The 1,153,433-nt window shown below is 38.8% G+C and overlaps 6 protein-coding genes and 1 long non-coding RNA gene across 18 annotated transcripts; 5 read left to right on the top strand and 2 right to left on the bottom strand.

Moving 5' to 3' along the window:
- Positions 1-75,094: 75,094 nt before the first annotated feature.
- GRID2 (glutamate ionotropic receptor delta type subunit 2) lies at positions 75,095-762,083 on the top strand. Of its 2 annotated transcripts, XM_053941218.1 has the most exons (16): positions 75,095-75,182; positions 218,251-218,406; positions 475,845-476,129; positions 491,178-491,383; positions 542,515-542,568; positions 550,413-550,586; positions 555,509-555,670; positions 564,871-564,990; positions 618,788-618,889; positions 630,839-631,036; positions 638,547-638,859; positions 659,025-659,163; positions 669,162-669,357; positions 695,474-695,640; positions 755,008-755,248; positions 759,346-762,083. In XM_053941218.1, exons 1-16 carry the CDS (start codon positions 75,095-75,097, stop codon positions 759,766-759,768), a joined length of 3,024 nt encoding a protein of 1,007 aa, XP_053797193.1. In that variant the 3' UTR covers positions 759,769-762,083. The 2 variants fall into 2 exon arrangements, with proteins under 2 accessions (XP_053797193.1, XP_053797194.1); XM_053941219.1 differs by lacking the exon at positions 475,845-476,129.
- Positions 762,084-774,977: 12,894 nt separating this feature from the next.
- Positions 774,978-776,735, top strand: ATOH1 (atonal bHLH transcription factor 1). The gene has a single exon (XM_053940590.1). It carries the CDS (start codon positions 774,978-774,980, stop codon positions 775,845-775,847), a length of 870 nt encoding a protein of 289 aa, XP_053796565.1. The 3' UTR covers positions 775,848-776,735.
- A 79,502-nt stretch (positions 776,736-856,237) lies between these two features.
- Positions 856,238-858,660, bottom strand: LOC128787130 (uncharacterized). The gene is made up of 3 exons (XR_008430578.1): positions 858,532-858,660; positions 857,739-857,831; positions 856,238-856,663 (listed from the first exon to the last, which is right to left on the bottom strand). It is a non-coding gene; the product is annotated as an uncharacterized LOC128787130 (long non-coding RNA).
- Positions 858,661-861,835: 3,175 nt separating this feature from the next.
- SMARCAD1 (SWI/SNF-related, matrix-associated actin-dependent regulator of chromatin, subfamily a, containing DEAD/H box 1) lies at positions 861,836-902,556 on the top strand. Of its 4 annotated transcripts, XM_053940562.1 has the most exons (24): positions 861,836-861,914; positions 862,157-862,368; positions 869,627-869,798; positions 872,968-873,145; positions 875,976-876,039; positions 880,341-880,429; positions 882,344-882,433; positions 883,054-883,138; positions 884,597-884,988; positions 889,921-890,123; positions 891,335-891,425; positions 892,602-892,701; positions 894,170-894,229; positions 894,443-894,518; positions 894,950-895,085; positions 896,104-896,241; positions 896,553-896,648; positions 897,076-897,193; positions 897,448-897,569; positions 898,702-898,890; positions 899,744-899,862; positions 900,747-900,929; positions 901,608-901,717; positions 902,022-902,556. In XM_053940562.1, the coding sequence occupies exons 2-24, from the start codon at positions 862,170-862,172 to the stop codon at positions 902,081-902,083; spliced, it is 3,072 nt and encodes a 1,023-aa protein (XP_053796537.1). In that variant the 5' UTR covers positions 861,836-861,914; positions 862,157-862,169; the 3' UTR covers positions 902,084-902,556. The 4 variants fall into 4 exon arrangements, with proteins under 4 accessions (XP_053796537.1, XP_053796538.1, XP_053796541.1 ...); XM_053940563.1 differs by lacking the exons at positions 861,836-861,914; positions 862,157-862,368 and having other exon boundaries at positions 869,706-869,787; XM_053940566.1 differs by lacking the exons at positions 861,836-861,914; positions 862,157-862,368; positions 869,627-869,798; ... (4 more) ...; positions 883,054-883,138; positions 884,597-884,988 and adding exons at positions 885,301-885,626; positions 885,709-885,754.
- A 1,902-nt stretch (positions 902,557-904,458) lies between these two features.
- On the bottom strand, positions 904,459-930,908 carry HPGDS (hematopoietic prostaglandin D synthase). 4 transcript variants are annotated; one of them, XM_053941488.1, is made up of 6 exons: positions 930,804-930,908; positions 921,006-921,149; positions 910,495-910,587; positions 908,494-908,603; positions 905,482-905,580; positions 904,459-904,814 (listed from the first exon to the last, which is right to left on the bottom strand). In XM_053941488.1, exons 2-6 carry the CDS (start codon positions 921,136-921,138, stop codon positions 904,650-904,652), a joined length of 600 nt encoding a protein of 199 aa, XP_053797463.1. In that variant the 5' UTR covers positions 921,139-921,149; positions 930,804-930,908; the 3' UTR covers positions 904,459-904,649. The 4 variants fall into 4 exon arrangements, with proteins under 4 accessions (XP_053797463.1, XP_053797464.1, XP_053797465.1 ...); XM_053941489.1 differs by having other exon boundaries at positions 921,006-921,146; positions 930,804-930,907; XM_053941490.1 differs by lacking the exon at positions 930,804-930,908 and adding an exon at positions 930,691-930,783 and having other exon boundaries at positions 921,006-921,146.
- Positions 930,909-959,358: 28,450 nt separating this feature from the next.
- Positions 959,359-994,713, top strand: LOC128787079 (melanopsin-like). Its single transcript, XM_053940960.1, has 10 exons — positions 959,359-959,451; positions 974,755-974,897; positions 976,643-976,776; positions 978,269-978,472; positions 978,910-979,081; positions 980,903-981,058; positions 982,131-982,238; positions 987,674-987,848; positions 990,045-990,194; positions 993,558-994,713. The coding sequence occupies exons 1-10, from the start codon at positions 959,359-959,361 to the stop codon at positions 993,942-993,944; spliced, it is 1,722 nt and encodes a 573-aa protein (XP_053796935.1). The 3' UTR covers positions 993,945-994,713.
- A 30,645-nt stretch (positions 994,714-1,025,358) lies between these two features.
- On the top strand, positions 1,025,359-1,151,289 carry PDLIM5 (PDZ and LIM domain 5). Of its 5 annotated transcripts, none has more exons than XM_053940846.1 (14): positions 1,025,359-1,025,417; positions 1,028,266-1,028,396; positions 1,067,362-1,067,513; positions 1,094,914-1,094,956; positions 1,096,205-1,096,599; positions 1,101,166-1,101,183; positions 1,101,475-1,101,647; positions 1,103,045-1,103,081; positions 1,122,648-1,122,811; positions 1,134,471-1,134,645; positions 1,141,705-1,141,885; positions 1,142,917-1,143,037; positions 1,147,182-1,147,297; positions 1,147,906-1,151,289. In XM_053940846.1, the coding sequence occupies exons 2-14, from the start codon at positions 1,028,301-1,028,303 to the stop codon at positions 1,147,993-1,147,995; spliced, it is 1,761 nt and encodes a 586-aa protein (XP_053796821.1). In that variant the 5' UTR covers positions 1,025,359-1,025,417; positions 1,028,266-1,028,300; the 3' UTR covers positions 1,147,996-1,151,289. The 5 variants fall into 5 exon arrangements, with proteins under 5 accessions (XP_053796821.1, XP_053796823.1, XP_053796822.1 ...); XM_053940848.1 differs by having other exon boundaries at positions 1,096,493-1,096,599; XM_053940847.1 differs by lacking the exon at positions 1,101,166-1,101,183.
- Positions 1,151,290-1,153,433: the final 2,144 nt, after the last annotated feature.

The raw sequence follows: 1,153,433 nt of genomic DNA on the forward strand, positions 1-1,153,433 counted from the left end.
TGTTCAGTTTTATTATAAATGTTTGGACTATAAGTAACTTGCTCCAGGTTATTTTGAAATGTTGCTCCCTGCCAACGGCACCTTCATTCTGTTGCCTCCAAGCAGGTTCATTAAAATCTCTGTGGAGCAGCATGCATTTTATTTGGCATTAACTATAATACAGCTCCTGAAACAGCAGTTTCTGATTGATCTTGAAAAGTACTTTGGTTTTGGCTTTCCTGCAAACCCCTCCGGTGCACCTTGTACCTTCTAACAGTGTTCACCACAGACTGCTTTTCAAACAGTTTAAACCCTTGGAATGCGATTGCTACTTCAATCTTTAGTGAGTTTGGGTTTATTTTTCCCTATTTCTTTTTTTTTTTTTCCTTTAAAATCTGAGGATAGAATGGTATAAAACCCTAGTGAGCAGTCATTTTTTCCTCTGCTAGTCACCTCCTTTCACCACAACATCTTTCCCATTCTTATAGCTGTAATACTTCTTTTTCCTTTTCTTCTTTTTTTCTACTATTTTCCTTTTTTTTTTTTAAGCTATACCAGTTTTCAGAACTTTTAAAAATTCTCTGTTACTGTCCAACATCTGATTAGTTATAAGTCAGGGAAAAAATATTAGTTTACTCATTTTAGATAAAGTACAATTGCAATTATGTTCTCACCCACTCCTCCCTGACATTGGAAATTTGTTAAAACAACTGCAAGTAAAATCTCTAAATCATTAGTATCTTCTTGTATTTGCAGGGAAATGAGTGTTCGTATTTCTGTTTGGCATAAGTAAGTCTTAAATTATAGCTATTTTCCAGCAATGAGATGCTTCATCTCTTTTATGGCCTTCTCTCAAGTATGTGAAGTACTGCCTGGTAGTGTATTCTTTCTATTGATGAAGTCAAAGTTATTCAGACAACCCAATTACTGCTTTGGTAATGTCTTCTCCAAGTGACATGACATTATTGGAGAACTGCTTCGTTATTCTGGCTACTCTCATTCCTATTATTAATTACAGCCATATCTAAAATATCTTTTTCTGTGCTAGGACTAAATTGTACTAGGTTTGTAGGAGTATTTACAAAACAAGGAATTCCTACCTGAATGGCTCCTGATCTAAAATTAAGCAGAGGGCAGAAAAGAAATATTTAGGGAGTCAGGCAAAGACAATATTGACAGGTTTGGAAGAAAAATGTCTCTTACAGAGTTTCAACCTTTTAAGGATCTTAAAGTTCATAAAAGCAGCCTTAAAGTATCTTTGAAGGAGTATAAGAGGGTGAAAAAGTTTTTAAGAGGAATCTGTGGTTTAGTCTGACCCTCTTTCTCCTCCAGTAGGGTTGTCCCAGATTGAAAAGCAAGATGTATTCTATTTACCACCTGTATGGCAGTTGTCTTGTGTTAAATGGGCAGTTTTTCCTTATCTCTTCCACAATCAATCCTCCCTCCGGGGAGACATCTGCTGATAATGGGCCATTGAGTGTCACTGATAAGAACTATAGAATCCCATTGTGAGATGCTCTGCCCAGAGGGAGGAGCCAAGCATTCCTACCTGCATATATAGTCTTGAGATTCTCGCCCACCAGCACAGCTTTTTCTGCGCTGGATTTTCCTAGAGGAACAACTGCCTCTTCCACTGCCTCTTCAGAGGAAGACTACACCCTTTTTTTCTACAGGATCTACTATTCCAATAGAACCTAACACTCCAGGAGGACTGCAGCCACAATTCCAATTGGACTGCCACCAACACCCTGTCCCACAGGGTGTCAGGTTGTATCCTGACTCTGTCAGTGTTGTTTTGGTTCACTGCATTGTTTATTTTATCTTTTTATTTTCTTCCCTAATAAAGAACTGTTATCCCTGCTCCCATATTTTTGCCTGAGAGCCCCCTAAATTTCAAATTTATAACAATTCGGAGGGAAGGGGTCTACGTTTTTCCATTTCAGGAGAGGCTCCTGCCTTCCTTAGCAGACACCTATCTTTCCACACCAAAACAAGGATAAGGCAGTGACTGAAACTTTCAGACAGATAAATGTGTTCCTGTAAACACACAGGTACGCTTTGCCAGATTGTCAGTCTGAAACGAGGAGGACTTTCCACCTGAATGTGTGTTTGTCTCTACATGGAAGGGCACTATAAGTTAGACTTCATTGCTTAATGCATATATTTCATATATTTTTTTTCTCTGTTAGGGAATCCACTCTGTCTGCCCATGTTTTCCACCTAGTACATGTCCACTTTAAAGAACTCAGATGCAAATATTTTGGTTTGGCTTTCTTTCATGATTTCCACAGACAAATAGAAGTTATTGGGAAATACTTTCTGCTGCTTAGGATTTTTTTATGTTCAGTTACACGGCAGGACTTTTAATGTAAGATAGCCTCAAGCCAACCTCTATAATAACATTACTCTCCATTTTTTCCTTTGATGTCACACTAAGACATTCACCATGTTTTTGAGTAGGAGTATGGTATAATATCAGTTTTAAAAAATGTTTGATGTTGTGTTTGCAGTGTCTCCTTTTCTGCCACTTTGGAATGGCACTCAGTTTTCAGCAGCAAGGGAATTAATTCCCATCTCTCAATTCCAATACCCATGTTTAAATTTTTCAGAGTGACATGTGTTAATGCTCTATTTTGCTTCAGAGTTCTGCATTCTGTAAGTTTTTAAGCTGTGAAACTCAATATTAATGTTCTCAAAGACCATCTTACTCCCAGTTTCTTTTCCCTTTTCTGTTTCCTTTGCATCTTTCCACTTGGCTATTTTTGAGCCTCTTTCTCTGAGTATGAATGTGGGATCATACAGAGAAGCATTAGGAGCCCCAAACACCCCCAATGAAGTCACTAAGGATCCTGCAGATTGCCAGAGTGTTCCAAGACTGGCTGAACTCAGCCCCTCTTCCTCATGGCTATAAAGTAATGTAATTCAATTTCACAAGAATTCTGGTAGCATTAAGGATTACTGATATCTCTGAAACTATGTCCTCACTTAAGACCCTTTTAGCCTCCTCTCCTTCTTCTTGCCTTAAAGCCCTTCCCTTTGGGATTTCCCTGCATGCTCCACTTCCCCACCAGCTGCACACTGGCCGCTGTTTTGTGGGACGGCAAAGCCCCACTTTGAAGCCATTCCTGTCCCCACAGAGCACATTTGTGAGCACATTGTCGCAACTTAGGTGTGCTCACACAAATGGAAGAAGGGTTGCTTTATTTCCCCTTTCTGATGATGCTTGTTTCAACATTGGATTGCTCTCTCTTACTGTTTCCACACTGCTTTACTTTTCTGTGATGTTGCTTTTGACTAATATAAAGCTTTTGTAAGTTCTGAAAGAGCAGAATTATTACAACGCAAAGGAAGCTTAGATAACATAATTAATCCTTTCAAAAGTCTTATTTGTGTGGTTAAACAATGAATGTTCAAAGGCTGTCCCTATCAGTCATATGTATGTTCCCTATCAGTCATATGTATGTTTGTTATTTTTTACCCTTTTATAACAGAAACATAGGGCTTTACCGACTGTATATCTACATGTAAATGCACATATCATGCATAATAATGTAAGCACATATTGTGATATTAAAAAAAAAATCATACATCTATCAAATGGTGAAAAATTCGACCAAGGTACACTTGCAACTCACAAAAAAGGAGCTCATATTGCTACTCTCTATACAGGCTCTTCAGAGTGTAATAGAATTATAAATGAAGGAACATCTTTTTTAATCAATAACTTGATGTAGACAAGCAATTACATCAGAAAAGACAGAATAAATTCTTATTCCTCCAATTGCTTGAATTACTTCTAATGGTAAAAAGACAAACAATGCACATTCATGGAATTACCTTATTTAAGGAGAAGAGTTTTACACATTCAGGCACAACATAAAGAATTAGGAAAGTGCAATAAAGCTAAAAGGAATTTAAGCAACTTTTTTTTTTTTGTTGTTGTTTTGTTTTGTGTTACAGCGTACCCTTCTTTCTGGAAAAGAGCCTTATTCAGCCTTATTCTTACTGTGGTACAGAAAAGAACTGCTCTCCATCCCACTGCAGAGGCTACAAGCGGTGACAATTCTTTTTCTAGATGAGCAGAGCAATGGAAGGAAACTGGAAGGTGAAACCCCTCCTGGTTTGGTCTTGGTATAGCATAGTCTCACCTGAGAAAATATCTGACAAATACAAAAGAAAGCAAAATAACACACAATGTTTTCAGATATGTTTCATTGGCTGTGATATGCACCTAGCTCTATAATATCCATTTGAGCAGATGTTCCAAAAAACCCATTGCTGCTTCTGAATGTGTCAGCATGTTTATCCATTCTGGCATATATGTGAAGTTTGAAAACAGAGATGAAAATAGTTATGCAGTTTTATAGCAGACTATGACTTTTTGGCAGGAGCAAGATCATTTACACATACTACTGAAATTAGAAAATCAAATTTTAACCTCTAATGTCTATTTAAATATAGTTAGCACATAAGTAAAGAGCTGTGCTTATTATGAGATCCAGAATTTAATAATAATAATAATAATAATAATAATAATAAAAAAATAATCTAATTTGAAGTTCACCCTTCCAAGTGTTCCTCTGAGATGAATTCTCATGGCTCCCAGCAAAGGAAGTGGAGCTTCTCGTCTTCCTGAATCAGGCCCTATGAGAACAATATGTTTATTCTTTATCATTTTTCAGGAATATTTAATACCCAGAAAATGCAGATTCGCAGCTGTTGCACATCATCTTACAGCAATAACACACTGTGATAGTTAAATCTTAGTTATTTTTGTATAAGTGATATTCAATATAGTTGAAAGTTGTCAGTAATTAGATATTTCAGTGTTTGGCTTAACTTATTTATTGGTATATCTACTTGGGAACTTCGTAATACTGATCAATATTGCAGAAAATTAAGCTAGCAAGAGTGATTGGGAAACAGTTTCCTATGTGTTTGTGCATGTAACTATGCATGGTCTATTCTGCTCTGATAGAGCTGTAATGGGAAATTAAGAGGCAGCTCCAACTTCGGAGCAAGCTGAGGGAGCTGCCTGAACCTGGTGATGGTACAATCCCCTATGGTCTTGCCTGAGCAGAGCAAGGTTGAACTGTGATGAATCCTTGCTTTGCCACTCCTGATTTTCTCCTTTTTTTTCCCTGTTTGTGTAATCTGCTCTAGGATCTATGCACGTGTGTGTTTAGAATTTAGTTTTGTTGGGTTTTTTTTCTTTCTAATTTCATCCTGAGTGGACATAAAGTGGCAAGACAGCCTATTCCAGCTGGCAGTGCATAGGTATGAACCAGCAGAGTTCCCATTTTTATTTATTTTCCCCTCCCCACCTGCCAAAGAGACAGAAATTCCAGAGCAGTTACAGATGCAGTTGTCTGTCCCCATAAATGCAACGAGCTCCTAATGGGACAACTGCTGAATGCAGAGGCTTGGGAAGTGCCTGACAGCCAGGCTTTCCTCAGGCAGCACTCATGGCTTCAGCCAGGCTGAAGCAAGCACTCTGCTCTGCAGACTCAGAGGATGCCCTTTGGAGAGTATGTTCTCAAATGATGTTATTGTACAGTATTTAAAGGGAAAGAGTAAGAATCCCATGAAGGTTGGCACTCCATCTGGGCCATGAGAAGTGGATTGCTTAGCAACTAGCACTTACTGTTCTTCTCAATTATTTTTCTGTTGCAAAATTATCTCCAGACAAGACTGTTTGGATTTTTCAACCCATTTAAAATGCAAACAAATGAGAATGACTCCAAAATTTGTAGATGCCTTGTAACAGAATGCATTTTAATTCCTATGGGCTGGTGCCCAAAATCAAGATTACAATCTTGCATTACCTTCATGCACTATCATGTAAAAAGACAGATTTTCTGTAAAGTCCTGCTATCCATGTATATCTGAATTCTGATTCTCCTTGTTCACTGGATGTGATTTTATGTCTCCTAAAATAAGAAATGTATTTAAGCTAGGCACTTCCTTCGCTTCCTATACAAAATAAGTATTTTCCTTCTATTTGGATTTCTAATGTTTGCAGTATTTGAACTTAGGAAACAGAAAGGATGAATGCACACAAATGTAAATAAATATATATCCATGTATATTTCTACAAAGCTGTTAATGTGTCCCCATTTATGTGAGAACAGCATATCACTTTGAAAATATTATTTGTTCCTTCTCTTGTTGGATGATCACGAATCAGCATACATAGGTGGTAAGGTGAACATTCAACAACTTTGTAAAATTATATAGTAGTACAGGAAAACCTACTTTATGACTCCTGCATTTGATACAGATCTTTTGCTCCTTGACAACAGTTATTTTGCACAACTGGCTTGTAGGAATCAGTTGGCTCTTATACTATGAATAGGGCTTATTTTTGCTAGGAAAGCTATTATGGGGAGATAAATTGGTGTTAAATCATAATAGTATAAAAATTTTTTTAGAAGCTGTAATTTTCTACATTTTCAAGGAGTTTATAAATCCTGTTTACTATATAGTAGAAATGTTCACAGATTATTGGAAGCATTTTTCACTTCCCTTGATAGAGTACAGGGTTAGGGTATGCTGTGCATGAAACACCCGCCTCACACAATGCATTCTTCTGGAAAAACCCCCATACTTGAGCCTTTATGAAAATATTCATCTTTAACACACATTTCAGAATGTCTGATTAATATTTGAACTACACTCAATGGAAGTGAACCTGGCTTTTCCATCAGAGTTTGCAGAGAACCAACAGGAATAAGGGTCTGACTTGTTGATCAGTTCTGGTATTCATTGTGAAGAAGATGAAACCATTACTATGTGATCCCCTCCCCTCTTAGCATTGTCATCTTGTTTTTTGAACATGCAAGACAGCTACTCCAGCACAGATATAAAATTAGTTTTGCTCAATGGATTTCTTGTCATGCATGTGCAAAAAGCTTCATTTGCCTCCAATTAAAATTTTTGTTTTCCTCTGGTGATTCATTTTGCTGCATCTGTGTTTATTCTATAACCTGTGGGTAAGGCATGTTTTCCTAGCTGGGAGCTGGCTGGGCTTTTGCTGATGTCTGCCATGTGTTGGTTTAGTCTTGCATGCAATTCTCTCTTGATTTCTCTAAAGCTCCCACAGTCAGCATTTTCCCAAGGTGCTCCACACAGGTCATCTGGGAAACGCTCCAGGTTAAGTTCATCTTCAGGCTTATGTGAGACATTAGAGATTCTTTGTCCCTTGTAACAAAGTTTATTTCCCTCCTATAAATATGCATACTTCACTAGTCTGTGATAGATGATTTATTATTGTAGTTCACCTCTTGCTTTATAGATTCTGTTTTGATGACAGTGATTTGATCTGTTTGGTTTTCTTGCATTTTACACTTATTTCTTGGTATCATTCAATTCTGTATGTTTTCAGTGAGCTGCAGCTTGTGTCACTGTGCTTTGTGGATGACAGGAAGAAACTTATACACCAGGATGGCTAATGACAAGAAAGAGGTCAAGTAACTGTTTTCCAAAATAATCTTCTAGTTAGTAGTATGAGTTTGGAAGTTGCATTTTATCTATGAGAGATTAAATTTCATTCAAGTACTCCTGTCAGTATGTTGGCCTTCTACTTGTATAAACCTTGTCTATATATTTTATCTTCTCTTGTTATTACTGTAGGAATGGTCACATAGGTGCTTGAATATATTTTACGCTTTCTGTGGTATCCTTTCAGCCCCTCCCTAAGTACTCCCTTCTCTAAGTGCCTGATCTTTCCTGACTGAGAAGGTGGAGCCCTTTTAGAAACTAATGAGAGCTTTACCCAAGCAAAGACTGTAAATTTGACCCATCGTCTTGCAATGACTTATTTCAAGTTGTAAATAACTATCTCAGGTTTCATCTTACTCATTTCTGGATCTGTGGTTTTTCACTGTTAGGTTGCTTTTGAGTGATGATTATCAGTGTTAACCTGTGTTATATTAGGAAGTGTTGTATCTGTGGTCTTTAAGATAAAACAGTTCTTGTATCAAGTACCAAATGACTTGTGGGATGTAAAATTCTTTAACTGTTAACATTTGCTTAGGAACAGTATTATGTTTCTGTCCTCTAGAAATACTGCAATGGCAGGATTATTCTGATAATTATTTTGATATATATAGTTCATAAAAATGAGTAGTATTAAAAAAAAAAAATTCTACCTTCCTTTTATGCGGCAGTTCATGTTAGTCAGAATTTTTTTTTACTCAGCAGGACATCACACAATGCTAGAAACTCAATGTCATGGTAGACTGCTTTACTTAACTCTTCTTAGCACTTGCTATTTTATTAGAGGCTGCTTGTGGCTTTGTCTCTTCCTTTGTTACTGAGGTGCTTCAGCACAAAGTGTTTGTGTGTGTAAATAACAACTCACTCCATGCTGTTATAACTCAATGGGATGATAAGGGTGATGGATTGCTTGCTGAAATGAAATACCAGCTTTATTTATAACCTCCTCTCCAAAGGTTCTGATTAAGATGCTTCTGTACAAATCCATTTCTTCAGAGCCTTTACGTTCCTCCATTTAAAACTGCTGTGATAATGCTGTGTGCAGTAAGAACTTGTCAGTGCTGATGCAAATCTTTGGTTTAAAGGACTGCATGTATGTGGACTCCTTAAGCAGGCATGGATCACATAAGTTTTTGGAACAAGAGGAATGCTCTCTGTCTTCTTCACTGCAGTGTGCATATGAAATATTATTTGGGGATCCAAAGCACCTCTGACTCTCCATGGCTGCAGTAGAGTAGCTGTGGCTGCAATGCAGCCAGAGAGTTCTCTTTGGGTTTATGAATGATCATCCCTCTCCCATGACAATGTGCACAGATCCCATTTCTGCTGTACATTTGCTACTTCTAACAACTGAATGAGTTCTTACATGATAGTAACTACTTTAAAATGCCTGCTGTTTAAAATGCCTCCCACCAAATTACTTGTCTGTCACTGTAAAAAAAAAAAAAGCAGTTAACGTCAGCTACTACCAAATCCTTTCCACATACAAAGACTTTGCTCCCAGTCTGCACATTCCTCTAGAATGCACGGACCCAGTCAGGCAGGCTAATTCAAAAAATGAGAGGAAAAAGGCAATTCTCGTTACTCTTTTCTTTCACATTTTCAATTCAGACTTTCTCATGGGCTTTGGGCTGGAAACAAATAAGATTAAGTGGATTCTACAGCATACAAGATCAAGTTTGAGTATTGCTGATAGGGATATATTCTAAAAAGGGAATCAGCTACCACTGGATAAAAGACTGAACATTGTGGCTGGAGTTTACTCTTCCCAACTGATGCTACTGAAGAGAAGCTTCTGTGTTGAAAGCAGGCACAGGATCTAAAGAGATTAAACTATTTTCATTTGATAATAAAATCTTGAGAGCACTGTTAAATTTTGCTATGTGGTAGGACATCATCTGTTGGGCAGAGTCTGCCCAACTGGTATCAAACCTAATTAAATTAGGTTAATTAAATTTTCTGAGTCTTGCTGTAGCTCTTTTTACTGTAGGTGCTGTCAATGATCAGTTTTTCTCAAAGACCTTGCCAAGTAACTGATCAGAAAAGATCACGTGCGAACACTGAGTCTGTTCCTGAAGGTGGTAGAGAGATGGAGTAAAATGCAAAGTATCAATATGCTTGGCATATAAATCCAGGTTGTGTTTCCTGGCAAAGGTATAGCTACAGCTGTTGGCTTAGCTTGGTAAGTGTATAGATAAGATAGGTCAAGAACAAAGGAATGTGTCAGTGCCAAGTAGTTCTCACAAAATAATTTGCTTTACAACGGTCTCAATATTTTAACATTTTTATGGCAAGGGTATGGGAGCTAGTATGATTAATTATATTTTATAATATATTCCTTTCACGGCACTTTCTGTTGCTTTGTTCTTTTTTCTCTCCGACTTCCTTGTTTTCGCCCGGCTACTCTTTCCCAGGGTGCTGGCCAGGCGCTTCTGGGAGCAGCCGGAGAGAGAGAGGCAACAAACACCTTTGTGGGTTCGTTTGATACGGACAGAGCTGTTTAGAGAGCGCGATCAAGACCGGGATAAAGAGACTCAAGAGATTGGACACTTGTTGTGCAGTCCAAAGTAGGTTCTATTTGCTCGATCGCCGCACGTACAAGTGACAATGATCAGGGGTCGAGACGCAGGTTTTATAGGGGAAAATAAGAGATAAGGTGAAACCAATAGAACAATGCCCAGTATGAATACATTATAGGTAAAATCCAGTGGGAATAGCTTCAGGGGGAAGGATGAATACATGTAAAAGTACAGAATAGAAACTCCAGCTTTAGGTTTAGGAAACAGAAACTCCCATTTCAAATTCACAAAGCCTTTTTGCTCCATTTGCGTAGCTGTACACTGCAACACTTTGCAGTAGATGGTAAAGGATTGGGTCAGATTTTGTTTATACACTGTATTCTCCCTATTGAAGTAGGGAGACTTTAGGAGTACAAAAAAAAACCCCAAACCTCTAAACTTGAGCCCTAGTGAATTCTCATATTTCTATCTACAGATCATATCCTGGGGTTGTCATAATCTGTAATACAAAGCCTTTCAGATTTGTACAGCTTGGCCACAGCAGGCAGTTCATAGCCTGAAAGGCAAGAATATTCCCAGTGAGAGCTGTGTAGCTGTGCAGTGAAACACTCAAGAGTTTATAGAGATGCGCTTACATGTTGCCACATTTAAACTCTTATATTTTGCTACTGTTCCTGGGATAAACAGAATGATTTTGCAGAGACTGTGCATTAGGAGATTATCCTTTACTTGAAGGGAAAGCAAATTAGGTTTCTATATAGCAGAGTCCCCAAAGAATGCCCCAAAAAATGCAATGACAAATGCTGCTGGCATGGAAACTGAGGACACACACCATTTGGGAAGGGTAAAACCTGCAGGGTATTTGTCCTCTCAGCCTTGCCTGAAGTATGAAGAAGATTTGATAAGTGACTCTTGCCTATATAGAAAATCTGACACCTGTGTTGCGAGACAGTACCTAGCAAAAGAAACTTTTAGACTTGAAGGCTGTGAACAGCAGTTATATGAAAAAGTGTCTTTTTTTTCCAAGATGAGAAATATTATGTGCAGTTTTAAAAACACCATGAGTTTGGAAAGCAGCTAATTATCAATACCTATTTTGGGCACAGGTTTGTTCAGCTTGGGGAAAACCTTCAGGTGCACTTTTCTACAGTTCTAAACATCCTGAGCAACCTGTATAACTTACAAGGCAATAGAGAAAAAATTCTAGTCTTTTAAGTTTCACAGACATCATGAACTATTGCAACAGGTGGCTCAAAGTAGCCTTGCCAGCAGCTAGAATTCATTAATACCTTGATTTTGGGATCAACATACACACCCCAACTCCACCCATGCCTCCCCTTAAATTTGAAGTTTTGTTCTATGGCTGCAGAAGCCCTGGTATTGATATAATGCAGGACATTGGTAAGGCAAAATCTCTATGATTTCTAGGCAGAGAAAATAGCAAGTTTTGATAAATAAGCATTGACTGAGGACCTTCCTGAGATTGTGACCTAAACTCTAGAGTTGTAAATTTGAATCTCCTGTGCAGATTAGTGCCTACACTCCTTTTCAGAATAAGGAAAACTCAGATGATGTGTTGCATATCTCTGAAGCCCTCAGCTAGTTACTTGGTAGGAGCTGCTCCAGAAGCTACAGGACTTTCATAGGGACTTGCTATAAAACAATCAGGGTGAGATTTGGGTAAAGTTAAGCTAAATGCTGATCAGACTGCTGATAACTGCTCAAAGGGACCATAAGCAGCAGTGGGAAGGGGATGGGGAATGAGAGGGAATATCTGGGCTCTTTTCACCTTTATTTTCTGCGCCTTTTGACTGTAAGTAGCCTTCATGTTATTGGATGAATTTCATTAATTTTAACTGTCTTCTTAGGAGGTCAAAACTTTTTTTCTATTCCCAATGAAAAGCCTTTCAAGAATGTCATAACTAGATGCTGACTAATCAGGTCATAGGCATTTGTATGACTACAAAACAAATCATGATGTTGAAGCAACTACTGGAAAGATTGTTATTTGGCAGGATTGGGGTAGTTTTGAGCTGTTTGTCTCTACCTGCTTAACTTCAAAAGGTTAGGCTGAGTTAATTTAGGCTTTTTGCAGTGCTGCTGAGGATACAACTGTGGTCTCCACTGAGGTATTATACTGCTGTGAAGATTAGACTTCATAGTCTGTCTGTACTTGTCAGCAACTGATACCTTTAAAGAATTTATTTGGAAGATGCTGTTTGTGTTGTTTTGACATAATGTCAATTTTACATAGATATTTATTTTTTACAATGCATCAACACATTCAAAATCAGCAACCCAGAAAACCTCAGGAAAGTAGGAGGAAAGCTTTTGATGTTCCTTTATAACTCTGAGATAAATTGGGGTATCAGGAGTGTATGATAGTTATAGATGAAACTTTCTTTGTTTTTGATGGCCCCCCTGCACCAAGTTGAGATAACTTACATAGAATTATCTCTGTGTACTATCAGTAACACTTGACATTTATACAAACGAGACAAAGTGTTAGACACAATGTAATTTTTTCTATCTCAACATTAGGGAAAACAACTAGAGTAAAAAGAAAATATTGTAAAACTTGCAGTTAATATTTATAGCAAGCAGGTGACAATGTAAAAATTTAAGTGCAACAGTATGGATTATGGGATAACTAGGAGCATGTGGTCCTGGCTGAAACCTACTGGACACATCTGTGTCATCAGGAATGACTGGTATAGCTTTTCTGTTTTAATTATGACTGTTTTATTAGTTACTAGTATAAAATACCCTTTAACAGGGCGTGCTCTCTGCTTTTAGACACTGTCACTTTTTTAATTTTGTTCATTTGATTTATGGGAAGTTTGCAGAAAGACATTAGAATACTGGTCCCAACCCAAGAATTTGGTACCAAATATCTGCTCAGTCACTTTTCAGTAAATCTGTAGTCATTTGGGAGCTAGAGACAGGATAAAGGTTTGCAAAGCAACTGAGGATCCATGAGAAGCTGCTGGCAGTAGCTTTACTTCCCGATAAGGTACATCTGTCTTCCTTCTCTAACTTTCTTCCTTGGCCTCTCTACATCTTAGGATTAAAATGAAGGCTAATGGTGCTCTGATAAAAGAAGCTGAAGGCTTACTAGAAGTAGCTGCATGCATTTAAGATAGTCTCCTTACTGTACAGTAGCTCTAAGAAACCTTTAGCTGTTGCAGCTTTTTCTAGAGGTGCAGATTTGTTTGTGGTGGCTCTGACCATTCTGGTTGTGCATGCTTTTACTTTAGAAAGAATGAATTAGCTGAAAATGTGTTATAATTTACTTTTGCTGGAGCAATATCCTGTTCTTCTCAAAATTTTCAAACAGCATGTCAGCAAGAAAAGGATGTTTATTAGCAATGGGATTAATGTGGTATTTGGATGCTGCAGAGTGAGTTGTTTTCTCACCCTTTAACCATTTTTCCATTTTAAAAAAGCAATTTTAAAAAGCTGGTAACTTTTATTTATTAACTTATTAATATAGAGTATGATGAGGAAGCTCAAAGAAAAGTGGCTTCCAGGTTGTGTCCTGTCATGCAGTAAAGACGGGTGTTGTGGATTAGCAAGACAAATACTCTATTTTTTAATTTGTCACCCTTTTTTTTTTGAATTGAAGTTACTAGGTGCTATAGCTAATAATATGAAATAATGCGTTCTCAGTATTTCCTGGTATGATGAACTGATCTATTTTAATTAGCCGTTGCTGATCCAGCTGGGATGAGACTTGAGCTCCAGCAAATATAAATCAAGCAGTGCCTGTGATGATGATGGCCCCTGGCCCATCTCAACTACTTTTCTCTCTGCTGCTGCATGTAGACATACTGTGACAATATCAAATTGAGGAAAGTGCTTGCAATAGATTGCTGAGGAGCTATGAATTCTTTTATATCTAGAGTTTTGTATCTTTTAAAATCGGGTGCTTAGTATGTGGTCAAAGAAATACTTGAGTGCATCTATTTTCCAGAATATCTATTATTATGAAGCAAAATTTAAAATCAAGGCAGTGTGAGGGACTAATACCTTCCAGAAGCCTGAAGGCATAAGACAAAATGAAAAAAAAAAAAGAGCTTTTCTACTCAGTTCATTATAACACTGTGGGAGATCAGTATCAGGGAATTTTAAATGCGGAGGATAATAGAAGCATTACACAAAGATTCAGAGAAGAAAATAATTTCCACTGCCCTCTGCTGACTGCAGGCTGTGCAGTGATGTGGCTCTGCTCAGCTGTGTGTAGCTGGAAGAGCTTTCCTCAGAGCCCTGCACTGAGCAGTAGGTGTGAGCCACGTTATGAATGGAGCTGTGAGTGAGTCATACTTCGAGGATAACTTTTGCTGCAGGTGCTGCTATAATATCTAAAAGCTTTTCTTTATGCTCACCTGCAATGAGCCATGATGTATTGGCAGATGTGAAAAGCTTTTTCAAGTCCATTTTGACTGCCAGGTTACACACGCTACTTAATTTCAATGTGTTGTCTTTGCCCCTCCACTCTTTGAAACTGGGGGAATTTTGGGCTCTTAGAGAGGTATGAAACACTGCTCTGGACTCCTTTGTGTTGCACAATGTCAATTATATCCCAGTCTTTGAAGAAAAGATGAAAACAAAACCACACAAATTCCCCTCCCCCCCCCCCAAAAAAAAGAAAAAAATACATAGAGGAAAGGTTTGCTCTATCTTTCCCAGAAGGGCAAGAATTTACAGGGCAAATTAGGCTTTAGTGTTTAAGCACCTTCAAGCACTCTCTTAACCCCTGATGGTTTTGAGGTCATAACAGTCTTTGGGGCTGCAAATTTGCTTTATGGTCAATGTTATCATTAAACAGGCTTAAGACATGAGAGCAACACAGCTGCAGCTAGCTTACTGTGCTGTGGATTACTTGGGAGCCTTTATTTACCCATCTAAAGGTTAAATCATTTTGCTATAACTGTTTATAGACTGGATCTAGTCTAGTACCAGATTAGGACACTGCTAGTGAAGCAGAAGGTTGGGGCTGGTTCAAGTACTACAAATCAGAGCAAAAAAATAGGGTCATTTTGATTATAAGAATTATGTCCCTATATAGTATTTCTAAGAGTTGATTATAGCCTTTCTAATGTTATTCTGGTATTTTTTTCCTTCAACTTTTGTAACATCTCTGTGCTTCAGTATTCCAATATTCTCCCTCAGCTTCTGTAGTGTCTTGATGCTCTGACTTAAACTGAAAATGTCAATGGACTAGTTTGCTGTGCTAGTTTCTCTGAAGCAATTTCTTTGGATGTTATGGGCAGGTATTGATGTGGTCAAGCATCAGACACCTTCTACATTTTCTAAACATAAAGGAAGGCAGCACTTCAACGCTAGGCTCCTATTACAGGGCAAGTAATTACTCTGGGTCAGTAGATATATTTCAGTAAATACCACTTGGTTAGATCAGGTCTCAGAAGGAGATTAAAAAGAGCAAGACACTTCCCAGGTAAGTCTTTTATCTCCTCCTGGGCTCTGTGCAATGTGGCTGGATGTTACTTTGTAGGCTTCGGGTAGCTCAAGTGAAACCACATGGGTGAATAATGTGTGGGCATGGTCAGTTCTAAAGATCTTGAGGGTGAGTTGGATAAGCTTATGTACCATGAGGAAAGGAAAATGTGAGGTAGAGTCTCAATTTTGTAAATAAGTGTTTTCATCAAGCTGTTGTAATTTGTGGTAGTGCTTCCATTCAGAGTTCTTCCATGCTGCAGTTTTCTCTTTCACGTTCAGTATCACAAGTGGTCTTCAGGATTTCTTGGATGCTGCTGCAGCTCAAACTGTCCTGTTGGCAGCCAGAGCTGCCTCTGAATCCTGTGTCTTCCTCTCCCGTAGATTTGAAATCCTCTTGGCACTTTAACATGATCACATGGGACCTGCTGCAAGAAAGCATGTGCCCCTGATCTGCTGATTTCAGATGCCTGTGCATCCAAGAAAGGGTTTGGAAGGTTATGTGCCTGCACAGTGTGAATGCACCTGAGGGTCAGGACATGGACGGATAGTGTGGGTACTTAGCTTATCACACCTGCAGTGTCCAGTATGTTCACTTCACTGGCTGAAGGCATAGTTCTGTATTAAATGGTTGTCTAGCCTCTGCATCCTTAAATCAGGTCAGTGATCACAGTTAAATGTAGCTTGGAGGAAGGCAGCATATGAAAGTCTGTCTTTTTCTTTAGCAAGAAACTTGATAGCAAGAGCTGTGCCAACATTAAAACCTGTACAGTTCTGAATGCTTCCATAGATGGAGCACTTGCAAAATTCTAATTATCACTAGTTATAGAAGATGGCCTTGTAAGGGAAGGTAAAGCCTAAGAATGCACTTGTAAAATAATGTTTGGTTGACCTATCCCAAGAGATGAATAAACCTCACTATGGTTGTCTTGTGTGTTGAAAACACTTTTCAATCGGTTCCAGTATGTTGTATAGTGAAATAAATCAACTTGCTTTTTCTTGAAAGAAAAGCCCTTTAGAGAAAGGTGCATGGGATTTTATCAAATTTAACTTTGGCTACTGCATGTCTCTTGCACTCATCCAATGTACAATTTTTTCAGAAATCTTATGATTGCAGAATGAACCCTAAACCATGAGCTATGACTGCCTATATATCACTGGCAGCTCCTTTATTTTACTCTGACACCTTTAATTCCTTGTATTTGGACTTGGCAGTACCTTTCAGGAACAATGTGTACAGAACTGCATTTTAAGGCTGTTGTTTCATTTGGCAATTAAATATTTACAGTGGTGGTAAGGGGAAAATTTTATTCTGCAAGCAGATTTGATTGCCATTGGCTTCTTTGATAAAAAGACACTCCAGATATATCAGTTATTGACTGAGTTAATTAGCTATAAACTGATTTAGAAATAGACAGTTGATAGTTATTTATTAAATGAGCACAGTTAATTTAGAAGTTATTCATCTTCCAAACAAACTGCCAGCTCTGTAAACAGCTATGGGTACCATTATGATTATATCTTTGTAGCATTCATTTGATCACTGGAAGTAGAGCTAATTTAAACCTTCTTCACATCACATTTGCAAGGTGTAATTGATTAGTTCTTGGTGATAGTTCTGTCAGACAGGTATAGAAATGGCATGCAGATGATTCAATCTATCCTAATCCTCTCAGACCAGGAGGAGTAATATATATCATCTTTTATTTGACCTGAAGTCAGATCATGTGAGACTCTCTGCTTGTGAAGAGAGTAGAAACATCACTTACACATTGTTGTTTTTCTGAAGAGAACTGCAAATTAACAGTTCAAAGGAGAATTCCTTTCCTGGTAGATTGCTGTAGAGTTTATCAAGTTGTATTCTTAATCCAATTTGAACTATTAATTTGGTTTTGGACTAAGTACATGCTCTTTAGTGAGAATTAACATCTACCTTCTGATATTTGTAGTAGAGCTATCAAGAGAAGAGGGTTCTCAGCCAGGTATGAGAAGTAGGACATAATGATAACATGGATGATTATGATTAGTTTTATTGCTAATTCAGTATTTAAATACTGCAATGCAGTATCTAAATAACAACACTGTCATTTATTTCAATTGATTATACTATAATTAGGTTATGGTGCCTTCTGTTGAAGAAGTGCTTCCTGTTGAACCATGAGCTTCAGTGAGACCTCCTTGCTGTCTAAATTTCTCAGAGAAGTCTAGCTGTGATTAGGATCACTTAGTCTCAGATTTGATCAACATTCCATGTCTAAAGAGTCAAATATAAGAAGGCTTGGCTAGAAATGTGCAAATTGAGTCTCTGACCTTGCTGAACGCACAATTACAAAGCAACAAAGCACCTAAGTAGCTTATTTAAGATTTTCTCTCCTTATTTGATAGGACCTGCCCTTCCAAAAGTGTTTTCCCCCACTTTCAACCAGGTATACCCTGCAGGCTCCTTTCTGGGGTGGCCATCCATCCAGAAGTTGCTTGCAACCTTTGAAGGCTGTTTTCTTTGTCTTAGTTTCATTTTTATTCTGGCTTGTAACTGCAGGGTGGTTGCATGCCCTGAGTCCCTAGATAGTGTTAGAGGCTCATGTGCTTATTCAGCACAAGGGAAGCTGCAGATGATAGAAGAAAGAGCCAGTTACTTGCTTTTATAATTTGACTGCTATTTTGGGAGCTTGCTGTCCTTTTCTATATTTACTTACGTTGCTACTTGCTGCCAAAGCTGTTTGTTTTCTAGTTTGTCTTTATTATTCATGTCTTTACTATACTTACAGACATTTGGTATGCAGAAAAGCAGGGCCATGTATTGAAACAAAAACCTATGGGCAAATTGTTGCTTAAGAGCCCTTTCTTGGCAGTCAGAAAAGATATTGAGGGATAGTAAATTTACAGATTTGGAAATAATGTCTTAACAGTTATTAAGAAGTGTATAGCAGCATCATGCTCTTTCTGGCTGTAGAACAGAAACTGAGTTTGCTCTCCAATTTCCTGAATTGAGGGTACTAGAAACTCATCTTTAACATAAGGAAACCACATTAGTAGAACCAGCAAGTGTTTGAGAAGAAAAAAACTGATCCAGGTCCTTATGAGCAGTTGTGTGCCTTGGCTCCTGGGAGGATTTGGGGCTGGCACAGGTCAAATTTAGGCACAGAGTTAGACCAACTCAGGATTTGGTGGCCAGGAGGAAGGGAAGCAGTACACAGATCTTGTTAGGATAGCATTTTACATGGACTAGTTTGAAGTCCTTGCCCCATTCTATAGAGACTTTTGATGTTCCCATACATAGTGTGGGAAACCCTGGGTTTTGATTCCACTTGAGAGGTCAAACTGCTGAAAGCTCAGATTAGATATAGATCTAATCTGTCCCAGTGTAAGGCTCTTTACATAACAGTTTGAATAAATCAGAGCAGCTACTCAGCAGGTGCTATTCATTTTGTACATCAATTAACAACCCTCAACACTGTGTCAGGAAAATTAAAGCCAGATCTGTTGCATCAAACCCTGTTCTGACCTATCAGATCATATCACCTGGCTTTTCCTCCCTTGTGGGTAAATAATGATAACCTAGGTGCTGTCCTTAGTGCAGGGCTATAATGAAGGTCTTCTGTAGGCAGGTTGCCTATTGTTTAGAGGCACACCAATACACTGGGGTGAATCTGGAGTCCCAATGAGAGGGGTGTGACATTTATCAGAACACTAATTAGTGAGTGCTGTTTGTGTGGGAAGAATGTAGGATTACGAAGTGCAAATATTCCTATTTTTATCCTGGCACCCTGTTAAAATTGTAAGTGCTAAATCTGAAATGTGGTGTCTAATACATGTGTACTTCTACACAAGGCTTTTGTTTTGATTGACTCCTCCTGTTATAAAATTCGTAAGTGTTTAAACAGAATGATTCCTCCATGGAAATCAGCTCTACTTTGTCATCACAGGAAGAGATGAAAGGTTTTATTTTTTCTCTTCAGTAGCAAAGCTATAGAGCTGCACAACTATTTCCCCAAGATCTTCAGAAAGTCAGGGATGTCCATGGAAAAAAAATAGTTGCTTCAAGTCAGGTCTCACAGTCCTTCTTTTGCTAGAATATTTGGAGAGAATTTTTAGGCAATGCTAGCATTGCCTTCACCATATACAGGAGCCTTGAGAATGCAAGACAAGGAGCTTTGTGTAGGATAGTGCCCTCCATAACTCCCTTAAACAAACAAACAAAAATTCTATGTTTTGGTTTGTTTGTTTTTAGTGGAGCCTGCAGGCAAATATGGGTTCCTGGCATTATCCACAGCTTAGTCATGTCAGACTGCTGTGTTCCAGCGCACCAGGTAGACTGTGTCACTTATTTTTGTGTACTGCAAAATGACACATCTGAATTATTTGTATGAATTCTATATGTATGCTATTATTTAGAATAAAAATGAACCCCTTTCACTGTATGTAGAAGAAACATGTTAGTATAAGCCGTTTTCCTTGTAAACTCACACTTGGAATTGATTCTGATGCATTAAAAAAGATCCGTAGATTAAGCACTGATTGTGTTCTCAGACTTCTGTATATTTTTGAGGGCTGTTTGCATTTTTACCTGCTGTAATGAAGACAGACTTCTCTAGCTATATTGCTGTCAGAAAGTATATGCTGTGGTTAGCTAAGCAACATTTTCAGGCATTGCCTTTAGGGGAAGAAAAAAACCAAAATTTCTTAAAGGTCACTTTGTAAACCTATAGTTTGTGTCAAATGCTTCTGCAGTTCTGGACACTCTCTAGTGGTCTCCTATAATTGAACATAGTATGAAAATGTCATATCTTTTTGTCACTTGTTCCTTATCTTTCTGAGGTGCTAACCTCACTCCTCTCCCCCCACTGGCTTTCACATTTCAGTAGTTCTGTTTCAGTGTATCTTGTTAAAAACTGTTGCAAATGACCCTATAGGTGTGCTTTTCTCCACAGCAGAGAAATTTATCAAAATTCATATTTCGCCCCAATTAGAAAATATTAGAATAGTGTTACATTTCTATCTTACAACTTTTTTTTTTTTTTCTTTAAGAAGAAATGAAATGTGAAACTTGAATTTGACAAATGTTCTTCTCTCTGCTGTTGATCCATGGCATAAGTGCAGTGCCAAATTACCTGTCCATTTTTCCTCATTTCCCTCATTTGTGATTATAAAGGAAGTGTTCAGTTGTCTTCGTTTGAAAAGACAGGAGTCTGTGAAGGAAGGCAAGGGCCTCCCATGAAATGGAAAAGGTAAACCCCCTCTCTCCAAATTACCACAATTTCAAAATAAAAAGGCTCTCAGGCAAAGATATGGGAATGGGAATAACAGTACTTTACTAGGAAAAAACCCTAAATTAAAAAAAAAATGTAATTAGTACAAACAAAACTGACTCTACTACATAGAGTCAGAAACCTGACACCCTGAGGAGTCAGGGTGTTAGTGATAGTCCAGTTAAATGGTGGCTGCTCCTCCTGCTCCTGGAGTGGCAGACGAAATGCTGTTGAAACGATGATCCAGTAGAAGGGTTTAGTTTTCTCTGAAGGTCTGGTGATAGAGTAGATGGGCCTGGTCTTCCTCTGGGAATCTAGTGAATAGGCTGCCTTGCTGTCTCAAGAAATGCTGATTTTATGCAGGTAGGGATGATGTAACTTTCTCAGTCATGCAGTGAGCCATTCAATGGCACATTAACAGAAGATATCTCCCTGGAGGGAGACATTGTTCTTGGAAAAGATAAGAAAACTGCTCAACAGATGGCAAATAGAATATATGCTTATCTGACAAGCCAGGACATTAGTTTATTTCAAGAAGAGTTTGGGATGTGTGATTTTGTCTTGGTCCCAGCAAAACACAGTTGAACTGCAGAGACATCTTTCCTTGTAGCTGCTTTTTAGCTGTGAAATTTTGAGTGTTCATCTTAAATGATGATTACTACAAAGCTGTAGTTTTACTGCTAGTGATCATCTAGGTCTGTCTGAACTTCCTTTTCCATGGTGCTTTAATATATTAAGTGCTTAGCTTTGCTTTTATTAACTGGCTGTCTTTAGCATATGTATGAGGAAATTCACAAGATGTGGTTGAGCCAAAAGCTTTTAGTAAAGTTTGGGGTTACCTGTAGAAATTAATTCTATGAGAATTCTGATTAAACGCTTGCTAAATAGCACATCTATTCTTGCCTGAAACCTATTAGGCTTTACAGGCATGTGCTTTGCAATTACTACACTTCAGAGCATCCCAGGAATTTAAAAATGTGTGGACTTATACTCTTGTATCATGCAGTTATAGTATATCCCATGGCAAAGCACAAGACAAGATGTACTCACAATATCTAATCCTGTTAATGGATATGTGCACATATGGTATCCAGCACTGACTACCTCTCTTACAGCTGGGCTGAAATTGCTGGTTGCATTGATTTCCACTGGGACACATCAGTAAAGAAAATCAGTGTGCAGGGTACATGCTTTACAAAAAGATTCACTTTTGGCTATGCTGACCATAGGTAGCCAGTGAGACTTATTTATAATGTTTTCAGCCTTTACCTCCAAGCTGGAAGCTAGTGCTATCTTGTCTTCAGCCTCTCCAGTGCTCATTCAATCACCCTCATCTGACTGCTTAGCATATAACTGTATTTTGTACTCGGCCTGACTCTGGTACAAGTGCAGCTTCATCATCTACAGCAGCAGCAAATAAGTGGGATCCTTGAAAGAATGATAGGCAAATGAATCTCTCTGACAGTACATCAATTAACTTAGTAATGTATTACAATTGCCATCGGTGAAGAATACAAGCCAGAGCAACCTTGAGCATATCAGAGCTCTGCAGGATCCTGGCCTTGCCAGTGCAGCACTGCTAAAGGGTGAAAACAGCCAAATAATGCTTGCAGAATTGAGAAGTAGCATTTTCAAGTTATACTGTTGGGTTCAGTGCAGCATTAGTGCTCCTTCTTCTCCTTTTGCATGCAGAGTTTGAGACTCCCCTCCATCCCAGCATGCTCTCCATAGTGGCAAATAATGGGAAAAGAGTTTAAAGAATACCACTGCAATTGTGTGGCACCAGCAAGCTGGCACTGGACTTGCTGGATCCATGCTGGTTAATTAGGGCTCTACAGACTTCCAAAGCAGCCTGGTAGAACACCACAGCTCCACTTTGCTGCTTCTATCCTTTGGTTCTCTACTGCTTGCTTTAGGCACAGAAAGCAGGGGCAAGTAGGTTGTGGACAGGAGGGGGTCAGACTTTTCTCCCAGGTAACAAGTGATAGGACAGGGAGGAGATGGATTCAAGTTGCACCAGAGGAGGCTTAGACTTGATATTTTGGAAATAATTCTTTACAGAACTGAGCATCAAACACTGGAACAGGCTCCCCAAGAAAGGGGTAGAACCACTGTCACTGGAAGCATTCTAAATATGTGTAGATGTGGTGTGTAGAGACACAGATTAGTGATGGACTTGGCAGTGCTGGGTTAACGGTTGGGCTTGATCTTAAAAGTCTTTTCCCACCTAAATGATTCCATTAAATGTGTTAAACAAGCCCTGGAGGCATTTCTCCAGAGCCATGACTGATCAGTCAAGGTCTGCAAAGAGATATTGCAAGCAGGAATATGTGTTTCTTTTTCTCTGTGTACCTCCAGAATATGAACAGAACAAGGTTGTACCAGAACAAGCCACAAGGTAGTAACAGAACATGCCACAGTACCTCAGATTTTTGCTACTATGCATGTAGTACCTGGCATTGGAGGACTTAGTTGCAACTTCATAGTGAGAAGAACACCCATGAGGACCTAGTTTAGTTTTCATCTAGCCCAGGATGGTCTGGTAGTCTTCTCTGAGAAAGGCCCTCATATGAGGGATATTTCTTTGGTTTGCTAGCTACAGGATTTCTGGAGGGAAGGTGATTCTTAAAGCTGATGCAATCAATTCTGAACTCTTAAAGAAAGTCCTTGATGGATTTCCTGGTTAAAATGCTTATTGTCCTGTGTCATCTTCAAAAAAAAAAAAAATCAAAAGGCAAGTATTTGAATATATGAAGATGCAAGAGTACTAATTCAATGTGTTAACCTTTTCTTCACATTCCCCTGTGTGTTCCAAAGGTAGGACAGCTTTTGCAAGAAGGAGAAAAAGAGGACATAACTGATTAATGACTGTCTGGATCATAACACAAACTTAAAGGAGGCAGGATTAGGATGGAATTTATTGCAGTGCTCAATTTTGTAATTTAATGTTCTTTTGTTACCGCTTCCATGGCTTCAATTTCTTTTGGAAAGATGATAGTAAAGATGATCACTTTCTTCGACTCCTAAAATAGAAATGCGTATATTTTGCATGGTGGCATTTTCAGTTTTTCCCTTTGCCTTCATTTTCTGAATGCAGTGAGAATATGGAATGTGAGAGACGTATTTCATGTTTTTCTTTTTACCTTTTTAAATAATTTTGAAAAAGTGCAGTTTTCCTAGATTTGTAAATGTTATTCATTGGTAAAGGAAAATCATACCTTTTTAGCTCAGTTTCTTCAGAGTGGTAAGGCACATCTGTTTTGTAAAAGAGTTTTCATTTATTGTTTAGTTACCTGCATAAAGCTGGAGGATTAAAAAAATTTCCAGCATAATTAGAATCTTAGGTTTGCTGATAGTTTCAAATATAAAGAATTTGACATATGGTGATCCTATTTTAAAACAGTCTAAAGGAACGAATATAACTTTGTAAATAATTATTAAACCTTGATTGTTTTCTGGTTTGGCATAGCTAACTGCTCTTTTTTTTTGATAGATGGTTTTGATGAAAATTACACCTTTATGTTCACAAATCTCACTTCCTATGAAAATTGTCTATAGTGTTCAGCAGGGTTTATGAATCACTGCAAGGCACTCAGACAATGATGGGATATTTCATTATGCCCTTATCAAAGAATGTTCTATGTAATGTGATTGTGAGTGATTTTTTTTCAATTAGGGTGTTCCTGTTTCCAGTTATAACTCCCTTCCTAGCTAATAATAATTCTTCAGTCTCATTAGGGTATGTTATGCAAGTATCAATTGAGAGCTATCATTTAGTTATTCTGCAAGTAATAAAAGTGAAGAACTGAGGAAGGAGACCAAGCTCGTTTGACATCTCAAGCTTTCATAAACACTTCTAACAGAGCTTGAAAAATTAAGGATAGAGTTTAAACCTCATTCAGCCTCCTACATTGACCCTTCTGCTGCTGTCCTTATTGCAGGGACAATCCTGTTTCACCTCTGGCGGTAACTTTACATCCAGGCTAACAGGACACAATTTTTATTTGCTTTTTAAGAACTCAGTCTTCTTGTAGGAAACAAACATCTGTAATTGCTCAGCAATAAAGGTTCAAAACATATTCTTAGAGCTCTGTGAAAATGCAACAATCTTGTGCATGTTGAATTGCTGCTATCTGTCTAACAGACCTATAAGAAGCACTAGTACCATTTTATTTTATTAATATTCCTAATAATAGTTGCACTATATAACGTGGTTCTCTCTTGCTTTTATTTTTTTTTTAATTTAGAGTTTATTAAAAATCATATTCTGATGTTCTTTCTGCTGTTGGGTAGTAATTTTTTCAGCAAATACCATCTCAGGCTACTGGCAAAGCAAAGTGTTGTTCAACATAATTAAAGATATTGCAATTATCCTAAATTGTTAACCTTGCACAAATACTATTGTATTTGAAGTTCTTGTTTTCTGAAAAGGAGGGGAAATTGATCTCTTAAGTTGAGTTAGAGATATAGTATTAATCAATTGAGATTTATTAATTAAGTATTTATCAATTGAGACACTGAACCCCCTCCAATGTAATTTGTTTTGTACAGATTATAAGGCATAAGGGACATTTTCTCTCTCTATTTCAACAGAAATTCAGTAGTCTAATAGATGTGAAAGGGATTTAAATTAATTTGAACTTACACTTCTGTGATTTAAAGTGTTCACACATAGCAATCAAGGTATAGCCGTTTTCCCTGAGTTACTGCACTGCAATACTTGCAATAATACCATAGCTTCATGACTTTATGGTTGAATTGTCAAGTAGAATATGTTTTTGTCTAGTCCTTATTGGAATGCTTAGTTGGAACATCCACAGTGGCAATGATGATTTGGGGTCCACCCCTCCACCCCCAATCCTTTATAGTTCAGGCTGTGCCTAATTGAATTCACATTTATATTTAGGTTGAGTAGAAATGAGAGGTTGTATCTGTATGCAAAATATGGGCTGACAGCAATTTCTGCCCTGGGTGCCTCTAGATGTCAGTGATTTGGTGGTGAAGGTGATTACCTGCTATTAGTCACAACAATGAGCTTCTGGGCATAACAGCATCAAAGTAGACAAAAAGCCTACAATACCATAGAATCAGCAGTGTCAGGACCCAGGTGGCTGAAGGAAAAGAAGAGATTTGCTGCTGAACTTAAAAGGCAGCTCTTATACAACTCCTCCTTTAAACTTCAGGGAAAGAAAAAGAAAGCAATGGTGGGTGGAACAGTGAACCACAGACAGTTTCAGACAGTCTGTTCAGACTATGAGGAAAAAATATCTTCAGGCAAAATATTAGGTTTTGTGACACAGGTTAGGCAAATATATGTGGAGGTGATTCAGCTGTGCAGAGCAGTGTGCTGCTTTCACCACCACAACTACAGCAGCTGATAAAGTTGTCTTCTTCAGAAGTGAAGGCACTTCTAAGGAAATGCAGAGTTATTCACTTCCCTGAAATGCCTGTTTAGTCAGGAAAAGTTGCCTGGTACTAAATGGACTTTTACTCTCTTCCACGTTCATTACACCATTGAATGTTGGTTGTGATTGCTGAGCAGGGGCATCCCCTATGTCACATAAACAAGCTGTAACTACTGAAATGTCAAAAGGATGATGTGACTGTAGCTAATATTAGGCACAGCATTGCAATCCTACATTAATAGAATGTCTAATGAAAATAATAATGATAATATGTCTCGCTCCATGTATTGCGTTTAGATTCGACTGGAGGCGGTGACATGTTGGAGCTAAGGAAAACACTGGAAAAAATAGATTATAATCTTAAAACTTGCAAATACTTTCTAAACAAAAGATTAAGGAGGCAAAACTCTAAAGAATGGCAATCCATAGAAGGTCATGCTCTGAAGGATGAGGCAAGTGAGGCTGTCCAGTCTACCTGGTTAAAGTCAAATGGCTGGCTGACCAAGAACATTCCTTTTGCTCTTATGCACATACTGAGTGCTGGTACCTAAAAGGAATAATTTCCATTTGCACACTTGTATGAAAAGGTCTCAGACAAAATTGGAGGTTTATGGTTGGTCTTATGGGTGATTTTACAGTATCTGAATCAATTTACTTCATAAGTGTCACAGAATCTCACAGTTGCACGCACACCTATAGGACACACAGTTATTTACAGAAAATCCAGATATACAGATAAAATCCATTTCAGCTCATATGGCGTGATAGAAGATGAATAAAGGCTTCCTGGCACTCAAATTAAGGGAACAAAATGGAAATTGAGCATGAAAAGTGCTTAACAGTGCAGCAAAATATAGGATTGCTAAAGAAAATAAATCTATTTTGTTACAAAATTGTAGCTTAGAATTGTAAGGTTTAAAAATGGTCACAGCTCTCTAATTATATCCTATTGTCCCTAATGCATGAATGAAAAAGGAAAGGATGAGCATAATGTTTTGATCTGAAACAGTTGGTTTAAAATAGTGTGCAGATGAATGAAAGCAACCATAATACATAGTTACTCTTTGTCATAATTTTAATTCATTATTTATATAGTCTTTATAAAGTTATATAATCTAAAGAGGATATTAGGGTGACTTCTTTATTAGTTTGCAATAAAAATCAGTGCATGAACAGTGTGCAGGTTTTTGGAGGAGGGATTTTTTGGATCTTGATTAGTTTTGCTGTGTTGAGGGCTATTGAACTTTGATTGTTTCAAGCCACAACAGTTGTTGCCCTGATTTTTAAAAGTGTTAAATTTTCTTTTATAGTTCTTTTGAAAGTTTTAAAGTTCTCATAAAACTTCTTTAGCCTTCTGATAATGTTTACATATTTGAGAGTCAGAGTTCCCACACAATTTCATGTAAAAATAGAATAGTTTACATATTTCTCTGTGGATAGAGAGAAATGACTGATTGATCTTTGGACCAGTCTAGTTGGAGAGGTGGTAATTCCATCCTCCAATCCATGGTCACCTTTGGAATTCTATAAATGCCAGATGTTTGAATAAAACTTAGTCTTTTTCTCTTTCGAACTTGCTAAGCTTCTGTGTACTCATTTCGTGTCCAATAGCAACACAACAGTGATTTTTAATTTTATTTTTTGTTCCTGAATTTTTGACTCCCAAATTTTAAAAAACCTCATTCATTAATACTTAACAGATACATAGTAGTAAATCTTAAAGTAAGAATTCTTCATATCCTTATTGAAAAAAAATTATAATGTTAAACAGATCAGAGTGAAATGAGATGAAAATTAGAGAAGACTGAGTATGTAGCACATGATCTGCAATGATTTGTGTTATCTGTACTTATTTTTCTCTTCTATTGTGATATTTTTCTGGACATACTCGCACTGATATAAAGCTCTGTGGCTATTTCTTCAAAATGAAAAACCCTTTCATGCACAGGTCAAAAAATTTATTTTCTTTTCATGTGTGTATAATTGTTGTTATCTGACAGAAGGCTTGAAAATGTTTTTCAAAAGCTATTTTGTTATTGAGGGCTGCACATTACAAGGATATAGAGAAATCTTTTCTTACGCTTCCAAAACAGAAGATGCAGACTGAACTCCAGGAGAAGAAAAGCTCAAAATCTCAAGAGATAAATGGAAAAATATCTTCTTACCCTCATGTGAACAGATAGGGAAAAAAAAAAAAAAAAAGAGAGAGAAAACAGGATCATAAAGGAAAAGCTCTCTAAGATCAAGGACTCCAACCATTAACCCAGCACTGCCAAATCCACCAGAAAGCTGTGTCTGTACATGCCACATCTACACGTCTTACTCATGCCTCCAGAGATGGTGACACCACCATTTCCTTGGGCAGCCTGCTGCACTGCTTGAAAACCCTTTTGGTAAAGAAATTCTTCCTAATGCCTAATCTGAACCTCATCTGGCATAACTTGAGGCCATTTCCTCTTGTCCTATCTTCTGATACCTGGGAGAAGTGACCAATCCAATTGATCCCACCTGGCTACAGCCTCCTTTCAGGCAGATTTAGAGAGTGATAAGGTCACCCCTGTACACCCTGTGCTCCAGACTAAGGAAGCCCAGTAGCCTCAGTCACTCCTGATATGACATGTGCTCAGCCCCTTCACCATTTCCATTGTCCTTTTCTAGGCATACAAAAACATGGCATCGACTAAAAGGAAGAGCCAATTCCCCTGAGACCTCCACTGTTAGAAAACAAATGGAGAGGAGTGCTTAGGTGAGTCCTTCAATGCAGGGAGTCTTAAGGATAAGGAGGAGGAGGATAATGATTACAATTAGAATTAAGATCCTAGAGCAGAATGCAAAGGTTCAGTGTCAGATACACTGTCTGCTAGTAAATTATTATTTTCTTTCTTTGTTGTGATGTAAAGGAAAGATCATAAAGACTGATTAAAGTCCAGGCCAGTTTTATCAGTTCTGGGAACACAAGTGAAGAGATTTCTTCTTGAACAGATACTGTTGACTTGCTTGACTTGGACCAATTATGTCAAGTAAAACTGTGTTATACCACATGTGTCTCATCCCAGTTTTTTCTGTGACCTAGAAATACTTTGCTCACAAGGAACTTTGACTTTGAAGAATAGAACTTATAATATGAGAAGAGGAAGTGCAATGTAGAGCGAGTCACAGATCCATTGAGACTAAAACCTTGATAACTGAGAGAAGAGAAAAAATACTTTGATACTCATATGAAACCTTGTAATTGAAACACTGGCTCACTTGAGTTACTGCTTCTATAAATTGAAGTGCACAATATGAAGTGACAGTTTCCTCATGGGAAATAAGCAAGACCTTGGCCCTTTAACAAGATGTATTCAAAATATTGAGGTGCTGTTCTATGCATTACCTTCAAAAATATTTTCAATTTAAGATGTACCAATTAATAAATCAAAAATATCTTAATTTGGTGTTCAAAGTATGAGAAACCAACTGATGTCAGTCTGATGACTTAATTAAAAATAATAAATTATGTATACCATGTTTATTTTTTATAATTGAGCAAAAGAGATAATTATCAAGGCTGTAAAAATAATAGCTTGAACAAATTAGTTATTTATTTTTTCAGAACAGTTGCACAAGCTTTTAAAAGCTTGATGTGCAAATGCTTTGGCAGGATTTTGCCTATCTCTGAAAATGAGCTTGACTCCTGCACTATAAATGCTCCTTAGCTGTCCTTGCAGACGCATAATCCTTCTCCTTGAGCAACCTTAATCATAACTTGTTATGATAGTATACAACATCTCATGCTACACTATAGGAAGCCTTCAGTGACTGGGACATGCTACTCTACTTTGTAGTGCTCTTTCTTCAGTAAATAGAGTCCTCTCTCCCCCTTCCCCCTGTTCACAAAGGACATTTGTAAATATTACAAAATAGAAAACAATTAGAAACTATAGGAAAAAGTATATGTCAATGGCTGTTCAAATAATTAAATAATTAGGAGAAATATACTCTGCTGTTTGATCTAACAGAGATTCTATCCTAGTGAATCTCATGCAATTGGAACCTTGCAGCCTAGACAAATTACAAGATAATTAAGCTCATGCGTGTGTTGTGAAACTAAGGCTGAGGTCTATGGTAACCTGGTCACTATCTGTGGTAACAGAAATAAGAGGGTCTTTCCAATGAAGCAGGAAATTATTTATGAGTGTGTCAGGGTACCCACTATCAGAAATGTCTGTTATTTCAATTACTAATTCAAAAAACTTAATTTCAGAACTGGCAGGTTTTTGTTCTTCACAAGTATTCAGGGATTTTTTTTTTTTTTTGGTCAATATAATCTCCAACTACTGAATGCAAGAGAATTTCTAGTCATTGTAACTTCAGGCAATGTAGGTCATAAGAACACTCCTTTTGGCTTTCAGTGCTGAACAGTGAGCCATATCCTGCAGAAAAACATTCAAATCTTATTATTTGTACTGCAGTAGCATGTCAACATCTCATTGATGAGCTTGAGACTGCCCCTCTAAGATAATAATTTATACAGTCCACAATGGAAGCAGCATTGTCCTGACTGCCCTCAGTTATTTAGGTGTTCTTAGACAAAGCTGCTGCTTGGACACTGTTGGGTGGAGACAGCCACACCAGCGTCCCTCCCAGCAGCTGGAGCCACAACAGTCAAGTTCATGGAAGCTTGTGAAGTCTAGCCAATGTAATTCAAAATCATAGGAATGAAATTAATTGTTAGTCTAGCTATCTAATTTCTGACTTTAGAGGCATGCCCTGGGATCCTAAAACTGATCTTCTCCACTTGACTGCTCTGAAGCATTTAATAATGCTGCAAAGGTAAATGGGATTTTCAATGGTCTGCTTTTTTATCTTCAGGCAACAGACAGAAAGTGATAGTTCAAGGATCAGTCGGGATGCCACTGTATCTTCACTGCTCAGTTGGTGAAACTCAGGTTTCTCTTCTTCTTTCTCCAAAATTAAATAATATTAAAAAGACTGGAACACGTACTTTTTTCATGATATCCTATGGCCTCATCTGCTTCTTTTACACTCTTCTTACTTTCTGTGTTTTTCTTCCTTAATGGTTATGCAAGAGTTGTATTAAAGACAATTTGCCTTGTTGATAAAACAATTTACATCAAAAAAGTTTTCCATCCCTTATGTAAATCAGCCTTGGTTTTTTTTAATCTAATCTTTAGATCTATCATGAGGTGCTTTCACAGTATGTACTTTTGTTCAAATCTCAAAACCATGGACTTCCAAATGACTGCATTAGCAATCTAGTCTAAATTGAATCCATGTGTGTTGTTAAAGCCCCATGATACAGAAGAACTGCCAAGAACCTGCAAATAGTTTCATTGTATTAATGTAATATTGAAAAAGTAGTCCAATGACTGCAATGGGAAAAATAATTTCAAAACAGAAAATATTAGATTCAAAAAACTTTTCTAGTTTTTCTGCAATGTTCACTTGAAACTTGCTCTCTCTGCCAAATGTGATTTTTGGTAATATGCTATGTTAAAATGTTACTTCTACCAGACCCCAAAATGTGAGAACGGTGTAATTATAAAAATTTCTTGCATTTAAAACACCAATTCCTCACATAGAAGGTTTGGCTGCCTGGCTGATGTTGCAAATAAAGCAAATCATGGCTGTCTAGCACCCGTGTTTTTATAAAAATGGAATGGAATTATTTCTTTAACGTTAATTTAGCTATTCTTTTCACAGACCACTTGACTACCATGCAAAGGGCTACATAAAACCTGGTCATCACTGATTTTACTTGTATTTGCTGCAATGTGACTTTGAGAGACAGCTGCTGTTGATAGTAGAAATTCTTGTTTCTAATGCTCTGCCCCCAAATCAGGAACACTTCCTTTTGTTTTGTAAGAAGTATTTGTCTGAATGGAAAAGTATTTATTCTGTACAAACTTTATTATAAAGCATCTTCATGGAAAAGCAGGAGGGAAATTGAATGACTTTTGTCTTCTGAGGTAGAAAATAGAATAGAAATATGTCAATTTACATAGTTTTTCTATCTGGTTATTTACTTTTTCTCCCAGAACAGATATTTCATTCTACTTCAAGTGCCTTTGTTGTACTTTTCCTTCATGATAGCAGGAATGTAAGTCATTAAACAGAGATTATTAAAGAGTTAGTATTCATTAGAGAGATTATAACATTGGAGCATATTTCTCTAAGCTGAAATCAAGTATGCCAGTAGTTTAAATGCATTTCTGCCAGGATAAACTGCTATCCAAGATCACACTTTCAAAGAAAATTATTGGTTCATAATTAGATAGTTGATATTTGGAACTTTTAGTTGTTCAGTGGTTAAACCTTTGTTTCTTGCATGTTAAAATGCCCATGTACATGTGGTGTTGTGTGCTAGGGTGCGTTTGTCAACAAGAGATAGATTGCTTAAAAGACTGTTTTGCTTTAAGTGGTGAATTTCCTAGCATTCAGAAGAAGTGCTTGTTTTTAAATATCTGGGCTTCTTCACCTTGGAATTTGCTGAAAGAATGAGCCCCCCAATAACCACTGACCTGCTAGCATCTGTATGTGAGGTCTTCACCTCAATGGTTGTGCCCTGAGCATATAAACGTGACCTTTCCAGAATGGAGTATATGGAACTTCTAAATGGATGATATTGTCTCTTTGCTTGCAGCATTTCTCAGCTCTTCAGTTTTATTTAGTATTCTGTGTTTAGCATCATGGGAACTGTAGATACTTACAAGGGCTTCTTAGGCTTATCAACAAGAGGTATCTGCAAGTTGGCAGAATTAGGTGACCCAAGAAGGCAATTAGACCTTTCTGCAGAAAATACCTGTAATTTATGGTGCAAAGTAAAGACAAATTACTTTCTTTCTTCACTGTATGTTTACAGAGTGTGTTTTTATTCATCTTCCTTCAAAGATATTTAAAGGCATGGGTCTGTGAACAAAAAAAAAAAAAAAAAAAAAAAGGGCTAGCTGCACCCTACAAGAATGGATTCAAAGAGAAAACAAGTCTGTATTAAAATACAAGTCCTCCAGGCTTCACCCGGGTGCCCAGCCTGTCCGGGGGGAAACCCTCAGAGGACTGGTCCGCGGGGAGGATGTGGCGGGACCCGGATAGCTCCACCGTAAGGACGAGAGGGCTCCGAAGTGGCTTTATTCCTAGAGGCTTTATTTCAGGAGCGTCGCAGGAACAGGAGGGTGAAACAAGGGGCACGAACTCTCCACAAGAGAGCGAACTCCGGAAGCCCCGAGGAAAGGCGGGGCTGGGTATTAAGGGCAAAGAAGTGGGTGTGGTTAGGGTACAAAACAGCCAATGGGCAACGGGTAAGGGGGGGGGACAGAGTGGGGTGAGGTACAGAGGAGGAGTGGTATTCTAACAGGAGCCAATGGGGGTAACAGAATAACTGAACTTTCTGGAACTGGGGAGTATGCTAAACATTGATGGACAGCTCTTCTGGGGTGGAGAGCAGCAGCTGGTTGGCAACCTTTTTCTACACTGTTGCTGCCTCCCAAGGGAGAGCAGGAACCCCTCCCACACAAGTCTTAATTGGACTTTGGAATTATTAATACAGGGCTGTGTCTTTTCCTGTTTGATGGGGGTGGTTTTTTGAATATGTAGATTTTTGTTTGTTTGTTGCTTTATTTTTTCCCCTTCAATTCCTAGGAAACAAGCCCAGAACTCAGGCAGACTTAAAAACTTAAAAGCAAAACATAAAGTGCCTGAAATGGTATAGAATGTGACATTTTAGTTAATGTAAATGAAACAAAACTATTTGCACTGGTCAGATGTGCCAATTGAATTTAAAGGAGAGCTCAAACCTAAAGACATCTTACACTTTTATTTTAATAGTATCTTAGTAACTGTTTGCACACTTTTACTCTCAATTCTAATCACGTAAGGACAGGACTAAGGTATTCATGTCAAGACCAATTATTAAGTTCCTGGTTTGTATGACTAGATATTCCTAGAAGGTGAAACTTGCTGTGTGCATTAATACTGAAGGCAAGGCAAAACTGTATTCTGGTACCATGCAACAGTATTCTTTTGCTGCTAGGCAGAACTGAAGGTGAAACTTGCATTTCTTGGGGCATTAATGTAAGTGGCATTTCTCTTTGAGGGCCTGATCCAGCTTCTGTAATGGACTGTAGCAGGATAAAGACTCTTGGTCAGGCACAAGAAGAGTGACACTGATTATGTAGATGATTATTAGATTTATTGCTAATACAGTGCCTAAACATTGTCAGTCCAGTATATAACATTATCAGATCTAAAGGGCTATAATATAAGGTAGGTTTGGCTAGAAATGTACAGATTTACAGCTTTTGGCCTTGCAGAATGCACAATAACAAAGGACCTATGGAGCCATGTTAGGATTTTATTTCTGTATGTGACCAGATCTTTGTGCATTTCCTCACTTACCTAGAAGGGAGTGTTCCCTATCTTCAGGGTGGACATAGCCTAAAGGCAGCCCTGCCAGAGGGAGGGATCCACAGGGAAGCTGCCTGTAACCTCAGGAGAACAATTTGCCCTATTGGCCCAGTCTGCAGCAGCATTTTACACCATTTTGCTGGCCAAAGTGCACCAAAGTAAATTGAAATCTCCCCAGCTCCCCATCTCTGGAATGCCTTAGTTATGTGAGCATCCAGACAGTTCCTCCTGCAAATCCCACCTATCTTTTGTCATAGATGCAGTCACGTTGACATGAACTCCACTGAGAACGGGAGTGAGCTGTGCCAGAGTGGTGTTCCTTGACAACTGTGGGAGTTGGATAGACGTACTCTGAGTAGCATACTGTGAAAACCTGTCAGACCATCACATTGGCAGATAAGTGGCTTCTAAGAAATTTCAGGAATGTAATTAAAATTTACTAAGCATTTGTAAAACTTGGTTCAAGAAAGTACATTTGATTTGGAGATCAAAGCTGAGACAAGATTTAGTGTGGAGTTGTTTTAACTCCAAGTGGGCAAATGAAAAGGTAGGCCAAAAGACTTAGGAACAAATTTCAGATTAAAACATTGGAAGTCAATGGTTTAGCTTAAGGACAATGGAAGGTAACGTAATGAGAACGTTGCACTGGGACAGGGAGGACATTTATCTCTCCTGCTGTCTTGTCTCTGATAATGTCCTGGGGGTGAAATGCAAATACTTGAGGGAGAGCATAAGGCTGTTGAGGCAAGTGCATAGTAATACTTCATTACTTTCCCAACCTCAAACCATTTATAATTTGGAAAATTGCTGGGCTAGAAGAGCTTTCTGTGCAGTTTTTTTTAACCCTCAAGGTATTTATTTCATGAAGGTACCCAGGCTGCTCTTGGACTTATACTAACTTTCAGCTTTCTGTGGCCAGGAGTTTTACAGCTTTGTTACAAGCTTTAAGATGAACCAACTACTTGCAGGTTTTTCAGATTTTTTCACATAGTAATTTTAATTTGGAGCAAATCAACTGTTGTTCTAGAAGAGGTAGTGATCACTCTAGACCTTTTCTCTCCATGCCATTCTTGTTTTTGTAGTTAGCTGCTTCCCACTGTATTGAATAGAATCCATCCTGTTTTGCCAGGGCCTATGTAGACAGGATCATACTGCACAGTCCTTGAGATGCAAATTTCCTATGAGTTTATAGCATATTATAATGAAATTTTCTTTTTCTTTTTCTTTTTTTTTTTTTTCCTAGACGTGTACCTCTCTGCATTTTTTTTAAAAATTAGCCTCTTTAAATTGCAGGACATGTAAAAAAAATATTTTATGTATGATAAAATTTGGTTTGTGAAAAGAAGTCGTGTGTGTAAACTTTTTTCAATTAAAGTACTGCTACTTGTTGAAAATCTGAATGTGGAAAATATGATATATTTCAGTTGAGAGCTCATTATATAAATGGAATTTCATTAGAAAAGTTTTGTCTTTCCACTATTAATATTCATAATAATGACATAAGATTAAGAGACAAGACCTTATTCTTACCATGATATTAAAGGTAAAAATTGATGGAGGAAACATATCACAGAAAAACTTTCTCAATTACTTTAAAAACTGGGTGAAAGTGTAAAACTGCAGCATTTTGTAGTGCACAGCATCTGTCTGAACTGTGGTATTCATTATTCACCCAAGATTCTTCTTGCATGTATTGTGAACAGCAAACCTTATAACCAGAGTTTATAAAATCTGAAGTTGCATCCTAGGAAGCTGTGACGTACATCTCTAATGCAGCCCTGCTATGGTGGAATATTGGTAACACTGCATTTCATTTGTGCATCTGATGATGCAGCTCATAAGCAGGCACAGAGAAGGACCCAAAGCTCAATGCTATCAAAGGGAATAAACTAAACAAAGACACATTCTTCAGCAAAGAATATGTAGAACTGAGGCAGTACATCACACAGACTGTCATATCAGAGTAAACATTCCCCTGGCTAAGAGCAAGCAAAGCTTTCATGTCAGGTGAGGTGTGACAACAGAGAGCATAAAGCCCATTGCACATTCATCCTTTCACACCACTTCTTCAAAGAGCAAAAAAATACCTTTTCAATCTGTAGAACTGTGTCTGAATAGTCTTCAGTCTTGGTCATTGCTGGGTATTGTTGAATGCTGTCTAACTTTGTGCACCACGTTTGGGCTTACCTTTAATGTACACATATCCCTCTGAATACTAACATGGTATCATTGGTGGCAGTGCTTAGATATGACTGCTCAGCTGCTGATCACCAGCAAAATAACAAAACCTGCTTACTGCATTAGCAGTGGTGGTGAAACCTTAGCTTAAGTATTGCTTCTAACTTTCCAGCTTACTTCATGGAATTTGTGGCCAATGCAATGAAGTCTAGAAAATTTCACTGACAAAATGTTAGGAAGTTTAGGATGTTATAAGTTTTGGAGAATTCCTGAAGACAATGGATTCTAGGATGCAAAGAAAGCAGAGGAGGTGAGGTGACAATTTTCCAGCAGATTTGAATTAGCTGCAGTGACAGAATGAATTAAGTATTTTCCATATTCTCCTATGCATCAAGCTGATTGGCATATAACAAAGATGGGCTGTCATATACTAGGTGAAGCCTTGAAACACCTGGAAGGAAGACTTGAGCAATCTATATCACTAGAGGTTTTAGAAGGAGATTGCAGAAACAGTTTAGAAATATTGTAGAAACAGTATAGCTGCTGCTGCCTTGCTTTCAGTCATGAGGAGACTGAATCTGCTGCTCTGCACAAGCTGATGTTGGTATTTCATGGAAAAACAACCTGAAGATAATGTGAAAATGAGCTATAGAAGAAGATTGACAGTCTTGAGAAAATGTACTAATGGGCTACTAATCTAACAGAAGCATCATAACAAGAACTAATGACTGGAAGCAGAAGATGCATAAACTCAAATTAAAAATAAGACAGATTTTTATGCTGAGAGTGATTAACCTTTGGAAAAAACTGCCAAGGGGAACTGTGAATTGTGTATTTCCTGAAGATTTGAAATTAATACCAAATGTTCTTTCTGACAGGCTCCAGTTAGGCTTAGAAACAGTCCACAAATAGCCTAATCTTTTTTTGTGTTTTGGAAGAGGAATTGATGAGTTTTTTTCCTTTGGGGTGTTGGTTTGTTTTGGTTTATTTTCAACATAGTAAATTTTTACTTCTTCCAACTTGCTACAACCAGTGTATCACCTGGTGACCTTTCTTTTGGATTTCAATCATCAGTGCCTGTTTTAAATAGACAGTGTAACCAATGCGTCATAGAAAACAGTAGTTCAGAGTTGGGATGTAGGAGGCTGAAAATGAGATAATAAATTCTTTGTTAGTCTGTTTACTGCAGTAAAATCTTGGTTATTTGTATGCTAGAGGAAAAATGGCCAAAATTTTTAATGGTGAAACACCGGAAATTGGGTTAGATGTGGCCTTAAAGACTATGAATATATTCATTTGTATACAGCTACTACTACTAGCAGATGGTAATGGTGGGCTTATTTCTGTTTAGGAATTTGTGCCTTGCCTGACTTGATGCTATTATTAATCAATTTCTTAAATAACGTACAATAATAAAATGTGTCTTTTTCTTCTTTTATGATATTTTGATTTTTGTATTTAAAACCCACCTGTAAATTGCACTATAAATTTTACGTGCAATGTCATTGTTCAGTGTTAAATCCAACATTCTGTGCAACATTAAATTCACTGCTCCAACCCCGACTATAGCATACAGAGCACTGCAGTCAGCCTGATGGGATCATACACTCACATTACTAGGCTCCTGTAAACCATTTGACTGTCATTAAGTCTGTAGTCAAAATAAGAAAAATCTTTTTTCAGTTGTCACATGTCCTTTTGTATGCATAAATATAGCAGTATTTTTCATGTATAAAAGTTTAGCAGAAGAAAGAAACCAAGAAGATTAGAGTGAGGAAAAAAAGATTAGAGTGAGGAAAAAAATCCATCTTCCCTTACTTGACATTTTGTTATTAGGGGAACTTGGCAAAAAATAATTAGCATAGGATTCTTTGCTTGCTTAGACTGCTTATTTACTCCCTACTTAATATTTCTGTATTCAGTAGTGCCTAACAGCACAACCAAAGCTTGTTCTGCATACAATAAAAGCTACTCCCTGGATCTGGAGTTACATAGTTTAAGTGTCAACTTGTAATACCCTTGCTCGTTTTGCAAAGATATATACTTTGCAAATAGTCATTTTGAATAAAGCAATGTACTACTCAGAAGGAAGAAAGCTTGCAAAATGTGGCCCTAAGGATAAGATTCATCTCCCTGAAATTAGCTATTCAAAGTGCAGTTAAACATTTCCTACTTGATCTCTTTTAATATTGATTCAGCTGTCTGGCCCAGGCAGACGCTTCCCTTGTATATATAATGTACTGTACTTGGAGCAGTCAGGAGCTTGACTTGGCACTGAACTTCCAGGCTCTTAGACTCCTGCTAGGATTCCTAGAGCTCACATCCTTTCCCTGCACTGACTTCTACAGTTGTTCACTTCTTGCTGTACCTGTCCCATCTTCCTTTTATAGAGTCATAGAATCATTGAAGTTGGAAAAGACATTTAAGTCCAAAGCTCAACCCAGCACTGTCAAGCCCACCACTAAACCACGTCCCTAAGTGTCACATCCACGTGTCTTTTAAATAGCTCCAGGGATGGTGACTGTACTACTCACCTGGGAAGCCTGTTCCTTTCTGTCTCTTTCAGACAGGCATTTGAAGTATTCTATTCCCAATAATATCATATGAAATGAGGGCCAGGGAGAAGGAGAGTTGCAGGGAAGACAGGCTGACTGAGCTGAACTCCGTGTGCTTCCATCTCCTGGTGCGGTGTTTCAGGATCATATGGATGCAACACCTGATTTCTGTTCTTCTCACCTCATCATTTCAGACTTGGTACCTGAAGTAGAGGTAACTTGCATCTTATTACAGAATAGAGGTCTGAGGGAGCAGGACAGGTATTTTGGAAAATTGTGGGCTTTGAAACTGGATGCCATCACTAAGAAATGGTGTGAACATAAGTAAAAGCTCTTTATTATGGAATGGTGTGTGGGGAAGGAGGAAAGGGAAGTGTGTCAGAGAAAACTGTTCCACAAAGGCTTGTGCTTCACTATCCTTTCTGAGAAAACATCAGAGGAAGAAGATGAGCTCCAGAAACCATGTCAGAAACCTCCAGCAACATTCAAAACAAAAAGTGTTTGGTTGTCTCCCTAAAAACTGGGCGAAATCCCAGATTTATGTAGTTGTACAAGCATCTAATACAAGAGATGCTTATATACCTCTTTGATCTGATGGGTGAAGTGTGAGCTTAACCATTGCTTCTGCTTCCTCCTCTGTAGGAGCCAATTGTTTAATCTTGAATAAGTGTCTTTCCTTCCTCTCACTTCTGGTTTCCCTGTGCATAACACAAAGACCAAATATTGAGCCAATTAGCTTCTGAATTTTGGTGCATGGACGTAACTAAATTGCAGGCTGTACTCAGGAACTAAAATAATTTAGAGGATGAGTTAATCAGCACTTCTTACTAACACCCATCTACTTGTGAAGTGCTCAGGCATTACGTCAACCACCGTATGTTTGGATTCATTATGCTGGAGTGGGCCCACATCTATCTCAAAGATAGATTATGCAATGCTTAGGCTATTCTCTGTCTCAGACCTTGGCTAGCAATCTGGGGCTGTTATAGATCTGGGATTGTTATAAATCTCTGCTGTAATTTCTATTATACCAGACTGGGAATTGAGTTTTTCTCCTGCATGCTTATAATGGATTGCAGGTTACCAAAATTACCACTTATTGTATCCACCAAATGCAGGCCACCAACTGACAGAATTACCAATTACTCTAATGCAAGTAATTGTTTTCCTTCAGGTTTTAAGTCTTTTTTTATGGGATTCTTAATTCTTCTAGATGTTGTTTGTATCCATCTAGCCAACAAAACAAATAGATCTGGTTAGTGCTTCCTAACTTTTAATGACTTTTTAAATAGGTGTTTCTTATTCATCTTGAGTTCTCATGTGTTTTCTGAGAAAGTTTAAATGGAGTTTTCTGCCTTGGAATAAATGTACCTGTAGAATAAGTGTCTGTTTTCTGAAAGGTTTTCTTTGAACAGAGTATTTATGCAGAAGACCTTATGAGAAAAAAACCACAATAGGATGGAGGGAAATGGAGAAAATGTGGTGTCTAGATATAACTTAAAATTAAATAATATGTGTAGATATAACTTGATGCTTTTTTTTCTGTTTTTGTAACTGCATTCCTGCAGAAATGCTATTCTCACAGATGACTCACAGATAATGTTTAGCAAGCTATTTATGTATTTTAAAAGGTTTGGTTTGTTGTGGGTTTTGCCTCTTTTTTCTTTTTTCTTTTCTTTTCTTATTGGTGGTTGAATATAGTAGTCAGAAATCTCTCCCTCACAGCTATGTGCTTGTGGATAATTAGTTGGAGAGCCTAATCCTCGATTTCTTTTCCATGGCATAAAATGTTGGGAAGATGCATGTGTGCCTTTCCAATGATACTGGTGCTTCTATTTGACCCATTTATTTAGAGAGGAGGACCAGCTCTGTTTATCAGTGAAGGAAGAGAGAAGGCACTCCTTCTGTTCTTTAATTTGTCCCACTTGGTTTCCATGTACTTGAGACATCCCCAAAGGGTAGAAGTCCAGGAAACTGGTAGAGAGACTAAGCTTTAGCTTTGCAAGCAGTGATAGGAAACTCTTTCACAGCAACTTAAAATTTATGAAAGGTTTCTTTCAGAGCATTTCATTTTGAACAACAATATTGTAGAATCACAAAGTTGTTTAGGCTGGAAAACACCGCTGAGGTCATCAGGTCCAACCATCAACCCAGCACTGCCAAGTGGACTACTAAGCCACATCTACACATCTTTTAAATTCCTCCAGGAATGGCAACTCAACCACTTCTCTGGGCAGCTTGTTCCAATGCCTAACCACCCTCTTGGTGAAGATTTTTTTCCTAATATTCAATCTAAACTTTATCTGGTGCAACCTGAAGCCATTTTCTGTTGACTTATCACATCCTCTTGTCCTATCCCACTTCTCTGTTTAAATTGGTATCTTAGCAGTACAGGCTTGACATCTGCCCTGTGTGTGACTTGCAAGATGAAGTTCTCCAAAGAAACCACCACCAATATTGCCATAAGGCTGCTGGGGAGAAGCAGTGCTTTCTGGAGATCCACAAGGCAAACTCTTAAATATGTTTGTAAGGACTGTAATGAAGGCCCAATATATTGTTTCTCGAGAGCTAAAAGCAAACCTTTTCTGTAGCAAACCAAACATTGTTTTCCCCCAGAGTGAAATAATCTGCCTTATCTGTATATGCCAGGTGACAGATTTTATCTGCTTGTTCTATCCTTAAGGAATGTATAGACAAGTTGGTTTTTCTTGCAAAATCTCATAAAAAGCTTGTCTCTTCATTTTCCATAGAATTTTAATTAAATATACTGTTCCCTGCTTGTGATAGGGTTTACCAGGGGATAGCTGCTTTTGTTCCCCTGTGCAATATGGACAAATAACCTGTTGGGATAAGAGACACTTGAAGGATTGTAGGACACTGAAATGGTCTGCAGGATCTCTTCCCTGTTCATTTACAGGTTTTATTAATTTCATGTGACCTTCTATTTAGGTGCATAGGTAAAAACTATTTTTAAATGTGAAATGCTACTCGTGTAGTACTCTAGGTATTTTTTCTTAAGTTTAAGTCCTAGTTAACAAAAAGTTCATTAACATTTAGAAATCATATCTTTGTTCTGAGCATAGCAAGTAGAGAGGTAAAACCAAATCTCTTCCAATTTCCAATACTTAATGGAAATAAATTCTCTTCATTTTAAGGTTCCATTCTGTTTGAAAGGAATGCTATTTTATATTATACCATGTGTTACCTTTTGTTCCTATCTTTTTCCAGCATATCCTAAATGCACAATTACATGAATCCATGATTGCTTGTTACATTTCAGGGTTGAAAATTTTGTCTAGATAGAGTTCTTTACTAAGACAAGGTAGCTGAATATTTAGTCAAATGTCAAGGGTTAAATTTGTGCTGTTGATTTGAATTTCTGTCACCTGCCTTCCTCCTCCACTTACTTCTACACTATTTTATATAGTTCCATAAAATGTTTAGCAGTTGCTAGAAAGGTTGTTTCAGAAAAAAAGAAAGGTCACTCAAATAAAGACACCAAATTACCAAATGCAGCTAGAAAAGGCTCAACTATTTAAAAGGTCAGATTAAATAAGACACACTGTGGGGTAATTTACCCCCCAGCTACTCAGCTTTTATGAAAGTTGATGAAAGCACAGAGGTGAAGAAGCTGTGTTTGTAGAAACAGTTTCTGAAGCAAAAGTTGATGAAGATTGATGTGTCTTCTGTAAAGTGCCCTTCAAAGATACCTATCCACATGGAAGGTATCTTTGTGCGATGATCATGAAGCATTTTTTTCCAGCTCTCACATCTCATAAAGCAAACACCCTCAAGGCAGAATTATAAAGGGACAAAGGTGGAAGGAACTTTAAGAACTGGCTCAGACTTTGGTGCATCTGCCCTTGAATTTTGTGTGATGCCTCTGAGTGTTGACAGATTGAATACTGTATTACGTGCTGCACATTGTAACTGATAATGTGTTTTTATTAAAAGCTGCAAGTTTTTTTTTCAGAATCTCCTTTGAGAAAAGTAAATACTGTCATTTGTAGTGTACGTGAGTGATTGCTTTTAGGTTATTTTGTCAAAGAGCTGCAATATGTGCCTGTGGCAAATTATCTGGTTTAAGTCCATCTTTTTTCTTTTGAGTGAAAAGAGTCAATGCTATGTGTCCACAGCAGTTCAGTTTTAGATATAATAGTTATCAGTTTTACAGCTACTCTTTGGGGTGCTTCAAAAACTTCTAGGTAATATTCTACATGCAATGAAAAGATTATATTTATGGGAATACATGTGTAAGGTACGATCTTAGATATATGTTGATCATAAAGAGTTAAAGGAAGGAAGAGGAGATAACAATGGCCATCAAAGGTGCTTGTGTCTCAGAATCTGGGAAAATTAGGAAAAAATATTTGTGAAAGTTGCTGGGTTTTTTTTAAAGGATTTTTTTGTTTTCCCCAGTTTTCTTAAATGTTTTTATAGAATGACTGGAAGTGTTCATGAGGAATTGCAGGTCAGTAGGATAGTCACATGTCCTATCTTAGTTACCATTTATTTACCACTAAGGAGTGTCTTCTGTTTCTGTTGAAGCTTTTGTGTCCAGAGCAAAAGCTTTTGTTATTCACACAAGAACATTCACACTGTTATTCATCCAACTTCTACCTGGAGAGTTCTGTTTCAGACCATGTATAAATCACACTGGTAATCCTGAAACTGCACTCGAGAAGGAATTGTTCTACAAGCAAAATTTTTTTGGCATTTACAGACCCTTAAATGGTATTGAATTTCCCTCTTTCAGAGGCTGTTTTTCTTGCAAAGCTGTTGGATCAATAGCAGTGTTAATAAGGAACTGAGACTGCTGCCCCCTCCATTTGAAGAGCAGGGAGCCCAGCCAGGTGCTCTGTGGTGGAGATCTCAAAGTTCTATCCTTGGTACAAGAAATTAACCTGCACGATACAAGAAAAAGCCTGTTTTCTCTGATTTTAAGAACTATTTGAACTGGATAAATAGAAAACATTTTTTCCACAGTATGAAGCTTGTGCCTCGCAAGCATCTAAATTTTGAGGGGTCATTTTATTTGTCATATTTTAGGTAGAGAGTGTCCAACTGCCTTTTATTCTGCACTAGTCTTATTGTATAAGTACAGCAAAAACACTTAAAGAGCTTAGCTCCACACTTTTTCATGTTTTATGTTAACATTAAATAAGAAGGGTAGTTACTTGCTTGAATAGTGCTTTTGTTTTGAGTACTTTTAGCAGTTTTATCATCTGGATTTTTAAAATAGGCAGTTAAGTTGAAATGATCTGGTAAAGGTGACTATTCCACTGTTCTGTCCCATATTCTTGGGGATTCAGTTTGCTTTGTCAGCTTTGATATTTAATCTTTTTCAAACTTGTTTTTTGGACAGAACAAATGGGTGTTATCTGTTTAGTTAGGTGCAACTTCCAACTCAGGGTTAAATCAGGAACTGATGGCTGGTTGTCATAGGAGGAAGGAATGTTCCAGCTGAATCACAATATTATTATGGCATATGCTTTCTCTGACATGGTCAAGCATCCCACTTCTGAAAAAAAGTGGTGCAGAACTCTATAGTGCCTATGAAATTCACCAGTGCTGGGGCCCTATTCTGGAAGGTTAAAATACCTGTTAATTAATAAGCCAGGAGTGTACATTTTAATGGGATTGGTACTTCTCATTTAGGTTCTTCCATCCATGCTACTCAGAGTGCTCCTTTTAAAACAGATAAGATGAGAGGGCTACCTACATGTTCATAAATATTCTGTATACAGCATACCTTTGAATGTGGGGGGAAAAACTCTGACATGTTTCAGGGGCACTCTCCTGGATTTTCATATTCATTTTTTTTTCTCTCATGAATTTGGGCTAAATTTCAAACATAAATACAATTCTCAGGCTTGATTGCTCTTGGATGAACATTTTTGCTTTAAAATTTACATTTTTAGCTATAGAGTGTACTTTGTTAAACTCTACTTGGTGGCAGTCTTGGAAAAGATTTTTCTATACTTTTCATCCTTCTTCATAAAGCACAATACCCAATGTATTGTTACTGACCATGTAGAAGATACGTAGATGTAGGAGACTTGAAGTACAATCAGTACAATGAGTAAGTATTTGAAGCGATAGCAAATAGTTTCTTTGGATACAGGATTTCTTTATAATTTTCCAAATACATGGTTTTGTTCCTGTAGTGCTACACTAACACTTCACTATAGTAGTATTCCAGTGGTACTTACTTTATTAAGTGTATTTCTTGTTTCAGTCTAGTTGGGCATAGAACAGTGAATTATTACAGCAGTTTTAGAAGGTAAGAGACTGCACTCTTGTACAAATCTAAGCTCCTATTCTTTCTTTGACAAAACAAAGCAAAACAGAGTAGTTCTTTGTAATGCTTGTATATAAAAAGTAAAAATCACTAAGAAAAATCTGCTGCTAAAGATATACTTTCCTGACCTTATGTTGGGGGATAAAAATTTCGAAATAAAATGCATCTTGCTTATAGTGACTGTCTACTGAGAGGTATTCTTGAGGTTTTCATCACTTCTAAAAATAGAAGGAAATAACCACTTTTCATTTATATTCTCTAGTCATGGGAGATTTTTTAGAGCTGCCTTTGGAGTCTAATTGCTTACAGTTTCTTTTTGCAGTTTTAGTTGGATTCGTTATTCCCTATCACTGATCTCAATGTAAATGAGCTGTGTGCAATTATACCTTCCCGGTGACAAAAGCCATTTCTGTACCTGGCAGATTGTAAAAATTCAGAATGAAAAATTATCTAAATGGTAAACAGCTTCTGACATTTCTACTGAGCCATGCTAAATGAACTTCTGTGTTTTACATTCAGTAATTAGTTGATTGTGCAGATAAGAGAAGGCAAAAGATGAAGTAAGTATGAATTTTGTTATTTTAGTCTTTGCTAAAATAATACTTTTATTTGGTTTACTATTTTTCTGTGTTGTCTTTTAAGGGTGTTTTTCTCAGTGAAACACATGCTACACAATAGTTAGAGCATCTTATGCTCTATTGTACTTGTCCAATCCAAATACAACTCAGTTTCCAGAAACTATGGCTTCTATTTTAAAGAAAAATCAGACACAAACATGCACAAATTAGCTATTAGATTCCCTTGACATGACCTACCACATTTTCAACAAACTCATGTTTATTGCTTTTAGCATGTTTACTCCCAACATGTTCACATACTGCTTTCTTTTCGCTATACTTTTTACTCTTCTTAAAACATAGTTGTGTGTCCTGCTTGTATGTTTCAATTAGCACATCTTTTGCCAGTCCTCCATTATTTCTCCTCTTGTCTTATTTTCTGAAGAACACTTTTATGCCAGTGTTACTTCTCTGGTTTACTTGTTTAAGGAGCAGCAGGCTCCCACCTGAAGACAAGAGCTCATCTTTCAGACTTGAGCTGTGCAGACTCCTAAACCAGCACAGAGTACAGGACTGTGATGTCCAGCTCTTAAGGGAAAGGGAGCACTTAAGATTTGTAGATGCTTGTGGTTGAAAGGAATGACAAAATTCAGAGGGTCCACAAATATTCACAAAGTTTTATCAGTAAGTTACACAGTTGGCTTGGAAGTTGGTATGTTGATCCCTAACCTTCTAAATGAACGCACTGCTGAAGGCTTTGGATAAAGGGATAAGATGAAATGAAAGAATGAAGGAAAGAAAGGTCACCAGTCCTGGTTCCAGTGTTGGTCCAGCTGATGGGATGTCCAGGGTTCCAGAGCATGCATTCGGCCTTGGTTGGGGGTGGCTTTTATAGACAATTTTCTCACTTATGCAAATTAGTTCTGTGCAGAATGTTCTTTCAGACCTTTCTGGAAGTGAGTTAGAGGTCTTTGGGGGTCTTAGGTGGTCTTGATCTTCCCCTACACTCTGTGCCCTCTTGTAAACCTCATTTCCTGCTCTTGTATAGTGCTTATATCCAGGAACTAGAACAAGGATGTTTCGCCCAGAAAAGTGGTGCCCTCCTCCCACATAGCCATGCTCCAGCCACACCTTGTTCTTTCCCATGGTGCAATACTACCAGTTCTTGTCCGTTTATTGCCAACAGTCTTTGATTGGCTGCACAACCATCTGGCTATCGTGTTTGAGACATGCACTGGCCCCTTATCCTCTGTGATCATACAGGGAGGCAGTGCTCCGAGCCCGAAAGTGGAACAGACTTACTGGAAGCCTGAGCAGGGTGGGGAAAAATGACCTGAAGACATTGGCAACACAATGGCAATGAAGTGCATTTTGAGTCAGAAGATGCTATCAGGCTTTAATTCTTATATTGCAAGCCAATTGCTCATTTTTGCCCACTTGCAATTGTTTAACACTAATTTATTTATTTATTTATTTGGTTTTTATTTTTAATTTGAAACATACCAACTTACAGAAAGGCATCCCTGTTTGTTTCTGAAAACTCAAACACTGCTTTTCCTTGGTGCTGTACAGGAGCTGTGAATTCCTTCCAAACTAAAACCCACTGTATCTGATCCACCATGCTCAAGTCTGAAAACCACCAGGCACAATAATTCTGGCTCAGTACATTAACTTACTAAGGTCCAACTCAACCTCTAGTAGAGCTGAAATAGTCAGTCTAATTTTAAATTTCAAACAGGTATTGAGCTATGAGCAGTGCTGGACTAAATTTTTAGCTAGAATGTGAGAAAGGGGAAAGGCAGAAAAATTATTTTTGGATGCTTGAATCACTTCCAAATATTTTGTTTTCTGTCCATGCATTATGACCCCTTACTCTTCGCTAATTTTAGTGAGGATAATGTTTTGCCTGTGAGACTGCTTCTAAAAGGTGAAAATTGCATCTGTGGGTAGAATACCACCAATGGTTAAGGACAGACTATCTCTGCTCCTGTTCCGAGGTAAAGAAGTGTAAGGAGCAGGCACTTAGGCTATGCCAGATGCCTCTTTGATTCCAGTCAAATTGTAGAAAGTGTCTTCTAATTTTCCAGCTTCCTGACTGAGAGTAAATAGGTTGAAAGGGGAATGGAAAGCAGAAGAAAATCTCACTGCAGTCCCTGCTCAGAGCAGGAGGCAGGCAGGTCTTTCCATGGATGAGAAGAAATTATTTCAGTTCTGTCCCTCTTGGGCACACATGGAGTTAGAGAAAATGAGTTCTAATTTTTCTCTGTTCATGGGACAGTTGGCATTAAAGCAGTAGTCCCAGCATCTTGTGTGAAGTTAGCTAATCCTCTCACAATACAGAACTAGTGTGTGATTGAAGTGACACATCTAATAGGTTAGGAAATATTGTTGGAGAGCAAAGGAAGAAGTGAATAAATTACTGGTTCTTGCTGATTAATTGGATAGAATTTCTGCAGAATTATTTTGTTTGTGCATTTCAAAATAAAAAAAAAATGACTGTATATTATGGTCTTTTTATAGCCCATTTAGATGCATAATATATATTAATTTCCCCAAATAGAAGAAAAAAAAAATCAAAGCAAGAATTAGCTCCAGTGCTTGCAAAAGCATATGTTAGTTTCTGAAACTTTAGGATACTTGTTCTCCTCAAAATACATTTTGAGAGAGAAAACACCAAGTATCAATTAGGGATATACTTTGTAGAAAAAGATCTGTAGAGATGAGTGAACATGATTAGATGTATATGAAAAAAGCATTGACCATTTGGAAACAATAATAGGAAAAAATGTGTTGGTAGATAAGAATAGCATGTGGTACTGTTCTAAGCGCAAAAGAATATTTTTGTGGCTTTCAGTGCAGTGTATAATAAATACATATAGTCATATAAATGCATGTTGTTCTCATGCATCAGAAAGTAAAAGAGAAGATATTTATATGTCAAGTCTTAATGTTAAAAAATTTTAGGATTCATCTCTGCTGACACGTGTGATTTTTATTTTTTGAGACTCTTCTCCTTTTATTATACCTGTCAAGCCAATACTCCTGTTTCTTGTTTATTCTCCCTGTTTCTTTGTACTAATCATTGAAACAAGAGCCTACTTGTGATAGTGGGCTTGTATGTGGATCGGTGGTGTCACCATGAAAGGGTGACATTGAAGTTAAAAGAAACTACTCACAAGGGTCTCAGGGGAAGTGGAGCTAATTAGTCAAGTTAAAAAGGGATAATTCATTGCAGCCTTTGTCTTAGAAATACATTTCAAAGTTTCATTTCCATTTCAAAGTTGCAGACTGTAACTTGCTGAGTTGTCATGATACATTTAGCTGGCGAAATAACAATCTGGTTCTTTCTGCCTGGCAGCTGACCAAGATTCCTAATGGCATGTGAATCCCAGGTCATCACTCTTTTAAAAGACCTGGAAGACCACATTTTAGGCTGATCCCTCCCAGTTATTTTGAACATGTTTTCCCTCCTTTAGTTTTTTTTTTTCTTTTTTAGTTGTCTTACAAACCATTAAAGTAATACACATATACATGTAAAACTAAACATTTCTACCTTTGAAAAATATGTCAGTTTAAGTTCAGCACAGGATTGTGCACAGTAGCTCGGTTTTGTCCATATTCTAAAGACTATAGCAGGAATGTGAGCAATCAAAAGCTCACATAGAAGCTCAAAAGCTTCTAGACATCTTTACTGAGATGGTGAGAGTTGTGCAACTAGTATAACTGAAGTTTTGTTTTATATCCCTCTATTCAGAACTGAAGTTTTTTAATAGTTTCACTTAGAGTAGTTAACTCTGTATCATCTCTTTTGAGAGAAGTAATTTTAGGATATAAGGAAAATAATGAAGTATTACTTCCCTATTTCTAAACAAAAGCAAGTATTTTAAACTTTTCCAGCAATTATATCTGTGAAACAATGTAACTTTTAATAAGCAGTAGTTTATAATCTGTCAAGTGAATGCTTCAGTGATCATACATTTAATTGGAATGTGCCAAAAATCTTGTTTCCAGAAGAAAATCATGCTAATCTAATGCTGTTGTCTTGTGCTAAAAATTATATGGTTAGGGAAAGTATCTAGCTGGCAGGAAATGATCAAGTTAACATTCCATACATCATGTTAACTTTGCCTCTTGCACATGTATGTCAGGGTAAAAATGTTTTCTCAAATCATGTCTATAGAACCATAGAGCTGTTTCTGATACAGACACTCATCTTCAAATTGATAAAATGCAATTCATGGCAACAGAGAGTCTGCATATTGTTTGTGGTATAAAAGCTCAGTGAGGCATTTCTATTCAACAAGCAGAAAGTTTACTATAACAATATAAAATAAGACAGAGAAACTTCTGACACATGATACCTGAATCTGCAGTTGAGCTGGCTTTGCAATTTGAAAGGCATTTGGGAATACATATATTTTGAAAGCTGAAGAGAACAGTTATCCTAATGATTACTGACTAAATTGGAATATATATTCTAGCCAGTAGTTTGCTTACCATATTTTACTGTCCATAAGGGTTTACTGGAGAATTACAAGGAAACACGTAAAGCAGAAAAGAATGAAAATAAAAGCTGAAATATTATGGAGGAAGCTTAGTCATGTACCTTAAATATTATTGCTACTGACAAAGAAGAAAAGTAAAAATAAGATTTCTCTACTTGCAAGTGTACAGAATTAAATAATTTCTCAAAAAAGGAAGAACTGAAAAATACAGTAAATAAAGTAATTTAATATGGAATATAGTTTAATACCTATAACCTGCACAAAACGAATTTACTGGTGTTTTGCATGAAATGATATGATAATATTAATGAAATGCAAATGATAATATAAATAAACAGTATAATTAAAATATTATTGTATGAGTAGACATGACCCTTGTGTTTAAAGACCTGATTCTAGAAATAGATGAGGAAATCTAGAAACCACAAACCTCACTGAACAGCACACATTGTAGCCTTGAAAAACAGTGATTTGAGTGTATCTGAAGCAATTCTAATTCTATGTAAGGTGATCTGGAAAAAATCCTCCAAGGGAAGCAAATCCTGTAGAAGGAAAGATGTAGTGTACTTTCTCTGACTGACAGGTACTCAGTAACTTGAAAAGGGTATAGATGGAAAAGCAGATTCTAATTTGGTGGGTAGAATTATTTCCCAAGTAAGGCTGCAACTTCAGTAACAATGCAGGGCTTTCATATACAGAATTTTCTAGAAAACATGAATAACTTTTCAGTTTGATTTTCAGAGCTTTGTAATCTCTTTCTAGTCACTCTGTGATGCATAGAAATAAACACAGAACTATTGTTTATTCAGATAGCAGGCCAGTATACTCAACAACTAACTATCTCCATTTCTTAATACTGCTTCTAAAAAAATACTGAGTGAAAGAAATAATTAGGAATAATTTTGTTTGTCAAGAACTTACATTGATAAAAGCTGACAACAACCAGGCCACAAAATTCAACATTAACAAATTTCCCTGTTTGACATGAGGGTTGCTGCCTTCCCCCTTTGCACTTTAGAGAAGCACTAACTCAATTTTCTTTGTGTAGAGAGGAATATTACGAGGACACAGTGTTGGCTTAGGCTTTCTTCAGTTTAAGCTTTTAAGCATTTACATTGATGGGAGACAGGGTGATTCTTGACCTTTTGAAGTCATTTTGCTTTGGCCATTACTCATTTGCAAACTCAATTGAAAAGCACCTCGGAATCATCCTTAAGGCAAGAACTTCAGTTATGTAATTATTTTACTATTCAAAGGGAAAAAAAGAAATCTCTAGTTGGTAGTAGATTCTGATGTGTATTTTCCCCTCATTCCAGTGGAATCTTAATTATGCAATTATGTCAGTCAGTCTTTTATGTCACCAGACAGTCTTTTTCTCAAAAGACTATTTATTCTATTATGTAAGTCTGTGAAGTAATCTTTGCTCCATTATGACCAGCAAAACCCTCTGGCATTGTGACTTCATTTTGTTTAATTCCCTTGTGAGAAAAATTCCCTCTACGGAGTCCTGCAGAGAGTTTTTCTCACTATCTATGTAGAATACTGGAGTCACCAGTGCAGGAACAAATTTGTGTGGTGTATTTTGTCCTCATTTCTCCTTTTTGGATGGATGTTTGTGTGCGTGGTGAGTATTTTTGAGTATTTTGTTTTTGTTTTTAAAACAGTGAAAGCAGCATGTAACATGGTGAAACATTAAGTGGGTAGCTAATAATCTCTTTAAATTATGTCAGTTCTCTGTCTGAAATGCTTTTCAAATAAGGTGTTTGAACAGAAGCTTTCTGTAAGGTTGTGGTTTAACTCCAGCTGGCAACCAAGTGAGTGTGCAACTGCTCACTCACTCCCACCCTCCTGGTGGGGAGGAAAATCAGGAGGCAAAAAAAAGAGTAAAGCTCAGGGGTTGAGATAAGAGCAATTAATTAATTCAAATGAAATAAAATATGCTAATAATACTAATGATAATTTTAGTGAGAAGGAATGAGAGTAATAAAACCGAAGAGAAACAAGCAATGCCCAATCCAATTCTTGCTTCCAGTTCACCCGTGCCCAGCCCATCCTCCAGCAGTGATCAGTGGTTCCAGACAACTCACCCTGGTTTATACACTGCGTATGGTGTTCTGTGGTATGGAATATCCCTTTGACCAGTTTGGATCAGCTGTCCTGGCCATGCTCCCTCACAGCTTCTTTGTGCACCTGCTCACTGCCAGAGCACCAGAAATGAAAAAATCCTTATTTTAGGGTAAACACTATTGAGCAATAACTAAAACATCAGTGGGTTATCAATTATTATTTTCATGCTAAATCCAAAACCCAGTACTGTATGAGGAACTAGGAAGAAAATTAATTATATTCCAGTCAAAACTGCCTGGGAGAGGTGCAGGCATGTATTTGTAACAAGGTGATCTTTAAGGTCCCTTTCAACCCAAGTCGTTCTATGAAAACCAGGACATATAGTTAAAAGGAAGATTCTCATGTCCTTGCTTGTGTAAGTCAGAAGGCTCAGATTTTCCCAAGGATATGCAGAATTCTATCTGCCAGAATCAACAGTAAAATTAGTCCAATTAACAGGGCAGAAGACAGTTGTTGGTAAACATAGTTTTCTAGAAAAATTATATTTAGAAAAATCTCTTAAATATGAAAGTATTACAATTATTTCCACTTAAAATACTAATAAGTTTCCCTCCATCACCTAAAAAAAATAATGAGCCACATAGAGACTTGCTAAGGAAATTTCTCAAACTGCATAGAAATGCCTACCTTTTCTTTTTTCTCCCCTTTAAGTTCTGGGTCATTCAGCTGAAGCAAAAACATTTAATTAACTAGACCATCATCACAGTTTGAGTGGACTTGAGTAGAGCTGTTTTAAGACAATGTCATATGTCAGACATAAGATCCCATTTTCCTACACAGCAAAGATAAATCCAGATATTCCACTGTTCCAAGAAGCATAGTAGATTTTGGTTTCTTCTTTTTATTAATGGTCTGCAAACTAAAAATGGAATTCCTGTTTCACATGGGGATGGTTACAAGTAGAGACCACGCTTCTTATATTTAGCGATCACCTTACTTTCACATTGACCTGTATCTGTTCTCATATGTAAAGCGGGACATAAGAATTGCTTTTAACTTCAATGCAGGTAAAGAGAAATGTGTATTTCTTTGAAACAGAAATGCTACGTCTATGGACTGTTGTTCCAGCTCGGTAGAATATTTAATCTATTAATACTGATAAAATGAGGGATGTGTTTCTTCAGAAAAGACAGTTTTGAGACTGCCTTCTCCTGTTCACTCAGCTAAAGCCTAAGTAGCACTAAAAATCTAGAGAAATAGTAAGCCATTAGCCTAGTTTAAAGAGCCAGACTGGCGCAAATTACCTCCAGAGGTCCTTTCCAACCTAAACTATTCTGATTAGTCACCAAACAGACAAAGCAAACAACAGTTTAAGTACAGTCTTTATACTGAAGTTGAACAGTGTATAATCAGAAGCAACTTTTTTTGGCTTTTTTTTTCCTATCTATACTAAATTGAACTCTAGTAAATCTTTATTGAATTCTGATCTTAAAGTTCATCAGGTTTAGACCTGTTTAGGCTTCTAGCCTAGACTACACTTTTGCCATTGAGCTATTGCTGGATGCTCCTTAGGATGGAGAAGAGACAGGAGGTAAAACTGAGCGAGAATGGGTGTTCAAAGGGGACACGACAGGTGTTGTGGACTTTTGTTCATTTGTTTATAATCACAAAGTTTGGGGGTTACACTTTTCTGCAAATTATGACTGCTTTCATAGAACCATAGAATACTTTGGGCTGGAAGGGACCTTCAAAGGTGATGCAGTCCAAGTCCCCTGTAATAAGCTGGGACATCAACTCTATCAGGTTCTCCAGAGTCCCCATGCCTTGCTGTTAATCAGTTTCCAAAGGAAAAATGTGGTGTGCAGACAGTCACACAACTTGGCAAATTCCTGTTCACAGAAGTACCCAACCTGAGCATGTTTCATAGATGCTTCAAAAATCCACCTTAGCAACTATGCAGCCTCTCTCATGCTTTGGGAATTCAGGGCTACAAAGGTCATTCCACACAATATTTTTGGTGGCACAGTGATAACCCAGGACACATCCTGTGAGAAAGAGAGCAGTGGAAAGATGAAAGCTCACTGCTGTATGGATTTCTTTCAGGATACTACGCATGCATGTCCATGTACTTTTCATGTGCCTCTGTCTGAATATGTGCATTTCTTTCTCTCCAGAGAAGAGGAAGAAAAGTGCTATTCAACCCCCTCCATTCAATGGTTTATATATGTGGCTGAAAAGTAAAATATTAAAATCTTTCATGAGTTACAAATTGATGAATATCAAGTAGGATCCTACTTCCTGGATGGCTATGCAGTCATTCACTGGATGAAACAGCTTTTGAATTTAATGGGTGCTTTTTGCATGGTGCTATCAAATGTTACCATGAAAATGACTAGAATTCTCTGGCAGATCCCTTCTTTGTATTTCACAACTCTATAAAAGGTAAACCACCCCAAAGATGCGCTTTTCAGCTGCAGGACAAATGGCATTGCTCTAATTGCAGGGGTCCTGTTTTGTATAAACACTAATACATTTATCGAGGCAGGGGTTTTTGTCTCTGGCCTTGACATGTCATTTGAATGCCTCAAATGCAAATAATCAGTAATAATATTGAAAGCGGTATCTGCTTAAATTTTTTCAGGGTCACAATGTTTTTCTGAGATACATGCACAAGTAAACAAAAGGTCTTGATTTGAGAGAAGTGCAACTTCTGAGAAAAGTGCAACTTTTAGCAAGATCTACCCTAAGTGTCAGACAATGTCTCTCTTGATGCAGCTCAGTCCATGGGGTTTTTGGTACAGCTGAAGAAAAATATCATAATGTCAAGAAGGGATTTGCTGTATAGGATTAGTAGCAGATCTTGTACGACTGACATAAAATCAGTCATGAGAGCCACCAAGAAATTGAAGTCACGTGCTTTCCTGACATTTTAGAATTCCATGTTGATGAATGGTGCATACCTTGTGGTAAGAGACTCCTTCAGCTTTGGAGTAAAGCACTGGTTTCACAGCCTGTTGCTAGACCACACTTTGAAGCGTGGAACGTATCTGCAAGGATAAAATATAGTTTACAGGGTTTTTTTTTTAACAGTCCAGTGATTTAGTAGCACAAATCCAGTGAAAATCCTTATATCTGTTACAAATACAAAATTATATATATGAAAATGCCAGTAGCTTGCATAAAGAGTAGAACCCATTTTTTTTTTTCTCATAGTTTCCCACTACACTGGTATTAAGCAGAATCTGTTACTGAAATGCACAGAGCAAAACAATCTTCAAATACCTCTTCAAAAATGGTGAAAATAAATAAAAGCCATTGAACCTGGTGACCTATCATTTCATTGTTGAAAGATATAACTGCTGGATGAACTTGTTATCTTCTGAATACTGCAAATAAAGTCCTACAGGCATTTTAATGTTAAGTTTATACAGTGAGGTCTTCTCAGGAGATAGGAAAGATATCAGAAGTCTGTCTTTTTAAATTGTCACTCCAGGTAATATGGGTTATTCGTAGACTTCTTTTGTAGGATTCTGTGTTCATTATATTCCATTTGATTTGTTTTATTTTTATTCTCCCTGTTTAATGTATACTTGTTTGTAACATAAAATCTGTCTTGCAGCCCTGCAAGCAGATCTAAGATTTAACAGTCAGACTGACTTCTTTCCTTTTCATGTATTGTCTGTAGTCAGAGAAAGCCTGCAGGCCTGTCACTTCCCCTAACTTTTCCTGAGCAACTCAGATCTTTTTGGATTATTCCCCTGAGCTGCGGATCCAAAGCCACTTAAGACTAATAGGTGTGTACATGTGTAACTGAGTGAATGACCTGAAGCCAGAGAGGGCTTTGCAGATGTACCTGTGGGTCTGCAGTCCCTCTTATAGCTCTGTTAGTAGGTTTCATAGAAGAAGCTGATAAAAAGGAACATCTGATCCCAGGAAGTTCACGGTGTCAACATTTTTATAGAAAATAAATATTTTATAGAGAAGTCAGTGGAAAAACCCTGCCCATGGAATTCCCAGTGTTGTTTCTACTAAGCTGTTTTTACAAGAAACACACATAATATCAGACTCTGTTGCTGTTCCTGGAAGATCTGTGACAAAGAAATTGGCAAGATCTGAAATTTTCTAATTTCCCTGTAAACAGAAATTCTCCATAAATTGAAATTTCACTGCCAGAGGAAGTGAAACCAAGAATAATTAAAGAATTATTTTTCTACACCTTTTGTGTCCTAGCATTTACAGCAAAGCTTTACTAGATAATCTGTTGATTGAAGCATTAACCAGATAGTTTAACACAGCATCAGTAGACCTAACTGTTTATGCCTCACATGAGTGGGAATCTTACTGTCTTCTGTTTGGATAGAGTTAAGTAGTAGGCTGCAATACTACTTTGTAACACAAAGTAAATATACCAGAAATCTGAGAATCAAGGCACTGAGATCCATCTGTTTGCAAATGCAAACCGTACCCCTTTAATGTGAATTGCAGAACTGATTGTGTCTGTACTGCCTAAAGCTGGTTTTGCAGTTAATCCACATGGCAGGGGGTGTCTTTCAATGGGCTCTTCCTATATACCCTGGTCTAAAGTGGAAAAATTGCAGCAAATTTTTGGAGCACTCATTTTTACCATTTTTATGAATCTGGTTGGGTCAGTTTATGTGCCTGTTTCTTTTCTTTTCCCTGGAAGTTTTATTGTTTCATAGGAATAGTGGTTTTGTTTGGGGATTTGCTGTCATTGTTGTTGTAACTGATGTGAAATAAACGCAGAGTGCTGAAGACACCTTGAAAATATTTGGTCATATTCTAACATAGTTTGAAGTTATACTACTAGGTGAATGTTGTGTTATTTCCAAAACCATCAAGTGTGGGTGACCATCCCTTAAAAAGTTTTATATACCTTGAACTGTTTGTAATGGTCACTGTCCACACTGAAAGTTCAACATTATATACATATATGCAGTGTGAGGAAGGAGAAAAACTATTCATATTTCAGAGAAAAAATAATTTGAGGGTGCTGATGGATAAGAGGCTGGACATGACCCAGCAGGGGAGGGAGGGAATTCTGCCCCTCTGCTCTGCTCTAGTGAGACCCCACCTCCAGGGCTGCATCAGCTCTGGGGTCCCAGCAGAGGAAGGACATGGACCTGGTGGATTGGGTCCAGAGGAGGGCTGCCAAGATGATGAGAGGGATGGAGCATCTTTCATTTGAAGAAAATACTGGGAGAATTCAGATTATTTGGCCTGGAGAAGAAAAGGCTTCAGGGTAACCTATCTGTGGCCTTCCAGTACCTGAAGGGAGCCTATGAGAAAGATGGAGAGAGACTTTTTACAAGACCATGTAGTGACAGGGCAAGGGGGAATGGCTTCAAACTGAAAGAGTGTTTTATAATGGGTAATAGAAAAAAAATCATTACAATGATCCTGGTGAGACACTGAAGCAGCTTGCCCAGAGGAGTCACAAATGCCCTATCCCTGGAAGTGTTCAAGGGCACGTTGGATGGGGTTTCAGCAGCCTGGTCTAGTGGAAGGTGTCCCTGCCCATGGCAGTGAGGTTGGAGCTAGGAGTCTTTAAGGACCCTTCCAACCCAAAATATTCTATGGTTCTATGATTCCATGATCAGTGAGAGTGAAATCCAGATTCCCTTGATGTGGGCTCACTGCTACAATAATAAAAGTACCACGTTATATATGCTTGTGTTCATTGAGTGGAACTTTGGTTAACTGAGCTCAGAATTAGGTTTAACAGATCTTTCCCAGAAGTCTCCAGTGAATTTTAGAATGTCAAAAACAAAACATATTTTTGTAATGCATCTTCAAATAGACTTTTTAAAGCCTTTGATGAAGCATAAGAATTTGGATACTGAAATTCAATTTTGCACATTTAGTCCATTAGTACATTTTAGCCTTGGTAATCTTCAAATATGCCAAAGATAGCATTGTCCTGCAATTCTCAAAAAAAAAAGAAGCAGTTTTTTCTATCTTGAAGAATACTGGGGAACAATTTAAAAATTAACATAGCTACACAGAAGAAGAGCCAATAGGGGACATCTGAGGATTAGAAAAAGGATACTTTACTGAAAGGAATGAAGTACTAAGTTGGTGAAGCTATCTGAGCTCTTGTGAATGCTGCTTAGCTTTCTGAACCACCTGTGGGACATTTGGGAGAGACTACAAAGAAAGATTTCAGACAAAAACCTAAGATGAGCTTGGGTCCTATATCTGAAGGAAAACTGCTTGGACAAGCTTGGGATATGTTAGAGAAGTACTGCCTTTCAAAAGCAAGAGTCTGCTCTGCTTCCCTAGCAAGACACCCACAACCCAGAGGACATCATGAACCTACAATAAATGACTCTATGATAACACTTTTGGTTATTCATCTCTGTCAAAAAAAATAGGTATTTTCTAAACACTGTATGGGGCAGTTAAAGAAAAAATTCTTTTGCTGGTGAATCTGTTTTAAATGTTGACTTACTGTGGCAACTTGAGATGCTTTAATAATATGTGGAAATAATATTTGGAAAGAGCACAAAGTTTAGGCATACACTTTTCTAAGACTAAGTGAAAGCCAGATGAGGAGGGGTAAGCTTTCAAGATATGTATTAGAAAATGGAAGGCAAAACCACTTGATTCAATTACTAAAGAAACTTTATGCACTTAAGGAATAGCACAAATTGACAGCTTTGAGTGAAATGAATACATCAGCTGAAAGAAATTCAGATTTCTGAAAGAGAACAAATGATGTGGAAACAGTCTGATGTATCTAGATGAGTTATTAAAATATCAGCAGAGTCTTATATTACCAAAGTATGAATCCTTATAATTGTCAGGATGTCAAACCTACTTATCAGTATTCTTGGTAATCAAAGTAGTGCTGCTAGTCTAAAAGACGAACATAAAGGATGTCTAAAAATTAATCTATTAGACCCTATTGAGCAGATTGAAATTTTGATAAGGGATAATCAATGCATACCTATAATAATTAAATTTGTAAGGAAATAATAAATTGATACATAATTATCTCTTTGATTGTTTTAATCAAGTAGTTTGTTATTTTTCCCAGCTGTCTCTTTAAAGTGATTTCAAAGATTTGCAGACCTATGATTCATCCATGCTCTTGATGTTAATTTGCTGTTGACCAGAATATATTTGTGTTTTAGCCAAAATTATAAGCACTGAGGTAAGTATAAGACTAACTCAGCAAATTTTAGTCTAATGAGAGGAGAAACCTTTAGGACCATGTCTGAGCTGAGAGACTAGGAGCAGAAGTCATACTTTTCCTAAATGTTGCTTGATTGATATTATACATTTATTTCAGCATAATTATTAAATTACATTATATGAAAGAGCAGCTGAGAGAATAGAATTCTTTTAGAGAAATTAAATATTCAGGGGGTATCCCATCACCTTTCAGTATAGGCAGTGCTTTCAAGGATAAGGAGATCAAGTTCTCTTTTTTATCTACCATCATTCTATTTTTGGTTAGTGAAAATCATTAATAGTTGTTCTAAGAAACAACAAAATTTAAGTCTAATTTTTCTAGGAATTAATGAAAGTTTAAAGTAAAATTTTTAGTCTTGTCTTGCATGGCAGACCACTTTAATACATTTCATAGAGTGAAAACAAAGCAGACTTCAAAGCAAATGTGATTGCTGAAATATGAGTGCATATATATATATTTATATACAGATGTATTATGTGTGTCTTTGTGCTGAAATTTAAGAAGTTTAAAGTGTTTAAAAGTTAAAATTAAAAATTTGCTTATTGACTCATGATGAATCAAAGCTCCCACTCTATCTGAGATTTTTCTACACTTTTTCTTTACTTTTCTTAACTTTCTATTTTGGAGGTAGGTAAGATATGCAATAAAACTAATATTTACATACCTTATTGAAAGTAAAGAGAAGTCATTGAAATGTTGAGAGGAAGGACTTCACTGTTGGTACAACAGGCTGTAGCTTTGCCCTCCTGTCTTTTTGGTAACTTCTTTAGGTCAAGCTGATATAAGCACATATTTGACTTTTAGCAGCTTTGTTTGAGAGGTCCTGATGAAGTCTCAAAATTATTGCATCTTTTGAGGAACTTGCATATTTTCCCCTATAAAGAAATTGGGCTTTGCTTGACTCCCTAGTCAGTGTAACATTTTGTCATATGAATACTAAAGGCATCAAACATAAAAAGAAAGTAAGTATTAATACAATTTTAGGAAGAACTGAAAGCTACATCAGTGTACACAGAACTGACCCAGGTAAATTCCAAATCAGTAGCAAATTATGTTTATATTTTATACTGTATATGAAAGCAATGCAGTTAAAGTTTTCTTAATGTCAGAAGTGTTGTAAGGTTCAGTGCTACTGAAGTAGTTTTGTACTTTGGGAATAGATTTTCTCTTTAGGGAAATCTCAAATCCACTCTCAAATATACAGTATCAGTAGACATATAAATTTAAAGTCCATATAAAAGATGACTTTGTGGTAAATATATGTAGGTATTTGCATATCAACTGTGGGCACTTTTCCCCCTCCTTTTTAACTCTGCTCCACAATTAAATTAACAAAGATGACATACTTGGAAATATACTTGACTATATTTGAAGTTTTATAATTATGCAGGGAACACCCAACCAAGTAACTTACCTTGTCTTTTACACCCCTATACTGTCTGTTGTGTACTGTTGTGATAAAAAGATGGCACTGTTATAAATTGCAAGGAAACTTATTTTGCAAAGTTGATTTTCACATATAGTATGTGAAACTCTGAGACAGTGTGGACTAGAGATGTCCATTAGAAATCCTCAAGCAGTGTGTTTACCAGAAAACTGGAGAGTTGGGGGTCTCCTGTCTGATTGTTGGCTATCAAAAATGTTGCTAACCAGATGAGATGTTTTGGAAGCATGCCTCCTTCCCTTATTTGAAGCCAAGTTGCATATTTGGAAATGCATGTGGAGGTTCAATTGCATGAGGATGCTTATGCAGAATATTATTTTGGTTAAAAATCAAGCTTCCAAAAATTTCCCAAGAGCTATTATGCATCACTGACACTTAGTTTTTATTAACAGTTTTCAACTTTTTTTCTTTTTTTCATAGCACATTATTAACTCTGCCAATGGCACCATTTTCAGGTTTTTCTCTCTAAAGATTTTTCAGACTGACTTCTACCAAGGAGTGGAAATTTTACAAACAGCCAAGAGCAGTGGGGAGTGTTACTTGTTGCTAAATACTGACCCTGTTTCTCCGTCTTCCTGGCAATTTCCCACACATAAAGCGTTCTCGTCCCTCCTCTAAATGTACTAAAAGGAGCTGAAACAAAGGTTAGTCACTTTGATATTAGGCTAGAGTTCAGGAAGAAGTCTCTGTGTTATAGACTGGCTTTCCTTTTAATGGTTACAACCTGCTGGGAATGCATCAAGTTGGGGATAGGCTCTTCTACTTGTACTGACTTTTACTGCAAACTCTTATAAAGACCAACTGAAAATACTGTTGATTCTTTCATCTATATTCTTTCATTTTTACTTTTTTCATGTCTTGTTTTGCTTGGGTTTTTTTAAACAAAGAATGGTGCACTTCTTTGTCTTTTACCTTATGTCTGTGAGCACTTTTAAAACTGAAGTTGAAAACAAAAAATAGTTTCAATGCCACTGGTGTACTCTGCTGTGACAACTTCTGTCGAACACCTTAAAAAAAATCAGGAGGATGTTTACAATATACATGGATCTAGTATGTAACACAAACAATCTATTTCACAGATATTTAAAAATTTTTATATTGTCCCTACCTGTAATTAATCTTAAACCTTATGAAGTATATTCTCAACCACAAAAAGAAAAAAAAAGGAACAAAAGAAAGAAATCTTACTATAACTGGTGCTTTTATGGACAGGACCATTCGCACCAAAAGTAGAAAATTCAAATTAAATCATAGGTGAGAATGGCCTAAGCACAGAGTCTGTCTCTTTCAGCTAGAGCATTATTTATAGAAAGTGGGACAGCTCTGTCAGGAGAGGCTCAGGTGCATTGTTTAGATTGCTGCTCCAAGGAGTACTGAGCTCCTAGTGCTGCATTTTCACCCTTGCTGAGTCGGGCTCTAGTCCTGAGAGTATATGAGAGTGTCTGTCCTGCCAATGATTGCATTATCTGGGGAAGGCAAATGTTTCTGTTATGGCCAGATCCTCACACAGAGAACCACAACCTGAGAGCTTTGAGCAGCATTCAGCCAGACCTTATTTATAGCATAATAATTTAGGGGCTCATCTGGTGCATGGAGATTCAGGTTCCAGCCACTGTGCTGTCTTACAGCTTATATGTGATGATATTGGGTTTTTTGATTTTTTTTTTTTTTAACAGCAGTGTACCATGGAATGTTTTGGTTTTAACTTGAGGTTTTGTTAGGCAAACCTACAACCAGCCATTCAAATTTGCACCAGTCTTGGATAAGCCCCTTTCTATTTCTTTGTACGCCACAGAAAGCTAACATGGGATTGAAAATTCCCATCCATCTGTTAATTTAGTGTTATTCCCCATAGGGTTTATGGAAGTTCCCTCCTGCTTTGGTCCTTTTACACAGCCTTGTGTTATTTTATACATGAATTTGGATAACAAACATCCCCCTTAATAAAAAAATTTTAGAAGGATATCATATTACTGCATAGGAAACTGGTTTTGCTTTCCCTGGATGCTTTTGTGATATGTCCTTAGAGACTTCTTTTTCTTTCTTTCTTTAAAGGTGACTTTCCAACAAATAGGAGAGATGATTCCCTTATTTCTGCTCCCCTGAGTAGACCCAAAATTTCAGTTCTTACTTCATTCTACTGAAGTCTGATTTTTTTATATAGAAATAGTTCTCATTTTATACCTAGCTTGATAGACAGAGCTAATTAGTCTGAAGTGCTTAATTCATTACTTGGTTTGTTTTAACTCAGTTTAGCCTGTCAAAGTTCACATTTTGTGACACTGGTAACACATTTAATGACTATATTTAAGCTCAAGTCCAAACTTGATATATTCTTGCAAAATGATTTTCATGTGCAAAGGAGGAACTGCTTGATTTCTCTTTGTAATGCGATTACTTCTGCTTCATATTGTACCTGGTAGTTTCACCCAAAGCTCGGGGTAGAAGAGTTTCTCTGACAAGGTGTTTATTGAAGTTGCTTAGGCTCTGTCATCTACTTAAGTACTCTCTTTTTTCTCCACTTAACTTGGACATTCTAAAAGGAGCCATGGCAGTTCCTATGGATTATTGATTTTTCTGTTTCATTTTTTTAAGAACAGAGGTAAAAAAATGCCATGGGGAACTGATAGACAAATCATATGCCCTCAAATTCCAGTCCTTTAAACTTGTATTTGTGTGTTCAGCTTTCTGTGTATGGGAAAAGTCTCTGATTTGATTGAAACTATCTGAAGCAGAGAGTGGAGCAGATGTGTTTAGCCTCAATTTAGTTGAGACTTTAACAGATTTGAAAGGGAGTTGGGTAAGTAAGTTGTGATGCTAACACAAGTTTCTGGATACATCCAGAGTTTTAAACCCCTGAGGTGATTTACTGCTTTCCACTTTTGCCAAGATTCACCTGTCAAAAATGTTTTCAATGAGATTTAATGCAATTATTGTTTCCCCCTCACTGGGTTCTTCCTCTCTCAGTGTGGAATTTGCTTTGCAAGAGTGACAGTTTAGAGTCAGGGACTGCAGCTCATCAATTAGCTTGGACAGATCAAGGGCCACAATCTTGTTTGCAGACCACTGTCACCTGTCCTTCACTCCTTAAACAATCCCACTGCACTTCCCTACAATTACTTGAGGACCAATGTATTAAGGGGCCAGAACTCCATGGATTTGCATAAATGTCTCACCATCTCCATATATACACGTAAGAAAATAAAAGTGGGGAAAAGCACAGAATTTACAGTAGATCTTTAGTGAAATTGAGCTTACTGAACCTGAATAACTTTTTGATAGCCAAGAGAAATATGCAATCAGGCCATATATTCAGGCTAAATGGTTTGCAGCATTTCAAGTAAGCAGCTCATGTGTCAGTAGAAGTCCATTCAGTCTTGTGCATGTAAGGAGAGTCATAAAACATTTGGTTGCTTATCTACAAGAATTATTTATATGCATTTGCACAATGACTCTACTTGGAGGATTTTCTAACAAGGTAATTAGAAGATGGGTGGTTTTTATAAGGTGCATAAAGTGCTCAGTTTTTTTCTTTCAGACCTTGCTTGACTATTTTGTTGCAGTGTAACATAAGTAAGCATTCTGTTTATTGAACACTTCCCCCTTTTCCATAGCCAAATGGCAAATGGAAGTACTGAATGTTATGGAACCATTCATTACTGGCAATATCTTATTTTCTGAAGAATAAAATGAGGTTTTGTAGAGAAACGTCTGAGGCATGAGTGTGGTTGTACTCTTAATTCCTGAAAGGAAGAAAGTATTAATTACAAATAACACTTAAAATACCTGAATTATTGTTCCTGCTTGACACTTCAAAAGAGACCACAGACTTGAAAGGTAAAGGACAATGGAATGGGGCACTTTATCATCCCCAATGGTCAATTTGTTCCCAGTGTTTCACCAAACTGGTAGGTGCTCAGAAACATCTTCCACTTCATTAGTCACCTAAATGTATATTGGTCATCTGCTTATTTTTTTGTGATTTAAGCTGATGAAAAAGAGGAAGAAGAGTAAACACTAAAGAGGAAAAAAGAAAAGACATTAGAGAACATGGACAATAGTAATAGTTGGCAAGCTTGTAATGTAAATAGATATTGTAGAATTTTTGTCTGCGTAATGGGGATGATGCACAAACATTCACTAGAATCATCCAAAACACATTTTGCAGTCATGCTAATAGAAATTGTTTCAATTTATCAGGATGACTTCACTAATGTGAACAAAATGTTTAACCTAGTCAAAACAGAATATGCTGGTTTTGCTTTTCAAAATTCACTTGTTAGTAATTCTAAGCAAATGAAGTAAGCACAGATGAAAAGTAGGTCATAATAGGAAGGTAATTTTACTTTATGTTTCCTTTTTTTCTCCATATATTGTAGGATTTTATTAGAATTGTATGTTTTCAAAAGCCTCTTTGAAATTAAGTCTTTCTGACTGGCTTTCATTGAAATAGTAGCACTTCAGAGCTCTGTAGCCTTTCCAGCCCTGTTGGGATGGTTATACAGGGTAAATATTATGTGAAAAGTACTTGCAGAAGCCAGTCCAACTGAGAAAAATAGGTTATTTATTTTAATTTTAGGTACTGTACAGAGAAAGTTGAATTACCTTAAAAATCACCACAAATAATTCATGTTATTTAGGTACTTTTTCCCTTGCTATGTCATCAGATCTAATGGTTCTTTCTTAATTTATGACAGAAATCCTGTGGAATAAGGTGAATGTCAACTATAATGATGCTGTTTGTTATGATAAAAACACAGAGAAAAGGAAATTATGTTTAATGCATCAAAGAAAGAAATTTCAAATAGGTTATTTCATAACCTATTTGATTTAATATGTCTTCTGGGGAGAAGAGAAGGAAGGAAAGGTGAGGGATTAATACCAAAAGTAACAGTGTGAAAACATGCATCCTAAAGAATGGTTAGACTCCTAGATATGGAAGCATATTTTTTTCATTTATGAAGGGAGAATTCTTTCAGAGACTGATAGACATAATAACATCCAATATGTGATGACCAATTGGTGCCTTCTGGCCTGGAGAGTCATCACATAAAAAGTAGTAACTTACACAGTTCTCAAATTTATCAGTCATCTTTTTGTACCTGAGTCTTCATTTTGTTCAGTTAATGATTTGTTTTTTGGAAAAACCCAGCATCAATAATTGTACTGGAGAGTAAATCTTAAGCAAGACATGATATTTATTTTGTACTGATAATTTTCTTTTTTTAAAACTTAGTAGATAGGAAGGACTACACATCATAGTTCAGATCTTGTGTTACAAGAACTTAGCAAATGTTTCTGGGATCCTGGTACTAAAAAACATGTGTAATTTTACAGGTAAAAGTAATTTTTTGTCATGTTACTGCTGCTTCTTGAAAGAGAAGAGAATGAGAGAAAGAGACCAGAGAATGTTCCAATGCACCAGGAGAGAATGGGTAGTTTTGGTGCGGACTTTCCTCTACTGCAACTTGGGAAATCCAAATTCTGCTTCAGATTTTATTACATAGGATCTTAGGAATGTTTGCCTTTTTTATTTCTCTTCTCAACTGTAGTTTTTCTCATGCAATCAGAATGTACTGTATTGAGGTGAGGACTATTTTGCTATGCTTTTCCTGCTGTATCTGCTACAATGAAATCTTAATCTTGCTACTGCTCTCAATATAACAGTAACATAACATTAATGATTATTACTACAAAAAGATGCAATAGAGAAGTACGTAGAGCTTTGCAGGTGTCAGCCTGACTACAGTGTTAAATAACCAGCAATGTCTTCACTATTTCTCTTTCACAAATAGTTATTCTTGTTAAACCACCAGATTTAACAGATTCCTGCTACCTTTTCCAAACAGGTAAAAGAATCTAGTGTGCCACGTTTTCCCCTGCTGCATCCATGGGCTCCCAGAGCAACAGTAATTCTGTTTTCCAATACTATGCTTTTCCGATTATCTCTTCCACCACTTGCAGCAGGAAAGACTGAGTTGATTCTGGTCTTGCATTATACAAAGCAAACAGCATGTGGCATTTCTGGTTCAGTGATGACTTCCAACTGGCCTTTCTTTTACTGTCACAGTTGAAACTGCCTCCTCTCTTCTCAGCAACAGTGAAGGCGTGGAAAGAGACCAGTTAAAGTGGTTTCCTCTCGGTTGGCTCTTTCACTCCATGTAGTACCCAGAATAGTCAGAATCCTCCAGCCGTGTGACACTAAAAGGCTAAATGAATAGTTGCCTGTATCTGAACTGTAACTTCAATGTGGTCTGCTGTCTGTCATCAAAGCTTTCCTACAGATTTCTATCTACAGTAACATGTCATGTTCTCAAAGACAGATTCCCAACCATCCTGACTTCTCGTTTGTCCACACCCTCTCTAGGGTCTGATGTATCTGGCTTCTCCACTGTGGTAGCTCCTAGCCTATGCCTAGAACGAGCCTAAAGTCATCAATGGGTGTTGGGAAAGGAGCTAGGAGTAAGATGCACAGACATGGAACAGAAAACACACCCATGTCCTTGACCAATTGCTAGGAGTGCTGTCTCTGTACTCTCACTGCTGATCATGCCCTGCCCAGGTGCTCAGACCTGTCCAAGCACTTGCTGAAAGTCACTCCACTCCTGCTGCCATTAGAGGATCCACAGGTACAAACTGTACCTGTGTCTGCAGCTGTCAGTGTATTCCCTGCTTCTCTTGTTTCCCTTACAGGCTTTCTCCTCCATTTGTGACTTGCTTTTCACCCAGCATAAATGTGAGGTGGCTTTGGCAGAGTGCCTTGCATGTCTTTCACTCTTCTATAGCTCTTGAAGGGAAAGAAAAGAAGGGGCAAATGTGACTCTGAAATGTGGAGCATAATAGGAGGAGGAATATTAGGACTGGAGTGCCAACAAGAAAGAAAAGTGAAACTGTGTATTTACCTTGTAGAAGTACAGTAAAGCATCTTCGAGGGGAACCAGGAAAGACCTGGAGGACAGCTGTGCAAAGTGCTGAATAACAAGGAATTTGAGTGAGAGACTGAGGAGGACATCTAGCTGGGCAATTACAGAGATAGGAAGGATTTTGCATTAGAAGAATTTGGCTTAATACTCATTGGGCAGAAGCAGCAAGAGAAGGGAGAATTTATTCTCTGTTTTCCTTTTAACATCGGTAAAACTGAAAAGATATTACATATCCATGTATCTGAGAGTATCACATTTGCTCTGGTACCAATGAAATTAATAATTTGACACTACTTCTGTTTTGTTTTCTCAAGGATTTTTTTTTTTCTGTTCAGACCATGCCCAATAAACCTTATGGCTCTTAAGCCCTGTGTCCTTCTCTCTCCAGTAGCCTAATAGCTTCTAAGCAAAGTACATCACAGGATGGCTCAGGCAACACAGGAGATCTATAACATGAGTTTAAATGGAGACAAAATAAATCTACCTCAGCAGCAGTCCCTTTTAAATCACTTGATAACACTGGTTGCTCTAAGGGTTGACTTTACTTCACTTTCTCAGTTTTGTGTAGTGAGGCTAAAGGATAAAACACAAGCTCTCAACTAAATTCAACCATATTGTAGTTTTTGAAAAAGCAGAGAGCTTTGAAATCCTTGCTATGTACTGCATCGATACTCTTTTTTTCTCAATTCTCCAGCCCAGCAGAATAACTCTTGATTCTGGTTTTGTGATGCATTCCTTTGTGATAAGATATTCAAGGCCACATCATGCACTGTCTGTTGAAATGCAGTAAATATTTAATGTTCTGTTTATTTCTATAGTGGCCAAATGAAATTACTTTCTATCTATTTACCTATCTACACGTACACACACTCTCTTGGAGATATACACACATTCACATATTTAAACTATGCAGAAACTGAGTGAAGGAAATTGGAAAAAGGGTATAATACTTTGCATTTTAAAAAACGAATGTATTTAGTCATCAAACTATTCCATTAAGTAAAGGCAAGAATATCCCCTTTATTCAAGAGAGATGACAGAAGCCCAAGAGTGCATGCTTCACTTCAAGTGTGACAGGACAGATGGAGTCAGTGTCTGGGCCACTACTTAGAATTGGAATGGTCTTATTAACCTGGACCTCTCTCATAATACAGAGAACAACCTAAAAGTTAGTGGTAGGAGAAAGATTTAATTTAAAGGTTATTTGGTGGTCACTGAAGCAAGTCTATTTCCTAATGGACAGATGTCCACTTAACTAAAGCCCTCCCAGATGATTTCTTGTTTGAAACTATGCCAGGTAAAGCAAAGACTGAGTGGATGTGTCAAGTCAAGTAACCTCTTGGAGTGAGCAGCACTCCCTGACAGTCTGGGCACCAGTTTGGTGGCACAGGAACATTTGCTTGTGGCACATGGTCTCTTGGTAGGTCTGTCAGTCAGCTGCTTTATATCAACACTTTTAGAATGCAAGTATTTTAAAAAAGAAATCACTGCAAGGTGAGGGATATTTGTCAGTTTGTGTTTTAAAAATGGGGGGAAACTGTTATTTCGATTGAAATGCTGTTGTCAAATGGAACATGTTGCCCTACATAAATTACAGGTTGGAGGCCCATGGTTGGTTGTTTTACAGTCATTAACTATTTATCTGTCCGGCCTTGAGTGTACCAAGTTTTAATTGGCGTAGCTTTTCTCAGAGCCTATATCATAATAATTGCAAAGAGAGAATTAATATTAGTAACGTATATTTTTGCCTCATGTAAATTAGCATATGATCTAGGAATGGTATCCTTATGGGGAGATCCTGTGCCCATTGAAATGGCTCTCTACAGGGAAGTGCCTGTGCTGCTCTGGTTGCTGAATCTGCTTGTTATCTTTCTAGAGTTGTGGTATTGAAGATGTTCTGCATTTCATCTATAATGTTACTATTTGGTGGCAAATCTGAACCTCCAATATCATCTAAAGAGAGATAAAAAGCCAACAAAGAAATGTGGAGATTACTGTTAATTTTCTCATCAGGAGTATTCATTTTAAAAATGACCCACAAAGACCTCAAGAAGAAGCAGCAAATACAGCGAAAATTACAATAAATTATGTTAAAATTTCTTAAATAGAAAACAATCTTAGCAATAGTAGGTGGAGGCCTTTCTCCCATGTTTAGATGGTATCATAAGAGTTTGGATGTGACTTTTGTGTATTTGTGATTAATGATAGTCTCCTGCCATAGATGATCTGTTCTTTTTAATCCCACCTCTTATTGCAATAATATTGGACTATTTTATGAAAGACAATGGAATCAATAAGAAGTAAGCAAAAGAGATGTAATTCCTCTTGGCCAGTTGACACTGCTGGAATTCACAGAAGGTCACCAAGTTTAATGCTTCTGGGTTGTTTTTTTTTTTTTTTTCCCTGTATTATTTATTTTATTTTTAGGTTAATTCTGTGTCCACTAAGATTCATATTATACAAGCTAAGGTGACAGTGTTAACTGACAGGGGCGATGGCTTAGTAGGGTCAGGAAGGAATTTCTCCTATTCCCTTTCCCACTCTGAACAGTGCAGAACAATCACATGTCTGTATACTTCTTGGATTGTTTTGGTTTTTTTTTCTGAATTAATGACTTCTGGGTCTTCATGGAAAAAGGTGTTGGAGCAAATGGGCTGGTGAATTAACCCAAGGTGTAACTTGATTTCATCTCATTAAACATTTTTTTAAGTTTAGGCAATACACTTGGACAGAAAATATCAAATTCTGATGTGTAAAAGATGTGTTCAATGTTCACGTGTGAGAAAAGTAATACTTTCTATGGAATTTAGGACCATTATTGTAAGGCTTAGCTGTTCTGTTTATCTCCCAAAACTGAAGGTTGTAAGTGTGCCTGTCTTATCAGGATCTGAATTTCTTCAAATACCTGAAGGATCTCCTGGGATTTAGAACTAAACAAATGAAAAGTTGACCTCTGCATGGTCAGAGCTGCTTGTATAGCCAGAGAGCTGGAAAAGGGGCATTATATTATCAAAATTAAGGCTTTAGATGATTGAAAAGCAGGTGAAACTTTTGGTTTTAGCTCTCTCCTCTGTAGACAGAAGCTCAGGTCCCAGGTTGGCTTCTTTGAGGTAGTAGTGTGTTATATGTGGGTGTGAAGGAACAAACTTTAGACACATTTGCCCCCCACTGCCTCTGTTTTACAAGAACATCCTCTCTTTGCTGCTCCTCCAGGGGCTGCATTAATGTGCAGCACTGTAACAGCTGATCAGTGGAAACAAGCTGGAAACACACTGGAATCAGGCTACTGGAAGAAGACAACCACTCCCTGCTGGTAGAAACCAGGGCTGGTTGCTGGTGACACTTCTCCCACGGAGGCCAGCGGTGGAGCTGGAGTGACGCTGATGGAACTAAGGGTGTTTGGGAGGGAAGCTGTAGTGAAGGAAGACTGCCATGGCTGAAACCTGTGGGACTTCAGCTTCCACAGTGCCCAAGGCAGCTGTCACTGAAACCCTGAACACAGTGCTTATGGCTTTTTAGCCATAAAAATGTGGCTGCATGTGCCCATTATTTTTTAGGATATTTTCACAGTATTAGGTAATGGAGAAATTTAACTCCTCAGTTTTGAAATTCTTTCTTTCCCCTAGCTTTAACTTTTGGCAAATTTTTTGTATCTGAATAGAAAAGACAACTTCAATATTTTTATACTTGGAACTAACCACATAGCACAAGGTGATTTTCACCCTGTTTAAATGGGTGACATCAGTTTTTGTTTTTAATGACTATTAAAAAGAATGGAAGTGAAAATTATTTTATCTCTGTGCTGGATGTATATTAAGTCAACAATGTGTTCATTATTTAAAGTAATTTTATTTGAATTTATTTTTAAATGTTACTTCCGTCTCTTTCAGATTTTCACATGATGTTCTTTACCACTGGAATTACTATTTTGAACTCCACTCGAAATTATTTTTTATTAGTTAGAGGGTATTTGTGAGCTACAAACTCTTGGCTGTCTCTTGTATTCCGTGAGTCTACAGACTTCTGCAAAAAATTCTGTGTAGTGTGGCCAGTTCAGGGTACTATATGCTTTAAAGAGTCAGTAAAGACATCTGGTTCCTAGATAAGGCCTCAAATTCTTAGTAATATCTAAACTGAGGATTAAAAAGTGATAATTTTCCAAAGGTTTCCATTACATTTCCTATTCTGCCTTCTGTGCATTGTACATTATTAAAGAATATTGCTCTGACATGCCCCCCAAGAAGTGAATTAACATTTCTTGTGAACTCTCTTCTTTTGTGAAGAAGTAATAATGACTCAAGCAACTCCAAAAGTTTCTCGGATGAATTGGAATTTATTACTTGTAAAATTAATGTCCATTACATCCACTGATACTGTGCATAAATTGTCATTTGTAGGGAAAAAAAAACACTCTTTTTTACTGTTTGCCCTTAATGATAACACATCTGTGACTTGTACAGACGATAGGGAAAAATGCAGCATGTGAGTGACATAATTTGTGAGACTTTAGCTTCACACTGCTCATCTATTGTTCTCTTTACATACCTTTTGTCTCTAAAGCAATTCTAGTTGTGATTTGTTTCAGCTCTTAGAAGAGAGAGAGTCCATTCTAACCTGTGAAAAGATGAGCCCTGACTTGTGCTTTGGATTGGGCTTAAAGCATTTTGAGTGCTACTATTTGTAGAGAAGTTCTCACCTGCCAAGGCGGACCTAACCAAACTCAAAATTGCTGCTGGTGCTTTTTCTTAGTGGTGTTGGATACATTGGTTTGGTTTGTTTTCATTTTTCTTTTGGTAGAGTTAATGATCTTGCCATTGGTTTAGTTTAGCTTTTCTTGAAAAGCTTATTTCTCCCTCTTGAACTAAATCCTTAAATTTTATAGGTATACAACTGCTTTTGCCAACCAACCCCACAGCTGAAAGAAGACATATCCAAGTCAGGAGAAAGAGGAGAAATATACAAGTTGGGTATGATGAACTTAGGAGTGTTATAACTAAGAAGATGTCTTCAAAAGAGGTTCCTTCTGAAGAAAATGGGTTGATCAACCTCTAATTTGTTGGCTACCAGGACTTATCAATGGTTCATATGAGTTTTAGGATATAACTACTATGTTATGAGCAATTCTTTGATTTCTGCTTCCTGTCTCTAGTGGGACTAGAAAAATCAAAGTCAGAAGAAAGTGTATTAAGACATAAAGTGAGGATTTAGCCTGTTTTATAGGAACATACTTAACCTCTCTGTACAATTCTCTGTCTGTGTAATGGGGATAACATATTTAAACTACAGCATGAGAAGTCTGAGGATTAATCGGTTAATGAATTCATAGAACCCTGAGCATGAAAAGTGTGCTCTAAATGTTTCCCATAGAAATTTCTCCATTACCTAAAGAGAGAGGGAGAAAAAAAGCTAATTCATTGCTTTAAAGAGCTGTGCAAAATTTCATCAAGAACATAGATAATTAAAGTAATATTAATAGATTTTTAGGTCTTCATTTTCCCCTAGAGGCCAGGTGTCCCTGATTTCTTTTTTTTTTCCTTTTCCCCTTCAAGTGATGTCCCTGACTCAGTTGTCAAAGACTGAGAAGCAGAGGTGCCCGTCTAGCTTTGAACTTTATCCCCATGGTGGAGTTACAAGGTTAAATAAATGGGGTGTTTTTTTTTTTTTTTTTTAATTTTAAACTGAACATAACACTTCAAAAAGATTCCCCCCCAACCAAATGTATTTTTAGGCTGTATGCACTCTTGCCTATGTCTATTCCTTAGTCCCAGCTGAAGATTTCAAGGTAGACGAGGGCTCTATATTGTTTCTCCCTTGTATTGCAGATAGGGGGAGGAGGTGGTTATTAGAGAGAAGCGCTCTCACTCGCTCGCTCTCTCTGTTTCTCCCTCTCTGGCTGATAGCACTTATCTCTTGCTCTCTCTCCTTCTCCTAGGTGATCCATTTCTAGGCAACGTGCTGGCTGGTGCTGGAGCCGCCAGCTCTCTCTGCATCCCACCAGCAAAGGAAGATCCAAAAGCAACCTGCAGACCATCATCTGCTTTCCTCTGCCTCGCTCCGGGTACTCCTCCTCTCGCTTCTGCCCTGTCCAACCACCACCTTGCGCGACAGAGACAGCACGCTGGGCTCCATTGGCAGATTTTTTTTTTTCCCCTCCAGTTGTGGGAAGCGATTTTTCTAAGCGAAGGGTGGGGGGAAATCTCTGCATTACTATCTGCATTACCTTGAAGTTCACTTTGTTTTTTTGGCCTCCGGGGGGGCTTTTCCTGCAGGAATCTGGCTGCCGGGAGCGGGATCGCCTGCTCTCTCGGTCGCCCGCTCCTCCCACCTCGCTGAAGGCGAGCTATTTGCTGCGGGCTCCTGGGGCTTCTCTGGCCAAGAGGGTTTGTGGGTGTCTGCTCGTGTGTGCGTGTCTGCTCGTGTGTATGCGTGTGTGCCTGTGTGTGTGAGCCTGTGCGTGGTGTGGGTTGGAAGTTGCTGTGCAGCAGCAGGACCGAGCGGATCCCTGGACCCGGCGGAAGGATGGGGATTGTCTGACCAGCAGAGGCGTCTGCTGCCCGCGGCGGCGCCCGGGCTGAATGGATTTGCTGCCGGCTCTCCCAGCAATTCTGGTGCTGCCCAGGAGCCCCGCGAAGTGACGCGGGGTTTCGCCGAGGAGAGAAGCGCTCGGAGCCCCGGGCTCGCTCCCTGAACAGCCGCGGCTCTGCGCCAGCCATCGGGATTTACGCGCTCCTCCGGCTGCGCCTCAAACTCTCGGGCTTCCTGCTCTGCACTGTCCTCCGCGGCAGCACCGTTTGGCGAAGAGATCTGTTGTTGTAAAGCCTGGACCTCTGGAGGAGATGGAAGTTTTCTCCCTCATCCTGGTCGTGTCCGTCTGTTGGACTCGATCCTGGAAAGCGGCGATTGCAGATTCAATCATTCATATCGGTAAGAGGGTGCTGCGCCTGCTGGTGCTGCTGGACACTTTTCCAGCTCTCCTTTGCAACCTTCCCTCTCTTGGAAGGCTTTCCCCCCTCCCCTTGCAGCCCCCACTCTCTTTTATCGTTTGCTGTCTTGCTTTTTTTGTTGTTTAGTCCTCTTTTATAATTGCTTTCCACCAGGACTTCAGGCGTCCTCTTTTTCCCCTACAGCGCTGTGTAAAGATTTCTTGGCAGTGGGGTATGTGCGTGCTTTAGACCTTGAGGTTTTGATGAGCCTGTTGATGGGGGCGCCCAGGGCTCGGCACTTCCCTGGTTCCTCCCCGCCGCCCCTCAGCTCCAGCCTGCCTTCCGCCTGCCCCAGCTCGCCCTCGGCCGGGGGACACCCCACGCCTCCCCGTGATCCTCACACCACGGTGACAGCCAGGCAAAGCCCCCACCCCCACACTTTTCCCTCCTTCACACCCCCCACCCCGCCTTCCTCTCCCGCGGCGGAACAGGTGGTTTGGCAACGTGAGCGCTTCCCCTGCCGCGGGCGGGCAGGGCGGCCGCGGGGGCGGGGGGCTCCGGCTGTCCGGCACCCCCCTTCCCGGCCGCCACCCCGCCGGCCCCGTCTGCGCCTCCCGGAGCCGCCGCTCCCGGGAAGGGCAGCGGCCTCCCCTCCGCCCCGGGGGCAGGGGGCAACTCGGGTTGGTGCCGGTGCACGGCGCTGCCCGCACTCCCCGCCGCCCGTGCCCCTCGCTCCCCGTTATCCCGAGCCATCTCCGGCACGGCAGCCCTCACTCTCGGCGGGCGCATCCATGGGAAGCGCCGAGCCCCGCTCGGTTCCCGCGACTGGCGAGAGCGGGTGGCCCCCCTGCTCCGGCCGGGGATACGCGGGGAGGGAGAGGAGCGGAGATGGGGAGAGGAGGGCACTTCCCCCGCGGCCGCTCGCCCATCTGCAGGCACCGCACGCAGGCGGAGCGGGGGCGGGCGGGCGGCCGGAGCCCCGCTGCCCCGGGGAAGGTGCATTTCGGGGCAGGGTCCCGCCGGGGCTTTGGGGAGGTTCCTGGGGCGGTGCCGGCCCCGGCTGCGGGGCAGCTGCCGCTCTCCCCGGGGTTGGCTTTATAAATATGTCTGCCGGTGCTTGTCGTGGGGATTCGTAGCGGGTTTCTGTGAAAGGGGAAGCGGGGAGAGCGTTTGGAAAGCGCGGCCGTCAGGAGCTTTCCTGCAGGACTGATTCTGGGGCAGCGGTGCGCCAGCCTTCAGTGTACCTGTCCCCGAGCCCAGAAGCCACCGTTCCCCTTAGGTACCGCAACTTTACAGGGGTCACTCCTTTTGGCTCCGTGAGACTGGAGCAGCAAATATTGCAAGGGGAGGTAGCGCTCTATGCCCTCCTTTTAAAGGGAGAAGGACTTTTTAAATTCTTCCCAGTTGCAGACTCTTAAAGCGACACTAGGAGACAGTTACGTATTAGGGTTCTTTCTTAAGAGCTTGTAACAAACGGTTACATCCTAGGATTTGGGGGGAAATTTTGACTGTGTAGCATGTGAGGAGTTTCTTTGCAATCCACTGTCGCCCGTCCTCCTGGGTAAAGCAGCGCTGCTGGGCAAGCCGTGTGCCTTTGTACTACCATCAGAGGAGACAGTAGCTTTTCTCCCCTTGTGTTAATGAAAATTTATTTGGTTTACTTGTTTTAGATGATAAATGCAACACATTTTAATTCTTCTTCTTTTTTTTTTTTTAATAATGATGTTAGTGATTAGATACATCAACACAGTAAATCCTCATTGAAAGCAGAAAACCCCCAGCAACCCAAACGAGCAGAACCAAAGCAGTTGCTTCTCACACAATTTGTCTTGAGAGACAATTAGTACAGTTGACAAGGGGATTAGCTCTTTTTATGGACTGGTTTATGCTGCCATGAAAATGGCAAACTATGTAACTGGTACACAGAGATTTACACCTACTAAAATGAATACTCTGAAAATAAATTACCTGAAATCAGAACTATTCTAACAGTAAATGAGTACACAGCTAAATATTCAGTTTTACAGCTCACAGATGAAAATTTGGCCCCCACTGTATTTTGTGACCTGATCTTCTGACCCCGTTTTGCTTTCTTCCACTTGTATAAAATAAATTAATGTATAAAATATTTAGACATAAGTAATAAAGTGTATTTATTTAAATGAGTGAGAAAAGGCAGTAGCAGAGTACTCTGTGAAGAAATTAACTACAGTAGAACTCACAAAGCTAAAGAAAAAAACAAAATGCTCAGTTCAGGGAAAAAGAAATACTACCAGAGGTAGTTCTGATGCCTTAGGCAACACACAGAATAAATGCATTATCTTTTTTTCATTCTGCAGTGCTAATATATTCAAGTGGAAAATATTTTCCCATGTTTGAGAGGGGCAGATGGTCATAAGAAATAACATGTTACCTGTGCATACACTTTTCCTAATAGTACATACTTTTTTCAGTATAATGCACAAACTCTCTCGCTTGTCTACGTTTTATTTTATGTGTTTCCTGTAAAAGGATGCTTTCTGTCTCAAAGTATTTTATCAGTCCTCTCTTAGACAATGCCAAAAAAATGTTACAATTTAGTAAGTAGACATTAACGACTTGATGATGTCAGTGGGAGGGATAGAGTGACTGGTATCTATGATAATGCCTTTTCATATTTCTATCTTCTATCTTCTGTGTACAGATTCTGCGTTTGATCTCTAGAGAAGGTCTGTGCATATGTACATGTGCACATTTAAAAAGAAAGGTTTTCCTGTATCATATTTTAAACATTGGTAGAGCTGCTTATAGTCTGTACGTTTCTGCTGCCCTGCTATTATAAATAGGAACTGGCAGTTCAGAAAGACTACATTAAGCACTCTTGTGAAAATGGTGAAATGAATCGACTCCACTATAATTTTTCTTACCCTTATATAAAAAAGAAAGGGGCAGGGTTACCATGTCGAAACGATGCAATCCTGTATTATGCTGCTTCTCTCAGCCCATGCATTGATTGAGTAATTTCATCAGTCCCACATTACTTGATTGCTTAGAAGTTTCCTAATGATCTGTATGCTGTAGGAAGAATCTGAAAGTCGTGAGTGGAATGGTAATGATTCTGTGTTTTATGAGGCTATTCAAAAAGTCGCTCTGATTTATGTAGCTCGAAAGCTCACAAGTCTTTGAGATTATCCATGCTACCCGATATTTCCTTCATACATCAGTCGTCCCACACTCCTCACTCCCTAAACAGGAGTTTAGAACAGTGTTTTAATTAAGCAGGGATTAGGTGGCATTCCTTGTCAACCGCACAATTTGCATATGCTTTGTATCTTTTAGTGCTGATAGTCTCATGCTTCTATATTTTGTACTTTGTGCTCATTATTTTCCCCTGATACTTGCACAGTAATACATCTGTACATGCTTATCTGTACATGCTTATGGATTTCCTATTGTGCCTATAGAAACACATAGGCAGATATATGTGTATTAGGTGCTGCAAAATCACCTAGGGCAGCAGGCACATAGTGTGGTACAAAGGTTTTGCTGAAAAAATACTCTACAGTATTTTTGAAGGCTAATCTAGTTCAGTCTCCCTGATTACCTCAAGTTGGTTTTTATATTTATCAGTTACTTTAGTCATACACAATCAACTGTGTACTGCCCTTGACTTTTTATTTTTAATGGAAATTTCATAAATAGATATAGTTATGTATTATATATGTTTCTACATATAATTATACATCTGGTTTTAATATATTTATAGATACCATTTTTTCTTCCTGAGAGAGAAAATTAGTCCTGCCCTTACCTTACTCCTCTCAGCTTTTAGATGTTGTAGGCCAGGACTGCTGCATTCCTTGTATTGGACAAGTTCCCAGCATTACCGGGTCCTGAGTTTTGGCTCATACCTTTAAGCTCTTCTGTACCATGGTTAAGAATATCAAGGCAATTCCAGCATGGGGTCTATTGCTTGTTTCTTCTCTTGATGTTGAAGGTGACTAAAACATAATTTTTTTCTGTAAAGGAAAGGGATTCTTGTTGTTTGGTAGGATGCCTGTCTCATTTCTTCTTGTAAGTTGATGTGCTACAGTGCAGCTGGGGTTGTGTTGTGAATTGGTAATAGGAATTTAATTTGCTGTGCTATTGGTGAAGCCTCATTAGGAGGTATGTAGTGTACGCCACTAACTGTTCATTACAGTACTCTCACATACATTTGTAAAGCACAAGAGAAGTGAGCAAAACAGATGTATTAAAACCAAATAAATCTCTATGTGCCTATAGTGTCTGCAGGGGTGCACTCAGGCCCCTGTTGTCCCTGCTCTAGGATGTGCGAAGGTTATTTGCTTATTTTAAACACACCTCCGAGTGAGGACCTGGAACCCAAGTGTGCTGGGGCTGAGCAGCCAGGAGGCTCTATTAGTAACTATGTTCTACTTAAATGCTTGGCCTGTGTGACAAACTCTCTCCTTCTGTGTGCCTTATTTCTGAAACACTTTCCCAGGTGCTTCGATTGATGGCAGCACTTCAGTCCCTGTGATGTGTGTTAGTCACTCTGTAGCTAAAGAGGGATGACTTTGCACGCCACAGATTAGGGCTTGCCATCATCATGGCAAAGGCATGTTTGCCATTAGGTGTCACTGCTTTCTGGAGTGTTTCTTAGTCATCATCAGGGCCTGATCCAGAGTCTGTCATAGTCCAGGTGAGTTGCTTGGTTAACTTCAGAAGATTTTAAACTGAGCCTGTGGATTGCTGACTGCAGCAGGCAGCTCCTTTTCTTATTCTTAAATAAGTCTTAGTGTTATTTGAGGTTCTTTGTCCTTGATAAAGGCAGAATTAAAAAAAAAAATCAACCATTCATTTTCAAGTGGTGCCCTAACAAATATCTGACGTGGCAATCACTGCTGCTGCTCTGTGCTTTCACATGACTACTTATGGATGCACTGAGCCTTTATTCTCACAATGTCATCTTTGAAAAAAACACACTGGAGAAAGTCTTTCAAGACTGTGACTACATAAACCTACCAACTAAGGTTCATTTAACTTAATGAACAAAGGCATTAAGTATGGTTCTCTTCCACTCCCTGGTCCTGGAAAGCAAGTGGTATTGGCAAGAGATGACTCCTGTAAGCCATTAGGTTACTCCCTAGATATAGACTTGAACTTACATAATTTTCTTCCATTTGATATATAGCTATCTATAATCTGCCATGACAGGCTGGTTTTAGCTGAAATTTATTGGAGACTTTTAAGTTGAGGTTTGGATTTTCAGTCTCTGTTACTGCTACTCGACCGCTTGATTTTTTTTCAGTACAGTAAAAAATGGTTTTAAAAACAGTTTATGTGAAAAAGTAGTTCTATTTGGCTATCAGTTTCTAATAAATTTTAATTACCTGGGTTATATATAAGAACATGGTAACACTCTTTCCATCCACACACACTCCAAACATATTTTTGTTTATATCTTCAGTGTTTAAAAACTTACTAAGCACAGATAATTACCATTGATGTTTGGACTTACAAGTGACCAATAAGAAAAGGAAATAATATTCTAATATTTTGAGCAATTGTAAGAAAATGATCAAACTTTGAGAACATGTTTTGCACATCTATTATGAAACATGATAGTCTGTGCCAAAGAATGATTTCAGATGATACATTAGTAATGAGGCAAATTCAGATACCTTTTTGCATCTGCAAATTCTGCTGTCACTCTTTTTTTTTTTCTTTTTAGACTTGAATTCCAGAAGAAGTTAGTTATTATCTAAGCTGGTGAAATTTTGAAGAAAATCTTGATTTCAGATTCAGGCTTGGCTTGTATGTCAAAGCAGCTCCACACCTGTGAATCCTATAGATCTTACAGTCCAGTTCATGGCTTTGCTCCTGCTCACACCCATCTATGAGAGCCCCAGATACAGTTTGTTCTACCTAGAAGTGCCAAGAGACAGCTGTGACTGTCACAGCCCAAGAGCAAAGCACAACAGGCAGGTTGCTGGCAGCCTGATGGAGTGGCTGGGAGCTGCTCATCACAGCTCATGTTTCTTTGAAGTGTTTTGTATCCCAGGCTTGCAGTGTAACCACTGCCTTCCTACAGGGCTTCCTGCACACAGATGCACTTCCTCTCCTTCTGTGGTGTTATATTGTCTTCCTGCACCATGTATTATGTCCATGAGGAAACATTTGCTGTCCTGTTGCTTGCAGTAGTTACCAAAATGAGCTACGTTGGCCTTTTTTGGAGTAGTGTTGACCGTGGCTTCCTCGCTTATCTAGGCTAGCATTGTATTGAAAATGGTGCACTACTGAGGGTGTGCAGTGTGACATGTGGCATGGGATGTGTACTAAGTGCATGCTGGATAAGTTTGCTGGAGTGCTAATTAATCCATCCTCAACATCAGGTAAGGAAGGCCTGGGCAAAACCTTCTGGGCACAGCTTTTAACTGGCTTGTGCATCTAGACTGAAATGGAAGCATTTAGAGGAGGAGTGAATGAGGAAAAGGTGTCTTCTTGCTGTATCTTTCTGGATTTCCGAGGAGCACCATCAGGGCAGTTTCCTCTGCTCTTCTATACAAGTGTCAGGCTTTGGTTTCTGGTTGTTGTTGGCCAAGCAGTTGTGAGAGCTGATGGAGTAAGGGAAAGATTCTCCTGTGTCTGCAACCACTGTAATTATTAAAGGCTTAGGTGACTGGGAGAGTCGTAAGTGATCTCTCTAACAGGGAGGACACAGGCTGAAATTGAAGGTTAGTAAATGAAATGTGCTGTTGTTTGTATGACAGTTCTGAAATCTGGCAAGGGAGCACATTTGATGTTGTGCACTGCTGTAATTTTGTAAGGTTCAGAATTTATGTCCTAGTTTCAGTTATAATATACTTAGTTCAGAGAAGGAGGTATTTTGTGTTCTGTACTGTACCGCAGAGTGCACTTCAGCTGGAGAGACTTCTTCCTGCTTTGGTCTGGGGCTCACCGCAAAAGCTCAAGGAAGGGATATTCTGAGAGCTGTAAGTGCTGCAGTAAATTAAAAAAAAAAAAAAAAAAAAAAAAAAAAAAAAAAAAAAGCACTCATAAAAAGTGACACTCAATGAGAAAGGATAATAGAGTAACTACAGCATTTATGTGTAGTATGAAAGTTATGGTAGAAGAGTTGGTACAGAGACTATTACTCTAATTTTAGTCAACTGTAAACGGATGGATTTGTAAGAGCAGGGTTAGATGTAAAGTAGATTTCTATTATACACATTAGTTGTGGAATGATGGAGGAGTAGGGTAGAAAAGATGAAAGGGAAAAAGTTTCTTGAAAGTTGTGCTGGGTTTATGTGACAAGCTCTGTACTCCAGAGGAAATTGAAAAAGAAAATGAGTGAAAATGCAAGGAGGGGAAGAAAATAATATGTCAAAGGCAAAAGCCACTCCTTCTGTCTGTTTCTATTTCTTTGGGAGCTGTATAATGTTCCTGTAAATGCTATGCTCAATGGAAAAGTCCTGAACCAGAAAGGGAAAAAAATGTCAAGATACAGAATTTAAATGAGGAGTTATATGTGTATTTTAATGTATTAGATAACACTCTGTGCTGAAATGCTAATTATTCCTAATTGTTATATTTGCTTTAACCATGAATAAAATATCACATATCTAATAAAGTATGCAGTGAAAATAACTGTAAAATTCCTCTTGGAGCCTTTCATGCAGATTTAAAGGATTTAATACCTTATTTTTTCATTGCTTTTTAAAACATTAACTTTCTGTAATCAGTTGGATTGCTAAGGCCAATATCCAGTGAACCTAACAATAATTGCTTGTTTTGCAGAACAATTTTTCGTTAGTCCAGCCATATCTTTCTCAGAGGCTTAAATCGAGTTGGTGATTTCATTATAATAATTCACTTGTGATAAATCAAAATCAAATAGCACTGCTCCAGTGCTGTGGAAAGGAGCTCCGGATGAGAGCTCTGGAGAGAGCAGAGGATGGCAGAACAGCAGACCTGAATGCCAGGCTTGGATTTGCTGTGCCAAATTTTAACCTACTCAGATATATCAATTTTGCAAACACATTTTTAAATGGAGAAATGTAACTTTGCACAGGGTGGACTTCCCTGCCTTGGGATGCCAACTCCAGACCTGAGTTTGGGACCCAAACACGATGACAGACTTGCTTTGGTTTTAAAGCATGCAGGAATTCATCTCAGTCAAGCTCAGGCTCCTGAGCCTTTGGGATGTTTTGGAGATGTCAGTTGTATTTCTCAGGTGCCAAGACACTGCTGCAGAATTATCTCACTGATTACAATCAGTATTAAAACTTGTCTGGCTGGGCTGAAAGCACACAGTCAGGGTATCTCCAGACCAAATATTATTAAGCAAGGATGTTTCTTTTCTTGTATCCTTTGCCTTCTTGCAATGTTTATAGTGTTCAACTTAAACATTTGAGAAACATTTAAAAACCGTTTCATATACTAGAGGGTTGTCAAAGGGAAGAAGACAGTAGAAAAGACAGAGTTCTTGCTCAGTGAAGCCACTGTAGAGTAGTGGCAGTGTGTGGCCAGTGCACAGTGTGGATTGTGTGTTAAATGGGGCTAAATGCAAGTGAAATGCAAGTAATAGCTGTTTTAGGTCATATTAAAATATGTTTATTCCACTGTTTCTATTAGTTTCTTTCTCTCTCATGTTCTAGGCTCATGGCAAGAAGTTGTGATGGTCATTGTGTTCTATGCTCTTAAATATCTGTTTTTAATGTCCAGTCAGGAAAAAATTAAACATGCCATAACACAGATATCTCTTATTTGGATAAAACTGTTTTTTTCTCTGTAAATTTCTCTGGAATTACACTTATTTGCCCTCTTTTGAGGTCAAATAGACCTCAAAAAGTTGGTTATAATTCTTAAAGGTAGTCTTCCTTCAGCTTTCCTCTTTGTGAATAAATATGCTAAAGCAGTATTGAAATATATCCATTAATGCATTTGCTATAAATACCTTTAAAATTTACTATTCTGGAGCTATTCTAGCTCCATGCTACAGGCTGATAGCAAGCACTGGGGTATGTATTAATGTATGCATATATACAATATACACACTTTTTCATTAATCAGAAGGACCATGCTTATTGAAAATACTTGACTGGATTTTTCTTTAATTTGGGATGTCATTAGTTTTCACCCTAAGTAACAACATGAAGATTTGGGAGGCTTTTTGCTTGCAGGCAGGGAGCCATAATGTGAATATAAGTCGTGAAGTGGCACCCCACCGTGCTGGAAGCTGTACAAATATGAAACAAAAAGTTGGCTGTCAGGGGATTTGAAGCTGAAGTGAAAGAGAGGACTTGGATCTCTCTGCAGCTCACTTTGTACACCTGGAGACTCATGTGTCTTTTGAGAGGCAGATTCACTTATTCATGTTTGTGAATGATCACTTTGGGTACAAAGGGATGAAAGCAGCTACAAAAGTCTACAGGGATGTCCTGTCAGGGCACATGCTGCATCGCTGATATCAAAAGTTCCTCATCTGGGGCTGTGAGGTGAAAGAACTGACAAGGAATGAAGGGCAGCAATGTGGCAATATGTTATTGCCAGTAACATTGATTAAGTTGGCCAAATAGAAGCAATCATTACCTCAATCAGCTTCCACCATGCTACTCTCTGGGTTTACCTATTACAGGAAGTAATGCCCATGCCCACTCTCACTCTCTGTCTCACTTAGACAAATATTTCATAGTACAGTCTTTTGGAAGACTTGGTAGGAAGAAAGCACCTTTTTTTTTGGAAAGTGGAACAATATACGTTGCAAAATTCCCTACTTTTCTCCTTTATAAAAAGAGATCTTTAAAAATTGTCAGTGATTCTGAAAGTATCTGCAGCCTCCTTTGGTAGTCTCGTGAAGTTTTTGTATTGCTTTGGAAATATTATTGAAACAATCTAGAGAAATTATTATCTAGCTCCTCAAAGTAGCTCTCCTGTTTTGGAATTGGATTGCATCCTAGAGATATATGAGAAATGCTCATTTACTTGAAAAAGTTTTCCCATTTTTGACAGTGTTGCAAAGAGCATAGGGCCTGTGTTTAAAAAAAATGGCGAAGACAGTGGGCAGGAAAAAAACATGTTCTTTGCCACAGAGCTGCTCTGGGAGCAGGACTGCTGTGGGGAATGTTCTGGTGATGCCTTCTATGAGGGAGCTTTGGAAAGCAATTGGAGGGATGTGTTCAGCAGTGGTAGGAGTTGGCTGGGTGGTGAAGGGGTGCACAAAACATTTGGAGGGATTAGCATGAGTGATGGGTAGTGCAGGATACCTTCAGGGAATAGCAGGAAGTGTTATGTGGTTTGGAGACTGGGGTTTATATTCAGGACAAGCCTTGTAGGGGAGGTGTATGTCTAAGCATATGAGAAAAGCTGGGAAATGCAGAGGACCAAGGGACTGGAATGGCACAAATATTACTGAAAAGCTGAATAATATAATGCAAATGTTGTTTTGAGAACAATATATCTGGAAGGTAACATTAAGTTTTAAAGAAATTAAATTACAGATTAGGAAATAGGATTGTTTCTCCCTGTCTAGCCTCTATATTTTTACCATAAAGCATTTGATTTGAGTGATAGATCTTGATTTTTTGGGTTTTTTTCAGCCAATAATTGTACCTGGTTACTTGGCAGAGAAGTGAGATCCATTTTACCTTTGTATTGTTCAATACCATTGTACACAGATGCAGACAATGAGTACTGAAGTGTCAGCTTCCACTCCTCTCCTCCCAGGGTAACTCTGGGTGTATTGTACATTCCTGTGCCTTGACACTATCTTAGCATTTTCTTTCACAGGCTGGTCTGTACCATGCCTCCTTTTAAAGTCAGCTTCTGTGGCTGGTGAGTAGGAGGAAGGGATGGACACAGCCATAGCTTCTGCTCCACTGACTTTTGACCTAATTTAGGGAGGGAAGAAAAGGGTAAATAATGCAGCCTGCTTCTGGATGCACAGCCTGCCGTGACTCTCATGGAATGAGGGGGCGAGTGCTAGCTTTCTTCCTCATCGCAAATAGATGCATAGCTTACTTTAAAAGTTACACCTTTCTTCAGTGAAGCTCCAGAGTGGTGAGTGGATCTCCTTTTACACTTTTCTCGTGGCATATGTCCTCATTTGGTCTGGTTTTCTGTCAACATCAACCTTGTCCAACCCCCATTCAAGGAGCAAAGGCACAGCCAGTGGCTTGTGTTTCCTATAAATGAGACACATTAAGAATTGGGACAATAGTTTTTTAGAATATTTTTCTGTTTGAGATCAGTGATCTCTAATAACAGGGAATGATATATGGAATGGCAAAGTAAATACTTCCTCAGGGAAAGGTAGATAATGATAGCATTTGGAAACTTCTATTGCTGAAAATCATCTTCTCAGGATTTAGTAATTAAAAAAAAAAAAAAAGAAAAAAAAAAGCCTGTTCATTAAAGTACTGTGGGGTTGGAGTTTTTTTAGCATTTTTTTAAAGGGATGCATTTCCACCCCCCATTTCTGTAAGACTGCCAAATGTCCCTGAGGCTAGAATTAATTGGCTCTTTGTGTTGTGTCAAGTAAGGAGTACAAGTGTTTTCAGAAAATACTAGGTTTACAGACTTCCATAGATAACATGAAAGGGAGAGGAGGGCTAACTTTCTATAAACAAGGTCCTTGCATCATTTTGTACCACTAACTTGAAGTAACAAATAGAATATTGAAAATACTGGTGTTGGAGCTTTGGAAGCTGTTGGAAACATCCCCGGTGCCCTCATCGCTTCATTCTGACTAATCCTCCCTTCAGAACAAACGTGTGCCGACTTCTTTTGCTGTCACCTCCAGGCATCTGCAATGAGTAAACAAATGTCTGCTCCTCAAAAATAACCAGCATTTGGGTTTTTTAAAAGAGGTTCAGGAGTAGGGGCCATGGAGATGTATTTTATTGTTGGCATTGCATTAGTAATACAACAGAGGTTTCTTGTTGCGGTTCATTTCACAAATTCCCCCTGACCATTTTGGATATGAAAGTATTTTATAATTTTTTAATACTACTATTTCAAAGGCCACTTCTTAAAATGGATGGAAGCCAGAGGATGGCAGCAGTTGTAGATGTAAGCTTTGAAATGGCCCTTTTATTGAAGGGTTTGAGAAGTAAGTCTTGGAGCTGTTGCATTAAAATTCCAAAGTGTTAACTTAAATGTAATAATGCTCTGACAAAGTGCTACTACCATCTGCTACTGAGAATTAGTAATATTTTAAAATCTCCATAATTCCCAGAAAGAGTAGAGGAGTCATGGTGTGAAGAAAAGTCTAACTCTAAATTAGTATTTTAGTTCAGGAAGTCACACATTCTTTGTGGGGACCACTAACTACTAGAGATTTTGTGTCACACTCTCAGCTCACATAAGGGAGTAAATATTTGTGGTGTATTACTAGAAAGGTGCCCATTTCTAACTGTTTCCAGCTTGGTCCCCAGTTTTGAAGCAGAATCCTTTTTATTTACAACCACTTCTCATTCACATCACAGCAAAACTTCAGTGGTAACTGCAAATACAGTTTTCATGGTAGAATAAAGCAGAGTGTGCTCCTCATGGATATGTAAAAAGCTTCATTCCTTATAAGTTCTGTGGACTGGGAGGCAGTTCTTTGTTCAGTGTTCCTATGGAGTTGTGAACACCACCTGAACACTCAGCCCGTTCTGCAATGTGAAAGTTGGTCTGCACTGAAGAGTATGATCTGTGGCTGGAAATGTTCTTGGTACCAGAACATCTTCATCCCTAGACTTCTCTCAGCTAAATATGCAGAAGTAATTCAGCTTCTACTAAGAGGAGGATCTGACCAGTTTTGAACCTATTCCAAAAGCCAGTTAAACTTACTGGTGTCTGTTAGGAAATGTTTTTTCTTTCAGTAATAAAGCTACTTTACTTATATTAGCAAACAGCCAAATCTTGCACAATATTTAAAGAAGGGAGTATGAAGTAATGACAGTAATCTAGTAATGACAGACTACACATAGCTGCTGGATTGTCTAGTTTAGAAAGGATTTTGGAGATTCATATTAAAATATGCATTTTATAAACATTCCATTTGAAAAGAAAAGGGAAAATGTGGCCAAGTAGAAGCTTTTTTCGTGTCTTTCTCTTCCCCCTCGTAAAAAGAATTCACTGAGTTTTGTTTATTCAGTCTTGCATAGACTATGACTAATATTCTTAGCTTGCTCTGCACATAAGTTGATCATATCTCATATGCTTTTAACTGAAATAATCTTCATCAGCATTTCTTGCTGAGGTATGGGTACTGTGTGTATGTCCATAGGCCTACTGGTACAATGGCCATGTGGTCTATGTAGCTAAGACAGGCTAAGTTAAATTCTCCTCAGTTATAAACCAGTTCTACCCTGCAGTATTATTTTGCATTATTTTCTTTCTCCATGCTAGATGTACAAATGATACTGATTTTGTGTTTGATGAGTCAAGTCTTGTTATTTTAGGTGTAAAGATCTTCACCTCTTCCAAAATGCTGCTCAGAAACCCACACTGCTTGCCTTGTTTTTCATGTAGACAGGCTGATTACCCATAAAGTTACTTCTTTGAGACAAGTAACTGTAAGTCCAGGATGAATAAAAGATTTCTTGGCTGTTACTGAATTCAAGCAACTATGTTGTCTTGTACTATCATGGAGTGGTATTTTGGATTATCTGATGTGAGAGAGGGAGTGCAGAGAAGGACCTTCTATTGTGTTAGCAAACATCTGTGTGAGGCAGAGGGAACAGAGACTGAGTTGTGAGAATGAGGTCTTACCATAACAGTATTCTTGTCATGCTCTTGCTTTTTGCTTAGACAGGTTTTTGTATCCTTTCATACCTCATGCATACAGAGGAATAAAACCAGATGGATTTTTCACACATTTACAGTGAATAATGGGCTGATCAAGTGGCCAGTCCATAGTTGTCAGTTGATAAAGCTGCCCATTGAAGGGACCTCTGTTTTTCATGGCTGGGTGCTGAGTAATCTCTGCCGGGTCTGTCGTGTGGTGACCTGCATGAAAACCAAGTCCGATGCATTTCCACATAATTTTCACTGCTTGTCTCCTTGTCTGTAAATGTTTATCTTGCCTCTTAAAACTGTGTCAGTACTGACAGATTCAAAGCACATATGAGCAGGAACTGAACTTTATTAGAAGCAACTTGTGATAGGGCTAAGGCGGCCAATCTCTACCTCATAAATCCATTATTTTTGAAAGGACTCAAAGCAATTTCTAGTAGCTATCTTTTTCCTGATCCCTCTTATTCCCAGTATCTTGACAAAGAATGAGATTGATTTCACCAGGAGTGAGGGAAGCATTTGTTCTAGCACCAAAGAGTAAGGGGCAAGGTAGGAGGTGGTTGGTGATTTGGTGCAGGTCTTCATTAATTCTTGCCTCCATGACTGAGTATAAAAATGGTAGAGTGCTGTACAAGGCACATGTTTGTTGTCTGCTTCTTCTCTTAGAATAATTGGAATTTTCTTAAAACTGTGCAGAGAGGTGTCTTGTGAGATTTAAAATAAAAATTTAGAAGTGCTCAGAAGCACTGTCATTGCTGCAAATTCTTCTTGGTAATCTACCTCTATTTATAAATAAACAAGTTTCTTTTAAAAAGTGTGATTGGCAAAAGGCAGAGTGGCCTGGCTAAAAGTATTTTGGGTCTAAATGGCACAAAACTGAGTGAGTTCACACAGGAATATCCTGATACAGTTTGCTGAGGAGTCAATCATGGCAGCTAAACCAGCTCATAGCTGGGCAGGTGTAAGGTTCTCCTCCTTTCCTTAACCTTCTCACCAAAACAGCTCGGATGTGCTCCTGGCCACCCCTGACGACCCTGTTTTGTGCGTGCAGCTGCCTGCCTATCTCATTCCCAATAAGATCATCTTTTGCCATCCCATGCTTCCACTTAGTTTGCTGCCACAGAAACTGCTTCCAAAGGACAGTGAAGGCTTTACCTGCATGCCAGCAATTTCTTATGCTCATGAATTGCCAAGCATTGAAGCCAAGAAAGGAAAGTTCTCTGCTACTTGACTGGTACTTTTGCCAAGCAATTGTTTTCTCTTCACCATGTCTTGGGCCTTTCCCTCCAGACTGAATTTGACACCAGCAATGACACTTATCTTCACAGTACCTATGTTGCAAAAACCTGTATTTATGGAGATCCATACCTTTGAGATGAAATGAAATGTTTGTGTACTGGCACGCAAGCATATTTATGTTGAGATCTGGCATAATGGTAGGGAGGAACTGGAGGAGTTCCTGAGGCATCAGCTTTAAGACAAGAGTTGTCTCTGAAGACTGTAGCTAAATGGCAAATTGTGTTCCCTGGTGCTGTTCATCCCGTAGCATCGCTAAGTACCCATGTTGTAGTAAGAGTACCTGAGATAATGGTCTAGTTTGATGTGCTGTCTGTAAAAAGTGCATAGTAAAAAGCAGTCCATGGTGAAATTTTTGTAATCTTACTGTCTTGTTTCCCATCAGCTTCATTTACTTGGTCTCAGGCCCCAGGACATTCGTCTTGTATCTTTGTTACTAGAAAGGCAAAGGAAAGCTTCAATGATAGCTTTAGCCTGAAACTATTTGGGAAATATTTCTGCTTCTGTTACTTCTTATTTTTCCCCATCTGTGCTGACAGATTATATTTATTAGCACAACACAATATTTGGAGCCAAATTACGTAATAAAATCCTAGTTAAAATGCTTATTTATCAGTCTGCTCCTTATAAAATAGGATTTCTAGGTTCTTGCTGGTTATGTGATATAAATGGCCCTGGTTTGGGGGTACTAGATCTAACTTGGCTGGGCACAGTACCTAACTTATACTTGGTCATGTTCAATGTATAGTCTGTATTGAGCTGAATTTACATGGAATCAAAAGTGAAGAACAGATAGAGAAGCTCAGGGGTTTTTTTTTAAGTGCTAACCATAAATTGTGCAGTCAAGAACTTTTTGCAGTGACACAACAAAGAAGTTTTGATGCATTTGTTTTTATGTCATGCAAAACAATATTTTTGCACACTGCTGGTGCTGCTGACTGACTACAGCCTTGAAATATTTTCAGACTTTAGGTTTTTCTTATTCTGCAAAAATCCAAAAGTGTCATTGTTCCATCTTACCGTCTGAACATAGTGTGAATTTGAACATGTTGCTGGTTCAAATGGAGCTTTAATCCTGCATTAATTATTTTCTTGGTAATAACTCCTACTGGAACGGTCATCAGGATAAAGACTGCTGACCATGTTCCTCTTCTCATTTCTAACTGGAACATGATGAAAGGCTAAGTAAATTTTCAAAGTAGTCACTTATGCCCCTTTTGTCAAGCTGGGTACATAATTCACAGATGATGTTATTTTCATAATCCCCAAGAGCTGTGATAGTGCAGCCACTAACACAGTTTGAGAGACCTGAGTGAGTGTGCATAGCAACTTTTTTAGGAGATGAGGTGGGGGAAATAAAGGAAAATATTTCCCATATCACATGTCAGGAAAAGTTGCCAGAGCCATTTAAAAGGAAACAAAATGGGCTATAACTATCTTGTTATAAATGATTCTTTTAGATAAAAAGATCATGCTTTCTCTTGTAGAACTTTTGGAAGAAAAACATGTCTACCATTGGGGCTGAAATCTGTTTTCTGCATTTGCAGACTCTGTCTCTCACGACTTCTGAAATCAGTATGAGTCATTCCATTGACTTGATTGGACTTTGGATCACATCTTCTATATTTATGTAATTCCTTCTCATCCTTATATCCTTTCCTTCTCTCTCCCATCAACTACTTCCTTGCCTTTCTTTTATGCAACTGCATTAGTAGCTGCCAATAGTCATAAGCAGCCTTTCCATAATGCATGTGGAGTGTTTGTGCATGTGTGAATTGAGGGAGGCTGAATAGGGAAATCTTCACATTCAGATTTAAACATAGGTGGGAATCCCACTGACACATTATTCCTACTTCTCTTATAACCTTTTGTATTGCTTCAAGTATTTTTGTCTGAAGAGGCAAAACCTTATTTAGAAGCAAGTTAATTTTCAGTGTTTCTGAAACATTGATCACTGTCACCTACTAAAGACAGAACAAGCTAGACTAAACTGATGTCTGTTCAGGGCAGCCCCTCTATATCCTCTCTTCCATGCTTTATTCTTATTGTGGCCAACAGGAAAGGAGACGAAAAGTAGTTTTATACTTAAGAAATAAGGTTAGCATTTGTGAAAGTTGGATTCAGTTTTGGACTCTTTCCTGATCTGGAGGAATGCTTACAGTGATTGACACACGTGAACTATCAAAGTGGGATCATCAGGGCTCCTTGTGAGCCAGTGCTGCACCTGTGCAGGTATTGCCTTGACTCACTGAACCTCTCTTTTCCACAGGGAGAATGAGATCCCCTTACTGAACACGTTTTGCCTTGTCTGCCGTGTTTCTTCGGGTTGAACTCTGCCTTGTGCTGTCTTATATCTGCATGGCCAATGCCAGTGATACCATTTCAGCTGAGAGCTTTGAAGTTTCCTGTACAACTGTTGGTTGTAAAAACGTATTTTTTGCATCAATGACTAGAACAAGCTATTCTATTTTAGGAAGGCAAAATTGGGATGCAAGCAATGAGCTTATTCTGTGATATGCTTCCAAGATGATTGTGAGTGATGGAGCTGGAGTGTTCGCTCAGTTTTACTGGAGGGTGGAAAGTGCTGATGTGGATTGCTACTGTTACAGCCAGAAGCTGGGACTTTGGTTGTAAGTTAAAAATATAAATGTGTATTTGTGAAAGCAGTCAAGCTCTAGCTTGTGTAAAGGTACTTATGACGGTGTTTCAAATGGCACTGTAAGTGCATCTCCCCATGAACAGGAAACTGTTTCTTTTTTCATATATTCTTATCTGCTATTGCAGGTAAACATGTTATCTGGAGGAATTGCTCTATTCTGCATTTGCTGCACTACTTTCAATTAGAATCTGAAATATCCAGAAAATATAAACCTAAACCTGAAATTGTAGATTATTTCCTGAATTACCAGAGGATTATGTGTGTGTTTGTTTGTTTTTCCTGTGACGTACAATACTGCGACATTGTAAATCCTCCGAAGAGCAGACCAACTAAGACAATGTCATTTATTCTACAAGGCCAAGCAAATGTTAGGGCAGAGAAGTACACATCTGTTTTTGGCTAATTCTCTACTTCAGGTGGGCTTTAAAAGTGTCTTTAATTTCACACCTTTTTTTCTTCTTACCAGGGTTTTGAAACACAAAAATATTTTTGAAAGCAACTTTCCCATTGGAAATATTAATCAAAGATGCTGCAGTGGTTGACAGAATAGCTTGCTACAAGCATTGTGCAGTTTTGAAAGGGGTACTTCCAAATTTAGTACCTTGTGAAAGGTACTAAATTGATGTGCAGCCTGCAGAATGTGTACAGCATGTGTAACAATCCTAGTGATCAGTTGGTTTTCTCACCCACTGCTCAAAGTTGACATAGGTATCAAAAAAAGAGGTGAGTCATGTTTGCTGAGCAGAGATGAAAATATTATGCATTGTTCCACTGAGCAGTCTGCATCTGAGTGTTTTCTCTGCACATCCTTACTTGTGTGCCACCACTTGGTCAGCTTCACCTTTTCTGTGTTTCAGAAAACATCCACTGCTATGTTCTGAAGGATGTCCTGCTGCCCTGCTTTTTGGTGTGGAGTTCCTATAATCTGGGATTCATCCTCCTCATCTGGTTGTCCTATGTGCTAGTAGTTCCAGTTGTGTCTCTCAAGGGCAGCAAACTTCCCTTAAATTTCTTTTCCTATTGGATCGGTATTTGCCTTTTACAGGTGGCTGAGGAGTACAAATATAAAGCACATCATATATGTACCCCTTTGTTTTTACACTGAAGTTGGCAGGTTTGCAACGTTGTATGCTTTAAATATTTAAAGGGATTAAATTTAAATAAGCTCTGAAAAGTGAATGCATTTCATAGCTTATTTTAAAGCCATTCAGAGTCTTCATCTGCAAGGCTTTTTAAAATAATTAATATTTTTATGGTATTTTATTTCAGGCCAAGCTGAGTAAAAGTGGGATTTTTTTAAAAGTTACCCAGCAATTGTAAATCTTAAGTGTTAACAATTCATATTTTAGGAAGATTTGTATTGTTTATTTTGCTGGCTGGATTAGTCAAGTCCTATTTAAAATATTAATAGGAAGAAATATTAACATTCACAGTAGAACTTCAGCTTTAGGAATATTATCTGAGCAAGCAAGGTCAGATTAGTCGTGCACTTCAGATGTAACTGTAAATAATGCTATGGTTAAAGCACTTGACTTGAACTTGGGAGACTCCTGCGGATTTTTTTGCCATTTCTGCCAATTCTAGCATGACATTGGGCAAGTCTTTAATCTTGTTTCATTGTGTGATCAACAGTGAGCATTTCTGGCTCTGTCACTATCTTCAGAATATTATTTTGCAATTATTAGGACTTATAAGGAAACATTGAAAAGCTGGGGTGTCCTGAGCAGATAAGCAGAATCCAGAGCTTCAAAACAAACAAACAAAAACCCATGCCTTGAGCTTTTCCATGTCACTCTGAGGCACACTCAGAATGTTCTGTTCCCTCTGAATGATAAGATCTGTAATATATAACTAAGGTGGTATTGCCAGATCTTGACAAGGCGATGACAGCATATATATAAAATGTTTTAGTGTGGCAGTGGGAATTCTTCCTAGGCTGTTCATACACATATTTACTTACACAGCCACATGCAATTACATACTTTCACTATTTTGTTCTCCCAACACTATTCAGAGAGAAAAGTTACTTCCACCATTACTGAAAATGGACTATGGCTTCTATTTCAACAAATGATTAAAAATAATTATTTAAAGAATTTCACGGTTATAGAACCATGACTGATCAACATACTAATGTAAAAAATGAGGGAAGTTAAATGTTAAATGTAAAAAAACAAAATCCCAAAACTTACTATTTTCTTTTTATTCAAGACAAATTAAATTGGTGGACATTGGTTATTTTTATAGCATAATAAAAACTTCTTTGTATGCTTTTTTAAAATTTCATTTTATGCTGTAGTGTTTACTAATGAAGCCTCAAACCCGCCTGACAGTTGAGTGCATTGATTATATAGATATCTGCTGTCTGAATTGGTAATGTTAAGGCTGCTGTTATTGTAGAAGATAAATTATTCCTTTTGGTTACTAACGTTTATTTTCCCTGCATACCAATTATTTTTCCTTCTGTTACAGTATGCATATATAGCTCTTCTATGAGTAATTCTGTCTATGTTTGTATAATCCTACAGTGTTTTCTGAATAGATTAAGGAATTAATTTGCCTTCTAATTTTCCTCTTCCTTATTCATCATTTGTAACTATGCAGAACACTAATTAAGACAAGAGGGAAGAAGTACAGTGCATTAATTGTTCTTTAAATCCATAACTGCCTATTAAAAGGGACATTCAGCTATAAACTATGTTTATCAGTTAAACAGTGTTTATTTTTAGAAGAGGTATGTGAACACACATACGTGAGATTAGCAGGTAGGTGGTAATGTCAGTATGTAATTTGGCTTTCTGTATGTGAATATTGTTGTGTACCCTACTGACTTTAGAATGTTTTGCTGATATTCTGGAACTAGACCTAAGCTATATCTGTAGGGAGCAAGTAATTTGGTTTCTGAACCACACCAGTTTTCAGAACTTTGAGAACACACTGTGTCAACTTTGCCCATTGACCCTGCTCTAATTGGGGAAAAGGTGGCGTTTTTGCAATGTAAAAGACAGGAGAAGTACATTCCCTGAATTATGAAGAGGACGCAAATTAGTTGTCCTAGACTATATATTTTAGCATTTCAAGCCACTCTGGGGTTACATTGTGAGTTGTTAGGTTAGCTGGTCAGAGTTGTGCTGGAGGAAGATAAATTTTAGCCATTAAGACATAAGCAATGTAAAATGAGAAAGAAACACAATTTATATTAACAGGGCTGATGGACCAGTCAAAATAGCTGGAAACTCATTAGGTGCTGTATTTCCATCAATGTGTACATCTGTAGCAATTGAAAAACACTTAAGGAGTTGGAGACTTCAGATTATGATGCAGACACTTCTCTTCAGTAGGACATTTGTTTTTGTGCTAGGTTTTGTGCTCAGAAGCATCTCTTAAAATGCTTCAGAGAACTACTCTGCAGTTTTCCTAATCCCCCAAACTACTGTGCAGCTATCTTGTGTCTGTGAAAGGCAAAAGAATTTAAGGATATGAAAAACAGAAAAGAGAAATGCAATTTGTAGAATTGGTTTCTTGATTTGTATGTTTTACCCTACATGAGATTGGTGTGGGAAGTGAATGATGATTACAAGTAATACATTTATTCATTGTGTATTGTCAAAATATGAATATAATTGCATTCTAGCACTTGTCTGCAGTAGTGTTTGCTGCTTGTGATAGCTTCTGGTCTGCTTGCAGTCAAATGTGAGCAAAATAGGCTTTCACAGCATCTAATTCAGACTCCATGCTCCCTTGACTTCCAACTGCTGGTTTTAAAAACTTCTGCCCTAAGTAATTTGTGACTTTTTGTTTTCTATCAGGAAAAAAAATTTACTGTCTGGCAAGTGATGGCCTTCAAAAGATTTTTCTGAAGCAGGAACAAAGAAAAGCAATAAGGGCTCTCCCTCCTATGTACAGCCCTCTGCAAAATACCACATTTTTTTTAATCACAGGTGCCAGGGCACTGCTGCCTTTTTCACTCTCTTGTGATGTTCTCCAAGGAGAATTCTTGCCGTTGCAGTAAATTGTAGCTACAGACAGAAGGAGCAAGTTATCTCAATGTGTTCTTCAGCTAAAGAAAGTCTGTGGTTTCTTCAGAATCATTTCTTGGCTCAGTTAGTTCCTTTGAGGACAACAGCTTTGAGGTAACTTGCTAGAAAATCAGTGAAATTTGAACTTTTTGAAAATGAAGTTAAACTCCTCATGCATATTTCATGAATGCTTCTGTAAAGAAATGGCTTCAGTGTACACAGCAGGTGCCAAATTACAAACTCTCTTTCTCTTTCTATGTACACATGCAGTGAGTCATTACCAGATTAGTCACCAAATGGTTACAGTGCTTTAGGATGAAGACACCTGTCTTGGCTGCTCGTCAGAGCTCACTGTCCCATTAGCCTTCAAGTATCTGACAAACTGGTGTTCCCTATCATCTTGTTTCCAGTTGAAACCCTTAACCACTGACCTTTATGCCAGAATTTGTGGTGGTATTACTGGCAGGTAGGGAAGGAATGTGTGTTCATTCAGCTTGGATGACCAGCTAGACGAGTCCCTCAGTCTAGCAGAGACAGAAGTAAAGACAGCTCTGGTGAATTTAAGTGACCAGAGGTCAGTTGAAATATAAATAATATCAACTTTGTTAAAAAAATAACAATAACTTTTGTGATCTATTTTCTAACCCAAGAAATTCAGGAGAACTACACGGGAAAAGTCTTAGCTGAATTTACTTGGTGGTGATGAACATTCTTGGTTAGGTTAGTCCTTTTCCACTGGTGTCTTATTGATTGAGCTAGTGTTGATCTAATGGCCTAGGAATTAAGTGAGAAGGTTGGGGCTGATTCTTTGTGATAAAAGAGAAAAATTTTCTTTCATTATGCACATAAAAATAATGTGACTTAATTAAAAGTGAATGAATGTGTATTTTTCAGTTATCAAAAGTTTCAGGGTTTTTGTTTCTGTGGAGTTGCAATTTTAACTGCAAATATATATTGTACATATATCAGTCTTTGAGTAAAAAGTAATACATCTCCATCCTGGGGAAGACAAAAAATTCTACATTCCTCTTCCTCAAGCCTCTCCTAACAGTATCTTTGCATCATTTCTGCTGTTCTTTAGAAAGCTCTCTTACTTACACAGATGGACAAACAAAAGTCACTACAGCAATATAGTCACTACAGGAAATAGACTGATTGTTCTGTATTTGTTTTTAGGCACAAAGTTTTATCAGAGGGTCTCAGAAAGGCTGTGGATTGTCTCTTCCTAAACAGTCCCTTTCTGTGTAATTTTTATCAGTTTAAGAAATATGATCTCTCTTGTCTGTCAACTTAATGTTCAGCTGTATTGATTTTGGAAGAGACTGGGGCATGCATACCTATGCAGAACACTTCTCAGAGAACTTAAAAGATTTTCAATTTGCTGACATGCAAATTGAGTTTAATGTGATTACAAATTTAAACACAAAGCCAAATTAAATACCTTTTCTATAATTATGTATAAGTTTAGATTTTAAAAAGTGCTTTACATGCATCATGTTACTTTTGTCTTCAAACTGCAGGCTCTAGTTTGAGGTGCATTACAAATGTCATGGATTAATGAACTGGTTGAGAAGAAAGCAAACAGATTCTGCTGAATTAAACAGGAAATTAAATTTACTATGTATAAAAAGCATAAAGTGTATGAAGGCCACTGATTTTTTCAATCAGCAAGGTTGTGATTTGCTTTGTTTCTGTACAGTGCTGTTTGTTTCCTGGTGGGAAATATACCCCATCTGAGAGGAGGAAAAGTAGAATGCAGCTGTTTATCATTTTGTGCCATGTTTGCTGATGTAAAGTGAAAACTAAATAATCCCAGCAAGCTAAAATTCTTGGCAAAGGAAAGTGTTAGATGTGGGGAAATGGTATGGAACAAGTCAGGCAATTTTAAATTGCTTTTTGAGAATTTGGCTCATCAAGGTTTGTGTAAGAACTTCTTGAATGTCTGAAGTGATAAACTGCAGTCTGTGAATTTTTGTAAGTGGCTGGTATAAATGAAGCTTCAGTGGTAACATTTGTTATTGTCACAGTGGTTTTTTAGCCCACAAACATGACCACTTCCAAAAGCGTGATCCCATGCTGTGGGTGGAACTGTCTTTCAGAGCCTTGAAAGTGCCTGAACCGTACCCTGCCACTTAAAAACCTTGCTGGACCTCACCAATGCTGCTTAATGTAAGAAGAACAAGGTTCCTAGTGCTCCCAGTTGCTGTCACACCACTTTTAAGGATTTTTGACTTGGGTTCATGAGTTCTTCTGTGAAAGGGCCACATCTTGCACACTTGGGATTAACAATAACCTGTAATCAGCAAGGAAGAACTGTATGATATTGAGCAGTAACAAGCACTGGACCCTCTGGTCTTAATTGCTGCCCTTTCAGAGCAGCAGAAAGAAGTAGGTGTTCCCAGCAACACGAGGTGACACTGCCTGTTTGGGCAATGGGAGCCCCTCTGGCACAGCCACTGGCAGCCTCTTCCCAGCCTGAAGGGTTGGCAAACAAGCTCATATTTATAGCTGGATTCTCAGCAGGCAGTGCAGGTCATATCATGAGCTGGTGTTCTTTGTCTCATGAGTGGCAGTTTCTTACAGGATTCTGCATTTCAGCTTCTCCTGTCAAGGAGAGGATCTTTCAGGGTTGCTGAGTTTGGGCAGCATTCAAGGCCAGAGGTGCATGCTCAAGCTTTCACAGGATTCAAAACCGGGGATGAATGCAAGGTTGCACAATTTTGCATTGCTTTTTATTGTATTGCATGTATTTCTCTGGGTGACAACTTGAAACAAGTGTGATTAAAGCTTAAATATTTTGCTGAGCGTCCTTTCTCTTTATAAAGGGCTTTTTTGTTACCACTGATACATGCATTTTGTTACCACTGATACATGATAGTAAACTGTTGCTTAGAATTCTCTGTGTTAACGAAGAGCTGGTGGAGGGCTAATTACATCTAATCAATTGGTAGCTAAGGAAATCAAACACTATTATAAAATTTATTTGCTGCTGCTTAAAACAAGGCTTTCTATAGATTAGGAAGTATAAAGCATATAACTTTCCTGCATGACATATTGATTTATATCAAACCAGACTAATGCATATTGATTCATATAAGCAACTCTGTTGGTGTGTGACAGTCCCTTCTCTAGCATCTTCTGGTTTGGTAGGATTTTCTTGTAATATTAAATCCACTTTAGCTGGTCTCCAAAGCCTAGCAGCTGTGCCCCAGGACTTTTTTATAGGGCAGTCTGCAAAACACAAGGTAATCATGTTTTACTGAGTCATGTTTTGTCCTCTGAGTTGGTGAGGGACTCCTGGAACAAGGACACATTTGCAGATATTTCTAGAATTAATACAAATAGCTTTAGGAATATTGAGAGACTGTCATGTAAATGTGTAGTTTTATTGTTTCTGTTGAATAGGAATAAAATAGTATATATTTGAACTTCAAAACTGGGAGCCATATGGGCTTGTGCAGAAATTGTATCAGTTAGATATTAGGAGAGTCAGCATCTTATGCTTTCTAGTGAGTACTCCTGTAGCACCTGCTTAAAAACATATGATCCAACTTTATTTTAGATCTCTAAATTTTGCTTTAATTAGAAGTGATTTGCATGTCAGTGGACAATAAAATGAATAAAATTGTCTTTAGTAAAAGTGTTTGTAAGAACTAGGCATGGTCTCTAGCTTCATCTTAAGAAGAAATTTTTCTTATAAACCTTATAGGTACACAATTTTTGTTATATTCCCTCTCGTTTGTGTGGCTGTTGTCTGTGTGACAAAATTCCCTCCTTTTGAATGCTGCACCTTTGATCTCTATGTTTGAGTTTAAAAGATGCACAAATTAACAGAAACCTTAACTTCCAATCCCCTTTTGTTTCTTGCTTGATGATTCAATTCTATAATGAAAACAAACTTCTTTCTACTTCTTCTACAATCACTGAATTAAGTGAACACTGCACAGATGAAATCAATTTGCCTGGTTTGGATTTGACCCCCTTCTGGACAAACTCTGCCTGCCTGGCTTTTCTAACACATATCAGAGAACTGGTATGTCTCTTTTGTTTCATTAATACTTTTACAGAGTAATTTCTTAATGACATCAGGGACTGGGTAATTCATAATCCTACTGCTGTGGAGGTTACAGTTTATTGCATTAATAAAGTAAATATTTGCTGCTAAACCACTAAAATCTGTTTAATCGATGCTCTCGTGAGGGAAGAAAGTTTTCTAATCCTATGGAAGAATATATTCATAACATAATGATTCAAATTATAGTGATTGTGGGCAAGAACCTTGGGATAGGATGCAATCTAAACACCCTTTTGTGAGCTTAAAGGAGGAGACCTAGTTGAGTTTATTGGTCTGAACTGAAACCAGAGAGGCTGCTACCTTGAGAATGGTGTTGTCTAATGGCTCCAAAGGTTTATAAACTTTATAATCTTTCTGAGCCTTATTTTTCCTTCTTTTGTAACTATGAATGGCACACATGCTAGCACTGAATCTGGTACCTCCAGCCATCAGCAGCTGGCAGGGGGGCTTACCCTGGCTGTTTGCACAGCTTCAGAGACTGGCATGCACAACTCAACCTGAGCAGAAATCGTGATAAATGGGGGTATGTTACAAGGCCTCTTTCTCAGGGCTCCAACAGCTCCAACTCTCTCAGCCTGTCTTCATAGGAGACGACATAAGGAAGTACTAGAGGAAATTAGAGGGCTCACCCTTGTTTTGGGTTTTGTGTAAGCAATGGATTTACAGTAGCATTTATGATGCTGTCAAATATGAAGTTTGGTTTGTTCTGGTTTGTAACCCAGACAGATGAGTTCTCCTCATGTGTTGTCAGGATGTTTCAAGGGTTTCATTTGGGTCTGACTAAAATTAGTCATTGAACTTTCCTGCAGTTAGGGTGTAGAATGGGAAGAGAGCTGGATGATACACATTTTCATATTTGATTCTAAATTCTGTTTAGATATTTCTGTTACCAGTAGCTTTACCATTCTTAGTTGCATATTGCAAATAAGAATAACATATTCACATTCTGTAAAATAGAACTCAGAAATATTTGTTTCTTTCTAGTCACCAGTTGTCTTTGTCAGAGTCTCTGTGAGTTGCTTCTATTGTTTAGTGAAAATGGGAGAATTTTTACACCTCTTTTTGAAAAATTAATTTCTGCTTGCTTTTTTGACGTAAATCTAGCTAGAAGTTAATCTATGAATGAAATGTTTTCCTGAATCACAGAGCCATTTTATAGCACATAGAGAATAACCCAGACAGCAGGTTTTAGGTATTGTTTTTATATAGCATATATCTGATAATTTACTTTTGTAGCATTACAAATCTGGACTAAGTCTACCTAATACTATTAAACCAGTGAGCAGTTGTAGGTACTGGAATTAGCAATACTGTAGCACTTGGACACCTCTTGTCTTTACCAGGGACACACTGTTGCTCCTAAACTGATAAGATAACTTGATAAAGAAGAAAGATAACTTGAAATTCTAGAGCCCCTATAGTCTGAGTACAGAACAAGACGACAGCTGGATGTAGGCAGTCGCATTTGGACAGATATTGAGATACTGTGGGACTGGATTAGTCAGCTTTGTAGGCAGTCAACAGAAACGTTACTCTAAGAAGGGAGAGAAGAGGCAGCTCCCTGCTTCTCTCTGCACAAAAAAATAAAAAAAAACCAAACTAAGATTAGTTGCTAGTATCACCTGAATTACTGGTGACAAAGAATGAGTAAGTAGGAAAGATGATACCAAAACACTGTCTTCTAATCTTACAGAGAAAATGGAAGCATGTGTTTACCTCCAAAACACCTTGTGACCCTTTATAATCACTTTTGTAAATATCAATTAAGCACCACTGATGTGGGCATTGCTTCTTCTCTCTGTTATCTGGATTGTCAAAGGTGAAAGAAAGGCAGGGCTGCAGTATGCTCTGAACAGCCCTTGGTGTGAACAGACACCTGCACTTTGAAATATGTTGTTTATCCAACAACTTATCCATTAAAACTCTCAAAAGTAATTTTAAACCTTGCATCAATGCTCCTCCTCAAATGAAACTGATGCACTTTTATAGTGGTGCTGTGCCCCTGACTGAATTGCTGTGGAATGTTGCTGTGCTCTTTGGATCTCCTCTAATATGCCCAACCTCCCAAATCCATCTCCCAAGCGTGTGTACTATGTGCGCGTGTGTGTTTTTTTTCTCAAGTTGTTTTGCGCATTGCTTTTTTTTCTCAAGTTAAATTTTCCTGAATGTCAGCATCAAATAATAAAGAAAGATTATTTTGACAGAAGCTCAGGGAGGCTGTGACTGGAAGGGGCACGTCCTTCACAGTCAAATCATGGAAACTGTTCCTTCAAACTGATGTTCTCCTACAGGCAGGTCAAAAAGAGTGCAGTGCTTTACAACCAAGTGTGACAAATGAATAAAATAGGGGGAAAGAAGAAATAGAGATTGTGTGACTGTGAATATCCAGATATGATTTTTTTTTTAATCTGATTTTACTATTTCAGTTTCTAAACCATTTGCCAGTAAAAAATCTGGGAAGGTTGGGGTTTTTTATTTTAATTTAATAAACCTGTGTTGGATGGAATATCTGATTTTAAGCAATTCTTCACACTTTGATGAGTCCGTTAGCTTAATGCATCTCTTTCTGAAAAAAAGAAAAAAAGTATGCTAATACTGTGCTCTGTGTCAATAACCTTTCTTTCAGTACAGATGCTTGAGTTAAAATGAAGCACTGGCAAGGCAAAAGAAGGCTGAATTTAACTTTCTATTCATTATAACTTTGTGTAGAAAGATTGAAGGGACAAGCATGGGAACTACAGATAGTGGAGTAGTATGTTTTTTTCATGCTTTTTGGTTTGACAGTCCCTGCAGAGACTGCCAATAAGTAGTACTGAATCATTCATTTGGATATTTTGTCCTACTTGACCAAATTCGACTGCAAGTCCAAGCAAATCAAAAAGCCAATACAGTAGGATCTTGGAGAACAATTGCTTCTGTCCAGCAAGCTGAAACACCTTTTCCTGATTTAATGCCAGTGACATTTCCACAGGCATCTGGTTCTCTGCAGCGCCAGAATTTCTGGTACTTGTCAAGGCCAAATCTCCCTAGCCTTGGTCAGTTCCCTGAGGCTGATGAGCCTTTCAGACCTTGTCACATGGAGATCCTGGAGTCTGTAAAGTTGACTCCTCAAACTGAATTCTCCTCCCAGTCGCATTAGGTAGCATATTGACTTTATTATCAGCTAATAACCTAACACCAATCTACAAGGGAGGATGAGAATGTTAGTGGCTTTGAAAGAGTTCAGAAGTTTAAAGATAAGCAAAACTGTACTCATACCTATTTTAAAAGTCTGGATTATGGTGCCTACTCAGCTCAGCAGATTTCTCAGGTCTGAATTCATGTTAGTTTAGGCATGTTCCTGCTGATCTATATTACACACATTCTGGTGCTGTAGAATGAACTTTTCCTTGCCACCAATGAATTTCTGCACTGTTTGGATTTGTGATACACAAGAAAAGTCTGAATTCCTTTTTAATTTTTTCTTTTTTTTCTTATTAATTAAAAATTCAGACCTTGATGTACTGTGGAGCTGATTGACTGTGTAACTTTGAAATACCAGTTTTGTTTTTGTACTTTAATTACATCCAGCTGTTATCTATAGTGTTATCTTTCATAAGCTTTTTTGAGTAAAGTTCATTGTTGCATATTTACACAAAGTAGTACAATTGGCTAACAAAGCATTGGCATAAAGATGTTATTCAAGTAACACTTGAATAACTAAGAAAAGAATAAAATTTTAATCTTTTGAAATTTTTGATATTGTTTAATTGAAGCACTAGGGTTGAAAAAAAACAAACAATGAAGAAGCTTTCTCTGTTATGAATTCACTGCTTTGTCTCCACTTGGGGGAATAAAGAAGCATTTTGGTCACATCTCTGAAATATCCAGAAAATTAAATAAAATCAAATCATAAAGATTTGTGTAATCAGTATCTAAATCTGAGTATCTAATTAAACAAAAACACTTTCTGTTTTAGAATAAATTAGTGTCTCAGACTGCCTTTGTGGGCAGTGAATCAAAACTATAAGTCATCAATCTGTTTCTTGCTATTAGCTATAATTTTCTTCCTTACCTTCTGGTTGTCTTCCTCCCAACAAGCTGCTGCTTGCAGGTGCAGTTGGACGATGATTTCTGTTGGAAATGTTACTTAGCACTGCTCTGCTTCTTCTCAGAAAAAACAAAGGGCTCCACTTGGTTTCAAATGTTTAAGTCTCTGATCCTGTCATAGCAGTGTCCTCAATTTCTGCAGCAAGTTTGACATCTAAAAGAAAATATTACCAACGTCAAAGCAATCTATACCAAAATACTTTCAGTCAGGGCTGATATAAAAGGTAGACTCTCACACCAGAGGGTTCTGGCTTGAACACTGACAGAACAGGAATTACACATAGCTCCTTAATTGAAAGAATTGTATGAGGAAGAGAGAAGGTTCTCTAAGCTTCTTGCTGATTTATTTTATCCAACTAAAACTTTCTAGCAGGTGTCTGAGCAAACTGGCTGGCTGAACAGGATGACTAGACCTGTGTTTGGGTTGTTTTCTTGCCTTTGTCTTCCCACTGACGCTAAAGGAAAATACTGATGGTTAGTTTTTGGGGTCTATGCCCATGAGACATGTTCTGTGGGATACTTGGAGGAGAGAGGAACTACCTTTAAAAGCATCTCTTCTAGGAGAAATGGCCTGCCTGGTAAGGGGGCTTAATTTAGGGCCATGGTCCTGAGCAGCCAGTTCTAAGTGGACCCGCTTGAGCAGAGGGGCTGTCTTCCAAACTCACAACTCCATGACCTTAATTAGCCTGTATATTCAAGTTGCTTCTTTTAAAAATGAGCAACTTTTTAAAAACATGACTAAGATGTTTAGTTCTTGTTGATCAATGGAAAACAACTGATAATTGTGGGGTATTTTAGGACTGACTGATGTGTATGCATACAAAATATTTCCATTCCACAGAAGATATCGAACAGTCTGAACACCAGGGCTGGAAACTGGTGTGACTGTTTTGTCTCTGGACTGCTACAGTCTTTCTAAACCATTTGGTTTGGTGAGTTCTGAGAGGTGTTGGGTTTTGGGGTTTTTTTTTGTGTGTGTGTATTGCTTTTATCTCTCTCTCTTTTTTTTTTTTTTTTTTCTCATTTGCATGTACTTCATAGTGTTTCAGTACTAGAAAGAAGCTGCAAAGAAATTAAGTAGACAACCTCAAGAAACTACTTTGGTTTCAGGAAAGAGCTGTCCATGTATATGATAACCAAACTTTCTCAGAAGGCATTTGAAGAAGTGTGGTAAACCTCTGTATTTTGATGAAGTAAAAATTTGAGCGAAATGCAAACATTACAAGATGGTGCAGACTGTTTTAGTGTGAGGAAAAAAGCACATAGGAGAACAGAATAGTGTAGGCAAGCAGGGAAGCATAATGAAGAATTTTAATTTCCACTGTACAATGGAGGGGTCAGATAAGAGCCACATCATCAGAATGAAGAAGGTGGTATCTGTCAGTGCAAGAGTTTGTGTGGAGGCAAATGATTGCACACAAAGTAAGTGCTTTCTTCTTTATAAACAAAGTTAACAGGAACTTTCTAAAGGCATAATGTAGGAAGCAGCTGGCTTTTAAAATTTCTTTTAAACTCTGTCTGCATAACATGTGTCATGAACCTCTGCTCCTCCAAGCAGTAGCTCTGCCTTTCCTGAAGGAGCAGCAAGATTTGAACCTCAATCTGTCAAATGCAGATAGACCCATTAGTCATTTATTTTGTGTGGTGACTCACTAGGTGACCGAGTCTTACCTTTTCATGCTCATCTTGCACAGCAAATTAAAACTGAGTCTGTTACCCAGAAGAAAAATGAGACTGAAAGCTACTGACAGGCTTTCTTTTCAATTAAGCCTTAAGGCCTGTCAGCTGACTTCAGTCCTGGCTTTCTGAAGGCAGATTTGAAGATGCAAATCTGGAATGTTTCTTCTTCAATAGCTGTACACCAGAGCTGTACTAAGATTTCAAGTTGAAAAAATTAGATTTTTTTGCGTACCTGTTGAAATGCTCCATAGCTCTGCCACAGAAATGTTTGAATTGCTGTTTACCAGACTTCACTCACTGATAACACTCTTAATTAGAATAGCCACAGTACTGGGATATCTCCCTAAGGCCAACTTAATGATATGGGGATGCAATGACTGCTGCTTGATCAGGGTAGAATTAGGCTATGTTCTGCTCAGTGGCACAGCAGCTCCCTGGTGCTCTGTTCCTGAATATTGTTTAACCAGGTGATAAATAAGTGTGAAATTCCAAATCCTGATCCCTTTTAATGCAGCTGATTAAAATGGAAAGCAAACACATTATGGTAAATCTTGTTGGTTTTGAAATTCTAATTTGTTTTAAGTTTTATCTTGCTTTTCCATCCAGGCCTCCTTCCTCTACCAGGAGTGAAAAAAGAAATATTTATTTATTTGTTTTCTGTTCAGTCATGTTTTTTATATGATTTGAGGGACGACATTAGAACTTTACTTTTCAAGCATTCCTTCATTGCTTGGTTAAACTTTGAATTTCTTGTGACCAGTTAAGAAAGTCTTTGGGGATGTGGCTAACCATAGCATAGGAGAATGTATTTTGTGTTTTTTCCAGCTTTCAACAGCTGGGTTAAAGCTGCAGGTCAGATGCAGATAGCTTGATATTGCTGTTTAAATCTACTAAATATCTTTAAAACAGTGGTCCTTTTCCCCACTCCTGTCCATTCTTATCACTAATCTAAACAAGTAGGAAATCCCAAACATCTCAGAGAATGGGACTTAAGTCTCAAAAATGAGAACATTCATGGTGCATGTGTGTCAGAGCTGGCAGGGAGCTGGTGTGCAGGGGTATTGCTCATGGCTTCCAGGGTTACTGATTTCTCTGCTTAGCTGTGTGTACGTTTAAGACATGCATTGCTAGATGATGCTTGTCATAGACACCAAGATTAGTGTATATTTTATAAAATGAAATTTGAAAGTTCTTAAGTAATACTGATGTTAATTTGGGTCCTACTCCTGATCAGAAGCCACTGGGCAGTGCTGCAATGTAAGAAGGAATATTGTTGGGGAGAACCAGGAAGCACTGAAAAGTGGAATTTTAAAAAGCTTTCAGCTGGAGTTTCTTTTGTATGTTATTTGAACTTTCTCACACATCTGGAGTGAAAATTACTGCACAGAACATTGCTGTGAGAGCCTTCAGCTTTGTTGTGCATTAAGGAAAAAACCCACATCACTAAGTGTGGATGTAATGACTGCTTTGCTAGGGAATAACACACTTTAAAGTGTTAAAACCTTTTATCTAGTAGGAGGAAATTTTGCTTCTTAGAAGTAGCAGGAAGACACGCTTGTAGGCCTGGTTTTGCTGCTAAGCAGATGCTGCACGAGCTTTAAGGGAAATTGCGTTTATTCAGATTATCACAAGAGTTCAAATTGTTTTCTAAGGTGACTTCAATGTGTAAGTAAAAAATTCCAGTGCTGTACAAACAGCACATGACTTACTGCTTTTAAAGGAATATTTGATGTAAGCAGTCCTGTCAAACAGATAAAAAATTATCCAATAATGTGAAAAATTAATAGGCCTTGGCTGTAACTTGAAAAAATGCTGATCCTGATAAGGATCTAAATCGTTCATGATTCAGTTGAATCAGCAGTGAATGATTTTGTGCATTTTTGTCTCTGTGCCAAATCAAAGGGTTGAATTTTTGAAAGTGAAGGAATTGGATTTACATCTGACTTGCATTCCAACTTATTTTGTATTTGAGCAGTTAGATGGAGATTTCTCCTAAGCTGATTCACGTTTGAATTGCTTAGCTCAGGACATTCTGCTTTTTGGGAACACTAAACCTCTGCCTATTTGATTTGGGCAGAATTAGTTCCTTCCATCTGACTTTAAGCTGACTTTAATATTCTACTTAGTTCTTAAGCCAGATAAGTTTTTATTTACTGACAAACTGTCATGAAATGTAATTGTACCAATATTTGAGAACTAATATGGTGAACTGACTGTAATACAAAAATAAAATAAATTTAGCAGTGAAGAAAGTCAAAATTTAATCTTCCCTAAGTCCATAAATTCCATTGAGTAGCCTCAGAAGGAGTGGATGTGATGCTGGCCTTGACAGTTAGCCAAACTGACAACAGTAGAAAGAGGAATCAGGTAGTATGAAGTAGAATAAATGCCGTCCAACACTATTAAAACTATCACTTCATTTTTTTACGGAGCCATAATCTTTGTTTAATTCATTCCTGTTAATGTGTATTAGGTTGTAACAGGCCAATGAATATTTTTCAGGATATTTGCAAATCTGAGGAAAGCATTTTGTATTGCTACTTTAAGTAGAACTAATAGTGTAACTGGGGCCATGTTGGTGGAAGTCCTCCCCAAATCTCCTATTGACTTTAAATGTGTGTGACACACACTAGTAAGTATGCAATATAGGAACTGCACTTTAGGTGTAGTTTGTATGTAGAGGTCATACCACTCACTCATTTGTGTGAGTGGAATATGTAGAATATGTACATCCACATGCTTAACACCAATCATGTTTCAAAAGTCAGGCATTCACTCTGCTAAACAAATTTTCTCCTAGTGTGCCTATATTAGGAGTCTTTTATTCTTTTGCTTTATACATCTTCTACCTCACAGTGAATTGGATAAACCACATGGATTCCCTCTGTGAGCAGCTTTGATACTTTGCTTTTACCTTGATGTTGCATGTGTGTCTCTATATCTTACTTACTGCACTCCATTTAAAACCTTTTGAAGTCATAGTGACTCACAAGCTTCACCATGGCACTCACTGCTGTAGTATCTGAGTGCATCCCAAGTAGTAATGAATTTATTCTCACAACAGTGACTTCTGTTGCCTTCCCTCAGTGCTGCAAGTGCTTAGCACTTCTGCAAGTCAGACCCCAGGGTCTTCAGGCAGGCGACCAGAAAATGAGAGCATGGAATTGTTGACTATCTGTGAAAACTCACTGTGTTTTTTTCTCAGATGGGATTCATAGGTGATTGCTGACAGCAGAGTGTTGGCAAGACTGGGGATTCTTTGGTTGCATTCCAGGCTCTGGTGTAGAAAATACTTAATTTACTCCAAATTATCCTGTGTTTGCTTCCACTGCTTTCTTTCCCTTGTTCCAGGCTCTTTCTCTTTACTAAGACCTTTGTTTTGCTTCTTGAGCTTCTTGCCAGCAAGCTTTTCCCTCCCTCCTGCTATTGTATGATTCAGTCTTTTTCTTCTTCCCCCCCCCTTCTTGCTGTTTTTTTTCTCACTGTTCTATGTATCCAAGTCTAGACATTGTCTCCCTCCTATTCCTTTGCCTCATTACACCACCATCCCAGCTTCTCAACAATCCTAGGTTCAGTTCAGAACTTCGTTGTTTTCCTTGATATAAATTTTATTTCTTCCTCCTAGCTCCCCCTTCTCAGGTTTCATGCAAAGCAAATACAGATTTCTGCTGTCCAGATTTTCTACATTGTCTTATATCCTAACATTCATATTCCTGTTTGTCCTAGTCCCCATACAAATTGTAATATCATTCCTGCTAACTCTGCTTCTATTGAAGGCCAAGTTTCCTTGCAGAGCCATTCTGGATGACTTTCCCAAGCATCTTTACCATTTCCCTTCAACTTCCTGCTGCCAGTATCCTACTTTAGACCCTTTTCATACCCACCTGTGAATGGCACTCATTTTGCTCTCCTCCATTTCCCCTTATTCTCTTCTGATGTCTTTCTTGCCTCCCTTTTGTCTTGTCGTGAAGGCTCCTTTGCTTTGCTCTTGTCCTCATCCAATAAATCCGGGAAAGATAACTGGAGAAACGAACTGTCTGCCCTCTGCTCCAAGTCCTGGACCTGATGCTGACTAGAGTTGCATCTTCAGGAATAGTCCTGGTCAGTCTGAGGCTCGAGCTCAACAGTACAATCTAGATAGTAAATTCAAATCAGAAGAGATTTTTTGAATCAGAGGTGAGGGTAGATAAGAACCTTCTTGTGTCAGAGATCTGTGAAGGTGACTGTGGCACATCATTGAAATGAACCCTGAGGGGACTGGGATACTGGAATGGCAACATGAGGAGCACTGTCTCTTCTTCAACACTAATTTCATTGCCTTTGTTTAAGAAAGATAAATTAGACCTAGACAGATACTCACTAGAGGAAAAAAAAAGTGTTCAGGTGGTTTTAACAGTGATAAGAATTTATAATTGCCATATTGGAATTCCTTTATATGAGTGCAAAATTGACACTGTTACCTACAGATTCCCCTCTGCCCCCTCCCCTCCCCCCCCTTTTTTTTTCTAACAGCTAAAGGCAAATGAGACATTTGAATCAGCTAATCAGCTTTTAGATGAATGCTCTTGTGTCATTGCACTTCAACTTGGCATAATATTGTTTTGTATATAGGCAACCACCCAGCTTCTGTGTGCACAGGCAGTTTTTAATTTGTGCTTACCCATAAAAGTGGATACTCAATATTTCAATTGATATAAACTAGTTAAAGGAAACATGAAATGTCCTTTATTCCTTTTCTGTTGAATAATCACAGCAATTTTATACTGGCTACTGGGAGAGGCAGAATTATTTTAAATATACATTCCATACAGAGAGAATTTTAGGGAAATAGTTTTAATTTTTTAATGATGTTAGAGAGTATAAAGAAAAGTGGAAAACTAGGACTGGAATGGGTCTCAAGAGGTAATATTCGAGCCCCAAGTAAATTTATGTGTATCGTTCCAAGCAGATATCTGTCTTGCCTGTTCTAATTACGGACTTTCCACATCCTCGCCAGGCAATTTGTCACAGTCTGTTACTCTTTTCCCTGTTTGGAAGTTTCCATTATGTTTAATATGCATTGTTCTTGCTGCGAGTGGAATCCATTAATGAACATGGAAAACAGACTATTCCCATCTTCTTTGTTTGCAACCTTTTATGTACCTGTGGATTACCATCCTGCATCTCCTCTAGCTTATCTTAGCCTGTCTTCAATGCTGCTACACATTATTTTGCTAATCACTGGGATCTCAAATGAGAGATTTTTATTCTTAAGTAGTCTTTGTTGGGGCGTATCTGAAATACTGAAAAGGCAGATACCCTATTCAGACAGACAGATGGGTAGATTTAAAGGGTTGAAAAAACTCCTCCTCCTTGTTTACCTGGAAGAAAATTTCCCTACTAGATTTCTTTGAGGTCCCTGTGAACTATTTTCACACCAAACTTATTGTCCCTAATAGACTTTTCCACTGTGTGGAAATGTCTCATGGACGTAGACATCTGCTCTTCTAGAGCATTCACACTCAGGATCACAGTGTGCTTGTCAACATTTATTCCATGAGCTTATTACATTAATCTGATTATATGATCAGGTGTCTTTAGATTTGTTCTTCTGTTGAAGTTTTGGTTTTTTGGGTTTTTTTTTTGTGGGTTGTTTGTTTGTTTGTTTTGTTTTGAAACGCTATACATGACCTCCTGTGCATAGATTTGCATAGATTGCATAGATTGTTCTTTTTTTTGATGCAAGGCACATGGAAAAAATGACAACTGAAGAGGAATTGAAGTAGACTAGAGACGTCCTCTGTAGAGAACCAATATTTGCTGAATATGCAGAGGGTCACAAAAATGTAATCCTTTCTGCTTGTTCTTTTCTGGCATCCACACTTGATATATGTGGTATCTTACTTGAGGAATGGTTGTAGCATTAATCGTATCACTGGAAATTTCATAGAGATTGAGAGTGGGTTCTAAGATACTGTTTTCTTATTAGACAGGTAAATTAATTGACTCCTGGACAGTTTTACTTTTTATTGCTTCCCCTCTGTTCTTTGTGTATAATTTGGAACCACCTTGTTTTACAGAAGAGTTATGAAGCTAGATTAATTATGCTTGTTTAAAAGAGGAGCACAGTAAGATAATAAGAATAAAAGAACTATTGAAGGCCCACGAGGAAAGTGATAATTCTGTATTCAGCACAGAGTTTGGATTGTGTCCAGTAAATAAGTGTGGGATTACAGTCTGGGTGGTGAATGTGGAGACAAGAGAGGAATAATGATCAATTGAGTACTCTCCATGCCCTGCTTTGAACAGAAGAGTTGTCTGGAGAAATACAACATTTGAATATAGATAGAGAACGTGCCATATGCATACAAGGATGCCAGGGAGAGTTTGTTTAGACAAGCTTATTTCTGGGATCTTCCAATATCTGAGGTATTGAATTTGCAAGTATGGTACTCTTTAAGAGTTTTAGGGAATGGCTGTAAACTTCATGATACCTGGATTTTATAGGAAGCCTAGCTTTAATTTAGTCTATTGCTACAAAAAGCATACTTGGAATTTTCTGTAAGGAGAAGCAGTACAGGGATAATAACAAGAATAATAATGAAAGGGTGGAGAAATAGTGCTCTGTAATGAATGAAATGCACATCTATAGGAGTTAAACAAATTAACTATGTCAGGCAATAATTAAGAATCCCTATTGGATTTCTAAGCCTAAATTTAGTATAAGCAATAAGACTATAAGTGCTTGATCAATGAATGTGGCATACCACGATAGGTCAAAAACACTTGTCGAGATACGCAAGAGAAATTACTTATTTCAGCTCACCATGATTGCACCTCCCATGTCAATTGGGTAATAGCTGTCAAGTCAAACCAAACTTTTGGACACCATAAATGACTTTCCACTGAGGAAACTGATTGGCGAATCAATGGAGGGGCAGTTTATTGACAGAGTGTTATTACGCAAGTACATTCTATAACCATGTGCTTAAATTCAGCATGCTGTCAGGAACGACAGAATTCAGAAGAACCACTACAGAAATGCTTAATTCCACATATGGGGTGTTTTAGAAAAATAAGGATGCTTGTTAAAAAGAAACTGATAGAGGCGGCTGAAAATCATCTTAACAGATGACATGGATATTGTTTCAAGCCATTATATTGGAAGCCAAAAAATAATATTGCATTAAAACATTGTGGGAAGATCAAGTTTGAAAACCATCATTGTTAAAAACTGAGATGAGAGAAATTATGAAATATACAAATGTTCTTCACAAAATTGAATCCCTATTTAAATCTCAAAAAAAAAAAAAAAAGGTAGAATCTGCTAGGTTAAATGAAAAAAAAAAACAACAACCTGTAAGACAGAGAAAACTTGATAGAGGAAGAACTTCTAAGACTTTTCTCAGACTCTTCAGTTGTGGGGTCTCTGTCAGGTAGTCCATAAGGCCTGTGGAAGATCACAGTATAAGAAGATGAAGCACAGTATTCATGTACAAATAAGATTTGTTGCAGTAACAATGCAAATGCAAAATAAACTGGACAGATTCCCACATAGTGATTTTTTTCCCCAGAAGTTGATTAGAGGAGGTAACTCAACAGAAGAGATAGCAGAGCAAATTGACAAAATAAACAGTAGATATCAGTTAAAAATATCTGAACCCAGTAGCATTTGCCCAAGAGGCCTAGAGGACCATCAAGGTTGAACTAGTTAAATTGATTTGCATTTATTGTGTTACCTAACACTTCCTTGGTACCAAAAAGTTGGTGAAAGATTAATGTGATGCCGAGCTAGAGAATGATTTCTTGAGAGTATCCAGGGAACTACTAACCACTGAGCCTGCATTCACCAAACTGATAGAAACTGTGGCAGGGAATAGTCACTGGACAGATAACTACATATGATATCTTGGGGAAGACTCAACATGGCTTATTTAGTTGTTCCTCACAGTTAGAATTCACTTGAGGAGGTAAAGTAGTCCTGTCAATAGAGTCTTCTTAGGTTTCCAGAAAATATTTGAAAAGAATTCTCACCAAGAAACTATAAGAAAAACTATCTAGCCATGAGATTTTGAGAGGTACTCAATATGGAGAAATATCTGTAAAATAAAATAAAAAAAATCCACACAAACAAAACACAAAACAATAGGGTCAAAGTTAGGGTTGAGTCATGGGATTTTGCACTGGGGTCTGAATTTTTTGGAAAAAAAGGGATTTATAGTGGCTAATAATGAAACTCTTGTGAGATTGCCAAGCAAGATAAAGAAGGAACAACTTCTAAGTGCAACAGAAAAGCAGATGATGAAATTCAGTCTACGTAAATGTGAAGAATGAAGGTAGAAGTGAAATGTGAAATGAAGGTAGAAAAAAAAATCCCAGCTGTAATCATACACAATGATGGCAAACCAATTAATTACTACTTTTTAAGAATGGTATGCAAGGGCTGCAATGAATATTTCTAGGCCATTAAAAATTATTGGGAAAAGAGTGGAAAAGCCCTAGAAACATTTTTTTATGGCTTTATATACATTCACACTATGTCCATGTATTAGTGGACAAGTCTGTCTTGGATGGATATATTAATATTTACAAAGTTAAGAAAATTAAGAAGGACAAAATTTATTAGAAAATTACTTTATCCTAACTAGCAATTGAATAGTCAAGGACTCTTCAGATTAGAAAAAGAAGATATGACTAAAGGTCATATGACAAAATTGAGAAATCATTGTTAGGTTTAGGGAGGATGAAGAGAGAATTATTATTTATAGTTTCTTTCTGTACAAGAACAATGGCACATCAGGGGAAGTTAGCAGAAAGCAGTCTCAAAATGGCCAAGAGAAGACATTCCTCAGAATATCTTCTCAGTTACAATAAGCAAAACTGTGCCATTGGGTATTAGGAATGCTGAGTGTTTTTTCTGGACCTAAAAAAACTAGTGCACAAAAGCAGAGAGAGAGATTTCAAAAAGGCTGTTAAACATAAATATATTACTGCTGATTGAGAAGGCTCCTCAGCAGCAAATCTCTAGTTGAAAGGAGCTTTAGAATGATGGCAAAAGTATGGAAAAGGAGAGACAAAGTCTAGCTTCAGGTGTTGAAGAACAGTAACGTGTAAACATATTGTATGAGAAAGGGTGAAGACAGAGAGGAAGAGGAGTGAGCACAGCTGGTAGAAACTGCAGGTGGCTGAAAGGTCAAAACGGGGAGTTTGACACCAATGCTGAATAGCACTCATGTCATTTAGGAAAGGAAAAAGCCCACAAGAGAATGACAAAGGAAGGCAGCTGAAATTTGAGATATTTTGTGTGCATAGCTGTATTTCTCTTTTGGATTGAATGTTAGCCTATTGGTTGGAAATATTAGATTGAATATTTTTAGCATATAGGAATTATATTAGCCATATGTTTGTATGCTTTTGTGCTCATAGAAATTAATATAAGAAAGTTTGAGAATCAGAGCTGTGTTGAGATGTAAATTCAAGTAAAATGGAAGTGTCTTTAGTCCATAAGTGTTTTTCTATATGTGTGATAATAAAATAAGAATTATCAAATAGGATAGTAGATTTACAGAGCCCATACTATATTTCATTTCTGGTCTTGTAACAGACCTCTCTAAAGTCAGCAGTGTATACAGTGTTTTGGTTTTATGTTGTTTTGTTCTCTTATTCATTAGTTCTTTCTGTTGTCAGACCACAGTCAGTTTAGCTTGTTAGCATAGTGAGGGTCAACTGAAACATCAAAATCTTCCAGGTGTCCAAACAAAAGGAAATAGAAATGTATGTCTATGTTCTTCACTGCTGCATGGTGTGTTTAAAAAAAAAAAAAAAAAAAGTCCTCAGTTTTTAATAAATGAGCATATCAATATATGATATTTTAATCTTTCCAAAGAGTTCATTACAGTGAGGGTCAGGAAGGACCACCAAGGTAAGTGACATTGTTCTGTCACCCTACTGTAGTAGGGTGAGATGTAAAATTAAGACAAATAAACACAGTGCTTTCAAAGGAGCGCTAACATTAAGCTCAAAGATGTGGCTAATAAAAGAAACAGGGAAAAGAACATTTTGCTTACTAAATAACTTTTCATCCAAATCACTGGTTAATCCTTAATACAGTTATTTCCAATGTTTAGCCAATTCACACATGCAAAAGACTTCACAATTATGTATTGCATAGTAATCAGCAATTATCCAGTAAAATATCAGTCCCATGAATGCTGCTAATTCACGTTGATTGCCTTCCAACATAAGCTAGTGAAAGACAAAGATCTTGTGGGGTAGTTTTGCTAGATTTATTTGTCTCTTTTAGATTTAAAAGAGAATTCCCTTCCCTTCAAAGCTGATTCCTTTGATTACTAGTATGCATCGTTTCATTTTCAACCTAATACTCTATGGAGAATGCACTACATATGACTCCTGAGTAGTTTTGTTATTTATTTATCCTGCTGCAGTGGGAGCTGGCTCAGAATGAAAATCCTGTATTATCTGTTGGACAGGTATTAAAGACAAGGTGTGAAACCATGAAGCCACAAGGTTTACATGATGATTAGTGCTTTTTTTTCCCTAATGCAATTAGCTTAGTCTCAATCTAACTAACTGGATTACGTGTACAAGTCACCCTGGGGTCTCAAGGTTTGATTGAGGAATAACCATTTTGAAATAGTTTTTCACACTAAAGGGAGTTCTGTCAGAGGCTTAGGTCTTACCTATCATTCAAATGGACTGTGATAGTGATTTTTGGTCAAGTTGGAAGTGTTGCCTAGTAGTTGGTAGTTATGTCTATGTAAGTGCCTGCAGCTTTTCCAAGACCTGGCAAAGCTCAGAATTTGTTTTCTTTGAGATATGCAAAACCATCTCTGTCTTCTTTTTTCACTGGTTGTCTGTTCCTTGTTTCACAGCTGGCATATGATAAGGAGGTAATCTGCTCCTTTTTTAGGAATATGATCAGGAGAATTCTCCTGTTGACTTTAAGGTGTCTTGGAAGTTGTCAATGAAAGCTGATACTGTGTCACCTGGTTTGCAGGTGAGTAATTTCTGTGTCATACAAAACCTTTCACAAGATCATTGGTGGACTGTTATTTCCTCAGATAGACTTTCATAATAGTCCTGGTTTTTAGGTCTGGTTTTGTGGCCAAACAGGGTGAGTTATTTGATTTGACTTGGGTGTACTTACAGAGAACTTAAGTCTTGCCTGACTGGGTTTTCTTACATTACATTTTTAAATGCATTCTGATTCAAAGCAGAATGATGTTTTTCTGCAGATGGAGCCTTTTCTGTCTGTGATATTTATTTGTAGTTTTCTGTGTAACTACCTCTGACTGTGTTCAGAAGTTTTTCACCAGGCTTGCAGTGTTCATATAATGCTTTTGCTATCATTCCTTTCTAGAAACCTTTTATTTGTAGTTCTATGAAATGCTCAGAGTATTTATCTGCATCAGTTTTATCTGTCTGGCATAGTCTGTCCGTCTAGGAGACTTATCAGTGGTGAAAGAATATTGCCTAAGAGCAGTTATCAGTGATAATGGGACTTCTGCGAAAAAGAAGGGGAAAGTATATTTTACAATACACTGTAGAGATATTCAGGACTATGTTTCTATTTGTGATTCTGTGGTCTGATGCAATTTTTATTGAAATACTGACTTCAGATGGATCGTATTTGGTTTCAGTCATAAAGCATTTGTCAGGAAATAGCAAACAGAGTTGCATTTTAGTAGGAATTGTAAGATTTCTCAGAGACTGATCTGCCATTTCTAGTACGTGCTGAAATGCCATTTAAATCACTCTGTGTCTTGGATGCATGAAGAATAATCTGGTACCTTCCTCCAAGTTAGACTTTATCTCTTTTATTTTAAGCAATTTGTTGTAGCCAACTGTCAGTGGGTAAAGGTAGAGGCACATTTTACATCCCCACACCTGTTTGAAGAATGAACACCATCTGCCCAGGATTGCTGAGAATTGACTAATCCGGTATTTTATTGCTCTGAATCATTGAGAGGAAATTCTACCAGACGTGCTCACAGGCTGCCATCTTCATTCCATGAATACTAACAAAACATTAAAAAGTGCTGATACAAGAAAAGGGAGTAATTTATAGACCTCTGGATTAATAGTTTCACTTAATGAGTAATGAGAAAAAATAGTGTTAACCATATTCCTTAATGCCTTCTGTACCTAACTATACAGGGTTCCTTCCCCTCACCCCAGACCCCACTGATCTGAAATGCATTTGGTTTGCCAGGAGAAAGCTCAATGAGCTCAACACATCACAAGTTTTGGGAGGGCAATATTATTTTACAGAATAGTTTGAAGTGATGTTACTGTTGAACAGATCTTACTGTTACCAGGTAAGATGAATATTTAATTTGAGCCCTTTAGTAGGTATGTGTTGAGGGACCTCATGGCAGTCTTTGTTACTGGTGCAACAAGAAAAATGCCCTTCAAGACCCATTAAGACGAGTGATGACCATATGAATGGTATTGTATGAAATAACAAAAGCACAGGAAGAATTCTTTTATACTGCCCCAAATTCTACTACTAGATAAGGAAATTTTAATCAGGAGGGATGAGAGCCTGGAGTGATATTTATGTAGATCTGTATTTTACAAAGGAATTTGTTGGTGGGCTTTTTCTTTCTTTTCAGGTCCTATGATTCTTTTTCTTTCAGCTATAAGTGACACAGAAATAGTTTGTTCTACATCAATTGATAGATCTTTCTTCAAGCAAATCTGATATGTAGAAGGTTCCGCTTTGATTTCAGTCAATTTGATTTTTTTCCATTTCATAAACACAAATATGCCTACAAACACATTAAAGTGGGGTTTGTGCATGCACGTTCCAGTGTCAAGTGACAGCTTCATGAAAACCTCTGTGAAAATGCTCTTAGACTAAGTTCCTAAATGTATCTGCCTTTAATACATGTCAAATGTTATACTAATAATAGATTTAGGTATCCTTATTTACATGAGGACAGAGTTTCAACAGTGAAAACAGGGTATTTTTGTATGAGAATGGTTAAGAATGACAAGTAACAAAAAGCACTTCACTGTTACTTTCAGTGGATATCTGAAGATGATAGACACCAGGCTAATAAAAGACTAACAAAACCTAATTGAAGTTGCTTCATAGTTAAGCATTCAGCTGTGCATTGAATAATAAAACAGTTTTTATTGTATTTTATTCATCACCCCTTCTTAAGGAAGACCCAAAATCGAGAAATTCATAGATGTTTTCCATAATGAGATGTGGTTTCAATAAAAATTTGTTTTTACTTGACATAATTACCATTTGCATGTAGTAATTGAAATAAATTTGGTCTTGTAGATCAGAATACTTCTTAGCATAAAAGCTACTTTTAATAGCCATGTAATTTTATTAAGTTCTTTATTCCTTTAAACCAGATCTTATTTTCCAATCTGCATATGCCTAACATGCAAATTACATGTGTTCTCCATATCTTACTAATGTTTTACTCAGTTTTAATTGCTAAACTTCTTTTCAAATATTTTCAATAGGAGAGTTACACTGCCTTTCACACTTCTGGAAAACATGATTTTATTTTATGAGCCTCTGCATGAGAAGGAGACTTCCATTGAGCCATGATTTGAAAAGCATATTAAATAGCAAACCCCAGACTACTCCTCTTCTTCACTTCTAATGGAGTCCATGCTGTAGTCCATGCATCTTCTCACTCTAGTGACCCTTCAAATTGCACAAAGGAAGATCTTTCAAATAAATAAGTTTCTTTGTTTTCAGTGTCTGCCATAGTCACGTGGCTGTGTGTTTGGCAGGGCACTAAAACTGATGTAGTCCTATCTTCTTGGTGCTTAGTTTTCTTTTTCCTTGTGGGTACCTAATGTTACCAATATAGGCACCTAGCACAGTTGTTTGTCAATGGAGTTGTTGCTTACTGGTAGTGTAGAAAGAGAAACTGGGAGAAAACCTTTGCTGAAGAGGAACTTTGAATATTTCATCATTACTAGTCCCTTGTTATTGCTATCTTTCTCAGTTCTGTTTTTTGTGGTCTTGTTTGACATTTTTGGCAGCTCTGTTAATTAAGCAGAAGTTATCCCTGATTAATGTACTGTAAGCCGCTTCTGAAGTGCTATAAATAATGTGGTGATTAATTGCTGTATCCCAATGCAGTCATCCCTTCACATACTTCACAGATGGATTGTTTTGGTGAAATGATGTCCCATTCTCATACAGATTGGAGACATTGATTGCAGAAAAACTTATCACTCAGTTTTTCTGTTTTCTTCCAAGTAATTTATGTCATTTGATCACTGTGACAATCAGTATGGAGAAGCTATTTTGAAATTACAAATGTAATATACTTGTGGATTCCGTACAAGATCATGCAATCCAATTGAATGAGAATAGCAGAATATCTGAGTTCTGGAGTATTCAACTGTTTCATCTCTAAAAAGAAAAGTTTGTAACAATACACAAAGAAAATACACTCCTTAGAGGATAAAGAAAAGATTTTGACCTCAGTTAGCAAAACGACTGTGGTTTTTTTCATGTTTTCTTCTTGCATGTAAGACAGAAAATATGTGGACAGAATGTGATTTTTGTTTAGAAGATGGTAATATCCAATTTGTTTCTGAGGCTGAGTGTAGTGAACCAAAAATATAATATTAACATTTCTGAATAAATAATCTTTATTTGAGATTCTGATTTTAAACTTACTAACTGAAAGGAAACTAGTAGTGCTGAAATCAGCCAAGCTTTTTAGAATATGTCCCTTTCAGAAAATTCCCCGTACTGTAGCAGCAGAACTGCTCTTCTTGCTTTTCAGATATGCTTAACTATCTGGCTTCTATTAACCTTGATGGAAAGCCAATTGCCTCTTCTCACATCTGTGAATAGAGTATTTTAAATTGTATGTGTATACATGCATGCATGCAGAAGAAATCTGTGGGAAAGGGGTGACACTTGGCATTATAAGCAAAGCCCTGGCTTGAAATCAAAGATCTAATGGGACAGTTGGATGTTTTCATTCAGAAACCAAAAGGGAGGAACAGTTTGATGGTGACAGCTGTGTATTGGACATGGAGGCCTGCTCGTCTGCTCCAAAGGCCACTGGATCACACCTTGGCTATGCTTCAAGGACTACAGCAGTGAAACAATGTGGTTCAGAAATTTTGGACTGTTAGTCTGTGTGAGAAAAGGAGTTTGACCAGATAGGATCTCACCAAAGGGCAAGTCTCTGGGTTACTATGGAGGAGGTGTAAGGATGTAAGGATGTTTACTTTTTATAGTAAAGTTTTTGTGTCAAATGCTTTGAATATCACCTTGCGATTGATCTTATTTCAAACTTCTCAGCTAGGACTGGGTCATGAGCAGCTTGTAGTAATATATTAAAATCAAACTTGCATTATGATCCTACTCAATAAATTTTTGTTTAGGAATAATTTAGGATTATTGTATTAGTTTATTGTATAAACATTAGGATTATCCCATCATTTTAGAGAAGACATTTTTGGACACACTTAATCTCCTACCCTCAATTTCCTTCTCAGTTTTTCTAGAAACCCAGATGATAAATCTAAGTGCCATAGCTGTTAAGAGTTTTGCTTATTAAGCAAGAACTAATATCATTCCTGGTCCAAACTGGGCTGCTTTGTTTCTGCATGGCCTTAATGATGACAGTGGGTTTCTTTGCAGATATGAAGAAATAGCTGGCAGTCTCGGCCCACTGCCTTTAAGCATCGTGTTTAAGAAGTATAGTTTGTTTTGGCCCATTAATAAAGATGTCTTGATCCTAACATAAAAACAGTATTGACCTTTTTCTCTTTGCTCTCAAAAATATCCAAACAAAAAACAAACCAAAAAACAACTTCAAAACACTCCCTTTTTATGAAATAGAAAGTCTAAAAGATTATTGTCTCTCAGTTGGGAGACTGTCTTCACAGTCCAAATTTCTATCATAATGTTCCCTTTCAGTAAGGGAAGAAACAAATATTTCTGTAATGTCTTAAGTAATTCAAAGAGTAGAGGAAAATGTACTGCTGGCATGTCCTTTTTTATAAGTGGTGATGTTTATTTCTTTGCCATATGAGTATTGGGTTGCATTGATGTGCAAAATGCACCGCTTGGAAATGGAGAAGTTACATCTTCCTGCATTTGCAAGCACAAAACACAGGGAAACTAGGGAATACTGAGTTTAATGACTTGAAGATAAATTTAGGTGATGTGACATTTGAGATACCCACAATTATTGATACTTCAAACTGATATATTCTTATCTTAGTCTAATTATGTTAACATGCTTTTTGTTAAACTGAAGGATAGATAAACTGATTTCCATTGTAGTCAGCATGATCTGGAAAAGACCCCAGTCCTGCAAAGACTCACATGTTATGCTTATGTTGAAATATGTAAGAAGGTCGGGTATTTAGAGAGAAATCTGCACATGTGTAGAAAATAATGCTCATACTCTTTACAGAGTGGGAAATTAGGACAAAGATGTTTTGGGTGGCGTTTGCGTGGTGAACTCAACTTTTCACTTTGTTTTGTAGATTTGAGAAAGTGTTAGTAGTACTTTCAAAATTTCTTCCTCCCATTTAAACAGACTTTAAAACAGATATAGTAAATGCATGATTATATTGAGAAAGAATGCAAAAATAAAATATTCCATTGGGTATTTCTTGAATTGATACCACCAATGCACAGCTCTTTGTGCATTTTAGAATTTGCCCTACATTTGAAAGTACTCTCATACAATATTTATTGTGCATGTTTATAGTGGACTAAAGTATTCCTGTTCATAACATGCAAACAGATAACCCTGACAGCGCTATGAAGAAAATAGTTAAAGAAAAAGCATGTATGGTATAGCATATTTATTTATATGCTTTTGTAAGCCTCAGGAATATCTTCCCATGCTTTTTACATACACCATTTAGATCAATAATTTATGAAAACATCTAATAGAGCATACACTCAAACTGCAGGCACAGCTGCTAATAAGAAGGGCAGTATATTTGCAAACAGGCATTGTGCTCAACCAACAAATCTTCCTGTCTTCAGAAATGCCCTGCTCTTTCTGATAGGAATTAAAAATCAGCTTAATAGGAGTTAAACTGACTGGTATTTCCCCCAGTCATCTGTTGCTATTGAATGTTTTTTCAATTATTGCTTTCCTTGTGACCACAGGACAAAATGCAGTGGCTTTAACAGCCTATATGTGAGAAAGCAGAAAAAAATTCTAAGTCTTAAGGAAAGTCCTTCTCTTCCTCTCCCCAAGAGAGATCTATTGTCAGATATACCCTAGAAGTGGGCCTTAGAAATTCTAGTCTAAAACGACTTCAGTCATTTTGCAAGCCCTCTGTCTCACAAATAATGTCATATGCTACCAATAGTTAGAGAGAACTGAAATGTGAAAAACTTACTAAGAAGATGTATTTTGGTTGAGGACAAAAGCCATGAGAGCCATTACTAAACTAAGGGTATATATAAAGTGTCACATTTAGCAGGTGGGGAGATAACTGATTAACTATGAACAATGTCTTAGTGATTTGTAAGACTGTTTCAAGGAGAACAGGGCATGTGAGGACTTGCAGCGCATTCTATACAATTTCTGTACTGAAATGTACAAGAAGAAGTTATGTGAATGCAGCTCATAGCTGCTGTGAAATAACATAGGCAAGGCTAAACGTCTGAGTAGAGAAAAATACCTCAGAGTGCAATTCAAGTAATCCTTGAAGAAAAGATGTTGGCCCATAATGTGAGTGCCACTATGAAATGCACAAAATTACACTACTGCAGGAGGCAGGCTGTGCATAGAAACAACTTGTCTTGTGGGGTGTTACACTTTAGCAAGAAGTATTGCTTCACTGCACCTATACTAGATGTTACAGGGTAATAAAAAATGTGATATTTTGAGAATGTCTTCTTGGAATTGCCAGTAGAACTCTGTCTCAAGAGATGTCTGTCTACAAGAAATAGAGGCTGATTTTATTGATTTTATTTTATTTCAGTTTCTTTATTTTGTTGTGGTGGTGTTTTTTTTTTTTTTTTTTTTTTTTTTTTTTGTGTGTGTGTGTGTGTGTGTGTGGTGGTTTTTTGTTGTTGTTGTTTGGTTTTGGTTTGGTTTTTTTTTGTGGTAATTCAGCTCATATTTGGTGATCTTAGCTTTGCTACTCTATGTTGATGTGTACCTTATACTTTTCCTTGGAAGATCAGGGTTAAAATACTCCTATTGAAGGGACTTAGATCCTTCTCCTTACTGGCATAATTATATGGAATAATTTGTCTTCTGCTGTCTTGGGAAGCCAGAATGCAAGTCTACTAAACTTTTTGATTAACTGTTAGAAAAATCTAGTTGTTTTAAGGGAATTGGGGTAGTATATTTCAAGCTATAACATACACTTTCCTAAAAGCTAGGGTGCATCACATCTTTCTTTCCCAAGTGTCCTAATTTGTGGTCTCAAATGCAGTGGATATGCTGTCAAATTTTCTTTTTTTTTTAATAGTCATGTAGGAAGAAGTGTAGTAAACTTACCTTTCTGAAACATAGCACTCAAGATCAAATTAATTTTAAAGTATAGCATGGAAGTAAAGTTTTATTGAAACAGCTTTTATAAATGTGACACCTTTTACAGTTTCCTTTTTAAACTAAAATAATGTAAATTACATATTTCTGAGGGAATAAAAGCTATGGCCAAACTGCATTTCCTGGAATAGGAACAAATGGATTGTGGAATTTATATTTTGCAGTACACTGTCAGAGAGTTTTGAAACTTGATATTCAGTTTCAAGTTATATTTAACACTTAGTTTCATACAGTATTTTTTACCTACTGGGCAGGTTGGTAGAGAAAAGAAAACGAAAAAATATAAGAAAACTAAAATCCAGTGACAATTGCTAAGACATAAAGAACCATTCTGTGGTGGTGCAAGAAATTTATTTTCCACTGTCAGCAAAGAAAATAGACATAGAACTGGAATTAAATGAGAGTTTATAAGTATCTGGTTACAAGAGTTAAATTCTGTATATTATTTTTACTTTTTTCTTCTACTCCCCAAACATTCCTCTGGTATTTCTAAGAAGTGAAGAATCAAATCATAGTCATCTAACTCTAAGTTTTGAATACCTAACTTGAATCATTGATCTGTTCTTTTGAAATAAGTGGGATCATGTGTTTAAAATTAGTGATGTGTTTACGTACTTTGTAATGGAGTGATCTTCATTTGCAAGAACACTAAAGTCTTCTGACTTTTAAAAGCCAAAGTTCATATCATGTGTGTCTGTTACATAATCAGAGCAAAATTTACCACTGCTGCAAATGTGGGGTAACATTTTCAAATTTACATAGGAAATCTGTCATTTGACATTCATTTTGTATGTGTATGGTCATCACATGGAGCAGCGCATGAGGAGAAAAAGGTGTCAGCAGTTCTCCTGACTTGAGAATTGCAGTCAATGAGAATTTGCCTTTCTGTACCTGCAGCACAGAGCCTTCATGTTTCTGTTCTCTCTGGGGTGGGATGGATGCTGCCAGATGCCCACCCAGGCACTGCCTCACTCCCTTTTCTCACAAGAGCACAGGAAGAGAACAAGATGAGAAAGCTGCTGGGTCAAGAAACAGGGAGATTGCTGACCTGTTGTGTCATGAGTAGAGCAGATATGACCTGGAGAAAATTTATTGTAGTGTTCTGCCAATTAAAAACAGAGCAAGACGATAAGATGCAAAACCAAACCCACCTTCTCCTTTCCCCTGCCTCTCCCTGCTTCTTCTTTGGCTCAACTTTACTCCTTCATCCCCAGCTTCTCTTGTCAATTGGACAGTGGCCAGCTCCTGCCAGGAATTTATCGTCCTTTGAGGGTTCACTTAGGGATTTCTTTGTGAAATGCTCCTTTCTTCTAAGGATTTATGTACCATGGAAAGCAAAATCAAATCTTTTAGAGCATGATTTGACAACAGTGAAAGTGCTTTCTTCATTTTTGGAAGGGAAAGAATAGAATTAAATTGTGTCTCTTGGGTGTCACTGGCTTTTCAGAATAATGGAAGCTACAGCACAGAGGAGGCAACACCAGTGAATTGACCAAGGCAGTGATAATCATGCATGAGCGTTTGAGCTAACTATTAAGATTTCTGTATTCAATAAATTAGAAAGTTGGTGAAGCTCTACTTTTATTCTAGGGTGATTAAAAGATGGTGAAGTTTTCCTCCAACCCTTCTTGCCTGTTCAGCCTAGGAAACACTCAGGTCAGATATTATGTTAATGTTTATTTTGGCAGAAGAACACCACACAGGGCCACCATGACAACAACTGCTTTATGGCCAGCAGATTAATAGCTGTAGGTAGATGTTGTCAATAGAACACAAATTCTGAAACTAAATGCCAGAGACTGTGCTGGTTCTGGGAAAAAACACAAACCAACCAACTTTATATTTTGCTAATTTTCCCTAGAATTATTAATGCAACAAAATTGTTATTACTTTAAGCAACCTAACCCCTAAGTAACCAGCAGCAAGTGAATTTTTAATTGTTATGTTTAGAAATTGACTTTTTCCCTTCCACTTAAAGCGCAGGTAGTGTTGACTAAAAACCATTAGAATTCAATATTTTGCCTTCAATATCTGAAAATATCCAACTAATATTATTTCTAGTGTTCCAGAGTTAGGGACTGCTATTTTCTCTTTGGGTGTTGCTTAAGATGGATTTATTATGCGAGATAGCAAGACTCTCTCCCCAGCTTTGTACATTTGGACCTAGAATGGACAGAAATTCCTGTAGGCAGAGTATGACAAAGTACAGGTCAGGATATTGCTTGAAATCCCAGGCGTAGGTGGGAGGGGCTGAAGGGTAACAGAAACCAAGATGATACTTTTGACCACATGCATGGGGGACAATGGAAAAGCATGTGCAAAAAAGTGTTGGCAATCCAAAATGCATGTAAAGTTGTTAACCCTCTAATGTCACCATGAGAGACCTCAAGCATGTTTACTCCAAGATATGAGACAAAATGCTTCTGTTTTAATCCTGAAATTAATAGTTCTTTAATTTTGTGTCTGATGGCAAAAAATAAGAACTGAGCCCCAACCATATTAATTTGTTTGTGATATTGTGCAGTAGATTAATGCCTTTATTTTGATAATGTGTTATTAGAAAAATAATCAATATGACTGTGAAAAATAGCTCTATAAATGGCATAAATATAAATGGCATAAATTTTATATACATACTTTTATGCACATATTCTGTATTAATCTTTATGCTGATCAGAACTCATCAGCATTGCATGTTTAAACTTAATATATACACTAAATGCACTTTAGTAATGTATTTCTGCCTGTATTTGCAAACATTAGTAGAGGAGGTGACACTTTTGAGAGAATAATATCTGGAGAAGTATGGTTGTTGTTATGGGGCTACTTAACTAGCATACAGCATTGGCATTTTTTTCCCTTCATTAACAGAAAAAATAGGTTAGTAGAAAAAAATTCAAACCAAAATAGTTTGTAAAAGTGAAAGGATAAATCACTAAAAGCATTTTCTGAAATATTTTTGGTTTGAGGCTGTTTTCATAGATAAGACTTTTTTCAAAATGTTGGAGGCTATGTTATAATATTTTGTTTCCTACTCTAGTGAACATATAGTTTGTGACCGAAAGTTTGATCAATTTTTGAAAGATCTTTTTGACTGTTGAGGCAGATGTTCAGCCAGGCTTTCTAGTACTTGTGACACTACTACCATATAGTGTAGGCTGGTAAGTACAGGGTTTACTTGAACAATTAAGGCTGTGGGATGTCTTTGGCTACAGTATCAGCAAAAGTATCAAAAAAGTGAGTATTTCCCAAGGACACTATTTCTTTATCAGAGTTTAGCTGTAGTTTATCATTTCCATCACTTAGACACATCCCCTCAATATATTTAATATCCATGATGCCATGTAGGGTTGCCGAACTTTAATGTAGTGTTGTGTGGTTTTAATAGAGAATTGCTTCTCTGTGCCTTCTTCTCATTCACTGGAGCTTTTTGTACATTTTTTGTTTATGAACTTTTTTACAAGGCATTGTTAGCATTAGGAGGTAAATTTCACGCATTGGTGCTAGAACATTTTTTGAAATTCATTTGTTTTCACCTAGTAGAGGTGAAAAAAAATGCTTTAGAGAAAGGTTTGGTTTTTTTGTCTAGACCAAGACAACAGTGCATTTTAAGTTTAATCATACTTTACAATGTCTAAACACCAATTTCAGAGGCAAAACTACCTCAGATATTATTACAATATAATTCAATTCAGGAAGCTGATCATCTGGTTAGAAAATGTTAGGACTTGAGAAGGACAGAATGTACTTAAGATGTTGAAATTCTCATAAGCTGTTTTCTTGCATGATGCTTTATACAGAAACTAACAGAATGAGATCTGTGATGATCATGTATTAATAATGAAGATTAAACAGATGTTCTGCAAAATGGATTTCATGTGAAATGTTAAATTTGTTTAAGGAAAGAAAACAGGGTTAGATCCTCATAAAAATCACAGCTCCGCAGAGAACAGCAATATAGATGCTGAAAAACAGTTCTGTATCCATGAAGATAGTTTGGGCATACAGCAGAATAGCAGTAACATTAGGTGATCGAAATATAACATTATTAAATACAACTTAATTTATTTTTACATTATGAAATTGTGAAGTATTTAGTTATATGCCTTTTTATTCTTTTATGTGCAGTTGTCTTTATTCTAATTAATTCTTTTAGGCATGGGTGGAAAGAAGAACTAGTCAAGGTACTTCTGAAGTCAAGGCTATTTGTAATTTCACAGTAATTGTTCAACATTTGATGCTGGCTTGTTTTCTCTTACTTATTCCCCTTTTAGAATTTGCCAGACTCTACAGTTCAGCTATCTCCAGTTCTCAAGGTGTGACCCTTACAGATTGTGCTGACAAATCCTTTTCTTTCTGGTACTAAAGACAGCTTGGAAGTTGTTGGTTTGGCCCTAGTTAATGAAAGGTTGAATTTGTTAATGGTACATTCAGACTGAAAATGTGTATTTCCACCTCTCTTAAGTGCCTTTTGTACTTAGATCTGGAAATGGTTTTAATCTGCATAGCTTAACATCATTGCCACTGTATTGTCCTGTAGCAATATTGACTCCCATTTATTAGTTGTTGGAAACAAATGCAATTCCTGTTGTAACTGAATAAAGAAAGCCCTACAGCTCCTTCCAGCCTATCTCAGTACAATAATTTTGGCTGAAATACAAGATAAATTAGTGCTGATTAAATTTAATTATGACTGTAGAAAACCCAGTCTGCAAGGGCAGAATGACTGTGCAGGGGAGCCACAGTATCACCGCTGTGCCTGGCTTTATGGGGTATTTTATGAATGGTGTATAAAGCTGCAAGTACAGGTACATTAATGGAGATGTGCACAACCTAAAATAGACTTTGATTAATTGTCTTCGGTGGGAAAGTGGAAATGTTGGGAAAAGTACCACACTGAGTCAAAGCACTGCTTAACTGTTTGCCTAGTGGAATTCTGCAGACTCAGAAAGTGATATTTTTGCTGTGTCTCCACTCAGCAACTGTATAGGATATGCATGAACTATATAACATTTACCTGCTTAGAGTATTAGAAAGATTGCTTCCACTGTATAATGAATGAAAAATACTGCTTTTCATGATAGACTGTGATAGGTTTTGTGCTCATGAAGAGAAGTGGAATATTTTTTATACAAATTATTTCAGTACAGTTTATAAACTTATAGACTTTAAACATAGTATTTAATCATGTTGGCATTACAGCAGAGGATTTTGAATGTAGTCTTCTTAAACTTGGGAGCTGAGGAGCATATAATGCATGCATTGGAGTGCATTCCTCTCTGCTCTTTCACACAGCCTTGAATTCAGAAGTGGGATGACATTATGGCAATATGCTCTGGTAAATTGTAAACATCCCAGCAGCAGAAGCAAAACAGCAGGTTGCTGTGGTTTTATTATGAAGTACAGTATAATTTAAAACATTATTTAAATAAAGATACTTCAGATTGTGTGTTGTCACTGAAGTCCAGATACCCAGAGAGGTTACCTTCAGTACAGGCACAGACTTGGAAGTGGAGGAGAGTTAAAGTTGCGGGTGGAGTGTGTCTGACAGAAGGAAAGGAGAAAGAAGTCAACAGATGTAACAATGAAGAAATGCAAACAAAAAACTCTCTTCAGATATATCAGTGGTTAACAGTTTTAAAACTAGGCTTTAACTAGATGCACTTGAGACCTTCTGTATGGCTTTGGGAAAAATTCTCAGGCTAAACCAGTGGAATCACACGCCCACATTGCCACCCACCAGGTTTATTTTTAGCTTGCTTCTCTGTCACCTTCTCTGTATCTTGGCTAGGATGCATTAAACTTTCCCCTATTATACTGTAGATTTCTTCAAACCTTGCAACTCTGTATCATGTTTTGGTGTTGTGTGTTTTTTTACTTCTGTTTTTGGTAAATAGAATTTAACAAATGTTTCAGTTCCTGTCTGTACAAAGCCCTCAGTTGTTATGAAACATGCATGGTAAGTAACTGTACTTCTCCTAGGTGTATTCCCTATAGACTGAGATCCATATATTCATGGTTGCTTTTGCCACTTCAAATAAGCAGTTGTTTATCATCCCATTAGTTCATGTATGTTGCCTTTTTCTTTTCTTTTGAAGAACAAAAGCAATTCTATATAAACAGAACATTAGAATCCTGGTGGAAGAGTGACTTGGATTCTGGTGGACTGAATCATTTGAAGTGCATAGATCAGCAACAGGGCAATGGTAGTTTATGCCAGGAAAGTCCCGTCAGTGGAACCTGTCTAGGCAAAGAGATTTTACTAATTTGTAAGTATCTGCAAACTTTTTTACAGAAGCTGTCTCTTCATAACTTTTATCTGCTAATAGTATTGTCTCCTTGAGGCAGCAGAATAATACTGATATTATGGGCTATATAACATGTTGAGGTAAAGAAGATGGTTTGTGTGGATGAAATTCTGTGGTGAATCAGACAAGATGATAATTTCAGTTTTCTTCCTATTGTGGTTCTTCTTCCCCAAAATAAACATACACATTGGCTCAAATGAAAGACATTGTTATTCATAACCATTCTTAAAGTGCACAGAGGAAATATATTCTAAGTGATGATCTATGTTTACAGGGCCAGGCTGCTCTCTAGCAGTGCTCCATTAAAAGGCAGTTGTGGCCAGTTGTGCTGTTTGTGACCCATTTATGTTACAAATCATGAGCTGCCTCAAGTGAACTGCACCCTCACTCACAGATCTGCAGTAAAATTCCCTCTTCCTGATGGCTGCCTGAGCCCTGGCTGCCCATCCATAGAGAAGCTGTTGTAAGCATTCTGTCCCACTCTATACAATTAACAGGCAGTATTAAACCCTTTGGCTCCTTAACAGAGAATGCCTATGTCTACACTCCCTTAGCAAAGGCACTGCTAAGTAAACCACACTGTCTTGATCTTCAAAATGTTATGAATTGCCCCAGATCACGAGTAACTGCACTGTGCATCTGAGCACGCCTTGAGTTCTTTGAGGGTACTGTAATTGGATTAGCAAAATTCAGGCTTGATTAATTAATCACTGTAATCAGGTTACTAAACAATTCATGATGATTTTGATAACTCGGCTCTGAGGGGATGACTAATAGCTTCTTAGGAAGGATTAAAGAACAGCTGACCCTGCTTTGGGCAGGAGATTGGAGCAGGTGACCTGCTGAGATCCCTTTAAACTTGTATTATTCTATGATTTCATGAAAAATTATTAGCAGGGCAGATCTTCACATGGCATGGTTGAGAAGACTTACATCAGAAACAATAAGCCCAGGTCATTTCACACTCACCCTGAATTTGTTATGCCACTAATGATTTTTTTTTTTTTTAAACTAGCAAATTTTAATTTTCATACTGCTAAAAATGCCTTTCACTTGGGGTCTTAAATTATGTTATAAATATTAGTTGTTTCTCAGGATTCCTTGTAATATTGTAAAGTACCATAGACTCCAGTTATAGAATAATTAGTTGCACAGCTCAGAAGATAATTCAGGAGTCCTAAACTTCACCTCCAGCTACAATCACTTAACTACACTCCACACCACGCATCATACTGATTTTCTCTGCATCATGATATGCATGCTGCTCACCAAATTTTGTGTAAATAACTCAGACAGCAACTGTTCTAAATGTGAAAATTACATAACTCTGTCACACACTGTGACATTCAGTATAGTACTTCATGACATGCAACATTGGCATACATGAAAACTCTGGGAAAAAAAAATATGCAGGACAAGAGCAATGACATACTCCTTTCATTCTGCTTGTGCTAGTTTTGTATTTTTTGTCTCAAAATATTGCAGGCCTAAAAAATATTTTGATGTTTAAAACACACAACGTCCCAAGAACAGCCTAAGGAAGAAGATTCAAAAGCAAAGGAAGAAGGATCATTCTTGGTTTGCCCTTTGTATTTATCAGCATCTTTGTCTTGTTCTGTCTGCCAGCAAGATATGGGTAAAATAGAGTTAAGCTGAATTGAAGTTTTTGTGAGGCCAGCTGTCATCCAAAGCAGCTGGCCATCCAAACCAGGATCATCTTCTGTAAATTACTATGAGATTTAGACAACCTATTGTTAGGAGCAGTGGAGTGATCCAAATGGCTTGTATGTTACTTTCTAACAGCTCACAGTTCAACCTTAACTTTTGACCCTTTGAGTCTGAAAAAAACTAAAGTTTACTGGCTGTGGGAAATGCAGTGGAGATTTCCTAGTCTGGTAGTAATTTGTTACCTTGATTCTTAATGAAATGCACTTTCGGCTGTTACTTTCATCTTTGGCTGAATCCACACTATGGCTGACTCCCAGAGCAGATGCAGAGCTGCCTTTTTCCTCATCTGATCTACAGCACAGTGAAAACAGCAGAGTTTTTCCCCATGTACAGTGCACATCCCTTTATCATAATGTTTATTCTCAGACATCTTTGAGTGGTTTTGTACAGATTAACTGACATGAAGCAAGTCTGTGTTGCAGTCCAATAAATTTTTGGTGTTGAAGCAAGAGAGCAGGGGCAGGTGTTATGTTCTGTTAAGGTCTGGTTATTACAATTATTAGAGAGATATCTCTGCCCAAGTAAAGTGCAAACATGACCATATACTGAAGTCAATAGTATGGATTTTTATTTAACAGCCAATGTGAGGGAGAGGTAGAAAGAAATAGGAAAAGAGAGGAGGAGAGAGAAGAGAGTGACAGAGAGATTAAGTAGAGAAAATATCACCACTCTTGTGGATACTGATGGCATTTTGTTGGTACTCTTCTGATCTCAGTGCTGAGGGCCTCATTCTTATCCAAGTGCCAGTTGCAGTCTGGACCCAGTGCAGGAAGCCAAGAAAACACAGAGCCCCGTGGATTTCATATTCACTCAGGTTTAGGTGGGAATGCCCAGGTACTTCCCTGGGGCAGGGAGTGTTACACTGGATCATGTAACGCTTCTCATCTGCTGCTGTGGAAGGGCCTCAGTCTCAGCAGCGGAAGTCTCGTGGTGGGAGTGTGGCTGCCAGACTGGCTCCTGGGTGGTCAGACAGGAAAGTTTCCTTCACACCAGGTGTGCATGGAGGAGGTCAGGTGAGGTGGAATCTTTCTCACTCTGCATGTGGGAAGTAGTGTCTGGAGCAAAACTGCCTGAGAGCAAAGGGGTTGACTTATTTGTAAAATAGTGTGTAATCAGACAACCACAACTCAGGAGAACTCAATTTTCAGTCATGATTTAGAATCTGATCTTTGTAATATACTGAAACCCCCATGAGATTCCTTAGCTCAGCTAAATGTGTCTTGAAAATTTAGATGGGTAAATACATAGGAGAGAAATAGATGGTCTTTTCTACCCAGTGTAAAAAAATATAAAACATCAGTCTCTTTTCTGAAGATTTTAGAGAAGAGAAAGTAATAGGACATTTTCTTATTTACATTTGCCAATACAGCACATAGAATAGGAGAAAATATCTGGAATAGGAAGAAAAAGTGACAGCACATTTTTCTTCCCATACAAAGCCTGCAGAATATTTTTCTGTCACACCTGATTATATAAAAAGTTAAACATGACCCCTTTTTCCCGATTTGTCCTTAAAAAACAACATAATGCTAACAATGAAATTAGCTTCTATTAACAAAAACTTAGATTTTAATAGCTTACTTAAAACACTGTATTACTCTTTAAATATCCTTTTGCTATTTAAAAGAAAATCCAGTATCACTAGAAGCATTGCCTTGTGTTTTTCTCACAGCATCTCTAAAAATCCTGCTGCTTTAATCAATCCTATTTCACTAACTTCTTTACAGTACATTGTTGGGTCTTGCTGCTTAGAAACATTTGAGGAGAAAAAAACATTTTAAAATAGTAAAAATAATGCTTTGGAATGTTTCCTCTCCTCTTGCTTATTTAAGCTAAAAGAAATGTGAGAATATGTGGCATACCTGAAAGATGTTTGATTTTTTTTTAATTTTCCTCTTCTCTTTTGTCTGGTTTTTAGTAGTTAGTAAAGACTATTTAATAGTAATAGAAAATGGTCTCACCTTAATGAAATATACTCTATTTCAACAATAGTTACGCATGTTTTCCTGTAATAACATTTTTCTTAGTTCTAAATATTTTTTCATATATCATATTTGTTGTCATTTAAGTCTTGGAAATTTAACTTATACATTTATTTCTGTGGTGAAAGTGCCAAGACATAGAGATAAATCTCCTAGATGGTTTCTGGTCTGTGAGGGGATGGGAAAGAAGGAGTAGAAACATGGAGAACGTAATTTATATTGTACATAGAAGTATGCATTTTTTAAAGTGTTTATATTCCCTTCCTAGGGAATTAATTATGTCTATTCCATTGAGAACACTCGTCAAGTTAAAGCTCTTTAAGTTTTACAGTCAAGTAATTAACAAGAGACTTGGATGCTGTCATCTACATTAATATTTTTCTGATGGATGCTACTTAGTGTAAAACTACCTTGTGCCACTCCTACCTGCTTCGCTGCTGCAGGAATTTGCTCACCTTGTACTGAAAGATAGGAGCACAGCTTGCTCCTTGAACAGCAGAACAGTATTTGTGACAATGTGGATGTATTTCATAGCTGGTAAAATCACAGCAGCTGAGCTTCATCTTCCCTGAGGGCTGGCAGGTGGGAGAAAGGGCTCTCTGAGAGTACCTCTGTGCTCTAACTTATTTCAGGCAGCAGGAACTCGTTGACAAAGTAGAAACAGTTGTGTGAAGGGGGAGGTGATGGAAACACCTCAGCTAACTGCTCACACCTGGTTTGCATTAAGGGGGACGAACCTTTGGGAAAAAGTTTGGGAGGGGTTTTATGGTGACTTCTCTGTGAGGACACAATTTCTGCTGGTGTAGAAGGGAGGAAGGAGTAATGTGGGTACTTCTCTAAGCTCACCTCTGTGAGCATTGTCACAACTTATTTATGGTAAGTGGGTTTTATTCCCAGATGCTGTTTATTTCACTGTCTGAGGGGTGAGTTCTTTGGTGAAGGCTGCAGATGGAGGCGAGTCTTAGGGACAAAAAGAAAACTCTTATCCCTAAGCCTTAGTTCAGCATGTAACCCTCTTTTTTCCCTAGTAAAAGACTTTATACTACCCACATTGTGTACAAATAAGTTAAAATGGAAGCTACCACTACCAAAAGTACTGGCTGTTATTTTAGCATGTATCAAGCAGATGCTTGACACTGTTGTTTGTGTTTAGGGGAATTATTTGTGTCAGAGTCCAAAGTGTTTCTTTAGATGAGTTTTTGATATGCAGCTTTCTGGCCTTTTTGCTGCAAGATGTGAACTTAGTTCTTAGAGAAATTTAACATAGTTTCATCCTTAGTTGTACTATTATTTATGAAGGAAAAATAAGTCCTAGTGGAACAGGAGCTGTTGATTTTTGCCAAAGCCATGTAAAGCATTCCAGCCATTGCTCCATAATCTGTGTGACTAAAATACTCTGTCAATGGAATCTGAACACTTTGTAAATGGCACAAGTGGTGTTTAAGGAGTATGGAGGTGCTTTCACAAAAGACATATTTGCCCTTGGCAATTTCAAATGGTATTTAAGCCAAATGTTTTTGGTTTTTCCTGCTATTACTTCCTTTGCCTTCTCTGCCTATGCCAGAAACATTGTTTAGATGCCAAATTTTCCATTTGTGCCCATCCTCTGACTGTATAATTTACCTCAGCAGTATAATTAACATCACTACCTAGATTACAGCTGAATTAAGTTCTTACCCAAGGCTCTTTGTGTCAATCTGGCTTTTTGTCTTTTTTTTTTTTTTTTTTTTTTTAAGTGACATCAAAAGGGATCTTGTGTGTTTTGGTCTAGGTATTCAAACTGAATCCACAAACTTTGACTGCTTTTTTGTTTTTTCCAAGAATTTTTGAAAGATGAGAATGAGTTCTTCATTACTCTTTATATAAACCACACTTACCTAAATGAGCCAGTTTGGTACTGTTTTCAATTCCAGGTTAGTTATCTTATCCAGACTTGGTCGTATAACTTGCACAGGCAAGTAGGGCAATGCTAGGAACGTGCTTTGGAGTTCAAACCAGTGCCCTTTTGGTCTAGCTTTTCCGATTTGTTATGTGGTGATGAACACCTAGTACACTGGGAGATACTTTTAAATCATGTGTGAAAATGCTGCCTTTTTTTCCTACAGGGTATTTGAAAAGCCAAGTATCAAATACCTGTTCCCAGAGCTGTTCAGTCGGAGTAATGTCTCAGCTTAGTGAGACATTTTGGTTACAGAAATTGTTGATGTAAAATTCAATTCTGTTTTCCTGCAACATGTCCTCAGAAAACTCTTTGCTCTTCATGCATCTACAGTTTTATATGCAAAATTTGCAAAATAAATTTGCCAGCAGAAATCCAGTTGGATTAAGAACAAATTTAAGCTAAATTAATGTGCAGTGAGGTTGATTTTACTTGATGGTACCTTGTATGTAACATCTAATGTCTTATGAGAGTGAAAAACTTGTTCTAACTGGGACTTTCAAATACCACTTTCAGAACTAAATTGTAGTTTTGCCTATATTTGCTTCAGTCTCTTGGGGTTTTTTTTCTTAACATAGCTTTATCTTTTTTTGTTTTCACTGCTTTGTACAGAACAAAGTCACAATTACATGTCTATCAGGTTTTTATTAGAATGATTTTTCTGTTTAATCAGTGCAATTTTGCTTTTGGTAACGATGCTGAGCTTTTGATTACCTTTTGATAAAGCTTACTGGAAATCAGTTTGCTTCATTGCTTCCTAGCAGAAATTGAGGAAATAAATACTGTGCTAAAAATCCAAAAAGGTGGCTCTCACAGTCACTGTAAGAGATCTTTGCTCTTTGGGGAAAATTTATTTTAAGTAGAGCCCCAGTTAGGAAAAAAAGTAACTAACATATAACCAAGCTCATTGGTCTAGAGTGAAAGTGAGACTTGGTCTCATTTTTACCTCTTTTTGCATCTAATTAAACAGTGTTTAAGCAACTAGCTAATTGTAAGTGCATGAACAGCCCAAACGATTTTTAATCAAAGCCTTAAACTGTAGGGCAATGAGCTTGGCCTTTTATTTCTTTTGAGGAAAGGAACATTGGTGTTTGGGACAGCAAAAGAATTATATTTCTCTTCTAAGGAATTTAGAGCATTTCTATTTATTCTAGGAAAGTATTGATGAGAATTACATTTGTTGCATTGAAGAGTTGTTACCGGAGAGTCATTTTTGGTGTTAGAAATGGTAACATATTGCGGAAGTGATTCAAGGAAGAATGATTGTTAATATAAGTTTACTTAATTCCTTTTCCCAAGCCAATTCAATACTATTGTGACATCTTTTAGCACTTCAGTGTCCTTTTAATGCAAGGTTTATGCCAGATAAATGCCATCTTTTGATTTTTGATGGGGATAGTGTTCAGCAAGTGTCTGAAAGGATGTGTTTGGGTTTTAGGTTCCTTTGGAGGTTGTTTTATTGTAGTTTTGTATGTTTGTTTTGGTGGGTTTCTTTGTTTCCCCTTTGGGATGTGGTGATCCCTTGGATGATTCCTTGAAAAATAAGACTTCCAGGAGAGTAGGAATAAGGAGTGTTTGAAGTCAGTAAGAATATCGCATCATGTAAAGCAGTACATTTGTGTATTGGTGGAGGGGTATGTTCTGTGCTTTGCTGCAGGCAAGGCAGTGTCAGGAAAAAGCATTCAGTTATACTTCTGTGAACTATACTGTTTTGGTGATGAATTATTGGCTGCATATAGGGTACTTTTTCTTTGTCTTTGTGGGAATTAATGTATAACTAACCTTAAAGCATGGGCAAAAAAGCCCATGCCAAATTATTTTTGCATATTTCGGGCATAACTCATGTCAGTGATAATTAAGGTTTGAGAGCAACCTTAGTATTTTTGCACTTAAATAATGAGGGTTATGTTGTCTTCCTGCAGAATATCCACATACGTGCTCTGGGCAATTCTTGAATATAACATTTACATCTGTAGTATAGCAAGCAGCTCTAGAAAAATAACTGCTGTAGTAGCTGGAGCTAAATGTTCAACTGAATGCTTTTAGATAAAATGAGCATTTCAAAATTTACTTCCTGTCTTGTCATTCCTGTGATCCTTCCTGCATCCCATAAGAAAGAAGTGGCACAGTTTGGGATGAAATTACTCTGTGTAAATGAATTGTTTTTCTTGGGCTTTGAAGTAGGAGATATATTGGTGTGTTAGACTGTTTATTTCCTGAGAGTGACCAAGCTGTGGAGCATGTGAGAGTTAGCAGGTTATTTAAACTACTACTTGTATTTGCTGATGATTCAGATGTTTCTGAATACATCATACAACATTAATGATGCTTTTTGAGAAATTGCCTCTCCAAACTAAATAATGCTAGAGAAATGAGCAACTTTCTTCTCCTAATTTGATGATACCATAGTCAAATACATTAGTCCTTAAATCAGTTGTTCAGACATTTGAAAAGGCAGCTTCATTAGCAGTACAAGGGTTATATAAATAATCACACAGAAAGGATTTTTTTTGCTGTTCTATCTAAGGAGTTTCTTTGGGTTTATGACTTAGAATTGCAGAATCACTCAGGTTGGAAGAGATCTCAGGAGGTATTTAGGCTGCTCAAAGCAGAACCAGCATTAAGACCATTGCTGTCTGGAGCTGTAAAATCTCTGAGGATGGAGATTCCAGAATCTTTCTGATTCTGAAGCTTTGTTACCTTCAGGGTGAAACCTACCCTGCCCACTCCCCTTAATCCAATTGTAACCACCTATTTATGGCAGGGTGGATGTCTCTCAACCTTCCACTATGTATCACCATGAATAACCTGGCTCTGTTCTCTCAACAGCCTCCCTGTAGTACTGGAGCTCTGCTGCTAAGCCTCCTGGAGCCTTCTTTTCTTCAAGGCTGAACAGATCATATATTCTCAAATCCTGTTTTCTCCACCCTCTGACCATCCTCTGGCTGCCTTCCAGTGGATTCACTTGAATTCCCTGCAGTTTTTCCTGTAAAAGCCCACTAGGCTTTCGGCCTTCCTTTATTCCGGGGTCCTGTGCTGGCTCATCTTTAGCCAAACATCCACACAGGCCCCTCTTTCATTGTCCACAGAGCACCTAACCAGGTTCCCTAGGCCTAGTGGTACTGGTGGAAAGGGTCAGTCCATGCAGGGCTTGAGTTGTCCTTGTTGAATTTTGTGAGATGGCAAAGGTCATAACAATATCCATTCAGGAACAGATCAGTTCATGCAGAACTTGATCCAAGCATTATCCTCCCCTCAACTCCATGATTGAGCTATTTAGCCTAGAGTTCTTCTGTGGTACTGGAGGAGGATGTTTTGAAAGGAAGAGCCATCTGCATGTTTGCTGCCATTCAAAAGGACCAGAGAGGGGAAAAAGAGGTGGGAGTAAGTGAGGAAAACTGAACTGAGCGGATGTTTTTTTTAGACAGTAGGGGCTGAGTTCCACCTAAGTGGCCATATTATCTTGCAGGCATCAATGCTTGCAGAACCACTCACTGCTAATATGTAGGACTCTCTGAAGGTGGGAGAGTAACTTACTCAGAAAATGAGTGCAACTCCTTTTGAAAGAGAAAATCATATCTATAATGGCTATAGTACTTGGTTTTTTTACTGTATCCTGATTTCTGATTATTTGTTCCTGTATGATCTAAAATTATCTGGGTTTTTTATAATTTTGTAGGGTTATATTTTTTAAGCCTGCTCTGGAGGGGAAGAGATGTTTTCAAAGGGACTTGTAAAAGATTATGGCTTGAAGCAATTTTGAGGTCAGGAGTTAATTCAGGATCCTTAGAAAAGGCTCTCAATTGTCATCACCTACTTGTAAGCCAGTATCTCTAAATTGACTTTGGTTTACTGGGTAGTCTTTTTCTGAGAGCTTTAAAGTGTTGAGTTAGTGAGGGGCTGTGTTGCTCACTCGCCCAACATTATATTGATTCAGCAGTATTTCCGTATTTACACAGTGGGCAATTTCAATTTGTTATCCATAACAAGCTTGTGTTTATGCTCTTCCTAGTTAGATATTTTTGTACATATTGGCATCTATAAATTAAATGCTCTATTTTTGGCAGATTGGAAAATGTGTGTAATTTCTCAGCACTTTTATCCCCTGTTCCTCTTCCTCTGACTCTGCAGAATTTTTTTTTTTTTAAAGCAAGTAGTCCTTTTTATGTTGAAAAGAGAAACAAGTAGCAATATGCATTGGAGCAATGCTGCCGTGTCCACCCAACGTCCACTTGGGTCAGCCCGGCTAGTGATGACACGGCTGGTGGCAGGGGACATTTTCCTATGTTCCCACGGAATTGGGAGAGTGGCTCAGGGCCAAGTGCCCATGCAGTTGACCCTGGTGGGAGGAGTGGCTGGCGACATCTGCGGAAGGAAACAGGCTGACTCTCTTCTGGGGCAAAGTCCAAGGTTTATTGCAAACCTTAGAGGAGCAACCAGGCGAAAGCCCCGAGGGGCTGGGTACAACAGCTTATAAACCGGGGAGGAGACAAGGGAGGGAATCACCCCACAACCAATGAGGGATTTTAGGGGAGTGGAAACTGGGAAGATAGATGGATGCAATCCCCAATGGGGAAGGCAGGGAGGAGGGATCCCTGGTGTATTAAAATACAAGTCCTCTGGGCTCCACCCGGGTGCCCAGCCTGTCCGGGGGGAAACCCTCAGAGGACTGGTCCGCGGGGAGGATGTGGCGGGACCCGGATAGCTCCACCGTAAGGACGAGAGGGCTCCGAAGTGGCTTTATTCCTAGAGGCTTTATTTCAGGAGCGTTGCAGGAACAGGAGGGTGAAACGGGGGACATGAATTCTCCAGAAGGGAGCCAGCTCCGGAAGCCCCGAGGGGCTGGGTATTAAGGGCAAAGGAGTAGGAGTGGTTAGGGTACAGAACAGCCAACGGGCAATGGGTAAAGGCGGGGGGACAGAGTGGGATGACATACAGAGAACTAATCAGGGTACAGAGGAGGAGTGGTATTCTAACAGGAGCCAATGGGGGTAACAGAATAACTGAACTTTCTGGAACTGGGGAGTATGCTAAACATTGATGGACAGCTCTTCTGGGGTGGAGAGCAGCAGCTGGTTGGCAACCTTTTTCTACACTGTTGCTGCCTCCCAAGGGAGAGCAGGAACCCCTCCCACAACTCCCCCTTTCTGATTTGTTAAAAAAACATTCCCCAAGTTCCTCGTTAACATTTTCTTAAAGATAGTTAAGGCTACAGAAATTAAGAAAATAATAATCAAAATCCAAATTAAACCTTTAACGATTGGCACGGCCCACCCAGGAACACCCCACTGGGAGAAGGTCTTGTTCACCGCATCCACAGCCCTGGTTTCAGTCTTTAAGTCTTTGACTAACGCCTGTATCCGCTGGATGTTGGCTTGGATGGATGTGCTCTTCGATGTCAGATTGAAGCAGCATATCCCTTCAAAGTCCTCGCAGCTATGGCCATGGGCGAGCAGCAGAAAATCGATGGCCGCTCTGTTCTGTAAGGTGGCGTGCCTGGTGGTCTCTTCTTCTGCCAAGAGGTCTGATAATGCGGCAGACGTAGCGTTAGCCTGCTTACTCATCCAACACCCCAGGTGAGAAATCTCACCGAGGGCTTTCGCTGCCGTGTACCATGGTAGAAAAATAGAAGCGGCAACCCTCTTTCCCTCACTCCAATCATAAATTTCGGAATCGCGATTTGGGTCAAATTCACCATACGATCGCTTTTTGCGTGCCAATTGACTTTTCTTCTTCCAATCCAGAATTTGGGTTTTATTGGGGGTTAGCGTCGTAAGCTTGCCAAGGCTACAGGGACCCCCTTTGGTATTGGAGGGGATCCCAGCCCACGCCCTGTCCCCACAGAAGAGAAACACACCCCGAGGGAGCTCCTTAGGGAATGGGTAGGATTTGGACAACAGAGGGCTTGTGTAATTGCACCACTCATTGATGTATTTTCTATTTGCTGGTGTTATGTCATTGATGTTTTGCCCTGGTTTTGTTTGTGGGGCCTTAGTATAAAACCGAATACAAAAGTGGACCCTTGTGGACCCCAGTAGGTCCAATTCCTGGGGTTCCTGTGGTGCCTGTGGTAGTGTCCTCATCCAACTCATCCAGGAGTCCGCCGGGTTGAGTTTCATCCCCGTGAACGGAAAATCATTTTTGGACAGGGGGACTCCCACCAGGCATGTAGACAACGGATTGTCTACACTGCCCATGGCCATGCAAAGCTGTTCTTGTCCTATAGACTTTGCCAGCGTGACCCAGATGTTTTCCTTGGGCTGTGGCACGAGCCAGCTTCCTGCCAGGTGGAGCCATAAGATGGTGACGAAGGCAGCTGCAGGAAGCCGGTCACTGCGGGGTGTTCTGGCTGATGTAATTGCCATCTGGGTGGTCGGTAATCTAGTAACTCAGACATACAAAAAGAAGACCAAGGGTCCCCTCAAATCCCCATCCTCCCCCGTTTAAATTAACATTGAAACAGAAAAATGTGGGGTCAGGTGTGAGGGTAAGGGGGGCAAGGAAAGTGGTAGGACGGGAAAGGGTAAGGAATGGTTGGGGATGGGGTCAGGGGGTAAACTGTCCAAGCCGGTGGGAAGTATCGATTAGTTATCAGAGTCCTTGTGGCGGTGTCGATGGGTCTGCTTCCCTTCCTTTTCCTGCGACTCCAGGCGACGGTGGTATCCGCTGGAGCTGTCGTCTCGGGGGAGTGGTCCGGGGGGTGGCTTTCTTTCATGATGTCTTCCCGGTATGGTTTTATAAACTTGCCTGGGATCCACCTGGGGCCCTGTTCTGTGGAGACACAGCCATACCCTCTCCCCCACGTTATCAGAGGGTACGGACCTTTGATGATCCTGGACTCAGGGTCTTTAACGAGCACTGGTGGTCTTTCTTTCAACTGCGACCTGGTGTTATTATGAATAGTGGCGTAGTACCGGGGGGTTTGGCTCGTGGTCCGAACAGTTAATGAAATTGAGAACATATAGGGCTTTGCACAACCTCTCTACAGGGCTTGTGGTAAGGGCCGAATCGTTTTGCTGCTCTAGTAGTTTTTTAATTTCTTGATGTTTTCTCTCCACAATTGATTGTCCTGTAGGGTTGTGTGGGATACCTGTAATATGGTCAATGCCCCATTGTTGCATGAATTCCATGAATTGTTTGGACACAAACCCTGGTCCATTATCTGTTTTGATAGTTTTAGTGACACCCAAGGTGGAGAAAGCCATGTATAAGTGTTTGATGATATCCTTTGTTTTTTCCCCCGTGTGGGTGGAGGCAAACGCTGCCCCCGAGAACGTGTCCACAGACACATGGATGTACTTCAGCCGCCCAAAGGATGGAAAGTGTGTTATGTCTGTTTGCCAGGTTTCCAATGCCCCCAATCCCTGAGGGTTAACCCCTGTCGCTAAGGATGGTAAGGTGTGGGATTGACAATTGGGGCAGGTGGCTAAGATGGCCCGCGCCTGCTCCTTGGAGATTTTAAACTGACGGCAAAGTGCCGGAGCATTCTGGTGGAAAAAGGCGTGGCTCATCTTAGCCTGCATGTGGACATCTGGCAAGGTGGGTCTTAGAACTGTAGGGTTTACAGAGGTGGAGGTGGCCAGCATCGCCAGGGCGTCTGCTCTCCGGTTTCCCTCAGTGATGTCACCTGGCAGGTCTGTGTGTGACCTAACATGCAGAATGTGATACGGTTGCTTCCGGTGTGAGATAAGCCAAATGAGTTTTGAGAGCAAGCTGTACAATGTTTTGTTGTGAATTTCTTTGAGCAGGGCATGTTCAGCCCTTTCTGTTATCCCGGCCACATAAGCCGAATCAGTGACGAGATTGAAAGGTTGTTTAAATTTTTTGAAGGCTCTCACGACCGCTGCAAGCTCAGCGATCTGGGGGGAACCCTGAACTATTTGGACGTCAGACTCCCACTTCTGACTGTCCGGGTCCTTCCAGGTGATCACCGACTTGTGGGATCTACCTGACCCATCGGTGAACACCGTGAGAGCACCTTTCAATGGAATCTTACTTTTGAAAGATTTTGGGGCCAAATACAAGGTGTCTTTAAAAAGTTTGTGTTTGGGATAATGTATTAAAATTTGACCAGGATAGCTGTCTACCGAAATCTGTAAATTTTCATTTGTTTGTAAGAGGAAATCCAATTGGTCCAAATTTAATGGTAAGTAGATGCATGCTGGGTCACACCCTGAGAGGGTCCGGAGGTGCTGGCGGGCCTTGATAATAAGTTTTGCCATTAATTCCGGAAAAGGTGTAACCGTTTTTGCAGGCTGATGTGGGAGGAACAACCACTCTATGATTAAGAGTGAGTCCCTCTGGCTGTCGTCCCACTGGAATAAGAGGGCATGTAAGTTCGGGGACTTACCTAAGATGGCACAGTTGATGGGGAGGGACCGCACGACCCGATGTGCCTGGTGGGACTTGATGGCAGCTGCGACTCTCTCCAGGGCCTCACGGGCATCCGGGGTGAGATGGCGTGGGGATGCCAGGTCGCTGTCGCCTTTCAGCAGTTGGAACAGCGGTGACAGCTCCTCTGTGGTGAGTCCTAGGAGAGGTCGGATCCACGTGTTGGTGCCGCAGAGCTACTGCAAGTCCCGCAGGGTTTGAGGGTTGTCCTTGATGGTGAGGGACTGGGGCGCAACGGTTCTTCCTGTGATTAGGAAATACTTCCAGGGGGATGACAGCTGGATCTTTTCCTCTGCAATTTGGAATCCTGAGTCCTTGATGGTCTTTATTGTCTTTTCCAAGGCCGCTTTCAAGTAGGTCGCGTCAGCGGCGCAAATTAAAATGTCGTCCATGTAGTGCAAAAAATTTGCCTCGGGAAAGAGGCGACGGACCGGGGAAAGGACCTGAGCCACAAAAGTTTGGCAGAGCACAGGGGAATTTTTCAATCCCTGGGGCAGAGTGGTCCACTGATAGCGTTTATATGGCTCTCCTCGGTTGATGGAGGGAACCGAGAAGGCGAATCTGGGAGCATCTCTGGGATACAAAGGGATGCTAAAGAAGCAATCCTTGATGTCAAGGATTGCAAACTGCCAATCCCGGGGCAGCATGGAGGGAGAGGGAAGGCCTGGTTGCAAGGGGCCCATATCTTCGAGGACATCATTAACCCTGCGTAGGTCTTGGAGCAGGCGCCACCTGTCTTTGCCGGGTTTCTTAATCACAAAGACAGGTGTGTTCCAGGGGCTGGTGGAAAGTATTAAATGCCCCAGGCGCACCTGCTCCTCCACAAATTCATTGAGCGCCTTTAATTTTTCAGATGGTAAGGGCCACTGGTCCACCCACACCAGTGTGTCTGTTTTCCAATTGAGCGGTGGGGAGGTGCGCTCCGCAGTGGCCCAGACTAAAAATCCCACGCAGGACTAGGGATGTCAAGTCGGGCACCCCATTGGGACAAAACATCCCTACCTAACAATTTGATGTTGGAAGCTACCACAAAAGGCCTAATCGTGGCAACTTGACCCTCCGGCCCCTCCACATGTTTGCTCTGGCGGGAATTGACAGCGCCTCCCACGCCGGAGATTGTGCCACAAGGGGACACCAGCTCCCAGTCGCGAGGCCACTCTGCCTGGGGAATGATGGTAACATCCGCGCCGGTGTCTGCCATCAGGTCTAGTGAGATGGACTTTCCCTGTAAAACAAAAGAAGTCTTAATAATAGGTCTCTGTCTGCTTACGTTTTGCACAAGAAAGGCAGAAGAGTCCAAATCCGAAAAAAGGTCTGTTGAAAGGTCCATGCCGGTGTCTTCTGTGTGGACATGCAAGATGTAGCAAAGGGCTAAAGGAGATCCCTTAGGCAAGGAGAATGGAGGCTGATAACATACCACGGAGACGGTGAGCTCTGTCTCTGGCTCGAAGTAGATGACCTCTGGGATGATGGTGAGGTCATCCGGCGTGTTGGCAGTGTATCCTGACAGCAAAACAGTGGTGGGGTAGTCACAGTAGGGCGGTGGCAGGAATCCCGCCGGGACACGAACCAAGTCCTCATCTGGAAACATGATGTAAAGGTTGGTCCGGAGGACTTGGCGACGGGCGCAGTTCAGTTGCCTGGTTCTTCTGAGGAGCCGGAGCCCGTCCTCCTGGCTGCGGATGTCCAGAGAAGTGTACCGCTGGGGCCGTGGTTCTCCGGGAGAGATGGCAGCCCTGGGTGCTGGGATGGGCCATTTGGTGTCATGGCGCGGCCCATCACCGCGCTCTGCCTTCCGTTTCCCGGCCGATGGAAGCGGGGATTCCTGTATGTTGGTCTCGGGGAGGGGTTGTAGGGGTGGTAAGACCTATCTGGCGGCCAGTGTGGGCAGTTCGCTTGGATGTGGCCCAAGTGGCCACAGCCAAAACAGCGAGTGTTCATCAGGTCTACCATTGCCTCCCCCACCCCTTTGCTCACCGCAAATGCCACTGTCTGCTCCATCGAAGTTGCCTTGGTGCACGCCTCTACCATCTTAGCGATGGTAGGCTCCGGATCCTGGGGAAGAGCTCTCAGGATCTTCTTGGTCTCTGGGTTGGCATTGGTCAGGGCCATCTTTCGCAGAAGTTCTTCTCGGGCCCCGACGTTCTCGATTTGCCTGTCGATGGCCTCATTCAACCTGTCCACAAACTTGATAAAAGGTTCATCAGGGCCTTGAAGAACTGATGAAAAGTTTTGGAGAGGGGTGGTACCATCGGGGATTTTCAGCAGTGCCTCCTTCCCAGCGTCCCTTATGTCACTTAACAAATTCTCGGGGAGGAGGATTTGGTCCTCAGGTCTGCTAAATTCCCCCTCCCCTGCCAAAGCTTCAAGTCCCTCTGCGCCGTCTCCTAACACCTCCCTGAAATCATACTTTATTAGGAGAGGCTTAGTCAATTTTTTCCAATGTATCTCCCACAGAAGGAATTCTGTGGGGGACAGCAGGGCCTTCGCTATATAGCGAAGGTCGTGTTGTATAAGGCAATGTCCCGAAAAGGTCAGATCTAAAACGTTTTTAAAGAAGGGAGAATTTCTCCCATAATCCTTTGCGGCTCTCCTCAACTCCTTCACTTCCACGTATGGTAACTGTTCCCATCTCGGCTCTTTTCCCCTCTTATGCACAACTGGTGCCACAAATGGACCTAGATCCCTTGCGAGATCTAGGTCCCCATCCTTAATGGCCTCGGCCCGGATCTGGGCCCAGCCCTCCCCCGGCTTGGTTGTGGGACGGGGGTTGTCACTGTCCTCATCCTCTTCCGAGGATGAGGCAGGACGGGCTAGGGCGCGGAGCCTCTCCCTTGCCGGTGGGTCCCGGTGCCGGGAGACCCTGCAGGCCAAGATGGCCTGCTTCTGGACGTGCCTACTTTCGGTTCCGGGGGCTGCAGGAGAGGGGGCGTGGCCTGACCCACCCACCGGGGCGTGGCCTTCCAGCAGGCCTGTCCCACCCACCAGGGGTCCACCCAGGGGCATGGTCAAGGAGGCAGGATGGGAGGGTCCCGATGTCACCGAAATCGACGCGTGATGGGGGGTGGGACCCGACGCGGGGGTGGCAACCGATGGAGGGGGCGGAGCTGTTACAGTGGCGGAACCCGAGGGGGTAAGGAGGAGGCGCCCTTTTGTGCTGTGTGGTGACCGGCCACGAGGCCGTCGCCATTTTGAGGTATTAAAACAGCATTGGAACAACCATGACAACTGGGGATACAACTGGGGTCAGGGACTCGTGGAACGAGGGAGTGGGTAGGGCTCGTGCTGGGGTGGCCAGTCCCAACACAAGGAGAGGACAGGGTGGCACGGGAGGCATCAGGGAGACGGCAGCAACCCTGTGCCTCATTCTGGCAGGATCTGTCTCCCGATCCATCCTTAGGGGAAGTGGGGTTAGGAGCGGGGGGGGCAGAATGAGGGGTAGGAGAACTGGGACCCAAACTTTCCCCTTTCGATTTAACTAAATTAAAAATGGAATCATAAATTGGAAAAAATCTCCCCACTTTAAAATTCCCCGTAACCTGAACATCATAAATGTAACATCCAACTTTCCCCCAAAACGAAATAGAAAAGACATCGTCCATGGAGATGTCAGGAAAATGTTCAAAAATAAATTTAACAAAAGATTTTAAAACCCCTTTTTTAAATGAAACATTCCCCAACACAAGGGCGGACTTAACTTGGATATAAAACTCCCGTCGTGCAGGGAAAAGGCGGTTGCCCATTTTTCCCGCTGCAAGAGAGATCCCCGGCCAAAGCAAAAGGAGAAAAGAAAAGAAAGAGCCTGCGTCGGCTGCTCGCCTGGAGCAGCGAAACTCACCAACACCGGGACGCGGCGAAAAGAAGAAAGCTGTGGCGGGGCGGTGGAGTGCTGCTGGTCTCGTGAAATCCGGCGCTTCCCCCGAAGCTGCAGGGTCGGATCTCCACGAGTTGTCAGCAGCGCCAGGAGGCAAAAGCCTTCTAACAATAGAAGTACAGCTGCCCCCGGAAGCGGCGGCGAATGGCGCTTGAAGTCCCGGAGCGCGGGGTCACGGATCCGGACGCTCACGGGAGACGCTCCTCGGTGACCAGGGCAGTGGTCGCCGTGTTCGGGACGCCACTTGTGTTAAAATACAAGTCCTCCGGGCTCCACCCGGGTGCCCAGCCTGTCTGGGGGGAAACCCTCAGAGGACTGGTCCGCGGGGAGGATGTGGTGGGACCTGGATAGCTCCACCGTAAGGACGAGAGGGCTCCGAAGTGGCTTTATTCCTAGAGGCTTTATTTCAGGAGTGTCGCAGGAACAGGAGGGTGAAACGGGGGACATGAATTCTCCAGAAGGGAGCCAGCTCTGGAAGCCCCGAGGAAAGGCGGGGCTGGGTATTAAGGGCAAAGGAGTAGGAGTGGTTAGGGTACAGAACAGCCAACGGGTAAAGGGGGGAGACAGAGTGGGGTGACATACAGAGAACTAATCAGGGTACAGAGGAGGAGTGGTATTCTAACAGGAGCCAATGGGGGTAACAGAATAACAGAACTTTCTGGAACTGTGGAGTATGCTAAACATTGATGGACAGCTCTTCTGGGGTGGAGAGCAGCAGCTGGTTGGCAACCTTTTTCTACACTGTTGCTGCCTCCCAAGGGAGAGCAGGAACCCCTCCCACACCCTGACCCTTGCCCATTCACTCGACGCCCTTGGTGGAAGGTTCTAGATAGGTGGGATGGGGAGTGATGGACAAGGCAGCAGGGAGGGGACAGGGGAATGATTGAGCAGTTTTCTGCTGATTGACTCTAGGTGAGGAGGAGGAGATTAACATATAAGGAAAGGGGCTGTTAAGGGTAAGACCACTGGGGAAACTAGGGGTACAGGAGCAAACCATTACAGAAGTGACATAGGGTACAAAAACACAATACAACACAGTAATAAACCAAGTATAGTCGATTTCATTATGTGGGGACTTGTGAAGGGAGAAATGCTGTATCTCTGTTCCATTCCAGGTGGGAATTCCAGTTCTGGGAGGATAAAGCTAAAAATACCAGTGCTTGATACGCTCTTTTCTATATTGCATGATTCCCCACCCCCTGCATTCCAGGGATTGTCCCTCTTATAGCTAATTTAAATTATTGTGTATACCCTTGTTTACGTGTTCTATTTAATTGACCTTATGCTTGGAGGCAGTTTCTGGCTTGTAGAAGAATCAGCTGTTTTCTGAGACAAAATGGCCGAACAGCATTACTGTTGACAGTAAAAAAGCCCAAGAGGAGCCAAATGACTCAAAGCCAAATTTGCCTTTTAAAGTCCAACAAAGTACTTTGTGTCCAAGGTAAAACCAGGTGATGCAGTCTTCTGTTAGCACTCACTGTTTCTCTTTAGATGGAAATAGGAGTGATTGATGAACATAATATATTTCCCTACTGAGGTGTGAAAGGGGTAGCATCTTAATTCTGCTAACATCAGGACCTTAAAATGGTATTTAGTACTTTTGTTACATGTGGGAATATAGGGGGGGATTTTACAAGGTATCCTAAGAAAATGAAGAGCGTACAAAAATTGACAAGCAAAAAGAATCAAGAAAGGTTTGTAGACTATTAATCTTGTAGACTTTGATTTTGTGAAATTACTTTTCTAAGGTCTAGTCCAGATACCTGGAAATACAGGGCTGTAAAGAAGAGCATCTCAAATCCCTAAGTTTTTTTTTCATTTATTTCAAAATATCACACCCAAAGTCATAGTTGGGTTTTGAAGGTACCTCCAACCTTCTGCTCAGAGCAGGACCAGCTGGAGCTGATTGCTCAGGTTCATGTCCTATTGTGTCATGAGCACCACCAAGGAGACTTCACTACTTCTCTGGGCAACCTGTCCCCAGAGATTTCAACCACCCTCACAGTGAATAAATGTTTTCTTGTGTTTAAATGAGGGGTTTCATATTTCAATTTATGCACTTTGCTTGTGGTCCTTTTTCTGAGCAGAGGGGAAAGCTCTTAACTCCCTTGACCTTTCAACAGTGTAGTGCATAATGCAGCTTAGAACCCTTTGCTTCAAGGGCACAGTACTGGCTCATGTTCAGCTTCTCGTCCACCAGGGCTCCCAAGTCTTTCTCCTTGAATTCTTACATGTTTCATGTGCTCTTCTTGTACATCAGCTTTGCACAGCCCTGTATTTGTGGATTGGTCAGAGAGCAGCACTGTGGTTAAGAGGCCCAGATCCAGGCAGGAACTGGGGGTACTCAGCTCTGCAGGATGTACTTGACAATTAGCATGATTGGGTCCTTAGGGAAGGTCTGGCTTACCAAACAAAAAAAGCCTCAATGGGCTACTGGTAGCAGTTTCTGCCTGGTTTTCTTTATTATGTTCTGTTCTGAATTATTATTTAAAATGTTATTTTATTGCATAATCCCCCTTTCAATACTGCATGTAACTTCCACAAATGTTTATAAATTCTGCTTACAAAATATCTATAAGTTTCATACTAAGAAGAGGCTGTGTATATAGTCTAAGCTGAGTATTTTACAGGAAGTGCAGTAGAATATTAAAGCTTTCAAGCATCAATAAGAGTTTAGGGCAGAATGCTTTGCAGAATGCAGTTATTCTCAGGATTAGATCTTGGAAAGAGTAATTAACCTAAGCAATTTCTTCTGCACTTTTCCTCTTAACCAAGATCTTCATAAATCATTTGAGAAAAGTTAACTCAACTAAATTCAATGTGAGGTTAGAGTATTTTTTATTCAATCACAGTAAGTTTCTTTTTAAGTGTAGCTGAATTTTGCTATGGTTTACTCAAGCACTTCATGTAACATGTAACAGTCAGGGAGTGACTGTTCCTGCTCTTACCCCTGCAGTGGCAGTGTTAGGACTCTGTGAGGAGTAAGAACACACCATTTGCTCAAAGGCTACTGCTTTTCTTTTTTAAACTATACTTTATTTAAAAGTTTGAACGTATTTTAGTTCTTGAATCTGAGGGATAGCACGTTCAGTGTCTATTTAAAAAAAAGGGTGAGGAATCTCCTTTCCTGCAATAAGCTTTCCTTCATCTTTGATGGGTTAGTGTTATTTCTGAGATCAATTTTGGCATTTAGCCAGAATTTGCTATGGAGTTGAGTCATCTGACCTTCATCCTTTCACAACAGCATCTTAATACATATGAAATTGTGACAGTGATTGTAACTGCTGCAGTTGAAAATTCAGGGGAATTGGGCAATCAGATTAAATATTCTAAATGGAAATTTTGATAGAGCTTCACATACTATGCTGCCTTCTATTCTTTAGTGTTCTCTCATTGTAGCTGGCAAAAGGGAAGAAAGGAAAACAAATATGTTCGTATTCACATGGCATTAATTGAAATTCAAGCATATGCTGACATCTTGCTGAAAGTTCAGGTTTACTTACTTCTGTAAATGAAAATTCTGATATGAAAGGTAAATGTAAAACTAGAACTCCATAAGTAGTTCTAGCCAAAAAAAGGACACAGGTAAAAGGTTGCTTCTGACATTATAGTTCACAAGATTGTATTCTATGGGTGGTATATTTAGTGTTTTCGTAACTTACATTTCCATTAGTGTAGTACAGAAAACACAGGAAGAACATAACACTATCTTGATCATAAATCAAGAGAAGAGTATGATTAAATGCAAGTGTTTAAAAATTGCCATGCAACTATTTACTTTTTGGCTACTTTATGGTTTTATATTTGACTTACTATTGGATTATATTACTGTAATTGTCAATATTAAGTGGTTGGAGGATATTGTCTGTTTGCATAAATCTGCAGCTTCATTACAGGACAAAAATTGGTGTGTTTCTAATACAGGGCTGCTGCTTTCCAGGATTAGCTTTTTTTTTTTTTTTTTTTTTTTTTCCTAAGACACCTGCTATTCTTTGTGTATTTCCATTTAATTTTTATTAGTTGTATGGATATATCTGGGCTTCTCATCCACTGAGATTGTGCAGCTTGATTAATTTTTCCATTTCCCATTTTACTGCATTTTTATGGTGCTGTTGTCAACCCCCATTATGCTAGTCTGACAAACCACTCTTCCTCCTGAAGAGTCAGACTATAGCTTTAACTTGGGCCATAAATATATACACAGCTGTGCAGATTTTAGTTTAAGCCTTCATAAAACACAATCACAGCAGAAGAGGTAAGAGCTGAAATATATGCAGGGGGGATGAAAAAGATATTGGTGAGATTGAATACCTTATTTTCATCCCATCAGTTCTTATTTTCAATGTTCTAGCTGTTTGTCTCTTTTATTCCTTTAATTGATGTCTTGGAGGCATGGTGACAATATAGTAAATCAATGCTTTTGTGTAGGAAACAGTTTTTCTTCTTACATGTAATTTTATGATTTTGTGGATCTAACAGACTGTTAAGTGGATTTAACAGACTGTTAAGTCTGAGGATAAGAAGATATGTAGGTAAATTAGACAAAAGTACAAAATGAAGGTTGTTAGAAATATGCTGATGATCATAATTGTGAAAATAAAGGGAAGTGACCATGACTTGGACAATTAAATGACAAACATAATGCAACACAGCATTTTCAATATCACCTGTTCATACATTTTGGTTTGCTGTATTAGGTACAGATTGTTCTTCAAAGATCTCCTTCTATAGGTCATGACAGAATGAAAGTGATGAATGAGACAGATGGAGAATGAAAGGTTGAGGTGAAAATAAACCAATGAATCTCATTTCAGATCTCGGCTCAGCATCTTGTTAATGCAGATGTTTATTTAGAAAGTAAATAAGACCTAAAATGATTGCAGGTGAATATTTCTTTTGTAATATATATTAGTTATCAAATAATAATCTTTAAATTATTTCAATAACTGTTGGGGGTGTTTTTTGAATAATTCATTAAATCATTAAGTGATGATTTTTAAACCTGATGGCCAAAATAAAAAAGAAACCTGTAATAATTTTAGGAGAATCTTTTCCATATTTGTTTGAATTTATCTCCTCTAATAATGTGAACAATACAACCTATGAAGCATCAGTCATGCCTCTATTATTATAGCACATGGAGATGTGAAGTTCTGCATGTTCAGTTTTAGCAGATTGTTGGAATGTATCATTAGACGGTAATAGTCAGCTTTCAAAGTGCTACTGGTATGTTCTTGCTGACTAGCAGGCTAACAGAGTGTGTAATGATTCATGTGGGAAAGGATAAACCTACATTTTAACATGCAAGAAATTCTAATTTAAAAGAGCTTGCACAAGTTGTCAAAACCTCCACAATGAAGAGTTAACAGTTCTTACTCATCTGAAATGAAGTCTATTCTAAAGATTTCCTTAAAGAAGGAAGCTACAGATGGCAAATTATGGTAACTGTGAAATAAGTTTCCTCAGGGGCACTTGGAAACCTTATAGTTTTCGGGTTTTTTTCTGTGAAAGGGATGGTCAGTGTCAACAAAATGCAGTTTGGTGGGTTTTTTCCTTTCTCTGATTTCCTAGACTTTTTTGTGAGTATGGGCTGTTGTTGTTTGGTGGGGTTTTTTTCCAACTGCTATGTCCAATAAAATTGGATCCTTTGCTTGATAAAATTATTATCATTGTACAGTTGTTAATGTTTCAAGGGGAAAAGGTTTTCCCAATGGTTTACTGAAGCTTCCCAGATCGAGAGCAGAGGAAAAATGGTTGTATATTAAAGCTCTGTATTTTTATTAGATAAGACAGCCTTGCCTTTTATTCTTTCTGGAATTGGAACACTTGTATTTCCCAACAGTTTCTTGTTTGAGTCTGAAACTTTACCTGTGCAGAAACTGTGGTATGCTAAATTAAAGTACTGCTTCCTAGCGTAGTAGCAAGTCAAGAGGATTGTGTATAGGAATAGGGTGTTCAGTTAAATCTGGGAGGACTTTATTGAGACCTCAATGTAGGAATCACCCTGTCTCTGTATCTAGTGCCAGAAGGTTTTTAAGATCCATTGCTACTGGTTTAACATGAAAGGGATCACTGACTTGCAGATCTGCTGCTCTGGAGCAGAATTGGCTGCTGTGGAGTGACTGTCAGGGTGTACAACAGCCAGCTGTAAGAACTTGGGGTTTGTGTAGGGCTCCTGTTTGGAGATGCCTCTGGGTGTTAGGTGCAGCACTCCATATTCATAGTTTAGAATATCTGATTGATCTGTTATTCATACTGCTTCTCTAATTTACTGGGTTCTTTCCCCTCTGGGCCCTTTTGAGGGCATTATGCTGCACACAGAAAGTATTTGAGAAGGGTGAAAAAGAGATCTGACTGGTCCTCCTGTGCTTGATGGAGCATGGTGCCTTTTCTATTGCAGGGCCTGAAAGCAGCAGGACCATCTTTTTGTGATCATGCTAAATATTTCTCTTGGAGGAAAAGTAATTTTCAAATGAGATATTATCTCAAGATATTTTAGTTCATACTGGTTTTTTTTTTTTTTTATCCTTGGGAGTTATATTTTGATGCCGAAGAATTTCCTAATGTTGATTAGAAAAAGGTAACTTGTGGATTCTGTTTGAAACTTGGATGTAGCAGGAGTCTGAACATAAGTGGGCAAGCAGAGATTGAGAATATTAATGCATAGAAATTCTTATATCTTGCAGGGCATGATGATTCATTGACAGATATTGATAGCCCAAGGTCAACAGGGTTTCATGAAAAACTTAAATGTACTTAAACGAAGCCTTATCACTCATAAAAGGCTAAACTCAACATTGCGTCAGCAATGAAGAGATGTTTTAAATCTCTTCATCTCATGTGTTGAAGTTGTGAGGTATTTACTTTGATATTAATACAGACAGGCAACTGGTAAGTATGTGGAGTATAATAATAACAACTTCAAAAAAAATTCGGATTATATTTGTATAGACAATTCTGTAATGTAGGAGAAATGAACAATCTGAAAGGAGTGAAATAATATAATGCAAATCCACATAAGTGAAACTGACAATTTAGAAATTGTCTTCAATGCATATTAGCCCTTAATTTAATACTTATTTGGAAGTTTGTTGCCATGAATTTCTTTGGTCACAGTTTCCAACTGAAACAAGAAAAATTTTGGTGAGCCTAGGAGCTGTTACACACTTTGAAATCTTATATTAAGTACTATAATATTAGTTGTAATGGAAAGAATAATCGAGACATTGTTGTAGGTTGCTTGGATCTGCAATCCATTATTGTCTTCTTAAGTCTTAAATTTTGGAAAATATATATTTTAGTTATAATTCATAATATAATTAGCAGGCATTTCATTTCAGTTTTTCTCTGTGAATACATTAACTTTCTATAGCTTTTTCTTGAATAATTTCAAATTTCTCACTGCCTGAAAACTCTGTGGATTTTAAAGTCAGCTGGCAAATTATTGAGAGAAGGATTCTTGTAGCTTTTTTAAATGGCCTGTCAGAAGAACGGGCCAAACATCATTTTACACTGGGTCTTTGTGCAATTCCTACAGCAGTCACAGAGTTAAAGTTTAACATCTGACAACCTTGCTTACGTGAGGTATTTTCCACCAGTGAGACTAAGATTTCAATTTAGTTCATTAATACTAGTTAGTGATTGCACAGTTGGGATTGTAGTATAACCTTACAAAAGAACAAGTCTGAATGAGACTGAAGTCAGACTTGTGCTTTCCTAAGAGCTGCTTTAGGTATGTCTTGTATGCGTCAGTATTTCGGAGAAGTTCTACAGACAATGCCAAGAGGAAAAAATTGCGTTTATTTGCATGTAGAGGGTAAAATTATATATTATTTTGATATCTTATAAGCTCCTTACTTTTCAAACAAAGCACACTACAACTTATTCATGGAGAAAGCTTTCCATGTTTTTTTTTAGATATCAGCACAATGTTCATATTTTGAAGAAGTGATGTTATAGATGTGTGTGTAAAATCCACAACTGCATGCAGTACATAGTGTATGTTAAAAGAAAATACCATTCAAGGGACTGTAGTAACAATGGTGTGTGGTACAAAGTGTCATTAGCAAAACTCATATTTATTCATTCTCATTGTCATTTTACAGATTTCTATTTAACAAGTAAGCCCTCTTGGTAATTCTGTCACGAAAGTAACATAGGATCATTTTGAGTTTAGTGACTCAGAGGAGTGACCTTGCTGCTCTCTGTTGTTGTGGTTTTAATGTAAACTTTATTGATACAATAGCATCAGTGATGGATATGTTTTCCTAAAAGGTATTCTTTGCTAAAGTAGAGAATCTCTTAGCAGTGAGTAACCCTGAAGTCATTCTTACAGTTTCTTCAACCATCTGTTCCTGGAGCTTAGGAAACAGATTGAGATACTGTTGTTAACCCCATGGAGGGAGTTTGTCAGTGTTCATTATCTGGTTTTTTTTTTTTTTTTTTTTTTTTTTTTTTTTTTTTTGAGTGGGGGAAGGCCTTTTTTTGCCTTTGTCTATTCCTCCTCATCAGGAATAGACAATATTCTCTGACTTGGTTGTTGATGGTGACTGCTTTCCCTGTTCTGCCTGTAGAAAATTCAAGAAGGGTTCACTGTTTAGTCTGTCAGTTCACAAGTTATTTCATAGGGCATACTTCAGTATTACTGATTCTTATATGAAACTACCCTTTTATTGGTTTGTTAAATGAGTCTAGGAGGAGTAGCTTGTAATAATTTTCAGTGTTTTTTGTTTGTTTTTTTTTTTAAGAAGAGGGGTGGAATACAGCAAATTAAAAATATTTGAAGTTTTTTGTGGGTGATTTCATAAAGGTGGGTTGACTTTCATGTTACAATGGAGTGAGTCTTAGTGTTTCCTCTTTTACATTGACTATTTCTGATAATTAATTAAATTTTAGAAAATCTTTTCAGTTATATCTAGCTATCCTAGTCAAAATCTTTTTTTTCTTCCCTTCCAGCTAAATGGCACTGAATAGAGACCTTGTGAATGTTTCGAATATATCAGCAAGTTTTGCTGCTGTTTAGCCAGCAACTCTAATCCAGCTTCTTGCTTTAGTGGATCACCTTTGGGATGGGACATTGGAAATTTTTCTGGGGATTACTGATCCTGAAATTCCCTTTGAAAGCCTCCAAGGAATCTCACATTCTTTTGCTCTTGGGCTGTTTGAACTCTTACAACTGTGAAAAAGAATAAAACAAACCTATAAACAAAGCTGATAAAGCAGAAGGGAGCCATAGAGGGCTCTTTCCACCTATTCTATGTGTAGGCTAAAACTGGGGTTTAACGTGTGGTCCAATTTACTTGTCTTTTCTGCTGCTTCTGTTTTGCGATCTTGTTTTTTTTGTGGTTGGGAGTTACAAATTAGTACATCCTGTATGGAGTCAAAGATGTTCTCTTCCAGTAGTGCAAGAAGAAAGTGTATTGTTGAGATATAAAGTTATGATCATAGCTTAAATACATGTCCTTTTCTCACTTGGAAATTCCAGCTTGCAAATCCATTAGAATATTTCCTTCCCTCTGTCAGAAAACAAAAGTTGTGTAGAGATGGGTACTTTGTATTAAAATGTTTTAAATGCTTACTTAATAAACATAAATGCATCATACTTTAAATAAACACAGTAAGCTTCTGCTGTTCCTATTGGAAGAATCAGCATTCAATCTTTTCTAAGTAATTTAAGGCAATTTTAGATACCTACAGATTAGGGTTTTCAGGAGTGTGTTTATTGTACTTTTTATTTTTTAATATTCTTCCTTTTTCCCTCCAGTTAGTTTTGATCTGAACCTGTGCTCTCTTTGCCTACTAGGCTGCTTTTGCTCTCCAGTGAAGGCCCTTCTTATGCTTGGAAGTCTACAGGGTGACACTGCTATTCCAGTCTTTGGCACTCTGTGTGTGTGGCAACAGCAGAGAGAAGGTTTCCATGTTATTTTCATATCAGGCCCCTGACACTAGAACAGAATCACACTTTTAAACAGATTAGTTCCTTTTCAGAGATTATTCAAATATAGAACTGTGAATTTAGTTTTGTCAGGTTTTGGTAGGAAAAAAAGAAATCCAATGAGTTTTGAAGCTGTATTTAGAGAAAAAGATGAAAAGATAATTTCCTTTGATAAAACGTTTCATATTGTAATGCCAGTATGTGTAGAATATCCAGCCTAAAATGAAAAAAAAAACTCTTCCAGTAAAAATTTTAGAATGAAATCAGTTGTAATTGATGAATGGACAGCAGTTTTACTTCGTGAAATATAGCATTCATATTTCAATTGACAAAAACCCTCAAATATTTGGAAAATAGATTTTAATAGGAAACCTTTTACTCAGAGTTAAAACAAAGTACTGAAATGTTGGGATATTCTATGAAAAGCAGTTTTCTATCAAAGCTGTTGCTAGATTCTTGCTTCAGCCTTTCCACCAATGGTTAAGAATAGGAATTCATCCTATAATAAATAGGAGGGATCAGAGAGTCACTATGATTATTGGCCTACCCTATTGCAGGTTATTTTATGGTAACACCAATGACTTTTCTGGATGCATACATGACAGTGAAAACAACACAGTCTTGCCTGATGTGTGGTCTGAATAGCTCATTTTTGGTTTTGATGTCCTTTTAAAACCCATCAGAGCTCTCAGTTCATGTTTCTATTAAATATACGTTGATGTGTGAATGAGAACCTTGGCTTCCTTTAATCTCCATATTAAAAAAAAATAAAAATCACATAGCACTCATCTCTGTAGCTTAAAGAAATGAAACACCATGGAAAAGAAGTAGAATTATCTGTTCCTGAAAAACTGAAAATATGGCAGCAGCATCCAACTTCTAGTAGGCAGAAACCTGTTCATTCACACATATACTATCACAATTCTTGAAGAATTCTGCTTCTCTTAGAAAATATATATATGCAGGGTGCTATTTTTTAATGGACTAAAATGTGTGTTTATATATGATTCAAGATACTTTGTGGTGAGTTTTTAATAGCATGACCTGTTTACTTGCTTGTACTTTGCATCAAGTGAAAATGGGATGATTCACTCCTTTTAAAAAATAAAAACCAAATGAAAAATGCATTTATTTCCATCCTGTAGGGAGCAACAGTGCTATAAAGCTATGTTAATTTAAGGTAAGGTGAAAGTATCAAGGAAATTCCTACTCTGGTATATGAAATATACTCTGCATTAACAGAGTACTTTTTGATCCAATGCCAAATCAGATTTTAAGTAACATCTCAAAGGGAAAGCTTCATTAAAATAGGAGGATTAAACCATCAAAAATTCTTCCAAATTACATAAGCCTCTATGACACCTTGGTTAACTGGAGCAAATTCATGGTAGAGGCTATCTTTCTGTCCATCATCCTGTAGGTATGTGAAAATTACAGAATCATAAGGGCTGTGTCTCATTCCTGTATCTCAGAAAGGGTGAACACAGCATGAAAATTACTCTTCTTCAGGCTTTAGCCTTCATTTATTCAAGACTTTGTAATTGTGTTTGGATAGTGTGTTGGAGCAGGGTGGCAGAAGGCAGTTAAGATTACTGTCAATGTACTTGTAGAAAGAGAGGAAAAATCCAGGCCTTCAAGTTTTGATGTTAGGGTTTGTTTGGTTTTCTAATTAAAACAAAAATTAGCAAGGTTTGATCTTTACTTACTTATTGCTCACTATTCTGGACTCTGTTGAGACATCAGCATTATGGTATGATAAATTTGTTCTGAGAAGTTAAACTAACTGGCATATCACTGCTGTAGTTATTTACAGAATCACGATGGAGGATCTCTTATTAGCAATGGGCTCGTCAGTCTCGCTAGGGGAAGTACAAGTTCATATTTTGTTTCTTGTGAAAATCACGTCAATGCTATGTGTGCATGAGAAAGTATTTATTGGGGTTTTGAAATAAAGTCCTGAATGTGAGACTACAAAGGTGTAGAAGTCTCTGCTTCTTCCTTTTTGAAAATTAACTCCTTTATTTGCGTTTTTACAAACATGTTTAATTTTCAGCTACTTAAATGCATCAAAATATTTTATCACTTTGTTTTTGTTTGTGAAAACTCAGGTTATGCAAATGTGGAGAAAAACTGATGACTCCCCAAGCTATTGTCTATACAAATACACTTGAAGTTACTGCTCAAAAACTCACCAAAAACCATGGAAAAAGCAGCAAGTGAAAGCCTGTGTGAAAATTTGGAGTACTAGAGTCCTTGCTTTGAACAGTGATGTTTGCTTCATCACAGAATAAAGTAACATTAAGGGTACAACTCATGTCCTTGTGGTCTGCCTGCTGATTTTGGCAAAAATGCTAGGAGAAGTGCAATACTGCATTTTCCTGCATGGAGGGGGATGCTTCTTGCTCTGCTTCACTGCTGATGTAGCCACTGGAAGCTGCAGATGAGACTTCTCCAAACTTACTTTCCTAGTACCTGAGTTAGCTAGGAATGCATGTGATGGTACACACGTTATTAGGGTATTTTAGCAGTTTTGTACGTGTGTTTTTTTCAGCTGTGTATCCACTGGCTTGTGTGTGCAGTCTTTCGTCTGTGGATACCTCAGTGATGTTTATACTTGCAGCACAAATACAAGACTGTTCAAGTGTTGCACATTATCTACATTTGAAACAGGACCAAAGTGCCTAAAAATGATATAATTGTGAGTGTTGAAGAAATATTCTAGGAGATAAATATATATATATAGAGTAAGGTTTAGTGACATTATCTAATATCTGTCAGACCATTTCAGGGTTTATGGCATCTCAATAGAACTGAAAGTATGTGGGCAAAGAGAGAAAGCATGCTTTTTTGGCTTGATTTCTATCTGTATATATAAAAGAACTGGTATTTATGAGCCATCTCTATTAATAAGTGGGCTATAATAAAATGCTGTTTTTAAAAGGCTAATCTTATAAAAAGCACTCTTTAAGCTGTTGACTGCTTCATTTATATGTGGGCAGAGAGAATTCCTCTTTCTTTAGCTGAAAATAACGCAGGACTCTTGTGGTGGTGGTGGGGTTTTTTGGTTGGGAGTTTTTTTTGGTTTGAAGCTTTTGCTTAAATACATTACTTGGAATGGCTTCTAAAATTATCTTGGTTTAACCTTGCAGGAAAGCAGTTTGCCTTTCTGTATTCTTTTTGTCCTGTCTGCAACTCTTCCCTTATTTCATGACCCAAAATGAATGCTAATGAAACTGTGATGACTGACAACCATTCCTCAGTGGAGGATGCAGTAGTGTTTTGGTTTCAAATAGGAATTTAAATATAAACTTTTAAAGACTTTCTGCTATTTCTCTGTATTGTTATTTATTTTAAAAAGTATCTCAAATGATAAATGCAACCAGTGAAATAATGAACTGTAATCTGTGTGAAATTAGGATTGAATAAACCCAGCAAAAGAAAAAAGTAGGGTTCTCTGAGAAAGTGGTGTGGCAAGGGATCTTTTCCTCCTGAAAAGATGAACAATGTAATAAAGAGCCAGGTAGAACATAAAAAGATAAGCTGCCAAGATCTGAAATAAAAAGGTGATAATTTTAATGGAGTTTGGACAGAACTTCAAGTTTAAAAAATGCGTTAATATTTGCAGATGCGCAGAGATTATGGGGATTTAAAAAGCAAGATGAGCTGGTATAAAATCAAAGGAAAGGATCCTTGCAAAACACAAAGTGAGCTACTATGTTTAAGGAATATAAAATTACCATTGTTGTCTTTGTAAATTAAAAGATGCAGCCCAATAGCAAGTGTCATTTGGGAAAGAAGTATCTGCATGTATTAGATTAGAGGTCGATTGGGGAAGCCATGACTTAACTGTGTTAAGGGAAAAGCAGGTGCATGGAGACATATTTTTGCTACTTCAAGTGACAAGGTCTTGGTCAATTGTAGTGCCTCTTTTCCTCAAGGTAATAGTACCGGGGCTGCTTAGAGAAAAATAAGTATGTGAAATATTTAAGAGAAAAAGACAAGCAAGATACCTTCAAAAACTCAAGATATTGAGAACTGTGTTTAGAGATAGATAATAAGAAATCTTGTCCTTGACTAAGGGTGCAACCAGGAGATAGGGAAATATTTTGGGGCAATAGTAGATATTTATATTTTCTTCTGGAATTTTGAATTTTGTTTAAATCTCATGAGATCTGACAGTAAGAGAGCTATGAAACGTTTGTCATTGCAAAAGTCAGTGTATACTTCCTCCCTGCTCTCAAATTTGCATGTATTCTTTCCTGTTCTTTTTTTTCTGGAAGATACTTAGAGCCAAAATTCACCCAGGAAGAATTCACACATGGATGATGCAAGTGTGCATTCACATGCATGTATTGTCTGGTGAGGTATTGATTGTAAATACATGGGGGTGTTGTGTGTGTAGGTGTTTCTTGGTTTTTTTGTGGTGTTTTGCCTTTTTTTTTTTTTTTTTGTTTTTGTTTTTGTTTTTTTTTTAACTCTATTTGAGGGAAACTTAACACCTTTATCTGAAATATGGAAGCCTCAATAAAAAATGCAACCATTTCTAAAATCCTTCTGTATCTCTGTGGGATCACTGAAAGTGATAGGGCCAAAAGGACTTTGAAATTCATGCAGTGTTGCTACACCACCAGAGTTCTCTTTGATCATCTCTGTCCAAAGCTTCTTTTTCCATTTTAGGGTCAGCTGTTGTCATCTTGCTTCTAACAATGCTTATAGTGTTGTTGGCTTTTCCACTAAAACTATCTTTCACTTTAAGGTGGCTGGGGGTCTTAAAAGGGATGCCTGGTCATGCATATGGGACTGTTGTGTCTTAAGTTTGCATCAGTCTTGATAGAAGTCCTCAGACTGCAGTTATAAAAGTGGACTTAGCAAACTAGCTCATGTGGTACCTTCTGCCAGCTGAGTTTCCTGAGGTACCAATGAGCTATTTCTTGAGTAAAAGCTATCCAGAAAAAGTAATTTCATGTTTCTGGTATATTTTTTTTATATTACACATTGAATCCTAAACCTCATTGTCATGCCATCTGTCAGAACTCTTTCAATATTGGGCTGAAAGAAGAAGCTTTTCAGTAGGTAATGGAAATTCAGTTCTTACACACAGGAAATGCAGTTGAATATAAGTTCGAAAACACATGGAAAAATTTTCTCCTGGTACCAAATGTCCTGGCTATACACATTGAAGCTTTCACTGTTTGACTCTGTTAAAGTTCTGAGAGAAGGCAACTTCTGGAGTGTCTGAAAAAGACTTAATAATATAATGATGCTCTTTTATTGCAAAGGATACCTTTAAGTATAGTATTTTTTATGTAGTTAAAAACATTTTATTCTGGAGCACATGATTTTTCCTATCTCATCAGATTACTTATTTCTAGTACTATAGCAAGAATGACTGGCCTTAGCATCAGTGCACCCTAACAAGGAGAGACTGTGTGATTGTTTTTGATGTACATTTAAAAGAAAAACCACACAATAAAAAGCTTGGTTACATTTTCTGAGAACTGTTTTGGTGAGGAGAAATTGTTGATGAAAGCAGATATCTCTGATAATATCCCAGTTAAGAATAACAGATGTATTAAGTCCAATTTCTCCATGCATTAGTGAAGTTGCCTCTGATCATTAATGAAATCTTTGGTTAAATCCTCTCCTATGAGGAAAGGCTGAGAGAATTGGGTGTGTTCAGAGTGAAGAAGAGAAGACTTAGGGAAGACCTCCCAGCAGTCTTCCAGTCCTTGAAGCAGGTCTGTAAGAAGGGGCCAATCTTTTTAGCAGGGCCTGCTGTGATGGAGCAAGCAGTAATGGTTTTAAGCAGAGAGTTGATTTAGGTTGGATGTAAGAAAAGTTTTTTGCAATGAGTGTGGTAAAACACTCGAGCAGGTTGTTCAGAGAGGAGATGGATGTCCCATGCCTGGAAGCATGGGACAAGCAGTCAAGGTCAAGTTGGACAGGACTCTGAGCAGCCTGTCAGTTTTTCTAATTGAAGATTTCTCTGCTCTTTGCAGGGTGATTGGACTAGTTGGCCTTTAAATGTCCCTTCCAACCCAAACTATTCTATGAAATCAAATCAAGGGGAGATTCTTTGCTAATATCAGCCACTGTTTTCCAGGCAGTCTTTATCTTTACATACACCAACAATCTCTTATAGAATTTTTCCTATATTTTTTCCTGTTGCTTCTTCATTTTATTTTCCTTTCCTTATCTTCAGAGATCCCTTTCTTTCTTGTGCCCTTTGACCAAAACTTCATACTTTATATATCAGGGCAGTTTTACATTTGTCTCAAGTTTTTAGTCCCAGTTGTCTGGCTCTGCAGAATTGTTAGATATGTTAGAGTCTGAGTAGTTTGAGCTCTACACAGTTCTCCCGCATTTCTTCCCATTGAGGGTATTACTTATATTTTAAGTCAGGTGAAAATTACACTTCTGTTGTAATACACATTATTAGGTTTTGGTTCTCTGATCTCTTTCAGTCCTTATTTTGTACTGGATATCTTTCTGGGTACACTACTTGGGTTATGCCACAGTGCCAGTGCAACTTTATAACTTCAGTTAAGGAATTAGAAATTTTTATAGTAATAGGGAGCAGCATCTCGCCTGCATGCTCTCTCTTTCATTCACTGGCTTGAATTCTATTCTAGTTGAAAAAGGTGCATGATGTTAACACACAAAGCTTGAATATCAATGGGTCGCTCCATCTGCGCAATGTGCACTTAAGTGTGACAAGAAATGAGTCACTCATACAAACATGTAATTGTCCCACACAGGTGCTGGTGCACAGTTATGCTTGCCTGCTTCCATCCCCTTAAATGGCGAATTTCCTGGGAAGAAAAAAGCATTTTGTTAATTTGATGGCTATACTTACAAACCAACTGTTGTCAGTTTTTATGGAGCTGTTTGCAGTGAAGGATTAGGGTATTGTGCTTATGGTTTGTCAGGTACTTAAAAGAATGATGGCCCCATGCAGTGAGGTGTGTAAAGGATTCATATTAGCAACAAAAGCAGCAAAACAGAGAATGAGGAGTTTCATGTTTGTTCTTTTTACGTAATATTAATTTTGGTTTGAACATCGACTCGGGATTCCCTGCAGCTGTAATGCTCTCTGAGGAATAAATTAAAGCAGATAAAGAAAAATTTTGTCTTCTTCCTCTCCACCTGGCTATTCCTATTCTGTGTGTTTGTCTTGCTGCAGAAACAATGATTTTTGTCAGAAGAGACTGAAGTGGATTGGGATTTCAAAGTTCTCGGCTCTGTTATATTCTTGTTTGGTTATCTTGCATTATGACACTAGTCTGTGGCAGGAACTGTTACAGTTTATGTTGGTAGAGTTCACCCTTGATACTGATTTGGTCTAAAGGGCACTGAAAAATAAATGTTGAGTCAGAATTTTCATTCCTCCACCTCTCTACTACCAGCCATTTCTCTGGCAAATGCTAAGTGACCTATGTGGTTTTGTGTGTGTGTGTGTGTGGTTTGTTTGTTTTTTTTAATCAATATTCTAGAGCATTGTTGGTTTATCCATTTAAGAATCTGGACTTAGTAGTGCTATTTTATAAGGAAAACCACAGGGCAGGGGATGCTGATTTACTGAAATTTCTCTATAAAATACACAATGGGATATGTACAGAGTAGAATCTGAGAATGTATGATATATGTTTTAAGAAATAACTGTAAAAATAGGAAGATACTTAGGATGCTGAAGCCTTTTGTTTATCTTCATTCAATAATAACTGGTCTATGCCATGGAGATAAAGAAAAGCAATGGCTTAAGAGTGAGTTGCAGCCTGTTGGGAGAACACCTCAAAATAGATGTATCTGTTATTAGAGGGGCTGCACCCTCGCATTCCTCTTGGGTTTTTTTGTTGTTCAGCTCTTTATGATGTGGACCCTATGCATTAAATTCTCTTCTTAGGTTACTCCCCCCAAAAATAAGAAAAAGTTATTCCAAGCACACTTCACATGATGCTGAATTAGTCAAGTGCTACAGTATGACAGTAAAGTTTATAAAAATGACAAATAATAAGAAAACAAATTTTGCATTTGGGAAAAAAGATAACCAAGGATAAATGAAAGTATTTTTGTTCATTTTTTTTTTTCAAATTCTAAATTGGTTAAAATTATTCCTTTGTGAGTTATAGACTATCATTTCTGAGGCCTGCAGACTATAATTTCTAGCATCTTGCTGCATGAGGTTTCTGATATTTTTAAAAATTACTTTGTATGTACTATAGAACACCTAAAATCACTTTGCTTATATAAAAAGAGATGAACTCCAATACTGTCTTTCTGCTCCTGACTGTGATCTTACTCTATTATTTTGTAAAACTTTCAGGAGGAGTTAGATTGTTTTGAAAGCTTTTTCCCATTGTGGCTAGATCTGGACGCATTTATTGCCAAAGCGAAGATACTGAAAAGACCTGTTTAATCTGTGGCTTTGTAACTACTGCTTCCTCTTGGATATTTTTCATCAAATCACAAGGATCTCAAAGCAATTTTCAAGCCAGTTCAATTCCTGCAAGACTCAACAGGCAGGGCCCAGACTGATTCAGGAGCTTGCTATAGAACCCCATCCCCTGGTATTAATAATAATGCAGACAGAAAGTCATGTTTACTAGACTTATGCTTCTGGACTCTAGCAATATTAGCCATGGAGAATAAATGGCACATGGAAGTTCTGGTAAGAAGCCTAGATTTTTCTTGGCTTTTTACTTCAGACAAAAGGTAAGGAAATAAAAGGGCACACCCTTACCATTTTATGTTATTATTTATTTCCTTTGATGCAAGTACTGCTGGTGGCATAATTTCTGTATCATTCATTGATATTGGTATGTTTAGCTGCTTCTGAATGCTGGACAGGACTAATGGAAGTGTGTTACAGTGAAAGTTGAGATCTAGGAAAAGGAAGTATAGAAGCTCTTTTTAGGAAAAAACCTAGAAGCAGTTTTGTCTTTGATACATGGCTAACAAAATGGTAGTGGTTCAGAAAGGGCTTTGGGGGCTGACTTTCTACTGTAGGACAGATCATTCCATGTGAGAACTGAGGATTTTTCAAGCAGTGAAAAGATAGATTCTGTATATTCAGAATTACATAGAATGTCAGAAAGGTATCTGTATACCTTTGGTGTAAAATTGACAGTGAAATGATTGCATCTTGTAGTGGTAATTTCAAGTAGGAAGCTTGGAATTTCCTTTGCATATTGCCCACGTGGGAGAGGAAGATGGAATAAAATTAACTCTACCCTGGCCCAAAACAGCACAGTTATAAATGTGGCTCAGCCAGGAGAGTTCTGACAGCCAGCTGAAAGAGCAAGTTGTGTGTTTAAGCCTAAGGGAAGTTAAATCTCAGTCTTTCTGTGGATGATCTGGAAGAGCAACAGCAGCAAAACAGCTTGCCATCTTGGCAATGAGAGAACTTGACACATGAGTTGAAAAGCTCCTACTGTAGGAAGAACAGTTAAAGGTTCCCAGACATCAATATTGTACTTGACTCAGTGTTTTACGTTTTTTTTAAGCAGTAATTGATTGTGTCATCTGCATGTACAGGATTCCTAGCGTGGGAGTCAGTAATTCTCTCATAACCAGAGGGAAGAGAGAGCTGGTTTTCCTCAAATTGTAAGATATTTACCACGAGGGTATTCAAATGTATGGTTTAGTCACATTGTTGAAGCCACTTCATAGAAGGTTATTTAAGCCAGCTGTAAATACTCTATTGTGTGAGACCTACTAAAAGTGAGTGAAAGCCACTCAGCTTTCAGTTCTCAGACCAGTCTTACAGTTGTGGTGGGATTTCAAATAATTGCCTAAGTCTGCAGTTATACTGCCATTGGCTCTCATGCCTTGATTGCTCCACTCAAGTTTCTGTGGTGGAATTGAAATATTTATTTCTGATAGTTGTCTTCCAAAGCTGGCATGTGTTTGATCAGAGTTGCCTCTCTGATATCAAAATGGCCAGAAGAAGCTAGAAGGAAGTGATTTGAAGACTATCTGCCCAGGTGCTTTTTAGCAAGAAGAATTTGTAGCTTTGTGCCACAGCTGAGCAAGCACCAATAATCAAGTGCTATCAAACATTTTAATGGTTTCCAGACCAAAAGCTGTGAAAGCAATCTTCTAAGGTAATGAAGAATGCTTTCTACTAGATACTCGGCATAATTTTCTTCTGATCAGCCTTCCACTGTGGGAAGTGTCAGCCTTTCTCAGTGTTGCATTTAGCCTTGTTAAGTCCACAGTTACAAAACTGTAAAAATTAGGGTGACCAATATTTTTATTAATCTTTTGCAGCTATAGAACCTCAAGATGGAGTGAAGTTAAGGTATCCAGCACAATAATGGCTCCCAAAATTTTCTCTAAAGCCTAATCTCAGCAGTGAAAAATCCAATCAGCCCTGTCATCCTTGGTAGTTTATTTTCAGTAATGAAAGTCCTGCCAGTTTGAGATAATCCGAAGTAGATAAACTAAAGGCACTTCTTGCCTATAGAAACTGGAAAGAAGTGACCAAGCAGTTGCTGCACAATAAATGAATATATGCTAATTCTACCCAGGGGATGTTGAGATGGCTCTGTCTCATTGCACATGTCTAGCTTTTCTTTAGTGGCTGGCTTTTAGTGTACTTGCTAACCTAATTCTCTAATTCTCAAGAAAAAAAGAAAATAGGATGAAAAAGAATCCTCACAAATTTTGAAGTAGATGTTTTGGTGCTTGTAGGTGTCACCAAAGCTTTTTCACAGTTAGACTCATTAGGCATTTTTGTTATTGCTATGAGTTTTTAATTTTTTCATTACATGAAGTGTAAGAGTTTCACATTGCTTAGATGTCATTAGTTTGCATTGGCAGTGTTAAACTACATTGCCAAGAACAGTTTATTTTCTCCTTATTTTGTAGAAAAGAAAAGTTACATGGTAAATTGGTGGCAAATATTTCCATGAATAAGCACTGGAGATCTGTCGACATATCAAATATAACAGAGTCTGCAGTTACAGATACAACATAGGTACACTTACTTCACAACCTGTTTGTAGTAGTGTGGAGGCAACTAAAAGGACAGGCAATACCCTGGAATGTATTTATTGCACTTGTTACAGTGCTGATCTGCAGTTCTTTGATGCATGCTGCAGACTCCTAATTTCAGTGACCTCAGGACTCATTCTAGACATCTGCCTGAATCTAATTCTGGGGGAAGGTGTTTGCTTTGCTTTTCTTGGTGATTCTGCACTTGGGGTGATTTTCTTTACTGTGTAAAAACCTTCTACATTCTGTGACAGGAACACAATAGGTTAATTGTCAACAGAATTGGTGTGACTTAGTTTTTAAAATTGAATCCTAGGAAGTTAAGAATAAAGCAAAGAGAGGACTTAATAAATTTGCATATTTAATTTCAGTTTTTGTTTTGGTTTCTAAGCACATTTTCTACTTTGTGACTGAAATAGAATGGGTGTTAATGAACATGTGCACCTTTGTGTATGTATCTATACAAATCAGATAAATGTAAATATAAATTTAAAACTTTTTATTGCTTGATATATGCCTTTAGGCAAATCCTGCTATCTAAAGGATAGGTAAAAATGCAATCTGAATAGGTGATATGTGCTACTCACAAGAGCTGAGAAGTGCTAAATATAGGTGCTGTGTAGGATACCAGTTTAGAAAATAATTAGGCCCTTTATCAGATAATAGATTTGATTCTTCTCTTAAGTGAGATAAAATCACACTTTATTTCTATTAATGTATACTGGTATCCAGGCTGTAAAGTACAGGGGAAAACGGTGAGGCCAGTAGTATCTATCTCAAATACAGCTGTAGATAATTAGCTAATTCAGTTGATTCAAAGAGGGTTAAAAGGTATTATTTCCCACTAATATTACAGAAAGTAGCAGGCAGTATAGCTAGCATCAAAGATTTAGGCACATTTGATATATGTATGTGGGAGGCTTTTCTGAACAGTCTCATAAAACACAATGTCATTGCTATTCCGCTTGCAATATTTGGATTCTCCTTTCAATGTGCAGTTCATTAGTAAACTGTGAAGCAATCAAGTAATCAGAGCCCAATTAAATGGCTCATTCCATTCCTGGGCTCAGAGAGGGTACTGTATGTGTGAAAGTCTGGCTGTTAAATGAAGCCTAAACAACATAGTGAGTGAAATCTTTATGAACAATAAAAGGCAGTGAAAAAGAGAGATGTGTCAGCTGACCATGAAAAAAACAAGTGCAAGCTCATTTAAGTTTGCTTTTTTTTTTCATGCAAATGTAATCACAAAACAGTCTGTAGTTTTAGTAGTAGATTTAGGATCTTCTATGGTGTATAAAGAGACCAAGAGAGTAATGAAATTTAGAAATATGGAGTCATCCATAGTTCATAAGGCTGACTTCTGCCTTGTATTTTCATTAGACCTGTGTCTTACATTTCCTCCTCTGACCTGTAAACCTTTCCAGTCTGAATATATATTTGAGTATTAACCCATGTGCCGATTAAAAATCAGATTGAGAATGCTATGCTAGAAAGGAGAAAGGGATCCTGAAAGAAGTAACCATTAACTCAGGTCTTTGGGTCAGGACTGATTTTTGTACTGTGATTAAGAAGCTGTTTTTCCAAGAATGACAGGCCTGAGATGGAGGTGGATTGGTTTAGTTTAGGAGACCAGAAGGGTAGTGCAGTTAGGGTTCCCAAGACCAAGAGATAATTCAAGCAAAAAAGATGGAAATATATTTACCTGATACCTCTGTAGGTAAAAATAGAACAGCTGAGCTAAAAATGAAGTAATCATCTCAAAGACTTAACTAAAAATATGAATTCTGGAGGTTAGACATTTCTCAAGTTGCAGAAAAACCTCTCTCTTTTCACTCCTGGGTACAGCCAGCCTCACCTGTGGGAAAGCTAATCTGCAGCTGGGCAGTGGATTCAGTCAGAGCTCAGAACCAGTTAAGAAAAGCTCAGTGGGTGGTTAAAATGGGATGTGTGGGTATTAGTGGAACACTGGAGGGGTGGATAAGGCACCCATTTCCTGAAAGGGGTGGCAGGATGACCTGAGCTTTTCTGTAGCTTTGAAGACAGAAGAAGAAATTAGAGAAGTGTGGTTTGTAAAAGAGGTTGTAGCAATTGTTGTGATTAAAAGAGAAGCTGGAAAATACTTTCATCACAGCTTTTTCATATAGTTAAATAGGATTTATATGATTCGTCAATGATGGTGTTACAATTAAACCACAAGGGTGTTTTCTGTAGTTCTTATCATTATTAATTAGAATGATATTTGCCTGTCAATATAAATCATCTCCTCACTAATTAGCATTCTGGTGTGATTTGCTAACTGAAGCTAAAGAAATAGAGCTGTGTGTGACTAATCCGAAAATGCAGCTCTGCTCAGAAAGCAGGCCTGCATCAGAGTTTAATCTGGTGGCAGAAGAAACAGGTTAGTTCAGAGAGAAAATGGTTTTAGGGCTAAGACTTCAAATGTTCAGTCTAATCTAATGGAAATCGGAGGCAAAGCTGTACTGATTTTGACATCTCTGAAATCAGTGGAGTGCGTAGAAATCTTAACATACTTATTAGCAATTTTTTTTCTTTTACCAACAATTGACTGTAGTAATGAGGTTCCAATAGGAGTATCTACTTTGTGTGCATTATGTTAATATGCACATTCATGGGATTCCAGAAGCATCAGAAGGAGCATTGGTCTTTTTTTCTTCTGGTTGGAACCTTCCCTGAGAGACAGAAGTTTCAGTGTCATATATTTTCAATTCAATTTATGACAAGCCTGTACTGCTTCCTCTGTTGAAAACTATTTGTAACCCAGTTTTTTCCCTGCTCAGAATAAACAGTCTTCTTCAGGGATGACTTCTCTGAGATTTCAGCTGCACATTATTTGTTATCTTGTTGCATACGCTGCTGTGTTATAAGTGCTCTGTTCTCTGGTGACAGGGCTGAGAGCACAGACTTGGTAATGAACCTTTGACAACAGCAGAGGGATAAACAGTGGAGATGCACAAATGTCAAAAATTGTGCCTAAACTATAAATTTTTCAACTTAATTGTTGAGATCTTAGTCTCTTACCCTTTGGGAACAAGTGCTTTCATTTGTTATCCAATTGTCACAAAATGTTCTGGCTACTGATGTGTCTGAGTGTGCAGCAAAGCCTGTGAGGCCCAGGTGCCAGACTAAGAGAGCAAGGGAGGGAGCCAACTCTTTTGGATTTTCTGGTTGCGGTATCTTGTTTTTCTATCTCACATCACAATCTGTGTCCATGATACTACATTCCTGCTTCTGCAGAAGACAAATGTGACTTAAAAATTTGTAAGGAATAGGTATTTCAAAACCAAAAAACTTAGTAGCAGCAATTACCCTTTGCTGCATAACTATAGAAGTTCCACCATGCCATGGTGTCATAAGGCTACTGACCAGAGAAGAATTAGTAATTGGTGTTATCTGTGTTGTTAAGCAGGGTTCTCAAAATGAGAGGTCTAATGGGTTGTTGACTTGAACATAGAGTGATGAATTTCACTTGTTCTGTAGAAGTGTCGAACCCTTGTTTCTGTTCTTTCACTTAAAGCAAGAGGGGAAGAATTTTTTTGCAATGCAATTTTGGGCAAAAAGGAGTAATTTCCTTGAACAGTGGCCAAATCGCTCCGAGTGTACTAATGGAACTGGGTAATAAATGAATACCAAATTAATTGTGCTGCAAAAACTGCCTTTTTTTAACAAAGCAGGAAATAAATTCCTATGAAATTAATTCAGTAAATTTTTTATCCCAAATGCTTTCTTCCATTTCCATATTGTTTATTTATGACATAGAGCTATGTGATTTCCAAATTCCGTTTTTTTTTTTTTAACAAATCTTTTTGCATTTTCTGGAAGCAAAACAAAACAGATGAACTTATATAAAACAGTTGATTTTGAATTGTCAAAATAGTCCTCTTTAGCTTAATGCTAAATAATTCTTATTTAGCTAACTTTTCAAAATGGCTAATGAATACTTAAGCGTGATTTTCTTAACAGACCAATAGGTTTTGAAACCTGGAATTTCAAGTTAAGGGAAGTAAAAGCCTTTTTAAGTTGTTTAGTGTCCAGGATTTTTATGGCATCTGAAGAAATTAAGTGTAATTTACTTGTTTTATGGATTATTTTGTTGAACTCTGCCTTCTCATCAAGGATAGTAGAAGACAGAAGGATAGTAAAGACTATAACACAGAAGTTAATATTAATGGAAAGATACCTAAAGGTAAATCAGCATTTTTATACATTGTGTGAGACACTATATCAGTTGCTAGTAGCAACTGTGGTAAAATAATTTTCCTTTTAACTCCCACTTTTCACACATCTGCAGTTTTCCTTGACATTCCATTTCTAATATAAAATTTTGTGAAGATTTCCTTTTCAGTCATTACCCAAGCAAAATGTGAGAAATACTTTCTATTTTTTTTCTTTTCTTGACCAAGGTTTGTTTTTTTTTTTAATATAAACATTAGGAAATTATCCATTTACTTGGATTATTACTAATTGAAGGCATTTGATTTTTCCAGTATAAATCTTATATATGCTAATTGGAAGCCTTGAATGGTCATATGAAGATTAAATTAGCTCTTTTCTTTGAAATAGCTTCATGGTACTGAGAACATTATTGTATTATTTTTGTGAGAGCTTTTTCATCTTTCATCAGATCAAATGATGAAATATTATTCTTAGATGTTTTAAGGGCTCTCTAAAGCTTTTGTAAATATGCTGTAAGTATTTGGATTATGTGAATAAATTTATTTCTATTTAATAAATAAATTTATTAAGTTTTTCTTCAGGGTTTTTCCCTGGGAATGACTTTGGGGTAAGGGAGGCAGGGTATAAATCACTCTGGTTCTGGAGTACATTGTGGTTATTGTCAGAATTTTGCTCCGGGGCCATTCTGTCAATGCCCAGCAAATGAATGTCTCAGGATCACTCTGTATCCTCGCCCCTAAAAAAAACTTTATATTGTAAAACCATAATTAGTAGGATTGGAAAGGATCTGAGGAGGTCAGGAACTCATCCCTCCTGAATTCTAACACAAAATGTGTTAACATTTGTGTGTTAGGTAGATCAAACGAGATGATAATAAATAAATACAAATAAAAAGATAGCATGAGGGGAATCCAATTTGAATATTCTTAAAAGCTTAAAATGAAAACCCCTTAATGTTTTCTTCAGAAATTAGAAATGCTTTCCTTCACACAATGGCTGTTTTTCCTTTTCCAAGATGAATCTTCTTTCTAAAGAATCTGTGTGCTTCAAGCGCTTACCCGTACAAGTACAAATTAGGGCAGGTCTTACAGAAGTAGACCTTTTATTCACTCTGGTCATGGTAAGAGAACAGTGGGGCAGCATCTCCCTCCCGTGTCCCTTGTTATCTTCCAAGTGGTTGCGGAGATTCAGCCTGCAAAAAAAGAGAGGGAGGTGGAGGGAAAACCCTCATTTCAATCTTCAGGCCAGGTGTCCATCCCTGGGAGGGATGGATTCGAGCAGTGTGCTAGCTGCCATGGTTCAAGGGAAGAATCAGACAGTAAATAATGTGACACTGTGGAGGCTGTAAGAGTGGCCCACCTTGTATTAGTCTGCCTCCTGAGTGGTGAGTTGGAGACCATCTCAGTCTGTTAGCTCTTAGTTAAAAAGGATGTTATTGTAGTAAAATACTCTCTTAGCCAGACCTCTCTATTATTAAATATAAATTGTACCACCACAATGTCTTTCCTTTCCATCTTTCTTCACAGATCAGGTTTTCTAGGTCTTATTGTCTTCACTGGTGTGCTGATTTGCTGTGTGGTTGGGTTTGTTTGCTTTTTTTCCTCATTTGTTTTTTCCTCCTTTGAACACACTCCTGCAGCTTCCTTGAGAGCATCACACAAATTAAAAGAATTAACTGATGTCTTTTATGAGCTAAACACCACTCTGCACATCCCAGTGTGATGTTTATCTTTCCCTGTTGAAACATAAGTGTTTACTTACGTTGAGTTTGTGACCATTATAATATGTAAATTGTGTTCTACGAGAAAATATTACCTAACTTGTCATTTTTCATCTTCATCTGTTATAGAAAATATGCTGCACAAATGGGACAGTAGTGTTTTAAGGATTCATAAGTTTATAATTATGGTAAAAAATTAAGAGCTCATATGGCACTTCTGCTTTCAAGAATAGAGGCTTGCTTTCCTGTGTGTTTTCCTCTGCCTTTATCATAGGAAATTACACTGTTTCTGTAGTGGCTCCCATTCCAGACCTCAGCATATTTTACAAACATTAATGAGGAAAGCTCAGCACTGAATTTTTACATAGAGATTCTAGGCCCTTAGGGGAATTGGTTTCTTTATTATGGGTACAAACAGGTCAAATAATTTCCTGTATGTTCTCTGGCATTAGTCAGTGATCTATAAAGTTTAGCATCATTTTTATTCCCAGTGAAGCTAATGAGATTAGTCATAGAAAACAGTCTTTCTTAGCTGAAATCATCATACCTCAGTGAGGGCTTGTCTAGCAAGTGAAATCCAGCTACAGAGGCTTGTGTGATTATCATCTCGCTACTGCTAATTACAGCAGTCATTAGTAATGTCTGGTTTTCACAAGCCAGCTTCTGATTTTCTTGGATTAGCAAAGAAAATAAGTTATTAACAAATAAAAAAAAATCATTTTTTTTCAAAAATGGTCCTGGAAGGTAATTATTTAGGGCTTTTTGAGAGCTGTGGAAGGAGCTGTGTTTCCATTATGCTTGTTTTGGGTTTCATTTGTTGAGGGTGTTTTGTTTGCTTTTTTTTGAGGTGCTTGGTGTGGTTTGGTTTTGTACTACTGTAGTTGTTTTAGTTTTGAAGCATGAAAGGCCACTGTGTCACAGCTAATGTACAAAATAACTTCCATAGGTTCGGCTTCATCTAGGAAAATCAAAAAGTTTTTCTATCAGATATAAAATTTCTTCTAATCTTTTTCCACTCTTATGTACTGTAATCTGTCTTAACCCCAAAAATGTTGTGGAATTGATAGCAGGTCTGTTGTGTCCTTATCTGTTATTTGTATCATTAGATTTCCACAGAACTGAAGTTTCTACTGTTTAAGTAGTGCAAAAAGCGGTAGATATTGAACCTGTGTTAATTTTTTAAAAAATTGCTTTGTGCATTAATTCTAGCCAAAAAAGATGCAAAAATCTTTATTTGTGTCAGAGGTGTAACTGTAGGCTCTTCTGTAGTCAGCTGATAATGGCCTATTTGACAGAGCGAAATCTTGTGGATGCCATCTTGGGGGTCACTACAGCATTTCTTGAAATGCATTTTTTTATCAACATAACAGCAATTCATGCAGTGAAAGGGAACAGTGAATTCAAACAATAGATTACATTTTAATAATGCTTCACCCTAAATGTGCCAGAGAGATATTTCTTGCTCAGTGAAGTATGACACTCTGCTCGCATTCTTTTCTTTGATTTGGAGAGCTGTGGCGCTGACATAGTAGGGTTGTCATTTGAGTACTTGGAATGAAAGTTCTGGAGATGTAAATCCAGCAAAATATAAGTGGTAGCAAAAGCCTGCCTATTTAGACTGCTTGCATTTACTTCTAATCAAGTTTTCCCACAAGGTGGATTTTAACTTTCTCAGTTTTCTTTATGTAATGTTTAATTTAGGCCTTAATGCTTGTTCATGCTGAAATGTTTTATTTTACTTTTGTTATTTAATGGCATAAATCCTGCATGTAGACTGTGTTTCTCGTACACTAGAGCCAGTTCAAGTAGCTGGGGAGGGTGATGCCTTGTGCTATTCACAGTCTGGGCAAGTTTAGAAAAAAAAACATTCAAGACGTGACTGGAAAGAAGATATTATTCCCTAGTCCACCTCAGTCCATGAGTGCAGTGTGTAATTCTCTAAGTTGCTCATTATTATCCAGTTGCAAGGAGTTGCTGAAACAGTTGAGCAGTGAAATGCAATGCTTAGAAATATTTGAAAAACTATTATACATTTGAATTTTGACAAGGCAATTTTACTTGCAGCTAATAACGCACAAATTAATTCTGAAAGGCACAACTCTGTCCACAGTGTAATAGAAAAAATTGTTTAGTTTAGTTTCTAGGTAATTGCCTTTTTCATATACTACATGCTGTGACAATATTACTCAAATGAGGACTTGTTGTTAAATCTAGAATATCAAATATCATAGATTTCCTAGTCTTTGGAATTCTTTGAAAATTTGCCAGAATTTTCTAAATTACAAAAGGTGCCTTATGTTATTGGGCCTTCAATGTAAGACACTGTTGAAATGAGATATGACAAGGTTGGGTTACTTTTGTGAATTTGCAGATGGGGCCCTAAAACATTTTTTTCAGCTAATATCAAAAAAACAGAAGAGAAGCAATACCGTTTTTGTATGTTAGCTGGAGAGTTCCCATTTCCTCTTTGGAGATTTTGGAAATTGTAATGATAGATTATCCTTCTTGCTTTGAACACTGTTTGTTTTCCACTCCTCTGAAGATTAGCTGTAGAAAAGTCTTTCTTAGCTGAAAAATTTCTGTCTGAAAAACTAGTCAAGATGATGTATTCATAGAAATTTCCACTATGTTGTGTGCTGGGAGGTTTCCCACATTTTATAGCAAGAAGTTATGCAGTTTGCCCCCAAAAAGTTTTTCCATTATTTCCTTACATTTGTGGAATTTAGGTTGTATGTTACTAAAAAATGTAAAAGCTGATTTAAGTCTAAAGCTGGCTCCATATCAGTCCCTTTTAAGGAATTGTTTTTAAAAAGAAAGGCATTTAAAGAACAAATAGAAACTTACCATAATAGGTTTCTACAAGGGACAATAGATGTGTACAGACAGTATCAAAATATCTGATTCACTGAAAGAATCACTGCTAAAACACCTTGAAACAAATTTCATTGTCTCTGCATTTCCAGCAAACAAAGGTGATCTGCTAAGATGGAGAAAATAACCAAGATAACAATAATTTTACACTGATTCTTGCATATAATGAGAATAGAGCTATATCTGAAAGGAGGAGGTCATTAGAATGAAACTGTTCTGAAAACACCTTAGAAACATAATATTGGAAAGGATCACTTGGTCCAGTGGCTATCATCTTTCTGGCTATAAGTAAGAGAAGGAATCATGGCAGAAGATTGAATGTGGATTGAAAAGTAGGTTTCTGTCAAATAATAAAATAAATAGATAGAAGTTATTTAATGGATAGAGATCTTGAAAAAAATTTTTAAAGAGACAGTATCTAAACCACAACACCATTATTTTGATGTAAAATACAGCTATGAAGTGCAGTAAGGAAAAATGTATTTTTGTCAGATTCCTAAAATCAGAAAATAACTGTACTGTAAGTAATTACGCAGTCTTGGCAATGGCACGTATAAAGGGTGACACATACAAAGAGACAAAATTAAAAAGATAGATTAAGTTACAGCGAATAAAAGGCACTAAAAGGCCATAACAATGTTCTGTTCATCATATTAGGTGTGAAAAGTAAACAAAGAAAAAGGATAATTTCGTTTATTGAGGAAAATAATTAGTAGTTATTAATTAATAGTTAAGCTAAGGGTCTATTTTCTTATGTGTTCCAGGCCTTTAAAAAGAAAGTTACTTAGAACAATCGAACATGATAAAGTCAAGAGTGGAATGAGTATATAGACCAGACCAGGAAAAGCATGAATTAGAGAATATTAACCCCATCTTGGTGTATTTAAGTCATTTGTGTCTAATGAGGTTTACCTTCAATCGCTCCGGATCTAACTGAATCAATGGCTCAGAAACTGGCAGTGTTTATCTTTCAGAGCTCATAGAGAATGGGCTGGCCCCAGAGGGCTGAAGAAGGGCAAATATAATAATTAATCTTTCAAAAGAGGAAAAGCAAGTATGATTAATAGTACAATTTCTCTCTCCTTACTCAAAGAGTTGAGAGGAGGGTAGGGAAAAGTTGCAAACAACCAGTTCTTAAGAATCTAAAGGACAAGAATAAGCCAATATGAGTTCCCAAAGAAAAAAAAAAGTGAAGCCAAGGTGACTTCCTTGTGTGTAGGGAAATTTTCTAGCACATGGGGTATGGCGAGTTCTTCAGCAGCCTTGCAAATGACTGTCGAAAAAGGAAATAGTAAATAATGCAAATGCCAGATCATTATATGATACTTCTGCCTTATTGGTAACTCTGTTTAGAGTATTCATGAATAGTTCTCTGTGATTCTGTTAAGAAACCGGAATCACAGTCCTAAAGATGGTAAAATTGTATTTTGAAAATGATTCTGAGAATATCCAAGATCAACTACTTATCGATTTTTAAAAAGTTAGTTCTGTGGTTTTTAAGGATATGACTCTAAAATGAGACAAGCTATTAGGGAGGCTTTTTGGAAAAGTTAAGAAGAACAAGGAGGTTTTGGTAGTATTTAAGTATGATGGAATTTCCACTAGAGAAATAACATATCTTTTGGTAAATTAATTTCTTTTAATTTGGCACCCGTGCTAGTAATCAGCTCCTGAAAGGGTTATGTGAAACATGATACATTTTGTTTTACAACAGCCTTCAATTCATATATTTGGTCATTCAATCAAGCCTTTTCTCCTGTTCTCTCTCAAGATTTTATATTCTGCCCTGCAGTTAACTACTTCACATTCTGGATACTTCAGTTCCCTGTAATAAGCTTTGGCTGTGTTTAGAGCTGTGGTAACCTTTTGCAGTAGTTAGTCATAGACCACTGCTGGCGATCATTCCTATTGTGGATGTCTCTTTCTTTGCTAAGTTATTTATATTCAAATTGTTGCTGTAAAGATAAAATATTTTTTATTTTTTTTGCTAATGTTAATCAGTGTTGCGAGAGAAATATTATCTACTTGGAAGAACATTTCTCAAGCACTCTTAGAGGTTTGAGAGTTCCAAAGAAGACTGGTACTGAGATTGGCAGTCACTGTGCAAGAACAACTGACCTCAGGAGGCTAAAACCTCTATAGCTATTTTCAAAGTTTTCAGAAGCTTCTTTTGCACTAAGAAAATTCTGCCTGGATGTTTGTTTAAATGGATTTTCCAGTAGGAATAAACCTTTAAAGTTTTCAAATGGCAGTGGGGGCTTTCCTCCTTTGGGAGGCAGAATTCAAGATAGGTTTTGTTGGAAAGCCCATTTTGAAGATTAGGAGCATTCATTTCATAAGTCAAAATAAGGCTCTTGCAATTCAAATGACTGTAGGGAATTTCTTCTTCCTGTGCTGGTTTTGCTCTCAGCCAGGAGAGCACCCAGAACTGTTGCGTAAATGAGTAGGGAATCTGGATTACTAGTCAGTATTTCACCTGTGTGACTAGCTGGGTTTTGAAATTTTATTTTCATTTTTAAGACCTATTGCTATTAACTCAGCCGAAATGGTTTTTTTAAAAAAAATTGAAATTTAAAAATTAGCTGTCTAATGGCTTCTCTCCCATAGGTGGTAACTGCAGCTCCAATAACTGGAAGATGAACAGCAAAGGTGTGGTTTCAGATCCTGATTCCATTGACATTAATGGAAGTCTTGCCATGGATGATTTGTCAAGAGAAGAAAAAAATCATTGTTTGCCCTCAGAAAATAGTAATGCTGGTCTTCTGAAAGTATGAACAATATTTTTTGTGTGAACTAGATCAGGGAAGATTAAAAGCACAGAAGAATCTTCTCTGGGCTCTTAATGACTCTTAGGTGTTGGCAGCATTTGAAATATTTTTGACCAGGTCTTGCATAATTTCTCTTGGTTCCGTATTTACATATAAAAGTCTCTCTCTTTTGCTCAGGGAAAGTTGTGATTATAATTGTTGCATGTGGTCTGTGTGTATTCCAGCAGTCAGCTGAGGCTTTGTTTGCTTCCATATGCAACTTGCATATACTCTTGGTATATTTACCACTTAAAGAAGCTTCACAGACTTCTGAATGGCTGAGGAGTCACACTTCTGGATGATCCTGTCTTGTATTGCCAACATGGAACTGGCAAGAATGTTTTGTTTGCCCTCTGTTTTCTTTCCTGCTTGTCTTATAATCCTAAACATTGTATGATTCCAGTACTGAAGAATCCCTATTGCTTCCTCAGGAACTACATTTCAACTTCTAGTGCCACATTTACTTTTCATTGTTCACTGTGTTTTTGGTTTGTATGCTCAGACTTAAAAGCCCAACAATTAATGACTCTTCATTCATCTTTCAATTTCAAAATAAAGACATAATCATATAGTCATGGAACTTCTGCTTCATTTTTGAGGGGTTGGGCAGTAATTGAATGACATCTGGGACTGATACTTTTGCATGGTTTTATATTTTTAATTGCAGGTGATGATCTAGGATAGCCTCTGATACTGTCCAGTCAACCAGTTTGAAGTAAATTAAATCTGTTTATAATTATGCCACGTTTCTAGAAAGTATCACAATATGCTGCATTTTTCAGTGACTAAGGTAAATTTTTACAGCTCTGCTTTAAGAGTTGTGATTCTCTCTTTCATGATATTAATTACAGTATATATTTTTTAATCTTTTAATCACCTCAATGTTTTAAAACAAAAGGAATGGTGAAAAAGTAGAGAACATAATAAAGGGGTGTATCATTTCTTTACCAAGCCTGAGACTCTTAAAGGAGTTACCTGAAAGGATTTAAAGGTGGACACTTATAAACTGACACAGACCAAGAAGGTATTGAGAGCAATAAATTATTTAAAGAATTAACACTGAAGTAAAGTAACTGATAGCCTGAATTAGAACTATTGTTTCCTTCTTCACAGCCTTTGGTTACCTGGCCCTTGAATTTGATGTGACACAAGTGATGGCTGCTTGAGTTCTGCCTTGCTCTGTGGAAGAGGTGTCTCCTCCTACTGTATTAATTTAGCATGCTTCACTAAGAGACAAGCTGCCAGGCTTTACTTAATTACTTTGGTTCTCCTTCAGAGGATTCATATTCTTTGCATTTTAAGTTCCCTTGATAATAAGATGTTTCCGGCTTAAAGTTGCATGGCACCTTTCCATGCTGTTTTGTGCCAGCACAGTTCTGCATTCTGAGTTGCTCAGTCAAGGTTGCAACATCCTGGTATTATTGCCACAAAAAAAGAAGATAGAAGTAGAAAACTTGTTTTGCAGATAATGGAAGTGCTTTAAGGGATTGACATTACCAACATTGATCATATTATTGATTGACATTACCCACACTGATCACTTATTGATCATAGAGAGAGGCTGGAACTAGATGATCTTTAAGTTTCCTTCCAACCTTAAACCATTCCATGATTCTATGATTGTCTGCCTTTGGAGATCACAGTTTTGGGCACTACAATATTAAAAAAAAAAAAAAAAAAAAAATTAAGGTATTAGAGTCCAAAGGAGGACCATAAGGACTGTGAAGCAATGTCCAGGCAAGTATAACATATTTCAACCTCAGGACAGGGTCATCTGTTTTTTTCCTGAAGTCAATATTGTAGCTCATCTATTTCTTTTTGCTTTCTGGTGATTCTTTAAGTTACAGCTGCATAGAATGTACATAAAATGAACTGATTTGTAATTTTAATGCATCATGTACAGTGTGCCCAACTCTATGCTGTTATGCTTAGGATTAAGTGCATTTTTGAAATAGAAAACTAAAATATCTGAGATAAGGCCAACATAAAGAAGGGAAAAAGATTCAAATAATGACTCCTGATCCATAGTCTGTCACCCGAACTGAATAGATATTTTCAGTCTCATGAATATATTCTTTGTAACTCTTAAATAGTACTAAATCAGTCACGAAGATTATAAATTGAGAAAGTGAAATTCACTAATGCAGTATTTTAAATTTTCATACCCTTTTGAGTACTTCTGTGACCTTTACAAGATAAAATAAGCTTATTAGTTTGAGTATCCACAATTCAACACTCAGATCAACCTCCAGGACTAATGAGAGAAATAGGAAGTGAAATTTGGATGCAATTAACTGTTAACTTGGCATTTGTGTGCTCCCTTTGGTATTCAGATGTTGCTGGCTGACTTCTGTAGAAGCACAGTCATGTCTACTGAGTTTCTAGTTGAGCACCTTCTAGCTTTTTTCTGCAGATGAAATGGTTATGGATTGGAGGAAACTTTATCATTAGAGGATAACCTGGTATTGCCCTGAACTTTCCTGTTCTCATTTAGTAAAAAGGAGGAAAAAAATTACTCTTGTGTTTTTAAATCAGGGGATCTGACCTATAGTTCACTTGTGAAGCTCTACTGATGGAAAAGAGGTTTTGATTTTAATGTGAATCAGCATCTAGGTTATGAACCAATATCTGTGAATCATGCAAGTCCTTAATGTCTACAGTTAAATTTATGATATTGCTGGGATTGTGGAAGCTTCTAGAAACAGCAAAGTGGCAGCTTAACAATCACTGTAACTTCTCAAAAGCAGTTGATCAATCTAATAACACAGTGTCTGCAAAATGAATCATACTACTTAGCCTTATACGTTGTGAGATCATTAGATTATCATTATGTCTTTAATGTTTACATACTCTCAATTTCACTTGCTTTCATGATATTCACTGTCTGATACTTCAAATTCTGTCAAGCCTTTTTGAAGGGTTTACTGAAGGGTCACGCATGCGGTTCATTAATTGTTTGTTTCTCTTCTTAGCCAAGATCATAACTAAAAAGTAAAATACATAGAGTGTGTATGTCCAGGTTTTCTAGATGTGTACAGGGGCAACAGCTATGACCTTCTCAGCTTATCTGGGTGCATTTATAGAACTATGTTAGCTGGTATTCTCTTCACACTTTATGTCCATTTAAATATTAGAACTTGTATGCAATTAAAAATCTAAATGGTGGACCTTCTTATGTTGTGACAAAATAAGTGTGGAGTTTGTCTGCATTTTGTACCATCCAAAGAAAATGTAGATATGGACCAGCACAAATAGCAGTGTATTGCTGGAAGTTACAAACTGGTGATGATGAATGTGACCTTCTATGTCGTATTCTGAATTTCTTGAGGGAACAAAATGCTACTTAAGTATCTCTGATTGCCAAGACTTCTGTTTGGTGAGAAGTGCAGTGTGCTCTGAGGAGTGGATAGCCTAATATTTGCCATCCTAGAGAATGTTTAATGGAGAGGGCTCTAGCAATGCTAAATAAGAACATCTGTATCACTGGTAGACCCCATACCAGTATGCTTACCCCATAAGCTGTGTTGAAAAATGTTCTCATTTTTCAGCTTCAAATTTTCAACACTAGAAGACTAGAAGATTTTCAAACTTCATTTAATTAGAATGGTGATCAGATGTAAATATCTTTATTATATTGTGTACAGAATAATATTCTTTTTGCAGTGCAGATCTTTCTACAAAGAGGAAACAAGTCAAAATTTTGGCCCAAAATCTGGTTTAGTTGAGTCATGCAAGGTGTTGTGAACAAACTGTGTCATTAAATTTACTTGCAAGTTCAGGGCAGCACAAGAAATACATCTAGAGATTATAAATAAACTACAAATAGTTTGCAGTTCACCATCATGGTTTCTCCATTCTTCTGCATACTACAATCCTTTCAGAGCAAAGATACTTTAGCATGTGGGTGATTTCAATTTAGTATTTATTGCTCAGAAGATGATTGGCTTGCTGATACTGTGCTTTGTCTTTTCTTCACGAACAATAATGAAAAGCTTCTGGTTGCTAGGTATTTGCTAGATAAATCCACATGTTTAATAATGCTGGGGTTTTCTGGTTGTTTGGTGGGTTTGGGGTAGGTCTTTATGGGTGAATGGATTTTAATAGCTAGTGATATATTTGGCCTGCAGAGCTCATAGGTTTCAAGTGAGACTTAGCGGTTTCAATTAACTTTTTTCTGGTGTATTGTATTCTGGCCCTGGAGTCAGCCAGTTGCAAAGGGAAGGGAGCCTTGTGTAGAGAAAGGAGACAGAGACTTTTTCAGACTCTTTCTTTGAATAGGCATCATAAAATTTTTAGGTGAGCCATTGAATAGAGAAATCCGTCAGAATTAAAATACAGCTTTATAGGAGAAGAATCTTGGCTTAAACTTGAGAGCTATTTTCAATCCCTAGGGAAATCAGTTTATTTTATTTTGTATTTCAATGGTACCCCCTTGGGTTGCATTTCTTAAAAGCACATTCTCTGAAGAAGTTGTTTCTTAATGCAAACGCAATGATGATAAAATAGGATGAGGCTCTTTAAAGCACTAATAATATATAAGATATATTAGGCATTCTCATTGGTTTTTCTCATTGTCTGTGTAAGTTTTCTTTAGATATTGTTTCTGATTGCTTTCCAGGTGTTCTGAAATGCCCAGAGGCCTGAAAAATACTGTTTTGTACTCAGGTTGAAAACTAATCCTAACTGTTACCAAATTATTAGCTCATTTCCTAAGAAATGTAAAAATGAGCAGAAACTGCAGTTAAAAGTATAAAGTAAAATAAATTACTAAATCTGAGGCTTTATAAGAGCATGTTGAGGGAGAAACAGGAAGTTAAAAAGGGCCCTTTGATGCAGTCATACACTAAATTTCAGGAGCTAGTTCTGTTTGAGTAAACCATGCTGAAGCAAATGCTCAGAATTTGGGCAATTTATATCTAGTACAGCTCGTAGTAAATTATTTAGGATGCTTTTGAAATATGGAATAAAATGTACCTATTTAAAATCTAAAGGAAATCATTATAGCTAAGCTAATGATCAATGTTTATTGCTATATTGTTTATTAATGTTAGATTTATTCAAATTAAATTTTTTGGTTTTCTCAGATAATTTTCATGAAGCTCCATACGAACATGTTCATAAAATTTTAATCCACATTTAAGGAAATAAGAGCATATAAATATTAGTGTAAATTTGAGCAACTGTTGAGAAACTTGTCTAAAGGAGAGATATGCTGGGTCACAGATATTTCTTATTTTTCTGACAGAGTTACATCTATTTCTTCCCTTAGAAAATTTGTTTCTCTTCTACCTATCAAAATCTCACATTTTCTCCTTTTGCTCCTGGTTGACCAAGCGTTAGGAATGGCTGGGTTCTCATTTTAGCATGGAAGATTTGTTAGTGTTTGAAATATTAGTGTTATCTTTTTTTTTTTTTTTTTTTTTTTTTTTTTTTTTTTTTTTTTTTTTTTCCTGCCTTCAGCCTCATTCTCTGGAGCTGCTTCAGTCCCTTCAGTGATGCAAGAGTTTTTCATAGGGTGACCACTAAGATGCTCCAGGCTCTCAGATTCTGTGCCATTACATAATTTGGTAGCTGATGATGACTTGGTTTAATGTGATTAGCTGATGATGACTTGGTTTAATGTGATTTTCATTCAGAGCTGCTTTAGACTGTTGAAGCAACAGGGATGTCTGAGCTAATTTAAGTGTAGGAGAAAATATCTTTCATGCTTCAGGGCCTTCAAGTATATCCTGGACAAGGCCTCAAAACTCAAAGCAAGTGCTATGTCTTTTTGATCCTGTCATTGTCTTTTGCATTGTGGGTAAAACCTCTCAGTCAATCCTGGTCCATAGGTGAAAGTCTGTTGGAATAATTGACTAATAAGTAGCTTGGCTCTGTATTTTCCTTCTCAAATATCCAGCCTCTGTCTCTGCACTCAGATGAAGATTTTGGTCATCATTATATCAACATGTATGTGTGTTATATGTTATGTTAATTACAGTTTACAGGAAGAAGATCTGTAAAATTTAAAATTGAAAAGAGGGGTCATATAAAACCTGGGACATTAGTAATTCAAACAAAACAAACCAGACAAATAAATAAGTAAAACAGTTCCTTTCTACCTCTACCCTCTGCCATTATACTTTCAGAACAGAAAAACATAAATTTAGGCATTGTGACATCTGGGATAGATTTCCAAAGCTCCTTATGAAATATGGACAGATCAGTTTCTGCTAGCTGCAAGTACTTACTGCTCTGAGACCTTTCCCTCTAATTCAAATAGAGGAAGGAAGGAAATATGGAAAACAAATACAGTGAGAAGCATGAGATGGGGGAAGAAAAACTTGAGAAAGTCCTTCCTGAAGATAATTTGTTCTATTTTCTTTCTCAAGTCTGAGGGGATTTGAGTTTCTCAGAGTTATCTTGGTTTCCCTCAAGCAACCAGATTGTAGCGCATTCTTTTAGTTTCATTATTGCCTATAGCCATCTTGTTTTAATGAGCAGTTTGAAATCTTTGGGATGAGTTGAACTGTTAGCTCCTAGCAGCTTATCAAGTCTAGAACTGAGCTAGCTGTCAGAGTGTTTTAAAGACAGCTCTGAAAAATGAAATACAACTGTGGGAGTGAGCAGTTAAAAGCAGTTCCCTGCTGCTTTCTTGCAGCTATTTGTTTTTTCTTTTCATTATTTTTTGTATTATTAATAGCAGTAACTAAGAATTAAATGGAACAAGAGGTAATCATGAGGTTTTGCTAAGTGTAATTCAACTAAGTTGCTGCAGTATCTTTTTTGTGGTCTGAAATACAGCTGAGTTGAAGAGTTCAGATTCACATTTACATACAGTGTGTTTGACTGTTGACTCTGAATTTAATTTCTGACAGCACTAAATGCCTTAATGGAATACAGACATAAGAGCAGAGACTACTTGCTTTTAACAGCTCATCCTAGGAGGCACACAACCCCAGAGTGATGCATGTAGTAAAACACTTAAAGGCTGAGCCACTTTTGTTTCCTGCCATTCTTTCGAAGGGAAAAGAAAAGTGTGTTACCATGCGCTACTGTGTCCTCAGGGCTGCTCCATCCTGTGATGGCATTAAGCCTGATCTCAATCCAGAGACCAATGATAAAAATGGTTTGGAAAAAAAAATCAGAAGGGTGAGACTGAAAGATCTAAAAAATAACTTGAAACAAAAGGAAGGGAATGTAGAATTACTATATCGTATTCTTTTTTGGTCTTGATTCTTATTGTGAGCCTAGCTGGTGTAGATTATTTTTAATTTTTTTTTTCTTACAATTTTTATCAGTTCTTTTGCTGGAGATCTTCCCAGTGCTCATATCTCCTTTGGCCCTTAATCACAAGGATTTCCTTCCAACTGCTCTGCCAGATGTCTGAGTAAAATGTGTTCATCAAAACAGAATATTTTAAAAAATAAGCTGAACAAAAGTAACTTTCTTGCTTATTAAATCATATGTTTCTACTTCATAGTTCTAAAGACATAATTCTCACAAGATTTTCAATGCTTACAATGATTTTCAATTTTCAATGGGCAAAAAATATTATAGCTTTCTTTGAGGCCTATATCTTTCCAGACACACTGATTATTGACTTGCTTTAAAATAAAGAAAGATATAAATTACTGTTTCCTACTTCTGTATATCACTCAGACAGCCATGTAAAAATAAAGTGGACAGATATTTTCCAAGGAATTTTTTCAGTTTGCAAGTACCATTGAGGTTAGACCTGCACTAAGCAGACTTGGCCCTCAAAATTCTTAAAGATAAGGTAGACAAGAATAATATTTTTGTTTTTATTAATTGAAAACGTTCTTATTTAATGTTTGTCAGTCCAAATTGGAAGGAAATAGTAAATGACAGGGAAAAGCATTTTGAGGTAACCAGTAGAAAATATTGTGCTCTCTTGAGATGTGAAGGATCCAGCTCCTTAATCAGGTCTTTATCTCTGTCTTAACCAGAATTTTCATCCTGGTTTTCAGAAGTTTTCTTGACTGATTGTTGTTCAAACAAAGGCATTAAATCTGAAGAACTGGCACAGTTTGGGTAAAACGTGTTCCATGAAATACTTTGAAACACAGCAGGAGAGTGCTATCGATAGAACAAAGCAAATGAGAACAGATGATAATATTTCTGTGTCACTGCTTCTCATGTCAAGATTTAAATCCAGGGTACAGTTTCTGTCAGGTGTTTTTAACAGATTAAATCTGGTTTCAATTTCAAAACATTTGTTGGATTTCCAGGCTGAAATACAGCCAGTGTCATTAAAAATCATTGAGCACTCATGTTTTGGCTTGCAAGGAAGCAGAGTGCTTCACTGTCAGACTCTGGATGCTATGTCAGCTCCCTGCTGGCCCCTTCTCATGAAAGAGCACCTGGGGAATTGAGGTGGGCACATGGCTACTGTAAAACCTTTTGGCAGAAGAAGCCAGGCTCCCCTCAGTAGTCTCTGTGGGACTGCTAGAGGAGGTATTAATGCTGTTCAGATCTGGCTCCAGACAAGCTGAAGTTTGTGTCCCAGGTGTGGGAGCTGCAGATGTCCTTGTCTGTCCCTCTTGTGTGGCACTCTCTGTGTTGAGGAATCTGTTCAGCATGGGTAGCTCAGAGTGCAGCTGCAGCTCTCGGGGGCAGGAGCCCCAGGCAAGAGGCCATGAAGTGCCAACCCTTTGCAGAACAGAGGGTGCTGGGACCTGTGGCTCAGCCAGGGGACTGGACACTCAGGGACGCAGCAGGAGCTGATAATTCCAGACTTTCCTGCCCTTACACTGTGAGGGTATAAAAGCCCAGGGGCTCCTTTGGTCTGAATCCCTGCTCAGAGGCACCAGCTTGAGCTGTAATTTTGTTGTTTAGTCATGGTGCAATAACCAAATTATTTTAAGAGTCTGGATGTCTGAGGCTGTGCTCTGAGAAGCCTGGATCAAGTCAGTAAGGAAACCTGGTGTGTGGGGTATGTATCTGTGAAGGGGCCTCAGTCTCATCTCAGGTGGTGAAAGAGTGGCTGCAAGAGTGGCTCCAGGAGGGGCAGACAGGAAAGTTTCTGTAATGCTGCCAGCTGCAGGAGCTTCACATCAGCCCTGGAATGGTTACAGGCTTTCTAGCTTTTTCAAACGTTTGTTGTGGTCTGCCAGAAAATGTTACGTTTTTCTGCCTGTTTTTGCAAGAGAATACCAGATTATCTACCAACTGTGTTGGCATAAGAAAGAAATGAGCTTCCAGACACAGCTCTATGAAGATGTTATTTTATCTCTTGTGTTAGTATTTTTTGAGAAGTATCAGAAACGTTCTCACAGTTTTTCTCAAACTAAAATTTAGCCTGTCAGTGTGACCATACTGAAAATGAATAGGAAAGAAAAAAATAGCCACTGCACAAAAAACTCAAGTCAGTACATAAGAGAAAAAAATCCAAACCCTGTACAATAGAAAAGCAAGGTGTATCAGTATAAGAAGCACAAGAGTCTTGTTTGTTTCACACTAACTCTTTGAACTGTTCCTTGAAGAAAGGTTTAACACCTGTCACTGTCATTTGAGTCAGTTTACTGACATTTTGCTGAAGGAGCCAAGGAAATAGATCTCAATAGTAACACTGACTTTTATTTACTTCTGTGATAGTACAAGGGGTATCATCACCTGGTGTTTAAGGTTTTTGGCCCTCACCAACAGCACCTTTTTTTTTGCTTGAAAGGTGTGAATTTTTTATTTGTTGTTGTTATTACCAGTGCCCAACCATGCTAATGATTCTTCAGAAATAAGCAAGTTGCCTCACCAGCAAAGTTCAGTGCACTATATAATAAGTTTATTTTTTTTTTTCTACAGTGGTCTTCCTTATATCCATGAAAATCATTGACATCAAGCAGCCAGCTAAATTCAGAAATGTACTTTGAGCTTTACAGTTCTAATTATGACAGAGGCATCATTATCATCTGGATTGGGAAGCAAGTGTAAGGGCCATGACTTATCTCTGGACTGTAGAAAAAAGCATTTCTCTATTCCTGGTCCCTATGGACAGCTCTGGTCTTTTAGCACTCCAATGGTACAAGGAGTTCCCTGTTGTTATTTTGCACAATCTCACAGAAGACAGCCAGAGGGTGACATTTTTATCATATTCATGCAGATGCAGAATTAATGAAGATCTGTAGAAGAAGTTTTATGCAAAGAAGAGCCAAGTTCTAAATTTTTATTTTTCATTTTGGATCATTCATTTCTAGTTAGGAGGTAATGGTTAGACATTACTTTTCAGAGAACAGATGCTTGTCTTGCTGCCTAAGACACTAAGCTCTGGTTTTGAGCTTTGCAGGTGAGAATTCATTGTAATAATGTTAACTGCTAGTTAGACATGCTAATTACAAAAACACATAAGTTTTGTAACAGGATACAGGCCTCTTTGCTTTATGATGCATAGTCTCACAGCTGAGGTTCTTTGGTTTGTGTTAAATACATGCAGGCTATTTGTTATGATCCCACTTAAAACACCAAATAGTGTTAGGGTCTGATTATTAAAAGATGCCTCTGCCCCAGTTAAGGTATGAACTGAGACCATGTGCTAAAGTCAATAGTATGGATTTTATTTAACACTAAATGTAAATGTCGGGGAGGAGGAGAGTGGGAGGGAAGAGAGAAAGAGTTGAGTTAGGTAGAAGGACGGTCACCACCACAAGGGTGCCTGCAGTATTCTGATGGCCCTTCTGATCTCAGTGGTGAGGGTCCCCAGTGGGTTCCCCTGGAAGTACCACTTGGATCCAGTCCAAGCCCCAGGTGTCCATGGGGTGTACGTCTCCTTCCCGTAATTTGGGACTGCAAGTGTGGAAGGACTTGCTTCCTTTCCCAGTTCCACAGTTTGACATAGTGAGAGTTGTTGTCCAGAGAGGTTGTCCAAATCTGCCTCACCAGGCCTGGCATCTTCCTCTTTTTGCTGTCTGCATTTTTCCTACAGTGTAATTTATTTCTGGTGCGCTAATTCCAAACCTTTTACCCCTATGTAGGCCTGTTTGTTTTTCTTTTTCAGTCTGATAAGACACCAATATTCTGCCACTGGCTTTTCAGAGAAGCATATATAGGAGTATTTCTAGGTGTATTTTCACCACAATCTGGATAACCCAGTCATAGCCATTCATAAATTGTTTTTATATATTAAGGTGAGGATTTGCACATTCATCTGGGCTGTAGAGTGAACAAAACCACATCCTCATTACATTTTGAACTAAATTCTCTAAACCCTTTACTTTAATGTTTTTCTATAAACTTCCTTTATTGATATAGAGATGCTCTTGGAATGCTAATTATATTTGAGCGAATCCTGCAGTTTTCCCCTCCTAGACTTTGCATGCATTCTGCAATGAAGAAAGGGACATTAGCTGAGTTTTGGGCTGGTATTTTGTGTTTGGTAGTAACAGGTGGTTGTTTTACTCTTGTCTGAATTATATTCTAATGGGGAAAACCCATGATGCAACAGCACAGTTAACTTCAAAATAAAGGCCTTTTTACTTTGCTAATAAAACCTATGAGAGAAAATAAAAGTGCTTGATTTTTCCATGCTGTAATCTGTAGGAAAACCTCTTACTCAGTGGGTGAGTTGCCCTGAAATGCTTGGTGAATGTTTGGATATGAAATGCAGGTTTTCTGGCTGCACTTGTTTATTTTTTGTGGGTTTTTTTTTTTTTTTTTTTTTTTTTTTGGTTATGTTTTGGTTTTGTTTATTTTATTCTTTCAAATGGAGGCTGAAATACTGTGTAGTTAGCGATCATAAATGAGGTGCTCAGTTTAAGTGGAGGACAGTAACTTGATATTTTAGAATTGTTTTGTAGGAAAAGATGGCCATAATAAGTTTTATGTGGTTGAAGAACAGCAGAATCTGATGGTATATTGTATGCAGTTTATTTTACAGAACCGGTTTAAGCAACTGAATTCTGAGGACAAATCTTTTGCACTTTAATGATTGACATCAATGTGTGGTTTTTGGTTTTATTTGGATTAAAGTAAACAATATACTCTAGCTGATTACACAAGTTATAGTTTAAGATCCTGGAGTATTTAGCATAGTAGACTAATTCTGACTATATTTTCATTTTTTTTCTACTGCTAAAATTGGAATGGAGGATTATATAGCCTGAGAAAATTACCTTCTATAAAGCTTGTGGAAAAAAACCCTACATTCTTCAATGTGGCAAAGCTAGTCCTGTCTTGGATGTAAATTATGCAGTCTGCTGGACTGGTGAAAGTAGCAATATCTAAGCATTCACTATTTTTCATTCTTGGGGTTGAATGACTGATTATTTGTGCTCAGTTGCTTTTTTTACTTTTTTTTTTTTCTTTTAAATCTGACTCGCATTTTAAGTTTACTATGACATTAATTTATGATACATAATTCTTTCTTTGTGCCTTTAAAAAAGGTGTTTATAAGCACTGGTGAAAAGTAGTACTTTAAAGGGGTGTTGACAAAATATTGTCATTTTCAAAAAGTTCAATTTCACTGTGGTTTCAGAGACTGCATCTGATTATGGGTCACCATGCCAATTTTGTTGTGTCTTACAAATGCAATTTCATGTGTTTTATTTCTTGCTCTGTTGTTTAAAATAGTAATATACCAAAGAAAATGAAAGCTGGCTTCCTAATTCAAAATAGAGGTGTAGCAATTTCTGCATAAGGATCTATAGCTACGATTCAGGAAGTTAATGGAAGGTATAAAAGCATAACTGTATCTAAAAATAATGATAGAGGAAAAAAATGAGGTAATATGGTGTGTTGAACATCATCCTCTTTAAACTGAAGAAAATATGCTCAACACACTGTGTTTGTAAGTTGGTGACTGTGACTAAATTTTAATAAAACTTCAAGCTGTAAAAATGTTCCTTGAACTGGACATGTGAAAAGAGACTCTGTCAGTGTTGTGCCCTTAGTCTGGAAATGTGAACCTTTATTTCTTGAGCTAGAAGAAAAGCCCAGTCATTTAGACTCTACAGTCTCACAATCCCCAGACATCTTTAGGATTTACTGAATAGACAATGGTGGTCCATGTCAGTTGAAGTTGTACCTGTGTGCCTTAATGCACCTTGCAAATCTCAGTCTTGTTCTTTTCCATACAAAGACAAATAGTTTTACAGCAAGAGCAGCAATATATTTTTAACCCAGAGCAATTCACCATCTGAGTCATTTGAGGCTTGGTAAACCACAGTCAGCATCGGATTGGATTTCATTTAAAGTAAAGAGAAAAACCCCAAAATATCAGAGTTAGTGTGTTCTACAGAATCCAGCCAACTGAAAGATGGTTCAGTTTGGTAAGAAACTGATGGTGATGAGAACCACATAGTAGCCAGGAAAGGTTCCAGCAGAAACCTTCCCCCACTTGAGAGGAAGTACCATCAGAAACTTGCCATTTAATTGCTATTATTGTTCTGTACACTTGACAAATGGTTTGAATGATTGCAGAGTGTATTATCTGTAAGCATCCAAATTAACCTCCTGGCCAATTTCTTTCACCTATCTATTTCTCTAATCTGTGAACCCTTTTCTGGAACTGTTGAGTGTCTGCATCTGAATACTTGACCTCTCATTCTTCTGTGAAGAGAGACCTTGCTCACAGTTCTTTTAAACCATTCTGTGAGTTACTGATGCAGGGAACAGAATGTGCAGTCGTGAAACTCTATGTTTCTCAGGCAAGAAACAAGTTCCCCAAAGATGCCAGCATGCTCTACTCTTGGTGTTCAGTAACATTTTTAACCCAGGATCCTCTCTCTGAACAGCTGCCAATTTGTTTCAGGTCTCCCATCTTTCCTCTTTCTATATGAAAAGTTTTTAAGTAAAAATCTAACACTGTGGAGGTATTCTCCAGAATCTGTCTTGGAAGACCTGACTAAGGGGAATGAATGCAGCAGTGAGCTTGCACTTCTGTGGAACAGAAATGCATCTCTTGGAGCTGCTCAGTGTTGTCTGGAAACACAGATAAGGTAAATCAATGCAAGAAGAGAGTAAAAAATGAGTCTACATCAAATGAAAGAGATGAAATTTTGTAATTTAGTCTTTACTGGAAGATGGTTGTGTAGAAAAACTAAGTTTCTGAAAAGTATACTCTGCAAGAAATCTTTCACACTAGAATTACTTAGGTTGATATCAGCTCTCTTGAGTGTGCCAGCTCAGAGGAGCCTTTGACAAAGACCCTGTTTAGCATGCAGTATTGATCTGATGGTTAGAGGTGCTGAGTACCCAGGATCTCACACAGGAAAGGTGAATGGAACACATCTCAAATGGCTTCTAAAAACTGCTAGTGTGCAAGTGTATGCCTCACTTGAGAAATCAGAGAGATACTGATTTTAGTAAGACCATGTGCCTGGTATCCTTTCCTATAGCAAGGGAAGAGTTTCAGCTTCCAAGTATGAGGGGTTTTGGAAAACAACTGTAAACATATTTACAGGTGAAGGTGTTTTGTAAGGAAAAATGCAAGAGGCTTCTAGATGCTGTGGTGCAATGCTTCAGCAGTTGTTTGGAATCAAATGAGATAATTCGAATGCTCCAAGCCTGATGCCTGATTTCATTTGAGTTAATCTGGTTTGGAAGATGTATATTCTGATTTGCTGCCCTGTACTGAGGCTATAGGCTGACTGACCTGCTATTTATTTACACCTATGTTAGCACACTTTCAGAAAACCATAAGACCTTAGGTTCTTCATTACAAATGTTAATACTACTCAGCTTTCAATAGAACTAGCAGCTGTTAAGTTAGAGAGGAATCTAAAAGCTTGTCTTCAAAAGCAAATTGACTTATGTAAGGTTAGTGATACATCTAGGGTTTTGCAACATAATCATTTGTTCACAAATGAGTGGAGGTGGAATTTATACAACCCAGGTTGTTGAAGGTGATGGCATAAATTCTATTGGAACAGCATGTTCCCAGGAGGATAGAAAGATGTCAATTTTTAATCTCTTATATATGCTGAGGAGTAAGGACATGGTAAAGATCTATCCTGTTGTGACTTTAAATCTGTAGAAAGCAGAGAATGAATCTTCATAAATTTGGGCTGAAAAAAATCCCACTTTGAATCAATATTTGTAAAGCAGTGCCAGAATGCTGCCTCTTGGTAGGCAGAAATAACTGTAAGCACTAACCTTCAATGGACTGAGGAAAGTCAACAAGTACATTTCTAATGACAGCAAGAGAATGTTGTCTGGAGCCTGAAAGCCTTTCAGAAGGTTATGAAATGGTGCCTGATGGGCAGGCTTCAGTGGTACATGAGCGCTTTGGGCAATTTGGTCATCAACCGTTTGCGGTGTGCTGTTCTTTGTTGTGTTACTGTCATTAATGTCTGACACATCGGGGGGGAATTACACTGCCTGTTCTGCAGTAACAGCCTGATTCAATGCCCAGTGAAGCTAAAGGGAGTCTTTACACAGGCATAACTTGATTTTTAGTTTCCAGATGCTCTTCACTGCATATTGTAATTGCATATTGTATTGTTCTAGAAAAATGCCATCTCTGACATGATGGTGTGTCTATGAAATGATAGAAAATCTTGCTGTTGCACTTGGGACTGTTTGATTTCTGTCTTACTGCAGTACTTCTATTTAAATTAAAGCAGACTGAGTTTAGTGATGCAAAATGCTTCATTTAAATCCTTCTAGAATAAGTAAAAACTTCTACTGCACATTATTCTCTATATAAAAAACTTCACAACTAATTTAATTATTAATACCTAATACTGAAATAACTGAGCTAACCTGTAACATCAGAATAGCAGTGCTGCTGGATGTCATAACAGTAATTATAACAGGTATCTTCTCCTGATAAAATGGCAAATTTGCAATCACTAGAGGTTCATACATGGAGCAAGTCTAGCCTAGTATATGTCTAAACAAAACTGGTAACTGTGCTGCTAAAGCTTTTCTGATTTTAGGTATTGAATTATAAGAGTAAGCAAATGGACCAGAAATTAATCCAAGGGGACGTTTCCTGACTCCCTGAATTTGCACTTTGATAGGTTCATTTGCATTCCCTTGGAATATGGACATCTACACGTTTACTGATTTTTTTCTTTTTGAGTGGCTAGGCAAGTCTAAGCTCAAAGCAAATTCTGCCTTAGTACTCCAGTGGTAATGGATGGCCCATGCTGCTGTAGTATCAAAAGATTGCACAGTTTTTCATGTACCTATCTTCATACAATTTATTTAAGACTTGAAACTGGCTGTTTTCAGAAGCCTTGGGATTTTTTTTTTCTTTCAAAAAATAGGGCCAAAATGTAAATGACCTATTCTGTTCTAATTTCCATCTTCAAGCAGCCAATCCTAATTTAATTATATTAACTAAAAATCTGATGTAGGTTTTTGAATTGAGTTGATTTGTAAAGTTTTCTCTTAACATTTGCAGTCCTCTGTCTTATGATACCCATTTACTACTTCACTTCTTAGGCTGCAAGAAATTGGATGTAGGAGGAGCCTAGCAATTAGGGTTTGGGATGGAAAATAAATAAGTAGGCAATTCTAATTATACGGGTGGAAACCAGGGAAACTGAAGTACCAATTTCTTTTTAAATGTCTCTGTTTTAAATAAGTAAATCTAAAGGTGTAACTGAGAGTGAATGTTTTTAGGATGGAAAGTAGAAAACATATAGAAATGATTAGAGTTATTTTGCTACTTTTTTCTGTTTTGGTTTTAAGCATTGTACTTAAATTCAAAAAGCCTTATAGGTATGATTGAAAAACATGTTTCTGAGAGAAATTGCAAGGGAATGCAAAATCTTAGCCAATTAAGTTAGGAATATATAAGAGATAGTGTGGTAAATGGAGCAGAGAAAAAAAAATGGAGCTAAGGCTGAAAGGGAAAGCTAAGAGGAGAGAAGAGAGAATGCAAAAAAGAATTCTGTTCACCAGGTATTGGTGAACAGAACACTGAAAAAAGGATTAAAAAAGAAACTAAGGAGACCTTTTAAGAGGATCCATACTTGATTGTGTTGTAGTCTGATGTTACATAATAAGTTTCTTTCAAAGATGTTTCCCGCAGGATAAAAATTGTGGTATTTTGTAGTCAGTCCTGTTACCCAGTTAGCAAATTAATGTTGAAGCATGTGGATGTGAAAACCTGCCAAGGGGAAATTGTTCTCTTGTTTCCTAAATCTCCAGATGGTGTAACCCAGGAATTTGAGGGTCTTTTGATCAATAAATGTTTAAAAGTGTCTGTGGCGGTTGTTATTTATTCTGTTTTGGTTTTTTTTAAGTAATTTTCCCTGGGCCAGGATCTGTACAGAACACACTGTCCAGTCTTTTAGTACTACCCAAGGTACTTGTTGAACTCAGCCTTGGCAAGCCATTTCATTCTTCCCCTGTTCATAAATTTCTGGAGTTGGAAGTAAAATGGGATTAAATAATCTAGTAAATCTATCATACACCAGTGGTGTCATCAGAAGAAGCATAAGATTGAGAAGCAGGAATAAAGTTTAAAAATCTCTTAATTCATAATATTCATGCTGATCAGGGATAGCCTGTTAAGTCCTGTAACCTTACATGACCATCACTTTCCCTCCCTCCTCCTTGGAGGAGCAATGTTTATTCAATTTCTGTCTGTCACTTTTAAGAGATCTTGCAACTTAGAAAATATTTTCTGTTCTTGCAGTTGCCCAAGGTTTCCCGAAACAGATTGATAGGCCTCTGTTCCTGTGTCATTTTTTTCTCTCTTGATGCCACTCTTCCTAACATTGTTCATTTACTGTTTGATTCCCTGTCATTGCAGTAACCCATCTTCTCTTTCCTGAAGCTTCAGGATTAAAAAGAGTGATGTGATGCAGCTTGTGTGATTGATAAAAAATAGCTATCACAGTCTTTCCTATTTTGTCTAGCAGGGTGACTGTCTGCCATCCTTTGCTTTGACAGCCTTTCCCTGTAGGTTGTACTTTCAGTCTTCCTTTGAATGCATGTAGGCCAAAACCCTGGCAACTTTTTGTCATCATTTGGTTTCATTCATAGTGCCTGTGTATAAACATCTCTTCAGGCAGGTTCTGTTCTTGGCCACAGGGAAGGCAAGAAATGACATTCCTGATCCTGACAAATGTGTTTCTTTCCCTAAGGGGAAACCTGAGAGGAGCCACTTTGCACTATGCCTACATTTTATTATTGTTCTTTAAACTCAAGGCTGGTAGCCAGGTTAATGTCCTTTGAAAATTAAACAAAACCAAGGCTTCCTTCTGGCTTGTCATTGGCTTTTAAGGTCTTGCAAGTCACTGTCCTTGCTCCCTGAATTCTATGATAGAACCTACATTAGGCTTCATGACTTTTTGAAGGTTGTTTCAAACATTGTTTTTTCCCTACTGATAAACCTTTTCCCTATCTGGAAAAGTTCCAGACCACAATGAAATCCTGGACAGTGGGGTTTTTTAAGAAATGTATCTGTTTGTGGCACTGCAGGTAAAATATGTTCCTAGAGGATAGAACCTTTTTAAAAATAATTCTTTCTCCACATAATTTGTAAATCTCCTTGCAAAGAAAGAAAAAACAGTTTTCATAAGCATTTACTAAATTTAATTTAAAATAATTTTATTTTGGATTAGAGATGTGTTTATTGGGGAAACAAAGTAGACAAACTGCAGTTTTTCATGAAGTAGAATAGAAATTGCCTCAAATATCTGCAGTGCATTGAGACTTTACCCATGTTTGAGTCCCAACCTGTGTTTCCCCTTTTGATGTTTCTAACACACCTGAGCTCTTTCAGCCCACACAGGGCTGACTCAGGATGAGTTATGGATCAAATGTTCTTGGTCAAGCTACCAGTATCTGAGAAATCCATTCCTACTTCCCAATGGGTTATTTTTGGTATAAAAAAAAAAAGTAAATGTGCATGTGTTTCTTTAAAAGACCGGCTCTGGCAGATGCAGCATGGTTTGCAGCATATTCTTCTTGAATCAAATAGGATGAGTATAACTTGCCAACAACAGCAACAAAAGATGGTGGTGGGGGGAGGCAGAGGGGGAAATAGAAAATGTGTTGACAGTGGATATGACCGACACAGCCCAAAACAATAGGATGCATGTTTAGCATGACTGGCTCTATTCATTCTCTTGTCAGTGCTTGACGTGCCACCCTCTCAAAGGCAGCCAAGCTGCAGGAAATGCTACTTCCTCACACAATATATAGAGAAGTTTCCTTTTTACTATCTTCTTCAGCTGCAAATGCATGGTTCTTTATGGGTTTTTGATTAGTGAGTAGCTCTAAAAACCTGGTAACTTAATAGTTGTGATGCTGAAGAATAATATGCATGCATGAGACAGGCCAGTTTTAGAAATCTTTGTGTCTGTTGACTGGGCAAGCTTTTCTCTTGTGCTACTCAGCACAGTATTTAAGCCTGCTGAAATGTATATGAAAAACATTGTCTGCATTCCATAAAAGCTGTTTTTCTGGTTCAGATAACCTCAAGTACATTGAGTCCTAAGGTGGCATGTGATCAGCTGACATTCAAGCTGCCATGCTTACCTTGCTGCTGACATGCAGCCTTGTGCCCCATTTTCCTTTGATTATGATATCAGGCCAGTATTTGATGAGCTTCCAAGCCCTTTATTATGGCAAGAGGGATGGCTTGAAAATTGCATATAAAAAGTGACCCCCAACTACTCTATATTTGCGGTACTTCATCACTTTACTTTCACTTTTGCAGCATTCTGTTGCAAATTGACTGGCCACTTCAGGTTGTCTGGATAATGCTTTCAACCCCACTGCAAATCCATGCCTGTTTTTCTAAAACCTCACCTGCATTTTCCAGAGGGGCTCTTTTCACACTGATTTCTTGTTTGTAAAATTTGCAAGAAAATATATTCACTATATATTCAAATAATAATATGTTCAGGTCATTTATAATGTAGCCAAAACTGAAGGACATCTGAGGATACTTGAAGGGTGATGGGTTAGGGCTATTGGTCTGCATCTTCTGATGAGTTGTTGCTCCCTGGAGTAACAGCTGCTCTCAGCACTGGTTCACCATGGCTGATTAAAACCTTTCTCTCTGTTTGATTTCCATGCCCTACCAGCACTGAGTTCACAGTGCTCAAAAACAGAATCTGTTTTTGAATGTTTTTTTTTTTTTTTTGAAAGATATGTGCTTGAGCTGTGCAGAAATATTGAGCAGTCCTGCGTGCATTGAAAATCTGTTGAAGAATGCCAGGGCGAGTGTCAAGCTCTTCCTGAAACCCACAGAGTTTTTCAGTTTTCTCAGGAAATGTGTCATAAATAATCTTTCTGAAAATTAGTTCTACTTTCTCAATGAAGCAGTTGATTATATCCCTACCCAGACTGTTTCAATACATAAACAGTGCAAGTAGGTGAAAGGCAGGTTAGCTCTCTGCAGTGATTATCATGATTGCTTTTCAGCTTGCTGCTTAAAAAAAGACCCAAAATGCTTTACAGGCTCTTATTTTATTGAAATGAAATCGTAATTAGAAAAAAAAAAAAAAAAAAAAAAACCCACAGGTACTATTTTCAGTATCTGAAGGTAATCTGGTACTTACATGCTTTGCAGTAGAGCCAACACCAAGGCATTCAGACATGGTCTTTCTCCACTTTTACTTTCAGAAGTTGATACCAAGATTTTGATATAGTTGCTAAAACCTTACCATAGTATTTGATAGTGAAAAGGCTTTGAAAGCGGCCAAGGGCATGCTTCAAAAGCATATTTATTTATTTATTACTTAAGTTAGACTACAGTTGCAAATTGCAATTGATTCTTCAAATATTTTGGAAACACAACTGAAAAATGCTGGTGCTCTTGATGAAAGACGCATGGATAGCAATTTATTGCTGCTTTCTTAGGGAAAAAATATCTCCTGATGGGAGTTCATTAGAAAATAGTTTCCTTTTTGCATTTAAACAGTGATTTATGTCTGCTTAATCATTATTTGATTATCTTACTGTATATAATTTTCCCCAATTCATAATGTTAGTTCAAGGATTTATTTTCTGGAACTCTCTCTAATTCTTCTGCATGTTTCTGAGAATAAAGTAACCTAATATAAAATGAACATGTGAAAAAAAAAAAAAGGTGAGTAATATGCAAATCTATATTTGTAATATGGTAAACTCTTCTGCAGTCATATGGAAGAGGAAGTTGGAAGATTTTATTTGTGGAAACTTAGGTGTCAATCTTAAGGTTTTATAATGACTCACTAACATAAGTGTTTACTTTAAAAAGTAGAACTGACTCCACAAGGCTTTTTGAGATGTGCTGCTTTTTTACTTTTGAGTTCTTGTCCTTTGGGTCTATAACCATCTCTGAAAAATGAAGCTTGAGATGTAGATTCATACATAATGGACTAGATATGTTACCACTGAAGAATTGTAATAGAATAGTTAGTCTTTGTGGCCTTGTCATCCTTATACATTCTAGGATAGAGCTTATAAAGCCCAAAAGACTTCTACCTGACCAATTTTTATTACACTTTTAGAAGACTCTGCCTTGGCTTAAAATATGTGACATGCCGTTTCTCTTTGGGAAACCATGTTCTTTTGCTTCTTCACTTTCTTTTAGAGAGTGTGTATGCATGAGATGATAATTCTATACAGTGTTCCCCTTCTGTGAGCTTGTTATATGCATTTTCATTTTTTAAACAAAGGTTCCATGAATTTCATATAATGCAGGATGGCTTATTGCAGACTGCAAATATAACAATGTGACCTTTTAGAGTGATGTTTTTACTTAGATTACCTGCATAGCGAGGAAAGGGGACTTCCCTTCCACTTTATATGAAATAGTATTTAAGGATTTTTTAAAAAGTAACTAGAGAAGTGAAATAAGTCATGCAGCTCCAAGCTTGAGTAACAGTCATCCTCCCCATTTTCTGTATATATTCAGAAAGAGACAGATAAGATAACCAGGAATAGAAGCTACAGTCTTTTGAGGACAGGTAATTATTCCCAAGCCAGTTTATATAAGGTGGAATAGCTTTATCTAGCAAACAGGTCAAGAAGTTACCCAGGCACCAGACTTGTACCTGCTACTGGGGCTTAGATCCCAAACACAGAAGTGACTGCATATGTGTGTTTTATTTGTTCATTCTGAGATAAACAAAGAGGAAAGCTGAAACTTCAGCCAGAATGTATCAGCCTTCTGTAAGCGTAGCTGATGAGAAAGATGTGCTTTCAAGCCTGGCTCTTTCCTGAGTTGAGGAAAGCAGAGAAGTACAGTGAGGGAGTCCTATGGGATATACAGCTCTTCTACAGGGGGTAGAGCTGCGAACTCCCTTACTTAGGAAACACAGTAGAATGTGGTTCATAATGGCATAAAGAATAATAATAGATCAATAAAGAATGCTCCTGATATTTTCTCTTGTATTCTAGGACATTGTCAAAGAATTTGTAAAAAGTGCTGAAGATGTCTGCTCAGTTTTATTCCTTCTCAGGCGTTTAAAGCATGTCCCAGAAAATGTTCCACCCATAACTGCAGCATCTTTGAACTTTGGGTGACAGCTTTACAAATGCTATAAATACATCTGCTGCAAAGTTTATTGATAAAAAATCCCATGAAAGTGAAGGAGGGATGAGAAGAGAAATGTGAGTAGGGTAATGTCTGATGTAAATTTTACCTTATGCTTCAAGAAATCTTTTTTTGGCATTCTATTTCTAAGACCAAAGAGGAAAATTATGTTATCTGTATGTGGGGAAAAAAAGAGAAAAAAAAAATTGAAAAGTGGAAATGCTTATGTATGAGCAGTAAGATGCTTTGCAAGGCTTATTTTTCTTCAACCTGTAAAAGGAACATGAGGAGATGTTTCACTAGGATAACTGGAGGCAAAAAGGGTAATACTGAAAGAAAATCCTCTAAGATCCCTGAATCAGGGAAATACCTCTTGGTTGCCCTGTTAAGCTGATGAATAATACTTTTTCTTTGTAAAATACTAAATGGTTTGGAGGTTTGAATTTTTTCCCTCAAGTGGAAGGAAGTTGAATTTTGTTCATGAAAATGTGGATTGCTACCTACAATTTGATCTTAGAGTTGCATAATTGAATACAGACTTGCATTGCATTTTGTCTGGAATAGAGGATAGGGAAGAGGAGATCTGGGTGTGAATGCTTGCTGTGGTCCCATTTCTTCAAATACTTTTACCCTTTATTAAGGGGCAGTTAAGTATACATGCTCTGTTGTTATGCAGCATGTACATAACTCTTAAATCCTGGGCACTACAGTTTTCCTCTTTCTCAGAAATTTTATCTTACAAAAGAGTAAATTATTGTACAGTGATGATCTAGCATGGAAAATCATGACCTCAGCCAAGCTGTACTTTCTTTTAAAGATGAAGGATTAGGAGTCATGCCTACAGCTGAGATCTAATTCCTAGAAATGCCTTTTCCATTACTATTAAATACAGAATATTTAGATACCCTCTTCTTGCTTGGAAAGAGGCCAACAAGAGAGAGAGATTAAAAAAAAAATCTTCTAAGAAACAAGTTGTGTTTGGCACAGTCTACTGAGGAATCCCTGTATCAGTGCTTAATTTTACATGTTTTTTACTAAAGTCTGCTTAGGAATTTGAATACCAGGAGTTATGGGTGCAAAAGCATTTATATTAGGTAGAATTCTGGTGTAATCTTTTGGAGTAATTTGACAAATTAATTACACATTTTCCCAGTTAAATGTGCCACAATAGACTCTAAGTATTCTGTAGTAATTGGTAATACTACAGTAGAAACTAATTAAAATGGTCCTGTGATAATTAAGTGATATGTTAATAATGAGATTCAAAACCTGTAGACAATTTTTTAAGCTTTGTCTAGTCATGTGACAGACCTGTAGGCAAAGTCAATGTGAGCTAAGTTTCTTCATTTTTTCCCAAACCATAAAAAGACTTGATTAAGGCAGAAGTGACTGGAAAATCAATCTAAATATATGTACTGAAGTATTAAAATGCCGAGGAGAACATAATTTAGATTCTAGGCTTGAATGTAACATGTCTTTCTGCTTTGTAAAATAAGTTCCTAATTTGCTTTAATGTTCATATTACAGTGACTACTGTGGTTGTTTTCTCAAAGTTGCAAAGTAGATTATAAAAAAAAAAACTTTTCTTAAACTAGTGAGCTGGGTGAATTGCTGATACTAAAAATGATTACAGGAATAGTAGGAAGGTTATTCTTGTTTCCTAGATTTCCCTATTTATTACTTAGGTGCTTATCACTGCTGACAGAAAATAAGATGCACATTTTTTACAGGTACTGTTCTGCTGACTAGAGAACAACAAAACCTAGATCTAGGTTCCCAGGAAGTAAATAGTCGAATTATTTCAGATTATATTAATATTTTAGTAAAGAGAGAACATTTTTTTTTGTTATGGTGGAAGTTTTCTTGTTCTCTTTCTACCCCTTTTGTAAATGCAACTGGCAGAATGAGAGGACACAGTCTTAAGCTGCACCAAGGGAAACACAGGTTGGATATTAGGAAAAAGTTGATCACTGAAAGAGTGATAAAGTACTGGAGCGGTCTGCCTGGGGAGGTGGTAGAGTCACCATCCCTGCATGTGCTTAAAAGAAGATTGGATGTGGCACTCGGTTTAGTTGAGGTGTTAGGGCATGAGTTGGACTTGATAATCTTTAAAATCTCTTCCAACCTTGTGATTCTGTGATAAATAAGAAAAATTTCTCAAAATTTTCTGTTACCTACAATTGGCTGCTGTCAAAACTGTGTCTTTGGCTGGCTCCTCACAAATTTAAATTCATCAGTAGAGATCATGCAGCAGCATGAACAAGTTTGATACCTCCACAAGTATCACTTCTGGAATTTTTTATTCATGTTCAAGTCTTTAAATTGCATGTTCAAATTTGAATATGGTTAATGACAATTTTTTCTTGTGTGTTTTTGGGGTTTTTTTATGTATAATCTTTATTTTCTTTTCCTACTTTCTGGTTTGTATTTTTTTTCCCTGATTTAAAAAAAGTCTTAAAATTTAAAAGAAAGCCTTTGCCTAAGTTACTCAACTTCAAGTCTGTTCAAGTTACAATGATTTTTGAATGCATTAAACACATTTTTGTCGCCTTAAGTTTAGAGCCACTTAAGTTAAAAAAACAATAAAAATCTAAACCAAGTACACAAACCAAAACCTACAACCTCTCTTCCTCAAACTCTCCAACCAAAAAAAAGCAAACTAAATCTCTTTTCCAATGAAATTTTCAGTTAAAGTGGGAGCTATAATAATAGCATACTTACTGTAATTTTAATATCAGTGTTCCAAGATTGTATGTGTTAAGTGACAGAAATAAAGATAGGTACTTGGAATAATCAGGTTTTTATTAGATTCTTCTAATTTTGACAGGCAACTAATTATGGAGTGTCTGAACAAGTCACTCCACATCTGCTTAATATTACTTAATCTTTAAAATGGGAAAGTAATTATTCACTTGCATATGGCTTTTTATAAGTTGTTCTTGACAAGTGATAACTTAAACCAAGCACATAGTTCTAGGTCTCATTAAAAAAAAAAAAAAATCTAATGCCAGGGCTAGTTTCTCAAAAGTATTTGTGATCTTGGGGAGATTAAAGTTTATTCCAGCTGTGGACCTGGAGGCTGACATTATAGAAGCCAATGGAAGAAATACCTGTTCTTCATTTTTCAGAGTCTCTGTCTTAAAATCAAAAATTTTGTTTTGTTTAAAAAAAAGTACACTCTTTTTTAGCATCCTGGAAACTACTCTTTAGCAGAACTTGAGCTTTTAATTGACTTGCAGTGAGGCTTTGGGAAATGCAAATTCACACGTGTTTCATAAGACAGTGAATTTTTAAAGATCTTTGTATTTCTGAAGAGTTGTGGGGTTATTAAAACAATGGGTAAATTCAATTGCAGCAGAGAGCTGAAGAAATTTGAAGCAGGACTTTTTGGTCATATTCTAATGTGTCTCATGTGGAATGACATTAACCTTTGCTTACTCTCCACTTATTTTGACTGTTTTAAAATTGAAACCTCATTACAATAATTTATTGGGTGAAATTCTTGAAATAACAATTTTGTCAGCTTGTCTGAGAGATATTTTCTGAGAATCTGTTTTTTATACACACATGCCAATGGTGAGTTGAGAAAATAGAAAATATTCTATCAGACTTGAACAAGAAGTAGAAAGATGATATGGCAGCATCTTCTATAGGAAGTAACAAAGAATTTAAGTATTGAGCATCCTCAATCATGAAGGCGCTTGGAGCCTATAGTCCTGAATATTTAAAGAGAGAATTTCAGAGCCACATGGGTTGTCCTTTTGGTGAAATTATAAAATTTAAAAAAATTATGATTAAGGGGAGTAACACTACTAGAGCAAAATCTGTACTGAGACGCAAGTAAGAACCATGTTTCTAGAAACAGGGTATTTGTACCCTCCTTTGGAAAGTGGCTATTTCTTGGGGCAATTTTGGACGTGGTTTTTGTGTTGAAATTGGAAACAGATTGCTTCCAGATTTGTTACTCTTTGTGAAACAAGAGTGAAAGAAGTTACATATGTTAATTTTCAACTGTAATGTAAATTGCCCTCTACAACACAGTCCTGGCCTGTCTTGCAAGAAAATGGACTAATTTGTTTGGTTGATCCCATTTCCATTCAAATACCATGTTTGTGTGTAAATTTGCTCAATGTCTCTCCTCCAGGAGACTAGAAAAGCTGTTTAAGAAAAGGATTATTTTCAGAGTCTGCCTTTGCATATTCAATAGGGCTCATAAAACAGTTTCTCATTACTACTTTCTTCCCTTTGTTATTTAATTCTTAATCATGGTATTTGTATCATTGCATATTGTATTGGATAGATTTTTATAAGCAATATATTTAAAGGTTATCTCTCTGTACTTCTCTGTGATACCCAGAGAAGTTGTGCATGCTCCATCATTGAACATCTTTAAGGTTGGCTTGGATGGGGATTTTAACAACATGACCAGGTTAAAAGTGTCCCTGCACATGGTCTTTAAAGGTCCTTTCCAACCCAAATAATTCCGTGAGTCTGTGGCATGACGACTCAGCACCTCTTGTCATATTTTTTTCGAGGAAATAGGAGGCCAAATTTAAACATTGTGTGGTACTCAAGAAATAGTCTCTTATTCCCTTAAATACCCTCCCAATGGCAATCTTTAGTGTCAACACCTGTATCTAAGTGTTGTAAGCCAGGTTTCTGTACTGCTTGAAATGATTAAACTGTGCAGCAAAAGGCTTGTGAAATAGGAAGGGAAAAAGAGAAAAATGCCCTCCAGAAAAACCTCACACGCCAATCTTTCTCTTTCACATCTGTGTGTGTGTGTACACAGGCATATGTTTTTGTTTTAGCAACATCTCCAACATTTTAGCAACATTTTAGCATTTTGGGAATCTCATTCTTCTCCACTAAGTTCAGCTGCTACAGGAGTGAGGTGCTGCAGCTGCCTCATAAAGAAATGGTTTGGCAGCAGTTTTCTCTCCATCCCTACCTAGCAGTCTGCATAATTTGATTAATTAAAGCCATAGCTTCTTTCAAAAATCACAAAGCAGAATTCTAGGCACATAGTTTGTGGTAATTGGGAGTGGGGCTGTGGCCAGCCTCATCCCCAATGGACTACAGCTGTGAAAAGCAGGTGAGCAGCATTGACAGCAATGAGCCATGGAGTGCCCAGGTGCACTGACCATCACCAAAGGGAACAAAGGGCACACAGGTGCCATGCATGGACATGAGGAGTATAAAAGGTTGGGCTAAAGAACAAAAAGGGCAGATGCTTGAAGCCTTCTGCAGTGGTGTGCTGTTACTTTGTATGGGTTGAAGCCGTCTGAAATTGTCTGGTGATACTCTGTGTGTTGTGGCCATCTCAACTGTGGCATGTGCTGCAACACAGACTTGCACACACAGGCAGAGCAGTAAGTATGAGAATGGAAGACAATGACAAATGCTTAACAACTGTTTAGGAGATTTTTTTTTTTTTAGGATGCAGTCATCCTTGTTGTCTCTTTGTGAGGTGTTCTTCTGCTAATAGGTAGGGGCTAAGAAAAATTATGAAATAAATCAGTAAATCAGTGTTTGCTCTGATTCTAAATGAGCAATTAAACAAACTCTGAAAATAAGTTCTAAGATTGTTTTCGAATATTCTTTTTTCAAGAATGTGGATACTATTCAGGAAATTTATGATCATCACATTAACTTTCTATATGGGGTATTAATAATATGGCAAGTCTATCTACCAAACCAGATGCTTTTCACAGCTAGACCCTAAATTGATAGTTATGGATATGATAGAAAACATGAAAAGTTTCTCATTATTATCAGCTCATTTATTGCATAATGAATGGAAAGATATTATCACTGTAGTTAATCACGACATCAAGTTTCAAGTGGAACAGTGCACAGAAGATATCTTAATTCTTAAGCTATGAAAGGTACATTGTGTATAAAATTTATTGTTTATATGATGATAATATTGTGCCCTGCTGCATTTACAAAAGTAGTTAGCAGTCTCCAATGCTCCAACAGGTGTTCGTGCAGCACTTTTCAGTCTGCAGGAACAAATTCTTTGTGGCTCTGCAATTTGTGCAATCAATTAGTTAGCTCTTAAAAAGAAAAACTAGGTGTATGTCACTTGTTACTTCTTTGATATAGCAGCTTTTACACTCCTTTTATACTTGAAGACCCCTTAAATTAATGAGAATGTCGAGCAATTGAGAAGGGACTTGATTACTTACCTGGAGATTTTCTAGAATTGCCTTTTAAGATGCCATTGATTGTATGTGGCATAGGAAAAAATACATCAAAATGGATGGTTCATGGTGTGATTTTTGAGGCTGGCCTGTGCTAGGCTGGAGTTGAACTTTGCTCCTTGTGTATCCCTTCAAATTCATTATATCCTATGAAGTGCATTTCTTGGTAGGACCACAATGTTTTGCCTTCCTCTCCCTCTGTATTCCTCTTTTTTTACTTGGTAGACAACAATAACACATCAGAAAAAGGGACTGGCAAATGACAGCTGTTTTTTAAATGAGATTAACAAAATTCAGCAGATGATTTTGACAAATTGTGCCATTTACTACATTAAATATAAGTGTAAAATGATGGTTTAGAACTTGAGAACAATTAGAAATATCTGTCAGGATGTGCTTAAAATAATTCAGTGGTGGTTGGAAGGAGTTTGTGCTTGTACATATGTGCCTGACAGACAGTGTAAATAAGGGGGATAAGATCTTAGAGTCTTCTCTTTCCAAATGTGAACATAATTCCCAATGACACTGATGTGTATTGACAATGTTGTTGTAGAATTAAACAGACAAAAATATCCAGTGTGCATTCTGGTATTGCAAACTGTCAGAGCAGTAATTTTCAATATTTCCTGAGCTCCACAGAGCTGTAGCACCTATTGTGTGTGGATGAACTGACCCCAGACCACCTTCAATCACGTTAAAATTAAATTAAGGAAGTGCAAAGACAGTTGATTCTGTACCTTCAGGCATGTGTCCCACCTTACCTAGAAATTCAGTATCACCTTATAAATTATAGGTTTGTCATACAATACTTGAATTATTGGGTCTCACTGCACGTGAATATGTTCAGAAGTGCTTAAAAAGTGGACTCTTAATTTAATTTGTCAACCTGTCAAGCCACCATTCTTCCAAAGCTTGGTTGGTGTACTCCAGATATAACAAAAAGGAGAAGGTGTAATTTAAAACAAATAACCATTTTCAAAGCCGGGCAGAACAGTCTCTGTTGTTTTACTTGAGATTGGGACATTAAAAAACAACCATGTTTTGCAGAAGAATGGAGAGATTTTTCAGTATTTAGATGATAGCTGCACTTTTCTGACTTTCTGTGTATTTCAAGCAGACTTTGCCTCTAGCAATTTGCCAGATTGAGACACCTGTAAAATTCCTCATTCAACTCTGTTACAAATATTTAAAGTTAGAAAATGAAAACAATAAAGGGAAGGAGTAGATCTATCACTTCTGCGATATCGCTGATCTGAAAATGGGTAAAGTGCTTATAAAAGGAGCAGAAATGGACTGTGTGGTTTTTTTCCCCTCACATATTCTGATTAGGTGTGGGCCTTGTATTTAATAATTTTGCTGCTGGCTTTTTTTTTTTTTTTTTCCCCATTACATTAGAAATGGATACAGTTGTTGTTATTTAAGGAATTGTTTCTGGAGGTAGCAGGGAACTGTATGCAGGGACACATAGTGTATACTCTCTCAGGGAAACAGGCATTGCTCATGGTCTGGGAAAATATCCACTCTTCTCTATCAGAAGCAGACATTTATAAAAGTCTATTTAAAAAAATGACAGTAGGCCTGATGCTCCTCTTAGTTGATCAGTCTTGTGTCAGTGGTCATCAAGAAACTGTTAGGGAAGTTTTTCTGGTCTCATCTGTGCTGCTAAAAGTAACAAATAGAACTTCCGTGTGTATGTGTAGATTTAATGTTGGCAAATGCATTCTCTTAGGCTGCATTCTCTTTTATATATCTGATGATAAATCGTGGAAGGTATGTGCTAATGCACAATGTCTTTATTGTGCTTTTTAAAATAAGAGATATAAAGTAAAAAAGACAAATCATGGTGGGCATGGAGACATGATGTTCTTTGCAGAAGGAGATGGTGCAGGTGTTCCTCAGCCTACCCTGCTGTCTCTTTTAACATCATCATGGGAGCTGTGAAAATCTTGAAAAATTAAAATGAACAAACAAGTAATGTTTTCAAAAATTTCAGCTTGACCTAGATGCACTGTGGTGCTAAGATCCCTGTGGTGCAGGGTAGGGAGGCTCTGGGGAGCAAACACATGAGGCTGCCGGTTCCAGATGCACAGGATTGGCTGTGCCCTGAGCTAAAGACCTGTGCTGGCCCCGGGTGAGGCAGCCGTGGTCCCCAAGGACTGCGGGGCTCAGCAGCCACAGCCTGACGTGTGAGGTGGCTCAGGACACATCTGCTGGGAGCTCCCTCCTGATACGGGAGTTGGAGGAGTTCAACTGCTTGTATGCTGCAAGGACAAAATGAAGTTTGCTGTGCTGTTTCTAAAACTTAATCAACTTAAAAGACAGAGGCAAAGCATGCTGTCTTCCCTTCATTGACAAATCAAGATGTGATTGCATGTACTCAGCTGCCTATTGGTCAATAGAGAAGCTTAACAGCAGCTCTAAATGTGTCACAATGAAATTTAGGGTCCAATTGTATGAATGCATGCTGAATACCATGATAATGGGAGCTGCACGCGCAAGGCAAGGTCTCTGTATGTGACTTCTGAAATTTTTACATTACTACTGGCCCTCTCTAGAACTCCTTCAGTCCCTCTTGTTGTTGTTGACAATAATACCTTTATAAATGTCCTTCTAAAGCTACATGCATGTATTCTGTAAATCAGACATGACAGTATGCAATATACCCAGGCATTTGCCACTATAGTTAAAAATGAATGGATTTGATGAAAATTTTGCCAACCAGACATTCATGTGGCCTAGAAATAACATGAGATTTGGTTCTACAATGATTCTAAGGATCTCAAATACCAGTTTTAGGCCTCTCGAAATTAAGGTTTCCTAACTGTATTTGATACTGGGGAGCTGGACCTGTGGAAATGAGCTCATAGATCTGAATAACGTTTCAGATGAGATCTGCCATGAAAAGTCAAAACTCTCAGCTTTCAGTTCTGAGCATTAACAGCATGGCCATCCTTCTCCCAGGAGCAGTGTTAAGTTTCTCATTCAGAATAATAATTCAATAGCAGCAGTTGAGAAAACACAGTGGAATTGGATTCAGGCCCTGGAATAAGGTGGCAATATCAGTGGCACAAGGAATTGTCATAGAGTCAGGAGCTGCTGAGAACATGAGATAGTCACTCAAAAAGTTTCTATGTAGACTTTCCCATTTTCTTCCTTTTCTCTCCAAACATTCTTGAAATGAACTAGTAAATTACTGGGCAAAGCATATATGGCTTTTATTGGTGAGAGGTGTGTGCAATGTTAGAAGGTGAAAATCAAATGTGCTGAAATTGAACTGTGACCACAATGGCATTTAATCCATGTGCTCTTTGAAATAAGGTACTTAATTTTCTGAGACTAATATGGGGCACTGAAACCAGAAATGTCATACTTTGTTATGTAATAAAATTTTAGCACTTGGGAACACTTCAAGCAGTGGACTTTGTCCTTTCTCAGTTAATAGAAAGAAGAACAATGGTTTAAATCTCTTCTCTCTTTGTCCTTGCAATCATGACGTGTTTCTGGACTGATTCCACAAGACTTCTCAAATCACTCTAGAAAAAGCTGATAATATCTAATTTGGATTATATTTTTTTTTGTGTGTATGGGTCAGTAGGATAAGGGATCTTTGAAAAATCCATTCTAATGATGTTATCAGTATCTGAACTTATTATTTGGCCTATATTAACTTAAATGACAGATTTCTGGTGGTATGGCTGACTGCAAATGAGACAGTTAAATGCAAAGAATTCCTTGCTAAACCACACAATATTTTTGATATGCTGAGGGTATTTAAACAGCCAGGAAAGAATGTTTGTACTGTCCTCATCCAGATTCTGAAATAAAGCTGGAAGTAATGACATGCTAATAAAACAGGAGGGGGAAACTGGTGCAGAGTGGTTGCTGTGTCAGCATGTCGGCTCCCAATGTAATCATGGGAATGCTCCTTGAGCACAGTTAGAAATTATATGTTTAGTGTGAGGCCACTTCCAGCTGCGACAAGCAGTGGGGCTGGAAGAGAAATGAACAGCATTACTTTTGTCTAGTTTTGAAGACTTTCTCCCTTTGTAAATAATGATGTTGCATCATTTTTCTAGAGAGTGAGTGCCTTACAATATCTATAGAAATAGTTTTATTTTCCTCCTAAGATCTTATTACTTTCTGTAACAATTTTTCTTATGGTCAAAAGGGTTCATTCTAGACATGTACTCCGAGTAAGTTTGTGGTCATCCCAGCTCACTCATTTCCAGCTCTACATGAAATAATGAGAGAGCATATAGGTCTCACTAGGGAAATAATTTTAAAGTCTGATACCCTTTTTTTTTTGTTAATTTGTGTTGCTTGACTTAGTTGAATGACAATATTTGGAAGAATACACAAAAAAACTTCAGACTTCAGGACTTGGCAAGAAAATATCATACCTCATACCTAAGGTTTAAGTTAACCTTAAAGTTAACCTTAAGTTAAAGGCTGCATGTTGGGCTAGAGGTAAAAATTTTGGCATACCTCTTTAAGCATCAGAAAGATCAATCCTGTAAACTAGAAGATATTTCCTGAAACGACAGTGAAAGGAAAATATTCCAGCAGTGTTAGCACTGTCCAAACAATCCCTTCCATCTTTTCATTAAAACGGGTTTTCTTTTAAAAAGCAAGGAAAAGTAATATCTCTTCCACCCCCTCTCTGTAATATAGACAGATATATACACATGCGAAACAGCTGAAACAAGGACATAAAATTATATGTATATGGGAATAGTAGCAATTTAAAAATTATTCAGGGATTTTGTGGCTGGACTTTGTTTTGTTTTTAGGTTTTCAATTTTATATAAGAACTGAAATTAAATTTTGAGAATCAATTAAGTAATGAAATTTCTCTTATCACTATTTGAAAGTGTAATGCATGTGCTGCTGTGCACTGCCATCTCCTGAAAGGAACACTGTAATCTTTATATCTTAAAAAGCTTTCTATGTAGAGAAGTTAGAGACTCTAATAATAAGGCCTGAGTTTCCAAAGGAAAATAATTCCTGCTTGGATGGTCAGACACAAACTATGTTTAGAACTTTGTTTTGCAATTCATATCTCTATCTATGTGTTTTACTTATGGATCTACTCCTCCACTAGAACATGTGATGTTGTTTCTGTGAGGTAACACAGAAAATGTCAGATACAGTATTGGTTATAGGAGAAATTTTGGAATTTGTGTCTGAAATATGGAGCCATAAAAACATAAGCAGTGGTCAGAGCAAAAGTGGAAGCATTGTACTGAAGTGAGAAAGAGCAGTATTTGTGAAAAAACATGGAGTTAGATCTAGCCCAGTCCATTATACATTCAGGTGCTGCCAGAGGTATGGTTTCTTTCAGGCTGAGAAACTGGAAAAAAGCATAGGAGTTTATTAGGAATACTTGTGTGTGAAAGAAAGACAAGATTGTGAAGAAGGTTCATCTCTTGAGAACCCAGATGGATTGGTTCCAGAACCCTGGACTGGTGAGTCCAGGATTATCTTGGCAGCAGCCCTCAGTTGCCCAGTGGAAGGGCAAAGGTGCTGAAGGGGCTTTTTATGATGGCACATACAAAAGAAACATAGGCTTTGCTGTATCCTCTCCTCAATAAATGACTTGGGTTGTTTTGGGGATCAAGCAGGCTTAAGACGGTATTTCCCATCTGTTGAATAAGAAGCTGTACTCCATAGTGTTGGCTGGAAGATCTTTGTTTTGCCATGCTGTTCTGCAACACAGTTGACAGCTGCCCTGTGTGTGTGCATGAAATCTGTGTATGTTCACTTTACAGTATAGCATTTGTGGCAGAGTTACTCTACAGGGATAGAATTTGACTAATTACTATAATTATTTTCCAATTCTTATTTTCCCCCTTAAATTTATCCTTGTTACTATGCAGCCATGTAGAATCACTCCTTCAAATATTTGTAGGGCTACGTCATTATTATCAGTATGGGTGTAAGCCCCACATGAAGCTTGTGTGGGTTTGGTTTGAGTTCCATGAGGCAAGAAACATGTTTTAAGATGTGTCTTGGACACAGTTTTTTGTCCCCTTAAATGCTGCATGTATCCACAAATAGCTCTTTTGTGGAGAAGACAGGGTTTGTAACATTTTGCATACTGAGCCTGTTCTCGGCCATGTGCAGCTTTGCTTCATGGAGCTAAATAAAACAAGGGAAAATTAAATAGAGGCAAGGGAATGTTTTCAACTGAGATTTGCATAGAGATGACAGGTGAATGAGGTAAAGAGGTAAAGAACAGCTGTTCCAGATGGTGGGAGGTTCAGGAGGGAAAATGCTGGAGTCAAAGCGGTCAGACCGTAGGAAGAGATGATGCTCATGAAGGATGAGTGGTGCTGGCAGGGAGATGAGTGTTGGAGGTCAGTGGGAAAAACACAGCAAACACTGTGTATGAAGTTCATCTTAAAGTAGCCATTTTCTCTAAATGAATTGTTTTCAGTTCTTTCCAGCTCTGATTGTGGGTACTTACCTGCAGTTATCAGTGATCAGCATCTTCTGATGTCTTTGTTGCCTTGCCAGTTCACTGCCTTAGCTGAGTTCTGTACTGACAGCAGACACTCAAGAATAAACACAGTTTTCAAAAGTCTGGTTTTAAAGCAACCCTTCTGTCTCTCTAATCTACTGGGATTGAAAGCTTTAAAGGTGCTTGAAAATCTAATAGCCTTGATTTTAAGGTTTCAAACAATTTAGCATTTGTCATAGGACTTTTTGAGCCATCTCTGGATAAATAGTTCATACAAAAAGCAAGTGTAAAATGATAGGAAATTAGTGGTGCTAAAAGTGATGTTATAGTTTAAAGGAAAAAAAAAAGCTTAAAACTTCTGGATTAGTCTTGGAATTCTTTTTCTATACACCTGAAGAATTGGCTAAATGAGAATTGGGCACTCTCACTGTGCCCGCTCCTCTTGAATTTATTGGTTCCCTGTTTACAACATTCTGCTTAAATGTTTTGAATGCATTCACATTGTGAGATTTATAAAGACAGAACTTATTTTAATTAACCATTTAAATTATTAACTTCAAGAGTCAGACAATTAGCTGGAATTGTTGTTTTGCAAATCCTAGAGGTATTACACTTGAAATAATTTATATTGGCTGCTGACCTGTCTATTGATAATGGGTGTCAATTCTGCCTCACATTCCCAGTGCTGCTACCTCTTTAGGCTTCTTCTCACATTGTTTGAACTTTATATTTTTTAATTGTCAGTAGACATGATGTAAAATGTAGATCCTAGCCCACTGTAGTCATTCAATATATTAAATGGCACCTTTGGAAGAAACTCAATTCTTATTTCATGGCCATGTTCTTATGCAGATCACTTGCTTTGTGCCTAACTAGTTTTCCCCAATATTTCTGGCTGGCGTCAATGCTTAGCTTCAATATATGTCTTAAATTATGTCAAAATGTAAGAATTCTGTGAATTCTGAATATTGTGAAGAAACTTCTGGGCTCTGTATAGAGAGAACTTCTTAAAAGAAGTGAGGAATGGAAGATTTTCTAATAAAAAAAGTCTTAAGTGCTAATGATTAATACTTTGCAGATGAAAGGTGCAATGTGATTTTTGTTCTTTTTCTTTTTTTTCCCTCACAGGGGCAATTTTTGATGAATCTGCCAAAAAAGATGAGGAAGTTTTTCGAATGGCAGTAGCTGATCTCAACCAGAATGATGAAATCTTACAAACAGAGAAAATCACATGTTCAGTGACATTTGTGGATGGCAACAATCCTTTCCAGGCAGTTCAAGAAGGTAGGACAACTTGAGATTTCCTGTTGTTTTTTTCTGCTGTGACATGCAAAATATTACTTTGATAGTTTCCTATCTTTATGGGAATCTGTCATTTTTGTTGGCTTCTTTTTATATGAAATTTAATTTTTGTTTTAGCCGCTTTGGTTTCTGTTGTTCCTAGTGACTTATAGCTATAAAGTCAGCTTTTATCCATTTTCTGTGTATAGGCTCTTGAAATGTGATAAGGAAATCAGACACACCTTGCCTACTTCAAAATAGCCTGGAAAAGAGGAAAGAAGTTAGTGTCAAAATGATGACTACTTCCTACTACTTTTTGGGTTAATTTTGTGCAATTAATGGCAATTAGTTGGGAAATAAAGGTTGTTGTGTGAATAACCTTTTCAACCCACCCCCCTGAAAAAGTTACCTGTTTTACAGAAGGGATTAGAGATAACCTGAAGATTCAGAAAGTTGCCTGTGCCCAGTACGTGACTTTGTTCTCAGCCTGCCCTTTGTGCTGTTCCACAATTACTGGACAAGGGATGATTACATTGCTTTGGGTTCCTATGATAGTGGCAGGATGATAAGAGAAAATAATATTTGAAATCCCTCTGAGCTGGATTAGTAAATCACTGGTGTGACTGAACAGTTCTCTGGAAAGACCGCTGAGAGTAGTCTTTAGAAATATGGATTCAAATTTGGGGCTTAGGCATTTGTTATTTCTTTGCTGTTCTGGAACAGTAACTTCTGCCTGACATGCCAAAGTTATTTATTTCAGTTATACTACTAAACTTTTCTTAACAACAAAACTAAATTTTGGTGATTTTCTAGCTCTGTATTGATACTTGAGATTTAAGAGAAATATGCAGTTAGTTGCTCCAATATTTGTAAAGTGAAAGTTTTGACTTCAATGGATTGAAGTCAAAGGACAAGGCAATGCTAATGAAAAAGTCTTTAATGCTTATTTTGGTTTTTTTTACTAATGACACTCTTAATTTTTGAGAATTTAGTGATTTAGTAATTTTTTTTGTTCTGTTAAATTTTACAAGTAGATAGATCTGTGTAATGAGAAGCATTGCAGTCTCTGCTTGATATGGCTGAAGCAGTAAAAACATGTTTTTGAAAGTATTCCAATTAGAATCAATTCCATCTCCTTCAATCTGAAAAGGCTAACTGGAACTACACGATGCTTTTAGAATTCAGAGGGGAAAATGAGTAAGTGAATTCCATCTTGTTAAGATGCCTTCTAAATTGCTGGTATTTAAGTTGGTGTTGTTTTTTTCTTTTTTTATTTTTTTTTTTTTGGTTTTTTTTTTGTTTTGTTTTTTTTTTTTTTAATCCAGGGTGGATAATGCTAGCATATGCTCTGTGCTTAGCATTGACTCTAAAACTTAGCTATTTATTTCCTGTATCATTGTGGTGAAGTACTTACAAACTGTTTCACAACATTATGTTTTAAATACCTTATTTGTGCTAGGAATGCCTAGTAAAGTAGAACAATCCAAAGGAGTTAATGATTCAGTATTTCAATATTCAATTATTATTTTATGCAAAAATTGTGTTTGTTGTTGTTGAAAGTATAGTCAACATTTGAAATGTGGAGGGGGCAGATTTGACATAAATTTCATTACCATCTGTTGGGGAAGTGAAAGGTCTGTTATAATAGTGATGAGTTCAATATTTTCCAGTAAAAACTGTTTCTTGTAAATGCATGGTCAAATACAGCTACATGCCTAGCAGATATCATATTCCCTATATTTTAAGGGCCCTGTATTTTGTTTGGAAGAATCCAAGTGAAGAACAAAGGTTTTAATCTTTTGCATGCATGTATTGGTTACATTTTGCTTGTTAAAATATTTTACCACAGTTAATGTGTTCTGTTTTAACTGAACACAGGCAGACGTTCCAGTGTAATAATCTGGTTACTTTGCACCAGATTCTTGCCTTTCTCCTTTACTCTGTATCTCTATATCAGTCATCCCCTGCTCTTAATTGTATTTCTTATAAATATTAGTAGCAGGGAAGGTGACCACTCTAACTTTTGCTATATTTTGGCAAAAGTGGCACATTGGAATGGTTTATAACTTGGACAAATGCTTAGCAAAAATGCACTGTATTAAACACTAGGGAAAAATGTTTATTTAAACATTCAGGCGGTTCGGATCTTTTATTTGTAAAAGAAATACCAGAACAGGACTAAATCTCATATTTTTCAGTGTGTGACATTCAGTACTCTCAAGCTTGCCTTTTTCATGCAAGCATGACCCTTTCCTTGGAATGATAACACCACTGATTCTGAGGTCTGTGGCCTCTCCTATCAAGCCTGAAGGTTCAAAATATACTATTAATTTAATTTACTATTTGCTTGTTTAAATTATTTTTATATAAGCTGTTTGAAGTTTGCTTTGTTTTAGGCCACATTATCTGGAGTTTTTTAAGGTTTTGACTTTTTTCTCATTGTATAAACTACAGAAGAGCCTTTAAAATCCCCAACTTTTAATACTTGGCAAAATGCTTGTTTAAAGCATTAGATTAATAATAATAGCTTAAAATTGGTCTAAATTTGTCTTTAAACTGCCCTTTTCAGTCAATAGAAAAGGATAAAGAATTTGCCTAGGACTATGAATTTCAAAAATCCAACAAGTCATGAGCAGAGATGTCATGAAACAAGATATCAGGTACAGAGTTATTTTTGTCATGATGTAGTAATGGAGAACCTGCATAATTTCTTTTATTTCACTTTATTAGTGAAATTGGCAAGTAACTCGCAAATAATGTGAACAGAAATACTCAGACACTTCATAATGATTTTGTGATGTAAAGATAAATAATTTGTGAGGATTTCCAGCTGTGCAGTACTGTATTCTTCCCTCTGAATCTGTTTTTATAAATGATTACAGTGTCCTTAAATGTCTTACCTTTGTACCTTAAGGTATCTCTTTAACAGCTCTGATTGGGGGGATGATACTATAGCAAAGCCGAGCGGTTTTATCCTAGAAGACCTGTGAATGACATGCCCCATAATATCACTGGAAGTGCCTTCAGGGACCATTTATAGGCATGTTCTAGTGCATAGAAACAGGAGCTGAAGTTCTTTAAGTTAGGAAAATTAGTCTTCCCTTCTGGTGGTCACAGAAAAGGCCAGCAGCAAGTATGGTTCATCCTGTGCCCTTGTGGAAGCTGCAGTGCAGTCGTTGAGATTTGTCACAGTGGAAATGTCCAACATGGCAGGTTGCTTCCTCTTCTCTTCCCCTGTCTTCTCTTCCTCTCTCTTTCTTCTTCACAATATTTATAGTACTCCTCTGTGCAGTGTCTCAAAATATTTGTGTCCTTGTGTGATTGAGAGAGGGAGAGAATATTGTGATTTGGCTTTTTTTATGCTGTGTCCACATCGGGTACCACAAAGAAAAAGCAGAAACTTAAGGTTTTTTTGTATATAGACATTGAAAGAAGTAGGGATAGTCAGGTATTGCATGGCAGCTAGGCAGTGATTTAGCACAATGAAACAAGGAATTATGAACCAGATCCATACAGGTGCTAATAATATGTATTGGTATAATCATTACTTCCTTTCCTGTGAGACTTCAATTTACAGCAGTATTTAAATAGAGGTGGGACAGGCCTTCAAAAGGGTTTGAGTTCTACATATACTTAAACTGTAGTTATTTTTTATTATAAAAGACATGCTTCTCTATTTCTTTTCAATGAACTCTTTTTTTCTTTACTGGGAAATTTGGTTGAAATAAATACAACACTTATTTTCTCTTTTGTCAGAAAATCACTCTATTCTCTTATCTTTCTCTTAATTTTATTGTGCTGGTGCTTACTTTAATACACTAATAATTAAAGCTTTAATTTTATGGTTCAGAGCCTGCTGTTTCTTCCAGTCCTTAATTTGTCATTAGTAGCACAATCATAGAGTAGCTGAATGACTGACGGAAAATGTGTGATGGCCTTTGCATTTTTGTGGCAAGTGAAGGGGGATAGCTTTGGTAGCTTGGACCAGACATAATACTTTGGCTCATGCTGATACACGTCCTTGAGCAGCACAGTTTCCTCAGCCCTCATGCTGCCATTTCCACTTGCACACCAAGAGTTACGGAGCATACTCTGCAGGACTTTGCAGCGCTTGAGGCATCTACAGCATCTGGAAAGTAGTCAGAGCTTGGCCAAAGATGTGTGTTGTCATTGGAGATCCATTGGCAGTGTTTTAACATCATGGCAGACATTTTCTTTTCATTTAGTGCTAGGTGGGTTTTTTTTAATCTTACTCCTTTCTCCTGACTGGTTTTTTTTTTTCCACATTTTACTTATCTTGAATGCTAATTCTATAATAATTCAATCTTCTATAGGTTACCTATAACACATGACAAATAGGTTTGACTGAAGCTGATTGAAATTAGCTTTGTTAGACACATTTTCCTATTGCAATCACACACATATGTAAGGCTTATTTTTCTTTCTTTTTCTAACCCAACCTTTTTGTCATTCAGGGTAGTCACCAGAGTATGCTTACAGACACCAACTCAAGCCTTCGTAATGGCTTTTGAAAGCTTATTGTGATCAGTGAAGTAAATAAGGCAGTGAGTCATAACTAAATGGGATTCAGCTGTAGAGCAACAGAGGTTTGTAGAGCAGCAATATGTATGAAGGTCACATGCAGGATTTTATTCAAGCAAAGTTTTATGGTCAGAAATTACAACCTGATGGATACATACTCTTTGGCCTTTGAGACTAGATGAGTGTAGTAAGATTGTCCTTAACCATTCTTCTGATGAGTGTAGAAATCTGTTTAAATCCTCAGATTTCATGGACTGCTAAACTTTCACTTTGTGTCACTTATTTCTTGATATTTCTCAGCCTCCTTTGTGCAGTTTATTAACCAGTACATGTTTGGTTTGAGATTAAATCTTTACAGGGTTGAACTTCTTCACTGCCCCTCCATTTCATTTCTGATTTGCTTTTTTAGTTCCTGATAAAATGGTTTTTGATGTGAAAAGATATACTGAGAAGGAAGAAAAAATCAAGTAGGGTCTGAGCTATAAAAACTCAAGGAAGAAGAGGAGAGAAGCATTTCAGTAATGATATAAAACTCTTTTGTAAAATCAGAAACTGTCGGAAGTGCTTGCAATTGCAAATTGCTTCTATCGTGAGCACTTCAGAAAATACAAAAGGAGATTTTTTGAATTACCTGTCCTCTGTGCTTTCTCATAACATACCAGCAGTTGCAGCACTTTGCTCTCTTCAAAAACTCCCTTACACAGGCTTTGTTCTCATTTAAGTCTTCATAACCCCACAAAATCAATCAGATCTCCAATCTGCATAACTGTACCATGGGAGTCCAAGTGTTGACAGCTTAAGAAAAAAGATCTTGCTACACTGGTGATAACATCCTGACAGTTGGGAAGGTAGTGGTTGCATGGGAGAAGATTGGGGAGGGAGAAGGGAGGAGTGAGCACTGATGGAAGTAGAAAAGGAACACGTAGTAGAGGCTTAGTTTAGGATGAGCAGGATGCACATTTAACACATTTTCAGCAACAATTTTAAAGCTCTCGTGACCTTTCTTTGCCCGGAAGTAATCTACTCAGAACATACTGGAGGCTGTAAAAGGTGATCAGATTTATTCTCAAAAAGGCCTCAGAGTGGTACAGCTGATTCAGTAATTGCAAGACTTCCATCACTCTCCAGCCTCTGGGTTTTGGACCCCAGTGTTTTCTAGTTCCAAATTCTTTCTGTAAAAATGTTTTCTTCTATTGTAAGACACCTTCCATTATCTTTGTTTCCAGTTTGAAAGCAAACTCTGGCAGCTGTAAACTGCACTAGACTTTCAGATACTTGAAGATTAAAATAGTTTCTGCTCAGCTCCAAAAAATTCCCCCAAATCCACATTAAAAAAAAAAATTTAAAAAACCCAGCCGATCAAGAATGGCTTTTTTCAGGCTAGTTTAAAGAAAATGAGAAATTAAGCTTGTAGGTATTATGGTGATTGAAGAGCCTTCTCTGCAGTAGGCTTTCCAAATTGTTGAGCCAAAGAGGGGAGGAAAGAGCATTACTCCAGCACAGGCTAGGGCAAGATTCTGGCATCCTTTTGGTGCTGTTGTCCACTGTGTCTCCCAGAGTGCCTAAGCCCAGCTCAATGTACACTTTATGAATGCTGCATGTGTTTTTTGTGGTTTAAGGAAAGAATGAGTGTTTCTATGGAAACAGCTTTTCTTCAGGTGGCCAAGAGACCCAGTAACATCCCCTGTTACACTTGGCTACATTGCATCACTCAAATGCAACGTTGTGACGTGAAGGTGTTTGTGTAGGGCCACACATCAAACAGAGGACTTTGGTGCTTCAGAGTTTGCATTACCTACCACTACCTCTCTGGGGTGTTTTCCCCCTTCTCCTGCTTTCTCATGACTTGAAACAGCAGGAGTGATTTTCCTAACTCTGATGCCATTTGCCATTTTCAGTTGCCAAAGTTGGGCTTGACTTTATTTGTATGGCAAATTTTGACATTTTTTATCAGAGCTTCCACTTTCAAGTGACAGGCAGGAGTTTTAATAGGCTTGAAAGAATTTATTTCCCAGACTGTTGCTTGAAAAGCATGTGACTGTGAGACTATTAACCTCTAACCCCTTTTAAAAAGGTGGATCAAATAAATTAATAAATACCCTCTTGACAAGTGTGATGCCTTTTGATGGCAAGGTGCAGAGCGAATTTTATCACATTACTATAGGAAAAGCTGGACAGGCTGCTGTTCTGCAGTACTTACACTTCAAACCTAGATTGGATCATTTCAGCTTTTGCAATAGACATGTTTCCACTTGCAGTTCACAAGTGCCCAATATGTGTTTTCATACACTAAGCACGGAGCTTCAGTGTGCTGTGTTAATGTACTGTGACACACTGCTAGGGGTTTACTTTTAAGAGAACTATGCAGATTGTGATGTGATTAAATAATATCTGTAGTATGTTTAAACGTTTAAAGCCACTGTGCCTGGAGGTTTTTGGGGTATTTTAACAAACAGAAGCATAGAGACAAAGTAAATGAGAGATGCTTCATCTTCCTAGATGCCAATTATTCAACTAGCACCCTGAGCTATCAGTCCCCTAAAGTAATCTCCTTAAATAAGTAATGGACACGCTATCTGGATTTCCTTCTCATCTTTTTTTTGTGAAGCAATGTCCACTAAAATCACTAGAGCAGTCAATCATCGCTGTCCAACCAGATATGTATATTCCCAGACAGGCCTCACAGCCTTCAAGCTTGCAGCAGGTTGTGGCTACTACAAAGCAAGGAACTGCTGCATTCAGCTGCTTTCTGCTGTTTGGAGTCCTCCTGGGTGCTCTCATAATGTTAATTGGAGATCTTGCTTTTGTTTCTCCTGGCTAAATTCTATGAATAAGTGAAAGTCACCAGGTCCTTGTTTCAACATACAATTTAGGTACAAGCATGGATCCCGTTCCTTACAGATCCATATTTTCTGCATCTATCTATTTCAGTGCTTGTCTAAAAGTCAATAGAGTTAATTAATTTCAATTAATTTCCTAATTTAATTATTCCCTTTGAGCCTTCCTTGCACTTCTTAATTCTCTTCTCAAAAATATTTTGTTTCATCTGCAAGCTGGTTTTGTTATTACCTGTTAGCTCTTTGGTCACTGCATTCTTAGTAAGTAGATCAGTCTATATTTGAGGCAATTGGGTATTTGTGTGCTTCAAATAGTTTTAAACATACTCCTTTCTCTGTCTCTCTCTGTATAACCAGAGACAAAGTGTACTTTATGGAGGACAGTGGTGTTTTAAAATCTAATTTTGGTAATGAGGAAATGAGCCATGACAACTCTGGAGGTGAAGCCTGAAGTGAATTATGAAGGTCATTCTCTTAGATGGGAAAATTAATTATGTTTTAGCTTGGTTCCCTGTTACTTAGACCCTTTGTAGTATGAAGTAATTTTGACTAAATATCAATTTATGAAAAATTATCGGGGCAAAAGAGTGCAGTTACAAGAACAGATTTTGAAACTAGGAAGTTTTATTAAAACACTAATCATATCAGAAAACCATAACCTAACCTTTTGTGTTATCTTTGTGAAAGGATGCTTGCTGTGGGATTTTAATGCTCATTCATTTTGACTATCGGTGGGCCTCTAGCTCCTGTGATTACAGGTTCTTCTGAAACGTATTTTTCTCCTTAAAATCCAATCTTGTGAAGTTCTTCATTGCGTATTCTGAAAGAATATTGAAGTGAGCCAAGCTACTCTGAAGGATGCAGCCAGTAAGTGCAGCACTTGCCGAGGGCAGATGAAACAGGTAGTGTTGATGGTAGTTAAAAAACATTTACTCTGAGCCTGGAATAGACACGGGAGTCTTGCAGAGTCTTTCATGTTCTGTTGACACACAAGTGGGAGTTTGGGCTTGGAGTCTTTATGTAAGGGTATAAAGAATTAACACATGGGGCTTAACTTGATGTGGAAATTAAGCACCTGCTCAAAGACTTTCCTGAGCAGGGATATACTTAAGCAATCCCAAATCAGTGACTTCATTTTCTTTGGCAGCTGGTATTCATTATTTTGTTTACTTTAAAGGCTTATTTTCTCCAGAAACCTGTAGATCTTTGCAACATTTTCATATCCTGCACCTCTGGTTGTCCAAATGTGCCAGGTGGCTGTAGCTCCTCTGGTATTGCTGAAAGCAGAAAATCTGGCTGCAGGTCATGGCTGTGCCTTGTGACATCTGTAAAAAAGTTTGAAATGACAATGAGTCTTCCAGAGTTCCAGGCTACAAAGCACAACTAAATAAGTAAAAGCCTGCAGAAATTTGTCTTCTGACACTGCATTTCACAACAAGAGCATTATGATGTAGAGGGCTTGGTCATCAGAGTACCAGAGAGCTGTACTCAGAAATTGCAGTTTCATGTTACAGGTAAACAATTTATGTTCCTCCCATCCCTTTGTGACCTGGTGCAGGAAAGGAAGCCAGCAAGAAGCTACTTTATTTTTCAGAAATATTATGTGTCTTTAGTAGCAAGCTGTGGCTCAGTGGCAAGCCCTGTGATAGCCAGCCCTTGCTAAGGGCACGGGAAGGGAGCGCAAACTCCCCGTTCCAGGTGCAGCCAGATGTTGCAGCAGCTTGCTCCAATGTTGGATGCCGGGAGCTGAAAGTAAATGATCATTAGTTGTCAAATACAGAAAAAAACAGCTGCCCTAAAATGAGTGACTTTTGCACTTCTGAAAATGCCATTTCAGTGAAAAAGGGTATGAAAACTCTGTTTCCTGAACAGTGAAGATGAATATTTTGAGAAAACAAAATCCATTCAGACTTATCAGGAGGTTTAAAAAAAAAAAAAAAAGTTGCCTATGTTGTAGCAGTTAACATTCTCTCTAATGGGTGCAGTCTGAAGTGTGAGGTGATGTAAAATAAGGAAGACTAGACATTGTCAAGACGTTTGTAAAAAGGCTCACTAGTTCTACTTAAAACATGAAACCTGAGTTTGTTCCTGAGGTCTTAGTTAATCCTAATTATTTGATAGAAAGGAAAAGGGGGTAACTTGGTATAAATGAAGGAATAATACAACTTTCTTTTGGCTAGCTTGCCTTTAAATGTATTTTTCATTCTTAATTTGGCACCGGTGGATCAAATGCTGAGCCAAAATCATATTCTGCTGTGTGCTTAAATGGTTGAGTTCCACACATCATGAAGTAGAAACTGGTTACTGTGGTGAGAGCAGGAAAGAGTCTAGAAATGCCTATACAACATAGGAGCAAGCAGCACGTAGTTCAGTTGAGTTAGCAAAACACAGTGTCCTTGATTTAGAATAGGAATAACTGAGTGTAAAACAAGCCTCTAGAAACACTAACTGAAGAAAATGTTTTTTTAACTTATGTTCTTTTCTTTGTTTACCTGGCATTAAAAGATGTATTGTCCTACCTCATCTTTATATTAAGAAAACCCCAAACAAACAACCACATATCAAGAAAAAACTATAGAGAAAAATATTTTCCTGTATTTGAGAAAGCAAGGCTTTGCTTTGTACTCTTTGTTAGTTACAACTACTTCTTTTTTAATACATAAAATATACCTTTCAATAGCAGATAACAGCATTATATTGAGAGTTACTAGGAATTCTGCAGTTGGGATATTTTTTTTATTGAATTTCATTATTTGGAGGATTAACATTTCAAAAGGTCAGCATCCAGGGAAGCTCCATGCACAGTTATTGAGTGGCTCTATGAGTCACACTCAAATCACAATTTTTTAAGCACAAAACTTACTTATTTTTCAACATTTCTCTATGTACCATGGAGAATTTCTCTAACCTTATTTTGTTTCTTTTTCTTTGCATAGTACTCATGCCTAAAACTCTATTATTAAAATTTATTGTAAAGATTTTTTTTTTATCAGAAGGAAGAATAAGTGGTCATAATTCATGCAACGTACTACGTAAACCAGAAGGTTCAGCTGAGCCTTTAGATCAGTAAGACTTGATTGAATTTGGCTCTGAATCTTCACAGACAATAAAAACCGGTTTGACAGGTTATGATGTGTTCCATAGCATCAAAATTCTCAAGAATTGGTTTCTGCATATGGAAATGAGCTGTGGACATGACAAATGGGGTTGGCTATGGCTTGTCTCAGTTACTCCTTTCAATAAACTTAGCAAGAAAGGCAATGTGTTTTAACATACTTGTTTGTAGCAAGTTCTTTTACCCTAAGTTTCCTTGGAATTTGAGCACAACTAGTTTCAAAACTCCAAAATGTACTTAGTAAATATGTTTGGTCATGCCAAGATCACATCTCAAGATTTTCTAAGTTCAACTTTTGTGTCAAGTCTTTAAACTAGGTTGATAGATGTAACATATTTGCCAGTTCACATATAGTTCTCCTCCTTGCATGATTTTTATTTTTTGTTGTTCAGACATTCATTTCATGTGCAGTCTAACTTGATGTGAAAGTTAGAGATTTCTGTGTATTAGCAGATGCTCTTTATGGAAGCTCCAGGGAGTGTGGATGGTGAATATACAGGATCACCTTCTATTCCTAGCCAGAGCAGACTCTGGAGTAGCACAGATGGTAACTGGAGCCTCCTTTGGCAACTGCTGGTGCTCAAGCTCTGACATGAACTATGCTTCAAAGAAGAGTTTTGGACTTTCTTCTTTGTGTAACACAATGTCTGTTGCTGTTACAATTGGGATGCCTTTGAAAGACATGATTCCTTGGTCAAACCTATCAACAAATTCATGTTCTGTGATGTTTGTAATGGGTGCACCTTGAAAAACAACCCTTTCACTTTCAAAGTGGAAATGGACAGCTGAAATCAGCAGCTTCCAACAACATGAGAAAGGTATAGTCCTTTCTGCACTCTTAATGTTAAGAGCATTCTTAAAACTAGTTACATGTCAGTGTATTAGTTTTTAAGCTTCAAGTTATTTTCTGGAACTTCTACTTAAATAATAAGAATAAAGTTTTGTTATTTTACAGTATTTATTACTTTAAAAATTGTCACCTTGTAAGAGTTGGTCCCATGTATCTGCTGTCAGGGAGTTTTAAATTCCAGATGTTTCTTTTATTTGTTTTTTCATGTTTTGGCATTTTGAAATCTGTTTTCCTATATCTTTATGCTCTGTGCCTTCAGCTTGTACACTTTGAGCCTTTATAGACCCTATTTTGGGACTACAAAAGGTGTTATTGAGGAAAAAACTTGTGGTGAACAAACTTGCACTCACCTCTTGGGTTAATGGGAAGGGAATTTAAGGAAAAAAGCTCAACTTCTCTTCCTATCACCAGCAGTAATAGTGAAGTTTGGAAGTTTGTCGCCTTTTATTTTTCATATCTATTAATGTTTAATGCAGGGACCAGCTCATGTAGAACCTTCCTCATTGTCTATTCATTGGCTTCAGGAGCTGGACTTGATAATCCTTGTGGATCCCTTCCAACTTGGAATATTCTGTGATTCTTTATCTGAAATGGAGAAGTAATTTATTTTGCATCCTGAAAAAAGTGATTTCAAAAGTATCTGTGGATGAGTGATTTCCTTTGATAATGAAAAGCAGAATTTTGAGTAGTTTTCCTTCATGGCAATTCTTTTGCTGAACTATAGTACCTTCCTCCACAAACAGCTTCTTGAGCTTTTCTTTAAGGGATGACCTCTTCCATTCTTCTCCTCTTGCTTAGTTTGTTCTTGTTGGTTATTTCTGGATGGTTATTGCTTATATCTGGAAGTGCTTGTTGTATCTGTCCATTTTTGATGACGTGTTTATATAAGAATTGAGAACAAAAGTACTTGTCTTTTTCCAGCTTTATGAATGCAAAAAATTCTTCACTCCAGATTACCTCTGAAAATCAGTATGGCTACTAATGCTTGGAAGGATCAGGCTCAGCAAATCTTTCTGATAACTTGAGTGTGATCAGTTGTGTACAATAGTAAGCTGGAAATATTACATGTGAAAAAATCCATGGGCTCAACAGTGTGTCTGTTACAGTGATTTTATTAAATGTCAAGGTTTTGAAGATAGAAACAAAATAGCAGTAATGACACTAGTTTACTAGAGTATTTTCTGTGTTGCAAAATTTCCTTGCTGCCAAGATCTTGGTAGGTATCACCTCTCATAAGAATTAATTTCAAACTTAACTCAGATTTTTCACATTGCAAAAGGGTGTGCAATATTAGTAAAGGTAGTTGAAATACGCAAAATGTAAGGCAGGTCTGTCAAAAATCAACAGAAACAGAGTAGGAAATGAGACAAACTGTTATTGTATTGTTTTCGGATAAGATTTCTCACAAATTGACAAGCTCTGAAGTATGCCACTGATGTGTAAGAAAATAGTGAGGGATGGTAAAAAGTGAAGAATATGGAGGCAATATTTAAAGATTTGTTCATGCCTTTCCAAACATAACTGTTATGCGTGTTAGAATGCAGTGGTGTTAAGACTAGAGATTTTGATAAACTGTCCAAAGGACAGATGCAAAAAGTTAATTATGACTTTTTAAATGCTTTTTAATGCAAGATGCAGAAGCCAAGTAAACAAAAATATAGGTATTTATTGTCTGTATCACAGTAAAAATGGCTTGAAGACCACCTTCTCTGCACCCTCCTCAGATTTTGAATGGTACTGGTGATATGGAGCCACTTGGGAAGCAGTACAGATTTCATTTCAAGACTCACATTACTTATATAAGAGGACCTGAACATTTTTGAGGAACAAACATCCCAGCTTGAAGCAAAATATGTTTTAATGCAATTTTTGGTGAGATGTCTGCATCAAGAGATCTCTACTTTTTACTCAGCTGCAGGATTACAGAGTGAGTGCAAGTTCTTTTATCTAGGAAATTATTACTTTCTTCAGCTTTTAAAATCACTGTTTCTTGAGTTGAATTAGGCTGGCTATTTTGGTTTCCAAAGGTAAGTGTAAGTCTTTACAATCATACTACTGTTCAGACTTCACAGACTGGGAGAACTTTTGATGTTTTTGGGATGACTGTGTGTGGTTACTGGAGAGGTTAACAGACTTTTTGATTAAGTCGAAAGAGTTTCATTCTAAATAGTTATCTCCTGGAGAGAGCTGTGTTCTATAAAGGATACAGAAAAGCTGGAGAAAGAAACAGAGCAGATTTTTTTTGTATGCAAGACTCTTTCTGTTTGGAGTCTGGAGAAGAAAGAATCGTAGCCTCTGAGGGCCTCACTTGTGACGCACAGAAGAACTTATGCAAAATTAACCACACTTAGTTTAACTGTAAATATTTATCAAGCAAAAGCAAATTATATCATCCCAAGGTCTAAAACTGTATTTGTTTATCTGGCTCTTTTGTAAAAGGAAATGAAAAAAAAACCTTTTAGAGAAACATGAAATACACCTGCTTGTCATGAGTTGAAAAATTTTTCATCTTATGTGCCTAATTCAGGATCTCTTTATTTTTTTCCTCTTCTCTCTCAATTTCTATTGAGTACTCTCAAATTCTATTGAAAGAGTTGAAAAATTAACTCCCATGGGGTTGAGTTGTACTCCTTTAATTGATGTATAGATCACAGAAAGAGATATGAAGGATTTAAGCTTAATTCTCTAGGTCCAGCTTTCAAAATAGAAATTGAGTAGAAAGCCATGCCTGTAACCTCTGTTGGACTTTGCAGAAAGTCTGAGCAATGATATTGCAACAAAGGGACAGGTTTGAATTTTTCAGCTAATCTGAAGATCTGTCTACAAATCAGCCATGCTTATAAATTCTTGATATTTATAACCATCAACACATTAATGGAAAAAAACGTATCATAGTTAGAAAAAAAAAATAGTTTTCCGTAGAGATGTGTGTGGTTACATCTGGAATATTAACTGGCGATAAAACTGTTGTTTCCAAGGCTACAAGAGTATACAAGATGTTGTCTTCAAATGCATCAGTAATTTTTTCTGTTAAACCTACCATTGTAGCAGCAACTTAAGCATTTGAAATGGATGTTTCCCAAAGCTTTACCTGGCATGAAAATCACTTGGCAGATGTTTCTGACATGCAGAGTCATTACGTCTGGCAGCTGGACTATATATCTGGATAGAATTGATTGCCGTTTTGGAAATATCAAACTTTTCCAAAAGTAAAATATGATTTGCTGGTTTTATGTTATACTTGGATGAAAATGAACTTTGAAATGCTTACCTGCTTTTGGAAGCTTGTCTGTAAACTCTTTTAGAGCCCACAGTCTGATTATTTCAGAAATTATTTCTTTATCTAAGGATTCATATAATTTAGTTTTAATAATATAATTTTGTATTTCAGCTCTCACTATAGAAGTATGTGGAGCATAGATATTTAAATGGCCTGCTTTCTGAGGTTTACCTTTGCTTTTCCAGGCCGCCTCTTGAAATAGTTGGATCAGTTTTTGTTTTTCTGATGACTGTGTTCTGGACATCACTAAATTTTGAAGGAGCGCATGATCCTTGGCTGGGTTCCCTGTGGCAGATCATCTCATTCCAGATCTGCAGGGCTGTGGTCATATGGACTAGTAACAAGATATTTACAATGGGCCAAAGGGGGCTGAAGGTTACTTTGTACCCAGAGACATTTGTGTTAAGATAGGATATGAGTTAAAATGAAATAATTATGTCTGATCTAATCTTAAGAATTGCTATTTTGGAACAAATTTCTAAGCAGGTAGAGCCTAGGCTGTTCAAATTTCAGGCTACCTGAGATGAAGTTTCACCATAATATTAGGAGAACATAGAAAAGAATCCTTCAATGTTTAGGACATCATTCATTTTCTTCTTGCTTAATATTTTCATGTGTGTAAACTCATTTAGTTTGGAGAAGGTGGGAGAAGAGGGTTAGGAGGGAACAGAAGAAAATTTCATAGTGCTCCTTAACATGTAATTTTCCTTTCTTTTGGTTTAGTGTTATATTTGGTTCTCTTCCTGTACAACATGAGCGTTTGATCAGCATTTAGTTTTCTGCAGAATAAGTAACTCAGATTTCATTCCAGACAAACTGTCTTGTGAGCTTACCTGGCAGTGCTCTATACATAGCTGTCATTTTGTGTAATCTTGCCTCTCCAGGTAAATAGCAGTTTATACAAAGACTTACTTTGGAATTTTCCAAAATATATCATAAAATATGTCTTTCCCCATAAGTGTACCTGCACTTTAGCTCAGACTTTTATAGTTTTCAGAATCACTGGTACCAATTATGACCTGTTCTCTGAGTCTATAATTTTTCATTATTCTCTTTGTGTGGTTGAAAGTGCTGTGAGACTCCTGTACTTATCAGGTCACCCTCCTTCAATATTGCAGAAGTAACACTTTTAGTGTTGCAGAAAAATCTCCACTATTTCAATCTTTATTATAACAATTAGTACCAGCATATTATCAATTATTTCTTTGGCTAACTTTTAGGATTCTTGAATTATGCTCACTTAGTTTTACCAATTGGGAAGCATTTGTCCTTGGTGAATGAGATTGTTTCCAGCAAATGGTAGAAACGTGTTCCGAAGATTCTTTTAGGAATGGTAGTGCTCTTTTTTCCCCCACTGTCTCTTTGTGCCAGCCAGAGCCCAGCCTTCTTCTCTGACTTTACAGCATCAGTGGTGGGACTGTTCTGAATCGCTGGCCCCATGGTGTGATGAGGATCCCTCAGAAAAAGCAAGGCTGTGATAACAAAACACAGATGTCCAAGTAGAAGAGAGAAATTTTCCCCAGACCAGGAGAATACCACCTGGTGTTGGCAAGTTTTGGAAGCTCCTGTGAGTGCCATCAGATTAATGTGTTTTTGGAGGATTGGAGAATCCAGGGATAGGACGGAGGACAGATTTCCGAGGATGATAATTGTTGTCACTAGAAGGGGATTGGGGATTCTATGTAAGCAGCAAGAATTAAACATCCCTGAGCATCATGAATCTGTTTCATTGCATTCACCCACTTCCTCTGGCATCATGTTCTGGTTGTTTTCAATAGCTGTATAAACAAATTAGATCTGTTTATTCCAGCTAAAACTCTGAATACAGGGTAGCCAAGCCTAAGTTTATTGCCTGATTCACCTTTTGCTCCTTGCTCTGGATTATTGTAAGAGGGCAAGAAAACTTCATGTTTTATTCAGTTAATATTATGTATATTTAATTTGCATTTTTAGTGTTTTCAAAGGTGAAAGATAACAACTTCAGCAGTGCTGAACGTGGAAATTTAATTGGCTGTAGGGTAATAATAGGATTCTTAGAAAAGGCTTCATTGGGAAATCCTGCAGGGCCTTAAACAAATGCACCAGTCAGAAGCTCACCTGTGCTGAACTGCCACACACCCATGAAGCAGCAGGGAGTTACAGCTGTGTTGCCTCTTCATTTAATTTCAAAGGTTTGCAGGAGGAGAAACAAAACCTAAAGGGATGAATAGAGGCTTCCAAGGCATACTTTCCTTAATTTCGCTGGGAATGGTAGGGGTTGTAATTTTCCTTGCGTACCTTTTAAATGGAGGAACAAAAAATGGCCTGTATTAAAAGGCAGCCTATGAAATTTGTGACAGTGAAATTTATCTGTCCTATTTCAATATATGCCTGCAGGATCTGGGCTTCTAAGACAGCAGTTTTTACATGTGTGGGTTGTGTGTTACGAAAGATACCACAAAAGATGAGACAGGAATACTCCAGGATTTTTGATGGCTAGTGTATGCCTTTTGCAACGCCATTCCCAACTTAGGGGACAATTCTATCAAGCAAAAGCATCTGCATCCTCCAAATTAGATAATAAGGTGATAACATTTTCAACTAGCTAATAAATATGCAAAATTTCCTGTCTGAGTGCAAACTCAGAAAGAAACATCTCTTTAATCAAATTAAAATTGGTCCAGAGCAGCTATTTATCTATAGTGTGTAATTGTACCTTTCATATTTTATTGAGCTATTATTACCAAACTAGAGTTCACTTAAAAAACAATGCTAGGTACTGTTTTTACAGTATTTCTTCAATATGTCTGAGTGTTGGCTGTTTTATGCTACTTGTTACATTGGTGGTGATGTAAGACTCTGTTTTCTTAAAAAGCTGTGTGTCAGCAAAGCTGGTGACCTTGTACTGAACTACACACACACAGAGGACCTGTATATGCTTTCCTCTTCAAGCCTGTTTGTACATCTTCATTCCAATTCATAGTTTGACTAGTACCTAATACACATCTTTTACGATTTTCTTCTTTTCTCTAGACTTTCTAACATTGTTTTTTTTAATTCTACTGAAGTGTTCCTGACTGGCAAGATTTTCTTGGTGTGAAGTTACAGCATGGATATGAAAATAGCCCGTGTCTAAACCATGATTTTTGACCTTAACCCTAAGTGGGTTAAGTTTCTTAAGATTCTTCTCCTGCCTGTTCTTACAGTGGTACATGTTCTTTATTATTTTTTCCTTCTGGTGTACTTTTTACCTTTTGGAAGACAGGATTGTGAATATACTTATTATTACTTACCTGGAGTTTATGAAGATGTTCTGTAAAATATGCAGGAGCTTGGCATTTTATTCATTAACCTTCTCCTTTTTAGACATGTTTTAGTGTCCTTAACTCTATCATTTTCTTGGCATAAGAATCACAAAGAAAGGTGGTTTTGTTGTGACTCATCACATCAAATATCCTTGCCTCTCCTACCTCCCTCTTGTAAGCCAAAATACCCACATAGAATTGGCCAGTGCATGCTTTCATTGAAAACACTGATTCAAAACTACATCATAATGGCTTCAACAGCATCAAGCTGTAGTGTTTGTGACCAGTTTAATCCTGTATGAATTATTATTTAGATAAAGGTTATTAATTACCAGCTGCTGTTGAGCTAATGCCAACATGCCAAGAAAGCACTCAGAGGCCTCCCTGTTCACCTATCTGTTGTAGGAAGTTGAATATTTGGCTTTAGAGAAAACTTCAAAGAAATTTTTCTGCCAGGCTTTAAAATTCTTTCAATTATTCTTTCTATTAAAAAGACGCAGATTTTCAGCATCATTTTTAAAGTCTAGATTAAGGTAGAGGGGGAGGAGATAAAAATGGGAATTATTTTAGGGCTGCTGTGTCATCCCACTTCCTAGCAATTGTTAACATTACTAATGTAGGTACATTAGTAATAAACTCTAGTAAAAGCTGTCTCTAGTTGTGGCTGTTTTCCTAAGTCACTGGTCTCTTTGGAAAGTTCCTTGATCTTTTATTGCCTGTTCAGTTATAATTTCTGCTCGTGCATTTTTTTTCTTTCTTCCAAGAATACTTGTCTTTATAAGGTGTTACCACACAGTGTAATATTTTTTCTACTAACAAACTACCAAGGCCTGCTGCAAATTGCATTATTACAGCCTATGCAGTGCAATTACCTATTTAAAAATAGGAAGAGAAAAATAAAGGGACAGCAAATCTTTTTTGTTACCATTATGCTATCTGACACTTTTAATTTTTTATGTGATGGACTAGTGCTTTCAGATGAAGAACAGTCAGTGTCTGATTCCATTGTGTAAATTGCAATGCAGGATTCTGAAGGAATAGCAGGATGCTTCACCAAGTAGCTTCAAAATACAAGTGATAACATCCTCCAGCAAATCCTGTACAGCAACAGGAGCCCTGGGAAGAGCATCCATGGGCTAAATTAGCAAAAGAAGCAATTGTAGCAATTTTACTCCAGGGTTGACAGGCATAGTGCTGCTTTAAATGTCCCTTTCTTTTATTTTTAATTTTACTGTACAAGAGGCCTGAAGGATACCATGCAGGCATAGTTAAACCCTTGAGCAAAGGGGTTTTTGTATTTATAATTAAAGAATAATTCCAGGTCTGAAGCTTTGGTTTATAAAATGGCATTAGTGGATGTCATAATCATGTTTAAAATAAGCAGCAGAATCCTACCTGGGGTTTTTTTTTTTGGCAAAGGCAGCCACTGTTAGGCTCTTTGCTCTGTGGTACAGGTTTTTTTCTTGTGGGATTACACTGCTCAGTTATAACCAAATAGCTCTATGATAAATTGTCGAGGTGAAAATAGAGCTTTACAGGAGATTTTATAATTTGGAAATGTTTTTATAAGTAAATGCTGTAAGGTCTCAAGAGCCCTTCAAGCAAGAAACTTTATTTTAAAAAAGACCTATAGCATCTAGAGAGACCATATCTTTGAAGTTGTCCAGATTATCTTGGCACAGAATATTTTCTTGTCTTTTTGTTGCATACTTTATTTATGGGTTTTTGTTCAAGATATGAGCATGTGTTTACACTCCATGATGTATATAAATAAAATGTGAGATAACAGCCAGCAGGAGGCTTAGCAAACACTCTGCAATCGTATGTATATAAGGACATTATATAGCTATATAGTGTACATCAGTAGTGCTTTAGACCATTTTTCCACCTATTTACTTTGCCTGATTTGATTTATAGACCAAATGGGAAAATGACAATGTCAGGGTAGAGAGGAGAGGAGCTGGCATTCAGCTTGTTGGCTTTGATGCACATTGAATGACAAATGTTAGCTCCAAGAGGAAGGAGTTCATGGTTTCTTCCTGTGGTAGTAGGCTTTGCCCCATTGATGTTTGCAGTTCATGGCAATGTAATTTTGTATCTAGAAAGTTACAGAAATGTCCAAAACTATTGTTCACCTAGGTACCTTCAAAACTAATTTAGGCTGGTTCAACGAAGAGTAGGAGGAATTTGTTTATTTCCATAGGGAATTGTCAGATATGAGATGAGATCTTCCAATCTGAGGAGTAGTTCTGCTGTGCTTTAGCTGTAGATCCATATAACAGGTAAGCCCCACAGCCCTGGGAAAGAACTGAACCCAGAGCTTGAGATGTATAACAACTTTGTGTGACTGACATTTGAGAAGGATATCATTAAATGTAACTGCAGGCAATTTTGTGTTACCTCACTCTCCCAGTCCAACAGTTTTAGGCTAGAGGGACATGTTTTATGACACCTTCTCGCCTCATGCTACTCCTACAAGCTGCTGTTTCCCTTCATCTCATCACTTCATTCATTGCTCTATATGGTTGTAGGATGACTTTACATTCAACTTGGTGCACACATACCTGGCAGCACAGGGAAAGCCTCTGAAGGTACAAAGACTTGCTGGAAACAGAAAAGGTCCCTAATATTGTCCCTACAAGGAGAGAGAAGGGGAGAAAAGAGCTATGATGTAGGTTTTTTTGCAGACAAGTGGAAGGAATGGAGGAAGAGACATTGGTATCCAATTGACTTGATTCCAGCAATGGAAGTAAAAGAGATATACAATTGCAACCCATAAGAAATTCTTAATACTTGTATCTCCACTTTCAAAATCTACAAATAATGTCTTTCTTTCCTCCACTAAGGTATGACCATCCAATGTCCTGACATATGTTCATGTCATGCTGCTGAAATTGGCATGACTCGGAAGGAGATAAACTTTTTACTCCATCAAACCAATGTGTTGCTACATCAAGAACTCCTTCCAAAGAAAGCATTGTAGATATAATGTCTTGGCTCTACAGACATTCAGGAGCAGATGTGGACACAGGACAATTGCCAGGGAACACCTGTATTTGCTGCACATGGGTTTCTTTACTTGCTTTCCAAGCTTCTCTTTGGGATTCTTGAGCAGAACTTTCAGTGCCAAGTCCCCATGAGCTGCTGTATGGCTCCATGGTTTTTTCCTCCAAACTCTGGTTTTTATTGCCTACTTTGGGCTTTTCTTATTTGTCAACTCAATGAATTCTATTTGACCACACTCTACATTCTCCATTTCTCTCTTCCTATCTCTCACTCTGGAATTAAAGAGTAAAAGCCAATTTAGTTGAAAGGATCACCTGAGATCACCTTGTCCAACACCATTTGTGGTTAGATACAACAAGAATTTTGCCTCCTGAAGTTTCCAAAGAATTATTGTATGTTATCAAATAGTATATTTGATTTCATCTACAGGTGGATGGATATGGACTTCAAAGAATGGGTCTCAGAACAGTTTAGAGGGGGCTTTTTGCTGGGTTTTTTTGTTGTTTGGTTTTTTTACTTATATGAGGTTTAGGTTGTGCTTGAGCTCCCATTTGATAAGACAAGCTATTCACAGAGAAGTATATAATGTGGGCTTTACTGATGTATAAAAACAGTTTTCTTCCTTTTTTGCTTGCAATATCATAATCCAAGGGGAATTCATTAATGGTTTCAGGAGAACGATACTTCTGGGTTAGTAATAGGGATGTGAAATCCAAAAACATTTTTGTGGACTTATGGTTAGTTCTCCTGTTTCGTCCGCTACTGTCCTGCTCCACTAATGGAGAAAGATTTGTTAATGGAGAAAAATTTGTTAAGACAATCATCCTTTTCTCTTATAATCATTATAAATGGAAACAATGAGCTTTTGCATCTGCACTGATAAGTTTTTGTGGTGATTTTATAAATCTGCAACCATCCACTTTGGACTGCAGGGATTTCTTAATTAAACACAGGCTTAGGCTTATGTTTTATATTTCTTGTCAGAGACAGCATCAAGAACTGTTACAGGCATGGAGAACAATTGAGGCTTAATTGTGGAATGAGATAAACATGTAAAAAGTCCAATTTCTATTGTTATTGATCTTCTGTATATTCCAGTGAGATAATTTATGTTTACATACAGATGAGTAGGTCAATTGGAGAGCAATTTAAACCTTCAGATACATCAGATCTTGCTGAAGGAGCTGATAGACTGCAGACATAAACCATTCCACAATTTAGGATGGTAATAAGAAAACCTTTGTTAATGGACCTACTGGATTTCTCCTTTATTGGCCATTGTCATCAGTCTGAAAGCATGAAAATAGATAATGCATGATACCAGACTTCATGTAACCAAGATTATAGCAGTACTTTGTGTAGAGTGGGAAAACTTATTCACTCCCAGTTTGGTGTGTGACTTGAAACTCTTTTGTGAAATGTCTATTTTGTATTTTTAAAAATTTTTGTTAGTTTGTCTATTGAAGAGTGTTTCTAAAATGTAATGAGCACTCACAGCACTGCTAAACGTTCTAGCAGTGTTATATTTGGAGTGAAATAACGTAGGGCACAGTGCTCTGATGGATATAGACTTCACAGTTACAGGGATTCTGAAGGCAAAAGCTTTTATTTTTATTCTGCTCTTATACTTGGCAGCTTTTAGTGTTATGCCTATTAACTTTTATAGATGTCATACCTTTTTATGTTAATGGTGCAGCTTTGACTATACCAAGAAACTCAACTTCTGCTCATCAAAGTAGTGTACAAGCAAAGTTATGACACTTCAAAATGGTTAAAAAACTGCTTTTGTTGTTTTATGTCAATTTATTGCTTGCATGTTTTTATGGTAAAAAGAGAATTTTTTCCTGTGTATCAGGACTCACAGAAATTCACACCTGTTTAGTACAAGGATTTAGATGTAATTTCATTTTTTTAGGTGTTGGTACTGGCAGTTTCAATATTGTTGAGGCTCGTGCCAGATTCAACAGTGAGGTAGCTGAAAAGCACCTGTTTCTATAGAGCTCATTTCCATCACTGGTTAATGGGTACTCCGGCAGTTGAGTGCCTTTCCAAAGTTGCACACCCCAGGGGTATAAGGCCTGGCTTTCTGTCATTCTCTACAGCTAGAGGCGAGTTTCTGATATCATACAAAACTTTTGTGATTCTTGGTAGGGAAACACCATTTGTAATATGGAGTGATGCATCCCAGAAATAACTGAGAGGCAAATCTGTATTAGAAATCTTCCAACACCATGGAGTAGTCAATGAAGCATGCAGAAAAATAATTGTTCTTGCATTGCTCTTCTGAGACAGAGAGGCTGGACACTATGCTTTGGTTTAGGCAAGTAGAGAGATTTTTGGATTTTACTTGATTTTCTCCCTGAGTGACAGATGATACGCACAAATTTTGTTCATGGTGTCTTGATTTATGTGAAAAGATGTTACCAGTGTTTGCTTCCTTTTCTTCTTTTATTTGATAAGTTCCATATCCAGCCTCATTGTTATGAGAACTTCCTTAGTAAGAAACATATTTTCCTCAGATTCAGAAAACTAGAGTGGCATGCAGTGCATTACAAAATTTGGCTGTGACTTTATTGTTGTAGTATTTTCTTTCAGTTTAATGGTTTGTGAGTACAAAATTACACACTCAGAAAGCCAGTGTTTGTTATGGACTATTTCCTGTTTTACTTTGCCCATTTAACTTCAGATGGAGGCAAAACAGGGAGGAAGTAGTCCACCTCACTTCCTTGTGTGACCTTGGCCCAGTCACTAAAGTATAATTTCCTTGAGATAGAGTAAGTAAAATAGTGTCAGCAGAAAGTTTCTTAGGTTTTGCAAAATATTGATAATTGCTGAATATAATGAGGTTAATACTCAGAAGGTTATTTTCCTCCTGAATTACACAGTGAATTAATCTGTCAGTAGACTGTAGACAAAGTACCATTCTTCTTAGCACATGTGTTTGAATCTGGACTAACTACAAGTTAAACTTAGGAGAAAATTCACTGTTGTTTTAAATGCTGGTTTCTCATTTGATCACATAGTGTTCCTTTCTTGGAAGAATGGTATAAGTTTGCGTTGTTGAGGTTTATTAAGTGTTTTCTTCCCACAAACCAGTGAAACAGTTGCTGTTGCCCCACGGTCCTTTTCATCAGTTTATCAAAATATTTTTGGATGCAAAAATAATAATTTACCATCATTTCATATGAACCTTTCATACCACTGTGAAAATATTTCATTTTGCAAATTCTAACCAAGTATACAATAAAGAGCAGCATTGTCTGTGTCCCAGCTAGAGATGGCTCTATTCCAAGATAAGAAATGGTGCTCATTTGAGCAGTGTGAAAGTTTGGAAATTCAGATTTGTATGGCTGTGCTGCATGACGCAAATTCAAGCCAAAAATCTTTTAGATGCCATGTATATGTCTGTGATCATGCACTGACCTGCATTACCTACTGTATCTCCACTGTATCTCCACACAATAAAACAAGGGAACATTAGAATTATATGTTTATATATATTTATATGAGATTACTGGAGCAGGTCAGAATAAAAATAAATCAATGACCCTCTGAAACCTTTCAAAGTTCAATTATTTGCAAAGCTGCATGGAGAACATTATTAGATTAAAGGAACAGTATTTTTTGATTCAATTGGCACAATTTGTGACAGACCGTACACAGGTGATAGTTGGGAGAAAATCATCCTCTGTTCAGCCAAGGTGGATGTATCAAAGATGAGAAGCAGATCCAGTGGAAAAATATCTGCTATATCTGCCAAGTAGGATTTAATTTTTATCTGAGGTAATTTCTGTCTGTGACTTCCAAAAGGAAAACAGTGATATTTTTATGAACGCTGATAGGACATGAGAGACAGGATGAGCTCTCTGAGCCCAAGGGCTAAGTCAAAATAATTCAGTAAATTCAGTTTACCTTTGGTAATACATTCAATAAATTTTTTTGAGTGCAGTTAGGCAAAAGCAAAATAGAATTGATGTATAAAAATGACAATAGGAATGAACACTGTTTGGCAGAGGTAGACAAAGCCCTGTACCATAGATATGAGAAGCCTGAGATAAAGAGTCTCTCTTTTCAGAGTATCTCTGTACTGTATGGGGTATATTAGTCAGTGAGTTTCTCTTAGTTTTGAACCAAGGCCATGTAATTTATTCCTGGAATTACTGCAGTAATACTAATCCAAATTAAAACTAATCTCTCCCCTTTGGGTGTAGTGCAAAACATGACCTTTTCAAGAAGGTGCTTTAAAATGTTAAGCATTTTTATATTATCTTTGCTTGCCATTATTATTTTTCCTTGCCTATTTTCTTTAAAAAATAATAATGATAAAGAAAAAAATATTTTATTATTTCAAACAGGAAAATCCTTAACAGTTTTCAGACACACTAGGAAAAGTAAAGCCTGCATCATGATTCAGATACCTCTGTTGTAATGTAGAATACATCTGTTGTACTATAACCAATAGGTATTTCCTGAGTTTAATGATAAAGTCTCCGTCCAGTAAGTCCTTTAGGTTCCTAATTTCTGTTAATATTCTATGAGCATATTGGAATGAGAGTTAGGCCTTTGAAAATCAATGGCATAGCTTCTTATGAGATAGGTTTGCATAAATTATACATACTCTATGTTGAAAAGAATATTTTTAATGTGATATACTGACAGATCAAGAAGCTACATTTTATGTACCATAGAAAAAAGTGAAGAATTTGTTTCTTTTTTTTTTTCCTGTGATGTCCCTATCTCTTTTGTTATAATTTCTATTAACTATGTTAAGGCTGTGAGAATAAGAAAGGTATGGTATTAAAAAAATAATTTAGGACAGCACAAATATTGTGTAGACTGTCAGATGTGTTGCTAACTAAGTTATCACAGTGAAGGAAATTACTGAATGGAAAAAGCAAAGGCTCATTAAATCCAGTTAAATGGTAATTTTGCTTCCTTCTTTCTCAAAAAACAAATCACTTTTTTTTTTGAAAGGAAAAAAACCCAATCTGGTGTGAAAGCCAGCAAGGTAAAAGCACTGTCTTTGTCTGCTCTGTATCTCATAGATTCTCATTACTTGTCCTGTTTGCCAGTCTACACATGGACTTCAGATTAGTTTGCTCTGCAACCAGCAAAGCAGCAAAGACCTTTTGCTATCCAATAAATTAGTAAAGTGACTTATTTATCTATCCCATGTAGTAGGATATTATTTGAATATGTTTGCCACTAAAAAGAGGTAAGAACCAGTTAGAGGCTGCTGTAGTAGCTGTGGGATGATGACCAAAGTGACAGACAAGATTTGACCACTATTTGTGGTCTACCCTGTGTGCCCTCTGCATTATCCTTGCAGATGGAGATCTGCACAGCTGATGTCAAGAAAAGGCGAGTTGGCTGAAGGATCAAGTCCTGTGGCAATGGGATATTCCTGCTTTGTCTTTGATGAGCAGCATAGAACAAAACCAAGTCATGTGACTGGAACTTTGAAGGCTACTATGGCCAAAAGAAACTTTTACCTGCTTCAGTGTCATTTATATTAGAAGAAGACCCTGTATGTGCCAATAAGCTTAATGAAGCACATGGTACCTTGTATATGACTGCATTATTTAACTCTCTGTTTAGATCTTGCTATATATTACATAGGAGGAGAAGGATAAGGTCAGGCTGTATATAAAAAGGGTAGAAATTTTAGCTCATGAGGAGGAAAGACGCTAAAGACCTCAGAGACAGTTGACAGGCTACTCTTCTCTTTTTCCTCCCAAAAAGGGACGCCTTCTTTGTAAGCTTCTTAGATTACTATTATTACCTGGGTTAACACAATATTATTGTTATTGTTAGACTTCTGTCACAGCTGGTGCATTTACCAATGGCAGATTCAACACTCTTTTTGTGTTGCTTCAATAAATTGCACTATTAGACAATCTGTGATCTTAAGGTTCTTACTAAACATGACTGGACCTATAAGATTGGATTTGTTAATCTTGCTATTTGTGGATCTCAAACCACACCAGTTCTTATTGAATGAAACCAGATCTATAGTATTGAAATGAAAATCTGCCCTCTTTATGAATCTGTGCCCATGGAAGTTGCTATTGAATATGACCAGACTTACAGAGCTGAAAAGCCCTCTGAACTCTGGAGATCACTTGAAATGCAAGGGGCTTATTTTCTGTGAAATTTCTTAGTCTTAACACATAACAGATATATATTCTGTACATATATATGTGAATGAAACACATTTATATCCCTATCAAGTATACAGTGGGTAGAAATCTTAGCTGCAGGTTTTCAGATCAGAAGACAATGCATGTGCTGACCGTTTCTTTTTTTTTAGTTCTCAACTCCTGCAGCTCTATGTAAAACTAATCTCTTACTAAAGAGCTGCTTTTCCCTTCCAGCACCATGGAGCAAATTACCTTTGTTTATAATGCATATGCTGTTTGTATAATGACCATTCTGGTTCAAACATGCAGGATACTCTGCACATGCATATAAGCATAAGGGATGAAAGGTACAACTTGAAGGTAGAGAGCAACTAAGAAATTTTGAATTTGGTTGCTGACAGAAATGATCAATGTTAGTTCAGGGTTCTTTAGGCATTTTCATGCTGACCACTTGAAGACCCTACGATACTTTTGATTTTCTTGCAAAAGGAAACTTGGCAATCTCAATCATCTGTGTGGAAAGCACTTCAAGCCTTCTTTTCCAGTTGGTGAGATTGGTAATGGGGTAGATGGTTGTATTTTTTTTTGTTTTGTTTTGTTTCCTTTTGATTCTGGAGTCTACTGATTGAAAACACTTTCTAAATAATTGAAAATGTTTTTGTTTTAATGCAGTGTTTAATATTCTGGTTTTGTCCACATAAACAGACTTTCTAGCTTCTTTAACACTACCTAGCCCAAGTGTTCCTCACAACATGAATTGAAGCCTTATTAGGTCTAGCACAAAAGCCTGTATGTTTGCAGGAGATTTGTAAATGATGTTTATATTTGCTGCTTCTGGCATGAGGAGAAGGCAGTCAACCTCAAGATGGTATTTTTGCATTTGTAGGTATTGAGAAGTTTACCCAGGTTTTTGGTCAGAACTTAGTGAGCTCTGGTCCCACTCGAGGCTTCTCTTAGTGCTTTGCCCAGACTGCATTTTTGTGCACTCCCGCATGCCCTTCCCAGAGTGTGGGGTTTTCTCCTGCTGCCCTGGCACCACAACATGCTTTATTGTCCTGTCCCTCTGTGTATTGAATCCTTCAGGTGACAGGAGTTGTTGCATTTGTTTTTCCCCTTCTTTCCACCAAGTGGAAATCTGTTACTATCAGTATGCAAAGAGCATGCTGATACTGAAAATTTTGAGGACGAAGATCAACAAAACTTCTGGGAACTGCCTGGTACTGGTTGATATTGCTCACTGAATTCTGTCCCATCACCGTTATTTGAATTTGGTATTTTAAAGCTAACTGTTCCATTGTAGGCAGACCTCAGAGGTTCAGCTTCTTAGTTCGTACATGCCAGCATTAAAGACCTTTGACCAATATCTGATTAAAGAGACTTAAAATAGCTTCTTTGATCAATGCATTCAGAAGGAAGGGAGGAAAATGTAACCTTTGGAAAAACCTACTGACCTGCACTTCAAGCAGGGGGTAGTGCTAGGATACTTGCAGATAAGCTCTGCAATTATGGTTCAAAATACAGTTAAGCAAGCTACAAGGAGGAGGAAATAATACTCCCAGGTGCCTTTCTGGAAGCTGTGCTAAAATGGAGGAGATGTCAGTCAGCAGATTCAGAAATTGACAGAAATATCCTATATCATGTCTGTTAAGCGGGATATTTCAGAAATAGTTTTCTGACGGAATCATATTTCCCCTCCTCTGTTGCAATTTGTACACTAAGCCAGCTCTGTATCAGGGAAGTAAACTGATGTAGGAGTAATATTTCTACAAAATAAAGTGGATTATGCCCCCATTCTTTCCAGTTTTGCACAACTTGTGTTTGGACTGTGGTATCCATGGTGTTGAAAAATGATCTGCTCTTTGGGCAAATGCTGATTGCATCTGTCAGCAATATGGAAATGGTGACATAAGGAGAAATGATACAAAGTGCTTGTCCAGATGCCCATCCCAGCATCCAGGCAAGTGGGTGTAAAGGGTCTCTCAGCATACTTTTGTGTGTCAGGCTAGCTTTTGCTCCCAGATAAATTAACCTCTTTGACTGTTTTTGCAGTTTTTCCTACACTTGCATCAACAGGTTGCTTAGCAAAGTTTTTTATCCCATATGAGACCCATGTTGAATTGAGAATAAGAACCATGGACAAAGCTGATTGGCCCATATTTATAAAATAATTTGACTACATCTGGGTTGCTGCTGTGTTATCAGTGGCAGGAAAGGGCTAGGCTGTTGTTCATCCAATTTTAAAGCAGCAATGAAAGCAGCTAATGCTGGATAATAAATCTGAGTGTCCTTTGATATTCCAGCTCCCTTAAATATGCCATTCCTGTGACTGTTGTCCCAACACAGCTAGTAGTATTATTTTCCAGTTGTGAGAAATCAAAATTGTCTTTCTGTTTAGAAAAGAAGATATATTTTTATTCACTTTTTAGGTGGCCTCATGGAGACGTCTCAGTCTAGTAGGTGAAATGAGGAAATGTAATACTAATGTGTTGCCATGAATTTTGTGAGTAATTCTGCTTTCAAAATTGGCTCTGTGGTGACAAGATTCTGTCAGGAAGACAGGCAAGTAACTTTTTGGAATATAGTCTGAAAATTATAAAAATTTCAGAGCAGCTGCATTCTAGATGTGATGTGCCTGAAAATGAGGATGGACTGTCTTTAGGAAAGCTTGAAACAAGCATCTCCCTTTTATTGCAGCGTCTTTTGTGTTTTCTTTGGTCAACTTGTGGCCAATACTTTGCAGTCTGAAAACAAGATTGTTATCTTAGAAAGTTTTATTTTACTGTACTTTGTAGTTCATGGCTTATTTCTATGAACCACAATTCTTGGAACATTTTGAGTAACAGAATGAACAGGAGAATTTAATTTAAGCATCAATAATTATTTCTGGTGACAGTTTTGAAGTAGTCCAAAAGAGCATGGAAGTAGGAATTGAGATTATGGTGAAATAGGGGAGTAAATCTGTGCTCAGTCCCCTTCCCAGATCAAGGCCAGTCGATTAACACAGCAGTGCTGAAACCTTTTTGGACAAATGTCAGCAAATCAGGCTATAGGGCTTGTTCTGCCTGTAGTCTAAATGGGTAATAACTCCCAAGTGCCTTGAAGCCAGACAGCTTTTCAATCCCCAATCTGAATTACTGCTGCAGTTTTAACCTGGTTACGTGAATAAATCATTCAAAAAAAATACAAGTAAGAGGATATTGAACAGCCTAAGTATTTATGGCCTGTGGTTACACTGGTCCCGGACACAGGGCAAAAAAACCAATTTCCGGGGGTGGCCTACTTCATACATCACTAGTCAAGTATGCGTAAGTGCTGATGGCTGGGAACACCTAACTATGCATGATTAGACGGAGGTGGCAGGACATATTATTTCCTTTTATGTTCCTTGGCTTGAAATTTAGAGGACATATCACTCTTCAGCTTAAAGGATCAGAGGTCAGGAAGTTTCAATCTCATCCTTCTCACATCACAACCTTAATTTCATTTCTCTGCCCCAAACACTATTTGATCTATGTTTATGATGCCATGGTGGGAGGCACTAAAATTTCTATCTCTTTGGCTTGTCATCTGTCTGTCTCAACAAACTAAATAGAAACTATGAACTAAAAGTCAGAAATAGCTAAAGAAGGCCAGGGCATTACACATATGTTCTCTTTTTCTCTGATGGATGTCAAGCAGATCAGGACAAAGGGGAATGATTCACTAGACTATCCAGGTATGTGCATTATCTTGCAGAGGTGTGATGGTGGGACAGACCAGGAAGATTTTAAAACATGAAAAATGTTAAAAAGCTGCAAAAATAAGATTACAGCCCTATGCCTTTGGCCAGCAGCTGTGAAATTGAATCTGTGTTGCAATTTGAAGCTCTAATGGCATCTTCCCAGGCCTGTTGCTGATGGAAGTTGCATCATTGACCTTAAGCAGATGAGTAAACTCCTCACAGAAAAAATTTTGCCAAGACTCTACATGGGTTCTTTAATCATGGTCATTGGTTATTGACTTGCAGTTAAGAATTTTAAACTGAGCACCATGCTTATATAAATTGTTGATTTTTTTTTTTCTCCTCTTGCAGGATCTAAAAAGGAATAAATGATAGCTTGATTATCAGCAAAGTCACTTAGGTCAGAATTTCTGAGTTCTGCATTTCTAATATTCAAGCTTTGCAGCTTTGTCATAAAATCTATCAGTTGATTTGTTAAAAAGTTAGATTTAATATTCTCTTCCAGAATGGACCAGAATAGTGTGATACATGCTTGTACAGTCATTAAAATTGTGAAGAAGGGATGTAAAATACCCCTAAACTTGGTGGCAGCTGCTTTGTGCAAGCCTAGATAAATTCAGAAACTGCCAGGCAACAAATAAGTAAGTCTTGCAGTCTTCATTCCTCAGGTCTATTTGAGGAGGTGGTTATTAGCTGAGGAAGTGATTTTCAGTTATCTCAGTCAGGCCTGGAGGTACTGGGACTGAAATGATGATGTTTAATGTGCAAGAAAGTTTTCAACTTCCTCCTCCCCTCTGTCCTAACCTGGCCTGCTGCATTTCCCCCGAATGATCTCCATTGATCACTTACTCACTTGGCAAGCCAGTTCTGTTCACCAATTTAGGAGAAAACGGACCCAGCCAAAAAAAAAAAGCAAGTATCCTGCTCTGTGGAAACACAACTGGGACTAGGAGGCCAGGAGACTGGGCTTTAGTAACTGTTTTCATAAACAGCAGCTTGTTGTGTCAGCTCTCTTGTGAAAAATTATGCTCAGAGCAGTTTCAGGAATCACAGCTTCAGCACTTCCTAGTAAGGGTGCTCAGCAGAGACCTTCCTGCTGCCAGGGAAATCTAAGCTTATAAAAAAGCCATTTTTATTAGCTTTTGCTTAGCTTAAAAAAAAATCATTTCAGAACATCTCCCTATTATGCTGAGAGTTACTAATCTCTCCATGTGACTGCAGTCCTATGAAATATTTCTGACACAGGGAATCATATATTTAGTCAGTATTGGTTTCCTGCTTCTAGGGATAGAAAGTTAAGAGGTTTTCCTTGCATGTGCATAGGGAATAGCTACAGCACAGATGATTCTTAAAACTCCCTTGTACTTTGTCTGTATACTTGAAAAAAATAATACCCTCAACATGTGTGAAGAGTTTTTCTATAACTGTATGATGTACAATAGGATGTTACAGAGCTTGTGCTTTATTTTCAATTATCTAATAAAGGTTTAGTGAAGACAGAAATTGTCGTCATCCATTTAGTAGAATCTTCCTTGTTCTCCTGTGCTTTGCAGTAATGGACATAGGCAAAACAGAACCAGCCTGTAATACAAGTACTTCTTTTTCATATACAGTAACACTTGCAGTTCCACCAAAAAAAAAAACAAAACCAAAAAAACAAAACAAAAAAAAACCACCCCAAACCTATCTTTCAGGGTGCATAATCAAGTCTAGAAGAAAACAATTGTCCAAAACCAGTGGGGAGATGCTTGCTAGCCTCAGTCACTGTCTTACTGGTTTAAGCCATTAGCCTTGTCCAGTCTGGCGAAAGACTCTTGTTTAAGACTTTAAAAATGTGGTTTCTGTATGATTTTTTAAGTCTCACTTAAGGAAAACTTAATTTGAATGCATTTTTGTGTAATTGAAACTTATTAATTTTAGCAAATTTGTAATCTTATTTTCTCTGCATGACATTCACCTTTCTTTTCCTTTTTTGCACACAGCTGAATTCTGCTTTTCTTCTCCCTCATCTCTCTTGAGTTATCGAGTTATTAATGAGAATGTAGGAAGCATAATGGTGCTTTGCCACTGTCCTCTGAGACCTAGAGCTGTATAATGGAAAACAAGGTTGTGCCACAAATGTATGAATGCCATTTCAATTTGTTAATATATGTACAAATAGTAGGAATTATTTGAAATTAGATCAAGTTCTGTGAAATTAGGTTAGAGCACTATTTTTCCCAAGCAGAAGATGAATCAAAATCCTAAAGTTCTTTTTGCACTTTATTCAGTAATGCCAGATTGAGTGATGGAGAAATACAGAGGGGTGGCCACTGGTACAACTGGATAAGCATTTTTGTTTTCAGTATTCCCACATATGAAGCTAAGCAAGCAATTCAGATAGTTGTGGTCATTAATGAACTTTGCTGAACTTCTTCAGACAAACTCTGTATCCTCTTTTCCTTATTCACCAGTTCTGGCATGTGACTTTGCTAGCATATTAGTAGGTTTCTAATGACAGTAATGGTGTGTGAAAAGTGCAACTTTAAATTGCTATGCTTAATTATAGCTATTTTTCCCTCTCTGCTCCCCTGCAAAATTGCTTTCTTTTTTATTTAATAGCCAGTGATCAAATGATTTAATGAAATGATCTGTGGAGAGTTTCTACTGAAAGCAGATTTGACATCTCTGATAATTCAAGAGGTTTTGGCTCATTTCTTAGGAGAAATGGCTTTTAAAAGTCTCTAGAGCTTTAATATTAAGTTCTGCCTATAATTTACCTGTTGGATGGTGTTTTTAAGAAGGCAGTATCTTCAAAATTGCATTTGTTGCTATTTAAAGCCTAGTATTCAAATGATCAAATTATCTCTAAAGGTCCACAGTGGTCTAAAGTAATGTCTCGTGATAGACTTGAGCTACCCTTAGATTGAGCTATAAAATGTGACATTGGTTACTAGGCTTCAGGAAATGCTGTCTTCATCCATGAGATCTTATTAAAATCGATGGTCCCTTTTAGTGTCTGGATTAGCTGCCACTGCTGTGGGTAAATATATTTCAAAGAAAAAGGAGGGAAATATCTGTTCTCTAAATACCTTTTGGCTGTCTTAGTAAATTGGATATAGAAATTTGAGGTAGGAATTTAGGTGCTTTTTCCCCTGCAAATGAATGTTTCATTTGCCTAAAGGGCACAATGTTAAGGCTACAGTCTCCTGCTCTGGGAATCTGTTGCACAATTTCAATAGAATGGGAGTATATTTGTATTCTTTTAAATTCTATCTTCATAATGTTTTAAAATATTAAATAAAGACAAGGGTGGGAAAAGGCTTGGGTTGGGAAGGAGAAGAACATGGGATAGCAGGGGAATAGGAATTGCCTTTTGTGGGTTAGAATAGAGCAGATGAAAAGCAAGAACAATTAATGATCTGCTGATTTGTTCATCCTATTGCCATGCTATGATAGAAATAAGTTATGCAGAAGATAGAATTTTATGCAGAAGTTATTGTAGCAGACAACAGCATCTTTCTAGCGCACATATGAGTTTCTGAACTAGCAGAGCCTCTCTGGGCAGAGGTACTGGCAAAAGATGCGTAAGATGCTCTCTTTATCCTTTCCACTCCATTAGTGCAACAATGTAATGAAGTTTAAGTGAGGTAGTTTGTTATGAAGGAAGCTCAGCCCTGCTGTTAACCCGCAGCACAGAGGAGGTCATGGTCTGCAGTGTCAAAGGAAATCAGTGCTAATGGAATAACTTAATTAAAATTAATTGGGTATGGTTCTGTCTCTTAAATGTAAGATTGATGTAAGTTATTTTCAGCTGCTTCTTTGCTTAAGGTCAAACTCAGCTTACTTAGGATATCCTATGTTGTTTTCTTCTCTTATTCACATAAAAGTTGGAGTACAGTGAAATGGTTCAAAAATTTGGAGAGCTCAGGGTTGGGAAAGACATAGCCGACCATCCTAGTCTGTTCTTCTGCTAGACCTCGTTAGACTCTATAAATTCCCTCACTCCTCAGCATCTATGTTAATTGATGTCACAAAAAGAATTGTGTCTAGGAGAGCAAGAAAGAATTGTATGTGACAGGACATGCTGCGTGTTGCGTATCATCTCAATGGAAAATCTGGCCTTTTCTCGTTCAGTGACATTTTCAGCACTGCCTCAACTTTGATGTGGTAGCTGCAGACCATGCCCTGTAAAACTGTAGTTTCTATCTCGTTCCATGCAACTGGCAGATGTATGTTCATGGAAGATAAGGACAGTTATCCTGCCATGTCTCCTGTACATCAGTAATATAGGTGCTTGCCTAAGTTTTGTACCATGCTTCAGTAAAGCCTACAGAATGTGCATTTTCTTGTCTGATACACTATTTACTATTTTTGCATGTACCAGAAGGTAACATTCGAAAGTGTAAATACTTGTAGATGGAGAAGAAAACAGGAAAGGTAAAAAATACAGTTTTCTGTATTCTTGTTGTTGAAAATTGGATATAATGTTGATTCATGATATTATCCCATTTTTGCTGTAATGCATTTCAGGGAAGATCAAATTACCTTTATTCATGTCACTGTCACCGCTACTCTGGAGCAGTACCTGAGCATAACACAACCTCTATAATCAACCACAAAATATCTAGTTTTGTTGCATAGCTGACACTTTCTGAAGCAGAAAAGTGAAAAACTATGACAAAATCATGGCATTCTGCAGGGCATCTCCTGCCTATTCTTTTGCAAAAAACTTGTGCCTTGAAGGACTGTAAGTTAGATGGCAGACAGTTGTGTGGGTTGCAACTCAGATTAAATGCCTCCAACTATTAAAAGCATGCCACTGTAATCAAATATGCATTTCCTCAGAAAAAAAGAATTTAATATCTCCACCCCATATGCAAAACACGTTCGGTGTTCCTTCCCTCCACTATTTAACTAAACACTGGGAAAACTGAACTTGAACATATCAGTTTTCCTACTGCCTTTCTTCCTGCTGATTTCTGGCATGCTTGTGGTTTTTGTGAGATTACTGGGGGTATTGAAGGAGCTCTTAACTTTTGAGAGAGGTCAGTGATTAAAATACCCGATTTTCTGTGTGCTTGTGGCCACTCTCATAGGTGCTATAAACATGCTTATTTTTCAGTATGGTATTTCCCTTGTAAGATGGAATACTTTTTGCCAGCATTTTGCAGAATGAGAAAGAGCTAATAAATTTTTTTCTTAGACAATTCCTGTAAGCTGCTAGAGATATCCCTTAGTTTTCTACTGAAAGACCAATGAATCATGAGCACCACAGGAGAGAATTGTAATGAGTTCTGATTAATCTGTAATACACCACCACTCTAACATCCTTTGTTAATGGAATTTTTGATTAGATTAATATTTGAATTATCAGAGATTTCATCAGTTCCTTCTGTAAAAGCTGTGCATGCAAGAGATATTACCCACTGGGGAGTATTTAGTTGGCAGAAACTGTAGGGAAGGAGTCCCATCTCAACATCTCAGTCCAGAGCCTTCAGGAATTTGTCCCTTCTTGTAATGGTTTCCCTCAGATTCTCTTACAAGTATATCAGTATAGTGACCGGTCTCTACTGCTGAGATGTCTTCCCTACTTAGTCTTTTCACAGACTGGTGCTTGGATTTTTATTCCTTTTCCAGCAGGTGTTTTCAATTGCTTAGCAGGTTGACTGAAAGGTGATTAGATGGGCAGTGGGTATCTGAACTGGGAACTCTGCAGCATCATTTGAGTTTCCCTTCTGGAAGGCAGGCAGAGGTAAAAGGCCAAAGCTTCCTTCAAAAACTGCCATGGATCTGACTGGAAGATGGATGGATGGATGTAGCCAGTATCTAAATGATGCACTCTTTCAGAGAAATTATAAAATAGATCACATCTAAAGTAGTTCTGTATTTGTTTATACATATCCTCTCCTTTTATTGAAAAGCCCTTCCATTATTTAGCAGAGAAAAATAAACTATACTTACCAAAGAACTATTTGATATATTTTGTGGACTGGTATATTCACCAAATTGTGAAGAATATTTACCAAATATTTCAGACTGAATTTATTGAAGAACAAATAAAGTTCTAGAGAACACCTCTCTATAAACACAAATTTCCTCCAAGTGCTTGATAAACTAGAACGATTTTTTAATTATGCAAAATTACCTGCTACTATGGCTGAAATTATGAGAGAGATCAAGCACTGCCTACAGGAAAGATCCAGGGAGTTCTACATAATAACAATAAGTCATCAAGGAGACTAGAACTGAGCAGAATAGGGGACGTGTCCTAGAAATTAAAACTTACTGTACACAAATGCCTTTTTAGAGAAGTAGCTCTCCAGTGAACATGAATAATAAATTTTACAAGCGTGACTGCACTTTTTACATGCAAGATTTGTGGCTTTAGGAGGCTTCCTGGCAGAGTTGTAGTATCCATGGAAGACAGGGTGCAAGCAGCAGTGCAAGTTTTTGTGTGGGAAATAAAGCTTCTCAGTCTTCAAATGAGAGCTCATAGGTTCATATTTTGTGATAGAAAAGTCTCACAAATATTTGTGATGAGACTGAGTCATCTCTATCTTCTGTGTGGATTTGCCTAAACTCTCCTCTGTAGCAAATTCTCCCAAAAGACAAAAATATCTTTAAATCCAAAAGCCAGACTAATTTTGAGTATAAATTATAGCAATTAATATTTTGAAGCAGAAAAAAACCCTCAAAATAGGGTTCATGTAAACAGAAACTGATATCAAAAGTTTGCAAATTTTATTCTGCCTGACTTCTCTCCACTTGTCTTTCTCTTCCTTCTCTCGTACAACCACAGCCTTTCCTTCAAACTTATTTTTCTCCCCAGTGATTCTGTTTCTCCCCAGAGAACAATGTTTGTGTTCCCCTCCAGAGAAAGGGTTTTTCCTATCACCTTCAAGGCCTGACTGCTTCTCACTTCTCTCAGTCATTTCTGCTATCCAGATTTGCATCTTCCCCCCTCCCCCCTTCCCCCTCCCCCCTTCCCCCTTCTTGCATCTCTGCCTCAAGGAAATCCTTGCTCTCCCCAGAAGCCTCACCAGGACCCAGGACAAAGCAATAAAAAATTTCTCCCTAGCGTGCTCTGTTACAATATAAACTTGCACAATACAGGTGCATTACACAGTAAAAAATAAGTTAAAAGTAAAGAAGATGGTGGTCATTACAGCAAGACCTTGCAGGTTTGCAGAAAACTGGAATTACATTAGGAAATCAGCAGAAATCTAGAAATGTTGGGCATGCTATGAAGCCTCAATAATATACAGAGGGTAAAAAGGTACACAGCTTTTATTCACTAACCACCACTTCATGATTATTTTAAGGCTGATGGCAAAGCTTGCCCTCATTTCATTAGAACTGGACCTGGCCTTAGTTGCTTTTACTTAAAACACTTCAAGGAATAAAAAGAATAATCAGAGTTGCAGTGGAAAGGATAGAGCACTGGATCCAAAAGAGAAAATATCAGTAAAGTGGAAATGTATTTACCATTATGATATATGGTCTTCTGAATCTCAGGCTTGGTACTGTGCATGGTTTTGACTATTTTTATAGCCACTTGTTATATTAGCAAGTAGAAAAGCAAGACTACACATTAGCAATGTTTGGGTCATTGCTTGTAAGAAAAATAGATTTTATGAAAACAAGGGCAAAAAAAAATTTAGTTGAGGGATAAATGCTAAGAGATAACTGATTTTTTTTTTTTTTTTACCTTTTTTCCCTCTACACATATAGACTATAAAGTAATATGAATTATGACTTGTTTTATTCTATTGGCAGGAAAGATCAGGAATTGTATTTCATGGTTGGTGCTGGAGGCAGTAGAGGCTTGAGCTGGGTATATGATGACTTTTCCTTCCTCATAGTTCTTAAACTGCGGAAGAGTTTGTTGTATAATGCTCAGGTACTCATTCACACATGACTAGCAAAGAATGACTTTTAAAGAAGATGTTTTTCCTCTGTTTTCTTGATGGAAAGTGGAAAGAAAAGTATTCTCACTTCCTTCTTCTGTGTTTTGCTTACTTTTATCTTCATATCAGAGGTATTCTTTTGTATGGCTCTAGTTTTTCTTGGCAGTTTTATGTGTACTGTGAGGTTTCAGAGCTGACATTTGAGTGTTCAAACATGTTCAAATGTAATTTAGTAATGCTAAAAGAAGCAAAAACAATTTAAAGAATTTATTAAACACAACAACATGACTGTCCCAGGGGATTATTTGCTGGCAGTTGTGGTAGTGGCAGGTCGTTAGGAAGAGAATAGAGGAGTGCTTTGGTTTGTCCTCTCATCTTCCTGCTACAGCTATTTCTGTATGATTTGGAGGCCTGGGTGGGCTTCCATGTAGTTGACTGATCTGTTTTTGCTCAAACTTATGCTTGCATATGTAATCTGGGAAAAAAAAAAAAAAAAAAAAGAGGCATTTTTTAATGCATACTTAATTTCTAATATTTTTTTTGTTGTCTCACTTTCTCTGCAAGGAATTTCCAAGACAGCAAAGGTCACTATTAGATGGAAGTACAAACAACTGCTCTCTACTTATGTCTTGTGCAAAAAAATATGTAAATGTACTTCATAGTTACACGAAGGAAGAAGAATCAGAAATTGAGCTGTAAGTTGGCATCAAGTTGAAAAATTAGGGATCAATTTGGAAATCCACATGGATGTACTTTGGAGTTAAAATTGAGGTCTTAGGACATACAGATGTACTAATTATAGGCTGAGCAGACTGATGTTATTCCAAAGATGTGGATATACAAAAAAGATCTTGGGTCTTGTATAGACAGTTCTATTTTAATTTTTTTTCTTAATTTGTCTCACATAAAACACAGTTGTGAAAGTGGAATGTTGGTGCTACTGTAGATAGCTGTGCTCAGTTAATTAGCGCTAGTCTTATATGGTGCCTGGCTTTAAAAAAATATAGTTTGTGTAAATAATTTTCTTTCATGTATCATGATGTTACTCTTCTATAAGTTTACATGCTTTTAACTTTCAACTTCAGGTTTATTTTGATCTTTTAATCATCTTCATTAGCATGGGAAGGGCAGTAAATCTTCACACCACTTTATTAAAACAACAGAGTAATGAAGCTCCTTACATGGCTAGCACTGGCAATCAGATCCAATAAGAAAATCATGGAGAAGAACTAATGGCCAGGCTAGAAACCGAATTGATTCATTCCTCTGGACTTTTAGTTAGAAATGTATCAATTTTAGATACATTTTCAGTTTACCTCACAGAAATTAATAATCTCTCCCAAGTTGACTTACATATGTTTTTTCTCCTGTAATGGGTCACACCGTAGTTATGTTCTGTAATGCAGTCTAGTTTTCCAAACATTTTTTTTCACACTGTACTATATATACAAGGCTGTTGTCCACATTTTATGTATTTTTGGTTTGTTTGTTCCCAAACTTGTATATAGAACTTTTTCAGGTAGAAATAGACTTCAAGCCTTTGGCTGTATGGACATAACTTTCCACTCACTGCACCAGTGGTGGTTACCACTGTTCACAAATGCTCAACCAACAGGATGAAATGTTTCCTATTTTTTGTCTGTTCAGGAGACTCCGGTTTCCAGGGCTTTGACTCCTCGCCAGTTTGCTCAGGAGAGAAATTTTGCTCTTTCTTCTTGTTTGTGATGCGGAGATATGCAACCATTTTACAAAAGCTGAAGAGCAAAACTGTTGCAATTATGCAAATAGTTTTGGATTTTGTCATTTAGCTGCGATGGGATGCTTAGTGCTTGTCCAAGTGTCACATCCAAACAATCACAGACCTATGGCTTTGTCTGGCATGCAGGGACTGTGCTTTCTTTGGTGTTTGCCTTTAAGTCGTGAATCGGGTGTAGGTGTCTTATAGGTTTGTTTTGTCTTTCTCTCTCACCATTCTAATCTAGATTTAATTAGCAATAAATTAAATTAATCTTCCCCAAGCCATGCCTTTTCTACCTGTGATGGTAGCTGGTAAATCACCTCCCTGTCTATCTCAACCCCCAAACTTTTCCATCCCACTTTGTCCTCCTGTCCTGTCGAGTAGGGGGTGTGAGAGTGCCTGGATGGGCACTGCCAGCCAGCCATGGTGAAATCCACCACAGGGTTGTAAAGTTACTTATTTTTCTAATTGGGAGGCTTACTTTGTGAGTGAGAAGTAAAAGGTGTGGGGAAAATATGCAGTGATCCTGAAGGAATCCTCTTTCCTTCCAACTGATCTCTCGGAGCAGATGTCTTGTAGACTTCCTTGACATGTGGTAGCAATCATCTTTGTGATAGAAGGGGAGTCAGTGAATCTTGATATTCTAATGAAGCAGTAAGGAAACTCCAAGTAGTTTCTCTGAATATCAGCTGTGAAAACTGTAATTACAGTCATAAACTAGCAAAAACTGCAGTAGAAAATCTGTAGGGTACTATTTTTAAACTCTAGTCTCTTAAGAAGCTCCTGTAGTTCGGGGGATTTTTAGAACATCTGGATACAGATGAATCTGTTTAATAATATAGGGAATTCTTCTATTTACCTGTTCCTGAATTCCTCCAAGATTTTATGTTCCAAACCAACGGGAACAGTGTAGTGCTAGAGAGAGATTAATATCAGTTGCTTTGTCAGTCATTCTCTTCATCTAAAGTAAAGAGGAAAGTGGGAGAAAGGAAAAACAGTTCTCTGACAAATAGATAGCTGCAGATTTGTGCTTATTCTTATTAGGTGTTTTAGGAGTAAACAATTAGTAAACACAGAAGCATTTGCTGTCCAGCACTACTGATATGTCTCACAGCAAGAAAAAAAGAGTGAATGCTCCAGGATTGTGATGTAAACATTGTGCCCTAAACACCAGTTTTGTCCTTTTATTTCCTTTCCCTCACACCAACCCCCAGGTGTAATGGTCTGGGTTAAATCTTATCTTCCAGACTGTGGAATTGCAGACACTGAAATGTCTGTAGTTCTATATGTTAGGTACCTTTGAATTTATTTCTGGCTTACTTGAGTGCTTGAACAAATTAGAATAATACCCCTCCTCCTTTTTCTGTGTTGTGTAAAGTTCTTTCTTTTAGAAGCTGAGTTGCTCATGAAGGTTTTTTCAAATACCTTTCTGCATTTTACTTTCTAATTACATGACAAAGATGAAGTTATTAATGCTGTAATAAACTATCTGACTGACTTTGCTGGAGGGTACTCCTTTTTTGCTTCCAACATTTATCAAATCCTAAACTGCTAAAAATTAAATTGGGCCCTTAGAGATAACTCTTCCTTACCAGTGTTGTGTTGCATCTAACACCAACATCCAGGGGTTGTATTGAGTATTACTTGATTGGCATAAGTAAAAATCCAACTAAAAATTACATCTCATTTCTTAAACATGAAATTTTATTTTTGCTTATAGGCATTGCTTTTGCTTCTCATTTCAGATTAGAATTACAGAGAGATGCATCAGTATTCTGTACAAATGGTGGCTAATATTGTCAACTGTCAGGTCTAACAGATATTAAAGACAATTTTTTGCCCGTGTTGCCTTGACAACACATGTTGCTTTAGGTCTTTTTTGTCAATTCAAATTTTTTACTTTGTAGAATTTAATTAAGCTACCTTTATCTTTCTTTTTTTTCTGAAAAGAAACCATTCAGGGGATGCCACTGAAACTTGAAATAAATTCAAATAAAACTATTAGGAAGTGGATGCTATAACAGGGAAATTTTTTATATTTCTTGCTGAAAATTGAATTTATCTTACCTTCTTGTCATTTGTTCTGCTTTGAGGTTTCAGCATGCTGGACTGTAAAGTCATCAAGACCAATTCACTCCTCTGTTTTTTTTCCCCCCGTACCCACCAATCATTTCTCTAGATTCAGTCCAGGAGTTTGTAAGAAGTCATTATTTCCATCTAACCAGGGACCTTTCTTCAATAAGCTATCTCTTAACTAAAGATCTGTGCTTTTTGGAAAGCAGCAAGCTTAATGTTAATGTTTCTAGTGCTGCAGAGCTGATGTCAACCCATGATAAGGTGCTTCAGTGGTTCATTGCCTCCAGTGTTAAAAATAACCTCCTTATTTTCAGACTGTATTAATCTTAATGCAGGTTTTGGCCATTCATTTGTGATTCTTCCATTATCAATTTTTTCTGCTTCATGTATTTCTTAAAGACTGTAATCAAGTCACTTCTTCATGTTCCTTTAGATCAGCAAAACGGATTGATGCTCCTTTTAATGTCATGCTTTTCTGGCTCCCATTTGATGTTGCCTTTTAAAACTTCTTCAGTCTTCAACAATTTTTCTGAAGCATGAAGATCCAGACAGGACCCACTGGTGCAAAGGCACTTTGATTCAGTGGCAGATGAAAGACACTTGGACCCTCCTAAGGCTACTCAGTATTTGCTTATCTTTAGACATACAAGTGGTTTTTTTAACCTACATAATTGCAGAGTGTTGGCCAGGTTGCTCTAAGCAGGTGCTATGACCTGTAGATCCCCATCTTCAGACACTGTTCCGTTGGAGAGAATCACCACTCAGTAAATCTAATCTTTGCTTCACTCCTATGAACATTAGTGTCATAGTCTACATGGAAATGTAAGAAAAAGGAGGGGGGGGAGGAAAAAGGCAGATGGTTGAGTTCAGAGCTGTCATTACAAAATTTAATTACATCCCAATTTTTCCAGTAGAAGAGGAGAAGAAAAATCAAACTGTGGTGTTTGTTTTGACTCCTATCTATACAGATTATTTTCCTCTAATTTATTTTAAATTCTGTGTTTACTGTCACTCAAAGTCCCTCTTTATTTATTGGTCTGCTGCTCAGTAAAAGGGTAGCAAAAGTGACAAATCATCAATCAAGCTGAAGTGTAAGTGATCTTTTAATAGGGTTTTATTTTCAAAATAGATAGCTATTGAATGACAAAGCAAATGACTTTTCTATTCAGCAACTTTGTTGGCTGTTTATTTCTAGCAATATCCATGCCAAGGGAAATTGGGACTTTCCCCTCTGATGTAACTTAGCCCACTTGCTACTATTGTAGCACAAAATCATATTTGTGACTGCATTTGTGCCTCTAAATAACTTATTTTGGTAGATACCTGATAGACCATGTCCCAGTTTCTGGACAACGTTTAAATAGTTAGTTTTGCCATGGATCTACATTTGAGGTGAAGATTTTTATCAAGAAGGCGTTTCTTCAGTTCTATTCAGAGAGCTAAGGAGAAAGTATCATTGTGGTGGCACAGTCAATTATTGCCACTTAGAATAGGAATATGTGCACATTTTTAGCTTCAAGAACCTGATATAAAATAGTGAAAAAAATTGTTGCTTTGCCAATGTTTGTCTTTGTTTTAAGAAATAAACCAGCTGCACTATTCACCTAACTTCAGCAGGTTGTAGGATTTCTGTAACCTTTTTGATCTGGAAGGAGGAAGGGTTTAGCTTTTTTTTGTTGTTGTTAATTTATTTTGTTTTGGTATTTTTTGCTTGGTTGTGTTGGGGAGAATTGTTGCTTCCCTTATTTTGGGGAAAGGGAGGAAGGGAGCTTTTTTTTTTTTTTTTTCTTTTATGTTGGTAGCCAATATATGCATTCATGATATTACCAAATGTCCCTAGTCAGGAAAAAGCTATCATGAAACTGCCTTTGCCTATGATTGGGCCATCTGCCTATTTTTTTAGTACTGTTCAAGGAAAAAATGTGGTAGTTGGGACTAAAAACAAGGAGGAGAAGAGAGAAATGACGAAGTTGAGCATAACAAAATAAGACAATCACTTAAAATCATTTGACAGTTTCAAAATATTAGTTATTGGTTTCAATAAATAAATTATATCAGTTTTCTGCAAGTGCCACTCCATTTGGCCATAATTTCTTAACTAATAGCTGTTATGAATCATAGACAAAACTTAATCCTGAAGAGAGATTTATTGGAGAAAGAGGCAGAGTGCATAGATGAGCAAGGAACACAAATAACAAACCAACCAAACAAGCCAGCAATAATTTGTGTATTACAAAACTCCCTCAGAAAGTTGGTTTAGATTTTTTCCCTCTCAGACTGCATCCTTTACTCACTCTGCCAGATTAATTTGGACAGCAAGGATGAGACATCTGCCACTGCAAACTCTTGTCTCAGCAGAGAAAGCACAGCAGACCACAGAGGTTCTGAAGGACAGGGGACAACTTGTTGCATTCATGTGCAAGGAAATATTTATATTCAGGCCTGCCTGATTTAGTCCTAAACTTCTCCCTTGAAATTTTAAAAAGCAAATAGCAATTAAAAAGTGCACATATCTTAGAAAAGCCTTATGCTTATACTTCACAAATGTAAGCTTGATAATTCATCTTCTTCCTGACATATGTATGAATTATATGCATAGCTTGGAAAGTATTGTGACAGTTTTGAAGCAGTGTTTAAGATACATTTGCAAAGCAAAGATCATGTCTGAACTCTGAAAGACTTTGAGCAATTTTTGGTTTGCAAGGAATATATTCATATAGAAGCTCTACCAGTAAAATTGGAAAGCAGTTCAGTTAGACCAGTGTAGATTTAAGAGTGAACTTGAGCTTTGAAACTCAGAGGTAGCACCTTCTTCTGAACTGGAATTCTGGGGAAGTCTTAAAATTATTACAGATTTTACTTGGTTTTGTGTCACAGAAACATCTGGGCCTCAAATTAGCTCAAAAGGCCTGGAATAGATCTGTGAAAAGATTCCTGTCAGATTCAGTCAGCCTGTTGTGAATATCATGCTATCTCAGGAGATTTTAGGCTAAAATAATTGGTAATAAAGTTTTTCTCACTTTCTGCTCTTGTCCCTTTCTCCAAAGGTACTGTTTGTCTTTGCAGCAGAGGACTCTTCAAGTCCTAGAGCTTGGCCTGTGTGTGACAAATTTTTGTTACTGGTGACAGAATGATGACACCCAGGTGGCAAAGGGCTACAAAAACCATTCCAGGGTTAGTTCTTTGTCCTGGTCCTCCTCTGCCTTCCAGCAGCTGTTGCACTTCTTTTGAAAGTGCATTAGCCAGTGATTTTAAAATAATAGGGAAAAGCAGGAACAGAAAAAGCAGTGGACCCTTAAATTTAGGCTGCTTTTCCCTTAAATTTAGGCTGAGCATATTGCACTGTTGGATTATTTATTGTGTTAATAGCTGTTTTTAAAGCTGTGAATGTTTTTCTTTGGTATTCAAATACCGTGAATGCATTCAGTATGTCAAGGGTAGCCTTCAGTTTGAATAAAAGGGTGAATATCTGCACCTTTCTGCATAATTGGGATTGTGCCAAAAGTACGCTGAATATCCTCATGGTAGACAGCAAAACACTGATAGCACCATCACGGAAAAATCCTAGAAGTAGTCAGAGCTACAGCCTTTTCATCAGCAGTGAGCATTTCTGAACATGGTTCTGCATATGCCTTTTCGCTGTGTGTAGCTTGAATAATAAATATTCACATTTATGCCACTTCTCAAAACATCATATGAGAACTTTCAGCCAAGAAAATTCAGAAGCAAAGAGGGAGTCTCGAACTGCCAGAATATAAAAAAGGAGCAGAATACATTTCAGTGTACATTTGTAAAGAAATGCAGTGAGTGCTATGTGAGAAAGCAAAACACCATGACACTGCACTCCATATTCACACATGCTAAAGGCAAACTGTGCCTGGCCACACAGTTCTTCATGTGAAGGTTCCTGGCTTTGCCATAAACATCCACAACTGTTCCAGAGTCACCTTATGGGCTTGTAACAGCTCAGGAAATCCTCAGGGCCTCAGTACAGGCTGATGAAAAAAAATACTGTACAGTGGCAGTGCTTCCCCTTCCTCTCCACAATGTATTTTTTTCTCTTTCTGTATAGGACACCACCTTCCTTTTAGGGTAGGCTTAGTGGAGAGACCCATATTTTTTGCCATTTTTTATAAGGTTATTAAGTAAATTATGAAAAAAAAATACTAAGTCAATGGAAACAAGTTACCTACAAGTTTGGTAAACTTAACAAGCATTGCTCTTTACAAGGCTTTAGTTTTGATATCTCCACTAAATCCTGGCAAAACCAAAAAAATTGCAAGTTGTTCTATTGTGCTGTTTTAATATGAGACCTACTTCAGTAATTATTTTGTGCTTATTTTTGTGCTGTAGAACATCTTGTAACAGCAAAAACTCCTTTCATTTTTTTCTGAGAACTCAATCTCTCTCCTAGTATTAAGAAGAAAACCTTGCTCAGCAACTTTTGGCATATCAGTAGCATGTACTTTGTCCTGGTTGGGAAATGCATCAGATTGTTAAACAGATTTTGCGTGGCAGTCTCCCCCCATACACAGATTGTGCAGGCTGTATGTCCTGAAGGTATTTGATTTTTTCTTTTTTTAGCAGGGGAGCAGTAACTTGCCAAAATCTTGAATTTATATGAAGCAGAATTTTGAATAATAAGTTATATAAACAGAGATATAATAGATTTTTTTTTATATTTTCATGGGTCCTCTAGGTGACAATAGTAACTGTCCTGTCAAGATACTTGATTATTTCTATAAATTGTTCTGTATATTCTATGCTTCCAGTGTGGTATAATTTAGAAAGTTGCCATTTAAATCCACATATCTTACTGTGATATTAAGTGTATTTAAACCCCATAAAATGCCTTCTAATTTATTTTTCATTTAGTCTATTTAATAAAATAGCAATAATGTTCTTTCAAGTGAAGGTTATGGAAGGAAAATTGCTCCTACTTTTAAAATATACTCCTCAATTTGCTGTACCATTTATTGCACTGCAGAAGTCATTTACCCTCTGGAACATTCACTTAGAATAAAATTATTGCCTAATTTCTTTAAAAAACACTGGAGATTGGTCATGTTCTTCATAACTTTAAATGCAATTTTGTACATTGTTAATGCTTCATGGTTATGTCTAGCAGTAAATCCAAAATTTAATTTATCCTTGGTATTGTTTTCAATTTGCTTTCTGAAAGCTTTGTCTTCTTCCAAAGTCTTTGGAGAGGTAATAAAGAATGACAAAAACTGTTATAATGATGATCCCTAAGTTATCTTACAGTGTTTTATGTTCCATCGCTGTTGCTCTCAGGTTTGTTCTTATTACAGGAGAAACCAGTTGCAATATAGCCTATGTTGTTTTTGAAGATGTATGGGGAAGGCAAACATGGTTCACCAGTGCTACTGGGAGGTCATTAATTTCTGATGTTCCCAAATAAGTTGAAGACATCTAGGAAGAAACCTTACAATAGCTTTAAAACTCTTGAATCTGGTCAAAGTCCAAATATAATTTCTGTGTTGGGGACCTTCTGTTCTCTTTTCTTCTTTCATCTCTGTGTGCAAGCCTTTCCTTCAGTCAGTATGTATTCAGAGAATGAACCTGGTGGTACTGCAACTTAGATGTTGCTGTGGTGAAATTATATTTTTCATTGTATATTTGTCTTCCACTTACACCGATGCAATCCTGCTGTTTTCAGTCAATACAAGTATCTGCAACTGTTTGGAACTACTGATTTGGCACACAAGAGCAGACCTAAAATCGGTTTGCCTTTGTTGTCCTGCAAATTATGGCCTTGGTTTATGCATCCTTTGGAGCAGTTTTGTTGCTGTCTAGTTGAGTGTTACACTTTACACAGTATTTTATATATAAAAGCCCCAAACAATACAGCCCTTCCCCACACACTGCAAAGAGATACCTCCAGAAGCAGTTCAGTTTAGGGATTCAAGGGGATATGAAAATTACCCTTTTTTGACTTTGAGCCTGGGTTTAAGGTTTTAGTTGTAGGTCTCTTGCTATTGTCTTTGGTCAGTTCTTTTCCTGAATTACTGCGATTTATGCCTTAGGCTCTTAGTTTTATCAGATAAATCTGCTTAGTCCCAAAGACTTTCATCTTGGTCCCAGAAGGTTCAGTGGTGTGGAGCTTGAGTGACTTCTGCACTCTCATCTGCTTTGGGACTCCTAAAGATTCTGTTGCAACCAAGAAGTGCCTACCTTCTTTTTCAAAATAGAGAATCAATCCATTTGTTACACTTTCCAACCTGAAGCAAGGTCTGTTCTTTCACAGACATTAAATGCCAGGGATAATAGTAATTTTTATTATTTATGTGAATTGAAAATACTAAGTGAGTTTCAGTTAGGAAAGTTATTGATCTTCCTTATAGTTGTCCTATTATTTATCTTGCATCTGAATTCTCTGCTATTCATTGTGTGGCTCCTAAATATATTTTTTCAACATAATATCCTGCCAGACATTACAGCAAATAAAACTTGAACAATACATATAACTGGTCTAATACTGGAAATACTGAAAAATTTGTTAGTGGCCCTAACAAATTAATTGGGTTGAAATAAGAATCTAAAATAAAAACTTAAAAAAAGTAATTTAATAAATAAAAAAGAAATATTCACACATGCTGCATGGCATTGAGATCATGTGAATTTTCTTCTGTACATTGCCAGGTGTGTTGGTGGAGGTTGTGTGGTTTGTATGTGAGGGAGGGTGGTCCTATAGTCAAATGTAACTGCAAAGATTTTTGGTCAGACTCAATAAGTAAAGAAATTGATTTTTTTTTTGTTATGAAAATTCTTTTTTTAGTTAAGAAGGCACAAATATCTCATAAGAAATGAAAAAATACTGGGCCATGCATGAAGGGGAAAGAAAGATAGCAAAAATATAAACATGGATGAAATAAAAGTCTAGACTCTTATGTGCTGCTTGTGGTTCACCATAAACCTCTCTGTATAAGGAATATTTGAAATGCAGGGCCTTTCTTCCTTTTCATATTCCGATGAAATATATTATTAAAGTTTTTTTCAGAACCCATTTGTGATTTTCATATTGCTTTCAAAGAATTGAGCACATTGTAAAAGTCACTGCTTCAGTCCCTCTCTGTGAAAGTTACCTTTGAAAATATCTTTCAGTAATGAAGAAAAAAGAAGGATCCTTTCTCTTTGTATGGGAACATAACAGAAGTGTTGTAGCAAATGTATGTCTAATTACCTCTGACGGTAAGACAAATGCCTATGTTCAAATCTTTAGAATGCCTTCTTGCACTTAGGTACAGACAGAAATACCTACAAATCTGTTTTCAGAACAACAGTGTGGCTTCTGCTGTAGTTAGCGAGAATGCACTGGTTGAAATATTTCTTCCAGTTCCAAGAATAACATTATTGCACTTTGGCAACACCGCTTATTCTTTTGTTCCCAAATTATTTATGAACTTCCCAAAATACCTTTCACTTTGTTTGTGGTGCCACTACAAGCTCCACAAATGGGCTCAGTTTTAATTTAATGAGAATTTCCTGTATGTACAGAACAGCGTGGGTGTGTGTTTAGAGATGCACAAAATTGTGTGGGTTTTAAAGCATGATTATTTGTTCTTTTTCTGTTTGAAAAATTTGTGTTTAATTCCCAAACTCCTAACCTCTTTTTTTGCTAGGCATTAGCAGCACTTTTGTTATATATTGCATGAACATTTGATTTCATATGTCTTGTGAAAAAATGTTTCTTTTAAACTCACATAAAGGGAAATGAGGCATTATCTGGAGTCAGAACTGTAGCTAGGTAAGAGTAGAATAGCACTTGCTCACTTCCCCTTGTGAATATATTAATCCCACCTATCTACAATTTTTCTATCTTATCCTTCTCCCTCTCCAGTCCATTGTTACATACAGTGTAATCTCCATATATTTCTTGAAGGGAGAGTTGGATTAAGCTAACCTTTGCTTTGCTGAGCCAAACAGCATCACAGGAAACCTATCTTCTTCTCCTTCTTTCTTTTCCCTTTTTTCTTTGTTTTGCTTAGTGTTTTGTATAGATGAAGCCCAAAGTGTAAGAAACTGTCTGTGGGGACAGCATTTGTATTATTGATTTATTCAGCTGTTAAGATCTGTTATTTAGCTCTCTCAGGTCTCCTGGATTTTAGGAGGTATTTATGACTGTTTGACAAATTTTGTTTATGGTGTTCTCCTCTCAAGTTTGCTTGGATTCACAGAATTAATGCCATCTTTTCCTGAGGATCAGAGTGGGGCAGTGCTTTTGAAGGCAGGGATAACAATCCCTGAGAGTAACTTCATATCATACAGAAGTAGTTGGTGCTCTTGAGTCGCTTATCAGGGAACCATGATAAGGATACTCTGATTTCTTCAGCTTGAGAAAGAGCTTGGGGATATTGTGGTGTTCACAAAACATGTGTATCTAAGTTAAAAGTGTATCTAAGTTAAAGTAGGTGTGGGTAGGAGCTGCTTTGCACACATCTGGTCCCAGTGAAGTGGACTGCAAGAGGAAGCTTGCCCTCTCTTGTCAATAACAGTCCAGCTTGTGGTTGAGGTATCAGGAGGCTCTATAACAGCTTCCTTCTTTGAAAGGTGAGAAACAATTAATGCCTTGATAGCAGTGTTGGTTGTTTCTTCGTATCCTTTTTAACAGTGGTGTTATTCTGTAGGAAATATTTAAATTTTCACCTGCCACTGGTTGTCATTTCAAAGGGGTTAAAGCAGAGCTCTTCATCTCCTCTCCATTACTGCCAGGTACAGCATTCCTAGTAGCTGTTAGGAGTATCATCTCTTTACTGTTTTTTGGCCCATAACCTTGATCTCATCTCAGTTTTAATTACCTTTTATATCCCAGCATCTGCTTCCTTCTTACATGATTTTGTTTTTACACGAGAACTCTAACATGCACCTTTTGTTAGCCCTGTGCAAATCTGAAAGTCACCACATTTCACATCCCGATATTCTATTTTCTATTCTTGGCAGGTGACATATTTTCTAATCTCCATCTACTCACATCTGCTGCCCAAATATTTTTCATAACCTGTGGCATGGAACATTTTGCCTGCTCTCAGCTAGCACACAGAATCAAGTTTCTCTATCACATCAGAATCAAGTGCTCATTTTCTCTGTCAGTGATGCTGGAGCCTTTCCCAGCCTGTGTGTTTGTGTGCAATCATGATGTTGTGTCCTGTTTGAGACAGGTAGTGACACAAGGATTTTGTCACTTATGTGTTGGCATGCTACTTTTTTATTTTATACTTCCTTGTATTACCTTGGGGAGCACTTGAATTGACACACAAACCCATTCATCACCTTGATTCTTGTATGGATTCTTAATTCCTTGTTTCTCTAGGAGAAGGCTGACAGCCATTGGGTGCCTGGTGTGCCTGTCATCCTGACTACCTGGCTTCTCGCCACTCCTTGCCTTGTGCCTTGCATTTGGGCTGAAAGGTCTCCAGGGCAGACACTGTCCTTTTCGTTCTGTGTTTGCAGTCTGATAGGGACTCAGGAAGGCTCTCAACTTCTACAAGAGGATTAAAAAAAAAAAAAGCTAAAATGCAGGAATTATGTATATTGGAAATGACCAGTTTACAATTCTGTAGTTTAATAACGGCTGCTTTAAGAGAAGAGTTGGTTACTTATGAGGGCAGGATAATTCTCCTCTTTGTCTTTCCCCTTCTCACACAATACCATTGCTTTGGAAGTTTTTTATCTATATCTGCTAAGTTAGTGTTTTAGTTACCTTATTGAAATATACATCTACAAGCTGAACCTTTTTGCAGAAAAAGAAAGAGAAGAATGAAGAAAAACAACCAACATGTTGTATACATTTTTGTAATTTGAAGTGAACCCAAGGAAGTAAATTTTGAAAGTGAAGGGGAAAAAGATTGCAAAGCTTAGAAATTGCTATGAAGGAATCTTCATGTAATTGTATTGAACTACACAAAATCATGAACAAACTTAGATTTCCATGAAATATAACTTAAGGAAGCCATGTGTCTGTTGAAAATTTGTCTATACAAAAGAAATATTTTGTGTAAAGCTCACTGTTCAGACTAATTTGATAAAATATTTTTCTTGTACTAATATCTACTCAGAATAGAAGAAAACAAGTTGTCATTCAGGCAAATTCTATTTGTCTTCCAAGTGTAAATATCAGTGAAATGGAGCTTCCACAGCTTTTTACTTTCCAACCTTCCTAAGTGAGGCCTCTCCTTGGCAGCCTGGAGCCTCAGGAGCCAGGCAGTGATGATATAGTTCTCTACCTTAGAGGGCTTAATCTGTGAGCTGCTTTTCTACCTCCCTGAATATTTCTCTTTTACGGTGCTAGTTTTTTCTTATCCTTCCAGTTTTTCAAGTTCCAATAATTTGCTACCGCATTGCTGCTTTCCTCTCTTTTTGCTGCAATGATATTTACAGCCTATGAAATAAAATGTCACTTTTCAGGCCTCTGCAGCTGGGTTGTGATTCATGTTTTGGAGTCAGTTTGGTTTCTTTGTTGTGGCTGTTTTGGTGGTTTTTTTTTTGGTTTTTTTTCTGTTTGTTTGTTTGTGTGTTTTTTTGTTTGTTTGGGTTTTTTTGGGTGTTTTTTTGTTTTGTTTGTGTTTTGGTTATTTAATTTTTGTTGTTTTTAAACAAAATCTCTTTTTTCTCTTCTCCACTGGAGATGTGATTTAAGCAACTGGCCTGTTGAAGATGTGATCCTGCTTGCAACAATGGCTAATACTTGATGTGTCAGAGGCAAACAGGGCAGGAAAACATACGACTTGTCTTGCTGACGGTCTGAAGCTATTTTTAGAGGAAGAATTCCTTTTTGACCTCTGTGATGAAATCCTAACATCCAAGAGTGTGACATTGCCTCTTCACTCCAGCTTTCTTCTTTAAATGGAAAAAAAGGGGTTTTATTTTTATACATGTTGCCAACTGTAAACTGATAATATAAAATTTTCTGCAGAAAATGAATTGAGAGGGAAGTAAATCTTACCTTGGTTTACTCATAAAGCAAATTATAGTGTTGTATCTTAGTGATTCATCTTTGTATTTCCTATACCAGTGACATAGCCATCTTCAGCTTATTAAAATGATTGTGCTACTGTACTTGCAGTATTATTTTTGGTAGTATGAAGTAGTTGCATTTCTGTTTCAGGCCTAGTAGCAGCAGTAGATAATAAGAAAATCTAGCTGTTGTTATTCTTGTAGTAAGCAGGTGTGGCTCTGTAATTAATGCCTTCTATAGGACTTAAGCTTCTCTTCCACACACAGAGAAAAGAGCATTCCAGTATATAATATTTCCATTTAAACTATGGTTGGAAAAACACATGGGAGAACTAGTTGATCCAATGTATTTTCTAAATGATTATCCATTTTCACCCTTATCCATTCCTTCCGTTACAGAGGTAGTGATATTAGTATAAAAAAAATAATTAAATAAGACTTGTTTTTGCTATTTGTTGGCATCTATTCTTTAAAGCAACCTGTCCATAGCCATGCTCCAGGTGAGGAAATGCTGTGTATTGAGAGCCAAACTTGGGTCACTCTGTGCAATGCAGGGGACCTGCTATTTTCTCTTTTTCCCCCTTAACACTGGGGCTGAGTAGCAGAACGGACTTCACTTGAGAGTTGTGTTTGTGAGACCTAGTGCTGCCACGTCCCGCACATCACCTGTTTGTATATTCCTTCCATCTTCCTGAAATACTTCTTTACGCTCACATTTTGCTATTGCAGCAGTAAAAAGTAAAACTTTAGTAGGGCAAAAGATATGGCTTGCTATTTCTGAAATATTCTGAGTCTCTTTATTAGTTAGTGAAGGATCGAGTGGATGTGCATGAAGCTCACTCTTTTTGAAATTTACTTTTCTGTATGTTACAATGGTTAGGAGTTAAGTATGAAGCAGACACTGTGGTTCAGACTGTTTTAGAGTCCCTTGGGATGCCTTTAAGAAATACGAGACAAGGAGTAACCAGGTTTTCCAGATGTTTTCAGATCGCAGAAATGAGGATTTGATCAAAAGCAGTACTGAGAATCAAATGTTCTGAACTGGAAGCAAAGATGCAGTTGTGTATTTACTGATTTGTTGCATCAGAAAAATTTTAATGCTTTTTGCCAGTCAAAATAACTATTCCAGGTGTTTCTGGAAAAGTCAATCATTTCGGCCAAAGAAGAGTGGGAGAGATCAGGGCATATTTCATTTAGGTGTGTGATGTTTGACAAGGCTATCCTTTTAAGAAAAAAAATGTGGGAATTGTGCTGTTGGTCTTTGCAATTAAATGCTTCAGTCACAAGCAGCTTCCCCTGTGAGGTGCAATTCTCAGATTCTCGCCTCTGGGGGTGCCCCTAGAATAATGCACCCTTCCCCTTCTCTTTAGTCACTGTTAGCCCTAGACACCACTTGCTGTACTTGTAGCACAAGAGCTTTCCTATCCATTTGGCTGGAACAGAATGGAGAATCAAGCATGGAAGGCTGGATTTTTGGAAGTGTGCAAGTAACCTGGAAGGAGTTTCTTGGAAAAATCAATGGGAATTGTGCTGCCAGGTCATGTAGGTATTTTTTTTGTAAATCCCAATAAACCATGGAAGGCTTTGTAAAAAGAAAAGGGTCTTAGAGTCACTTAATGAATCTTAAGGAGGAAAAAGAGACACTGTCTTGGAGTCTACAATCTGCTTTTTCTTGCATGCAAACAATTTCAGTGTGTGACAAAATTCACCCATTGCTGAGCTCATGCACTGTTTTATCCTGTTATGCAGGCTGCAGTAGTTAGTTTTATCAGAATAAAGGAATGATAAAAATAGAATATTCCAGAGTCCTTAGCACTTGTGACATGCTATTGTCTTCTGCTATGTTGATAGCAATCTATTTGTTATGAGAATCATTTTGCTTTATTAAATCTGGAAAGATAATTGGAAAAATCATAATTCTTCCCCACATAGAACTTTCTGGGGATGAAATAGCTGTAAGAAAAAACCCAAACAAACCACTAAGCCAGGAAAAAATTTTAAAACTTGCATAAAATGATGCTGTTAATGCTTTAATATTAATTTTATTTGTATCTGAAGAAAAGGATCATTGCCTCTGCAAAATAACATACAGTTTCATAATGCTTTTTCCTGTGCTTTTGGAGAGTTGGCAAGGGACGGAGAAAGCTGCATGATTTTTAAAAATTGCAATGCAATGCAAAGCTTGACCCAAATTTTCCAGACAGTGGAAGGTTTGAGCAAAATCATGTCGAAGGAGAGACAGTGTGGATTTGAATGAACAGTATTGATGGAAAGAGCAAGCAGTTCTTGCTTTTAGTAGAGTGAAGACTGTGGTCTTCATAGCTTAAAAGAGAAGCATTACACTGACAACTCCTCAATTTCTGCTACATCCCCTGCTATCACTGCTTTCCCTGCTCTATTCTCATCCTCACACAACCTAAAACTCAATTTGGAACAGAACCCTAAATAAGTTCTCGTCCATTTATTTCCCTTAGCCCCACTCCTGTTTTTTTTTTTTTCCTATGCCATTAGATTAAAAGCCAAACAAACAGAGAAACAAAACAAAGAAGAGAGGAATTAGAGAAATGAGTCATGAAGTTGAAAATTTATAAATTAAATGAAGCCCTGGTAATGAATAGTACAAGTGTGTTTGGGTAAAGGTAAGGAAAAAATTTTCCTTTTAAATAACAATCAAAATTGTAAGGGTTTAGTTTTTCTTTTCCTCCTGGATTTTACACTGATTAAGAGTTTCCTTGTAGGACCAGTTCTGCTCATATTCACCCTAGTTATTCTTCTTTTGAGAGGTTCTTACCATCAGTAAATGCTGTAGCTAGCACAAACCAAAATGAGGTAGCTTGTGTAGCAATTTTTCCACAGTGCACTAGCATCTAATTTGGAGGTTTTCTAAGTAAATATTTTAAAAATGAATAGGATATACTGGTCCTACTGTAGAAACCTTGATGCAAATTATGGGAAACCAAATACCATGGAGTTTACAGGTAAAGCGGAATTATATTCCTTATGGAAGGGATTCATTAATTTATTTTTCAACTCTAAGCAATGTCAGTTTCCATTTGATTGGAAATAATGCTTGCAGTTCAAAGATCACCTCTGAGCTCTGGTTATAATATGTTAATGACATAAAAATCATCCAGATCTAAATCATTTTAGAGATTGCATTTTCTGATCTGTGGTATGCTCTGCTACTGTCAAGTAATAAAAACATAAATCAGCTGCAGCTTTTCATCCTGCATGCATTTGTGCACAGCACATCCACTATTTTGACAGACAGCAGCTAATGGATCAGAGAAGACCTCAGAAGACTTTTAAATATCAACATAAATCTGATCTGGTTTGCTTTCATAGTTTGCCATTATTTTAAATGAAATAAAATTAGGTTGTGTCATGAGCATCATATTCACAGCAAAGATCAATACATACGCTTGGTTTGTGACATTTTGATTTGGGGGAAAAGGTTTCCTTTAGCTACAGTGTGTCAAATCCTAAGGACACGTACGTGGGTTTGGTGTATCACACCAAGCAGCTGCTTATGCTCTCTAGGAAGAGGTGTAAAAGAGAAGCACTGGAGGATTATGAAGAGTCCCTATTAATGGAGTCATACTCTGTGAATGTTTTATAGGCAGAAATCTGGATATAGCTGTCAGATGTGTGTTTGGCACCTTTTCCAAACACAAAGTGGGAAGATATTTGTTCTCTTTATCTGGGCACAATAGCTGCCCCTTCTATTTGTTATATATCCAGGCTGGTCTTACACACATCTCACCTTCATCAGTTGCAGCCTATTCTGAACAACCAGGTCAGATCCAACAGCTTCAGGAAGAATGTGATTATTCATTGCTTTTTAAAGTTAGGACCTGAGTGTATTTCAAGTCTGGAGCTGATGGCAGCCATCAGCCCCCTGTCTGTGTTCATATAAACGGCAGACATGCTAGGAGGATTATGAGATTAATGTTTCTACCATGTGCTCTCTAATTCTTTAGTATTTATTTAAAACGTACTAAGCGGTGTTTATTTTATGGTTGAACAGTTCTAACAGTGCACTGCAACTTGTGTCTGTTGTTGGGTAGTTAACCCCAACCATCATGGGAAGTAGAGAGTGTCATACCTGTCAGAAAAGCACAACAGCAAACATGGGGCTGAGCACCAAACCTTTTTTATTACTGTTATCACTGCAAAGTCACTGTTGGAGCCTTGATTAATGCAGGGCAAGAGATAAACTCTTGTGAACTGGTGCTGGGAAATTCAGAATAATGCCTTCTCTGGCTATTGCTTATTCCACTAGAGCACACTGCTTGCCTGTCATGTTTTTGCATTACCCATTTTCCACTGATTGATTTTTAAAGTGACGGAACATGTTCCTTTCATATCACAAAGAGCTTAAATGTGTGCACAGAGATTATGCAGTGAAAAGAAGGTTCTCCTACGAAAACAGTTGAATGCTGTTCATGGGGGGTTTTCCCTTTGACTAGAAATCAGTTCTTGAGGAGCCGGTTATATGCACTGTATAACTCCAAAATAGATTCTTTCTCTGCACAGGGATGCTAACATGTATCAGACAAGAGGACAAATAGTGTTTTCTAAGATAAGGTAAGCATTTATCAGCAAAAGCGATAGATGTGAATTCTTTTCCCTCTCAGTTATTGAAAGTCTTCGTGGTATAAATATTAATGAAGAATGGATTGCAAAATAGGGAGGAAATAAACAAGGTTGTACTTATTATATGGGAATGTGCAATTTCTGCATGATCTATTAAAAAAATAGTGAAAAACAACATGTTTAAAATCTAAAAAAATTACATGTCTCATGCCATTGGCACAAGTGCCATACCACTGGCCATCTTTGTACCTGACTTGATGTAGTTTTCAAAACATTAAATACAAAAACTCATGTTGTCACCATGTAAGTGAGGGTTTTTTTTGTCTTTATATTTTACTTTTCATGTTGTTGATACCAATGAGACCCTGTTGTCAACAAAGATGCTGCTCCTGCCAGTCAGGAGCACACTCTCTGCTTGCTTATATACTTCTCAAAACTTTTTAATTTTCCAGGAAGGATTTTCCAGGATTTCTCTGCTAGACCCATTTTATTGTTTTTGTGATTTGTGAATTGGGCTTGTTTAGTGTTCATTTGAGATGAGAGATTTGTTCCAGATCAATTAGTTTGCTGTTTAGGTTATTTGAGTTGATAGTTGTTTGTGTCAATCTGAAATGTGCATCTGCTTTTTGTCAGACAATCAGCACAAAAAGTATCCATTTCTTGCAGTTCAAATTCCCAATGATATTTGAAATAAGTTAGGAGAAAAATAAATGTTGCTTCTAAGGACAGGAAGGTTTGCCAAAACAAAGTTCTCTATAGTAATACTCCTGCAAGTTTTAGTAGTGTTAAGATTTTGCATCAGAAATAAAGGCCCAAAAGTATGGATACAGAAAGCCAGGATGTGTATTTCCACTATGCCTGATTCAAGCCCTAATTCCGAATATGCCACATTCCTGATTTGTCTTCTTTGAAATCCTCTCATTTGTATGTGTGCCACATTGTATTAGTAATTAACTACTCATTAGGTCTGGTGTTTGAGCCTTGCTGTCCTGTGCTGTAGGTGAATGGCATCATTTAACATTTCATTATTTGGGATAATGCCAGGCAGTGGGAAAAAAATCCATCCCTGCAGCAACACAGCACCTAGGCCACTGTCCTCTCCTGAAGATGTAACTTCAAGTGCAGCCTAAATTGGCTGCTCAGGACCTTGACTTGGGATTTCCCAGATGAGCATGGGATGATTGGCACTTCTGTTTAGTGGTATGGCTTCTCTCTTTTCACTTTATTCAAGAAAGAGTCTTTGTGCATGCATGAGAACTTCTACAGCCTTTCATGCTAAGCAGTGGAGATCCTCACAGAGCAGGAGTAGTGAGACTTGGCTCATTGTCCCAAACTGTGAGGCCTCATTCATCAGCAGAGAGGATTTACACTGAAAAACTGCTTGTGTCTCCATACAAACAGCAATAGTCACAAAGACCAAGGTCTGCCCATCAAATAATTTTAAGGAACAAAAAGGCTATATGATCTATGAGATCTATATAACAGAGGTCTAAAGAAACAATTCCTAATACTTCTGAAGTGGAATAGGGAATAAAACCCTTTGTACCTTTCTTGAACCTCTCACAATGCTTAGTAGAAGGGACATAATTTCCTTTCTGACTTTGTTGGAAAATTCAAGTGCATAGTAAAGTGAGGGATTATTTATAAAAATCTTTAATTATGTGAACAGTTCTTTGTAGCTGTCCTTTATCTCTCTAGTTCTATTATTAGTAGAAACTGCAAAATTAAATTTTCTATTTTTAAAGGAAATAATCTTGAAATGTTATGTATAATTCCTTGGAAGAAAGCTGGAAGCCCTTCTTTTGAAGAGATCAAATGTGCTCAAGGGTGGGTGCTCCATTTCAGCCCTGATCACATATACACACTTGCACTGTGCATATGCCTTGTTATTAGTAGTATCTAAAAAACCCCAGACAACAGCCATCAGTTGGATCTAGCTAAATATTACCAGTAACTCTGTGAGTACTGGTGGCCATAGACAGAGGTCCTGAATGGTACTTCCCTCGAGCCACACTGCTCCTAAAAATATGGGCACTAGTACTTAACAGTCATTGAAATAATCTCAGCAATTTTTAAAATTTATTTTTCGTTGTGTAGGCTGGGGCTCCCTCACATAAATTGCACAGGAGAACTTGTCACTCAGGAAAGGGTCAATGTAAAAAGGCAACTGCTGATTTTTATTCTATGGGATGCCAGAAAGCCGCCTGTCTCTCATTAAGCAATTTTATAACGTACCTTTGTATAAGAAACAAAAGATCTTTGAAAGTTTCTAAAATGAGAAATGCTTTTTCCTTCTTCTTCTCACTGAACTACAAATATTCAGTCAAAACTGATTAGGGGAACTGAAGATAATTAAGTAAATATGTCTCAGGACACATTTGCAGAGAAAACAAACCAAAGGGACTAAAAGGTAATGAAAAATAATTAGAAGTGAGTGTGACTTTTTTAATGTCATTGGAATATTCATACATGCCAAATTTTCTCCAATATTTCACTTTTCATAATTCAAATAGCTATATGGTTCTTTATTCTATGTTTATGTTCCACATTAAAAATGTTAAACATTCAGAAAAGAGTCATACTCTCTTCCCATACTGAGAATGGAAATTCTTGAAGTGACCCAGTATCAAATGCTCATGCTGCTGTCAAAATCTGAAAATCAAAATCTGTAGTGTGGCTTGATTTGGTTTTCCCAAGGTTACACCAGATCAGTGGAATCAAAGGACAAGTTTTTCATGTTTCAGTCTTGCAAGAAGTAAATAAGTCACAGCCTGCATCCTCCCATTCATAAAAAGCTAAGAGGATTCAAGCAAGTTTGAATATCAGTTAATGAAAATATAAAAAGGAAAGGAATTATGAAATGCAAATAGCCTAGTGAAAATTGGAGCATATGCCCTTGGAATTAATAAAACCGAAAATTTTGAGAATTATTCTTTATGTACCAAGTTAAGCCTTTAAATCATATGTATTTGAGTTTCTTAGCTTTGCTCAAAGATGTACTAATCACAGTAAAAATAATCTTCCTGTTACTATTATATTTTTATATACTTCTGCTTCATTAGAAACCCTTTTCACCCCAGAAGGAAAATCAACAGATTTAGTATTTGAATCATCAATTCTGTGAAGGAGGATAAGCAGAATTTCTCTGAGCAACTTGAATTGAAAGAATCCTCTACATCTACAGTATAACTTTAAATTTTTGTGGTGGAGGAATTTTTGTACTTAAAGTATTATTCAATTTTTTATAAAGTAATTATTTATAATAAAGAAAAGCCTTAATGTTGAATGGGAAAATTCCCATATTCATTGTACTTGCTGTTTTTTAAATGGAGGCCTGCAATAGCCACTCTCTCTGAACAGAGAATTTCCTCGGTCTCAGGCACTGCTGGGAGTGCACATGAGGCAAGCCTGAAAAATACTGATTTTCTGTGTGGCTGTGTCACATTGCTGGGTCACTGTTAATTTGCTCTCTTGTCCTTAGTTTTCTACTGAGTAATTGTGGGTTCAGTGGCACAGAGCCAGCCTACACATCATCAAAGTGTTTACAACTTGCATTAAGCGTGTGTGGGATGTATCTTTGTGTTTGAAGACCTTTGCAATTCCTAACTCTTGTAATCTGTTGGGGTTTTTAAACTTACTCAACTGTACTGTTGAAAAATTATCTTATTTCTTGAGAAATGTTTTGAAGTGTTGCTAGAAGGTAAATTTTCATAGTATCAGAACAATTTCACAGTATTGTGAGGTATTTTAGGTCTAGCCTGAAAAATATTGCTAAAAAATTCCAGTTCTAACTGAAGTCAGTGGATAAGCTAATTTCTTCTGCAATATGTGTCTGGTACTTCAGTTGTGCCTAATTTCAGGCATCTAACAAATTAACATTGAAACATACATTCTCTTGATTATGATCTGCTTGCAGATAAGCCCCATAGTCTTTTTTAACATGATTTTTTAAACCACCATAATAAACATTTTAATCTTTCAATCAGCCCTAAGAAATATTGTGTGCATGTTCATCTGCATCTTTCTGTTGGAAAGATTGCTTCAGTTTTCAAATGCCAAGTGAGCATATCATTGTGGTGATTTGCAGCTGAGTCATGATGTAAATGTTAAAGTTGGAACAGTATTAAACTCTTTGTATATGGCATTAAATAATTTGCCTAAGTGATCTACAATGGGTACACCAGCAATAAAATTTTGAAATAAAACAGCAACTAGGTGAAAAACTGTGTGTTAAGTGGTAATTATGTAATATCTTAGAAATCTATAATCATATACAAGAGATTGTGGGAGATGCATGTTTCAAGGAATTTTGCAGAGTGACAGTGGGGAAGTTTAAATACTCAATATTCATCCTGCTATGTAGTTATCCAGGTAGGGAATCCAACTGTTAGAGTGAGACAGTGAAGATTTACTGCCTGATAGCCGGATGATATTGTAAAGGAACCACTGGATTTGTGAAGTCCCAGATCACTTCTTGTGACTGCCTGCACTTTTCCTGTGGGTTTTATGAAGAGAAGACAAAGGGGTGTCATTTATTCCAAATATTCTATTTTATCTTTTCTTTCTGAGAGAAGGTTTAGAATAGGATTTAAAGAAAAAAAAAAGCCAAAAAAACACATGGTCTTCTGATTTCACAGTAGAGGCAAAAAACAATGGCCTGGTTTTCTAGTACTGGGGGCAAGGAGGGGCTGACAAGGTATCTGTAACAGGTGATAAATTCTTTTGAACATCTGTACATTTATTCAGATAATTGTTTTGAAATTAAGTGTTAGAACATTAACACTGAGATCAGAAATATGATCTCTGCCACTCTAGCATGAGATGTATCCCAAATGTTAATGAATGTGTCCGTGTAGCATGGTAGAAAAAAAAAATCTCCAGTTTGCAGACACAGAATAAATATTGAATATAACTACATTCCCAAATCTGCCCAAGACATTAGAGAAATTAGCTGTGATTCACCTAAAATTAAAGAAATAGAAAATATTTGACAAGCCTGGGAATTGTACCCACAGCATGTGGGTTTTGAGGAAGACCTTACCTCTGTCATCTTCAATTTCATCTTGATAATTATGAAAGCATCATGTCATCCCACAGAAGACTCAATGCTTTTTGTCTAGAGGTATCAGAGGGTATTTAACATTGCTAATGTGAATTCTAATTCATGTAAATTACTCCAGGATTGTGGCACATTTCTATCCAAACACTTTTTATTTCACTGAGTACTTGGCATTTAGTTAGTCTTTGGAGGATGATGCATACTAAAACATGACTGCCATAATATGAAAACAGCAGTATTTTGTGGAAGTGATACAGGAATAATCCATAGATAATAGTACCCTGCTGACAGTGGTACACAACAGTCACTTGCTTTTCTTCTGATGAAGTCAATACAGGCTAAACACCTTGATTTTATGCTCAAAAGTTTTATATATTTTATATTCAAAAGACCCCATGATTATTTTAGTCCCTTTTTTCTTGTTTTCCATATACTTCTAGCTGGTAAATAGTATGTTAACCTCATTCAGAGGATTCCCCAGTCCCTATCCAAAAGAGGAAGCAAGGATGTAATCAGCCCTGGCCTCATTAAAATCTTTCTAATGTAATCTGTTGTTCTCAAAAAGCTTAGCCTCAGATCTACCAAATGTGTTTTAATTATGTTTTAGATGGATTGTGTCTGGAGCTATGCAGTTGCTGAAGCAAATTAATCCATTACATCAGCCAGTTTGAATTCTTTGTATGAGAATATTTACAAAAGACTTACGGAGTAGCTAAAGAGACTCAATACAGCTTTTCCAACAGCGGTTTCTTGTATTTCATCTTTTGTCCCCAACCTATGCATGGATTCTATAGTAAAAAAGGCAAAAAGACAGTGCATGCTTTAGAGTGATGCATATTTTTTGCTCACAAGAAAGAGATTAGGAATGATGCTAGCACAGGTGCACTCAGCAGTGAAGATATAATAATTTATCTCATTCTATCTAAAATCTGCATCACCTGTACTGGAACTGCTACAATTAGAAATTTATTATTGAAAGCATGCAATGAACAGTAGATATAGTTGATAATCTTAAATAGAAAAATAAATTTTTAGTTAAAGTTTGCTATCCTGAAAAATTTAATTTTCCATGGCAAATGATTCCATTCTGTTTAATAAACACTAAGCAACCTGGGAAGTCAGTGTGTTGACCAATTCATTAATCATTTTTTAAATCTTTCTAAATACAGTTTTTTGTCTTTGAAGTACCACTAATTACTTCAATTAACTTTGAAGTGTATGTTTTCTTTCTCTGACTGTGCCTGTAATTTTGAACCCAAGAAGGTTTTCTAGTCTTTAGATGTGTTTATTTCATTTCAAGATAAAATTCAACCCCAAACCTCTTTAACTGCCTGTATCCTTAAAGGAAATGTGGGGCCTGGTCACAACTTTTCCTTCTCCCTCCATGTGGTCTCTTTGGCTGAACGGGAGCATGGAAACCTTGTGGACCTGTTGAAGTTTGGTCAATAAACAAGTATGGTTGGGGGTTTTATACTGGGGATATTTGTGAGGAATGACAGTAAGCACATAAAGATTTTAAAAGCAAAATCTTTTAAGTAAATAGGCTGGCATTGAAGAGAGTTGAACATTCTACACTATATACTTGAAAGTCAATCCTATTACTCTGTCAGTTATTCAGTTATGTATTCAGGAGCTCATCTACAGGGTATCTTTTTTTTTTTTTTTTTTTTTTTTTTTTTTTTTTTTTTTTTTTTTTTTTTTTTCCTGGAAGTGAGAATATAAGGTTCCCAAGAAGGCTGAAAAGGCTGAAATACTGATCTCCATCTCATTATTTCCTCTCAATCAATTATTACCCTCAAATGTTGCAATAAAGTATCATCTAGGAAAATGCAGGGAAAGTTGTCTTGGAAAAGGGAGAGGGAAGAGGAGGAGTAACACTTAAAGAAATGAGGAATGGAGGAAACATTTCCCAGTTTTATAATCTCTGTTAATATCTTAAGTCTCTGTCTTTTTGTTCTTGACAATGCATGGTGTGGGGATGTTTTCCAACAGCGGGGATGCTGTAGGAATCTCAGAATGAAGTGCCAGGACTGCTCAAGATGCTGTTAAGATGCATCTCAGATGAGCAGCCACCTCACTCTGTGTATGCTCGAAGATTGCCTTGTTAGGTACCTAGGGAGGTCTGAGAGACCTCCACTTTTCCCCAAGTAGAGCTCAGTTGGGAGCCCTCGTTTCCTGGGGCACTGCAAATGGGGTTGAAGGCTCAGTAGTTTGGCATTTAAATGGCTTTGGCCTGTGCTCAGTGCAGCTTAGCACAGTGGCACTGCACAGGCAGAAAGCTCAGCTGCAGAAGCAGCATCATGCTGCTTTGCCTTTGTTTTTTCCAGTGTCCAAGTGCCCCCCAGGAGGTCCTTTATGTGGGCTAAACATTTGTTTTCCATGGATTCCATATTCCTGGGGCTTGCATGGTTCAACCTTGGTGCATTAGCTCAGACTCTGCTCTTGGAGCCTGTGCTTGTGAGAGCTCCCAGTAATACCATGTGAGGTGAAAGGTTTCTTGAAAACTGGAATCCTCAGCTGGTGTTTTTTTTTTTATATTTAAACATAGGTCTCAAAACATTCTACATTGTTTGCTCCTTTCTTACTTGTTCATTCACTTCTTGTTGAAAAGCAACCCAAAAACCTCTTATTTACAGGATAGATAACTCCAGGTCATTTTCTTACTGCTACTTTTTTTTTTTTTTTTTTTTTTTTATCTATAAAAGGAATCAAGAAAGCTGATTATTTTCCTGGTAACATGTAGGTAAGGTTTTTTATGCAGGCTTAAGTTTACTAGAGAGACAGAAGTAGAAGAATCTCATAGCCCCATCCCCAAACATCTGCCAATGCCTGAAGCCATCTACAGTGTGGGCATTTGAGTTCTAGTTATGACAGTTTTTGTTGTGTTCAATGCTTTGCTGTGCTTTCATACTTAATGACAAAAAATGCAGCTATGGGTTGAAAAAGAAAGTTTATTAGCTACATCAGCTGCATTTCAAGGTAGCTTTTCTGCTGACAAATACTGTTATGGTCTTAGTGCTCTTAGCCTTACTATTGCTTTACTATGAAGTGAGAAAATGAGCAAATACATAAATTATAACAGTTAATAAAATTTTATTCAGTCTGACAAATGGTGCTCAAGTTTCATCCTTAAGGTTAATGTTTAAGTTGTATTCATTTACTGCGTTGATTCTTTCCAGCCTGCTCAGCTTTGCTTTGACATTCACATTTGAAAACTAAATCCCATGTTAAACTACCAAGTCTTACAAGGTTTGACATTAAAGACAAATGTTATTTTGTACCAGTTATGTTGTATACAACCTTTATATTGCTAAGTTAGGGAGAAGTTTAAAGTTTGTGATGAAAACATGAAATTGATGCTGTTTAAATTGCTGGTTCTTTCTCAGGTGCACTTTTTTAATATATAAATTTAGAAACTGTTTCTGTGTCATGTGTAACTTTGCTGGGCTTTGTAAGTAGTTGCTCTGATTTAAAGGGGATACATTTTTCTGATGAGCATTAGCATTGTCCTCAGTGCAATTCTATTGTATTGCAAGACAGCATTTTTTTGCAATAAATTCGAATTTATTGGAAGTTAGTGAAATTGTTTGAGCATAAATTTCCCTTAGCATTTCTAACATTCTTTCAGCCATTGCTTTCTCTGAAAAATGCTGGAGAAGGCTCACAGGGGATCATGTACTGTCCTTTTCTGTATATTATCAATTTTTATTTTTTTAAATTCAAAATGTTTTGCCTTCGGGTTGCTGAATATTTTTGTTGACCAGCTTTGTCAGCTGATGGTTGCACCCTCAGCATAGGAAGATTGATCTAATATCTTCTCTAAACTGAGAATAAAAAGCCCAGTAGTTAAGTATTTTAAAATGGAGGGGAAGAATAAAAAAAAAACCCGTTCAATATAGGCACCAAATAAAGGTTTGCTTATCTGCTATGGAAATATTTTCCATTGAGGTCTTCATACTGAGCTGACATCTGCAAATTCAATAGGTAATTTTAACTATAATCAAGTTTTGAAAAGCAGATTTTTTTTTTTTTCTAAATTGAAATATGTCCTATTTTCATTAATATGTTTGAGAAAGTGAACTCTTCTACTCCCACATCCAGGAAAAGAAACTTACTGGTCACACAGCTCCTTAGAATCAGGCCTGAATAGCAAGCACCTTTCTAATGCTGCCAGTATTGAAAATAGTCACTGATTTAATTGTTGGATTCTTATTACAATTTACTTGAACTTGTTTTCATCATGGAGGGAAAAGATTAAATATTTTGCCTTTAAGCCTAAACCAACATACCTTCCTAAACCTTCACCAAAGGTAAAGCCTAAACCTTCACCACCTTCTTCTTGAGTTCAGACACAAGTGCATTTTGTGTGCTGTCAGTGTCAATCCATACGACTTCTGGTGCCCTCTGGTTTAAGTCTCTAACTTAGAGGGAAATTTGTTCTGTCAGTGTATTCAGGAACTACAGAGAACTTTAATGATATTGAATGACAAACACTAACAACTCTTCTGGCACAGTGAAAGGGGGGAACTGTAGTATGATGCTTTTCTTTTTTGTTTTGTTTTAATAAGTGGATAGTATGTCCTCTGGAACTGATAGTTATCAAAACAAATTATATTGTATTTTTTTTTTCTCTTGCATTTTTACAAAGTTTCTACCTGCTTTTCTAAAGGAAAATTGAGAATGGTTTTTCAAAGTCTAGAATTCAAAAGGAAAAAGAAGAGGAGGATGATAATCTGATAGGCATTCAGGACCATAGGACTTGCTGAGAAAGGAGCACCGTACAGATTTGCTGTTTTAAAAGTAATGACACAGAAGAGTGATACATGTTAAAAAATAAATTAGACTTGTAGAGAAGCTAATATATAGTCTAAATTTGTTTCCAAGATGGTGAAATAATTCTACAACTAAATATTGTGACATAATTGCTGTGTATAATTTATGCAACTTTCCCTTAAAATAATGCATTCAGTCTTTTATTTCCACCATTTTGGAATAGCCACAGAAGCAGTTAATTTTTTTCTTAACTGAGATCATAAAGTTCACTATCTAAAGTAAAGCTATTCTCAGCAACTTTTCCAACTAAGCAGTTCCAACTTTCTCAACTATGAATGATCCTCACCCTAATAAATTTATGTTCATGGAAAGATTAGTTGGTGTGACCTTGTTCAGAGCACCAATAACTGAAGATAAACTGATTTCAAGTATGGAAAAGTATTCTATGGCATTCCTCTAGACTGAACAATGCTCTTGGATTCTTCAAAATCTCTTATAGAAACAAACAAAATTAATATAATGTATAAATTGCATCCCAGTTGCTCTGATGTGTGACCAGACACTCATCTGTGCAGATGTTTTCTTGTGTCAAAGTTTAATATAAGACAATTTTAATATAAGATAATTTATTCAAAATACTGTGAGTGACAATATCTTTTTTTGGTAACTGTTGGCATGAAAAACTGTATTGGTTGATATATGTATGCCTATGTGCTCTCCCTTTTGATCTTTCTTAATGTTAAAGAGCTAGCATTGGTGTTTGCAGTATTTCTGTTTAATTTTTTTTAATTAAGTTTACAAAGCTAGATGTAAGCATTGAAGAGTCTCAATGGAATTAAATATTAAAGCACCCTGAAGCTACTTTTAATGCTGCAAAATGGAAAAATGGAGGTAAGAAAGGAAAAACATGCTTAGCATGTAAATGTACATTTCTAAGTAATAGGACTTGGCCAGGAACCATTGCATTGTATATATATATACATTTTTTTTTTTTTTTTTTTGCCTCACCTGTAGTATTTAAAGCAGTAAGAATGTGCCAAGGACTATTAGATTTTTACAGTGGTGCTTTACCATAGGAAACAGGAAAATGTCTAAGTCAGCAGACTATCATTGATGATTGTGTGCTAAATTTCTGGTGGTTTCTTGAGCAGGGTACATGATGTTAGCAACAGTTGGTTAAACTGTATTTGTCATTTATTTGGAGCTGACTACATCTGCTGTGTTGTCACTACTATCCTCCAGTTACATGCAGGCAGCCAGATTCACTGGGAATTCTGGCATGCTTTTCCTATAGAATCTGGACTGGGCATGCATGGTCTTCCTGTCCCTGCTCTGCTACTGAGCCTGTGGTTTTGTTGTTGGACTTAAAAAGCATTTGATGACAAGCCCAGTTACCACCAATAACAAATCTGAACAACCGTGAGGAAGCATTTATTCTCCATATGTCATGCTCTTGTCTTCCCCCTTGCAAGATGAAATAATTATATTCCTTCTGATTCTGTGATAATATCAGAAAGTTTCATTACTCTCCTTTCTGCATCTCTGCTTTCTGTCAAAGTTTGAACATCCCGGAATCATGGGGAAACTCTGGAGTTTTGTCCAAACTTTTTATATTAAGAACTATTATAATCTACTTCCCCCTAGCTGTTTCTTCTGTTTGTGGTTCACATTCTTGCTGGCATTTGGAAAATAAATTTAAAAATAAAAACTGAGTTTTACTTTTAGACACTGTAACTCACCATGAAGAATGCTGTGATAACAAAAGCAGGCAGTGAGTGTAACACTGAGAATTTTATGTCAATATTCAGTACCAGAACTGCAGGCTGAATTTTCTGTTGGTTATACACAATTGTGAAATAGATTTTAAGGAGAAAATAAGTAACAGAAGGGACAGAAATTGAGTGTTGTGTCGAGCTGCTAATTCAGTTTACATCTGTGAATTAATTTTCAAAGCAACTGGATAAATTCTGGACTCACTTATTCTTTAGCCATTTCAGACTCTAATTTCTGAGAATCATATCTGAGGTAATTACTTTCAGTATAGAGTTTTGTCTGTACACTTCTAGATCTTACTTGTAGCTCTTTATTGCTTGTGTATTAGTCATTGCCATATTCTTAGACATTGAAATAAGTAAAATCAAAGACAAATATCCTGGATACAATAACAAAGAACACTGTTATAAATCTTAATTACTTTTCTTTTACATTTGTATTCAACAAATTATTCAGACAGAAATAGGACCAAACAGTATTGATGCTGGTTTCTGTTGAAACTGAGTTAATGTTAGCAGTAAAATGAATTTTTCTATTCTTTAGAAGACAGCTTTGTGTTTCTTCTTGATATGCATCATTTCCACTGAACAGAATCAGAGGCAAAATTCTCAATTTTCCTGTCTTGTTCCAGTGAGAGTAAGAATTGGATGCTTAATTTCTGAGGTGATGAATACGAGACTCATTCTAAAAGCAGAAGTGTCTGGAATTGTCTCATAAACTACTCAAACAAAACTCCTTCCCTTACATACTCCTTTTCTTCTTATATTTTTGTTTTAAAAGAAGTCTGCAAATTTTTGGTTGGAGTCTTATCTAGGGTGTAGTAAGGAGCAGAAAATCAAGAGGCAATTCTGATTTCAGGTGTATTCAGTGCACGTGAACTTCTTTCTGCAAGACTTTCAAACTTCACTGGCTGAGTGCTAATTCAATTCAGCATCTTGTAAAGGCTTTCAGGAAAGTAATTTTGTCTTTAACTTCTTGCAGTAACAAAAGGCATATTCTAATGCTTTTATGACAATACAGTGTAATGATACATTCATGAAAGAGTTGATTTGCATCTGTGCTTCGCATTGCAAAGTGCAATGTGTATTATGCATTCATTTTAACATTGATAAATGAAAAAGGAACTGAACAAAAACCTGACCTTCCTAATTAATCATCGCAGGTGATCATGAATCTGTTTTGATATTACTACCTTTTTATTAAGATGCCCTTAAAGAAGAGTACAGCAGTACAACTCTTACGCATTTCTGAATATAACTTGAAATGTTTAAATAGTGGCCTAACTTAAAATATGTATTGATCCTGTTTTATGCTTTCCTAGTTCTAATCGGTGGCAGTAGATGCTGAAGCACCATAAGGAAATCAATGTCTTTCTAAGCAGCCAAGAAATGGAGATTTTGCCTAGAAACTCTCAGAACAAAGTTCTCTTACATAGGTAAGGTGTAAACCTGACATCTCCTTACCTACAGAGCGATTAATGTTAAGCAGAAATTAACGTGGGCCAGTCCTTCAGTGCTAACCTTATGTTGTGATCTGATGCCTTGTGGCATCCAGAGTCACTTTAGAGTCTTGGTAACCTGGATACAGGGAGGCATTAAAAATGTACTCTCCTTTCCTCTCGTCATCACTTTCCTGGGTGTTTAACTGTAGGATCCTCAATATTTTGTTGCTGACTGCATTTTTCTTATCTCTGCTATTAAAACCTCTATAGCTGGTGGGTTGACCAGATGCCCACCCAGCCACTCTCTCACTCCCCTTTCTTGGTGGAACTGTAGGACAAAATAAGATGGAAGAATTTATAGGTTGAGATAAAAACAAGAAGTCTACTTACCCGTTACTGTGACAGAAAAACAGACTCACCTTGGGGAAAAAAAAAAAAAAAATCATAGGCCCAGAGAAAGGCTATCTAGGTTTTTTTTTCCATTTGCTCTTTCACTTTGAATACTTGAGATGTTCCACTAGCCTAAAACAATTTCTGACATAGCTTGGAATAGTGCTTTCTACTAAAAATCTCTGCTCTTTTCTTGCCCGTTTTTTTAAACTCATCTATTGCTAGTACTATATTGGATGAGTGTTTCAAGAAGTAATAACTTGAAAGTTAGAGATATCCAGAGCTCTGGATATAAATTCAGATTATCATGATAGTTCAATTTCAAAGAGATAATTAGGTAATCCTTATCTTATATATCTTTAGTCTAACATATTTTCTGCAAGTCAGTGTGTGAGGAAAGTAAATGGTCATTTTGACTTCAGTAGAAAGATATGAATTTATGCAATTTTTCATGATCATAGGATTAGATTGTCAGGATCTCATGGTAAGAAGATATCATATTCTTCCTCTGAATTCCTTCCACAAGCTTTGGTTCAGGATTTTCACCTTTACTCTCTCTGTGTTAAGTGGTCAAGCTTATCTTCTTCCTGTGCATCAAATTCATTTTACACTCTCAGCTACAGACACTGTGTCAATGGCTTTGGTTTCTTTCTACTCAGTTTACCCATTGATTTACTTTTCACATTGAAATGGACTTTATCATCTTGTGGGCTGTGTAAGCTTGCTTGACTTGAAATCCATCCTTCCAGCTTGTTATTTTTGACTGGTCTTGTAGCTTGGTGTTTCTACCCACCAGGTACCCTTCAGCTTCTCAAACCATTGAATTTTCAGCATTGATGTTTAATAGCTGTGACCTCAGGATTGATTAAGTCCAGTTGACATAACCTCTCTAAATATGGGAGTAGATTTTCAGCTTGTGTAAAAAAAAAAAAAAAAAAAAAATAGATTCTAACCAGGGCCTGATTTTGCTCTATTGCCACAAATGGGAGTGAGTTCTATTAAAAAGAAAACCGACATGAATTAAGAGACACATACTGATATTTTTCACTTAGTATGGCGTTATGTATAAAACTTCATTTGGAAAATGAAACATGGAGAGGAAACCCATTCTTTTTATTTTCGTGTAGTAGTAGTAGGTAGTCTGGAAGCTTGTATGAAATACTTTTGTTATCCTGCCTACACAGCCAGTGCAACTTCTCTTTCTCCCCAGGAAGAACAAGAAAACAAAAGAAAAACCCAAACCTGATCAAACAAATTACTACATGTGAAAAGTCAGTGTTGAACTATTCTGTATCCCAAGTAATTGCTTCCAGGTGTCATCTCAGTTCTGTGAGAGTTGTCAGTTGTTTGATACTTTTTTAAGAATTTGGCTCTGTGTGATTTTCTTTCAGCTGTACTACTTGAAAGATCAGAAGTCTTCTGCTAATATGATAAAAAATATTTTTATTCAATTATTTTTTTCTTTTTTAACTGTGTGCCCATGCAATATGACATGTGCGGCCTTAGGACTGTCACTATATAAAATAAAAAAAACTATACTGAGGTAACACATACTTACCATGTGTTGACATGATTTGAACCTGTAATATTTTCCAGTGCAAAAAATATGTGAAGTTTCTTTTATCTTTTGAACTCTGAGAAGGATATACGATTTCTAGAGATTTTAAGAAATAAATGGGCTTAACAGGGTTAGTAAATTATTTTATCATTGCTCAGGAGAGATCTCCAAAAGGAAAGACAAAGCCTTCTATTGAAATACTTTCACATAGCAGCATTCAAATGGTTTTAAAATAAATACTATAATTTTGTAAGCACTTATTGTCTGTGTTATATATGAAAACCCATTTCTGATACCATCTACACTTGTTTTTTTCCTAAAGAAAGAAAAAGGTAAACTTTTGATGTAACTCTCCATGTACTGTTAAAGCCCCACTTGGCTTAGACTGAGTGCTATAAATTAAATATAGTGGTAATCAGCCTCAGCATTTAGCATGTGGTATGGAAATCTGTGATTTCCATTGATTGCAGGGAAATTATACATATGCCATTTACTCAATATGCGAGTAGAGCAAAACTAATTTTACCACTGGCATTGGTATATTTTGCAGTTAGGGTATATCTTTAATCCCAGGTGGGCACAGGGCAGTTCACAACTCCTGAGTCTGGTACAGCAGCAGTAACTAAATGCATGCTTAATTCAAAGCACAGAAATAGTTTCAGTAATTATGACTGAAAGATTGCCCTGGATTTTGTTGTGTTGTAGCAGCTGTATGCAGCCAGTGCTGGGTATCTTGTGTGGAGCACTCATCTCATGGACACCCAGCTGTTGTCAGCACTTCTGTTTCTTTGTAAACTGATTGAAGTTAAACACTTTCCTTAAAAACTTCTGTCTCAGAATGAGGATGTTTCAGCAATAGTTGTCTTTGATTTTTCATCAGTTGTGTTTCCTCTTGTTAAGCTGAAGAATTGGCTTCATGGCTATCTTCACAAAGATCTTACTAACTCAGTTAATAACAGAAACACATTCACATTTGCAAAATATATATTTTCTTAAATTAATATAAAAGAGTGAGGGGAAAAAGTGTCTTTTGAGATCTTCTAAAATAATGTAGTATGTGGGCTTTGGGTTGCTACAGTATTGTTCATTCCTAGAGGAATTACATTCCTTTACAGCAAGTTAAGTAACTGTGCTGCATTGATGCTCTCAGAAATGTAATTTTTAAGAAAGTTTACTTGCAAATATATCATTTTAATTCAGGTGTTATTTAATAGCTGATATAAAAGCTTCTGCACTAACCCATGTTTTCCATTTTTTTCAAAATACATTTTCCTCTTACAGGTAATAATAACTGCTAACTCACAGGTAGACCACTCTAAGGTCTAAAACAAGTGTATCTTTAAATAAGGCTAACAAAATGTGAATCTTTAAATAAGGCAAGAAAGTGAATGGAGCTGAGCATTAGCTGTAGGAAAATGTAAAGGAATATCACAATAATCTCTGTCTGCAACCACTTGAAAAACCCTCTAGACAGCTGAAGGGTCAGTGAAGCCAGTACAAATTAGGGGAAAGTCAAAAAATAAGATACTAAAACCACAAAAGAGCTCTTGTCAAGAATAAACTTTACAAAATGTGATAGCTTAAATATGCATAGTGCCTTACAACCCCCTCCAATCCAAACTGCCTTGCAAACTAATGATAACTCTGCTAAAAAGACAGCAGTATCTGAAAAGTGGTAGCTGGAATACATTTAGGTAGAAGAAAGAAAATTTTTTCTGCAAACCTGAAAACTGAACAAGTATGGTATTTTGCCATTTCCCATACATGAACTCCACACAGTCCAAACAGTATGAGTTTGCAGTTAAATATAAAGCAGAAGGATTTTTCTACTCAAATATTAGTTCATCACAACAGCATAAAGTGATTAAATATATCCTGTCTGTTTTGTACTTTGGAGACATGTAAGCTTGCAATCAACTGTAAAAATGAAGTATTGAAATTTAATTGAAAATTTCTCTTCCTTGAATTAGTGTTAATTCATTTGACTTTGATAGAAACTTAATTTTCAGTTTTGAATGTTAATGACATGCAATGAAAAGTTAAATACAGGCATGTACCTTGTAGAAAGAAAAATCAGGAAGAAAAAAAAAAAGTCATTTAGCTAATTAAAATACTGTGGAAATTTGGAGCAGGTTTAATCTTCATTCTATGCATTTCTTATAATGCTCTTCTTAGTTACATTATGTTATCAAAGGACTCTTAGAAATCTGTTGAAAAGAGAAGGATGGAGTTGCTTTCTTGGCTTTTTACTCTTTGCACCTGATATATTAAAAAAATCATCAGGACAGAGATTACACTCTTCTGCAAAGGACTGCTGAGTTTTTTTAACACTTGTATGTGTGGATCATTAAGCTTAAAACTGTGATTAGAAACTGAATTTGGGAATTCAGATACTGGACAGATCTATTGAAGAGCATTGCAAGCTTACTAGGATTAAAATGGTGGTTAGCATCTGAAGGATGCTTTGGTTTTCATATTCACCTGCATCATTAGACTTTAATTTACACAAGGGTTAGCACTGGTTTGAGAGAACTGCTGCTGAGGTCCTCTGGCTTACAGAGCTAAAATTATTTTTGATCCCAGGTGAAACAGTACTGATGAAACAGTAGTTTGAGTGTGTGCTTTTGTAAAATTAAGATGCCTTTGCTATGATGAAAACTAAGATTGGGCTGCAGTTAGGAATAAGATTCCATAAATCAGGGTATAAGAACTCCATTTCTTTTTGTGCTGTACCAGTGCCCCAGTTTTTGTACAAGTGCTGGTGTAAGGAAGAGCAAGAGATGTCTTTTGCTTTGACTATGCAAAGCAGGAGGCATTGCCCTGTTTCAAGTTTCTAGTAATAAGACCTATAGGATTACTTGCTGCTACTTGTATTGACTGGTTAAAGCTAGAAGTCAGATGAGATTTTGGGGAAAAGAGGGCTGAAAAACTCACTTTATTACAGGTTTTTGAAGTGTCTCAGGGAATAACATGTCTTAGGGAATGCCAAAAAACAGCTATTAATTTTGTTGGGTTTTGGTTAACTGCCATTTTTTTAAGCTCAAATCAGGGCTTGACATTGCCTTTATGCATGTATATATAATTAGCAAAGGTGATGGAAACAAAGGCAAAAATCTAAGCTGAGAATGTTTTTCTTTTAGGCCAAATAGTTGGAGGAAAACTCCAATGTATGAATTCTTTCTTTGCAGAGCCTTAGTAGCAAATGTGACGGGACTTTTTTTTTCCCCTCTGAAACATGAAATATGTCAGTATAGTTGCCAAACCTTTGATCACTCTTCACTGTGATAATTTCTGGGCTCACGGAGCTCCTACACAGATGGTAAAATAGGCTGATGTAGTATGTATGAAATGACAACATTTCTCATGCTAGACAGAAGCACTGTGTGCCTCTGTGAGGGATATCTGCCTTGCTGTCACGAGCTTTGGCTGACAGGCATTGCTTTGGATTTATTTTTTTCTTCTTTGAGAGCTGGAGTGCACCTAGAAGGCAAAACATAGCCCAGCATTAGATGAAGGAGGGTGATTTAAACAGAGACCTTGTAAGTTACAAACATGGCATCTGCCTTTCTTGGCAAGAGAACTGAGAACCTGGAATGAGAATGTTTGGGAACGATGGGGATTCATTTCAGAACAAGGTCAGAAACATAAAAGCAAATTACATGGGTTGGTCTGAACATTATTTTTCATTAAAAATCAGCGCTTAGGCTTACTGTTAGATGCATTATTATGACCATATGTTCAGACTAAAGCAAAACAAAATGCATTTGGAAGATGCCATTGATCTTTAATGAGTATGCTGTCTGTGATTTAATGAAGCATACAGCTTGACCAGTTCATGAAGTGGAAGGGATTTTCATTAGGGACATGTTGGCATGGCAAGTGCTTGGTACGTTTTTACAGTATGGTTTGCTGCAGCATTGAAGAAGATTTGACCTTCATGATACAGCAAAAAGACAACTGGAAGTTGAAAAGAATTTCCAGTGAATTGACTCACTATGGCAGCATTATTGGCTTTGATAAAAATTTTAAACTTATTTTAATTAGGGTGGCTTGGTTTCTTTGTTTTGGTGTGGTTTTTTTTTTTTTTTTTTTTTTTTTTTTTTTTTTTTTTTTTGTGAGAATGAGGTGTCATTGCTCATCTTGTGTGTAGCAAAATAGTATAATGTCTCCTTGGTATAAGCTTTTTAAAAATAATTTCTTCTAGATTCAGGAGTGCCAAAATGCATATGCAGTTGGAAGTCAGTATTTCAGGTTTATCAACTTTCTGGAAGGTTATCAGTTTTTTTGGATAAAGTAATGCCATTGATTTCAGGAAATTCCATTTCCGGAGTTTCTGGGAGCATCACAAAACTCATTGAGATGAAGAAATAGTCATACATAAATGCTGCAGAATCTGACACTTTGTCTTTGTCTATCATGTGAAATTTTTTAAGTCTCCAAGTGTAGAAGACTACCTGTGCATGGTGTTTGCCCTTGATACCTCTAAATCTTTGACTTCCAAAAGTGCTGGGCTGTGCTGAAGGGAGGAATCACTTTTCTGAAATCTGAAGTCTTTTCACATCCCAGTCAGTGCACTGAGTAAATGGACCTTATGTATCTTTCTAAATTTTTGCTTTGTCTTATGCGTTTAATCTATAAACAGGGAACCCACACTAAAACTGACATAGAGAGCTAAGATTGCATTCAAGTGAAGAAGTGTTAAACCTTTTTTATTTCACAGGGCCCAGAAATGCCTGAGACATCCTAGATCTTTGCCAGTATGATGTTTTTAAGAGCTTAACTATATATCCACACATATACACATGCATTTCTACTTTTCCCTGCATAATTTAATTACTTCTAGAATATTACATTTTGGGACTTGTATGGTGTGCTTAATTTAATTGTCGTATTAATTGTGAACCTCAGTACACAGCCTTATTTGTCAGACAGCCGCCAAGTTTTTCTTAAGTGAATGCCCAAAGCTTGAAAATTATGAACAGAGATGACAAAAAAAAAGCAGAACTCATTTTAAACCTACAGCTGCCATTGATTTTTTGGTGTTATATATTGCAGCAGAATTCATTCCTTTACATTGGTAGATATGAAAAATGAATTGAAGGTACTGTACAATATATTTTCAGTTTGCATAAAATAGAAGCACTGAAATGACAACCAAGCCAAAGTTCTGTTTTCAAAATGATGAAATATTTTAATAAGTGTGTAAGACAAACTTGAAAATGGAATTTAAAACTCTAAACCATTGAAAGCTGTTCTTAGCCTTACAATACCTTCAAGCAAAGGGACTATTCACATGTGTCAAGTTAGGCATGCGCATAATTCTTTTGCAGAATCAAGACCTAAATTTGTCACTTTAAATAGCACTGGCCTATTTTACATGCACGGATTAAAATGACTCTCCATTTGAACCTTTTCACAGCAGGACCTCTTAGCAGCTCCTTGTGGTCCAGGTGCGTAAGTGGCCTCAAAGTAGTCTATGAAAAGTAGGAAAATTGAAGAAAATAGAATGGATGAGAGCAAAGAAAGAGAACTGGAAAAGGGAGTTAAAAAATTAAATATTATGACTATGGTAATAAACGCTTCTAGATTTGAAAACATTATTTTTTTTCAAAAAATGTCAGTAATTTCAAAATTAAAGATTTGACTTTGTTGCAGATGATCTCTATCTCCTGTTGACATTTGCATCTCTTCTCACTCTGTTACAAAGAAACCCACAGTCAAATCATAATGTACTCTTGTAAATTATACACACAGGTATTTATACAGTTGTAACATGACTCCTTTAAATGTTTTTATTTTTGAAGGAAAGGGAACATTTTTGTCTTATTTGTCTTGTTGCTTTAAACACTTGCACATGTTAATCTTCTGTTTGCTCAGCTGTCACCTAAATACCGAAGCTGTGTAGGTACACAGTTTGTGGTAATTAGGAGTGGGGTTGTGGCCAGCCTCATCCCCAATGGGCTACAGCTGTGAAAAGCAGGTGAGCAGCATTGACAGCAATAAGCCATGGAGTGCCGAGGTACACTGACCATCACCAAAGGGAACAGAGGGCACACAGGTGCCATGCATGGACATGAGGGTATGAAAGGTTGGGCTGAAGAACAAGGAGGGCAGATGCTTGCAGCCTTCTGAAGTGACATGATGTTACTGTGTATGGGCAGATGCTTGAAGCCTTCTGATGAGGTATGGTGTTGCTCCCTATGGGTGAATGCTTAAAGCTTTCTGAAATTGTGTGGGGATGCTCTGTGTATTGTGGCCATCTCAGCTGTGACATATGCTGTAACAAAATTGTGTTACCTGACTTAAGAATAACATCCTAGCCAACAACTTAGGGACCTAATGGCCAGTATGTGTGGATGTGCCTTATATTGCTTTAGCTAATAATCACTGAAAAAATAGTCAGAAAAATTACTTGTAGCCCTAGTAAACATTAGGAATATTCAAGTATAATGTGTCTGGAGGACATCAAGATTGTAACATCATTCTGTTGGGGAGGAAAACTGTGTTGGATTTTAGTGGTGGGCCTTGGCAAAACTCTAAGGAGGCCAAATGTTCTCCACTGCCCTCTTATATCAAAACTTGTGAGGATACGATGGTAAAGTGAGCTCAACTTTATGGCACAGTTTTAGAGCACTCAGCTTCAGAAGCTTTGAAGTAAATTGTGGTAGATAAGGACAGGCGAACGGAAGATTTCAGGATGTAATGGAAAGCAAGACTTTTTCTCCTTCATCTTGTGATGTGTAATTAATTACCCCTGAAACATGTAGTCCTTCCTAACACTAGTAGTTTTTTACTCTCTACTAACTCTAGCCGAACTCACTGTCCCTCTTTTGACGTAGTAGGGCCCCTTAACTATTTAACCACACGAAATAAAGTAATAAACACCCCTTTGACCATCCACCACACTAGTGTCTGTGCATGTCGGTGGCCCGAGTGACCCAGGCGAAGCCAAATTGCTGTGCTGTGTCTTAAAACCAAGTCGCCTGCCTTCTCAACAGAAGGCAACAGTAAATAGATATTTAGTCTGCCTTTTCAAATGCTTTTTAGTGGTTCCAACTTCAAAACAACTTGAGGCTACTGCAAAACTCTTAGAAATACCTGCACAGAGGATGCTTCCCTTTGCGTACTGCATGCAGTAAGGCCAGTTCATTCTATTACCTTTTGTCCAGAGTGATCCAGATGAGATCCAGGGAGACCTATCTTGTCTTCGTGTGGGATGGTCACTGTTTTCCTTTTCTGCAGAGTTTGAGGGGGGTCCAGGAAGACATTTCCTCCTGTAGCAGAGAGTCTCTGTGTACATTGCCTGCATAGCTACTTAATGAGTAACTCATAATCCAGCTCCATGATCTCCGAGATCTTTGCCAACCTAATTGATTCCGTGTTTCTGTGATTTGCATCAACTGCTAATGTGTTACACTGCCCTTATGTTACTGTGTGTTCTCTAAGCTGATAAAAGCTGGAGAGAGGAATGCCAGGGTCCCCATCCTGTACTTGTGTGTGTAGGTGCCTCTCTCTTGATGGATTTTTTCGTGGTGATGAGTTATTTTCAGCCATATTGCTATTTTCAGCCAGATATAGCTATTGTCTTTATATAAACCAATGCTGACTCTTAATTTCTGCCTGGATCTTGCCCTGCTACTGAAAGCTACTCAAAACAATAATGATGACATTTCAAAACTTACCTTTACTTTTCATACATTTTAAGCTTGAGAAAGGAAAAGAGCTTGAGAGCCACCTACCAATGTTAAGGCTGTAAGATTTTCATATCACTGAAATTATCTCACTGTTTAGAATAAAAAATATTCATATAGCAATTTGTAATCTATTGAAATAACTGTCAAGCATGTAGATGGATTTAAAATGCTCAGTGGTTCTGTGTAATTTGGGTTATGATCCTAGTTATCAGTAAACACTAAAAGCAACTTAAAGTTGCAGCTGCAATTCTGTACAACTGTTTATCAGCTGCTCTGGACAGCTTGACCTGTTCCACCTCCAAGCCTCAGACTAGTTCTCTGACCAGGAATTTGCACACTGTGCATTTTTTGTTGCATGATGAATAACTGAACCTTGTTTCATCTACTATCAAACAGCTACAGTTCTATTTCTTAATACATATTTAACTTTTGAAACACTTGAAATGTTGAAAATAAAACTCTGCACAAGACCATAGTTCTGACCAGCTCATCTGAACAGACCATTATGAATAGATAATATTGTGTTTTTCTCATTGTAGTGCTATTACTGTGCTTAGGTTTTACACAAATAATAAGGTAAGTCATGCTCCAAGGAGTTTGTGATCTTATTAATTAGCTGTACTAAATTTTAGTAATAGAGCGGCAGGTAGTGCATTTGGAAATTAAGAACTAGAGATACACAGCTGTAACTGCCTTAGCCAAACCTTATAGAGCCAGTCATGCAAAGAAACTGATCTTATAAATAATATAATTAATTATTCCACACAACATTTACCTTGAAGCTCTTTTTTCTTTTAACTGCTTTTTAAAATTCATCCCATAGCTTAAAGACCATGATGTGAACTAGTATACCTTTCTGCAGATTAATTTAAAAAAAATTAATTTGAATAATGACATTATGAGCTATGGGGTATTTAAAAACTTTCTCCCCTTGCATTGCATCTGAAACTGGATAATGCAATTTAAAAGGATGTCTTTATCGGTTTTGTTCCCACAGTGAAAACTATTTTCATTGTCTTGCAGCAGAGAGAGAAAGCTTGCTAGTATTCCATTCCTTAGAGAAAAACTCACACAAACTAAATACATTAAATTATTGGGCAAAGGTTGGCTGTCTTTGCATCATGCACAAAATTTTGCTATCTCCAGAAAAGAACAAACTGACAATTTTACAGTAAAAACAGGAGAAGCTTTGCCAATAAAGCTTATCACTACTCTGTAAATTGATGGAGATATTAGATTCCTGTCTTATTGCAACAATACCAAAAAATAACTGTTTTAGTCTGACATATCATCCTGAGAATGAATCGGCATGATTTTTTTTTAGATTGCATTGTGATTGTTTTGACAAGAGGTAAGACTAACACTTTGTTTGATTTTGGATACAAGATATTTGTTTCCTGTAAGTTCTGAGTTAATATCACAAATCAGCAGTCATCCTGAATGTTGCTTACACAATCAGAAGAATCCAAACCTTATATATTTCTTCTGAAGAGATGCCTGAAAATTTTCTCTTTTTGGCCTTTGTCCCTCCATGTTTAGGAAACAAAGCAGGAATGATGCACTTTTTGTGGTGCTGTTTATCTGTTGTTTTTTAGATTTTCTCCTTCTGTGGTTCCCCCCCACCCCACTCCAATATCTGCTATCTTATGCTTTTTTGTGTCAACACTATTCTTTGGCGGAGCCACTTTTCAATAGTCTTATGCTCGGGAAATGTGTAAACGTGCTTAAAGTTCTGTAAAAAATGTAATGATAGAAAATATAGAAATAACATTTTAAGCAAAAGTTAAATTTTGTAATAAAAACCTCTGCTGTTGGTTGGGTCAGTGGAGCATGTGTATGTCCAAGAAATCATGTACTCCATGCCCTCAGGGAAGCATCGGAAAAGGCAGCTGTTTTATACACACTCAAGATTATTGTCCCTTCTTTCCCTTGAACTGTTGCCAGCCAAATTGCTCTTTGAAGCTAAGAGATGGCAGCAACTGAAGCTCTGTTGCATGCTTCTCACCCATGAAATAACAGGAAATTTGGTATGTTTCACATTAGAATTGTATTAAAGCATATATTTGATAGCAGCTCACAGCAGTACAACAAAGCCTCCTAATCAACCAAAATGTCAATGTAAGATGCAGAAGTGTTTTTGTCCTTGGAACCAAAGGGCCATCCCCAGTAAATCTACTTAATCTCTGTGGCACTTGAAGCAGGTATTAAGAATTATTGGCATTGTGTGGGTGGGAAGAGAGTGAGGCAGGGAGGAACCTGAGTGATTTATTTACCTGGCATCTCACAGCAGGGAGCATCTTGGTCACACAAATTCTGGGAAGTGGCGCTTGCTGCTTTCTGGTGGAATAAACAGCACCTCTGACTTTAAAGGAAATGGGAGGAGCCTGGTATTGGCAAAAATTCTGACACTGAGGAGAATGAGAATGGGAAAATGGAAACAATGTGTACTACAGCAAATGGCTTACTGAAGTTTAAAAGAAATATGATAGAAATCAAATAAGAAATACTAGTCAAGCATATGCTCCTTCCCAACATACATTGTGAGTAAAATGGGTTTGCAAGGTCAGCACTAAAGTAACATCACAAAATCAACAGGAAGTGACCTCTGTCAGCTTATATTAAAAGTTCACCTTAAGAAACTTATGCACTTTGATGTCCTTAAGAGATTATAATATTGTCAGTAATAAATGGGCTCTTTTCTGGTTTTCATTAGCCAGAGGGCCACATGTGGTTGTTCAATCAGAATGTGACAAGTTCATCTGAGACCTAAGACAAACAAGCAAAACAAAGCTTGTTTTGTTGGCAGCATTCCATGAAAGGGGTAACTATGAAACTCTGGTTTTGGTTTTTCATATAGAAGTCATGCATTGTGTACAGTAGCTCTCTCTAAAGCCAGTGAAAGCATGGAGAGACATTGGTGGAAAAGAATAAATTATATGCTGTGAGGAATGGAACTCCTCAATAAGAAGCAAAATCTATAGTAGATAATGATAATCTACTTGCCTGTGTTAAAGAATGCATTTTAATCTTCAAAGCTTAGTTTATAACCTACAGTCTGGTTCTCAGTGACCCTTTCAGCCTAGTTTTCCTAGTTGTCCCCTGTGAGTTTTGACCTGCTTTTTCATTTCTGTCTTGGTATTGGTCTAAATTGGTAGAGAACACTGTTGTTTAGTATTTTCATTTTACACAGGGTATTTCCGAATGTCTACAAGGGCTGAAACATCTCATACCCTGGAAGTAAAAACACATTATTTTTGATCTGCTCAGCCTCACATTGTAGGTTCATGGCTATAGGCTGGCAGATCTTTAGTTCCAAATTCCAGAATTTCTGGATGGATTTTTCTTTTTTTTCCCCCAGTATTCTGTGGAGTAATTTCCTCTCCATAAAATAGGCCAGGAAAAGAGGTTTCCTATCATTTAGCCATGTAAGAAGAACTTGAGTGACCCAGTGAGGTTTTTTGCTTAGCAAAGTTGAAGCCTATGTACTGCAAACCAGATGTTGATACTTTCTTTGCTCAGACTCATCTTTACCTTATTATAACATCTTTGTCTTACTATGACAACAGCTGGGAGGAGACTATATCCCTTCACCAATTCAAATCAAGGTTTTTATGTTAAATTTAGCATGCAATATAGTTGTCTAGGCCCTTCAAACATTAATGGAAAGGTAGATACATTACAACAGTAATTCGTCCTGTTTTAAATAATGTGAACTCAAGACCATCACAGCTTCCTTTTTTCTTCCATTGACCCAAAAAAGGCATCTGTATGGGTGGCTTAGATTTAAACAACTAACTCTTAGGAATCTAACTGAATTGTTTAGATATCTTTAAAACATATTCACCCAAGTGTTCATTTGGTTCCCCTTCCTCCCCCTTAATGGATACCTCTGACATGATGCCCTTCTCTGGAATGCCAGGGGCTAGCTGGAGCAAAGACTTTGTATTGCACCTGCAACCACAGCTCTTTTTGAGGAGGCAAATGCTCTACAAGGGCAATTTTTCTGTGGTTTACTTCTTACCTAGCTTTCAACTCTATAGCCTTAAACTTCTTTCTTTATCCCTCTCCTCTAAAAAAGTAGGCAACTCATATATGTGCAAAACCAGCAGTGTTTTTGCTGCTTGGTAACATAGCAAAGGGATTTTTTTTAAATCTCAGATTTTATCCTTCTGAGACTTTTGAATCTTGAAAAAAAGGATCAGAAATCTCATGGGAAAAAAAAAACTTTTTAATGGAGCAGAAAAGTAATAAGTTCTTCAATCATGATTATAATTTTCTCTCTTCAAATTTTAATTCACTTGGAAAAAAAACAGCTTCTAAAGCTAAACTTGTTAAGTTTCAGAAAAGTGGTTGATTTGCAGTTTGTGTTGTGCCTCACTTTAACTGAGCCAGTCTCTCCATGTCACATATGTAGTCACACCAAATGTTGCATTTTCAAATTTTGCTACATTAAAACAATAGAATGAATACATTTTTTAGTCTAATTCTTTGTGTATTATAAGAGAGCTAGGAGCTAGTTGCTCTCTTTAATGCCATTGTGTCTGATTTATCAGCTTAATTTTTAGATGTTTACACTGTTTAATTTGAGGTCAGCTCGCCATTGTACTTAATGTTACAGACTACACAGTCTGCAGCAGATTTATTTTTAAAACCCTAGCAGATTATGACCTTGGTGGAATGAGTTACTGTGGATTTTGTCTCCTGGTTGTTTATTTTACCTCCACAGATATCAGAAAGTAAACAAGGATTCTATGTTTGTATTTGGACTGTATTACTGTACAGTAATGCATTACTACTCAGCCTGCAGAGTTTGGCTAAAAGAGAGGTTACCATTTATCCAAAGAAAGAACCCATTTCCATTCATACATCTATCTATAGTACTCATAAAATGTAGCTATAATGGATAGCAAAGTTACTTCACTTTCATACTTCTCTTCCTGATCCTCCAAGTTAATCTCTCATATCTGCATTGGTTTCAAAAGTATTTATAAATTGGTTTGGAATGTAATATGGGTATCAGATGATTTTTTTTCTTGAGCAAGTATGCTTATGGGAAATTTGCTTAAAAGAAAGATAAGTTGGCAGACATTTGTGCTGTATATTTCAGAGCATTTTACAAATTATTTTGCACAGATCTGAGTCCAACTGTGCATCCAACACTGATACTGCTAGGTTCACAAGCCCTCCATTCCTGCCCTGTTACTGTTGCACACAGGTTGCTTTTCAGAAAAGGCCTAAGGGTATAGCATAAGTATCACTTTGTGTGGGTGCCCCCCGGGGGACAACAAATCTGTGGTATATTGTATAAGAATGTAGAAGCAACCCAAGACACTATATAGGTGTTATCACCATCATGAGTGGACAACATTCTCCTGTTTCTGAATTAGGTGGTAATGGTAATGCTAGAACATGCTTTCAGTATTGACTAGTCCAGGTATTTTCAGTGTAACAATATTTCTGATAAGTCATAAGGAAGTGCCCGTTTTTCAGGCTGAGTGCTCACTGGTTATCAATTTGTGGCTTATGCTATTTTAGACAATTTATAAACAATAAGCTTACTAACATAAGAAGTTCAACAAAGTGTTATCAATGTATGTATTTTATGCTGCAAGTTTACCAGATGTTTTACTAGCAAAAGTGTGATAAGGCTAAGAAGGATGAGACTGCCATTCCTGCTTGACTCCATGTACTGCTATAAGCACATCAAGAATATGGTTGGTTTTTTTTTTTTTTTTGAGTTTTGCTCTTTTTAAGAGGAAAGATTTGACATATAGCAATGTTCAACAAAAAAGAGTATTTGGTTCACTAATTTAACTTATACTAATTAAGCCTCAGTTCTGCCCATCCAAAATAATATTCCACTGTTGGTTTTTTTACCTGGTATTATTTTATTGTAGTAAAATAATTCATTGTGCTGAGAGTGGTGCTGATAGCATCTCAGAGCTGATGCTTCTTACCCTCTTGTATGTTTATGATGTTACTTTTCATGACAACAGTACTCTAATGCTGGGTGGACTTCCCTGCGAGACAGAATTTATAGACATATAAATGAAGTTTGCACTAGAAAAACTGTATTTCATTTGGCAGGCAGATTTGTCTTTCTTCAGTCCTTCCTTGACAAAGAATTTGTTAGGGAAATTTATTTTTCTCTTAGAACAGATCAGATTTATGTTCACAAATACAGCCATACAGCCTAAAGACTAATGTGCACCTTTAGGTGTGGTGCAGAATGCTGATAGAGAAGTTTTGCCATCAGGTTATCTCACTTTCCCAGGTTCAGCATTTCTGTAAACATGTCCAGTGATAAAACACTCCCAGGCTGCAGTGAAGTTCACTGATGTGTCTAGTAAATAGTTCAAATCAGACTTATTCATAGAGTTTCTCCTAGAGTAATTCTTGGCCTTGTTACTTAAAGAGCTTTAGGGTCCAGAAAGAAATATGGTATCCTATTCAGAAGAGCATTCAGCCATCAGCAATCTAAATATAGTGGCATGGGGAAAAAGCTTAGGTAAAATACTACCAAGAAGTCTGAGACTGAAGGTTTTTTTTCACTAACTGATTGTCACAAGGTTTTATGCATTCACCTCACATTCATTTTAATAGTGTCATGAAGTTTTTACTGTTTCTACATCACTGCTTGAAGGTCAATAAAAAGTTCTGATAAAAGATGACTTTTACTTACCTTTATCTTTAGACAGGTTATGTAAATCTGACGTTAAGATGCCTTGTCATATAATATCCAAATATTCAACTCTATTATAATATTCTTTGTGTTGGAAGCTTTCTAGTTTCTTCATTTTGAAATTTCTTTTCTATGGTGGTCAGTCCAACAGCAGACTGAAAAGAATATTTTTGAGGCAAAATATTCTTTCTTTAGTAGCAGCTATGAAAAAGCTCTGTTGAAAAGACTGTGTTAGCAAATGATATTATAGAAAAATATTAAGCTGCAAACTATGTAGTATATATCAGATTTTAGAAAAATAAATGTTTCAGAAGACAAAAAGTAGTGTTGTAATTGAAAACCACTGAAATGAAAAGATATACATGTATATATTACAGGCTGCACAGTAAGGAAAGGAGAAATTCATAGCTCTTTCACTCTTTCAAACTTACTAGCGTGAAATAAATTGATCCTAATAGAGACAGAAAAGCATTAAATTAATGCCACTGGGACTACAATTTTCCTTGTGTGCTGTTTCCCTGGATCTGTACTTTCCTCTCTGCCCTTTCATCCTGCCAAGGTTTTGCTCTGTCTCCTGGTAGGTACATTAAGGGATGTGACACATGCAAGAGAAAACCAATATGTTCATAGGTTATCTCTGTTCTTTGCTGTTGTTTCTTAGCAGGCACTTACAGTGGTAAAGCACAGGAACCCCACTTTGGCTATTACTGACACGAGGTTAAAGTGTTGGGTGCTCTTCAATTGGCTAATATGCAATTAATGTATCTCAGGCAGATGCAATGTGACATGAATTGCACAGTTCTGACTTTTCTGCCTTTCTTTATAGCAAGTTGAAATTAAAATCCACTTAGATTTGTAAGTCAGTTTATTTTTAAAATCCGCTAATATAAGTCATAGTCATTGACTTCCACTTTTCCAGATGCCCCTGCTGCCCCTGGATGCAGTCTAAGGATGCCTGCCACTTATTTAGGCAGTTTGTACTGCATTAAAATGTTTTCTTTTGAAAGAGGGACTTCTAAACTAGACAACTAAAGAAAAAATCTTATCTTAGTAAAACCAGTGTAAATATTGAGAGAGATATTCTGTACAGGTATTTTTTTTGGCTTTCATAATTTATATTATAAAAAAGCTGTTAGCCAGTGCCTGTAGTGTTACTCAGTTGTTTTTCTAATTTAGAGCAGATTTAGCACCTAAAGCTATATTTTTAACTCCTTTTAAGAATCACATAGATTACCAGTTTTATTTTCTTAGACTTGTAAGATCCTCTATACCAAACTTGGTGTGCATCCTCTATACAGAGTTAGAGAATGAGATGCTGCAGGTTCTGCACAAATGTCCTGCAGCTGGAGGATACTTAGCCTGTCTGTTATCCACTGATACTATCAGTCTTTAATGATAAAGCTGCACATGTCAAACGTGTATGTTATTGTCTTAGAATGTCAATGCCAACTTGACAGAATGCACTGTAATTGTTATAAGTTAGTCGGTCTATGTTCATTCTTACTTTGGGATGCCTGAAGGAGACTAAATGTTGTATAGGACCATAATTCTGTGTGCTCCCTCTTGGTTACACTGATTGAAATTTTGTTGGAACACACGAGGAAGCAGACAGAAACATCTGCTCTGCAGTGTATTGCCTGTGTAACGTGCATGTACTTCATGCTTGGCACAAATGTAGCGTATCCTCTGATGACAATACAAAAATACACTCAGAAATCTTGGTGCAAACTGGCAAGGCTGTGGCATTAAATATTTCTAGTCTCTAGGTAAGCAAGCAGCTTGTATCAATGGAGAGGAGGTAGAGATCCAGAAAACACACAGGAACTTGGGTAGCTAATGGCAGTATAATGGCAGTATGTATCATTTTACTAAAAATGAGCTGTAATACAGTGAGATGTCAAAGCGAGACATGCTAGACACTACAATTGAACCCTACAGGTAAAGATGTTGGAATTATATTTAGCTGGAATGCTTTTGTCCCTTCATAACTCTAGGATTGTATAGTTATTCAACTTCTGAGAGCTGAAAAACATAATTATCACCATATTTTTCAGAGCTGCTAAAGTTTCCATCTGGAAAAAATTCCTTGCAACAGTCTTTTCCATTCAAACTGTACCTTGAATACTGGTAAGTGAACAAAAATTTAGGGAAAGAGCTATAATATCTGAAAATTCAATTGTTTTACTGATTTAATTTGAATAGCTCAAAAATCATAGTCAAAAAATTGATGCATTTAGAAGATACAACCTAAGGCAGCTAGTCAGGGACCTCCTGCATTCTCCATCATTATCAGAAATTCCATAAAAATATCTGCTTAATGTTCAGGAACCATAAAAACAGGAACCTGTTGTTTTCGCAACAGGATGTTCACTTTTTCTGTCCCATGTCTTACAAACCTATGTCATGTAGGGTAAGCCTGTAAGGGACACAGATGATAGGTGGTAGAAATCTGTCTTATTTTTCTCTTAGCAAACATCACAGCTTATTAAAAGACATTATTATGGCCTTTTCCCCTTGAGTGCAAACTTTGGGGGGCTGGATGCATTAATATTTAGCATCAAAATCCTAATTTTTAAGAAGCAAGCCTTGCAAGGAAATATAATTTGGATCCCAGAAAACATGGACCTTACTTAATTGACAGTCGGTAGTGAGCATGAGCTACATAAACTCTTACTTTAACTTGGTCTTTCACTCCAGGTACCATTTTACTTTCCAGTTAAACTGAACACTTAATATGTGAATTTAGACAGCTTCTTTTCTTTCCCTGTTTCCATAATTTTAGTAGTATTAATGCTAGTTCTTTATCTGTGCTCGTGTCTATTCTTCTGTTAAGGCATTTTAAACATCTCAATAAAGACTAAGCAACTTCAGATTGTGCATTGTTATAGTTAAATATATTAAGTAGTCTCGTCGGAGGCCATAGCAGTGACATTATTATTGGAGTAGAGAAGTACCGTTTTCTTCTTCCAGAGCAACAAATAACCATTTCAAAAGTTTCAGAACTTTAAACCTGCAGTATGTCAGCCATTGGTTTACACTTCAGGAAATGATAAACACTATGAAAATGCTATATCTTCTGTAAGTCTACCCTTGGGGCAAATTACTGTGACTTCCACACAGCTACCTTAGGAATTAATTGGATCCATAATATTCAGAGTATCAAAAAGATTTAACATCTTTTTGCTCTCTACTAGCTTTGGGAAATGTCCTGTGTTGTGAGATCCCACATTTCATTTAGTTTTACCAGTTCCTGAGGGAACTGGCTTTTTAATTACATTTCTGGAGAAGAGGACACGGACAGGATGGAACAAGATGAATGGTATTTCCTGGAAAATCAATGGGCTAATTAGACAGAAAAAGCAAAGCTCCATTTTCCTTTTGCTTGAAAGTCAAACCTAACTTTCCTTACAAGATATGACTCTTGCTTATAGACGTGACTCCTTCCTTCAGTTATGAATGACATTAATCAAGATGCTATGAGACATGGCAAGAGAACACAAAGATCAGTGAAAGAAGACATACCACTTCTGAATTTTGACATCACTCATAGGTTCAGTCATGGTTCTACTGTGAATTCTTTGTGTTTCCTGGATGAGTCCAAATTGTTTTCTAATTTTGCAGAAAAATAATAGAATATTCAAATAGGTAAATAATTGTGGGTTTTTTGCCAGAGTGTAGAAAGCTTTAGTTTTTTTTTTTTCCTCCTTTTAAATCCATTTTTAGAAAACTTAGATTCTTTCTTGTCAGCTAATGTCATTGTAGAAGAGATATCTAACTGATTGTACTCCTTCTTTGGATCAAGTTTCTCATTCCTTTGAGTTTCTTCTGAGCAAGTGTCAATATTGATTATCTATAAAGATCCCTTTTAATAAGATCTAGTTAATGTGATTTATGAGGCAAGCATCACTGAGTAGTAAATGTATTTTTATTGGAAGTTTCATGGTAAAGCTCATAATGATTTCCCTGACTCTTTACCAGGTTGCATAGATTTATTAGCTCTTCACTTTCCTGTTTGAAAATTTGCCACTTAGTTAATCCAAAGCTGCATGCTAAGTTGCTGAAACTGGAGTTTTTAAGGACTTTTCCTTTCTTTATCTAAATTAATAGAAAATAAACTAAAATAGAATAAGGAGAAAATCCCAGATCAAATGCTTGGGTCAAACGTGTTTGAAGCTGTTGGACATCTTACTTTCACTTCTAATTATGTCTGTAATGATGGGTTCTCAGCTTTTTAGACTGCTACATAGCAGCTGAGCTGTTGTTGAGGTCATTGTGACTATGCTGGTTGGACTAAGCATGAAATAGGGAGCAGAACTTTCCTTACTAAGTTCTTCCTCCTGTACCCCACCCCTGCAAGGCCCTCTTGCAACTGTCCTTCTTTAAGAGCAGTATCTTTAATATATCTTGTGCATCCTCCATAGTTTGTCCGTCTGTTACTGAATTGGGACCCTCTAACCCAGAATTAGTTGTGGCAGTGTGTTGGGTCTTGGGTTTGTAGTCTAGAATTCTATAGCCACCCTCTCCGTGCCTGTTATGTTGCAATGCATGACGAGAATTCTGGTGCTCGACAGAGTGTGTAGGTGGGAAGGACTCGGTGAATTTGCAGAAAATAAAAAAGGAAAGTCTGAGGCATCAGAACACCAAATCAACACATCAACTGTGGGGTTTTTTTCCATTTTGGGAGCCATGAACAGATTCTCTCTTGTCTAGGTTTCAGTTTTTCCGTATTTAAGCTTGTTACTGTAATCTTTTGCAGCAGGCAGAAGAATGTTGTTAAGTTTAATTGAGTTGAGAGAACAGCTTTGTAATCCTCCTATGACATTCACTAAAGGAACATCTTGTATCGCTGTTTATTTTCCAAGTGTTTTTATGTGGTTAATGTGGAAGAAGGTAAATAACATGTACAAAAGGGAAAAATGGTCAGAAAATGTGGAAAATTATTCAGAGAATGGTGAGAAAAATTAATGAAATTAATGAGATTGGGAGAATGGCTTGCAAAAATAAGTATAACGAGGGTAAAAATCTGCATCTGAGTGTTTTTATGTTTCTTTTATGCAGTATTTTGATAAATCTGTTTATATAGTCTTAGTATACCTACTCTGCTATGCTAAAAATACAGCTAAATTTTGAGCACAACTACAGTATATGTATATTATCTTTTATGTGCCGTATCTGAAGCTCTTTAATAGTAAATTAAAAACTTTATCTCTGTTTTTCTCAAGGCTTGATTTCCTAATTCTGTTACTTTTCATTATTTGGAAACATTTTCTTCATCATTCCTTTCAGAAACCCAGTAACATTTTTGTTATCAAGTGTATTTTGTGTTGACAACTTACACAATTAATTCCTGACTTTGAGTGAAGATCACTTCCATGTAGTTTTATTCCTCCTTTCTTTTTTTGTTTGGGTGAGTTTTGTATGGTATTGGTTGGTTTATAAATTGTCATTTTCAGCTTCTAAGGACACAGATGTTAGGAGAGATATTTGCACTGCTTTTTATATAATTCTGTCAGAAATCCCTCCTCAAAGAATTCTTCCATCTCTGTTGACTTGAGGCTATTATTTTTAACAGTAAGCAGTTTGAAAAGTCAGAAATTTGCCACATTCTTGTTTCTAATCCCATAGAAGGTTAGTCATAGTTCTGTATCTGAATGCTTTTTGAGACTGCATTAATGAGTGTGCAGAGGTGTGAAGATCCACAGCATGTGGTTATCTCAAATCTTAGTGCTTCTTGTTTTCAAGCTAGTGAAGGGAATAAGTTTTGAGGTTTTGCCTATGGGAATCAACTTGCTTGACTTTATACTTAAGAAGGAGAAAGTTCTGCTGGTTTTGTAGCTGTTTATTTTCTGGTGATCTCACATTTTCTATTCTTGACAGGTCTAAAGTAGTTTACTCCTAAATTCTAGTTTGGGCTTGTATACAGGAGAGTTTATCATAAATGGGATGAAAGTGTGTGGTTTTGAGTGAACATCTAGACTGAAGCTGTGCAATGCTTGGGATTTGTTGGTCATCCACGATGTACTAGTCCAGTCCTTGTGTGGCTGAGCATGGACTAGATCAGGTAAGGGTACTCCAGACCTCAGCACATGTTCAAAGAGTTCTTTCTAGTCATTAAACTGTTTTATGTATTGCTCAGCAGGACACATGCACATAGCAGACTGAAAAGGGCACTGGGGAGGGGTGACAGCTATAGAGAAAGCAAAAATTTAGCAGTGAAATGAAGGTGGAGTGTCAATACTAAAGAATTATTTTCCCAAAAGTGGGCTCTCAGAATGAATTAACTTGACAGGTTTAAGTTTTTGATTAAATTCTAATTGAAATACTGTGCTGTCAAAGGAAAGAAAAGATGACAAGAGAAAGCAGGGAGAGTCTTAGGAAGCAAAAATTATGTAAGTGACCTGTGAAGTTGCATTTGCAAAGAGGACAGGACACGCAGTAATAGCAGCTACTCTGAAGCCCTGACTCTGACCCTTTTAACAAACATCAGGGGATGTTTAAAGACTGTCGGTGGTTTGAAGGTCACACCATCATGACAGGCGTGTCAAAATAGTTGAGAAACAGTGTAAAATGTGGTAAACACTTTTCCATAGTGGCTTTTTTCACTGGTCATGGGGGAGAGAACAACTACAGCATGAAATACAGTTAGCAAGTTCCATACTAATGTGCTAGAGGATGTGTACATAAATTCATACCATACCAGTGATCGGCATGTTATCTATGCTTTTGGCACTCTTGTGAAGAAAGGCCCTACAATATTAGATGTGCAGTTGAGATGTATGGTTGCCATGGGAACTGCTGCTCTGCATGTTGTATGTGCTTATTATTAATGTTACACTTGTATTGAGATTTTAACACAGGATTCTCCTTCTAATTGGACTGGTTGTATGTACTCCACTGTTAAAAAACAGCTCAGAACAAATGAGTGTTTTCATTATTAGATGTTTATCAGACCCAGAAACATGAAGAAAATTGCTTTCTATCAAGGTGAGGTGAGAGAGGAGAGCCATGAACCTTTTCTCTCACATTAATTTTACAAGAAAGGAAGGGTAGTTTGCAATTAACACATCAAGATAGTGCTTATTTACTTTGGTAAACCTCACTGGATACTCAATAGGTTAAATTTAAATACAATGCATCCATAGGCTGTCATGAGAAAGCATGGAAGTATTAGAGAGCTTAGATAAGATTTATTTTTTGAGTTTATTTTCAGAAGCTTTTGGACAGACCTTAAACAGAAAAATCCATTTCAAGTAAATGGATTATGATGTTGAATATTCAGGGAAACCTTAGAGACTTAAGAGGAGAATGGTCAAGAGACTCGCAATTTTGTATTAGTGGGATGATAATGACAATTACGAATGAGTTATTCTAAAGGAACAGTGATCTTTTATAGAAACCATTCTGGTAAGGGTCCAAAATGTTATTTATTTGGCTTACTGGGACCAATCTGAAAATTCATCATGCTGTGGGAATGTATTCCTTAAATTGATACAGTCAAGTTTTTTGACTGAACTTTTATTGTTTATAAATAATTAAAAACTTCCCTCTGCTTTTTCTAAGGAGCATCTTCCTAACTATTCTATATGTTTGTGTATTTTAAACTAATTTAGCTGTATACAAGTGCTTCAACCTTTTTAGCTGGCATGGAAGTTTTAGAGGAGGAATATAATATTATAACTTTGGGTAGACAGCACACACTTTTGTCTAAATTTATAAGTAACTGAAAAAAATTTGGAATTCATTGTGGATTTTTATCGGTGCTTCTCAATAATTAAGGACAATTTCAGGACCTTCTGTAGTAGGTTTTCATGACACTTTGTTCATGTGGTACTTTCTTTTGGATTTCTTTTTTTATTGGAGGTTTACACTCAAAGAAATAAATTCCTGTTAGCAGAAATGGAGGCAGCTAATTACTCAGAACATAGTATTTTCCAGTAGGGAGTAGTTTAGCTATAGATCCAAACTTTCCAAAGTAACTTGTTTCAGTAGCACAGACTCACTTAACGAAGAGCAAAATGATAAAAGTAATGAGCTCTTAACAAATCTGTTAAAAGAGCTGAGATGAAGGAGAGTCATTCAAACTTCTTAGAAAACCAACTTTTGAAAGATTCTTTGACAGTACAGGGTAGTAACAAGTTCCCACTGTGCTTGGAAGTAGCCTGTTAGCCAGCTGTGGCCGAATGCCTCCTAATGATTTCAAAAATGAGAGGTAAGGTGTAATTTAATTCCTGATCACTGGAAAGCAAGAGAACTGGCTCTATTGAAGTTGATTAGGATACATTTTGGTCCTATTTAGCTTGAGTTTTCCTCTGCTCTGTGGCTTCCAAGCCAAGATTTCCTTTAAGAGCTCTGGTAGGCATTACTACGAGAAATACTACTTGCATGAGTCCTGAGTTTTAGTGCCTGAAGAGGGGAAAAGTAAAAGCTGTAAGAGGGTGTGGTGATTCACTTTTCAGAATAAAGCTGACATTTTTTATTCCATACCTGTTTAAGCTGCTAGCTCAGGCTTAAAATGCTTAGGAAACCTGTTGTCACTGGAACAGGGTTGGGCTGTGTTTAATATATAAAGGATATGTGGATCACTAACTGAAATTACACATATGAGATGTGAGACTTGCAAAACGCAATCATAATTATTTTCTGTGAGAGGTTATCTTATTTAGAAAAATAAGTCTCTCTAATCTGGACCTCAAACACATGACATGTCAATAGAATTGCACACCTGGCTGAGCTCAGTGCACTCTGCCATTCCAAGGCTTAGTAAATTTTCTTTAAGAAATATTGGTGTGATATTATGAAGTGATAAAAAAATCAATGAGGCAATGATTTCTCAGTCAGATGGAGTGCTTTGTTGTTAAATTATTTCTTTCACCTGGGGTTGCAAGGGCTAAAACAAGATGGAAGGGATTGCTAAGTGACTTGATGGAGATTTACTCACTGTGTTATTCCAGTGAAGGCTAAAATGAATCTGCAAAAGATGTTTTTGACTATAGGAGGATACCTGCAATTATTCACTCTGCCACTCATGGAAGACATCATTGACTAAATTCCAAAGTCTATTGACTGTATTGGTGGGGCTGAGTTTCCTCTCATCTTGATATTCTGCATTTTTACGGTGCACCTAACATGGTTTGGGTTCTTTGTTTTTTTTTTTTTTTGTTTGTTTTTTTTTTTTTTTTTTTTTTTGTTTTGTTTTGTTTTGTTTTGTAAAAAGGAAATGTTGACACCATTGCAGAAACAAGGGAAAAGCTGTTTAAGTCTGATTTAAAAAAACTGTTTAATTTTACAGTATGTAAAATTAAAAAGGAAAGTTATTTTGTTTTCAGTTATGTCATCAGTAGAAAATAAAAACACAGTCTTTAAAATCCAGCTCCCCAGTAAGTAACTGCTGTGAAAGTCTAGTATGTCAACAATTTAAACTCAGTAGAAAAATGTCTTTGAGAAGGAAGTGGTGATTTTGGGCTGCCATTGGCAGTAGCTGGTTGCATATTGGCTGTTGCTGCCCCTGTTTCAGAGTCCCTTAAGTCTTCCCTGGAGGCAAGCTGGAGATGAGCATAAGCGATACAGTCACAAATTTGAATTCTCTTTATTTCTCTCTCTCTCTTTGTTCTCATAGTTCGTTGATGTTTCCAGCTGTGCGAACCTCAGGAATCAGTGGAAGTGGAGTGATCAGTGTTGAGATAGGCCTATTAACAGGAAAAAAAATATCTCCTGTCTTCTGCTACTTTCTCCAAATGGAAAATGGTGATTTTAGGAAATGTTAGAGGTTAATGGTGGAAAAAGCCCAAGAGAACTTTAAGAAGATTGTGCTGAAAAACAGCTAACCCCCAAACTGTGCAGTAATAGCTTTTCCAGTCTTTGCCAATGCTTGTGAATTACTGTACTGGGTGAAAGACAGGAAAATATTTTCTTTGCAAATTGACCTGGGTTTTGTCCTGCAAAAGTGATGAGGTACAATATGCAAACTTATTGTTTTAACCCAGTGTGGGCTTAAATATGTAATGAGATATCAGAGTTTGCAGTAAAACAGGTGAATTATTTTCTTTCACTAGGATCATGTGCTAGTGACATGTTGGCTTAAGAATTATAACAGTTTGTCAAAAAAAATTAGTAGTTTTTACTTCTTTCTTATGGAGATTTTAGCTCCTTTGTGATAAGTGTGGTATCTATGCAGTATTATAGTCTCTAACTTGAAAGTAATCAACTCATATGAATCTGCAAAATCCGCGTAATTGTGAAGACTTGTCTTGCAGTTGTTTTCATCTGCTTGCAATTCATAAATCATTATTATCCTTTTCAGCAACAAAGCTCTTGCCTACTGAAGAGCTTTTTATGATTAAAGAACAGCTAAACAAGTATTACTTGTCAATAGTATTTTAGTGCTTCTCACCATCATGCAAATGAAATTACCTAAATAAGCCTGGTTTTAAATCACTTTATTTTCTTTCTTACTGTAAGATGCAAAGCCTGATTTTCTCTTCTCAAAATATATGGGATAGGGGGGATTGACTGTCTGGTTTTGCCACTTGGGAGGTTTTAGGTGATAAATTACCAATATTAATTTAAGCTTCAGTGTTTCTGAATTTCCAGAGCAACAAAAAATGAGACCATGTTTCCTCCTTTGTTTTCATAAACATATGGAAGGAAGATCCAGATGGCTCCTACTCTCTGAGAAGTTATGACCCTACAATCAATTGGAAGCATACTTCAGTGTGTGATTTGGAGGTTTTTGGTATAGAATGATGGCCAGCAAAGCTTCACATTTCCATTTTTCTGTAGCTCAAGTAATAAATTTGAGTTATGAAAAACCTCTCTAGAGGTTTTTCTATTTTAAAAATTGAAACACTAATTGTAGGTTTACAAGTAGAGCTGTGATATATAATTTTAATTCACTCATGCAGTGGTCACAGAGAGAATCAGAGCAAAATTGCAGGCATTTTGGGAAATAATTACATATATTTTTTAAAATGTTTGTTCTGAAAGGGCTGCTAATATGATAAAAAAATGTAATCTCTCATTATTGAACAAGTAATATGACAGAAGCTAAAATAAATAAATTGCTGCTGAGATTTAGGAAAACTCATGAGCATGTGTTGAACATAACAGCAATCTCATCAGTTATGTATTAAAGAGCAAGACAGGGTAGCTTTCCAAGAGGTATGTTGTTATTCTGAATCTCGTAAGTGTTTCTGTTGTTTTTGTCAATGTAACTTTTTCAGAGGCCAATTAGTCTTACAGAAGAAAAATATTTCTCCTTGCTTTTAAGCTCTGAGTTTCAAGTTGACAATAAAGGGAAGGTTAATTTTTGTCTGGAAAGCCAAATTTTTGAGTCTTGTTATATTTACATCCTTTCTTAACTGATTATTGATTCTGAAAGAATCCTGATGTTGTAGACGTTGTAATTTCTTAGAACTGCCAGAAGTAGCTTTGTACTTGGACTTCAGATTGGCTGCCACTGAAGTAATTACACATCTCAAGCTGTGTATCTTGCAGTGGGTAAACTCATTTAACTTTGCATCAGAGAACCTGTGTGTGCAGTTAAGAAACATGATGAAAAAGATTATTCCTGCTTTGTGAAAACATTCCGAGAAGCTGATGAAAACGTAGATAAGCTAGTTCAAGAATATGTTATTTATTTTTCCCAATGGTACGTATTTATTTTCTAGCTTTGGATTTGTTTTCTGCATGTCAGTTTTCAGATCATTCAGATTTTAATTGTAGAAAATAACGACTTATAATTTCTGGTGATACTACGTTAAATACTTCACAGAATCACAGGATATTCTGAGTTGGAAGGGACCCACAAGGATCCTTGGGTCCTGCTCTTAAGTGAATGGCCCATAAGGGATCAAACCCACCAGCATGGCATTGTCAATACTATGTTTTAAACAACTGAACAAAAACTGCCCAGATATAAGGAAATTAAAGCACAGAATTAGACTTGCTTTGTGTAAGTGGAACCAAAGTATACTGTCTACATGTTAAGAGTTGGGATTTATTGTAGAGCATGTGAGGTACCGAGAGATTTGGTATGCAATGGTAAGTAGATTTGCAGGGAAAAAGGGCAGTAGAATGCTAAAGATTAAATAAAAAGAGAAGAGAAATATTTAGATTTCTAACAAATCTAAACAGATGCTCCAAAGATTTAACCAATTTTCAACAAGGGATGGGGTCATAAGGAAGGGTAAAAAATGCTTGTCTAAAATCTTTATGTTTAACTCTCTTGCTAACATCTGGGTTTAGTAAGCACTAGAAAATGTCTGAGATGACTTTTTCAGTGATAAGCAGAGTGAGGTGACAAATAACATTGTAAGCTCTGACATTATACTGAAATTGCTGAAGGGAAAAAGTCTTCCAGGACTGGTGAGGAGAGTATCAGTCTTTTGTGGCACATTGTTTTCATAACTTAATAAATGCTGAAATCTGAAGCTCAAGTACATATGCAATACATATGAGCCTAGGCAGTGTTTAGATGTTTTAACTTCTGGGTGGGTTTTCAGTTTGTTTTGTAGTATGTCGCATTGGTTGATATGGTTTTGGTTGGTTCCTTTTTGGATTTTTTTTTCTCCAGAGCAACACTTGAGATAGTTTTATTTCTGGCTTGGGCTGGATGCAAACACTTGTGCCAAAATGACAAATTTACTCCTGTGGTATCGATTTCTCTACACACTGTAACCCCCTCTGCCTGTGTCTGCCCTGGAACTTCTTTCTGAACTGCTCCATTCAGCTGTGAGTCTTCCAGGGATCCAAGGTCTTGCTCAAACACAGCCCAGCTCCATAACTTGGGGTCAGATGTCTGGGAAAATTGTCAAGTTATAAGAAAAAGCTGTGAGAAAGCCGGTAGAAAAATAATAAGAAAAAAGGGCAAAATTACAAGCAGAGACAGAATTGTAGAGACAGGGATTGTTAATACCTTGCAGAACAGAGCGAAGAATCAATGTGGGAAAGTTTTAAGAAAATAAACTAAAGAAACAGGAGAGGCTGGTTGAAGGTCAGCAGATATAGCTGTGAGCCAACCTGATTTTTTTATCCTTCAATATGAAAGCTTAAATTCAGGGTTTCAGCAGATGCTCAGAAAAAGCATTGCTTTTCTGTTTGCTTTATTTCCTTTACTTCCATTTAATTTTGTTTTGCATTTAGATTTCACTTTCTTTTTTTGCTGAAAATTCACCTTAGCTAAAAAGATACTTAAAAAATATGTATCATTGGAAATCATATTTTCTGCTTTGAAATGTATAGCCTAGTCTATATGTTCAATCTTCCCTTATTATGTTTTAGGATAATAGATTCTTTCATGTCCTTCTTCACCCAGCCCTTTTTTTTTGTTCCTCCCTCTCTGTCTCTAGTGAAATGTCCTCATTGAAATTAAATCTTATGCAGTAATAAACATACTCAAGAAATCACTGCTGAAATGTGCATGACATTTTAAAAAATCAAATTTATTGAGAAGACTAATCCAGTCAAAAGAGGGAGATAATGACATATTTTTAAAGACCAACATCAATTTATATGGAAACCAATATTTTATTTACAGCATGGTATATTAAATTACTCTGTGAGCAACATAAAGTGAATGCTCTGGAGCTGATTGTTATTTTTAAAGGCTGAAATTAGTTTACACAATTAATTTTATTAGTATGAAGAATGATATTATTTAAAATGAGCAGATGGTTGGGCTTCTTCTAAAGCACTAACAGAAATACTTTGGTCTATAAATACAACATTTTCTTTCAAGTATCACTTATTGATGCAGCTCAGAAAGAGAAAAAAACAGGTAGAAACTAGGCAATTACACATGATCTTTATGGAACTGGAAACAAAAGCAGAGAAGAAGGAATCAAACAGGGAAATATCACTGAGAATTCAGGGAAAATACAAAGGTTCAAGAGCAGAAGTTTTATGTTTTGTTTTTGAAAAAAATTTAACAACATTTTTAAATTCGTCTAACAGCTTTGAAACTGAATCATGGTGAAACAGTAACATTGTTTGACAAAAAATAATATGAAAGCCTTCTCAGAGTAGGATTGAAAAGACCAAGGTGAGGAAAGAAAAATGTAGGATAAAGATGTGAAATAGATGTGCTTATAAAGCTAGTGGGTGGTTGTGAGAGCTGCAGATGGAGAGAAGGGTACTGAACAAATGCGATAAATGCTGTAGGGCAGTGGTGCTCCTGCGTTTGAGTCCTGTGTCAAAGCCTCTTGGACTTTTGTAATTTTAGCCTAGTGCTGTGTTCATCGCATGTGTAGGATATCTTTAAAACAGAATTTATGCTTCTGTTAGCAGAATTCACTCAGTGACTGAATGTACTCAGGACTTTAGAAATGCAGGTTGTTGAAGGGGTTGCATATTAATATAAAAAAAACTAGAAAGAACAATGAACCAGAGACTATGTCACATGCAAAAATGAAGGGCTTTTCCTTGATTTGAGTTAAAACTGGTGTTTGTGGTGGGAATCCAGTGAAGAGGACATGTATTTAGAATGAAGACAAGCAGTAAGCAAAATGATAGACCTAAGAATAAACAACAACAAAAAAAAACAGTAAAAAAATCCCGCTGGAATGTTGGACTTTGAAGTATCTCTGCCTTGTTTTACACTTATGACAGAACCAAGGCTTCATTTATGTGCAGTGCAGAAATTTTAAAGGTGAGATTTTCAGCAAAGGGCCTGAAGAATTAACGTTTAAGGCCTATTTTTCAGTAAGAAATCATTGATCTTGTTTCAGTTTTGTGGGTTATTTTTAATGAATCACTTCTGCCAGAAGCAATATATATGTCTCTAAGCTTTCTGCTTGTATTTTTTTCAGAACATGAGCATTTAGAAGTAGTTGGCCATCTATTTTCTTCTTGCTTGCTTGCGTCTTTCACATAACATTCATCTGGGAACCTTCAAAGAGTCCTGAGCACAGTGTGCCTATAGGAATAGGAAAATGCTTAGATAGAGTCCTCATGCTAGAACTAATAAGCAACTTAAAATGAAATTACTTTAATAATTTAATATAAAGATTTGTGGCTGCTTGTTTGCAGCTTCATCAGTCTGTGAAGTATAACAATGCACAGCTTAAAATGGTCTCAGATTGGATCTGATAGTTTGATAGACAAATTGGAGCAACAGAAATCTTTGTGCTGCTATGGTTTAGGAGGACTAACAAAAAAGGACTTGAAACAATTATATTTTTTATTATTCTGCTTCCAACTTCTATTGGTCTCTATATTTTTATTCAATTGAGTGTCAGCTAAGGGTTCTGTCAATGGGCTTACAGCAGTGATTCATACAGTCTCCTTTGCCAAAGGAAATGAATTCATTTTAAAAGATGAAGTGGTGATTTTTGCAGTAGTTGATGTATGTATTTGTGTTTGTGTTGTTGTGTTTAGGTGTATATACAGCTGGTTACAGACTTGGTAGAGTGATAGAGGACTTCCTAGGTAATTAACTTGCTGCAGAATTCCTTTAACTATGCAAGCAGGTCAAGGGTGATGCCCTCAAACACTTCTAAGATTTTTACAAGACAAAGTTAAATGCATGGAGAGGTTGAGATTCTGAATGCTAATTTAAGGAAAGCATAGAGATTTCCTAATTGAAATGACTGTGGATTAGCATAGACACACAGAGGGGGATGACACAGATGTTAAGGCTGTAGCTTTATTTTTTACAATGTGATTGACATAACTGTACTTGAGAATAGGTTGCATTTAGTACCTGGATATAAAGTGACCATCCACGATGATGAAGATACTAAAAAAATCCTTTGGGCCAGGGGGTTGTGGGTATGTGATGTAGGTGGGAAACATCATGGGGGAATGCGTGCAGCTGAGTTTGAAGTGGAGGTCATGATCTGCCAGTTCGGGTTCATGAATGTATTTTCTTAGTCATGGGTCAAGACCCACCAGGTTGTTTCTGGGTCTGCTAATTGCAGGAGCTAATAAGTAAAGCTCACATGCAAGGCCTTTTGATAGTTTGCTGAAGTTGTGATGTAACAGAGGAACACCTGCTCTGGGCAGCTTCTTTTTTTTCCTAGTGCTGTGGACGAGTATGTGCGTAGCTCTTGTCCATCAGGAAAGATTAGCCTTGCTGGTCTCAGCTGTATTACAGGACCACATGCTTGGGCATAGATGTCTCTGCTTCTGTTAAAGCTGAACAAAGGTGCTGCTGTTTACTTTTCGGTGACTTGCTAGCTCAGGTGAGTTCAGACTTCTGTATTCTTGTGCACTTAGCATGCAATCATCTTTCTGATTCAGGCTCTGGTGAGGATGGCATTAGTGAGTCATCTTCCTGCCTGGCCAAATCTTTCACTAATAGGAAATCTTTTAACAGCAAAAGTTTCCATGCAAGGATCTGGGCAAGGCCCTGCGACTGTAATTTTTATATGTTGCTATTTGAGACCAGACACATAATTGCTGAGAGCATCATGGAAAGTACCATGGCCTCTCAGTGATCATTAACAGCAGAGTTTGGACTGAATTCAGCACTTCCCAGCTGGCCATAGTCAAGATATGGAATTACTAGAGTAACTTAAGCAAAAATACTAATTTGTCTTTGCTTTTTGTGTATATGTAAAATATGTTTTGCATGAACACAGTTGGAGCCAGAAATGCAAGTTTTAACTACACTGTGGCTGAGCCTGTGCTTCATGTTAAAAGATTAAAAAAGCTTCAGTAAGAAGCCCTGTACTCATGATCAACAATAGATATTTACTGGAAGGTTTAACTGAATTGCCCATGCCAGTACTTGCATTATTTGAGTTTCTAATCTAGAGTAATGTAATTTGACAGTGGTAGGTCTGGAGACATTTTAAATACATAAATACATATGCATGAAAACCTGCTCAAGTGATTGTTCTATTCACTGCAATGTGCTTTGGATGATCAATCATTAATAATGCTAACAGTAACAAGAGAAGAGATTGTGCCCTTCTTGAATTTCTTGGATTGCAATAGCACCTACAGGATTTTACTAGGCACTGCTGGAATGGGTATCAAAATTGATGTTGACTTTGGAGCCTGTGCTGTTAATATTTACACCATGGTTGCTGCTTCTGGGGCTCACAGATAGTACTTGTGTTGGGCCTGGAAGGATCCTTTTTGACACTCTTTGGGTTTGGACAATGTCCCATCTTTGAAACTATTGGTTAATCTCAACGTCTGGAGGTCACAAAACCAGGAAAGCTTTACTCAGGCGCAAGTACAAGATGGGTTTGGCCTCTAGGTTCATGCCCCTGAAATTGCTTTTGAACAGAATCTGTGTGAGTGTGTGGTGAGCTTGACATCTGGGCGAGATGTGGAGGACTACCAGGCCTCCATCTCTATAGCTATCACTTATATTACGTGTGCCTTCTAGTAGGTCAGTAAATAGACACCATCTATACTTGTTTAAACACAGTTCAGATTTTGTTTTCTCTTGTATATGCTCCTTTACCCTTGATCTTTTGAAGACAAAGGCTTTGTGTGACCCAGAATACTGTGCTGCAGAGCCCAGACTGTATTTCAATATATGTTGTAAACCCTACTATAGAGATTGGTAAAAGTGTTGGATGAAAAATCAGGCAAAATAAAGTGGAAGGGAAAGAAATCAGTGATAATGAATATGGGAGGAAGAAAATTATTTAAACTATGTGTTGTTTAAAACTAATTGAGACTAAGTACTTGCATCTGTATTCATGCATGCACCTTTTTTCTTGTATGAGAAGATAGGCAATTTTCAATATTTGGATGTGGAAATTCATGGCAGGTACTTTTTTTGTACAGCAGAATAATATGATACATTGAGCTATTTACAAAAGATGGGATGAAATAATAGGTGATTGATTGTCAGATCAAATTCAGCCTCAGGTTTTCGTGTAATCTCTTGATTTGCATACATGGAAATTTTGAAACTTGTCCACTTTCCTGGGTAACAAACACAGCATTGCCACTGCGCCTTTTGTATTTCTTTTTCTTCTACTTTTTTGTAAGACAAAATTTGACCACTTTCACCTTTGTAAGCTGGAACAGCTTGTTGTGCAGCTCTTTTCCTTCCTATCAGGATTTGATCAAAGTCCTTGAAACGGATGCCCTCACTGAAGAGTCAGCTAAACTGTCTGGTTGCTGTTGTGCGTGCATGCAGCTCTTTTAATGTGGATGTGTGATACAGGTTCTTTAGCAGAAGTTAGGATGTCATGGAAATAACTGAAGCACTGATGTGATGGGAGGACCACAACAGATGGCTGTAAGCTGTATTGCAAAGAGAGGCAGGGAAGAAGAGGAGGAGTTTTTGTTGTGTTCTTTGTTAAAGGAGAATCTTGAATGTGTGGAAGTGAGCCATGATAATTCCAATCCTATTGAATTGCCTCTGGGTCTGACTCTGTCTCTGACTTCCAAACCAAGATAATAAAATCAACAAAGCAATATTTGGGTCACTTCGGCTAGTTTTGTGTCAACATAACCTGGTTCTTAGGGGTGACTTAACCCACCAAGACATTTGTTGGAAGAACAGTGCAGCAGCTCCCGCATCATCCATCAAGTTTCTGGAATGCATAGAGGACTGTTTTCTCACACAGTTGTTAGATGTGCCAACCGGAAATGAGGCACTGCTGGAGCAGTTACTCACAAACCCAGAAAAACTGCTTTGTAATATCTCAGCTAATGATAGTCTTGGCTGCAGTGATCACAATACCGTGGGGTTTGGGATCCTGCTGAGCATACTGAAGGCTAGTGCTACAGAAAAGGTTTTAGATTTTTAGAAGGTCATCTGGGAGGGATTCCATGGGAAGTTTCTGTAGAGGATAAAGGAGCTAGTGAGTGCTGGAAGTTTTTTCAATAATACTTCTCTGGAAGCACAAAAACATTGAATCGCCTTTAAAGGCAGGGAATTAGGTGGAGCAAGAGACCCCCTTGACTTCACTGTGACCTTCCAAGTGTGCTCAAAATCCAGGGAAGTGTACCAGAGATGGGAAAGCAGACAATACCCCTTGAGAACTACAAGGGCACTCCCAGGGCATGCAGAGATGCAGTTAGAAAACCAAAAGCTCAGTTAGAATTGAAGTTGGCCAGAGATGTCAAAAACCACAATAAAGGGTATTTCAAGTATATAAACACCAAGAAGAAAGAGGAGGGAAATACTGTCTTGGTGTTAAACAGCAGAGGGTAATTAGTCACCCATTAGACTGAAAAGGCAAAAGTTCTCAATGCTTTCTCCAGCTCTCTCTTTGCCAGCACTGTTGGGCCCCAGGCTGATGCATACACGGATGCACTGTCAGGGAAGGAAGGGTTTGTATGTGGTCTGTGACAGAAGCTTGGCCTCCAATGATCAATAAACCCTGACACTGTCCCCCTGAGGGTGTTAAGAGAGCTGCCTGACAGCATTGGGAAGCTGCTCTCCATAATCTCTGAGTGGTTGTGGATATTGGGAGATGTCCTAGAAGATGAAAAGAAGGCTAATATCACCCCCATCTGCAGGAAGGGATTGAAGAAGGATTCAGGAAATTTTAGGCACATCAGTCTTACTTCAGTCCCTGGGAAAATTATGGAGCCTCTTGGGGCCATCACAAGTCAGATGAAGCACATGACCAGCATGGATTCACTAAGGGCAAATCGTGCTTGACAGACATGATCACCCTTTATGACAAAGTAAATTGCTTGGTTGATGTGGGCTGAGTGATGGACATTGTCTACCTGGATTTCTCCAAGGCTTTTGATATGGCTTCCCAAAGCCCTGTCCTGGAGGAGCCAATGTGTCGAGGATCTGGACAAGTGGTCCCTGTGGTGAGAGGGGAATTGACTGACAGGCAGAACCCAGAGGGTAGTGGTGAATAGCTCTTCAAATGGGCATTCTGTCACAGGTGGGGTCCCATGGGGATTGATATTGGGCCCAACACTGATTGATATCTTCCTAAGTGAGCTGTAGGATGGGATCAAGTGTACCCTGGCAGAGTTTGCTGTTGGTGGAAAGCTGAGGGGGAAAGTGGACACTTCAGAAGGGAGAGTCAGCTTGCAGGAAGACCTGGACAGGCTGAAAGAGTGGGCTAACAAGAAGTTTGACAAGTACACGTGGTCTTGTTTTGGGAAAACATAATCTAGGAGAACAGGAATCTACACTGCTGAGGAGCAGCTCTGTGGAGAGGGACCTGGTGGTCCTGGTGGATGATGTGCTCAATAAGAGTGGACAGTGTGCTGCTGCAGCAAAGAAAGCCAACAGGGTGCTGGGTGCATCAACAAGGGTATCACCAGCTGATGAAGAAATCATTGTTGTTCCACTCCACTCAGCTTGTCATGCTGTACTGTATTCAGTTTTGGTCCTGCTATGCAAAAAAGTTGTCGACAGGTTGGAGAGGGTCCAGAGAAGGGACACAGAGATGATCAAAGGATTAGGAAGCTTGCCATATGAAGAAAGACTGAAAGAGCTTGATTACTTCAGCTTTGAGAAAAGAAGATTTAGGGGAGGTGCAAGGGAAACACTATGTTCCAGTATTTCAAGGATGGCTTCTAAGGAGATGGAGACTCCCTTCTTACAAGGAGTCAGATGGAAAAGATGAGGTGTAATGCACACAATTTGCTCCTAGGGAGATGACAATTGAGCACAAGGCAAAAATTTTTCACAATTAGAGCAATCAGCCATTGGAATAATCTCCCTAGGGAATTGGGAGATTCTCCAATGTTGGACATGTTTGATATTCAGCTGGACAGGGTGCTGGCCCCTTCTATGATTCTACGTAGCAGGTCTTTACTGCAGGTGTGAAGAGACATGTGAAATGTTTCCATTTTTTTTCTTTTTCTTATTTTTGTAAGTGCGTGGCTATCATTAAGTTGTTCTAACATGGCTTGAAGCCCCTATTAGGAAATACAGTTTCACTTCTGGATTTGCTTTATGAGGAACACTACAAGGAGTAATGGTTTGGAAACGTAAGCTTGAAAAGTGCCAGAGGCTGTGAATGGCTCCTACTGCAGTGCTCAAACTGCTGCTGCAAAGGGGGAATGTAACTGAGGCTGTATTAGCTTAATTTGAAAATGGGCTGAGGAGGAATCAAAATATTGAGTATGACTGAGAAAATCAGTGTACAAAACGAAAAAAATCCTACAATTAAAAACAACATCAGCAAAAAACCTCTCAAACCTAAATGCCTTAGACTGTCTATTGAGGAATAGTTTCAGTGTGTGATGCTAATGAAGATGGAATTCCATATCAGGACTGTTCAGATAGGTACGACTGAACTTGATAGGAAAGTAGCAAATCTATCACAGGAGGCCTCTCATTTTTACATCAATACATTTTAATGAAAACCAAACATCTGGACCTAGGATGCCCAAGTCTTAGGAGGTGATCTTAGCCTTTATCTCACCTCTGGGACAGCAGTTCTCTTTTCCCTGGGTGTTTGTCCTTAGTCTGAAAATTTTGCATGGCTCAGTCTTACTCCCTATCACTTCTTAGAAAAAGCTTCTCTCTGCTTTTTATGGTGTGTCTTGTCTTTCCTTGACATTGCTTAGATCTTGAAGTATTCTGAAGATCCAGTTTCTGTTCAACTGAGAACTTTTGAAGTAAGCACATGTATATTTAGAATTTAATGATGCTTCTTTGAAGAACTGTTCTTACACTCCTTGAAAAGCTCTAATGAGTTTCCTTAGTTTGATTTAGAAACATAAAACAGCTCAGTGTTATTGTAAAGACACCAGGTATGTTTCATAATGCGTCTTATGGAAATATCTGATGCTGCAAGGGGAAAAAAAAGGAAGTCTGGGTTTCTGACTTTGCTTCTGGGTTTTATTTGTTAGTGAACTAGCAGACAAAGAACAAACTAAGAACAAAAACTGGAGCTACATGCCACCATTTTCTTTGATAAAATTTAAAGATCTGCACTAATCAGATGCATGCAGATATTAGTCGTGGTATAGAAAATCATTCTTTATGTAACATGACTCAGCACTTTATTAAAAATGAGATCTATCACTCAATTAATGCAATGAATTAAATGAAACCACTTCTAGAAATTACCTTGGGGAAGGGGAATCTCATTTCTGAAGTTTTTTCTCAGACAAAAGTGAAAGGCTTGGAACTGATCACAAAAGTATGGACACAATGAAGAAGACCTAGCTGTCTTTGATCAAGAGTTCATAGGTATATGTGTTAGGAAGTATTTGCTGCATTGTCCTTTACCTTCCCATTCCACTGTGCATTAGGTCTCCAAAGAGTAAAAGCACTTCACACATGCCAGTGGCAGCATGGGCAACATGCCATAATTGGGTACTGTGGTGCAAATCAAAAAGCATTCTATTAATATCACAGGTTTTTTTCCTTGAAAGCTAACTGAAGTGATGCACTTTTCAGATAGTGCCTTTAGGAGCTTGGCATCATTTAGTGAAGTGCCTGGCTTGGTGTTTGCATATGACTGGATGTACTTCACAAGTGAACTAAGAGTCTGGATGAGAAAATAAAATTGATTGAGCTGCTCTTTAGTTCCTCTTTAGGCAATTTGGTTGCAAAATGTTGTACCCAACATATTTTTAGTAAGAATACTTGTGCTTTGGTATGGCTTTGGTTCTTCTGTTTTCAAGAACATCTCCTCCATTTTCATCTGATATTAGCAGAAAATATTGACCCTAATTACAGAAATACTTCTGACTGACAATAATCATAAAAAATATTGATCAGTTTATTTCAAAATCACACTCAATTCTTGTTAAATATCAACTGTTTTTTATAAGTATCTTATCTGAAATTCTCCATAGTCTGAGAATTTGTTGAAAACAATTTATTTTCCATATATTCACCCTGTCACATTTTTTTCTTTTGGAAATAGAAAGCTGTGGTAGCTTTTCCTGCTTTGTGGTGCATTTGGAGAAGTTAGAGTCCTTTTTTGTTCTTCTCTCTAGCTGGGGAAGGATAACTAGAGCCAGGCAAATTAGGGGCTAGTTAACCTGTGATTGTGTTCAGTGTAGATACTCTTGAGATTTTTACCTCACTGCAGAGATATTTTCTAATTTCAGTAAGAATCCTTAGAAGAAAAAAAAGAGTTATGAGGAGATAATGTGATACACACTAATGTCCCTATTTTATACACCTATTTATATACAAAATTGTCCTGTGTGGAAAAGCCCCAGAAGTATCACCTACATTATATATCCATGTGTTTTTTAACCTGAGGAGTAATACATGAGAACATTTGTGTTATCAGTGAATTGTCCAGTTCTGTTTTGGTGTTTTCTACATGAGTATTGTTTCTTTGTTATAAGAACAAACCAGTTAAACTAGTTTTGTTGCTCTGAAGAAACTATTCAGGGAAAGCATAAGGTATATTGATGCCATCTCTTCAAAACTGAACTTGTGCCTTTAGAGGTGATATATTGAGGAAATTAAAAGCTATTTCAGAATTTAAGAAAATACGTATTTCTAAATATCTCTTCCTCCAGTGGATTTGGAAGCATTTGCCTTCATTACTTCCAATACTAAGCTTACAGGAGATTTCCTCCCCTCACTTTTCTCCCAGGAGTGCTCAGCATCTCCAACTCAGAGGTGATTAGCACATTTATATATTGAAGGTGAGTTATCTGATTATACAAGGGTCTGAGCCTTTGCACTTTTTCTCCACTGATAAAAACATCCACCAGGATTCTGAGACCAGTCTCATAGTACCTAAATAAGATCTGTAACTCTGTGTGGTTACATTAGTGCTTGTATGCATTCTCAGAACTATTTGTGAGCAACAGTAATTGCTTTGGGGCAAGACATGAAGTGTGTGAGTGTGTTCCCAGTTAAGCATGCATTTGCCAGTTCTAGCTGGTAACTCAAGTGCATAACATCTGCAAAATTGCTGTTCACTCAAGATATCTGTCCAATAGTTAGCTATGTGCCTGCACAAATATCTCACTCCTAGCTTTGTGGAGTAAGTTTCCCATGATTGTTCCCAAACCACATACCAAAGAGGAGTTCCTCTTTCTCCTGAGGATAGGGTCTCAGAAGTTTTATATTGCTTTTTTTTAAAACTTTATCATATTTTTAAGGCAATTTTCTAGTAAAAAACCCCAAACATTGCCTGGTGCTTTTGAGCCAGTTGAGTGTTCATGACAGTTAAAGTATCTGTCTCTCATTTGGGAACAGGGACATTTAGGATTGTCAGTTTTGTTTTCTGTCTCAAAATTCCTAAGTTGAATAATGGTGGAGGAAAATATGCCAAAAAAAAAAAAAAATTAAAGGGCAAGCAAGACAGAGTTGCAATAAACAAATAAACCTGCTTAATTTAAATATTTAACCTAATGCCATAGGGAATAGCTGCAGTGAACTGTACATTTTATTCAGTTATAAATACTTTGAAGGGGTTTGTCTTGAGTGTTTTGTTCATCTAGTGAGATATGTCACAGGGAGAAAAAGAATTTCAAAATTCAGAAACCTGAATTGCTATCTGTGAACTCACATTTGCATGTAGCTAACTTGCAAGCAAGAACAAAAACACATGCGAATAAATTGTGTGTTTTATAATAGGGAAGTTACTGAGGGAAAAGATTTGAATAGTTCGGCACCAGCTAACACCTGAGAGAGGTTGCAAACCGAGATACGTCATAGATTTAAAAAATATTATTAATTTGCATATGTTTTATCAATGTAATTGTTACCAAGTGCTTTGATGAGGATGGCGCTGAGGCAGTTCTGAAGAAGAACAAGGAGTGACAGGACGTGGAGAAGATGAAGGATAAGAGAGATGGAAGCCCGAGGGGAGAGGATCATCCAGCCAATGTAGGAGCAAAAGCATGGGGCACTGATGGAAAGGGAAAACTGTCCCTGTAGGGTTCATTATGGAACAGAGGTTGTGGTGTGGAAAAACACAGGATGACCTTGACAGACAGTAGGGAAACTGGAAGCCACAGAGCTGCATTTGGGATGCTAGTCTTGTAATCATTTAGGTTGGAAAAGACCCTTTGCATCCGTGAACCCAAATATTAACCCAGCTCGGTGAAGCCCACCACTAAACTGTGTCCCCAAGTTCCACATCTACGTGTCTTCTAAATACCTCCAGGGATGGTAACTCCACCACTTCCCTGGACAGCCTATTCCAGTACTTGATAACCCTTTCCTAATACCCAATCTGAGCCTCCCCTGGGGAAACTTGAGGCCATTTCTTATCCTGTCACTTGTTACCTGGAAGAAGAGATCCAGATCTCACCTCACTCCAGCCTCTGTTCAGGTAGTTGCAGAAAGCAATAAGGCCTCCCCTCAAGCCTCCCTAGACATAGTATTTAGAATGTATTTCAACTGTATCCTGAAAGATATTTTGCTCTCTATTTTAGTGCTGTTATTATTATTGAAACTTCTGAAGCACGATGGAGGGAGGGGAGAGAGATGGCAGGAAAAATCAGGCCATTTAGATCCAGAACATGCTGGCATGCTGACCTCAGGGTACCACGCAGCAGGACACTGTGTAAAGCGGAAAACTCTTTTTGCTTCCACAAAGAGAGTGTTCAGGGGAAGGAGGAGGGAGGCATTATCTTCACAGTGAGGTCAAAACCTGCTCTGTTGGTAGGTGTCTGGATAAGGCTCTAAGCAGGCTTGATCACAGCAGGAGGAGGCACTTCAGCATTTTCTTCATATAATGGTCAGAGCCGATTGCCCTGAATTATTCCACCCTGATGATGTATGTCTCCAGGCTTGCAGCATTCCTGCTGTCCTCCCTTTTGTATGCAAACCTAGGCTAGCAGCTTTCCAATGCAGGTCTTGATCTGTCAAATGTGATCATGTCCAAGAGGCTCAGACTTTCTGTTGCATGCTAGCACCCAAAAAGGATGAATTCTCTATTTGTGGTGTCTGATGATCTGCTTGGAAAAATTCAGGTGTGTGGAACCACCTTGGAGTGATCCCAGAGTGTTAGGGTCACTGTAATTTCAAGTATATGGAGCTCCTTTCCTGACTGTTTCCAGTGAATTGCAATACAGGAGTTTGGATGCAATTCCTGGATTTTAGAGGCTGTGGCCAGCTTGACACCAAACCACAGGCCAGCTTTTTCTCCTGGCATTGACAGCACTGCAGTTTGTAGCATGGCCACAGATGCCCGGCTTTGTGAAACTGCACATTATCCTTCTCCGTATGGAGTCACCATGTTACAAACTTCCAGCAAGGTAGGGTGGCTCTTCAGATGCTTTGATTGATGCTGCTACTCTTGGACAAAGAAGTAATGAAATGTGGAAAAGGGAAAGGAACAATCATTAACCACAGAGTGATAGTTTGAGAAATGTGCTGCCTGTGACGACTGGCCATCACTTTTCAATCAAAAGCCTTTAAATTGTGAACCAGTTTGTAAGTTGGAATTTTGGATCCTGAAGCATTCACAGACATTTTGAGAGAGCTTCTCTGAAAAGGGTGAGACATCTCTACCCTGTCAGTCTTAGATGAGTGAACTTTTGTCACATTGAAGATGAAGCCCTGTCCATCCGAGGTGCTGTATTAGTTCAGTTGCTCTTGACCCTCTAAACAGAAGGTGCTGTGATCAGATCTCTTCAAGTACAAAAGTTAAAAAAATATTGTATAGGAAATCACTTATGACTGTTTTACTCAGTTAAACTGCCAGTGGTTTAATTTCCCTGCCTTGCCCTTCTGGAATAAATGAGAACAGTCCTAATCAAAGCTTTTGTCAGGTTAGCATCAATAAATTTGATTTCCTTCTTCCCCATCAAGAACAGCAGTATTGTTCTTCTTTCTGCAGAGTCATTGAACAAAAAGGAATTTTTATCCTTCTCTTGACTATGAAAAACAGAGGTAGGAGAAACCCAGATGCTCTGCAGTAGTAGCACAAGCTGGACACCAATTATATTTCTCTAAGTAATCAGCAGATAACTAATTTATCCTTCTTAAATGGAGGCCCATATGCTCATTGATTTTAACCATACTGTAAAATCTGTTTTTCCATGCTCTGTGTTGGGAAGTAAAAAAGACTGGAGTGAATGAATGTGTTTGGCAATATTAAACCTTTTATTGTATGAGCAGAAAAGCATTTGTGATTGCTGAAGCTGTCAGGGTTTACTGCAACAAACTGAAACATTGAGGCAGAATGATCTGTGACCTGACAATTGTATAGATCTCTTATCAGCTAATACAGATGCTCTTTGCAGGTTTAGGGTCAGCATATTTAGCTATTGCTGTATTAGGATGCTGCTGAGTAACATAGAGGCATTTTTTCCTTCCTTGTTGTTAAATCTTCTGCCAGTTATTGATGGCTTGAAGTTATATATGAAAGATGAAGATAAGTACATATCCTGGAAATAGCATACTGTCTTTAATTTTTTTTCACTGATGTGAGAAATTTCTTTAGTGCATGGATTGGTGTACTAGTAAGAAAATGTACCATATCCTCACTTTGTAAAAGGATGCATGTTATTCAGAGATATACACGGTGTAGTTTGACAAAGTAAGTATACTAGAAAAGCAAGGATGTCTGGATTTTGAAGAAAAGAGAGTTTCAGGAAATGCTTCAAGATGAAGGGAAAAGTGTGGTCGACTTGTAAGGTTTTTGCATTTCAGGACTACAGAGTGCTGAAGAATGGGAAAATTGAAATATATTTTTGCAAGACTAAAGATTTTTTGGAGGAAAACATGTCTTGATGTTTACTTTCTTATTATAGTATCTATCATAATAAATTTAATTGTTACTTGCCTGTATTTGTGGAAGCATGAAGAGAATTTTGCAGTATGCTTCAATCAATTATGTTTCTGTTCCGCATGTCAATAACATCTGCACATTCATAATTTATGCTAATTTAAGTGTCTGAGGACAAAACTGGCCTTTGTAGTTATAAACATCTTGGATTTTATTAACTGGCATGACTGTCATAAAGCAATATTTGACTGGAATTTATTAAACCATTAACAAATGTTTAATACCTCAGAGGGGACTGTCAAAGGTGAATGCTATTATCTAACCATGTCTAGACTACTTGTCAGGCGAACAGAGGAATTGGCAAGTCTGCTATTTTTAGTTAAGATGAAAATAAGTGACTTGAACTAGAAACTGAAATTTTTGTTATCTAAAAATACCAGGTAATAAGCATATGTTTTATCTTTGAGTATGATCTCTTTTTATCATACTTGGAATTTATTGGAGTTGTGAGCTTTTAATACTCACTCTACCTTTAATGAGAGATGCTATGAGAGTGACAGTGCATTACCACTGTCAAGTACTGAATGTTTCAACTATTAGGATATATTTATTGGTAGTTCATTGAGTGTGTTCTTGGTGTCCTTTACTAAATGACTGTGGTTAAGTCACTAAGTTTGCTGAACTCATAATTAGTGTGCCCTTTGATCCCAGTGACCTTTGGATCATGCTGTAAGCATTTCATATTTCCCTGTAATTTGATTCTTCTTTCTTGAAGTGCTCTGGGATCTTAAATGTGTCTTTGCTTTAAGATGTCCTTGAACTCTCATTCTTTGCTTTGAAAAAATGTTTATGCATCAGGGCATTATGTAAATCCAACAGATATTTACAAAGTTAGTTACTAAGGTAGTTGATTTCATTGAGGGTTTGGTGTAAACATCTGTTGCCTATATGAAAAATGATTTTTTATTATATTGACAAAACAAATATTAAAAGTGGCTGATGATTTCTTACACTGAAGTAAATCAGTCTTCAAAATTCAACTATGAAATGAGAAAGACTTTGAGCAGAATTATTCCTAATTAGTGTTCATGTCAGGTTTACTACTTTGAATATGAGGAAAAGTTACATCCCTGTCTATACCTAGCAAGACATCACATTCACTGAAATTCTGCACTAATTAGCACACAATCTACAATAGAGAGATTGTGAGATCACTGCATATTTTTCTACTAGAATGTTTGTGTCGCAGTTCAATCCAACTGAATTCCACTCTTGTATAGGACTTTGGGGAACTCAGGGTAAGGGTTGTTAGGTTTGTGTTAGGTTTAGACCTTTATTTTGTCTGTGGGTCAGTACATTTGATTTCCAGTGATTTTTTTGTGTCCACTAACAAGGGCAGAAGTCTGCAGTAAGAGCATCATACTGCAGCTTCAAGTGGATTAGGATGAGGCTACCTAAGAGGCATGGCTTTTGCACAGCCATTTTTCTACAGCTGCTAACAGCAAACTCGACCAAGATTGAATATGGGAAATAGGAGTCAGGAATGCATCAGCTCCGTAAGGCTTCTGCCTTCCCACTTGGTTTGCAATACCAGCATTTTCCAGCACCTGCCTGCTAAATATACTTTTATATTTAACTCATCTTTCTCGTGGTGTCCAGATTTGTGATAGGCATCTGGAGTGATTGATCTAATCTCTAATTAAAACAAGATCATCACAAACTGCTAAGACAGTCCTGCAGCCCATTTCTGCCTTCAGCTTTCAAGAATGCAGTGTGTTCTATATTGATATTTCTAAGAGTGTGTCTGTCACTATTCTGAACATCCAAGGAGCAAGGTCCAAAACTCTGTAGGAAAAGACAGTTATTAAAATGTCAATATATCTACCAAGCTTTGGTAGCACTAACCAAGTTCTGCTTAGCATTCTTTAATACTTTGAGGCACATGTAAATGCTGTATTATTCATAGTCATTGTGCACCTTCCCACTAGAGTAGCAATGAATTTGTTCCCATGCGTTTGCCTGCTCTGTTGAATTCTACTGAATTCAGACACTGTGTTCAGATAAGAGGTGTGCTTAGGAGCTGCAAAACAGACTTTGGCTGTTTGATGCCGCAAGCCTGGCATCTGTGTGATTGACTCTGTCGTCCTCTCTGACCCCTGGTCCAGGTCTGCTGCTCAGAGCTGTGGCAGCTGTGGGACTGTCCAAAGGGGCTAGCGAAGGGTTAAATGGCTGCTGGGTCATTATGCAGATGCAACTGTCAGGAGTTTAGCTCCCTGTTTGATGTCTGGGAACATACAGAAAAACAGCAGTCAGATTTTTTTTTCACAATCTCCTCTCAAACCACACTCTTGGAATGTTTTTAAAACACTGCCCATAGGAGTTTTCTTGCAACATAAAAATAAGCTCTCATACCCTCATGCCTGAGCCAGTATGTCCTGGTGGTGCTGTTACTTACACTTCATATCTGTGGGTCAGTGACATATGAGGCATTGTAGAACTACTGGGTGTTAGGTGAAGTCAGAGAAAAAGTGTTCTTTTTCCTCCAGATAAAAGCATTACTTTTATTTCCTTATTCTTGGGCAAATTAATCCAAGCCAGTAAGATGGTATTTCATCTTAATAGCAGAACTGGATCTGCACCAAACTTCAGAACATAGCAGTCTGTAGTCAGATGGGACTTTGTTGTCTCTTTCTTTGCCACTTTTATAGGAATGTTTGCAACCCCTAACCAGCTGTCACCAGGGTTTGCACATCAAGAGGGTTGATTCCTTTCTGCTCTAGTACCAGTGGGTGTCAAATGCTTGCTCTCTGCTGGGCCTTCCAGTACATGCTCTTCTTCCATTAAGATCTGGAGTCTTCTCTGGTGGGAAAAGAGGTTTTTGAGAGATAACATAGCAAAATAGCAGTGCAGTGCAGCTCAGGCTGAAGTCTCTCAGTGGTATAGTCGCTGCCATCTGGGACTTTAAATCCAGAAATATTAAGGGATGAATTGAGCTGTTCCCTAATGAAATATCTGAGAAGCCTCATGCAACACTACTGTCACATAACAGACCTGAGATCAGGATAGCTTTGATGGTGTGATATTTTGTGATGACTGCTCTGTCTTGTGCTGGCAGCCAACTCTAGTAGCTACCCCTCAAGCCTCAGTGCCAGTTTACTTTGGTGGCAGGTGATAGTAAATAATGAGTATCGCCTGATGTCAGGTGCTTCTTTGTGTTGAGTTTCTTACCAATAACTTAAACCAGCTATTGATACCACTTCATTGAGTCACACCTCACTTAGAGTTAGGCTGACTGCTGTGTATTTACACTTCAAATTACAGGGTGATGGATGAGCTATTCAATCTGACACAACACCAGTTAGCTTCCTTCCCAGTAGCAGTGTATCTGTATTGGTTCCAGAACCTGCTGCAGCCTGAAATGTTGCTGAGTATAGGAGTAGAGGGATCAAAAATCCTGCTGTGCATGGCAGAGCCACTGCAAGAGGGAGCCCTCAGAAGAAGTGGTTCTGTGTTTACTGAGCATTTGTACATGAATAAGTGTTGCTTCTCATCGAAAAATTTCTGTTTAAAAGTAAAACAATAAAATTTGGCATGCTGTCAGAACCTGATTTCATGATGGTAATATTATAATAATGTTGACTTTTAATTAAATGAAGTTGACATATTTTAAGTCTGCAGATTAACCATCTGTTGCAGCATTAATGAATATCCTTCATGGCATCAGATCAGGACCCATGTTTTGTTATGTTTTGCCTCTTCTTTTTTTTTTTTTTTAATTTCCCCAGATAGCGCTCTGCAACATATATTTGTTGATTAAAGCATGAAATATTGGCCAGAATCAATTTGGATTAGGCGTTTACCCACTGCTGGGAAGTGAACTTTGTGCCCGGGATTGGTATTTCTGCACTTTTTCTAGGCTGAAATGTTTCCGAGCAAGAATTTTTGTTAATTGTCTTTTGTTCTTGGTGCCCAATGCATTCCTTTGAACTGCACCTTCTAATTCATAGCTTGTGAGGAAGCCCTGTTAACATACTCATCTCTTGCCCAGATAATCAAACTTGGAGATTTTTCTGGGTTTCTTTATGAATGTTTAATTTTTCAAATGGCTATGTGAACTTAAGTAAAACATTTTCATGTGTATATTTTGTAAATTACATTTATCTTCAGCACCAGATGCATTATGCATAAAATAAATATTGCTTTGTAAAAATGACTTCTGCAAGCGGGAGCTTAACAATATGCTTAGTTCCATAATGAGAAGGTAGCTGTAAAGATTACATTGTGCCATAATTTGCAGCTGCATCTTCTTTTGCTTTAGGTGTTAATACTGCTTATTGCTGATAAGAATTTTCTGTTTACCAAATGAATAATTTTACTGCAACTTAATCTTGATGAGCATTATTTGTCTTCTATCGCCTTTGTGCAGGGAATTGTTTGGATATTGAATGTGCTTCCTGACTTATTTTCAGAATGTCATTTCTCCTGTAGATCTTTACTGTTTTCAGTATCACCAAGATCCTTTTGTGCACACCAATTAAGATGTCTGTCTGTCTTTGGATGCTGGAGATGTAACATTCAGATTTGTTTCTCATGAGAGGGAGCTTAAAATAGTGGCAGTGGCCAAACTGTGTTTTGTTGAGCATTTCAATCTTGTTTGTGACTGCAGAGATGGAGGGACAAGTCTTCTATGAGCAGCAGGTGAAGCACAAGTGACTTCTTATATCAGACTCCTAATGTTGGTCCTGTGAGGAGATCAGGCTAGGTCAAGCACATGTGAAACAAACAAGTCTGGTATTTGATTTTGTGGTGTGTTTTTTCCATCCCTGTGTTACAGACCTTGTGTTATCTTCAGAACAAATGGTTTGACCAATTAGAGTTGCATTGTTTGATTTTGGTTTTTAATTTCCTCCTAACTTGAGACAGTGTGGCAACTGACAAAAGCATGTGGATAGCCTGATACATATCATGAATTCTTTTGTTCACAAAAGGTCTGCAGGTTCTTTTAGGGTGTCAGTAAGTAAGACAATGAGACTTGAGGCTGTTTGAGTCTATTGCATAAAGAATGGAAATACAGAAGGCAACAGCAATTTTTTCTTTCTTCTGATATCAGAGATGCTGTGGGAAAAGTGAGAGTAAGTTGAAGTCCCTTCTAATGCTGGGAACTTTGACTGTCTCCATCAAAAGAATCCCTTTAAGTTGATCATACTATACAGATCCTGTCCATGATGAGGTTTGTCAGCGTTGTGGTCTTTGGACATTTTCTTGGAATTTCTGGAAAGTAAACAAACATGTTCATCTTTTCTGTTTTTAGGTAGAGGTGTGTTAGGTGTGCTGCATAATCTAGAGGAAAGACAGATGGGTAGATTGTGTCAGACACCACCTTAGATCACATGTGAACTAGATGGCAATTATGTACAGCTTCCTTCATTACAAATTCATCAGCTAAGTTTGCTCAGTAGCCGCTGAGATGTGCTGAGAGCTGCCCATTCCTGTGTATCTCCACAGGAACATGTTAGAGGCAAACAAGGACTATACTCAGGTTATGTAGCTGTTATTTCTCCTCCCATGTGGGTCTCTTACCAAGGCTTGTGGTTATACCCTCCCTAGGCTTTGCCTGAAATTGCTGTTCCCTCATTACAGCATTTTCTGCAGGAGCCCACCACAAATTCCTTGCTGGTTTCTGGAATGGTCAGATATAGCTATGAGATGCGCTGGTGCAGCCATTGGTGTTGGCACTATCTTTACCAGTGAAAACCTCATGGTGTAGTCCAGGCATTCCCTTACTGTGTGAAGAAGTTGAGGGGTGAGCAGTTTTGCCCTGTTTGAGCAAAGCCACCTCCTCTGCAAATGGGTCACAGTCTGACTCCTAGGATGAGGGGCAGAGAGAGGTAGAGTGCTGTGCTTGAAATCCCTTGGGACTGGCCCTGGTGTTCTGATCATTTAAAATCCTGAAAAGTCATATGCTGTCTGAGTCAAGATAGATATCTGGCAAAATAATGAGGAAGAAAAGACATCCATGTCTAGGGCTTTTAAAGTCAGCAGTGCCATTAATGTTAATTTTCCATTTTAAAAATCAGCCTTTGAAAATATCTTCTTTATATCTGCAGGGATATGGCATGGTATCTTCAATTAATTAAATTAATTAGAACATTTAATAATGTTCTACTGCAAACAGGACTCACTAGTTAGCTGCTGGTTTTACTCTAACATTTGAAGAAAAAAAAGCCGTCTTGAGTGTAGAAAAAACTATTAGAGAATTTTTTTTTTTAAAAAAAGGGAAAAAAGCTTTGCACTTTTGTTAGGATAAACATTGTTAGAGTTTGACATACACATTTTTCATGCCTAATAACTGATTGATATCATTCATCAGTACAATTTGAATCACTGTTATCCTGAAGGGAATTGCCTGATTAAAAATATTTATCTCTCAAGAAGATGAAAGAATGCCAACGTATAAAAGATTAGCAAGTCAAATTTTCTAAATTCAATGCAAAATCAGAAAGTAAAAGGTTTTCTTTTCCTCTTGCAGCAGCCAAGTGTAAGGAGTTAGCCTCTCCCTCACTGTATTTTCCCCATGATGGAAGGTAGGAGCTTAAGCTACTTGGTGAGCACTTCTAGTTCTAAAGATCTTCCCAGTAAACAATCTGTCAATAGTGATCAATCCAAATGCCAGTTCAGCTATGAAAGGGCCTTTGCCTCAGCTACAATTAACAACTTGAGATAGAAATTAAATTAATATTCCTCTTATAGGTTTTTCTTCTCATTGTTGCCACCTGCTCAGACACATTTTGGCAATTCCTCTGGAAGCAGAGACTTCACCCTGTGTCTGTCTGTCACTCTCTCAAATTCCCTCCCTTCAGCTCTTGAATATCAGCTCATTTGAATGGACTGCCAGCTGTATCAGAGAGCTGGTCTGTAGCTACTGTCTCTTTGGATGCAGTTTAACCCAGGCTGCTGCTGCATGGTTTGACAACCTGAAGCTGTGGGAAAGATCTGTGAAAATTAATTGGAATTCTACCAGGAAGGCAAGGTCAGGCTTCAGAGCCCTGGTCCCTTGGTGCTGGGCTGAGCAGACTGCTGAAGGTCAGGGTTGTGGCAGTAGCAGCACAAACGAGCACCGCTCTGTCCCAGTGATACTGGCTGTGCTGGACCGCAGGTGCCAAGGTAGACTGTAGCAACCTGTGGAGGCAAAAAAATGGAGGTTGCCAGGGAAACCTGGGTTTTTGATTCTGAGTGAACATGGAATATGAAATATCGACATAAATATTGTTATGCTTCATTTCCTAAGGATGCAAACTCAAAATAAATAAAAAAAGTTGTCAAGCTTTGTTTTTATCTGCTCTGGATATTCTGCTAATTCTAGCGTGATGCAATCTTGTCAACTGAGCTTATATTCAAGTGCTGTGTACTTTTTGTGTTGCAAACATGGGAGCCTAGAGAGGAGAGTATGAGGTTTATGGTTAAAATCATAGAAGCGTATAGGTTGTAAAAGACCTTTAAGATCACAGAGTCCAGCCCAGCACTCCCAATTACAGCAGTGTACCATGTCCATAAACACCAGGTTTATATGTCTTTTAAATATCTCCAGGATTAGTGGAGATATTTCAAATCTCTCTGGCACTTCCCTGGGTAGCCTGTTCCAATGCTTGATAACCCTTTTGGAGAAGGAAGTTTTTCTTAGCATCCAATCTAAACTCACCCTGAGGCAACTTGAAGCCATTTCCTTTTGTCTTACTCCTTGTTACATGGGAGAAGAGACTGACACTCACATCATTACAACCTCCTCTCAGGCAGTTGTAGAGTGATAAGGTTCCCCCTGAGCTTCCTTTTTTCCACACCAGGCTCCTTCAGCCACTCCTCTTCAGATTTCTGCTTCAGACCCTTCATCAGCTCTGCTGCCCTTCTCTGGACACGGTCCAGCACAACAATGTCAACTTCTCATAAGGAGCCCCAAAAATGAATACAGCGCTTGAGGTGAGGCCTCACCAATGGTGAGGTCAGAGGTCTGATCACTGCCCGGGTTCTGCTGACGAAACTATTCTTGATCCAGACCAGGGTGCCATTGTCATTCCTGGCCCTCTGGGTGCATGCTGCCTCATGTTCAGCCACTGTCAACCACCCAGGTCCTTTTCCACTGGGCCACTTTCTACTCACTCTGCCCCAGCCTGTGGGTGCTTCTGGGGTTCTTGTGACCCAGGTGCAGGACCTAGAGTTTTGTCTTATTGAAGCTCATATGATTGGCCTTGGTTTACCAATCCAGCCTGTCCAGATCCCTCTGCAGAACTTTGCTGCCATCCAGCAGATCAACACTACTGTTCAGAAGTGTGTCAGGACTCTAGAACATCAATGTTAAGACTCCACATACAGCACATTTTTGTTACCTTCTTTCTAGCTTGTGCTGATTAGTGCTGAGTTTGTAATTTATGATTTGGTAGAAAGAGAATATTGGAAGGTGATAATTTGTAGTGAAAATTCACTGGCTGGAAGAAATGTTATGGTGAATAAACATAATGAAAGTTGATCCAAAAAGGTTACATTAAAATATATCTAAGTAATATCTAGCACTATGAAGGTGTGCTGGTTTGGCATCATCTTGCATGTAAAATATACAACATTGCAGCATCCTTGTGAACCAAATGTAATTTGGTCCTGTGTGTCTCTTTTTTCTTTAAAGTGTCAGGTTTTGTTTTGCTTTAGCAAAAAACTTCAAAGTTGAACTGCAGACTTCTAATCTTCTGGTCAGAAAGCCAAACACATTAGGAGGAAATAATATGAAGTGCTGCAGAATCTGCTATGTGTAGCTGGGTGCAAACTCTGCTTGTACGCTTGTATTCTCTCCTTGTCTGGGCTGGTTTTGCCTAGAAGCTCCCTTTTTTAGTGACTGGAGGAAGAGAAAAAGAGTGGTAGGAGTGTGTTAGCATGGAGTGAAACCCTAGGAAACATCCCCTGTCCTGAGAAAGTTTCTGTTTCATCTGGGAAAGAACTGTGAATTAATTGACAAGAAAAGAGTCTTTGCATATACTGTACTGGACTACAGTACATGCAAAGACAATTACACTTTGATTGTGTGCATGCCTGGCCTCAATTTCTTGTATGTCCCATTTATCATTTAGGATGGAATCTCATCATAAAAGGAAAAAATATAATGGGAAGTTGTTGCTCTAAGATTTGACAGCCAGAAGGGATTTAGATAAATCCTTCATGTAGCCAAGCAGAAATACTTAAAGGTGATACAGAACTACATTTCTAAGTGTGCATACCTATGAGGAAAGTTCAGGGTCTTATTTTAAAATGTGGGATTGGAATAAAATTTTAAATGCTAGGTAAGTGAAGAATGAATACAGCTGTAGCACCACTCTGCTACAGCAAAGCTAATGTACGTGTGTGTACTGGGGTAGTTTTGCCCTGTTCTCATTGGTGAAATGTAGACATGCATGAAGTGGATCATCAAAGTCTGTTTCACAAATGTGAGCATTGAGCTAAAACGAAATATATTTATAGTTTAAAAAACCTCTCTGGTAATAAACCATGGTAATTAAAGGAGACCAAGCACTGTGTCATGGAAACATGTGGCACAGGCTACTAGGGTTGGTAGATGAGCACAGCACTTCCATTTCTCTCTCCGTAAGGAACACATATAATTTGAAATGCTGCAGATGGAACTGTGAAGCTAGGGGTCTGTTGCCACTTTCACTCTAAGAATATATAAATCTGGGGAAGTCTTGTTCCCAGTGCATCTATGATTCCCTTTTCCTCCAGAGATAACCATCTTAACACAACTGATACTGTAGTACAGTACTTGATTTTTATTGTTTTAAATTTTATTCACTTTGGATATGAAAGGAATCAAAGTTCAGATCTTGACCTTTAATTTTGAAAAGGCTCTAAAATACCTTTCTTTTACATGGATTTTGGTCTCTATATTTGTAGCAAATTAGACAGATATCAAATGTGAACTCATGATCCCATGTAGCATATATTGTTTGCCTCTTACTGAAATTCTTCAGAATTAAATACATCTGTCTACTTGATGGGGTTTTATCAGCATTGCCTCTGACAAATATGGACCTCCATGGTCAGAAAGGCAGTCTATCATATTCCCTCTCAGTATGTGACTTCAGCTGAGCACAAGCTTTTCAAAAGGTAGAAGGGCATAATGAGAAATACTTCAAGCCACAGAAATGGACGTGATTTGAATTTAAATTTAAATATGCATAAACTGTATTTTAATAGCATTACAGTGTTTCTTAGCCACATGGGCTTCCCTTCCACAGTGTATCCAAGCCAAAGGATTTCCTTTTCCACATGACATAGCATATGCCAAAACTTCCTTTGAATTCTTACTCAGAACTCCAAAAGCAATTGCTATTCCTAACAATGGCAGGTCTTTGATTAGTAGCTGAGCTTAATTGGAGTTGAGTTTGACTGATTTTCTTGTGTTAAGTATGTCAGAATCTTGCTTTGGTTAGTATAACTAAGATTTATGAAATTTTGTTTTAGTTTGCTACAATTCACAGTTCATCATTCCAAATGCATCCTTCTAATGCAAAGTATAAATGAAACCTGACAGTTCTTCACACAGAACATCTTCTGAAACTGTCACTTGCTGAAAACCATTATCAGTGGAAATTTAAGTTGTTGAGTTTTTCCTATACGTTTCTTGATACCATTTAAAATAGCCTGCAAATGTAATAGTTTCAACATAAACAGCATAAAAATAACCGTGGTTCTCTTTCTGGAGTAAGATTTTTACAGAAGCGTTCCAAAAATACCTTAGGTGAGGGAAGTGTTTATGGTATTTCTTGCAGCTGATGGCTCATTGACATATGCTTAACCAACTCTTACAAATCTGGTTCATTATTCCTTGGTATTTTCCCACTGTTTTGTGGACTCTAAGCCCCTTAACTTTAGCCTATTGCAGGAAAAGGCAAGGGAACACAAAACTCTATTTTCCTCAACCTGAGAACTGTGGTTTTAAAAAAGCATTAATCTGAAAGACCTGAACATCAATCACAGAATGGGAATCAGTGCTTTCTTCAAAAAGTTATCATGGCCCAGATCTTCTGCCTTCTTCCACACTGCTTTGCACTGTTCCTGCAGACTGCAGCAGCAGGGCAGCTGGCACTGCTTTCTGCCCAAGGAGTGTGCTGAAGGGAAGAAAATCCCTTGGTGGCATCATGCCAGGAGAGCTGTCTTATTTCACTCCTCTTTGCAGCCTGCAATATGAAATATGTGTCAGATGACACCTTGGGGAGCAGGGAGAGGGGAAAAAAAAATGTCTAGAGTAAATCCTTGAGTCCAGCAGGGCTTTGTTTACTTTGCTGCATTTGAGCACCATTTAGAGCAGCCTTGAGGTGGCTGGTAGTTGTGATTTGATTATGAAAGGAAAAGGGGAAGGTCAGGGTGTAGCCACTAGTGCATCAACAGGATAAGGACAAGCCCTACTGTGAAACATTCATCTCGAATTTATTGATTGTTACTGTAGAAAGACAGCATGCACAAACTGTAAAGACAAAAAAAAAAAAAAAACCCTTAGAGTTCAGACACAAAGTTTAAAAAAAAATCCATACCTGTTTGTCAGCCCAGACTGGGGTTGTGGCTAATTTCAGAAATAATTCTTAAAGAGGATCATGTGAGAACAGGAAACCAGTGTCACTTTTAGTATCAAAAAGCCTGATTTATGAAGTGTAGAATAACAATGGACAGAAATTGTCCATAATCTCATAGGAACCTTGTTGCTGAGCTGTTTTAGTATATTTTCATTTTCAGAGCAGAAGAATATTGAGGAGTATTGAAAAGCTAGATTTCAAAACAACTTCAGAAAGAAAGGTCAAGAGAGGAGCCAGCAGATCTGTTTAAATTTAGTTGCCAAGGCAAGTGTTACAAAATTATGAAATTTGACAGAAATCTTTCTATAATGTATATGGATTCATGTAAGCACAAATCATGTCAGAAAATATGAATATTAGGATTTCAAAAACCAAAATATTACAAAAATAGCTGACAGCAAAATTAAATTTGTCTTCTATCTCTAATCCATCACATTTTTCTACATAGTTGTATGGTAAATTAGTTTTTCCTGTGAAGTCACACATGATTTTCTCAGAGGTCTTACAGAGAGAGGAAATTGTTTGTTGTTCAGTGCATGTATTTGTACTTTTAATCGTCCCCAGTGTATAGCTGAATGTAGTATTTAGTGTACTTCATTGCAGCTTCTCAGTAAATACTCTGTATCATCATCAAGTGTTGTAGTGGGAATTTTGTATTTGAGTGCTATGGTCTTGAAGTGCTGCATAAACTTTAATGAATTTATCATAACCATACCCAAAGGAAAGTTGCTGCTTTATCTGTTTTTCACAAATACACAATTGACTCTTCAGGAGATTATGACCAAAACTGTCAAGCAAACATTTGTTTGAAGAGGCCTGATCTGAATTTTCAGAGGCATCAAGTTTCTAGTAGCCTAGAAAGCCTCTTTAGTCAAATACTGATTGACTGCTTAGTACTTGTGTGAATCTGGCCTCAGGTGTTGCCCACTGAGCATGCAGGAAATGAGAAAGACACAATTAGTAACCATCTGTGAAATGTTTGCCCGGCATCACTGTGGAGCCTGATGGCAGAGATGGTGTTGGAATCCAATTCTCTAGAGTAGCATTCAATTGTCTTGCCGTTCAAAATCTCATTTCTCTTCTGTGTCTAGCTCTGTTTATTAACTCCTTGCAGCATTGGCACAAATGAGGCATGGACAGCAACCTTCACTGGTCTGCCCTGATTCATATGGCCCCACACTACACACTGAATGAAGCACTCATCCCACAGGAGGGGAATAAAAAATGCCTTTATGAAATTAAAAATTGATAGTGCAGAGAGAACTGGATATGGGCTTTTTGCCTAGCCTTTGAGTGATTTTGGCATTACATTCTTAAAATTCTTTCAGTGCAGGTCTTTTGATTGTGAAATACTTTGTTTTATATATGGCAGGTTGTTAATAGTTATGGTGACTTCAAGCACAATATCAGATTTGTTGCCTGGGCTGGGGTTTGTCTAGATGAGTTGTTTTATTAGATAGCAGATGGTTTGGAAATTGTTTGCTGTGACGGGCGTGAATAGAATGGGAATTCTCTGTTCTCAGACTGAAAGCAGCAAGCTAGGGAAAGAGGAGAGCAAAACTCCCATGTTTCCCATTTGAACTGAAAAATGCATATATAAGTCTATTGTTGAGGGGAATGAAGTTCACTACAGTGATCATGGATCCTTAGGCAACTCTGATCAATCACAGGATGAATTTCCTTAGTACACCTTTAGGCCAATATTGGCAGTGACCTTCTTTGAAATTTTTTAAACTTTTCTGACCTTCTTAACTCTTCTGTTATTTTCTCTGCTCTTTTACTTCTGCCCATCTCTTCTTCTGTTTCTTTTCTGCCTTTTCTTTTCTGCCTTTTCTTTTTCACCCTTCTTTGCCTATTTTTTCCCTTTGCTCTTCTCTGCCGCTCTCTCTCCTGGTCTGCTATTTTTTTTTTCTTTTTCCCTTTCTCTGACCTTTCCTGCCCTCCATTGTCCCCTTGCCGCTCCTCTTGGTCCCTTGATGCTGCCTGCCTATCTCCACAGACAGATCTCAGGCTTTTTCTGCCCTTCTGTCATTCTTCACCTTTTTGAACCCCTCTATCCTGCTCTCCCCTGTGTGACAAAACCATAACTATAGGCCAGACACCCAACTCCCTTTCCCTTCTCTTCTGTTCTTCTCTGTTTTCTCTACTCCTCCCCACACCTTTCTTCCCTTCTTCACCTGCCTGTGGCATCAGAATATCTGGACTTATCACTGTTTAATTTTAGTGCTATTCTCTAGAATGAATAAATGCATTTTTTTCTTTATATGCTTGAAGGTAACTTTTGATGATATCTGTACATCACATTAAGCAAAATCTTCCTAACACACCTGATAAGATCTTTCTGCATTTAAAACAGGGGTTAAAGGTTAAAATTATACCATTAGCTTCCATCTACAACAGAGATCAAAGGAAGGAGCAGAAAATTCTGCTTAAAGACATAATTGTGATCAATAATATTAAACAACTTACAGTGAAGTCCTCCATACTGTAAACTTTATACTTGGATTGTAAATATTTGATCCAAAAATCACAGTTTTATCTCACATTTTTCATAGTCTATATCCTGTGTTTAACTGGAAGAATGGGGGAGGAAAACCCTAGAGGTAAGAGATTTCATGTGCACTGAAGTACAAATTGCTCTTCCATGTAATACGAATTGTCTATTGAACTGAAGTGATTTACCTTTTTGTCTCATAATTCCTGAGGGCAATTGCCATCTCAAGTGGTAGACAAGTAGAGTAATAGCATAAAGCTCTCTTGGGAAAAAAGTAGTATTGATTCACTCTTGTTTGCAATTAATATAATGATGGGGGTTTTATCTTATGTTAAAAAGGTCTGTAGTTAATTAATTAATTAAATCCTGTGTATAAACGTGGACATTGAGTTGCTGGTGACCTAGAGAGACCCAGGAGCTGGTCCAGGAGAGTAAAAACAGCAGAAGAACTGCAGCTTTTTTGCTAAATCTTCAATACTGCTTTAAACCTTCGAAACCATATCACACCAGCAAAATGACCTGAAGTTTTGATGTTATCAAACCTGAATTAATCTAAGTCAATCAAAACACTTCTGGGTAGTGTGGTAGACAGAATAAGTGTATTTACTGCTACTAATCTATGTAATGCTTCTATGGGATTTCATGAACTCAACAAGGTTTAGCTGTGACTTTTTGTATTGACATAGGCACTGCTGGAAATAATGTGAGGTGTTCTCTTCCTATTTATGCTATACTGTAATAAGACTTTAAAGTACTGTCCTATTTGTGCTGTTGTATTTATGGGGAAAGGTTAAGCTAAAGTACCGAGCAGACCATTTTAAACCCTGTGGCACTTTTCCAAGAAAGGGTAAATTAAGTTTAATATCTTTGACAAATTCCAGTATGGAAATTTCCTGAAATTTTGATATGACTTGTGCAGCACACCTGTGTTCAGATGTTCCTTTTAAACTTAATTTAGAATGAAGCTAAGAATCTTTATGAGGTCATAAAGCTATTTTGACAAATCTCAAGAAAAACTGACCTGAATAAATGTTTTACTGTGGAAAATAAAAGTAATTTCTTATGTTTTGAGACCTGATGATATTTTTGAGCTTAGATTAATTAAAACAAATAAATCAGTCTCAATAATTGCATGCAGGGCTTGAGTAGATCAGTTTCTTCTGTACTTCATTTTGTATGAATGCTACTATTTTGTTACAAAGAGTGTTTTCATCATTTATCACAGAAGTGACTAATTCAGCGTGTTAGACTGCAAGTCACTAGAAAATAGTTTGCTTATGATACAGAAAAAGTAGGGGTTATACATTTGCCAGCTGTATTGTATTGTAAGTTTTCTGTATTTTCTATGAAAGATCTATAGGATAACTGAAATTTTTAGGGGCACATAGGAGCATGAAAAATGCCCATTTTCCATCTTTACTACATTGTCATCTTAGAACATTTATTGACTAAGTCATTGGATACTGAGGAACCATTTAAAAAAATGTGTGTCTGATGAACTCTGTCATTATTGGACATTAGAGCTCATAATCACCCTCTTGGGAAAATGCCCAAGGAGAATCCCTTTGACTCTTCCTGCTGTGCAATGACTGTATTATAAAATGCTACAAAAGCAGCTATGGAGTCATATCAGTCATTACCATCCACCAGCCTCGAAAGCTTGTCTGCTATAACTTCAGGTGTCCTTGGGCATGGCTGTACTGCACTGATGGGCTTACCTAGGGATTCCATCTCCCTGATTAGTGCCTAGCTGTGCCAGTGGGATGCCCGCAATGCCCCATCTGGCACGTGTGGGTGAAACTCCAGGAGCACCCACCCTCCAAGCTTGTGCAGGCAGTTTGGATGGCTCGCACCTCTCAGGGACACACTTAGAATGACCCGAGTCTGCCAACACATCTCTCAAAACGACATATGGCATGGCCTATCCATCTCCAACTGCCAGGATGATTCCATGCATGGCATGCTGCTTTGGAGGGGTACTCTACTCAAAGCTTAGAGGGATCTATGCCTTCCTTTCAATACATACAACAATGCAAAGCAGTTTTAACAGAGCTATCCACAAAGCCACGTGGAAGGTCAAGGAGGTCTATTTTGTAGTATTAACAACCGTTCATGGAAGTAATCCTCTTGCAGAGAAGATCCGGGAGGGTTTTGACGAAGAGGCTGCAGTCTGAAATGTGGAATAAGCACATATTTGGGAGGAGAAGGGAGGAGGAGAGGAAGCACACCAGACTTAAGGAGTGGAGATATGTGTTGTAACAGAGTGGTCAAACACCTTGCATATCTGCAGAATTCCAAACTTCCCTTAACAAGGTCCTTAGACAGCCTTAGAAAAGTCATGTGGATGGTGGACACCCTTTTTCTCAGGAGAGTGTGCCTCAGTCTATCTGTGGACCAGTAGCTGCCAAACTACCTTTACCAGTTCTTCCAGAGAATTGTAAGGGAGCTGGAAGAAAAATTCCCAGTGAGCTACAAGGGTTCAACTTTTTTTCTACCTTGAATGTCAAGAGAAGGTCTGTGTCAATAGTCTCTGTTAGGGAACTTGCTCCTTTAAGGAGTTGGAGCAGTATGTAAGGGAATCAGTTTCTGGATGACCTTACGTTATGAATGAGTTGAATCTAGGTGAGGCATCCTGAAAGAGGACTGCAGGATGGAGTTGAGGCAGTGACTCAAATCTCACATAAGTGATTGTGTCTTTCAGACTGGCATATGCTTTAAAAAAGATTTAAAAAAAAACATATTGGTGACTTGCTTAAGGAGTGACAGCCTTTTAAAATCTTTTTTTCTTTAAGAAAAACACTACATATTAAGAACAAGGGTTTATGCTGACCTTGCTATCTTTTTTCACTGTAGTCCAGGATGAGACTACAGAAAAAATATTGTCTCCTTATTAAGGGCTCCTTGCCTGTTGTGACTCAGTGGGCTTTAATTTGGAAGTAGGAGGTGGAGAGTTACATTCCAGACTGGAAATGCTTCAGAGAATCTCTCAGACTGTCTAGGTTACAAAAGGAGACAATAACATAGGTATAACAAGATTGTCATGCTCTTCTGGAGCAGTAGCTGGAGGTTGAGATCTTTCAGCATCTGGAACACAACACTATGAGTATCTAGCTACTAGTAGTCAGAACTGGGAGATCAGCCATCATCTCCCCTTCCACCACAACTTACTGCTCCCAGACTGTCCTGCACACTTTGAATTGCCGAATCTGAGTTCAGCTGTGTGTTCATGGCTTGTCATGATGCCATACATATCTAAGCAGAGATGAATAATCAGATAAAAAACATGGTCCAAATGCATGGCTCATATTTTGGAATGCAATGTGTAGTGACTCATAATTTGATGTCAGGAGCAAAAGAGACAAGAAGGGGAGCTAAGTAACTTAATTTTTCTTTGGCATCATTAGAGGATCTTTCAGACTATTAGTGTTACTGAGGAATGCTTTCTTTTTTTCTTCCTTTAAGGGTCAAGACAGACATAGTTTATACTTATGTTCCTTTTCTGAGTTATCTGTCTTTCCCTGGAAAAAGCCTCTAGTATAGAGGTACACCTTGATGATCTTGAGGAGTCTCTTTCTGTGACAAAGTCCTCTCTTCTAGAATAGTACCAATTTGTACTCACCACAATAAGAAAAAAAAATGTTTGTGTAATTTGACAGTGCTCTGAGTAAAATATCCCAGTGTCACTGCAAAGGGACTAACCTTTTAATAAGTGTTCTTTTTAGTGTTTTTCATTTCTTCTCTCAGTGGATGGGTATATCCATGAAGTGCTGCTGACTGTAGAACTTCTTTGAAGGTCAAGTAGTGCCTTTGCAAGACCAGTGCTACTTACTTGCACTTAAAAAGACCTTTTTTTTTTGTCCTTGACCAGGAAGTGTTTCCATGGTTTATAACATGTTTTCTGGCTTTACTGCCCTGTGTGAAACTCTGGTGGCCCCCAATGGGACTTTGCAACAGCAGGAGCTTCAAGCATAAACTTGGCGTGGCAGTCAGGATAATAAAAGCCCTGAGTTAGGGAACTGCCAGCAGGATTTGTCTTGCAGCATGCTAAAGCAGAAGCTGCAAAATGCCACAGGCTTCAAATACCCCCAACTTTCCAAGCTCTTTTGGCCCATCAGCTGGACAGCTGGTATTTTATGTTTGCATGTTTTTCCCCAGAACTCTGCACATCTCTGCCTTGGGCAGCACAGAGATAACACTGTACACAGGCCCTGTGGCAAGTGAGTACTTGGGCAGGGCTCCAGCTGTGCTCCTGCTCTCCCATTCATCCTCCAGCACCTTTGTTGTGGCTCTGGGCTAACAGTGTGATGAGTGGGAGAAGTCTGGGGAAGATGTTTGCACCTCCTAGGAAGTCCAACAAAGGCAATATCGTGTTTTTAGAAGAGTATTCGCTCTCACACAGGCACACCTGGGCCAAGGCACTGCAAGGTGTGATCTGCTTTTAGGAGAGATTATTTTTAGGTTGGTTAAAAAATAACTCAGAAGAGAAGTGCTCTTCATGTATTATAAGTGCTCTTCATATATTTGTAATGTATCCAAAGGAAGGGCCTTTTAATAGCTCAGGCAGGGAAGTCCAGCAAGGGCTGAAGGGGTTTCTCAGAAGCTGATGTACCCCTTAAGCAGCTGGTAGTAAAGAGGCTGCTGGGTGATGTTTCCCTGGTTATTCTGGCCATCAGGAGAGGCCTGACAATAATATCTTTATGTATATGCATATCTTATGTATGTATATGCATGTCTTTATGTATATCCTGGCCTGTCTGGGGAGGAACACATGAAGTTCTGAGGCATGACCATGCTGTGTAAATAACTTGCATGCCTAATAGTGTGGTACACGAATCCTCCTGTTAGCTGGGGAGGGTCTGGAGATCAAAATGGAGTAAAAGTGTCTTCTCTTAATGGCACTAGTCCGTAGACCATATTATCTTTTCATATATTATAGGAATCTGTTCCCAGCTATTCTTTATCACACACCAAAAAGGTCTTTTGGTGAAGCAACCGTGTTTTTGTAGTCTTATGTTCCATACTTACATGGGCTACTTTTCAAATCTACATCTTTACCAGAAAAGAAAAACGCAAGCAAATATAACATGTTTAATATTTACCTAGATTAGAGATGCTAAGTTCCAAAAGTTTGCAAGTGTGAATCATGAAAACTTGCACAGGTGAGGTACAGAATATTTCTAGGATGTTCTAGTTGGGAGAATCTGTACAATCTAACCCACTGTCAGTATAATAACTCATTGTCAGCCAAAGTTGATGAAGTAAGTTTGTTAAGATTTGGTTAGCTTCTTATGTCAATAAACTTCTTTAAAATGGAATTCTAAATGGGGAAATAATACAGATTTGTTTGGAGAGGATACCTTTACACAGCATTTGCCAGCCTTGATTTTTAGGTTGAAGAATCATTAGGCATATCGTGATCTCTATTTCCACTGCTTGCATTTTAGCCTGGATAAGGAGCAAAAAATAAAATGAAACCAAACACTGACATGTGTTGCAGATTGCCTCTGTCTTATGTAGGGTGCTTGGGATTGCAGAAGGGTTAGGAAAAGATTTCTGAACAGTTGACTGCTTCTGTTGCAGACAGAAAGTCATCATGAATTCAGAGAACTTCTACTAGCTTTACAGTTTATTTATTGATCCTAAAAGAAGTGATGTTTTATATACGTGTATGAATGGACATGTTAAATGTCAGTGTCTTAGTGGCCCTGCTTTGTGGCAGTGTTCTGAAAGATGTAAGGCCTCTCAGAATTAAGTGATAGAAAGAAAGGTAAAAGCTATTCAGTAAACATTGATGTGTTGGACACAAAATTTTATAAATTCTCTTTTCTATGTCAGATCTATGCATGATAGCCAAATGTGGCAATCTCCTTGTGGTACCTCTTCTGTGATATGGTAGTTATGTTACTTTTCAAAGTCTAATCAAGAAAAAGTCTTTCTTCATCCTGAGTAACTTATAGTTATATTTAATTAACAATTCATTAGATTATTTATAACATAAATTAATGTGCTTATATTTTGTGTATTTTATTTTTTAAATGTGCTGCACTTTGCACTAGCTGTGTTAGCCAAGGATGTACAAAATGAAACAAAGGTCTCTAGGATGTGTTAAGAGATGGAAGTATTTGTTTATCAGACCTGTAAAAATATATAACTGCACTTTTTATTATATTATTATACGAGCAGTGTGACCTATAGCATATGAAGAAAGGCATGTGGAAGCTCTCAGGAAAATTTATTCGAGCATTATTAGTGAACCAGTCAGTGATCTGGAGTTTTGTCATCTTAAGGGTTTTCCCTATTACTGTAAAACTGGTTTATGTGAGGTGTCAGAAAAGAGTGGACTACCAAGTGCTAGTGCTTTTTTTATAGCTTGGGATGTACAAGGGGAAATTGATAGATTGATAATTTGTACCCCCAGACTGGTAATGATGTGATAATGTTTTATTTACAATTTTTTAATCTTAGCCAATTTCTCCCATGAAGTAGGTGGTTAGGATTACATTTTTCTGACATTTAGTAGCATATAATGTTATCTTACAATTGGCTAATAGAACTTAAGCTGTCAAATGTTATGTTTATTACCTCTATATTATCAATTTTGAAGTCTTTATCTATTTATTTTTCTTAGGGGAAATATAATGTAGACTCTATGAGTAGTGTTGTTTTCCATATAAAGAATTGTAGGACAAAGATGTGTATTGGAATACAGGTTTGTGTTTCCAGCCCGAGCAGAGACCTGAGTCAGCAAGTCTGTACCTGAAAAATGAGGGCTAAAGTGAATACTCCAGCACAGATCAAGAAGAATTAAAGTCACAGTAAGCAAGCAAATTGGCAGCTAAGAAATATTAGTTGTGCCCCATCACAACAAGAATGTACCTCAACAACTTCTCAGTCTATGTGGGCTCAAAGACTTGCCATGCAATTGTGCTCCTTCATGCTGCTGGTATGTACAACCCTGGCTTTTAAAGCTTGATGTTTGTTTTCCACTCTTGTCTATGAGAGTGCTTTTGTCAGTTCTTTAAATTCAAAGCAAAGGTGTCTTCATAGTAGCTGTGTCAGACAGTCTGAAAGTTTCCTACATATCCCCTAGCATGCTTTTTCTTTCTCTGTCTTATATGTATGAGGTTGATGTTCCTTACATTATTATCTTATACTTGCTGTGACTTCTTTTTACCTGTGATATCTCTTTCTACTTGCATCTGATTTTGTGCCTCAGATTTCTGGTTTGTACATCAGCCTCACACTATTATATTACAGTTTAGTGTTTGTAATCTAGGTTCTAGGTTCTGATCTGCTTCTTTCTCATGGTTAGTGTTAGTAGAAAACTCAATGATATTACAACATAGCAAAGTTGGCAGCCATAGCTGATTTCTTCTTTGTCCCTCAGACTCTTGAGAAGATCAGTGTTTTGATCCTATGCTTAGTTAAAAGCTGTCCCTGCAAGCTGAATCCCTTACCTGCATGGTGGTGTGTAAACCTGGCACTGGGATCTGGCTCACTTACAGCTGGGACCAGATTCTGTGTCTGACTCTCCAGCATCCCCAGCACCAGCTGGCAGCAGCAACATTGCTCTGGGGGCAGCAGGGTGGCAGGGGGGTTCTGGCCTCCCTACTGGGATGGGATGTGGGCACACACTGCTGCAGTGGGGAGGGACAAGGAGGTCCCGAGTGTGGAGCCCATAGGAGTCACGAGATGAGCCCAGAGCTAGGTGTCCTGGGCAGAGTGCATCTTGTTTCCTTCTTCTTGGAGCTGAACACCATTAATTTGAGCAAAACAGAATAATTGAAAATCTGAAAACAGAAATGTGAAATTCATGATAAATTATCTACTGGCACTTTTTTTTTTAGACTGGGATGGATATTCAGAAAATAATGGTTTTTTGACAGATAATTGTGCTGTCCAGAATGTGAATTTTAGCATATCCTTGTTTTTTTCTATTGTGCTCAGCTCAATAGAACTGTGTCAATCAAAACTGTGTCTTGATGTACTACAGCAGCTTCCTGTACCCAAGGTGGTGTAAGCCCTTAGCAAGCTCACGACTTGCTATGCTAAAATGAAAGAATAAATAGAAATCATAACTATTGGGCTAGTTCCTTTCTTGTACAGAACTTCAAAACCTTCAATCTCTTTCTAATACAAGCTGTGGTCTGTTCTATATTCACTGTTGGTTCTCTCTCTCTCTAGTAATTCACCATTTCTTCTCTGATAGACTGCATGTAATAATTGGACAAAAAATGTAGAAGGGAAAAGTTTTAAATAATGAAGAGATGTTCTCTTTATTATTCCACAGTGAGTTCTAGTAGTAATCATTATTTCTGGTATTTGTTTTTAAAGGAATTTAGAAGAATTGATAGAAACTTCTTGCTGTTTATTCAATGTAGTGGGTTGGATGCTTTGGTCTATCTAATAGGCCAAAAATCCCATCAAACAAAAGTGTCAGCATTGTTTGAGTAATACAGTAATGGAAGTCACAGTTCCTGAGCTGGTTTGGGTTTTTTGTCTGTTTTCTATGTGGCCATTGTTATGATATCAAAATAAAATATTAGTTAGTACACGTATTTTAGTAAAGGGAGAAAATTACTTTTTAATTTTATTAAAATGTTACAGCAGTGTGCTTTAAATTTTATAGTTTGACAGATTAACACTATTAGATTAATACCTGGTTGCAGTAATTGGATATTGGTAACAGTGTTGGTAGCAGAGAGATCCTATTAACTTGTTTACGGAGCTGCCTTACATGGCTGATCCAATTTGGAGCTTAGCATTAATTGTAGCAACGCAGAGATGAATGGATATTGGGTGCAGCACCTTCCTGCAGGAAAGGCAGTTCTGGTGGCATAATACTGGCCAAGTTGCGTGGAGAGCTGAGAAACAACTGAGTTTGGTAAGAATATCCCCAGAGAAAGCTGGTCTTGGGTGATCATTGTTCCTGGAGAGTCGGATTATTTGTACTTCTGGAAAGGTGCAGGCTCCACGAGGGTGCCTGTTTTCCTTGCCACATGGTGAAAGAAAGGGTGGTTATAACTTACATCTGTGAGAATGCAATGTAGTAGTTTGTCTGCACAATTTCACTCTGTGTTTTCATATAGTGTGCTCTGGGTGTTTAGTTATGTATATGGGCAGAAATGTGTGCTGGCGCACAACAATGGCTTGCCATTGGCATGTGTGAATCAGTTCAGCTGAATTTGAGGGCAGGAGGAAGGAAATAAGCACCTCAGTCTGTCATACATGATACTTGCATAGAGAATTTGATTGATCCTTTGAGATTGCTAAGCTGGTTGACATAAATGAAATCACTATTTGTATTATTTTTTGGGTGATAAAAATATGGCTCTTCTTCTTGCTTAGTCATTTTTTGAGAGCCATTTTTAAGTGAAAATTTGCCACGAATTGATTATGTATTGAAATGTTTTGCTCACATTTTATGTGAGGTAAAATTTCAAAATATTGCAATATTGCTTTTCTTGTAATTTTAGATTATCAGAAATGTGGTAGCAATTAAAACTGGTTTTCTGTGTTCTCTCTGGTTTTCAGCAAGGAAAAGAATCTTAGCTAGATGCTAAATTTAGGGATTTCTGTAGCAGAATTTACTAGCTCATGGAATGGTAGAGCTCTTCACACGCAGTGCACTTATATCATACACATGAAGTTGATAGTCAAGTGAAGTGCTGGTGTTACCTTTCTATTTTCTCCCTTTTTTTTTCTTTTTTTTTTTTGGTCTACTCCCCAGATTTGGCCTTTCATTCGAGTCTTCCACAAGGATATGTTTCTGTTGGAACAAAATGCTCTGTTTCTTTTCCTGCAGCATTCCCTTATATTCAGTATTTCAGAGCTGACAGAATTGGGTATTCATGGAAAATATACACAGGATTCACCAGGCAAGGAATTTAAATTTCACAAGGTGAAATTATAACGCTTTTGAAGTCAGTGACAAAACTCACTTTAACTATAGCAGGACCTAGATTTTATCCTCAATTTTTTAGACCAAAATAAGCATTTCAGTCATGAGATTGCCCACTTTGGATCTCACAGTGAAGAAAAACCTGACAAACAGAGAAATAATGTCTGTTCCAGAAAAAAAGCACACAGATAACATCGAATTAAAAACTGTGTTGTATATTCCTACCTGCTTGTCAAGGTAATAGTATGTTTTCAGCTTCTAGACTGGTACTGATATATTACAGACCAATGCAGAACTATGCCATCTACTTTGCATTATAAAATGTAAAGGTAGGGTAAAAAATGGTGCCATCATGTCCTCTATATGTAGTGCTAATGTGGAATGACCAGAGTATTGGAATTAAAATCAGTTTCTGTCCTTCTATAATCAGAAAAGGAAGCTTAATGATTTTATGTAAATGTTGAGTAAAGCAGAAATGCAGGTTTTAGTCAAAGTGACTCAGAGGATTTGCTTTCCTTCTCCTTTTTTTCTTCCCTTCTTCCTCCAATACTGTTTAGTAAATGGAACAGACTATCAAGTATGCATGCACATTTCAACCCACCCATGCCAAGCTCTCAAAGCATGGAAGCACAGGAACAGTTTAATTAAATTTATTCAAGAAATCCCCAGACTAAAAAAATAAATAGATAAATATACAATACTAATTAGACTGTTCTTCTCTCCATTAATATCAGTGGAAAGGTGTGTTTATAGATGTGGGTAGACACCCACTGCCACTGTAATAATGATTCATTTGTATTCAGGACTCACAATGATGTTTCAGCTGATTAATCTCTTCAAGTGTCCTTTTTGGAGGGCTGAAATGTTTGTCAGAAGTCTTCAAAGTCTGAATGACTCTGATTTGCAATCCTCATAAAACTTTAGTTTATTAAATTGAACTGGTCAATATTGTTTAGTTCATGCTCTCCTGTTTTCTGTTTTAGACTTTTCTGTGAACTGGAGAAATAATGTGATTTAAAATGAGATTGTGATGTATGATTTAGTGGTGTGGGCAAGTAGATCTCTACCCAGGACAGTGGCAATATTTCCCTGCAGGCTCCCTCTCAGGTAACTGGGGAAGCTTGTTTGATGCCACACTTCCTGTGAAGTCCTAACCACAACTGAGAGATTCTCAAGTCTTTTACTGGTATGCATCATACCCTTCTAGGTTTAAAGGTCAGTGTTTCTCCTACCTTCCCATTATATCCTGATTGCAAATATTGTGAAAGTTCTGGAATCAATCCTTCATTTTAAATGTCACGAAGAATGCATCCATCTAAGCAGAACAGTCATTGGAATACTTCATTCTAAGGGGTGTTGATGAAGATATATCATCATCCTTTCAGAGGCAATGTCTAGTCCTATGACCAATAACAATAAACCAGATTTTCAGAGGAGAACATAACAAAACTGAGTAGTCAGTTCAAATATGTTGGCATGCCCCTTGTTATGCCCAAGAAAAGATGCTTGTCCTGTGTGTAGGTGAAATAAAGCATGGGGAAGAAGTAATTTTTCAGGTAGTCAGTGTTGCAGAAATTTTCTAATAATGATGGTAATTTGTACTAGTACTTGGATACTGGAGTTTCCTTATTATTCAGTTGAATTCCAGTTGGACTTAACAACTACGTTGTAGCTGCATTCCTATGCTGGACCTGCTATGAGGCAAATTAGGGTTTTGACCATAAACTTGTCAATTTGGGCTGTTCAGTGCTGTGAATAGACTTAGTGGTTTTCCAAAGGAAGGCTTACAGCCTTCTAAAACACAAAATATGATCTCATTGTCCTTTAGCTTGGAAATGCAGAAGAACAAATCTTTTTTAAGGCTCCAAAAGATCTTTATAAAAGCCATGCACCCCAACCCCCCAACATGCACTCAAAATAAATCAAGACTTTTTCATAAGAGGAAGAGCCATGTAAAAATACATCTCCACTGTTTTAATGGGCCAATTATTTAAAACAGGACTTGTTGCAGAAATCCTGGATGCTTTCGAGAAATTCATTATCCCTGATTTTAGGGAGGCAAATAGCTTTCCATTTGGCTAATCTAGAGGATGGCAGACGTTTTGCCTCTCTCCTCTTTAGTCTGGGTCTAATGCTGGAGCTTCTGTCGTGCCGATGGGCTTCTCTATGGTAGTGGTCAGTCTCAAATTATGTTAAAGGAGTTGCGTGGTCTTTGGCTACAGTTTCTCTTGAGTTTTGGTGATCATCACAGAGATAAAATGCAAGAGCAAACTTTGCTATTGCATTGGATTAAACTTTATACCTAATGGACATAATGTGCTAAGGCTACAAGACGTATTGCAAATGTGTTCAGTAATTATGGTCAGCAGAAGAACTACAGCAAAAGGGCTGTTTAGTTTTTGATTTGAAAAATTTAGCTAAGGTTTATTTAATTAATATTAAGAAATACTGAGGAAGGTGTCTGGCATTGGGGTGTCTGCTTTAGGTTTATACCTTGGTTTCAGCTCCTAGGAGAGGGAATGGGTACCTGCCCTTGTTGGTCAGTCACATTGATTCGTTCAGGATTCAAGTGTTTCTCTAGGGGTTTTGCCCCACAGATGTGGTTAATAGGTTATTTCTGTGTGGTAGATGTTATAGTAAAATCTGTGCTGTTTCAGAAGGCTTCCTATTAAGATCCTCCTCAACTAGAAATGCTTTTCTGTATGCTCAGAATGGACATGAAAATATGGAAACAATTATTTAAAGGGAACCAATAAAAGAGAGCAGCTGCGGTGTTAGCTTTCGCTCTCCCCCACTGCACGCAGCTCTTGGCAGCCCGGCTGTGGCGTAGCTTTCACGTGCTGCCGGGGTTTTCTGCTGCGGGTTCCCGGACACGGCTCCGTCTCTTGGGCGTGTGGGCTGGCTAGACGCTGTTACTGTGTGCTAGGGATCCGGTAAAGAGATAAGGAATTTGTCCATTTACTCCGTGCTTGGCAGGGACGGTTTATTGGTCACGTGGCGCGGTTTGATGGAAAGACGCGACCGCTCCCGGCACTCGCATGAGAGAAAATGGCGCCTGGCTGCCGGCGGGGTAGGATTTTATGGAGGGGCGGGGCGAGAGGATCCACGGCCTGCCGTCCAATAGGGGCGGCTGCCGTGGTGGTGACGCCAGCAACAGCGACCAACCAGAGAACCCTGCAGAGGCGGGTATTGAGCCTCTGGCTGAGCGGGATCGTGTGGCTCGGGGTGGCAGGCACGGGGTTTCTGGGACCGGATGGGGGAGTGGTTACAGGAGCGGCAGAGGGGGAAAATCCAACAGCAGGCAACTTGGGGCCAGAAACTGTGGAGGGGGGAAACAACACAGGGGATTACAGAACTTGACTTATTTTAACATAAATTAAAAACCCTAATCTAAACCTGAACTCCAGGATGCAACAAGCAGCCATACCATTCTTCTTTGTGTTTTGCCATTGTTTTTAAAACTGGGGATTTTTTATATTTTCTGTTCTTTTGTTCCAATATCTATAGTTTTTTGGGAAAGAGAGAGCCCTTTTATTTTGCCAACACATGCTGGTTTAGCATTGCTGTGGTCTTGCTCCAGAACTGTGGATTCTGGGATAATAGTGGCAACAAATAATAATAATGCTGAGAGTTGGTCCAGATGTTTATCCTGAGGTTAAAATCATATCAGCAATGCAACCAGAAATGATTTGTTTTGTCTTCTTCCTCCTAAAGCTATGTCATATTATGACAAGTCAGCTTGGTGAGCATAGGATGTTCCTAGCTATTCTCTTAACCCCTTCAGCAGCCTTCTCATCCCTACAGCTTCATCTTACAAACTGGGATCATGCTTTGTTTCATAAAGCATCTCATGAATCTGAAATGAAAGCCTTTTCCAGGGAGTCCTCATATCTAAATTCATGAGATGTAGCAGATTTGGGTTTTGTTTTGTTTTTTTTTTTTTTTCCCTTGAGGTATTGGAAGCATTCATTAGAAAGTTTGTTGCAGAGTTCTGTAGCTCATTTCATGTACAAACTTTGGGAGCTTAAACAAAGAAAAAAAAATCCCCCCAAACTATCATTGCCCATTTGCAAAACACAGCTGATTTGAAATGCTTGTCCAGAGACAAACATGGCTGGCAGCTAGATGAGGCTTAATTACTCTTGCCACAGTTCACTGGCTGTTTGTATTTTGCAAGGAAAATGCCATTCTTCCTTGCATAAGCCATCAGGAAAGCAGAATGCAGTTGCAGTGTTGCTCTGCTTCTCTGCCACTGCCCTGGGAAGTGGGTGCTACACAGCAAATCATCTTCCTACTTGCATGAAGATCGCACTCCTTAGAGGCGCTGATGCCCTCCTGGATGGTGGTGAGTGGTAACAACATCCACGTGACAGCAGCTTGCTGAGGATTGCTGGCACAATGCAGTCCTTGAGGCACTTGATGTCGTCTCCTGCAGGAGAGGTCTAAGATGCATGAGGGATGAAATCTTTTCTCACTAATTTTAGCAGTGGCATATTTTTTCCCATGTTTCTGTTTTGTAGGCCGTAGGTTATGAGAGTGAAAACAAGTGAAGAGTTTAAAGGAGCACCTAGCTGTCAGAACAGTATCTTCCTTACCAAAATATCCTTGGTTTACTCACATTTGTAAATGACAGGTTTAGCAGGCCTCCCACCTGCTAAAAAAAAATCAGTTTTAAAACTGAAGCAAATAAAAATGGTACTCTATTGAAATATTTATACAGCTTTTTCTGCTTTCGCCCATTATATCTAGTTGTTAAATACTCAGAATGATCTAAAATGTATTTAAGCAGACAAAACACAACCACCCCTGCAGTGTTCTGAGAAATAGAGGTACTGTAATTTGGTACACAGGAAGTGTATTACACACTATGAATGTTGAAATATGGACCATTTAAAAACTAAAACCCCCATGTATCATGTTTTTGTGTTTTCTTGAGGTACACTCTGTCTTGCATTAGTAAAGTAGGTCCTGTAGCAGGAAACACTTAAATTCATGTTTTTTCTTTTCAGTAGAGGGATTAAAGAAAGGAAAAATATTGGTAAAGCAGTAATATTGCACAATAATGCCCACAGAACTTCCCTGAATTATTTCTGTGTAGAGTGAAATAATTTAGGTTTTAAAAAAAATCATAGTTTCCAATCCAGGTTTAAAAAAAAGCACAAATCCCTAACCAATAGGAAGTTATCACTATTATTATATAGTTCCAGTGAAACTGTAGGGCTTTAGCACTGCTATAGACTGGTCACTAAATATTTTTTTCAGTTGCTTTGGACATCAAAGGAAATCTGGTTTACAAATGACAAATAAGAGGAAGGCATGTTAGATGGGTCATAGCTGAATTCACCTGTTGTTAAGACAATAATCAAAGTCAACAATTCTTTCAAGTCTTGTGAAACAGTAGTACACAAGCTATTTCATTGTCACTTGTTGAATTTTCTTTCCTGTTTGGTATTCTCTGTGTTAGCTTGAAGATGAACATCTTTTAGACCTGAACTAAAGTATCTGCCACTGTGAAAAAAAAGCAGTTTCTCAAAGAACTAAGTCTAGCTCCCACATTTTCTTATTTCAACTACTATCAACCATTGCTTGAAGTGTTGTGTCCAGCAGCTGGTTGATGATCATCAGTTTGGGGTTTAAGGTCCTGTACCTTCGCCTTTCAGACGAATTCATGGGCAATTGACTTTCCTTAAGAAATCTTGCCCTGAATTCTCTTTTTGGGTTAACACATCTCATGTATGAAGACAGGGAAAAGATACCAGAATAGAGAACAGACAAGACAAGGGGCTTCAGGTAGTGTTCCACACCTTGCTTGTATAGGTTGTTTGTGGAGCCTTTGCACTGCTGTGTAAAGAGCTCAGGTTGGCTGTGCTCCCCAGGGGAATGTGGGATTGCTGCAGCAGGAATGGGTCTTGGCTGGAGGCTGACCTGTGTCCCTCAAACAGCCATGTGCCTCTCTCCCTTACAATGCCCTGAATCCCATTGAGACCATGAAGCTTGTGTAGTGCAGGATTCTTTCATCAGGTCTGTATCCCATGCAGGAATGCTTTCCCCAAGACTAAGTTCTATGGGCTTTTTATTCCTAGGCAGGAGCAGATACAGGGATAATGGTGGATGCAGTGCAGTACACTGTATCAGAAAGTGCAGCTCCAGATGAGTGGAAAACTAACTCTAGTGCTGGAACTGAGCTTTTTGTGTGTTTCATCTGCCTAGACTCAGAGTAAAAAAGGATCATTATGGTCTGAGTAAATAAATATCCAGCACAATTCTCATTTCGTGATAAACACTGATGTTATTTTGAATCCATGGAAATCCTTTTCTTAAATAGATTCTCTCTAAGGTTGTGGTGTTTTAAAATTTTTTTATCAGTTGTAAACATCTCATTTGATTCAGTCTTGAAAATCTAGACTTCTTGCAATTTCTCCCAAAGGAAAATTGATAAAGAGGTGATCCCTTTGACTTGTTTTTTCAGTTCCTTTTGGCTATCCATGTATTTGCTATTGTCAGAAGAAAGGGGAATTATCCAGCAGTATATGTGTGTCTGTGTGACTTCCAGATTAGCTTTTTCCCTCACCATAACATCTGTAACCCTGGAGCTGCAGGCTGTATGTCACCAATTTCCCTCTTTTCACAGCTGGCCATATGCAGCAGGCATGTTTTTTTGTAAGCAGGCTTTTGCCTCAGCTGGCTGGGTTCCCTGATGCAGAAAGCAGGACAGGAAAACATCAAGAAGTCACCAGAGCACAAAACAGGGTCCCTTGAGTGGGACACCCATGGCCAGCCCCAAGAAGGGAATTGTGGGATAAGCTCAGGTAGGTTTGGATCTGTGATAAGAAGCTCTTTAATCAGTGGCCCTCTTACATCCTTGGTCAGCATAAATGGGGTGTGAAGCTGGATCCTTTGGGTTAGTTCAGACAGACTGCAAACTGCAATGAAGGTGGCAGAAATGTTTTAATATACAGTGTTTATTTACAAAGCTATTTTTAATTTAAAAAAAATAAGATGAAATCTCCTATTAATCTTTTCTTTTGTTGGAAAAAGTCACATTTATTAGCAGTGCTAGTAGCTGAAATGTGGTATTCAGTTTCAAGCAAGGAGGAATATTTATTTTTTCCTTTTCTTGCCTTTTTCTTCACTAAAGCAATAGATGAAAAAAAGAACTCCAGACTGACCTAGAATCACACACATAAAATGGTTTAAAGTATTTTTCACTTATGCCATCAAAACAAATAAATATATTTGTTCAACTCTAGCTAGTTCCATATTTCACAATGAGTCCTTGGGTACTGTTGTATAAGCTTTGACTTTTGTGCTTCAGTGTTCCCACTGAGAAGAAATAGAACGGTTTGTTGTTTATCACATGGAATGGTTTGGAGTCAGTTATGCTGGAAGAATATTTTAAAGACAAATAAACTGTTCAGCTTGAAAAAGACTGCTAAAAGGAAGACCTTGAGAACACACTGACTTATCTTCTCCCTTTTACTCCTTGTGCACTTCTCTTTATGCCATAGAGTTGTTTCTTTCAATGTTAAGAATAATTATAAATTTTAATTTCTTTTCTTTTAATATAGCTGTATTTCATTATTGCTCTGCAAAGTACAGTGTAGAATGTTGAAGAGCAGGGAGAAGAGGAGCTGAGAGACTTGGGACTTTTGTATCTACTCGTTAGTCTTTCTTTGTAATCTGTGGTAAATAGCTTAATCTCAACACTTGGAGCTTCTGAATGTTAAAATGGGGATAACCTTCTCATACTACATGGGAAGTAACAAATGGAATTTATTTATATGTCCAGAGTGTTTTGAAATTCCTATAAATTAAGTGTTATAAGAATGCAACATTTTCTTCCTTGACAGAAATTTAAATATCAAAGTAGCATTAAAATGGAGGTCTCTAAATTTTTCCTTTATAAAGAGGATCATTTCCTGCAGATATCTTATTAATCCTTCCTATTCATGCTTTGCACTGGAGCACCTCTGGTTCTGCAGAACATTTCTCTTGAGAATGATATTGGTGAAGCTGTCACCTGGCTTGAGTTGGTTGGCATATGATTAGGAGTTTGGGTGCTGCTTCACTTAGAGACAGCAAAATGCAGTGAGACCTCCTGTAATATTTACTGTATTTTCCTCTTTCTATTTTGCATCTCAAAGGTCAGCACACCAATTTGGCAGTGTTCAATTGATGCACAAACAAGGCTTCTTCTGTTTAATTTTACTTTTCTTATTTCAGCTTAAAGAAGTCATTTGTAGGGAAATAGATGACCTTTTAAAATTTTGTTGAGAAATTCATGGTTATATATTCACTCAAAAAGTGATCTTGGGATATGAAGGGGTTCTTCTGGTGTAATGCAGCGTTTGAAATCAAGTTTCACTCATTTGTCTGTGATCCGAAGAAATGATACAGCCTTGCTTCAGGGTAGTGGTTTTAATTCATTTTATCACTTTTTTTGAAGAGACACAAACAGCATACCTTCCAGTTAGGGCAGTCATGCTGTAAAAGTGCATGACTGTAGCCCAGTAGATAAGGCCCTGTCTCCAGAAAGAGGCCAGCTGGTCTCTCATTGCTTCTGCTCTCACAGAGACAAGGTGAATGGCATGGACCCTGGGTTCTTCCTTTTCTTCATGTATCAAGTCCCCTTTTTTCTTCTTTCTGTCCCCTTGAAATTTTCAATGTTTCCAAGGCACTCGTTCCATGTCAAGAGAAAACGCACTTTGGGACCAGTTTAGGCTTTTTATTGACCAACAGTGAAATAAACAGATGGTTTGAACTACTTCTTTTAGGGAGAAGTTTTAGCCTGCAATCCTTCACCTGCTACCAGTAGGTTGTTATTGCAAAGTTGCATCCTTGTTTTTGTCCTGCTGTGTTTGTACTGCTCGACTTTGCACTTAATTAACTTTTGGGAGCTTGTGTCAGGTGTGTGCTGAGCTACTCATGGGAAGTGCAGTTACATATAATTTATGACTCCTAATTGGTCTAAGGCAGTAACAGCACCATCTAGTTCAGGGTAGCCAGTGTGGAAGTGCCTACAGTCCTGTGCAATAACAATATGTCTTGTAATGTGCTATGATTTTCATAATAACTTAGGGTACTTTTAGATGCTTCTGGGCAGAAGTTTTCTTATAATCCTGTGTGTAAGACTTAACAAAACAACTAAAATCTGAGTGGATCTTCTGTACATAGATCTTTAGGTGAATCTTCTGTACATAGATTCTGTATGAGGAGTTATTATGTGTATGCTCATACCAGCTGTGGGTGCACTCTGAGAAAGCAGCATCACAGGCACCCATCCAAGCACTAGGCTTGTGGCTCCTAAAATCAGCTGCTGAATCTCAAACATAGTTAGCATGAAGAACTTGGCCCTCTTAGGGTCTACCACCCTTACACAGATTGGCACATGCAAAAAAGTTGAAGCAACCAATGAATTTTGATTTAAAGGTGTGGACTGATGGAGGCTCATTTACAGCTCATCAAGAGTTTTGTGTGTCTGTACCAGTCTTTGATTATGAGTTAAGCACTGAATATGATACAGATAAAAATGCCTTTATCCTAATTTAGCCAGGTGTGCCTCATGCAAAAATGCTGCATTTTAAACCATATGGTAATTAACATTAGTCTTAAAACACATAATTATAAAAATGCTGGAAATTAAACATTTAAAAAAATAATTGGAAAATATCACAGTAAAACAGGTTTTAAAACTAAAGATGAGTTTCCTATCACTTATTGGCTATGATGGAAAGGAAATATTGTGTATTGTTTGATATCAACTGTTCTATTAAAAATGCTAAAGCCTACTTCATACCATGTGATAAAACATCTCAAACTGCAAACTTGTTAGTAGTATATCTGCTTCAAGTAAAAACAGTTTTATCTGCTGAAAAAATTTGGCAGATATTGTGAGGCAGGGATAGATTTCTCTGCCTTCTTACTTTGGGTAACTTGTCAGTCTGGGAGCTCTCTTCTCCAAGTAATAAAATCTTTTCCTAACCAGTATTTTTGATAGTATTTTAGGACCTTAGGGCCTTTAAATCTTGCTATCTCACCTTGATTGAAGCAAGCATGAAGGTTTCACAGCTGAAACCTTCAGCTGGGTGTGTAAGCATCTGGTCCATCCTCAAGTACTTGGAAAAACAAAGTTGTGGGACGTTGCTTTTTGAGGAGAACACCTGCCTTCACTTGAGTTTGTGCATTTGAAGATTCAGCAATGGCAAGCTTTCTTTTTTCAGAGTCTCTTTATCAAAGGAAATAAAAGAGTTTCACTGTGGGAAGGAGATGTCCTGCTGCTTTCCCCTAAAAATGCACTTTTTAATTTCTGTAGCTTCAATGAGAAACAGCTACAAGAATGCTGGCAACTGAGGGAGTGGTAAACATACTTGCTCCTGAACATCATCTATGGTCTGAAGAAAGTTTCAGTAATATCTTAAATATGCTGTAGCTCACTCTTCTCCACTGTTTACCCTTCTTATATTTTTTAATAGGTATTCTCAAAATCCTATTTTCGTTAAATGTTTTTATCACACTATTGGTAATTTTGGCCCTAAATCACTTGCCAGTAGGAAACCTTTTTCTCCAAAATTATCAGCAAAGTCTGTATGGTAAAAGTAGAGAACTCAACATGCAGGTTTCCCTTTTATTTTGTAAAAGCATGTATGTTGTTGTGGGCATATGACATCAAGTGAGAGTTTTAACTTGATTCCATGCAAATTTTCTTATCAGTCCTTTCTGATGTGCTAGCTTAATTTTGGTACAGTTCAAATTGTTTGTATAGCTTTCATTGCCAGTACACAGTATTCTTGTCTACATGGGCAGGCAGTATAGGCTGTAATGGAATTAATTTGGACCTACCATTGTAAAATAATTCTTAATTTTCTGTATGGGTGCACAAAGCAGAAGGAAACTCAGCTGGGTTAAGCCAACATGCTCATGTATCAAACCCTGTGGTCTTTACCTGCCTGACTCTTTCTAGTGTTCATTTACACAATTAAGTCAGAGCAAAATCTGACTTTCACTCACAATCAATTTGATCATTAATTGTTCATGAATGCAATCTCCTAATTATTTCTTTTGTGACTGGAGAGATTAGCTTGTAAGGCATAAATGAAGAGTGATTAGAAAATTAAACAAAATGGGGCATATGCTGTTGGAGGGAAATTGTAAAATAGGTATTTCTCTTGCCAAGCTGTGCTCTTCTTTGGTTCATGAGGTTAATGACTGTATGCTAGAGATTTGCTTTGGGTTACCAAATTACAGACAAAAGTCTTGAGTGAAAAAAGGGTCAGAAAAGGAATCCTCTTCAAGCAGAAATGCTCTTTTATTTCAATCAATGCCAGAGGAGACATCTTTGTTCAGTGGTTGGAATATATTATCCTTTTCAAAAGGCCAGTTGAAAAAGATTCAGTAGGTAAGCTAATTTTAAATCAAAAGCTATGTGATAATACATTAATCTCTCCTTGTCTGACACTATCCACCCAAGAGACAGGCTTGGGCTGACCCAATATGAGGAATGTGATCTAACTGCAGGGGTTGAAAGGAGGGCGAACACCAGTATGTGTCTGAGGGCAAGATCATCAGGGAGAGCTGTGAAGAAATCGAAGTTTTGAGCCTGTATTAAAAGTCCCATAAAGCATTAACAGATGTATTTCAAACAAAGATGCAGTTAAAAGGAGCACCATGAGTATGCATGACTTCATATTTCTAAAATCAGCCTTCCTCAGACAGTGCTTTCCTTATTGATTTATATCAATTCCTTTGTGTCTACTTTTTTCCCTCTGGCCCTTGGTAAAAGGAAAGGGTGTGTACCATGTGAGATGTTCATGGCCATCCCCATTGTACCATTGGGAATAGGTCTTGAAGGCAAATTGCTTGTGGTTTCTCACTTAAAGCAGATCTTACTGACTCACAGAGTTTCAATGTTCGTGGACCACGATATGCCCTGTTTGCCTTCCCTGGACACAGACTGCACTGTGTGTGTCTCAAACACAAGCAGGGTCTGCCAGTTAAATAAAACACTCTGTGTTTAAAAGCATCTTGTTTCTCAAAACTGGATTGATCAATCCAGTTATCTTAAAAGTAAAGAAGCCAAAAAACCCATGCAGGTCTGCTGAAGTTTGACCTCTGATACAGTGATGGTTCTCACTGGCTTCACTTGAATCCACAACTGACAAAAGGATCTCAGAGTAAAAAGGGATGTAGGAGGTAAAAGGAATGTGAAATATGTGTTATTTTAAAACATATAATATTCGCTTCTTGTTTCCTGAAAATAAACTAGATTTTTCTCCTAAATTTTAGCTGAATTTTAGATTACCCATATGTGGAAAGCACTTGTATTTTTTTGATCTTGCCTTTCTAGCATGCAGATGGAGAGGTGGGAAGGGCAGCTGTGAAGAGGAGGTTAATGCACTGCTGTTGCTCTGAAGGGAGGATCAAGGACATGTTTGGGAGGTGGAAGGAAGATGAATTATGGAATTCTACATCTGCTTCATTTTGTTAAGCTACAATTTGTATCTGGCATTGGACACATTGTTTCTCATTCCTTGTCAGTTATTCCTAAAGTGGGAAAGAATATGCAGGGACCTCTTCCCTGGAGGTGTGTTAGGTAAATAGGCAATATCTTTTTAGACATTTCTTTCTCTATTATTTTAAAAATGGTAGCTCTCTTGTTTTCTACCTGGTTTTGATGATTATCTTTGCAGATCAAGCTCAGCCACATTTGAAAAGCAGAATAGTAATTCCAAATTTAATGCTGGCATTGCAAAATACACGGTGTGTTTGTGACTTAGTAGTGTTATGTCTCAAATCTCCAACACAGCTTTTCTTCTAAGAACCTGACTTACCTTTCTATGAAAGATGAAACAATGAAGCTATTACAGAAATTGATCACCTATGAAACAGTTTCCAGAAAACAACCTTAAGAAAAATTGCTAGCACAAGCAGTGCTAATGCAATCAACTGGATTGTTTTAACTTTTGAAAACATATTATCTCTTATTAGTGCCTTTAGCACACTGGATGTTGTTTCTGCATCTATTCACCTAGTATAAAAACAAGAAACACTTTATTCCATAAAGCAGTCGTTAGTCTTGTTGTCTTAGTTTGAGCAATAATTAGTAGTCATAATCAAATGTTTAATTAAGGCATGTACCCCTGCTTCTTAATGTCGTCTGGCAAGAACTACAATGAAATCCTGTCCAAGGTGCTAGACTTTTCTAAAGATATATAGCATGTAAAATGCAGTGCTATTATATAGCATTAATCAAAATGTCACTAGTTCCTGAAATGGGCTTCTGTCAGGGAGCATATATTGGTGTTCTGGCTGATAATGGCCTCGCTAATTTACAACTGACTACCTTGTCTGTAATAATAAAAAATATTCTCCTTCTGCTCTTTTGATAATTTCCCATTGATGCATGTCATTTTTTTGAACAGAATAAAACAGCTCTGTCATAACATATAATAGACATACAGAACAGAGGTTCTGTAAATGCAGAGTACGTAATTATAGAGAAGGAAAATGTTATACTGTACTATGTAGGCAAGATAATATAAATGACTTAGTATGGTGTTTATTCTTGGGTAACAGAATAATTTATCCAGTCAACTCTTCCTCTCCTTTGTTTTGAAAGAGGCTCTTTGGAGAAACATATATAAGGTGTAGTTCATTTAAAACTGAGTTTCTGACTTCAGAATGCACAAGGTTTAGTTTCAGGTCAATAAATTGATCTATTGCTAAAATCACCATTTTGCAAATCCCAAACAACAGATTAGAGTAATGGCTTCTTGGCAGTGAATCTCTCTTGAAGGAATTATTCATTTGAATCCTTAAGCTACCTTGTTTTCAGTTTAGAATTATCTACTTTGTGAGTGGACCCTTTTTTATCGGTGAAACAATTGCAAGGAACCCTTTGAATTGTCTGTTTCTGAAACTGCAATTCATTAGGTGTAAGCACAAGGTATTTAATAGATTTTTTTCCCAGTAGGCTCTACTGTTTGTAATAAAGGATTTCTTTGTAGATTTTAAGAAACAGAGTGTACTAATTTTGCAAAGTCAATAACTAGGCAGTGCACAAGATATGGAAATACACATTTATATACTCACACTGCGTGTATTTGCAGCATGCAAGTAGAAAAATTTCTATCCCTGTTGAACACTGCAAGATGGTTAGAAGAGGTTAAGATATAAACTATTAATATATTTCATGCATTTTAAAGAGAAGGCAAAGGCTAATCCCTGAGAATTCTTGCCCAAAAACCTTGTGTTGCTTTTGAAGGCAGTTTCAGCAGTGGAATACACTCCTGTTGCTTCCTGTGAAAATGTAGACCAGCTCAGAAATTTCAATCTGCTCAAACACTTTGCTCTCTGCTCTTGGATTGAAAAAGTCCCTGAAGTACACCAGCCAGTTCTTGCCAACTTCTGGTCTCATTTTAGGAGGTCAAAAATACTCCTCTCAGTTCTGAAAACTTATAGCAAAAAGTATTTTGATGTTGAATATGCTTGAAGGCAGATGTGTTGTGCTTCACTACTACATTATGTTACAACTTGTGAAGGTAAGGCACAGTTCACCTACTGTGAACTGAAAAGTTTCACAGTAGGTGAAAAATTCAAGGACCCATAACTATTTTGAATAAACTCTGAAATACAGGGCAACTTTTCTGTCTGCCTACCTCTCTGTTATGATTCCTACCAGTGTGGCATTACAAAGCTGTTTGAAAGTCATCAGAAATTTTAGGATCCCATCTAATAAACTAAAGAGGTCAGGTTTTCTGCAAGTTTTCCTTCTGCTCAGAGCTCTTTAAAGTAATCCTAAATGCTTTGGGAACTTATCCCTTTGAAACAGCAAATACCAACATTTCTTGTATACTGTGTTGGACATTAGACCCATATCTTGAATCATTACATTGACCCTGTGGCAAGCATCTTTTCTTAATCCCATGGTGCTTTAATTTCTAGCTCCAAAATTAGAAAGGGCCTTGTCATAGTAGTCCAGTAAATCTCATGCCTTGCAGGAAGCTTGGCTATCTGTGGCAGGTGGAAGTCAGTAGAGTATCATGGTCACCTAGCCTATAATGTCCATTAGTTTATTGGTATTAATAAAGCATATTTGAATTCAAGAGTAATTTGTAAACTCTTCAAATTCTAGTTGTACTGCATTGCTTGCTCTTGTGTGATGGAAGTTCTCCTCTGAGCCTGAAAAAAAGTCTTTTGTGAAAAAAGGTCCAACAAAACTGATATATTCCTGATGGGGAAGGGGGTGGAAAGGTTGTTTTATTTAGCCTTTTCTGCTGTAAAATGACATAGATAAATATTAAACTTCTCTTGTTGCAATTAGAGGTTCTGGTAGATTACCTCTGCTAGAGTAAAGGTGTTATTCCTAATGTTTCTTGCACCTTTTTTCTTTCTTATTCCAAAAGTAGCATTTTTTCTAGTCTTTGGAGTTTTAGTGATTGCTTTGGGGGGGTGTGTGTGTACATATATATATATATACATACAAAAAAAAAATCATCATTTTTTTCATCTTTATATATATCATCTTCTTTTTCATCTCGGTACCTAGTGGACAGGCATCCACAAGTATGCATTGTCTTTATGGTATGTTGCCTATGGTCAACAAGAGATAGTATTTTCATGAGTCCTTGAAGGTATCAGCATGAGGAAAAAATATTTTCTACAGCTGCTGCAGAAAGGGGTTCATGCTACCATTTCTAGTAATATACAGAGACACCCATATATTTATATATAGCCATAACTTGAGTGAAATTCCACCATAAGGGTGCAGGAAATGTTATGCTGGAAACATTTTTCACATCCAGCAGACAAAGACTCTCCCAAAGCTGGGTAGTTTAAGAGACTACTGAGCATTCTCACTGTTCAAACCAAAACTCCCTGATCTCCTGTTATCATTTTAAGGACTATCCTCACCAGCATTTTTGGTACCTACAAATTTCAATATGAAAACTTAATTATCTTCTGTAGGAGTACTATGGCCAAAAAGTAGTGGGCATTTGTGGAATATTCTTCTTCTTTAACACAAAAATTCTCATGTAATAATGCTATATAAATGGAAGACTGTTACTGCTCATTAAAGAAAATAGTTTAGAAGACTTGAGGATAAAGAACAGCAGATTAAATTTGTTTTAATTACCAAGTAGAAGGCATAATGAAAGGAATTTGTTGTAAATGCTGTAGATTTCAAAGACAGCATTCTTTTCCAGTTAGCTGATTCTAAATTTTGTTTAATAATTCCATCAAATTTTACTGGCAAAAGAAATGGGCATTAATTAATGTCAGTATTAAGAAGCTTCTGGAAAGTAAGCATGGAACTGACTTCACTCAGAGCAGCAGAGGAGAGGCTTGGAGGGCTTTAGAGAGACTGGGGGATGGAATATTACTGCTGGGAAAGGAGCCCTGACACACTGACCAGTGCTTGATTTTTAGTGCCTAGGGGGCTTGACTGCTATTTTGGCTTTACTTTAGACTTGCCAGGTAATCAGTTGTTGGATGATGGTACATTTGGGCAGTCCAGGGAAGAGGGATCAGGATGATTTTTCATGTGAGTATTCAATCATGAAATTGCATTTTTTCCTCTACCTTGTAAATCTTGGTTTATTTTCACCATGCTGCACCTCCTAGCTCTTTATTCAGTGTGCTGCATGGATCACTTTTTTCCTTGGTAGGTGCACAGTTATCCTTACTTGTAGCAAAACAGCAAGCGTAAACCAAGAGCTTTCCTTTCCTAACATTCTTAGTATTTAGAACTCTAACACCTTTCCTCACTGATTTCCCAACAGTTTGCTGTTCATGCAAGAGGAGTAAGGAGAGCATCACTGCTGTCTCTCCCAGACTTTGTATTTCATTATGAAACCATAAGCATGAGCATTGCATAGTCTTGGGCAAACAGGGAATAGGTGGGTGTATTTCCAGGAGGCTGATGTGCCTGGTAGACTGTGTCATTTGAGAGTGCCTCACATGGTGGAACCTGCAGCAGGACAAAGGTTGACACCACTTTTGGTGTCTTTCTGTTGATGATATTTTGGCAGTTATATGATCAACCTGAAGACTTCAGACCATTTGTTGCTTAGCTTGTAGTGCCAAACATGAAATCTGCCCATCTCCAGGATAGGGTACCCTGAATACTGTTTGTGATGCAGTTTTTGGAAATTCAAATAAAAGATGTGCACATCTTATTGGCTTTGTTCCTTCATTCCCAAAGGAAGCAATGCATAACCCTGCAGTTTGTTTTGCTTTCTCTTTGCTGTATCCTGCAGCTACTGATGAAATTTCAGCTCACTGCTGGTTGAAAGAATGTGGAACAATTTGCCTTAACTCAAAATGCACTGATTCACAGTGCAAGAATAAAATGCACAATAAGAAAACATTGAAACTTTGTTTTTCACTTCAAGTAAGGATTATGAAGGAAGGACTCAGATGAGTGAGTAGAAAAATGAATTAATGATAAACGCAAACAAGTTATATGAAAGTTCTTCAGAAAGGAATATGCAGAGGTTTCATACCAAGAGTGGGTTGTGGTGTTTCATCTCTGGGTGAACAGGTGCACAAACACAAATGAAGAGATCAAATCCACGGTCACTTTAAAAGGAATGGAAGATGAAGGGCTGACTTGCAATGCTTTTACTTTAAAATATTCAAACTCATTGTTTTAAAGAACAATGACAGTAGGAGAAACCAGGAGTACCTTAGCCAAGCCTCTGAAATAGTCAGATGGTTACAGTGGGAGCTACAGCTTCAACTCTGTCCAATCAAAAGGGAAGAACCTCACTTTCTTATTCTGTGCAAGGCCCTAAACTATTGGCAGTGAGAAATAGCAGTGACCAATTTAATCTGTGACAGATTTGATACTAAACTTCAAACATTGAAATGTGAATATGCCTTCAGTTGTCAGCTAATTTAAGAAGTGAAGGGTTTTTTTTGACAAATAACCTAAGTGATAAAAAAATCACTCATTTTCACTAAATTCCACAGTCTTCATTGAAGGAGAGTAGACATTCTTAGCTAATGCAGTGTTCCCTCTTGTCCAGGGTATGAATCTAGGTGTTAATCAAACTAATTTCTGTGGTGTTATCCCTCGGTAAGGAAGTCTGTGACAGATCTGCATACTTCACCATTTTTTAAATTTGATTTTGAGGACTTCACTGGGACTTACAGAAAGATGCAGTTCAGCTGTCTTTTTTTTTAAGAACCAGATCTCCTCTGTCCACCCAGTTTGAACTGCTTTGATATGACTTCTGTGCAGTGGATAAGTTACTCCAATCTTGAGACCTCAGAAGCTTATGTGATGCAACAAAGTTTTGAAAGAGTCTCTTTTTTAAACTGGCATTTTGAGAGTAATATTTTTTCCTCTTCCTAGCTCTTAGCTAACCAGTAATGATGCAATTCTAGTTATTCTCTAAAGGTATTATTTATGTAAGCAAAAAGAAGTATTGTTAAACCTTGGAAGAATAGAAGATTAGTCAGTTCCTCAGCTGTGTGTGCCTTGTGCTAGATTGTTTAGAACCTTGTTTTGTTCTTAGTAGATCATTCTAAGACAATGGAGTACCTTCATGCCAATAAAGATCAGCTGGTGCTGTCTTTTCTGCTTAAGATGTGCAGCTTGACAGGACCTCTGTATGTCGATCAATAGCAGACTATTAAGAAGATTAAAATATGGTCTAGAAGTGACAGCAACAGGTTGAGAATTGAAAAATCTCTTTTCTTCTCCTGCCTCTGCCTGTGACTGGACAATTTACTTACTGTCTCATTGCCTTATTTCCATTACATGTAAAATGACTTTATTAGTGCTGTTGCAACAAGTCTCACTATTAAGGTTATTCCAATGTCTGTGCAGTGTATAGAGAAACACTTTGCTGTTTAATACCCAGCATTAGAGCAGCTTTTTGCCTGCCGTTAAACAAGGTACCACATCCAAAACCAGGGGTGGTATTCTCTGAGTAGAAATTGCTGGCCTGCTCAGGGTAGGGTACTTCCCTATGGCACTGCAATGAAATGAAAAGGTTAGATGGGATGTATAGGAGGTTAATAAGCATATAAACATCTTCCTCTCTCTTTCAGATCAGTGTGTATGGCATTTCATTTCCAGAGAAAGGCACTTGTACTTTCAGTGGGTGCCAGTAGGTGTAAAGCTTAGCAGAGCTCAGGGGATTTACAAAGACTGAATATTTATTTGGCCAAATAAATTTTCTTCTGCCTAATCCTAATCAAGTGTAAAGAAGTGGTTTGTTTCTTTTACCTCACTGAATGCTTACTGATGCTGTAGAACCTGCCTCTGGTTTTATTGCTGCTGGCCTTTTCTGCCAGCAACTCTTTTCCAGATAAATGCAGAGTTTTTATTGACAGCTTATCTTAACAGATCATATGATGAAGGATGTTTCTGTGGCAGAGGTAGAGGGCAGCTGTGAGATGGGTTTTATTGGCTATGATCCAATTTATCTAAGTTGTCTCTCTTGCTGTGATTCATCAAGTACTATAAAAAGTAGTTGTGAAATGGGCAGGGGAAAAGCCCCAACAAACCTATTTCTGAGGAAAAAGGCACTTTATGTCATGGTGTCCTGTATTAAGGCAAGCCAAAAAGAGCAGATTCACCCTGGTTCTCTTCTAGGTCAAGCTGTATGTGGTGACGTTCCTCTTAAAATCAGCAGATGGATTTCTGCATTGAGCTCAGGTGTGGATTTTGGAAAAGGCTTGTAGTCTTAAAACCAAAGAAGTCTTTCAGAGCACTTCTCATATCAAGGTAGTGGTGGGTTCACATGTGTGCTGTATCTTCCTGTCCAGAAAATGTTCCAGCACAATTTTGGGCCAGGTGCCCCATTTTACACAGAGCTCTGAGCATTGCCAGAGGGACTCAGACTCACCAGGTGTGTCTGACAGTAGGAACTGGGCTCTGCTTTCCTGCCTTTTACCTTCCCTTCAGCTGCGTGGCAGGAAAGGGAGATGTTATTTAAAGCCACGTAGAGAAGAATCATGCATTTCCATGACTCCCCATAGAGAGAGGGGCAGAAAGAGACTGTTTTGGAAGCTCCGGCCTTTGTGAATATCTGTGTTGTGGTGTTACAAGCAAGAATAAATAGAAGAAGAAAAGTGGGGAAGTAACAGCAGTTTGACATACAGGCACATATGTAAAATTTTACATAAATTTTATCTAAAGGTGTGATTGTTATATCATGCCTATTTAATTTCTCAGGGATGGTTGAATTCCATATGGGTGGATGATGCCAGTGTTTATGAACTGTGCATATTGCTTAATGACTCATTTCTCAGTGAGTTGAAAACGTGTAATTTAATATTTCCAAGGGATGCAACCCAAGGCCTGTTGGCATCATGAAAGAATATGAACTTAAGTGGGCTTCACTGCAATATCTAACGAGCTAAATCTGGTATTTGCTTTCTGGCTGGGGAATTTTGCTCTACTGAGGGGAAAATCCCAGATTCATGCTTAAATTAAAGATATTTGCAATAAAAGTAGGATAGACTACTTAAAATAACTTATTTCTAATATCTGCAGATTTTTTAATACTTTAAAAGTTAGAGCTCTTCTTGTTATTTCACTTAGTATTGTTTTGTTCATCTCCAAGTTTGAGTCCTTTCTTAAATTTTTTCAGTAATGCATCTTTCATTATTTTAGTTATTTTGGGTGTTTTCTTGTTATCCATAATTAGCTATGATTTTGCTTATTTTTAAAATTAATAGAGACTGTTTGCGCAAAGATGGTACTCTGTTTAAAGGTGCTTTTCTACATTTGTTCCTTTCAGTTTGTTGTGGGCAAGCTAAAGCAGATAACAGTGAATGTACTCAAATGATGTATTCATAAGGGATTCTGATTAGTAACACGTAGGAAATAATCTAGTGAGGACAAAGAGTGCCAGTATGAGCCACTTTTATTTGTTGCTTCTAAATTATGAAGCTGTTTCCTCTTTGGAGGCAGAAATTCTTCATAAATTGGTAGGTGGAACCTGACTTAATGACCATGAAAGATTTGTAAGCTGGGGAAAGAAGTAATTGTCCTTTTTAAATATTTGGAGAGACGACCCTGGAATTTGCAAGGTTTGTGAAGAAGTTGCTTAAGCATTGCTGTATGACTGATTAATCCTCCAATTAATAACATTCATACTGAAATGGCTTCTTATATGTTAGTAGTGGCACCAAATGACCTTGAGATATTTATGCATAAAACAACTTACTATATATAGCAGTGATATTAAACAGTTTTTGCAATTTGCAATTAAATAGCTTAAAGAAACTTTAACCCTTACTGACTGTTTAAGCATCAAAGATATTCTAAAGAATATTTTTCCACTTTCAGTAGTTATCCCTTAATTTACATGTAAAGACAGCTTGTAACAGAGTAGGCTTTAATTAAAATATTCCCAGAATTCTCTGAGCTGGACTTGAATAAAGGTTTACCATGGGGGGGAAAGACATTTCTAGTTTGTGCTGGGTTTTGAAAAACCTTGTATGCTATATTGATTTCTGTAATTGTCACTGAGAAAAAAAGTGTCATCTGAAAGTTTTCCATATGTACAGAAAATGCATAGAAAGGTCTTTTTTAGTGTATGGAAACATTTTTTTATGCACCCATACTTCATGGGAGAAAACTGCAATAAAATAGATATCCTTTAAAGTGTATTTTGAAATTTGGTATGAGTATAGACAAGTTTTAAAAGCTAATACTGAAAAGCATTCATTATAAGAACAGTTTTGTTGGCCTGTTTCAGTTGGTACTGGTCTGTACCCTATATGACAAAATGCGTAATGTAGGTATTAACAGCAGAATCTGGAACTAAGCAAGTGGAAAACATTGAGTAAGAAAAAGTCTTACAAGGTAGCACTTACTGGAGGGATAAATTGACAGTACTTTTATTCTTTTCTATTTGAATTTTGTTAGAAAGAAAAGTGCAGCTAGAGTATACCTAAGTATATCATAAATGGTTACATGTCAATGTGAAAGCTTTTCTTTTTCCTCTGAAGTGGGGATTTAAGTCACTCACAATATTCCTTCCACTCGCTTGACTATGAAATACTGTAATTCCTCAGAATCCGATGTACAGTTCAGCCCGACTCCTGGAAAGAGAACTATATTGCTTATTAAATTAGGCTTCCTTTCAGGGAGGTTATCCATATGGTTACAGGTTCTGTTTAGGTGCCCTCAGAGGATTCAATTCATGAGATCAGCTTGCTTGGTTGGGATGACAGAGCTCTGCCATTCTGACCAATAAAACCATAGCATTTTTTAACGCTCTCAAGTGTTGGTTTACTTTTGTTTTGAATGAATCTTTAATAGAGATGAAGCAGGGATAAACAATGATTTCCTCCTGATACTGACCATCTTTTTGGAGAACTTGGAGATTCTGATCAATGTGAAACTTCCTATTTCAGTATCCATCCCTGAAGTATCTGAAATGACCTGCTTAGTAATCTTCCATTCAGGATATACATTAGACTAATATATAGACTAATATATTATATACATTAGTTTGTGTTCCATCAAACATGTTCAGACTTATTCTCATAAGTCCAAGATTTTTTTCTCAAATACTACAAAGTACACAGTCGTCTGTTAAGTGAACTCTCAGGGCATGAACAGATTTTTTTTCAGGTTAGGGGATTAGGAATTTACCAGTAGTAGATTTTGTTTGTCTGCTTGTTTAGTTATAGGAGCTTAAGACTTTTCAGATAAGCTGCAGTTCCAGCTTTTACATGTAAACTTTTTAATTATTCTTCTCTTAAGTAAATTTTTCTTTATCTCCTTTCTCTTTTCCATATTCTTCATGTATCCTTTCATGGTAGTAGAAACCTAATGATTTTTTTTTTTTTCTGTATAGTCTGTTTTTTACCTTAAAATTTCATTGTATCTTAATGCATAGTTTGGACTGGTTTCATAAAAGTGAAAAATTATGCCTGGATCATTAATAGAGTCTTACCCTCTCTCACAATTTTTGGAATGGGTTTTGGGTTTTTTGGGTTTCTTTTTAATTAAATGATATGCCCATTCATTCATGGTAAGCTCAGAAGGGTACCTGGACAGAAAGGAAGAATTGAATAACACTGCTGATAAGACATGCAGAAATAAATGCAAATGACAGATAATCTGTGGTGTTGCGTTCTTCCCCTCAGTCCCAAGCTGCTTGGGGAGCCCAGCTAGGCTCTGTGTATCATCCGGGAGTCCGGGACTGCCACCGGTTCGGAGGCTCTAGTGCCGAGCCTCCACGTGGGCTGCCGTGTTGTGTAACTGGTGCTGGGAGGAGATGAAGGGGCGAAGGAATAGCACACCCTGCCCTGCATGGCTGGAGGAGGTTTATTGCTTCATGGTGGCTGTGGTGGAGGGCGGTGTCCATCCCCCAGCGCCCACGTGGACAAGATGGTGACAAAACAAAGGGCGCATGGGGTTTTATAGGGGGCAGGCAGACACGGGCGGAAGCCCCCTCGCCCGATGGGGACAGGCAACGAGGGGGTGATGTGGACCACGGCAACCAATGGGAACACGACAGGGGTGGATACAGGGTTCTGGTACGAGTAGGGATACGGGATGGGGTAACAGACACAGAACTCTCAGGAATGAACCAGGGGGGTGGCCACAAGACTGGCATGGGAAGGCTCCAATGGTAAGTGACCCGGAGGGAACCATCGTGGGGGATATGGGGGTACATAGAACCAGCTAACTAACAGTTATTGGAACCCCTAACTGAACCAACCTGGGATGCAACAATAATCCTTTAAAAAACACTGACTGGTAAAACCAAACGCATCCTTCCTTCTCTCTGATGTCCCAAAATGCAAGATAGTAGAATAACTGTATGGTATTGGTAAATACACACCTAACTGGGAGATGTAAAAAGACATGAGTTGGGGTCTTGGGTGTCTTTCAAAAGCATGATTCTCTTCCTCCATTTCCAATGAAAAATTGTAGAGGAAAATATGTGATTGCTTGTCAAAATGCTCATAGAATTAAGTAGAATTTGTGTATTTTCACTGTACAAAAACCTATTTTAGGCTCAAATATTATTGCTTCTTTATATTACCTTGTTATTCTTACTGTTTCCCATACTTTGGTATCTCTGAGAATACGAGAATACAAAAATTTAACTCCTGTCACATGCAGGAATTTCAGTCTGTGTGTCTGCTCACAGCATTGCAAGAGGTGAGAATACATTATTTTTTAGCACAGGGTGGCATTGTCACAGGAAGAAGCATCATTAATATTCACTCAGATAAAGAGATGTGATCTTAAGTTATTTTGCTAGGATTCAAATGCCTGTTTGTTGTATCACTGTAATGTTTGACCATGGCAAATGCATTGCTGTGCCGAGAAGTTTCCTGTATTGCCAGAGGAGGAGGCATAAACATCACACACCACCTCTGTGGCTGCCAGTCTCATGAGGGTTTGCAGTCACAAATTTACACAGAGTTTGTACAACCCATGCAGAGGCAGAGAATGAAGGCAGAGGGACTACAACAAAAAAATGTGGTTATTGTTTTGGTAGCTTTCCAATTCTTCTTTTCTGAGTTCTTCAGAAAGTCAAACATCTTCTGAGACTAAGCCCTAGGTTTGGTTTAAAACTTAAGCATGTGGTGAGAAGATGGGAACAATTCAAATAATTGATGCACTGGGTGAATAGCCAAATATGCATGGGCGGGCCAGTTCCCCATCTTCTGTGATTGTTTTTGAAGTGCATTCAGGCTTCTTTCACCCAGGTTATCAGGAGCTGTGGGCCAGTGTAACAAGAACTGTATGAGTTTGCAGGGCCCCACGCTGGGCAACTCCCTGAGGGCTCCCCTGACAGGGGGAGAACCTCCTGAAGCAGTTCTTTGTCAGGAAAAGCAGACTCATGGGACTTTTTTGGTCTTCAGGTTCTTGTTTTATTGTTATCTTATCAAAACTTCAGCACACTGTCTGCACCAGACTCTGCGTGCATGAAAAACAGCACAAAAACGGCTAACAATCTCTTGTTACAAGGCCTTTTAAGTCTAATAAAAAACTAAGCTACCCAATTAAGAAGTGACACCTGCATTATTTTCCTTTCTAACCCTATAACTGACCCCTAAAGACCCGCAACGCGGATTTTTCTGTCCAGTTACAAGATACCACCTAAACCCAAGAAGAAAGGAACTCGAGGCAACACCCTGTACCCTCCGTCTTGTATCCATCTTTAACATACTAAAAATCCTAAAACCTAAATTTCTCACCCATGTGACATACTACACTACTCTCTACAATATCTACAATCTATTTAACACTTTTGTGGTTTTTAGTTTACCTTGAGGCTTTGGAAGTTTTCTCCATGAATGAGGGTCAAAGTCAGTGCTCCCCTGGGGGTCAGAACACCCAGGAGCAGAGAGAGAAATATTCCCAGTGCCCTGGGTTTCCACAAAACTGTTATTTCTTCTCCCCAGGAAACTGTTTTGTCAAACCAGGAAAACAAGTTGCCTGTTTTGTCTTAGAATTGCAACTGCTTGCCCACATAACTTTTGTTTTCACTTCTCTTTGGTCACTGACATGATCTTTGCTCACAGATCAAGGAATACAAAGTGTCTAATCTGTAAATAAGCAGTTCACATCCTCCCTTCTCACGCTTGGAGGAAAATTTTGGTACCTGATAATGGATAGATTTCCTCTTAAATAACCACCCTTGTCCCTTGCCAGTTCATGGTGAAGGGCATGACTGTGTGCTGAGTTTTTGTCCCCTTCATTTCCCTAGGAACTAGTACGTAAAAGACTCTGAAGACCAGCAGAGTGAGTCTGGATTTGGGGAGCTGACTTTCTAGAACATGATTGTGGTGATTATGTTCAATCAGAGGAAAGATCAATGTTGTGATTTTTCTCCCAATTTGATTTTCTCCTCGTGAGCTAATGTAGATGTTGGTTTGTTTTGTTTCTTTTTACCCTCAAAAATGAGATTTTCAATACATAATCGTGTGTCATCTCCCTCTAAAACCTTGGAGGACATTTAGGTCCCTGTAGCCCCTGTGATTTTAGCAGTTACTGAGCGCATATTGGTTAATAGGAAATTATTAGAGTGGATTTCCCTCAGTGTGAAAAGCTGCTTTGCCATGCATTTGTAGGAAAGGCAAAGTTTGGTAGGAAGTGGAACAAAATAGAGATAAAAAGGTGCAAACAGGTTAAAGGTAACATCATGTTTACCAAGTATTGCCCACTGTTTGTACGGACACTTGTTTTGCCATTGAGATGCATTAGAATGTAGTTCATATGCAGATGGGTGGGTGGGGAAATTGGGACTTTGGAGAACAAAGCTCTCCTTCTGTAAAATATCTTGTTTATTATTATGCAGATATTCAAATCTGAGGGCATCTAGATGTTGCTTTAGCCGTGATGAAATGAGGAAAAAGAAATGTGTTGAGAGTTTGATTCTTCTGCTGCCTTTGGCCCTTGTTCTGAAAAATACAAAATGCTTGGCATATTTTTATTTGCCATTAAAACAGCATGTACCTAAGGTAAAGTATGCAATTAAGTCTCCTCTAATAAATGTCCCCTTTGTCAACACATCTTTTTACTCCCCGGAATCTAATATAAGCATGTATTTTCCAAAACAATGTAATAAATGGCCTTTAACAGTTCAATAGATGAAATGCTGCTGCCTCCTCTGCTGTATTCAAAGCCATTAAACACGGTGTATTCAGAGAATTGCCAGCTTTGTGGCTGTTTAGACCCTCAAAAGCACAACCTGTTACTAGAGATTCTGTGTAGTTCATGCTTTCTTTCTTTGAGACAAATGTACAAAGGAGATAATAGGCTGGATGGCCTGCTTTCAGGAAGGCCAGGAATCAGATTCCCTGCTGGGATAAAAGATTGAGAAGTATATACTTATTTGCACAAGTAGCAGTGCCAGCTCAGGCTGTCTCTTGTACAGTTTCTCTCCATCTATAACTTGTTTGTAATGCAGCTTTTGCTGTAGTTTCTGGGTCTTGCAATGAAAATCCACCTTAATTTTACATTGTTCCATCTCAAATATTGTTGAACTGTTGTCTGTGATTTTGACCTCCTGGATATTTCCTGTCTAACTTACTCCTAGGGTTGTGTTTTATGACTCAGGATCTGCTGTTTTGCTCCAATTTGCAGCTGAATGAGACACTATATAATGACACCAGAATTTGCATTGAGTATATGCTCTGTGAGGTCCCTGACACCTGATACATTTTGTGGGCAAGACTTTGTGTTCCTGTGGTTTGCTGATGCTAAAGACCAAGTACCACTTTTTTACCTCTGGTTTAATATTTTATTTAATGCCTGTATGCTTTAACAACAGCATTTACAGCTTGTTATTTATTAGGAGTGTTGTATGTGCCATTTGATAGTGACATGCTCCGAGGAACTGTAAGTCAAATTGCCTCTTTGATTATATATTCTAAAGTTAATTTTCCTGTATCTCAGCTGTTTCCTTGGAACAGCTCTGGAAGAGTCTTACTAAAAATTGGTCAGAATTTCTTTTTGAAGTTTGGGCTTTTATTTTGTTTTAGTTGGGTACCAGAGAAAGCAAAATGTAAATGGGTATTTCTGGGATCACTGGCAGTGATGTGAATTGGTCTTAAACAGAAGATCCACATACATATAAGTTCAACTGCTTTTAATGCTGATATTAAGGGTCAATATCTAGGTTAGGCACTAGGTTTCACTGCCATGAAATAAATTGCACAAGAGACAAGGGCATCTTAGTTGTTTAATGGAAAGAAGAAAGTCTTTGAGCAAAAGCATGTAAGGTTAGTGTTGATGATACCATTCCTGAACACTAATTATAGATAATTAGTCCCTTGAATATTTAACTTTGAGGTAGTTAACAAAAAGGTGTTGTTGTTTTGCAAGGCAGATAAAGAGTCTGAAGCAAATTGGGCATGTCCTCATAGACTCAGAGACAGTCTCTGAGAGCAGTAGAAAGGTCATGTTCTGATTACTAATCCAAACAGCAGTCCTTGCAGGCAAAGGGTCTAGACTCTGACTTGGTTCTTTTGAAAAAATTCATCTTCTGAGCTGATGCCACATGACTGGAGATAGCAAAGCACTAGATCTTAAAGATAGATAAGGCCATGCTGTGCTCTTGCATGAGGTTATGATTCCCTAGCTGCACTCAATTCATTATAGCCCGGAGAAGGGAAAGCAGTATGACAGAGCATGGCATCTTTCTAAACAACTACATCAGTAGAAACCCCCTGCAGAATTTTAAGTCATTCATCATCTTCCCACCCTCATCCCTCCTTGTTGTGCTGATAAAATACTTTGCATCCATTATTAAAACACATCTTTCTGTATTAGAATGGCCCTGCAGCCAAACCTGTTCTCTGCTTTGTTATGTGAGGCCAGAAACTATACAAACTTCTAATTTAATGTGTTTTCTGACAGTCCGATGTTGTTAGACTGCTCTTGGCAACTAACTTTCTTGTTTCCATTGTTTTCATGAATCAAAAATGTGCAAGTTAAAATGAGGTGACATATTTGTGTTTGGTTTGCATAAAATTGAATGGAAAGCCTTAGCACAAACTTTATTGAAAGGAAACACAAGCCTGTAGTAATGGGTGCCCAAACCAAACCACCCAGTTCTAACCTAATGTGAGTTCCAGACTTGGTAAAATGCCCTGCCATGTTGATTCTGATATAGAACAGCACCCTAAAGATGTCTTACCTTAGCTCAGTTTCTCTTAAGACTGGGTGCTATTTAAAGTGAGCACAAATGCACAAGGTTTTTTTAGGTTTTGTGTGAATCAAAACAAGGTAGGCTGTAATGTGTGACCATCTGTCTAAAGGAGAAATAAAATTACATTAGAGATGCCGTATGATATTTAAGTCCTAATGGAGTCTTCTGATGTGAAACAATGTAGCAGATTAGTATCTAAAGGAAGAAATTGAAAGGGAAGGAGTATGAATAAGGTCCTCAAGAACTAAGTCAGAATTTTCTCATGTGAAAGACTTGTTTACATCAAGGGTTTTCTTGTTTCTGAAACAGTAAAGACAATATTGCTGAATTCTTCCCTGGACTATGATATTTGCCTTGGACAACAGGTGTTGTTATACCCCATTGAAGTGGTATCCTTACAGGATTCACAGGCTTTGCAGGAATGACTTTGGGGTCTCTGCTTTGGCATGTCTTTTAGCTCTCAATAGCTTCCTTCTGTGGGACCAGTTAAAGGCCTGCCAGTACAAGCTGTACTTTCTATAAACCTGATGTTGGCAGAGCTTCTTGCCCTGGTATGATGGATGTGCTTTGTTGGTGTAGGGTCACTCCAGCATGCCTGTTTTTTTTTAAGTGTCAGGAAATGCTCTCACTGCTGGAAGACCTGAGCATTAACACAGTACAATTAAGTTTGTATGCACCCATTTAGAAATGTTTCCATTTATACTCAGAATGAAGGAGCATGAGAGGTTTAGGAATATGGATGCTTTTCAAAGGATGTTTTGGAGGGCAGGGAGAGGGAAATTACTTGGTTGAAATGTTGCAAAATAAATACCAGTGCCTTTTAGATGTGAGCATGAAAGGATTTAAAACAGCTTGCTCTCTCAGTCAAGAAAAAGAACCTATGAAAGACAACAAGCCTACCTACCAGTAAATGCTCAATGCTTGTTCAATAACAAATTCCCAGTTCTTTTGTTGCCACACTGGCACAAGGGTCTATCCTGCTGCCATAAGTGTGTGGGGGATTCATAGAGCTAATTCCCATAACGCCAAGAGGGATTTTGCATGTAAATCTCTTACAAGAAGATTTTATGTTTTTTTTAATGAACTGTTCCATTTTATCTTAGCACCAATCTACAGATTGAAATTTTCCTTAGTATTGTCTGACAGACCATGACAAAACACTTAATGGTGACACAATGGCTCCTTCACAGCTGTTATAGTCTATTGTAGTATGTGGCGTAATGGGGGAATGTTTTAATCTGTTGATGCTCCACTCAGAGTAACGTGGATTATTGACAGGCTGCACTTGCTGCAAGCTAAACGTTGAGCATCTCCAAGTGTTCTGCAAGCTGCAACTCTATATTGCACATGTGGTATAGAAAATTTAGTATAGCAGCTGCTGATAGACAGCAGACAAAAATCTTGATGAGACTTGTCCAGTGGATGGTCTTACACACCAATAATCTCAAAGTGTGATCCTGTAAAGCTGTGTCTTGTCATGGAGGTCTGTCAAAGAAAAGCACTCTCCCAAATCTGAGCACTTGGCTAAAACAAATGTCAGTTTTACTTAGATGCTAAAAATCCTTGAATGTGCTATCATGTGGAAATATGTTTCCCCTTGGTGATAATTTTATCCATTTCCAAACTAATGCCAGGCATCTGTGCTTTTGTGTACTGGAAGTCCTCTTCAATGAATTATAGTTATCTTTACATGTGAAGATAAGTAAAGATTAATTTAGCCTAAAATGAACTGGGAGTCATCCTTGAGATCTGCCATTCATTGAGGGAAATAGCAAGTTCCACCATCTATGCAATTTGTTCTGGACACAGAACAATTTAACTAGCGGAAACCACTGATACTTCTAGTTATCATTAGCTTCAACTAGCATATTCAACTAGCTTTCAACTTTGCATATTTAAATATAAATTTAAAGTACATATCTTCATATAGAAAGAAAAGCATTAAGAATGTTATGATAAAAGAATGATTTTGCATGTCCCAGAGCCCCAAGTAACAATATTAAAGGGAATCTGATACTTCAGGAAGTCTGAGAATATGACAGAAGTAGTCCTGGGGCACTCTTTTTCTCCTGATCTATGTTTCACAAATCTGTTGATAAGTTATTGGAGAAATCTTAAAGAATGACTAGGACCTCTTACCCCATGTTTGCCATTTTAGTGTGTCATAGCACTGGGAGAGGGTTTCAAAGGTTTCCGGGAAGGATACAGGCAGTCGTACTCTTAGAGTATTCTGAGATGATGAAATTAAGACATAAAAGCACAAGTTGTGCGGCCATCTAGTTGTGGTGTAATTAACTTTCAGTATCAAATGTCTTTGGTAAATGATTTAACAGCAGAGTGAAGAGGCAAGTGTGTCATTCTGGTGTGTATTTTCAGATTTGAATAATTCAATAATGTTGACATGAAAAATAAAGAACCACAGTTTGTATGTCTCACACAGATTTGGAAACTCTGATTTCTAAATGGATGCAGCAGCTTTCCAAAGAACCATGTTAGAAATTGAGAAGCTTATTTCAAAGCTTAGGCTGCCAGCTGAATCTGCAGTAGGCAGAAATTTCACAGGGACAGCTTGTCTTGCAAAGTATCCTGCTGCTGTTTCTTTTTTCCAGTAATGGAAATAACCAAGATTAGACTTCCCTCTGTGCTGCACCTCACCGCAGTCCATATTTGAGCTTCAGATGGAAACAGAATATGCAAAGGAGAACCAGAATTATGTATTCTCTTAGGGTGATAAGACTTATATGCCTAGTAAGAAAGAAGATGCACATGGTACATGTAAACAAATGCTGTTATATGTGAGCCTGCAGCATCAGGGTTTTTTCCTAGCACTCAGAAAAGATTGTCACAAGCAGTCAAAAGTGGCTTGTGTTCAGGGCAATTGCATATAGTGAGATATACGTACTTTATGCTGAACAGTATGTATAGAATTACAAAATCATTTAGGTAGCAAAAGACCTTTAATATCTAGTCCAAATGTAGATATATGCTCAATACATAAAACAGAGAAGTATAGACAGTGTCCAGCGCCGTGGAGTTCAGTCTGGGCCTTTTCCACCTCAGAGATCCTTGCTGTGTCACACTTATCCCACTCTCAGCATGGCCAGAGCTGTGCCCTTTTGAAAACACAATCTCTCCCTGTTCACTAAGCACACATGAGCCTGGAGGTTGGTAATATTCATCAGCCTTTCCTCCCCTCCAGGATCGCCGCTAGCCTGAGTCAGCACAAATATTTGCTAAGTTAATTAGACTTTTTCTTTAATCTCAGAGTAATTTGAAGTAAGGTTTGGGTTTATTCTTGTAATATTTAAGTGTATGCCTGGGTTCTTGCTTCTTTCTTCCAGTTCCTAGTTTAGCCATTGTGAAGTCAACTGTTAAAAACATGATCCTTCATTCAATTATTTGCTTATTTTATTTGATCCTTTTACAGATTTATGTATGGACTGTGCTATATTTTTGGAATGACTAAGTAGCTTTGTCTACCTGAGCCAGTGTAGGTTGAATCCCGTGGAGCTACTCTGTAGCAGACAAATAGTTATTGGAAATTGTGCACAACTCTTTCACAGTTCCTGTTTCATTTTGGTGGCATCTTCACCGAGCTGATCAATAACAGTCTGCAATTTCTCTAGTGCTTCTTTATGATGATGCAATGTTGTCAAAATCACAAAAGAACATCATTTGTCAACTTATGTCACTCCCAGCATAGCAGATTAGAAAATTGAGATCTCTGTCAAAATGATTTCCAGATCATCTCCCAAAGATTACCTCCTCAATTTTTTTTTTAAGTTTATGTTTTCCAACAATTTTGTGTGATTGAAAGATGAACATATTTTTTCCTTGTCTCCTTGGAGACCTTGAAATTAAGATGTTCTATATTTTAACCCACAACATAAACAAAATTAAATTAAAAATAGAGTATGTCCCTACTCTGGTCATGGCTCATAATTCTACTCAGTTCTGTAATAGTCTGACAAATTCAAGATTTAGGGGATTTTTCCACCTTTTAAGATGTTGTTGTTATTATTATTATTATTATTATTATTATATAATTATTATCAAGTTTATTTACTGGCGGTAGGTTGATTCAAATATAAGCAGAAATTTAGGAATAACTAAGTATGTGAGAGAATGAAAATGTTACCAGAAAAAGTCATCTTTGTCTCTCCTAGATTTCCATTTCCATCACACATTTCACCTCACCCCATTTTTTTGTGGGGGGAAATAATCTTCTGGATTTGAAGTTCTATCTTGCTCCGAGCTGCTTTAATTCACAGCCCAGTTAAAGTCTTAGCTGAATGGCTGGTTTATGTTTTCTCAAGGCTTAACATTGAACAATTTTTCCTCTGTTTAATCAATATCCTAAATTGGTCCAAAGTAAAAGTCAAAGGTAATCAAAAAGTCTTCTGAGCAGGTCAGATTAAAAAAACCCAAAACTTTATTATGTGATCAAAGTTTTGGATCAACACTTTTGTCAAGGCATAGTTTTGTTTCAAATCAAGTATTTCATGCCCCTGCCATCATGTGTACTCTCTTCCCTGCTCCCACCCCTTCATTCTGTCCTTTGAGGTGAACTTCTTCCCTGAAGGGTTAATTAATTTGCTGACACTGTGCAAGAGAGGAGACCCTCCATCAGACAAACAGCAGTCTTTCTGGAGTTACGATAGTACTACAATTTGTTATCATATTCATGCAAAATTACAGGATTGCTTCCATGTAGCTGTAAAAAAAACTCCACTAATTTTGCTTGAATAGCTATTTACAAGGGAGTTTATTAAATGGATGATAAGTAGTTACTTTTTTTTTCCTAGTTGGGATTTATCTTTAAAGTATCCTGTCTACTTAGCATCCCTGTATTATCATTACTGGTAAGATTTCATTGCTTCCTTTCTCTGTGCCAGTATTTTTGTAATGAAACTGGATACAAAAGCTGACTCATAGCAAACAGAAGTTGTTCACTCCTAAACAATGCTCAGACCTCGGCAACTCTACCCATTTCTTTCCTCTGCCACTTTGAACTTTAATGAGGAAAAAAGATACAGATTCTTGAGCAAGAGTCTCTCTTGTGAAGTCTGATTTCTAAAACATTGCCAAGATTGAAAAGCGCTGTTAAGAGGTAATCTGAGTCAATATTAGCATAATAACCATCTGTAAGATTGTCAAGGAAGGCTTGGAATTTATGACTTTGTACTGAATATGTTAGAATATTTCTTAACAGGAACAGAACTAATATGAACAATAAGCTGCATAGTCCAACACTGATATATATATATATATATTTATATATTTTTTAAATAAAATATTTAGTATATATAAATTTTTTTTCTTGGCAAATGGTAGGTACTCCATGTTTCCCTTTAGCTGTATATTCAGACCAATGAACATTTGTTTTCTCACTTACAAAAATGCATCAAGAAATTTTTAGACATATGTAGTCATAACCAAAGGAGAAAGATTGATGTCCATACTGGAAACACTAATTTTAACTTCTCATTTTAGAAGTAGAAACACTTGATGTGAGCAATTTTCAAAGTGCTGAGAGGAATGTCATGTCTGAATATTTAGAGGAATTTGTTGATGATCTGTAACTCGCAGTTCTCTTTTGAAAATCCATTTCCTCATGCTGTCCAAGTAGAAATACTCACATAAGCATGTATAAGTAAAAAAGTGATTGATTCCAGTCTGTACTTACAGTACATTACCTTTATGAAGATAACCAGAATACACTCTTTTGAAATATTCTCACCTTGCAACATAAATTAATGTTTTATTTGAATAATCAGAGAGTTGGGAATCAACTTCCATTGCAATCTTTGGCAGATCAGCTCACCTGGAGCTCTGGCAATGTATGTGTGACATTGCATGAAGCTATTTGAGGAACTTGCTTTTTAAAAATCTATTATGTTTGCAAGATTCTTGTAAAATGGTTATGGGAAACAAAAGCTTCCCTTCTGGATTAAAAATAACTATTCTTGATTTTTTTTTTTATATTACTGCATTAAGTAGGATAACTTCATGTTAGAAATAGAGTAAAAGTAATTTTGTTTCATAAAAATTAATAATTAGTTTTGCTTTTTATTCTTTCAGAACAGATTGAAAAAATAGGTTTGAATCAATGGCTAGATGTGTCTGCTGAAAAATATGTGCAAATCTGCTGAAATTAGTAGATTTACACCAATTAAGTATAATTATATAAATATTCATGCTGCTTTTAACAGTCATTTGCTACTTATAAAGGAAATTATTATTGTCATGGAAAATGTTTGCATCTAGTGTTTATCATTGTTGTACACTTTTGCTTTTAATAGGATTTCTAATGTAGCAGTATGGAAGCTTGAGTTCTTAATTTTGCTTTCCTCTAAATTCTCTTATGTTCTTAGTTGAAAGAGGGTCTTGATTTGGAAAGGAAAATTATTAAAAATAATCTGCAGACTTTGGTAATGTATTACTGCCTTCAGAGCCAAGTCAATCTTCAGTCTGAAGCTTGTGATTTAAAGGTATATTTTAATATGAGTATGGAAATCATCTAGGATAAAGCAGCATTAAAATATCAGTGTTTTTCTACAAAATACAATGTCGCTGTTTACCTAAGCATGTCTAGCATCTGCTTGAAATAACTGAGACTGTGATGAGAAACTGGGGAGTTTCTCATGAGAAACTGGCTGGAGTCAAGTTGAACAAGGTAAAAACATGAGAGTGGGGGAAGGTGACGTAGCTTTGTTGTGTTTTTTTTGTCTCATCATTCTAATCTATTTTAACTGGAAATGCATTAAACTGTTTTTCTTTATCTTCCTTGTGGTTTGGCTGTGATCATAAGTGGTAGGTGATCTTCATGGCCTTTTATCAGCCCATGATCTTGTTTCTGTCTGTTTTTCTTGCCCTGCTTTTTTGAGACGGGGGAGTGAGACAGTGGCTGGGTGGGCAGCTGGCAGCTGTCTCAAATAAAAGCATCACATGCAAATAAAATGAAAACCTAACACCAAATTAAACATAGTTATAACAACAAACAAACAGATCTTTCTATGACATTTGATCTTCATCAAGCACAGCAGTCAGTGTTAAGACTACCCAAGTTTGTCTTAGTTCTTCATGTTCTGTCATTAAATCGATAAGAATAAATTGTCTTTCAAACTGCAAAGTCTATTTAAAACACAGGCTATGCTAAGATAATATTTTTGCTAGTTAATTCAGCAGTTTAGCTTTAGCTGTTGCATTTTTCTACCCATTTTATCATTTTGGGCTGAAATGGAAGATACTGGAAATACTGAATTTTATCTCTAAGCAGTTACAAGTTTTGACATATTATTTACCTGTAAATGCATATGGCATGGCAATTCTGAGCCTAATTCTCTATGTGTATATTCCTTTTCTAGTTTTGTATGATTGAACAAATGAAAGTCACCATCTTCAATTCATGGTCAAGCAATTAGAATTTAGCAGTAAGAAATACTACTTCAGTATTGTGGTTAAATTGAAATTTTATGTATCAATTGATACAGTTTAAGGACTTAAGCTGTTCTTGAAAAGGCTTGCTTGATATTAGCTTTCAGGTTTATGAAATGCTGAGACACAAATGTGCTTCATTTTTTACATATTAAAGAGAACAAATGCCTTACTGGCAATTTTCCTTTTAATTGCCAAATTCTGTAGAATGTCTCTTGTTTGGTTATGGGTTGTTTATTTTTGTTTGTTTTGTTTTGTTTGGTTGGATGCTTTTATTTGTCTTGTTAATTACCTTGTTTAATCCTAGATGTGCCTGAAACATATTTTTCTAAGTCTATATGGGTTTACAGGATTGACTTTCCCCTCAAATCCTTGTGGCCCTGGCCTGCCAGTGGACCAGATTCCTAAAGTGGAAATGAATTCAATTTTTCATGCTTTATAAAAGCAGCTGAGTTGTCACAGTCCACTTAGTAGTTTCATGTATTTTGTTAGCCAAAGGAAATTTCTTGCAACAAACAGCGTAGCTATCCGCATTTGTCTTCCCCTGAATTTGATGTCACTTATTATGGTTTAGGCTCCAGCTGGAGTGTTTTAGACAGGGTAAAGATACTATTGGTTATTATCCATCTGCATGGATAGGTCTCTGTAAGCAAACAGAAACAATGCTAACAGTGTGGGATGCCTAAAGAAGTTCATGATCTTTCTGGATCAGCTAGCAAATAATGCTAGCTTAAAACTATCATGAGCAGGCAGTAAGTACATACAAAAGCAAACTATATCTTGGGTGCGTGAGACCTCTTTCTCCTTTCTGAAGCTGATTAAATAATGTAAATGTCTGCATACATACATAATAAGCATCTGCGTGGTCAGACTGCCAGAAACAAACACATTTATCATCATTGCTGGGGACTTGTTGTGTTGTGCAAATGTGTCATCTATGTCTGATACAGCAGTAGCCCTGTGACAGATTTAACAAGATTAGATGACCTCCAAAAAAAGCTTTGCAAAACATTACAGATAATGCTATGCAAATTGACAAGTAGCATAGACAAAAAGCTTAATAATTACTCCTTCTCCTTTTAAAACATTTTTCTCTTTTGGAGGTCAAGCCAGGTTAATTTAGAGTCTGAAAGTGTCGGTTATGCACGCTGTAGTCATTTTTCCAAAATGTAGGGTGGAAAAAAAGCCCAAACAGGCTAAATTAGGAAAAGTGATCAGTGATAGGTTATGTTATCAGGTCTTCACTGAGCTTCAAAGGTCAGGGAATTTCAGTTTACAGTTGGACAAGCTCCAGCAGAACCGACACTCAGAGTTAATGTGACCCTGCTGGGTTAGAAAATGATTTAAAAGAACAAAAAATCCCCAACAAACAGTTGAAAAGTAATTGATCCAGCAGTGATACACTCCTACGCTGAATGATTTCTGCTGGATAATGTCAGTGACATCTAATTTATGGGTCAGAGTTCCCATAGCACTGTCTCCTGACTGCTTTCCTACAGCACAACTTTTCTCACCAGAGGTCTTCATCCTGTTGAGATGTTTGTGGATTCATGGCCATTAGGTTGAACTTGGATCAAATATTAAAACTTTTCAATGAAGTTTAACCCTTTCCCTTGGTCCTGCAGACAAGTAGTCATGCCAGCTTTAAATAATTAGTTGTATGTGAGTTTCAATATTTTAATATGTACTACTTTCAATGCTCCATCCTGATTTTAAGAGGGTCCTTACTACATCCACTACCGCTTGTGTAGATGGGCTGACTTGTTGGGTACCTGGTTGTCTTTCAAGATCAGAGTGAAATGTAAATCTACTGCAGAATATGGAAAACAGAAGTTTGGAGGATTTTTTACAAAAAAGGGCACTGGCATGATTGCATTGAATAGCGGAGGAGAGTGGGAGCTGGACACTCTAGAGTTTTCCATTTGGGTAAGGATTTAGCTTTTGAATCGCATCTTTTGATCAACACCATACACACCTTCTAGAGAAGTAAATTTGAAGCAACTTTACTAGATTTCTATCAAGTGAGTTTCAACTACAGATCCAACCTGTATGTACAGGACACGAAGTCCACAGGGCCAGCACAGCTCCAAGATAAACCCTACCTAAAACATGGGAATTTTGGAGACTGTCAGCTGTGCCATTCCTCAAGTAGGCACTTTCTGGGCTTTGTTGCTTGCTAAAGTGGGCTGCTCTCTGAGATATCTCAGGAGCTGGAAACTGCTGTGTGGAAAAGGTGTGGCTAAGCTGCTCTTCTGAGCAAGGGCTTAATAGTGTTATTGAACTGTAAGGGTTTCAGGGTCAGCCACGTGCAGTACTGAATGCTTGGTAAGCACATCAGGTCACGGCTTTCTAGTGCATGACTAAGCACGTAGGGCAGAGGGACATGCACATTTCTAAACGTCCAAGACAAAGGACTTCACACCAGCCTGAGGGATGGCCAATAGCTAGCTCAGATGGAAATTTAATAATGGTTTGGGACAAAATTCTTCTCTGATGTTTTGAGAACTTCTTTTGAAATCTCCTTGGGAAATGAGAAACTGATGGCTCAGTCATTTGGGCAATTTTGGGAAGTGCTTGCATGAAACTAGAACGAGTAGTAGAGATATTGATAAGTAAAAAGACATTTATCAGTGCATAGTATGCAGGACTCTGTGCAGATTTGTGAAAGGCAAATGTGATATCATATAGATAAATGACTGGTTTAAATTACTAAACCCTGTTAACCTGAAATTTCAGTGCTCTCAGAAAATATTCTGTTCATGAAGCCTAGCAAGATTTGCAACTGCTTGCTTCTTCCCATCCCCTTTTATTGCCTTGATTAGTTATCAATTTATAGGAATTTCAATGAAAAGACTAGCTGAGGGAAATCAGTCTGTGAAGTCCATTTTAGCATTTTAGAGTTCACATACATTCTCTACTGAGCAAACAACAAGAGGGGTAATGAATATTGAAGTCTGTCCTCATTACATCATGGCACCTGAGAGTGTGTAGTTGTAATTCACAAGACATTTGCTTTGTAGATCTGTGGCTTTTTCTAACATACAAGTGTCAGGTCTCCCAGCATATCAATTATCACTACCAGATACTGTTTCTTCTGGATTTATTTTGATGTAGAATAAATATTACGATTTTTCTTTCACATACATTAGCCATAATTTCAAACACAGGATCCTCCTAAGTCTAAGTTTTGAAAAGACAATTTACTGTTACAACACAATTCATGTCTAGGTGTTAACTACAGTCTTTCAGTAGTTTGTCATCGATAGTTTAGAGTAATATTTTCTCCAGAATAAAATTAACCCGAATTATCTCAACTGTCTGTTTTTTGGCCCAGTTACATGTTCAGAATGGTGTGACTAAGAGCCAAGAACTTAGTTCATGTTCACACAAGTACATTTTGCACATGAAATATTTACATTCTGAATTTTCTTGTCAAATTATGTAGATACTTAAAGTTTATATACGTTTAAAAAGAAATCCTAAGCCATTAGATAAATTTCAGGACAAAAAAATTCCTGAAGGACCATTAACTAGGGGATGTGAATTATGGTTTTAGTGAACAGTAGTTGAAGGCTGGACAAATATACTAGCAGCCTGTTTATATTCTAATTATCCAGTGTCCTGGGCTTTGTCTGGATCTCATTCGTGGGTGGTATTTTAGAGTATGTTTGAAGTCAGGCAAGGACCATTCCATTTTGTACCAAAAAAATAAATTTCAGTGAGCTGTTTCAGAATGATATAATGCATTAGCTAAAATAGCAGACATTTGGATATGGTTCATGGTTGTCTTTGTATGCTCATGAAATAATAAGGTTCCATTTGTGCTTTGAAGGAAAAAAACATATTTCACTTTCAGCTGATAACTTTAATGTAAATATTGATAAGTACCTCCTGTGATCCAGTTACTGTTTTTAAAAAATAAAACCCCCAAAGCTTCTGTTGTAATTCATTCTCTGACTTCACAGGTAACACTGGGATTTCAAATTTTTAAGTGTGCTGCGTGTATTTTATCAAACATGAAACTGTTGCTTCTTACTGTTTTTAGGAATATAGTGTTCTGTAGTAAAAGGTGAATAAAGCTCTTGAGCTTAGTGCCAGCATTTCTAAAGAATAATGCTGATAAATTAATTAAGAGCAGCATGGAGACATGAAGCATCAACATAAATATTTGATAGCACACCACAAATCTTCATAGTTACATTTTGTTCATTGTAACCAGGAAGCAGATAGTTACAGGATGTAGCTTTCTTGGCATTGGTTGTTTGTGAGATTTGGGGTGTTTCTCCCTGTGAATCATGAGTAGTGTCACATAAAATTACACGAAGAACACTTCCTGCATTTTTATGGACTTAAGGCTCACTGTGATTGATAAAAATTTAAGTGCTGGCAATTATTGTCAAAGTTGCTTTGAAAAGCGAGCCCTGCCCAGCAGTATTCTCCACGTGCTGAAGACCATGCAAGGAAAGAATTATCTCAGCCCCAAAGTTTGTTTTATTTTGTAAGCCAGTGATGTAGAAATGCAGTGGGAAAAATAAAACCAGGAAAAAAAAAAAAAAAAAAAAAAGCCAAACTTCCCCAGGCTTCTGTAGATTGATGCACAACCAACACTGATCTATAGTCAAGTTTGAGGCCAGGTGTACAGTTCAGTTGTTAGCATATGGCCAGCTAGACCCTTTGACTTTATTGTGCACATTAAATAATCATGCTCATGACTTAATTTCAAACAGATGTGTTTGTAGCATAAAGTGTACAGGACTTTGTAGGTACACAGTTTGTGGTAATTGGGGTGGGGCTGTGGCCAGCCTCATCCCCAGAGGGCTACAGCTGTGAAAAGCAGGTGAGCAGCATTGACAGCAATGAGCCATGGAGTGCCCAGGTGCACTGACCATCACCAAAGGGAACAGAGGGCACACAGGTGCCATGCATGGACATGAGGGGTATAAAAAGTTGGGCTGAAGAACAAGGAGGGCAGATGTTTGCAGCCTTCTGCAGTGGTATGGTGTTATTCTGTATGGATTGAAGCCTTCTGGAATGGTACGGTGATATTCTGTGTATTGTGGCCATCTCAACTGCGACATGTGCTGCGACAGGACTTGGAAAGTATGGCCATAAAAATCTGAACTGCTTGTTTCCAGCACTGCAGTGAAAGGGATTGTATTAGTAAGTGTTGAAAGCAGGCTGTTTTTCACATAAATTCATTGAAATGTCTTGCAATGTTTGAAGTCAGAAAACAATTTTGCATTTAATAGGTTCATTAAACATTGTCTCCGACAAAGGAATCATAAATATTTTCCTACTCTCTTTGCAACACAGACTCTCTGGTGTTAAGTCCTTACAATTTTGAACAAGGAACTTGCCTTTATGATGATAAATATTTTTTAGGAATTATTTCTAATTTGCAATCTGATTAGACTGGTTAATGGAGTAATTAGAATTTTGACAAATTAAACTATGGTAGTTACCTGGAACATGATGTTTAGATTTTGATCTGGTTTGCTTTTTCTGTGATTGCTTAAGTGCTCATCTTTCTGTTTCCTTGCACGTTCAGCAGTTGTTTGCCCATGCAAAACACGGTCCCTCTGATGTTTGCACTTATCTGCTCCATGTCTCTATGAACAGAGGGGGAAAAAGTGGCAAGGGTCACATGTTTCTAGTCTGTTAGTTTTAAAGCTATGTGTAGATTTTAAACATACAAGTCATACTGCAGTCTTACCTGTTTAAAATATTTCCTTTGCAGTGAACTTTGTCCCTCTTTTTATGTTGTTTATTTTGGTTTTTTTTTTTTTTTTTTTTTTTTTTTTTCACAGTCTTGCTTAGTTTTCTCTTTCCTTTCTTGCTCCCATGTCATTCTCACATAGCTGCATTTTCTAGCTGGAGTTGTACAGATGAGTCAGTATTTGGCATCTGTGTTTCATCCTTTGACAAGTCCATCGCTTACCAGTGACTGGAAGTTCCATTATGTGTAAAATGCTTCTCTTTGCCCAAACTGTGTATTCTGCCAGGGAATCAAAGCAAATAGGTTGGCAGCTGATGATTGCATCAGGTGCTGCATCTTGTCCTCAATTTCCTCACAGCAGAGAATGCCTTTTACTGCACCAGAACTTCAGCTGGCAGTACCCCAACAAAATCCCCAGCAAGGCTTTTCACTATGTGGTAATCGTCCACCAGCTGGGACTGGAGAGCCTGAGGAATTGGGTTATTCACAGGATGATATTTCTAAGAATACGCTTTATACTGACTTATGATACAATTTCTAGCAGTGGTACATTTTAAAATACCTATGTAATAGCTCTGGGTTCTGGCTGTGTGTCTCAGTGTGTGAGTAAAACTTCAATATTCCTTCTCAGGGTTAGGTGATGAATCTTCTGTTTGCTGAGAAAAAAATCACATCTCTTTTTTAGTGAGAAACTAAGCACATGGAGTCTAATTCATGGCTTTCTCCCTGAGTATTCCATGAGCTTATTTTAAATAAAACACCCATAATTGTTAATAATAAGAGCTGGAAAAAAAAATAATATGTCACATAAGCTGGAAATTTTGATTTATTCAAGCAGTCACATGCTGAATTCATGTAAGTAATGCAGAAAAGATGGGGCAATAGCACTACTCCCTCATCTGGTCTGCTCACCTGACATTGACACTCCATATATCCTTCTGTAGGTGAGAACAGACTATTATGGTAGTAATAGAGCATATAAATGTAATATAAAAATGTAATATAAATTCAAAAAGCCCAGAAATTTATTTTGTGTGGCCAATGGAGCTGTGCCCCTGGTTGAATATGGGCATTGTATTAAAATCTGTTCACAACTTAGATTAGCAGAAATGACATGCAGCATGGTTGTTCTCTAAGGAGATGGAGGTGAAATGCTTTATCTTATTTTCATTGTTCTTCTGAAATGAAATCTTAGGTACCCTTAACATCTATGTCTAAAAAAAGCATTTTTGTTTTATTGTTGACATTGAAAACAGTAGATACTCTATAGGCAATGACATGTTGTGGCAAAATCTGAAAGTTGAAATGGGTTTTGAGAGAAAATTTAGCTTTTTTTTTTTTCCTTGCCACCACTGAAAGTGAAATGGCAACTGAAAATATTTTTGTCTTCCTTTTGATGTCTTAATAACATGAGGTCTTTAATGCCTCAATAACTCAATATAGCCATACTGTATCAATTTTCTATCCTGTTTAGCCTGTGCTTATCTAGTGGGAGTGAAGAAAATAGTGCTGCAGCAGATTATAGGGCAAATGCTGTTCTTCCTGTAACTGCAGTAAATCTACTCCACATAATGTCTAATTTATTTACCCATGGAGGATCTCGTAATTCAGCACAAAAACTGATGCTTCCTTTAGGAGAGTTAATGGTTTCCTTTACTGATTCGATTGCTTAAATACCTATTGAAATAAGTGAATTTGATACTTCTAAACCCAACATTAGTACTGTTGCATTGCAATTTTTATTGGAAGAAGAATGAAAGAAAGGGTTTTTCTGTTAGTAAAAACTAATTTTAGTTTGTTTTTTTTTTTTTTTTTTTTCCCTTTCAACTGCTGACAACCTCCTCTACATGACAGCTGACACAGTCTGTGCATGCAATGCTGTATTTCTCAGGAATTTTCTATATTGTAAGCAGCGTTGTTGGGAGAGATATGTGTATCTCAGTGGAGATTTTGACTGATCATGACTAGTCCAATAGCCTCATTTCTAGGATTGGGTTATTTTTAAGTTCGTTGCAGGTAATTAATTCAATGTTGGTACAAACACATGTAAAATGAATGCATCTGAGTGGCTTGCAAAAGAAACCCCCAGAACCCTCAAGCTTCACCTTTCCTAGTATAAAAAGCTAAAGTTGCATGACTGCCTACATTAATTAATTTCTTCATTCTCAGAAATCTTTTTCTATATATTGATAATTTTACAAGATGGAATAATGACTGGATAACTATAGCTCACTCAATGAAGTTTTGGTGTTCTAACTATCTCATTTACTTCATTTAATTATTTACCTTCTGGATGAAAATCCCTTCATATCATACAGGTTATGATAACAGTGGCAATAGATTGATCAAATATTTAGTGTAATCCTAATCTGAAAATTCTGAAGGCTGGGCATACCCAATATTAGCCAACAGGGTTCAGACTTACAAGGATCTTCCAAGACAGGTTTTTGTGCAACCTGTAGCACTACTGAGCATCAGATGCTTCTATATAAAATTTAGGTTTCACCTAAATTAACAGCTTTGGCTTGATACACCTTTACCTGTCTGTTCAGACTCGTTTTGGAGGGGCAGAGGTTTGGAGAGATTACTCTGATATGTTTCCATTTCTGTAGCTTTCTCTCGTTTCTTCTGCATCTTTCTGTTGTGCTTTTATTCATCTCAAGGAAAAGTCCAAGCTCAAAACCTGACTCAACCAGCAGCTTCAACAAATCTTACCCATCCCAAGACAATTTTTTTGTATTTCTGTGCGTAGTCTTAATATCCAAAATGGCTCTGTGGAGGGGGAAGAATAATTCTGTTGCCAAGAGCTCTTGCCAGGAATTGATGTTTTTCTCAGTAGATTAGTACACTTTATGTCTAGTGGGGACAAAAAAATCATGGTAGCATAATTAAGCTGCAGAAATTAACGTCAGCAAGATTTAAAATTTGGGCCCAAAGTGGTCTGAAAGTTAAAGAAGAAATTAGCCAGGCCATACTTTCAGGTTCAAAAAGGATAAAGTTTGTAGTCCTTTACAAGCAAGACTGCATTGTGGTTCTGCATCTGAATGGAGCTTCTATTATAAAGAGAATTCATAATGATTAGACGGTTGTGGGCTGGATTCATTAAAGGGATTAGCTTGTATTTGGGCATATGTGTTTATCTAGCTCTGAGTGTGATATGTGTATATAAATCTATTCCCACACAGAAGACTTTGTTAGCTTTAACTTGAGATTGCTTGACAACATAGCCCACCAACACAACCCGTAAGGAGGGGGGAAAAGCAAAGATGTTCTTTCCTGTATTCCTCACTGTATGCTGTATTCATTAATTATGTCTAATTACTCTTTTTGTGCCTTATGCAGAAACTCTGCATCTCTTCATTCCAGATGATAGGAAAGCAGTTCAGACATTGACCCAGTTTCCTGAATATATGGTCATGATTTTTTTCTGGTGATGGCTGGAGGTGACATGATATGCTCTCCCATGCCTTATTTTTCATAGTTTGCAAACTTACAGGCTTTGCAACTTCGCCTACTTTTATGTGAGACAGGACTGCAGATCGAATTTGTCAAAGGAAATCATCCTAAGTTGCAGTGTTTTGAAAATGTCAGTGTATCATGTTGGTCTTGTCTCATTCTTAATTTGCCTGTATTTACATCCAATTCCACTCTGCTTTTAATATGTTCTGAGAGTACATAATAATTATTTGTGATAATGATGACATATGGATGGCAGGACAGCTGAGCTTGGTGGGTAGTGCCAATGCTTTACCAGGATAAGTGCTGTGGGCAGTTTTGAATATGACAACTAAGGAATCATTTGGTCCAAACATAACTCCCCTTGAAGGGTTTTTCTTTCCTATTATTTCCTTTCTACTTGCTTTGCAGAATGTATGTTAACCTGTGATTGGCATTCTCTGAAGCTTTTCTTTGCCAGAAGAACATGGCTGTAGCCATCAATTGAAAGATTGTTCCCTAGTGGCTTATCTAATAAATAGCCTTTTTTTCTGGAAATGTCATATATATATAAGGGCCAAAGATCATTTGGCATCTCTGCCAGACCCCCTCCATCATGCTACGTTTACTGTCACAAGACATTTAGTTTCATAACAGAGCAGCTGTGCCAAATATTCCTAACAAAAATTGAGTACCAGTCAAAACTGCTTTGACTGAAAAACATGCTACAGGATCGTAAAAAGCTTGGAAGTATGCTTCAGAAATCAGCAAATATTTCTCTTCCCATTCTGTCTGGAGAATGGGTAGGCTTTTCCTCAGGTTACCAGTGCTCTACTTCATGTTACTCTTGTGGATTTGCTAGGAGTTGTGTATAGTGGTTTCCTCTGCTATTAGAAATCAGCAAAAGGACTTTGCTATGGCCAGAGACTCCTTTTGAAAAACACAGGAAGGCTGTGAGGCTGCTACATCTATAACACATGGTTTTGACTAATAATGGAACAATTTCATTTGAGGATATTGGATTTTTATGGAATTACAGAATATGGCAATGTTGACATCTTGATTTATCTTTGTATTTAAACCATGCTGTGGGAATTCATTATATCAATATGATCTAGTCAGTATGTTTATATACCCTGTGACACACTGAAGCACAAGTTACCTGGGCTGGTAAGGACCCCCAAGTAGGTGGGTCCTTTTTCTTACCTTCCTGCTTCTATGCATTCTTCATGTCAGTATGGAAGATGAATAATGTGCTCCTTAATCTGTCCATACATTAGCTCTACCTAATTTCTCTTGCTCTTTCCAGGTCTCAAATTCCTTTCACCCTTTGATTAGTAACCATGGTGCTTGTAACATACTGCAATTATAGATTGGAATGTACCAGCACAGAGTAATTTATGCAAAAGTAATTACTTAAATGACTCTTCATTATATTGCAATCAAATCCTAGATGCTCTGGTATAGATGCTATATATCTGATCTCAGCATGCTACTTAAAGTCTTTTGAGTCGAATTCTGAAACTATGTAAATCAGTGCAGTTCATCTGTACAGCTCTAGTGCTTTGAAAAGGGCTACACAGACCAGTACAGCTATAAAAGAAAATAATTTCAACTTATAAACCAACAAAGAAAGGTAGATGTGAGTTAGCCTAAAGCACTCGGAGAACAAGTGTCTTGACAGTCTAACAATGACAGCGATCAAATTCTTTCTTCTCTCAAATTCCTTTGAGATAATTTCCTGTATTTTTACTTTTGCCACTGAATTAGCCACAAAATGGTGAGTGAAGCCTATTTCAATTTAAATTGTACTGCAATTTTTGTTTGTGGGGAGAAGGGGGGTTGCTGGCTGAGTGAAGGCCTTAGCAGTGGGGTACTCCAGTTTATCTTGTGATCCCGTTTAAGCTTTATAATAGCTAAGTTGACTTTGACTGTTCTCTTGGCAATTTTAGGCAAATCTGGCAGCAGCTCATTAGGAGAACTGCATTGCAAGATGTCTAACTGAGGCCTTAGAATGTACTAATGAAATTAGCGTGTCTGAATCATGTTGCAGGGTATCGAGGAGCCTTTCTAGAAGTATAGTCTTTCATTCAGAGTATTATAATTGATTGAACTCTGATTAATGTGGAAACTCGCCCTCATCTCCTCTGTAATTCAGGGTGAAATCTAAAACTACCCAAAACTTTTGGCAAGGCACTGGTAGGTTATTATCCACCATGAAGGCTCCGTGCAAGCACTGTTTCTGTGTTTTAGGCAATGCAGTAATGTTTGTTGTGGTTTGAGTGAGTGCAAGGAAAATCTCCTTTTCCAATTCCAGTTTTCATTCTATATAGACATTTGCATAGAGCACATTAGTTCAATCAAATCTTATGTAAAATAATTTCAGGAAAGTCTAAAAAATCTCTCAGCTGTGGTACTTAATGTGGTCAGCAGGAACTGCCAGTGAGAATCCATCCATCTTTCTGGTTCAGCTACTTTGTCATTAGGTAAACAGCATGGGATCTGTGTTTTGCAAAAGTATTTCTTCCAGCAAGACACTGTTTCCCGCTTTGTTTGAAACAATTCAGTGCTAAATGTCTTTATTTCTTTAAAATTCCACTTCCTGCCCTCCCTTCTATCTATTAGGAGACAATGGAAATCTGATTTCAATTTCTGCATGAGGTTGATATGAAATATTTTTACATAGACCCTTGTCTGTTTGTTTATATTAAAACTTGAACAAAACTTGGGCAGCAAGTTTAATGCTGACCAGAGAGACAGTACAGCTGCACTATTGCTACAGCTGGGATACTCATCCCAGACTTTGATATATCCTTGCAAAAGTAAAGGTCTATTTGAAGAACAGATATTTGCTCTTATTCTGCTATTTTAAGTAGCTTTAGACTATCTAGTCTGCAGAGATAATTATTAAGGCAGAGATCTGCATCTTTGGATGCAGAGATCTGAAATGTAGGTTATCCAAAGCAGGTGAATGTACTGATAATCATGAATTGTCAAAATCACAGATTTTAAGTCCTCAAGAAGAAAGGAAAGGATCTCCATTATGTACATGACTTCAGAAAATTGTTTCCCCTTCCCTTTTACAATACAGTGTTACAATTTGAGGTTCTACAGGGTTTTTTAGATCATGTCCTCCCATTTTTCTCTAGTTCTGGGCATACATAGATCATTTTACATTTGGAAGGATAGTGCATATTTGAGATGACCATGTCCGTTTCTGCTGCAGATGTTTTTCTGAATTTGGAGAATGTGTCTAGCTGGTAAGTGAATGTGTGATTACCCTGTGTGGGACTACATGGTTGTTTTTAGCCTGCCAAGGGAGCAGGACCAGTGAACGAGCCCAGATATTGGTAGTCTCTAGCCAGGAGTACCTGGCAGGTTGGTGGATGCAGTTCAGGCCACACCTCTGCCTTTGCTGCTGTCTTTGTGCCAGGTAAATGAAAGCTAATATGGGGTTGTCCTCCTGGTGAAATCCTATCTGCCTGTAGTACCTTGAGCACTTAGGTTAGGACACACTGAAAGGCATTAAAACCCCCACCCTACAACAGATGTGTGTCCTCACAAAATTGTATTTAGTGAGAAGTGGTGACTCAAGAAAGGAGAGCACAGTGCTCTCAGCCTTTTCTTCCCTAAATCAGGGCCAGTGTCCCTTGGATTTTACCTTTTTTCTTTTAATTTATTGCCTATTTTGCTAGAAGAAACAAATTCATTTTGAAAGAAACAAAAAACAATGTGGAAAGATGGTGTATTATTTATTTTCAAACCTGAAACTGAATTAGAAAAATGTAAAACATGAAAATTAGCACTTTGAAATGTGTACATGGGGTCAAACTTGTGGGTATTCATAAAGATATGTTCAACTTTGCATCCCAGTTGAGCCCAGTGGTTGAGGGGAAGCATGGAGACAGACAGCAGTGTGATTCTGTTAAACCTGATAAAAAAATATAGCAATTGCAAAATCTTTAGTCTTGATGTGGGACCTCTGTTTTTTTTTTTTTTGATGGTCTAACACTTCATTTTTCTGTGATGCTTCAGCCTAATCAATAGGTCAGGTTTTTGTAAATTATTGCTTAAATCGGGGAAGGGATTTAACGTAGTCTTATTTCTATTCCTTTATGTTTCTTTCCAAATACTCAAGGTGTCTATGGATGGTTTTTTTCTGAAATTGTCACCAGTATCCTGTTTACTTTATGGGCATGATGAATGTATACAAGTCTGCAATAATAATAATCATAGTGATATATTTAGAACAAGTAAATTTGTGTTGTTGGTAAAATTCACAAGTAATAAGACCTGTCTTATGAAGAAAATCTGAGCTGAAGATTTGTGAAGTTTGACATTTTGGGGTTTTGTCTTTGGTTTAGAATTGTTCTATTTCTTGGATTTTAGTTTTAACAAGGAACAAACCATTTCTTCCAGGATAAGTATACAGTAGTAACTTGTACTGAAGCCTTCAGGAGGTTGTTTTTTGGTTTGTTTTTTTTTTTTTTTTTTTTTTGGTTTGGTTTTTTTTTTTTTTTTTTTGTGTTTTTTTTTTTTTTTTTTTTTTTTATTTACTTATGGAAAGTGTTTGCCATTAATTTATATGAGATCCCTCTTGACTAACAAAGAGACAGTGGACATTTCATGTAGTAAAGCCTGCGAATCTGTGTGGAGGATGGATTGATTTGAGCTAAAACAGCATGAGCTCCTCTGTATTGTGTCAGTGTTTGCTGTCAGAGGTCACCATATTGAATTTGAAACAGCAATGAATATAAATTCTTTTTGAGATGTGAAAACGAGAGGGAAAGAAAATCCTTCACGTTATTATGAGCTGTCATGAGTTAGAAAATTTTGTGCTAAGAAACGCATATGTGAGTAATATGATTTGGGTATTTTCAACATTGGTGAGAAAGATTATCTATTATTAAAACTACATCATTTAATGATTGGATTAAATTATGGAAAATGTTATCCTGTCCTGACAACCTGAAAAACTAAGTTCTCCCAAACTGCCATTTTTGTTTTTCTGTATTTCCGGTCACTAATTGGCAAATGGACTACTGGAAATGTTTGCATTGATGTAAGGAACCAATTAAATACTACCAGAAATTCCACATTAAATAAAATACCTTTGATAAACTTTCAGATTGTAACACCTAGGCAAAAATTTACGTGGATCCATTGATTTTGACAGAGAAAACACCTAAATTACTTTTTAAGATCTGTTCCCAAAGTTCTTTGCTTTGAAAACTCTTCAGAATTAGCATTTATTTTTATTTCTTACTAATTAAATACCCTGTGTGGAAGTGCCGAGGTCTTGAAAAGGTCTCCTGAGGTCAATTTTTTTTGTATTCTGTAAGTACTAAATTAATCTTGACGTGTTTGGATTTCAGGTATTATCACAGTAATACATATTTGTCCCAGAGGACTCTCAGTTGTTATGTTCTAATGATCAACTTTAGGTGTCTTTAGTAATCTTTGTTTTCTACAGATACAGTATCTGCTTGGCCTTCTACTATAGCAACGTGAAATCTTCAGAGACAGCAAAAATGGGAAAATATTTTAATGTATTTATCAACACTGACACTAATAATGAGAATCACCAAGTTGTTCTCCATAGTCCTCAGCTTCACCAGACTTACTAAGATCCACCTTTTTTCCTGCTTTGGAATGCATGAGAAATGCGCAAAGCTCCTGGGGATTTGGAGTTACTCCAGGGATAACAATTATTTCTTGGAATTCTGGTTCTGCTTATTTCACTTTTTAATGCTTTATTTCATGACTGCAGAAGGCACTATTCTAATTTGCCCCACGGAGCTGTGCATCCTATCTTCCAAAATATCAGGAGATAATCTGGTATTTCAGAGCTGCTCTGTTCTTAAATAATACCAGGCTGTAAAAAAACTCATTTTCTGGCAGAAATCTCAGTGCATAATATTTTCTCTTTTGCTGATAGTCACAGTTTCTGGGGCTAGGATCAAGACAGGCAGAATGTGGCAAGGCTGTTAGTAGCTCCAGAAGAGCCAAGGAGCAGTTGTCTTGACATAAGAGAGAAGCTATTGAAGCAAGGGTGAAAAGGCTGGGGGGCTCTTTGGTTTGGAGAAGAAAACACTGTGCTGAGGATGTGACTGAGATGAACAAAATCATAAAGGACAGGGCTGCATGTGCCATAACTATGGGAAACACATTTATAATGTGGAGGAGAAGATATTTTTTCTTTTTTTCTTCAGCAGTGATATTGAACTACTTGAATTTGTTGCCGCAGTGGAGAAGGCAGAGAGACAAAAGCAGGAGTTTTGTGGGGTATTAGAGAGACACATGGGCAACACGTATATAGTAGATATTGTGGGGAAGGGGTAGGGAAGCCTTTTCTGTCCCATATTTCTGGGAAAGCAACTGGAGTTGCCTGGGAAGGGGAAGTGGGAATCAATGGACTGCAGATATCAGCTGTTACATAACTTTCCCTAGTGCCATAGTCAGAGAGACGGAATGGATTGGCGCACACAATTACCTATGGAATAGAGTGATCACTCATCAAAAGCACAGGGCCAGTAAGGTATTTCTAACACTCTTCAGTAAAGCTGAATTTTAAAAATGTCCACAAAGAGTAATAGGAGTTGCTGAATTTAAAGTGCACTTCGTTGGAGCTGCTTGCCTGTCTCATGGCTTTCTTTTGCCTTTACTACTTTAAGCATGTGCTTGTTTCTTGTACTTAAAGTAAGAGCAGAATCTCCAGAGGCCTTTATTCCTTCTCTCACTTCATCCCTGTGGTTCCCTTGTGTATGTTTACCCAATTTTAGTCCTGTGACATATACACTCTAAATATATATCTATACACACATGCATACACATATATATGCTTTTGAATCCTGGACAGTTCTGAATCACTTCATGATTTTGTAGTAAAAATCTGTGTACTGTTATTCCAGACAAACTGTACACTCAGGAAGAGCTGGCTGCTGCTGACCCAGCTGCAGAGCAGCATGCCAGGCTGTATCTTGTCCATCTTGCTATGAAATGTGTCTAGCTTTTGAGAAAACCCAAACCACATCCATTTAATGATGCTTTTCCTTGTTGTTGCTGTTACTGGCTTCCAATATGAAACATAAGCTGCAGTTATAAATTCAAATGAATGTTGGTTATTGTCCTCTGGAGGTGTGATTTTGGAAATAAAACTAACAGAAGCTACTCGACTCCTACGCTCCAGTTCAGTAATTGTGTCCTGGGAGCAGAGAGTAATTAGTGGGCTCTAGGTAGCTATAAGTTTCTGTGCAGTTTCTCTTCAAATCTACAGAAAAGTTCAGATGAACCAGCCTTTGTAGATAAGTAATAAGATAAAGAATTTGGATTCTTTGTAGGCGCTTTGAGATTTGGGGAACTGTGACTCAAGAAGCATTGTGCAGTTTAGTTTGCGTTGACCAGTGCTTGTAGTGTATTGATTATCTGTCATATATATATATCCAAATTCATTGCTGGTAAAGGGAGAAGAACTTTAGGATGAAAGGATTAAAAAATATCCTGCTGCAAAATGAATTGTGACACGCTCATAAAGAAGATAAAATCAATATCAACACTTGTAAGTCTGAAATCTAGAGACAGATTCCACATATAGCAGAATGATGAAGAATAAGCAAATTGCTAAAAAGCTAAATTAAAAGCAGATTCCTTGAACTTTTAAGAAACACATTGTAGGTAGTAAAATCCATTATAAGAATAAATTATTTAGTACATATGTCACCAGGTTGCAGCTTTGCATTGGATAATCAGGAGTGCTTTTGTTGATGTAAATTGGTGCTGCCCTTACTCCTGTCCCTGTGCATTTGTCAGGAGAGCATAGAGAGAATTGTTTTGCTGTTGAGCACTTGCTCACTGAAGTTTCCTATTTCAGAACTGATGTGAGAAGCAGGTTTTTGAAGGCTATTCTTTGTGGCTGTGGGTGAATACTTGTGTGTTCCTGTTCCCAGGATGACATGATAGGCAGCTGTTGTCAAAGGATGCTAAATATCTGCCTTCAAAGAGTATTCAGGGATAGGACTGTGCTATGCCTACTGCAGACACACAAAGATTTTACCAGGAACCTGAAAACACCTCCAAGCTCACAAATGAGTACAGTATTAGTATTTCTCTGTCCGCTCTAACTAGGATACTTCATGCATATTGATAATCTGTGTGGAAAACAGTTATGCTTGCGGTAAAGAGAAAGCCAAAGATCAATGAGAAAAAGATACAATTTCCACACTGGATATTGCTTAATAAGCATGTCTCCACTTTTCTATCTGTGAGTTCTAGTGCCATCATCCCTGAAATTAAATAGTCTCCCCATTGTTTCTATATTCTTGTCTCTTTGTTGCCAAAATATCTCTTTATTGAATATAAATATTGTGTGCTGTTAGTGTAACATAGTGATGTAACTACAACTTAGAGAGCTTCTCTGGGGATAAGCAGCGTTGACCTGGTGTAGGAATTCTGTGAAGCACTCTAATCCAGTTCATCCCCAAGCCTCTCTTGAGAGATTACAATGTCCCATTACCTTTACATGCTCCCTTTCATTAGGATTAGAATTGTGTTCCTCAAATGGAAAAGAATGGTGTCATGTCATTCATGTGGATATGAGCAACAATGTGATATCCAAATAAACAAAGCGCCAAATACTCGGTCATCTGTTAATCAGCTCCATATAGAAGTTTGATTCTAAGCAAGTGAAATCCTACTTAAAATGCATTTAGAGGAAATTAAAATAAGATCTAATCCAGAGCCCACTAAAATTACTGAAGAATTAGTGTTTGCTGCAGTTATCTGTGATAATGAATGCATTCAGAAGACTGTACTCTGTTTAGACATATTTTTATGAGAGATGAATATCATTTCCTCTGAATTATTCACTCTCACCCCAGACTGGGAGGTTCCTATGAAACTGTGCATAAAACATAGTGGTAGAACCTAGAAGCAGATTTTAGTGCTATCTTTATGGAGAGGGTTTTTTGATTCATAAACCTTCCTGTAGAGATCAGTTCTTGCACCTTGTGGCACTTGCATCTTCTTCACTGACAAGCTAGAAAACTTTGACAATAGTCAGAACTCATTAAGGGTATAATTGCTGATAAATGGCAAGACATTTCAGTTACAAGTCAAAGTATGCTTCATACATCAGCTGAATATTTTAACTGTTATGTAGAATTTAATACAGAATTAAATGCCTCCTGCCAGATTCTAGAGAATCATAAAAAGAATCTGTAGAAAGTTTGACAATTCAACTATTCTGTTCTGGTATGTGCAAAACCTCTTTTGCGTCTCCACAGGGCCCTGCTGTTATAATACAGGACTATTTCATATGGTATTTATGTTAATCATCAGGTAAATTTCACATTTGTTAATATGATATGAAATGGACTGCTATCAGTGAAACCAAGCTATACTAATAGGAACATTTCAGGTGCTTTAAAATGTGGGGTTTCAGTTGTTGTTTCTTTTAATAAGTAAATTTCAGTAAATTTTGGCTGAATTTCTAGGGAACATCACTCATTTTTAAAAATTATTGTGTTTGCCTCACATGTAATTGACTTTGGAGAAGGATATTGCAAAAAGATTGTGCCACTGGCAAAACCAAGCTTTTGCTGATGACAACTCAGAATTTGTGTGGTATCCTTAAGTACAGCGTGTCTCTAATCCATTAAAATAATCCAGTACTCCTTTCTACTGGTGTACAAAGCAGTATTAGATTGTTTTAATGCATTAGAGACATAAAAGTTTACAGGTCAGGGAACCTGAGACTCAAAAGTACTCCGTGATAGCAAAAGGAAGGGAAATGTAGACTTTAATTCAAGATTATTGTTTGTAGATAATCCAGTCTGAACTGAATGCTACATGGAAGCAGAAAAAAAAGAGACAAATCTTGATACAGAGTCCTAAACAGATAGAATGTGCTTACTTTTAATTGTAAATTATTTTGGCAAATACTGAAGAAAGAATAAAATTGCATTTGGAGTAATTTGTGTCCTTCCATTACCAATGAGCACATTGCTGGGATTAGGTTGCAACAGAGACCTCTAATTTTCAGTCTGCAAAATATGAAAGATCAGCCAGATTTGATCTGTGAAGTTCAAGGGTGTCTAGAATGAGGAGGTTATCATCAAGGTGTATAAAACCCTGGGAGAGAGGGAACAAGATTGTTGGTAATGTACTATTATTAGAGCTAAGTAATTAAATCACCAAGCTATCTAAGAATTTAGGGAGGAAGAATAAATTATTTCCTAAGAAAGGGAATTGTTTTCCCTATGCAGAGAGTAGGTGAAAAACAGACGCAGTATTCTGAGTAAGCATTGACCAAATTGGTCAAGAAGGGAGCTGAACTTCATTTTGAAAATATTAGTTTGTAAACAAATTTGGGCTCATATAGCTGTGTTTGTTACTTAAAACTAGACAGGAACATCAGCTTGTCTTTAGTCTTATTTGGGGACGAAGGGCCTATACCCACTTAGTTTTATAAATACCTTCTCTTTCCCAGCTGAGACAACACTGATTTTTGCCCTTTCAGAACTGGTGATGTGTGGAATGGAGTGGGAGTGCCTGCATGCTTGAGTGGGTTGCAGCAGTCATTAGTCCATTTGCAGTACCCAGCTATGTCTGTGGAAGATGTATTCCTCTCAGTGGATGAAGAGTAGATCAAAACACAAAAAATTTTCTTTTATCAGCAAATATGTGAAGGAGGAACTGACTCTACCATGTCTTTGTGAAGATCTCAGTGCCACAAACAGCACCAACTCACAGAGTATTCAACATTGCCTTGTGCCATTCCCAGCTGATGAAAACCATAAATGTATAAAGGCTATGAATTCCCTAGGTGCTGTTAGCAGGTAATAAAACTGGCAGTAATGATGTTACTGGAGGTGTTGTGTTGTCAGGAAGAGCTGTTCTCTCAAAAGAAGCTGCACTAGACTGTTCTGCAGATCCTGTGGGTAATTCATCTCTAATTTGGTTGGCAAAGTAGTGATTGATGTAGTAGAGAATGCATCAAGGGCTCACCTGCTCCCCTAGACAGCTACCAAGAGATAATAATGAAATGTCATTGGCTTAGGCATTATTATGCTTATCTGTGCGATCCCTTTCAGCTTTTATCAATTTTATGGCAGCTTCAGGCTTTTTTCTGCTTTTTGTCAGGCCTCATTCATTTGTATTTTTTTTTTCCATTGGAGAGCTGTGCAATTTTTCCCAGAGCAAAGCTATGTGTCTTCTAGCACTAATAAAATCCTTGTCTCTTTTCATTGCAACTTGCCTCCAGAGCAGGGCCTTCTGGCATACTCTGCAGCAGAGGAGATAAAATAATCAATAGGCCTGGATCTGAAAATGAAATGCAACATTTGTTTTGTTACTGAGCTCTACAGGGCCTAAAACAGATGGCTTTCTGATGCAGTTTTTAGTGTGCTCATAAGGATTTTTGAGATGTGTGTGATTTTTATTTTGAAAATATAAATTGAATGAATAGCTACTAGCACAATGACCTGGCACCTATTATCCCCTTTCACAGATCAAGAACTGTAAGTAATGTAAAATTAGAGCAATGCTTAATAGAACTCTTGAAATTAAATGGAACTGTAGTATACCGAGTGCATAAAGTGGTCTTGTTGTTTTCTGTTGAAAAATATTTTAGTCTTTGTCATTGTTTGATTGGCTGCTTGCATATGTTGGTCTGTGCTTCTCAGCTCATGTGGTGGCAGATAGTAAATGTATATGCATCAATATGGTTAGTAAACATTATTTATCTGGGGGTGGCAAGTGTGTGGCAAAATGTGAGTTTTATGTATATGTATTCTTTCTATAGTCCTGTAATTAATATTTTCTTGCCAGAATATATTGGAATTCAGTTTCTGTCAGATACGGTGTGGTAGTTTCAAAATAAGAAGAAAGAGCAGCTTCATACTGCTGCATAACCAAAGAGGTGGCGTTTGACTACATGAAAAGATTTCCCTTATCTCTGATGAGATTTGCTCTATTATTCCTCTGCATTTATGGAGAGCAGCACTGTCGAGGTAGTCTTCCAGATAATGTTTGTTTTAATGTGGACAAGAGGCATAGCAGAACACTTTAGCATGTGCTGTTTGTTATTCTCAACTAGCAAGAAATGGTACCCAGGAAGAGCATCCCTTTCCTAGATCCATGTACAGCTGCAGTCAAGTCCTGATGCCTCTTGGTCAGTTGTAGGGCAGTGCTTTGCATTGCTTTGATGCTGTTACACCAACAAGTGGCCACTCCCCCTTATTAGGACACTGACAGACACAGTGACAGAAATGTAGTAACCAACAGACATGGCCAAGCAGGTCTGAAGTTCTTTAGCCTGAGAATTATCTCCAAAAGTCTTTCAATATCTCCAGTACATCTCAGGAAACAGTAATACCTTCAATGTAAGTGAAGAATACTGGCCTTTGAAATCAACGTACTGTTCTCACAGACAGTTATTACAGCCACAAGAAAAAAAAATAGTTTCAGCAATCTTTAAAATTTTTTGTATACAGAGGATGCAAAGTATTTCAGCTCGTGAAAATGTTGCATGAATTAATTTAAAAAACTACTACTGTTCAAGATTTTGGTAAACTGTCAGAAGCAGAGAAACTTTTCAGTTTGACATCTACTTTTGGTTACTTCAATAGCTTCATTTTGGTTGAATATAAGGGAAAGAGTTGGTGAAGAAAACTTCATAAAATGTACAGTCTTCCAAAGAGTAAAGATACTCCCTAAAGCCATGGGTTAACTGGTCAGCCAGTTACCTTCAGAAAGCCATGGACCTGCTCCAGTTGCATCCATTGCCAAGACTTAAGAGGAAAGCTCTAACTGCAAGCTATATGAGATAATGAGTATGCTAGTATTCAGCCAGAAACCAGAAGTGTTACTGATTTGGGATGGACATTCCTTTCAGAGGCATCCAAAAGAGGCAAAACCCCACACTGAAATGGTTGAATACTCACTTTCTACAAATGAAGTACCCTGAAGACAGTCAGTCAGATCACGTCAGGACTTGGAATAAGAGGAGAGGAATTTGCATCTGGCTAATCACATTTCAATATTTAGAATATCTTTTTGATTTATTTTTCAACTTCACCTCAACCCAAACATCAAATTTTGAGTGTAGGCTGGCAGTACAGATGCTGTGCCTTAAAGGCTTAAATGAAATAAAACACAAATAAGACTGAGAGAATTTGTAGTCAAAGATGCAAGTATGTTATTCCCAATTTGTAAACATGGTCACTTTTCTTGTGTGAAAAAAAAGAGAGAGACAGTTCTTAATATTGCCTAGTATGTCACACAACTGAGGAAACTCGGAGATTTACAGTGAAATTGATTAATTTATGTCAAGGATTTATGTAGAGTATGTAAAGTGTATGTAAAGTAAACACCAAGAATACAAAGGCATCTCCTCAAAGCATTTTGTATTTGCTTTAAAATGTCATAAAAACATTGAGCAGCTTTTATTGCAGCTTTTTCATTGTGAAATTTAATTTACATTCTCAGTGCACTAAAATTTCTTTGCTAGTGAGGGATTTTGTTTTACTTCCAAAACATTTCCTAAATATTTATTTTTTGTCATGTTGCTTCTTCCTCTCACTTACATAGAGATGTTTTCTATTGATAACAATTCAACTTTTATTCACTCCATAGGTTAACACTAATAATTTTTTACTAATACAAAATTGCACATAGTCCTGGAAGTAGCTATCTATCATGTGTATCCACAGGAGAAGCATTGCCTGTTCAGAACTATGATTCCTGACTTTACAAATCAACGGACTGTAATCAGTTCTCAAACAATATTCCAACCACCATAAACCATTATCAGAGTTGCTCTTGCAAGCACTCAAATGGTTCTGTTATTTCTGTAACCTCACAAGACCATAGTTTGGGTTTCATAGAAAAACTGGGAGTTAGGCTGATTGATAGACTCAAGGCAATAAAACAGATTGTAGGTTCCACTGATATCCACTGGAGCAATGTTGGAAATGCATATCCTTTCTGGAGTCAGTTGAGCTTTGGGAATTCACCTGGGCAAGATTATTATTTTATTCTTAGCTGTGTCCACTTTAAAAGTTTTATCAGAAAAAAAAAAAAGAAAAAAAGAAAGTAGAATTTATGAACAACAGAGATTTCAGCAGTGCTCCAAATGGGCAAACCTCACCACAGACATTTCTCTGTCCAGCAGAGGCTCTGGAGACTTGCACTGGCTGTATGAATACAAGATAGAAAGCTTTACTTTCTTTGCAGTAAAAACTTAGAAAAGCATAGCCCTAAATATAGAATAAGTTAATAATATTTTAGTTTAAGATTTAGAAGAATAACAAATTTGTTCCTGTTGCTGAAAGAACAGCTCTTTGACTGTTTAGTGGAAGTCTACTTATGAACGCAAGATCTCTGCTGATAAAAATTGCAGTCTTAATTTAAAAGTGTAACTTCCACTGGGTACCTTTAAAGGGTCTTCCAATCTTTAGAATAGGAGAACTGTCTTCTTGCATTATCACCTTTGAGATAAACCCCAGAAGAAACCTCCTTGGAACTGGGAGCTGAAAATTATTCGTAAGTCAAATAGCTCTGCTACTGATTGCTAACCAAGTCATCAAGGTTTTCAGGCTGTCAATCCTCTTTTATTACCACCACAGCTCCAAGTGCTCACCTGACTTGCTGCTTGTGAAGCAGAATTCCTTGGCCAGCATGTTTCCTGCCTGTTTTTTTCTTTAGATATACTAAGCCAGTTCAAGTATCAATGGAAGTGATTTATAGTTTTGACTGTGCATGTAATTTTTGATCTGTTGTTACAAAAGAGGATCAAGCCTTCACAGTACTATCCAATCTCTCTGCTGGTCTTTAAGCATCTTAGCTAGCCTTTATAAGGTCAGATAAAATAATTTAACTAGGTTCACCACTTCAAGGAATATTTGGTGTGTCTCCAGAAAGGCAAATTGCAATCCTTAGTTATGGTAATGGCCATTCTCTGGCATCTCTGCCTCATAGAAATCTTGAGGAGTTACTGGCAAAGATTAAAAAAATTGTTTAAAAGAGTCTACAGCTTCTTTGTGTGCTTTGACTGTCAGATTACTAAAAGACATTTCTGAGAGAATGCCTTTGGTGTTGGTATTCTCTAATGCCACTAAACGAAAAGAAGTGTTTTCAATTATGTAACAATGGGCAGACGCAGTCTCATCAAAGTGGATCTGTATTGTGTACTTGTTGTTAATTCCAGCCCTGGGAATTACCCTGTGAATGTCACATTATTATGGAGTTCTTTTATCAATAACACACCTTCCAAGGGCTAGTAAGTCATTATGTTAGATCTGAAAAAGTTCCTGAAAAGACAAAAAGAAAATCAATGTCTGACAGAAGTCAATTTAGCTTAGGTTTTTTTTGGTTTTCCCATTTAATTACCTAAAATCTTGATTATTGACTTTGCTGCATTATCTGTCCTTTGCATCTCTCCTCTTCTCCCCTCCTTCTCCCTTAAATACATTACTGGTTTCATACTTTAACATATGAGATATTTTTTCTAGGATCAGTAACTGTAGGTTTAACTTCTAGTCTAATCATCTAATCAGAGAGGATAATAACCCCCTTCTGGATATTATTTATGACAGAATTGTGGTAGATGATCTGAGAATCTCTCTGCAGCCACAGGAGATCACATTCCTTCCTGTCTTTAGCTCATCAAGGCTGATGTTATAAAAAATGTCTGCCATGAGTCTAGCTTATGGAATGTCAAAAAGATCTCTAGATAAATGAAGATGAACCTACCATATGTTATCTAACTCTTACTTCAGGCAGAACAAAGGCAGTGAAGAATGTACAACTGCACCGATCCAAGTTATCTTTTTTATTTATGCTGCTGATGCGGCAAAATGGGGCTAATGCCTTGATACTTCATCTTTTATGTAGAGGCTATACAGTTAAAAGGGAAAAAACAAATCCAAAACCCAACCACTAAAAAAACTAGCTAGGGAATAATTCTTTGCAACAGTTTAGTTCAAATTGCCATCATGATTCTAGTATCAGAATCTGAATTTTCCCATATAATGGCAGACAATTTTTCTGAACCAAACATGCTCAGAGTTTTATTCTCAACAGTTATATTGTGAGAGATGCTAATTCATATCTAATTACAAAGTCTTGTAATTAATTAGCCCTGAAAAGTTAGAAATCATTGTTTCAAAACCACTTAAATTATGGGCAAAAGAGACTGTATTATAACTGTAAAGAAACAGTATAGGTTGGTGTAGAATATTATAAATTAATATGATTCTGCAGAGCCTTTATCAAAAGAAATGGAGAGTTCTGCATTGAAGACACAGCCTTAATACCACTGTTTTCAGTCGATCAACACAGGTGATGATTTTCTCTGGTTCTGTATCAGGAGTTGGGCTTATGTTGGGTTATATTATGCAGAAGGAACAACTTCTTTTGTGTTTTTCCTAACTTTCTTAATATTTAGCTTTGGATGAAATTCTGATACAATACCATTTTGATTATTCGTTCTACTTGCCATAAGCTAATCAGCAGCCCTAAACATTAAAACATAAAATTAAACATTAAACATTAAAACCATAAAATAAAATTGTCTGAAAAGCAACAAAAAGCATTTCTTTTTTTCTAAGATAACCTATAAACATAAGAAAATGGTGGGTGGTTGTGTGTAAGATTAGACTTATGGCAATGTATTGCTGATTTCATAAATGCTTCCAAATTTTATCCAGAATACTGGTTTTGGGGAACAGTGAGGAATTGATGAAAACAAAAAGAAACTCTGAATTTGTGGGGGTTCCTTGCAGTATGTGGCTGCTTCTTGGCGGAGGAGCTGAAACTGTGTTAATAGCGTATATCAACAATATAAGTTTGGAAATAAAGAATAATCCCATGCCTAATGAAAACTGCCAATGCAATTTGTGCAGGTAAAATGCAATTACCCAAAGTGGAATATAGCCAGACATGAAAGCATCGCACTTTGTGTTTCAGACAATGCAGTGGCTACTTAGGATATAAAAAGAAGGAACTTTTTCAAGGCACTTACATGTCTGAACTCTAGTACTTTTCAGGCCAATTTAAGAGATTTTTATGTTGTTGTCTCAAATGTTGGTGTATTTTTGTGCCTTTAATGTGCTTAAGCAGAAGGCATAAGCAGCTATTCCCCATAATCTTTACCAAAACAGAAAAAAAAACCACCCCCAATTCTTGTGACTTAATGATCTAGATGTTTTGTTGCTTAAAGTCTTAGATAGTTTAATGTAGCTTGGATGTATTTGGAATGCATGTCTTAACAGGTCTGCTTCAAAAAGAACCCATGTTGCTGTGGGAGTGTGTTCAGATTAAAAAAAGACTGTTTGCTTCATACCTCAGTCTTGTTCCAATTTTTTTTCTGAAAATCTCAAACAGTATATAAACAGTGAGTAAATTATTAAAGGATGGCATTTCTCCAAAAGTTGCTGTGTTTTACATAGAAGATTCTGACAATACAGTAGTCACTTGAGTCTGTATTTAGATCTCAGATAGAAAGTGATACTTTTCAAGCCTTGGACTAAATATCTCAGTGAGTTCTACTTATTCAAAATATCATTTATATGCCCTTGGGTCTTAAAAAAAGAAAATTATGATAAAAGGCAATCCTCAACTCATATTTGCTCTATGTGCTTTAGCAATTTCTGCTGACTGGATTTACTTTGAGTTGGTTTTGACTGTAATTGAGAGGTTGATGGTGAAATGGCACTTCAGAGCAATACCATCTAAGAATAAATCATTATGAAATAAGCTTAAATTTTCTCCTTAACTGTGGCTCTTTAATCCTATTACAGAAGACTAATTGGTGCTAATGTGTATTTTGGAACTTTTCAAACAGTGGTTTTCCCCTACTCATCATATGCTAAAAGGTTCCCATTCAACTGGCATCATTTTTATGTAACTGAAAGACAATATATACATTTTGATTATTCTCATACACCATTCATTATATCATTGGGATGTTGACTCTTTCTTTATGAGACTAATTAAAGGGATGTCATTAGAAGTACCCATTTCTGGAAGGAAGAAAAAAGTTTTTGAAGTTGACATTTGAGCCTTCCTGAATTCCTCAGATTTTTGTTGGCATTGTTGTTGTTATTTCTGAAGGGCTGGTTCCAAAGAGCTGACAAAATAGCCAGTAGCACTGAAAACAGCAGCAGACTGTGTTGCTGAAGTCAAAGTAGCCAAGTTTTGGATGTTTCAATTGACCAAACCTGTGTCCTGTCTTAGCTAACTCTTTGCGCTTGCTGATGTGTTGTGCAGCAACCAATAGCATATTTTCCAAGGAAATCTTAATCATCTCTTTGCCAATGTCAGCAGGAACCTCATCTCCTTTACTTTTCAGTCCTCCTCTTTCCCCTTTTTTCCTAATTCATCTGTGCTGTCTGTTTTAGAACAGCCTGTGAGCAGACCTTCACCCTTTCCTTTCTCATTCAAGAAAGACATGGCTGTGTAAAAGCTGATTTAACTGGAGAAATAAGAAACAGGACAGGCAGAAACAGTGTCAGTGTAGATAAAGATGTAAAGGATTCTGACACTGTGTCCTTAGGCCCTGAGTCGACTGACATGACTAGCCATCATATAACCCGGTGAGTTTATTTTGTCTGCAAAAATCAGGGCACTGAATAAAAACACCCATTGGGAATTCCCCCTAGGAACTTCTTAATCCCTTCACAATGCCTGGGAATTGCTGCTAGTTGATGTGCTGAGTTTTACATCATACTGTGGACATGCTGGGGGAGGAGGAGTAACACAAAGGTGATTGGGGAGAAAGGGGAAAGGAGAAGATATCTCATGTAAAGGCACATGAGAAGAAGATTTTGGCAGTGTGAGAACTGAAATACCTGTTGGTAACCAAGACAACGAAAATCCACAGCTGAAATATCAAGGGTAGACTTACTCCATCCCCACTCTGGCAAAACACTGCTAAGCTTATTCCATCTTAGCCGGGGCAAAAAGCCCAGGTGCCATTCCCACCTGCCATCAAAGGCCTGCCACAGGCGCAACCCTTCACAAGGCTGTGTTCTACAATCTCCAGAGTTTTTATCTCTCCTCTCTCCCACCAGCAGGCCTAGGCCTGGTAAGAATATTTTTAGGTCATTTACAACATTGTGTTATCTTCTAGAGGAATCCTACTTCCCAAAACAGTCAGGAAACAATGTGAAATTTCCCCCACTGAACATTCTTAGCATCTTCAGCTTGCAGGTCATCTTGAGAGAAAATAACTATTTTTTGCCTTCTTGACAAACCTTCCAGCTTTAACTGTCTTGTTCCAACAGGCAGGTAAGGAAGTAGTGCCCTTTTTTCATTATCTAAACCTTCCCTGAACCAGTCTCTGAGACATTTTAACCCCTGGTGTTGATGACCAATTGAATGATACGCTGAATTCAGTAAAGCAAGTGTCTTGACCAGCTGAAAGTTTCCTCCTGCATAGTTGTGGTGACAGTTTGCTTGAGTGTAGTTATATAAGGTCTATTTCAAACTTTTAAGTATTTCCCAGGAAAAGATGTAATTTTTTTCTTCATACTCAAGCCTGTTTTATTGCATAACTGCCTAGTTTCCAACTAAATCAAATGGAATTAGGTATCTAAATGTCTTAGAAGATCTGAAGTTGGATCTAGAAAGATGGTTTAAAATGTAGGGGTCTGTGGTACCTCAGTATAGGATATGACAGAAATCAGATGCTTCTGAAATGAAAAAAAAAGGGATGCTGTGCTTATGTAGCTGTAAATAGGGTGATGAGGTTTTGCTGCATGCTCCAAAATGTATTTTTGCTTTGTTGTAAATGTATTTTGCAAATATTTAAAATTCATAAGCTGGGTAATTTGTATTAGATGAGCATTTTCAGTAATTGGTGTTTGGCCAACAAATGTCTACTTTCAAATATATATTTAAAACCTTTTCTTTTGCTGAACATGCAACTGAATTTTCTTAGATTAGATAATTATCTTTCATTGTCCTTACATTAAACTCAGCTCAGCTTCATTCAGCTTTTTGACTTCTAAAATTTGTAATTAACTTTTTTATCAAATATTAATAGAAGGCAGAAAACCTGGGAGTTTCTTAGCTCCAGAACTTGGAGAGTGACAAATTAACAGAAAGAGTTGAAGAGGTTGAAAACTGTACCCACATGCTTAGTTTTATTGCTGGAAGTATCATGGGGGAATTGAGGTCATGACACAGCTAGAGCTCCACATGTATAGCAAGACTGACAAGTTTAAAAACTTTCATCCTCTCTCTCTGATATCCTTAGGTTCTTCCAAATAAAATAAGAGTATAATACAATGACATCGCCCTCAAAAATTTGTATCTCAAAAATTACAATAAATTTCAAATTACTTTACTCTTTTGCCTTTTTGATGATAAGTTGTTTACCATGTTCTCAAAAAGATTATGTAAGGGATGGAAGGAATTTGTTGGGGAAAATATTTTTTACAAAAATAAGGTTAATAATAACTCTTAAAGGAAAGTTTATGGAAGAATAGCAGTGAATAGCTATAGGGATTGCACAAAACCCTTGTGAAAAAATATTTTAGTTCTCTGGAGAAAACAATCTAAATAAAAAGAGTTGGATAGAAATAAAAAGCACAGAAATAATTTGCCCAGGGGTTTGGGCAAAGCTGTTATTGTCAAACTTCTTTTTCTTCTAGACAGTTTTATTATTCATGGACCTTTTTATGTATTCTGATTATTTTACTTCTAAAAGGATTCATGACTAGTGTGTAGAAAACCCAGTGTCTTTCATTTATGAATTTAAACTTGTGGGTAGGCAATTATATAGCAGACCTCTAGGAGCCTGGGTCAGTACACTGAACTAGAGGAATCTACTTTGCTTCTCATTGTCTAGAAATTTCTGACCCTTTTTGTTCTCTTGCTTTTACATTTGAAAACCATAACTATGAAATTATCTTCAAGCCTTTCTAGTGACAGATATCCCCTCCAACAAATAGTGCTGTACTACTGGGTAATGTTCAATCTTTAGTTTTCAGAAACCTAAAAAAGAGGGACACACCACTATAAGAGATTTTAATCCAGTTTATACACTTGGCGACCTGTTGAGACAAATCATATTCTTTAGGGAAACAGTAATACAGTTTATGAATTGTGGTCTGGGTTCACAGTGTGGCATGGTACAAGACTTTATCCTAAAAAAATAGCAGATCATCTCTTTTATTCTCTAATCCTTCAGTGCAAAGAATTCTTCTGCCAGGGATTGCTCATCCATTAAGGTAAATCTTTGTAACTGCTTCAAAATATGGTCAATGGGCACTTAGGATGCCACTGTATTTTATCTTAATTCTTGGGCTATAGGTGTATCAAGTGCGTTTATCAAACATTAATTTTTAAATATTTTAATAGTCCTCTGGAGTGGAAACAAAACAGGATTCACAAGAGTTTCTTAATCCTGGATTTTCTTCCTCTTATTTTCTTTCATAAAGCAGTAATCAGACATGGAAAGAACTGAAAGGTGCTCCTTGCAAGGCTGATAGACTCACAGTTTGTATTGGGACTGATGAGAATTCCTGCTCCCAGGTCTAAACAGCTTCTCTAAGAAATCATTAAAAGTAAATATTTGCTAGTCTTGGTAAAGTATAGAAGGTCCTACTGTCTCACGTAGTTTCTAAGGAGTAATTTCTGAACTGATTCACAAAATCGTTTGCATACATTCTTCAAATTACTGATGCACACCAAAGTGCTAAGCATGTGCATAATGGCAAGATTTCCAGGTGTATTCCTCACTCTCATGGTTTTCCCTCTAACTTACGCATGATGTGTGTCAGACTACCAGTGGTGGTGGCAAAGCTGGCAAGTCCTGGTACTTTTGTGGTGTGTGAATGTGGGGCTGAAATGGATGCTCACTTTTTGTGCAGCCAATGTTGTACAGCAGAAACTGCATTTCCAATAGGCCTGTACCTCAGGCACTATGCCATAGACATTTTAGTCTGAGGATGTTTGGGCAAGCCTGCCGACAACCAAAAATACTGATCTTGAGAAAATTCTCCTAGACACAGTTGATTCCAGAAGTCAGTGTCAGCACCAGAGTATACAGAGAAAAATGTGCAAAGAAAGAAAACAGGAAATGTGTATGAAATACAGCCAAGGCTTGGCTATAGTAGGAGGAGATGAGAGCACAATTAAGACTAGTAACATCCTGACATGAACATTTTGTTTCTTCTTCTCTTCTTCATGGTATTTTCCATATTGGAACAGAGCTCTTGTCTCACATGTAATAAATCCTTTTCATGTAGCTGATGGTTCCCACTTGATAAAGCAGCAGGGACTGTTTTTTAATTTTTATACTTCTTTTTGCATGGTAACTGTCTTTAATGTTAACTTTTTCTTTTCTCTTGTCCTTCAGACACCTCTTGCTAGGAGCAGTAATCCTGTACATAACCTTCACATTCTCCTTCATTTCCTACACAGATGTTGAGGATTATCTGGCTCGGCTGATCTCTCACATCTCATCACTGATCTCTTTTGTCAGCTTGTCCATTCTTTAGATACTATCTATTCTTTTGAAGTTCCTAACTTCTGTCCCTTACATTCACTGAAGGAGCAATGATAAAAGATCCAGTGAAAATAGCAGCATAATTTACATATTTCATCTTTACCTTTAGATTGATGCTAAACATGTGTGGTTATGGCCTTTCTTGTCCCTTTTGCTCGTTCTTTCATACCTAGGATATGTTAAGGCTGTATTGATCAATAAGAGATAAAAAATACAGCTTGTTGGAATTGTCTGTAGTTGAAAATATTAATATTTGACTCTCAATCATGATGGAGGGCTCGTTTCCTTTAATATCATTTTCCTTGTTATTAACTCTCCCACACCAACTGTCTTCAATACAAAGGCAGGCAGCTGTCTGACAGCTGTATTTAGAAATTAGAGTGCTTTCCAGATTTAAATTCAAGATCTAAAATTTTAAAATCAATGCACAGACACTGTGGAGGTGAGAACTGTTGTTTTCATCTGAGTTTCATCTTCTACATTGATCTATTGTTCCAATCAGTGTTTCATCATCTTTCTATCCTAGGAAAATAGCGGCAGGCAAAATTGAACTGGTTCACAGAAGCTCAACGACCTGATATTTATTTTTGAGAAGATGCCCTATTTCAACAAATACAATACAAATATATCAGACCAATGATGTAGTAATCCTTAGCTCTGAGGAAATCACCCAAGAGAAGTGTTAAAATGCCTTCATGTGTTTTCAGCATTAATTAGCATTCCAGACGTATTACAGGGAGTCTGAGCCCTAAGGTTGCACGAACACAGTATCATAATTCAGAGCTGTGTAAACCCAGTAAAAATTCTAATTACAAGTTTTAATCCTCTACCTCTGGGTCTTGTCGTCAAATATCTGTCAAATGCATCAGTCAGAAAAGTTAAACATAATTATAAAGACCCAAAGTTTTTTTTTTCCTAAGTGGAATCATGCATCTTGAGGTGTATAATTTTGGTGGGGAAGAGCTTTTCTGTTATCATTGTCAACCTGTTGCAATATTTGTGATGCAGCAGCTGGGTGTAACAGAGGCTGTGGCCTCTTTCCCAGTGTGGTTTTGGGGAGGGAGAAGTTGTTCCTGATTGGAATTTCAAACTGTATTGTGAGAAAAAGCCCCTTGTTCCTCAGGTGGGTTTGAACCAGCTGGCTGCCTATTTGCTCCCTTCTCCCACTGGACAGGGAGTAAATGGAAGGAAGACTGAAGGATGGAGAGAAAGATGGTTTAGTAAGTGAAACAAAAGTTGTGTGTGAAAGTAAAACAAAATAAGGAATGTATTATTCTCTTCCCATTTGCAGACAGTTGTCCAGCCACTTGCTAGAAAGCAGATCATGGGAATGAGTTGCTTGGGATGTCATACATGTAAACATCTGGAATTCCTCCACCTATTGAGATTTTATTGCTGACTGCATTATCCAGCATGAAACATCCCTTTACTCAGTTTTTGTCACCAAAACTCCCTCCCAGTTTTTTGCCTATATCCAGCCTGGAACCAGGATGACAAAGTGTGAAAAAGAGGAAGTCTCAAAGCACTGCTCAGCAATAATTAAAACACTGGGTTTTTATCCGTGCTGTTTTAGCCAGAAATCCAGAGCACCATTCAGACTGCTACAAAAAATGTTGATTTTGTCCCAGCTGGATGCAGTCCACTTCCTTATCCCATCAGGAAGAGCTGTTATCTCTTTTTTTGGAGACCAGCAGCAGTAGACAGTGTTTTTCACCTAAACCATCCTGAAAGTGTGCATCATCCTGGCAGCAAAAGGTCAAATTTAATGAGCATCACTTCAGTTTGGCCACTGCCAGTCACCAGTGTCTGACCTCCAAACAGTGCACCCATGTCCACTCAGAGCTCTCCTGGATGTGGTGATAATGCTCTTAGCTGCCCTCAAATCTGGCCTTTGCCTTAAAATTCACTGCTCTACCCTGAGTGTGTTATTATTGCACCTTTGTCACAGCTCATTGAGCCACATAATAATTTTGCATGCATCACCACTTCCACCCCTCGTAAAAATGTTTGGCTGCCAGATATGGCATCGTGGTAAAGGTGCAGTGAGTGCTTCAGGAGCAAAGTTCTCTAATGCTCACAAAACAGATTAGGAAAAGCTACAGGAGCAACTGACACTTGATATTTCTTATACAATTCTTCTGTGAGATATTTGATGTTCTTATGGGAAAATTAAACTTTAAATTCATCATATGTCCATTTAAAAAGCAGTTTTAGTTTTGATAGCGAATACATTTCAAATTTCATTTATACAGTTTATGAGATGCCTGTAAGATAAAACAGCTTTATTCGTTGGAGAGTTTTCTTCCCTCAAACCTATTAAAATTTCAAGTATTAAGCATTTCAGGTCCCTGAGCCAAAATTTGTAACACTTTTGATTCATTATTTTATAGAACCAAACAGCCATTGTACCTGATGAATTTGTGTTGAATGTGTTACATTAAATTCTTAGATTCCCTAGTTGTTCTGTAGGATTCTTCACTTTGCAGAATTGTCTGATTTTACTTTTTATGTAATGCAGCAAATGATTAATATACTAATTGTTACTAGAATACTGAATTGCAGGTTCCTCAGATTAAAAACTGTTACTGCTCTGAAGAGCTGCTCCTCCATTTCTCCTCCATTTACTGAAAGTAATAAACCTGTGCTTTTCCTTTTCAAAAGTAATTGAACCAATTTAAATGTGAAAGTCTAGATTGTCTCTACACTGTCTCTTCATTTCTCCCACGGTACTTCTTCCCCTCTCCTTGTAGTTGCCAGTAGCTTCATTGTCTTTCGTTTTCAGTATGACAACCTCTATTTTTTCTTACTTTTATCTTGTCTGAATACCAACTCTTTTTCTTATTCTTTCTTATTGATGTTGGTTTTTTGGCTAGGTTTTCCAATGCCATGGTTTCATGAGATCAATTTGTCTTCAACCTATTCCCTGTGTATTATTTCCTTCATTGTTTTGTAATATAAACATATTTGTTCTTCAAAGAATGTGGGTCTCTCGATGTCCCAGTTCTTTCCTAAATTCACCTTATGATCTTTTTCACCCCCACTTTCATGTATGTTTTTCCCTATTTTCCCACTGCTCATCCTCTACACCATGTCTTTTTTTTTCCCCCTCACATTACTTCTTCCCTTGTGGCTTCAGCACATTTTGGTTGGACCTAAAAGAGGATGCTTGCCGAAAGGCAGGTTTGCTACTCCAGCTTCCAATCCCAATGAAATATTTCCAATTAAATAGCTTGATTTTTTAATTTCTGGCCTTGTTCCATATGAGAGTCTGGTTATCAACCAAAGAGTTATCAACCAAAATACATTTCTCAATTTTGCAGAGGCTAATGTGCATACCCCTCCTCTTTTTTTTTTTCTTGGTGCTAATTTATCACTTGCAAATTGTGTGGGGATTGCTTAAAAGCAAAATAAAAACCTATCAGATAAGAATTTTCTTGAATCTGATCACAGCAAGCAAAGAATTTTCCTCCAGAGATAGTAATGACATCAATAACATGAATATGTAATTGCTGCTACAATGATACTCCAATGCAGTCACAGGCTCCATATGTAGTGGGTGTGGTATTACAGTGTTTGTTCTGAAGACCACATAGATGATGTGACATGCTTGTCATGCTCTGAAATTCTGCCTAAAAATGGCACTGAAATTCCAGCCACAGCCTGTGACATTTCTACATGAGCAAAACTCTGCCTGCATGAAAAAAGCACACAAGTGTAAGAAACTCATAATTCAGATTAATTCCACAAATAATCTTTATACTAAACAACAAATCATCTTTATATCTCTCAATAAATAATGACAGCTACTTATTCCAGTGGTTGAACTTTGTTGTTACTATGATTCTTTAGAAGTCTGTATGAAAACCAATTTTATCATCATTTCCCAAAGAGTTACAGGTTTTCCTTGTGGCTGTAAAAACCCTTTCACTCTAAGGACAGAAAGATTTAGTCAAATTGTGTGCATTGCTCTTGTGCAGATTTCAGTTTCCTCTTGGCTTGCTTGAAGAAAACAGAAGGCATCATTTACCTTCTCTATCTGCCATCACTCAGTCAAGTAGCTGTTTAAGCAGCTGGACACAACCAGAAGATGCTGCCTTGGCTGGAACAGGGGAAGCAGTAGACCAAATAATAAAGGAGTCCAGGGACATAGAAATGAGGCAGCATTATTAGGCAAGATTAAGCAATTTCTGATGTTAGGAATTAATATCTGTAGCGGGTTTTGCAAGTGATGGCCAGATGGATTAAAGGAAAGTAGATGAAGATAGTTGCTAAAATTTGGACTTGCTGAAATTCACTGTTAAATTTCATTTGAATGGGCATAGCAATGCTGATGACAGAGAGGAGAGGAGTACAGAAGGCGTTACAATAACCTAATTTTATACTGATGAAGGTGTAAACAGACATCGTAGCTGTATGGAAAGTAGGGAAAAAGGTGGGTTCTTGGAGGATACTCCGTAGAAGCCTGCAATACTGTCTGTTTTTTCTACTAAATACCCTCCCTTTGCTCCTGCTTTCTACATAGCTAAAATAACAATCAAATCAATCCCCAGTGAAAAGGCATCTAAAACAAGAAGGGATTTTGGGAATAAAAAAGATCTTTTACAAAAAAGACAGCAAATCTTTTGCTGTGTAGTTCATTCTGATGACGACTCTTGTAGAAAGAAGCACCAGAGAGATGGACTCAGTGTTGTCAATCCTGTACATTAAAACATAGTTGTAGGATCGGCATAAGGAGCGTTTTGTATTTTATCCTGCTCTGTTGACAATTAGACTTTTGGTTTACTCCCAGGAGATGTTCTCAAGATCCTATCTGCAGTTATTATTTTGAATACTCTCATCTTTCACTGTAAAAAATATTATGCTGAGATCTGTGTGTGATCCCAGCCTTAAAGAACTAGACAGTGTTTGAAAAGTCTGTGGTAAACATATCTGGGTGCAAATTTCCTTACACCTTTGACAGCAATAGTAAAGTTGAAGTTTAAGTGTAATTATGTATCTAACTGAGGGCATATTTAGAACACCCACATATCTGTTGAATTGTCCAAACAGCTTGGAGATGTGTTTAAATAAATCCTGAACTGTGTTATGTTTTTTAATAGAACTGAATAGCTTTAAATGTAGACTAGTCTACTGAGGCTGATGGTTAATGTGCCTCTGTCATGTTCAACATTTCAAGGATCATATTTCAAAGAGAGTTTATTTTTAAATTGCATTTCAGTCTGCAGTTTAGAAAAAAAAAAATCAGTAGATGAGGCTAAGTAAATGTGATCACTTTTATCCTGTCATGATTAATTTTCCAAACAATATTTGGTATAATTTCATCTTCTCTTTAAATTAAATATTTTCAGTTTTCTCAGTAAGAAAGGTAGCACAGCTTTTGAATATACACATTGCCTCCTTTTCTTCGCTGTACTGCTGGTGCCTGCTTGCTTCACCAAGTCATGTCTGATCACAATACTGACTGTGCCTGTGAGCAGATTTTTGCTTTTAGTTCCTCCACTGTGAGGGCTGGGGAGGCAATAATAGCTGTAACTACTGCAACTCGTTTCTCATACAGGAACTTTAATTTTGAAAACGGAAATGGAAGTCACGGATGCCTCTTTGTTATATGCAAGACTGATGAATATAGGAGCTTGTTCAATAGAATAATTAAATCACTTACATAAATTTCAGTGCCTTTAATTCTTTTGAAAAATAAAAGTGATTACATTATGCATGTTGTAATTTCCATAGGTAAAGCTGACATAATTGCTGTCTCAATTCAGGAAACCATCTTCCTTTTATGAATTTTACACCGTTTAGTTAGTCTGTGCCATGGCGGTGACTGTCATTCTTGGAGATTGTTTTATGTTCTTCTGTTGAAAGAAGAAACCAATGGAGCTTTTTTAGGTTTTCTGCTCCTTTTTTTGTGCCACATAAAGTGAGGCTGTTGAAAGAGAAGTAAAACCAGACAAATTTTGTTTCTGTGTCTAATCAGTCAATAAATCTAAGGAAGCTGTTTTAACAGAAAATCACACTTGTAGGGCTGTGCTTCTTGTGTAGTTAGCACTTTATTGAGTAATGCTATGGCACAACTCCCAAAGGGGCATTCATGGGGAAACTTCTCGAGTGTCTCTTCGATCTAGCAGCAAGGGCAGCTCTTTCACCCAGTATCTCAGGCTTGTCCAAATCCCATTTAGCATTAAATGGAGTTCATGTCTAACAGGGAAGGAGATCTTGTTTCAGAGTATGATATATATCTCTAAGACTTTTTTGCCATATCTGTAGAAAAGAAACAATTCAAACATGGTGTTAGGGCACTATAAAATGAATGGCATGCCTTCCTCTGCAGGCTGGCCACAGGGAAGGATGCTGTTTATGTGGTAATATTTTTGTGTTGTGTTTACTTTTGCTGCTGGTAGCATTTTTCTGACGATAAATACGTTCTCTTTCTCCTTTTGCTTTTCTATAACTTAGATAGTTTAAGAGTTGAGTTTCTGTTTTTCCACACACACTATGACCTGTACAATATTGAGAAGTAGACAGGGTGGTTTATCTGAATTTTACTAGCATGAACATAAACTGCAACATCTGCTTTGTACTTAAATGAACCAAAATTTATCTATAACTAAGATGCACTGAATTAGTATGTATGGATTTAGGTTTGTTTAAAAGCTCAGAGTATTAAAAAATGAGTCAATCGGTAAATAAAATAGCATTTAAGGTATAGCTATATCCCAAAATATTCTGAGTTGTATCATCATTGTGTCCCAGACAAATCTTGTGTCTCTCCTAGTAAATGTTAGATTGAAATTTCCTCATGACAGGTTGATGGTGATCTACCTGGAATTATGCAAATATTTGTTGGTTGGTTTGTTGGTTGTTTTTGAGGTTTTTTTTGTATATTGGGAAAAACCTGTGAAGGTATCACTAAGAATTAATGCTGATCATACCAATATTTGGATATTCACTGCAACTTTTTAAACCTTATTATCAACCAATAAAACATTTACTCAGAGCACACCCAGGACTTGTGTGGTTGCAGAGAGCATTTCCAAACTCTGTAATAAATTATTCCATGAGTTTGAAATTTTTTATATCCAGATCATGGCTGAGTTAGGCATGGCTCTGAATGAAATTGGAGCACAAACCGGACTGCTTGTTGTGTGAAATATTTTGATTGCTTTTGCAAGCAGAATTTAGCCAAGTAAGACACTATCTTGCTTAAGGAAATTGTTAAGATATTCCTGGGCTCTTTTGAAAAAATTGTTTATATGTTAGCTATAGAAGAAACTTGTTTAGAGTATAAGCCTACAACTTGTAGTCTGAGGTCTGGCCTGTATTTCATGTATTATGGCCTCATGTAATTTTTATGACATTTCTAGATAAAAAAAATATCACCATGTAGATAGTAAAAAGTGTCTTTGTTCGTATATCAAAACTTACCTGGGATGCTGGTGTAATTTATACAAACAAGATACATGATCTTACTTTACAGGTTCATTAAATGTATTTCTTGATAAAGAGAGATTTTTTGCAATAGGCGTCAAGAGTTAATGAGTCAAAAAGCATTCTTCTCCTCTCTAGGTATATAAATATATAATACTTGCAGAATTAATGAGATATCTTCTATTTCTTCTCTTCCATGTCATTCAGAAAAAGTAACAGAAAGCTCTAGCAAGAGCCGTAAAATTATAGAAGTTTTAGACTCTGTTGAATAAACCCTCCTTTCTTATCAGGTTTCACAGAGAAATATTTACCCAACTTTAATTATATTACCTCAAGCATTACTGCCACAGCAATAAAGAGAGGGCAAGCACATCAATTATAAACCAGAAGAAAGGAGAAACTGTACTGACACAGAATTTCTACATGGAAAGCTGCCTGTATCAGCTTTTGCTCTGTGGGAGCCACTTCCCTAAGGCAAAGGATGGCCCTCATGTTCATCTAACTGCATGATCATATGCTTAATTACTCCAAAATCTGGACACATCAACAACAGCTTTGTACACTGTTTTCTTCCAACAATACTTGCCAAATCTATGTAAAGTAGTGTTTAGTGGGAACTTAAGATGCTTTGTTATTGTAGAAATGCTGTTGTTGAATAGCTCTTAACTACAATTTTTACAGGATTTTTTTTTTTAATGGGAAATGTGTATAGAATACTGCATTCGGTGCAGTAGAATATACACAGTCAGAAGTTATTGTCTGCTATGTGCAGTGGACTTCCTGCATTCACAGGAATGAAATTTTTCATAATTGACCTCTTCAAAAACCAAACAGATAAACCAAACCCAACAAAACTAGTGTGATATTGCTGTGATACTTATTCAGAATGTATAGTCCTCAGGAAGATATTATATAACCTTTTCTTGGCTTTGAAAAGCAACAGGACTAGTTAAACAGGTTAGCAGGTAACAGGTTCAAGTAGGTTAGTTAAACATGGGAATTTTCTTACTTTATATTTTGTGTTGAGCTGAAGGTTTTGATGACTGAAATGGTGCCCAAGCTAGTTTGCTTAAGCCTGATACCTCTCTGTTCTTTTTGACTATTTAGTTGTTTTCTCTCTGAACTAGAGAAGGGATTGAAGGAACAGGATCTCTGGCAAAAGACTTTGTTATACCCAGTCCTTGAGACTGTATACAGAGACAATCTCTTTACTAGTCCTTTAAGGCTTTTTTTAAAAGGAACACTGTGCTTAGCTGCATCATTATAAGCTAAAAGAGTTCTGTGTTCCAAAATAGATTGAAAAATGTTTATTTTCTGGTGCTGCAGCTTCAAATATTAAGATATCAGCATAATGTGCTTTAAAGTTTGCTGTGGTCCTGTGAGAGAGAAAGTAGTGGGTTTTTGAGAGATGTTGATGTGCAGCTCTATTTAGGGAGCAAGTCCGCATTTAGATGTTTATTGTTAAGCAATACTGAGGTGCACATTTTTACAATAAATCATAGTTATACCTTTATTTATTCTTTTAAATAGCTAATTCATTCCTGGTTTTAAATGATGCTGTGTAGGGAAATTTTACTTGCACTTTGGTTAAGGTTGTTCAATATGTGAAAGGATACCCAACGTGCATTTCTGTAAGGAGGGACAGAATACATGTAAGTGATAGTATATGTCTGCTAAATATATGTCAGCTTGCTGGAAGAATTTAAAAGAAAAACAAATGAAGCTTATGCCTGACTTGTTGGTGTTTGAGAGCTGTGCATTTCCACACTAACCAATTGGAAATACTGGTTGTGCAACTCAGGGTAGCAGTTGTAGCACTGTAGATGAAGGATACTCAGAAGCTGGAGTCTTCCACTGTGTGATATTCCCCAACCTGCAATTCTGACATCTCCCAGCCTAGGCAAGAGGAACAGACAAGGCAGCATGCTAATGACCTCCTTGAGTTATAATTAGGCTGTCTTAATATTTCATTGATGCAGCCAACATGCTGTTTCTTTCTGATGGAGCTCTGCTGTGCTTGCATTTGAGATATCCAAGCAGGTAACAATTACATGCCAAAACCCAAGAGTGAATGTGGGAATAATTTAAGTAATGCAAGACTTGCACCACTGGAACCATAGAGTAGCTTTTCATGTTTCTCATTACTAAACCCCACTATTTGCGTATTTTGAGGCCCTTCTGCAATGTTTGGTTTTTTCCCCCCAATATAAATCAAAAAGGATGAATTCTCCTATCCCATTCCCACCAGTACAAAGTTTCATAACTGCTTGCCCTGTTTTACTCTTCCCTCAGCACCTGATAATGACCAATTGGAGACAAGGTATTGGGCTGTGAGGTCTTGCTGGTCTGAACCAATGTAACTGTTATGATCCTGACAGCTGTTACTTTTCCACACTGATAAAATTTGTCTTTATTATGAAAGTTTTTCTCAGAAAAGTTGCAGGAGTATCTGGGGGCTTGACTGTGTTGACCCTGTTCGTCCATGTATTTGGTATAGTCCTTGCTTCCTCAGAGAAAGGTCGGATTGGTAGACTTTTGTATGGAGTAATTTCCATGTTCCCATTTTTCATGTGTCTAGATAGTTTGTGTTCGTGTATCAGGATTCCAGAGGCAGACTGAATTGAGAGGCACTTCCCTGGGCTGGGATAGAGCTCTACATGGGAATACCATTTTAGTCCAGATGATGACAAATGGGATACATCCATCACAGGTATGAATAACTTTAGAGTTCATTTCTGGGGAGACCATTTATTGTGCATCATTTCCTGAACAGTCAGTATAATTGTCCAAGGTAAAAGTGTTCCCTGTGTGTTCAGTTCAGTGGTGGTGGTTTTTTGTTTACTCTGTGTTAATGAGAAGAGAGCCATCTTAGATTTATTTTGGCTGAGGAGTTAGTGAAAAAGATTTTCCTTGCACTCTTGTCAGGCTTTTCCTCTGAGCAGGAAAAAAAAAAAAGCTCAGTGGAAAGAATCTATAGGTCAGATAGATCAGGAATTGTCTTCGTGTAGTGATAGCACAGAAATGTTTTAGTGGATAATATTGACGATTGACCTCCTAAAAGGTGATGATGTTTTTTTCTCAGTGTATGTCTTGATGGTGAAGCAGTCAGTGATTTTATTCTTTGTCATATTAATATCTATCACTAGCAAATTCCAAACAGCTCCACAAATAAGTTGAATATGTTTCTAATTTTGTTCCTCTAATTTGCTGAAATAGTTTATTGTCTGGGAAAAAAAATGAGTGGTTCAGGGGAAAGAGGTGTTTTGCTGGAGCTCTCCTGCATATTCAGAATTGTTTAGATGGTCAGACAGAAGAGTAATCATTTCATGATGAGTGGTTTTTCTTTAGGAAGTAGATGGCACTGCTTGGTCCAAGTTCCCTCTTGAACTTATGTTAATCACATCATATAGAGGACTATTGTTTTCAGCATGTACTTAAAATCAGATTTATTGCTAGTATTTCTTAGGCTTGAATTAGGAGTTTTTAGCTTTTTTGTGTCTACTCAAAAATGAAGCTTCACCTTATTTGTAAGCCTTGCCTCAATGAATAATTTTCTGCTGTTAGGGAGCAAGCAGACTCTGATTTTTATTATTCTCTATAGTTCAAGTAAATTAGGGCATGAATCTTCTTTCATTATCTTACTGAGAAACATCTTTGCAAGTTTTCTTATTGTTTCTTATCAGTTTACATTTTGATTCTTTCCAGATTATCAACATCTATAAAATGTGGGCAGTGTAAGAGAGACAATATTGCAACAATGGCTTTGTTAATATTGTATGCAATACAAACTCATTTTCCCTGTCCTCAAGAGAGTATTCTTTAATGTTTTCTGGCTTTGCTGTTGTTTTCTGATTGTTTCAGTGCTTTACACAGGGTTTTTGTTTTAAAGTAAAAATGAAGCAAAAAAAAAAATCTCACTCTAATTGATGGAGAAGCTCTGTTCTGATTGCATGTGAACACTTTATTATACCCACATAGCCAACACTTCTAATAATGATTATTTAGGGTGATGCAAGCTAACCTGGTTTTCTTTCATTTAAATAGAGTAAGAACATTCCCGTTGCCTGTAAGCTAGGAAAGCAAATAAGTAAGAACAAGAAAATAGTGCTTAACTTTTATGGGACAGCTGCTTTTTAATTCAAGGATAAAAATATTAACTTGGGAAGTGTTGGCTAGACAAAGCTTGTAATCACACATTACACAATAAGAATAAAATATTAAATTTTAAGATAACTATATGTGTTACCATTGCTTGTTCTGTCCATTAAGTGACACTTGCATCTTTTGTGAAAAGATAGCATGCAATCCTGCAGGTTCATTGCCTGTTACACTACACGTGCACAAGGAAAGGATGAGTAGCATATTTACTCATGGATAGTCTGTATGCTTTAGGTGGCGATATTTTTAAAAGTATTTTTTACGAAGGAGACGTGTATCACATTTCTTGCACATAAATGGACGCTGCTACTTCTGTTTAGCTGACACAGACTTTTGTTAAAGGAAGACTTAAATCACAAATATTGCTCAAGTACTTTAAAGGTATTATTAAGGAGATAGACAATTTTTTGGGTCAAAATATTTACTCAAGTTTCAAATAATTAAAAAAAAACCCAACACACAAAACCACAAAGCTTTGAGATGAACTTTCTTCAATGCTATTCAAAGATACAAGTATTAGATCAAAAATTGTTCCACAGATTGAGTTGCTAAAATCTGGGAAGTAAACTATAGCAATGCATAGAAAATTTTCACTTCAGAGGTATTCTGAGAGGGATTTGTGTTTTCATAAGCTCTCTGGAAAAAATGGATGCCTACTGGGATGAGCCACAGTGTGGCCAAGAAGGCCAACGGCATCCTGGCTTGTGTCAGTAACAGCATGGCCAGCAGGATCAGGGATGTTATTATGCCCCTCTATTTGGCACTGGTGAGGCTGCACCTTCAGTGCTGTGTCCAGTTCTGGGCTCCTCACTACAGGAAAAACATTGAGGTGCTGGAGCCTGTCCAGAGAAGGGCAACAGGGCTGCAGAAGGGTCTAGAACACAAATCCTATGAGGAACAGCTGAGGGAGCTGCAGGTGTTTAGCCTGGAGAAAAGGAAAATGGGTAAATTAATCTCCTTTTACTTTTTTGACAAAAAAAAAAAAAAAAAAACAAAAAAAAAAAAAAAAAAAAAAAAAAAAAAACTTGTTTTGGGGTCTGCAGTACAGAGTAAAGAAATAGTTATAATCTGTTAGAGTAATCAAAAGCAGCCCATGGAGTTCATTGCAAATAATATTTTAAAATAGATTGGAAGTGTTAATGTATTATGATTTCTGCAATTACTGAAGAGAAAACTTTATTCTTTTGGGAAAAGAAAGGGATAATGAAATAGCTTAGATGAGAAGTGACAGGAGATGCATTAGATAAAAACTGTTTAGGTTTTTTGTTTCTGAAATGAGAAAATAGTTCTCAGTAAATGTTGAGAAAATTAATAAATTATGGTCCATATCTCACCATGACCAGATTTTCCCAATTCATTTGGGCTGTATAAAGCCGTTGTGTATTCTGGAAATAAGTACTGTTTTAGTGAGCAAAATACAGTGTTGGAGTAGCAAACAAGGGGGTAGTCTAGGCAGTTATCAGTTTTATGATGTGTGGAGTCAGACATTTGGTATTTTCTATGTTTTCTGAAGTCTTCTAAAATGCAATCTAAAAGCTGCAGATCCATATACCTGGATAAGAGCAGAGTGGGTTTGTCAGGGAAGGGCCCTCAGTGGCTATTGCTATCTCCAGATCAGGAAACTGAGGAATTTGGCAGCAAGACTGCAGGTACCAAAGTACTGGTACTATATATTGAAATATTTAAATGACTGAATGAATGTGTGATTATATAATGTGCAATTGTATTGTATTCATATTGTACATTTATGTTTCAATGATACCAATGCCTGTGCAGCAGCAGCTCCTGTCTCTGCAAGATGAGGAACACAAAAGGGTTTTTTTTGCTCTTTTTTTGTTGTTTGGTGTTGGTTTCTAAAAGTACTTTTAAAAGTACTTTCTGCACTGTCTCAGCTGAATTTCTCTCTGTCAGCTGCTGAACTGGTGCACTGAGTCTCATATAGGTACGACAATGATTCCCTACTGCTAACCAAGTGGTGGGGGGCTGGGCACTAATTAATGTTGTTTTAAGTAATAGGAAGGCAAAAAAGATCAGAAAGGGGACAACAAAGTAAAAAAAAAAAAACAACAAACTGCTTATCAGTAATTGTGTTCATTGCCTTTTATAAGCTCTGCTATTTTAAAACTAAGTGTAATTATAAGAATAACTCAGAGGGGAAAGAGGAAATGTTTTTACTCGCATTTGCTGATGAAGGTTTACTGTGTTCAATATTTCTTAAAGTCAGGATCCTATTTTGAGGAGGAAGACTCCTTTCATTTACTCTGGTTTTATAATGAACTACCTGTGGCAGTCTCAGATAACAAGCCCATGCTTTAGTGCCATCTTGGAATGATGAAGAGGTGAAAGTTAACTAGAGTTTTTCATTGCTTCACTCACAGGAAGGACTGCCAGCAACTCCAGAGACTTGTGCTTTCAGAAATGGAGCGCAAGGTACTTTCTGAAAACAAAACTTCCTTATGAAATCCCACCTTGGGCAAATAAAACAATAGGTCAATTAGATAAAAATATTCTAAAGTCAACAATAGGCAAAGAGCAGTTTCACTTCACTGTTGAGGAAAAAAATATGATAGCTGATTAAAATAGCTCCATTTTTTGGTTAACAAGCATAAATGCAACTTCAAGAGTGTGAGTAATTTTTCTATTAGTTTGAGGACCAGAAAAATTCACACATATAGTCTGACAGTATTTTGAGACTTTTCTTTACTAAATGAGGATTTGACCCTTCAGTCTACAGGTTTGACTTATACAAATAACTTTGAATGCATTTTTTATTTTAAGGAAGACTGATTCTTTTCAAATGTTCATAATAGTCTAGTTTAGGTACTTGTGTGTTACCAACACAATTGGTAAAAAAACTCATTGAATCAAAACCTTTAGAATGTCTGGAGAAAAAATCCTATTAGATCATCACATCTGGTTTTCTGCTGTTTCTCAGAGAGAGTATATTGATATTAAACTGTTGCTCAGCTTGATCTTATCCAAAGGGTTGGGGTGATCTAAACGTAATAACTTAAATTTTGAAGGTTTCACTGGGCTATGAACACATCATTCTGACCATCTGTAATAGTTTAATTAAAGGAAGCTTTCTGAATCACAGGTAAATGTCTTCCAAGAAAATTATGAGTGAATATTTTTGTATTGGATGTGAAAAATGAAAAGGCCATTTGAGAAGATTATTTTTTCAGGCTTGATTTTGTTAGCTACATTTACAAACCATAAAAGTAACATTTATTCAAATTAATATTGTGACAAAAGCACAATGACATTGCAGTATTAGATAAAAAAGGGGAAAGTGTGTTTTATAGAATGATATGAAATAAGATCTTACATTTGCTAACAGTGGAAATGCACGAATTCTAGTCAGTTCCAAATGCTACCTCTTATTCCACTTTGTTAAATTATGCAGTAGACATATTAATTCATTAACTGCAGTATCAAGGCCCACTGGTTGATACCATTTGATTGTCTTTCTATTCTTTGTGGGGAAGGAGGCTGTGCTATAGCTAAGAAAGTCATCCATGCTCCAGTAAGTTGTAAAATGTAGTGGTGCGTATGTAACCTTATATTCCATGGTGAAAAACATGCGCTTGTCTTGCCCTCCTGTTGCTATGTACTGCACTTTTTGGGACATAATTTCAAGTTGGCTGAGATCCAGGCTTACTACAGACTCAGTCACAACTGTGAAGCTGATGTTAAACCATTGGGATCAGCCACGGGAGGGACTCTGAGGGTTTCTTTACTCTTGGAGAAAGAAAAGGAAGGTGGTACCCGGGTGTATTGTCAGTGTTGTAATACAGGCATTTAGATAAGATGTAGCATCTGGCTGATTACCAAGTAGTTCATTGTGCAGGTGCACAGTTATTTTAGCACTGCAATTATGCCAGGTTTTATTATTATTTTTATACTCCATTTAATTATAAAACAAGAACGTTTGTGAGAACCTTACTAAATTAACTTTGCGGGGGAACGTGCATTTATGGGATAGTTTGCAGATTCTGCTCGCTTTTCCAGTGTTGTGTAAAGCATTGCAGCATTACTAACACATAGTGTTTTTAATTAAAAAAAAATCAAGAAAAAACACTCTATTTGTCTGTATGGTTGTAAGAAATCCTTTAAAATAATGTAAATGGGGGCGTTGGGCCTCTGTATCTGTGTGTACAGTAATATAGATCTCACTGACCTTACTTAAAAGCAGACTGCAGCCACAAGCTGTGCCTGAGCTTATGTATGGCCTCATAGTGTTCTTTGGTAAAGGACACAATTATTTCTGATGCAGAGTGGCAGAATCTTGCCACTAGAAATGAAACCAGCATCATCTTTGCTTGCTGAGATATTCTCTTTGGCATTGATCTTTACACTTTAGCTGCAGCAGAAAAATGGCAAAGGTTGCAGCAGGAGGAAATGTCCCTCAATGGCTTTGGAGCAAACCTGGATCTACGACAAGGGTTTAAGAGTTGAGTTCAGGGGTGAAGGGCTCTGTTTCACAAATACATATGCACTCCCTCAAGGCTGTGGTGACTGGGTGCTTTGCTGAGCTACAAATGTTTTCCTAAAACCTGTAGGGGAGGGAGAAGCAGCAGCAGCTCTATCGGTACTAAGTCAAATCAAGTGGCCTGGTTTTCTGTGCTTGGTGTCATGTAGAAGATAGGGCCAATTCTGTCTCTGGTTAAAATTATTTGCGGGAGTCTCTTGATGTCTTCCAATACCTATTGATAATTAGATTATCTTTTTTTTTTTTTTTGTCTATAATTATGGTTAGGATGACAATAAGTAATTCTGCAGGACTTGTACTTTCCTTCTGTCAAAACCAGCTGCTTTACCACCAGTCTCACAGTCACAATGGCCAGATATCTTACCAAACCAAGCTGGCAGAATAGCTTTTTTTGTTTTAAATTTCAATGAAGTGTATAAGGTGGAAGAACTTTGGATTATTTTTGAATGTAGAAGGCAGCAAATATTTGCTTTAGCACTATGTAGTCCATGTACTTCTCTTACCTTTGCACTGCCCCTTCCATATTGTGCATCATGCTCTTGGTCACTTACAAGGTCTGGGGAAAATGATGGATGGGATGTCTGTGGCACAGAAGCTGTTCAAGTATTAAAGATGCAGAGGTTTCAAGGGGAGGCCCATTTTGAGGTCTGACAGGGTTAGGGGAAAAACTTCTTAACTCCAATGCTTTCAGGTGAGGCTGGATTGCTTCAGAACATTTTGGAACATGGCTGACACTGAGGGTAGGAGATTGTTTGGCTTGTTCTCTTTTTGTTTTGCTTGTGTGTGTGTTTGTTCTGTTTGGGGGATTTTTAAAGATAATTTAAATATATTTTAAATTAAATATGTTATTAAATGGGCAACTCTGCCCTTCAAATTTTAAGACGTCACATTGCAGTTTAACAAGAAGCTCGCTTCAAAACATAACTGGCTGCTAAATAATAATAGAAGATAGAAAAAAAAACCTGAGAGCAGATGAGAAATCAATGGCTATATTTCAACTTATTTGAAAATTGTTGTCAATGGTCTAATCTACTGGAGGACACAAAAAGCTCTTGAGCCTTCATGGTGGCTTTCAGCTGAAATGTCAGTCAGTGAACTGGTTTCACAAGATTTCTGTTACTTGGAATTGTACCTGATTTCAAATTTTGTTTTTCATGTCTCATAAATCTCCATAACATCCAAAACAGAAGATGTATTTGGAGCCAGGAATTAAGATTGATACATTTTCTTTGAAAAATATAGTAGAAATGAGATTGGGAACTCTTTTAACCTGGCTCTTGAGGATGTTGTGTTTCCTGACCACTTGATAAAAGGGAGGCTTAAAACTAATTTTCAGGTTTTTTAGCAGCTATGTCTTTAATAATAGTAAGAAATTACTCAGATAACTGTGGAAAATGAAAACTGGAGCTTTGGTCATTGAGACTGCTTGAGTGAGCTATAGATCTCTTTCTACAGCTCATGCTGCTTGAATGCTGCAGGTAGAGAAATATGGCAACAAGGATCAGCAGTGAGAGTGAGGGAGGAGTTGGGTAAAAACATTTGACTTATCTTTATCCAGAGTAACATAAACCTTGGTTTACTTGTATTAGTCTTTCTGTCTGCCTTCCAGTGTTTTTACTCAGTATGTAAAGTTCATATTTTACCTCCTGTTACTTATTGACCATTTCCGATTGCCTTAGTTCATGTCTATCCTATTTGACTCTTTGACTAAGGTTACCAAAATGTTTTGTTCCCATCACTCTTAGCAGTTTTAATTGGCTATTCTATCAATTTCAACATTGCACCTGGTATGTTTATTTTAGAGTGTATTTCTCCTATGAAGCATTGTAGGGACAGGGAGCTGAATATACCAACTTTTTGCTAGTAGCCTAAGGTTCACTGTGATTAAATGGGAAAAGCCTTTTTAGAGATATTTCAATGGAATGTAAAATCCATAGTGGCAGTCTGCATTTGGGTTCATATGAGGCTTTGTGATTTTTCAAACAGCACTATTAAAAAGATGGTCAGCTGAAATTTAGATTGGCTGAACTCAGCATTTATTAGACACAGAGTTTAAATAGAATGGGATTCTAGAGATGAACATAAATTATTTAATTCAAAACAAGATGAAGAACTATTCAACTCTTAATTCACTATTTCTCACAGTGCTTCAGTGGAGGTTATATAGGGAAAAGTCCATTAAATCACCTCAGGGAGTGTCTAAAGAAACAAAAGAATTACCAGTAGGCAGGGGCACTCTTTGCTTCAGGAACTTTTTCAGGCAACAAGTTAAAATGAGTTCAAAACATGGAGCTTTTTTATACGTCTCTTGGTATACTCCCTGCTGTCTGTGAGGGGAAAAGCACATGGAAATGGAAGATAAATCTGCTCATTACACCTAATGTAAAGTGGAGATTTGTACTCCATAATGAGATCCAAACCATCCTTGTCTTTTTTCACAGTACTGTGCTAATGTCTCTTTAAAATCCATTTGAGAATCTTGTTGGAAAGAAATGAGACTCAAGTGAAGATGGAAGGTTCTGCACCCAGCCACAATGCTGAATAGGTATTTCATTCTTTGTATGCAAGTGAAGTATATACAAGAATGGGAATTGAATGATTGGAGGATCCACGTGTGTGCCGTGGTACATAGAATTATAGAACTGTTTGGGTTGGAAAAGACCTCTGGGATCATGGAGTGGGTTAACAATGCAGCACTGCCAAGTCTCCCGCTAAACCGTGTCCCCAAGTGCCACATGAACAAAATTTTTTAAATAACTCCAGGAATGGTGACTCAACCACTTCCCTGGGCAGTCTGATCCAGTGCTTGACAACACACTCAGTGAAAAAAATTTTCCTAATGTCAAAGCTAAACCTCCTCTGGTGCAACTTGAGGCTGTCTCCTCTTATCCTATCGCTTGTAATTTGGGAGGAGAGACAGACACCCACAATAGAGATACATGATATATGATTAAAAATATGCTGTATATATACAAATTATATATGAAGACATAGGCATGGCAGTGTTTGTTTTATGGCTGGGCTCAGTGATCTTAGAGGTCTTTTCCAATCTAAATTATTCTATTTTATGTGGAGTCAGGTCCTTAACCCTTTTTCAATGTAGATGGTGTCTTGCTTTGTGAATAGCCTAGTTATGTCCCTCAGGGAAGAGAAATGGTGTTTGTCAGTGTGGCAAAATCTAGTTCCTGGAATCCAAACCAGTGACATATCTTGTTTACTTTATCACTGCTTCCTTTTGTAATTGATCTGAAAGTTCAGCTGTTGCAGAAAAATGACAAATTGTTGGTGCCCTGTATCTGTGGAAACTGTCTGGGAGCTATTGTAAAGACTGGTAAGGCTTTAGCTGGTAAAGATGTAATCTCATGAATGGCAGAGCAATTGCAATCTGAGAGGTAGAATGAAGGTCTTAAAAAAACTAAAAGAAACATTACAGAATGCCTGATGAAATCAGATAAAGCTGTGATTTATTTCATACGGAAAAGAATAAGATGCTGATGTTTGTGTTTGGCTGCAGGTTTGCTGAAATATTTTCAAACAAACACTGATTTTTTTTTCCTTGGAGTCTGATGTTTCTTGAGAGCTGTGTCTGAAACTAAACATATTGGAAGGTTCCTCCCTGCTGCCCTCTTAAAACATTTATAGGAAAGGTAAATGAGGGTGCTGTAAAGGTCACATTTTAATTTTGCCCTCAAGTGTCAGGCTCTCCTGAGAAATGCCATTCATACAAGTAGGAAGTGTTCTATATGTTTAAAATTGTTTCATGAAAAATTTTGTCTTGAATTTAAAAAATTTTAATGAACTCAGATGATCTGCATTCGGCTACTCTTGTTACACAGCAGCTGCGAGCGGAAGCATGATCCTAAGTTATATTTAAGCAAACTCATTTAAGCACTAAAAGGATGCAAAAACAACTCCAAACAAAAGTTAAAAAAGAAAAACAACAACAAAAAATCCTGCAACATCTCAGCACAAAAAAAAGCTATATGTTGTTGACAAAAAACATTTCCTTGAATGAGGAGGGAGTTATGAAGTAGTGTATTTAAATGGTTTTACCAAACCAATAAAAAGACAGACTAAAGAAAGAAACCTAAGAAAGAAATTAGGGCACCAGTAGGAAAGGTGCTCTCTACAAAACAGAGTTTTTCTTAGAATCATTCTGACAGAGCACAGGAAATGGCCCACAGCCTTTTGGAACTGCTGTTTGGAGTGTTTCTCAGGTTCCCAACTGGAACTTGGTTTCCAGCTGAGTTTGATGGGAGAGACTGAAAATCTAGGGAAGTTACAGCATTGATCAGTGGCCTTGTAAACAAGGTCCTCTCTCTGAGCAGACATCAGTGATTGTGGAATGTCAGGATTAGTCCCACGGGAATGTGATAGGCATAAATTCCATTTAAGTGTGCTTTAAACACTTGAGAGCCTGTCTTACAGGTCTCCTATGGATTCCTTATTTCAGCTGAAATTGGATGCTGATTTGCATCTTAGACATTGGGATAAGGGATCATCATTAATACCTCCCTAGACATTTAGAATTAGCCACTAAAAGTTTGAAAATTTCCAAAGCATTATACGGTAACCATTGCTGTTGGTAACTCCATATAATTCTGAAAGTTACTGAGCATTTGATCATTGTGGTGAATGGCATGTCAGTGGGCTTTTCAAACAAAGTATTGACTGACCACATTTTGAAATCTGTTTGTAAAGCTCTCTGTTCAGAGCAAAAAGAGATGCCACCCATTCCATAAAGGCTACACGGGCGTTTTAGAATCTTAAAAGACATAATTGAAAATAACTTTTCATTTAAAAATAATAATCTCCTTTAAAAATAAAGCTCTTTGATGTAAAACAAAATTAAATAGATAAATCTTTCTACCAGAACAGGGCAAAGAGACAGCATGTTTTATTCATGTAGCAAGCTGCTGTTTTACACTGATGCAAATAAAACTACATGTGAACGAACAGCTGCTCTCCAACAGATTGCTGCATCTCACAATCTGCGAAGGGAGCACAGCTGGAGAAATCTGCAGAGCATTTTTATCTGTAAATCAAACATAAAGTAGGAAAGCATTAAGTACTGTACTTACAATAACATCAATGTTTGCAAAGGGTTTCCACATGCTGTATGTAGGGAAAATTGATTTTGTTTTTAGGCTGTCTTCTGCAAAATATCCGGCCAACCACTCATTTCCAAGGTATTTATTCTTACCTCAAGCACTTCACTGTCTGTCAGCCTTGAAGGTGTTTTACTGGAATTAAGCAGGTTTATGTTTTCTCTGACAGAATATGAGCATGAATACCATTTTTACCTGAAGGTGTGTTGTGTCCTTCCTTTGAGTAAGATATTGATCTAGGGTGGCCCACAGGTACCCAAAGAATCCTTATGTCATCTCTAAGAGAAGACATTTCTGACCCAGTCAAGTCTGTCAAGTTTGCTGCTTCTTTTGGTATTTCAGAAGACAAACTTCTTTCTTCTAGTCGTAGTTCAGACATTTGAGGAAATCCATAGAGACTGGATTTTCTAAAGGAGTGAGGAAGAATCACAGCCTCATCATTTTCTTAATTTTAAAGTTAGAAGTAACATGTTTTGCATTAATTGATTAAATTAAACCTGAAAATCATTTAGTAATAAAGTGGGAAATACAAGCCTGTTTTTTCATCCCCCCCAATAATCACTTGTCGTGAGAGGGGTAAAACTGTCACTCTTCAGCCCTGACTGTGGTGCTCTGTGTCAGTGTGACCATTTTCATTAGCAGCTGCTACATCATAATCTGAGCCAGGAGCCAGCATGGGAAGTGATGAGAAGGGAGCTATCTTAAGTGGTTGAATGTCAGAGGCCATTAGACTTGTAGGTAAAAGGGAAATCAGTGTATTAAGCATTAGTACACTGGATAAATATTTGTGGAGTTGTTAAAGGCAGAATAGACTGAAGTGTAAAAGCATTTCAATTCTTTATGGAGAAAAAAACCCAGCAAACCCAAACCATTCACCTGTTTTTCTGAGCTGGACTCTTCATCATGTAATTTTCTAACAGAAAACACAGGTAAATTTGCATATAAGATACAGTATTAAAGAAATGTAAAGTGTTCTCTTTGAAGGGTTGTAAATTATTGCATTGTTTACAGCAAATAACTCTCTGGCTGGATGTTGATTATGCTTAAATATTTACATAACTCCCAGCAGCAGTTAACACCTTTGACGGAAAGAAAGATCATCCTTCTAGTGATTTGAAGGATTTACCTTTCTTTTTTCTTTCATTGTTTTCTTTTTTTTTTTTTTTTTTTTTTTTCAGTTTTATGGGGTTTGGAGTTGGGTTTTGTTTCATTGGGGTTTTGTTGGTTGTTTGGTCCTTGTTGTTGTTGTGTGGGGTTAGTTGGTTGGGGTTTTTTCTTGTTTTGGTTTTCTTAATATACCAGGTAACATGTGGGTCTTTGTAGCTTTAAATGCTTGTTTTCATTTTATAGATCAGTGCTCTAAGTGCTGGTAAGTGCTGAAGGGGCCTGATTCAGCAAAGTATCCTAACAGGTACATGTAAGCTTTGCTGCCTCAGGAATACTGCATAGAAGACTACAAACTAAATAAGTTTGAACAGTTCAAAAGTGTTATTGAAGTCACTGCCTGATGATCAGGTCCAGTTCTTTCCCTTGAAACAGAAATTATTTCTTTCTACATCATGGTGTGAAACAATTATTTTGTCCTTTGCAGTTTAGTTAGTGGCTCTGGCACTGTGGCAGTTCATATCACTTCTATGTCCTTTGATTGTTTTGGTGTGCCTTAATTTCTTATAAATAATATTTATTTTATGTAAATGCCTGGTAACTTCTATGCTTCCATGTTAAGTGGAGGGATGTAAAATTCCTGCCTTCTATGGAAATAGCCATTAACATGATTGTGAAGTCACATATTCTGGAATGTGGCTTTTTGGGAAATGGAGATACATCAAGACATCTTTCAAGCAAAATAAACTTAACCTATGGGATGAAAATAAATATGTGTTTTCACTGGATGTGTTTCATTTGTCATTAGGGGTTTGTTCTTTTCTAACTTTAACTTGTAATGAAACTTTTATTGCTAAAATACTGCTTTAATTTCCGGTTAAAACAAAGCAAGCACAGCTGTAATGAAGCTTTATCTGCAAAGAGTGGTTTTGAGTAATAAATTTCTTTCATTGGAGGTACTACAATTTATTTTTTATTTTACTGTGCCACGCTTTTATCTACATTAAAAATAATCTGATCTGTAATATTTCATGTTCAGGCATTGCTTCCTGAATAACAGACTAACTTTGTTATTAAAGACAACAGCTGAAGCATATAAAAAAGAAACCTAGAAAAGCAACCACTATGGAAAAATATTAGCAGTTTTTATAGGCACATTAAACTCGATACAGATAAATTGTTTTAGTTTTCCCCCACATAGATTTGAGCTTTCAATTCTAAGGGTATCAAAACCCAAGATGAAACATGCTAGCAATTATGCTGGAGTATATAAAAGCCATTTAAATGCTCAAGACGTATCTTATGATACTGATGTGTTCCCTGGCTCTACTTTTGTATCAAATAATTCCAACTCTGACTTTAAAAAGTGACTAGAAAAATTTCAATTTAAATGTACTAGACTTGTTAAGCTGGAATTACTTAGGCAGATTACATTGCAATTGGCTGTACTTATTGTAGCTCTGAACCCCCAGAAATGGCATTGAAGCCCTATACTGCTTTACTAGGCATTCTAACATTGTTATGGCTTTTGTTTATTATGAGCTCTTTTAGTCACAGAGAGTGCAATATATTTTCATCCCATTTAATTCCGGGGAAGGAGAAAAGGGAAATGATGTCTGATACTGAAGCAGCTTTCAGCCATAAGAGAGAAATAAAAGGTGCAATTTTTTGTGAATCAGTCAGTTAAGTAGTTGCCAAATGCAGATTTGAAATTGAGTGTTTGGAGTGTGAGTTTTTGTTTCTGGTTTGTATGTTTGTTCGGGCTTTTTCAATTTGACTTTGCAATCAGGTTTTTGGTGCCTGAAGCAATATCCCAAGTATTTATTAAGTAAAATATTGCAGTACCTCACAACACTACTCTTTTACAGTCAAAATTGAGTGCTGTACCATCCTTCTTTTCACAGTCAGAACAATACATACATTATTTTTAAAACAATTCATTCAATGCAGATTGCTCCTGGAGGATGAAGATAATTTCATGTTGACATTGAACAGACATGCTTGTTCAGGAATGAAAAATAGAACAACATAATTTTTTACCAAACTGGTCTTTTCTTTTAAGGTGATATCATTTTATTTCAAGAGAAAAATTGAGGGCTATTAGAATAAAAGAGTAACTGGCTTATTTTGGTACTGGCAGGGAAAGCAAAATTGTTTCAGAAGTTAAAATTGAAAAGGTATAACAAGGGTGAGGTAACTTGATATGGTACTCAGGCAAATGTGTCATTGTTACATTCTGACTTCATTTTGAACAGTTTATTCTTCACAGCCTGCCTCACATTCTGATGCAAGATGGAGGATTTTTCTGCTCAGATTTTATGGAGTAAAGCAGAGGGTTCTCTTAAAAACAAAATGGCGATAAACATTTGTGAGATTTCACTGAACTGAAGCTACCTTCAAAGGGCACAGTGCAGTTACCCTAAAATAAATTTTAAAAAAAGAAAAGCATAGAATATTTTTTCTTGATGCACCTCATAGCCCTCCCAATGCACAGAAAGCAAACCATTAATTTTTTACTTGTAACTTACTTTGAGACACATTCAATGGTTTTGAGATATTACTAGGACTAATGTGCATAGCCTTAGTAAAAATTAAAAACAGAGATTTAGTCTGAAAGCAGCCCCACACATTTATTTTAAGTTTTCAGAATACACCAAAATACTAAAGGGAACTGAATGACACCTCTTTCACATCTGTCATGTGCAAGTAGACAATAGAAAGAGAGTTATTATTCTACACATGGAACTTTACTTAAAGTTGAGCTCCATCCAGTAGCTAACAGACTTGTGAGTTAGTCTTCTGGAGGAAGACCAAATCAGTGCTTCAAACAAAAAAATCCAGTGTTTCTACCTCCTTTTCTCCAACCAACAACCCAAGAGCTTGTCTGTGGATTAAATCCACTGCAAAGGGTTTATTTAGGTACGGTGTACAAAGAGTATGAGTAAATCGCTGGCTTTTGTCATGCAAATGGAGCTGCAGGTGCTTCCCAGAAGGCATTATGTGCTTCTCATGAGTTTCCTTGTAATGTAGGAAACTTCAGGGTGCTCCCACAAGGCTGGTTTTAGGGAATGTTGAGCATCAAGATGGTAAAAGACATGGCAAGAGTTGGATGTTCGCTACACGTCGTGCTCACAAGAGCATGGAATGTACAGTGCTAACAGAGGCTTGCAACTGACTGCAAGCAAACCTGATTTAAAATTTGATAACCTAGGAGACAGACAAGAGCATCTGGGTTTGGGTTTGAAATAATGTATTAAGTAGGAGTGAGAGTTTAAAAAACAATAGCGACAATAACAACCTTCAGTTAAAATACATTAGTGTAATTAAAGGACAAGAATTATAAATACACAGCATAGTAAATAGTAAGAGGAAAAAAAAAGACCTTATAGGCCCTACAGAGGCAGTGTTGACATAATTGTAGGTACAGACATCATGTTTTATCATGGTCAGTGTTCTAGATATAAAACAATCATAGGCTGTAAGAGAAGGGCATAGTGACCTCATTTATTTTGTGATTACCAGTTGTCCTGAGATAGGTGGATTTATTGTTTTTTTTTTTGAAAATATTAATAGAGTTTGGACTTTACAGCTTCACCCTATCTGAACAAAACAGATATGTATAGAGAGGTTGATGCATTACTGTCTTTAAATAAAAACTGGAAGATGAAATGTGTTTTCAGGCTATTTCACCTTTTTTCCCTTCACCACTACTCTGCCACAAAACAGGAAACCTGACCAGATCAAGGTGTCCTTTATGTCTAATGATATTCTGTGCTTCCTTCACTGGAGGATCATACCTAATCAGAGAATATAAGAATGAAGTTATACACTGTACATAATTCCCATTAACTCCTTTTTTTTTTTTCCGTAAGTTGTCTTTTACTATCATTCCCCTTAACTGACTTTCTTTGATTTTTTATTACTATGTATTTTGCTTAATCAAGACAATGGCTGCTCACAAGAGATTGCAATGTTAGATGAATCTGCTAGATTATATTGGAGTGTGTTGCTCATATTTACATGAAGTCTTATACCAATGCATAATATTTTTATTTGGAGTAAGCATCTGGCATAAAGCCAGGAAGAAACTGTTCCAAAATGAGTGTCATTCTAATAGGGTGTCAGAGCAATTTCTTCACAGATTGAATTTCTTTTTTCTAGCTTTTTATCTTTCATTTATCTCCTGTTTTGATTAGGTTCTTCTAGTTACCATTTTCCTATTGTCTTCTTTGCAGAATATAGGATGAACATTCAAAATAAACTTCTGAAGCCTTTTTGCTGTGGTGGATGTTTCAAAAGACAAAGTGAATTTACAATGGCCAGAAAAAAACTGCCTATAGCCACAACACTGGCCTTATGTAGCTAATGTTTAACAAACACTTTTGTGTGTGTCAAGGTTTGCTTATGCAGAAGGGCCTTTCTAATGCAGCACAGTTAATTATAGGAAGTGATAAAAAGCATGTTCAAGGACTTGCCTTTTTGTCTTCCTTGCAAAAGTTTACTCTCTTTTGTACTCAGATATTATAGGAAAGGACTCATGTACAATTAATTGTCAGACCTCACTTTAAGAAGAAGGAGCAAGTTGGTTCTCTTTGTGGTTCTCTCTGTTCCCAAGGATACAATTGGGAATGTCTCAGAATGAAATTCACTCAGCAAGGGAATGTGGGGTATTTCAGATTTGCCTTCTCCTAAAGGTATGCAGAGGCATCCTGTGTGATTTACTTTTGTTTCATTAGAACAGACTGGCTGAAGTTGGGACATCTCTGATGAGACTGATTCAGCATAATGAGAGTGAATGGAGGTGGCTGTGGCCTAATTGGGATATTTTATTTTTGCATTTAATGAAAGCACATTGTTCCTTGGCACAAGTGCCAAAGGGTAAAAGTGCAATTAACGAAGTCTTGAGAAAGGAGGAAATTTTAGACTTTGGCCATTTGATGTAGTTTCTAGATAAAGGTTAACAAAATGAAATTACTATTTTTCTATTTATTATTTTGTTTTCATTTGCTTTCTTGAATATATTTATATATATCTATATATGTGTGTCTGAGTTGAAATATCGATGTGCTATAAATACCCAGTTGTAACAACAGCTATCCCCTGAGGATTCTCTCTGAGTTCATAAGATTAAAGGTTTTCCCATTTTTTTTATTGAAAAGTTTAATTAGTACTGGATATCTCAAGCATATTTGCAATTTGTTGAGTTCCAGTGCACTTGCCAAAAAACAATAGAAGAGTCAGACATTTATCAAATACTGGGCAAAAGCTCCAGCTCTGATGAAAAATGTAGAAATAAGACAAAACTGGCCATCATTATCAGATCCTTCCACTTCGGATATTTGCACTTTATCTAAAGTGGATCTTAACCAACCCTGTCTGGAGATTTTCAGTAACAATCCAGTGACATTTTCATCCCTCTGTTGGAAACACTGGGCTGAGCTATTTACATTGACAAAGTGTCAAAGTATGGCAAGAACCTCAGCAAAGCAGTGAGCAGCAGGAAGTGCAGGATGTTTGAAGAGTTGTTCTCAAGATCATATAAATAGTAAATAGAGTACATGGGGGGCTGGATATATTACTTTTCTTGTAGTGATCCAGCACCACTGAGAGCTCTTTAGTAAGGAATAGTCACTATGTAGAAGGTCTAGGTGCTGAGGTGTCTTGTAGCTGGAAGCACCCATCTCAAATTGAAAACTTTTGCCTTATAATGTTGCAGGATTGTCAGTCTAGTTTCGTATCTTGTTAATACCTGGCTAAAATCAATTGCTCTGTTACTTTGGCAGCATCACTAGTTGCTTCCTGCAAATAAAATGTGATGGGAGCTGTTGATGTAATTGTTGATGTACTTTGGCAAATCAAAGGAGTCATGAGCCCTAGGATGATGCTCAGTGTGGGGGACCAGTGCTCAAACCAGTGCTGCTGGTTGGTTTTGCATGTAAAAGAACTTTGTGTTGGTGATCATTTGTCGTTAGATCAAAGGAGAATATTTGTTGACAGATATTGCATGTTCCAGGGAAGTGTGGTTGGAAACCAAAAGGGGTGAGGGATGGCACAAGGAATGAGGCAGAAAGGTGGGTGTGATTCCTCCGCTGGTCAAGGACTGACTTGACTGTTCCCATGGCAACAGAGCTCTGTGCTCTCCTTAGGCAGCTGCTGATTACACATTGAATTTTATTTGCATTCATGATTAAGTAGGAGTATAAAAGGACTGAGGTAAAGAATTAAAAAAGCAATAAGAGGATAAAAGGCCTTTCAATAACTGTTCCTTAGAAAGTTTAATTTAAAAAGTAGGAGGAAGACAGAAGGAAATAGAGATGGAAAATGACGGCAAAATTTGAGAAATTTTTATTAAATAGGTGAATTATTTCAAGAAGTATTGGGAGGATTGCTAACATCCGTGTGAACTTCTTATATTTCATAGCTTTATACCATGTAAAAATAGATTTTTCATAACAGGGAAGGATACTGTTCTTCAGTATAAAGAATTCAATTTAAAACTGTATTTAAGTTAAAGATTTGCATTATGTTAAGACATCAGGAATCACCATTCCTGGCAGTGTTCAAGAAACAACTGGGCATGGCACTCACCACCTAGGCTTTGATGGTCTTGGAGGTCTTTCCCAGCCTAATTGATTCTTTAATTCTGTGATCTTGGGCTTTTCAGACCTGACTTGACATTTCATAATACTGCTCTGATCACAGCTGTCATCCTGTGTTTTATTGTGTATCTTGTTTTTATCAATAAACATAAACTTCCATATAACACAGGTCAAGGGTATACTGCTTTTATTGCAACCATGGGAAGAGGAAAATGCCACCACTGAGTTTCAAAAGCAATGGTAGTTTATGAAAGTCTCCTCTTTCACCCTTAATAATTGGTGAAAAGCTTAGTCAATTTCTGATGCCACTGAAACAGAATAAAGAATTTGGCATTTCAGATATACTTTTGAATAAGTAACCATGATTATTTTTTACATTCCTTCTACTAAAATAAGACTTTACAAATAGAGTCTGACAGTAATCAAACAAAAAAAGAGAGAGCTTGTTGATAGGAATAGGATTTAGAAAAGGAGGAGAGAGCCATTGCCTTCAGTAGAATAAGTTTTCTCTATGGATTGTGATCTTTTTCTAAGGGCTGCATTTTTCATGACAATTGATATGTTTATGTGTCTTTAATAACACCAAGTTAAACAATTGTAAAACCTTGCAACATACAATAAAACAGCTAGATAATGGATTTGTTATTGATGAAGTGTTACAAGATGTGTCATGCCCAAAACTAGAAATGTGACTCTGAACAGTTGCTTTGTCCAAATTCTATCTGCTTTTGTCTGTTGAGTCTCTCTAGCCAAATACTTTCCAGATTGTAGCCACTTTGATAGCCACGTGTGCCATGGATCAAACTGAAGTGACACCAGGAAAGTGGGACAGTTCTCCTTCTGAATCAAATACCTGTGAAGAAATAGTCGGTTATGCAGAGAGGCAACCTGTGAATATCCACACAGGAGAAGGGAAATTTGTGACTTTGTACCCATACTTTGCCCCAAGTTGAGAGACACTTGACTGTGGATACTGCTTACAGTCTTTTGTGTATTTCTAGCCTGCTCTGTATTTGGTAAGCACTGTCTGTTCACAGGGAGATCTGATTATGGGTAAGTTCATGGGGGTGAAGAGAGTTGTGGCTGTTTGATGGTGTGATCATGGTTAACAGGTATCTGTAAGTTCTGGTACATGAAGCCCCTGGAGTGGGTCCAGCAGAGGGCAAAAGATGATGAGAGGACTGGAGCATTTCTCTTACAAGGAAAGCTGAGGTGTCAAGAGGATGGTTCTGTTCCAAAAGCACTACCTTTTAAAAATTGTTTATGGATTGAATCAGCCTCTCTCTTTATCACTAACTGCCCAAACCTTTAAGCTAAGATAACTTGATTTGTTGTAGACGTACCACCTATTTAACGTTTCTTTCCCTTCTCTAGTAGTATTTGTGATTTTGATCCCGAAAGATTTTTATTTTTATTTTTGAAATTGAATCACTTGGCTGTCTATTATGTCAAAAGATGATTTAAACTTTAAAAGGGTAATCAGCAGGAAATAGTAAAGAAAATAGATACTAAGATGAGTGAGGAAAAAACTGTAGAGAATATCATTTTTCACTGCTGAAACTTATTACTGCTGTGGAAGAGATCTGTGGTGAGCTGAAAATTTCTAGAATAAAATGTCAGAATTCTGTTTAAGTGAGATTTGTTACAATACACATGATGAACATGAATGTTTACTGCCACTGGGCTGTGGTAAATAGTGACTGATCAGTGGAACAGATTGCCCAGAGAAGTTATGGATTCTCCCTCCCTGGACATATTCAAGAACAGTCTGGATGCAATCCTGTGCCATGTGCTCTGTGCAGGGTGACTCTGATTGAGCAGAGAGTTTGGACCAGATGACACACTGTGATGCCTTCCAACCTGACCTATTCTGTGATTCTGTTTCTGCCAGTTAAGCTAAAGAAAAAATACAGATTGCCTTAAAAATAAGGCATTTCAATAAATGTTTCCCATTTCTGGATAAGGAATCTCTTAGTGTAACTATTTCTGGAGTGAACAAAGAGGTTTTCTGTGCTTTAAATGAATGGAAATTGATGTGGTCTGAATTATTTGAGATGTACACTTGCATGCATGAATGTGATAAAAATAACCAAATAGAGCACATAAATGCTTGAGTAATGCATGTTGTAATTGTAATGCCTGGCTCTAGCACTTACAAAATGATTGCAATATACATGAACGGAAGGACATATTTTTAAGTTTGTGGCCAAAATGGACTGCAGTCAAATTTGAGCTAGCTAAAGCATTTGGAAAAAGTTCAGGTAGTTGGCAAGCCATAAGCTGGCTGTTAATGAACGCAGGATATACTGCCATCTTCTTCTGGGCATGGGGATGATTCCTTCTTCACCTTGATTTTCGTGAAATTTTTCAATAATATATGTGTTTACTTGGTTTTATTCCTCTCAAGTCTCCTCCCCCACCCCCAAAATTTGTGTTTAAAAGAAAAATATTTGTCATTTTGGCAAAGAATCTATTATGTTTTGTCGCATCTTGATGGGTGTGGTGTGCTGTTTGAGAATTGCAATTTCATAAGAGTTAGTGTGTCTTGCCTTGGCAGCATTTTTTTAAATTTTGTTTCTTATAGCCTACATGTTATGAGAATATATAATCTAGATACCCCTACTCCTAGGAAATCGCTTGTTCTGAGAAGTGAACATTTCTCATGTGCTGTAGAAGTGGGACATTTTGACAAATTATTGCATATGATGAACAAGGTTCTTTCTGATATTGGCAAACCCCAGTCCTGGAGGTCTCTGGTTCCAATAGTCCCCCCTGCCCCAAGCTGGCAAATTTGATGTAGTAGGAAACTAATGCCTCTACCAGAGCAGCTTGCACTTAAATTATAATGGATTGATTGGCCTGCACTCAGGCCAACTACCATTCTCATGAGTTGCTGTTTTGTGGGTTTTGCCCAGATGATCTAATAGAGCATTTGTAACTAATAAGCATTTACATGAATTTTGTTCTCAGTTTGTTTTTCCCCCTCTTTTAAGTTAAAAATCGATGCAGACTTCTGGTTTTTTTTAAGGGATGCAATATTTCTGCTCTTAGTTTTCTCTGTGATAAAGCTACTATGGTGCTTGTGGTCAAACATCAGTCACTGTTTCCTACAGAGAAGATTTTGCTCCTGAAGTCAGATTTGGCACATCATGGCCAGCCACCTCATACCCAGTGAATGAGCAAGAGCATTCACTGCCTCTGTTTGCTCTGCAGGGGAATGTTATCTAGAAAGATCGCCTTAGCACGTCACTCCTCTGTGGTACCAAAAATAATTTATAACTAGAAGACCTATTTCTCGATTCACTCCTGGGTAAAAAAACATAGTTTCTTGTGTATGTGTTTTAGGTTTGGGGTTGTTTTTTGACAGCTTCTTAGCACTTTCCAGCTGATGATTCGCACAGATCCTGTATTCCGGGCTATTTAGTCAAGTGATGGCTCTTGGGTAGCTGCTGATGCGGGCTGTCATCATGATCTGACATTTCCTTAGTGGAGCTAACAGGAAGTCTGCTTCTGTAAAGGCCATGAAATTTGGGGCCCCCTGCTTGCTTTCCTTATAAATCTGAAAATATTGATTCCTCTAAAGGCTCTCAACAAATGCCAAAGGGAGTGGGGAAAAAAATAAATTAACAATAATTCCCTGCTCCACTTTTTTCTTATCTCTGTTTCTCTCAGCCTGCTGAAGTTGTTTAGATGTGTGGGTTTTTAGTAAACATTCCCTTTATAAGTTCTTGATAGAGATGTTATGAAGCAGTAAGTGTGCCAATACCTTGCAATCATTTAAGTAATCATTATAAAAAGAAAAATAAAAATCAGGATGGATTTCTGATTCTTTTTGTAAGGCTTTTTTAGTAAATGCATTTAGACTTGGGACATGCCCAAACCACTTAGAAGTAACAATCTTTCTTATGCCAGGGTTTGTTTTGGAAGCAGGAAAAAAAAGGTGCTGTTCTGAGGTTCTATGTCTAGGCTTGCTTTTGGTGAAAGAAGGATGACAAAGAAAGGAGGTGACAAGACAGTTGTAATTAAATGTGACAGTTTAAGGATGATCTGAAGGGTTAGATCTTATTCAATGACTCAGCAACCTGAAATGGCCTGAGTTTAGTAAGTATGGAGGAAAGCAACCTTGATGTTATTATCCTCTGCTTCCTGAGGGATAACCAGGAGTGATGAAGCCTCTCTGTTAGGATTAGAAACAGTTTTACTTCCAGCAATCTAATGTGATTCTCCTGATGTTACACAGTGCTTTACTTAACCTCAAAGTACTGAGCAGTATATGCCAGTTGATACAGAACAGTACTATCAGGTAGGTTTACTAGTTCTCTTATCATCCTAGTTAGTGAAATTGAATAAGGCAGCTTTCCCCCAGGAAAAATGGTACAGAGGAAAAAGAGGGTAAATGAAAGTGTAGTGGATTTTTTTTAACAATTCCATAGCAGTGTGCAGTTCCATTTGCTTATGCTAGCTTTGAAATTGCACCCATTTATCCACTTAGAAGAAATTAATTATTGCCAGTGGAAATCACACTGGTTTTACATTATATGTAAAATTTGACCTATTTTTGGATGCTCCAGCAGAGCTTATTTAAAAATAATTATGCAGGCCCACAATGGATTCTTTTTGCCCCAAAGTAGCCTGGCAGGCTAACATGTTGAAATGATGTAAAATATTTGTTTTTCTGTTTATATTTTCAGGGATTATTTTTTCTTTCCCCTCATCTTTAATGAGTGCCATGAATATTTTTTAGCTTATTGCAGCATGACCCTGGTTCAGTCTTTCATTATTGCAGCATTTTCAGTCTAGAAAAATACATATTTACAGATCCTTTTAGCTTTTTTCTTACTCTCTCGCACTCTTCCAGTAAATATAGAGAAGATTTGAAGTTTTTGTGGTTTTAATGTTTTTGACAGCAAATCTTTTAGCTGTATTGGTGTTGTTTAGATGCAAAGCAATAGAAATCACTGAAATCTCAAAAATGTAGGTGAGGTAAATTGTCTCCCATGCAACTCTAAGTTCAATATCTGTTATCACTGTCTCATTAATAAAGCTGTGTATGCTCATTTGTGCTCCTTGCTTAAAAGGATGTCCATCTCATCAAATGCAGAAGCCAAGAAAGTTCAGCAAAGGATAAAAGCATAGCAGATTTAGCGGAAGTATGGAATAGATTCCTGTAACTACCTAAAGTGAGGCTTTTCATATATATACTTTTGTTTTCTAATTAGTGTGACATGAAGTGTGCCTAGTTTCTGTAAAAGGTTTCTTGGTGTGGGAAGAAAAGCTTTGAAGTGTTTTATTTTGAGATATAATCCTTAAAATATTGGTGGGATGGGTGGTGTTTGTTTTGGTTTTTATGGTGGTTTTTTGGGGGCTGGGGCATTTTTTGTTTGGGTTGTATTTTATTATCTTGTTTGTATTTCCTGTTTGCCTGGCAGAGTTTTATTTGGGTTGAATTTTAAGGATTTTGTTTGGGTTGATTTTAATTTGTATAACACAAAGTGAGATCTCTTAGACAACTCCTCATCAGTGTACTCTCTCTGGCAATCTAGATAATGGCCAAATACTGTTTAAACATCAAATCCTGTTGTGTGCTTGCTTTGATTTTATATTGTTCCCTACCCTAAACTAAATAAATTAAATATGCACCTGTCTTTCAAAGATACTTTCCTATGATGATACTTAACATGAAAGTAATCTCTATACCGCTGGATTTGAAGATTGTCTATCTGTTGGGTTTTGAGCATGGATTTCAGAGAGACACAATTGTGCTTCCTTTCCTTTAAGATGCTTGCTGGTTATGTGTTCCAAAGACTGCCTGGATAATGTGGGATTTCATGCCTGTGCGCAATTAGACTTCGTGGTTTGCTGAAAAGAAGATATTAAAAGAATGAAATAAGAAAAAAAAATTGCAATAGACCAGAGGTATCTGCTGTATCCAAAGCATTATGGTTTATCTGAAGTTTTTGTCAGTGGCAAGAAAGATGAGAGTCTAGATATGCAGAATTTCTAAAGGAGGGTACTTTCTTCTTTCACATGGTAGCTGAGTGATTTGTGCTTACAGTCAGGACATAGGAGGTACAAATTCTTTTCTGCCTTAGAGGATTTCAAGTTATATCTCTCCTAATCAGAAGGACAAAGTGTCTGATGGGAGAAGAACAGGCTGCTGGACCGCTGGGTTACAGCCCGTGTTCCATTACGTGTTTGAACAGCCTATGCAGAGTGAAGTGGTCAGAGAGGCAGACTGGGGCTTCGCTACCCAGAATAACCCTCCTGAGTAGTAACAGAGTCCCTGGGCCAGGATCAGATGAGGTGGTGTTGCTAAGTGAAGAAGAAAACCAGGTTCAAATCCTCCACATCCTGAACAATGGCTTTAATTGTTATGTGTTGATTATGTGTGTAAGGCTTTCAAGTGGTCTCTCCAAGTAAAGAGTGCCAAAACTGTTTTAATAATGAAGGAAAATTTTTCCCAGTACTGCAGGCCCTCATCAAGTATCTGCTTTTATTGCAAGGGCTTATCACATAAAGGCACAGCACTTTACCCATTTGCTCTACCACTGTGCTAAAGAGAAACATTTATATGTCCAGATAGAGGTGAAGCAATTTAATTCAGGAATTAGAAGGTATCAGCAGCCCTCTGGATGAAAAGCTGGTGACCTTTGCTTGCAGAGACAACTACTGGTAAGCGTTACGTAGAGGTCCTGCCTTAAGTCCTTTAAAATACTGTCTAACATGATAGTTAAAATCCTAAAGCAGCCTGTCTATTCTTAGGGTTTTACTCATCCTGCCTGGAACAACTCTAGTGATAATGATGGACTTCCCAGAAAAAAAGTAATCAAGGCTTTCCTTTCAATTCCATATTCTGTTATATAGCCTTAAACATATCTGTATTGATTGACCAGAACTGGTAAAATTAATAATACAGTAGTTATGAGCTCTAAGTCCTTCTTTTAATATTATAGTACAGAGAAAATTGGGGAATACTAAGTAAGCATCTAACCACATTGTGCCTGCATTGGACTGGTTGGATTTTTGTTATTGTTGCAGTGTGCAGCTACACAAACAGAGCAAAAGGGCTTTGTGAATTTGAGATGGGAGTTTCTGTTTCCTAAACCTAAAGCTGGAGTTTCTATTCTGTATTCTTACATGTATTCAGCCTTCCCCCTGGAGTTATTCCCATTGGATTTAACCTATAATGTATTCACACTGGGCATTGTTCTATTGGTTTCACCTTATCTCTTATTTTCCCCTATATAACCTGTAACTCAACCCCTGATCCTTGTCACTTGTACGTGCGGCGATCGGGCAAATACAACCTACTTTGGACAGCACAACAAGTGTCCAATCTCTTGAGTCTCTTTATCCCGGTCTTGCTCGCGCTCTCTAAACAGCTCTGTCCGTATCAAACGAACCCACAAAGGTGTTTGTTGCCTCCCTCTCTCCGGCTGCTCCCGGAAGCGCCTGGCCAGCGCCCCGGGAAAGCGGAACGGGCGAAAACAAGGAAGTAGGAGAGAGAAAAGAATGAAAAGCAACAGTTATCTGTAATTTTGACTGCTATGGGTATGCACTAGTTTAGTTCAATTTGTAAGAGCTATTCTTTAGTTTGTTTAATTGCCATCATTTATAGTATATCTCCCAGGGACCCATTACTGTCATACCACCTTGGAAAACCAAATGGAACTGGATTTGAAGTTGAATGGTGAAAATAATAAAATCCAGAAAGCTAGAGTGACCCTTGGCTAAGGTTTAAAATCAATGTGTACAGAAAAATGGCTTTTTGATACTAATGGCAAAGACAAACAAAAAGTGATCTTTGCCAGCCAGCAATTCCTCCTGCTCCTCCACAGCTGTCTGCTTCCTCAGGGCCACACTGTCTGTCTTTATGTGAAATTTTCCCAGGTCTAGTTTGTCCAGGCTTACCAAATATCAGAGGGACATGCTGTTTGAAAAACCCCTCATTTGAAGTAGTCAGGTTTCTGATTTGCAGAATTGCTAATCCTCCTTACTTCAGCTGAGGGAAAGTGGTCGCAGCCTGTGTTTTAAAACAGTTGCCATTCTCATTTTATCCTTCTACATGTGACCAGTGTTCTATAAAATGTATGGTTTTGTCTAATCTATTTTTCATAACAGGATTCCTGGTAACTATTCCCTTTGCAGGGGTATCTATTAAAAATGAAACAATGATATCAGTCCACCAAAATAGCATTATGTGCTGTAGTCTTCTTTTGTGAAAGGAGAGTAGTTCCTAACTCTGCAGCAGGGTATGTAAGTGTGACTCTACGAGCCTGTGACAGCTCCTATTAACAGCAAAAAGACAGTAACCCAAGGCAGTGGGCAGTTTTACATATTCTGCAGCTAGAGGAGTTTCTATTTCTGTTATACTCCCAGGTATAGAGAAAAAATTAGGTTGTGGAGAAAGCTGTCCTTTAGCTGATAGAAACATGTGAAACAGCAACATCTCAGTGTGTGATTACAAAGCAGTGCCATGTGTTAGGTTGGGAATTGTACCTCAGTGGTACAACTGTGGTCTGCAAAGCACACTTGTTTGTTGTCATTGATGAATGACTGGATTGGGTTCTAGAACAGGTGACAGAAGAGGATGGCTTGAGGACTGCAGCCCCTTGAAACTTCCTGCCACCTCAAAGAGCTTTTATGGTACATTTCATTGTTGTTCTCCAATGAAATCTTAAAATCTGTCTTCTGGTGGTAGACTTAGGCACCTTCCTAGGAATGTGTACATGGAAATAAAAAGGAACTGACCTGCCAGGCTCTTCCACGGAAGTTGATGTAGAGGACTTTACTCCAAATCACAGTGTAGGCAGGGGAATATGGACATAGGTAATTGTCTTTCTGGGAAATATCAAGACTGAGGTAAACATGAGTTCCATGGTGAAACTGTGCCTGAAAATCTCCACTGGGGAGGGTGGATGCCCACGGGTAGGAGGTAAGCATGTCATACAGATCTGTTCAAGGCTCTATACCTGCCTCTCCTTTCAAGAAAATGCTTTCTTGGAGGAGCGAGACCTTTCAAGAAGGAGTTGGGATAAGGCATATTGATCATGCCAGTCCTGGAAGGCATACCCAAGACATTTAAAAGGAATTGTAATCACAATTTTAGCCTGCCACCAAAATTTCAGATCCTTGGACACTTTAAGTGTCAACTGGCAAAAAGCAGTAGAAGAAAAAATTGAGCCGATAGGAAAAAGCGATACTCACTGCAAGAAGCTTTTGAGAAAATCACTTTAAACAGGACTTTTACTGCATTTCCAAGACTGTCCTTATTGTTCAAATAGATAAAGTTTGAGAATAGGGCTGGATTGTGTCTTTGTTTTAATTTTGTTTGTTAGTTGTGGGTTTATGGATTTTTTCAATGTTTTAAATACTCTGCTAGTTCTTGATGCTTGCAAACCTAAGAGATGCATGAAGATGCAAGGCTTACTCCTTGCCTTTCTTTATTTGACATCCCTGGATTTTACCAATGATTAGTTTTGTCTTTAGAAATGACTGAGAATAAGAGTATTTCCTTTTTCCCCTTCCTGCTCTGTCTCACCTTTTGTTGCTTACTTTGGGAATTGTGGTATTTTGATAGTCCTCATATGTGTGCAAATCACCTTATTCCATAGTATTGGACATTGCTCATCTGTCTTCATACAAAATAACAAGGAATGAAAGCTGCATTAATTCATATGTCAACTTAAGGCTAAAAAAGGCTTTAATTTTCTATTGTTGGGGTAAAGTCACTGGATTTGTGGTCATCCCTTGCACTAATGCTAAATATTTGCCTGTGTTTCTTAAAGCTTTACAAAGCGCTGACATTAGACTTTTTCTGTGGTTGGATGTCTTAAAGACTTAGAGGTGCAGGCAACTTTCATAAATGATCGATACTATGTCATTCAAGTTGAAGGATGTGTTTTTCTCTTGGTTTTGCATTTGGTTCATGCATCTTGTCACAGAATATTTTTGTGCATGCAAAGTTGGAGCCAGTCATGTATTATTTTCTGTGTGTGCATGCTTATTTGTGTGCATGGGTGCTGCTGACAGACCAAAGAAGAAAATGCATGCATCCGACTGCTAGGGAAAAAAAAAAATCTCCAGTATATTCACTACATTGCAATTAAGAAATAAGCAGTCATCAAAAGCAGCAAGGGGGAGAGAATGACAGGAAAATACTGGCTAACTAACAGTACTTTATATATAACAGTCTGAAATTCCCCTGCCCACAAAGGAAGATAATTGACTGTATAAAACTTGAGAAATGGAAGAATGTGTTTGGCCCTCTCCTCACTAATTCCTAAGTGAAAATCAGGCATAACTCTTGCAACTCAGAAAACTTCTCACCTTTTAAAACTGGTGAATTGAGATCAGGGCTATTTGCTAAGCTTAAGCCTCCCATTTTATCCAAGTTCTGCAGAAATAGACTTACAAAGGAATAATGTATTAGAATTATGCAAAGTCATGTGTTGAAAAGAATTTTGAATTTATTTAATCTTGACAGCTAGTCATCTGTAATGAAATTTCTGAAAACTGACCATCTTAATTTTTCCTGTGGAATGGCTCTTGCAACACACTAATGGGAGGCAGTGAGAAATGTAGGCAGTGTCTGTGCTTTGGCCAGGCCAGGCCAATGGCACAAAGACCATGTAGGAATTGCTACAACATCCTTGGCAGTGCTTATGTGACTTATGAAAATCCTGCTCTACTCAGTCCTAAGGAAGCCGTTCTGAAACTTCTGCGTTTTTTCTGTTGCACGCACAGGATTCAAACATCAAAGAGTCATTTGTAATGCCACTTCCCTTATGTAGGTGCCAGAGTTTTACTAGACAGAATAAGAGATTTTTGTAACTCTAGTTCTTCATATGTGCTTTTTAGTCTGTTATGTTCTTCAGATCTTGTGGTAAAATGTAAATAACCATACTTCCTTGTTTTTATGAAGAATTGGACATGCTTGAAAAGAATATTTTTTATGTCAATTCTTTGGTTTTGCCTCTATGCTTTCCCACAAATGATACCTGTAGTACTGCAGATCAGAAGGTGTCATGTGGCACTCTGATTTATTTCCAGTTTCTGGCATCCCTGCAAGCTATGCAAGCTAAATGCGTGGAAAAAGTCAGTCAAAGGGAATGACATTATGTGCAATCCACAACTAGGAGCTCTTAATATACACAGTAAGCCTGGCTCCCCTCTCTTTCATGCCTAGTAGCGACAGACCAACCCTGTTGCTACTTGAGAGGTAATACCAATGCAAAACAAGTAAAGAAGGCAGAATCCTGTAGTGGAGTCAATAGTCTTGTTTTGAGGAATTATTGTGGCAGCATGAAAGAACTGGAGGAAAAAAAATCATGTCAGTAAATACATGAAGTGCTGCACCACAGGAACAAAGTCTTCAGTGAAGGAATAGACTTACTGGTATCTGAAGCAACACAGTAAGCACTGGTGCTTAGATACAATAGCAATTAAAAGATTTTAAGAGATCAAGGAAGAAAATTGTAATTTCCATTTCAGGGAAAAGCAAATGAGCAGACTCAGCAGTCCTACTGCTTCACTCCACATCACGTCACACTGTACGTCTTGTGCTGTACAGCCGAGCAAAATGAACTTCTGCTCCAGCTTTGGAAGCTGAGACCAGGGTTTTTTTCACTTTCTACATGGTTTTGTGTTTGTCAGGGAGAGTTACAATTTTAAAATGCTTCTTTAAAGGCAAAGGAAAGATTTCCCTCTGATTCCAAATAGGATTTGTGTCAATTGATTTCTAATAGTTCATTAGGCATGTCTTTGTTGGACATGTCTCTCCAGTGTCAGAGGTGGGTTTTAAGTTTCATTTCAATCCTCTTTTACCATGGTGTGAATGGTTTAGAACAACTGCTGGTTTCAATTAGGGTTAAGTGTTTGGTGTTATTCAAACGGTCCTTATTGAAAATGTATATTTTCCATTTTGGAGATATGCAAATTTCTTTTTCTTTGACATTGGAAAAAGTCAAGGGAAAAGAAAAGCTGCATTACCTTCTTTTCCTGGCATCTCTTGCAGCCATTACAATCAAAGCAATCTCAGTAAAAGGTTGCAACTGGCACTAAAGGAACACTGCACCATTATTATTCCTGGAGTAAGAGCAAAAATAGACTCTCAGACTTAGGCACATTCTGTCTTCTCTCCCCTTCTCTTCACATGCTGAAGCTGCTGCCAAGCCCAGCTGCTGCTTTGTCTGTAACATGCACCAAGTTGATTTTTCCCCAGTGCCCTTTTTGCTGACACGTCTGTCAATGCATTAGCTATTTGCACTTCAGTAGATACAGTACAATATCACTGTCACTGTCTTCCTTGCTGTATCTTCTGCTCTGTTCCATTACTCCCACACAGCAGCAACCTGCATCCTCCTCCTCCCTGATATCAAAATGGATTTATTACTCCCGAACCGCACATCTTACTGTCTCATCACTTACTAACATTTAACATCCTTCTCTATTACCTCAAAGCTGATGTCATCCCTCATTATATTCCTTTATTGTTGTTACTTGCAAAGTCCTGAGTTCTCTTTTTTGCTCTCCCCATGCCTTTCACTAGGCGTGTTTTAACATTTCTGAATTTTTATCTTCACAATGTCAGCATTGCACCCTCAGCTCTTTGTCAATGTGTTGTTCTGGATTTCAAAGTCTTACGTAGTTGTTAGTGAATCTTTGGCTTACCTGGCGTTGTTAGAACCAATCACACTGCACATCAGGTATGAAAGAAACCATATTAAGAATGTTTTTAAGTAATATGAGCAGAGATGCTGGAGTCCTCTGGTATGAGTATTTATATCTTTTTCCAAAACTCATGATCATAAGCTCAGGAGTTGAATTTTCCATGCATAGTTCCACCCTCTCCCCCCTTACCTCAATATGTAACAATTTCCCTTCTCTTGAACACTCATCTGTAATTTTCCTTGCAAAATGTTTACTCCTTTATTAAATACTTCTGCTTAAAATGCATTCTCCATGTCTGCTAGCATTTTGTTTTATCTATCAATAGTTAGATCTCACCTACAGCTGTTTTCCTTTTCTGCATTTCACTGTCCATTAAATGTAATGCTCATGTCTCAATCTTTTCTTGTAATCAACAGTGGTCTTGCTTTGAGGTCACTCTGGATCTGAAAGTCTTTGTCACTTAATCCTGTTTTGTTGGCTGCCTTGCCCTCCTTCAAAATCCTTTGTTTTCATAAAGCATTGTTACATTTGGCTCAGAACATAAACCACTTTCAGTGGCACACTAATGCACAAAACAAACATGAAAAGCTGCAACAAAGAACTTTATTTGCAGCCTTTTTGCTTGTTTGAGCTTGGCATGGAAAGCAATTTTCTTGCCTTGCTTTTTGACCTTGGCAAGAAACTCCTCTTGGCACATCTGAGGTTTTTTATTATGTGAAATAGAGATGAAGATGCTGAGCATCTTTGCAAAGCACTTTCGGAGCTGCAAATAAAAAGAAAAGTTAAAGGTATTTTTTTTTTTATTCTTATCATGCTTGTTATTCTGTGTGTCAGTGAAACAAGCAGAATGTCTATTCTTAACAAATAATAATGGTGATAGTTGTTTTGACTCATCTGAGGTTTCCTTGAGTGGCTAAGTTGCTAATGGAACTGATGCTCTGGACTCCTACAGGCTTCTTGGTTTTTTCACAGCCATGTATTTTTCTGCAAGTGATGTACCGCCTCCCTTGCTTTCTGCTTGTTCTCATATGAAGTTCTTTATCTTGATGTAGAGTCTTTTCCTTTTTTATGTCAAATGCAAGATCTGGCATTCGTATTGTTTGCTGTTAAATTGCTCTGTTTGATTTGCTCATCTGGTAGAATTGGCTCCTTTTCTTTTGTTGTTGTTTGTTTGTTTCATTTTATTTTTTATTTTTAGGAGGGTTTCTTTTAAGAAATAAAAGTATACCTTTTTAGGCTTGGGAAATACACTGTCTAAAATGCCACATTAAAAGACTGAAAAAGTTGCTTAGCTGTCTCTATAGAAGAACATTCCCTGAATATTTGCTGTTTGCACTGCAGGAAAGAAAACTCTCCCAGATTACTTTTCGCAGATTTCGTTTGGGGGATGGTCTTATTTTGAACAGTGTTGTTCAGTAATATCTTTGGAAGGATGCCAAGCTCATCCAGGGCAGCACAGGCCGCTCTTCCCATTGTAGGGCTTCCAATTAAACTAATGCTACCAGCTGTGTGTTCTTTTGTCTGCCCTGGACTAGGCTGTGGTATTGTGCTTCCCACTGTATCTCTCCAGCAGAGCCTGTTGTCTCCATATTAATAGTCTGGGCAAGAGAAGGGGGGCTATGAAACATTTTAGAAAAGAGAGGAGATGTAAAGGAACTCTGGTGATGCGAGTTATTCTCAGAAATGGGCCTTCTAACCTTGAAAAAAAATGGGTGTGGGGAACACAAGTGTAACCTCTTTCATTTAGATCATGCAAAAGTGTCAAAGTATCATAATCACCAAAGCATAAGACTACTAATCCCAAATTAGTCATGCAACAATCTTCAGATTCTCAGTCCAGTGTCTCGGGTTCTCTATATTTTGTTTCTGGGCATTGAAGGTAATGAGGTGAAGTAGATGGGGGAAAAATAAAAATGAAAGAATAAGAGATCGATGAGGTGACATGAAGAGGAAAAAAAATTGCTTTGCCTGGCTGGAGCAGATTCTGAGGAGAGGAGAACTGGCAAGGGGAGGATGAAAGCCAATGCTCTCCGATGCTCAGGGCAGGAAAAATCAGATAGGAAAGAAAGTTAGACCCGAGATAGAAAGGATGGAGGGCAAAAGTCCAAGACAATCTGATTTATAGGGGGCAAGCAAAGTGTAATTTTAGTAAAATGTCATCAAGTTCAGTGTTTTATCCTCTTAACAAGAAAATTACCCTGGTTTATTTTGAGCAGGTTCAAAAAAAACGATAAACGCTGATGCTCAAGGTTTTGACATGTTTTGTTGGTGATCTATCAATAATATCTCTTTTGACATCTCGACCATAGGCACCCTGAAAACATCCTGTGCATTTTGGGGAGTATATTCAGGTTTACATCCTAACAGACATGGCATATAAAGCCACTCTTCAGCTGAAGTTTTGTGGCCATGTAACTTATTTAAAATGGTGGGGTGGTTCGAAATATTTTTTAAAAAGTTCAGGCTTTTTGAAAAGCTGGGAACCATCATTTGTCTGAGAGAAAGCCTGTGCGCAATTGTTGAGTGCCAGGTAAAAAGCCAAATTTAAAAAAATCAATTGAAAAATAAATTGAAACCAGATTTTAAAAATATAGGAAGTTGTACTGCTGTTTCTCTGCCTGATGTGCTAACCTGGCAAGACACATATCCTTTTTGTGCCTCTGTAGAATAAAATGGAAAAGCTAAAGGTTGGCATGCAGGAAAAAGTAAATAAATCAAGACACTTGTCCAAAAAGAGAACTTGTGGAGACTTCTTTCTGCTTGGTGCCCTTTGTAAGCTGTGGTTCTTTCAAGCCCTTTAAGTGAATCCTGCAAGACATGGCATCAAAATACCTTTCATGTATAAATCTTGCTTCCCTCCAAACTTGGGAGAATCTTAGTTCATTTTTTCAAGGCTCAGATTAATTATTGCATTTTAGTGTGATGGATTCAAGGCTACCATAATTGGCAAAGCTTGTATACAGGAAGATATCTGACCCAGAAAAGGCTCTCAAATGCTTTTCAATATTAAAAATTCCAAAAGCAGTTGTGGTGTTTTTTGCAACAGAGATGCAAATGTGCTTTCTGGTAATACTTTTTAGATATCAAAAGTTTGGATTATTTTTCCCAAAGAAAGAAATCCGAAGGCTTAGAAAGCACAGCTGCTAAAGCTCAAACAAGTTTGTTCTACAGTCAGGACAAACTAAAATCCCTTAAAGGTTAATTACAAGTGAATTTAAAATACTGTTAGTCTGAGTTGTGTATAACGTAGTGGTGGGAGGGAAATTTTTACTAACGTTTACAGAGAAGATGTAAATGAAGTGGAATTCTATAACCTTATCTAAAAAAGGAACAGGATAGACTCTGTTATCTGCATTGCAGAGGAGAATATTCTTTAAAATCCAGTCAATACTTTCCCCTCCCCCCACTTTATCCTTATTTCCTTCTAAAGAGTTTTCAATATATATTAAAAATATGCTGTCGCTCTTCTAGAAATAATTCAGCTCTAAGTCTGGGAAGAACCATTGTGTTATGAAGGAAAAATAATTTGCAAGAGCAGAATTGTCATCCAAAAGTGACTAAAAAGATTTATTGGAAATTTCAGGCCAATCTCACTTGGTCGTTGATCTAATGATCACATTTCATTCTACTGCTTGCATCTGAGATTATGAACACTAAACAGAAAGACCTGTAGTTTATCTGTTTAAACTTCTCATCACTTTTCATGGCTGTTTTCTTGTGAATACATTATCTTTCTGCAATGTACTCATGAGTGGTTTGGGGAGCATTTAAAGGTGACAAAGACAAAAAAAAATTGCATTTTGGGAGGGAACAGAACATCGCATTGAAAGAAATGCAGATTTTAACCTTATTCCTTACCCTTTGCAACAGGGAATTTACATGCTCTGGTCCCTCAGTTTTCATCAGCAACCTGAAGCTCAGAAAAGATTTGAGGAGCAGCCAACAGCATATTCTCAAAAGGAAAAGAAATAATAGCTTATATTTCCAAAGCTATGTAGAAGCTGCCTAATATACATTTATAGGGGCTCAGGTATTTTGACCCTTGAATCAGCTGTGTATCCTGGTTTGGATATGGATTAGTACAAATCCATATCCGATGACTTTCTGGAATGCATTAATAAATCCATTAGTACTCTCTCCATTACTACTGTAAGGGGAAAACCTGAGGCTCCTATGGATTAGATTTTTTTTCCCTGCCCTCTGACCATACTCAATGTTCCTGGCCATTTGGATGGAATAGAGAATAAATCTGAGTATTCTTCCTGGGAACCTGTGATTCACCTGGTGGTGAATTGTACAGGCTCCAAAAGACAGTAAGAAGATAAAAAATATTTCTGTGGAAAGATTGTATTCACCTTCAAAAGAAATCAAAGGAAAGCAAATTTGGCCCAACTGTATGGAGCCCTCCTGGTGACAAAGTCCTCAGAGCATTATCAAAACATAGAGCAGATGCACAGGGCAACAAACTGTTTATAGTCTCCATCCCACACTGGAGATATCAGTCAAGAAAGGTTTTCTTCCCCAGACTCACATTCAGATAAATAGCGTGGAGGCATTGCAATACGTGGATAATATGTGGAAAACATCAAGGAGCACTGAGATTGAAATTATGTCAGCTTTGAAGAGGACGTCCAGTGGAATGACGCTGAGGTGTGTGACTGGCCCACGGGACCGTGATTCTGGGAACAGGGTTCAGATCTAATTTTTGTTCACTCAACACCATCTCAGTCAAATGCCACTACTTTTCTGGAAGGAGCCTGGTAGTTTCTAAATGACAGAAGATTAAAAGGACTGCACAATACATGTCTGATTATTTAAAGGGATCCTACTATTTATGCACAGTATTTAGCATTTTCAAAAAACTAGTGTTAAGAGTTAGTCTGACTTTTTTTAACCACCAATTTAAGTGGGAGTAAAATTGGATTGCTATCCAAGTCTCTAGAGATCCTACACTACTTTTTTTTCAGTTTGGCTTATCTGTTCACAGAAGATGAGGGTGATGTGTTGTGATTTACTATTAGAAGAAGATGGGAGAAATAAGAAAGAAAATTCTCAGTTTCATAACAGTAGTTAAATCTCAGTAGTCCCTTTTTTGGGGGTGCTTCTTATTTATTCCTACATCTGTTTTTCACTTGCTCTTATTTATAGATTTCTTTATTTTTTGTTTGTTTCCTTTCATCATTACAGCAACTAGTAGTTATTTAAGGACCTCCTATTGTTTCCATTTTAGAGAGAACTCATTTTATGGACACATTTGTTACCATGGCCATTTAAATTCTGCTTTGCTGGAAATTCTTGTACAAGCTGATAGCCTAGATGTAAATTATTTATTTCCAATTGAATTGGTTGTGCTCTTTATTTAAAAAAAAATAGCATACTAACCGCAAAATTACGTTTTTTATTTTCTTTATGTGCTTGCCAAACTAGCAAGAGATTTTACTTTAAAAGATTGTTTTTTTTGTTACTGGTGATTGACCCACCAGCATTGAAAATTCAGAAACTTTGCATTTCCAAAAAAAGACCAAGATAAGCTGGAGAGTTAAACATAATGCTGAGTGCATGCCAGCATGAGCTAAACATGCAGTGTATATATATATATATATATATATATATATATATATATAAATATGTGTTTACATATATATATAAAACGGTGAAGCGCTTTAAGTTATCTTGATATTCTTCATATTCTCTCTATGCAATGCTTAAAATAATGTGATCAGTTTTATTCCTTTAGCTGGTGAAGATGCAGTTGTTAATAACATCTGCTACATGGTGATTATAAGGGTGAACTAATATTTGGACAACTTCTGTTTAAATGTAGCTTATAGTTTGAATCAATATTTTAGAAACACTATTACTGAACTTCTGCTCTTCCATTGTTAAATTTGCAATGGAGCTGTGTACAGGTCCATCTGAGTTTGGCATTTCTACAGGGCATGACTGCGGATTTTATAGGCACAGCAATATTTTTATTTCTCTACTTGATGGCTGGCTAATATTCCTTGATCATATTGGCAGTAGACTAAATACCAGCTTGGAAATACAACTGAGCAAGGAGGTTGTAGTAAATTAAATTGCAACACAGTTTTGAATGCCAAGATAGCATTCAAGTGTGTGTGTGTATATATATATATGTGTGTGTGTGTGTGGGTGTATATATAGATGAATATGTGGGTTTTTTAACATAAATGGGGCAAAACAAAACTTGGATATTTCAGGCTCAGGAAAGGAACACAACTAGGATCTCAAATATGTGTGAACTATAGCTTTTAATCAGTTGGTAAGATACAGTTGAAAAATTTGGAACACTAGGAAAAGGATTTAATAGAGCTGTTATTGAAAGGGGAAAAAAGCTTAAGAAAATGCATAGACCCCAGTCTTGTACTTTTGACCAATGAACTCTTCTGCTGGAGACAACAAAAGGGCTTATTGGCTGAGAAATATTTGAATATCATAGATGATATTTTACATATTGCATAGGCTTTACTTTTTATGTGTATATACTGCAGAAATTATATTTTTGTTCAAAGACTAATCCAGTCAGTCTGATTCAGCGGTGAACTCTCTCAACTCAGGCAGTGATTTTCTAGAAAAAGCTGCTTCTGAGATATTGTCCCTTTTCCAGCAGCTAACTCTCTGTGTATTAACTAGTCTTTAAGTGTGCAGGAGTAAGGTCTATTTGAGCATAATTAAGTGCATATTGTCCCAGTCAAGCATACACAATTCTCATAAGCATATCATGGAAGAAAGAGACACCCAGGCAACTCCAGTCCTGAGGCTGTTGTAACAAATGTGGTGCAGTGTTAAGGGAGAAGATTTTCATCCTTTATTCAGTTTGTTTGCCACTATTAACATTTGGTCCTGTGGAGCTGAATGTTCCATGCTGTTTTCTTCCTCTTCATATTTCAATAACAATTTTCATAAAGAGCATGTCTCCCACTTCATGGCATTACAAGGAGAGGTTATTGAGAGTCTGAAAGTGTGCCTGGAAATTTAGACATTTTCATTCAATTTCTATAATTCATTTTGACTTGGCTGTATTTTTAAAAATCAGATTTCAGAGACTGGAGGGTCACACCATATATTTTATTTGAACAAGTGACATCAGAGGCAAAAAACTTAATATTTTGTTGAATTAGGATTTTGCAAAATCTAACATTTATTTTATTCTTATCAATTCTATTAATATCTAGCAATATATCATATCAACAAAAAATAGGTTTTTTTCTCAAGCAGTAGCATTCTTACTGGAATATGCAACATAGGTATTGCAGTCCTTGGTACAGGAAAACCATATCAAGAAAGAGATTCATCATCTCCCTAAAAATTTAACTAGACAAGCCTTTTATCTTTGTTGAAAGTGATGATAAAGGACTGTAACAAGCAGCATAAAAAATGAATACTTATTAGGATTGTTTTGAAATGTTCAAAATTTTAGAAACTTACAAGATACCAATATTTTTTTGTCCCATTACCAATCATATTTTATACTTTTCTGAAGAAGGATATTTGCAATTATCAAAAACGTAGTACCTTTAACCTAAAGTCCAGAAGCTGAGCTGTGTTCAGAGCATGTAACAGAGGGAACACTTTATCCTAAGCCAGAACACTTTGAAAGCTTTGTGTGGGAACATTCTCTCTCCCATATGTATGTGCATGAAGGAATTCAGAAGGGCTCACAAGCAACAAAGCCTCAGCAGCAACAGCATGAGTAGGCCCTGGGAAAAAACCCTTGTATGTTCCAGATCTGTCTCTTAATGAAAATAATGCTCTGGCTTTAGGAGAAGGTGGTTCTCAGCACTCATGACCTCTGGTGCTGTCCTTTGGCTTCAAAGTCAATCTCTATGTGGGCCTGAATGTAGAGAAATGGGAACTCCATGCCTCACACTGTAAATATTCCCATTGAGATCATTAGGTGTGTTGCAAAGTAAAATATTACTCACTGTGAGTAGGACCCATATGATGTGAGACAGCAGGTCTGGCACTAAAATATGTTTTTATATTTTTAGGTGAATATATTCTCACATGTGGGTTTCTTGTTTTGGCCTCCACCGGTTGTGTGTGCAGAATACTCCTGCGGAAGAAATAATTGTACAGTTCAGTATTAGATATTCATATGTAAACACATATTGGTTTTTACCATCCCATTACTCATTTACATGTGTAAATGCAGGTTAACTCTTTGTGTAACTTTGCCAGTGAAAAATTGACTATTTAAAAATTTAGCCTTGGGTATGTTCTGGGGAATAATGCTACAAGTTCATGTTATTTCTTCAGTCGAATTCTCCAGCCTGTTAGAAACACAGGATAACCACTTGACTGATTCACAGGGTAACCCTTCAACATTACAGACCTAATGATTATTGATTTCTTTTATATGTGTTGATTGCTTCAACATTATTCATGATAAACACCATTATATTAATGCGGATGTCACTGGCATTGTACTTAAGGCTATCTACTTTAACTAATAGGACCATTAGTTAGTTTTAAGGTGTTACATTTTGCACAGTCAACTTCGCGTCTTTCTTAAGGGGGTGAGGGAAGTAAATGTGTAGAAACTATTCAACGAATTTTGAAAGCATTTTGGTATTTATAAGACCAGCTTCCCTTGAGGGGAAGGTTGTTTGTCTTCTAAAGAAAAAGTAAAGTTTATGTGAGACCCAGAAGAAACTTCTTTTTTCCCTGGACAAGTTAATGCACATAATGCTATTCAGTTGTCTTCAAAAGTTGACAGCAAGCCTGAGCTGTTACTTCAAGCTTTCCCTGTATAAAGCAAAGATACTATTATTCATGGAGCTGTTGTGCTAGACTTTGAAGAGTGCTTTTCTCCTTGGGTGGTCATGTTAATTCTGTAGCCAAAATGAGTTTTTTTGTTTTTCTGAGAAGATCCAGTGATGGGTCTCATTTCAAAGGGAAAATTCATTTCTGGATAGAGTGGACAGAATAGTCTTCCAGTTTAGACCACGAGACCCCCTCAAAGTATATAGAATAACTTTGTGATTTTGATGAATTTTAGATCTGGATTACTCAATATGAAAAATGTACCCATATTTTCCTTGTTTGGACCTGCTGTGTTTCAGCTTCCAGTGTATTTCGACAGCAAAACAGGCCATGTGCACTGAACTGCTCTCACTCCCAATATCGCTGTGTTTTCTTACAGCCTGTGACCTGATGAACCAAGGCATCCTGGCCCTTGTCAGCTCCATTGGCTGCACATCAGCAGGATCCTTGCAGTCTCTGGCTGATGCCATGCACATCCCTCACCTCTTCATCCAGCGCTCCACGGCAGGAACGCCAAGAAGTGGCTGTGGGCTCACCAGGAGCAACCGCAACGATGACTACACACTCTCTGTGCGGCCCCCTGTCTACTTAAATGATGTCATCTTCAGAGTGGTCACAGAATATGCCTGGCAGAAATTCATTATTTTTTATGATAATGACTATGGTAAGTATTTATTTATCAGGGTAATTTTTGTCAAATCCATAATCCTGTTGAAAATTGTCATGTTACGATTTTGTAGTCTTCTTGATAGATTATGTTTTTTGCTTTTGAACATTTATGGTTCTGGCACCATTTCACAGCACCTCCGAGAAATCTATTTCTAAAATCCATCAACATTTACAGGTTTATTTGATAATGTCTTTGTTAGAGTTAGCTGATAAATGAAGAACTTATGCGTTTTTCTATTCTACCTGTGTTTATGAAACACAAAAGTTTTTAGCAAGCTCTCTTGTTTTTTTGGACAGTAGAAACATAAAATGATAATTCAAGATGTAACATGTAAGATTTGCATTCTGTAGATTTGTTTATTGTGTGGTGAATCTCTTCTGTTTGTTAGCATATACTTTCTGGCCAGAATCCAAAGCAATGGCGAATGTAGGTCAGAGGTTTGGCAAGAACAAGGTGTTAGTCATAAATATAAAAGATGTAGAAAGAAGTTCTCGAGAGTGAAGAAGTTGAGGAGGAGGAGGGCTTGGACAAGACAACATTCCCTCTGTTTTGAGTTCATTCAGTGTTCCTGAAAGGTGCTGATTTGGTGGTTTTTGTGCGATAGAGTAAGTGTGACACAGATGGCGGTGTCACAAGACTGCACCATCCAGCTCAGTAAATCAGCCAATTTTGGTCCACATATTTTCTACAGCTGACAGGAGAACTGGAAAGATTTCTCCAATAGGCTGCATTATCTTACAAATTTAACAACCTTTATTTCTGTGAAAAATTGCTTTGTCACCAGACCTGTTTTCTTCAGATGGATCCAATATTCATAAGTAATCATTACTGGCCTGGATGAGCATTTTAAAACTTATGATCAAACTTTAATCTTTAAGTTGTAGAAAAATGCTCACTTCAGCGATTTACTGTGCATAATATCTGGTTCATTCAGGTCAGGTGTTATTGATTTTTGTTCCCTGCCTACATAATAAATTCTTAAATTAGAAGATTAGAAAGTGATGAATAGGAGAATTTTTCTCTATAATAAAGCAGCACCTAAAAGCACCAGCCATGGGATAGGGAACACACAAAGACCCTAAAAAAATAAATAAACAAAAAAATCTAAAAATCTTACAGCAGAGTATTTTTGTTCAAAAATGATGCATTTGTGTATTTAACTGCCAGGTACTTATGAAGACAACTATAAACTTTTAATTTAAGGGGTATCTTTTTTTTGCATGCATTTTTGAGTTTAAAAGCCTCAAGCAAATTTTATAATTAATATCTTTGAATAATTATATTTGAAAATACTAGGTTTAAGTTATTCAAGATTCATTATGTAATTTAAAAATACAGTACAGACACCATGATATTTTGTCCTTGATCTCTGGGTAAGAACTTCATCATGGTGTGACTTACATAACACAGATGCCTGCCTGCCTGCTAGGAATTGGTTTCAGAGCAATAGCTCATTCAGTGACACATCATCCTCAGATGTGACCTGTGGCAAATATTTAGTCTCTGTACCAGCCTCTCTGGCATTCTGAATTCAGTGGTCAACAAGTAATGCCATACTAACTAAGAAAGCCTGGTATCTGACTCTGATTAGTGATCACCATCACAAACATCAGGAAAAGGCACCAAAAACCCCCAACATTCTGCATTTAGTATGTACTGAACAGTCTGTCCCCTTTCTAACCATTTGTGTGGCTTGGGCATTTTGTGAGCAGTAGGTTGTTTTTTGGGGGGCAAGGGGTGTGCATAGTTTGGGATTAATACCACAGAGAAAATTATTTTAAATGTAACCTGATTTTTAAATTAGCCTGTGTCTTAGAGTAGAGCTATTAGCTGTGCAGTGGTATGTTTATTTAGACTATATCAAGCTAAATACTTGATTTCAACAGCCATCCTAGGGCAGCAAGCAATTTCTGTACTCTTCTTTTGTTTCCTACAATTTCTTTTTGAAATTTTATACTGCTGATTTTATTGATGATTTTCCCCTCCATTTTTAATAACAAATAGAGCAGAACTTTCAGATCACTATCTCTAACCTGAGGCCTCTCATTCTTTCTTTTGATCACTGGCTCTCCATTTCTTCTTCTTGCTCTTGTTGGAATACTCCTCTAATTCTTTGCTACCCTGTTTCAGCTGAAACTCTTACATTTGACATTATGTTTTGCCTGTTCACAATCCTTCTCAGTTTTTGATCTATGACAGCAGTTTTTCATAGACACATGGTGACATTTTTTGATTAGTAGCCCCTAGAGAGTAATCTTGCCAGGTTGTTATAAATATTAACAAATTATATCACTTTCTTCCCTTTTCCTGCTATTTTATTGATAAACTGAAAGCATTTGTCATATGTTTTCTTCCTGGATTCTCTATTGATGAAAGAAGAACTAGCACAGAGAGAGGGATAAAGAAATTAATGGCATGAAAAGAGGAACTGGAATCACTTTTTAATGGATTACAGAGTGGACAAGTCTGAATTCAGTATTAACCATGCTTTGAGCAGCAGGTTGGACAGTGTGATGTCCTGAAATCCCATCCAACTGAAATTATTCCTTGATTCTGTGGTCCAGATGTGAAATATTTTTTACAAAAGAAAATTATTCAAGCATCAGTTTGAATTTTTAAAAAGAGCATTGGCCCAAGAACTCCAGAAGACCCCAAGGAAAGGAACATCGCCATTAGCTTCTGTGCCTATTTTAGAAAGAAGTCAATACTGGGCATGCAGATATGGGGTGGAGGTCCAGGAATAATCCATCCCTTTGGTCAGCGTCAGTGCAGCTAAGGGTGGTTGCAATTTCCTCTGGAAGATCCCAGTCCAGTCCTGTACCTCAGCTTCCCTGAGAGGTTCTGCTGCAATGAGACTTACTTGTTTTCTCAGCTCATACAGACCTAAAAATAAAATTCTTGCTAAAAGCTTTGCTCAGTGTAACTGCTTGCAGCAATTACTATTAGACATTTTAATAGAACATTTAGTATTAAAGGTTAAAGTAGGTGGGAGTTTGATACCTGTGTTAGAATTGATTTCATATTAGGAAGCGATTATTGATATGCTGTGCATAGCTGTCTGCAAAACTGACACCTGTGCAAGCAGCAATTTCTTGCCCTGGTGATATTTTTTCATGTGCAGCGATCATTCCTTCTTGAGATGTCTATCATAACATGAAGTAGTGTCTCCATATCAGTAAATGACGCTTCACAAATAATGGGAATATAGATTCTGGTGTGTGTTCATCTTTTTTTTCTCATTGTTGCCATATTTTTCGAAGTTAGAAAATGTGGAAGCACTAATAGACTGATTCTAGCAACCAGCAAAATTTCACTACTTTCCTTTCCAATAAATTATTTTGTATAGTCATTTAATTTAATTATTTGAAACAAAATACTTTAGTTGTATTACTGAAATTATTTCTAGCAATAATTCTGCTCTGTGGAAGAAAATGGGCCTTTCATATTTAAAATAAATTTTCCTACAGTAAAATTGGGTTCTTATTCAAAGTACATACTGCACTAAACCAATTGCCTTGCACCTTTAATATAAGCTGCAAACCTTTATGTGTCAATTTATCAAAATCAAAGGTTTTAAATCCTATCAATATAATTACTTTTGAATTTTATCTCATAGTCTATCATACGCTGCTTTTCATTATCAGAGAATTTTTTATAATGTAATTGTTTTCTGCAGATCTGAGAATAATTTCCCCTATGTTATCCTACTGAAAAATCTCAAATTCTGATTTTGAATATAAGTAGATGAGTATATTCAGTTTTACTGTTTTAACACTACTGTACTAACATCTAAATCTTAGAAACTTCAAGTCTATTTAAAGGTTCTTTACTGACAAGGAAAGTCTTCGAAAGAAGCCATTCTTTCATTAAGTCATAACTAATTGGGTATTGAAAAAGTGAGGTAGAAATACATTTCTGACATAATTGACATCTATGTTTTCAAATTATGTTTATTTTCCAAGAATTCTAAAGATAGGCTGACTATTTTAAGTCAAAACAAAGGACACCTTCATAATTGTAAAAAACACCTTATTTTCCTACTGTTGACTTCGTTATGCTAAGTAAAGACTCCGGAAAAGCCATAGTCTTTTCTAAGTGGTAGAACCTCCCCAGTAACAAATGTAAGGCCAACATACAGTAGGAATTAATGAGTGGAGATGTAAGAAAAAAGAATGTTTTAAAGTGAGCAGGCTTAGGTGATATTTGGTGCATTTCATTTACTGGAATTGTACCTTTAGTGTATAAATTCAGATGAAGTTTTGAAAATCAGAACAAGATGTCTTTTCCCCAATCCTTGCACTCTGCGAGCATGATCTAGAGCAAACTCCCAGTGCTGTCAGTCCCCTTGTATTCAGTGTGTTTTGCTCCTTCTGGTAAAACAAGTTAGGGCCTGCCTGTTGAGGGCGTGAAACCTGATTTTGTTTAGGAAAATTTAATATGTGGATATTAAAAGCATTCAAGAACAATTCTGCACTTCTTCAAAGGCTGTTAAAGATAGTCTTCTTGCGGAGATAAAGAGTAGGCGGCATGAAATGCAGCAGAATTATGCAGTAGACTGATGCCTTTCTCAAACTGCTATTAAAATCACTATCCACACAGTGTGGAGAAACCAAATCATTTAAGCAGCCAAATCAGCTCCTACTCGCTTCATTCTTGACTGCGCAGCTCAACATGTAAGATCACTGTGCAGAGGGTGTTTGTGCATCTCCTCACAAGCAGATGTAGAGACTGGGAAGCTCCTCCTCTTGTCTGCATTCTTCCTTAGGAGCATCAGCACCCTTTCAGTGAAGGCACTTTTAGATTGGACACTGTAGATGTTTAACTTATCCCTTTGAAAATTGCCAAGATTGGATTTATTAAAAGAACCACTGCCATGTGTAAACATTTTGAGCAAGTTTGCCAAGTTATTAATCTTCATGGTTTCAAGTCCAAAGCGAGCAAAATGCAGTTTGAAACAGCAAATCTTACCTGATCCACAGACTGGCACTTGACAGTGGCCAGTCCCCAACATGAAAAAGACAGACACATTTCATGGAATGAAATAGTAATTTGAGGCCACAATGTGTGAGCCCAGGCCATATAAGCAGAGTGATTGAGCTGCAATCCCAGCATACTGTTGGGTTTTATCTCTGTGGTGTATCAACAAGGGACAAGCTTTTACAATTCATGTTTTACTCTTGGGCAGTTTACAACTCACTGTATCTTCCAGGAAAAACTTTAGATACTTTTCTGTAGTACTAAATTCTTTATGAAAAAAACAGTCAATCACTGCAAGAACATAGTTGTGAATTTCGTGCAGTTTACAGTGTAGGTATCTCTGCATTTCTAAGATGAAAGACAGAAAGTCGAGCTGTTTGGAGACATTTATTTTTAATGTTTTGTTGCTGCTAAAGTAGATAGAAAGACTCTGCAATCTTCCTCTTGAAAGGCTGAGGGAATAAGATTTTTTTCTGGAGAATTAATTTTATCTCCACCGCAATTCTTTTATTGTGATGATATTAACATTTTAAAACCCTTCTGTAATTTATATTAAAAGGAAAAAAAATTCTTAACTCCACTTCTCTTTTGGCCTAACCTTGTGTATTTCATCCCAGCATGCTTTTGATATGCAGCCATCACTGGAGATCTACTAAATATTTACTGATTCCAGAGCTATGATATATTTCCTTACAGTTTTTTGACCTTCCAACTAATACTGCAAATATTTGGCAATGGATATTTGCCATTCTCTTAGGTGTTAATTTAATTTTAACTTTTGTAAAGAAGAGAAAAAAGCAAGCATTAAGGCTGTGAAGGGGATTTGCTCTGTGAGGCTGAAGGAGGCATTCCTATAGGAAGCAGAGGTTGAAGAAGTAATTGTCAAGACTTGGCTGGAGCAGAAGGGAGGAGGTTAGTAGTAAGAAAGACTTGAGTGGGCATCTGCCTTGAAAAACTTCCTCATGGATCTCCCTTCTTGCTCCTTTATCATATACAAAGGTTCCACATTATTTCTGCACAAGGAAAGGATGAAGGCAGCAGTGTGAGGTACCTGGCCAGTAGAAGGTGTCTCAAACTCAGTTTGAGAGAGGATTTTGGAGAAAGAGACACAATAAAATAGAATCTTAAGGAGAGAGCAGTGACATTTGCATTACTGAGGAGTACAGCCTAAGTAAACAAGTCTGTGAAACTATGAAGATAAAAGAGCATTATCCCCATCCCTACCCCAGAAAGGCAGTGGTTTTCAAATAAATTGAGGGTAATTCTATAGAATTGGAGTGCTGTTCTTGAAAGATCCCAGCAAAACAGGGACTATACCTGAAATCTGAAAGGCTGAGCTGCTTGCAGAAAGGCTACCTCCTGCATTTTAAGAGAGGTGATAGTCTGAGATGATGCCCATGTGTATGTATGGGCCCCAAATTCCTAGCGTTTCCTTTAAAACCAGTATAAAATAAGTAATCCCATGGATCACTTTACTGCACACACATTTTCCAGAAATAAGTATGATGACCACTGACATAGATGTGCTTGAAACCATAACATTTTCTAATAGTTTTAAGTTTTAATGCAAGTTTAATAAAGACTCATAAAAGAATCATGCTCTCTTTAATCGATTGCAAATGCTTATAATTACCCTGAGGCTGTTTTCAGCTGCTTGATGACTATAATATTCTCAAGTCTGTCTCCAGACAGTCTTAAAACTGTTTATTACTCATCTGGCTCTTTGCCAGCTTCCCATACTCATTTGCTTCACTGTGCCTCAATAAACATGTAATTAATTCAAGCTCATTACTGAACTTTTTTTTTTCCATTAGTATTTATTACGTCATTCAGATAAGGAAAGGAGCATTAATTTTCATCTGAGTAACTTTAGTGTGTCAGTTGAGAACTTCTGTCACTACTTTCATTTGCTGATTGACTTTACCACTGCAAATTGAGTATATAATGTGGACGAGCCTAAAATAATTCAAGTTCTGAATTATTCTATAAAGTTTCTCTAGTGGAAAAGTGGACATGCTTCTACTTTTCAGCCACAAAACTCTTGGAGGAATGTATTGCAGGAACTATAAGGGAATATATAAGAAGATAAGAGAGTGTTTGTCACTCCCTCATGTTGCAGTCCTTAGAGAGGGGATGGGTAAAGCGTTCAAAGGTTTTGCCTGACAGTCCTGTCTTGTGTTGGCAAGCTGGGGCCAAAATAAAACTGTAGGTGTTCTCCCAGTATCTGTGCAGTGGGAAAACTCTGTAAATGAGGTGTTACTTTGAGGTTTTGCAGAGATAAGTGATTTCATTTGAATATGCAGCCTGCGTCAGAAGAACAGTGATTGATTTAAAGAAAAATTGAATACCTGAAGCTTGTACTGATATCTGCTACTGTTTGCTAAGTATTTTTCAACTCTCAAGATATTGTTCTATCTTCTCAGAAGTATTAAAATTAAGTTTGTAACTTTATATTTTGGCAGCTAAATAAATGAACAGTAATCAAATGAGGAAACTTTTGAGAGAAGTAATTTTTGCACATTGAATTGAAGAAATTATATCACCAATGGGAAAAAAAGCATGAATTTGGCATAATAACATCCTAAATGTCAATTAATCATAAATTGAAAAGAAAAATTATCTATGAGAGTTTAACCAGTCAAGAAAAAGGAGGCAGAGAGACAGGAAAGAGCTAGAAAGTATTTATAGCAGTATTCCTAAATCTTAGTTTATCAGCTTCACTTTCATAGGTTATGTTCTTCATAGCACCAGTTCACTCATAAAATTTTCCTCTTTCTATACTGTAATTTTTTAATCAACTGGCAATGTTCTTTAGGAAGACATTGATGCAGAGGCAGAGAACAGTTTGTCTTAAGGAAGTTTGTAACACACATGCAATCATGGAATGGCTTGGGTTGGCAGGGGCCTTAAGAGCCATTTAGTTCCAATGGCCTGCCATGGGCAGGGATACCTCCACTAAACCAGGTTTCTCAGAGCCTCATCCAACCTGACCTTGAACACCTCCAGGGATGGGACGTCCACAGCTGTGGGAACCTGTGACAGTGCTTTACCACCTTCATAGTCAAGAATTTCTTCCTAATATCTAATCCAAATCATCCCTCTTTCCTTTTGAACTCATTCCTCCTCCTATCGCTATAGTTCCTAGGGCAGAGTCCCTCTCTGGCTCCCCTGTAGCCCCACCTTCAGGTACTAGAACATTGTTATGAAATCTTCACACAAGCTTCTCTTCTGCAGGTTGAACCCTAACTTTCTCAGCCTGTCAAATATTCACAAATTATTCACTGCAAGGACATTCTCTTAGTCATTCTTTACTCCATCTCCCTAGAAGGGGATGCACAATTCCTCATGCTTATGAGAACCAGCAGGGAGTAGCAGTGACTTACAGGTAGAGCTGGTGAATTGCACAGACAGGCTTATTAAAAAAAAATAAATATATATATATGTAGTTGCTCTTTAATAAAGAATTTTATCTACACAGAAATACAAAGTTCTGTCATACAGGATTTGCACATAATTTTTAAACTTTGGCATGATTTGAAGGCACTATGCAGGGAAAATTCATTTCTTTGCAAGAGGTTGTTTCACTCAAAGGCAAGCCATAGAAGCCTTTTGGAAATCTCTAAAGAAAACTGTAGTCAAAAGGGAATTGAATGAAGATATAGAAAACAGGTTATACAGTCAAAAGTACATGGATAGAATATATTGCCATGTCAGCCTTCACGAGTGATCACAATCTGACTTCCTTTCTATTTTTTAAGAAGCTACAGTAGCAGCAGATACTCTGAAGGATTAGTTCTAGCTTCATTCTTATTTATCTTTTGTATTCTTTGCTTTTTTCCTCCTTCTTTCCAGTCAAAAAAAAAAAAAAAAGAAAAAAGGAAAAAAGAAACTCAAAGGAAGCATCTTGTGTCAACACTCAGTAAGGTTCTAAACCAAAGTCTTGTAGGATTTAAAAACTGCAAATGTTGTTATCTTTCTTCCAACACAGATTCAGCTTCTCAAGACTATCTGTATTGATTTTGTTTATTTAAAGGAGAACTTCTAATAACTCAAAATGTGACACAAAAGTAGCTAATGTGAATGACATTTGAACAAACCTTTAAAATAGGGATTACATAGACACTACTAGTGACAAAATATTTCATATCAAACAACAAAAATTGAAATCACCTACTTATATTTTAATTTGAAATGGAAATATCTTCAGAAAAGAAAAAAGTATACAAGTGTATTTTTGTCATTTTTCTCAGTTCAGTGATTTTAAAAAAATTGAGACAATTTGTTGTCTTCTTTTTTATGTGTACAATTTCAGAAAATTGTAAGTAAGGGGGGAAAAGACCCCAGTAGTTTGTGCCATTTACAAATGTTCCATTTCTCCTAAGATATATGTCCACTTCCTTAGGTTGCAGAAATTCTGATAATATAAATGAGATTTTGTATGTAATTAAACATTTGGGCTTGAATTTACTTCTCATTAGTTTGAACTACTGCTATATTCTCTCAAGTTAGATCATCCAGCTGAAATTGCTCTGGTAACTGATCCTTCTTAGTTCCCAAATGATAATATGAAAGAGCTGGGATGATTTTTTTTTTTTATTAATTTTAATTTGGAGGTACAACAAATCACATACAAGATGATTAATGAGAGGAAATCCCACTGTTGTGAAAGTAAAATGAAGGACTGTTACTCAATTATCCTGCTAAATTGTTGTTTTCCTCTATCTGGATCTTAACCATGTTAATAGAGATCAACATGTGCACAGGAATGCAAACACTTTGCACAAGTCTTTGTGTTACATAGGGCCGGGGCACCATAAGAGTCCAGCTGAAGCTGTACACCTCCCTAGTGTACAGTGCATTACCACAGTTAATAGTTGCTGTCATGTTATCCAGTGATGTGGAAGAAAGAATCACTGTGGTAAATTGTAAAGCTATTCTTGATAAGAATTTGAACAGTGTTATTTGTTATACAATGAGTTTTCTCATCATCTGCACAAATAAAGTGGTCTTTTGTGCAAATCAGCCAGTGAATATTTATGACAGACACATTCACCTTTGCCATCACAGCTGAATCAGTTGGTATTTATCAGCCAGATACTCTGAGGAGAATGTTCTCAGATCTGAAATGCCATCAGAGGGAGGATGAGCTAATGACTGTAAGCTAGGCTTGAGATAACCGAAGTGCACAGCAAGTGCCTTGTGATTTAGGTGGAACACAATGATACAGGTGGATTGATTAATTTATTACCATTAGTGAATAGTGCCATCTTTCTCATCTCCTGATAACAGTGTGATAAGAAAAAAAAATTATGAACTTTGTATCTACTTGTAGATGTTTCTTTTTAATAAGGTTGTAAGAGGTACTTAGCTTATGAGTTATTTAATATTTGCCATTCATTTTATTCAAGTTATAAAATTTTCACTGCATATGCATCCTGGTATTCCTGTATGAGATGCCTGAAAAGCAGTATATTTTGTTCTCAGATGACCTGATTATTAGGCTTTCTAATATGGATTTCTAAAATGGATTAGGGGACTTGCTCCCTCTGTATAAAACAGAGATGGCAAAGGAAAGTTATGGGAGGCCAGAGAGAACAAAAAAGTGATATGAGATGTGGTCCCATGATTAAACAAAACCTTGTGAAAGAATCATAGAATGCTCTGAGTTAGAAGGGACTCACAGGCTCATTCAAGTCCCCCCCCTGGGCCCTGCTATGAACAACCCCACAAGTCACACCATGTGCCTGTGCTTTTCCAGTAAATAGTTCTTATGGTTTATGTTAGGTAAGGTCTGAGTCTTCCTGCCAGGCTGCTCATTTAAGATTTAGACCTATAGTCTGTGAAGGGCACTTTTCCTGAGCATGCTCTGTGTTTAAGATACTCAGATGTTTCTTGTGCTTTCTTCAGTATCATAAAGATTGTTCAGTGAGAAGAAGGTGTGTGAGTTCATGCTTCATTTCCTAAATTCTTTCTTAGGTCACCGTAGCTGACACAGTAATGACAAGTTTGGTGAAGCTGTCACCTGAATTCAGATCTGAGCTGGAGCAGTGTTACACTGAGTACCTGCAATTGAATATATCAGCCAGGTCTGCAGAGCTTCAGCGGCACTGGGCCTTGAGCTCTCCTCTGCAGGCTGCTCTGCATGTGCGCCTCAGCTGTGACCGCAGCCAAGCTGGTGTGCCCAGTGCCAGACCAGCTGTGCACCACCAGTGCAGGCCATAAGACCTCCCTGTAGACCTCTGCCTTGTGGCATGTTATGTATGCCCAGGAAGGACATTTCCAACAGAGACCTTGATAAATTTTGCTTGCTTTGTTTATTGGCATTTCCAAGCCAACTTCATGGTCTCTTAAATTGAGAACAGTTTTGGTTATAAGAGAATGTTTGGGAATGTTTCTTATAAATTTCCAACCTGGTGTAACCCAGTAGGTGATGGTGACTACAGAAGGGTACTCTGTTCTTGTGCACATGTGTGTAGTCTGGAAGTGATGGCTGTCCAGTAAAAAATAGGAAATGCAATACTAAATAATAGTGGCATTGAGTTGGTAGAGGAGATAGCAACTTTGGCCTTAACATTGATCTGTCTTTACGTGCTAACTTTGGCTTTGATCACTAAGGAGAATGATTAATACTGGTGATAATGGGGAAACTCTTCTGAATTTCTGGCAATGACTATGACTCATCTGATTTAAATAGAAAGTAGAAATGTGAATTCTGGCTGGGCAACAGGTTGGTTGGCTAGCAAATTCAGGGCAAGAAACACCTGTGTTCCAGACATGACCAGTCTTGTGTCTCCTTAGCAAAGCCATCTGTGCCACAGGTTGATTGCCAGATTTTTCTGCAGAAGGAGTTTATCTATTAGAAAGATGATTCTGCAGTTCGGTGTGGATATGGGCCACTTGCAGACAATCCACGCAGGAAAGATAATGCTGCCCATTCAGTGGCAGCATCTGTTCTTTGGCATACGCTATGAATATGATCACTGCTAGTGACTCACTGCTGAAATATTGGAAGTACATCATGCTTTAAATAGCATTTAAATTGCAGGGTGTTTTAAAGTGCTTTCTGCTGTTTCACAACAGCAGGTGAGCACCACCAATACCACCATAATGCTACGGGTAAGCTGAGGTATGACCAAAGTCTGTGTTTATTTCCTGCCCATGTCTCTGTGTTGTACCAGTGCCAAAGACAGAAGTAATAAAGAAGAAGTGGGAATCCTGGTTTGGAACATTTTCCATTAGAATGGTGGTGTTTTCCTAATAGCATGTCACACAGATGCAATATGGTTGGCAGAGTCACCTAATAAATGTAGAGAAAAATACCGGATCTCCTTTGTCACATCATTTAGTGAAGAATCAATCTAATTGTTTCATTGTTTAAATGCAGGTCGTCATTGCAAAGAAAACCATTTGATCCTATAAATCTGGCTTCTGGGTTAATACAGATTATGCAGAATATCAGTCAATAACTCCAGTGTGTTTATAAATTCAGGTCAAGTGAAATTATGTTCTTGTTTTGACAAAGGACCAATGAAACTTTGTTTAGAGGTTCCTGCTTACTCTGTTCTGGTGTCAGAAAATATATTCATTTATGAGAGAGAATTTAAGTCTTTAAAAAGGCTTTCATAGCCTAAGTAAATTTTCTTCCTGATATTTTGACAGCATATTTAGATCCCATCTCCATGTGTTCCTTGTGCTTCAGTGATTTTGACTTCAACTTATTATTTGATTAAGTTAGTCTGGATCCTGAGTAATCCTCAGAGTCTGTGAGCCTCAAGAACTTTAGAATGAAGGGGTTAAAGTAGAAAGAAGTTATTTTATCATTTGCATAAAACTAGACATATTTGTAGCACTTCAAATAATCTTGTTGGTATTTAAAGTGCCAAAAATTTCTAACATCTCTGATTAGATTGAATCTAATTTTCCTGATTTAGATATCAAATATAAGCTGTAATTAGTATCTGATTCTCTTATGGAACTTTATTTTTAGGGCATGCATGTATTTTATTCACAGTTAAACTATCCTACAAGTGTTTAGTAATACTGATATTTTAGCAGTGTCTAGAGAGTGAGGTTTTGGTGATGAATCTCTAAAATAGCCTAAATACCTAAAATACCATTTCTTTCCAGTTCATGGTATTTTGGAGCTCTAGACAGAAGATCTAGCTTGCCGATTGTGACAGACTTCCAGGACTAACCCTGTTGGAATACTCTTGTGTACTGTTTGATTATAAGCTATTACATGGCTATTTCTTCATAATTTGAAGCATCTCAGTAAACTGGTGCTGGAGGAAGACAGCTATCTGTAATATTCTCTGGTTAGTTGATCTCTGCTGTTGATGCAGGCAGAGCATTTTTTCTCCTGTGCAGACTGAACCTTGTTTTCCTAATACTGCTGTCATCCCCCATAAGAAGAGCAGGGGAAGTCAGTAGGTCAGGACAAAAGATCTGAGTAGCCAAGCTGTTGTGAAAATCTAATTGGAAGCTTTCTCAACTATAAGATGTCTCATGCAAACACATGATAAGCCTGTAGCTTCAGGTCTGACCATTCCCCTGGAAAATGAGTGATTGAGGCAAGCAAAGAAGGAACTTTGAGGAATTCTGAGGAATTCCCTGAGAGACTGGATCTAAGACTATGCATCTAGGAGAGACCAGATTGAGTATTCTAATGGGAGAAATATTTTCTGGTGATTTTAACCACAAATGTCCTCCTAAACCTGAGGAACCTTTATTTTTTGAAGAACTGTTTCTTTAGAAACAATCTATTTATGTGGGGTTGCTGATTTCCTTTCTTTTTCTCTTTTCCCTTTCCCATAGTGTGTGTTGTGTTGACTTTAGGGCTGTTTCTTTCTCCCCTAACCAAGAGCAGTTGGGTGTGTGGGAGGCTTGCGTGCCGGTAGGGAAGGAAGGATGTTCTGCTGAGTGTCCTCTGGAGCAGCAGGTCAGAGCAACTGCTGGAGGGAAGAGTCACCTTAGGCAACTGTTGGCTTAGCTCCTGAAAACAGATTGAGAATCTGCAGTGGTGACTAGAGGTCAAATACTGAGGACTCAGTGAGGCTGAAGGGATTTTCCTGAGATCCAGAAGGTCCTGATCTGACTTGTGTAGTCATGGAATGATTTTAATTTTTAACCATGAACTTTGGAGTTTTAGTTAAAACCATTCAACAGCGCAGAGGAAAGGAAAAGTCAAGCATGCTTGTGGAATTCAGTACTGGAAAAAGCCCTTCCAAAAGCTTGGGCCAGCTAGAGGCAGCATAGCAATGAAGATTACCCAGACTTTTCAGTTTGGTAGACTATAAATATATTACAAGCCAGGTAGTAAACTCAGTCAACATTTTGCTGATCAAGTCTTCCTAATTCATTCTTAAAGAAGGGTTTACCCAGAGTAAGCCAGAAAGCTCTACAGGAGAAGTGTGCTGGGGAAAATTTACTAAACTCAGCCAGTGGTATCAGATGAGACCAGGAAGTATCACTGCAAACAACTGTATATCTGGCTTTTGTTTTGTTTTTGAAGAAAATAAATAGTTGTGAAGTTTAGAGCAACATCAAGACTTTTTTTATGAGTGAACTGCCCAAGCTTCGCTTAGATACATCAAGCTACATAGCATGGATAACACAGTTTTGAGTTTCACAAAAGAAAACAATCGGCTTCCTGCCTTTCTCATCCTCAGTTGTCCTCCAACAACCCTTGCCTGAAGGAAGAATTGTGTATGATGGTCACCATGGTCTCATTGCCCTGTATGGATTTTAGTTGTGGAAGTCCTTTAGGAAAAATTAGGACCAAGTGTTATGGTTGAATGGCCAAATTAGGAAAAATTCTAAAAGTGTTTGTAGGTTTGTTTTTTAATGGCTGTTTTGGAGAGTAGCTGTTTTGTGGCCATTCTTTCTCCTGTTTTAGTACTTAACAAAATGCAGTGAGCACAGCTCAGGAAGAGGTTTAATGAATTTTAGGGGAAAGCCTGTAGGGATCTACCTGACATAAAGTTTCTGTGAGATACATGGAACCGTTACTTGTGTCTTTTTTTCCACTTACCAATTAACATCTTGTTTGCCTTCTGTTTTTTCTAGATATCCGTGGAATACAAGAATTTTTAGACAAAGTATCTCAACAGGGAATGGATGTAGCATTACAGAAAGTAGAAAACAACATCAATAAAATGATCACGGGGCTCTTTGCCACTATGAGAATAGAAGAACTGAACCGCTACCGGGATACCCTGAGACGGGCCATTCTCATAATGAACCCTTCCACTGCCAAATCATTCCTGACAGAGGTATATATTTTAATGACAGGTTATCTTCTTGTTTTGCTGACCAAGACCACAGTGGTGTGTCAAAAAATTTAGTTTATTTGACTTCATAATGTTAATTAAAAAATCCCAGGTAAGCCCCCCAAGTAAAAGTTTAAATATTCTCCATTCAAAGATTAGCATGCAAGGGTGTTTATTCGTGCTCCTAAATGTGCATGTACATTTAAAGAGAGAACAAGTAAAACCGCGTCCCGCATGAGCAAAAGCACTTAGGAAATATGCAGAAGAATTACCCCTCAGGCTTCTGTTTGAAGCTCAAAGGTATTGTATTTCCATTGTGACACCCACTACTGAAACATTTACAGCTAAAACTTTTATTATTTAGAGAAATATATATAATATGTATTTGTGTATAAAATGTGTTTATCAAATCAAAATTCTATTTCAGCATAAAATGATGTTGATGTTTTGTGCCACTGAGTAGTAGTAAGAAGTAGTGGAATATATGGAAGATTTGATTTGCATGAAGAATTTGAGATGATAGTCGAAAGTCATGGTTTCAAGTAATATGGACCAGATTTTCAAAAGATTCTTAGGGATTTAGAGACAGAAGACCTACATATTGCATTTGACTTTGAGCTGTACAATCTTTTTTCATGAGTGGTATGGTTCTTTTTACATGGCACTGTGCTGTTTCACATGTGGTTTTGCATGCATGTGTATTCTTCATCATCAACCAAAGCTTTAAAATCTCTGTTTTGTTCCATAGAAATACACTTTCTCTCTTCAATAATTTATCTTTGGATCTGTTTCTGACTTGCATTACTTTTCTTCTATACTTTGCTATTACCTTGGTCTTGAGAAATTCAACCTTAAAACCTACTTCTGCATAAAAAGTATTGTGTATCCAGTCTCAAGTGAATGCCTTTTACGAACATTAGCTAGAAGTTGGCTTTCTTGGTTTCTTTTTCAAAATTTTGTTTGCCCTTGGTTTGTTTTGGCTGGGTGTTTCACGGTCCTCGTTACACACTTGAAGCTTGCTAATTCTGAGTAATGAGGGTCTGCTCCTCTATCTAAATGTGTGTAGTGGTTCATAAGGTTTAAACAGTTTGTGGGCATATTTACATTGTTCTGCAGTGTTTTCATCACCCATGTCACAAGTATTTTATTTTTTGGTAAGAGGCATTATGAGATATTTCACATTGCAACTTGAAAGAAGCATGGTTGAGGGCTCAAACTACTGTAACGCAGCAAAACAAAACTCCTGCATTGTTCTTACAGAGAAAGATTCTTTTAAAAAACAAGATACATTTTATCATTTATTTTTACACACTTGGGCATAGTAACAAAGTCATTGTCATCTTTTGAAGGTGTTGCCAAGAAAGTAAACAATTTACTTTAGAGTTCTTACTTTGGCACTGGGCATTCAAGACTCCAAAAATCAAAAGACCAGTAAAAAGCCAACTAAACCAAATCCTCAATCCCCCTCCCTCCAAAGAAAATCCTATACTAAGCACCAAAAAAATCCTGAAAAACAAGAGACTCACAATGTTTCTCCTTTTCTGGAGTCTGTAAGTCTACTAGGGAAGGTCACTATCTTCCTATCTTCTGCAACTGTGGTTCAAAGAGAGACTCTCACATCAGATCCATATTGCAGTTTTTTTCCAGGATACCAGCATTTATTTGGAGTATAATATGTGACTGGTAAATTCACAGCAGGAGCCTCTTAATAGGAAGAGTTACTCAAATAGAAGTGTGATTATTGCCATAGCTTATTTGTGTTAGTGACAGGAAATGAACTAAACAAGTGAGCTCCAACACAAAGTCTTTGCACAAGAAGTTTGCAGGGGTTACTTTTCCAATGGATATTAAAAACTGTTATTCTGAGTCTAACCAGCAGCTGTACTATAGGGGCAAAGAAATGATAAAGCTCTATGGACTGCCAATGGGCAAAGATATTCCTAAACAATTTAATGATTATGCTGATTCCAAAACCTGTGCCTTGTGCCTGATCAGTTTAGCTGCGAAACTCAGCATAACCTGGTGGATTTAGCATGTAAACCTTATGATTATAATAAGAAAAAAAAAAAAAAAAACTGCATATGCAAAAAAAGCCCTTGGGCTTTTTCTGCTCATTAGAAGCTTTTGGCTGCCTTGCTTGATTCAGCTGTCTGCTTCTCTCCCCAGACCTCACATAATCTCTGCTGCTTGGTCCCTTCTTAGATGACTGCTCTAGCTGAACCATGTCATTGTCTAGCTGAGAAGAGGGTTCATTCACTCTGCAACAGCTGTAGTAAGCGTGGTCTTGATTACTATGCAAGTAACAACTATTCCAGAGTAAATAGTCAGACATTGGCCTGTGTAAATAAGTAGTCTGTAAACTGGAGTTTGCTTGTAGAATTTATCTTTGTTCAGACTCTTTGAAATTCTGTGTTTGAAATCTTTTTCTTTTTCTTTTTTTTTTTTTTTAATAGTGGTATTGCTTTTTTATGTTAGGCACTTCTTTCTCTCCACTTTTACTATCTCTAGAGCTTGCAGAGATGAGATCTGTGCTTATACACTTAATAAAATGGAGATTAAGAAGTAAATACGCTTCTCTGGCTGTGGAAATAAAAGTCTACCTTCTCTTTAAACAATATGTAATAATTTGCCCTCCATACAGCATGGAAAGACAGGAAGCTCTGGGAGCAAGTATCAATCACAGCATTTCTCTTTTCTGGCTAAAGGATTAATGTGAAGTGAGAGGGAGGGCCCAGCTGGATTCCCATATATCCTTTGTTGCTTTGAGCTGGAGGAGCAGAGGGAAAAAAAATTCTTCTGAAAGAGTGAAATTCACTGGGGCTAAGGAGTGCAGAGGTATGGAGCTAGCAGAGACTGGCACCTGTCCACAGATGAGTTTCTGGCAGCAGGAAAATACTTTGCCAAGGATGTACTGATGACTTGTTCAGTGGTTTTTTGTTTTTTTTGGTTTTTTTTTTTTTTTTTTTTTTTTTTTTTTTTTTTTTTTTTTTTTTTTTTTTTTGATGCAATTCTTCTCTACTCTCCAATAGCTGCCCAGGTCCTACAGGTGAAGCAAAATTTTCCCACTGAAACTTTTCTGATTACTAAATATCCTACTGTCTTGCACAAAATTTGCTATGCTATCTGATAGCACTGGTGATGGATGTGAACTGCGTGTCAGATTTTTACTTTGTTTAGGGGTGGGGACTTTTTTTGCTCATGTTCTTCTGATTTGGGATGAATATGTCAGATAGGAAAAGCCATATAAGGGAAAAATAAGATGCTCTAAAATTAGATGTCTTTGCTAGCTCGGCATCACAACAAAAATCAAGGGCTTCAAAAGTCAAGTGCGAGGAGTCTGGGTAGGAGCAGGATCAGGCCAGGAAAGTCAGATGCCAACAGAGGTTCTGAGGATAACAAAGCAAGTTTGGGAAGCAATACTTTAGGACACAAGCCAGATGTCCTCCACTGGGCCAAAATGCTGGACATCTCTGTTTTCAGTTTTTTTTTCTGTTTAGTTGAGGAAGCTACCTTATCACTTGAGTGCAGAAATGTGAATGTGTTCTGTGTCCTGACTCCAGGAGCTAATAACAGGAATACAAAGAAGGGACAATGAAGAAGCTAATTCATTCATTTACTTATAGAGAAAAACTTCACACATTGAAAATCCAGTAAGCCATGTGTGAAAGAGCCCTAGCATTAGCCTGGGGTTTTGATGGAGTTTTGACAGGCCAAAGTTCTGGAAGGCCTTGGTGTAGGTGCTGAAGAAACTGCTGCCTCCAGCCTCCCCTCAAAGGAGGGATTACCAGCCCAGCAACCTCAGCAGATGTGACTGTGTGTCTTCGTGCCCCTTGCAAGGTCCTTTCTTTACTTCTGTTGCAGAGGTTAGTGACCTCTTACAAAGAGAGTTGAGAACATTTTTTGGCTGGGCCAGCAAGATTCAGCAGTTTATCTAGCAAAATTTTCAGAGCACTGGCAATGTGTATAAGCCAGCAAAGCTCTTTGAGGCTTGACAACCTCAAGCCATCAATGCAGTGAGCATTGACAGTTCCCAGGTTGGAGTCTTCAACTCACTCTACACTGCATGGTTTGTGTAAATGAAAATGTTTGCTATTTATTATTGCAAAGGTTCCACTCTGCAACACACTTGAAGTCACTGAACCCCATCATAGCCAGACTTCAAGCATGCTGGAGATATTGGAAATGTTTACTATTAAACATCTATTGAAAGTTAAACTCATCTGCATGATAGAACTGGGTTATAATTATTGAAAAAGTGTATTCAACAAAACTAGCTGCTGCCAAATCTGGGAGTTGCAGCAAATAAGTCCTGTATGTTGACCTGTGTGTACACTAACTTCTATAGGTACTGTTTTATTTTTTATATTTATTTTCAAAGAAAATTAAAATAATCGTGTAACTTTCAGCTAGTAGATTAGTATAATCTACTACTCATGTTTTTGAAAATAAATTTCCTTTTTTCTATCCCAGCCTAATGTGGGACAGTATTAAAATAAGATTACTTTGAATGAAAAGAAGCTATACTGCTACTTTCATGAATAAAAGAACTCTATAAATGAAATGGTAAAATATACATGGAAAATAGAATTAAGCCTATAAATTAAGTACTGAGGAGTTCTTGCCATGTTGTGGGCAAGTGGAAAAAAAAAAGGAAAGAGTATTTAAGGAGCAAATGTCATTTAAATTGCCTCATGTAATTGAACTTTTGGCATGCTTTTACTCATCATTAGTGTGAATAGAATGAGAACTAATATTTATTCTGTGAAATGAGATTATTCCTGATAGCAAATGCCCTGATTTTTATTATATTTGATTTTTGTGTCTCTGATGAAAATAACAGTTAATTTTAAATGTAATTATTTGAAAAAAATACAGAGTTTTTCATGTAGTGATATAGTTGTTGTTTTACCAGATATTATATCTGATCATGAAGGAAATTGTGAATCTTTTAGATCTGAAGACAGGAATTTGTTTTAGTGTTACACAGTGCTTTAACCAGGCGCATTTCTTTAATCAACTTATCTACTGCGAATTAGGGAAATTTATTCAACTTTTCCAAAAGGTTGATTCAGCCTTTATGTGTCCAAAGTTCATGGCAACTTAATATTTTCTTTTTTTTCTCCCTTTTAAAAAAAATCTTATTTTGTGAATATTTCTCTTTTTATTTTACATATATTCTAAGGACGACTAGGACAAAAATTAGCTGTTTTCTTTTTCTATTCCTTTTTTTATTAATAAGGAAAATTATTTTGTCTTTTGTCAAAAGCATGATATACACATATGAGGTGAAGTGAATGAAGGTGAAAATAGGAGTTAAGAATCTGAGGCACTCGTGTGCCACTTCCACTGAAATCTGCAGTAAAAATTCAAATGTTTCCAGTGGGAGCAGATGGCAATTGATTTTTTTTCAGGTGTGGACAGAAGAGACACATAGAAGGGAGAAGTAGAAGACTCCAGACAAATATCAAGTCCATGTAATTCACATAATTTGCTGACTTTGAAGGGACTCACAGGGATCATCAAGTCCAACTTCTGGTCCTGCATGGGACACACCAAGTCAGAACATGTGCCCGAGCAAGTTGTCTAAATGCTTCTTCTTCTCTGTCAGGCTGGTGCTGTGATCACTTCCCTGGGGATCCGGTTTCAGTGCCCAAACATCTTCTGGGTGAAGAACCTTTTCCTGATATCCAAAATAAACCTCCCCTGATGCAACTTCAGGCCATTCCCTTGGGTTCTGTCACAGGTGACCACAGAGAAGAGATCAGTGCCTACCCCTCCTCTTCCCCTCATTAGGAAGCTGTAACTTCAGTGAGGTCTCGCCTCACTCTCCTCCAGACTGAACGGGCCAAGTCACCTCAGTCTCTTCCCATATGGCCTCTTCTCAAGGCCATTCATGATTTCATAGCCCTCCTTTGGATGCTCTCTAATAGCTTAACACGTTCTTCTATTTCTCCTTTGCCTGGCTGCTGATGCTGTGCCTGATGTCCTCCAGGACAAGGTTGGCCCTCCTGGCTGCTAGGACACTGCTGACCCATGTTCAACTTGCCATGGACCAGGACCCCCAGGTCCTTTTCCATGGCACTGCCTTCCAGCCTCTCATTCCCCAGTCTGTCAGTAGATCCAGGGTTGCCACATCCCAGGTGCAGAATCCGGCACTTTGCCTTATTGAAGTTCACATGGCTGGTGATTGCCCAGTGCTCTGACTCATCAAAGTCTCACTGCAGGGCCTCCCTGCCTTCGAGGGAGCCAACAGCTCCTGCCAGGTTTGCATTGTCTGCAAACTTGCTTAGTATCCCTTCCAGTACTGCATCCAAGTCATTCATGATAATGTTGAAGAGTCCATGGCCTGAGATGGAGCCCTGCGTAACCCCCCTGGTGACAGGTCACCAGTCTGATGTCACTCCATTCACTGTGACCCTTTGTGCCTGACCTGTGGGCCAGTTGCTCACCCAATACGTTATGTGTTTATCCAGCTGAGTGCTGGACGTTTTGTGCAGAAGGATCCTATGAGAGGCAATATTGAAAGCTTTACTGAAATTCAAAAATGTTGGTTTGCCTTGTTGTGTGTGTGCCATAGGCTGCCAGTCCCAACTATGTTTAGGAACAGGCATCAGATTTGGATTTAGGAAATCTAGAGCAGGATTTTCTTCTTCTGCTGTATGTGTGTCTGCATAACTGTGTACAGTGTATATGAGCTAAAATGTAACATTCCTTTGTGTACATGCAAACATTTTCTGCGACAATAAAAGCACATTCATCTTCCACCTAAAATCCACACAGTGTTTTATGTTTTCAAATTAACTCTACTACCCAAACAAGTTTCTTCTTGTCAAAGTAAAACAGAGTTTGGATGAGCAAGAATTTGCTCAGTTGAATTTGGTAATTGAACTGATCCAATGATGGAATGGGAAAATACCCAGGTTGCATGGAAGCCTGTTGGATTTCCAGTTAGGTTGAGGAGTAACTTGATGGTTTGTCACATGTATAAGTACATCAAAATTTTCAGTGCCCTGCTGAATGTGGTAATTGGTTGGTATTTTCCTGTAAAGTAATGAAAAGAGTAATTCTTTATCACATTTATTGATACATGATGCTTATGATGCATTAGATATGCAGCATAATTTACTTCAGAGATTTTCAGTATTGTCTTTGTTAAAGTTTGTTCATGATCGCTGGAAATTTTTTAACAATCCTAGTTACACAAAACACAAGTCTGAATTCTCTAAAGGCAAGAGTTGTTCAGGCAGTTCTCTTTTAGAGGGCAGTGATGAAAGTGAAGAATCGGCGGCAGCAGACATATGAACCTACTGCTGTTTTTATCTCCTTTTCCTATAATTTTATCATGAGTGTGTATGTTGATTGGATTTTATCTAGGACAGATGGTCTTCAGAGGCCAAAAATCAGATTTTTCAGTCAGTCACTGTTTGCTCCTTTTTTTTTTTTTTCTTGTAAGTAAGCTGAATGCTCTCATCTTTGAAGTTATCTTTCTCACCTTAGTGTTTGAGCTTTTAGACCTGCACTCTCCCGGAGAGCATATTTGCCTTTTTTTTAGTCCATTCTCTACACCATAACTTGAGGTCAAATAAATCCTATTCAGTGTACTCTGCTGTAATTTGTTGTTGTTGTTAATTACAAAGTTGAAAAATATATATTTTTTTCCTTCTTTCTCCAGCATTAAGTGCAGTTCATAGCTGCAAATTGAAATACAGGCTTAAAAGATTTTTTTATTTCATAGGATCTTAGAAATCTCTAGTAAAGGGATGTTCAGAACATATGTTCAGAATGTGGAACCACTTAAACCACCCTTTAAGTTGCCTCCCTGACTTTTTTTTTTTTAACATGAAAGAAGGGGTCTTGGAGGATTTTAGATTTTACATTTCAGTGAAAGATCTGAGAAAATTCTTGGTTTATGGTGTAGTCCAATTCCTTGCCTTTTTATTCTCTTGCATCCTTGAATATAGGCCATCCAACTGATGGCTGAATGACTGGATGAGAAAATGACTGGCTTTTTTACTATGAATAGAGTAACGTTGACTTAGATTTTATATGCACTTGCTTACCATAAGGTGAAAGTTCAAGGATAAAACATTTTAGTTGCAAAACAATGAAAAAGAAAAGTCTCAGTGGTAAAATAAGTCAGCTTCAAAGGGATTTGTATCATTTGCATCATTACTGAAACTGAAACCTGAAGCAATCCTTTCTGTTTGTATGTTTTCAGGCATAGTAAAATTGAGTTTTGCAATGTAGCGTTGGGGTCTTGGGACAGAATGCAGTGCTTCCTGTAGCCAAGGTCATTTATTTTGGTATCTAAAATGAAGCAAAACCAGTTTGGGAAATATATCCCAACGCATAGGGTCTACACTTAGAAGAACAGGAGCTGGGGGCAGTCTGCAGGTCCTTTGCACTGATATGAAGTCTAGAACTAAGGCTGTGCCTCTGTGTTACTGAAAGTTAAGGCTCAGTATCAGTAGCCTGGAGCTCAGCTTGCACATTTGTGTTGGCTGTGAAGGTTGTTTTTTTTTTATTAAGGTTGCTGATAACAGCAGCTGAGGAGAAGCAGCAGCAGATATATTTATCCTCCAATCAGCCATGCCTCACATGTGAGAAGTCAGGCCTGACTTATTGTTACAAGTCTGGTGATACCAATATACCTTGTGAATTGTACCATGGTTCTCTAGGCTTTTACACCCTCAATGTGGTGCTGGTGGCATAAGGAGACACTCACTGAAGTGTGTGGGCAAGTCCAATATGTACCAGAGCACTTGTGTGATTTACAGCATAAGAAAGTCACACCTTGTGTCTTAATTTTAATTCTTTCAGTATTTCTTCATTCTGGCTGTATGGTGCTTTGTGTTGTGGCCTGTATTACGGGTAGATATTCACATGGTGCTGGTTTCCACCCTGTGTCACACTGTAGCAGAATTGCGAGATACATACCAGATCTACCTCTCTAGTGACAACAACAAAAGTTGTAGTGTATTATTTTTTCTATAAAAACAAAACTTATTTTATTGATAAAGCATACATTCGTTAGAGAGGTGTATGCAGGACAGTATGACTGTGATCTGTGTCTTGTTGTCAGTACAATTATTTATGATATCAGAATTTAGGTAGTTATATAATAATTTTTTTTTTTTTGTCTTGGAATACAATAAGAAAGAAACCCCACACTGTAGGTAAGCTCAGACCAGTATTTTGTATTGAAAACAATAGTTCAACTGTTAGTGTGTTTGAGAGAAGGGGAGCTTTAGTGTTTAAGTACTGAGTAGAAGATGTATTATGTACTATAGGAGAATCTCATAATATTTGCTGTTGTGCAAACAACTGTTTGGTTATGCTTTCCTATAATTGCTTTCTGTTTCTCTACATGGCTTTCAAACACTCAATAACTGACATCCTCTTCTTTGGGATCTTGCTGGGTATGCTCTTTCTGGACTAAAACAAATAATTGAGGGGATGGCCTCCCATGATCTTCAAAGATGTAATAATTATTTTCTTCTTCAATTTGTGTTGGCTATTCTTTGTTCTGCTTTTTTAAATTGCTATCATACTTAATTATATTCTCCTGTCTTCATACCAGCGATTTTAATTGGATGTGATAGTCTTGGTTACTGCTTATCCTTCCTCCCTGCTTTTATGGCCTCACTATAAACATCTCTGTTGTGTTCCTCTTGAGAGAAAAATGTCTTCCCAAGGAGAGTAAATTGCTTCAACCAGCCAAACAGAGTAAATAAATTAAAAAAAAAAGAAAGCAAGCAAGCACATTAATGCAATAAAGCTGTTACAAGCACATTGGTAGAGACAGACAGTGTATTAAAGTGTGTATTTTCTACATAACTGAGGGTGGCTGATTCTTGTGTTATAAAAAGCTCACTCTGAACATCTGCAAAACTAATATGCAGTTGATTGCCATGGGATAAGTATATCTTTGAAATAAAATGACAGCTAGAGAGGATTAGCTTATAGTGGAGATAAGATCTGACAAAACTATTTCTAATCCAATCCTTTCTCCAAAGTGATGTTGCCTGATTGGCAGAACTGTTCTGCCTCCTTCCTTCTCACCAGAAGATAGAGGTATAGTCATTGCATTAGCTTACCTTGTTTTCCAGAAAATATGACTGATTTCCTAGCTACCATGTAAATTCAGTGTTGAACATTTCTAACCCCAAAACGCAGTTAAATTACTCACAATCAATTAATATATGATTCATTTTGTCCTTCAGTTAAACTGAAATGAAAACTAATAGTCATTATTTCTTCTAATAATGCTCCTTGTGACACTGAAGACACTCTCATTAGTTAGTCTGAAGTAAAGGTTGAAGTTTATATGCTATCACTCCTTTCACAGAGTTTGCTGGGACTTCAGTGAAATTTTGCTGAGCAAGATCTCCCATGTTTTTCTCCTTTTTTCAGATTGTGTGTCGTAGTTTTATTATGGCTGTAATGCTTTTGCCACATATGCTTGTAATCCTTGTGTCAAAATAAGTTCTTTCCTTTAACATTTGGTCAAACAGATTGCATAATTATCTGTAAATAGATTAACAGCACATTAATAAAAATGCTTAGTCCGCCATTAGAAACAATGACTACAAAGATGGGTACCTGATTCAGGTTGCTTTTGTAGACACTTCATAGTCAGCAGTAATATTTTTGAAGACTGTTTTAAGATAATTTATTCTATTTTGGAAGCACTTAGCCAACTGTAGCTAATTTTATGGTTTTTACAGTTTCAACAGGAGTTGGGGACTGTTGTCAAGAGCTAATTTTAGATTTACACACTATAAGTTTCTCACCTCCCAGCATAATTTTCCCTAGTTAGTACTTCTGCTATTTAGCTTATTTATAAATAGTTTTTAAAGATGCAGGAGTTTTTTTGTACCAGATGTTCTTATTTTAAATGGAATATTAAATAGTGCTGCGATTCATCTCAGAATTTCCATAAATGAAAGCAACAGCTGCTTCTGCTAATTGTGAGAATAGGTGTAAAAAAATATCCTTTGAGTTTGAAAAATATGCTTTCTACTGGTTTCCTGGGTTATGCACAGCAAGGGCCCTCTCTTTAAATAAGAGCTTCCTTGGGGGCTTTGCTTATTTTTTCTCTTACGAGTGACTCTTACGAGTCACTCTTACGAGTGACTAAGCAGTCATGCTGAGGACTTGGGGATACTGAAGAATGAGAGGTTGGACATGATCCAGCCATGTGCATTCACAGGCCAGGATAGGCCACACATCCAACTGTGGATGCCCCATCCTTGGAAGTGTTCAAAGCCAGGCTGGGTGGGGCAGCTTGAGTCTAGTGAAAGGTATCTGTGCCTGTAATATAGGGTAGTTGGAACTAGATGTTCTTTAAGGATCCTTCCAACCCAAACCTTTCTGTGAATTGCTGAGGAAGGGAATCAACATTTGTTTTTAGATAGATAAATATTTTGATCTTAGAGAAGTTCCTGTATTTTAGAGCAAATAAAGAATCACAGAATGGATCAGGTTGGAAGGAACCACTAGCGGTTATCTAGCCTAACCTCCCTGGTCAATCAGAGTCCATTAGACACGTTATTCAGGATTATGTCCAGATGGCTTTTGACTATCTGCAGAGAGGGAGACTCCACAACCTCTCCAGGCAACGTATTCCAGGGTTCAGCCACCCTCACAGTAAAAAAATTCTTCATCACGTTCAACAAGGAGCAGTAGGAGTTTATGCTCTCAGCACAAATTAATTTAAGAAATAGTTGCTAGACATGAACACTAGAGGAGGAAAAGGAAATTAGCAAGATCATAGTATTGACCCGCTGTGTTAAAAGATGAAAGTAATCTGTTTTGTTTGGTCTCTTGTTCTTTATCTGGCTTCTGAGTCAGTATTTCTTAGAAGTAAGATGGACACTAATTCAAAAGAGATTAAATGAGGAGATAGATTTTTGTCAACCTGCTTTAGGAATTCAGTAAACGAACTTGCCTCAGAGTACTTTGCAGAAAACATTCATTTAGTCTTAAAGGCACCAAGAGCAAAGGCTGCTTTTAACCCATCCTCAGGTAGCTGGAGACAGGCCAAAAGAAAGCCTTGAAGCAAGGCCTTAGCTTCGGGAAGTAGCCTGATTCTCGCCATGGGATTGGACATTTTTTAATGGGACTGATAGTGGAAAAATTTCCATAGTTTATTGCATATGTTATTCACTGCTTTTGTGTTGGACAAGAAGTGAGGTGTGCTAGGGGGAAAAAAGAGGAAAGAAAAAGGGAAGTGGATGTTTCAAGTTTTCTCCAGATTCAATTAAGCAATGATGAAAGCACCTTCCCACAAACAGAGACTAGAAAAAATAACATGCTTATCATTTTTAGATGTTCTGAGAAATGAAAGCTTTTTGTGTGCAATATCCTTAAAATATTTTAATTTCCTGGAGATATATGTTGTCTTGAAATTTTCCTCTCTCAGGAGAGAGGAGCTGTTGGGTCTACAGAATACCTGTTTGATATCCCCTGTTAATTCTTTGGTTCGCCCTCACAGTAGTGATGTAAATGTGGATCTGATTTATGATCTTTGGGATTTTTTAAACATTTTGCCTTAATTGTAGGGGGGAAATTAATAGTTATATAATAAAACCATGTTTTATTTATATACTATGTCACATATATTTATCTAACACGTCTCTAAGCCAAAATCAGACTTGTAGAACAGAAATCAGGCTAGTAGTATACAGCTGTAGAATCTGTATTTAAAGAATAAAGCCTGTGGTTTCTATTCTGTAAATTACTTAAATGTTAGTAAAACTTCATTGACTTTAAGCTATCAGATCCTGACCGAAGCCAACTAAAAGGTTTTCTCCATCAAAAATTTTCAATTTTCTTATGGTCTGTGCTTCTGAGATAGCCAGGCAGATTACCTGAGGGCCTTGACTCTGAAACATATTTCACAGAATTTCAAAGCTCTTGCACTTCATTCCAAGTTGGAATAAAACCAGATTTTCAAACATCTACATCCTCTGCAGAGTTATGTGACCTTTCTTTTCATTCTGCTTTTCTCCTGACTGGCTTTCAAATTTACTTCCAAGCCAAGCTCTTTGCATTTCAGCCTGTTGTACTGCAGTCATGGGTCTTCCAGCACAGAGAGAACATCTCTGTCTTTGCTGTGAAGGCATTTAGGTATCCATACTGCCAACTGCTAAGGTTGAACTGAAAGTACTTTTTCATTGTCCATTTAATCAATCTTCATTTTACTCTTGTTTAGAAAGTGGCTTCCAGCCTGCCATTACTGAGGATCCTAATGAGGCTTGCAATAGTGAATGCAAGCAGACTGTCAAACCAGTGTTCAAAGAGGACACAGAGAGTCGAGTGTTGGCCTCAAGCTGGCTGACAGACTCATGCAGGCTGAAGTGCACATTGAACAAGGGAGGAGGCAGAACAGGGTGAGAGAGCTCACAATGTACTGCCACTTCCCCATCACAGCTGTCTGATCACACCTGAAGTATGTGAAAAGACAAAACCCCTCAGACTCTATTCCCTAGCTTTGCCATTGCTTAAGGAGATTTGAGGTTTGGTATTTATTTTCGGGAAATATTATTGAGAAAATATGAAATTAAGTGATTACATTTGCTTTAAAATTAGAATTTAATCCCATATTGTCATGTCTGTTCACTATCCTGGTTACATCAAGAAGCTAAATCAGAGGCTTTACAGTATATTGTCTTGTCAGTGCAGTGAGTATCCCTGAGGTGTAACTGTTACTGTTCGCTCAAGGAATGTTTTGTTGTGTTTGTACAATACTAAAAAAGGTGCACATTCTCCAGGTGTTTGATACTTCTAATATATGTTATAAAAAGTAGGGAAAAGGTTTTTGTCTCAAGGGCATAATACATTCGCTTGGGATAAGAGGAATAGAGACCTAGAATTCCCCCTCGGAGAAAGCACTGGAGCTGCTTTCAGTTCTGACAAATACTTTGTTTGGATTGTGAAATAAATTCGACAGGATTAAATTTGTTGGGTTGTAAAATACCAATATGTAGTGTAGGGTGAGAAATACAATTTTTAGCCTAGTACAAATGTGCATCCCCTCACAGGAATTACAAGTAATATAACTCGATGAGAAATGCTGCTTTTCTGATTGAGCTACCCTGATGCAGAAAGAATTGAGAAAGTGGAAAGAGTCAATGAATACCAAGGAAAATTAATGATTGTTGAGGAACAAATAAAGTGAAAAGATTCAAAATAAATGTATTTCCATGGCTTGCTTGCATTCACAACACTTGATATAGTTTATACTTCAATACAACTCATAGAGTTTCCACTTAAAAACATTTTTTTCTTTTGTCTGCTCTTCTGTATATATTTTCTTCCCCCCTCCCCCCTCAAGGTAAGTGTGGTATACTGATTTTTCCTTTTACCACGATATTTTATGAAATTCCTTTCATATTTACCCTGGTAAATCTTGCATTAAGTAAGGTTCTTGAGATGCCCTGTATATAAATTTTTACTTAAAATTAGGTGTATCATTTCATCCTTCTTGCCTTGCAGTCTTTGTAAGATTGCCATGAGAACATACATATGGTATAGTTATGGTCTTGTTCCTTTTAAAGAAATTTTTTGTTAATCTCTTAGGACTACAGGGTTTGTAAAGCTCCAGGCAGTTTATTTGTCTTCATCTCTTAACAGTGGCATCATTTGCAGACTATCAATCTTAAGTGATTACTTCAGGATTCCCTGATGTTTTGGTTAGATCCCTTTCTGCACATTGCTGCCTTCTCTCCACAGGTTGCTAATGCTCCTATGGACCCCAGCCAGAAGCTCTCTCTCTCTGTGGGGGCCATCACCTACTGTCAGAGGGAAAATCTGCATGCAACTCCCACTTACTTGGTATCTGACAAAAACGTTTTTCATGAGGACGTAGTGGTTTTCGTGGGGTGGCTGAGTCAGTTTCTCATCATTTATATGATGATCTGATCACAAAAAGTCCCATTTGTAGTTTGGGGGTTTTTAACCTTGCCAGGAGTTAATGCTTTGATGACTTAAGATATCCTTCCTCCTTTAACTTAGCTTAGTTTATCTTATTATTATTTTATATCCAGTTCAGTCAATCTGACTGCAAGTCAAAGTGCTTAGGATTTGAAGATGATGAGCTCTTTGGCTTCTGTGCACATTTCTTGGTTGCTTGAGGCAGTCACACCTACGGCACTCAGTAATACTGAACCGGAACTTTTAGTTTCTGGTTGCTTGAAAATTTTTGGGTTTCTTTGTTCCACCTCTAAAATTTTATGTTTGTTTTCATATACCCCAAATCAAGACATAGAACCCCATAACCTTCTCACAGCTCATAGTTTATTTCCATTGCAATCTGCTTCTCTTTTTCCATGCTGACTTAAACTCATTCTGCAGTTTGCTTAGTCCAGCACCTCTTCTTGCTCAAGACTTTCACTTCTTGTTCTGATGGGTTTTGCAATTTTGATTTAACATTATGTGATATGCAAAAATACCAGATTTTCAGGAAATGCAGCACTTAGTGGTGATAGTTTACTCTGATGCAGAAGACACATCGTAAATTTAAGACAACAACAGCATGAGCTGTTTTCCATAAGAGCATTTTTCACACCAAAGAATATTTGTGCAAATCAACAGCATTTTTCTACTTTTAGCCAACTAGTGTTTTTTTTTTTTCCCCACAAAAATGCTTCACTGTTTCTTTTTTGTATGACTTTTAATTGGTTTTCCTAGTGGTGTTTCTTTTTTCAAGGAGCTTTTATCCATGGTAGCTGTAGAGTAGATTTGTTTGACACAACCCATTGCTGTTAATATCTTTTGTTCAATGTGTAGCATTTGATTCTTCTTTCATATTTGTGCATATTCTGCACAAAGATGTTTCATTTTTTCTATATTGGTGATATATATTATGTTTTGCCATACTGGTAATTCCCATGGATTGAAGTTCTCTGTTTATTAATGGTAACAAAGGTGTAAATATACAGTCACATCATCTCTTCCCCACAGGATAATTTAGGATGAAAAAGGAGGTTATTTTCTTACTAATATTTTGATGGCAATAGTTACCAGTCAACAAAATTTATCAACACCAGTAAATTCTTGTCTCTGAGAGGTTGCTACGGTAAATTTATTAATTGAATAGTCCTTACCCAAGCTTTCATCCTATGGATGACTCTCACAGTAGGGATGCTGGTGATTTGCGGTTGGGCATAATTATTTCCCGCTGTCTTCTCTAAGTCTGTAATGTCTGGAAAATTATGTTTGGGAACATAAATTCAGAATCTGCTCTGTACTAATGACTGCTGATTGTTCTGTCTGGATTTTCGTGCAACATAAACATGCTCCCTGTCTTTCAGACATATGTTTGATGTCTAATCACCTAAACTTAAGCAAGTTTTAACCTTTGTTTAATTATTCTGGCCAAGCTGATATAGTCTCATCCATCCCTTATTGCTCAATTTCCCCTTTTCTCAGGATCTTCATATCTGCCCAGCGTTTCAAAATAGCCGATTCTCTTTAGGAAGTAACTTTCAGGCGCAGACTTTCTCAATAAAAGGTGCACAGTTACAATGTGTTGCAATTGCAAAATCTCTTTCTCTGCTCTTGATAAATACAATCTCACCCAGTTTGAAGCTATTCAAAATACTGATGAAGATTGTTTTCTAGCTTGTTGCTCTCCCTGTTCTTGAGTCTGCCTTCTTAGTGGTGTAGAATGCAAAGCTTTTGTTTTTTCCCAGAGCCCTTTTTGAATTATTGAATGTTGCTTTTTTTGAATTTTAAATGGTGTTCAGATGTCAGCTCTTGTTTGCTTTGCCCATCTATTATTGTTCACTGCTTTCTTCTGAGCGATCTCGCTTCTTCGATGATTTTCCTTGCACGTGGAAAGAGCACATTACTAATTCACATTAAACCAATTCATTATCCTGTTTCTGACCTTTCCTCCAAACTTTTTTGTCACCTCTCCTATGATTAACTTGACAATGTACAGGCAGCTGTTATGCTGAGACAACTGCCTACTGTGGTGACTAATATTCCCTTTCATCTTTGTTCCTCTTTCTCTTGCCTACCTATCACTCTGTCTACCTACTTAACTGATCTGTCTTGTTTTTGTACTTCAGATACCAACTTTCAGAAGACAGGATCTCTCTCATCTTTTATTCATGTGCCCAGTGGGTTTTGACCCACAGGACTTCCTTGTGGAATAAGCAATGCTGTTAAGGATCTATTTGTGCTGAGGTCCCACACTCATAATTTCCTGTCCGCTGTGGTGTCCCCCTTCCCCCTTGCATGTTGTAGCACCTCTATGCCAACTCTTTCACTTGCTCAACGATTTGCTTAGTTGTGAAACGTTTACTTTACCAATATGATTCTAACCCCACTTTTCATGTAATATAGCTACAATGCTTCTTTCCATTGACAGTCTTCCAATAAATGTAATACCTTTTTTACTGCATCTGTATAGCCATTAAAACTTGAAATATGAGGTGTGTTTCTTGAAGTCATAAAGCCATGATATAATATTATTTGGCTTTAGGATTAATTGGTCAGTACAACAAGTTGTTAAAATGGATATAAAAGTCACAAACTAAATTATTACTGAAACTCTTATAAATAAAGTTGATAATCAAAAAAGCATACTTGTGACATAAAATATGACAAATACCATGGCAGTTAAAATGCAAGGGAATTCCAGTGTAACTATCAGATGAAATTATTTTACCATTGTGGAGGAGGAATGAGATTCAGTTCACATAGTTAATTCATTCCGAGATTTTGTAACATAAATTCCAATGTCTGGAGGAGCTGAGTAGCTCTGAATGCATAAGTAACTGCAGTTGTACTGACTGCATCCACGACTTGCATTCTTTGTAATGTACTAAGGTTTTATTTCATTGACTCTTATTTTACTGATACCTGACCTGCTCATATCTTCTTGTCTTCCATGAGCATACACTGTCAACTTTGTTCCCTCTGGAATTTCAAATGTAGTGTTTGTGGACTAGTCCTTCTGAGTGTCCACTTGCATTTGATACTGTAAAAGCACAGGAGGGATAAAACATCTCTGCTCTAAAACTTAGTTCAATATTCAGTCTAAATCAGGGTTTGCCTTATTTGTACTCATCAGAACACCATATCTGGATTTAAACTGTTATTCAACGTGTACGTGTCCTAATTTAATTTTTTGTGCTGTTTTACAGCCATAGTCACTCAGGTGAAAAATTGTTGTTTAGATCATCTTTCTATACATTGTGATTATGGAAATGAAAAAAAAAAATGTCCATAAACACTTGTTGGGATTAAATCCTAGGTGTTCTTCATAAACAGCGCTATCGTAGAGAGTTTCTTTAGTCATTGGTAAAGGTAAAAACATCCAATTTTCTGCAGTTTGAGCACATTAGATTTTTTCTATTGTTAGTTTCCTGTAGATAATTGCATATATTTTGATTTATCTAGTGCAACATTACCTCCACACTTGGCCTTCTGTGTAATACATTCTCTGGAAAGAGAAATTAGCCTTTTGTGCTCTGCCTTTTAACATTCTCCAGAAATTAGTGTGTCCTTCAATATTTGTATATTCCTCTAAAGAAAAAGCAGTGTTTCTCTGTCTCTAAGATTGCAATTTCTTTCCTCTTTGATCCCAGATGAATTATATTTGACATTTCCAGTTTTGGTAATGATGGAGCCACAAATCTTTCATTTTTAAAGATCAAATTATCCATAGCAATTAGTTCCTTGTAGAATGTCAGGAACACTGTTTTGTGTGACAAATGGATAAATATTTTCCCTTGGTTAACCAAGAACAAATGTTTCTGGTACTGTGGAATGCTAGGGCATCATTTAATTACAGTCTTTAAATAAAACACATCTGAAACATATATTTATTTCATCTTTGTTAAACCTGCTTCATAGCAAGAAGGCAGGAAAAAAATTCAGAACTAGTAAGAGGCTAAGGGACCTTAGGTGTCACTTGAAATGTGACAGGCATTTCTCCTTGTAAACTTCAGCAATGTTGAAGTCAACTGAGCATCTCAAATACCAAAATCACTCTGAGGGAGATAAGAGGTGGGTGTCAGTATCACAAACCACTGGACATGATGTGCCAAAGCAGAGGACCATTTTCTCTCACACTACAGTTTCCACTAGTGCAGCAAAATATTTTCCATTTTCATAAGCAAATTATTTTCTTATATGCACACATAATCCCCAAACAGCTTAACAGTAATTATGGAATTATTTTCAAGGAATGTGCCTTTGTTTTCAGTAGCAATTAAGTGCTTTCAAGTAATATCATTGTTGATAATGTTAAAGCAGTTTCTTTTTTTAAGTAGGACAGTACATTCTGAAATTAATATATCAATTAAAAATTTTAGGGATACCAAGCCATACATAACAAAAAAGAGAGAGAATAATGTAAGCCTGTGAAGTTCAGGTAGCTTGTGCGGCTTCAAAATAGGCTGGCTCTTTACAAAAAAAATATTTCTCTCAAGGACACAGCAGTGAACTGACTTTGCTAAAGGTGCTCCCATACTGTTCATTGACAAGAGATCACACAGTTCTTTTGCAGCTGCAAACTTGAAGCTGTATTAACATATGCCCATTCACACTGAAGTGGTGACTGCTATTTCTGGCACTAGTTTGTGCCTGTTAGTGTCTGACACAGGCAGCCCTTAATCTGAGGAGGTCATTCAGACAGTGGCCTTCTCTTGGAGAGAGAGTTTGGGTTATTGTGTCCTGTGACACTTGAACTGCTTTTGTTACATGTGCAGGTCTAAGCACACAAGCTTGGCAAAGGTTTTCATTTTACACAGCGATTTCACAATGTCTGTCTCTTTTGAAACAACTGGATGTGCAATAACAAAGTATCTTTTTTACCTAGTGGCAATATTCCTTGTCCTTTCATTACTTGTAGTAAAATCACTTTCTATATCCTTGACTTTTTACATTTTCAAAGCACTTCACGAACATTGGTATTTTAACTAAGAAATCCAGTGTTTGCATTGCTGTCCTAGCAGCTTTCTTGCTGTATAATGGAAACTGATTTTAGAGACAATGGGGAAAAGAGTAAAAAGAGTGCAAGAACAAGTAACACAGCTACTTAGAAAATGAGAAGTTCATTTTAAAAGCAGCAAACATGACATTCCCATTGTTTCAAATATGTTAGCTCAGAATTGTATCAAATTACCTTGTCTTATTAATTGAGCCCTAAAAAAGACCTCACAATTACAACAGTAAATTGTACCCATTATCTTGTATTAGACACATATAATCTCTAGGCTGGAGCTGAGACTTTCCAATTTTGTTTGTTAGCTGCTGCAGAGTGGATTGAGCGGATTCAGGAAACAATTAAATGAAAATGTCTTTTCAATTTTTCAGAGGTTTGGTTTTGTTTTGTTTTTTTTTTTTTTTTTTTTTTTTTTTTTTTGTTTTGTGTGGTTTTTTTTTTGTTTTTTTTTTTTTTGTTTTTTTTTTTTTTAATGAGTCTGGCACAATATCAAAGAGAGCTTTCCACATAAGTCTGTTTGAAATACTTATGGAGGAGGTTACTCTGGCAGGCCTCAGGCTGTATGTGGTATTTCATAAAAACATTTCTGCAGTTTTCTTTGCTGAAGCTCATTGCTTGTTACTAAGTTCCTGCATCTCTTGTTTCTTTTTTATGCTCAGATACCACATACAAACATACGCAATCTAAATAGTAAGCAAATGTAAAATGGTGTCTGTTTTGATTAATATAGATTAGAACTAGCTCATAAATTCGTTTATTTGAATTCTAATAATTGTACTTTGCCCTTCATATAACTGTACTGCAACATAATTAAAATTTGCTAAGTGTCAAAGATGGCACTTAAAGAAATACTGAAGTGCCCCCTGAGATCAGGTCTACTGCTCTGAGATGTGTCATGAGGGAGAAAGTCAGAAATATTATGATTGGTTCAAGTTGTACAGCAGAAGTATGGAGACTCAAGCTCAAATTTGATGAAGCTCAAAATTAATGAACCTATGGGAATGAGGCATCAGATTACCACTGAAATTGGGAATTTGCTGGTAAGTGCTTGGGGTTCTTAGAAGAATCTGTTCTTCACAGTTGGAAATTATGAAGACCTCTGTCACACATCTCATTCATATGATTTTATGTACATTATTTATAATTAGTTTAGAAAAGATTTAGAGCTGTAAGAAAAGACTCATTATAAAATGTCAGACACAATCAATTCAACAAGCTTTTACTTGGCAATAGGAAAATCAAGACAGGTCATGCTTTTAATTTCAGAATCAAAAAAAGGACAAACTATATTCCTTCATATATTTCACTCAGAGAGCAATGGGGTTTCCAGTATCAGTGTTATCAGTCCTTAAGGTAATTGCTAAGTCTACAATGCAGACAAGGAATTAAGCTTTGAATCTAAATTTACATACCCCTGGTTGGCTCCTGACGTTATGAAATGGAAATACTCCATTAAGCTACTCATATAGATTGAACTAAATCATCAACTTTCAGAATCTGATAGCAAAATTACTTGAGATGCATGCCAACATTCACTTTAAATTCTTAAGCATATTGAACATTAAAAGTGTTATTAAATCTATATTGATGCCTGAAAATCTATAATTGACATGTAGGGAAGTTAAACATATAAAATTCCCTTTGATCTTTAATCCACATTTTTTCCTCAGGAGAAATTTATATGATGTAGACCTTTTGGAATCCCAGCAGGTGAGTTAGTGTTCAAGTGTGTGCTTAGGTATTGCTGTCATTACACTTTTAAAAATGTTGGCTTTATGGTACAATATTCTGATAGCCATAAAATATCACACATGCCTTTGGTACTTCTTAAATATATTCATGTGTTTTATTTGGTGTATCTAATTCTTCTAAATATATCATACATATATGTTATATTAATGACATAATCACGATTGAAAAATCATGTAGGTATGAAATCCAAGGGTTAACAACTCTCAAGTCAGAAGGACTTCAAATGTTCATACTTCCACTGTTTGAACAGTGGAAGAAATGGCAGAGATTGGAGAGACAGAAAATGCTCCTCAAATAATAATAGGCGAGTTCAGCTATCTGCATTATAAATTACTAATTCAGAATATCTGAAAGTTCCATTGCATGTTTAAGTGTATATAAAGAAGCTAAAATTTTAAACTTTTGTAGTAAAAGTATTTGATCAGAAGAGATAATTCTGAGACCTCTGAATTTTAATGAGCTGTAGTGAAAAGCCAGCATTTAAAAGTTTATTTTGAAATGTAAAGTTCAGAAAAAAAATGCTTCTGAAGCATTGTCTCTCAAGAGGCTTAAACATGACTATAAATAAAATATAATAATAACTATAATAATAATAATGAGAAAAATAACAGTGATAATATGCAGGCATAAAATCATAAATCCATAACAATAGCAATATCAAGAAGTTAGGATGTGGCTGAAATGAGAAAGTAAAATTAAATTGTCCCAGTATTTCATTGAGAGAATATTACAACTAGCACATTCCCATAAACCTGTGAGCTCACACACATGGAGCAATTTTTGTAGTGCAGGTGAAAGGTTTGACTTTGTCTTTGGGGTGGGAATTTGGTATGAATTGGTATTTGGTATGAACAGATTTCAATGGGTTATGCCCATGGAATACATTTTAGGCTGATGCAAGCTTTCTTTGTCCACAGTTAGAGTGGGTAGGAAACCAGCCAAGTTCAGATGTTTTAATGCTGAACATCACTTCATTATCTTTGCCGACAGGAAGCTTTATATTAATATGGAGTTGTGCTTCTGCCTTTCACTCAGGTCCGTAATCCAGCTCATATTTGTTCATAATAAGTTGTGCAGATGCAAAACCAGAAAGTAGCATTTGGAATTACTGCTGGAGTGCATGTGGCTTTGGGTTACTGGTGTTATGATCAGATTAAATGGATGGTTGAGTAGTTATGTTGTTTATCAAGAGAGGTAAAATTTGATCACAGTTCCTCCAGGATTTTAAATCTCTCTTCTGGGTACAAGAAGTATATTTATAATGGAAATTTAAGAGGCATTTTTCAGGAGTAGAACATTTTATAGGTCTTGATTTTTGTAATACATATTCATCCATATTTGCAGAAAAGTTTGTAGTCTTGGGAGGTAATTTGTTATAAGAGAAAGTACATTTCCTTATCTGGTTCCTTTTTTTTAAATTATTTTTGAATATGGTCTAAACATGTTCTCAGGAAATTTTTTTATCATCTTATGAGCCATGGTCTACTATCCTCATCTCTTTGTTGGACATAGATGCTTTGCCTTTTTTATTTCTTGACTTCTAAATATTAATATTTTAAAAAGAGACATTTGGAGGAGAGGAGGAAGGTCACAAACTATTCAGCAAAGCTTAGGAAAACACCAAATCAGCTTCAAGGCTTCAGAGAACACAAACCATGCACTATAGTTTAAGCCTTTAAAATTATAAAGCAGATAAATTGGATTTTCATGGAAATTTCACAGAAAGGCTCATATTTCCAAACACCAATATAATGTCTGAACTGAGATGAAATCCCATGAGATTTGCAGACTTTAAAATTCAGCACTTTCATTTTATGTCATTGAGTAAAAACCCTGATTTTTTTTGTTCATATTTCATAAATAGCAGAATGGAATTTTACCTTCTGTTGACTGGCAATACCTTGCTTTTGCCAGGATGAAGTCATTAGAGATGCATTATAACTGTGCTGCATTTGAGGGTCTGATGATATTTTCATTTACAAGACCTGTCTTGCTGACTTACATAAAACCAGAAGTTAAACTTTATTTCCAAGGAAAATTGAAAACTTCTGTTATCATGAAAACAGGGGATTTTAATAGTGAAATTAAAAAAAAAAGAAACTTTGAAGGTATTTGATAACTTCTTGCTTTTATTGTAGTGGACAGTAATCTAAACTCCTATGCCTGCTAATTACGTGGTCTCTAAAGGTGGCCAAGTCTCTTCACTCCTTGCCACAGCTTCACCTTTTGAAAATTCAATTATTTGGGAAAGGATCCTTTTACTATGGATTTTAGCCTCTTAGCTTAGTTCAGCTCTGTAAGATGACCTAATAACAAAGTTATTAAGTGTCGTGAAATGCGGGAGCATGCTTCTGTTTTCAAGGGTAATTGAAGGTGTGGAAGGTAGATTGATCTTAAATGACATTTGCTTGAGTCATTTCAAATTGGGCTGTATCCAAACACATCAAAGACAAGACCCTCAGCTGCCTCTCCTGCTGAATAAGCTGTGTTGACATAGGTGACTTACCCAATTTTTTTGTCATGCAGAAGAAACCAGACCAAGATTAATGCTGAACCTGTTTTACATTCCAGCAAAGTGTCCTTGTCTTACATTTCACTTTCAGGTGTTTGAATAATACAAACAGGAAATATAATTGGTCTCATGATAACTTATCTGGCACCTTTTTCTCATGCAGTTTTGAAGATTTGTGCTTCAAATGAGACAATTTACTGATATATAATCTTTATCATTTCAGATACCTAAACAGTATTTGGAACAGCCAGGGAAAAAAATCTGTTTAAGCTCTATAGACAGAACTTTGTGGTCCAAATGCACCAGAAATTGTTTCTTCTAGCCAGAAGACAGTACAATCATTTGTTGTTTTGAAAGTTACTGAATAGCTGCTTTAACAGGTTTAAGTCAACACTGTAATTTAAGAACTTTTCTAGGATCTTAGCAAACTCCCAGAGGAAAGTCTCATTAGCCTAGTGTCTGAAATTGATTTTCTAAAGTGTACAGCGTTTGAAATATTTACTTGGTGATTCAGGCTGGAATGCTGCAGAAATGAAGGTGTTATGCTCTAATGTGTTCTAGAGGCTACAGAGTAGGAAAGAAGTCCAGCACTTCTGTGGAAAGGTCCCTTCCAATTCTTTCTCTTCCTTTCCTCTTGATTAGCATGGCTCCTACGCTGTAGAGCAAGTAGAAAATCAGGAGATATTGGTCCTTAAGCTCTGTTCTGGCAATTCTTTTGTGTTTCAATTTCTGGTTTTGTACAGGTAGAACACAGGGCTCATGCTCCTATAAGTAATTGAAAAGTCCTCTCAGAAACAGCGGTGACTAGGAGATGGAGAGCTGCCTTTTTGGTAGAGGTCCAGTGTTTTAGAGGAAATGCAGGAGTTCATACCTGAGTGCAGTGACAGTGTCAGCAGCTTAACTGTTTTTCTATATAATGCTCTTTCCATCTTAAGAAAGTGCTGATGTGCAGCCCTGGAAAGTCCAGGTGAAGGAAAGCCCTGCTGTGCCTTTATCTGATAGATGACTGCTTACAGTGATGATTGTAGCAAGCACAGTCAGCTACAAGAAATGGTCATGGCATACTCAGACACTGGAGATGAGACACAAGCATGAGCCTTGCATGAGTAGAGGAGTCCCTGCTGTCCTTGCCTAAACAATAGGTGAAGACACTCCCAGTAAGTTATCATCACTTTTGAAGCGTTCTCTTTTTTGTTTGTTTTGTTGTGTGTTGTTTAGGAGAGGGGGATAAGTTAGACTGGGAATTAAAACAGTCTTTGTTTCTTACTGATGTCAAGTACTCTGGATAACCTTTTAGAATTTCTTCCTATCTTTTATACTATCAAAGGAAAGGTCGTGCTTTTGCCACTGTGTACATTAAAGGGGGAGAAGAAGGAAGTGCAGAGGTCCTTCTTTCTTCTTTTACCCAGGCTGTGTTCAAGGAACAGAGGTCTCTGAGCTGAAACAGTCCCTTTAGGTTGAGTCCTATGCTTGTATTCTTCCTTCTGTATGCCTTCTGTTTTCCGTTCTCTGCATTAGTAGATTGTCTAATCTGGCTGTTTGTGGTGGGTAATATAAATTAACTATTGTTTTTCTGCTGCTTCTAGCAAGTCTAGTTAAGCAAAAGTAAAAAGCTGAGTGGTTATGCACTTTGTGAGTACGATCAAAATTTCTACCATTATTGATATTGTTTGCATACTAAATACCCTGAACAAATCCTGTAAACTGGTAGTGAATGTCATGCAAAGTTTTCATTCATGGTACCTTGGAAAAAAAAGAATGGAAATCCAGAGCAAGAAATTAATCCCCTTGCCAATAGTCATATAAGAAACTTTTGCAAGCTGAAAGCTACTAAGATACTATCAATACACATTTTTGAAAGTAAGATTCCTATATTCCTATAGTACATGTTATATTTTACCCCAGACATCATCCTCTAATAAGTATTCGAAAGAAAGTGATTATACTATATAGAATCTGTACTGTTGAAATGTCAATATACTGCCAGCTGAAGCAATAGCTTTGCATGGAGTACTGATGTATATATTGCCATTTTTTTCTCACAAACTTAGCAGTTTAGCAGAAATCAGACATATAGTTGCCTTCCTCTCTGAAGAATACAAGTCAACCATATACTGCAATTACAGAAAACAATACATTTATCCTGAAAAAAAAAATCTGAAAAAAAATACAGAAGCAACATATTCTGCCACAGGAAAGGTCTCATTATGATTGGTTTTATTATGATTTACACTTAAGCTCAGTTTTGGCAAGCTGAGCAGTGGAGTGGGAAGAACAGAACCAGCAACCAGACACCCTGAAGAGACTGACACTACCTCTTACTTTTTCATATTTCATTCATATAATTTTGGGGACTAAGACATAAAGAGAAAAATGTAGATGCAAATGGTCATTCAAAAAGTTGGGATTTCTATTTTCTTTGAATTAAACCTGTCCTTAGACATTTAAAAAAAGATTTATCAGCAGAATTGTTTCACATGTCAAGGGGGAAAATAATCTTTTGCACAGATCTGGACATTTTTTTTTTAATATTTTTACTGGTATAAGAACAGCAGGTTTATATAATTGTCTTTTTTAACTGCTGGTAAGCTGGGAATGATTGTATTACTGTAGAAATTATTTAACAGGTTCTCACAAGGTTTCCTTATTTCAGAAAGGGGCAATTCAGGTGGTACAAACAGCTTTCTGCATTCACTAAACAGATAAAATTGCTCTTCCTTTCTAGTAAGCTGAGTGTTTCTAAATATCATTTGAAAAATACTTGGTTGTCATATTCTTGAGAGAGAAATGCCAAAATTAATGTATCTTCCTCCAAGGTCTCTCAAGGCTACACTTCATACACCCAAGCTAAGCAATGGCTTAAATTATTACCAGATTTTGGAACTGGTTGGCATGAAAATATCAGCAGAAATTAAAATTTATATAATGAACACCTCATGAGTATATGTGAATGAATCACTTTGAAATACTTGACCAGAGGAATTTGAAAATTTCTTTGCGGTGAAAAGAACCAAGACTGGAGAATGACTTGCTGCATGAAACCATTTGAAATAGCTTGTGCAAAACATTCAGAGCTTAATTAAAAAATGTAGCCATCCCCTTAAATGGTGATGCAAAGGAATATAACCTTTAGGAAATGAGCACTCTTGATTTTACCATCATTCTCAGGCTACCATCCTAAGAAGTCAACATGGTTGATTTCTTACTGTCCCTTTGTAAATTCTATATTGTGATTAGAGTAGGGAGAACAGAGCAGGGTTTGGTGGTTTTAGGTTTTTTGGTGGGGATTTTTGTTTGTTTTGGCGGTTTTGGTTGTTTTTCTGTTTTGGTTTGGGTTTTGGTTTGTTTTCTTTTCTTGGAAAAATATGGCTATGGCTTTAGGAAAAAAAATATAAAAGTGCACAAGCAGGAGATCTACTCCAGATCTAAATAGGCAGATGTCTGTGAGCTGTAAGATGTTCTATTGTGCCTGATGGAACTGGGATATTTTGTTCAACCCCCGTGCTCCCTACATCTCACTCTCTCTCCCTGGATATCAGCTCAGTCAAGTAAATGCAAGAGCACCTGAAGTACCCTTTTCACCATTCTGAGTTTGTGTCTGATTGACAAAGGAACACTCTGGGATTTGTCAAAACCCTACAGAAGTTACAACTCCTTCTTTTCTTTTTTTTCCCTTGTCTTTCTTATCTATTTCTATAGGTATAGTTAAAGCTAAGAAATACTTCTGACAGGCACATTCTGTATTTTTACCTCCTGTCATTGATGTCTGGTGCCACTCTGCTTAGTTTTACTTTCATATTTCATATTTTTACTCAGTTGAGAGTGAAAATGGGAGAAGGGAAGGTAGTGTAATAGTTTATATGAAAGAAAAATGAGGATTTTTTTATCTATACCGTTGTTCCAGAAAAGCTATCCCAGAATGATTGCTCTACAACCTACTTTTTCACTTGCAGCAGAATGTATTCTTCTGTTAAAAATTAATTGTCTTGGAAAGCAAAGGTTTCTGATGAACCAAAGATGAAGACATATCACAGGCTTAACTCTTAGAGCTATGCTGAGATATAGTATCTGTTCTGATTTTTATGAAAATATAGAACTCATTATTAGTAGAATTTGAGATATAATGGAACTAATTTTTATTTTCCTGAAACTCACTTTTGTTCGTGGTGGGCTATTTGACTGAGTCAACTTATCTTAAACTGGAAGGAACTTTAATTTTAGGTCACTTTAGGACTTTGGCTGTGGAAACAAATTTGAGTCTTAGAACATATAAGAAACTAATGCCTGTACATAAACCAACTTTATCAGTGTAAGTGCACATGAAATTATCTCATCCTATATGAAAGTTTAATGTCGTTTCCAAACTTTTCTTAGCATTCTTTTAATACTGCTTTTTAAATTACTGTCTTCCTCTTCTTATCATTTGTGGCTGGTACTTATGCTCCCAAACTGTTTCTTTCCTTCTGACACTGGTGTCCTTTCTGAAATCCTGGAGTTTTTTCCACTTAGCTTTCTAAGTATTTTATAAAAAAGTTCTTCCCAGCTTGCTTTCACTGCAAAAGCTAGAACTTAGTGAAATGAACTTTTTAGGAATATGGGAACGGACTTTGACAATTATTTTAAATTGGCCAGGAAACAGAGAAGGGCCCTGTCCTTCAGACAGAGTTTAAACAAGCATCATACAATTAAACAGAATAAACCCTTTGCAAGTTTTTGTTTGCTATTATTTTTTTCAAAATTCTAATAGCTTATGGCTTTTGATAATAGAAGGCCACAGAAATCACTCTAAATCACTCTAAATTCCAACAGCAGACTCTGTGGGAATTGGTCACATATAGGCTTCGAGGCACCTCATTAACTGGTGTTGCAGCAGCTCTGCCATTGTTTATTTTAAAGTCTCTCCTTTTAGTCAGTCTTCTGGACAGAGTCAATAGATATTCAGAAAAAAAAATGTTAATGAGTCAAAGAAATCACTGTTGATATGGAAGATTCCTCCTTGTTTCTTGGAATAATAATTTTTCTTCTTGCTGGCATTTATGATTCAAACAGCATACTATGAAAGAGGTAGGAGAGAATGGGAATTAAGGTGAATTTTCACAAACATACATTAGAAGCAGAAATTTTGCTAGTCCCTTGAAGTGGCACGACCTGTTTTTATCCCCAATTGCAGTTCTGTTTGTTTTCCTGGTGTCTTAAGACAATTGAGCTTTAATATGGATTGTATCAGCAGCCTCATTAGGAATGTGTCAGCTGAGAGAAGGAGGCTACAAGAGGTATATGATCTCTAAAGATCGTAACAGAAAATGAAAATAAGTGTTTTAAAATGAATGTTGATGGTGTGGGGTTAGTTTGGTTTTTGTTGGTTTGTGTGTTTGGTCTTTCTTAACAGAAGAGGTTATTGTTATGCTGAAGCTTTTGACAACAGGTAGTTTTCAACATATTCCCCCGTCCTTGTACTTAATTTACTGCCAATTTCAGGTTTTTTTAAGATGTAATGGATGGCATCGTCTCTGCACTGTGGCAGCCTTTTAACCTTAAAAATACAAGTAATGTCTAAAGCAAGAGACCAAAATCAGTCACCAAGCAGGCTGTGCTCTGCAGTGGCTCGTGTGTCTCATGCTATTAACTCAGTGAAGGGAAGGGAGATGCTCAGCTGTCATTTTGTGTCATAGATTTGATGCAACATTTGATTCTTGGAAAATACAAACATTCCTGAGAGCACGCAGTCGAGTCAGCAGGTCTTGGCCATTTCATTCCCCCTTGCCTTCTCAGGGAAGGGCCACGTTTCACAACCCACAGAGGCATAGAGCCATGCACCATGGATTTTGCATTGGAGGACCAGGAATGGTTCCTTTCTTGCAGGTGAGGAAAAAGAAACCATGGGTTTTAAAGGAGAGATGGATTACCATGGAATTTTGTTCTTTTTCCACATTTTGGTGCTGCTGGATAGACCTTCAAGAGCAGCATTTTTGACACTGGTATTTGGAGTCAGGGGTGGTGATACCAACTCAGATTGCTTAAAAGAACTTGCAGGTAGGTAGCCTGGCACAGAACAGTGTTTCAGTCTCAACAAGGCAAGCTTGTCTTAAAAGAAAAATTTTAATTCTTCAGACTTAATCCTGATTTATTTACTTAATTTTTTGTTTTTTAATAAGGAATGACAAATTTGGCACTCTGGCTCTTTTCCCTACTCTGAGAGGTAGCACTTATTCTGTCATTTTTCAAATGTGAAGGGACTTGCCTACTTGTCTACAACATGTAAAGCAAGCCAGAAAAACAGGATTGCTGCTCCTCATAAGCAGTTTGTCCCTGGGTTGGGGATTTTTTCTTTGTTCACCAGGCAGCAGAGATGCTTCACTAACAAAGGTGTGTCTGGGTATTTCAAAGCAGAATAGTAAACAAGTTCCTTGTACTTAGTAGGACAACCTGTTTTGAAGGGAATTTAGGGACATATTGATTAATTGGAAAAAAAAAATGAAAGGGAGAAAAGAATCCGTATCTGAAAAGGTTTCCATTCCTTTGTGACTAATGATCACAAAAATTGGTTGTATTCTCTTTCTTGTTTCAGCTCTAAAAGCTGAAACAAGAAACAGAGCAATATATGGAGAAACTCTCCATGTATAGAGAAATACATGAAGAAACTCTCACTTATTCCAGATGGACAGACTTTTCTCAGTGCTATGTGTTCATGGAACAGTAAAAGTTGATATGACTTTGTAGATAGTGTAGATCTGTACAGAGAAATCTGTGTGTACTGGGCTTGTCTGCTCTTCTTTTTACTCCTGACCTCTGCAGTCTCTGCAAGCACCTCTTTTGTAGGGAAATGGTGTAAAAATTCACTGCAACAACAAGGAAAGATTGCTTAGAAATTGCACATGAAGAGTTCTGTAATAATTTCAAACCTGAATCAGTTTTTGTGCCTGCTCACCAGAGCAGGATGGGGGAGGCAGTGTAGGAGGGTCTTTCTCAGAGGTCAGCAGAGTCGGTTCATGGGCAAGTGGTGTTACTGTGGCAGAAGAGCCAAGTGAGATCCTCCACATTCCATAATTGTCAGTTAGCAACAGGGTATGTGTGGATGTGAGGAATGATCAAGAACTTTCCACTGACCACCAGAAATGTCCGTTCTTGGGAGAGAAAAAAAACCCAAAAAACTTGTTACACGCCAGTTGCATTGAGTGCCTAAAGCAAAGCACAAGGAATAATTTTTCATATTTTCTTAAGCAAACAAACTTACATTTTAACATTTGAATTGCACCTGCTATTATTTAGGTAAGGTTTAGGTTTTTTAAGTAACTTCCTAGTAGCCATTCTATTCTTTCCATGTTTCTCCACTGAATACCAGCTATGTTTGTTATAGAGCTGGTAATGGGAGATTGTACATTAATACGGACTGTCAGCTGAATGAATATGGACATAATTGATTCCTACCCTGAACTGGAGCTATTAATTACCTAAAACAATAAAGCCATAATAACATTTTCTGTGTGTATATATTTTGGAGGGAAAAAAATGAAGAGAGATAAAGATACGGTTATTGCCTTGACATTTTGGTAATGAGATTTTATGCTGAGCTGGAGTTCAGGAAAAGCACAGCAAGGGAAACTAATAGAAAATAATGAGGAAAAGAGCAGAGGTTGGACGGTACTAAGGGCATCTTTGAGGTGCCACGCAGTTATGCTCATCTCCTCTGTTGAGCTTCCCCTGCTTGCCTGTCTGTTCCTAACATCAGCTCTGAGGTGGACGGAGAGCATTGCTGCAGTGACTAAAAGCATCTAGTAGTTAGAAGTCATCTCCATAAACAGAAAAGCATGTGTCACTGTGGACTACCTAACAATATTGTTGTTTATTAACAAACATTGCATGGGAGTAGATAATAAAAGTGAAAGCTGATCCTCCTTTTTAGTTGGTCAGTGTCACAGATGACTCATATCTTGCTTTCTTATCAGTTGTTGCTTTGTTTCCACTTTTCTGTGTCTAGCTGAGGGGGCAAGGGCTGCTTTATTTCCCCGTAGCTGAAGAGTTTTCTTCACAATCATACCACTATAAAATTAAGATTAAATAGGTATGATTTATCCTGGGAAAAGGTCAGCTTCTTTGTATTACCTAGAAACACAATTCTTTGGTTTGTAAAACAAAACACTTTTTCAAACATAGTTTTGTAGGACTGTTGTACATATTTTCTATGAAGAGGTTCTGAAGAAATATTCATGTGCTTGTGGCAGTAAATATAATTACTGTTAATATGTTCAGTAATATTTAGTTGGGCTATCATAGGTACTTATCTGTAGCCAGATATTTTTGCTCTAATTATTTTATTTTTTCCATGATAATGAACATTACGGATTTTAAAGGGAATTAATTGTTGAAAAGAATCTTAAAGAAACATTTTATTAGAAGAACTATAGATTATCTGTTTATTGGATTCATTAGTGTTGTAAGAAAGTAGTAACTGAGAAAGAAGTAAATGAAAAACCCCTAGTATCCAAAAAGTTAATGATTTCCTCACCAGGACTATTTGCAGTAGCTTAGGCTTGGTTAAATTTATGTCTATTACTCATTTTGTGCTTGAAATATAAAATAACTTCCTCAGTAAGTTATTCATACCTGAGTTTTAGATCTGGTTATAAAATTTCATGCTTTGTATAAATTAAAAGGAAAAAGTGTCTTAATAATGGGAGAGAAATGAGGCTAGCCACTGTGGTTGATCTGCTAATATGCTGGGGAAACAAAAAAAAGAAGGGGAATTAATTTGTCACTGTGATAAATTCTTAATTTGAAAGCAAGACAGATTATACTAGCTCCATAATTAACTGTAAATGTTTCACCCCAAGGACTTTGTTTAGCACAGGATCTGATTGAACAGGAGAGATGGAATAACTTCAAGTAAATCAGTTCTTAAAGCACCTTCTGCCCAAACCTCTCCTCTCCTTGTGTCTCCCAAGCCAGGTTCCATCAGTAATTAACATCCTCAGAAGAAGAAGGTGTAATCTTGATTTATTTTGTAAGATTTGAATTGGTGTGTCAGTACTACTCCAGGCTCTGATGTGGGACTTCCCACAATCCATGAGTCAGAGAGTTTGTTTATTGAATACCAAGTTCATATCCAGCTTCAGCCCTTATTGAGAAATGGTTCACAGGGAATATCATATTTGATCTGGGGTCTAACTTCAGGCTAATTTTGGTCACTTCAGGCTAATTTGTGAGAAAGCTGCCTTTTTCACTCTAGCTCTTACAGGTGATCTGATTTACATATATACATATTTTTATATATTTACCTAAGTTTGCATGATTTTCACAAATTTTTTTATGGGAAGGGGAGGGGTGAAGGAATTTGGTACATTCTACATGAAACTGGATAAACTGTGAAAAAGCAGAAAACCTAATAAATTGAGACAGGGTCACGTGGGGATGTGTATGCCTGTTTTTTTTTTAATCTATTTATTTATTTAAAAAAAACTTAGTAGAGTCTCATTTCTCTTTGTCAGTATTTGTTACATGCTTTACCTGCCTTAATTACAGAGCTAGAGACACTTCAAGAAATTAATTCCTTGTAGTTCCCTCTGTCCTTAGTCATCTGCATTAATATTCATCTAGGAAAAAAAGACACAAGGAAGGTGTGTTTCTCAGAATGGGAAAATGTCACTGTCACCAAAGCAAGGATAGAAAAGAGGAGTTCACATTGAAACTATGTTTTATAAGATTACTCAGAAAAGTCTTTTTAAGTATCTCTACATCATTATTTCAGAGACACTGTTGCTTCATTCCCATGAAAGTTGGGCTTCTATCCTGATAGATCCCTAAAATCATCCTATTGTTCTGGAAATTAAGTGAGAGCACTGGCAAATAACAGCAAGGGGCTGAAAACAGCTTTCCCTGCAGGAAGTGGGGCCAGAGGTCCTGAGGTTGTAGATAAAAGCTTGTTTCTACCTTTAGGATTGAGGAAGCAAATGGAGCTTTAAGGAAAGTATTTTCTTGCATGTGCTTTTGAAAATCTTACGTAAAAAAATGAAAACTCATTTTAACAACATGTATAAAAACCTAGGTGTCAAAGACCAAGAAGTATAAATTGGCAAAGGGCTGCTAACTCAGCTCTTTTTTAGGGGATGAGAAGCTCAGATAGGAAAACATTAGTTTATTGGACCTGTTTTACAGCATAGTACTGTGGTAATGCTTAAATGATCATTACACAGCAGTTTACCAAATTATTTAAGGACAAAAGCTAAACCAGTTTATATTGACTTCATTATCTCACTAGCCAACATAGATCCTTCTAATTTTTGGACACTGTCATAACTAATGCACATAAACTCCTTTCACTTAGGTTTTTTTGTGCTGTCATGGAAACAACTTTTTGGGGTAAATAAAAGCTTTTTAAAATCATATTTATAAGGGATGTAATTTGAGACCAGATTTACTATGGTCATATACCCTTTTTCTATTTTATTTGTATCATCATTTTGAGCAAAGAGGAAGGCAGAGGTTTGAAAAATAAGGTGCAGATTTAAAAGATTTGTGTTGCCTTAGTGAGATTGAAGCGCAAAATAAGCCAAGTAGGTGTAAACTGCAAATTCTTCTTCTCTGAGGGTTTTTGTTGTCCGAGTCTCAGTGCTCTGCAATTCAATATCCACAGAATTTTCCTGTCATTTCCTTCCCTTTAGGAGGATGCCCTTTTTGCTTCATTTTATAGATCACAATTCTAAAAGTGGGTAAATTTTTTGATATATTATTTCATATCTCTAGTTAGTGGCACTTCCTACAGATACTGAATAATGGTATTTCAATAGCGCTTATACAGAACAGCTCTTGGCTTTGTTAGTGTGTCCTTTTAATCCAGAGGCAGCTTGGTGACTCTGTGGTCATTTTCCTCCTTGTCCTTTTTCTTATGGCTTTCTTCAGGTTTCCTGCATGCTTATACAGCAGAGATGGCAAAATTAGAGCTAATAAATGTGCTTGAGATTGTAAAGGAAGCTTTTCAGATTAAAGTGGAGAAAATGTGTTACAGTTGCATCAAATTGGTCACTTTATTATCTGATTAAGTGCTTTTGTAGGTGCATTCTAAGAACAAAATTTGCTCTGATGTAAGCAGGCCTCAGACAGTGTTTAGTCACCATTAACAAGGATTGAATGCTGCCTAAGTGCTCACATGCACCCAACCAGCTCAGCTGCACAGGTGTTGGACTGAACCTAGTACCAGAAGCCCATTGAGGAAAAAAAACTTCATTGAAAATTATTTTTAAAATATCATGTTGCATTATATTCCAAGGAACTGTTGTAGCACATTTCATAATGGTCCCTTTCAATATTACCTGCTCCTGGCAAGGAGCCATACAACCTCCTTCCTCTTACTCATTTATGGTGTTGACATCTTCCTGTGTTTGCCACTTCTCCCTAGGACCAGAAGAACAGCATTAAAAAATATGATCATAATATTTTGTAGATACTTCAGTTCACAGGTCTGATTTGCCTTTTCAGTGCCTTCATCTGCCTGACTACATATGCAGTTGCCAAAAAACAAGAAGCACACACCCACAGGTTGAACAGATTGCCAAAGGAGGCTTTTTTTTCAGCTAGGTGGTGCCAAAAGTATTCACACTTTAAATGCCCTTTGAACAAGTGAAACACAGCTGTGGGGAGCCTTGGTGTGTGTCTGAGGGAATACTACAAATGAAGCGTAATGAAAAGCCTGCTTCCTCCAAAAAGAGGTTTTGTGCTTAGAACATGAAATATTCCAAGATAGCAATACTTATTTTAATATCATTTGGTGAGGGACTGTGAGTTTTCTTTCTTTTCCATGTGTCCCTTCTCACACTGAACTAAAGCAATAGTTCTTCTAATCCTAGCTGCTCTCAGATCAAGCTTGGTTTTGGAGTTGGGAGATACTGTACCATGTATTTAATTCCAAGGTTTTTGTTGCATTTGTTCTCAAAATGAAGGCAAATTTACAGTAATTTCTTTAAATGTCAAAGTATAATCATAAAAACAGTGATAACTTCTTGCTGGAGAAGGTACCCCATTTGGTTCAGTTATTGCTCAGTCATGTGCCAGGGTGCTGTTGTTAGATGTCATACAAGTGCAGAACTATAGTGATAAAAATGTCTTTTATTGCCATAAATGCTAAAAAAAAAAAGTGCCATCTATTAGATATTGTAACATACATCCAGGAAGATTCATAATTCTGACAGCAATTGCTCTGCTTTTATCTTCTTTTGCCAAGGGGAGAGTGAAATAGATACACATTAAGCAATTTCGATGGCATCACTTCCATTTTGGAGACAGGATATCGTGTGCAGAGGGTCATAGATCAAAGTTAGAATCTTCTTCAGTAGAATGATTTTTCTATGATGTTTACCAAGGAAATTTTCACTTCTGCAGGATCCTGTAAAATGCCTGGTTTGGAATTACAACTCACACAGAGGACATTTTCACATGTACAGAGATAGATTCCTGATCTCTTAGGAAAAGCTGACAGTGTATAGGATAAGATATGGTAGATGAAACAAACAGGAATAAATTTGTGGTGCATGCATATATGTATACACAAACTGTGTGTTGTGGAGAAAAATAAGAGGAAAATAAGCTCATTTTGTTTAATTTTCAGATAGCTGTATTTGTAGCCTGTGTTGCAAGCATCAGACACTGCAGTAATGAAGGTTTTTAATGTTTGCAGGATGCAAGTGCAGCAAATGAATGTGACTTTCTCATGATTCCTTAGAGCACTTGTCTCTCACACTGAGCTTTAATTCCTATCTGTCTCTCATGAATATTAACACAAAACTATAGAAGTCCCTTCCTTTCCATTCTCTGAATTTCTGTTTTATTACAGATGAGATTTTACTTTGGATTTTTTACATTTTTAAAATAATTCACTTGACTCTCTAGACAAAATTCTTAGTGTGCACATGAGAGGAAGTGCCATGAAAAGATTTGATACTAAGGCACTGCTACCTAAGTGGCAAGAAGTGGGATAAAATGGATTGCAACATCCCTAACTATTCTTGCTGTGATAGCCAGATGGTCTCTTACTCAGGAAGGGGCCAGCAACCAGCAAGAATGAAAAAAATATAGGAGAGGAATACTCAGGAAAAGCACTTAAATATCTACCAAGGGCTCTGCTGGTTTATTTCTGCTCTGCCTCTGAGATGTTTTTTCCTCATCATGATGGTGCTTTGAGCATGGAAATCAAACGAGGCATTGGCAGATGAGAAAATGTGGTGACTCCAGGCAGAGATCTGGAGCTGACAAGGACATAAGCACCCAATCCCAGAGGAGATAGTGCCATATATGAAGCAGAGAGGGAGGGCAAAGGGACCCTAAAAGCAGCTGTGGAAATGCAGTCAGGTGCAGTGTCTAAGCAGTTGTGTTTAATTGCATGGCACTGTGCAGCAATCAGGTTCCCTTCTTGTTCACAGGTTTGAGGTTCCTGGCTGGGGTATGTGGGAAAAGCTTTACTCATTCCTGTCCCTGACTTAGCTTTGGAAATGGCTCAGGAAGTGAACTGACATTTGACACAGCTCTACTGAGCTGTGCCAGCCTGTCTGTCTCAGGTAAACTGGGACTTTGGATGGGCCGTAATTATGTTCACACATTCAGAATTTTGGTTAGGTTTTCATGACAGATGTGTATCTCTCCTAATTGCTGTATAATAAAGAAAAAAATTACCTATATTGCTATAACCCTTTTTCTATTTGCCTTTCTTCCTTTATATTTTTATTCTTTTGTCTGGATAAGCTTTGTACTTTGTATACATGGGGGCCCACAGAGGACTCCTGATGTACTTGATTCCAGGTGAAAATACAGCCTTATAGCCAACTTGTTTTTCCTATCAATCAGTCTGGCGAGAATAGTGCTCTATCTTGTTGATCATCCTTGTGTAAAGCTCATGTATCACTTCAAGGATTGTCTGGATATTGGTTCTGTCAGTTTGCTTCTATCACCGTTGAAAAGCAAAGACCATGTGCCCATAATATTAATAGTTGGAATAAGAGAGATATATCACTGCTCTGGTTCAGGTTAGTCAAAAAGATGATTGAAAGAATGATACAAAAAATGCAGTGCTTAAAGGTAAAAAGCTGTTTGACAGTATCTGTGGGAAAAAGGAATGTGTTGCTAGAAGATTTATTACACTCTGTAATGTGTCTTTCATAATTTACATTGAGGTACCTGTGCCAGTAATCTCTTATACATATGACTTACTTTCCTCACATAAGTAATTTCATCAGCTGAGTAATCACATAGACTTTAGAGGAATTGTTACCATGAGTCAAGTTACAGTTGTTTATTTATCTAAACTAAAAAAACAAAACAAGGCAATTACAATTATGGGTTTGGCTTGTTTTCCATTTAAAAAAAAAAACAAACTTCTAATATGGGCTTAAATAGAATGGTCTTCAGTACTTTTTATAAAAGTTCAAAAGGCCTTTGTTTTTCTATATAGCTCATTTTGCTAAGGCTATAGTATCACAAACTTAAAATGCAGAACTAATTGTATTTTTAACAAAGTGCATTCTATTTTTCCTTCTCCAGAATGTGCAAATCCTCTTAAAGTTCTTCCACTCTTTTTTACTTTTCTCCATCAAAGCTTTCCAATTTATTTTTAAAAGATGGTAGCAAGGATCTAATTTAAGCCTCTTAGTTCAGAAAGCCAAAAGAAATGGGCAACTGTTTCACAATGAAAATTTGAGAAACAAATCTTAGCAACTTAATCCCTATAAATTATTAAACTGTACAGAATGGTTCAAATTACACTGTGCATGTTAAATGCTTCTAGTTTTCTGGGTTTTTATGATTGTAACATTTGCCTGTCCTGCAATTCGTCTGTGTTTTCTTTCTGATAACATACGATAAGTGTTTTAGAACACCCATACCTGATGGCTAGAAAGTTTTATCTTTTTTTGTAATAGAACACATATTGGCTTCTTGTGCTATTGTTTCACTGATAAAGTTGTTTTCAATCTGTTAGGATCTGTCCCATTTTAGAGATGATCTGATGTCCCAGCTGCAGTTGTGTTTCAGGTGTGCTTGAGCCTGTAATTTTGGTATGTTTGTATCTCCAGTGTCTGTGGGGTAGGTATTGCTTGTACTCTTTGGATCTAGATGCAATTACTCTGTGAAGCTTTTAAACCAGCATCAAGCAATGATGAAAAACATATAGATTTTCTCTCTTTATGGGGCTGGAATATATTTTAGCCTGTATCAATTTCTGCTGAGTTGTTATATTTCTGTTAGCTTAACCATCAGCTGCTAGAGAATTGTGTAATACAGAGTACTTTGTATTCACTTTGAACATCAGTTTTTAATAACCTTCAGTGATATATAGGAAGGATTTCAGATTGAAGGTCTGCAAACAGATATACGGCCAAGAGGATTTTTCAGAAAGATGAATCTGAACTGTGTTGCATGGTTGATGTTAGTACACACATGTCTTATCTTTAAATATGGTCTTTAAACATATCTTTAAATTATGGTCTGGGTTCATGTAATTGACTGGCTGAATTACTCTCAGAAGCAATAGCTGAACTTCACAAAATTTAGAAGTACTTTATTAGGAAAAATTAGAGCCATTATGAGAAAAAGAAAAGGCAGCTGTTTTGATCCATATCCTTTATACGACTCAGTGAGTCCTTGTGCAGACCTTCTGGGCCTGCAATGCCTTTGGAACTTTAGTAAGAGTGATCTGTTTTGTTCATCTCTTGTGAAGCACAGAAGCAAAAATGGCCACTGGGCTTTGCAATTTGGTGACCGGAATGTTTTCAATATCTTTAGAACTGATTTTGTCTTTGCACATGTGTTTTTGAGAGGATGTTTTTCATAGGAAGCTTCAAGCCTGCAGCCAGTTAGAACTCCCATTAAACTGCTCCTGATTCTTGAACTACTATTACAAGAAAAAAAATGCTTTCAGCCTGTGTGCTTGGAGAGGAGCTGAATGCTAAGTTTATGTGCAAGTCAAAAATGAGGGCTATCTCACTTGAACTTCTGTCACTGTTGTTCTCTACAGATATGTGAAATGACAGGAGAGGCACCATCATGAAGCTGAAGAGCAAAAAGAGCTGATGGCTTTAGCAATATTTTGTCACTTGAATGGTGACCTTTGTTAATAATGCCTGTGATAGGAAAATGAAATACTTTCTGTTTCGGTAATGCCAGTCTGATGCTTGGCAAAAATTGTTTTTAAGGCAGTTAGCAAAGAAGAAAAAAGAGCAGCACTGTTACATTCTGTAGTGTATAAAGTTAAACATTTTCCCTGATAGGCAGTCAGACTAAATCTTGGGTTTGCTAACAGATGCAAAAGGAGTTGAAACCACATTTCTGTATCACTAATAAAATAAACAAGGTGCTGCCGGCATAATCAGGGCTGGATTTTCAAGGCACTCTAATTATATTTAAAATACTGAATGAAATGAGCAAGTTTTCAAAGGCACTCAGCATCATGGAGCCCCTCTTGAGGAAAATCTGAGTAACTTACAGATGCCAATCAGTTCAGAGGTTCTGGCCCTAAACTATTCCTTTGCTATTCTTGGGGAAAAAAAAAAAAAAAAAAAAAAAGAGGTAAAGGTGAACTAAGCCTTCAGTTTTCAATTTGAAGACATAAATTCAATCAATTTGTTTAATAGTTTCTAAACTTTTAAAACAATGGCACCCACACTTAATATCAAAAAAACATTCAACAAGAATGGGCCAAATTGAGTAGTTTAATCCATATTTTATTAATTTGGATTGCTGATACCTTGGTTGGGCAAGAAGCTTTTTTGTGGAAAATAACTGCTATTAAGAAAACTGTTGCTATGTCTCTAGTTTTTCTGTTTCTTTGATTTTAAGCAATAGCAGTCTAAAAGTATTTGTTCACGCTACCAAATAACCCTCTGAATCAGGCATCCTGTTCTGCTACTGCTGTTCTCTACGTCAAAACTTCAAGTTCCTCCTCAAAGCCCATATTCTTCAGCCTCTTTCTGACAGCGTTTTCCATCCTAATTGGATATTCTTTTAATATATACTGGTGTAAAGGAATAGTAACTGTACTACAATCTATAGAAGCGCTGAGGTATAAAATCGAGTATGGAAAAGAAGGGAAAGGTTATTTAAATTCCGACCTTTATATGATTCCTTTACAAGTTTTATTTAATCAAGTTTCCTTTCACTGAGTGCAGACAACCCATAGTAATGCACTCTGGGAAGGAATCTCGTGCCTCACAAGTGTATTTTTCTTCAGTCTTAACTGTTCATTGCCTTACTAAAGTGGTAACTTTGGTTAATCATGATTCTCAATAGGTATATGTTTAAAGAGGAAGCAAGTATGAATTTGCATATTTTCATCTGAACTGACAAAGGAGCATACATTGAAATTATGACAGATACCATTTTATCATCTGTATTTCTTTTTGTAACCTCCAAAGCTCTCTTTACTAGCAGACATGATACTAAGTCAGACTTAAGAAAAGTCCATTGTCAAACTGGCATTCTTTTTTCCTCTACAAATTAAATCATTGAATTAATGACTGTTTGTCTGAATTTCTCATGTCACATTAACAGTTTGAAAGCTTTCGTCATGTTAATAAGGCTTGGAATAAATCAGATGCTGTCTATAAAGTCTACAAGAGGTTAAAGTTAAGAACTGAACTTCTTATTCTGCTTAGAAAAATAATTTATATGTGCAGACGGAGTAACTAAATCTGTGACAAAGCTTCATTAATCCATGACTTTCACTGTTATGGAAAGATTCTGGCCTTGGAGAAGGCAGTTGCAGAGGCATAGAAATCAGCAAGGCAATTATTTTCCATCTTTTAGAGGACTTGTCAACAGCCTTCAATCTTGAGTGAGTTCACTGAAAGGGTAGCTCCTGAGTGTCTGCCTGTAGGAGATGGTGAGGTGTTTAAAACAACCACCACAGCTGGGAGAAGTTTGTGACTCCAGCTCTTAATCCATAATGACAAGGAAATTTTGATACTGTAGTATAGATTCAGGCTTCTTATGTTTGGTTCTTCAACTTCAAAGGTGATGGCAACCGCTTGGATTCATAGCCCCTGTCCAAGCCAAATACTCAAGTTTTCTTCTTCAATTTTCAAATAGAATTCAGCTTTAAAAAAAAAAAAAAAAAAAAAAAAAAAAAAAAAAAAAAAAAAAAAAAAAAAAAAAAAAAAAAAAAAAAAAAAAAAAGGTAAAGAACAAGAGATCTTCAGGGGTAAATTTAGTACTATCACTATAAACAAAATCTAGTTCATAAAAAGACAGACAGGTACAAGCAACCACTCAACAGTAATGAATCTGAATTTCTGTATTTCCATGATAATTTGAGTCACTTTTTTACTTTGAAATAAATAGTTTCCAGGTGGAATGTACATTATTGTTCAATAAGAACACCATTATTCTGCTTTCTTGCAATTGTCTTGCAGTGCAGGTAGGAGAATGTGCTCATAGGTCTGAGTTAAAGTCAAGTAGTTTCAGAACTTGTGAAAAAAATACGTGGTGGTTTGTTTTGGTTTTGGGTTAGTTTTTTTTTTTCCCAGAGTAGTTAGTATAAACACTTTTCAGAAGGATAATAGGAATATAAATCAAAGCATAAATTTGGAAGTAAGAAAACCAACTAAGAATAAAATAATCCTTAAAATGAAAGATATGTAAATTGCTTATAGTTATTTTATTTTAAACCTACAGTCTACAGGCTGACTTCAGAAAGATGCGTGGGTTTAGACACCTATAAAATATACATTATTAGCTTTTCTCAATGATTAAAGAAATGACTAATTTTTAAAAGGCCATTTCTACTAGACAGAATGTGTTTTTATTTTGTGCTCTCAGTACAAGCCTGTGGTCAAACTCACTGAAGTATTAATGCTATCTTTATTTACTTTTATTTAATCTTTAACTGTTTTCTTTAGCATGGGGCTGGTTTCTGTGCTTTAACAGGCTCCATCTCTTAAAATCTTAGGACAGAAGATACAAAGTGTTCCTTGAAGCTTGACTCATTTCAGATGTAGTTCTGATGGCAAGCCAAGTCAATATAAAACTAATTATATAGAGGAATAACCCAATATTTTTAGTTTAAAAGTATCATCTTTTGAAGTAAATCTGAAAAAGTGGAAAACTGATCAAGTGCTTCAACTATATATTTTTAAAAGAAATGCATTTTCATGAGACAAGCAAATGAAGCCATGTCAGCTGTATCACCCATCCTTAGGAGGAGACTCAAAGACAATTTCCACCTGCCTCCTCCAATGCTGTAGAAGCTTGCTTTCTAATTATTGGTAAATGTCCCTGTCAGGTTTCACACAATGGTTGATGGTTTTCTTTGGTGGGGTTTTTTGGGTTTTTTTTTTTTTTTTTTTTTTGTTGTTGTTGTTGTTTTTTTTTTTTTTTTTTTTTATTTGTTTGCTTGTTTGCTTGCTTTTTCTTGGAAAGAATGTCAAAGGAAGGAATCTCAGAAAGAGGTGATTGTTCAGAAGAACAAAAATAAATACATCCATGTGTGGTTTGGGTTTTTTCCCTCTCTCAAGACCAGAAATGGGTAGAGATTAAAATTAGATTACAAAAATATTGCCTTTGGTGAAGAGGGATTTTTATAAGCTTTAGTTTCTGGTGTGTAAGAATGAGCTTTATAAATCAACAACTGATCTCCCTACTGAAAAGCTCAAACGCTAAGAGTGGAAGCACAGAAAGAACTTGCTGTGGAAGATATGGAGCAAACAGTCTGATAAAATGGTGGTAGTTTGATGAACTAGGAGCTATAAGGAAGAAAAGTGAAAATAAGCACAAAACTACCTGAGGATCTCCATGAAGTAGTCCTGTGGTGTTTAACCTAGTACAACATACTAAATAGTACAACTCCATGCTTTTCCCTTTCTAAACTTCAGATCAGTTAAGGTAGTCTTCAGTTTATCACTTAACTTTCTTTGCTATTTAATAGTCTTTTACTTCCATATTTTGCTTTACATACCAGTCCTTGGGAAGACATCTATGCTATTGGAGACTGCTCTGAATGCTCACACTAGTCCAATGCTAATATCTTTAGTTAAATGTCATGTTAAAAAAATGGCCTCTGACTTCTTCCGTTGGGTTGTTGGTTTTTCTTTGGTTGTCCTTTTCTTGGAGAGGGGGAGGGAGCAGGGTTGAATTGGAGTGGCTTCCTGTCTCACATGTGTGTATTGGAAATCTGTTTTTTTGTCATCTCTTAGTGATCTGCAAATTGCTCTGCCCCTGGGGGAGAAAATTAAGTTAAGACCTGTTCACCTGTAAAATAGCAGTTATGACTACAAGAGGCTGGTCCATGAAAAGACATGGACAGTAAATCTAGAGGTATTGGATGAAAGCATTTTATCAGTCTTCCAGTTGGAAGAATGCAGTCCAATTTGTAAAGCCTTATATTGGTTTGGACATATTGTAAGCAGACAGTGTTTGGGAAAGGTTAACAGGAAGTTGGTATCCCAGCTCAACTCTTGGGAAACTTTCTAAATCACTTTCTGAATTATTCCAGTATCAGCCATTCCCAGAGCTGTGGGCCATGCAATGCCATCTTGTTGGCTTTTGTGGAAAAACAAAACAAAACAAAACAAAACAAAACAAAACAAAACAAAAAAAAAAAAAAAAAAAACAAAAACTGAAAGTGTGGTTTTGCTGATGGTCCAGCAGAAAGATTCACGGTCAGTACTGCAGCTCCTGGTGGAGCAGAAAGTTAACAGAAAGGCAAGCTCTAGTTCAAGACAGTTCCCTTCAACGTTTTGACAAAGGAGCCATGGCCTCTGGGTGCCTTGTCACAGAACAGTCCCAGCTGTAGCACAGGTAAACCAGGAGCCAGGGAGCTCTCCTCTGTGTTTCAAACAGGAGATACTTGAGATGGCCTGGTCCTGTAAGGATCTTTGCTTACATGCAACATTGCTGCTTGCTTGGGTGCTTGAAAGCTTGTCTGACGAGTTGCATATGTGTGAGGCTAAATTTTGAAAATCCAGAATGGTTTTCCTGTATTTCCCTTGTGAAGGAAAGCAATTATTTTCCTTTATGATCTGTATGTTGCAGTTTTTGCCCACACTTGTGGGCCCATCTATATAAGAAAGAAGTGATGTAGATAATTTTTTTATTTAATTTTTCATTAAATGACATGGGTTTTTTTGACAAAAAGCCTTTTTTCTTTCTTGCTTACTACTGCACATGGAAAAAGCTTGCATGCTGGCACTACAGCTGCTTTACTTGCTTTAGATTGTCTTGCATTAAGGCCATTTAAAGGTTTGAGTGTGAACAATAGAAATAGTTATGACAAATTGTCAAGCTCTTCCAAAGATTCAGAAGTTCTGGAGTTGCTGCCAATGACAGATGATTTGTCCTTGCTCATCACTTGTCATCTTGGCAGCATTTTTGTGCTCTCTGCTAAATCTCCCTCAGTGTGCAGTTGAATTCTTTAGGAAAAGAAAATTAATTTCTGTTTCATCTACGTTTGTTTCATTAGTTCAATAGGATCCCTGTTTCACTAAGTGGAACACCTTCCTCATGAAGCATGAGCTTGATTTATTTTAATAGGGTGTTAGGAGAACTGCTGGAGCTTGACATGAACATATTTCTAAAGTTACAAAGATGTTAAGAATGGTCTTTTGTGTCTGTTGCTGTGGATTTCTGTGACTGTGCATACAAGCACTTCATACTTGACAGACTGTATCCTTTGCTGCAGTTAATAAATCCTTTGCAAGGATTTATGCAACTAATGGTTGTTTTCATATACTCAAGTGTGAGCTCTCTGTGTCTGAGAAGGGGCTGAGTGAGTAGAGAGTTATTTTCTTTTTCAGCTTTTCCACAATTTCATAAGGTCTGTTTCAGAACAGGACTGCTAAGTTGCTGCTTTGAGTCTTAATAATGGAGAATTATGTGATATGGCATTATAAATAATTGAATGCCAACAGTCTATAGATAAAAAAATGATGAATTCAGAAAGTAGTTCTCTGAAGGAGTTGGCTAATAGGCTGTCCTCTGCTTCTTCTCTGTCACTGATTTAATTGTCTGAGACAGGAAGGGTTCAGTGGCAGTGGGCATTAAACTTAAACACAGCTCCCCAGTTCACCTGGAGTTCAGCTTACAAATGGAGGTACTCAATGGAATTGTAGAGATGGCACCTCCAAAGCACAAAATGCTTTTTTGGGGTGGGTGATTCTTGAAAATATTTTCCCTTTTAGTAAATAAATACAGTCTGAACTGCGGAACAGTCAATACAGAATTAATAAATTCTGCTTTCTTTAGCTACTGGTAGTCCCATTCATCACAGTCAAGAAAGCAACTTCTACTTAGAAGCTCAAAGGCAGCTATCTTGGGTTAGACCAAAGTGTCTAACTCCAGAGGTGGCTTGAATGCCTAGAGGAGCAGAAAGAACAGGGTAGGGATATATGATACATTCTCCTAATGCTCTCCTGGCTAGCAGCTCTGCTTAGCTTCAGAGAGCTTTTTGCATTGACCTATAGCTTTGTATGTTTATTAACACACAGCTTGTACGATTTCCCCTAGAGGACGCGTGAAATGAGAATTTCTCAAATTGGTACATGGTTTTCTTGGTTTTAGAAAGTGTCGACTTTCCTCCATTTCATATCTGTGTAGAATTTAGGTATTCATCCCTCATTATGAATGAATGTTCCAGTTTTTCTCAGCTTTCACTTAAGAGGTGAGCTGCATAAACAATAGGTTCACCTGCCTTCTGTTTTGTATGGAAATTTCCAATCTGTCCCTTACCTTTTGGGAGGGAACAGTGCTGCTTCCTGTCACCGAGCCAGCAGAACCAGTGATGAATCTGACACTTGCATTGTATTCAAATGCTTGACGTCTTGAAGCCCCAACCTCCTACACGCCCCAATCAAGTTGTTTTATTACTTCTAAAATACAAGATTTCAGATTTCTTTTTCATTACTGCCCTTATACACTTGCAAGCATTATTCTCTACATTCATTTTTCCCTGGCACAGAGCACAAGTTCATGCCAGCTCACTTGGTATTCATGCAGATATGAATTTCAACCAGAAAAAGATCATCACTCAGATAAAAAACACTTGGTTTACAATTCTGAGCATATTAGGCATAGAAACCTGCCTTTAATACTTCTGCTGTTTGTGGTTTTTAGGTTATGGTCAATTTTAAGCAGACCTAGCCGTGCTCTTTTTGGTTTTTTTTTTTTTATCTTCACTCTTATTTATCATCCCTTGTATGTGAAAATGCAATGGCTTTTTAAAGTAAAGAGAATAGCAAATGAAGTAGATAGACAAGGGCATTCTGGAACATTGTGTCATGGCTGTAAAGGCCTGCTATGTGCAAGTAATGACTGCTATACTGATGAATAATTGAATCTAGGTTGTGTTACTGCTGACTTTAGACAGTTTGGAGGTTTTTAAAACTGATTTATTATAGTCTTCTACTTGCAGACTAGTGCTTAATAGCTGCTGATGGAGATAATCTTCTGATGCTAAGGTTATGCATATGATTACTCTTAGAATTTGAAGAAAATTTTAGGATTGAGCAACTTTTTCCCTCAAACATCAAAACTGAAGGTATGCATGGCATTGCATTTATTTATTTTTTGTAAAACAGTGGATGTGCCAGTGCATTTATCTACACTGAAAAACATAAGGAGCACAACAAGTAGAGAATATGGGAAGGTTATTAATGATGATGATAACATTATAGTGTCCTGCAGTTCCTACAGACACAGTCAGAGTGTTCACTGCTAACTTTAAGGTAAATTAAATTGACAATAAATGTTATGCTGGCAGAAGAGATGTTAAGAAGGGAAAGACTGAGATGCAGAATTTTGGTGCTGCTGAAATGAACAGCTCTTCTGTGAGAGATAAGGCTGAATGACCCAGGGATGAAGATACGGCCTTGAAATCCCAGCTTAATGCTGAGTCCCAGTTCAGGTGTAAATCTATCTTAAAAATCTAGGAACTTTCTCAGGGCATTATCAGTCATCTTTTTAAGCAACTGTCAATACCAATACAAGCTTTGGGTAGATGGGCTAAGGAAAATGCCAAAAAGCAGCTTCTAGCAGACTGAAAGGTAACCTGAGTTTTAAAATCAGGGGCTATTTGCAGCCCATCTAAACTTGGAGTATGTTAGTTTGAGTGTCTCTCAAACTACAGTTTCCAATTTGACATATGCTTTTTGAAAATGTTTTTAGCATTAAGTAGATTCATGAATACATAAAGTTTAATGGATAAAACATGATCTTTCTGCTGAGGAGTTTCAACTGTAACTAAAAAATAGGTTCACTTCATCTTGTTATTTGCAAATTGTGAATAAATCTGTCACAGTACCCTGAGCTGTTTGAAATAATGCAAGTGACTTGTGAGACCAGTCAGCCTCTTCCAGTGACTGGCTTAAGTGGTCTGTGAGCTTTACGTAATAAAACCAGTGACACTTAGGACCATATTCAATTGAAAATATGTTCTCTGATTGAAATCTGAGAATCTGGGCAAAGTAGGTACTCCAAAGAAAATATTTATTAAGAAACTAGATGAACTGAAGCAAAACTGGGAGATACAATACATGAAAATGTGATCAGCTGAAGCTTCAGGCACAAAGAAATTATCTGGCCCACTTGTAACACATTAATAAAAAGTGAACATAAAATGTGAATTTTCATTTTGTGGATTCCTTAAATCTGAATTTTTGGTTGACTGCCATTTGGAAGTAGAGAAAGAGCTTAGGAGCCCTTTGTGAAACATAGTTATTGTAATTTTCCTACCACCACTGGAAGACTTGTCTCGAGGGTGTCACTGGCAGATTGCCTTGGAGCCACAGGAACCTTAGGAGACCTCATCTTGAACAGAGCAGTTACAGCAGGGCAGACGTTCCCAAAAAGACATCCCAGAGCCAAAAGTTAGGAAGGACAAGGTTGCTAGGAACCTGACAAGAAATCAGAAAACATGCTGACTGTGCTGCCTTTTTTTCCTTTTTTTTTTTTTTTTTTTTTTTTTTTGTGTTTAATTCTTCTTGCTTTTAGCAGAACTGTATGTAGATTGACTAGCAGAATTGTTCCTGCTTTAGTAAGGCTTTGTTTTGTTCTGTTTTATGGAAAAAATAAATGACAGCTTATGTTGTAAATGGGATAAACTTTCTATGCTTTGGAAGTTTATATGAGAAGCAAATGATCCATTGAGAATTTTGTTACTACTCTGTCCTCTTTTGACTTTTTTTGGTTCCTGGGTGTGTTTGTATTCCAACTGGTTTGTTAGGAGCAATCTGATCAGGGCAGCCATGTTCCAGTTCAGGCATCCTGGCTCAGTCTGTTGTGCTGCCTCCTATCACAGTTACTCAGTTTCTATCCTATTCTTTTATACCTGTTGTGGGAATGCCTACAGTGGAGAATACAAGAAAATGTCAAAGCAACACAACAAAATATCAGGTTGATTTTAACTATTGAATTCCACATAAATTAAGGACCCTGATTGCTGCTAATGCTACTGAAGTTTTCTACAACCACATTAGCAGCTATGGCTCTCAATCCCCCTCATTTCTGATTGGTGCTGTGAGAGTTTCAAATAAGGAATCAGTTAGATACTGCTGCTCTTGCTTTCCCCTCACCTGAGTCTCTCCGGATCAGAATTTCCAATCTTTCCTTATCATTCTGCTAAACAAACAGTGACCTCAGTTCTAATAGCCTTTGAATTAATAATGAGAGTTATCAGTGTGAGGTTTTTTGATGCTCTTAAGATTTGTGGCCAGTTAAATTGTTCTCCTTTGGACACGGCACAGTATAAATTGCCACCATCCTTGGCAAGTGCTATTTCTATTGGTTGTCATTAAAAGCCAATGGTCCAAATAATAAGAGCCCAGCACTAGGCATCGAACTGAACATTTAAGCACTGTCAGTTCCAAGATTTGCTTCTGTTTTTCTTTGGTTTTTTTGGGTTTTTTTTTGGTTTTTTTTTTGGTTTTTTTTTTGGTGTGTGTGTTTTTTAAGGGAATATTCAATACAGTTTTAAGTATCCAGTAATTTTGAGTTATGAATCCAGATGAGCATGATAACTATACAAATAAAATGGAATTAATTTGTGTTTAAAACTATTTGCATGTTAATCCTAATTCAATTTAATGTAGGAAAAAAATTTAAAGGTGTCCAGCTTTTTCCAGAGTTTGTTTCTGGCCTCCCTTTTGTCAGTGATTTCTTTCCTACCTAATGAAAGAAGAGCAAGTGTATTTTTATCCTCTTCATTTGCACTGTGAAGTGGATTCAAAAGTGATTTGCCACAAACGTGTAATGGATTCAAGGAGGGAAAGGACTGAGTGAAAGAGGAGTTAGGAAGCACATGTTCAGTCCAGCATGAAGGCAGGTCATGGAAAAATTTTCAGCAAAGGAAAGGAGAAGATGTATGAGAGGAGGATGAGAGGCCTTCTGCGCATGGAACCTGAGACAGGCTATAATTCATCATCCCTGTGACAACCCTCTTTCTCAGGAGAACCCTTTCCTTCCTGCTCTTTGTAGTTCTGTGAACTCTAGCATTTGTGATGTGGGGTTTTTTGGTTTGGGTTTGTTTTGTTTTTCTCTTTAATTCAGAGGCTTTCAGGGTAGGTATGCACTAGAAAGGCTTTAGAAGCAAGAAATAGAGAAATCTTACAAAAGTCACTTGATATTAATTTTCTGCCTTCTTCTCTGTTGCTTCCTCTCAACACACAGTGCTAAGGCAAAAATGTTTTCATTTTTCTCCTCAGTCAACTGAAACATATTCTTTCCTGTGATGCTGGCAATGAAATGTACTTCCAAGTTTAATTGGCAAGTCAAACAATAACACAAATGTTTCTGCAGAATGGTGCTAAAGGTTCTCTATCCTCAGTACAATAGCAAAAGTTCTAGAGAGCATGTGCTTTGGTTTTTGTCATTTACAGAGAGCATCAATTTTTTTTTTCTGGCTTTCACAAGCAAGCTGACTGATAGCTGGTTTGTTCTCTGTTTCAGGTCGTGGAGACTAATTTGGTTGCTTTTGACTGTCACTGGATCATTATAAATGAGGTAACTGTCAAGTGAACATTGTTGTGAACCATGAATCCTGTTTTCAGCCTTACTGACAATATTCATGCTGATTCTCACTTTGCCAACAGGAAGCAGTAGCTATGACAATGTTCAAGGACACTGAGGGAGTAGATGTTGCTTAATAAAAGTAGAATGACAGGTTCTTGGACTTTGCTGTTTTTTCTTGCCTGTTTGAAATGGAAGTCCCTCCATGAATAAATGGAAAATAAACTGAAAAAAACCCTTTATTTCTAAATATCTCAAGAAATCACAATTGAGCTGACTGTTTTCACAGGATTTTTAAGGCCTTTTTTTAATATGTAATCTTTTGTGATGGGGTCCTTGTGTTTTGTTTATATTTCAATGGCTTTTTTCTTAATAATCAAAATAATAATAATAATAATAATAATAATAATAATAATAATAATAATAATAATAATAATAATAAAAAATCGCATGTTTCCCTTTCCTTTATGAATTCTCCAAATGTTCCATTATGGTTGATATCCAAACCTGTTGAGATTAGTGGGAGGTTCTTTGGTAGACTTCCGGATTAGGTCATATATAAATGTTCATAAAGGGAAAAAGAAAGCTAAATTGAGATTCTGCTTTTACACTGTGAAATAAGTTCTCCCATGAAAACTTGTCAGGTAAAATATGACAAGTCAATATGTGAAGTAGTTTCGTATACGAAGTATTGAACACTGCAGTTCAGGTTTGACAGCATTCAGGTTTTTGAAAAATAATTTAGGTCTAAAATAGCTGGATTCCCAGAGTAGATGGCTATCTCCTAACATGCTAATCATGCAGCTCCTGTATATTCTCAGGATAAAAGACTGCATGTAAACTCCATGTCATACTATCTGACTTACTGCCCACTTCTGTTTTCATACTTAATGATTGGATTTTTATTAGTATGCTGTGCTAAACCAGTGGATTTTTAGCCAGTTTTCTTTGAAGAAAAATATGTCTCTGGAAATACTGTGTAAACAAACCAGGTCCAGCATAAACATTAGTTTGGGCCCTGCCTTGCTCCTGACTAATACTGTGTGTATTTTCCAGCACTGAACAGGGCTTTGCTGGGAGAGAACCCAGCTTTAATCTGCAGGTGGTCATGTGAACAACATAGATATTTTCTTTTTCATGTCTGATTAAACTAGAATTCACTTCAGAGTTAACACTGAGTATTTTAAGAAGAGCATCAACTGAATCTAAAGCTGTCCTCTATAACCAGTAGATCAGACAGCAGTTTCTTAGGCAAAGCTGATATTTTAGCCTGCTGTTCAAGGTAAAGACACTGCCATTGATTTTTTTAATTTAAATGTTACATACTTTCCAAAAGATCTAAAGAAGGTGCTTGCTTTTAGCTGTTTCAGCTCCTTCACCCTCAAGAAAACAAAACAAGACTGAGGATCCATTTCTAGCATATATGCTTTCGCTTTGCTTTTTATTCAGAAATTAGTCTCTCTATGGGGAAAAAAAAATCTGCTTTTTAAGCATTGTTATTTGCACATTGCAGCAGATGAAATAGCAGAGCAATCAAAGTGGTTACCACTCAGCTGCCTTCTCCGCTCCAAAACTCTGGGCTGCAGTCACAGCAGCAGGAAAAGCTGAATGATCTGCACAGAGAAATGTACATCATCCCTTCTTAATTACAAAGTCTTGTATATGAAAAGGACGAAAGCTGTGATTAAATTCATTCCAACAAACTGCTCTAAACCATTGTCATTAAAGTCTCTGCATCTCATTCAGTAATTCCTCTTTTCCCTTTCAGAGAAGGTGAATATGTTTAGTGCTATCTCAGCTTAATCTGCTTCTGGACCTAAATCCATATTCCCACTTAGGTAGCTTTCTAGTTCTGTTTGTTTAAAAATGCAAATAATTTCAATATTATGTGGATGCAGAAATCATATTAGCAATAAATAAGATCGGTAGATAATACTACAGCAAGGGTTCTCCTTTGCCCAATTTTTCATTGCCACTATGTTCAAATTACAGCAGAAATCTACATGTTTCCTGAGTGTTTGATGTTGGGTAATTGCTTATTGCAATATTTTGCCAGTTCAGTAATGAGATTGCAATGCCTCTATTTGGCAGTGCAGGATTTAGAAATGCAGAGATTTGTGGCCCCCTTTCTGTGTGATACATAAACCAGCTATCTTTACGTGCCAGTCTATTTGAGGTGGTCATCCATTACCTATTGATGGCCACAGTACCTTCATATGACTGGGAGATTATCTCAGAGCTCTGCCCATTTTGTTGCATCTGTGAATCTTTTGTGACGGCTTAGACATCTGTGCTTGAGTACCTATACTGGCTAAATGACACTGTCAAATAAGTAACTATAACACTGCTTCTCTTGCCTCCTAATTTGAAATTCTAAAATTATCTATGACAATTAAAATGCGTTGTTCTGCAAACTGTGCATCTGATTCAAATAATTCCTTGCCTTGAGATACCATAAGAAGTTGGAATTGTCTTTCCTTTTCCATCACTGTGCCAAGGGAATACAACCTTCTCACCGACTGTAGTAATACAGAAGCAAATAACACCCTCCATTTTGTGATCAGAAATCTGCTTAGGCTTTGTGAGGTAACATCTGCTATTTTAATTGCTGCCTCTAAATGCTATAATGCCTGCAAAGAGTTCCTTAATTTTTATTGTCCCATTACTTGCTACTTTATGCAATACAGCAAATTTACTTGAAGAGTGTGTACCATAATGTAAGTGTGGGAGGAGGGGGTTTGTTCCCATAAAATGAAAGAATTCATAATTTCCTAAAACATTATGCATCGTATTAGACCATAGCAAATAATGCAAATCTCTTCTGATCAATATAGTCTGCTGAGGAAATGCTCTCCAAATAAATGTTCCTGTTTCTTCAGGGCCTTAAAGCAGATGTTACAGTTCTTTATTTAAAATTTGCAGGAGTCAAAGATTTGAATGTAGTCATGATCAAATATGCCTTAACAAAATGTGAGAATGGATTTCTCACACTCTCTCTCCCTCTGTCTATCTGTCTTTACTTACTTAATTTCCTCTGCACAATAGTAAATATAGCTTCAAAGTTCCAGGATAAAAAATGATATTTCTTTCATTACTCTTAATTCACAACTGTACAGTAAACTTAGATTTTTAGATTTTTTTTAGTGGAACCAAAGAAGGGGCATTTGGACGGTTTTCGTCACTTTACTTTGCTCTTTTTAAATGTAAAAAATGTCCTTTTTTTCCATTTTAAATCATGTATCTCTCAAGCATTTTCCTTTGTTAAAAAATTCAGGGTTGCCTTACTATTATCTTGCTATACCCAAGGCTGGCACCAGTTCTTTATTGCTATTGTTTACTCAAGGACAGCCCCAAACACTTTCCACTGCCTAGAGCTGGAATACGGGAGGTGAAAATATTAACGCTACTTTACAAAGGACTGTTTGGATTTCATCTGCTATAATGTGGTCAATTGTGACTAGGTCTATTAGAATTAGAATTGAATGAGTGCACAGAAAAGCTGATCTCTGTAAGAAGAGAGTAGAAAGGTTGGCTTAGTTGGCCTATGAAACAAAGACTAAAAGAGGATGTGCTCTCTGTTCATAAACACTTACAGAATGTGAATAAATGCATCATTGTCAAGAGCCAAAGGACAAGGTTGACACAAGAACAAATGAGTTCAATTTGTGCATGAGTAAACTGAGGTCAAAAGCTGTTAAAAGGTTTTTAATTACCAGAGGCACCAGAGTCTGGAAAAACTCCTTCTTGATGAAAGAATAAAAAAAATCTCCAGACTCTTTTAAAGACCAATTTATAGGAAAAGGTCCAACAGGTTTGCCTACATAGCACAAGAGAGGATTGGGGACCTACAAGGTTGTATTCTTTTTGATGAAGACTTTTTCCTAGGAGAGGGCTTGTCCGTTGCCCATGTATACATCTTGTTCATCGTGTTTTAAGCCCAATGCACTCCACCGTGAGTAGGAGTGTAGAGCATAATCGTGTTTCAAGCTTGAGCAGTTAGATCAGGTCCTATAATCACAGCTCAGTTCCAGGAGCTCATTTATATTCAATATTTTCATAGGGATAATGATTGATAATAGCATTAGAGCTTCACTTGAACCCTTACATTTTCCACTGGGTTGGTGGGTCTGTGTGAAATGACACCCTCTTTGGAACAGGTGGGCAACCAACTTGCCAGCTCCTGGCATCAGTGAGAGCTAATGCAGAGATGGAGAGAACCCTGCTTTATCCAAAATCTTGGATTTTTTTTTTTCCTCTGTGAAAGCTGAAAATTAGTTTCTCCTTGTCCTGTCAGGTTTTATTCATCCTTTTCTGCAAAACTTAAAAAAACATAAGGGAGATACATAGGAGCAAGTGATGACGCAGTTCAAAATCTGCTTTTCCTTTTCTTGGGGCTTCATCCAGCCATGCCTTTACCTCAGCTTCTCTTTAGAAAGTGCTGAGAAGTTTGGGAAGGGCACAAATGTTCTCTGGTGTGGGCAGTGGCAGCCTAGAGGCCTTAAGCCACCTTTTCCTCCTCTGCTGACTTTTGGAGAAGGAAGAAACACTCCCCTCTGTGTCAGGATTTTCTGTGATGAAGTCCTGGCATGCACTGGAAAATAGTGTGTGTCCACTTTATTACTGGAACTATCTTCTTGGGCCAAAGTTAAGATGTTTTCAAAAGAAAAGGTATTTTTCCTTTGTTTGGTGCTTAATACAGGAGCATGTAAATAAATTCTTCCCCTCCATGTGTCTCACTGCTGGTACAATTGCTCTGTGGTAAATAGTAAGTCTCTGCCTGGGCTGCTTATCTTAAAATAATGGGACAAATATTAGATGTCCAGTATGTGGCCTTGATTCCCACTGAAGCCTTGCCTTATATGTCAAGATGATCCTCTGCAATTCTTGTTTCCTAATTAATCTGTAAAGAGTTGTTAATTTAGATCCCCATTTTTTTCCTTATTTATTTGCCTATTTATATGAAATGTACATCTAATTTTATCCTTGTTCCACTTGTGGCAGGATAGTCTCCCCTTAATTCCAAGTTCAGACCAGCAAAAGAAAGGCTTGGAACTATAAATTGAATTTTTGATGTAAAAAAGAAGAAAAAGAAAATAAACAAAAAAACACACCAAAAAAAGAAAAAAAAAAAAAAAAAAACCCTCACATAACCTAGCCTAAATTTATTCAGGTGCCAGCTCAGTTCAACTTGGCCAACTTTCTAATTTTTTTGACATTCACCGCTTGTATAACATTTCATCTGCCGCCCTTATACCATTACACTGTATCCTCCTTTGACGTGCAAATGAAAATTGTTTCCTCTCATACAATAGTTACTTTATATAGTTTTCTTAAGTCAGATCCAAAATTCAAGAATGAGAGATGATATTGGAGAGTCATTATATAAAAGGCTTGTCACTCAGTCAATGCCAAGTATTTAAAAAATGACAAAAAAATACATAGCAAATTACTAACATTGAATTTGGGGTTGCGTGACATTGCTGTGCTGTCAATCTAAAATCTGGATTTATGGTATAATCAGCATTTAAAATAATAGCTGACACTAATCTATAGGTGTATGTACCTCCTTGGCCACCACACAAAAATGGCTTTGGTGATTCAATTCTGTTATTATTTCCCAGGTGATGTATAAAGACATGACGTAGTAACCTAGAGGTTCAAATGAGAACATTCTATTTAAAATGCATAAAAAAGTGCTGAATACAGAAAACATAAATACACTTTTGTGGCAGGAAAGATAAATGCTTGAGGATTTGAAAGTCAAAATCTCTTTTAAAGTAGTATTTGGCAATATAATGTGGCCATGCAGGAGTCTGTTTTTACATTAGAGTGAGTCCAATAATCTTGGTGTTACAATTTGGGCAGGCTGTGTAATGAAACCAGGCAAACTTTTTAAAATCCTCTGAGAAAGTATATAATTTAAAATCAAGATAAAAAATTTCTTGAGCTCTCCTTTATGGCTATATTGAAAGTATTATAAAAAAATCTGTATTTTGCTAAAACAGCATTATATATATTTTTTTTACCTCACAGCTAGTGAAATGATACAGGCTAAATGAAAAGACAGCATCTTAAGCTAAGCCATTATCTGTGGTACATTAAGAAATAATCAACCAGAAATGCAAGATAGTACACTGAACACAGCTGATGCTACGTTATTTCTCCTTGCAGGAAAAAAAAAAAAAACCTGTATTTCATAAAGAACATTAATAACAGATGAATTCACAAACTATGATAATCTATGAAGGCCAATAAAATACTTCTGCTGTAGTCAAGAGAGTAGAAGTTATAATTTACATCTCACATATATGTCTTTCAAAATTTAAGAGAAATAAACAGATACCAGTACGTCCAAAGTAGTTTCTTCAAAATAATGAAAGGATATTATACTGGAACAGCAAAAAAAAGCCAAAATAACTGGGGTGGTTATTGTAACATTTAAAGTGCTGCTTTTTCAAAAAGCTTGACTTCATTTCCACAAGAAAGATTCCATAATTTTAGATCAAGTCTCTCTTGGTGTCTCTTAAATTCTTCAATATGGCTATAGATCAGGAAGCTAAGGCAAAAAAAAAAAAGATGATGGCATTACATTACAACAATGCAGATGTGCTGTATCCTTTGAAAAATGACAAAGCTATAAATACACAAATGAGAATCAAAAATATTCAATAAACTGTGGCTGTATGCAAGGGAATATTAAGTGCAGGCTGCCAGTAGGAGCCTCTTGATCCACCTCCCTTCCTGGGGGCATATCCACAGTTTTACATGTCTGGAAAGTTTGGGGCATCAGCCTCCATAATTAAGACAGATTGTGGACAGACAGTTCAGCATGATGAGAAAGAGATCCTGCTTAAAAAATTTAGATTTTTTCTACTATTTTACAAGAAAATACAGACACGGAATTATTTTGAAAGCTACCAGCTATTTGAATCACCAGGAAAAAAAAAATATGTTTAACTAAAGTTCAAGTTCTTATGTGAAGGTTGGAGTCAGTTGCTGTTTCTTGGGAGCCCATGTTCCTCTTATTCAACTTCCCTCAGGGAACCATAATTCAACAGCGTAAAACACCATGTTCCCAACCTGCAGGAATTTATGCTATGTTAAAAAATGCTTTTCTAGTTTCCCTAACCTTTCTTAAAGTTAATACTTCCAGCTTAATATTGGTGGTTTTACTTAGTTATTTTTTCTTTTAAGTATTTGTCTGTAGAGCTAAGTTTTCAGCTGTAAGCCTTAATAGGTACCCTATGGAATAAAAATTTGTTTTTAAATTAGGTCTTGCTATAAACAATCACATTTACACCTAGCATGCTCTTATGCATTTTCTTTGCCCTTTTGGTAAATAATTTCTAACTAGCACATTGTTTATAGGTTCTTGATATTCTGAATCTAGGAAATGAGCACTTAAAGCCTGAAATGTTGTCTCTACCTTCACTGCTCCTAAGCAGTGCTGCATTCAGAAATACATCATGGTATGCCTTCCTACTGATTTATACATTATCTGCCAAGGATGCTGTGAAACAGTTTTAAATAAAGATCAGAAGAGGTAAAAGGAGAGGCAGAGAAAACCCCAAATGAAACAGCTATTAAATACAAATATTTGGTGAGGTTTGAGCACAGTACACTTTGAACTTTTGCAGTTAAGGGTAGTATTTTAATACCACCTGTTATTTTAATGAGCATGCACATATTGGTTTTGAGTCTGCATTGGAGTTGGACAATAGCTGTGTGTCAATCAGAGACCTCTTGGTCCACTCAATTTATTTTTTGTTTATAATTTGGTGGTCACCTTTCTGAATTTTGACTCTCATACCTATCCTCTCCCTTGCCTTATCTTTCAGGAAATAAATGACGTGGATGTGCAGGAGCTGGTGAGAAGGTCAATTGGAAGGTTAACAATTATCCGACAGACATTTCCAGTCCCCCAAAACATAAGCCAGCGCTGTTTCCGTGGCAACCACAGAATATCTTCATCACTGTGTGATCCGAAGGACCCTTTCTCCCAAAGCATGGAGGTAGCTCTACATACCAGTCTATCCCCACCTGGGAATTGTCTTTCTAAATAACTTCTAAGTTTTCCCCCAGGGGCTTACTGTAACTTAGAGTTATTTTTCATGTCCTCTCCGACACATGGTTTAATGGCCCATGGCATGACAAGGAAATACCTGGAGCTGGGGAGGAGTGAATGTGTCTGATGAAGAACAACAACTTGCCTGCTCCACAGCAATAGAGATAAAAAAGCAACCTGGTCTCCAGGTAGTAGGGTAGTCATTTTGTTGCTCTGATAAATTTTTTGTCATCTCACCCAAAATAATTTCCTCCCTGTAGTCAATGCCTCCTGAGCTGCTGTGCTTCCCTGAGCCTCAAATATGTTGTCAATAACAAAGTCTTCCTGGGAGTACCCACATCATCTCTTTCAAGTGCCTTGGTGTATACATCTAAATCTATATGAAAGTTCCAAGGAGGCCTTATTTTCAGTGTTGTTAATCACAAACTACAATTAAACTATAATAGGTTCCTACCACAGAAATTCAGCAGCAGGATCCCTGTCCTCCTGACTTCACATAGGTTTTCCAAGGACAAGTCCTCTGTGTCTCTCATTAAGTTTTATCATGACAAAACTTAGGCAAATCAGGAGTGTGAAATTGGCTTAATATGTTGATTTTACTTTTGTTTTTTTTTTTTCTGTGAACATTTCTGCAGTTGTAGAAAGATGGCTACATATTATTATTTTTAGCAGTGTAGGGAGGAGCTTATCTGACCCAGCAGCTAAAAGCAGCCACGTCATGATTCTGAAAGAATGAGAGAAAACAATGGGAGGAAAATAGGAAGGTCTTCAAGATTGTCTGTTTAAAATGAAAATATGTAAGGGACAAAGTGTGGATAGTCTTGTCCTGTTTCAGATTAGTTGTAAGAGCCTTTTTGTCACTAATTTTAGTTCACAAAACAGCCAGCCAGCAATTACTGATGGCATGAAAAACTGGCTGTAGCAGAAAACACAGTGATCCTATCAGAGTTCTCAAAGCAAGCAGGGCTGTGTGACACCCATTGATGCATAGGATATATCTACAGACTCTTTAAGAAGTGCAAAAATCCCATTCTGTCATGGCAGCATGGTCCTGGGCGAACTTTGGCAGTCTAGGGACTGTGTGTTCAAGCTGAGAGCATGATCACATGCAGGAGTCAGAGAGTGCAAAGAGCAGTTCTCATGAACAAAGTTCCTGACTACAGCAAGACAGAAAACAAGAGTCACCTGTCAATGGGATGCTTTACATTTTGATTTGTCTTTCTCTTCAACTTCACTTTTATTTTCACTTCAGCAGTTGCGTGGATCCAGGAAAGTTCTAGAATTCAAAGTTTAGTCTCGACAAATTGGCAAATTCCATTTAATTTGTTAGACTGGATCTTATACCTTAACCCGTGTGTTATGATCTACCTATAGCTTGGAGAGCTACAGTGTTCCTACTGGAAGTTTTCCTGGTATTTTGGTTCAAAGGAATGATGGAAGCTGGACTGGTAATTGTTCTGTGCAGCTGAGTTGCTTTTTTCATGCTTTCCCTGAAATGGCTGTACTTCATTATTTTAGCAGGGTTAGACAGCATTATAAACTGAAAGGAAGGAAAACTCTGACACGATTTCCCCTGTGCCTTCATATGATGCACAGTCCTTTGAGTAGCTGTGGGGTTTGTTTGCTGCTTCTTTGTTCTACCCAACAATATTATAAATTAGTTTCTAATCCAGTGGGGAGCTGGAACAGTTTATAAATTGAAATTACTAAAGCTTTTTTTTTTAATGACATCAAAGTGTGACTAATCAGAAACATTCTCTGGAAATTATAAGGATGAATTTCTTGATTTATTTTTTTCTGAGTTACTCCCCCTAAAGTCTGTGTGAATAATTAATTTTTTTCAGCATCTTTATTAAAACACTGAAAAATATTCTGGTGCAGATGTGTCTCCCTGTGTCTTTGGAACTGTCCTAATTGAAACAAATTCTATAAATTTGTATCATTTTGAAGGCAGAAAGTTAAGAACTGAATTCACAGAGGAATTTAGTACTGTAACTCATTTGTCTAAAAACTATGTGCAATATTATATAAACGTTGATAATCCAGATCATTCATCTTTAATCTGATGCTAAGTACCTTTCTTCCACACTCTGGATAAAATAATCACATCTGAATTTTAAATTGCATTAATAGAAGGTTATGCAGTTAAATACTTCTTGGTAATGCAAGTGTCCAGCCCTTAGCCTAACAGACTTAGAATAAATAAAGGATTAATAATGGACACCAGGCAGTGCATTAAATGCCCCAGTAAATTTATGTGGGAAATTAATAAAGGTGTAAAGTGACTTTAAATTACAACCCCCTTCTGTTCATCAGGACAGATATTAATGAAGCATACTTCTGGTAGTGACAGGGAAGGGTGATTTTTGAGAAACAGGAATTAATTGTAGGGTCTTTATCATTGCATTATCAGTGATTGATTGCAGTAAATGTTAAACTCAACAATTAGTGAAGGACTAACAATGCTTAATAACTGCTGAACTCTGTCCTCCTGAGCCCTGTTAATACTTGATGAAGGCCCAGCTATATTACTCTTAAATTAGTGAGTGCATCCTTTCTCATGAACTGTGACAATTGTCTTCTATTCCCATGGTAGTAGGTTTCAGAAGTTACCTTGAAAGCAATGTCATTTTGTTGGGAAATGATGACTTGGCATCCACAGCCCTTCATGTACCAATGTAGTCTCATTAGTGACCTTATTCCCTCTGCTCTCCAGAGGTGGTGTGGTTTTTTTTTTTTTTGTTTTTTTGGGGTTTTTGTTTTGTTTTGTTTTGTTTTGTTTTTTTGTTGTTGTTTTGTTGTTTTGTTTTTTGTTTGTTTGTTTTCCCCTTTGGCAAAGACTTGTGTAGAAAAAAGCTTGCCTCACAGTCCAGTGATAATTCCTCCCCTCCGTGTTCCAACAAATGTCCCTCTAGTGCTGGCTTCATTGGGGAAACACAAGTTTAGCTGAAATGCTTTGAATTCTTTGTAGGTTTACAATATGAAGGCAAATCATCCCAGTTGTTTTTAAAATGCTTGATTAACCTGGGCCCAGATCCTCAATCCATGCTTTTAATCCTGTCATGCACAGTGATGCCTGGCCTGTGCATCTGAAGAAAGTAGATTTTGTTCCTGGGTGAATACCAAAATAGAAATGTTCACAGCCATTAGAGGAACTCAAGTAAGAATAAGGAAGCACCTTTTTTAGAAGTAGGACACAGTGAAGGATCATTTAAAGAAAAAGGGCACTAAGGATCAGAGGCTCTTTACATCTGTGCTACTAACAGAGCAGTTTGTGGATGACACAAGCAAAGCCAGCATAAAGATGGGATTTAAAAAAGGAAATAAAAACATAAAAAGATGTTATGTGGAAAGGACTAATTAGGCAGAAAGAGAGGTTTTGGGTTTTTTCTAAAACTTTTTTCCCCCCTTTTTAAGGTGATGTGTGAATTTGCCAGTCAGTATCTCAGATCTTCACCATTATTGTGCTTCCTTCCCATATACCCTTTCCCAATAGCTGCAGGGCTTTCCCAGTCTTTGCATATATTTAAAAAGCACAATAGGGCCACTATTTCCCATACTTTCCTTTTGTAAGCGTCTTTCTTCTTTTCAAACTTTAAGCACACCAACTATAACTGTGTAAAAGACCATTACAGAGAGCAGCCAACATATTCCAGAAATCTGAGGAAATGTCTTTTGGCTTGTCAGTGATTGATGGAGAAAAAATCCCAGCAACCTTGCCTCAAATTGCCGCCGGCTAATTTGTTGTCAGGCTCTAGGAATGTTCTACAGAGCCCTGATCATGCACCTGAGGAAACTGTGTTTCCCTCAATAACTTTAGATGACCAATAGGTTATCTAAAAATAATATTCCCAGAAGTCCTTTTCATTTCTGAACATAATTTTTCTTCATGAGAACCTCTGTTCAGGACAGCTGAGGTTTCTTTTTATGATACTGTCAGTAACTTAAATGTTCCTGTCATCTGAGGACAGAAAAGACTGATGTAAAACTATATTGTAAATTACTTGTTTCAGAAGTGTTCATGAGTCCTGAGCTTCTGTTCTTTTACTTTTAATTGTATCTGTCACATCTGACTTTGCACTGTGTGCATTTATGGCACATACATAGAACTAAAACATGGTTAAGTGGAAGGGGCACACAAGTGATTGCTCTTCTTGAATTCCAGTGTTCTGCTTTTGATCCCAAACTAGAACTTCCTCACACTCTATGCAGCTGTGCTCACAGTGAAACATACACACATCCACTCTGTAAGAGTTTGTCCTGCAAGGAATTAGCAGCCAATGTCAAACACTCTGACAGAAAACACTATACATCGCAGAATCAACATGCAATTGCACACTGACAAGAATTTCATTGAGTCTTATTTCATGCCACAAAGTGTCAACTAGAATTGACTGCACGAATCAGGAGCAAAATAACGCAACAAAATCTGTTCTAAATTTTCTGAGTTTCTGCTTTTCAAAAAGAACAAAACAGCCTTAAAGATAATTTGATGGTGTCCAAATATCTGGTGACTGAAAAATTGAGTCTCACAAGGAGCTGTTTAAAAATAAAAGGAAGTCTGTTTATGCTCATAAGTAGAGCTGTAAATCTGGCAAGTGGAGCTGTGCCAGTGGTTGGGCTGCCTGTACTTCTCATATGTGTGTAGTTTGTTTAGTGTTTATCACTTTTAGTGATACAGCCCCCAGCTGCAGATTTTACCAAAGCCCAAATGTGTGACATTTTGCCTTTCACAGATTCTTCTTAAAACCAAATAAAGTACTTAATTACCAGAGGATTATGGGTGAGGCAAAACAAATGATAAATTCTGTCTGCTAGGAGGAGACTACAAATAGTTATGTTAATGCTTCCCTTTTGATCTCTTTACAGATTTCAAACCTGTATATATACGACACTGTCCTCCTGCTGGCAAATGCCTTTCATAAGAAGCTGGAGGACAGGAAATGGCACAGCATGGCCAGCCTCACCTGCATCAGGAAGAACTCTAAACCCTGGCAAGGAGGGCGATCAATGTTGGAAACCATCAAGAAGGTACTTTTTCCATGTATTTCCTCATCTTTGATTTCTAAAATACTGACATTAGGCAGTATATCCTCCTGAGGTGCATATTACTCTTATCAGTAGAGTTTTTATGTATTCACAGTTCCTGAATGGAAGTAGTCATTATTTGGCTTGGTTGTTGGTTGGTTGGGTTTTTTCCATGTCATAATAATCACATTGAAATAAAACAAATAAGTTTGTTTACCAAAACTACTGAAACAGTTGGATGTTCAAGGAAGAAAAAGTGTCAAAGGTGAACAAGTGTCACTGTTAAAGAAGTTTCACAGGTTAGAAAGCAAAGCAAATAAATTTACTATTTTGTTTGTAAAAGAAAAAATTGCAGTATTGCACTTGGGTAATGTTCTGCAGAATTTGCCATTGCACTGCCTTTGATGTTAATAAAGTGAAATCATAGAAATGAGAGTAAGGAAACCCCTAAATTATCTAGGCTATATTCTGCCACCCAAAACCATCCCTGTAACTGTAGGTACACAGTTTGTGGTAATTGGGGTGGGGCTGTGGCCAGCCTCATCCCCAATGGGCTACAGCTGTGAAAAGCAGGTGAGCAGCATTGACAGCAATGAGCCATGGAGTGCCCAGGTACACTGACCATCACCAAAGGGAACAGAGGGCACACAGGTGCCATGCATGGACATGAGGGGTATAAAAGGTTGGGCTGAAGAACAATAAAGGGCAGCCACTTGAAGCCTTCTGAAGTGGTGTGGTGTTACTCTGTATGGGTTAAGCTTGAAGCTTTCTGAAATTGTGTGGTGTTACTCTGTGTATTGTGGCCATCTCAACTGCAACATAATGGTGACCTGGATGTGATTTGGGATTGGGCTGTGGGGCGAGGTACAGCCAGAGACAGGAACCCAGCGTAGCATTGAGAGCAGCAAGAAGACACCACCTAGTCCAGACCAGACTGATTTTGACACCTGGGATACAAGTAAGCTGCTAGGAACATAATGGGAAATAAGTGTTCTGTCTACATAGAAAGCTTTGTTGAAAAGAAAAGTCATTAAGTCTACTAACTACACCCTTCATAGTGTTTTACTATGGGCAAAGTCACAAGATTTTGAGACAGATGCAAGTACTGCTTTTACTGTTAGAACATAGAAAGTAGTTGGAGAAAGACTATAGGACACAGTATCAAAAGGAGACAAGGCAGCTGCAGATTTGGCTACCACCTAGAGATTGCTCTATGAGACATTAAAAGAATAGAAAACAGAGCAGGAAAAGAGAGGCTTACAGTGACCAACTAACACAACAAAAACTATAAAAAGAACAAGACAAGTTATTAAAGCAACAGTGGGAGCTGGGGAGAGAGTAGCTCTATTTTTCAGTATAGTGTGTTTGTTTGGTAGTGAAACGTGTATATTGTGTTTGTAAATTACAACTATTAATCTCTGATTAGACATAAGTGTAAAAGTTTATATTTCATAAGCATAAGTGCACTCAACAGATACTAGAGTTCAGTGGGTACCTACTCTTTGCATTCAGCCTATGTTAGATAATGCCCCTCAGAGCAACAATGGAATTATACAGCTGTTATTCTTGTGTGTTACCTTATAAAGTTGTACAACTACATGTAATATAAGTTTAGGGAATGAATTAAGGTCAATACACATGCCAGTATACATTCCAGAGTTAGTAGAGCCTACATAAGAGATAGCACGTTTGCTATTTCTTCACAAGGGCCCTATAGAGAAATGGTAAATATAGCATTTACTTAAAAGGAAAAAAAGGGGAATTGTGGCCATGCAGTTTGTGGTAATTGGGAATGGGGCTGCTATTGAACCTCATCCCCAATGAGGTTCACTGTGAAAAGCAGGTGAACAGCATTGAAGGTAATGAGACCTGGAGTGCCCAGGTGTGCTGACAAGTCACAAGAGAGTACAGAGGGCACACAGGTGCAATGCATATCAGATGAAGAGTCTAAAAGGCTGTACTGAAGAGCAATAAAGGGCAGATGCTTGAAGCCTTCTGAAGTGGTATGGTGTTACTTTCTATGGGCTAATGCTTGAAGCCTTCTGAAATTGCGTGGTCTTACTCTGTGTATTGTGGCTGTCTCGACTGTAAAGTGTAACAGTCTTGATACAGATTTATCCAAGGTCCCTGCTTCCTTATGATTTCTATTTCCTACCTTGTCCAAGTTGCTTTTCCTGTTCTTCAGTCTTTAAAGATAATTTCTCTTAGTTATTTCCTTTCTTCATGATGTGTACAGCCTCCATATACTTACAGACATATATTGCAGCCTTCCAGGTCAATATGAACAGGTTGAGAGTTTGCCCTTCCCTGTAAGTTTTTTGCCTCATTTTCTTTATGTTGTTGATGTCTTTCATAAAAATGCCTCCTCATTTGTCTGCATACACTTCCTGGTAATACATACTTATATTTAAAGTGCTGATGTTGTAAACACAGAAGAAAAAAGGACAGTAAAAAAAGAAATTAAAATGGTGTTTTGTTTATTACTTTCACTACAGGACATAAAAATAATTTAAAATATAATGTTGTCTTGAGAAGTTGCTATTCTGCATTAGGTATTTAGCTTTACCAGAAATTATGATGATGCAGGCAAAATGTAAGACTCCTTTGAACACTGCTTATATTTTACCCAGCCCCAGGTTAATCTGCGTTACCTCAGAAATGATAGTTCAAGGATTTCTTTGGTATCTGTTTCCGCTTCCCATTCTAACAGTTTGAATTCATGAGACTGCAAGAATAATCCAGGACACATTTCTTATTCAGGGGCAGGATAGGTCTCTAAGGGACTCCAAACTGAATTGCTCTTAACCTATCAGAGCAACTTCCAATTCGCATTTGGCAGTCCTATGTCTTTTGACCTATGATTCAGGCAAGCCTGGTTCTTTTCTTGCCTTGGATTTTGTGAATACTGTTGCACGCTTTTCCATTTAAATGGCCAGGAGAATTATGAAAGCATTCAAGAAGGCAGGAGCAAGTGGAAATTCCAAAGTTGTTGTTAGCTTGCTAAAACTGAATCAAATGCCAAAGAAATTCCTGATCTGTGCAGCTAACCATGCTTCCATCCTGTCACTTTTGAGTTTCTCTGCTATTTCAGTTAGATGGCTTTGATAAGAAACTATTTTATTGGTGGAAATTGAATAATCCAAATACTTCTTACACTGCATTGTGCTGACAGAGATGAATTTCTAGAAGTAACATGCTAAAATTGAAAGTCAAAATTTAATCCAAATGAAATACAGAAATTTTACTCTGTGTGGATGTCAGTAGCATTTCCATCCATAGGTAGAAGAAAGCTAAAGATTGCAGCTGAGAGGTGGAATTGCAAAAATCCCAGGAATTCTGCTTTAGTTTTGTGGCCTACTTTATCTTTTCTTTCACTAGAGCATTTATGTAGAAGAACCTTGGGATCACAGCTGTGTACTTTTGAAGTTACAAATTTGGCACTGATGAATGCCTGATGAGGTATCAGAACAACAATAAAATTCAAAAGTAATGAAGGGAAAAAAGCCCCCACTTAATCTCTCTTCCTGAGAATTCTTCACTTTCCCATCTGGCCTTATTCTTTAAACATCTTTTATCTCCTATTGCCCAGGAGAATCCTTAATTCTCTAAAATCAACTTAAATACTTTTTTTTTTTTTTTAAGTGTACCAGTTTCCCTTAATTTTGAAAGAAAAAATGAAAGTTACCACGTGTTATTTAAATAGTTTCCAAATTAAAAGTTACTCATTTTCATTTTAAAATCACCACTGTTGCCAGTAGTGATATATAATGGACTATCATAGTAAGATATTGATGTAATTCAGGGTGAAACTACATTTGCAGATTTCTTAAATGCTCCTGGAAAAAGAAGTTCTATCCTCTGCAACACCTTAATTCACCCTTCATGGTGATCTATATTGCAGAGCTGAAATCATCGTCTGATCTCTGGTTGTCCTTCCTTTCAGTGTAGCTTCACTAGGAGTCAAATTATACTCAAGTACTCAAGGTTTTGAAGGGAAAAAGAGCTGAGAATTTTTCTGAAAATATCCAGAAACAGGAGTATCTGGCAGTGTTTTAGCTGCAGAGGGAGACCTTTCTTTGATTTCTGGAGGGGGAAATAAGAAAAGAGGTGGGAAATCTTTATTAAGCTACTCATTGAAGAAGGTAAGAGAAAGGGATGCTGGTATTGAACCTACAACAGCGATTGTTAAATTTGTTACCCCAAATTTGTTACCCCATTTACAATGGTAAATAAACTGGTTTCTTTTTAGTTACTGAGCTAGTAAAGGACAGTAGGCAATGAGAGGAAATTAGAGTTTCCAACATTTCTTAACATTGTAAAAAAGCTGTCTAAATCATTCCTTATTGTCATTTGTTACTTTTCACTGCTGAGCATTTGACTCATGCATTGCTATTTCTACAAACAGCTACAAAAGCAGTTTTTTCTTTGTGAATTCAGCTGATTGGACAAAGCCTAAAGAAAACATTTTAAGCCCATCACAATTATTTAAATCTAATATCTGTTCCTGCTCATTCTGGAACTGAATAAACAGTTAAATTCATCAGGAAATACAATCCTTCTAATGAATTTGGCCAGGTCCAGCAATTAGTTTAAATTCACTTTTGTAATAGGAGCTATCCCTAAACACATGCTCACTTGTTTATTTCTCAGTAAAGCTATTTCACAGTTGGAGGAATAAGTATCACTACAAAATAATTCTTCTTTGGGAAAAATTAATCTCCCTGAGTAGCCTGGGAATACATGTAAGTAGGATTATAGGGAGGATCAACTCAGCAAGATGGCATCAAATTTCTGCATATGCCTTCTCTCACATATCTCAGGGCTCTTCCCAGTCACGTTTGTTTAGCTCACTAACAGCAAAGTTTTAGAACACAGAGGCTGATCCTTTCTGGAAAATGAGCTGTACCTCTTACTGTTTCATGAATCATAGGTGGAATTGTCAACTAGTTCTGGTCTCAGAAATGTCAGTGACACTCAGTAGTGACATGCAAAAAAGATGCCAGGTTGTTTTTCAGGTAGTAGATTGGATTGTGCTAGTTGAAAACTCAACAGTGTTCTCAGGATCAGACTTTTTCAAGAATAAAATATGAAATATGTATTTACTGATTATAGCATTTTTCCTGCCTATAGCAGGATATAGCCTATTTTTTATCCTTAATTGCAAAATAGCTAGTACCTGAAGAAAAAAAGAGGAAGTTTGAACAGAAGCTGAGAGCAAGTACAATATTTTCTAGCTGATGATTGGCAAGCTGACATTGCCAAGTGAGGTCCTGACTGCTAGGTAAATAGTGCTTTCTTCAGGGACTTACAGTATAGTAGTGCCTGAGCATGTATAAACTGTAGTTTATCTTGCCAATCTAGATGGGACTCAAGTAGGCTTTAATTATATAGCCAAGCTTTATAACAGCTCTGCAAAGCCCAGAGCAATGATCAGAATCATAAGTAAAACATTTTTGGCCTAGCAACTGGCAGTTCACTCTTCAGTTTTATATGTGTCAGGAAATTGCATGGTTGCAGCTGAACCTCAGAAGAATTTGAGAAGGTAGATAACAAATATGTCTTCATTCTTCCCCAAATAGCATTGTTTCTGTGAGTTAAATTGAATGAAACATTTCTTTTATTCTTGCCCGTTATCATGATTAACACTAAAATAATTTGAGAAAATCTCATCAGGAAGTTACTGCATCAGTAGCTGTCATACAGATGGTCATTTCCTCTGTGATCCCCTTCCACTATGCACTAGCAGAGGGATAAAACACATGCCGTAAATCAAGTGTTTCAGACAGATCCACACTGGGAAAACCTAGTCACAAAAATTGGAGCAGCATCTTGAAAGTCTTCCAAGGTGATATCCTGCTCCCCTCTGTCAGCCCTAAGAAACACCTAGAGTTGTGTAAGCCTTGTGGAAAGGCTGTGTGGGACAATGAGGATTGCATGGCCTGCAGGTCCAACAGGATCAGCCCCAGACAGGGAGGAGAAACCAAGACCTCCAAGAAATTTCCTATAAATTTAGTATTGTTGGTATTATATGGGCAGTTCTTTGCTGTTTTGTCTTTCTGCCTCTTTCCTTCCCCAGCTGGCAGCATTCCCTTTCTAATGGGAGCTCTTATTACACTATTTTCATATCTACACGGTCTAGGAGAGGAAACTCTGATTAAGACACTCTTTAACGAAAAATTTTCAAAGAATTATAGATTGCCACAGTAGATAAATTAGAAATAACATTGTTTTGGTTAAGATTGGAATCCTGACAAATAAAGCTGACGGACTTAGAGTTTGTATCTTGCCCTGACAATTGCAGCCATTTAAAAATCAAGTTAAACAAACTCATGCAAAGTTTTTGGATAGAGATCAAATTCCAAAACATCTTTGGTAATTCTGTTAACATGTACTGTATGTAAGGGGACATATATTTCCAAAGAATCCTGTGTTTTCTAAAGAGATTGATTGATTGCTTAAAGTATAATTGAGGTTAAATGATTATTTGAATTATTTTTTAATTGTATTTACTCAAATAAGGACAAAGGTTATAAAAATATTTTTTAAAGCTTGTTAACATTTTAAATTGCTATCTCATGTCTCAAAAAAATCATTTACATTTTATCTCCATGTTCCTTAAAGTATTGGGACTGCTCTCAGTCTGGAAAAGAAAGTCACTTAAATTTTCTAGATTGAAAATCCTGTCTTCTTAATTTCTATTTTCTGCTGTACAAAGCATCTGAGTGAAGAGATGGTAATTTACTTTGTTGAATATGTCCTTTCTTTTATCACTTTATTCTGGAGTTTTCCCTTCCTTTTTCCATGTCCTGCTTGTGGCTCACTTGAAATCATGGTGCTGTTCAGGTCATCTATAACAGTTTAATTAATTTTTTCGACTTTACCTACCCCAGACCCTCAGGTTTAATACCCAGTGTGAGGGAAAGTTTTAGGAAGCAGTATAGGAAATAACAAGTATAATATAACCAAATCACTATCTGGTAAGATGTCCAGATGGAGGCTTTGGGCAATCAGCTGGGCATCCCAACTCTTACAGGTCTGTGCCACTTCACAGGCATTTTCCATCTTGTGTTCTGTGAAACTGTGCCTTAGGTATTCAAAAAAATAGATAAGAACCAATGAAAGAACAGGTATATGGAGTAGGTTTCTGCTTCTGGTCCATGAGTAGGATGAAATAAAATTTAAGTTAAAGGTTTATATTTGTGTAACTCGGTTATTTACCAAGTTAAAGGATATCTTCAAGTGATTTTGTGGGTAAACACAAGTTCCCTATCTTTACTCTGAACTAGCCAGAGGTGTGCTAACCCCAGTCTAAGATCCACAAAGGTCTGGTTATTGCAGGATGGTAATCAAGATAAAAAGTGATCAGAATGTCTTGCTAAGCACATTTGTTGAAAGGGTCTGGTTTGCAATTACCAGAGTCTTCCTACAAATGTCTGTTTAGATGTATCCTTAATCAGACTATTGGCTTTTTCCCCTTTCTTTTTTTAAGTTTAGTTTTGTTCTTGTACAGAATAAGAAAGTAAATACCATAGAAAGAAAATATTATGGAAAATATTTTTTTAAAATCATTAAATATGTATATATACAAAGAATTTTATTGATTTTAACTGTAAATGGCATTCATAAAATAATTGTATTATTATAATATTTATATTATTATTTTAATATATAGTTATTTATGTATTATTCCTTGATAGTACTAGTTTCTAGTAGTCTAGTAAATTCTAAAAGTATAATCTCAATTATTAATTTCATTACTTTTGTTAGAATCACAGTAGTGTTTTATAACAGTAGAAGAACATTGTGTTATTTTACAGCAATCTGCAATGGAGATGCAAATTTTGTATTCCTTCCTGGATTTTGTCCAGACTGAAAATGTAAGAATAGAGCTTTTAATATCATGATTCAGCAAGGCTCATGTGCTTAGCTAGGTAGTTTATATTGCAAGTTTTTCCAGTTTAAATAGAAAAGTTCCTGAGTGAAACAGCAATCACAACTGTAAAGTTCTCGGCTTATGTTTTGGGGGAAAACTGTGCATTTCATAGGGTTTTACACCAGAGCCAGATTTTTTTTTTTTTTTGGTACATTCTTAAAATATTTTTTCCAGGTCTGTTTTGGGTTTTTTGTCTTGTTTTGTTTTTGTGGTTTTTTGGGGGTTTTTTTTGTTTGTTTTTTTTTTTTGTTTGTTTGTTTTGGGGTTTTTTTTGAGGGGGGGTTTGTTTTTTGTTTGTTTTTTTTTTTTTTTGAGGGAGAGGCCTAGACATCAACTTTTCCTTCAATCTGTAAACTGAAGAAATTTTTGAAGGGTAAAGGTTTTCATTATCGGCATTTCACATGGCTCTGTTGATTTTATAGTTCAGGTCATTGTAATTCTCATACAAAGATTAAATGTGTGTCATGTTGAATTATCTCTGGAATAGATTTTGAGTATGGCTGTGGCATGTATAGCCACAACTCTAGAGTTGAAACGACTCTAATTCTTTGTGGGGATCATTCACTCCAGTGTTTCATCTCTAGTATTTTAACCCCTTCCATCAAAACTGTAAAAACATTAAAACAAGCTTAGAGAGATGCTTCATTGTTGCTCATGTCATGTACTCTTAGTAAAGGATAATTGGGAGGAAAAATAAAAATCACTGCATTCAGCTAGACCTTGAATGATTCCCTCCTTCATTTGTGCAGATCATATATGCTGAGCTCAAAAAGCAAGTAACTTCATCTAAACCTCAGCCAGCCCTCACGTGGAAATCTTTAATGGGGGAGAAACATTTGAGGGGAAAAAGATCAACAAACATAGCTAATTTTTGTGCAATTTCTTCTATGTGTTTGTGTTGGCTTTCACTGAACTTCTTTGCAAAAAACCTACTTTTTTCTAAATTTGTTGGAGTTAAAGTGTCAATACATACATGCTGATGGGTCTAAGAACAAAAATTGGAGTGAAAATACACTAAGAGTAAGATTATTGCTTGTATTGCATCTGCTCAGCATTGCTGAGTTTAATTATTCTGTGAAGAACTTCATTATGATGCAGGAATAATTTAAGCTTCAGAATTTTTAGGGAACCATGGTCATTGGAAAACCATCCTACTTCTGGAAGTTACCTGTCCTGCATAGTTAGTGCATGAAGACCTTCGAGAAACAAAAGGCTGTTACAATTACTCACTTAGAAGTTTTCAGTCCATTTACCTTTTTTTTTCCAATAGGGTGGAGTGAATGGCTTGACTGGAGAACTGGAATTTGCAGAAAATGGGGGGAATCCCAATGTGCATTTTGAAATTTTGGGGACAAACTATGGAGAAGATCTTGGCAGAGGCATCCGCAAGGTGAGGCTACATATATTCAAACAAGAGATTACTGATTTTTTTTCAAAACATTTCTTGTGTTCCATGTTAATAGAAAAACATTCCATGGCAGATAACATTGTGTTCTGTATCATTAAAGGAGTAAGACACAGGAGAAAAGCTTTGAATTTTGAAGTACTCATCTATTTCATTATTTCAAATAGGTCTTGGAGCAGGTTGTGTTAATCAAGATACCATTTGTAATGCCGAATGTGTTAAGCTGCTGATGGACTCTCCCAAAAGACCAGTGAAAGCTGTTGTTTTTTAACCCTTACAACCCCTGTACAAAATAGCAAATCTTACATTGAATTGTCTAGAGCATCCATATTGGTCCCTGATACTTGGTCAAAGTGGGATGCTTCACCTGCTATATGATTAAAATTTATAGCTATGAGAAGATAAATTCTCTTGTAGAATAGATAAAATTTCTATAGTCCCTTCATGAAATAAATACATGGTGTTTTAATAGGAGTTAACTTTTACAGAATAAATTAATGTTATGTATTCAGCTGCCAGACACAGTCCAAAGACTTGGACTTGGATTGCTAGAGGGAATGGCATATATGTCCAGCAGAATGACTCTTTTTTGGTGTTTGAGTTTTGCCAGTTTAAAACTAAATTTAAGTCCTGTGTATCAAATGGTGGAAACATGTCTCTATTTGCAATGAATATCCTCAACTTTGAACAGCTGCTCATCTGGTATGGCAAAAATCATATGGCACTTCACCGGTAAAAAAAATACTCATAGGCTTTTCCAGGAGCAACTCTCCTTCAAGGACAGACTTCCTGAAAAATACCACGACCTCTTCATGTAGTGTATCACATAATACTGGGTTTTGAATAGGAGGAACATGAAGTGATTGAAAGGAAATGAGAAAGTTTTCTTAATAAATGTAAACTGGGTCCATGTGTCAGTGTCACTTCATGATGAAATGCATCATTTGTCTGCATACCTTCTGGAGCAACAGATAAGTACTCTAAAGGAAGGAAGAGATAAATAAGAAGTCTAAAGTGTCTAAAAACTGAACTTTCTCCTCCATTCTTCATTGGAATTTTTATTCTCTTTGTGCTCTTTCATCTCTTATCAATACCCTCATGTACACCTGGGTCTGTAGTTAAGTCACCTTGAGCAGAGGTCCTGACGGATGCTTCAGAAACTAGACAGAGCTGGATCTGGTTGATATCTGGAGGTACCTTACAGAGAGTCTTTGGAGACCAGCATGTTGGATAAGTCCTTATTCCCTTACATTTAAATTCTGTCTGTTTCACCATATTTTGATTTATTTTCCATGCTATGCACTAAGGAGCTATTTATTCTTTAGAGCTGCCTTCCTAAAACAAATCTGTCTCTTCATTTAATTTATTTGGTTGACTTTGACTGGGTTTTTTTTTAACTTCAGTCCTGTCTGAGTGAATGCCACCACTTACTGAAGCACTAAGTGGTGTTCTTTCATTCCCAAAAAGATAGAAAAGAAAGAGAGACTCACAGAAAGATCTTGGAAATATAGAAGTAAAAAAAAAAAACAAAAACTTCCTGGCTATTCTAACTCTTTTTTGATGGTGTATTTTAGAATTGTACTATTAATTTAAGCTATGGTAGAGTTTGATTTTAAAACAGATATTAATGACTGTGGGCACACCTAACTTGTGTAAAATAGTGGGGTAATGCAAACAGGCTTTTTGAACCTTCCTTGTTTACTCTTTATGATAGTTCAAGAGCAAAGAGAAATTCACTGTCTTTGGAGGGAAATGGATTTGAAGTTGGTCAAAGAGAATAAAGCTTTGCTCAGAATATAATTAGATGATTAAACTTAGCATCATACAATCCTGTTGAGGAGAAAAGCAAAGTTTAAAATTAAGATACTAAAAATATATGAGGTTTTTACATTTGCCAAGATGAGTTTTTAAAATTAAATATAGATATTACAAGAAAATTTTCCTGTTGAAAAAGATAGTAAATGCTTCCCCATAGAGTTTTGTGATACACTGCAGCTGGTTAAAAAGAAGAAAGGGTCTAGAGCAGAGCAGATCAAAACTGTTTCAATTTTTTTTTCCTAAACAGCACTCAATAATCCAGAGAAACCTTTAAAAAGAGGTGTACAGAAAAAAAAATTCTTAGAAAGAAATTTCTGTATATATTGTGAGAATGTGATAGTTGCTCTCAGAAGTTTCTTGTAAGAAAATTACAATAATTATTTCATTTTTTGCAAAAAAAATTGAATAGGAAAAAAATTAACATTGATACGTTATTTCTAGTCAATGTCACAGTTAAAAAAAAAGGTAGGTTTCTTAAAACAATTGCTTCAGAGACAGAGAAGAAAATTTTTAGGGGGTTTTACTATTTGACAAAAATTTAGATCTTTTATCTTGGATTAGGATTTACTTTACAGTGTATGAACTACTAGTGTTGGAAGCAAATCACAATAATTACAGGAGTCAGATATATTTTTATTAACTGCACTAATTAAAGTACACTTCAGATTTTCATGTATTTAGTGACCTGACTGCAGAACTACCTAAGCAATTTTATTTCTCAACTCTAGTAGAAGCAGCTGCAATTAGCAGACTGACTGAAATTTCTAAGCTAATGCATCTTCCCTAATCAACATATTTTCAAGTACTTTTATAGGAGATAATGAAGGGCAAAATCATTACAAAAGGCCCATTGAAGTCATTGGGACCAGAGATTCCCATCAAGTGAATTGTGTAAAGAATTGCTCTTTTGTTTTCCTGAGGAACAATCAATTGATTTTAATAAAGCAAGTAAGATTTTAAAACACACTTGAATTTCTCAAGGGTCCAAATTCTGCTTGAAATCTGTTCTCCTTGGATTCTGGAATAATTTATACTTCTGCAAAGTTCACTTATATTCATCAGTGATTATTCTCAGGACTCAAAAAAAGCAAATAATTTAGGATGCACCAAGAATTCATGATTATGTTTAGTTTATTTGGTCAAATTAGGTCATGTATCTAGGAAAAACTATGTTCACGTCCCCTCCTTCAGCTTTCATGGGCTACTGTCATACCTGAAAAGCAGTGGAAGAATCCATGTGAAAGGTCATTGTGCTGGGCTCCGTCACCTAGCGACAAGTTAGCAAATCCTGGAGTGGGATTTGCCTGAAACAGCAATTTTGTACCCTCATGACTGTAAATGTTATCCATCACCTTGCAGACCACAGATCAGTTAGCCTGCACTTTTTGCCAGAGCCAGGTACTTGGAGTAATGCACTCAGATTGCTGCCAGGTAGTGGTTTTATTGACACCAGTGGTATTACAACCCCAAAGGAACTGAAGAAAACTCTCATTTTTACACATCATGCTGTGGCTTGCATTTGTGCAGATGTAGTTATATTCAGTGGGACACATGGGTGTATTTCTGACATTTCTCTGTTGGCATTTGTCTGTTGGTATTTGACATTTGTGTATGTATTCTTTGACATTTAAATTTCAGTGCAATACTTTTATCTATACTACTGAAATAAAAGCTGCCATTCCCGTGAATAACCATCCAATAAGCAAACTAACAAAAGGAAGTTGATAGCTCCGAGTACTGTCTTACATCTTAGTGGTGTAGAAAACAACACTGCAGAAATAAAGTGGTTTTCATGTTTCTTACTGTGCTCCTTGTAATTCAGAATGGGCTCATCTTCAAAGGCTCTGTTCAACATTTGAAGTTTAGAGGACTTTCTTTCTTTTCCCACACTGGTTTTCTTACCAGGTGGGCATTTGAAGATCATGATGTGTTTTGCTCTACCTCCCTATCCATATTAGCATACGCCCACCTCCTGTATGTTTCTCTTCTCTTCTGAAGATGTTTTAGGTTATTTCCTCCCAGTGAGGGAGCAAGTTGATGTACCAGGCTCTTCCATCAATTCGTCTGCATGTCCACGTCAGTGGTTTCCTTTGCATTCAGCACACCTAGAGGTGCCTTGGAGGAAGGATAGAGCTGTGAGCATGCAGGAAAACAGGTAGCCTTGGTGGGGTACCAGGGTAACCCAGGACGCTTTGACCTGTCTGCATTTGTCCATTAGGATTGTAGGGTTCAGTCCTAAATAATTTTGATTTGATTGTCTTAAGGAGGAAATGCCATCCAAGGGAGATCTGCGGTGCCAAGCATTTCGAGTGAAAGGGATCGAAACCTGTCTAACAAGTTCTACATTGTTCCTCTATGCTTCTGCCAGTGCAAGTGGCACTGGCCTTCCCTGTGGAGTCAATGCATGCAGGTGTTCATTTCACAGACTATTACGGGTTAACACTTCGTAGTTGTGCTATTTGTTCAGAGATGGGAAAGCTGGTTTGCATTTTTTCATTCTATTAAAATAATTGCTATTTCCACTTCATCTGAAAACACTTGTTGGTCACAGTAGTGGTATTTCTTTCTAATACGCTATATTTTTTTTTTCTTACACTTGCATCACAGAGCAATGTTCCAAGCATATATTTCGATCTTCGGGATGTTGATTTCTATTCTTATAAAGTTAAAACTTATTTTCTGCATCCATTATTTCATATTCTGTTTTGTGCCCTTAGGCAGGAAGAGCAGTTATACAGCTCTGCCAACACTTATTAACTAACCCTATAACCAAGAGCTTCATACCAATACTTCATAACCAATATGAAGTATTTCCTTCTCAGTTAGCTTCTTGGTAAGCTACTTGAGGTAAATAATGGGCTCACCTGGTCTCTTTGTGAGCAAGATCAAGGTAAAGCTGTGTAATGACTTTAAAAATATATTTGTACCAGCACCTGGTGCTTTAAGCTGTGACTTGTGCAGATGTTTCTAAACGTTGACATGCAATTTATGATGTGACTGAAAGATATCCTTGTGATTTAGAGGCACTACTGATGGTGTATTTTCTAGTGAGTTGAAATAAAAGTTTCTGTGTCTGAATGCTTTGGCTCTAGTATTGATGGAGAAGGTGGACCTGGCACAGTACCACCATGATAGTCTTTCTAAAGCAACTTTAAATACTTAATCACCCTTCTAGAAATGAACTCAGCTACTTAATACTAAAGATAAATAAGTAATTAAATATGTTGGTGAACCAAGATTGGCTGTTCTGGTTCAGCACAGAACTTAAATTTTGCTGTAAGCCTGCTGAAGAGTAGCATTTCCTCCCTTCATTTAGTGCTATGCAGTAAATTGATTAAGACACAGTGACTGATTCTTTACTTTCTGGTAGCTTCTGCAAATCTTTTGTCAAATCTCAGTGAAATTTAATTTGGCTGCAAAGAGTTGGGGATTTGATTGCCATTGCAGTGAAACTAGATTTAATAGAGAACTGTGTTTTACTTGGAAGTGTAATTCTGCTTAGATTAAAAACTGAACCAAATGCATATTTGAGTGTAACAGAAAAAGAAATTAAAGTATCTATCCATAATTGTATTTTTTAATTCAAAAAAATTTAAAGGTCTTAAAAAATATTTCCTTTCTGCTTTTGAATGGAGCATTTTTTTAAAAATCTGGGGACGCAGGAGAGGCAGACTAACTCAGTGTAATCAGTAGTGTACCATTTGGAGAATTTATCAGCTTTTGGACTCTCTGATTCAGATGGGGGGAATGAAATCTAATTTTTGGTACTGGTTTGTTCAGCTGCCTGCCCTGACCCTGGGATATTTGGATGAGTATTTCATTATTTGTAATAAGTGCAAAGTAAAGAAGCCAGAGATGGATTTGGTGGATGCTGCCCCAGGAACAGAGAAGACAAAGGTTCAAGTCATCCTTCTGATAAATGCAGGGCAGAGTTGCTACAACTCAACCCATTCCACATGAATTATTCACCTGTGAAGCAAAACATTCACCAAGAATCTGTAAGAAGCAGGATCGTAATGACCCAGAAGTCAAACTCCAAACAAATACCCACAAACCCAAGGCAAGCACAGTGCACTGTACAGGTGTTGTCCCACCTATTTCTTCTTACCAGAACAGTCAGCCATGTCTGCTGAGCTCCAGTATGTTTAGTGTGTTGTAAAAAAGAGAAACTATTTTAGGCTGTAATACTAATGGATATTCAGATTCCCCGGTCTAGAACAATAAGGATAAGTGCTCTGTCAAAATTCAACTCAAATAATTAAGATCTGGGTTTATCCAGTTTCCAGGTCACAGGTTGGATGGCCCTTAACAGTGACTTACAGAGCTATAGATGATTTTGAAAAAAAAAAAGAGCCTTTCAAGCCTCTGAATAACTGCAGCACTTTGGAGTGAAGAGGGGCATGCTCCTGCATTGGGAACAGTGTGGGGAGAAAGGGAAAATGCAGGATGGAAGAAGGGGAGAATGCGATGGAACCCTGTGGAGAAGCTTTAATGTCAAGCAGAAATTCCCCTTGAGACCTTGGTGCTCTGTAGTATTTCTCTTCACAGTTTTGGCAGGGATGGGCTCGTCTCTCTTTTGCTCAGAATATCCAGTCCTGTCAAAACTGATAAGAATGTTCTTACTGAAAAATATTTTCAGTGCATTGGGAACTGCCTATTTTGACTGATTGCTTTCATCAGAGAGAGACAAATCTTTTTTATGCTCCTTAAATTATATAGTTTCATGCATTTTATTCATTTCTGTTCATCTGGAAAGGAGGTTATATTTTACCCATCTCCTGCAGAAAATATAGTTGTCTTGACAGCAAAGAACAGGAGAAATATTTTCCACTTTCAAACTGTGCTTTTTATTTCCTTTCATATCTTGTTATGACAATGGAAACTTGAGAAAGATCAGTCAAAAATTAATAATAATTTAAAAAAAGCTGGGAACAGAAACTCCTGTTGTCTGTTGATGCTGCTAGGCAAGTGCCTAACCAGAGGCTCCTGTGTGATTATTCTGTGCTTCAAAATGGGCATAAGAGCAAAGAATGACACAGAACTTGAGTCATTTTTGCAGCAGAGATTCTTTTTTTGTCCTGGAAAATTTTGAATAGTAGAAATTTTGTGGTAGGATGTTAATATCAAGATTGGAAAAAAAAATGGATTTTCACATTGGTCAGATTTATGTAGCATGTAAAACTTGATTTGGATCCATTAAATATTTTTCCTTCATTTTGGATTCCTCTTTTCCTCTTGAACTGCTCACAGTCAACCAGGCCAAGGGGTTAGATCACTTTTGTTTTTCTGAACTTGATATTGGCAGAACCTTTTACAGTTTTCAGTATGACTGGTTGGGCCACTTTTGAAATACCTTTACTATGGTTATATGGCTTTTTCTTCTGCTTGAGTAGCTGTGAAAGCCTCCCAGTAAACATGGATCTGCAGAACTGGCTGGCAAGTTGTGAATTTTTATCCTCAAACGCTTCTGCTGAGCAAATTAGCTTTGTAACTCTCTTCAGAGATCTGAAGTGCTTGGAAACTTTCAAGTGCCTCAAAAATGACATTTTGAATAATGTTGGAAGGAACTGTGTATTATTTAAGAATGGACTTAATGCTTCATTGACCTCTAAGGCAGTAATGCTTCTATGTGATTTTGGAAATCCCGTTAGGGACTTCTCGTCACCTTTAAGAGAATACTCAGTCGGTGCTGCTTCAAAAATGTGGCTCATCATCCTTGAAATTAATAGAATAAAACACTTAGCTCGACTTGGAATTACTTGTTTTAAGGTGAACACTCTCAATGAATTATAGGTTATTTTCAGAATTAAAGTTTTTAATGCTTGTCTTTTGCTCTTTAGAGCTGCTTTATTTTCAATCAAGGCTATCATCTGATGAAAATGACTTCATTTCTCAAATGCTTCTAACTGGAACAAACATATATTTTCCAGGAGTAGGAAAAAGTAATGTGTATTTAACCCTCCATTAATCCAAAAGAATGAGGGTGTTGTAGCTAATTTGTCATGTGAAGAGGGAGATAATAACTATATCTCTAGTAAATTACATATTTCCACCCAAATTTGTATGCAATTTGGATATCCTAGTCAAAAATTCCTAATAATTGGGAAACCATGCAGACAGGAGAGGGGAATGTTAAAAAACTGAACAGTTTCTTTTAACAGGAGGCATGAAGTAATGATAGTATGAAATGGGTCATTAAATTTTGGCTTTTGAGGGTGGTGAAGAGCTCAGTTCTAAGAATTAAGGGCTCAGTACACACCATTTGGAGGGCTGATATGTATCAGTGGGTTATAAGCCAGATCTTAATCCATAATGTGTGAAAGTAGATCTGCACAGATTTAGAATCATAAAATTTTCGAGGCTGGGGAAGACCTTTAAGACCATTGAGTCCAACGCCAAGCCTACCACCAATCCCTGTCTCCAAGCAGTGCCATATATACACACTTTTTGAACACTTCCAGAAATGGTGGCTCCACCCCTTTCCTGGGCAGCCTGTTCCAGTGCTTTACCATCCTTTCAGTGAAGAACCCTCCATCTTACTGTGGCCTCCTCTCAGGCAGTTGTAGAGAGGGATGAAGTCTCCCTTCAGCCTCCTTTTCTCCAGGCTGAACATCCCCAGCTCCCTAAGTCATAACAGTTGTGCTCCAGACCCATCACCAGATTTGTTGCCCTTCTCTGGACCTGCTCCAGCACCTCAATGTCTTTCTTGTAAGGAGAGGCCAAAACTGAACCCGGTACATGAGGTGTGGCCTCAGTAGCTCTGCGTAGAGAGGGGAGGATCACTGCTCTGGTCCTGCTGGCCACAGTTGCTGAGAAATGCCAGGATGCCATTGGCCTTACTGGCCACCTGGGCCATTTTACAGGATTTGAATTTGATAAATTGTCTTTTTCTTAAAGAACCACAAGCCAAGGCTGACACAATTATATGGCCTGCTGCATTTTGCCAACCATATCCCACGATAATATATCATAGAATTGTACAACAGTCTAGGCTGGACTTCAAAGATTATCTCGTTCAACCTTTCAATAAATTGTTTCTAACTTGCATGTTTTTTGGAGGGCTTCTGCTTGAAGGCTGTGTGGTCTTGTAGACTGATAAGTAGGATGAGCCCCTGTAATACATCTGAAAGGCCTGGAATGCTCATAATAATCACAACTTTGCTGGTACAAGTTTAAAGTATATTTTTTGCAGCCAGATCTCTTTGTTCCAAGTTAGTCTATTACCAGGAAAACATCAAAATGTGTATTTTTAGGCACTGACTATTTATGCGTATCAGAGACAAAAGTTGATTTGGTTTTTGTTTGCTTGTTTTCGGGTTTCTGTGGTGGAGATATCTTTGTGTGTGTGTGTGTTTGGTTTTGGGGGATGTTTTTTTGATGGAATTGTTTGTTTGTTTGGGAGTTTTGTTTTGTTTTCTGTGTTTGTTTCTTTTGTTGAAAGACTGTATTTCATTAAGCATGATGCTGAATGAGAATTTGTTGACAGCAGTAGGCACTATTTCCTGCAGTGGGGTAAGCAACCCTGGTAAGCCCAACGACCTTTGCCTCTGTGGCCATAAAATATTCAGTGATCTTTTCTGTTGAAGGAGGGAGAATCCAAACACAGACATTTAATCCCGTTAGTCCTCCCCATGCAGATTGTGGGATATAGAGGAGCTGGACAGGTCATAAGCTGATTGGGAAATGACAATTGTAGATTTCCACTGAAAACACCCACTTTATTTTTTATGTATGTGTGGGTGTAATATCTACCACCCTCAGCCTTCAGAGCTGTGGGAGTGGTTTTACAGCTGGCACAAAGGTGAAAACTTCCATGAAGCTGCTAAAGGCTCCCAAATTCATCCCAAGGATGTAGACATCTATAGGCAAGAGTCAGAAATTGTTATGTTAGCAAAGAGTCAAGGGTCAGCTGTCTCCTAATGACAGCAGGTACTGCCCACCAGGAAGGACAGCTTGAGTCGGTGGGGAGTATCATCTTTGGGCTGGACCAGAAAATACATGTGGGTACAATGGTTGCTAAAGAACAGGAGGAGGAAGGACACATCAGAGAGTGGAAATTGCATTCCAGTGTGGATAGCAAAACACAGTTGGAAGTACAGTAGATCTTTGTTCGTTGTGGTGTTTTTAAGACCAGTAAGAAATAAATGGTGACATTTGAGAAGACAAAGAGAACCACCCCTGTGGCTTCCATTGGGATTCTGTATCATGTTTATAATGTACTATAGTTTCCCACTACATAGCTCATATATTTCAAAATGTGGCAGTTTACTACGCATAAATTCATTTGTAAAGTCGTCCTAGTTTAGGGCAAAATTTGGGAGAAGACCTCAGGAAGGAGCCCCCAGAAAGCAAACCCCCCACGGCCCCTCCCCCGCCTGGTTCGGGAAGGATTTCCTCAGAGAGAAATGGAAAAAAAACCTGTTTATTTAACAAGCAAAAACACTCCCCAATAAAAAAAAAAAAGTCAACACCAGATGACAAAACCCTTTTACTGTTCTGAAGAGATGACAAATTCAGAAAGTCTCTCCTGGGAGTGGTCGCCCAGCTATCAGTCTCCGGCACTGGGGATGGCTGCTGCAGGTCACAAAATGCAGACTCTCGGTGTTTCTTGATGTTTCCCAGGTCCAGGTCCAGAGCAGGTTCAGATGATATTCAGGGAAAGGGAAGGGAAAAAGAAACAGTCCAGGGTAAAAATTGGACTGCCTAGCTAAACTAACTAATAAGCAAAAGCAAGCAAGCAAGCCAAGCCAGCCAAGCCTCTCCTAGACACAGACCATGGGGGGAGGTAAGCCGGCTGATAACAAGACAAAACAATCCTTCACTTTCAGAGTCAGTCCTGAAGGCACAGAACATAATATCAGGCATAAACAGAATGCACAATTTGGGATACAAACACCATACCGTCACCCTAGGACAAAAGTACAAGTTTGCAGTGAAGTCTTCTTATCTGCTAAAAGAACTTCAGAAGCAGAAGTGACATGTCATTTTGTCTCAATATTGCATTTATGGCAATGATGAGATGTGTTTCCCGCCAAAGTGGTTATAGCTGTATCCTGCAATTAAAAGAATCATAAAAGTGATTTCCAGAGATAAAAAGTTACCTGTGTGTAATTGTTTAGGGACACCTCTTTGTACCTTTTGAGATCTTTGCAACTAATAAAAAAATTAGGATGGTGAAGCTTTCAATGACTTCATAATATTTATAGTTCCTTCATAGTGTTGGAAGGTTTTTATGATTCAGCCTTAAAATTACAGTGCTCAGATTTTTTCCTGTTCTAAAGTTATGATATAATGCCTTAATCAAAGGGTAAGTTACTGTAGAATTTAATAATAAATGTTCTTGTCATGGTGTACTCCTGCTTTAAAATGCGCAGCAGGAGTAATAGAAAAAGTGAAATGGATGAAGTCTCAAATACTTTACATTTTAGTTTTGATAAACAGAATTAATTTCATTTGATAGAACCACTTAAAAAAATTAAAGTTTTTGAGGAAATTGTATGCACTAGCAAGGCTTTGAAACTCTTTAGGCTGGAAGCAAATGGGGATAAACATGTTTTAAGGAATTAAGAAAACTATGTTTGGCTCTTGTGGCAGATATCAGTTAGAAAATAGTCTCATCATTATTCCAACAATACTTCTCTCCAGTTCTCAAAACCTATGAAAAATATTACAAACATTTCTTCCTGATGTGTAGCAGTGGAAACAATATCTTTCTTGTGTAAACATAAAAGGACAGAATAGGATAAATTGCAAGTGTTCTGTTGAAATTTGAGATCAAATTAATTTAGTTCATATATATAAACCTTTTTACTTGGTTTAGAAAAATGCAACATAATATATCAAAATTTATACATAGGATTAAAAAAAAAAAGACCCAAACATTTCAGTTGATATCATTTCAGTTTAAGCTAGAAGCTTTAACATATTTTCCTGATCAGTGCTCAGCCAGTCTGCTCCTGAACCTCATCATAATGTTCTTATTCTGAAATGCTAATTTTGATTTTAGTGTTTTATTTGTTTGTTTTAAACACACTTTTATAATAAATAATGTACTTGGAGCTCATAAAAATCTGATTTAAAGTCTGCATTCTAATGGAGTGCCTTAATAATGAGCCATAAGTGTTTTATATGAATATTTTAATGCAACATTCAGTTTCTCTGCACTTCTACTGATTTTGCATTATAATTTGATTGTATTTGAAAATAATAAATTTTATTTTAAAGCCTTCATGCTACTTTTGCATCAGTTTGGCTCTAGAAGGTTTCAGTGTTCTAAATGTTAGTATTGTGAATTATATCTCAGGTAGTCTTAGCTCTCCAAATTTATTAACTACTCGTAAAATGTGTGATTTCTCCATTGAATGTGCACATCTGAGATCCCATTAATCAGTTTATTTTAGGCTGTATATTATATTACTTGAGACAAATATTTGTCCTAAATATAAAGTAAGAAAATAAGTATTTTAATTATGATCTAGTTAAATAGCATAAATCCATTATTAAGCCACTCCTACCACTCACTGGAACAGTGCCAATTAATGCATTTTTTTCAAAATATCTGTTAACTACCAAAAGGGAATATCAGTTCCACTCCTGCCACAGTGGTTCAACAACATTATAAACTGTTTTCCTATCTTGCCTTGCAATCCCTGGACCAGCCATCCAGGCCTGCTGCTGTGGGTGTGTTTCTTGCTGCTTCATTCCATTTATTTTCCACAAATTACAAGTTCTGCTTCTGACTCTGGAGCCTGCTTTTCTTGCAAAGTGCATCACAAGTGATGTTTCCTTAGCAAAGAATAAAGTCTGAGAATTGTATGCTTTGCTGCGGGGATGTAGGCAATGCCTTAAAAAGGATGAAAGTTCATTTGCACTCCAGAAAACCTGCTCAGAGAAAGTTACAGGAGAGGTTGTCTAAGCTTTGAATTAGAGAGAGGTTCCAGCCTAATATCAGAGCAGTTCTGTTCACAGAGATAGTAGCTAGTGCTGGGGGTCAGCGGGTATAGTTCCACAAAATTTATTCCAGAATGAGGCTACAATTTGGAAAACCAAGGCAAATGGATTTTTATGTTATCTGTGACTGTCTTTTATCAAGGGACAGATAAGGTGAACTATTTTTTCTATGATGGTAATGATATATAGAAATATTTTGCCCAAATCTCAGTCCACAGAACTTGGATTGCCAGCATGTTCAGTTGCTAGCAGAAAGATTTTGAAGGACAGATTTTAGGTCAGTATAGACTAAGGTAAATTGCATTTCCACAGTATCTATATGGTCATAAATTGCCTCTCCAAATATGTTTGAAAGACTAGAATAATTCACAGCTTGTTTGGTCTCCAGTTAAGTCTCGGTGAGTCTCTTGATGCACTTGATTCTGGATAGTTGAATTGATTTCTCTGTTTGGCCTTGGGGCTTGCTGTACACAGAACAGTATGTGAAAGTTATTGTCCTCTCTACTAACCTTACTGCTGAAGACCTTACACCCTGCTTGCTTTTAGCTTTGCTACTTATTGTGTCTGCAGGAAAGCAAGAATGACAAGATCAACTAAGTGATGGATATCTTCCCACATGAGAATATAATCTTTATGTGCTCTGTGACTGTAGGCCCCCAGCAGATTGCCTTAAGCAAGGACTGGTGCACTGAATACAAATGCTTTTGGCATCTGTACATACTGAAGCCTTTCTGTTCAGTCTGAAAGGGAGTGAATTTAACACCAAGCTGATTTTATGGTGGATATTTTTGTGCTGCTTTTACAATAAGAGTATCAGGGTGTGGGTGTATCTATGTGGTGTGATGGCAGACATGATAGGAAGTGTAAATACCAAATTCTGATGAACTTTTTCTGATAGTGGACCTCATCCCACTTTCTCTAATGTGCTTGGTATGTAACGTGATACTCCATATTTATTACAGATAAATTCCTCCACATTTTTTGTTTGGTTCCCATTATATAGATTCCTTCTCAGCTCTTTTCTAGCAGGTTTGTAACATCTAAATTGTCAGTCATTCCATTAGTCATTAGAAGCTGCTTTCTAGTTTGTTGTGACACTCTAGCATATTGAGACAAATCATTTCTGCAAGAGGAAATTAAAACATCAATGAAGAAAATATCAATAAGAGAATGCTATAATAGCTTGTTAAAGAAATGTTTATCCTCATCATTATTTTATTTCACGTCTTCTTATTCATTCCATTTGCCTTAGAAATTGAGAAAAAGCCTGTATAAAAGCATCTGGTCTAGTTAAATTCACTTTCAGAAAGAGGTTCCAACTGTTTTAAACCTCCAATGACTACAGATAAAAGGAATTGTATGTCTCTCTCCCTCTTTTTCCCTCTCTTCTCCATACCTTTTGAATGATGACTTGAAAATTGCAAAGAAAATAATACTTAGCCATGTGTCAGATCGGACTGGTTTTGTGTGTGATCGCTCTTAAATTCTGTTGAATGTAAACCCCAAAGTCTTTCTTTAGAAGACAAAAAATTTTCCTCTGGACTACATCTATCCACTGAAAGGCTGTGAAGAAGAGAAAGGTGCTGGCTTTTTGCCAGCTGTATTTTTTGAACTTTGTGGATAGCAGTAGCTGTGCAAGAGGCCATGAACTTGAAGATATTGCAGTCATTTGGAGACCAAAAATAATAGACTTAAGGCATATTTTAATTGCAGGGTTTGGAATAGGACAATTTAGGTTTCACAAGCCAAGAGTCTTGAGATAACCTTGAGCAAAAAAATGGGTATACTCACTTCCTTAAAAAAAAAAAAAAATCTCTCATCCTGAACAGCACAGTACAGCTGCTTATCTCTAACAACATCTTTAAGACTTAGTAACAAAAAAAGCCTCTAACTTGCCATTTTGGGGTTTGAGAAATAGAAAGTATGGGATAGAGCTAAGTGGTAAAGTACTCACATTCTTGAGATGTCAGTTAAAACTGAAAATAAAGCTTACACACTGCTATGAAAGTGTTTCATAGTAGAAGGCATAGTAGTATTCTGCTTCATAGTATTCTGCTTTGAAAAATCTGCTTGAAAAAGAGAAAAAAATAAAACTTCATAAAGACTCACAGTTTTATCCACAATCTTTCTATTTTTTTCCAAACACTACAGTACACTTACTCAAGGGTGGGAGGGTGTTAATTAAAAATAATAAAGCATCAGCTGAATGCTCCACAGAATTTAAAATTAAATGTCTGCAGAGATTATTTGTTATTATGCTTGCTATAAAGGTATATGGCTCTTGAATTGGATCTTCTAATAATTTGAGATATGTCACTGCCCTCTCTTGGTGAGAGTTAAAACTGGCCTTTTTCACAAACTAACTAAAGAGCAAAAAGGATTTTTCCTTTGTTCTAAGTGTTTTTTTGCCAGGAAATCATAGCAAGTTGGATATGATGGATTAATAATTGTCCATGAAGTTGTGATGGCTGTGCTATTTATTTCAGTCTGTTTCTGTGAATGATCTTATTGGTTTGGTCTATGATGTGTGGTCATATGTGTTTAGAAACATTTATTTAAGTCTTCAACCTTGTAAAAACATTGTGACAATATATTCTTTTCCATAATTGCATACAAATATTTAAAAATATTTGTTAAAAAATATTTAAACAAAGTCTCTGTCTTGTGAACAGTGACAAAGCTAATGACATTTTAACTTCTTGGTGGAAAAATTGCCTAGTCACTATTTTATTAAAACCTGTCAGTTTTAGGCAGCTAATTCAGGGTCATGTGTTAACAAGTAATCTTCATCTAACACATGCAGACAGGATGTACTGCCCTTAAAGGCGGTACCAAACATCAGAAGATACCTGGAAATATTCATTAGCTAATTTCAGCTATTTTCTTTCAAAGCTTATAAAAATTTTCCTCCTCCAAAACTCTGTGAAAAGAGGATATAGATTTGCAAGCTCCCCAAGTTACTGCTGAGTTGATCCCTGATATTTGGGAGAACTGAGAAGTCATACATGGAGCCATAAACCATGACTAATTTTTTTAATCATGTGCTATTTTAAACAGTTTTGTGAAACACCTCACAAAAACATGAGGTTTGATTTCCATGCCGTGATTAAATCTGATTAAGTTAAATCAGAGAGTGTAGTTAAACTTCAGTCAATCCTGTGTTTTACTTCAAAGTAATCAAACAAATTCTTCAATGATAGCATTATTGGTTCAGGAAGGCTGAGAGTTTATACTGCAGGAGGGACTATAATTTAGAAATGACACATATTTTGTATGTATAATTTGAAACTCCCAAAGGGATCTTTTTGATGAGTTATGTTTTGTTGTATATTTCAGGATGTCTATATTATAGCAATATTTACAAAGGAGTGAATGGCAAAAAATATACCTATAAGTCTTGTCTTTTGACAATGTGTTTCTTCAAGCCAAAGAAATGAAAACAGAAATGTGGTACACGTCCAGAGCCACAGAAGCAGTTCAGCATCTGTTGTGTTTTCAAAGCACAGAGATGATTCTTTGTACTGACAAATACTTAAAACACAAAAGGCTGTTATTGATAGAATTACAAAGTTAATAATCCATGTTAGGTGTTTTTATACAGAGCAATGACTTTTTCTGTACCAAATGCAAATTTGGCAAGTGCCCCTAGGTTGAAAGGATGGAGGAGTAGATGTGTCAGTGGTTAAAAGTTTGAGCTATGCCAAAAGCACTGCAACTTTCAACAAAAAGTTTGAAAGGGAGGTAAATTGTGATGGATAGGGAAGGAGAGCCTCATGATGCTCACAACAGGAAGGGATCTGCACGTTTACTGCCTGAAGTCACTATCACCCTCCAAGTAGCTTTTTGTTATTATGCAGGTTGTCTTCCAAGAAAAAATTGCTTTTTTCCTTTCCTGTCTAGCACTCAGTAGGCAGCACCATGACCTGAGTTTTTGCTCAGGGGTTTTCAGGAGCTCTGCAGATCATCCAGCCTCTTGTTTGCTGTCCTGCTTGTAATCTGCATCCATCAGTGTCCCTCTCTGAGAAACATGTGGGGAATGGTTGGACTTTTCTGGCATGCGGCAACATCAGCAGGTTGACTCTATAATAAATGAAGGTCATTCTCTATATGAATCCTCTCGGCTTCCCAGCAGTTTAGCCAATCCATCTGTAAGGAGCCTCTGCAAATGTCACCTTGCAAACTGACTACGTACTTCAGCAGGAAATTAGAAGGAGCAAAAACAGTTCAAGAATCAGGTTGAGACAGAGTTATTAATTTTTTTTGCCTGTGTCTTTACTGAAAGGGGAAACAATCATATCTCTTTCAACATAGCAAAAAAGAAGAATCATGACACATTTTAAAAATGCAATGTATTTGATGCAGAAATCTTGGTACACAGTTGTTGTGAAGTGCCTCGGGGCTGCCACACAGTTCCCTGCCTTCTTTCTGGTGTAGCTGTTATTTCAAGTCAGTCTTGTGGGATACATCCCATCCCTACTGCATTTTTGAATGAGACAGGCTCACAGCTAGCTGCAGTTCTCTACTGACAATTTCTGTATCAGTAGAAAGGTTTTAACTTAAAAGTACAAACCTGGCTGGCATTTCTCCGTTTCTCTTTGTCTGGGATTTGACTAATTTGAGCACTCACCTCTTGGAGGTGAGTTTTAGGCTGACAGCTGCTGCAAACTAGAGACATGAGTGTGGGGCCAAGCAGGAGCTCAAGGTGAGTGGTAAGAAGTCCTTCAATAATATTATGGAATAACAATACATATTTTCATTTTTAGTTTCTATCTCTGGTGATAGAACAGTAAGGATATAATTTTCATGTATCGTTGACAATGTGGGAACAAAAGAGTTTAGAGTAAAAAAGCAGTGTTTTGGGAGAAGTGTGGGCAGGGAAGGAATATGTCTACTTCCTATGCTGGCTTTCTGTGTCGTCTGTCCTTTGTTTTTGCTGTCCGAGTGTTCCACGTTCACGTGGTTAGTGTGAAATGCCAAAAGCTGGATACAGATATCTGCTCTGCTCCTCTTTACAGTTAGAAGCTCACTGTCCAGTTTTATCCATTGACTTCCTAAGAAGTTGAAAAACTAATTCTAAAGAAAAATTTATTTGTAGGTTTTTGCCACTGTCCTCAGATTTCTCACTGCAATTCAAGAAATGAAAAGAATTCCCAGCATAGTGCCTGCTTGTAATTTTTAACTATGATTATATCTTGTTAGTATAGAAGCAGCTGTAGTGCCTTTAAATTGCACACTTCTTTAAAAGCACAGAGCACTAGGAAGACCTGGGGTAGCTGAGAAAGCTTTTTGGTTGAGCTCAGTTTTGAGTTCAGAGAGAAGCTCATTAATATATATGTGCCTATGCATAGATACCTATAGGTGCATGCACATGCAGCTGCTGGCCTACAGTTTTCCTATAAAGCCCTAGACCACAGAGCTCTCTGTGGGAGAATAGATTGACTGGCCTCAAGTACAGGATGTTCTGATATCCTGAATTCCCCAAAGGTGAGATGGACTTCTGACTCCAGTTCTTTCTATCTATTTCTTAAGCCCTAGTGCTTTTGCCTCCTGAAAATCATATATCTTTTGGAAATCTCTATTTCATAGGGTGCCTAAGATCTTAGAAGGGATTCTTTGCTTCAGGCCTGCAAAAGACTCATGGGTTGCTTGTGGACAGCAGCACATATTATTGGCCTTTCTTTGTTTTTATTCCTATCCTTGTCATTGAGCCTTCTTTGAACGGAAAGTCACCCCAGCTCCTCTCTTCCCAAGTGCCCAAGGTAAATGCAGAGCATTGCCATCAACAGTATTTATAGCAATAATGAATACATTATGCTGAGACACTCATAGGAAATTGTGCCTGTGGTTTAACTTCTGAGATTAATGGCTTCACAGGGAGCCATTTTACCTCTAGGTTCTTCTTTTCTTCTTAACCTCCAGCAGATTTGTCCTTACATTCTTAACTCTTAATATTCTTGTCATCAGTTCTTTTCTTCTTTTTGTCCCTCCCTAACATGATGATCGATAGACTCAGGGAAGCTATGAAATTGTATTTTCTTCTTCATCTGATAAATGAATGAATCACTCACCAGACTTTTATCACTCTAATGTAAGTGTTTAATGAGCCAAGTGACTTAGATGGGAAATGAGAAGAGGGTCACTTGCCTTTTATTTTTTGTTTAAGGCTTTGATGGAGCAGTTAATTAGAAATACCATGAGTCCTTACAACAGATTTATGAGGATGAGACGATTCTGTTTTATGCTCTTAAGTCATGGTCTGGTCCCTGGTCATGATTGGGTATCACTCAATATGCTCATTTCAATCTTGCTTTGTATTTATTCTTTTTCAGCCATGTAGTACTTCTTAATCTTTACACCTCAAACTTTATTCCTGATGTTTAAGCACTAGTAGATTTGTTAGACTGCATGCTTTATCTGTAGCATATTGGATTGTTTTTTCTATTGGTTTGAGTTATTCTGTGTATAGATTCTCTTCACTGTAAACTCTCTTCATGTAAGCTAGGAAGAATTCTTCACACACACAGATACATACATACATATATATATTTTAAATATATACTTTTTGCTGAAATGCCTGATTTCATTTTTTAAATTACAACAAGACTAAATTATTTGCAGAAAATTCAGAAAAGCTGCTTGAAGCCCTTATATACGTTAGAATATAGATATAGATATAGATATAGATTATATAGATATAGATATATATGCACCCTTTCAGGCATAAGTTTTCATGGATGGCTCTTTAGGGTACTTTTGAAATGGTCTGGTGAATTTGACAGTAAATAATAAAGTTTGCACAGACAAAGTTCCCATTGTTTGTTGTTGTAGGATATTTATCTAGCCTTGCTAATTAAAAAAAAATCATTAAAATTTAAGATTGTAAGATAAAGCAGTGGATAAAAAAAGCAATTTTTAAGTGTGTAATGTGAATAAATACATATATGTTAATTTTATTTATATTATTGTTCCTCAGAGAGGAAAATATAATTCCAAACTAAATTATACTTGATTAAAACACTAGAAGCATGGAAAGTTGTTTTTCCTTAGTAGGAGTTAGATATCTAAATTCACAAAGTTATTGGGAGCTAAGAGTCTGAAGCATATCAGAAGATCAAAGTGCATAGATTTATATGGACAGTTAAAGACTTAGGTTTCTAAATTTAGGTGCAGAAGTAATAACATCTAAGACATTTTTACAACTTTACAGATATTTATTCCATTTAACAAAATCTTCTGAAATGTATGCTCAGTTAAGCTCCAAGGATGATTTATCCATGTGCATTTTAAGCACTATATATTAATTTGTGATTTTTTTTGCTATTTATCTGGTTTTGTTTGGATTTGAAAAAAAGTACCTACTTTAAAAGAAATATAGTTTTTGGTAGCAACACAATTTCCTGTGAAACTGAGAGTCTAACTTACTGTCATCAGACATCCTTAGATGTCTCACCAGATGAAAGCTGGTGTAGTATGTTGGAAAAACCAATGGGAAACTGTAGCCCTGAGTCTCAAAAGTCACACAGAGTGGGTTTTAGTCCTTGAGGTATAATTAACTTTGCTCTCTCCCTGCCTGTTTCCTTCAGTGAAGACCCATGGTGTGCAGAGAGCAGGGTCAGTGCTGTCCTAGAAATCTTTCAGCTCATTCCCCCTGCTTCGGGCATCGTGCCATTCTTTGCACAACTCTTCACAATACAAGGTCCTGGGCTTAAAAATTGATTTGAACCATTCACACTGCATCTGTTTGAAGTGGTCTCAGAGTTGCCCCTCCTGACTCCTGTCCCTCTCCAGACTTAATCAAGCAAGGGGGCAAAAGGACAGGGTCAGTTAATGGCTGTGAGTCCCTCTCAAGGGCCCATGCGAGCCCTCTTGTCTCCTCCCCATCTGTTCCTTAGTCTGCAGGCATAGAGCTTCCTACCGGCTGTGTGCCAAGATTTGGATTTTCAGTGAAACAGCTTTAAGAAATCCTTGTTTTCAGACAGAAGTGTGGTTGTTAGGGGTGCAGTATGCTTCCTTTTCTCCTTTCTATTACAATTCAAATAACTCTAGACACCATGTTGAAATAAATGGGTGAACATTGTAAAAACTACTACCCACCTACTGTTCCTTGGTGAACGGGGCCTACGTGATTACAGATGAGCATCTAAGATTGGGGGATGACAGGTAAACATGCACCTTCCTTTTGAAAGTTCTCTCTCTAAAAAAGCCACTGCAAAACTTCATGGCTCTAAAAGTAGATTTTTGAAGGTCCCAAGACAATCTGGGGGAAACTTTACAACTTCAGTTCAAATTATGCATCATCTGCAGCTCATGAGGCTGATGTTTGCTAGCAGCTCACCACAGTGGTGCCACTGTGCTCTGTCAATGAGTAATTGTGCCATTATAAAGCAGAGCCCAGAATACCTTCCTGAATTTCACAGCCTACTTAACAGCAAAAATCATTTGAACTGCTCTAATTATCAGATGAATTCCTCGCTCCCGTAGACGCTGTGAAGAGAGAACCCATGAGCTCACTGCTGGACCAGCTCCGTCTTTTGGAGCAGCAGCTTGATTGCACTTCCTTTCTCAAGGGCCATCGTCAGACTGCCATTATTGATTTGCATTAAAGATGCACTGTGCTTACCAGAGATTCCCAGCATGATCTGTGAACATATCATAGCTTCTAATCAATCCTATTCTTGTCCTTCTGCTGCACTTCAATTTCTATGCAGCTTAACACCTCAATAGAAATGGTCTTTTTTTTTCTTATTCTCTTTAAGGAACTGAGCTGATTGCCTGAAATTATCTTGCCTGATAATTAGCTGTTACCTGTTAAGTCTGTTGTACATACAGTAAAACCTAGGATGTCTGGCAGTGGCCATCTATACAACTAAGGCATTCATGGGTTGTAAACACAGGCCAAGATAACTGCTGCATATGGAGAGAAAACTGGAAAAATTGTAAGTCCTGCAGTAGTAAGTGTTTCTGTATTTGCACAGCAGTACTAGAGGTGAGGAGGCATCAGATGGTGTAAGCAACATCCTCAGCATCAAGTTCAGATAGTACAGCAGCCTGGAAAGGAGACATTTCCTTTTTGTACTTTGATTCAATATTTGGAGCTTGGAAATTCCTTAGGTAGTGTAGATTTCATGTTTCCCATCTGTGCATATATCATCTTCATTTATATCTGCAACCAATTTTATATATGTACACAGAAATAGATAATCCTAGCTCTTCATATTTCTTAGCCTTAGTGCTTATAGCTGTTGATGTTTATTTACCATAAGAATATACTTTTATGTATTTTTATTCTGAGTGGAGAAAGAAATTGTCTTTATTTTAATGTAATGTGTCATTCCTACATCCTAACATTGCACCTCTGTTTTTAACATTCCTTATTCTAACTTCATTTCTCCGACTGCTAGTCTGTCACTAAACACAGAACTGCTTTAAATGCATAATTTGCATCTCATTACCATTGGGGCTCTGATGAGTAATTAGCAAGAGAGCAGGAAATGGGCTCCCAAATAGTTAACTCTAAACAGATGGGCATAATGAGGTAGAGGGAGGAGCTTGACCTGGACCATGACACTAAATGTTCCTCATGAGGTATGTAGCTTCCTCAGGAAAGTGGCCTCCTCAAGATCCTTTTGATTTCATCTCTACAGAATGTGAGTAGTTTTATTAGACTAAGGTGCTTTACTGTCTGTCCCTTCTTGAAATACAGCCCCTCCACCCCCAACAGCAGCAATTGGAAATACCATGGATTACAGGAACCTCTGGTTTGAAGGTTGCACAATCTCAGGTCAAAAAATCTGCATGTTTTATACAGCCAAGCATGCTTTATAAGGCATTTTCAGTTTAATTTTCAACACACTTGGTACTTGGATATATTCCAATACTAAAATTTAAAGTTTCTGCCTGCAAATTTACTACCTTGGACATCTGCATTAGAAGACAGGTATAATCTAGAAATTACTAAGTATATTTAATGCAATTCGAGTATTATAGAGTGTGGTCCTGCTTTTGAGTGGAAAAGTTTCATTTATATTTTGTAAAATAAGACAAATTATATTTCATTTATGTTTTGTAAAATAAGACAAATTATATGGATCTAAACCATTTTCTTAGGTTCTGAGGTTCTGAATTTTCTATTAGTCTTATTCACACTAACATAATAGCTTTTTTTTTTTGTTGGTTTTTTTTTTTTTTTTTTTTTTTTTTTTTTTTTTTTTTTTTTTTTTTTTTTTTCCAAGAGGAACCACTATTTAAGTTAGTTTCTTGCTTTCTGGGATGGAGATGTTATCATCATGTCTACTGTGTGGTCTTGTAGACAAATATAAACTCCTTCTGAACTAAAAAACATCTGTGCAGTGCAGTGAAACCCAAACTACATAAACTCCATTCTTAGGGAATGTCCTGCAGAAGGCATGAGCTAAGCAGGTGTTGTACTTTACATATTTAGGGAATTGATAAAACCAAATAAAACTACTGACAATTAAGTGCTCTGTATCCCCATTCAATGACACTTAATTAAATGTTAGAACATCCTTTAATTTCATTGAGTGTAATACATATAATAAAAATGCTCCAGTAGGTTTCTAGCAGAGGCAAATAACTGGACACACTGTTTATAAAATTCATGTAACAATAAATGGTAAGCCTGCACCATACAAGTGAACCAGGAACATAATTTTAATATGCTTCCTTGCATAATTTGGGTCACCCAGTAGAGTCACAATCTTGACTGGAGCTCACAGATTAGGTTTAGGTTTCGTATCTAGCTGTTCATTTTTATGTTGCTGCTTGCAATTCAAAACCTCATTGCCAGAAGATAGCAGTAAGTCCTGTTGAGGGAAAAAAATTATGCAAATTCATGAAAGTTTTGCTGCATTCCACTTATCTTGTAGAAATTGTCTGCTGTGCAGTCTTTCTTCTCCAGTTGAAAGCCCAATCTCAAATCTTCTCCTTCCTTTGATTCTGAAAAGCCTTTTAGTAAAATTTTAACTATCTGTTTGAATCCACAAGTGAAATTTTGACCACAATGAAGTTATTCCTGCAGGATGCCATTTTTCCAGGTGGTATTTTGCCAAAAGTAATTTCTGACTTTTTGACTTTTTCTTTATATATAGAGCTGGACTAATCTAGTAGAACCAATTTTTTCCAAAGAAAAGAAATCTTTCCAATTTGTGACGCTTCTGTCTGGGCATGCAAGAGTTGTAGGTGTGGGAAGGGAAGCAGTATTTAGGAGAAATAAATTGAGTTGTTTTGATGGGAGGAGAGGAAAGCATGAACATTGCACATACTGTTTTAGTGTTTTGCAGTTTAATTTTATTATCACAGAAAGGTAATTACAGTATTTAATAACAAATAAGAAAAGTCTGATATTGACAGCAACAAATCTATTTCAGATAGTATAAGAAGGTGTTGAGGGGGTCCTCTAGTCCAATATACTTTGGTGAAGATTGATAGGGAATGCCAAAGTAAGAACAGAAAAACGTTTTAGTCCCTCTATAAACCATCACACCTTCCAGCAATGCAGGTTTTAAAGGCTTCTTAGAATCAGACAATGCCTTTGTGTTTAACAAACCTGGATTAATAGATTTTTCTTTATGCTTTTTGAAGCCTTTTAAGGTTTTGATGTTAATGCAAATCTGGGATACCACCCTGCCCTCCTTTTTTATGTCCTGTTACAGTTAGTTTTTTTCCAATGTACATTATTTCACATTTATCAACATTGAACATCACCTGCTATTGTACAGTTGCTCAGTACTGTGAGATCTGTCTGGATTCTTTGGTGTCCATTTTCATGTTTACTCAATTGAATTATTTAGCACAATACACAAACTTTGCCACTCTGCTCTTCATCAACTTTCCTTGACACTGTATGAATATGTCAAAAAGCAGAGCCCAGGAGATTAGTGCAGATAGCACGATATTATTCATATCCTGCTAATATGAAACTGTTTCTTTTTTCTTATAATTTTTGTCCTTTAACACTGGTTATTTACAAAAGAATTTTCCTGTACATACCATGACACCTTCTGCTGTTTGTGACTTTAACCTAGAAGAGGCATGTTGTTTCCTCCTGTAATTATGTATTTAGCAACACAGCTGATAATTATGTTTAACCTCACCCAGTTTCCTGAAGGTTGTGGATTTTCAGTCCGTGAACAGTGCATGTTTTTTACCCCAACTCTTGGAAAGAAGAAAGGAAACCTTAACCATAAATCATGAGTGTTCAATAATCAGTCACTTGCAGAGCTGGAGTTGTCATATCAAATGCAGATTTTTGGAAATGCTGCTTGAGATTCCTATAGAATTTCAATTTTCCATTTTTTAAATTGAGAAGTTTGCCTGAAACATGAGTTCTGCAATATAGCACTTTCTATGTGCGCTTAAATATCTTCAGATTCCTAATTTTTTTTGTTAAATGGAGTGCCTTACAATAAAAATATTTGAAATAAGAAGTAACGTGCATTCCAATTGTGCGAAGGCTCTGAATTCAGAAAATATTAATGGAGGTTTTGATTAATATTTCCACATAAAACTCAAGGAGACAAAGAAAAGCCTTTTTTAGTAGCTCCCCCATCCATGTTTCTGCATTTTAATGAAAGTTTTTTAATATTTAAAATACATTTAAAGCCTCAAGTGTATTGGAAAGCTATGTAGCTAAAAAAAAATAGGGAATTTTATTAGGTAGAGCTATTTGTAAAAAAGGATATCAACTTATTAAAGCCAATGACAAACTCTGCAGCTTGCAACAATTGAAGATTTAAAAATGTATTTTGCAACTGTATCTTTTACCAAAAGGAGCAAAGTCAGCAGCCAAATTATTCTCTCATACTCAGACATTGCAGACAAATCACTGCTGATTTATTCACAAATACTCTATTTAATAGTACATCTTTTGTTAAATATTGTAACATGACATTTGTAGGCTAGTGATGTGCCATGGGACTATAATAAATCGAGTAATCTGTTCCTGTTAACTGAATGAAGTGTTTCAATACAGAAGCCTGATTCATGTAGATGTTTGAGTTCATCTGATTTGAATATTGTGCTGTATAAAAAGGAACTATGACTAATACAGTTTAGATTGGGAATTTTTTAATGGATTAAATCCTAGGAGGAAAAGTGCACAGCCAGTACAGATTTCACACTTAGTGAGAAAAGTCCCTGGAAACAAGCAGCCAAGTAGAAAAAAACCCAAAGAATTCTTTTTCTTCCTGCTCAGTTCATCCAGGCACAGAATGCTCCAAACTCCCTTGACTTCTATTTAAAGTAGATGTATCTACCTTTAACAGCCAGAAGCCAACCCCTTCATTCAGTAAGGTCACAGTTTTCAAATAAAACACATTATATTGTAAACTGGTGGTGAACTGTAGTTTGCTTAGCAGGGGAATATGATGATTTGACACATTCATATGAGCCAAAAGTCTGTCTTTAAAGTTGGAATAGCTACAATTACCTTTACCTTACAAAACTGGTCAACTCAGGTGGCCTTCGAGTTCCTTCTTCAGTTGTTTCTTCTTTACCCCCTTCAATACTTAGGCAGGGAATAATCGTTCTGTCTCTTTCTTTTTCTCCTTGTTGCTGACAACTTGGCCTCTTCCTTTACCCTTTACTTTATTCCTGGATGTGAGTTCCGCCTAATTGACATGGGTAGAAGAAAGGTAGGAGAAATTTGTCTCTGTGGATACAATATTCCCAAGTTCACTTGACCTCTGCACTGTGTCTTGCTTGTTCCATGCTTATTCTGGATAAAATTAGAACTACAAATCTGTGGACACAGTGTTTTTCAGGGTTTTTTTAACAGGTCAAAAAAGTTCTGTGTTTTGTCCTCTGGATGTAAAGTGATTGACTTGTAAGAACTGATCTAATGAGGCATTGATTTCAGTTGATTTTGTCTCTTCATTGAACTTCTACAAAAATCAGACCTTGATTGTGGACATTTGAGTAAGTGGAAATGCATGTACTCGAAATCTGTGGCCTTGTTTGTAAGCACAGGTCTTTGACTTGCTCATGTTCATCAAATGTGTATTAATATATCTGTATGTGCATGGACATCTGCATTCATGTAAGATTCCATTAAAATTCTTTGAGCTATTGAGGGGAGATTTGCCCCTAGTTCTTCATTTTAATACTCTGTTGTAGTGGACCACATTAGAAATGCTCAAGTATGGTGAGAAGTGAGTGTGTGAGTGTAATTCCTTTTACATATCCTCATGCATTTGTTTATCTTCATTTATTCCAGTGGCTGAAATCAGTGAAACTACTCATATAAATAATAAGTGTAATATTTGACTGCAGGATTTAGCAACATATTTATGAGTGACTGAGGTCAAATGCTTTGACCCACAGCCTTCAAAACTTGACATTGCTGCAAGATGGAATATAGTTATAAACTATCACTTTTCTTTCTCAAAGATCTTTGTGCTTCTGTAATTGTATCTGATAAGCTGCAAAATTTGACATTCCGTAAGCCTAATTTCTTTCTATATGGTCTTATCTTCACTTGCTTTCCCTCACTGCTGCACCCACATTAGTGGTCAGCAATGATTTTCCTACCAACAATAATAACAGAATTCAGTTCTAAGCACTAATAATCACTGGTGAACTGCGTGAAAAGAACAATTACTGTGCAACACTGTAATAGCTAGTAAGTTATTCAGAAGATAATCTCTCTACTTTGCTGATTTCTCCAGTTTGTGTACAGCACAGCTGTAGTAAAGGCAGGGTGAAAGAGAGCACCAGCTAGCTGGTAAATACTCTTAAGCTCTACCATATGCATACTTCGTTGCTACCACCCCCAGGAAAGGATTGCTGGCAGCAGTGTAGCAGTGAGTAGGTAAGAGTCTGAGGAATGCTCTAGGTGCAGCTATAGCTCTGTTCATAAGCCTTGGACTGACATCTAAACCCAGATAATATAAACTGAAAAAACCCAGGTGCCTGGTAGCTGTGCTGGAATAGGATTAAGCAAGATCCTCCTTGGCAAGAGAGGGATGTTACACCTCAGCACCTGAGCAGTGTGGCAATCCAAGCTTTGCAATGCTGCAGCCAAGGCTGCTTGCTAGCTCTTCAGGTTATTGGGGGGTGAAAAGCAGTGGGGTTGTCCCTTTCTTTTACAGCGTTTTTGATGGTTCCCATCAGTTTCTGGCACGGTGGAGTGGAGCAGCCTTCCCTGCCTCTTAAAGCTTTTGCTGTGATTGTGATTTCTTCCTTGTCTTAAGGCATCCTGGTGTTTTGCAGGCTAATTCATTGTTTTGTCTTGAGATCAAACTGCTATCTACATTTCCTTTTCTTTTTTTCTTCTAACTGCATATCTGATTCTTTGCTTTTACAGTGTCTTTTCTTGTCTTCACTGTGGTCTGAATTATTTTAAGTTTCATTTTGACTCATCTATTTTTTTTTTCTTGGTAAAGAAACCTCTCAGTGCTGCATGGCATTTATGGCAAATAATGAAATGGCAGTGTTTCTGTCTCCATTAAAGTTAAAAGTGTTGGCTTTATAGCCTCTTTTTGGAGCATTGTTAAATATCTTATGTTGCCTGTTTACTGTAAATGCACTTTTATTTTTCTGACTGTAGATGAAGAATTGTGTATATTTTCCTTAAATAGTTTTGAATGAAAATGCTTCACTGTGAGACAGAATTGCAATTGTGTAAACTTGTCTTAGTTTTATTGGTACTATAAATTTAAAATCTGTCCTTTCAGCTTAGAGAATTTTCTCCTACAGACTTCACAAACTTTTACACTGATGAAATAGGAGACAGCCTGAGTCCCAGAAATACATTTGAACATTTTCCTTGTGCATAGGGTTTAATTTTATTAGAGACAGAATATCAACAATGAGCTTTTCTTCCAGCCTATGGTTAAATCCCAGCTCAGGCCTACTGCAGAAATTACAGCCATTTGATGGGTGTCTAGGAGCTTGTGCAAAAGAGGTTGATGCTCTCCACCCACCTAAAACAGGAAAAATAAGCCTTTTTTCTTTGAATATTACTGCCTTATCTTTTTGTGGACAACTGCTTCCAGGAAGGGTGTTAGACACAGAAGCTGTCTCCTCGTTTGAGTGAGCCCAATGCACAGATGTACTGTGAGACAAGCTTGTACCCACTCTAGCAAAGATCTGGAGATGAGATTTTTCACTCCTACCTATAACCCCCTTGCTGTGTTTAGGTCATTCTTCTACATATTGTTCACAAAATTGTCTACTCCTACTTGCAAAAGAAGAGAAAAAAAGTCTTGCTCATATGCTGGAGCAATCTGTGTTCAAAAGTGCAAAAATCAGTCAAATAGTAGCTCAACAAAGTAAAAGCCAGTGTAATGCACAGTTAGTGGGCAGTGCTGTGTAAAGCATGGTAACACAAATGTAGTCCTGGAAGTTATACTTTTTTAACTCTCTCCAGACAGTAGCATTTGAGGCCTGACCCTCTCATTTTCTGATGCAGTTTGTGGTTTGTTTGTGTATCCTCCACACAAGCTCAGAACTGCCTGGCATTATTCAGATCAGGAAAGCTCCTGGCTTCTTAAGTTGATTTGAAATGCCTGCCAGAAGAAAAATAAGCAAACAGCCAAACTAATGACCAACTTACCTGTCATCACATTTTTAGTGTTATAAGCCTGTTTGATTAGGTCATTCATTGGGAAATGCCAGGTTGTCTGCTTCTGGCTGAAATTACAGATCTACTTTTCTAAAGACAGAGCTGTGTCACCTCAAGAGAAATGTTGGGAGTAGAAAGGTCAGTGTTTACTTAAGAAAAAAGATAAATCAATGGGATGAACTGAAAAATTGTACACCTAAAGAAATTTAGGCAAACTAACTTTGAGAAGAGGAAGAAAAGGAGATTGCATTGCTGAAGTTGAGTCTTTAATATATATATGTATATATGTATATATGTATATATGTATATATGTATATATGTATATATGTATGGTATCAGATATCTACTTCAGTCTCTTCTCAGAAATCAAATTAAATATGTAAGAATCTACATTTCACTATCTGCAGTAAAACTGGATAATATTTGACTTCATGCTATTTTTTTGGATAAGGAAAGAGACAACCATATAAAAGTAATAATGCCTAGAATCTCTATTAGTCAATTCCATACCCATCTACAAACACAGACAGTTGCTTCCTTGTAAAGGCAACAAAAGTATGAACCTCATCACTGTCAATTAAAATGTATCTACATTTCTTTTTTTGGTTTTTTGTCATGATTTTTGGCTCCACTTCCTTACATGATGCTCAAATAGCATTATGTTGGTGAAATGTATTATATAACCAAGGAATTTTTTTTTTCCCTTTATTATTTTTCTTCCTTCTGAGTTATACTTATCAGAGAATGCAATAACTGAATTGCCTGATAACCTGCCAGAGCAGGCAAGGTATATAATTTTTTTTTCATTCACTGGAAAATTTAGTAAGATAAGAGGTTTTCTAAAGTGTATCTTAGATCAACAAATATTTTTAAGTCTTTTTAGAAGTATTGTTTTTTTTATTTCCAAGTTAGTTGATGCTGAAACAGTACTGCCAAGGGAACTTGCATTTTGGAAACATCAAGGGCACCTTTTTCTGTGTTCTGCAAAACTTTTGTAATGGAAAATGTGAATGTTGCTTTTGGTATATTTTCTGGCTCTATTCCTTGTCATAAAAAAAAAAACAACAAAACTGTGTCTTTGCTCATAAAAATTTTCTGACACGATAACAGGAATAATAAATAGTACAGAGATCTGAAAGCTTGCAAATTGTGACTATAAAATATGTTGTGTGTTCCCATGGTCTACATTTACACAGAAGAACACAAATTTTGTATGTGCTGCTTGCTAAGATTGCATTATAATACGTCCTTTAAGAAATAAAAATTAATTTAATGAACAATAAATATAGAAGGAAAAAATAGCTTTTGTCAAAGATCAACAAAGTTCAGGTTTTACATCCCTTATGTTTTTGCATAGCCATGGCTTGTGGAAGTTCTAGGTACATCCTCCTTCATAAAGATACCCATGTTCCTGTATGTTTTAAAAAGCTTTTAGTGTTTTCCCTGTCAAAGAGAGTGTGACTCATAAATCCCTATTCTGAGTTCTGCAATCCCATGGATGCCGATGTAAAAGCAGTCTACTGGAGAGATGTGCAGCAAACTGGAGGAAAGAAGTGCTGCTTATTTATTTCCCTAGTGAAGGGAAGGAGTTTTTCACCTCAGCTTTTTCAGGGAAAGGAACATGAGGCAACTCAACTTTATCAGTGAAATGAAATAATACTTTGGTTTGGGTTTTTTTTTTATTTATTTAAAACTGTATTTGAGCTTCTGAGCTTGATTTAGCAGTCAGTGAGGTACACAACTAATGTTGGAATATATGTTTCATGTTTGATAGTTATTGAGGGCAGAGGGCTCTTTATGGGAGATTTAAGTTTCAAGTGTGGATGTTGGAAGTAATTGTGTACAGGACCCCATTCAGACAAAGAGTTAAAGTCAAGTTTAAATTCATCCTTATTAAAAAAAATAGTAGAACAATGGAAAATGTTTAGTGGTTTAAAATGTGTTGAAGTTGAAATAGATTAATTAGGTTTGTGTGATCTCTGCTGTCCTGCATAAAGATAGTTTCCTAAATAAGATTGGTAGAGGAGGCTTGAACATCAGTGATGTTCTGTGATGAGGCATGTGGGTCTTTTGGTTTTGTAGGATAAGAACTGCTGTATGAAGTCAGACTAAAAACCATCCCAGCTCTATAGCCTGTGTCTGACCAAGTGGTTACTGACCTCTGCAGTATTCGGTGGCAAGGAAAAAGTAGAGAAGTCTGCCTGTGCTTCAGCCTTGTGCTCTGCAGATATTTCGAGCAACAGTATGGGCTTGGCATTTACTTATTTATTCTACCTGTCCTACTGTTGGTAAATGACCTTGTAAATACTAAAGTGACATTAAGAATATGAAAAAAAAATTCTGGGAGGTACTGGTTGTCCATTTTTAATATTGTTGGTATGGTACAAGTTGACCCTTTTCCATCCAAAGCCAACTAATGTATGCTTTTGTTTATAATTATGGCAATTGACTTTTGAGTTAAATGTTGTTACTGCTGTGATTCCTAGGTTACCATCTTCTAATTATCCCAGTCTGAAAAGCACTTGAGTCTTTTGACACTCCCTTATTTTGAAGTGGAGGCTAAAACTCCAGTGACATCCATGGCAGTTTGGTAGATAGTAGCCAAGCCCAGTTGTGTCCTTTTATTATGTTCCTGAATAATATCCATTGCTTTCTGCAGGGGTGGAGAGATTATGTCTAGCAGACAGCAGGAAATAAATCAGGCAAGACTAAAGGATATAAAAAATTAATAGAGTTATAGCCCCAAAGAGGACATCAATAATATTGGCAGGGCAGAAAAGAATTTGGGGTAAACAAAACAAAACTAAGCCAAACAAGACTGTGTTAAGTAAAAACAGTCAATGCAACAGTCAAATTCACCAATGAAATTCATGCCTCAAATGCAGAGGTTTAGAATAATTGTTAGTACAGATGCTTCTAAGCTTTATATTGAGATCAGTTCTAGGTAACTTAAACTTATATCACAGGATGTATATATAACATAAAAGATGCATTGTTTTTATCAAAGACTTTATTACAAATTTATTTTAAAAATATTAGAAAAAGTTATCAAGAGTCTCACAGCAGATATGTTATACTCAAGATGAATCTGTTTGTTAGTCAACTGAAAAACTGTAAATCAGTGTTAATGAGGTCAGAAGAAAATGAAAATAAAATAAATTTAAAAGTTTCAAGGAGAAGGTGAAGTGAAAATGAATTATGCTCTTATTCATTTTCTGCACCTTATTCTCTTGCTAGTTCTTAGGAGAAGTGATTTAATTCAGTGTTGTGTCTGAGAAAACACTTTAAATGTGTCCTTTTTGAAAAATATGTCTATAAGCCTGCATTATGGTCTTATGACACTTTGAAATAGATTGAGCACTCCAGCTTTTAAAGATGCTTCAAGGCTCTTTTCAAATCCTTAAAAGTCAATTCTCTAGATTGAGGCCAGTGCTATCAAGAGTGGGAATAAATCAGAGAATCTGGATTTATGTCTCAAACTCTCAGGAGGGGAAATTCTCCCAAGAAACTCTTCATGTGACAGGTTTAAGCTCCCTAATGTTTTCTGCATCCTGGCATAAATCCCTTTGCAATGAAAAGAAGAAAAGGCAGCCATAGTTTTAATATCAGATTTTCACTATAAAGGACTATTTTTAATCTACACCCATATCCAATTGCAAAAAATACTACTCCATGACAATCCATGGAAAAGCTGGTTTTTAATAGATGTCCTAGAATTTCATTTAGCTCTTAGCACCACTCATTATTCTGAAAGAGAGCAGGAAACATATCAAAGAAATTATAGGAAGAAAAGCATTGTACGTGTCCAGCTGTTCCTCTAGTCCCACCGCCATAATGAGACTACTGCTGCAAGTTAGAGTTGGTGGGATGAAGTCCTATTATTGTTCTAGAATAGAGATTGCTCAGTCTTTGTGAAATTAACATCCATATTGAGAAATTATACAGAGCTGGCAAGCTGCATCTCATTTACATATAAACTGTCTTTACTTTTTCAAGCAAAATAAATACTTCTAGGGTCAGACACTAGTGCTAGAAATTGTCATGGTTCCAATTCCATTTTATATCACTGAGGACTTGCTCCCCTGCCAACAACAGAGTTAAGTAAATGAATGAATTTAACTCTTATCTGAGTTCGTTTAATAATAGCATGTCTACAGTTCAGAAACTAATCCTTCACCTCCAGGATAGCCATGGGCACTGTTGCAGACAGTATTTTCAGCCTCTTCACTGGAAGACTTGCTTTAAAATTTTGTGGTTGAAAATACTTTCACTTTTCTTGACAACCTGCCTATTCATTTTATTATTGTCATTGCTTTCCCGCAGGCTCTGCCAAGAAGCTTGCACTTGCAGTTTGATCAAATTACATGCTTTTCCTTGATGTGAACATGTAAAACATCACTGCGCTTTGCTCAGGAAATGATAACACATTACAGAATGTACCATGTTTACGTCACTGATTTGAATCCAGTCCAACCACTAGAGTGACTGGCTGTCATCTTTAAATAACCCTTAGGAAACTGGAGAGAGTTTTAATCATTTTAATTTTATAAATGAAATATTTCCTGAATGTGAATGAGGAAAATCTAAAAATTCACATTGTTGAATACAGTGCAGTTGAGCTGCAGCTGAGCTTGAGTGGAAAGGAAAATATTTCCAGCAGATGAACTGTAAGGCAGCACTTGATTGACAGTGACATTTCAAAATGATTGAGGAACAGACATTTCTCCTTCATGTATTTTAATTCACCAAATGAAAGCCTTAGTTCTTCTCCCAGTCACCATTATGATGATAATATTAGCAATCATTATGTATCTAAACACAACATCAATAATCATAATAATACTACCACGTAATAAATAGCAGAGGTAGTAATTTACATAAAAAGTGCTAATATCATTTGCCTCGAATAATGAAAGTGTTTCAATAAACATGCCAATAATACTCTTTTCCACCCCCTTTTGGAAGCTCCAAAGAGAAATAAACTCAGTATATCCTAGTTGCTTTTATATCAAGTTTTGAAGAAAGACCATCACACACAAAGTACACAAAGTAGTCATGTGTCAAAAATGCAGACAAGAAATCATTTGAGGTCTTGTTTGAATGATTTACCATATCTATATTAAAAAAAAAAATCAACCTTTTTTAAACTTGTGTTTCATTCCTATGATTCTACATTTCTTTGGTATCTGGTCTCAACATTTTTGCACGACTACTCATTTGATGTTGAGTCATGATTTTCTTCAATTTCATGAATATTGATTCCTGTTTTTTTTCTCCATCAATATTATTATTTTTAGGATGCGGAGGACAGATTTTAGTCAATATCACTGTGTTAAAATAGAAACACTGCTGAAAATTCTTCAGCTTTATTTGATTTCACGTTCAAATTAATCAACTTGAGATGATTAATAATCTTTGATAATCACATAGAATTCTCCCAGGTAATTTGGTATGTAAATGATATTTTTCATATTGGATCGTTATTTCTGAGAGAAATTATTATTTGGGATTTCATATATGATGATGGATCATGATTCTCCTAAGGAAGGTATCTGACTTCTTGCCAAAATTGCTGCTGTCCTTGGAAACTTTCAGAAATTTTCATGGTCTCCAGAGAAATTGATGACATTTATTTTGAAGTGTCAGGAATTTATAAGTTAAGCATATCTACATCACATTTTGGGTTGAGTCACTGAACTGAAATTTCTATCAGAACTTTGATTTACTCTTTTAGAATATTTTTGTGTTGTTCAGTATAGCACTTAGACTAGTCTCTTATTACAGATATCATAGAATCATGGATTATCCTGACATGGAGGATGCCCACAAGGATCATCGAGTCCAACTTCTGGCCCAGCACAGGGCATCCAAGAGTCACACCAGGTGCCTGAGAGCATTGTCCAAACACTTCTAGAGCTCTGTCAGGCTGGTGCTGTGACCAGTGCCCTGAGGAGCCTGTTCTAGTGCCCAACCACCCTCTGGGTGAAGAACCTTTTCCTGATATCCAACCTAAACCTCCCCTGACACAACTTCAGGCCATTCCCTTGGGTTCTGTCACTGTCACCACAGAGAAGAGATCAGTGCCTGTCCCTCCCCTTCCCCTCGTGAGGAAGCTGTAGACTGTGATAAGGTCTCCTCTCAGTCTCTTGTAATAAAACATGTAATTTAAACAACCAAAAGGTTGAAAATAACCTAAGAAAGGATGTTGGATGTTGTCAGGAGTGCTGTATACAGCTGATGTGAACAGTGTTTTTCTGAATGTTTGCTTGAGTCAGGTTAAGAGGAGATAGTTCTTAGTGGCAGATAGTGAGGTTAATATTACATTTGTCAATGTAAATGGGAAGAAAAGGAGTGCTCAGACTCCCTAAGAATCATCTCAGGGCAGATTTTGTGGCATAGGGAGTGCTGGAATGTCACAAACTTCTAAAGAGGTGGGAAATTTTTGTACAGAGGGGAGTTCTTGAGGGTCACTTTTAACTTGGACCTGTAGTTATGTCTCAAATACTTGTGTCTTTTTGTTATTTGTAAAAATTTTTCTTTCAAATGGTGAGTAGGTATTTATGAAACTGTACTCCTAGCATCCTAATGAGGTAAGGTAAGCTAATGTATCCCAGTTCAGAGAATGAGAACTAAGACATTAAGTTCAGTGCTCACTCAAAATGTGGAATCCCTTGATAAGAGAGACCAAGATGATGTAATAGTTGGGAGTGGTGATGTGCAGTAGAGACCACTCAGTTCATCTTTGGAAATGAGATCTTTGTGTGTTGGACAGCATTAAGAGAAAAAAAAAAAAAAAAAAAAAAAGAATTCTTTTCTTATAATTTGTCTTTCCTTTTGAACTTATCACTTCTGATGTGTTCCTACTGAATTGTGTTTGAAGATCACTTGAAGTGGTAAGAAGCCCTATGGAAGAATTGAAACTTTGTCTATATTGTACTACAGTTCTCACCAGCATCGACCATGTCTATTTGAAATGATGTTTTTATGTGAACCCTGCATCAAGGAAGAAAGTCTTAGAGATATATATAGCTTGAAAAGCACAAGTTTTAGATAAAGGGAAATTTGTTCTTCTCATCACAGCTGTCAACATTTTACCTTTGACTATATACATAAGGGATAAGGGGTTCGTTACGTTCCTATGGTTTCAAAAGTAAGAGAGTGAGGTAGAGAGGGAACAGTGATTCTTTAATGTGATGCTGGTGATAACCTACCCTTTATGGTTTACAATGGGTCATAAAAAGGCAGGTGGTGATCAAAGGAGATAATGAAGACTTTTGCCAGGATGTGGAATTTTCAAAGAGTTAGTTGTATCCAGAACTGGTTGGCCAGGACCTTCATCTATTTTTATTATTTTTTCTTAGGGGCTTTTTTGTATATTTTCAGTTTTTGCAAGAATAAGTCCTTATGTCTGATTCTGATCATTTGGGCAAGATGTTGAAGTTCTGCATCACCTTAAGCTTCTCCCACGTATCCCACTGGAGACTATGGGCATTGCAAGTGCAGAATCTTCTGCTCTGTGGAAGAGGTTTGATGTTAATCTTATCTGTTTTGGAGAAAGATGACAGTAGCATCAATACAGGAAAATTCTCAACTCCACTGCTAACTTATGCTTTATGAGCCTAGTTCCCTTATGCTTATAAGTTTTGCAGTATTCATGTAATCGAAACAAGCCAAGAAAAAATTGTAAATGGCATTAACTTCATCCCTTATCTATAAATATGAAGTAGGTAACTGATATGGCAGCAGTAAGCTTTATGAGTGGTCTGTGAAAGCTACCAAATTTACATGCTGTGTATCCTGGCTCTGAGCCAGAAGAATTGGCTTGGGGATTTTTTTTTTTTTCTCAGCAAATTCCCTACACTTGCAGAACTCAGATTATACTGATTTCTGCAGCTGCAATGAATTTTATTATTTTATGGCACACAGTACCTTTTCTGTAATTTCCTGGGTTTGTTGGGATTTGGGTTTTTGTGGTGTTGTTGTCATTGTGCTGTTTCACTGTTGCAAGGAAAGTGATAGCAAATCCATACCAAATGGGTCTGCTTGGCATAAGAGCAAAAGCAAATCCAAGAAGGCTGATATTTATTGAACTCTACATTTTAGAATTGCAGGTCTTGAGCTGTAATAATTAGAGGGTTTACAGAATTTTTAACACAAAAATTCTGTTCCCACTGTACACCTATTGTTTCTTATGGGATTCCTCTCTCATTGCCGTTAACTCATTTTCTGAATTCTAACGTGTTGAATGTCTTTCTTATCTATTTTGTCTAGGAATGCTAGGGCTAAGAGGTGCATGGATTAAAGCAAAAAAATTACTACAAAGATAATATTTTCAGATATTTGTTTAATTTTAAATAGTGCTGTAGCGTACACAGGCTGCTAGAAATGCTGTAAATGTTGTTGCCAAGCTCATGGCATAGCCCAGGGCTGGGGGTGGCTTGAAATCATCTGTCATAGCTCACCTTTGCTCTTTGGCCAGGAATTCTCTGGTAAATGCTTGTGCCAAGGATATGCCACAGAGTGTTTTCTTATCAGAGCATCCAATAAAGAGTTTCTGACATTCAGTCAAAGCAGAGAAATGCTGAAGTGATGGTCTGAGCCTCTGCCATATTCTGTGTTTTATTAATTCTGTCAATACCTAATAGCTATGAACAAATCACAAGGAACTGGGGCAGCTCATTCCATGAGGTAATTCATTTACAGAGAATTTTTCAGCCACATTCCTTTAGAATTTGAGAAGAGTAAAATAAAAATGGAGCTGAGCATCTAAGCCAGAGAATTCTGATTCAAAGATGCCTGAAGGCAGTAGACTTTGATCAGTTACTTGGCTTTGATTTGGGACCTGAGTACAAGACAGCTGTTTGCAAAATTATTTTCTAAATTTATTTCTGTACTAGTTAAAGAATAGAAAATATATTTCTAAAGTGTCAAATTTTGCTAGATCTTTTGTCCCTCTACATTTAAGGAAGAGGATGTTGTTGTTTTTTGAGATATTAATTCAAATTATGATGTGTAGCCATGATTGATTTCAAAGAGGAAGAGTTTGAGTTAGAATAAAATAGCCTGCCTGAAGCCTCAAGAAATTACAAATTACTGAGCCAAGCCTACCTCTGGAAAGACAATTTTATCCTATTCAAAGAGACATTTTTCCTTAGGTATTTTACATGAGAACCCTGTGCTCTACTGAAAAAAAAAAAAAAAAAATCTTTGCTTTAAAGAGCAAACAGCCATGCCTGAAGTTCAAAGATTTGCTTCATCAAAGAAGAAGTAGCAAAAACCAAATCCATAAAACAGTGTTGTGAGTTGGTGGGTTTTTTGGTGACTGATTAGTAGCAATAAATTGTTGGAGCTGTCAGGAACAGCTTTGTGTAGTCCACAGGAAATTACAGGTTTTTATTGCTAGTGCTAATTCTCTTTAAAGTGCCTTTTGTGGTACAATTGAAAACAATCTCTAAAAAGCCAGCTAAATTTTAAAGCTCTAATTCTAGTATGCTGAGCTGTGAATTAGGACATCTGTCCTCTTCTGTCAAGAAAAGGCACATTAGTAAGATTTTTTAAAATGTCAAAAGCACATACTACCAAGATCATCTTCCACCAGAGTTGTAGGACAATAAAAAGTGAAAATGGTGAGTGGAGCTGTTTGCCTAGCTCAGAAGTAGTTAAGCTACCACATGCAAACTTCTGACTGTTTATTTGTTTCTTTGCTGAATTGAGCTTCCTGTCATAAACAGCATTAAAAGTGGGTTGTGACTCCTTTAGATCTTTTTTTTTAATTTTGAGAGAAATTTTTTTCCTGCAGTCTTTCTTTTGCAGAGTTGGAAAAACTTTGCCCTAGTTTAAAAAAAAATAAATGACAGTCAAAGACAAAAGCTGGAACTTTTCCAGCTAGAAAGTGTGAAACAAGGAAAGAAATAGTAGGAGGGGAACTTGGTAGAAGTTATGCTAAAACACTTCCTACTGTACTATCACTTAAAAAAAAAATTAAAACCATTTTGAAAGTTGAATATGACCCAGAAATTAGAAAATTACCAATTTATTTAAACACCATCTTTTGTAATTCATTTTATATATTTGTATGATTTATGATAGTTTATTTTATTCTAAACTGACATCTGTTATGGAAAACTTCAGCCTATGTAGCTCAAATTGCCAAATCTAGCAAACAAAAAAATGATACTTCACAGTAAGGGTGACCTTAATAATGACTCATTAAGGCTCCATCTATTATGTCTGTCTAAGAATAAGAATCTGTCTAAGAATCAATTTATGCTATGATTGTGTATTACAGCTGCTGCTAATTCTGAGGTGCATTTATGTTCAAGGAAATTGGCTTGTTTTTCTTTTAAATATTTATATCAATCTTCAAGAAACTAGACAAACCATTGTTGATAAAACTTGCAGATAACTACAGGAGAAGTTGTCTGCTATAAAAAGCAGTCTGGATTAATTGATTAAATGGGACTTTTAGGAAAAGAGGATGGATAATGGATAATACAGATAGAAATTGATGAAGGAGAGGCTTTAAACTTTCCACCACTTTTCCTCACTCTGGTTATAGAAGTTTGCTATCTCCTTTCAAAGGCATCAACTGCCTGTGCAGCACAGGGACAGGATGTCCTGCCTTGACCCCCAGAGAGCATCACCTTCAGATGGAAAGGACTTCATCATCCCTCAAAGAACTGAGGTTGCAATGACCAGTCTGCTTCACTGGATCCTCTTGCTTGTGCTTTTTTAAGATGGGTGTGATGTCTGTCTGCCCCTTTCCAGCCACTAAGACTTTTCAAACATGAGAGATTGTAGCTCCCCCAGCCATGTCATCGACTCATTTTCTTATTTAAGCACATCCTCACTGATTTGCTCGTGTCACATTGTAGTACTTCACTCCCCTAGGCTCTGTCATGAGGTGCAGGAGCTGGAAAGCCTCAGAACATATCCTGACAGTAAAGATCCAGTCCAAGAAAGCACGTTCCTCATCTGTTCCTGTGCTTGTTGTCTCTGGGTCCTCCACCCATTAAGCAGCAAGCCTGCACTTTGCATAGCTAGATATGCCTGGAGAGCCCTTCTTTCAGTGCCTTCATGCCCTTACTCCTCCTAGATGCATAGAACATTACTTGTGCAAGATTCAGTTTCCTGCCTGCTTCCTGCAGACAGCTGACAGCGTGCCCATTAACAAGTCCCCTGTGCACCCTTTCCTGTGTTTTGGTAGGGAGGTCAGTAGTCTTGGTGAGAAATCCTATCACGGTGTTAAGGTTGAGGAGACCATCCTCAGCACTGTCAGGCAGACTGTTTTATGTAAAGAGCTGCAATTTGTCTGTGCCATGGTTTTTCCTTCTCTGCATTTTTTTTCTTTCTGTGCTGTTGTTCTACGACTCCTTTTTGACCTATCTCCGTCCTAAGTAATCTATTATAACCAAGGACAGTCAGGCCTACAGGGAAAGGGTTATATCTTTTATAAGACCAAAAAACACAGCTTGAAGAAAAACAAGGAAGATTTTTGTCTCCGAGGATTTTCATTAGATTTCTGAGCTCAAAGCTCGTTCTCTCCCCTGACTATATTTCTTGGTCAAATAAAAGATATTACTTCTCTTTTCAAGCCTAGCAGGTTCATAGAATTACACCAGCAGAGCTACAATGACACTTCTGTATGAGCAAGGAGACAGAAGCCTATACAATTCAAAATAATACATGTTATATATGTTAGGTTATCTATTCAATGTAATCATTCTGAGCATAGTGATAATTAGCACAGACATAGGGCTGATTAGAAAATATTTTTCAAAAGAGAGATGAGCCTAATACAGGTTTCTGGAGATGGGAATAGAAAATGCTAGTGTACTGAAGATAGGGATAGACCTGTTGAAGTGACTTATACTTTGTTTTCAACAGTGAAATAGCATGTAAAAAGTAACAAAAAGAAATATTGAGGAAATTCTCTTAGCTATCAAAGTGAGGTAATTATGAATCCCACTAGCAGGTGGAAAAGAAAATTAGTGAATATTTTCCAGTTTAGTACATTTTTAATAATATTCTGAGTTTTCAAATCTATCTTGAAATCACCAAACCACGAGACAGACAGGTTTGGGCATCAGGGATTTAGACTTAGATCAGCTTGTTTGTGCAAGGACTTAGTTCTGCTTGTTCAAGGAATTTAAATTTGCTAAACAATGATGGTTCCTGAGAGCAGGACTGTCACATGCTGTGTAATGCTTGCACCAAGTTACTGTCAATGCCTTCTTAGAAAGCATGTGGTCTGTACTTTCATGGATTGTAAAGCTAATAAGGATTGAACTGATAAATGCAGATGTTCATGCCAGAAACCAGACAGTCCAATCATGAGAAAAAGGTGTCCTGTAAGGACAATGTGCCCAGGCAAACAAACCGACATAGCTTTCTGATTATTGAATTCTTTGGGGAAACTGCCTGTAATCTCCATAAAGAAGCTATTACATGATATTATTCCATGAATAAATTTGTATATGAAAAATAGATGAATTATTCACTTAGCTTTAGTGCATAGTGGCAATTTGTTTCCTGTAGCAGTACAAATTCTCATTTTAATTAGTGTTTTAATGCACTGAAAAGTGAGCTGAGCTTAGCTCCCAGGTGTTGCACTAAAAATGGAGACCCACTCAGGATCTATTCTTAGAAGAAATATAGTTGCATTTGCAGGTGTAGGGATAGGATTGGATTCTTATATAGGCTACTGAGGCTTATTTTCATTAAAATCCTCTGGCTTACACCAACCCCAGACACCAGCCGCAACTGCCTTATATTCAGGTTCATGTTTGCAGAACCTGATTGCATATTAGAAGTGCAATGAAGTGCAGGTTAAGTGAGTAATATATAGCTATGCCAACACAGTTAATGAAAGCAGCTAGGGGAAGCTGTTTAAATCAGAACAAATGGTGACAGACTAATAGCATTCATCTCTGCTTTAGACAAGAGATAGATGCCACACCAGGTAATAGGCTCTTTTGGCTTTTTTTTTTTTTTTTTTTTAATTTATTTTGTCTCTTGAGCTTGAAGTGAGGGACTTAGAGCATATTGCATACTTACCCAGGATTGCATAAATGGAGGTTAGTTTTGCAGGGAATTTTTAAAGACCATAATATTAAAAATGAAAAGATAAGTTTAAAAAATTATTATGAGAAGTTTGTGTTAAAAGTCTGAAACTATACTAATGATATCTTCTTTCTAAGTTTATGAAAACCATTAACAGTCTCCATCAAAACCATAATGGAGATGAATTCTTGGACAAGAATAGTCTTACCAAGGGTCAGCTTTCAAGCAAGCACTCTTTAGTCCTGCAGACATTTACATCTTCTCCAGCAGCTGTTAACCTTAAGGCCTACTTCTTGAAAGATGATCAGTGTCCCCAGGCAGAAGCTTTGAGTGTACATTGAGAGATAATGCAGTTGTACACACAGGTGTGTGGAGAAAAAGACTTGAGGATTCTGGTTTTGGGCTCTATGTAGCATTTGGAAAGATTATATTTTTTTAAGCCACCCTTCTCAGTTGAAAGAAATTTCTTATATGGTAAGGTAATTGGAGCCTAACTATTAATTTCATAATGTACTCTTAAGACAGACATTTATTTCTTCTTAAAAGTAGTAGATCTTTTCAAATGAAAAGATGATTTTAAAATAGGTATCATCCCTTAAAATTAAATCCCAGAAAGACTGTAGTGAAGAGCACAGTATTACTACTTAGCTGATGAAATTATCACTTCCATATATGCCAATATGTTCTCAGAAGGATCTTTGCAATATCAAACTAAGGAAAATTCTCAGTGGTTTAAAGTTCTTGGTTTCTTTACTCAATTTCAGCAGTGTGTATGAATTTATTGTAGGAATATAGTGTTCTAGCAAATTTAATTCTCATCGTTTGCAAGACAGATTTATCGCGTATTTTGGTAGTTTTAATTGCTAGGATGTATTTCTAATTTTTTGTGGCAAATTCCAGTGTCATTAGAGCAGTGATTTTCATTTGTAACAAAAATTTATTTCAATGATTCAGCTATTCTAGACAGGGCTTACTAGATGTGTCATTTAATCTTTTAAACTAATGAGTTACTATTTTCCACAAGGACCTTTTATTTAAGCCTTCAGGTACTCTACAGCATATCATTTGCTATTTAATGTTTAAGACAGCATAAGACATTTACTCACACTAATGCCTCTGTTTCTTTAATGCAGAAGTACCCACTCCTGCATGTGACTCCACTGAAGTAGTTATTTACAGATCCTGATAGGATTTAGATATTCTTCAGTGGAGCATTGGCTAGTAGTAAACCTAGTGGACTCCAAATTTGCTCTCAACCATGTATGTTGTGTAGTATGCACAAGTGTAACATAGATTTTAAACAGGTTCTGTACAGCTGTGGTATCTCCACAGCACTGCCCCCAGGAAAAGCTGCCAATCAGAATTACACTTTTCCTGCTGGTATGGTGATGATGCCTCTCAAGTGTCATTGGAGGCATCATCAAAAGGCCATAGAAGTAGAGGTCTAGTTTAGGGACAGCCTTTCTGCTACTTAATGATGAAGCAAGTGCCCTCTGGCATATAGAAAGGAATGAAGTTGAATGCATTGACTGGATTGAAAATGAGTTTATAATGTTGGTAGTTAGCAAATTGCTTTTCACCATTATCATTTGGTTGTCAGCATAGCAATTCATGGCCTTTAGATCAAAGATGATTTCAGTAACAGTCTATTGATGCTAAAGAGGCCTCTGCTTTGCAATTAAGGCTAGATCATCTGCAGGCAAAAATTTTAGAAAATATTATCTGGACCCTATAGATGGAGGGACCCCAGGTATTAACCAGACTACATCACTCAAAGATTTCCCAGTGCTCAGTGCTCCTGGTACTTGTGCTGATCTTTAGGACTCTAGGTGAGCACACTTGCTCTCATTGCAGTTGAATTTAGTGGGAAAAAGTTACTTCCTGTAATCCAGGCTGTTGGCCACAACCATCTTCTCAAATTCACTCTTGACCTTTCTGTTCTCCCCTGCCCCAAGTGTCAGGGTCAAAAGAGAGCCTTCAGAAGAAGGTGCTGTTTCTTTTTAGCTGGGGCCTGGTACTGATAACTAACTCTGCTTGGTCACTGCTGTGGTAATTTTTTTTATTTCTTTACTAATAGTTCTGATTCCTAAGAAAGCTTCTCTGTGCTGAAGGAGTGGAAAAAAACACCCCACAATCTTATTTTCTTCACTACCAAACTCTCAAAAACATATGATCCAGTAAATCACTTGTAATATCTGGTCCATAATGCACTAAAAACTGATGACTCTGTAGCCTTATACTCTGTGAGCATGGGTTATACTGGAGTAATATTTTCTAACATAGCAGTGGCAAAATGCAGCTTTGATTTACTAGCCAGTACCAAGCTGGTAAGTCAGTGACATATCCAACTTAGCAGACCTCTTTCTTTCTGCCAACACTAAGAATAAAACCTCAATTTTAGAAACAGAGTATTGATATATGTGTAAGCAAAGACTGTTTCCATTTCTCTGTTTCTCATTTAAGCAGCCCAGGAATCTGAAGAATCAATGGAAAGCAGCTTGTCATCTAGTGCTACTCTTGCTGCATTGCCAGGTTAGCTCCTCTGTAGTGAAGAACTTGAAGGCTTTTATTTGAGTAAAAGCTTGTTTTGGTTTGTCACTTTTTACCTAAGCTCTCAGTTCTTTATGTGCTCTCCAGAGTGCCTTCACATATGCACATTTTAAATGGAAATAAACTAAATTCCCCTTTCATACAAATTTCTCATGGTCCATCAGCTTTTCAGCTTTTTTCTTTCTTTCTTTTTTTTTTTTTTTTTTTTTTTTTTTTTTTGATATTTACTTTTTGGTGTTGATGCTTTGTGAGCAGCATTTCCTAGCCCCTGTGCTTGGGAAGCACGTTGCACTAGCATGTATGAAAAGGAGATGCTCTTGTCAGGTCTTTCTTTGTCCTACATTTAAGAAAGAGCTGGCAAACTCTGCTGTACTGAGCAGCAGAAAGTGTAAGATACTTTGATGTTGTGTAAGTTTAACAGCTTCTGGACAGGTACAGATATGCTTAAAGATATAGAAATTGTCTGTGCTGAACGCTGGTGTGTGTTCTCACAATACCTACATGCTAATTCCTTTGCTTTTCATGTTGGCGATGAGAGGCTGAATGTGTCTGAGGAGACAGGAACCCACAGTCTTTGAGATAAAAATAGTAATCTTATCACAGCTGCCTCTCTTTGACTTTGTATGTGGTATTTGGAGGAAGTGTTTTCATGTCAGTACATCTGTGCCTTGACTAAGAAAGGAGGTGTTTTTCTGTGTCCTTTTCTTATTTGGTGTTTCATGGTGAAGCTGAGAATTGTGTAGCAATGACAAAGATGCTAAGTATAATATGAAATGAGGTTGTTCTATTTCCAAGATTTTCAGGACATGTATTTCCATGGTATGTGCATCCTAGGAGCATCCTCCACCCTTCACCCAAGTCCAGTGAAGTCATTTTTAATGCATGAGGAAAACAACCACAGCAGTACTGCCCAGTGAGCATTCAGTAGCTGAATAAATAACTAAATATACTTTTGAGTAAATAGTGCTGACTTATTGCTTCATTTAAAATCCTTTAGCCTGCCAAATAAAAATGGAGATTCCCATATGCTATGCCTGAAAAAAGTATACTTCATAGCATTGTATTCATACGAAAAGATAACCAGATGTAGAGTTCCTTGATGCATTACTGTGAAAGCAGTGTGTGATAATTCTGCTTAGACTTAAAAAAAAAAAAAAGCTGAAGAGGTGCCACTCCAATTAGTCCACATGTTCTGTAGCCTTATTGGGCACCATGTATATTTAAACATGAATTCCTTGTCAATTGCCTTTAAAATGAGCACTGATTTCTTTAGTGCAAGCACAGGTCTGTACTACAGTTCTGCTACTGCAGTTCCTGGGCTGGAACTATACAGGGGACTTCCTTTTCCTCCCCAGCTTGGAGAGTGATGAATCTAGTACATAATTCTCCATGTGGATTTACTTCCAGAATTGACTCCCAGACTACTAATTCAGTGATTATATTGAAGGGCAGATTTTTATTGCAGAAAAAAACAAAGCCAAGGTGCTTCTCGGCATCTGTGCTCACCAAGCTGACTGCAATGCAGTGTGGAGGTGCCCAAGCAGCTCAGCACTGGCAGCACTCTGCTGCAGAAGCAGGGCGTTCACCATAGGCCACTTTACTCTGAAGGATTCACTTATGTGGTTTGCTGGGCTGGGTTTATTCAGAATGCTGCTCTGTAAACCCACTTCCCTCCAAATGGAACAGTGGTGGGTTTGCTCTGCACTATTATTATTTGGATTTTTTACTGGAATGCTGCTGCTGCCCCCAGAATTCTTGAGGCCTGCAATAGCAAACAGGTTTTGTTGACACTGCAGTTTGACAAGCCATTTCTGAAAATTCAGATCTCAAAAAAGTGCCTTACTGAGGGGAATGGGAGTGTGCTGAAGAATGTTTGAATACTGTCAGGGAACTGATGAGAACCTGAAATGTGCTCTGTGTGTTTTCTTGCTACCTGTGGAGAGGGAGCTTCATGCAACCAAGTGGAAAACAGTGCTTTTCATTGTTTTTCACTGCATAGGTTTGATCAAAGGTTTTATGGTGGTATCAAAAGCTTATATATTGTGATTTAATACAAGCTGGAGTAGTAACCTTGAATATTTTCCCCTGATTGGATAAAGATGCAGTGGTGGACAAAAGTTCAGTGGTGGACCAAGTTCAGTTACAAAACCTGATTTTAAGGTTTTGGTTTTCTTCCAGCCTTACATGACTAAGATAAAAGACATCCTATGTAACTCTTAATATGCTCAATGAGAAAGGAGGCAAGCATTTGTCTCCTTCTTAATTAAAAATCAAATTTAAACTGTACAGAAACCTGAACTTCCTTGGTATTATCAGTTACCATGGAATAATTCAGGCATCAGTGAGAAATCTTCCAATGTAAAAAGAAAGTGATATTCATGGTTTTTACTCTGGCAGTATGAAGAAATTTGTTAGCAAAGAGATGAATTCAGTATTGGGTCAAAGAACAGGTTTTTATGAGTATTTGACTTTAATTGAAATATGGAGGCAATGGGAAAAGAGATCAACATCTGACTCATTATTATCCTTGCCTAAGTCTTTTCTTCAGAGTTCTGTAAGGTTGTCAGAGGATGGGAGTGAAAAAAAAAAAAAAAAAAAAAAAAACAGCAAGAAAGATGAAAGCAAAGGAAACAGGGCTCTACAGTAATTTATTTTGTTAAGTCCCATCTCCCTCATAACACAAAAGGAGAAGGATGAGCTGGGGAGAAGTTTCCTGAGAGGACTGCCTGAGAGAAAAGATGATCCAAAGGCAAAGAGAAAGGGTAAAGGACCCAAAAATGAGTCAAAGCTGGATGTAGTGATAAGTGATGTCCCTTGACCAACCCAAACCCTGGAAAAACAAACAAAGAAAAAATAAAAACAAAACAAAACAAAAAAGACAGGAAAAAGCCACAAGAAATAGAAAGGAAGATCAAGGGAAAGAAAAACAGAAAGGACAGAAAGCACATTGAAAGTACCCAGAGAAATGGATGGCAAGAGGTATTGCAGTGTAGGAAAGAGGAAGATAAGCACAGGTTAGGGAGCTGCTGGAAGTACTGAATTCACAGTAAAAAAAGGATTAAAGAAGGGAAAAAAGGGTATTTTCCAAAGTTAAGAGATGACAGAAGGGGAAAATGATAGATTAAGACCGCCAAATTTCAAATGAAAGGGAAAGAAAAATAGAGAAAGTAAGCCAGGGATAAAGAGATGATGGGGAGGAGAAGTCAGGGATCATTAGAATGACACCACTAGTTTGGAGAGATGGTTCATTTTCTTTGAGATGTGGTGATTTACTGTACCATTAGATTCTAGAAGCTTGGCCTAAGCACTAAGCATCTGCTTTGTGAGTAGAGCATGCAGTGGGAGAATACCTATGAAGTCTGTGTTGTTTCCCCCATAAATTCAGCATTTGTCAGTGGTCTAAAATACCCAATTATAACTTCTGGCAGCAATCTGGGTCCTTAAGAAAACATTGAGCCAGGTGCTAGTAGGCAAATGAACAACATGTTGTAACTTTCCATTAGCTTCTTTTTTTTTTTTTCAGTTCACTAAGAAAAGGAAATTTGAGTAGTCCCCAAAGCAAAATATTTTATTAACTCTGTTCACTGTTATTCTGCCTTGTGCATTGGCTTTGAGGAAAGAAATTCCTACTGAGGTCACTTGCACTTGTGTCTATGATCAGTTAACAAAACAAATAGCCCACCTCAAGTTCTGCAATTACAATCCTTAGCACACTGGATATAAAACTAAACTTGAGTATTCACATCCCACTAACAGCTTGAAAATAACAGAGCAAGTCTAGGGGCAGGCCATTCCTTCTAGGCCAGAGACAAATTAAAGCAATAAAACACAATGTACAATATAATTAACTGAATGCACAGAACTATATAGAATGCACCACACAGAATGCAGGAGAAACAAATGCTTCTATACATTATCCAATTGTTGAGCACAGTATTTTCTATTGATTTTAACATCTTACTATTTGCTGACTATTACCTAAGCTTTGGTGAAGGCAGCAGTTAAACACAGAAAGCTTTCCTGTTAACCAGTCCTATTAGGAAATAGCTGCAAAAGCAAAATGGATCCTTACTTCTTTAATCAAGCCCAGGGGTACAAAAGGCCTCAGTTAACCACTGGCCGCCACATTTTTTTGCAGATTTGGTTGATCAACTGTTGGTTGCTGGCTAAAGAGCTGAATGGAAAGGACTCTTTAACCAGGTAACAGAGCATCTGACAACATTTTATGTAACTGACAGTATAATATTGACAACCAAAAGATATATTTTATGGTGTTTCTTCTGTGAGATATAGTCTTTAAGCAATAGGATTTAGTGTCTGATTTCCCAGTTGCTGTTGGACATATTAAACAACAGCTGACAAGAGGTATGAGGAATACTCCGTGCAAAACAATTTCTGTGTTGTCCTGCTTGAATTTTGCCTAAACTGGTGTCCTAGAAAATTTTGTAAATGCTGAATTCACCTTTTTCTTCATTATTTTTTGTTGTGTGCCCTATTTGAAGTCTTCCCGGCACTCCTGGGAGCTTGAATCTTCCAGCTGAGTGTCATTTTGTGACAGCTTCATGGATGGAGTCTTCTCCATTTCTGTGAATTTAGTGTGCTTTGGAATGGAAAAAGGGATTATTAATGCACATTTCTTCCGTTGAAGTTGGATCTTGTAAGAATTCAGTTCCTAAAGTAGGTTGGACCTGGGTGAAAATTGAGGAGGGAGTTTCTGAAGAATATATGGGTACTCCAGGCAGGGAAGCTGCTCTTGCTGTGGATCACCAGCTCTCTATGAACTGCTCTCTCCTGGGCATTTCCACTGGAAATATTTTGTCAGCCTGTCCATACTAAAACAAAGATATTGTTGGGATTTTTTTCTTTAAATGACAGAGAAATAAATGAAAGAGGAGTCAGTGGTCCCAATCCTTATAGATTTGGGCTGCAGATGTAGTGCAGGTTAATCTTTCAGATTTCCATTGTACCTCCTCTAGAGTGTTTTCTGCTTTTGACCCTTAATAGTGTTGTGGTCTGAGTTCCAAGGTGGTTGCATTGGATAAACCAGTTCCTGTATATTTTCTATGTTAATTGAAGCAACAGAACACTTTGATGTAGTGACAAGCGCTTAAGTAATTCATCTGTATCAGTATTCTGGTTTTATTCATTTTCTCTGATCATCCTCAATTGTGACCACACAAGGCCAATGTATTTTTCTTGATTAATTGACACAATTTGCACTTTACTCTGCCAGAAAAAGAAGTGAAAGCTCTCAGATATTCAGCAGAGTTCACTGGTTGCATAGGAAGTAGGGGAGGTAAACTGGCTGTAAGCTCTGTTGTAAAGGCATTATAGACTTTAGTGTTCCAAGTTCCTTATAAATAATGAAATTGTAAGTACGCATGAACTAGATTTAAAGAACAAATTAAAGACCTTCCATAATGCACTGTTCATAGAGTCAAAAATTTCTAATGAAGAAGGGAAGTAAATTTTAAGCTTTGCCAGCAAAACAGGAGAACAAAGCCCATTTCAACAATGATGATAGCGAGGATAACAAGCTGGGATGTGGGATGAACAGAAAGAGATTGCAAATTGGATATCAAAGGAAGTAGAAGACTGACAACTTTTCCATCTTCATCATATTACATCAAACCTAGCAATGTGAAAGCTGTCATTAGAATAAATAAAAGAAACTGAACCAGAAGTTCAAAGCACTATAAATAATAAATATTGTGTGGTATGAAGATGACAAGCACTGTGCTCAGGAAGAGAGTTCCCATCACCCATCTGCCCAAATCCACCCAAATTAATGTAAGATTCTGTTGTCTCATCTAGTCTCTCATTTCAACCATCAGAGAGAGAACAAAAGTAAAAGGAAGTAACTGCAGAAGCAGCAAATGTTTTGCAGAAGCAGTTAAATGAGACAGAGGTGAAGAGGGAGCTTCATGCCACCCATCTCGATGTTTCAGCAGTAGTTAAATTTGCTCCTTGCTGCAATGACAAGCTCAAATTGTCATCAATAAATGTTGATTTGTTTTCTCCTCATAACAGTAAGCAGCTCCCACTCAAAATCAATTTCAACTTTGTTGGCAAGACACTGCACATTTGTCTTCACCATGACTGAGCTGCATAAAGGAACAATTGAATTGAAAATTAAATGAACAATAATTGAAAATAAAAAGTACCTTTTTAAAGGAAAATTAGTGCTATGCTGTGTTGTAATGCTGAATTTTCAGAAATGTTATATTGGTGGGGGGGTTGCCTTAAAAAGGTAGGCTTGGGCTAAAAACTTAATTGTATGAATATGTGCACATTAATGTACATAATTAAAAATGGACTTGAACTTCAAAAGGATAAAAAGGCTCTTCAGCAACTTCCTAGGGTTCTGGCAAAAGCAACAGAGTTTCTGCAGTATACATCCAACATATTTGGATATGCTAATTGGATCTAAGTTCTAATTAGTTTCTTTGCGTGACTAAGAATGACAATCACTGAATTAATTTAATGCAGCTTTGTTCTAAACTTAGTACTGTTTTTACTGTTTTTCATACAAAAATGTAGCCCATGAAATTCTTTCCTTTTAGGATGTCAGTGGTTTGTCACATACAAAGTGCAGTGCACATACATTTGCTGCATTTCACTGTACTATTATAGGCCATACACTTCAGCATTTAGGTTATTCAACTCAAAGTGTTGCAGGGCTTTGCCAGGGGGGTGGTGAGGACCTGGAATGTGTCAGTAGTCCATCCATGACTAGAGAGCAGCTGGATACACTGTGGAGGACCAGAAAGAAGCAGAGGGGGCCGCTATGATCTCTTGCTGGTCTTCAAGATCGGATGGGAACATGAGGTGGGTAAACCACATGGGGATAATTTGTGCTTTTATTTAGAAACAGCCATAGGAAAGATGAGCAATTTCAAGAGATTAATAGGACATCTGCTTTTGTTTCTCCTTGTATCCTGTCGCTGCTTTCAGTTTCTCTGGGGTTTGGATCTGGTAGATCCTTAGTTCAGTCACTACTTGTGATTAGAAGTATGCTCAGCATTACCTTCGCTCGTTCCCTGACTGTAAGATAACCTTCACTTCAGAAGGGCAAGAATTAGCTGTGAGTACTCCTGAAAGCAGAAAAGAGAAGTGATGACATTGTTGTAAGGCCATCTTCCTCTGAGAAACATAGAATCGTGGGATCATTTAGATCAGAAAAGACCTGTGTGACCATTGAGACAAACTTAACTTCTCTATTATTGCAGAATGTTTTAATTTTTTTACAATTTGAGACATTCATTTCTTAAGGAAGCATATTCAAAGAAATTATAAGAATATATTGAAATTAAAAAATTTACAAGTTGCTCTCTTCTAATAGGTGTAATGAAGAAAGCATTTGAGATTACCCACTGCTAAAATTGTTAAATAAGTTTATTTAAAGCTTGTTATTTGTTTTCTGTTTCACTGTGAAAGATCTATGAAACACATATACAAAGCCTTTTCACATGAAGGACAGAATTTCTGTAAATTCTGTAAATTCCTGTGCAGCCAAGCCCCTTTCTTTACAAGCCCTTTCAGATGGTTTGAGGCAACCTGCCATTTCTGTGACTCTATTTTCCATGTTTTACAGTTTGTTTCTCTCAGATTATGGTGTTGAATTCTCCAAGAGAATAGTCTTAGTAAAGGCCACTGGAGCCAATAATACCCCACTGATGTTCATCTTGGTTTATCAGAGGGAGCAAGATCTTTTGTTCCTTTAAATAAGAGTCAGAAGATGAGCATCCCTGGAAAGGTTTCATTCACAGGCCATGCAGAAGGTGATTCAGGGCAAGAACTGGTGCCTGTCTCTTTGGCTGTGTAATGACTTCACATAGGCAATTGGTTTACCTGCCGTAATTGAGACTCTGCTCCAAAGTCCTCTGAAGTCAGTCATTGTCCTTCTGTTTGGATTTAACACTGGTAATTGTGCACGACAACTGAGTGTGGTAATTTCAAAAATGAAACTTGGCTATCTTGGTGTGTGGTGCTAAGGGATGTGCGGTTGACTGATTTGTTTCTCTATGCTTAAAAAAAAAGCATCTACTATCATACAAAAACCCAGACAAGTAACATTTTCAGAAAAGCTGAACTACAGGTCAGTATCTACTAAACCCAGATTAAAAAGCAGCTAATCCTAAAGACATTCATGAGCAAAAGCTTCATCCACAGAAGCTCATGAAATACAATAGCACCAATGCAGAGAATGGCATAGATGAACTTCTTTTTCTGCATTGTCCGTTGCGGTACTCTCTCAACAGTGTGATGTGCCTATCCAATGGTCTTTTCCTCAATCGTCTTTAAATGTGATTTTTAAACTGGCTTAAAATCACTGCTGTTTCATTGCCAATTAGTAGTATAAGCTTTAATTAAAGCTAGTGTAATTCCTTTTGTCAGAGTTCCACTAGGAATGATAGGCTGGAGCAAAGAGCATGCAAAAATGATGGTAGCTATTATTTCTCCAATTAATGTATTAATGAAAGTAAGGTAGAAATATTGCTACAGCTACAGTACTTTTTATATGTTTTTCAGTAATATTGGTATCCTCTCTGACCTCTTTTAAAGCAGTGCATATAACTCCAAATCTTGGATGCTGTCATCCATTTCACACTGGTATTTAAAATCAAAACCTGATATCCTTAATTGCTTCATTTTCAATTTCAAGATGAATCTGCGCACAAGCCATTCCCTGAGTTTTCATCCCATTGAGTCCAGAAGGCATTCTGTCTATTTCATACATTCCTGCTTAAAGACACCTATCAGGAATGACTAGCAAAGTTTTATGGGCAATGAGAAAATGATTTTTGTTTTCTCTTTTAGCTTGGCTGCTGGAATCCTGTAACTGGTCTGAATGGGTCACTAACAGACAGAAAGCTGGAGAACAACATGCGAGGAGTGGTTCTGCGTGTAGTGACTGTGCTGGTAAGCAGATGCTCATCTTTCTGCACTAGAAGGAATGCAGTACCTTCCCTTTGCCACATCTATTTATTAAGTGCAGCATTTTTCCAAGAAGGTAGTTGGTGTTAGAGGGTCTGATTTATGCTGGTCAAAAAAACCCATAAAGATGGATAATTTTCCACAAAATAAAATTATCAGTACAGCACTTTTCAGACTGAATAAAACACATTAGAACCTGTTTCTTGCTCAGGCACATTCTAAATCACACAAGTATGTGAGCTGATAAAGGACAACTTCAAGTGCCCTGTTAGCTAAAGCTACCTAGCTGAAGCTCTAAATGATTCCAATCACCTGGGCAAATTGTGTGCAGGATAACACAAATTGTCGCACTCAGAAAATATTCAAGGTCAGCTTAGGTCAAGTAATGTTAGTTTGGTAAAATATCCACTGCCCCATCCTGGCTTTTTCTCAGCCAGGTTCTTCCCCTGTGTGCACATCTTATGTTAAGAAAAATGCTTGGTTTAAAGCTGAATAGACAATGTCTTCCAGAATAGGAATTTGTGTTATGAATTCCTGGCATATACTTAGCTTGAGGAGAAGTTTTTAAGAGTGGGGAAAAAAAAAAGAAATAAAGAAAAAGAAAATAATATGAGACATACAGCCCTCTTTGGACCAATGCCAAAATACAAAGTTGATCCAGGGCTGCAGAACTGTCAAGGTTAGATTGAGCTATTTCTCTCTTGCTGCTCTCTACTTGTGTTTGAGTTCAGTGTCCAAAGGCCCGGCACTTTTTTGTAAAGAGCAAGATGAGGAGTTTTCAGGGTTTGCATTGCTGACAGTGCACAATGAAGGAAGAGGCTCCATCACAGGTGGAAAGTGAAATCACCAGAGCATGTCAGTGCCACAGACAGAGCAGTTTCATACCCTTCCAATTATTTTATGGGTATTTAAACACCTTTACCTGTCAGGGTGAGCATTCTGTTCCAGCTCTTAGTGCATTAGAGAACTTCCTGTGGTTGTGTCTACAAGGCAAAACAAACCAAATAACAAAACAAACAACCCCAAATAACATCCAAAAAAAAACCCGTAAACCTAGAAAGGAACCCAAAGCCAAACTAAACAACAGCAAAAGCCAGACAAGGAAGAATGAATGCACAGAAAAAAAACAAAAACAAACAAACAAAATCCCAACAAGCACAAAACAAAGGAAAGGAGTAACACAGAGGGAGACAATTGTACTTTATTTGCATGTTGTTGAAAAGAGCATCATGGTGGCAGTGGCTGGTCTCTGTTTTGCCTGATACTCCTATTAATTGGTTCAGTATAATTATCGTTGACAAAAATGACCTGTGGATTTTGCCTAGAAAAATAAATTTGAATTAGAATATTAGCATTGTTTTTAGTAGTAGTTCTTCCTTCTCTCCCCACTGTTCCTGCTTTATCCCTAGTTATCTTTATTATCTTGACAGAGAGCTTCTTCTTTCACGTTATTATAGCATGGATATTTATCAACTTGCAAAGATACACAAAAATAATTGCCTATGCTGGTTGGATTCTACAGTAATTTTAAAACAAAGACAGAAATTTAAAGTTCAACACAGCACAGGGCATTTCAGTCTCCTCACTAATTAAATATCTTCTGGATAGGACAAAACTGGAGATTTGTATTTAACCTGTGTGATGAAAATGTGTGATTCTTAGCTTGGATGTGAGAGCAGGAGGGATTTCAGCAATTAACTTTATTTTAGTGATGATCTTTCTCTTCCACCTTTCTCCTCGTTCTTCAATTAATTCAGTACATTTCTGTTAAAAGTAAAGAATCTATACAGACTGTGAATGATTAGTTATTGTTATTAATTCTGCCATTTTCTAACAGAATGATCTTGGTCCAGGGAAACAAGTGTTAAAATTAAATAGTAATACCTTTGAATGTTAATAGGTTTCTTTTTCATTGAGAGTTGAGAAGTTTACATTCATTTGTAAATTGGCTTTGTTAACAGTTCAAATCTCTCATGCCTTTTTAGATAGCACCCCTTCTCCTCTTCCAATTTCATTTTGTTATGCCTTCAGGTTGAAAAGGACTTTTTTTTTTTAATTGTAGTAGAATTTGAGAGGATAGCAAATTGCAACACCTGGATTTATATTGCATTATGCTAATGAAATAAAACCTTCTGGAGTCTGAAAATCATAAATGATTGTGACTTATTTCCTCAGTCTTTCAAAAAGCAAATGCTGAACAATTGCCATCATCCACATCCATCTACTAATTCTTTCCCTAAGTAAATTTAATAATTATGAGCTATGTATCTGCAGACCTTAACCAAAATCTCTTTGTGAGTATAGCCCCAAACTGAAAATCATCTGGTTTCACTTGGCAGAGAATCCTGGCTCTTCTGCAGTAAATGTGAATGCTCTCCTTTGCATAAATAGCAATAAGAAATATTTCTTTGTGGTTTATTCTGAGGAGAGCCATGGTCTTGTTTGTTTACACATAATTCAGTGTTTTAATCTGAGTTGGATTAGTACCACACTTTCTATACTTTTAGAAAAGGCTTGTTTTGTCTAACCTAAATATCAGATATCTCTGTCTTGGACTGCTTCCACACATGAAGCTGAAGTCTGAACTTTGTGTTTGACAAGTTGCTCTTAAGTTCAAGTCACTTTCTGGTGAATTTATGAAATGTATTCTGAGTTTCTGAAATGTAGCTCAATCAAAGGTCAGCATAGCTTTTCCAAACAAATTCAGAGTGTCTTGAATGAACAATGGCCCAAGAACAAATTTAGCTATATATCCATTTTGGCTGTCTCAATTTATTCTCTTTTTCAGTTGTTCAGTTTTATTGAAAAAGACTTAAAATACTCCAGATATTCTCATAATATCATTTTATTAGCCACAGCAATTACTGAATTATTCATATGAATATTAAGACATTGAAAATGGAATGAGATTTGGTCCATTTGACAATGAATAAGCCAGCAGATATTTGTAAAACTGTATTTTCTTAAAAAGCCCCTGTTGTTCAAAAAAGGAAAAAAGTTTGAATGTCCCTGTTTTAAAGCATTAAAACCTTGACTGAAAAGTACAGAGCCTTTCCTGAAAGTGCATAAGGTATAATACCCTAATGGTGCAAAAGATATTTGTGGCTCTACATGAAAATTCAAAACAGCTCCCAAACAGGAATATATTTTCATATCTGGAGGGTCCTGAGAAGGCAGGCAGGATAAAGGAAAGACAGATAACAGCAAGCCATGCTGAATTATGCTTTGCCATACATCCCTGTACACAGTATCTCAAGAGTTATTACCCAGGTTGCCTGCACAGAGCTGCAGGTTGGTCACCCTTGGCTGCAGGTGGGCACTGTGGGACATGATGTAGTGAAAAGACTGGCAAAAGGGTAGATAAGCATAGAAAGAAAAAATAATTAAGAAACATAATTTGCACCATGGAAAATGTTATCATATGTGGACTAGTTTAATTCTCAATGGTTGGTATTTAATTCATGAGCATTTGTTGCCCAGATTAGAAAATAAGAAATTTGAAAGCAGACAATGTCTTTAGGGACAGTGAGCTGGCAGGAGGTCTGCATCTTCAGTCCCTTTTTCTATTGAATTTACCACTCGGAGATGAAAAGTAAGATATGAAGCTAAGGCCTGGTGTTAAAAGCTGAAAATGTCTCTGGGATTTGAATTCCAATACTGGCTTAAAGAAAGTAAAAAAAAAAAAAAAAGTTCTTTCTGAAGCTAGAGTAACTTTCAGAGTGACCAGGGAAAGGACAGGCGTAAGGAAGATGACATAAGACAGTGTTTAAGCATATGCAGAGGAACAAACAGAAGTGGTAAAGCATTAAAAATGTTAGGGCAAAAACATCAGTGAATGACTGTACAATAAAGATCAACCTCAGGAAAGATTATGTGCAGTATACCTCATTAAATATTGAATAAATATTTTATAATGGTGTAAAATAGTCTCATAGATAATGCTTCTTATACTTTCTCCCAGTTTTTTGGTGATCACTTTTCTCATGCAGTCCTGATCCCATTCCCCCATTTTCATAACTGAATGCTGTGGACTTCTGTGAAGTCTCTTGATTTCATCAGGCAGCTCTATCTCTGCCCTAGTGCCCACATTATTAAACTTATTTTAAGAAAAATAAGTTTAATTGAGGCATGTATTAGACTATGTGTGTATGTATATATATATGTATTGGTATATCGGACTACAGTAGTACCCAAAATAGTCACAATTCAAATCATTATTACAAAAGCAGAAACTAATATTTCTTGATAGAGGCAGAACCTGTCTTTGTATTCCTCTTCCAACCACCACACCTGTAAATTGCTACTGACTGGACACAGGCCTTTTTTAATAGCTGGTTTATGTCCCTTTGAGCTACCTAGCTTGTATTAAAACAGGTCATAAACCTTACAGTTATTCACTTCTGGGATCATTCATTTGACAACCTTTAATCTCTCAGCCTGCTGGGAAACCCAGCACCTTTTTTTTTTTCCATTATTGTTATTTTTAACCCATTTTTTTAAAGTAGCAGGTACTATATACTAGATAATGTGGTTATCAAGCAATTCAAATGTTTTGGGATCTGGCTGGGGCCAAAGCTTGACAGCAAGGTAGGTGCAGTGCCAAACCTGGTAGGACCAACCTAACTCATCTCTGTCCCAGGGGCTACCTCTCAGGGCTCTCTGGCTTTTATCTTTTCGCTGACCCTTACCCAGCTGCTCTGTGGGCATATTTGCATTCCAGAGCAATTCACACAGTTCACAGAAATTTGACTTTGAAACAGAAAGAGGCTCTTACTCTGGCTGTAATTATTCCTCCGTACTACGTAAGGTAGAAAAGGAGGTGAACTGTGTGACACAGCTCCTTATGAACAGGAGCCCTTGCAAGGCTGCTGGAAGAAGTCCAGTGTAGTTGCCAGCAGGTTAATTTACCCATACCACACTTTTGCCAATTCAAGTATCTGAACTGTCTGCATTAAAGCCACCATTGTACTCTTTAGACATACTCTAAAGCACTCCAATCCATTCCAATCTCAATCCATATTCCTGTCATATGGTTCAGAAAGAGCTGTTACCTTCATTAAGTTATTGTGAATTAAAATCAATACACAAAGCTTGGCAGCATTCTAATAGACCATTGCCATAGATCACTTTGAAAGAAAATTTAGTCCTGTTGCTGAGAAATGGGAGGAAGAGGGGCTGGGAAGGGGGGCTAACATTCTTTGTTCATTTCTTGTAAATAGGACTAAAGTAAAAATCATAATAAATCTGGAAGTTACCATTTCACTCAGAAGGGAAAAATACCCTTTAAAGTACTGTAACTAAAAAAAAAAACAAGTTTCATGTCTAATTGAAGATGACAATAAACAGATAAAAAAATGACAGACTACACGCATGGATAAGAATAGGCCAAATGTACAATCCCCTTAATATTGTACTCTGTTTCTGGGATGTAAATGAGTTTTTTGCTGTAGAAAATGTGACTTTTCTGTTAGTACCACTGACTTTCTAATCAATCTGTTTGAAAAGCACAGGATCAGAGAATGGTGGGTTTCAGTGCCAATACAATTACACAGCCCACTGGCAAAATATTTAGTTATCCAAGATCTTGTAGATTTTGATCCTTCATCTGTTTTAGTTTTATTAAGGGGTGGGGACTGTGTTATGTTTTGCAGCAATTTTATTACTGTTGATAGTGGAAGAATTTCTGTAATAAAAGAATGAAATGTTTCAATTAAATTTTGGTCACTGTTTCTAACATGAATTAATGTACATTGTTGTTCGATTAAAAATAACAATCTGCTTTCCTCTTCCTAACCAAATAAAATCCCCAAAACAACAATCAATAAAGCAGTTGAGGAAATTAATTATTTGGGACTGCAGATTTCACCAAAATCTTTTGGGGAAGGAAATGCAAAATACCTAACACATAAGAGGGGGCCATTCATTATTTTTTCAGTCAAGGAAAAAGCGTTTTTGCCTAGCAACAAGACAAGACAATAGCATCTTGTGCTTGAAAATATTTTGGTTATAACTTATCAGACTTAGTGTTCCTTGTTGGTTATAATGGCCATGCTTGGTCATCCAGCAGCCATTGGAAGGAAGTTGAGAAATCTAGTAATAAGTGTGAATTTCAGTTTGGGGAGCAGTTTCTTAACATTTGCAGGGAATGGGAGTTTTTAAAGTGAATATTTGCTTCATGAGATTGCCCAGGCTCAGCCTGGGCTATGGAAATCATTTAATGTGCCTGTCCACTGTTTCTAGAGTCAGTGTCAAGCACAGATTGACAGTCTTGCCCGCAACTAAGCTTCATTTCTCACTTTCTTTTTTTCTTTTCTTTCTTTTTCTCTCACTACTTTCTCTCACTACTTTCAGTGGAGAAAAGGGGGAAAATGTAATGAATGTAAAGTCCTATTGAATGGAGTGTCACTATGAAAGGATTGTATTCCAGTGCATTCAGAAATTTTTGATGAGTAGACACAGAGGTCATTTTCATATGCTTTATGAATTCTAACCACCCATATAATTACCTAATTTCAAAACTCTCTTCACAGAATCATTTAGATTGGAAAAGACCTTTAAGATCATCAAGTCTAACCATTAACCCAGCTCTGCCAAGCCCACCACTAAACCATGTCCCAAAGTGGCACATCTACATGTCTCTAACATCTACAAATGTCTCCAGGGATGGTGACTTCACCACTCCCCTGGGCAGCCTGCTCCAAAGCTTGACAACCCTTTCAGTGAAGAGATATTTTTTCCTAATATTCAAAGTAATTCGCCCCTGGCACAACCTGAGGCCATTTCCTCTTTTCCTATAGTTTGTTTCTTGGGAGAAGAGGCCAATTACCACCTCTCCATAACCTCCCTTCATGTACTTGTAGAAAGCAATTATGACCCCTGAGCCTCCTTTTCTCCAGGCTAAACCCCTCCAGCTCCCATAGAGCTCCAATTTGTGTTGTAAATCCCAGTAGTGATTAGTTTCTCTAACCTCAAAAGCCATTTTTGTACCCAGTATTTGCTGTATAGTGCCCTGGCTAAGAAGTTTCTCTCCATGCTAAGGGGTAAAGAGGATTTAGCTGACCAGGAAAATAATCCAAAGCTTTCTGGTTTGCTTTTGATTTTCCATTTGTAAAGTACATCCTGGCTTTTTTAGCATTTTTATATTTAGAACAAGCAAAAGAACTTCACAAATAAGTTCAGCAGAGCAGTGTATCATAGCTCTATATAATTTCTATCCTGAAATAAGTCTCAAAGCCACAGAATCCACACTTTTAATTGGAGAGAAAATCTATCTTATTGCCCAGTGATCCTCCTAATGAGGTGGTGCGAACAGGTGAAATTATGAACAGCTGAGCTAAGACCACTACTTCCTTGTAAACAGCCCACTGTACAAAACTTTTTTCTTCCTGTCATGTATTTAATTAGAGTGCTGTGTTTAAGATCTGGATAAAACTTTTCTGTTCTTTCAAAAGTATTTTCTGTAATTTGTCCAAAAAAGAGAGCTTCTTTGCTAAAATACTGGATCTTTAAAACTCAATTTTCATTGAGGAACTAAAAGATTACTATCAAAGCTTGGAATTTAAAGTCACTATTCTACTGGCTAAAAATCATCCCAATTAGAGACTCTGGGTTTAGGGAACTGAACTTTTGAAAAGCAATCATTCTCTTGTTCTCCCTCCCTGCCTCCTCTAAGGCTGGAATTTATTACTTGACTTTATCATCCACATCTACACAGCACAGCTACAAACAGATGTTTCTCTTTGATTGTCTAATTAATTAACACAACTAAGTTAAACTCAGCCTAATTGTTCTTTTCTGCTATTTAGCTTGAGCATTGCTCCTTCTGTTTCCAAGTGTGAAGGTCTTCTGTGCCCAACAGCTTTTCTTTCCTTTCCTACTCTTAACTTTATTAGGAGGTATAGCAAAGAATATAAAAAGATTGCTTCAAAACAGATATTTTATTGATATGTCTGAGAATTTAATCTGAGTAAATAAGATCTGCATTTTGTACTTTTAAGTCTTAGACTCTTGAAGCATTTAGCAAATTGTCCTGATTCTGGCCAGGACAGGGTTAATTTTTGCAGTAGCCAGGAGGAGACATTGCTAGGCCCCACAGGTTATGCTATGCCATCTCACACCAGTTTCCAGGGTTGCTGGAAATGTTAAATTACATCAGTCTTAATATATAGCATATTGTTAACCTCTATCAGTCTTAGTTTGTGGCTTCTTCTTCAAAATGTGTGATAATAGGGAAATGAATGGGGACAAATATTTTCTTGAGCTACTTCCCCAAAGTATGTGCACTATCATGTTATCTTCCAAATGCTTTCCCTTTTTTATATCATGTTGCCTTAATCTTGGGTTCACCTTTATCCTTCCTAAGCTGCGCCAGTCTAGCATTTTGCAGTTTGTCTTGCCTGGGAGACATAATCACCTCTGAAGCCAGACTTTGTCTTCCTACAGCCATAAAAAGCAATATGCACAGCTTCACCCAGTATAACCTTCACCTGTTTTCTGCTGATTTTCACTTTGCTGCAGGTGCTTTTGGCTGTGTAGTGCTTAGCTGTCCATCACGGTTAACCCATGGTCCTGTGTAAAATCCACCAAGTCTTAAACACATCCTCCTTTGGGTCAGGGCAGCACAGCTTTGATCCCAAGAAGAAACAAGGCAGTGGTAACTGTGAAGCTATTTTGAGAAGGACCCCTTATCACAGACTTAGTAGGGACAAGAAGGGAGCCTGTTGAAGGCAAAGGTCAATGAAAATAGCCCCTCTCTGAAAGGATCTCCACTGAGGTTGGGTGAAGAGCCATCCCCTAAATATACTGGATGTCCACGTGGTTCAGAAAGGCAGATCATCAACCTTGCAAAAACAAGAAGTTAAGGGTGTGCAATCCATTAATTTTCTTTTATTTTTCTCCTCTGTCATGAATGACTTGTTTGCTTTTCCAGACCTCCCTGGCTTTACAGGCTGTGAAGTCTGCTCTTGCCCTATAGAGGCTTCTAAGTCCTCTAGAGAAGTGCCTCCAAGAGGAAGGAAAGGAGAAGCAGGAGCAGTGTCCTTCCTTGGATCACTTCACTTTATTATGGAACAGTTTAGGTTTGAAGGGACTCTTGGGTGGCAGCTGTGTGGAGCAGGGTTAATGTTAGGGCAGGTTGTTGGAATGCTGTCCAGGGGAGTTTTGAGCATCTCCAAGACTGACAGTTGTATGGATTCTCTGGAAAAGAACTTCTTATATACTCTGAATTAACACTTGCTTTGGACAGAAAATGTGTCAGAATTTTCCTGAATTTATTGGGGTAGAATGGAACCTTCATCATCCAGGTGAATTTTTCCACCTCTAAAATCATCAGTTAGCTCATCAGATTTTCATGCCTACTTTGTACAAGCTCATTGTTGTCCTCGTTGTTTTGCCATGTTTCTTTTCTTTCTGCAAGTTTAACTTTCTCAAGGATGTAGACAATCATTTTAACATCCATGTCGTAGGGATGTATGCACCTTTCCATAGCTCCCATAACACCCTCCCAGTGCAAAAAAAAAAAAAAGAAAAAAGAAAATAATAACTGGCATAGTTCAAGCTGCAGCATTTATGAGGGGAAAAATATCAAGACAAATATTTTTTTTTTGTTCTCTTTTGAAGCATTCTCAGAAATTTAAAAAATTGCACAAAAAATCATCATGGCAGTAGATTGGTTTTGTTTTGTTTGGAATGTGATTAAAGGGTTTGCTTGTCCAGACTTCAACAAAAATTGGAAAATGTTGATTGCTTTGCATAAAGCTGGTTGACTATTAATATTTCATTACATATATATAGGACACTGGGCATTGGGATTTTTTGTAAGTCTCTCAACAGCAAACAATATTACATTGCTTAATAAAGGACTATTAAGTCCTAATAAGGATATTAGCTGTGACAAACTGCATTTTAAACAGCATATAAAATAACTACAAAGAGCAACTTCATCAACAAAATCATCAACTTCTAAAAAGTCCTTTGTACACATAAATATTTAGAATTTTGTGCATAGTGTGTTTAGATTGATGAACTACCATTTTTATTTGTTGCAGAAATATTTCTTCCCTGTAATTTTGAGTCTATATTATGGAATCTATCATTCAGGTGATCAACAACACTGGATTCACTTTTGTGCTCTCATTTAAGAGAGGCTTTCATCAACTTAGTCTCAATTTCTTGGTACCTGGGCACTGGAAAACTACTTTAAAAATTCATTTTACTTTCTCTCCTCCATTTTTAGTCAATTTCACTGATATTGGATAATATGGAAGAAAGAAATTCTGTCTGACAACTAGAATTAACAACTTGAGATAGTCCACCCTTAACTTTTTTTTTTTTTTCTCAGGGCTGGAGTTGTTTGGTTCATATTCTCTTTCGTTTGGGGTTGGGGTTTTTCCTGGAGCCAGAAAAGAACATCCTGCCAGTGAAGTCTGGTTGCATCCTTTCTTCTTTGGCAGCATCCTCAGCATATGGCTGTCCTTGAGAATATTTGCTCAAGCATTTACAAAAGATGCTTTCTTATTTCAAGAACATCCTGCCTGCAATTCAGTGGCACCTGTTCATACAGAAGGACATTCCAGCGAACTAAAAATATTAGTGAGGTATAGGATTAGTGAAAAAAAATGGTAAAAATCCTCTGGCTTCAAAGTAATTTACAGATATAAGTAGTAGAATAATAAAGAAATACTTTAAACGCCAACAGAAATGCCACTGTAGATATAATTAAAGTTTGAGCCACAAACACTGCAAAAATTCAATTCTGTTTTCTTCTATCTGCTTGTCAGTTTTGCAGACAGAGCAAAGTGGTCAAGGAGCGGTTTCATGGGCTTGTCCTGGCCAAGCCATGACAAGTTAGAACTAGCTTTTTTGCACCCCAGAATAGATGTTTCTCTTAACCTTACACAAAATCACAGCACTATGTAATGAATTAAAAGAAAGACATGTATCATATTTAAAAAACTACCTTTTGCATTACAGTACCTTAATGTTTTTGGGGGTGATTTAATATTTTTCTCTACTTAGATCAGACAGATGTTTTCAGAGAAAATAAAGAACAAGTCTAAATGAAATCCATCTGTGGCAAATATATATTTTTTGTCTTTAGAAATATGATCTGGTTTTTGTATCCATTTTGGAAAAAAAATGTGCAGGGGAATGTCTAGAAATTAATCATGCAACAGCAATAATAACAGAGCAGGGGCAATATAATAACAAGAGAAAACTATTACAAGTCTTCGGAAAAATAAGAAAAGCATGTTGTTGGAAATCCAACCTTTCAGTATCAGCTTTTGGTATCTATTTCTATCCTTTATGGTGGTCATCTTTCAGATTACTCTTCATCAGTCATTCTCATAGACAGCCTTAAGTCCTATAATTGATTGTCCCTAAACTAATCAAATGGAGTTTCTTTGGATAGAACTATTTAAATTTAACTGGCCTATATTCAGGTTACAGTAGAAGGACAAGAGCAACACATGTTTCAGTTTTGCCATGTTTTTCTTTCCTTACAACATGGATTAGTGGCTGCATTAGGTACAGTGTTTGCCCATCTAGTGGAAAATGGCATTGCTGTAGAATCCTCCATATTTATGGCCAGAGATTGAGTGTATGTCAGTCCTGCTGACCATAAGTGTGGTCAGCAGGCACTATTAAAAAGCATTTGGTTGAAACGTTACAGCAGAAAATCTACTACTGCAATATATATTAGAAAAATAAAATATCTCTGTTGAAGGAAATCCAAAACAAAATAACATTTCGTAGAATGTAAGGGGCACTGCTAACAAGGTATTTTAGTGAAGTTTTGTATAAATAATATTTTAACAGTTCCTTCTTTAGTTTAAATAAACCCCAGCACCCAAACATGGCATATAATTGCTATATTAACAGATTCCTCCTTTGTTTTTTGTTGGGTTTTTTTTTTTTTTTTGTATGTTTGTTTAGGAAGAGCCCTTTGTCATGGTGTCTGAAAATGTTCTGGGAAAACCAAAGAAGTATCAGGGCTTCTCAATAGATGTGTTGGAAGCCTTGGCCACTTACCTCGGCTTTAAATACGAAATTTATGTAGCACCGGATCACAAGTATGGGAGTCCTCAGGATGATGGGTCATGGAACGGCCTGATAGGAGAACTGGTGTTTAAGGTAAGGTCATTAATCATTTACTAAATAATAATGTGTGATAAAGTTAAGAAATATGTATTATATTCTGTTTGCCTTTTTTATGGGTAATTGACAACACTTTGTTTATTGCACTTTGCCAGCACTTGAATAGTGTGCATTGGACAGCACTGAAATAGCTGGAAATTATACTATTTAGTAGCTGTTTAAGAAGCAGGACAATCTCTTTTTCAAAAAAAGTAAAATCTAAATGTAGTCAAATAATGGAATGCACAGCATCCTAATTAGTTTGGCAAGACCTGACAAATGAGTTGAAGAGGCTGTTCAAAAGAGGAAAAATTGGTGTTGCAGTAATTAGTGATGCATTACATAAATAATGCACTTAGAAAAATGTTGATGTGATGAATACATGAGGTATATAATCAACAGAAAATGTTTTATTGATATATAATAACACATTATGTATATGTATGAATCAAGAGTGATATATTATCTATTCTGTAATTAATAAACCATTTAGTCTACTTAATTTGACATTAATTGTTCAACATTATATCATAAATAAATTGAACCTACTGCATATGCAATGTTTTCCTTTTTTCTTTTTGCCACTCCTTGCGTCTTATCTCTTTGGAGTTTCTCCCATTGAGAGAGAAAAGACTAGGCAGACTTTATTTTGTTGATACCTCATTTGTACTGTGAATAATGTATTTTATTTTCTCTTAATTAACATGTGAGTGTAGCTTTTACAGCTGTAGAGTCCTACATTTGTTGTGCTTCCTTAAAAAACTGCAGTAAATATTCATGTGAATAACTTAGACATTGGCTATAGAAGTGTTTTTCCAAACATGCAGATGGAATTTAATTCATAAGCACAGCTAACAGTAAGGAGCACCATGGTCTGGTACAGTACCTAAGTATTTCAAAAAAGAAAGAGAATTTTTTTTTTTTTAAGAAAATGTTATCCTCTGTGATTTAAAAATTACTGTTAGGTTTTACCTAATCTGCCTTCCTGATCAGCAAGAAGCCTGTTGGAATGGAAAAACCCAGCTACTCATTCTTTACACATATCACCTTTCATATACCTACACTGTAATAATAAAGTTCATTTGCCATCTCCCCATGTCCTTATGAAACTGGAAGGTGGAATTGTGTATTCACAATTGGTAATCTGGACACAGCTAGAAAAGTAGATGTTCCATCACCTTCTAAACCTTGACAACTAAAAATCTGTCATCTAATTTTGAGACGTGATACCACAATGGCCCATTGATTTATTTTTAACCATTCTTTCTGCCTCTGAATCTGATGTTATGCTACACCCTGCTCTCTGCTGTACTCATCAGACCACTGCATAACACAGACTGGAGGGGTCTTAATTCTAGATGGTCTGGAAATGGAACTGGGCCTAGAATGTTTTTTTTGTATTTGCAACAGATGATTGTTAAGGCAAAACTCATAACAACTCAAATAGCTCCAAGGAAAAACATGTATGGGATTCTTGTTCCCTTGGCAGGCAGGGACTCAAAGGAATAGCCCATTGAAGGTGGTGACCACCCAGATCTGTAAATCCATGTCTCAAGTGCAAGAGATTTACCAGCCTGCAATGATTTTGTTGTAAATGAGTCTTCATAGGTATGAAATCTATCTGCACATCTACAGTCTGTGAAGGGTTAATGGAACTGCATTTGGAATTCAAAACCCATGTTTTCCCTATACTGTGGCAGTCTATAATTTTTCATCTTCCTTACCCTTACATAATTAATTAGCAGTAAATGTTCACTGTGGCCTTCTCTCCCTTTCTCTGTCCCTCTTAAGGCAAACGAACCTCTGGGCGAGCAGCCAGTGTCTATCTACCCCTTACCAAGTGCAAGCTGTTCTTGAAAGGCTGCTTTCTTATTTACTGTGAACTGTGTTCTGCCCCCAGAGCTCACATTTCCATCCGCTTGGCAACTTTATAAGGGGAAGTAAAAGAGCAGAGAATAGTTTTAAATTAAAGGCCTAACCTGTTTGAGACACAGCATTTCCTTATTTTCCCAACCAAGTTGTACATGATAGTCTGGCCAACAAGTGGAGGAATTCCAGAAACAGTGGGAATACTCTTTGCCTGTTAGTGTGTCAGCCAGGAACGAGTTCTGCAAGAGACAAGTCTTACTCAAGGGTAATGGAAAATAGCTGCCTTCTTTTTTTTTAGTTCACAGAATCATACAACCATTTAGCTTGGAAAAGACCTTTCAGATCGCCAAGTCCAACTGCTATCCAGCACTGCCAAGTCAATCACTAAATCAGGTCCCGAAGTGCCACATCTACTTGTCTTTCAGTACCTCCAGGGAGGGTGACTCAACCGCTTCTCTAGGCTTGCCTGTTCCAATGCTTGGCCACCTTTTCAGTGGATGAAGTTTTTCTAACATCTCCTGGCACAACTTGAGGCAATTTCCTCTTGTCCTATTTCTTGTTACTGGCGAGATCAATCCCCACCTCATTCCAGCCTCCTTCCAGGCAGTTGTAGAGATCATCTCATTGAGAAAAAGGTGTCTTTGGCCGCTCCAGAAGATGTGCCATATGAAATAGCAGTTGCTGTAGCAACCACATAATTTCTGTGCTCAAGATCAATATTCACTGCTTGCATTAACCATCTTCAGTATGCAGCAGTCTCTGGTGCAGGTCCTGGTATCAGGGAGAGCAGTCCCAGGCTGATCTTGTTTGCAGCAGCCCTGCTAGAGTTGGATGGCAGGGCAGGAGCCCAGCTGTGCCAAGTACATGCCCTGGGCCAACAGCTGGCTTCACAAGCACGACATTGTGCCTAGTTCACTCTGTTCCAGCTTTGAAGACCAGGTTTCTGTTGGCTGCTAAAATAGGAGCTGCAATCAGCAGAACATAGAAAGTGGTCTTTAATTTGAACTTGGAAACTGATTTAAACCTCCCCTCCTTTGATTGTCAAGACTTCTATTAGATACACACTTCATTCATGCACCTTTTCTAGTCAAAATAACCTGAATGTAACCCTGCTATACAAAGGTTTCTGTTTGCTAAACACCGGAACCAAGTGGTTTTCAGAGAATAATAAATGCTCTTTGAGAGAAGCATGTGGTGCTCTTGTCCCTCTCCTGTCAAGTGACCAGGGCTCTCACTGCATCTTGTAGAGCTTCATCTCACAAACAGGATTAGTTCAGAGAGCAGCAGCCCTCTGTGGAGAGGCTAAAACCATCTCAAGGGAGTAGTGCTTTACCACAAATCTTTCTGTTACTGTTAATTATATATCTTCTCACTGTGATTCCTTTACTTGCCCTCTATTCAGATGGCCTGAGGGATAAGCCTGTGTGACAGGCAAGAGAAGTGGCTAATGCCACTTCTGGGAGAGTACACTAGGCTTTCCAGCATGACTCTGGGCTTTCTGGTGATATTCCCATCTATCAACCATTGCTATTCACATCTTGCCATGCTATGTTGTGAGGATTTTTTTTCCAGTGAGGAGCCATGCAGAAGCAAATAGCATAAGGAAAGAAGCCTGATTCCACTTAGGTCCATCAGAAAAGGAAAAATACATGCTTAATGATTTCCAAGAGAAATTGCAAATCAAGCAAAAGCCTCTTATGAGCCTCTTTTTCTATTGCACCTTCTTAAAGGGGGGTACTATAGGAAGGGAGAAACCATACAGGAAGGACAAAGTGAGACAAGAAAAAAATAATAGCTGGGTAAAAGGAGAATTATTTGGATCTCTGTGTGTTAGCTTGAGTAAAAATGTCTTTCTGGTTTTTGCATGTCCATATTAATAACCACATAACATGGGACTACGTTTTATCACTTCTAGCATTTGTTGAAACTTGATTTAATATTGAAAATGGATAAAAGGCAGGCCCTCACAGGACCGGTTTAGAATAGATGAATTTATTTTTCCAGTTCTTGATGATGAACCACAGGAAGATTGCTTTCCATGTGTATGAGATGTGCTTGCTACAGCAGTAGCTTAGGGACATTTCAGGGATTTCTAGGCTTTGCTGATAAGCTGGTTCTGTGACACCAGTAGGAGTGCTATCAGACCCTTTAGGTCATTTCTTTTGGATTTTCTCATTCTGGTTATGTTGCTCTACAATGGCCTCAGGAGAACTGCTGCTAAGGAAGATAAATATAAATTTCTGTGTAGGTCACACAGAGCAAAATAATGCCCTCTGCTGTTTTTTTCAGTCTGTTTCAGGAGTCACAGTTTCATTCATGAGAAGCGTGTAAGACATATGATGGCTTTTTGATTTTGGCACTGCAAAAACTTAGTGAGTGGAGAGCTATACATGTTTATAATTCAGATTGGCAGCTTTATATCTAAATATTGACATAATTGCATGCATTTGCCTTTCTATCTCAAAAGCACTAAGTGAACCTTTACTTCAAACTGATGTCTTCTGTGATCCAATCTGACATGTTAATGACAAGCTTTTAATTTTTTTCATCTTCCAATTTTGAAACAAGATGACAGAATCTATATGGAATTAAGGATGCTCACTATCAGTAAATCAAGTATCAAGAGAAGCTTAAGCTTGGTTTTGTGCTAAAAGTGTAGTTTTCTAGGAAGCTGGTGTTTATGATCCAATTTAGTAAGTAAAGTATATGAGTTTCCATATTTCTGTGTAGCTTTTTTCCTTTTTTTTTTTTTTTTTTTTTTAACAGCTAAACACTTGAGTGCTAAAGAAGTCAGGATTTACCTCTCTCCTTTCTGTTTTTCACTTTACTACCTCTCAAGAAATAAAGACATATAGAAGCACAGAATGGCTTAAAGATCATCTCCTTCCAACCCCACTGCCATGGGCAGGACATCTTTCACTAGATCAGGTTGCTCAGAGCCCTTCCTTGAACACTTCCAGGGATGGGGTATCCACAGCTTCTCTGGGCAACCTGTTTCAGTGTCTCACCACCTTCACAGTAAAGAATTTCTTTCTCATATCTAATCTAAACCTACTCCCTTTCAGTTTGAAGACATTCCCCCTCATCCTGTGACTCAAGGCCATTGTAATACGTTTCTCTCCATCTTTCTTGTAGGCTCCCTTCATGTACTGGAAGGGAGTCACCTTTGGTCACAATTTGGTCACCTTGAAGCCTTAATTATATATGTAGCATAAAAAGTAGCAAGACATAATTATATCACAATTGTTGCTGCAGTAGAACAAAGGAAATACACCATTTCCATTAGCACAATATTGTTCTGCTGTCATAGTTGGTTGATAACTGGAGTTGAACCATAATTCTGGGGAATGTGGAGGGACTGCTTCCCAGAGATGCAGATTAGAAGTAGTATTTCCATAGATACCATGATGTCTCATTTTTTTTCTTTAATTCTCTTCAATGTATTTAATGGGGGGGGGGAAAGTGTTTTGCTGTAAAAAGGGGGAGAAAAGCAGAAAAGAATTCTATTAGTCATACCGTCAGCTATTATTTGGTAAAAGTATCTTTACTGGTTGTTTTTCAGTAGAGCATCCTTAAGCATCCTACAGATTGCAATTTGAATGAGAATCTCAATGATCTAGTATGGTAGGGAAGTATTTTAGTAATATACTGAAAATTAGCAATCCAGCTAACCTAATAAGCAGAGGCTGTGTCTAGGATTTTTTTTTTCCATGTCCTCCTTTACCCCTAAATTCCTCTTTTGCTTTTTGATACACATTCAGGGGAAAAGGCCCAATCTATGCTATTCATTAAATGTAATCATAATTTCCTGTTTGACAACTATTGGACTTGTGTATTTGTAAATTGTTTTAAAAACATATTTATGTTCACAGTTGTGGAGACAATTCAAATGCTGGCTGGTTTGCACCTTGCTCATTGGAACTAGGGCTTGACTGTCAGCAGGTTGCTGTGAATCACTTGAGTCACTCGTTGAGCAGAAGGTTTGTAATGACAGGATAGGGAGACGCGGATAACCTGAACATTTCCATGGATAATTCTAATTACTGACTGAGTTTGCTGCTGCCTATGGGCAAAGGGCAGTTGAATCATCACTCATAAAAATGCTGGGAAGGGACCTGAGTGAATTCATGAAGCCATGCTTTCAGCTGTGCTCATCAACACAACTTCACTTATGACACCAGAGAATTTAACACATAAATTAAAGCTGAAGCTCTAATTCATAGCTTTTAAGAAAATCAATATTTTCAAACCCTTTTTTTGTCCAAATCATCAGGTTTCCAGCTAGGTTCTGCCACTTTCTCAAGCCAGTGAACAATCAATATAAAGTAACATCATTTAAACTGAAGTTTTAAGAGCACTGTGATTAGGAGTGTGCTTGTGCCATGGGCTGCAGAGTGCTTTGCACATAATGTTAAAAGAGCCCAGCTGATTTACAAAATCTTCTAGTCAGTTTCAGCTGCCATACCTTCCCACTCAGTATTTCAAATCACATGTCTAAGGAATTAGGAATCTCTGCCTTCTTTGGGCAAGAAGAAAGAAATTCAAGAGAATTAATAAAATTTGATTCAGTACTTTTCATTTTTTGTGCTCTCCTCACCCCCTTCCAAAGGATCACACACTTCTTTAGGCAGAACAAAAATGGATTAAATCAAGGTAGTAGAAGTTTAAATATTTTAAGTAGTCTTTTGTCATATTTAAACATTTAGAATTCACAATCTTATTGCTCAGTATTTGGGCTTTTTAAAATGGTATTCATGTGTCTGCTTTAAATAACCTTTCTTGTTTTCACTGAAGCTCTAATTGTACCTGCAAAAAGTAAAGTAGCACCTGCTGTACTTGTGCCTGGTGTCCCTGGAGACCTAATACATACTGTGAAATACAATGATTAGATCAAGAAATGTTACTCATCCTCTTTTCATGTGAAATGTGTTCTTTAAATTATAAAAAAGAAAAAAAAAAAAAAAAAAAAAAAAAAAAAAAAAAAAAAAAAAAGGAAATGGCACAAAGCAAGTCCAGGCTAGCTGCAGGACAGATTGGCGTTGCTGGAGGAATTGCTTGACAGTAGGATACAGAGGAATTAATCGTAAAGGAACTGTGCGCAGAATCTGCCCTTCTGCACTTTAGACTTTGTAGATAAAATTGATATTTTATGGAATTTCAGGTGCTTCTAGGGTAGTAGACCTTTGTCATGATCATCAAATCATGAAAATATTTTATACATTTGGCTCTATCAGGCAACTAATTTCCTATGATTACATCTGCTATGCACAAAATCTAACTTTTGCCACAAGAGCAGGGATGGCTTTAATAAGCCAGGTTGACAAAAATGACAAAATAAAAAATAGATATCCTCCAGGTATTATCTGTGTTTGTAGTATGTTGATTTCTTGGACAATAACAACAAGGAGAGCTGATGTACGAGAATCCACCAAGTGAGGTTTGCTTGCAGAAACTAAGACATATGGTTGATCTACCCTGCTCAAGCCTTGCTCACCTCTCTGTGCTCACATATATGATGCTGAAAACCTCGGTCTTGGCATCTGATTTTCCCTAAGCTTAGCTGCTATAAATCACAGAGGAACAAAGATCTTTTTTGCAGCTCCTACTTATGCATGCTGTTTTCTCTTCCTCCCCTCAGAGAGCTGACATTGGGATCTCTGCCCTAACCATCACCCCCGACAGGGAGAACGTGGTGGACTTCACAACACGCTACATGGACTACTCGGTGGGCGTGCTGCTGCGCAAGGCAGAGAAGACAGTGGACATGTTTGCCTGCCTGGCCCCCTTTGACCTCTCCCTGTGGGCCTGCATTGCTGGCACGGTGCTCTTAGTGGGGCTCCTGGTCTACCTCTTGAACTGGCTCAACCCCCCACGCCTTCAGATGGGATCCATGACGTCCACAACTCTCTACAACTCCATGTGGTTTGTCTATGGATCCTTTGTGCAACAAGGTAAGAGACAGAGGGAGGCTCTGCCTCCAACGAAAAACCTACTTATCCTCCCCATTGCTGTAGAGACCTTTCTCTCCCCTGCCTCCTTCCCACAGCCCACAAGGAACTGGGAGCACTGGAAAGACTTGAGCTAGAAGATTTCCTAGATATTTAGCTGCCCTGTGTGGAAACCCTGAGAATTTCAGAGCACTACGTGCTAGCTTGTGATTTGTTGTTTTGTTATTACAGAAAGGTGATTTTTCTCTGAGTAAAAAAAAAAAAAAAGTATTGTTCATCAGTTGCTGGAGAATTATTCAACATGAACAAGTGCTATGTTCTTACCCAATCAGACAGAGAATGCTGGGATTTGGATTTTGAACTAAGTTTAGACCAGTCAGCAGTGCTAAACAATCTTACTGTGTCTGATAGTCTTTCCTCTCTCTTCTGATTTATTTCACTTTTCCTATCTAATGTTTAGATTCAAGCTTCTCTGGCCTTCCTGATTGCTTTCTCAATCCCATCTAGCATCTGGTGTAGCCCAGGCTGGTCCCCAGTTCTGCTTATATTCCCAAGTCCTTCACAATGTTACTCTTCTGGCAGAATTTTAGCCAATCATCCTGAAGACATCAGGGACTGCAGATCTTGGTTGGGTATATACTGCTTAGAATTCTGGTCTACAAGTTGAGGTTGTAATGCAAAGTGGAATAGGAAAACACAGCTTAATATAAGAGCAAAGGGGGTTTAAATAATAACTCTTGACAACAAAACAGAATGAACACCTTCTTGCTTATCCATGTAATTGTTCCTCAGTCACTGCTGGTACTGCAGGTTCACCTGTTTTAATTTCACAGAGCATCTGCTCTACAAAGAGCCATGGCCCAAACAGCCCCAAACTCCCAGACAGTTCCTTGTATTTTTAACCTGTATTTGGATGGAACACTATAGGTAAAGGTGTAATATTTATGTAAAACTGGCAACATGTGATTTAGCATTACATTACTCTTTTTTCAAAACAATCGGATGCCATCCATAAAAGCTAAAGGTATCCATGGAAATCAATTTGAAACTCCTAGAATGAAAAAAAAAAAAAAAAAAAAAAAGCTAAAATAATGTCACTATCCAAAATAAAGAAGAAAAGCTTAAGCTGAGACTTTACACGAGAGGGGTAATTTTAAACACATAAGCACAGAGACATTACTTTTAAAATTATCATTTGCATTGAGCAGTGATGGTCAGCTGAGGAGAGCTGAAGAGATAGTTCCAGGGTTTTTGTGATTTTTTTTTTTTATAAATAAAACCAAAAACTTTAGAGTAGCTGAGACCTATCAAAGTTTTTTGAATGTATATGGGTGGGTTTATAAAGCTCTCTTTCTGTCCAAAATTTCCCCAAGTGTGTTTAGCAAATCCAGCTGTGAGAGAGCAGTTGGTCTGTTACAGAATGAGACTCATTACATCTGACTTCTTGTAAGGTTAGAACTTGTGAATGAGTTTCTTTACTGCATGAATGTGAGCCATTCCACACAGGTTTATTAGCCTGAGCATCCCTCCTATTCTCCCAACAGGAGTCCCTAAAAGCTTTCTAGGAGACTGCCCAGCTAAGGTTCAGAGGAGGCACAACTGGTTTAATACACCTCAGTCTGAGCAATTGTTACCTGAATCGTTTGCCTCATGCTTATCCAAGGAAGCCTGTGTTGCCTGGTTCCCTGAAATTTCCTAACTCATAGGTCCAGCATACAAGCCCACAAGGCAGCCCTTGGATAGATGCCCAGTTAGCTTAAAAAGAAAAGGATTTTTTGACCAATCAATGAAAAAGAGTGCATAAAGAGGGCTTAGAAAGAAATCTTGAATTCAACATGGAATTGATGAAGAAGTTAGATCTGAAGAAGGGGGATCAGGTGGCAACAGTAGCAGAATTCAATAGGGAGAAAGAAAAAAAAAATTATTTGAGCAGATCTGCATCTACTCCCTGTGGTAAGAGGTGTCGCACATGAGATGCAAATCCGTAAAACCTGCTGGTGGTACAAAGTATCTGGGGGCACCAAAACTGTTGTGCAACTTCAGAAAAAGAAATTCGCAGAACTGGAAGGTGGGAGCAATTATTTACAGAGAGAGAGAGACACCTAACCACTCTACCATGTGGATTTTCAACACAACTCTATAGAATTCACTAGAATAATGTAAAATATTCACTTGGTTCCTACTGAGTGAGGGAAAGCTATAGACATGTATCTATAGTTTTTCTCTCCTTCAAACAACAAGCAGAACTGTCCTGAATTAGCTAAAAGGAAAAATGAAACACATTGAAAATAATTTATACCAAAATACATTTACTTATACTTATCTATACCAAAATACACTTACTGAATGATATAAACATAAAGACTCATAAGAATTCAGAAATTCAGTGCAAAAAAGAGATCCATTTATAATGCCAGCTTGTATTTCACATTCAATTTGAATATAACAAAACCTATGTTAGCTGAAGCGTTATTGTTTAGTAATCCTTGTGAATACAGACATATGAAAATAATTTTCATTGACAGGGTAACTGGCTATTGTGGTGATTTTGCCTGTCTTTTCATTCATCAGCTCTGCATTCAGCAGAAAAACTGCAGCTTTTAGTTGTTTTGAAATAGTAAATCTGTTGCCATTAATTCTGATTGGCAAATCTTAAGTGTAGCAGCATGAGGCATTTCAAATACTGTCATGTTCACTTAAGAAACCTTTGAGCAGAGATTTAAAGCATGACAAGGTATTCATTTCTGTTATCAAAACATAGAGCCAAAGATGATTTTATGCCCTGTGCTGACAGAAACAAAGCAGCTTGAACCAAAGATTGTTTGTGCTCTGATAGTTCTGGATTCTTTTTTTGGGGCTAACAAATGATTTGTGGCATCATCTTCTCTTTCTTTCCTCTAGACAGAGGGAAAATCTACAAGCACGCAGACTGATTTCAGACCTGCCATGGTTCTCAAGAGAGTCCTCTGCTGCAAAAATACAATTCATTCTTTAAGGAAACTCATTACCTATTATGATTGAAACAAAGAGCTCATTCCATCTGAAATAGTTAAAAATTTGGCAGATTTTAGCAAGTAGCTGTAGTTCACTGTGTCCCTTTTTATTTTTGTTCACTCTTGACTCTGATGTCTTGTTCAAATGCTATTAACAAGTTTTGACCTTTTTCAATTTTTGAAACACCAAAGAAAAATACTGTGTCGTTGTCTATAGGCAAAAGTCAAGACAGAGCAATCCAATGGTTTTTAAGGCAGGTCTATAATTGCTGTCATACTCGGTTACAAAATTTAAATATTTTTAGTTGCTTCCTTAAAGGTAGACTAAAACTTAATGTGACTGCTACTTGTATCACTTTAAGTTAGGTCTTAAACTTGGCTTTCACTTTCTTACCTTGATATTTCAGTGACCACTTTCAGCACCATTTTGAGACTGGTAATATGGAGATATATTTTAAGTTTCCCTTTTTATTTGACGTTCATTCATTATTGAGATCAGCTAAAATAGTTTACATTATTTTTTTAAGATATATCAGGATAAAGCTGCAATATAACTTAATTAATATAAAAGTGTATAAAATGCAAAGGGAGTTTTTATTCTGTGCTCAAGCCCTTCATTATAAAAAAAAAAAAAAAAAGGCAGTGCATTGAAATGCTTTGGCTTCCTACCCAATATACCCACTGAATTTGCAGTGTACTGTGACTATTAAGAGACTTTTAGGTGATCTCAGCCATGCTGCTGTGGGTTATATTAAAAGCAAATGCTTCTGACTCTGAAATCAAAATTCAGGCATGAGTAGTTAAGATAATATCTGTTTTCTCTGAGTTGTCTGTTCATCTAAAGATGAAGCAAATTCATAGATTCAGACTGTGGAAGATTGCAGTTGTGTTGAAGTTTAGTGTCACGGCTTCTGAATTTGTGTTTTTCATTTTGTTCATCCTAGAAAACTAAGTGGCTAAAGCTCGTCATTTTGCTTATTTTGAATATTACTTTTGACAACTGGACAGAAATCTGTCTTTAGGAAGCCCTGCTTTGGGACAAGGGACAAGAAAGGGACAAGGTCCCTTTCTACTTCAGAGTGTCTGAGTGATATATGAATAATGATATATTTTGTAGACTTTGCTCAGCTTTTGTGCTACTCTATACAACCTTCTCTTTAGCAATGGTATTGTTGCTACTCGCTCAAATTTTGCACTTAGAATTTGCCAGTATAGGGAACCTGCCATATGAACTCTCAGAGAAATTTGGGGGTTCTAAAAACTTTACTAAAATCTTCATCTAGATCAGCTGAATCAAGTTGCTACTGTCTGATTACTTTTATACTTGCTGAGAACCTAGTTTAATCTCCTGAAGGTTTTCTATTAGCTTCCTATTAGGGGCTCTTGTTATAAAATGCTCTAGGGAGTACTCTGCTCTCACCAGTACTGGATAAAATCAATGATTTAAGAAACAGAAGCTCAAGATCTAGAGTTACTGCCAACACTTTTTGTATAATGGAACAATTTTTGAGACAGGTAAAATGCTGCATAATTTTATACCAAGGACTTGCCGAAGAATGTTTTTGGGGATTTTGTTTTGAAGGCAGCCTCTCAAATTTTGCTTCAGAATTCAGTGATGAGCTAACTTAGTATAATAGATTTCAACTGAATGTTGACAAAATAATGAAGTTAGAGAAAACTACAATGTTTTGTATTTGATATGAAAGACACCATAAAAGACTTAGTCTCTATCTTATCACACTCTGCTCATTTTGCTTTGAATTTTTGTGTAAGAGAAGGTTATTTCTAGATTGGCCTGGCAGGATTTTAGATTATGCAGGTAAAGATGCAAGGCTCTGTTTTGTCTGGGTTTGGGGTTTTTTTTGTATAATAGAAAATATCTTTTAAATGGCTGAATCATTCAAGATTTAATCACTCCTTAGTGATTGCAAAAAACAAACATTCATTACAGTTTTATAAATAGAAATTGACCATAGAATAATGAGCACTTGAAGTATTAGCTGCAAAACTATAATTTTCTTCAGAGATCTTAATACACTTGCTTAACCTAGAAAAGTTATGAAATGGATGATGTTAAAAAAATGGTGGGCTATTTTTTTATCCCCTTATTTTTGTTTGAAATGCTGGTCACAACTGGAGGTTTTGATTGGTCATCAGTGGTGTCAGTAATGGCCAATTATGCTGATATACCTGGTAAATGAGCAAATCTTACTGTTTGCCTTGAGTAAATTACATTTCATAAGAGCAATAAAACGGCCTCCAAGCTTTGGCACTTTGAAGTCATTATAATACTTCTCAGATGGTTACAGCTGCTCAGAATTCTCAGTCTTCTTCCTTGTATTACCACCCAAGGTGTGATATAATCCTCCTGAAATGCACTGCCTGGAGTCTGCTGTTGCTTAATAAATTATTCCATCTTGCTTATCTCACTCTTGGCATATCCCTATCAGCAGGAAACCATTATGCTGTAGCAACATCCTTTCTTAGTGACATTTTATCTTAATTAACTGTACAACAATCAAATATTTAATATTCAGAGGAAGACTCTAGAATCATTCTGGAAAAATTCTGTTAGAAATTAATTATATCTTCACATATGATATTTACTGATGAAACACGATTTATTGTGGGCGGGAGGAGGGTATGTTTAGAAATACAAAAAAGATCCAGTATAAAGTAAAGGCTTTAGGACTGGGACCTAGTTCCTAATTTGATTTCTGTACCTGATCTGCTGGCTGACCACAGAAACATTATTTAATATCTTAGCTATCAGCCCTTAGTTTTAAAATGGAGATGTTACCCATCTTCCTTCATAAAAACATGTTTTATACCTTCTGATAGAAAGCAAAACTTAAATGCCAGTCTCATTAATTAACAATTTTAATTGCTCTTCAAACTAACGTCAGTCTTGACATATTCATGTAGCAAGGGGAACAGACTTGCTGAGCCTAAAATGCACAGCACTGAGCTGGGAAAATGAAAAGTCAGATACAAAACATGTACCAAACAGACTACATACACCAGCAGATTTATTTGTGGCATGATAGTTCCACCTTAAAGTATGACCCCCCCACCAAATACTCATGTCATTTTGATTAAATCTGGGCTACTGCATTAGTAAGTGTATTTACGTTCATAAAGTCACCTCTCTGAAATGGGGGCTGCAGCCCTGTGGTACCCAAGCTCCTTTTGCATGTCTCAGTGGTTTGGCCAGCCCTCTTGATGGCATCCAAAAATGAGTACATTTTGGCAATTGTGTCCTGTGTCTCAAATGTATTTGGAAATCACAAACGGTCACTGGAACTGACAGTGTGTACTGAGAGCTGTTGTTGTGTATGCAGTTCACTTTTGTAAGCCTTGGATGTAGCTTTATGTCCTTCCAGAGGTTTATTTGTCTTTTTTTGAAACTGTAGCGCCATGGAGTAACCATGCTCCTAGTAAAATGTTCAGTGTGGGCATTTGTTTGCAGCAATGTGATATACTAGTGTGAAACTACCAGGGGATATGCTTGGATATTCCCCTAATTTGAAGTTAAGATTCAGGCAGTTCTCAGAGGCATCTTAAATAATGCATTTCTACATCTTCTCTGCATGTGGTTCTTTGAGTAATATCACTGGGTATATGAGGTAGTCTGTTTAGAGATTTTGTGTCTGATGTACTGTGTGTGAGGAGATGGAGAATGAATGGCAGTGTGAAAGCCCAAAAACTACCTTAAAACTGACTAAGACTAGCTCTGATTGACTGTGAGAAGGTAATGTCTGTCTGGCTGTAGTGTAAACCCTGATCAAGACCAAGTGAGGCAAAAGGAAAGAAGAACTGGATGTCATGACATCTCTCCATCATTCTTTTTTCTTTCAAAAACATCCCAAGGTGAATATTTTACTCAGAACAGTGTCTTTAGTTGTTGTAATTTCTAATATGACTATATGCTGTAACTGGGTAAAGAATGAATAAATTAGATTCAGATTAGGTGACCAATTTTGACTTTTCAGTGTTCACCTGTGTATAATATACATTTAATTGTGGAAACAAGGAAGAACTATTTAGGAACAGAGTGTTTCTTGTGTGAAGGAACAACATAACCCCCATTTTTATCTTCAAAGATGTTTAGAGGCTGAAGAGGCAAGTCTTACTTGTCCTGCTATTTGATATTCCTGCTCAGGAGTTTACAGTGAAATTGACAACTTCAGCTGTTTAAGGTAGGGAGGAAGTAAGAAATTAGTTTTAGCTTTATTAAAAATACTCCCCCTCTGTTTGGGATGCCGGCAGTTTCATCTGCAAACTGATCAGCCTTTTTCAGCTGAGGACATCCAAGGCACCAGACAAACATGGGTTTTATAGGGAACCCACGGTAGTTTTGTGTTGCTTTTCTGCCCTGTGAGGAGTCCCTCCTCTGCAACAGCTGTGCCATAGCTGCATCCACCCATGCAGAGCCACTTCACAACATCAACTGGTGGGCAGGTGCCAGGAAAATTGCCTGAAAGCTATAAAGACAGGAGTACCAGAGGTTTTCAAGCTGCTGGCAGAAAGTCTCCCTTCTTCAGCAGATGAGGGTTTTTTCCTCAGACCTCTTGTAATATTGAAGTGTTTATAAAAGGAGTAGACTAAAATCAAAATAGAAAGGAAACAAAAAATGCTATCAAATTATTTTTTTTAACTAACCTGTTCCTTTCCCTGATTGTTGAGATGAAGGAGTCTCAGCATACATAGTAGAATGAGGGCTGTCGGGGGGCTTTGTTTGTATTTTTTTTAATCTAGTCAGCTTCCCAGCATGCAAATTAAGGGGATTGCCTTCATTATAACAGCATTCTGTTGTAGGAATCTCCTGCTGCTTAATTTTTATCCTTCCACTGCCAGTAGTGGAGGGAGAGATCTTAAAGTGGGACTTCACCTCTTCAGTGTTTTTGAAGTTAGTGAGATGGGGCTGGGTTAAAAATGTGCAATACCTCACCTACCAGGCAAAAGGGAGATGAAGGAACATGGGTGATTTTGACTGAAGTCTTGTCTTGCCCCACACTAGGACAGAGTAAAGGTAGAGATGAAGGGGAAAGAAAGTCATCTGCAAACAGGCTGTGAAGGAACAGTGATAATAAATCTGTTGAGTGGGGTGTTCGTTGTTCGTGCCCAGATGCACTTGCTAATAGAACATTTCTAGCCATAAGCATGTACCTCATTCTTACAATAGCTTCTTTTATTTCTATATCCCCAAAGAGGAAAATCCTCACTATCCTGTAAAGTCACCTTTGAAGTCGCTTTTCACTTCTGAAAAACCTGAGTTGTAATCTTAAGCAGGGTGATAGCTGATTTGCTGTGAAAACAAGGTTATTCCACTTTCAAACATAAGCATTCATATTAGTGAGTTTCATCAATAAATGGCATTATAGCATTTTATTCTGTGAAACTTAAAAGAATGAGGATTTCATTCTGTCCTCTGTTCACTGTCATAATACCACATTAGGTCATCTGAGTTTTAGAGATCACTTTGATAACAACATTGCAGGATGTATCTGAAGTGGAATTTTAGTCTAAATTTTAAAACTTGTTATTTAGGAATATAATTAGAACTGCACTGGTGATGATTGATTTCTGTAAGGTTAGGAGTTCATTGCAGAGAGGAATTCTGAAAATTAAAGGATAACTAGAATTAGTGACAGGAAAACTGAACTAAGGTGTCTGAGATGCCTGTGATTCAGTTGCCTCTGAAGTAGTCAGGGGTCACTCTGTACTGATGGATGCTTGGAAAACTTGGAAGAACAGATTTATACAACAGATCATAATTCTTTAAAAATTCAAGCAAAACCATATTTTGTCATGTGTAATCCTTTTTTCACATTCCCTTAACCCCCTAAAATCTTGAGTCACAGAATCATGTAGAGGTAAAAAGAGTATGGGGAAAACTACTTGTCAAAAGATGTGAGGGCTGTACTGGAATGTTTGTCCTTATGGTCACACTACATTGTTTTGTGCTTTGCTTGGTTCACAGTTGCTCAGTTTCAGCCAAAGGGGACTCTCTCCCTCATATTCATAATGCCCTCTCTGACAGGCTCTTTGCTAAAGCCACACTTTAATACCTCATTAATGGCATTGTTTAGCTTAATGTCAATTTTACGTACAGATGGTCTGTTTTCAGTCCATTGTGCACAGTTCTTTCTGCTGTCCCTGAAGGTGCTACATACAACCCTGTCAGTAGTTTGCAGAAAGACCACACCATACAGCAAACTATATGACGGTAACACACACATCATCTTCTCAGCCACTTATGAATATGTACCAGAGATGATAATTGTGGCTGATTGCTTGAGGCTTCACAGTGTTTGAATTCAGACATCAGTAATTGAGAGATTTGGTCTCAGCATCTCTTGAAATCTGATCTAAACATTGCCAGTGTGCAAGGTTATTTGTTAAGATCCAGTGCCAATATCCTCTAAAATAATAGCAAGCATATATCACTTTGATGCCTTCCCAGTGGCTGCAAATAGCGCCTTCACACAGGCATGCAATCAAGTGCCATCTTCAAAGCTCAAATCTCATCACAGGGCTCCTGAAGAGCATCCCCAGAGGCTCCTTGTGTTTCTTAAAAATGCCCATTGAGCTCTTATCTGTGTTCTTCTCTGTGTGTGTATATTAATAATTATATTCTGTAGAATTATTGTCCTATGTTATGAAAGTGGCAACAAAGAATTATCTGATCAGTTTTTTGTTTTGTTTTGTTTGTTTGTTTTGTTTGTTTGTGTGGGTTTTTTTGTTTTTTTTTTTTTTTTGTTTTGTTTTTTTTTTTTTGCAAAAAGCTGTTGGTAAAATTGCTAGGCTTATTGCACAGTTATTTATGATTATGTAATTGAATGGTCCTATATTTGGTAACCCCAAAATTAAATTTGAAACCCTGCTAAGTCTTCTAATAAACCAATGCATTTCGACAGCATTAATACAATATATTTTGGCCAACTGATTCATGAGAGGTGGACAGCAAGCCTCAGTTTCAATGTGGTCACTGTTACAGGTATCAAAAGGTGCACTTTCAAATATCAAGACTTGTAGTATAAGACTCGTACTAATTAATCTAAGGGCTCCCAGTAACTTCAGCAAATATTAGTGGATGCCTCCATTTTCATTTTAGCTGCAGTCATTGCTCCTCTTTTGTAATGGCAGCAGAAGAGAAAAACAAAATATACTTTTTGATATATTTACCAGAACTTTTAGAAGCGCTGTAAAGGCTACTCATGTCCTCTCTCTCTGATAATGTTGCACAAGTCAATGCAATGTATTGGCACTATATTAATGCAAACTAATGTTTGAATTTTCTTTTATCTCTTGTGAACTTTGATTTGCAGTTGAAAATATATTTTGCAAATTCCACAGGAAGACAGAAAGTGACAGTGCAAAATTGTTAATATCTGAAATAAGTCATTAAGCTTGTGGGTCTAGGCCTAAAACCCAGGAATTGATTCCTATAGGTCTTGAAGATTGATCCTGTAAATACTACATAATAGGAATGAAAATCTGATCAATGTGTGCAATTAAAGCATCACAGACACCAGGAGAAGCTAGAGCACAGCCATTTGCTAAATGGTGATACAACATGTTTCCCTTCCCAACTTTTGCATTATTGCCACTATTTCAGCCAGAGGGGTGGAAAGAAAAGATTTATTGTTGTGAAGAGAATTATAAATATACTGTAACTAATATGATATGCTAACATCACTTTAATCAGGTAATTATTAAAGGACTGTTTGGCCTTTAAGGACATTGATTTAATGGGAATTAATTTAATGATTGAACACTGTTTGTGTAACATTATCATTGCTAGTGATGCAGAAAATTGGAATCTCAGCTCAGCTGAAAAGAGTTTAGACTTCTTATCACATTAGATACTATTCTACTCGAATGTAGTTATTACACCCTTTTTATGCTTTCAGTATATATTTAAATGTTTGGGGTTTATCTAAAAATTCTGAATAGAAAAAGTAAGTTAAAATTTTTATCATTGTACTGCTCTCCTTTTTGATAGAGGCTTGAATTTCTGTTTAAAATAGCCTTTTAGAAAGTCCATTCAATTTTGGGTTTGACTTGCTATTGCTTCTCTCATAAAACAAATTTTCTCTGTTTTCATTCTCTGCTTTCTTCCCTGCAAACCTGATGATTTTTTTTCAGAGGAATAGAGTTTGGTTTATGGAAAAGTTTTGCAACTTTAAAGACACAGCAGCTTTTAAAAGAAGCAGCAGAGCGCAGTTCTATCTAGGTTATTCTGAGGCTGAATCCTGCACTGTCTAGTCACAGCTTAGTGGGAATGGTGAGCATTATAAAAGGAGTGTGATCAGTACCTGAGGTTTAAGACAGAGTTAAAGCTGACCTTTATAGTTACAGCTCCCACTTAGCTAAAGGTAGGCTGTCTCTGGATGCCCTCCTTGGTTTGCCCTTAGGGGCACTATTGTCACAAATTATTTTTCATCTTCCTAGTGCCTCTAACTCCTGTTGTGTATAAATTAGACCCAGGGAGGGAAGGGAACATGTAGTGAAGTGGTGCATCTGACAGGCTGCTGCAGATAGATTAATTTTCAAACAAAGTTTTACTCAAGGATGTCTGACAGTTCCTGCAGTATCTTGGCAGAATTTTCCAAGGGAGCCTGGTAGCCAAATGATTAGCCCTCTGTTACTAGAATGAAGCTTTTACAGTAGACACAGCAAGTTAGGCAGGCTGGTATTTGAAGACTGACAGAAAAATAATTTGGTAATAGACATAGCAGAGACTTAAACTTACGAACATGGTAGGTTGCTAATCCAGTGTTGAGCAATGCTGTAGTAGCCTGAAATGCTTTGCACTGGGTAGCACTGACCTTTTCCTTGATGCTAGAGGAATTTCTAGTTTCAGAGAGGATATTTTCACGGAACATGACTGAAGAACCTGTATTTTAAGCAAAATAGTTTGTGAGCAGGCATTTCACAACCTTTTGGATATTTCTATTGGTCCATCAGGTCGTATGTCAAGGCCCTCTGACCAGATTTAGAGATGGGTTCTCCGGGTGTAACTTGATGAGGGTTTTTGTGGCACTGCCACTAGTCCTTGATTAGTCCCAGCATTTGAAATCTCAGCATGGGTAATCTTTTCCTATTAATGAGAAAACAGAGCTGAGCAATGAGCCTTAGTACGTGAGTCAAGTGCCAAAGGCACAACCAAACAGCTACACAGCAGTAGCAAATGGAGGATTTTCAGAAGGAGTTTTCAAGATATGAGATGTAGCTTGGAGGTGATTGCTGGCCAGCAGTAACAGTGGGTGACAAGGTAGCATGGTAATCTCTCTTTCAGATTGGAACTGGCTTGTGCCTGGCCTCATTGGCAGGAGTTTGGGGAAAGCCTACATCTGCCTCCACAAGGTTGTGCATACACTCTCAGGTTAGCTGGCTTCCAGAGCTGCTGATAAGGATCTTTACATGTATAAGATGCAGTTTCTGAAACTCCTTCACAGATTTCAGATAACTAGGAGTGATTTGAAATAAGCCTGAAGGAAAGGAATGATAGTTTAGGATTTCTTCCTGTCACATAAAGGGGAGAAATAAATGAGGGGAACTTTCTTTTGTGCATCATTGCTTCCCTTCTGGGAGTGCAGTGAGGACAGTGCTTCCCACCCAGCTGAAAGAAAACAATCTTCCAGGCAGAAAATGTAATGGGATTAGTCAGGGGATCATTACACTAACAACAACAAATGGCAAGAGTCAGTGATTGTTTAGTTCAGAAATAAGACATTAAGGGGCAAAAAAATTAATTAGAGCACCAAAGGACAAAGTGAATGCATTCTTTAATTGCCTACAGACCAGCAGGATAAATCTGAATAATAAACAAGAACAGTTAGACTCAGAAATACAGAGCTGATCTTCATGGTGTTTCTGAAATCTAGTAGGAACACTTGGAAATACTGAAAGCCAGATGGACAAGGCAGGTAAAAGGGGAAGAAGGTGTCACTATGTCAGAATGGATTAGGTATTTCAGAGGTTGAGAATTTGGAAAGAACTGATCTTGATCTTTTTCTGTGTCTGTCTGCTAATGGCTGGAGCACAAAATGAGACAATGTCTGCTGCAGGCCACCAAATCACACTGGAGTGGAGCTCCTGTAGAGCATCTCTGTGATGCATAAGGGAAAATGTGATGTGTAAGAGGGGCAGTCAGGCTGAGAGGTGTGTGTTTCAAGCCTCCAGCTGGCCATGCTGAAGTATCTGGAATACACAGGTAGAGCATATTGAAAGGAAAAGGAACACAAAGTGTTAAATGCTACAAACTGCAGAGAAAAAATGACCTGGGGAGAAAGTGTACCCAGAGGTGAGGCAGAACTGTGAACAACAGGAAGGAGGGAGCTGAAAACTTTATTAGGAGATAGAGAAACCTTAATGATATTGGTGCATTAGGTGAAGGTAATACTATTCAAAATTGTTATGTCAGAAAGGCAATAAATATTCCTCTTCTGTGCTTGTGAAAAAAAAAGCAAATTAAATACTGTGTGGTGGAGTTTAAATGTAGCTACTACCATAACACAGTTTCAAATCAGCAAATTCAAACAAATTTCACCCCAGCATTTATCAGAGTTTGCTGTGTAGCTTCCAAGATTTCTGTTTGCTGACTCGAGTCTTAGAACATTGGGCAGGTTTTAGAAAGACGACCAAAAGAACTTATTGTAAACCTAAAGACCAAACTGAACCTTCAAGATCTTTTCCCATCTTAATATCTGTATGTAACAAGATGAAAGACTTAACAAATATAAACAGACTTTTAACAATTTCAAAAGATACAACCATTAAAAAAGTCTACTATTATTTACTATTTTATTATTAAAAAAATAAAGCTTTATCTTTGGGATCTGATGGAAAATTTTATAATTGCTTTGGTAAAGAAAAAGAAAGTTGGATCCCTTCCAATCCTACTACTTCCAATGAACTCAAAGAATAGTTCCTAATATATTTGGAGTATTTTCACAGTATAGTAATAATACATAGATGCAGTGCTCTCTCATTAGGGACTAAAGACCTGAAGAAATGTTTCATGTGTGAAGCAAAATATCTGAATGTCTCTTTTTATATATAATTTTTTGTTTTTTAAATCACTACATTTTAATAGAAACCAAATGCTACAGGAAGAACAGGTGTTGTGGTGAGTAAAAACTATAGCTGTCTCTCAAACTTCTCCACACCTTGTAAGCTCTGGCTGCCAGCCCTGCCTCATGATCAGTTCCTTCTCCACTCTCAAACCCCTGCAATCTGCCAATATGTGCAAGGACAGAAAGTTCAGCCACTGATTTACAAGCTTATTTAGAAGGCATAACCAATTCAAGGAGTTGAATTCTCCTGTGGAATAATTCGTCGTGCCTGCTGTGGTCAGTGGGTGTTAACTTCAGCACAAAATGGAATATTACAAGCTCAGGTTATGGCATGACAGCTTAAATGTTATGGATGAATACAAGTAAAGTTCAAGGAAGAATGGAAAAGGATAGATGAAATAAATGAAAATAAGGGAAGAAAAATTTATGATGAGAAATTTCCTGAAAACTTCCAAGCTGCATTTACTTCACAGCTGGTAGAAATAGGTATAGGCTTCATTGACTGTAAAATATTTTTTGTCCTATACTGAATTGAACATTTCCAATTGAAAGTCGGTGAGATTTTATATTATCAGGAAAGTTTTTAAGAGAACAATAGCAATACCTAATGCTCTGAAAGGTTCTGCCTTTGAAGAGTTCTGCTTTGCAGTTTTGCAAAAATCACAGAGCTCAGTCAAACTTTAGGTTTTGTTTCTTGTAGCAATAAAAAAGCGGAAATATAGAATACCTTTTCCTCTTTGTTAATACAAACTACTTCCATTACATGCACTCTCTGTTTAATGTCCCTTTCACAAAGAAAAGAGAAGACATTGATCTAAACTGTTTGCAACAAGCACTTCTGTTTCTTTAATCTGCACCTCTTTATTTATGGAAATTGCAGATGCACAGCATAATTGATGTGACTGTTCTAACAGGTTACAGGCTAAATTGCAGCCAACTCCCAAGTCCTTTGTGCTTTTTTTACCAAAGGCCAACAATTCACTGAATGTGGACAGAATTTTTGTAGGAAAAAGCAGAATCAAAATCTGTCCCCAGATAACCCACCCTATTATTTCTTCACCTTTTTTTAACAAGCACAGTTGACATTCTTGGTTTTAATTTTGATAACATTACAATTCCTCAACAAAGCAGTCACAATTAACATATTTTTCATGGTTCTTTAAATTATCTAGAAAACTCCTTACACAGAAGCTCAGCTCACTGCAGTTTTTCTTCAGGCAAACAATTGACAAATCCTGAGAACAAGATATCTGGAAAAAGTGCCTATGCATTTTGAATTCTTCAAATTTAACCCAGAATTATAAAATATCAAGATCTTACCAGGCTGTGATCCTGAATTTCCCTATTTTGCCCATTTGTCCTGTGTTTTCATTCCTCCTTCTTGCCTGTACTCCTCTCTTGTGATTTTTGACATGAAGAAACCTTTAAACTGAATGTTAATGAGGGAAGATAATTTTTTTAACGTAAAAATGTGTACGGTAATTGTATAGCTTAACATTTTGTCTTCTAAGTTGGGTTTTACCCTGGTATTTAAGTCTGTCATAATTATGCATTATATTATTTGCATTATCAAGACAATGCATTATTTTTCCTGCCTTTTGTTTAGCTTGAAGCACTTGGAAAGAAACGGGAATAAGCAGAAATTTATAAGATAAGTTGCTGTCTAAGCCTGTCATCCGAAGTAGGCCAGCATTAAAATGGTCTAGGATTGATGGAGGAGAGCTGCATTAGATGAGATTGGGAGGACTAAAAGTAATTTTTTTCACTGTGACTTCTACAGTAATTCAACTTTTTAAGAAAACTCCCAATAAGATTGATTTTTTTAGTTCAGTTTACTCTGGAAAATATCTTTCCCTTCCTGCACATGCAGTCTGAAAATTTTAAAGGCAGATTTGATTTTTCTAAGTGATTTTAGCACCCATCACACATCAGATTAATTATACTGGGAGCTGTAGCCACAACGTAGGTGAGGTACACGTAGTGGAATTTTGTGCTGCCTTATACCCTACTGTAGATGTATTGCAAAGGCCACAATAAATGATAATATAGCCTCTGTAGTCCTTTGAGATCTGTCTCTTAATGTGTCAAAGCAACTCCTGGACTGCTGTCTTCTATGATTTCCATTTGTTTCGTGAGTGGGGCTCACTACTTTTAGGATCTGCTCATCATGCCCCAAAAGCAGTGTTTTTTCTGTAAGCATAACCAGTGTGCTGACCTCCACTGACAAATTCTGCTATAGGAATGAGGTGTCATAGAACTCTGGTCATCAACATGTATTCCTCCTTGCACTGAGCAATTTATTAGCTGATGTTCAAGGTGTGAGAGAGGTAGCATGAGAATGCTTACTCAACCAACACCCCAATTGGTCCAGTTGCTTCAAGGCCGCTCCTGCAGCTGCCTATGGCAGAAGCAGAGCTGTTATAAATCTTTGACCTTTTTCCCATGCACTAAATCTGTTGTCACAATTGGAGTCATATCAACTGACAGATCTTTTCCCTCTACATCTTTGTTCTCTTACCATTGTCATGTTGGGTCTCAGCAAAGAAAGTTTCCCAATGCTGTATGGACCACCTTTGACATTAGATGGGATGGTGGGCCAAATTCTGTCCCCACAAAAATGTGAAATAGATTGTAGAAATTGTAGATAGTAGCATAGTATGTCACATGGGTGAGAAATTTAGGTTTTAGGATTTTTAGTATGTTATAGATGGGTTCAAGATGGAGGATATAGGGTGTTGTCTTGAGTTCCTTTCTTCTCTCTCCCTCTTTCTTCTTGGGTTTAGGTGGTGTCTTGTAATTGGGTAGAAAAATCTGCATTGTGGGTCTTTAGGGGTCAGTTTTAGAAAGGAAAATAATTTAGGTGTCACTTCTTAATTGGGTAGCTTAATTTTTTATTAGACTTAAAAGAGATTGTTAGCCATTTTTGTGTTGTTTTTCCTGTACACAGAGTCTGGTGCAGACAGTGTGCTGAAGTTTTGATAAGATAACAATAAACAGAAGTTGAAGACCAAAAAAGTGCAATGCATCTCTCGTTCCTGACACAGAACTGCTCGAGGAGGGTCTCCCCTGCCAGGGGAGCCCCCAGGGAGTTGCCCAACTTGGGGCCAGCAAACTCACAACTGCATTGCACAGCTGGCCCCCTTTGCCATTAGGGGTTACTTAGCTTTGCTAGTATGATATGAGAGACAGCAGCAGGCAAAGATTTGTTCCATGTTTTTGGCTCCCTCCTGCTTTGTGCTGTGTGTCCTCTGTGTAATCTCTTGTATCTAGAACATGGTGTGGTCCATAAAGATGTCAAGGCACCTGAAACTCATCCTAGATCTTGGAAAGCAGAGCTCAGGGAGGTTTGCATGCCTGTCCCTCCTGCACACTGAGTTAAAGTCGAGTTTAGTATCTTTTAGGTCTGTCACTCTCTGTCGTGGTAATGTTAATGGAAAAGCAGTGATTGTTGCTCTCCTGAGTCACCTGGCAGTCTTCTGCATTGAGAAGATGTGTATTGGGACCAAAAGAAAACTTCACAAAGTTTTATCCCCAGAAACAAAACTTGGGAGAATGAAGAGGTTTCTTAAGGTGCCATGGTGCAGGAAGTGTTTTAGCAGAGAGTACAATAGAACGAGACTGTATCACATTAAGTCAGATGCCAAAGAAACGATACCATAGCAGTAAAATATCTCCTTTGATTTTTGTTTCTTTTCTTCTTTTTCTGGGAAAGGTGGAGTACCCTGCCTGTTTTGCTTCAAAAAAGTCATGCACTTAGGCAGTTTGGTGTCAGCCCTGCTTTAGAAATGGCGGTTTAAGAAGCTTCAGTGCAAGAATTGTTAGAGGAGTGAGGAATTATTTTGATATGTGTTTATTGTACATCAATACAATGATGTACAATACATCATTTGTCCTCAAGCTTCATTTATTGACTTCTGGTAAACAAGGAACAACTGTGAATTAGGAACAAGGCTTCACAAACACCTGGATGAAATAAAAGCACTTGGACTAACCAGCATTCATGTGTTTTAAAGTCTATTTTTAACATTGGAGGGAAAAGGAAAAAGTAACAGTGAATAGTGGGGACAACCTTACTGAAGTATGGGAAAGCTGTATGGACAGTAGGGAATGCTGTGGCTGAGGGATCTATAGTGGCTTTCATATTCACTTGATGCACAGCATCCTTGCTTGAACCAGAAGGCAAGTGTGTGAGTTTCAATGGTCCTCTCTCTTCTGACATTTAATTTAAATTCAAAAATGTGAGAATTTCAGAGTTTTACTCATTAAGCTGAAAAATGAATATGCAAGGATATCCAAAATATCACTGGCTTCTTCTCAATCACACAAGCAATTTCAATTAAGTGTGAGGATTATCTGCAGAGATTGTCACCTGAAAGTTAAAAGGACAAACAACCTTTTCTGATAAATTAATATAATCGCTCTTTTCATTTTATTAAAAAATCATTTTTAAACTAAGTATTTAAAAAACATTGCAAAAGACATTGTAAAGTATAAATACTCTATTAAAGGGAATTTAAAATTCATGCAGCAGACAAACCCAAATCTTCAGATGTTGAAGTTAGTGTTCATCCTTGATAATCCTTACACTGAAATAATATTTCCCAATCTGATCAGTAGATTCTTATTTCAGATGATTACATGGCATCTTGGAAATAAAAGAAAACTTGTTTCCAGCTGTTTGTGTCTAAGACATTTTGTCTGCCAGCTCTGGAATTCTCAAAAGGCAAAGGATTTGAGTGTTTATATACCAAAAGTATAAATGAATGGAGTAAATTATTATTTCACATATGGTACAATTCCACATCACTGATGCAGGAAAAAAGTTTCAAATTTGTATGGCAAAGCACAGTTCCCAGTGTTTTGTATAGGTAAGAAAAATTCTGAATAAAGCAGTAAGAGCATCCTTAATAGACAGCACTGAATAAACATCCAGTTTCTGTACATAAGTGAAAATTGTTTGTTCTTGGAATGGAAATAATTGTAATTTGTGTTCCCTTAAACCTACTTGCTCTGGAAATATTAAGGAGTTTTTACATAAGTACAAAACAAGCTATCTACAGATGATTGAATTGGTAACAAATTGCTTTTGCAAATCCCAGGCATTGTACCATCATAAGATTTTGCCTAGGAGAAACCTACCTCAAAAACAATATCAGCTTCTCCAATTGCTCAGTGTAGAGGGAGAGGAAAAGGGTGAACATCTTGAGCAGTTGACTGTGGGTCTTTGCTACATTCACCTATCCCCCCCTTAGTTACTTGTAGCTGTGACAAAACATACTGCAGACAAAAGGGGGATTTAAAAAAAAATCCTTCATCTAAAAATCTGAGATTTGTATATTTTTAAAACAGAAAGAGCTCTTGCAAATACTCCAAACTAGTGTGTTTTGGGGCAGCTATTTGAATAAAAACTGCTGCATTTCAAGGCGAGCATTACTTGGCTCTTGTCACACAATCGATAGTTTGCAGCTCATCCTGGGAGGCTTAATTGCTGCTCATGTTCTGTTTACATGGCAGTTGGATTTTAAAGGAAAGCAACTAGAGGAATAGAAAACAATGTTTCCTTTCTTCTTCAATATGTGTGATGTTTTTTTCCTGCATGTCCAAGTTCACTTGCAGCAAGTTGTACAAATACATATGGTTATCACGAGCATCTGCCTGCCTACAGAACTGTGAAAAGTAATTGTGGTTTGATGGGATTTTTTGACTTTACATTCCCAAAATGAAAGAAAAACTTAATTAAGGTTTGTAGATAAGATCTCTAAGGAAAGAACATTGTAAGAATTTCCTTTGCCTGCTTTTGTTCTGAGATGTAGAAGTCTATTTCCATTACTGGACAGGACTGGCAGATGAACTGTAATTAAAGGCACAATAGCAAAAGAGATTAAACACAGGAATGATAGCTGACAGTGTGGGCTTCCTTCAGTGTTTTTTGTTGCATAGAAAGTGCCGCTCCAAATCCTGCTCAGTTCACTGAAGCACCAGGTTTTAATGAACTGCTTTAAGCTGTTAACCTTGGAGTCTAGTTATCCTGAGCGATGCACAAGCATTCCTCTGCCAAATGAAAATTCTTGCTTTTCCTTTTTCCCCACAGGAGGAGAGGTTCCATACACAACCCTGGCAACCCGACTGATGATGGGAGCCTGGTGGCTTTTTGCTTTGATTGTCATCTCCTCCTACACGGCCAACCTAGCAGCTTTCCTCACCATCACACGCATTGAGAACTCCATCCAGTAAGTTGATAAAGAATGATTCAAGGGAAAGGAGGGTGAACATAAATATGCATGTAGAGGGGTAAAAATGTTCTACTTAAATGTGAGAACAGGAATAAATGTTTATCCTCCTGAGAAGTAGTTGGATAGTTAGAAAGATAACAATACACTATGGACTGTCAGTCTCCCTGGAGACACTTTGTTTTTAGGATTGGAACTGTTGGCCTCTAGCAGATACTTCTCCCTGTGGCAGACATACATATGTATGTTTGCACACATACATATTTTGAAAGAAGCAATTGAGTTTGAGATGACCACACAGTATCAGTGTTTGAAATAGGAAAGTATAGATTGCTGCTGCTGCTTTCCATTCAGATGTATTCCACAATGCTGCCTTCTGACACTGCTCAGGAAGACCCCAATGCTTCTTCAGTATATGAGGAACTCAGAGCTGACTTCACCTATTCTTGCCAAAGCAAAGATGTGTTAACAGCAACAAACAGTAATAAACTCACTGGTTTAGGATCTCCTCTTTGCTCCTTCTGCTCCTGGGAGCTCTCTTACTACATAAGCAGGTCATGTTGTTCTCCTTTCCCTGTCTATTCATTCCTCTGCTTCATGCCTCCCAAAATTGAATGTCCTGGTCCTCTCCTGTCCCTTTTATGGTGAACTCTTTCTGTCACACCTTCCAGTCTTTTTCAGAAGATCATGTCATCTTTCCATTCCACAGGAACCTTTCTAGGTCTCCTACCCTCTCTCTCTGCCCTTTTGTACTCCAGTATCCTCTCCTTCACCTAGCTGCATACTGAGCTATCCTCACTCCCATTGCTCCAGTGATAACCTTCACCTTCAAATGCTCACTCCTGGATCAAAGCAGAGACTAGAAAACACAGGGAAGCATTAGGTAGCCAAGCACTGTGAGGGACAGCTGGCCATTTTTTCATAGCAGGTTAATCTTGAGCCTGCAAGTCTGTGAAAGTATGTGAGAGTGACCAAATTACCCTTTCCTATATATCCTCTTTGCAAAAAATATCAGACTGACTTTAAAGAAGAGAGGCATGTTTCACTGTATTTCTTCCTTCAGAAAGGTAAGAACTTGACCTTCAAGTCAAGCTCAATGCTGACCTTAGGGAAAGTTCTGTTTTCTCAGCCCAGTCATTGATCCAAGTCCCTGATTTGTGTGTATCATCACCTAAGGTCTTTCTGCCTTTAGTTCGGCTGCTTTCAAAATCTCTCTGAAATTCCCCTTGATACAGTGAGCCATTGTCACAGACTGAGCAGGGGGAGCCTTGGCCTCCTGTGAATTCACAGGTCAGGATCAAGCATCATTGCACGCCAGCAGTGACTGTCCTCACACAAAGGTGCTTCTCTTCTAGCTGAGGATTTTCTGTGTGCTAAAACCAGTCCAGATTTTCACATAGGCTGGTGTACATCTGCAATAGCAGATAAGTTTCATTTGCAATTGAAGCCCAAGCTGGACCCAAGAGCAGAAGCAGTACTTAACTTTGAGTGCATGGTTATGTCCTGCCTCTTGGGAGATGGAAGTGGAAGGAGAAGTTGGTGCTCCATGGACCAAATTGCCTAGGCTTTGCAAGTCCTTACACTCCAAATTGGAAATTTCCTATGGTTGTTATCCTTCCTTTCTGAGGTAACAACTTCACCACTTTCATCTATTAGAGGGCTTCATACTCTGAGAGATATATAAAATAGACTAAAGTCATGAGAAAATGAGAAAATTACTCCCCTGACACAGTTGCATTACAAGTTAAATCAAGTTACCTTTTTTTTGTGTTCTGAATAACAAATTTTGAGATGATGCAATGCTGCCAGGGTATTTTGGCACAACCCAACCATTTGACTCTGTAGCGTCAATTATAATCCCTTCAAAATTTGGATGGGAGTAAAATGATATTCTGTGTCAATGTTTTTCAACATTGATCTTGATATTTTGAGGGAAGTTGGTGTATTTATTTTTTTAAGTTTTAAACAATTTAAATTTGACTAAGGACTGTGAAGAAAAAACATGGGAATTTATATATGCAAAATAAATTATAATGATATATTCACTCATTCCGTTTGTCCTTACAAGAATGAAATATGCTTCTGCATTCTGCTTTGAAATAATTTCCCTTCTAGTTTTGAAGTAGAAAAATGTTCAAATTACTGTGACAAATGTCTGTTTTCTTATGATGTGTAAAAAAGAATAAAATATATCCAAACTATAATTTAATACATCTTCAGCTTTTTCTTGCAGTTTATTCTGATGTCACTAGAAAAACCTCAGTGGAATTTTGAGGTTATTATGTACAGTTGGGACTACCTTGGTCTTTGTGCTGTATTATTTATGGGCAGAGTCACTGAAAATGTTTTATTCAGTAGAAAATGTTGCAGCTGGAAAGCTACTTGAATGAAAGAACAGACATCTTTCAACAGCACTTCCAGCTCAAAAATAGAGTAATTAGATGTGTTTAGTATCCATTAGGGAATGAAGTTATCCTAACTATGGTGTGAGTATAAAACTTCAGTTTAAAAAACTGCCAAAACTAGAACTTAAACCAGCACATAAGAGAGAAGAGGTTTGTTTATCATGTTGAATTACTGCAAAGTGGAAAACATGAATAAGCAATAAAGAAAAAAGCTGATGCTCCTTTTTTCTTTTTTTTTTTTTTTAACAGTACAAATTGTACCTTGGGGAGCCTTCAAGGCCAGAATGGAAATTAGTATAAGCATTAAAAAAAATAATCCAGATTCTGCTAGTAGTGCTTGTTAGCTTTAGACTAGCCAGAAAAAAAAGGAAAGAAATTGAAGTCAGTGGGTTTGCACAGATATAAAAAGTAGTTAATAATTTTTCATTTCAGATTTCCAACTAGCATCAGATATTACAGTGTGTTGTCATAGGTATGATCCTCGTGATATCTTTTACAAAAGATAGGAGGATTCAAGCAGCCCACAGTACATTTCATTTCCATGAAACATTTGGTAGTTACTGCATTTTAGCTTTTGGATATGAAGCTAGTTTGTGTTCAGAGCTCTTGCAGCTTCCCCTGTTCAGCTGGAGTGAAGGCTGGGCCATTCTTCCTAGTCAGTGTCTCATGGTATCCAGAGCTCTATTTTGAATAGCAAGGCATGCAAATTTTTATCAGCCCATCGACTAAGGAGGACCCTTAGAGAAATAAGTGTTCCCTTTCCCTATAGAGTTTCAAAGTAGATCTTTGCTGCATAACCTCACTTGATGGCATTTGTGCTCTGCTTCAACATTCAGTTTGAATCAAATTTTTGCAGTTTTTAAATTAATTCAGAGAAACTAGAAGAAAAAGAATGAGTGTTAAATCTGCTTTTCCAGAGAAATGGTTACTCTTAATACCTTTGGGAGCTCAGCTTGTCACCTTCTGCCAATATGCAATATCAAGAGCAGAGGCACTCAAGTTCTAAAGTAGTTCCTGGATGCATCTTTTGTTCACACTTGACCCACACTGCAGATGACATTTAAATCAACACAGTCAGCATTTCAAATGCCAAAGCACTGTGGAAGCAAAGCATAATTTCTATGCGTTTTAAATCTTTAGATCGCTTTTGTAAATGCAACATAAATTAATAGTAATTAGGAGTGGCTTTTCTTGGTAAATGCCAAATAAATTTAGAGGTCCTGAGCTATTTCTAGGACATGCTCATGTTCTGAATTTCATCACTGAGCCAGTGTTGACATTATTATGTTTTATGATTCCTTTAGGACCAAATTAGTGTCCATTGGCAGAGATTGATTTTATTCAAATTACTGCACTGTTTTTCTGGATTAGGAGAGAGTGTCACCACCTCATGAGCACTGACATTTTGCAGGAAGGTTGTGGGAGTGGGGTGAACAGAGAAGTCAAAGGATTTGCCACATGAAAGCCTGGTGTTAGGTGATTTCAAGCTTAATCCACTTCTAAAATGTGGAAGCATGAGAGTTTAGATGGTACATGTTGTGGGGGAAAATGTGCATCTTTTGTCTTCTGTAAAATCAGAAGTTCACATTATGTTCTTCATTTGATAACAAGTGTGTCTTGTTTGATAGGTGAGACCTCTGCCTCCAAAAATGGAGGCATAGTGGGAAAGCACGTCTTTCTTTCTCAGCCATTCTTTTCACAACATTTTGCTAAACCATGATTCACTTGAAGCTAAGAATTCCTTAAGGCTTTATACAACTCAGTGCAACTGACTTCAGGATTTCTGCAAGGGGGTTGCACAGAATGCAGTTATTAGATATTGCCTGATGCATGTCCATTAATCTTTTCTTTAACATGGTTCAGCCTGCAAGCAATATTACAGGTTTCTGCCACAGCTCACCCTGACAACAGTCAAACCCCTTGGCTTAATGTGCCCTGTTCCCTAACCCTAAATCTGCTTGTGAATTATTCCTTCCTGTCCTAGGAAAAAAAAATCCAACCAACCAGACAAATGAACAAAACACCCCACAAAAGCTTGATCTGAATCAGTCATAAATAAAGACTTCAGTGTAGGCCATGACTTTGGTTGTTTTTTGCTGAAAATTTAGTGGCTAGTTCTTAGAGACAGCTCTATGCAGCACTCAAGTCTAGCACAGCTAGCCCAAATTGATCTATAACCCAGGTTTACAAAGATGTGTTGATGCCCAAGTCTCTGACCTCAGTGGTATTTTATCACCTAAAAAGAATTTCAATTCCTTCTTTATGAAGCTGACTTTTTGCTTTGCAACATTTTTCTGTGTAGTTTTTTTAATACTTTTGGCTGACATATGTGAACATGTTACCAATTCTGAGTCTAGGATGTGAGTTTATAGAAAAGGGTATGCTCTGGAGAAAGAAACCTATCCAAATCCTACTATATTTTTCTTCTAGCTGGAGGCAGAGAAAATTTCTTAAATTGCAAAGTAACTGATTTGTACTAAGCCATAAAATTAAAGTGACCTGACAACTGCTGCCTGATTAAGGTGTAGAATACTAAGCAAAATCAACAAATGCTGAAAAATACATCTATCTGTTAATAACTCTTCCTCAAATGATTCAGTTCCTCCTCAGAATAGCCCTATAGCTATTCACCTAGTTAATTTAGGATCATATTGGTGTTATGCCAGTAATTGCAATGAGAAAAAAAAATTACCATAAAGGCCACATATAATATTTTTCCTCAAAATGCTGCGTGAGTGATAGACAAAATTAATGTGAATGATCTGACTGCATGGTCATTTCCCTAGAAGTAGAATTTGTCTGCATACAAACTCAGTATTTGTATACTCAAACTCAGTTAAAGGTATCTAATTTTTTAACAATTTTTTCAGATACATCTGCTTTTTTATATTTTTTAACAATTTTTATAATTCATTACCTTATTGCTTCAAAACTAGAAATTCAAAGAGAAAAAAGTTTTAAAATGTGAAATTATAATTTGCTTACTCATGCTAATGAGTGCTTTGCTTTGCAGATAGTTCATCAGAGAACTATCAAAAAATTACATTTCAGTGTGGTTAATGGAATCAGGAGTTGGGCATCAAAGTATCCCTTGTACGAATTAATTATCTTGACAAATGCTTTTTCCTCATTTTGAGATCTGGTGTGGTGAAACTGGGGGACAGTAAGGCTGAGGATTTACATGTCCACAAAAGGCAATTGTCTGAAAAGAGAATGAGCTGTTTAATCCAGGAGCAGAGGTACACCAACCAATGTGTAACCTATAAACCAGGCTGGAGGCAAAGCAGTTTTAAGAGTTCTTTCTTCTGTAAAGGAACCTCAATGGTTTAATAATTCTAGTAGTTCTTTCAAAGTTTGTAATTTCTCTTTGTTTTGCTGTACTTAGTTTTGTTGTACCTTCTAGGTTGAGTGTCTCGGCAACAGTCGGCAGAGTTGTGGGTTATTAAACAAACAGCTTCTGAAGGAGGTCATATATATTATGATCCCATTTTACATGTTTGTGAGAGAGGAGGGAGTCACTGATGTGTGATAGATCTTTGCTGTATTTGCAACTTGCCTATGCAGCAGTGTATGCACATGTACACCTCCAAGGCTCCCAAATTTCTTTCTTGCTCCTCAGCATATGGTCAGGTGAACCAGAACTTTGGGTTTACTGCCAACAACAGCATTTAGCCCATCCATAGAATTTACACTTACATTTGTCTTTCTTTTGTCCTCTTGTCATCATTTTCTCAGCATGGAGCCCCACCTGCAACTGTGAAAAGATGCAAGTAGGGCAGCTGAGAAGCATCCTGCGCTTCAGGATAGCACATCTAATAGTGAGGCACTGCAGACTCCAGTTAATGCCAGACGTGGTAGCTACAACATGCCTTCCTGAAGGCATTGACATAATTCTTCCCCTTGTTATTTCCCTGCTGGTGGTGCCTTTGTGTGTGATAGCACACTTGCTTCTTAGCCTGTTTGCTTCCCATACCTGGCTGTAGTACACTCCAAGACTAATAGCTCATGTCTTGTGCTGGTTTGCCCTTCTGAAAATTACAAAGTTGCTTTTATAGCCACAAGATATACACAGGAGCTCTTTTTCTTTTGTGCTGTTTTTAACTGATTTGTGGCAGCAGCTACACCTGTCAATTATATCTTGCTTAACAATAATATGTCCAAAAAATGCTTTGTTGCTTGTTCTATTAGAAATGATATGGCTATACAGAGTCCTGTAAAGTAATGATTGCAATTTTACTAAGTGTTGTCACTAGAAATTGGAGACTGGATAAATACTTTTGGTACACTTTTCTAGTATGACAAATAACAATTACAGGACATTGCAGTATGCATCCTGTGACAGCTCATTGCACTGCTGCCAGTTGATTACAGGAATGTACTGGCGGCAGCAGCAGGAGCAGAATGGATGAGTACAGTGCACTGTATTTATCTAGTGCCTTTCATCAGTGATGCTTTTGACAGATAGACAGACTGTCAGCACTTTGCACAACACTTTGCCTAATGGTAAAATAAAGAGAAGCTCTCAGCAAGGTCCACTGCTGCCTACCAGGGTGCCTTTCTGCAGAGCTGTGCTCAGCCTGGTTGTTGCAGGGTTTTATTCATCCCCAGGTACAGAGCTTTGTATTTGCCCTTGCTGAATTTCACACCCCATTGCTCCAGCCTTTCTAGGCCCATCTGAACTTCAGCCAGTCCTTGAGCAGGTCCCTCCATGTCATGTCATCTGCAAACTTGACAGGAAGATACTTGCTTACCTCCTCCAAGTCACTGGTGAAGACACGTCTCAGGTTAGACCTCTGGGGTACCTGTTAGCAGCCTGCAGGTGAGATATGCCATGAGCATGACAATCCAATTGGGAATTTATCAAATCTGCTTTCCCTCACAGCTGTATGTAAAGACCTCCTTTGGATACAAAAATATTGTGGCAGGCAGATAGGCAGGCTGCCTTGCAAAAGGTAAATTATGTCAATATCTCTATTCTTGTCCACAAATGAAGTTATTTTAGTGTAGAAGGCAACCAAATTTGTCAGGCATGACTTACTTTTGGTGAGCCAATGTTGAGTGCTCTCAGTAGTGTGCTTTTCCTTCATGTGCTCAGAAATGTGCTGAGGACTCACTCCATGAGGTTGGACAACCAGCAGTAATTCCTTGAATCATCTTTTTTCACTTTCTTAATATAGTCTGGATATTTTCTTTCTCCTATAGCAAGGGATCTCCCCTAGCCTCCTTCACCTTGCAAAAATTAAAGCAGGTGGCCTTGCAAGGACATGGACCAGCTTTCTCAGCACACTCTGACTTCTGTGGATCTAGTGATCCCAATCAATCCCTGCCTCATCTGGTTGGGATTTACCTGACAACTTACTGCTCATTGTTCATTGCCTTCTTGAAGCCTGCCTGTATGCATGAAGGCCTGGGAGACCTTGGTGAGGAAGAGTGAGGCAATGCAGGCACTGAGTACCTCAGCTCTAGCTGTGACTGCTGTCCCCATGCAGAGGGTCACACTCTCCTTGTTCAGCCTTTTAGTTCCGCAAAAGCTGCTCTTGTTACCCTTGAAATCCCTTGAGAGCAACCACTCTGACTGCTACTCAGAGCTGCTAGGAAATGTTTCTAAACTCCTCCTGTGAAGATTGTCCGTCTGCTTCCACCATCTGTGAGAGGAAGTTATTTTTGAAATTCTGAGGGGTTTCTGAGTAATTTCAAAGTGTGATTTCAATAGATGATTCACTTGCTTTCCCTGGTGAAACCTACCTGGCATCTATGTCTAGACTTCAGGACTGACCTTTAAAATTGTATTAATCCTTATTTCAGTATGCTTATTAAACTTACTGAAAGGAAGTTTATTGCTTTCTTTCACTCACTGGCTGTAAAGAGGTTTCACATTTTTGCTTACAGATCAACCACTTTATATTTAGTCTTTCAGAACTCATAGGTGTTTGTCTGGACTTGACAATTTATATTTCTTTTTTACTATTCAGTTGCAATAAGTAACACAGTACTTATTGTCTTGATGCCTTAGTCTGCCCGAGTCTCATATTTTTCCTCATAGAACAGGGCATGTCTTGGTCCTCTGGTAGAATACCAATACACTTGGTTTCAGGAAGTAGCATCTCACCATGGATGATGCCATATATGTACAGATTCTTTGCAGGATCCCTGTGTAAAAGGAATGTAATTTTGTTGGAGAAAGCGAGATGATTTGAGGGTTTTTAATACCATTAGTTATTTACTCCTCGCAATTACATTTATCCCTTCCTTATAATTACTGTATGTTATCTGACTAGAATTTAGCTCTAGGTCAATGTTTTTCTGAGCCCATATGTCTAAACTTCAAAGGATTTCTTTTTTACTTTGCTAACATCTAAACTCCTGACATTGATCTCTATTGATTTCTTCTTTTCCTGCTTTCTGTTCTGTTCATGGCATACAAATCCTGTGAAATGTCATTACTGTTTTCTTCAGTGCCATCCTCACAACACCTAAGAATTTCATTTTTTCCAACCCCCGCTCCACAGGGCCATTTTCACTAGCCTTCATATTTACATTTTTAGAAATGCAGCTTGGAATTTGACGAATTTCCTACATTGCTGTTTGCATTTTCTGTATCTGCAATAAGCTTTTATAATTTGCTATTGCTTTCTTTAAGACAGCATTGAGCTCCTTGATTGTCCTTATGTGTCATCCACTAGATTTGTGCAGTTTATACACAGTTAATTTGTGCTGGGAAAGCTGTAATGGGTTTTAAGCAGTAGACGTATTGCAGTAGTTACTTTGAAATTTTAATGAGTGCCATTAAAGAATCAAAGGTACAGGAGAGCAATTCTAGAGGAAAGGAAAATAAAAGACAAGTGGTAAGGAAATTTTAAATGGTTCTGATATACAATTTTTAAGTTCAAAGCAAGTTTGGTTGACCAAACCCCATTTGGGCTGCTCTGGAAACTTCTAAAATGGTTTACTTCTTTTGGTTTATACAGAAGGGTAAGACTAGACATGTAAAGCAGAACAAATTTATTAGACTAAATAACATGAACTGTGATAACATGAAAATACAATGAAAAAGCAGTTAATGACAGTACAACATAAATGTTCTTATTGCTGAAAATAATGCAGGATGTGACCTATGAGATGGATGCACAGTTCAGTGCAGGAACACCTCCACCAAACTGCCCTGCACAATGTAACCCAGGAGCACACAGACCTGCTCAGCCCAGGTGCTCTGGGCTGGACTTCCTGAGTTCTGGTGCTGCCACCAGCTCCCCACAGTAGGGTGTGTGTTTGCACTGTAGGCAGGTATCCAACTTCTGATTCCAACACTCCCTGCCTCTCCCTTGCCCCTGCTCAAAGGAGCTTGGCATTTCCCAGCATCCTCTTGCCCCTTCTGTTCTTTTTTAATCCATTTTCACTTTTTCCACCACTTCCTTTCTCTTCATATTGCTCTTTGTGTCTTAAATCATAAAAAAATAGGAAGACAAGCTCAACAGAAGAAAATGTTGTGCCACCTTGTGTTGTGTCTTCCTCTGTGTTGCCCTTTGGAGCTCCTTCTTCTTGAAAAAATGGCTTAAAGCCTCCCATGTGTCTTTTTCTTCCCCAACAATTAAGGTCTCTCCAGGATCTCTCGAGGCAGACAGACATTCCTTACGGCACTGTCCTGGACTCGGCAGTGTACGAGCACGTGCGGGTGAAAGGGATGAACCCCTTCGAGAGGGACAGCATGTATTCCCAGATGTGGCGCATGATCAACAGGAGCAACGGCTCCGAGAACAATGTCCTGGAGTCCACTGCAGGCATTCAGAAGGTACTGGCACCCTTCCTTTATGCTTCCCATTGGAGATACTCTGTGTTGCACCACATTTGCTTAGCTGTTGCAATCATGCCTTTAATCAATTCCTGAAAGCCCATTGCACTGGCACGGAGGATTGGGACTTCTCTGGTTTGTGGCGTTGAATATCCTTTTAATATGTAAGTACCCAGACTGTTTGCTCCAAAAAGTATTTACAGGTGTTTTTATAGGAGATGGATGCATTTGTAAGGGTGCAAAATGGGAATAGGAACACTGGACTCAGAACCCTAGAATACAAGACATTGATTATCTTTTTTTGTAGTCTCCTGACACTGAAAATCCTGGCTTTCTGTTGTAGCTCTGGGTCACATTTGTTTTGAGAGACAAAGGCAGGAATGGATGATTTGACTTTAAAAAATCTCACAAACACATCCTGTAGTTGGTTTGGCAGTGGAAAAACACTTTGAGAGCTTTTTGTAGGCACATTTGTGAATGCAGTAGTCCCGTCCCAAATTCTGTCTGACACCTGCAGCTTTTAAAGAAACACCAGCCCATGAAAGAAGTCTGTTTAAGAGTCAATGTAAGTTGATGAGTGACTGTATACAAGCTTTTCCCCTAGCATTGTATCTTTGTATTCAGACTTCTAAATCAAATCAAAGAAATATAATATTTTGCTGACTTTATTCTAAACTTCAATATGTGATGATTTCTTACAGAAAATATCCATTAATTGTGTGTTCGCATTGTTACAATCTCGATTTAGAGACTTCTGACAATCCAGATGAACTCTGTTTTTTTGTCTCCACCAAAATCCATTGGCCAGGAAAACCTGACATTTCTGATATTCTCACTCTAGGTAGTAACAAGAGAAAGGAGTATGTTAAGAAGAATGATGAAATCACTGGTGAGCTCTTGATAACAGAAGAACTAAAAAATAACAAAGATTATTTGGAGTTTTTAAAATCCCCAATCCAGGATCTGGATAACCAAGATCATATTTTCTCCTCTGAAGGACTAAAGAGCATAAAAAACAGAGGCAGGAGAGGTCCTGGAGAACTGCACTTTTGAAACCCTTTCAGATAAAGTCATAAGCTGAAAGAGCAAGAAAAAAAGGTCTGAAGACTTATTGGCTAGAGGAAATTGCTTTTTTTTTGGAGAACATATTTTAGCTCAGTGTGTAAGAGGCTGATAAAGCTGGGATTTGCCTTTTGTATTTTATGTATACATATAAAAAACCCAAAACCAAGAACCTTCCCTTCTTCTGGTTTCCCTTTCCAAGTTTTAAAATGAGTTTCAGAAGGATCAAAAAAACAGAGTACATCAAACACAGCTGTGCTCGCTAACAGCTTTTAGCTTGAAAAACCAAACAAATGGTATATCCTGCTGGCAGGTAATTCCAGATTACAGTCATTGAGTTTTCATTCTTAGAAACATGGGAGTTGCTGTCCTAAAGCCTACAAAACCAGAAACATCCAAGTTCTTAATTTCCCATACTTTTTCTTCCCAGGAACAGGCAAATGATGATGTCAAAAAACTAAGTTGTGTCAAGTGAGCAAACCAACCAGCCTCCAGTTTTAAAAAGCCAGAGGTCTTAGGTCTGATTCTAATAAACATACACATCTACCTGTGGGTGCACAATTTCTCTCCTTCCTTCAATTTACAGGAAGAAATTACACCAAAAAAGATTATTTCACCAGAAGCTTTTGGGAAGTTGTAGTTGGCCTGCATGGGAAGAAAGCTGTATGAAGAAAGTGCTGTTAAAAGATAATCTTAGGCAAGGAAAACTAATATTTTTAAAAGTATCTGATAAAAGGCAGAGTTATAATCTCTGTAACACATTGCAAAAAATGAAAACATTTCAGAAAGAATTAATGGGTCCCCTTGGCCTATTTATATGCTTCATAATGCTCTTCAGGGTCTTTAATGAATTTAACTGGCCATATCAGAGATATTAACCTGATTATAACACTGGACAATATAGACCAACAGGTCTTCCTCTGTGCCTCGTTTTGGTTCTCCCATTCATCAGCACTAAAGTGTGACTGAGCAGCAGTTTGTCCAGGCTCTGTGAGAGCATCACCTCAGCAAACCTTCCTGGAGTGCCAAGTGAGACAGCAGAGACTTAATGAGTGCTCCAAACAGGTACAGGGAAAGGGACTCTCCCTCAGCTGATTAATGACCGTGAAGGGATTGGGATAGGAGGGGCCACCACGGGGGACAGGTGTGCAGAGATGCAGTGGACACTCCCATCTTTAACAGCATGCCTTGCTGCACCACCTCAGAGGTTAAATGAGGTTAAAAGAGCCTTCACAGAAGACGCTTCCCAAAATATTTTTGTAAAATCCTAAAAGTTCTTTAGTTTTGTCTTGCTTTTATCTTGACAGCTCCGGTGGAGCTGGCACTATTCTATTGTGAGGAAAGTAGCAGTCTAATGCTAATGTATATATAAACAGGAGGAAGAGGAGAGACTCACTCAGCACCTCACCCCTCTCACTCAGCAGGACTGCCTGCTTGCTGTACCAGTGTCTTTGTGGGGAGTGGCACCTGTGTGAGTGCAAATACAATACAGCCCAATGACAGTGATTGCACAGTCCCACTTTAAATCAGGCATTCTGCTGCTTTGACCTGATTTTCCTGGCAGGAGTGCAGGGCAGACAAGAGAAACAAGATGGGAAGATCATGCCATTGTAAGTTTTCGGGTTTTGATATTTATTGGTCCTGTTCCTCTGATAAATCAGGTGCATACATATCACCATGTGTGCTCCTGTTCCATCCATAGGGAACAGCTATTAAATACCACAGGTCCAGCTAGAGAGCATCTGGATAGATTTACCCTGAAGAGAGAGCAGTTTTAAATACCTCAAACAGGAGACAGCCTGAAAAGCACAGGCACTTTAGATATTTTCTTCCACTTATTGTCTCTTCTTTTCTCAAAAGATAGCAAAAAGCTTTTGAAGGTCTGAATATAAGATAGGGAAGCACTCAGTTGTTTGTCTTCCTGCACTGTCAAATCAAAATGGATGGGGAGGTAGCTATATTTTTATATAAGCCTGGATTATCCTGGAGAATATTCACTTTTATCTTCGCTTTTTCTTTATTATTCCTAACTGTTTCTTGTGTCTCAAATTGATTTTCCTTTTTTTGCATAGGTTATGAAATATGCATCTCATTCTGTCCTAGGAATCTCTATTTTTGCATAAGTTATTTATTCAGAGAGGATTTACAGAGGCCCAAGTCATGCCTGCTTAAACATTCATTGAGGACTCCAAGAAAAATCATTTAGGCTTAAAGATATCACATTACATACCTCTTTATGTCTTCTTAAAAAGCACATTACCCTGCTTAATCCTTTACAAGCACCACAGGCTTTCCTATCCTTGGAACTATTCCCATTTAAAATATAATGAAGCACTTCTATTGTGCCCCTGTCTGCTCTTTCTTCCCTGGAGTATAATAGTGCCTAATGCCCTATCCTACCCACCTTGTTCCTCTGAACATGATACCATAGCCTACAGCATCTTCATTTTTCTCAGTAGAACAGAATGGAAAATTCCTTTCCCATGCAGAATCTGAATGTGTTTGAAACCTCTTCTGTCTATTTAACTCTATCTGCGAAATATTTAGCTGCTAGGAAACTTGTGAATTATTGTCAGGTGAAAAAATGCTTCTGGATGGTGCATTAAGAGAAACTCCTTGTAGGCTCAAAGTACTTCCTTTTTGATTTGCTCACAGTATCAAAAGGAATTTGTTCACGAGATCTGGATTTTCTTGTGATCCTAATTGCAAGTGAAAGCATGCGAGTCCGTTTGTTTTCCCTGGACACTGTGGATGGCACTTTGACCCTCCTGAAAATACTGTAATAGTAAAAATATTTATGAATAGACCATAACAAAGCTCTGCTAATGTTATTTGTATGGGAAAGAAAGAGGTAATAACAATTTGCAATTCTGTGCTAGAACAAATTGTTAATAACTGACCATGGATATGTTTAATTTGTTTACAGCAGTAGCAACATCATGAAGACTTATCTTGATGGGCCAAAACCTCTCCTGAATTAATTAATTATCCTGATATACTCACAAATTTGCCACTGGAATTGCCATTCTTTTGGCAGATTCACTGACTGCACCACAAAAAATCTAGTTCATGTATGGTAGTCCATACATCTTTGTTGTCAACATTTCTGGCCATGGAGTAACCCAATTAAAAAAAAAAAAAATCTCAAAAAAAAACCCCCAAAAAAACCCCAAAAAAACCAAACACTGAAAAGAGAACCACGACACACTTTTGGGATACTGGATGTGCACCAGTTTGGCAATGGCTAAGAAAGGGATAGGAAGCAGAAGAGGTGAGAGCATATAAAAATGCTAGGACAGTTCTCCAGTATATCTCAATTCACAAGCAGGCAATCAGCTGCACTACGCAGCTGTTGGTTAGAAAGTTAATTATCAACCCAGACACCAGTCCCTGATTCTGCTTCTGGAACTGATGCTTCTTGATCAGATGAGATGTTCTGTGTCTGCTCTATGAGTAATAAGATTGACAAGTACCCCTAAGACCTTGATGTGTTCAGTCCCACAGCTGAAGGTGCAGTTGGTCTATTTTGCAATTACTATCTCCTACACAGTTCATTATTTAGAGTTGATGGATGCCTTGCAGTATGAAAGGCACTGACTGCCCTTACTCTGTATTATCATGGATGGTCTGTCTTTATTTTTTTTTCCTATAATTCTGTGTATCTTTACTGCCATATCTGGGGCTTTAAAAAACTTACAGCAGTGATAAAAATTAGAATCCTGACCAGAAAGCTCTACAAACACAGTGTGGCATTACTTTCAGGCATTATCAAAAGGCCAATAGTTATCTGGGTGAGCTCAGTGTGTTTGAGAAGTACAGTAACTGGTCTGTGGCAGTTAACAGAGCATGGAGCAGATTCTGTGCATAGCTTTAAAAACTAAAAGCAAAACTTTTCCTACCACCACATTTTCTCAGAATTCAGGGTATGTTTAACAAAAGGCTTGCTCTCCCTCACCAACACTTCTGAGCATATAATAAAGTCTGATCTAACTTTGACTTTCTAGAAAGTTTTAACAGGTTTTATCTAGAGTAGAACACCTGTAAAAGTTATTTTATGCAGAGCTGGACTTTATTCAAAAGAATGGGTAAGTCAAAATTTGAGTTAGCCTACATATCAAGAAATGGATCTACATGGACATGTGTTCATTCAGCCACAAAGCAAGCCAATTCTTGCTGTATTTCTTTGTCTCCAAAGTTTTCTGGAAGGTTTAGCTGAGTTCATGTTCTTCTGTTTCATCTTACATGCTACTGAATGTACTTCATCCTTTTGCTCTCCCTGAAATGCTGCCCAAGTTACTCCTGACTTCTGTTCAAAGGTCAGTCTGTGTACGCCCAAGTCACTTCAACAACCTCCAATGTCACTGACTGCTGTCCTGCTGTGGTGCTGTGCCATGTAGAATTCTACCTTCCATGTAGAACGAAGGTAGACTGTCTTTGCTTGCTCTATCATCTCTCAGTTTTTTGGAGAATTTTCGAGAGCTGTTCAGAAATTTTTGTGGGCTATCCTGCATCCAGGACCATAGTCTTTTCTATCTGTAGCTTATCCCTGTCCCTTAAGTCCAAACAAATTGGCTCCACGGAGACAACTTGAAGTTTCATTTCTCTTGAACTGAGCTGAGCTTCTTCCATCTGAATAAAATTTGTGTGTTTTCCTCTGTTGTCTGTTCATGTCTGACCACTAACTTGGTTCAACCTAAAGTCTACAGAAGCTGACTTGATCATCTTAATTTTTTTTTCTATTGCTGATGTCTCTAATTAAGTCTTGCCAATTTACTTTCCACACCAGGTCTATGATTTACCCATATGACCTCCAGCCTGTCACTTCAGTAGTTTCCATTGTTATTTTCTGAGGTCTCCATAAAGAATTCTTTTTGCATTTAGTTCCACTGAAAATGCTCCTGGGTTTAAAAAAGAAAAAAAAAGAAAAAAAAAAAAAGTTGCCTTGACTTTCAAGGCCTTTCATGGTGAATTCTGACTCTCCCTGCAGCCTTCTCATTTCTGAATTGGAAATCATTTGTGTGGGCTTCCAGTGCAACTCCTTTTTCAAGCAAAGTATCTTTATGCTTTCTCTAAGGACCCTTCTGTAAGGTATGTTTTCCCTCAAGACAGTAGTCATGTCTTTCCTTCAAACTCCTTAATGCTCCCCTTTGTTATTACAGTAACAAAAACCTTGACAACCAGGTCTCTGGTGTGCTATGATCACTACCCATCAGCTGAGCAGCTCTGTTTTGTTGCTTCTTTATACTCTTTCCCTCCCTTTGGTTTATTTTATAGCTGCCAAAACTGAGGGGAGAGAGGAACACACACAATAACCATCTAAATACTGGCATAGATGGGATGTGGGGGAAACCAAAGAACTGCTGTACCCCAGAATGAACTAAATTAATGAACACCACCATTATCAGATGAACAGTATTTCTCAAAAAACAACCTCTCTGTGCCGGACGTTTCAGCCCTCATCCTCAAAGGAAAGTTACAGCCTAACTTGAAAAGATGAGCCTGAGAACTAAAGTTCTTAACAGTCTGATACAATATTTAAAAAAAAAAAAAAAAAAAAAAAAAACAGGATGAAAATAAGATTTTATAGATTTTATTGGGCAATTGCTTCTTGTTATTTCTCAATTTCTCCAGATTCAATGGTGCCAGCTACATTTTTGTTTTGAATGTTCTCACTGATTAACAACAACATCATTGCATTAATTTCAGAGGCAGTTTTCTAACCTCGAGGTTTTCTGCTTGTTTTCAGATACTTGTTTGCCTAAAAACTTGGTTATTTAGGGCTTTCCCCACAGATACATCCCATCTTCTGTTCAAAGATAATTCTCTCTTGAAACCTTGCTTCACGTTGATCTGTCAATGGCTATAAATATACCCTCATCACATATAACTTGAGTGAGGTATCTAATTTAGGTGTCCAAGTTTCTTTTCTTTGCTGTTGTAGACATGCAATTTTCTTCTCTAGAGAGTGGTCAGGAATGCCTAAGATGGCAACATATTTTTCTTGGTGGCTTATTTTGTAGAGTATCTACCAAACTAAGATCATATTCCATGACTAGAAATGCCAATAAAAATAAGAAACAGCAAAATATACTCTGAGGAGCTAATTTTGCTTCAGTCTTGTAGAATTGCATTTTGCAGAGAGCTGAGTCCAGACTTTTCAGCTGGAGAAAGGATAGATGACAGCCCTTTGAGCATGGGATGGGGGAGTGGGTCCCATCCTTCATCCTGATGGCCAAATGCACAGCTCAGTACTTCACACCTTAGCCTGTGTCTAACCCTGTAGTCATTTTTTTATAGGGCAAAACAGTACAGAGAGGAAAACTTATTCCTTTGTGAGTGGAGATTTCACTTGATGTTTTTCTTATGTAGAAGTGGACTAATTAAGATGGACTCAAGCAAAATGTCCAGAGTGCATCCTGATGGCAGGAGCACAGCTCTGTAGGAGTGTAGGGGCAGCTGCTACTATCAGGCCAGGGTACACTGTCAGCCATTTGGTCTAAAATAACCCTCAGGCACGTGCAAAAAGTAGAACTTTTTGTGTGTCAGTAGAACTAATTGTGTGTGAAATAGCCCCCAGTCTCCAGCTGTTGAGATAAGGAATAGGAGTTTGGGTTTTTTTGATTTTGTTGTTGGTTGGTTGGGTTTTTTGCTGTTTCTGGAGAACTTTGGGTGTGTCTGATAGGGAAGGTGGGAACACTACACTCTAATGGTGAATGTACCTTGACCACCACATGTGGAGTAACTGCTTGTGGCTTCCTGTGTGAGGACTTTGTATCTTTTGGTGCCTTTTCCTGGTGCTGAGCACTTTGGGAATTGCTGCCAGGCTGGTATGTCCGGCATTTGTTTCTATGGCCCTATGACATCTGAATACCATAATCCCAAGCATTATATATAGCATACTTTAAATTTCTGAATAACTAAGCAGCATGAACGCTACTTTCATTTGCACTGGCAGGTGATTAATTGTAGAAATTCTGAGTTCTGTCCTGAAGCTGGGATTTTTACGGGATCAAAAATTTTGGAAGGTATCGGGGAGTAAGAAAACTGACAATTAGGAAATAATTTAAGAAAAAGGGTGCATTTTCAGTCAGTGGTTGTAAAAGCTGAGCAAGAGCGTGTCAGGATTATGCTCACAGGAATTTTTTTTGCTAGTATTATTTATTGCCTAATTTTTCTGAGCTGGTCACACTCTGTTAGGGAGGCATCTGTTAGAAAGGATGGTATAAACAGAAAAGGATGCTGAAGCCACCGCTACAAATCAGTAGCTTAGTTTGTGCATATTTACATGCAACAGAGCAATGCTGTTGTCATATTCTGTAAAAGAAAAGGTTTGTGAGTATTTAGTAGGTGATCAGTGCATTTATTATGCATTAGCACAGGAGAGGTTTGAAAGAGAAACAGCTCTCCTGGGTGCTGTTACAAACCCTCTCCTGAGTAACACACAGGATTTATTAAAGAGTATGAGAATGGAAATGTCGGCACAGATATATTTGTAGCAAAATGGAAGTTCTGCTGCATGTTGCTCTCTCAATAAAAACCAAAGTTTATCTGCTGCAGGAGCCAGGGAGGGTTTGGAAGATACAGATTCTTTGGGGCAGAAAGATACTGAGGGGTCAGTTCAGGAAGGTTTCAGTGGTTATTTGGGCCCTGCTGCTGGAGTGATATTGGTTCTGGTGTGGCATCTTACAGTGAAAACATGCTGGATATATATAATGAAAAAGCAGTGCAAGGAAACTTTTGCTAGATAATAAATATTTGTAACTTTTTCCAACCCATAAATCTACCTCTAATGCTGTTGCTAGAATTTTATATGCTACCTTCCCAGGCTCTTCAATCTGTGGCATTGCCTCGGCAAAAAACGTTGTGACCAAAAACTATATGATGAGGGATAAGCAAGCTGTGCTGAGGTGCCTCAGTGCAGTGAACCTCCTCCTGTGTCAGCAGCTTGTGGAGGGATATTCCCTTCTTTGGGTTTTTGAGCAGCATGTGCATTGCTTTTTATTAAACCAGAGGGACTCCTGAAGGAAGTTACAAACTCCCAGACATGTTTTCCTAGTCTGATCACATCAGATATGGGTCGTGTCTGTGCAATCTGTAGGGAAGCACAGCTTGGGATGAGCAAAAAATAACTTGAAGTTATTCTTTTACTTCTTCAGGTCACCTCTTGCAGACATTTTCCTATGGGAGGGCGACAAAAGATTTGAATTTGTGCAGTTTACAACCACGCATTTTCTTTTGTGACTAAATCTAGTTCCAGATCCTTTTTTAAAAAGCATCAGTGGAAAATTTCTGTCAAAAATTGCTACATCATTTTGCATTCTTGTTATCCTGACAAAGAAGATGCCTGACAAAGAAGAGTAGTTTGATATTTGGAGCACTCTTGTTTGGCTACAGGGGACATGCAAGTTATCAGGCATCTGTTATTCTCGTCCTGTGAGCTCTTATTTCTCCATTTTATCTCCATTAACCTAGTGCTTGTCCTGCAGAGGTTCTGTAACATTTCTGGGTTGATGAAGATTAATAACACCACCCTCCCGAGAGCGTCTGGGGACTACACAGACTCCTACACAGCTCCATCAACCTCTGCTTGTTCTTTTCCTTCTGAATTCTCACTTCACTTGGTTTCCTCCCTCTTACTTTTTCATTTGTCTGCTTTTTGACCCTCTGTCCCTTCTGTTTGGATAACAGCAGCTCCAACTTTTCCCCAGCTCTCTAATTCCTTTCTTCTTTCCACCTTTCACCTCTCCACAGTGTTACACATCCCCTTTGTTATCTCCATCAGCTTACAATTTTTCACTGTTGATCTGTGCAACAATTTCCATTTGCAATCAGATGAAGCATTCCCAAACTCCAGCTGTCACGTTGAAGCCCAGTTGCAGGCTCCTAGCATGGTGGGCTGCTCTGGGGATGTATCACACACAGACAGGGGAAAATGCAGACTCTGTCTCATAATCAATAGATGGGAGGCAGGAGAGCACACTCTTGCTCCAGGCACAGAACTTGGTTGTGTGTTTGCTTTCTTGCTTAAATGTTTCCAGCTATCATTTTTGTGTATTTACATCTTTTAATAATGCCCAAATACTCTGTGATGCATTAACAAATGCAAATGCTGGGATTGAATGTCAGGTTGTTTAAAGGATATATTCAACAGAAAAGAGACACAAATGGAAATAATGAGAGAGCGCATTTTATACATCCCCTATGTTCCAGCTTTAAAGCATGACTTTGTGAGGCTGCAAGTCTAAAATCATGAGAGAAGCATAAGAGGTAACAGAGGGATCTTGTCTCATGTTTTTGTAGCTGTCATTCATAAAACAGTTTTGATAACTTTAGGTAATTTCTGTTCAACAACTTGTTACTAAACAAACAAAAAGTTTGTTCCAGAGACCAGCAAAAGCAATTGCATTGAGTAGATTTGTAGGAAGTCTCCACTGTAAGACAATAGCTCCTCATGAAATGATTCAGAATTTTTGCCTTCGAAAACTCTTACAGCTGGAAGTCATAGAAAAGAAAAAAGTGGATAGATGAGGACAGCCTGCATCTGCTCCAACAACAAATTTTTTCAATATCATCCATGAATAGTCAGTACAATAATAAACATATTGGTAAGCAATGACATGCTAGTGAAGTAATAAGAATGGCGCAGGAAAATTAAATTGCAAACTAAAACGCAGTAGCAGAATACTTGGGGAAATCAACCTTTCTGGTCTCTAAAGTGTTTAAGTATCAAGCCTCTAAGATATCAGAAGGTATAATTAAAACAGATGATTGCTCTTAAAGTCATCCTAGTCTCAAAACAGGAGAGTTTAAGATACCATGGAGAGAAATAAAACCAAAAAAGTGTAATTTTTCAAATACAAAAGAGGAATCCTATGCATCCCCAAAATGGTGGTAGTTTTACAAACTCCAGGTCTGTGCTTCTAAATACCTGTATGCACTTCTATTGCACATAGAAGTTTTACAGCCAGAGAGATCTCTAATATCTAATCTGAAAACAGGTCTGGTCTGGGAGACAAGAGACCGAGCAGACTTTTGGTGCTGGCTGCTTTTTGACAGTCATTTCAATATATATAGTGGGAAATATTCTGGTAAGACTGCATTTTGTTGGAATAAATCATTTTATTGATTTATTTCAATCAATTCAACTTACTCATTTATTCACAGTGTTAGAAGAAAAAAAAATTATGTTGTGTTTAAGGAGAGAGAGAGGAGAAAGAGGATCAGTTTGAAGCAGATCAGGTGGTCAAACTGGATAGTTATACAAACGTAATTCCTCAGAGGCGTGCCAGAATCTATGAACTTTTGTGGGATTAAACCATACTCATGTCAACAAAACCCTGAGGCTGGGATGTTACTTCTTAAGGGTTAATTCTTTAAAGGATAATTACAGTAAGCAGAAAGTCTCCTCTGCATAAGTTGTCAGGCTGCACCACGGTCTGGTGTCATGATGTGAGCAGAGGCTCTTGGGGGCGCTTTGCTTTTCCATCCTTATTGCCAGGTAGGCAAGTGGGCTTTCCTGAATTGTGTCAACTAAAAATATAAAGCTAAACTTCTGTTAAATAAGCAGAATGTTTCCTTAGGCTGAGGAGTAGTTATTATTGGGTTTTTTCCACCTTTTATTCTCTTTAGTTAAATTGCCATCAAGCAGTTTGTGTCTCCTTGCATTTGAATTAGGTGGCAGAGTTGTCCAGTTTGAAAATGTGACTACAATAAATGAGTTTCTTTTTGAGAGCTAAGCTATGGGAGGAGAGAATTAAAGTGCTATGTGGAGTATTTTAAGAAGCATTTTAACCAGGCTGTAATGACATATCATTCTTCTATTCTTTTGCATGAAATAACTGCTCTAGATAGGCTGCACAACTCCCTTCCTGAATTGCAATGGCAGGAGAGAATTGTTTACTATTCCCAGTTCTAAAGCTTTCCTGCTGCATGGGAGCTGATTGGTGTTTATGGCTGTTTGCAGAAGGGCTATCTAATCAAATAAAACAGACCCCATTCCCCGCTGAATGTAAGAGAGGGAGAGATATCAATCCCAGGGGCTGTATCAAGATGGGTGAAAAACACAATGCATCTGTAATGAAAAACCTAGTAGATAAGCAGCTGTGTTAGAAAAGTCTGTAAGGGTTCTAGTCATAGCATCAATCAAAGGGTGGAAGATTGTGTTGCTTTATCTCTCTGACCTCAGAGCAGGACTTCCTTGTAATGCAGCCACGGTTTAACACCAAGCCGGCATCACAGCCCCACACAGCCACTCTGTCACTTCCCCCTCATTTCAGGATGAGGGAGAGAATCAGTAGAGTAAAAGTGAGAAAACTCATGTCTTGAGATAAAGGCAGTTTAATAAGTAAAGAGAAAGCCACAAAAGCCATCAAAGCAAAACATGGAGTCTGTTCACCACTTCCCACAGGCAGGCAGGAGTCCAGCCATCCCCAGGAAAGCAGGGCTCACGTGTAATAGGTACATGGGAAGGCAACGCCATCACTCGGAATGTTCCCCCCTTCTTCCCCTGGCTCTATATGCCCAACATGATGTCACATGGTGTGGGATGTCCTTGGGTCAGCTGTACCAGCTGTGCCCCCTCCCATCTCCTCGTGCACCCCCAGCCCCCTCGCTGGTGGGGTGGTGGGAGGAGCAGGAAAGGCCTTGACACTGTGCAAGCGCTTTTCAGCAGTAATGAAAATATCCCTGTGCTACTGGTACTGTTTACAGCACAAATCCAAAACACAGCCCATACTAGCTACTGTGAAGAAAATTAACCATCCCAGTCAAAAAAAAAAAAAAAAAAACAAAAGACAAATACTTTTCTAGCAAGAATTCTCACCCTGTAAGTAAACACATCTAGGACATGGCACCTTCCCTTTAGTGAGTCTTGTCCCTGACACTCTCTAATATAAATTCCCAAGGAACCTCTAAATTTCTCTTCAATCTTCCATTCAGTCCTGGATGCAGTTCTTTAATACTCTGTTTTACAAGATATTGATGGCCAAGACATGTCTTGTGATTGATCCAAGATACTGCAACATAACTTGGTCCAAAATGGTCTGAATTTGTAACCTCCGGAAGACACTGAAAACAATATTTTGTGTCCTGCAGCATGGAGAAATGGCATGGCCTTGCTTTCTACACTGCATGTGGTCAGAAAAACGTGAGAAACCCAAGTCTGAAAACCTTTACAATCTGTTTTTCACACCTGGCAGGAGCTCTGAGCACGGTCATGTTTTATGTGACATTAAAGTATGCACTCGAGAGTGCTGGTGAGGGAACAGTACCCTGTCACCTCATTCATGGGTTTTCACTGAGAATTGGTACAATAGAGGACACCAGTCTGCTCAACCCTCATAGAGGGGAGGCCCACAGCTACTGCATGATCAAAAGCAGAATTTGACATTAAAAATATTAGGTGGTTATCTGCAGCAGTATCTTCAGGATCAAAAATTTGGCCTCAAGTGCTAACATTTTTCCAAGTCATGTCTTTACACTCAAGTTGTTGTATGAATCTCTTCGAGTCCAAATGTTGTGTTTCACAGCGTAGTCAGGTGGCAACACATAACAGTGGAGGTGCACATCTGGCAGGTGTAGACAGCAAAAGCAGGAATGTTTTCTCACAAAAGGAAAATGTGAGCATTGGTTAATGAATGTTTGCAAAGTGCTTCCAGTCCTTCAGATTATGCTATTATTAAACTGAACATCTTTGATTATGTTATGGCTGTGCTGAAAGCTAAATGAAGGAGCTGGTTTTCTTTAAACCGTATCTTATTCTTGATTAGAGTGATCATTAAATCCTTTCAGATCTAACAAAGTGAGCAGCAAATGGAACACAGCAAAGACAGCAGAAAAATATAAGATTTCAGAAAATAATCAAACTAGGCAAACCCAGAAGTAATTCAAAAGAGCTCATACCAAAATTCTGGCTAATATAATGACATATAGCACATGTTTGTGAATTACAACAGTTGTGGAAAATACTTAAAGTATTATTTTGTCTTTTGATAGATGCCAATAGCAATCTTGAGTTAGAGAATTGTACTTCTGAATACATCCTCTCATGTGTGCTGTTGTGTCTCCACTCCTTTTTAGACACTATAGTGATTTTGAAAAATTTAAATAAAGTTTAGTGGAGTGGAAATGTAGCTAAAGATCACATAAATTTTTTTGTATCTGATGGATTTTGTTACGCTTCTTGCTGTACCTCTCTCTTCCCAAACTAGTGTCCTGCTTTTCAAGATCATGAATTGCCTGATTCAGCCTCTAATCAGCTGGCTTCTCTGTCTTCCTACCACACCCTTTCTCATATCTGCAAAGTTAATTTCTCTCTATATCCAACACAAAAAATCTTTAGCTCAAATTTGGCATCCATTGGAAACAGTAAGTGGTAGACTTCAGCCCAATTTGTATTTCCATCCACCAATTGCAACTGACTTGGCTGCTGCAAACCTTGTGAACAGAGTTGCAAAGGGCAAATCTCATGACAGCAAGAATTATTTAACATAATGTTATATCACATCCAGATCCATTCCTGGCTGAAGAAAGACAAATCATAACCAAACAGCAGAGAAGCATACAGAAGGTTTGTTTTGAATTTCTTTCTAGTACTATTCCAAGGCCTGGTGGAGTTCCTTCAGTCCCCATAGAGTTTCACATGGTGCATTTTACAACTGATACTGCATCAAATTGTATCCTTTCAGGACTTCTATTGCACACCTTCAGTTAATTTTAGTTATTAGTACTCAATAAAATTTTTAAGCTATGAGGAATTTCTAACACCCATGACAAGTCTTGTGTAAATTTTTTAACTGCAGTTTTGATCTCAGCTTTATCATGTTATTCTCAATTGGTAGATTTCTTTATTTTTTTATTATGCTGTTGTCATATTTTTACAGTCTGTGATTTATCTCATTCATTCAGCTCATACATTGCTAGACCTAAATTCTAGCGTGTGCCCCATGCAAGTACAGAGTAAGCCCACTGATGTGACTATTAGTTATTCACCAGCCGTAGATGCCTGTATTTGGCCTCAGATTCCCACTGTACTTGCATTATTCAGCTCTAAATAATTTGAAATATGACAAAAAGGAATAAATGCAACTCAAAAGAAATTTTAAAAGAGAAAATATTATTGTGCTTTTACCTTCTTCGGCTACAATATAATATGCTCTTCATAGATATGTCATCTGTAAGATAAAGGGAATATATTTTTCTGGCATTGTATTTACTCTGCTTTCTTATATGCATCTTGCAAATTAAAGTTTTTCCCAAAATTTAACATGAACAATGATACTGTATTGGACTTGACATAGATATAGGAATTGTATTTTCCCTTTGTGTCTGAAGGGATGATATTTTCAGAAGAGCCCACATGTGTGCAGTACAAGGTTTTAATAGAGCGGCACACAAAAAGGAGCTGTATCTGCCCCACGAGCTGCAAGGGTGTTTGTTCAGATGCAGGCATGCAGCTGCTTTTCCTGAAAACTTGGTCAGGCACTTATCACCAGTGTGTCAGAAGCTGTGTAGCATCCTTTAGTATCCCTTAGCAAGTGAAGAAAATATTTGTGTTCATCGTTTTCCACTTAAAAATACATGCTGAAGGAACAAGGAGCATGCCAATAATATAGAACTGGGTAAATAAATTATTATTTTTCTGATTTGGAGGTCAGTTAAGGACTTTCTCCACCCTTCCCACTGTGCTGGCAGCTCACATGTTCCTGTGCAATGCAGTACCTAATTTTTTGAAAGCCAGAGAAAAACTGCAGTTCTTCCCTGCATTTAGTATACATGTGTCCAACACACTGTCCTTCCCATGGGAGAGTCCTGTGAGAGAAGTTATTTTTAACTTAGGTTGTGATATAAATGTAACTAGCAAGCAACAGCAGTTTAGACATTTGTTCTTTACATTGACATAGTCCAGCTTGTTTGTCAGTGAAATAAATAAGACAACAGTGATGAGAAAGATTTCCTAACAAGGTGGTGGCCTTTTTCAAGCCATCCCTGCACAGACGCTGGTGACACCAGCTACACACTGGATGAAGTGCTAAATACTGAGTTAATGATTTTAATGATGCTTTTGCATGTGTTTTTCAGTTTTCTTTCCCATAGTTTGGTGCTAACTAATGAAATTATTTCATTCACTCAAGTAAGATGTTTACTGGTGTACATGATTAACTGGGCACTTAGCTGTCCACACTGCATGCACAAATACCTGATTTCCAAGTGCATTTTTCAACTAAGAAAATCTCAGTTGATGTTCCTAATTCTGGCTGAAATGCTACTTCATTTTAAAATGGCAAATAAGTTCTGATTACCTTCTATCTTCATGATGAATTCTTTTTCTCCTTCATAAGTACTTTAACTAATTTTATCACCGCTCATCTCAAAAATACCTTGGCTGGCATTTTTATTAATGTTGTAGGACTAGAACAAGTAGTTGATTTTAACCTGATTGTATTCTATTTGTATACCCAGTGATGTGGGGTATACAGATCAAATTCAAATTAAAAAAAAATAAGTAAGACTGGGTGACTAATTGTACTGTATGTTTACCAAAGAACTATCCTGGTTTTTGATATAGTGAGATTTTTCAGCATATTTTGTCCAAGTTTGAATCTGACAGGCTTAGGCAACACATAAAGAGACATAAGTTTCCATGATTTATTATACTTGCAGGAAATCAAGAATGAAGCAGGAAACACAAATGCTTATTGCTTCTATTGATACATATTTAGATTTTTATAAGATGTCTAAAAGCATGGCTCAAGTAAACCAGAGTGAATTATCATTAGGGATTTATTCACTGGAATATAATCATAATTGAAACTGTAAGGAACAAAGTATTTTATAAAATACTGAGTAGCTTCAAAAGCACTAAAATTGTCAACATGTCATCATAGGGTATTTTCATATTCAACTATAACCCCTTTTTTATCAAAATGGTTTTTTTTTTTTTTCATTCTGAAATGTTAATCCAGTGCAGAGAAAGTAATTCAGATTGAAGTCCACTTTTTGGAATAAAATATTCTCCAGTTTGGATTCTTTTTACTGCTTTTGGTCTCAAAATTTATCATGCTTTTCCTTAATTCAAAATCTTGAAATTCCTTGTGCAGGAAGATAACTAATTTCTGTCTATCTCAATCTGTCACTTCCACCAATTAAAAGTTCTGTGTTTAACATTACATCTCTGAATTTCAAGTGTCCCACACAGGAATTTCTGTTGATTCCTGTTTCAAGAGAAAGAAAGGATTAAAAATCTTTTATGAAAAATACTGGTTCTGAATTACTCCTCAAGCACAAGTGATTGTTTTTCAGTAATTTATTTATTTTCAGTTGATATTTGGCAGCTGTTTCTCAGTGCTGTCATCTGTAACTGATTTCTGGCACCTGAGCTATGCTGTGGGCAGGTCAGGAAGAATTGGAAGCAAATATAAGAGAAGTATGTGACTTGGACTTCATTTGTTATTTACAAAGGTTGCCAAATGAATGTTACAGCCCTGGATAAGTGGAAATTCTTGTGGCCAGAGATGAACTGCTCTGTGTACATTTGAAGGCAAAGGCTGTAAGTATTTCCCTCTGTAAAGGCGCAAAAACCCAGCTATCACCTGAAATTAGAGTAGCAGTAAACATTAAATCCCTGGATGGCTATGGAGAGGGCTCAGGAGCGGTTGCACTGTTTTGGGTGCTGTCTGAACTTGAAACTCCTTCTGGATACTGTTTACATCTTTATTTACCTTTGCACATACAGAACTTGGGTGCCTGCTCCTCTGCTTGGCCTTGCTCTGCCTGGCAGCCCTGGCTGTGCATTGTGAGTGACTCCAGCAGTATTATTTGTATTCACTGTTTTGTCTGAGAGGTTTGACTTCTAGTTTGTGACTTCAGGCATGGACTGTAGACTGGCTGCAGGCAGCGCAGCAGAGACAGGAGCTAGCTTCAAGACTTACAGTGACTTTATCTGACAAGTTGTGTCACATATTGCTCTGTTGTGTCATCGTCTCAGTTGTCTGCATGGTGACAGCTAGAAGGCAGCCTGAACTGAGTAAAAAATGTGACTGTGCTGGTCTTCTCCCCCCTGCCACAGCTCCTGATGCCTTCCATGGGTTCTAAACTGCAAAAGAAAGTGAAAACCCTCATAGCTCAAATCTGCAATGCTCCCCTTTCCTGTGGGTTCAATACATCTTCTTGCAAGAATCAAAATGCATTCCGCAGTGGGGTCTCCAAGGACCTGACAAACCAGTCACAAGGGATGGTGTGGTGGCATTAAGAACCAGTCTGTGCTGCAACATGAACTTACAGCCTTCTGAGCTCTCAGAGAAGAGGGATGCCAAGTATTGCTGAAAGGTAGAAGCCTGAAGGGGTGGGGAAAAAAATCTCAATTTCCTTCTTTCCATGGCCACATGGCTTGCTGCACTTAGGGGGAAGATTCACTGCCAGAGAAGAGAATTAGTTTCATGCAGTTTTTCCAGAGGAAGAGGAGGTTTTTGAAGCAGCCAAAGTCTATATGCAAGCAAAGTGATATGGAAGCACTGGGCTTCATGATGCAAACCAGTTCCTGCATGCTCCAGCCCAAGCTTGTGCAGGCTGCTAGCAGTCCGTGCTCCCTGTCTCCTGTAGGTTAGCAGAATGCAGGGAAACATGCAAAATTGCTGTGCAGTGTATTTTCAGAGAGGGGAAAAAGAGGGGCTGGGAAGCTTTTCTTTTGAAGCTTCAAGATACTGTGTCTCAACCCAGCTGGCTCCTTCCATATCTGGGCAGGAGATGCTTATCAAAAAGGGGAGAATACAATGGTTCTAAAGAAGATAGTTAAATTCTTTTGTGTGAGTAGTGGAACATCTTGAATCCTATTACCACCAGGAAAGTGGTCAGGGCTCATGTACAAGGAATATAAAAAACTGAAAGATAAGTCAGTTTCTTTAAAATAAGTTTCAAAAATGAAAGTATTATTTCAAATGAGCTTTTACTGAAGAATATTTCAGTATCACTGGTAGTTTGCAAAGATTCTTCTTGTGGCTAAAGTTCTTTTTCAACTGATGAATGGTTTTGATGAGTAGTTTTTTGACTTTTAATGATTTTTCTCTCCTTGCAGTTGGTATTCAGTTAGCATGTCTTTGGAAAATGAATCTGCCCAAGAATTGCAGTTAGGCTTCTATTCTAAAGAAGGGGGACAAGAACCCTTCAGTGAGCATCATACTGGATTGATTTAACATAAAGAGGAATGCTGCTTTTCTATATTCACCTATTCTTCTGTTTAACTTCATCATGGTACTTGAATCAACAAATTATTTTTTTACCCAAATGAAGAGTATTGAGTATGTTTCCTCATTTAAATGTTCTTTTATTAGGAATTAACTGCCACAAAAATATTAATTTATCAGAAGAGGGGAATCACTTTAGCAACATTTGGTTTAAATTTGCCCCATTATTAAGACTGCCACTTGGTTACCACAGATCTAATTTTCTGAAGTGTTTTCATATAATTTCTGTGTATGATCTTCACTAGTAATACTCTAAAATAGTATGCATTGCTATTTGCAGCACTTAGTTATCAAAAAACAGGTGAAAAGCTGGCATAATAAAAAAAAAGATTGCTTCTTTACCTTTCAAAGGCCTGCTTTGCTGAGATTTATTTTTTTTCTCCTGTGTCTCTTCCATCTGAAAAAAATATTTGCTGTAGCAAACCTGTGATTCAGCTGCACGTAAGTGATCAGCATGATCTTCTGGTTTTTTAGTGCTTTGCTGTGGTTACCTGAAAAAGCAGCTGGCTCTGTTCTCCCACCACCCTCAGAAATGTACCTTCAATTGGCCTCCACTGTTTTGCTCCATGTGTTATTTTCTTTCTTGTTAACTTACAAGATACCTTTAATTACAATGGCAAAATGTGAAGGCAGTGAGCACTGGGAAAGTTCTGACACTGTGGTGTTCCCTCATTACAGAGCTCTCATACCTGACTAATTCCTATTCTGGATGAATTATAAGGTCTGCCCAGGGGAACAAGTGAACATGTTATCATGAGGTTTTTCTCAAGAAATTGATGGCAGGTTGCATATGAGGAATTAATGCTTTTCCTAAGTTTTATGTGTAACAAATAGACATGCCATTCAAGCTGATATGGCACTGTAGTGAATGATAAATTTCATACTGAAAAGGAGGTGAGCCTAGGATTTCTAACCCTTGTTTCTTCCCCTAAGTTTCCAGGTGTTTCATTTTCCTGCTGTTGTTTGCACCTGGGCTCAATGATGCTTTGAGAAACTATTCCACACTTTTCTGTTTGAATAAGTACAAAGAATACATTTCAATGTTTTACAAATACTGGCCATTGAATTTAAATAACTTTCTATAGACTCTGCAAAATTATATATTAAAAGTGGTGGGTAGTACTAGTAGTAGTAGTAGCTGGTTGCCTTGCTGACTGAATAGAGTTTTATACATACATATATATATATATATATATATATATATATATATATATATATATATGAATTTTTATTCTGTTCTCTAATACTACCATGGGAATCCAGCTCCTGTCTTGCACTGCAGAGAGCTGTCAGTCAGATTCAGATTCCGTGATTGCATGACTGCATTTCACTCTTAAGTTATGCAGATCAGCCACCCATGCTGTCCTGCAAGAGTGTGGGGCAAGAAGTGCCAAATAGTACTTTGGATGTACAGAAAGATTTATTTTTGTAAATCAGTGGGTTCTATTCAACAAAGCTGAAAGGTAAGGTTTTATTTCACTGGGATGCAAATAGAAGTCAGCTAGATTTGTACCCTTTGTGAACAAAACCAAGACTTGAAACCTTGGTCTCCTGAGGAGAACAAAGTAGCAAATAAGAATTTCTCTGAAGGCAGGTCTGACTTGTGCTGCAGTCTTATAAACAGCAACTTCATTGGCCTCTTGCATGAGGATTATGGAAAGTGCTTCCATTCCCTTCTGCTGAAAAAAAACCCTCTCTTGTAAACACCATCAAGATGTTTGCCAACATCTGACAATCTGAAAATCTAGATTTAGGTTTCCACCTCAGATTTCATCTTTTCCTTTCCCCACTTTGAAGTACAATATCCCCATTACCTATACAAGCTCTTGCTCATCTATTTTGTTCATTTAATCTTCTCCCCTCTCCTTCATCCCTTGTGTAATAGCAGCCTTGGCAAGGCTGTTTTATAGAGAGGGGCCCAGCCCTCTGCAGGCTGTACCTGCTGCACACTTGCTGAACATGGCAAGTGTATCAAAAATTTGATTTATGTCAAAAAAAATTGATATATGCCAAAGTCTCAGCTCCACACTGATGGGGATAGGTCTAGCTAGCAGCACTGGATGGTGTTTTTTCCTCTCTGTAGTCACTGCAGTGGAGAACTGCGAGTTCTGTAGTCCTGTAGGGAGCAGGTAATTAATCAGTGTCCTTGAATGGGTTTAGGTCAGAGCTGGAGCTGCTGCTGCTGTGCTGCAGAGGAGTCTGCTCCTGGTTTTGCCTAAAATACAACAAATACTGCAACTAAAAACTTCATAGGCAGGGAAAGGTGTTCAGCAGTTGGCACCTGACTGCTAATGGAAAGTAGTAGAAAAAGCACCACCACTGTGTCTCAGGAGAGTGGGCACAGGGTGTTCAGAAAATGGGCTTCATCAGCATTATCTAATTATCTTCAGATTTTCTTATAGAAAATTAATATAATTTTAATCAGATTAAACTTAAGATTCCCTGGCCTTATGAGTTCCATTGTTGTTATAACAGTTAACACATTTTATGTACAGTGAAATATTTAAAAGAGGTCTGCAGGAAAAATAACGGCCAGTTTTTTAACCTGCAATCTATTGTGGGTTTTTTTTCATTCATGAGGATTCTTTGTATTTCTTTTATAAAGGAATTCAAAATACAGAAAAGATATTATTCAAGAATACCAGTATGAAAAATTGCAACAATTGGTTTTTGTTTACTTACAATTTTTTTTTTAAATTTAACATTTGCTACACCTAGAAATGTGCTTTTAGAATGCCAGAATTGTACACAACTACATTATTCAACTTACTGTGCATGAGCAGGTGAGCTGTAACAAGAAATGCTATCCATATCCCTCTTGGCATAAAATATGTGCATATGCAACGGTGTAATGGCTTTAAATGCTTTCATCTTATAACTCATGGATTTTTGGTGGAATCATCCAGGATAAATTTTAGCTAATATCTACAGACAGGGCTTCAGCAAAGAAAAAATTTTTAAGTGTTCAGTGATAGAAATATAATATCCTTATAGAAATAGTTTTAACATCTATGTGCTGATGACTTCTGTTCTGTGTAACAACCCTTTTTACAGTAACTCCTTCTGAATTGCTCATAGGACCACAAAGTCAAGTCAAGCATTTCTATGTGGTACTACACCTCCCCGTTTCACTTAATGACCACTGCAGTGCATGAGCTCAAAATACCCTGATGAACAACTAACAGTTTCAGTTTTGCCTGGTTTTGTTGTTGTTTTTTTTTTTTTTTTCCCTATGACAATAGATATCAGATACTCAAAGTCTTTTTAGCCCCTGCCATAGTGACAGGCAGGAAGCCACAGGGAAGGAGAGTGAAGTGTCAGCTCTCCATGCCCTGGTGGACTGAAGAGCTGGGGTTGCTGCAGAATGATAATGTGCTGCCCTCCTACAAACTCCTCCCTGCCCATCCAGGGCTGCGTGGCCATGTGTGAACAGCATCCAGATCTACCACCATCCTGAAATGTTGTTCTCTCTACACAAAAGGCCAGTATAATGGTGAGGAAATGTAGAATCAGGGATGCAGTTCTTCTGCGAGTAGTGAGTTACATGTGTCGCAGGGATCCTTTTTTTTTCTTTTTTCCCCAAGGAGATTCTGCTTTCATTTAGCTCTCTTACATTGGCTGAATGTAAGTTCCTTAAACTTTTCTTATAGTACAGAGCTGGAATTTTTGCTGTTGTTTTTGGGGCCCAAAGTAGAAGTCTTCTGCATCGTTATTGAAGAGCTGCAAAATATGTGCTTCCCATGGTAAGAGGGAAAGAGAGAGGATAAAAGTTTTTAATTGACGTTTTGCTCTGAAATTCTCTTGTCCTTTTACAGAGAGCATCATCTCTCCTCTTTCCATAGTGTAGGTGCAAATATGTGAAATATCAGCAATGTTCCAGGTATGCTATACTCTAGCAAAATTTTATTCTTAGTCCTTTAAGCTAAAACCAGTCTTGAGCTGTGTGAAAGATCCCTGGAAAAAGAGCTTAGACAGATTCTCAGAAGAAGAGTATGCTAAAAAGGATAGCTCCAGAGCTGGCAGATAACAGATTCTCTCTTAGTGAAACAGGTGTTTCTTCCATGCATAAAAATTAAGAATTGGAGAGATTTCAGAAGTAGTGTCACTGCTACTGGGAGGGCCGAACAGATAGATTTGCAAGGAAAGATTAAAGAAAGCTATATCCAGCTCAGCTAAGTAACAGAGTGATCCATCAATAATTGAAAGGTGTCAGCTCCAAAGTCTGAGTGAGTATTTAGAACTGCAAAGCAAAAATACCTAAGGATGACATGCGAAAGTTTTATATATATAAAAAATTAGGTAGTAAAAATCAATACACAGAATAGCAATGAAAAATGTTAGACCAAGTAGTAGTTCTCTAAAGAAAGGGATTATAAGCATGACAATTACAACTTAGGTTTGCTCCATGGTTTTGAATTCCTGAGATTTGTAAGTGAATAGGGAAAAAATGCTAAAAAGGATGTATTTTAATGCATGGAGCAATCATGTGTTGAACATAGGTGATGGGAATGATCCCTTCTGGCTTTTCAATCTCTTTTGTGCCCCATGCACTTTAACTGAGGCTCACTGTGATGGTATCTATGAAAAGTAATATCTTTGTGGGAACCTGAACTGTGATATTATGAGCTCTGTTCTGAGGATCTTACATATACCACTGCATCACAAATATTATTGACAGTAAGTGCTTTTACCACTTTTATGTATTCTCTTTGTGAGTTGTTTTATAGCAAGGCGGCTAAATCAAGAGAATTTTTCCTGACCAGCTGAGCAGCTGACAGGTCTCCTTACAAGCACTTAGGTGAATTCAATGCACTACGATGATAAAAAAGGCGGGCTGGGACAAAAGCGGATGTCAAAACATGACCCTCTGCTCTTTCCATCACCTCAAAGGTTATGTCCCACATGTAAAATTACTTGGGTTTTGAACCCCACTTTTCCTTAATTCTTTTGTTTGGAAAGTCCATCTGATCCTTTTCAGGATTCATTTGCCCACTTCTGATTCTCTGCTTTTGTCTCATATTTCCCTCCCTTGTTCTCTGCACATCATGATCCTTTTTCAGGCTGAGTCATTATCCTGTTAAATTCTCCCAGGAAGGGCTTTCTTCTCAGTCATGCTATTTCTTACTCAAGTGGTGCCTGTAGGAAGATCAGAACAACCCATGCTAGGAAGAGCTCTGTGAGTGGCAGTACGTATAGGACAAGCATACAAGTTGTAGTGTTTGTTAATTGCAAATTCACTTATATCCCTTATTCCCTGTCTGTTTAGATAAACCTAAACCTCCACTGGGAGGAGAGAAAAAATATTCTTGACAATTTCCAGAGCCCGAAGATTAAAACTGGCCCAGTCCTGCAAGTGTGTGTGTGTGTTCACTTTGAAAAGAATTTTCTTTATCTTGCAAGTCCTGTGGAGTCCACAGATAATATGGCTCCCTTTCTGCTCCAAAATCTGCACAAATCCTCCCCCTGCCATGCCAACAGATGGAAACAGAAAATATTCCCTTGCCAGGCCTGCAGTAAAAAGGAATGTGTCCCAAATGCAATCATTCCTTGTGCACTACATCTTGTGAGCAAGCAGACGGTGTGACTTGCTTCAGTAACTTTTATATGTAAACAGTCTTTAAAAACATAATCTACATTGTCAAGGCCTAATCTAAATGATGTACTGACATTGCTTACTTTGATATGCTGACTTGGTTTTGAATTCTCTCTGGATTGCCTGGCCCCACATGGCCTTTTTGTGTTTTGTTTACTTTTCACTTAGCTGTCATGTATTTATTCCCATTAGATGTACAAAGTCAATGGATTCAGCCTAGCTTTACAGCTTAGTTACCTAATACAGCACAGGGACAAAGCTAAATGAAACCAAGCAGAGGGGCCGGAAAAAAGCAGAGGAATTCTTCCGGTCTGACATAGAGACCAAGGAAACAGAAAACCAGAAAAATATCTGGGTCTGGTAGAGCACCTAGAGATTACTGGTTTTTGAGAAAAAAACATTATATGTCTGGAAAGCAGAAATTAATTGATTTGTATAGACTGAGTTTCTGTTTTTAAAGGTGTCTTCTGAATAAATGCTTAAATTTTGTATACATCACATATATTTAAATTTTTTTTAAATCTGGATTTGTTTCAAATGTGAATGGATGGGGAAATGTTACTTTAAAAGTTTTCTCAGTGTAATGAGCTGGTTGGATTTATCTTAGTCAATTAAAATGGCATACATGATCTTGTTCTGTGAAAGTCTTTGAAGATATGTGAAAATGCCTCATGCTGAGAAAAGTAATCCCAAAAAATCTGCTTAGTATGATCTTACCCACAGAACCCATAAGACAAATGGGTGTTTGTGAAGTCTTTCACAACTTGGAGCATGACTGAAATGTGGACCATCCTGAATGGTGGTCTTCCCTCTGGGTAGCCATGCCTACCCTGCCATGCTTCTCCCAATGGGAATACCTACCCTCCCTCCAAATGTTTCTTTTTTTACAGCTCGAAGGAAAAACAGTGGGGGATTTCATGTGGAATTTAGTATTGGTGGAAGGACTGTGGTGTTTCCTTTGCTCCTGGAAAAGGGACAGTCCATATTTCCTCCATGGCGCTGTGTCACTGATGGCACATTGTTTTCAGGTCACGTTTCTTCAGTTTCAGCCGAGGCACTCAGCCCAAGCCCTTCATGGCACCAGTGTCTGGCAGCAGTTGGGCACCCAAACTTCACTTCCCTTAAAGAGCAGACTCTGCTGAAACTGCCCAATTTCCAGGTGCCCTGACCTCCTTCCGGACTTGGCAAACTGTAGCCTGAGCTTTTCCTCCATTTGCCACAGGTGAAGTACGGGAATTATGCCTTTGTGTGGGATGCGGCGGTGCTGGAGTACGTGGCCATCAACGACGCAGAGTGCTCCTTCTATACGGTCGGGAACACTGTCGCGGACAGAGGATACGGGATTGCCCTGCAGCATGGCAGCCCCTACAGAGATGTCTTCTCACAAAGGTAAGCCTTTGGAGCAGAAGGAGCGGGTACTAAGGAAAGGTTTCTCTTGGCTCTGGACCCTTCTTCCAATTTAATTTTCAGCAAATGAAAAACATCTTGTACTTGCAATCCACTTCATTTCTTGCATACGCATTCATTTTTTCTGAGACATTTAATTATTTGCTTTTCAAGAAACTGCATTAAAAACACTTTGTGTTGCTCTTATTTGAATTGTTCTTGTTTCTTTTGAAAAACATTAATGAGATAAACTCAACCTCATTAGCAGGAAAATGAAGAAAGAGTTGTTTCATTTGTTATAGTCTCAGCATAACTCAACCCTTCCTATTACAGAAGCTGTTTCTTAAAGAAAAAAAAAGGGAATTTGAACACAAAAAAAGGGAAAACTAAAGGGGATGAACAAGAACATTTGATATTCTGGTAGAAGGACCCTATTAGTACCCAAAAGCATAGGTGCTTATCCCCGTGCTAATCAATATCTTGGGCTACAAAAGTGCCATCTCTAGAGATGCTACTGGTACTGTTTCTACTGGGATCGGAAATACTAAATTAATTGTATGTATTGTGCCTTTGCATACGTATTTCTGCTTCACTCCAGTATTGATTCCTAAATCAGGATGTGTATGAAATGTAAAAAAACTACTAAACTTCTATCTGCAGTTTGGCACTTAGGAGAAGATGTGAGCTAGTCTCCTGATCCTTTTTTTCATTCTGAATCTGGTCTCTCAGCCAGATTCAGGTTTTTGTTGGTTTGTGTTGTGTGTATGAAGCAAAATTTTACAGTCGCTGCAATGGGATTTCTGTTGTGTGGCTGCCAAGTAAATATACAAAATATGCTTAATTTGGACTGTTGCCTTTGCCTTTGTTCAAAGACTGTGATGGGGGAGAAAGTAGCCAGTAAGTAACACTGTGCAGATCCAGAGGAATCACTCTCTGCTCACACCTACTGCATGAACAGGGAAGACTTGGATTCTTTGAATCTGTTCCACTTTGGGAGTGACATTGCTGAATTTTGTGCTAACATAGCATCAACATAATGAAACATTTCACTGGATCAACAAAAAATTTAATTTTAATGAAACATGTATATGCTTTGTAAAGAGTATTAGAGGCAAATATTTACCAAATACTGTGATATTCTCATATTCCAGCTGTCCAGGCTGGCTCTACTTAAAATCTCTGGCAGCCTCTATGGGGTTTCTAGTTCGGGGTTCTATAGTTTGGGGTCTCTATGCAAAACATAGGAGTAGGATTCCTTCCTGTAATCTTTCAAAGAAATTCTTCCACCTGTTCTCAGGTGTTTGTCAAGCTGTTAAGTCATCCTCTTCACAGCCTTATCCCTGTAAGCCTGAGTACAAAAATTGTAAGTCGTTAGGGAATTTCAGTCTGTGTCTTTATTACTAAACATAGTGAAACCGCCAAGCAACATGGCACGGCTCACGCCTGCATTCTTCCTGCCCACCACTGCTGCTCTGCAAGCCAAGGTGGATGCATCCAAAGTGCCCTCAGAGACTGCTTGTGATAGGATTTATGCACTGGGTTAGCTCTTGGCATAGGGGGGAAGTGGTTATGGCTGATTCTAGTAAGAGTTTCTCTTTGGTCATGGTATTCAGCACATGGAGAAGCTGGGTTACAGCTTCTTCTGATAAACTGCCTTCAGCAACTCTGGATCATTGGTCTGTGCAGGCCTGACATTTCCAAGTACAATTTTATTTCATAAGAAAATTTTGGCTTTTCAGTGTGTTATTATATCTTGGAGCTATAGGAAAGCAGAAGGAAGCATAAAAATTTGCACATATATAGGTATTTTTATCTGAGGATCTTCGAAGCAATACTTAAATATTAGCACCTCCCAGGAAAGCAAATGCTATTTCTACTTAATGCTTAGGGAAACCATTGTATCAGGAGACTTAAATGAAATCCCAAGGTCATATGTTGTCCCCTGGTGGAATCAGGGATCATAGACACTCATTTTTGATTTCTTGCTCAAGTTGTCAGAGTTCAGGTAGATGAAGAAAGGGATTATTTGTCAGATATTGGGCCACAGGAGGATCTGGATGGATATGCAGAACTTAGCACTGGTGAGAAAATAACTCATTACATTAGGAGGAATAATGGCCGAACAGAGAAATGGGAATTTGCTTGGAGTGATACTACCTTCTGCAGAATGTACAGAGCCCGAGATATATATTCTGAAAATGTGTGTGCTGCTGTGCTTATATTCTTATTTCTGTATTATGACAGCATTTAGCATTTCTAATTATGCTCATAAATATAAATTTACATTTTACAGCACTGAAAGAATATATAAGAACAAACATGTGAAAGAGAAATCATGCTTACAAGGTAGCTTACGAGGTTTTGTTCTTAACACCCTTCTGTACTGTTCTTTAAGTTTACATCCATGTGGTTTTCATACATCATCCTTGCATTTCTTCCTAATGAAAACGCTCAACAACCTTCAGCAACTGCAACCTGCATGCTAAACAGAGAGAGAGGAATAGATACATTGTATAGGATTAGCAAATGTTCACATGAATATTTCACAGTTTTAATGCAGCAGAGAACTGGTTTAAAATACATTAGCACTTCTTGATCTTTCCCAAAATAAATATATTTATGTGAAAATACAGGCCTTCTCTTTTAAGAAATTTCATAGAAAGCCATAAGCTGCACGGTGTTAAATCCCTAGGGTGCAGCTGTGAAAGGTCTGACAAGCTTACAGGAGATTTTGTTCTCTGTGCAGGAAGCACAGGCATGCATTCAAAACTTTTCAGCACCTTTTCCAAACATCCAGGTGATTCCCAGAGAAACAGGAAAAGAGACAGAGAGGTGTAAACAGTCACCCCTTCTCTAAAGCTACGCAGCATGAGCTGCAGTCAAGGAAACGCTGTGGTGAAGTTTACCAACAGGAAGCAGTGCAAAAAAAGGGCCTTTGAGATCCTTCTTTTTCACAGGCAAAAAAAATCCCTTCTATGCCAAAACAAAGACACGAGCAGCAGTGAATGGCCTGACTGCAGTATGAGATTGGCTTTCTGCTGCACGGGGGTGTCAAAGCAGCCAGCTAGGGTCCCACACAGCATCTGTGACCAGGCCCTGCCTAATGCTTTCTCTGAAAACAGATGTTTTGCGTCCATCCTCACAACAGATATGTGGCTGTAACTCAAATAATATAGAAAATAAGCTGGGTAATATTTGAAAGATGGAGCTGTCGTAGCCATCCCGATGACTTCATTCATGTTACAGATGTTAACAAACACAACTGGCCATGTCACTAGGCAGCCAGGTGATGTGCTCAGGTAGATTGCTGTCTTCTTTCCTTTGCCACTAAGACTTAACAGCACCAGCAGCTTCCAGGCAGCATGTCAGTTTTCCCTCTCTATATATTTTTCTTTCAAGGTAATGACAGGGGCTGTAATAATAGGAACTGCCAAATTTCCTAGGAGAGCTTGAAAAGGATGTGTTTTTTGGTTCATGAGGAGCAGTGTGGTGACACTAAATTTGACACCTGTTAAGAATTCTTTTCAGTGTTAAACTTTAAAACTTCCATTGCACCCCTAGGAGGTATAAATATAATTGCAGACGCTTTTCAGAGTATTTGACAGGAGGTCTGTGCTTCCTGCAGTGCTACAGCAATAGCTCAGGTGCTGCGCTGGTGGCTGGCTTTTGGTGGGGGTCAAGGAGAGGTGGCAGCAAAGTGTTGGAATCCTGTTCATGTCCCCACTTTCTCTACTGTTTCACTCTCTTTCCTGCACTACAGTCCCAGCTGCACAGCACACTAGAGGCAAAGGGACAGGAAGCACTAATTCCGTGCCCAGCAGAGGCCAGCAGACAGCTTTTCACTCAAGTAACTGGAACCTGTTAGCACCCAAAACCACTGAAAAATCAAGCCATAGTTGCTCTGCACCCCTTATATTCCAAAGAGGATCCGTGTGTGTTCTGCCCTTCTAGGTCAAAGGAAACAGTGGCAATTGGAAGAATAAGAAAGAAAAGGCAAGCTTGCCTTTAGAGCCCACAGTGTGGGACTTGTTCATCAGCTGTGTTCCCACAATTGCCCCAGCCAAGCACAGGCTCATGGACACCTAAAGTTTTCTGTGTGCCAAGAGGAGCAGCAAAACTTCCATAATTCCTGGTGGTTGTCTATGGGAAGGGGGTATGCCAGGGCAAAATGTATGGAAGGTACAACTACCATATAGCTTCTGAAGAAACCCCAGTCTGAATTTGACATTACTCATAGAAAGTCAGTGAATTTGCTGTTGCTAGAGAAGTCAATCACATCTTTTTGTCCTGGGGTGGGGGGGGGGGGGGGGGGGAAGAAATGGACACTTATAATGATTTCCTCATTGCAAGCCCAAAGACCACTCCCTAGCAGCAAGTGGTGTGCTTTCTGATATCCAAAACTTTGGAGGGAAAGAAGAGAGCCATCACATGGCATTTCAGACTGCCCCTTAGCAAATCATTAGCCAACTGCTTTAAATAAATGGTGTGGATATTCTCCTGTCCTTTTTACATCTGATCAGCAAAATCCTGAGTCTTATAAAGTTCCTGCCCTGAGCCATAAATATGTGTTCTTCCTGTCTCCTCACCATTAATTCTCTCTCCTTAAATTTTCATTCTGTGTCTTGGAGGTGACTTATGTCCAAAGACTCCAGTGCAAGGAAAATTACTTTATTCCTAACTACCTTGATTTTACTCTGCCCTTGGGACTATGTACCCCTTTCTTTGAGAAGATCCCCCTTTTTTTTTTTTTTTTTAATATTCTTTTAATGAAAGCCCAAGAAAGTGTCACTGATTCTCTGACTTATCTTTTACCAGCTATATGGAAAATAAGAGTTTTGGATTAGACCCTAACCCTGCAGAGGACTAACGATGATGTAATTGATTCTTTCATTATTAAATATGGGGATCATCTGCAGAATAGTGGATGCCGTAGTAAGAGATCAACTTTGCTTTGTCTCAGTAGTTTGCTAAGAATTGAAATCCTATTCTGAGCTGTATGTATAACATTCTGAAACATATATTGGACAAACTAGTAAAATCTACCTAAATCCACCCAAAGCATGTTTTTTTTTTTTTTTCTGATCATTCCACAAAATTAAGTAAAACTGCAAGTTGGGAGAATTACTTGACTTCAAGCAAACTCCTGAGTTTAAATAGAAGTGTTTAATTTTGAGAGTCTGCTCTTAGACCATGTCACAAATTCATATGACTGAAATTATATTAGTGAGAGGAAAAAAAAATCAAAATTGATTCCAGTTTTCTGAGCAATCTGGCATGAGCATCCAGTCTTAATTTATTCAGATATAGTCATTGTTAATGAAAGCCTTTACTTCAGAGTAACACATAGTAACAAGGTAGTTTCTCAGATAACCAGGATATTAAATAAAAAATTTAACCATACCCAAGGTAATATTTCTTGACCATCCAAAATAACCAGTCTATCCTATTTTTTACTGTCTATATGAGACTTATAGGGGTAAAATTGAGAATTGCACCAGGCCCTAGGTCTCAAAACACGTCCATCTTCCTTTTTGCTGACCCAGGTCCTCCAAGACAAACTGCAGTTCCCCTTCATGCCAGGTAATTCACCTTGAGGAAGCGCTGCTCAGCCAGCTGCCTGCCCCACTGGGGCTGCAGAATGCTCACACTCTGCTCACCTTTCTCTGGGCCGCTGGATCCGGGCTGAAGACCTGTAACCTCAAATGGATTATAAGAAAAGATGTAGCTTCATTCTGATTTTTCAAAATGGCATCCATTACTTCATGAGAAAGCCCTAACAGAAAGCTTTTGTCCCTTTGCTATTCTCTCTTCTTTTTTCTACCAAGCCCACAAGCATCTGACCCAGGCTTACAGTGCTCTGCAATCCTGTCTGAGCACATAGCTGATAGCTCTGCCCAAGGGCCAGACGATCCAACGTTGTCCCTTAGCATCCTCTTCCACTAACTGCCTAATGCAGAGCTCCAACTTCTGAAGATTCCTGCACTGTCATCAGAAGGGTTTCCTGGCTTTATTACCCCTCCCCATCTCGCTTGCTCATGGGGGGCTGTTGGCTGTAGGACTGCAGAGAGGCTGTGGCTCCCACACATCATGTTGTGAGAACAGGAGAAATGGCTTTATTTATTTTATTTTTTATTTATTGACTCCTGATGGTGCTTGCAGGTCTCACTTGTAAATTCATGACTAGGAGCTGAACAGGGTGGAGATGCCTACAGAAACACAGACTTTCACAACTTCTTAATCTCCCGTGATATTAACTGATGATAGAGGTTAAAGGATTCTGCAGCAGATCTGGAGTTTATTGCATACACATAGTGAAAAATTACTCAAAAACATATACAGGCAGTGAGCAGATTAGGGCTTTTTAAATACACCATAGCATTATTCAATGGGGTAAGTTAAAGAATCATGAGGTAGCAGGTCTGAGAAGAAGCATGAGAAAGAAAATCAGAGGGAAAGGCATTAGATATTCTTGCATTCTCACACAGCATAGAGCTATAAGGAACATAGAGCTGCCTGCTTGTTTCACCATGGAAAGGCACCTCTGCATCCAAGCAGTGCTGTGGTGAAGGAAAACTTTCCAACATTGCTGCATGTTGGGGAAAAAAGGTACCATGAAAAAGGCAGCTTCATTCTTTCTCTTTTTCCTAATCAATGCTTACTTTCAGAAAGGATCCTACATTCAAAGTTTCCCAAAGGCAAGCCAGGTAAGGGTATGCTTTTGCATATTAATTCCCCATCATTATGCATGAACCACCCCAAAGAAAACAATCTTATTGTGATGTGTTAAATTACCAGTAGAGAGCACTTTGCAAGCTCTTTCTTACTACTTGCTATCCAATTCTCTACCCTTAGGCTTGCCAGACTTGGCATGTAAATGGCCAGATATTACCCAGTGAGGTGTGCAGTACAGTCCGTGGAAACAGTGCTGCTCATCCAACTATATGGAAGCGACATTTATTGTAAGCTGAGTTGTTCATGTGTTTTAAAGTTTTATGGAGTGAGTAAGTGCATGGCTGCAGAATTTGAAACTGTTTGGTTATAAATCTGATGACAGTAAAGCTAAAAGAAGTCTCAGTGAGTGGCTTCCCACCAAGAACTTGCCTTTTATGAATTCCTGAAGCAAAGATTAGGCTTACCATCAGTGCACACTGTCCTGTAGTACAGATTTTTTTCTTTTCTGGCTGCCTTCTCTAATGTGTGCATCAGTCTTGAGAGGAACAGGTGTAACTACTCACTCTAGGTCAGCTGAGCATCAGCATTGCCTTTAAAGTGGGGTGGAAAACAAGTGCAGAGCTTTCCCTGGAAATAGGAAGGGACCAGTCATGCAGCTGCCTTGCTGATAGAACCATAATAACCCAAGTAAGGGTTTAGCCCACCTCCCAGCACTACCTGCCAAAGGCTCCCAGCTCTTGGCCTCAGTTCTCAAAACACTGGTCAACCTATTTCAGTTGTTCAGTTAGTTCAGATCAAGAGTAGCAAAAGAGCAAAGAGTAATAGATCTTTGCTAACCCATTTTGTTGCCTTAAATAGTAATTAACCTTTAGCTGGACCATAAAGCTCATTTTCAGCTAGTCCTGTTTCCCAGACAAAACTAAAAGGCCTGAAAATAAAGTTTGTTTTCAAAGCTGAAATGAACTTGATGGAATGACAGCTGGAAGGATTTATCCATATCTGAGCTAAGAGATTTGCTTCTACCAGTGGAACTGCTGCAACAGAGGCTACCTGAGCCTGCAGAGATTTGCCCTGCTGTAAAACACCAATCTGCTATTTGTCACCTGTTCTTGAATCATCAGTAAGTGAAGAAGGTGCTAGCCTTGGTTTATGACTTCAGCCAAGTTCAGGGGTAGGCAAAGGGAAAAAGAATATGTGGAAAGTCTCCAGAATGTAAAGCCAAGGAAAAGTGGTAGCAGGTTCCCTAGCAGAGCTGTCTTCCCTTGCTGATATAGGATATGAGGAAGAGGAAAGCTTGTTGCAGGAACAGAGGGAGTGACAGGAGGCAGTGAGGACGGGGAGGAGCTGAATGCTTTTCAGTGATTCTTGCAGGGCAAAAAAAAATGAAGCCTTCCTTATTGCTCAGCTCCATGTAGGAGGAGATTAGCAAAGTGAGAAATCTTAAAAAAAACTATCCAGAGAAGTCTTCTGCTGTGTCTTAGAGCAATCCCATGAGAAAGGTTGCTCTAGGCTGCTCCCCAAGGAAATAATAAAGAAACTGAGAGGAGAAGCCAGTTTGCCCAGCAAGGTCACCACTATATCAGAGTGCAGTGGATAGAGAGGTTTGGATTAGGTTGAAGATGAAGATGGGGTGGGGAAGCCTTTACTCTCTGGCTCCTGTATAGTCTTGAGGAAAAAATGTTCTGGTGATGAGCTATCACAAAATTGGAAAGACGTCTGCCCAAACCCCAAAGAAGACTTGGTTATGGCAGAGAGGCTTTGCAGGGTTAAAGAAGGGAAAAAAGCATTTGCTGATATGAACCAGCTGGATAATGTTGGAGACTCTTGTTTGCACAATGTGCAACAATGTGGTTTATTTTCTGCTTTAGTGCCAGTGGTGTTAGGTTAGCCCAAAATAAAAGCAGAGCCCTGATCCCAGCCATCATAGTTTTGATGACTGTCCTAAAAACCAAATGCCTTTCCAGACCCAGGTTTTCCACTTAAACATGGTGTGCAAGCAGACAGAAATGATGATATGGCCAAGGAAAATCTGTTTGCCATTTTATTCATAAAACACTTTTGCAAAGTGCATTTAGTAATTTGCCATTGTAACCACCTGCATGGAGAGCTCTCAGGGCAGAGCTCTGACACTGTATTTTGTTCATACTTTGACTGCTCAGCTAAAACTTCCATTTCTATGCATTTATTCTGCTTCACACTTTATGTTATCAGTCACTTTCAATATTTCAAAGTCACAGCAGTCCTTTTCTGACATGCATTTGCCAGAATTAACTGCCTTGACTGCTGTTATTACAGACTGCAGTTCCTGACTAAGGGAAAAGACTTACATAAAACCAGAATATTAGAATTTCTCAGAAAAAAAACAATATATGAAACAGAATAAAATTAGAGTCAGTGAACAGAAATAGATGCTTTACATGACCAACCATATTTAAAAAAAAAAAAAAAAAAAAAGGAGGAGAGTATGGGAAGGCAGAATTTATAACCCAATATAAAATAATTAATCAGGAAAAGCTTGCTCTTTCACGTTCCTGTGCAAGGTACTGATAATGGCACTCTTCAGCTATTTGGTAGTAAATTAGAAAAGTACGTCATGCTTGGACTTCATCTCAATCAAATATTTTATCATATTCCTCTAGTGATCACCTTCAACAGAGGGATTTTAATAATGAGGCAGTTAGAGTCACAGAAAACCATCACAAGGGGTTTGGCCTATCTGGAACATGTGCTTACACTCCTGATTAAGTCCTAGTGGCAATAATTTGTCATGGCACGTGAGCACATGTCCCTTTTGCATGTGTTTAACAGCATGCACAGGCTTTGCCAGTTCACTCTGAAAGCCCTCACAGTCAAGGGCTGAGCCAAGAGAAGTACACTTGTTTGGAAAGGTCATGATCCTTTCATTCCTATTGCAGTTGAATTTTTTTTTCCTTCTATTTGCTACTTTTGTCTTCAGCTGAAATAGCCTAACAGCTGAATTTCTGAAGAAGTGAAGAAAAGCTGCCACCTAATTACCTGGCTTTGTAGATAAGTACATGCTCCAGCTGCTCCCACCAAAGCAGAAAGTTTTCAGCTGGTGACAAGCATTAAAAGGAAAAATAACTGTATTGGCTGCAGTTTCATAGGTGGGATGTCTCTACAGAACCAAAGAGATCATGAGTATCTCAAAGACATCAGATTCCTACAGAAAGCTGGTAAGACAGACAATCTATATTTGGATTTGTTTGTTTATTTAATTAAAAATTCAATTATTTTTGAATTAAAAAAGAACAAACAAACTCCATTACAGTAATATTTGGAGAGAAAAGTGGCAAAGTCATTAGCACTGTTTTGTAGCCTTGAGAGCAGGGATTAGAAGTTCCTGACCCAGGATTGATTTTTTTTTTTGGGGGGGCTTTGTCTGGGATATTTCTACAACAACACATGAGAGACACCATGAAGAAGTGAGCCTTGAGGTAACTGAGAAATAGATACTTTATTTTTAATATTGTTTGGTTGCATTAATTTTCTTGGGTTTGGAGGGATTTAGTTAATTAGCAATGGATCTTCAGATCATGGAATTACTCCAGATTTATACTGGTTTAGCTGATGGGAGAATTTAATTGGCATAATTTAGATGTAAGGCTCAAGATTAAGGTCCCCATGAAACAGGGAATTTATGTTCATTTCTTCTTCTTACGCTGTGAAGTGCTATGCAAAGCTACAGAAATGTGTTGGCTCTGACAGTCACACTTGAGCAGCAATCAGGGCTTTCAAAAAGCCATTGGGCTTCACCTACAGCATCAAATTCCCCTGTGTTCTTCCATTTTATATCAGTCTGGAGGAAACTGTAAAATCCATAGAAGAAAAGCAATTGAAAAAGAAGCATGGTTAAAGCCCTGAGGAAGTGAAAGTTTCCTGGTCTTCTTCATGTCCCTCTTAAGTTAAAAACACCTACAATGCTCATTTTTAATTTTTTTAAGAGTAGCAATCTTATAGATATTCGCAGTTCAGTCAGAGAAAAAGAGAGACATTTCTACCAGGCTAAGCTGGTAAAAAGTCCAAGAGGAATGTAAACTAATTATTATCTCTCTTTCTGTTCATATTGCTTATAGATATGTTCTACCACCGTGTGCTATTCATAGTGCACCAATGGTGTGAAAAGTTTTCACTTTGAGACCAATTGTATTTCACCTTAGCGATCCTGGTTATAAAAGAGCAACGTTACTTGTTAATAAAGTTCGGATCATTCTTTGCCTTCTGAACTTGGAGTCATTTTCTTTCCCATCCCTGCCTCAACAGCAACATCATCTTGCACCAGATTAAACATATGAGGCCTCTTGAAAATCCAAGGTTTCAGAAAGAACCCCTGATAGGTGTTTAACACAAGAAGAAATATACCTATGGTTGTATATGTAAGTAAGTATATGTAAGCTGTGCTGGCAGCAGTGACTATGTTTTATTCTCAGCCCCAAAATGAAATATTTGTGTGTGTGGCTGGGCTGGTAGCACAGAGCAGAGCAGCGAGTAGAGATACCCTCTCCTTCTACTTGGCTTTGCAAGTGAAGGGTCTGTCACTCCAGCTTGCTATAGGACATTCAGCTCAGGGGGGATGAACAACACGTCCAAGCTGACCCCACAAATCACTTGGATGCTGATCAAAGCCTTTGCTTCTCCCACTAGCTGTTTTCTTCCCATTTTCTCAGCTTTTACCAATGGTTTACTGCTTACTTGCTCTGAAGCCTTCTTTGATAGAAGAAATCCAGGCTGGCTTTGGTGCTGGAGTATTTTTAAGGGCTGGGTTTAGGAGAAGTAGACTCTCTGCTTTCACGGAGAGCTGCAGTAGCCAAGATGAGGGGAGGCAGCAGGGCTGCAGAGCTGGCCCAGCTGTGAGCTGTGCATAGACACAGCTTCCTTCCTTTTGCTCCTGCCAGCTTTATTTCAAATTACCTGATGCCTTGGCACCACTGCCTGTTCCCTTTTTTCTGCCCAAAATGCTTTCCTACTGCTGCTTCACTTAACACAGACCCTTTTGGCTGTTTCAGTGTTGTGTAGCAGCCTGTTGTTCCTTGCCCTGCCAAACAGGAGCCGTGGGCTGTGGGGGCACCCTGTGGGGGGAAGCCCTGGGTGGGTGCAGGAGAGTGACCCACAGGGTGGCTGGACACACTCTTGGGCTAGCCCCAAGGGCTCTAAGGGCCTGTCCTCCTGGAGTAGTGTTCTCCAAACCTCCTCAGAAACAAAACTGGTGTTTGGGGTCAGTAGTGTTGCTCATTGTGAAAAAGTGAGGATTTTTTTATTTCCTTTTTTTCCCCCATTTCCCAGAGGTGCAAGTGCACTCATGGGGCTGAACTGTCTTTTTGCTCATGATGAAAATAAAGCCTGGGTAAAGACTCTCAGCAGGAGACTTCTGTCCTAGGCTGGCAGGACTGGGAGCAGACCATGCTGTGCACCTTTCAGCCTATTGCAATTTAAGATGATTCCCACAGTGCTACATTTCAGGTTCAGTTCTGAATATTTGCTCACTCACTGAGAAGCTTTCTCATCCTCCCCAGGCATTGCATACCCACTAATATCTTTTTCTGAGTTGAGGAAAAAGTGGAGATGCCAGTCCTTCCTCTTGCCTAGGCAATGATAAAAGCTCCTTGCTGAAATTTTCAAATGTTACATCCCTTTAGATCACTAATATAGCCTATCCCATGCAGCTGGAATTATCACAGGGCTGAATCTTAATAGTGATGATGCAGGTTATCTCTGTGTAAATAGCGCCAGATCTTTATTCAACAGGAGAAATGCTGCAGGCCTGCACTGATATATTGATCTGGATAAACAAGATAGTTTGTTCCTATCTGGAGGTACCTTCTTAAAGTTGAGTTTGTGATGCTTGCAGGTAAATCTGATGATTTAATGTTCCTGGATATGGCGAAATACCTGGTGTGCTGCCTAGAAACCAAAGGATTTTTCTCTGTAGGCCTGATGCTGGACTTCTGAGCCTCTTGCTGTACTGCCAGCACTAACACAAACATTGCATTTGGGCAAAAAGGGTCCTTATTTCTGTTTGCTGTTCTCTCTGGCAGTCTGCATCACTTCCCTTTGGGCTTAGTTAGTGGGGCTTGCCTTGAGTCACTGTGCTCTCACAGCAGGGCTGCAGGAAGCTTTCTTGGCAACGTTTGTTTTTCTGGAGAATTGTTTCCTAGCTGGGGGTTTATTGCCTGCTCTGAACTTGAGTTTTCTCAAACAAATTTTAGCTCTGTTTCCAGGCTTGGTTTTAACCAAATGGAGTCATTTATGGTTAAAGGGGGAATTGTATGATATTCAGGGATTATTTTTTTGACTCAAAATAAATTAAAAAATATAGGAGGAGGAGATAGCTTAAAGGCCATGTCAATCAGAACTGCTCCTCTTAGCACACCACTTCTCCTGAACAAGCCTGTCTGCTTCAGGCTAACTGTGGTTAGCTAAATTAGCTAGAGTCAGCTGGATACTTGAATGTCATTAGAAACTGAAATCTTTGTTAGAGTTGAAAGTGAAAACTTATTATTTGATAGAAAGAAATAAGAAAGAATGCTTATGATAACTCCAGAATCAGTCATCATAAAATGATGAAAGTCTGAATTAAAGTTCCACATCAAAGAAACCTGAAGGTAAAGGATGCAGTTAGTTCAGTCATGCAACTCCAAATCAGCCTTATAATGATGCCATGCAGTTAACCTGTGCTTATAATTAAGGCATTTCATTAGTTATTAGAACTTGAGTAGATAAAAACAAGTGTGTTTTTTTTCTTTTTAATTTTGTTAGAACTTGTTAGATTTTTTGTCTTCAGATGATAGGAAGGCCAGTAAGCTGAAAACTTAGGAAGTTGCATAGGAGGAAGGTGCCTAATCCTGATTTGTGTTCTGAAAATTTTCCTCTGCCTTTTCCTACATCAGTGTGACATTCTTGGTAGGCCAGGCCTACCTGTTGTAATGGCCTTTCCAGCCCCACTGTCAGCAAATCTCCTCACTTCATTCTAAACCACCCTTCTCTGACATCACCCTGCTGCCTTTCTCCTCCAAACTTATAATTTGGTCCTTTGCAGCATCTCTCTATCCCACCCAGGGTGTCATTGTTGAGGCAGGACGGGAACAGAAGAACTCCAAGATCAAAAGGCAAAAGAGAACTCTATTTTATTTCAAATGCACCACTCTATTTATAGAGAACATCGTGCAGACTAATTTCATTGGTCTTAAAGTAAAAACATCTCACACCATTGGTGCACTCTGAATGACGCACGGTGGCAGAACATATCTGTAAACAATGTGAACAACAAGAGAGATAGAGAATTATTTACATTTCTTTGAAACACTTTCCCAGGCCAAAGCCCAGCTAGAAGACTCTCTCTTTCTCTCTGACTGAACTGAGAATACCCATATGCAGGGCACTAAGGTCACCCTGAGCAGCATATGTGAATACTTCAGCCTGGGAAATGGATAGCCCTGGGACACTCAGGGGATCCTCCAGATTGCTTACTCTCCATACCATGAAACCGCAACCAACTTCCCGGGATATGTTTGACTTCATTACATTGCTTATTGAATTTTGCTGGCAGTATTGTCTTTTGTCCTCTTGGGACCAGCATCAGTTGTCACAGCAATGACTGTCAGATGGTTGCAGCTTGTGTACTTGGAGGAGCGTAGGAAAGCTGATGGCCAAAAGAAGTCGCAGTTCAAAGAAGCATAAAATGTTGGTTACTAATACTGCTTAGTGAGCAAATTTTGGGGGGCTGCAGCAGTTGATAGATAGTTGGGTCTCAGTCAACATCCTGTGTGTCTTTCAGTTTAGCTCCTACATGAATGTTACTGGTTTGGTTTTTAGTAATCACAATGTCATTTGAAATGACTGACGAAAGAAATGGGTCATTATCTACGAAGTCATTCTTCGGGTTGCTGTAGTATTCATACATCTGCCCATCTTGCATGGAGTTAAGCCATTTTATACAAGGAAATAATTTACAAAGGAGCCCCAAGATATGTTTGGAAAAACAGGGAGTCTTTTTAATGTTCCTTAACCTGTTTTCCTAAGCCTGTGCTTAGCCCCAACATCTCTGGTGCTCTGGGAAACAAATTTGGCAGAAGTGGAGGCCAACTGGACATCTCCTGTCATCTGTGTTACACTCTGGGCAGTGCCCACAGGCAGGAATTTCTGTCTCAGTGCTTTTGGACTTTGGGCCTGCGTATTGACACTTCTAACATGGATTAGTTGAGTTCATTTAAGTTAGTCTGAAAACTGCTTTGCATAAGCTTGAAGATCCATGTGTGATAAGCATGGAAATTTTGTCTGCATTGACTGAGGAAGTTGAAGGCCCTGTAAACAAACATAAATTGATAGGCAAAATACAAGATAAAAGAAATTATGCAAACATGGCAGATGCTCATAAGAGTAATCTATCAATGCTCTTTTCTGTAAAACAATAACAGAGAAAATTAGTAGAGTGGGGCCTTGGAGCAGTATTACATTATATACCAATCCAAATATACTCTCCTGGGACCTTTTCTTAAAATTACTAAAATCCCCTTTCTTGCAAAACAAATCTGGAAAGAAGCAGTGTGTATTAAATTTGCTCTGTTTATAGCTTCATGGATGGGATCAAATTAATTTATTGCGAAATTTGGAGAAAATGTTTTGCAGCACTTTCAAGATAGATATTTCCTAATGGGAAAAACTATGTCTTTGGCACATCGTGCTATGAACTTATCATCTTGCTGAGCAACTGGACACAAGTAGAGATATTTTGAAATATCCCAGACTGTTTGATGGTTTAGATAAAGAGGAGTAGAAGGATCTTTAGGTGGTTGATTGGCAAAAGTCTGAACAAACATTGTCTACTTCTCTATTGGGAGGGAAAAGCAGAGAATTTGCCCACACGGTTATCACATATGGATCAGTTTTGCAGCAAGGAGGCTCTGTCCCATGCTGCTGAAGTCACACAGCCACTTTTCCAGCCCTTTTCTCAACCACAGACTTAGGAAAGCCACAAAGGTTTTTGCCATATGTTGCATTTTAAGACCTCTCAACAGGGCATGTATCAATGTTGATCTTGTGCTAGTGACTGCATTTCTTGATGATTCACCCTTTTGTACCAGACCCCTTTAGAGGAGAAAATGGGCTAATAATACTCATTTCACCAGGGTGTCAGGGGACTGAAAGCAGGTTTTTTGTCACACTTGAGCTGACAGTTTTCTGATTGATGGCATTTATGGGAAGTTGAAAGAGGATTAAAGTCTCATGATGCTGGTTTATTTCAAGAACATGACATGTTCAATATGATAATAAAGTGGGATTTTTTCTTCTGTGGCTTGTATAGGCTCGGGGTTGTTTAGGATGAAATTATGGATAAAGCCGTAGCTGAAGTCAGCAGTATGTGTTTCTGAGGCCATTGGGTGCAAGGTGACAGGAGCCATTATAAAATCCTCAGCAGTTTTTTGCTACAGAGAACTTGACAGCAAAGCCAAAGAAAACTTAATACTGTAATGATTCATTCCACGTGGGTGGCCAAAACTTTGAACAGCGTTGGAAGGCATTTTGCTGTAAGGTGCTTTAATTTCATAGTTGTGCTGACATGGTATATCAAGGATTATTATCACCAAAAGGCACTAGAGACTGGTTTGAAATTACAAGCGTTTAGAGGGCTGGTGAAGTGAGAGTTAATCTTCTATTCCTTCATGGACATGTAATGAGTGAAAGGAAAGAAATTGCTTTCCAGTATCACAAATTAGCACAGTAAAGAGTGTAAAATCTTTACAGAAAGGAGGGGTGAACCATTCATCCATAAAACACTGAATTTTACCTTCAAGCTCATTAGTATATGTGTTTTACCCACTAATTATATAGCCAGAGTAATAGTGTTATGAGTCCTCTGTACTAAATGTAGGTTGCTGTAAATAAATGTCTGTTGGATCAATGTATTTGTACTAAGGAAACCTTAAGATTTGAGTAGTCTTCAGGGTCTCGCCAGAGTGAAGTTATCATTATTAATATCCCCCGTGGAGGTCTGAAATATCTTTGCATTTATTTAGCTATTTATATGCTCATTTATGATAATATTTAAGCAAGCTTGGTTGGCATTAATAAATGGTTCATTAATATTACATGGACAGTTTATTTAGAAAGACCACTTACTCTAGGCCATTGAAAGTTACACCGCTTTCAAAAGCCAGCAGCTTTCAAAAGGCAGCTGTTCACTGCACAAGGATCTCCAGAGGTTACTTTGCCTTAGGGGCTCCAGATTGCGTTGGATGTGGTCTTTGGGCAGAGATCTCTTTGGCATCTTGGCTGTACAGGGAGTGAGGCTTGGGGTTTGCAGCTGGAAAAGCCAGATGTTCCACACCAGGTTTCCCAAGCAGGCTCAGGGAGGGGGAGCTCCAAGGGGCACTGGCAGGAAGAGGACATGCAGAGAGGAGAGGGGCAAGGGGATAAGAGATATGGTGTCCTTCATCCACCACACATTTCCCACAGCACTGGGGAACACCAATGGGGAGTGCTAAAACCTACGGCTGTTGCACTGGGGTGCGTGTTTCAGATCTGCAGTCCAAGATCCTCATTTGTTTGATAGATGACCCAAGTGACAAAGCTACAGGCAATTTGCTTTATTGCTGTTATATGACCATAAGAATCAGAGGGGTCTGCTGGGTCACTGAATCCATTATCCTGCTATGATGGGCAAGCACACCACATGCGTCCTTTCATAACTTCATCAAGAACCATCTCAATACCAAGCTGAGGGATTTTTGTTCACTTGAGTGTTTTCCCCTGGGAGGTCTGTTGTTTTTCTGATGCTGCTCCTGCTGAGAAGCATTTCCTTCTCCCTGTTTCTCCCAGTGACATTCTTTATAGTCCAGATTTCTTTCTAGCCAGTGTGTAACTGTTAGCTTTTGTTAGTATTGGCATTTCCCTCACACTGCTCTTCTCTGTTTCTGCCTTCTCTCACTCTCAGTTTTCCTTTTCCATGCGTCTCGGCAAGGCTTTTTTCCTCCTGAGATAGGAGCTCTATTCTCCTGTTCATCCCTGTATCTCTTATCTGCATTGGTTCTGGTGTCATGAAGGTGGGTAAGGCCAGTTGTGCAAAGTGTGTTGGATGAGACTGCACATGTACTTGACAGAATCTGAATCAGAAATGCCTTGGCTGGTGCACTCAGGCACACCATTTGCCCATTTTGCAACTTTATTGTGCTGGTGGCTGTTGGCCACTATCACACCTCATCCTTTGCTGCCCTCACTAACATCCAAGCAATGGATGCCTGGCTGGCATGTTGTGCTGTCTTCATTAGCTGTGCTGTCCAGCCCTCAAAATGGAGTAAATATTTTTTAATTGAACCTCAGTAAAAATGATAAACATAGAATGCATAAATATGGGGGTATTATAATTTTTTGTCACTTTATTTTTCTCTAAGACTGACAATGGTCTTACATAAAAAAATAACCGTCATTTAATAAAGTAGCAATGTAGTAATTCCAGTTTGTTCATTTATGTAAGAAAAGATCTGATGTAAATGTAGTAATGCAGTTCAGGGAAAAAAACCTTCATTTGATTATTTGGGGGAGGGGCACTTTTGAGAGAGTTCTATTCCACTGACTCTTCTCACACCCACACACCTTCAGCATAAAGGGAATGGTGGCACAAAAGAAAACTCCATTGTTGTAAACTAAAGCTTGCAATTCTTCCAAACCACTCTCTATTCTTTGCAAACCTGGAGAATAATAAATGCAGATTGCATCAGAGACTTAACTGATAATAATAACACAATGTTTTGTCTCTGATTATGCCTTGTAGTAGGACAATTACAAGAATCTTGAATTTTTCTATGGTGCCACTGAGATTTACTCCACTTCATTGCAAAAAAAAAAACAAAATGCAGAGCAGCCTTGGTAAAATTTGAAAGAAGTCTATTTTTCTCTCTTTTTTATAGTTAGAGGTAGTATTTTTGATTGCCGAGAGACTAGTTTCATATAAGAGCTGTGAGATGAAAACCAAATTGTCTCAGTGCTCTTCACCCGGGTCCTGAAGCTTATAACAAAACCAGGCATGCTTTTGAGTCTCCGACAAAAGCTGAACTCCAGTGCGTTTCCCATGGATTGAAATTTTATTGCAAGTATTTTGCACTAGTGCTACTGTTATTTCTGCATGAGAGATAAATTTATTGTGCTTTCTGATGGATTTTTACATCTTAAGTAAGATAAAATACAGTTGTTATTTGACAGGGATAAGCTATTGGAAAGTAATAAATGGAATCAAACAGGGACATTTTCTTCCTTAAACACTTTCTTTGGATCAACAAGTGTGTGTTTTCATTCCAATAATTGAAAGTTTCCAATGCCAGTATACTGCTACATCTGTAGGAGCGATTTGATCTGTGCACATTGAGACATAGGTCATTTTTGGCTAGTACTAGTAAAAAATAATTGCAATGTCAGTTCTGTACCTGAATTACTTGTGATAGATAGACTTCTGGATTAGGTAGTCTGCACTCAGAAATAATGAGAAATGTCAAGTTTTGGTTAAAAAATGAGCAGTGAAATATCTCTGCAGGTTATTATCACTTTGAGGGATTGTGGTTCCTCTCCATTATTCCCTCCACTATTGTTGAATTGTCCAATTTAAGTGAATAACAGCACATTCTTTCTAGAAACTGTTGGTGGGAGCCAAGGAAATAAAATATGTTAGAGGGATCTATTACATAAAGGATACCTGCATATAATAGCCTTTGGCAAAGTTGAGAGACAATAGCCAGGCATCAAATTCACCAAGTGAAGAAGGTTTTCTGCTTTGTTTTCAGAAGTCTGAACCACATATATTGAGCAACCCAGTCCTACTGGAAAATTCCTGCTTTTGTACCATCCCTGCCAATATTCTTAACAAAGGATTCTCACAGGCTGGACACCTTCTGCTTTCATTAAAACTCATAAAGCTGCTATTTGAATCTTTTGTAATCATGCATGAGCAGCTACAGAAATCATTTAACATCATACAGTGTCACATTTGCAAAAAGGAGAGTTGTGTTGGAACTTTCCAGAATTCACAATTATCCCTATGTCCTGCAAAATCAGCTTTAATTTCTACCCCTTTTCTAAAATAGTGTTTTAAAGCATGTCCTTCCAAACTGACTGGATAAATCAGAATTTTGCAACTCTTTTCTCATCTGTTCTCATTGACTGGTTCCTTGAGAGAGATAAGGATGCACTTTTTTTTTTTTCCTTTTTTTTTTCTTTTTTTGGTGCACTTTGTTACTGAAGAAACTAAGTACTTGCTGAAATTGATACTTGTCTTTGACAACCACTTCTTTAGTGAGTATAAATATGCTCAAATTTAATTTTTAGTTAGCAGTATGCAGGCTCTGACCATATTAAAACAAGAGCTTTTGTATTGGTCAGCCTGCACAAGGAATGCTTGAAAAAAATCTTTGTTCTGGGTAGTCTATTTGTTCAAGATTTCTTGCCTTTTGGCATAGATCTGTTCCAGCCTGCCAAGCATCTTTTCAGTGGGAAGAAAAAGTGATCAATCTCAGAGATTCCTCCCCTCACCCCTGTGCAAGGTCTGTTTGAGTTGAATTACCCACATGACCCAGTGGAAATACAAAACTCATAGCTTTACAGGCTTTAACAACTTTAGGCCAGTTCTGATTACATATTTGGATGAAGGGTAATAGGGAAATTTAAGACAGCAAACTCTCTTTTTAATTATGTCTATTCTGTATGCTGTGGAACTCATTTAAATACCTGGAGCAATTAATCACTTGCCAGGTTTCGTTGCTCAGGTTCCAGCTGCCATTGTGACACATGAAGGCAGTATATTTCTAAATGAGGAACAACCTCCTTTTCTCTCTTTTATGTGTAAGACAGGCCAGACTGCCATGCTTAATTCATCTTTAATGAAAATATATTTATTTGTTCTTAATGAAAATATATTTATTTGTTTGCATTTTGTAAATTAATTTAGGTCTTGGTCTGTATGGGGAGAAGAAAGGAAAACAGCGACTATTTTTTGGGCTAAGACCTTCTTGTGCTGTCTGCTAAGTCATGTGATGGAGCTTTTTTTTTCTTATGGCCACATTTCAAAGCCTTGCATAGCAGAGACTGTAATAAAAAACATTCCATACATGCATTAACAGTGCTAGGTGTCACTATTGTATGGAATTTAATTTTCTCTCATCCAGTTGCATATTGCTACAATTTGTTCTGTATGTCTTCCTGATTCACATGAACAGATTTCAGAATGGCTGAACTATGCAGCCATGCTGAGATGAACAGGAAATATCATCCAGCACCTCACAGGGCACATACTCTGCCCTGTCTTTTTGTTATTATGTCTTACAGGTATAGCCACTGCTCTGTTAAATAGACTTTCAGTCATTCCCAGTGCTTTTTCATTCTACTTTACTTAATGATCCATGTCAGTGAGTAGAACAAAGCAAAATAAAATTGATTTTCCCAGTTGTATTAAATTTCTTTTACAACATTAAAGTTACCAATCTGGTCCTTAGCTGGAGCAGGAAAGGCTGTGCTGGTACTTGGGTAGAAATGTTGCAGCTGAGACCCTCCAAGATGATGCAAGGGTGAAGATTAGCAGATTCCTGTGCCTTTATCCCTGCAAGAAAGAGGCCAGGAAATTTCCTCTAGTGTGCCTTCTCCCATGTTGCCCTGACTGGGGCAGAGGCAGTTCTTCAAACTGAAGAAAATTCTGCCCTTAACACAGAAACAGGATTTGGATATGGGAAAGGCTTGTTAGATCACTCCGTTTATTTCCCTGACAAAGCAGATCTATCCTCTGTCTTTCCCAGTGCTTCATCCATCCTCTGAATTTCCTTGTGCTTCTGCAGTCTTCTGCAGTTTTTTTTTTGGTGGTTTTTTTTTCCCCAAAGTGAAATGAATCAAGTATTTTATCTAGTCATTAATAAGAGAAACTTCACTCTCCTGTGGCACTCCTGTCTTTCTTGCTGCGGAAAATATTATATTATTGGTTTACCCAAGTTTCAGTGCATTGTACTCCCTAATGGTAGTCTTTTAGGCAACAACTACCTAATTTATATTAGATGAGCACTATCCATTTGTATGGTGCTCATCACTGTGCTGTCAAGCACCAAAGTGACAGCTTTCTTTTCCCTTTCTGTATGCACAGTGAGCTGGCATGATTTATGACTGTCAGCTGTATTCTTAATACTTACATTCACATGTAGGGATGTGTTCAGTTAAACAAGTTGCACCATTTTACAGAACTTCCTGATTTTAGCTTGAACCAGCACTTTTGGGTGTGAGAGAAGACAGGCTTTTCTATAACTTCCTAGATTCCCAGGATTAAAAAAAAAAAAAAAAAAAAAAAAAAAAAAAAAACACAAAAGCAAAGGAGGAACAACTAAACAACCCATGTAAATGCAGCTGGGCACTGTGGTTACAGAGAAACCCAGCCTTTGCCTGGTGCCGGCAGTTTTGCACCCACAATTGCTCCTCAGTCTGCCCTCTGCATGAGATGCCAGCAAGAGCAAAGCACCTGTGAGCTGGAAAGTTCCTGTCCTGAAAGCCCCACAATCTAGGGTTTGTGGGCTGGTGTGGCTTTGCCTGCCTTCCTGCTTTCCTCATCCCAGATGGAGGCTCCTGAGCCAGGGCAGAGCTGATTGCTGCTGCATTTGTTCCTCTCTCCATTCTGCTTGTGGTTAATAGGAGCACTTCAGATTGTTAATGCTGTGCTTACTGCAGTCTAAATGTGTTTTCTTACTTCAGCTTTAATATCCTTACTGCTGAAAACAATCCCAAATTAGCACAGGAGGGTCTTCCAACCTACAAAGGTTTGTTGGCATAACGTTTACTGTCAATATGCAGACTCCTTTGGCTCACTAAGTATATCACATGTAAAAATGTTATCTCTGATTCCCTGCAAAATACCTGTTTTCTGTGAGAAGTTAATTACTTAATTCAAACCAGCTGGAATGAGGCCTAATGATGGCCTTCTCCTAATTTTTGACAAGTGATGGTTTGACTGGGACTAAGTTTACATAGCTTCAAATGTGAAATCTGGTTGCAATACCTTTTCATTTCTTCAATTCCTCCAAAGACAGTACCAGAGACCAGTTTGTTTTCTGGACCTTTATCCACACAGAAATCACAAGGCCAGAGAAATGCAAAAAGGGATATTTTGAAAACTCAGTCTGCATCTGAAGCAGCAGGACTAAGTAGCAATACTCCTCACACCTACCATCCAGGCAAAAGCAGGGCAAGACAGGGGGCAGGGCTGAAGCAGGCAGCAGGCAGGAGTGACAGTGATGGGAAGCTGAGATTGCATATGTTAGCTAAGCCAAGCTTTCGAGGTGTCTTTTCTGTTGTGGTTACTGTTAAGATGAATGAGAAAGGGGAAAACGTGCCCCAGGTACCTGGATAATAGATGCATGGCTGGCTGCATGACTTGGGGATTGTTTCGCCCCCGTGGGCACACTTACACCTCCCCACACTCCCCAGCTCAGCAAAGACAGAGAAGGGATTTATTCTGCCTCGTTCAGCACATTCCTGCTATGCAGGAGCTGCTGATGGGCTGCAGGCTTCATCCTTCCCTAAGTGCAGGGATGTGGAGCTGAGCCTGCATTCCTCCTCCCCTCTCTGCTTTTAGGGACACTAGTGCTGCAGCCTTGTTCATGCACTAGCACCACGGCTCAGTTCAGCACCACTGCTGTACAGTGAAGCATTTTAGAGACTTGTCCCTTTTGTGTGTTTTTAATCACAGGTTTTGATTAAACAAAAACAGGAGCTGTTTTCTGGCTTAAAGGGTGATTTCAGATGTTTCAGTTATTTTCCGGGCATAGCAGAGACTTCTAGCCATTCACCCATGAAGCCATCAGTTAGACTATTATTTCTTTGTCTTGCCTTCAGCCTCTTGAGGGAAGGGTTGCATTTTATTTCATCTTTATTTTCCTTATTTTTCATTTTGCACATGACCTTAATACATGACTAAATTAAACATCCTTTGTCTTACCAAGTGTTTTCAAACTCGACAAGATTAGGCCTTTAGTGAGTTATTACAGAAGCAAAACCTTTACCTCAGAATAAGTGATTTCCTGCCGTTCTATGTTTTCCTGCCAGAAGCAATGAAAAAAGCCACAAGAGACAGAAATAATGCAGTCATATTTAGTGAGCGTCAAACGTAGAGCCTGTGTTATTTACACTCTATCTTATTAAACTGAACTGAATGTTTGCTTGACATCTACCTTTGTGTACCAGGCTTTATTCTGATGGCAGAAAGCAAATAGGAAAGCCCTGGAAATTCAGAGAGCAGAGACTTACAAATTGGTTGGACCTAGGCACTAGTGCTAGCCCAGATCCTGCTTTTCGTCTCTAAAACTTTGGTGGTGGCTTTGCATTGAGCTCTCCACAACATATATTTTGCTTTGAGCAAGAAAGACTTAAATTAGTGCAAACTTCTGCTCTTCACCATCCCAAAAGTGTCATTCCCCTTGGATTCAAAACATGTGCCCTTTTTCCTCACCTGATCTCCATAGCTGGGTTTTCCATCATCTACTCAATGTCTGCCAGTGGCCCAAAGAATAATTTCTTCCTGAAGTTTCCCAGCAGGTCATTTTTCTCTTCTGCCTTCAGGAATGTCCCTGCCTCCACTGCTTCCCCCAGCAAGATTGTTTACTTGTATATTAGAGGTGATGAAGAACATCTCGCCAAGCTAAGGCTGGTCCTTCCTCCTCTGCTTTACTATCCCAGCCTGCCACCCAGCTGCCATTCCTCAAGCAGATTTCTGATGGCCACTGCTGCAACTGCACTCCCAGGCTGCAGGAGAAGCAGCCAGAGCCCAAAGGATCAGGGAAGCAGAGCACATTTCACTCCTCATAGCATTATAGGGGCACATTTACAGTCATTTCAAGTAATTTGAAAAGGAACCAGGGAAGAGGAGCAGCAAAGAAGGCCCAGAGATGTCAAAGAAAGCTGTATCTTTACCCTTCTAGCTCAAAACATAAGGTGGGGTGTTTGATCATATTAGGTTATATTTAAATCGGAAAGATATTGCAAAATCTTTTAGTGACCAATGCCACTAGAGAAGCATGTACTTAATATGGAATTCAGATTAACAGATTTCTCCAATTTCACTGATTTTCCTTTCATTTCAAAGGCTTGCTGTCTATCATTTCACTGAGTGTTTACATAATGTTTGAAATTCTGACATATGCATTTGATCTATGAAGACATATTCTCTTCCCCATCCACAAACACAGCTATTGGCTGCCAACTAGGAAGGCTCTGTCATAGAGAAATTGGTAGATTTCCCTCCCATTTTGTCCTGTATGAAGGTCTCCACTGAGCAAATCACCTCTAAATCAAAACTGACCACTCCCCGTTGACTGCAGATGGAGACTACATCAGCTTTGCATCTCCCTGGTCGCTCTCAGAGGGAGATTTCCCAACATCTCTGCATGTCCCTGCACTCTGCATCTGCTTTGCAGTCCCTTCATTCCTGGGTCACTGCAGATCCCTGAAGCCCCTACTGGATGGGCAGCAGTGGGTCAGCATCCCACAGGATGGGACCAGCAGCTCCAAGCAGGCTTTCCCACCTGTGAAGGAGCCACCAGAGGGAGCTTTTTGGACCAGATCCTTTTTGGTGTTTTTTCTGCACTGGCAAGGTGCGCCCTGATGGTGAATTATCATGAGTTCCCTCCTGGTCACCTGCTATTTAACTCCTCTTTCCTTCTTCCCTTTTCTGCAATTGGTAGATTTGCCAGGTCCTTGTCACCCTTGGGACAAATTTATGATTTTGGAGAGGTGGGACAGGAAGAAAAAAGAAGCAGCAATTGAACTCCAGACAGATGGTGCATTTTTTAGGCTGTTTTTCCTGGTTTCGTCAGCCCCATGGTTGCTTCACGTGTCTCTACCCTGCTGCCTCCCCACTCACAGTGGTTTGATATTTCCTCCTCTGGCCCAAGGGTTTTCTCTTTGTAATTTGCTCTTCACTTCAAACCTCGTGAAGGATAGACAGCATGCCTCTGAGCTGGGTCTGAATGGTGCAGAAGCCTTTGAATCTCTAACTAGCAGCTGGCTACAGCTCTGAATATGATCTAATAGGGAACAACATGCCCAGCAAACTCCTGCCACATTCACTTGGAGCAGGAGAGATTTGTACGTACATGCTTTTGCTGAAAGACTGTATTATGCAGAGCATGCAAAGTATCGACTGCTCTCCATTTTTAGAGCCATTGTTAAACAGAACATTAGCATTGCCGAAGAGACAGTGGGAGATTTTTCCTTCTCCCCTCCCTCCCATGGTACAGTGTCTTTATTCTGTTTTCTCTAGTTCGCTTTGTCTTACTGGCATACTGGTCTGCTAACCACCCTTTGTTTCATTAATATTGAAATCAGCTGGCAGAAGACAAAGTTCACAGCGAATATTTAGAGCCTGTGTTTTTGAGACCCTTAATTATTATTTTCTTCCATCTTTCCTGAGAAGCCGCTAGTGATTTGTTTTCAGGTTCATTTCATGAGTGTTTACTGTCATTTACTCTGAACTCTGGTCTTTTCCTTTCTCTGCCTGTCCCTCAAAATGTTGACCACATGCTGGCTCTGCTTTGCATTTCTGTATCTGAGTTTGTATTTTAATATTCATTAGGTATTTGTACTGACAGCCCATCAATACATTAAATTAGTATATATGCAGCTAACAAGTATGGTACATGCTTAACTGACTTATAACAACATTAAAACAGACAGACACAACAGATTGCCTCAGCGGGGTTTAATAAACTGTACTTATCCACAGTCTCTCTAAAGAACAGGCACACTACTGCAATATACAATGCTCCCTGGAATAATGAGATAAACAGCAAACACGCTAAGCTAAACATGTTTTGTTCCTCTGATGAGAAAATTAAACTTTCTTCCCTCATGGAAAGCTACTTCTGTGGCTTCTATTCTTTTAAACAACTGGGCTTTCAGCTATCAAGTGCCATGCATTTTAATTCCAGAAAATACTTAATGAGCATCAAATAATACTGGAGCTGATAAAAGGCATGCACAGTTATGCATTACTCTATTCATTCTCATGCAATGCTTTGAAGGTATTGAGAGCTCTGCAAGCAATTAGTATCATCATTAGAATATCAAATTTTTCTGCTAATTAATGCTAATGTGATTAAAATAGAAGCTTTTTTGGATAAGAGTTATTTTCTCTATACAAGTAAGAAAACTGTTCTTATAAAACAGAAGAAAGCAGACAGAAAATTATGTCAGGTGATAGAAGAAGAGTTTGTCAGTTTGTTCCTTTGCAAGTGTGATTGTCTTCCATCCAGAAATTTCTAGAATAAAATCTCCTGCCTTGCCTCTTGGAAAGAGAACAGACCCCATACTTCATTATGAACATCAGAGTTGTATTTTTAATCTTTTTAATATAAAATTGAATCGATGTGTAATCTGATTTTAGTTATACATCCTGTCTCTACTCAAAAACTGTGATTAAAAACACACAAAAGCACTACGACAGACAACAGCCACTTTAAAAAAACATGAGTGGAAGGGGTTTTCAAATGCAGTGTTTATCCAATATTTTTCAGCTTTGTCCTGTAGCATGTGCTTGTGAAATTAACTTTTCTGATGTGAATAATCCTTTAACACCAGCAGAGTTACTAAGGAAGCCTCTTCTCCTGCATTAGGGCATTAGAAGTGCTCACACTCCCATCAGTTATACCACGATGGTTCCTCTCCAAGCACTTCATTTCCATCAGGCTCAGGACCTGAGCATGGGCACAAACCCTGCCCTGACGAGATGCACTTGGGAAGGGTTTTGCAAAAAGCAGGGAGCATGAGATAGTCCCTAAGCAGCACTGCCCTTCACATTGCCTTTGATGGCCCATCAGTCAGCTGCAGCCCCCGAGGAGCCCCAGAGCAAACAGGCAGGACAGTGCAGTGCCAGGAGGGAAGCCAGGTTCGTGTAGGTACACAGGCGAGAGTAAACACTGAGAGCTTTCAAGTGTGGTCCAAGTAACAACAATCTCTAGGCAGCGAGGCACCCAGGCACTAGAGCTGCCAGCATCCTCCATGAGGGCTTGATGAGTTTTCCTCTGGAGTTGGGAAAATCTCTAGAAACAGATGTAAGCATGCTTTTTAAAATACTAATTTATTTTAATTGTTGTTGTCGCTGTTTTCACTTGATCTCGCTGTATTTATTTATGGTAGGAAGTTGTTGGCTTGTTTTTTAAAATACTCAAACTATTTAAACTCTTTTCTCTCTGTCAATAAATAATGTAATGCATGGGGGAAACTAGCACTGGACGCAGCAGCAGTACCTCAGCAATGTTAGGTGACTCTTTAACATCAGATTCTGCTCATTTTCATAAGGAGGGAAAAATCAGCAGCGCTTGAGCTGTTCTTGCATAGGTAATGCTATTGTGATCCATTTGAGGCATCTTCTCTGAAAGAGAGAGTGAAAAGCTGCCTCTTGGAAATCACAGGTAATTTCTCATGGCATGACCAGACTTTCTATTCCTTGCATTTACATTTATTTACAGTTTTTTGCAGAGATGAGAAGAGACCTTGACTGTTAACTTTATTCACAGATTTGTTTCTTTGGGGCCTTCTCCCAGCCCTGCACCATCTCTCCTTTCCAAGCCACATCCAGTCTTGCTGTCCCCCAAATCCAGAACTATGGAGGTGAGACACTTCCAATGGGATAGGAGTTCCCAAGAGAAAATTACTATCTTATTAGAGATACCTCTGCTTTTTTACTGATAACTGTATTCCCACCTAAGAACATAAAGGTAGCTTGGGTGGTCTACAATTACCCTTACTTTTATGAACCTTTAAGAGTGTTCCAGTTTTTTCTCCCTGTGGTTTTTATTTCCTGTGGATAGTCTGCAAATTTATAAGCAGGTAGCACCTAAGAGTCCAAGCTCTGGGCCAAGCAGTAATTTTCTTTCATATAAACTGTCTCTTACAGACCAACCTCCATAAAAGATGTATTGGTCTGGGAGCGCTGGATTTTAGTTCATTAGAAGATTGGTTTCATCATTTCTGATGTGGCATTAACAATTACTCCAGAAGATAAAAGTGATTAAGAGATGGCTGTTTATTTATCTTATAACCATAACTAGGATGTAAAGCTCAATGTGAAAACTTGGAACTAGAATATGTAAGTGAGGAAACTGCCCCAGATCTGGAGAAGTCTGAGAGCTGAGCAAAGCCAAGGTATATTGCAGATATCTCTGGTTCATGCTTTCTCCACAAGTTTGCACCAAAATGCAAGCAAAGTGGCATCAAACTTTTATCATTAAGAGGTGATAGCTACAGGAATAGTGTTATATCACAGAGCTGCCAAAACATGCCTTGTTCCCTTTTATTAAGTACTTTGTCAGTAACCAGGCAGGTAGTTTGGTATCTGCCCCATCTCAGCTATTGTGAGAGCAAATTCATAGAAAAATGCCTTCAGGACCACCCATTTGTTGCACCACATTGCCAAGGGTCCCTGTAAGCCAGCAGGGGGAACACAGTGTGGCTTTTCACACTTCCCCTTCATTTTCCCCATTTTCCTCTGCAGTTCAGAGGCAGCAAATGAGCTGAGCAGGGCTCCTTTGGGCTGCACCTGGCTCCACTGCAATTTTTCTGTTCTGGGAAAGTCTAAAACCTTCTCTAAAGGTGGGAAATGCCCATTCCTCATTTCCCAGCCAGAAGATGATGACAAACAGTAATGAAGTTTGTGTGTTGGAGGAGGCAGTCATTTCCAGGTGTGTGGAAGCTTTCCCCATGGGTGTTGTGTCCAGGTTAGCCCACTGCTATAGAGATGTCCTGTCCCAGAGGGAAAGTTTTCACTCACAGTTTTTTAGCCAGTCCGTAGAATTGATTTTTGTTTTTTTTTAATTGCTAACCCCAAACCTATGTTCTTGCTCTCTTTCAATCTGCAGAATCAGAGCTGGTTTTTTTTTTCTATTACCTTTAAGCAAAACCTGGCATTGCTTCTAGTATTGGTTTTAAAAACTAATAGTATCAGAAACCTGCATTTACCATGCTCATTAGTTTTCTTTCAATAGCTTTGGTGCTGCTCAGTGTATTTCACTCATGCTGTTTTTCTGCAGAACTTTAATACATGATTTGGGAGGAAGAACCATATCATGCTCTTTAAGCAAATGTGGCTTTAGGGCTGTCGTGTGTTCCTCCAGTGAGCTATAATCACCCTGACTGTATCACAAAGCATGTCTGATTGGGACTGGGGGCTCAGTAATGAATCTTGAATTTTCTTTATCTTTGAATGAGTCCAGATGCTTTGTTAGATACCAGTTCTGTTCCCCCTTCTTTCCCTGTTTTTTTTTTAATCTTTTTTCTAATGTCAGAATGAATTGATCCCAGGCTGTTCCTCTGTGCTCTGACACTCCCGAATATGGAAGTGTCACTGTAAAATGAACCATAGCAAATTGTTAATAAGCTACCTTCAGAGAGAGTTATCGTTTTTGACATTTAGTTATAGATTTATCCCTTGTGCAGGAAGCTTCATTCATTTCATGCATGCTAACCAATGCTGGGAAAAAGGCATTATTAAGTATTTTTCATACTTTGGTCTATTGAACAGCCACATCACATGCAGTGCCAGGCTCTAGCAGGCACCAAGAGCAGGAAATGGAAGGAAAGCCAGAAGAAATGTCAACACTGTGTGAAACCTATGGGCCAAAATCCTTTCAAAGAATAGTTTTAGAGTGCCTGTCCCACCACACTGGTTTGGTATCCGTGCTGCATATTCAGAAAGAGTCTGTCAGTTATCAGGGCTTATTGATTCAGGTCAGAACATGGCTCTGCACTGAATTCCATGAACCCTGCCCTGATAGCAGCTATTTCTGCTGAAAACAAATGATAACTTTTATGTAAATTTTCAAAAAAAATTTTCATGTTATGTATTTTAATATAATGCTGAGGTACTAAAATTCTGCTTATAAACCCCCCCATATTCTGGTAACTGAGATAAAAGCCTGGGAACAATACCAATGTATTCACTCATTCTGCTTTTAAAGTGATACTGGGCACAGCAATTTTAAATTGATCCTTTGAACCTGACAAAAAAAAAAAAAACAAAAAGGAAACCTACTCATCATTTTGTTCCCTTTGATACCTCTAATACTAAATATGTCACTGTAAATAAAACCCATCTGGAAGGAGAAAGAAGAAAGTGCTGCTCCTTGTCCAAGGAGCATGACTGGGAAAACATGTGACTATTTTCTCCCAGTAAGAAGCTTGCAAATATGTTCAGAAGGTGCACTGCCCAGTTTATTGTTAGCTGTGCTCACTTTTTGTTCTTAGCAGTGAGTAAATCTTGCTTAGAAAATTGTGAAATCTCTCTTCAAACTTATGATTAAAGGAATGGCAGTACCTTCAGATAATGATATTTTTTGATATCAACTCTCTCTCTTCTCCAAAGATATTATACTTTACTCTGGAATTTCAAAATCAGGTGTAGCAGGATATTTGAAGAAGTGACACCAAGGCTTATATAAAGCAGTGCACGGGTAAGGTAAAATAATAACCCTGCAAAATGAGGGAGAGATCCAAAACACACCAAAGTCAATTATTCCTTCCCAGGAAGTTAGCAGACACTGGCTTAGTTCTCCATCACCTATAGCTTCTTTGCTGGTATTTTTTTCCCCTTTAAGAGAAAAACAAAGGTGCTCTTGAAAATAGAGAGAAGCACTCTTGGCTGCTGGGGCCTGACCTCCTCTTTTCAGCTCTGGTTTCCCAAAGGAAAACTACCACCAGTGCAGTTCTAGGTCTTGACCCCCATGTAGGCACAGTGGACAGCATCAAGACATGCAGAGAGACTGATTTTGGGGTGCAGTCAGATGCCTGTGTGTCCATCCAATACCTCCTGTGTTTACATGAAGGTACCTGCCCTACAGGAGCAAGCCTGGTACCAAACACCTGCCAGGAATGGCCTCAGCAGCATCAGACTTTGAAAATCTAACCATAAAAGTTAAGTAGAGCTGTCACTCATCTCCCCAGATAAAGAAAATGTGCTGAAATACAAGGCTGAGTTGAATTTTAAAAAAGGCAAAAACCTCCTAATTGCATAATTAGACTTGCAGGAGATGAAAGGGCAATGCCAAACCAAGCATAATCAAGTTAAAAAAAAAAAAAAAAAAAAAAAAAAAAAGGTGCTTATCTACCTGAGAAATAAGATCAGTGTTGCAGGGAAATGCAAGTTTATTAGTATTAATAAAGACATAAACTTTAATGTCATTGGGTTAGGGAAAAATAAGTATTGTCACCATCAGACCATATTTTTTAATGGTGCTTTCTAGGTTTCTGTTGGTACCCTGGCATTAATTCCTCATTTTATCCTGTGAGTTACTTTTAGAAATTCTGTGTGACAATTTGGAGTGGTTATAGTAATTTTCAGGTAGATACTAATTTTACTGACCATTTGGGAAGCTCAATCCCATTTCAGCTAAAATCTGTTGCTCGGTATTTATCAACTTCAGCCACAGCAGCTTCTTAACAGCAGTATCCTGATTGCTGCTTGTGTGTATTTATTGTACCCTAAATGAGGTTATTAAATAAACAGAGATGCACTTAAGATAGTGCTTGTCCTACATCTCAAAGGAGTGTAGGTTAGAGCAAAACTGATTAGTTTAAGGGAAAGAGTTCTGCCAAGCTCCAGTGTACATTGCAGATGGATACTGAAGTTGTCTGGGGCCAGGAAAAGCCTCAGCAAAGACAGATTTCAGGCTGGATTCTTTGAAGAGGTTAAAAAATCCATTGAAAAATCAATTAATCTGAGTCTCTCAACTTTAATGCTACAAAACAAGTGTTACAATTGGGTTACACGTCACCTGGGGATGAGGATATGTAAGTATGCATATGCATTTTGGCCCAAGAAAAACACTTATATTTTGCACAAAATAGGTGGTTTTTTTCTCATTTAAGGATTTTAGTTAAAGCTGCTTCCTTTTTGTAACTAGAATTCTTAAGGTTGTGTTTGGTCCAGATACAAGGGTGTGTTTGTCAAACTGTGCAGATCTTCCACCCCTCTTTTACAAGGTCAGCTTTTTATCCAACCTTGCCTGTGTTATACGAGCTGCCGGTAACTAAATCTTCTGAGTGTCCCCAGTGGTGTCCTGAGCAGCCTGAATGACTTCTGGAAAGGTGCTAAGGTGCTGCTTCTCCACAGGTTTCTCCCAGGATGATGGGTGGCAGTGCAGGGTGTGTGTCTGTGCGTTCAGGCCACTTGCTATGTATTAGAAAAGTGAGAGTACTTGGCTCCAGGGCACTCAGTCAAAATACAAAGTGATGATTTTGGGCTCTGAAGGGGAGGAGGGGAGGGAGGAAGAGAGGTTTGGGCAGCCCTTCCTTCTGGGGATTTCCATTCTTGCTGTCCCGTTCTTATCCACCTCTTATTTAAAAAAAAAACATTCAGGTGTTAAAGTCATCTTTTACATATTCAGGGCCAGAGAACCCCAAGTCTGGGGACTCCAGTAATGCAAAGAAAACACAAGCTTTTCAAACTGAGAAAACCCAGCTTTTCAACTGATGGGTAACAGTTGTGTTTTATTTAAAAATTATAACAAAAAACCTAAATGCTTTATCTGAGGCATTCATTAAAGAAGCTGTGTGTTTCCAGATATGGAAATTGGGTGCTCACTGAAGTTTCTTTCCTACCAGCCTGTGCAGACTGATGTCTTTCTCTGCCTCCTTAAAATGCCTGATTATGCCAGAAGCAGCCACCTTGTTGTGTTCAGTCTCGTATTCTGCCACATTACCATTAGAAGCAGAAAGAACTAATTAAATAAGTATACTAAATGACTATTTTCTCATTCATTTATTCTCTGTCCAACCTCATTGTGTATTCTCTTTTAGTCAGGGGATAGATAGAGGGAGGCAGGTCCTTTTTTAACATTGGTTCTCAGGGGTTTAGGCTGGCATTAGGACTACTGAAGTTATATATAGGTTATTTTTCAATTCCTTCTACATTCTCAGATTGAAATTCACTCCCTTGGTATATACTGTCTTCTGCATAAAAGCATCAGAGGAAGCCTAAATGTAATCCTGCTTAACTCCTACTTTGTTTCAACACATCAAAATTTCAGGTGTAAAAGAGCACTGAGATACTTTAATGAAGACATATTGGGTCAACCCAGCCTCAGCAGCCTGTCCCTGGTGCCGCTCGTGCTTGCAGTTTACCAAGCATATTAAAACCCAGTGGCTGATGCTTTGTGGATTTGTACTGCTTTTCTGTGGGAAGAAAAGGAGCTGTAGACAGCAGCAGCAGACATCCCTTTTCCTCCTGCCTCCTGTTTCTCTCCTTAGCCCAGGGAGGGAGAATGAACGTCAGCCTGTGAAAGGAAAGACCCTTTGGCAAGGAGAAGGCTTCCATGAGCTCTCCCATGGGCATTCCCATTCTGCCTCATGTCCAAGCAAAGGGCAGCTCATATTATTTTAAGCCTCCCTTGGGATGTCAGGAGCAGAAGGTAGATGATACCCATCAAGATATTAGGACCCAGGGCTCCATGCTCTGTGTAAAACACCATTCTGAAAACTATATAATTTATCAGGCAGATGTAATTCCATCAAGGGGTTCTGGAGATGGTGCAAACCACATCATCCAATTATAGCCTGGAAATTGAGTTACTGTGCCTGCAGGAGCAAATACTGCCCTTATATCCTATAGTGTGATTCTGCAAATCTTATTTTGGGGGAAAGTACTGCTGCCCTCCTCCCCCTTAGTGCTGTTCCAGAAGTATTTGTGGGATGCATTTTGGTGGAATACAGGCCGTATTAAAAATGCTACTGGTTTATGCCACAAAAGGCTAAGGTGAATGGAGTGCAATTTTTCCCTCATGAGCTCTTCACTAAAATTTCATTGTCATGGGTTTAGTGCTCAGTTCAGAGCAATCCAAGCAACACAGCCAGAAAAGCAGAAGGGTTAATTAGGTACGGTGTGCTGGCTTTAGTACAAAATACACAGAGCTTGACTAGTTTAAGTAAGCATTTGTGTTTGATTAGTCTGCATGTCCTAATAGAAAGAGAATGTGTTGTAATAGAAAAGATGATAAAGATTGAATTTATGTCTTTCTTAATAAGAATGAGAAGTGGGGAATTATCCTAATACTATCCTACCCGCTCTGTGGGTGAGAGTAGAGTTTGTTTTAGATTTGTTTTATAGTGTAATGTGAAGGGTTTTTCTGGATTTGCTGTTAATGTGCTATTCCAAAGGAAATAATAATGCTCTAAGGAACAACTTCTAAACCTCTAATATGCAAAAACAACTCCCAGAGTACTCATTTGGCATTACACAAGAGCCATACTTAGTCTCTAGAGCATATGGTATTTTTTTAAGATTGCACATATTGACAAATTCTATCAAACCTGTAAAATATGAATTTATTTTGTAAGCAGTATCTTATTTTTATATCATTGAAATAATCAAAATCTGTCTGTATAGTCTGAGAAAATGCTGTGTCTGTCCTTTTAATAGTAAAATTCCTTTGCTTTGTCCATAAACCTGTCAGTCCTGATAGCTGAACTGAAGGCAGTTTATCTGAGTTTTATAATATCTGCATCTTCCTGTGAGCTGTCTCCACTCTGCTCAGGGCATTGAAGGTCCTTTAGTATTTGCCTTAAGTCCAGGAAATAGTCTAGAGGTCAAAACCAAATTTTCCCCTTATCTTGGAAGATGGATGCTCTTCAGAAACCCCTACCATTTCTGATTTTTATGGATACCCCAGAGTGCTTCCAGATGTATGCCTTTGCAGGAAAAGAACATCCTGGTTGCCATCTGTGGTATTAAACCACAGCACAACACTTGGCCCATCAGGCCCCACACAACTTTCTTACCCAGCCACTACTTTTAGCTGCATGAGATAAATAAAATGGATGGGGTTTAGTTATAATTGGCTTGTGTGTACCTTTTTAGATGTCAGACTTTGCACTCCCCTACTGAGCTTTTACAGTTGTGTGTTGAGTTTTTAGAAGAAAATAGTAACATTTTTTTCCTGAACTTCTGCATGTCTCAATTGAAAATATTTGAGTGAGGCAATGAAGGTTTGGTCTCAGCTGAGAATGTAGAAAATGTAGAAACATTCTTGGCTGAAGTAATTTTAGAACTTTACAGGACTCCAAATCCAGTTTAAGGGCAGAGAGACTGATGCTTTTGTAAAGTTCTCCTGGGTGCTAAATGCTGTTTTCAAATACAAAGCTCCTCCCAAACAAAAGATTTAATAAAAGATTATTTTTCTTTAACAGCATTTTTTACAACCACTGCAGTGTATGGCACCCTCAGTGGTTTTACAGCCCCCTTGTCATTGCCTTGAGTTTACTGGCCATGGTGATATTTATGGACAGTGCAGACGTTGTGCTCTGAACAGAGTCTGCTTGCCAGCATCAAGGATGATTCACGGGAACGATTTTTTTATGTGATGAGATTTTATAGTAAAACTGAACTCATATTGTTTATTAGTCACAATTTTTTCACACTCTGAACCATTCCCATCAACCTTCTTTATTTCACTAAAACTTTATTCAGAATGATTTTTGCTTGTTGGTGTTTCAGCTGTCCTGGTATTTTGAAATAGAGATTTGGGTTCATTTTTGCCTTTTACAAGGATATTTATCTCTTTGTAGCAAATGTAGTTCTCCCACCCCATCCTCCCATGGAGAAGTCTGCTCTGAAGATCTAAGATGAGGATGTGGGGAGAGGGAAGAAAACAAATTAATTTTATACGACAAGGCAAATAATTTAATAAACACCAACATGGAGCATAGCTACCCTTCCTGTGCCATGTCAGACAGTCTGCCCACTTAGCTGGAGTTGGCAGGATGGATAGAAGGAAGAGTGCAGGAAGAGAGGAGAGCTGTCGTACCAGGGGCTACCTCTCAAAGGACAGAAAGGAAAAGGGTTCCTCAGCAGTCTAGAACTGCTGCAGTCCCATGCTCAGCATTTTACTCCTTGAAATTCTGCCCTGATTAGCTTGGCCATCTCCCTCTTCCCTGGCTTCTCTCTGCTTTTCCCCTCCTTAGCAACCTTCGTTACTGACAAGGTGCAATTTCAGGAACAAAAGTAGAAGCAGCTTGCAAGAAAAGATTAAATCTTTTTTTTCCTTTAGTGCTTCTGGTGCAGAGACACAAAATCTCACTTAGGCCTTTGCTACATCCAGGCCTTTGCTCACCTATTAGGCTTATTTTTAGTCTCATTGCCCTGTGGAGAGTGTAATGACTTCTTTCTTGCATGAGATTGCAAGAAACTCCATAGGTCAGGACCAGCTCCACTTCTGCTTGTTTTATTTCTGTGTATGGTTATTGCTTCTGGCCTGTATGGAAACCCACTGTGAGTCAGAAACCAGGTTTGGGCTTTCTCCAAACATACTTCAGATGTTGTTTAACTTCACTTTCACACTGATAAAATGGCGGAAACTCTTTCCATCCTTCCCTCCCACATCCACCATCCCTTTGTCAAAACCTAATCACAAGTGAAGATGTCCCCCACAGAGGACCTTTTTATAATGATAGCAACTCCATCAGCAGCTCATGGTCACATTGCAGAGCTGCTTGTTGGGAATGATGGGGTTTTTTTACTCAGAGGGGGCACCTGCGAGTGTATTTTCTTTCTCTGTAATGAAACCAGGACAAAAGTACACTCAAGGTTCATGATTGCTGTTTCTTGGACATGTGATGACTAAAAAACAGACAGACTGGAAGAATAGTCAGAATAATGTGAATGAGTAGGGAAATGCAATTTCCAAACACAGCAGTTACATTGCAAAAGCAGCTGATGATTCATGAGCATTAGCTAAGAGTTTTGACCATCTTTTCAGATTATATTAATATTGTTATTGCTCTTGCAGTGGCTGAGAACCTTTTATTGCATTCATTACCCTTTTAAAAAGTAATACTAGGACTGTTTTGTGGGATAGTAACCATGTGTATCACAGCTGTGGTTCTGACAATAAATAGTTCAGTGAGATGTGTTGGCTTATTCCAGCGCTGACTGCTGTGTATTAGCTCTCTGAAAATTAACTATAAAATGACACCCCTGGGTCCAGAGTTCATAGTTTTTAAAATTTGGGAATCGGTGGTGCTCACGTTCCAAACAGGTCCATTTCTTTGCTTCCCTAGCTGCCAGCTGCTGCAGCTCAGTGCTAACTTAGCATCACAATTAATAAACTTTCTCCAAACTGCACCTTGCCTTGAGTGACCCAGTGCACCCTCCTTTTCTTTTGGCATTATTGGGGCCCTGCTTTCAGGTTGCTACAATCCACCTTCATCTAAAAAATTCTGTGTGTAAAGATTATTCCACGAAATGTTTTGTGTTCTTACTCGACTTGGTTCACTCTGAAGCAGATTGTTGTGGCTTGGTATTGCAGTTTGCCTTAACCCAAATTTGCCCTCATAGAAATTGTTGACATGATTTCAGGAAGGAAAAGAAGACAAAAAAAAAAAAAAAAAAGCTGGGACGGTGGCATAAACTTTTTTTTCACTCAGAAACTGGGCCAAGAAAGGAATGATAAATATTTACATAAAAATTTGAATAACATTTTTTTTCTATTCAAAATTAATTTGAAGCATAGTTGTTTTTTTATTTCACCTTCAAACCAAAAGTCCTTTGGTGCTTAAATCTGTAAAAAAGCATTTTACTCTAGGCCAGATTTAATATTTTGTTAGAAATTAAGTTATCTCTTCCTATTACAAACAGGCCCTAAAATTAATTATTTGTAGAGTCCTGAGGAGAAATAATGGAAATTGAATACATACGTTAGATGCTACTGTGCAGGGGAAAAAAGGACTTTTTGTTTCTGTAATACCAACACTGGTGGTATTTTTATTGGTCATTAATACTTAAGTTCATTTCTGCTACAGATACATCATAAAAATTCAGAGCTACATAAGCAGTCTGGAATCTGAGAAACATGATCACCATGAATGATGCTAGAAGCTCAAGCTATTCTGCTTCTTAAAATGAGACAGAAATGAGTGGGTTTAGGTTATTCTAGATCAGAAAGAAAGCAAGTAATTGATATCAACTTTATACAGACCTAATTTTAGTTTCTGTGTCTTGAAACCAGATTTCTACAATTGAGTGTCAGGTTTTGCAGTATCCCTTAGAAAAAGGTTTCTTGCAGAAACACTTTCCTTAATGATATTTATGGATCAAGACGGGAGGATATAGCCCATGTGGTTGTTCACTGTACCTGAATGAGGACATAGAAACTCTGAAAGGAATTTGGTTTTTGTAGTGGAAATGCATTTTTCCCTGGCAGCACAGAATAAAAAATTGATTTCTGCTTTGCATTATTTTGTCTCCAACAAGGTAGCAAATCAGGCTCTCTATATGAGGGTGGCTGTTTCCTGGCAAAAGAACTGAATCTGTATTGGTTGGTTATTACCTCTGAATCTTTAAGAAGGAGACAGCTCTTCTACAGATGGTAATGCTCAAAAAATATTACAACCATCCCTAGGAAAAAACGTTGCAAGAAAGTTCATTAGAAGTCCATAAGAAAAATGAGAATTGCAAGTATGAACAACTCCATTTGAATTAAGAAAGGAATTGCAAGTCTGAGCATTCTCATTTAAATGAGGTCCTACAAGCCACCCCGATGAATAAGGTATTGCGTTAAAATTATCAAAAATTCAGCCAAACTCCCTTCTTGGAAATGGGCAATTATATAAGCTGGGTGCTGAAAATGCTTTTTTTGTTTGTTTGTTTGTTTGATTTACCATTTCAAGACTGAACTTTCAAGTATTTTTTAACAGTTCAGCTTGCATAGCTCAAATTTGGACTCACATTTGAGTGTGATTTTTCTACATAAAGTAGATCAGCTACTGGCAGCACTTGAATTAATGGTGGTTTGTGTATTTGGACCATGAGCAGTAAATCCTGCCTGCATTGTCACAGTTGACACTCTGCATGATGTAGGATCACAATATTTAGAGTGACTTAATATTTGTATGGAATATTTAGATTTCCTATTCATTTTGCACTACATATGACTTTCATCAAAAAGAATCTTGAACAGATGTTGAGCAGGTTATTAAATAGGGTTTTTTTACATAGATAAATTAAGAGAATTGCAACTAGTTTCCCAAGTGGTGCTTAAGATCAATAATAAATCCTATTATGCTTTGTCCATATCAATAATGGGTCCGTAGTGGGTGATGCATTCTTGACAGAAAAGGAAATGTCTTTGTCATAAGTTTTTTTGTGAACTTGAGGTAGAACACTGAGAGAAAAACCTAATTAATAAAAATTGACTGGAAAAGTGCCTTTGGTCCTAACTTTTCTTGCTGGGTTCAGAAGGTGCACTTTTTCAACACTTCTTCAAATTGTGTCTACGCCTGGTGAAGGTGGAAATCCCATTTCTGTTATCTCTGATGGTCTGCCATAGATGAGTCACCTGAGATTCTGGTATGGAATCTCTGCCTGTGACAGTGCCATGCTTGTGCCTTTCATGTGTTCCTGTTAAGAAGTGCTTTTCCGAGCCAGGTGACCCTGCCTCACATCTTCCACAAGTCTGAAAGCTTTCAGGATGTTCCCAAGAGACACCATGTTCTTTCTTGACAATAGCTTCTGGCACCAATGTTGGGATGATCCATCCAGCATCCTCCCACCAGCATAGCCCCAGAACATCAAATCTGTGCTTCTGTGCTTCATTTTGACAGACAGTTTTTGGGAGCTCTTGGGGCAAATAAAGAAATACTTCCCAGATGCAAGGAGGAGTGACGTCCTCCAATTTCCTGGGATAATCCTGGGAAGTTGTGGGTCGGTACTTTGGTACTGGTGCTCCTTTCTGTCCCATCTACATCCAAGTAGATGGAATGTGTTCTGTGCTAGCTAAAGTCTGCTGAAAGCTGAGAGCTTTTTGGTGATGTTGATTACCAGACTAAACTGGTGGCAACAGGATAGCTTTTCAAATCTGTGAAGAAGCTATCTTGAAGTGAATCTGTAAGTAGCTTCCTATTTTTAAGTAATTTCTGTTTTCTTCAGGAATTTTCATAGCTGTCACATCTCATTCTAATCACAAATGTGAGTTTTCTCACCTTGACTGATAAGGGTTTCTCAAAGCTGTGGTTGTGCACTCCAGTCTTTATAAAAGAAACTGGCCCTTGTGCCTTTCAAGAGTAACTGCTGATCAGGAGCACCTCCTGTGTAAAGACTTCAGGTTAAGGCTTGCATGAATCTTCCATCCTGTATCTCCTCTGCAAGCTTTATAAGATGGCCTGAAGTCTCAAAATGAATCTGATGCTCTTCAAGTCTTGACTCACACCCAGGAAAAGCCAATTTCATGCAAAATCTGAAAAGGGCAGGTTCTTCTTCTAAAAGGATAACCCTGATAGTGAATTTGAGTGTTTGCAACACTACAGGGAAAAACAAATGTAGCAGGCTGTTTTAATGCTGTTTCTGTTAAGATATGTGCTGTGTAAAATAAGACTAAATCTTCAGAATCAGGTACAGATCTTCTTGGCCAGAGACACTTCAGCATCCAGTATGTTAAGATGCCCTTAATGGATTTCTGATCATGCAAAGCAGGGACTTTGTTCTAAGTTCTGTGAATGCAGCTGATGTGATTTTTCAGAATTAACATCCTGATCAGTTGCCAACAGGAGAGTGAAATGCAATACGTGATATTAGCAAAGGGAAGGTAAGGTTACTTACAACAAGGGGGATTTTTTTCCTGTTTTGCTGGAGGCAAGAAGGCAAAAGAGCCATCACAGAAGAAAAAAAAAAGGTTATTTGCCAATAACTCCTTTCTAGCAGTCTCTTGTGGAGCAGGCATTCACAGTAATTCAGTGCATTCAGCTTTACCTTGAATATGGACAGAATAATAGGGGGTGGGAGAAAGTAATGAGAGAGCAAAAATCCAAACAACTAACCAAACTACAACCCCACAAACCCACTGAATAAAATATCACTTCTATTGATTTATTTTATGGAATATTGTGGGATATTAGGATGTTTAGTTCCATAATAGGGAAGAATGGCAAAATGGATCTGCAGTTCCAGAGGGGAAAAAAAATGGGGGGTGGGGGAAGGTGGTTTTTATCCACTAGTACAATTCTGAAATACAGTAAATACAAGTTGTATGGGGTTAGAAGTTCACTGCAGTATGCAAACCATAGTCCTATTTAAAGTGCATCCTCCATTACAGCAATGCTGTCTTGTGGAAAAACTACCTTCCCTTTGGAGGACAAAGCTGCAGTATAATTAAGATAATTATTTTTTCAATGGATGTCTTTTATCTTATTTTTCTAACTGGCTGTGGGCTTTTTAACTTGCGAAATCTTTTAGAAGTTGCTAATAAGAAAAAACTGAGCAACTGTTGGCTGCTGAAATGAGTGAGCTGAGGGGTGTTTTTTGCTTAACTTGGCCCAGTGGGAACAGATAATAATCTACTGCATAAGAAAGACTCCATTTCTTAAAGGCCGTGGTCTCCATTCTTAACAAAGTGTCTGCACTGGAGACCTTTTCTGAACCAGGCTTTTATCAGATGCAAACCATAAAGGCACCAGCTAGGCAAGGTAGCTATGGCTGCACTACTTTTTATCTCTGCACAGCGAGTCCCGTGTGTTGGAGGAAAATCTGATGCTGTCAGTACAGCTTTGCATGGCTGCTCTTCCCACCTGCCCCTTGGAACCAGGAGGGAGCTGGGGAATCATTCTGTATTTTCTGTCAGGATCTGTAATGTCCTGGAGCTTATGTTGTATGAGCACCACGAGACAGGGACCTCTATCAGAGCCTCTCAAAAGCTTCACATGTGTTAAATTCTTCCTCTAAACCACGGCAGCCCAATTAAGAGCTTTTTGTGCATTATCATATTTGATGGCTCCTGAGGTGAGGGCTTCACACCTTGTAGCATTTCAGGAGGGCAGTGCTGTGCAGGTTAAGAAATCTGGTGTCAGTAATTACAAGGAGGAAAATAGCTCAGCTGCTTGGCTGCCACATGTGTCATTGCATGCTCCATAAAGATGATGGGGTTTGCCTGCTACTGTGTTCTGACAGGGCTCTGTGCCTGTGTCTGCTGCTCTCAGTGCTGAGATCTTGTATTGTACCAGAGCAAAAAGCTCTCGTGCAGGAAATGTTCACGTCTCTTTAAACAACACCTCCATATGAGGAAATGTTGTAACATGTGCTCCTTGTGATCGAATTTGCACTCCTTTTGTGATGCTCATAATCCCCAAACCTGCTGCCACTCCACTGGGATATTGCTAAAAAAAAAAAAAAAAAAAAAAAAAGTACAAAATAATCAGGGATTCAGCGACAGGCAGCACTTGTTCTGTGGTGGTTAGGGCTGGATTAGGTGCACCTTATAATGTGTCAAGGTAAAATTGCCCAGACCTATGGTGTATTTTTGCAAAATCCCCAGATGCTCATGTTATTTAGCTGCTTTGGAAAACATTGCCTGAAATTCTCATCTTGGGAGATAATGTACTGTTGTTACATACTGTGTATCAGTATGAAAAGAAATTAAACTAATTGCCTTTTAAGGCCCAGTGACTAGCAAGTTTTGTGCCATTTTTACATGTCTTCACGGAGCACGTGAGCACCTGTCTCTCCAGTGCCATTTCCCAGGTAACTCTGATTTTTATCAGGCTGTCAGAAAAGCCCTCATCTGGGATTTACTCAATAGAAGGCAGAGAGACTAAAATTAGTCCATTTACTTCCCTCAGCCACTTACCCACATTGCCACTGCTCCCTCTCTAGTCAAATGAGGTCAGTCAGCTTGACAGCCCCATCCTCTTCCCTAAGCCTTTAGCTGAGGAGAGCAGCTCCAAGCAAGGCATAGAAGGTCAAAATCTTGACAGAGAATAAGGCACTAAATGTCCATGGGGCTGTGTGCCCTAGTTAGGGAAAGATTTGCTAGTGATTCTGCCAGCACCATGTCTTAGTGCACCCACCAACCCAGGGACATTTCCCTCAGCTAAGGGAGAATTTTCCTCCCGTGTTCTGAGTTAAACATCCTATCTGAGCTCAGCCATCCTGTTATCTCTACCAGCCTGATCACATCACTGCTTCCTGTCAGGTATTTCCCATCCCCACTCATGTCCCATCTCTGCCTGTCTTTTCTCAGTGTACGATTGCTCATCTTGGCCTCAGCTCATAATCCTTTATCTCCTAATCTTTCTTGCCTTTGTGTGTGATCTATTTTGCCTCCTCTTAAACTTGTCATCTATAAAGCAAAAGTCAACTGGGTATTATGAGGTAAACAGGAGTGTATTACATCCCCATGTTTGCAGGCTGAAAAGAAACAGTGATGGTCTAAAGCACCACACAACCCAAAGCTGAGAGTCAGAGCCCCAAAAACAAGATATTAGCTTTTTAAAAGGGATACATTCAAAGAAAAGGAAATGCATCTATCTTTCTCTTCTCTGGTTTTCAAGCATCTCAGAGTAACACTCTGGGGTTCTATCCCACAGCAATGTTCATTGAAAGCAATGAAGAGAACATCAGACCTCAAGCAACTGTGTGACCTTAATCTCTGTCTTGAAAGCAGACCCCTCCTCCTGGCTTAAAAATCTAAGCAGGTAAACAAAGTTTAGGTATTCCAGAAGCCACTGTAATATGGCAACTTTTCCAATAAGGTCTTTTCCTAGCCCCAGGAGCATGCACAGGACTGGGAAGACAGGTAACAGAGGTAAATATAAAATGGGTTCATGTCCTCTGAAGGAAAATTACAAAAGAGGAATCTTAAAAGTGTCCTAAAAATTATTTTTAAATTAAATGTGAATTTCCATTTCTACTGAACCCCCTCAGCTCGTGAGTCTTCACATGGCATTTATTTTTTTTCTTTATTTAAGAAATAGATTTAAAAAGAAAGCAGTAATTTTGAACTTCACTCTTAACTCTAAAGGGTTTCTCTTAAAACCTGGTTAGATTCAATGCTTGCACTAAAAATAAGCTTGGAAAAATCAAGTTTGCAATGTTAAATAATAATTCAATTTGCAAATATGTGCACAGTCTTAAGGAGCTTATCTTGGACAAGACATAAAACCTGACTTCTCTTGTAGTTGTGAAAAAAAACAACAGTTTTCTCAGCATTACTGCCCTAAAGTAAAACAAGTACAGGAAGAAAATCAGCCAGTATAAGTTACTTTTTGGCCTGCAGAACTTTCTGTGCTGGGCTGCCTGGCCTGGCTTCCCTCTCTGCCAGCAGTGGCAATAAAACAAAACAAGCCTCCCATCCCTGTTACAGGAGTGGCTGCCTTGAGTTTCCAGCAAGGGGGAAAACTCTGCTGCCCCATTCTGCAGCTGGTGCCACTTCCTGCGGTTCCATTCACCTGGAACTGGAAGCACACCATCAGAAGTCCCAGGCCCTGGTTAGAGGCTCCTTGGGCAGCAGGAGTGGGGTCACCACAAGCATGGTCTTGTGCTCCACACGTAGCTGATTGGGATGTCTCTGCTCATCTGGAGGCATGGCAGTGGAGAGAAGGTGAGTGTCAGAGGGTGTGCTCTGACTTCTTCAAAGCAGGCAGTGTTGCTGCTGGCCCTCCAGAATCTTTTAACTGGTACAAAGAGCTTTTTTTGAGCAGGCAGTGTGGGTGAGCTTTTACTTTTTGCATCCACCTTTGCCAGAGATGGTGATGAGTGGATGGTGCAGGCTCTGGTCCAACAGAGCTATGGCTGAAGGTGCCCCCCTCCAACAGAAAAATGCTGTGCTGGGGATTTAGTTCCAGTTTTTCAAAGAGCTGGCTGGAAAACAAACATTCTGTTTCAAAGGGGGGAAAATAAGAAGAAGACTAAGCTTCAGTATCTGATTTTTTTCCAGAGGTTTACAGCTTTCCTTAATGCAGGCAGATTCCTGTATCTGATTTTCCTGCCCCCTGCAGTACCTTCCTAAAGTAAGGATTTACTTGCAGGGGCAAGAGACTCTTATCTCTGTCTCTGGCATGACTTCTCTACCTGATAACCTCTGTTTTAAAGGAGATCTCACTTTCAGTCCTTACTTTGAACCAGGCAAGAAGGATAGGAGCCTAATCTGCCTATATCCTGTATGTGCATCTTGCTCTCTGAAAAATTTGGTCAGAATATCCAGTTTGATTTGAAACCCAACCAAAAAGAGAAGATTGGAAGGGGAAAAAGCACTAATCTTCTCAGTTTATCATTAAATCAGAATTATAAACTAGTCTTAAAAAAAAAAAAAAAAAAAAAAAAAAACTTGCTGGAATCTGCTCAACTTTAAATATCCACAGGACAATCTCCATGTAAAGCTCCTTCTACAATCACAATCCCCACAATCAATCACAGCCATTGTTGCATCCCGGAGTTTGGGTTTAGATTAGGGTTTTTAATTTATGTTAAAATAAGTCAAGTTCTGTAATCCCGCGTTTCCCCTGCGTTGTTCCCCCCCGCGGTTTCTGGCCCCATGCTGCCTGCTGCCGGATCCTTACCCCTGTGCCGCTCCTGTAACCACCCTGCCATCCGGCCCCGGGAAACCCTGTGCTGGCCACCCCAAGCCACACGATCCGCTCAGCCCGCGGCTCGGTGCCCGCCCCTGCGGGGTTCTCTGGTTGGTCGCTGTTGCTGGCGTCACCGCCACGGCAGCCGCCCCTATTGGGCGGCAGGCCGTGGATCCTCTCGCCCCGCCCCTCCATAAAACCCTATCCCGCTGGCAGTCAGATGCCATTTTCTCCCATGCGAGTGCCGGGAGCGGTCGCGTCTTTCCATCGAACCGCGCCATGTGTGACCAATAAACCGTTCCTGCCAAGCACGGAGTAAATGGACAAATTCCTTACCTCTTTGCCGAGTCCCTAGCGCACGGTAACAGAGGCTGGCCAGCCCACGCGCCCGAGACACGGAGCCGTGTCCGGGAACCCGCGGCAGCAAACCCCGGCAGCACGTGGAAGCTACGCCACAGCCGGGCTCCCAAGAGCCGCATGCAGCCGGGGAGAGCGAAAACCCATGCCGCAGCCATATCTTTATATCTGAATGTTCCTAATATCTTCTTTGTTTTTTTTTTTTTCTTTTAACCAATTGTCATAGTTTGAATGCATCTTTATGAAAAAAAAAAAGGTATTTACAGAACTGGAAAAAAACCCTGCTCCTCCTTTTTTACCAGGAGAGGAATGAATCTGACATTACCTCAGGATTCTGTCTAATTTTTTTTATCTATTTAGACCCATCTGCAGGCTGTGTCCATGATGTGCCATACATATCCTTGATGTCTCTCTTCAGTCAAGCATTCCCAGGGAGAGAGGTATCTACGGAGCTTGTCTGACCCAAATTGGGTGGAGAAATTGAAGTTAAGGACAGCTGCATGATCCAAGGTGTGAGTGGTGCAGAGCTCAAGGTGCCAAGTGGTGCTGTAAAGGGCTGGGAAATGCTGCAGCTTTGCTGGTAATGTAGAGAAGTACCTCAGTTCTTTCTTCCACCACTCCCTTGTGTTCATGGCTGCTGGTGCTGCTCTAATCCCTTCAGAGCTGGAGAGGGGCTGTGGTACTGCCCATGAGGGCCATGTCCCTTCCAGTCCCCTACAATCACTGCTTTGGAGTTCCCCTCCAGGCCAGTCCTGCCCAGAGCTTGGTGTTTCTGGTAACCCCAAGGTTGTGCCTGTGTTTGGGAAATGCCTATGGCCAGCAAGAGAGGCTATGCTGCAGCACAGGGCTTCAAAGCTCTCAGTGATGTAGAGACTGAGCAATAGAGTCAGCCAGCTGCTTGCTCGGGAAGTCATGGCTAATACACTTCCACATCTTCAGCCTTTTCCACCTGTCACGTAATCTGCCAAACTGCTCTTTTCCCTTGCCTTCTCTTTCCTCCACACTTCTCTTAGGAAATCAGACAAATATACCAACTGCAAAAAGGAGCAGAGAGACCAGGAACTGGGTTCAGCCACTGCTTTCACCACTTACCTGAGGTTTGATCTTTCCATTCCTGTTTCATGGCCTCTGACTCAGCTTTCTGCTCTGTACCAGCAGAATGGTAATTCTTGCTGTTAATGAAAATGGTTTTAAGACTAGATACTTTTAGAGCATTAATATAGGGTATTCCTGAGATTTGTCAAAAGTTATGACAACTTCATATAGAAATTCTCCTGTGGAAGAAAAAGACAAATATTTTGAGAGGCTTACAAGTCAATATGATGATAAATCACAGGATCTTATTTTTCCAGACTGTTCTGGTTTACCTTCTCTCTGTTCCCTACCTAGGGGCTGCATTACAGCTTTGCTCCCAGCAGTTGCAGGCAGCTGCTGTTTGCAGGGGGGAACTCCTGTGGCATTATTTATGGCAGCTCTCAGTGAGAGGACAGTGATTTACTGTGTGCCATCTTCTGCAGCTGTGAATTTGCACCACAGTGACAGGGACATCCAGTGGAATCCTGATCAGTCTGACACGGAGGTAGAGAAAGGTGAACTGGCTGGGTAAAAATGAAAGTCTGTTAATATCCTCCTTTGCCCTCCCACAAATAAACTTTTACTTTCTGGAATTTGGAAATTAGAGTTGCAAATAGCCTGGTATTCATGCCTCCATCTCTCCTGCCAGACAACTTTTTCAAGGGAAGTCAGAATAGTTTTGATTCTTCCTCTAAAATTGGATGACCTTTTTTTATATAAGTCCTCTGCTTTTGCCTCTCCTCCAAGCCCCACATCTGACTGCATCTACTCTATGTCTGATATCCCTTACTAGGGAGACTCTCTGATGAATTTGTCACCAAACCTGCCCTGTGCTCTGACCTGCACAACATGCAGGGTGGCAGCAAAAGGAGCCCTTGCCCAGGAGCTCTCAGGTCTGCCTCTGCCTGCAAAAAGGACCTCACTTCTCTATGCTACCAAAAAAAGAGCTGTAGAATTTGACTTCATGCCCTTGATCTTGAAAAAAGACACACAGATCAACTGAGCAGGCTCATGGGCTTATCCAAATTGAATCTCAGTGCCAAGTCTCTTGGTTTTGACCTATGCTATAAAAGTGTTAAATTTCCTCCAAAACCATTGGCATTCTGCACAGAGAAAATGATAGAATAACACCTAGCAATGCCTTGCATTTTATTTCTGGGGTTATTTCCTTTGACCACAGTTTATCTGGCACAATGCACAGGAAAATGATGGGATGTGTTTTGTAACATTACACAGGAAATCCTGGCATTGCCTTCTCTCAGTAGCAGTGAACCATGCCAATCAGCTGTGGCATGGTGTCATGGGACAATGAGCAAGCCCAGCTTAGTGGCCCCTGTGGGAAGCTGCATGGGAAGCTGCTTCATGAGCTGTGTCAACTGGAGAGGAAGTAAAGGGAGAAGGAGGGAAAGGTTCATTTATTTGCTCCCAAGATTCCTCCTCTGAGGTTTGCATGGTGGAAATTGCAAAACTGCAAGTGGGATTAAATAATTCCATAAAAGACATGACTGTAGGTACAATAATGGAGGGCAAGCAAGCCCATTATCTGGTCTGGCTGACTATGAAAGATTTTTGCTCCAAGGCATCTGCTGTAATTGAAGATTTGGTTGGTCAAGCTGTAGAATACTTTTAGGATACAAGTGATGTGTGCTGTCATTGCTATGCAAGCTTATGTTTCCTTCTCCTATTCTCCTGAGCTGAATAGAACATAACCTTCAGGTCAGTAATCAGTGTGTGAATAATATGGACCTACATTTCAGGTATGAGGTGAAATGCAAAACTTCAGATCTTCCTGCTAGTTCCTTTCTGCTCTGCTTCCTCTAGCAACAAAAGTAATGGTAGGTCTTGATTGTTCTGCATTGTTCCAAAGCACTAAAATCGAGAGGCAAAAAAAAACCATTAACATTACACACATGAACAGGTATAGTTCTTGCTTATTGAAATGCAGAGGGGACCAGGGGACCTGATTAGGCAAATTTTATGAGACAAGAACACAGCCAAGCTCCTGAAAAACGGCAACATTACCAGGGAGATGCCTTTATTAACAACAGAATAAACACTCAGTCCTCCTGCAGATTGTTATCCAGATTGAATGGCACTTGGTTCTTATCAAGACACTTCTTCAAAACATGGGAATCTCAGTGTGATCCTTCAAGCAAACACCATGCTGCTTAAAGCCTGGTTCCCATCATGCAAAGTAGCCTGCAGCACCTCTGGACACACACAACAGTGGAAGGTGGCCATGAGTTTTTAACTTTCCTAAACACCAGCAACTAGCAGGGTTTCTCTGCCAGGCTTTTTCACCTCTCCACATTGCAGGTAGCCCTGGGAGAGCACAGGAAAGAATTTTGATCACTAGGGAGTTCTCCCGTTGGCAGAAAACCTACGGACACAGAGGTGGCAGGCCGCCATGCTGCTGCCTTCCTGAAAGTAATCACTCAGTCTGGTGAACAAGTGCAACTTCCTACCTTATCTGCCCATCCATAAGAGCAGCAGGGTTGCAAAAGGCCCATGGGTTTGTGCTGCGCACAGATTGAGCAGAGCACTGCACTCAGGCAGCTTCTTGCTTGCAAAATTGTACAACTTTATCTTTCATAATCTTCTTTTAGGAGAGGTTAAAACCCTCCTTTGGGGGATCAAAAAGAGATCTGAATGCTCATGGAGGTAGAGACGCTTATGATCTCATATCTTTGAGGAAGTCTTACCTGATGCAGGTTGGAAGGTTTAGTTAATATATTATTACTTTAGTCACTTATTAAATTTGAAAATCAAATAACAAACTGATTGTAGTGTCTGCCACCCAACAGGTCAAGTAGGGCAAGTAGGCAGAGCAAGCCCCAGACCAGCCAAGGTGCCCTAAGCAATATTTCCAGGGTGTCCATCTCAGGCAGATCTGTTTATAACCTGGGCCAGGCTTGTGTCAAAACTGTGGTTTGATACACGTTTAGCTTTAACAGCAGAAGTACAATCCCTCAAACCTCAAGGTGTTTTAGAATATAATGATAATATTAGAATAAGGAATACCATTTTTTTTAAGTATAGTCCAATCCACTCTTCAGTGCCTCTGGTAAATTCAGCAGGGATTCTTACAATTTCTAGGCAGAATTGTGGCTTTTCATTAGGCTTCCCTGGATAGCCTCTATACTGCTGTGTGTATTTGAAAAGTATTCATTGGTATGACCTGAAGAAAGGCTTTAAAGGGGGAATGTATTTTAGGGTATCTCTAGAAATGGTTCCTCTATGAAATGCTTTTGCTTGGGAGAACAAATCAAAGTAATGAATTAAGTTTTGGAGTAATAATATATCCTATACAATAATCTTAAATATTTTTACTTTCATTGTCCAAAGGACTGTCTGGAAAATCTTCTCAGTATATCTCCAAATGTATAAGGTTGGTTATTGCAGTGTTCATGTATACAAGTAGTGGTTTCAAGCCTCAGTGTTTTTAAAACCCTGTATGGGAATGAATCTGGGAAGCTTTCACCACTGTAACCAAGTATCAAGAAGATAAAAGCATTTGAGGTATTTTTAAATGTCAGATTTCAGACACAAAGGGTATTACTGTGATTTGATCTTCAGACTCTGTATTTATCTGTCTAGCCTCCCCTATTCTATCAACAACTCTGTTCACCTTGAAGATAGCTATAACTATTGATTCAGGGTCTCTAAAATCCAAACTATTATATTTAAGCCAAGATATTTAAATCATTCATTTAAAGACTATCAAAAAAGGAAATTTTGACTATTTTGTTTTTAATTTTTAAGGGCACTGTACAAGCAGGTTAAAACATGAGAGAGTCATCAGCCAAATATTTGTGTTATATTTGCTTAGGTAAATAACAGATAAATGTCAAATATGCAAGGGCCACCTAGATCTCTTAGTTTTAAAAAGAGCTGTTCTAGACTGTCACTTCAAGGGACTTAGTGTAGCTGATGTGTCTTCTGTTTCTCAAAATATAGATGCAGGTAGTTTGGATAAGAATGAGTCTTTGCACTGCCCAAAGCATGACTCCAAGCAAACATGATCATGTCCAGGTTCTTAAACTGAAATGAAAGACCTTTTCCTGCACCCAATAACGCAAATACCACAGTGTGCTTAAGAATGCTGCTGACAAAGACCACCCAAGGTGTTACCTTTCTGATTGCAGATATGCTCTGGGTCTCCATGGGACTCCCTGTCTTTTTCTTTCCAGCTCTCTTGAGTCTCTTCCACTTGCTTTCATTCTGCCTCTTGTCAAGTCATTGGAGTCCAGTTTTGATATTAGTAAATACCATATTGTCATAGTTGGAATAAGCGCTTGACTTCTAAAGGTAGCCTAAACATATACAATATATAAAAAATGAAGTTCACTAGTCACCACAATTCTTAAGATCTTAGCATGTTAATAATTTGGATTTGAATGTAATTGCCTCTTAGCTGAAGACAAGGCTTGTGTCTTCATCCAGTGCTAGGTCAGGTTCAGTGAACTAGTTTATTTATACTTCTCACAGCACATCAGCAGAGGGTCTAAACAGTTTCATTAAAGCTATTCCTTATGATCTCATTAAAAAATAATTCCTTAAAAGAAAAATCTTTTAGTATTTAATTTTGACGTTTTCTTAATGCAAATTTTTGGTGTTTGTCTTATTGCTTTGTGTCCAAGAAGTCTGAGAATGGACTTGGAAATAGTAATTGAGTCTAATAACTGTTGGCATCACAGTCTTGGGGAAAAAAAAAAAAAACAATAAAAAAGTCAAACTAAAGTGTTTGTTTCAATTGTTTTCTTTCTCCTGCTAAGCAGGAGAATAGTTATTCTTGTAACTTATTATGAGAGGCTTGTTATCCACAGGGCTTCTCAGGCAGGGGTCAGCTGACAAGAGACACTGGAGAAAATGTTCAGTGAGGTGAGAGTTGAGGGAGAAGACATCTAAGAAGTATGCAGTGGCTGAAAGGGCATGTTCCAAGCCTTCCCTTTTTCATTAATTGAGATTTGATTCAGAAAAATACCGTTTTTGTCACAGCCCATCCAGAAGGGTTGGAGCTCCCAGGTGTGCTCTGTGTTGGGCTCTGCTGTCTGAAAGTTAATGATGAAACTCCTGCTGACTTTGGACATTGGGGTTTCCTGATTTTGTGTGAAATTATTGGTTAATTTCAGGTACGAGAGGAGCTTCTGATTTACTTAGATACTGCTTGAGACCTGCAACTCAAGTCCTTGAGTGGTATATATGTAATCATAAATTCTGCTCGTAAAGCCACAATGTCACTTCTGAGCACCTCCAGTGTTGCAGGGGACAGTGTGAAGAAAGTGTAAATTTAGGGAGGAGTACTGTCTCTCTGTCCTATGTCAGTCCCGTGCATCACAGCTGGTCTGTGGATCTTGGAGGCAACTTTGGAAACACGGGCAGTTAGAAAGACACATTTCCCAGGGCAAACCAGGGGAATGCAGAGCTGTCCTAGTGGAGGGGAGCACACCAAAGCCTGCTCACTTCTTCTGCAGACTCCACGAGCTGTCCCTGTTCTTGCTTTTGGCTTATGGTAACGAAAGCAAGAGGAAAATTAAGTTCAGGGTGTTCATGTGGCCATGAAGTACTGAATTTTTTATAAAGCTTTGTAACTGTCATTTTTCAAGTAATTTTCTAAAAGAGGGCTGGAATGTGGGTAGTGCACGGGAACCAATGTACCTTGAAAGTACATTTCTTTGTTTTAATAAGGCTGGCGGTGTACCATGACTCGCCATAATGAATTAATTTGCTGTTTACCATAACAGCACTGAGCTTAATGAACTCATCATATTTATGCAACTGTCTGTAGATGTTCTCTTGTCATTTGGGATTTATAAATAAGTACTAATACTTTTATCGCCACTTTCTTCTGAGCAGGGAAGTTCTTCACAGTGAAAGGCCATTAAAGCTCCCTTATATTTTTCTGTATAAAAAGTAAGCAGATCTTTAATAACTTGATTTTTATCTTCATGTAGGTTTCTGAATTGTTAGTATGTACTCAGCAAAGCTGTTCAGCTTGAACAAAACTATTGTAGAGCCATCCTTATCAAATTCCACCAGTCCTATAATAAATAGAGTTAATATCTCATTTTACTGCAGGTGCCATTTCATTTAAGGTTAGCCTTCTGCATTTGAAAGAGAGTATCCATGTAAGTTCAACAGATTTAAGTAAAAAGAAGTTCTCTAAATTGAACAAAGTGATACTAATTTATGGCATCCAAGCGATGAATGCTATATCTTTGGAAGGCAATGGTTTGTTGCTGAACAAAACAGAAGGTCAGCTGCTTTCTCTCTTTTAATGTTGTTTGATATGCAAATCCTTAATGCTGAACAGCAGCTCTGGTTTACTACTGCTTCTTCTGTCATCTCTAGAAGGCAAGAGCTTATCCTTGTTTCTGTGCACTGCCTTCCTACTGACAGCAGTGTGGTGCCGAGCACTGCTGAAGGGCACATCAGAAGGCAGCCACCTGCCTGCCTTCGTGGGCCTCCAGTTAGCTGGGCTGAAATCTGCTTGGAGTCCCTGCCATAAAACAGGCTTTGCAGCTGGACCCACGGGCACTCTTTTGCTGGGTTAAGTGGTGGGAATGGGTGCAAAGGGAGCGCTGCTTCGTCTAATCTGGCAGCATTTGGCTGGCACACAAAATTTCCTCTCATGAAGCCCATGATTGGCAGCTCATTAAAAAGCTGGCTTAAAAAAATATTCACAGATTAAAACAGAAAACGGTCTCTTCGGAACCAAAAATTCTCACAGATATCAAGATCTCTAGTCGAAGGAAGGGCTGCTATATATATAGATATAATGATCTCTGCTTCCAGGTGCTTTGCTCATTTTGCAAGCTTTCCCAACATTACTTCATCCACTCAGGAGCAGGCACTGGCAGTGCTCCCCTCTTTCTTTCAGCTCAGGACAATGACTTCTGCCCTACACCTTCCCACATCCTTTTTATGGCTGAAATGTGATGCTATAAATCTTATAAATATGATTTATGGCATCAAAGTCAAGGCTTTGAGCATCAATGTGTGTCTCCTGACAGGCCTCAAGGATGAGGGCAAAATATGAAAACTCACCAAGTCTCAACAGTGAGGTACCACTGAGATGGGAAAGGAGATGAAAAGGACCCCAAGAGTCTCCTACTTGCCTCTCTCCATTCTGATTTCCCACCTCCTTCCCCATGAGGAAGCAAGCCAGGCTAGGCACCACAGCGCTGAGCCAGCCTTCCAGGTGGCACCAGTGAGAGCTGCTCTGCTGCCGAAAGAGGAGCCTGGTTTGCCAAAATCTAAAGCTTGCTCAGGGAGATGCAACAGGAGCTGGCATCACTCCAGTTATTGCAGTGAATAGGAAAGATTTAGGCAGTTGCTTCACTGAAATAAAAAACCCACAAACTCTCCTTGTGGGTCCCTACCTGTCTACTTTGATAATTGAAGGATGCTTACAAACCAGCTTAGTTTTATATCTTGCTTGAAGAGGAGAACCAAATTCTGCAGACTTTGTATCAGATTTTTGAAAGAAAAGCTCCAGTGAGAAGGTTTTGCCAGAGGAATGATTTTTGCCTAGCCACTGCAGAAGTTACCAGGGGTCTTGTCACTGCCTGATCCCATCTACAAGCACCAAGTGCTCCCCATGTGAGCCCCCTAGGAGCCAGCACAAGGGCTGGCACCTTGGCTCAGGCTCCCGAGGCAGAGCCCACCAAGGTACTCAACTAAAGCATTTTTATTTTTATTATTTACATTTCCCCCCACTCCCCCTGTTCAAAAGTGGGCATTCATTACATTGGCTCTGCAAATTTGCTTTCTGTAGCAGTCTGATCTGCTGACTAGAGCCAAGCACCTCACCACATCCTCTTCCTTATCAGTGCCAATGGTGAAGTTATCCCTTTGGACAATATGTTCCTGGTGCAGGAAGCTGATATTCAGTCACCTTTGACATCCCAGAACATGCACTGGCATTTCCAATATCACTGTAAATGGCCTCTCATATCTCATGCTCACTACTGATAGCTGAGAATGAAATTAGATCAAAAAAGGTGTTGTCACAGAGGTCTCAATTTCAGAGCATTTGTGACACCTTGCTATCATATTAAGTTAGGGTTTTTTATCTGTGGGTATTTTGGAGGAGTCATTCCATTTCACTGCCAGCAGCAAAGTATGTAGTTACCAAGTGGAATCCAGCCCTATTCCCATTGATTCATTAGGATTTGTTCACATCCCTGTTAGATTTGGAAACCACAGGAAGCTTAGTTTTCTGTGTTTATATCCACGAGACATCATTCAGCACTGTGAATTCAGAGCCAAATCAGTTAAAGTGCACACAGACCCTTTTGTTTGTGTAGTTCAATAAATTTACGTCATAGCCTTGAAAAATGTAACTATAACACTTTACTTGCTAAAGAAAAATATATTTAAGACCTGCACTCTATCCATAAGCAAGTGTTAAAGGTCATGTTTTTTGGACAAATTGGATTATTTCAATATATAGGCTTCTTTTGTAAGCTTTTTAAGAGTATGGTATTTCAAAACATCATGCACCCTGCTTATTAATTTCCACTGGCTTATGTCTCACAGTACTACTCTGTACTAATAAGCAGGTTCAAAAGAGCCAAGGCCATTGAGGAAAAAGTTCAGTTTTAAAAATCTGGGACTAGGAAGGAGAGGTACTTGCTGGAATTATGGCGTTGGAAGATCATTATCATTCAGAGCATTTAGTTAATGCGTTATTACTTTAGTCACTTATTAAATTTGAAAATCAAATAACAAACTGATTGTAGTGTCTGCCACCCAACAGGTACGTCTGATTAGCGTATCGGGGAACCCACGAGGAGCTGCGGCAAATCCACCTATTTTTATGGAAAGAGTGCCATCTTGTGGGAGCCTCCTTGCAGCACGCAGGGATAGCAGCCCCGTGTGCCGGCGTGCCTGCTTGCGAGGAACCTCCCTTCCTCCTTTGTTTTTCCTGGAATTTCCATAAAAACGTAATTTTCGTTTCTGAAAATGAGCGACGAAGATAGGAGCTTTCTTAACTAGGAACAAGTTAGGAGTGTTAAATCTCCTTAATATGTTACCTATTCTTTTGATTCCACAAACAGGTAGATTCTGAAACTGAGCGTTTCTGAAGCCTAACAGAAGCAGGATCTCCCTCTTTCTCTGCATGCCATTAATATTGTTAGATAATAGTGGTCTTATAATTTCTCTCAATATATATTTTATCCCTCAACATCTGTTTGCAGCTGCACTTTTACAAGGCTTCATTATAAGCTTTCCACTTCTTGAGCTCTCCCATGTAATGATACCATTACTATCCCAAATTTCTACTTCCATTTTTTTATGTTTGCCTTTAAAAATTGAACTTATAAGTTACATCCATAAAGAAAATTGCCAATAATTACCAGGGGTACAATTAGGAATAAATCTCCATTAAGGAACAAGCCAAAGCTCAGTATCTTTATGCAAATGCCTTTTGTTAAAAAGATGTCTTGTGTAATCAGGAATTATACTGACAAGTGAAGAATCATTTAATTAATGAGAATAGAGAAATCATTTGGATGTTTTTTTTCTATTCCTGATTGAATAAAAGAGAGAAAATGGCCCTGCTCAGGGATTAGAGCCGCTGCTGGAAGAAATAAACCCCATGGATGTTGTTCTGTTACTGCCTTGGGAAGATAGTACACGTATGTTTGGATTAGGCATTGAAAATTAATTTCCTATTACTCCACAAGAACTTACACAAAAGGGTTCTGTTTATGCTGGTTGGCTGTTACTGCTTACCTCTCAGAATGGAATATCTGGGCTAAAATACTTGCCTAAATCCTAGTACAGGATTCCAGGGCACTGAGAACCAGAATTATGGTGAGTTCTTTCCATAAGTACTGTATGCCATGATCCAGGGTAGTGTATGGACCCTGTTTGCAGTTGCAGAGGAGTAATCTGGTCTCCAGTCTTTGTTTAGAGCAGGTCAATTTGCTCTGGGTCTTTCCCACTGGGTCTTTGAATTTCACCAGGGATGGTGATGCCATAAATTTTCTGTTCCACTGTTTAACATCTCCGATTCTCCTCTTATCTGGGTCGGAATTTCTTATCTTCCAGTTTATCCCATTTGCATCTCCTCCTGTCATTGGGTCTCTACACACTCCCAACAGGCAGCTGCAGGCAGCAATGGCAGCAGTCCTGCCTGCGGTGCCATCCCTCCAAAGCTCATCTGAACATGGGTGGCTCATAACAGCTATTCAGTCTCTTGCAACAAACCAGATTATCCTCCCATCCTTGAGATATCCCTGTTCCATCAGAAAGCTTCAGGATGAGGCTTCTCTAAGTTGTCTCTGGGTTTGGGAGAAGTCAAAATGTAGTCCAGGCAACTCTGACCTTGAATACCTTTTCTCAGGGTGGGACCTTTAGCAATGTACTGTCAGCAGGCAATGCACAGAATTTATCCCACTTCTTGTAAACTCAAAGCTACATGAACAAGGTGGTTCTGGCATCCCTAAGGACACGTATATCACCTGTGATCTGTTCCTTCAGGGCACTGTTCCCTCTGGGACAGCACAGAGGTGAACAAGCTGTCCCCCTCTGAACAGGTCATGATCCCAGCCACCAGACATACTACAAGGTGGGAAGTGGGAGCTCCCTCCAGACCTGTGCTGGGATTTCAGCCACTGGTGGCTCTGTCAAGCTTCCCATTCCTGGCAAGACCACAGCACAAATATGTGGCCATTTGGATGTGCCATATTAAATTAAGTGGCCTCATGGACAAAACTACCTGTTGAAGCAGCATCAGAGACTGAGTCACCTCTGCACAGAGCAGCTGCCCTGTGGGCCCCAGGTACATTCAAGCTCCCTTTTGAGGCTGAGCTGCTGTGGTAGCCCTGAGACAGTGGGAAAGCTTTCCTTCCTCCTGCAGTGCACTACAGTCTCTCTGTAGCAAGATCCCAGACCTCTGCTGGTTTGTGTGCACTTGGACTTTTTTGCATGTTGTGTCAAATGATTGCAATAGTAACTGTTTGCCTTCCAACACTGAAATAAAAAACAAATTTATTACATGAAAAAAAACCTTTCCATTGTTTTATTCTTTTTAGGTGTAATCATTTAATTTTTTTATCTTGGATAACCAGAGGCACCCAGCTGTTACTCTAGTCATTTCTGGATGCTTTAAAAAAAAACCTCTCTCCTCAGAAATAAATTGAGTAAATATGAAAATATTCTTCCAAACAAAATTCTCATTTCTCAAACATTTCGTCCCACAGGAAGTGTAGTTAAATATGTTGTCCTTGCAAGCTGCCCAGGAAATATTTGGCAGCAGGTTGGGTATGTAGGTCCAAGGACAAGTGAATTCCACAGCAAGGAACCTTCCCATGGAACCACTTATCATCAGGTTGCATTCTGACATTAAGCAGGACTGCTTTAGGTCATCACTGACTGCAGTAAGATGGTTTTGCTGTCTCTCCAAAGCAGAAAATGTAGGTAACTCAATAAAGATCAGTTTGCAACAATGTCATATGTAACATGGTAAATCTGAAGTGTATATTCCTTCTGATTTTTTTAATTGAAATGTCTCTCCTGCAATGATTAGGATGCAAAATATTGTCAGATATCTAATGCACTATGAAAGTCTGTTGACCTAGATTAGTAAAATCCAATTGAGAAAATATAGTATATGAAGTAAAGTGTCTTCATTGAGTTTGTTAAAAGAATGAAAGAGAGATTTGTGTGTGCTTTGCTGTATCTGGAGTGGAACATGTATCTAGGAATGTTCAGCTGTATCTAGGAATGTTCAGCCTAACAGGCAAGCCCACACCCAAGCTTTCTTTTCTGACTAAATCAGTCTGTGCAGGTTCATCTGATGCTTGGTTTTCCAAGACACGTGGGAAGGTTGCAGGCAGTCGGATTTACACCCTCACACTCTCAGGTGCTGCTGCCCCACTGTAACCCCTGACTCTGTGCTTTCTCCCCAAGGATTTTGGAGCTGCAGCAGAATGGCGACATGGATGTACTGAAGCATAAGTGGTGGCCGAAGAACGGTCAGTGTGATCTTTACTCATCTGTGGATACCAAACAGAAAGGAGGTGCCCTGGACATAAAAAGTTTTGCAGGTGTTTTCTGCATCCTCGCTGCAGGGATTGTCCTATCCTGTTTCATTGCAATGTTGGAAACGTGGTGGAATAAAAGGAAAGGCTCCCGGGTTCCATCAAAAGAGGTATTAGACCCTCCATTTCTCCTGGGGAATTTTCATGCACCCTAAAAATTGCTGCCTTGACTTTATAGCACTAGAGAGGGTGGGGAATCAAATTCAGAGATACTTCATTAGCATCCTGATTTTTTAACATAAATGATGTTCCTCAAAAATCTTTCTAGCTGTTCTTTCTAGAAAAGCTTGAATAAAAATAAATGTATACTGATGATGTATAACTATGCAACTATTCTGAGTAAAACACAATTGTTACTTGTAGAATAGTACATTATTAATACATCAGTATTCAGTTCATTGTTCCCATTGGTGACAGCTAATTCTCACTAGGTGTCTTGGCTTCTTCTTGAAAAATACGTCCCCTAAGCTCAGTGGCTGAGTATTTTAAAATACATTTGCAAAATTTAACCCTTTAATCAGCTGGTAGCTTCTTGAATAAGCTAGTCCCCAGTTTCAGAAACATTAAGCTCTTGAGACTTCCATGAACTTCAGTTCTTGTTATTTCATCTGAAGTCCAGGGAAGCGAGACTACATTCGATTTTTCAGGTTCAGGCCAGACATATTTTTGAAACCTGGTACAGGCTTGTTTCAGAAAATCTTGTACAGATGCCACAGAGAAATATGTTATTTTACACCTGAGATGAGTTTGCTTCTACACCTGCATGTGTAATGCTTTCCTTCCTGTGGTAATCTACCTGTCCCTCTACCAGCCATCTGAGCCTTGTGCAACTTTTCACTAAATTTCTTATATTCATAATTAAGTTTTTACCTCTACAGAATTCTAAAAAGAAATTAGGGACAAAATGATTTATTAAAGTATCCTTGGAAGCAACACCCAAACCTGAACCTAAATAAGAGCTTAAATGTAGCACTATCAAATATAGCTTTTCTGTCTGTGTAGCTTAAGCACATCTGTGTAGCTTGTGGGGTATTGATGTTAATTTGTGTGCGGTGGTCTTACCTTCTCTGCAGTTTCTCCATTATGTTTACTCCTGCTAATCTAATGCTGTCTAATCAGGCAGGATTAATTACACCACCTCATTAGACAACATTGGCACTGATGTTAAAATACATTTAATCTTTTCTTGCCTGTTTTAATTCCCAAGTTTTTTTTCTTTTTTTTTTTTCTTGTTTTTTTTTTTTTTTTTTTCTTTTTTGTTCAAGATCTGGACCGGACCATTATTAAAAGGAAAAAAAAAAAGGAATCTCTAGTCTTTAAATTGGGTTTCTCAGGAATGGAAACCATGTAGTTTCACCTGGTAAATTATTTTAAAACCCTAAAATTTACTTGATTGTTGTTTACCCAAAGATTCAGAACTTCATACTTATATTTATCTGGTACAAAACATGAAAATCCATAACAAAGAAAAAGAAAAAAACGCCAACACAGATATTTTACACAAGTATAAAATTTTCTATTTAAATTTTCAAATGCTGAGAAATTCAAGTGTGTACTTTCCACAAATGGTATAATTTGGCCTCCTTGATCTTTGTTATATGGTCATTAGCTTAGCATTGAAACGCTCATCTCAACATTAAATTGAAAAGCTTGGCTCAAAACTGAGCTTAACGTGGACGTATATGCTGAATGTCCCCATTATCCTGGATGTCGGGGTCATTCAGCAAAGAAATACATTTTAACTAACTTTCTTAAAATTCATTTTAGCTTCCATGAAATCCATTGGCTCTTCCAGGCCACTAGTCCAGAATCGGGGGTCAGATTGGGCCAGTTTGTGGTCAGCAAGCCAACCCTTTTTCCTGGTGGCTGCCAACTTGTGCTCCAGAATGCAAGCATTTATACTGAAAAAAAAATTGTCTAATGGTTGCGAAGATAACATTTTGGTCGCGTGCCAGAAGTAACCCATTCACTGATGTCTGCCTGAGTCTGCAGACAGCCTTAAACAGTAGCTCTGAGAGAAGTATGAACCGCCCCAGTAATCTCAATGGGATGTTGACTCTGAAGCCTGATGATAATTTAAATGTGAAAACTGCTGAATATTTCACTACTGATCACACAAGAGAGAAGAGGAAAGATCATATTATGGAGATATGCACAATCTTACTGTGAGTGGGTCTCATTTTGATGTATCGATTGGGTGGAGATTGGGTTGTGGGCTAAGCATGGGAGATTATCACCTCTTATATATTTTCACTGGTCTGACCCTAGCCCCAAATGCATCTCTGTAAAAGAAAGAAGACTATTTTGAGTTACTCTTAGAGGCTCAGAAACGATGAAATTCCAATCTTTTCCCGATTGGCATTTTAAATTACAAAGTATTTGTATGTTTGTTTTTTTTTCAAAATTAAAAGCAAACAAACAAAAACCAGAGAAAAAAAAAAGGAAAATATTTAGGACTGTCCCTCAGAGACATAGTCATGACTTGCACACACTAATCGAGCCTCTTTATATTTCTTTAGCTTCTGATGTGGCCCCAGTTCTCCTGCATTCATATGCAGCTCCAAATTTTTTGAGGAGATAGCGTTTGGTGAATGCGTTTGGATTTGATGTCACCTGTGTGGTTGTTATGTGCATCCATGTCTACATCCACCTGTGAATAAACGATAGACAGAAAGCTAAGTCCGAGAAATGAGCACTGCATTTTTTCCTTCCTGTGATGAGCTCCAACCAAAGCCCTTGTGGTCAGTGATCATCCAGTCCCTGGGAGATCCCTGATGCCCTGTTCCCTTCCCCTTTTTCCCTGGTTTATCTCCCTGTCCCTGCCCTCGGAGGATGCAGTCCTGGAGGGGAGCTGGCCTCTCAGTTTCCTCCCAGTCGGGCTCTGCGTTCGGCGTGGTGCCAGCGCAAATGTTCAATGATCCATTCTGCTAAGTAGATGAACTCCTGCAGTTTGTTCTAGGTGTGGACTCAGTGCTTGACTTCATTCCTAGAGAAAGGGGGGATCTCAAGCCCATTCAGTATACTAGGAGTTTTGCCATTGATTCAGGGAGCTCTGGATCAAGCTAGTCAATGAATTTCAGTAATCAAGGCTGGAAGTCATCAATGCACATCTATCAGCTGCCTAATTATCCTCTGTGAGGTCCTAGAGTGTGAGATATTTCTAGTGGCCTGGAAGAGCCAGTAAATTTCACAGAGATTAAGGTAAATTTTAAGGTTAGTTTAAATTGATTTTTGTTCTGAATGAGCTGTACTACTTAGACTGAGGGAATATCCCTGTATGTGTGTACTTAATGCTGCTTTGAATTAAGCTTTGCAGTTCAGTAGAAATTTGTATGTACAACACAGGTGATTTATTGTCTCACCTAGAGCTTTCTCCTCTTTTTTAACTTCTATGCATTTAAATTCTCAATTATAACAAACAAACCTGTTTAACTGTGTTCTCTGGGAAGAGAGATTTAAGAAGGAAAAGGGACAGAGGTAAGAGAAGAGATTATATAAATACATCAGGCTGCCTTCTCTTCTCACCCACAAAAGTATAATTCCATCAGAATAGATGGAATTGCTTCTTTGTAGGTGAGGAGATAATTAATCCCTCTGTTGGCATTGTAATTTAAAATTGCCTGGTGTACTCCTTTCTGTTCAATGTCAATGAGTCACCAGTGCTTGGGGTTTTTCTCTGTATGTTCAGCTTTTCTATACCACAATTTACAATATAAAGGCAAAAAGAAACCTGAGAAGGTTCTAACCCTTCCTTAAATCCTAAGAGGATGACAAAGATGGCAATCTGATCCCTTAGAGCCTCCCATGTTGACATCCAAATTTAGTTCTCATTGCAACTTGAAGAACTGGCTTCATTCCAGGCATTTGAGATTATGCAGTTTACTTTTATTCAGCTGTTGCTAGTCTAACCCACCTAGCTCCGAGCTTGCCTTTTCCTGAAAAGCTACCAGTGGCATGTTGAGTTTTGTTGTTTGGATCCAGGGTTTGAAGGTAGCTGTGGTGTAAGGGTCTGCCTCAGCTTGGCTTTGCCCACCTGGCGTCTAGTGGTGGGGGAGTTCACTGGTGACATTCAGGACACCGTCAGCCAAGAGCCAGCTCTAGTCAGTTGTGCCTTGTGCTCCCCGAGCAGTGCTGATCACCCTGTGAAACTTCAGCCCAGCACAAATGGCGATGGTGAGTGGTGCCTCTTGTTTTTCTCATTCCCCAGGACGACAAGGAGATTGACCTGGAGCACCTCCACAGGCGCGTGAACAGCCTCTGCACAGATGACGACAGTCCCCATAAACAGTTCTCCACCTCATCAATTGACTTGACCCCGCTGGACATTGACACTTTACCCACACGTCAGGCACTGGAGCAAATCAGTGACTTCAGGAACACTCACATCACCACAACCACCTTCATACCAGAGCAGATCCAGACTCTGAGCCGCACGCTGTCTGCGAAAGCCGCCTCGGGATTCTCCTTCGGCAGCGTGCCTGAGCACCGAACTGGCCCTTTCAGGCACAGGGCACCCAACGGGGGCTTTTTCAGAAGCCCCATCAAAACAATGTCATCTATCCCTTACCAACCAACTCCTACCCTGGGCCTGAATATCGGTAGCGACCCAGACCGAGGCACCTCCATCTAAGCATCAGAACAAGTTGCTTCACTGTTTCTTATTTAGGACTCCCTTTGCAAGGAGCAGCTGTAATATTGTGGGACTAACATGGATGTAACCTTTCTTCTTTTCCTTAATTTTTGGTTTTGAGGGTTGTGGTTTAGATTTGCGGTTTTGGGTTTTTTTTTTTTTAATTTGTTTGAAGGTTATTTTCAGGGGTTGTTTTGGGTTTTTTTTTTTCTTTATTTTATTTAAGAATCATAATTATTAGTAGCAACTCTTCCTCCTCCTCTTCTCTGCTTTCACAGTCTGGTCTCTTCTGCCTCCCCTTATTCTCTGTAGTACTTGAATCACTTATTCTTTGGTTTATCACCATGTTAGATTTTGGTTACTTCAGGCTTTTCATATAGTTTAAATATAGGAAACAAACAGCGATACATGCATAGGAAAACCCTGAGGATTACTTTACAGAAGGGCATTCGCTCCTCCTCCCCCACCGCCTTTTTTTACTATAATTGCAATAACTGAAATATTTTTCATGTACTCTGCTGTATCCAGTCAGCGCTCCACTGCTCTGCGTCCTTTTAACTGTGGACCAAAGGCAAACCCTGCAGTTTAAAAAACAGAAAATTAAAAAAAAAAAAAAAAGGGCAAAAAGATTTAAAAAAAACAGAAAAAAAATAAAGGAAAACAAATTGAAGTTCAAAGATCATTCAGGCCCCATAATATAAGAATGCAATTTTGTAGGATTACAAAAAGCCATTACTATGCCAGTAAAGACTACAGTTAAATCTACTTTTGCACTGCAACAGTGCATATGACCTTTATGTGATTGTACAGTGTTAAAAGTTTTTCTTATGTACAATAAGCTGTATCATATGGCAGAAGCCTCTGTTGTGTTAAATAAATTAGTATCTCATACATATATATATATACACATATATACACACATGTATGTGTGTGTGTGTATATATATACACATGTATATATAGCTATAAAATGGCAGCCGTTGCTATTGCAATTAATTTAATAAAGCTTTAGTAAAAATGTGTTGTATACAAGAGAGATGTACAGTGCAGGGTGTCTTTTCATTTAGAAAAGACAGGTTGCTTTAACATTATTCTGACTTGCATTGTTTGCCAACAGAGCATATTTTATACTTTTCTATTAGAGCATCCAGGGCAATTTAACATTTGTACCTAGATGTAACTCCTTTGGTTAGGTTTTGCATTGGCTTTTAGCATTCTATAAGGCTAATCCTGATAATTTTCCTTTTAATTAATTAAACAAATGGAACTCTCTCTTAGATATACCATGTTCATGAACAACTGATATAGCTCTAGAGCAGTTAAACATGGATCAAAGGTCAATAAATCCTTTTCCAAGTCAGCACAGTTAATCAATACAATAATGGCGTGAGTCGAGGAAAAAAAAAAAAGCCCTCAAGATACACAGATGTGGCCTTAATTATAATCACATATTGTTCTAATGGAAAAAAATATGAACAGGCACCCAGTTTAACCCTTTCTCTGTTAAGTTAGATTTAGAGGAGCTATGTATTTTTTACATTAGTGCCAACTGTATAAAGCAAGAAAAAGAACAGCAGTGAGAGCAAAACCAGTGCCCACTTTGGCACCAGCTTTTTCAAGTAACACTGTTACCTGTTAGAAACGTAGAAAGAGCTTTCAATTTGTAATCCTTAAACTAAAAATGCGGTTAAGTAGAAAGCAAGCAGTTTATCCTGTGAGTTTTTTTGGTTTGGTTTTCTTTTTAATGCAACCATACACTTATTTTAATCTAACTCATTCTTTGGCTAAGATTAATAGGAATCAGCCTATGTGATTTGCTTTAGGATAAATTAAAAGGTATATTCTTCAGATCTATTCTATTTTGATGCTAATTCTGTTCTGGGGGAGCATCTTGTACTGTCACTGTTTTTTGTACTAAATCTTCAAATATTGTCTACTGTGTAAGGCAGAACGAATTCTTATCGTGCAAAAGGCCATTTTGTTTCCAGGGTAGCAAGTGTCTAAAAGCATGCACAACTTGCTTCCCCCTTGTAACACTCATGAACTCATCCACACTTCTGAGTAAAAGAAAAAAGAGAAAAGAAAAAAAAAAAAAAAAGAAAATTTCTTTCCAACAAGATACGTAGGGACATACCAGATGTTGCAGTGATTTTAGCTATTAAAAAACCTGTTAACCATGTACAATATTTAAAATAGGCCTATTTTGATGTGTTGCCTATTATACAGATACACAAAACACTTTTTGGAGGCCTCAGTTACAAGTGGCAGAGCTTTCTGTGTATAATTTGTCTAAATAATTTGTCTAATAAAATTGTTTTCTAAACTTGTGCTTCCTCCTGTTCAGTTGCTGAGTGCTGTGGGATTTTCAGCCTATGGCAAGGTTTTGTTGCACTGCTACGGAAGGGTTTTATTCCATGGAGATGGGATGAGCTCCTCAGGCTGCTGCAAGTCAGCTCAGTGAAGAGCACCTGTGGAAAACACCGAGGTTTACCATGTTTATCAATGTCAAGCTTAGATTTCAGAGAGCATTTACAGCATTTTGGAGAATAAGTGTAGCGTTCCTTAGCACTGACATGTACAAGACATCATTTTTAGAAATACTGCATCCCAGCTTCATCTGTTTTAGTATAATGTAGGAATTTTCTCGGAGCAAGGCTTTTATTTTTATAGAATCACTTTTTGCCATCTTTATTTGCACAGAGGTTAATTTTCTCTGATACTGGATATATATTGCCTAAAACAAAAGTTTTAGGGTGAGAGAAGGTAGGCCATATTTCATTCATGATGGCTTTCCCAGTCTTTAAGTTTCATTAACATTTTAAACTAATGACCTAGTCATTAGCAAGCTGTGCTGCAATAACATCAGCCATGACATTTTAACTTGCAGCATCCAAAGTTTATCTACTGGCTTTTTACATTCAGTGTATTTTATTCACTTAAATAATATTCCTGACCTGTTACAATTTTCTATTAAGCTTAGCATGCATGCAGGGGATCATTCACCTAAATAGAGGCAACATTATATTCCCAAACATTATATTCCCAAACAGGGAAGACATTTTAAGATCTGGGTTTACTTCTCATTACCCTACTTTGATCTGACTGGACATAAATTATATTTATCTTCCCCTGAGTCAGGGACTGTGTCCCTGTCATATTCACAGACACACCTCTCTAGAGCCAGGTAGTTTTACAGATATGACAGATGTATTTTCTATAATGGACTACATCATGGTGAACCCTACATGACACTTCCCTTTCTTTACAACAAATTCCAGGGAAATGATAGTGTCAGGGGTTTCTGCTGCAATAGCTCTACTGGAGATACAAGCCAGCTGTTTATAAAGATGAGTTGTTTGCATGGTATCTGCAGTTTTATGACCTTTTTGAGATACCAGCTACAAACAAAAAGTTAATAGTGGAAGAAAACATGTTTATCTGATTTCAAAGAATCACCTAGAAAGATGTTTCTATTGACCAGCAGTGAATACCTGGAGATAAATAGTTCTGCTGAGCCAACCAAGTGAATAATTTAGCCCTGAGGGACACAGCTGCAGCACGACCAGTGCCAAAGTGCCCTGTGTCTCTCTCTTGATTTCACCAAAAAAAGTGCTAGGATTGTTTCCCTGAACAAATCAGATTTTTCAGAGTATCTTTTTCTCTTTCTTTCCTACTTACATAGGATGCTATGAATTTATGAGAACATCCTTTCTGTGAACACTTGCTGGGTCATTGCAACTTACTGGAGGTTAATGCCCCCCAAAAGTTTAATTTCTTAACTCTGCTCAAAACTGATGACATGAAAAGTAATCCAGCTTCCTTTGTGCATGCTCGTGGCTGTAGCTAACAAAAAAAAAAAAAAAAAAAAAAAGCCTCCAAAACAAAAAAGGCATCACACCAACACAGCCCTGCTTTAACCATTTTTCTCTTAGTACTAATTAATGTTTCCTCTTCACTCTGCAGAGCTGTTTTGAAATAAATGTCAAAACCAAGTCTCTCCCCCTTAATCTGAGTCACAAAAAAAATTTTTGATAAACACTGGGACATGAACACATGCATCCATGTGTCACATCAACAGCAGTGGGCAACTGTGAAGACATCATCACAATCTATCAGCTTGTTATATCTCACCCAAGACCTCATCATTCATGAGGTCGGAAATAGAAGCCTCCAAAAGAAGGTCAGAGCAAGGGAAGTGATTCATAGCTTAACAAATTCCTAAACATAAAAATTTTACCAATGCCTCAAAATTTCAGAAACCAAGAGCTTAATTCAGAAAGAATATGCTTTTCAAGAGGTGTAGTTATAAAAATAAATATACTACTTGTCAAGACTTACAAAATCTGTGCCCCCCCCCACACACAGTCCCATTCATTACAGTGGTGTAATACTTTGTGCATACTACAGAATTGATTTCTGCAACATTTGTCCAAAAAAAAATCACAGCTGTAAAACTAAACTGTTGAGTCATTAACTACTGTACTCTGGGTCACACCAGTTCACTGCTGTAAGGGGAAAAACAAGCTTTTCTGGGACCAATAACTGCCATACCAGTGGGAAAAGACAGCTACCTGCAGCTCAGCAAGCACAGAACACTCCTCCACCATAACATCACAGTTCAGTGCTTCTGTAGCTGATTATTCCTACCAGCACTAGTAAGGCAAACATTTCTTTCAGTGCATGATAATTTTTCCGCTTTCTCAAAAAAAAGTAAACATTTGTGTCCCATTCTTTGTTCTAAGGGGTTGATGCACCAACACAAGATGGGATAATGGAGTGCTGCCCAGTGCCAAAACAAAAGTTAACAACGGCTTTATTTGCAAATCCAGCTATCACCCATTAAAAGGCTGACCCTCCAAATCAAAATAAAGAGTTAAAAGGCAAGCCCATTATTTAATGAAATGTTTTGGGGCTGCATGAGACAAGCATCAAGCTCCTGAAGTAATCACCCAGCTGCAGGTACTTCCCTAGGTTGCTCTCCTGGCCCCTGCAGCATCTGAGGTGGCAATAAAGTAAATGAGAGCTTTTGAGGTTTGTGTGGCCAGATTTTGGCAATGCTGGGGGTGTCGCTGCAAGGATGGCTTCTGTGAGAAGCTGCGAGGCTTCTTCCATGTCCAAGAGACCCCATGACAGCCAGCTCCATGAGGGACCTGCCACTGCACAAGACAATTAATGGTGTTAGTTATTAAGGGACAACAGAGTTAATAAGGGGAAAATGTTACTGCCCAGGAGCAGTTGCCACTGGGAGAGAGAGTGGGTGAGAGAAACAGCCCTGCAGACCTGCAGTCAGGTGGAAAAAGGGGGAGGAGATTGCTCCAGCTGCTGGAGCAGAGATTCCCCTGCAGCCAGGGGTGAAGCCCATGGTGAGGCAGCTGTGCCCTTACAGCCCATGGAGGTCCAGGGTGGACAGAGATCCACCTGCAGTCTGTGGTGAACAGCACAGCAGAGCAGAAGAATGCCCAAAGGAATGCTGTGGGAAGCACATGCTGGAGCAGACTCCTGGCAGATTCTGTCAGGAGAAAGGAGGCATGAAGAGAGGAGCCCACACTGGAGTAGGTTTGCTGGCAGGACTTGTGACATTGTGAGGGACCCACACTGGAGCAGTCTGTTCCTGGGGGACTGTACGCCATGGAAGGGACACATGCTGGAGGAGTTCATGAAGATGGGAGGGACCCTACACTGGAGTAGGGGAAGAGTGTGAGGAGTCCTGCCCTGAGGAGGAAGGAGCAGCAGAGACAATGTGTCATGAACAGACGCCAGCTACTGAGGGGCAGGAAGGTAGAGAAAATCAGGAGTAAAGTTAAGCGCAGGAATAAAGGAGGGGTGGAGGGAAGACATTTTAAGACATTTTACTTCTCATTACCCTACTTTGATCTGATTGGACATAAATTATATTTATCTTCCCCTGAGTCAAGTCTGTTTTGCCAACAATGGTAATGGATGAGTGATTTTCCCTGTCCTTAACCCAACCCCTGAGTTTTTCATTATATTTTCTCTCCCCTGTCCAGCTGAGGAAGGGGAGGGATGGAGCAGCTTTGGTGGGCACCCGGCATCCAGCCAGGTACAGTCTCTGCGAGGTGCAGCAGGCGGGTTTGCTTTCACAGCCCCACAAGTGCCTCGTGTTACAGCCCCCCAGGTGAGTTCCCAGTGTCCAGCTCTCAGCCACTGCTCTCTCTGCTTCAGTTGTTTGTGTGCAACCCCTCCACTTCCATTGGGACCCCAGCACCAGAGCTCTGGTGGGCTATGGAGAACAGGAGGAGAAAGGAAACAAGGATTTCTTTTATGGCAAAAATCTCTCAAGACACACACACACCTAATTTGAGGGTTCACATCTGGTTACCCGATAGGTCAGCTGAGCTTTGCCTGACTTTTCCCTCCTTGTGGGGCTGCAGCAGCAGCAGCTTTGATGCACAGTGTCCAGTATCCCAGTCCACCACAATGGTACTCCTGAACTGGAAATATCATACCCTCCTTCTACATATAGAAAAATGCTGCACGTGAATCTAATTGTTGTTGCCACTCAAAGAAGGACTCAGAGGTGTCACTTACTCCCCTAGATTGCAGAGGGACCCTCTTTTCCCACTCGGCACAGCCAGAAGATCCTAACACAAGCATTTTTACTAGGAGTGAAAAGATGGTAAATATTATACAACTGCTAGAAACTGAAATTCATGGCTGGGAAAAAAAGAAAAAAAAAAGAAAAAACAACAACAACACTTTTTTTGTGGGTTGTGTGTAACATTTGCTCCACTCTGCCAGTCTTGCTCATGTCCCTGTCAAGTGCCAGAAAAAAAAAAAAAAAAAAAAAAAAAAAAAAAGGAGGAGCAGGCAGCTCTGTGAGTGCATTGTAGCTCTGCCACTGCTGGTAAGCTTGCCTTTCTCCCCCACTGGCCAGGGACATGCTTCTTCACACACACAGTGGGGAGGTCTTGTTTGGTTTTGAATATTCCCTGGATATGAATATTCACTGTGGACCACAGTAAGAGTAATCACAGCTGACCCATGTTGTTACTAATTAATTCTTTTGCTTACACATGGGGAACGGGAGAAAGAGAGCAAATACTGTGAACAAAGCTAATAATGAGGTTACTTGCTAGTCCTTCTATCTGACACATTTTTAAGGAATTGTCTCTGCAGCATGACAGCAAACACAGCAAGAAATTGATGTAGTGTAACAGGAAAGCAAGTTACTTTATGAAATAGTGCTCAGGCAACACTGGAATGGTTTGACTTGCTCTAACTTTTACAGACCTTTCTGAATCATATTTGCTGTTGCTTGGATTGGTTTTATGTCTCCCCAGGTTTAGGAGACTGCAGATGAAGTTTTCTTACCTCCTCCCTGCCAACAAACTGAATTCCACAAACCCCATTATATGATTTAAAAATTATCCTGTCAACCTATCTATACAATACAGAAAGTAGAGCTGATATGGGACACAGGGAGATTTGTTTTTCTTGCAAGAATATAAAAGATAGGTAGAAATACAGGAGATACATCTGGAAATCTGACTTTTGAAAGGCAAATTTATTGTCTTCAATAAGTATCACTGCAGTCTTCACTTTTTAAAACTTTCTACATAGTGTGATAAATATAGGTCTATCCATATGTGTATTAAGTCTGCTGTGTCTTACATGAATTGTTCGAAAAGAGAAAACATCCATAAATATTCCTAAACATTTATTCCATAAGTATTGACACATAAAAGCAACTTTTCCTTCCAAAACTTACAGCGATTGAATTATTACTCAAGGCGTTACAGACAGAGGGTTTATTATCCACAGCACACAGTAATTCACTGGAGTGTATAAACAGAAGTTAACCCGGAGCAGTCCCACGAATTTCTATTTCACGGAGCGAAGCCACGTGAGGAAGTAGCAGGTGTGGGGCATTTGCGTGCAGATCTCCATCCATTGCCACACATTTCATCTTCCTGAGTAAATGGTGGGCACTTACAAAAAACAGAAAGAAAAAAAAAAAAAAAAAACCTAGAAAATAAGAAAAGTACAGGGGGAAAACACTGCTGTCGCTGTTTAGAAGAGCAGAGGAGCTGCCTGAAGGAGCGGCGGTGCTGGGCGGGTTTAGCGGCGGGCCCGGCCCGGCCCTGCCCGGCGCCGCCCGGGCGGTGGCGCTGCGGTACCGCCTCCGGCTCCCTCACGGAGGCAGCGGCCGGGCCGGCGCTTGGTGCCGCTGGTGCCTCGACGGGACCGGCGGCTCTTGTCCCCGAAAAGTGCCCCGGGGGCGCCGGCAGTGGCCTTGCGACTCCCCCTCGCCAGGCGCTCGCCATCCCCCCGCACGGGGCCGCCGTTCCGGGGCAGGGGAGGGGGCAGCGCGGAGCCGGGCGCGGCCGCGATGGTCCCGCGGCGGCCGGGCAGCGCCATTTCCCGGGAAACGGGGCGAGCCGCGCCGCTATGTCGCCGGAATAATGGCGGGGGCCAGCGCCCTGTCACCTCTTGTGTGCGCTTTCCAAAGAGGAACCCGGGCGTGGCGAATGGGACACAGACCGCCATTGTGCCGGCGACACTTTAATCGCCCACACCTACAATATTCAACCTGCTGCCGGCAGCGGGGCAGCGCCGGGGCGCACGTCCCACCCGAGGGGACCGGGTGGTGGCCTCGCCGCCGTCTCACCAGGGCGAGGCTTTTGGGGGAACGTTCAGTGCCGCGGTGTGGGCTCGGCCAGCCCGGCTGGCCAGCCGTGCCCACCGAGCACCACCAGAGGAGGAGCCCCGAGCCTGGGGGACACATCTGCCTGGGAGAGGTGGGAGAGAAATGCCCGCGTGTCCATCCCAGGCGGCTGTGGCAGGGCACTCAAGGACCTATGGAGGCATCAGGGTTTTATTCAGCAAAGCAGCTTTGGCTGAACATTGCTTGTGTGCTGCTTTTCTAGGGACGTCATCTCGTGCTCTCACTGGGGTGTGAATGCACAGCGGTCTACGGCACAGATAATTCCTCCTAGCATGGATGCCGCACCTGTGCTGGAGCAAGAGCTGGGGATTTCTGCTTCATGAACCAGGCAAGGTGGGATGCTGGTTACTCCTGCCATCCCTCCCTCCAAAACTGAGCCTCTTGGGTCCTCACTGAGCTCATCTGTGCCCCCTGTGACATGAGAGCCATACACCCAGGCTACTGTATGCAGCGGGTTCCTGATGAAAGCTGTCAAGCGCCTGGCCTCAGCAGGCCATCAGCTGTGTCTAGCTTCACCTTCTGCCTCAACAGAGCTCTTGCTCACTGCAGATGAACACTAGGCTTCGCCCTTTGGGAATTTCTAAAACTGTTATGGAGGTCAGATCATTCTGCATGCCTGAGAAATAGAAATGCTTGTAAGTCTCCCTCCCTCTCCAGACTAATCAGCTCTGCAGCTCAGGGCTACACCAGAGGTACAGGTTACAGGTCTTGCTGCAGTCAGGGTTTTGCAAGCCTACTGCCACAGGACAACTGCTTCCCAAGAGCTCCGGAACTGCAGCTGAGCATTGCTGCTTGAACAAAACCCATGAGGACACTGTCACAAGCACTGCAAGCAACACTCTGCTGAAGCTGTCTGATGTCTAATAGACTGGGAAGAGTCTTCTGCATGGCTTGGAATTTTGAGGTGCCCTGACAACTTAATTCTCTTTAATGCTTAATTTTTGTGTATGTCTTTCTCTCTTAACCCCATGAAAGGGGAAAAATGAATGGTTCTGCTTTTTTAACAAGTAGAAATTCTTAAGACATCCTAATTTACAAGGTAGCGGACCAGCTGAAGATGTCTTCAGAAAGGTTTCTTTTCACAGCCTTTCACAGGGGTAGTTCCTGAAAGCTCTGTTGGTGCTGTGTTGTGTTGGAAATGGATTCTTCCTAGAAGCCCTTTGATCTCGGGGATTAAATGAGAGGATTTCCCATGAATGGCAAGGTAGTACTTTTTCTTTGCTGACAAGGTTTTCTTGGGGAAATACTCAGCTCTCAGGGATTGATGTGAGATGTTGATCAGCACCAGACTGTGTCCATTCACTTGATTTACTCCCCTTAGAAGGACCACTGTTCTCCACATTGTTTTGGCTTCTGTGACTGTAAATATTTATTCTTCCCATTTTAGGAACCTTCCTTCCTCAGGAGACCCGCAAAGGTTCAGATTCCAGGCTGGAATTTCCACAGCTAAGAAACCTCTTTCAGGGACTGGGCTGCCTGATTGCCAAGAGGTTTGTGGGTGATGGATGTGAGAACAGCTGATCCGAGGCCCAGTACAACTGAAGCAGCCCCCTGCAGTCTGAGGATACTGCTTAAGTAATGCTGCTTTTGAGAGGCAAGGCAGACTGTTTCAAATGTTCATTTTTTTCCTCTTGCTTACATATCAACTATTACTTTTTTCTCTCTTGTTCACTTATATGTTACTACTATGCCACAGAGAGCCTGCAAGCTAGATTTTTCATTTATACCTCAAGCTATGACTAGATTCTTTTCCCAGAGAAAACCTAACTGCCCTTTGTGTAATGCCTAAAGTGACAGTGAAAAAAGAGAATGCTGAGGTGATCAGTTAAAAAAAATAAATCTAGTGCTAGCAGATCTGGAGTATTTACACTCTCTGGGCTCTTGTGCAAGAGACCTTGAGAGCAAGAGGAACTGACCAGATGTGATTTGAAGGAAGTACATTGTTTCTATGGATGGATTGATGTTAATTCTCTGATCTTAAACTAAATGAAGTATTGATCATATACTGTAAAACTGTTGACCATGGGGTAATTTTATTGCTTAAGTGCTTTATACTAGTAAAACACATCAGCTAGCAGTCTAATGAAAGCATGTTAGAAAGCACTTGTTCATAAAGCAGGGTCATAGTGTTCTCTTATTGCTCATTTCAAGAGTAACTAAAAGGAGGTACCTGTGGGTGGTGCCTGTGAGCATGCACAGGCCCTGCAGAATTGTTCCTGCTGCAAAGGATGAACAAGCTACACCTGGAATAACTTCGTTGTTCAGTGTCCCACAGCTGAGAAGTGAGTTTGGTGAGACTGAAGGCATTTAGCAATTTTAGTGGAACCTCCTTGCCAAGCTGAATACAAAACAAAAAAAGGGTTTAAAACAAAATGATCAAAGGAAAATTATTATGAGTGATGCTTCCTTGTATATGAAGGGTTTTATTTTTAAAATATGAGCATAAATTAACATTTCAGTAACAGCTGTATACATTTAAATAAACAGGCAAAATGTAGGTACAAATTCCATAGATAAGATTTCCAACTGTATCACCAGGCTGAATTCATTATGCCTGACAATGGCCCCAGGAGGTAGGCAAGTATTGTTATACCAATGTTTTGCATTTCTCTCGGAGACAGTGGAGGTACTTGCACTCGAATTAACTGTACACAACTGCAAGTGTCCACAGGGTTAGCCCCAGAGCATAGATATTTACAGAGGTAAATGTCACCAAGAAATGAGAATTAGTTTTACAAACCCTCCAAGAGCTGAAGCAAATGGCATTGGGTAAGTGTAATGATCTGCCCAGGGAAATTGCTCTGCAGAAATGAGGGCACATCTGCTTCGGCAGCAGCATGGTCCTGATTGTCCTGAGTGGAAAGGGGCAAGGTTCAGAAATGTGATTTCCCCAATACCTGGGCTCTTGCATTCCTTGCAGTCATCACTTCTAATGTGTATTTAAAACGCGTTTGACAGTAAAGCATAAGACACTGGTCATAGGAGGAGCCTAAGAAACATTTGCTGCTGGACCCTTTTCTGCTTTAAGCAATCTTGCTCTGAATAAAGTATGTATGAACACTTTATTTGGGTGAATAGTCTGATGGTGCAGTCCATGAGACTGAAAATAATTCAGCTGTACATTGTCTTCTTGTGTTTGTAGTAGCTCCTAGGTGGGTTTGCCATCCCAGGGAACAGGCCAGCCACTGGGAGGGCAGAAATCCCCTTTCCCTCCTCCAGCAGGAGGTGTAGGCAGGTTGCAGTTGAGATTCAGCGAAGATTACCTGATCTCAGTGAGCAAGACTCACACCTTGGTCTCTATCCACTTGTGGGTTTTACTGACTGAAGACCAGGGGAGGTACAAAGAGGGCTGTGTGCCCCCACCATGTACTTTTCAAAGTGAAAGGAGAGAACAGGAGAACACGTGGGGAAAGTGGGGAAAGGGAAGAGAAGGAATAAAATACTTTCTGACCAGCGGTGATGCCTGCAGAGAAGCTGGCTGATCTTGAAATGGCATTGTATGAGCAATTAGACTGTTGAGCACAAACTGAGGACTGACTCATGTGCTTTGTGTGCTTTCAAAATGTCTCTGGCTGTAATGATAGAGGAGGCTTTTGCAAGTCTGCTGTCCCCCCTTTTGTAACCCATTTTTCTGTAACACTAGTCCGTTCCTGACCCTGAATTGCTGCCTGGGCTCTTAAGCAGGCTGGGGAGGTGGGGAGAGGAAAGGAGGACTGGGGGGAAAATATGCATAAAGATACGGGGATAAGTTCAGTTTGTTTTCCTCTGAAAGCTTTGACACTTGCTTAGAGCAGATTCATTTTCAAGGCTTCCTACATTCCTGCTATTGTACAGTAAGTGTTTCAGACCGGTGTGCCTGTGTTTCCGACTCCCGTGAAGTCCCCTTTGCAGCAGGGCGTGCCTCGAACCGCTTCAAAAGAACCAACTTCTACAAAAGAAAAAAAGAAACTCAAGTAGGCTTGAACATACAAAGAGAGGGAGAAAGGAAAGTGAAAAGGGCCAGGCAGTGTTGAATACAAAATTAGTTCAGCCAGCCCCAGGAGTTCTTCATCACTTACATTTATCTTATTCTGGGAGAGCAGAGCTAAACCCAGTGCTGACATAAACCACCCTTTGCCTTTGACTTTGACTCTGAGTGTGTGCGCATGCAGCACATACAGGCATACAGAGACCACTGGATTTCAATGAAACATTTTTCCCCCTCTGAGCAGTGGTGTTGGTGGGGAAAATGGCTTTTTGTGTGTGTCCTTTCAAAGGCAAACTGTGGAGTCTTAGATGCCTCCAGTTTCAAAGACTGCATGCGCTCACAAAACAAGCACTTAAAAAATAAGCAGCTGTTAGTATTCACCAGCCAGGAGGTTTTCCCATCCCAGGAGCTGAGGTGTTTGTCTAATCTCCCCAGTGCTCCATACAGTCACTGAGGTACTGCGAAGGGAAGTCCCCAGCACCTGACAGCAGCCCTGGGGTATCCAGAAGTGAGGGTCTTTCCAGGGCATCAGCCACCTTGCATCCACATGAGAGGCTAATGGGATGTTGCTTCCCTCTGTGCCCAGACGCCAGTGGATGGTTTGTGGGATGGAGGATTGGGCTTGCTGTCAAGCAGACCAGACAGCCAAGCATCCCACCAGCCTGGAGGGAGATGTTTAAGACTTCAACATGGCACCAGCCTGGCTCTCCCCATGCTGAGCACTTGCTAGGCTTCTGGAAACGGGTGTCAGTGGCTACTGCTTAGCAAAGCTTCCACTCATTTCCATTTGGCCCGTGATCCTTGCATGGAACAGCTACAGCCACGGCACCCAGTGCCCAAACGGGGAACACGCAGGATTAACCCTGGGGAGGAGAGCACAGCAGGACTGCTGGCAAAGCACACCTGTGCCACGGGCATCCAGGAAGGGAGCACGTGGCGCCTGCGGACTGAAAGAGAAGCGGGGGGGGGGCTGGGAATTTAGCCAGCAAACAGCACCATGCAGCACAGTGCTGAGGGCTTTTTCTCCTGTTAACGACAGAAGCATTTATTGAAGGGGAGGGGCGGGAGGGGTCTATACAATAGGAGAATATAAAAGTTTTTACTAGATACAGGTAAATGGTCTGGCATCTTTATGGATACTATACAGAAACAAGGTATTGACTTCTGCTCCTTACCATCTTTCTTACCGAGTAAACACCTCCATTTTGGTCAGAAACGGACAACTCGTTTTGGGGGGATCCAGCTACTTTTGCCTGCCATGCGCCAAGCGTGCCCAGCCAGCTTCCTAAGCTATCGAGGCTGCTCATTCCATGTCACTGCCGCTCGGCTTTGAGCTGCTGGGCTCCCTCGCTCCCTCCTTGGCTTGTGAGTTATTCACTTTTGAAAAAACATATCTACCTCATACTGTGCCCATCACTTTGTTCTCCACACGCCTATTCACACGGGCAAACCTCCACTTCTCCTCTCCAGGCAGGCGGCGGTGGCGGGAGGGGAGGCAGCGCGGAAGGGAAGTTAAGATGCGTGCACGGAGCTATTTCCCTCTCCACCACCTTTGGCCAGCTATTGTTGGCCCAACAAAACGACTCGCTCGCGGGGGATCGGGACCCTGCCGAAAACGTGGCAGCTCGGGGGGCAGTGCGCTGTCCCGGCTGCAAATGCCACCGCTTCTCACCTACCGGGTCCCGCGTGGGCTTCCCGCGTGTCCCCGGGATTACCGCTCTAAAACCGAGGACATTCCCTCGGCGGCTTCGCGGCCGAACCTCCGCAAGGCAGCGCCGCGCTCCCTGCACCGCCGCCAGCACCGTCCCGGGCGGGCAGCGCTCCGCACCGACACCTCGGGCAGGGTCGATGCGGCCGCAGCGACAGCCGGGCGGAGAGACGGCTACTCCCGCCAGGCGTGGGCAGGCCAAGGCGGGCATTTACCGGAGCCTCCGAGGTTTGGCCAGCGGCGGCTATAAGGAAAAGGATGTTTCCCCAGGCGGGCGCGACGGAGCGTCCTCAGAGAATGCAGCGGCGGGGAGGGCCCGGTGCCACCGAGTGTCGGTTCCCTGTGTCGGCGGAGCCCGGCCGGCGCGGGGCGGACGCGCCGTCGGGGCGCGCCCCGGCACCCCCACCCCGTTCCGCCCCGCCGCCCGCGGGGAGGCCGCCCGGCGCGCGCCTGCCCGGGGCGGGGCGGGGCGGGACCGCGCGTGCCGCCGGCCCGGGCTCACCCTCCCAGCCCCCCCCCCCCGCCCCTTCCCGTCCGCCGCCGCCGCCGCCGCCGCCGCCGGCCGCGGCCTCCGCTCCCCCCGCGCGCCATTGGCTCCCCGCACGCGCCGGCCCCGCGCGCGCGCGCGCCATTGGCCGCGCCGACACGCGACCAGCGCGAGTGGAGGGCGTGCGGCGGGAGGGGTGGGGCGCGAGGGAGAGGAGGGGAGGGGGAGCGGGGGCGGGGGGGGACCCCGGCGCGTGCCGCTCCTTAAAGGGGGGCGCGAGCCCGGCCGACACCGGAGCCGTCGGGGCGCCACGCGCGAGGCGGGGACTGCGCGCGGCCCGATGGGCGCGCGGCGATAGAGCCATGAGCCTCCCCTGGGCAGAGCGCGCCCGGGATCCGCCGGGGCCGCCGGAGCCGCCGCCGGGCCCGGAGCAGAGCGGCTGCGGCGGCTTCGCGCCGGGCTCGTGGCTCGGCGTGTGCTGCGCCGCCCGCCTGCCCGCCACCGCCTCGCCGCGCTACCTGCTGCCCGGCGAGGACGACGAGGCGGCGGCGGACGGCGGCGCGGCGCGGGGCGGCGGGAGCAGCCCCGGCGGGGCGCGGGGAGGCGGGCGGCCGCGGGGCGGCGGCGGCGGCGGCCCCGGGCTGCGGGCGCAGGTGAGCGGCGTGCAGAAGCAGCGGCGGCTGGCGGCCAACGCGCGGGAGCGGCGGCGGATGCACGGGCTGAACCACGCCTTCGACCAGCTGCGCAATGTCATCCCCTCCTTCAACAACGACAAGAAGCTCTCCAAGTACGAGACGCTGCAAATGGCGCAGATCTACATCAGCGCCCTGGCCGAGCTGCTGCACGGCCCCGCCGCCCCTTCCGACGGCTCCGGCAAGGCCGAGCACCGCGGGGCCCCCTTCGAGCCGCCCTGCGCCGCTGTCGGGGCCGGAGCTCCGCCGGGGCCGCCGGCGCCGCCGCCGGGGCCGCCCAGAGCGTCCCCCCCCGGGCACGGCCGGACTCGCTTCCCCCCGCCGCCGGCCGCGGGGGGCTACTCGGTGCAGCTCGACCCGCTGCACTTCTCCTTTGCGGAGGGCGCCCTGATGGGACAGAGAGCCCCTTCCCCCGCCCTCCTCCTGCCGCAGCCCGGGCAGCCGCCGCAGGAGAGGAGCAAGACGTCGCCCCGGTCCCACAGGAGCGACGGGGAGTTTTCGCCCCGCTCCCACTACAGCGATTCGGATGAGGCCAGCTAAGGCAGGGGCGTCGTCCGCGGCACCCTCGCAAGGCCGCCCCTCGAAGCACAGACTCCGCCGTGGGGTGAGCAGCCGGACGCGGTGCCGCCACGGACGGCATCGACTCCCCTCGGTCGCTTTGAAATCCGCCCCTTCGTCTCCCACACCCGGCAGCCTCTGGTTTGTCCAGGGGGGATGGCTGTTAGCGAGTGACTGTACCCGTCCTTTCTGTCAGGGTCGGTTGGTTTGTTTTAATTTTTAGTTTACACTTCGAAAGTTTCTTTCGCCTAGAAGTCGTTGCCGTTCCCTCCTGCCAACACGCCACCTCGCAGCGCGGAGCCTGGCTCGCCCCGTCGGCGAGCAGGTGATGCGCATGGAGAAAGCCTGGCCCCGCTGCCGGGGGTGCCGCCGGCGCCATCCATCCCCACCCAGCCGTGAACCCGCCCTGACACCCCCGTCTTTCAGGACACCGATCCTGCCGTGGGTCGCATTGCTGTGGAAACACACACACACACACACACACACACACACACACACAAAGTCAATAGCACACCGTTTTAACCTGTAAATAGCGGAGAAAATGTGGATTTTCCTTAGAGCACCATGTCGGCGTCTTTTGGGGTGAAACTTGGCGCAAGCACTTTATCAGCGGCTGGAGATGCAGTTTCAAGAGAAAAGCTACTAACTGCCAATTGGAGACCAATGTTTAATTAAGCCACTTAATCCTAACGCTCTCTTAAAAACGAAAATGGTTTTGTCGTGTCAAACTTTTATGTCAGTTTTATTTTCCTTTTGTGGTAATAGGAAACGTATTTATTATGCAGTGTTTGCAATTATTTCTGCTTCTCTCTTTAAAAAAAAAAATCTTTTCTACGACAAAAATCGTTTATTTTGATTTTAGCAACGCCAGCTGCCATTGTTTTATGTATTTTAATTTTAAAAATTTTTTGAGATTAAATAAACGTGGAAAAAAAAAAAAAAACCACCGAAACAAAATAAGCCTCAAATCGTGGTCGGGTTCAACTTCTCCCTTCGCCCTCCCCGAGCCGGAGTGGTGTCAAACTCCGCGGCGGGGGTGAGAGGTACAGAGCCGGGGGCGACGCTCCGGGAAACCGATGGGGCGCTCCGGCAGCCTGCAGAGGGATGGACGGACCCCGGGGCGGGGGTCCGGGGCAGGCTCTGCCCTGCGTGGAGCAGCGCTAGCTCCGCTCCCTGCGCCGCCGGGACTCTGTCCCGTTTCCGTTCCCGCAGTTCCCAGCGGAACCGGGTTATTGCAACAAGTGCATGGTAAGGAGCTTATCGCTGTTCTGTAGCGCCGCTGTCTCCGCACCGCCGCGCAAGTCACATCATTTCCTTGTTCCCCATTCCTCCTCTTCTCGGGGACACGAGCGGATCTTCCCACGGAGGATATAAGCCGAGCGGAAAGGGCTGGGAGCGGGCGGGGAAGCCGGCAGGGTTTAGGGGACACACGAGCAGCGGGGCGGGTCGCCGGGGATCAGGATGAGGCCCCTGGGCTCGGGTTAAACCCGGACGAGAGTGGAGGATTGGCTGATGCTTAGCCCAGCCTGCCCGCGACACCAGACCCGGGGCTAAACCGGAGCCGTGTCGGTGCCGGGGTCCCGCTGGGTTCAGCAGGTGACACTGGGAGGGGGGTGTCGGAGAGGCGATCAGTTAACCAGGCGCGGCCGGGGGAGCGGCCCCCGCGGGAGCGAAGCCCGTGAGGGTGTCGCTTTCCCCTGCAGAAACAGGGCACCTGCCCCCCCGGTAACCCCGCGCTGTCGCTCTGCCCTGCTCGCCGCCAGCACACGCGGCCGCCGCCCGTAGCTGCCGAAGCGGGATGCGGTCCCGCAGGGTGGAAAGTTTATCGGGAGGGTAATCTGCCTTCCTAATAAAATGCCTGCTTTGTCGGGGTAGGTCAGTGCCGGTAGGTTTGGTTACCGGCACTGATTTCTGCGCTGTGGAAGCCGGTCTCGCATTTTGGGGAGCACACGAGGGGTCCCATCACGGGAGTGATGCAGCGGAGCAAACCAACACCAACTTTGGGGACGTTGTTTTGTTTATTTGGTTTAATTTGGTGATGTACTCGGCGCAGGGGAAGCGGCGGCCGCCGTCGTGACTGAGGGGCAGCACCCGCGGAGGGGTCCCGGCGGTGCCGGCCGTGTGTTGTAGGGGTGCGTGCAGTCTCTTTCCGCCCCGCCGTCCCGGGCTCTGCCTCTGCGGCTACGAACACACGAGGTGGTGGAAAAGAGCGCATCAAAATCCTCCCCTTCATCGGTCAGGTCCCTTCCCCGACAGATGATCTCACCGCATGGCGTGGCTGGTGCTCGCAGCCGCAGCGCAGCAGCACTCGCCGTCTGAGGGGCTTTTTTTTTTTTTTTTTTTTTTTTTTTTTTAGCGCTTCTTTGAAAGAGATACCCAGCCGCATTCCCATTTTAAGGTTCAGCTATAGAGTTTGCATAACAACCGCTTGGCAGCCCCCCTCTCTTGCACTCCGTTAACAAGCTGTAACGTATAGCTGCAGGTTGCTATAATCTCATTAATATTTTGGAAACTTGAATATTGAGTATTTCAGAGCGCTCATTCCCCATATGCCAGGCCACTCCCGCTATGCTGGCTGGTTCCTTTCTCTCCATTATTAGCAATTAGCTCCTACCTTCCAAAGTCAGATCCAAGTATCCAAGATACTAGCAAAGGAATCAACTATGTGTTGCAAGCTAAGCATGCTTAATATCTCCCAAACAAACAAAGAGACAACATTTCTTTAAGTAATGAAGATGGATAAATCGCTTTATTGAGCCTGCGACAGTGTTTGTTTTGTATAGACTACCGCAAAGTTTTTTAACAAGAGCGGGGACGCGCACCAGCCCCTGGAAGCAGTCTCGCCCGGTTTGCTTCGTGGGGTTTTATCATCCTAAACGGGCTTTTATATGAAAAGGGCGAGTCAGAAGCGCACTATCCGAGCGTTAAATTTTGGCTGAACGCTGACTCTCCTCCGGGGTGTACGAAATGAGCGTAGGGGCTGGGGGGGCTTGGGGAGGCAGTCGCCTTTGTGCGAGGCGCACGGCGGCTCCGTTGGCTTTTGAGCCCGGGTCAAAGCCGGATGAAGCGCGGCCGCGAACTCCGGTGCGGGGCTCTGCCCGGCCGTCCCGGCGGGGATTTCGGGGGGACGGTGCGGGGCAAGGCGCGGCGGCCGAGGCGCATCTCTGCCCTGCAGCTCTCCGGCTGCTGTTTGCTCAACCTCTGGCCTCGGAGAGGGAGGAGGAAAGGAAAGGAAGGGGGGGGAAAGGGTTAAACCCAGCGAGGGGAGACCAGAAAAGCGCGGGGACCACGGCGGGGGGGTTGGGGGTTAGAAGAGGAGTTGGCCGTGGGGCCAGTGTTTCTTAATTAGAGCAGGACGGACAATGCTTTGGGGCGGACAATGGGGGGGACAGGGGGGCTGGAGGGCGGAGGGGGGGTCTGGCCTCGCTCCCGGCCGCGGTGCGCCGTGTCTGGAGCGGAGCACGCGTTGTCAGCTGGTGAGCGCAGCGGCCTTTCAGGCGGCTCCCCAGGGAGCTGCGCGCCCGCGGTGAGCTCCATCGTCACCCCCTCCCCTCCACCATCATCATCATCGGCCTCCTCCTCCTTGGCGGCCCCCCACCCCAGCCGAGCACAACAGCCAGCATTCAAGCCCCCTTCCCTCCCTCCCTTCGCACAACAGCAGCGCAGTGGCAGCCACGCCACCTCCCAGCAACCAGCAGCACGCGAGGGCACCGCCGGGGCACCTGAAAGAGTCAAAGCCAAAGAAAGGGAGACAAAGGAGGAGAAAAGGATACGCAGGAACGGCCCAGCGTGTCTGCTCCGACAGTGCGGAGGGGCAGGCGCCCACAGAGGGATGGGCGAGCCCACGCGGAGGCCGGCACGCACGGGCGTGCACACGCGTGGCCGCATGTACACACGTGCACTCGCTCGCAGGGGTCCGAGCCGCTGCAGCACCGATTGAGACACGCAGAAATCCCCCGCTCCGTGCAGGAGCACAGGGAAGAGCCCCGTCCCCGCGAGGGGCACCTCCCGGCTTGTGTTTCTCTGAGTGCCCGACTCCCGTGGCCCAGCCTCTGACACTGCCACCCACGGCACCGATGCCGGTACGCGGCAGGTACCGACCTTGTGTCTGGTTACCCGCCGTCGCATGTGCCCGTGACGTACCTGTCCGGGAGAGAAAAATGCGGGGAAAGTCGCCACTTTCGGGATCGGCTTGTGCGTGGGTGAGGCGGGGACGCTGTCGGCCCCGCATGGAGAGCATCCTCTCCGCGGGCAAGCCAGGCTGGAGCGAAGGGCTGCCGGCGCACCCTGGGGGACAAGGGGTCAAGTTTTCGGCCCTTGGCCAAGTCACTGCAACGCGGAAGGGGCTTTGCTCGGGGCTGTGTGTCCGCCGGAGTCGGGATTCTGTGTCCGGGGGAATTGGGGCTGGGGCGCAGGGCCGGCTGCCCTCCCGGAGCTCTGCTGGGGCCTCGGAAAGACATGCTGCCCTGCCGCCACCCCATGTTAACTTCAGTCGGACTCTCTCTGAGAAGTCCCCGGGAGTGGATGGGAGCGCGGCTCCGCGGGCTGCGCTGCACCTGTGCGATGGGTGCGCTGCCACTGCCGCCGCTGGCCATTTCCAGGCTGCCAGAGCGGGGCAAACAGAAAGGCCTCTTCTGAAGCGCTATCGAATGGCTCAGGATGCCTTCGGGAGCCCAGCCAAGGCGTGTCAAAGACGGTTTGAGCGGTGAAGCATTTAAACGCTTCAATGGGTGACTTTATGGCGTGTGCTTTTCTCCCTCCCTGCTTAGGCCCGGGAGGAGGGAACAGACCTTTTTACTGAGCTCCTCCGGGGGTGGATGCGACACCCTCAGCCCCCCAGCCCGGTGCCGCAGCCGGGCTCTCTCCCCCGCCGGGCGCCAGCGGCGGAGCGGCCTCTGCCCCGTCCGGCAGCGGGAAGAGCTCAGGTTTTCTGCCGCTCCTCGCAACTTTTTCGCTCCCGGCTCGGTTTAACCGAGGCTGCTTGGGGTGGGGAGGTGGCGGCCCGACGCACCCGCTGCAGCACGGAGTGCAGCTGGGACTTGAGATGGGAGCTTGTGCAGCGCGGGGATGGGCTCTCAGTAGTGCTGAGAGGGAAGGCGGGATTTGGGGGTGGGAAAGCAAATCCCCTCCGTTTCTGAAGAGATTTTTTTTTATTTAATCCCGGGTTTTCCTCCGTTTTTTTTTTTTTTTTTTTTTTTTTTTTTTTTTTTTTTTTTTTGCGGGGGGGGGGAGGTTTTGGTATTTTTTGTGGGTTTTTTTCTTCTTGTTGTTTTTTGTTTTGTTTTTTTTTTTCCTTCATCCTCTTCTCCTGCTTTCCCCACTCTGATGTCATCTTTCTTTCCCGGTGTCTTGCGGCGGCCATCCCTTTTCCCCCACTCAACACCGAGGCGCGCTGCCGCCGCCGGGGTGCCCCGGAGAGAGGCGGGCGGTGGCGCGCACCCGCCGTGGGCGAGCTGGGCTGCAGCACTTTTGTGGGGCGGCTAATCAATGGCACATCAGCGAGACAGCGCATCAGCCCATCTGCTTGATATATATTCAGAAGGGCTACAGCCCTTTTGAAGTCTAATTTCTTCCCCGGGAGAACGCGCCGGATAATTTACCATCATTTCCCAGGCAGGGCGGCCAGCGGGTTAACCCTTTCCCCAAGTGCTTCCTCCGCGGTTTTTCCTCCCGAGCGAGCAGTTTTGAATGCCTCAGCGCCTCGCCACAAACTTGTAAAAGTGCCTCTTTAATGGTACGTGACTCGCTGAAACAGGACACCCGGCCCACCGGCGCGGTAAACCTCTCTCCGGCTTGTCAGATTGGTCTTTAAAAGACCTGTTCGGAACAATCAAATCCCTCTACCCTACCAGGTCAGCTCGTGTCATTTCAGCTCCAACCACCCACTGATATTTTATTTCGACATCTTTAGTCTTGGGTTTCGGTGGGGTTTTTTTTTTGTTTGTTTGTTTTTGGGTTTCTTTGGTTGGTTGGTTGGTTTTTTTTTTTTGTTGTTTGTTTGTTTGTTTGTTTGGTTGGTTTTTTTTGCTCCCATCCGATGCTCAGAAACGCAGTTTTCTCCAGAGGCAGGAGCCAGGATGGGGAGCGGGCAGCGCATCGCGTACGGGCTGTGGTGCGACGCTGCGCTGCAAAATCCTCTGGCTCAGAGGGTGGCAGAGCCCGGCAGGTGCGGGGGAACGGGACGGGCCCCACGTCGCCCCCCCGGCCTGCGGGACCCCGGCACGAGTGGGGGACGCGCGGGCAGCGCGGGACTCGTCACCGCTGGTGGGACACACTGGGAGGTTGTCCGTCCCTCTACCCCGTCCGGGGCCGGTGAGACCGGGGAGGTTGCCGAGCCCGCACCCAGCACCCCGGCACATCTGGGATGCGCCCTGCAACGAGCCGTCCCCGGGTAGGGGAAAGCCTTTGACTGCAAGTTTCTGAGCTTTTATTTGTTTTCTCTGCTCCCTTCCTCCCGCAAGGGCTGTGCCAGGACGGGAGATGCCCGGACCGCCGACGTGCGCTGACTGAACTGTGGTTCAGGGGACAGGTTGAATAAATCCGAGACCGTTGAGCGGCATCACCTGCTTCCCATAAACCCCAAAAGCAAACCCTGGGGACCGGCCGGAGCCGCCGCAGTGCCCTCAGTCCCCACCTGCACCTCGCTTATCTACAGTCAACATTTTTATCCTTCTATAGAAAGGTTCCCGCTCGCTCCCGGCTCCGGGGCGGCATCCACGACAAGCAGCTACACCCCGGCGCCCCGCCGCTCCCCCGGCAGCCGGCGGACACCGACCCCCCTCTCCCCCCAACTGAGGCCGCCCCCACTTCTCCTGGGAGCAGTGCGAGGAGATCAGATTATTTATTTATTTAATAATCTAATAAATCCACCAGCCCAGCTTCTGAAAGAGCCATGCATACAATGTCTCCTGCAACATCTCTTCTCTGAAGTCTACTTCAAAAAAGGAGGAGGGTGGTGCATTTATTTATCGGAGTTTTTTAACACAGGAAAGACAGTTTTTCTGCCTAAACACTTTGTGACTGGGGAGGCTGGGAGAAGCCTTGCTGTTGGTTTCCACTGGAGCGGGAATGGGCTGTGCACAGGGTCAGAGCAAAGAAGGGAGACAGGGGTCCCTGTCAGAGTGGGCAGTGGGCTCCTCTGTACTTCATTTTGGAAAGCAATGGAAAGGGGTCTAAGTACTTGCATACAGCTTGTCTGCTTTGGATTTCAGTTGCTGTGGGCAGAAGTACCACTTTAGTATTTGCTTTGTATTAGTCACAGGTGATATTATTTTATTTTTCTCATTCCAGTATTAATGCTGAACTTAGGGCCAATGTTACGTGTAGGTCCCCAAAATGCTTACTGTCAACAAGCTGTCACGATTTGTGGTGGGACTGTTCAACCATCCTACAGAAATGGTATAGCTGAGAGCTTGCTCAAGGCTCATTTAGGGACTACTCATAGTTCTCAGTCCCTGATCTCCTCTGGCCTAGAGGGAATTATCCTGTCTACACAGAAGGACGCAAGGCCCAGAAACGTTAAATGACTTGCTATGGACAGCAGGAGCCCAGGGCCAAGGGTAGGGCATGAGTGCAGGATGTATGCCACTGCTTTCTCACACAACACACTTTATTCCAGTTGCTTCAAAAGTATTTCCAGTTGCAAGGCTTTGCTCAAAGCAAAGAACATTCAGTCAGGGCTTTGCTTTACACCTGCAGACATGTTTCACCACGGTTTTTGAGAGGGTCATCCTTTCCCAATGCCCCAGGAAGCAGGATGCAAAGCAGTTTGTTTTGACCTAGCTGTAATTTGTTATCTAGGGTGGGTTAAGAGGGAGGGAGAGATGAAATTTTCTGATATAGGATAAAGCTGAGCAATATTTTGGGAGGGATGATGATTGGATGCAGGTTTCTGCAAGCAAAATGGTTCTCCTGATTGTTCCCTGATTAAGTTTGAATCTGCGTAATTTGTTCCTGCTGGAGCTTCCCCACTGGCATGGGTGAGAACGTGGCTCTGAGGTAGTGTCCCAGGGTATGTGAGACTCTAAGACACAGTCTGCTGTGCAGAGCATGCAGTACCTACCAGCCTCAGTCACCTCTCAGGTAGGAAGAATATCTCTTATTTTTTCTGATATTAGCAATGCTGCAATGTTTGTAGTGAAGGTATGATGAATACAGCCTGAATTGCATTGTTATGTTTTATTGCTTACCAGAATGTTTTGTGAAAGTACTCTCACAGCAAATTTTTGTGGGGTCTGTCTCTGATTGTGAAAAGATCACTGGATTAAATCAATTATGCAGCTATTACTTGGCTATTAAGACATTCAATTAACCCTCTTCCCTTCTCTACATTTTGGTGGCTTCCTCTTTGCATTGTAGAATATCCTGAAACTTTTTCTTTAAAAAGGCTTGAAAAGCAGAAGGCTGGTTCTGTGAGGTTGGCAGCTGGGAAAGAAAAGCTCTGAATTGCTGTTGGATTCCTAGGGTTTTCCTGTTGGGAGAGTGAAAACTTGGGAGCACTGCTGGCTGTAATTTTGGGGTTAGAAAGTAATGGGGTTACTTCACTTGGATGCTGCTGTTGCCTGTGATTGCTGACCCCATCCTTGACATCCTCAGGGGAACTGCAGTGAGCAGTACTCAAAGCTGAGGGTGAAGGAGTGAAACATCTTTTGAGGAATGGCAGTTTTATTTGGTATCAAGACTCTGTGCTGTGGTTTTACTGGAAGTTTCTCAACTTTGGGCTGCCCCACCTGGGTCTGGGGCATGGTCCAACATAGCTGAAGCAGCTGTGAAGTTCTGGCAGTGTACTGGAAGTTCCTTGTACTGCCACAACACCTGCCTGTGGCTGCTATGGTGCTTGATGATACTTCCATCCCAGGTATCCTCTATGATTCCAGCTCCTCTGGAGCCTGAACTTGTGGTGATAGCCCCAGAGCACAACCTGCCTCAGGCATTCCAGTGCTGAAGGGTCCCTGTCTGTGCCTGTGTGTGGCTATTCCACTATAGAGGTGTGTGTAAGGGACATAAACCTTTCTATATCTCAGGCGAAACAAGAATTTACAAAGTAATTCATAGCTTTTCCACTGGTGTTCCCACCCCCTGAGGAAGTGACATCTGGAAAGGATATTTCTCTATTTGGTTTCCCTTTTGTTTTTCTAGAGAAGTGTAAATAGAAGAGCATCTTCCAACAGAAAACAGTGGGTCTAACCTTAGAGATGCTGTGGTCATAATTTCAAGTATTCTTAAACCAGGAACAAAAAAAAAAAAAATCATTCCCCAAAATAGAAATAAGAGAATTGAAAGATGAGCTTTCAAAACTAGGGTTTTGGTCCTCAAAAGACGCTGAGTATTCAGAGGTTTTCATATGTTTCTGTGGCAGCTGGGTGCTTAACAGAGAAGGAAAACTCAGAGTCTTATTGGAATACTAAAGTGATATCTGTGGTGCATTTGGCAATTGTACTTATTATCCTTGCATACTTTGGCAATATTTGTGGAGCTGAGGTAGGGAACTGACCTGCAGGTTCCTGAAATAGATGGTGGTGCAGGATCAGGGCCTCCACAGAGGGTCAGCAGACCAAACTGAACTAGGCTTTCCAAAGTCTGCAGGAAAAGTTGGGAACAAATAGCTTGGTGTTCTCTTTTGGCCTCTTAATTTGTTCTCTTAATTTGTTCTCTTAATTTGTTTATTCAAATAAAACCCCAACAGATTATAAAAGAAAAGAGTGCGCTTTTTTTTTTTTTTCCCAATTCATGAATTGATCTTTTTTGATGGATCTTTTTGATTTTCAATATCTCAAATCTGAGAAATGTAAAAATATGACATTTCAAGGTATTAACTCTACCTTTGCAACTTTTTGAAAAATTATTGAAACTGCAGTGTCAGAAGATTTCAGCTTTTCTATTGCCTGAAAAAAATAAGGATATATTCTAATTTATTTTTTTCCTTTCATTTCGATCAAACAAAATCAAACCACTGCTTGCCAGCCCCTCCTGTTTGTCCTGATATCCAGTCTGTAGATTTTACACCTGCTGTGTTTACTGCCATCACATAAAATTCATAGTCTGTGAATGGCTCTCAAGGCATTTTCATTAGGAGACTTCAACTATTGGAGGACTGGGCCATCAGCCTTTGGATTTCATGAGGGAGAAAGTTCCGTACTGGTTTTATTTTTTTTTTTTTGTGTAAAGTTCATATTTTATAATTATGCCTAGAGAAAAAAAGGAAGCCAGCAAAATCAGTGCAGTCAGTTTCTGTGATTCTACTACATTACCAACATCAATATGTTTAATCGGCTAAAAATCAATTAACATGACAGAAAATATAGCATTAGAAGTTCTCCTAATTTCAGCTATTTTCATCTAATTGTTCCCTTTGACAATTCTTGCATTACACTTTTTGTTTTCCCCTTCATGCATTTTGAGGTTTGAAAAAAATGGCTGAATTATTCTATGAGTTCCAATACCCTCACTGGAATCTCATCAAATGTTACTGGAAATTACTGCAGGCCTCTGATTTTTTAAAAGGGGTATTTAATTTTTTTTTTTTTTTTTTTTTTTTTTTTTTTTTTTTAATACAATGGGCAAGGGTCTTTGAGTGGCAATTTAATGTTATTGTTTTAGAACATAGTACTGGATAGGAAAGGAGTGTGACAGATTTCCATTAGCATAAACCTTCTCTGCATTCAGGAAGGTCTCACCTCTTTGGAGAAAAGAATTCCCACCTTCAGCACTGTGGTATGAAGTGAAATGTGATCTAAGTTGGATGATGGAAACAGTTTAACCGAAAGAATAGACCATAGGAAAGCTCAGCAGAGGTTTCCCAAATGGAAAAGATGGGAGAAACAACAAAGCCAGGAGATAGTTAATTACCACATTGTGTATTTATTGTTCATGAACAGAACTGGACAGGTTGCTTGGGAGAAACAGCTTCTCTCTTTGTCTTTGGCAACACCAGGAAATCTGATGAGACATGAAAAGAAACGTGATAGCATTGCGTAAATCTGCCTGTGCTGGGCATTACACCCATTTCATGGGTATGGAGTAAATGGTGAAGAGGAGATGTGCTAACAGCAAATGTCATGACCTGCTTTCAGGGGCTGCCCCTCTGAATACATACAGACCCTCTTGTGCAGGAGTTTTTCCTGTCTGCTCTGGTAATAGCTGGCAAACCATGGAATCACAGGGTGGCTTGGGTGGGAAGGCACCTTAAAGATCATCTAGCTCCAGCTCTCCTCACACAGGCAGGGACACCAGTGCATTGTCCCTCTGTGCTTAGCACTGGTGAGGCCACACCTGGAGTACTGTGTTCAGTTGTGGGCTTCTCACTACAAGAAGAACATTGAGGTGCTGGAGTGTGTCCAGAGAATGGTCTGGAGAATAAATCTGTGGTTATTGCCAGAAGATGCTGTTCTAACTTGCATAATGGTATTTTAGGGTTTTTGAAACTGAGAATACAGCTCTTGTAGGATACTTTTGTGATGCCACAGATTTTACTGGTAAACCCTGTCTTTTAATACATGTGCAATGGAGTTCTGTCAGCTTGCACTTGTGGACAAGTATTTGTGCATGTGCAAACAAATTATTAAAAAGGTTTATCCAAAGTTGAAATTTACCTTCCTCCCCCCCCACCCCCCATTTTTCATTACTTTAGGTAGCTTTTCAGCAGCTATGACCATGAATAGTTTCCTGGTTATTACCCCAGAAGCCATGACACATCTGTCATCCAGCCCAATATGTATTTTTGTACAACCAAACCACCATGTATAATTTTGCCTTAAGAAATAGTGAGTCTTGAATAATATGTTACATTCCAGAGCATGGATATGCTTTTTCAAAGAGCCCAGCTATTTTTAAGCCCTCTCAGTACTCAGTCAGACCTGAGCACAACTTGGAGGACCACAAAGTTGGTGGATATTCAATTCAATTCTGTCACCAAGATCACCTGATTTAGAAGACTATTTTTAATTTTCCATACAAAATTTAGTGTTTCTACAAAACTCTCATTTAGCCACAACATAATATTCAACCAGTTGTAATTTCAGGGCATTTTAAAAGCATTACGAACTCCTCACTATGCTGGAGAAAGGGAGTAGCATTATCAGAAGTTCTGACACCATCAGCAATGTATTCTTGATATTCAAACACTATTCATTCAACCAGATGAATTCACATGATTAATTAGGGAGATTCCCAGAAAAATATTAACAAAGTCTATTGAAGCTCTACCTAAGATGAACAGACATGATAATATCTCATTATCTAGTGAAATACTTTCAGAATTTTTTACTCTATGAAGGCTATAAATACTGTAATGAAATAACATCCTCAGCAATGCACTTGGTGTCAAGTGTGTACACTAAGCACAGGTTTATGACAACCGAATATAATGTGTTTTCTTTCAAAATTTAATTCAGTTTTTTACTGAAGTGGGGCTTTTAGATCAAAATAGGGAATTAGGATATTTTCTATTAGCTCTCTAAACTTGTTTCTAAGTTTCTTCTCTCCTCTTAAGCACTTAACTCCTCTCAAACACATAACATGGAGTCACATCCTTCTCTGTCTACGTACTGCAGTGTGTCCAAATTCAAATTTCCCTACATGACATTATCTAAGAAAAAATAGGTGTTACTGATAACTGTGCTTCAGGATTAATGGGCTGCAAAATCCGTAACCGACAATTCCTGTGCCAATTATTCTGTATACCAGGTAGGAAGATCCATCAGGGTTCATATTTCCCCTTCTGCAGGAAGAGAAATTTGTCTAAAACAAAATGTATTTGACCACAATACTTTTGTGTTGCACATAGAAGGACACTGTTATGTTTTAAAAAAAATAGCCTTTGAAGTTGCCTATGAGCTGCTGTCTTGATTAATTTAAAATTTTAGCTTTATGCACCCTGCCATAAACCCTTTTATTAACTTTTTATTGCAACTGAACTGCGCGGCCCGGCGCTGGGAGGCAGGTGTTCCGAAGGATGCCCTGGATCAACACCGAGCAGCCCAACCTAAGCCAGACAGCGCCATAAAACGTGCGGCGGAGCCCATAAAGCCGCGTGCGAGCCGCTCCCGGCTCCGGGGGCCGGGCTGGAGCTCCAGCACGGAGCAGAGGAGAAGCTGCCCCGCGGGGCCGGTAGCGCCGGGGCGGCTCCTCCGCTGCGGGCGGGGCCGGGCGAGCGGAGGGCTCTGTCCATGGTAGCTGCGGCCTCCCGGGCGGCTCCCAGCTCTGCCAGAGACCCTCTTTTCCTCCTTTTTCTTCACTTTTCTCTTTGTCTCCCTCTTTCTTTTTTTTTTTTTTTTTTTTTTTTTTTTTTTGTTTTGGTTTTTTTTTTTTTTGGTCCTTTTTTTATTTTTGGTGGTTTTTTTGGTCTTTTTTTTTTTGGTCTTTTTTTCTGGTAATTTTTATTTTTTTAGGGGATTGGGTTTTTTGAAATTTCTTTTTGTTGTTTTTTGGTTTAGTTTTTTTGGCTTTTGTTTATTTTTGGGGTGGGTTTTGGGGTTTTTTTGTGTTTTTTTTTTTCTTTTTTCTACTCTCCTCCTCTTCCCTTCTCCTTAGTTTAGTCCCTTCCTGCCGATACAGGCTTTCCAAAACAAACAAACAAAAAACCCCCAGCCCCATCAAACACCTCAGTGTAAAGTTTCTCACTCCTGTTTTATTCAGCATGTGTTTTCAATATATCATCCATAGCTAAAAGTCATATATGAAGCATGGAAGCTTGGCTTGTTACCTAGGTGGCACAGTGGTAATTTCTCCTGGGGTCTACAGCTTTTTATTATGATGTAAGTGAAACAGACAATATTGTTCTGGTCTGTATTTCAATTTATGAAGTTTAATATGAAAAAGATTTTTTTTTTAATGTTCAGAATGAAATATAAGTTGTTCTTGCAAAAGCTGTGCTGAGAATTGATCTAAATTCATACAGCCATAGAATCATTAACTTTGAGAAAGACCTCTAAGGTCACCAAGTCCAGATGTCAACCCAACACCACCACCAATTTCACCACTAAGTTGTGCTCTCAAGTGTTATATCTACATATTTTTTTCAACACTTCCAGGGGTGGTGACTCTGCCATTTTTCTTGTGCAGTCTCTTGACAGCTCTTTCTGTATTTTTTTTTTCTTAATATCTAATCTAAATCTCCCCTGATGTAACTTGAGGTAATTTCCCCTCATCACTTGTTCCTAACCCCAGTCTCACTGCAACCTCCTTTCTGCAGAAAGCAATAAGGTCTTCCCTCTCCCTCCTTTTCTTCAGGCTAACCGCCCCCAGCTCCCTCATACCTTATCTCAGACCCTGCCCCAGCTCTGCTGCCCTTCTCTGGACACCCTCCAGCACTTCCAAGTCTTTAATGTGGTGAAAGGCCCAGAACTGTCTGACATGAACCAGCAGCTCTCTGCTGTAAGCTGACATCAGTTAGGGAACATTGGCAGGTGGCACGTGTTGGGACACAGATGTCCCCAGTGTCTTCTTCTCTGGCTCTGTCATTATAGTGTAGCCTGTTGCACTGGCAGGGGTAAGTTGTGGCATTATAGGCAAGGCCTTTGCTCTCTTCTTTCATCAAAATGATTTTATTCCTGTCAGTGTAAATAAAGGATGCATTTGGCTGATGCAAAGTAACCTTAGTTTTTCCAGAATATCACCATACATTTTGCATAATCTGATCCTTATTTAAAGCTCTCAACATTAGACATCTTGGTCTTTTAAAAACTTATTTATTAGTTTAGTTTATCACAAGGAAGCAATCTCTCTCTGGAGCTTACAGTCTCTGGTCCTTCTCTGTGTTTACACAGCCCAATTGGATTTATACTGGCAGGAGCCCCTCCCGGAATTGCCTCTGTGTAGGGAGAATCCCAGTGGTAAGTGACTGGCAGGGGCAGATCCATTTCCTTCTGAGCTTGCTCTACTCCCAGGACGTCCTCTGCTGCAGCAGGGCCTCCATCCCAGAGAGACAAGAAGCAAAAAGAGTGAAAATCTTCACAGGCCAGGTGTACTTTCTGTAAGGGGGGGGGGCAAAAAAAAGTGGGACAGAAACATGGAGGCTTATCACTGATGGAAATAGACAAACCCAGTTCCTGCATCCCTATAATCCAATTGAATTTGCAATTATATTCCAAAGCAGCGTGTTGATAAAGTTAGGTTGTTTTGCATAAGAGTTTAATTTTGATATAATGATAGAAATAAATACTCATAGCATGAAAAAAATCCCGACCAACAACAGCCAAAATAAACAAAAAACCCACCAAAACCCCAGCAAAAAGCCCCAAACAAAACCCAGAAATATGGCATTTGAAAGCAGGTGTTTAATTTCTATGAAAGAAAAAAAGGCAGAAGTATGAGCCTTGAATCCACTGTGAAACAAGAATGTTTCATCCTTCTGAGAACTTTAGTTCAAATTTTCTTCTCTCGCCCCAAACCACTACAGGAATTGGAAGCTGTGGGAGGTTCCTTGTTTATCCTTCTCTGCTTTGCTCAGGCATGGCTCAAAATGGAATCTGAGTATATTTTTTTTCATTGTTTGTATTATGATAAGATCCTCTGTGAACAGGTGAGTGCTGGAACGACAAGGGTGTAACTCTTTATTACTTTAAGTCATCCTATATGCTCATAAATAAGCCTTTAGAATTGGATGAGATTGCTCAACTGTGCAAGAGTGCACAGGATGTGCCCATAAACCAAACTAAAACAGGCCATGTAATGCAATTTAAACAAAGATCCCATGCACGAAGCAAAAGCCCTTGTTGTTGATATAAAACAGTATTAAAAGACTCTTGGTGTGTTCTGTGTTGGCGCTTGATGTTTTGCTGTATGATTGCAGTTTTGGTGGTTTCAAATGGACATCTTTAGGGCCTGGAGAAGCCTTCTCACACAAACACAGGTGGAAGCCTATGGGTGTCTCATTCAGGAGTCTGTGATCACTCAGATGAGGGTGGTAAGCCCGGGCTTTGAATGTCTGGTAATCATTTGTGCACTCCATGTATTAATGTATCCCCAGGCAGTTAGAGCAGGTGAAACCCGTGGGATCGGTGCCTCAAGGTTCTCTTTCACACTGCACAAAAGCCAACTCGTGGTGTGTTTTGAGAGAACCTTGTAAAATTAAACTTTTCCATTTAGGTTTTGAAAACTGGGTGATCTTCTAAGCCATAAAACACATGATGAAGTAAATCCCTTGCCAGATACTTATGTATCAGAGTACTTATTTCTAGGAGCATTTCTGTTGTTCGGGTCATGTGGAACAGATCCCTCTTGTAAAAAAAACACGTAAGAAAACCAAATAGGAAAAATCACCTCCTTCCCTTAAAAAACATATTTAATTTCCATTTCTGTAGCAGACCCAACTGCTAAATGGTCAGCACAGCAATTTCTTCTGTCACAGAAGCTGCCCACTGAGAGGGCTGCTACTCTAATGCTGTGTGAAACTCCTACCAGAGGGCCCCAAAACAATGGTGTTTGTGGTAGGTGTCTGCCCTCTCCTACACTGCCAGAAGGGCTGTTTCAAAAGCCTCCTACACAAATGAATACCTATTCACTTGGCAGATAGGGATGCAGGAGGGCAGGCAGAGCTTGGCATGTGGTACTGAGCCCAGACCATTCCTGGACCTGTTTTGAAAATTCAGGTAGCTCTGTGTTTGTCTGTGCTGTTTTCCAGTCTGAAAAGTTGCAGTAAGTATTTCCTAAGAAAAGGCTTTAAATTTGATAACTGGAGAGCAGCTTCATGTAGTATTGAGAGGTTTGAAAGGTGTAGTCCTGCTTGTAACAGGAGAATAGAGTGTGGAAATGCAAAAGTCAATGAAACAGCTAAATATTTTTCCACCATGGCAGGATGGCATTCAGTCGTTAGTATGTTCAGCTATGAGCAGGAGATGTTGGCTTGTTCCTGAAAGTATCACAGAGCTTAGAAAAGCAGCTCTGAATCAGATCTTCCACATCTAAAGCAGAGATGATAATTCCAAATATAGCTCAGCAGGATACTTAGGCATTCTCCATCCAAGCATATCACAGGACTTGTAGTTTTAGTGTGACAAGTGCTATGAAATACAAGTGAAGTTTAAAGCAATTTGGTGGGACTGTTGAAAGGGAAAGAGAAGGAAGAAGGTAGAAAGCTTCCTGCAGCCAAAGGCAAATAAAAGGGGTCAATAAAAGATGGCATAGGTATACAGTAGATGAAGAGAGTCTGAATGTTTTTGTATGGAAAGTATCAAGAGACACATGAAAACTTAGGATGAGATGTGAGGATGTAACAGATAGTTGGAACGAGGTAACTATGAAACTGCTACATGAAATGAAGGGCAGGGAAGGAAGCTTTTAGAAGGATTTCAGAGTAAGCAAAACTATTCTAGTCTAGTCCAGATGCTCAAGAAAAGTGTGGAGAATCAGGAGAGAGATAAACACTAGGGAAAAATAAAGGAGTTACGGTATCATCATGGCTATATCTTAAAGATTAATAAATTTCTTAACCTATCAAAGAACAAAAGTATTTTGGTAGGAAGATCTTGTACTAATAAAATACATGGCTCCTAACCTCCAGTTAATTCCAAGAGCTAAACATTTATATTTTTAACATTAAAAAACTAAATACTTACAAAACACGTTCTAAGAAATCTAATACTCTAATCCTCAAGAGAGGCCTTTATAAAAGGATGCCTAGACTCAGCAGTTAAATAATTTCCACTAACAAGAACAGAAACATACAAAGACATTTTGAAAAATTATATCCACCTGTGAGTTGCACGCAGCGTATGGGGCTTTTTTTTTTTTGTAGTCACACTATTGCCAAAGTACCTGAGAAATGAAAGGAACCTATCAAGGAATTAAATAATTTTTATCTTCTCTTTCTGTGACAAAAATTATGCACGAAGGTTCAAAAGGAAATCCTTCCTGTGTATTTTATTCCAGCCATAAAATACACTTTATAGTAGCACTGAAATGCAACAAGACACATTTATGCTGTACTCACATGGCTTTATGCCACCTGGCCAAGAGACATTGGTAAGGCAGTCGAGCACACACCCTGTCATGCGTACTCAGCTTTTATTGCCAAGTCAGAAAGCCTTGTTTTCATCATTTTGAAAGGGAACAGAACTCACTCCAAGAAAACCCCAACCTGGATAAAATTAGAGCCAAAACACAAAAGAATCTGAATTGCCAATTGTTCATGTCCCTCTGACTACTCTGATCTTCTACCATCCTGCCCTAATAACCACTTCAAGTGTCCTTCTAATATCTAATTTTAAGCAAGTAAACTTTTCAGAATTTTCTAATTAAATAACTTGGTGGGGAAAAAAAATATTGCTTTGTAGTGTGTTTTGCAGACTGTTCTGCAGAAAACCTCTCAGGTTCAAGTACCATTTCTTCAGATGTAGGTAGGTTGTCTCTCTGTCAAAGATTCTGAGGCTTGAAGGTCTTCTGCCCTTCAGAATTCAGCTGTGAGAAACAGAGACTCGGACCTTCCAGTGTTAATGGCTCTGGTAAATGCCACTAATGCCAGGATCATCATTAACCTGGGGGAGTGAAAGTCCCTGAAATTCCCTAGGGATGGTCTGGGGTTCTTGGATTATCTTGAGGGACTCTGAAAAAAAAGTGGTTTGAAGCAGTGGTAGTGTCTGGATCCAGCATGATGTGCTCAGAGCCTGGGACTTTGCAGGCAGCTGCTGTCAGAAACTCGTTTCTCTCATTGCACAGGTATCCTGCAAAATAGATTTCATTTCAGAAATCTGAAGGTGGCAGGTTGAAAACCATGTCCCTCTCTGAATTTCCAGTGAATGGATGCTGGAACAAAATCAAGTCTCAAAGCCACGATCTTCCAGCCAGCTTGACTAATTTCCGTCTCTCAAAAGGCAGAGGATTTACCACCAACTCATTGTGTTGATAAAAGTGCTGCTAATGCCCAGAAATCTGATTCTGCCCTCTGCAAAGGCCATCACAGATGATCAGGTCCCAAATTAATTGGAATCAGGAGAGTCTTCCTTTTTTATTTGTTAGCAGGCATTAATTTGGCTTTCCCCCGAAAAATTGTAAACTCTAAATTACCAGATTTACAATTGATGTGCATTTTATTAATTCTTAGCTTTGCATTTTGCATTTAATTCATTTCATCCTCATGTTGTTTTTGTCAGTAAGTTTACAGTATGTGATGCATTTTATTATATATATGTTAGCAATTTTAACAGGCTTTGTAGTTGTTCGCAGGAAATGTATCATTGGGAGAACTGTAAAGATATGTTGTCTTAACTTTTTGACCCACCAACAAAACCAGTGACACTAGCTTTTCTCTCCTGGTTCATAAACTCCTAACTGAATGGGTATTGTTTGTGAAAAATATGAAGCTGATCAGCACTGCTCTGTAACAAAAGCCCCCTTCAGTAGGTTTAAGCTAGACTGGTGTGTGCTCACTGCTAGCACAGGTATCTGATTGCTCCTGGTTACAAGGTCTGGCTGCCTCTGATGGCAAAAGAAATACATGCAACTTCAGCTTGAAAAGGAAAAACAGATGCCAAATATTTGAGTTTCATGGCATACCTAGTCTGGATCAAGTGAACTTCTTTTTTTTTATTATTATTTATTTTAGTTTATTGTTCACCTGCAATTTGGACAGCTTCAGCTTCCTTGTGCAGGTGTTGAGAGACACATCTGGGCCAGCCTAGTGCGTGCACCATGATGCCCATGTGTGACTCTAGCAAAATGCTGTTAGAGCTAAAGTAATGAAAGCAAGAAGACAGTCAGGTCTCAGTTTAGCTGCTGAGCTGGAAAATCAAATTAAAAATGAGCCTTCAGAAGTCAGGGCTATCCCAGGAAAGTCAAATGGAGCATCCCCTGACCCAGCTTTTGTTGCTGTGCAGGGAAGCGGAAGCTCATCCCTGCATAGAGGGCTGCGTGTGCCCATGAGATGGCTTTGCTTCATAGACTTTGGGAGCTGTCCCTCGCTGCTTGGGGCAAAGATCACATTTTGATGCTTGTGCACTGACTGACAAAATATGATAATATGAGTGATAAGAGGATGTGAGTGTTTCACTGAGCCACGAGAGCTGGAGAATTCAAGTGGCATTTGTGGGTGCTGGGAAGATGCACTGAGGGACAGGGGTGGCGTAGGCTGGTGCAGGAAAATGGGAGAAGTGCTTCAGAAAGTGAGCAAGGCATTTGCAGTGATTTCCTTGCTGCTCTAGAAGGGCTGTGAATTTTTAATTTACTTCACAAAAATAAGTCTAGACCTATTTCATTTTGCTGTATAACAAATGCTACAAAAATGTAAAAAGGTAAGTGTTGCAGCTCAGGTTAACATGAACTTTCACCTTGTTACACTTTTATTTGATCCCATTTCTCTTCTTCAAACATGTAAGTGATATCAAGTTCTGTAAACCAAGCTGCTGGAATAAACTAGAAAATGGCATAGACCAAGCAGGAGAAATAGGGTGGGAGGGATTTGGCTGCAGGTTATCAGCCATTAATTATTCATTTTGTAAACAATGAGGGTGTGTAAAAGCAGCCAGGGCAGGTAGGGAGACGATTATGTTGTAAGATAACAGAGATAGGAGAAAAATAAGGAAAAAATCCTGAGCAAACAAAACTGAATGTTATTCATAACTGTCACAAACCTTCCTATACCATAAAAGAAAACACCAGTGAATTATTAATCGCTTCTATTAACGTAATTGTGCCAGTGTTTGATGACAAAGTAGGATCTGACTTCAAAAGACAGAGTTTTACAAAATATCTGTAGAAAAGATGTAACTTAGCAAAATAGTTGAAAGCATTTTTTTGACCTCAAGTCTGAGTAAAAACATGCGACAAATCTCAGAATGTTAAGACAAAAAATGCTCAGTTTTTCTTTTCTTGTTTTAAGTGTCTGAGATTGGTAAAAGGAGGAAGTAGTGAGTTGAAAGACAAATGTGGTCATATGCTTTCCCTCCAGTGTATCTGAGACTACTTACATGTTGTCAGTAGCTTGTGTACACAGCAGTCTTTTGTGGCATCCTATCAGTGAGTACTCATGCAGAAATTATTATGTGGAAGTTTTTCTAAAAAGAAAGAATTGGAAGAGCAAGAAACACTAGGAATAACATTCAATACAATAACATTCATAACAATCTACTCTTAGCCTAAAACCTCTTATCTAAACTCTCCAAGCAAGCATGCAATTATACCTTAATCCAAGTGTTCTTTAATAAAAGCAAAGGTCTGTTTTTGCAGGAGAAATTAATTGTTATAAATGCCATGGAGCAACACTTGTTACCTGCACGTACTACAAGTGAGGCTCTTTCCAGGAATCTGCTTTCTCGTGCAAAATTTAACCGTTAGGGAGATTACATTTGGGGTGCCTTTTAGGGCTGCTCTAGCACGTGGTGTTCAGGCTTGGCTGAGGCTGTTCCAAGGGCTGTCCAGCCTGGCAGTGCTGCTGCCTGCCTGGAAAGCAGGAAGGCTTTCAGGCTCCGGCCCCAGCTGGGAACCCACCTTTGCTTCCCAGGAAAAAGGTTTAGGGCAAAGGAGGCAATACTGCTTATCCTGCTGTGAAGCTGGGGTATGCTGCACGCAGCATGCTCAGGCCCTGTGTTTTATATAGTTACTGAAATCCACCGATTGCTGTGTACCCAGTCCTCTTTCCTCTGAATTCTGCTTCCCCCAGGCATCAGGCAGCTGCAAATGCTTTTTCCTGGGTCCTTCCTGTCTGCTGTCAACCTCTGCAAGGAACTAGTGTGGAAAGGATGGTGGAAGTGTCCCTTCCACCCTGGCTCCCACCATCCCACAGAGAAGGCTCTGCTCAGCATCTGTACTGTGAGGTTTTGTCACAACAGGAGTCAGCACATGAAATGCCTTGAAGACTTACCTTGTTCTCCCAGGAGGGCTTGGCTTTCTGGGCTGCAAGCACACACTAATGGGTCACATCCAGCCTCTCACCCAGCAGAACCCCCAAGTCCCTCTGGGCAAGGCTGCTCTTGAGCTGTTGATCCCTCAGCCTGTGCTCATATTTGGGGTTGCCCTGACCCAGGTGCAGCACCTTGATCTTGGTCTTGTTTAACCTCATGATATTCCCAGGGACCCACTTCTCGAGCTAGACCAGGTCACTCTGGATGGTATTCCATCCTTCAGGTGTGGCAACTGCACCACCCGGCTTGGAGCAACCTGGAAATTAGCTGAGAGTGCACTGGACCCTTCTATCTATGTCATTAATCAAGATATTAAATAACACTGGTTCCGATATGGACCCCTAAGAGACACCACTTGTCCCTAATGTCCATCAGGATTCTGAGCCATTGACCACCACCCTCTGGATGAAACTGTTCAACCAATTTCTTATCCTTCTAACAATCCACTCATTAACCCCATCACTCTCCAATTTAGAGAAGGGTGTTGTGGGGATCCTGCTTTACAGAAGTCCAGATAAATGACATCTGTAGCCCTTCTCTTGTCCATTATGTAGTCACTACACTGAGGAAGGCCATGGGGTTGGTCAGGCAAGACTTGCCCTTGGTGAAGCTGTGCTAGCTGTCCCAAATCACCTCCCTGTTCTCCATGTGCCTCAGTGTACTCCTAGGAGGATCTCTTCCATGGTATCCCCAGGCACGAGGTGAGGCTGACAGGGTGGTAGTTCCCTGGCTCTCTCTTTCTATCCTGCTTTACGATGGGTACAATTTTTCCCTTTTCCCAGCTACTAGTGACTTCATCTGACTGTCAGGACTTTCCAAATCTCATGAGGAGAGTGGCTTAGCAAGTGCATCAGCCAAATCCCTCTGGGCTGCATCCCATCGAGTCCCACAGATGTATGTGCATTCAGGTTCCTCAAGTGGCCATGAACCTGGTCTTTACACACACAGGGAGAGACTTTGCTTCCCACATCCCCATCCTGCTGTCCATCCACTCAAGAGGTGTGGGAAGAGAAGTTGTCATTGAAGACAGGCAAAAAAGGTTGTTGAGTATCTCGGCCTTCCCCTCATCCATTGTCACCAGTTTTCCAGCATTGCATATTGGGGAGTTGCACCTCATTTGACCTTCCTTTTCTGGTTAAATCTGGTTATATCCCTGCACAGCCTCTCTCTGGTTGATCCACATCACTCTTATTTATTATTTATTTATTTTTCACACAATTCTTCAAGTATGGAGGCAAGAAGCAAAGGTCTTGGGGAGGAGGTCGGCTGAAAGGGGAAGGTTGTTCCCACCTCCTTGAGCCCACAGTCTCTTACTGAACTGAGCCACATGCTGTTTTCATTGCTTCCTTGGCCCATCTCCAGGGTTTTAGGTGTTGGAAAGCAGGGACAAGCTTGCACGGTGACCCTCAGTAACTGCTGGGAGTGTGTTCCCTCACACCTGTGGGGCAATAGCATATAGAGGAAGGCTGGGCCAAACGACAAAGCTGATTTCTACCAGGTCATTCTGCTTTCCACTGTTTTGCTTGATGTCTTAAAGCAAATAACACCTTTAATAGGCACGGAATGTACCTCTGAAATAGTTTTGCAAATTAAATGGCATGCTACCTCTCATAAATGACATGTAATATGAGGCAACAGGGATTTAACTACTGGGAAAGGCACAAATTACTTCCACAACCCAATCTTTTTAGCAGCTTAGCAGCTTTCAGTGTTCACTTCTCCCATGTATGCCTATAAATAAATTTTCTGTGTTCTTTTATTGCTCCTTAATTTTCACACCATATTAATTTTACTGCTAAAATTAAAGGTGGAAAGAAGACTAAGTTTGATGTCCATTTTTGCATCTGTATCCCTGTGTGAGTTTGTTACAGGCACGTTTTCCACCTCTCAGCGGTGGTAGCTCAGGGCTAGCAAAAAGGGAGGGTGGATAATGTGACACGCATTTTACTTTCAGCAAGCTTGTTATACCAGCTCTGAATTTTTCATGAAGGCTTCAGTAACCTGTAGCTGAAGCTCGGGGGGTTTCCACCACAAAGAGGTGGATCGGCTTAGCTCTCACTTCCCATCTGGCACAGGGTGACAGGGACAGTCGGGGGCTGAAGGAAACCTGAAGAAGAAAAAAGTTCATTTGGGACATCCATTGTGATGCATGAAAAGCTAAACATGTGCCTCTTGTAGGGATGCAGCTTTGAAACACTTACTTATCTCTGGCTTCAGATTATATTTAGTCAGGGTGTTTTACTTCAGTCACCAGCACAGCTGTCCTGTCTGTAAATAATACTACAGATAGATTCCCTCAAACCTTTATTTTGCCAAGGCTGCACTTTCAGCATCTCTTGACAGCTTGTGCCACAAATTCTGTGCCTGCCACCTCACTAAAGTGGGGTTTGAGTCAGTGACACTGAAGAATTGTTTGTCCATTTATTGTCTTGGGCTTTTTTTTTTTTTTTAATAATAAAAAGTAAAACCTATCCCAATGGAAGAGATTTTTTTTTAATTTTTGTTTTTTAGTTAAAAGCAACCTCAAAGGGTGTCTTTAGGTATAAACTGCTGTCTATAATAAAGACTCAGGAAAAAAAGAACTCTGCAGTTCTGCAGTCTTCTAGCAGTTGGTTCCCAGAAGCAATATAACTCCTGTGCATATGGGAGTTGTGCTGGTGCATCCCTCTGAAAGGCATTCTGCACTCAGTTATGTACAAAAAGCTAACCATCTATGAAGTATTTCATAAACAATGTAAAAGGTGAAAAGACAGATTTCAGAAGTTACAGGGTGTCAGATTAACTTTTGTCATGAAAACACACTTCCTAAGATTTTATTGTTTTTAAATGCTTGAGGTATTTTTCTTTTTTAATTACATGATCACAGAGTGCAATTCTTCAGCACAAGGTGCTATTACTGGTTAATTAGTTCAATTTCTGGATAACTGCTGTTGTACTAACCTACTGAATGCACGGTTCAGTTGGCCCCTTAATGCATACAGTTTATATTTTATTCTGTACACAAAGCAACTATTTCATTTGTGGTTTTTTTTTTCCCTACACTGCTTTTTATTATTTCCCTCATTATCTCAAGTACTTCCCAGATACCAGTTTAGCTCCAAAACTACTCTTTGGGATAAGCAGTGGGCTGTGTGTGGAATTGGGTTTTTTTGAGACGTGGAGGCAGGAAGAGAAATAATGAGGTATTCCTAAAGTCTGGGCCAATTTGGGGTGTTCAGTCAAAGATGTTTATGCTCCTGTAGCAGGCACACACAGGCATCTACCACTACTTCAGCTCCAGCTGTTGCCACTGAGCTTTTCAGAAGCAGGATTTTCCAGGAGGGAGAGAAATGACATCTCAGCTTGTGAAGAATTTGGCCATGTTTCTTGCCTGTGAATGTTAGGCCTAGATTTAACAGGGGATGCATTGTTTACAGTCTAGGAACAAAATTATGTGATGCATAATACTAAAACAGACACTAGGTAAAATCCTTGTAATTTTTAAATTTATGACACAAGGAGAAAGATCTCCCCAAAGACATTAAATAGGTTGGTTTTTATTAGTTTCAGACATGCAGTTTATTTAACTGTTGCCTGTCATTGCAGATACTTTGCTTTCTTAGTGAAATTAAGTTGGCTTAATTTTGGGTTTAATTTCTGTTTGTGTTTTTGAGAGAGGAATAGCAAGTATATTGACCAGCCCTTCTGTCTGTTAGCTTCATGTGGTAATGGGCAGAAACCCCCAGCAGAGATGTGGGTAGGATCTTCTTCGGTCTGACACAACAGCCTCTGCTGTGGGAGATAGTGGGCAGCCAGGCCCTTCCCAGGAAGCATCTATCCTTCCCTTCCCATGTTTGGGTTTGGCTAACCAGAGAGCTGCTCTCCTGCAGTTGTGTTTCTCACTGCATGGTGGGAGAGCAGATTCCTGGAGAGCCTCTCTGAGCTGGGAGAGCAGGGGCAGTTCCAGGCACACATGGGGAGCCAATGGCACGGCAGGAGTGTGAGCACAGGGCTGATATTCCTGCAAGGGGAAAGCTCCTGCTGCCAGAAGACAGCCGTGCTTCCAACCCACTTTTGGTGTCAGTGTGTATGTACACACCAACAAGGTGTTACTGAATATCAGGGACAAACAGCTCCCTGCCAGATAACAGACCTTAGTAAAATTATCAGTCAATCTTCAGGTGTCAAGGCACGGCCTTCCCAAGAAGCCTTACCTGGCAGATAAATGTGTTTGTACTCAGATTGCAAGCTGCTTGTGGATGTTTAGGTGGCAGGCTTAAGATAGGTGCTTAACATGGAAACCCAAAGCTGCTAGAGGGAAAGGGTCTTTTACCCCCAAACAGCTTTTCTACCTGCCTCACACTGCCTCCTCTTTTCCGTTTGCCAAACTGTACTGTCAAAGCCACCACAAGCATTACACTCATTTCATGTGACTGGAAGCTTTTTTGAACCACCTTACATTTGTGATAAGGAAAATGCCTTTTTATTTTTTTTTCCTTCTCTAGTAAGATGCTTCTGTGTGTATTTGATCATGGGAAATAACAGAACAGGCATCACAAAAACACCCAAAACAATCACAATTTTAAAGTCCAACTCAAACCTGAAAGCCCAGACTTAAAAATGCCCAGAGTTAAATAATTTTTTTTTTTTTTTGTCCTGAGCTGCATTTGTCAGTAAGATATTAAATAATCAGTGTCAGGTTCAGCTTTTGTCTCCAGGGGTCAGTGGATGTAACCTGCTCCCCGTAAATTCACCGTTTATGAGGCAGCGGCGATCTCTGCACAAGTGGGAGATGACTTTTGAACTCATGCAGCCTCAGACAGGAGGAACATTACACTTTATGAGCATGTTTAGGGGCTGTTAAGGCTGTTTAGGGGCTGAAAAGTCTTCCCTCATAAATAATGGAGCTGACTTAAGGGAGACGACTCTGTTTATCTTTAGACAAACAAACCCGCCTTGCAAACACACCCCCTGTATCTCTTCCTTCTGGGGAAAAAATAACACGGGCCGTCATAAATGTTATTTAGCATTGGTGAGGAGAATGATAACAATCTATACTAATGTTTTTCTTTTCTATGTTGCTCTGTAGTCCTAAATGAGAAATAACCCATCAAGGGGAAAGGGACCATGAAGTGCTTGAGATCAGAGAGTTTGCAGCTCACCAGTGCTGGCTGTATGCATTTCCTCCTGTAGGACTTGGGAGATTTCCTTTCCCCAAGGGCTGTGAGGAGTTGGTATGCATAGAGGATGCCCTGTGCTCAACTGCTTCTCTTGACTCTTTTCCAATCCTGCACAGGCCCAGGCAGCCCAAGACATCCCTTGCAAAAAAAGCAAGGATGGGGTTCCTGTTGTCTGGAGGAGAAGACAGCTTGAGTCAGTAAAATCAGTGCTGCTTTCCCCTTGCCATTCTACCAAAGCAACTCACCTGTCTTGTCTCCTCTGTTTTTTTACCTGCATTTCATCTCCTCTTCAAGACTCTTGGAGCACGGGGAAGGTTATATCAGGGTAGAGAAAAGAAGGAAAAGCAGACTCACAGCTCCTTCATCTCCTTCCAAATGCAGAGAGAAGCAGAAGAGTGAAGATTCTGCGTCTATTTTGCATTGAGGGGGTGAGGGGAGAGGTTGCAATATGTCCATGGGCATTTTCTGTGTAAGCGTGACTGCTGCAGGAAAAGAGTCAAAAATCTGAGTCCAATTCTGACTGACTACAGCATCTTCCCTTTCCAGTTTCTTGAGCCTGTGCCTGAGCCTGGTTCTCAGGAGTGGGCTCTGAGTAAGTGCAACATCATTTAAACCCACATGTGTGCTGTGTGTTAGCTCTCTGAACAGCTGTTTTCTCCACTTTGAACTTTCTTCCCTAATTATTTACAGACAGTCATGTTCATACTTAGGGGTATTTTGGATTCTTTCTGTTAAAGCAAGCCAAGCTTTGAATCCTGTTGTGTGCATTTGCTAGTTGGAAAATGAAATGACACAAAAATTAACAGTTCTCCCCTCAGCTCAAAACCAGCAGCTAAGTACAGGGTGAAAGAGTTCAAATGGAATTGCTACAACTACCACCACCACCAAAGCCAGCTGAACAGGCAGCCTTACGTAACCATAGTTAAGTTATTCCTCCTCTACACTGTTGTTAGCAGTCATATACATATTTAATGGGTTTTCATTATATCCTATAAATGCTGGCACTAGAATACTTTCCCCAGGGCATTCTCTGAATAAAAGAAAGGAGAAAATGATGAATGCATTTAGCACATGCACCCACAACTTCATGATAAAAGCCAGCATTTCCCCATACAACACCTGTTGTTGTAACTGGGTTAATTACTTTTCATTGTAATCAACTGCCTGAAATATTTATCACGGGGCCTGTAATTTCCCAAATCTGAAAGCGACACCCAGAAAAACAACGCAACTACTTTGACTCTAATATTTCAGGTATGACATTCAGTGGGTTCAGCTTTTTTTTTTTTTTTTTTTCCCTTTGGATTCCTTGCAGGGTATAGTTCTTAATTATCATCTTCCATTAAATCAAAACTTTCTGTTTAGTGAAAGTGCATCTTCTCTGATGTTATATCAAAATACTGCTCCTTACAGTAGTGTGTCTACAGCATTATGGTTGCTGAATTAGGTAAGCATAACACTCCCTTCTTTCTCAACTCCATCTTCAGTCCTCTCCCTGTTCACTGCCTTCTCCTAAAATAGAGGTTCCACAAACCATATGGACTGGTGGTGTGGTCCTGATGAATAATGTAGAGTCTCTTTTGTCTGAGATATGAGACTTTGTTTTTTTAAGAGATTTGTAAAAAGGGAAGAGGTGTGACTGGAGGAGCCTGGTGGCTAAGCTCTTGGGGGAAGGTATGTGAAAACCATTCCTGCAAGCCACCTGGCTGTATCTGATTCTGCTCCTGTTGTAGCTGATGAAACATGGTTTTTGTTGCCTTGCATAGAAGTGGGAATGGGTCTGGTAATGTCAAAGAGCAGCCAGTATTATTCAACTTTTAGTACTTTATACAGCAAAAGCTAAACTAACATAACAATTATTGTCCCCAGGTCCAGTTTCTTAGCAGCTTCAGAAAGTCCTCTCAAAGTGTGTATTGAGTCAAAACTTGAGAGGATACCCAGTCATTGTACTCCAGATTTTGATCATGGGCAGTGATGTCCTTGTGCTCAGCAAGTTCTGCAGTGCAAAGAGGTGAATGGTTTAACTTTAGCCTTCCCCTAAAACCAAATCCTTCATTCTTCGGAGAGCCCAAGGACATTCATTCTTTCTACATAAAGCTGGGGATTGCTGTCTTTGCCCTATACCTAGAGAATTCACATTAACACAGAAATAACTATTTACCTTTGCAAAGCTGGCAGAAGTGGGAAGAAAGCAAATCAGCAAGCCATGTTCTGCTATCCAAAGCTTTCCCTTTCCCTGGCTTTGGAGCATGGGCTGCAGTTAGAGCTAAGGGAGTACATGTGAGAGAGACAATGCAAGAACAGAAGGGAAAGCTACACTGTGGCCTCTCGGGAGATAATCCACTTCCTAATCCCAGAGCACCTGCAGGAAATCCTCAGCACTTCAAAGGAAGCTGTGAGGTTAAATGGTCTTGGCACACGTAAATGATATTGATGTGAGTGCCTGATAGGGTGCTTTAATAAGTGCTGCTGCATCATTCAGCATCTGACATGGGTCTTTTCCTCCATAGAGTGCCTTTTGAGGGTTATTCTCCTTGGAATCCTGTTGGCCAGGGCACGAGTGCATTCTGCTCACCTCTGATGTTTAGTGCTCTTCTCCAAAGCCCTTTCAGTGCACTAAATGGCAGCAATAACCTTCTCTCTTCTGCATTTGCCTGTATCTGGTGCATGGGAGAGGGCAGGATCTTTTGGCTGGGCAGGAGCTGCCAGGAGGTGGGCGAGTTTTGGGGAACTGTGGTATGAACAGGTTCTGCTGTACAGACCCCTGTCGTTCAGCACTTCTGCAAGGCTTTGCTTTTCTGGAGCTCCTAAAGGAAGACGATAAGCCTGAATGATTGCTGGCTAGTTATTTCAAGCTTTTCCTGTTGGAATGAGCACATGAATGGTATAGACAGAAACAGATAAGTTTTTTGGTGCCCTTCTGGCAGCAGAATGAACAAAATGGCACAAAATGTATTCTGTTCGGAAGCTAGGATTATTGGCCCGCATGAGCATATCCTCTCTAATTTATCCTGATGAACAAATCTTTTTTTCCTCCTCTCTATCACAGTAATCTTTGGTGCTCCTATTTGATAAAAGGTAGCAGTGGCAGAGTTCTTTGGAAGTCATACTCCATGGAAGTACTCTATTACTTGGGATAATTTTCAATCAAAATGATTAGATTTTCAATACCTGATTGGATAAATAACCTGGTCTGATCTCTTAGCTGACCCTGATCTGCGTAGGCAGTTGGATTAGACACTTTTTGCTCTCCCTTTCAACCCAAATTACCCCATGACCTGAAGTCAAGGCATTTGTCTGTAACCACACACTTAGCTGTTGGGGGTAAAAATGCAATGTGAAACAATGGTGTTACCTCCTTACTATCATTTTTGTGACAAAGAACGTGTGAGATCTCCTACAGAGTTACTGTACCAAGCTGGTGGGAGTTGCAGTTGCTCCCAGATGACTCTGATTTTTGTCACTGACTCAACTGGTTTAGAAATCAGCTACTTTTAAATGTATGTTTTACTATTTGTTTCACTTACCTTCCCCCCTGCAGCTGTTAGCTACTAAAAGTCATGTGCTGAAAATCTCCCCAGTTTAAATATCAGCCCCCTTAGGGAGGGGGGAAAAAAAACTCTACCAAATCATCTGCTGCTTTCTTGCATATTTTCTGTTTCCTCTGCTTTTCAGGTGTAGCCTCAAATGCTTACAACTCTCCAACTGCTTGTTTGCTTTGAGAAAATTAGAGTCTGTGTGGCTATTAATTGTATTTTTTTAAGCATAGCTCTCAGGTTAGAGGCAAGTGTGGCTGGTTGGCTGTTCAAGGCTTTAAACTCTGGGCAATTTAAAGAGAGAGTTGTGGCAGACAAGCTGTCCATCAGCGAGATTGTTATTCTCAGGTCTAATGTCATATCCATGTATAACCAGATAGTGATTGACAGGAAAGTTTGTCTTGGAAGGAGCAAAGGTCAAGGTTTTGCTGACAGCTTAACAATGGAAATATTGCATCACCAGGATATTTTATGGAGTGATACATACATCTACATAAATGTAACATATGATGGTGGAGCACTGGTGCAAGATGAAGCTCTGAGGTAGGATGAAGTTTTAGAGCACTTATAAAAATAAGTTGCCTGTGCTTTATCCATCTTTTTGAGGAAAAAAAAGTATCTGCAGCCATGGCTCATGCAATGAATTTGGTGCACATCACAGGGAAGAGCCTTCGCTGCAGAGCAATGTGGTTGAGTGGGCAAGATATTAATTGACTTTGTCAGTGACTTCCTTGGGGGACCTTGAACAAATGATTGCACCTGTGCATTACTTTCTCCACCATTTAAAAGGGAGAAAGCATTCTGTCTGTCTTGAGTTTTAGATATGAAAACTCCCTAAGCCATCTTGGCTATAAAAGAATTAGTTTAGAAAACCTGAAAGATACATAAAAGAGAATAACTGAAAAAACAGATGTTCAGAATATTGCATTTCTGGAAGACCTTTCCCAATTTGTCTCTTCTGGTTTTTTTTTTCCCTTTCATTTCTTTTTTGAATTTCTCTGCTACACTTTGTTGGGTGAGCTCACTTCCTCTTGTCCCAGCCTGATTCTGAAATAATCATCCTTTCTTGACTTTATCTATGAAAATGATTTTTGCATTTAATGTACATTAAACTAGAGACTAAAGACTAAGAGGTTTTTTTTATTGCTGTCATGGTTGAGATTTAAGCATTTTTTTTTCTGTTTTCTCCTTTTCCATAGTATCCAAGACTCCTTTTCCCCAGTCTCTGCTCCAAAATAGGAATTTTTAAACTTTCTCTTTCTGCACTGCAACCTGTCAGTAGTGATCTTCAGTAGTGCTTGTGCTATAAACCCAAAGAGGGGAAACCAAATAAAGCAGCAAAATAAAAATTCAAAGCAGCTCCCCGAATACCTTCCTCAAACGCACAGCCTAAGTGTTTTGTTAATTTGAATTAGGCACTGAAGGTCAACAAATTCAGGCCCTGCTGGAACACATGGGTCACTGGGAGCTGTGGCTGAGAGCTCTCCCCGCTGCCCCGTCCCTTTGTTCACACATGAGGATCTCACAAAAGGCGTCGTCTCCTCCGCATCAGGTTTCTTTTCCTGGCTTCTCCACCACGGTTACCCATGCTCTTCAACCACTCATATCCACACTCTTCCCCAGTGATAAGGGTCCTTTTCCATCATGGATGGTAATTCTCATCTTCTCCCATACCTGAAAAACTCCAGACCCTGGGCTAACCAAAGGTGCCTAATTTCCCTATGCCATAAAACAGCAGGAAAAGGCATGATTATAACAGAGAAACAATGATAATAAAATGAAGTAGCTTCCAGGCAGTATTATTCATCAAAGTAATTAATTACTTGACTAATGGATGAATTTTAATTTTTAAAACCTTAACTCAGTACCAATATTTTTTTTAACCTGAAAAAATCACCTAATTTAGTTAAAAATTAAAATATTATTACGTTGCTAGACGGAATGACAAGTTTTGAACTGAGTAATTCAGCATTGCAAGATATTAATCTCTTACTAGCAGCTCTTTATTTCTCACTGTACTTGCAAGTACTAGCATTTCTGTTGTGTGTAAGCAGAAAAAGAAGAAAAAAAAGCAGACAAGCTGTACCATTTGTGCCTGATAGATAGTGATGCAGGTAAAGCTGGGCACAACTGCTATTCCCCTCCTCTAGGCAAGAAGTGCTAATGATTTAGGTTTTTTAAGGTATCATGCCTTCATTATACTTCCCAGCATATTTTTTATGGCATTCTGTGAAATTAAAATGTAAACCCACAATGTCTGCCTCCAAACCAGAGCATCCTGCTCTGCCATAGAGGCTGGGGTACTTCAGTACTTTGGGTTCCTGATGGAGATTTCCCTAGTGGTGGAGCTGCCCCATCCCAAGCATGCTGACCTGCAAATGCTGCCCAGTGAGGGCAGAATGCTGCTCTGGACTCTTGTAAGAGCAGCTCTCTCTCTGCAGAAATGCACTTGAGGAAGGAGAAGCAGCACAAAACCTTACCTCCATGTCAGGAATGAGGATTCATATTGGAATTCTTAGCAAGTTCATCTCCCAGGAGGCTCTGCTTGACTCAGGAAGGCTTCCTTTAGTACCTTGAGCTACCAACAGCATCTACCACGTAGAATTCTTCCATCCCTAAACAGCAAGGTTTTTTGCTTGGATTCTGTAAACCATATAAATAAGTAGTGGTTGGAATCTTATCTAATTTAAGCTTTTTATGGACAAGGGGCAAACAATGCCAATAAGGTTCCTTTCCACTTGATTCACCCAAAGTGGCCTTTGAGATTACTGCATTTACCCACTATAATTCCATGTTCCCCTCTGCCTGGCTTCATAAAGCAGCAGCACTACCTGTCTGAGGGGAAATATGATCTTTGTATGCTGCTGTTCAGGGCACACTCGAGGACACACAGAGACTCTAGTGACCAGCTCGTTCCCAAACCCTCTCTGGTGCAGAGCTGCCACAGGTGCACTGTGTGCCCGTTGAGACACTGGGCAGTGATGTCACATTCCAGCAGACTGCCAGCCTCCTGCACACCCCCAGTATGGCACACAGGATTTGCCTGTTGAGTTGGCAGGCCAGCAACAAGTTACCTTTCCAGCAGTATCTACATTTTAGGCAGTATTTGTTGATTAATATGTCCGGCTCCTGCCCATAATCCAAGAGGGTACATGCTGGGGAAGTCTATTTTGAAAGCAGAGATCCAGCAACTCTCAGGTGTGACAGTGGTCAGCAGAGGGATTGTCTTGCAGCTTTCTTCAGGTGTCTCAGAGCATGCTGGAGCACAAATGCTTCCATTTACTCGCCTTGCCCAAGTCCTGGCTCTCCCAAGTCCTGGCTCATTCAGCTGAAGCCTGAGCTGCTGAGGTGGGCTGGGGAGCAGGCAAGTGTGTGATGTTGGGTGCTGGCATTGTTAGCCAGGTTTTGAGCAACATAACTCTGTTGCTTTTAAAGATGTTTTTCTTAAACCCCATAGAATTTGGTTTGGATTGTTCTGTTGTTTGGGTTTGTTTTTTTTTTTTTTACATTGTTCTACTCCAGTGCAGTTTTGCTGTACAGTCCTTTCTGTAGGTGCTGATACATTCCCACAAATATTCTTTATTCCCCTCCCACTGTAAGAGCAGAAGAAGCTGGGCGAGCAGAGGGCCAGTGTCGTTGTTAGGCTGCCCAGCTGCACCCGGGCGAGGGCAGCCCTACATCTGTCGTGTGCCGGGGGATGCGCTGCCAGAAACCCGAGCTCAGCTCTCTGCCAAGAGGAGCAGGGCCAGCGCACCATGAGCCCGGGCTATTCTGTGAGCTCACACAGGCAGAGAAAACTGACAGGCAGGTCTAATCCACTCTGCTGGTACCCGTTAGATGACAGAGCATCAGTGCAGGAAGGAAAAAAACCCTAAGAATTGAAGTCACACACCATGCAGCGGAGTTGGTTCCTGAGAAAACGACAAGGAAGGGCTCAGTCAGGATCACCTGAGCGTGTGCCTGTTAGCTCAGTGGTAGCAAATGTTGCCTGTATTTATATCTGTGTTCTCTCCCCTCTGCAGAGGGAGGTGATATGCCCTGAAATGGTTTATGTTACAGACACACTGTAGGAAGACACAGAATCCACACCAGGGGTGTAATATAATGTTTGGTGTGGGTTCTCTTTAATTTTGTCATATAGGAGCAGGCATGAACCTCAGATCTACGTTTGAGTGTTTATATGGGATTGACTTTGAGGAACTTTCTTAGATGAAATTTTTAAGGCAATACTACATCAGCATTACGCTGGTGTCACTGAAGACATTTTTTGGTAACAAGCGAGGGGACACAGTGGAAGAAATACAAGGTCAAATGTAAGCACTCTGCCTAAATGACTGCCACTAACTATGTGTCTGCATTATCCCAGGCACTGTGGGCCCTGACCCAGCTGGCTTCAGCTATTAAACCATAATATTTAATAAAAATCACTGTAATCTGAGGTTTGCTATTGCAGTGCCCAGTGTCTGCTGGCACAAGCTTTGAAGGAGCACAGGGAAAGGCTTTCTATCAAACACACTCGCACCCAAGTTCAAATTTACCATTTTTATCTTCAAAGCCCAACCCAAAGTAGGGAAGGGACTGCCTCACGCCTGGGAGATCATGACCTCCCATGACAACTACATGCTTCCAAAACAATGGATCTGTCAGCCACAACAGAGAGACTTGGAAGTGTGGGAGACAAAGATCTCTAGGCAACTTGGCCCACGATTATGGAATGCCTGGAGGAGATCAAAACCACCACAAAACTTGCCACCTTCAAATCAAATTTAAAGACCATGGCTTTTTATTTGTGCTTCCCCCCAGTACACCATCCCCTCAGAGAAAAGAAGAAAGTCGGTGTAAAAACACGTGCTTGTAGGGGTGGGGAGGCAGGAGGTAGGATGGAAATGTGGATCTTTAGCTGTTTACTTGCATAGGAGGTGCTTGGCGTCAGTGAGGAAGAGTCTGATATAAATATTCAGACACCTGAGCATTGTTGGAAACATTGTTGGGACTTATTACAGTGATACTTATAGAGATGTCTGCACTACAATGTTCTTTACAGAGCTTGTATCCAGATCCTGATGAAACTACCTTAGGGGACAGACACTCAGTGTAAGTTGAGACTGAAAATGGAGCCAGTTCTGAAATACAGCCTGGAAAAAGCTGACAATCAAAAGAATACCCCTAACTCAATTTCAAGTCTCTGCTTCTAAGGGTGGTATGTGGTTAAATAGGAACAGGCATGGGCCTTGCATCTACATTTCTGAATGCTTCCCAGGAGGCCCACTCTCATGGACACTTGACATTTCTCCTACATAAATTAAATTGAAGTGATGTCTATGCAATTTAGGATTAGAGGCACCTCCCAGGGCCTCTCAGTAAAAATGCTGGCATTTTGTTGATATTAGTATTTCTAATATGACATAGTGGGAAGAGCAACATTGTGTATACAATAAATAACGTTATATGTATACATGTTCCAGGAAATTGATTCTTTTTCCTTTTTCTAGTAGAAGAGTAAGTACAGAACTGTGTGATATATTTCAGCAAATTAATATCTTACTGGTCCATCCAGTCCTCAATTTCTTATACAATATTTTCATATTTAAAATGTGTATGCTTCTTCAATATGTTTTGAATTACTTACTTTGTTTTATAGGCCTTATTTATTTGTTTTCCTTTGACATTACCCAGAAACTTTATTTTGCTTGCATATTTAATGTATTCTGAAAATAGGTCCTGAGAGCCATCAGAATTAATTCACCTTATTTTTGTTTGCATTTTTTGATTCAATATTGCATTCACAGAATCACAGAAAGGAATCATAGGGTTACATAGTCTGGAAAAGACCCTTGAGATCATAGAGTTCAAATGTAAACACATTAAACAGTAAACAGGCATTCAGAGACAGCTTATTGTTTCATTATGAACTTCCTATTTCCACTCATAGCAAGAATGAGTCATGCATATAGTATCTGAGAGCAACACAAGTAGTTCACATTTTATCCCAAACATCAACAGCTACTGTGTCCATTTTCCAATAGCTGCAGCAGTAGAAAGTTCTTTGGTCCCAATCCTTTGCTTGACAATATATCTGATATTTTGCCCTTTAGGAGACCTTTTCCCAAAAATTTGGCAAGTGTGTGCAAGTGGCTGGGGGATGTGCTGAAGCCTGAGAATGAAGAGAGCATTTTGTAGTGGTGTAAGTGAAAATGCAGGCACCTCTCTGAATAAAAGACATCAACTAAAGATTAGTGTTCTGTATGTGAGATTAGGAGGTGGGTGTTGCAGGAACAGTGCAGATTAGTAGTGGGAAAGGGGGAAGAGAAAGGAAAAGAAATCACCTTGTCTAGAGAGCCCTGTATCCCTCCCTGGACCATCAATATCTACCTCCTGACTGCTCCAGGAGACTTGCTCTGGCCCGTTTTCCAGAAATGCTGAGATGTCTTGAGTAATCCAGCTTGACCTGTACCATCAGCTGCTCACTTCTCCAAGTAAAAGCATTCTCTCATGTCAGCACAGCTGCTAGTTCAACTCATAGGAAATAAAGGCTGCTTAGGACTGAGTACTAAAGTACTGAACTAGTACAGATCCAAATGCATCAAGGGAACCGCTTCATTCACCTACAGATTTGCACATTCTTGGAGTTCCTATAACACACAACCAGCTAGCAGTAATTTCATACAATTAAACTCTTCTTCAGGACTGTGCCCCTTGGTGGCATTCAAAACAATCTCTTCTACTGCAAACTCTAGTAACACCATTGTATACAATTCAGTTTCAGAGGACTTGGTAGAAAATGCAGGAGATGCACTGCAGAATGGGAGTAGAATTTCCCACAACTGTGGGGCTTGAATTTCTAGCAAGATCATTATGCTTGAATACACGGGAGGTAGAGGTGACTTGCTACATATCACTTCTACACAGATGCATGGAGATATCCCTTTCTATCTTTCTGGTATTTCTTTTCTTTGTCTTAGACTGCAGCTAAATTAGTATTTTACTCAGAAAGAATTCTTAGGTATTGATAAAACGTATTTTTTTATTAGCTGTGAATAGAAAACAGTAGTGAATGTCTTTCATGCATGTTTCACCAGCCACCACACTGTTTACCCCTCTTTCACCAGCAGTCTGCAGGGTACTTTGCTGAACTACAGACAAATCTCAGGATTTTCAAACATGTAGAAAGAGCTAAACCACAAAAATATGGTTTTAGTCAGTGCTTTACCTAACAGACCTCTTTAATTAAAGCTTTAACTGTGTGCAGGCATCAAGTTTGTGAAACATTTGCCTATAGAAAGACACCAGATTTTTCCATCCTCTTCTTGATCTTTGTATTCCCGTGGGTGATTCTTGATTGAGTTCATCAGCTGGGCTTTAATCGTTCCGGATCTGAATGATGGCACTTCTCTGTATGGGGGTGGCAGAAGCAGGTCTCCCTCTGCATACAAACAGCAATCTTTCCCTGTTAATCCTCTCCATGTGGCTAATCCCACCCCAGGTGTAGGTGGTGTCCAGGCACCAGAGTTGGTGGCCCACTGGTAGATTCTTTTTGCTTGTTTGCCTGTTTTTGCTCATGGTATTTTCTTCCAGAGGAAAATAAATTCCTGCCAGATCTGGAATGCCTACTTTGTATGATGACAGCCTTCTTTCCTTTTTTATCTCTGAAGAGTCCCAGAGCAAGGGAATTGTTTGGATGTACAAAGCATTTCTTTTACAGAAGAGAAATGCTTTTGCTTGTAGGCTGTGATGCAATTCAGCTTTCTGCAGTATTAGTTTCCACTCCTTTTCTTTTTCACTGTCAGCAAGTGTTACTGGCTATACTACACCACATTTTCCTGTCTGTGACTAAGGATTTCTGTATTGGCCAAGGATGGAAATAATAGTAAAAAAGGTCTTGGTGGCCGTGGGTCTTGTTCTTTTCAAAAAGCCCACTCCCATGGCAACAAGGCCTATTAGAAGGTAGCAGTCTTGTCACCACAACTTTAAGTCCTAATAATTCAACCAAAAAGATAAAACGAAATGTGGCAACTTTATCTTGCTCAATCTCTTACATAAAGTCATTTCTCAGAAACTTGATCAGTGGTAGAGACAACAAGCATTTAAAGGGGAGAGGCTTTGAGAAGGGAAAAATCCATTCACATCCGAGTTTTGAAAGGTGAGTGAAAGATGGAAGAAAACATGATATTACAGCAATCTTTCTGCTTCTCTTGCACAGTGAACAATTGACCCAAAGTTTAGGATTTTGATATTTTTATGATTAATACGCCAGCTGGAGTTTTGAAATTTACCTCCTATGTGAAATAACATTTGCTTTATGAAATAATTATTGATTGCAAACACTTTGGCCAACAAAGAAAGAAAATAGAAAAAAAAGAGTAAAAATACTTTTGATTAAAGCAGTTATAGCTTGTTCACAGATCATTTTTAAAAGTGGCCTACACTTAAAATGTACATTGGTTCCTATGGCCCACCAACAGGATTTCCCATGTCTTTTACCTGTCCTGGCTTCAGAATAATTGTGTGAATGTAATCGATGGTGTGCGTTGGCTTTAGGAGTTGAGGAAAGATTTATCTAATAATTAAAAGTGACTCTTGCCTAAATATTTGTATGTAGTAAAGAAATACCTGTTTCTGCCCCTGTCACAATGACAAGTCCAGGTGTTACCATGGCTCAGGGTGGTTTGAGCCAAATGAAAGTCGGGATGGGGCACTGCTTCCATACAAGATATACTGCAATATAATTTTTGACGTGAAACCCATCACAGGCTGCCTATAAAGTTGTTGGGAGCCAAGTGTGTGGGGTTGAACTCAGAGTGTTTTGGGAATGAGGGTGGGACTTGCTTGTCCCAGAGAAGGTGGGGAAGAAACTCCCCACACTGCCGGCAAGGACTCATCTGTGAGAAGCTGGCAGAGCGAAGGCTCCACTAGAGCTGCCTGGTATCCAATTTAAATTGCTATAAATGGGAAGGCCACAGGTCTTGTAGGCTGTTCGGCATATTGCTGAGCACAAAACAGGCATGTGAAGCAGGAGTTGGGAAACCAGGCAGAAAAAGCCACACTGAGGAGTGAAATGGCAAGCACAGAGGCAGAGGTGTTTCGCAAGGCTCTGCATTTTCCTCCCCAAAGCAGGTTGTAGTGAAGCACTGCTCTCGGTGCAGTCTGTAGCCCACATGCTCTCTCTTTTGGGGTTTGGTTGATAAACCAAGGGATGTACCTGAGTGGTAATCCCACAGGAGGGCTGTGGCTTGTCTTTCAAAATGGCTGAGAGGTGCACACAAAATGAGCTGAGGCATATTTTTCACTGTTTTAAAAAGGCAAAGGAATTGTGACCACTTAGGTCAATGAATTCTAACATGCGTGCCTGAGATGGAAAAGAATGTAGCAAATAAATAGAAATAATCACAAAGGCCAACAGTTTTCCTTTTTACTCTGAAAGTCTCCTTTTTGGTACATCCTTGCATGAGGCCAAGTTATTCTGGGACTGGATCTCCTTTCAGAGATAAGGGCAGAGTAATTTGTTTCCCTTTGACGGGAACATGGGTTAAAACATTCTTTGCCAGTACTCAGATCTTCTTTTGTTCTTTTGTTGGTATAATCAGAAAAAGGACTAAAAGACCTTTTAGTCAATAATAAGAAACTGCCAGCTTCTGAAGTTCAGTTTCTTTTCCCCTGTGAGGGTAATATCATGACAGTATTTTGTGTTTTAGTGGGCACAAATATCAGTGCCCTCATGCAGTGTGAGCCTAGGTTAAGTCCTCTCCTAAATGAGCAGGTAGCTTCCACCTTGGCTGTTCTAGTGATATGGATAAACTTCTATTTTCACCAGTTATTTCTGATCATTTATTCTGGATATTAATTACTGTATACCAAAATTTTACAAACCTGTTAATACCTGATTTTCAGTAAATTTATGTCAAGTACTAGATTTGATACCCACAACCATTTATTCTGTTGACTCAAGTGAAAACCTCATAGCAGCCTTTGTGAGAAAAATAAGACTAAGTTTTGCACTGGGGAATGGATTGATTTAACCCTAAGCAATGTTGATGCTAGCATGACTTTAGAGCTTGTGTTCCTGAGTCAAGCTGACCTATGTGCCTGCAGAGAAACTTCTAACACTTCTTGATGTGTGGTGTAGGGTTGTTTTTTCATTTTTCATACTTTGCTTTGCTGCTGTCAGTGGGTAGTGAACTGCTTCTTTAGATTGAATGTCCTGTATGGAATAGTTAAAAATGTGTTTGTTAGTGCAAAAAAAAAAAAACCCAGGAAGATAAAGGGCACACTGTTTCCAGTGGGTTCTCTTTGAGCTGGATTGGGAAAAATGTTGAAGTAGCATATTTGGGCATGAGCTCAAAAGAACAACTAGTTTGAGTAGCTGTATATATTTCAGTGAATGAAGAAACTAAACAAGTTTAGGAAAAAGAATTGTAGCAGTTTAGAAAATCATTTGAAATAATGAAATTGAATTTGTAAAGATGTAGAGTTGTTTTAAGAGACAGCTAAGGGAATGATGGAAAGAAAGAATCCTTGTTTTCTAACATCAAAAATTCTTTGCTAACATCAAAAATTCTTCACGCCTGGACTACATCTTTCCAGTCATGGGCTTTTCCCTAGAGAGTTTACAATGTTTTGTAATGTCATTTATTGGAGCAGAGCAGTGGAAGAGTTAGTGTGGGAAAACGAAAGCAAATTTAGTAAATGCAAGTCTTTTGTTGTTTTCTTGCCTTGTGTAGGGAAGTAGAAAATAAAAGGACAATTACTGAGAACTGCAGTGCTTATTACAGTAGGATAGGGCTGGTACCTGGTGAAATAATGCAGGTGGGGAAGAACATTTTGGCCACCTCCTGACCTTCTGTATGCCCCCAACCCCAGGGATAGTGCTGCTGTGTGTACTGACCTTGTGCGTACAGCATCCCACAATCCATGTGGCACCCTATGCATATCACACCAGATATACGCTCACACGTCTGCTTGGGAAATCTCAGAAATTGATAGCTCTCAGGACAGGAAAGAAAACCAAGTTGTTACGTGGAGTAATGAGAGCTGCTCCTGGCTGGGGAACTTTTGTAAAATGGCATAGAAATCTGCATGTGAACTTTTGTGTAGTGTTTACTAGTGGTGGGGAACATGCTGACTTGCTGAAGGCTGTGCTATTTATAAACAGATAAGGAATCAGGGATTTAGAAGGTTACTACTAAACTACTAAAACTACTAAAAGTAGTTTTCTGCCATATGAAGCTGTAGAAATTGAAGATTTTAGCGCAGCTCATTAAGTCAGTTGAGCAGCAGACATGAACAAGACTCCTTCATCACAGCACTGCATGTCACCTTCCCCCAGGCTCTGGCATTTCCTTATACATTATCCTTTTGTAGGCTTTGTTGTTGTTTTTCTAAACTCAACAGGAGATCACACAAATACAAACGCCCATGCACAAGGTATGACTTGAGTTACCGTCGCACCCTGGAGAGTAATACTCCTTGCTGGTTTTACATGTCCCTTCTCTGTGAGGGTGTCCACGTGATGCTGCTCAAGCAGAGCAACCAGGAGGCAGGAACAATGTCCCTCTTTACGCTGCTGGGCCCGCATTGTTCCACGCAGAGCCTGCTGATGAACGTGAGATGGCAAAGTCATCGTCATTAGGCGGAATTTAATAGCGAATCAAAGTTCGACGGGAGAATAGACTGATCTCAGCTTTAGCCTCCCTTGGGTCCTGCTGAAAGATTAGAGAGAAAGAGTAGGGCCTTGCTAAGTTGAATGTATCAGATTGTTTTTCAGCAATAGTTATGCCTGTTGTAAACCCCTGAGAAACACCCAGTTTAACTCTTTGGAAAAAGCATTGCAAAGTCTGGGGAAGAGCAGGAGAGGGCATGTGACAGAGGGAAAGGTGATGTTTGATTTTATTTCTCTGCTACTCATTGTAGAAAGAATAATTTCATGGTTCAGAAATTCTAGTTTGTATAAATTAAGCTACGATCTTCCTTAAGAGATGACATCTCTAAACTTTAGTGAGCATATGTGACCCGAAGGAGCCGGGCTCCAGGAAGACTGAGAGTACAATTTTCCTTGTTTTCAGTGTGCTTTTTCCATTCCAAATGCTTTATCTCTGGAAGATTTTCTTTAAATTTTTTGTCAGTTTTCCACAGAACTTCTCGAAGTGCTGTATGCAGGGTGTCTGAGAGCTGTCACCACAGGGCAGCGAAGGAGTTAATGTGGAGTGTGAAGAGGGCAGTGACCCCAGGAAAACTCCCCTACCAGCACCTGTACCTAAGGATCAGACAAAGCTAACAATGAGAAAGCAAAATGCGTTAGGTGATCTTCCTCCTGTGGTATCTGAAATGTCACTGGGCACTGGCTCCTCGCCTCCTATTTCCAGCCTCCTTTCAGCCAGGGTTCTCAGTTAAAAGACAGATGATGGCACCTCTTCATATCAGAGCCTGCTGATCAGCTGGGTTGTCCCAGAAGTTTTATTATTTTGTTAATGCCTTGGGATGTGTTATGTAGCAGCGATAAAATCGTTACAAAGAAAGCTAAATATCAGCCAGAGAGATCTCCACATAGATACAGATGTAAAAAAACCAAAACAACAAAATAGGCAAAACTGGACTTAGGGCCCTTTTTCTCCTGGTCTGCCCAGAAGCCTGACTTCCATGGGCTGTGCTGGGGTTGTCTCCAATAGCTCCTTGCAGTTTTACCCTATTCCTTGGAGTAATTTGGGCAGCTTCTCATAATCCAATAAGCATCTCCCTGAAGTCTCTCCAAAGCTGTTTCTGTGGTTTCTTTAACCAGGTCAGCAGGGACACCGGAACATGCCCTTTCTTCCTTTCTTCCTTTGCCTTCTTAGGTGAAGCAGAAGCTCTTGAGGGTGCAAGGACATTTTGGTTTGGTTTTTTTTTTTTTTTTTTTTGGTGAGCAGGTTGCTTTTAGTTCAGGAAATAGACAGTTCACATTATTGCAGAACCTAGAATTTTTGAGAATAGCCTTGAAACTTCTACTTTCAAACCTCTTCTCCAACTGTCTAGCAATTTCTCTCTCTCTCTTAATCCTCCCTCCCAAGACACCTTCAGTTTTGTGACCAAAGGAAAGTCACCAAATGAGAAACTATATCCTCAAGATACTTTTGGTTTTAAATCCCTTGTTCTTACTGGAATAGAATCCCAGTATTTGAAATGGAGAACTTACTGGTCCGAGTGAGGACAATATTCCCTTCTGTAACATCAGTGTCCCACAGTGCCAAACCTGAGACCCTCACTGCATTCAGCTTGGGACTTCCCTCCTCACTGGCTTCCCCATTTCCTGATGCCTGTCATTCTCCACTCTCCTACAAGTGTTCCCAACAAGTCCAAAATCTCATTTATTCATCTCAGCATGCTTAAAAAAAAAAAAAAAAAAAAAAAAAAAAAACAGAAAAAAAACAAACAGAAACAACCAACAACTTTTTATTGTGTTCTAAATGTTTTGATGGTCTCAATGAAATTCATCTTAGTTCACCCCAAGGTCTTTGGTACACTGCAGGTACATCTGTCAGCCCAGCCCAGCCAGCCCTGCCTGTGCTGCATGGGATGTCTGCCTGAATGTTGGAGTGGATTTTAGCCCAAAATATCTTATAAAATAGTTGGAGATTGTGTTCTCTGAGTTAAAGCCACATCTCACAAAGGACCTTTAACTTAGAGAAAGTCAAAGCGCACTCACCTGGGAAAAGGGTTTGAGCCAAACATTTTAGAATAAGAGACCCAGGATACAAAGGGCACCACAAATAATTGCAACATTAGTAGGCAGAAAAACTGTAGCTAACCATCCTGTCCAGAGAGGCATGACTTTGAATGCTGATCAAGGCTATTTTGTCTTGCTGACCGCTTAGAGTTTGGAGAGGTAGACTCATGGGAGTCTTACTAAACCACTAACTCACCATGACTAACCCCAGTGTATCGGCCTTTCACACTATATGACTCTGAGCCAGCAAGCTTGAGTTTACTGATGTGTTTCAGACTAATTAAGGTTGGTTTTCTTTAGCATTTCTAATGAAATCCTACCTCCCCAGAAGTATGTGCACACACAAAAAAAGAGACCCCCAAATGAAACAAGATGAGCTACACAATAGTGACAAATTATTTTCTTTCTTTGCTTTATTAACCAGCATAAATGCTGAGTCTCTCTCTTAAATAGCCCTAGGCAGTACAGGTAGTTTTGCTAATACAATGATGAGAAAAAGAATGCTCACTTTTTTCCTCAGAGGAAACAATGTCTCTTCAGTCTGAGTGGCTTTTCAAATTAAACTTGAACACTAAAAAGCAGTCAAAATGTTTAGGGAAACATAAGGGTTTGGGGACAGCTGATGTTTGAATAAATTCTTCTGTAAGCTGAGAATTGACTTTATTTTTCTGTCTAGAAGGCTACTTGACAGAATGCAAAATGAAAACATTCTCATGCAGTAATATACTGATTCTCTAACAAAATTTTAAATCTCCATCCTACACGCAATGTCATTACCAAATATTCAAAAATTAGGTGAGAGGAAATTTGAAGTTGATTGCCTCATCTAAGAAATGTGATCTGCCTCCAAAGTTTTCCTTGGTTTTATTTAAACCTCTATGAGAAAATTGGGCACTAGGGGAGCCTTCGTCTCCCAAGGCATGTGATGAACAAGAGCAAGCATAGGGATGGTGCCCTTGAAGTGGGGCTGTCACACACACCTGCTGTAATGCAATTGCAAAGACTGCTACAAAAGTGGTCTAGGGGCTGCTTGCCCCAGACAGTTTTTGGCAATCTGAGACAGGAGCTGGGGAGTTGTTCTTGCTGACTGCATGCCTGCAACCTGGGAATATACTCAAGACCTGTGCCAGAGACTTGTGCTCTCAAAGATATTTTGTGCCCACAGTATCAAACAGGAAAGGCTTCCTGACCTGTATTGTGTGACCCTAACATCAAGCTTGTAAAAATTGACTCGCCCATTTAGGAAGAGTTCTCATAAAAAACATTTGGGCAGACATAAAAGTAAGTAAATTTTTCACTCTGTGTGAGTTTGTGTATGCATTTGCACGTATAGATGCAGTATAGAAAAACATAGCTATATATTGCACAGGGTACTGATGGGTGATTACCTGACCACTGATTGCTGATCATTAGTGTACTGATTACCAGGCTTTTGTGGTGTGTAGCTGGCTCCCATACCTATACTACCATTATAAGGAATTGGGCTGGTGATATTATATGAAAATGTGTATGCTATGTATTTATAAAGTAAGAGATGCCATAATACACTTGATATCAAAACTGGAAGCTTTTTTTTGTTTTCTACACTATTGGAAATACTACTATAGGATTCCAGGACTCACATGTGGTCTCTCTTGCCTTCTCTGTCCCTAAGTATATTGTAAATTGAGATGGGGGAATGACCACAATCCCACCATGACATTTGAGTTCTCAGTTGATGAAAAGTGCACTAGACATTGCCTGTAAATATTGTCCCTTAGAGTTTCAGAACAGAGAATAGAAATTTAAAAGAGTAAAAATGAAAATTTGTCCTGCTTGTTGCAGTGGAACCAGAGAGTTATAAAGGACCTCTGAACAATATTGAGTTTGGGGTAGCACAATCACATCACAAAAGATTTACCTTCACTCTGCAAACTCAATACAGGGCAATAACAATCTATTACAAGCAGAGCACTACAACGTCAAAGGAATATTTAAAAGAACTAGACAGAACCTTTAAATCACAAAAATTGAGTTAGGTTGTCCCAGAGGAAACACCCTGGGGACAATTCCTAGCAGGATTTTCAAGAGGTGTTGTTCAATTGCCAGAAGTTGTATCCAATGTGTATCTTAAACATAACCAGTAATCTGTCTGCTTCTAAAAACCTTAGGGACAGCAAGCAAAAGGCACCAGTCCTAAAGGAATTATTGGAGTGGCAAAATGATAGCAATTACCATGTACATGCATGCCCACGTGTCCCCTAGGTCAAAATAAGGGATTCTGTTGTAAAGCCTCTATCTGCACCAGTTGTGGAAGTAAGACATGAGATATCTATCACAGACACCATTCCCTAAGTGGGTAAGTCAGCCTGCACAAAAAAGAGGTGGCGTACATGCCATTGGAAGTGCAATTACAGCAGTGACAAAACCAGCAGGTACAGTGAAGCACGGAGTCAAGGAACATACCAGGTTCCCAGGCACAATTCCAGTTGATGCTCCTTTTTCAGTTGCTATTTACTCTCACCATAACTAAGGATTTATGAAGCAGTTATGACTTGGTAAACTGTTGAAAGCAACTGTCCCAGAGTGGGATGATGAGCCTGGCTTACAGTGTCCCTGGAGCAGTAATCCTTTCAGAAAAATCCCTCAGATTCTCTCTTCCAGAGTTCAAATCCCAGCTAATAACTTAGCCCCTGACTATCCCATATAGTATAATTTGCTGTTAAGGTGGTGCTCCTCTATTACCTGCTAAGTTGCTTTGGGACATCAATGCAAGAACATGATGCAGCCCTTGACTGAGGGCATATATTAGATTTTATTTAGCCTGCAAGGCAGTCGTGCCACCACTCCTGACACTAGTTGCATACCACTTTTTCCATTAGTAATGATGAGAAATGAGGCAAAGCTAGTGCCTATTACCTTCCTTTTCCAGACACTGCAAGATGAGCAAAAATAAGTGTGATCATACTATTGGTAAAACAGAAACCAGTAATGAATAAACGGTTTGTCTGCTGATGAGAAGCACTATTACCAAGGGGGCACTAACCTCCATAACCTCTATATAGACAACTGCCAGATTAACCAGATGCTGATATTCTGCAAACATTCAGCAAAAATCAGATTCAAGAAGGTGAGCACAACAAAACAACCTTCTCCACCTGTGTCTCACCAATACCTCTGCTCTAAGGTGTAACAGAGTATGTATAGAGCCATTAAGGAGGTAAAATAGGAATTATTGTGCACCCACATTTCAGGAGAATTTGATTCCAATTAATGGAAGAGGCAGTTGGGTACTTAACGAAACTGCCTTCAAATCAAAGGTAATTCAGAGCAGGTCATGGGATTGGGTTAACTGCAAAAAGCCTCTTGCTTAAATCCCCAGGTGATACCTGACACACCCAAGCATTAACTTTTTAGATGGGAGTACAGAAGATAAGCTCAGAGTCACACAGTAGTCTCTTTGCATTTGGCCCAAGAACCAAACTTAAGAATACAAACAGGCTGTCCTGCACAGAGCGTGAAATACTTAAATGTCAGAATAGTATTGTTAGGGCTCTATCTGTATGCATAGCAACTATCGTGTGTACAGCAGAGAATAGAGCTGCCTTCGTGAAGGCAGGCAGGAATAAAAGCCCTGTATCCTGTTTTAACCATTCCCAGGTGGCTTTGAAAAAAAAAAAAAATCTTTAGAATTAAAATGTTGTTGACCTCAGTGACACCTGTATTATGTCTCTCAAGTCCAACAGTAAATATACAAAATATTTATGTAAATATATATCTGTTTAGTGGAAGTACGAGTCAACAGAAGCAGCATTTCCTTAATAGTTGCTGAAAAACTTTGCCTTTTCAGGGGGTATTGAGAGAGTTTTATTAACTTCTACTTTTTTTCCATGTTCTTCAAAGGGACTATTGTAGGACATCGGGCCACATAATCCTGTGTCTTTACACTGCAATGCATAGGAGAGGGGTGGGCAGTGCAAGAAGTCAGGTTGTTCCCAGATGTCAGTGACAGAGCCAGGTACTGCTGTAATACATATGTTTAGGTACTACAACAAGTGTATTCTGTCCTGAAAATGGCCTGAGTGAACCAGAAACGGCCACCTGTGATGCATATTCATCTTCCCTGACCTGGGTGCCTTGGGTAGACAGAGATGTCTCTCCTTTTCCATGGCTCTCTGCCTGTGCCCTGTCTCAGGAGGCTGCAGGGAGAGTCCTTGTAGGGGCTGCAGGGGTTTGTTGTGTACAGTAACATAGGGAGTACCCATCATGGAGGTGCAAAATTAACCTGGAATTACCTCCCTCAGCTGGGTAGTCTCGTGCACACTGACAACACCTGTACACACAATTCAGCCTGAAGCACAAGTGGAGTGGATTTGTAGGTCGGTGGTCGAATTCACATTGCAGCAAAACAGTGTCTTTGCCTGTGTGAACTGGCTTCTGGAGCATGCTTCACCCTGGATAGTCACTTCCATTTGTGGGACCGTGTGAAGGCAAGAGGGATTCTAGGAACAGGCCCTGGAGAAAGCTCAGCTTATCTAAGGGAAGGTATTTGAAAGAACATCTAGTGGAAAGGGACACAGCATTGATGGTTGCATTCATTTGGTTGTTATACATGGAAATTTCCAGAAAAGGATCTGGGGTAAATAAAAAAAGAATAATTTATTCAGAAGTGGAGTTCCTTTAAATTCCTAAAAGGAACGAGTTTGGTACTTACCTATGTATGGGAATGCATCTCCTGTGAGACAATGAGGAATACAGAGAACTGCTTTGGCAGCAAGAAGGGAACATGGGAATAGTCACAACGAAGTGCTGTTAGAGAGTCTGGAGCAGGTCTGGCAGTACTCCCTCCCTTAGAGGTCTGGAACCTTAGAGGTCTGAAAGTAACTCAGGAAAGAGATGTATCAGGAAATGTGATGGGAAAGGTGATCTCCTCAGTCACAACTGTGGTCAGAACTAGGAACAAAACTTGTGAGAGAAATTACTTTAGGTGAACAAGGTGCACTCCAGTCTCTCTGTTCCTTCTTATCTTCTGCCTTGATTTCTGCAGCGTTTAAAGCCAAGGATGTCTCTCCAGGAGACGTCCTGAGGATAGCCATACCTCTCAGGGAAGAAGTTAAAAATGAAGTGTTTGATAGCTGATTTTGTAAATAAGTGATTGGTTTGTGTGAAATATCTGGTGGGCGTATTCCTATTCTATGGTTTTGTTTTGCCTATGTGCATCTTTTCAATAATAAGTTATTGAAGCAATGGGTTGAAGCAAGACAGTGAATCTGGATCTCTGTAAAACTGAAAACAGGAGAACTCAATCTCTTTGTCTTCCAAGAATGAAGCTTGTAAGTTAGGCTGTAGAAAGATTATGCAATCTATCTGTCTTCTGTTCTTGAAGTACTATTTCTGTGGACTCTGCTGCAGTTGGTCAGATCAGTATAACCAAGACTGAGAGAGAGAAAAACTAATGTGCTTTGTACTTTGTCCCAAATCAAGGATAACAATGGATACAGGGAAATGGTGAGGATTTACCAGTCCCCCAAAAAGGAGCTGTCACCAAGTGAATTGGCATAGGACAGTCCTAGGCTGCTGAGACAGTAAGTAGAGGAGTATGACTTCAGTAGCCAGACATGATGTATTGGTCAGAAGAGAAACATCTCCCCTTCCACTTGTTAAATCTGTCTGTAGCTTCTGTCATCAGTAATTTTGAAGTACAACCTTTTTGTCCTCTAGAACTTGTCCTTTTGAAACTACTTAAAGTCAGAGACCCAACTGCAAGTAGACTATTGAAGGACAAAGTGTTTCTCCACCAATATTAAGAGTCCTTATCAGGACTGTTGGCAGGAACTGTCTTCCTCTGGAAAATAAAGGGTATGTTAATAAAACCCCTCCAGACCTTAGAGAGCAGTAGGTGTGGTAGGTGTTCCCCATCTATAAATTCTCATAGTGCTTTCGTTTTCACTTCTGTGATGCTAATAGTTTCCCTCTCTCATTTCTTAGCTAATTAGCTTATCTCTTCCCTGCAGGTTGGGGGAATAAAAACACAGCTCCTGCTGGAGTTCTCTGATGTTCAGGCAGACATCTTGAGAACACAGATCAAACTGATAGTAGGCTATTTTATAGGGCCTTAAAAGCCACTAAGAAACTAGTAAGGCCCATTAGACTTTCTGTCATGCATATGATGAGAAAAATATACCAGCATAAAATCCACTTTATTGTCCTGCCATGACAGCAGCAGCTATTGTGCTGGGAAGCTTTTTGGCCGGTAGCTCTACCTTAGTGTTTCTGCTCTGCTGGCTGGTGAGGTTTTGGGGATGGCATCCAAACAGAGAGGCTTTGTGATAGGCTATCAGTGACCCGTGAGGAGTAGAACACACAACCTGCTGGTTTGACATGAAGGAGAAGCTCAATAAAAGCAGAGTGACCTCTTTCCCATTTCAAGCCTTAACATCGAGTTCCTTGCGCAAAGATTGGCTCGAAGAACTGATACCACATTATATTCCAGGCTCTTTTCAATGTGAGCAGAGTTTATCTGGCCTTCCTTAGGGGCACTGCTCCATTGCACTTTCCCTTCTGATATCTTTAAACATACAGGAGAAATAACTGCCCTTTGACAGGGGTCCATATTCACTTTGTACTGCAAATATTTTGCATCGACTGAGCTAGAAATTAATGGCAAATCACACTTTTTGCCTAAAGCACTATTTTATAGTCTATATGGAAAACAAGCAGTTACTTGTTCTTTGTCTTCAAAAAATTGCTAAATAATTATTTGCCGTTTAAGAATAACTGCTCTGCAGTACCAATTTATGTGCTAGAGAACCTGGGACACCTTTTAGAGTGTCACAATCTGTGCCTGCAGGACTAATTCTGACAGGTATCTCCCAAAGCTCCCGGTAAAAGGAGCTGTTGTTACCAAGGTCCAGTTGACACTTTGGTGAGAAATTCAGAAGTTAGCATGGACCAGGTTTTGCCAGAGCAAAAGAACCTCCAGAGTTAGCCCTTCTCCTACTCCCCTAAAAGATGGGTGTGTCCATGGAACACAAATGATCAGAATTACCACTTCTATAATTCTTCCTGGTAACATTTTTCACAGTTCTCTTTCATTTTGGTTTGCAACAGGAAACATCTGGAAAGTGCCCAGACATTGGTGAATTTGGATTGGTTGAGGGCTTTTTTTATTATTCAGGATGGACCATGGTTTTTATTTTCATAGTTGAATTTCTGTCCTTAAAACTCTCTAGCCAAGCAAAACACTTGGGGATGCTAGTTCTGACACATACATCTCTAAGGCGTGCTCAGAAAAGACCTGATGGCATGGCCAGTGGCTGACAGCTGCTTCTTATCCTTAATTGCTTATTTTCCCAACAGATTTCCACACTGTACAATTTCTCCTGCCCCTTCTCCTGTGTTTACACCATTGTGGCAGAGGAGGCTTATATGAAGCTCCTTACAGAGTTGTTTTGGTTTATTCCAGATCCTGTCTAAAGATGATAGTCGATAGGTGATGTGGTTTTTTTTTCCCTTGGAACCTTGAGATATTATCTTAGCCCAGATCAGATCTTACCAACCTGGGACTCAGTCTGGCTTTCTGCATGTGGCAATGTGAGCCACACTCAAATCTACGTTTCCACTACGTCTCTGAAATATGCTTTAGTGTGTTTTTTATCCAGTATTACTAATAGTGTTTCCCCATTGAGAGTGTTTTCTGTAGTTAATGAAGAATTCAGCACTTGATCGCATATATGAACAAAGTCTGATATGTGTTTAGAAAGTGTTTTACAATTAATTTTACATTTGTGTTTTAAAGTACTGGTTGTTTTGCTCCATGACAAACTGTTGGTTTGTTCTGATTGAACTTCATAATAGAACAAGTCCAAATTTCTCATATGCTCTGACCTTAAAACTTACTGAAATTTGTGCCACTACTCTTTAAAGACAAGTAAGTCCTAGATGTACTTCATTACACATCAGAGGCCAATTCATAATGGTACTCTTCAAGAGCATCTCTGAAAGATATTACTTTTTCAAATGACTGACAACTCCCCCTGTTCTCAGACCAAACCACAGAAAACTTACTGTTTTATTACTATAGTTTGTATTTACAAATGCTAGATCTGCACTGGTATTTTCCCCTAAAACCCAAAAAGAAACCCAGGAAAAAAAGGACAAAAGAACAGCACTCAGACATCTCTGTTCAAGGCTGGATTAATAAAGCTAGCTGCTCTTCAGCCAGCAAGTGTCTGTGGGACAAATGTGGGAGTGTGTATCCTCTGTAGCCACTGCTCCCCAGCCTGCTCGGTCTGTGAGATCACTCAGAGCAATGCAAGATCCCGGGAATCCAGGTCCTTCTGTCTGAAAGCTGCCATTGCCTTTGCATTCACTGCCTGTGTTCTTTCCAGAGTGTGTATGGCTTGGTTAAGGTGTTACCTGTGCACTGGCATTTTTCTCACTGAAGCAGAGATGAATTCTGTAAGTGATGAAGCCAGCTCATGACAAGCAAAACTTCTCTGACTTGGGTGATCAATCACACAAGTTAATCCACATGTAAAAGCTGAGCTTCAGCTCTTAACTATACACTGGCCACAATCTCTGACTTTAATTTGCGTTTCTTAATTATAGGAAATAGGAAACTTAACCTTGAAAATGTTCATGTTATTTCTTAGACTGCTCCTGAGGCTTTAAGAGGCACCCTTGGTTATTTAACACACATGGTGTTTCTGATCTCTACAACATTGTTTTACTGCAATTTCTTAACAGTCTCCAAACAGAGTTTCAAACAAATCAATAAAACACATAAACAGTCAAAGCAGAAGGTGAACTTAGTATAAAAAAATCCTGGTTTGTGTGTAAGCAGTTTGGGGTAAATAGTTTTTGTTTCGATCAGAATTGTATATTACCCTTAGTCCATTTCAAATGTTGTTTATTGTAATTTGCATTATTTATGGTGGAGATTTTTTTTTAACACCCTGCAACTTTCATTATGATTTAAAAGCAAACTTTTCTTTTTGATTCAAACTGCCGGTAGAATGCTCTGTCTAAGGGTGAGAATTAATGCTGACTGCCCCATCCCCTGCCAGGCTGCGCGGACTCCCTCTGCCGTCCCTGCAACCTCTCCCATGCTGCTAAGGTCCATGTCAGACAGGGCCCCCTGACATGCTCCCCTTTCAGTCACTGCTTTCTTCTGAGAGCTGTCACCACCCCCTGGAAGCACATCCTCAGTGTAGACACAAGGCCCCTACCAGCCCCGGCGGCAGGCTGGAGATGTGAAAGTAAAATTTATGTCTAGAGGGACTTGGGTTGCATTGGGTGTGTTTGGGTTTGGGGTTATTGCAGAGCAGGCTGTGCTTGCACTGAGTATGGGATTGGATCCTGCCTGAGGCAAGCACAGAAACTGCCAACAGTGAGTCCTTCCTCCCCCCACTGAGACTGGGGCTCACAGGGAGATGTTTAAAAAGCCTTTGGAAGAGGTTTCCTTGAATGCCAAGAGGCAGGATTGTCACCTGCAGTTATAATTTTTAATTGCTTTGCCTCCGTCTGTTATCAATGGCAAATGTGCTAACATATTCCTTTTAAAGTTATTAGTAGGGATATTGAGTGTAAGCAGTCATGCATGGGAAAAGCAGGAGGTGCTGGAGGAAGATCACATAAATATATATAAATGAGTTTCTGTCCCTTGGCATATGCTAATCTTTCATTTTTATTTGTTACATCTCACACATATATATAAATGGGTTTCTGTCCCTTGGCATGTGCTCTCTTTAACTGTTGTTGTTGGGCCGTTCTGTTGGTTTGTTTTTCTGGTTTTGGGGTTTTTTTGTGTGTTCTAATTATGGCCTTATCACTGAAATTTCATGAGTACTGGGCACAGGTGCCCAGGCACTGACAGTGGGGGGCTGCAGGGGCTCCACCCTCTGTGGAGTGAGGCCAGAGGCTGAGCTGTACTGGACACAGGTACTGCCAACCAGCTCCAATGGACCTACTGCAGGCACAGCTGTGCTTCAAGAAAAATGTATTTAAGAAAGGGGAAAATGAGGAAAAACAGTGTAAGAAGCAGTTCTGACAGCTCTGGTACCTGGTAACTAGGTCTTAGCCATGACAATAGTGTTTGGAAGTTACAGCAACGCTGCAAAAAATATCGAAGTCCAACAAAGTCCCTACAGAAGCAGAGTGAAAACAATTCCTCAGGTTGAGAAACTGTGTCCTGTGATTTTATTTCTTCCTCACCTTGCTTTCTCATCCCTTCCCCCCACCCCCCCCCCCCAAACTTTCCTCTAGACAGAATGGTCTAGGCAGTGGCTTTATTTTTGTTTTAAGATTGAACAACCTTTTCCAATTTTTGTCATTGGAGTCTATTTAAATTCAATCCTCACCACATGCTGTAAACACAGGACTGCTGCCAATCAACATGGAAGAACCTTGAATGAACTGTTTCTTAACTTTATTAGAGTAATTAATATTTGGACCCTTTCCCTGCCCACACACCTCTCTGCACACATTTCCATTTCCTTTCCAAGTCATGTAAAGCTCTGATCTTTTTTCCCAACTAAATTTTTGGACTCCAAATAGAAAGCAATATGAAAGCTGTACCATTAGCCTGCATCAAACCTTCTCACCCCTTGACACTACAACTGAGTTTAGCCAAGTTACACTCAGTGCAGAAACTTTAATTTCCAGAACAAGGAACCTTGCTTGTTTCCCTGAAGTACTCTCCTTGTCAGCATCCACTTTTCCCACTGTGCCTTCCAGTGTCTTCTCTCTGGCCATGATTCAAATCAATTATTGTACACATTTGTATGTCAGGTAAGCTTTGAGATTCCTATTGCTGTCTGGACCAGAAGTAACTTCATTATTTTGTTGGTGCATTTCTATTCTTGAACAAGAGGTGCAGCTGTTGTAGTTTCCCAATGTGTCAATAAGCTAGGATGCACATGTGATGGACTCATACTTGTCCACTAGAATTTAAGGAAAATTTTCTTGCATGGCATGTTAATTCCAATTTTAATCAACTACATCAAATCTGTACATCAATTTACTGTGATAAAAATTGATCAATTCTATGAACATCTTATTTATCTTTTTTTTTTTTCCCTAATTTCAGTTTGGGTCCCATGAGCCTACAAACTTAGGGGTGCTGAAAAAATGATTTTTCCTAAGTTATTTTACTAGTAATAGGATCTGTTCTGAGAAGCAAAATAATGTACAAGTTTCAGTGAGCTAAGCTACACACTTGGTGAAAAATGTGGGTGGAGTTTGCCTTCTCTTTCTGACCTATGTGAAAATCACTAACTGTGATTTTGTAGCTGTCCAAAGTAAATCCTATTGAATTTTCTTTCTTGAGAAAACAAAGCTTCAGTTTCCACTTGATTCTAGTCTCCCTCTAAACTATACTCCTTACTTAATTAGACCTCTAGAAAACTGTCCAGTAGAGTTTTTCCTGCTGCCATTTCATATTCATTTATCTCAATACAGAAGTACTCCTACCCACATGCATGTGCTACCTCAGTGACTCACATCTATTGGCATTTGGTCCAAAATACCTTTTTGAATCTGATTCTTGTCTCTGCACTGGATTATGTGCATACTAAACTCTCTCCTGAACATATCTCCTGTACCTGTGACTGATGGAATGTTACTGTCAGGCAAGACAGGTCAGTGAGTGTACACTCCTCCAACCTTTGCAGCTTGCCTTTAACAGCCAATTCTCTATTTGTTGAATCACGCTCTTGTATTAAGGCAGAAAAATGCAAAGCCTTAATTTATGTGAAGACCATTTCCTCTGCCACTATACAGTGATGGTCACACAGGTATTTCAAAGCACTTGAGCAATGCAAATCAGGCAATGCCCATTAATAGCAGGGAGTGTTAATTTGATTAGCATCTTGCTAAAAGGGTAAGTGGGATAAAATGTCATATTCATGTCCATGTTCCTTCTGTCTCAAGTACCAGACTTTGTCTAGTCAAAATCTAGAATTAAATTTCACACAGCTAAAAAATGAGAAATAAAAAAACCCTACAGGTGGTAAATGTTCTTTGTGAAAGCACTGACACATCCTCCAACTGGATGGTAAATATCAACTGCTTAGAAGACTGTTAAGGTGATAGTCATAAACTGTGGCTGCATTTAATGGTTATCGCACTAAGCTGATTTTGAAGCCTACTTCTTATGTTGTAATTCTGATGGATCAATTTCCTACATGAAATGAATAATTTTAATACAGTACAGAACAAATTTGTTCATGTTTGAGGATACCAATTGTAAAGAGGTTTAAAGATTTCTGTTGTCTTTATCACCTGGCTGCTAAATATGACTAAGTGAAATATTGAAAATAGGACTGACTGTAAATTTAAGATTGCAGCATAAGAAATAGCTTTTGAAGACTGTTCAGTGTTAAAGAATCATTTTTTACAGTCCAGAATGTGTGACATGAGAGACTGTCTCACATTGCCGGCTCATAGGGATTTTTTTTCTCTTTTTTGTAACTACAAGCGGGATATGGATATGTGCATTTTAAAAACAAGGCATATTTAGGTAGGAAACAAATCTGCTGGCAGATAGAAATCCATACCCAACATGGAGGAGGATTTCCTTAACTAAGAAAACAACTTAGCACAATAAAATCATCATAAGCAATGTGTTTATTGGAAGAACAAAGACCATCTTTTGACACAAAGGAAAGGGTCAGGGGGAGAAGAGTGTGTGAAATGTTGCTACTTGAACAGTGAATTTCTCTACAAAACATTGTCCCAGGATATACCAGCTTTGTGCTTAAAACCTTGGTCTTACTTAGCTTTACAATTTTTGTTGAAATTCTAACAAAAGAGCTGAATTGAGGCAAAGGGTATCACATGTCATGGCACAGACAGCCTATGATATGCTTCAGGTTTCCACAACTATTTCTCTAACTTGTGGTGCCTAAGGCAGCTGTGGAAGGTGCATCTCATGGTGGTTTCAGAACTAGGGCAGAAATGTGGCCCAAGAGTTTAAATCTAATGTTCTTGGTTTAATATGTAAAAGTTCTTCTGTTATGACATCAGAAACTTTTAGACACAAAACAGTCTGGTGACACCAGTTGGGAGCTTATTCCCTACCAAACACGATGTTATTTCAAGGCAGCTAAGAGTCCTTAAGCGCATCCTGGTGCAGTTAAGTGGCCTCTGTGGAGAGAGGCAAATTTTATTATATGGAGCAGATTTTTATTTCTGTTACTGCCAAGTCCCACAATTTATACTTTTAGTAGGGTTGTCAAAACTCTACTCTCTGTAGTGCAAATTGGTATAGAAACAACTGAGTCCTACCTTGGGTTTGCACATTCCACATTGAAGCCTTTCATAAAGATTTATAGAAAGAAGTTCTCATCAGATATTCTAAGCAGCTTGAGGGGAAAATATTTTTCCCCCCACAATGCTAAAAGCCTATCAATTCTTTTGAGGAATAGAAGCTTTTTCCACCTCCCATCTTGCATACATACAGCCCAGTAAGCACCAGCATGGATACCAGATACTGCTCTCTTAGCCTCGTTTCTGTTGTCACTAATTACCCAGACTTGTGATGTTAAACTCTTAAGGCAGTTTTAAATCTATCATTTTCTTCCCCAAGGATTTTAGAACAGGCATTCTTGGGAAAATACCTGCCAGTTGTTATTTTTCAGGCTGTTTGGAAAACAATGCTTTTTCTTCCTGGTTCCCCAAAGAAACCATTTGCTTCACGTTCATTCCTCGAATTGTAGTTATTTATACAAAAGCAGGCACTTCTAACAGCTTCACTTTTTTTTTTTTTTGGAATAATAGAATTTTTCTAGCTTGGAATAAGAAACTGTGTTGAAAGAGAAAACTAGGTGGGTTTTGAGATAACACTGAATCTTCTTTCACAATAGAGTTTCTGCCTAGAGTATTTCTTCACCTTCTTACCCTTCCCTCATTCCTCCTTTAAGAGCATATCACAAATTTTCAAAATTTTTCCCTCAGCCTTTTTGTTTATGTTTAAAAGTAATCTTCAGCACTAACAACTTTCCACAACTTATAGATCCACATGACGTGCTAGTTTCAACATTTGTTGTAATGTGGCCTGGGGGAAATTTACATTTGGCTGATTCATTTAGACTACCCTATTCCATGTATTGGAAGTCTCCAATTCAGTAGGATTCCAGCATCATTTCTTTGTCCTTCAAACTTTTGAACTGGGATTTGGAACCAGATTTTGGTAGTTTCCTGATAGTGAGCTGTATCCAGGGTAAAGAACTACTAAGAGCATTACAGATTTCCTTGCACGCGGCTTACAAGGAGAGATGGATTAGAGGATTGTCATGACATAACAAAGCTTGTAATTTGATAACTGGAAGTAAAATCCAAAAAAGGAACAAAGACACATGAGGCTGAGGAAATCCTGTTCTTAAAATATAGGTGTTCAAGGAGTGCCTTCTGTATGAGGAATGACTGATCATTAGACCTTTCAGCTCACAACAGAGAGGATGTAGTGGGAGGACAGTTGAGATCAACAAAGTAAGGAGCAGTGTGGAGAGAATGCACAGGGATGTGCTGTTTGTTGTTTCATCTAACATAAAATCTAGGGTGCTCAGATAATGGAAGAAACAGGGTAAAAATGAGTGCAGGGAGATGATTTCTTCACCCCAGTTTGAAGTAGGTGCGGGGATCTCCTTGGTAAAGGATGTTGTGCATTTTAAAAAGTTTGCATGGGTTCAAGAGGAGAATGAAGAAATGTTCAAATGACAGTTCCGTGGTGGATTAGCAAATAAGACAAACCACATCACTCTCAAGAAATCTGAGTTGAAAGCAGCCTGAGACAGTAGCTGGGAGGGTCCTTTGCTTTGCCCTTTTCTCAGTCAGGCACCTGCTTCTGACCATTATCAGAGACATGGCCCAGAGTGGCCCTTGGACTGAATCAGCACAGCCTTTTCTGTGCTCCCCAGTCCAACCTGATATTGTTAATTGTGAGACTCCACTGATTGCTCATGTTTTGCTTTGAACCATGATAGAGGACTTCTCTTTATACCATGGCTGAAGCAAGATTTCTATTCTACCTGCTGAGTCCCAGTGAAAGAGAGAGGCCACTCGGACGCCCTCCAGGGACACAAGCTCCTAGGGAAAAGTTTGCTATTTTCATCATCTAAGCCAATATAGCACATGTATTAGCAAATAGTAAATGCGTCAGTATAGATTACTGCAACATAACCTATCAACAAACATTTTACTCATGTGAAATGCCCTAAAAGAGGGAATGATTTTTATTTGCCACCCAGATGAATTTCCAAGAGACATGTAATGTTGAGTCTCAGAAAATTGCCTTCTTCATAAAAGGCAAAGCTAACAGATGCAGGTTCTGTGGCTTTAAATTACAAAACCTTGTAAAGATATATATATATAAAAGACAATGCAATGCTCTAAAGCAAAAGCAAATAAAAATTCAATGGCCCTTCATATACTGTTTTTTGTACTCAGAAAGCAAGGTTTAATAAAATTCTTTAATTTTATGGCAGAAGACATGTCAAGTACAGTTTACATTTCTCAGCCAATAATCATATTTTCTTGCAAGGGGCAGATACATTTATTTTTTAGAGACAGACACAACAAATAATAAGGGTTTTTATTTGAGAGGAGAAACAAGCATTTTTATCAAGATGAAAGGGGTATAATAAATTTATGAGACCTCACATACAGCTATAATATAATAAATTAGGAGGATTAATGGAATTGTGGGCTACAGTAACCCTCACTAGTAGACTGCCTATTTTATGGAGCTTGATAATATAGTTTATCATTGACTCCATGGGAATTCCCACAATATATTAGCTGTGGTGTAACAATAAAGCACACACAGTAAGAGGCATGTCTCTTTTGACACACATTCTCTTCCCACACTTATTTTACCAGGGAAACAACTCCGGTGCAGTTTAATTAAACTGCACCGCAATGAATTAGTCCAGGTCTTAGCCCCCTGACAGTGAGGAGCCTGGCATTACCACAGGGGGCTGTCCCTCTGTGACACCAGAGACTGCAGAAAACCTGGGAAAAAAAAGGGTAGAGTCTCTCAAGTGACACTGTCACTGTGCAAGGCCTTAGCTGTCAATCACAGGATCGGGGAAAAAACCTCAGACCCCTTCACATTCAACTTTATCTGCCTACATTTGTTCACTTTTATCTGACCTTTAGGAGGAGATCAGAAAGTTACATGGAGAGGAACTTAATGACCTCCTCATTTAGGAAAAAGGTGGGCTTTAGTTGTAGATAAAAGCCCCTTGTCAGTGGATAATCAGCTGACAAGGCTTTTAGTTATCTCCATGATTTTTACAGTTTTCAGGAATAGGAATGAATCAAAATCACAATTCTAGAGAAAAACATTTTTTTATAATGGGAGGTGGCATAGACCAGTATCAAAATCTGAATCCAAGTGAGAATGTTTAAGTTCCTCAAGACAAGAATCACACTGCTTGCAGCCCATGGGTTTCCTTGGCATTACACAGGCCATTGAACTACCTGACTTTGGATGTAATTCTTTGAAAGAGAATATAGCTTCCTGGAAAAAATAAAACTTCACTCTGCATTTAGACATCAGCAGGAACACAAAGGCGATGATAGTCCTTGGGAACTGTGTGACTGGTTAGCTGCTCTCCCATTTTAAAAAGGGACATCTGATTTTACCCAAGCTGCCCTCATTATATGACACCACAGGATGGTGTAATGGCTTGAGTGAAATCAACTGAAGAGCAATCTGTCACCAAATTCCTGTTCCCCCAGAAGTGCTCAAGGGTGCAACCAAATCACCTTAACCTGAAAACAGGGAGGTCTTCAGTCTCCCAGTAAATCATATTTTCCACTCCTTTAATAGATATTTTATATCTTGTATCCCTCACTAGTACATTGAAACAATCATAAGGCAACATACTCTTCAAAGAAAAAAAGTTGATAATGATTTTCAAACCAAGAAGATTGAATTGTATAATTCTCATGATCTTGGAGGAGCATTTAATACAGACAGTGGTATTTCCCTAGAGCCAAATTCTGGAATGTATAGAAAGGTAATTCCCAATAAAACAGCAAAATGGTCATCCATTATTTATAGATATGCCTGTATGGAACCTTTTATTAATTCATGAGACTATTTAAGAGTAGAAAGCCAGAATTTAATCTTTTAAAAACGCATTTTTGGTTGAGAGTACCTTGCTGGACTTAGCTTAACGCTTTCTTTGAATGTGCACACCACACCACAGAGGAATTCATTGGACAATGGCAATTAGATCTCTAATCATTTGGCACTGCTGGAATTGCTGCACTCTATTTAAATGCCAGACATGGTACCTTAGTGATTGGTGCATCCTGTCGCCACATTTCCATCGGCTACTGAGCCTGAGAAATGACAGTCACATTAGATGTCATGTAAAGCATCTGACCTTGCTCTCCCAGCACTTGATCTTTGCACTTCAGGCGGACATTTATCATTGTCCTGCAGAGACAGGACTCAGGTGGTTCAGATTCACCACTGGTTTTCATGTTGTAAAGGCATTATAACATTCCCTTAACTTTATCCTTCAGTCACAGGGGGAACAGAAATACAATTTTGTTGCCACCTGGTCAGGTAAATTTACTTAGTGGATAGAGAGAGAGAAGCAGGTTCCTGTGGGTCAAAAGAGTGGAAACTAGAGGTGTTGAGTCTTGGAGGACATACTCGTCAACTCAAACAAATTCCCAGTGCTTGTAACTGCTTTGCTGGTAGAGTCAAAGACTTTTATTAATCAATATTCACTGCTTTGTTCTTTTTATGACAGAGGGAATGCAGAGGTCAGAGATTTTCAAGTGGCATAAACATAGCAGATAACAGCAGCCATCGCTGCCACACAATGGTCCCTCAGCTTCAAAAGAAACAGAAAATTCCATCTGTAACCGGTAAACTTTGCATTGCAGCTCTTTCCATATTGAACAAAACTGCTGTGATTGCAGTTATCCTTTCAGATATGCACATGGGGATTCAGGAGGACTTCGGGCCCCGTGAAGAGTTTGATTCCCTGTGCGATTCTGCAAAAGGATCCAATAGAAAACTCCTTGTTTGTGCTTCTGAGGACAAGCGGGTTAGGACCCTCTCATACTGGTGTTTCAGTTTGCAGGTTTCTCTGTGTAGCAGAGATGGGTTAAGGGTGTTAAGGGTCTGAAATTTGCAGTTAATGTCCATCTCCATGGATAAGCTAACTGGCTGTCTAAAATGGTGGGGTAAGTTTGCAGCTAATTTCAGACTGCAAGTTTGAGGCATATCTCAACTCTTGAAGGGATAAACCCATAACTGAAATAGCTTTTAAAAATAAGGTCTGCAGGATTCTGTTGATTTTTGTTAGGCATGGTATTTTTTAGAGGAACTCTTACAGTGATTGTCCTTCAATCCTTGCTACTCCCAAGTGGTTAATTTCACAGGTGGACAAGGAAAATTGCATTTACAGATATTATCTTGTCTGATTACCCGCTCCTATTTTAATGTTTTCCTGATCCCAGTTTTTATCCCATCCATTACCTCATTTTGCCTCAGTAGTAAAGCAAATTTTGCTGTAATTATAGAAAAAATGTAGATAGAGATAAAAGAATGCCAAGTGGTTGGGAACATACTGCATAAACCAGACTGTACGGTGTTTGTTTCTAACACCTATTTGCACCCATCTTTCATTTTTGAAAAATACTTATGTACTGATTAATAAAGTTACTGTTCAGGAACATGATAGAGTTTACTGGGAATTTCTAAGTCATTGTTGTTACATTTTACTTAACTATTTGGGGAGAGATATGATGCTTTTCCCACTGAATTCAGTCTTTCCACCTCCCACACTGGTGACACTTCATCACCACAATTTTGGTTAAAACCAAGCTGCAGCTCTTTTATTGCTGCTACCAAGTTAAAAGAAGTACGAAGCTTTTTTCCTATACTGAGCTGAATGAATGAAGGGTAAAAAAACAACCCGCAACCAAGCTACAAAACGCAGAGATTTGACCTAGTAGTTGTTAGGAAAGCCTATTTGATGCTAGACTTTTCTAGCCACAACATTTCTTATCTCTCTGGATACATTGTTGAGATGATTGGTTCCAGCACAAGTTCCGCACCCAGTGCCAAAGGTGTGGGTGAGAGGCAAGGTCAGTGATGTGACCGTATTGTCTAAGGCAAAGGGGACTTCTGTGGCTCACTCTTCTTGTTGATGGAAGGAGCACCATATTCTGTTGAAAACCCTCCTTCCTGTACCAATTCTGACTAGATATAGTTTCTCCCTTAAAAATTTTACTGATACATTTCTGTAACTTGAAATTTTCCATTAAATACACTGGTATATCTGATCACATAGCTTTTGTTTATACAATGTTATTTTAGCAACAGTGGTAGAGTAAACCTAGAATTCTACTTGAAAGGGTCAAACCATCTGATTTTATGCTGCAGCTTTCATAATGATACAACTTAAACCAGAAAAACAATCCATAAATTCTAGTGCAATGAAGGAATATTTGTCTCTCATTGCATTTTGTGTGGAGAAAGTCTCACTGTGTCTGAACATCCAAAGGAATGGCTGAAATTCAGAGCTTTGTGGTTTCTTTCCTTAATTGCTGTTTTCCTGGATAGCAGGTGTTTTAAGAGGACACAGAAATAAATCTATTTGCAGCAAGTTTATTATCTGTGCTAATAGAATTCTTAATGCCTGAGGACTTTGCGTAGCTGCAGTCGAATTAGAGGGCTCTGTTCCTTCCCTGTACCTGTGTCTGAGACTAAACCTACTTGCTGCTCAGTTGCTGGGCCTCCTGTGGAGGATCTTGACATCAAAGAGACAAACTAGCTAAGTCATAATTAGCCCCAAGCTTGTTTGGTGTAAATTGTAAACAATATATCAAGTTGACTAATTGTAATGAGTCTAAGTAGCAGACACTGAACCTCGGGGATTGACGCGCCATGTCGCCACATTATCTGGCAGTATGGCATCGGAGAGGGGAGCGGAGCACGGTCGGTGCGCTGGGGATCCCGGCACTTGAACCCGGCGCTGCGCAGGGACATCCATCCATCACTGTCGGCCGCAGGCAGGATCAGGTGCCCCGGCTTCTCCGGGTGTGTGCACACAGAGCCGTTCGGCTGCGGGATTTCTCACATTAATCTCCACTGTTTGGGACGCTCCTTCAGAGGTAAAAAGGTTGAAAGCCACCAGAAGGATCATCAGCAAAGTCACAGGATCCGTGTTCACAATTTTTGATGATGCAAGCTGTCTTTTGAAACACGTAACTTTATTGAGGAAAAAACTGAGCCCTTCTTTCCTATTCTGTTTCAAAATGCTTATCACCTAAATACCGAGGCAGCCAATCTGTGGGAGGCTCACTAAATATTTATTATTTACGGGGAAGAATTTCCCTGTCATTGTACAAAAGCACTAAGCTGGGTTGGAGAGAGTCAATGAATTTTAACAAGAAAAAAAATCTTTGGACTAGTAACTTTGCCTGACTGAGATTCTCTCTACTCCTCATCACCCCTGCTTTTCAAAGCTGCGAGTTCAAAGGCTGTGATAGGCAGAATATAAGAAATGCCACACTGTTTGTTTATGTGTGTCTGCTCTATCACACCATCAACACAATATAGGAATAGATCAAAGATTCCTAATGGGTCAAATTGTTATTAGCTCACAGGAATGTAGGAAAAAACACAAATGTTTTTGGTGTTGTGTAGTGATGACAATAAGGAAGAAAAATGAAGGTACTTGCAAATCAGCAAGCTATTAGAGGATAAGAAAAAGAAGTCCATATGGGTTTTGGTGAGTCATTGGTGAGTTTTAACAGGCCCCCTTTTTTAGAAAGATATTTTTCTGTATTTATCCTCACCAAGAAAAAAACTTTCCCTTTTCCTCAATGAAATTTACACTAATAAGTATATTAGGAATGAAAAAAGGAAAATACTTCTGGGAACGAGGAGTGTATGAACATATGATACTGAACTAGGGTGTGTGGAAGCAATTTAAGAAAACTGAAAAAAAAATTTCAGAATTCAACTGACATACACACTGGGGCATGAAATGTCTGTTCAAAAGAATTAAGGAAGGGTTCTGTCATCACTCAGTCACAGCTCTGCTCTCTTACTTCATTGGAAAGTTCAAACATTATTTCTGGCTTCCAGGAGCAGTGGGAATAGATTTTTCTGCCATCCATGCAGGCACCAATCGTGAACAGGTCGTTTTAAAATGCAATTCTGAGCAGACTTTCTCCCAAGGCCAGAAAGAAGTACCCATAGAATACTTTCTTAGTCTCAAAGAAAAAAAAACAGAGATGCTGTGTTCAGTCTCAAAAGGACCCATCATGAAAAGGAAAGATATTTTTTCCGCTTCCCTTTAAAGTATATTTAGTGCAAGGTCGAGGAGGTTGGTGGTTGCAGCCAGGGGAAAAGTACATGTGTGAGTCTTAATTTGCCAGTGGTTGCTCTCTTGAAGGACAGTGGTGTTTGTATTTGGCAAGATGGGTTTTGTAAATTACTTGTGTTTGCAACATCTGTTCAAACTGCATAAAGCATAATTTCTGCTTTAAACTGTATGAAATTATCCTTAGCATGTACTACCCTTCTACTCACTCTACATCATATATACCTCTTACTTTTGGCCCTTCATTAATCTGATGTTTACTGTTTACATTAATCTGCTTACTGTTCATAACTCATTCAGGTGTTCCTGGATTTCTCATGGATTCTTTTAATTCAAACACTGTAACTAAGAGTTCCTCATATCACAGTGGCAAGCTTGGGGCTTTGGTACTTGATGAGACAGAGGAAGCTGCACCTCCCATAAGCTCTGGAATGACTGGCTTGTGAAGTGAGCAGAGTTTGCAGGCCAGCTCACAAACACCAGGAAAACAAAACAGAATCAGTGTGTCTACAACTGATACTGTCTGTGTCCCTCAGTCTGTGAAATAAAAAAGTTTCTCCCAACTGAGACTCACTGTCCCCTGGAATCTGAAACTCAACTGTGTCAACTTGGCTGGTTTATTTTAGTGCAATGGGAAGAACAGTGAGTCTTTGTCATAATGACAAAGGTAGAATATTTGCTTGTCACCAAATCCTGCCCAAGAAGAGAGCTCCACAGACGTCACACTGTACATTTCAGTTTGTGACAACAATAACATCCCAGTGCCCCAGGAGCACTATTCCCCATTTGAAAGGGATAGATGCTATTAAACAGGGACATACCTAGCACCAGGTCAGAAGTGTTGTTAGCTCAGGACATCCCTGGCATCAGACATGTAGCTTGTGCCCCAGGCTTAACATGATTCCAGCACTCAGTATATATATATATATATATATATATATATATGTACACTGATTTGCAGGAACATGTTTTAGAATTATCTACTACTAGCTTTGCTGTGCCACAGGATGATAAATAATCTTATCACCCCTGTGCTGAGCTGGTGAATGATCAGCTGGGCTCTGCTGGGCACACGCAAGTTGGTGCACTTTGGAATCAGCGTTTAATACCTGTGGTACAGAACCTGCTGTTTGACAACAGGGCGTGCTCCCCTGAGGCGAGCCCATGCAAGAGATGAGTAAAGCAGTTAAGATTGTTGCTCTGAAGGGCCATATCAGCTTACCCTTTTTTATTATATTGCTCCCCCCAGGAGAGCTATCACAGGGATTCAGAAAATGGAGCAATAAAAAACCACACCTTCATTAAGCCCACATAGCCTCACTTTGTAACTGCATCTTTTTTAGTTAGTACCTAACTAGTACCTTTAGTTACCTCAGAAAGAGGAGCAGGTGGTTTCCCTACGGTCAATGCAGAAAGTTGAAGGAAAAACTTTCCATTTTGGCCAACTGCTACTTTACTCATATCAAGATAAAATTTCATGATAGAGTTTGCATCTAAAATACAGTAAGACAGCTGGGACATGGGTATGTGCATGTTTTTTGCAACAGGTTTGGAGGAACTAGCATTTGAAGCAAAAAAGTGTTAATTTGTCGCCCATTAACAACACAGTCTGAAATCTCTATTATACATAACATGATTTTATCCTGTGGCAAAGCTACAGCCCTTTGGTTCTTGTTATTTGTCTTGATTCAAAAGGCTCTTCCTGTTTGTTTGGGGTTTTTTATCATCCATTGGTAATGTTATTTAGTAACACAGCTCTTCTACCAAATCTTGATATGATCATTCTTCCCTCTGGTTTAAATGGCTTACTGATCATGCAAATATTTTAAATTCTGTTACAGTCCATTGGAAGTGGTCACTGTGGGTACATTTCATTTGCTTTTACCTCTTGGGGCCTCACATTTGCCAGTTTCAGAACTTAATTTTGTGTCTCTCTTATGAAAATGCAGGGAGTGAAGTTGATATACTGGGGCTGAATACTTACACAGACACATTCTAGAGCCTAAATATATGTATGCTGATGTTCATTTCAGTCTCAGACCCACACAAGAATTTGAAGTTAAAAGCTATGGTAATAAAACAATCAGTGCAGCAATTCTAAGAGTCAACTGAAGATAAGTGAACCATGTGCACTAGTTCTTGTAATCACAGGAAATAGAATGTGCATCAAAGTTTAGGTATCATGCTATAGCAGAATGAATCCTACTTTCCATACTTATAAAGTAGTTTAAATGTTTTCACAGCTGTATTCTTTAAACAAGCCTTAAAGTTTGTATTTACTTGGGAAATACATATGTACAGCCCTGCAGTAGGATCTAACTGTGGAACCAGAAAGAAGAGGCAGGATGGCATCATTGTTTCCCTACATGCACAAAGGAAGTTTAACTCCATGATAATTTTTGTGTTAATGCTAAGATCCTAACTTGGCTTTCAAGAGGAGGGGGAAGAATAAAAAGTTCCTGACATTTCTCTCTTGGTCCACTACTAATTTTTAGAAAAAACTGACCATGGTAGCATTCTTGCTTCCTATTAGTAATTGCTGTAGGATTCTCAGACAAAATTCAAACTGAAATGCCAATATTTGAGTTTTTGTCTCTGTGTTGAGCACAACGTTTTGTCACAACCTGCTTTTCTGCTCTCTCTTACAGTAATTTTGTTCTTTTGTGGTTGGCTGTTTGCCTGGTCTTGGTGGTATATCCTTCAATTTAAAACGACAGCTAAGCCTATCAGTGTGTATTATCTTCAGTAGACATTACTGCAGGGAAGAAAAGTTTTTTATGACAAATTTATTCTCAGATATATAGTTGTGACAACTGGGTGTCAATCAGTGATCATCAGGCAGGTAAGAGTGGTGCTTTGGTCATGAGTGACATGATCTGTCCAGGCAAGAGAGAATAGTGTTTTTCTGTTGAAATATTCTCATGAATATGCTATTTCTTCTTGGCATCCCTATGGTGTGAGAGGTGGTGCTCAGACCTTGCTGGCTGTTGGTGAACCCTCCTGTTGTCATCACTTCCTTGGAAGACTCTTGTTCTTCTCAACCTCTGTGATATTTGCTCCTAAAGCAGTTCCTGCAGTTTTTGTGGGGAAACAACTTTTTATCATTTGGGTTCATCTAAGAACATACAGACCAGGAGTTATCACATCTAGGTGTCCCAGTTTGTAGATTTGCTACGTGGTTGGGTAAAGAAATGTTTTGTTAATAGTAATTTACTTTGAACTGACCCTTTACTTATTCCAGGGGAAAATGCTAATAGAAATATTTCTTTAAGGAATAGTGATTAGCTGTTATATTTCCAAGTGTTCATAAAATACACAGATGAAGGAAAACACAATATCTGCTTGGATTGAGATTAAATGGGAAATTACTCTTTTTTTCCTAGGTCTCAGATCAGAAAACTGAGCTGATTCCCCTTACACTCTCCAAACTCTCAGTGAAACCCTGGTGCAGAAGAGAGGTTGGAAGCTTGTGGCCAGTTCTGGGGGCATCATAATTTTAAACCAACTAGATTAGCCCTTTATTTGCTGACCTGTTTCATGTGCTACCTACTAGTCAGGTATTTGCTACTGCTGTGCTTAAGAGAAAGATCTGGCGCTCCTTTAAGTAGATTACCTTTGGTTGTCACTGTTTTGGAAAGGCAAAAGTTGTTTTGCCAAAGCAGGTGTCATTTCTTCCACTTGACTGTACAGTTAACAGCCTGACACAGTAAGGGGTAAAACTTGGTTTTCATTACTTGCTTTGTATTGTTTCATATCTTAACATGTAGCTCGTTATCAGGCCTTAATTAGAGCAGACGTCACTTTCTGGTGTCAGCAGGCCTGGAGTGATTATTCTCCTAAGCCTCTTATTCTGGCATTATCATATCAGTGATACAACCTGTAAAGTAGAGCTTTTGAAGCAGCAGTGAGAGGGGTAAGCTGGTTTTAGTGAGGGGTGGTTGAAGGAAAATCATAAGTAAAACAGAAAAATAAAATTGGATTGCTAGTCCTATAGATGTTTTAAAACATACATCAGAGTCTGAATTAGTGTTCATACAACAGGACCAAACACAGGATTAAAATGTAGATCAGTGTCAACCCAAAATCTGTACACAGGGCTGGGCAATCATCACCAAGAGCATCTGGGTAACGAGCAAAGAGGAACAGAGAATCCATGCAAGCTGAATTCATTCCTCTCTTCATCCTTGAAGGTACCCAGAAGTCTTGGGCAAGTTTTCCATTTTTATGTGGCATCTCCTGGATGGAAGCATGTGTGCTCTGCAGCACACACCCACAGAGAGCCTGAGATGTCTGACCTTCACGTGCGTGTTAAATTGGGGCAGAACTGGAACTGCTGCACACATGCTGTGTCATCAGCCTGTGCATGTGTAAAAGCCACTGGTGTGAAATTTGCATTCAGAGCAAGTGGGGCAGCCTGTAAAGACCTAGACAAAGGGCCAGAGTTCCTGCATCCCACCTGGAGAAAATCTCCAAGTGGAGAAAGCAAGTGTGTCTGGGAAACATGGGCAGTCCAGCCCTTGCTACTGTTTGGGCAAGAATTTCTGTGATCCCATACTGACAGACTGTGCCTGAAGAGATGCTGTTTTTTCAACTAAAATTAAATGTCCAGTTCTACTGTTTGATTGTAGCTGGTGTGCTGCAGCTTCAGGGACCGAGGCTGATACTGATGGCCTGGATCAAATTATGGAGCTTGATTCTTTAGCTGGGATGCGGACTACACTGGCTCGAACAAGCTTTTTGGATTTTTTTCCCCCTATACAGAATGGATTTTATGATGTAAAACTAAAAGTATGTAGTCCTTGCTGCATGCTTAATAGACATCCAACTCTTTAATGTTAAACTACCTAAACCAAGTAACATAAAGCTGGGTGCTTGCTCTGTCCTGAGCAAAGAAAGGACAAGAGAGATTATTTTAGTTTTCTTTCACATGAGCTAATCATAATTATGAGAAGCATTTAGGCAGCAGGATCATGAATAGCATATATGACTCTATAATAACCTAGAAAAATCAATAAAGGTGGCTGACATCCTGTTTCCTTTATGATGTACTGTATCATAGGAAAGAGTGGCATTTTTTTTAGTTTCCATTCCAATCATTTAATGAGATATAGTTTGTAAGAATGTGGTGTGCAGAGAAAGTTAGGGTTTTTTTTTTTTTTGGTTTGCATGTGGAAATTGTGAAACGCGTTCACTCACATACCAATATTCCTTTATAGGTATGAGTGTGAGAGAAGGAACACCTCACTAGGGATGCTTTCAAATTTGTGGCTCTGATGCTCTGAGAAAGTATTAACAGTAGGCTTTGGTTTGCTATGCAGGACAAACAAAGATTAGCACCATTAAGTTACAAAAAATATTAAATAGCGAAAATATTAAATCATCACAGATCTAGTAATTTTCTGATCACAGGGACTCTTCAAAGAAATATAAATTGAGGGAAAGATTTTCTGTCAAATGTGCTTAACTGTACAGGCACCAGCTATTCCTGTAGCACATTCACCTGCTGTGAAGCTTTTAACTTCAAATTAACAGCAAACAAATACCCTTCTTTACTTTTTCTTTCCCAATTAAAATTTTTAAAAAAGCAAATGTTTTTCAAGGACTGTGTTTTAAAATATCTGCTTCAAATTAATACTCAAAAATATTTAGTCAGTTTCAACTTTTTCACTACTGGCTTTTACTGCAGATTAAGGAAAGTTCCTGCACTAGTAAATATTAATTAATAAAAGTCACATTTTCACAGCTTTGCCAACAAAACACAAAAAGAATTAGTGAATTTTGCGAAATGAGAATTCAAAGAATTTGTGCATTTAACTACTCTAGCTTGATACTAAGCTCTCTTTCCTAAATATATGTTAGGTCATGTTTCCCAAATGTATTCAGCCATGTGATATGTAGTACCAGCTCATTCATATCAGATGAAGTGTGACTGGAAATAAAGCTGGATCTTTTTAAGAAGACACAGTCCTTTGCTCCATATTTCCAAACCAAAACAGCCAAGTTCATTGTATTTTTGCTACATTTCATTACTGCTCTTCTTCCTTCTAAGTGAAGACTAATGTAAAGACAATCACTAAAGAAGCAGCAATCATAATACCCTATACTAACTAAATTCAGACTTATGGCTGCCCACAGGAGAAATACATGACAGATCCATTGTTCTGTATTAGCAGGATATTGTCCCAGTATATGAACACATGCAAACTTTGAAGGCTTTGAATATTTAAGGCAAGACACTAGTGGCTCATCCCAGTGGGAACCACAGAAAAGGGGAACCTGATTAAATTTAATGTCATTGTCACTTTTTTTTCCATTGCTAAGAATTATATAGGTAGCCATAGCTACCACACTGTTCAGACACCATGACCACAATATTCTCCCTCAGAGGCTGGCGTCAAGGGCTGAATTATTCACTCCAAGAATGTGATTCATTGCTAGATGTGATTCTCTCTGATTAAAAGATTTGTCAGTACATAAAATACATGTACATATTCTAGCAGCTTATTTTAAAATCGCTGTTATGCCCTTGCTAACCTCAAAAGACACCAATTTTATTGGTATAACTTAAGCTTGGAGTACATCTGCCCCATTGAGAAAGCTCTGAAGTAACTGAGCAGCTTTGTTTACTGTACAACAAATTATGAAATTGAAAACTAAGGCAGGAATATGTAAGAGGCTACTTACACACAATGCAATTACAATAAGGATGGTTTTAAGCCAGTTTCTTAGAAATGTTTGCCTGCTTGAACTGTCCCCTTATCTATTGTTTATTCTGTCAGATGAAACGTCAAATAAATAATTCTGCTTAACTGTGGAAAGCACATAACTCTGTTTCTCCACTGCTGTTTCTGTTGCTAACTCCCAACTTCCCCAGAATTGCTTCACAGCACTATTCCTAAGTTGGATAGACTAATTAGACTCATTTCCATCCCAAATAACTTCTGTGAGCATGCCTCATTTACCACTCACTGAGTTACATGAATAAAGAAATGTCTCTATCTGCAACGATCTGCCCAGTGTAAAATGGCTGGTTCCTCTAACGTGGGTAGGGAATAACATTTTCTCCTGTATGTGATACTAGCAGCCCTTTTCATCCTTTTTCCTGTATGCTCACAAGGAAAATCAAATTCTAAAATAAATCCCCAGCTCATGGTGCTCACAAGGTTTAACACCACAGCAATCCTTCCACATGTGTCAATTGCTCTGACTGAAACCTGAAATTTTGGGGAGTTTAGGGATGCAACAGTGCTGAGCATGAGACGGGCAGGACCATTAACATTTATGCAACTTGATCTCAACGGGGAAGCTGATGACAGGCAAAGTGGCAGAGTGCCCTATTCTACTCCCCTAATTGTTTTCAGGAAGTAGAGTAGGGCAGGATTCTCGGGAGGAGCTGGTAGGTGAGCAGAGAACTGCTTCACGCTGTGGTTTTCTCAAATCCCTTGGCCTCTGCTCAGAGTCTGTAGGACCTGCACAGGATGCTTACTGCAGATCCTGCCACACAGCTACACAGGGCGCACAGAGACAAAATTTGAGAGCAGAGAGAATAAACATGGATACTGAATACTGAATTCTTACAAACTAAAATTCTTTTGCCAAAGTTGATTTCAATGAATGAATCAAAAAGTCTTTCTTTCTTGTTTTTTTTTTAAATGAAACTGTGTTAGCTGCAGAACTGCAACTATGTTATGCATTTATTATAATTTTCCAGTGTGATTTTTTTTTAATTAATTGGTCTGTTATGGTATCCAGAAAGATTTCATACACATTATCCTGTTTTGAATTCAATAAAGGGATTTCTGAATAATATAGCTAGTCATTTTTGAGTAGTAAATATTCTAAGTTAACAATAAGTAATTTAACTAATGTAGCTTCTGACTTGCCAGGGATCTTACTTAAATTAGGTATTCTCTCCTGCAATCAACTCTTTAAAACTAAGGTGCCTACTCACAGCAGACTACTGATCTCAACTAAGATATCAGCAATTGTGTGGCCAGCAGGACAAGAGGAGGAATCATCCCTCTGTGCTCAGCACTGTCGGGGCTGCACCTCCAATCCTGTGCTCAGTTCTGGGCCCCTCACTATAAAATAGTGCTGGAGCCTGTCCAGAGAAGGGCCTGGGGAAGGGTCTGGAGCACAAGTCCTATGAGAAGTGGCTGAGGGAGCTGGGGGTGTTCAGCCGGAGAAAACGGAGGCTCAGGGGAGACTTCATCACTCTCTACAACTGCCTGAGATGCTGAAGCCAGGTGGGGGTTGGTCTCTTGTCCCAAGTAACAAACAATAGGACAAGAGGAAATTGTCTCAAGTTATACCAGGAGAGGTTGAGATTGGATATCAGGAAAAAAACAAACTTAACAGAAAGGTGTGTGAAGAATAGGAATAGGCTACCTATATAATAGAAAGTGTTGGAGTGACCATCCTTGGAGCTATTTAAAAGCCATCTGGCACCTGTGGACATAGTTTAGTGGTGGATATGGCAGTGCTGGGTTAATGGTTGGACTTAACAGCCTTAGAAGTCTTTTCCAACGTAAATTACTCTGTGATTCTAAATATGAATTAGAATTTACTAAGACTATTCCATTTAGTAAGACCACAAGCACCACACAACCTTGGTGTCTTCAGAAACTGGAATCAGTGGGGCTTCCACTAGCCCTGCCTTTTTTTTAGACATAACCCAAACCCTAACAGAAAAGCCTGGACTTGTGCCAGCACGTGGGGGCAGCACTGCCAACAGCTGTTGACCTCCTGGAGGAGTGTGCAGTCCTGCTGCTGCTCTGGCTGGTCCATCATGAGTGATGGAGCATGTCCTGTCCCAGGTATTGATGGAGAGCTACTGGCCCACCATCCCCCTCTCCCCACATACAGAGGGATGCTTGCACTCTGGAAGCCTCCCTCAACTACAGAAGCAATATAATCAGAAAGCAAATATTGCCCCAATGTAGTTTTAAGTCAATATTTTGAGCTGCTGCCTGGTCTATTTGATGACAGCCAGAGGTTGGAGGTCACCTACCTGTTGATGATGGCAGCAGGAGCACGGGAGGCAGCCAGCATTCTTCCTTGCCACTGTTCAGCTAGGTTTGTTTGCAGATTGTATATGTCAATCACAGAACTCATCCTATTCTCTTCACTGGGAGCTTTGTGCTTGTGCAAAAAGGAGGGACTCAGAAAATGCCCAATTCTTCTTACTGACAACTTTTATTTTTAGTCCTTCTGGAAAGCCTTTTGTCTCTCTTGAAAATTTGTGAGGGATAACAGTGATAAAACCGGAGGCAGCCTAAACAGTATCGGGATTTGGTGCTAAATATTAAAGCTTCTGCCCACAGCACTGGAGAGAAGGGGACCTCCGAGGCCATGGGGATAAAGCATGCGGAAAGCCGGAGCCAGCGCTCTGCTCCGCAAAGGAAGCCTGGCATCTAGTGGACACTAGCTGTTGCATCACTTCTGCCTTTTTGGTTAGTAGGGCTGAAGGCTACCTATACACCATCCAAACACTCGTCCTGACCCTAAGTTCGTGTGCCTGACTGCAAGTTGTAGTCAGCTCCTGTCCTAATTGTGGTTAAAAATTCATAGCTACTCTTAAATCTGGTCATCTGCCACTTAAAAAGTCGAGCTCTATTATAAACAGCTCCTTAATGGAACTTGCTTTTGTGACATAAATCCTATTTTATGTGGGTTTTTCTGCCTCAATGAATGTAAACGTGTGAAAAAAACAATATTAGAAGATATGTGAGGGAATCATGCTAAATACCTGCTCAGAAGGAGAGATGCAAGATACAATATCCATCAAAGTAACTACGTGAAGGACTTGCATTTTCATTTAATCTTCAACATATTTTTATCAGTTGTTCCAACACGATGCAACCCCCCCTAAACTTCTTTCCTTACATTCCAAAGGTAATTTGAATGCATGTTACTCTTCTTGAGTACCAAGTCAACATTTAAATGCATTACCTTTCCTTTTCTTTACTTTTCTTATTCAGAGTTTATACTAGGCTAAGGGGTGAGTATGCGTCACCCTGCTTTGAACAGATTTGTTCCTTTCACTTAGGGCAGTATTTTTCTGTACTTATGCTAAGTTGTGTCTTACTATGCAATCAGCCCCATTAGAAATAATAGGATTAGCTTTAAAATAAGGTAGCATGCAACATTAACCTAAGGCAAGAACACGATCTGTATAGCAACTATTTTACATTTGTTAATTAAGTAAAATTGTAGTACATTATGGTGTTCACAGTAGTTTAGAAAAAAACTTAAAATTAATCGTTTCTTCATAAATAATTCAATAAGACAACTGATGGACCTAAATCTCTGGGAAAGCCTTAGTAAGCAAAAAAAAAGTTGCACCTTTAAAGTTGATTTTGAACACTTAATAAATGTCGGTGGCAGCTCTCTCCCCCTGGCGGCCAGGAGAATGAGCTTGCTTTGGTTCCTAAACCAGCAACATCCCTGTTACTGCTCTCCCTCCTTACGAGCCTGACCCTGACGAGGAGATTTCTGCCCCAAATGAAAACCGGTAGTGGGCTGTTATTTAGCACACAAGTCATTCTTTGCTATTGATAGAAGTGGTGAGAGAATTCCTCAGAGTGGTATTCAAGACATCAATGGAGCAGTAATTGAACTTGTGACATGCAGATGATGGAGCTGCCTTGCCCTGGTAAAAAATTCTATCAAAATTAGATTATTTAACCAAATAGTCCCAGAGTAGAGAATATGTATTTTATTATTCTAGGTCTTTTTAAAGGAGAGAATGTACTTGAAAATAATTTGTTTGTAAAGCTCAGACAGAAGTGGCAAAAATGTTAATGACTTCACAAGTATTTGAAAACTGAGCTGTCAGCATACCAGAAAGTTAGAAAATAAGGCACCACAGTACTTGCTAGGGAATACTCAGTAAATAGCTCATGCTATGCAGGCAATATATATTGTGTTCATTTGTGTTTAATGTGCCATGTCAATTAAGAGGCACATTTGTTTCCATCCCAAAAGGTTTATTCTGTTTTAATTGAAAATGTCAACAATGCCTTAAAATGTGAAGCATGTCTTCAGAAACCCTTATTAACCATTCCCTTTGCCCTTCCCTTCAAAAAGAAACAAATATAATCAGTTCAAAATTGGAAAAACTCAAGAGATTAATTTTATGTAATGCCAAGCCCCTCTTGTGCTGGCTCTCACAGTGAAATAAAGGACCTTTTAAAAACACGTTGTACGGGAACAAACCAGGGACAATGTGCTATTTATATGGGGTCATTTCCATCAGTTGATAACTGCTTTATGGACTGCTTATCAGCTGGATTTCCCCACCTCTGAGGCCAGAGATGCATTGGCTGGGTGATCACTGTGTTCTGCTCTTGGCTTTGCTGGGATTGCAGGAGAAGGAAAGTTTCCATGCTGGCCATGATTGTCTGTCTGTCTTTTTGATGTTCATCACAAAGTGTGGTTGGCAGCAGGAATAAGAGAACCCCTGCCAGGTCCAGCCCTTGGCAGACCAGTGGATCCCTGGGCTCAGCAACAGCTGCAGTCACTGCCAGAGGCTGGGAAGTCTGTCCGTGCAGCCATGGCCTGTCTTGCCTTTTGTCTCTGTCCCTGAGGGGCAGAGACCATGGGGGCAGAAGCAGCACGTAGCTAGAAGCAGTAGCATCTATCTGTAGGTTGGTTCATCACAGCTTGAGATCCAGTCCTTCATTCAGCATATGCCTCTTCCCTCTTTTTGTTCTTACCTTAAAAGAAGGAGTTGGGAATTTGGGGGGCTATTACATCCCTGATAGTCTCATTACAACCCGTATTGTAAATAGACTCAAACACTGTTTTTGCTCATTTGACATACGTACATATTGACCAAAGAAAACTGTAATGTGTTAAAATCAATTGCATGGGCTTGTTCATGTGATATTTCTGTGTCATGCAGTAAAAATTAAGTAAAAGGGTTAACCAAGGAAAGCTTCCATGAGGTCTGTGTGACTTTCTGAGTTGTCCCAAGTTGCTCTTGTTAAAACCGGGTGCAGGAAAACAGATTAAGAAGCTGGGAAAAGCAGACTAAGGAACAGAGAAAAAGAGAAAAATAGTAATTTTTAAAATGGAGTTGGAAGAGGCAGCAGGAGATCATCCAGTTCTTTCTCTGCCTGAAGGCAGGATCAACTATAACTATGTCAGCTTTGACAGATGTTTGCCTAACTGGTTCTTGAAAGTTTCTAATGATGACAAATTCACAATCTCACCAGATGCTATACTCCAGTGTTTAATTATGTCTATGGTTTGAAAGAATTTCTTAAGCCTAATGCCATCTCTACATGTTCTGTTTCTCATGAAAATAGGGGACAGATGTTTGTCTACCTCTTGCAGTGCTTCTATGTGCACTTGCAGGCATGTCTCCCTGGTATTCTCTGCTTTATATTCAGCACGTCCCATTTATTAAACTTTTTCTTAAAGGCCATGATCTCAAGAAACGAGAATAAATAGAGCTTGTTTCTGAACTATCTCCAATTCAGCCACAATAAAACAAGGTGTACATCCCAAACTGTGTCCCAAACTGGACACGAGGCTCTTGTCTTACTGTGTACTGGGCATAACAGTCCTGCTCAAAGAAAACCACAGTCTTGGGGATGCACAGTTTTAGTACAACTAAACATGGCGTTTCTATTCTTCATAGTGGTGTGACCTGTTACCACTCTCAGTTCTGCTTCTCCAGAAGAACAGTTATGTAGGCTATATTTTTTCCTCATCTGTTTTATCTGTATTTATGACACTCTTTTGGGTTTTTTTTTTCCCTTTTTGATCCTGTATGGAATGGTGATTTTTGCTGTTGAGTAACACATAATTATTTTCTAACAATTTCCTTAATTTGCAAGATCACTTTGAATTTTAATCTTAATTTCAGTGCAGGACTTCCAGCACGCTTACAGTCCTGTCTCAGTTTGGCGTCATTTGCAGTTTGCATCCTGTGATCTAGATTGTAAATAAAAGAATTGGACAAAAGCCACCAGAACATGCCCCTATAAGATAAATTCTTCTATACTGACCACTCACTATTGGGCTATTAATAATTTCTGGAGTTTGATGTGGATTGTGTTCCTATGGCTAATGGGAATGCCATAGGATACCCCAAGTCATGGATCTGTCATAATGACAAACTGCCAAAAGCCTTACTGAAGTCAGCATAGATAACATATGCTGTTTTCTCCATATTCATGAGCCTTCCTGCTCTGTTCAAAACAATTTGGACACTGCACATTTTCACAAATCTGTGCTGGCTGTAGCTCCCTAGGTGTGTGTGGGGGGAGGGGGTGTGGGTGTGCATCAAGTGATTATAGCCTCTTGGCATTTTATTGGCATAATAGTTCTCTCTCATTAAGTGTTTAAGCTTGGTTGTGTCACAGCCTTGAAAATTATCTTTCACTTTAAATTAAATATAAAATCTTGCTACAAAGATAGGACAGGAAATTTTCATCCTTTCCCCAAATTTGTGAAGCTTTTACTGTGTGGAAATAGTTAAATAGAGCCTAGTAACAGTAATCCTTTCTTGCAAAGTTTATAATAATATGATAGTGTTGAATTAAATAGCAGTTTAAAAATGTCATGTAAATCCCAGTTTACCTCTCTGACTTTTCTAAGTCCCAAAGCTTTAAAGATAACATCTTAATGAGATTTTCAAGTTTGGAAATGAGAAGTTAAATATATTTCTCTAATATCAAGATATATTTTTAGGAATGAGGCTTATTTTCCTTGAATGCAAAATAAAATGAAACAAAGTGTATTTGTTCCAATTACAGAAGCAGACATGAAGGAAGGAATTCTGATCCTAGGAGTGGAAGTGTACCTGTATTTAATTTTTTCTGTGTGCATTTACAAAAAACATTACTCCAGCTTTTAAATATCAAGATTTGAAGTAATAAATTATAGTAGCTTATAAAGAAACCCAAAGAAAGTATAAAAGCAGCTCAAAGGATTATTTGAGTTTTTCTTCTTAAAAAAACAACTGGTCTACGTATTTTTAGGATCAGAGAATTTTTTTCACCAGGGCAGACATGGATCCTTTTAGCACTCTATTTGCAGTAAAATGAGGGTTTATAATTTAAAAGCATGAATTAAACAGAAAGTGGCATAAAATAACACATAAATGTATGTAATGAAAGAGTGTCTATGCCTTGCTCCAGTTCCTTTGAGATTCAGAACAGTACATGACAAAACTCTGTTACTGCTTATGCACCAATAATGTGCATGCTAGTGAACAAATTTTATTTGCTTAAGGCCAAATTCTGTTCTTGAAAGATACTCTCTCAGAGGTCCAGTTCAGCCCTTCTCTCTCTCAAAAGCAGCTGGGGAAAAATAGCTGGACCAGGTTTTATAAATACAATTTGAAAACAAACAAACGAAACCCTGTAAAAATGTTTGGTGCAAATATGTATTTCCTCCTGTGTATTTACTTATGCAAGCCCCATGACATTGTTTTGGCGGATTATGGGGACAGTTATATGAATGCTGGGCCAAAGAACTTGAATATCCTGTCCATTTTTACTCTGTCAGTTTCTGTACTACACAACATCAAAAATGCAGCAATGTAGAAGAGTTACAGCAGTGTAGCCTGATAGAAGTAAGCCAAAAAGTATGGAAGCACACATTGGAAATGTATTTGTTTCAATTGATTCAGGAGAATTAAAATACATTTTGGCCTATACTTTTGAGGTTATGCTCCTCTCAAAATGGTTCCTCAAAGCAAAAAAGTGATTTGTCTGTGATTTGCAAACGATATGGGAGGTCTCAGCTTCAGGTGACATACCAAAATCCTTGATAATGATGCATGCTCACACAGATCTGACACTTCTTTTTGTTCCAAAGGTTGTATATTCAGCATGTCACGCAAAACTGATTCTGATGAAGCTGCGTTTTTTCAAGTGTTTTTAACTCCTTATGTATTAAACAAACAGCAGCTACTGCTTTCCTTTCTAGAATAATTTTCTGTCTCGATACAGATTCAAAGTGCTCAGGATATTTAGGATGCCATTAAATCCGGGGTGTTCAGGGATGACAAATTGGGCAGCAGATGATGATCAACATGTTATCATGAATGGATTAAAGGATCTAAAGATAGCCTGCAGTTCTGTGGTGAACTCTGCATGGGTGATGTGCTGTGGGAGCAGAATGAAAAGGGAAACTCCATGATTGTCCTAATGAAACTGGTGTTCCAGCCTTAGGCAGATTCATCCACAATTCAGCGAGTGCTTGTAAGTAATATTCACCTGAAAGTTAAAACAAAAAAACCCAGAAGTATCATGGATGCATGGTTTCTGACAAGTCACAGCCTTTTGAGAGCTAGCCAGACCTTTGAATATGGTTAGCTTGATTTCTGAGAGAACATTTGCCCAAATGAATGAAATGGGTAGCAAGCACAATGTCTGAAATTTGACACTCAAGTTTTTCTCTTTCTTGTTTCTTAATCAAATACATAGAAACTCAAAAAAGAGCAACTAACAACTTTAGAGAAATAGAGAAAAATAAACTAAAATGCTTTTACTTTTTAACAAGTAAAACTATATATACACACACATATATATATACATATATATGTATACACACACCCATGTATATACATATATATGTATACATATATACACACATTTATATATGTATATACCATAACCTCAATATTGAAATAACAGTACTGGAAATAAATTACCTCAAATAACCTCAGGTGAGAAAAAAAAAAAAAAAAAGTAGAAATGTTCTGGAATGGTAGTAGTGTAGTAGAATGGTTCATGTTCCTAGAAAACATGAACCACAACAGACAGTTTTAAAGTATCTTTGTACACACAGAAAAATGACACTTATATAAAGTAACACCAACACCACCTGTTGTACTACAAAACCAGTCTTATTCTCTTATTCTTTCCCAAAGAGTGTTCTTTTTTATTGTTTGGTGAGTAGAAAAAAACCCTGTCTATGCAAACCAGTAAAAAGGAAAAAAACTCTTGGCTAAGAGAGAAGAGACAGTTCCCACCTGAGGCCTTACTCTGCCATCACTGTGCAGCTCACACAACAAAACAGTTTGGATATTCATTATTTAGGTATGGTGATGTTGCTACAGCAACATCATGTGCTACATACAACTCTAGTCGCTATTTTTGGTGGCAGCTGAATTAGTTTTAACATTTTAATAGATTTTAAAAATTTTGTTAGGTTTTTTAAATTATTATTATTATTTAGAATCAGGTACAAACCCCACCAGCTGGTCTTGTTGCTCACAATTGATAACAAAGCAGAAATCCTATACAATATTTGGGGGCAAGCCCCAACAGAAGTGCTGTAAGCCTTTACCTGCAACACACACCTGTTGATTTTACACCACAGCACAACTTCAGTGGGTTCTCATGAGGTGGCTGAGGTAGACCTTCCTTTAATACGAAGTTGCTAGAAGTGATAGGGCACAAAAAAGGCATGAATCTAAGGAACAATAGTTGAAACAACAGAGACTTGTCAGGAATGTCTGTAGACACATTTGGTTGTGGCTGATTATTTACTAGCGAACAACAATTTTACTGCCTTGCTAATTTGTAAAATGTAACATAGAATGTGACTCTTTGTATCTCGTTAAGTTTTAACTCCTATTATCAAACTCCTAAATCTGAGCCTCCTTCTACTAAGAACAATGCAAATTCAATTTGCATCAATTTCAAAATGAGTAATTTTAAACTGGTATTTTTCTTTTCTTTGGTTTCTTTCAGAGTTCAGGCCATTATTATATTTCACTGATCTATAAACCTTCATAAAGTTCTCTGAAGGCCTACATACCATCTGGTATGCTCCTCTATCACTGGCATAGCAACAAAACTGTGTCTTAAGTAAAAACAAGTCAAATGTAACAGCTCTAATGTTGCATGTAAAGCAAATCTGTATATAAATATATTCTTTTCAAATTTCTGCTGCCATTCTTAAGAAAAAAAAAATAAAATCTCACAATCAGCCTTCAAAACAATAGCAGACAGCAATCTGTCAGTTCTCCAGTAAGCACGAGCTGTCTAACCAGTGTCATTAGCACCTCAAAAAAGACGTTTTCCCTGCCTTGCTTGCCAGGAATTCACAATAGCTTGTCAACAATATTAATACCTACCAATTACCCAGTCTTTCCAAGTTCAAAGCACTGTAAAAACTGAAGTAATTTGCTGCAGCATTTTCTAGGTTCATGCTAATTCCTGTAAATGAAATGCTTTTAAAATATGGCATGTTCTGGAGTGTTCAATTTAATTCCCTTCATTTTCACTGTTTTCTTATCTTGAACTTGCTTTTTCTCCCAAGTTATGGAATTTATGTTTTTTTTCTTATTACTTTTTTCCCCAAGACTAATGTTCCTGACTGCCTTGTTGAGTAACAAACACAGACTGACCTAAGTGCGCTCCCCTTTACACTTCATTTCCCCAGTTTCATCTTTATTTTCTCAATTTTTCCAACATTACTCGTTCAGCTTTGCAGCCTCACAGCCCATTTGTCTCTGCACACTTTACAGCATTGTTTGTGTCCTCTAAGTCAGTCAAACAACTGACTTGACATCTATCACATGCACAGTTTGTCATCCTTTCCTCATGGAAAAAGGCGTCAAAGTCTTGTCAGAGTCCTTAACCTTTAGATGTTTTGCAATAAGTCAGTGTGAGGCAAGCACATCAGAGGTGCTAACAGCAGTACTAACTCTTTGCAGAGAAGCTCATGAGCTTTGCCATGGTTATCAAGTCCCAAGAAAGAGCCAAATTCTCTAAGCTCAGGTAAAAGTGTCCTCATGGACCATACCTTTTTCCTCCTCTAACCCACACCCAGCTTTACTTCTGATGTACTTACAAGCTTCTTTATTCCCATTTTTGGGGTAACTTGCCTTTTAATAAGTGGGTGGAATTTCAAGTTGGTAGGAGTCTGAGCTTGTGCTGACAGGCAAAACTCTCTTCCATTTTCACACTGACCTGCTCTGTGAATGAAAGCCCTTGATCTCTTGCCTTTTTATATGTCAACAGTGAGTCTAACCCAGGCACTCCTCCTCCATCACAATTTAGCCCTCCTCAGAGAATAACCTCAGGGGATAACCTCAGATGATCTCTGAACTGCAGTGTTCAGACACCAGCCAGTCTGCAAATCCACCTGTGTCTTGGCATCCACCTCCGGTGGTGAAATCACTCTTCTGTTCCATTTACACTGTGACTTATTTGTATTTGGGATTAGCAGAAGACAGTTTCCAACAAATTGAAACTCATCTATTATCCAAATTGTAGATTAATATTTGATGTGAAGGCAACACATTGCCACTGAAGCTTGATTTCCTCGGAATCCTTTTGCTTCTCAGGTGTTTCTCTACTGCAATTTAAAAGTCAAATAACTTTAAGGGTGAAGGAACATCCTGTGAGCCCAGAACTACAGAGCTGGCACAATGGATGGGTAAGTGGCTTCTTTTTCTGGTTTTCTGTTAGGTAGCCTAATCTCTCCAGAATGTCTTTATTAGCTGCTGCACCTGGCTCGCCAGTATAATGCTTATTCATTTCTGCCAGGCCTTAAAGCATTTTATTTCATGGCTGGCTGGTACGTTAAGGGGGTAAAGGTAGTTTCAGTACCTCTTTGCCACTTCAATATTTAAGGCCACCATTTCAGCCCTGGCAAGGTCCTCTGTGCAATACCAGGTAACCTCAGGTGCCTTTGCACACCCGGCTGCACGTGCTCTGTGACCACACATCCACTGAAACCCAGCATGGCAGCAGACCCTGATCCAAGACAGCAAAAGGAGGTGTTTTCCCACCTATTCTGCCAAAGGAACTCAATGCTGGAAACGTGTCAAGGAACCTAAGCTGAAAACTGTCCTAAATCCACACCTGAAGCATTGGGTACCATGTAGGTACAGGGTTTGTGGTAATTGGGAGTGGGGCTGTGGCCAGCCTCATCCCCAGTGGGCTACAGCTGTGAAAAGCAGGTGAGCAGCATTGACAGCAATGAGCCATGGAGTGCCCAGGTGCACTGACCATCACCAATGGGAACAGAGGGCACACAGGTGCCATGCATGGACATGAGGGGTATAAAAGGTTGGGCTGAAGAACAAGGAGGAGCAGACACTTGAAGCTTTCTGCCATGGTATAGTGTTACTCTGTACGGGCTGAAGTCTTCTGAAGCGGTATGGAGATACTCTGTGTATCAGGGCCGTCTCAACTGTGACGTGTGTTGTGACAGTACTATCCAGAGGGACCTGGAGGAGCTGGAGAAGTGGGTCTATGGGAACCTCATGAACTTTGACAAGGCCAAGTGAAAGGTGCTACACTTGGGTCAGGGCAACCCCCGGTATCAATACAGGCTTAGGGGATGGACAGATTGAGAGCAGCCCTGCCCAGAAGGACTTGGGGATGCTGCTGGATGAGAGGCTGGACACGAGCTGGCAATGGGCACTCATAGCCCAGAAAGCCAAACGTGTCCTTGGCTGCCTCCAAAGCAGCATGGGCAGCAGAGAGGATTCTGTCCCTCTGCTCTGGTGAGACCCCACCTGCAGGGCTGCATCAGCTCTGGGGTCCCAGCACAGGACAAGGACCTGGTGGCTTGAGTCCAGAGGAGGGCCACCAAGACAATCAGAGGGATGGAGCACCTCTCCTATGAGGGAAGGCTGAGAGAGTTGTTTGGTGTCGAAGAGAAGGCTTAGGGGAGACCAAATTGTGGCCTTCCTGTACCTGAAGGGAGCCTACAAGAAAGATGGAGAGAGACCTTTTACAAGAGCATGTAAGTGGACAGGGCAAGGGTGGATGGCTCCAAACTTAAAGGGACTAGGTTTAAAATAGACATTTGGAAGAAATTCTTTAGAGTGATCCTGGTGAGGCACTGAAGCAGCTTGCCCAGAGGAGTTGTAAATGTGCCATCCCTGGAAGTGTTCAAGGCCAGGTTGGATGAGGGTTTTTTGCCCAGTCTAGAGGAAGGTGTCCCTGCCCATGGCAGGGGCTTGAAACTAGGAGTCTTTAAGGACCCTTCCAACCCAAACTATTCTTCGATTGTATGACCCCTTATTTTAGGGTTCCAGATCGCCTATAATGGTCTTTTCGCGGTTCTCCACCCAAACTTTTTAACTTGGAACTGGGGGGCGGGATGTGAACACGCGATGATCTGGAATCACAAACGTCACTCGTGCGGTGTCTGGAGTTGGAAGCCGCAAACCCGCTCGGTCCCGGCGGCAGCGGCGAGAGACCCGAAACACACGGAGCCGCTGCCACCGCCATGTCCCTCCCGGCCCTCAGGGCAGCGCCTCCCGCCGCTCTCCCGGGGAAAGGCGCACGCGCCCGCGCGCTCCGGCCGGGCCAGGCCATTGGCGGGAGCGGCCGTGACGTCATCGCGGCGCGCCGTCAGCCGCGCGCACCGCCCCTGAGGGGAGCGCGCCCTGCTCGCGCTGCCCGGGCCTCATCCCGCGCTGCTGCCCCGGGGCCGGCCCGGCCCCTGCCGCTCGCTCCCGCCGCCGCCGCTCGCTCCCGCCGCCCCGCTGCGCGACAGGTGCGTGTGTGGGGCGCCGGCCGCCGTGAGGTGGGGAGGGAGGCCGGGGGAGCGGGGAAGAGGGAGAGTGGGTGGGTGGATGGATGGATGGGCGGGCGGGCGGGCGGGAGCCTTCCAGGTGCCTGACAGCGCCCCTGGCCTCGCGTTCCTGTGGGAGCGCCGGCCGGTCCCTTCGCCGGCATTGTCCTGTCTGTGTTAGACGGGCCCTGCCGGCTCTCTCCCCTTCCTGGCTTTTCCCACAGAAAGGGTAAGAACATGAGCCTCTACAATTTGGACCGGTTCCGCTTCGAGAGGAAGGGGAAGGGCGCGGAGCAGGTGTCGCCGTCCCCGCCGGCGGCCTGCGCGGAGGCACCTGTCGCTGCTGCCGCGGTCCGAGGCGCTGGAGGGGATGAGGAGGAAGGTACGGATGACAAGAGGCCAGACACTCCGGCTTCGGACGTGACAGAGAGAACTGGTGAGTCAGGTGTTTTGCATGCAGTATAAGGGCAGTGTAAGTATTTAATTTCTAGAAATAAAGTAATTGTCTTTTGTTTTGGTGTTTGTCATTTGGGTTTTGCCTCCTTTGCTTGTTTTACAAATGTGTTTTCCTGCGCAAACATTTCACAACAATTTCCACTAAAGTATCCTCATTTGTAGGATTTGTATGCTCTAATTGAACATGTGCATTTACAGGCAAGTTGTTAACCTTCTGATATAACTTGGTTTTTTCAATTGATTAAGTAAGTTTCAAATTAAATGTTGAAAGAGTGTTATGTTTTCCCATTTGTAAACTCTGTTTACCGGTACTTATTTTATGCTAACATTTCAGGGCTTTCAAGGAAGAAATGGCTTTTATTTGTCTGATAGATACAACACTTAGCTTTCTGAGTAGAGTCCTTGGCTAATACATCGTGGAGCATCACAGATGGAATTGAAAAGAAAGGGAACAGTTTCTTTTCACTTGGGCCTGGTTTTGTAAAGAGCTGAGAGACCTGGTACTGATTCTCAGAAACTGACTGTGTTAATGGTTTTGTTGTAGTGTTCTCTTTTGGGACAGAAGCTTGGGGTTTTAATGGAAATGTGAAAAACTTGATTGTGTCGTAGTATGTTAATTTCCTTTGGCTGAGACAGTAGGGATGTGCTGTTCCTGTTTGGATTTGTTGGTTAATACTAATGACTGAAGTTGCTGTTGGCTGTGTAATCACATTCACCTGTGTGTTTTTCCTATTACTGAGCGAGTAAGATTTGAAAAACAAACAGTATCTCCTGCTGACTATTTGGTACTTCTCAGACGTGCCATTTAACTTGTGGTATAGTTGTCGAGTTACAGGTGTTATTGAAGAGATCAGACAGACTTTGACTGTGCATTTATTCAAAAAAAATGAAACAACATTGTGTCTTGATGTTGTTTAACTACATTTTTTGTACGTGACTTTCTCTTGGTGAAGGGCAGTTTTTCACAATGCCTTATCTACATGATAACAGAGAACCATTCATGCACAAGGAGTTCTCTTTTAAAACTGAATTAAAGGAGGTGGATATTTACTCTTCCCTAAATTTTGGTTTAATGTAGGTAAACTGTTTTCAGTTGATTGGAGTGCTCTTGTGTTTACTTCAGTAATTATTAAGCAGTGTTCTGCATTAAAATATATAAAACATAGAAGTTGTCAGTCTGGAACTGAGTAACCTGTCCACTTGCAAAGAATGTTTTGGTGACAGGGAGAACTCTACAGAAGAAGCAAGCAGCTGTTAATTCTGGTTTCTGCTGATGTGTCTTTGTAGTGCTTATATGGCAGAATGGGCACTCTGAAGAAGTGCACTTTGGAATAGGTGTTCCCTTCCTGTTTGTGGTAAATCATTGTCTTGTGCTGTGGAGGAGTTACTGAGTGCAGAGGCCCTTCTTGAACTGAGATTGTAGTTCTGCAGTAATTGATGGTGCTGCTTGTTTTGTGGCTTAGTGTTTTGCGGATTTGCTTTATTTTAATATTATACTTCTTCCTTTAATCTGCCTTTGGGCTTTCTCAGTGTAAGCAACACATAACTGCCAACAAATTTCAGTGCTTGTTTTTTTCAAAATTCTGGTTTCCCTTGACTTAAATTCTGTAGAGGTAGGACTGTGGAGAAGGGATGTAATACCCAATTTAGAAGCATTAGATACAAGGTAATAAAAAGGAAGGTGAAGGCCAGCCTAAAAGACATGTAATTCATGACTAAAGAGTTGTGAGGAAAACTAGTGGGAGATGGTGGTAGCTAACAGTGAAACAGGGTAGAGTGCAAGAGGAGGCAAAACTACAGCAGGTGTCCAACTGAAATAAGCATCCATTATGACGTTAGGTTATCAGGGCAAAGGCTATCACAATAGGATCGAAACACAACACACATTAAAAAATGTGATTCAATACCAAAACAGGTCTCAAGAAACATGAGAATTTCACATCTATACTGAATTAACAGAATGGATCAAGGCGGTTTTCATGTATCTTTGCCTTAGATTAAACTAAATTTCAAACAAATTCCCCTTGCAAGCAGTGTGACACAGATGCTGGTGTAGAACTGGGGCACTAATTAACATTTTAAATTGACATGTAATTATTAGTGCTCTGCATGTACGTAATGCTTCATCTTTCACAAATATTGAGTGTTTAAAGAAGAGCGAGTGGTTTAGTGACTTTTTCTCCCACTTATTTGCACATCAATGTTATGTAACCTATTTAAAGAATTAATAACCTTTTAAGAAATGAAATCACATTTTCTGCATCTATAGAATTTAATGAAAAATAGAGCACTTACGTTTTGTCTGCATGATATGAGGCATTTAAATGTAATAGAGAAGACTAAATTTGATTAGCAGCTGCCTGTCCTCCTTGTTTCCTAATTAGTGTCAGGAAGACAGAATTTTTCTTGATTTGAGTCAAATAAAACAGTCACTTTTTTTGTTGTTGTTATTTCTGAATGGTCATGGAAAGGCCCCAAGCTGAGTTTATGGCACTGTGTACTCTCTGCTGCTAACTGCACCAACAGGTCACACTATGGAGTTGTTCTGTAGGAGAAGCAGCTTACACCAGGCTCACCAAAAATAACTTGCCCTAATGCTCAGTGCCTCATGTGAGGACAACAATTACTCAGATTTCTTCTGAAGACAAAGTGATTAACAAAATATCGGTACAAGAAACTGGGGAAAGAAGAGAAGAGTGATCTTTATTTCATTATACAAACAAAAATGCTATTAAATAGCTAACAACTTGGTTGGTTTTTTTTTTTTTTTTTTTTTTTTTTTTTTTTTTTTTGCTAGCAACTTTGGTATAGCGCAACCACTGTGTGTATCTAAAAAGAATGTAATAATTTTTATCCTTCAGGAGCACAAATAGTTCAGTATAATTTCCAAGAGATTGCTTCAGATTTCTGTTATATCAGGTGCCCTGAAATGTGCCTCTAACAAAGTATAAGATTGTCTAAATGTCATTCATCTTCAAAATATATAGTCAGATGTTGTCTGTTGTGTCATGAACCACTATTTTCTTTAGTTTTGTTTTCCTAGAACAAACTAATATTGGTAGATGGTTCTGTACCCCATTTATGTCTGTAGGTCATGCTTCTTGTTCCTTTGTGTTGAACATGCATCCCTTCTGCTTTAATAAGCAATTTGTGGTGTGATGGCCACAAGAATTGGTCATCTTTGTACACTTGTTTGTATTCAAAATTACACAGACCTGCAGTGACTTTGCAGCCAGGTTGTAGGGAATAATTCTGAACTACATTTACCAGGACAGACTGGAGACAGTTACCAAATTATATATGGTAGATATCTCTAAAAAGAGTTGGAAAAATACACTGGAGTGGCTTACTGCAGTTTTTCATGAAAATTAGTATTATTTACTGAATAGTAATATTTACTGAATCTCTTAATCTGTTAAGGAAACAGTGAAGAATCTTAATTTTCATTTAGATGTTTTTAATTATGTGATTAGCTCAGCGTACTAAGATAATGAGATTATTCTACACAGTTGTAGAAATGGAGCAGAACTGTACCAGAACTGCACAAATTAGAATAATTACCAACATGAATTTCAAAATGAGGCCTTTATTCTGGTCTCAAAGAGCATGCTTACTAAGCTTCCAAAAAGAACTGAAATAAAAGCTGTAAAAGAAATTAAACTACAATGCATAACGCCATTATTGATGGCTGATTTTGTTGATATCCTCTCTGTACTGTTTGAATATGTATCCTAAATGACTACACTTTCAGGTTATAATGCTCAGAGGTCACTGGAACTGCTCTTGTTTTTGTTCTTGTGTCATTTTCTCTGGGATCTGAGCAAGTCCTGTCTTTTGCTTATGTCTCAGTTTGTAGAGAGTAATTCTACTTAGAGTATTTCTGGGAAAAAAGTGATGACTGCAGTATCAAGTGAAGTTTTCTAAGGGTTCATGGAAGATATGTCGAAGTAATCATCATTTTAAAAGGGCTCCTTTAAGAAGTACCTTAGAATAATACTAACATTTAGGATTACTTTAGCCAACGGAAAATACTTTCCTTTGAAAAGGGAATACTTACTACCTTGTAGACTTGAGCAGCATGAGCTTGATACTGCTTTCCAAAACTAGATGGAAGTTACTTTCTATTTGATAAGGCTTGTTGGACAATGTTAGTAAATGTGGTAAGCCTCTTAAGTATTGCCTCAGTTTTTGCTTTGGTTTTACCTTTGTTTTCACTTGGGAGAGAAGTTGGCTTTCTCAGAATATGGCATATGATTTCTGTAGGAAGTCGTGTTTAGAATTACAGGGCAGTGTATTTGCTTTTAATGACAGCAAAAACTGGTGGTTGTTGTTGTGTTTTGGTTTTGATGTTAATGTGTGCATAGAGGGATACTTATGAGTGTTCCTATTTCTGGCCTCAGAGTCAAAAGCTGGTCTTATGATTGCAGGCATTCCTTAATAGTTCTTTTGAATTGCCTGTAATCAGAAAATTCTGCCTCCAACAATTGCATATTGTGGCAATAACTTCAGTCTATTACTACTCTACAAGGTTACAGTTTGCTCTAAATATGAGGAACTCCTTATTACATGTGTGATTTCTGCTTCCCCCACTTAGTGCGGGACTCTGTTCAGTGGAATAGGTGGAAGAAGGGCAGAAGACTGGGCTTTTTTTTTGAGAGGGAGAATGCTTTTTTTTTTCCCCAGGCAACTCAGCATTTTATAAGTATGGGAGTTAGGAGATGTCATGATCACTGGACAGTAATTGCTAAATAGAATGAGAAATCACAAAGTGAAACAGCAAATACTCTTTATTTAAATTCTTGGCTAAGGTTTATACTGTAAGGAATAAAATTACTTGTAAGACTATCATATTTTTGTAAGATTTCCTTGTGTTTTTCCTTTAAATTCAGTAAGCGTGCCTCTTAGCAAAGTTGTAATGAGCACCTGTCCTTTCCATGTCACACTGCTTGCAAGGGGAATTTATTTCAAATTTAATTTAAAGTGAAGATGTATGAAAACTGCCTTGATCCGTTCTGTTAATTCAGTATAGATGTGAGCTTCTCATGTTTCTTGAGATCTGTTTTGATATTGAATCACATTTTTAATGCCTTTTGTGTTTCTATCCTATTGTGATAGCCTTTGCCCTGATAACCCAACTTCATTATGTTCCCAAAGGTCTCTTTTGCTCCTCTCCTGTATTCATCTCAAAACTTAATCAGTTTTCAGGTGAAGCGACTGCATCAAAGACAACACATCTCTTTTCTAAAGCGGACAGATAGAAGAAGGTACTGCTCAGGAGGCTTCCACTGCCAACATGTTGATCTTGGATGCAGGGAGGTCTGTCTTGGAACATGTACTACTGCTTCAGAACTAATAATTCTTAGGCATTCCTAAATTTGCATGTGTATGGGCTTTTCAAAATAAGATTCATTTGCAAAATGAGACCTTTGCCTCTTCTAAAAATCATTACCATAATCCTGTATTGTGTTTTGAAAGTGATAGAAATTACTTAGATTTTGATAACTCAACTAAAACTAGGTTTTTATCACAGATGAAGGAATTGGACACCATGCATCCTTTCTGCATTTGACTATCAGATTAATTCACTCTAGCTTCATTTGTGTCTGCTGGCAAATCAGCTTTGCAAATTGATGTTACGTTTTAGTAATTTGACTCAGCAAGTTTCTGCATTACTGAATGGAGACAGAAGAAACTACCTTTACTTTCAGCCAAAATTGTGGTTCTAGAGTTAGCAGCACCACTGCTCACAAGTCCATGAGTTTTAAAAAAGGATGGGTGTGTTAGAGGGGAGAGGATGCCTGTGATCCTTTCTTTGTGTTAGGAAAACTTAAGATCTTTTTATTTGAGGACTTCTAGTGACGGTAGTATCACTAAAATACAGCTTTCCCAGAAGTTGGTGGCTGATTCTCCTGCCCCTTATCCTGGATTTTTTTTTTGTGTGTGGCTAAGGCCACCTTGTTGAAGGATCCATTCAGTGCAGGTCACTCAGTGTGTGGCTGCAGGTTGAGCTGTGGTTGCGGAGAGCCCCAGGCAGGAGGTGGGGAACTGCTGACCCCTGTCAGGGCACTGGGCACTCAGGAGCTGACGACTCCAGACTTTGCTGCACTTAGACTGTGAGGGTGTAAAACCCCATTTTTTTGTGGGTTTTTTTTTGTGGTTTTTTTTTTGTGTTTTTTTTTTTTTTTTTTTTTTGTTGTTGTTTTTTTTTTTTGTTTGTTTGGCTTTTTTTTGGTTTTTTTTTTTTTTTTTGCATGAGGGTTGCTCCTCAGAGACATCAGCTGGAGCTGTGATTTTGTTACTGCACCATGTTTAAGTGGTACCAGGGATCTGGACATCTGAGAGTGCTCTGGGAAACCTGATGTGACTCTGTGAATGTGGGATCTGTAGCTGCAAAGGTGTCTTGGTCCCAGCTGAGGTGCTGCTGCCAGAGTGGCTCCTGGATGGTTGGACAGGGAAGTTTCTTTAACAACCTGAAGTCTTAAGGCTTCAATGATTGCTCTTTTGAACTGTCATTTAAGCCTTGTTGATGTTTCCTCATAAACACTGAGTTACATTTGCCGCTATCCCTTTAACCACTATTACGCTCCATTTTAAAGTTTTCTTTTTCTGTAGTGTACTCTGTAACATTTGGTACCGTATTTTTTTTAATTTATTCGGTGCCTTTGCCTTTCAAAGCTTGTGCAGTTTCCTGTGTCAGCAAATATCTTGTACTTTTAGGCTTTATCTTTTTTTTCTTCAGTGCTACCACAGTGAGTTATTTAAAATTTATTTTCCACAAGATTTCTTTTATACAGGAAAGGCTCTCTGCAGCTGTTATGTTCTCTGCTCCGTGCATCAATTTTTCTCTCTTCATAGAGAAAAGAGAGAAATATGCCTATGTTTCTATCCATGTTCTGATCAGTCTGGAAGTAGTTTAGAGGACCTTGGTCATTATTCATTTATCTAAAAATAAGTATTTATTTATTTTCAAATAGTTATTAACCTAAAATACACATTCTCTTAACCTTTGTAGTGTAAAAATTGTTTGATGTAAGAGGGCTGAAGATTGTTTGCTAGGTACGTTCTCACTTAAATGCAGCTGACAGGAATTTTCTGTGCATGAGAAAGTGAGTTCTGTTTAACTGGCTGTTGTGTCTCTGAAAAAAATCACAGCTACCTGATGCTCTAAGTACAAATAAATATTTGAAGTCGTAAGTAATTTTTTCCTCTTTTTTCTCCCATTGAAATGTCTTGCACAGAGTATTCCACCATCCCAGAAACTCCTGAAGCTCAGAGGACAAGGAAAGAGTCTTACTTCAAGCGCCAGCGAGGGGTGCAGTTCCTCCATGTGTCTGACAGCGAGGATGAGGAGCCAAGAAACATCAGTGCTGCCAAAGAAACCTGGGCTCCAAGGGGAAAGGTGGTCTTAATGTACGCTTTGAGCCAGCTTTCTGTCATATCTCTGCACCCTCAGGGGTGTTCTAAGTTCAAACACTGAATTGAAAATTAGAGCCTAGATTGGGTTCTTGTTTGCTCCTTTGGGATTCAACTGCCCCTAACTAAACTTTACTGGTTTTCCAGGGAAGAAGTATCCTGCTAAAACATTTTGTCTGAGAGTAGAGTTATGTGATGTTGAAACGTGTGATGTTTGTTCATTTACACATTTGTGCCTTTGCCCTTCTGAAATCCTTTTAGTGCAACTTGAAAACTTAACCACAAATCACTTGCTTTACTAATTTTAAACTGTTGGAGTTGATTTTTTTTTTTGTATATGCAGCTATATTTGACAGGGAAGCAAATAGAGCTTCAGTGTGTTGTATGAGTCCTGATGTAAACTTAAGTATGAGTTGTATGGTGTGTTTCCTATGCATAGTGAAAGCTATTTCTTTCCTAAGTGATTTGGAAATTTATATTTTTGAATGTGCTGGGAGGGAAGAGTCACTGTGCAGGAGTCATGTGTGCTAAAAAGTCAGTGTTGAGAGAGCAGGTGAGACAAGCTGCAGCTAGATATCTGCAGCCATTTTTAACTGTTTAAAGGAACCCCTGCTAGTTGTATGTCTGTGTGGTAATCGTACCCTCTAGATGTTCTTGTGGCAAAAGAGCAAAGCAAAATGAGATGGCTTTACCTGCTTTTTTGATAGTCTAGTTGAATTAATGGGCAGAAAACTTTTGTGAGAATTGCAGCCTTAACAGGTGTTGCCTCTTGTCAGGTTTTCAGTCCTGTAGAGAGCATGGAGTTATTGGGGGTTTACAGCAGAAGTGAAATAATGCATTTTCCTGCTGCTGTTACCTGAAATTCTGATGCTGTGTTGTTTGTTTCTTTTTTTAGTGTTTGCCCCCCAAAGTTTCAACTTAAGGCAGCTACTTGAAAAGGAGAAAAATAGTTACAAGTTACAAAAGTTACAAAACAGTTACAAGTGAGCTCCTGCTTTTACCTGTGATTTAAGTTGTAGGTTGTGCAAGGAGACAGAGGTGGCCAGCTGGTTGCATGCATCAGACTGGCTTGTGTGCAGTGCTGTGTAAATGTAGTAACTCTGCTTCTGGGATCAGTCCCACCTGGAAGCAGTTCAAGTGGTTTTGTATCATATGGAGCTGATGCTGATAAGCCACACAGGATGCAACTTACAGAGCCACTGCTTGCTGTTCCTATACTGTGTTGCTGTTGCTGGGAGAGACAGATGGACAGCAAGGTGACTCCCTAGTGGGAGAGTGTACATCCTCTAGTGCTCCTCAGTATTCCTGTGTAGCCACCAGGCACCTCAGTGCCTGACACTGTCCCAGCGTGCTGACTCAAGTGCTGATTGATGTGTGTAGAACCCACGGAGCTGTGTCACAAGTGGCTGTTCTGGTCGAGCTAACAAACAAATGGAGAGTCTGGCAGGAGTAAGCTGGGATCTCTCCAGGCTTAGGAGCTCTGGCTTGTACTGAATTCTGGCTTTGCATGGAATCGGTCAATACATTGTCTGCATTGTGCATTTTAGTGCATGTGTTACCTAGTTTGGGGGGTTTGTGGGTTTTTTGGGGGTTTTACTTCCTTTTTGCAGAGTATCATAGCTTCCCTCGTTCTGAACAAGGCACAGAACGAAAGCAGAAAATTTAGAGTAGAAAACACATCTTTCCTAAAGAAAGTGTGCCACAACTTTTGCTACCAGAGGGTTGCTGTCTGGAAAAACAGAATCTTAACACAAGTTTTTTTTGGTCAGAGTTGCTTAGCAGTTAAATGAGTGTTTCTTTATGCTTGATAAGAATGTGATTATATACAGAGGACAAGATTTATGATGTATGTAACTCTGGCTTTGTTGACAAGTGTTGTCTAGATGTTATTCCCTGATAGGAAAGGATAGAATAATTGCAGTGTCACCATTTTCATTTGGATTTTTGTTTTTATATGTACTTTAAAAAAAAAAAAACTTATCATGGCAAAAAGATCAGAAAAATGCCAATAGATTTTAATATGATATTTCATTAAGGTTTTTTTTTAAGTGACAGTAGGATTCATGTTTTGAGGCTTACAACTCAATGCTTTGGTGGACTGAAGAATAATTTGGATTCTCTCGTTATTTACTTACTCTTAAGAGGCACAAGCAGAGAGTCCTGGTAGCTGTGTGTGACTTTTGAAAAGGGAGAAAAGGATTCTTTGATGAACAGTTCTGTGTGTGTATCTTTTATGTAAGTGACATGTAGCAATTTTTTTCCAGACTTCTAATGCAATCTGCCTGTTGCAACTCTAAAGAAAGATATAGTGAGGAGAAACAGGTTTATTTTTTGGTCTTTTACCTATATTTATGTAGAGAGGCCTGCAGGCAAGCCTTTCTGATGGTGAAATCCCTATTAAATAGCAAACTCCATATGGTTCAATTAATTTTGCCTTCCCAAAAGATTTGTATGTGTGTATGGGAGGAAGGAGGATGGGAGACCTGTGCTTGGGTTCAGTCTTATCTGTGCAACTCAATACTCTGAAAGATACATAGGGGTTGCTTTCCCTGCAAATTAGCTCTAATAATCAGTCTTTCAGTAAATTCAGAACACTCTTTTTTCAGGAAGGCTCTTCCCATATTTATACATTTAAGATGCTGCACAAGGGACTTCGAATTTTCTTTCTAGCTGAGAGCTAGGACAGAGAGTTGATACTGCACCTGGAAAGTGTTTACAAAGAACCTAATCCATGTCTGCCTATCTGTTGGGCAAATAAACACTAGCATGGCTGTTTAAAATAAACTTGGTGTAATCTGATGTAATTCAGGTAGCTGAAACTGTTCAAGTAGCTAAACTGTATTAAGGTGGTTGTTATTAAATTATCAATAACCTTTTATAGCACAATATGAGGGTAAGTAATGGTATCTCCCTGGTCCATTCTTCCTTTATTCTTTCCTTTGCCTAGTTGAAATTCTTTAGTGCAAAGAGGACACTGTACCTGATACATGCCTGACTTTGTCCTGAGTAGAAGTATCCCTTTGCATACAAGTTGATTCAGTGTTACTGAATGCATCTCAATGCAGTTTGAGCAATCCTGGTGGATTAGTTTACAGTAATGTTCTGGTAGAGTAAAGCATTCATAAATAAAAATTTAATTATTTTTTTGTTCCCCTGTACATTGTAGCTCTGAACTGTCTGATGATGATGACCAGCCTGAGGAGGAAATGCCCCAGCTGACACTTGTAAATGGTGGGAAGCAGCAGCCAGCTGTGAAGGAGCATGTAGAGAAGGATACCAGAGACTCAAAGCTGCAAACAATGAAGGAACGTTTTCCCCAAAGAAGTGACCAAGAATTATTAAAAGTAATAATGCTGAGTTCTTTGATTTATTTTGATGATTATTTATAGGATTTTATAGGCAGTTTTTCTAAGCTTCTGACTTCATTACAGGGTACAGTCTTACGGTGAGTAAAGCTGTCTGAATGCTAGGTACCCCCTAAAGCTGCTCTGTCACTCTGCTTCTCAGCTGGGCAGGGACGAGAATAGAATGAAAGGCTCATGCATCACGATAAAGACATGGAGAGATTACTCACCAGTTACTGTCATGAGCAAAACAGACTCAACTTGTGGAAAAGATTTTATTTATTACCAGTCACATCAGAGTAGGGTAATGAGAAATAAACCCAAATCTTAAAACACGTTCCCCCCACCCCTTCCTTTTTTGTGGCTTAACTGTATTTGTGATTTTTATCTACCTCCTTCCCCCTACACCAGCGGTGCCTAGGAATGAGATATGGGAACTGCAGTCAGTTAATCAACCCTCCTCAGCAAGAGGACTCTTCACACCCTTCCCTTGCTCCAGATTTGGATCTCTTTCCATGGTGTGCAGTCCTTCAGGAACAAGCTGCTCCATTGTGGGTCCCTTCCACAGAGTCACCAGTCCTGCCTTATTTATTCCAGCATGGGCCCTTCTCTCCATGGATCCCACCAGGAGCCTGCTTTCTGGGGGGGCTTCCCACATGGTCACAGCCTCCTTCGGACATGAACCTGTTCAGCCGTGCTGTTCTCCACGGCCTGCAGGTGGATCTCTGTTCCACCTTGGCCTCCATGGGCTGCAGGGGCACAGCTGCATCTCCCCCTCCATGGGCTGCAGGGGAATCTCTGCTACAGCGGCTGGAGTACCTCCAGCCCCTGCTTCACTTACCTTGGTGTCTGCAGGGCCATTTCTCTCATGAATTCTTCCTCTCTCCTGCTGCAGGAGTGTTGATCCTCCCCATTTCGTTACCCCCTTTCCTTCTTAACTGTTACCTACTGGTACTGCCACTGTCAGTGATGGCTTGGCCTTGGCCAGCAGCAGGACTGTCTTGGAGCTGACTGGCACTCTCTCTTTTGGATGTGAGGGAAGCTTCTGGTGGCTTCTAATGGAAGCCACCTGTGTAGCCCCTGCTACTGTCAAACCTGGCCATGCAAACACAGTGCAGCTCTTAATTGTTGTTTAGTTAGTAGCAAAAGGGTAAAAGTAACATTTTAGGGGAAGTATGGCTGTGTAACATTTCTACATACATGGGAACTTGGATATCTATAGAAATGAATATATAGGAAAAAAATGAATATATAGACAAACACTTGAAATAAATACCTTTAGGTAAGGTCAGTAACAGTGAACTCCAGTGTATGGAAAATTTTTCAAGTATTTCTTTGTTGTAACATTTAAGCTTAATTATGGTTGTCTCAGTTGATAACTATTGGTAACTGCTGTTTTTGGAATGAGCTAACTCATGAAATGCAGAAGGAGTGGAATCACTGCCATCTTCAAGTAGATGAAACACTGTGCAAGCTTGCATTTATGACATTTAAAATACCTTTAGTGTCGTACAAGGCTTTCACTAGCTTTTATTTCTGAAGCTAAATGTGTTTAAATTAGTCTGTAAAGTTTCCTGGTTGTTGAAATGGCATTGAAGAAATACACACATTTTACTGGTGCTCCTTGCTGGAGTTTTGCTTTGTTTCCCAGTGGATCAAGCTTTATGCTTAGGCTCCCTTTATTTTGGGAAGAACAGAAGGGTTGCAAGTAGGAATTTTTTAATTTTTCTCCTGAAGATTGTAACTAAAATTTGTTTTGTATGTCCAGAATGTATCTTTTTCAGTTTTTGGCTGCCTAGAATTTATTTGATTCAAAGAATGATAAAAGTTCACTCTAGCTTAGTAACTTGCTAGAAATGCTATGTGATGTGTCTAATTGCTGTTTTGTGACTTAGCTACTGAGCAGCATGTGAGGCTAATGATGTTTGTTTTCAGGAGAATGCAAGATGTCTCCTGTATCAGCAGAACTTTGTAGAAAATGGAGGCTGTGCAGATTTTTTTCTGCAGTTACATAGCTGCAACATTTTTAAGGAGGGCAGAGGAGTATCAGGCAAATCTGTTGTTCCTTCATGAAGGATCTGGAGCAGGCTGTCCTTCCAAACTTGACACAACTGATGAAGACTATTAAGGAAAAAAAATCATGAGCCTTTTGAAAAAGAAATTGTGACATTGTGGCAAAGCTTTAAGATGCTGTTTCTAAGTATGGACCGATACTTGGGAATCAGGATTCCTCATAACTTCTTTTTTTTTGTGGGTTTTTTTCATATTTATAACATTTAGGCCATTTGCTTTTGTTGCTGTTTACCTCCCTTACAGAAAGCCTTCTAAAAGTCTCAACATGCAGTTTGTAAAACAGATCTATATTGAGGTTACATGTGGATGGAGGAACAATCTAGGACTGCAAGGATGTATTGATAAACCTTGAGGGCCATTATACATTTCATCCATGTGCTTACAGGAAATGGACCTGTGCATCACAACAGTATTCTCAGACACTTTGAGTTAATAAATTAGAGGGTTTTATTATCTCATTTTGTGGTAGTAATATTGAATAGCCTTTGAAAAAAAGCTTCTAAGTAAATCTGCAGAGTATGTTTGTGAAGTAGGGAAGAAAGTGATAATAATGATAAGAAAGTGATAATAAATGACGTTGTAGTCAAAATGTTAATTTGACACCTCTTCGTTTTGCTCTTGGATTTTATAATACATATATATTGGCGGGGGTGGGGGTTAAAAGTGTTTTTCAGTCACAGCTGATCCAGCATTGTCTTCCTCTGTTCAACTGGATTAAATTTCTCCACTTAGAAGTTGCCTTTTTTTTGTTTTGCAGCTGATAGAATCAGCATGCACAATGGATGAAGCAGTAGCTGCTGGTTTGAAGCTCAATGACAAAGGTATGTTTAACAAAAAAACCCCACAAGACAAAAACAAAAGCTAAACTTTAGAAACTGTAGCTAATACAGTGAAATTGGTTGGGAAGTGTTTAAAAAGTGGTAAAGCTTCAGCTAAAAGTTACAGTATTATTTGTTTATTGTAATAACACAAAACTGAATTTACAGGCTTTGCAGGGAGAAAGATGAAAAGAGAATGTGGACCAAAATCTGTAAATAAAACCAGAAAGGAGAATTTGTTCTGTGAAGCTCAGGATTGCTTTTCTAGTGGTTTCTTAAGTGATTCTGTTCTTGCTGGTTCCTTCTTTGTCCAGAACTTGAGGCAAATAGTAAGGGGTTAGCAGAAGTAATTCTAAATGTTCTAGGTGAGCAGTCTGGTAGTATGGAAAAAATATACGGGGTTTGTAGTTACTAGTAAGTAGATACTGTTTTTATCAAGGTCCATTGCAGTTTTTTCTTCTGGTTGTTTTCAAGACCTTCTTGTAATTCCTGAATAAGAAATGTTAGTCTTAAACATTAGACAGATCTCCCTGGTTCTCTAGCAAAACATCACCAAAACAAAAAAAACATGCTTTTGAACCCTCAGAGCTTATTTAGGGGTGTCTGTTCTGCACCTCAGTTTATGCAGTCTCATACTCTTACCAAAACAAAGAAACAAAGCTAAACAAAAAGCCCAGTACATTTTGTGGGAGTGTGTTGTGTTAGATGTGTTAAAGGGTCATGATTCTTGGGCTTTGGGTTTGTTTCTTCACATCACCCAAGTCCAGGGTTAAGTCTTGTCTTATATTTATGATTTGTTGGGAGTTGGTCAGGGAAGAGTGGAATTCTGATTTTTTTAAAAAGCAGATTAACCATCTGTTTACAGTTCAGCTGTCCAAGGTTTTCCTGAGGGATATTTATGGAAATGATGGAAAAAGCTATTTCTGATCACTCTTGATGATTTAGTTGTTTTGAGTAGTTAATGCATCTTTTTCATGCAGGAACCTATGGATTTGGAGCAGTATGTCTAGGAGGAAGTGTAGGCTGAGGGAGAACTGTTTTACTCCTGTTTGTAAAGTACAAAATTTTTTGCTTATTTAATTTCTCCCTTGTACTCTACTGTATTTTCATTTTCTTATTTTCATATACAAGTGCAAAGATTTTTGACAACTTCCAAGAAATTTTAGGAACATTCAGGCTAATTTGAGTGAAGGGATGCTTTTGTGTTTTGTGTTGTTTGATGGGGTTTTTTTAACCAACCAAATATAAACTAGAAACCGTTTTGAGTGTATCACTGTGTGCATGGTCAGATTCTATAGATGGAAATTCTTGGGTACTGGCAATAGGAAACAAGGCTGGCATGTTTTGAAAAATACACTGAGTGCTGCTGTTCCTGGAAGACTGATTACGTTTTGAGGGTTTTGATAAATATTAATCCAATTTCAGCTACTGTATATCCTTAAACTTTGTTGCAGTTCAGTATTTGAACTAAATCACTTTGATTTCTGGTATGTAGGCCCTGCCTTTTGGCCGTTTTTGTGTTGATTTAAGAATGTTGTTTCACATCCTTTTAATATGAGCCACAGAAAAATCTTCTTGGCAGCAAAATTCTCACTAATCACAGCTGTTGTACAAAATATTTAGTTAGGAGTAAGTATGCCTGACAGTTATGGTATAAATCACCTTATTTTGGACACATTTTTTAAATAAGGAGACATTACTGAACATCTGCTTTAACTGTGTCAATTTCAGATATGCTTTACTTGTTGTGAAATGTTGGCTGTGTGAGAGGTCAAGGCAAGATAGAGTTTTGCTAAGCACAGCTTTGTGAAAAAAGTGTGACCACAATATCCTTGAATTTTTCTGTCCTTTCAAAATGGCAAAAAATTGTATTTATAGCTTGAATTCAATAGTTGTGTAGTGCTAAAACAAGAAACAGTGCAGATTTTTTAAAGATATGAAGATTAGATGTGACACATTGAAAATATGTGTCTAAGATGCAAACTTGTCATAATACCTGTTGCTTGTGATTTTTTTTTCTGGTGTTGTTTTATTGAAAACCTCAGAAGTGGTGGGTGTGTTTCTGAGCTGAAGTCTCATGTAAATCTGTCTGGTATTCACTGGTTTTTGAGCAGTCAGAAATTAGCTGTTTTCTTTTATCATTATGAGGGAAATCAGTAATAAAAGGGATTTTTTTTTTTTTGTTAGAGGTAGCAGCAAGTAACAGGGGAGATAATTACAGATGCTCCTCTAAAGTCTGAGACCTTGGAGCTGCTTTTCTCATTGCTCATTAGTTACAAAATTTATGGGGAGAGCAAGGATTCCTCTGGAAGGCCCTGTCTGCACTCTGAGGATTATTCCTATCTAACAGTAAGAGTTTCTTTATCCCTTCAGCTGTATACTCCCTTAGCACAGGAAGAAAAAGTTAAGTGTACTTTGCAAAGGAAATGTCTTCAGAAAGTTGGCATTTTTTGTCATTTGCAAATGTGATGGTTTTCCAAAGACCACAGGTTTATTTTTAAATAATTCTGTGTTTATAGGTTCCTGAGACCATAATTTTCCAGATCCTTTGTTTCAGTTCAATTGCCTCTAAAATTGCTCATGATGGGGCTTCCTTCAAAGGCTATTGAATGCTCAGTCTTAAAGCAGAACCTAAGCATGACCTAAAAGCAGGAAAATCTTTGAAATACTCTTATATCCAGCCCATGTGTTTTTTTAGGGCAAAGGGGTTTGCAGGGTCACTGTTCACATTCAGAATTATCCATCCTGAATATAATGTTAATTGAGCTTAAGAAATAATAGCACGAGGCCTCCAGTGACTTCTAGTGCTTGATCCAGCAGCAGCCTGACAGCTCCTAGTTTGGATATCAAGACAACCACACATTTCTCAGACTTAAGCTAGTAGCAGGCATTTTTCTGGCAATAGTGTTTAAAATATTTAAATTATGCCCCATTTTTGGAAGTGTTCAAGGCTGGGTTGGATGAGGGTCTGAGCAACCTGATCTAGTGAAAGGTGTCCCTGACTAGAGCAGGAGTTTGGAACTAAGTGATCTTTAATGTCCCTTCCAACCCAAACAATTCTATGATTCTATGATATTTTTATCTAAATATATATAAATACATAGATGTCAAAAAAATCTTAACAGTTTTCTGGTGTCTCTTACTAGATCCTTACTTTAAGGAAGAGTTGCTAGTACTTTGCTTTTCTTTGGGATGCTTTAATGATTTATTTTTTCAATATTTTTATGCCACTTCTCTGATGTCAGAATGAATGACGATAGTAGACAATTTATTTGGAAGTATTTCCAGACAAAGTGTTTTCTTGTACGAAGATTTGGCTACTTGATGTTCCAGAGTTAAAACTATTTTGATCATCCTGACAGTCTTCTGGATTGGAAAGCAAATGTGCTTTTTGTGTGTGTGGGTGTGTTCTTTTTCACTGATCTCCCAGGGCAGGCTGGGAGGGGAGGTTGGCCAGAGATACTGGTATCAGACACAAAAGCTCTGCAGGCACTTATTTTTCAGAGAAGATTTAACTTCCAGTAGCATTTCAGATCATGGACTAGGAATTTTCACAATAATTTGTTCTGGTAATGCTGCTTCAAGCTAAGCTGGTGTGCAGAAGTACTGGTAATGTTTTCTTGCCTTCATGAGCTGTGCACAGAAGCAGTCTGGAAGTGCACCTGGCTGGGCAGGCCTTAATGCTGAGATGATAATCTCTTGATAATCACCAGGGCCCAAAGAAAGTCAGAAAGTTATGGCTCATGTGGACTGTTTGTAACTGATAAGGTTATCACAGACTTAATATGCATAGTTTTCTTCGACATGTCTGGATTTAATTGTTGACAAGCATTTGGTAACTGCGCTGGTGTGCACCTGAGCCAGAAATCAGTCACCAGTGCTTCCAGATTGGCAGTGATGTACATATTCCAACACACAGATGGGCTTCAGCCTGGAAGAAATACCTTGAATAAAACCAGACACAGATACACCTTTATGCAGCTTGTGTGTAATAACATGTGGCAATTATTTAAAAAAGAAGAATAAAATGCTATTTCAGTTGTTGTGTATGAGAGGTAATTACTTGATTAATTGCCAGACTGCTGAAGATAGAGGTAAATAAACATATACCTTCAAGCAGCTGCTTTGCTTCAAGTTTCAATGTATCTTTGGTCTGTAGTAGGAAACTTAACGAAGTTATGGTAAACATTGTGCAGGTAACAAGTAGCTACTGCATTGTTATAGTAAGTAAAATATCCTGCTGTTTTGGAGTGAACTTCATGAAAGGAACTAATTCTTCTTTTCCATCTCAATTCTTTTTGAAGCTGCCTCTAGTAAAAGGAAACAAAGAGATTCTCCCACAAATTGCAAATCCAAAAATGAGCGAGTTGCAAAAAAGTCAAAAGTTAGTTATGTAAGTACTGTGCTTTTCTCTTTGTGCATTGTAAAATAAATAGAATTACCTGTCTGGGTCAGTGACAGTGGTGTCTTTTATCAGAAAATTAAGTCAAATCAGATCTTGCCATCTGGATGAGTTTTTTGTACTTTTTTTCTTGTTGACATTCTGAATGGAATCACCTGCTTTGTTCTTTAGTGCTTGTGGGTTTATATCACACCAGCCAGTCCACTGCTTTTGGTGGAAGTAGTTGATGGCAGGTAGCAGTGTGTGAGGCTCCGAGTACTGTTCAGTTTTTGTGAACATCAGTGGGAATTACAGGCTCTGGATCACTTTTCCTCCTCGGGTCATTCCTTGTATTTCCTTGAGCACATGAAGTTAACATCTATTGCTATTCTACTGCTATTATTTTTTATAGATGTTACTTATATATTTGAATCTATGACTTGGGGAAATCTTGAAAAATAATGAATTGGTTACATTTAACAGTATGATTACTTTGACCTCTGCTAATAAATGGGAACTATGTCATGATCCTGGTGCATTCAGGATGGTATTTGGTAGATTTGCACAGTCCTACAGTGCTGTCATGAGGCCATTTCCCAGGCATCCCAGTAGACATCCTTGAAAGCCACTTATGTAGAGAAAGGGAATTCTACGTAATTACTGGAGGCTGGATAAAGGAGGGTGACTGTATTGAAATTTAGGCTAATATTGTCCTCAGAACCAAATAAAGAAAACACAGTTCTCTATTAAAGCAAAAATATTACAACTCATTTGTAATTCCTTCTTCCTGAAGGAGAGAGGTGGACTGGGTTTGTTCTTCTTCACCAGACCCCTGGGTTTGGTTATGAAAGGAGGCTTTAGTTAATTATTAACCAGCCAGCCTAGCAAACAATGCTCCACTGGACCTGTTTTTATATATCAACTTGATTTCTATTCTTAACAGTTTCATTACAGTTAAAGGGGGAAGGGTTAGAAAAAACCAAACGTGGAATATGGATTTTTGGAACTCATTCTAGAGAACTGTAGTAAAACCTTGCAGGGTTTTTTTTTTTTTAAGTCTTGCTTTTCCATGTGGTTCCTAAGACCAGAGCATACTTGGGCAGCTCTTCTATGAACTATAGCTGCTCTCTTAGTGACATTAAGACTCACTGAGGAAAGGCATAATGTCCTCCGTTACTCAGAGTGCCTCTGGGTGATGTGGTTTGTGCTCCTTCAGCAAAGTAAATGTTGATATCTCGGTTGTAGACAAGTAGCTCTGTAACCATTTTGCATTCAAAGCTCTTGGAAGAAACTTGTGTAGTTCTTCGTGGTGAATACAAAGCAGAGCAGTTCTTGACCCATGGAAGTTTTGGCACTTGTTAACTTCCATTTTGCAGGCTGGTAGTAGCTGTTACTGATGGAAGCTGTTGTTAATGAAAAGTTCTACCAATTTTTGATGTGGCTCCATGATGCTGTGACATAATATTTCTGGGTTTTTTTACCCATAAATCTTAATATAAACTCACCATTTAACATGTTTGTAGGCTGTGGTGTGTTAAACACCATATGCTTAGTAAGCATATCTAATCACCAACCCTGACATCTTCTGCCTTAAGTATCATCCAGAATTGCTAATAACTTTTGATTTTAAAGCAAAATAAACTAGACACTTCTAAATTATTTCTATTTTGGTGTATAACTTTGCACTGTGTATGCTTATCAAATTAAGAATCCCAGTTTTTCATGACTGAAGACATTTTCTATGTTTGTGAAAGTTTTGGTCTTTGATCATTGACTATTGACTAGGAATCACTTAAGCTTGAATTTATCTCAAGTGCTTTTGTCATTTAGAGTAGCTCTTTAAGGATAAACAATACTGATGAGAATTACTTCTGTTTCTATAGTTATAATTAATATTAAACCTAATAGGTACCTTTTTTAACATAGCTGGATGACTCAGAACCCAAAAGACAATGGGAGAGGCGAGAGATGCTTGTGAAGAAGTTGCAAAGTACATTCCCTGGACTGGATAAGGAGGTGAGCTGATGTCTCCCTATGGCACATCAGGTTTTGAGTTCTTAAGAAAACTGTAGCTGTTGATAGTCCATATGAAGCAGTTCTTTTACCGACAGCACTTCCAGAAAGAGCCCAGGGTAGGAAGGCTTTTACTGCTGCTGCATTTAGAATGTAACTTGTCCTGAGCTGTGGGATGTGGTTAGGACTATGTGGAACTTCTCTTCCTACATTTCTGGCCCTATGACAAGCCTAGCATAGTCAAATTTGATGACTTACTGTAAAAATGCAAGAGGAAATGATCCCTCCCTCTCTCACTCTTCTCCCCCAGACTGCTAAATATATTTAGCACTTGGTATTACTTTAGTACCTGATGGTCTTCAGTGGCTACTTGAGCCCTTTCAGTACTGTGCTTGAAATTGTTGGAAGCAAAGCTTGTTCATGTGTGCTCTTACACTTCTGAAAAGTGGAGTGCAGCTCTGCCTAAACTGAGTGTACAAAGAAACTGAAGGTTCTTCTCATTTTGGTTTCCATTTATTTTGAATCGTCTGATTTACAGGGATTTTCTTTGATTGATGTTACTAGGCACAGAAATTTAGCTTGTACTTATCTCACCACAATGCAAATATCTTATTTTTTACTAGGAGCTGAGAGAGGTACTTGAGGAACATAACTGGGTGTTTCATGATGCGCTGGAGGCCCTGAAAATATTTGCAGACGACGAGGAGGGTAAAGACAGATTTATAATTCATTTTATCCAAAGACAAAACAGACTTGTAATGCAAATATTTTATAATGTTCAGTCATGAGAGTCCTGACAGCATCATGCCTAGAAACTTGCACTTATACTTGAAATTAGTATTACAGGGAGGATAAAAGAAGGAAGCTCAATTTTTCTGTATTTTTATTTTTGCTCTCTAACTAGGGATAAATATCTTTGCCCTGCTAATACAGATAGGTATAAAAAGTTGTAATTACCTATGGGTATCTCTTAAAATATATTTTGGTACATGTCAAAGCTGATACCTGCTCCCTTCCTGTTTGCTTAAAAAAAAAAGTTTGTTTTTTAACTGCACTATTTGTAAATTACTGGTTTCCAAATCAGTAATTGCAAATAACTGCATAGGTAACAAGTAATGTATGCTATTTTGTCCATTTTAAAATGTATTCTAGGAGAGGAACGTACTAGAAGCAGGCCTTGAATTATGCAACCAGTCTGTAAATCCTAGTACTTTAAATGTAGCAGGGAGCAAATCCAGTGATTCCATCTGCAAGTTATAACTTAAGTCCTTTTTAATGAGTTGATTACTTTCCAGTGTGTTACACAGCTGTCAGATATGTACATGTTTCGCTGTATCAGGTATTTAAGTGTTCTTGGGACAGGGTAGTGTTCTTAATTGGATTCTTTACAAGTGGAGAGAGCTAACAGTGCTCAGGAAGTTGTGTCCTTGCTGCTGCTTCTGAGAAGGCAAATGTCAGGGTTGGACTCAATCAGCAGCAAGCTGGGATTGGAGAGAGAGAAACTTTGTACTGCAAGTGCTCTCTTGCAATGAAGGAATCAAAACCCTTACAAGGCACTTCTGAAAATTACTTGCTTATATTCAGTTAAATACCTTTTGTCTTATTTTAAGGCAGCTTAGTTATTTTGGTTGGAGATGCCTCATTATTTGAGTTTTTTTAGCAAGTGCACGTTTTCATTGTCCCACCCTGAATCCTGTACTACAGTGCATTAAAAAGGAAAAAATGTATCATTTTCTTGGTGAAAGAAGGCTTGTTTTCTCAAGTCAGCAGAATAAATATCTCTGCAGTCAGGTGCAGTGAGACCAGTATCTCATCTTAAGGATACATCAGAGTTCTTAACTGTTTGCTCTAATTCAGAGCTTCTGCAGCCCACAAATATTACATTATGTTGATCATCTGTATTTTAAGATACTTAAAACTTTCTGCTATTTGAGCATTATACAAATGAGCTTTACTTATCTTCTACTCACAGTTAGAGGTATTTACATATTTTATACAGATTTGCTTTTCTGTTCTGTTAGCATCACCTGTTTTGAGTTCTTCTGTATTAAATACTAGAACTGTGTTTTACAGATCTGTAAGTTTTATTTTGGAAGAACAACTTGTGTTTTCATCAGCCCTGTACCAATATGCATTGACTTGTTACCTTCTGTGTTGCATGCATAGGCATGGAATTTCCTCCCAAAAGGAAAGTTGCTGACTGGACCGAAGCCTCCACTAAAACCCAAAGTGAGGAGAGTAAAGATAAGATGAAGCAGAAAGCTTCTGAGAAAGAGCAGAATGGGTTTCAGAAAAAGGACAAAGGCAAAAGGAGCATTTGGAGTGCTGAGAGAGAAGCAGAACACATGGAGGACGAGTCCGATTCCGAAGATGGCGGAAGCTCCCTGGATGAGGACTACAGTAGTGGTGATGAAGTGATGGAGGATGGCTACAAAGCAAAAATCCTCAGCTTCCTGCAGGATGCTTCCCTGAGTGAACTGACTCTGATTCCCCAGTGTTCTCAGAAAAAGGCTCAGAAGATAATAGCGCTCCGGCCCTTTAACAGCTGGGAGGCTCTGGTAGGTCTGCATTCTTCCTTTCCTATCCCCAGCCTGCTTAGAGTCAAGGTGGCTTCAGCCTAGGGAGGCTTCGATGGGTGGCCTTATCCTCATTAGGCTGAAATGCTATGTTCCTTCTAAGCCAATAGCATTTCAAATAGTGTCATATGACCTGATTTTGAATGAATTAAGGGGTGATTTTTCTGGAAAACTCAAGCTGATTGGCTGACATTACTGTCACTCACTCTGTAGCACAGAAAGTTGGTTGATTTCACTGCAGAAGGAGAAATTAGAGCTTTCACTTGAGAAGGAGGTGTTTGCTGAGCCTGTTCTGAGCTCTTGTAGCTGAAAACCCATGCAGGAAGGAAGAATGTGGCAGGACCTTTACTACAGACACTTGTGTAGCAGCAGCAGCAGCTTCCAGGGTTGCTCCATGAATGAAGAAGTCAGCATGGATATTTTCAGTTTCAGGCAAGAAATGGTCGTTCTCTTTTTTTTCTTTTGTGCTTTTATTCTGCTGCAGCTTAGTGTCTAGCATGCAATAGCTAAGCAATGCAGCCATTTTTAGTGGAATGAGCTGCTGTGTTTTTATTAATGCAAGGTAAAGCATCAGATGGCTAAGCCACAATCCACCACAGAAAGGAAAACAGTATCTGTTGGTAAGTATATTATCTACTGTCGCTTTGTTGTTACTTTCAGATGTTTACCATGGCTTATTTGTAGACTTCACATTTCATACAGTTTCAGTTAACTGCAAGACCTCAGACCTGCTAAGAGCAATATCCTGGTAAGAAATTTGAAATGCATTACAGCAGATTGTCTTGTTTTAATTTATTAGTGCTTTGGATTTTAAAGCAGTAACTGTGCACAGGCCTTTTTACAGAATAATTTGGTGTTTTTTTCATCAGTGTGCATTCTGAACCCCCCACTGATCTATGCAAGAACTTATTCAGTATGTGTAAAACAGTAACATTTATTATTCAGTGTGTGAAATATATTACCACAAAAGAATAAGAGATACTAAACAGAATTTTAAGGAAAACAAAGTGATCTTTGTGTGTTATAATATAAAGGGGGGGGGGGAGACAAGAGGAGGATATGTGAAAAAAATACAAGGTACTGGTATGCTGCAAAAGAAATCCGTTTTGCCCCAAGCCTTTGGCTTCTCACAGAACATCTGTCATACAGCTATTACTTTCTAAACTTGTTGGATTTTGTCTGAGCTTAATTCTTTGCAGAAATATTTGCTACAGGGCTCTTCTCCTTTTCTGTGTTAAATATTTTACAGTAAAAAAAACGCTGCATGGGCCTGTTTGTGTTCAGAATTTGTCTTTCATGAAGATTGCTGCTGTCAGCAGCCACATGTTTATGTAGTATTGTGAATACTTGCCCAGAGTAGAAGTGGTTTGCAGCAGATTTTAGCAGATGTTTTGTATCTGTGGATTTAATTGTTTATAAAGATCCATTAGCTCAGTAAACCAGTGTTTTTCCTACCAATTAATAAGGGTGGTTAGACTAATGGGGAGAGCTGATTCAATTAGAACATTAAAGAAATTGGCTTAGTTTTAAGTCTCATTTTACTGTAATGGTATCTTGTGTAACACAATGTGAAGTATTACAAGTTGTTACCACTTGTTCATTATTAGAATTAAGGAAGATATTAAGTCTATCAGTCTGAGATTAAAACTAAAGCCTAGTTCTTTGTAAATTGAATGTTTTATTCCAGGAAAACATAAATGAGATTGTATTTTTTATTCTATATGGGTTTTTAAGTTGGACTAAGCTATTTTATTTCCAAGAGGATTTAAATTAATTTCATAAGCTCATAAGGTTAATAAGAGCACTTGGAAATACTTACTCTTTTTAGTAGATATTTCAAGTTTTTAACTTGATCTAGTAATGCTTAAAACACATAGAAAAAATGTATGGGAAATGGTTGTCAAAATAAATGGAGAGAGCTGAAATTGTCCTTGCTCACAAAGATTAATTCATTTGGCAGTTTAGAAATGCTTACACTGTAGGTCAAGTACATTTTCCAGGAGGAAACCTGGAACCTTTTCTTAATATCCAACGTCAGCTTTCCCTGACACAGATTCAGGCCATTTCCTCATGTTTTGTCCCTAGTCACCACAGTGAAAAGTTCTGTGCTTGCATCTCTGGTTCCCCTTGTGAGGAAGGTGTAACTGCAGTCTCCTGTGTTGGCTTCTTAACTCTCTCTCATTTGCTCTGAGATCCTGATGATACCCCACTGGTACACATTGTGGACCGGCAGACAGCATGATTTCTTTCCTTCATGGAAGCTGTGCCTGCTCATCCTAACTCCTCTGTAAAACTTATTGGAGCTTAATTATATTTTAACAGCACTCTCATTTCCCAACTGTGGAATTGCCCAGTGTTGGAAATGGCAGCACTCAGTGCCATTTCTGTGAGCACAGTCATGTAAGGGCAGTACCTGCCTGCATGCGCTGTGTGCCAAGAAACAAAAGCAGAGCCTACACTGGCTCCCAGAGGATCTCAGCTGAGCTTTTGGGGTCTGGGTTGGTGGTCTTGCACTTTTCTGCTTCTTCTGGTAAATGTGGGAGAGGAACTGGAGAGGGTTTAATGCTGTACAGTTTCTTCTTTTTAAGGTGTATAACTGTTACCTGTTTGGATTTCCTTTTAGTGTAAACACGTATGTATCAGCGTGAGACTTGCTGTATCCTCTCATTTTTGTAATTCACAGTATTATTCTATCACAAAATAAGCTGTTTTAGGATTTAAAGACTTTGTGGTCTATAGAAATTCTTTCAGAATACACACAAGCAGATGGAAAGTGTTACATTGAAATGCTGACACAAGTACATCACTTTTAGGGGAATGGGAGAACTGAGCTGTCAGAGGTGGATGTACTTGTCCATATTCTGTACACTGCAGCAGTATGAGCTAGGAGGTACAGACTCAAAGGAGAGTAGCTCCACCTTTTTTGTCATTTTCTTTGCCTGCACATGTGCAAACTGCCACAAAAACCACTCCAGAACCACATTGCACCAAAGCCAGCTGAAGGGAAGCAGCAAATACATCAAGGTAGCAATGGGAAACTGCTTACAGTGGAACTGGTTGATGGAGGCTGAGGCTGACTGTCACCCTTAGGCATTAAAGGGAAAGCCTTCATCATCTTGCAAGTGGTGTAAAGTAAGCCCAGCTAGAGTATGCTGGTGTGGCAATTCCAAGTGTGCTGGGAAAGCTCATGGGTTCAGTTTCCTTGATGGTCTCACATTTTTGGGGCTCATTTGAAAAAAGCTGAACTTGGAAGGATGTCAGACCCTCTAGAAGGTAAAGGCCACCTGTGGATCTGCTTTGAATTCTGAGCAGGGTAACACCCTGCGTTTCACATGCAAACCAGTGGTTAAAGTATTTCTTGTTGCAACTTGGACGTGGATGTTAATGTGCTGACATGAAACAATACAATTTCTGTTAATAACAGATGGCTCAATTCTCCACACCTTTATTTATGGATTACAGGATTTCTGTCCATGCCAACCAAATCTTTAGTCATAAAAACAAATGTCGAAATTTTGTAGGCACCTATTAAAACTCTGTTCTTTTTTGTTTCTAAACAGAGGTGTCTATTTAGAAAATTTCTTTACAGATGTTGAAATGTGCACCTTAGCCTGGTCTCACCTATGAGTGTTGGTAAACTTTCTGGGGTTTGTTTAAAATGAAAAAAGACAAACAAATGCATACCCCTAAACTGTAATTGCATCTCTCTGTTTATTTTAAAAATATTTTTCTAATGAAAGCTGTTTTTAAAATTTTATTTTTAATCTGGTTATATTCTTCACCTTAACAAAACTTGCTTTTACTCTGCAATGTGGCAATACTGGTGAGTTACTTAACACAAAATAGCTGGATCATATGACTCCTTTTTTATGGAAGGAATTCTTGGAGGATATATATATATGAAGTCTTGTGCTAAATTTAAATTTTAAGGTCTAAAATTCAGAAAAATCTGTACTTCTGTTTTAATACAAGAATGCTGAATCCAAAGCACCTTGTATTCTTCAATTCTTTAAATCCATTAATAAACAAAAAAAGCCTGTTCTTTACAGTGAAATATGCATAGCTACTCAAGAAAATATAACTGCAAGTATGACTCCAGTTACTGCAGAAATATATTTACTGGTAGGTTTTACACTTTCTGCAGATGGCTCTATATGGAATGTAGGAGAAATCGATGGGCCTGAAGGGCCTGTTTTGATACAACTTGAGGCTGCTTGTCTCTGACATGTAAAATATTCATACTGTGATGAAGATCGAAATTTAGAGGAAGGAAATACACTGTGTGTATAGTGTGGACTTGAAGAAGCCAGTTGTGGAAGTAAGGCTTCTTTGTACTGGCACAATGCCTCAGTCTACTTTGACTGCTATTGTGGTAGAGTTAGATCTTGGAACCAAGTAATGCTGAGCCCCAGACTGACCCATAACAAAATGTAGTAATCTTCATTATAGGTTCATTTGTTTGCCTTGATACCTACATTATGCTTACATCTTCTACCTTTAGTATTTAACAGGGTTTGTTTAAAAGGACATCTTAATGAGAATCAATGCCTTTTTTTCCTTCCTTATGGAGTTTTGTTCTATTAGTGTGCCTGGCCTTCAAAGCTGGCCTTTGCACTGTATGTTGCCTCCTGTTAAGGATTTTGAGTTTAAAGTGCTTGTAATTTGTTAGAAACTCTTCAGAGAATTTTTATGACTTAAGATTTCAAGTTTCAAAATGTGAGGAGCTGCAATGATGACCTTCAGTGTGGATTCACACAGTTTGCAGTGGGCCAAGTGAAAGGAGTCTTTGGAATTTTGAGAGAAGACTGGGATGCTGTTGCTGTCTCCTACTACTCCTACTGCCTGCAGCAGCTGTGGATTTTTACTGCAATTGCTATTACTAGTGTTCATAGACTTTTTGTTATTATTTTGCAGTTTACTAAAATGACAAAGACTTCTGGTTTGTCAGAAGATATAGTGTGGAACTGCAAGATACTGCTGAAGGAGAGGGATGTGGTTCTAAAGCTCATGAATAAATGTGAAGACATTTCCAATAAACTGACAAAACAGGTAACCAGGATTACTGGAGATGGAGGATATGGATGGAACATAGAGCAGCCGTCCATTCTGAATCGCAGGTATCTCTCATTTTTATACTTTAGAAGGGTGTTTGACAATAAGGTGTACTTGAAGACTAGGATTTTCAGAACTGTAGTCTCTGAAAGTAGAGTTGTAGATTTTTGATACTTAGTAGCTCTCGGTGAGCTAGATAGTGATGTGTAACACTTGAGAGAATGTAACAGATTTTTTAAATTCTATCAGGAAAGCTGGTGGGCAGGATAAGAGTGTAAAAAATTCTAACAGTGTTTTATTTCCTCCAGTTTCTGGTGAATGTAACAAACAACCTTAAGCAATAGAATCATGATTTGTCAACTTATTTAAAATAAAAACCCAAGCAAAACTGCATCTGTAATGGGGGACAGATTTCAAATAGGATTCGATTGTAAAAATGCTAAGTTAGAACAAATCTGAGCAAACTGGGCAGGTTTATCAGCTGGATGAAAGACATTAGTCAGGAAGTTCAGGTGTACCAAGTAATCTGAAACTCTGTATCCAGTCAGAGTGGCAGCTGGGATGTGTTGTGGGGGTGGATTTCTTTCAGAGAGGTAAATTGGCAAAGATCTCCAAATGGATATTAGGAGGAACAGAAATGGATATGGTGGAGGGTATTACTCTCAGAGTTAGGAAATGTAGGGGTGTAGTGGGAATGGCCAAAGCAGCAGCTAGAATTCCAGTTGGATGCTGTTAGAAGCAGAAGATTCTCAGCTGTGTGAAAATAAAACCTGGGAGGAAGCAGGAAGTCTTAGGAGGAGGATGTCAGTGTTGCTTCTTCTTTGGAAAAAGTGCTGATCTGGGTGACTTGCTGTTGAGTGTGTTTTGGTGGGTTATATGTTTGGGTTTTTCTTTGGTGCTGACACAAACAGTAATTGTACAACAGAGCAAAATTAGGGATGTGGCTGCAAAATACCACTTAATTCATTGTGTATTTTAGAAATGAGTAGTTCTGCAACTGCTTTTATCTGGTTGTGTATCACTGATTGTAGAAGAGAAGTGTTTTTTGTGTCGCTCAGTTTGATCATTTTAGGTTTGTGAAAATGCAGATAGGTAACTCAGTTTGTGTTCAGGTGACTTATTAAGAAACTTGTGTTTTTCACTACATGAAGAGGTCTGGAGTGCATTAAAATAAAGGCAGTGCTAAACCTGCCAGTTGGTGATTACAGTACATGTAAAGTTGTGTTTCATGGAGAAACAAATAAAAGGTGGTAATAAGCTTGATTGTTTTTACCAGTTTGAAACTGAAGCCATATCAGAAGATTGGTTTGAACTGGTTAGCACTGCTGTATAAGCACAGATTGAATGGCATCTTGGCTGATGAAATGGTAAGTGTGAAACTGCTTATTTAAGAATTGTTAAAATTTTGCAAAAAAGACCTTGTTAAATCATTGCCTAGAAACCTCGATGAGATAAGTAATCCTAAATTGCAGACAGTTCTCCAAGATCTTAGAAGCTGCTGAGCTCCTTTCCATTTGGAAGTTAAAGGTGGCCTAAGATTCATGGACACTTAGAAGTCACATGGTGTCTTCTGATGCAATGGAACCGGTTTCTATCACAACAGGTTATTTTCAAACCATTGAGTTTAACAACTCCTTGCCCAAAACATAATTCATTAAGCTTATCCAGCATTTAGTGTAGTGAGCCCCTGTTTTCTCCATTACTTCATCAGCTTCAAAACAGGCAGATAACACAAGTGGGTGGTAGAAACCTCTGCTTCTCCAGAAGCAGCATTTCCACCATCTCTTGTCATGACACTCCCCATCAACTTTGAGCTAAGAGAGACAAGCTTATGGGTTTGAGGTGTTGTTAAATGTTGACACCACCCGTAGTTGTACAACGGAAAAAACTTATTGATGCAGCTGCTGAATTCGTGGTCTGTTGTTTTTAATCCTGGCTGCTGTTCATCTTCTAATGAACTATGAATGAAAGCACCGCTTTGCCTTGCTGTGATTTAGACAGTGTTTCTCAACTTCTGTATGCTTCATGTTAGTAAGAATATGGGTGTTTTGTGGTAGATACACTAAATTTTTAAATTCATTATGCAGAAAACAGGAAAAGTGAGTGTTAGTGGAAATATAGGCTTATCTTTAATCTGATTCCCATATTAAATTCCACTTCAGAAGTAGCTGGAATAGCCAGTTGTACAAGTGGCTCAAATGGAAATAAACATTTAGTTTCCAAGTAATTATTTTTCTACACTATTGGCTCAGGAAGGTAAATTTTTGGAGATTATTTGAGGGATGAACTTGAACTAAAATGAAAGAATTAATTGAAAAGATTAATCTTTGTTCAAATATTGAGCTGAAATGATAAAGAAGTTTGACTGAGGTTGTACTTAAGAAGGAATTGTCTTCTGTAAAATTGGTTAATCAGAACAAATTTTCTAATCAGATTTCCAATCTTTACTGGGCTGTCATTATACTGTAATTATCTTATGAGTTCAAAACAATTTTATGTCATGCAGATTGTAAATTTTGTTTAAATAATTTTTTTTCTCTTAGGGCTTAGGGAAAACAATTCAAGCTATTGCATTTCTGGCTTATCTTTACCAAGAGGGCAATAAAGGTCCCCATTTGATAGTTGTACCAGCTTCAACATTAGGTAAGTTACAACCTTCAAAAATATTTTTGTTAGGGAAAAAAAAAAAAAACAATCATGGACATATTGTAAAGCAAAGATAATTTAATGAAAGAAACTTTGATTTCCGCAAATTCATTTGAATTGGAATGCAGACCATACTGCAGGCATGCTTGTTCTGAATTAATTAGACTTAGCATGGAACTTTTTTAGGTGATCTGTCTGCTTCAAAAAAAAATGAAGCTGCTTGTTACAATCTGAACTTGTGTAGCAAAGTAGTCTTTTTACTTATTGAATATTGGCTGAACTTACTAATCTTCAGGCTGTGTTGAGGGTTAGGTTTCATGACATTTTAAACATTCACTGTCTTTTTTCGTCTTTACTGCACAGCATCTGTCAAAGCAATGAAAATCCTAAAATGATGACGCTGTCTTTTACTTGTGTGTTCTGATTGTTTTATGGTCTCAGTTGAAACTGGAAAGAGTATAGTGGAATGAAATGTTAGCAAAGCAGATGAGGTTGAGCAGAACATGGTTCTTGATGGAGTAAAATTTGGATTTGTTGAATGACAGGGGGAGTAAAAAGTTGAATTGAGAAAATAAATGCTGCTTTTAATATAAAATACTTATTTGGGCTTCAAAAATTTCTCTTGACACATCAGAAAAGTTTCCAGTTGTACAGCTTAAGTTTGAAATTTTCATTTTTAGTGTGCTTTCAAACTCTACTGGAACCCACTTTTTAAAACAACTCTTAATAATTCATATATTACTTAAAACCTGAGGTGTACGTAAGTATGTGAACAAAGGTGCTTTTGTGAAGTCTTAGAGTCCAAATTGTAGATGCAGGTTGGCAATGCCTGGGCAGTGCAGTCTGCTAGCAGTTTTCCTGACACATTTCCAGAGGTGTCTTCTCACCCCTGACCAGAGTCCCTCCCCTTCCCAAGTGGCATTTAGCAGCATCCCCCTTCTGCTGTGGTTTGGAGTCAGCACTTGTGTTGGCTGTCAAGCATCTTTCCCTCGGGCACAGCAGTGTTGCCTGTGGCCGCTGTGCTGCTGCACACCTGGAGCTGCACAGCTGGGATGTCAGGCCTCTGCCTGCTCCCAGAGGCACTGTCTCTCCTGGTGATATACTTCTGCAGGCAAGTACTAACAGATTAAGTGATTTGCTTTCTGGGGATTTAACTGTCTAGGGAAGAAACCAAGCTGCAAAGTTACACATTGTATTTATTTCACACAGTGGTTACAGATGGTGCAGGGCCTGTTCCTGCAGGAATTGAAGGAGCAAACTAGTTGAGTTACTAAAGCCCAGTTGGGGTTGATTCAGTTTCTTACTCATCAGTTTTCCAATTTTAAGACAGAATGTCTCTTAACCGTCAGGAGAATTTAAAGGGATTTGCATTAAGATCAGATGTTTGGATTGATGCTGAGGTGTGAAACAGCAAGACATAATAAAGCATAAATGACTTGGGTTTTGTTTTAATGTTGTCTTACAGATAACTGGATAAGAGAAGTTCATCTGTGGTGTCCTGAACTGAATGTCCTCTTTTACTATGGTGAGGAATGTAGTTAAGAAATGAATCCAGTAATGCAGTTGCTTGCATGGCCAGTGTAAGAAAAGATGAATTGCTCATAGCAGTGTTGTTTTAAGACAGTTGTGGAAGTACACAGATAAGTGATTGATAAGTGATTTCTCTGCAGTGTCTTTAATTGTTACATGTATATAAATATATGTAATTGTAGTCTTTTTATGTTTTGTCTTTCTTTAGGATCCCAAGAAGATAGGAAACATCTCAGGTTGGACATTCACAATAAAGTCGTTGATTTCAATGTGATTGTGACTACGTAAGTGCAGTTAAAACACTACAAACGGGGAGCTTTAGTGAGGTCCTGCTGACCTCTAGTGGTACAAGAAACCAGACAATTTTAGGAGTTGGGTTTTGGATAATGGTTAACTAGGGTTTTATGATTATGTAAGAGATACTGTGTCATAGGTGTTTTATATATGTGTCTGTGAGCATGTGTATTACAGATAATATTACATTGTAGTGGACTTCAGCAGATTTTAAGGAAGTGTTATTGAGAGCATCGGCTCATCAACTGAAATCATTTGCCAGTAATAAACCGTGTTGTGGTTGGTTACTTCCAGGCTGTTCTACTGCCCCTCATGTACTTTCTCTGTAACTCTTAACAATATTAGAGAATTTAATTTGATTGTGATAACAGTACATCTGTTTTCATAGATACTTCATGCAAGTGATATTTGTTTCTGACAGGTACAACTCTGCAATGAGCAGCTCAGATGATCGAGGACTGTTCCGCAAGCTGAAGCTTAACTATGCAATTTTTGATGAAGGTCATATGCTCAAGAACATGAGCTCTATCCGCTACCAGCACCTCATGACAATTAATGTAAGAAGATTAGTTATTGCTGGGTTAGAGGGGACAGCTACTGGGTTTTCTGTTGGGTAGTTACAAGCAGGGGGAAAATGGAATATTAACTGTAACATTCAAACATATGTAACTTGAGAGGAACTACAGTATGCAAGTGGATTTAAGTGTTGGTATGATCTAAGGAGTGGATCTTGCACTGTGATCTCTTTCTGGGACATAAGCTCCCAAAGAAATGTAGTAAATTTCCTGTACCATCATTACAATGATGGTAGTGCTTGAGTTTCAGTATTGAGCAAATTCCCAGTTACATCCCATAGTAGTAAAGATTTTAAAGATGGTAATCTGATTACTTGTAAGAAAACCTTGTTGTACTTAAGGACCTGCTCTGATAGGGCTACGTAAGAAGGGCCAGCTTGAAAATACTTTTCTTGTGGCTTACAGCTTGAGTAAGCAGAGTTTTGAAAAAGATTTGAGTACAGCTCTTTGAATATTTTGATCTAGCACTGTAGTATTTGTACAATAAAAATAAACTTAAGATCACTTACTGCAACTTTTCAAGATCATATTTTCATCAATAGCCTTTTTAAAAAGCAGATCTTTAAGCGATAAAACTTGCTTGTACTTGCAATTCAAAATTTGTGCTTAAGTACTGTATGACATTAGAGAACTCTATAGGGGAGCAGCAATTAACACAATCATTAGGTGGAATAAAAAATACCCCAAATAACAAAAAAACCCACCAACAACGACAACTAAAACCAAGCCCAAACAGAACAATCAAGCAGGAGCCTAATAGATCCAGGAATACTTTTTTAATTGTCTTAAATTGATGCCCAGTTCCCCACAGATCTGTAAACAGTTTTGTTGACTTAACAAGGAAATTATTCCATGAGTTCCAAATATATAATAAGTTTAAGTAGTTACAATTTAAAGCAAAATAATTTTCTCACTTCTCCATAGCTGTGTTTTTTTTGCCAATATTTTTTAGCCTGTTTGACAGATCTTTCTCATTGCTCTTTCCACTTTGGACGAACAGGCCAAGAATCGTTTGCTGCTAACAGGCACTCCAGTTCAAAATAATCTGTTGGAATTGATGTCCCTCTTGAATTTTGTCATGCCCCATATGTTCAGCAGTAGCACAAGTGAAATTCGAAGGATGTTCTCTTCAAAAACAGTGAGTACCATGAATTCTCTTATTGAAAATAACTTTTTTCTTTTTGCTAGAGGACTGCTATTGCTGCATAACTTATGTTTTATTGGTGTCTTATGGAAAAAGGTAATGTGATTAATAAAATCTAGAAAATTAAACAATTGAGTAAACCTTCTAAATGAAAATATCCTGTAACAGGATATCTTGGAATATTAATGGTCAGGTCAAGTATGTCTGTTTTGGCTGGGCTTTTCGTCAAGTTAGAGAAGTTAAGGTGGTGGTGTTACAGCTGAAAGTTTCACACTGCAATTGAATTCTTCCAATGTTTTCCTTAGAAAAGTGCTGAAGAACAAAGCATATATGAGAAGGAGAGAATTGCACATGCAAAGCAGATAATAAAGCCATTCATCTTGAGAAGAGTAAAAGATGAGGTAACATTTTATCTTTAGAATGATGGGTTTGTGTTATCAAAAAGCCTGATAATCTCTGAGACCAACACTATAATATGAGATGAAGTTACTGATCTTAAAAAATGTTAATGGGCACTTGCAGACTTCAGTGGTCAGTGGTCTGAAGGGGGTAGTGCTGATTAGCAGGGGAGTAGATCCCAAGTATTGCATATAATATCATTTCATGCAGTTCTGGAGTCTGCAGACCATGGTACTTGATGGGGAGGTTTATGTATAATCTATGTCAAGACCTGAGTTGAATTGCTGCTTGAGTTAGTGAGGTTGCAAGCAGTGAAAGGAGCTGGGATGAGGAGAATTACCAGATTATTGTAACAGCTAAAAGACAGCGCAGAATTACTGATGGTTCATAACAGTACAGGTTTTATCTGGTATCATTTTGTTTTGTCAGGTCCTTAAGCAACTACCTCCCAAAAAAGATCTCATTGAACTGTGTGCCATGTCTGAGAAACAGGAACAACTCTACTTGGCTCTTGTAAACAAGCTCAAGAAAACCATTAACAGTAATGGTATGTAAGGACCTTGTTTCCTTTTGGTGGATTTTGTCATGTTGAGACATATGTTGAATGTGACTACAGTCTTTGCTTTGTAGAAATGTTTAATGCTCATAAACTGTCTATATCCCTTCTATGAACTGTTTTGAAGTTCAGGTAATAGCTGAATTTTCAAACTGAGTTCTTGCAAACAAAGCTCTGCTGAGAGATAAAGGTGTTTCAGATGGTTCTTTTCAATAATAGTACAAAGATGCCTTCTTTGCTTACAGAGAAAAACTCTAATATGGGAAATGCAATGATGCAACTTAGAAAAATGGCCAATCACCCTCTTTTGCATCGTCAATATTACACAAATGACAAGCTCAGGATGATGTCCACCCTCATGCTCAAGGTAAGGGGATTAGATTCAGAAGCAATCCTTCATTTCTCAGGATTTCTAATTCAAACTTGTTTCTTTGTGTGTTTTGTTGTCAGGCTTCTGGTCAAAAATGTGTCTTTGCCAAACTTAATTCATTGTTGCTGTTTTTTATTTCTCTGCATCTACCCACTGCTCTAATGAAGCTCTGTAGGTATTTAACACTGATTTTTGTATCATTAGAATGGAGAGAACAGTTGTGCGTCTGCAGTCATCTCCTTTCCATAAACTTAGCACCTCTTCCCTCCACCCCAGAATTTAAAGCTAGAGTGTTTATGGAAAAAAAATCTTAGCTGGGCACTTGAGTTTAGTAGCTTTCTGAGTAGCAAGAAGTGAGTAGTACAGAACTAAAATAGGGAAGGCCTAAGTATTGATCTTTTAAGGATTTTTTTTTTTTAATTTGTATGGGGTTAATGACTGAGGAGCTTGGGGAAAATTGTTGCTAATGTCTAAAGTATAAAAAAAAAACCTCAGTGTGCTGCAGGTGTTCTAAAAAAGTTGGAGCTGGCTTTGAATATTCTTCAGCTTTGTTTTAAAGTGAAGCCAGACAAGGTTAGGGAAGCAAGAAGTGACCCATTGGTTTATGAAGGATTTTTGTCCCTTTTTTACTCCCATACCATTGTACTGTCCAGATGTGGCTTCTTTTTATTTCTTCCAGGCATGACATCCCTCTACCCACCCTACATCTTGGGCTGGGCTTTCCATGTCTTCTACCATCTATCCAAGGATTTGGACCTCCCTTTTAGGGATTATGTCTTCGGGGGAAGAGGTCTCATAAAGGGGTAAAAGGTCATAGGGCTTGATGGGCAGTAGGTAGGTAGTAAGTAATTGTAGTAGGTAGTAGGTAATTGTTATGAAGGTTTAGCATATCCTTCTTAAGTATAAGTGCTTGTAAGAGCTAAACACTGAAGTAATTATCCTCTCCTATAAACCTGAAGTTGAGAGTTCATCTTTCATTGCTTGCATGAGCCTACCTCTAGCATTTGTCCATGTCTAGGTGTGTTACTTTTTTCTTGCAGATATTATGGATGTTACTTGGTGGTGATTTTTTGTTTAGTTTTCTGGTGAGATTGTGTATTGCATTATTTCCCTTCATTTTTGCTAATAGGAACCCACACATTGTGATGCTAACCCTGACCTTATCTTTGAAGATATGACAGTAATGACAGATTTTGAGCTGCATGTTCTTTGTAAGCAATATTCTCACATCAATGACTTCACGTTAGACATGGAGCAGATCCTGGATTCTGGGAAGTTTAGAGCACTGGAACGCATTCTCTCTGACCTTAAAGAGAAGGTATTACAGATGGCTGAAGCTTTTTCCTGTCTAAAGAGTGGCTTTAAATAACTGGTTAAATTAATACCTGCCAGCTCTGTATGCAACCCAGTTGCTTTGCAGTGGAGTTTTACAATGTAATTTAGTGCATGTGCAGAATTACAAAGCAACACTTAAAGCTTTTAATGTGCAGCCCTGAGTATGCACATCACTTTAGAGACAGCTGAAACAAATTTTCCCAGTTTTCCAAGTTTCAGAGTATTCATCCCAAGTTAACTACTCTATTAATATATGGGGTCTTGCATAATTTTCACACCTCGTGGACTTGGACCTTCTCTTGGTAATTGAATAATTGTATTACATTAGAATAATCGTGTGTGTGTTAAGCCAGTGGAAAGGTAAGAGGAGGTCCCTGCTTGAAGTCCTGCCCTGAGAATGAGACAGGTTTGTTTTGCAAATAAGCATGTACCATATCCTGAATTTGTGCAGGTGGGTGCTGTGGATCTGACTATTTCAGACAAAATAGGGCTACTCCGTGTATTACATTAAATATTTAAATTTAAGTTTTGAATGAAAGCATTTTGATGTTTATAGGTGAAGTGATCTGTTATTTATGCATTTGATATGTGATTTGTTTGAGCCACCTAAGTACAAAGTAATTAAAATATCACTGCAATAACAGACAGTGAGTTAATGCAGCAGAACTACTGGATATGGAGTCTGCACTGAAAGTCAATGATGATTTTCAGCTTGGTCTTTTATTTTGGAAAACAGAGATTCTATGAAGTAAAATCACATATTTGCATCAATAAAGAATTATTGATGCAAACAGTAGACACGTTTCAAAATTTTTGCTTTGCTTTATCCTTTGCAGGGTGACAGAGTTGTGTTGTTCAGCCAGTTCACTATGATGCTGGACATCTTGGAAGTTTTCCTAAAACACTGGCAACATAGATACATTAGGCTGGATGGAAAAACGCAAATTTCTGAGCGGTATGTGACTCTTGCCAAAAATGAGAAAGTGAATGTGTTGGAGAGGGGGAGGTGACTTTGGACCTTTGTTTTCCAATGTATAGAAGTCTCTGCTCACTGGACATTGACCCATAGATCTGAATTTCAGATCACCTTAGTAAAGGTGAAGTTGAAAGATGAGGTTTAGGTGGTGAGGTTAACAGTTAAGTCTTTGCCCTGGAAATGAAAAATACATGTTGACAGCAGTTCCTATTGTGTTTGATTTGTGTGTCAGCATGTCATAACACCTGTAGCTATTCCTTGGAAGTAGAGTGTATCTCTTTTGCAAGAGGCAGATACACTCCTTTGTTTCTCTAGGACAAACCATTCTGTCTGTCCCTGCAGCTGAAAATGTTGCAATACTTTTCTTGTTTGAGCTGAGCTGGTTTTGTCTCAAGAATTTTTGAAGATTTTTTTTGGATGCTTTTTCCTTCATTTCAAAAAACTGTCATTCTTGCTGGAGTGTTCATTCCCATGTAGAGCTGATGTCTGTTTCTGCCCTTGCATTTGCAGTTAGTACAGGAGATTGTCTTGAAGCAAAATTCATCCCCTGCTTCCCCATTAGTTTCATGTGTTTCAGTCTTCCATTGTCCTCCAACTGACTCTTTGTGTTCTGTGATCATCAAAAATCTTTTTCTAAGCCTTTTTTTGCTCTTTGCTATCCATCTGTCACTCAGTATGTTTCTCTGGTCACTGCAGAGGACTGTCGTTACCCTTTTTCCTGCTGTGTAACATCTGTACTATGGAGCTGCTGTGCAGTGCTGCTGTCCTCTCTTCCAAAAGTTCATCCCAACTTCTGTGTTCAGCTCTGGAGCCAGTGTGGAGTATTTTCCAAAGCCTGATGCATGGTGTCTTTTGTTCTGCAGGATACATCTGATAGACGAGTTCAATACAGATATGGGTATATTTGTATTCCTTCTGTCCACCAAAGCTGGTGGCTTGGGCATTAATCTGACCTCGGCCAACATTGTTATCCTTCATGACATTGACTGCAACCCTTATAACGATAAGCAGGCCGAAGACCGGTGCCACAGAGTGGGGCAGACACGGTAAGGCTTTTTTTTAATTATAGTGCTTGGTTTTCTTGGAGGCAAGCTCTCAAAGGAGGCTAAAAGGACAATATTTATGATTAAAAATTTTAAGCAGAGAGTTGTGTAGAGCAGCTCTGGGTTGTGTGGGAGCTAGGAACTGTAATTGTCTTAGTCCATGTTGCTGGCAGAACAAACCTTTATTTACACTTTCCTCTTTTTCCTAGTTCACTATAACTCTCAAACTGTGCATAATTCTCAAATTTCTGGTGCTGGGAACTATTCCAAGGTAGATCTGAAGTCTTTGGGACTGTCTGGCCAAGTTGTTTGTTCTCTTCAGGAGACTTCTAAGCTTTTAAGTGCCACCCTATCATAAAGAGCGAAACCATAGAATATGTGTAATTTTAGCAGTACTCAATGGTAAATGAAATTAGGGGGAATTGGACTTATTTATATTAATGGGGATTTTTATGACTGTTCAGACATTTGCAGTGGCTGGGAGTACAAGAGAAAACATGTTTTTTCACAATACAGAGCACAGTTATTGCAGAGAAAAATCTAGAACCTCTTTGTATTGCCCTCTCATTCATTTTCCCCATCCTTGCTTTAAACCCCAGCCAGCTGAGCCAAGGTATGGCATCCTTCCCTTTTGCACTAATCCAAACTAGGAAAATGGATTTTTTTTTGTGTGGTTTTCAGAGAAGTACAAGTCATAAAGCTCATCAGTAAGGGGACTATTGAAGAAACCATGCTCAAAATCAGCCAACAGAAATTGAAGTTAGAACAAGATATGACTGCAGCAGAATCAGGTAGGTGTCTTGCACATAATGATGTCCACTTAAGTAAATTAGAGCTGCAATATGTTACTCTGAAAAAACAAGGTTCTTCATGCAGACAAGCCTTTTGTTGTTTGGGTTTTTTTATGTTAAACTAGAAAGATGTGTTTTTGCTGGTTGTTCTTTGATTTGACAGGAGGTGCCCTCTGAATCTGACCCAGAAATCAGTGACCAAGTCCTACAAGCAGAGGATTTTTTTACTGTTTTGGGGACATAGGCTTTTATCTGTTTATTCAAAATATTTTAAGCTGTACTAATGCTTCTCTTTATTCCTCAGGAGAAGAAGGAGCCATTCCAGCAGATATAGCCACACTATTAAAAGCTTCATTGGGTCTCTAAAATGTAAATATGTTGTGAAATTCAAGAAAGTACCCCAAGGACTCTTACATTACTGTTGACCAGGAGTTTTATGAACGTTTATAACTTTTTGTAATTTCTTTATTGTATTGCTCATGGTATTGAAAATTTTTAACACCAATAGCATTCTTTTGATGCTTAAAAGCATAAATGGCCCAAATGTGCCAACCTCAGATGCTGAATAAAGGTTTTACAGATCAATTTTTAAAATGGGGACCTAAGTAGTAATTGTTTTAACAAATCCGCTACTGCTCAAGATTTGTCAGTATTTTTGTAATTATTTCTACCTCCAAATATATATATATATAAACTGTCTGTTTCACTGGATTCTGCGTGTAGATTTTTTTATATGTGCCTTATTTGACAATGCTTGAGTGTGTTTCTGTTTGTTTTAGTTCATTTGATGTACCGTACTGGTTTTGTATCAACTTGTTCCAATAAAATTCCATACATTGACAAAATGTTTTCATGGTTGTGGTGATTTGGGGCAGGTGAGGGGATGATAATGTGCATGTTAGAAATCAATTAGACAGTTCTCAAACCAGCTGGAATGTTCCAATTGAACTGTCTTGGCTTTGTCCAGCAGTAGTTAATTACCAGTGTGTCATTGTACTCTAATTACAGTGGTGTGATGATATTGATTGTAAAAATAGAAGTCCTGCCAAATGGTTTGGTCAAGTCTGTGGGTATTCTGGTCAACTGTGTATGACTTCTGCAAATTCAGAATGGGTGGGAAATTAAAGCTTTTCCAAAGCTTTTTCCAAATGTGGACTAAACTGCTTGGCTTTTCCTAGAAATGTTCTGTGGCTGCGCTGTCTGTTCCAAAATGCACAACTGAAATAAGGTGAAGATGTACTGTATGGTTTGAGAAGGGATATGGGTAAGAATCAGTTTTCTGTGCTTCTTTAATTCCACTGGTTCTGCTGAGCTAAATAGAGGGATTTAACAGAGAACCACAGGTGTTTAATGCTACAGCTGATCAGGTTGTGTGTTTCTGTTGAGCATGATGCTGATCCAACTCCTATTCCATTGTACCTGTATGTTCTCACCTGCTTAGTTCAAATGTGGGTTGAAACAAGATCCCTACCCTTCAGGGTGGGTTGTGTGGTGTTCTGGATGTGTGTGGGATCAGTTAATATATACTGGAGGAGCAGTGGTTACCTCTGGGGTCAGTATCTGTCTTTAGGTGCTGTGGAACTCATGTGTGTTTCCACCTTTATTCCTTGTAACTGTTTCTACTCTTTTTAGCTGGGAGTCTCAAGAGATTGCAGGGCCTCCATCCTGGGAGATAACGAAGAGCTAACTGGATGCAGTCCTGGGCAGCTGCCTGTAGGTGGCCCTGTGTGAGCAGGAGCTTGGACCAGATGACCTCCCGAGGTCCCTTCAACTATTCTATAGTTCTGTTTTTCTGACTGGGAAAGATGTACAGAGGGGAAAAAAACACAAAGCTACTCTCTGAAGTCAGTTGCTGAAGAAGAGAGGAGTTTTGGGATCTAAAGAAGGAAAAACATAAGAAGAGCCAGAGCAAAGCATGCAAGGAGTTGCAAGGCAGGTGAAGATGGGAATGAGTAAAGGTTGTTTCTTTCTGTTCTGACAATACCTGAGTTGTCTCTCTTAGGGGTTGTTTGGTGTCACTCATGATTCAATGAAATAATACTTGAGGTGGGAGGAGAAAGTAAATGTGAAGGCAAATACTTTCCCAACAGTGGCGATTTCCAGCATGGAGTGTTATCCAAGTTTGTTGTGGTTTATCTGCTTACACCACACAATGGAGACCACTCACAAGCACTTGTCTCCCCTTGAGTTTGTGTAAACCACTTTCATCCACAGCTGTCCACATTGCCAGGATTTCCACCTGCCTTTTCTCCTGTCCTGGAAGAGCAAACCCTTCATTTGTTCTATACCTGGTTGCCACCACTGACCTCCAGTTTGTGTCTCCTACTTATTGGCATAGATACTGAGCTGTTAAATGTTTTTTTGCAGCTGGTGTGTTTATGGAGAACTGGTACTGGTATGGGCACCAGCTCAGCTGTACAACTGCTTTTGGCTTGTTTTGGAGGTTTCCGTTTGGTTTTTTTCAGGGGCACAGCATAAACCTCAAGCTTCTCAAATACTTTTTTCTTTAATTTTATTGACTAAGTGAGTCTTTTTTCTTTTTTTTGCTTAGTGTCCCACACATTTGCCCTCTCCTTTTAATTTGCTTTCCTCCAGATTGAAAGACTGCAATAGGCAAAATGTTGAGATTGCACCTCTCCATGAAAATTCATTCACTTTTTCTCCCTTTGAGAGTGCACAAAACATTAATTGGTTTGATCAAGCACTGTGTTAGTAGAGAAGGAATGTGATTGAAACCACACTTCTGTGAATCAATATTTATTACTCTACTAAATTGGTATTTTAGATTCTCTTACAAGTGGATACAAGTGGTTGATTTTGACTTGATACAGCATAGTCATTTGAAGTTAATTTAAATGATTCGGAAGTTAATAACTTAGGATGATTGTCAAATTGAAAACTAAACGAGCATTTGTTTCTCTGAACAGCTGATCTACATTACACTCTTCGGCCTTTTCTGGATCCAGGCTGCAATAGCCGGCAGTGCTTGCACTCTCTCCCTGAGAGCCAAAAGCCTGGGGTATTTGTCTGCCAGGTCAGGCTTACAGGACAGAAGTGTTGTACTGCACACATCCCAATAGAAATCAGCCCATGTTACCTAGTGGAAATGGGACAGAAAGCAGTAAATTTTATTTGGTAATCTCAAAAGCCAGGATTACTAATATTCTCAAACTCTGAATTTATCTGTTTTAAGTTTCATTTTGGGCTTGAGGTTTTTTTTAAAGCTGATTACAGACCCAACATTACAGTGCTAGTAATTAGGTTGCAAAGCAAAGCTTGACTTCAGTAAATATTGGTTCAAATCAAGTCCTGGCTACAAATATTACTTGTGCTACAGTATTAGTATTTCCTGCTGAAACTGTGCTGCAGAAAACAGTTTGGGGTAAAAAGGGTACTATGTTTATATAGAGTCTTTTTTCATATTGCTTTATAACTAAGTCAGTAATGATAAACAGGATTCTCTGTAGCCATGAATTTGTATTCACAAGTGCGAAGTAATTTAGAATGTTTTGTGTCAACATACTTAAAAACTGCTTTTAGAAAATGCAGATCCTAGTCCTGGTTTGCCTCACTTTTCTAATATTGTGGAAAACAATTTTCACTTTGCAGTTGAGTGGCCAGTTGTGTACTGATAAGAATAAAGGGCTCAAAGTGTGGGGAGAGTTCCTTCATGGCCTGACATGAAATCCAGAAATTCAGCAATAGTCTATTACTTGATTTTTCTGGCAACCTATGGGAATGGGAGAAACAAAAATTATACTTACAGAATTCCCTACCAGCCACTTCTTATCCCCTAAGAAAGTATCCAAATCTTTCAGTAGCTCAGGTGCTTTGTTGGTGAGGATATCATCAAATGCTTTTTTCTGTTGGAAGAGCAAAACACTGAGATTCAGTCAGCAAAACTGAATTTTTAAGGTTTTATTATTTATGAAGAAGAAAGCTGAAATATGAAAAAGATTAGGGTTAGAGACCAAAACATGGCATTCATGGCTTGCTGAGCCATGACTTAAAACCAATTCCTCCCTTAAGGAGCACCTGAGTGCTCCTTGATGCTGACGTGATGTCTGTGGTGATGCTGCTTCATTTTCTGTGCTAACAGAAAAAGCACACAGCCATGGCAAGGCAGGAGCTCAGGCATAGATTTGGGAAGAATCCAGCTATAAGACAGATTCCTAATGTCTCATTTCTGGGGGGCTCTTCTGAATGTCATCTATTCTTGTGTGCAGAGTCTCCAGATTTCCAGAACCCCTTGTGCTCAGTCTTTCCATGCTGTTAGTCAGATGCTGGTCAGTTATCTTTGCTTATCAACCCTTCTTATGGGTGACATGGAACATGGGTTTTGAGCTTTTGGTGGGGTTGATTTATCTTTGAACTTTAATGTTCATGTTATTTTGCTTTTTTTGTCTCTACAGCTGTAAGTTTTGAGGTGGCTAAAACGTGTTTTTAAAGGATGACTGAAAGGCTCAGGCCTTAGTCTTTGTATGTTAATGGCTGAAGCATGAGGTTATGGTGGTGGTTCTATATAGGCTGTTCCCCATAGCAGAAAGTCTTAAGGCTGCTTCTGGTTTTCTCTTCTCAGCTGCATGGAAAGACTGCAGACGTTGTGATCATCTGGTCAACCCACATGGCACAGTTTTTGCAGTTATTGTGCTTGGCCTAATTTTGGAGGAACACACTCAGGCTTTGGTAAATAAGCACTGGTGTACAGGAATCAAATTATTTGTACAGCTTTAACTGAGGTTAATATGAAGAAAGAAAATTAGAAGAGGCAGAAACCTAAATGCAGGCTGAAATCAAATCAGTGTTTCTACAGATATGATAGAAGATTTGATGTTTTCTGCTTTGTTAAGAGCTTAGTAACTGGATGAGGTGACTGCAAATATCAGCTGGGAGTTTGCAGTCCAGAAATCTCGTATCTGTGCCCTGGGTTGTAGTATTTCCTTTCTTTTTGGTAAATTATCCCCTCCCCACCGTTTTTCCCTGCAAAAAAACCCCAAGCTGTTGTGTGATTGTGATGGTAACAACGTTCCCCAAGTACAGAAGAGCGCAGCCAAGTTGTGAAGCTGGTGGGGACAAGCAGGATCCCTCTTCTGGAGTGGCACAACCTGCTCGTCTCAACCCTGGAGCTCTGCAGCAGTGGGTGCAAAGCTTTGCAATGCCAGCTGTATTTTGGGGAACGTGGGGTGAAGGGGGAGGCTGTGCCTGGCATGGAGAGAACTTCTACGTGCAGTTTCCAGCTTTGCTCCCCTAGTTTGCTTTGATTTCTCTTTGCTACTGGCTAGATGGCATAACACATCCTCTCACCATTCCCTGGGTGTGTGTTCCTGTGAGCACTGGTTAGGCCTGGGGAGGGTGGTTTGGCTTCAGTATGTGTAAATGACATAAATCCGGCCTCGTGAGACCGTGAGACGCCACTTCGACCACAAGGTGGTGGCAGCGGGTCCAGGAGGAGAGGGGGAGGAAGGACAATGTTAGGAGCGTGGGAAAGTGCAATTCCCGACCATCCTTGGCCCCAGCACATAATTTAGCATGCATACGTGCAGATTGGCACATATGGGTTAGCTGCCAGCTCTTCCCGTTTAAATTAATCACTGGTGACAAGATCTGGGTCCTTTTTTGGAAAAGTGCTCAGGAACACATGGGAGTTACAACAGGAGCTTCCCAACAGCACATCAGCAGGAGTGTGGCTCTTCTGAAATGATTAAAACTCATGAGTCAACTTACCCTCCCCAAACTAGGAAACTTAAGAAAATCACTAGGAAATTAAAGTAATTGACACTTTTAAGTACTAAACCCCCAAATTTCAGATTTTCCCCTGCAAGATTTCAGAGCACTTTCATAATGTTTCTTTATCTATTATGGGTTTGGGGCACCATTTTTTACTTTGTGGTCTCTGCAATACAATACCTAAATGATTTGAAATGTTGCCTTTGAATAAATGGAAGGTGGCTGCACTGGCAGTTTATGGTGAGACCTGTTGTTAGACCTCCACTTCCCTAAGAGTAAGGTCAACTGCTCGGGTCAGAGCTGTGCAGAGCCTTTGTAACACTGGAGGAAAATCAGCCATTGCCTTCTTCCCCCAGCAACTGATCTGTGTGCTTGCTTTTGGGATTCTGGTGAAAGGCACTGGCCTGATGACAAAAGAGCCCCAAATGCTGTAGGACAAGCCTGTGACTGGTGTGTTAGAGTAGCCATGGCACCATAGCCTGATGTCAGAAGCACTGCAGAGGACCGAGGTGGGCTGTGACATCTGAAGAGCACAGTGAGGGCTGTGCTCCCTGCCTTGATTAGCAGTGTCTGCTGTCCTGACAAGCAGTCATCCCTGGCAGCTGATATTACTGAGCATCGATACTGAACACCTAGAAGAAATCAAAATGCAGAAACACTAAAGGATGGGTTGGGGCTATTTATCTTATTGAGCTGGCAGAAAGATTTGAGCTCCTTGTGACAAGAGAGAAGAATTCCACAACACCAGCTGGGGTGGAAGTGTCCTGCCCTTTTGAAGAGCAGTTTGGTGTAGGCACATCCTTGGTTCAAGCTGAACTAGTGAGGGACAGCTCATGAAGACATCAGAGTTTCTGCCAAGGGTGAAAACAACCTGGTGAAGGAAGAGGTGGGATCAGCCTTAAGGAATAACCACAGAGTTCCACCAGCTCAGCTTTGCTGGGCTGAGGAGATGAACCCAGTAGCTGACACCCATCAGTCTCCAGAGCAGATGCTCAGATACAGGATCATGGTTTAGATGCTATCTTTGTTTAATTTAGTGATTGGCTTACTCTCACATCCTGGTTTTTCTCTGCCCAAGGGAACAGCGTCATGAAATCATCGATGGTGTCCACAATGGCATCAGCTAAAGCCTGTTCCACAGGTGTCTGGCCTGCCAGACCTGCAGGAAGCAAGCATATGGCGGGACATTAGAGACAGCAGCAGCAGGAATTTTTGTTGCCCCAAAGGCAAACTGTGAATATTTTCATAAACCTACGTTTTCTCCAGGTATTTTTGATGCTAACAATGTGGATTTGACTATTTGCATCCAGGTGCAATCTTATCTACCTTTGCTTTTTTCCAGTTCTGGCCTTGTTCAGCAAGGGTCAGGACAAATTCCTTTACTTTAATGTTAGCCCATCCCAGTTTTTCATGTCCTTCTCCATCTCATGGTCTTTCCATTTCGGTCAACACATTCTCCAAAAGTGCACCTGTGAAAAGTCTGCTTCTTTCCCTATATCCTGCCCACTCAGCTCCATTCAGAACATTTTCATGACATTCCACTTTTTATTCTTTTATTGTAATCAGGGATCTCAGCCAAACTTTGTCTTGTTTACAAATCTGCTTTTCTCCCGTGTAGTTCCTTGATTTTCCTGCAGTTCTGTTAATGCCTCTACTTTTTCTCCCTAGCTGTCACTTCACAGACCTGTGTCTATGCTTTCACCTCTGTGCAGCTTCAGATCACTGACTGCATGCCCTACCTCTGTCAGGTCATCTCCCTTACTGAAACTTTGTGCTTTTGAAGGTGAGAATTGTGCCTCTCCTTTTGGGCCTCAGGTTCTGTGATCCTTCAGCTATGAGCTGTTGGTGTCGGGCACCTAAAAATGCCATTTCTGAATTTTAAAGGATTAGTGACGTGTATGCAGGCTTAATGGCAAAACTAACAAGTTTTCACAATGAAGTTGAAAAGGTATCTTTTCCCTTCTATGCATGGCTTTTTTTCCTGCTGTAGCTGACAGCACAACTAATTCTGGGAAGAGCCCATCATGGTCAGAATGTGCTCCAGATCCCAAGCCATTGTCACTGGTACAAATTAATCTAAAAAAATCTCAACTTCAGACTGCAGAAGGAGCATGGCTCCAGATCAGCCTCCCTTCAGGAGCCAGGGAGGGAGGAATCTTGGGTGGAAGGCAGGCTTTCCCACTGTTTTTCATCACCAGTGGCCTTTCCTCATTTCCCCCTCTTGCAAGGAGTAGACTGTATAAAACTTTTCCTGGAGGAAATGGGCAGGAACAGAGTATTGCAGACATGCTTGAAGATGTGTTGTGTTAGTGCCTTGAAGAATAATGCTATGAACTTCTGCTTCCTTCCTCAGTTAGAAAATGGGAGATATTTTGAAAGGTAAGCTACATCCATTTGCTCACAGTGTAAACAAAGCAGGATAGTACTTGCTTCCCAGCCCCTCTCTTCAATTTGCTGATGTCCAGAATGCCATGGGCACATCTGCCTTCAGCCAGACCAATTTTGCAGATGGTGTTGAATGACAGCTTGTTGACCTAAAGCAAAGCCTGGCCACTCTCTCTGATTACTTGCATTATATCATATCATTTTATCTAACTGGTTGTGTACTTCCACAAGCATGTAAGTATTTAAAGATGCAAGTGATGTCAACATCTCCTCTAATCTCTCTGCTAGCCCAGAATTGTTGCCTAAATCTGCTTCAGAGTTCTCTGCCTGCTGTGATAATCTCTAATGCTTCCAAAACCTCTTCCTCCTGGCCATCTCTCTGGTTAGCCTGGCAGGTCAAAGTTGAGCTTTAGGGGAAACTGCCCTGGCAGCCTTAGGGAAACCACAGGTATGTGCTTTCTGCCATGCAGGGACAGGTGGATAAAATGTACTGGCTGGAGAAGTCAGCCCAAACCCCAGGCACTGGTTTCATTTTTGTCATGCTGGTATTGACTTCCGCATGGTTCGGCTTGCCAAGCTGTTGGTTTGTTTCTGTTTTTAGTGTGGATGTATTTTTTACCTGAACATTAAGTGTGAGCTCAGAAAAATAGTCAAAGATTTATTACCTGCTTCTCTGGCAAGGTATCTTGCTATTGCCAGGCTCTGGTGAATGATAACTCCATCTACTTCCAGAATAGGGAGTTTGCCAAATGGGATAGCTTGGAGGAGAAAGTAAAAAAGAAAAAAACAACCAAAAGTTAAATCATAGCCATTAACAGTGGGACTTTGTGACAGCTGTAGTTTTACTATTCAGAGGATATGCATTGTTATAGCACTTAACAGTTTCACACTGTTTCTGTGGAGAAATGCATGGACTAAAAATAAAAAAGTAAGGGTAAGGATGTAATCAGATTGCACTGCATGAAGGCAACTACAGCACAGAAACCAAGCATTGCATTTCCCATTTCCTGGCTTAATGCTGGAGAAGCCGAACGTGCTCCTATATGTTCAGAATTCTTTATATAGGGAAACTTTTCAGGGGAATATTAGTTTTCCCTTCTCTATCCTGCTTTTTCCTCCCCAGGAAAGTGATTGCCAAGGTTAAGTAAAGATTTACTGAAGATTTCATACTGCAGGATGCAGCTGGGGCATGAAGCCAGAGATTAGGCATAGACAAGACATTTTTCATTTATTGTTGTTTGAAATTCAGAAGCAGTGATTCAGAGAAGCATCTCCATTTCAGAATTTACATCATGACAAGGAATTTCACTTGGCAGTCATCCCTGAGACAAATAAATCTTTCACACTGAACTACAAATCCTAAAAAGATATTAAAATTCACCTGATGTGGTTTGCATTAAAAAAAAAATTCTGCCAGTTATGGGGAAGAAGCCTCCAGATTTTAAGTATAGGGAAAGACAAACTACCAGGTGTCATGGATATCTGTAAGGGAGTTTGAGCTAAGAAATCAGTCTCATTTTTCTGTTATTAATTTCATAGTTATGTGGAAACTTGGACTGCTGTTTTGCTGTGTTTTGGAGAAGCTGATGGTGTGATATGAAATGGAACTGGAACCTTGGAGCAAAGCTTAATCTGGGGAAAACACTCGTGTTTAGGGCGGTGAGAATCTGCTTGTGGGAACCTGGTGCTGTTCACTGAGAGAACTATAAATCTCTGCATTTCCAAGGATGCCGTTTCAAAATACATGACTGCAAGTGCTGATCATAGCTTTGTACCCAATTTTCATCTGCATTATACTTTATATAATGAAGATTTATACCCATTTTAAGATGATCTTGTGATGTAAAAAGGTGATAGTGGAGAAGTGAGAACATTGGCTATTGGAAGCATGCAAAGTGCTTTCAAACCCAGGAGAACTGTCTTTACAGGGTAGCTGGAATGACACTTCTATTCCATGAGGATTTTTAGTTCTTAATGAAAAGGGTACAATAGCGAAATCGTATGGATTCATAACTGTTTAGCAAGGCAGCTTCATAAATGATGAACACTGCTCTGTGGTTTAGCATGCAGTATATGAATCACATTAGATACCAGCTCCTAGATGTTAAGGCTTGATCTGCGACACGAATTCTGCAGTTGCATAAGACATCCATCCACACTCCTCTGTGCTTTTTTTTTTTTTTTTTTTTTTTTGCCTTTTTTTTTTTTCCCCTGCATCTGAACATATCTTTTTTTTTTTCCTTAAGTTTTAGCACACTGGGAATTCGGTATGAATTTGGATGCTGATGAATAGCAGAAGCAAGAGAGTTCAATGAGCATTAGCTGCTGTACCCCAGGAGAAAGCAGGCTCTGCTGCTTGTTATTGAAGCAATAATAGACTTCTTGTACAGAAGACTTCCCATGTTTATTATCCAGAGAGCAGCAAGGTCCTGGCAAGTCCATGTTTTGTTTCTTTGCGAATCCCTGAGGGATGACAATTTGTATCCCCTGAATGTTTCACAGGAAAACTCTCTGGCTATGAAAATGACAAAAGCCTTGGTTCTGCGCTCTGGGGTAGTGGTGTGCAGGGCCCTGAGCATCACTGTTTCAAAACAGCAGAGTTTCAGTAACAGTGTTTCATTATGTAAAGCATATCTTTCAGACCAGCACAAGTAGAGGGGATGAGAGCAGGTGTGATTGCTGGATGTGCCATTGTGGTCAGCCTGCAGCCTGCTCCACGTCCCCCCAGACCACACAGGGATGTACAACAATGCCTGACAACAAGAAACAGCAAAAGTGCAGCCAGAGCAGGGGTAATACCTCCCACCATGAAGGAGTTAAGCAGCCTCTTTTGGAGGCCCCAGTAGGAATGCTGTGGGGTGATGCAGTTCTGGCAGGGTCAATATGACTAAGCCAGTCTGTAGCAATAGCTGTCAAAACACGCTGTCACTCACTGCTCAGGTTGGGAAACTGTGAGACTGGGATTGCTTCATCTAGAAACCCACAGATATGTTTGCTGCTGTGTTTACATACAGGAGAAGTCATCTATAAATCCCAGCTTTGACTGGGGTTTCACTTTGTGGGTCCCTAAAAGAAAAATTAAAGCCAGTTTGTTATTACGGGCTCAATTTTTTTTTAAGAAACCCTTGATTACAACTACAGGAGGGAAGAACCTTTCTGAACATTTAAGGAACATGGATTATGGTATCAAAGTCAGCTGATGGGCAGAGTCAGTTCTCATGTTCTGTTTCTCAGAAATCTGGTAATTTCTGAATTCAAAGGAATTGCTATTAATTCCTTGAGAACATGAGTAATGTCTACAAACATCATCCTCCTCAGTGCTGAGCTACTTTCTTGAAGACCTGGTTATTGTTTTCTGAAAAAGAAACTGAGTTTGCAATTGAAAATATACAAAGTTTTGTTTTGTGTACCTACAATTGCACAATTGTTAATAAAATTATAAAATTAATAAATGAGAGCAGACTTTATTTTGTTATCCCATGATGTCTAAAAGGATTTATGCTTTGATTTATTATGAGACTTGGGGTTTGTTTCTTAGGAGGCAGCAAATCTAATGCCACCATTACTGAACAATGGACTCTTTAAAGGATAACAGATGGTAAACGGTAGATGTTCCTTCCATTCTCATTTATTCAAAATGCAATTTAATTTTTTTCTTAGCAATAACAGGGAAAAAATGTTTAATGTAAACATAGGTTTTTTTCCCAGCTGACAGAGTGCATGTATATAATTATATACTGATTTTGTTGATTATTGAGTTAATAACCTATAAATTAGTGTAATTCTAAGAGGTTTGAAGAAAGTACACATGTCCTGTGCAGATAATTTTAAAAATCTGTTGTTTCTTCTTGGGTACAGGGCAGGCTATTCTTGAGCACCATAAAGTACAGCAAATATTCAGGCTGTTTTACAGGAGAAGAAAATAACAAAGACTAGTCAAGGGGCAGAAAATATTTATTGTACATCTCCTCCATATTTGAGGAGAAGGTATAATGGCTTACAAAGCTGTGTTTTCAGTCTGGAAAAAATTAGGAGAAATTAATCTTTGCCTTGGAAATGTTATTGTCTAGAATTCATGTAATGACCAAAACTTTTTGGAACCTGCTGTAAAGTATCTTTTTGCTTTTGTCGTTTAAATTAACAATTTTCCCAGAAGATTTTTTTTTTGTATGTCTGAGTTTGGCTGTCATGAAGAGGAATGCATTTTCTGTGAAAGTTGGAGTCTTCCTTCTCCATCTGGAGAAGAGGAGGGTGGATTTTTGTCACACAGCTCATCCTAAGGGAGGATGTGAGAAGCTTTCACATTGGATGGACACCGTTTGATTGCTGGAGGTAAGGCTGGGGTTTGACAAATGACCTCCATGTGGCCTCTAGAAACTTTGCCAGTTGCAGAAACTACACCTAGACCATATTCTCAGGGGCTACAAACAAAAGAGAAACCTCTCTGCACATGGATTTAAGCAGTCTTACCCTTACACTCAGGAACATGGGCTTCTGTGGATTGCTTTGACTTCCTGTGGTGCTTTTGGCCCAATTCTGCTCATTGACCTGTTTGAGGAGATACCCAAATGCCCCATGTGCATAAGCATGGTACTAAACCTGCTGAAGCTTTCTCAGTTTTGGTGAAAGGTGTGGTTTGTATGACTGCAGATGAGCAGAGCAGGTAGGGTGGCTCCTGCCAGGCTGCTACTTAAGATGAGCAAGTGAAAAGCTGCTGTGTGAGAGATGTTTGGGTAGAATCAAGGTCATGGGGGCAAGGCATGAAACACAATCCATTGGGGAGCAATTACAACAGAGCAGCTAAGCCAAGGTGTAGTGGAAGGATGTGTGTCCCTCTGCTGGCTTTTCTCTCACCCTTGTTGTTTTGGGGCTGCTTGGTACTTATGTTAGTTTAAACCCTTGTGTATCCATACGGATGTGCTTTCCATGTTTTTCAAAATAATGTTGTCTTACGATGTTTCCAACTCCCACTTGAGCAAATGCCATTTTGAGAAGGAAAAGCAGGAAAATCTATTGCTGTCACCAGGCAAACAGTGTCATTTCTCAGGCATGCACAAAATATGACCTTTCCCATTTAGTTCCCGCTAGCTTCACCACTCATCTGAAGTACGAAGTGTGGTGAATGCTTGTGTTCCAATTTCAGACTGAAAGAGGAAAAGGGTTTTAAAAAAGCTTCCTTTTTGAATAACTAAACCCATACTCTTCTTTAAAATGAACTTTTATCAGCAGGTTCTTGCTTTTCATATTATGCTGGTTATTTACTGGCTTTTTGCATTGCATGCTGGAATGGAATCTGCCCAGTCTACACTTGCCATGAAGAAAACCTTGACAGAGGACAAGTCCTCAGACTGATCTGCAATCTCTCTTCTCATTTTAGGAAGATGTCACTAAAGTATCTGTACAGTGTTTATGAATTGGATTCATTCCTTTTCATGCTACTTTAATTTTGGTTGGCCTTGGTGACAAGAACTGTGGTGTTTATACAAGTCTCTGTTGGATGCTGAGTAGGGGAAATGATGTGTGTTAAAAGCAAGAACCTCCCTTTAATTAATTTCCAGTCCATCAAGCCCCTAAGGGCTGTGATGACTGCTGGCATGCTGCCATGACTGTAGGCTCTCCCTGGTGTTCAGGCCTTTTCTTTGAACACAAGCTCCTCACTCATCTTCCTGGCCATGACCCAGTGGAAGGAACTCCTGTGGGACTGTTTCTCTGCCAGGGAAGGGAGGGGAAACACAACAGAGCTGAGCACAGTTTTCTCCAGTCCTGGCACCTAGGCTGGTCAGCTGCTGGTGCTGTGCTTCTCACTGTTCTTCTCCCCTACGCAGATACAGTTCTTAACTTTCTCCTTCCCTTACCTCTTTCTTCCATTTTCACTGATCTTAACTTCTCCATTATTCTTCCCCTCATTTCTGTTCTGTCCTTCCAACATGTTCCCCCATTTCTACCGAGCTGACCTGCCCATGACTCACCCTGCCCATGTTGTAATTGTCTATGGCTCTGATGCAATGCAGCCTGTATTTAAGTGCTTGATTATTGCTCAAAAGCTGAATGATTAATCATTTGGTAGTCAAGTTTAGATTGGTTCCACAATAAGGCAGATGGATTAGTCAAATTTGGGGGCAAATAAATGTCACAGACCTGTTTCTTACTGCAATATCTGTGTCAAAAGAAGTTCTCCTTTGCCTTGAAAACTGACCATAACTGCTTTTCCTATCCATTCATATTTAAATTCGATCATGAGAAACAAATAGATACTTTACATCTTCCAATAAGAAATAAATTAAATATGTATTTTTTAAACAGTGGTAGAGGAGCAAGGCACTTGGGAAATGGTAGGCCCAGAGCTGAAGGTACCTAGAATCTGAATCTTCTAGAAAGGGATGATGAGGAGGTTGCTGTGATTTAATCTCAGCCCAGGTTCAGTTTTATTACAACTCATACTCTCTTTGGAAGTTCTTGCCAAGCCCTACTTTTTACCCAGAGATAGCTATGTACACATTTAAGTGGAGCTGCATAGCAGAAAGTCACTCAGGAAGCAAAGCAACTGCTCCCCTGAGGAATTTTTGTCTGGTGTCAGGTGCTTCTCAAGATTTATCTGTTATCTTGGGAGTATTTTCAGAGCTATTAGTCTGTCAGGTTTCCTAAGGACCTTTTAAGCACCATTCTACACATCCTAAACTGTTTACAGGATGTTTATGGCCATCAGTGCAGGAGAAATATCCTTTGCTATAATGATAGTGTTATTGCCATTGCTTCAAATTGCTTGAAGGAGTCACAGATCAAAAGCTGTTGCTGCCTGCCAGCCTAATATCTAAGGTGGTGGTAACTTAGTTCAACATTACAGTGGATTTTCTGCTGTATCATGACTTATGTCAGTGCAAAGATACTCTCTGTGAGGAGTCCACTGTGTGGGAGTATAGATCTTGTATGAGCCTATTGTAGATCTTGAATTGACTGCCCTTTAAATGAGGGCATGGTCAAGTCAGAGTGTGTTCAAAAAGAAATGTAAAGAATGAGTTTGTTTACTTGTTAAAATAATTACTGACTTACATATGGTGAAGCGTTAGGGAAAGCCACTGCTTGATATTTGTCTGATTTTTAAAATTCTGTGCTAAAGCAGGACAATGCTAATACTTGTACACTGGCTTCTTTAAATGTGTTTATATTCTAAACTGCAGTCCTTGCCCAAAACCATCAGCTGGAAAATTTGCCAAAGATGATCTAATTAGTATCAGAAAGGAAAAAAACAAATGTTGAGTTACAGAAGTTTTAATTTCAGAGTGTATAAGCCAAATAACAGAAGTTCTTATGTTAGAATAGACCATCTTTTCAAACACAACAAAAGCACCATTAAGTGTAAACAAAATCAAGTTGGGACAGTATTTTCAGGAGGAGGGACTTATTTATTTGCCTGAAGGTATGTTAGGACTGCAGCTTATTGGTGGCAGCCACATGAAAAATGCCAAAAAAAACAACAAACCTCACCACACTCTTCAGTTCAGGTCAAAAATTAAACTTGCTGCAGCTGCCAGTCTGCTTTCTAAATGGGCTTTCTTCACATTGATCTTTATGCACAGATTTTCTGTTTTCCCATCAGTTTTACAGAACTAAATCTTTTCCTCAGAATAATGTCAGTATTTTCTGGTTTAAATGGTATGATAATTTGGATAGCTTGGTATTTCTTGCAAAACCTTATTTCAATTTTGAGAAAACTGTTGAAGAAACCTATCCTCTCAGATCTCATTCAGATTCCTGACTCCTTGTGCTCTTGGACAAACCTGAATTCTTCAATTGGTTCCTTATTAGCTCAAGAAACATGAAATGTTCTCTTGTCCAAGCTTCTTCCCTAAGTATTTTTTTTTTAATCTTGCTTCATCATATTTGAAGCTTTTAAAAAGAGGGACATCACATTGTATTTGCAGACTGCAGTCAAAACTGGTTCTAAATCTTTCACAGGCAAGTGGGTAAAGGGAAACGTGATATATGCAAGTGCGCACAGCAATTTGTCTGGTATTTCTTAATCTCACCTCAATATATAATTATGTAATTAGTTCAATTAATTTGGCCAATTTTACTGATTTTTGAAAGCTACAAAAATAAACTGCATACTAAATTACATTACTTTAACTGCTGTTACATCAAATGCAGTTGTAATGCCCTTTACCGTTGCTGAACACTTACCACCCCTTCGGTTTTCACCAGGATGAGACTGACTGGAATCTGCTACTTTTATTTCTCTTCTTTATAAGGTAGACCCAGTTCAGGAAAAAGAGGAGGAGGAAAAAAACTTTATATGAAGGATCTGAATACAGATACAAATGCAAGTTGTACAGAAGAATTCTCAGCAGAGTGAAGTATGCCTGTGTATATGCAGTGGGTTGGATGGATGTCCTCATTTCACATTTACTTTTGAACACAGCAGAAGTTTAACTTTTGGGGCAAGAATCCTGTTACTCAGTGCTTTTTCCTCATCAAGCTGTGTCTCTGTGGAGGGAGCTGAGGCACATTTTGAAAACTCAGGACAGCAGAGAACGCAAGGCTTGTTTTCCATAGGGCAAATTCTGTATGCAACACCTACCACACAAAACCTGTACAAACCTACTCCCTCTCCAGGAGACAACCATTTCTTATGTTGAATCACAGCCTGCAAAGTCAGGGTTTAGGTGCCCTAGGGCAGACTGGGGCGCTGGATACTGGTCTTGTTGAATACTTAAGGCTGTTCCAAATCCTTGTTGCTACCTTTGATGCAGTGTTTTTCTGAATGATTTGCCTGTGGGAGAACATTTTGTCTGGAAATACTGTGAGTAACCATGAGATATGCCTCACAAAGGAGGAGGAGACAGTCATCAGGTGATCTCTCCAGACAGTTTCCTTAAGCATCATTACATTTTTATGCATGTAAGAAACCTTTATTCTTGTTTTAATTAGCAAACCTCTTAACTGCTTGTTGTCTGCAGTGTGCATGTCAGTGGTGGCAGATTACTTTGGTGCTAGAGCTAGGGTTCAGGGAGATTTGAAGAGCAAAGGTTTAGCCTGCTGCCATAAGATGTAAGAGCACTTTCAGATATACACCCAACTATTTCTGTGTCAGTGTATGTTTTCCTGGTCAATTAGCAGATACATTCCTGCTCCCATCCACTGAGTGACTGACTGACTGGGTGTCTACAGATGCCTGAAATTCAAAGAACTCCTAGACCAGTATGAATTTTGCACAGATGATTTCACAAATCTTAGAGCAGCAGCTACGAAATTTTACTAAACCTCTTATCTGCCGTGGAATTTCATCTAGGGCTCAGTTATAGAGGCTGCTGTGAAAGGCCATTATGCAGAGAAAATGAAAAAACACTAATTAACCCTTGGTAAGCCTGCCAGCAAACTTTTCAGAGCACAGAAAGAGAAACTAAAGTGTCCAAAGGTTCATGATGTCACCAGCATTTGTTAATGCAGCAGATAGAGTTACAAAGTGTGTAGCTCAGGATTTCTAGGCTGTCTCTACTCCTAGTGTTTTTGTGGTAATGGCACTGCAGCTGCACATTTACTGTACACACATCCTGTACACATGAAGCAACACTGGGAGTTTTGTGGAGCAAGCACTGAAGAAAAGCATAGGAAGAACTTTCCTGCATTGTTTCTTGCGCTGCTTCATACAAAGTAAAAGCATTGCATGACTCGATCTTCAACAATATTCAAAGAAAGAGTGATGCAATGCTTTTACCTTGTATGGTAGATCTGCTGTTAGAACATCTTGTTCTAGAACGTGAACACCTCTGCACCCTTTAAGTGACTAATTATGCTTTGACTTTTTAATTTGTCTTACTTCATCAGTATAGAAAATACTACACAAAAATATACTTTCCTTATACTCTCAACTTTGTTTCAGGACAGAAGTGAGTGTGCATACGTGTGAATATGTGTGTAATTAAGTATGAAAAGCCTTTGCAGAGCTTACATCAGGTCATCTGAATTCTTAATCTCATCTTTGGTTTCTACCCTGCTTCCTGAGAACTGCAGTGAAAGAGAAATAAGCTATACCACGTGATCAATTGGCTTAAGGTCTTATAATGAAAAGGTTTCCAAAGTCAGTCATCCCTAGCTGAAAATATTTCTGTTCCACTGCTTCTTATTCCTCTTTGTGGATTTTTCCCAGTGTTTTCTAGGCTTGAGCACTACTGAAGGCTTCAACTGCCACTTGGATTACAGCTGTGTTTGAGTGTTTCTCATTCTAGTCACTGCAAACAAGAAAGACCAAACCTACAAAATTTGCACCCTAGAAAAATTTGGTAGCTTGCTGGCTGGGCTTATTAAATTATATGAAAGCTTATCAAGAAACATTGCTTCATTAATAGACGTCACCTTGTGAATCAGTTGTGCCTTTTCCCCAAACTAAAGCCATTATTCTTCATTCTAGGTGTGAAAAGTCATAGCCCATGTAGCCAAACACAAGCCTAATCCATGAAATGAAGACATGGATTTCCTACCCAGTTTTCAAACTCAAGATCTGTTTCACTTGAACTAATTTAACTAAGGCTAATTCAATGAACAGAAATAACAAATACATTTAAAATCTGAAAACAGGTTATTTAAACTAAAAGACATTAAATAAATGGGGTTTATTAAATAGCCTGAAGGGTACTTTTGGAAGGGTTGGTAAGTCTTATTCTTAGGAACAATCATTTTCTTGTACCTCTTTTGATCCTTTTGGTTTTTTTCTTTGCTATATCAACTGACTTTGTTTTCTCATCACTTTTCCTCTCTGAAGACCTTTCAGGTTGCAAAGGAGTGTCTTTCCTGACCCTTCTCTCCAATTTGGCTTTCAAAAACCAGGGTGAAGGCTGAGGTGTGGTCTTTGAGATGAAATTACCCAGAGAAGCTGAGATCAGCACTCATTTGGTTATCTTTAGGTACACAAAAGCTGTACTGAACTGATAAAGAGTAAAAGCCCAGCTGTGTGACATCAGGTTAGGCATTTCAGATTGTCTGAACGTTTGACTCTGGTCTCCTGTGAGAGCATCAGCAATGACATTTTGGTTGTCTCACCTTAAAACTCGCACAGCCTTAACTAAAGCCAGAAGTTAAGTGTATTTCTGCTCACAAAGCATACAGGTACTTCTTCAACTGCTTCTCTTTTTGCCACCATTTCCAGTGAGCTTTGGTTATAAGAACCCGTGCTACTCACTTGGCTTGATTTTGGGCCAGTCTGCTGCTTCTATCCTGTGGTCTTCGTACTTCTTGCCCGAATAGGCAAAGAGGTAGCGGCTGATCTCTGCTCGTCCCCGCAGGTTGAAGTAGGTGAGCTTGTACTGTGGCATGCTGGACCCTGCTGGGAGGAGAGACAGACCTGCTTTAGAGAGGGTTAACTCAACTCCTTTTTTACAAAACCACTCGATGGCAGCTTGGTTTTGACAGACATGCTTGTACAATGCAGAGGAAATATTACACCAAGCCCTGGTGTGTTGCACTTTGCAATTGTTGCATTGCTCACACCTTTTTGTTCCGCATTTGTCAGCCACAGCACATGCAGACGTGGACAAAGACAGCTAAACCTGCAAACCTGCAGTTCCTCGTGTGACTCTAGAAAGCTGGCTTGTTGTTTTTTGGTTTTTCATTTTTTTTTCAGGTGTAATAGGAACTTTCAGCTTCCATTTATTTCTCTTGTGATTCCAAACTCAGGCCATCTCTAAAGTGATTTTTGTTTTGTTTTGGTTTGGTTTTTTTTTCCCCCAGATATATTCATTCTTCTGTAGCAGAAGGTAGTTATCTTGAACAGCAGTTTTGTTCAGGCGTGCCCTGCTCAGCCCCTAATGTTTATGGAGACCTTCATCCAAGACCAAATCATTAGAATTACCAAACTCTTGTGATTTTTTGCATCAATTATTACCGAAGTTGTATAAGCAATCGCCCCAAATTATTTTAGAAGAAAAATTTGCTATGGAAACCAGACTATAGTGTTGTTTTGAGAAAATAATCATTGAATTTTCAGGTTTTGTATAGAAGCCAAAAGAAATCTTGAAATTACTTTAGTAAGTTTTCATGTAGTTTATTTTTTTTTTCTTTCAGTACTACTTAGGAGTCACTTTACAGATATTGCTTCCCAGGGCAACAGGCAACAAAAGAAAGTATTTGAGAGTCTGATTGTATAGCAAGGATGGTACAGGAAAGGTGAACAGATAAGGTTGCTTTAAACCAAAGGTAAGAATTTACACACAGCACTTTAATAAGAGAGCTTAGCTGAGATACGAATGTGCTGGGGAAAAGATAAAAACAACCATCTGCCTCTTCACCCAAAACAAAACCCTTTCTCATTTTTGCCTTGAAGTAGACATTGCATTTACCATTCTTTTATATGCATCACATTCAGAGTGTTTGTAAGAAAGCCCAGAACACAGATCACCTATGCTAGTACAGAAAGGGAACTCTTTTTTTCTTTTTTTCACGAGTAAGTACTACCACATAATCTCACAACAGAACAATCCCCTGTTTAGTCATCTTGCCTTGAAAACATGTGCTTGAAGAGATAGATAATCAGCTTTCGCTTTAGATGGAGAAGCTCTTTGCTCAGAAACAGAAAAGCTTACACTCAACTCACACTGAAAAGAGCAAACTGCTTTTGCCACTTGTTCCTCTAAAGTACCTTCTGTCTTCAGAGTAACAAAAGCAAAAAGAAAACTCAAACAAAAAAAGAAATAGCAAATGAGCACATTAGAGACTGCTTAATTCATTGTAAAAGTTATCTGCTGCCCTAGAGCATGCGACAGGCTCAGAAGTGAATTATTAGTGAATGGAGATTCACATTATTAGTGAATGGAGACTTATCATGTCAGATGGCCTAGCAGAGAAGCAGGAACAGAACTGGAAAATTACCAAAGCAGATATCTACAAGTGATTCCAAACAGAGATTCCATTACAATTAAGTCAAGTGTGCTCCTTTGCACAGTATAAAAGAGAGAGGCTCCAGGTGAAGAGTTGCATCAGGATGTGATTAGTATTTTTAGATGTGTTAATTAAGGGAAAATGTGTTTGTCTGCTGCTTGGCAAACCAGCTCACAGATTACAGGTGCAACCACTTCTTTCTCTAAGGAGAGAAATTTTGTCAAACTCAGCTTTTTCAAGCAAGTTTTAGGTAAGTGGCAGAGCTTGGCTACTCCATTCTCAAATTTTGTACCCAGATTTATTACTTGGTACACTCTATGGCATATATAACTATATACTATTATATACTATGAATTTGGGTTATGTGTCTAGAAAGTTAATGTAAGAAGAGAGAATGAGATCATAGCAGGATTTTCTTCCCTTGTCTCCCTGTTACTGATTTGGTATTGTGTTCGAGAGCTAGGAATGGCATTTTTAAAAGAGCATATGTTATCTGAGATTTATGACAGTGATTCAGGAGCCAAAGGAAAAAAAATAAAAACCAAACCTTGAGTCTTAATTTTCAGGTTTTTAGAGAAAAGCAAATGATACTGATTTAGTCTGATTTCCTGATTTAGTGTAATTCTGTTTCTCTCCTTTAGGAGTGTCCATAGAGTTTTTTCCATAAACACCTACTGCAGTCCCAGTGCCCTGGACTTGCTACACCACTCACACATGGCTCCTGTTTCCTGGCTGCCTCTAGCCCACTCAGCCCTGTGTTAGCAAATAGTTGGTGGCAGCTGAAAGGCATTTAAAAGCATAAGAATAGTAGATTTTTAAGGTGCGGTCCTGAGGGAGTAGACAGCTACACAGAGAGAGGGCTGGAGATGGCTGAGGCCTGAACATTCTGGTGGGTGAGTGTGTTGGAAGAGCCCGATTCTTACACTGGGAGCTCTCTGTACACAAATGTCCAGTCAAGAGTAGTGAACTGATGTAAAGAATTGGGAATTTTGGCTGATGATTAGCAAGTCTCTCTGCCTGCTGTGATAGACAGTGGAATAGTTTGGTCTGTCAAGGAAGCAGCGGAAGCTATTGTTTGAGTTGTCTAAAGCAAAGCTAAACAAATTTTGAATGAACACACCATAAGGAGTAATCAAGTATTTGTAGTGGTGATGCACTTTTAAGCTTATGATTTTTTCCCATCCAAGAACAAAAATAAAAACAAAACTAAAATCAACTCCACAAGGAGTTTACCAAAAATACTTGACATTTTAAAAGCCTTTATAGGTTTACTGTAAGCATGTTTTCGTAAATATTTGTAGGTTTTATTTTTTATTTATATTTACTGTGAAATGTCAGGAGTAGTACTTCCTAAACAATTATAGGTAAGTTTCTAAATTAAAGAAATGGTTGTGTTCAGAACAGCTTTTTGCCAAACATACAAAGTAAACTGTTAGGGCTTTTTTCCTTGTCCTCCTTTTCCTCATTTCCCCAGTGTGTTTTATAAAGAAGGAGATCATGAAGAACAAATTAAAGCCATTTAAACCATCCTGAATTACTGAATTATTGAAGAGTGTCATTTCTAGGGGAAAAAGATCTATTTGGTGTCTTTGAGTTGGTTTTTGGGGTGAAGATGTTGGGGACTTTTTTGGAGATGGAGAGTGGAAAAATCTTTAAAACTATTTAAAATTGTTTCTCTTTTTTTAGGTTAGTCATGGCTTAAAAATACTGAAAGATGGTAGTGGTGAGTGGACCTCAGTGCCCAGACTTGCAGGCATTTAGCCACCTTCTTAATGCTATTAAATCTCTTCAGGTGAGTTCATTGCAAAGCCAGGTGTGTATAAAAGCAGAAGAGGGTGATTTACCTTCACCAATAAACCTGCCACCTTAGCAGTATTTTCCAATTTCTGTTCTGATGAATACATGACTGGGACAGCCCTGTACACCTGCCCTGTCCTGTTACACGGACAGTACTTCTGAGAGGAAAGCTCATGTCTTCACAAAAAATTTGATGGGTGAAGGTGTGGGTATTACTGTCTTTGAAATGGGTCTTAATGCCTCTACCAACTCCAGGCTGCAGGTTGGTTGCAGAGCCCAGGCAGCTTGGCTGCTGGAACAGACAAGGGTCTGCACAGCCTGAGCTTCTGAACTCTGGGGCAAAATAGTAGTTTCAAGGGGGGGGGGGGGGGGATATGTGGTAGGTGGTTTGGGAAGGCTGTACCTTCCTAGTGCCTCAGCCAGTGGGGAAAGGAAGAGGGCAACATGTGGCCAGGAGTTTGGGATAAAAGGAGGCTGTGCCCTCTGAAACATCGAGAGAGAAAACCCCATGGGTGTGTGCCCCAGTGGAATCTCTCCCTTTGTTAGAATAAAGTTGCAGGACTCCTCTGTCTCCTTTTTGGACATAAACCTCTAGCATTTGTGGATTTTCCTGACACTTCAGTCCCAGTTTCATTGCATGCAGCTTTCAAAGCCATGAACTCAACAGCTTTGAATTTACTATTAAATTAGCTTTAATACTTTAAAGTTGTTGACCCGCTTAGCTGATTTTCCAGCTTTCCTCTGTGACTTTCTGAAAGCCAGCTTAACTGGCTTTAACATACCTTTAAACAGAAGATTAATGGATCTCATGATTAAATTTAACTTGGAGCCACTCAGTGACAAAATCAAATCTGAGAGAATGTCAAATATGTGTAAAGTTGGCATCCGCCATTATACTCATGGGTCAAAAAATCATGGTGAAGTTACAAGTGTCTAAAAATTTTATCACAGATTTTAAATTATTTAAAACTGTTTGTGGCTTTATGGAGATACTATACTTCCTGATGAACTTGGGATGCTTTTATTCCAGTTGAAGCAGGACTGAGCAATTGATTTGAAAACTTAAAGCAAGATTAGAGTTGAAAAACAGAGCCAAGGAAGGAATCAGCCAGAGAAGGGGAAGCTGCAGGTCTTTGTCTGCCATAAGTCATTGTCCTCTCTTGAATTGCAACCAGAGCATGACAATGATTCCGGAGTGATGATTGGACACCTCTTAATTTTATTATAAGATTAAGCTTTTATAACAATTCAGAGTGCTTGAGTTGCTGGAGGTCATCATATATTCCATTTTCATTATTTTGCAGGATGAAAGTATAACAACAAATCAGCTTTCACTCACGTAAGCCTACAGGTATCTCTCTGCCAAGAAGAATCTTGCTTTATGATGTGTGAATTGAAGTTTGTGTCCTCCCTAAGCACTATTCTACCCAAAGGTGAGAAGCGTTGCGGACTTTTTTCTTTGTTTTTTTTTTTTCCTAGTGCTGTTTTCAAAGCATTTGCTGCTTCTTTATGACATTTTTCTGCAAAGTTAGCCTGAAATTAAGTAAGTTTGGAAGAAGATACAAACCCAGCAACCTGATTTGGATGTTCTACAGGGGTGGATGGGGCACTGCAATTCCCCCCAATTCTGATATTTACTCATCTATTTCTGCCACGTGTGCAGTCTGAAGTCATAAGATTAGTGTCAGCCAAATGTTTCCAATTAATAGCAACACTGGTATTTCTGAGGGAGGACTCTTCTTTGTCTTCCTTACTCCCAGTGACAGGGCCAAATAGTGCTCATGTCAGCTACGATACTCAAATTAGATAAGGAAAGGTGAGAAGCTGGCTGGATCTCGGTATATACAGACAAAAGAATCTTTGCACATTAAAGGAGCAATCTTTCTTAGGCTGTCATCTCAGGAGTGACCTGACTTCTCCAATTATGAAGCATGGATTTTTGATTCTGTTCCTTTGGGGTTGAGGAGAGTTGTGTTACTTATGAAGTACAAAGAAAAATCTTTAACCAGGGAAGAGACTTTGTCTTGTTTCACCTGGGAAACATTAGGAATAGTAACCTCAGTTTTGCCCATCTTTGCTTATTGTCCTTGTCATATATGTGAATACCTCACCCCCGTGACTGGAGAGCTGAGCATTAAAGCAGCTTTCTCCCTCCTCAGTTTTAAAATGATGTTTTCACTGTCCAAGTGAGTCTTTTGCATTTATTTGTTTAAATTTTCACATTTCAGAGGAAGGAACCAGAGAGACAAGACTAAAATAGTTACTGTAAAAGGCAAGTAAAGAAAAGATTCCACAGCTGTAACTTTACAAACTGCACAATGTAGGAAAAATAAAAAATGCCCATGTGCCGTATTTCTTCTTTTTATTTAACCAACATTAACAGTCAGAAAGTTTTGGGGAAAGGTATAATTGTTTACATTATCCTGTTTGAGCAGTGCTGAAAAGACAGAAATCATCTGAGAAGCAGCCTTGCCCTGCCTGCAGGTGTGCTGCTGCTCTCCTCCTGCTTACTGATCAAATTGGTTGCTGCAGGAATGTCTTCAATTTTTTTTACCTTGAATGAAAAAATATTACAGCTTTAAGAGATTTTTTTTCAGCTTTTGAAAACCAAGAATTGTACTGATTTAATTGTTTTGTTTTTTTTTTTTTCCTGCAAAAGATGTCTTTATTAGTTCTTTTTTATAGCAAAGAGAATAAGACATTTACTGCCCATCCTTTTGGAGAGAAGGATTAGAGAATATCAATAGATTGATGGAAGACTGCAAGTCTTCCAATGGAAGATTTCCACAGCAGTATGTTTTGACAGAAAATAAAATTAAAAACTCTAAGTGATTCTATTTGCTGTCAGCTCTCAGTCTGACATTAGCTCTCTTTCTGAAAATTGATGGTCTCTTTTCCCATTCTGGTCCAGTTATAGAAAATAAACATATGAAATTGATAGCTTATATTTCTAAGCCAGATAGGAATCTGGATCTTGGAAAGAAAATAGAAAAAATTTGTGCACCCTTTTCTGTTTAATGCACTAATCATCGGAAGTAAATTGTTTTGTGCAGCCTCTTTTAGATTAATAAATTGCACACCCAAGACCATGAAATACTGGTAAATAAAACTGCAAAATATCTCGGGAAAGATGCAGACAAAGGAGTGGTTAGGACCCTTTCTCAGGAAAAACTACTTAAGTCTTTTATTTCCACATCAGATGTTTCAAGAATTCCCAGAAGCATTTTGTGGTAGAACAAAAGCCTAAATAATCTTAATGCTTGCCAACCCCATGTCATTGCTGTAAAATTCATGCCTTGCATCTCTCTCTGCACTCTTCAGATGAATCAGCATGACCTCATAATATTCCTACAAAGTTCAGAGCCCAGTTGTGAGCAGCGTAGCTCTGTATTTTTTTAGTTGGCTCTTCAAAGGCAGCTGCTTTTTGCCAGGATGAATCATGTCCATTTTCTTACCTCTCAAGCCTGTCCAGCACAAAAATTTGTAAAACAACTGGTTTGGTCACCTAACATCTTTCCTTGGATGCGAAAAAGTGGTCTTTTTTTCTATCCCAGCCATGTGTGGGTGTAAGTGCAAGGAGGAGTACAAGCATCAAGTCCTTCCCCCTGCTTGTCTAAACTACTTTGCTGTTGACCTGTTGCATATCGTCAATCTACTGTATAATTTACTAAAAACACCCCAAAATTATAGGCATGAAAGAATTAGATGGGTTTTTAAGCATTGTATATGACCCCTGTAGCAGGTACAGATTTGACTGGGAAAGGTTTTTATTCACTTTGCAGAGTTCTCTATTACCACCCACTCCATGTCCTGGTCACAAATTCCTGGCATCCTCCTGCTCTGCCCTGCAGTACCTGACACAGACCACCATGCCTGAGAGGCACCAGTACAGTGGGCTGGGGCACAGATCTCAAGTATTTTCAGATACTTTGAAATTCTTTTCTTAGCCAGAGTGAGCCTGAGGAGACCCAGAACCTTGATAAAGTGCTCTTCAGGCATTGCCAATCTCCTTGAGAGGACCAGCAGTGCCAAATGTAGACCTACAGTTCTGAGCAACATGCAGCCAGAAGCCTGGGGACCCCACATTTGGCCATAAGTGAGAAGCATGCAGTTTGAGACACAGTCACAAACTGCTCAGTATGTAACATCCTAACCTGTGTGTTCCTACACTTAAGAAGAAAGTACTTTCTGAGAGGCAGTTTGCTGCCAGTCTCTCACAGAAACCTTTTGTCACACATCAACTAAACTAAGCCTGTGAGACAGCTTAAACCTTTGTTTGCCTTCCCTCTTTGCATCTGCTACAAATACAAAGCATAGTACACTTTGCCTGGTAGCACTGAAGATTCTTGTTTTCTCTCTTTTTCCATCTCATGCTTATTCTTTACTACGTCATTCCAGCAATAATTTTAGTTACTTCTAAAGAGAGTCAAAAGTAGGTGTTTCAGTTTTTCTCAGTTCATTGTTGTAGCTTGTTTGCTGGGAGTTTTAGCAGATTGCCTTGAGATTAAACAAGGTTCTTCAAAGTGGTGGCACTTTGAAACGTATATGTGGGATTTGGCTAATTTTTTCTCCCCTTTTTTTTTTTCCTCATGCTTCTTGGACTAACTGTAAAAAGGGTAAAAAAAAAATCACCTGTTTGAGATTTGCAGCATATATGATATGACAGGTGTGAATAAGCATAGCTTTCTGTGCCCCCTGCTAGCCCAATGCCAGCCTCATCAGTGGCTCCTGGGAAGTGTAATTACTTTCTGCTGAGATTTTGATCAAGGATGTTTTGAAAATGAGCACTAGCTTCAACTACTACTGCTTTCCAGCTGCTCAGGAGAAGGTGGGACAGACAGCAATGAGAAATGTTATGAGCAAACATAATAGCTTAGAGCAGCAGGGCATGTTGGGCAGTGGCACAGGAGCATGCTGCACTGGCTAACATGCTTGCTCATGCAGGAACCCAGAAGTCTTTTAAGAATTACTTTGTGTATATTTTCAGTTTAAAATTTAGAGAGCTTCCATCTTATTTCTATACAAATAGATTTGACTGTGTGCCTGGGCATGTGTGTGTCTGCAGCAAGGAGTAATTTACGCAATGTGCACATTTTTAGGGAGAGGTGGATTCTATTTTGGATTAAATAAAACAAAAGAATGAACAAAAGTAAACTTTAAAAAGATGTCTGTGTCTTTTTTTTCTTTACAAACGTTGCAAGTTTTGAGTATAAAAGTACTTGTGTTTACAAACAGTTGTAAGGAGTACAGAAGCCCAGAAAAGATACTTTTATAGCTACGGTTTGTTTGCTTGGATAGTCTGAAATGAACAGGGAACAACAGATTGCTTTTAACAGAGGAAATGTGTGTGGGAGGATTATGTATATAGGAAAATGAAAGCAGTTAGAATGAAAGAAAAAAAAATCCTCGATGACTATTTAGAATATCATTTTGAAGTAAAAGACATATAACAAAAAAACCTTCAACTTTGATAAGGAGAAAAATTGAGTGAGTGGAGTCAGATGCGGGAGATTTTTACTCTATAGAATGACTGTGGGAATTAGGACTAGACTATGTTAATCCATTGGTTTAGAACACAGGAATTTGAAAAATTAACAGAATGGTGCACAAAAATGACCTAGAATAATTGGATGGTGCTGCTTAAAAGTCATCTAATTTCTCTGACATTAGCCTAGATTTAGCTTGGTTATGTAAGTGAAGGCATTTTAGTCAGCCTTTACATCTAATGGAATATTGGTTTGAAATGGGTTTTCATTTACTGAAAACTCTGCAGAATTCCCAGAACCTCCTCACTCTGATTTCTTGGCAAGTACCTGACACGTAGCCTGATTATCGAAGTAGCTCAGCACTGACTGAGCAAGGATGAAGAACAGGGGCTTGGTTCTACACCAAGCCAGCGATCTGCCTGTTTGCCTCTGGAAAAGCAGCTCACAATTTTGAGTGAAGTCTGGTTTTAGCGATGCACGTGGTCGCACAGATGTCCTAAGTGCAGCAGGCAGAGTTTAAGGATGACTGTAAGTAGCAGAGGAGGCGCATAGATGGGGTGCTTGAGTTACACTCGCAGCCGCCCTATAGAGCGCTCCTCTCTGCCGGTAGCACCAGTCAGAGAGCCAAGCTGAATAAACCGAACAAATCTCTCAAAATTAAACACTCTCGGGACGTGCTCTACACGTAGCATAAGCTGATAGACTGACCTCGCACACAGCCACTGTCGAGGTAGCCTAGGGAGGGCAGAGTAGGATCAGAAGAAGCGAGGGGAAAGAGAGGAGCCGGGCTGCAGCGGTAGCAAAGCTGAAACAGAACTCACTCCGCTGCGGCGGTACGCGGTGCCTTCCTCGGTGCACGGGAGCCCCTCTGAGCGCCGACCCCGCGAAGGCTGCCGCGCTCGGGCACGGGCTATTAATACGCAAGCCGCCCCCTCCCGTGACCGCCTGCATGACTCTCCTCCTCCCCCGTCTCGCACACACACGGTATCTGCCTTATTCCTGATAACGAGCCAGTTTGCTGACTTGGGGCTAGCAGAGCATACTGAGTGCTGGAATTTCTTGGCTTTCGTTCAAAGTGAATTTAAAGTGATAAAGTGCCATTTGAATGGATATAATTATAATAATAATAAGGCAGGCGTTGAGGAGTCAGATGATGGGTGTTTTTTCTAAATGTAAAATGTGTGGAACAAGCCAAGTAATGTCTTTTTTAGATTATTTCTAACTAATGTGAAGCCCACACTATTTGATCTATTTATAGATGCCTCAAACAGTTGCAAACAGAGACACTCCAAAACACTCCAGCACCAAAAAATCCAGAATGAAAGCACTCCAAAACGCTCCACCACCAGCACCAAAAAAGGACAGCTCCTAAGCCTTTTACATAAAGAACCAAGTGTGATTTAAGCTGTGGTTTTGGGGTTTTGGTTGGTTTTGGTGGATGGGTTTTTTGTTATCATTGAAGAAGGATTTGTGCAAACTGTGTCCATGAGTAATGCGCATTTGTAGTTATGGCTGTCGTGCTGCTGCTTCTCATCTATAGTGGATGTTGTGCTTTTCTGTTTGTTTTTCTTTCTCCTTTTCATTGTACTTTGGCCTTAGCAAAGTCCATTTGCTATTGCTCTGCTTTGCTCTCCTCTGGGACCAGAATGCAGCAGAATTAGAGCAAAGTTTTCTGATGCTGTAGTGCGATGTGCACCACACAAATCTGCTCTGAGGTTTTCTTCACTTTGTGTCAATAAACAATTGTGTGTGTGTTCCCTGCAGGTGCAAGGAGTGGTGCTAACCAAAGCACTCTGTCCTGGCATGAGGTGATAGATCACACTCTTAATTATTTGCTGCAAGTCAACTCATTTTCATGTATTTTATGTTTTTCCCTGATGTAAACAGCTGAGTTTTCACAAACCAGCAGCCTTTACAGCTAAGAAAAAATTTATAAATAGAACCACAAAGTGTCTTCTGATTGGGACTGATGTAGACTGAGTGATAAGCCTAATTGCTGAGTCTTACCTTGGTGGTGGCACTTCCATGCTTTCAGATTTGCCTTGGCTGCAGATTTATGCTTTAATGTTCCTTTTCTCCAGAATGTCACCTTGGAAGTGGTGGTTTCGAGTACATCCCAAAAAGAAAGTTTAAAGTGCTCTAATACCATATTTCATCAGTTTTTTATTGTTGATTTGTGATAAAGCAGCCTATGTGGGGTAAAACAGTTCCTTCAGTTGCAGAGAAATGGTTTGAGACTTTTTCCTCATTTCATTAACAGAAAACTGAAGGAATGTTTATGGTTCTAAAGCAAATGGAATTTGATACAAACTTATTTTATGAATGTTTGCAAATTTTGAGCAAGTAGGAACTTTATTTTAATTTAGAGCAGAGAGTGGAACACAGCAGTGTGTTGTGGGATCTGGTTCTCAGCCTTCTCAAAGGGAAGTAGAAGGTATTATTCTCCAGGAATGGTTTTCAACAGACAGCAGTTTACTTCTATCCTGGCAAGGTTACCAGCAAAAACATGGTAAAGCATTAGTAAGCACACTGGTAATCTAACCTTTGATTTCTCTGTGAGCCATTTAATGAGTTAAAACTGTACCTTCACTCCAAAAGTTCCATTCATTGAGTTGGTATGAAACCCAAGTACTCTTTTGTGCTACAATTATACTTTCAGTGACTGACAAGGTACTGAAACCCCCTTTTTCCCTTTGCTGTAGGAAATTTTTAATGTAGATCAGGGAGAAAAGATTTCCAACCTGTGACAGGAGTGTCAAAAAATGTACTGGGACCACATTTTTCACTTCCTGTTTTGAATGGTAACTGAGTCCCTGTCCAGTGGAAGTTGCACTCAGGCCATGCATCACGGGCAGGCATTATTCCCTCCCCTCACTGCTGCTCTGAGCATCTTAGGGTCTGACAGGAGTGTGGGTATGCGGACAGTGGGGTTTACAGGGGTACCTATCACTCAAGCTGAGTACAACTCTTTACATGATCAGGAAGTAGGCCCTCCTAAAGAAAAAGATTTCCACCAGATTTGGCTCAATGCATGTGAATTATCAAATAAATTCCTCTGCTTTCTAAAATGGGAAGAGATTTGTGCATACAATTTCAAAATAATGAAGTTAGTAGTGCACTGACCTGATTTAACCTTGTTTTCATTTGCTGATGATTTCTTACAGATTAAGCACTCCCTTTCTGTTGCCCTTTTGGCCTGCAACTGCTGATGACGGCATGCAAAATTGGCTGAACCGCTTGTTGAAGCAGTCAGGCTGTGACTGCGTATCCATCTGTTACATGAGACTCCTTGCCTAAAGCGTCTTTCACCTCTGTCCAACTTCTGGAAACTTCAGAGATGGGAGAGCAAACCAGTCAAGATCATGATGTATTAAATGAAGCATGTATAAAACCTGGGTGCAGAGACATCCATTAATGCCCAACACCTTTCCTGGGAATGGCAGCAGGGGCACTTTAATGGCAGGAGCTGCCGTCAGCTGTCTCAGGACTCAGCAGTTGACCTCTTGCCCATTTGTCTTTTGGTCACGGAGCAACATAAAGGTTTCTCATGGTCAGCTGAGCCCCATAACCAACCCTGTGGGTGTATACCAGGCAATTGTGTGGAGTCACCAAGTCAGTGAAAGGATATTTTCTATCTGTTTTATACAGGGAAGTGAGGACATTAAGTCAATGACACATTTCTTTTCTTAGTCAGCATGGGGGCTCTCCTTGTGGTTTGAGAGCCCACGATAAATAAAAAGCAGAGGAACTCACATGGATTAAATTTAAATCCAAGATTTAGTTCAGCAGATGTCCCTTTCAGGGCATTCACAGCCTATTAGGAGATCAGTGCACTCCAGGCAGATCTCCTGCCCTATGACTCCTGAGTGTTGAGGGATCCCTCTGCCTATTGACTTGTGGCCGGAACTTCCCCACCTCTTCTATCCCAGCTGCTGCTCCACCTTGTGCCTGGGAACTGATAGCTAAGCAGAAGGTTTGAAACAAAATGTAGCATCTCATGAAGTTGCCCGTATTCTGTTGCAGGTCTCTGTGGTGAGATAGCTTGCTTACTGCTTGTGCCAGGAGAAGCAGCCACGATTTCTGACATCTTGCTTTGGGAACAGTAAGAGGCCAGCTCCCCAGAGCTGAAATGGGAGTAAGCGCATCGCCACAGTGCAGCTTTTTCCCTGCTGGGAAAGAAATTCCAACCATTTTTTTGGTGAGTTGACTTTTGCATTTCACAAATCATGGCCATCCTATCAAGATGGTAACCTGCAGTTAGTGCACCTGCTTATGTGTTCAAGAGAATGAATCCACTCAAGTCAGAAGTTTCATTTTAAACTTAGATATGGTCATCATGTTCACATCCTTAGTAATTTCCTCACCTACCTCTGCCTTGTGTTTTTTTATTAATTACAGTGCTATGCTGCTGTTAGAGACTTGAGCAAACTAACATTTGGTATAAGATACAGGAAGTGAATAATTACAAATTTCGTCATTTTTAAGCCACTTAAGGAGGGATATTAGGCCTGGAAAATGCTAGACCTGCAAATGCAGCAAAGGCACTTGCTCTTTTATGTTTATATGTAATAGAGCTCAGCAACTTGTCTTCTCTTTTACCAAGCAGTAAATTCAGCCAGAAAAGTACACCTTCAGAAAGACCTAATGTTGGACTTTTGCAGCTTAAGTTTGCAAACACTTTTGAACAAAGAAATGCTGGGGGGAATATTGAAAGTACCAGGTATTTCTTTTTTTTTAAGTTGACACGTTTAAACCTTATTGGGAGTTATTGTTTCTGTTGCCTTTTTTTTTTTTTCTAATTAGAAGTATTAAAAAAAGTTAGTGTATTTTAAAACACCATCTGTGTCAATACAAGCATGTTTCTACATGTGCAGCTTGCTCTGCTCGTGCATATTCCATTACATTTTTTATGATATTTTGTTGAAAATATACAGAAGAGTCACAAATGCATTTAGAATAAATTATCAATTCTTAATCAAATATCCTTCTAGTGTTACTGTAGCTCTAGTAAAAGGCCATGCTTAATGATCAATGAGATCATTACACAACCAATAATGAGATTAGCTTCTGAAGTAGAGCAGCTTAGAGAAGCAATCAACTACAGACAAGCCTGCAATTTTGGGGTTTTAAGTTTAGCTGGTAACTTTTTTTTCCTCTGCTCCTGGCAGCAGGGAGCTTTTGCGTGTACAGTGAAAAGCAGCTGAAAGATTCATCTTCAAGTTACTACATGGAGAGCCATCAGGAGCTGTCTGTTGGACACACTTCTTCATGTTCAGAAGTGGTATCTTGTCTTTATTCCTAAGTAGAAAGGTTCACAGCTACAGGTGTTTTTTTAATATGATAGACCCTGATCCAAAGTCCAGTGAAGCTGACATGAGGACTTGTGGGCTCTCATCTCAGGGGCTGGTTTTGTGTTGGGAATTTGGGCAGGATCATAATGGCTCATTTAGTTGGAGCATTTGGAATTGCCTTTTCTAGTGTGTTTGCCTCAGTCCTGAGCTAGCTGGCAATTTGCTTGATCTTAGCACTTCTATTTATGAGAAACTGGCCAAGGCTTAAAATGCCAGCTTCCCTGTAGAATGCATTTATCCCAGTAGCTTTTCTGCCTTAGCAGAGGACACTCTTCCCAGCTCATAGGGAGTTACATGCATACCTGACAAATGAGTAAAAATTCTTGATGAATAGCCAGAGAACTCATTTATTCAGAAGATGCAGTTCAGCACAGAGGCACTGAATGGAGGTTCTTGGTATATCAGCTGATGGCTGACCCCCTACCCCTTTGAGGTCTCTATACTGAAGCTTTGTTTCCCATTACATCCTGCAGAAAATGATGGAAATGAAAAATCACATGGCCAAGTCAGGGCTGATCAGCTGCTTTTCTAATTTCAATTAACATTTTGTTATCTCTCTTTAAAAGGGAATGAAAAGTTAAGAAATAAATAACTGTACAAGTTGCAGAAGATAAGAGAGCTTTGTTCCTCATTTTGTTCATGTGGTCAAAGTATTGATGAAAGCTGGGGATGCTGTCTGCTTACTTGGATAGATAAATCATGAGGTTTCACCCCCTTGTGGGCCCTTGCAATTGTATCACGTTGCATGAACAGCTACGTAAAGGAATCAGATGTGCTTTATGAGCAGGAGAATAATCTGTGATTCACAGAAGGTAGGTCAATGCAATTAGTGAAATGTTAAGACCCATAATGTAATGTAACATGTGCTATCTGCCTGAATCCATCCACATCAGTTTCAGCAGGGATAACATTAGACAAATGTGTTACTTAACAAACAAATGGAAGCTTTTGAAGGGAAGCCTTCTTAAAAGCATGAAGCCTATTCATCTCATGTACAAGTACTGCACGGTCCCACTCAGAAGCCCCCAGGGAGCCCTGAGCAGGCACAGGACCTGTTTACAGATATGCCCTTAGAGGGATGAAGGAGGAGAAATCATCCACGTCAACATTTTGAAATTTGAGACTTCTTTAAAAAAAAAATCAATCTTTTCATGCCATCCTTTGTGATTTCACAAAATGAATCATTAGATATCACAATTGCTTTCAAGGAAACTAAAGTGGATTAAGAAGAATGTTGTTTAAAAACTTGGTTGGGTTTGGTTGATTTTGGTTGGTTGGTTTGGTTTTGTTTGTGACTTTTTTTTCTTTTAGTTCTTTTGGGGGGAATGTTTGGGAGATTTTGTTGGTTTGTTGTTGTTGCTTGTTTTTGTTGGGTTTTTTTGGTTTTTTTTTTTTGTTGTTGTTTTTTTTGTTTGTTTGTTTCTTTTCTGAATTATTGCTGTAGGAGAAGCCTTCTGTTCCCAGAAGTATGTGAGGCTGATCTCTCAAAGTAAGTGGGACAAAAGGATCAATGTCTAAGACTTAATGCTGTTGCTCCATGGCTCCAGCAGTGACTTTCCAGCACCAACTGCTCTAATCACAGTGGAAACCAGTACTGGTTGCTAAATCCAACATAAATTCACTAAAGGAATGCTTGTATTTTTGTCCAGATGACAGAACATAGCTAGTTCTATAGCCAGCCCACCTTTGAAACTCACTGTGTCCCCAGTGTATTGGTATGGTGAAGGAGGTTAGAGGAAGTATAATATATATTTTTAAAAAATACTGAAAATACCAGATGATAAATTAACTTATTTAGCTAAAACACTGGATTATTTGATTAAGGAGAAATTTTAAGGAAGAATAAACACCAGTAGACTGAGGTAGTTCTCAGAATTTATTGCAGAGACAAGAGGAAGAAGGGGTAAATCCTTGTGCATCAGAAACAAATTTGAATTCAAAAACCAGGGAAACTGGAGTGTGGAAGTCATTACAAGATTAACAGAATAGAAAATTGTCTTGAATTTATGAGCAAGAAAATGATTTATTTGTTCTTTTGTGCTTAAGGAGAAAGGGACTCTGCATGTTCTGCTTCTGAAAATAAAAATAATCTCACATTTGGATTGCTAGCTGTTCTTCCTCCTCCCTGAATTAAGCAATAGTCTAAGGTGCTTAAGCAGAAGTTACTTAGGTACTCTTTGTCTGAATTTCTACTGGGTATGGAAAAAGCAAAGTAGGTAGGAGTGGTTTAGTCTCCCCTGTTCTTTGCTCCTTTCATCTCTCTGGTGGGTTCTGAAGCTCTTACACAAGTGCAGCTCCATCCCTGTGCTCCCAGCTGATGTGACTGTGCTGTGCATGAGCCACACGCAGCATGAGGTGACACTTCTGTCTAGCTGGGGCTCTCAGGGACTGCAGCTGACGTGTGCTGCCCTGCCCCATGGTGCAATCCTTGAACTGACAGTGCAATCCTTGGCCTCAGCCTTTCCTTCACAGCCTTTCCTGGGGTCATGTTGTGCTCAGACCTGCAGGCATGTCTTTAAGGGTGCTTGCTTCCAGTGGCTTGAAGCTCAGGGTGCAATCCCCAGGTAACTGCGTGTGGTAGGCAGTTGCAGTCCTAATTTGCCCATAGAAAGCAAAGAACCACAGAGCTAGGGCCAGAGACCTGGAGGCCATTTCTAAAGCTAGTTATAAATATTGTACTTTTTTATCTGTGTCTTGTGCTTCTCTACAGTAGTTGCAGGCCCAGAGAACAAAGCAGTGTCTTTTGTTTAGTGGTTTAAAGTGCAGCAGAAGGGGATGGGAGCTAGCATTTGGTTGATATTAGACAGATGTAAACTATGAAATTCATTAAAAATTAGCAACAACCAGGCATGATTAGAATGAGAATCAGTAGGGAGAAGTTCTTCAGGGAGAGAAACAGGGATTGCCTTTGGCTTCAGACTCTCTTCTTGCAGCACCAGAGAATGGAGAGGTGTTTGTCCTTTTCCTTTTTCTCAGGTGCCAGAGTGCCTAAAATAGCCATGGCAGCATGTTCTGGAAGGGTGATCTGGATGAAAATGTAGTTCTCAGCAGCAGTTGTGCTCCATGTTCCAACTCTGATAACCAGATATGGTGGTCAATATGAAAGAGCAGAGCAAAACTGCACTGTCTCTTCACATTGTTTCTGTAGAGATAAAATGGAAAAAAATACTTAATTTTCTAGTAACATGCTCATTTTAGCTTTAGGAAGGTATTTGGAGGTGTTATTAAGTGCCTGATACATTGGGTAGACAAGATGTGTCCATCAGCAACAAGCACCCAGAGGCATTTACTCATAATGGTGCAGTTTCCAAAGTGGCAGAGATGGCACTGTGCAGTGTCATAGCTGGAGGAAGTCTCTTCAGGGTAAAATGAAATAATATAAACCCAGTTGAATTTGTGTTTCCTACCAGTGCAAAATTATTCATCAACTTCAGTGATTTGAGATTTAATTCATGTGGAGACCAGAGCTTACTCTGTCAGGATTCCTGGATTTGCCTTCTTTTCTTCTCAACATAAGAGAAAATAATGTGAAATGCCTCCAGCTTTCCAGAGATGGGACTTTCAAGGTCAGTATCAGTACTTTTATTGCCTCATCAAGGGAAGCCTGAAATGATCAAGATTCCTGTCTGGTGAGTTGCTCTTAAGAGGTTTCTGGTTTTGAGTTCTTGGTACTCTGTCAATCATGATATTGTGAAAACAGTTATTTCTGCCCACTCTTCTCTTTCCAATGTTCTTTTCTGGAGATACAGATGGCATAACAGTCTCTGAGAAATATTAAGACTTTCAAATGGCCACTGGTTCTTCAGTTTTATGTTCTTGGCCTTCTCTGCAGACTTTCAGGAGTTTAAATTAGTAGAGAGCCTCCAACTTTTGACAGATGCTGCCATATAAATGACTTCATCTATCCAGTAAATGCTGACTGTGACACTGTAAAGGATCTACACATATTTTGTCATTAAATCAATAGAACTTTTTGTTGTTGTTGATTTCAAAATGCAGAAAGTCTTAGTGATAAACTGCAGTGATATTTGCAGAGTAGTTCCCTCTTCCTGTTTGCTGTAAGTACCATTAAATGACTTAGAGGATGAGAGAAGTACAATTGCATTTTAACAGAAAAGTTTCTGTGTTTGGGTGCAAGTGCTTTGATAGCAGAATGAAAAACAGAACAAAAATTGAAAGTGCGCTGAGTAAAAAGACCAAGCTCTGTCCTGTTGTAGGCTTTGATATTTTTGTTATTGTCTAATGCAGAAAGGAGAAAATTCTTGTATGCTAAATTAAAATACTTGCTTTGAACATATTTTGGACTATTTTGTCTATTCTCATAAAACTGTAGGAAGGCATAAGTTGCTTGAACTACAAGGTTTTTGATGTTTATCCAAAATACTTGCTGTAATCTTAAGGCTTTTGCAACATCATCTTTATCAGTAAATGTTTTTTTTTAGCAAATGTAGATAATTTTTTTCCAAGAGTTTTAAGTACCTGTGTAAGTTGTCCTTTTCTCCATGATGGTTTTTTATTTTACTGTTTCTATAAATAAGATTATTTCTGACCTGCAAATTGTTCTGATGCTGTGACTTATGTAGTGATATTTTACTGCTGGCACATTATTTGACCCATTTTATGCCAAGCATCAAAACTGTGAGTGTACAGCAGCCCATGAGCAATAGAGTTCCCCCCAGTCTCTATGTATTAGATAATCACTGCACTTCTGCAGTGATACAATGAGAATCTGATAAGAGATAAGCTGAGACAAGAAAGTGAGACAAGATAATGTCTCACTATCCTATTCATAGGTTTTCTGTTCCATTGTCGAGGTTTTCTGGGAGTCATCATGAAATGATTCACTTGTCCAGACAATGCTCCCTTTTGTTTCCACTGATTCAGAGAGCACAGGAAGAGAGGAGTGGCCTGAAGGATCTGACTGGGTTGTTGGGGTGGGGTTGAATGTCAGATGTAGGTCTGCATCAGCCTGATTTAGTACCTAAAGATAAAGCAGAAGTATTGGTGCAACCACAACGTTACCCTGTCAGTCTGACAGGTTGCCTGCAGGCAGCTTTCTTGCCTTTTTACCAATGTCATGACCTGTCTGAATGAGTGATCAGGGAGTTTTTGCTCATCCAGGTAGTCTCCTGAACTTCTTAGAAGTAACCCAAGACAACCTTGTCTCAAACCCCTCTCACTCTCCCTGCTGATCTACACACAGCAAGGGCTGCTTCTTTCCCCTCACGCAGCAATGGAAGCAGCTCAGACAGATCCCTCCTGGAAAGGGGTGGTTGGAATTGCAGAACCACAACCTGCAGCTGAGGCTCAGTGAAAGCTGAGGCATTTGAGAAACAACCTGGCCTGTGTGCAGGCAGAGTTATAGGCTTGGTGTATGCCTGAGAGAGACACCCAGAGCTCAGGTACTGCTGTCTCCTTTCAGATTACATTTTCTCCTTATCTTGTTCTCTGCATTGCTGTACTTCGCAACGGGAGAGGATGCTGTCACACTTCTGTGCCTTGTGTGGAAAGTGCAGAGTCTCCTCAAGTGGTGAACAGTCTCTCTTTATCATTGCAAGATATGTGCAGAAAACATTACAGAATGTGTTCACCACACTGTGTATGTCTCCTCCTCCATAATAAAATACTCCCTGCTGAGTACTGTCTATTTTGAAATTTCTACTTTTGCTAAGATTTTACTAAACTTACTAAGTCCCTTTCACTTTTTAAACTCTGCCTGTGTACAGGCTTCCAGTAATACACTGCTGGTTTTCCTCTAAAGAAAGAGCAAAATCACTGGAGAGCTCTGACTTTTTTTACCACAATATTAAAGAAATGAAAGTATCTTTGTGTTCTTGATGTATCATACTTTTCAAATTTTTGAAAGGTGATGAGTTAGTAGCTGAAGTAGAGGAAGTAGCAGAAATTAAAGATATAAGTTTCTTTCAGAAAGTTGCTATAAAGGCAAGAGGAACTCTGTTGTCTGCCTACATCTTGTACTGCTGATCTCTTACCGTAATCAAGCATTATTCTGACGACAAAGGAGATAAGAAGAGTCCACAGATTATGAAATCCAGCTAGTGAGGTAAGGATCCCTCTTTTCTGAGTTGTCTGTGGAGGTTTCTATCCCCAGTAGAAACTAAAAAGTGACGTTTCTCTTTCCAACCTGAGATAGATCAGTTACCTTCTGATAAAAAGGCCTTCAAGGACACGACTTGAGACACAGTGCAGTGCTCTGGAGTAAAGGTACAGTAAGAGTTTACCTGGAAGTAGCTGTATGCCCATGTTAGTATTTGAAAGCAAGGTAAAATTTTGTCACCTTCAGAAATTCATTTGTTGATTTAGTTACTCAGTGGCTCAGGAATGCATTTATTTGCATACTTAGGAGGAAAAATAAAGGTAACAGATTTTAGTCCACATTCTCAAAGTGTAGCGCAGTTGATACTTTCTCACACGATTTATTTTGCATAGATCCTTCTACTCCTAAACAGAGAGCTGAACTGAAAGCAATCACAGGCAATGCAAGGATTATCTCTTTTAGCATAGCAAGTTACTGGAAAGAGGATTTGCCCTTTGTATGACTTTGGTTGCAAACACTTTAGCTGACCACTAAAGCAGATGACATGTTTGTTCCATTGCTGAAGCTATCTTTGACCTCATTTTCTCATGTTATCCCCAGCTAGAGGGTAATCGATTGGAACTATTTGGAGTTACTTGTACCCAATGAAAACTACAGACCTTCCAAAAATGATGTTACTTGTGCAGGAACACAGCACTAATAAACTGACTTTACAGTGTTGCTGCTGCAGGTTATGGTGTTGATGATAGAGTAGTTTAGGTTGGAAGGGATCTCTTGAGTTCTACTAGTCAGGCCAGTCTGTTTAAGCAGGGGCAGCTCAGGCCTATGTCCAGTTGGGTTTTTAATAGCTCCACAACCTGTTTCTGTGGTTTACCACGTTTAGAGTTTAAATTGTCTATCCTTGTTAGAATACCGAAGATGGAATTTCATGTGCTTTGCTGTATATCCACTGTTTCTTCTCCAGGCTGACCAGTCCCAGCTCTTTCTTCCTCTCCACATATGACAGATGTTCCTGTCTCTTAGATGCTTTTGCGACCTTGGGCTGGTCCCACTCCAGTAAGTCCACGTCTTTCTTAGACTGGGTTGCCCAGAACTGTAACTGGAGCTGGTGAAGGTACACTCACACTCACTGGAAGCAACAATCTTAAACTGTTTGTGGACTTAGGCTGTTCTCTGGGCAAAGTTGGAATACCTAAGTAAATTATGCAAATGTAGGACTTATTCCAGGAAGCTGTTGTACAATCTCCTTTCTGTAGCACTTGATATGAGCACTCAGCACTCAGCATAAGACTTTCGAATACTACACAATAGAAATGTGGAAACAATATGGCCTCATCATGATTAAGTTGGATTTAACCCACTTATTCCTACATTCCATCCTTGCAGTGCCTAATGGTGATGTTATTTTTTCATAAATTAAATAGAGAAGACAGTTCATCGATGTTAAAATCACTGGCATTATGACTCATAGCTTTTTTTTCCTCCTCTTCCTTATTGGGCACAGTCCTGAAAGTGGCCTTTTCTCTTGGTTTGAAATTTGGTGACTCTCTTCCCAGTCACAGGATGGGAGAGTTATTTAATGAGTCCTGAATCATTCTTTGATTCCCAAATAGTGAGGGCAGGAGCCTGGAAACAGTTTCACATTATTATGGATGATACACATGAGGAAATGTGATTCTCAGCTTATGGGTGGTGTGTATATTCAGCCTGATGAAAGTTCATTAAAGTGGTGTTGTAAATAGATTTACCAGAAGAAATATTTAAACTTATTTCTAGAGATAAGTACTGATCAAGCAAAGAGATCAAAGAATACTGAGTAAGTAATCCAGCTATGTTAGACCTTTGTGCCTCAGAGAAATATTGGAAATTGATATTTAAATTAAAATTTCTTTTAATAACACATAGATTAAAAAAAATAATAGAAACTTTAAAAATCCCTCCTAACTCAATGCTATCAGTAATTTGGTGAGTCCAAATGTTTACTTATCTTCATTCCAGAAGAACAGTTTTCATCTTACAGAAGCTAAGGACCAGCCAAATTGTCTAGCCTCAGGTCCTCAGGTGTTCAGAGTAAGACCAGTTCTTTCAGACTGTGCTTTCCAATGCTTCCCACCTGGCATTTACTATAATGTTCCTGCCTCCCACTACTGATATATCACTCCTACATGGTAGGGAGGGCTCTAGTCAACATGCCAAACATGCCAGGCCCCTTGGAGAGTCAGGACAGAGGCTGGATGTGAGCTGGTGTCCTTCGAAGGCAGGCTGGCAGCACTCAGGCACCGCAGCGTGCTCCTCACATGGACAGGGATGTACCTGCTGCAAGAGGTTTTCTTCCAGCTGACCTCAGCTTACACACTTGGGGTTTTCAGTGGTCTGACAGGCTGGATTAAGGCAATTTCTCTCAGGTAAGCAATGCAGGTAAATGCGGCTCCTGGGGCCTTGTGCTGGCACTGGACAACAGAGTAGTAGTGAAGAAGCTACAAGAAATGGAGCATTTATGTCAGGATCACTTTCCAGGAATGGATAGAAATGAGACCCTGACCAACAGACAGACTTATAAGGGAGGTTGCAAAACACTGTGGACTTCAGCTGCTTCTGTGTAAAAGACCTAAAACATAAACATCTAAAACATAAGATACTGTAAGCTGATTTGAGACTAATATTTCTGCCTGGAATACTTGTGTTCTGGGTAGATATTACTTTGCTTGCTGAAAGCCAGTCAGTCACTTGTAGTTCCAGCCATTCCCCTGATTGGCAGGGTACTTACCAGACTGAAGCCAGGTCCGGGGGGCTGGTCAGATTGACTGGCAGATGTCCTGCCTGATAAAGGCAGTGGGATGCCTTTGGGAGTGCCCAAGTGTGGTTGGACGTTTAGGTAGGACTCCAAAAAACAGGTTATGCATTTAGAAATTATTCAGCCATCAAAAGCTGCCATCATATCAAGTAAACAAGATAATAATGTTAGAGGAGACCTAAGTCTACTCTGAATTAAAAGGGGAATCAGATCCATATCTGCCTCTTTTAAATCCTGGTGAATGTTCTTTGAAAGAATTAGTGGTGGTCAGTGTCAAGAGTGGGATACTGTGCTCTGTTTGAAGCTCAGCTCTGACTGCAGCTTCCACAGCTTGGGTATGAATAAAGAGTGGTTTCAAAAGAGCTGCAGGACAGGCTTCTGTCAATTATTGACACCTTTGTCACCAATTATTGACAAAAGTAGGGCAAGGTTAATGTCATTGTGCCATTGCCAAAGAATATTTATAAATCACAGAAGAAGAGAACATGACAGATTATCAAGGAACGAGTGTAAGGAATATTGGATAAAACTATACATAATTAAATCCAAGTTAAAAAATCAAATATTTGTTATAGGAGCACTTAATCAGGAAGGGTTAGGCAAACTACTCTTTGGAATATGTCCATGGCAACTGGGACAAAAATTAATATAAAAAGAGAAAAGCAGTTTTCCAGCCCACATGTCTTGCAAATACTCTCTGCAGGGAGAAAGATATATGCATATTTTTGTAGGGTTGAATCTTGACAACTTCTTTTCCTCGTTGCTAATGTTAGAATCCTATTTGTCTGAAATGAATGTTTTTAATTATATATTCATGGAAGTGCATCTCGAACTTAGATGCATCATGGATAAGTGCTTTACTGAATCTAGATGTAAATGAAAAGCTTGATAGAATAAACTACAAATAACTTCCTTAAAAGTCACCCTCCTTAGGAAACTCATGCTTAAGTGAATGATTCCATTTTCCATAAACATCCACTCACATTTACGAGTTGCATGGAAAATTAAATCATTATTGCACATCCACAAAAGAACCTCATTGTGGCCTAACTTTTCCACATGTCCAGCATGTTGTAATGTCTGCACTCATTAATTTGGTGTTTCATGCTTAATTTCACTTTCCAGAATATCTTCACTGCTCTGAAGATGCTTCTGTTTTGAGCTCTGAGGAGATTGAGCTCTTGTGCTGGGAAGTGCTTGAGCACTGGCAAAAGGTAATGCTGAGGATGGATTTGTGGATGTCACTTGTCTCCTTGTCACAGGTTGTGAAGGCCCTGTGAAAGCAGGGCTTTTAGGCACTCAGGAAAGGCCCCCTGGCTGGTACAATTGATCACACTGCTTTGGATGGCTGGTGAACTCATTCATGGCATTAGTTTACATGTGCTGTGTCTCTTAAAAATAGTGCTGTTTTCCATTCTTACTGCGTGTGGCTAATACAAAAATATCCTGAGTGCCTGCTATCTTTTGAATATCAACACAATATATTCCATAAGAAGCACATAAAATAACTAGGCAATGAAATAATTAATTGATTTTATAATGAAGCATGAAATCAAATAGACTTTGAGATGGAGTTGAGAGAAGCTGGTGTCTGATCTGATTAAGATCAATGTTATTTTCTGCTTGTTAGAGCCCAGGGGCCACTGGTGAAGTAATTTGGTCTTAGCTTAGTGGTCACAGAGCAGTTTGACAGGTCTGACTTAGCGGTACATGAGCGACAGCTCAGTCTTAGTAGGGTCATCAGTGCACCAGGGATGTGGTTGCTTTGATGTGGCCAGATTTATATCTTGGGGAGGAATATGGGGCCACAAATAATTCAATGGGTTCTGTACCTTTTGGTCACATAAGAAGTTTTTACTGAGCTGGGATGGGGAATTTGTTGTCCTTTTGAGGTTAAACCAATGAGTATACTTTGCAGAAATATTAGACATCAGTAGAATCACAAATTTCTTGGGTTTAAATTGTTACCATAAACAGCAGATCCAAAGAAATTCAAGATACTCAGCTGCTTTTGCTGTGTGGCATGGCTTGGTTTTGTTTTCTCCATGGTGCTTTCCATGCAATCACCAGCCTGGGAAAGATGAATTTAAGAGGGCAAGACTTCTCTGCCAGGGGGATGTTTTGCATCTACCTGGTTCCCCATGGACTTACGTTTGCACAATCAGGATGTAGTTGATAAATGTCTTTAAAATACTTTGACTTGTAGACCAATAGGGACATCTCAGCTCCAGAAAACTGCAGTTGTATAACTGAGTAGTGGCCTGGGTAAGGAAATGTTCTTTACCTTAAAGTACAAGCAGAAAACGTTAATAGAAGAATTTCTAGGAGAGTAATAATTACACTCACCTGATGCATACTACAGAAAGCTCTCAGATTGAAGGGAACTCTTATGAGAGCTTAGCAGGATTTAGAATTTACCCCTGTACAAGGAAGTCCGGTATTTGCACACAGAGCTTTACTGATATAAGATTCTCATGTTTCAAGGCTTTTTCATTGGAATCCAAGTTCTAAAAGATCAGGAATTTACCAATGTAGAAGTATTTTCAATGTCAACAAGATATTTTCATATGTCAAAGTTTTATAAAACACACATGACTTGAATTACTGAAGGGCACTTTTTAACTTCTCTGCTCACCCAGATTTTCCCATTTTCAGTGCCTTTGAGGGGTGGCCAAGGGGAGAAGCATTCTTTCAGAAAAAAAGTCTTATAGCTATTCTTTCCTTGCCAATAATTTTCTAACGAATCACCTTATTTTCTGTGACTCCCACGCAGCAAGCAGTTCAGTATTTCTCACGAGAGAAAGACTCATTATGTCATCCCTGGATGAGAATGGGAGTTAGTATATTCTCTCTGAGTCAGAGGGAAAGGTAGTTTTCTGGTTTGTTAACTGCTAGAAATTAAGTCATGTCAGACAACTCAGGAAAATTAATTACACTAATTTCTGTACAAGCCAACCTGAAGTAAAATAGGGGGTTTGGTTTTTTTAAAATACTCTAGTCTACTACAGTAAACTTCCCATAAAATCTGTGCTTCCCTGGAAAATCAAGAGCTCTTGGTTAGTTCTGTGTGATACATTGAGGATGTATTCAGTCCTTTGCTCAGTACTTGATTTTAGCAAAACTTTGAATGTTGATTATATTAATACATCTCTGCACTATCACACTGATATTTTTTTTCATTGCATTGCTAACTAAGGTATAACAAAGAAGCAGAATAAAATGTTTTAATTATTTTCTTTTGCCAGGATAGGAAATGCAAAAATGAGCAACATGTTAAGTAAAGGAAATATCAGTCTTTTAGAAGACTGCTTGAGGGAGTTCTTAAATAGGCAAGTCAAAGCAAAATAGTTTTCACACAATCAAATATGGTTGTAAAAATTAATCAATTTAAATATTTTCTAGCATGTTAATACTTGTGTAGATACATTAAACTTATAGTGATCCTATTTTTGATTTACCAGCAGTGTTTTAATGTGGGGCTGGATGGCATTTTGGCAGTGGGGGACAAGAATGTGGCACTGACACTGGGATGTAAACCCCTGCAGGAGCCCCTCTGCTAAGGGGGGATATCTGTTAGCTAGCTAAGTATCATTTCTGAAGGGTGGACCATAGGGTGAGTAAGGTGTCAATTCTGTTGTGAAATGTCCCTCTGGAATAGTGGCACTATTTTAAGATCAAAATGTGGCAGACAGTTTACTATGGGAGAAGCCAGTGCTCCATAACTCATTATCTCTTCACTTTTCACAGGTTTATCGAATTTCAGCAGTTCTCCATAGCCCAGTGAAATCATCACAGATCCATTTTATTCAACTGAGTCTTGCTGCTCTGTGTTCCTGTTTTGAGCTATGGATGAGTGCAAAGCAGTAGGTGAGTGTAACACCATTTTATGAATATAGAGTACATATTTATGAATATATGTGTTTGTCCTGGTAGACCTGACAAACAAACAGCACTAGCTTCATTAGCAGACTTTCCTTGTTCTTTATACTAAGCAAGAATCCTGAGGGTTTGAAGCATCATGTAAATCTGTTAGCTAATATTGGCTAGCAGATTTTGAGAAGTCTGGCTTTTACCACAAGTTTACAAGGCTGTTTCAGTTGCTGAGGAGTCAGAAGTCTTGGTAATAAAGACTCTTGGGAAACTGATCCATCAGTTTTACAAGTCTACAGGGCTGCTGGAAAAGGGCCAGTGAGCTTGTCCCTGGAAATGAATGAAATATTTCTCTATTACCTCATATAGCTTGCAACACCATAGTAGCTGAGGAACTTGCAAGTGTTACTGCATTCATCCTTGCAGTGTCTGAATAATCCAGGGAAATACAAGTTCAAGCAGTTATAAAAATATTTCCACCTCTCTTTTGTGGGCAAGGTTTCACCACTCCTAGCCCAGCAGGGGAAAATCTCAAAAAGCTTCCCTTTCCCTGAAGTTTTCAGCAATTTTTTGGTTTAGTTAACATTAAAATTGCATGTATGGATGCTTCTTTGGTTTAATCAAACTTACTTTCATTCTGCAAAAGGTACAAAATAAATCTATATGAAAAACTTACAGATTCCATAAACTTATGGAAACTATTGGTTTCTTTTTGTGAATACTTTGCTTCCTATAAAACGTGAAGGACATGTGCTAGCTAGCATGCTCACCCTCAGAAATTCTGCTTCTATACTTCTCTCTAAAATCTACCAAATATCCTTTTTTTCTCCAGACCAGTGAAGATTTAATAGAGTGTTTTTTAACTTCAGTTAACCTTAACCAAGAAATTTATCTCTCAGTATAAGCATCCAAAAATCATAGTTTCAGAAACTAAATCTAAATCTCAGGCTAAGTTTCCTGTGTACATATTTCTCGTACCTTGGAGCCAAAAGTTTTTTAGAAGATATTTTTGGAGCAGCATTTGTAAAACTAGAATTAGGAGTTTGCTGACACCCTGGTTGTTAAGGATGCTGAGTCACCTCTTTTAAACAAAAATAATTATGAATCATCACATTTTCTAAATCAAAAAGCAGTTCTAAGTATTTAGAGTTTTGACGGTAGTAAATCTTTTCAATGAGATGACTATTAAACCAAATCAGTGGCTGTAATTGTTGCACCACAAAGGAAAGAAAAAGATGCCTTCAACTCCTCTTCTGTGACTTTAATTCTTCTTTTCGGTTCTACCTGAGATGCACCTTCCCTGCATGATGAGATGTATGACATGACTCAGAATTACCATGTTCAGAAGAATATGATATCAATTCAACCTTATGTTTCCTGTGCAGAGGTGACCACTTCAATTAGGTGGATGTAGAGAAGCTGTGGGATCTGATAAGAGGTTACAAAATTCTCTGGAGGAAGCACGAGGCTCTCTAGGTAACACAAAGTCAGTGGTGATCAGGAAGCAGGGAAACAGTAATGCCAGGAAGTGGACATAGAAATCTTACACATGCCAAAACTGTTAAGACTAAGAATTAGTATTAGCAATAAGATATGCAGCTATCATCAGATCACAAGGAAATAGTGACAGCAAATTTAACAAGATGTTTATGTAGTTAATCCTTTGACTGGTGTTTTGTTTATAAAGTGCTACAGTGGCAATGAACATGTTGTGCCTTCAGTGGGGCCTCGTAACTGAAATAAAAACAAGTCGGTGCATGGCTAAAATGGAGGCTGCACAGTTTTGCCCTGTGCCGCCCTGTGCATTGTGCCATGTTCCCGCTACACCAAATCAGGGTCAGGGAGGTCTGAAGCAAGAGGTGCTGAAAGAAACAAGAAAAGGGAGAAGATGCAGCCTCAGCTGCAGAGGGCAGACTTTGGCTTATTCAGGATGCTGATTCGTGTGCCCAGATGACCAGAAATCTGATGGCATCCTGCCCTGTACCAGGAACTATCAACAGGACCAGGGAAGTGGTTCCTCCCCTGTTGTCAGCACTGATGAGGTCTCAAGTCCTGTGTCCAGTTCAGGGTGCTTCCATTCAGGAAGGACATTAATGTGCTGGAGCATGTCCCAGGAAGGGCAACAAAGCTGGTGAAGAGTCTGGAGCACAAGTCCTATCAGGAGTGGCTGAGGGAGCTGGGGTGTTTAGTCTGGAGAAGAGGAGGCTCAAAGAGAGGCTCTATCCCTCTCTACAACTCCCTGAAAGGAGGGTGTAGCCAGGTGGCCATTGGTCTCTTCCCCCAGGCAACCAGTGGAAGAACAAGAGGACACAGTCTTCAGCTGTGCCAGGGGATGTTTAGGTTAGATTTAAGGAAGAAATTCTTAACAGAAAGGGTGATTAGACATTGGAATTGACTACCCAGGGAGACGTCACCATCCCTGGAGGTGTTTAAGGAATGACAGGATGTGGCACAGTGCCATGGTCTAATTCACAAGGTGGTGTTTTTTGGACTTGGTAATCGCAAAGGTTTTTTCCAATCTAATTAGTTATGTGACTTGCAGAGTACAGTTCTGTGTTGGGCAGAATTTTAAAAAGTGAACCGAGTGAAGGATATAGAACAAGAAGGGCCAATTCTCTCAAAGTAAAGGCCAGTTCCTGGTGATTTTTGCCCAGAAATATCTCTGCTTAGAAAATACAATAAAGGTGTTTTTTTAATGCATGTGTGAATATCAGTGTTGCAAACCAACTTCTGTTCTCACTATCCTAACACAAATAGATAAGCCAAATTGAAGTTTGTGATATAACAGTAGAATTTGGTTCCGTGACTTAAGAAAAGTGATTTGTTACTCAAGACCAAAGGCTGAAAGAGAAACTGACAGGAGGAATAATAAAACTATTTGTATTGTATTTGTATTAACAGCATTTGCTGAGAAGCAACTTAGTATTTCTCCTGTGTATTGCCAACATTCAGCTCTACAAGCCTGAGATGGATAAAGTGACTTTTGGATTTAATTTTTTAATTTAATAATAACAAAACAGCTATGACAAATCTTGCCATTTGAGCACAGGAACTTGACTCCTTGACTTCTAAAGCTACACTGTGGCTGTGATGCTGAATCAGGTGTCTCATCTGTTTCCTCAGCATTAGCTGCTGGTTCCTGGCAGAGCTGCAACACTGAACTTAATGGTGTGGCTGGACAAATACTGTAATTCTAAACATACCTGAAAGCTCACAAACCTATGCTCTCTGCCTGACAGAATCTGCTATAGGCTGCTTTGATTCCTCTGAAGCAAACTGGATTACTTCTTGTTTCCAGGTGAATGGTTCCAGTCATTCCTTGAAGGGCAATGTGCCGTTCTGACTCGTGGAGCTGGCAAGAGAGAATGGATGGTCTAACTAGAATTTTTTTTTGTTTCTCTCTGTTCTATTCCTTTGTTTTAAACTATAAATTAGTTTGGATAGAAGCATAGCTGTTGCTGAAGTGCTTAAACCTCAAAGGCATGTGCCTTGTTGCCAGAGTGTAGCTCTGACAAAGAAACATTAGTTCTTATTCTTTGTGTCATTTGGGAAAAAGGTAGGGAGAATACTTGGGAGTATTGGGAAAATCTTAACAAGAATAAGGAAACTCAAGAATTTATTTAATACTGTTTATCTGTTGTAATATGCAGCTATATTTCATGAGTTTAACTGTAGGAAAGCTTACTTTAAAATCTAACACCCCTTTATGCTTCTGAAAGAACGAAAAAATGTTTTTTTTTCTGTAGGCCAGCCTTCTCCTGAGCTGAGCAGTTGGATGGAGAGTTCAAAATTGCAGCTACCAGAATAAATGATCAGTAATGGTACAGTTAACTTCAGCAACGAGGGCTGTTCCCTATATTGTGAAATATTTTTTTATTTAAATCAATTTTTATCAAAGTGTGTGCATGTGTGCACACACATGCAGGCACTCTGAGAAATTGAGAGTGTGTCATCCAACCTGTCTATAGTTCTAATGCAAAATTTACTGCAGTATTTCTAAATAAAATTGTGGTTTTAAAAAAACCACACTCCGTTTAAAATGTTTAGAAGAAATACAAAACCTCTTTCAGTCATACATTAAATGGTCCCTTAAGTTGTCCTATGTAGTTCACCGCATCCCCTAACAAAAATTTCCTTTTACCCTGCTGTTTTAATATCTTATTCTGTCTGATTCTCTCTCTGCCCTGTGGTTTTGAGCAGAAACTTTGGGGAAAAGTATCCATTCCTGAAAGTCCCTTGAGCAGATGGTTGTTTTCAAATTTTCCTATTGTTTACTCACTATATGTTTGGAAAAAAAACAAAAACAAAAACAAAAACAAACACAAAAAAAAAAAAACAAAAAAAAAAAACCACCAAAAAAAAACAAAAAAAAAAAAAAAACTTAATTTAAAGCTTTCTTTGTTAATGGTTTCTAGACCAAGTAAAAACTTTGTTTCCTTTTCAGGAACCATGTACATTTGTGTTATGGTTTCTGTGAGGAATGTAGGAAAGAAGCTACTTGGGGAGTGAGTACCTGCTGCAAAGGGAAGGGGGACACCAGGTGATCGAAGAAGTCCAGAATCCTGAGTCCCTCTCCAGCTTCTTTTGTGGTGCTCATCAAGTCTCCTCATTTGTATGCCCTGCTCTCAGGCAAAGGGGTTTTGTCTGAAATGTTTCATTTTAGTGAAGTGCTGGATTTTTTTTAATAATACTTGTTTTGACAAGGAATGTAAGTGCCCCCTGATGACTTCTGTACCAGATGGGAGAGGGATTACAGAAGCATGTGGCATTAGACCAGGAAAGCTGAGAAATTATCTGAGTCTGAAAGAGAGGAAATTTTAGACCAGAGAATGTTTGATGACGGGAAGAACAGGGGTTTTATTAATGTTTGGTGTTTTTTTTGTTTTTTTTTTTTTGTTATTTCTTCTGAAGAAAAACCCAGTGAATATAAGTATGAAATATTTTTCTGAGGTATTGCTTTCAAATAGTATTTCCTTCTTTTATTCTGGAACAGAATTGAAATTTTTAAAGATAAAAAGTCAGAGAAGATCCCATTTGAAAGAAAGACTAGATAATTTGGGTGTATTTTCCTTTACTTTTAGCACCTGCATTTGAAAACCAGTCTAAGATTCACATGTGAGATTGTCACCCAGAAGGTAGTAGTGCTGGATTATTTTTCTAGCAGAGATGAAATTCTTCTCATCTCAGGATGAATGTGGTACTATGCATCTAATTCAGTTACTGGAACACTATTCTGTTTTCTGAGGTAAGAATCAACAATGGTTTTGGTATTTGTCCCTGAGTCTTGAGGATATTCAAGTCAAGACTCAAGCCAAATTTTTAAAAAAGTTTGTAGTTTGAATTTCCTTTTTTGTTCTGGTTCAGCCAGTGTTTTAGGGTGATGTCATCTGAGGAGCAATTCAAACCATAGGATTATTTGGCCTGAAATGGCTGAAGAAATTATGGGGGTTTTTTTGTACCACAGTATCTCCTGAGATCTTCTGAAATACATTGCCATCTCATGCCCATCATTTCAGTGGAACCTGGACTTTAATTCTTCTGGTTTAGAAGGCGGCTGGTGGGAATGGTTCACACTGAAGGTTCCTGCAGAGCTGGAACTGGTGTCTGATGACCGAAAGGGTGAGGGCAGGGCTGAGCTCCCAAAGGTCACAGCACACGTGCTTTCCTCGCGGTGTTCTGCAAAGTGCCATGGTTGGAACAGGGCAGAGCTTTGCCTGGAGCACACACAGAGCCCCTGTCACTGTGTCAGCAGGGACCATCAGAGCTGTGTTAGGGGCTGGGCTGGAGCCCCTGGAGCCAGCACTTAACAGGGCACAGCACTTTCTGCTAAGTGTTCAGGGCAGTAGCACAGCTATTGCTTAACATGTATTCCTTCTGGATTGTAACTGTTGTCCCTCAGGCTCTTCAAGGACGTGTGGGTCATAGCTGCTTTACATCCGAGTATATTCTTCCATCCTTTGTCATATAGGAACTGAAGACCTATAAGGGCTTCTTTATTTCAGTGCCTCTTTTAAAAAGAATGTCTGAAATAGGGAGCCAATACCAAATTTGGGGTTCTTTTTTTAACCTCATTATTTGTTTAAGCATTGATAGGACTGATTCATTCTGCTGCCAGGATGAAATCCTCCAGGCTGGCTTTTTACACAAAAGGATTTTGTTTTAAGCATTTAAAGTGTGAAAATGTTTCCATTTATAGAAATAAGTCACCTTTGACCAGAAATGGAAAAACTTCCATATAGAAGATAACAAAACAACAACAAAATCTGTGTGACTGCCACTGCCATGACTTTGACAGTAAAAGTTGTGACTTTTAGGGTTTTTCCATAAGCTGTTGGAGAAAACTCTGTGATTGAATGAGGCCAGAGAAAAAAACTTGTGAGTTAGTAAAAAATCAGAATGTCTTTCCTGTGGAAATCACTGGTATCATGAAAAGTGTTTTTAAACTGAGTGTTGAAAGCAAAAGAGATTGTATTTTGAGTAAGTTTACAGTATTGGAAGTATAGCAAAATGTTAATCTGAGACTCCAGTTCTAGGACAGGTCCATTTGCTTTCCAGTTCAAACAGCCTTTCCAGAGGGCACAGTCCAGCATTGCTAGGAGTGGTAACAAAGAGCTCAGATTTCGTGCCCAAGGCGAGTGTTCCCCAGAGCATTATGAAGTTGAATTCCTCAGGTCATTTACACACAGTTGCATTTCTTCCTCTGCCATTTTGTGTCTCCAGCAGAGATAACATTCCTTGGCTGTGCCTTGATGCTGAGGATCCTCTCCTTGGGAGGCAGGAGCTTCAAGGGCCATGAAGATTTTAAGCCTTGGCTCTATATGGCTAAAAATCCTTTGCTGTACCTGAGAAAATGAATGTCTTCAACTGAGGAATGAGACTGGGTGTGGGTCTCGACTGGGTTGTTCTTTCCATGGGAAAGATTCTGGGTAAGGGTAAGCCTGGGATGAAAAGTGTGTCCGAGTCCTGGTGACTCATTACTGCTGGTGGAAAAAGGGAACAGGAGGGATATCAGCCTCTGTGAGGGAAGGGGCTTGGAGAAGGGGGTAGGAATTATGCTGAGGCCCCTGTTCATATAGGGACCACCACCTCAGGTACCTTCAGCTTCTCACTCTCAGAATGAAAGCAAGCAAAACTTCTCTAGGCTTGGCAGAGGTGAAGGAGAAAGAAAAGACAAATGCCCAATTAATCACTGCCATTGGCATATGCTCTGTTAGTGGGGAAGGAGAAGTAAAAAGTCAAGCTTGTACAGATTTACATTTTTGCTAGTGAGTGACCTGTGTATAAGGTGTGTCCTAGATAAGCATTGTTGGATCTTTGTCCCTGGAAAACTCTAACAGAGAGATTTGCATTCTAATTCTATTACTAAGTCTGACTCATACCTTGATGTTAACTGACTACATTCATATCCTAAAGCTTAGATTATACTGTAGAAGTTCAGTATTTGAAAAACTGCTGCTTATCCATGATGACTTAACCCTACCCAAGAAGCACCTAAGGAACTTTCTGAGTTTTTCCAAGCCTAAAGTTTCTACAGTTGTTTCATTTACACTTAGATGGCCTGATCCATGCTAACACTTTGTTTTCCTTTGCAATTAAAATATTTCAGCTGCCATGTGAAATATGTGAGACTTTTTAGACTTGTCAGAAGCTCAGCTGGATGGCATTGAGTGTTTGCACAGCAGCTTATAACAGTCCCACGAATAATTCCTGGATCAACTTTCTGGCTATTTTCAAACCAGTGAAAAATATGAACTGCTGAATAAATCCATTTTGCTCCTTGGCATATGATTATTTTCCCTCTTTTTATTTCACTGTTGGTTATTTGACAGCTTAAAACACATTTCCAAACATGCCTCTCTTCCATCCCAAAATGAACATGTGACTGTGGATTACCCATCAGACTGACAGTCTTTTGGTCCTACAGCACAACTGGAAAGGGATTTCTGTTTTTTTTTTTTCTTTTTAAAGCTAGAATGTACCGGTTCACTGGCCATGCATTTAGCTTTCATTGAATTTTTTTCTTTCTTCCAATTTTTGTTGTTTTGGTTATAGTTTTTTAATAATCATGCTGTATTCACTTTGTTTTTTGCTCTTCAGTGATCATAGCATCAGTAGCCACAAGTGTATCATCAGCAGCCATTAGTGGACAGAAAGAGGACTGAGATCCCTGATGTGACTCTAAGACAAGGGGAGTGTGAAGCTCACTCCCATCCCACTGAATCTGAAGCCTGGAGGAGCTTTTCAGTGCAATTCTGTTCCCTTTGCCGTTATAGATAGTAGTCTGTAACTGAATTTAGCGCCTGCTTTGCTAAACTCAGTGTTCAGAGACTTCCAAGGAGCTGGTCAGGCTGTTGTTAGACCCATGTGCCTTAGGAAGCAGCATATGTGAACAGTCTGTTGTGTGTGAAACACCTTTGACACTTTCTGTGTTTCCAGAAATACAGCTGCAATGAAGGAAAGATGACCTTGGTGAAGGCTTAGATCAAAGGTGACTGTTTAAATAAATTAAAAGGTGGTTGGTTTAGATTACATATAAGAAAAAAGTCTTTTGCAATGAGGGTTGGTACAGCACTGGAACAGGTTTCCCAGAGAGTTGATGAATCACCAGGAAACATTCAAGGGGCTGGTTGAAGATGTCTCTGCTAATTGCATCTCTAAAGGTCCCTTCAAACCTAAACTATTCCATGATTCTGCATTTCTCAGTTTGCAGCATCTCTTGATTGACCACTGGGTCTGTTTTCCTGCCTGGATGTTTACAGTCAATCTCTGCTCTCGCTCTGTCTGGTGAATATGACACTCAAGTGTTGCAAGGAGGGGGACTGTGGTATGTGAAGGCACCTCATGCTGAGGCAGGTGCCCAGAAGAGCTGGGTCATGAGAAAGCTTGCCTTGGGCGTGGCAGCTCTGCAAGATCTGTGGTAACGTCATCATCACCAGTGGTAACTGGAGAAATACTAGCAGACATCTTCTAACAACTTATTAATCCAGGATTCAGCACTAGTTCCAGCTGTTGACAATTATCCTCCTGTGGCTTTGCTGAGATGTGGTGTTTGTCACAATAGATCTAACCTGTTAAACAGATACTGCTTTTTGCTCCACCAGGGATGCCTTTAGTGACAGATAAAATTATTCCAGTGTACAGAGGACAAGGTCCTTCAATTTGTTAAATTTGCCAACTGCATTTGGGAGCCTGAGGGATGACAGGTGTCATAGAAATGTAAAGTGCTATTACTTATCCAAAATCACTCTACTCTGTTTTCCTAAAAAAAAACCCCTAAACAACCATGTATACTTCTTTCCTGCATTTTGTTCAATCTTTGGTTGGTTCCTTTAAATCTGCACACAGAACTGCTACCACTTAGTGCCTGGATCTTGACTTTGTCTCAGGCATTTTATCTGACCTTTTGTAAGGCAGTTATTTCCCTTACCTGTTTCTCCAGTTACTTGAGCAATCTGTTTTCTGTGTCTAATTTTAAGACAGCGATTTTCAGTGCTTTTATTTAAACATACAGTTAGTTTAAGCATGCAAGTGAAGTTCATAAAGCTCAGAGAGTCCAAACACTTTTGTTGTACTCACTTGATAGGTTTACTGTATTTTCCCATGTCCTAGCATTAATTACAAATAGCTGAAATAGAAAGGCCTAATGAAGAACTAATCTTGATGTGAGAGCAGGAAAGAGAGAGATGTTGCACAGGAATTCAGTAATCCTCTGGCTGGAGGTTTAGTTGTACCTAAACTCTGTCATTCATGAAGCCAACTTAAATTGTCAGTCAAGAACCTGTCAGTCTAAACAAGTCTAAAGCGTGAAGAAGTTTGCTTTAGTTGGCCTTTAACTATTCCCTTGGTGTCCAATTCTTAGCTTTAATCAGAATATATCACAGAAGAGAGGGTTCAGTTTGATCCAGCTGTGTGAGGTATTGTATGTAGTTGGCTTGTCCTCAGAGAAGTTTCAGCTCCAGTTTGCAGACATGGGAATGAACAACATCAGCAAAGAAAGCAGTTCCTCAGAAAGAACATCTGAGCAGTTATTCAGGTCTCAGGTTTCAGAGAGCAGCATTTCCAGTATTTTACTAACTTCTGTAAGAAAAGGAAAAAAGGGAACCCTCCTCTGCATGTTAGAGGGCATGATAATATATCTATAGGGATAGATAATATAGATAGTAGGGTTAGATAATTTCTCATGTGATCTCTGTTGCCTTACAGAAAATTTAAACCACACTGGAGATAAGAAACAATATTAGCTAACAAATTATAAATCATCATGTTCTAAAACTATCACTAATGTATATAGTAGCTCCAATATTGTGTATAGATTTTCCTCTGAAAGGCAATATTTATGGAAAAAGTAACCAAAAAATATAGCTGTAACAATACTGAATGTATGTGTAATTTGGTGAATTTCAACTTGGAGCATATAAAGTAATGGAAAGAATTGAAGTTCACTCCCAAACAGATTACAGTCAGCAGATCAGGTCAACAGGTGAACCCAAAAGGTTCAAGATGCCTGTGTACAACTGACTGAAAGGCAGCAGCTAGCAGCTGGGCATCTTCCGAGTATGGAAGGAGAACCTCTCAGGTCAAATGATTGAATGGAAGTAAGGTGGCTCAGTAGGGAATGAAACCCAAGGATGAAGTAATAATGACCAACAAACAGTACTGGTGTCTAAATTATGTATGACAATGACACCATAATTTGACTTTTATAATAATGCATAACACCATATTGTGTTTTCACCAAATAGGTTTTTTTTTTTTCTATTCTGGCTGACTGTACATTATATTCTAACATATTCATTGTGTCTTTGTGCTACTAAACGCCAAAGTAAACTTTGTTTTGAAATCTAGACCTCCAGTCTAGGAATTTCAGCAGTATTCTCCTGCTTTTGCAGAATAACCATGTGGTATATGTTCACCATTCTTGTAAGTTTTATATCTGTGGTTCAATTTCTACTATCTTTAAAATAATCAGTTAAAAGGATTAATCTGTGGGCAGAAATAGTTTTAACATTCTCCTGAGGAGCTGTGAGCACTGTCATGCCCTAAATGGAGGGGACATGTAAGTTTCTTGAACTTTGTTTAAATTGTAGTTTCTACCTCCTTTCTCTACTACTTTGAACCTTTTCTTCTCCAGACAAAACTCATTCTCACACATCCTTTCCATTCTGTTTTTAAAAGGGGAACACTGAAACCAAGTATGTGGAAAATATTAATACATTAAAAATAAAAGTTATATAGGCATAGAAATCTAACTACTTTTCTGATGTCTTTCTGGCCAGAGTGCAAGAGAGAGGTTCTCAAAGAGCATGCCTGGCATCAAATCCCTGCTCTTTCCATCATGTTCCAGTGCCTCTGAAATGCTCAGCTTTACAACCATGACACCAACAAGTTGCTGTGAGGTAAGAAATTCCTGTGACCCATTCACTGCTGCTCACTAGACTTTCTGTTGCTATTCAAGCACCTCTGTGGCAGGGAATGCTTGAATGTTAAGGCATATTCAGCGAGCGAAGTTTTGGTAACTGCAGGTTGAGTTGCTGGGAAGTGGTTCTGTTTTATACCTTGTTTCCTGACAGCCCTGCAAGAAACCCAGCTACAGCTTAGGCATGTTGTTGCTCACTTGTGCAGCAGGGCAGAGCCACCCCTGGCCAAGGGGGTTTGTGGGCCGTGGGGATGGAGCACAGGGTGTACAAAGGGAAAGCTGGAGCCAGGTTTGGCCAGCCAGTAGAGCCTGGGAAAAGTGGGGTGGTGGGAGTGCCCAGCTGTTGTTTCCAGCCACCCAAAGAGGGGTTCCAGGGAAGGCAGAACCAGGCTCCTTCCAGCATAACCACAAGAGGCCAGGGGCATGAGTTGCCACAAGAGAAATCCCAGGCAGCACCCTCCATGCCAGGCTGCCCGCTCAGGACTGCAGGGCTGCAGGCACAGCCTCAGGTAATGACTCTCAAAGGTGCCTTGCCTCGGTGGTGGCACTGCAGGGGCTCAGGTGCTGCCAGCATGGGCTGGGCAGAGACAGCCAGCCGGGCTGCCCTGGAAACGAGCTCCTCTGGGTGTCCATCCTTTTTAGAAATATATATCTATACATACACACACACACACATATATATATATATATGCATATATATACACATATATATATCGGTTGTATAGGTGAGTGTGTATGTGTATATATATGTGTGAGTGTGTTTCTATATATATCTATATATCTATATAGATATAGATATATATATATATATGTATTATTTTTTAAACTGTGAGGTATTTGAGTGTGGATAGGGTTTGCTTATTTTTTTGTTTCAAATCATCCTTTTGCACTTGGGACAGCAGTGGTGTGGCCAGTGAGGGTGACTGACAGGTCGTGTGGCTTGCTGGGGGCTATGCTGTGCTTCGATCGCTGCCGGAGCTGGCAGCCTGGCAGCCCAGGAGGGGCTTGCAAGCGGCTTTTTAAAGCTTGGGATTTCCAGCGCTCCTCAGGATGAGTCGCAGCTCGGCAGCCCTGCACAGAGCAGATGTGCGGAGGGGAGGGAAATGCTTTTGGCTGAACCCAAAAAGTACGTGCCAGGAGGAAGGCTTCAGGGAGTGGGAGCTGGGCAGGGAGGAGGGAAGGGAGCATTTCTCTTCTGCTTTGTTTTCTAAGGAATAATTTAAATGGATTGCTTCTCTTCTAGAAGGAAAATCTCACTAAAGTTGTTTTAATGTGAATTTTGATATTTATTTTCTTTGTGTGTGTGTGTATATCTGTTTGTGCAGTTTTGTTTCGATTTTTAGGACTAATTTGGAGTTTTGGCTGATGGGAGATCTGGTTGTGCAAGGGCTTGATGTAGCAGGAGGTTGCTTACGATGGTATTTGTTGCATCATCAAGAGCTGATTGATTAAACCTTATTGGATCTGATCCATAATAGCAGGAACATTTTTATGAGAAAGGAAATATAAATGATGTCCTAAAGCAGATTTCAGAGCTGTTATCCTTTTGTGGAGCCTATTAATAGAATGTAAAGTGACCTAAATGAAGTGCTATAGAAAGGCTTGTCAGTAGTTTATTTGTTAAGGTAGGATTATTTGAACACATTCATAGTGAAAAGAGGATTTTCTTGTGCATTACAAATTAGTTATGATGATTTGAGGCAGAAGACTGAGATAGGTTAGCAAGCTAAATATAAAGAGTTTGTGTACCTCTGTCCTCATACAGCCCCATCCCTGTATACTCTGACCTTATATCATTACAATATTTTGTAGAGATTCTAGTACGGAAGATTAACTGCTAAATCTTTGCTAACTTGTGTGGACTTAGTTTTATTAGCCAGCCCAGCCCTGGCATTCAAAGAAGTCTACCAAGAATATTTGTTTCTTGTCTGAAGAGTGGAAGAAGAAAAGGTTATGGGAGTGCTGTGGGAGAAACTCCAGCTGGGAGGGAAGCCGCAGATTTTGTTTCATTGCAACAGGTGCTGGAATAAGTGAGACAAAAAGCTGGGGCAAGCTTTTTACAGAGTCATTTAAAGTAATAAATAAGTGGCAAGTGAAAATGAATTTGCGCATGTAACTCATAACTCCAAATTATTTACCAATATTGGGTTCTGGCACTGCTAAAGGTCTTAATTTTCAGTTTGTCTTTTTAATCCCATCTTTACCACAGTGACCTTTTTTGCTGTTAAATTTTCTCTAAAGTTTCTGAGGAAGTTTTGTTCCCTGTCATTATGTACTCACCAAATTTTCAACTAGTTCACATCCTGTATTGCTGTCTCCTGCCACAAGTTTAGCTGTGCAAAATCATGTGTATATGCAACTAAGTAAGTTGATCAAGGGATCTCAAATTGAAATTTGGTTGACTTTCTTTGGCTTTGGCTGCCTTAAGAGTTTGCAAATTATACCCCCCTAGGATGTCCTGTATTTCCAATGCCCTGAGGTGCCAGCCTGGAGAGAGAGGGTGGCTGCTGAAGATGATCTGCTTAGTCCAGCAGACCCTGGCTAAGCAACTGGTAAGCAGAATTCAGTGCACAAACAGGACCCAGAGTAGAGATGTGTTGTCTGCATATTGTTGCAGGTGGTTAAGCAAGGCTGGTCACACTCCTAAACCCTTAGGGCATGACAAAGCAGTGTTACTGCATGAGATGATTCAGCCTTTGGTACCTGAGAGATTTTCAAAGTTATGCAAACTTAATAGAAGCGCAGAGTTGCAAGACATTGCAGCTGCAATACAAGTCAAACTCTCTCAGTTCTGAAAAGCAGGAAATCTTAGTGCAGAAGTGCAAGGAAATTTAAGTAGTTACTCATAATGCAGCTGAGAGGAAGCACCAGGCTGACTTTCATAATTTGATTTATTGCTGTTAGACACTCTTTATAAATTCTGTGATAAGGACAGCCACGCTAGGAAAGGTTTAAATAAAAAGATAGTGCTCAGACTTCACATGCAGCTTTGGTAGGCACTGGGACTTGAAAGCATGCTTGGCAAGTAAATAAGTCAGCAGTCAGAAATGCCTGGTACAGATGGTAGTCAGTAGCTGAACGTGTGATGTGGCACATGCAGAATGCAGGGCATGGTTCAAGGATGCAGCCTGGGGCTGCTGTGCAGCTGGATCATCCCGTGTGCCTGGGCCAGCCTGTTGCAGTGGGGTCTGAGCTGGGAGTTACCAGCTGATCCTGCTGAGAACAGCCTGTGGAATGGTATCAGCAGCTTCGTTTGACAGCATTTGCAAAGTTCAAACATACCCTAAGCAGAAAGCCCAAGAAACAGGGAGAATGGACTATTCTGATTTTTGCTGGTCTCTCTGGACTGACTATCATCAGCACAGCTGTGCTGCCAGTGAAATGACTGAGTAGGTGAAACCAAGCCCTTGCTGGCTGCATGATATAATGGGCAACTGGAAAGAGCTCACTTTGTGCTTTGCAAAGTTAGCAATGCCTAGAAAAGGACTTGATCTCAAGTGAGAAGGAAAATTGTTTGGTTTTAATTAAAAAAAGGACAAAGTACTTTCATCGAACTTTCTGCAACCAGTAAGGCAGTGTTCAATAAATTACCTGCCTTTTGCTGAGAAAGAAAATTACACATAGTTTCTTATATACGTGATATTTTTTTCTACAATTTCTGTACTGCAACTCGTGCAAGTACTCAAATGATATAACTGACTTGACTATGATAGGGAAAGGGTCAGCATGGCTTAGAAACATGCAGTGTTGTTGTCACTGTGCAATCGCTGTCATAAGAGGTCCCTCCCTCCATGGTGCTGCAGAGACCATTGCTCCACAGCTGAGCGATAGCAAATGAAGGTGACTCATTTGAAATGAAGCAAATGAAGGGAGATTCTTAGTGGATCAATGCTGGCACTTTGGAAAACTCCAGTGGCACCACTGTAGGTAAGTGCCAGTCAGTTACTCCTCAGGCATCATGGCTCAAATGCTGGAGGGCTGCAGGATCTGCAGTGTTTGCTATCCCTCCTCCACAGCACAGGAGGTAGCAGTCCGATGGTGTCCTGGGTAATGCTTCAAAAAACTTAACCCATTTGTAACAGAATTCTTATGTATTTAGAATCAGTGGCTGTCAAATTGCTTTGCACTCTGTCATTAGCTCAGTGTTTGATACAACAAAACTAATAGCAATGAACTTTTGCTGAAGTTCAATGCAAATTTGCAATAGTAACTATTTGTTCAGTGGGCTTTTACTCCTGGAGAAAACTCGAATATCTCTCTTACCCCCACAGGTATTGTGAGCAAATTATTCCTTCAGCCGTTTTTCCATTGAGAGATGCTCTTTAATGTGATGCTTTTCCAGAGTTGGGTGGGCAGAGGTAGGTCCAGTGTAAAGTCAAATCTAGTATGGACATGACTTGAGGCAGACGCAGTGCTTTGTTAGATTTCTGTTTGTTTTTTGAGATTCTCTGGTGAATATTACTTTGCTGGCTTTTTAATATGCTTTTTAACATAAAGGTTGTTTATATACTTTTTAGCATAAATGTTCTTTTCTGTAAATGACACTTTTCTTCTTAGCTTAGAAAAGGGAGCTGCCTTGTGCTGAGAATTTCTGTTCTGGCACTTCATCCTGATTCCAAGCTGATGTTGCAGAGGTAATGTAGGAGATGTTTCAAATCTACCCCATATACAGAGATTATCATGAGGGTGAGAGGAAGATGGTGTTTCCTAACATAGATGTGCTAAAATTTTTGTTAGTTTTTGTAGAGTCATGAAAGGTGGCCTGTAGAATTAAAACAAGGGACTACATTAAAATAACTGCATCATCCCTATTTTCAGTGGGTTACACAGCACAGTGGAGAGGGAAAGGATAAAGTTTTCTTCACCACTGTATCAAAATTGTCTTGATGCTTCTCCAAACCAAAGTTGCTTGATTTTCTGTAAGATGTTTTTTCTTCTCCCAGGATAAGCACTACCATGAGATAATTTTCTAAGAGATACAAACATTACTTATACTATACACACCTATTTCCACCAAATGTGTCAATTTATGCTTTGTTATTTTAGTGCTTTAAAAATCTAAAAGTCTTGATTGCTGTAATTTCTCTCTAATTATGCTCATATTGCAGTTTTTTATTAGTTTGCAAGTGTTGCTTCAACCTTTGAAATGTCTTCAGTGCTGCAGTAGATTTCTAGTTGTAAATGGAGCAGCCAGTTTCTGCTAGTTACAAAGCTCTCAAAGGGCATATTTTCATCTCTCTGGAGACTGACTAAAAGAACTTTAAAATGTAAAGCCTTTTCTGGAAAGCACAGAGACATTGCCATCTATATACATCTTCCGCTACACTGCTGAAATCAGTAATAAAAAAGCATTTGTCAGAGCACAAAAGAAAAAAAAAATCCAACCCCAAGTACCAGCCCAGCTGAAAAACAAACTTGTGTTCCAGCTCGTGTTCTTTCTACATGGCTTGGGCAGGGATTGGCAAACATGAGGGATTACCCAATGTTCTACAAGCTTTTCTATGGAGCGTGCCTGCACAGCCCAGCCTTACTTTATGGGAAAGACCTGGCAAATAACTAGCACTTGGTTTCCCTTCCTGAATCCATGCCACTAGAATCAAACCTTGAGGCAATGGACTTTAATTTCCAGACCTGAAAATTTTAAGCCAAGGTACCAAAGGCATGTTTCCTGAGAACATTTCTGTTCTAGTATTAGTGTACTTGTCTAATCCAGACAGGTAACATTAACAAAGTCTTCACAATATTTTCCTCTACAGAAATTTTACGTTCTATTTAAATGCATCCAGTTCTAGTCTTAAACATAAAAGAACCAAATTCTACCATGACTTACAAATTTTTGAAAAACAAGCAAATAGAAACCCACTACCAGAAGCTGCTCACTCTCAATTGAGTTGGGGGCTCAGTCCATCTTTCCCCTATCATCTCTCACAGGCTTGCATGCCAGTGCAGACAGTTCCTTAATGTGACCCCTGAGACTCACCATATTGTCCCCTTGACCTTAAATGACATCAAAACTATCTGATGCTCTGTCCAAATGCACCTCAAATCACAACCCAAGCTGTACACGCTCAGGCAGGCAGCACGCTGAACAAATCTAATCAATGCTGACACTGCATCAAAATTAGCTGGACTATCACAGTTCAGTGCATATTTGTTTGGCCATCAGGGAACAGATGACTGCTAGCACAGTGCAACAGCAAAGCAGTAGGCAGAAATCTCAGGACATATATATATTTTATAGCCTTGGAGCATGTTAGTTAAAAACATGGGTGGTCAGAACATGATATGCTGGTTAAGTCCTTCAATGTAAGAAATTTAGCAGTCATCATCAGGGAGATGCTACAGCAAATATTTGTTTTAGTCTTATTGCGTAGCATATTTTCATACATTATTTTTCTCCTTCTGAGCATTCTGCTGCTAACTGGAGTTCTTTAATAATAACACAAAGTTCACATAAAAGAGAAATCTCATTGTTCTATGTTTGCCACCTGGGAGTGAGAGTGTTTTGAACTCACTTGGCTCTGTAACCCTTCGGGATAACTTGGGCTCTTCACCTGATCTGCTCTCCCTCCTCTGCCTCCTTTGGGCTCCTGTAGTTCATCCTGCTCTGTTTCAGTCATCCCAGGCTACCAGATGATGGCTGTTCCCATTTCATCAGCCACAGATGCCTCATATCAGGATGCTGCTGCTCCAGCCTGCCCACCACATGTCAAAAGCCATTTCATCAGCTGCCACTGCAATGCCACAGCACCCGTGGTCGGCCTGGAACAATCCCTCTCCCACTCCATCAGCCCCAGCAGCACAAGCTCAGCTCCCAAGTAAGGCTCATGTTACTGGATTTAACAGAAGTACACGGTGAAGTGGCTGCCTGTCCACAGCTGTTGGCAACACACTGAAATTCTGATCTCTGCCAGTGGTTTCTGAGCTCTGCTCTGAGGTTTCAACATATACTCTGACTTCTGGATAGCTGAACTTTTTATATGTTAATTTAGAAAAAATTTCTTACTATTGACAGCTGAAAGGACATCCTTCACCAGCCACCTCTGGCCTTATGCACCTTGTCTAGATGCTAGTAATATTTTCATTCCACTGTTCAGCTTCTTGGGGAGACTCACTCAACTGCTACTGGAAGATTTGTGCATGGAAACTGTACTGAAGAAAGTGTCGTGCAGTTTAAATAAATCCCATGAAATGTTGTGCTTATTTTTAAGGACCGGGGAAAAAAATCCCATCAGCTGACATTGACTTTTCAAAGGCTGATTACAAAATGAAAGCACATCCCAATAAATCAGCTAAGGCAAGATGTTAAAAACTTTTGCTAATCCCATAGGGTGTTTTAATGCTACTTTTTAAAATACAAACAGCTAATAATTTTCACCAATGTGGTCTTTTGGTTCCTGCTGGATTCTCTGCTGTAGACTTCTTCTGTCACCTATGAAGAATTGTGGTGAATGATGAAGGAAATACAATACAATAATAATAATAGTAGAATTACACTTCTTTAGCTTACAATGAAGCTTTTTTACAATTTTTACTAGCAAGGCATAAAGAACTGTAGATTTCCCTCCCTACTTTTTACTATTTGTAAAAAACCCACTTTTTCTTCTGCAGGAAATATTCTTAGCTGAAGGTCTGAAACCAGACATTCTTCACCAACTAGGCTAATTTCCATATTTCAAAAGGAAATTTTGGTCATGGGTGGCATGGGTGAGGGTGGAGGGCAACCCAATTTCCTGATGCCATTTGGTCATTCTATCTTGTACATTTGGGAACACAAAAACTGCTAAAAGTAGTCAGATCAGAGTCCCACCATCTCCTGTGTCTCACACCTGGCAACAGATGCTTTTAAGAGGAAGAACATTGGGAATAGAGCAAGTGAACACTTTCAATCTGCTACCTTCAAGCACATGTGTGATATTAGTATAAACACTGCAGCATTCAGTTTCTGTTTAGATCAAAGAGTTGTCTGATCACTCTAACCTGAGCATGATTCCATATTATATCTGCTTGTGTCTGTTAATATTCCTCTATGCATGGAAGGTGGGGTGTGCAGGAGGCAGAGCCAGACACTTCCCAGAGGTGCAGAGGGAATGAACATAAAAAATGTCAAAATGTTGAAGTGAGCTGTGCTTGGAGAAGGTGGTAGGACTTGACAACCACCCATCCAACATAAAATATTCCATAATGCCAGCAATAAAACCTTCAAAACCCACAGTTAATAAATAAGGGTTAAAGCCATAAGTGAAAGGAAATATGATTTCAATTACCTGAGGACATGTATTCTGTCTCAGTAAATTGATCTTCCTACCTACCTTCTGTTACTTTCACAGGAAACGGGACATAAAGAGCCAAGTGAACCTAAATGCTGTTTTATGCCCAGAGACTTTAGATACTTTCAATTGATAATCTCTACAGAGACGGTATTTCTTGCATGGGGAGGCTGCAGTTAAGTGCTCCACTTAATTTGCAACTCTTTTTTGCTACTGTGGCTTTAAATCCCACATTAAAAGACTGATTTGGGCACTTCACACCTATTGATTGTGCTGCTGGCAAAACACCTACTGTTTTCCTTTGGTGCTGAAAATACTCCCTGGTGTTTATCTGCACTGTTAGGTGCCTAAGCATCACGAAAATCCACCTTTGAAGAGTTTTATAATTAATTTTAGAGATTCTAACTGGACCGCTGGTACAATGTTAAGTCTAATGGCCTAATGTATTTTAGTCTGACAGATTCCCACTAGACCCTCAGCATAAAGCACCTAGCCACCACAGGTAATGGAGATAATCAAGATGACTGGGAAGAGAGAAAAGTTACTGGGTGAAATATGTTCAAAGAGACCTATCTCTGCATCAAAAGGCAAGTCTTTATTGCCAAATGAAAGCTTTTGGCACGAGCACAAACCACCCTTAACTCTCTAAAACGAGAGTAAAACAAACTCACCCAGGAAGGAGGTAATTGCTTTTCAAGTCCCATGGAGGCTGAAGAACTTACACATTTCTTGTGGATTTAGGATTGCTACAGGAAGAGAGAACAATGTCTCCAAATGAACTTTACATTTTAAAGTTCTTTTAGTCAGTCTCCAGAGAGATGAAAATATGCCCTTTGAGAGCTTTGTAACTAGCAGACAGATATTAAAACTTAAATTCTTTTTGGTTTCATTGTTTGTTACTGATTGCTATGTTATAATTTTAATATAATATCATTAATTTAGAAAACATCTGAATTATTAATATGTATTGCTTCTACTGACTCATTAGGCTGGATATGTAAAAATCTGAGTATGCCTACTTTAAGTATCTATCTGATTTATTCTTGTATTGAAAACTTAATGAGGTTTTGATGGTTTCTCTTTGGAGTTTTCTGGTGGGGGGGGTCGAGGTTTTTTTCTGTCCTCCCCAGCCATACCTCATTAGATTGCTTGCAAAAAGTTTAAGCACAGATATTAAGGGCCTGAAAGAAAGCATCTCATCAAAGCAGACGCTGTGCTAAACATGAGATCTTAAGGACACAAATGAGTCCTAAAATCCAGTGCTTTGTTACAGCTGGCCAGAAGCCCAGAAGCAAATTGCTGGAATGGAATCAACTAGATCCGTACTTTATTGTGGGAAAAAAATTCTCAAGGTTTTCCCAAAAATTTATGATGACAGTCTGCGTGAACACTTGCCTGGTCTGGGGCAGATGCCTGTCTTTGCTGCTTGTCCTGTTATACAGAGGCAGTTCCAGGAACTGTTCTTCTTTGTGACTTTTGAATGGACTGCATGGAAGTCACATGCATTTTAGTCCATTTGCTAAAACAATTTTGATTAAATACATGCTGTAAATGTGTGTTTGAGTGCTCCTGGCTTTGGCATGTGAACTGACTGGAACAAGAGTGGAAGAGGACTGTCACCCAGAGGCTGATAAGGAAAGCAACTTTTCCACATGTGGATGATCATGGTTTGACTTGACTTTCTGAGGGCCAAATTAATCTGTCCTTACTGTGTGGTATTGGAACATAGTACTGCCATCCAGAACAAGCAAAGTTGTTGTCTTGATTTTCTTTGGGACTTTTTTAAAAGCCCAAAGATATTAACAATATTTTCCAAAAATCTTCATTTTAAATATGTCATCTTTTGTAAAATATCTGAGGATCACTAGTTCTGCTATAGTCTTTGCACAGCAATGACCTGTTTGCTGCTTCAAGAGTTCCTACATACAAGATATTTCATTAAGCCCCAAATTTTGTTGTAATTTCAAACCAGATGGTGCTTCATACTGAAATTACCTGGATTATATGGACTATCAGTGAAATTATAAGGAACTTGGCAAGTACTATCTGCTAGCTAGCACGCTTGGATTTCTCCCATCTCAGCTAACATATCTAACATTGTTTAGTATTTTTTTTTTTAATTTTCAGGTGTAACGGTATAGACAAGATTTTGAACAGCAAATCAAACTTCTGTGTTGTGAATCCACAGAGCAGTTCAACACAGGGAGGCTACTATGTTGTTAATTTATTCCCTTGTTAGTGCACATTAATCCCCCATGTAAGCAAGCCCTTCCTTAAGCTCATTTCAGTGTAAATCATTTCCACAAGATGAGCTTGCACCCATGAGCAAAACCAGAGGGTGAATAAAGCTTTGGATAATCTTATATCTACCTAATGCCAATCATACAACCATTTCAGTCCATTTTTTACCCCTACCCATTGAGAGGGACCTGTCCTTGCCCTCCTTTTTTAACAATTTTTTTTCTTCTGTGTATAATTAATTTTGTCTTTTTTATTAATCTTAGTATCTGAAAAACAGAAACAGATGGCTCTAATTATTTAGCCATCATTTTATCACTAAAAATCAAATTACAAAAGCTTTCCTAGAATGAATTTCCTCATCTGTTTCACGTTTTCCATCTTTATTTTGGGAGAAATATGAGAGAAAGTTTATTTTTCTCTCTGGTGCTTGCTTCCTTTGCCAGATAGTTGAGGGACAACTGTTAATTGTTTACTGTCCATTTGCCTGCAGATCTGTTAGCTACACTGCCAATAAAGCCCTCCAAGCAGCCACGTAGGTGACAGTGTTTTGATGTTCTAGTCACTTCATATACAAGGGTAAGGCCACATCATAATTTATGTGAGTTGTCAGGTCCTCCAACAGCTCATAGAGTCAAAATGCAAATGATTGTAGCATTAATTCAGAAGGAGTCAAACAGAGTGAGCACAGGGTTAGCAAGTATGCCAGAAGCTGGCCCTGGTGCAATTACTGGCATCTTCATGGGCTGCTTGTTTACATTTGGATTTTTGACCTAAACAATCAGGTTATTCTGGATGGTGCCTTTGAAATGTTCACTCAGGAAATGGATGTGTCTTCAGCAGAGTGCTCAGGATTCTGTCCCAGAACCAAAATATGGAGGGATGCAAAGCGAGTCAGGGGGAAAAATGGACCAGTGAAGTAATTTCAAGTAAGCACTTCAAAACTTGGTTCACACATTAAATATTCAATATATTAATTGGGTAAAATGCAATGCCTTCCTTCATTATCGTTATGTTAAATCACATCCTTAAAGAGAAGGAGCAAGACTGAGGCTTACACAGAACAGGCTTTTCACTCCACATTGCATGGCTGCGATGATACTGAGCAGCCATAAATACAGTTGAGATAGGTGTGTTGAATCCAGCTCAGCTGTTCATCACCATAAGCAGTGTGAAACAGCTGAAGGGGAACTTCTTCCAATGCATCTTTTAATTTTTTAAAGTTTTTTTCAGTTGCATGCTCAAAAGGTCTAAATTTGGAGTTAATAAAATAGAAGCGTTCAGGCTAAAGTATAAAGTCAAAGTGTTGCACAGTATATCTCAGTGACACAAGATGGATGCAAAATCTGTGCTTTACCAAGGCAGGGACCTTCCCCACAGTACAAACTAATCTTTTACTGATTCATGGCAGCTGTCATTGACCATTTGGTACATAATTTTGGTGCTAAGAAGCTAATATGGACATAACACAGTAAGACTTATCAGTGTCTATAGTGAATGCAACCTGCTGTACGTGGCTGCTGTCCTGCTTACCAAGTTATCTGGAAAGATTTGTAATAATTATTTGAGTTTTCCTGGGTTAAAACACTCATAGTAACCTGGAATATTCTCCTATAATTTCATTTTATTCTTACTAGTTGTGGAAAACTAAAAGTACAGAAAAGAAATGCATAGAGTAATAACAGCTTTTGAGAAGATATGCAAAAACCAGCTTCTCCTTAAAGCTCATCTCTAAGCTTGTAATTTCTGTTTTTGTATTTCTAGCTCTCATCTTTATGTGGTAAAATATTTACATTGGCAAGTATTTATCTTGTTAATTAAAACTGTTAAAAGGCCAGTTTCCCAGAGTTGACACTGTAGGAAAAGAGAAAAAGCCTAAATTTAATTACTATCCTAATACCTTGATCATAGTGCTACTTGCCTCCAGCTGGATGTTATGCTGTATGGAAGATGGGTCTGTATTAGAGAAGTAGCATTTGTTCACCATAGTAGATTTTAAATTGTCAACCTTAAGAGTACTTGAATATTTAAATTTAATTTTTTTCTATTGTGAAAATATGCCAAATTGGTAAAATACATTATGTGAGTAAAATGAGGTGTATATTTTCCTTGATTAGCCTACATCTATTTGTACTGGTTTAGCCTGTATTATTTAGAAATGTTCCACCAGTTTAATGAAATTATTTTGCATCAAAATTGAGGTTTTCTGTTGAAACATATCTATACACACACACATAGATATGCACATTTTTCCTCTCAGATTCAAAGGGCAGTGCTATAAATGGCTCTCAGTCTTTGTCAGCTTGCCCCATTTCATTCAGCTTGGATGCCTGCCACATCCTGCTCTCTCAGGGTAACACCAGCAGAGGGAATGAGTAGCTGTCTTTCCATTCAGATCTGAAAGTTATCTGACTGCTATTAACACTGGAGCAGAAGTGGCCATGGTATTTCATGGACTCCCCTGGAGGCAAGACCCAAAGTCTGTGTAATCTAAACATCCCTCACTTTAACTTCTCACTGAGATGGAAGGCTCTGTGTAATCCCTGGTATTTACTGCTTTCCAGATTCCACTCTGTAAGCATCAATAGTTTATATTTCATCCACTATTGCCAGCAAACTGTAAGCTGAATTAACAAATGTGTCATATGAGATATTTTTCAGCTTTTGACACAGCTCACCATCCGCAAATGAGTAAATGAGGCCAAAATCTTCAAGTCAGCTTCTCTTCAGCGCAGAGATAAGGTAAAACACCTTTGGGTGTGAAATTAGTAGTCCATTTCTCAAATGAATTTTTGCAACAGTGAATTCCCATATGTTGAAGTAAAACATAAATTATATGACAAGCAAGTACTACTTGCCCTGAATTACATTTATATAATAGCCCTCTATATAATAAACCTCTAGATAGAAGCAAATCCTTGGCATGCCTAATAGATAAACTGGAAAGGAAGAAAAAAAATGAAGCTTTTTCCTTTCTCCCCAGTTTAGCTTCTTTGGTATGCATTGCCAGAAATATGACAGGGTTACAATTCAGTGCACACACACTGCTAAGAGTATTGGGTTTGAGAAAGAAGGAGAGGCATTACTATGCTTAACTTGCATGTCCAGGCAACCCTGCTCTGAGAGCACAGTGCTGGCTCTGCCTGGTGCCACCAAACAGCCGTGACTGCTTTCTTTGCTGGGCCACCTCACCGTGCCCTGCCTGCTCTTACCCGACCTCTCACACCTTTCTCAAGGGTAAATCCTACACATGATGGCATTTTTATTGCTGCCTAAGCACTGGGAATAACAGTCACGGCCCCCTGGTGCAACCAGCACCAGCAGATGCTCTCTTCCATTTCTTCCTACTTTTTCAGTGATGTGATCTCTGTATGGTGAAGTGCCATTTAGGCAGTAGCCATCCTATCAAGGGTAGAGTCTGTCAGATGACTGAGAAGGCTTGAAGGCACCTTCCTGCTTTGAAGCCATAGCTTTTGTACTACCTCACTTCAGTCCAGGGAGCTTTGCTGTCAGCATTTCTGCCCCAGACCCGCTGCTGTGCGGGTGCTCAGGGTGTGCAATGCGCTTCACCATGCCCTCCCTGTTGCCAAATGCGGCCTCCCCAGGGCATGCCCCAGGAGGGTCACAGAGCTGGAGGGATAATGCCCTCAGCTAGGACTGTTGTACAGGGAAGGAGCTGTACTGTGTGCACTTCACAGATGAGTGAGGAATATAAGGCAGAAAGGAGAAGCAGCAAGGAGGTAGCTATGGGAAAGAAAGGGTGTACTCATCATTTAAAAAAATGACAGCTTAAATACTACAAGTGGTTATCATCACACAGTTATCATATTAACCTGTTCTGTCATCCAGCTCCTCTCTCACAGGCCAAAACCAGCCTTATCAGACACTCCACACATTGCTGAGCTGTGCAGTGGAGAAAGGGGGTGAAGTGAAGCAGGTGCCCAGCTGTGGCAAGGTGTCACACCTTTGACTCAGCTCTCCAGGTCTGATTGTGAGTGCAAGGCTTAGCTGCTTGTAACTTGGTAAATAAGAATCTCCATGAGGCAATTTGGACTCTTCTTATTGCTTATGCTAATGTGAGCTGAGTGAATTAGCTGTAGGCTGCCTTGCTGCTGAATGTAGCCAGTGATACATCTGAATTTGATTAAAAAAAAAAATTACAGAGGGAGACTATTCATGTGCTGAAGATACAGGGCAGCGAAAGAGGTGTCAAGACTATTTAACATATGTTTTCTTACACAGGCAGTGCTAGTGTTGCTATTATACCTCTCATCTCCTCTCTTTTGCATGGGGAATTCCCAGGTTTTGTAGCACTGAGTCAGCGGATGGTGAACCTGGGGAGACCCAGGGGATTTAATGTTTGTAAGTGTGGGATTTGTTCCTAATATTGTTCCTAATAAAACCGAACTGTGACAGGTTATTTCTTGCTGTCAGTGTGTGTTGTCAGCCAGCTTTGTGCCCCAGAGTGCAGCAGTTACCCAGAGCAAGCTTTATGCTCATGCTTCTTTGCCTTTTTCACATCATCATCATAACTTCCTTAGTTGTCTTTTCCAGTCTGCTTTCTCTGATGCTCCTTTCTCAAGATAAATGTCTACTGTCAAAATTATGAAAGTTACCAGAGGGAAACTTGATTGCAGGGGATGTGAAAAGAACTCAGAAGTGTGTATTTTATTTGCATGAGCTGTGGAAATGATTGCCAACAGCCTGAGCATGTGTTCCATGGACTAAGGGTCCCAAATGGGCTAAAGTTTCCTTTTCCTCTGTTTTCCATTCAGGGTTTGAACATGAGTACCCAGCCACACACAGTGACCAAGGCAGAGATACCTGGCCACATTCTTTACACCGTAGGAACATGTGTGCTCATTATTGGCTCCATTGGCATAATTGGAAACCTCCTAGTCCTCTACGCATTTTACAGGTACAAAAATTCCTTTTGTGGTTGATTTGAGTGGCCTTGAGTTTCACCTGTGCCCACGTGCAGATTTCTGCATTGCTTTCCTCTTGGATTAAATCTAACGGCAACAAATGTTGGGGGGGGGGGGGGAAGAGAGAAGGCAACCCTACACAGATGAACACACATCCATGTGCATCACTGACAACCTCAATGTAAATTCCTGATGGTTTAATGAATCAAATAAAATGAGAAAATAATACCTTGTTCTATAAAAAATTTCCAATTGAAAGTTTAAAGAATGGTTTAATACTTCTAATGATAGAAACTACGGTCTTGCAGCTGCAGACTTCTTCACTGACCCTCTAGCATTTGCACAAATACTTGACAAACATTGACACTCTTTGCAGGAGCCCAGTGGTCCTGAAAGGACCAAGAAGGCAATCTGCTACATGAAATGAGCTCATGCCACCAGTGTATTTCCTGCTTCAGGCAGATCATATGATTTCTATCAGTTTAGGTGCTCTCTTGGCAGGATAATAGGCAGCCAAAGCTACTGCAGCTAGACTATGCAAAAATCTCATGGAAAAAAGAAACATCTGCCTTCTGTCCCATTATGTGATGATGGATTTCAAAATCCTTTTCATTCACTACTTGCTGTCATTATGCATAATGATGCAGCAGGGTCTTACAATGCTAGAGACAACAGTAGAGTTATGAACCAAGCATTAGTTTCCTATTCTTAACCGTTTAAGACAAATAAATCAGTTATTTTGAATAATTGGCTTCTAATATGATTTAGAGAAAATTAATTCCCCGCAACTGTAGATGCTTTCATGACTATTTAAAATGCAGCACAAGCTCTGTATTTGTCTTGAAATGTGTGTGGTTTATCTGGTGTAATAAATGCATTAAATTGTCAAAGTAGGAATATCTGCATGGGCAGATTAGTACCTGGGAATGTATGAACTCTGCACTCTCTCTTACCTTGTTTTTGCAGACAGTTATGAGACCAAAAAATTTATTAGAATTGCAGCAGCACTGATATGGCTTTCTCATTTTCTTTTTCAGTATTTATCAGCATGAGGAAAGAAATTCATGTTAGCAGCAAATATTGATATTGCAAAGCACATCAGAAAGGTCTCCGTTGTTTTCTTTGGATAACCTTTGCTTGCAGACCTCTGCTTTCACACTTGTGGTGTTTAATGTTGCCTGTTCATCTGCAACTGATAGTTTTCATTCTCTCTTATGAGATGTATATAACCAAAAGCACTTTCTCTAAATCTCAGTGTGTGCTCTGCTCTTGCTGTAGCACTTTGCAAAAGGTCGTTTAGCTAGAGGTGTGTCAACCACTTCAGGCCAACTGTGTCAACACACCACCTCAGGTCAGCAGTTTTTAAAGTATCACCAGAAGCAGATCCTTTGGCTCTGTAACTTTCTTCAGATCTTCCTCATGTGCAGTGCGAGGCGCAATCAATATCACAGCACTCCTAGGGAACTGCTCTTCTGAACAAATCCATATTTATCAAGACAGCTGAAAGTCTCCTTAGCTTGAAGAGGAAACAATCTATTTTATGGCTCCCAGTCTTTTCAATCATTTTGAAATGACTACAGCTCTAGCTGCAGTAATTGACTGATGATTAGCAATTGATTCACTGTGAGTAAGCATCGATTTCAACCTGGACAGTATTTGTTTATGCTAGTAAGCAAAGTTATAAAGTTAACTTTCCACTTTGTCTTTTTTAAAACTATGTATTTTTCATGTTTTTAAGCAACAAGAAGCTGAGGACTCCCCAAAACTACTTTATAATGAATTTAGCTGTGAGCGACTTCCTGATGTCGGCTTCTCAGGCACCCATATGCTTTGTCAACAGCTTGCACAGAGAATGGATACTTGGAGACATAGGTACTTTTCACCACTAATTCACACCTTGCCAGCTTTATGCTGCCTGCACCCTGTTTCAGCCACAGCCTTGGCTTGTGCCAGGGCTAGAGCAGCACATATCTCTTGAGTCACAGCCCCAGACATCATCAGTCAGTGTGATGTCACGTGTTTTGTATTTTACAGATGTGATTCTTTTATCTCACATATTTTGGAAAGGAAGAACTCAAGATCCACATGTGATCATGTTACCCTTTAGCTTGTAAGGGAGGTGTTATGGCTGAAAGTAGGTAGAAAAGTTTTAGTAAGTTGTAAATAATTTTTCTGTATCGTTTTGAGGGCTAGTTACTACTTTTATTTAGAAATGTATGTTGATCATTGATCAAATGTATTGTTGAACATTGGCATGCTTTGAGGAATCTCATATTTAATTAAGAGATTTAAATAACAATTATCATTTGAGGACTCAGCAAATTCAAGCCTCTTTCTTTCCAACTGTGAGAATGAAAAGGTGATCTATGCTGAAATTAAGGCTGAAATGTGGGTATAGCAAGAACCTCAGAAGGTTCAATGCTGGTTGGTGCTCCTCATCATATTATGGATGAAAACTTGCACCCACTGGTGGCTGTACAATGGTGGAGCAAGCCCAGAGACCATGTACTGTTCAGCAGCACAGAAGGGACTCTGCCTTAGTTTGAAGATATTTTTAGTCTTGCTCATCCCCTTAGATAAAATCAGTGGAAATTACCATGCTGTCACAAATGAAGCATTTGATCCGGGTTGAGTGGGATTTGGTCCTTGGTTGCAAGTTACTTGTATAGACTTTGGAATTCTGCTTTAAGGTTGGATCTGGTGTTTTTGCTGCCTGTCACTCCATAACCACATGGGGCAATGCAAGATTTCAAAAAATGGGTGATCTTTCCACAGGTTGCTCCATTAAATTCAGCATAACTTTTTCCATCTGGTAGTGCAGTGCCTGAATGCAGAGGGGGTTAAGAGGTCTGTTTCATGTAAAAAATGTCAGTTCTTTTAAAAAGCTCTGCCATTAAACATAGGAGTTGGATCTATGTTTTATACTTGGTGTCTTAGTCACCAAATTTAAACCACTTCTATGTTTTTAAGCCACATAAACCAAAGTAATTTCTTGAACCACCCATCCATCATTAACAGACAGATGTCTGCTGCAGCATATTAAGATCAATATATTGGGCAACAGTCCAGGAAAATATAACTTTAATTAGATTGGATTTTCTTTGAGGCAGTTTTCCATTGACAAAACATCCAGTTGCAGCCCGCAGTGAAGTAGGACTCATTTAAATACATATATTTCTATTTTATTCATATTTATGCTTTTGTAATAAACACTTTAACTATGAAAATGTGAAGCTAAGAAAAAGCTTCTATTGAGACACAAGACCTGAGCAAGGAAAAAAGAGGGAGATTTATTACGATGAGCTCTGAGAGAAAGCATGCCTCTTTTCAAGAAAACCCCTGACATTGCTATTTCCTTCTTCAGGTTGTAACTTGTATGCTTTCTGTGGGGCTCTCTTTGGGATAACCTCAATGATGACTCTGTTGGCTATCACTGTTGACCGCTACCTGGTGATCACAAAGCCCCTGCAGTCCATCCAGTGGACTTCCAAGAGACGCACAGTGCAGATCATCGCCGTGGTGTGGCTCTACTCACTGGGATGGAGTGTGGCTCCACTCCTTGGCTGGAGTATGTTGTCTACTCTCTCTCTCTCTCCTAGCATTCCCTGTGTGCTCTTTTTAGTCTTGCTTGGGGTGTAAAAAAATGAGTTTTCTCATCAGTCCTCATGAAGATGCCCTGCCACCACCTGATGTTTTTTTGTTGTAGCACACATCTGCACCTACTGCACTGTACAAACCCTCTGCCTCCCTATACCCAGGGTGTGTTAAGACAGAACAACCTACAGATGTAGTATTAGGTGTGTACCTGAGAGTTCTGTAGCCAGGACCTCCTCTCCACGTGGGCACTCACTTCTCAGACCACATATATGATGTGTAGTTTGACAGGCACAGCTTTTGAAGACCATGGATACAGGACAGGGTTTATTTTAAGTGCTTAGTGGCTGGATCAGCACCTGCACTAACTTTGGGTGCATGTGTGAATCATGTATTCTATGTATTTCATAGGTTCCTATGTGCCTGAGGGCTTGATGATATCCTGTACATGGGACTATGTAACCTACTCCCCTGCAAACAGAAGTTACACCATGATGTTATGCTGCTGCGTGTTTTTTATCCCCCTGGTAATAATATTCCACTGCTATTTATCGATGTTCCTGGCCATAAGGCGTACTGGCAGGTAAGCAATCTAGCTGAAAGAAGTACATATCCCTTTTCGTGTAACAGCAGATTTTCTCAGTTTCTTTAGCTGCAGAAAAATCTGAATCAAAAATTAGTCTGAACTGAAATTGACAGCTGTAACAGAAGAACTATTTTTTGCCAATTTAAAACTGGAATGGATGTATGAATTTCACAGTAGAAGAAATCTCTGGTGGTTCTAATCTTATTCCACTGTAGTAATTAATAGTACATCAGATACTTGGATTGAGTTATTTGTATTTCAGATTTGTGCTACAAGAAACTATGTCCTTGTGTATTCCAGCAGTTTTCAGCCTCAAGGGATAATAAAAAACATGTAGCAATGGGGGAATCATCTGCCTTTGAGCGCTCTGTAAACAAAACAGTGCTTATATTTTTTGACAGTTTTATTTAAGGCAAGCATCCCAAAAACCATCATGCTTCACTCAAGCATCACAACTGCATGCACAATATTTGGCTATGCTTCCTCATATGTTTTTCCCCCCAAAAATTTGGCCTGTATTTGAAATAAAGAATCAGCAGGGTGTTAGATCTGTAAACTAGCACAATTCTATCAGTTATTTTTCTGCTAATGAGCACATGGCTTATCTTTGGTCTGATCCAACACCAGCTGGTGCTGTGAGTCCTTCCTGCTGCTCAACTGGGTCATCAGTTCTGATGGCTTTTCTCTGCTCCTGTGTGCAGGCACTTGTTGAAATAATTTGGCTTCATAAGCCTAAATTACACTTTTATAAGTACATTTATATATGCCTAAAATTAAGTTCTTTCTGAACTCTATTTTTTGGCCTTTCTCTTGGTTTTTATTGTGCTTGGTGTATGTATACTTGATAGCAAGCAAAGTAATGCATCCTTAAAATAATGGTGCCTTGTACACCCATGGAGCACAGTGGACATGAGCTTTTTCTGTGCCTTTTTCAAGGCTAGGCTGAATGGATCTTTGAGCACCCTGGTCTAGCTGAAGACGTCCCTGGTCATGGCAGGCATGTTGGAACTAGATGGTCTTTAATCTCCCTTCCAACCCAGGCCATTCTATGTTTCTTTGATTCTGTTCTATATTTACAGTGTGCCAGCAGGAGCTTTGTTACTTTCCTGGCTGGTAATTCATGTCTTCAGCCTGTAATGTATCTCCATTTAACAACAGTAATATGTAAAATTTGTTATTTCTATGCTAAAGAATATGAAATGCCTAACTATATAAAACTTTTAAAAATAAAATGTGGTGTATTTGGTGTGAGAAGAGAATTTGATTTTTCATGACAGAAATATTAGGACTGCCTGTTGTACCTCCCATTGAAAATACACTTTAATAAATAAATCTGCAGGTAAGTAAAAATGTCCTTGCAAGTGTTTGGGACAGATTTCTCAAAGCTGTCAGGGTATTCCAGCATGTGTTACCTCATGATTTGGAATTTCTGCAAGCTGCTAGTCCCTCAAAAAGGAACAGACATAAGACTTGATTTTGCCATCCAGCTGTGCCTTTTCCTGCTCCACCTCTAGAAGCAATGAAGGGCAAGAGATACCAATTTCTGTATCTTTGCAACCTGAAACCCTCCTTGGGTTAGGGATGAGGGCACAGCAGTCCTGTCCTGTAGTCCCAGGAGTTCTGGCTCAGTCTCACAGGCAAACATAACACTTGCAACCACATCAATTACCTTCCAGAGTTTTTAAATATCAGAGGAGAAAAGAAGAGTTAGAGTGGTACAATAAGAAATTTACTTAATTTTGCATATTGCTGAGAACATATTATAGATATTGGTTTTTCATTGTCCTGCTGAAATAGCTGTGGTTTTCCCCCTTACAGAGATGTTCAAAAGCTGGGGTCCTGCAGCCAGAAATCCTACCTCTCTCAGTCCATCAAGAATGAGTGGAAGCTGGCAAAAATTGCTTTTGTGGTCATCATTGTGTTTGTCTTGTCCTGGTCTCCATATGCTTGTGTCACCTTGATTGCCTGGGCAGGGTAAGTGGAAGAGGAATCAAAAAAGCAGGGATTAAGCAGATAAGATTAGTACTATCATTCACATGAGGCAAATCTCCTTTTTGAATGGGTCTTAAATAATGACTGCATTAGAGGTGATATTTCATTCTTCACTATATCGTTGTGAATAAAACCAGAAAAGGGATTATTTGTCTATGCATTTTGGAATTAAAATAATGAATTTTTAGTCTTAATATTTGATACACAATGTTTTCTCTTCCACATGATGCTTTCTTTGTGTAAATTGGAGGAGTTGCCTCCTTTATCTCCTAAAACCCTCCTTCCTTCCATACACTGGTGTGTCCTCCACCCATTTTCTGCTCCAAAGGGACCTGTTGTCTTATCAATGCATGTTCTGCTCTTCAAGGCCAGGTTGGATGGGGCCTTGAGCAAGCTCATCTAATGAAAGATATCCTTGCCCATGGCAGAAAGGTTGGGCTAGATGATCTTTAAAGGTGTCTTCCAACCCAAACCATTCTGTGATACCATGATATTAACTGTGCTTATGCTGCACTGACGTTGGTCACACCTGACTGATTGTGGGAACTTAAAGTCTAAAGGGAAATATTGGTTTCAAACCACTTCCAGTCCTCTCTTCCTTCTGCAGCGTTTGGAACTGAGTCACTGACATGCATTATTGTGCAGCACACATGCTGCTGCTGAAAGATTTTTTAGGTTTGATTCTGTTTTCTTTTCTATCATCTTTCACTTTTCCCAGATGGCCACAATGGGAGTTCTTTTGTTGGGGTTTTGGGTTTCTTTATTTTTGTTTATTGCAGAAACAGGGAAGGTGATTCTTTGTGTTCCTAGTCATCCTAAAATTACTTGCTGCATGTCTTTGATCTTCTCTAAATGAATGAAACAAAGTACAAGCTGTCAAGTTCAAACCTTTCATCTGAGCAAAAAAATCACTTGAATGAATCAACTTTACAGGTGTATTTCTTATAAAAAAGATAATAGCACAAAACCAATTTAAAAGGGTAATATGTTTTAGTAATGTAGTATTCACGTAATCCATGGCATAGCTGTGTGTAATGTTTTTGCTTTGTTTTAGTCAAGGCAACAGCCTAACACCATATTCCAAATCTGTGCCAGCAGTTATTGCCAAAGCTTCTGCAATCTACAACCCCATCATATATGCAATAATTCACCCAAGATACAGGTACAGTAAATATATAGGTATGTGTATAACTGTACATGCAAATGTGGATCTTTTACACGGAATAAACTACCCTCATTCCTTCAGCCTCACCCCGTGCACTGCATGTTCCTGTGCTGACCAGGCCATTATCTGCTCCAGGTGATCAGACCCAGACAAGGCAGCTCCAGATAAGGCCTGGGGAGTGGCCAAAAGAGAACAGTCCCTCCCTTCACCTTTCCTCTCCCTCAGAACCCTGCTCTGCCCTGTGGAGCTGCATGACTGACATGAGGAGAAGATGATGCTCAGGTCACCTTTCATCATACCAGAGATGGCCACTACAGAGCGCTCTCTAGAGAAAAGGTCCCAACCAGTGAGGCTCAAGAAATCACATCCTTACCAATTTATGCAGCTCTATATGCATGTGTTCAAGGTTTGGTTTTCTGAGGCATTTTTTTCCAAAAAATTCTGGGACACTGGCAGCAAAAAAATACTTTATTATACCAAGGGAATATACTTGTAACAGAACTGCTGTCCAGCATACCTGTAGAATTTTTTGCAAGTCTTTCAAAGTGTAGCTACCACAAATTGATGCTGTGTCAAAAGTTCTGAGAAAACACAGGGATGCCATGGTGGTAAATGTGATAAATGTATAAATACCACTAGATGGCAGAGTTAATCATTGGTATGAGGCTTGTTTCACCCAAAAAGTGGAAAAACCAGTAAATTACAACTGTGACTTGGGAGCTAGAAATTGATTTCATTGTTTAGGATGTCTGATGCATGACAGTGTGGTTGTAAGAAAAATGAAGGTTTCTCAGAAGGCTCCTTGAAACATGCCCAAAAAGGGTGAAAACCTTTCACCCTATGATTCTATAGAATCATAGAATCGTTTGGGTTGGAAGGGACCTTAAGGATCACCAAGTTCTCACCACTTGTCATGGGCAGGGACACCTTCCACAAGACAAGGTTGTACAAAACCCCATCCAACCTGGCCTTGAACACTTCCAGGGATGGGACATCCACAGCTTCTTTGGGCAGCCTGTTCCTGTGCCTCACCAGCACCACAGTAAATTTCTTCCTAATATCCAATATAAGCCTTCTCTCTTTCAGTTTAAAGCCATTCCCCCTTGTCCTATCCCTACAAGCTCTTGTGAGAAATACTTCTTCAGCTTTCCTGTAGCCCTCATTCAGGTACTGGAAAGTGCTGTAAGGCCTGCCCAGAGCCCTCTCTTCTCCTGGCTGAACAGCCCAACTCCCTCAGCCTATCTGCAGAGAACAGGTGCTCCAGCCCTCTGATCATCTTTGTGGCCCTCCTCTGGATATGCTCCAAGAGGTCCATGTCCTTCCTATGTTGGGGATCCCAGAGCTGATGCAGCCCTGCAGGTGTGGTCTCACCAGAACAGAGCAGAGCAGAGGGGCAGAATCCCCTCCCTCCCCTACTGCCCACGCTGCTTTGGCTTCAGGACATGATCCAGGACACGTTTGGCTTTCTGGGCCATGAGTGCACATTGCTGGGTCATGTCCAGCCTCTCATCCAGCAGCACCCCCCAGTCCTTCTGGGCAGGGCAGCTCCCAATCCATTCTCTGCCCAGCCTGTGTTTGTGCTTGGGATTGCCCTGACCCACATGCAGCACCTTGCACTTGGCCTTGTTGGTCTTCCTGAGGTTCCCAGGGGCTCCTCTCTCCAGCCTGTCCAGGTCCCTCTGGATGCCAACCCCCCTCCAGCGTGGCAGCCACACCACACAGCTTGGTGTCATCACCAAACCTGCTAAGGGTGCTCCCACTCCCACTGTCCCTGTCACCGACAGCAATGTTAAGCAGGGCTGGTCCCAACACTGACCTCTGAGGTCACCACTCTCACTGAGCTCCACCTGGACATTGAGCCACTGACCATAACTCCTTGAGTGTGACCACCCAGACCTTATCCACCAAGTGGTTTGTCTGTCAAATCCCTGTTTCTCCATTTTGGAGACATATTTTATTTGAAAATGTTTGCTATCATAACGAACATCTTTTTGCATCCTCCAAAAACCAACTGAGTTTTTTGAAGTCTGCAGAGCATTTTAGTTTAGAGTAGGAGAATGACTAGTTTCTGATGGGTTGCAGAAGATCAATGAGATCATGATTCTGATGGGTTGCAGAAGATCATGGCTGGCTGATGTGTTTAGTACCCATTCTTTGTTTCTGAACCAAAGTTATTGTGTTCAGTTTATTATTTTTGCAAGGAACAGGTTGCCCAGAGAAGCTGTGGATGCTTCCCTGGAAGTGTTCAAGGCTAGGTTGGATAGGGCTTTGAGCAATCTGCTCTAGTAGTAGGTGCACCTGCCCACGGCATCAGGCTTGGAACTGGATGGTGTTTAAGGTTCCTTCAGGATCCCTTCCAACCCACACCATCCTATGGCTCTGTGACAGTGAACTGCTTCAGTCAGTCTTTTTTCTATCAGCATTGGCTTCTTAAGACTATTAAGAAAAAGACTGGACTCCACAACATTTTCTTAATAAGTATCTTGTTTTTATCTTGTTTTATTTTTTTCCCTGCTTTCTAATCTGTATTTCTAGACATATCAACAAGAGAAATTTTTATGGACTTGTGAAGACATTTTGTGCACTTGGGAGCAATCCAGTCAGGAAAAGAAGTAATGTTGGGTCCCTTGTGATGAATCAAGAACACAGTTTCAAAACCAAAAAAACCGTATAGTACACTAATAAGTCAGTTGGTAAAAATATGTTGGCAGGACCAATTTTGCTTAAACAGTGAATAATGATTATATATGTTAAGGTTATTGTTTCTGGATAATTTCCAAATCTTCTAATTATTCACATTATGACTTGAAAGTAAGTTATTCAAGCACATATAAATGGGTCAGTCTGTTCAGGCCAAAGGGTTAAGGGTTTGAGCAGGGAACAATTTGTCATTTTATATTGGAACTACTGAACCAAATTATATTTAAGTTATTTTCCAAATCTTTCTAGAAAGAGGCATCCAGAAATCAGGATCAAAAGTGTTCAAATCTGGCTCAATCCACTAGCAAAACAAGATGCCTTTTTTTGCACAGAGAATTCCTGACACTTCATCTTAAAATCCCAACAAAATCATGTCTTTTTCTGGGGTTTCTTTACCTTAAACAATGGAGGAAAAAAAGTACATCATACTGAATGTAACTGAAAATGTAACAGAGACTTTTGTGCTAGCACTTGGCTTCTAAGACCTAGTTTGAGAGTTTGTTATGTTCCTCCTCATCTACCCACCCTTCTGCCCACCCATTCCCCACCAGTAGAAAGGAGAAAAACACCTCTCCCTAACAGGACTCTCAGGAAGTAATGAATGTAAGTGAGGAATTACTCAAAGTTTTAATTGTGAAATGCTCTATTGTGGGGAAGAAAGCTTTCACATCTTTAACAACTTGTCTGTTGTCTCTATGTTCCACAGTAACTCTGACACATTACTGTGTTAAAGTTATTGCAGAAACTCCCTTACATTTTGCAAGTTTTAGGTTTTGGAATCATTCTTTCATAGCAAACAGGAAATTCTGCAACTCCATGTTTCCAACTGGCTCCCAAGCAAAGCAGAATTACACAAAAATATTGATCCAAACTCCTACATCATAAATAATGATCCTAAATAACTTTGAGTTGCAGTTTTTTTTTTTTAAAGGTTGTTTGCAATTACTGTATTACTATATTGCACTTACTATATAAGGGTCACTTTAGGCGACTCTTTTATTTCAGATTATAGGAATACCACTAAATAAGTACCTCAGTTTATGCCTTTTACTTTGCACATACAATATTAAAACTCCCTTCAAAATCTGTACTTTCACCCCAACCAGCAAAATGTCACTCAATACTCCTCCCAAGTATTAGTAAAATAGAAATTCTGGTCCCTCAAGACATTCAGAAATGTTCATATTTTTTCCTTGAAAATTCACCATCAGACATTTATTTCCTGAATCTTCATCATTAGGAGACCTTTGCGCCAAATCCCATTTAATAAATGGGATGGTGTGTTTTACACTAACTTGAACTTGTCAGAGGGAAGTAGTTCAGCTTAGCTGGGGAAAAAAACTGGCAGCTGCTTTTCAGCACCAGACTGAGGTCTCCAGCTTGAAAGGAAATTTCTGGGGGCTTGACATTTTCTCATGTCCTGTAAACACTTTCTCAGGACTTTTTATTTTGTGCACAACATTAACCATCTTTTTGTACCCATCACCATGTGAGCAGCCTTCTGCCCCAAGCAGCTCAGTGGGCCCTGCCTGGTCACCGACAGGCATCTTGGCAGGATCAGGAATGATGGTGCAGGCAGCTTTTTTCAGTCCTCATCTCCAGAGCAGACACAGAGCTGCTGTTCTTTTGCCTTTAAAACTACAGAGAAAAGAGACACCGAACTATTCAGAGAGTGGTGATGATGCCAAATACAGAGGTTTAGTGGTCGTGGGTTTCTTTTCTTGATTACAAGCAAGTGACCTCATTTCATTATGCCAGAATCATGTCTCTGAAATTTTAACGTGAGTGATCTTTTGTGAGAATAGAAATGATGATTTAAAATGCACTGGTTATTCAACAAACCTGGTAACTCTAGAAGCAAAAGACTTTACAACATACGTCTGCTTGACTTGCATCTCAGTGTAAAGTCAATGTACTGACATCTTCCAGCGATCAGTTCCTGGCCACATGCCTTGTTGCTGCCTCACTTTCTGACTTGTTCATTTTGTTTTTTGCCCCTATTAGCTTCATCTGTTGGATTCCCAATAATGGATTGCGAAGTGCTGGGGAGGTGTTACACTAAATGAAGTGTTCTGACTAGCATTGCCATGTGAGGAGAAAGGCCAGCTGGCATTGCACAGGGGAAGCTCTTGGACACTTCTGCTCCATGCAGGGCCACAGTTGGGATTAGGAGAAATAGACTCACACAATCATGACTGAGATTATTATTTCATGAATAAGGCAGATTTGGGGTCTAGACCTTCCTTCTCCTCTATGCTTGTACTGTGCTAATTTTCAATAGGAGCTTACAGTAGCTGCCGTGATACAGACAATTAACAGCATCTGATTCATATGGCCTTTTCCCTCTTCCCTTGTTTCCACTCATTCTGTGCCTTTGCACAGTGAAGACCTTTGTACCAACTAGCCTGAAATTTTCTGGATTAACATTTTAAATAAACCATATGCAATCATGCTCTTCAAGATATTTTCAATTCTTATCACTTAGCTATGCAGCTCTTCTGTGTGTGTTTTGACACAAGGCCCAGAAGGACCTGTTATTTTCTTTTCAGCCTGTTGAGTTGTTTGCACCAGCTACCATGCTGTTTGCATGTAATCTTTAAGACCTCCTTAATCAAAACAGAAGATGTGTTGAGGTGATGGAAAGAGACAGCATTTTCACCACATGAATTTCAAAGCCATGTCTTCAGTGTGACAGGTTTGGCTTTTTTTTTTCTTCTCACATTTTCCCTCAGAAAAACCATCCACCAAGCTGTTCCCTGCTTGAGGTTCCTGATTCGAATATCAAAAAATGACCTTCTGAGGGGATCCATAAATGAGTCATCATTCAGGACCTCTCTCTACAGCCACCACTCTTTTGCTGGCAAGACCAAGAGCACTTGTGTTTCCTCCATTTCTGCTGGAGAAGCTGTAAGTCTTTTCTTGTTTCCATGAAAGAAAGTGAGTATAACATTTCTCAGACTCTAAATAAGCAACACTATAAATACATATTCAAAATTAGAGAACAGAAAAGGGAAAGAGGAGAGTGTAGCTAAATTTTTTGTCATGTCAGGTCATTTCTGCAAAGCTGGAAGTTCATGCGTGATGATTTACGATCAGAAAAAGCATTCAGGCCAGCATATCTGTGTGGTTCTGATGCCTGCTGGGACCAAGGATGTTCAGATTGAGTCTTTAATATGAACTAAAAAGAGCCATTGTCAGGCACTCCCTGTGTCACTAACGACTGCCTATGTTAGGATCTCACTAGTCTAGAGGACAAGAAAACAATCTTCCATCCAAAATTTTATAACTTATCCAAGAGCTCTCTTATTATTTTGAAAGAAGTCCATTTTCTGTAGGATGGGAAATTTTTGACTTCTTCACCTAGATTTTGACCATGAGGAGTGAAAAGCTCCTGCCCCTAGAGCATGGTGCAGTGTTCTGTAGGAACATACCCCAGGCATCAGTAAGGCTGGTGACTGAGTGAGATAGAAACAAAAGAATCCCTTGAGACCCTTCACAGCCTCTCTCAGTCACAAGAAGCTGGCTTTGCCTGCAGAAGTGCTGAGAAGGTGGCTCCTCGAGGGGGTGGTAGCCATGGCAAATCTGGGCTGGGGCTGGCCCTCCTGGGCACCTGTGCTGCTCCCCCTCAGTTTGGGCATCAGGAACCTCCCAGAGCAATGGCTGCCACCAGTAACCTCTCACAAAATTATAAATCCTAGGTATCCCTTTTATGCCTTGACATATAAAAACTTGATTTTTCTCCCATTACTCCTTTGTTTGATGCCAAATGAAGTAATTTCAGCTGCATCATCCTGATCCAAGGAGCTTTCTGTTCTTCACTGTTGGTCACTACTCAATTTTGGTTTGTTCATGTTAGCAGGTTATTGCATGTATTTCAATGTGGGTGCTGCTTAAATAGACAGGATAATGACGGTAAGAGGCTTCAGCTTTTGGCACAGCTTTGGCTTAGGAGTCTCATTTAAAACCCCTGCTGTTAGCAGTGCACAGCACTGTGCTGTGCTGAGTTGGTGCAGCCAAAGGCAATTGTCCTTTGGGGCAACTGACAGCTCAGTGCAGCTGTAGAGGTTTTATCTGAAACAGCAGCTGCTGAAATAAAAGCTAAGCTTGATGACTTTGGCATGACAGCAGGACTGACTGAAATCTGGGAAGGCTCCAACAAAATATTGATGAGAAAGAAATGACACCAGGAACACTGTAAAAGGTGCAGCTGTTGCTACAACATTTTCTTCTGTGTGTTGTGTACATATTAGTGAAGGGAACAAACATATTTGTGATTCATGTCAAGGAACATTTAATTCAAGGAGTTTTATTCAACAGGTGAGGGGAAATAAACAGGTGCCCGCACATAGAGGTATGAGCAAGGTGATGCAGAGGAATCATGTACTATCTTCCCACTTGTGTGGAACCCTGTCTGTCTGCCTGTCTGGCCTCTGTCTATCCATACCTAACGTCTTATGTTGGAGTGGAATGATTTCATCATTGATACTCAATCAAAAAGTTACCACAAAGTAAGGAATGACAGATGGCCTCACCCCAAGCCTGTAAATGGAACAGCACTTTTGCAATGTCCCATTTGTGCTTCTAGTTTTCTAAGAGCATGCTGACATGCTCTTAGAAAACTACAGCAAAGCCCACCCACTGTCTCCTATGCACTAATGGTGGTTTGTAAAATTAGCAAGCTCATGCACATTGAGAAGCCCTTGGTGTTCTGCATATTCTGCTGGCATGTATGCAAACATGGTTTTGGATCTGTCTGTGTTCATGGTTTTGTATCAACTGGTGGTGACACAGAATGCCACAAGGCATATTAAACAGATTGCTTGTATTGGCTTCTATCTTGTGAAAAACATCCTGATGAAAAGAGTTTAAATAAATTTTCTTTATTTCCAAGTTGGTTTTATTTTTGTCAGCAAGCAAAATAGTCCAGGGAAAGTGACAAGACTGAAAATAAAGCCTCTCCCCAGGGGAGTTTTGAGTGTGAGACCTATGTTAGAATGGCTTTACTTTTCTGTGAATGTGCATGGGTTTTGCTAGAGTTTGAGAACTTACAAGAATTTGAGAAAGAATGCAACTCTCTGAAATCCTTCATCCATTTGTGATTAGACCTGGAGCAATGTAGAGCTCGACCCTGTAGAGCCAGCTCAAGAAAAACTGAAGCCTCACCGAAGTCATTCTTTCTCCACAAGTCTGAGACAAGAGAAGGGAGACCTGCTCCCAAAGACCTGCAGCTACGATGCAGCCACTGCCCAAAAGGTACAGAAAAAGGTGTCAGCTGAGGACTCTGTTTTAGTGCTAATCTTGCTGCAGTACATCATCTCTGGAATGATAATTCAGCCTTTATGCCCAACTATTTCATGTGTAGGCTTTATTTATACTGATTCCAACATCCCCTTTCTTGCTGTCATTTATTTTCTTTCTTCTTTCTTTTTTTTTTTTTTTTGTGTCTGTGTGTGCGTCTGTGTGTGACAAATGAAAGTGCCAATAATGCCTAATTAATTTTTTTCTGCTTGATATTTGCCTGCTTTTGGAAAGCCAGCTCTGCTTATAGCTCTGAAGCTGCATTAAGGCATAGTCAATAGCATCAGATGTAAGAAGAGTTCTTTGCCTCTTTGCCTGTTTATCTACTCCAGCTTTGGTTCCTTCCATCATAGTCCTTGTGTCCATACTGTGGCAGTCTCCTTTTAGAGTGAAGTCAAGTCTGCAAAACAGAGTTTGACATGATAGAAGCCACCCTTTTCCTTCTTTTCAGTGTACATTAAAATGTTTTATTTTTGTTGAGGGGGAAGACGAGAAAGAAACTCCCATTTCTCCCTAAGGGTGGGAGAGTCTGGCAGCTGCCACCCTTCCCTCACTGAAAGAGGAGATGGTGAGTACTCAGTGCATCCTCTGTGGATGCATCACCCTTGTTGGCCAAACCACTGAGGTTTGGTGTCCTGTTGTTGAGGAGCACCCCATTCCCTGATGGGAGCAGTAGGTTACCCACGAGTCAGCTTCTGCCAGATTGTAACACCAGTCTCCAAATGAGTTCTTGTATGGGTGGCACAGTGTCAAGCATACACCAGTACTGCCTTTTCAGGAAAGACTGATATGGCTTACAATCCCCTGTCTGTGGCTGGATTGAGTAGCACCCCCTTTTTTGATGGAGGCACCCTTTCATGGGGTTACTCTAGTGCATGTGGACAAACACCCACACCTTGGGCAGCTACAGCATCTGTTTCTATCCCCTGTGCTCCCTTCCAGATCTGATGGTAATTTTCTAGAGACAGCATAGTTTAAAGCAGAAACTGCTCTGAAAATTTCCAGCCAACCAGTGACCCAGTTCCTGCATGCCTTTGTTGTGTCCTCTTTCATGTGTATCATTAAGAGCAAGTCCTGAGAAACCTTGTTCTTTTCCTGTAACTGTTGTGAACAGTATTGGTGAAAAAACAGCAGCTTCAAATGTGGTGTCAGGTAACATGGGCTCAAATCTACTACTTAGTTCTTCTGCCTTCTGTCAGCAGCCAAGTGTGTCCAAGGCTGTAGGCAAATGGCAAAGGATACTTTCTCCAGGTTCTGGAGAATTGCTGGCTTTTGTTCTCAAAAGGAAGGAGAAGGGAAGTAAATCTCAGGTGGTCTGCATAAACAGTTTAGTAATAAAAGAAATACATCTGTAATATGTAAATGTATCTGGAATTTAACAAATGTGTAGCCCACAAGAAGGCTCATGTGCTATACTTTGCCTTTGAAAGACATCTCTTGAATTACTTTGATAAATAACCCTTTAGACTTTCAGTGGCATTCAGTGAGCTATGAGGAGTTTACTTCGATTTAATGTTCAAAGCCTCATTTGCTTTTCTTATTGTTTTCAGCAGAGGCTCCTGTGTGTTGTGAAGATCCTCTGTGTGTTCATTGCAGCTAAATGCAATGCATCACTATTCATGTTATCAGAGTAAATATTTATTTGTCAAGCTCAGTTAGAGTGTTTCACAATGAGACCACCCATTTATCCTCAAAAAAAAAAAAACCCAAAAAACAAAAAACCAAACAAACAAACAAATGAAACCCCAACAAACCCTAAAGAAGCACCAATGCAAATTTTATATTTATTTTAAGGTTTTAATAATATTACTGGACTGTCTTTGACTGAGTTTCAATTAGAATACTTCCAAAAACACTCAGTTGTGGACAAGCCAGTCAGTGTCCCCAGCTTGGTGCATTCCAAAGCATAAAAATGCATGTGACTGTTTTCTGTGCTGCCACAAAGATATGATCCAGTCCCATGACTTACTTCAGTTATGATAGTAACAAACTTGATGTAGGCTGACACCTGTAAATTTAACATGGCAGTGAAGAGGCTTTTCTGAAAGCATTACAATGTGGGCTTGGATATTGATTTCAAAGAAGAGTGGTCAAATGTCCCCTCTGCATCCAGGTTTTGTTTCAAGGGAATTACCCGATGTGGAAACTATTAAAAAAACTTGTAAGTGGGTATTGTGCCCACCAAGCCACATCTAAAAGAAACCTACCTTCTGTTGCAGTGAAAACAGCACTTGAAACAGGAAGGAGTGGTTTTGGAGATAGATTTTTTCATTCTATTATTGTCTTTGATATGGAAGAATGGAATTTTCTTCTCCGTCACACAGATTTAAACCACTTTTTTTCAGCACAGTGTGCTTCCCTCCACTTGGTAGGTAGAGCAGCTGGAGAAATCATTATCAAGAGGGATTTGGGAATGATTCCTACTTGTGGAGTAGAATGACACAAAACTATGGGACTTCACAGAGCAATGAAGTAAAACATGCACTTTACTTTAAATGTTGGTTTTCCCTAGAAAGGAGGGACTTCCAGATTATCTCTACATCTGACACAGTGGTTTTATCATCTTGATTGTCTTTTTTTTCTTTTTTAAAGAAGCAAAAACTGATTACTTATGCCTTCCCTTGCATTTTTATTTTAACTGATGCTTTCAAAGCTTACTTAGTTGACTCTGAATTTGCATACTGTGCACAAGACTTATGGAAAGAATACAGAGGCCTTGCCATCAGAGCCAAGTTAGAAATCAGAATTCTCTCAAAATAGGCAGATAAGAAATTGTTTGCAAAGTGAGTATTTATTGCTTCTTTCTTGGAGGAAGTGCTTTCCAATGTGTGAATGCAAGGCCCCCAACCTCCCTGAGGTAATATCAGGAGCCATTTGGGGAGAGACAGAGATTGCCACAAGGTCAACAAAACTTTAGGAAAATAAAGAATGAAATGTACTTGAGTCTTAGATATCTTCCATGAGAAGAGAGAGAAGTGCAATAATCTATTACACTGATGCACTGAGATGTGTTAAAAATGAAGCAATACCATTATTTAATGATTTAAAAAGTCAGATACAAGTATGAGTTTTAGTTTTCTTTTTTTTTTCTTCTTTTCAGTCTCTGCTGATATTTGAGTGCGTCTTCTTTTGCTCCATTTAACATTCTACTTTCCAAGCAGTACATGTTAGCACATCATGATTTTCCTTCAAGCTAATGATTCCAAGTGTTTATAAAATTAGCCTGGTGGCTCAAAAATTGACTAATGGCAATGAATAGTCCAAATACTGTTTTCCACATGGTGTCTGACAATGCTAAATCTTATGTCTCCACTCCAGGTTTCACTCTCCTCCAGCTGTTTGGAAAAGGTGCTTGGACAGCCTGTCCTACCCAGTCCTTCTGCAGGATGCATGACCAGCTCCCTGAGAGCAACTTCTCTGCCTGTCAGATTGAATAGCAGCAGTGTCACTAGTGGAGACTCAAGTACTTCCCATATGGCAACTCAAGGAAGTCAAGGGAATGGAGTTGTGGATTCTCTCATTAGCAATGCAGTCCCTCGCATCATCATCATTCCTACCTCAGAGACCAATCTGTTTCAGGAAGAACTGGAAGAGGAAGAGACTGAATTATTCCACTTTCATGACAAAAAGGGCAATCTGCTGGACTTGGAAGGGCTTAGCTCATCCATGGAGTTCCTTGAAGCTGTTGAGAAATTTCTATCCTAAGTTTGCCAAAAGAAAACTTCCTGGTAATTATTTTCTTGGCATCTTCTCCACTTAATTATACCAAATAACTGAAGCCTTGTAGGTTAGATCATCAGATTTTTTTTTTTTTTTGTATCTTTATATAGCAGTCACTAGGCAGCCTTCAGATTTATCTTTGTCCAAACCAGCTCAGGCATGGAAACAGGCATTCTTTCAGATTGTGCTACAGGAAATGAGCAGTGGAAGATCTGGCAGCACAATCAAGTGGCACTGGTCAAGGAGGCCGCCTGATCTGTTGCCACTGACAGGGGTGCCAGCAGAAGGGAAAACAACTGAGTGAGAGCAGGGTCAGTTGCTGAATGCTTCTGCTATCTGCAAATGGAAGAGCATTCCTGTTTTGGCAGCTCTGCTCTGGACAGTGATGGGAAGCACTGCAAGACCGCAGCTTCCACCAGTCCCAGCAGTAAGGCAGATGGCTACATGACCTCAACTAGAGTTTAATCAAATAATTCTCAGCATTAGTTTTGCTGTGTTTTATTTTTTTAAATAGGCATTGTGCTAAACAAAAAGAAAGAAACTGGTGGTTTTTCACTGGGAAGTGACTACTTCCCAGTTTCTAATCCACTGAAGTTTAGTGGTAGAAATCTAGATTTTACCATTTCACCTAAATGTCAAAATGCAAGGTGCTATATGCTAAAACATACACTAGAAGCATTCAGAGTACCTTCAGAGTTACAGTCCTGATTAAATATGTATGTATCCTGATGAGTCTGTGATTGAAAGGGTGAATGCTCACAGCTGGCTTGACAAGTCATTGACAAAAATAAAGCCTTGGCTGCTGTATATCACGTATCTGTTCAGGGGAGGTTCTTCTCATTTCCTCTAAAAGAAAACCAGCAGATGTCTTCCACAGGTCACTTACCAGAGGCCTTCAAAGTGGGTAAAACATCATCTTGGGGAGAGAACCACACGGTACTGTGCTGTTTGCTACAGGATCTGCATTTAGATCATTATCTGTGGTTGCTAATTCTGCTCATTTTATCTGTGCTTCATATTATAGCTCAGTCTCACAAGACTCTCCTAGCATTTTATTCCTAACTGTACTCATCCTTTTTTCACTCATTTTCCCATTTCTCCATGTCTTCCCTTTCAGTCTCTGATTTTTAAAGAAAGACAACAAGTTGAACTACATTGTTCTTCACATAATATCAATATATATTAGTAGAAATCAGGTGCTTCTCAGGATGTAATAGCAAAAATATTTGGTCCAGGGAGACTAATAGTATTCAGACATTCAACAAGAGAGTGAAAGTTTATGTTCATAGTCTCAGTTTATCTCCTTGGCTGTATCCTAGATTGTGCAGAGACCAGTGAGAGAATTTCCAGGTTTTGTGTATTGCATGGGCTGATCTCGGAAAGTAATTTCTCTCTGCCCATTTTCCTGATGCAAAAACTAAATGGGAAACACAGAAGTACTTTTAATTGCTTTTTTTTCATGACAAAAAAAAGGCAACACAAATCTTGTTTTCAACAAGCCAGACAGGAACACTACTAAAGAACAAATTAAAACCCAGAGCAGCACAAGAGAGCAAAGAATGCCTCCAAACTTGCACATTTGAGGCTCTGCAGGGTGCCAGACCTTTGAGAGGACTGAGACATTTGCTTTTGATATAGATTGTACAATTTTTAGAAAAAGAAAAAAGGGCACTGATGGGTTACAGTTTGCAGTGACAGCCTGCCTGATGCAGTGCTGACATTCTTAATGCTGCCATTCTTTGAGGTGCTCTGCTGGCTAGAGACCCTCATACTTCCTTACTGTGGGAGGAAATCGGGAGTGGAGCCCCATCATGCAAACAATTACCTGTGTGTAGCGCTGGTGTGTGGTGCTGGGGGACCAAGGCTCAGCTGGGGCAGCAGCAGGCTGTGGTTCCTGCAGCCAGGCTGCCAAAGCCTGTGCCCACTGAGTGCCAAGTCTTCTGACGGGACCAGGAATCAAGCCAAGGTCATCTGCAATGAGCTCAGCAATTCCAAGGGCAATTCCTCCATTTGAGGACTGGCACAGTGAGCAAACAGTGCAGGACAGCTGCTGGGGACTGGGACAGGGACGTGCTCACTTGCAGTTCCACAGCACCAGGTTTTCATCCACTGCATAGTTTTGGCCACAACGAGTAATCAAATGTTAATTATGTATTATGTACATGGGAAATGGGCAAGGCTTAGGCCTAGGCTAAACATACTGTCCTGCCAGCTTGGAATCTTGTCCCTTTTTTTTGCTGAACCTGCCCTCTCTGATTTTTTTTTTCCTACGCCAACTGTGCAGTCAGTGACATTATTTCTTCTTTCATTAAATATCCTCAGCTACTGTATCTCTTCTCTTCTTGAGCCAGATGTTAGGAAGCAAGTGTTCTTTCAAGGCTTCCAAGCCTTAGACCTGACTTTTACTGTTGTAATTACTCCAAATAACAATAGAAAATGCATTTGCTGTTCTATGTTATTAAAAAATGCCCTGGAGTAGGTTTTGCACTCAGATTATGACAGAATTATACTGAGAAGATGGTAGGCAGTGTATTGCCATAGATTTTGGCAGGATGAAGAATGGAAGACCTGAAGTCATAGCCAACAAATTCCTCCATATCTGACGTTTTGTGTTCTACCTGTTAGCCTACAAGAAGGCACTCCAGTGATCTCTTGTATGTGTTTGGTACTATTACTGTGCTGGTACTGTGAGCGTGTCTCAGAAAATTAGCAGGCTTGAAGTGTGTGCAAAGTTTCACTTTTATGCTGTTAATGTCATACACTGTTAGTACCATTGCTTCGGAAGCTGCTATCAAGATTACTGCTTGTCTAAACTGATGCAGGCTAAAATACTAAATGGTATAATGGTAGAGAGATAAAACCTAAAGTTGTATGAAATATCAGATAGACTTACTGCAGTCACTGTGAGAGTTGTGCAGAAACATCAGTCACAGAGTAAATAAGACTCAAATTGAATACCACAATGCAGGAGAATTTTGCAAGCTTCTCTGTTGCCACATTAGAATAGATGGCACATAAAAATGTACACTAATTAATGTTGCTTCCCGTTTCACAAAGGAATGTATTGGTTCACTTAAATGGAATAAAAAATTCTTAGGAGTTAAACTGAATTATCCATTGTTTGTTTATCTTATTTAATCATTATTTTTGGAGCCAGGAGGAGGAATAAAAAAGTTGAGTCAAAGCTTTTGAAACCTGTGCTCTGATCCAGATAATAGTAAAATATAACTTCTATTTTCAAGTTATTTAGACTGCTCAGGTGTTAGCACTCACCTGCTTGAGTGCATGCGTTCTAAATTTAGAGTTCACTGGCTTGGTAAAACCTGAAGTTGTGCAGCTACTTATGAAATACAATGACTTCAGCTGGGATGTCAGGTATCAGGTGAACAGAATTGAAAAAAAATTAGCAAAAGTCAATACATCAAAACTCTGATAGTGGACTTTGATCTTTGACCTAAATCTGGATGAAAGTTAATGAGTAATTGTTTCTGCTAAAACTTTGTATAGCACAATTATAGGATGTATTCCAATTTTCATGAGTAACAGAAAATACAAACCACAAGTGTAAACACTTTCTTTTATCATGGACAGTGGTATTTTTTAAGTTAAATCAATAGTTAGATGAAGTTTTCAAATAAGAAAATTTATTTACTTGAATTTTAATGAATCTTGCAGCTTTGGGCTGGTATGAAACATGACCTAATACCACATTCTTCCAGAAAGCTCACTCATTTCCCAGACATCCACCCATTTCCCTCCTTTCAGGAGACACACCTGAACAAGAAACTATTAGCACCAATATCTAACCTTATTTGGTTTTAATCACATTTTTTGGCTGTATTTTGAACCTTTCTGTGTTTAATCTGCTTTATTTGCTAAGACCTAGTCTCCTCATCTCCTCTGTGTTTAAACCAGATTGTAATTTTTCTCTCTAGTTTAAAATAAAAAAACAGCAGTAGAAACATTAGAAAAGTTGCACATTAGCAGTAGAAAGTTGCACTGCCCTAAGGATGCCATTTTCACCCTCGTGGCAGCAGCAGCAGCAGGAGCAATCTTAACACCATGTCAACACCAGAACCCTCCCAGGAGGGCAAGACCACCCCAAAAAGGTAGAGATGACATGTCCAGGCTGCAGTGACAGGGAGGGGTTGGGGGCTGAGGGTTACACAGCAGGGGTTTGGGGTTACAGGACACAGCAGCAGGTCTGGGTACAGGCAGGGCAGAGTAGTTAGTGCGGCTCTCCATTGTTTCTCCCAGCTCCGGGCAGTTCCGGCGCCTTTCGTCACCGCCTCCCTCTGGAGCTTGGGTTCGCCGCTTGCTCCCGCATGCTGCTGCTGCGGCACACCGGCCGGGGCTTGCCGGGTTCTGTCGCCTACGTGTGGGACGTTGGTAAAGAACGAAGGAATGTCCAGATCACCCACAAGGGAAGCAGAAAGGTTTTAATGGCCGCAGAGAGCTGTGATGGGGGGGCCGCGACCTGCGCTTCCAGCGCCCGCGTGGGGGAAATGGGACTGGGAGGTCCCTCCCGACTGGGACCCGGGAGGCGCGGGATGATATAGGGGATGGGACAGGGAGGGCAGGCACCGTGGCGATGATGTGAACCACGGTGACCAACGGGAACACAGCAGCGGCAGACAAGGGGCTTCGGGGTGAGTGGAATCGCGGGAACGGCATGATGGACACAGAATTCTCAGGAGTGGACAGGGAATGGTTGCAGGAGGGGTGGGGGGGAAGCTCCAATAGCAGGCAGCCTGGAGCTAACCACTGCAGGGATGGGGGGGAAACATGGGGGGTGCATGGGGGTACACGGGACTCGGCTGGCTAACAAACATCAGAACCCCTAATCTAAACCCAAACACGGGATGCAACAGTTTAGGGACCAGGGTCAGGGTCCAGGCTCCAGAGCCAGGGGTCAAAAGACAGGGGTCAAGGATAAGGGGTAAAGGGTAAGAGTCAAGGGTTGGGACATCAGGGATCAGAGGGCAAAGGTTGGGGGTCAGGGTTTCTGATGTGATGTGCAAAAATGGAAAAATACTGCACGGTAAATACCTTCTTTTTAAATTTCCTTACTTTCCCCCCAGCCCTTGGCTTTTGGTGGTTTCTTTTTGGTGGCTTTTTTTTTTTTTTTGGTGGGGTTTTTGTTTTGGTTTTGTTTGTTTGTTTGTTTGTTTGTTCTTGTTGTTTTTGTTACATGTGCTCTTTACTGCTTCTCTGTACAGGTTATCCTTGATATTTTTTGTCTGACTGTCTTTCACAAATACATGAAAGCAAAGCAACTTAGTGGGGAGATGAAAACTTGGGTACATATAATGCAGCAGACTCCTTTCTCAAATAGGAGTAATCAACACTGCCCACAGTGCTTGGGTTCAGCAAGTCCATGCTGAACCTTCCCCACCTCCTGGCAAGGTGGAAGCAGCTGAGATGCATCTCCTGGTTCATCATCAACACAAGCTGATGATCTTGCTCTGCAAGACTTTGTTCTGCACCTCATCCAGAGCCTCAGTCTATAATCAGTGTTCTGTCTGCAGCTTGAATGGACAAATATTTAGGTGAAAAGTTCGGTGCTGGGATGCCTATGTTGTACCTGTCACTTTTACCCATGTATTAACATACATTATGGCTAACTAAGAGTTCAAGTGTCTGTCCATGTATTTTACTTGCTTTATGGTGTGTCTGCATTGCATCTGGTTGTACCTGTTAGTGCTACAGTTTGCAGCAGGACGTGGAAAGCTAACTGCAAAATGTCAAAGTCAGGTGTAAATCCACTGTTACTGATTCTCCCCTCTGTCAGCACAAGGTGATGACTGTGTGACAGCAATCCTGGTGCCAATATTTCGTGGTAAAATCCCCTGAGAGAAAATTGCTGTATGGATTAGTGTGTCATACAATATATTGACTTTTTTACTGTGAAGCATTTTTCCTCTGTATTCCTAGTTACGTATCATGTAGGCATTTTTATTTAAAAGGTTGGGTGCATTCTTCACCTTAAAGCAAAGCTCCAGAAGACCCTTGTCATCTTCAGGACCTTGTTCTGGACTGAATCAGCCAAAGACTGATTAGGCAACAGGAGGTGAGGAGATGGGATGCTGCTGCTATCAGTGGTGCATGGTCCTTGGGGTGATGCATCCCAGCCCTTTCCCTCCATGCCAAGGAGCAGGTCTGTTCTCCTAGAACAGCCAGACGTGAGCTAGTGGGTGCCATATGAAATTGGTATTTTCCAGACATTTATAGGGAGCTCAGCGTGAGTAGATTTTCATGGGGACAGCAGAAGATGTCTCCCTAGAGTTTCTCCTTGGTGGAGAAATTTCTGGTTCCTTTCCATGCAAGCAGGTGGCAAATCTCTTCATGGGAACAGATGGATGTATTTAACATTAACAACTAATTTTCCACAGGCATGTTCTTGGAAATAAATGATCCCTATTTCCTGACATGGAGAAAAAAAAATTCAGCCCAGAGCATACTACAAGTGTGGAAAATGTGAAACTGAACATGCTGGAGTTTGGTAAATGCAAAGCAAATGAAAACAGCAGCTTAGAGTGGTAACTGTTGATCCACAAGAAGCAACAGAAGGGCCAATTCCATCTTCATAAAAGATATAAAAAAGCTGTATCCAAGCAATTAATACAACCAGGTCTTTTTGCCTAACCCCATCTATGGATAATCCAACAGAAGTGAGCTCAGAGTCATCAGCAACTTTCTCATGCTTGGGTCGCTGTGACCATCTGGGCACCAGCATGTGGAGAAAATGGGATGAAAATTTCTCTTACAGGACTAAACTTCATTCACCTTGTTAAATGCAGCAGAAAAAGACCAAGGGGGATGTGACTACTCTTTTTACACATCTGGGATGAAAAATAGGATATTCAAGTGAAGTGTCAGTGACAGCCATCAGAGGCCAATCTCAGACACTCATTGCCCCAGCAGAATAATAATAAATTCCTTAAAAGTGCAAATACCTACAGAAACAAATCCAGCTATTAAAAAATGTCTTGAGATTGCTTATTTGCTGCTGGTTTTAAACAGGCTGACATTGTTTTAAGTCTCAGTGCATGTGTGACTGTCAGGAGAGTGCACAAAGAAGGAGTCCTGCTGAAGAAACGCAGTAAATTTCCTGACAATGCACAACCATTGAACAAGGAACTGCTTCTGATTTGCTGAGGAGGAAAATTGCCAAGAGACTAGTAGGATCTCTGTTATCCTTTTTGTAAACTTTAGTGGAAAAATTGCATGTCCCCTAAGGTATTTTGTAATACCTTGTGGAAATAACTTGAACTTCAGCTGCCTGGCAGGGCTGAGCCTGCACTGTGCTATATTTTCTTCCTTGCTGTCATGCTACCTAAAAGCCATACACTTTTCTGGGGCTGGGAATTGAGGTGGTGTGGCCTTTTCCTCCTGGCACCAAATTGTCTTTCCATCACAGTATAGCTTAAAACCTTATTTGTCTGCATCAAAGCCCAGCAGCAAATGTTGAACTCCCAGAGAAGCCCCTGGGGCTCTCTCCTATGTGCCTTGTCCCCCCAGACTTCAGTCTGCCAGATGTGCTGGTCTGAAAGACCAAGAGAAATGAGCAGGTGAAAAAAAAAGACTTCTATGCTTTTTCAGGGTTTTACTGTCTTGCTTATTTAGGGAGTGACTGAAGCTCCTCTCCTCTCCTCTCCTCTCCTCTCCTCTCCTCTCCTCTCCTCTCCTCTCCTCTCCTCTCCTCTCCTCTCCTCTCCTCTCCTCTCCTCTCCTCTCCTCTCCTCTCCTCTCCTCTCCTCTCCTCTCCTCTCCTCTCCTCTCCTCTCCTCTCCTCTCCTCTCCTCTCCTCTCCTCTCCTCTCCTCTCCTCTCTCCTCTCCTCTCCTCTCCTCTCCTCTCCTCTCCTCTCCTCTCCTCTCCTCTCCTCTCCTCTCCTCTCCTCTCCTCTCCTCTGTAGGTGGGAATCAATGGAGATATCAAGGTAAAAGACAGGTGGTAAGGAAGTCCCCTCCATTTGTGCTCCTAAAATGGCACAGTACGGCTCAGGAAAAGTGATCACAAACACTCAAACAAGCCAGACTCTTGACATTATCATCAAACTGGACAAAAAGCAGAAGACTACCAAAGTAAATTTTCATGAGTCTTGACCTTTTTTTCAAGCTTGTTTCTCCAGTCTGAATAGATGGAAACAATATTTCTTTTTTTTTTTTTTTTTCACGGAAAAATGGAAAAAAAAAAAACAAACCCAAACATACATACTCAGACCAAGGGTCCAGTTGAGTCAATATCTTGTCTCCAACAGTGACTAGCAATAAGTAACCACAAAAAGAAGCAAAAAAGGTACCAATACTTTCCTGTTCTGCTCTCACAGGACTTCTGGTGATTCTATGCCAAAAATGGTATTTAATAAGATTTCATAGACCTCTTTGCTTGCACAGATTTATGAAATCATTCCTGGGACTCATGTGAAAGCCTAATTATGGAAACATCCCACAGGCTCTGCAGTTCAATTGTGATTTACACAAAACAGAGCCTCCCTTTGCTTGCAATTTTATTCAGTGCCCTCCAGTTCTTGTGGGGTGGGGGAGAATGGATAGTAATTGCTTTGTGGGCACCTTCCTTGGAGCCCCTCTGAGTCTGCACCATCTCTACTCATCATCTTTTCTCCCAGGTGCATGTCCCACTCTGTCCACCACAATCCAGGAGCTCCATTCCCTTAACACAGAAACACAGGGAAACCACTGCACACCTCGAGTGAACTGCAAAACTGTTCTGGCTGCTCATCCCAGGAGGACATCCTGTGTCATTTGCCCTTGTCCTTGCCCTTGCCCCAGACACCCTGGTCTGGACCCTTGCCTCCTCCTCTCCCACCCCGGAATATCCCTGCTCTAATGACAGCATTCCTTTGAAGCTGTGCAAAAGTCTGAAAGACTTGGACTAGAAATGTGATATGTTTGCAGTTACAGAGTGTTCACAAAATAATTAAAGACTTTAGTTAAGCAATTGGCAAGCTCTGTGAGGAATAACTTAACAGGCTATCTCTCAGATCTTCTAAGAGGCAAGAAAATGTTAATTATCCTTTTTAAACATAGGCAGAGACTGGGATAAAGTGTGAGCAGACAGTAGCAGTGTTGCCTCCTCTCTCCAGAACAGACCCAGACACTTCACGCTCCCTGAATGCATGATGTGGTCAAAATCACTGAAATACCTGGGTTTCAACTCCATGGATTACATCAGAAATACAAAGCAATCCCCTAGATCCAAGCAATGCAACAACTAAAATTTTATATTCCAGATGGGGTCCAAATTGTGCACTTAATATTTCTATCTGTATAATATGTTGAATTTCAATGACAGATTCAAATGCAAAAGCTGTAATTGTCACCCAAACATACGCCTGGGACTTTCTCCAAGAATCATGAATAAATAGCAGGCCCTGAATTAATATTATCCTCACACCTTAATCTGGCATGCCTTATGAAAGTAATGAGAAATTAATATAAACATTGTATTTCTAAGGGCAGGGTTTCCAAGCCTTCTCTCTCAAAGAATATAACTTTTAATAAGCAATTTGGAAGAAGTATTGCCCACATTTCTATTCCAGCCTACAGGATGGTTCCTATTATGCTTAGTAACTGAAATGTCTCAGTATTATCAGTGTTTCAGTATTATCCATGTCTCAGTGTTATCAGTGCATTATTTTATTATCAAGCACTGGCAGTGACAGTGAAAGTCCCGGCATCTTGTGAGTGTGCCACATGGATAAAATCCTATTATAAAAATACTCTTAGAAAATCAATATTATTCTTATATTGCCTTTGAAGGGAAAGCCCCTGGGAGCTCAGAAGGCTCTCCCAAACACAAGTGCATGAGGTCTTTCCTCACACGGGCTGGAAGGAGAGAAAGGCAGGGGGAAGCTGCTCTATTTTTAGCTGCCTGAGACATGCAGACCTCATGGTGATGGGAAGCTGATAATTACATAAGAAGTCATACCAAGCTTTGCTATTTAGGTCTATCTGGCCTCTTCCTTATCTCAAGTGCTGTACTAGCAGTTCCCGCTCCGAGTATCCGTAACCAAAATATAACGTGTTTTCCTGGAATCCATGACATGAAGTAATGGGCTATTTTACAGCAGCTCTTTTCCATAGGCTGTTCTTTCTGGCTAATGATTACAGCTAGGCGCTGCTGCTGTGGCTATATTGGTATGACAGCATCTGCTGTAGCCCCACCAGAAAACTAGGAGGTGACAAAAAGAGGGTCATTTACCCTTACTGGGGAGGAGGACCTGTGCTTGAACAGACTTCCAAACATTGTGGTTATTCCCTCCACCCTGCTGCTGCCACCCCTATTGAGGAAAAGTGTTTTACACAGAAAATGTACCTAAAAAAACCCTTCCAGTCACTACCTTCAGCTCCTGTAGCTGGATGCATCCTGGATGCTGCTGTGGCCCAAAATGCTCCCACCCATGTATCATGTGGCTGTCTGCAAAGGCAACCAGGGAGGGCCAAGAGTCTAGTAGCTTCTTTTCCACATCAAGGGTCTTTCAGGTATTTCTTCAATTCCTCATGATTAATTTAGGGATTTTCTTGTCATACCTGAATACCTATGTCCCACTGAGTCCCTCTCTACACAATGTTCATCACAGGTGTCTCCATGCCTTCTTCATGGGTGTTTTTCCCAGTAAAAACATTTTTTACCCAGTACCACTAGCAGACAAAGAGGCAGGCAATGAAAGCAAGGAGGGTGGTTTATAGGTAACAGGCAAGAGAAGCTGTAAAGCCCTTTAGTAGCAATGCATTGGGAAAAGCCACGTATGTTACTGCAATTTGAAACAGTGACATTCTTTACAAATATAACTTTTATTCTCCTGCTGCTCCAAAGCACTGAGAGGAAACAAGCCCATTAAAAAGTGGCCTGCAGCTCCTGGAATGTCCTGTTCCACATGCCACAGGGGTGTTCTTGGATTTCAGGTGTGCAGGGGCTATATCCAGCTCCCGGGCACCAGAGTGAATGGAAACACTTCTCCTCACATTATTAGCACAGGGCTAGATTCCAGCTGTCTAAATGCAACCAATTGGTTGAGAGTTTGGGGAGAAACCAGAAATGCTGGCAGCAAAGGTTTCTGTTGTATTACACATGGACAGTGCTAGAATTAAAAAAAAAAAAAAAAAAAAAAAGGATGAAAGGTCTCTCTATTTTTATATAGCAGAGTGAAAGTATTGGGTATCTGTGGCAATATTTAGTCCAAAGGAAAGTGTAATTGAATCCAAGTGACATAATGAGAAAGTGTCTGGCAAAGCCTGGTCCAGGGGAAAAGTAGTAGGGATCATTGCCATCTAAAATTTAATTTTCTAGATGAATACGCGGTGGAACTGAAAGCTCTAGTACAGCTAAAAGCTATTGTATAGCAGAAGCACACTGTCTTGTGGGCTAAGACAGAGCTGTTGGCATTTTAAAGCAGGAAATGTATGGACCAAGAAGTGAGAGAGAAAATCTTAGTGTTTTGGCTGAAAGTTGGAAGATTTGCCCAGAACAGAGCAGCAAGCAGGAACACAGGAAAAAGCAAGTGCAGGTTGATGGGAGGATGAAAACTCCCGAAAACTGGCACAGCAGGGTAACTTGGAAAATAATACACAGTTTCTTTTAGTCTTTTAGACACTCTTCTGCTCAGCTTTGCTACCATGGCAGGTGTCTCAAGTTAACACCAGGTAACACCTGAGTGCTTTTGCTTCCCTTTAAAAATTGGGCCTGTGAGGAGACTCCTGTAAAGACAGAGCTCTAAGTCTGGTAGCATTTTTTCCCCTCTCTAAGATCGTAAAAGAAATAAACAATGGAATGCTTCAGTGTGAACAAAATAAGATCGGTCAAGCAAGAAATCCTTCAAATATGCTGCAAAGAATTCAAAAGACGAGGTAGATTTGAGGGTGCAGTTAATGTGATTGCAGCCATCATCTCTGCAGCAGTCTAAGGATGTATCTGCTAATGTGGGCTTTAAATGCCCCACATTTATATCTATATGTGTGATGTATGCAAAGGGGAAGAATCTGTTGGAGGGACTGATTTCTCCCTGGTGCTCTGTCTGGCTGAGCAGCTTGCTATAGGTCATTTTACTATGAGCTGCTGGTTGTTACAGCCCCACTGGACCTGGCAGCACAGGCAGAAAATGTAACTATTAATAATAGTTACTTGTTTTTCCACTAATTGCTTTCAGTGTCTTTTGTGGGAGAGAATGCAACTTGCCATTGGTTATGTTCAGAGTTTATTAAGAGAAGAGCTATGTGCTAATTGAAGAGCAATTTGGCTTTTTGAAGTGGTGCTTGTCTCTCTATTCTTAGTTTCACATGCTCTGACCTGCAGGAGAAATGCAAAGTGAGCATAAGCAAGGAAAAGTGAAAATCAAATTGCTGGGTTTGGCACTGGCCTCTTTCAAAATGTATCTAATTAAAAAAAATATATATATATATATGAAAGCACATTGCCCAAAGACAAGCAATGCTTCCTTGGGGATTGACAGAAACCCTTTTATTTTCAATTTTTAACTGGTAAACATTGCTTCAAGACCCTCCCGCCCCTCCCCCCCCATCCCATCTGTTACCTAAAGCTGAGAGATGGAAGAACTGGAGGTCAAAGTTTCAGTTCAGCTTCCTGTGAGAAAGCAGAGCTGAGATTCCTTAAGCATGTTAAAGCTTTGCTTTAAATGGATTGCCAGTCTCCCAGTTGTTATGAAATAGTTCTAAAGGAAGTATTTACATCTTTAAATGCATTCTTTCTTGTTTTCCATGCTTCCTCACTGAAGGTAATGGTTAACTGCATCTATGGCTTAGCAGTTCTCTTTTTCAATTTTCCTTCTGCTGTTTTTCAGTGTTTTCCTAAACATAGCCAAATTTTGAAAAGCTGCAGCATAACAAAGCAAATGATGGAAAAGGATCTCTGAGTGTAGCAGAATGAAGGAGGTGAGCAGAAGGAAAGAGTACAACAGGAAATCCAGACTTCTCTACTTTGATGGGAAAAAAACCAAAGCTGAAAAATCTATTCAGAACAGTTTTCTACATTTAGGTGTTTTCTGAAAAAAATGAATAAAAGAAAAAAAAGATTTGTGGCCCATTTGTGTCCAGCTCTGGTCCTGGTCCATGAAATCTTAGCCCCCCTCAGAGTTTGAACAAAAGCAAATTGAGAGACAGTCTTAAAATGCTGATAGCCTTGCATGATCTGAGCAGCTGAACTGAGCTGCTTGGTTACGTTTTTCCAATATTTTATATACAGCATTGAATACCCAATGGCTATTTGCCTAATGGAAAAGAAAATGGAGAACACATGGACCAGATTAATGGGAAAAAATTGGACTTTTCTTTTTTTCTACTGGCTTGCTTTCACCTACTTTGATGGAATTATTAATGATTTATGTTGCCATGCAATATATATAGCTAGTAGAATGATGCTTTAAGTAGGGCTAAAGTGAAAGAACAATGGGCATTTCAAGTGTATGGCAGTTTTGGGCAGGGAAGTGCGTTAAAGAAAAACAGTAGAAGGAAACAGTCACGAAAATTGTGCCTAAAGTTCACTTTTCTCTACAATAAGCAAAAAATAAGCTGTATAGTATCCCCTTCTCCTTCCTCTGCTATCTGGGAGGAGAGATCCTGGAGCCTCTCCCTTTAGCAAGGGGGTTTCAGGGCATCTGGCTGCCAAAGGGGAGCTGTACATTGCAGGGAAGGGAGCTCTGGAGGGAGGCATTTCTTCATTTAAGTGGCAAAAATAGAAAAGCTACGCTGAACCTTTCAGCTTTTGTCTGTCAGCTATGGAAAGACAGAGCTTGACTCGTGTTGTTAATTGCCATTGACAGATAAACCAGAAAGAACCCAACCTAGCTGAGTTATTTGTATTCTTTTTTACAGTTCACTTGAACTGGAAATCAGTGAGATGCAATAAATAGAAAGCCATGAGGTTATCATTCACAGAGCCACTTTTTGTAGTAGAACTGCGCTTTAAATCAGCAGGACTGTCAACCCTCTGACACGGCCAGGCTGTAAATACTCAGTCATCGCTTCATTTGGGGTGCAGGGGAGTGGTGAGAAAGGAATGACCAAAAGCTTTCCCAGAAATATGCTGCCCTGAGGATTCATTTGTTAAATAGAGGCTGTGCCAATGCATTACTCTGCCAGCCTTGTACCTCTATTGAATTGTCTCTGCTGATTTATTATCACTGTTTGCATTCCCATGTGTGAATGCTGCACCTTTCTCCATTTGGTTTCAGTATCTGTAGAGTGAGGCTGAATTTTACAGGATTCTGTGTGCAACAGGGCATGGCAACTGGGTGGGTTTTTTTGTGTGTTTTTGTTTTTTTTTTTTTTTTTTTTTTTTTTTTTTGTTTTTTTTTTTTTTTTTTTTTTTTTTTTTTTTTTTTTGCTTAAAGAAAAAAATAAGGTTTTAAAATTTTATCCACTGTCTGTAACTCTGCAGGAATTAGTCTGGATACAGGCCTTTTGCAATACATGTGACTGGTCCTGATTGTTTGGGTTGGTATCTGAGGATTAAGAGATTTGGGAAAACTCATTCACTCTTTCATTCTTTCATGATCCTCTCAGATGCTTTGGCTGATTTTCTGCCTGCCCAAAATGGGGAAGTGGAAACAAAGATGTGGGACTCTTTACACCATGCTCCTCACAGCCAGGAAAACCTTCTACTTGTCACTTGGCAGGAAACAACAGGATTCCTGTATGATGGACTTGCTCCCACTCCATATTTTTCCTAGCTGTGATTTTGAACTTCATATTGCATACATTGATGCTGAGTCCTTTATATCAGATGAAAAGTCTGACACCAGTTTTTTCTCCCACTGTGCCATTGTCCAGATGCTAAATGAGAATAGCTGTGTCAGGAAACACAGTTGTATATCTGCTACTAAAAGCAGCCACTGTCAAATTCATTAGAGCTGCTTTTTCAAACTGGTAAAAAGAGAAGTTTCTGTTCTTATGATCATTATACACCCACAGCCAGAAGCCCATTTCTTCTACTGAAGATCAGTATAAACCACTTCTTGCATCTCCAGTGGTTTTCATTAGCAGAGCGGTGGGAGGAGGGGCCCCCTGGGTATCCCTCAGAGGAGCCTTTTCTCCTGGGATATGGGAAAACGCTAGGTGTCATCAGTGACGTTTCCTTTCCCGGGAGTAACACATGCATTTGAGATAGACTGTCGATAGACTAGCTTCCCAGGATCCATCCTCCCAGGATCATGATGCATTTTTATCAGAAAGCCAGGAAGGGTCTCTGAAATCCCTGTCTCAGACAAGTCTAGGCAAGGCTTCAGGTTGTCCAGTAAAAATCATGTCAGGATTAGGCTTGATTTTTAAGGCTATTTTTTAAAGCCTGCTTTTATGAAGAATGAAAACATTATTAAAATACCAAATGAAATAGAATTCTTCTTCTTTTTTTTTTTTTTTTTTTTTTTTTGCCTTTTAGTTATCAGTTAGATCTTACTGAGGATATTTTTTTCCTCTTCGCTGTTGCTTTTTCTCTCCCTCTTTGCACACATCTCTCCACACAGTGTTCCTAAAATAACAGAGGGGCTGTTTTCTGCTGTTGAGATGTGAACAGCCGTGGACCAGGTGCCCAGGGTCCAAGAGAAACTTTCTCTAAAGAGGGCAGGGAAGCCACTAAAAGTTATTTTAAAATTAAACTAACAAGTCCCTCAATCATAAAAATTACAAGTAGAACAGAGAAAAATGTAAGAGGCTGAAGCTGCTCCAACAACTTTCAAAGAGGTTAAAACTCCTCAGGCAGGGAAAAAAATCTGGTTTTGCCTCTGATATGATTTCACTGTCCTCTACTGAGTCCTCCAGGACTCGGAGAATAAAAGGGTCTTGTTTTGACCAAAAGGAGATAGAATCATTGTCTAGAATAATAATAATAATAATAATAATAATAATAATAATAATAATAATAATAATAATAATAATAATAAAGTAGCTATCTCCTTTTCTCTCCCTCCCGGTCATTTTCAGTACCAAGGTTACGAGGAGGGAGGTGACAGCCAGAAAGAGGCAAATTCCAAAAATAGAGAATCCATTCTATCTATCTTCCACTTCTTTTCCTAGACATATGTGAATTATTAATAATAAAGAGAAGAGGTTTTTCTAATACATTTTAGGTAGCTAGAATTTTTATATTCTTTTTTGAGATCTACTCTTGGAGCTGCTAGAAATGAGGGAGTTTCATCTGCTTCTGTTTAGGGAATAAACTTGCCACAGATGCTCCAAATCTTCCATTCAGTTCTTGTAGGTGACAGCTGTAATGGCACTAGAGATTTGCAAATCCTGGCACCCACACAGTCTAGCCATAATTTTGGCTCATAAACCTCTAGAACATCACATTTTGCAAACAAGTGTGCATTCTGGGCTAAAAGAAAACCCTTTTGCCTCCCTTGCCAGTTTTGGCAATACCTCAGATCCCTGCTATAAAAGAAGTGTGGCTCAAATGGTAGCAGCTATAAAAGTAAGATCTATATTTAAGATAAAATCAAATTTAGCATCTATGAAATTAAAACAGACTCTCTTCACAGAGTCAAAAAAGTAGATGTATGGCCAAGTCCAGATCCCCTTTGCTGACTGGTGTGAATGCTGGATTAGACAGCAAGAATACACTTATACTCTGGGAAAAGAAAAAAAAAAAAAACCAACCCTGAAGAAGCCATTCAGGAAATTGTGGTGCTTAAGGAATTAGCTGTAAGCAGAGAAGATGGCAGCATCTGTAGGACAGAATGCTGCCATAAATAGCAAAATATGACTTAAAGAGTTGGAAATTATGAAATAGTTTTCGGTTACCATTAAGTGGAGAAAGAGTTTTTCAGTCAGCCCTATCAGGAGAAGAACTGTCATGTAAAAAAGTGCTAGCTGACATGATCCTGAGTCATACTCTGCAGTTACCATCCAGTTTCTGTGTCTACTTCCTAACCAAAATGATTTCTAAACTACAGTTTTTTCATTAAATCATAGAATCATCAAGGGTGGAAGAGACCTTTAGATCACCAAGTCCAACCATCCACCCAGCACTGGCACTGTAACCCCATAACCAGTAAACCATCACCCAGCACCAGATGCCTCTCAAACACCTCCAGGGATGGTGACTCTACCTCTCCCTGGGCAAGGCAGCCTATTCCAATGCCTGACCACCCTAACAGTGAAAGAGTTTTTCCTAATACCTCTCAGTCTGAGGAAGAAATAGACTTTTCTCCAGAGTCTGCTTCACCTTCCTAGCCGGAATGGCTGTAGGTGGTAACTCTGAGCCACACACACTACTGAGCACCGGCTGTGCCTCACAAAGACAGAGGTAAGGTGGGCAATGTGATCCTCAAAAAAACACTGAGTAAACCTAGGAAGAAGGCCAGTGCTTCTGGAGGAGGCATGGGAAGAAAATCACACTTCACTCTTCATATTTTGTCCTCTGTCAGAACTGGTAATTTTTTCAGTTTTTTGTCCATATTTCTGCCTCTGATCCAGCTCCCAAAATAGTTCTTAAGTAACAATGAGCCTTGCACATCTCTCTTAAACCAAGAGATGCACAAAAACTGTTGTGGACCTATAGGATGCATTAGCTCAGCCTTTTCTCAGCTGCATTTTTCTCCTTTAAATTCAGTTGAAATAGTACTTATTCTTATTTATTTCCATTGTTCTGAACTCTCTATGTATGGGGATGACAGGGCTGCCTCTCACTTAGCTGCCTCAGCTGGAGAGCAGCAGACAATGGAGTGAATCAAACAAATTCACCTACAAGCCCCATGATGTCTTCTCCACACCCACATCTGGCACACAGGTAAGAAGCTTCATTTCTCTGATCCCCATCTGCTTCCCCATCTTCAGTCTGTTTCCCTTTCCCTCCATATGTTGTTTCCATCATTGTAAAACTGTTTGCTTTAGCATCTAAAAGCAAAAAAAAAAAAAAGCCCAAAAACCCTATGGCATGGTCCTTCTTCTTTCTTACCATCCTTCTAGTAAGCAATCCCTGCTTTTAAAGTGTGAAGTGTTTGTTTCCAGTCCTTGGCCATTATTCCTCTGCTCCTGCTGAGATATTCTGGAATTGTTCATTTTGGATCTGCAGAGTAAAGAAAGCAGCTGCATTTGAAGGTGCTCAAGATCCATTTTTGAGGAATGGGAAAAGGGAGGAATTGTTCAATCCTTTTTATCACCAGATGAGTTTCTTTTTCACCTCTGTGGCTGGTGGTGAGACCTTGGGAAGAGAACATGGTTCTCTGGAGGAGGGTTCATAACTTAATGTCAGCAGAATAACTCCACCCTGTCCCCTTTACATCTTACAGAGAATATCTTTCCTTGCTCTCACTCTAAGCCTTGGGGAATTTGTGGATGCATACATACATGGCCAAATCATAGTTTTGAGTGGAAGTGAAAGATGAGTAGAAGTAAATAAATGCACACTCAGAGACTGTGAGATGTTTTTTAGAGCACAAACGATCTACAGCTATCTTTCCATTAAATCCCCTTCGTCATTGGGGGGTGGCTATTCTTAGAACAAGAGTACACAAAGTTTTCTGCGACCATTACATAAAGGCTGTGAGTAAATCTTGTTCAGTTCCTTGCTGGCCTGTGCTATTTCTCAGTAGAGCAGTTTGATTATTGCCATGCTGGTTGTTGACTGGGTCTCTGACAGTCTACAGTGGGAGCAAAATGCTGCCCTTCTGATGTGGGATCTTTTGGCACTTGCTGTGAAGTTCTGTCCAAACGAACATGCAGACAGCAAATGGAGACTCTCACCCCCTGCCTACGTGGGAGCTTAGCTCAAGGAGCAGAACTCCCCCCGGTTTGTATATAAATAGAATTGTATATAAAATCCCAACACCATTAGCTTACACAAATTGTGTATGCCAATCATCCTAAAAATTCTTTCCAAGCAAGCAAATCCTCTATAAATCTAAGAGATAATCGAATACATGTTTTGCAGTCACTTTACACCTTTGGTGATCTCATCAAAACATGCCAGTGCTCTGCCAAAATCCATGACTCTGTCTGTAAATTTTAGCTGTTCCAGGAAGTTTGTGCACCTGATACAATGTTACTTTTATTAAACCTTCTTCTTGCTTTAGTTCTTCCTTTTAGTTTAGCTAGGGTCAAGAGAGGTGTGTAGCCATTGGAATTAAGCTGAATATGAAGAATGATTGCTACTGGAATAATATATCCAGTATCTTGTCCTTAGCTAGAGAAATGGATACTTTCCAAAGACATGGGGAAGGGCAAAAGGCCATAAACTAGTAATTTTTTTCCTGCTATTTCAAAAGTTTCGAGGATTAAAGATTATGTTCAATATCACACGTTTTTAAGACAAAGTGATAATATAAAATTATTCATACATTTCCTTTATATTTGATTTCTTCTACAGCAAGGCGACTTGTGTTGCACAGCCTTGTTTGCTACTTGCTGCTCATATTACTCAGTCCTTTGTGAAAAGACTAAACACCATCCAGAAGCACCAGTGAGGTTGCCTTGTCCCAGCTGCTGTGGAGTTTGCTCCAAGATTTCAGTCTTGCAAAGCTGCCAACATCCACCCTTAATTTATTCTACCCTCTGTCTGGGATAGGAAAACCCCCCTAAGGTTATTTATCATCAAAAATAAGAAAACACATTTTTGGCATTAGCACAGCCAATAGGACATCTAATACTTTCTGTTTCAAAATTTACTCTGAGTAACTCTGCAAGAAGCCCTCCTACAATCCCATGCATACCTTAACACTTTTACAGACATTAATTTCTTTGAAATTACTAGTTTTTTTGAGGATTTTACCAACTTCAGGGTGGTTTTTTTTGTTTTGTTTTTTTTTTTTTTTGTTTGTTTTTTTGTTGTTTTTTTTTGTGTTTTTTTTTGTTTTTTTGTTTTATTTTGTTTTGGTTTTTTTGTTTGTTTTTTTTTGGTTTTTTTTTTTTTGTTTGTTTTTTTGTTTGTTTTTGTTTTTTGTTTTTTGGGTTTTTTTTTTAGCCATCTCCTTTTCTTGCAGTTTGTTTTATAGCTTACCAGGCAGTCCTAAGTCTGATTTTTCCTGAACTTTAGGGAGATAAAATCTATTTCATTTCCACAGTCTAGCAAAGGGACTCTTGTATCCAGGAGAGCTGTGGAGTGAGTCTGACAGCACCAATTTTTTTTGCTAATATGCTTCATTTTGTCCTGGTTTTCATTCACCTCCATTATATGAAAAGCTTATTTACAGTCCTGCATATTTCAGGGCTTGAAATAACTATATACGGCTGTTGAGCTCACCATTTTCCCCACACATTTGCTCTTAAGTCAGACCTTACTAACAGGATCTCAAGTGACTGACTGCAATCCCTGGCTGCTAGAGATGTTCCCAGGTTTGGCAGTCACAGTTTGGTGTGCCCACCTTGCTTCAGCCCTACTAGCTGGTACTTGTGATGAGAGCTGTCCCTGGCAACACAGGGACCTGTCCCAGCCCCTGGTTTGTTGTGTGCCTACCCAGGGATCAGTGCATTCCTGACTTCCTAAGAAATCACTGGGAAGGTCAGACAGAACACTATGCAGATGAACTGCTCGGATTCTTGCAGAAAGATGAGTGAAACAGGGTGGAGGAATTTATGCAAAACTGTGGCTAGACAGACCCCAGAAAAGAAAAAACATAAGCCCACACCCTCTGTCTGGTGATCCTGATGACTGAGAAACAGTGGAAACAGGTTTATTTGCCAAAGAGTTTCCCTAGTGCTTAAAAGGAGCTGTGTACACTCATCCCTGTCTTTGTGGTCCTCTTAAGCATTTGAATCTCCAGTGCAAGGAATGAAAAGCTGGTCAAAATTCGTCACTGGAATGAAATGTGAGTTTCCTGCCATCACTCATCCCTTCCCTCTTCCTTTCTCTACGAATAGATAAGGAGGTGGTTCTCTCCAGAAGGGTTTGTTTGCTTTGTGAGGCATTTCAAGCCGAGTGCCCGAGGCTGTAAGGTTAATGCTGCAGGACAGGGTGTATTGTTTCTCAAGTCAAGATCTGATTTGTGCAAGGGGGAAAAAAAAGTCATTTCTCATGCTGTTTTCCCTCTTATAAACAGAGATGGTTAGAAGCGATATTTTGCAAAGGTTTTGGTGAGGCATGGAAAATGTGCTCTGTTGTCTCTGTCTGCAATCAGCCCTTCTTGTATTTTTTTCCTTCTAACCAGCTATTTTGAAATAAGTCTGATTAGCTACTCCTAGCACATATTTTGGATTATGGCATTGTAAAATGTTTTATGGTGTGTATGTACTGCATACACAATGTATTATTTTCTTAAATCTATCATCAATTATTTTTTTCCTTTGGCACTTCCTGTCAGATAAACAGAGATAACTGAATTTGGATGTGAATTTTATGGGTGGAGAGGGAAGGAAAAGAGGAGGTGGAGGGGAAGGAGCAGCAAATTGTTTTGCAAAGAGTCTCTGGGTTGAAGCCATGCTTTTGTTTGAAAACATAGATATATACCCAGTGACTGCTAATGTTAAAATAGCATAATAGCAATAGTCTATGAGAAGGCCTGAGTTATAGGTCATGTAGCTATTAATGAAAAGCACCTATGGCTCCCAAGCGTCACTTGCCACATGTTAGATTCATGTCTCAGTCCCAAAGGTTTGTGGAATGAGGGAAACCAGCCCATAGAGGCTACTGTGGTAATTCTTGTATGTGCCTCTGTCTCCACAGAAAATTGTCATAATCCCCTGACTAGTACAATGGGAAACAAACTGAGGTTAGGTGAGCATTGCTGCCCTGTTAGCAGAGGCCTGGGAGCAGTCTGGGGTGGGGAGAGGAACAGGGTCCATGCTTAAAATGTGGTTGTGCCCCATGAAGGGAGTTTGAGATTTTCCCCTGCTGGGCTAGGAGTGGTGAAACCTTGCCCACAAAAGAGAGGTGGAAATATTTTTATAACTGCTTGAACTTGTATTTCCCTGGATTATTCAGACACTGCAAGGATGAATGCAGTAACACTTGCAAGTTCCTCAGCTACTATGGTGTTGCGAGCTATATGAGGTAATAGAGAAATATTTCATTCATTTCCAGGGACAAGCTCACTGGCCCTTTTCCAGCAGCCCTGTAGACTTGTAAAACTGATGGATCAGTTTCCCAAGAGTCTTTATTACCAAGACTTCTGACTTCTCAGCAACAGGAACAGCCTTGTAAACTATTCAAAACATGCAAGATGCTTAAAATAAGCTTGCAATTAGTGTTCCCCAGGGTCTTGTGCTAAACTTCTTTTCCCAAAGACTCTTTTTTCTGTCATATTTAGCACAGGAGAATTGGATGAGGCTCTCTTGGGGCTTATCTCTCTCAACAGGAAAAGGGCACTTCTAAATTAAATTAAGTGCTACTGCTCCCTTCCTCAAAGGCAAAAAAACACTGCAATGACTAAATTATGTCTCCAACCAGTTTAAAAAAATCCAAACATTGGGATGACTTGGATTTGTCTCCAAAGTGGCTTAGCACAAACATGTGTATAACTGAATTTCAAACATAGTTCTGCATGTGAATTAAACTCCACAAAATGACATTACTTTGACTTTTGCCATATAAAATATGAACTGGTGTGTGCCTCATGTCTCTCTCAGCTGTCCTACTTTGATATCCCTGTCCCTCTGTGTCATTAAGACAACCACTTCCTGAGTGAAGCCATCTTCTGTTTGCTGGCACCTGGAGCACAGACCAGTTACATCATCATTACACATGGGATACTGGATTCATTTTTCATTTTCTTAAAGGTTGTCTTTAGAGAGATTCTAGTTTTGAAAGTTTAAACAATAGTTACATATCTAATGATAATATACATTATATATATATATATAATGTAGAATATTATATAAATACATCTATAAGATATATGACATAAGGCTATATTGGTAACACTTTTTTTTCCACTATAAAGGGAAAAAAGCATAAAACTGCCCATGCATACTTCTGGATGATGAAGTTTCAGGCAAATAAAAATAAAACAGGAGCAGAAGAACCACTTTGTTCCCCAGCCCTGCCCCTGGGTGTATAAATAGCAGGCCAGGCAGTCCTGTGCCTGAGTGGCTGCTGGAGTTCCATTCATTCCAGGGATCTTTGGACACCTTCTTATCAAAACAGAAAGACTGACTTCACTCCTGCTCTCCCCTGATTGATTTCATGCTGGGAACAGGTAACACTACAGCTTCCATTGTCCTTGAATTAGCCACCTACTTCCAGAGGTCAAACAAACAGGCTGAAGGTCCCGAAACTCACTTGCTGCCAAAATTCCTTCTCGGCAAAATAAGCAGGGGCTAGAGCAGTCCCGGGTGACAAATGTTCTCCAGAGAGAGGGACACAAACCATCCCAAGCAGGCTAACGAGGGGTATCGAGCTACAGGGCTGGGGAGGAGGCGAAATGCGAGACAAAGTCCAGTGCCAATTTTAAACTTAGGAGCCAGAGCCACAGAAAGTTTCTACTTGATTTTAATAGGCTTTGAAGTTTTGGTCAAGCTGAGGTGGAGCTGAGCAGTGGCATTAGGACATGGCTGTTAGATTGAATTCTGAAGCTCCAGAGGCTCAGTTTTACACTGGGCACCAGCATGGCCTTTTACTTGCTGAAAGCTTTCTGGCATCAATATTTCCTACCAGATTTTTGCTTTTGTATTTTTAGAAACAATATGAGTTTAGATGCAATAGGTGGTGGCTAGAACTTTTCACTCTTCTCCCTCTCATTTTCACTGTTTTCTCCTTCAAGCTGCTTCTTTAACTAGTCTCTAATATATTTTCCTGTCACTTAGCACAGACACTGCATGTACTGCTGTGCAACCTGCGTCATGCATTTCAACAGGTACACCACGCCTAAAATGATTGATGTCACTGTTCTGCCACTCCCATATATTCTTCAGAATGAAAGTTTTGAGAGTGAGAGGATTGTTTGACTCTGCTTTGGAGGGTGGTTCTCATGCAAAGAGAGGGAAAGTGCAGACACGTGCCCAGCTAATAGGTTGCAGGCACTTCATGTTCCTCCAAAGTACTGTCAGCTCCTGTTTAACCCTAGATTGATTGATGTGGCGTCCCACCTGCAGCTGCACAGATGAGGTGGACAGGCAGCTTGTAGAGCCAATTGCATCAGGCCCTGCTTCACTTACCGTTGTTTATATATAGTCTGACCTCTACAGGAAGAGGCTGCTACGTTTTTCCATATGTGGGTATAGTAAATAAGCTCAGAGACCAACTGAGATATCCATGGTTTTGATTTATCCATGTTAGGTGACCACTTTGCTCACAGGAAGCATGGATGAGAAATTCTTCAACAACAGCTTTTTATTTCTTTTCCGCTTTCCTTAAATTGTCTACGAGTATTCTACCCTTGCTTTAACGTCCTTAAACTCTAAAATACTGGTTTCTCCATCTTTCTTTTGTTCCCTATCCTGTTTTGAAACAAATAGGGTTCTTAGCAACCTGATTTAGTTAATGTCTCTGTTCATTGCAGGGGGATTGGACTAAATGACCTTTTAAGATCCCTTCCAACCAAAACTAGTCTGTGACTCTATGATACTGCTAGGTGCTCTGCTTCTGCTGCCTTGCAAACATCAGCACAATAATGTTTTCTGTCTAAGACATCATGAAATATAATTTAATACTGGCTCTCTCTGTTTCCCTCTCTGCTCAGACCTCTTAACAGTCCTGTTGCTCTGGTCGAACATCTCTCCAGACAGAGCTTGCAGCACTTCTGCGCTTTCCTCCCAGCACGGCTTCTTGCTCTTGCCAAGGGCAGCCTGTGTCAGACTAACCTCACAGCTGTCCTGTCACTGAGGTTATAAACAAAGTCAATGTGTCAGATTTCATTCATCTGGGCTTCAGGACAGCATCTGATGCTCTGCTTCAATCCTTACACTGCCAAAGCCATCATTTTATGCCAGGTGAGCAGGAAGACTGCAGCAGGGAAGACTGCAACAAGACGTATGATGCAAAAAGGAAGTTAATGGAGTTTGTTTACATATTTGTATATAATTTAATTGTATATAATTTTTTTATAACCATAAATAAATGGTTATAAAATTAAATCCTGCTTAATGTTCTCACAGTAAACTGTGCAAAAAGACTGCAAGTTTGCTAATGACATTTGTGGATGACAGAAGTTGGGAGGCCCTATCAGGAGGGAGGAAGATCTGAAAAATGTTATGGGAAGAACAACAATGTAATGGAGTTGAATTCAGAAGCACAGATAAGAAAAGCACACATATGGATATAATTTATCAGTAAACTGAAAATGGGAGAAAAATAGGAAAAAAATTAATTAACTGGGCAATTCTCCAGTACCTTTGGAGCACCGTTATGGTTTTCTTTGGAGAGGGAAATGTCATTCTGGGACGTGTCAGTCAAGATGTTTGGAATGGAAACACTAAATCCATGGCAGAAGATAACATCAGTAAGGTGTCCTTAGGACACTACATATTATTTTGATGTCTCATGCCTGTGGAAAATACAAATCCAAACAGGTGTAAGGAAAGGTTACTGAGATCGCCAAGAGTGCCACGATCTTTCCTTACAAATGGAGGCCGAGGCAACCTCAGCTTGTTCAGCCCAGGAAGACAAAGGTTGACAGGGGATATGGTTTCCCTCTAAAAATACCCAGGAATCAAACAGCAGTGAGGGAGAACTATTTAAACCCATATGTGACTAAACTTAGTCTGGAAATAAGACGCAGGTTGCTGGCCATTAACACAAACAGGCACAAGAACAGCCTTCCGATGGGAACAGCTGGAACCAGAAAAGCACAAGCACTTGTAAGATGTAAATTCAGTTGGGAAGAAACACTGCAGCATTTCAGGAAGAAAAGGCTCAGGCTTGATGGCTCCTGGATCCACCCATGGAGGGCACAACTGTTTCTGACAGTGAGAGGTGCTTCTAGGTACCTGTGGTCCCTTCTGTCCCTCTTGCTCATCTTGATTTAGACAGATTTTTGACCAAATTTATCAGCATAATGCAGGTTTCAGTCTTCTGGGGGTGACACCCAGATCTATGCAGCAGCCAACCTTGCAAAGTCAACAAGGAACTGGTGTTTTCACAAATAAATAATCGCAAAACAATTCACACATAAATATGACACCGGTGTGTACAAGTTTGGTCCAAATTCTTAAAATGTGACACTGGTATGTACAAGTTTGATTCAAATTCTTAAAATGTATAAATACAAGCTTCTCTGGTGACTGTTTCTTTTTTTCCTGTTGTTGTCCTCTGTCAGTAAAGTTTACCTGTATTTTATTTACTGTGGGGATAACTATTAGTTGATATATTATTTTATGTGGGCAGCAGTTAAAATAACATCTCCTAGACATGTTCTCCGATCTTACTGCTCTCACGCCTGTCTTGTATTTCTCTGGGGAAAAACACCCCAAGCAACTCCAGAGGTAGTTACAAAGGCCTAGAGAGGTTTTTCTGTATGCACAGGTTTTTGTATGGCTTTACCTAAGCACTTATAAAATCCAGGGCACCTAAGTCAATCCAACAGAAAAGTTGATTTTTTCCCCCTTAGTTTATTTCCAAACACTTGTAAATGTATTGTTAGACCTGTTGATACAGTGGGATGTCACTGCTTTGGACTATGTTCATTTTTGTACCAGTTCAGTTGTGTGAGCTGGCTGAAGGGCTTTGACTTGAGGATGATGTGGGGTTGTGGTGGTGGAGCCCCAAACAGCATCTGCTGGGTGCCCAGGCTGAGCAGCAGAACAGACCCTATAAAAAGCCTTTGCTTTTGTGAGTGAGTCGTGCTGGCAGGAATAAAGCAGGGGAGCTGCCTGCTCCCCTGCTGTAGCCCCTGTCCAAACCCCTGTGCCCGGCTGCTCCCGACCTGCCAGGCTCTTGGTGCTGCAGCTGGCACCTGCTCCCTCCCTCACCAAAGCAATCTATCATGCACAAGTCTACAGGCAAAGCTGCACCTCCTCTCCCATGGCATTAATTAATATAAATAACTGCAAGGATCACTCTGAAAGTTTGGCTGTTTACCTGCCAAACCCTACTTAATTGGTATTCGTGGTGGATCTCAAACATAGCTCAAAGACATCACTCAGCAAGCCCTTCCTGCACAGCTGAGGGACTGTAATTAAACCACACCAAGCCACAGGTTTCTGCATTAACCATTCCTTGCCATTAAGGCAAAGGAAATCAGGGCAGGCAGCTTGCTTCAATAGGTAAGAACAGGGATAATTGAAGGCATTACTCCCATAACTCTGTCAAAAATGGTAAATATGAAGTCTGATGTTTTTCCCTCTTCTTTCTTCTTCCCAAGTATTGCTCCATTTGAAGAAGTAGAAGGGGCTAGGTCAGCCTGTGGTAGAGTAATCCAGAGTTAGTTAGAGTAGAGTTAGGTAGAGTTAGTTGTTAGGAGCTGTGAAGGAATTTGGAAGAACTGGTTTCAATTCCTTGACAGTTGATTCCTTGCATGTATAAATGTTTATTGCCTCTGGTGACCATCTGTAAAATGAGGCTAATGCCTCACAGCAGGGCTAAGGATGAAACTGTTCAGGCTGTGACGTTCTGAGAAGCTTCAGATTGATTTCAGTCCCTAAAATGGGCCATGTTTAATGTGATAAGAAGATAAGCTTCTGAAAAGGTTAATTGTGTTTCCTGGAATTAAGAGGTTTAGTTGCTGTTTCGTTGGTTTGGACACACAGGAGTAGAAATGTTTAACCTGTGGTATGGGCTGTGGCATCCACATAGGTGGTCCTTCTTTTACCTGAGGAGGAGGGAACAAACCAGATATTCCTAGCTTAGAACTAGGACTGATCAGGCTCCAATGTGTCTGCTCAGTCACTACAAAGGAGTCCAGTAATAACATACATTTCCTCTGTTTATGCAATTTACTAAGATTCTAGAGACACTGTAAATAAGAAGTATTTTATTAGTAAATATTAATTTCTCTTTACAAATAAAAGCACCAATAAATAAAAACTAAAGGAGGCTTGATTAGCTAAAATAAATCCATTTATAACATTAAGAGCTTCAAAGGCTAGAGTGGGAACACCAACACTGTTAATTCTTCAATCTGATGAAAACCGCAGGTTTAAAAGCTGTCTTGATCACTGAGATGGGGAGCAAACTGCTGTTCCAGGGGACACAGCTACAGCAGAAGTAACACAAGAAAACATGCTCAGTGAGAAAACGGGCTGATGACAAGTGGTGAAGATGGTCAGCACGGCTGGGGGGATAACAGGCTAGTCTAAGAGGTGAGAAAAAGGGTGACAAGTAAGAGAAAACTTAACCATGACTGTTATTTTGGCTGACAAAACCGTTCCAAGGTGAATTGGTTGGGTGTAGCTGCCCAGCTGGCTGGATCCTGAACCTCCTGCCAGCGACCCTGCCCAACCGCATAGCTCCTTCCCGTGCGAAGAAGTCTTTGGGCTAACTGGACTTATTGTGGTAGACAGGATGTATAAGAGAGAATACAATTCAGCACAGGCTATCTTTCCAAAACAGGGACAGGAAAAAGAAAAACAGAACAAAACAAACAACAAAACCACAAAATACCAAACAAACAGAAAAATAAAAGTTCTTCTGTGATACCAGTTCTAGGTGGTTTGGGATTCACTGTGACAAAAGCTGACTGCAGCCCCTGCTTTTCAGAAACAAATATAAATTATCTAATTCATTGTATTTTTTGGCCACAGAGCTATCTTGGAACTGGAAATAAACTGTTATGCTTTAGTTGATATTCACATTAACCTCCTTAGAGAGAGGATTACTTTATGCTGGTGAACATGAGTTATACGCTGAATGTAAATGTTTACACTAGCTTTACCTTTGGAAGAAAAGCAAAAGTGAAAGTAGCAGTGCAGTGAAAGCACAGCTTGTAGTTCAATGCTTTAGCACACATAAAGGTAATGTTACATTAAGTAGTGTTTAATTAAAAATAATTCCACTGTGCATTGTTAATCTGTTCATAATTAATGGCCTACTTTTCCATTTAAAATACCTTTTTGTACTTCACTACCGCAGGTGATATTCTCTGTCAGTTTTGTAGTGCCCATTACCTGGCACCTAAGGCATTTCGTTAGCATTTAAACGAGACTTAAGTGCCTGAGTAATTCTGAGATAGGCTGTATCTGCCTGGCTAGCTGACTACCGCATTTAATTAATTTCCAGACTCTTTCCTTCCTTGTTCTGAGGGGAAAATGCAAGCTCTGTCTAAAATCCGGTAGTGGTAGGAAGAACAGGCAGGCCACAGTTCTAGCTGCTGCCGAGGTTTCTTGCTCAACTTACTATCTCTAATTTCGCTATTCATCTTAATGAAAAGCTTTCCCTCAAAGAGGAGAATATTTGAAAAGTGACCAAGAATGGAGCGATCGCGAGCTAATGAGTTGCCTCTATTTCTGTGCCTTGTGTCTGGACTCAAAGGAAAACAGATTCATTTGTTACAAACTGATCACGCCACAGCAAAGTGATGACGGACTTAAAAGATGAGACTGCCAGCTTTGAGCTGGGAGTGGCACTGCCCTTGCTGCAATGGGTGGGTATGGAGCAGATTGCATTCAGGCTTGCCGGGCTGAAACCTGCTGCAACACCAACCAGCAAAAGTCTCTCTGCACGTTCTGCTTCGGTCATGATGAATTAATGTAATACTGCCTTGAGATGCTGCATGTACAAGCTACTTCTCCAACAGGAAAAGCTGAAGGCTTTGAGAGAACTGAAGTGGAAAAGGATGTTTTTCACTAACATGGCAAAGTGCAAAATCAAGCAGGACCACAGGCTGTGTGCCCTGGTGAGCTGAGAGCAGATTGCTACCCAGGCAGTCAGCACAGGGATATACTGACACTGGAGGTACCACGTGAGTCACATCGGGGCATGGGGTCCTGGAGCTTTTTCTACTCTAATTAAAAGAACAGCTTGAGAGTTACCTACAGCCCTTGTGACACAATGAAAAATCCTTGTGTTGGGTAATTTTTACCTCCATGAATTAAAATCATGTGAGAGTCTGTTTGCTTAACAGGGATTTTTAGTTTTGCCCGACTGGAGAGACTTAATAGGAAAAGAGCAGACTAAGTAAGGACACAGTGAAACAGTGGTTTGGCTGCAGTAGTGGGAGGTTAGATGCTTTTCTTTTGCGATGCTGTTTGAGGTGTGTTTTTCCTACTTAAAGACACACAGCTCAGTGGGACACTGTTAAAGTACCCTTGTTAAGGTTCACTGAGCCAGGGCTCAGAGGATTAGACAGGCTCTGGTTTCATGCACACCCAGGCACCTAGAGCACAGGTCCTCTAACCCAGCATCAGCTCCAGCCTGAGGACTCCTGTTTGGGGTAGCCTGTGGGAGCAATGGACACAGCAGGGCCAAAATCAGGCTCAAGGCTGTGCAAGTGACAATAAAAGCAAGGGACAGTGCTCTGGGGCCAAAGGGGTGAGGAGGGCTGTCCATTATGAGGACATTGTGTTGTGTTGGATGGTAATGAATAAGAATTTAAAGCTTTCTTCTGCACTCTTTCTCCACAGTAAATCCATGCTTGAGGAGGGTACTGAAATAGTTTGAACCGTACTGATGATGGTATTGGTAACTAGATGCGCATTTCTTTCACAGCCATTTTTACGTGTAATGATTTCTTGTCACACGTGAAGTTTACCAGGAACCTCAAACCTCCCCAAGCTGTGAGGTGCAGCTGAATGTGACTCTGAAGCGCCACTGTTTGTTTCATCTTTGCCCTATTCCTGCCTCTCCCAAGGCAGCGGCAGTGGCTGGTGCTGGTAGGCCCAGCAGTGCTGTCCCAGCCAGCCCGCCTCACTCCACGGATTCCCAGCTGCATTCCCAGCTGGACAGTCCCCGTGTTAAAGAATTAGTCCTATAACAATCTGATCAAGCATCACCTTACCACCTGGTTCATTTAATGGACCCACTCCTACAGCGAGGCTGTGCCAGAGACCTTAATTTCTGGTGGGTCCCTTCCAATTTCGGAGCTGAACTTACGCATGGCTACTCTATACCTGTTTGTTCTTGTGCCAGCCTTCTGTCAGCTGCAACAGCTCTTCTGCCTCGCTGCCATTCTCGCACTTTGAAGTCCTCAGGGGGCGAGTACATCCCTGTCATTCCTCACGCTACTCCACATTAAATCAACCAAACTCCCTCTTTTCGTAGGCTCTCCTGCTCCGCTTCAGGCTGTCCCCGCAGCTTCCCTCCATCCCTGCCCGGCACCGCAGCCTCTTCCCCCAGGACGGGCACATGGGGAGCGGCCCCTTCCCGCTCGCCCTCGCGCTTCACAGGTGCGCCCGCAGCTGCGTGTCCGTAAATCAAAGCGGGGCGAAAGTGACCGCTCCCCTGTTAAAAACAAACCAAAACAAATCAAACAACACAGCAAACCTGGGCACCGCGCGGGCTTTCTGGTCCCGGCCCCGCTCCGCAGCCCCGTCCCGCCGCGGCCGGGCAGGGCTGGGCCGGGCCGGGCCAGGGGAGGAGCGGTGGGAGACGGAAGTGAAAACAAGAGCGGGGGACGGAGCTGCCGCCTCGCAGACGCGCTGCGGTGTCCTCGCCTCTCCGCGCTGTGCCGCACCGCCGGGTGAGTGCCGGGGCGGCCGAAAGCGAACAGAAAATAACCAGGGGGAGAATTAGGCAAAGAGTCAGTAGGCTGGGCGCGGTTTGTAAAGCTCCTCCGTGCTTCTTTTCGTTTCATTTAACTTCTGTAAGCAGGACGCGCAGCTTGCCGCGGTGGCGGAGCGCCTGGCCGGGGTGCGGCGGGGGCGCGGCGCGGCCCCGAGGCAATGCCTCGGGGAGCCCGGGCTGTGGGGCACCTGCGGGGCTCTCGCCCTCAGCCGAGCGCTGCCGTGCCCGTAGGGCTGCTCGGGCACAGGGCTCCGGTGTGTCCCGCTCCCCGGGCTTTGTGGCACCCGCAGGACTGCACGCCGGGTGCCCCTGGAACGGCTGGGGCTGTGGGGGCGCCTGGAGCCGAGACCGAGCGCTCCTGGGGGGAGTTCTGGTCTCCAGCCTGCGCTGGCCGTGGGGCTCCTCGTCCCGGGGAGATGGGCAGAGGGGGGTGCTGGGGTGTACGGGGGCTTGTGCTGGCGCTGCCCGCGCCGCTTCCTCCGGCACGGCCGCCCCGAGGCAGGAGGGCCCCGCTGGGTGCTGCGGGGCCGGCGGCTCCGTGCCCTGGCGGCAGCGGTGCGGGCCGGCGTTCCGGCCGGGGATTTGAAATTCCCCCTTGCAGGCGCAGGTCCACTAAGCGTTTGATCGTCTAAAGGAAAGTTGCACAATTTCACCCTTAGCTGCTTTGTTTGTGCAATGCTCCGCACATGAAGTTCATGGTTCGCGGTGTTTTCCTTTAGCTGTTGCATTGGCATATTTTAAGACATTTGTTAAATAAAATTTGGAGCGGGTCTTCTTTGTTTGCCGTTCCTTCCTAATGTATCTGTCAGGCTAGAGATGCAGATATACCAGCATTAAAGGGATGAGAAAGGAAAGTTGAGTGATACTGAGTGTGATGCACGGTATTTCAGAGTGCAGTTTCTTCCCTCCTATTTCTAGTTGCTACAAATGAAAAAGAATGGTATCAATTCCTAACAAAATTCATTCTTTTTCCTGGGTCTGTAGCTGTAACTAGTTGATGCTCAGTTAAAAAAAAAAAAAAAAAAAAAAAAGCTACACAGGTGCTTTAGCTTTCAGTTGCCAGGTAAAGCCTGCTCACATGTGTGAAACAACTGCACTGTATGCTGGTCCGTAGACATGGCTTGCTTTTCTGCAGTCTCATAATTTACAGTGACCTGTCACTGCAGTGGATTTGTTTTAGCGAGAGTGAACAGAATGTGTATTTTTATGCAGAAAGAAATCTGTGACTAATGCAGATCCTCTTTTTAAAGGAATTCTGTGTGCAGGGCAGTTAAACAGCTTAGTTCTCGCTTTAGTGGTGAGCAAGCCTCCTAAGACTCCTAGCTCAAACTTGGCGGGGACTTTTCTTCCTCTTTAGCCACAGGAGAACTCAATCTTTGTGCTTCCCCTTCTGTTCATTGATGCTTGTCGAGGTTTTTAAGGGTGGGTTGAGTCAGCCTGGGATCAGAGCTGCCTCTTTGCTGGATGCCAGCAGGCAGTGGTGGGTTGGGAATGGCCCAGTTACCCAGGCACCTCTGGTACAAGCTCCAAATTCTGCTTCCTAATACATATATATTTATATCTTGTGCTGCCTAATGCCAGTAGCCCTGCTCTGGTTACCTGAGTGGCCGTCAGTGTGAATAAAGTTCACTGTTTTATTTAGAAAAGTCTGAGCAGTGGATCTCTGCTGCTTTGGGAGGTGAAACCAAAAACGTGCGTTGTGGATGACTCTCTTGGGGAGTGACATCTTTGCGTTGATGGGGGCTGTGTGACAGCCCTGCTCTCATGTTCCTTGTGGATGGGCTACATTTGGAAAAATCCACCGCCTCTGAGAAACTAACGTGCCCCCTGCAGTGTACGAACAGCCAAAACCGGGCTTTTCAGAGTTCGGTGGGGTTTGCAGCTGCCTGCTGCTGCTTGGCTGAAGGTCCACCTTAAATGTCCGTGTACGAGTATGGAATCTGGCTGTGCCCCGGTGTAGTCTTACACCAGCCTGCCCTGGTGTGCTCCTGCCGGGCTTCAATTATACAAAAATAGACGGCATCCACTACCTAAGATGTCATTGTAACATTACTTATCTGAGGTGGAACTGAAGCCCTTATCTTTGACGCTGAACAGCACTTAAATATCTCAGTTGCCTTTTAAAGGTAATTTATTGGATACATTTGTGGAGAGGGAAATGTGTGGGTTTTGCTTCCTCAGCATTGAATTGTGACTTTGGATATTTTGCTTTAGTTCACAGCTTTCATTTTGAGGGTTGGTTTTAATACCTGTCTCGTCTGTGATGCTACTATGAAGCTATGTTATAAAAATAAAAAAAGTCACAGGGATTTTATTTTTGTCTGATTAACTGCAAAGTTGTGATGGTTTTGGTGTTGTTGTGTTTAGAAATAAGCTTTGAACTGATGACAGGGCAGCATATGATACTAATTTTGTTAGAAATGAACGCACTAGTAGTGCAAATGTCTTCCATACTTTGGTTTAAGGGATGCTATCAATTCATGCTTGTCTCAGTATTGACTTTTTTTAAGCTGGGCTTTAATGCTGGATGGTTTTACCACCCCTGCCCCACATAGTGTTTTGTTAGTAAAAAGCAGTTGTCAAACATTTTGGCAGCAGCAGTTCTCCAGGTTCTGCTCCTTCCTAAGCTGTGGAGGGAAACAACATATGGGGAATAAAAGCATAAGTCATGACAGACCTGGTGTGGGGTTTTTGGCTGTTTTGGGGGGAGGGGAATACAACCAAAGAAAGAACGTTTTCAAAATTGCGGACAGTGCCTTTTGTTTTTATCATCTTTAAATTAAAACTCTAATCCTCTCCTGCAGGCATCAGTTCTTTGGATTTGGTCCTTGAATACATCATGAGCAACTACAGCGTGTCTTTGGTCGGGCCAGCTCCCTGGGGTTTCAGGCTTCAAGGGGGCAAGGATTTCAATGTGCCTCTGTCTATCTCTCGAGTAAGTGCATTTGCTTGTTTTCCTGCATGTGGGTATCTGTTATGCTGTGGCCAACCCACAACCTTCAGACAAAGCCATTAATTATAGGCACTGGGGCTCCACTTGCCCTGTGGCATGGAGGACCCCATGTCAGGGGTTGGGGAGGGAGGGATAGAAAAGGGAAAATAAATTCTTATTGTATAAAGGCTCCAAGAAAATTAGCTTAGGAAGGACTTGTTCATTTGAAATGGTTGTTTTATCTGCATTTGTTTATTCAAATAACAAAAGAAATTACCTTCGAATTCCCTTCCCTGTTCCCATCCAGAAAATAGAGACATAGAGGTTGAAGGCTGACAGGAAACAAGCAATTTACTTTGCTGGGCTGAGCCTGTGCATTTCAAATGGGAAGCAGTGGGGAAAAATCAGTCGTGTTACACTTATTTATTCAGCAGCTCTTAACTGCTTGAGGATCTTGTGGTGTCTGTTGTTACAAATCCTACCATTTATAATAAAAAGGTACTTAAATGACAGTAGTTGTAAATAGCAGTTCATCAATATGTGCCTTGAGTGAACGTGCCAGTTTCTCATGACTGTTTTATAGAGTATGTGCTCTGAACTGGTATTCAAAGGATTTGAGGAACTAAGTCAAAACAAATACGATCTTTGTACCCAGCACTGTCTAACTATTTTCCTACTTTAAAACTCTGTTTTCAGGAAGGCTTGTCTTTCAGTGTGGGCTAAGTTTCAAAGCCTTTTCAGATGGCTGAAGTACTTGGCATGTAAAATATAGGGACAAACTTTGCAGTATTGAATTTCTAGGATCACTGGTGAAGGGACTGGCTTTTGATGGCTCTGTACCCTGACACCTTTAAATCTGATTAGCCAGGTGGAATAATTTATATACAAATGGCCCTTCCTCTGTCAACAGCACTCCTCTCCCTTCTGCATTTTCATGGAGTTTAGTGACAAAGATGAATTATTTTTTACACCTGTTGGGATGGCAGAATTGATACTGCCCTGGGAGATGGAGCAGGTTTCTATTTGGGTTTATGCATCATGGTGATATTTTTAGCTAATCTTAACTAGTGCTTCAAACCCTTCCAGTTTGTTTAGTCTTGGCTTATTTTATCCGCTGGTGGACTATGCTGGTGAAATTAAAGTATAATTTCACTCTGAAAAATTCTTTTTATATGGCTAAAATAGACTGGAGATCTGTAGAAATACTTGTGTACTGATTAGGACAGTTATATATCTGAGACAAGAAGGGGTTGAAAAGCAGTTTATTCCTGGATTGCAGGGACTTTAAAGCTGAACTTTAATTCAGTTTCTTGTTCAGTAACTGGTTACTTGTACACTAATGAGAAATCTGAGCGGGGGATGTGGATGGCACTCTACTGATTCGGTGGTGCAAAGGCTTTCATGACAAGGATTTACAAAGGCACAGGGGCTTGCCTGCACAGGTTCCTTGTGCATGATATTGAAGAGCAGTTAAGCTCTATAGGCTGTCATCCGTGTGAAACAGCCAGCTTCGGGAAAGGGTAATACTTTTTTTGTACAGGCCTCTGTTATCCTGGAGATCTAGAGTGCAGTCCTGCTGTAAGCAGGCTTCCCATCTAAAAGAGGAAACATATGTTGGAATTAGCCTAGACTACAACTTTATTGCAGGAATCAAATTCGCTGTCGCATGGAGTAGCCTGGAGGAGCTGGCCTAAAGAGCTACCTATAAAAGCCTCAGTTATGGGATTCCCTAATGACAAATGTCAGTGCCCACAGGAGCAGAACATAATGAAAGACGGGGTCTGGTGTGGTTTTGGAGCTTTAATTTGTGCATGGGCGGGGAAGCACAATCTCCACCTCAGCACTGCTCCTGCGCTATGTCTTCCTGCTTGCAGTTAAAAGTATGCAAGTATTAGACTGCCTGGTGCCTTTTTTTTTTTTTTTATTTCCCTCTCTCCTTTGGATAAAAAAAAAAAAGGCTTCCTTCTGGTATGCCAATCCAGCTTTGGCCTGATAATTTTTACTGGAAGAATTCAACACCCATGTTCCTGGTATGCTAGAACACTGTGTACAATTCACCCCCCCCCCAAGTCATTCTTTTCCTGATGTAGCATAAATTCCTTCCTGTATCTGAAGGCTGCTAATTAAATTATTTTAGCAAAACAGTAATGAGACAGCATAATTATGTTCCTTGGCAAGGAGGACTCTTTGGTTTTGTTTTTAATTTGTCCTCTAGATGCTGAAGATGAATGCTGGGCTGCTGAGGGCTAATTTCCTGCTTTAGTTTAAATTCCTTGAAATTAGGTTTAAATAAAGCGTAGTTGATGAAATACAGAATACACTGGTTTCTAAAGATGTTTATCTGAAAAGTTAATCTCTTCACTAATGATTTGAACAAATTAAGATCTCACAGTTCCTCAAAGAAAGTTTTTATTAAGTCACTTGAGTTTGAACAGCATACAGTTTAGATGGGCGTATTTGTTGCCTCTGTAAGGTAAAATCAGCCTGTTTTGTGTCCTTCAGTTGAAATTCTTATGGTCAGCTAAGGTTAATATTAGTTAACATCAGCATTTGATTTTTCATAAATTAGTATATTTCAGACTAGTCAGAACTTCATGACCAATAGCAACCAGTTATTGCAGGGTAATGTCAGTCACTTTATATAGCTGAGTGCTGTAAAGTTGCTATGTTTAATTATACAGCTGTACACGTTTCATGGGAAGCAATAGTTGTGGTGTTGGGGTTGCTGTGATGGTTATTACATATAGCAGTGAAAGTATATGCCATATATGCACATAGTTTTGTACCTATACATAACATGTATACATTTAGTATATATGTCTGTACAACACGAATGCATGTGGCACTTGTTTTGTGAACTTTTATCTGGCTGGACTTCAACAGGGTGGCTTTTCCCAGTCCTCCTCCCTGCCTGGTGAAGGCACTTGTCTGAGCCCTGCAGAGTGCCATTGCACAGGTCAGGAATTTAACACCGGGAAGAGCAGTGGTGGGAGTGTGATGGGTGGTATGGTTCCCATGAAGCAAGGGCCTGTGGGAAGGAAGTTACTCTGAAAGTAATAAGGGCTAAAGGGTGGGTTGAAGTTTATTAACAGCCTATGGTTGAAGTGGCTCAGGCGTAAGTGTACTGCAGGGCTTCCAGGTATTTAATTCTGAAGTGGCATTTGTGTAATGAGAGATTGCAAACTGTGAGCAGCTAGCCTGCAGTGACGAATACAGAAATTGCTAGAGCCCAGGTGTGCAAACTTAGATTATTCGGAGTTCCTGTTCTTACTGTTTCCTCATGGTGGTTTACATTAATTAAAGAAGCAACTGTTGTCCTTGTTCAAGACCTATACTATGACCTATACTATGATGCAAAAATAAAAAAAAAAAAAGAGAAAGCTAGTGGAGATGAGAACAAGATTTGTTTGTGCAAGAGTTTATTCTCATTCGCTAGAAGGAGCAAATGCAGTTCTGGAAATAAAGTACTCCAAAATATTGTTAGGTAGGATTCATGAAGTAGCTCTAGGCGTGCTAAATTCTATATTAAAAGAATTTGGGGTTAATCGTATCTACAACATCTATATTATTTAAGTACAACACAGTAGCTTTTAAAACTATCTATACTTCTTTCGACATTGAATTAATATTATATTCTCTTTACTTTTTGGCGAGTTGATTAGTTCCTCATGCTTCTTTAACAAAGCCAGAATAATCTCAGTAAGCATGACTAACATTAGAACTGTCAAAACTGCTGTCCTCTGCAGATTGAAATAAATGGTGTTTGGTATTGATGTATTCATTGTTGTGGGATGACCTGTGAGAGGTTTGGATACTTGTTCCAAATGTGTGCTTGACATGTTAGTAGCCTATAAAAATTTGTGATGTAGTCTCTTAAAGGTACTTCTCTCTGTTTTATGGCAATATTTATGACTAGAAACAAGGAAATAGTCAAGCAAGGCTATAGTTTGAAGATTAATGTAGTCTGTAGGCAATATATATCCTCCCACCTAATGCAAATACATCAGCTGTTTTCCTATATTTAAGTTACTTTCTTGTTGAATCCTGGTGACATGTTTAGCTATTGTCTTTCAGAAAATGTTTTGCTGTTTGTTTTTCTCTTGATGTAGGATTTAAATGGAATACAGTCATGTTGAAATGCTTGACCTGACTGATGGCTCTGTTTTTCTACTGCAGCTTCTTTCAGTATGTTTCCCACACTGCCAGCTTCTTTCTGCTTCACTGATCACTTTTCTTCCTCAAAATACCCAAAACAAACAAACACCACTCCTGCCTCAGAAATAACCACTTGGTTTTGTAGTTTTCTCAGTTTTCACTATTTCAGTTGTTTCAAGGATGTTTTTGTGTTGAAGTTGCAAGCTTATAGTTGACAGAGGACTCATGATAGTAAGTCTGTTGGCAAGAAGGGCACTTAAGGAGTAGGTGGGAGAGCAGCCCACTTTGGGATGAAGTAGGCAATGTGCAAGTACAGCACGTCAGCTGCTCAGTATTCATCCCACATGAGCATCCTGATGTTCTTTATGGTGTCGGGAGGTCATTAATATGTGTGAAAATAGTGAGAAGACAATAAAGGAAAATTATGTTTTGAATGGACCCTGGAGCATGTCAACTTTGACTGACTAGAGTCTGGCTGAGCCTCTTGCCCTTGTGTTTGTGTGAATTATTTTATTAAACTGTGTGTATAGTTTCCAGTAAAATCAAGTTTTGTTTAAGTATGAAATAGTTATTTTGATGGAGGGCTGGGGAAATAATCTTTCAAGCAGGTATGTGAATAGGAAAGAAACATAGAACCGCTGGCCTGGCCTGTGATAATTGTGTCAGTAACTTTATGCTTCATCCTGGAAGCTGCTGAGAACTCCTAACTAAACCCTAGCTGGTAGCTGCTGGCATTGGTGGGCTGGGTTGATTTGTTACTGGGTTGTGATGGTTTGCACAAAATGCAGCCAAAGATGCGTTCCACTACTGCAGCTGAGGTGGATTGGGAGCTGGCCGAATAGCAGAGCTCAGGGCTGTTATCAATGCACAGAGTCTAATTAGAGCCCTGCAGCCAGCGGTGTTCCCCAAGAGTCAATCCTGGGTCCAGTCCTGTTAAACTTACTCATCAGTGACTTGGATGAAGGGATGGAGTGTCCCCTCAGCAAGTTTGCTGATAGTAGAAAACTGGGAAGAGTGGCTGACACGCCAGTAGGCTGTGCTGCCATTCAGCGAGATCTTGTCAGGCTGGAGCGTTGGGCAGAGAGGAACATAATGAAGTTCAAGAGAACACTAATACAGGGTCCTGCACCTGGGAAGAACAGCCCCATGCACCAGCACAGGCTGGGGACTGATCTGCTGGAGAGCAGCTCTCCAAGAAGGACCTGGAGGTCCTGGAGGACAGCAAACTCTGTGAGCCAACAGTGTGTCTTGGTGGCCAAGAAGACTGGCAGTATCCTGGGATGCATTAGGAAGAGCAATGTGATTCTGCTCCTGTACTGAGACCTGGTGAGGCTGCATCTGGAGTGCTGTGCCCAGTTCTGGACTCCTCAGTACAAGAAAGACAAGTAAATGTTGGGGGGGGGTCCAACAAAGGGCTGTGAAGATGACTGGGGAACCAGAGTGTCTCTTTTTTGGGGGAAGTCCAAGAGAGTTGAACCTGGAGAAGACATGGCCTGTGCCCGGGACAAGGGACAACAGACACAAACTGAAACGCAGGAAGCTCCATCTCAATATGAGGAAAAACTTCTTTACTTCAAGGGTGACAGAGCACTGGAACAGGCTGATGAGACAGGCTGTGGAGTCTCCTCTGGAAATACTCAAAACTCACCTGGACACAATCCTGTACTAGCTGTCATAAGTTAGCTTGCTTTAGCAGCAGGGTTGAACCAGATGCTCTCCAGACATCCCTTCTAATCCCAACCTTTCTGTAACGCTTTAATTTCCTGGTAGAGGTCAGAGATGCTGTCAGACATCACAGCCTGTGCCTGCTGATGGTGCTCCTGGGGCAGCAAATGCTGTATTTTATAGGAGCTATCAGTGCTTATGAAATGAATGGGATTTGCCAAGATACCAAGCAAGAAGTGTTATTCAGTTCTGTTTAATGTTGTTTACAAGATGTGGTTTACTAAGAAATATACTGACAATGACAAATTAACTACCAGTGCCAAAGTCTACATCCTCTGTGCACCAAGTCCTGAAGGAGCAGAAGTTTTCCTTTGGATAATTACAAAGTTCCCAGCTGCACAAGTGGTTTAATATGAGCAAGTGTTCTGAAAGGCCTAAGAGTGCTTCGAAGTTAGTGTAATTGCAAGTAACAGTCTTTAGAGAGCTCCTCAGTTTAACCTAAAGATGGAAAGAGAGATCCATTGGTATGGATGTAATTTCCTGGCTTCCTCTTGTCTCACTATGATTTAACATCTTCATGCTGAAAATTGGGAAAAAGGCTATTTCCTCTGACCATTTGTTTTCCTTCCCTTGTCTATTCTGCTGTGTGGTTTAAAGAATGACAGACCAGCACTGGTGTGTGGGCTTGGGAAGAAGGGAGGGTGTGGGGGAGAAGAGGTGTAAGAAAAGTGTCTGCATCTCTTCTGTTCATGACAGCCTCTTCAGAGTAGGAAGCTAATTTTTTAAAAAAACAGTTCCTCTGCTGATGTCATTCCACCAAAGGTGAAGCTGGCTGTACTGGGAGAAAAAGGAACCAAAGAGTTTGTAGCTAAGGGTTGTCTGATGTTATGTGTGAGCACATTCTTTTTACATTAAAAATGCTGGTTCTTCATTTTTCTCTTATAAGTGACAGTTTAGTTACAGTACGAAGAATATAAGCTAAATATTTAATGATGGAAAAACTAAAGTTTTAAATTTGTTTGCAGTCTCTACTTCTCAAAGATAGATGTAGTGAGAAAATAATCTGGTTAGATCTTCAGAGCAGATGCAAAATTGGCAGTCCTTCCAGAGGCCAAAAGACAGGAGCATTTACTGAATAGTAACTGCAAAATACTAGGCATGTTTTCTTTGCAAGTATCTTGCCCTGGAGGCCTGACAGCTTCTGTCGACTTCCCCACCATTTGGAGATGCTATTTTTAGTGTAACTGTTTTTCTCATTATTCATTGGCCGATGGCTATCAAAAGGCATTGTGAGAAGAGACATGGTGTTGAAAGGTTTGTTTGTTTGGCTTTGGTATGGAGCCAGAAGATAACATTGTTGGCTTTTTTTTTTTTTTTAATTATTATTTGTTTTGACTTTTTAAGAATAGATTCCATATGTCACCAATATAAGGGAAAGTGTGAGAGAAAACAGTTTCTCATATGCCTAAGGCAGTGGAAATATGGGAAAGGTAATATGCTTCCTGCCAGTGGTCATAAAAAATGAAAATTGAGGCTGAAGTTAGTTTGAGCAAATATGAGGAATAGAATCATTGAATCATTTAGGTTGGAAAAGTCCTATAAGATTGTTGAATCCAACCACTAACTCAGCAGTGCCAAGTCCACCACTAAACCATGTCCTAAAGTGCCACATCTTCACATCTTTTAAATGTCTCCAGGGATGGTCACTCAACCACTTTCTTAACCACTTTCTTGGGCAGCCTGTTCCCATGCTTAATACCCCCTTTGGTGAAGAATTTTCTTCATATCTGATGTAAACCTCCCTTGACACAACTTGAGGCCATTTCCTCTTGTCCTGCTTGTTTGCTGGGAGAAGCTGACTCTCACCTTACTACAGCCTCCTTTCAGGTAGCTGTAGAGAGCAATAACGTCCCCCTGAGCTTCCTTTCCTCCAGGTTAAACACCCCTGGCTCCCCCTGCTGCTCCCCATGAGACTTGTGCTCCAGACCCTTCATCAGCCCCCTTGCCCTTCTTTTCTGGACACTTTCTGGCACCTCAGTGTCTTTCTTGTCATGAGCGGCCCAAAACTGGACACAGGACTCAAGGTGTGGCCCCACCAGTACAGGGGTACAATCCCTTCCTTGGTCCTGCTGGCCAAGCTGATCTTGACACAAGCCAGGATGCCATTAACCTTCTTAGCATACACTGGTTCACGTTCAGCTGCTGTCAACCAGCACCCCCAGGTCCTTTTCCACCGGGCCATTTTCCAGCCACTCTGCCCCAAGCCAGAGTGCCCCAAACCTGTTGCACTTCATGGGGCTGTTGTGACCCAAGCGCAGGAATTTTTCCTTGTTGAACTTCGTACAGTTGGCTTCAGCCCACTGTTCCATCTAGTTAGTTTGCTTCTACAGGTGGCTGTTACAAGAATAGAGACAAGGAGAGATGGAGCCACTGCTAAGGCCTGTGTAACATGAGTTTGAATGACTCAAGTCTTCAGGGCAGTGAAAATATGACAGAAGTACTTCTTCAGGTTCCTTTGCTATATGAGGTCCTCAAGCTGAATTTGCAGAGGGAGGTACTATCTTAGAAGAGCTGACATGGATTTCCTCCCTATTCCCACTTATTTGCTTCTTTCATTGCTCACCTTTCAACACTGTCAGTTACTTGGGTGATGTCCCTCATGCAGTAGCTTTTCATCTTTTGTCACTTCAAGACACTGGTGCAGTTTCGTGTAGCTGCTTGGGTGTGCTGTCCCAGGTAGAGAGGTGGTATGGGGACAAAACGGCATGCTGTAAGTAGGTGATCATATCATGATACAAAAAAGCAGATTAATAAGTGCTGCCCCAAAAACGGTACTTTACACCAAAACTACTGAGTAAATAGCCACAGAGCATAGAGACTTGTAGACCAGAAAATTTCAAGTGGAACAGTCCATAATATTTTGCCACTATGGATTAGTATTACAGTTTTTTTCTCATTTTGAGTTACTCTTTTATTTGAAACTTCAGCTTAAACAGTTAAGCTTAGTAGACGTAAATGCAAGAGATAGTTGAAAGTATTTGAACGAATGAACTCTTGCAACTGCTGTCAGCTGTGCCTGTAGTAAAGCCCTAAAGTAAAATGTAATGCCTTGTGTGAAGTCCCATAGGCTGAAAAGTAGATCTTGCCAGGACTCTAGTAGTCCTGTTGGAAAGGTCAAATGGTTTGCGTGTTAACTGATATAAAAGAAGTTTGACTTATCCTGGGCTATATTAAGGAATGATCTAACTCAGTATCTAGTTTTTTTCCCTGACAAGTAATAAAACAATGTGAAGTACTTGCCCTGGGAAGGCAACAGAAACTTTTATTTTGTGCTAATTATTTCCTAGTTCTTTTGAAGACCTGACTAGTGATTTAGATGCTAAGCCTGGATTAAAGTAGAGTGCATCAATTTCAGGAGGGTAAGATTCTCTGTTTATTTAGCTTTTGTATTTATGAATGTAATTGGATTATGTTTAGTTGTCCAAAATTTATTCAGGCTGTGGAGAAAATGATCTGAGTGTCTCCGAGTGTGATGCTGTATTGGTAGCAATATCATTTGAGATTTTTTTAAAAGAAATTCTGTAGAGCCAAGGCAAAACACTGTAAATATAAAATTGCACACACAAAGGTGTATTTTTGTTATTAAAAAGATTGTATCCCTTTGGTGGAAACTCCAGCTATAGAACATTTTGTTCAGAACCCTTGAAAAACAAAAGCGGTTTTGCTGTGCAAAAGCACCCTCTGCCAAGCAGAGCAGCTCAATCTCAAAGTTTATAGTGCATCTGCTATTAAAGATTTTTCTATTTAATGTGCATTTTATAAATTATAAGCCAGGTGTAGTTTTGAGTCCGGTGTTTTCTACTACTTCTTTTTGCGGTTCTAGATTTTGCATTACATTGCACAAGACGGGGGGTGACAGGTTCATGGGATTGTTTGTCTACATGTGTAGATGCATGCATGTGTATCTGAGCAATACTTTCTGTGCTGTTCTAATTTTCTTTACCTAATGCCTTTAAAAGGAGGGCCAAAATCAAAGAAAAGCAAACAAAAGGTCGGAGGAGATTTACAAACCACAGAGTTTGTGGAAGTAGGGTTGGCCTTGCTTTTATTAGACCGATAAGGAAATGGAGGCCTTGTAAAGCTTTAAACATCAAAGACATCTCGATTAATTCATACAATCACAGAATGGGTCAGATTGGAAAGGACTACAGTGCGTCTGTTGGTCCAACCTCCCTGCTCAGTCAGTGTCATCCCAGAGCACATGGCAAAGGATTGTGTCCAGATGGTTCTTGGATATCTCCAGTGAGGGGCAGTCTGCAACCTCTCTGGGCAACCTGTTCCAGTGTTCGGTCACCTGCACAGTAGAGAAGTTCTTCATATTCATGTGGAACTTCCTGTGCATCAGTTTCTGACATTGGTGAGGTCCCCTCTTGGTTATCTCTACTTGAGGCTGAACAGGCCCAACTCCTTCAGCCTTTCCTGGTTTGAGAGGTGGCCAGTCCCTTAATCATCTTTGTCAACCTCCACTGGACCTGCTCCAGGAGCTCCATGTCTCTCTTGTCTTGAGGAGCCCAGAACTGGACACAGCACACCAGATGTACCTCATCAGGACTGAGTAGAGGGGTAGGATCACTCCCCTCGACCTGCTGTCCTCTTCCTAATGTAGCTCAGGATCCACTTGACCCTTTTGGTTCCTGGGGCACACTACTGGCTCATGGATGCTTGGTGTCCACTACAACCCCCAGGTCCTTCTCCACAGAACTGCTCTCCAGCAGATCCAGCCCCCAGTCTGTGCTGGTGCATGGTGTTGTTCTTCTCCAGGTGCAGGACCCTGCAATAGCTTTTGTTGAATTTCAGACAGTTCTTCTGTTGACTTTCTGCAGCTGCTCATCAAATTGCTGTGTTTTGAATCTAGACCAAATGAGTGTTCTTTGCCCAGTGTCTAAGGTAGTATGCTAGCAATTGTTTAGAAACGAAAAGGCAACCCCCAAAATACATATTCAGGATATATTTAACCCTTGTGGGATGGTGCACTAGTTCTTTGTGGGGGACTGATTGTTGGAGTCATAACTTGATCAAGTGTAATGTAAATAGTCATCAGGGGCCACAAAGAGCCTTGCAAAGGAAGCACTAATGGTTGGAGAGCCTTGCATCCTACCTGGCTACCTGAGTTCCTGTCTCCTTTAAATCTTTTCTTAACGCCCAAAGGTGTGAGGAATATTGGCACTCTCAAAAGTGGGAATAAGCTTATGTAGTACCAAATAGTCCTCTTGGATGTGAATTGGTCCTGTCAGTGCTACTCACTGGCTGAAGAAGGTTGGTGGAAGAATACCTGTGCTTGCTTTTTCATGATGGAGCTTAAAGCCAGCTCCACAGATGCAAACTCTTCCTCCATCAGTGCCCTAAGCAGGGATAGTAGGTGGGACTGGTGCAGAGGTTCTCTCAGCCCAACAGGCTTGGCCACAGGAACTGGGTTTGCTGACACAGTGGTGGCAGATACCTGAGGACAGTACAGGCCAGAAGTGCTGAAGACAGATTTGCTAGGACGTGTCTGTCAGAGTACTAAGCTGTGAAAACTGCCACTGAATGCTTATTAAATAACAACTTCTGTCAGCCATGAATACATTCTCTTCTCTCCACTTTCCAGCTGTCATATTTTGGCAGCTGGCTAGAATGAAAAGTCACTGTGGCTGGGATTTGCATTAATCTCCTTTGAGAGCATAATTTGTAAATTAAATTAGTTTGATATTGTGCAGATCGATTGTAATCCTGTAAATGCTAAGAACCCAGGCCTTGGCACTGGCAAAACACTCAAGGAAAAGTGCAATTGTGAGCATATAAGTTGTTTCCATAAGGTGACTCTTGCATAAGGCTCAGCTTGTGTCGATGTGCCTCATGGCTCAGCACCCTGCAGTTTTGGATCTTCAGACTTGTTACTAGGAAGAAAAAAAAGTACAAACTTGCTTGGAGGAGACAGTTGACCTTTCCCAGCAACTTTCTACTTTGTGTCAAAGATGCATGAGCCAGTGATTGTTAGCCTAAGAGAACTGACTAGCAGAGATGTTTGTATGGTATCCAGAGAGCTCAGATAGAAACAGTAGAAACAGGCCTTTACCAGACAGTCAAACTCCCTCAGTAAATCGAGTGCTTTAGTAGTGCTAACTCTTGCCCTGGAAATGTAGAGGTGCTCCATCTCCTTTTCTCTTTGCAGTATGCAATTATTGTGTAAGTTATAATTCTTAAGCTAGAGATTACTATTCTCAGAGCATGTCCTTTTTTGGATAGTTTTACAGAACTTCTGAACTGCTGGTTAAATAATTGCGCTTATGAACAAAATACAGATGAGTAGGTGTTTTTGACTGATAGAATAAATTTGGTGTAAATGTCTAGAAATGCCATTCACTTTCAATGTGAAAACCTAAAGATGGTTTCCATCTTTCCTCTTTCCAAGAGGTGTACACTTAAAGCTTGGAGGCTTGAATTCTTGCACTAGATCTCCGGATAAAAATATCACTATCCCTCTTATGTCAGAGGGAATGTGATACTCACTGGCCAGTGGAGTAGCTCCTCTGTGGGAGCATTTTCTTCCATTGATACATCTCCACTTCAGCTTTAAAATGTAGAAACTGCTGATCATTGAAGCTTAAAGTCACATTACTTAGTTTTGATACCTGAACTGATGAAAACTGCTGCTGTTGCAGTTGACAGCCCAGATCAGTTTTATACATCTGTTCTGGATGGTGTGGGATGAAATAACTGGAAATTGCTCACAGGAAACTCTGATTACAGCAGTCAAAGGAAGGATTTAGGGCAAACCAGTTCGTGTTGATGCTTTACTTTGTAACCTCCTACCACTGTGGAAGGCCAAACTGCTGGGGTGCTCTCCCACTGCTTCCTCCTTGCAAATGTAAAGGCACACTTTTGGCATTGGGATGGAGGCAGATGGGTGAAGTACAGGATTTTGGATGCTGCAGTCATTGACGTCAACTGGTTCCTGACCTCATCAACAGGATGGAGTTCCTCCAGTGCTTCAGCTAACTCTGAATGCCTGCTCTGTCACTCATTCACTCTGTATTTTTTTTTTTTTCTTCTTAATTGCATGTCCTAATTTTCCCATTTCTGCTTTCTGCATTCCATTTCAGAATTCCATTTCCATATTCCCAGGGCACAAAATGAGGTTTTGTAGAGATTTTCCTGTCCCTCTTTGCCCTGATCATGATTACCTAATCAGCCTCTATCCTGCAGCAGGGACATGTTCCCTTGAGGGAAATTTCTGTGTGACTTGGAAGGGGGCTGGATATGGGAGATAAGGCCTCACAAGAGGGAATTCCTCATGAAGAAAAATATTACCCAGAGTGAGGGGATAAAGATGAGCGTAGTGGAATGTGTAACTGCTGTGCTTCTGGGAAAACACACCCTTGAGAGGGGTGGCATGCAAATTGTTTAGACTTAAAGACAATGACATTTAAGTAATATTAGTGTCAATTCTAGGAAACATTGTGCATAACAATGGGCATTATGAATTAGGAAATAACCTCACTTCAGTATTTAAGGTAGCTAACCACTCAAACTGTATCAGAGTTGGTTTTCTAGTGCCATTTTTTTTTCAGTTTCTGCTAAATAGGTCTGAGTCCTTTAGTTTGTTGCCTGTTTTATCAGAAAGAGGAAGGTAGTTTTGCAAGAACACAATTTGTACTGCCTTTAAATTTTGTCTTTCCTTTTCTTAGCCTGAAGACTTGTGCCTTACTGCTGAAATAATTCTACTAGAAGTTTTTGCTCTTAGTTATTTAAGAGCAATGATGTTCAGAATCCATTATTACTTGTGATGCTAACAGGGTTTAGGATTCATAAAGCAAATGAAGGGATAGGAATAAAATAAGAATTAAGAACCAACGAATCACAAGCTAAAATAGGAGAAAACTAGTGAATATATAGTATGTTTGTCAGAGAACTCCAAGTGACAAATGATAAGAGCTTTGGACTCTAAAGCAGGTGGTATAAGTTGCTATAGGGATAGCTTGTCTCTGTTTTGAATTGCATTATTACTGCATAACCATCCTTTTCCTTCCCATTTTTCCAAACTGTGCCAGTCCTTGCCAGAGTGTAGTATGTCCTGTGTTTACTGTGCCCAGCACTGGGTTTCTGGCATCATAAAAGCAGGGCTGTATACAGGCAGCTTTTGCTTTATTGGTGCGGTTACAGGAAATGCTTCAGCATCAAGAAACAAGATGCTCTTTTATGAGCAACTGGGTGCCCCTGGATTCCTGAATAAATACTGTCAGCAGCATGTCCATGCTTTGGGTTTCCAACCCAAAAAGCACTGCAGGCTTCTAGGGAAGATTCTCTAGCTGGTGTTACATGTGAGGTGGAGAAGTGGGTCTAGAGATGTCTTCTGGCTTTTAGTTTCCTGACAGATCGTTGACCTTCCTGGGCATGACTCAACTATGTATTCCAGTTTCTTGCTGCCCAGCCTGTAGGGCTGTCTTTTGGAGCCTGCCACAAGATCCCTTCTGCTATCCTAACATCATGGCAATGCTAGTGGCTTCCTTCCCTCAGCCACCTCAGGCCATTCTGATTCAGGAGTGCACAAGGGGTTTAGGTGTCATTTGCCCATGAGGCTGTTACAATGTGGTAGGATTAAATGACATAAAGAAGGTAGCAGTTTCATTGGCTTGATCTCCGTTCATCAATAAACGGAGTCTACAAGCAAAATGTTGGTTAAGAAGCACGCAGAAGATACCAGTTTGGCCATTCCCCCATCCCTTTTATTCACACTGGGAGGAAGAGTATAGGTTGTTGAAAGGTTTGAATAAAATGGAGCCACCATCTGTGTCATTAGAGGGGCCTTACTGTGGCGCAACAGATCTGAGTTTGTTTTGCCAGTTGTCCCATAAAGAGGAGGAAGTGCTTTGTGATATGCACCAGTAACCTCATCTGGATGTTAATCAGGACCACACGTAGGTGTCTTCAACCTCTTGCTGTCTTCCTGTGTGTTGAAGAGATATTCCTAAAGCAGCCCTTCCAAAATCGCTGCAGTCAAGATTTTAGAGGAAATCAGTTACTTCTGCTGCTGCTGTTCTTGAGTGTCAAAGTAACTGTGAATTTTTGGGAGGGGAACATTGTGGGGGCTGCTTTTATGCTCCCAGTCCTTTGTATTGATATGCTTGTATGAAAATCTGAATTCAGTTTAAATCATCAAAATAATCCTTTGGTCTTGCATTGCAGATTTAAGAAAAGTAAGCTGGAAAACCCAGCAAAACCTCAGAGTGTATCTTGGCAATAAAATTGTAAGATTAAAAAGCATTACTTATTTCTAGGGCCTGACTCATGGTTTTTGAATGTGTGAGGGTGGCAGTGCTGGCTGGTCAAGTAGCATTATAAATATTTCGGGACTTTAGGGCACAGAGCTGTGCCAAATATTTTTCTCATGTTTGGTTTTTTTCCCTAATTCCCGAAACAAATTTTTGCAAATTTCTTATAATCTGGGTTGTGTGTGTAATTAAACAGACAACATGTCAAATCTCCAAACTTCTGAAAATGGTGCATCAAATTCAACTATTTAAATCAATTACATAGTGACCAAAGTGTTGTTGACTGTCTACAAGCTGTTTCATTGGGACATGGTGTATGCCATTTCATGTATATGTGGTAAAGTGAATTACAGAGCAGCTGGCTTGCTAGAGCTCTTCAGAACTAAACAGTGCATGGCCTGTGTGGTAGAATTTTACCCTGTTAGGAAACTAAATTGGGCAAATCGGCTGATTATTAATGGTGGCTCCAGCTTCTGGTGTCAGCATATGCAAAGCAAAAGCAGTGGTAGTGGTAGTTTGTGGAATAACTGAATAAGTCTTCCTGCCTTCCAGGAAGCCCATGGTGCCCTGAAACTCGTTCAGCCAAGTCCTAAATGAATTATCCTCTGACAGATTGTGCTCTGGGGGAAGTATATTTCTGTTAGTTTTTACGAGGCATTGCAAGTTGCAGCAGGCATGGAATGTTACAAGATGGAGAAGGCTTTCAGTGGATGTGTGTGGGAATTTCTTGTTCAGAACGTCATTAAATGCTGGGATGTGGGGTGCTGCAGGCAGAGAGGCAGCATGTCCCCCACCATGCCACAGAGCTACTTCTGACAGTGTGGGAAGCAGTGGGCAGTGCAAGCACTGGCCTCATGAATTTCTTGGGCATGACTTGACAGAAACACTGAACAAGGTCTCTCCAAGCTTTAAAATGGGAAGTGAGATGGTAATTGCTTTTCTCCAAGTACTGAATGTGCAAATGTGAATAAGCTGTTTGGTGCAGTACTGAAATAATGAGGTTGAGAGCAGTGTGTGGGGGGTCTCTTCTGCTTGCATTATTCCAGATGAAAAAGATGGATGAATGCATACACTTATTTCTGTAATTTGTCTGTCAGAAGTGTGTTGAGTCCAAACTTCCATGCTATGTAGATAGGCCCTTCAGTGAAGAAAGTTTTGAGCTTCCTTTGCCTTTCAAGGATTCGGAGTTGCAGAATGGGTCAGGTTGTAAGGGACCGTGGTGGGTCATCTCGTCCAACCTCCTTGCTCAAGCAGTTTTAGAGCACATGGCACAGGATTGCATGCTGTTGTTGAATATCTGCAGTGAGGGAGACTCCACACCCTCTCTGGGCAATCCCCAGTGCTCAATCTCCTGGACAGTAAAAAAGTTCTTACTTATAATCAGGAGTTGGAACCTCCTGTGCATCAGTGTCTGCCTGTTGCTTCTTGTTCTATAGGTTGACGCTGCTGGGAAGAGCCTGGCTCCATCCTCTTAGCACTCCCCTTTTAGATATTTAGATACATTGATGAGGTCCCCTCTCCTGGAGCAGCTTCACTGGTTTCTTCTGGTCTGAGGGAGACGAGACTTTAACTGGTGAAAATTCTGTATTACTCCACAAAGCTTCTTTGCTTCTTGTGTTTGCTGCTCTTCTAACAAATATGTCATGTGGGGGAAGTCCTTGTAAATAGGGGATGGAGCATGGCAGGCAAGATTGTGGGGAAATGTTGGAATAAGTAGATAATGGATAATAGGAACCCGAATCTTTCTTGAAGATGTGTAGGAAATAAACTGCTTGATTTATAAGTTTGTGATATTTTTCAAAAGCACTACAACATGAAGATGCTGGAAGTAGGTGTGAAAAAGGTTTAGATGATGTTGCATACGTATCTGGGCTGGGCCCAGTCATTGTAAACTGTGGGGATTGTACAGTATGTAAACTCATGACTTCTCTTGCAGGGAAGAAAGAATGTTGCTTACAATATGTGCCTTATGTCTCCATATGCTATTGTTTAAAATGAGTAACTGAGAGCAGAACGTAACAAATGTGTAAGCAAAGTACTCTACACAATTTTTACAGGACATAATTTCAATGCATTTACTTTGAAGCTGGATTTCAGTGCAAGACAGGGCTCTATATTGTAAGTGAGATTAGCTCTTGAATTTTTAACTAACACATTGTGAGAAAAAATTTAATTAATACAATCCCCTTAAGAGAAACTCCAGCCTTAATATCTTTTCCTTTCTTTATTTTGTTCATTCTTGATATAGAGGAATACGACAGTTGGCATGATGCCTCCTTTTTGAATCGTGCCATTTAGCATTTCTGACAGCTGGATACGTGTGGAAAGCTGTATAGCGACAAATCTGTTTTTCATACCTTTTGTAGTCTGCTTTTCATCAGATAGAAAAATGTTAATACCCGCTGAACTTTCCTCCTTTGGCTCACCCATACAGTAATTTACTTGAGCATTTCCTGTATGCTGTCTCTGGGTGTGGAGCTCACGCTTTCCATCTCTGCTTCATTACAGATCTCTACCAGCATGGTGCCTCGTTCCCAGGCTTCTCAGGGTACTTTCTAGGACAGTCCAGACTTGCATACTGCAGCAAATTTGCAATGTGCAAACTTGTGGAAGGGAATTTATCCTAGTCTGAAGCGAAACTTGGGAAAAAAAAAGACTCATAGAATGGGTTGGGTTGGAAGGGACCTTAAAGATCATTTAGTTTCAATGCCCCTTCTGTGGCCAGTGACACCTTTTGCTTAGACCAGGCTGCTCAGAGCTCCATTCAATCTGGTCTTGAACATTTCCAAGGATGGGGCAGCCCCAGTTTCTCTGGGCAACTTGTTCCAGTGTCTCGCCATGGTCACAGTGAAGAATTTCTTCCTGGTATCTAATCTAAATATACCCTCTTCAATTTTAAATGCTTCACTTTGTTTGTTGGAATATGATTGATATTTCCTATATCCCTTAGCAGAGTTTCATAAATTACCTGGTCAAAAGAAATCTGCCTACAAATAGTTACTGCTTAGTAAAGAAAAGCTTAGACAAGATTGTTTCTTCCGCGTGTCAAAATGTATTTTGGTACTAGTAAATGAATATTTTCATAAATGTTGACTAAAACCTTGGTTTTCAAGAGAATTTTCCTTGCTTCTATTAGTTCGCTTTGGCTTTGGAAAATTACAAACAAATTAAGAATACAGCATAAAGCTAATTTGGCTGTTGAGTGAATATTTTACATTTCTTCAGGGTTCATGAGAAATTTTGTGTTGTTTGTGGGCAAAGTCCATTCATCTTTGCCCATTGTGCTTTAGTATGTAAGCAGATGCTAAAATTTGGACACTCAAACATATGGGTATTGGGATTCACATCATTGGTCTGGGGTGGTCACCTCCTGCCAGCACTCTCCTTAATGATATTACCTTCTGTGACTTTTCCTCTCCACCAATTTTTTTTTTCTTTTTTTCCTTTATAGTGAAGCCAAAATAAGAAGGTGGTATTTTCCTTGCAAAAATGCCTTGCTCGTCCATTTCGCTGCTGGTCTTGAATGCTGATGAAAGTGTAATTTGCTTCTCTTTTCCAGTTCTTCTAAGACTTGCAGCTCTCCTGAGAACTCAAATATTTTTGCATTGGAGAAAAAAAAAAAATCTTAGATTATTTGAGCCAGGCTACCAAACAAAAATTTAAAATGCAGGAATCTAAACACAAATAGTCACACCTTTTAGGGGAGGATGAGATTATATCTCTCAGCAAGTTCTTCCTCATCAGCAGTTACTGAAAAATTTACTTTGGTGCTCCCTAGAAGATATTTTGAGTTATTAATGGACTTTGAAACTTGATTTAATGTGTTATTTTCTTTAGTCAAGAATGTGTCGAAGCTCTTGAAAAGCCAATTTGTAAATTCTTGCAGGAAATAAACAGAGTCATGTTGACATAAGTAGGCTTTCATGTTTATTAGTTTTTAGTGTAGACAAAAAATACGCATGTATATGTCTCTCTGCCTGGTTTATTTTAATGCTGCAGAACGGTGAGGAGGGAGATATTGCAACACTAGGTTTTTTGTTCAAAGTACAATCTGATCTGCTGCCAGCAGACACTGGAGAGCTGTCATGCCAGGCCCAGCTTTTTATTGATGCATACCAGCCCGGACACAGAGGTGGTAAAAAATACCTGCAGGGGTCATGGCTTTAAACATTTTTCAGCACAGCCCTAATACCAAAATCTTCAGGATTGGTATGTATTTATACATTTTAGCTGAGTGTTGCAGTTCAGTTTGGGATAGGTTCAATGTCTGCAAGCACTCACCACAGCTCTCGATCCAGGATTAGAAACTGGCTCCCGTGAAAAGCAGGATCTGCACTAGTGCCTTCTGGGGAAGGTGTGGCTCGGGCTGTGTCCTGTAGGGCAGCTTCGTACATGCAGTAATTTGCTATGGCCTGACCATACTTGGTACTTGCTACTTGGCAGCACTCCAAAAAAAAAAAAAAAAAAAGTGATTGCTAAATTGTGCATGAATTTGAAGTGAAAACCAACCTTTTGTGTGTTTTCAAGTCCCTTCCCTCATTGGGGTCTCAAAGTAGAAGGGATGAATTTCACTGTCAAGATAGACAAGTGGCAAAGGTCTCGAATTCTTTCCAGAGGAAAAGTTGCATTTCACATATCTGCTGGAAGCACAGCGTTTGTCACCTGCCCTGTGAAGGAGGAGGGGTCTGAAATATTTCAAGGCTTTGTTCCGTTTTTGCCTTGCCCTTTAGTGGGAAGTATGTGTGCAGGTAATGCCCCAGCTATGGCACAGCCTGTCCCTGTCCCGCCTGACCTGTCTGTGTCCCAGAGTGTCACATCACGTGTGTGCTGCTGGGGCTGCATCCCAACCCTGTGCCCCCTGCCTGCCTCTGCTGACCTCTTTGCACTTTCTTGTACTGCGTGCTGAGCCCGGCCCTGGGAATCCACCCAGACCCTTCATTTTTTGTTAAGCAGACTTCAGGTGGATACTTCTGAATGCTTTTCTTATTTCTGCATTAAAACAAGGCCTTGGTTCACACTTAAACAGTGAAGATTTGAGCTGTAAGTCAGATGAGGAGACCAGAGATCATAGTTAAACTCAGTTGCAAACTCAGCCTGTTTATCTCTGTTCAGTGCACGACCCTTTTCCAAGAACCTATGGCATTTTTTCACTGCCTTTGGGATACTGCTGCACATCTGGATTTGGCAGTTCTTAAAACCTGTAATTCTTAAAACCCTAAAGTTGTGGCACTGCTGTGCTTCACCAGAGAACTGGACATGAAGCCAAAGGTTCATTATAAAGCATAGCAGTAACATAATCTATAGCAGAATATTAAAGTGACGTGCTGGCTGGATGTGCTGTGGTTTTAAATAACTTGCATTCACATCCCCTGAGTGCCAGATGAAAGTTTAGACCCTTGCTGGGCAGCCCGCACCACGCTTGGAGTGCACTGTTCAACACGTAGGCTCTGGGGCACCAGTGTCTCTTTTGGAGACTTTTCTGTCATTTGCTCTTCCATTTCTTTTTTAATCAGATGTGGAGGATGGGTTTTTGTTTGGTTTTGTTTTTTTTTGTTTTGGTTTTTTTTTCCCTTTTTTTTTTGGGGGGGGGATGTTTTGGATTGGTTTTTTTGTTGCCTTTTTATTTTTAAACCAAAATAAACTCACAGCTCTGAAGACAAAGCTCTCTCTTCCTAAGGCATATCTCTCTGGACGGACATGGCTATGAGCCATTTAACTCCTGTTACTTACCATCCTCATGCCTATAGTAGGACTAAATTAGGATAAAGTGATTTTATTTTTACTTCTAATGTAGATGGTATATATGGGGGAAACAGCATTTGACCAAGATTAGATTTTTGGGCAACTGTGCTAAAATGTGTTAATTGGATCCTTTTTCAAATTTAAAAATACTCTTTAGAAATATTTACTTATGCAGAACTAAACCATTTGTAATTCCATCAGTGGATCCAAAAGATAATATATTTTGGAAAAAGAAATCAAAATGCTTTTCACTGAGGGACAGGGTTGGTGTGCCCTGAGACTAGTACTAATTTCTTCATTTGGTGTATTTCAGAAACTTAGAGGACCTTGCCTGGAATTGCCTTTGCAGTGATGTGTATTTATGTGGCTTACGTCATCACTAAAAATTCTTTTCCAGTCTTGGGCTGTTTCCTCTCACAACACAGGTTTGGTCTTTATGGTTTGGGAGCTCCTCAGCTCCATTTCCAGCAACCTTGAGTAGGAAGGCGCAGCCTGAAGCACTGACATAAGTCTGCATTGCTTCAGTTCTACTATTCCCTTGACCCCATGTACCACTTTGTGCTACTGCCACTGCTCATCCAATCACATGGTATGCTAAAAGAGCACAGAAATAGACTTTGTTTTCATTTTCGGTGGGTAATACTATCAGCTTTTCAGTTAGGGATATGTGCTCCTTTAAATGTGTTTTTCAGGAGAGCTACCTGTAACTGCAGGGCATTATGTTATTGAAGTGTCATGTTTAATGATATAAATTGGAAGTTAGAGCACATTCTTCTTTTGTTTTGGGGAGGTTTGTTGTAATCCCGCCCCAGGGACATGAGAGTTTCCTCACCCGTGCTGAGAAGTTAACCATCACTTGTTGCTGACCTGGGTTAGCTTCAGTGATATAAATCTAAATCTATGCATGTCTGACTAGTAATGCTTCATGAATGATTTACTTCTGATGCCTTCATTTTCTGTATCTTTTGTGCACCTTTTTGTATGTAGGGCTCTGTGTTGCTGTCTCTCCTCCAGGTTGTAATGAGCACACTTTGATGTGTTTGAATGCGACAGATGATTTTGTTCTTCATCAGATTGTGCTTGATCACTATTGTTCCAACCTTTCTCTTCTGCTGCTAAGTTGCTACATCAGCCTTGTAATCCTTATGTTGATGAAAACCAGCCTGCTTGTGTCTTCTCTGCAAAAGGGGGAGGAATGACAGCTATTTTATGTTCAGTGAGTGCTGTGGTTAGTGTTTAGGAAGTGTATGTGATGGTGACAGACAAACAGGGAGGTCTGGTGTAACCTCAGGCAGGTTAATCACTCCACACACTGACATTTGAATGCAAACTTTAAGCTGCATCAGAATTTTTATATGTCTAGTTGGTATTTCTTTTATTTTTTTTATTTGTATTAGTAGCTTGCACTAGCCTGGAAGAAGAAAGAAAGATAATGTTCTGCTTTAAGTTTTATTTATGCAGAATAGTTGTATTTTTTTTTTTCTCTTCTCCTCCTCAGTTTAGTAGGAATGCAGAATAAATGTGCCTCTAGCCTGGTACACATCTTGTGCTGCTATCATTTTTACTTGAGTTTTGTATGCTTTCAAAGGCTTGAGTTTCAATTCTCAAAGGCTTGAGTTTCTTCCTTCCAGTTAAGTGCAGTGGGTTGAAGGAATGAACTGATTTGCTTGGGCATCTGAAGGGCTTGGAATTTAATTTCTTCATCAGTTTAGTCTCATCATGCTCTTCAATATGGCTACAAAAAACAGTGCTTTCAGTGCTGGTCCTTCCATTGGCACATTTAGTTTGTTTAGTTAATGGGAGAAGCACTTCAGAAACCATGAAACACTTGGTGAAATTCATGTTAGTAAGAGGATCCCATAAATAGGAGACAGGTCCTGTTGAGTGCTCTGGGATGGAAAAATATCCAGAGACACTGGGAGTGGCTGGGCTCTTGGCTTCAGGGGATGGAGGGCCTGTCGCCTTGGGATGGATTTAATTGCTGCATAAGTGACTGCTTGTGTTAGCACTGATAGTGAAACACACAGACAAGAGGGTGGGACTGACCCTGTTACTGCTGCTGCAGTCAATTAGCATCCCAGTAGGAGTGCCCAAGTGCCCATATCTATATCCATCATCATGTGTTCATGCATTCATTTGGAAACACAAGACACTGATTTTTTCCCCTTTGCCTACCCACAAGTCCTGGTTTGGATGCTACTGTTTCCTAGGCTTTGGGAACCTGTGTGACAACATGCTGCACTCAGTGTGTGACCCTGGAGGAGAGCATGTTGGCTTCTCCTTTTATTGGTGGGAATACTGAGCCTTTTGTATTGAACTCCTTAGGAGTCCAGTTCTTAAAGCAGTCCCTGTCCCATGGTTATGGTGTGAGATAGAAGGGTTTTGGGGAGGTCTTGCACTGGGGAGAGGGTTAAGGTACAAGATGAATTGGTTAGTATCAGATTTGTAGGGGGATATTGTTACCCTTGCTAGTATCTGGCCCAAACTTTGCATCAGCTGGAGTTCTCTGCAACAATCTGCAGTTTGGCACCACGGTCTCATCGAGGATGCCCAAGCTCATGCCCTCCGTATTTCTGTAATGACTTATTCTTTCAAATTGTTTCCTTGGAACAGATGGTGAGTTGCATGAATTTTTCTTGTGGTAAGGGAACGAATACTGCGTTTCAGCCACGAATGCTCTGTCGGTTCGTGCTTTTGAATAATACACATATTGTAAGAAGGAACTTCAGTGTCTCCATTTGACCTGTCAGGTCACAGATGTCCATATGTGGATGGAGAAACATACAAAGCCACACTAACCTGCTGTTCCCCTAACCTCCCTAACCTCATTTATAAGTGGGCATATTTCTGAGAAGATGTTTTACTTCCAAGGCCTCCAACTTTATTCATATTTCTGCTTATGTCATGCTTATTGTTCCCTCTTGCTAGTGTGGTTTGGCTTTTGTTCTTCATCTCTATACTCAAAAAGCACTGCAAAACCTCACCTGAGAGAGGCTGTATTGTATCAAAGCTGAAACATTAGCCATCTTGAATTTCTAAATAGTAACTTCATTAGTGTGTTATTCGTTTTGGGTCAAGAAAAGGTTGTGCAAGATGCTCATCTCCTTCAGTTCTCACATTTGTGTGGCTATTGAGTTGGTGATTTGTAGCAGAGTGTGCAGAGATCAGAATACTGTGGTGTGCAAAAAGTTATTATAACCTTCTCTAGTTAGTGCTCAAGAGGTTAAAGGACAGTGTTACTGGAAAGCTGGAGAGAAGAGGAAAAAAGGTGTCTCCCACTATGTTGCAAGCCTTTCATGTAGAGGATTTTTTTTCTCAATGTAACCAACTGCAAGACTCCTGATGAAAGTAATACAAATTTAGCTTGCATTTGATTGTTCCAGGTCTGTTTGAGTTGCTTTATGTAAGTGAAACAAAACTTTAAAGTGAGAATTTAAACATATTAAAATAATTTCAGTAGCAAATTCAAGTAGGGATAGGTCTTAATCTTTTTTGTAGCCATTTTGGTGCTAATTATTCAAAATTCTGATCACAGTGTGCTCTTGTTTTTATTTAAGGTATGAAGACCCTTTATTCTCAGCATGCCTAAACATATTTTCGTGGCTATAATTGTGCTAAATTGCTCCTTAAATCTAGCATCTTAGAGGACAGGGAAAACACCCCTGTGCTCCCTGGAAAATCAAACTTTTTTGCGGATTAGGGGTACGGGCTGTAACTTAACACTAGTGAGAAGCATGAAATGCTTCCAGACCATTCAGTGTCTGGAAGAGCCACTCAGGGACGTGTGCTGTAAATCCAGGACCTGCCTCTGGTAGGTTACGTAATTTTAGGATATCTGATTCCTTCTAATAGGTGGCCGGAGAGGAATGTCTGAAGTTGTTAAATCCAAGAAAGATGTGATAGATGGCTGTTTGAAGAGCTTGGATCTTTCAGTGGCATTTTCATTGTTCCCTTGAACAATTCCTTTTAGAAAAGGATTGAATCAAAAATTATGTATTTATGAGGAGAAAGTTTTCCCTTAGAATTGGTTTGTTAAATAGGCAGGAAATATGCAAACAGTGCATTTTTGGATCAGGCTGATGTGACTCCTTGATGTCACCAGGTCATATGACATGAGAATGTTGCTCACCAAAGGTCACTGACTGCTCTCACTTTCTGCTTCCATGTGTGTTGTTACTACTGCCTTCCACCTGCCGGAGCAGGACTAGGGGTGCTGTTGCTGTTTGATGATTGATAAAGCGTGCCTTGAACCGTGGTCATGGGTGGGAAGCCATTGGACCCTTCTGGTTCTGGTGGCCAGCCTGAGTCTGTGATGGCCTCAGCATAACCCTTCTTATCCTGTCTGATGATGTTTGGGGAGAGAGAGAATGGGCAGGACTGTGATATTTCTGCCTTTTTAAAAACACTTCCATAAACTAAAGATAGAGCCTCAGTGATTTTGGAAACTGTCTGCATTCTTTGTCTCACCTAAATATATGGGGGCAGTTTTGCTTGGTTGGGTTCTTTTCCCCCAAGCCAAGTTCTGCAGCTGAAAGTTGATCTCTTTTGTCTTGAGGAACTGTTTTGCAATCATTAATGCACTGCTGCTTAAGGTTTATGTCTCACTGAAGTGAGTTATATGCTGATGTGTGTAGAATTGTGTGTTTGAAGGTTTGTCACATCTGATGGATGCATCCTGCTGTGGGGAAGGAGCAAGTACTCGCTTTGCTTGGATATTCCCACCTGTTGTTTTTAGTCAGTAAGTGAAGAGATATTCACTGTTTTAGAGAGGCATAATTTTTCTTGGATTTGGACTGATGTGCAGTATCTCTTCTGAGGATAAGCTTGCAGCAGTGAACATCCAATATTATTTATTCTGAATGTCTTTTAGTTTTGAAATTGCCTTTCTTCTGCCAAAGGATGGGTTGTCACTCACACTACCAGCTTTCACTAGAGCCTTACTCATGAGCGGCCTACACAAACTTGAGGTATACAAAATGGAGTAACAATCAGGGTAGTAGGGCAAGACAAAAAAACCAAATCATCGTGGCTGTAACCCAAATATTGGTCAAAAAGAGCACTATTTATAAGGACCAGAAACTTTTCTCTTAATTTGGTATAGTTGATGTCGAATTCAAGAAAACAAGACGAAAAAAGAAGCAAGTACCCATTGTTACTTTTTTATAAAACTCTTCCAGTGTCTTATTTCCAGCAATTCTTTAAGTAATATTTACTTCAAGAAATTACTTGAAATCTAGCAGGAGTCTTCCTACAGTAAAAGTTGTTGTTGCTGTTGAATACTTAGTGAAAAAAACCTGAAATAACGTGCCTTAAAAGTTTCATGGACTTAATATGTCAGCTGTATGATCATGTTTTTCAAAAGCCTTCTCCTTGTGTGTTGGTTAGCCTTTTACTCTTTAGCTTTGAAGGCATTTAAGAGGCTGTATCTGGATCTCAGAGGTTGAGAAGGGTTTAAATCACATGGAAACCTGTGACTCCTATATGAAGGGTTAATACTTTGTACAGTTGTCAGCAATAGTAGTAACATAAAACACCACCCCCCCCTCCCCAAAACAAAAAAACCCACACCAAAAAAAATCCACAAAAGAACCAACAAATAAAAAAATACACCCAAACCCACCAAACAAAAATATCACGAAAGAAAAAACCTGCAGGCTTTCCATACCATCAATCTTGGATCAAGTTGGACGAATTAATGCATACTCTGTTTTTGTGTTTTGTTGTTTTACTTGGAATTGTTTCTGACCTTTGCCTGTAACCACCAGTGTATATAGGATTTTTTTTCCAGAATGCTAGATCAGTCTTGGTTTTAGTCCCAATATTTAAGACTCTAAATGATTTAAATGTTTGTTTCCTTAGAAGTGACAATATTAATTGTAAACTCTGCTTAGGATAGGGAGGATTTCTTTTTCTGTGTCTTAACTTCGCAATGTCCTCTGATTTTAGCTTGGCAGTGTAGGGCTACATATATACAAATAGGGAGGAGGGAAAAAAAACGAAGTGAAAATAAAAGAAAATACACCAGAGAGCTGTCCTGGCGAACAGGCTTAAGCTTACAGGATTCCTCTGCAAGCCCAGACTTTGAATGGCCGGACACATTCCACTGCGCAGTGTCAAGCTGAGAGCAAGTGGTGGACTGTTGCAGGAAATACATTTGAAGAGTTGAGTTTTCTTCATTGTTTTTTCACAGCTATTTGATAACCAGCTTTATTCATTGTTTAGCTGTGTGTGTAACTTGCAGATCTCCAGATGTCCAAGGAAGAAAAAAATATGTTGCAGCATAACTCAGACTTTAGGTTACTATAATTAGTTACAGTGCAACTCTCAGCAGCAAAACTCAGAGGATGGCTAAAATATAGCAGCAAGAAATTTTGTCAAAGTTCTCAGCTGCAACAAGTACACAAGCATTTTCCTTTCTGGAGCTTTAGTAAGGAGGTTTTGCATGGGTTTATGTTTAATCTTACATGTCTGTAATGCATTTGGCAATTAAATGGTAAGGAAAATTTACGTAACATGAGGGTCTTAATTTTGTAGTCATAAAATTTGTGCTGAATTTTAGCCCTGTTTGCTCTGGACAACTGCTTTTTGTTGTACACTGCCTAAAAAAAAAAAACCACTGTTAATTTTCATGTGGTCTTCTCACACAGGTCTCTAGCACAGAGGACAAATGCATTTTTGTTTTATATAGAGGCGTGTGTAAAAATAAATATTTCTACACAAATATTTTCTTAAAGAATATATATGTATACTACTATCTATAGTAAAATATTCAGTGTTTTACATGCATTAAAAAATGTATACACAAAACCCCCACACCTGGAACTGTATAAAGACATCACATAATAGTAATGTCTGAAGTCAAGCAAACTAAAACAGTGTATTGTGTGCATGTGTATATATATGTATAAATAATTTCAAAATGGAAAATTAAATTTGAAATTATGTGTTCTCATAAGCTTTATTAGCTTATGATAAAGATTTATGTGTCTTAGCTAAAAACAGCTGTATGAATTTATTAAATAATATGCAATTGCTTTAAAATGTGTTTCTTGTTTTCTGAGGACTTTTTATTGGACTCTTTTTTCTGCAATATTTAATAATTGGGGTTTTAGCCAGTGTGTGACTGACTTAAAACAAATGACTGCTATAATATTCCCTTGATGTATAAAAGGCAAGATACCCACAAGGACTCACTAATGTCTCCTATGTTTTGGTTTTTTTTTTTGTTTTATTTCTTTGTGCTAGAAGTTTGCATTTGACTAAATCCTAAGAAGTTCTCTCTCTACTGCATGAAGGCACATACATATAGAAATGTGCTTTTGTGGAGGTTTGGTACTCTCAGCATATTAGCCATGATGAGTTTATTTGTTACTTTGCGTGCACTTCAGAGCATGCTTATTTTTCTGAAATGAGTTGTCATCTTTCACATGTTTAAGATTGCCTTTTTCTTTAATGTTACCAAAGGGAGGTGCCATAAGCCTTAGGGCCTTTATACTTAAAATATGAAGCCCCTATTGATGTAACATGGAGGAGTTCGTGCACTCTGATGCATTTCTTGTGTATTTCCTCCTTGGTGCTGAACTGCATGCTCAACAGAGAGCTGGCACAAGTGCAGCTCAGTCTCCAGCCTTTTCTGCTAGCTCAGTGGGTGTGGTGGCTCTTTTTGCTGGGCTTGGGTTTCACCTTGAGATGGACTTACACAGTTTTTGCAGAGTGACACTTTGGGATGCCATTCAGGTGAGTTGTCCTCTCTGGACAGATAATTTGTGCCAATAACCAATTCTTGGAGTGTCTGAACTTGCCTCTGTTTTCTCCTTACTTTATATGGTGCAGCTTGACATTATCTCAGTTCTTTGAAGCAAGCAGGTTGTTTTCTGCTTGTTTATGCATGCCTAGATTCTGGATGGGGGAAAGTGAAGCAATGGCTGGTGTATCATGAGGGATTCAATTTGTAGTAGCATTTTCTTGCCACTGGCTCCCCACTTCATTCTCTGCTTTGCTTTCATGAGTAGAATTGTGTCATTAGTTGTGTTTCCTTCTCACCGCTGCCATGTACAAGGCTCATTGTCCTGGGGGAGGTACTGAAAAAAAAAAAAAAAATCTTTAAATTACACAGTTTAATGTATCGTGCTGTTTGTATTTCTAAATTGGATGTTCTGGCAAGCATGGGGTGATTGCATCACATTTGATGCAGAAAAGGTATATCCCATTAGGAGGAGTTAAATCGTAGACCATGAAAACCTTATGGAAACAAGATGGCACATATTTGGCCATATTTGGAGATGGATGTTCAGTTGAACTAATTTTATCATCTGTAAAAGAATAAACATAACACTGTCTGGGAAGGGAGGAACTACACGATTTTATACTCTGCAGACATAGTCATATGTGTGGCCTTTACAGGATGGGACTTAATTTTTTTTGAAGTAGCTCATTTCAGTCCCTTTTGTTGCTTCATACTTAAGTGGCTTTAGAGAAAACTGACTCTGCTTTGCTTTTTGTTCAGGAGGTCCCAGCAATAAAACATAGTAAGTTTCCAAACTGTTTGCTCCAAATGAGAGAGGCTTGATGCTTCTGTTCTGATACAAATCAAGTGGCTTCTGAGGGGTTGCCTGTTTGGCAGGCCTAAGAAATCATGTGCTTTAGTTGTGGAGTTAATTTGTGTTGGCTGTTCAAAAAAACCCCCAAACCCCAAAAAACTAACCACTAGTGGAGAAGAGATATGCAGCTCCCAAAAGCTAAAGCAGCCATACAAAGTTTGTGTTGTGTTTCTAGCTACATTTTCTTTCCATTTTCTCTGTCTGTCTCTCTGAGAAATTAAGTAGGCAGTATTTTTTACCCACTGGCATATAGTTTCCCAGGGAGGAACCTGGATCAGTTCTGTAAACTCTCTGAACAGACGAATACTCATCAGAGGGAAGACAGCCAGTTAAAATAAATAGGGCTCTTAAGGCATGCTGGCAGCATGAGAACACAACTGAGGTCCTTGAGAGAATGCTTAGTGAAAGCTAAGCATTTTCTCAAGGAGGATAGGGCCTTAAATGTCTTCAGACATTTTGGCACATGACTGTAAATGGTTTTCCATCACTCAAATGTTTCAAAAGTATTTTTCAAAAGTTTTTTTGGAATTACCCATGTGCTTCCAGCAAATAAGATTCTAGTCACAATGTCTGAATTATTTTGCCTTAGTCCTTTTGGCAACTTGTTTTTTGGCATTGTGACATGATTTCTTCTCCAAATCCGAGCATTAGTTATATTTTGTTAGTCAAGAAGTTATTGCCCATCCTATCTTGGTGGCAATCTTTTCATGTCTGTTCTCCTGAATGCTAGTGGCTTGGAAGAGCAAGACCAGATGCTTAGACTTGTTACATACCAACAGAGCTACACTTGAACAGAATAGTTTCTTTATCCCTCTTTGATATGAGTGTGACTTCTCCCTCATTTTAGTAATCCTTTGAATTCCAGTTGGTGTTTCCACATTTTAACTTGTGTGTTAGTACCTGGATAAAATGTTTGATCTATATGTTAAAGACATGAGTTGTCCCAGAATTGATTACTGTATGTAATTAGGTACTTCCTTTTAACACCAGCAAGGTCAAAAGCAGAGACTGTACTTTCTAATAACTGCTACTGGACTTGCAGTAATCACAAGATAGTGGCATTCTGTCAAAAATGAAAGCTGAAGGTACCTTTTCTGAAATTGTTTCTGCTTCCTTGCCTCCCTCAGCAGTTGGATTGTCATAAGGGAGGAAGGAGAGGTAGCAAAGGTTCTTGCTCGTGGAAGAGCAGAGCTGCAAGGAATCCATGATCAGTCGAGCCATGACATGTGAGAGGTGGCACCAGTTAATAATCCTTCTGGCATTGGCATGTAGAAACTGTTCCTGCTGTTCTGGGGTAAGAGAGGGAAGCTGAGAGCTGCTACTGGCATTCAGGTTCATTTGTTTGGTGTTAAGTGATTGAAAAATAAAAGAGCACATGTTCAAAAGGCTTGCACATGGTGCGGTTACTCTGCTTTGTAAACCTAATGTATATTTTTGTATCCTTTTCTGCATCAACCCAATCGTGTGTAAGAGTGATCTAAGCTATGTGGTGCCTCTCCTGTTTTAAGTGGTGAACATCTTCTCATGCTCCTCTGTAGATGCATAGCTCCACATTTAGTGCATGCATGGATGGATAGAATGAGTGATTTGTGCGTGCAACACATCATTTAAAGTGTCAAAACCAAAGTAGTTTGGTTTTATTTGCTGCTTTTTTATTTGTTTTTGTGGAAGACAGTAGATAAATATTAAAGGTTGTAATACAGCAAGAGAAAAATTTTAAGGAAAAAAGAGAGGGTTGAAACCATTTATCTTTTTCCTGGAATATGAACCCACAGGCATGCTCAGCCATGTTTGCTTAGAGGGAAAACTCAAACTGTGTTCATTTTTCTTTGACATAATTTCTGATTGTGGGACTATAGGTATACACAACTCAATCATGTTAAAACATATGTTGCTGTTGGGGTTACTGCTGTCAGAACTGACAATGAAATGTGAGAGATGGTTTTGTGGTTCCTTGCTGACAAAATGAATGGATGCCTGTGGGCTCTCCCCATTTTCCCTTGGGCTGTAATGAGTGAAAGGGGTGGTTTGGGTCCACTTCAATCGAGTCACTGGTGCATCACAGCAGTGGAACTGTGTATGGAGGGAAAGGGATGGAGCAGACCTGGGGAACCTGGGAGGACAGGCCAGGAGGCAAGGGCAGCCCTCTCACCAGGACTGGGATGCAACCTGCTATTGGGGTCCACAGCTGGACCAAGAAGAATGGTTAGGCTTTGTCTTACACTTTTTTTCCTTATACATTATCTTTAATGGTTATTTAATGGTTGTGCGGTGCATGCCTTCGGTTACAGCTTTATAATCAGTCTGAAAACACCTTTAAAGTTATAGGGAGAAAAAGGAGGGAAATGAAAATGTAGCAAGTGAGAGTACAGCCACATGGAGTGAGGTGAGGGGCAGGGTTTCATAGTGGTGATACATAGCAAAGTACTCTGGTAATCAGACAGGTTTTCTGACCTAAGCTAACTTTTGATCCTTGCTTTGGGGAAAAGCTTTAGCTTATTTAAAGGACTGTCGCATAACCCCTTTTTATAGCTGTTTGTGTCAGTGCTTTCCACAGCAAACCCTGCGTTAGAGTTCTTATAACTCAGCTGTATAAATTTGATCTGGACTTTAAAACTGGCATGTGTGTTCTTGATTTGGAAGCGACTATCAAAGCTGGCCGGCTAATCTGTTGGCTATGTGAATAGTATTGCTGTAGTAAAGGCTTGAGGAACACGATACAGCTCTCGGTTTCCATTGAGTACAGAGGAAGCTTATTTGCCACAAAGAGCAGGTGCTCTGATGCGTTTTTTTTTTTTTTTTTTCCCTCATGCAGAAGTTTTAAGCTGGACCTCAAGTGTCCCAGACATGCCAGGAGTCAGGAGTGTAGGTTTTTGCTTCCTTCCCATTGGGGAAGCAGGTGAGGAAGAGCTTTGGTGAGCCATTCCATTAGGTGTATCATGCTGGAGCACTGCATTACCCTGTTTGTGCTTGTGGTGGTCAGTGTTGGCCCTGAGTGTTCCATGCTCAGGCTCTGTGGGTTGTGAGGTCCTGGGAGAACAGGAGTCAGGTCATGTGTGCAATTTTTGTGATGGAGTTGGTGCTGCTACAGAGCATTGGTGTGTCCCCCGATTGCATTTTGGAGTGAGCTTCTGTTCCTCTCTTTCATTAATTCACCCAAGGGGCGCTTCTAGCTTACTTTTAGCTCTGTGTTTGTGAGGTAGCAGTTAAAATACTGATTATCAGTGCAAGGTGATATTTTGGTCAGGTGAAACAAAGCTAGGGATAAACAAAGTAGTAACAGGTAATGCGTGCAAATATTAGCATGAAGTATATTGTAGCAAGGAGATAAAGCCCTGTGGTTTGAAAAGGCAGAATGTTGTTTGATAAAAGAGTTTGCCCCCTTGCTTGTGTTGTGATGCTGCAAAGTTATTTTGTAATGTTCTTTCTCTAAATGAGTATGTTGTGTTTTGGCTTTTGACTTATTTAATATACTTTATTATAGGGAAAAATGTAGACTAAAAGAGAAGCTGGAGCAGTAATGACACAAAGATCATTGTCTGGTTGCTTTCTGCTTTGGTTATTCATAACTTTAAACTGAATTGCTACAGCCAACTATGGATCAAATGCTTGAGAGGTAAAAATCAAGCTGGAGGGATATCAGCTAGCCCAGGGAGTTTTAAATCAGGATCAATGAGTTAGTTACATTCTCAGGGAAAGTAGCAGATGACACTGAAGGATGTTTGTGCAATGGGAGAACATTATTTACAGTCAGAGTATAAAACAGTATATTTGGGAAAGTCACTGTGATGTACCATCATACAACGTGGTTGCAGCTAGGATGGATTCATGGCAAGCAGTTTGGAAAACACAGAATGCAGCCTCCATCTTTAGTCAATAGACCTTTGTCTTATGAGTGACTGCAATTTAAGTAGTTCATTTATTACTACATAAAAGCAAAATAATGACAGCTCAAAGAAGAGTTGCATGTCAAGTTTTCTTCTTAGTCACATGAGGGAGAAATAGGGGTTATGTGTTAAATAGAAATGAATTAGGTTGCAAATTACATTGATTCAGAGATAGATGCACTTATGTGTGCATACTTTCAATTGCCCTGGAAAGACTCGTTCAAAATATCTAATTGAAGCTTAAGAGTAAAGGTAAAAAAGCTATTGGTTATTGCAAAACAAAAAAGTGTGCTGGCTAAAATTTAGCTCAATAAAACAATTGTATTCCAGGGTATTCTGGGCTGTTTGCATTTCAAAACCTGAGTTATAGAACTATGCTGAAATTACTTTTTATACCTTGATTTTGAAGTCCATCCTGGATCAAGAACTGCTTTATTTTTGTTCTGTCTCCATTTGGAACATGGTTTTGGACAATATTTGTGCTTTTGGAATTCTGATGTTGAGAACCACTAGAACAACAATCTTTTCTTAATTTTTTCAGTTTTTTTTTTTCCTGAAGAAAACTGAAATCTAACATTAGATGGGTGATTTCACTTATGTTTGTTAAAAAGGGTCCCGTGTATCCCTTCATGGCACAGGCTGGTTTTTGGCTTTCATTCATGTAGCTGATCGCTGCGGAGGGGCAGAGGTTTCCTGCCGGGGGCTGTGGGAATGAGTGGCCTCAGCAGGTGCCTGGTCATGAAATGTCTCTCCTGCTTGCCTCCCCTTCAGTCTCCAAATGAGTTTTGCAGAGTAGAGAGACACGGAATTAAGTAGGAGGAAACATTCCTGGTTTGGCAATTCTGTAGCTTTAAAATATGTGGTGTTACATCAAGGAAAAAAAGTCTGCTGTTTTGTAGCTCTAATTCATGATTGACTTTTAAAACCTACCTCATACTATAAATACAGAATTAAAACAGATCCATCAAGGATTTGAAGAATATTTGTGGTGCTTAGAGGTTAGTTGGATTATTGGATACCCAGTTTTGTAATTTTATTGCTATACTCTTCTCCATATTTTACTGCTATACTCTTCTCCTCTTGCATTGTTTCCATATGGTGGTACAAGCACATTTAATAAAGATATGTTCAGGATCACCGTTTTTGCCAGATAACTCTGTGCTTTATGGGTGACTAATGCAGGATAATGTTCCTAAGGTTCAATTTGCACTGTAAGAAAAAAAATCACTTATACAGGACCAAAAAAAAAAAAAAAAAAAAAAAAAAAAAAAAAGTGGTACAGAAGTAGCGATGATATAAATCTGTAGGTGATAATATATAATCTTCAAATATTATTTATAAATCTTCTGTATCTGCTGAATATTTTTTAAATCTGAGTGGAAAAAAAAATAAATGGAGTTTATTTCCATTGCGACAAGAAATATGGGCACAGAAGGGAAAACGCGGACCGGCTTTCAGAATGGAAGTCCGGAATGGAGTCGGCAAAAGAGAAAACCCGGACTGGGTTACAGGTGGAGGCCGGAACGGAGTCAGCTAATCGGACTATCTATGCAGTTTTGGGTCGAATGTGTACACAATTTGGCATATGTAATCTTCATTATGTATTACAATTTAGTGTTTGTAGTGGTAATGTATGGTTTGGCCTCGAAGAAGTGTCAAAAGGGAGGTTCGCAGGGTCTGCAATCTGAAAAAGATCCTTAATTATTTCAAATGCTCAAATTCCTCCTGCTGTGTTCAGTGTAGATGTTTTCTTTTTTTATATAGTTGTGATAATATTCCTCTTGCACTGGTGGTAAAACTGCGCTTGCAGCTTCAGTCCCACTTCAATACAGGTGGTTCGGAAGCCGGGGTTAATGACTGATATGAACGATGGTCAAGCGTGTGAGACAGCCCACTCAGCAGACTTTGTTTGGTCATCAGCAAAACAGTGTGATTTACTGTTTGGCGCTTACTTTTATAGGCAGTTCTAATGCCTCAGGTTTAGACAGCCCCTGGTCTAATCTTTACGCCACTTAGACTCTGAACTAGTGAAATGCTTGTACTTTAGGAGAGACGTTATTGGTTGAAACCTCTGTCAGTCAGCCCAGAGGCTGGTTTAGTGAACTGGGCTGGGTTTCTTATTTATAACCGGATTAATGCTCAGTAGAAATCAGCTTGTACTGCAACAGCTGACCAGTACTTTCAGGGAATACTCACTCTCTGGCTGAGATTTCCTAGGAGTATCAACCTCACCTCTCCTGCTTAGTGACTCAGCTCTCTTATTCAGAATCAGTAGGTGTTACTTAGAAGTCTTATCCACTCCGTCTTGATAAGGAGATTACTCTGGCATCCCTCTGTGTGTGCAGTTATTCACACTCTTGTCCAGTAATTTGCTTTGATAAGTCTCTGACAGCTTCACCTCTTAGACATAATGAGTTCTCTGTCTGTACAGCAGGACCCATGGACATAGCTAGGGACTCTTCACACTTCTCAGGACCTATTTTTAGGGAATTTCATCCTGGGATTTTACTGAAATGATTTTACAGTGGTCTCCCACATGCACTTGCAAAGAGTTTCATCCTCTTAGGCAACAGTTTAAGAATGACCTCTTGAAAGTCAGGTGCTTGGTTGTAGGTTGTTGTGTGTTGGCCACTAGAATTAAACAGAAAATATTTGGCTTTTTTTTTTTTTTTTTTTTTTTTTTTTTTTAATTAAGGAATTTGTTTTCATTTACATGCCCAGGAATGGTAAGGCCACCCACCCTTCCATGAAAATAGTTATCCTGAAGCTGGCTTTGAAGTCTTAGTCCTGAGCAGTGTGTAGGTTGCTTTTTTCTTTTTTCATCACAAATTACAACATGTCAGCATCATGTGCATTTGCACACGTTCTGAGAAAGCTAAATTTTATTGACAAATCACAGTGATCCATTTGACCTTTAGCTTTTAGCACCCTTACGTTCCTTTCCCTTTTCCAGACCTTGATGGCAAATGTCAGCGTGCTATAACATATCGGTTTATGGCAGGATCTGTTTATGGCAGGTCCCACCCCTCACCCAAAGGTTTGAGGAGCTTTCCTATAAATAGCTATATTGGTCATAGCTTTCTATATGCTTGTGAGCTTCCCTGATTGGTGTTTTATAGTAATCAGGCCTCTTAACTCACAATTTGGGTATGAACACCCAATTTTGGAGGACTTTTGGCTTTTTTGTTGAAGCCTTTTGTAAAAGGATTCACAATACGACTTGAAATTCTTATGACTTTGGCAAGTCAAATAGTTTTTCTGAAATCAGGGTGTCTCCTTTTTCCTTTTCCTCTTACTTTATTTCCTTGCTCTGCTGACTTTTCCTTGTTAGCACTCTCTGGTTTCAACTCTGGCTAAAATAGCTGTGTTGATTTGTAGTGCTGAGGGCCTGGCTGCTATTTTGCATCTGAAGATATGACATATCTTCAGACATGTCAAGATATCCTTGATCACAGGCCTCTTCCTTCACCGGTTTAACATCAAATGGGAGAATTTTTCTGATTTTGTTGAAAATTTTCTCTGTTTTTTATCTGCTCAGGATTGCTACTGCAATCAGCAAGTATGGAATTGATGTTGAAAAATGCCAGCAGTGATAGCATGTGAATTTTCTTGGGTTTAGTCTATATATTGTCAAATGGCAATATTTTTGGAGTTTTGCATTTGCATACGTCTTGCAACATTACACAATGTTTTTTCTAAGATAAAGTATTTGTCTTCAGATGCCATCCAATACACGTCGCAGCTGTCATGTATTTCTGGTTGCTTGGATTTTAGGAAAGCCTTAACCATATCAGACAGGCTGATGGGACACCTTCCACAGGTTTACCCTACACAAATGCAGAGATTGAGCCCCTCATATTTCATGCATTATTATCTCTTTACCCACAGACCGTTTTCAAGACATAACCTCACTTCTCCTGTTGAAGTGAATGATGTGTAGACTGGTGGCTGTACTTTGTAAAGTAACAAAGAACCAAAACTTCTTGGTCCCTACTGCATGAACTAAAACAGGGGCAGTTAAAAAACAAAGGAGATGAAAACCTTCCTTTGGCGTACCTTTGAAAAGTCGTAGAATCATAGAATTGTCAAGGTTGGAAAAGACCTCTAAGGGTCACCACCTCCAACTGTCAAGATAGCAGCACCACCATGTTAACCACTAAACCATGTCCTCAGGTGCCTTATCCATGCATATTTTGAGCACTTCTAGGGATGGTGATTCTACTGTTTTCCTGGGAAAGCCTGTTCCAGTGCTTGACAATGCTTTCCATGAAGAAATTTTTCCTAGTATCCAAACTAAACCTCCTATATTATGACATGAGTTTGCTCTCATCCTGAAACTTGTTAGCTGGGAGAAGAGACTGACCCCCATGTCTCTACACCCTCTTTTCAGGCAGTTGTGGAGAGGGATGAGGTCTCCCCTGAGCCACCTTTTCACCATGGCTGAATATCACCAGCTCTCAAGTCATGTGCTAAAACACCATTTTGGTTCAAGGTGAATTCTACTTTTGGAAATGAAGATAAAGTAATTCTACTGTTTGCAGCACTTCCCTAAAAGTAGTGATTTCTTTAAGGAACAGACTCATGCTTGCAGGCAGAGGACAGAGTTGTGAGGTTTTGCATGCACAGCACCAGCAGCTACTACATTTCTGCTGTAATATAGGAGATACTTTTGGAAACATAGAGGGAATTTACACCGTTCAGGATATTTTTTCAGCCTGCTATAAAATAATTAGAAGATTGATGATCAGGGATATAAATCAGTGCATAGATTTTACTATGTGTTAATTTCTGTTTCTGTTCTTGGGAATGAAGGTAGTTGAAATTCAGTTGCATCAGGTGAAAAGATTGATTTATTGTTCTGTTGGGGCCAATAGTGTAAAAACTTTACAGGGGTTTCTGTTGCAATATTGTTTCATTCAAGTGGACCAAAGGCAGTTGAACTGAACTTTGGCAGTGGCCTTGATCAAAGAGTTAGACTTCTCAAGAGGCTTTTCTTATCCTGATCTGAATATACTGAAGGTCATTGGGGCCTGTAAACCTTGTGAGAGAAAGGCAAAACAATGTCCTGCAAGCAGCCTGTCTGTGATGTTGAACTTTTGACTTTCTAGTAGCTGTAGCTGGGGAAAAGTCAGTTTCACTATTAACAGAGTCTTCTCTGCACATGACCAGTCATTGGCAAATAAATGAACTTTGAAGAGATTTTTAAGTGGAAACTTTAGAGTGGAAAAAGCTGGTTTATAGCTCCTTTTGTGAGAAAAATTTCATGTATGAAGAGAAAGGTGGCTGGAACTTGGAGTGCAGGAAACTGAGTGCCTGTCCCTGCTTGTGCCTCTTCGTGAATGTCCATAGCTTCCAGCCAGTAAAGTAGAAGTGGAGCTTGATTTTGAAAAACAGGCTATACTGTGCAGTTCTTTCCTGTCATTGAAGTGAAATAAGAATGAATTACCTATAGGTATTGCAGCAATTTTCACAGGACTCACAAATGAGAAAAGATGTCTTGTTTTTTTCTCTTTCCATGAAACAGCACTGTGAATAAAATATTGTGATTTTGTGTTCAATAAACATAAACCGTCCAAGTTTCTCATTTACCATTCTTGCAATGTTTCAGCTTAATGATGGTGGCAAGGCAGCCCAGGCACATGTGGGGATTGGTGATGTGGTTCTCACCATTGATGGGATAAGCACGGATGGGATGACTCATCTAGAAGCACAAAACAAGATCAAGGCATGTACAGGCAATTTGAACATGACTCTGCAAAGGTAAGATAGCTTCTTCTTTTTTTAAAGAGAAGTGATTATCATGCTAACAGTGGTTTGGCGGATATAAAAAATATGTAAGTGGTTTGGCAAAGTCTATGGAGTTAAATGTCATATATGCTGCTATAGCCTATAGTCTGTCTTGATTTACAGCATTTAAGAAAACTTATTAGATGTTAATTATGTGGCTTGACAAAGACTTTTTCCAGCTTTATGTCACCCTTCTATTTCTTCTTTGTTTTGTTTAATTAATCTGTTTAAAAGCAAGTCTTATTAATGCCTTTTTCCCCTTCCACAAGTGACTAGAACATTTTTTTGGGTCAAGGCCTACAGCACCATTCTTACTGGCTAACAGAATGATAGATTTAAATAGTTAACCCTTTAGTTAAATGTATCAAAATACTTCTGCTCAGAGTCTGGGAGATGTTTCCACCATGATGCTACCACTATGTCACTAAGTAGCAGCCTCCCTTTGCTAATTGAAGTGCCTGCTATAGAAGTTGCAGCTTGGCCCAATTTCAATACTAAATCATAGAATTTATTGAATCCCAGCATATCTCTGGTATAGCCTGGGGCTGTGTTTTGGGAGTGTTTTGCAGGAGAGGAGCAGGAGGCTCACATATGGGTTATTGAACCTGAAGTAGAATGAGCAACAGCATAAGCAATAAATTCCTCCTATTCTCAAAAGCCTCCCAGGGCTACCTGTCTTTTGCTAGAAGACTAGCTAGGAGATTGGCCTGTGAATCCATCACATAGGGAAAAGCATCTCTTCTTGTTTTCAAAGAAAATAGCAGCAGTTGTAGGCCATGATTGCTGTTCAGGCCTGCCTTCAGCAGTGCAAAGTTTCTTGATGAGGTACCATAACTCTTCACCAGTTATTGACTGTTTTTGGGGGCAAATTATCCTCCCCTTAACGAAAGGACTACATCTTTCAGTGAATTAATCAGTGTTAGAATAAAAAGAGATTATGTGGTTGCAGATCTGACAACCATCCATCTCGAGGGTGGCAGTTGCTTGTTCCCAGCCCTAAGTGCCATGTATTTGAATGGTTGTGTGAGTGCTCTCTTCTGTAAGAGGCTGCAGCACTACTTGTTGTTTCTTGTTTTTCCCATTGTCCTGTACTTTGGTGCTTAGCTACCCTGACTAAGGGATTTCCTTTGCTCAGTCTGAGGAAAGGAGTACCTTGTGGTGTGGTTTGTGCCTAGGGCATCTCCCTGAGTGAAACTTGTAAAGGTGGCATTAAAAGTTTCTTGATGAAAGACAGGTATTATACCAGCTCATTAGAAAAACTACATGTTGTATCTAGTGTGTCATTTGCTTTTCTGACTCCCAAGGAGACGAGCAGGTCGCTCAGAAATGCATTTTCCAGGACCCACTGAGTCACTGCAGCCAACCCACTGCAGGGTGGGTTGGCCCACTTTCTCCTGTCACCATAATTGTATGGGCAGGGTTAATATTGGATATAGGAAAGTCACGGCAGGTGTGTCCCAGTCAGGTAATAACTTGTCTGAGGCTGCTTCTGGTTAGGTACAGAGATAAGTGGTTTGAGAATCAAATTAATCATGAGTTAGCCTGATCCCCTGCTTTCTCAGCCTTCCTACCTAGTGTAGCATCTGACTCACCACTGTTGGCTACCCGACAGCTGAAGGCTAAGTCAGGATCAGACTAACAGGGATCAAAGGAATAGCCTTGGTCCTGGCATCTGGGTGTGTGACAGATGTGTCTTGTGACTCTGCTGCTTTGTAGTCTCTTGGTCTAAGCTGTTTTGAATTCTGCCTGTATCCCAAGAAACCAAAGGTGTAGGCAGTGTTCTCCTGGTTCCTCTGCCTGTGAAAATTTCTTTGCCCTGCTGTTTATTTGTTCTTTATAGCCTGGAAGAAGATGCTTCTTGGAGTCAGACTGACTCATGCTAACTGGAGATGCTGGCTGCCCATGGGAAGGGAGCTTGAGAGTATAAACAGGGTGGCAAGATAAGCCATTTTAATATTGAGTGTTCTCCATAATTATATTTTTCTGTTCTGTTAGGTTTTCACTTGGCTTCCTCTCTTCTTCATGTGCAAACTAGAAAAAATAAAATTAAGAGAAACTAAACCAGGGGCAAGAATTAGCTTATTTGGGAGGTTGGAAGGGATATTTAAAGTACTGCCTTCAAAATCTTTACTTACAGATTTAAAGCAGTATATTTATGTAGGCAGATATGCAAGTGCCCCTTGTGGAAAACCAATTCAGATGTTTTGTAACTTGTAATTGAATGTTGGCAAAATATTTGACGGGCAAATAAAAGCTTCCCTTTGTTCTGTGTAAGGCAGTATCACAGCTAGGTTTTTTAAACATGGAATTGTTGCCCTGGAAAGGAGCTGGAGGTGCAGTTGGAGGTGCAGCTGACACAATTGCAAGTCCACTTTGCTTAGAGGTTGCTCAAGTACAAATGGGCAAAATTGTGCTTTGCCAGCCCTGTGTGCAGTAGTAGTTGCTTAACATTTGCGTGTGTTCGCAAGTATTTTCAGGTGTATGTCTTTAAAATCAATAGGCTTTGTAAACAAGTCTCATTGTTTAGTATAGAAGATATATCTTTTTTTTCAGTTCTGAAATGAAATCTGAATGTAGGCATGTTACTTGCTCATTTTTCATATTATATTGTAGGTTCACAGTTTGTGGTAATTGGGGTGGGGCTGTGGCCAGCCTCATCCGCAGTGAGCTGTGAAAAGCAGGTGAGCAGCATTGGCAGCAATGAGCCATGGAGTGCCCAGGCGCACTGACCATCACCAAAGGGAACAGAGGGCACACAGGTGCCATGCATGGACATGAGGGGTATAAAAGGTTGGGCTGAAGAAAAATAGGGGCTGTCACTTGAAGCCTTCTTCAGTGGTGTGCTGTTACTCTGTATGGGTTGACGCTTTCTGAAATTGTCTGGAGATACTCTGTGTATCGTGGCCATCTCAACTGCAACGTGTGCTGTGACATTATATGACTCAAAAATATGGAGTGTGGGTTTTTTCTCTTCTTTTTATTTTGTAACTTGCTATTTTAGTTTCTTGATAAATCTCTTCCCCCCTCCAATTTTTGTTTCCCTCCCTTTCTGAGATCTTGCTCTTTTGCACCCCCATATTTCATTTTCATCTAAAGCCATTCCAGTTTCCCATTAGGACAGATGGAAACTAGATGCTTGCTTTTTGGATATATGGGTATATTTTCAAGTTCAGTAACTTAGCATGGACTTTCATAAATAAATCTCTAAGTTGCTGAACAGCTAAAAGCCACCACCTATTTTTAAAATATTATTTTTGGGGACTGTTTCTTCAGAGATTTGCCTTAATGATTCTTTGGGAGTGAGAAGGATAAAGAATTGTGGATTTCTGCAGATGAATGAGATCATAATACCTGTGAAACTTCTGTGAAAAGTGTCAGCAATGCAGGGATAAAAGTAAAAGAGGAAAGATGGAAAGTCTTGGGCTTTGTTTTTCCTATAAGACAGAGAACATATTTATCTCTCTATTTAGTAAAACAGATCTGCATGGGTATAATTTGCTTTGTAAAGGAATTTCTTTCACTCTGTCCATAAATTTACTAATTTAGGACAAAAGGCATTGAGATTGCTTGGCTTAGGAAGTGAAAGGAGGGTTCTCCAGGTTGTTTACTCCTCTATTGCTATATTGCAGTGCTTCTCTGTTTGGGTGAAAAAAATTTTCTGGGTGCAGTAAGCTGGCAGTGAGCAGTTACTGTAGTTCTGATTCCAGCTCTTCAGTGAAGGAACACAGCTGCCACAAAGCAATAGATGAATTTAAGTGATGGCCGCGGGCTTGTTGGGTTTTTTCCCTAAATCTTTTTAAAGCATGGGGTTGCCCAAGTATCACAGGTGAAGCTGGGGCCTTCTGGGTATTCTTGATGTCCTACAGGACTCAGAGACAAAATTTAGTTGAGCCACAGGGCTGAGTTGTGCAGTTGGTAAACTCAAAAGCCATGATATTTGTTTTAGCTGCCTGCCTGAGTATGAATCTTTATTGTACTGTCCTCCTTTATCTTTTTGGTTTTTCTTTCAGGGATCGTGAAATCTAGGCTTTTAGCTTAAGGGCAGCTGAAATTCTCATGATTTAAGATGGGGTAAACAAGAAAAAAATGCTCATGGATCATTTGAATTCTATTTTGTAAGATCTTTTTTCAAGTTAACAAATTTGGAAAGGGTTTTCAGCAGTAAGATTAGCTTTTTTCTTACTATTTTTTGTTTAATTTATAGGCTTCACTTTAGATGGTGGTTAAAACTCATGTTTCAGTTCTATGAGTCATAGGTTCCTTGGGTGGGTATTCTGTTTCCCTAAACCATATATGGACGAGCCTGAAGAAAAGTATGATAAGAATGCATTCTGAAGTCCTATATTTTTCTCCCCACTTTAGTCATCATAATTTCCTATACATAGGTATTTTGACTTTAGTTTGGTTCTTCAGTGATTTGCTTTTTTAGAAAGATAGAAGCTTCATTATCCTATGCCAGCTGAACAGAGACAATTATAATTGGTTGAAAGATACCACAGCTTCCAAGTAATTTTTTCAAAATCTGAAAATTTTTTTTTTTGCTGTCATTCTTTTTGTAATACTAATTCTTATGTAACTTGTTTCAGAAATGTCAAAACTTAGTGCTGAATGATTAAGGAAATAATTTCTTTTTAATTGAGAGAGCTGAGACACAAAAAATTTACAGAACTCAGTTGAGGCAGTATGGCTTGGTATGTGTAAACAAACTGTATATTGGTAGTTCAAATGCTGTTCAAAACTTTTGGGAATTTATTCCCCAAGGCTAGTTTACTTTCAGTCATTAATACTAGCTTTCAGTGGTTATGCCTGAAAATAACTAGGTGAAAAACAGTGCCTCCCAAACAGACATTCTCATCTCTTGTTTAGCCATGTCACTAGGCTTTGAGGTGTCAGCTGTTCAGGTAGCTCACTCAGTGGAGCCTGCTGAGACTTTAAACAATCATGGAGAGCTTTCTGTTACTGACTGTGGCCTTTTTGTACTGTGCATTGCAATGCAGTCAGCTGGGTCGTCTTAAGTCCTCCTGTTTTATCTCGCTCTGAAATTCAGTGATATTGGGTTGAAACATTGTCCAAAGAATTCAAAGCCAATGAATGATGCTGTTTTTTTTTTTTCATCCAAAGGTTGTTGTATAAATCTATGTACTTGTTGGAAGCAAAGTAGGAACCTTTTGCTCCTAATTTAGGAGCTGAGCAAGTTTAGCTAGCTAAGCCATGCCTTTGGAAAGCCTGCCCACACACTAAATGAATGGAAGGGTACAGCTCTTGCTTCCAGCTGAAATTCAGAGTCATCTTGTACATAGCACTTTCCTGCTGGTCAGGTAGCAATTAGATGAACCACAGAACATGCTGCAGCTAAGTGAATCCAACAAACTAAAAGCTTGCTTGAAAGTTCAAAGGAGAATTGCTGGGATCAAAGTGGAAGGTTGCAGGGTAAAAAGCAGAGTTCAGTGACTTGTACAGGATGATACCTACCCATCTGCCAGGAAAATGGGTGGGACTGAGGGCGAGTTAAGCAACAGGAATAGCAGCCTTTCTCACGTTGTGTACCTTAGAGTTTTGCTGGGAATCTTTAGAGCTGCAAAAGATTTGTAAAGGCTGTGCAGTTTCTTAAGGTTGCTGCAGTAAGTAGCATAGGAACATAAAAACAGTAGTAGATATAGATGGTGGACAATGGCAAGTACCATTGGTAGATTGCCATTTACTGAAACAAAGGCAGATTTCTATTTACTGAACATGAAAATATTTCCTTCAAATTAAAGTTTAAAGATGTTTTTTCACTTTTAATTTCAGGTACATTGTTCTCTGGCCCCCATATAGTTAATACCACCTCAGGAAGTTGAAAATCCAGCAGAGGGAGTTAAAGAAGAAACCATTAACATCATGTTGGTGTTTTGGTTTTCCTTTTAGTTTTAGTTTGCTTGCCTCCAGGGAAATGCAAAATATCACCTCTGAGTTGCAGCAATTGCAGCCATTTTACCATTATGTTTTTGAGGTTTTGTCAACAAAACTATATTGTGGTGGGTTAAACCAAGGGCAGTCATATTAGGTGGATATTTAAAAACATCACCTTCTTTTGTGTGAAAACGAGGAGGCCATCATCAAGAAACTGTCTCTCACAACCTGAGAGCTTGTAAGTTCAATTTGGGATACATTGTCAAATTCCTAACCTCACAGTCCAAGTCCTTGATGGAATAAAGGTTGGTAAGGTTGCTTGGGAGAGTAGCTCAGGTGTTATAATCAGCAGAAGCTGATAAAAAGCTGGGGAGGAGGTAAATTGGGACATCGCTATTTGAACAGCAGTGAGGGATTGTGGTGGAGGTTTGCACCTGAGAGTCCCTTGTGAAAATGAAGGGAGGAAAGCTTTGGATCCTAGAAGTTCTCATCTGTTTGCAATGGATCAAGTGGCAACTAAAGTGCCTTAATTGGTCATCTTGCTTTTTTTGCCTTAACCAGTGAGAAACATCTGTGCAATTGCTTTATATGAACTGTTGCATAGCACAGATGTCTGACAAATACAGCAAAAAGTAATTCTGAATTTGACTCTTAGTTTGTTTCTTAAAAATACTACTTGTTTTCAGACAGGGAAGTCAAGTCGGGGTTGGTTTGTGGAGGTTTTTTGCTTGTTTTGGGGTTTTTTTGTGTTTGTTTGTTTTAGTAATTTTGCTGACTCTACAGATATTTGTTTTAAAGCCTGAACCCATGCATATCTTTCAGATATGTTTGGATTAGCCTAAAAATAAATGCTTATCACATGTTGTTATTATATAGACTGCATTCTTCCATTCCTATATTTAAGATCAATATGAAAGTACTTGCCTTCCATTATAGTTCTGCTATAGCGATTAAACCACTGTGATGTATAATTATGCTTTTAGAAAACAAAAATTAAATTGTTAAAGCAAAAAAATGCAGTGCAAAAAACATGGCTTTACACAAGCAGATCATTAGTAAGGTAATAGCTTTGGCTTGATGTTTAGGTGTACAGTAATTTAGAAGCCTATTTTCACTCTATTATAAAACTAAAATAAAACAAATCTGTATTCTGGTTTAGATCTGACACAATTAATTTCTGTCTGTGAAGACAGGAACAGTGAAGGTTCATTCTCATATATTTTTCCTGAAATGACATAATTCAGTAGGAAGTATCTCATTGCGAAGGCTGCAGAAAAAAACAGTGCAAGATCATTTTGTAGCTGTGTGATGCTTGACTGCATCAGTTGCTGGTGAGAGACCTCAGGAGTTGAGGCAGTATCTGGAAATTAGATAATCTTACTTGATCTTGGCATGTGCTAGATGGACACTGTGCCTCAGTATACAAGGTGAGGATGGGCTTCCAGTGCCCTGCCTAATGGATAAAAGACATGATAATGGTAAATGACTGCTTGTGATTTAGAATAACTTTCTGGAATACCAATGACTTTCTCCTGTCTTACAGAATGAAAAAAAACCCAAAACTGAGTTGAGGAGTACATCTGCAGACAACAGGGAATTGCTTAATGAACTCCGCATTGTTCAGTTCATATGTTCTTGCTGTAAGCAAGAAGTAACATTTGCAAGCTGAAATTTAATACAGAAAGCATCTAGGCTGAGTGAGGTTGTGACTGGTGACTGTTATTTAACAGCATTTTCCAGCTTGCAAACTCCTTTAAGTAAGTTTTGCTTTATGTTGCTTTATATTCTGCATGTTGCAAAGCCTTCTCATTGCTGTTGAAGGGTGGAAGCAGAATGTGAGATACGTGCTTAAACACCCCCACACTAAAGAGAACTTTAGTAGCATAGATGCTTCTAAGGAGTAGAGTGAATTTATTTCCCAAACATTAAATATATGTATTTTAGGAACGTCGGAACACAACTAAGCTAAACTTCATTATGGAAATCTAAAAAAAAACCTCTTGAAAACCACAGGAGTTAATTTTGCTGACTATCAATATCCCTGTGATGTACAATAAAGCTTCTGCTTAACAGGTACAAGTGCCAACTTCCTACACGATGGGAAAGGAGTCCCCACTGACACTGCAATATTAAGTCAGCCTTTCTGTGGCAATTATATGCCAGGTGCTTTGGACTCTGCCACTGTTATCAAGAGCTGTTGTGGCTGTATAAAGACAATCCAGGCACTTTTTACTTGTCATTATCTCTTCACACAGGAGATGCTGAAAGATGGTGTTGATTTCTGGGGGTGGGGAGGAAGGGACATTGGTTTGGGGTTCATTTTGGGTTTGTTTTAGAAAAGGGCAGAAATGGAGCTGTGGAATAGTTCAGATATTGAAGACTGATAGGAAAGCAATGTTGTTTGCTCTTAGTGTGATTTCCTGGCTAAGTTCTGCCTTTTAGTTTTTCTGAGGAAAAGGTTCGTAGCTGTGTTTCAGGAAGCTCTTTTGGTTACTGCTTTCCTCTCATTTATATAAATAATCCACAGAGGGGAGTTTAGGTTTGTTTTTTTTTTTCTTTAATGAGTTACAGAAAGCCATCAGAAAAGTTATATTCTTAGGTTTTTGTAACATTTTGTTTCATTTGAAGTGATTTTAATGAAGTAGTATTCTCCAGGAGGCCTTTGATGCAATTATGGCTTTCATTTCCTTATTTTCTAATGGACTTCTGTGGTATTCATGGTGACAGTCACCAATATCCCATACGCACTGCAGCATAATGTAGAAAAACATATTTTTGTTTCTCTAGTAATAATACCTGCTGTAGGCAGGTGCTGATTACAGCTGTTTTAAAATGCTATATTACTTTCAAAATGTCCTCCATTACTGATCTTACTATATCAGGTGCGTTTTTATTTGTCAGGACTGATGTAGTGGTTAAGCATAGGTTTTAAATTTTTAGTTCCATTTCTGCTTTTGCAACAGACTTGGCTGGGCCTTAATGTTTGATTTCTGAAAACTAGACATTTCCTCTTGAGAAGATAACCTTTATTTGCCTTTCACGTAGTCAGATCTGATCTTATTTGATAGCCATCGAGGCTCTGAGGGCTTCAGTAGAAGATACTAAGAAAACTAAAGTATCACAATGATAAATCAGGGATGACTATTACCAGTCATTTTTGCTTAGTTCCTTGTGAAATAAAGTGTGTGTTCTCCCCTCAAATATTCTCTTGTTAAGAGCCCCATAGGCAAACACTGCTTGTTGCAGTTCTTAGTTTTTGTTAATGATGTAGATCTGCTACATCTGATGTAGATCCTTTCAACTGTATTCAAAATAGTATTTTGGTTTTGGAGTGCACATAGGTTTCATTTCCCAAAGTGAAGTTTCCTACAACAAAATAAAATTAGAGGAAAGGTGTGCACCTCAGCGCTCTGATGAAACACGGTAGAGTTCCATGGCCCAGTAAAATAGACCTGAGTTTTTCATCTTCTAATGCTGCTGTTAGCTCAGTATTAGAAGTGAAATCCAGCTTTGCCTGGTGATTGAATAACAGAGCTGTGTATAAATTGGTGTTTTTTTGTTGTTTTTTTTTTTTTTAATATCCCCGCTGCATCACGTTTTCCAGTGGAGTGTGTTTTAGCCTGACACTGAATAGGATGTGTTTCAGTGGATGTGTTCAGGACTGAACACTCAGCGTGAAAAATAACAAGAGAATTAAAAACCATAGGGTTTGCTTTGTCTGTGTGTTGTATCAGTGAACCTGTTAGTCTGGTATCCAGACCCGCTGTGGCTGCTTTCTGATGATTCAGCCTGAGGGGGGAGTGAGAACTAAAGCAGGCCTTGTAACACCTGCACGGTGAGAACCTGGGTGCTTACACAAGACTTGTGGGTTTGATTATCACAAACACTTGTAACTAATAATTAAACTGGGGTCTTATAGGCGTTGGTTCATGTATCTATCAACATAATTCTTGTCTCAGACAGGCTAACAACATTGAGACGTTTTTGCTGTATGTAGGTGAAAAATATTTTCTCACACTGATTTTTTTTTTTCCAATTGCACTTTCCTCCAATTTTGGTGCACAGTGTATCCCCAGTTTTACCTAATTCACAGTGAGTTGTTCAGGCAGAAAGTCAGACAGTTTTCTTTACTTAATTCTGTGCACCCTCTCTGCTTTTGGGAGGGTCTTTACCAGATCTGAGCCTTTGTCATCTTTGTGGTTTGAGACTTGAGACAGGAAGTCTTCAGGATTCATCTGACACTTCAGTTTAGTCAACAGCTGAATCCTTATTCCCAGCAGGAAAAAAAAAAAAAAACTGCAAGCCCTTTGTCTTTTCAGTTGCTCATGTGCAAATTCTTTCATTCATGGAGATGCAGCAATTTTTGGCCTTGAAAGGACTTTGGCTCCCTGCTGGGGCAGAGGCCCAGAGGACGTGCTTTCCTCCTGACTTCATGGTGCTTCTGGTGGAGTCCTGTGTTGCAGCCTCTGCCCAAAAAGTGCTCAGAAAGGACAGTTTCTCTTCCTTCCTGTGATGAGTAAGGAGGTTTGAGAGACCCTGTCTCAACTTCATAAAAATTGTGAACTGCCCTTTTAACCTGATGCATTTGTTTGGTGTTTGTGCCACAATGCTCCTCTGTCTTGCACATGACCTGACGCCACTGGCTGCTGCTGGAGATGTCAGATCCTTGCTCTCCTCAACCCCGAGGCAACTAATCTACAAGGGAACTGTTCCTGCCAGTTTCAGGCAGCTCTGGGAAGCAGGAATTGGGATGTAAAGAGAAGCAGGGAAGCAATTGTCAGTAAGAGTATTATATTTCAGAGAATTAGGAATCTTTCAAGTAAGGACAGCATAACTTTTAGCAGAAGTGGCACATCTGCAGCACAGAGATGTTAGGGTTGGATTATTGTGCTGAATGAGATCTCTTCTGCAAGGATAAGAGATGACAAAAACTTGCCTTTGCTTCTGGTCCATGGGAATTTACCAATAAAACAAGTAGCAATAAATTTATTGAGATGAAATTTAAAAAAAGTTATTGATATATCTCAAGAACACTTTAGGTAATCATTTGTCCACTTAAAAATCTGGGCCGTTTTCTTCACTTGCATAAATTCTCAAAATGGAACTCATAGATATAGTGAGGGATTTATGACTGCTTGAACCAGAACTGAATCTGAATGGTTTGTTTTTACTTAGTGACATCTGCTTATGAATGGAGTAAATTATTCTTGTTCTTGTATATTTTCTCAGTTTAGGCTTAATTACACTTGATGCTAACAGTGTTTGATCCCTACTTTGTAAAACACTGGTATATGTTAAGCTTTAGCTTAGCATGTACCAGTTAGCTTTAGCATTCCTGTGGCTGTTTTAGCTGAGCAGAGTTTGTCTGTTAACATGAAATCTCCAAATAATTTCTATTTCTTACATTTAAATTTACAACAGATTTATGTTTTCATATTTTGGAATCTTTGATATTCTTCTTAATGCCTCAAACTTCTAAGTTTATGATGTCTGCTGAGTATTTTCTCACACAGTTTTGGCAAACCTCAATTTCCTCACATTTCAAACTCTTGCCAAGATACAATTTGAATATAACTTGGAAAACAAGTTATATTCAAACAAACAACAAAACCCCATGAAAATTTGATGTCATATTTATGTGGGTGTGGCTGAGGACAGAATCTTCCAAAATAAAATAAATGTGCACTGTGAGAGGTTATAAGCCATTGCCTGAGAGGCACGAACTTTATAGAGAATCTATGTCAGCAGCTAAGACTGGTTTGAAGCTGATATTTGATGTTGCTTTCTGTTTGGAATAAACTCTTCACCAAATAGTTAAATGGATTTTCTGAGTGGCAATTATTTTCAGGGATTGCTTCTTTGGCCTAGTCTGTCGTTTCTGTTTAACCTGTGACTGGTTGCTGCTCTGTAAGAGAGACCATCTTGGCAAAAAGGAATGGATTATACAAGTAATGTGAGTTTCATTATAGGGGAGAAGGACTTTTAACACTCAATGTCTTCTGGAGGGAAAATGACCAAACCTAGTCAGTCAGTCTGTTTATTGACTGTATATTATCGTTTTTAGCTCCTAAGCTTCTATGCAAAAAATGGAATGTAGTATATATTCTTAAAATGTATTACAGAGTGTAGGAAGCCAAAGTTTTAATGAGGACAGTGACTTCAGAGGTAACTAATGCTGCTTGATTGCTAACAGATTATTTTTCCTTTACATACAAAGCCCCTGCACATGAGCAGACTATAAGTCTCAGTGACACAGGAGTCACTAAAATGCATGTACTGGGATAAATATAATGTATAACAGGTTTTGCAAGTACAAAAATGTGTAATATTTTCCATTCAAGGCCTCTCAAGTGCTGAAATTTTTAAGTGTGCCTGCTGTCGGTACTGATCTTGGAGACTATTGACTGAAAGAGTTGCCAGTTATCTCCTTTCCAAGTCTTGGCAGGAAGGTGATGACTGGACAAGTCAGTCATTATCCACAAAGTCTTCTTAACTCATAAGTGACTGTTCCATTAACTTGATGATTAAGTGAATCCTGGACTAATATTTCTGTGTTGCATCTCTTGGAGCTGCCTATAAAGGAGCACTGTTGAATAACTTAATTATGTAGAGAGTATGGTTATGGGGTTTTTGTATCTTTTGCACTTGGCTGACGGGAGCTGTCCTGGAGAATAAAGCTGCTAGTGCAATTTGAGCAAGTTGGAGCAAGGGCAGTTTGAAGTTTCCCTTGTGGCAGGGCTGCTAGACTCAGGTGGCACAGTATTGTGAACAGGGGATTATTTGGAACTTGGGACAAAATCAAGTTTCAGCACAATAACACTGTCGTTAAAAAACAACAAAGAAAAAAAAGAAAAATCAATATGAAATCTCGGTTACCCTATAAGAGGGTATTTTGGCAGGAAATGGAACTAGGGAGAAGAGAATTAGATGTCTCATGTAAGTGGCACTTTCTAGCCACTTTTGTGAAAAACGGTTAGGTTGGGTTTTATTTAGGATCCAGATAAATCTCAGAATATCTTATGTAAATTAATAAAATACGTGATTCACGTTATTTCTTTATTTTAGTCAGAAAGCAATAATCCTTACTAATATTAGCCACTAAGATTAGCTATTTTTGCAATACACCATATAGTTGTTGCTTACAAATCCTATGGTATGCAACATGCAGAGGTGAGTGGAGGTAGAATGCTAGTGCTGAAATTAGTAATAATCAATTCAATGTTATTGTTGATAATTTTAAAGCTGGTGAGTGGTGTGGGGGGAAGGTCAGGAAAATCATGAACTGATTCAATGGTTTAATCTGGTAGATTTATCTTGGTGGGAAGGATGGATTCATAACTTAGATGCTTGTTTCTTTTTTATACTAGGAAGGACAAATGTATTTTGGGATAAAATATGGTAATAAAGTTTTGAATCCCTCTTGATGTGGAATAAAAAAGGTTCTTTATTTAATGAGAAAGACTTAATCTGCTGTAAAAGATAATGGAGCTTGAGGCATTTATCAGCTTTCCTGGAGAAACATAATACCTTGCAGGGCTGGACCTGGACTGTTTCTCCTATCCACAAGTAATTAGCAGACAGAGCAAGTTGATCAAGATCTGACTAAAGGACACTGTGAAACTATTCTTTCTGGTTGCTTTTTCTTTTTTTTGCAGAAGAGAGATGAAAAAGGTTGTAAATAGTTTGCGTTTTTTTCTGAGGATGTACTCCTAAGTTTCTATTTTAAAATTACACCTTTCATTTTGATCATGATGGTTTTCTTGGCTGAGGTGGGTTTCTTTTTTGCCTCCCATACATTAGCATTAGAGAATGACCCTTTGTTAATAATAGCTGCACACTGTGGGTGAGGCCAAAAGGAAGTATGAGGGCGAGCTGGAGTATTGCAAATATTTGATATTTACTCTTGACTACCCTTTTCATTGTATAATTCTACCCAATGATTTTATTCATGAGAAAAGTGAAGAATTCATCTGATTCTTCTCATGATGCACCATGTTCCTGCGGTTTGGTTTTCTATCTTTTTAAACTCCATGGAAAACTTGTCTCATGATTAGTCACTGAATTAAATTACCTCTTGACATTTTCAGCACTTTTTTTCCTGCCTGTCTATCAGTCTGAGTGGGGTTTGTTTGTGATGTTTTTGTTTGTTTGCTTTAAGTTGCTCTTCCTACAGAGGATCTGTCAGACTTAGCTGCTACATGTGTAGGTAGGTTAAAAAAGAAATAATAGCTACAGAGCATGTCATTAATGATCTAATGCTGTTCCCTGCCTTAGATCACTGTAGATTGCTAATGGTCAGGCAGGCAAAAGGGAAAGCTGGTAGAAATTGGCAGGAGCTGGCAAAAATGGGCCCAGGTGATCAGATTTCTGTGATGGCAGATATGAAAGTCTTTCAATGTGGGATTAGAGAGCTCTTGTAATCAGTCATTTCAAACTCTGTGCTTCTTGAGCCTGTAGGAAAGTCTTGGGTAGGTGAGGACCAGCCCTGGTGAGAGCTCTCCAAAAATCAGGCTTTGTGCATGTGGCTGCTGGAGTGAAGATGACTATGGGATATCACCTATGGAGACCAGAGGGTGGCTGGCACTATTTAATTGATTTCTAAACCATGGTAGCCCAAGCTTTGTGTAAACACATAGAATATTTTTCAGGACTGTGTAGAAATGTTTCCTCATTTTTGCAAAAGACTGCAGAAATCTTAAGTCTTTCACAAGTCAGTGATTTATTTTCCTCCTTGTTTGTGGATGTTTCCCTTTGAAGATAGCACTTAGGCCAAGAAAAAATTGTATTGTTCATTGGTCTGCTTAACATAAATGTGTTATTAAGAGATGTCTAAGCAGCTGAGCTTTTCATCTTTGTCCAAAGAGATCGCGCAAGAAGTGCATGCCTAAAAATTTATGCCTTTCCATGCCTAAAGATTCTTGTAGGAAGCAGCTGAGACCCGTGACTTTATTTGCCATGAAAAAATGCCTTCAGGTAGTAGAATGTGAAGCTGCACTTCTTCCCATGACTTGCCAAGACAATATCTTTTAGTAAAGCAGAATCCATATAAAAATAATTTGCATGATCAAATCTGCCTCCAACTGTTTGTAACTAATATTTTCTGCAGTCAACGAGCCAATACTTTCAAAGCTCTTATATTTCAGGTAAATAATTAAAATGATTAAAATGTTCTCCCCATAACTGCTCTTTTTTTTTTTTTTTTGTTAACATTGAAACAGTGTGTAGGTTCTTCTGTGTGACTGGTTGGCATTTACCATTCACGCTCTGAAGTAAAACCCTTCTACCCATTTCTGGTTTAACTCTTGCAACCCATTCAATACCTTTCTGAAAGTTCAAAGGCTCATTAGCTAGCATGTAAATTGTGATGCCATTGACCTTGCATATTTATTTTAAGCTGTGTCTCTGGTTATTTAGCAAAAGACTTAAAGAAGCAATCTGAAGTCGGCCATAGTTTATCTTCACTTCTTAAAATAACACAGATACCTCAGTGGCATGATCTTTGGTGACATTTTAATTCTATTGGCACACTTTGAAATAGCCAGCTGGGACATCACAGGCAGACATCAGTTTTGAAGCCTTTCAGATACCATCTAAATGCCAAGCTTTTGACTAGTAAAATAATGCATTTATATATAGATTAAACACACAGTAATCAGAAGTGCCTTGCAACACATGTCAGTAATTGTGAACAGCTGCATCAGAGCAATGCAGCTGTTAAAACTCCTTCATGCCCCAGATTACATGTATTTGGTCCAAATTACTCATGGGTCTATCTGTATGCTTTTGGGGGGGATACAGAGAGTCATTTGGGATGCATTCATTTGCTGAAATCAGTCCCTGATTATATTTTATAAAGAGAGTGCATGATATAAGCTGGCTCATAGACAAGTCCGAAAATAATCTTACATCATTCTTGCGCAGCAAGCAAACACCACTGTAACAGAGTTGCAAGGTGCTTGTGTGTCTAATATGCTTTAGTGCTGCTGCCTCCCTTCAGGCCTTAGCTGGATCTGCAAAACACACAGTGCTGCTACAAAAATACCTTATCATGGAATGTCTGGGCTTGGAAAGGATCTTAAAGATCTGGCTCCAAGCCCCCTCCCCTGGGCATGCATGCCTCTCACCTAGACCAGATTACTTGGATCCCTATCCAACCTGGACTTGAAGACTTCCAGGGGTAGGGCATCCACAACTTCTCTGGGCAACTTGTTCCAGTGCCTCACCACCCTCACAAGAAAGAATTTTTCCTCATATGCAGTCTAAAACTAGCCTCTTTCAGTTTAAGGCCATTACCTTTGTAAACAGTTGCTCACCATTTTTCTAGTAGGCTTCCTTCAGACATTGAAACGCTGCAATAAGGTCACTCTGGAGCCTTCTCTTCTCCAGGCTGAATAACCCAACTCTCTCAGTCTTTCCTCATAGGAGAGATGCTCCAACCCTCTGATTATCTTGGTGACCCTCCTCTGGACCCAATCCCTGTCCATGTCCTTCCTGTGCTGGGATCCCAGAGCTGGTGCAGCCCTGCAGGTGGAGTCTCACCAGAGCAGAGCAGAGGGGCAGAATCCCCTTCCTCTCCCATTTGCCCACACTGCTTTGGATGAGCCTAGTACACGTTTGGCTCTCTGGGCTGCAGGCATGTGTTGCCGGCTCATGTCCAGCCTAACATGTAGCAAACCAGTTACAAAATGGAAACAAGAATGCCAGGAGTGTTCTAGCCTCTGCTTTCATCTCAGTGTGTAGCTATAAAAACAGTTTGTAGTAACAGCTGATGTTATTCTGTGCCTGTTGCTGAGACATGTTTTGTGCCAGTGAATGTTTGAGGACTGGAACATTAAGTTGAAGAAACTCTTTCACTGTGATGGAAACCAGTCGTGTTATTGTTTTTGTCATCATGCTGTCTTGTGTCTTGTTTTTCCCTTGGGGGTTTTTATTAGAGGAAGTTTTCAGCAGCCTCTGATTCAGCTGCAGAAAGTTACGCCCTACAAAGGGAGACCAAGAGCAAAGCTGTCAAGGTCTCAAGCTAGGAAATACAGGGGAAGCCTGTATTGGTCGGGGGAGCTTTGCTTTGGAAGTCTGATGTGCTTTGCATGCATTGTAATTTCCTAAGGAATGCAACAACACAGATCTGGTTTTGACTGTGCTACTAATTTACAAAGACCCTGATTAAAAGCTTCCTGAGAATTGCGTAACTGTACTTTCTGTAGTGCTTTGGGACACTGATCCTTTATTTTTGTTTCTTCTCTATACTAGTTATGTAAGGATAAGTGTTTTTAGAAAGATGTCAGAAACTTAATAAAACAATGACTCTCTGCAAATGTTAGGCAAATTTTCCTGCTGCTGATTGAGCGTCCAGTGCTAGGGTTAAGTCAAATGCCCATCGAATTCAACAGTTTAGTGAGACTTCCAGAAAGATAGTGAGCTTGAAGAAATCTGACCCAGGTCCAAAAGTGTTCTGATCAAAAAGTTTTTAAAGTCCTGTTGGTTTACTTGCCAGAACCTGAAGTAGCTTTGGGATCTGGCAGTTGCTCGGCAGTAATGCATCAGCAGTGGTGCTTCCTGCACTCCTGGCCAAGTCCAGAAAAATGGAAAAGCTTGCATTTTGGAAAGTTTAAACATCTCTTAAAATATTGCTCTCCTTACCTTTGAATTTGAATAGCATGTGAATATATTTGAGAGAGACACTTCTGTCCCATTTTTCAGAAAGTGGAGCGGGGGGGATTGTATTTGGTGTTATCTGGACTGTGGGACATGATTTATGGCATTTATTTAAAGTCTTATGAAAATTAACCTAACACTGGGATAACAGGAAGAACATTAAGAATGGGAAAATGATTTTCACTGGTTTTTCTACTGTGGATTCTTAGTGGGTCAAAATCTGATAAAGTATGGTTAGCTTACCTGACCTAAGGATGCCCAAGTTCATTTTATCTCAGTCAGCTGTGTAATCTGTGTCCTTTTTTCCTTCATAAACACTCATCTCATTATTTGGGTGCCATGAATAATGTTACTTGTCTCTATTTACACTTTTGTTTTCCCAATGCAGACTATGCCCCACACCTGTTGCTTTCCCTTGAAAAACACATCTCTCCAACATGCATGGTTTATGATGCTAACTTGCAGGCATTCTTTAATTATAAAAGGATATGTGGTGATCTGTCAAGGGACAGTTGTCTCTAAATGGATTAAAAGAAGCTTACATGGTTTAAATATGGGCTATGCCCTTCATATGCTGAAAATAGTTCAAGTTAGCTTGAACTGGCCACATAGTGTATTTAGTACCTATGCAGGTAACTGGTTATTTTCCTAAGCTCAGATAGTTAATTTTGCACCTCTGTGTACGTGGGATGTAAAGAATAGGGAAAAAACCCTCAGAGAAGTAAGTAAACTGACAAGTGTTGTTAGATAAACTGTTCCCAAGCTTCAGCCCACAGGAAAAAATGAGAGACACTGATTAAATAAAACCTGTCCTCTGCCATGCAAGTTCTCAGTTGTTGAGAATCAAAATTTTAGTGTCCTGACTCATCAGCTCTTGCCACCTTCCTCTAGTAAACAGTAAAATGTGAATAAATTAATGATTGCCTGTTTGGAAAATAAATGTCTTCTTGAAAGATAGCGAGAGCATCATGAAAGCATAACAGTATAAGAAAGATGGGGTGTTTGGTAATGCTGGGAAAAGCAGGCAGGTTTTCAGGTATGAAGTATTTTCTAGAGGTCTGAAAAACTGCTAAATACAAATTGAGTAATGTCACTATGAGTTAAACTAGATAAGTATCTGTTGCACCACCTCATGTAAAATAAGCGGTAGCTACAGAGTTGAGTGTCCAAGTAAAAGCTGAATTTCACAGCTGCATTGTTTTAATGGCTTTTTTCCACACAATTTTTTTTTAATAATTACTGCCTTTGATAAATTCCAGGATATTGTCAGTAGAAAGTCATGTCTGTGGCACAAAACCCTATGAGGTAATAAAAACACATACTGTGCCTGTCAAATATTACTCACTTTGGCTATGAGGCAAGATGAAAGTAATGTTTGCAGCGTTGTGACAGATCTCAACAGGCTTTGTGATGATCAGATGTTTTCCATCAGTGATTAGCTGCCCACAAAAGCAACTTAATTCATATGCTGTAAGTGTGGTGTGACTGTTACCCCCTAAGTATTTTGCACTGAGAAGGATGAAAGGTATTTTTTTCAAAAACTAGACAGTGAGAAAGGAAAACTTCGTAGTTAGCGATATAGTTGGAGTCAGATGAGCTTATTAATTTTTCTCTTCTTGCATGGTTGTTGCAAACAGCAGAAAAATAGCAGGACTTTGCTTTATGCACCTTCACTTAATAGTTGGTTCCTTGGCCAATTTCTTGACTGCTGGAATGAACTGTTAAAGGCCTCTGCTGCTTTCCAGTCTGTCTTGCTTAGCTTTTGCAGAAAACAAAATAATTTCCAGCTGCAGCTCATAGTGTGACAGTTCATCTTTGACTTCTCTTTCCTTTGAAGGCATGGTAAGACCTGTTGGCCAGGTTAACTTGAGGTCTTGATACACAGTTGAAAAGGAAAGGCAAATATAAGAAAACTACCAAACTGAAGTTGTTAGAGATCTAGAACTACAGCAGACAGCTGTGTTGAGACGTAAATAGCTTTTCTCAGCATGTTAGACCTGTAATACATGCTGCTACACCAATGACCTTAAATATATAACCATATAAACAATACATGGAAATGATTAAGTGCAAGAAAAGCAAGGGTCTGTAGTGGAAAAGTTAACAGCTTCTTCAAGTGCATGCTCATTAAATTGATACAGTAATAACTCTGGCATGTGCTTTATAGTGCTTCAGCTCTGCTATCCACAGCCAGTGCTACCTGTGGTGGTTTTCCCTTTGGGGATGGCCTGTGGAGCCCTGCCCCCCCCCCCCCCCCCCAACATCTGCTGGAGGTCTGGTTCAGGTACGTGCTGGTGTTACGTTAGGTCATTGGTTGGAGACAGGAATGACAGAATCTCTGAGATCTTGTGACAAACAGCTCTGTTTACTGTTTGATGCTCCCTTTTATAGGGGGTTCAAAATTCCTGTGCTTGGACAGCTGTTTTGTTGGGGTCTCTGCACCACCCAGCTTGTTGGTCAATGCGATGTCTGCATTTAGGATTGAATGGGATTGGCTGGGGGTCCTCTGTTTGGGTTCAAATCTGTCTTAGCATTGCTCACCTAGGGACTTGTTTATTTATTCTCTGTAATGAACTGGTCTTAGCAGAATTGGATGTAAGACCAGCTTTATCTGTCCAGCTACAGACCCGCTGGCTTGCAGAGTGTCTGTAGTGAGGAGGCCCCTGACAGCCACTTTGCCAGTCAGATCCTGTGCTCGTGCACCTTGAGGATGAGTATTCATCCCTTGCTGCTGGGGTGACATGGGAGGGAAGAGAGAGGTGTCTGAGAGGCTGACAGGGAAAGAAAATTGGCTGGTTTGCTGGTGGGTCCAACTGAGAAGTTGGACAAAAGCTTAATGATATTCATGACCTTAATGGGAAATAACTGAACCCATAGTGTGTCCTATTAAAATGAACATGAGTTTATCCTTTTGAATAGATTTATCATCATGTTTCTTTATTGATGACTATTACCATGTCCCTGGCTTTTCTGGGGTAGTCCCAAGCTCAGTGGTTTCCCAACAGCCATGCAGTTGTGCTAGGCTTTCTTCATGTCTGCATATTGTAGTTAGGATGATGCAGAGCTTGAAACACTGCAGATGGAAATTCAGAAGCTAAATTATTAGGTTGCTTGTATTGTTCCTTGTATCACCTGAAGTCAGGAAAAAGTAGGACATGGTAGGGCAGCTGGCATTTTGCCAGATTTCCAGACAATACTTTTGGAGTCTGGGTGGGTGACACCACTTCCCACTTTGCTGCTGACCTAGTGAAGAACAGGGCTCTTCTTTGCTGTTGCTGACTGACACCTCAGAAACAGTTTTCATGCCATATGGTTAACTACACTTCCACCGTCCTTCTCAGACTTCCTGGAAGTAATAAATGGGTGAGCTGCTTTGTAGAGGAGAGGTGTGCTTAGTTCCCAGAAGAAGTAAAATATAAACTAATAGCTCTCTAAATTGCCAGGTTTTTCATTTGAGAAAAAATGCTCATTCCCACACACATGCTTAAGGGAAAAAAATAAAAAGCCAAATAAGGACATGCTGAAGATGGGGGAGCTGTTTGTGGTGAATTTCCAGTTAAAATAGATATGACTACACTTTTGAGTTTATTTGGGCTATGTTTTAAACAAAGGAGGTAATTTAAACATTAGTCACCATATCGTGGCTAGCACTAGAAAAAATAATTCAGTGCTTAGTTTTGAATTTTTTAAATTATTACTGAGATTTGATGACAGACTGAAGTCAATGTGAAGCTGAGGCTTTTTTTTTTTTTTAAGGGTTTTGGAGGACTGACTAGATCTGTGAGTTATTTAGACCTATGCTTTTCTTTAAGATGTTTGTTTTTAAAAGGTAGCTTGCTGTGTTAAAGTTACTATCTAATAAGCACTAAAAGATAAAGAAAATCAAATGTGTAAATTATAGTTTCTTAGAAAACCAGATGTAATTGATTTATCTTGTCACTTGCACTTAGCTGTTATGTCAATACTATTACTTAGCAAGACAGTTTTAGGAAGGCTTAAAGAAAAGAAAAATATAGTTATAGCAAGGCATAACTGATAAAAATTATCTTGATTATTTAAACATGCTGAGCTACCACTTCTATCTAGGCTGCTTTATGACTTTTCTAAGACAACTGGAAGCAATCTGCCATACAGGATTGTAGGGCATCAGCCATACTTGGTACTGGGGATGCTTTACCTGTTCAGGCTTTAATCAGGGGAGTCATGGACAGGTGTGTACAGATGTGCCCTCCTAGTCAGGGCTAACCATAACATGGGAACTCCAGATTGCCAAACTTTCTGCCTTCCTGGGAGCAAAAACCATGTTTTTAAAAGCCTCTGACAGAAGGTAAGTGAGATAAATTCTGTGGTATTTTTCCTTAGCTTTTTGTTTGGTTTTTGGTCTTGCTGTAATAGAATAAAATATTATCTGCCTGCACTTAAATTCTCTTTACAAATGTATTGGTGGGGTTGCCACAGACCACAGGAATGAGACTATGAGGAGTAGTTGTCTTTGGGAGGTCTTAAAAACAACTAAACCTTTGTGGGTAGGAATACCAAAGCAGAGGGCAGTTTTTTCTTTCCTAAAATATCAGCACTGTTTATTTTAACACATAATGATGAAATCACAAACCTTATTTAAATTTAAGAGGAGAGACCTAAATTTGATTTGGCCAACTATCAAGCAGCCAGAAAATCAAGAATATATTTTTTCTTTTGCCTGACCTAGTGCTTCATTGTACCCTGGTGTACTTGGGGAGGCACACTATGAGGTTGTGAAGTACTCTATAGTGTAAGCCAAATGTAAAAGGCTGTCACACACATTCTATTAATTTATCCCCTTTTAAACTTACTGAAAGTGTAGCATCTGTTGAGAGTGACTCACAAACGATCTCTGTTCTAGTGCCCAACTACCCTCTGGGTGCAGCACTGACATTTCCGCTGTTTGATTGTAATTAACACTATCTGTCATAATTTGGTGTGTTCAACTAAATGTAAGCTGGCATAATAAACTAGAACAAAGAGAATGACTGATGAAATAAAATGTTGACAGCCATCTCTTAGCAACCACAGTGACCAGAGTACAGATTTGAAAACATTGCTGTTTCTTAAGGCAAAAAAGAAAGAAATATTTTTTTTTTTTTTTTCAGTGACTGCAACAGATTTCAATTTTCATTGAGTTCTACTTAATGATGATTTTGCTGCCTCTGGTTTTCCTTGTGTTGGGCTGTGAACCAAGGTTTGCTATCTCGAGGCCACAGATATTTGCCCTGGCAAGATTGCTGAAGTGCTGATGTACCAAGGGATGTTGCCTGGGGCAGCGTGTGCTTCTATAAAACTGTGGGAAAACACACTTGTATGTTTTTGTATTAATGTATGCAAGGAGACCATTTCTGAATGTGTGTAAGTTGCAACAAGAAGCTTAACAATTTTCGTGTTCTTCTATTGTTATGAGCCAGAGCAAAATTGGTAAGAAATGAATTGTGTCTATGATGGGGAAGGGGCTTATGTTTAAGGAAGAAAATAAATATATTTGGATTGTTCCTTTTTCTGTGCTTTAAATTATGTCTACATTTGTTTTTATTCAGAAAACCCCTAGTGAAAGTCATGGCTTTGTTAAATGGCTACGTTAAATGCTTTCTGCTTGTCATCTTTGTTCCACGAGTTTGCTAATTTACAGAAAGTGAATTTATTTAGCTTTCTCCCCTGTCAATTGAAGTAAAACGAAGCTAACCAACAGAACTGCAGACTACAATGGCAAGACCATGAAAAATTCAGGTTTTCAGAAGGAAGATCTGACCAGTGGCTTTTCAGGGATGTAGTATCTGCTGCCAAAACTTGTCTCCTGATGATTCACTAGCTAGGAAAAAGGAGTTAGTTTTGAAAATTGGAAGGGCAGGATGCAAGACAGGAAGGGAATCCTTCCTCTTTTCTATCCTTCCGTTAGAAAGGTTCAGTTCAGAACAACAAATAAAGCTTGGAGGAAGTTTTCCATCATTGACTTAATTTGGTGGACTTGGCAGTGTTAGGTTTCTGGCTTGGTTCAATCTTAAAGACCTTTTACAACCCGGATGATTCTATTACTCATTGAAGGTGTTGCACCTTCTTGTTGTATTTCTCACAAGAGTTTGAACAATCCTTCTGGTTACAGAAATATGAAAACAGCAAACACAGCAGCTATATTAGTACCAGAGTTCTGTGTTCCCCTTGTTTATAGAAGGGCTTGTATAAGCACAGTTACCTTCCTGTGACTTCCCCATTGAGTTTTTCATCTGCTTTTTAAGTTATGGGTACATTACAGTCCCTTGACTAAGGGGGTTTAAATGGATGGGGGATGATGGGGCTTTAAATGAAGTTCAGAAGAGACAGCTCTGACATGTCCTTTGGATTCTAGGTTTCATGAAGATTTAGAAGTTTAGTGGCTGAGGGTTTGCTTCTGTAATGTTGATTATTGAGATAACAGTGCTGCCATTGATGATCAGTCATTGGAGGTGATGTATCAAATTGTACTCACTGCAGAAGCATGAAGAACTGTAGTTTTAGCTTTGATGATTTGGTTTTCCGCTTACTGGTAACTATAGAAGGGTTCTGTCAAATAGCTTGATTTTTTTTTTTTTTTTTTTTTTTTTTTTTTTTTTTTTTTTACTGGGTGAAATTCTTGGAAAATGAATGCATAATAGGGGAATTTAAAGAATGAATAGTTTTTGCTGGGCCTACTGCTTACAGTGAAGAGTGGACTAATTCATTTTCCTAATAAGGCTGCTCTGGAAGTTGGAATGTTTTGAATTACATTAAATGTCATTAAAGTATTCATCAGAGAGGAATTCTTGTGGTATGTCTTGTGGTATGTTTAGACAGCAAATTTGATCATGTTTGGTCAAAATGATCTGTTTACACAAGCTAAATATAGCTGCTTTCCCCCCCCCCCTCCAATAAAATATGAATTACTTTGATTATGAAGCTGTGCAAAAAATTAATGTACTTTTCAGTAATAGTTTGTCAGTAAGCAATGACTTCAGCTGCTGTTTTTGTTGTTTATAATAATTCTTATGAAGTTTGATACAGTAATCATTTGCCAAGGTCTTTTGTATGAGTTGTTTATAATAAGCCTAAATACTAAGCTCTTATGTCTTTGCTTTGTTTGTATGTTACTGAAAGTATTGCATAAACTAATATGCTGAACTGCTAGTTTTAAATCATTCAGAAAATACCATGCTTCAAGCCATCCTGCTGTTTTTCTATTAAATAGTAACAGGGCAAGTGTGTCATCTCATTCTGAAAACCTTTATCATGAGTTATTAATACATTCAGTGGGACCAAACCTGCATGAAATCCTAATATGTTTAATTGCTAGGTGGCAAGTGAAGTGCTAACAGCTAAGGAATATGCATGATTCTGTGGTTTAATTACTTTTTGGCTGTGCAGTTCACTGGTATCTATGAAAATAATGTGGGAAATAGCCCTGAAGGAAGAATTTTCTTAAATGTGTGTGTGTTGGATGTGTTTTGCTTTTCAGCTTGAAGTGTGCATTTCCTTTTGTACTGTCTTGTCTAACCACCATGCATTTTTCACATTATGATCTTGGTGGCTCAGTTTGCTGGGCATTTTCCTTTTACAATATGGGATAAGTCACAGATTTTTTTAGTCTGATTATGGTCTGAAGTCAACAAGGCCAAGTTAAACTGTTTTAAGTATGTGTGGGGCACACAAATTTATGTCCTTGGTTCAAGTATGTTTGTGGGGAAAATGTTATGTTGTCTATCTGTTTGAAAGGAACATCATGAACATTTTGGTTATCAAGCTTTTTTTTTTTTCCCACCCTTTTTTTTTTCTTTTTGTATGATATTTTTGAAAACTCTGTCTTTTGGTTGTCTGGTAGTGGCATGAAATAATTTTTGTTCAGTACTGTGTTGATGAGTATAGAGGCAATGTCATCCATTGCAAACTCAAATTTTATTATTTTGTAAAAAACAAAGAAAAAGAAATATTTTCCTTTTATGTGACTTAAACAGAAGTCTGGCATTAGCAAAGAGAAGTTTTTTTTTTTCTCAAGTGTGAAATATGGTAGTTGGCTTGAATAATCAATGTCTTCCTAATTTTTCCTGTTGGTCCAGCTTAATAGATATATAAACCATTTCAAGTTACTGTAGTAAAAATGAACAAGTGTACCTAAAGTAGAGATGATCTTAAGAAAGAAATGTTTCCATATGTATTGGCATTATTTTCTCCCTTCCTGTTGCTTTTGTTGCTGCAAATTGACAACTCTGCAATTAGGAGTGATTAATGATGCACCCCAGCGCTGTGGAGGGCCAGAGGTCAGGCTTTCATAGGCTGCACACTCTGTGGGAAAGGGGAGAAGGGACCTGTTCCCCGGAGTAGACAAAACCCTCTCTCTGTTAAGAATTGCTGTTGATGTGGACATAATGTGTGTCAGCAGCCATGCACAAGTGGGGAAGGCCAAGTGCAGAACATCATCTTCTAATGCTATGCAATTTTTCTTTTATTTTTTCCTTCTTTTTATTTTTTTTTCCTGTCCTGTCAGCATGGCATCTGGGTTATATATATTTTCCTTTTTTGTAAGGTAGATACTGAACCTGCATTAGGATTCCTGTTGCTGGGATCCGATGAGCCCAAGGGCCAAATGACTTTCTTTGAGGGAAGGAATAAAAATTGTGAACAAAATAGTTAAGGGGGAAAAAAAAGAGGAAGAATGTAAAATAAAAGAAGAGTTGTTAAAGGGAACAAGTATGCCTAATTCAATTGTAGCTATCCATGTTTTTCTGAAAAGATGGTTTATACAGCAGAAGTGGCTTTAAATTTGTGGCCTCTGTTAGCGGATTTCCAGTTAAATGAACCTTTTTGCCTCCCTAGCAAATTGTCTTTTGGAAATGAGAACCCAGCTGCAGGTTTTCCAAACCTTATTCAGAAGATGTGTTGGAAATATGACACAAATATGTCAAAAAGCAAATTTACTATGAGAACAGCATGAAAACACTCATATGTACCAGCACCAATGTTTGCAAACAAAATGTTACTGTATCAGATTTTTTTGCTGGGTTTTTAATTTTTTTTTTAATTTTAGTGTATGTGTGTGTATTTTTGCATATAAGTATATGCAAATGTGTAAAAAACCCTGATTGAATGAGATGCTTTTTACCTGTAACACACTGCCATTTCAATTTAGATATAACAAAATCTGTCAATTCTTTTTCTACTTAATCCTTTTCATTGCCATACTTCCTTTCCTTCCCACCACCCCACAATAGTTTGAATGTGCCCATTGTTTGGGAGAAACTTTTTGCCATTACTATAGAATTGCAGTGACATTAACCTTATTTTTGAAAACCAAAGACTATGTAAAAAGTTTCTGTATCATTTAACTTGCCAACTTCTTTGGGAGAATTTGTATTATTCTAAAAGGAAGTGTTCTGTTTTAGGCCTCAATATAAGCAATGCGCTATTTAAAATATAAATAGTGATAGATTGATAAATTGGCGAGAGCTGTGGAATTATATGCCAGTTTCTTGTGAAAGAATGAAAAACAGAAAGCAGATTGGAGTTGAAGTCTCTGAACTGATAGAGAATTATGATTTATAAATCTAATAGTACTTAATGGTAGATGCTAGACTTCCTAACATTGTATCTGGACAAATGAATTCAGTTCAGTTTTGCCTTTTCATTATATTAACAACAGTGTTGTAGATTTAACTTGAAAACTTCTTGTTTCCTATAGAGGAAACAAAATTAAGTATTTTATGTATGTATGGGTGGATGTGGTGAGTGGAACTGTGAAATACTTAAACATTAAAGAATTCATGTTTTACAATTGTTTGTTTTTCTTTTCCAGAGTGTCTTCTATACAAAAACCTGATCATTTTCATGTGACAAAGGTATGTTCATCATCAGAACCAAGAAATGTAGCATGTGGCACTAACTGTTACCCATCTGTCAAACCCTGTTGTGGATAAGCACTGGCATTCAGACTTTCAGTATAACATACTTGTTTTCCATGTGTTATGTTAAGAGTATTGCAGCATTTGGATCTTTGAGTACTTTTTTCCCCTCCTAAAAAAGAGGGAAATTATTATCAAAAAGAAAAAAAAAAAAGGTGAATAAATGTTATTCTCCAACTCTTGGTACCATTGTTTTTTTAAGATATTGCTGGTGTTTTCCCTCTGTACCTAAGAGAGAAACAAGCAGGTAGAATTATTTTGGCAATGATTTTTAAATTTTTTTTTGTGGGGATTTGTTTATTTTAATGGACACTGAAATCTTTCCTGGTATTTGAGATAAGATTATCCAAATACTACAATTTCAGAGAGCAAGTCCCCTCACTTTCCTTAAAGCCCTGGAGAATTATTTGTTCTTGAGTTCTTCTAATTTTTTATTCTATGCAACAGTTTCAAAACCCTCTTGCTGATAAAAATGCTGTTTGCAAATTTGAAACTACTTATAAATAGTCTGTACTTGAAAAGCCTCTCCAGTGGACATAATTAATGTGTAGTATATTATTGTTCTGCTGACCATGACCTTTAAAGGCCACAGTTTGGGAACAACAATGTTAAAACATAGTTCCCAGAACAAAAACCCAAGCAAACAAGAAAATCAGATTTCTTGAGTATTATCTGACATGGGTGTGTGGAGACATTGGGGATTACCAATGTGCTCTTTTTCTGCTCTTAAAGGTCTTAGCAACAGATCAGTGTGTGAACCCTTGCACATTCCATTTGTGTGTGGGGAACGTGCATATCTCAAATTGGGTTTGAGACATGGAATGTGGATTTTTCTACAAAGCTCTGGTTTTTTCCACATGACTTACCCAGTGGGTTTTGCAACAGAGCGGTTTTTCAGTTTCTTGTGAGTTTGATTTGTGGAGTGTCTGTTTTGGATATGCCAAGAGGAGCTAGTGTTGTGGAATTTCATATTGATTGTGCACGTTGGAATTATTCCCTCTCCTAAGATGCATGGCTCAGGTTGTTTTCCCATACATTTTATGGCTGTGCTCTTGGTAAAGCTTGCTTCCGTGCTTCACGCCAGATGGATCATCTCCCCCGAGAGCAGCTAAAATCCCTGCTGAGGAATGTGCATGCGTTTGGCGTGGTTTTGTGTGTTTCTGTTTTGTTTTTCATCCCACATAGGCAGAACCTACCGAAGTAGTTAAGCCTGTGCCCATTGCCTCTGCTGTTGCACCCAAAGTCACTGCCACAGCCAGCGTGGCTTTCAATAAGACACCGAGGCCATTTGGAGCTGTAACCTCCTCCAAGGTCACCTCCATCCCATCACCGTCCTCCGCCTTCACGCCAGCGCAGGCGTCGGCCGCGTCCCCATGTGCTGTGCCTGGAGTGCATGCTAACGCCAAGCCTAACGCTGAGCCGTGGCCGCCTGTGCTGGGCGCTCCTAAACCTGCAGTTCCTGTCCCACGGCAGCACGGTGCCGCCCCGAGCGCCTCGGCCACCGACGGCGCCCAGGACGCAGCCGAGGGGCCGCGACGAGGAGGCAGAGAGAACCAGGGGGAGAGTAAACAGCAAAATGGGTAGGTGGGATTTTGTTTTTGCTGTGAGGGTCTTTCCTCACAGGAAAAAAGCCGGGCTTGTTTGAGGGCTGAGGAAAACGGCTTGGAGGAGTTGTTTACTCCTCAGACGTCAATCTCTCAAAAATTATTTTAAAAGTCATGCTTCAAAGGGCCCCAGCTAGACTTTTGGTGATGGTTTTTCTCATGAACGACACATCAGTTTATAGAGTGTCACAGCTAAATTGAACAAGGACCGTGGAATGCTTTACATGACATGTTCTATCACCACATTTTGGACCTTACAACAAGCCTGGTATTAATTTCAATGTCCAATCTCACTGTGTATTTTGACACCCAATACAGTGACTGAAAGCAGCAGGCACTCAAAAATGCAGAGCAGTTGGTCAAGAAGGGTCAGTGGGTGCTGTGATGGCTGAGAATGAGACACTGTGGAAGAACAACTGTGACCCTAGCAAAAGCAGTGGAAAAAGGCCCCAGAAGAGAGGCAAAGGGACAGATGTTTCATTAATTCTTGCTCAACACAGGAGAAACTTTAAGATGTTTTCTAGGAAGCTGATGGAGTTAAGCGGATTTTTTGCAGTGCTGTAATATAAATACCTCAGCTTTAAATTTTACCGTCACCCTAAACAAGCAAAGCAGATTTAAAATATGAGTAATTTCCTTATTCAAATAATTGTTTATTTTGAAGTGGGCATCAGAAACTGAACATTTAAGGGGCTGTAGGAGACATAAAAAGGCTTTATCTAGTATAGCATCTAGACTAGTAAACAATAGATTAGTAAACTAAACTGAGCCCAGCAGAAGTCATGGGAACTCAGACCTGCAGCAGGATTTTGTCTGGGGATGCCTTGGACTCTCCCAGAAATTCCTGGGCAGAGTCTGGGAGGTGTAGCACCTCAGGGACTGGTTCCCAGCGCCTGCTGTGCTGGGGGAAGAGGAGGAGGCTGGGCATGAACAGTTCCGTGCCAGTTGGCCTCTGGACCAGCAGTTGAATTAAATAATAAAAAGGGCAGGAGAGGAACAGTAGGTTTCTCTTCAGACTTAAGAATTTGAAACCTGGGCTTAAAAGTTAAAAGCTGTGGTTACTATTTCCCATCCCACAAAAGAAAGGGAATGGAAGAATAGGCCTTGTGCCTCTCTTCTCTGATAGTCAGTATAGAAAATATATGAAGAACTCTACAAAAAGGTAAACATGCATGCCAACTAAAATACTGAATAAATTTCAGTTTCAGTTGAGTTTCTTATGGAGTAAAAAAACCAACTTCTTTAGGTACTTATTTCCTTTATGTTGTAGTATGAATATTTTCCATGAGTGAACTCATAATGCAGCCCATATGCATTTTATATTGCACTGTAGCCATGGTAACTTCCAGCCCTTTCTTAAACAGATGATGGCAGGAATCCACTCTGCAAGAAGTGGGTTGAAACTGAGAAATCCCAAGGACTTGCTCACTGCTGTTGCAATTGTTGAATACACTTTGGCAAACTCTCTCTTATCTTTCCAGGAATACTGTTTTAGCAAATAACTGTTTAAGGAGTATTCAAAAGCAGCAATTAGCACTGAAAAAGAGGAACAATAGCAACAAAATTAAGTCTCCTGGAAGGAAGTGCTGCAGGCACAGAGTAAGCACTTTGCAATCAAGATAGGATGACTGGGTGAGCACTGCTATGTGCCCTACCTTACTTAGAGGATGAATAATACCATCAAAGAGGATGAATAATCACAGCTGAGAGGTGAAGAAATCCCTGTCCTACTGTCAGCCTTGCAGATCTAGTTTAGAAAAGTTTGAAAACATTTCAGAGTTATAAAGACCTACTTTACTTTGCAGTCCTTCTTATGATATTGTGTTCGGGCTGCCTAAATGTCATTCAGTCCTAAAGCAAAAACAAAACAAAAGAAAGCAAACAAACCCACTAAGGTGGTTATATTGGTCTACTGCTACACTACTTAATTTTACCTAGAAAAGTTAAGTTTCTACAATGATGCTTGGATATCTCCCAATTGAAAATGGTATCTATGACATCTATAAAATATCACAAACATTGCAGTTTGGAATAACTGATCAGTCTGAAATGATTTCAATTTTGCTTCTTTGGCTTGTATGATTCATTTTTTCAAAACATGCAAAAAAAACCTTGTACCTTGTTCATAGATGGCAGTGCTTAGCAAATGCAGTTGTTTAGACATGCACCTTGTTACACTCGCAATTTCCTCCCTTCCTCTTGGCTTCCCTCAAAAAACATTCGGGATATAAACTATTTGACTTCAGGATGGGAAAGGAAGTTTAAATTCCCTTGTTTAGTTCTGCCTTAGAAAGCAAGCAATTTGCCTTCACTAGCCTATGTGCAGTTGCACTTTTATCAAGACCTTTTTGCCTGCTCTTGCATGAAGATGTGCCTGCTGCTTAAAACAGGTAAGATGTCTGTAGACGTCACTCATTTTAAGTTCAGCTGGGCTAAAATGTTCTCTTGATGTTTGTAAGTTTGACTTACATGATATAGGGCTTTACCAGAGCTTGGATTTGGAAACACCTGTACTATTTTAAGAAGCAAAGAATTAATTAACACATCAAATACTTTTTTTTTTCCTTTGCAGATAGCAGCAGCAACAAAGTTAGTATCAACAGCACTGGACTTGAATTATGGTTATTTTTCCTATTGGAATAACCAGCATGTATTCTGATTTTGCAAAATTACAGCTCTTACAGAGCTACATATTTACATTTTGCAAAACAGCTTCAGCTTCTCTTAGTGTAATACATTATTTATCTGCATTGGACATGATGTGACTTTGCTTTTCACTGTGCTACATTTTGCAGCTCATATTTATTCTACAAAACATTTGTGTGGTGTTCGTGTGTACTGATAAATTCTTGGTGCGACTGTGGTTCACTGGTGTTGGTAATACAACTAGTAAATGGTGAAATACAGTATAGAGATACAACTGCTTTGAAAACTGTGGAATGAAGGGCTGGATTCTGAATTGGTACAGGAAAAGAAAACGTCTATATTTGTGCATATTAGGATGGTAAATGATTGCGGTTTTTTTGGCTTCTCTCTTCTCCCCTTGCTTCAAGGCTGATTTAAGAGAGAGCCTGTCTCACTGAGTTTTCCTTTGTCTCTGGCACCACCTTGTTGCCTCAGTGAGTCATTACTAGCAGACTCTTAAGCCTTAAAAGGCAGACCAGTAGGACAAGAGAAGTCAGCGGGATTTTTTCTTTATACCACTTTGGTATATATAACAAATGTGAAAGACTGCTTATTTCACTGGGGTACTTGCTAGAATGCAGTAAACTGCACATAAATCATTACGTTTTCATGTGTTTCCACACCTTTAATTACTGCTTCAACTTTCACATTTCATTTTTGCTATTAACTGTTTAAGATGCTTTACTCCATTTTTCTCTGTTCTCCATCCTGAAATTGCCACTGCCTTTGTTTCTATATCTCTTTCTCTGTTATCAACTTTGATATGTGATACATGCTCTTCACTAATATTGTGTGTCAATAAATTCAGTCTTTTGATATAATTTTGTACCGTACCTTTTACACTCTTTCAAGTATTAAATATTTTTTAAGCTTAAGTTTTTACTAATGCATTCCATTTAATGGGCCTGATTCTGGTTAACAGTTAACATCATTTCTCACTCATTTTCCATCTTTCTTCCCCAGAAATACTTTGAACCATAAAAATACAATGAGGAGGTAGTGTCAAAAATAAAATTACTTCTAAAGTTTTGTTTGGTTTTGATTTTTAATTATTTGAAATTTTATGTCCTGGGAGCTAGTTTTTCACAGTTTTCCTCCTGTAAATTGTGTAAAAATAAGTGTACACTTAGTGAGTCTTACAGATTCATGCTTTGGAATAACAAATGTAGAATTTAGGAGTAATTTTTAAAATAGTTTGAGTCTTCTGTTCCCTTTTTCCAAATTTCCCAAATTGACAAATTCTTTACATCACTTAATTAAAACTTTTAGATCCTGTACTGTTGAAGATCTTGCTAGTGCAAGGATTGATAATAGTCTGTAGGTTACTGTAGGGAAAGTTTCCAGATAGAAACAATCACACCCACTCCTTTTCTTTCTAAGAGGGTACCTCCTCATTATGCCTCAGAACGTGGCCATCTATGCTTTCAGATGGCCTGTTTCTGATCTAGGCTTTGCTAAGTGCAAACCACTTGGTGTGTACTGGGTGGTCCTTGCATATACACGCATCTTTGCTGTGCTCTTTCGGAGCTAAAAGGAGGATTTGTCAAGGGACACCTGATCTGACCTAGGTGGACTACACTGCTTTACCAAAACAAATTTCCCTCTCATCCTTATAGGGAAATCACCATGAGTTTAATTAAAAGTATGTGAGTTCTGTGCAGTGGTTTTAGTGCTAGAGTAAGAATATGGCTATTATTTGGATTTTAGTGCCCTTTCTTGCAAAACTAATTCAGTAAAATAATTAACAACGTTTCTGTTTCATTTCAGCTTTCTGACTTTATTTCTTCTTTTTTTTTCTCCTTTTCTTGTTTATGCTGGGACAACTTTCTCTTGCTGTTTTACTCTGTCACCTCCAAGGAAAAACCCACCCAAACGGTAAAAGTCTAAACATGTAGATGTCTGTAGACTGTCTTTTACTGTTTCAAGTGTTCTGTCAGTGAACCAAGGAGAAATATTTCAGTGGGGTTAGAGTAATTATAAAAGGCATGTTTGTTTCAGAAAACGGCATCTGTGTTTAGCTGGGCCTCAACTGCTGCCTTTCTGCATCGCAGCGCAGAAGCTGCCTTTAAATGCTGTAAAAAGTCACAGTTGCACCCGTGCCTTTGTAGCCAGAGCAAGGTGCTGTCTGAAGCCTTGCACTCACTGCTATGTCTGTCCCTGGCGCAGCCCGCCGCGGAAGCACATCGTGGACACCTACACCGAGTTCTATCACACGCCCACCCACAGTGATGCCAGCAAGAAGCGGCTGATTGAGGACACTGAGGACTGGCACCCCCGCACAGGCACTACCCAGTCCCGCTCCTTCCGCATCCTTGCCCAAATCACTGGCACAGATCACAGTGAGTACCTCGGTGCAAGTGGAATAATGGGCAATTCCCCTGCACAGACTGTGTTTTTAAAGCTTGGGGTCAGGGAAGATAAAGGGAAATATTACTGTAAAACCCTGCCGTTACTAAGTAGTTTGGGATATATACATTGCTGGATGTCATTCCTAATTGAGCTGAGTTAAAACGTTCTAGATAATCCTAAAATCTCCATTTCTACTCCCAAAGATATTTATTGAAAGATGCACATTTGTTGTTTCTTTTCCCCCTGTATCGCCAAAATGGCAATATTCCTGATCAAATTTAATGCTTCAGAAAAATTAGGTGTTTTCTGGCATGTGGAAAGTCTTTGTCAGTCATACAAAAGTATGCAATCTGCAATGATGTAACCAATCAGGAACACAAATCCATAGTTCCTCAGTTTATTCCTGGATTATGTTTCTACCCTCTGCTTATGCTTTGGTGTGATTACATATATTGGTGGAGTGGAACAGGTGATGTGGTGAAGGTCATTCCCAGTCATATAATTTTATGCTAAAATTTCAATTTTGTGTTATGCTGTCAGCCATAAGTCACTGGCTGAAATTTGTAATTTTGTGTGAAGGCCACCAGAAGTGCTGTCAGGGGCTTTGAGCTCTCATTCTTCAGCTTCTCTCAGCTAGAGCTGCAATAAAGAAGGCATTGAAGAAATTTGACCTCCTCTCCAGGGGGACATTTGATTAAATCAGCTATTTCTAGAAGCCAGCAGTAACATTTCCCAAAATAAGGGTTATTGTCTGTGTGTGATAAATATTCTGACTTTGGACCTCATTTTTTTGTGGTCCTGTGTTCAATTCCCTTCATCAGTCCTTGTAAGGGCGGAGTATGGGACCTGAACATCAAGTAAAATGTTATCCAGTAAAGATGAATTTATCATGTTGACAAATACTATAAGAAAATCACTGCAACTAGATTTGCTAGCCTTAAAATCAGCACTGGGAATTTTACATTATCCCTTGTGCAGACCTCTAGAACCTTGGTGGGAAATAGCCTGGCTGCAAACTGACACTTGGATTATCATCTGATATAAACTTAGTGGATAGTCATCCAAAAGAAATACCTCTTAACTTCCATTCATCTTCACCTTCTCAAATCACCTTTCTCAATGCCAGCATGGAGAGTGGGCCAAGGGGAAGGGCAGAGACCAGCAGAACCACTTTTCAGCAGTCCTACTAGCAAAGGGGCTCTTGAAGTTCATGGACATAACTCATGTCCATTAGGCAGATTTAGAATCAAAGAATCCTAACGAGCCTTGTTGTAATTTCCTGTTGTAGTGAATGCACTGGCACAGCAGAGGATCTCAGTGTTGTGTCTTTAGTACAGTACAGTGTCTTTAGTGCCCTAGAAAATAAAAATTTTCTGTTTTCCTTCAGTGAAAGAACCAGAAAATGAAGCTGGGAAGAAGACTAAGTGAGTTGATGTTTTACATTTTTATTACTTTAATACTTTGCATGTTTTAATTCTTAACTTGTAGTGTTTCGTGCATTTGTGTGATATCTGGGCGTTTTTAAAATGTTCCTTCCCTTTTTGCCTTTTACTTCAGCATGTCAAAACCAAGATCTTTTTCTCCATAGACAAACCTTCTTAAAAACTATTGGTGCAGTCCAGTAGTAATGTTTGTGCAGGAGTTTGTGTAAAGATTTTCTGTCAACTTGAACTGATTTGGTTGCCTGTACAAAGTCAGCTTGTGTTTTCCTTTTGCAAGTCTCATCAGGCATTTTTGATTTGTGAGTGTGGATCTGATTACAAGACATAGGTGGGAAGTATTGCTGTTCTGGCTGCAAGTGAGGGTCAGCTGTCTCCTTGCTTTGGGATAAGCAGTGTTCAAAAGGAGCGCCAACCAGTGGCTAAATCTAATGGTTCTTGAAGTCAGTGAGACTTTCTTTACTGACTTTGACTAACACTGAATCCAGCTTTTTGACAGAGAGGAAGACAATGCGATAGAAATAGTGCATGGAGTTTGCATGCTCACTTGTGAAACTGCTTAAGACAACCTTTCTTTCTTTCTTATTTTTCTTCTATCACTTCTTTCCACAGGGAAAAGGTTCCCATCCACGTCCTTAGCCCCAAATATACAAAATTACGTGACTGGCACCATGAAGTCTCAGCACGTGTTCTTAATGTCCAGTGATTTTACCCAAGTTGCAAAAGCAAAATACAAACACTTCCTTCCTTTCTTCTTTTCCATCTGCTTTGCACAAAAAAAAAAAAAAAAAGGAAGTAGCCTTTCTGCGAGAGAAACTCTAGCCTTTTCTATACTTTTCTAACACTTTCCTACTGATGTGTAAAAAATGGGATGAAATGTTTTTGTGCTAATCATTAGTTGACAAAAAATACATATTTAAAACTTAACAACTTGGGTGGCTGAATCTCCAGTGTGGGGAGGAGATGGTTGTTTCACTTCTTTTTTCTGCCTGAAAGAAGTAATTTGCATTGCTGAGTTTGAGTTACTGTAGGCTGTTAGAAAGCAGGACATTTTGAACAAATGAATAAGAAATTGTATTACCTTGATTCTGGGGCTGGGGAAAGAAGATGAAGAGGAGATTGTATGTACTTATTTCAAATTATCATACCTACCAGGAAAACTGTCTTGGATTTCACTAGATTTTCAGCAGGTTAATTTTAGAGTGGTTGTAAATGTTTTACAAAGTACAGCAAAAAGACAGACTGCTTTAAGCAAAGAAAAGAAAAATTAAAAAAAAAAAGTCCCAGTGTTTTGAATTGAAGTGAAAGTTCAATATAAAGATTCTGCGGCTTAGACTAGTAATATGTTCATGTTTTGGAAAACTTAAAAAACAATAATTGAGCAGAATGTTGCTGTGCAAGAGCTTCAACACATCTTCTAGCAGGGGCAAGGTTAGACAGTGGTATTTATTTATTTACAGAGTGAAGCTTATAGGCTTTCTTTATGAAAATGTGTTTATGAAAGCTTCACAGCCCTGTGGTTCTCCTGTAAAATAATGTATTATAGTAGCTACACATCCATTAATTTATGCATTTTGAAGTTTGGAGAGTATTTTAATAAAAGTTGCTTTTATCTTAGCTCTGTCTGTTTTTCTTTTGAGTCTCTTGGACTCTTTGAATATTCTTCTCATGCATGGGGCTGACATTTCATTGCACCTTCACAGCCTATAGGAAAAGAAACAATTAAATCCCAGCTGCATAGTAGAAACAGTCTGAATTGTTTAAAACTATCCCTGTATAGTTTAAAACTATTATTGTTTAAAACTGTATTTTACTTCCTGATCATCTTAAAAATGGGGTACGTGTTTGTGTTGTTGAAATTGACATGAGATTTGCAGGAATCAATAAAATGATTGACACTTACGGGAGCAAGAATTATATGAAGTAAGGCTGGCTTTCAGCTTTTGCAGCACTTGTTGAACCAGATAACATTTGAGACCTCAAACAAAAGTGATTGTGAAGCACATGTAAAAGCCCAATTTCTCACAACTGCTCAATGAGAACCATTGCAATTGGTTTGGGTTTCTGCAGCTGACCTACACACTCCTCTGATGTAATTAGTGCTGTGAACAGATGCTTCTGCAGAAGACTTGGCGGGGTTTTTTTTTTCCCTTGCACAATGTCGGAATTTGAGAGGACCTTTGGACCCATTTTAAGTTTGAGTTTCCTTTTCAGATGGCTTATGCTGCTATACAGTACAGCAGTAGCTTATGCTATTTGTCATTTTATCTTTAGGAAAAGACAAACAGAAAATGGAGACTTCAGGTAATAGATAAGTTATCTAACACTAACGGTCACCAATGTGGATGCCTAACACTGCACAGATTTGCCCTGGTAATGATAGCCCAAGGGATATCACCTCTTGCACACTTTTTGGGTTAACTCCTTAGAGACAGTAGGGGAAAACATTCACTTCAATAATTTCACTGAAGAGTGTTTTGATGAGAAGTGCCAATCAGTTTAATTTCCATGCCCCCCCAACACGTAACTTGGCAGTGAGTACTGTGTTACTAAACCCAAGTGTGTTACTGAGTGCACATACACCACAATATAATAATTTGATAGAGTACTGCATATTAAAGTGGGAATGTGAAGTAGTGTATTTAAATTGTTCTGCTGCCTTTATGTAGTTTCTTTATGAATAGAACAAAATGTGAGCATTTCAGAGACCATCAATGCAATGAAAACTGGGAAAGGTTAGGAGGGTTATCACTTAGATTCTCTGTAAGGGTTTCTTTTTAAGGGCAAAATGGTTTGACCTTCAGGTATTTTTATGTTCTGGAGATGTCCCTAGGTAATGAGAATATTTTCATGTTGTTATTAAACTTACCCTTATGTTTATCTATCTTACTAGCTCTTACCCTTTTGAAGAGTGAATTGTTGTAGTGAGAAAAAGAAGAATAAACACTCTCTAAATAATCAAAATAATAGAAGCCTCTGTTCTAAGTAAAATTAAACATAGTCATAGAGTCTTTCTTTCAAGGATATGAAAGTACTTTGAGAGAGACAGCCAAATTATTTGTTTTCTATAAATTCATTGCAAAAACACCACTCGTTCCAAAAGTGTTTTATGAATGCGTGAAATTAATTTCATTTACTGCTTGAAAGATGTCATCTCTTCACCCAATATCCCCATTGCACAGAACTTACTGGCGTTAAATTTTGGACTTTTTGTTGCTGTTCCCAAAAATGGACCACTTATTCATTTGTATCTGACAAACATGCCCTATCTCATGTCTGACTCCCAGCATACATCTGATCTCTGAAAACATACTATGAGTGTTTTTTTTATATAAACGAATAAGCTCAAATTTTAGAGATCTCCTAGAAATATCAATGTGACAATGAAATAGAAACTTCTCTTTCATCAGCAATCTTCAGTAAAATATCCTAATTTAATAATATTCAACTTTTCAGGCAGGCATTGTCCAAGACGGATGTTCTGTGTGGTTTTTACTGTTGTTTATTTTTAAACTGTAACCCACTAGGGATTTTTCAGCAGCTGGAAAGACAGGATATAGAAATAGAAAGTACTCTCTGAAATACGTAGATTGCCGCTTTTAAACCAGTTACTTAAAACTTAGAAAGGCAATGTCTAGACTTTATATAAAGTTTGTGTTTTAGATTACTTTTATTTCTGCAGTAAAATGGTGATTTTTTAAAAAAATGTTCACTTTTAACCATCTCCTTTTGAGCAACCAGCTTAGGATTTAGTTTTAGCCTTAAATTGTAGAGTCAATTCATTGTCCTGAATAAGGATTTTCCAGATTTGTAGTTTAGTTAATCCAGAGCAACTGGAAAATATTTGTCCTACTCTTGGTCAGTCTTGAAACAATATGTCATAAAATCATGTATTTACTTTTCTCTCCCTCATGTCATAAATATATGTAAAGCATATCTGCAGATCTACCTGATGGAGCAGGAACCCAGGATACCTGTATTAATTTGAATAAAAAATCCATAGCTACCTCGACTTTGGAGATGCCACTTGCACCACCAGAATTTCCATCCGCACCTTTACCACTTTTGAGGTCTGCTCCCTGGTCATCCTTAAATCTGTTCAATAATTTTCAGCACTTAAGCTTCCCTACTTTAATAAGATAGTTAATTTTGCATAATAGCATAAGGGAAAAAAAAAAAAAAAGGCAGAAATGCCTGCCCCTGTGGCTAATTTAGTCTGGTCAAAACTTATTGTTGTGATTACTCTCTACCTTATAGTTTACTTTTTTTTTTTTTTTTTGTGTGTGTGTATTACAGTCTGGCAGGTGCTTTTCTTCAAGTAGAGCACTTTAAGACAACATTTTCTAGATTTTTTTTCCCTATAACAACTGAATCACATAAAGGATATGAAAAATACTGAGAAATATATAGTGTAATGTTGACAAAACTAACCCCACCAAAAAGTTGTAGCAAAAAAGCATATAAAGCTTTGGTGTGAATCCTACTAGCACTTGTGTCACTTTAAATATTTTCTAAAGTTGTTTCCTATCACATAATATAATCCCAAATTAATGTGTTCCATCTTTGTAAATGTCTAATACTACTTGGCTTTCTGAGTTTTAAAGCAGCAGGACACTTTCAGCCGTCACTGAAAGTGTGATCCTTCTTAATTGTGTTTTGCATAATTTTAACCTCTTAATTGTATTTTACAATCAGTTTCATAGTCTTTTTGGAGTTTTTTTTTGTGTTTGGGTTCTTTTTTTTCTTCTCAGTTTACTAACACTTTTCATGCACAGTGTTTCCTGTTTTGTATACTGTTTTAATGTAGATTAAAAATCTCTTTCTCTGTGTGTCTTCACTTGGGTCTTTTTTACTGTGAATGGAGTGAAAACAATGCTAGACCAGAACCTGCAACTGCTCTTCTGCCGATAGCAGATTCCTGCCCTGGCAGTGTCCCCTCTCCCAGACTTTCTGAACATATTGCTGCACCAGCTCCTGCGAGGTAAATCATTCACAGGGGTTTTGATTCAGTTAACAATCTCTCCTCTTCTAGCCTGGATTTGTCTGTGTTGGAGGAGAGAGGATTGTTTGTCATTCACTTAAAATAAACTTCATTAAGCTGCTGTGACTAGGGATTTTCCTGGAAATCATAGGCGGGGGAAGGAGAAAAATTAGATAAAAATGAGGAAATTAATGAACAGTCTTGTGGATACTAATTAAAACAAGGTACAATATTTAGTGTGTGTATGCTGTCAGTGGGTGTCCACCATATAACTTGGATTAACTTTTCAGTGGTCTCAACAAGTCAAAAGTGAATATGGATTTAGAAATATAAAAGTAATTTTCTAAAATGCGGGTTATTTAATTTGTAGAACAGTGTTCTGCTGTGATGTAATCACAGAAAACTAGGAGATTATCTGGCAAATTCCTGTCACTGGCCCTGGATAGTTTTACTGGCACTTACCTTGGCAAATTGCTGGTGCTTTGGAGGTCATCTATGAGTACTAGACAGCAACAGTAATTTTAGGCAGAAGAGAGCGACAGTATTTTGGAGGGTGATTGATTGTTACTGTTACTGAAGGTAACATTTTCTCATGGTTTATTTTACATTGTGCAGGAGTTTTGGAGTTCCACGTAGCATGCACAAGCACCAAGTCATAACATGAAACAAAGCTGTTCCTGTAAAAATGAGAATTTAATTAAAAATTAAATGTAAAAAAGGATCTGCCAGGCCCTAGACAGGCATTCATACTTGAATAAAGCATACAAGAAGACACTATTGCCTTACACCTGTATGGGCTTTCTGCAGTTGGAAAACTAATACTAAGATTTGGAATTGACCAGTTTTAAACCTTTAAATCAATGTTCTCAACTAGCTGAGAGACCAGGAGAAATCTGACATCAAAATAAAAGTCTGCCTTTTGAGGACATTTTTGTTGGCTGGGAGAAGCAGGTATGTTCGTGAGCTAACATGAGCTTAGGCAGGATGGGATGGAGGCTGATGGGCAGGTGGGTACCTTCATGGTGACATTTGGTTTGAGTCAATACAGTAAAGAAGTCTTGGTTGTGATGTTTTCAGGAGCAAATTCTCTTAGATCAACAAAGATGAAGAATACACACAGAAGATGTATGACAATACTCCTGATGATTTTATTTTTTAAGCAGAAAACCTGGGATGAAAAAGGCAATGAAAAAAAGTACTACTTGAGTAATTGATTTTCATGTCTACCAGTGGAACTTTGGTATGATTACACCTACCTGCTCCATCCGTGGATGGGTTCAAGGCCAGGTTGGATGGAGCTCTGAGCTAGTCTAGTGAAAGCTGTCCCTCCCACAGCAGGAGGGTTGGAAGTAGATGACCTTTAAGGTCTCTTCCAGTCAAGACCATTTTATGATTCTACTGAGCTGTGGATGCCTTGCAGATACCACTGCAGCTACTGTGTTCTGAGTACCAAGGAGTCTTTAAATCCTAGCTCTGCATCTGAGTCCAGGCAAAGGAAATGTAAATCTAATCTCACTCAGGACCTATGGCTCTAAATTTTGTTATTTGGCAACATTAACCTAGCAAGAGACCAGCTTTAAAATGTGAAATCTGAAAAGCAGCTATGTTTGTAGTGGTTCAGGACAAGAGCCAAAAATACAGAAGTAGGTGGTAAGAATTTTCTGCTCAAGAAGGGCAGGAATTGGAGCGGCTTCTGCAGAGCTGTAGAGCTAAGGTTAAGCATTGGGTGTGGGAAGAAGAAGAAATTATTTGATGCAGCTGTGTGGTCTGGATTCTCCCCTGAACTGTGAGGTTATCAGTGTAGCAGCTATAGCTGATGTTTATATTTCGTTACTGAGCAAATGCTGCTGCTTTTATAATGCTCTTTTAAGTAAGAAATACAGCAAATCTGATCTTCAAAGCCCTTTTTTAGTAAAATGGCACATATTGGAAATCTGCATGGAGCAATTAATGAGTGCCATGTCAGGCTCTTAGTAAAGCAAAACCGGGCCATCCAAAGGCGAGTAGACTCGTTCTTGCTGCTGAAGCCTTGCATTTGTTGTCAAGAACTGGCATAGGTCCTTATTTTCCAAATGGGCTCCATCTTTTCTTGGCTGAAGCTCTGTAAATTGTAACACCTGCTACTTAACCACCAAGAAGGAGAAAGCTTGCTGTGAAATGTATGGAGAATCTGGATTTGATTTCTAGATTAAAGTTAAGTGAGCTGCTTATAAGGTAGACTTCATAATGCTTTTTTATTGTAGTTTTAGCTCTTTATTGAAAGCCTTAAATAGTTGTATGTCTGCATAACCAACTACTGTATGTTATAGGGTATTATTACTCTATTTCATATATGCGATGTCCTCCTGTTGTTTAACAGTAAAATATTTAAGAGCAATTACAGCTTTTCCAGAAAGTTGCAAAAAGTCATCTCAAGAAGTAATCCTGGCAGCATTAGACCATGTAAACCACAGAATCTGGCACTTCCAGATAAAGTAATATAAAACAGATGCGATGCCAGCAGGTCTTTAGATTGTATTTTATAGACATGCTTTTTACAGTCATGCAGACCTACTTTTATATTTTCTTTTAATGGAATTATTCCTGATATAAATACAAAGACTTAGTAATACGTAGTAATAGGTAAATTTTTGTTGTGTACTTTCTCATATGTGGACAGCCAGGAACATTCTCTGCAGAAATTATAGTCTAGGAGAAGAAGAGGTCTCAGGCTGAGTGTACTAAAACTGTCAAGAGTTTTTATGGTTGTTTTGGTGTGATGACAAGCAAGAAGTAGTAAAATATGGGGGAGAAATATTGCTCTCTTGTGTTGAATGCTACTTGTCCTGCTTTCTTTTTATATAGAACTTTTGTTTGAGAGTCTTTTGGAAGTCATAGGCAAGTGTGCACCTCATCTTCCCTTCGATCGTTCAGGTTTTAAATGCCAGCAGCCAAGTAGCCTCAGTGTCTGAAGTGTCATCTCCTGACACTTGGTAGTTTCTTGTATACTGATTGTGCTCTTGTTCAAGTTTATTATCTTTTAAGTCACTACCCAAATAGTTTGGTTTTGTGGTTAGACAAGCACTCAAGCTTCAGCTGTAAAAATGCCTCCAAAAATTGTTTTCAGAATGGTGAGATTCCCAGGGTGTGAGTATTTGGTTCCTACAGAAGGAGGTAAAAAAGCCCTCATCTTATTCTTCTTAAAAAAGATGCAAGAAGACCAGCTAGAAAGAGTTGTCCATTGCTATTTTGTATTTTTAATCAAGTGAGAAATTTCTTCTCTGTATATTGTCTCATTATAATTACTCATGAAATTAACATCAACTAGGAAGATAACCGTGCCTGCTCCAGATGCAGCAAGCTCTTTGCTGGTGGATGAAGCACCTACTGTCCCCAAGACGTGTGCTGTAGCCACACAGACCACTGAGTTTCCCCTGCCTGCTGACCCAGCTGGGGGGCTGCCTTCTCCAACCCTGCATGTGGGAGCAGCCCTCGGACTGCCTCCTGCCCTTGCCAGGTACATCCGAGCCAGCTGTGTTAGAAAGGTGCAGTCAGAAACTGTAAGTTTGCACACACTGAATCACAGAGTGGTTTGGTTTGGAAGGGACGTTAAGGATCATTTAATTCAAATGCTCCTGCCATAGGCAGGGGCACCTCCCACTAGACCAGATTGCTCAGGGTCTCATCCAACCTGGAGGTGAGCATTTCCAGGGTTGGGTTGTTGTTGTCTTCAGCTTCTCTGGGCAACATTTTCCAGTTCCTCACCATCCTCATAGTAAAGATTTCCTTCCTAATACCTAATCTCTCTCCTCCTTTGATTTAAAGCCATACAGTTTCACCTGATTCTTTTTTTGATAATGATGCTATTATGGTGGAGCAGCTTAAAGGTTTCCTGACCCTCATACTGCTCTGGCAATTTATATAATAATTAGAAATTCAAGTAGCTTTTAGGCAAAAGTGCTAAAAATAATTTAAAAATTAAAGCGACCTTTTGATGGAGGAGGAAAAGCAGTCATGGGTAGGAGATTCAGCTGGGTTTTGTTGGCAGAAATTGGTGACATGAGGAGAATATAGTCACCCTTGCTACAAAATGTGTGTTTTTAAATTGTCCAGTAGCCTAAAGTTTTTGGAGGAGAATGCAAGCTTTAACTTGCATAGTGATGGGACATCCAGAATATAAGTCTTTATCAACAGGGAGAGAAAGTGCTTCCCTCATTAATTAATACTACAGGATACCTGAAAAAACCATACCTGTTTTGTTTGTTTATGGGTAAGGATAGCTTACCCATAAACAAATTAAATTAAATTTAAATTAAAAAAAATTAAATGAACTCCTGAGCTTTAGTAGTATTGCCAGAGGTATAATTAGTGTTTGATTTATGACTCCTCTTCTCTTGCTGCTTTTGGGCAGGCATGAAGCATCTCTACCTACTTGTGAAACAAATTCTTTCAATAAAATCTCAAGCTTTGAGTCTAAATCATTTGTAAGTCATGAAAGGTAAATCTTTTAGGATATATCTACAACAGACTATTAGGTGTAAGCATCGTAGTCAGGCAGTGGTTTTGCATTTAAATCTGGGAAATGGTATATAGTTCTGTAGATTTTTAGTGTTTTGTCCATCTTTGTAGTTATCTTAAAAAATGCATAGCAATTCAGTGGATAATCTTGAAATTTTAAAATAAGAACCCAAATTAGGGGTTAGAAATTGTAGGACTTATTTTGGAGCCAGTCTGGTTCTTTCACTTTTTTTTTTTTTTTTTTTTTTTTTTGGTCTCTTTGAATTCATTTCCACCTGTAAAATCAGTAGAGAAAATGAAAAGGGGTTTACACACTGAACTTGGTAAGGGTTGCTAAAAGTGGACCTGCGAAAGTTATATCACTAAATATTCCAGTTTTCTATGTTTACTGTTTATTATGAAAAAGAGGACAAGGTAAATGATCTTCAGGGCTAATTCTGTCCGCACCATGGAAACTTAAATGGATCCATGTGGAGAGTTCTGGGCCCTGGTTCAGTGGGAATAACCCAGGCATGCGAGGCAGAGTCTATGATGAGGAATTTAAAGGCTGACAGATGCTAAATGCTCACTTGATGAGGGAATAGTTTTATTTGTGGGTGAAATCAAAATTGCTGTTCTCTATATCAGTATTCAAGTCTCTCACACATTGCCTGATGTCTCTGTGAGCTGGAAACTTCCATAACTCTCCAGTGGTTAATGTGATCTGGTGTTGTACTGTATCTCTGTCAATTTTTCCTACTTTCTCTGTTTTCTCCTGCATTGGCTCAAAGCTTCTGCACTGCAAAAGTAATGCTGGAAGATCCTTTGGGAAATCTGCCGGTCCTTGAACCCTTTCCTCCTCCAGCTCTTTCTTCTTTCGAGCAGAGATCAAAAATTAAGAGCATGGCTGCTGCTGCAGTGTCTGCTGCTATTGCTGTCCGAGCCAGGTAGACATCAACTTCAAAAGGATGTTTTATAGGTTGGTTTAAGGAGGTTCCAGTTCAAGAATAATTGGTCCCTGGCAGGGCTGTGAAATCAATTGGTTCTGTCACAATAGTGGGCAAGTCATTAGAATGTGTCCACAGCTCCCATGCCCTATTTATAGCTTAGCTGCTCTGAACCTTGGTGAGTAATTCTACCATTCTGTTCCTCATGATACCTGTTTTACAGTTCAGTTAGTAAATTAACTGTAAATAACATTTGTATTACGTGAGTGACAAAGAATAATCTGTAACTTAGAGGAATTTTTGATGCTTGAAAACAATATCTTGCTGAGTTCCATCTAAATCTTTACTGCTTTGCTTTTTATAAAGGCTTGCTTAGAGCAAGCATTTTGGCAAGTTTTTCAATCATCCATTCATATCAGTAAAACACTTTTTAATAGGCAACAATACCCATATTTTTGTATTTCTAAATTACATAGATGTTCTAAGGTGCTAATAAATTATGTACATTAGAAAGCATACACAAACTCAGAAAACTAAAAAAGATGCAAAAGTTTTCTCATTACTTTTTATTTTACTTTATTAATGGTAAAAACATATGAAAAATATGCTTCTTGCACCTTAGTGGGTTATCTTGTGCCTCCCCTGAATTGTGCAGCCTCCACTTTGTCGGCTGCTTGTTTAGACATAATTCCTGCATCAGTTTTCCTGGGTTCAGTTTCTCCAGATGGGCTTTTCATAAGGGATTTTGGGTTGTCAGTGGTCCCAGCCATCCTGAACTTTGTGTGGTCACCTCATTTGTTTACGGGGTCTTTTTACAAACTTGCTAGACTATACGAGCCTAGTACCTACCGCTCGCTGCTGGATGCCCTGCTCATCACGCCCGTCGCAAAGCCTCCTCTCCTGGCCACCGCGCCCTCCAGGAAGTCCACAAGTGCTCTGGAGTTGCCAAAGAGCAAGAGGTATTGTCCAGGTGTAGTGTGTGGTTGGCACTTAGGACTAGCAGGGAACTGGCTACTCCTTCAAAGCACATTTCTGTTGTCTGCATGCTTGTGTCTGTCCTGATCGCTTGTGTCTGTCCTGATCTCTGACATGAGGTCACCGGCTCCAAACCCTGCTGGTTTCATCTCTTTGCACACCTGGACTAATGTGTGCACCCTGGACCTGCTGGTGGTGTTTGTGCAAGTCCACCATACTAAAGCAGAGGTTTCCTCTCCTCACTGCCTTCAAGTGCCCTCTAATATGCATGGTGGTGCTTGTGTTGTGTCACGAGCCTCTGAGGGGAGGCAGTGTCACTCTACAGAGGCAGCTGGAGAAGAAACTAGAGATCTTGGCTTGAAACTTTTCTGTGGGTGAATTATTTGCCACAGTTCCTTGAGCAACTAAGCGTCACGTTAGGTTATTTTTTTGAAGCTCACTTTGAATGTATAAAATCAAATAACTGGCATGCTGGCCAGCAAATGACTGTTTTAAAAATGATTTGCTGTCTAGGCCCTTTGTTCCAGTGCTGATTCTGTTCAGTGCACAGGACTGTTTGTTCTCCTTTCCTGACCGCAGCAATGTTAACACTTGCTTCAGCAGAAAGCTGCTTCTATGACTTCAGCTGCACTGGCAGGAGTCTGTTTGGTTATTTTACAGTGTAATGTGTATGAAATTTTGCTAAGGAAGAAATAATCTGTGAGTTTTCTTGTACCTATATTTTCACAAGAGTTAGACCCTTCTAGAGATAAGGCCCAACTATTAGTAGAGCTGAGATCCACTTGATGTAGAAACTTGTGTTGAGTAATAAGTATTCTTTTTCTTCTGTTTCATAGCTTCCTCAGTCTCTAGAGTACATTAAAGTAGCCCTAACCTCAGGAAGGGGAAATAGTAGTTTATAAGACACAAACCACCTTTATTTGTATCAAAATTTCTAACTTGTAGCAAGCATATCCACTTGAAAAAGATAAAAAAGGAACATTAGCAGAATTGTGGTGATATAATACAACTTAAAATACCAATTCCATTTTTGCCACTGAATGATCTTACTAGGAAAGCTTTTATGTATTCATTGAAAGAGAAAACTTCTTGAGGAGTTCTCATACCTGTCTGTGTGCTACAGGTGAAGCCCAAGCCATACCATCAGCAAGACTTTATTCTTTAGCTGTGGTGTTTGTTTGATGATACTTTCAGTAGAGTGAAAACAAATTCTCTGACTTTTCTTTTTTTCCTTCACTCGCTAATGTGCATTGGTTTTGGCAAGTGAAGGTAGATTATTACATTAATGGAAACTTTCTCCTTCCCTAATCTGTAACTGGCTTTCTGTTTGTCCACTGTTTGCTCACCATATGGGGGAAGCTCTTCTGGGGTTGAAGATTTATTTTTGGAGATGCATTCGGTGTTGGGATTCCCAGAGTGTCTCCATTCAGTTGCTGTCCCTTACAAGTACATGGGGCTATGTGTTGGAAAAGGCAGGAAACAGTGGAGAACTGGTTTCATTCTTCCACAGCTGAAGTCCAGTTATGGAAGGGCTTCATCTGTTTTTCTCTTCTAACTGATAGAGCTGGAAAAAGATGTGCCAGGGAGCCAGAAGGTACACTGGGAGTACAGAGACCATATAAACATGCCCAAAAGACTGTATCAGTATTTGATATAGCGGGATTGAGGTTGAATGGCTTGAAATAAACATCCATTGATTTTTAGGGAATTTTAAAGGTAACCTTTAAACTTGTGAAAAGTGAATTTTCTCTTAAGCCATTGCAATAGCCAGGATATCCTGGTTATTCAGGTTACTGCCACAAGGCTGTGGCAAAAGGTGATAAAGGAAGCAGATGATTTCCAGGCTGTTAAGGACATCCGAAACAGGATATGACCTAAAATTTGGGATACGTGATACAACAGTACAGTTAGTCTGAGAACACTCTGCATAAAACTGAATTGTAAAAAGGATTTTTCTAGGAATAGCCAGCATTGTGCTGAAGACAGCATACAACAAATGAGGGTAATGATTTCTGGTTTCCATATTAACATCCATATCATCAGTCCTGAGCTGCTGCACTGGTAAGGAAGGAGAGGTTACCGGTAGATGGAGCCAAAGAAATGAAGCTTTGTGTCATCTTGTCCTGTTGAATAAAGGACCACAGTCTTTGCTATATGGCTTGAGAAACATGTAGGAAAAGGAGATAAAAGAAGATAAATGTAGTGTCAGTAACTACATATTATTACTGAATTTCAGCAAAGATCAAGCAAAACTAATCAATTATGTCAGAAAAAAATAATAGATTTGAGAGAAATATACCCATTGAGTATAAAACTAGGTATTAAAATGTCTTTGCATTACAAACTATCTAGTGACATACTGTGATATGTAATACTGAAAAGTTGTTTTAAATGGCAACTCACTACATTCCACAATAAAATAGTTGATAAGAAAGAGCTGAAATCTTACGTACCATAACTAAAGAGAAAAGTATACAACAGAATGCAGTAGACTAACTACTTCAAATAGAACTAGTTCTGTTTGTCTCAGCCAAGAAAGCCAAGTAAATAAACTGCTTTGGAGTTTTTGGGCTCTTTTATATCTTTTATAACTTTAATGAAAAGGTACTGAATCTATTTTACGAAAGTAGCTTAGGCTTCTTTGCATTATCTCTGGGGACAAACTCAGGAAGGTTATAGCTATAACAAAAGCAGGGTGTTGATTCTCTTCTGCAGTGAGGTTCCTCCAGAAGTATTTCCCTTTTATCCCTCTCACTTCACTGTCTCTGCTCCAGAAAACTGGCTGTCTTAAACTGCTTTGTATTGGGTAGCTGCCAGAGTACTTGACCTTTTTCTGACTTAGTAACTGGCCTGAAGTGATGGTGAGCATCTACACATTTTCTTCCCCACCAGACTCCTCTGTAATGGGCTTTTCTTAGGGTATGTAACAGCTATGCAGTCTTGCACTAAGCTAAGTGTTTAATCCTAATGGCAACAGGGATGGCCTTGAGTTTATGGGGCTTGTGTGTTTTCTAACAAACGACACATATGCAGCACAGGAAATTATGTATTTAATGTCTTGCATGACCAAGAATTGGAGCTCTGCCTTAAAATTAAATCTCAAGGCAGAAACACTGGGAAATTTTGGGAAACACTAGCAAGAATGGATGTTGACAACCCTTTTGTTTTTGGCATAGCTTTTGGTTAATCTTCCTGATACTATGCTACATTCAATTCCTTTAAAAAAATGGTAGTCTCACCTTGTGAGATGAGCACTGGTGTTAACTCTGAGAGAATACTTACTCTGAAAAGTGCTTTTTGTTATTTCTGTGTATAGAGAGAGCGCTGCTTATAGAGGGGTTACATACTCCCTCCCTGTAATTTGATACAGAAATACCTCCACCCAGATGATTTTCTCTGTTCTTTCTTTCTATTACTTTATTTTGCTTTTCTTCTTCTAGCAAGATACTGGAGCACTGTTAGGTTAAGACGAAATGTAAACACTGATTGACACCATGGGCTTGTAGTAGGGACAAGGTCAGCACTCAGTGCTTCTTGTCTTCTGTTTCTCTATTGTTGTATCAGAAAACCCTTGCAAAAAGCCATGTGTATTTGCCTTGTTCATGGAGTTTTGTCATCATTCTTATACCTGCCTTTTTCTGGTTTCCTATCAATATTTTTTCAGCCATTGTGTATTTTGATACTGCACAAAATATAGCACAAGATTTGTGTGACAAACAACTGAGACCTGAGATCCAAGTCACAGATTCCTAGCTATCTGGAGAAAGCATTTACAAACTGTCCCTTAGATACTACATGACCTGTCCTGTCAGCAGATTTCCTCACACCACAGGGGACTTGTGCCTTACTTCCACAGTTGTTCTGGACAACAGAGCAAGTTAGTTTAACAAGCTACTTAAACCATAATTTATAGCCACAGAACTCTTAGTAAAATACCAGACTGAGCTCTGGGCTCAACTGATAATTTCTACTGATGGATAGCCAGTATCTGGGGCTTGTATGAGGAGAAAGTCCAGCCAAATCCCTTGAACCTGCTTGGGAACGTCCAAGTGACTTGGTCCTTGTTATCACCTTAGTGCTCTTAGAAGTTACATGACAGCAAGCTCAATTCCTTTTCAGTTATTTGGTAGGTCCTCCTTTGGCTGATAACAACATCTCCATTATTAGCTTCTTCAAAGTTTGTGTGAAGTAATTCTGGACAGAATTATATAGTAGTTGCCATGGAAGGATGGAGGGAGGTTTAGGCATCTGTAGCTCCAGACCATGTGTTTTTCTTGTCTGTTTTTTTTTTGTTGTTGTTTGTTTGTTTGTTTTCATAGGGGTTGGTTGGTTGTTTTTTTGGTTGTGGTTTTGGGGGTTTTTTTGTGCATTTTTTTGCGGGTTGGGTTTGGTTTTTCTCTCTTTTTTTTTTTTTTTTTTTTTGTGGGTTTGGGGTTTTTTGAGGAAGGAAGAAGCATCAAAACCTCTAAACATATTCAGAAGGATTTTTCAGTGCAAATTTCTTAAAATGCCTCTGAAATGCATTCAGCCTGAAAAATTGGTGCTTATATCAAGTGTGTCTTGGACCCATTTCCTCCCTCACAGGAGGAGGAATTATTACTTGCTTTTTCTAGTTTTTTTTTTTTTTCTCCCCGGTTTCCACAGTGTTTTTGTTGACCAGGAGACAGGGTAAGTCTGAGGAGCCTTTTGTGAGCTCTGAATAAAGTTTGCACTGGCACTGGAGCCTTGTGTGTCCTCCTCAAGCCTCCTGACTGGCTCCCCAGAAATTTCTTTGTTTTCCATACACACACTTACTTAGGTAAAATAAGGCTGCACTGTGTGATAGGAGCTGTTTTCCATGGAATTTCAGGCGTGTCTGTTAAGTGTAAGCTAGCATATGTAAAAAATAGAGAGGTGTCTTTGGCTTGCTTCTTTGCCAGACATTTTTCTTGGGCTGTTTTTGCAATCTGTTTCCCTTGCAACACACTTCCAGAATTATTTTGATTAATCTTCCCATAGCTTATTAATCTAACTTCTCATGGGTTTTCAGGGCACAAGACTGAATCTGACAGACTCGTGTTTCACCATTCCTTGGTTCTTGCAGTGTTAAAAGCCCTTGCCCAAAGGTTGACAGCAGAGCATTCACAGCTTGCAGGAAATGTTAGCTTGCAGGGATGAGCCTCGTGTTTGCATTAGTTTTTTTCTTGGAAAACTTTGATTTTTACTGTAAGTATTCATCAGGTGGAGAAGGAGGAGTTCAAGAGTTATGGAACAGAGTTAAAATGTGAATGCTAGAGGCAGAAGGTAGGTGTGTCATAAATAATATTACAAGTGTTCTGACATGGAAATGTTCTTGACCTGAAGCTGACCTATGAGTGTCAGCTGGGAAGTCTGAGAAAGTACTCACACAGAGCTTGGTAAATACTTAAGGTTTATCGTTCCTCCCTCAGCTTCCCAGTGGTGACACTGAAAAGCAAGTGGGAGCTCTTTTCCATAATATATTGATTTTCTTAAATTTGTATTATTTTTTGTCCCTTCAAATCCTGTATTTTCTAGATGGTGAAACTTGGGTCATCACTGTACAATACCCTAGTGAGTTGCAAAATAGTAGTGGGGCTAATTGTGGGCATTGTACAGCCTCTTGTAGAAGATAAGTGTGCTTCTGGAAAGATCCATCACTGTATTTGTAAAGCTGGATAACTATACCTAGAGTTTCAGAGTGCTTCTCAGTGTAGATAAATGTGAAGTAAAGTGTTGAGGAATTAATTTTGTAGCATGAATTTCAAGTTCAGTGTTTAAAAGGTTGAACCTCTTATGAGGGGGATGCTGCTGAGGGTGCAGTGCATCTTTGGAAATGAGACAAAGATGGATCTGTCTTTCTGCAAAGAACACTGTATGTGCACTTGCAGCCAACTGATTGGAGGCTGTAATTCCAGAAAAATGGTGCATTATTTCATGCAGCCTGCCGTAGGTAGGCAATATGGCACAGTAGAGACTTGCCAAGCTGCAGTAGCAGCCTGCCTGTTGAATTAACAGGCTGAGCTAGTGGCTTGAGTTTATTCTATTTTTGCTTTGAAGAATCAGACACGCAATACAAAGGGTGTCTAAGACTATCAGAGGTTTTGCCCTGAGGCCAGTAACATCCTCTCTGTCCAAGTGATGGCTTCAGGCTTTTCCCTTAGGAAGCTTCTTGCTTGCGGTTCCTGGCACATAAACTCCCAGAGGTGATAAAAAAATCAGAGGTAGCTTATACCTGGATTTATAATCGTCTTTTTGTTTGGGATCATTAGGGTTTCACCTAATTTCTAAATGAAAGTCTGAGTGTCTCCAACATTCTGTTGCCTCACGAGCTGGCATGCCATGTAGTTCACAAGCCTTAGAATTCAACCACAAAAATGGCAATGGTAGTTTCCAATCAGCATTACAATGAGCCTTGTGGGCCTCCCTCAGAGTCTGCTTCCTTGCCATCTTCTCCCTGGAGGGAACCTTTTCTGCTTGTCTGAAATCCATTTTTGCTTGTCGAGTAGCCTCTGCTGTAAAAGATGACTGCTGAGTCAGCAGGATTTTCTTACTTCTTCTGACTGTTATGTTCCAGACAAAGGCAGCAAAGAGGTGCTAGACTTGAAAAGTTATTTGACAAGCAGCAATGAGCCTCTTGGATGGAGAAGGAGGAAACTTTCTTTTTTTAGCACCAACAGTGTTAACAATTCTTAAAGTTGCAGTGGGACTCTGGCCTGGAATATGGGTTACATGTCAAATATATTCAACAGTACAGAAGGATGTTTCTGCAATAATGAAGTTGCAGACATGCACTTTTTGCATTGTGAAAGCCAATCCTAAACTACTGTGTCATTTTCAACCACTGCTGCTATTTCACATCAGAGGGTACTTACCTCTCCTTTCTCTTTCAGTCTGCGTTAGCACTTTTATGCCCTGTATCTCCACTGCCTCAAAATCTACCTGTAATAAAGACTTGGATCATGAGTCTCAAAGGAGTCTAACGTGCACCTTCAATGCCTCCATTTGAGCTACACAAATGTCTTTAAATATCTTTTCAACATTTGAAGATAATGGAATGTAAGGTCCTACTTTGTGATTCTCTGGGCTTGTGCACACTGTGTACAGCAAATCCACCAGTGCTGGTTCAGGACGGCTACTGCTGTTACCAGAAGCCTACAATTGCCATAGCTGTTACTCATTAAACTGAGCATTCAGATTTATTCTCCAAACTGTGAATAACTTTTTTATCCCTTACCTGGAAGAAGATTCTAAATGCATGAATTATTTACCCTGTAAATCTAGAGACAACAAAAAAAATCAAGGTCGTGAACCTGTGTTTTGGCCTCATGGTGTGTTCAAGTTGTTGCATGTCATATGGGCAAGGCAATACTGTGCATGTGCAACATTTGTAAAGTAAAAATAGCTTGTGGATTTTTACTTTACAAACTTGGCACAATCTAATTCTGGGAATGACCCTGGTGAAAATACACATGGTGCACATGTGCTGTAAATTTGTTTTTCTTCAATAGAGGAAAGAATACAAGGCTTCTAGTGTGTTATCGATGGATTTATAAATTGTGCAAAATATGTTTTTGGAATGGTATTTCACATATGTATTTGACTATATTTCACAATGTTGTTAATTCCCTGGTTTTGATGTACATTTGTTTTGCAAATGACCTTTATTACTCCTCTACTTTGACTGTTTTAAATAAAAGTATTTTATTTTCAGCTTCCCAAATGCAAGAAAGAAATTAAAAATTTTCTTGCTATCGGTGTAATTAGTGGCTACTTGCATTCCATGTGGATTGTGATTAAGTTCAGTCTTCATCATGTGTGCTTTTAAAGAGCTAAAAGAGTTCTGCCAACCCTTAAAATATAAAAGCAGCTGTAGAGGCAATATAAAATATTGTGCATGTTTTTTAATTACTAAAAAAAACTTACAACTCTTTTAAAATGAAAATTGTGAAGGGGTTCAGTTGACTATATTGACTTTTGGCAGACTTTACTCAGATGTCTAGTTCTTAGAAAGCAGCTTCAGTGTGTAACTACAACAGCATTGTTGGTGATGACAGACTAGTGGGTGCTGCATTGTTGCACCAGGGTAAGGGAATGTCACTCCACATCTCCATTTCACAAGTACTCCTGTTCTAGCAAGAGGCATTTATTTGCTTTTCCCTCATTTCTGAACAGTGATTCCCTGGAAGCTGCCCAGCCTGCTCCGGTGAGGAGCGTCCCTGCCTGCCAGGAAAATGTGGATGTGAAACCTGCTCCTGCCAACACCTCACCTGCCACAGTCCTCAAGCCAGCGGCACCCCTCGGTTCTGCCAAGGGCTGGCAGCCTCCAAACCAAGCAGGTAACTTCCAGAGAGGCTTTTTCTTGTTCACCTAAAGGCCTTTGGATGGCTCAGGAAAACAAACCTCACCTTGGGCGTAAAAACTACAGGCTTCAAATGGCTGTTTGTGGGTTTTGAGAACAGGCCAGTTTGCTTGGAAAAGAGAAGAAAAACCAACTTAGCCATTTTAGTAAACCAGTAGCCCTTTGTAAGTAGCCTCATAGATGTAATTGGTCTCAGAAACAAGCAAAATCAGTTGCCTCACACCTCTATTAAAAGCATTTATACCAATCAATTATATGTATATACACCCCACAGTTTCATCTTGGTGCTTCCCATGATTCAAGCATATCCCATGCTATTGCAGCATAGGTTGATATTATCCATATACATGTGTTTTCCAAGTGATATTTTCAGAAGTTCTAATTAAAAAAAAAAAAAAAAAGGCTGAAGCCAAATACATGAGTGTTCATGTATTTGACATGTGTAGGTTTTATTTGAGCAAGGTACCACATTATTACGTAGGTTTGGGTTACAGAGATTTGTGTAAAAGTTCTTACAAGGACAATTCACATAGCTACTACCATTGAATGAACTTTGGTGATTTCTAACCCTTTGAACCCACACCAGAATGTCTTATATCTGGAAAGCATTCTGTTTTCTTTATGAGCACTCCTATGTTATTAGATAATACAGATACATTTGTACATGAAATAGTCACTTGGGGTAATTTTTAAAGCTGAATTAGTCTTTGGTGCTGAATTAAACTTGTGTAGTAATTTCAAAGGATCTGGGAAATCTGCATTATTAATTAAGCTGTAGCTTCAGATTTTTCTTGCTATTATGAGTAGTCTTGATTCTCTTTCTGACAAGATAATTTGTAATAAGTAGCTCTGTTTGTTTGGTTTTGTTCTATGTAAGGGTTTTCCCTCTTTGGAAGTATATCCAGTCCCAAAATGGAACTATAGAAGCCCTGGCATAAAAATAAAGAAAAAAAAAATGCAGTGTCAATGCTGCATGTTTTATAATGGCTTTGGCACTTCAGATTGAATGACTGCTGTGGTTGGTAACAAGTTGACGTATTTTGGTTGGGCTGTGCAGTTCTGCAGGAAGCCTCAAGATGGCAATGCACTGTCGTTGCTGTACTTTCCTGGCAAGCAGTGAGTCTGCTAATGAGGGCAAGGTAAAGACTTCTTAAAATTTAGATCAGTTTAATTCTAGCATTGTTTTACTTCTCTGAGTTAGCTAGAATTAGAAGGGGAAAAAAAACTCAGACTGAACAGTAGCAACAGAAACCCCAACACTCTTTCAAGTTATGTTTTTGATAGCACGTGTGCTTAAGGCGAGCTTTTGTGGGCATGTCATAATCCTGCATTTTTCTAAGTGTCTGGTTGTGCTTAACGTTTGATATAACTTTGTCTCACCAAGTGATGAATAATTATTTAACTTGCATAGAAACCACCCATCAGTTTGGAGTTTCTGTAGTACCACACTCATTTTTAGTATGTTGGTAGGTGTTTCACTACTAAATCCTACTAGCATGCTCTAATATTAATAGGAGTCAAATGTTTGAAATAGGCATTTTTTAAAAAATGTTCACAAAGGAGAAAGATTTAAAGAGATTAATTAAACTACACTTGATTCTGTAGTGCTCTGAAAATCTATGCCTGTGCTCTTGCATAATGTGAAAATCTTGGGGTTTTTTTTTGTTTTTTTTTTTACATCAGAGATATCGAGTAGGCAGGTGAGAGGGAAAGCCAGGTGGAGAATTTTTGATTATTACTTTAAAGAAAGCTTAGAAAGTCCATACTGATAGAGAAGCTGATGGAAAGAAATGGTCATGGGAATGTCAGCTTTGTGCTGCCTTGATGAAGCGTTCTGAGATGCACTGTTTAAGTTCCAAAGAAGCAAAGCCATTACCTCTCCCCAAATATATTGGGGTAGCCAGAAATAAAAGCTGTGTGAGAAAGAGGCATTGAAGACTCAGAGTTCTCTAAAACTGGAAAGTACAGGGAAGATATGCAGCAGTGTGAATGGCAACTGCCCAGGAATTAACAGGGTGGGAGGAGGTACAATGTCCTAGGTGCCAGAGGAGCTTCAGTTAACATTTGCACCTTAGGAACACAAAGAGTCACCCATTGCCATGGGAAGCCAGTCTGTGCTTGTCCCCTGTAGGTGGAACAGTGTTCAGACAGGTAGAACTGTTTCAATAATTGAATGTTTTGATAAAATTAGTCAGATGTTGAAGAAAAAGAAAGACTAAGTGTTTCAGAGAATGCTTGGACTTTAGTTCTGTTGTTTCTTTGCAGTCTGAGCATAAAGTTTTCCTTAAAGTACAATTTCCAGTGCTCTACAGGCCAAACAAAATTTGGCTTCATAGGCCATAAGCCTGACAAAGTTTTAGACAAAAAATCTCCTTTGATTTCATAGCTGAAATCTACCTTAGGAAATAATTAGAAGGAAGATACAATCTTATGTAAATGTATAGCAGTATGCTATTAACAGCAGAAATGTATTGGGAGCACAATTTTGTAGCTCTGATACCACTCACCCTTCTAATGAATATTGTTTATAACACCAAGTTGTTTCCAAAGCAAAACAGGCATGTCATAGGATTTTGTTTGTGCCTGGGGAAGCTGTAGGATGCTGATTGATGGTGTGGCATGAAGATTACCAGTGATTTTATTAAGTTGTCTGACTTCAGACGTATGTCATTTGGGTAGACAGCATCTTTTCAATTATTATTTGGAATCTCTCTCTGTTGTATAGACCACCCAGAGAATACCTTTTTTTTTTTTTTAATAGAAGTGTGATGGCTTCTTTTTTAGCTTCAGTGTAGGGGTTTGGGGTGATTTGTTGTTTATTATTGGTTTTTCTCCTTTGAGATTGTACAGAGATGCCTGGAGGTGTCAGAGGGATTCTGTTGTAAATGAGGTATGAGCTATTTCATGACCTGGCCACAAGATGGTCCACAGTTGAACGGCTGAGATAGTGAACCTGGAGATGCTTCAGGGATTGGATTTCTCTCTACAGAAGTCAGTAATGATCTGAGTGGATTTCACAATGATAACATCTTTGGGCCTGAATTACCCTCACTGGCTGTGAGAGTCATTCATGGAGTATCCATGAACGCTACTATGCTAGTTGCCCACTATGCTGGTAACAGAGGTTTTATTCCTCTTTGGAACAAAATCCTAATATTACAGGATACCTCAGTGGTTTGCTAGAGAAAATGGGAGGTGGTTGCCTCATGCTTTTTTTAAAGGCATGGGTAAGAAGCTGAATAAACTTAATTTTTTTCTACTGTTGAAACAAGTAAAAACACACTGTTACTGTCTGTTATGTGTGCAGACTGGAATTTATAATAGTTCTCACTTCATTTTTGTTGAGCTTCATTATGAAGCTCTACTCACCTACCAGAGGCAGAAGATTTTTACAAGATTATTTTAAATTCAAAGAATGAAATAACCCAGAACATCCTGGCTATATTGCAGTGAGCTATTCTGTATTTGATAACTATGACTCTACACTTACATAGCATTGCTCGCCCCCAAGGAACCCTAAAGCTCTTTCTAGTCCTGGGCAAGGACACTGTGCATGCACAGGAATGGCTTTCACTCACCACTGCCATGCAGCCACCTCGTGGGTGAGAGATGACAGCTGCTTGTCAGCGCGCCGTGACATTCCATAGCAACTTGAAAGGAAGTGAATAGCACCGTGGCAAATTGAAGCTGCCGGGGCAATCTCAGAAGGTGTAATTGCCTGGTAAGCACAGCTACACCAACTGGAGTCAGTCCAGGAGACAAACTGTTCTCAGGGAGAGCGTAGCAGGATCTGTGATGGTCAGGACTTCCAGGGTTACGTTTATTACATAAAATTGCCTTCTCTTTCCTGCCATCTTTCAAACCTATTGCTGGGGGCTGAGCTGCTGATGCATGGGGACCGCATGGGCTGTGTACCAGGCACAACATTGCCAGTCTCACACCCTGCCTTCCAGTACAGGAGCTGGGCAGGCAGCATCCTGCTTGCTTGCTGGGGTCCTGTGGGATGGCAGGGTGCCTGTGGGGAGCTGTTATAGCTGGTGGCCAGAAAGGCTGGTTTGCTTCTTGGAAAGGAGAGTTTCATTGCCGTCGATGCCCTTTGTTCCTCCTAGGCTTTGCAGCTGAGTTAGAAGAATGGGATGGGGAAGGTTTGTGGTAAAAGTGTTCAAAGCTGCTGTTTCAAGCGTCTCTTTAACTCAGATGTGCCAGTTTCCTTATTCCCAGGGTCTCTCTCAGCCTGGTATCACTGGGATATATAATCCCTTTCCAGCAGAGCTGCTAGGGAATGTCAGCATATTTTGCAATATGCACAACTGTCAGTTGCCTAATCCTGAGCAAGCACATGTGTTAAGCACATGATCCCTTCAGCAGAGGGAACACACTTAGAAACTGGCTGCAAGCACATAAAAAGTACTCCCCAGACAACTTTGTTTTAAAAATTTTGCTATTTCCTTGAAGTTGTTTTTGTGTACCTGGTAGCCTTGAATTTACCTCCTCTGGAGTTATCCATAGCTTTCTTGCTGCATTTTCTTTTTGATATCCCATTCCTGCAATGATACTAAAATTTTAAAAGCAAAAGAAAATGTAAGCCTGTTCCTAGGCGTGGCTTGACATCGTGCTCTATTGGCAGTTTGAGTCTTTGTTTCCTTCCTTGCTACTTATTCTGCTACTTATTTATGTAGAGAAAATGGGATAAAAATTATATATTAAACTGTGGAGTTTGGCCATCAGGGCAAACAGAAAGGAGCTGTGAGAGGGAGGAAGGCACCAAGATCTATTGTGCAATTACAAAATGCTTGCACTGCCAGTAAGTCCTTAAGGGATTAAGTACCATAAAGGGATGGACGGCAGCACTTTTTGTCGTTGTCAGTCTTGTTTTTCTGTGTTTCATTTGTAATTGCACCAGCCCCTATATCAATTCTCTCGATCTTGCAGGCTATACAGGCTGACTAAGTTAAGTTGATAGCTTTGGGAATACTTCTATATGGAAAAAGCAACCAAACTATTGTCACCATCGCTGTGTTCATAAAGTTCTGGAATATTGTTTTGAGGACAGTCTCATAATAATTTGGTTCATTTGTAGAACAGGAATTTAAAGACAGGACTAATTATAGGAGCTCAAGGAGCTACTTCCCCATTGAGGGCCAAGGTCTGAATATGGGGAAGAAAATGGGTTAACATTGCTAGTCATTAAGACAAATTCTTACATTGTTGTTATGGCCTCTGTTAAAAATAGGTCCCAAAACATTTCCACCATTTTTCACTGAAAAAGGTTGTTGAAGGTTGCTGCTCCATGATGTAGTCACCATTCATAAAAGCAGAAATCCTTCTCCATAAAAGTGTTATGATTGACAGGTCAAAATACAAAACTTTTCTGATCCTGGTTTATGGACTGTAATTAATTTTTCATCTAATCTAGATTATTATATCATCATGTGACAGCAAACCACAAGAGTTTGTTCTTACAAGTTAATTAATGTGAAGTCACTTAGCCAAGCAAAACCCATTGTGAAACCAGAGTAATTTATAAATGTTAACCTTGATGGCAGTATGAAATTTTAACTCCTGTAGAGTTAGTGAAAAAGTGAGTGTGTTTCTAAAACTTGAATGTTTATCTTTAAGAACGGGCAGATAATAGTAATGATGCAGAAATGTACCACCTGCTTTTTAGAGACAGAATGGCCTAGTGTGCCTCAGTACAAGATCTGCTGAATAGCTTTTCTACTGTAAACATGACATTAGACAATTTTCCTGTGGTTTGGCTTTGCCAAATTCACGTGCTATTTGCACCAAGTTGCACCCTTAAATGAATTGTTTGCAGTAATTGGACAGATGCATGTTTCTTTCTGTGTTCCTTTAAACAGAGATGCAGAGATTTTTTTTGGCTCTGTGCTTATTTCACGCACATCAAGTGGGAACAATCACTGACTTCCAGAATTTGATGTTCATTGTCTTTGATTTGTTAAAAAGTAACTTCTTGTCACAGACTGACTCACCAGATCAGTTCCTCTCCATTAGTTAGCACCAACTCAGAGCAGTGATGTGTCCTGTTCAGATGCACAGGTGTAGGGCATCCAAGAATTATGCCTAATATTTTTTCAGCAAATGAAAAGCCAGTATTCCTCTGGTAAATGCATTCTTATTGGAATTCAGTGTTAAACATCAGCTTCATGAAATTGACAGATAATTTACATGAGACTGGACAGACATGCTCTCTGCAGACATAGCCAAGCTGTCGAGTTCAGAAGAGGAACTAAAAGCAAGGGGGGTAAAATCTTATCTGCAGAAAGCTACCAAATGGGTTTCTATACTGCCACTGCAGAGAAATGCAACACTGTAGTACAGGACTTCATTTTCTCTTTCTTCCTGGGTCGTTTTTTGATAAAAGCAATGCCAGTTGTGCCAAATTTGTGACGGTATGTGATGTAACAAATCAGAAGGAGACAGGCTGAGCGAGCCAAAACCACCATACTCATTTTAATTAAGATGCTTTACAGCTAATTTACCCAGAACCTTTCCAGTTGAAAGGCTGGTTACTAATGCAGGAACTATTCCCTCGAGTTGCAGGGGCTGTTGAAATGGGGCCAAGGTGACACCTGTTTTGATTTTCCACGGGTGCATACAGCTTTCACCCGGCATTTAAAGACATGATAATGGTTTAGTTTGTCCTGTTCTGCCTTTAATCAGCAAAAGGAGTTTAGCTCTGACTGTGTTTCCAAGACTTCATAAGAAACAAAAAAACAACTATGGAGTACAGGGGTTGAACTTCGCGTTTGTTTGGCGGGGGGGGGGGGGGGGGGGGGGATGGTTTGAGGTTTTGTTTTGGGTTTTTTTTCTCACCTTGTACTTGTCCTGTAGCATTCTGCACTGAACTTGTGGGATTTCATGCAGGCCTGGGAGTGGATGGGGTGTTGCATGCAGCCAGTGCAGTGAGCTGATAGCAGAGCTTTTCAGACACGTTGCTTCATCCGGCCATCTGTTTGGTTTTGAGCAAAGGAACAGGAAGATTTCTTACACTACAGATATATTAAGAAAAGTCAAAAAATTGTATGAAATGTATGAAGCTTTATATTTTCTGTTTATAATACAGTAGTTTGATTGCAGTGTATAAATCACTGAGTTAGAACACTTCAAAATGAAGTTCTGGCACTCCCACTGCTACAAGTAGCATTGTTATTTATAGATATTACATGAAGGCTGATGTTATGTTTAAGTGAGCGTTAAACAGTTCAGGCTGTTGTATTGTTGCTATGCACCAGAGAACCTCTGTCAAAGTGACTTTGGCACTGCTGTGTATCCGCCTTTCTCCCTTTGTCTTCCAAACCTTTCAGCAGTGTTTGCAGTTATCCATGTGCTCAGCGATGGAACAACCTATTGTTAGACTAACAAGGGCAAAGTCACGCTGGGATTTTTTAAAAAGGAAAAAAAACAGGCAGTTCTTTACCCTGCCTGAAAGATTGTTAAATATTAAACTAGCCATACCAAGGAGTTCAGTGAAAGCAAACACTGCGGGTTTGATAAACTTAAACCTAATAAAGTAGAAAGTTAATAGTCAGGTACAGAGTGTTTTTGGTTTTAGAAAAAAAAAAAGCAATGACAATACATCAGTGTAAATCAATAGTGCTTTAGAATGTTTAATTAAAAAGAGTGAAGTGAAGCCTACAAAACTCCAAAATTTGGCCACAGACATCTTCTCATGAGTTGCAGAGAACCCAAATCTCTCTGGTACTCAGGTTAGAACAGCTCCTGCTGGAGTGTATAATTCTTATAAATTATTTATTTTATTTATTAATTGAATTTATTGATTTTAGTTTTAAATCTTCAGACCACCCACAAAAGTTGTTATCCTTTGTTACATTTCAAGAAACGGAGGTGGCAAGAGGAAATATGGCATGTGATTGTGTCATCAGGATTGTGTCATCCCCCATTACTAATCAGTCACCATTTGCAATTAAAAATGTGCATGCACCTCAACACATCTTGGATACTGGGGCATCTATCTCCCCAGTATTCCTTGAGAACAAAGCTGCTAATCATATGTGTAAAATATAAAAAACAAAGTATAAAATACAGACTGGTTGCCAAGAACTGAGAGGTTTTCACTTAGATTGTGTGTAAAGATTTGTACCTACTTTGGCATTCCTCATGTGCCCTGGTAAAATCTTCTCATTGCAAGAAAAAAACCCACCTGCATCATTTTTTTGGGTCTGATGTTTTTAAATCAAGTGGTTGCGTTTCAGTCTGAAAGATTTCCAAGGGAATAGAGAAAAGGAATGAGGGGAAGAGAATACGTAAACTTAGAGTAGCCCCTCTCTATCTGCAGTAAAAACATCTTGTTACTCTTAACACTGGAGTGTTAAACTTGCTGTTGAAGTAGAAGGAATATATGGGAAATATCAGTGTTCTATCTAAACAAGCAAACAGGCCTAATATTTGAAGTTGTCTAGCTACAAGAGGAGGAATAGTGTTGGGAAAAGTACTGAGAATTCATACAGATTTAAATGGGGAATTAATAGTGGGGGGGTTTTAAACCAAAAGCAAACCAACTAAATGAAAATGTCACCACCAACAAAAAAATGGTCTGTGGGTTGCAGGGGAAGTAATGAACCTTTAGTGAAGTTACTGAAGTGTTAAAGGTATGTTTGTGGCCTGTGGAAAGACAGAAGTGGCCAATAAAAGCTATCCTCCTGCTGGTGTTCAGAAGGAAATGAGTAAGATAAAAGGCTGAGGCAAATCAAGCAGTGAGGAAGGGAGAATGATCTATGATGATAAAAAGGGAAATAAATCTAGAGAACTGTAGAAGAAGCCAGTATATCAAATAAGATATTTGATATAGGTATAGATATTACAGTACTAGTACTTTACTGGTGTATTTTTGACTGTACAGGACCAACAAGGTCTTAATGTGATTATCAGTAAAGAGAAGGAAAATCCTTGTGAGAATGCTGTGGGCACAAATCAGAAGCATGGGCAGAGAGTGTCCTCAACACTAAATGCCCAGCTTGGTTTTGCTCAGGTCACAGCTCTTGCTTGGCACAGTATTAATTTGTGTGGTTTCTATTATGTTTTGCTTAAAAGAGAATTTTTGTTATAACATGATGGACTATCTCCTTCTCTCACTTTTTAGTGCTTTAAATAACTTGGAAATATCTGATCTAACAGCTTTGTAGAGAAGGTTTCTGTAGACAAATTCTCCTCCTGGCCAGTAGTAACTTTGAAGTTAGATAGTGTTCGGAAAAGCATCATTCACAAAAACAACAGTAATGAAAGCTGTAATGAGAACAAAGAAAAGAGAGCAATTGTGATGTTTGTGCTTTTTTTTTTTTTCCCTTAAGCAAGCAGAAAGACTTTTTTTTTAACGATGCAGTGCAAACGAGACAGCTGATACGTCTGAATGGGCTTTGGGATTCAGTAGATAACCCAGACAGAAATTAGCAATACACTAGAAGCTGTGTTGCAATTTGATTTATGGCAAAAGCAGTCTTCAAACAGATTTGGGTTTAGTGTGTATTCCTGTCTCATGAAATGGGATCTGAAAATTAAAAAACCATGTGTGATGACAGAGGAAGAAAGTGCTATTAATCAACACCACTTTTGTTCATGTCTTCAAAGCTGTTCTGCCACCTTTTTCATTTTTATCTCTTCCTAGGTTTCAGCTTAGCAGGCATTTATAATCTAAAGTGAGCTACAGTAGCAGAGTGACTTATTCAAGATCAAGTGCCTCTATTCCTAAATTCTTTCTGCTCAGGAATGTTGAATGATTCAAGAATAAAGATGCTATTTTTTCAAGATATTGCAAATTCATTAGTTATACATGAAATAAAGTCTTGTTTTAAAAAAGAAAAAATAAAACTAAAACAAGCAACACTTATGAATTGTTATACGTTTTGCTACTTCAGATTCTGAAAAGGATCCAAAAATATGTCCGTCTTGAAATGACTTGATATGAGAAATTTTTGTAAACCAACCACTTAAACAAACAAACAAACAAAAAATATATATGAGTATATTTCTTCTTCATATGCAAAAAGAGTAAGCAAAAGCAGGTATTGAGTCCATATCAGCAGGTTAATACCAAGTCTAATTACAGTACAAATGCATTGTTAAACAGGATTTCTCTTCCAGATGTGTTAGCCTACATGTGAGTAGAGGAGGGGGTTTCTATAAGTTCAGGGTAATGTTTGGATTAAACTGTGTAGTGCTTGGCTATATTCTGTAAATAGTACAATATTGGCATTTATGTTGGATTTTCTGTGGATTCAGTGTTGCTTAAATCTCTCTTCTCTGTGAATTAGTATAGCACTTCTCTTTCAGCAGGGAATGCAGTGTTTTGCCTGAAAAGTTCTTGCAACTTTCCTGTAGGTCAGAGGCTGATCAGCATTACGTTAATGAAGAGAAACAATTTTTAATTTTTTCCCTGGAAGATATGAAAAATGAGAGAGGATGAGTAGCACAAAGATGAGCAGCTCCACAAACTAGTTTTTTTTGCAAAGCTTCATACCTTCAATGCCTTGACCCTGGTGTTGGAGAGCTGCATATTTGCAGCAGTAGCATCATCCTGCACTGTCCGATGTCTTGGTCATTGCTTGGTTGTTTGCCTCTGAGTTTCCACTCGGGTCTTAATTTCACTCTTTGATTTACAAGGTTTAGCAAGGCTGCACTAAAGACAGGGAACCAAGTAAACACTCCAGGTTTTTTTGCCTGTTGTTGCAAACAACAGGCTATGGAAATGTGGGCTTTTTTGTAATGTACTTGAAAAAGAAAGATACCTCCTCTTGACAGGAATAACTGCTCCCATAAATCCATGTTGTTGTAGCATGTACGTTACCAAGGTACATATATCAATAGAGGGAAAAGAAAAGCAGAGTGCTGCTTGTTTCTTCACTACCCATACAACAGTATCATTTGTGCCTTTTGTTTTTGTAAATGCATTTTTCAAACTCAATAAAAGTTTGTCTATTCTCCAGCTCTAAAATCCTGAGTACACATGGATGTGTATAGCTTATACATTTCTGAAAATGTCAGGGTTTTATTTGTGTCATACTTTTATAAGGAGGATGTGAACATGACCTTTGGAGTGCTTCAGATGGCAGAATCCACTGATCTAGACCAGTCTTTAATTTCAATTTAGAAAAAAATTTTGCTTATACAGTACTCTAGTTTAAATTCCTACACATGTTGTATTGAATGTATGTTCTTGTTTAATGTGTTAGTAATGATGTATGATCCATTGCACTCACTGTGAAATTCTTGAGTAGGTATGTCATTTTCTCCTGCCTCTGTTCATATACTGATGTTCTTGGCTTCAGCTTTTGTATCTAAAACAAAATAATGCCTTCACAGGTTGTATATTCTTTTACCTAACTTCTTCAACATGTTAAAATTTGTCCACTACCTCTCCAAGTTAGCCAAAACCATTCTGTGTTATTTCACAGACATTTCATAAAGTAGGTAGGATTTTCTTGGTAACTTATTGGGGGAGGAGGGAAAAATGAGTGCTTTTTAATATGTTCCTTTAAGGAGGCAGGTATACACTGGACAATGATGTTAGGCAAATGCTGTTAGTTGCTTGTGTTTCAAGTTAATTTACTTGGTACCGAAAGATGGTCCTCTAAAAGCTTTTGGCATTCTTTCCCCAGCTCCTGTCAGTGGATGGACATCAAACAGTATTAAATCACCTGGAACAACTGCCCCGAGTGAAAAAGCTGCAACAACACCTCAGCTAAATGAGCAAGACACGTTGGTTCAGCGGGCGGAGCATATTCCAGCGGGGAAGCGCACTCCCATGTGTGCATACTGTAACCAGGTCATCAGGTGTGTATCTGTTTGCTGGGGGCACACTTTGGGGTGCGCAGAATTGGCTGTATGGCCAGGCCCAGAGAGTGGTAATGAATGAGTGAAGTACCGCTGGCCACTGGTCACCAGGGTTGCTCCCCAGGCTCTGTATTGGAGCATGTCCTGCTTAATATCTTAATCAATGGTCCAGACTGAGATCTGGACCATTAGTCACACTTGCAGGTGGCTAAGTTGGGCAGAAGTCTTCCTCTGATGGAGTGTGGGGAGGCCCTGCAGAGGTATCTGGACAGGCTGGATCAATGGGCTGAGGTCAGTTTTATGAGGTTCAATAAAGCAAAGTCCTGTGTCTTTCACTTGAGTCACAACAACCCCAGGCATCACTACAGGCTGGGGCAGAGTGCCTGGAAAGCTGCCTGGCCAAAAAGGACATGGGAATGCTGATCAACAACAGCTGAACATGAGCCATCAGTATGTCCAGGTAGCCAAGAAGGCCAGTGGCATCCTGGCCCCTATCAGCACTGGTGTGACCAGCAGGACCAGAGCAGTGATTGTTCCCCTGTACTCAGCACTGGAGACCACACCTCAAATCCTGTGTCCAGTTCTGGGCTGCTCCTGACAAGGACATTGAGGTGCTGGAGTGTGTCCAGAGAAGGGCAACAGAGCTGGGGAATGGTCTGGAGCACAAATCCTATGAGGAGCAACTGAGGGAGCTGGGATTGTTCAGCCTGGAGAAAAGGAGGCTCAGGGAGGACCTTACCCCTCTCTACAGCTGCCTGAAAGGAGATTGCAGTGATGTGGACGTTGGCTCAAGAGTCAGCAGGTTTATAGTCACATCAGCAGTCAACAGTCCTTCAATTATTCTTTTATCATTATGGAAATAATGTTCCTCAAGTGATAGGACATAGCCACAAGATGTGATGGGGAGGTTTAGATTGGATATTAGGAAAAGTTTTTTTGCCAATAGGGTTGTCCAGCTTAAACAGGCTGCCCAGGGAGGTCTTGGAGTCACCATCCTGGAGGTATTTAAAAGATGTGTAGATGTGGCACTTATGAACATAGCTTGGTGGTGGACTTGGCAGTGCTGAGTGAACAGTTGGACTTTGTGATCTTATAGATCTTTTCCAACCTAAATGATTCTATGATTCTGTGCATCCTGCAGCCTCTCTCACAGTAGGGCTTTGTTTTGTTTTTGTGGATTTTGATTCTTTAGTCACAAGTGGTTTAAGGCTTCATTTTGGTAATGCAGAACACTGTTTTCATGTGTAGTTTATCTAACAAAACCGAGAATTAAACTACTTTAGAGGAAAAATATTGTGACCTGCTAACAATCACAGTCTTGCAGTCTATTTTACAGAGAAACAGAAAGCTGGATGGAATGGAGTAAATGTAAGACCAAAGAAAAGTAAGCAAGTTAGTTTTCATGTATACACCCATTCCAATAGAATTGGGACTATTGGCTAGTTGGAAACCAATCAGAGAGCATAGCATTGGAAAAACTAATGTTGATTTCTAAAGTGTAGTTTCTAACTGAGAAGAAGAAAAATAACATCCCCAAGTGATGTTTTAACAATTACTGGGACTGGATTGATAATAATTTCCTGTATTGCTGGATTTCAAGCTCTTTGATGGGCTCTCTGGCCTTTGGATATTATGGTAGCTATTGTCCATTACTTGTATAGCATAGGTAGGAAACATTAAGCATCACAAACACAAGTTTGCCAATAGAGATTAGGTTAAGTAAGTTCTGCTGATCCCATAAGATATCCTACCGTTAGCCAGAATTTTGCATGGAGGAAGAATTGAATCTTGGTTGCATTGTTCCATCGGTGATTTCTGACAATTAGTCATCATTGTCTCATTCAGGGAATTGTAACTGCTTTTATTGCCAATGTGCAAATCATCCTTGTTTTCATCCACCTTGCATTTTATTTTCCTTGAAATAAAAGGATTATTGAAAGAAATACATTCTTCCAAAGTGTTTTCTTCTTGCTTATTCAGTCATTTGTATTGTTGAGCTACAAGGGGAAAGTAATAGTATTTTTAAATTTTTTTATCTATATCCCATGTTTTCAGTGGACAAAATAAGAGAGCCTGCATTATGTTTCACCAAGATTAAAGAAAGAGACTTTTATTGATGAGAAAGTTCTGAAAAATGAGGAAGTCCATAAGTTGTATAATTTTCATTCATTATAATAGAAAATCAGCCTTTCCAGTATGGGTTTTTGTAGCCTCTTGAGCCCTGGCTTGGATTCTACATCAGAACCAGCCAATGCAAATCACTTGATCTTTAGAGGTGAAATGAGTCCAGTTTGTTTGCTTCCATGAGATTTCTGTTGTGGTAGTTCACTACTAGTTCAGTTAGCACTGCGTTGATTTTACAAGACTCTTTACTAATGGATCTGTGATGTTTTGGAAAAGTTATTCCTACTTCCACTGGATAAGTCAAAGAAACAAAAATATATTAATCTAACCCCCTTGAAGCAGTAGAAAGTACATTCCCAACACAGGTGCACCTATGCATCTTAATTCAGTTGTTTTTTGGTGTTTTTTTGGTGGTTTTTTTTTTTTTGTGGGTTTTTTTTTTGTTGGTTGGTTGGTTTTTTTGTTTTTTTTTTTTTCTTCATTGAAAAAAATCAAATATTAGTATCAGAAAAGGCATATTTATTTTTGGGATGGAATTAATCTGATTCCTTGAACTGTTTGACCTATACAATAATTCTGTCTTTAGTATTCTATTACTTTTTGTTCTCTGGGATTTGGATTTGTGTCTAGTAAATAACATGCAAGAAATTATTCATTTTCTTTTTTGCACTGTTATTTTAGTTTTAAACCAAACACAAAGTGGACTATATGCTGCATTTTTCATACAAGAGACTTCCTTGCCTTTTACAGCAGTTGTGGTTTATCAGGGTGTGCTGATGCTTTGTGCTGTGGGGTCTCAGTCCTGAGCAGTTCCCCTGTCCTCTTGGCCCTTAAATCACTTTCTGGTGCTCCCCACTCCCCTATTTTGATCACAAAAAGAGATGAGCTGCTGCCCTCTAAGTAGGGCAGTCTGTTGGTCTGTGGAGCAACATTTACTCCTTAATGGATAGTGAGGGTAAACTGCAGAGGCCCCACTTGATTGTACTTAAGCCATTGTCACCTCTTGTAAGTGACACCTTTTCATGAATAGTAATTGGTATCCACATCTGACTTCTTTGTAATTTGCAGTTGGTGTTTAAATCCTTATATTTCTTCATATGTTAAATGCCTGCTCAATTATTAAAAGCAAGTGTTCCGAAATGAATTGATGTGCATTAATCAATGCCAAATATGCCTCATGTTCACAGTATACAGTGGATGTGGAAGACTGCAATGGCATTTTGAGTTCAAGTTTTAGCATAATTACACTTCATGCCCTCAGTGGTACCTTTACCTATGAAAAGGTAGGAGGAGGATCAAATGGCATTGCATTGTACATCTGTTTTGAAGCCAAAATGCATTCTGGAGTTGTTACTTTACACTCAGGCATAGAATAACCATGGCTGGATGAGCCAAAACCTTTCTTAGAGACACCTTATAACTTTTTAATATATCTTCAATTATTCACATAGTGATTGTCTGAAGGTTCCAGTTTTTCCAAAGCTTCATTAAGTAAGCTTTTCTTTCCATGTCTAAAACAATCAAAGCTGTAGGCAAACTAAATTTCTCTTGATCTACTTGCTGTGACGGTCTGGCAGACTTCTGGCATTTCCTGAAGAAGACTTCTGGTTCCCAGACAGCCTTACCAAGTTCTGCACTGCAGAGTTGGCTCTTCCTTTGAAGTCCAAATGTGTTTTCTCTGGATCACCATTGCAAACATACTCTTCAGCGTGGCTGCTGTGAATGATGACTTGGCTTTGTCACCTTTTCATAAAGCTTAATTGTTTTTGAAAGCAAAAAGCACAAAGGAAAAAGTAAAAAGGTGCTTCCCTTCAGCATCTCCTGTACACAAATTGTATACTATGGCATTTTTAGGGGAGAAGAAGAAGAAACTTGGAAGAATGTAGAACTGCTGTATGGTTAACTGTGAAGTGATTGGCCTTCCTAACAAGTGGAAAGCCTTTTTGATCTCTCTACCACCAAATTTCAGTTCTGGCTTACTATCATAATACAAGCCATAAGAGAGACTAAATTACTGGCATACTAATATAATACATCACAGTCACACTGATGAAGTTATATTCAGTTATGAGCATTAAGTAATTGAAATTGCACTTATGTTTCCTTTAAGTTGCTCACTTCTCCTTTCAGATTGCCCCAATATCATTGTTACATGCAGAACCCATGTAGTAGTCTGAGGTGACTACTAAAATCATGTACCTTTAGAGCATTAGATTCTGCAAATACTCTTGTAAATCAATCAGAATCTCTTTCCAAGAAATAATAAATAAATGACTAGTTTGTTTTCATCTTTGAGTTCCATTCACATGGTCTAGGTGGTAATGCCAGAAATTTGTTCAGAAATGCTCAGCATGTCAAAGTAGCCTGGGGTTAGAGGCACATTCATAGCCAACTGTTGCCAACTGTTGGGTCATCCCATATCCCATTTGGACAGTAGGAATGTGGGTTTTTAGCACTGCTTTTACAAATATGTTCTAGTTGATGGAGGCGTGTGGGATTTTTACTGGTTTTGGTATTAAATGGGGAAGAAATGAAGGATGAAGACATCTACAGCCATCTTCCTAGCATTCCATCCCCCTAGCTACTTCTTTCACATTGCGTGAGTGTGGGCATCCTGCCCCCTTACTCAAATTGGGACTTTAAAGTCCTTTTCAAATTAATAGAGGAAATAAATACCTTTCATTACTGGAAGCTATCATTTTGATGGCAAAATTATGCAGAGACTGGGAACACCTCCAAGTTCTGACTATCATGTTTTAGCGTATTTTACATGGCAGGTATTTCTTTTTCTTTTTTTTTATTCTTCCATATTCTTTGGGGCAGCTTTTAAGTTGCAGGAATCATTAAGCCGCAGTATCAGCTTGACATATTTAAACTGCGGCCTGATTGAAAGTAAAATTGTGTTTAGAAAGTGTTCTTCTGGACATGTGTGCACAGGGAGTCAGTGCACTAATGGAACACCTCGTAGACATTGTGCAGGGCACAGCCCCAGCTGTCTGGGGGCTTTGGGAGAGGAACTCTGTAGGTGCACTCTCGGGCTGTTCCTGGTCCATCTGCGTTCCTGCGCACTGTCCTGAATGCCTGACCTCAACATGTCAGGGCTGTAAACTCTGGAGAGCTAAATACACAGATGTAAAAATTCCTTCTTCTCCTGTTGCTGGCATGCCTGCTTCCCAGTGCAGAGCTGAGCCTGCAATGGAATGCAGATGGCAAGAAACTCAATCCTACCTGGAGCCAGGAGAGCGTCTTTAATGTCAGCCCTGTGTTAATGAATCTGTTAAATTAGCCTGTGCTGACACGGCACTCTGAGGGCACTTTGTTGTACATAAGGGCTTGTATTGTTTGATCAGTACATAACTGAGAGGACATTGATGTAAAAAGGTGCTTGTAGAGTAGTGGGAGGGTATCGGGTTAGGTCTGCGTTTGCACTGCTCAGGCATCTGCTGGGAGAGGGGCTGGAGAGCTGCACTCAGCCCCAGCTCCCTCCTTAGAGCTTCTCTTCAGGAGCCCTTTTTTATTCTGTTCCCTCCAATAAACAGGGGTGAATAAAAGAAACTGGCCTGGACTAAGTATGTTCATCTTGCAAGGTCTTCGGGTTATCCTAAATCTTTGCGTCTATACTAAGCCTGGTTGAGTCCATTGTCTTGGACTTCTTATCCTGCTGAAAATAGATAGCGTCGCCAGAGAAAATGTAGAAGAGAAATCACAGTCTTTACACTCAATCCTTGATTAAATTGCCCTCTGTCCTCAGCCCATTTATATTTCTATTTTAGAGTCAACATAAGCAAATTTCAAGGTGGATTTGGGGGGAGAGGGTTATTTGGGTTTTTTCTTTATTGCTCTTGCTTTGTTCATATGAAAATCTTACACAAAAATATTCTTGTAGATTGATTACTTGATTTCCAAAAAAATGTTTAGCAGTAGGTAGTCATATTAGTACCTTTCAGGTTCTTTTCAGTGCAGTATTAGATTAGGAAAAAAAAAGAAAGAATTACATCTTTTCATTTTTCACTACTTTGAAAACTTGCATGTTTATTGGTGTTGGAAAAACAGGAAATCTGGTGGGGGAGATGAACCACAAAGTTCATCTGAAACCTAAATTATGGAAGGTTGAGTGTTGGTGGGATCTTGGAGGCACCTCTTTGGAGTAAATATGTTCTCTGAAGATATTAACATACTGAAAATATTTTCAGATGAATATAGAGACAGTGATATAGACCTGGGATTCATAAGTTACAAACTGAGAATTTTTTGATGACTGAAAAATGGATAAATTTCTTTTCTATTAACTACATTGCGTTAACCAGACAAATGCTATTAAAAGTATAGTTATTTTGCATTTGCAAATGATAGAGGAAGCTGCATGTTTGGGAAAAAATAGACCCATTTTAATACAAAAAAAAAAATTGTCCTATCACTAGGATGGGTTATCCTGTAAGAAACTTATTGGTTAGGAACAGTGATTGAATTTTTGTCTCAGAAGAAACTGATGTTATCTGCTCCTAGTGGGGTCAAGTCTACATATCTTTGTAGACTCAATATGAATGCAGACTGTAGGAGAGCTGATCATGTTACCGAGTCAAATATCTCTTTGCAATAGATGGAATTGGGAACATGGAAAATCTTCTTCTTCACTTCTCTAGCAGACACTTCAGCACTGTATTTAATGTAGTTCTAAAATAAGATTCCTGAAATGCGGTGAAGTGAAAAGAATTAGTGTTTATTCTGGGCAGGTATTTCTAGGAGAGAGTTCAATGGAGTTGGATACAGTCAACACTTGGAGCTTTCTTAGACCCTGTAGGAGGAAAAAGGGATGGAGCAATGTATGTGTGTGAACAGTGTAGTAACGGCACAGAGCTATTGCAGATAAATCTATTAACGGCTTTTGCAGGAGCCCAGGTCCATTTGCTGACAATATCTCTTCTTTCTAATCAGAGGACCCTTCTTGGTGGCTTTGGGAAAGTCATGGCATCCAGAGGAGTTTAATTGTGCCCACTGCAAAACCTCCATGGCGTACATAGGATTTGTGGAAGAGAAAGGGATGCTGTATTGTGAGGTCTGCTATGAGAAGTTCTTTGCTCCTGAGTGTTCAAAGTGCCAGAGGAAGATCCTTGGGGTAAGTGACCAGCAAGTGGCCTGTTCTTTGGTGGGAACAATAATCACAGTGTTCAGTGTTTCTCGGCTATGAAATTCCATTTTACCTGGCCCAGTCTGCATCCTTTCAAATATACTCTTGACACACCTTTTCTGCACTCATCACATACAAAATATGCCTTTGGATCTTCTAATGTTGAACCTTTTCAATGTCTTTGGGAAAAGGTGCTGTAGGCTCCTTGGCTCTTCTAAGCTCAGCTCCTGTTTTCGTGAAGCTGTTCAGTAGCTGTTGCCATTATCAAATTTTCCTGAGCAACATGGTTTTAATTGGCAGCTTTTTGCAGAATGGGAAGGGAGAAGTGGGAGATGGAAGTAAAAATAAAAAATCCTCCTTAGGTGAACTGAGCATTAAGAACACACTGTTTACTAGATGAGAAGTACTGAAATATTCCCAGTTTTAATGTAGATGGAAAGATGTGTTCTCCTACTGAGTACTGATTTTGAGCCTGCCAACTTATCGGCTGCTGTTTCACTGCAGACAGCAATGTGTCTGCATTCTTGTGTAACTGATGCATTCTTCTGTAACTAATGCAGGGCTCTGGCAGCACAATTCTCAAGTCATATTTGGCACTATAGCAGCTTCCAAAACAGCACAGAGCAGTGGTAATTTTCTGTATGATGTCTTCTGATTAACTCTTCACAGAATTCAAGAGAAGGGAAGAGATACTGCTTTTCTTATTTCAGGGGCCCATTATGGGTAAGAGCCTGATTAAAATTAAGAATTTGAACAAGTAAGCTGTTAAAATTTGTCCAACTCTATGTCAAACCTTCCAAAGACCCCGAAGAATTGTTCATGAAAAATAAGGAAATGTACCTTAAATAAAGCACATCATTAAGTTTAACATCACAGACCTCGTATGCTCAACCCATTTTCAAAGTAGCAGCAGGAAACGAAGTATTCTTGAAATGAATCAAGTGTGGAGGCATGGCTACCACAATTCTAGTCATCACATCGAAGTAATGTGTTCCTAACACTTTTTCTAATCCCCACAGGAAGTAATAAATGCTTTGAAACAAACTTGGCATGTTTCCTGCTTCGTGTGTGTGGCCTGTCACAACCCCATCCGCAATAATGTTTTTCACTTAGAAGATGGTGATCCCTACTGTGAGACGGGTAAGAAGCAACGCAACCAAAGTTTACTGCAGTTGTGCAGGAAAGCAGAGCTCAGTAAGGTTGGAGAAAAAAAAATAATTCCTTTTTCTGAGGCTGCACATTAGAAGCGCCCCAGAAATTTCATGTAACTTTGATTTGTCAATTCAAAGCAATAGCTGCTGCTGTAGACTCTTTAATTTGCAGCAGGAGGAGTTGGTGAGGATTTCTTCATCAGCTTCAGCAGCAGCAGGCTTCTTGTCACTGATTTTTACCTATTCCTGTTAAGTCCTCAGCTGGAGTATCAGTGATACATCAAAGTGTTAGTTTTAGAGTGACTTTCTGGTTGGGTTTAAAATAATCTTAAGTTTACGTAAATCTGCTTATTTAGCAAACACAAGCAAATGCCAGTGGAGTAATGCGGTTTTCTCTGAATAGCCTTATTCACCACCTGAGGGGCTTCCAAGAGTAGGCAGTCTGTCCAGGTAGTTTTTTGCAGGATCCAGGATAAAAAACTGTCAGAGGAAAAATGCAGTGATACAATTACAGCACTTGAAAGCCTGATGAACAATATTACATTAACGATGTGACCTAGAAGTTCAGACCATTTCTGCTTTGGTTTTTAGCACTTCCAGCTAATCATAACATTTTTTATAAAATCATATAAGTTTGGGTTGGAAGGGACCTTAAAGATCATCTGGTTCTGGTTCATCTGCCAATGCCTCCCACTAGACCATGGTGCTCAAAGCCCTATCCAGCTGGCCTTGAACATTTCCAGGAATGGGGAATCCACAGCTGCTCTGGGCAACATGTTCCAGTGCCTCACCACCCTCACAGTAAAAAAAGTCTTCCTATTATCCAATATAAATGTCCTCTTTTAGCTTAAAGCTATTCCCCCTTGTCCTATCACTACCTGTCCTTGTAAAATGTCCCTCTGCAGCTTTCCTCTAGGCCTCCTCCAGGTACTAGAAGGTGCTGTAAGGTCTGCCTGGAGCCTTCTCTTCTCCTGGGCTGAACAACCACAGCTCTTTGAGCTTTTCCTCAAAGGAGAGGTGCTCTATCCCTCTGAGCAGCTGTGTGACCTTCTCTGCACTTGCTTCAGCAGATCCACATCCATCCCATCTGGGGAGCCCTATAGCTGGACACAGGACTTCCAGTGGGGTCTCAGGAGAGCAGAGTAGATGGTTCAGAATACCTCCCTTGCCTGCTGGCCACTTCCCTTGTGCTGTAGTCCAGGGTACAGTTGGCTTTCTGGGCTGTGAGTGCACATTGCCAGGCCATGTTGAGCCTCTTGTCAACCTATTATTATTAGTATGAACAGTGTTTATTTAAGTCGGTTTCCTAGTTTGCTTAAAACTTTAAATGTACCCCTCTGAGCTAGGAAGGAAATAAACAATTTGTAAAACAATTCCCACAAAACGGAAAAGAGACAAAATTGTATCAAAATTATCTGTTTTCACAGTGCATGCTGTGTTGGAACTGTCAGTTGGACCCTTGTTATGGTTTTCCTTCTACTCTTAGGAACATTACAGTTTCACTAGATGTAGAAATTGATTGACCAGAAAAGTTTTAGCATGAAATTCTAATGACCTCTTTGGAGCTTAGATTTCCTTCTGAGCTGATCCAAGAGTTGTTCACAATTGGTGCCAGGGAGAGTGCTCGGTACTGTAAGCATGAGGGAAGTAGGCCAGTTTATCCAAAATTTCTCTTGTCAGAGCTGCTTTAATGAGATGTTGACAGATACAAAAGGACACAGTAGGTTATTGCTAACTTGGTGACAAATGTAGAGTAGGGTGTTACTCCTATTGAATTTGTGGAGCAGCAGAGGAAACGGGTACATGAGTGGCATCCTCCAGTGTGACAGCATGGTGAAATTTCATCCTGAAGGCATGTGAAGCCCCTAATCCTGAAACCATTTGATGACTCAAAAATAGTACTGGAGGAATCAATAATTCCCCTTTGGGTGGAAAGCTCATGACAGGATTTGTTCTTTTAAGATTCAATTCTTGTTCCTGCCACCAAATGACCCACATGTCGTGCAGTGCATTGATTTGTGCTACTGTTACAATTCCTGTGCAAAATGTGCCTTTTTCTATACTGCGAGCAGGAAAAACTGTGGTAAGACGTAAAGTATACTACACTTCTTGCAAAGTGTATTTCTGAGATAAAAAGTTGCTAGTGCAAGTTAATGCAGACACAATCTGTGAAGTGTTATTGGCAGTGATACTTTGTAATGGCTCTGGCTCATTAACTAGATGTTAATTTGAGTTGTATTAATTTTTCAAAGACTTTCAGTCCAGCTGGAGTTATGAGTCTATGACTAATTTTAAAGAAATAAGAAGTAAATGTCACTGCCAACTTTCCTTCTTCCTAGTGCAAAGGAGAGTTCTAATTTTAAGTCTGTATTTGAAATTATAACAGCATCAGCTATTAGTATTAAAGGGGGATTCATCTGCAGAATGTTCTGGGTTTAGATGTTGAGGCTAAAATTAAAATAAAAGTCTGGATATCTACAACTTTGAACATTTTTAAAGTGCAGAATTAGTAGCCTAGTTTTGAAAATGCTGTGTGCAGGAAGCACTGATATGTGACTATGTAAGAAGTCTGCCTTGGGAGGCTTCTGTGGTATCACAATTCAAGCATGCAAAAAAAGCTTATGCCCTTCATTCTGCCTTATCTACTGCCCTTTCTTCAGAAGCCAATAAACTTATCAACACAACCACAGGCCAACTTACAAAAGGTTTTAACTGCTGGCACCAGGAAAATATCAGTAAGATTCTGTATGACCACAAATGCCAAGAGCTGAAAGAGTACAGTCATGAGACTGTGTCCTTCAGGGGTTTTGCACAGGTCTGTCCTACCATTTGATGTTTTTATTGTCTTCTTAAACTCCTACAAATTCATTCCAGTAGTATGGATTAATGGAGGTGATCAGTGAAGCAGTTTCTTGCCACTGGCAGCTATCAAGGGCTTTGCTATTCCAGAGCACCTGTGTTCCCCATCCTGTGGAGATGTCCTATTCATTTTCAGGGAGGTCATCATACAAAACACTGTCTCAGTAAACAAAACCAGAACTTTCCTCTTGGGCTTGACACATCTGATGATCCTCTGTGGGCTCTGCTACAGTAAGCATTAGAGCTTCAGCAGATGTGTACAGTCTAGGTGAAAAATAAAATCCACTTCTATCCCGCTTCCCACCCCATATAATTCTCCTTTGGAAATGACCCCTGGCATCTAATTTCCTTGTCAGAGGCAGTGTTACTACTATGGTAGTAACACTCTGTTACTGGTAGATGGAGTCCAAAGCTTCATTATGACTGTCACTTTGACTGTAGTTCATCTTCTGAAGACATAACGTTGCATGACATGTTTGCCATGGTAGTGTGCTGGTCCCAAACTCTCTAATGTTATAGCACTAATGCCACTGCTGTCTCTGCAGGAATAAAACATTTGCTTCCTAGAATGGGGTGTTTGAGAATTGAAATAAGTGAAAAAAAACAGATAGCTTGGGCTGGGGAATATGAATGGGTCAATGTAATTTGTTTTAGTCCCTGCTCCCTGAGATTGCTGGAGAAGCTTCTTCATAGTAATGAAGAGGAAGGGTTTGTTAGTTTGTTTTGGAGTTTTGTTGTTTTTTTTAAAAGTCATGTAACGTATTTTAGTGACTAGAAAGGTATTCTGACTTGATCCAAATTTCTAGACTCTAATTAGGACAGAAGGCTAATGATTACATAGTTTTGAGTAGTGCAGTCCGGGGCAAAAATTGTGCCAGAATGTAGGTCAGAATTCATTACTCTGAGAAGGTCTGTAGTGTGAACAGCTGGGGTGTGATTTCAACACAGAGATGGAGAGAACATAAGGAACATGTAGAGTTCATGTGGGTGCTCTCAAGAAGTGCATTTCCCCCCCCCTCCAGCCCACTGTTGATCTCAAGGAAATGAAACACCAGGAAGATGGAAGCATTTCCCACTTGAAAGGATGAGGGAAAGAACTGAATTAGCAAGAAGTCAACATCCCAGGCTTTCGATCTAGGAGCTCTTTATACAGTATACTCAGTCTAATAAACCTCAGCAAGTCCAAATGTATTGCCAGTGAAAGAGCAAAGCTCTCAAAGGGTCAGTCCTGCTTTTCTGTATGTGCTTTAAAAGCTGTTTGTATCTCTTTGCAGACTACTATGCCCTCTTTGGTACGATGTGCCATGGCTGTGAATTCCCCATTGAAGCTGGAGACAGGTTTCTTGAAGCCCTGGGCCACACTTGGCATGACACTTGCTTTGTATGCTCCGTAAGTAAAGCTGGTCTGCCTTTAAACAAACTCTGGCAGCAGTGCTAACCTGACCCATATGGGAGTTAACAGCTCTAACCTCTCTCAATCCCCTGAGCCCAAACAAAAAGTGCTTTCCCAGTTATTTGGAAGGTGTGTTGCTATTGTAAGCCTTTGGCGTGGGTGCAAGCAAAGGTGTCCTGGATTGCAGCCCTGTGTCCCAGCATTTAACCCTCGGTGTTTACTTCCTCACAGTAAGTGTGGAAGGTTGTAGGGGAATGGGCTGTGTTTCCAAAGTAGTAAGAGTGCTTTTGGCGTAAGGACACTGTAGCCAAGGTATTGTTTGCTAATATTGTATGACCAAAAAAACCTTAAAGAGAATCCCCAATATTAATGATTTGGGATCTGAATCTAACTCTGCTCCCACTTAAGCACCTCTTGTCTTAAGAAAGGTTATGCTTACACCAACCACTAGTTTTATATAAAAAGAAGATCTCTAAAAAAAAGGTGATTCTTACCCTTTGAATAAATTTGTGCATAGAACAATACCATGATTTGGCAGTCTGAATGGTTATGGTGTAATTAATCCATCTGAATTGGGTGTTCTTTTGTTTCTTATCCCATTTCAGGTATGTAGTGACAGTTTGGAGGGCCAGACTTTCTTCTCCAAGAAGGACAAGCCACTGTGCAAGAAACATGCCCACTCTGTCAACATCTGAAACTTGGAGCTTGTTTTGTCTAACAAATGTACTGAGCAGAAAGGTTAAAATGTCCATGTTCAATACTATTTATATCAAATTTTTCTAAAATGAAGAAGTGATGTGGAAACTTGCAGAAAGGATTGTACACTAATTTTTCAGTGTTTATCATTTATGATTTTGCTTCATAAAAAGAAAGGTATCAGGAATTGCACCCAAGCCAAACAATTAAGAGTATCTTTATGCTTCACACATTACTGTATTTCATGATTTTATGACCACATTTGTCTCTGTTTCATTATGAGAAGTGAAGCATCTATAAAAATAAATACCTGATATTAGAGGTCTCAGTCTTGCTGCTATTCAACAAATAAAAGGAGATTGGATTCAGCAATCCCAATCACTTTATTTCAGTGATGTTTTTAAAGTGTGTCCAGAAGTATTGCGACTAAACTCCATTAGAAAGAATTCAAAGTAAAGATAAGATTACACAAAATATATAGTTCCAAAACTTATTTTTATTTTAATCTGATATTTGTATACAGGAAGCTTCCTACATGATTACATGTACCTGTGCCTTTGCACTTGAATTTCTGATGGGTTTGCAAGGGGCGGAGGTTTTTACAAATGATTTAAGTGGCTATGCTGGTAAAAAGATATTTTGAAGATGCCACTTAAAACATAAATGGGATGCTTTTTGGTAACTCATGTACTACCAGAACACTAGCCAAAACCTCCTGCTGCTGAGGGTGTGTTTGATAGGATGAAAATGTCAGATCAAATCTTAAGGGAGCAGGGATTTCAATTCTTCTGTTTGCAGTTCAGATTTTAGGTAGCTTTAAGTGCCTTGTAAAGGGGAAGTTGTGCTGAATCTGCAGGTAACAGCGTTTTGTATCCAGAATGTGAGAATCTGGTCTTGAATAAGGGAAGCTGCTGAAGTGCAACTGAGGACATTGGTTTTTTTCTCAGTACATTCTTTACCACGTAGCTCATGAATATGTATATTGGTGGAGTGCCAGGTAGCGTACTGAAAACTTTCTTGCTCAGCTGTTATGATTTTTATTAGTTTAGGATTTAGTTTTCTCTCTTCTTCCAGATGTAGGGAATGGATTGTTAAATGATATTCCATTGATTTAAGCAGCTCAGTACCTCTCAGATCTTGCGAGGGAGCAGAGAGACAATGCTGTCATTATGCATTTGTTGCAAGCCGGATCAGCTGATTCTGTGGCTTGATAGGAATTTTGCATCCACACAGAGAGGCAGTGCAAGACCAGTGCACCAGCTCAGTCCCCCTTAGCCTCAAATTAGGGCTTAACTGGTTTAATTGGAGCAATTGCAGGCAGCCAAGGAGGAGGTGGTGCTCCTCTGCACAGGGTGAATTTGCTTCAGTAGAATTGCACAACGGTGAAAGGGGCTCTCTTGGGACCAGAGCACATTCCTGAAGGAAACTGAATTTACATGCTGTTTGATTCAACTGGGGTGTCAGAGCTGAATTGTTAATCTTTAGTGCTCTTTCTAGTTGACATTAAAAATAACCATTTACTGGTTTTGTTCTTGTGGGGTGGGTTTTTTTACTGATTCAACAGATAGTTTTATCCATAAAACCTTGGATAAACAAGTCACAAAAATTTGGTATGGTTGAATAAAGCAATTGTAATAAAGAACATCAACAAAAGAGGAGGAAAGAAAACCAAAATTGCTGTACTGAAATATAAGAAAATATTTGGCTTTTTATTAATTTAATGAGACAGGTTCACATTGTGGGGCTGTTTCATTTTAATTCCTGAAGTTGTTTTTATTCAATATTACCACGTTTCTTTTTTAACTTCCAGTGGTACAGAAGAAATTTGGTAAATTTGGTGAATGTTGGTAAATAAATTTGGTGGTACGGTATAAAGCTGTTTAAAATGTTTACACTGTTGTAGATGTACCCTATTGTGAGTTTGGCTGAAAATCAGAAGGGTGGAAGCAGACTGGACAAGATACAGTAATATATAAGCCAGGTTGCCTTTGAAATTAAGTAGAATGTGGAAAAATTAGACCTACAGACTAGGTTTCAGTGGAGCTTTATTGCACATGTGTGAGGAAAGAGGGGGAAATGCACAGGAAGAGGTGTCCCGTAATTTCTGCGATTCAAACCTTGCAATTTTAACGTAGGATAAAAACTTCTCAGTTTGTCACTGTCCTTAAAATCCAGTTAAATTTTGTTTAGTCTCATAATTTTAATTGGAATTTTATTTTTAATCCATATGCTCTAGGGTTTGAAATTTTGCAGTTGTTAATGAATTTGAGGACAAAAGCCTGAAAGGCTCCAATAGGACTGCTTCATTTAGCTGCCTTGCCTTTTAATTTCTGCTTTTATCTATGTGTTTAAAATTTTAAAGGAAGCATAGAGTCACTGGTAGATAATGAATATTTAATGGCTTTACCAAATTATATAAATCAATTAAAAGGAACATAATTTTTATCATTATTTTAATAAGTGAGATTTTAGTAGAGCACTTTATAATAATGCCATATATCTCACTGAATATTTATTACCTTTTTTGTTGTTGTTGTTTAAAACTATTTCATCCTGGTAGTATTTTGTTTTATTTTAAGCCTGCCTTTACCTCTAGAATCTTTTGGGGTCTGACTGTATGTGTTTAAATATACTTCTTTCTACATGCATTGTATGTATGTGCATTGAGAGACATAAGTATAAATGTGTTTTTGAATGCAGACTTGACATAGCAAAAAATCATTTGGGGATTTAGTGAGGTTCCCAACTTCTTTTCACACAACACACATTTAGCATTCATGTTATGAGGGAATGTTACAGAGTCAGGACAGATATATTAGTAACCTAACTACTGTAGATATTTGCATGCATTTTCAGTCAGTCATTGTTTTTCTTCCAAAACTGCCTGTGAGAGAATTTGACTTAACTCTGTTTGGAGGTAGAATGTCTTTATAAGTGAATAATTGATCCATGATGACAGTTTCAGTATGTTGTAATGAAATAATTCAGGATTACGTGTAAATATAAATGCTTAATATAACAATGCCATAAACATAAAAGCAGGAGTTGCATTGTGGTTCAGTGTGTTGGACTGTTAATTGTGTACCTGTTTCTTCACAGAGCTACTTGCATCATCTAGCCATGCCAGCTGCTTTGCAAACATTGCTTTATGCTAAACTACCAGCTGTTAAATCCTAGTGATTTCTTTGCTTGCATTTAATAATATTTGACATTAAATTTTGTCTGTTCACATTTGCAAATTTAATTACAATTGAAAAACATAACAAGCAAATAAACCCTACTCAAAACCTGAATTTCTCTGTCTTCAGTTATTTTGTGGTTGTTGGATACTTTCTTTTCCTGAATCATAGCCAGTAAAGGAAAGCCATGATTGTACACATAGCATTTGAGCAGCTCATTCTCTAGGTTTTAGGGTTTTTTTAGCTTTGTTTTACAGGGAAAGACCAAGGAGTCCTGGTGACACCAAGGTGACCATGAGCCAGTGATAATTCTTCTGAGACAAGGAAGACCACCAGCCTCCTGGGGTCCATTAGGCAGAGGATTGCAGCAGATGGGAGAAGTTATCCTTCTCTGCTCAGCCTTGGTGAGACCCATCTGGAGAGCTGAGTCCAGTGCTGGTCTCACCAGTACCAGAGATACAGCTGTACTGGACTAAAGAGCGAGGAAGGTGGTGAGGGGTATGGAGAATTTGTCATACAAGGAGAGGCTGAGAGAGCTGGGACTGCTCAGCCTGGAGAAGAAGGGACTCAGGGGAGACCTCATCAATGTCTACAAACACCTGGATAAGGGAGTCAAGAAAACAGCCAGGCTTGCTATGTAGTGAGAGGACAACTGTGAGGATGATAAATATTGGTATGGGCTGCCCAGAGAGATTGTAGAGTCTCTCTACTTGGACTCAAAACCCAACTGGATACAGTCCTTGGACTAGTCAAGGTCCCTTCCAGCCCCAGTGAGTCTCTGATTGTTCATCTTTTCTCAAGATGGGTGGAAAGATATGCAGTCTCTGTTTTCACTGTGGGACACTTAACTGTCTGCTCTGACAGGGCCAGTTCCTTCATGATAACACCAGTCTGGTAAGAATCCCCTCAGCCGAGCATCTCTTAAACAGGCAAATGCACTGTTGTATTTTTACCTTTATTTACACAGGCAAAAGAAAACACTGCACACAGCTCTATAAAATTTAGAGGCAACTTTACAGAAAACTTGCCTCCCCTTCAGTGTTTAGGCTATGAGCGAGACAAACGCAAGTCTATTTGCAAATAGTACATTAAGCTCCAGAAGCCAAATTTGTAAAGGCATGAAGTCTGCATTTGACATTTTAATGGCAAAGGTTTGGTTTCTATCAATCACAACGTCATGTAACATTAAAATGCACCGACGAACAAAAAAAAGAGATCTGTCATTCATTCATTAAGATGCTGTAATCCGGTGTAAGATTTATAGGCTTAAAATGCAATGGTGTGTTTTCACAATAAATCCACTTTCACTGCTCAGCACAGAACAAATCTCTCTGTCACTCAAAATATTTGCTGGTCAAAATGCCCTATATGAGATCTTCAAAGGGTTTCTCACAAAATTGCATATAAATCCTTTTACCAGCAAAGGCTTAATTTTGGTTCAAGTTTTACTTTCTTGGGACGTTGGTTAATATCTTGTGCTCAGACAAGATCTTGGTTATATCAGAAACACATAGGGCCTAATTTATTATTAGCAGTCTGGTGTTAATTAGGGGGAATTACCAGAAATAGTTTGCTTGATGGAAATTTATTATGGTATCACACTTTACTGATGGTGAAATAGGAGTCACTGAAAGAGTGCAGCTCCTTCTCATAACCAGCTAATTAATAAGGTGCCAAAATTCCTCTGAGAAGGGTTTGGTCCTAACTATGGGAACCTTACAGAGCAAATGGTTCCTATGCAATATTTAAAATTTAAAAGAGGAAAAGAGAGACAAGAAAAAGCTGCCCAGCAGAAGTCTCAAAAGTGGTATGGCTTTTTCTTGAATTTTTGAAAGAAAACATTTAGCTGTGTTTCCAAGCTCATTAAAGAATGGCTTTTCTGAGACAGAAAAGCAATAGCTAATTTATAATCTCGTTTGGTATGCTTGAACTTGGTTTTCAGTTTTACTTGTGCATACTGCACACTACAGCTTGTAATTTTATGAATTGGGCTTATAATGAGCTTTTATATTACTCTTTATTGCTTTGCTTAATGGTCTTTTTCATTATCATTTGCCAGGAAAGTTGAGGTTGGCTTAGATAGGAAACTGAAAAATAGCACAAATCTCTGATAAGCTCCAAACTATTTTGTGTATGGTAGTTTGGGAATAGAAAGCCACTGTGCCTTTAGAGGTCTCGTGAAAGTTGTGTGAGAAAGGCATGTTATAATAAGATGGAGTGAAAGCAAAAACATCTCTAAAGAAATTTTAAATCACTGC

This window comes from Vidua chalybeata, chromosome 4 (genome assembly GCF_026979565.1).
Source record: "Vidua chalybeata isolate OUT-0048 chromosome 4, bVidCha1 merged haplotype, whole genome shotgun sequence".
Lineage (NCBI taxonomy): Eukaryota > Metazoa > Chordata > Aves > Passeriformes > Viduidae > Vidua > Vidua chalybeata.

Bases quoted from the DNA above. Each gene is read 5' to 3' on its own strand.
- GRID2 (XM_053941218.1), top strand. From the start codon at position 75,095: ATGGAAGTTTTCTCCCTCATCCTGGTCGTGTCCGTCTGTTGGACTCGA. The intron at 75,183-218,250 runs GTAAGAGGGTGC...TTTCCCTCACAG, and splicing joins AGATTCAATCATTCATATCG to GGGCAATTTTTGATGAATCT. The intron at 695,641-755,007 runs GTAAGCCTTTGG...TTTCTCCCCAAG, and splicing joins AGAGATGTCTTCTCACAAAG to GATTTTGGAGCTGCAGCAGA.
- ATOH1 (XM_053940590.1), top strand. From the start codon at position 774,978: ATGAGCCTCCCCTGGGCAGAGCGCGCCCGGGATCCGCCGGGGCCGCCG.
- SMARCAD1 (XM_053940562.1), top strand. From the start codon at position 862,170: ATGAGCCTCTACAATTTGGACCGGTTCCGCTTCGAGAGGAAGGGGAAG. The intron at 883,139-884,596 runs GTAAAGACAGAT...TTGCATGCATAG, and splicing joins ATTTGCAGACGACGAGGAGG to GCATGGAATTTCCTCCCAAA. The intron at 884,989-889,920 runs GTAGGTCTGCAT...ATTATTTTGCAG, and splicing joins TTAACAGCTGGGAGGCTCTG to TTTACTAAAATGACAAAGAC.
- HPGDS (XM_053941488.1), bottom strand. From the start codon at position 921,138: ATGCCACAGTACAAGCTCACCTACTTCAACCTGCGGGGACGAGCAGAG. The intron at 910,588-921,005 runs GTGAGTAGCACG...TTCTCCTCCAAG, and splicing joins CTGGCCCAAAATCAAGCCAA to CTATCCCATTTGGCAAACTC. The intron at 904,815-905,481 runs GTAAGTATAATT...CATTTCCACTAG, and splicing joins AGTGGCTGGTAGGGAATTCT to GTAACATGGGCTGATTTCTA.
- LOC128787079 (XM_053940960.1), top strand. From the start codon at position 959,359: ATGCCTGGCATCAAATCCCTGCTCTTTCCATCATGTTCCAGTGCCTCT. The intron at 976,777-978,268 runs GTACTTTTCACC...TTCCTTCTTCAG, and splicing joins ATGGATACTTGGAGACATAG to GTTGTAACTTGTATGCTTTC. The intron at 982,239-987,673 runs GTACAGTAAATA...ATTTTCCCTCAG, and splicing joins ATAATTCACCCAAGATACAG to AAAAACCATCCACCAAGCTG.
- PDLIM5 (XM_053940846.1), top strand. From the start codon at position 1,028,301: ATGAGCAACTACAGCGTGTCTTTGGTCGGGCCAGCTCCCTGGGGTTTC. The intron at 1,101,648-1,103,044 runs GTGAGTACCTCG...GTTTTCCTTCAG, and splicing joins AATCACTGGCACAGATCACA to TGAAAGAACCAGAAAATGAA. The intron at 1,103,082-1,122,647 runs GTGAGTTGATGT...ATTTCTGAACAG, and splicing joins GAAGCTGGGAAGAAGACTAA to TGATTCCCTGGAAGCTGCCC.